This window comes from Triturus cristatus, chromosome 2_2 (genome assembly GCF_964204655.1).
Source record: "Triturus cristatus chromosome 2_2, aTriCri1.1, whole genome shotgun sequence".
Lineage (NCBI taxonomy): Eukaryota > Metazoa > Chordata > Amphibia > Caudata > Salamandridae > Triturus > Triturus cristatus.
Window position 1 is genome coordinate 945113465 of NC_140582.1, and position 1068986 is coordinate 946182450.

The window sequence follows — 1068986 nt, forward strand, 5'->3', positions numbered from 1 at the left end:
GGAATCGCTGTGTGCCAAAGTGAATTGCTTTTTTGGAATTGTGAGGGACACCCATTGACCTTGGTTTGATCCATTCATGTGCAGGGACCAGGTCCAGCCAGAACAAGTGGGGTAGCTGTTTTATTTGGAGAAGTAGGGAAACGCTGGGTAGTAAGAAATTTGTGGATCTCTGCAGATCCATAAGATTATATTCCAGAAATGCAAGAAAAATGTGAGATTTTAGGCACAATTCAAACTATTGGACGAGCGAGGTCCCGCTGAAGCCACTAGTTGTGGCAGGAAAAGCTCAAAGCGTCCTCGCATTGGGTAGATAGTGTTCTAGCCTTTGCCCTTTCAAGATATGTACCTTCGAACATAGTCTTTTTTATGGAGTTCACAATCTTACAGCTGGGCAAGACTGGAGCTGTATTCGCTTAAGTCCTCTCAAAATCAGCCACGAAGCTCCGAAGGTCTTGGAATTAAAAAATATTCCAAGTCTCAACTTTTCAGAGTTTCTGAAGCAGCTCCTCTTCATCAATAATACAGCTCACAGGACCTCAGGAACAGCAAGTAAGAGCCAGAGCTCAGTGCAGCAGTGGGCACCAGCTGGGTCCAGTTCAGGTCCAGTTGCTACAGGTCAGCTGGTTACTTCAGGAAAAAGGCCTATTGCAGCTTGTTATGTCCCTCTAGCCACACATGTGGTCCGCCAAGAGACCGGCTGAGTGTATTTATTCGTCGTGGGTTCAACTGGAAGCAGGTCCAGCCTTTATAGTCTCCACACAGGTCTTAAACAGAAGGTCAAGTCCTCTCTGTTCTTCCACAGACCCAGAACAAGTCCTCCTGTTCTTCCAGAGACCCAGAACATTTTTTGATGATGTGGGGAGATGCCACTTTTGTAGAATTTACTACCCAATGTATGTGGTGACTCCTGGACACACTCTAACAAATAAGAAAATGTTCTCAAGGGCAAACTTTTCCACATTTGCAGTTCATCATCTTTTCTTTACTTCACACTATCCTATAGTGCACTATTTTGTTATTGCATCACCAAACAAGGTAGAACAGATTTTCCACTAGAAATCAGAAATTGCCGAAAAATGTCTGAATCTGCAGTTTACTTCATTCACAAAGGTTTTATAGAAAACTATTTCAAAATGTATCATTAGCAAACTATGAATTAAGTAGATATAAGTCTAATGTGATGTGCACTCTATGTGATTTTTAAGTAGCCATTTGAAGAATCCTATGCAAGAGGTGAATCCCTTGTACCGAAGCATAGTATCAAGTGATTTGACTACATTAATTACAGCAATGAAGTTTAATTATCACATCTGCAGAATGAGGATAGGGTACCGTTCCCGCATCCGACCTGACTAATTGCCTTTGAACCTTGCTCCTAAGGTTTTCTTTCCAGTTTAACTGAGGGCTTGGAAGTGACTGTAAAACAATATAAAGCAACTATCAAATTGACTCAAATAATAAATACACATACGCAGTTGTAGTTTAAGCTGCAGATATCCCCTAATTTATGCTGTCTTTGCCCTGCTTTATGTGCTTGTGACAGTCACTCAGAGTTCTCTTATAACTGAACCTATAAACCTCCTCCGTCACAAATAGCCAGCTGTTGTTGGCCTTGTGTAGCACATTGGCCTTGTTGACTTAATTCATCACGTCAGATTCATATTATACTCCTTTCTTCCAAGCCTCATTTTCCCTGGATGCTTTGCTGCACCACGTCTAATCTTTTTTTTGCCAACACACTTGTGTCTGATCAACCTTGACCGCCTTCCCCTTTTTAAACTCCCCGATTATCTGTGATTATCATTAGCTGCCAGTTCCTCATGAGTTGATTTTCATTGACCTTTTCCCATCTCTATATCTAAAATCAATGGGTCTCTCCAATTACATTATGATATTCATGTGCCAGTTTTCTACCTGTTGTCAGTCATTAGGTCACTTCATCTTTTATAGCAAAACACACAAGATGATGGACGGAATGTTGCACAATGGCAAAACATTCACCCCCAGTCACAGATCTGGGTTTAATCCATTGTTATTTTGCTCACCACGCCACCCCAGTTCAGACATGGCCATATGCAAATCAGTCTTGACCCTGTGCCTCATGGGAACAGTCCAGCCCGAACTGCCAAGCCATGTCTTCCCTGGACCGGAATCAAGCATCCTAGGACCGGTTTCTGGCTATCAGCCGTCATCAGCCAGGATAGCTTGACTCCAGTGGCGTAGTGAGCACGGGACCCACGTCTGGGCATACCCTTCCCACATAGGGTGAACAGCAAAACACACAAGATGATGGACGGAATGTTGCACAATGGCAAAACATTCACCCCCAGTCACAGATCTGGGTTTAATCCATCGTTATTTTGCTCACCACGCCACCCCAGTTCAGACATGGCCATATGCAAATCAGTCTTGACCCTGTGCCTCATGGGAACAGTCCAGCCCGAACTGCCAAGCCATGTCTTCCCTGGACCGGAATCAAGCATCCTAGGACCAGTTTCTGGCTATCAGCCGTCATCAGCCAGGATAGCTTGACTCCAGTGGCGTAGTGAGCACGGGACCCACGTCTGGGCATACCCTTCCCACATAGGGTGAACAGCAAAACACACAAGATGATGGACGGAATGTTGCACAATGGCAAAACATTCACCCCCAGTCACAGATCTGGGTTTAATCCATCGTTATTTTGCTCACCACGCCACCCCAGTTCAGACATGGCCATATGCAAATCAGTCTTGACCCTGTGCCTCATGGGAACAGTCCAGCCCGAACTGCCAAGCCATGTCTTCCCTGGACCGGAATCAAGCATCCTAGGACCGGTTTCTGGCTATCAGCCGTCATCAGCCAGGATAGCTTGACTCCAGTGGCGTAGTGAGCACGGGACCCACGTCTGGGCATACCCTTCCCACATAGGGTGAACAGCAAAACACACAAGATGATGGACGGAATGTTGCACAATGGCAAAAGTGGGATGGGTATTCCCAGACGTGGGACCCGTGCTCACTACACCACTGGAGTCAAGCTATCCTGGCTGATGACGGCTGATAGCCAGAAACCGGTCCTAGGATGCTTGATTCCGGTCCAGGGAAGACATGGCTTGGCAGTTCGGGCTGGACTGTTCCCATGAGGCACAGGGTCAAGACTGATTTGCATATGGCCATGTCTAAACTGGGGTGGTGTAGTGGGCAAAAGAACGATGGATTTAACCCAGATCTCTTGACTGGGGGAGAATGTCTGCATTGTCAGCATTCCGTCCATCATTTGTTTGTTGTAACGCTTTTCGCCCTAAGTGGGATGGGTATTCCCAGACGTGGGACCCGTGCTCACTACGCCACTGGAGTCAAGCTATCCTGGCTGATGAGGGCTGATAGCCAGAAACCGGTCCTAGGATGCTTGATTCCGGTCCAGGGAAGACATGGCTTGGCAGTTCGGGCTGGACTGTTCCCATGAGGCACAGGGTCAAGACTGATTTGCATATGGCCATGTCTAAACTGGGGTGGTGTAGTGGGCAAAAGAACGATGGATTTAACCCAGATCTCTTGACTGGGGGAGAATGTCTGCATTGTCAGCATTCCGTCCATCATTTGTTTGTTGTAACACTTCATCTTTTATGTCAAGTACTTTATTCCTCCTTCACCTGTAATTCTGTATCTTATCCGTAAAAATGAAATATGACTGCCAATCCTTTCAGTAAGTAGAAAACCTCTTTTAGTTAGCAACTACTACCTTCTTCTACCAATCCAATCACACACATAGGGCCAGATTATGAGTCTGGTGGTCCTTAGACCACCAGACTCATGGTGGCTCTGCAGTGGCAGATCCAGCCACTGCCACACCCGAGGTCAGACCATCCGATTACGACTCGAGCAGTCAGACCGCACTAGGACCACCAGCTCTGCCAGGGATCCGCCGTTCCCTGGCATAGGAGCAGCAGCCAGAAGCCAAAATATGCATGGTGGGACAGCCACGTTCCCGCAAAGCATATTACGAGTTTCCTCTCTGCTAGGCTTTTAATGGTGGTTCTACCGGCATGAAAAGCCTGGCAGGGAGGCAACTCTGTGCATCAGACATATGTGGATGCACCAGGGGGGCATGACATGTGCCCGCTGTGTGCATGCACATAGGTTCCTGCACAGCACGGACTTACAAGTCCATGTTGTGCAAGAACCTTGTGAGGCATTCCCATTGTGGTGAATATAAAGGGCATTGCCAGGGGAAATTCAACGCTGCCCACCCGCCAGACTATGAATACATTGTAATCTGGCGGGCAGCATGAGCTCTGGTGGAGTGGTGGCGCCACCGCGTCACCCCTCTGGCAAATCACGTAATTTGGTCCATAGTGAAAATGACTGGAGTCAACTCCTAGGGCCAAATTTTCAAATCTTTCATGCAACACAGTAAAACAAGGCGACTTTCTGTGTTGCATGAAAGGGAGAGAGCAGAAATACAGCATGCCTACTAAGATATGGTGCACTTCTGCTCTCTCATAGTACAAGTGCACTTCAGGCAGCCAGCACCAACGCAGCCAACCTTGCACCTTGATGCAAGGGTACCTGCGTTACAAGGAACATTGGCTATGTGCAGTGAGGGATACCTTCCTGCACAAAAACAATCCTTCAATGCATTTCCTCTTTCTATGTGTGCAGCAAAATGTAGCCCACATAGAAAGAGGGAAAAACAACGGGAAAAAAGATTGTTCTCCTTATTTTGCCAACCTTTGGGAGATGTGGCGATTTCATATAATCCCAGTCTTTTACAAATCTCTGGAAAACACCCATGCTCCACCCTGAACACAGTGTAATGCAAGGCAGCGAAAGCTGCTGCGCTGTGTTACATTTCTTTACAATGCCACACACAGCAGTGCAAGTCACCCCTTGCGTGGCTTGCTAAATATCTACTAGCATTTTGCACCGTAGCTGCGCCACAAAAGTTCCACAACCACTACGCAAAATGTAAATACATCTGGCCCTTTGAGTCAAGGATAAGATTAACACCCCTGTGCATGACCCACAGCAATAATCCCACATGTTTTGCTTTCAGGTAATAAAAATAGCAAGTTATATCTCTTTGGGTGTGATTAAAACAGTTTCTCCACATATTTGTTCCATATGGTGAACCACAACTGGTATGGATTACTGAAGAACATGGTTTAAGAGATCTGTCATTAAACACTCCACTTTAATTATTATCAGTTTTCTGACATAAATAAGTTCCTGAACCTGATAACAGCCACCCTCATAATTTCCTTGAAGAATAGTGGGTGAGAAGAAAATAGCTTATATGGACGAGTGTTTGAATAATGAACAGCTGCATCAGTACCATGTAGTATTTCTTTAGAATAGGGGTTGCATGTTAAAATGTCAACTACAGAAAAATTGTTCTAACCAAATATTGTGGCCAAAATAATGAGGAACAGAATATAGAGAAGGTAAGTGCATATAGGTCAGTGTAGAGTTACTACTCTTGTCTGGTAGTTTCTATAAAACCTATATAGGATCTGCGCATTTAGACAACATACACTGTAGGATTGGTGTCAGACTGATTCTAGACACCCCCACTAGGTATGTTAGCCTGTATACCAGCTAGCTCACAGTGCCACTAGAAACCCCTCTTACCAAGGAGAGAATAGTTCTTGGAAACTATCCGAACTGACAACCCTGAGCTCTCAGGACTGTGGTAACAGTACAGTACTTTTTGATCAGTCACTCGTGCTTACTGTGTGCAGTGTCATATCTAGTTAAAAGGTCAGTCCTCAAGAACCGTTATGTGTGTAATGTGGTTGTAGAATATAGGTGAAAGGTTAGGATGTTCCCTGAGCCTATATTGGGGTACTTATATGTAATATAACAACCACTCCTCATCCGACTGGACGACATAATTAATTTCTAACGTACTACTAGTCTGTCTAGGCACTGGTAGCCGAACAATAGTTTTGCTAAAACAAATGTTAAAAAAACTCTAAAAAGTGCAAAAAAAATTGTCAATCAAGCAATAGCTCTAATGTGTCTGTATAAATAGTTCGAAAAACTACAAGCATCAGAAAGCCATGCAGGTCATCAAAAGTGTCAATTGTTTTGGAGTTCCAATTTGAGCTTGTTTAAAAAAGGCCCAATTTTTCCCAGCACACAACGAGCCAAATGTTTAAGTGTCCTGGCTGGTAGACACAAGATTGTTGTTGCCTGCCTTTGCAGATGACAACCCTTGTAACACCTCGCAGATCACATCAATTGAGCACAGATGATCTTCCATACTGCCTGCAGCCAATGCTGGGGCAGCCTGTGCGCCATCCAAGGCCTGGGTGTTAGTGGAGATGCTGGTATCCATTCCGACAGGAGCATAGACTTCCTGTGGTGACTCTAAGAATCCCTGTATACAAAAAGAAAAACTGTGACCATAACGTAACCACTCAGTAAATACTGATCTAAATCTAACTGCTGTCAACAAAGTACCAAATGTGCCAATAGGTGTATGTATGCATGAGAAAGATTCCCATCACCCACAACAAGTGGCTCGCTTCATCATTTGGGAACCTGGGAACTTCACCAGAGAACCATCCTCTACCAGATGGACGTAGATACTGGTTCAATGTGTGTCCCAAATGTATCTGTTGGTATATTGTCTGAATCGAGGGAACCACAATAATAATGATAAGGAGTGATGTATGCAGTGCACGTGATAAGAAAGTGATGGTTAAGATTGGTTACCAAGGTACAAAAATGTTTTTATTGAAGTGCTACCTTGATAAAATAAAACAGTGCTATAACAGTTTGAACAAATAACTGTGTTGGAAAAGACTGGTCTACATGTTTCAGCTCTTGGATAAATTATATCCCAGCTTTCGTCAGGACCAGAAAGCTACTGCAAAATTATGGTGTATTTAATACAAAAATCTCGAAAAACATACAACCTGGACCTTGTTCTTGGTACAGGGAAAATACCTGTGGAAATAACAGCAGTAATCAATTCAAACAGACAAACAGAGTGGTAAAGTGTTACAATTTGGTCAAAAACCGCAAGGATATTAAATCTATCAGTTTTGCGAAGGTACCAATTAGTGTACTAAAACAACTATACAGCCATCACCTCAAGTGAAAAAATATTATGTTGTAACTCACCCGAATAGTTCTGGGTATGTGCCTCACCCCACCTGGCAACTGCTCAGGTTAGGAGGCACCGCTCTAAGGAATAATATAAGTGTAAAACATTATATCACCTGACCATGGTTGTTGAAATGCTAAACACTTAATATATATAGCGCAAATTTAAAAACAAGGCGGATGGATCACACGGAAGTCTGGTCATCGACAAAGCATACCTCTATGCATTTTTACAATCGTGTCACCTTCAATAGGAAAAAATGTGACCTAGAGACATAGTGCAGATTGCTAGAGCTACATTTTGTGCTGGTCATTGATGTGCTAGATGTTAAAAATACATCATCTAAGTTTGTTATATTATGTTGTTTAATGCAGGCGACTGGTATAGTTTTGTATTTCATTGTGGAATTGCTGCATAATGAGGGTAACACACGCGCTAAGGTAAGGCTTTTACTCAAAAGACGTGTGTCATGGTTACTAGGCAACTTGTTAGTAAGAGTTGTCGGTTCGTTATATCTTACAGCCCAATTCCCTCTATTCAAAATGACTATCCAATGCTCGGCGCAACTCAAAGAAGAAGTGTCACCAATTTTAACTGCGAAGGTTTAACTAAGGGATTAGTTTAAGAAGCAGTATGACCGTGTACACCTTACCTCTCCGTCGATACCTCTCGCGGCTTCTGAGCGAGAAGGGGAGGTGTACGTTGGTAGTAGGGAATCCTATTTGAGGACCCGCAAGACGTCACTGCCGTCATGCGCGTGATCTACGTAAAGACCTAGCGCAGGCTGATGACGCAATGGCGTAGTGACGTGCCGTGCATGTCTTGTCGGGAATTGTAGTCTTTTTTTGTATTAGTAGTCTTTTATCCTGAACCTAGTGCAATCGAGGCAATGTGATCGCGGAGTATATCGCGCCCCACCTATTGCATTAAGTTGCGGCGGGGGGCGATTAGTTTATGCCGTGAATCGAATACAGGTAGAGATTACCACCTGTAGTGTAATTGTCGTTGTTGTTTATATCGTTTTTGCCCACCTAGGACCCAGTTTTAATAAATGGCTCTCCAGGTATATGTTAATTTTATTGGAGAGTCAGATATTCACAAGAAAGGGGCCTGATCATGATGCAACAAATTACTGTTCTATGAGAAACCTGTGTACAGAGGGAGATTGTGTATATTCACTGGTCCTCAATATGTCTCTTAAAGCGATGTCCATGGTATCTGATCATTCAATCCTAGACAGTCACATGCAATTTATAGACCCATTTTTGCTCCTTTATGAAAAGGAATTTGTTGATGTCTGTAATATGAGAAGGAATAAAGGGTTGTTCTAGAATGAGCCATCTCAAATCCTCTGGATTATGGTTGAGGGAAAGGAAATGACTGGTTAGTCTTGTGGCTTTTTTTTTGCGCCTGATGGTACTTTTATGTTCACTGATACGGACCTTGATCTTGCGTGTTGTCATTCCTATGTATCTGAGTGAACACGGGCATGTGATCTGGTAAATTACCTTTTCTGAGTTACAGTTGGTATGTCGCCGTAAGATCCATGGTTTTGCTAGCCCTAAATCAACCGATTTGGTTGGCTGTGTCTGTGGGCAAGCTGAACACGAGCCACATGGGTAGTGGCCCTGTACCGGTGGTAGATCCCATAGTGTTGATGTTTTTTCTTTTTCTTTCGCCCTCGATCTGGTGTGCACAAGGTTGTCGCGCAAGCTTGTTCCTCTTTTGAAGGAGATCAAGGGTAGTGGGATACTTTCATTCCCCACATTCAGAATGCGCCAATGTTTCCGTACTGACTTTTGAACACTATTAGATAGTGTGTTGAAGGTGGTGACAAAAGTCATTCTCGTCAGTGGTGCCTTAGCCACCGGAGGTTCTAAGAGGGCGTCCCTATTGTTGTTAGACGCCCGTTTACAGGCTTGTCTCACCAAATGAGCTGGATATTTCCTGACTTTAAGTTGCTTGGAGAGTGCCTCAGCATGGAGTTGAAAACTGTCCATAGTGGAACAGTTCCTGCGGATGCGCAGGAACTGTCCTACTGGAAGATTGTATCGGAGAGACTTGGTATGATGACTATGAAAGGTAAGAAGAGAGTTCTTAGTCTGAGGTTTCTTATACAGTTCACTTCCCAACACTCCTGATGAAGGATAGATCATGATATCCAAAAAGGGGAGTCTGGTTTGTCATGCGTGACTGTGAATTTCAAAAAATTGTTTTGAACATTGAGCCAAGAGTGAAAATCCAGCAGAGTGGCAACTGGGCCATGCCAGACCACGAGGATATCGTCTATATATCTCTTCCAGCACGCAATTTGTGCACAAAAGGGATTCTGGTCAGTTAACACACAATTTTGTTCAAAAAGATGAACATAAAGATTGGCCAGACTGGGAGCGAAAATACTTCCCATAGATGTTCCGGAGACTTGGAGGAACAAAGTCTCCTCGAATTGGAAGAAGTTCTCCATCATCGCCAGTCTGGCACATTCCATAATAAAGTGTGTTGGTGTTGTAGTATCTCGGTCTCTATTATCTAGAAGACCCCTGATTGCTTCAATTGTCTCTTCTTGTGGAATGCAAGTATAAAGTGATTCCACATCAAAGCTGACCAAAAGGTCAGTCTCAATGTTGAAAGCAATCTCTGGTAAAAGACGCAGGACATCCTTGGTGTCTTGGAGAAAGGTGGGCATTTCTCTAACCATTGGCCGTAGGAAGAAGTCAACAAAAGTGGACAATGGTTCTAAAAGAGAACCAATCCCTGATATGATAGGGCGACCAGGTGGCGGTCTTGTTGGCTTGTGTATTTTTGGGAGTATGTAAAAGTACGGCATGACTGGAAATTTAGTGATGAGGAATTCTGATTCCTGCAAACTGATCCAACCTGATTCCTTCGCTTCATTGACAAGATCATGAATTTCAATGGACAATCTTGTGGTGGGATCTTCTGAAAGACGTCGGTATGACTTGGTGTCATTCAATTGTCTAAGACATTCTTCCCGGTAAGTGGAAGTGTCCATAATGACAATGGCTCCGCCTTTGTCAGCGGGCTTGATGGTAATTTTCTCTTCGTTCTGGAGTTCTTTCAAAGCCTGTTTTTCAATTCCAGATAGATTCTGGTATGCTCTATCGCTCTTAGAGTCAAGTAGATTGGTGTCATGTATTACAGCTTTTTCAAAGACTTTTACCTGGTCTGGTGTAAGATGAGCAGGTGGATTAAAAGTCGAGGGAGGCTTCAAGCCAGTGTTGGAGCAATACATGTCATCAGATTTATTGGTAGCCACAAGGTCCTTGTCTTTGAAGAAAAAGTGTAGGCGTATTTTCCTAAAGAACTTTTCGAGTTCGTGTCTCAACTGAAAAGGGTCGCCTACATTTGTTGGTACAAATCCTAATCCTTTGTTCAAGACATTTAGTTCTGCTGTGGTAAGTGTTCTCTGACTCAAATTGACTACTAAGTCGTCGTGTCCGTGTTCTGTCCTACCGGTGGTACCCCCCTCTTGTTGCGAGTGTTCTGTGCGGTTTGATCTGATTGCCAGTGTACCTGTGGTGTTGTCACACCTCTTCTTCTGCCTCTGCTGCATCCCCGGCCCTGTCCTAAAAAAGGTTGCTGGCCGAAGGATGGGGATGGTTGGTACGGGAAGGGAGGCATAGGTTGTGCAAAAGGTGAAGGCTGATAGCCCCATGGAGATGGGGGCCACCAAGAACTCTGTTGTTCATAGTAATTTTGTGTGCCTCGTCTACGATTTGGGCGAGAGCGTGGATTGTAAGTCCTGTTAGGTGGTGCTGATGTATTGGAACTGTCTGAATCAGTGGAGTGAATATCTGATCCTGACGAAGAGTAATTAGAACCGTACCTTTTGCCTTTCTTATTAAATTCTGGAGGAGTATAATTCTCGCTTGTGTAGGGATATACTTTTTCAAACGAGAAACGTGCTAGGTCCTTTTGGAATTTCTCAATTTTGGTCAAGAGGATAGTATCTTTATGTTCCTTATTGGATTTGTTGGTTTCTTCCAAATTCCTCTTGTATAAGGCACTCGTAATGGATGCCTTAATCTGACCTTCTAATGTCTGTATCTCTTAGAGTATCACGTCCGCTGCTTTCTTGGCAGTGCTAATGATTAGGATTAGCCAATCGCGGGTGCACCGCCACGCGATCATTGACCAATCTTTGAGGAATGTCTTGTCTGTGAGGAAAAGGTGAGGGGCATTGGTTACTATCAAGCCCATTGGAGCACTGTTGTTCCTCAGATATTCCGTCATTATAGCTCCATGTATAAAAGTACGGGAGTGAGCCTTTTTCAAATTGAGTAGAACTTGCCAGTCATCTTGTGTGCTACTGGTGACTGTTGGTAAACTCTCTAGAATACTAGGATTAGTGCTCAGGATAGATTGCAGCATGTCTTCATCGAAAGACAACCCCGTGAATTCCGCCATAGTTTGTGAAAAAATGCGCGTGTCCCCTAAGAGTAATGAAGGGTACAGTCGTCTAGTAGGACGAAACCCTTAAGGAGAAAAAGACCCGCAGCCGAAGCTGCTCAAACAAGTTAATAGAATATCTCAAAAAGAGTAGGGGTCTAAGGGATATGGTTTAAGGACTCAAACAGTTTATAATCCCCAATTCAACTAATGTATACAAAAAGAAAAACTGTGAGTCAAAAAGTTTTGTGACCATAACGTAACCACTCAGTAAATACTGATCTAAATCTAACTGCTGTCAACAAAGTACCAAATGTGCCAATAGGTGTATGTATGCATGAGAAAGATTCCCGTCACCCACAACAAGTGGCTCGCTTCATCATTTGGGAACCTGGGAACTTCACCAGAGAACCATCCTCTACCAGATGGACGTAGATACTGGTTCAATGTGTGTCCCAAATGTATCTGTTGGTATATTGTCTGAATCGAGGGAACCACAATAATAATGATAAGGAGTGATGTATGCAGTGCACGTGATAAGAAAGTGTAACACTTTACCACTCTGTTTGTCTGTTTGAATTGATTACTGCTGTTATTTCCACAGGTATTTTCCCTGTACCAAGAACAAGGTCCAGGTTGTATGTTTTTCGAGATTTTTGTATTAAATACACCATAATTTTGCAGTAGCTTTCTGGTCCTGACGAAAGCTGGGATATAATTTATCCAAGAGCTGAAACATGTAGACCAGTCTTTTCCAACACAGTTATTTGTTCAAACTGTTATAGCACTGTTTTATTTTATCTTGGTATCAAGGTAGCACTTCAATAAAAACATATTTGTACCTTGGTAACCAATCTTAACCATCACTTTCTTATCACGTGCACTGCATACATCACTCCTTATCATTATTATTGTGGTTCCCTCGATTCAGACAATATACCAACAGATACATTTGGGACACACATTGAACCAGTATCTACGTCCTCTGGTAGAAGATGGTTCTCTGGTGAAGTTCCCAGGTTCCCAAATGATGAAGCGAGCCACTTGTTGTGGGTGATGGGAATCTTTCTCATGCATACATACACCTATTGGCACATTTGGTACTTTGTTGACAGCAGTTAGATTTAGATCAGTATTTACTGAGTGGTTACGTTATGGTCACAAAACTTTTTGACTCACAGTTTTTGTTTTTGTATACATTAGTTGAATTGGGGATTATAAACTGTTTGAGTCCTTAAACCATATCCCTTAGACCCCCACTCTTTTTGAGATATTCTATTAACTTGACTCTAAGAATCCCACCATCAACATGGGAATACAGTAGGGACATGCGCCGTTATCGGGTACTGTAAGGCATCCAAGTCCGATTGCTCAACTGATTGAAGTGTCAGACACAGATTCAACATGCATTCTTCTACACAGAACAGGCATTGGAGAAGAGGTAAGACACAGTCCATCCAGACTGGTCTAAATGAAAGGAACCAAGAGGCGCTTAGTTCCCGTAGGCGAGGTGTGCCCAGATGTTGAACCATGCGGTCACGGTAGGGGTGCTTTTTCCATCTCCTTGGTGACTGGGACTTCCATTGCGTGGCAGAAAAATTAAAATCAGGATACCTGCTATTAGAAACAGGATCAGCGGAAGTCCTCCAAAAATGCTTCCAAATACGGAGTGTATTAAGTTTGGTCTAACTCCGAGGATCATCTGTAAAGTGCTTAACAGTCCCGTACCTATGGTCTTAAATAGGTGGACTATACCCATCGTATCAGATATGTTAAAGATGCAATTTACCATTTCTGTGAAATGGGAGGGGCAGTTTGTACGTATGAGCGCCTGTATCTCCTCCGAGAACCCTGCGATCTGGAGATCAAATGTCTCCCGGGCGGAGGTTAAGTAGAAGCATGGCTTTCATTCTGCTCAGAGTATCAAACCGTATAAAGGAAACATTCAACGAAGGCCATAGTGGCGCCTCCCTGACTGTGTGTGTTGGTGGAATCAAAACTTGCATACAGCAAGTAACCCTGTAGCTCATGGTGACTAGATATGTGATACCCAGAAGCATCCCACAATGACCTTGATCGTTCAGCATCAAGTAACTCCCATTTGAAAGCAGCTTGAATAATGTGGTAATCATGGCTGCTGGGGTACCTCTCAAGTGACAGGATAGGCACACCACCAAACCATTACAGGCCCCATGCAGCATAATATCCTGGCATATGAGAGATCCACTTAAAGTGCTCTTGCCGTTTGTACCGCTTAGAAACACTTCTTGATTCCCCACTCCTGCATCGCTATCTGTACGGTAATTCCCAAGATTCCTTGATGAATTCCCTACACATTTCTTCATATCTGCCTTCCTGTTGTTGTTCTAGGCAACACTGAAACTGGAAAGTTGTGACCCGTAGTGTTATATGGCCATGGATTAATCAGCATTGTATATTTTGCTCCTCTTTGTGCCATTGTTATCTGGTTTTGCGTTAGATTGTACACAGAAAACAAAGACGTACTGTTGATAAAACGCCAAGACAGGTAACCAGCGCGCAATGATTGCAGCATCCAGCAAGTAGCATAATAGAACGTAGTTGCGATTGCCCGTGCTGTAATATGGACAAATCTTGTTCTTGTACACCAATAGCAGAAGACACAATGTTTCCCAGTGAATAAATCCTGGATGTTAACGTAGTCATACCATAGTCAACTTCGGCTAACGCCTTCTCTAGGTTATTTCTATCTATTTCTCGAAGTCTCTCCTCTGCTTCTTGTTGGGAGATTTTCCAGATTTCAATATAGACAGCATATAAGAAACATTTCTGAAGTGGCTTTCTGGGACCTAATAAAAAATCCCATAGGTCCACATCCTCTGTTAGTAAGGATAAGTGTTGTTTCACCTGGGGTAGTGTTGAGGTTTTTACCCAATCAAGGCATAACTGTATGATGTCACCACCCCTGGATGTTCTCTTTGTACATAGCGTGGGTCTGGCCTATGGACACTGAACCCTTCCGTGGTGCCTCTGAATCTTCCTTGACATCTGTTTGTGTCTGTGGGCCAAACCAGCAATCCCTTCCAAATGGGGTCTCATCTATTGTATTATGAAACATCATCTATTGTAGCCCCTTCTTGTAATGTGAATTTTCCCTCGGTATGTGATGGTGTTGGAACCCGAGGTGTGTTCAAATCCTTGTTCTTAACTATTCCAAGACAGGAAGTCTGTTGCACAGTATCATTCAGAAATATCATCTGCTGAGGAATGAGGCATACTCTAAATAGCACTTCTGTTCCCTGGACTTGCCAGTCTCCAGAACCCCACACTGATTTTAAGTCTATAGTTACCTTCCAGTAGAAACCCTGTTCAGACAGTTGGGTAATGAATGAAGCAGAATGAATCTGTTTGGTGATGGCATATTTTTCTGTGCGGATGTAGGTGCAACCTTATAGTAACATGAGGTTGGGTGTGAAATGTTAAACCCTGAAAAATATGAAAATGTCTGTGCAGAAGTTTTCAAACTACTTTTCGGTGGTGTAGGGCAATGTTCCCATTGATGATATGTGCAAACATTTCTAGGGGTACTGGATTTGTGTAGAAAATGATGACTATAGTGTTGATACATGGGTGTTTAAAATCTGATGTGTCTTCTAACATTTCATTGCTTAAAAATGCGGCAGATTGTTCTAAATCAGACAGCATATTATTTACTGTTTTAAAATCCCAATTATTGGAAAATGTGCTCAAGGATGATATCATTTAAGGACATTATTTAAAAAAAGAGGTATTTTTAAAAGTTCTGTCGGGCCAAATATATCGGGGCCGACTCACAGAACTAATCTGAGACGAAATTCTAAACTTACTACTTCTGGTATTCACAGAAGGCACTTATGATTTTTGGTAATCCCAGAAATCACTTCCGACTCCTAACTTTACATCCGCAGTGGGGTTGGAATCTCTGGACCCGGACGGTACCCTCCGCACCCGGACCGTACTCTCCGCACCCGGACCGTACTCCCCCGCTAGGGCCGTACTCTCCAGCTCGAGCTGTAATCTCCGGCTCAAGCTGTATAAAGTGTAATCAATGGGCTGGAATGCAATTTGCACAAAAAGGAACATTAGGAATGTGTGATAAATGGTAGAGGATGTCATGAAAAATAGTCTGGGCAGGGAAAAGGGTATGGCCAGACACTACATCATAACCCAGAAAAGTTTGCTCCTTTGTATCATGGTGCATGCAGTGCACAATTTGCTCTCCCCTCAGTGTTGACTGTAGTGTCAACACCACGGTCAACACTAAGGGCGCTCCCCTTAGTGTTGACTGTAGTGTTGACACTGCAATGTTCACGTAGCAGAAGTCTCTTTGTTCATGATGAGATAAAACATGAGGTTTCAGTATCAAGTTCACTTTTGATGCTAAAGAGCTTTGTCGAAGAAAAGTTCCATTAATAAGTAAGCAGAAAACAGTTACTAAGCTAATCCAGAAAAGAAAGAACAGTGTACCGGTAATTATCCAAAGTTCTAGCCAAGGTGACACAAGGTATGTCTTTGTAAGGAAAATGAACAAGTCTTTGAATTGTTGTTGACAACATATTGGGGATGGCGTTGTTTCAGGTTCACTTGGATCCAAGGAAAAGGTATCGAAGTCAATGAAATAGCCAGATGCAGTTCGATCTATCTTACTTAGATCAGCAGGTTTTGTTGAACTGGTAGATGGCTCTTGTTGAGGCATATTGATGTAGAAATCAGTGTTAGGTCAATTTGAAATTTGCCTTTCATTTTGATGTTGTATTTCCTGTTCAAGAGGAACGAGTTCCATGGCATTGTTGCATAGTCCATCATTTCGTATTGGAGACTCTTCGAACGTGATGAGCCTTTCCATCTGAACTTCCTGTATGGTAGCGAGAGGAGGGCGTCAGCTACCCGGGAACCCACAAGGCCTACTATTCTGTATCGGCCACATAGTGTGGCTTGATCAGATCAATGGAGATGAATCTCTTCTCCTTTTTCCCGGCAAGAGGAGGTAGAAGTACAGTTCTTGTTTCTTCAACGGCCAGGACAGGTGCAGGCTTTTTGTAGGATGGCCCAAATTCTTTCTTGTCCACTATTTTTTCCTGACCAGATGCCCAATTTTAGGGACCCAGACAGGTCTTGCCGTGACTGATTTGACTTCCCCAGTGGCGGTCCGTTTCACCTACAATTTGCTTAGAAGTGCTCTGGATTCATTGAGATCCTGTAAAACAGCCAAACGTTTATTGATGTTAAAAAGTTTTTCATCCGCCACTGTGCATTCACAATCGAGATAAGGTACCCACATTCCTGTCCCAAAAAGGATCTTGTAAGGATTGACAGCCCTAGAGAACTTCTTGGCATGTTGTTAATGGCTCGCTGTACCCCATTCAAATGATTGACCAAACTCCTACCCGCACCTCATACCTTTGCTGTTAAATATTGCTTTAAGTCCTGGTTTTTCCTCTCCACAACTAAAATTGCCTCGGGATGGTACGGAGAGGAGTACCACAATGCAACATCCAAACTTCCCATGGCTTCCTTGTAAGCCCTAGAGCTAAACGCGGGGCCACTGTCAGAATGTAATGTGCCAGCTGCGTATGTCCCTATAAAGACTCGCAAATCATTGCTGAGGCAATACCCAGAGGAGCCTCGAGTAGGAATCCACTGCAACCGTGATGTACTTGTAAGCCCGATCAGATTGCAAGGGGCCGCAGTGGTCCAAATATACACACACGAGTGATCTGTCTGATATTAATAAAGTTGTCTGCGCTGGACGTGCTACGGTGAACCCCTTTGTCTGCTGACAGAAGTCGCACTTTAAGACAAAATCTTTGGTCTACTTTGTTAACCCTGGCCACCAGTAGCGTTGTTTCAGGAAAGAAATTGTTGCAGTAACTCCTGCTGGAGCAGAACCCAGACCCTTGTGTGCAGCTAGTATTCACCCTAATCTGCAATCCATGTTTGGTATTACTCTATCCCCCACTCCTGGAATCTGAGCAAATGGAACGTTATTTGCATTTAACTTGTAGGAGTAATTGAGTGGAAAACCTTTCGCCAATTTCTGATTGTCCTTGCGTGAAGCAATGACAGCTACCAATATGTGCCCGTCCATTCTTATTTTTGAAGGAGTGATTGCAGCTATGGAAGCTGTTCATACTGCCCCTTTTGCGGCTTTATCAGCCAATGAATTCCCTTCAACGTAAACGCCATCACGTTGATGACATAGTGTGTGTATCACATGAGCTCTTAGTAGCGTGTTTTTCAACTCAGCTACCTGATCCCATAACATTTTATGCCTAATTGTGTCACCTTTCGAGTCCTTAAACCCATTTTGTCCCCAGAAGTGAAGATATTCATCATATGACAGGACACAGTAAAAAGAATCGCTCACAATTAGTGTGGGAAATTCTCGAACCGTATTTATCAGTGTCAGTAATGGAGCTTTTAAGTCTACCAGCTGAGCCATGCAGTCTTCTAGAGACTGTGTTTTTGTACAGCTTGGATGCAACTTGCCGTCCTGCATACAACCTTTTATAATCGCACATGCAGCACTGTATTGTCGTTTACTTCCAATGGCCGACTGAGCAGTTCCGTCAGTATAAATTATGTATTCATACTGATCTAGAGGCAGTATTTCATTTGGGAGAGGATATTCTTGTTCATATTGCAATATACTTGTGTTTTCAGACTTGGATCGTATCTGTATTCTACATCTGTTGCAGTGAGAGAATTAGCCCATTGTATCCATCTTGGATGAAAGGCTTTAGCATTTGGAACGCTTGCCTTTGTAGCATCCTCTAAGGCCGGTACCGGAGTCAAGACAACTATTAGTGTCCCCTGAGCCAGTGCTCTTTCTCTCACTACAGCAGTCTGTACTGCTGTCAGAATTTTTTCTGTGGGTGCGAAACGCATTTCAGCATTCGTGTATAAATGTGATTTGTATATTATTGGCACTGTTTTGCCTTCATTGCATGTTAGGTAGGTGTACCCAGATTGTCCCGCAATTATACAGATCATGAGGTTGCGGATATTTACGCTTGTCTGTAAGTGTTTAGACGCTATCATGTCAGCTTGTAGGGATCGAAGGATATCTGTGTGCTTCTGTGTCTATTGCCTAACAGAAAAATCAGGTCTTATGAGGTCGTAGAAAGGTTTAACCCTCTCTGCGTAATCCAAAATGTGTGTTCTGCCAAAATTCAGGAACCCCAGTATGGACTGTAAATTTGTTAATGATTTTGAAGGTTGGAGCAGCACACACTTTTCTAAAAAGTTAGCTGCCAAGCATTTCCTTTTTCTTGAAAGCTCATATCCCAAAAATAGGAACATTGAGGTGGGCTATTTTTGATTTTTTAAAGTTGAATTTGTAGCCCTCAGAGGCGAATCTCAAAATTAGGGTGCTCACCCTGGTCAAGTGTTCCTCTAGGTCATCATCCGTCAGGAAAATATCATCTACATAGGACAACGCCTTTCCATGCAGATTCTGAAGTAACTCAGATACCCTAGCTGAGAACAACCCCGGGCTGTTCTCATACCCCTGGGGGAGTCAACAAAATTGTCGATCAGACCCCAGTGCTGAGAATGCTGTCAGGCGCTATATTTTGGAAAAAAAATCAACTTGAGATATCTAGTGTTGTTTTGTACTTTTTTTGCACAATGTTATTCATCAATGCGGCACTGTGTGCATTCTGTAATGCAAATGTTTTTGTGCAACAGTTCAGATGTCTGTAGTCTAAAACTAGACAATATGTATTGTCAGGTTTCATTACAGTAAACACCCACCGACCACGCACGCAACCTAGGGTTCATCCTCGACTCAACAATCTCCATGACCAAGCAAGTCAATGCCGTCTCATCCTCCTGCTTCAACACCCTCCGCATGCTTCTCAAGATCTACAGGTGGATCCCCACCGAAACAAGAACGGTCACCCAGGCCCTCGTCAGCAGCAGGCTGGACTACGTTGTTCTCCCACCTCGCCGCCAAGACCTGGAACACCTTCCCCTTCCTTCAGACCCAGGACCGACTAACCTCCAGGAGGCTACTCAAGATCTGGCTATTCGAGCAGGATCAGCACCCTTCCCCCCCAGCACCTTGAGACCCTCACGGGTGAGTAGTGCGCTCTACAAATGTTCTGATTGATTGATTGAAACAAAGGATTATTTATTGAAAAGGTGCAATTTTTAATCACACCCTGGTTTTCAAGTTGATCTAAAATCTCCCTGACCTGTTTTGTAGCTTCTTGTTTTACAGGATACTGTCTCTGTGGAATTGGAGTGAATTTTAATGGTATCACATGTTGGGTTGACTCTTCATCCCATCCAACATGGTTGCGATATAGCACTGGAGCAAGGGCTACTGCCCACTCCCGTTCATATGTATGTTCTAAGTATTGTGGAACGAGGTCGGAAAAAGCCAGCATAATTACTGTTTCTCCCTTTGGGCAATCCATAACAATCTCAGGCGGCCAATCTCTTTCAGCTAAAAGACTGTCATAGCCAAAACTTAATTTCTTCCAAAAAGGACCTTTAATTTTTCTGGGCTTGTCCCCCTCCATTTGGAGTGTTATTTCATATAACATATGTGGGATGCTAACCCTATTATTAGGTGTTTCAACCGTGATATTTTCATTCAGCTCTGCTGTCACTAGAAATTCCATCAGGTTCTGGATAGCGATTGTTACTTCTGCTGCACTGTCTAGCATCGTCAGAGCCCAATCCCCATTCAGTAGTTGCGTCCTCAGTGTTCGGGGCATGTCTGATCTTAAGACCTGCTACTTTCTTCTTTTTAAATTGAGGTTTTGATTTTGGATTTCTTCTTTCTTTGAAGTGTTTTCTGGAGCGCGATGGTTGTCTCTGGACTTTGTACGCTCTTCTTGTCTGTGTTCTGACCGTCCTTCCCGCTCAGAGTTTTTCAGTGAACCCTGAAAGGAACAAGAGGAAAGTGTATCAGTGTCCTGATACCGGTCAGTTTTTCTAATGTTATCTCTATTCCTAAGGTTATATCTCCTTTCAGAGGGCTCCTGTTGAGGGGACCTACATTTGGATTGAGATCTATTGTCTTTATTCTTATGTTGTTTGTTATTATCCCATTTATTCTTCAAAGAAGCAGGTGCTTGCTTGATGCTATCCTTTTCGGGACCACCCATCAGTTGAGGTTTTACCGCTCTGGCTCCCAAACTGTCTCCACCTAATTCTGCATAAGCCGTTTCAATTATTTTAGGTAATTCGTGTTCCTGTTGTAAAGGAGTGAACTCCCTCAGGTGTTGGTGTATTGCCACCGCTGCTGCCTTTCCTTTAATGTTTGCTAATATTACAGCTGATTCCTGGGCAAAATCACCTAGTAATTTCATCCCTAAGTTCGGTGAAGGTTCTGCTCCATACTTGTTCTGTATTTGTCTTAATAGATCTGGTATTACTGCTAATGAAGGGATACCATGAGTCCTGGTATATGGCAGCGAAGACTGTACCCCAAGTGATAAAATCCTCTATCTGGGGAGTTATCCCCATGGACAAGCAGATTGTTAACATTCTGTGTTTTTCTTGTGGGCTGGTGTGTGGAAATACTGCCTCTAGCTGTGTTTCTGAGCTACGCAGAATAGCATTTATTCACGTTTATTGGGCATCTTATCCATGACTGCGTGTAACGTTTGTGGTGTTATTTTAGTTGTGGATCTTTGACTTGGGCCTGTTGGTATAGCCGTGGCTGGCTGAAGTGTGCGTTTTCTCATCACTAACTGTGTCATGTTTCTGCAAAGTCTTATTAGATCTTTATGAAGTGTACGTAAGTCTCCTACTGGCATTGTGTCAATGTCAGGATTAGGCTTGGGCGGTAAATTCCGTTCCGCTCGCGGAATTTGTGGAATTTGGGTAATTTTGCATTCTACGGAGAACGCGTAATTGCCCAAAATTCTGCGTTCCACGGCTTCGCGGCATATTTGTCTTGTTCCTGTTCTCAAAATGCGGGTTTGCGAGATATTTCCACCGAGCACGCAAACAGCGTTCGCGAACAGGAAAAAAGCAGCGCAAACAAGCAATTCCGCATGTTCGTGGAATTTCTGCATGCTCGCGGAGATTTTTCACCGTTTCGCAGAGCTTTGCGTAGCGCGACTACACAAATTTCGCCCACCCCTTGTCAGGGTGTGGTGTATAGGTTGCTCGTACTGGCCATGTTATCGTCTCTTCCGAGCGGACCGGGTCTTACTTTATCTCTTGTATGGGGAATGGTACCTTTAAACCAGTTTATTTGCTCCTGGTAGGTGAGCGGAACTTCAATGTCCTCATACGGACAGTATTCGTTCGGTATATCATCCTCCAACTAAAAATGGAAAATGTCTGCTCGTGCATCTGCTTGTGTGAATTTAACCCATGAGTAGCATACCTCTGTTCTATGTAATTCATGTGCTACAATCACAAACGTTATTGGCCCACCTCAAGCTGATAATCCATATGCTGCTAGTTTCAGGGTGATGGCATTTCTAACATTGTCAGGAATTTGTATTGCGTCTGCTTCTTCCTCACCTTGGACTGTCATATGTAGTGCATGCACAACATCTTCCTGATCAGTCATTGTTCTTAGAAAGAAGAGTTTTTCAAGGGAACTTTGATAAGCGTTTATGCACAATGGGAAAAATGTGTCCTTCAAGTTTGATTAACCAACAACCAATATATAGGCTTTGCCTACTCAGCTGCTGCGGATTTTTGTTCCCTCCCACTCCAGACGACCCTGGGGAAATGTGAAAACCCTCTCCAGGCGCAAGACCATCAGAACAGACAGTTGCTACCTGTCTTTCAACCCAGGGAGACCTCCTCCCAGGCAGCCGGTGCCCAGAAAGGCTCACCTCTGCCAGTTGATTGACGTTCCCTTTGGCATTACAATGCAAGAATTTCCTGGTGAAATGCGTGCAGCGTGTCAAGTTGTGTGCTGCCGGTAAGTCCGGTTCGTTGAATAATCTCCGAAAGGCAGCAGTGCCAAAATATACTGCTTAGCCCATCTCTGGAGTTCTACTCGTGGACTACACCCCACTATTACCTGATAGTGGGTAAATGGGTTTCCCTCAATTGATTGAGGATTATGTCTCATTCTCACACACACATCCAGGGTAGTAGCCCCTCATTAGATGCCTTGTATTCCTTCCGGTTACAGTGCACTGCGCTGTTTGTTGACCTTTGGCCACTGTACTTACTGCTGTGGGCAGGACACCGGCCCCATTTATTCATTTGCATTTACTCATTTACACGTCATTCCATCCACGTTTGCATTCCGGTGGATCTGATTGTTATGTCCAAGGACCTCATTGATATACCTGCTGCTCAGCCAGTGTGACTGTGTTGATGAAATGTTGGTGTGTGAGGTGGCAGTGGAATGTCAGTGAGTGAGAGTCAGTTGGTGGATGGGCTGAGCAGCAGGAAGACGGCTCCTGGTGGGGTTTCTCTACATTGTAACATCTATCCTGAATATATCAACCATCTTAATATCTAAATGGACCAGGCATGTTTTATTCACAAAATTTTGTCGACGAGGGTGGTATCCGTTTTCCACACTTTCCACCCTTACTACAGGTAAGGGTGAAGGTCAGTTAGATGCCACATGGTTCGTGTGGGGTGGTGTCCCACACATACTTGCTTTCGACGATCCACTACCGCACATTGTGGTTGGTTCCCTATTTACCACTTGTGTGTTAGCATGGCCAGCTGGTATGTGAGTGGCACAGGGGTTTTCATGGTGCTAGGCTTTTCATGGTGGTACTACCGGCATGAAAAGCCTGGCAGGGAGGCAACTCTGTGCATCAGACATATGTGGATGCACCAGGGGGGCATGACATGTGCCCGCTGTGTGCATGCACATAGGTTCCTGCACAGCACGGACTTACAAGTCCATGTTGTGCAAGAACCTTGTGAGGCATTCCCATTGTGGTGAATATAAAGGGCATTGCCGGGGGAACTGCAACGCTGCCCGCCCGCCAGACTATGAATACATTGTAATCTGGCGGGCAGCATGAGCTTTGGTGGAGTGGTGGCGCCACCGCGTTACCCCTCTGGCAAATCACGTAATTTGGTCTATAGTGAAAATGACTGGAGTCAACTCCTAGGGCCAAATTTTCAAATCTTTCATGCAACACAGTAAAACAAGGCAACTTTCTGTGTTGCATGAAAGGGAGAGAGCAGAAATGCAGCATGTCTACTAAGATATGGTGCACTTCTGCTCTCTCATAGTACAAGTGCACTTCAGGCAGCCAGCACCAACGCAGGCAACCTTGCACCTTGATGCAAGGGTACCTGCGTTACAAGGAACATTGGCTATGTGCAGTAAGGGATATCTTCCTGCACAAAAACAATCCTTCAAGGCTTTTCCTCTTTCTATGTGTGCAGCAAAATGTAGCCCACATAGAAAGAGGGAAAAACAAGGGGGAAAAAGATTGTTCTCCTTATTTCGCCAACCTTTGGGAGATGTGGCGATTTCATATAATCCCAGTCTTTTACAAATCTCTGGAAAACACCCATGCTCCACCCTGAACACAGTATAATGCAAGGCAGCGAAAGCTGCTGCGCTGTGTTACATTTCTTTACAATGCCACACACAGCAGTGCAAGTCACCCCTTGCGTGGCTTGCTAAATATCTACTAGCATTTTGCACCGTAGCTGCGCCACAAAAGTTCCACAACCACTACGCAAAATGTTAATACATCTGGCTGTTAATATTTGAGTCAAGGTCAAGATTAACACCCCTGTGTATGACCCACAGCAATAATCCCACATGTTTTGCTCTCAGGTAATAAAAATAGCAAGTTATATCTCTTTGGGTGTGATTAAAACAGTTTCTCCACATATTTGTTCCATATGGTGAACCACAACTGGTATGGATTGCTGAAGAACATGGTTTAAGAGATCTGTCATTCCACACTCCACTTTATTTATTATCAGTTTTCTGACATAAATAAGTTTCTGACCCTGATAACAGCCACCCTCATAATTTCCTTGAAGAATAGTGGATGAGAAGAAAATAGCTTATATGGACGAGTGTTTGAATAATAAACAGCTGCATCAGTACCATGTAGTATTTCTTTAGTATAGGGGTTGCATGTTGAAATGTCAACTACAGAAAAATTGTTCTAACAAAATATTGTGGCCAAAATAATGAGTAACAGAATATAGAGAAGGTAAGTGCATATAGGTCAGTGTAGAGTTACTATGTCTGGTAGTTCCTATAAAACCTATATAGGATCTGCGCATTTAGACAACATACACTGTAGGATTGGTGTCAGACTGATTCTAGACACCCCCACTAGGTATGTTAGCCTGTATACCAGCTAGCTCACAGTGCCACTAGAAACCCATCTTACCAAGGAGAGAATAGTTCTTGGAAAATATCCGAACTGACAACCCTGAGCTCTCAGGACCGTGGAGACAGTACAGTACTTTTTGATCAGTCACTCGTGCTTACTGTGTGCAGTGTCATATCTAGGTAAAAGGTCAGTCCTCAAGAACCGTTATGTGTGTAATATGGTTGTAGAATATAGGTGAAAGGTTAGGATGTTCCCTGAGCCTATATTGGGGTACTTATATGGAATATAACAACCACTCCTCATCCGACTGGACGACATAATTAAATTCTAACGTACTACTAGTCTGTCTAGGCACTGGTAGCCGAACAATAGTTTTGCTAAAACAAATGTTAAAAAAACTCTAAAAAGTGCAAAAAAAATTGTCAATCAAGCAATAGCTCTAATGTGTCCGTATAAATAGTTCGAACAACTACAAGCATCAGAAAGCCATGCAGGTCATAAAAAGTGTCAATTGTTTTGGAGTTCCAATTTGAGCTTGTTTAAAAAAGGCCTAATTTTTCCCAGCACACAACGAGCCAAATGTTTAAGTGTCCTGGCTGGTAGACACAAGATTGTTGTTGCCTGCCTTTGCAGATGACAACCCTTGTAACACCTCGCAGATCACATCAATTGAGCACAGATGATCTTCCATACTGCCTGCAGCCAATGCTGGGGCAGCCTGTGCGCCATCCAAGGCCTGGGTGTTAGTTGAGATGCTGGTATCCATTCCGACAGGAGCATAGACTTCCTGTGGTGACTCTAAGAATCCCACCATCAACATGGGAATACACTGGGGACACTGCAGAACATGCGCCGTTATCGGGTCCAGTAAGGCATCCAAGTCCGGTTGCTCAACTGATGGAAGTGTCAGACACAGATTCAACATGCATTCTTCTCCACAGAACAGGCATCGGAGAAGAGGTAAGACACAGTCCATCCAGACTGGTCTAAATGAAAGGAACCAAGAGGCGCTTAGTTCCCGTAGGCGAGGTGTGCCCAGATGTTGTACCATGCGGTCACGGTAGGGGTGCTTTTTCCATCTCCTTGGTGACTGGGACTTCCATTGCGTGGCAGAAAAATTACGATCAGGATACCTGCTATTAGAAACAGGATCAGCGGAAGTCCTCCAAAAATGCTTCCAAATACAGAGTGTATTAAGTTTGGTCTAACTCCGAGGATCATCTGTAAAGTGCTTAACAGTCTCGAACCTATGGTCTTAAATAGGTGGACTATACCCATCGTATCAGACATGTTAAAGATGCAATTTACCATTTCTGTGAAATGGGAGGGGCAGTTTGTACGTATGAGCGCCTGTATCTCACCCGAGAACCCTGCGATCTGGAGATCAAATGTCTCCTGGGCGGAGGTTAAGTAGAAGCATGGCTTTCATTCTGCTCAGAGTATCAAACCGTATAAAGGAAACATTCAACGAAGGCCATAGTGGCGCCTCCCTGACTGTGTGTGTTGGTGGAATCAAAACTTGCATACAGCAAGTAACCCTGTAGCTCATGGTGACTAGATATGTGATACCCAGAAGAATCCCACAACAACCTTGATCGTTCAGCATCAAGTAACTCCCATTTGAAAGCAGCTTGAATACCGTGGTAATCATGGCTGCTGGGGTTCCTCTCAAGTGACAGGATAGACACACCACCAAACCATTACAGGCCCCATGCAGCATAATATCCTGGCATATGAGAGATCCTCTTAAAGTGCTCTTGCAGTTTGTACCGCTTAGAAACACTTTTTGATCCCCACTCCTGCATCGCTATCTGTACGGCAATTCCCAAGATTCCTTGATGAATTCCCTACACATTTCTTCATATCTGCCTGCCTGTTGTTGTTCTAGGCAACACTGAAACTGGAAAGTTGTGACCCGTCGTGTTATATGGCCATGGATTAATCAGCATTGTATATTTTGCTCCTCTTTGTGCCATTGTTATCTGGTTTTGCGTTAGATTGTACACAGAAAACAAGGACGTACTGTTAATAAAACGCCAAGACAGGTAACCAGCGCGCAATGATTGCAGCCTCCAGCAAGTAGCATAATAGAACGTAGTTGCGATTGCCCGTGCTGTAATATGGACAAATCTTGTTCTTGTACACCAATAGCAGAAGACACAATGTTTCCCAGTGAATAAATCCTGGATGTTAACGTAATCATACCATAGTCAACTTCGGCTAACGCCTCCTCTAGGTTATTTCTATCTCTTTCTCGAAGTCTCTCCTCTGCTTCTTGTTGGGAGATTTTCCAGATTTCAATCTAGACAGCATATAAGAAACATTTCTGAAGTGGCTTTCTGGGACCTAATAAAAAATCCCATAGGTCCACATCCTCTGTTAGTAAGGATAAGTGTTGTTTCACCTGGGGTAGGGTTGAGGTTTTTAGCCAATCAAGGCATAACTGTATGATGTCACCACCCCTGAATGTTCTCTCTGTACATAGCGTGGGTCTGGCCTATGGACACTGAACCCTTCGGTGGTGCCTCTGAATCTTCCTTGACATCTGTTTGTGTCTGTGGGCCAAACCAGCAATCCCTTCCAAATGGGGTCTGATCTATTGTATTATGAAACATCATCTACTGTAGCCCCTTCTTGTAATGTGAATTTTCCCTCGGTATGTGATGGTTTTGGAACCCGAGGTGTGTTCAAATCCTTGTTCTTAACTATTCCAAGACAGGAAGTCTGTTGCACAGTATCATTCAGAAATATCATCTGCTGAGGAATGAGGCATACTCTAAATAGCGCTTCTGTTCCCTGGACTTGCCAGTCTCCAGAACCCCACACTGATTTTAAGTCTATAGTTACCTTCCAGTAGAAACCCTGTTCAGACAGTTGGGTAATGAATGAAGCAGAATGAATCTGTTTGGTGATGGCATATTTTTCTGTGCGGATGTAGGTGCAACCTTATAGTAATATGAGGTCGGGTCTGAAATGTTAAACCCTGAAAAATATGAAAATGTCTGTGCAAAAGTTTTCAAACTACTTTTCGGTGGTGTAGGTCAATGTTCCCATTGATGATATGTGAAAACATTTCTAGGAGTACTGGATTTGTGGAGAAAATGATGATTATAGTGTTGATACATGGTGTTAAAGTCTGATGTGTCTTCTAACATTTCATTGCATAAAATATGTGGCAGATTGTTCTAAATCAGACAGCATATTATTCACTGTTTTAAAATCCCAATTATCGGAAAAATGTGCTCAAGGATGATATCATTTAAGGATTTTTTTTTAAAAAGAGGTATTTTTAAAAGTTCTGTCGGGCCAAATATATCAGGGCTGACTCACAGAACTAATCTGAGACGAAATTCTAAACTTACTACTTCTGGTATTCACAGAAGGCACTTATGATTTTTGGTAATCACAGAAATCACTTCCGACTCCTAACTTTACGTCCGCAGTCGGGCTGGAATCTCTGAACCCGGACGGTACCCTCCGTACCCGGACCGTACTCTCCGCACCCGGACCGTACTCTCCCGCTAGGGCCGTACTCTCCAGCTCGAGCCGTAATCTCCGGCTCAGGCTGGATAAAGTGTAATCAATGGGCTGGAATGCAATTTGCACAAAAAGTAACATTAGGAATGTGTGATAAATGGTAGAGGAGGTCATGAAAAATAGTCTGGGCAGGGAAAAGGGTATGGCCAGACATTACATCATAACCCAGAAAAGTTTGCTCCTTTGTATCATGGTGCATGCAGTGCACAATTTGCTCTCCACTCAGTGTTGACTGTAGTGTCAACACCACAGTTAACACTAAGGGCGCTCCCCTTAGTGTTGACTGTAGTGTTGACACTGCAATGTTCACGCAGCAGAAGTCTCTTTGTTCATGATGAGATAAAACATGAGGTTTCAGTAGCAAGTTCACTTTTGATGCTAAAGAGCTTTGTTGAAGAAAAGTTCCATTAATAAGTAAGCAGAAAACAGTTACTAAGCTAATCCAGAAAAGAAAGAACAGTGTACCGGTGATTATCCAAAGTTCTAGCCAAGGTGACACCAGGTATGTCTTTGTAAGGAAAATGAACAAGTCTTTGATTTGTTGTTGACAAGATATTGGGGCTGGCGTTGTTTCAGGTTCACTTGGATCCAAGGAAAAGGTATCGAAGTCGATGAAATAGCCAGATGCAGTTCGATCTATCTCACGTAGCTCAGCAGGTTTTGTTGAACTGGTAGATGGCTCTTCTTGAGGCATATTGATGTAGAAATCAGTGTTAGGTCAATTTGAAATTTGCCTTTCATTTTGATGTTGTATTTCCTGTTCAAGAGGAACGAGTTCCATAGCATTGTTGCATAGTCCATCATTTCGTATAGGAGACTCTTCGAACGTGATGAGCCTTAACATCTGAACTTCCTGTATGGTAGCGAGAGGAGGGCGTCGTCTACCCAGGAACCCACAAGGCCTACTATTCTGTATCGGCCACATAGTGTGGCTTGATCAGATCAATGGAGACCAATCTCTTCTCCTTTTTCCCGGCAAGAGGAGGTAGAAGTACAGTTCTTGTTTCTTCAACGGCCAGGACAGGTGCAGGCTTTTTGTAGGATGGCCCAAATTCTTTCTTGTCCACTATTTTTTCCCTGACCAGATGCCCAATTTTAGGGACCCAGACAGGTCTTGCCGTGACTGATTTGACTTACCCAGTGGCAGTCCATTTCACCTACACGTTGCTTAGAAGTGCTCTGGATTCATTGAGATCCTGTAAAACAGCCAAACGTTTTTCATCCACCACTGTGCATTCACAATCGAGATAAGGTACCCACATTCCTATCCCAAAAAGGATCTTGTAAGGATTGACAGCCCTAGAGAACTTCTTGGCATGTTGTTAATGGCTCGCTGTACCCCATTCAAATGATTGACTAAACTCCCACCCGCACCTAATACCTTTGCTGTTAAAGATTGCTTTAAGTCCCGGTTTTTCCTCTCCACAACTAAAATTGCCTCGGGATGGTACGGAGAGGAGTACCACAATGCAACATCCAAACTTCCCATGGCTTCCTCGTAAGCCCTAGAGCTAAACGCGGGCCACTGTCAGAATGTAATGTGCCAACTGCGTATGTCCCTATAAAGACTTGCAAATCTTTGCTGAGGCCATACCCAGAGGAACCTCGAGTAGGAATCCACTGCAACCATGATGTACTTGTAAGCCCAATCAGATTGCAAGGGGCCGCAGTGGTCCAAATATACACACACGAGTGGTCTGTCTGATATTAATAAAGTTGTCTGCGCTGGATGTGCTACGGTGAACCCCTTTGTCTGCTGACAGAAGTCGCACTTTAAGACAAACTCTTTGGTCTACTTTGTTAACCCTGGCCACCGTTGTTTCAGGAAAGAAATTGTTGCAGTAACTCCTGCTGGAGCAGAACCCAGACCCTTGTGTGCAGCTAATATTCACCCAAATCTGCAATCCATGTTTGGTATAACTCTATCCCCCACTCCTGGAATCTGAGCAAATGGAACATTATTTGCATTTAACTTGTAGGAGTAATTGAGTTGAAAACATTTCACCAATTTCTAATTGTCCTTGCGTGAAGCAATGACAGCTTCCATTATGTGCCCGTCTATTCTTATTTTTAAAGGAGTGATTGCAGCTATGGAAGATGTTCGTACTGCCCCATTTGTGGCTTTATCAGCCAATGAATTCCCTTCAACGTAAACGCCATCACGTTGATGACATAGTGTGTGTATCACGTGAGCTCTTAGTAGTGTGTTTTTCAACTCAGCTACCTGATCCCATAGCATTTTATGCCTAATTGTGTCACCTTTCGAGTCCTTAAACCCATTTTGTCCCCAGTAGTGAAGATATTCATCATATGACTGGACACAGTAAAAAGAATCGCTCACAATTAGTGTGGGGAATTCTCGAACCGTATTTATCAGTGTCAGTAATAGAGCTTTTAAGTCTACCAGCTGAGCCATGCAGTTTTCTAGAGACTGTGTTTTTGTACAGCTTGGATGCAACTTGCCGTCCTGCACACAACCTTTTATAATCGCACATGCAGCACTGTATTGTCGTTTACTTCCAATGGCCGACTGAGCAGTTCCGTCAGTATAAATTATGTATTCATACTGATCTAGAGGTAGTATTTCATTTGGGAGAGGATATTCTTGTTCATATTGCAATATACTTGTGTTTTCAGACTTGGGTCGTATCTGTATTCTACATCTGTTGCAGTGAGAGAATTAGCCCATTGTATCCATCTTGGATGTAAGGCTTTAGCATTTGGAACGCTTGCCTTTGTAGCATCCTCTAAGGCCGGTACCGGAGTCAAGACAATTATTAGTGTCCCCTGAGCCAGTGCTCTTTCTCTCACTACAGCAGTCTGTACTGCTGTCAGAATTTTTCTGTGGGTGCGAAACGCATCTCAGCATTCGTGTATAAATGTGATTTGTATGTTATTGGCACTGTTTTGCCTTCATTGTATGTTAGGTAGGTGTACCCAGATTGAGCCGCAATTATACAGATCATGAGGTTGCGGATATTTACGCGTGTCTGTAAGTGTTTAGACGCTATCATGTCAGCTTGTAGGGATCGAAGGATATCTGTGTGCTTCTGTGTCTATTGCCTAACTGAAAAATCAGGTCTTATGAGGTCGTAGAAAGGTTTAACCCTCTCTGCGTAATCCAAAATGTGTGTTCTGCCAAAATTTAGGAACCCCAGTACGGACTGTAAATTTGTTAATGATTTTGGAGGTTGGAGCAGCACACACTTTTCTAAAAAGTTAGCTGCCAAGCTTTTCCTTTTACTTGAAAGCTCATATCCCAAATATAGGAACATTGAGGTGGGCTATTTTTGATTTTTTAAAGTTGAATTTGTAGCCCGCAGAGGCGAATCTCAAAATGAGGGTGCTCACCCTGGTCAAGTGTTCCTCTAGGTCATCATCCGTCAGGAAAATATCATCTACATAGGACAACGTCTCTCCATCCAGATTCTGAAGTAACTCAGTTACCCTAGCTGAGAACAACCCCGGGCTGTTCTCATACCCCTGGGGGAGTCAACAAAATTGTTGTTGAGACCCCAGTGCTGAGAATGTTGTCAGGCGCTATATTTAGGCAAAAAAATCAACTTGAGATATCTAGTGTTGTTTTGTACTTTTTTTGCACAATGTAATTCATCAATGCGGCACTGTGTGCATTCTGTAATGCAATTTTTTTTGTGCAACAGTTCAGATGTCTGTAGTCTAAAACTAGAAAATATGTTTGTCAGGTTTCATTACAGCAAACACCCTCCGACCACGCACGCAACCTTGGGTTCATCCTCGACTCACACTCTCCATGACCAAGCAAGTCAATGCCGTCTCATCCTCCTGCTTCAACACCCTCTGCATGCTTCTCAAGATCTACAGGTGGATCCCCACCAAAACAAGAACGGTCACCCAGGCCCTCGTCAGCAGCAGGCTGGACTACGTCGCCGCCAAGACCTGGAACACCTTCCCCTTCCTGCAGACCCAGGACCTACTAACCTTCAGGAGGCTACTCAAGATCTGGCTATTCGAGCAGGAGCAGCACCCTTCCCCCCCCAGTACCTTGAGACTTCATCAGCCCGCACGCCCTCCCCTCCGCTGACTACATCCTCCTGGGGGACATCAACTTCCACCTGGAGAACAACAACAACCGCAACACCACCACCCTGCTTGACAACCTCGCCATCCTCGGACTCAAGCAGCTGGTGTCCACCCCCACGCTCCTCGCCGGACACACACTCAACGCCGTCTTCTCATCAAGCAAAGACATCGCCTTCAGCCACGCCACTGGACTCCACTGGACGGACCACAGCTGCGTCCACTTCACCTTCAGAAGAACCACGATCCACCACCACCGGCAACAGGATGCTCGAAGAAGCTGGAACAAGATCACAGCCGACCAGCTCGCCGCTTCCCTGAGCCAGCACCCTCCAGCCAGCTCAGCGAACCCTAGCCAGGCCGCCGACAACCTCACGAAGTGGATCAGCACCTGCGCGGACGAACTCGCCCCGCTGAGGATCCGCCCAGCAGACCCGGCAGCAAGAAGGCCACATGGTTCACCGACGAACTCAAGAGCTCCAAGAAGAACTGCTGAGCCCTCGAGAAAGCCTGGAGAAGGGAGCCAACACCGGACAACATGACCACCCTCAAGCTCGCCACCCGGAAGCACCATCAACTAATCCACGCCACCAAGAAAACTGCATTCAAGGACCGGCTGGACAACAACGCACACAACTGCAAGGAACTCTTCAACATCGTGAAAGAGCTCTCCGACCCCAACGCCGGAAACAACGACATCACCCCATCGCAAGACCTCTGCAACTCCCTCGCCTCCTACTTCCACAACAAGATCGCTGACATACACAACAGCTTCATCCCACAAACAACGCCCCCCACGACCGCACCGACGCCCCCCACCACCACCCTCAGCGCCTGGACCCCGATCAACACAGAAGACACCATCCGCACGATGAACTCTATCCACTCCGGATCTCCGACCGACCCCTGCCCTCACCACGTATTCAACAAGGCCGACTCTGTCATCGCACCCCACCTGCGGGACATCATCAACACCTCCTTCGACACCGCCACCTTCCCTGAGAGCTGGAAGCACGCCGAACTCACCGCTCTACTAAAGAAACCAACAGCGGACCCCACCGAACTCAAGAATTACCGCCCCATCTCGCTCCTCCCGTTTCCAGCCAAAGTCATCGAGAAGACCGTCAACAAGCAGCTGGCCGCCTTCCTCGAGACGAATGGATCCCTCGACCCCTCACCGTCTGGCTTCCGAGCCAACCACAGCACCGAGACCGCCCTCATCGCTGCCACCGATGACATCCGAGCCCTGCTGGACAACGGAGAAACAGCGGCCCTCATCCTCCTAGACCTCTCCGCGGCATTCGACACTGTCTGCCACCGCACCCTAGTGCAGCGCCTCAGCAACGTCGGAATCCAGGAGAAGGCACTGGAATGGATCATCTCCTTCCTCGACGGGAGGACACAGAGAGTCCGCCTACCACCGTACAAGTCAGAGGCCACCGAAGTCATCTGCGGCGTCCCCCAAGGATCCTCACTCAGCCCCACCCTCTTCAACGTCTACATGAGCCCCCTTGCGGCCATCGCACGCCAACACAACCTCAACATCATCTCCTACGCCGACGACACCCAGCTGATCCTCTCCCTGACCAACGACCCCGCCGCCGCCAGAGCCAACCTCCACGAAGGGATGAAAGACGTAGCCGAGTGGATGATGACCAGCCGCCTGAAACTGAACTCAGACAAGACGGAAGTCCTCATCCTGGGCTCCTCGCCCTCCGCCTGGGACGACTCCTGGTGGCCCCCCGCCCTGGGCACCGCACCCAAACCGACAGACCACGCACGAAACCTGGGCTTCATCCTGGACTCCTCCCTCTCCATGACCAGACAAGTCAACGCCGTCTCCTGGTCCTGTTTCAACATCCTGCGCATGCTACGGAAGATCTTCCGGTGGATCCCCACCGAGACCAGGAAGACGGTCACCCAGGCCCTTGTCACCAGCCGACTGGACTACGGCAACGCCCTCTACGCCGGAACCACCGCCAAGCTCCAGAAGAGACTCCAGCGGGTACAGAACGCCTCAGCCAGACTCATCCTCGACATCCCCCGAAGCAGCCACATCTCCGGACATCTGAGAGACCTGCACTGGCTCCCCGTCAACAAGAGAATCACCTTCCGTCTCCTCACCCACGCACACAAAGCCCTACACGACCAAGGCCCGAGCTACCTCAACAACCGCCTCAACTTCTACGCTCCCAAACGCCATCTCCGATCAACCAGCCACGCCCTCGCCGCCGTCCCCCGCATCCGAAGAGCGACAACAGGAGGAAGGTCCTTCTCCTACCTGGCCGCCAAGACCTGGAACTCCCTCCCTCCCGACCAGCGCCTGACCCAAGACCACCTCCCCTTCAGGAAGAAGCTCAAGACCTGGCTGTTCGAGCAGTAGCGGCTCCCCCCCCACCCCCCCCAAGCGCCTTGAGACCCTCCGGGTGAGTAGTGCGCTTTATAAATGGCTTTGATTGATTGATTGATTGAGACCCTCACAGGTGAGTAGTGCGCTCTACAAATGTTCTGATTGATTGATTGAAACAAAGGATTGTTTATTGAAAAGGTGCAATTTTCAATCACATCCTGGTATTCAAGTTGATTTAAAATCTCCCTGACCTGTTTTTTAGCTTCTTGTTTTATTGGATACTGTCTCTGTGGAATTGGAGTGAATTTTAATGGTATCACATGTTGGGTTGACTCTTTACCCCATCCAACATGGTTGCGATATGGCACTAGAGCAAGGGCTACCACCCACTCCAGTGCATATGTATGTTTTAAGTATTGTGGAACGAGGTCGGAAAAAGCCAGCATAATTACTGTTTCTCCCTTTGGGCAATCCATAACAATCTCAGGTGGCCAATCTCTTTCAGCTAAAAGACTGTCATAGCCAAAAGTTAATTTCTTCCAAAAAGGACCTTTAATTTTTCTGGGCTTGTCCCCCTCCATTTGGAGTGTTATTTTATATAACATATGTGGGATGCTCACCCTACTATCAGATGTTTCAACCGTGATATTTTCATTCAGCTCTGCTGTCACTAGAAATGTTATCAGGTTCTGGATAGCGATTGTTACTTTTGCTGCACTATCTAGCATCGTCAGAGCCCATTCCCCATTCAGTAGTTACGTCCTCAGTGTTCGGGGCATGTCTGATCTTAAGACCTGCTACTTTCTTCTTTTTAATTGAGGTTTTGATTTTGGATTTCTTCTTTCTTTAAAGTGTTTTCTGGAGCGCGATTGTTGTCTCTGGACTTTGTACGCTCTTCTTCTCTGTGTTCTGACCGTCCTTCCCACTCAGAGTTTTTCAGTGAAACCTGAAAGGAACAAGAGGAAAGTGTATCAGTGTCCTGATACCGGTCAGTTTTTCTAATGTTATCTCTATTCCTAAGGTTATATCTCCTTTCGGAGGGCTCCTGTTGAGGGGACCTAAATTTGGATTGAGATCTATTGTCTTTATTCTTATGTTGTTTGTTATTATCCCATTTATTCTTCAAAGAAGCAGGTGCTTGCTTGATGCTATCCTTTTCGGGACCACCCATCAGTTGAGGTTTTACCGCTCTGGCTCCCAAACTGTCTCCACCTAATTCTGCATAAGCAGTTTCAATTATTTTAGGTAATTCGTCTAGCTGTTGTAAAGGAGTGAACTCCCTCAGGTGTTGGTGTATTGCCACCGCTGCTGCCTCCCCTTTAATGTTTGCTAATATTATAGCTGATACCTGGGTAAAATCACCTAGTAATTTCATCCCTAAGTTCAGTGAAGGTTCTGCTCCATACTTGTTCTGTATTTATCTTAATAGATCTCATATTACTGCTAATGAAGGGATACCATGAGTCCTGGTATATATGGCAGCAAAGACTGTACCCCAAGTGATAAAATCCTCTATCTGGGGAGTTATCCCCATGGACAAGCAGATTGTTAACATTCTGTGTTTTTCTCGTGGGCTGGTGTGTGGAAATACTGCCTCTAGCTGTGTTTCTGAGCTATGCAGAATAGCATTTATTCACGTTTAGTGGGCATCTTATCCATGACTGCGTGTAACGTTTGTGGTGTTATTTTAGTTGTGGATCTTTGACTTGGGCCTGTTGGTATAGCCGTGGCTGGCTGAAGTGTGCGTTTTCTCATCACAAATTGTGTCATGTTTCTGTAAAGTCTTATTAGATCTTTATGAAGTGTACGTAAGTCTCCTACTGGCATCGTGTCAATGTCAGGATTAGGCTTGGGCGGTAAATTCCGTTCCGCTCGCGGAATTTGTGGAATTTGGGTAATTTCGCATTCTACGGAGAATGCGGCATTGCCCAAAATTCTGCGTTCCACGGCTTCGCGGAATTTTTGGCTTGTTCGTGTTCTCAAAATGCGGGTTTGCGAGATATTTCCCCGAGCACGCAAACAGCGTTCGCGAACAGGAAAGAAGCAGCGCGAACAAGCAATCCCGCGTGTTCGTGGAATTTCTGCATGCTCGCGGAGATGTTTTACCGTTTCACAGAGCTTTGCGTAGCACGACTACGCAAATTTCGCCCACCCCTAGTCAGGGTGTGGTGTATAGGTTGCTCGTACTGGCCATGTTGTCGTCTCTTCCGAGCGGACCGGGTCTTACTTTATCTCTTGTATTGGGAATGGTACCTTTAAACCAGTTTATATGCTCCTGGCAGGTGAGCGGAACTTCAATGTCCTCATACGGACAGTATTCGTTCGTTATATCATCATGCAAATAAAAATGGAAAATGTATGTTTGTGCATCTGCTTGTGTGAATTTAACCCATGAGTAGCATACCTCTGTTCTATGTAATTCATGTGCCACAGTCACAAACGTTATTGGCCCACCTCAAGCTGATAATCCATATGCTGCTAACATTCTCAGGAATTTGTATTGCGTCTGCTTCTTCCTCACCTTGGACTGTCATAAGTAATGCACGCACAACATCTTCCTCAGTCATTGTTCTTAGAAAGAAGAGTTTTTCAAGGGAACTTTGATAAGCGTTTATGCACAATGGGAAAAATGTGTCCTTCAAGCTTGATTAACCAACAACCAATATATAGGCTTTGCCTACTCAGCTGCTGCGGATTTTTGTTCCCTTCCACTCCAGACGACCCTGGGGAAATGTGAAAACCCTCTCCAGGCGCAAGTCCATCAGAACGGACAGTTGCTACCTGTCTTTCAACCCAGGGAGACCTCCTCCCAGGCAGCCGGTGCCCAGAAAGGCTCACCTCTGTCAGTTGATTGACGTTCCCTTTGGCATTACAATGCAAGAATTTCCTGGTGAAATGCGTGCAGCGTGTCAAGTTGTGTGCTGCCGGTAAGTCCGGTTCGTTGAATAATCTCCGAAAAGGCAGCAGTGCCAAAATATACTGCTTAGCCCATCTCTGGAGTTCTACTCATGGACTACACCCCACTATTACCTGATAGTGGGTAAATGGGGTTTCCCTCATCCAGGGTAGTAGCTCCTCATTAGATGCCTTGTATTCCTTCCGGTTACAGTGCACTGTGCTGTTTGTTGACCTTTGGCCACTGTACTTACTGCTGTGGCCAGGACACCGGCCCCATTTATTCATTTGCATTTACTCAATTACACGTCATTCCATCCACGTTTGCATTCCGGTGGATCTGATTGTTATGTCCAAGGACCTCATTGTTATACCTGCTGCTCAGCCAGTGTGACTGTGTTGAGGAAATGTTGGTGTGTGAGGAGGCAGTGGAATGTCAGTGAGTAAGAGTCAGTTGGTGGATGGGCTGAGCAGCAGGAAGACTGCTCCTGGTGGGGTTTCTCTACATTGTAACATCTATCCTGAATATATCAACCATCTTAATATCTAAATGGACCAGGCGTGTTTTATTCACAACATTTTGGCGACAAGGGTGGGATCCGTTTTCCACACTTTCCACCCTTACTACGGGTAAGGGTGAAGGTCAGTTAGATGCCACATGGTTTGTGTGGGGTGGTGTCCCACACATACTTGCTTTCGACGGTCCACTACCACACATTGTGGTTGGTTCCCTATTTACAACTTGTGTGTTAGCCTGGCCAGCTGGTATGTGAGTGGCACAGGGGTTTGGTAGTTGTGGTCGGTGCAGTAGGGTGCGGTAGTGTGTGGTTTGTTTTTTGCGTGGTGGAAAGGGAGAAGAGGTGAGTGTTGTGGTGCTTATGTGTTTAAAGAAGTTGTGGATTGCGTGGTGTGTTTTATTCTTTTCCTGAGTTATTTATTGTTATCTTTGCATACAATATATTTCCTACATCCTTACATGTATTATATTGCATTTTCTTGTTGACATTTACCGTCTTTACATTTAATATGTTATTCATAGTTGCATGCAGTGTCTTTTACCATTTTTGTATTTAATATTAACACGTAGGTCCCGTTGGTTCATTTCCTTGACGTGCAAGTCGTACATGTTTTAGTAGTAATGTTATCTTTGTTTATTTAAAGAAAGGAGATGTTTTATACCTGCTGCTCAGTGAGTATGACTGTGTTGATGGAGTGTTGGTGTGTGAGGTGACACTGGAATGTTGGTGAGAGAGTCAGTTGGTGGGTGGGATGAGCAGCAGGAAGGCTGCTCCTGGTGGGATTACTCTACATTGTAACATTTATCCTGAATAAATCAACCATCTTAATATCTACATGGACCAGGTGTGTTTCATTCACAACACTCATGCTATGATATGGGGATTCCCAGCATTATGTCCCGGTTATTGCATTTACTTGACTCTGGATAGCCAGCGAACCATGCTGCATCACATTTGACGATACGTTTTCTTAAATTACACTCTATGCCAAGTTGTACTATACTGTGGTAAACTCTATGTTTTACAGGAGGATGCCAGCAGCACACAAGTTATTCTTTTGTGCTTTGCGTTAATTTGTTGATCACATTTTATATTATTATATTTGTTTCATATTTTTCATGTGTGCACATATTGAGTGTGAACTTCATCACTGCTACATGTGGATTACTCTTTGCTCGCTGTGATTTACATACATGTTCTAGCATTGAATGATTCCTGTATGTACTTTGTCAGTCTAAAAAGCCCATGTCTTACTCTGGGCTTGACATTTTTTATAATATATGGTACTTAACACACACCCTTTTGGTCTGTAAAACTATCATCAATCAATCACTACATTTGTAGAGCGCACAACTCACCCGTAAGGGTCTCAAGGCACTGTGGGGGGGGGGTGGGGTGCTGCTACTGCTCAAACAGCCAGGTCTTTAGGAGTCTCCTGAAGGCCAGCAGGTCCTGGGTCTGTCGTAGGCAGATGGAGAGGGTGTTCCAGGTTTTTGCGGCGAGGTGGGAGAACGACCTGCCGCCAGCGGTCGCTCGACGGATGCGGGGGACTGTGGCGAGGGCGAGGTCAGTGGAGCGAAGCTGGTGGTTCGGGGTGTAGAAGGTGAGTCGTTTGTTGAGGTACGCTGGTCCGGTGTTGTGGAGAGCTTTGTGAGCATGGGTAAGGAGGTTGAAGGTGATCCTCTCGTTGACGGGGAGCTCGTGTAGGTCTTTCAGGTGGGCTGTGATGTGGCTGTGGAGGGGGATATCGAGGATGAGGCGTGCAGAGGAGTTCTGTATGCGTTGTAGTCATTTCTGGAGTTTGGTTGTTGTTCCTGCGTAGAGAGCGTTGCTGTAGTCCAGTCTGCTGGTGACGAGGGCCTGTGTGACTGTCCTTCTGGTACCGGTGGGGATCCATATGTAGACCTTGCGGAGCATGCGGAGGGTGTTGAAGCAGGAGGAGGAGATGGTGTTCACTTGCTGCGTCATAGACAATGCGGAGTCCAGGATGACTCCCAGGTTGCGTGCGTGGTTAGTGGGCGTTGGTGCAGCTCCCAGTGCAGTCGGCCACCATGAGTCCTCCCATGCAGAGGAGGTGGATCCAATAATGAGGACCTCTGTCTTGTCCGAGTTCAGTTTTAGGTGGCTGATCATCATGCATTCGGGAGAGTTCCTTCACAATATTGAAGAGCTCTTTGCTGTTGTGTGCGTTGTTGTCAATGTGCTCTTTGAAGGAGGTCCTTTTGGCGGTACGGATGAGTTGGTGGTGTCTGCGGATGGTGCTCTTGTAGGCTGTGTTCCTGTCCGGTGTCTGTTCGTGGTGCCACTTCTTCTCCAGCCTACGGCAGGCCTGCTTGGATGCCTGGAGGTCGGCAGTGAACCAGATGGCTTTCCTGTTGGTGCGTCTATTCAAGGGATTCTTGATGAGGGCAAGAGTGTTGGCGCAGTCGTCCATCCATTGCCTGAGGTTGAGGGCGGCCGAGTCGGTGTCGGTATTGTCCGTTGGTGGGTTTCGTGGGTTTCATGTGAGCAAGGCTGCTCGCCGGCCAAAAAGTGTCATGGTGTTGGAGTAAACCTCTGCTTTTCACTGCATCCTGTTCCTAGTGAACGTTTTTCTTTTAATTTACTTTATGCTTTTCAATTTGCTGGTGTACCCCGCTGGCTTGGCGCTCCACCCCTCATGGGTTCGGGGTATTTTACATAGCTGCTGCCTTTCGAGTATTATTCAAGGAACCTGTTTGATCCACCACATGCAAGTTGACACATCGCATTTCACCAGGAAATGCCTGCATTGCACCACTCATATTGTACTTTTTATAGTAGTAAATTAAAAAAATTAAACAAAAAAATAAAGTGTAAAATATATATTTATAATTGTGTTATAAGTGAGGGATATATATATATATATTATATATATATAATATTATATTATATATATATATACACACACACATATATATATAATCATATATGTGTGTGTTTATATAAGTATGTATATTCATATACAGTATTCAATATTAGTGAGATTTATTTAATTAACATTATTTTAATAGTCTATATTAAACATATTTATGATTTATTACTTTAAACTATATATATATATATATATATGATTAAAGACACTCACTGGAGTTCAAGACCGTATGGGGAGAAAGGAAGCAGCGGTTCGCTGCGTGGAGGTGGTTCAAGTTGGATGTGACATTGTTGCCCCCTGCCTGGACTGCCGGAGGAAGAGTGTTTTCCATACCCAGCAATGTTTGGGACACCACCAGGTATATGGATATACAGATCACAGTATCTGCATTCACAGCAGGAGACATATAAAATCCGGCATAGACCACTGCAGGATCGGCGGATTTGGAAGCCAAGAAGGATGGGCTAGTAGTATACTCCAATGAGTGAAGATCTACTTAGATTTAAAAACGAGCCCCCAGGTGCAAAATCATTCAAGTGAAGCGGGCACTGAGGAAAGCTGTAAGGCGTCTGCCCAGCATTTTACCACTACAGCAAGACTTTTGACTTGAGCCTAAATTGCAATAAAATTCAACTTTTGCCACGAACAAGTGTCAGACCCGTTCCTTTGGAGTGGGATTGGACTGGATGTTAGAACGGTAGCAAGCACAGTTTTCCGGCACGACCTTTCGTTCTGGTGCAATGCGCCTGGCATTTACAGTGTGGTTTGGTGTTTAGTAAACACATCACGTGGCCCCGCCAGATGGTTAAAGACACTCACTGGAGTTCAAGACCGTATGTGGAGAAAGGAAGCAGCAGTTCACTGCATGTAGGTGGCTCGAGTTGGATGTGACATCGTTGCCCACTGCCTGGACTGCTGGAGGAAGAGTGTTTTCCGTAGCCAGCAATGTTTGGGACACCACCAGGTGTATGAATATGTAGATCACTGTATCTTCACTTACAGCGGGATACATGGAAAACCCGCCAGGGACCACTGCAGGATTGGCGGAGTTCGAAGCTAAGGAAGATGGGCTAGTAGTATACTCCAATGAGTGAAGATCTACTTAGATTTAAAAATGAGCCCACAGGCGGAACATCATTCAAGAGAAGCGGGCACACAGGAAAGCCGCAAGGCTGAAACGCGTCTGCCCAGTGTTTCACCACTACAGCAAGACTTTTGACTTGAGCCTGAATTGCAATAAAATTCAACTTTTGTCACTGAGCAAGTGTCAGACCTGTTCCTTTGGAGTGGGATTGGACTGGATGTTAGACCGGTAGCAAGTACCATTTTGCGGTACACCTTTTTCGTTCTGGTGCAATGCACTTGGCTTATACAGTGTGGTTTGGTGTTTAGTAAACACAGCGCGTCGCCCCCCAGATGGTTAAAGACACTCACTGGGGTTCGAGACCGTATAGGGAGAAAGGAAGCAGCGGTTCGCTGCGTGAAGGTGGCTTGAGTTGGATGTGACATCTTTGCCCCCTGCCTGGACTGCCGGAGGAAGAGTGTTTTCCTTAGCCAGCAATGTTTGGGACACCACCAGGTGTATGAATATGCAGATCACTGTATCTGCACTCACAGCGGGAGACATGGAAAATCTGACATGGACCACTGCAGGATCGGCGGAGTTGTAAGCTGAGGAGGATGGGCTAGTAGAATACTCCAATGAGTGAAGATCTACTTAGATTTAAAAACAAGCCCCCAGGCGGAATATAATTCAAGTGAAGTGGGCACTGAGGAAAACCGCAAGGCTGAAACGCGTCTGCCCAGCGTTTCACCAGTACAGCAAGACTTTTGACTTCAGCCTGAATTGCAATAAAATCCAACTTTTGCCACCGAGCAGGTGTCAGACCCGTTCCTTTGGAGTGGGACTGGACTGGATGTTAGACCGGTAGCAAGCACTGTTTTACAGCACGCCTTTTTGCTCTGGTGCAACGCGCCTGGCTTGTACAGTGTGGTTTGGTGTTTAGTAAACACAGTGCCTCGCCCCCCCAGATGGTTAAAGACACTCACTGGAGTTCGAGACCGTATGGGGAGAAAGGAAGCAGGGGTTCGCTGCGAGAAGGTGGCTCGAGTTGAATGTGACATTGTTGCCCCCTGCCTGGACTGCCGGAGGAAGAGTGTTTTCCGTAGCCAGCAATGTTTGGGACACCACCACGTGTATGAATATGCAGATCACTGTATCTGCACTCACAGCGGGAGACATGGAAAATACGGCATGGACCACTGCAGGGTCGGCAGAGTTGGAAGCCAAGGAGGATGGGCTAGTAGTATACTCCAATGAGTGAATATGTACTTAGATTTAAAAACAAGCCCCAAGGCGGAACATCATTCAAGTGAAGCGGGCACTGAGGAAAGCCGCATGGTTGAAACGCGTCTGCCCAGCGTTTCACCACTTCAGCAAGACTTTTGACTTGAGCCTGAATTGCAATAAAATTAAACTTTTGCCACCAAGCAACTGTCGGACCCGTTCCTTTGGAGTGGAATTTGACTATATATATATATATATATATATTATCTACTGGCGGTCGCCAGTAGATAGTTATAGTTAGGACCTATTTTCCATAGGAAATCCGCAACATTCTATTGGGAATTTCTTTGGCGCCGATTGACGAATCTTCGCGAAATTCTCCAAACTTTTGGCCAGCTCCGCTCCGCTCCTACCCTGAAAGTTTTGTGGTGATTCGTCAAGCGGGGGCCGAGAAACAAGGTGGGTCCCAAAACACATTTTCCCCATGCAATTTCCCATAGGATCTGTTGTCGCAGCTACAGCCCGAACCGCTGAATGGAATGACACCAAATTTGGCAAAGAGGTAGTCCTCAGTTCGGACTCGTGCCTTTTGCATATTTGGTGTGAATCTGTCCAGTAGTTCCTGAGAAAGTGAGGGTAAAAAAGTTAGTGATATCTATGGCCGCGGAGGATCCGTGGACCCTACCCGCACCGTACGCGAACCCTCCCCGAACCGAGCACGCACCCTCCCGATCGCGCGCTGAATGCTAATTGGCTGTCGAGCGTCTCTCTACATTCGAAACCAGGAACTGCTGGCGGCCATTTTCTGCCTTGTTAGAAGCGAGGCTGAAGAAGCAAGGGGAATAAGTGCGTAAAACATATAAAGGGGGCAGAGTGGAAATACTCTGACCCTCTAGAGGTGCTTAGGGGGTCCCAGAAGAACCCCCTGGGGCCCCCCTTTTTAAAAAAAGCGGCGAAATGCGCGCACGGTGCGCGCATCCTATCGCGTTGGATGCACGGATTCTCTCGCGGTGGGTGCATGGATCCACGGCAACGTTTTTTGAAAAACGACAAGAAATCATTGGTTGTATAACAACTTTCTACACTGAGAGGTAGGGTGTATATTTTTGTTTTTTAAATGTATGATTGTTATTGGTTAACAAAAACAGATTGTAAGGAACATTATATATGATAAGCTGATATGTTGAAAAGTCAAGCACACTTCCTGTCTTGTGTAGGAACATTGTGTGCTGAACTTGTGACCTGTGAGCTCAGTGCAGTGTTCCATGACCTATTTCTATGGTAACAGGCAGAAGGCAGATTGGGGGAAGGGTTGAAATGTATTTCAGTTGGAAAGGGTTGAATGTTTAACCAATAGAAATGTGTGTTTGCTTTTGAGTTTATGTGCGAAGGATTGTGATTTGATGTTTACATGTATATGTGTGGAAAATGAAAGGGAAACTTTTTCTTTTGCCTTTGCTGAGAGGTGCACAGTGCAGAGATTCTGTACAAGAAAATGTGGTGAGTGATTGATATACTCCTTAATCTACAAAATAACTTGAAAGATGAGTTATTTAATTGTGAGGGGATGTATGTAGACTATTTTAATCAGACTAATGTATTTTTCCTGCTAAAGTGTAGGGAGTACTTTTTTTCTCTACAATGTGTGTGCATGTAGAAACCATTCTGTGATAGGCATTTGTGTTTTTCATGTGTTTGTAGACAGATAACTGTGCAGTTTTTATATTTTGGTAGAATTAGAAACCAGTCATTGTTTATGAATTTGTGAAATGAGTTATGTTATATTTCTATACTAAAATGTAGTACTACTTCTAGATGAAGAAATGTGTTTTGATATAGTGCAAGGGATAGTGTTGTTTGTCTAGATTCACACAGTGAGTCTGTGTGCATTTGGGAACCACTGTGAGAGAAGCATTTGGTAACATCGTGTATTTGCTGACAGATAACTGTTTTAAAACATGTTATGTTGTCAAGTTTTAGTAGCATTAGAAGACAGTTATGGCTTATGCTTCCATTAAATGAGTCAGGCTTTGACATAAAAGTGCAGTCCTGAAATATGTAGATTGTGTGCAGTTCCCTTACCAGTTGCACTGTAGTGGATGAGTGTTGATAAACTGATAGGGATAGTGGTGCTTGTCTAGAATCACACTGTGAGTTAGTGTGTATTTGGGATCAGTGTGAGAGAATCATTTGGTAAAATCATGTATTTGCTGACAGATAACTGTTTTAAAATCTGTCATGTTGTGAAGTTTTAGTAGCATTAGAATCCAGTCTTTGCTTATATGTTGATTAAATGAGTCATGCCTTGACACTGACGTGCTGTACTTAAATATGTAGATTGTGTGCAGTCCCCTTACCCCTTCCACAGTAGTGAATGATTTTTGGTAAAGTCCTAGGATAGTGTTGATTGTCTAAAATCACACTGTGAGTCTGTGTGCATTTGGGTAAGGATTGTGAGAGAAGCATTTGGTAACATCGTGTATTTACTGACATAGTAATGAGTTTTGGTAAACTCCTAGGGATAGTGTTGTTTGTCTAGAATCACACTGTGAGTCTGTGTGCATTTGGGAACCACTGTGAGAGAAGTGTTTGGTAAGATCGTGTATTTGCTGACAGATAAGTGTTATAAAACATGTCATGTTGTCAAGTTTTAGTAGCATTAGAAGACAGTTATGGCTTATGCTTTCATTATATGAGTCAGGCATTGACAATAAATTGTAGTTGTGAAATATGTAGATTGTGTGCAGTTCGCTTACCACTTGCATTGTAGTGAATGAGTTTTGGTAAACTCATAGGGATAGTGGTGCTTGTCTAGAATCACACTGTGAGTTAGTGTGTATTTGGGATCACTGTGAGAGAAGCATTTGGTAACATCATGTATTTGCTGACAGATAACTGTTTTAAAACCTGTCATGTTGTGAAGTTTTAGTAGGATTAGAATCCAGTCTTTGCTTATGCGTTGATTAAATGAGTCATGCGTTGACACTGGTGTGGTGTACTTAAATATGTAGATTGTGTGCAGTACCATTAACTCTTCCAGAGTAGTGAATGAGTTTTGGTAAACTCCTAGGATAGTGTTGCTTGTCTAAAATCACACTGTGAGTCTGTGTGCATTTGGTTAAGGATTGTGAGAGAAGCATTTGGTAACATTGTGTATTTGCTGACATATACCTGTTTTAAAACCTGTCATGTTGTGAAGTTTTAGTAGGATTAGAATCCAGTCTTTGCTTATGCGTTGATTAAATGAGTCATGCTTTGACACTGATGTGGTGTACTTAAATATGTAGATTGTGTGCAGTACCTTTAACTCTTCCAGAGTAGTGAATGAGTTTTGGTAAACTCATAGGGATAGTGGTGCTTGTCTAGAATCACACTGTGAGTCTGTGTGCATTTGGGAACCACTGTGAGAGAATCATTTGGTAACATCATGTATTTGTTGCCAGATAACTGTTTTATAATCTGTCATGTTGTGAAGTTTTAGTAGCATTAGAATCCACTCTTTGCTTATATGTTGATTAAATGAGTCATGCCTTGACACTGATGTGCTGTACTTAAATATGTAGATTGTGTGCAGTCCCCTTACCCCTTCCACAGTAGTGAATGAGTTTTGGTAAAGTGCTAGGATAGTGTTGCTTGTCTAAAATAACACTGGGAGTCTGTGTGCATTTGGGTAAGGATTGTGAGAGAAGCATTTGGTAACATTGTGTATTTGCTGACAGATAACTGTTTTAAAACCTGTATTGTTGTGAAGTTTTAGTAGCATTAGAAGCCAGTCTTTGCTTATGCGTTGATTAAATTAGTCAGGCATTGACATTAAAGTGTAGTCGTGAAATATGTAGATTGTATGCAGTTCCTTTACCACTTCCACTGTAGTGAATGAGTTTTGGTAAACTCCTAGGGATAGTGTTGTTTGTCTAGAATCACATTGTGAGTCTGTGTGCATTTGGGAACCACTGTGAGAGAAGTGTTTGGTAACATCGTGTATTTGCTGACAGATAAGTGTTGTAAAACATGGTATGTTGTGAAGTTTTAGTAGGATTAGAATCCAGTCTTTGCTTATGCGTTGATTAAATGAGTCATGCGTTGACACTGATGTGGTGTACTTAAATATGTAGATTGTGTGCAGTACCTTTAACTCTTCCAGAGTAGTGAATGAGTTTTGGTAAACTCATAGGGATAGTGGTGCTTGTCTAGAATCACACTTTGAGTTAGTGTGTATTTGGGGTCACTGTGAGAGAAGCATTTGGTAACATCATGTATTTGCTGACAGATAACTGTTTTAAAACCTGTCATGTTGTGAAGTTTTAGTAGGATTAGAATCCAGTCTTTGCTTATGCGTTGATTAAATGAGTCATGCTTTGACACTGATGTGGTGTACTTAAATATGTAGATTGTGTGCAGTACCATTAACTCTTCCAGAGTAGTGAATACGTTTTGGTAAACTCCTAGGATAGTGTTGCTTGTCTAAAATCACATTGTGAGTCTGTGTGCATTTGGATAAGGATTGTGAGAGAAGCATTTGGTAACATCGTGTATTTGCTGACATATACCTGTTTTAAAACCGGTCATGTTGTGAAGTTTTAGTAGAATTAGAAGCCAGTCTTTGCTTATGCTTTGATTATATGAGTCAGGCTTTGACATAAAAGTGCAGTCCTGAAATATGAAGATTGTGTGCTGTTCGCTTACCCCTTCCACAGTAGTGAATGCTTTTTGGTAAGCTTCTAGGTATAGTGGTTGTTGTGTAGAATCACACTGTGAGTCTGTGTGCATTTGAGAACCACTGTGAGAGATGCATTTGGTAACATCGTGTATTTGTTGACAGATAACTAATTTAAAACCTGTTATGTTGTCAAGTTTTAGTAGCATTAGAAGCTAGTCTTTGCTTATGCATTGATAAAATGAGTCAGGGTTTGACACTAAGGTGTAGTACCATGTACTATTCTGTTAACTGTGGCAGAACTGAACATTTTAAAGTTTTACCTAAGCACTGTCCTAGGAGTAGTCTGATTATTTAGTCAGAATCTATGTACCAAATAGGCTGCTTCAAATGTCTATGCAGTATGCATGTAGTGTTCTAACATACTATTCACTTGGCTTTTACACCTTCAATTCCCTAGTCAGTATCCATACACTTCCAGGAAACATCCTGTCACTTCCTTTGCAGTCCTCTAGAGACCCATTCAACAGCAAGTACTAATCCATTCACTGTGCCAAAACCCAAACACTTATAAATTCACCCAGACACTCTCTTTCCAGTACTCTAATGATTCAGTCACTGCCTAAGTATTCATGCACAGAGCCAGGTCTTTGCATATGGACTTCTTCAAACCCCTATCCACTATGCATGCAGTCCTCTAAGCACCTACACACTTGTCTTTCACTCCTTCAATTCCCCAGTCAGTATCCGTTCACTTCCAGCAAACACCCTGTTACTCCATTTGCACTCCTCTAGTGACCCATTCAGCATAATGTACTAATCCATTCAGTGCGCCAAACCCTAATAAATTCACCCAGGAACTCCCCTTGCAGTACTCTAATCATTCAGTCAGTACCCAAGTACTCATTCAGTGACCCAGGCCTTAGTATATGGACTGCTTCAAACCGTTCTCCACTATACATGCAGTCCTCTAACCACCTACACAATTGTCTTTCTCACCTTCAATTCCCTACTCAGTATCCATACACTTTCAGGAAATACCCTGTCACTCCCTTTGCAGTCCTCTACTGACCCATTCAGCATCATGTACTAATCCATTCACTGTGCTAAAACCCAAACACTTATAAATTCACCAAGATACTATCTTTGCAGTACTCTAATCATTCAGTCAGTGCCTAAGTATTCATACACTGAGCCAGGCCTTAGCACATGGACTGCTTCAAACCCCTATGCACTATGCATGCAGTCTTCTAACCACCTAGATACTTGTCTTTCACACTTTCAAGTTCCTAGTCAGTATCCATACAGTCCAGCACTTGTGACTGCCTTTGCACTCCTCTAGTGAGTCATTCAGTACCAAGTACTAATCCATTCCCTGTGCGAAAAGCCTAGCACTAATAAATTCACCTAGGCACTCTCTTTGTTGTAGTATAATCATTCAGTCAGTACCCAAGTAGTCATGCAGTTAGCCAGGCCTTAGCACATGGACTGCTTTAAATGCCTATGTAGTATTGATGCAGTCCTCTAATCACCTACACAGTTGTGTTTCACACCTTGAATTCCCTAGTTAGTATTCATACTCTTCTAGCAAACACCCTGTCACTCACCCAGTGTGTCTCCTTGTAGTACTGTAATCATTTAGTCAGTTAGCTTGTAGTCTTTTAGTGAGGTAGGCTTTAGGGCATGAACTGTTTCAAAGTAGTATGCACTATGCATGTAGTGTTTTAACGATCGTCACACTTGTGGTTCAGGGCTTTAGTTTCTTAGTCAGTTTTTATATAAAATGTGTTTGTACAGTAATGGAATAGTATAAATTTGAAAGTTTTTAATATACATTTATTTGTGATTCTTTTTTACAGATACAGAATAGGAGTGTTTCTCATCCGTTTGCACTCTTCTCGTGCAAGATTGTTTGGATGAAGGGTCCTTCGGTGTTTCATCATACTTGCCGTGCCGTACGAGTATTTCTTGTTAGGATCCCCTCGCAACAGAACACTTTTGCAAATCTTGCACGTGACCAAGGTGGCATTGATCTTTGTTTGCCCCTTGGGAAAAGTAAAACATTTCCACACCACTGAAGGAAAACGTTGTGGGCGTGGTGCCTTCTGCAAAAAAAAATGTTTTTGTAAGTTAAACTTATAAAATTTTGTTAGCTGTATACATTTTATATATCTGTGATTTGTTTCTTGTGGTATTTTGTTAAGAATACCATGTTGGTTTTTTTTTAACAATCTTTTTGATTTTGCAGGTCTGTCATCGACATCCGTGGTTCCCACAGGAGTGTTCCGCTTTGTTGTTTTGTATTATGGTTGTTACATTTTGTTTATTAGTTTATTGTTTACATTTATGTTAATAAAAATATAAAGTTTGAAAATAGTTTAACGTTTATATATTTATTATTATAAAAAATAAAGTTTAAAAAAAATTTAATAATGTTTTTGGTTGTTCTCTTAAGTGCTGTGTGACTCTTTCTTGTTCTTATTACTGTTATTTGATGGAGTCCACCATGGTGTTAAATTTTGGGGCACTTAACGCTGGAATACTAGTGATATCTGCAGTTTGCACCAACTTCTGAATAGTGTGTTAGATTTTTCTGAACTTTATTTCCGTTAAAGTACTGATAATGAAATAGAGAGTAGCCGTTCCCGTGCAAAAAGACATGAGGTGCACGTTTGCGATTTATTCTAAATACTAAAATCCTGTATTGTATTGCACTGAGGTATTGGCTGCACTTACAGTGTACACACGAAATCTATTAAGAAATCTCATTGCATTTATATTGATTGGGAATAGTGCGGCAGGTGCTGGATCTTGACGAGATACACTGCTCAGTTCGTATATTGTTCTGCACATGAAAAAAATCACATCACATCTTTCAAAGCAATTGCAATGCGAAACAAATTCCGGCGATAAGACACGTTAGCACCTGGGATTTTACACCTGCTTTCTGCTGGTGTTAAGCAGGACAACTACCTGCACCATGAAAGGGAACACAGCCAAGAGCCACACCAGAACACCCACAGGTGCCATAGAGTCAATGAGCATGATACAGGGATACCCATGAGGGCCAGAAGACTCATCGTAACAACTCCAGGACCACCAATGCCCCCCAAACCCATATCTTAGTAAGTGTGTCCCTGTGGTCATTGTCTTAGCATAATAGGCACGAGCCCTGCAACATCACAGTGTGCTGTCACCTCAGCGTTGGCAGTGAGCCTGGATGTGTAGCTACGTAAGCATCCTCCTGCATGCACAACTGGCGTGTGCTGGTCTGAGGTTCACAGGTCAGTGCAGGGGTGTGCCTATCCGGCAAGGGGAACGTGGTGTCTCGGACATGTCCGTGTACAGGAAGTGCGGTAAGTGTGTCTCTGTGTTCTGGTGTGGCCTGTTGCAAGAGCTGCAGCAGTCGATGTTGTAAAGTGGCATGCACCACCTCCAAACGGCACTGTGATGTTGTAGTTGGAATGTAGCAGGACATTCACAAATAGGCATTACAATGGCGTGCCGTACGAGTGCACAAGATACAACAGCTCAACGTACAAAAGTGTGGGGGCTCGTGGGAGGGAGGAGCAGCCGTTGCCACATGCTGGGCATCTCATCCATGATGACCACGGTCGCAGACATCCCACAACACCAACGACTGGCCTTTGTACACATCCTGTATGAACGCAGCGTGGTTTTCACTTCTATGCTCGTTCAGTGGTGTGATGTTGGCGGGTTGTGTGACTTGTGCTCCTTGTTGGTGTGTTTCATTTTGGACATTGTTAGTCTATATGTGTGTTGTACTTAATTGTGCATGTGTGCCACTCTGCCCATCTCCCCTCCTCCCTGCTTCTTCCTCTTCCTAGTGCTGTTGTGCCTATAATTTTGTTGCTGCACATATAAATACATGTAAACAATAAATTCGAATAGTTCCTTGATTCTTTTAGGTTTGAAAACTTCTCTATTGGTTTCTTTTTAATTTTCCATATGAACCGTTTTTTTAATATTCAACAACACATAGAAGTCAGAAGTGCAACGTATTCTATCATCACACTTTCTAGAACATTCTACAACACGTGCAGGTTAAAAGTTAATCAATTTTTTAAAACTCAACGATATTTTTTTGTAACATTTTCTTGAATATTTATCGACACATGCAGGTTAAAAGTTGATGATTGTTTTAAGTTCCAACAGTGCCTTCCAAATGCAAATAGCAGGTGTGGTTTATCTGAGCAAATTTTATCCAGTGATATGTACTCCACGTTGAAACTGCTTTTTCTTAACCAACCACAAAGATGCTTTTCCACAAAACTAATGTGCACCCTACTTTTAAAAAAGAATGCTTTTCATGATATCTTTAGAGATACGTTATAGATAGGAATTAGCATTTAAAAAACCTTTGAAATTCACTGAAAAAACCATAGGTTTCAGGGGCGTTATAGTTAGGAATTGGCATTTAAAAAACCTTAGAAATTCACTGAAAAAAACATAGGTTTCAGGGGCGTTATAGTTAGCTGGACATTTCCCTCGTACAAAACCCTAGAAATTCCCCTGTTATAGTTAGTTCAGCTAACTATAACTAGCGCCCCCGCAATGCACTGCTGATGACGTCACATATTACATCACTCATGACATGGTCAGTGACATCACTGATGACATCACTGATGACATCTCAAATGACATCACTGATGACATCACTGATGACGTCATCCGTGTGATAAATTACCACATCTTCTCACACCCTAATAAACCTTTGATACACCGACTCAAAATTTCAGACTTCCATTCTCAAAACCATAGATACTCAAAAACCAATATGTACATACCCACTCATTAACTCTTAGGTCTACATACACCCCCACTCATTCACCTGTACAGTCACTCATACTTACAGTCACTCCGTACAAGACTATCATATGCATTTATACACCTACATAGACACTCATCACCATCCATAGAGGTACTCTCACACCTAGTCAGTCATGCAAATAATTAATTACACTCCCATTTACTCACCTATGCAGTTATACACACTCAAGTTCACTTACTCATAAAAATAGTACCACATTCTTACGCTCTTATACAATCATTGATACAAGCACACCTTATCCATACAGCCACTCTCACAATCACACACTCTTACATATACCCACTTATATACTCTTACACACATATATACTGCCTTTAACATATGTAGTTAGTCACAAATGTACCAATGAGATATACATTCAATCCCTAACACACCCATACATACACTCACTCAACTATACAGTTCATCACAGATGCACTCTTAAAACCATGCACCCATAGAATCACCCACTCACACATCTATGCACAGAGTCACACACAGCCTACGCACACAAACACTCAGGCACCCATACAGATACTCAGACAACCAATCAATAACCCATATAGACACTCATATAGCTATTCACAAAACCATGCAGCCACTTATACACCAACACACAGACACATACAGACATTCATACAGTTTGGTCACTAGTCTGCAGTAAGATACATTTAATGACTCACTTATAGAGTCAGTTACGCACCTAGAAAATCATCCATTCACACACTTGTACACCCACTCATTCTTCAACAGGCCTTTCAATATATATATTAAACATATTAAAACTTTACAGAAACACAGACTCACTGGATGACGTCACCAGTGATGTCATCAGTGATGTCATTTGAGATGTCATCAGTGATGTCATCAGTGATGTCACTGACCATGTCATGAGTGATGTAATATGTGACGTCATCAGCAGTGCATTGCGGGGGCGCGAGTTATAGTTAGCTGAACTAACTATAACAGGGGAATTTCTAGGGTTTTGTACGAGGGAAATGTCCAGCTAACTATAACGCCCCTGAAACCTATGGTTTTTTCAGTGAATTTCTAAGGTTTTTTAAATGCCAATTCCTAACTATAACACCCCTGAAACCTATAATTTTTTCAGTGAATATATATATGAACAAGACCCTACCGGGTTGAAAAGCGTCACAGAGGGTTTATGGTGTGAATAAACCCCCTTTACTATATCTTGGATTGTTGGTTAGTTTTTAGCCCGAAAGCGCGATTGGAACTCTGTTTGTGTATTCATTGATTCACCGGTGTACTCCGCCGGCATTGCGCCACCCCTCCATGGGTTCTGGAGTCCAGAAGGAGTGACTTTGTTGGGATATTAATTGAGGACTTCGCCGGCCGGCCGTGAAAGTGGAATCCGCTGTAAGATTGCAGGTCGCAGTACATGCCCAGGACCCCGAGAGGAACTCCGCCCTCAAGCTATCCCGGGACCGAGATGCACCAAGAAGGTGAGCCCAGTGCGGGAACAGAATATTTCACTAGGGCGCATAGAGGACTTTACATAAGGGTACTTTCTCAGTGGGCATCCAGAACTGTAAGGGAACTTTCATCCACACGCGATCCCGGGATTGGGGTGGGCGAAATGACTGTACGGTAATAAGGGTAGCACTACAAACAGTGCATCTGTGCACACGCACTCAACACGAGAATATTCTTGCTTGAGGATTTCCACACGGCCAGGGGGACTCTGCACACGCAGCAGAGGGACTACGCACCAACCACAAGACAGGTATCTGTGAACGGTTACATCAGAGCAGCACTACGGATGAGGAAAGTGAGCGCAGAGCAGCTGCACAATCACTATTTGCACGTGCACCAGGAGTGGGCTGTAGCCTACTAGTGGTGACACACAAAGAGTCAAGCATTATGGACACACTAAGAAAATATGAGAAACACCACAAACAAGAAATGTCCAAGTGGTGGGAAGCCACATCACTTCAGGATTACATTGACAAACAAATGATACCAAAGGAATTAGGTGTATAAGTATTGGGACCCTGCTCCCAAGAAATTAGATCCTTCTGAAACAAGAAGAACCTCTGCCAGAGGAGAAGGAACTGGGAAAGCTATAGGAGGAGTAACTGTCCCTGACCTGGGGGATTGGCCTGCAGTGGTTGCCGTGCTGCTGAAGGAGAGGAGAAAGACTGCTAAAGACTTTACTTCAACTTGTGCTTTGAAAAGATCTCCAAGGGCTTGAACTGAGCTTGCCCCCTGAAGGAAGTCCCAGGACCAGAGGACTTCACCCCCAGTTCCCCAGAGTCTTTTGGGAGGGCCTGCTGTTGTTGTTGGGCCTCCTGAGGGATTGCGTGTCACAAGGAGCTGGAAGCGCGACGCAAGGAAGAGAAGCGTGCCGCCGTCGGAGCCGCTGTCGTCGCATCTCGTAGAGAGTGTCGCTGCTGCAGCATCGCATCGAGCGGAAGCATCTTGCATCATTCCGGAAGTGTCTCGCAACGCCAAAGAAGCGTGTCGCCATCGCAGCCATCGTAGCTGTCGCATTGCACCGCATCGAGAGAAGAGTCTCGCATCGAGGAGGAAGCGTGTGGCCATCGCAGCCATCGTAGTTGTCGCATTGCACCGCAACCAGAAAAGCGCCTCGCATCCACGGAGAAGCGTGCCGCCGTCGGAGCCGCTGTTGTCACATGTCGCAGAAGGGGTGTCGCCGCTGCAGCATCGCATCGAGCGGAAGCGTCTCGCAACGTCAGAGAAGAGTGCCGCTACCAAGGCCGCTGTTGTCGCATCTCGTCAAGGGTGACGCCGCTGTAGCTGACGCATCGAGTCGAGTCTTTTCGCAACATCGGAGAAGCGTAACGCATTTGGAAGATCCCATCTTTATTTCTTTTGCACCAAGAACTTCAACGCATCTGCATCGCTGCAACACTTTTGTTGCCCTGCGTGTCACATCTAAGGTACATTGACTTAAAGTGTTGCATTTAAGAACTTAAGAGAAATTAAGCAATCTTCTACCAACTAAGCAACCGTATTGTGTATTTTTAAACGTTTAATGGTCTTGTGATATTCCTATATAAAGATATATATAAATACCTGTGTGGTGTCCATTTGTAGTGTTGTCACTGATTGGTTCTAATGCTCCGTCCATCACCACCCTCTTTTGTACCGCTTTGTTCGCCATAAGTTGGCAGGGTATGCTCAGACGTGAGTCCCTTGCTCACTTTGCCACTGGATTCAAGCAAGCCTGGCTGACGACGGCTGAAATGCCAGAAACCGGTCCTAGGAAGCTTGTTTCCGGTCCAGGGAAGGCATGGCTTGGCAGTTCGGGCTGGACTGTTCCCATGAGGCACAGGGTCAGACTGATTTGCATATGGCCATGTCTGAACTGGGGTGGCAGAGTGGGCAGAAGAACGGTGATGGATCAAACCCAGATCTGCTGACTGGGTGTGAGTGTTTGATTGGTTCTGATGCTCCGTCCATCACCACCCCCTTTTGTACCGCTTTGTTCGCCATAAGTTGGCAGGGTATGCTCAGACGTGAGTCCCTTGCTCACTTTGCCACTGGATTCAAGCAAGCCTGGCTGACGACAGCTGAAATGCCAGAAACCGGTCCTAGGAAGCTTGTTTCCGGTCCAGGGAAGGCATGGCTTGGCAGTTCGGGCTGGACTGTTCCCATGAGGCACAGGGTCAGACTGATTTGCATATGGCCATGTCTGAACTGGGGTGGCAGAGTGGGCAGAAGAACGGTGATGGATCAAACCCAGATCTGCTGACTGGGTGTGAGTGTTTGATTGGTTCTGATGCTCCGTCCATCACCACCCCCTTTTGTACCGCTTTGTTCGCCATAAGTTGGCAGGGTATGCTCAGACGTGAGTCCCTTGCTCACTTTGCCACTGGATTCAAGCAAGCCTGGCTGACGACGGCTGAAATGCCAGAAACCGGTCCTAGGAAGCTTGTTTCCGGTCCAGGGAAGGCATGGCTTGGCAGTTCGGGCTGGACTGTTCCCATGAGGCACAGGGTCAGACTGATTTGCATATGGCCATGTCTGAACTGGGGTGGCAGAGTGGGCAGAAGAACGGTGATGGATCAAACCCAGATCTGCTGACTGGGTGTGAGTGTTTGATTGGTTCTGATGCTCCGTCCATCACCACCCCCTTTTGTACCGCTTTGTTCGCCATAAGTTGGCAGGGTATGCTCAGACGTGAGTCCCTTGCTCACTTTGCCACTGGATTCAAGCAAGCCTGGCTGACGACGGCTGAAATGCCAGAAACCGGTCCTAGGAAGCTTGTTTGCGGTCCAGGGAAGGCATGGCTTGGCAGTTCGGGCTGGACTGTTCCCATGAGGCACAGGGTCAGACTGATTTGCATATGGCCATGTCTGAACTGGGGTGGCAGAGTGGGCAGAAGAACGGTGATGGATCAAACCCAGATCTGCTGACTGGGTGTGAGTGTTTGATTGGTTCTGATGCTCCGTCCATCACCACCCCCTTTTGTACCGCTTTGTTCGCCATAAGTTGGCAGGGTATGCTCAGACGTGAGTCCCTTGCTCACTTTGCCACTGGATTCAAGCAAGCCTGGCTGACGACGGCTGAAATGCCAGAAACCGGTCCTAGGAAGCTTGTTTCCGGTCCAGGGAAGGCATGGCTTGGCAGTTCGGGCTGGACTGTTCCCATGAGGCACAGGGTCAGACTGATTTGCATATGGCCATGTCTGAACTGGGGTGGCAGAGTGGGCAGAAGAACGGTGATGGATCAAACCCAGATCTGCTGACTGGGTGTGAGTGTTTGATTGGTTCTGATGCTCCGTCCATCACCACCCCCTTTTGTACCGCTTTGTTCGCCATAAGTTGGCAGGGTATGCTCAGACGTGAGTCCCTTGCTCACTTTGCCACTGGATTCAAGCAAGCCTGGCTGACGACAGCTGAAATGCCAGAAACCGGTCCTAGGAAGCTTGTTTCCGGTCCAGGGAAGGCATGGGTTGGCAGTTCGGGCTGGACTGTTCCCATGAGGCACAGGGTCAGACTGATTTGCATATGGCCATGTCTGAACTGGGGTGGCAGAGTGGGCAGAAGAACGGTGATGGATCAAACCCAGATCTGCTGACTGGGTGTGAGTGTTTGATTGGTTCTGATGCTCCGTCCATCACCACCCCCTTTTGTACCGCTTTGTTCGCCATAAGTTGGCAGGGTATGCTCAGACGTGAGTCCCTTGCTCACTTTGCCACTGGATTCAAGCAAGCCTGGCTGACGACGGCTGAAATGCCAGAAACCGGTCCTAGGAAGCTTGTTTCCGGTCCAGGGAAGGCATGGCTTGGCAGTTCGGGCTGGACTGTTCCCATGAGGCACAGGGTCAGACTGATTTGCATATGGCCATGTCTGAACTGGGGTGGCAGAGTGGGCAGAAGAACGGTGATGGATCAAACCCAGATCTGCTGACTGGGTGTGAGTGTTTGATTGGTTCTGATGCTCCGTCCATCACCACCCCCTTTTGTACCGCTTTGTTCGCCATAAGTTGGCAGGGTATGCTCAGACGTGAGTCCCTTGCTCACTTTGCCACTGGATTCAAGCAAGCCTGGCTGACGACGGCTGAAATGCCAGAAACCGGTCCTAGGAAGCTTGTTTCCGGTCCAGGGAAGGCATGGCTTGGCAGTTCGGGCTGGACTGTTCCCATGAGGCACAGGGTCAGACTGATTTGCATATGGCCATGTCTGAACTGGGGTGGCAGAGTGGGCAGAAGAACGGTGATGGATCAAACCCAGATCTGCTGACTGGGTGTGAGTGTTTGATTGGTTCTGATGCTCCGTCCATCACCACCCCCTTTTGTACCGCTTTGTTCGCCATAAGTTGGCAGGGTATGCTCAGACGTGAGTCCCTTGCTCACTTTGCCACTGGATTCAAGCAAGCCTGGCTGACGACGGCTGAAATGCCAGAAACCGGTCCTAGGAAGCTTGTTTCCGGTCCAGGGAAGGCATGGCTTGGCAGTTCGGGCTGGACTGTTCCCATGAGGCACAGGGTCAGACTGATTTGCATATGGCCATGTCTGAACTGGGGTGGCAGAGTGGGCAGAAGAACGGTGATGGATCAAACCCAGATCTGCTGACTGGGTGTGAGTGTTTGATTGGTTCTGATGCTCCGTCCATCACCACCCCCTTTTGTACCGCTTTGTTCGCCATAAGTTGGCAGGGTATGCTCAGACGTGAGTCCCTTGCTCACTTTGCCACTGGATTCAAGCAAGCCTGGCTGACGACGGCTGAAATGCCAGAAACCGGTCCTAGGAAGCTTGTTTCCGGTCCAGGGAAGGCATGGCTTGGCAGTTCGGGCTCGACTGTTCCCATGAGGCACAGGGTCAGACTGATTTGCATATGGCCATGTCTGAACTGGGGTGGCAGAGTGGGCAGAAGAACGGTGATGGATCAAACCCAGATCTGCTGACTGGGTGTGAGTGTTTGATTGGTTCTGATGCTCCGTCCATCACCACCCCCTTTTGTACCGCTTTGTTCGCCATAAGTTGGCAGGGTATGCTCAGACGTGAGTCCCTTGCTCACTTTGCCACTGGATTCAAGCAAGCCTGGCTGACGACGGCTGAAATGCCAGAAACCGGTCCTAGGAAGCTTGCTACCGGTCCAGGGAAGGCATGGCTTGGCAGTTTGGGCTGGACTGTTCCCATGAGGCACAGAGGCAGACTGATTTGCATATGGCCATGTCTGAACTGGGGTGGCAGAGTGGGCAGAAGAATGGTGATGGATCAAACCCAGATCTGCTGACTGGGTGTGAGTGTTTGATTGGTTCTGATGCTCCGTCCATCACCACCCCCTTTTGTACCGCTTTGTTCGCCATAAGTTGGCAGGGTATGCTCAGACGTGAGTCCCTTGCTCACTTTGCCACTGGATTCAAGCAAGCCTGGCTGACGACGGCTGAAATGCCAGAAACCGGTCCTAGGAAGCTTGTTTCCGGTCCAGGGAAGGCATGGCTTGGCAGTTCGGGCTGGACTGTTCCCATGAGGCACAGGGTCAGACTGATTTGCATATGGCCATGTCTGAACTGGGGTGGCAGAGTGGGCAGAAGAACGGTGATGGATCAAACCCAGATCTGCTGACTGGGTGTGAGTGTTTGATTGGTTCTGATGCTCCGTCCATCACCACCCCCTTTTGTACCGCTTTGTTCGCCATAAGTTGGCAGGGTATGCTCAGACGTGAGTCCCTTGCTCACTTTGCCACTGGATTCAAGCAAGCCTGGCTGACGACGGCTGAAATGCCAGAAACCGGTCCTAGGAAGCTTGTTTCCGGTCCAGGGAAGGCATGGCTTGGCAGTTCGGGCTGGACTGTTCCCATGAGGCACAGGGTCAGACTGATTTGCATATGGCCATGTCTGAACTGGGGTGGCAGAGTGGGCAGAAGAACGGTGATGGATCAAACCCAGATCTGCTGACTGGGTGTGAGTGTTTGATTGGTTCTGATGCTCCGTCCATCACCACCCCCTTTTGTACCGCTTTGTTCGCCATAAGTTGGCAGGGTATGCTCAGACGTGAGTCCCTTGCTCACTTTGCCACTGGATTCAAGCAAGCCTGGCTGACGACAGCTGAAATGCCAGAAACCGGTCCTAGGAAGCTTGTTTCCGGTCCAGGGAAGGCATGGCTTGGCAGTTCGGGCTGGACTGTTCCCATGAGGCACAGGGTCAGACTGATTTGCATATGGCCATGTCTGAACTGGGGTGGCAGAGTGGGCAGAAGAACGGTGATGGATCAAACCCAGATCTGCTGACTGGGTGTGAGTGTTTGATTGGTTCTGATGCTCCGTCCATCACCACCCCCTTTTGTACCGCTTTGTTCGCCATAAGTTGGCAGGGTATGCTCAGACGTGAGTCCCTTGCTCACTTTGCCACTGGATTCAAGCAAGCCTGGCTGACGACGGCTGAAATGCCAGAAACCGGTCCTAGGAAGCTTGTTTCCGGTCCAGGGAAGGCATGGCTTGGCAGTTCGGGCTGGACTGTTCCCATGAGGCACAGGGTCAGACTGATTTGCATATGGCCATGTCTGAACTGGGGTGGCAGAGTGGGCAGAAGAACGGTGATGGATCAAACCCAGATCTGCTGACTGGGTGTGAGTGTTTGATTGGTTCTGATGCTCCGTCCATCACCACCCCCTTTTGTACCGCTTTGTTCGCCATAAGTTGGCAGGGTATGCTCAGACGTGAGTCCCTTGCTCACTTTGCCACTGGATTCAAGCAAGCCTGGCTGACGACGGCTGAAATGCCAGAAACCGGTCCTAGGAAGCTTGTTTCCGGTCCAGGGAAGGCATGGCTTGGCAGTTCGGGCTGGACTGTTCCCATGAGGCACAGGGTCAGACTGATTTGCATATGGCCATGTCTGAACTGGGGTGGCAGAGTGGGCAGAAGAACGGTGATGGATCAAACCCAGATCTGCTGACTGGGTGTGAGTGTTTGATTGGTTCTGATGCTCCGTCCATCACCACCCCCTTTTGTACCGCTTTGTTCGCCATAAGTTGGCAGGGTATGCTCAGACGTGAGTCCCTTGCTCACTTTGCCACTGGATTCAAGCAAGCCTGGCTGACGACGGCTGAAATGCCAGAAACCGGTCCTAGGAAGCTTGTTTCCGGTCCAGGGAAGGCATGGCTTGGCAGTTCGGGCTGGACTGTTCCCATGAGGCACAGGGTCAGACTGATTTGCATATGGCCATGTCTGAACTGGGGTGGCAGAGTGGGCAGAAGAACGGTGATGGATCAAACCCAGATCTGCTGACTGGGTGTGAGTGTTTGATTGGTTCTGATGCTCCGTCCATCACCACCCTCTTTTGTACCGCTTTGTTCGCCATAAGTTGGCAGGGTATGCTCAGACGTGAGTCCCTTGCTCACTTTGCCACTGGATTCAAGCAAGCCTGGCTGACGACGGCTGAAATGCCAGAAACCGGTCCTAGGAAGCTTGTTTCCGGTCCAGGGAAGGCATGGCTTGGCAGTTCGGGCTGGACTGTTCCCATGAGGCACAGGGTCAGACTGATTTGCATATGGCCATGTCTGAACTGGGGTGGCAGAGTGGGCAGAAGAACGGTGATGGATCAAACCCAGATCTGCTGACTGGGTGTGAGTGTTTGATTGGTTCTGATGCTCCGTCCATCACCACCCCCTTTTGTACCGCTTTGTTCGCCATAAGTTGGCAGGGTATGCTCAGACGTGAGTCCCTTGCTCACTTTGCCACTGGATTCAAGCAAGCCTGGCTGACGACGGCTGAAATGCCAGAAACCGGTCCTAGGAAGCTTGCTACCGGTCCAGGGAAGGCATGGCTTGGCAGTTTGGGCTGGACTGTTCCCATGAGGCACAGAGGCAGACTGATTTGCATATGGCCATGTCTGAACTGGGGTGGCAGAGTGGGCAGAAGAATGGTGATGGATCAAACCCAGATCTGCTGACTGGGTGTGAGTGTTTGATTGGTTCTGATGCTCCGTCCATCACCACCCCCTTTTGTACCGCTTTGTTCGCCATAAGTTGGCAGGGTATGCTCAGACGTGAGTCCCTTGCTCACTTTGCCACTGGATTCAAGCAAGCCTGGCTGACGACGGCTGAAATGCCAGAAACCGGTCCTAGGAAGCTTGTTTCCGGTCCAGGGAAGGCATGGCTTGGCAGTTCGGGCTGGACTGTTCCCATGAGGCACAGGGTCAGACTGATTTGCATATGGCCATGTCTGAACTGGGGTGGCAGAGTGGGCAGAAGAACGGTGATGGATCAAACCCAGATCTGCTGACTGGGTGTGAGTGTTTGATTGGTTCTGATGCTCCGTCCATCACCACCCCCTTTTGTACCGCTGTGTTCGCCATAAGTTGGCAGGGTATGCTCAGACGTGAGTCCCTTGCTCACTTTGCCACTGGATTCAAGCAAGCCTGGCTGACGACGGCTGAAATGCCAGAAACCGGTCCTAGGAAGCTTGTTTCCGGTCCAGGGAAGGCATGGCTTGGCAGTTCGGGCTGGACTGTTCCCATGAGGCACAGGGTCAGACTGATTTGCATATGGCCATGTCTGAACTGGGGTGGCAGAGTGGGCAGAAGAACGGTGATGGATCAAACCCAGATCTGCTGACTGGGTGTGAGTGTTTGATTGGTTCTGATGCTCCGTCCCTTTTGTACCGCTTTGAGTCTACATCAGCGGGATATTTTATTATTGCTCCAACTATAAGAAAATTTAGTGAATAAGTGTAAAAGTGCTACGTGACAAATTAGGGTTTAAGTTTTTATTTTAGAGTTTTTTTTGCTTTTACTGTTCCTTTCTTTTCCCCCCTTTTCCTATTAGTTACATAGGCTCCATGTCCCACGTACCCCTATGTGTCCCAGTATGGCCTATATTACCTCCAATATTTTATACCTTCTTTAATCCATGCCTCACCCCCCTCTAATTCCTTGTTTACCGGGTTTAATTTCCCCCGACCCTGTCACTTCTGTCTCATCAAAATTAAAAGATCATCCACATCCGTGGTCTGGCTAGAGTTGTACATTTTATTGTTCCACATGATCTTTAGAAGAGCTGGGAATTTCATTTGTACTTGGGCTCCAAATGATCTTAATTCTGGCATTCTGGTACCCAGCTCCCACTACCTCTGGGCTGTTCTTCCTCCTATATCAGATCTGTTAGAAATGAGGGGGCTCTGGTTGACGCAGGTGTGAACCCACAACAAGCAGGGACCCTTTACTTCTTGTCAGGGCGAAGGATGACTCCCCAGAATAACCCCTGCTCACCCTCTAGGTGCGTGGCGCGAGCAGTCTAGGCTAAGTCTCAGGCGTACACGGTTAAGCAAATGCAATTACACATACAGTAAACCCTTTGCATGCACCACAAACGGACACCAATCAGGAAGTATATAAAAATAAGCTTTTATGTAGTTTCAGCAGATTCAAATACAAGGCCCAGTAACGTTGAACTGATGGGGCCACAATTCTCGGAAATACGCTCAAGTTCTCTTGGTTTTACGGAAAGTTCTTTAGGCGGGCACAAGGTAACTGTAGGCCTCAGCGCACTTCGTGCTGAGGCAGCGCCCAGGGAGCACACAGCAGATGACAGGGAAATAAGAACGTTGCGGACCCTGGATCCGATGCGAGCTCGCGGTCGAGTTCGTAAGTACAGTACCTTGTTTCTTGACGCAAAGGCGGGTGCGGGATTTCAGCGGCTCTTCGACAGAAGAGCGAGGCGGCGTCCGGGGCTCCCACACTTCACGATGGGGGTCTGATCTTCAGGCTCACGACAAGAGCGGGGTGTTGCAGGTGGCGGGTGAACAAAGCGGGGCAGCCGGGCACGCAGATGCGTCCGGGCCGTCCGAGGCTTGGAGATGCTCACAAACGCTGATTCTGGCGGGAGGGTGAAGGTGCACAGCGAGCCTCCAACGAGCGAGGTGACGGGGCAGCCCAGCACAGCGTAGGGGGAGCGGCTCCGATCGAGCGAGGCTCTTCCCAAGGCGGGGGCGGCTAAGCAGTCCTGGTCACGGCTCAGGGAGGGACTGGGCACGAGGGTCACAGCTCCGGCGAGGGAAAGGACACCACAGTCCAGCAGCAGGCGAGTGAAGATCAGGTAGAGCCCAATGGTCCTGGGGCTCAGTTCAGGGGGCAAGCTCAGTTCCAAGCCCTTGGAGATCGTTTTGGAAAAGCACAAGTCTTGAAAGTAAAAGTAAAGTAAAAGTCTTCAGCAACAGTTTCTCTTCTCTCCTTTGGCAGCAAGGTCACCACTGCAGGCCAATCCCCCAGGATAGGGACAGTCTTCCTCCTACAGCTTTCCCGGTGCCTCCTCCTCAGGCAGAGATTCTTCTTGGTCAAAAGCGGATCTAGTTTCTTAGGAGCAGGGCTCCTCCATTTATACCACAAATCTTTTGTTCTCCCAGGCCAGGGGGGCCCTTGCCTAGTTCAGTCCGGTTTCTGAGCACTTTGTTTACGTGATGCAGGCTTCTTCTTTCAGAGTGCAGGGCAGAGTCATCAGACGCTCCACAGGGGGTGGAGCCGGCATCGAGGTAGCGGAGCACTGTCCTATTCAGAACCTAGGAGCACTCCTCCCACCCATCTACCTGTCGATCGTCCTATTCATACCAGGCTACCTAGCCCTGCCCATCTGGGTTCCCCCAGCCCTGTCACTCACACCAGCCAGACATCAGATACACATCACGCAGAGGCGGCTGAAATGTTTAGGCAAGCAAAGGCCGACTTTCTAAAAGCGGCATTTGCAAACCCGGAATATTAAAATAAACCTTGCGAAAAGATGTACCTTATTATTCCGAGTTCAGGCATACTAAACTTGATCTTCTACCATGTTCCCTGGGTCGGTTAGGATCATAGGGTGTAATAATCCAGGCCGCCCATACTGGCCTATGAGAACAGGGTAGCCTTGCAGTAGTGAACAACAAGATGGCGGTAATTTACTACTAGGACATGCCACGCATCCGGGCTTGTCCTACCTTAGGCTTACAACGCACCCTGCCCGTGGGCCTACTAGAGGGGTGACTAACATGCAGCTAAGGGAAGGTTTTAGGGACTGGCAAGTGTGGGCACTTGTCGGTCGGCGTGTCAGTACCAGACTGCACGCAGGTTCTGCGATGGCAGACCTTAGACGTATTTTACCGGCCGCTTCTGTGGGTGGCACAACCCGTGCTGCAAGCCCACCAGCGGTGTTCGTATTTACATGCCCTGGCGCCCCTGGCGCATTTTACTGGGGTCTGATAGTAAACCAAACAATCCAATCATGGAATCCAACCAACATATACAATTTACATAGGGAGCACTCGCACCGCGACACTGGTTGGCAGTGGCACAGCGCGCTGAGCGGCCAACACCATAAAAACACATGAGGCACAGCGACAAAAAGAGGAAGGGAGACTCACGCCAAGGTGCCAGGTCTAACAAGATCTAATGAGATATGGGATTGCCCGATAGTGAAGGTCCGATTTAGAGAGACTTCTCCCCAAGATTAATTCTTTGATATTAAAAGTCTGAAAATTCACCAAAATTTTCCTTGGCGCCTTTCTGTCTGTGTGTAACTTGACGGGGTCTCTATGTACCCGTTGAATTTCGGCCTCCAAGTCAATATCTGGACGGTCTTTTAAAACACCGTCTCTTAACAGATTACAGACAAACCCCTTAATGTCCTTCATCTCCGCTCCCTCTGTTTTTTTCTAAATTCTCTAGTTGTTTCTTCGAGCTTGGGTTTCCAGCCTCTCCACGTCCGAAGCCAAAGATCTATTCTGTATTTTCAGAGTTTCAATATCTTTTGAGTTCCTCTGGACAGATTTAGTTAAGGCTACCACTTCCAGTTCCAGTTTACTGGTCTGGGTGATAACATCATCTAATTTAGATTCCAATAGGTCGAACCTGTCATGAATCGCCCTTTGGTTGCCATCCGAGATCTCAAATTTAGTCATCAGATCTCCCCTTAAGGACTGAAAGAGGGAACCCAGCCTGTCCACGTCCAAACTCTCTAATTCCCTTGGGCTCCCCTGACCCTGATCCCGAGCTGGGCCCAGACCTTCGCCTTGCACTGAGTGCTTTTCCTGAGTAACAACCAGTAAGGGGACTACCTTTGTTAGGGGTACGTGGGACTGGCTAGCCTGGGGATCTGAACCTTTAACCATCCCCTCGGTCTCCTCAGTCAGTACTGATAGTATCCCACTCCGGGTATCAGACAGACCTGCCAGGCAAATTGATTCTCCAAGGGGAGTGCGGAGGTCTCCATACTCTGTATTCTTTGTGTAATAAGATTGGACTCTGCCTGTATGTCGTGACCGGCAGCCTGCTCCATTATTCTGAAATAAGTTTTGAGTGAGGGCGAATTTTTCTTAAGGGGCAATTGCACGGTTTTAGGCACCTTAGCTTTTTTTATATTTCCTGCTTTTTTCCTCCCCTTACAGGGGGTTAATGGCATGGGCCGTTCTCTTTCGACAGGATCTAACTCTCCACCAGCTTTCAGCTCCTGTGACCGAAGTTGGTATCTATTCCTTTGTCTCCCTAGTGGAAAAAGTGATGTAACCAGTTGTTGCCCTTGTTTCCGGCTTAATACTTTTACTGCCGGTGCAATAGCTGGTGTAGGGGTCGAAATAGAACGTGAGCTATCTGGGAGGGGGGGTCTCTCAATTGGCCCCACAATTGGCCTCTGCCTCGTAACACATTCTTGATGTAACTCGCGGTATTGACCATCTGTGGGGTTAGCCGGGGTAGGAACACCTATATCCTGCTCCATAAACTCGCGCTTCGGCGCTATCCCTCCACCACGGCAGCTTTCCGCCTGAACTTGCACTGGTGCCGCATTACCCTAAGTGAGACGAGAGACTCTCTCACAGACTGGCCCACAGAGATGCAGTAGGACGAGGGCTAGATGTGAGCGAAACCACCAGTTCCTCCGGCATACATCCGGGTTTTCCTTCTCCGGCCCTTCTTTCCCAATCATACGTGCCAAAGAGCAGGTCCTAGTGCCGCCACCTCTGCCGTACCTAGGCCGCGTAGTTCATAGATATACCTCGAGGGGGAAAAGGAAATAGAAGGCGGTAATTAATAAATAAAACCTTCTCTGTCACTGTGCCGTCTCCATCCAAATCTTACCGCTTCAGAGTGCCTACTCCAGCCGCTTGTTGTCCCGCTTCGTTCATCGGCATTTTCCAACCATCAGACAGTCTCCCGGAGCCGCTACGACCGGCGTTCAGCCTGCCGCCAAGTTCCTCATCACCGGCCCCGCCCCCCACATCAGACTTTGAATTACAAGTGGCCATTGTCTCAGATAGAGAGAAGATTTCTGAATTGGAAAAGGAGCTTTTCGAACTACAACTATCTCTTAAAGTCAGTGACGAAAAGAACATTAGGAAAAAATGGGAAACCAGTAAGCTGAAGAATTTTGAGTATGGGGAGAAATGTGGGGGCCTTCTCGCTTGGAAAGCTAGAGAGGAAAGATCTAGGAACAATATTAAAGTTTTAACACAAAGGGAGACAGGTATATCAATTATGGAGGATGGGGACATTAGGGAGGAAGCGAGAGGGTTCATGCAAGGCCTATATACGGAAGATGAGAGTGTTGAGATAGAGGAAGCTCAGTCTTGGTTAAGTCAAAGAAATTTACCCCAAATCTCAGAAATAGACAGGAAGTATTTAGAGAGTGAGATCATGGAAGGGGAAGTAATAGCTCAACTTAAGAGAATAAAGCGGGGGAAAGCGGTGGGCCCAGACGGGTTACCAAGCGAAGTATATACTGATTATTCAGAGCAACTGGTACCTGTGCTTACTTTACTTTTTAACCATTTATTGGTTCACGGCCACAGCATCCCCCCTACCTGGGCTGAAACTACGATTACTCTTATCGCAAAACCCAATAAGGACCCAAAAAAAATTGAATCCTATAGGCCCATCTCTCTTTTGAATTTAGATCTGAAACTTTACTCGGGGATCCTGGCAACTAGGCTTGCCAAAATTATAAAATCTATAATCCACCCGGATCAAAGAGGGTTCATCCCGGAGAGGCAGCTGAATGAGCTGACCTTCCAGGCGATTGGAGCCATAGATTATGCTGAAGACAGAGGGCTGTCGTTAGCTTTAATTGCAATAGACGCGGCCAAGGCCTTTGACCAGGTAAACTGGAAATATCTGTGGGCCACTATGGCTGGGTTTGGGTTTCCTCCAATTTTTATAGAGGGAATTAAATCTTTATATCAGGGTCCTAGAGCCAAAGTCTTCGTTAATAATGGCCTGTCCGATTGGTTCCAAATATCTCGCGGCACGAGACAGGGCTGCCCCCTATCCCCCCTTTTGTTTGACATTTATATTGAGCCTTTTGTTTGTTGTATTAGGGCTGATCATGTAATTCAACCTTTTAAAATAGCAGACCTAGAGCTTAAGGCCGCTCTGTATGCAGACGACCTTCTTTTATATACCTCCAATCACGCGGACGCCATACCTAGGCTGTTTCATCTAGCTGAGGAATTTGGAAGGCTTTCGGGATATCAAATAAATAGGGAGAAGACCAAAATAATGGGTTGGAATAATACTACGCCTATACAAAATGTAAAATATAAAATGAGGTCTTTGGGAATTAATTTAACCCATGAACTGAAAAATATATCGAAAATTAGTTGGCAGACAGTAGCAAAAGAAATTACAAAAACATTAACAAGATGGGGTAGTCTGCCATTAAATATCTACGGACGAGTTAACCTCATTAAAATGTCTATACTCCCCAAATTAACGTTTCTGTATAACTCCATCCCCCTATCATTTCCACAGAAAGAGATTAAGAGCCTTCAAGGTAAGATCGTCTCCTTTATCTGGGCATGTAAATCTCCCAGGATAGCCTGGAAAAAGCTAAGGAGGGGGTTACAAATCGGAGGTCTAGTCTTACCAGACCTACTCATGTATTGTCATGCCTTTCATTTTAAAAATTTTAGATTATTGACCAATCAATTGGACTCAACTTCGCAGGGCCGCCTATTCCAGGCATTGCTCCACGATTTACCACAGGGACAGGAGTTTTTTTTATTAAAAATTCGGCGACCAGAAATTTTATAAAAAAGTCCACTAGAAGATCCTGCAGGCTGCCCTTAGGAACTGGGTATATGTCCGGAGAGCTCTGGGAATCCCATATTACCATATTAATGCCCCAGTTTGGGACTCCCCAAGCACTCCGGAGTGCCTTCAGGACCAAGTGTCCCAGCCTCTACAAACAGCTGGCGTGAGGAGATGGGGAGATCTCTGGGGCAATTCGGGCCTCATGGATTGGGATTCCTTTATGTCACTGACAAATGGATCTTTAACGAGATTTAAGTTTTACCAACTCTCCGCCTGGTGGTCAAGACAGATGTTACAGCGAGAGAGGGACCTTGAGATCCTTGAGTCTGTCTGCAGGGGAGGAGGGTGGAAACGAGAGGTTTCATTTTGGTATAGGGCTTTAATGGGGGTAACAGAAATGTTAAACTGTGAGCTGGCGAGTCTTTGGGGTAATTTGATATCAGATAGTCCCGAAGCAATTAGTAAGATCTGGACAGATTCTTTCTCTTTGTCTCAGAGCCTAATAAAACCAGCCAATCTAAGGAGAAACCATCTGTACACGGTCTATCAGGTGTACTGGACCCCTGCTAAACTGTCTAGGGTCACACTTGAGAGTTATTGTTGCCCACGCTGTAAACTCCTGGCAGCCGACAATATACATATATTCTTAGAATGTCCAAAGATTCTTGAATACTGGAAGGAGATCGTGGACTTCCTGGGGAAGGTTTTAACAACCACTATTACATGCTCTCCGAGGTAAGTTTTTTTTTGCCTTACCACCTGGCTACAACGTTAATAACTATTCCTCACAATTCATATTCTATGTGATGGTTATAGCAAGGAGAGAGATCTGTAAAGAATGGAAGTCAGCGGCCCCCCCCCAGGTTTACTGATTGTTTACGAAACATTATAGAAGTCAGTAAGATGGACATGGCGTGCCAAGTAGAGAATACAGACATTGTGTGGTCGGAATTGGTGGCCTGGTTGTCGATATAATGGTCCGATGATTATGCCAGAGGTTTGTGTCAGTCCTGTCCTCCCCAGGTCCGAAGTATTTCATCAAAGGACAGGGAAGTGGGACAAGGAAACAGCCTACCTCTGGGTGACCCCTGACTGCTACACATTGAGTCCAGGGTGGTATCAACTTGACAATGTGAAAGGCACACGGGGTTCCCATCTAGAGTATATACTGGTGGCATATACGAGGACAAAAATAAATAAATAAATAAATAAATAAAAAGTGAATCAGAAGGGAGACACCCCAACAGCAAGGGGAAGAGGAAGAGGAAGCACAAGGGGTACCAGAACAAGAGGCGGAAGAGGTGCCGGCAGCGGAGAGAAAAGGGAGAGCGACTTGGAGCAAGTGGGATGCAAACAAACACGCTCCAAGAGACAGCTATAATGGATGATACTCAAGACAAAAGAACACTTTGTTTAGGCCTCTCCTTTTGCCCTGCAGTACCTATGAACTATGTAGACAGCAGAATAGACATGTTCAAGTTCTGTAGAGAGCTTAAACTACAAAAATGGCACAAGTTGAAACCGGCCAGGAGTAGGGAACACCATTGTGTGGAACATTCGGACCACGATGATGGGTTAACCATTGGGGATATCGACGCCCTGGTGGCACTACATGAATTGGAGATAGAATCTGAGGTCCAATGTCAGCAGTGATACCCACCAGATTCTTGATGAGATGGAAATCAGATATGATAAATCTGCTTGTTCGGAGTTAAAACCCAAGTCAACCTTTTTACCAGCTATGGCACATGACAATATAGATAGTTTCCAGGAAGTAGTTGGGACAGAACTATTGAAGTTCAGACAGGGAAATTGGTCAAAGAAGATGAAGAAGTTCAAACACAATTTGACCATTGCCTAAAAAAAGGCCATAAGAGACCTGGCAGACGACAACAATATTGTCGTGAGACCCGCTGATAAAGGGGGGAACATTGTCATCCTGTCCTAAACCATGTATGTGGAGGAAGCCATGCGGCAACTATCAGACACCAGTACATATATGATCACCACCAGATCAGAGTACAACAACAGCATTACCTGCATATAGGACAAGTTGGGTGATTGGAAAGACAAGGGTCTCATTGAATGGGAGGAGTTCTGTTTTCTTAAAAGGGACTTTCCTATCCTTCCAGTAATGTACCTGTTACCTAAGGTGCACAAATGTAGAACTAATCCCCCGGGTAGGCCGATTGTATCGTCTAGAGGTAGCGCTTTAGAGAACATATCACGATACGTTGATCATTTTTTAAGAGACTTTGTGATGACCCTATCCTCATATATGAGGGATACAATGGACTTTCTTACCAAAAGACATGACCTAGAGTGGCAGTCTGACTATCTCCTCTAAACCATGGACGTAAATTCACTGTACACAGTGATTGACCATGAACAGGGTATCAACGCATGTGCCAGATTTCTGAAACGCAGACACATCAGATATTGGGGACATACACTAATGATTCTGGATATGTGCAGATTCTGCTTGTGTAACAACTTTTTTATGTTCGATAACGTATTGTACAGGCAAACCCTCGGGACTGCAATGGGCACACGTTTTGCGCCAAGTTTTGCTAACCTGGTCATGGGGGCATGGGAGGAGGACGTCAGAAAAGACACTAGATTGGCTGCCGACTTCGCCAAGGTTATCCTCTGGCGTAGATACATAGATGATCTTTTTGTAGTCTGGCAGGGCAGTAAACACAAAGCTTTGGAGTTTGTAAACAAACTGAACCAAAACTTGTGGAACCTGAGGCTTACAAGTACTCTTAGTAAGAATGAGGTGGAGTATCTGGACACCAATGTACAAATAAAATCTAACAGAGTACAGACCACCCTTTTCAGGAAATGCACAGCAGGGAACACACTATTACATGCCATAAGCAGCCACCTAAAATGGAGCATTCCTTAAGGAGAGCTGCTCCGTGCAAAACGCAACTGCAGCTCGGAGGAAGGATACATAAGGGAACAAGCAGTCATGACACAGAGATTCAGGGAGAGAGGTTATTCAGCTTGGGTCCTCAAAAAAGCTATAGAGAGGATTAAAACAGTAGGTAGGGACACCATGCTAGGGAACACACACAGTGATAATCCTGACAACACAGAGAACACCGACAAGATAGAAACACACCTACCAGACTCAGCATAACATACAGAAGGGGACAGAATCTCAGGGATCTCCTGGTGCATAGTGACCTCAGAAACACAGAGATAACTAGAGGAGTCAATCTAGAGGGCTTCTTCTCATGCGGCCACTGTAAGCTTGTAACAACAGCTGCTTAAAGAAGGAATACTGGAACAGGAGCCCCAATAGTATGGTTCCTATCAAGCAATTCCTGACATGTAGCACCACCTTTGTGATATATGTACTCGAATGCCCGTGCCAACTGAGATATGTAGGAAGCACGACACACTTGGCTAAGAAGAGAATCCTAGAACACATGAGGGCCATCACAGATAAGCAATACCCAATTGCACGACACTTTGAGACGCACCACTTTTCTGATAGTAACAAACTTTTCTTCTATGTGATAGAGCAGGTGAGGGGCAACAGAAGGGGAGGCAATCGCACTCTGAGACTTTGACAACGAGAGTCCAGGCAGATCAAAGGGATGGGGACACGCTACCTGCATGGGCACAATCTGGATGAAGAAATGGTTGTACATCTGCAGTAATAGCCTAGTTAATATGTAGGCCTAGTGTGTTTCTACAGAGTAACATGATGTTATTGAGGGGTACATAGGCCGCAGAACGAACATTGTAAAATATCTCTTTGTGTATGATACCTGTAACCCTGATGTTTTTTATCTACACATGTATATACACGTATGCTGATTCACCGGAAGGTTTTAATACAGTTCTATACATCTTTTACAGGAGGTAAGGAAGGGACTATGTCTCATGCCAATGACAACGGGATCCCTACCATTTTCTTTGATACATCATCCAGCTGCCATCCAGTTCACAGATAAGACTTATCTGTACTTTATGTTTTGTATTTTCTCTAATTAATGTGCACTGTAAGTATAGTCGCAGGGGTTGTTGACAGAAGCACGAGTCTTATTCCATTCTTTCCTTTCACTGTGGGTATCTCATGACCTAGATGTAACATGTTTAGCGTCTAGGAGTCCCATGACCAGAGCATACACCATGACTTTCTATGTGCCACCTTTGGAGCTCTTTCCCTAAACCATGTACCACTAACTAGGGGCTTGCATTTAGTAGGGGTGTGCCTTATCCATATATCGGACCACGATAGATCACACATTATTCACTATATACCAGCAGGACGGCAGTAAATAAAGTGCACTTTTCATTCCCACTAACAAGGGGAATATTTGGAACAGGGAAAGTTCCCTATATGAACATATAGCCGGACTATACAGGACCTACCTACAATAGCACAGGCACTATGCGGCATATATATAACATCAGGCACGTAAACACTGACCGCTAAGCTTATGGGAAGCGGGGAGACGCATACGCTCTTTGGTGACATTTGCAATTCTCTCGAGGGAAGCCACTGCCATATCACGTGCAGCAATTATGCTATAGTTCCTCTACACCTTTACATATTTTGATGAAATAACATGCTCTACTGTTACTTTGGCAAGTTTAGAGAAACTAAATGCACTTCACAAAATGGCGATGAGGCTTGCTGTATTTCCTACTAACATGTAGTCCTCTGTTTATGTTCATTACCCACCCGGAAATGTATGTAAGATTTGTTTGCTTGTCACTCTGTTGTGTGAACAAGACCCTAGGGGGTTGAAACGCGTCACGGAGGGTTTATGGTGTGAATAAACCCCCTTTACTACATCTTGGATTGTTGGTTGATTTTTAACCCGAGAGCACGATTGGAACTCCGTTCACATATTCATTGCTTCACCGGTGTACTCTGCCGGCATCGTGCCACCCCTCCACGGGCTCTGGAGTCCGGAAGGAGTGACTTTGTTGGGATATATATATATATATATATATATATTTGCCCCGTCCCTTCGCAAGGCAATCACAGGTACGGACCACAAATAGTAGAATGCATGATGCAGTGCTTTATTCCATAAATCAAATTCTTAGCAACCAGTCAGTCCTTGGCTAGTGCCCAGCATGATGCATTTCGACCGTTACATCATGGTCTTGATCACATTTATATAGCTATATCTATATATATGTATATATATTACCTACTGGCGGTCGCCAGTAGGTAGTTATAGTTAGGACCTATTATCCATAGGAAATCCACAACATTCTATTTGGAATAACTTTGGCGCCGGTTGACGAATCTTCGCGAAATATTCAAAACTGGTGGGGCGCTCCGGTCCGCTCCTATCCTGAAAGTCTCGGGGTGATTTGTCAAGCGGGGACCGAGAAAAAAGGGGGGGTCCCAAGACGTGTTTTCCCCATGCAATTTTCCATAGGAACCTTTAATCGCAGCTACAGCCCGAACTGCTGAACGGAATTACACCAAATTTGGCAAAGAGGTAGCCCTTGGTTCAGAGTCGTACCTTTTGGTTAAATGGTGTAAATCCGTTCAGTAGTTCCTGAGAAAATCAAAAGTAAAATCACATATATATCTGGGCGGAGCCTAACCACACACCTCACCGTGAGATCTGATTGGCTGTCAGCACTTCATCCAAGAAGTGTTGGCAGCCATCTTGGGACCAATATACATGATAGCACTTCTTTAAAAAGCATTGCAGTTAATAGAAGGTTTTAAGACTTTAGTTACATTATAAATCATTTGTTGATGGTACCACACTCATTTTAGGAATTGTGGTTTGTTCTAAGTTGATTTTACCATGTGAAAAAGCCTTCTGCTCGGATATCATGAATCATGTCTGAGAGAAAACTATGTTCTCATGCTTTTCCCACAGAGGTTTGGAAGGTGATCTATAAGCTAAACTGAGAGCATATTTCCTGTAAATTCACATTATCTTTCTCAGTCATGTGAGTAACATTCTCAGTAAAACATGTACATCCAACAAGGGCAGAGACTGTCAGTTGATTCCTTTGTGTTCTACTGCAGCTTGCCAGAGTGTTCTAAAGAACAACTAGAGTGCTAACAGTCCTACTTATGACAAACGTATTGCACACCTGAAGCCATCTTGATTGGAATAAAGTGGTTACTCTTAAAACATTTAATTTAAAAAGGAACAAAATGAGGGGGTTCATTTTGCCATAGAAAGTATGATTAGTGCTGAAGAAACAAAAATTAGGGCACATTTTGAGTGACTTCTCAAATCCGCTTCTATTTCATAAAAAAATTCTGACATGCAGACTGAAACATGCACTTTTAATACCAGCAGCAGACTTCTGTGGGAGCAGTAGCTTTACTACAGTGATCAAATGAGCAACTAGAGTGCTAATATTCAGAATTTATGGTAAAGGTGTGACATATCTGAATACCTTCTTGATGGAATCAAGTAAAAAACTGAAAGCATTTCCAACTGAGGAGACTGCAGTAAAGGAGGAAATTAGGAAACTTCATAACAAATAAATCTCCCAAGATGGCCACCAGAGACAAAAGAGCCCAAATGCAGCACAAATATCACCCAGATGTAGACCACATGTAGCCCAATGACAGAAGTGTGCAAAACACTTTTTATTTTTTGTGTTTTTGCAGTTTTATATAGTTCAAACTTGTCGGGTATTGGAGTACTTTACATGAGCATTGGTTACATCACACAAGAACAAATTCATCACACAAGAAAAAATTCATTTTGGTTGTAGACATGGGGAGATTAAGTGATCTGACCAGAATCACAGAATGTCGAGCTGAAGCAGAAACTCCAACCTGGTTCCCCAGTTGCAAAGGCTGCAGCTCTGGAAGTAACACCACATCCTCTCCCCCCAAGTACAACATTTAATCAAGTGGTCAACTGGATAAAAAAACAAAGCTAACAAATAATTTAAAAGTGCTTTGTCTCTATTTGAAAACTCAGAAAATATGTCCGAATTTTAGTTTATTAGAGCACTAACCATAATTTTGATGCAAATAAGACCCTCTCATATATGTAATTTGTATAGGAAATGCTCTAGGTATTACAGTTTTTATTACATCAAGATGATGTCAGGCGTTCCACCCTTTTGAATGTTAGCAATCTAGTTGTTCATTAGGATACTGTTGAGAGGCAAGGGCCAGGGGCACGGACTCTGAAAATTTAAAGAAGGTAGGAGGGTGCAGAGGCAACAATTTGACCACACTGGGCAGGCAGGAAGGGAAGTGGCAGCACAACAGACTATGGACGGCAGTGGAAAAGGGGGCAGGGGCAACAAACCAACAATACAGGACTGGCAAGAGAGGCTGTGGCAATATAGTAGACCATTGTGGGCAGAAGGAAGAGGCAGTGGTAGTACAACCATACAAGCCAACAGACCCGATTCAGCCAGGAAACGTCCAATGTTTTTATGCTCAAATGGGCTTTATTTGATCTGTCTCCTGTCTACAATCTCCTCTTTATCAATGTAACTCAAATCAATACCCCAGTTTTTTTCAAAATCTCCCTCTTACCAAGTTCAAAATGTTCGCAAGTATGGTACATTGGATCATGGAAGGCAGGAGGAATTGGGGTAGGGACATGGACTTGGATAACAGAGGACAGGAGGGACATGGAGAGGTGCACCAAACTGACCCTACAGGGCAGGCTTCAGGGTTTGCAGCAGCACAATACACCACACAGGGCATGCGGGACGGGAGTGCAGCACAACAATCCATAGAAAGCAATAGGGAGGGGACAGAACCATGCACATGGACAACAGAGAACAGAGGGGAAAGAGGCAATGGTAGCTAGCTGACCATAATGGACAGACAGGAGAGAAAGCTGCAGTATAACAAACCACAAAGGGCAGGAGGGACGGATCAGGGGCATTACAATGGAACAGACAAGCCAGGAGGGAGGGAATAGGGGTCTGCACATGGAAACAGAGGGCTGGGGGCAAGGGGGCCAGGCAGGAGCAGCAAGATGACCATGGAGGTCAGGCAGGATGGGCACTAGAAGCAAAACACACCATGGAGAGCAACAGTGAGACTATGATGGCATACACAGAGACCATGGAGGGAAGGTGGGAGGGGGTCAGGGGCACCTAGCTGACCACACAGGGAAGGTGGGAGGGGCCGTGGCAGCACAGAAGACCATGCATGGCACGCGGGAGGGTTAGTGGCAGCACAATGGCTATGATGGGCAAGTAGGAGGGTGCAGGGGCATGCACAAAGGTCCATGGAGGATAGAAGGGAGGGTCAGGAACTGGGCACAGACAAGAGAGTTCAGGGGAAGGGGCCTCACAGCAGACCACGTGGGGCAAGCAGGAGAAGCAGTTGCAGCACAACAGACCAGGGAGGGCAGAAGGGTGTGGCAGTAAAATGCACCATGGAGGACAGGAGGAAGGAGATAGGGGCATGGAATGTGGACAGGCAGGGTGGAGGTGGCAGGACCAGGTTACAGTCATCTGACATTGCTAGGCAGGTGGGAGGGGAGTGACAGCTCAGCAGAACACTCAGAGTAGATAGGAGTGGCAGGTCCATGGAACATGGTGGGCAAAAAGGATGGAGCAGGGGCATGCACAAAGACATCGGAGGGCAGGTGGAAGGAGAAGAGGGGCAGCAAGCTAAGCACAGAGGCTGAGCAGGAGGTCAGTGATGGGGCATAGAATTGGGCAATGGGGGGCAGGAGGAGTGGACTGGTTCATCATGCTAAATGGAGGGCAGTGGCAGCACATCAGACCATGCATGGCAGGAGGGAGGAGACTAGTCCATGGATTCAGACAACAGAGGATAGGGAGGAGGTGGATGGGGCAGCAAGCTAACTGTTCAGAGAAGGCGGGAAGGCCAGTGGCAGAACAACGGCCACACAGGGCTGTAATAAGGGAGCAGGGACATGGACTTGGGCAATGGATGGCTAGGAGGAGGGAAGGCAGGAGCAGCAAGCTTGGGTGGAGGCAGCACAATGCCAGGCCCTGCTTCCAACCGCCCACCATCCATTGTGATATGCATCTTACTTAACGTTAAAAAAAACCTAGAAATTTGCTGAAAAAAACAAAGATTACAGGGACGGTATAGTTAGACTCAGATTTCACTCATACACAACCAGTGAAATTCAGCAGCTATAGTTACCTGAGCTAATGATAACTTACGCCCCCGCAATGTACTGCTAATGACCTCAGACATTACATCATTCATGACATGGTCAGTTACATCACTCATAACATCTCTAATGAGCTGTGAATGGAATGGAACTATATTCGCTAGAACTTTATTTAGGGATTTTTTCCCTTTTCTTTCGTGTAAGAACCATTATAATACGTAACGTGCCCAGATTAACATGGCCGATAGCTTTTCACTTTATGGTTTAAATCTGTTTATTAATTTGTGCAAACAATAAAACAAAGCCCACGACTCCGTAGGCACAGTGCCAATGAGAAAACATAGTTGCCTGTCATATCGTTACCCAGAATAATAAGCGTGGGGCAGACCCACCAAATAAAGAAAATGAAATCACTTAAAAAGGATACAAACATTCAACAATGCCCCCCCTCCCTCCTCCCCTCCCTCGTCCACTTTATCCGTAAGAGTAAGAACATCGTTTAGGGATCAGCGCCGCCGCCAACGGCGGTTCTGGGAAGCGGCCTCCGGAATCGGTGTATCCACGAGGCGCAGCAATCGCAGGTAGCGGGGGCAGGTCAGCTCCCGAAACTCGGACACCAGCAGGGTTAGGAAGGGCCTCCACAACTCCGGAAACTCAGACCCCCTACCGGCCAAGGTGAGAGTGAGCTTCTCCCTGCCCAACACCAGCCAAAGCCTCTGGAGCCATCCGGTGAATGTTGGAAGCTGAGCAGATCGCCAGTGTATCAGTATGTTTTGTGTCGCTGCACCTAAGGCAATAGCAATCAGCCGGCCCCTCCGGGACTTGAGTGGATATGTCAGCGAGTTGGGCAAGCCCAGGAGGACATAAGCGGGGAATCGCGGGAGTTGCGTCTCCAGATGGAGATCAATTTCGTCTAAGACTTGGGCCCAGTATGGTTGGAGGCAGGCACAACTCCACAGAACATGCTCCTGGGTACCCACCTCCCCGCACCCCCTCAAACACAACGCGCTCCGGCGAGAGTCAAAGCGATGCAGGCGCTCCGGCGTGTAATACCAATAAGTGGCGAGTTTAGTCATAGTCTCTGTAAGTCCCATGTGGTATGCCGAATGCCGTGCTCTATGGTATATGCCTTCCCACTCTTTATGACTGAGAGATCTACCCAGGTCCCTCTCCCAACGAGTCCTGCCTGCATTATATGTGTGTGCAGTAGTGTCTAGAAGCATTTTGTAGATATCAGAGATTATTTTCTTACCGGACGTGCGCGTTACCAGCCACTTTTCGTAAGGGGTCAACAGGCGCTGCGCCTGGGGTCGGACCTGCGGGTGGAGTGCCCAGTGTCTAACCTGCAAATAGGCCAAGCGCTCAGACTCCGGAAGGCCATAATGTTCTTTGAGCTGCGGGAATGTGATCATGCCGTCAAAATCAAAAAGGTGACCTAGTGACCTACAGGAGGAGGAGCGCCAAGCGCGAAAGGCCCGCAAATCCGCCCCAGGGTGGAATTCTGGGTTATCAAATATTGGGGTAAGGGGCGACAGGAAGGACGTCAGGCGGTGGGTAGTGTAAGTGCGGTCCCAAGACTCCAATACAGTGCTTGTAATGTAAGAGGCCCGGGATTGCATTCTATGGTGGTCCTTGGCCAGAAGGTGGGTCTCCTGTAAGAGGCAGATGTCTGCTTTCATGTGTTCCAAGTAGTTAAGGATTGCCCTTCGTTTGACGGGGTTGTTCAATCCCCGCACATTTAGCGTCAGGACTTTAAGAGGGGTGTGTGGCATCTAGGGACCAGAAACAGAGCCAATGGCGATAGAAGCGGCTGGCCATGCGAAACAGATGGGAGCTACGCCCCCGACTATCAGATCGGGTGCGTGATAACTCTGAAGTGCCATAGAGAACAGTGGACGAGGGAACCCCTACCCAGAACCAGCCCCCTAACACCCCTTATAAACAACTGGACCAGCGATGAAAACCACTGGTAAAAGTAAACAAAAAAATCAAAATCCAAAGGTATTGTCCGTCTCCTTGGGTATACCAGGAGAGCGTCCATGTGGGGACCATAATGTGACCAAGGGGGAAGAGACTCGGCTCCTCCCGCCGTCCACCGGGAAGACCTGGACCCGTTGCGGCAGAGTATTCGCGTCAACCACTCACTCGCCTCCCGGTCCCGCCCCGGCCAGGGTGTCCGTCACGGATGCCAGTGCATCCCGGTGACTCTGTACAATGTCAGTTTTGTTGGGCTTCCTGGTTCGTCGGCGCCCACCCTGGCGCCGCCACCCCGACGCAGAGGGCTCGGGTCCCGAGCCCGTGCTGTGAGAGTCGTCATCTGCGCCCGGCAGCGGGAGGCCCAGCAACCTGCAGGATTCAGAGAGTGAGCGGAGCTGGTGTAATTTGCCGGCTAGTCTAAAGATGGGGCGAAAGGGGTGGCCCCACGAGTACGGGACACCCTGCTGCCGAAGATGCTCAGTCACTGGGCGGAATTGCCGGCGGCGTTGTAGGGTGATCAGGGCCAGGTCTTGATACAGCACCGGTGAGTGCCCCTGGTAGGAGATAGGATGGAGGGTTCTCGCCTTCGTGAGGATCGCCTCTTTGGTTTTGAAGTCCTGAACGCACACCAGTATGTCTGCTGGAGGGGCGTTGGGCCCCCGAGGCGGGCCAACTCTGTGCGCCCTGTCTAAGACGATCTCAGTGCCCTCCGGAGCGGCCAGGACATGACGGAAGAGGCCCGTGGCGAATGCAAAGAGGTCTTTGGTGTCATCCAGTGCCCTCACTCCCTGGATATGGATGTAGTGTCTGCGGGATCTGTTTTCCAAATCCTCCATGTGAGTTTGGACATCCAGCTGTTGATCCTGCAGGCGGAGAATCTCCTGTTGGAGTGTAGTGATGTCCGACACCGTGGCATCGCACTTTTCCTCCAGGGTCGCGACACGGTCCCCAACGTCGTCGACATCGCGCCGGATCTCCTTTATCTCAGCCGTGAGGTCAGCCTTCACCGTCTGAAGGTCCGCCCTGAGAGTTTGAAAGAGAGATTCCATATATGCTTTGGTGATCGGCTCTTCCCCGTTGCTGGAGGGTGCTGAGGAGGCGCCATCGTGGGGGTCCCGCCGGCAGGGCTGGGGGCGGAGTGAGCGAGCCCAAAGATGTCCTTCAGTGGTTTCTGCTTTCGCCCCTAGATGAGGGCATACTCATGAGGTCACAACTAGGTATCCCGCACCAGGGGGCACGTCAGGTCCAGTGCAGTGGTCGGGGGACGCCAGTGAGTGAGCCCCTGCTGCGCCAAATGAGAGCCTTGAGCCGTCTCCAGGCTACTGTTGCCCACCACCCAACAGGACTGTGAGGAAGGCCTCGTGGGCGCGCCGCGCTGTCTCAGCAAGATAGGAATGCAGAGGGGCCCTGCACCCCTAGGGGTCAATGTCCAGCTGGTACAGTTCCTCCACCCCGTGGGGACCTCCTCCGGGCCTTCACTCGGCCGCCCTGCTATCCTCTCTGGGCGAATGTAGGCCTTTTCGCCCCTCAGGCCGGCTATCCCCTGCTCCGCACGATCAAAGGCGACCCACCGGATCCTCCCCAGCCGGCACACCAGAGGACCGAGCCCTCCCAGTCTCCCGGCAAGCGTGGGTGTCTCCTACCTGGTTCCGGCTGCCACGCGCCACTGCCCCTTCGCCACCGGGCCCAACCAGTCCACACGATGTGTCGCTCCTCGATGCCAGGCCGGGGATCCGAACAGGCCTCAGCGCCGCACGACGGAGGAGCAGCCGGGCAGGACGTGTCCACGAGGTCCCTTCCAACGCCGGGCGCCAGTGCCCTCCGGAAAGCAGCCGGAGGTCGTCCGTGGGGGCGCAGAAGTGTGGGGAGGGCCACCCACTCCAGGTCCGGTGTCTCACCGCTCCCTCGGGCGGCCACAGGGGGAGGCCTCCTGCGCCGGCTCAGGCTCCGGAAAATCGGGGGTTGCACCGCGGCCCACCTCACTGCCCCGATCTGGTGGGCGGGCAGGGTTTCCACCACCGCTGGGCCGTGGATCGCTCCGGGGGTCAGTGGAAGGCCAACCGCAGGCGCGCAGATGGGCGGGGAGGGCCTCCTGGTCCGGGCCCCCCAGCGCAGCGTCCTGTTTGCCCCAGAGCTCCGCTCGGTGTGTTCCTCAGGGCGATCCCAGGGGGCGGCCTCCCGTTCCGGGTCCTCGCCTAGTCTGCTGCACCCCAGGATGCAGGCCACCGCGTGGCCTCCGGCGGGTCCCAGGAGTCTCGGAACCGGCCCGCCTCTCCTCACCTCCTCTGTCGCCGCAGCCCCAAGGCACCCGGGCTCGTTCTCCGCGCCGGCCGGCGGGTCTCCGGACAGAGGCCGGGAAGTAGGAAGCTGGCCTCGACGGCTCCCGCCCGGGGCCGCTGCGCCGCTGAAGCCTCTGTGGAAGCGCCCGTCGGCGCTGGCCCGGCCTCCTCTCCGCCAACCAGCACCCGGCCGCACAGTGCAGGCGATCATCGCCGAGCTCCACCGCGGTCCAGTCAGCCTCTCTCAGGGCGATCTGCGCCAACGCCACCGGCTATTCGGGGGTCCCACAGAAGCTGTACAAAGCGTATTTCGGCGGACGGCGGGCAGGAGCTTCACCAAACGCGTCCTACCTCGCCGCCATCTTGGCCACGCCCCCTAGCCTTTCACTTTAAAGTAATGTGTAGTCCATTGTTTATTGTTTGCAATTCTAAGTATGTTTATTATGAATAAGTCACGTTGACGAACATACAGGTATGGCGGTCACGGGGGAAGATATGCTAAAATGACATTGTGTGCATATTATCACTTGTTATCTTTTCTTTATTGCATCAATTCCTGAATTTTCAAATTGTGACCAGGCCAATATGGCCGCCAGCTTTTTGGATTAAAGTAATGCACTGCTGATGATGTCACATATTACATCACTCATGACATGGTCAGTGACATCACTGATGACATCACTGATGACATCTCAAATGACATCACTGATTACATCATCTACGTGATCATCTGATGTACCTCTTGGTTAACTCTTGATTTCACTCCAGACATCCTAGCTGCACTACCTCAGGATTACTACATATTACATGCTAATCGGCCCCCAGGTAAATTGGGTGGTGGTGTTGCCGCCATCATCCATACAAACCATAAATTCCCCTCCATCACTCCTCTCTACCTCCCGGCGCTAGAGAACATGGCCATTAAATGGGATTCTATTTCTGGATTCCTCATCTGTGTTATTATTTACAGGCCCCCACAACACGTCTTCATTCCCTCTCTCCTTGAGTGAACAGATGGCCAATCTAGCCATAACCTACTCTAATATAATTCTCATAGGTGATCTGAATTACTGGCTTAACGATGCTCTCGGCGGGCCACATGCCGCAGAATTATCTGATCTACTCTCCAACCTTAACTTCACACAGCATATTTCCTCCTCCACCCATATCAAAGGGCATACACTGGACCAAATTTGGTCCATGAATCTGACACTTTCGGCACCCACTATCTCACCTTGCATTTGGTCAGATCACCACCTAATAAAATTTACAGTAACGATCCCCTTACACTCCAAGACCATCACGGCCGAGGGTGGCATTATAAGAAAATGGAGGGCTCTTAACAAACAGGATTTCATTAACACCTTAACCAATTCAGCACCCACCTCTGACCCCGATATTAATTCCATGGAAGACAATATGTCTACCTGGTTACTTGCCAAGCTAAGGCGGACAAGGTCACACCACAGGCCATGGTGCTCCTGGATCTGTCGGCCGCATTTGACACGGTCGACCATGAAATCCTGATGGACCGTGTCAGACAGACCAGCATACAGGGTTCAGTCTACGATTGGATTAAATCCTTCCTTGACGGCCGCACTCAAGCAGTGTGTCTCGCCCCTTTTATGGCTCCAAGGATCGCCACTACATGTGGGGTCCCACAAGGCTCATCGCTGTCTCCCCACCTGTTTAACCTTTACCTCCTGCCCTTGATTCACTCTGTAAGGAACAGGAAGGTAACCTTTTTTAACTACGCTGATGACCTCCAACTGGTTTTTACTATTGATAACTCCCCTGACTCAATGCAGGATTTCCAAGCCTCCATGCTTCATATTCAGCGTTGGATGGATCTTAACCATCTTAAACTCAACCCGGGCAAGACCGAATTAGTCTTGGTCGGGAAGGCCCAGACCTTTTGGGGTCCACACTACTGGCTGACCAAACTGGGACCTCCCCCCATCCCGTCCCCCTCGGTAAAAAGCTTAGGAGTCACCATAAACGCTGATCTTTCGCTTAGAGGCCAAGTGGGGGCAGTGGTCTCCACTTGCTTCTTCCAGCTACGCAAAATGAGGAAGATCGCCCACCTGCTAACCCACGCCGCCCTCATACAGGTAGTGATCTGTTTCTACTTAAACGCCTCCAGCTGGTGCAAAACCACACTACGAGAATTGTTCACAAGCAACAAAAATGGCAATCTGCCAGACCTTTACTAGTAAAACTCCACTGGCTCCCAATCGCACAACGGGCAGCCTTCAAGACAGGGTGCCTAATTTTCAAGGCCCTCCTTTGTAGGAGTCCTAAATCTATCAACTGCCTGATATCGAGGAATGCTCCGTCCTGCAACTTGCACTCAGCACCCCTCTACCTACTTACCACCCCCACCTTCAAGCTTAAATGCCAAGGAGGGTGTAGGTTTTCATATTTGGGCCCCAAACTCTGGAACTCCCTACCATTAGGGATTCGATCATGCAACAACCTCCTGGGGTTTAGAAAAATGCTCAAAACATTGCGTAATCCGTTGTTGCCTTGATACTGCCCAAAGCATAGCGCCAAGAAACCTTCCGGTGTATGTGCGCAATAGAAATTTTTATTAACATAGCATAACATAACCTCCTCACACCCTAAAATACAGGCTACCATTCTCAAAACCATAGACACACCAATACTAGTACAGCTACAATATTCTGTGCACTATGCATGCAGACCTCTAATCAGCTACATAGCTTTGATACAGTCTTTTAAATACTCAGTTAGTACCTATGCAGTCTAGGAATCCTTCTATCTGTCCCATGCACTTCTCCATTCAACCATCCAGCACTATCTACGTATCCTATCACTCTGCCAATACCTAAGCACTAATAAATTTAGCATGCACTCTCTTTGTAGCACTGAAATTAATCCAGTTATTAGTCATATGCTTAAGGAATGGCCTAGCCACTAACACAAGTGCAGGTACAATATTTTGTACACTATGCATGCAGACCTCTAACCAGCTACATACTATTGATACGCTCTTCTAAATACCCAGTTAGTACCTATGAAGTCTAGGAATCCATCTGTCTGTCCTATGCACTTCTCCATTCACCCATCCAGCATTATCTACGTATCCTATCACTCCACCAATACCTAAGCACTTATAAATTCAGCACGCACTTTCTTTGCAACACTGAAATTACTCCAGTTATTAGTCGTATACTTAAGGAATGGCGTAGTCAAAAACACAAGTGCAGGTACAATATTTTGTACACTATGCATGCACACCTCTAACCAGCTACAAACTATTGATACGCTCTTCTAAATACCCAGTTAGTACCTATGCAGTGTAGGAATCCTCCTGTCTGTCCCATGCATTTCTCCAACCACCCATCCAGCACTATCTTCTTATCCTATTACTCCACCAATGCCTAAGCACTTATAAATTCACTATACACTCTGTTTATAATACTGTAATTATTCTAGTTACTAGTCATGAACTTATGGAATGGCCTAGCTACTAACACAAGTATATCTATAATATTTTGTGCACTATCCAAGCAGACCTCTAACTAGCTACATACCATTGATACACTCTTCTAAATACCCAGTTAGTACTCATGCAGTGTACGAATCGTCCAGTCTGTCCCATGCACTTCTTTAATCACTTATCTACCACTATCTACTTATCCTATCACTCCACCAATACGTAAGCACTTATAAATTAAGTGTTCACTCTGTTTGCAGCACTGTCATCATTCCAGTTACTAGTGGTATTCTTATAAAATGACCTAGGAACCAACACAAGTACACATAAAATATTCTGTGCATAATCCCTACAAATCTCTAAGCAGATACATACTATTGGTCCACTCCATTAAATACTGAAGTAGTACCCATGTAGTGTAGGATACCTCCTGTCAGTCTCATGCAATTCTTCAATCACCCATCCAGCACTATGTTCTTATTGTATCAGTCTGCCAATACCTAAGCACTTATGGGGCAGATTTACAAGCACCCTGCACCACCAGTACGTCACTTTTTGTAACGTAGTGATGGCTCCAGACACTCCTTCATATTTACAAGGAGAGGAAAAACCACCCTGCATGGTTTTCCTCTCCTTGTAAATACGACCCCTTCATACACAGAACTTTGCGTTGAAGGGGCGTCCCATAGGTGTTGCTGTGGGTGTTCCCACGCAAGACCCATAGAATAAGACACATCTCCAGATTTATGAGAAATCGTAAATCTGGAGGTGTGTGTGAATGCTGCGCCATCCTAGAGTTGGTGTAGCAATGTGCAACGAGGAGAATTGTTTTCATTTCTCCTCATTTTTTCCTCTTTCAATGCATGCTGCATTTCACAGCATACATTGAAAGAGGAAAATGCCTTTCTTGATTGAAAACAATCTCCACATGACACAGACATCCTTGCACCATGGTGCAAGGGTGCCTGTGTCACCGCATGGCTGCAGTTTGTGCAGCAGTGCAGAGGGAAGCACAGAGTTGCAACATATTCATGTACATATGTCACATCCCTGTGCTTCGCAAGTGCCACAGTGCAGTACAGCTAAAGAGCTTGCAGTGTCACGCTGCAGTACTTCCTCATAAGTCTTCACCTATAAATTCACCATACACTACTAATGCATTCTTTCAGTCAATCATGCTGTATACATATATTCAACCAAACCTTCATACATTACCTTGCAATTATATTTCTTTCTTTAACCAGATAAGGTAGTTCTGTAGTTTGTATTTTTTTTTTTTAAAATTAACAATTTTTTATTTTTTTTGTTTTTTTAAAAAAAATTAACAAAAAGTAGAACAAATAAAACAGGAATCATTTGGAATTACTTATCATTCCAAAAACAGAAAAATTTACAACAATGGTTGCGTTGCGCAGCACAAACTGCATCCACCGACTGCTCACCGAAGCATAAAAGTTTCTTAGACTTCACGCAGTGTTGCTCGAGAAAGGCGAATTATGGCCTAATGTCCATTGCAGGTGTTCCTGAGGACGCTCCAGATGTACTTGCCACAGCAGGTGAGGGGTTCAAAGCAGCTTGCCTCATTTCCTCCCGAGCAAGATTGAGAGGATGTGTGGTCCGGAGATGCTTGTACATAGAAGCCTCTTGTCAGGACTCGGTCACAAATTTTGCACGTCACCTTTCTCGCATTTACTTTCTTCTCTCCAGGTAGAAAAGTGAAGAATTTCCACACAACAGATTCCGGCCTCTGTGGACGTGGTGCCTCCTGCAAGAATTCTTCTTCAAAAGATACTTCCTCCTGCTGCTGCTGCTGTCCAGATTCCATTTTATTTGATATTTTTTTTAAAACACCAAAAATAACAAGCAAAAAGGGTTCTTGTAGGAAAAGAGATGTCTCTCTAAAGATGCTCCAACAAGAATGATTAAAATGGGTGGGGTCCTTCAATAGTTACATTGGGAAATGTTATGAACCAATGAAATCTTTTTTTTTGAGGTCACATGGGATCCGCACACTCTGCGCTCACATAGCACGCACCCGACGCGACTTCGCGAAAATATATTTAAAAATAATATGTTTATTATAAGTACAAATATATTATTTTTATGAATATCTTAGATAGTCTCTTGCCCTAATATGTATATTAAACACACATACATATCATTTTCAATCAATCAAATAATTTGTAAAGCGCACTACTTACCCGCAAGGGTTTCAAGGAGCTGTGGGTGGGGAGTGGGGGGTGCTGTTGCTACTGGTCGAACAGCCAGCTCTTGAGTCATCTCCTGAAGGTTAGAAGGTCTTCGGTTTGTCGTAGGTTGAGGGGGAGGGTGTTCCAGGTCTTGGCGGCGCGGTGGCAGAAGGATCTGCCTCCGGCTGTGGTTCTACAGATGCGTGGGACGGTAGCCAGGGAGAGGTCTGCGGAGCGGAGTTTCCTGTTGGGTACGTAGAAGGAGAGTCGACTGTTGAGATAGGCTGGGCCGGTCTTGTGGAGTGCCTTGTGTGCATGGATCAGGAGCTTGAAGAAGATTCTTTTGTCGACAGGAAGCCAGTGCAGGTTCCTCAGGAGGGGGGTGATGTGGTTGCGGCGCGGGACATCGAGGATCAGGCGTGCAGAGGCATTCTGGATTCTTTGCAGTCTGTTGATGAGCTTGGTCGAGGCTCCGGCATGGAGGCCGTTGCCGTAGCCGAGTCTGCTGCTGACTAGGGCCTGGGTGACTGTTTTCCTTGTGTCTGTCGGGATCCATCTGTAGATCTTGCGGAGCCTACGAAGGGTGTTGAAGCAGGTGGAGGAGACAGCATTGACTTGTTTGGTCATGGTGAGTTTCGAGTCAAGGATGACTCCCAGGTTGCATGCGTGGTTGGTAGGTGTGGGGTGTGTCCCCAGCGATGCGGGCTGCCAGGAATCATCCCATGCTGAGGGGTTGGGCCCGAGGATGAGGATATCCGTCTTGTCTGTGTTCAGCTTAAGGTGGCTATCCTCCATCCAGTCGGCGACGGCCTTCATTCCCTGGTGGAGTTTGGATTTGGCTGTGAGGGGGTCCTTGGTGAGGGAGAGGATCAGTTGCGTGTCGTCGGCATAGGAGATTATGTTGAGGTTGTGATGTCGGGCGATGCGTGCGAGAGGCACCATTTAGACGTTGAACAGCGTCAGGCTGAGGGAGGATCCCTGCGAGATGCCGCAGATGATCTCGGAGGCTTCGGATCGGAACAGGGGTAGGCGGACTCTCTAGGTTCTACCGGAGAGGAAGGAGGAGGTCCAGTCCAGGGCCTTGTCTCAGATCCCTGCGTCGTGGAGTCATGTGCATAGTGTGCAGTGGCAGACGGTGTCGAAGGCGGCGGAGAGGTCCAGAAGGATGAGGGCCGCCATCTCGCCGTTGTCCAGTAGGATCCTGATGTTGTCTGTGGCGGCGATGAGGGCGGTCTCGGTGCTGTGGTTGCTGCGGAATCCTGACTGGGAGGGGTCCAGGATGCTGTTGTCTTTGAGATAGCGGGTGAGCTGGATGTTGACTATCTTCTCGATGACCTTAGCTGGGAACGGAAGCAGGGAGATGGGAGTTTTTGAGTTCGCTCGGGTCCGCCTTGGGTTTCTTCAGTAGGGCGTTGATCTTGGCGTGTTTCCAGCTCTCAGGGAAGGTCGCGGTCTCGAAGGAGAGGTTGATGATGTTGCGCAGGTGGGGTGCGATGGAGCTGCCAGTTTTGTTGAAGATGTGGTGTGGAAAACGGTCAGACGGCGAGCCGGAGTGGATTGTGCCCATGGTCTTGATTGTGTCTTCGATGCTCATGTTGGCCCAGGTTGTCAGGGGGTCGTGGTCGGTGGGGTGTGTTGGGTCCGGCATGTTGGGGCCTGTTAGGGTCGTCTGGGTGTTGAAGCTGTCGTGAATGTCAGCGATCTTGCGGTGGAAGAAGGTGGCGAAGGAGTCGCACAGGGCTTGCGACGGTGGGATGTCGTTGGCGTTGGAGCTGGGGTTGGAGAGTTCCTTCACGACGTTGAAGAGCTCCTTGCTGTTGTGTGCGTTGTTGTCGAGGCGGTCTTTGAAGGAGGTCCTCTTGGCGGTCCTGATGAGGTGGTAGTGGTTGCGGATGGCATCTTTGTGGGCTGTGCGGCCACCCGGCGACTTCTTGCTGTGCCATATGTTCTCCAACATCTGGCAGGTGCGCTTTGACACTAGGAGTTCTGGGGTGAACCAGTTGGCTCTCTTGCTGGTGTGTCTGAGGGTTTGTTTTTTCAGCGGGGCTAATGTGTTGGTGCAGTCGTCCATCCATCGTCTGAGGGTGCGCGCACCATCGTCGGGGTTGGTCGGTGGGTTGAGTGGGAGGTTTGTCTGTAGCTGTACTTCGGTGATTTTGCCCCATCAGCGATGGGGGATCTGTAGGGTGCGGTGATGTGCGACGGGTTTCCGGAAGGTGAAGTGGATACAGTGGTGGTCGGTCCAGGTGGGTTCGGAGACGTGGCTGAAGGAGACAAGGAGATTTTAGAACACAAAACAATTTCGCGGGAGTTGCGCACCCAGCGCGCCCCAGCACGTATATGTCACGCGGGACCCGCCACCGTACAAGCGTCACGTACCGTAATGCGCATGTGTCGCAAATGTGCAGGAGCAGTTGTCGCGGACTGGTCGCATACCAATAGCGCACATCACGTAATTTTAAATGTACATGATGTAACTGAAAAACACGCAGCCGTCGCACACCGTACGCTGATCCTTCACGACGTTTCTAAAATGGCGGCTTGAATCCGCGCACCCACCGTGATGTGTACGCTTTGGGTGCGTGACTCAGAAAAAAATTGGAATTTTTTTTAAAAAAAGAATATAAATATATTACAATAAAAAAATAAAACAAAAAAATTAAACAATATTTCAGTTTTAATTTTTTTGTGCAACTATCAGAAAAATATATAATGTTATTTAAAGAATAAAATATTTATAAATAAACAGTTAAAAAACTGTAGAAAATCAGTACAAAAAAATAGGTATAACTACTATTACACTTAAAAATTTGCATTTAAAAAACCTTTAAAATTCACTGAAAAAAACATAGGTTTCAGAGACGTTATAGTTAGAAATTAGCATTTAAAAAAGCTTTGAAATTCAGTGAAAAAACCATAGGTTTCAGAGATGTTTTAGTTAGAAACTAGCATTTAAAAAACCTTAGATATTCACAGAAAAAAACATAGGTTTCAGGGGTATTATAGTTAGCTGGACATTTCACTCGTACAAAACCATAGAAATTCCTCCGTTATAGTTAGTTCTGCTAACTATAACTCGCGCACCCGCAATGCACTGCTGATGATGTCACATATTACTATTGTACGGAGTGACCCCATCATCGGTCCTATGCTCCCCCAGCGAGCCTTGATAACTTACAGTAGGGCCCCCACTATGAGAGATGCCTTAGTCAATACAAACCCAGAGATGATTGAAAAAACTTCTTGGCTGCAACTCAATAGTGGCTTCTATAAATGCAAGACCTGTAAAGCATGTGCCCATGGGACTAACACTAAAACATTTATGGACCCCTTTAGCAGTAGACAGCACAAAATCAGTAAATTGTTGACGTGCAAAACCGAATATGCTGTCTACGTCCTTAGCTGCACATAAGCGTATACTGCAACATTTACGTGCAATTTCCAATCAGGATAACACCTACCCTGTTGCCAGACACTTCAGAGAAGCCCACAAAAGTGAGATCAGGGGTCTTAGATATTATGTCATTGACACCATTATGCCCAGCAGGAGGGGTGGGGACAGAGAGTCTAGCTTGCGTAGACTCGAGACACGTTATATTTTACAATTGAATACTAAGTCCCCATCAGGTCTTAACATAACAGAGGACCTACACACGTGTTTAGGCTAATAATATGTCCATAATACTGTATTAGTTACATTACGTGAAGAACAGCTATATGAGGCCCATGATTGTACTCCATATAAGATTTTATCTAAAGATTTGCAAAAAGGGAATAGGATCAGATGTGTATATAGCAATTTATATTCTTTTAGACATTGGTCTTAATCTATTTAATCTTCTCTTTTATGGTTATTTATTTGTTATTTATTATACTATTTATTACAGATAAATTGTACTGTATGTAAGAAGTTTGCACATTTGCACATTTGTATCCGCCCTTACACTCTGGATTAGATCTTGGGGTATTGTGATGACTCGGACTTTAGCAGCCTAGCAGCATACCAAATTCAACTCCATTATGAGGATTAGTAACTCCCTACCTAACTCTGACTCCATAGACTTTATTGAATTTATGAATATGAGTGTAATTATATTATTTTTAAGGTATTTAGATTTTGAGTGATGCACCAGAATACAAGATTTTCTAGATGATGCACATTTCTGATATTTTTTGTTCTTTCAACCATCAATGCAAGCACTAGTACACTTTAAAACTGCACGGTAACTCTTTTTCTCATCAAATAGGGGGAGGACTATTTTCTACCACTAGTTATTGAGTTCATGCTGTGTTTATTGCCATATTGATGGCAGCATTATTAGTCAGCAGCAATCAGTTGTTGTGCATATTGTTATTTTTACACGTACTCTATGTTGACTGAATGGGCATTAACGCCATTATTGTATTTCAGTATTGCACATGTTACAACAATGTGAAATGTACTATGTGGGGCCATTTATGTATTTATGTGGTCCCACTATGTTTGTTGTGGTAGTATTTCTTCAGTGGCAACGAAGTCTCCCCCACGTGATGCTATTGGTAATCTGCACTGGCACTTTAAAAATCCGGCACTTTGTTAAAGTCGCTGTCATGTGAGCAAGGCTCTGAGGAGCCGAAATGTTATGGCCGTCGCTCTGGGCAAATAAAATTGATTTTGCACTTCAACTTGGTTCGTGTACCTACTTTGTGAGCGTCCGGAGGATTACCGAGGCTGGCAAATGCGGTAATCAGGATATATATATATATATATATTTGTGTGTGTTTGTGTGTGTTACCATATAATATTTAGAATGTTTTTAACAATAGTGTAAAACAATATTTCTTTTCGATATTTGTGTACTGATTATAAGGATAGGGACAAGAATTTTTTTGGGACTCAATATTTATGTTACATAATATTATTGATTTTGATATTGTGTCAGTGATTCTGTTCTTTGGTGGTAAGAGACGGATCTGTTTAGTGAAATACATTACACTCATGACGTGCATTTTTAACATCACTCTCTTAAAAAATCAAGAATGAGTGTGAAAATGGGTCTACCTTCATCATAATCTCACTGTAATTCACTTTTACTTTTAATGCGCAATTTGTGCACACTTTATAGTGGAATTAGGTAAGAGTCTTAAATGGCAGCTAGTTTGTCTAAAACAGTTACTGAGTGAGTTTAAAGAGAAAAAATACACATGCAAAAAGGTCCTAATTGTCAACTACTCAGGCAAAAGAAAATGGTTTACCATTCAAAAAGATAGATTATCGTACACTGCAGTATACCTATTCATTTCTCTTTGAGTATTTTCCGGTGAACTTGATCAGTATAGTGAGGATATGAGTTTAATATAGAAAACAGACATTCTTGAGAAAACTGCATAGAATAGCAGTTTTCATGAAGGTGGGAGGCTATTTAGCCCACTGCTGGGTACATGGTGAATTTTCTCTGCTGATTTACTGGACGCTGGCAAAATAGTAGACATTATTTACTAGCTAAATAAAAGAGATTCTGGACTGCTTGGCCAGCAAATAAACAGACAGCAGAGAAGCTTCACAATGTATCTAGCTTCTAGCTAAATAGCAGAGTTTTATGTACTGTTTGGCAGGGAACCATACAAATAGCAAAGACGCTCTGGCCCAGATGTATGAAGACAACGTTTTGCGATTCCCGAATTGCGGGTCCTTGCGATTCGCAATAAGGAGATCGCAAAACAGCATGTATGAAAGTGTTTTGAACACTTTCTGTGATTCCCAGTGGGTTGCAAATGACCTACCTCATGAATTTTAATGAGGTAGGTCGCGATTTGCTACCAATTAGGAATCTCAAAAATCACATTGATGTTAGCCTACTGAGGTCAGCAGACAACCATGTCTGTCATTGTTTTTAAATAAAGCAATCTTTCCTTTTGTAGAGAAGCCCATTTTCCTTTCATATTTTAGGAGCAGTCAGTGGTCCCTGGGACCACCACCTGCTCTTAAAAATGTTTTACAAACATTCACAAAGGCCTGTGGCTAAACAGCAGACATTTAGCGCTATCTGGCCGTCAGGTCGGCAAAGAAACTTTGCTATTGACCCAACCTGTGGCTAAATGGAAAAGATTATGCACTATTTGTCCAGCGACTATGTAAGTTGACAAGAAATGTCACTCTATTCCTGGCTGCTGCTAAAATAGCAGACATTATGTACAATTTGGCATAAAACCATGCAAATAGCAGATAAACGTCAACATATACCTGGCTAACTAGCAAACATTAAGTATTATTTGGCTGGTGCCATTGCAAATGGCAGACATTTCACTATTTACCTATCTGCCGGCTAAAAGCAGACATGATGTACTATTTGGATGGTAGTCTTGCAAATAGCAAAAAAAGTAATGATTTACCTGGTCACTGAGTAAATAGCATAAATCATGTACTGTTCGGCTAGTAGTCATGTAAATAGCAGAGAACCTATTTACCGGCTGCTTTCTAAACAGCTGAAATTAGGCATTATTGTGCCAGTCTAGTACTCCACACTCCTTTAGGTGTAACTGAAGATGTGGCTAATGAGAACGATGATTAGATGCTTCCTTTGCAGGTGAGGTTGTTTGCCATTCTAAAACTATGAAGTCACTCTTACTCACAAAGTAATGGTAATGCACCAGGGAAAAATCTAATAATACCAAAAAGCTCAGTGTTATTGTAACACTGCTTTACTGTCATGAAACAAATCAGTTCATTCTGGTATTAATAATTCTAGTTCAGGTCAATTTACCAATTCTGTCTAAAATATCTGGAAAAGTTGAATCCCAGCAACATGGTGCCTTTTGATATGGGGGTTGATATTTAAATATATAAACAATTGCTTTCAGCTCCTTATGCAAGTCACCAATGCAGTGTAAATAAGAGGCTTCATTCCAATCTCATGACACAAGGATGAAAAACAGTTTATCTTTAAAATGATAGAATTTATGTACCTAGTCAAATGTCAGTCAGTGGTTTTGTCAGATGCCTTTGAGCTATGTTCGACAAGGAAATTTTGGCTTTGTGGTTGATAATGACATCGTCTTTTGAGTCTATCTCATTTCAAAAGAAGTACCAGAAACCGTGTATCAGGGCTACATGCTGTGTAAACATGTGATTCTTGAAAGGTAGCCTCTATGCATTGTCTTTATACACCTGTTGACACAGATGATGTTCCAAACATGTTGGTTGTGATTATCCTCTTGTTTAAAACGTTATAGAATTTTAACAAATAGTGTAGCATTGATTTCATACAGCCAGTACTCAAGTTACAGGGTTAACAAGTATGACCACATAGATGCTCTGCGATTGAGTCTCAGCTTCTTTCTGCTTGTAAATCAGGAGCATTGAGTCGTTCAATACGCCAAAGTTAGACCTGACATCCTTGGTGTGGTCTTACCCCAAACATTTTGCCTTCACTCATATTGTATTCTGAGCTCGTTTTTGTTGGCATCAGGACTCTGTGCACTTTATCACTACTAATCAGTGCTAAAGTGCAAGTGCTCTCTCTCTTAAATGTGGCAAGAATGGCCTACACCTGACTGGCACATTTAAATCACTTGTAAGTCCCTATGATATGCCACTACATTGTACAAAGGACCTGTTATTTAAATGCTACTAGTGGGCCTGCAGCACTCATTGTGCCACCCACTAAAGTAACAATTTAAAACATGAATCAGGGCCTGCCATTGCAACCTGTAGTGCCGTTGTAACCTGGCAATTTGACCTAACAAAATAAACCTTTTGCCAAGCCCAGTCCTTCCTTTTTAATATATTTAAGTCATCCCTAAGGTAGGCCCTAAACAGCACATAATAAGGGGTGCATTGCATTTAAAAAGTAGGATATGTGTTTTTAGGTTTTACATGTCCTGGTAGCAAAAAACTCCTAAATTTATTTTTCACTACTATAGGGCCTACCTCTCTGTAGGAAAACATTTGGTTACAGAATTACATTCAATAAGTGCTATCTTTTAATTGGCAACAGGTAGCGATATCATGTTTCAACTCAAATAAATTGTAATTTAAAATCCCCCTTCATGGTAAAGCATCAGATTTTAATTCACATTTCTGAAAATTCTACTTTTAGATGGTTGGCATTTTTTGTTGTAACAATTTGGTGCCAGCTGTCAGTGTCCTGGGTCACATGACTGTGAATAGCATAGCTGTTGGGCTTTGTGTATTCCCCCAGACAGTAAGACAAAAGGGGAGTAAGTGTTGACAGAGTGGGCCATCGTGCCAGGATAGCAGGGGTTGGAGCTGTTCCTTGCCCCGCTTAAACTTCCAAGAGGTGCCTTCAGCCCACCCACATAGGAACCGGACACTAGTCTTTAGTCACTCTAGACTTCTCGGAGCCTTGACAGGACAAGGGAAGAACTTTCCAAAACCAGGTGTGGGGGTTGTCTAGTAGCTTCCAATGTTGGCACCAGGAATAAATATATGACCTTCAGAGCAACACTTCAGTACAATCCTGGACTCATGGACATTACAGAAGAAGAACTGCCGTATTCTCCGGAGCACAGCCCTGCTGCTTGAAGCCTACCTTGCTCCTCAGAGGACTGTTCTGCTGCTTGAAGCCTGCCATGCTCCCCCAAGAAGGAAGACTGGATCTGCTCCCGTCATCCTAGGCTAACATGAGTGCCTCCACGGGACAGTTGGAAGACCACCTGTTCTGAGCTACAGGGACACAACAAGCTCCAGAGGCCTCCCTGCACATACCCAGCTGACCTGCTGCACTGGACCTGCCTTGACCTGAATCTGGACTTGTCTGAGCCTCTGTTGGAGTGAGTCCATGATACCCGAGAGGAGCCTCCCTGGGTCCTGGACCCTTGGCTGATATCAAAGAGCCCTCCTCTTTGTGAAGGTTCTATCAAATCCAGCATGAAGAGATGTGAAGCTACGCAAAGCCTTGCCGCACAGCTGAAAGCTTTATCGGCACTGCCGCTGAGGGATACAATGCACCAAGAAGCCTCGCCATACAGGTGAAAACTTCACTCTAACTGATGCTGAGTCACACAAGGCACCTCAATCCCTCGCTGCACAGCTGCAAGCTTCATAGGCACTAAGCTGAGTGAAGCAAAGCCTCGCCGCACAACTTTATCAGAACCAATGCCAGATAATGCAAAACCTCGCAAAATAACACAGCGCAGATCTTGCACCAAAGAGATAAGGTACAAATCTCAGCAGGCCAAACCTGGTCCTGTGCCTCACCTACCCTCCATTGCAGTTGTCCTGAACTTGTTACTTTGTCCTGGTCCCAGATACACACAGTTTGCAATTTTTGCTTATTGACGTTATTTTTATTCAAAAATGTAAGATTGTATATCTCTGGTCCTGCTGATTGGATTTTTGCCATTCTGGTATCATTTTATTTATTACAATTGGTGTCTATTTTTCTAAATTGGTTTAAGATTTTTCTTGTGTTGTGTTTTTACTTTATTGCTGTTTGTTTGCTGCATAGATACTTTACACATTTCCTTTAATTTAAGCCAGACTTCTTTTGTGCCAGGCTACCAGAGGGCTTAGCACAACTTTATTTAGTGTCTTTTGTGGTTCACCCTGACAAGATTAGTGGTTGTTCGTTGAGTAGGGTTTGTACCCCCTCAACCAATAACCCAATTTCTTAGAGCCACATTCAGTGTCCCATAGAACGACAAAGAAATTATTCTTCCATCACTACACCAGTGTTGTGGTACTAGTGATATTAAGAAAGAATGTATTGGGGAAACTTATAGAATCATTTGAAATGTTTTCAGAATAATCATCATGAGGGGTTGAAGCAGGCACACCATTGACTTTTGGAAATACAAGTTTGTGGTACAAAGTCCAAAGTATAGCCCCACCAGGAGCAGCCTGCTAGCTGCTCAGCCCATCCTCTCCTAACTGTCTCCACCACACCAACATTCCAGTCACGTCATCATTCCACATGGAACACTCACACTGGCTGAGCAGCTAACTACAAATAATACAGGAGTACAATTTATCTTATATGAAGATACTACAATATTTCATTAATTATTTCCTTGCAATTCAGAGATCAGAAATGTTTAACTAAATTCATGGAAAGAAAGTCCTCTGCATGGCTTAGAAATGCTATGCTATCCTGCCCTGACAGTTATTGTGACTCTCCCCGGTAAAATCCTGCACGACCACTACAAGTGCTCCATCTATTTATATTTATATTTGGCGGGCTGTGGTGGCTGGGGGACATCTAAACTGGATACATTCTGAGTTACACTGGCTACCGGCCAATCAACTCAGGCTATTCGGTGACAGGTCCTAGTAGCAACAGATTCATATTGCCACAGCATGAAACTTAGCCTGTGTCACTGTGGGAGATTCGCCACTGGCTGTTCAGATTCCCAAACAGTGGTTGCTTGCCTTCTTCATTTATGGAAGCTCAGTATGTGGGGTTTACTGATACTGAAAAGGTGGTGGTGCAGTTATGAGCTCTGGAGTGTACAGCACAAGTTGGTGGCGCTCTTCCAGCAGACCCACGTTAGTCCATCGGGTGGCATGCTATCTGGCATTGCTGCTTTCCAAGCCCATCTTTCTGAAATCAGTTGTAGTTGGTGAATGAAGAGAAAATTGCAAATATATTCCCTTTGTCAAAATAGGATTTAATGTGCCGTAGTGAAATCCACCTATGCTGGCCTCAGTCTTTGAGGCAATGAGAATGAAACCAGATTGAGAGAGCTGCCTGGCCTGAAGTCAACAAAACACCCTTGGCCAGTTCATAGTAGTCTGAGCGGTGATTCTTGGCAGAGAACCCAGGACAACAAAAGGAAGAAGCATTGCTCTAGGTTTGTACGACTTTGTATTGCCAGATTTGTAGAGTGCTACTTGCCTGTGATAAGGGCTCAAAGCACCTCTGGGTTGTCAGCCAAAAACCACTCTCTTTGTTGTTCATTGCTGCCAATGTGTGCCCTATGTGGAAACACTGGGTATTATGCATGGGGGTTGAAAATGTGCTGAAATCATTTCATAGCAATCTTGGGTTTGCACATCAGCATGAAGTCAAGAGGAGAGACTGGTTTGCATGCATTTTCAGGCGTGTCTTCTTGGTGGTTGTGCTTGGTTGGTAGGTTGTTGGGTTTGTAGTCTGGCCTATATGAAAATAATCAGGTATAACATTGGAGGTTAAGCGGACCCCAAGGATCTCAAGAACTTCCGGCCCATCTCCCTGCTCCCGTTCCCGGCGAATGTCATCGAGAAAATCGTCAACACGCAACTGGCCCGCCACCTCGAGGACAACAATATCTTAGACCCATCCCAGTCCGGACTCAGACAAAACCACAGCACCGAGACAGCTCTCATCGCCGCCACAGATGACATCAGGCGCCAACTAGACAACGGCGATACATCAGCCCTTATCCTCCTGGACCTGTCAGCCGCCTTCGACATGGTCTGCCACTGGACCTGTCAGCCGCCTTCGACATGGTCTGCCACCGCACACTAAAGACTGGCCTCCATGAAGCCGGAATCCAAGAGAAGGCCCTCGACTGGACCACGTCCTTCCTCTCCGGCAGAATCCAGAGCGTCCGCCTCCCACCCTTCCGCTCCGAAGCCACCGACATCATCTGCGAAGTACCCCAGGGCTCATCCCTCAGCCCGACACTGTTCAACATCTACATGGCCCCCCTCGCACAAGTGGCCCGCCAACACGACCTCAACATCATCTCCTACGCCGACGACTCCCAGCTCATCCTCTCCCTCACCAAGGACCCACTCACTGCCAAAACCAACCTCCACGAGGGAATGAAGGCCATCGCAGATTGAATGAGGAGCAGCCGCCTAAAACTGAACTCAGACAAGACGGAGGTCCTCATCCTCGGACCCACCCCCTCCACCTGGGACGACTCCTGGTGGCCGACCACACTGGGACCGGCACCGACACCCACCAACCACGCACGCAACCTAGGTTTTATCCTCGACTCCTCCCTCTCCATGTCAAAACAGGTCAACACCGTCTCCTTCTCCTGCTACAACACCCTCCGCATGCTCCGCAGGATCTACAAATGGATCCCCACCGAAACAAGGAAAACGGTGACCCAGGCCCTCGTCAGCAGCAGGCTGGACTACGGCAACGCACTCTATGCAGGAATCCCGGCCAAACACCTGCAACGACTGCAACGCATCCAAAATGCCTCCACCCGACTGATCCTCAACATCCCCCGCCACAGCCACATCACCCCCACCTGAGAGACCTTCACTGGCTTGCCGTCGACAAGAGGATCACCTTCAAGCTCCTCACCCACGCTCACAAAGCACTCCACAACACCGGACCAGCCTACCTCAACAGCAGACTCAGCTTCTACACCCCTACCCGCCAGCTCCGCTCCACCAGCCTCACCCTCACCACTGTCCCCCGCAACTAACGAGCTACCTCCGGTGGCAGAGCCTTCTCCTTCCTCGCCGCCAAGACCTGGAACACCCTCCCTACCCACCTGAGGCAGACCCAAGATCTGCTCGCCTTCAGAAGACTCCTCAAGACCTGGCTCTTCGAGCAGTAGCAGCTCCCCCTCCCCTCACAGGTAAGTAGTGCGCTTTATAAATAGATTGATTGAATCCAGATTTCTATAATGCACTCATAATCCATAATAAAACCTTTAAAAAATTCTCTTAAAAAAAGTTGATACTAATTAATACTATAATCACTGTGCTACAAATATTAGTCTATTTGTGCAATACAATCAACTTGAATTCAGGAGGGAATTTGGAAATATTGAAACAGTTGGTGTAACATTCATGTATGCAACCATACTATCAACAATTCTCAAAAGGATGATCTTTAAAAGTAGAAGCCAACACTTTTTAAAATATGCATCTTTTATTGTGATTATACTGTAATTGCAAACATGTACACAGTTTACAGGATCATAAAGAAAATGTAGTCATTTAAATGCCTAATTTAATTTTGAATAACATTAAACATCGGTCCTATTTCTGAATGAAAACTCTCACCAAAAAGAGCCCAGAACTTAACAGTCAACCAAAGTCAATACTGTATTGTCCAGTCCCATGCAAAACGAAACTTCTTTAATCTCACTGCAAAATGAAATACTGCACAAATACGAATAACGTTACTGGGCTGTATGGTTCTCAGTGAAACCCTACAGCCCAACAGCATCCTCCCCCAGATCTAAATACCGCTTGTTCTGTTACACACGGGCTCCAGGTATACCAGGCCATTACAAAATATCTCCTGAGGAGCAGGGTACAACATGTAGGAATAGGAACTCGCGTTTCTTCATTAATTCCTGCATGTTTTCCAATTTAAAATGTCCATTTTCATCTAAACATTTACCTGCTTTTAGCAAGTGAAATTTGATGAGAAATCAAACCGGATTCGTGTTTTCTCATCAAATTCCTGATTCAGCAGGCAACAAAACCTGTCACCAGAATAATCTAAAAGGGTAGGCCTTTTGTAATCGGACCCTTAGCCATAAATTGGCTTACACTTAGACACTATATTAATGAACGTTTCTCTCATGAATGTAATCACAAATTGAGAGTGGAAAGGGGATTTATGGAAAATGACATGATCCCAGGACTCTGCTTTCATTGGGGGGTAAGAATTGATTAGGCAAATTGTTGAACAAGAAAGTCAGACAATCACGTAAAAGTCATAATTTCACAAGCATGTGCATCTGACACATGCTGCTTCCATTGTTCCACTAGGTAAGGAACACATTAGCAGACATTTACCCGGAGTGTAACCATAAAAATCCTAGTTCTGGGTATCTGGATGACCCATGAGTGGATGTGACCCTGCTCCATAGCTGTGAAGGTATCACCATTCAACTCCATCATATCTGTGTGCCAGTACCCAAGGAAATGTGGGCGCCACAACAGATAATAAGACACTAGGTCATAAACACACAGGTGACTTCATAGAAACACATGTTCACTAGCATTGAAAAAGACTGGCTAGCTTAATAAGAAAACTACATAATCTACTGAATATAATTGTGAGAGCTGTCATATGTGTTGTCATTTATTTAAGAATTTGCAGTTGATATTAGGTATGTCAGTATTTGCATTGGCTTCATGTTAAGAGAACATACAATAGACTTTTCCAAGATACCAAAGACAACCCCCGTCCAAAAAGAGTAAGGATTAATACTTTTCCAACATGTGAGTCTTGATGATTTTAGAGAATTAAACCAATAACAGCTTCAAAAAAGAGATGCAACATTTAAGTAAGGCATTTTTACAATCATATGAATCATCATTGTTAATTCTATCACAATATTTATTTCACCTGTTACGGAATTCAATAGTTGTAGAATTACATTGGTCATTTAATTTTTTTCATCATCAGACTCTCCTAAACAATTTTGACTAACAACTTTTTTGTATTCTAATGCCGATTTGTATGGAGTACGTGGCAATTCTGGACTTTCAAAATCCACGTGGTAAAGACCAAATCGTTGACTGTATCCATACATCCACTCAAAGTTGTCAAGAAGAGACCAAACAAAATATCCTTTTAAATTTACTTCATCAACATGGATACCTGAAAAGAGAAGTTAAATCCATTTTAGTCCATGTTAAACTCATGCTAAGTAAGACTATTTTATTGTTTTTTTTAATCGATTTCTTTTTTGCTAAATATTGTATTTTTTGGATAACAGTAATGAAAGTGTGGAAGTAAAATGCAATTCATGCAGATTGGCATTCTCAACAGTGCACTGAAATGCGATAAGGATGATGATTCTAGTCAATTGCAGTGTGACGGTTCTATTTTAGTTACTTTTGAGAAAAAAAGGGAACACATTCTTTATCTGTGTTTGATCACATAACCTTCATAGCATTTTCTCTACAGCAACAGCAAATATCTGCTCACTAGTCATGTCCTTGATATCTCATTTAAAACCATACCAGACATTCCTTGTCACTGATGATAGACAATGTACTATTTCATTAACTGTAATGTGTTCTTGCAACAGCAAATCTTTCCTGAAAACTATATGTGTCTTGGTCTAACACCATGCTAATGAATCAAACACCTCAGGTTTCGCGACTCACTGATCACATCCTACACTCAGTCCCTTTTTCAATCCGCAAATCTTGAGGATATTGCGGCATGCATTAGTACATATGGCACAAAAAGGTACGTTTTGTAGCACACAATCATGTTTTTGTAGCATCTCTGCCCAGCTGTATTTTAAAAACATTTATTTGGTTTGCATTCTTCCTAGCTGAAAAAGATGGAGGATATGCCATGGGACTACTGTGCATTCAAACAAGCATAAGTAAAGTAAGTTGGAACAATGTAGCTGTGTACCCTTTAAATATAGGTTTATCTGTAGCTACTCTGATTTGGCCAGCAAGATTTGGCACAAAGGAACCCACATGCCTAGAAGTGGGTATAGAAGTTCCCAGCAATTACTGCATCAAAAAAAAATTCAGACACCCTCTGAGGCAGGGTGTCATCTGCAGCCCACCATCTTCCAACGCCACCCACCAGTTCTTCCCCTCACTCACATTAAGATGGAGAAAGGAGAGCCCAGGATGTTTCTTCCTCTGGAAAGTAACAGAAAGGAAGTCTGGTGCATGATATGGTCCTACACAGATCATTGGACGATGGCCAGGCCTGCCTCATAGACCTCGCGGCTGCTTTTGACACTTTCAACCACAGCATCCTCCTAAACGGATGCTCACAACGGGCAGGCATCAAGGGGGCTGTCCTTCAGTTGTTTTCCTACTTTCTAAGCCAAAGCTCTCAGCTCGCAGCTAATCAAGCTCAACAACTCAATCCTCAAAAACAACGCCACTCTCACAAGGAGTCCCTCAAGAGTCACTACTGTCTCCCTCATTATTCAACCTCTATATGGAACCCCTTGCAATGATCCTGAGGCAAGCTAGAATAGACTACCATCTATATGCAGATGACACCCAACTCTACATGAAAATGTCATCAGTCAAAGACATCCAACATATAAACAACACTCTCCTTGCAGTTCAAGCCGGGTTGACCAGGAACCACCTCAAACTCAATCCCAGCAAAACTGAACTCTTTCTCATCCTTTCCAAAGAAAAATCCTTTCCTGTAGAATGCTAGCTCGACAACCTCATGGCTTTGAACTGCAAACTGTCCATCTCCAACTCTGTTAAATCCCTAGGGATTACACTTGACTCCCACCAAAGCATGAAAGACCATATCAATGCTGAAAAATATCAAAAAAGTCAAACCTTTCATTTCCCGACCTGAAGACAGTGGTGCAATCCTTAGTCTTACCCAAGCTAGAATATGGTTACGGGCGTTCCATAATCTTACCTAGCCCCCCCGAAAGCCTCTCTCCATGCTGCGGCTAGACTTATATTGGGGGAAAGGTTCATTAATCACATCACTACCACCCTCAAACAACTCAATTGGCTACCAATCGAGACAAGGGCCGTACTACAAACTGTGTGCATAAGTCTCAAAGCACTCTACAGCAAAAAGCCAAACTACCTCATGAATAAACTATCAAAAGCCAGCCAAAAGGAATCACTACGAAGCTCAAACAGACTACCCTTGGTCCCTCCAAAATTTAAGAGAGAGAAATCGTGAACCCGCTCCTTCTCTGGAAATGTTAAAAAAAATCTGGAAGTCCCTGCCCCAGGACCTGTGGGAAAATGAACCCTTCCCTCACTTTATGAAGAAACTAAAGCCTCTACTCCTCAACAAATACCTAAACCCACCTTAAAGCTCATGTCTAGCCTGAGGGTTCCCTCCATGCATCCTCAAAATAAATCTGTGCAGCACTACCCCAGGAAATCTGTGCCTCTTGAAATGAAATGAAATGAAATGAAAGATGCTTTTATATAGCGCATGGCTATCTGGAGGTATCCCTGCGCTGCGGAGGTGGCTAGGGGACAGATGGGATTACGGGAATAGCCATGTCTTCAGATGTTTGCGGAATGTCAAGAGTTTGGCTTCCTTGCGGATAGAGAGAGGAAGGGAGTTCCAGAGTTTAGAGGCGTTATATGAGAAGAAGCAGCCACCTGTCCGAGCCTTCTTGATTCTGGGGGTCTCAGCCAGGTAGAGCTCATCCGAGCGCAGATTTCATGTGGCTTTGTATGGTTTGATAAAGTTTTTGATGATAGGAGGATCCTTACCCTGTAGGTTTTTATGAGTGATGCGGAGGGCTTTAAAATATATTCTCTCCTGTATTGGAAGCCAGTGGAGTGATCTTAGGGCAGGCTAGGCAGAGCAACGTTTTTTTGAGCCCGTCGGAAGTCTTGCTGCCAAATTCTGAACCACTTGTAGCTTAGCAATAACTGATTTGGGGGCACCCAGATAGAGGGCATTGCCGTAGTCCAGTCTGGAGAGGATAAGCACCTGAATCAGGAGCTTTCTTGAGTGGCAGGGTAGGAGAGGAAGTATTTTTCGTGCGGTTTGAAGCAGACCATAGCAGGCGGCAGCGGTTTTCCTTGCTTGGGTTCTGAAAGCAAGATCGTGGTCGAGCCAGATGCCCAAGCTTTTTATCTCTTTTTTCGGCGTTGGAGCAGGCCCCATGCAGGTCGGCCACAGAGTGTTGGGGTTGAAAGTTGCTTGGTTACCCAACAGCATGAGTTCCGTTTCGTCACCGTTAAGTTTGAAGTGTGATGAGCTCATCCAGCTAGCGACGTCTTTGAGACAGGAGCACAGGTACATCAAGGACTGTTCCGCCTGGTTCAATGTCAAGATTAGCTGGGTACGGAGCAAAAACCAAAGGAAATGATGGACGGAGTGTTGAACATTGCAAGCACTCACCCCCAGTCAACTGATCTGGGTTTAATCCATCACCGTTCTTTAGCCCACTCTGCCACCCCAGTTCAGACATGGCCATCTGAAAATCAGTCTGACCCTGTGCCTCATGGGAACAGTCCAGCCCAAACTGCCAAGATTAGCTGGGTGTCATCCGCATGAGGGACCAGTTTGATTCCGAAAGGGGCTACTATCTCTGCCAATGGAGACAAGTACACATTAAAAAGTGTGGGGCTCAGAGACGAGCCCTGGAGAACCCCACTCTTGTTCCCCCCATCCACAAGAGGACTTAACCCAGCTACCGCAGACCTACAACACCTGTCTGTACTTCTGTTCAGCCTGTTTTGTCGTATTTAATGATACCAAGTGTTTTGCTATTATTATTTTATTCCACTGGTAATTTTGTACAATTGCAGCCATGCTTTGCAAAGCAATATGTATTGTGTATACCCTATCTATCTCAAGATTTTATTGGCAAACTCCCCACAATGTCCTTAAACACCTCGTCACATAAAGTCACCACATATCCATTTGCCCCCCAAATGTATCTTACATATTTCGGCTTATGCACTTTCATACCTTGTATACCTCATCACCTTCTATCACTATGTATCTACATTTACTTTATATGTATCTCAAGTATATGCTGCTAACTTTGTGAAGAGCTCTGACGCCGTCGGGTCAAGTTCGTGCAATTTAAAACTCAATAAATAAATAAAATTAAAAAAGAATAAAATAAAGAAGTGATGAAACGCCTGAAGCAAACTTTGAACGTAAAAGAAATTGGAGAAAAGTCTCTGGTCATCCCTTGGGTAGGAATGAGAGAAATGCCAAAATGCAGCTACGGGCCAACCAGCAGCACTGAACAGAAAAAAGGTGGGAGTGGGGGAGACGCTGCTCTAGGCAAAAGCCCGCCTAAACAATAGCATGGAAGGATCCAGCCACAAGAAAGACATGGTGTCGTAATTGTAATTGGGGCTCTAGCCTCCAGCTTAGTTTTTGTTCAAAATGTGTCTATTCATATCTGTTCACAACGTCATGTTTACTTACATCGTTATTCACTGACCTTGCTCCCTACCACAACTGCTGGGAGGAAGCAGCTTCAGTGTGCATTTACCACACTTGCGCTTACCAAAATCCTCTTTTTCAAACCTCCGAGAGCAACTCTGGTATAACGTATTCCATGACTACTTCTGTTCTGGGGCTCTTTATCAGTGCCCCATGGGCAGAGGGGTAGCAAGGATAAACTGAGCCCCTCGTCTCATCGTTTGACAGTGAAAAACATAGACAGAGGCAAAGTGGTCCCTTCACAACCTGGTGCCACTGCACATGTTGAACTGCTCATAGAAAATTATGAATTGAGAATTCATTTTCTTTTTATCTGGGGTGACGCTGCAGAGAGGACCGTGCCCAACACTAAGCATATGTGTAAGAACCATGACAGCATACACGGTTCAGCAGTCGAATCAGTGAGTTTTTATTAACAGCAGGCACTACCATACACGTCGAGTATGCACATCTGCTCACCCAACCGACATAGAACACTCATCACGGCCTGCCTAAGAACTTTCCAAACCCCACATTCCACTTCACTCAGCCACCCCCAACATTCTACCAATCTACCTATGTATTCAGAACATCACGCTTGTTGTTAAACAAGTCAAATCAAATCAAATGAAATAAATCTTTTTATTCAGTTAACACGTAACCATAAAAGACAAAAATAATTCTATAAATACATAAATATACCACAGATCAATTTTCTGAGAAAAAAGCATACATTTTAAAATACATTAAATTCTCTGTGTTTTAAAGTTTAAATCAAGGGACCTTAGAAAAACTTTTAAAACAGAAGTCACTTAATTTCGAAGATTTAGGACTATGACTAAATATTGCCAATCCTTTATGGAACGTGGAGATCTTAATTTAAATAGCTTCTGATAAAAAACAAGCATAGCATTCGTTGGGCTGCATCTGTAACAAGCATTTGCAATGCAATAGGTCTCGCATTTGCGAGAGTTTGAGCTATTAGCATTGTAAATGACAGTGCCTTTTATTTATGTTTTTAAAAAACCAAACTTAAATAAAAAGCATTGTCATTTACAATGCCAATAGCTCAAATTCGTATAAATGCGAGACCTATTGCATTGCAAATGCTTGTTTATTGTGTGGAGCACCAGAGAGTTTTCCGATTAGCTCCGAGCAGTGCGCATCAGTGCTTTTTAAAAAGCTTTCACAAAAATAAAAAAAAAACACAGAAAAACAAGGGAGGAATGTTGGGTAGTAAAGCAGGATAGAGGGTAGGCTGGGGTGGCAGGCAGTGGGAAATCAAGCAGAAACAGCTGGGAGGAGGCACAGGGGGGGGCAAAGAGAACCAACACAAGACACGGAGCTTGGTTGCTGATAAAGTAAAACAAAGGGTCTGGAATAGGGTGACCCATGTCAGAAATCCAACTAGGTTAACCAAGGGCGGCAGTGACTGGAAAGGCCATAAATTTCATTAGCAGATAACAATCAAAAGTGAAGCGAAAGCACATGACCAACGAGAAATGCAGCTATTAAGCCCCTGTATGGAGAGAGTGGTACACTGCACAAATGCCCTATAGCATACCATATATATTAGCTGCAGTTTTTTATGTTTTAATATGTTTTGTTCATTAGCATACCGGGAAACACCAGGTGAAATTCAGCACCTGTATGGAGAGAGCGGCGCACCGCACAACTGCTCTATAGCATCCCGATATTTTAAATGTACTGTAATGCATAATGTATACCACAGATGAGTGGAAAGGAGCAAAATTGTATGCAATGTAACTGTTGTGATATTGTTCCATGTAAAATTACTAATGGGGTAGGATAACTGGCACAATAATTGGTGTGCCATATTTACAGACATGTTAACATATGATGGGGCATTATTTCCTCCACAGACACTTTCTGAAGCAGCTGATGGCATGCACAATAACTGATGGGGCACGATTACTGGCACACTAGCTCACAGCGCATGATGGCATGCACAATAACTGATGGGGCACGATTACTGGCACACTAGCTCACAGCGCATGATGGCATGCACAATAACTGATGGGGCACGATTACTGGCACACTAGCTCACAGCGCATGATGGCATGCACAATAACTGATGGGGCACGATTACTGGCACACTAGCTCACAGCGCATGATGGCATGCACAATAACTGATGGGGCACGATGACTGGCACACTAGCTCACAGCGCATGATTGCTGGCACAATAACTGATGGGGCACGATTACTGGCACACTAGCTCACAGCGCATGATGGCATGCACAATAACTGATGGGGCACGATTACTGGCACACTAGCTCACAGCGCATGATGGCATGCACAATAACTGATGGGGCACGATGACTGGCACACTAGCTCACAGCGCATGATTGCTGGCACAATAACTGATGGGGCACGATGACTGGCACACTAGATCACAGCGCATGATGGCATGCACAATAACTGATGGGGCACGATTACTGGCACACTAGCTCACAGCGCATGATGGCATGCACAATAACTGATGGGGCACGATGACTGGCACACTAGATCACAGCGCATGATGGTATGCACAATAACTGATGGGGCACGATGACTGGCACACTAGCTCACAGCGCATGATGGCATGCACAATAACTGATGGGGCACGATGACTGGCACACTAGCTCACAGCGCATGATGGCATGCACAATAACTGATGGGGCACGATGACTGGCACACTAGCTCACAGCGCATGATGGCATGCACAATAACTGATGGGGCACGATGACTGGCACACTAGCTCACAGCGCATGCACAATAACTGATGGGGCACGATGACTGGCACACTAGCTCACAGCGCATGATGGCATGCACAATAACTGATGGGGCACGATGACTGGCACACTAGCTCACAGCGCATGATGGCATGCACAATAACTGATGGGGCACGATGACTGGCACACTAGCTCACAGGGCATGATGGCATGCACAATAACTGATGGGGCACGACGACTGGCACACTAGCTCACAGCGCATGATGGCATGCACAATAACTGATGGGGCACGATGACTGGCACACTAGCTCACAGCGCATGATGGCATGCACAATAACTGATGGGGCACGATGACTGGCACACTAGCTCACAGGGCATGACTGCTGTCACAATAACAGTTGATCGTTGTGCTCAGGACAACATTTTCATTACTGCTGTTGTAAAAAGTAGCACACGGCTCTGCTGTGTATTATTATTTAATAAACGTGAACAAAAACAGTGACGAAAAAGGTCCTTTGGGGACTGCTTTCAATTACAAAAAGTTGAGAAACCAAAAGCAAAACGAAAGCATGTGACCAAGGAGGAATGCAGCTATTAGGCCCCTGTATGGAGAGAGTGGCGCGCTGCATAAATGCCCAATAGCAGATCATACATTTTAACCGTATTTTTGTATATTTTAATATGTTTTGGTCATGAGCGTACCGGCAAGCACCAGGTGAAATTAAGCCCCTGAATGAAGAGAGTGGCGCACTGCACAACTGCCCTATAGCATACCGTGAGCACCTTCTGTTGAAACAACTTTGAGAGGGAAGTTTGAGGCATTCTTCAAGTTCTTTTTTGTGCTCAAGACAACATTTTCATTACTACTGTTGTAAAATGTGTCACACGGCTCTACTGTGTATTAATATTTAATAAACTTGGACAAAAACAGTGACAAACAAGTCTAAGCGGATATAGGCGAGCAGGTCCTTGTATGCAGCGGACTGAGGAAAAAGGAGTCAGTGGCGTAAGGAAACTTGAGAGGGCCCCCTGCAAGGTATGTGGAGGGCTCCCCTCGGGGCTCAATCAGTAGCTCCCGAGCCAGAGAATTGTGCTGAGGGGGCCCCCTGGAGCTTGCCCCCCCCCCGCACTGCGGGGGATGCAGGGGCCTGTGTTACGCCCCTGGGAGGAGTCGATCTCTAATTCTGTAATTAGGAAATAAAACGATGTGCTCCTCAACCTCTCCATGCTAACTGGATTCCTGCTTACACTTCCGGTGTGAGGGCACGATCAGATTGCATTAAGCGGAATTCTCAGCTCACCAGACCCGTGAAGTGTGACCTTCGGCACAAGCAACACATCTCACCGGGACATCTCCTAAATACAGTGAAGTTGGGGCCCAACGGAGGTCGCGACTCTGTACTTGCCAGACGTTATACAAAAGTTGTAATTGATAGATTGCCATTGATGTTGTCTGTTGTATTTTTAATCTGCTTTCCAGCCCTGGCTGGGAAGAGAGAATGCGCGATTGCTAGAAGGGCGTGCTTTCTTTCTCGATAACTAAAGAAAAGAAGATACGAGGCCAGTGTAAAATGTGAATAATCAATTGAAGCATTTTGTGTGTGAATATTTAAAAAAAATCTGATTCAAAGTAAGGTGGAGAGTTTGGATTGAAGGACGAGTGTAATGTGTACTTTGAAATTTAATATATATTTTATGTGCGCGTCTGGTACGTCGTTAAACTGTCCCCTTTGGATTTCAAAAGTGCTGTCCCTGTGTCTATCAAGAGCCATAGCAGTGTGTTATACTTATGTTCATTTGTTTCAGTGTTTGAATACAGGTGGTCTAATGGCATTAATATGACGTACATCCCTCTGATTGGCTGAAAATAGTTTACGTTTATAGAGGATAGAGCCTGCTTATCTATACTCAAGCTGTGTACATGTCAATAATAACGTCTGTAAGCGCGCACTGAGGCTGACGAGGAGGGAGTGGGAGGGGGGAGTGGGGGCGGGCACAATAGCAAGCAGGAAGGGGGTGGCAAATGGTGTGCACTTTGATGTCCTCAGTGGCCGCGCGGCTCACTGAGGACATCAAAGCAAGTGATCAGGCAGTGCTTTTCAGGCTGCCAAATGGTGCGCGCGCCCGGCGCACATGCACTGTATTTGGAGGCCTGAAAAGCCACTGTTTGCACTTCCAAAACTCGCTTACTATAAGTCTCGCCAGAGCAGCGCTAAAGCGCTGTCTCAGACGAGACCTAAAAAGGTCAGTGCCGGTGATCCGTCGATTTCAGCTCCCCGTGTGCAAATACCGGCCTGATCTGAATAAAAAAATCCCCTCTCAACAGTGGCAAAATATATTTATGTAGCAAGTTCACAAGATGATCACAAACGTGAGACAATGCGGCGTGTCCTGATACGAAAAAGAATCGCAGCTACAAGGCCCTACATTTTCAACTCTTTTCGTGAGGTATCATGTTTAGCCTGAATGTTGTTGATGCAAATCTGCGGTTCGGGTTGGACACTAGCCTTACATAAGATTCTGTTTACGATGTCCTTTTTAACATAGCATTTCTTCGCACTGTTGGATTACCCAGTCCTCTCAAATCCCTGTTTGCTTGTGCCATACCCATAAAGCGCATTTTCACCCAAGCCAGATCGGACTTCACCATAGATTCAGGGGCGTCAGATAACTCAGGATGGCCCATATCTCTGAGTGAATATTTAACATACTTAACCCAGAGACAGAATTCTTCTTCCTCCTTCCAGGTTCATACACTCTCTCCGGATCGTCAAATTAAACCTAATGTCCTTGTTCAACCAAACCGACATTCATCTGATTATGTGGCATGCCCCCTTCCTCGTGTAGAATGACAGAAGGGGTGCATTGTGGTAAGGATAAGAAGCACATCAGAAAGTTATTCTGGATCAAAATTCCCAGATAAATGAAGGACTTTACCCTGGTGATTTCAGAGTTTCGTATGGAGAATTTTCTGGTTTTTGTGGGCCTTGAGCTTTTTATTAGGGTATGAGATTTTTTAAACTTAGTGCTCATATCCAAATTATTAAGAAAACACCCAAATTAATCTAACAAGTTTTGAAGTATGATGGCAGTCCTTGCTATGAGCACCGCATCAACAGTGTATAAAAGGGCGGGAATGAGTTGCGAGTCTGCTTGTGGAATGTATACACTAGTGGCAGTATTGTGGGGCCCAGTTCATTGATATACAAGGTAAACAGCAGTGGGGCAAGTATACACCCTTATTTCACTCCTTGCTTAACCTTAAAATCAAAAATGCAGCTACCATCAGCCCATATCTAACCACTGCAGTGAGGTACCTATGTAACTCGTGGAAGACATTTAACCCCCAGGTCAAGTAGAATGTCCATAACTTGCATCTATTAACCCTATCAGATCGAGAGGTTAAGTCCATAAATGCCATATGAAGTGAAATACCCTTTGCCACTACATACTTTCCTATAAGCATGTGTAAGTTGAATTCACACATTGGTCTGAATCCCTGTTGGTGATATATCTTTTTGGTTTTCTAGGATAGGATCAGATCAGAAGCAAGATGTCTAAATACAAAGAATGGAGGAATCTCTACTGTACAAAGAAAGAGGAAGTACCTTTCCTTAGTGGACGCCTTATATGGTAGACTCTATGTTTGGACTGTTGAAAATTTAGAACAAAGACTGACGGGATTTGTAGTCTTTATTGTTGTTGTGTTAATTTTGTTTTTTCGCTGCTGAGCAATAAATGGAGAAAGCTATTACATAATCCTCGCCTCTGCGCCCTTTATAGAATTTAAACTTTCCTTCATAATCACTAGGAAATTTTACTTTCACCAATTATAGCTACTATAACTTGTGCTGTAAGGTGACCATAAATGGCATCCATCATGCACAGTCTTGTCATCATTGATGTCATTGCAAATATTACGGTGATGTTATCAATGGTGATATAGACCTTGTCATGAGTGATATAATATATGGGGTAATTAGCTGTGCATGCAGAAGGAGTGTGTTAGGGCACAAGTTATAGTTACTAGAGATAACTATAACAGGAGAATTTCATTTTTTGTTGTTGTTTAAAACGTTACATTTTCAATAAAATGTTCACCTAACTATAACACCACTTTAACCCTTGTTTTTTCAGTCAATTTCTAGAGTATTTTTAACTACAATAATATTTTAGTACCACACGTAAAGCTAACCCCACAGACACCATTTGGCGATGCGGGGTTGGGGCTGGCCGAAGGGCATGCAGCCAAAACCTTCCAGGCAACCAACTCCACACCATGCTTGGCCTTCAGCAGTGTGCCGTGTGGGGTCGGCTGCAGCAGCCAACGCCCCACCGGTCAGCAGCAGGGCGTGGAAGGAACTGGCAATTCTTTTTTTTTTCCTTTTAAATATTGGGGAGGGGCTCAGATCCACACTTCTTAATCTTTGGTCTTGGAAACTTCATCCATGGGGCCATTTTATTTGATTAGGGGGGCATGCAGACCCCTCCCTAAGTCTCTAGATTGATTCCAATGACCGCCCCAAACAGCTCAGGATTTTCAATGGTAGCTATCAAAAGAGGTTCCCTTTCATATTCCCACTCCAGTCCTTCTCACAATGGAGTCTGTGGGGTTGGAGGATGATGTTTCGGGATCAGGAACTGAAGGGTCAATGGCCAGAGAAGGAAAGATTACATTTTTTCATTCAGAGCGAGCTAGCTGCAGAAAGGAAGGCGAGACAAACCTTTAATGGCCAGACAGAAAACTCAAATCTAGTGGCAAGAGTGGACTTACAGGTAATGAGATGGTACTTGAATAGTCTAGGGGGTGGGTGAAGACCAGGGAACTCAACGGGGTGACATTTGAAATCTGATGTTGGGCAAAACAGCATCTGGTTGCTTTTTGAACAGTATACATCCAATAAAAAATTCATTTTCAAGAACACTCCGGGAGTCCCAACCTTCCATTTTCACATATCCCAGACCTATTTCAACCAGAGCTTCAGAGTCCCCATGATGGATCTCTTTACCTCACCCAACCACGCAATGCTCCTGATATTCTGCATAGAAAATCAGAGTTCACCGGACTGGGCAGATGATGAGAAAATTGATCCATGGCCACAAGTGGTGTTAAATGCCTACGGACCAAATCCCCTTCACAAGAGAATGCTACAGAACATTCAGAGGCCTGTAGGGATACTGATGGCTCAATTATTGGCCAAGATGTCCTTGGTTATTAAAGATGTCAAGTAGGGGATCGATATCAACTTGCATGGGATCCTCTCCCTCTGTAATATTCAAGACGTTCTGACAAATAACCGTGATGGCTTGGATATTAAATGGGGGAATTAGACGTTTTAGGATGCAAGTGACCCTAGACATTCAATCTTCTATCATCTACATTGGCTTCTTATAATAAGCATTAGGGATCTTTTCAAAGATGGTGCTTAGAACAAAATGAGAGCCCAGAGACAGTAGTCCCTTTCAGATATTGGAATGCTGGCCTCAGTAGTAACTAGAGGTCCAACAGCCTAGATATTCAGCAGATCACTTATATAAGGTAATCCCTTAGGCCAGCTGTCTTCTGAAGATCTTTAGGCTTACGAAGCCAGTATTTCCTAAACCTGTTCTAACTTGGAACGTTGAAATTGATCTGACAGAATTACAAGAACCACCGTTTGAGTCGCTGAAATCAGATCAGTTTGTGTGGCATTCTGCAAAAGTGGCATTTTTAATAGCAATCACCTCATCTAGGTGGTTGGGGGAGCTGGAAGCATTATGTCATATCTATCCATATATGAAATTCTATGCTGATAGAATGGTTTAAGGTTGGACCCCAAAGTTGTTCCCAAAATCCATTTCTCCTCTCTAAAGAGACAGCTTTGCCAGTACTTCAGTACTTTTCTGATTCAAGTACTCCCTTAACAATGGATGTTAGAACAGCCTTATTGGTTTATATTGACCGTACAGGAGATTTTTAAGTTTCTAACTCTCTTTTTATTTCATGTGGCGCCTACAAGGTCAAAAAGATTTCAGCCCCTACATTAAGTAAATGGCTGTAGCGGCTAATAATCCAGGAATGTAGGTCAGTTGGTCACAGGATGCTCAGGAGTGATCGACAAGGTTGATTTCAGCTTCCTGGGCTGCAGCTGGAGGTGCATCTTTGCAGGGGATTTATAGGGCAGCGATCTGGTTGCCCCTCGAAACATTACAGATGGATTTATGTCAATCCTCGGAGAACAATTTTGGCTCTGTAATTATTGATTCAGCAATTAAGTAACTTTTGTTAAGTAAAAAAATACTTTGTTTCTGCTTCACTGTCTGGTTGATGCAAATGTTGTGTTTGGTATATCTCAATATGGTTAGGTCTGGGATGAGGAAGACGGATGATGATAAATGAAAGAATGACTTACTGTTAATCATCATTACCATGAATCGTAGTCCTCCTCGTCCTAGTCCAAGATCCCTCCCTCCCTCACTCCGATTTTGGCAATTCTAAGTGTTTTTTCTTTGTGCCTTACAGGTGCATGGGATGGGAAGGAAAGTGGGAGACTTTTTTTGCCGATGTGAGTATAGGCATGAAAAGAGGACTAGCGCATGTGACTGCTCTATCTGTGCGTGTTTACAACTCTGCAAGGGACACAGGACTCTAAATATGGTTAGGACTGAGAGCAGGAGGACTAGGATTCAGGGTAATGAAGATTAACAGTAAGTAATTATTTCATTTAAAATGTTCCCACCTGTGCTTAATGTGACTAATTCATGCTTACTATTATTATAACTACTGAATAAAATAAAAAAAGCCAATTCAACATGCTGCTCAATGGCAAGGAAAGGCTAACAGTGTTTTTTGTATATTTGTTTAGGCCCTCTGCATATCCAGCACCTAAAACTGCTGCCTCTGCAATCTGTGGCAATATTTCGATTTGGACCTATTTGACACTGGCTAGTAATCCTGTCTAGAAAATGATGTGCATAAATCAAGTGATAGACACCTGAAGACCTGCTCAAGGAAAAAAGGCAAAGCTTGTCAGAATACCCAGCCATACACTTCAAACTACAAAGAACATTATCTCCATGGATGCTATTTTACTTTCTCGTTAACTAATATTTACAAAAGTAAATTTCCCTTGAAAAAAATCTGAAAGGGGGTGTGGCAAAGGCAGAAGGAGTAGGATGCATCTACTGTGGCTCCAGATCTGTCTGATCAATATAAGCTATACATTGCACCTGCATGTGTCCCACCCACCTCCTGGCATTACCAAGCAGTGTAGTTGCAATACCTGCCACTGTAGGAAACACAGAGAGGTAAAGGGAGGTCTGCTAAGGGACTTAATGAGCCACAGGGGCTATTTTGAAATAGCAGAAGTCTGCCTGGATGGCCACTGATGAGTGGCTAGACTGGCCGTGGAAAATGAAAGGAGGCAGGGCCGGACTAGGAACCCAAAGCAACCATGGCAATTTTGTGTGACCAGCCCCTGGGGGGATGCAGGGTGGTGAGAGGTCGGGGGCGGAGCAAGTGTGAAGCACTGCTGCTTTTGGTATTGGGGGGCAATATTGCAGTACCAATGTAAAGCCAGACCCTAGTAACAGAAAACCAGCTCCCACTGATGCAAAACTGTCCCCCACCCATCCAGCCTCCGGGGAAAATGCCCAATGCCCGCTATGGGCAGTCCAGCCCTGAAAGAAGGAAGCAAATTAGGACTGAAAGAATAAATTAACCCCTCCCCCCCCAAATACTTAAGCGGAAATTGCAGAATACTGCCACATCACATTACATTGTCATATTATCGAGATTGCACATATACATAGTATGTTTATGAATACATATTCTGTTTATGAGAGTTGGTATTCCAATTGACAACAGACATGCTATAAACTGTAGCAGTACTGGAGCCGCTCTTGCATATAACTAAGCTCCTCAAACTAAGGAACTACTATTTAAGTGGCGTGCCATTTAACCTGTTTGTTTCTAAAACATTCCTTGGCCCTCAAGCACTTCTTCACAACTGCTGGAAAAGGGAGTTTAAAAATGAGAGACCGGGGTCACACTTGCAGTACACGAGTTAAGGGAATATTTATGTCTCTAGAGCGTGATTTCTATGGTCATATGTGACACCGTAGAGAGGCCCTTTGCACTTGAAAATTAAGTTAATAATATTCTGGAGAACCTGGAAATAAAAACAAGTTGGTACTTGTGACTCTTTCTGGTGGATACTCTCTCCAACTGCAAATTCATCAGCTTTTAAATTCCACAGATGCCTGACTGGATTTTGAACTTTAGAGGCAATTGCGCCCAAGGGCTGACAGGTGCCCCCATAAGACTCCCTGGTGACGTTGCCCCACCGCCGAAAATGATGGCACACAGCCATACATTGGTACCACCCATACACACTGATAGCAGTGTCCTTATCCAACTCTTCAGAGCCCCGAGATACAGCTCTCCTTTAGCAGTTTACAAACCTGACGGTGTGCCAAACCTAACTTCGAACCTTTTAGAGAATCCTAAAAGTCCAGAACAGGGAGGAGGAGGTGAGGATTCTGTTGTTAGATTGTGCATCCACCAGGAAAAGCATTCCCGAATAACCTGTTCTTCTGCAGGAAGCTCCTAACCACAGGCTCCTCATCTCTTGAATAGATACCAAAGCAGTACTTCCCATAACTTGGAGTGTCTGAGGAGTTGAATTATACCAGGATGTCCTGCAGAATCGAGCAGAGAAAATGGCCCACTCTGTGGATTTGAGAATTGAGAGAGTAAGGCCTGGTGGCGATTTTGAATGTGTCCAAACTCGCTCTGGTAGCTCTTTTTTGGCAAAGGAAAATCTCATTTATTATGTACAGCACATTTAATTTGAACAAGGTGCACTTCCTTTGTACACCACTCAAAAATACGGTAAAATGCAGTTGTGTTGACAAATTAAAACTAGACAAAACACTGAAAGTCACAAGTTATGGTTAGGACCTAAATCCATATCTTACACCACAGGCATACAAACCATAACTCTCACACCAAATGCAAAGCTTATGACCTCACAACGCTTATGACAATAAATGACAACACCTAAAAGCAAAATGGAATTAAACAACAACTACTTTTGGAAATAAATGATACCACATTGATAGTTGTCTCTGTCAAAGCGTTAGGGAAATGTGATATGTAGCCTTAAATTTTCATTAATACTTCCATCCATTTCATTAAGGTTGAGAACATGAGCATTGTATTTGGTGTGTGAATTATGCTTCACTTGCCAGTGCACAGGCACACTGTTCCTTCCTCTCATAATGTTCCTCTCTCCATGACTAGCACTAAGAGAGGCAGTATATGAGGAAATGTCTCTGTGTCCCATCAAGGAGCCAGACGCGGAACGCATTTTTTGTAGGCCAGAGCACAGCAACGACCCACCTGCACACATTGACCGGTGTGGGCTGATTTACCTGCTCTGCGCCATTCCAAACGGGGAAAGAAAACAAAACGCATGTGACAGAGAGCATGTTATGAATAAATAAATAAATACGTGTAACAGTTATGCCTCCTCTCAATGCCTACCTAATTTTTCCCTTTGAAACAATTCAAACCGGCTGCTTGACATCAAGCATCTGTGTCTGTTTATAGCAAGAAAGTGCCTGAGATTTCACGGAATGGGTAAAATATTATTTTCCACTGGAAAAGAGATACCCACATCATTAGTGAAGTAAAGCACGTTTAAACAGCAAGCTGCATTGATATCTGTAGTTAGTATGTTAATGAGAGTGTTCTGTATGATTATATTAATCTCAAATGTGACTGGTACTAGTCATACCACCAGGAAAAATTGGATGCCTACAAGGACAATGATAGATCACAGAAACGCAATATAATGTGGAACAGTAAATGAGTATGCAAATCCAGGCAGGCTAGGATAGGATGGATAGGAAGCTGCAATGCCGCCACATGAGCGCACACAACGCGCCATTGTCTCTGTAAGATGTCGAACAGAGGCAGACTTCAAAAGATGTAACATGCAAGATTGTCAAAAGTAAGCGCAATTCACCGGTACATTTTGTAAATCCTGTAGCCGAATGCCTTACTATAAGAAGGGTAAATACAAAAGATCAACGTTGTACTGCAGCAAATAGGTATCTAATGCCCTGTCAAATTATTCATAATGTTCTAGTGATGGAAGTCCATGACTGCTGGTCGGAGTATATTACATCTATTGTCCACTGCCAAATAAATTATGGGACCCGAGGATGTTTTACTTCGCTATAAAATGCACTGCTGCAGCTCGGACAAGTGTGCTTCAGAACACAATCCGGCCTCTCAGGGTGAGTTTAACAGATGATCCAATGAAGCGTGATTTTAATTCACTGTCAAAGAAGTTTTGTACGGAAAGATAATTTAAGATGCTGCCAAATGCAGGCAAAACATTATTGACTGTGCTGCACATCAGGAAAAAACTGCTGCTGAATCAGTGAGCAAACTGAACACCTGTTATTAAAAACTAAATAATCAACTACATAGTGTTGCCTCTACATAGTATCGTCATTGGCATCCTTCTGTACACCCCTCCAACCATATATACATTTCCCAATAATAAACACACAACACAGACTGTTAGATTGGGTACAATTGCTGCAGGTTTATTACATACACCGTTATGTAATAGGTGGGTTATCTTACGGGCGACCCAAGGGCAGGCAACCAACTGGGGCGTCTGCCCGCCTGATGAGCCGGGCAGCACTGGGGCGAACCCCGCCTTTGCTGCCCTACAAGTGATTCTCTTACAGGATCATGTGACCGTTGGTAACTTCTTACTCACGCCCATTCCAGGGCGGAGCGTCGCATAGCAAACCCCCGGTTGTACAGGCCCGCCCGAAGGACTAGCGGGGCACCGACATGGCTTCCAGGACCCTCCCATGAGGCTCCTCGGATTTGGCTCTCGCGCCCCCTATGGTGCCGCGCAGAGGTACCCTTTGTACCGGCCTGCTTCCAGATCGTCCCTGTAACTCCGCCTGCAACGAAAAAGGAAAACATTACAATATTCTCTACCCCCCCCCCACCTGCCACCACCACGCCGGGTAAGCGGTAGGAAGGGATGCGGCGTGCGTGGCGATTAAGAGGTCGCCAACATGGTGGGGGAGGGCTATATAGCCTCCCCCAGGACCAAGACGTCCCGGAAGTGACGCCCCTTGTGTCACGACCGGGCAGGAAGAGGGGGGACTCCATCCGGAGTCCCAGCCCCCAAGGGGGGCGGGGAGGGGTATCAGGTGCCCAGGCGATACTAGAGTGCTGACCGCTCTAGTGGCCCCCCTGTGGGTGCCGCGGTCAGCGGCATAGTATTGCCATTGGCATCCTTCTGTACACCCCTCCAACCATATATACATTTCCCAATGATAAACACACAACACAGATTGTTAGATTGGGTACAATTGCTGCAGGTTTATTACGTAAACCGTTATGTAATAGGTGGGTTATCTTAAGGGCGATCCAAGGGCAGGCAACCCCGCCTTTGCTGCCCTACAAGTGATTCTCTTACAGGATCACGTGACCGTTGGTAACTTCTTACTCACACCCCTTCCAGGGCGGAGCGTCGCATAGCAAACCCCCGGTTGTTCAGGCCCACAACCGCCCGAAGGGCTTCAAGGACCCTCCTATGAGGCTCCTCGGATTTGGCTCTGGCACCCTCTATGGTGCCGCGCAGAAGTACCCTTTGTACCGGCCTGCTTCCAGATCGCCCTGTAACTCCACCACAGCTCTGGAGGGGGCCCCCGTCATCGCAGGGCCCCCCAAAACAGCAGTAGTCTACCTGCAACCTCTCATCTCTAGCACCTCACTCAGGTCTAAAAGGAAAAGGTCCATGCCTACTGGCGATAAGTGAACTCCATCGTCATCAAAGTAACCCTTCACGTTCTCTTTGATCATCTCGTGTCTGATGAAACCTAGGCCCCTCTGGTCAGTGAACTTGCGCATTGCCCCATTGAGTCGCTTCCGGGAATGCTCAAACGCCTCGGCTGATTTGGCCCCTCGCCAAGTTCTGCGTGGAATCATCTCAGACCAGAGAACATCGCACTGCCCTACGCGCTTGCAGATCTCGCCTAGGTCGCTTTTCATGTCCTGCAGGAGAAGCCTTCTACCCTGAGCAATGAGGTCATTTCCGCCCAGGTGAATCACTAAAAGTTTGGGTGGAGCCCCCCGCGCTGCCAGTCTCTGCTCCAATATGTTCCTGAGCCAGCTCCATCTCATGCCAGGGAAACCCATCCACTCAAACTGTGTCTGTGGTAAGTGCCGCATCCAGTTCCGGTGCGACGCCCACTGAGCCACCCTGGAGATACATGAATGCCCGATCACCCAAACCGGTAACCCTAGTAAAACAAGAGACATTTTACACTCACTAATCATTTAATAACTTGTCAAAACACGCAAAATAAGACAATAACCACTACAATACACTGCACACAATAAATGATAAGGTACATCACGGGCGAACGTATCGTTTGTAGGAATCCGACTCCCACCGCCCCACCTTCTTCACACTCCCGGGCTCCAAACCTGCCTTAAAAGCAGCCGTGGCAGCCCCGATCCTAAATGAGTGGCTGGAGTATCTCTTCTCTGGCTGAGCCAACCCTGCCCTGGACAAACTGATGATTCTTTCCATCTGATACCTGGTCAGGGGGCCCTGGTCCACATGCATCAGTAGATAGCCGGGGGCAGGGGGGCGGCACACCAGATATTCCCTGACCCAGTGGACCGGGAAAAACCTAGGGTCCCCGAGAGGCCTGAGGACCACGTCAACACCTTGCCCAGCCTGGTCAGTCTTGGACCTCCAGAGTCGGATGGACAGGGAATCAGTGAGGGAGACATCTAGGATGCCTAAGGCATCCCCCAAACTGTCGGTCTTGGACCTGGCCACCAGCTTACTAATCCGGAAGGCGCCAAAGAAAGCCAAACAGAAAGCAGCCGCGAAGAGGGTAGCCTCATACTTGGAGTAGGTGACCTCGTCAAGTACACCCAGCATGCCCATGAGGATGTTGAAATAATGGGGGCCCTATTATCTGGGGCCCTGGGCTCGTCCCTAGCCCACCCCTTGAGAGCTACCCTTATGGCAAAAGATTTGGTTGGGTCTACCCCCGACAGCTTGGCGTCTTGGCTCACGGCTGTCATGTGGCCGCACACCCAGGAGTGGCTCTTCCCATGCTCCCTGGCCCACACCACAAATGCCAGGACTCTACCCTCAATTGGTGCAGAAGAAATACCCAAGGTGTGAGACACAGATCTGAAGGTGGCCATGTGTGCCCCATATCGCTTCCTAGTACCTGGAGCCAGTGATCTCTCCCCCATAGTTCTCAGTCGTTGGTCCACTGCAGGATCCTCCAGAGGTGCGCCGGGAAGGGGGTCATCTGTGCTCTCGCCCACGGCCAGGCCTCCCTGAAGCGGAGCCACTGAAAACGAGAAAGAGCATCAGCTGCCACATTCTTTACCCCCTCAATGTGCCTCGCCCTGCATTCCACATTACCGCGCAGGCAAGCCCTAACCAGTTCCCTGAGCAGGCAGAGGACCAACTGGCACTTGGCTGCCTGCCCATTGATGGCCTGGACTACCGCCATGTTGTCAGACCAGAATAGGACCTTTCTGTCTGACAGGGTCTCCGGACAGAGGTGTAAAGCAATGACGATGAGGAAGAGCTCAAGTACAGTGATGTTTGCGGTGATGTTGTCCTCCCTACCCGAACCATCCGTGAATAGGCATAGCTCCTGACTGTCCACCCAGGGTTCCCGCCAGATCACCGTCCCATTGAACTGTGAGAGGAAGTCACCCCACATGGCGAGGTCATGCTTCAAACCTGTCCCCAGTCTTACCCAGTGGTGCTTCTTTTTAACCTTTGATGTGGCCCTTGCTAGTCTCCGAGCAAACACCCTCCCAACAGGGATGACCCTAGCTGCAAAGTTTATTTGCCCAAGAGTCATTGGATGTCACCCAGGGTGGCTTTGTCTTTCCCCAGCAATGCCTGAATGTCCTGACGCAGCGCCTGTACCTTGTCCGCAGGGAGTCTGGACTTGCCCTTGACCGTGTCCAACACGATGCCTAAAAAAGTCAGTACTTGCGCCGGACCCTCAGTCTTGCCAGGTGCTAACGGCACACCTAGGTGTTTGGACACGTCTTGAAAGCACTGCAGGGCTCACATGCACTCCTGCGTGTCAGCCCCCACGATAAACAGGAAGTCATCAAGGTAGTGGGTCACTCCCTCAACCCCGAACTTACTCATTAGCACCCATTGAAGGAACGAGCTGAACACCTCAAAGTATGCACAAGACACTGAGCAGCCCATTGGCATGCACTTGTCATAGAAAACCTTGCCCTGCCACTAGAAACCCAGGAGGTGTTGGCTGTCAGGGTGGACCAGCAGCAGTCGAAAAGTCGACTCAATGTCTGACTTTGCCAACCAGGCTCCCTTCCCCGCCCTCCTGACCGTGTCCACCACCAGGTCCAGGGAGCAGTAGGACACAGAACACCTCCCCTCCTCCAACCAAGAGTTCACTGAGTCCCCTTCTGGATGCGACAGGTGCTGGATCAGCCTAAAGGACCCGAGCTCTTTCTTGGGCACGACCCCCAGGGGAAAGATTACAAAGTGCGGAAGAGGTGGGAGGTTGAAGGGGCCCGCAACACTCCCCAGGGCTGCTTCCTTCTTTATTTTGGCCAGCATGATCTCAGGGTGGTCCCTAGCCGATTTGAGGTTCTCCGCGTCCCTGCTCACTAGGGGGCCTAGGTACGGAATTCTAAATCCTTCCACAAAGCCCTCCGCGAGGAGCGAGCCATCTTTGGTGTTGGGGTACCCACGGATCAGGGAAAGGAGGTTGGCGATACTGATGGGGGAAGGACCCTTAGCCGGGGGGAGAAGGGCCGATCCACCCCCGGGGAGCGCGGGGCAGCCTGCATCGCTGGTGGGAGGAAAATGGGAGCGGGATGGTGGGGTGGAGACATGGGAAGGGCAGGGATTACTTGCCCTCTCTGGCCGGGAGCTGAGCCGAGCTGTCTCACTTGGAACAGGAGGAGGCAGGGTAGAAAGCCCCACACTTGCTGCAGTTTTGTGCGAACCTGCATGCTTTTCCCCAAGAGCAGGAGCCCGCATTGAATAGCCTGCAGGTCCCATTGGACATTGATCGTTTGCCCTGCTTACAGCCCCCCCCTGATCCCCCCGAAAGGACTTTTTAGACTGGCCCTTCGCTTCCTGCCTCGTGTCCTTGGGCTTGTCACTATTGGAGGTGCTATGCTTAGCTGTCCCTTCGACTGTGCGCTTTCCCATGTGCATGACCCAAAGCCTCACCTCTAATTGGTCCCACTCTAGTTCAGGGCACATGGCCATCTTCTTCCTAAAATTGCAGTCGTAGCGGTACCAGCCCATCCCCCCACTTGTCTCTGCCTCTTTAGTGATAATGCTGGCGTATTGGAAAAGCCCTGGCCCTTGCTCCGGAAATCTTTCCATGATCACAGCCGCCAGGATGGCGAAGGCTTGCCCCCACGTGCCAATGTTCTTTTCGGGTCAAGACTGGAAACGCACTTTCTTGTCGTCATCTTTGCCCCCCATTTTCCTAGTGTCGACCCCCTCGGCCCCATGCATGAGGAGGGTGAAAATATCAATAAACTCTCTCCTCCAAATGCCTTCTTTCGCTGCCAGGCAGCAGCGACCAGATAGCAACGGTGCCATGGTGACCAGGGGCTTGGGCACTACTGCTGGTTTCGTAGCCGTGGAGACCTCCGTGGGTGTGGTCGGCGTGGTTGCCACCGTGGGCGGGTCCAGGGAGGGGGTCGCCGTTGGCAGGGGGGCCACTCCCGCTGGAAGCTGTCCTCCCAAGGACGAGGGGCTTGCCAGGGCCGGACCCCCAACCTGAGCAGGTGATGCACAAGGCAGACTGCCCGGCCCACCCCAGACTTGCGTGAAGGCAGGGAATGCCAGTGCCCCGGCAGGAGGGGAGGTAGCAGCAATCTCAACCACACTGGATGGGCTGGCCAAGGCTAGGCCCGCTCTAACCTCGGACATGAAGCTCCGCAGAGTGTCTGAGAGCTTACCAAGGTCATCCGATGTAGCGTGAGCCACAGAGGGCAGGCAGCTGGCTGTGGTGGGCACCGGTCCAGGAGCCAGGGCTGTGGGCGCGGGGAGGGGGGCAGTGCCCCGGTTGGGGGCCAGAGCCAGGCTCTTCGCTGGCAGCTGCTCGGCCGGGAAGTCTCTGACCGTAGGTCTGCGGATCCTCTTAGAACTGGAGGGGCCTGCCTCCTCGTTGGGCTCGTGTTCTGTGACCGTGACCTCGCTGGCGATTCCTGAGTCCTCAGGATTGTTGGCTTTCAAAAGTTCGGTGGCCCAAGCCAATCCCTTGGTCTTGGCCAGTTCTAGGAAAGCTGCGATCCGCGCATCTTCAGAGATTCCAGTCTGGGTCTCCTCGACTTGGGACCTCATCGAAAAAAGCGGTGGGGATCCCTGACTATCCATCGATTCTTCTGCGGGTGCCTCCCAATCTGGAAGGATAAGGAAAAAACATTTAGCCCAGGAAGCCACACCCGCGGACGCAAGTAGCCCAGGTCCAGCCCCCCGTGGCTTGGTACTTACTTACGACCAGGAGACCAAGGCCGGAACATCGGGCCAGGCGGACGGGCTTCGGAGGCACTGTGAGTGGAGATGAAGGAGAGGTTAGCCGGTGCCCCCAGACCTCCCTGCCCCACCCCTGAGACCCACAACCCAGACAGGGCCGGGCAGAGGAAATCCCTGCTCGCACGCTACAAATGAAGTCCCTAGGGCTTGCGAGGTGACCCTCCTCAGTGCCCGTACCTGCTGCGTGCGTATGTCCCCTTTTTGAAATCGTCGTTGACAGCGCTGCTCGTCTCGCGAAGACCTGCTTGTGGGAGACAAAACCAAATGTGAGGCGCCGGGGGGGGGGAAGGTGCTGCCCTAACTACCAACATGGACCAGAGACCACTACCCTGTGCCAAGGGCGGTGGGAGGCCAGCAGCGCCCTATGCGGCAAGCCATGGCACCCCAAGGGCTGGGTGTTTTCTGCCCGCCCCGATTGGTTACCTTGACCTTGACTCCCAACGTGCACTCCGGCATTATTTCTCAGGACCTGGAGTGTCACAGCAGCTGAAAAACAAGATAGGCGGGAAAGGCATGTTAGGTGCAGGAATCCCGCTGAACTGTTCCCTGGGTTGCAGGCAGATTCACTGGAGGGGGCACAAACGGGTATGCACGGGGGCGATGGTATCCTGTTGACCCTTGGGCCCAGGCAGCACTGTGCTCACCAGGGAGGGCCATACACAGACAGCGCAAGGGCCCCCCTGCCCCAGGGTCTGTAAGGCGAGAGGCCCTGTTGTTGCGGTGCTGGCTGCTTTCTCTTAGATCATCTTTGCATTTTTATGTATCGCGGGCTCTAACCGACGGTATTGGAGCGCTTTACCCGAGCACGGTGTTAACATTACATTACACATTCGGGTGATGTGGGGCAAGTGCGGGGAGATTGCCGGCTCACTGTCACGGGCCCGCCCCAGCTGCAAGAGTGGCGGACCCCTCTGCACATGCCCAGGAGTTTGCACCGCAGAGCCCCCCCACCCCTTGTATCCGCACCAAGATGTGCTCGCGGGTGCCACGATTCCGTGGTTGTGCAGGGCACCGCGTGCGACCAGCACGGGCCCGCACGCTGGGAAAATCTACAATTTCTGGGCACGAGAACAGGCAAAGCAGGCACTCGACGCGGTTAAGGACAAAAGTCAGCAACTCTACTCTAGTTGTTGTGCCATCTTCCGTCTAGTGGACGGCTCGGGCCGGGCTGGAGTGTGCCTGAGGCACTGTGGAGCGAAATGTGAGGCCCCGTAGACAGCACCTTCCCCGTTGGACCCCCCCGGCACGCCTAGGATATGGCAGCCCCCCCGGCCGCTAGTCCACCACACGGGCAGAGGCCGGACCGTCCTGTGCGCAGTACACTGCGCGGCCCACTCGTGCATTACCTACGCTGTTCCCGGGCAGGGGGGAGATACAGAGGGAAAATTCAAATTTGTGCAAACTCCGGGCACCCTGTGTAAGAAATTGAGGCTCAGACGCACTGCGCGGCCCGCCGGGGCGTTGCCTACGGTGTTCCCGGGCCGGGGGGGATACGGTGGGAAAATGCAAGACCGTGGCACCTTGTGAGAAATGGAGGCTCGGACGAAGCAACCCCTAACGGAACTTCCCCGTCAATTACGGGTGCTTTCTCGGAGGAGAGTCTGCCATAAGGCTCTTCTCGGTTTGAAGAGATTTGCCCAGAAACTCCCAATGTTGAGCGTTGCAGCCGAGGCTCGAACCGGCACCCGCTGCTTCAAAGGGTGTCCGCTCTCGCGGTCAGGCTACAACCTCGCTAACACTTGTCCGCCCTCAGGTTTGTCCCAGTTTCCACCCGGGCCGCACTATTTCCCTTGGCACTGGTGCTCACGCACGGCGGGCCCAGCTGCACGGACGCACGTACCGCATGGGCAGCACGCCCCCAAAGGCGGAAAACACCAACGGTCGGCGTGTGCCCCTTGTGCACAGGGTAGGGGGATGCAGCCCGGTCTGAACAACGACCCCAGCTCCGCCAGGGAAAACAGGCCGCGTCTCGCCCGCATTGCCCACACTCTATCCCCCCACTAAAAGCTCTCCTCGCCAGCAGCGGAGGGCGCGGGTGCATAGCCCCTGGGGGCAGTGCGACCCCGCACCCGGGTCAGGGACAAAGTTGCACCCCCCAGGGCCGCGACAGGGATTGACCGCCCCCCTCAGCCTAAGGCCGTACCCCGGTACCCCGTTGGCATAAGCCTATGGGGACGCGTGGACCCCGCCGGACTGCGAACACGAGGGGCTGCAAGCAGGCGGAAATGCCACGGTGCTCGCGCCCCCCCACCCATGGCAGGCGATGCCATCGGGCCCCGTACAACCTGGTACTGCACAGGGACAGGGCCGGGGTTGGGGGGGTTCACGAGCAGCACTCACCGTAGCGGCTTGAAGGTACACAGAACAGACGGGCGGCGGGATCTTCGATGCGGCGTGCGTGGCGATAAAGAGGTCGCCAACATGGTGGGGGAGGGCTATATAGCCTCCCCCAGGATCAAGACGCCCCGGAAGTGACACCCCTCGCGTCACGACCAGGCAGGAAGAGGGGGGACTCCAACCGGAGTCACTGCCCCCAAGGGGGGTGGGGAGGGGTATCAGGTGCCCAGGCGATACTAGAGCGCTGACCGCTCTAGTGGCCCCCCTGTGGGTTCCGCGGTCAGCGGCAGATATGAGGTTCATAAACTGATTATGTGCAAACGTACTAAAAAACACCACCGTCAGTCACTACAGAAAATAACATCTAGCGGATTTTAGCATCCCAACAACGGCATCAGCAAGCAAGGGGACAAAGTTTGCTTCAGATGTCATGAAGGAACAGAATGTCTGCACACTACTCTGCTCTGCTCCAAGGTTTCCTTTTAAGCTGGGAAAATTCTTGGTCACCGCGTAAAAAACGTGACAAAAGGCAACCCTACAGTGAAAAGACACAGTCGCGACCACAGGCTGGATAGAGAAAAGCCTGAGAGGCCAGGAGGGGACTTTGGTGGGGAAGTGTGGGCGTGACACATGAGATGATCTGTCTTCCGGTATTTCATGGTGTGTAGTGACTGGAGAGGTAGCTTTACAGTGCACCGAGTGCAGACTGGCAATGATTGGTGGAAGAGTAATAGGAGGGGCTTTCTGGACCAGTGCGGCTTTCTAGCTGCTCCTGACCTGGGGACGGCTGCGGAAGATAGTGATGTTGAGCTCTTTAATACATCGCATTGTCTGACAATCACCAGAAGTGAGATAAACAAGACATGTGTACAGAGGAGGACGTGAGACATAAGAAGATGCTGAAGCAAAGTCATTTTAGAAAGAGCACTAGAGCACTAGAGTTAATCAATAAAAACTTGATTAAGGGGAGCAGTGGAATCGAATTTGCTCACTGTGATGTACCTTAAGAGCAGAAGCAAAAGGTGCTGTGACTGAAAACTATAGTGGCAAATATGGAGGCCATGCAGCATATTTCCGGTACTATGGTTGAATGTGTGGCATCAGATGTTCTGCATTTACAATATCATTTGCTTGATTATTGTCTTAGTACATTAACCACTAAACAGGGACCTTTCATTTAGCCTATTTATTGCACAATGAATGGGTCGCTAAATCCCTCTGAACTGTCTTGCTGTATCAGGGAACTATCATCCTTCCATCCTAGCCTTCAGCAGGTTCCAATGCTTCTCAGAGTCCCTACCTTGAGCAGGGGTTAAGTGGGGTGGACATTTCCAGAATGTGGAAACCTCTGACCAATATAAGCACATCATCTCTCCACCCCTTTCCCCGCCCTCCTGACAGCACTTTGGACTTTTCAAGATAGTGACTTCAAATGGTCACTGGCCGCAACACTCTGAGAGCCATAAGCCTGCCCCTAACTGCAATTGCTAAACAGGTTCATTTCCAAGAAAATGTTAAATAGGCTTTCTGGAGGGAATGGGGACAGAAGTTAAACATTGCAAAAACCTAAAATCTGGAAAAGAGAGCAAATATGGCCAAATTAATATTATATTTGCACCTGTGAACTTTGTAACCACAGAGAAGCAAATGCTAAACTCTTTTATGGGTTTAATCAATGCCAAATGTTTATTTTGATACAGGTTTTACCTACAGTCTGAATACAGTAAACCACTACTGTAAGAAATTGGATTACTGGTTGAAGACTGTGAAACCCTACTTAAGCAGCAAACAGAGAAAAATGTAATAAATAATTTAAGACCAGAACGACAAAAAAATCTAATCACGGGGACCGGAGGTATGTAATTTGAAAAATGTAGGTGAAAACGGCACTGAAAAGCACCAACTGTGGTTATCTGGTCACACCAGAGCAAGACAAAGGCATATGTTTCGGCCAACCGCGATGGAGCGCAGACTGACTACAGGGATCCAGTTAAGCTCACTGAACAAAAGTTCCTTAAGTCCTGGTTGTGAAGTGCTGCATAGAGGATGTGTTGCACCGCATCAATTCCTACGAGTTGTGAAGCTGCGATGTGAGGTCGCTGAGAATGCAGTCGTTGGGGGCGGTCTGGAAAGCTGTGGGAGGCAATGCAAAGTCCTGCACTGGAGATGAACCACACAGTGGACCTGACAAGCAGTTTGATGAAGCGATGCATCACACAAAGACTCAGATGCGGAATTTCTAGTTGGGGATGTGTCGCGTTAGAGCTCCGATGCATCAGTTCTGCTGGGACCACAATTGGAGCTAGTAAAGCACCTTCAGGTCCATTTCTAAGGGTCCAGGACTGGGGTAGCACCACTTGGGAGGGTAGGACTCACAGCTGGCAGAGCTCAGGTGCTGAGTAGAACATGGAGGAAGCCTGTTTGTCCCTGAACCTTCTGATCAGGAGGCCAGGCAGCTAGCCCTTGGAGCCACTCTAGTGGTCCTGGTTTCAAGATACAAGTCAAGTCCTACACTCAGGCAAGAGGGTAACAGGGAAGCACAGCAGGGCAGCAGACAATCAGCAGTTACATTCTTCTTATTTAGACACAGCGTAACCTTGCTGCACCTAGTAAAATCGAGTGACTGGATCAAAATGATTTTGCTATGAGTAGGTGTAACTAGTTCTTTTAGGATTTAAAAAGGACGTGGTTTAATTTATTAAAGTCACAACATTTTAATAAACAAGCATTGGCATAGCCAATAGGTCTCGCCTTTGGGACCTTATAAGTGTTTAGCCATGCAACAGTTGCATAACTAAATACTTATAAGGTCCCAAAAGTGAGACCTATTGGCTATGCAAGCTGGCCGTGCGGCCGCGAAAGTAATCATGATCACGATAAAACATCAAAGCGGCCGCTAAAGTGAAAGTAATGGCGGCAAAGCGCAGGGCGCGTGCCCGCGCACAGTAGCTCTAGGCTGGCCTGGCAGCAATTTTTGGAGCCCTCTCAATAAGTCTCACCAGACCAGCGCATGCGCTGGGTCAGTCGAGACCTAAAAAGCGTTCCCACTAGCAGGCGTAGTTTTGCTCTATTCACCCTGGTGCCAACCAAGAAAAGTTTGGGATGGCACTAGAAAGGTGCAAAGCTTTGGCCATACAACTTTTTTTTTTAAAACGCCTCATACCACACATCTGTGGTTCAAAGAACTATACATACGTGATTATGTTGTGTGTATTTGTGTGCCAATTACCAACATTTCTATGGCCACGGAGTACAGATATGACTCATCTAATGGTACACAATACACAGCACCACACTACAGGAACCCGAGAGGGTGGGGAGGTGCGTAGGGATTGGTGGGTGAAGGGCTGCAGCACTTATGGGTAGGTGGCATGAACACATAAGATTCACAAGCCATGGGCACAGCAACAATCTTAATTTCACAATCCCGAACTAAGGAGACGTACTAAATAACGTACTTAATTATGGGTTTTTCTCAAGTCAGCAACTACTTTGAAAAACTTGCAACAGCAAGGGCAGTAGGCATGGCGAAAACAATTGTCTTTGAATGCTATTAAACGGCACATTTGGCAGACGGGAGTGTTTGAGGCGGGACCAGGACACACTACAACGCAGCTATATTTGTGATCTGCCTTTTGTCTTCTTTGGGAGCCACAGACAGCACATCTAGTCTTTGTTCTTGAAGTGCAAAGCTTTTTCAAACACTTTTTTATATGCCAGGGTTAACTCCTTGCTGGTCGGCTGAACTTTGTCTCAGAGAGCTGCTTCATATAACTTAATTTAGAGACCCACCCTCGCTCTCATCTCAAGCTCGGGGCTATGTTATTTCACATGCTTTTTGTAAAGACTGGTCACAATTCCACGTTGCCCTGTACAGTGCGTGCCACCTTAAGCCAGCCTTGCTCGTTGGTCAGTACACTATAAGGAGGGCAGACTCCGATGTTGTGTGTGTTAATTTGGTGTAATCCGGGCGCCGATTCTGGTGCAAGAATATGTGCCCCTAGGCCCCAGCTGTTAACACCTTCCTCCAACACATTCTGCATGAAAATGAGCTGCAGAACCCGGAGAATAGGTGTCAATCCAGCAGCCCCTTTAATAATCTAAAATCAAACTAGAAGTCGCAAAATAAAATGACCTTTTAAAAATGAAGAGAACAAAAATTAGAACAGCACTGGAATGTAATTTGGCCACACAGTTTATATTCCTGCATGCTGACCAAGGGACCGTGTAGTGGCTTGGGTTGACGCCTGCTCTGGATGGCTTTGTGCTGTGGTGTTTAAATCCTGCTCTGGCACCAAAGTCTGTCCAGAGCACACCATGCTGACAGATAAGGTGGCCGTAAAGCGTGCGCCATAGACAAACACACGAGCAGGAACCAAATAAAACAAAGATACCGTAGTTTTTTTAATTATGTTTTTTGCAACACACCTGTATACATACCCATTAGGATTTAGCAGTACGGGGTTTCTAATTCCAAATCCATCATTTATAAAAAAAAAAATACGACAGTCTGATGGATGCAGGGATGTCATAAAAACAACACACACAAACAAATCAAATATAAATAATGTACTGCAACTCACACATGCACAGCTGGAACTGGGTTGTGTTTGGGGGGAAGATCAGCGTAATGGTGTTGTTATCAAAGGCAATGTGAAACAAGCCCAATCATGAAACAAATAAAGAGCAGCCTTCCTTGTCACTGGCCTCGCAGACTGACAGTGTCGGATTTCACAGCGCTCACGCTCTGTTCTTGACCTGCGAATGGTTTGTGCAAAGCAGCCTTGAGGAGCTGCTGGCAACCCCGCCACTTTCTGGCCACACATGTTAACAGAGGTCGGAAACGCTGGAGTCTCGAGCCTCAGGCGCTTCCTTAACAGCCCGGGCCTTGCTCTTAATTAAAGAGTCTGTGTCTTCTTGTAGCATCACGGCGCTCACTTCATGCTAGCTGGGTTTCATGAAACATGAAGCGTGGCGGCGGCCGTGAAGCCTGAATTTGTTTGGTGAGCGCGGACACCAGTGCTTCAGATGGTGCAGGAAGCGTTGTCGGTCCTGGGTACAGAGCAGTCTTCAGTTACCAGGCCACAGCTGAAAAACAGATGGCACACTGCACTTTAATTAAAAGAAGTGCAAGCAGAGCGAACTAACACTGTAGTTAGGCCCCGCTGTATCGGGACTACAAGGAAGTTAGCAAATGACCAACAGCCAACAGAAAGGGAGATAACAACAACACAACGACAACTAAGCCAATAGCAAGCGGAAAGACAGATTACATTAAATTTACCCCAACATACAGATAACTTTAGGTCTCGCTGAGACAGTGCATGCAGAGCATGCACTGCCAAGGCGAAACCTAATAAAAAGGGCATCTGGCTGGCAACAAAGGCATGCATTTCATACTCAATATTTCAGCTAATTTGAGGGAGTTCACAGTAAAATTGATGATTTGAAGTTGATGAGCTTGTAAATGATACAGCAGCTGCTGTATCAATTTCTTGCTAATCATATTGAATATATAGCTACACACATATCATTTGCTTTACTAACAATGATTATGTTATCCCGATCATGCGTGTAAGGATTCCAGCTGCATTGTAAGGCCGTTTGCCATTCCAGAAATGTGGTTGGCAGCGTCGCATTTACTGTCACAGACTCTTTGAATGAAAAATTAAGCAGTTTTATTTTTGGTATACTTTCCCCAAGTGAGAGCAGAATATTGTCATTCCAGATAAAAGAGTGGCCAGCAAAGTGCTCAGTTGCGTTTACTCACCTTTCATCCAACTCTGCTGCGGATGCACATTCAGAAACTAACTGATGCATATGATACTCAGATGGCTAGAACTCTATATAGAGATTTGTGCAGCGATGACTTCACAGGGAGCTATCAAAAAACACAGCCATTATTCAGATGTTACCCAATACCAAAGACAGTGAGGTAATCAGACAGTAGGTAAATTAAACTAACAAGGGATGTAAAAATACCACACGGGTCTTTCCTTGTTTCAATGGTAGGTATATTTATAAAGGACGGATTGATATGCTTTCTTTTGCCTTAGATGAGAAAAATGTAAACAACATTTAATTCTATGTATCTTCCATCAACATCCCTCTTCTTAAAATAGGCGGTCTTGCATGTACATATGCACATGGTAATTATATAACGCAAACCTAGGCAAAAGGCAGGAGTGTGCTGGACAGGGTCAAAGGCAAAGATACGATCACCAAATGACTGGAAGGGCAGCTAGGTTTAGAGAGTGGTAGTTCACCGTTACTATGTCATGATGTTGTGTTCTTTATAGAAGTGTATCTTTAACTATTTTCTAAGCTGAAGCAGGGATAGGGCAGTCCAAAGGAACACAGGATACTGGGCAAAATGTTGGAGAAGGCCTGTTGCCTTCTTTTTAATTATTTTGAACTTTGTTTTATTCATTCTGGTGGTGTCCTCGCTGAAGGTGCGTCAAAAGCCACAGGAGGTGTTGAGCTTGACAACCAGATATATAGGGTTCTGGTTATGATAGCTTTGTATAGGATGCAGCTGGTGCAGGCTGACAAGGGGAACCATTGGAGTGTCATCACGGTGGGGTGATGTGGTCGTATTTCTTTAGACCCTTCAAGAGGAGTGCATGTAAGATGCCCTTAAAAGAGGCCACTGTGGAGTTCTCAGAGGCTGTGTTGCCTACTCAGCCCCTCATTCTGAGCTGCTCAGAATTCCTCTCAAGACTGGGCCCACCTTTTTTCAGAAAACAGAGAAAGGATCCAGCTACACATGTCTAAATAGCAAGGTGGAAAGAGAGAGAGAGGGAAACATGCAGCAGGGTGGCTGCCCGTATATGCATGTCCTGGTGGACTTCTCAAAGTGAGACGGTCTAGAACCTTTGAATTGACTCCCCCTAGGCAGCCTCACTTTCCTGTTAATGTACAATGCCTGCTCTACTGTAAAGCAATATAGTCTAGTCTTAATGAACTGGAAACGTACCAGGAGCATCAAAACATGGTACTATGAATCCTAAAATAGATATTGAAAAGTAGGTGTCAGGGCAAGTAAATAAAGATCTTCAAAGAGGAGTTAGATATGTGTCCTATGATAGTTGGCTTAGGTTAAGGACTAGGGGGTACAAGAGAACACATACGTTAATGTGTAGCTATACATAATTTACACATTTAATTTCAAAATACTTTTTTCTTACAATTGTCTAATTTACTCTTTTATGTAGGGGTGGGCGGAATTTGCGTAATCGCGTTACGCAAATCTCCGCGAAACGGTAAAAAATCTCCGCGAACACGCAGAAATTTCGCGAACAAGCGGAATTGCTTGTTCGCGATGCTTTTTTCTGTTCACAATTGCTGTTTGCGTGCTCGGGGAGAAATATCTCGCGAACACGTATTTTGAGAACGCAAACCAGCAAAAAAAATTCGCGAAGTCGCGGAATGCAGAATTTTGGGCAATTTCGCGTTCTCCGCGGAACGCGAAATTACCCAAATTCCGCAAGCGGAACGGAATTTACCGCCCAGGCCTACTTTTAAGGCTGAAAATAAACGTAACTTTAGACATATAGTACAATGCTTGGATTTACAGAATGACGATCCACACATATTTCAGACAACTGACCTTTGGTGTATGCAATGTTTAGTATGCATATCTACTAAGCTTTTAATATTTCAATTCTTTATTTGGTATGTATAAACTCAAACATATACTGAATGCAAAAGTACAGGTAAACAACAACATAATCCGTCTCCATTATATGACAGTACTACTGATACTGAAAGAGCCTCCATCTGTGAGGAAGGCGTTATACAAAGCAAGTAGTTGGAAAAAGAGAGGCGGGAGGCAGGTGTGGGTGGGAGTGAAATGAAGGGGCAGGTGGGGATTGTAAGTATGATACAAGAATACCCGTTTTTTTAGTATGAAAACACTCTTCCTCACCCCCAATGCCTGAAAATCTTAAAACACAATACTAAGTACAGGGCCTACACATGTCCTACAAAAAGACAGGCGGGCAGTGGACCTCAGCAGAATGCCGCACCCACACCATAATACCCCTGAAATAAGTATATTTGGTGCCCTACCCTGTGTGCGCCCTCTGCCCAAAGGGCGCTCCCGTCTCCTGGGGAAATAGTTTCAAACATTGTAGCCAGAGGTGCACCATATACAAAAAAAATCAATATGATCATATACAGATTATTTGGGAAAATAATGACAGACAATTTTGAAAAATCCAATGATGTTTTTCTTTTATCAGTGCTTCTCATAGATACTCATAAAACCAGCCAACGCATTTCATCCAACAAACAGTGGACTTCTTCAAGGCAAATTTACAGTGATGTCAGTGTTGGACTTGACCCTTTTTGCAAGGTCATCCCTGAACTTTTTGCCTTCCTCCAAGCCTTTTTTCTAAAATGGTGTTGGTGGTTTTAGGACTCTGGGCACTTTAGCACTGTTTAGCAGTGCATAGTGCGTGTGTTCTTTTCCCTCCATAGGCTAACATTGGGAAACAACCCCCCTTATGGGATAACTCCTAAATGGAATAAAATAAGTATATCATGTTTGGTATGTGTGGAATGAAGAGAATAAATGCTGTGCAATGGTGTGCGCAGATTTATTTTCACTATTTTAGGAATGCCACTTTTAGAAGTTGGCATTTCTGTGTGCAGTGTGCCTGCCTGCCTGATGTGTATTACATGTCTGGTTATAGAAGTGACCGGGGCTGTTGAGGTGTGGGTGGCTCCAGGGAGGGCAGGGTGAGTCAGCCCTAGGCTGAATAGAAGATCTGCAATTGGAGTAATGGGAGGAGAAGTCCCCTGTCCCTGAATAGATCTGTGCCTGCCCTGTACAATGCTGGCTCCGCCCCCCTGTCTTGTGTCTGATGACCCAGCTCCAGCTCACAAAGAATCACAAAGTGATTGACACCCCTACCGGAGCCAGTTGGGACTGGAGCCTCCAAGACCCTTCCTGAGGCTTCTAGAAGGGGGCGGACAAAGGAGAAATGTAATATAAATAGAGGAGCTGTGACCCCACGAGTTGTGTTATGTGCTTACTTGGAGGGGACACTCTGCCAGGAGGAGCCGCCGCGGGACCCAGCTGCTGGCCCCTGAGGGTCCCTGACTGCTGGATTTGACTGTTCCCAGGAACTGCTGTCTTGTTCTGCTGAACTGCCCTACGGCCTGCTGACCTTGCCCAACATTGCTGCTCTCCTGGCTTCTAGCGACTCGTGAGCGCTATATTCTAATTACGTGTGAGATTCCCCGTGGGCCGCCTGCGGAAGAGCGGGAGTCCACCCCGCATGTGGACACCTTCTAAAACTGGAGCGGGTGCCCACCCCGCATTATGAAAACTTCGGCGGATGCCCACCCCACATTTCTGCTTATTCTGCTAGCGGGAGCCCACCCCACTGCCTTATGCCTATAGCGGGAGCCTACCCCGCTGTTGTGTGCTTTTTGATGGCGGGTGCCCACCCTGCAATTACCTTTGATTTATGGTGAGGGGGAACCATCGCCGCGGCGGGAACCGCCAAAAAGAGGAAGTCAGGCAGGGCGGGGCATGCCCCGGAACCAGGAAGTCACCGAGTCCCGAGCGGGGGCTCCCGTGAGCTGGTGGGAGCCCCAAGCATGCCCCACAGGAAGACCGGAGCCCAAAGATGAGGTAAGGAGCAACCGAGACAAAGGAGCAACCGAGACACAAGCCTGCTGGGGGCCAGCCAAGGCACATAGTGGGTGCCTGCCCCCAGCTACGAGGAATGCAATGGAGTGAAGAGAGGAGAGCTTCCTCAGAGAGCCCGGAGAGTGGGGGCTCGGTGTTGCACCGTGTTGGTGCCTGAGCGGCCCGGCAGGAAAGCGGGCCGCTCCAACGTTGGGGGCAATTGTGTGTAGAGAACCCCAGAGCGGGGCCCCAGAAGTGCCAGTGCCTCTGTGTGCATACTCACAGCTGCGCTGCCGTAACAGGCAGCTGCAACGTTTGGCGCATTTGTTGTCCCAAGCCCCAGTGGGGGCACAGTAGGCGCAGGGGTGCCAACACCATTGTTTTTAGGTATCGCCTAGCGTTGCAGCGCATGCGCTGCTCGCTGGCGAGAGATATTGTGGATGAGGACTTTCAGAAGGGGGCTTGAAGCCCCGCCCCTGATTTCCATTGGCTGGCATCACCGTTTATGCTAAACGGTGGGCTGCCATTGGAAATAGGGTTTTGTAGTCGCTGCCCTTCCTCCTTTTCAGATGGCCCATCCAGACAGGCTCGTCTGCTTCACGGCTGTCGCAAAGCAAATTCTTATCTTTGTTGGGGCCATCTGGTTATAATTAGCAGTCTCAGCTTACTTGCATTGTTTTCGTTGTGTGTCCAAGTGTGCGCGCGCATCTGTTTTTTCGCGTCCTTCCTTGTAATGCTTGTTTTTATGACAGATACAAAACAAAACAGGGTTCTAGGACAGACGCTTCCCCTTTAAGGTTACTGGGGCAACTGCCATGAGTAGAGAAGGTACCGAGGCCGCCCCTAGCCAGGCACATGTGTGTAGGAGTACCGACTTTGTTGAAGAATCAAAACATTTACGTATGCAAAGAATCATTTGTAACGGCTTCAAGTAAGGTTTTGAGGGGTAGTATTGTACTCTATATTTTTGCAAGTGAATGGGTAATTGTTTCTTCTGGAGTACACATTTTGGTTCATGATTGGCGCATTTTTCAGTAGATGTAAAAGGAAACGAAGTGTTTATTTTATGTAACCAGTGATTACATAACCTTGTGTGGAGTACATTTTGTAGTGTGCCTAGTGTGTCGCCGCTGTGTGTGTGCGTTGTGCAAACGCTTTACACAGTGCCTCTGGGAAAAGCCTGACTGCTCGTGCCAAGCTATCAAGGGGTGAGCAGGGGTTATCTTCAGTGTGTAACTCCCTTGCCCTGACTAGAAATGGGGGTTTCTGCCTGGCTGTTGCGCATGCCCTAGCAAACCCGGAATCCCCATTTCTAACAGTCAGTATATAATTCCCGGTCTTGTTGTCAGGAATATAAAACGGTCTAGTAGGAGCTTTACATTTCCAAATTACACCATCCAAGTCAAATTAACAAATGGTGGACAAATCGAAGAGTAACCTTCCACACACTTATAGGTCAGGTAAGCAAAAGTGTGTATGTTGCGTCTCCCTGTTAGGAGGAGGGCATATCCACCCAGTGTAATTTGGAAATGTATATCTCCTACTAGACAGTTTGTGTGCTACCAGTAATCTCGCCTTTTCCCCTCTCCCACAGTGAAGCTTTTGCAATCTAAAGAGAATGGATTCTACGTGTGTGAATTCAGATCAGATTTGGCTTTAAGAAAATCTTTGAGTAGTGCTGGTAACTGTATCGAACCATATGCCGTGGTCAGCTGTTGTACAAGAGCTGTCAGCCAGCATCTTTCTGATTCACAACGCTTCTTAACATCCGCAGTAGTCCCTCATCAAGTTTCCGCTGATACATGCCTTTCCCACTGCCCATAAGTCAGTGTTATATTCTAAATATTGTGCAGATAACCACAGAGTCTTCAAGTAACTCCAGGGGCTTTCTAGCAGGATGAGTTAATGCACCACCAAACCAGATTGGTTGCAAGAATCGAAGATCTAAGTCAATCTAGACAAGGGCATGATCTGAGCTGCTGTTCGGGGGAAATGGAGGCCGCTACCAAATTATGGGCTAGCAACACTGTCAGTAGAAAGAAGTCTATACACAAGTGAATGCCATGAACTCAGGAGGTGAAGCTGTATCCCTATCCCTCAGGTGTGTAAGTCACAAGGGTTCTATTAATGCATGGTCACTGATTATGTCTGATAGGATGTACGTGTCTCTGGGTTGTCTGACAGAGTGATTCCCAGATTTGCCAAGGTATGGGTCCTGACAAGTTCCAGTCACCGCCCATCACGAGCATGGTCGACCCGAAAGAGTGGAGTAGTTTGGTCAGTGTAGCAAAGAGATCTGTTTTGTCCCTTATGGGAGCATACATTTAGCCAATAAACAACTGCTCACCCGGAATCCTTAATTTTGCTAAAACATATCTGGCCATGGGGCCTTTCCATGTCCGCATTGCGCTTACCCCCAGGGCTTTGTGGAGAAGAATGGCTACTGCATTTTTCCTGTGATCTAGTGGCGAGGCGTTTTCTGAACATCGGTGCAACAATGTGGGTTGTGCCTGGACCCAATATGACTTTGAAATTAATGCACTTGCAAAGGAGCAAGAATACACTAAAGCCATGCTGTAAAGGCAACGTTTACACTGAGGGAAGAATGAATAATTCATTGAACAGTTTACTAAGAGGCTTGTTATTAATCCAAACAGCATTCAAGATTATCGCCAACTCTGCGATGTAGCGCGCGCAAGGTAAATTGTCTTATTTATTTAATTACTTACCTTACTCCTGTCCGTCATATGGCAGACTCCACTACCCCCCCCCCCCACCCTAACCCTGACCCTCCCAGCCCCACCACACCGGAGCACTTCCTCAGCGAGCCACCACTGGTCACTCTGCATTATACCATGCTGCAGGACCACATCAACATTCTAAAAAACGTTTTTCTAAGCTTCGTTAATATGAATATGCAGATCTCAATTATTAGAAAGCTGGGTTAAGCTGGTATTAGATTTTGTAATCATTCTTAACAAATAGTGCCTTATTGTCACTTCTGCGCACCCCCATGTGGTAACTGCACACCAGGTAGAGTGTGGTATTGCCCAAGTGTGAAATTATTTGATCACTCCAAGTTTCACAACACACAATGGGTAAAAAGTATATCGCCACCTGGGTTGCTTGTGTTCCGGTTTAGAGAAGGCCTGCCAGTTCAGGCTGGACTGTTCCCATGAGGAGCAGGGTAAAGACTCTTTTACATATAGCTGAGTCCAAACTGAGGTGGCATGGTGGGCGAAAACCGATGGATTGTGATGCGGCCCGAGTGATTGCCAGTGGCTGAGATTAATTCAAGCATTCCACCTATCACCTTGTTGTTTTTGCAAATATTGCGCTTTCCCTCATCCCGAGGGAGCCAACTTGAACTGTGCTGTGTTTGCTAGCAAGATTTCACCGAGTTGTTACCCGTCGATTATCTAGCAGGCACGACCATGAGGAGAGTGGTACTACCAGGCCAGTTAGAGTCCTGTTTCAGGCGCAAACTCCCATTCGCACCTAAATCGACAAAAAGAAAGATGGCAATACTGTTAAAAAAAAATATCTGGAAAATGAAGAGATATGAGAATTATCTAAATTCAGAAAGATTTGTCAGAATGTGTGTTATTTTAAAATCACACTGCATGCATGGGAAGAAACATTGAAGTAAATTATAAAAGGAAGTAGAAACGCCTCATTTCCATTTTGCAAAATATACAGCAGAAACTAGCTACAGAAATGCAAATACATCCTTGGCCTTTTACCCAAGTCTTCTGTTGTGGGATTTCATTTGCTTGCTCACAGTTACCGAATGATCCTCCATTAATATACACCAAACATGCCTCACGGCTTTAATGCTATCATTTGAAATAGAATTGTCCTTCAACAGAAGTGTTATCTGTGACCAGGTCACCTTTCATGTGTTTGACAAAGTGGTCAGAGTTTGAAAGAAATAGATCTTGAAAGTTGCCAATAATTGAAAACTTCTTGTCGTGGGGGCAAAGGAACATGATCATTCCAAGCAAGAATACAATGTGTGTAGAAACTGCAAGGGGAGCAAACGTAAGATTGACAGTGATGGATTAGGGCTTGTTCGTAGAAAACCTGTCACCGAAAGAGTAATCCAATGAGCACCGCTATCATTCACGACCTCAAAAATATCTGATGTATTGTCTCGAGACACTGGGATAGGAATAGATATCACAGGCATCGACGAAACGCCGCGATGTTTCAACGCACAAGCAGTCCAGGACTGGACTTCTGATGAGGCAGTTACTGTTGTGCCTAGCAAGAGGCAAATATACTTATAACCCGTGCTCCAGTGAATGTCCCATACCGCCATATAAAAAAATAATTGCATAAACAAAAAGAGAAAAAAGAAACAGACGCGCGAGGAAGAGCGCTTCACAATGCATGAACATAGCCTCAATTACGTCCAAAGTATTCAAGGCTGCGTAACTTAAGCTCAGACCCTGGATCCAGATATGTGCTTTACCTTCAAACAAAAGAAGGCGAACAGATCATGCACAATCTAAACATATTATTAAAGTTTATAGAGCCATAAATGTGTAAGCGAATATAAATGCAAAATAGCAGAACACACATGAATTCTACGTGACAGCGATTCATAAAGAAATATGCACTTCACTTAGCATAGACGTGTATACTATGCTATGACTTACTTAACTACTATCTCGGTTAAAAAACGGTTGTTTGACTCTACCATAAATGCCTTTACATCACAGTTTTTATCACGTCGCACAGCCTTACCATGCAGTGTCATTTAAAATAATTAAAACGACCTTTACTACACATACCTTTACCGCGTATGGCTTTACCATGGACATCTGTACAATGCAATTTATTTTCTTACTAGAATTCAATTTTAAAATATGTTTTAAATTATTAATTAAATCAATTAGTCACCCAAATCATAATTTAATGGAATAAGTAAAAATAACTAATGTTATGACATTATTGAAAATTGCCACAACCAAGTTGGCTGACCACTTAACATGAGAAGGTCACGTTTTAAACATTAAAATTAATTCAGCATTTAAATTATAAGTTTGGTCCTATATAAGAGGGATTCACGCACATTTCATGTTATTAATATAAGTTTTACGACAAAAATTACTGTCAAAATGGGTGTCACCATTTTGTGATCACTAGGAGGATAACCTCAGAAATGACCATACACACAGGACAGAATAGTAGATAACAGACAGACTTCATTCTCACACTGCCACCTATCGCTTTACGTGAGTATTACTACGGTAAAAATATAAAATAATATAAGTAATAGTGAAGTAATTTGTTGAAATTATTTCAACTAACAATAAAGATATTTTTAATTCTAGAACTCCAGACAAATTACCTCAAAATCTGTTGCTCAGAACGCACACATCCAATTTGCATTTTCAACCTTTTAGAAATTGGGTTACTGGTTGAGGGAGGTGAAACCCAATTCAAGTCGAAACCATAATCTCTGTCTGGGTGAAACACAAGTAAATCCCAAATTAACCTGTGCTTAACCCTCTGGTAGCTTCGCACAAAGCAGTGAGGCTTAACTTAGAGGCAATGTGCAAAGTATTTATGAAGCACCTGGCCTAACGGCTAGGGCGGTCGACCTCGAATCTGGGGAACTGGGGACACTGATCATCCTGTGATTCTGGGCAAATCACTTAATCTCCCCGTGCCTAACAATAATGAATGTGTGTCCTCATGTAATGTAACTGGTGCTATGTAAAGCGCTCTGATACCCGATTTGGGTCAAGTTCACGCTATATAAAACTCTGCAAAAAAAAAAAAATTGTAAAAAGCAAAAACACAACACTAGAAAAAACCCACACCAATTTAGAAAACTAGATTTAAATGTAATAGATTATTTTTTACCAAAACAACAACAATCCAATCAATAAAACCAGAGCTATGCAGTTGCAAAGTTTTTAGTAAAAATAGTGACTATAAGTGGTGATCTGGTCACGTCGGACAGGGATAAAGTACCAAGTTCAGGCTGATTGCGATGGAGTGTGGGCCGGTTATAGGGATTAAGTTAGGCCCTCTGAACAAAATAACATAAAAACTGATTTGAGGAGCATTGCAAGATCCCGCGATGAGGATGCATTGTGCAGCGGCTGTTCCAAAGAGCTGCGAGGCTGCGATCCTAGGTTTGCATTGTCATCGAGGATGCTGTCGACGAGGGTCTTGTGAAGCAAAGTTCTGCATCAAAGATGCAGCGCACACCACAGGTTCCGATGAAGCGGCAGAGCTGCGATGCGAAGTCCTGTGTTGTCGTCCATAATGCAATCGACACGTGGTTTGTAATGCCAAGGCCTGAGTTGAGGATAAGTCGTGCTGCAGTGGTTCCAAGAAGGCTGTGTTGCAAGGTTCAGTGCTGCAAGGAGATGCAAGGAGTTGCGTCGTGCTGCTTTGGTCCCAGCTACAGCTGGGCTGGCAGAACCTCTCCAGGCCCACTTTCAAGGGTCCAGGACTGGGGTGGCACTACTTGGGGGGTGTATATCCAAGAGCAGACAGAGTCCAGGTACTGGTCTCAAGGTGGTGGGAGCTATGGGAAAGTCATCCTTTTTGCCCTGATCATCCCTATTTATTGACTTATACTGGTGGTAATTGACCCTGACAGCGGTCTGGGCTCTGGACCAGTGCTCTGATTAACAAGCATTGAAAATGCAACCGGTCTCGCATTTGTTTGAGTTAGAGCTATTGGCATTGTAAATGGCAATGTCTTTTACCTATGTGCTATGAAATGTATGTATGTGGTGTATAGTGAAAGTTATGTGTGTGGTATTGGATTCGTTTGTTGTGTAATTGTGTGGCATGGAATTGTGTGGTGTGTCGTAGATTGGATTTGTGTAGTCGAATTATGTGGCATGGTGTGCTGCAGAATTATATAGATAGTAAATATGTGGTATATTGAGTGTACTGGAATTATGTGGAGTGGGATTGTGTGATGTGGCGTGTAATTATGTAGAATGGTATTTTGTGTTGAGGAGTGGTATGTAGTGGAGTTTCACTATATGGCATGTTGTTGAATTTTGTGGCATGATGAGGAATTGTGTGGTGTTGATTAGATGTATGTGGTGTGTTGTGTAATTGTGTTGAGTTGTATTATGTGGTTTGGTGTTGAATTATGTGGTGTGGATTGCAAATATGTGGAGTTGAATTACGTGGTGTGGAATTATGTGGATAGCTTCACCTGTTTGCTGAAGAAAAATAAGAAATAGGTAGGAGTGGAGTAAAGCAGAGTAGAGTGGAGCAAAGCAAAGTGGTGTTGAGTAGAGTAAAATAGAGTGGCCTGAAGCAAAGCCGAGTGGCGTGGAGGAAAAGTTGAGTGGCATTGAGCGGAGAAACAGAGTGGCATGTAGCAAAGCAGAGTGTCGTGGAGTAAAGCAGAAAGGTGTGTAGTGGAGTAAATGAGAGTGGCGTGGAGCAAAGCAGAGTGGTGTTGAGTGGAGTGAAGTAAAGCAGAATGGTGTGGAGTAAAGCAGAGTGGAGTAAAGTGGAGTGGCGTGGAGTAAAGCAGAGTGGCATGGAGTAAAGCAGAGTGGTGTGGAACGGAGTAGAGTGGAGTGGAGTAAATCAGAATGGAGCGGAGTAAAAGAGATTGGAGTAAAGCAGAGTGGCGTTGAGTGTAGTGTAGTAAAGCAGAGTGGTGTTGAGTGGAGTGGTGTGGAGTAATGCAGAGTTGAGTGGAGTAAAGTAGAGTTGCGTTGAGTGGAGTGGCATGGAGTAAAGCAGAATGGTGTTAAACTAGGGTTTGTAAATTCGTCTTGAATGGTTGTTCATTTTGTGTAAAATGACTGGCAATTAGCAAATGGATGTATTCGGCTTCTCGGTTTGAATAGATTCATTGAATGAAATCTGATTTGAAAACTTCTCAATATCAAGTCATCTCAGGTTTTTTCCAGATTTTTCTGTTGTTTTTGTTTTTAAGGAACTTACACGTATCCAGGCACGAGCAGTGATTTTGCGAGGGAATTTTCAATTGCATTATCTTGTTGAAAAACAGTTGTTTTGGAAAATGTACAGTATAACACCTGAAACGCCATTCGGTTTGAAAAGTCTTGCATGTTCAAGTTTTCTGTGACAACTTGTTAAAGACGGCATACCGGTTACCCGCAGAGGACGATATGATATACATAAAGCTGGGTGAGAAAGTTAATCTTTGTAGGAGATTTGGGGGCATATTATCAAGGGCACTATCGCCGCTTTAGCAGTACTTTTTGCCGCTAAAGCGGCGATATTTCTATCGCCCAATTAGCAAGCAGTCGCTAACAGCAGTTAGAGACAGCTTTTAGGCGATAGCGACCGGTTTGGGGCCCGCTTTGCATGTCAGCGATATTTATCGCTAATGACATACAAAGTGGGCGTACCCAAACTGCTAGCGACTGAAAGCAGTCGCTAACACAGCTATCGCCTATTAGTAAGGCAGGCGTAGCGATAAATTTCCAGCGATATTCATGCTTTTCGCCGCTATCGCTGGATATTTTAGCACAATGGGGCAAAACGTTGATAATAGCATGTTTTCGCCGCTAAAATATCCAGCGATAGGCAGCGATAAAAATGAACGTGCTAAGCGCGTTTTGCGATAAATATTGCAACTTCTTGCTAATAGGCCCCCAAGTTGTGGTTGCAGCAGTTTCTCGGAGTCGCAGTGTTATTGGAGTTGGGCGTGTCAAGAGAGTGATTGATGCATTTTCCCTGCTCAAACATGGATGCCCCCACATTGCCCTTGAAGCACCCCCTGCCAGTAGCGCCATGGAGTGTAGCTGACACAAGCTCGAAGGGGGGCTTCCAGTTACTCTTCCCAGCCTGTGGTGAGACTCTGGCAGTGACGATTAGCATGTGAGAGGGAAAAACAGCTTGCCGACAAAATTGGGCTATATTATTCACAAGATGTAAAAGGAAAATGCAGCCGTTATATAGGCACCACACAGAAAATCTCACTGTAGCGTAGAAAAAGGCACAGGTATCTTTATGGGATGCAATATTAAACAAATAGGAAAAAAAGCATGCAAGTGCCGTATTAAATAAATAATTAAAAGGCCACGTCATCGCTGCTGGATGATGTTTGGGAGGAGGGAGGGGTGTTCTTTGCAGCAGGCACATGGGCGCCGTACCAAATAAAACAAGCATTGGCATAGCCAATAGGTCTTGCCTTTGGAACCTTCTAAGCCTTTAGCCATGCAACACATTATCCTGGGTGCTGTGCTGCCAAGGATTGAAGAGCTATACAATTACTACACACTGGGTCATGCAGTGTGATTCAGTAATACATGCTTGCTTCAGGAAACATTTATGGACACATGAAGTATCCAGGGCTAATGCACTTTTTAAAAAAAAGTGCTTTAGCACTGTATGCTATGTACGCAGAGACGCTGACTAAATGCAGTATGGGGAGCAGCAGTGCAAGCTTCACACACACACACAGCAGTGCAAGCTGCACACCCAGCAATGTAAGTTACACACACACACGTGTACACACACACACAGAGTAGTGCAAGCTTCCCTCACGCACACACATACAACAGGCAGCACAATGCAGGTTCCCTCACAGACACTGACTGAATGCAGTATGGGCAGCAGCAGTGCAAGCTTCACACACACAGCAGTGCAAGCTGCACACCCAGCAGTGCAAGCTTCACACACACACAAACACACACACACACAGCAGTGCAAGCTTCACTCACACACACAACAGGCAGCACAATGCAGGTTCCCTTGCACCCCAGGTCATGTAACCCTATTAAAGGCGGGGGGCAACTGTGGCCAGTACCATTTTATGACTATCACCGCAGAGACCTTGAGACAAGAAGCTGTACCTTTGTCAAAGAAGAAGATCACCTGAGTCGCCGACGCAACCTAGGGCAGCTTGAGAAGAGTGCTCATGGGGAATCTGGCTTGAGCACTCCGTTGGGCAGGAGGTGATCGTGCCAAGAGAGGCAGTGGATTGAAATCACCAATGCGGGCCTCGAGCACTGACCAGAGGTGAGACAATGGGCGGGTGAGCGTTACCCTAGGGGCCCGCCCACGAAGTGTGAAGACCGGTATTACTGCTGCGGCCCGGGACCTTCATGAGACAATGGGCAGCACCCGCCTGCGAATAAAGACTGGCATTATAGCTGCAGTCAGGGCACTCGTGCGGAGGAGGAAGTCTACACTTACCAGGGGCCCAACTTTGATCAAGACGGCATCATTGCGGCGGCCCGGGTCGTCTTTCGGAGGCAGGAGAGAATGAGCGTCACCTGGGACCTGCCTACAAATCCAAGAGGAAGCGGCGATTTAAAGGTACAGGTGTGTGCATTAAAGGTACAGGCTACTACGTGTGTCAGGCAGCAGGCAGGACAAAAGCAATTACAGAAAAGAGTGCCCGGCTGCGTGGCCACAAAGTGAACTTGAACGCGAAGCCTTTGAAATACAAATCCGAACAGATGGCAAACAATTTGAGAAATAATCTCATGCATCACTTCTAGGAGTTTGCGGATGATGACACAGGAACAGTAAAGTTTCCGCCAGAATCCTCTCTGTATTATAATTTGTTATTAGAAGGATTAAAATCACTGGATCACATACATGCCCTTAAAAGTTAATGAAGGACTAGTCAACAAGGTATGTTTCTTTATGGCAGTGTGTGTTTATATATTTGAAAACCGCAGACAAGTAAAAACAAGCATTGTCCACGAAAGTGATCGCGATGACGCGCTAAAACACGCAAGAGATTCGCGCGCAAGCGCACGTGCTTATTGCGCGTTCTAGCAAGCTGGCTAAAAAGCTGGGGGGGGGAAATGCTACCGCCGGCCACAGCTTGCGCGCGCCCGCGCACATACACTGCAAGTTGTAGCCGGCTGTAGCATTTTTTAAAGCCCTCACTTAAGGTCTCGCCAGACCAGCGCCAAAACGCTGGGTCAGGCGAGACCTAAAAATAAAAGGCCACAGCATCGCTGCTGGATGATGTTTGGGAGGAGGGAGGGGTGTTCTTCGCTGCAAGCACTTGGGCTCCGTACTAAATAAATAAATAAAAGTCTGCGGCAATCGCTGTTGGATTTGGTTTAGGAGGTAGGAGGGGTGGTTTCATTATTTAGTATGTAAGTTTAAAAAACAAGGCTTGATGCGAAACAAAAAAAAAAGTTGTACTTACACGATGGCCCCTTGCAGAATGCCGCTTCTTATGCCCTGCAAGACTAAATACCAGCACTTGTTTTTGCGGAGGTGTGCATGTAATTTAAATAAGCACAACAAGAGAAAGGCGCGTTCTGAAAGAAAAAAAGTTATACTTGCACGATGGCCCCTTGCAGCATACCGCTTCTTCTGAGCATTTGTAAGTGGTGAAACAAGGATGTTTAAAACAAGCATTTGCAATGCAATAGGACTCGCATTATGCAAGACCTATTACATTGCATCACGGACAACGGGAGGGGGGAAGCACGAAAAACGGGTGTGCCGGCGGGGGGAGGGGGTGAGAAGGCACAGACAATGAGAGGGAGGGGGGAGGAGAGAAGGCATTAAAGAAAATAGTGCTAACAGTCTAAATCACACATACTGTGTAACACTCGAACTAAAGGGGCCAGTAGCCATGGGTGGGTACAAACGACGACATGGCCATAATAAGCAGGGACTAACAAGCCTCATAGTCAATCAGAAGGCAGCATTTACGAAAGACAATGACATGAGCCAATTAAAAACATGGGCGGAGCATGGGTGGAGCTTCCACTCCATACTCCATTACTGCATGCCTCGCAGAGCGAGCAGTGCATGCGAGCTGCCGCTATAGGCTCGACCTAAAAATGTATATGGTAATTAAGTGTAATTATAAATGGCTCTGCCAACCTACCTGTAAGTCCCTAGTGTATGGTAGAGCATGTGGATATAAAGACCTAGAAGGTTTTATTTAGGCACTTAAGTGTGCTCTGCTGCCTGGTATCATTTTAAAAGTCAGCCCCGCTCAGCAAACTGCTCTGAAATTACATACAAATTCAACTTTGGATTTAAAGGTAAAATATATATATGTGTATATATATATATAAATATATATATTACCTACTGGCGGTCGCCAGTAGGTAGTTATAGTTAGGACCCCTTTTCCATAGGAAATCCGCAACATTCTATTTTGAATAACTTTGGCGCCGGTTGACGAATCCTCGCAAATTTCTCAAAATAGGTGGGGCGCTACGCTCCGCTCCTACCCTGAAAGTCTCGGGGGGATTCGTCAAGCGGGGGCTGAGATAAAAGGGGGGTCCCAAAACGCGTTTTTCCCATGCATTTTTCCATAGGACCTTTAGACAGGGCTACAGCCCGAACGGCTGAACAGAATTACTAGAAATTTGGCAGAGAGGTAGTCCCTAGGTCAAGGAAGTGCCTTTTGTAGGTTTGGTGTAAATCTGTTCAGTAGATTCTGAGAAAATAGCCTTTAAATCAATATATATATCTGAGCCAGCTTACGGTACGCTTACCGTAAGCTTACCGTACGCGTACGGTGGCGTGCGCGAGCGCGATTCTGATTGGCTCTTAGATCTTAGTAAACATTCTAATCGGCAGAAACCAGGAAGCGGCGGCCGCCATTTTGTGTGTTTCACTCAGAAAAAAAAGAGTGATAACAAGAAAAGGGGGCAAGGAGGAGAGTTACAGACCCCCTTACATTTGTGAGGGGGTCAAAGAAGGACAGAAAAATACAAAGAAAACATTTATTGATTTTTAAAAAAATCACGGGGTACGCGTACGGTAAGCTTACGGTAAGCGTACGGTAAAAAAAAAAAAAAAAAAAGAAATGAAATTCAGATTTAAGTGTTTAGATATTAGGGGGCTCTAAAAAGAGCCGTTGTGTTTATTAAGTGATTTTTTTGTGGTACCTACAAGTAAGTACCGATGCAGAGTCTAAGGTTCAAGAGGAAGACTCTGTCCCCTTCATCATTGAAGTGCACACCATCTCCTCTATAAATGTCTTGCATGTCGTAACGCAAGTTGTTGTGGTAAATGGAACCCATACCATAGTCACGGAGGAAAGCAGAAACAGATTTGTTGACGTGCTTTCTTGCTTTGTCAATCTGCGGACAGAAATGATTGGACCAGTTCCATTTTTGCCTTTGGCGTATGTTAGAAAACACAAAGGCAGTTTTAGGGAAAAGTGAAAACATTTGTGCAAAGGTGTCCTTCATAAGCATTTCCAGACCTACCCCAGTCAAAGTGCCTAGGTCATTGCCACCACAGTGCACTATTATGAGGTCAGGGTCTTGGATTTGCATGAAGGATTTCACCAATGGCATCAATTGGTGCCACTTTAACCCTCTCTGACCAATCCATTTAATGTCTACATTTGGCAAAGCAAGGTCTCTCACCATACCTGTTTTCTCTGCAAACTTTTCACTCCAGAAGACATAGCTGTGCCCTATAATCCACACTGTGAACATCTTCAAAGGAGAACTGGATGCACTCAGGAGGTGTCTTTCAGTAGAATGGCAATATGAAAAGAAAGACAGTTTGGAAATGGAGGCATACATATTTTTTTCAAAACAAAAAGAACTGATTGGCTGTTTCATACCATTCTAGAATAAAAACTAGGCTGTATGTGTAAATTAATAGAAGCATGTTTTGTATTGGTACAGAAAAATGTGTTACCAAAGAACAGTACTATGGATTTGCTGTTAGGTTTGAAAAGTCAAGCACTCTTGCTCTGTGGAATTGAAACATTGTGTGGCGAACTTCTGACCTAACTCCACACAGCAGTGTTCCATGAGCTGTTGCTATGGTAGCAGGCAGAAGTCAAGTTGGGGGAAGGGTACTAGGCAGAAGTCAAGTTGGGGGCAAGGTACTTTTGGAAAAGGGTTGGTTTTCAACCAATAGAAATGTGTGATTACATTTGAAAAAAAGGGGGAAGCACTGAGATTTGAAACTTACATGTATATGTGTGGAAAAATAGAGGGAAACTTTGCCATTATCTGGTTCTGCTGAGAGGAGAGAGGTGTAGAGAACAGAGATCCTGGCTCTGATAATCTGCTGTTTGAGTGCCACATTTCTTTCACAACTAACTAATTTAAAAGGTGAGGTTAGAGTTTGAGAGGGGATGTATATGGTAAATTAAGAAATGAAAAATAGAAATGTAATTCTTTTTGTTGAAGTTGCGTTTATTATTTTCTGTTTTGGGAGAAATTTAAATGTGAGGAACATGTAAAATAATATGGACTATGTTTTCACGATAAATTAAGGTGTATTGGTATAAAAAATGAATAGTTTAAGGGTTTGAGGTTGGACTCAGTAATGCAAATACATTCAGCATCACTAAGGCTGGTTGCCCTTGGTGGAATGTAGGCAGTCACCCAGGTTACACATGTTGGGAAATATAGGCAGAGATTTTTTGTGTACAACTCTGGTAATTTTATATTTGCATTAGTAGGAAAAAGGGGGAGCGATTTTTTGGTGCAGAAGCAGACTCTTAGCACACACCCAGCTCCTTTCCATGTATAATCATGCACAGTATTTACAAGCGAGTGGGGTTTTGAGGTTTCAGTCTGTAATGCAAATACATTCAGCATCACTAAGGCTGGTTGCCCTTGCTGGAGTGTAGGCAGTCACCGAGGATACACATGGTGGTGGTCTGAAAAAGCAGTCTGGACATGGGCTTTTAAAAAAAACTGAAAAGTGGTTTCATAATGTGTCAGTCTGTAAAAGTGATTTTCACTTGCCAAAAAAAAAGAGCAGTAAGTGTGCATTCAAATTGGCAAAGAAATTTCGTTTTGTGACTAATGTGAAAACATGACTCTGTGTGCAAATAGGAATTACAGGCAGAGATTTATTGCGTTTTGCTCTGGTGATTTCACAGTTGCATTAGTAGGAAAAAGGGGGAGCGATTTTTTTGGTGCAGAAGCAGACTCTTAGCACACACCCAGCTCCTTTCCATGTATAATCATGCACAGTATTTACAAGCGAGTGGGGTTTTGAGGTTTCAGTCTGTAATGCAAATACATTCAGCATCACTAAGGCTGGTTGCCCTTGCTGGAGTGTAGGCAGTCACCGAGGATACACATGGTGGTGGTCTGAAAAAGCAGTCTGGACATGGGCTTTTAAAAAAATCTGAAAAGTGGTTTCATAATGTGTCAGTCTGTAAAAGTGATTTTCACTTGCCAAAAAAAAAGAGCAGTAACTGTGCATTCAAATTGGCAAAGAAATTTCGTTTTGTGACTAATGTGAAAACATGACTCTGTGTGCAAATAGGATTTACAGGCAGAGATTTATTGCGTTTTGCTCTGGTGATTTCACAGTTGCATTAGTAGGAAAAAGGGGGAGCGATTTTTTTGGTGTAGAAGCAGACTCTTAGCACACACCCAGCTCCTTTCCATGTATAATCATGCACAGTATTTACAAGCGAGTGGGGTTTTGAGGTTTCAGTCTGTAATGCAAATACATTCAGCATCACTAAGGCTGGTTGCCCTTGCTGGAGTGTAGGCAGTCACCGAGGATACACATGGTGGTGGTCTGAAAAAGCAGTCTGGACATGGGCTTTTAAAAAAATCTGAAAAGTGGTTTCATAATGTGTCAGTCTGTAAAAGTGATTTTCACTTGCCAAAAAAAAAGAGCAGTAACTGTGCATTCAAATTGGCAAAGAAATTTCGTTTTGTGACTAATGTGAAAACATGACTCTGTGTGCAAATAGGATTTACAGGCAGAGATTTATTGCGTTTTGCTCTGGTGATTTCACAGTTGCATTAGTAGGAAAAAGGGGGAGCGATTTTTTTGGTGCAGAAGCAGACTCTTAGCACACACCCAGCTCCTTTCCATGTATAATCATGCACAGTATTTACAAGCGAGTGGGGTTTTGAGGTTTCAGTCTGTAATGCAAATACATTCAGCATCACTAAGGCTGGTTGCCCTTGCTGGAGTGTAGGCAGTCACCGAGGATACACATGGTGGTGGTCTGAAAAAGCAGTCTGGACATGGGCTTTTAAAAAAATCTGAAAAGTGGTTTCATAATGTGTCAGTCTGTAAAAGTGATTTTCACTTGCCAAAAAAAAAGAGCAGTAAGTGTGCATTCAAATTGGCAAAGAAATTTCGTTTTGTGACTAATGTGAAAACATGACTCTGTGTGCAAATAGGAATTACAGGCAGAGATTTATTGCGTTTTGCTCTGGTGATTTCACAGTTGCATTAGTAGGAAAAAGGGGGAGCGATTTTTTTGGTGCAGAAGCAGACTCTTAGCACACACCCAGCTCCTTTCCATGTATAATCATGCACAGTATTTACAAGCGAGTGGGGTTTTGAGGTTTCAGTCTGTAATGCAAATACATTCAGCATCACTAAGGCTGGTTGCCCTTGCTGGAGTGTAGGCAGTCACCGAGGATACACATGGTGGTGGTCTGAAAAAGCAGTCTGGACATGGGCTTTTAAAAAAATCTGAAAAGTGGTTTCATAATGTGTCAGTCTGTAAAAGTGATTTTCACTTGCCAAAAAAAAAGAGCAGTAACTGTGCATTCAAATTGGCAAAGAAATTTCGTTTTGTGACTAATGTGAAAACATGACTCTGTGTGCAAATAGGATTTACAGGCAGAGATTTATTGCGTTTTGCTCTGGTGATTTCACAGTTGCATTAGTAGGAAAAAGGGGGAGCGATTTTTTTGGTGTAGAAGCAGACTCTTAGCACACACCCAGCTCCTTTCCATGTATAATCATGCACAGTATTTACAAGCGAGTGGGGTTTTGAGGTTTCAGTCTGTAATGCAAATACATTCAGCATCACTAAGGCTGGTTGCCCTTGCTGGAGTGTAGGCAGTCACCGAGGATACACATGGTGGTGGTCTGAAAAAGCAGTCTGGACATGGGCTTTTAAAAAAATCTGAAAAGTGGTTTCATAATGTGTCAGTCTGTAAAAGTGATTTTCACTTGCCAAAAAAAAAGAGCAGTAACTGTGCATTCAAATTGGCAAAGAAATTTCGTTTTGTGACTAATGTGAAAACATGACTCTGTGTGCAAATAGGATTTACAGGCAGAGATTTATTGCGTTTTGCTCTGGTGATTTCACAGTTGCATTAGTAGGAAAAAGGGGGAGCGATTTTTTTGGTGTAGAAGCAGACTCTTAGCACACACCCAGCTCCTTTCCATGTATAATCATGCACAGTATTTACAAGCGAGTGGGGTTTTGAGGTTTCAGTCTGTAATGCAAATACATTCAGCATCACTAAGGCTGGTTGCCCTTGCTGGAGTGTAGGCAGTCACCGAGGATACACATGGTGGTGGTCTGAAAAAGCAGTCTGGACATGGGCTTTTAAAAAAATCTGAAAAGTGGTTTCATAATGTGTCAGTCTGTAAAAGTGATTTTCACTTGCCAAAAAAAAAGAGCAGTAACTGTGCATTCAAATTGGCAAAGAAATTTCGTTTTGTGACTAATGTGAAAACATGACTCTGTGTGCAAATAGGATTTACAGGCAGAGATTTATTGCGTTTTGCTCTGGTGATTTCACAGTTGCATTAGTAGGAAAAAGGGGGAGCGATTTTTTTGGTGCAGAAGCAGACTCTTAGCACACACCCAGCTCCTTTCCATGTATAATCATGCACAGTATTTACAAGCGAGTGGGGTTTTGAGGTTTCAGTCTGTAATGCAAATACATTCAGCATCACTAAGGCTGGTTGCCCTTGCTGGAGTGTAGGCAGTCACCGAGGATACACATGGTGGTGGTCTGAAAAAGCAGTCTGGACATGGGCTTTTAAAAAAATCTGAAAAGTGGTTTCATAATGTGTCAGTCTGTAAAAGTGATTTTCACTTGCCAAAAAAAAAGAGCAGTAAGTGTGCATTCAAATTGGCAAAGAAATTTCGTTTTGTGACTAATGTGAAAACATGACTCTGTGTGCAAATAGGATTTACAGGCAGAGATTTATTGCGTTTTGCTCTGGTGATTTCACAGTTGCATTAGTAGGAAAAAGGGGGAGCGATTTTTTTGGTGTAGAAGCAGACTCTTAGCACACACCCAGCTCCTTTCCATGTATAATCATGCACAGTATTTACAAGCGAGTGGGGTTTTGAGGTTTCAGTCTGTAATGCAAATACATTCAGCATCACTAAGGCTGGTTGCCCTTGCTGGAGTGTAGGCAGTCACCGAGGATACACATGGTGGTGGTCTGAAAAAGCAGTCTGGACATGGGCTTTTAAAAAAATCTGAAAAGTGGTTTCATAATGTGTCAGTCTGTAAAAGTGATTTTCACTTGCCAAAAAAAAAGAGCAGTAAGTGTGCATTCAAATTGGCAAAGAAATTTCGTTTTGTGACTAATGTGAAAACATGACTCTGTGTGCAAATAGGAATTACAGGCAGAGATTTATTGCGTTTTGCTCTGGTGATTTCACAGTTGCATTAGTAGGAAAAAGGGGGAGCGATTTTTTTGGTGCAGAAGCAGACTCTTAGCACACACCCAGCTCCTTTCCATGTATAATCATGCACAGTATTTACAAGCGAGTGGGGTTTTGAGGTTTCAGTCTGTAATGCAAATACATTCAGCATCACTAAGGCTGGTTGCCCTTGCTGGAGTGTAGGCAGTCACCGAGGATACACATGGTGGTGGTCTGAAAAAGCAGTCTGGACATGGGCTTTTAAAAAAATCTGAAAAGTGGTTTCATAATGTGTCAGTCTGTAAAAGTGATTTTCACTTGCCAAAAAAAAAGAGCAGTAAGTGTGCATTCAAATTGGCAAAGAAATTTCGTTTTGTGACTATTGTGAAAAGAAATGTAGTAATATATTTAAATTAAATAAAGGAATTTTTTTTTTAGTTTTTTTCAGGTATTGCTGAAGAGCAGTGAACAAAATTTAAGATGCCTACAAAATCCAGAGTTCAAAAAACGCACAAAAAAAACCTATATTTGAAGACAACTAGAGGACCAAAGTTAGTAGAAGATGCTCATGTTGGGAAAAAGAAAAAATCTTCTGGTAAGCAGAAAAAACAATTTCTAAAAAATATATTCAAAAGAATGAAAAATGTACAAAATGTCTGTACTGGAAAGGATGTATTGAAAAGAAAAGGAGAGGAAAAAATTGAGAATTTAGTTAATGCAAATATACCTTCAGCAACTGAAAAGATTTATATAAATAGAAAAACAGCGTTTAAAGAGATACGTAGAAAAATGTTTCAGAGAAGCGTTATGTCCAATTTGATGAAGGATGTGAAGAAATATAAGAAAAAGACAAAGTTTTATAAAAGAAAAAAAGAAATAGAAGCCATTGCAGCAAAGGCATTAGAATTAAAAAGGAAACTATTCATTTTAATTTTGAATAGGATGCGTACATTAGACAAAATGGTTAATGTACTGAAATCACATAGCAAAAGGAAAAGAGTAGTGAACAGAACAAACTTTTGTAAAGTGTTTGTAGGAAAGTGGATGCATAGTTCAAGTAGTGAACCTTTTTTTAATGAAGAGAGCTATTTTCAAAGTAATAGTTTGCTGCATGCAGTTGACACCAGAGGTCGTTCTTACGAAGTAAAAAATGGTTGCATAATGGAGAAGGAGATAATGGTTCCAAGAGATGAGGTACAAGTGATGGCAGATGAGGCTATGGGGAGACGTCCTAAAGCCCCAGTGTACATTTGGAATTGTAGTAGTATTTGCACTGTGCGTCAGGAATCTATTGACAAATTTCGAGAGTTTCTAAGAGAATATAGTAAAAAAAGTATAAAACAGAAGATTAAGGTGCTTCAAAGTCTGGATCCATGCAGAGTGAGAGAGAATACTGGTTTGCAGGGTCATTCTCTGGCTTGTCTATCTAGAAAAGTGTGTAATAGTGTTTTCCATCATTTTAGGATGCTGGCTGTTCATCATACTGAAATGAGAAAGTTTGTGAGACGGTTGTATTTTGCCAAAAGTCCAGCAATAAAGTTAAATGAATTGAATAGGGCTCTGTTCCGAGGAACGGTATCAGATGTAGAGAAGGTTGTTGATGAAATTCAGTTTTGTTACTTTGGTCCTGAACAAAACAGTGCAGAGAAGGACACAGTAAATGAGGAAGAAGTGGAAGAGAATGTAGAACCCTCTGTAAGTAACACATTTAATGATCACATAACAAAATTTGCAATAGTCTCTAATGAAAGACCAAATTTTACTTGTATTTGTTGCCGCAGAACTCATTATAGAAAACAAACTAGGAATGTTGATCTCTACAGAAAGAGTGAAAATGAAGATAATTATAAGTGGAAGGATTTTGCCACATATATATTTCTAGAAAATTGTTTTGATTTGGGTGAAGATCAGCGTATTTGTAAATACTGTTACAACAAGTTAGAGGAAAATAGAATGCCAACCAGAGCTGTACATAATAATTTAGAATTGGATGCTATTCCTGCTGAACTTTCTGAATTAAATACATATGAGTCTATACTCATTCAATGTGTTCATCCGTTCCAGACCATAGTACGTATGGAGCCCAAAACTGGTAAATTACCTCCTTCTGATTTACTGAGAGGTTTAAAAGGAAGAGTGGTGTATTTGCCCTTGGATTTGAAAAAAAATATGGAAACTATTGATGCGGATACTTTGGAAACTGAACCATTAGTTATTCTGGTTAATGGTGTACCTACAAAGAATAAGAAGATTTGGCAGGAGCTGGTAGATGTGCGGAAAGTACAAAGAGCAAATTTGTATTTGAAAAGGAATAACAAATGGTATGAATCAATTTATATAGAAGAAGAAGAAGAAGAAGATTTACAAGAAGACACAGAAACACCAACTGGCCAAATTGAAAAAGTGGACAAGTCAAAGGAAGAAGAAATTTATGAACATTTTAGCATACATCCTCTTCATTCAAAAGAAGTTATGGGAGACAATATTGATCTCTTTCAGATGAAGAAAGCAAAAGGAACTCCCGTGAGTGTATGGGAGGAGAGCTTGGAAGCTCGATGTTTTCCCCAGCTGTTTCCTAAAGGAAAAGGAGGACGATACGATGAACGTCCGGAACAGATTCCAGCTTCTGGGTATCGGACTACAAGACTATATGCTGAAGATCCCAGATTTCGACAAAGTATTCCTTATTTGTTCCATCTTTTATTTGAAAGCGACTTGTCTGCACTGTCTTATGCAGTAAATCACATTTTAAAAAGTGGAGTACATTTACAAAATGTGTCTGCTAAGGATTTTATGGAGAAAGTGCAGCACCGAGATGATCATTTGGAAACACAACTGATCAATCTGATGGCTTGTCAGCGTGGGACAAATTAATATTGGTACCGACGTCATGGTGAATTAAAATGCATGTTACGGAATTTAGGAACACCAACATGGTTCCTTACCCTAAGCTGTGCCGAGTACGCTTGGGATGATTTACTGGATTTTCTACGAGAGGCAAATTCAAACATTAAAAACATCGAATACAAGACAGCAGGAGAACTGTGCTCATTGGATCCGGTTAATGTTTGCAGATATTTCAATCATAGATTTGAGGCTATGATGTCCTTCATCTGCAATAAAAAAAATCCACCTCTTGGAGAAGTAGTAGATTTCTTTTGGAGAAAAGAGTACCAGGCAAGAGGTGCTCCTCATATTCATATGCTGTTGTGGATCAAGGATGCCCCAAAGTTTGGAACAGATACTGATGAAGCAGTGTTATCTTTCATTGAAGAATATGCAACATGTGCTATACCAAAAAGCACAGAAGAGAAAAAGTTAAAGGAGCAAGTTTTACGTTTCCAAAGTCATCGGTGTGGAAAATACTGTCGACGGAAATACAAGAGCAAAGATAAATACTACACTAAATGTCGATTTGGATTTCCTAGACCTGTTCTTTCAAATGGAAGAGTCAACAGTTTTATGTCAGCTGAGAGACATACTATCACAAGAAAATCACCTAAGAATACCTACAACCTAAAAAGAAAAGAAGAATCAAAAAATATAAATGACTACAACCCAGTCATTTTATCCATGTGGAATGCTAACATGGATATACAGTATGTAGCTGACAATTCCATTGCTGTTGCTCGATATGTAACGTCTTACATTACGAAATCAGAAAAAACAGAATTGAAGGAAATGTGGGAAGAGATTTCTCACGAGAAGACTGTCAGTAAGAAGCTGTACAGTTTCAGTTTGAAGATGTTATCGCATCGAGAAATTGGATCCTACGAATGTTCAGATAGGTTATCTTCTGCAAGTCTCTACTCGAAGTCAAGAAGAATAATTTGGGCAAGTTTAGGCCTTGCAGCAATGAGAAATCGGGTACTGAAATCTGTTGGAGAAATTGAATATTTGGCCGAGAATGACCCAGAAAGTACAGATATTTTGAAATCAAACATGTTGGACACATATTATCCCAAGAGAAGTCAACATCTGGAGAACATGTGTCTCTATGAAGTGCTGCAGAACTACATTTATTCACGGAAAGCCGCAGAAGACATCAACAATGGAAAATATAAAGTTGTTGGTGAAGAAGGATGTTTGGTGAAGCAAACAAAAGGAAGTTTGATAAATCACAGGAAGCTGAGTTGCGACACTACTGACAAGAAGGAATTTTACTACTTGGCTCTTTTACAGTTGTTTAAACCATGGCGTACAGAGGATGAACTACTGGGAGAATTTCAAAGCTATGAAGATTCTTTTAATGCTTGCAAAGACAGCATACAATGCAGTACATTCTCAAGTTATCTGCAAATGTTAAATGAAGAAATTGAACAGGAAACTACAATTGCAGCAGAAATAGCTAGAGACAGTTCTCAAGACAGCCAAAGTTCAGGAACACTCAGTCAAGATCCCCTAGGACAACCAATCGTTGAAAATGAAGCATCAATAGCCATGAATGAAGTGGAAACGGCTATGAATCAAGCTCAAGAAGAATTTATAGACTTACAAAGTTTGGAAAGACAACTGAATCAAGAGCAGCAACAAATTTATGAAGAGATCAGAAGCAAAATTGATCACGGATTTCTACATGAAAAAAAAGAGTGCTCATGCACATCATTTCATCCAATCAGGATGTATGTAAGCGGACAAGCTGGAACTGGAAAAAGTTTCCTTATAAAAGTCATCAGAAGCTACCTACAGCAAAAAACGGATTCAACTTTGTCTTGTGTGGTTACTGCTCCAACTGGGTTAGCAGCATATAACATAAAAGGAATCACTTTACATCGTTTGCTAATGTTACCAGTGGAGCATGAGAACAAAATACAATACAACAAGCTAACTGGAGAAGCATCCTTGGAAGTTTCAAGAGTATTGAAGAAGATGCAAGTTCTCATTATTGATGAGGTGAGCATGGTATCAAACTTAATGCTTGCCTTTGTGCATTTAAGAATGCAGCAAATTTTGAAGACAGACTATGACATGTTATTTGGTGGAAAACACGTCATAGTTTTTGGAGATCTTTTGCAACTGAGTCTCCTTTTTCAAAAGCTGAGTAATGATAAAACTCAAATAGAAAGTGCTACTGAAATTAGAAAACTTTTAGATGTATGTTCAGGACGAACACAGTTTTCTCAAAATGAACAGCAAGATGCACACGAATTTTTGATGTATTTTCTTCAAGTACTGGAAGAAGAAGAAGTTGCAATTGATATTTTATTTGGTCTCTCTTATAAATGGGAACATAGTTGTGAAAACTGTTATAATATATGTGGCTCTAATGTTGATAATGAAAGGTTTATTTATTTGACATTGCCAGAGAGTAAAACAGTCACTTTTGCAAAATTAGTTAAAGATGCTAATCATAGCATGAAATGCGGTGAGTGTCAATCTGACATGTTTTCAACATTAATTTTAAAGGAATACGGACAGTATGTAATTTTAATGATGCAACGATGTAGAGCTGATGGTTCAAAATTGGATACTTTAATAAAGAAGTTTACAGGACAGCAATTATCAATTTCAGGAAAAACTTTTGTAACTGTTGCAATAATTTTCCATGAAGGACCTACTGTAACTTCTGGACATTACACAGTTTATCTTAAATGTGAAAAAGGCTGGACACTGTGTAATGATTCCCAATTGATTTTCAAACAACGTTTGCCTTTTGATTTAGCAAATTCCTATCTAATCTTCATGAAACCTAAATTTTAGAGAGACTTGGCAAGATCTGGACAAAATAATTTTACCATTTTATTGGATTACCATTGGAATTTTCAAAAAAAAAGATTGTTTAAATTATCATTTGGCCTAATGAAAAGATAACCAATTGTAATGTGGACTTTTTTAATTTTTTATGAAACTTACAAAAACCAATAATTTAGAGAAAATCGGTAACATCTGCACAATTTAAATTTTGGAATGTTATTGGAGTGCCATTGGAAATTTTTTCAAATTTTTTTTTTAAAATTACTATTTGGCCATGCGGAAAAGTAACCAATTCTATTGTGGACTTAATAAATTATTAATAAATTTTTCGGGAACCAAAATGTTACAGAGAATCGGTGAGATCTGGACAAATTAAACTTTAGAATTTTATTGGATTACCATTGTAAATTTAATCAAAACTTTTTTTTAAAATTACTATTTGGCCTAAAGGAAATGGAATCAGATGTATTGTGGAGTTATTTGAGATATAATATTGTGATTATACTTCTGGAAAAAAATATCAGACGGTATTTTAAAGAAATAAGTATTGTTTTTTGATGATATTTTTTTAGAATATTATGCATTTCTGTAATGTTAAGTTTAAGTGAGAAGAGATTCTGGGCTTTTTTAATTCAATCTTTGAGATTGTTATTTTTTTTTTGCCCGCTGTTAAATGATGAATGCAATTGCTTTCACAATTTATAGTGAAATGCAATATATTCTGAAAACAGCAAAAATAAGCCAAAAATATTTTTTGGTAAATATGTAAATACGTGTACTGTATTTTAAAATGTTTGAAAAATATTAATATTTTTTTCTTTTTTTTCAGATTGATATAGAAAATTTTCGAAAACTAGAACCATTTTTAAAGCAATTTTTTTTTTTAAAAACAAATGAATAAATATTTTTTTGAGTGGGTATGGTAAGTCAATAATAATAATTGTAGTGTCTCAAAGACCTTGTAATGTGATAATTGATTTTTAGTGTTTTTTAAAAAAAAAAAAAAAAATTACGTGCACCGTACGCGTACGGTAAAAAATAAAATAAAAAAAGTTTTTAAAAACATATAAAAAAAGATGAAAGATAAGGTTGGCTCTTAAAAGAGCCGTTGTGTTCATGCAGGGAGAGAGGAAAGAAAGAATGGAAAAATTAGTCTCTGTGACAAGTGTGCTGATCTATTTTGAGGTTCACTAGGGAAACACTGGTCTCCCTATGACAAATTAGATCATGACAAGAGGCACATCGAATATCAACCCTCAGAAATCGAGGGTTAATTTCCAGAGGGCCAGCAAAAGGAGATGCTCCCCCCACAGATGAAGGGCTCACCTGACCTGCAGAAGAAGGAGTCAGCCCTGCAGATGATGGTCCAGGCTGAGCTGCTGTGGATGTGCTTGGATGACTTACTGAAGGGTTACCTCCAGTAAGTCGAGCATGTGTCCTTCTGTGTACATCCCTGAGGTGCCTCATCATGGTATGATTCCCAAAGGAATACTTCCTGTCAGGATTACCTCTTGAAAGTACACGCTTACACAGCTTACAAGTCACTAAGGGTGCATTTACCTTTTGCTGGACTTCAGGAAAAGTAAAATAATCCCATACATAAGAGGTCTTTTGTTTCCTCGCTCTCTGCCTCAAGGTAGTGCTGCTAGTGCTAGCCTCACTCTCAGAAGAGCTCTGCTGTTCTGCCATCGTATCACAAAGACAACCCAGCTCCTTCTCCTAAGGGATCACAAGCAGAAATGAGGGGAATGGGTGTGGTGTAGGAGAGTTCTAGAACTGAAAGTAGTTTCAACCAATCAAAAGTTGTGTTTCATGATCACATGACCTACCGTACGCTTACGATACGCTTACGGTACGCTTACGGCAAAAGTACGCATGCACGTAAAAAAGACACGCGCTCGCGCGCATGCGCATAACAGTCACTCCCCAACACTTCCGCGTAACGTGCGCGTGTAGCGTACACGCGTACGCGCCCCACGCGCAGTACGCGCGGCTACGCAAATTGCGTAAATATACGCAAACAGCGTAGATAAATTACGGACGTTGCGTTAACCGTACGCTTACCGTAAGCTTACGGTACGCGTACTAAAAAAAAAAAAAAAAAAAAAAGGAAAAAATGTACTGCAAATAAATTTTACATGTTTCTTTTATGAAATATATTTAAAAAAACATATTAAAGAATTTTAAAAATTTAACCATAGTCTTTATAAAAGGTTAGAACATTAAATTAAAAATATGTTTAAAAAAATAGAAGAAAAAAAAAAATTAGCATTTAAAAAACCTTGCAAATTCACTGAAAAAACCATGGGTTTCACACACGTTATAGTTAGGAATTAGCATTTAAAAAACCTTGCAAATTCACTGAAAAAACCATGGGTTTCACACACGTTATAGTTAGGAATTAGCATTTAAAAAACCTTAGAAATTCAGTGAAAAAACCATAGGTTTCACACACGTTATAGTTAGGAATTAGCATTTAAAAAACCTTAGAAATTCAGTGAAAAAACCATAGGTTTCACACATGTTATAGTTAGCTGGACATTTTACTCGTAAAAAACCATTGAAATTCCCCCGTTATAGTTAGTTCAGCTAACTATAATTCGCGCGCCCGCAATGCACTGCTGATGACGTCACATATTACATCACTCATGACATGGTCAGTGACATCACTCATGACATCACTGATGACATCTCAAATGACATCACTGATGACATCACTGATGACATCATCCTTGTGATAGAGTGGCAGACCTCCTCTCACCCTAATATAACCTTTGATACACACATTCAAAAATAGAGACTAAACTTTTCAAAACAATGGACATACCAATACCAGTTACAACAACCTATTCAGTAATTCTAAGATCCACATACACATCCACTCATTCACCAACAGTCCTATACAGTCACTCATACATGTACTCATTCATCATATGTACTCATACACCTATACATCCTGTTACACAATGCCACTCATCCATAGAGTTACTCACACACATAGTCACTCATGCTAATAAAGAATCAAACATACATTTACTTGCATATAGTTATACACACACCACCACACTTACTTCTACAAAAACTTACACATACTTAGTCTTTTAAACAATCACTTATAGAAACACATACTTATTCATACAGGAACTCTTTCAATCTCTCACTCTCACATATACACACTTATATACACCAATAGTCACATATACTAGTTAAAAACATATGTAGTTACTCATAAAGACACTGTTGAGACAGTCATTCACTCACTAACACACCCATACACACACTCATCCACCCATGCAGTCCTGCACACATGCTGTCTTCAACACATACAAACAGTGAGTCACTCATTCATGCACCTATGCACTACGTAATACCCCCCACCGAACCATGCAGACACTCAGACTGATACTCAAAAAAACAACTAAAAACCTATATAGACACTCATGTAGCTACTCACCAACCCATACAGCCACTTATACACAAAGTGAGAGACTGATACAGATATATACATATTTAAACATTACTCACTAAGCCATGTATTCACTATGATACACTTAATCAGTCAGTTACACAATCAATTTTTCAAAAACAAATCATCCATTTAGACACTTATTTACCCATTTATTCTTCCATCGACCTTGAGGTATACATATATAAAACATAGGTAATTTTCAGAAACACACACATTCACTGGATGATGTCATCAGTGATGTCATCAGTGATGTCATTTGAGATGTCATCAGTGATGTCATGAGTGATGTCACTGACCATGTCATGAGTGATGTAATATGTGACGTCATCAGCAGTGCATTGCGGGCGCGCGAGTTATAGTTAGCTGAACTAACTATAACGGGGGAATTTCAATGGTTTTTTACGAGTAAAATGTCCAGCTAACTATAACATGTGTGAAACCTATGGTTTTTTCACTGAATTTCTAAGGTTTTTTAAATGCTAATTCCTAACTATAACGTGTGTGAAACCTATGGTTTTTTCACTGAATATATATATATATATATATATATACAAATACAAAAACAGTACAGAAGCACTGAGAACGCCTCCTCCTCGCCTCTTTCAACAGCAGTTCGCGGCGAGGTGGAGAGCCTCAAAATATTACACCAAACGCTGTAAGCCTCCTAGGAAAGCAACAGCCGTGGACACAGATAAGCTTTTCAGCAGTCGTTTTTGGCAGATATCGGCAACTCGACGCGTTTTGTGACCACGTCCCTTGATCACTCAAGGGACCCCTTGATCACTCGTGATATATATATATATATGTTATGTTACAGATTTTGTATGTATATATATATATATACACATATATATTTTATTTATTTATTTTTATGTTTTTCCACTGAAAAAACCATAGGTTTCAGGACTGATATAGTTAGGAATTAGCATTTAAAAAACCTTAGAAATTCACTGAAAAAACCATAGGTTTTAGGGGTGTTCTAGTTAGCTGGACATTTCACTCTAACAAAACCATTGAAATTCCTCCGATATAGTTAGTTGTACTAACTACATCTCGCGCGCCCGCAATCCACTGCTGATGATGTCACATATTACATCATTCATGACATGGTCAGTGACATCACTGATGACATCACTGATGACATCACTTATGAAATCATCCAGTGAATGTGGTTTGTTTCGTTATTTAAATATGCATTATATATATATAGCAATTTGCAATGAAGAATGAGTGGATATATAAATATAAATATCTGGATGGAGGATTTAGTAGCAGTGTGATTGACTGTTTACTTGACTAATTTATAGTGTCTCACTAAATATATTGGATAGTGACTAAACTGTGTGAATATCTGTATCACTTTGTCAGTTGTTATGTATACTGCTGCACCAGTAGGTTACTAGCTACGTGAGTATTTGTATGGGAGAGTGAATGTGTGTGTGGTTCGGTGGGGGGTGTGTGACTGCCCAAAGATGTGTGAATAGTTGATTCAGTAGGTATATGAAGTTAAAACTATATGTTATAACAGTTGTTTGGGTGAGTAAATATCTTTATGGGTGTGGTGATGAGCCAATACATGTCTCAATGGTACATGTCCAACAAACTAGGAAAATAAAAGCCAGTGTATGTGTCAGTTGTTGTATATAAATAAGTATATATATAACTCAATGATTGTACGAGTGACTGTATGGATAACTGTATACTTGTAATAGTGTTTTTATAACACACTAAGTATGATTTATTATCTATATGAATAGATGAAGTGGTGTTTTTATAAGTGTATAGGTAAGTAAAAGTAAGTATGATCCATTGTTTGCATAAGTGAGTAGGATGACTTCATAAGTGATTAGGATGTGTGCTGGTGTGTAATGTCGATATAGGTGTATAAGTGATAGTGTTCTGTTTATCATTGACAGCATGTATGAGTGAATCTATAGGTAAGTGATCAGATGTGTGTATAGATCTAGGAATCACTGAGTGGGTGTTTAGAAACTTGTATTGGTGTGTCAATGGTTTTAAATCTGGCACTCTGTATTTTACAGTGAGTGATGAAAGGTTATACTGGTGTATGATGAGGTGTATCTGATTGTCACATGGATGATGCCATCAGTGATGTCATCAGTGATGTCATTTGTGATGTCATCAGTGATGTCACTGACCATGTCATGAATGATGTAATATGTGACATCATCAGCAGTGGATTGCGGGCGCGCGAGATGTAGTTAGTACAACTAACTATATCGGAGGAATTTCAATGGTTTTGTTCGAGTGAAATGTCCAGCTAACTATAACACCCCTAAAACCTATGGTTTTTTCAGTGAATTTCTAAGGTATTTTAAATGCTAATTCCTAACTATATCAGGCCTGAAACCTGTGGTTTTTTCAGTGAATTTCAAAGGTTTTTTAAATGCTAATTCATAACTATATCAGGCCTGAAACCTATGGTTTTTTCAGTGAATTTCAAAGGTTTTGTAAATGACAATTTTTAATGTATTAATTGTTTTTTTGATACTAATTTACTAAAAATGTTTAACTATTTCTTTTTAGGTATATTTTTTTTAATTACATTATAATTACATTATACATTAAAATACAAAATATACTTTCTCAGAATGAATTACTTTAGTTTAAATACTTGGCAAATAGGCAAAAGACTTTTAAATACAGTAGTTACAGTTGTTGCAATGGGCAACACAATTTAAAACACAAAGCAACATTGAGCTCAATGTGAATGTCTAGTTAAATGCAATTAGTTACTTATGGATTACTTTTCTAACCACAGGACTGGACCCTAGATTCAGTCCCTAGACATCTCCTGTAAACAGCGTTTTGGTTACAGTAGTTATTTTTAAGGAATATTATTGTATTTTAAAAGTTGACACTTAGAACATTTTTCACATAGAATCACCAATGTTATCCTATGGCAGAAAATTCACTTAGCAGGTAAGTAGTGTTATCGTTACTTTTTCTTACTCAGTGGTGGATCCTGGATCCAGCACTAGCCAACCTCCTGTAAACAGTTGAAAGAATGTGTTTAAGTCATACAGACGATTTTTTAGGAATTTTTTTCGTTTGTGAAAATAGACACTTAGAAACTTTTCTGCTGAAAACCACACAATGGATTCCTATGGAAGGAAATACAAGTTACTGGTAAGTACGCTTAGAATTACTTTTCAGGGTCAGTGCTGGGCTAAAAGATGCAGCACTGGGTTCTCTCCTGATAACAATCGTAAGTGTAAATCGTATTTCGTAGTTCGGCTGATTTTAGAGGAATATTTGTACAATGGTAAAGGAAGGGGGAGGGGCCTGAGGTGACGTATGCAAACACGTCCTGTGGCGCGTTTTAAGTTGGGGAATTAATTCCTCTTCAATCCTGAGGTCCCCTGGGGGCCAACTAGCCCACCAGGTACCTCCAGTATGCCAACAAAAGGACCCAATCTATTAAGTACAGGAATAATTTAAACGCTGTGTAACAGAAGGAATCGAGAGGTATCAAATTAGCCTCTTCAGAACCACCCCCAATTGACTGGATTTGTGAGGTGGATTCCCAATTTACCAGGGTTTGTACTAATATATAAAAATGTTTTGCAAGAACCCTAGATCAATGTAGCAGTCACTATGTTAAAAAAAATGATATAAATGTGTGAAAAAAACAGTTCAATCACAGGGATATAACACCCCACACCGTGAATATCAGTGAAGAAAAATATGTGCAGAACAAGGTAGCACCTCACGTGCGCAACACCTTAGCGGGCTGACACTGGCTAGATCATCACCAGTACTGCCATGTTTCTCATCATAGGTTGCCACCTTGCTCAAAGAAAATTGGATAACTCGACCAACAACAGAAAAGGTGAAAGTATGTGAACAACACACACCATAGTTCTGAATTAAAATTGATAAAGAGCCATGGCCATCATAATTTTATTCTTTGCTCATGGGTCAATTCAAAAATCAAAAGTGCTGTATTTTAACAGACAAGAAGCCAGTAAGCCGACATGTTTCATTGCCTTACTTTTACGGCAATTTCTTCAGGGCAACAGGACTTCATTCACCTTATCAGCACATTTGCAATGATCTACTTGTGACCGTTGTCAGCCCAGGTTTTTCATACCAGCTCGACAGCGTGTCAGACAGGTACCGTAAATTTTGCAGTGATCCTGTATTTCGCAGGCCCACTTATACTTTGGGCATTCGCACAATTATCACGTACCCTGGTAAATTGGGAATCCACCTCACAAGTCCAGTCAATTGGGGGTGGTTCTGAAGAGGCTAATTTGATACCTCTCGATTCCTTCTGTTACACAGCATTTAAATTATTCCTGTACTTAATAGATTGGGTTCTTTTGTTGGAAAACTGTTTTGAGTGGGGGATGACCCAGTCTTTTTCTTTTCCCCTTTGGCTCCTTATTGCTATGCCACCTCCAGTATGCGCCAGGACAACCTGATCAGGAAGGGGCATCTATTGGGCACAGAGCAGGCATCTCAAGGTTTTTTCTTTGGAGGGGTGGGTTTAGGTTTGGTAGGGTTCAATGGACAAATAAGATAAGAATTTGGAAGGTGGAGTTAGGGCAGGAGGTGTGGTAGAGGTTTAGCTTTTGTGCCTGGATACCCTATCGGGTGATTAGCCACACTTTAAAAATCCTGATTGATTCTTTGGTTTTGGAGGTAGAGGGAGCTGGAGTGGGTGATGTGCTTGTGTCTGTATGTTTGACAGTTGAATGTGGGTCTGGTGTCTGTTGTGTATGTTTAGATGTGTATTTTTTGGCTAGTGTTTGATATTCTGATGAGTGTAAGCATGTGCTTTTGGCTGGTGTTGCTTTGTGTGCAGGTGTGCTTTCATGTGAGTGTGTTGATTTTGATAAGTGTGTTGTGGTGGTTGGTAAGATTGTGGTGATTGTAGGTGTGGTGGTGGTTCTGGTGCTTGTGGTGTTGAATGTGGTGCTTGTGGATGTTGGGTGTGGTGTGTTTGTGGGTGTAGTGGTGGTTGTGGATGTGGTGGTAGTTGTGGTGCTTGTGGGTGTGGTAGTGCTTGTGGTGGTTATGGATGTGGCAGTGGTGGTGGTGCTTGTGCGTGTGGTTCTGGCTGTGGTGCTTGAGGTTGTGGTGGTGGTTGTGGGTATAGTGGTGGTTGTGGGTGTGGTGGTGGTTTCAATAGTGCATGTTTGTTTTTTTGTGTTTCTGTTTATGTGTGTATGAGTGGGATTGTGCTGCTTGTGTCTGTTGCAGTGGGTGCCTGCAAAGAAGTGAGTGCGCTTGGATTGAGGTGGGAGTTTGGATTTGGGTTGAGGAAGGGACCGGAGCTGGGGCAGAAGGTAGAGTTGGTTGGGAGGCTGGGGTGAGTGAGGAGGCTGCTGTTTTGGCAAACAATCTCTGCATGCGAGACATGCGAGACATTGAACTGTGAATTGCATCCAGAAATGCAACCATTTGTTGCATTTGGCAGGTTAGTCGCTGGATGCCATTCACTATTGTGGTCTGGCCTACAGGAATGCTGCGTAACAGGTCAATAGCATCCGCACTCAGTGCAGCTGGGGTGACAGGGGCAGTGGGTGAGGACTAAAGTCCTTTTAGGGATTAGGGTTTGGCCAAATTAAGGGGGGCAAAAGGGAGGGTGGAGATGTGTCTCTGGGTAGTGGAAAAAGATGAGGTTTTTACAGTTCCGGCAGGGTCCACCACAATGAGGGACTGGTCACTTGTGGAGGCCTCCGAAGAAGATGACAATGTGGTGGCCTCCGTTCCAGTCCCCTAACCCTCCATGCCACTGTGTCCATTGGTGTCTGATGTTTCACCACCCAAAACACGGAGACTAGCTACTTCCCAGCCTTCTCGGCCAACATCTCCTTCACCTGCTCTTGAAGATGGTGTAAAGACATACAATAGTTGTATTGTATCTGTGTAAATACAACTGATCATGAAGTTTTTTTCTCAAAACATTTTCTACATTTTTATATTTCACCTGCTTTAAGGCTTTTAAGCTTTGGTTTACGTTTATCTGTATCTTCTGCATGTAGGGAATAGCTTCACAAACAAATTGGTCTCAGTTTTGTAATTCACTATTATTGCTCCTAATTTATTTTTGATAATTTTATTGAACTATTTTCAATTTTCTACGATACTGTTTTACACTTCTGAATATTTCCGATTTGTTGTTTTGCCTAGTGAATCTATGTAACAAAAATTTCAGATTAAAAAGCCCTCTGTACATTGTGTGTACAAGGCAAAACAAGCTAATTTGCTTTTCTATTTTTAAAAATAAACATATGAATCATGTGTGTTAATATGTACTATAATGTAGAACCAATATGTGTAAAAAGCGTGTTTTCTTTCTTCGGGATTTTCACAATTGTATAACTTACCTAAACTAACTTATGTATTTCTTTAATCTTAATTTTATTTTTTTATTCAGTACTTAAATTGCGTATTATTGTACACCCGCTAAGTATTTATTTATGCTGGGGAAGAAATCCCCCCAAAACTTTGTATTTTGTTTAATTACTTCTACAGCATAAGTAAATGCATAGTGCTTGTTACATTTTTAATCCACTTCAGTACAGATAGGATTTGTTTGAATTTTTCGCTAGAATATCTTAATTTATAGTTTGTTTTACCATTGTGAAAAAAAACATACTGGATTTCAAAAATTGATATACAACGTTAGACTACATTTTCAAACACATTGATTCATATATATTTTATAACAAATTGCTATTTACAATTAAAATGAATTTTCACTTTGATGCATTTCAAATATTTATTAATTAGCCCTTTTTGTGCCTGATTTTGAGTTTTGCAGATGGTATATTCCAACATATAAGTGACGGAATTTCCATACATCAAATTCCAAGTGTATTATAAAATATTGCCCGTGGAACAGGTTTGACAAAATATCTGTTTAGTTTGTAACGGAACATTCCATCTGCAAAAGTCACTTTAAGTATTCTATTTTTTGTCATTCTTGATTTTTCATCTGGACATTACTAAGGACATAACATTATAACAGTATTGCATTTTGCTATGTGTCACCCTTTCTCTAATGTTTTCACATGCCTGTCTGTGTTTTCCCAAAAAGTATGTCTATAGAAATAATTTTTCGATAAACAGACTGGCTTACATACACATTTGTGAATGAGTAAGACATCTTGCAAAATAGCCATTTTTAACATTAATTAAAATATTTTGTTTTTGTTAAAAACATAATTATAATATGTTTTAATCAAACTTTTATCCATTTAATCTTATATTTTTAGTCATTTTGGCTCACATGTTTAATATTGGTTGTTCATAAGACTAACTCATAAAGGTGAAGTTTGGACCATCCATGGTATCATAAGTGCATTTTATGCTGTCACTTGTAATAGAGGGAATGTAACATCCTTCACAATTGTGACGGAGTATCACACGTGACACAAAAAACCTTTGGTCTGTTTAGTACAAATGTTCCTTATTAAATGTAACAAAATCATGCACACATTTTTTAGACAGGCCTGTGTCTGCTCAGAACAGTCCTTTGTAAGTGATCAAAAATAAAATGGTATCAATTTTAACAAATCATTGCAAAATAAAATCTTGATACTCCTTGTGCAAAACTTACATCTTCAAGAACTCTTCTTTTGCGTTGCTAATGCGTGACCTTTATGTTGATGCCAAATTTTGTTGCTGTAACAAAAATTAAATATTTAAAATGAAAAAAAACATTTTCATGCTGCAGTCTTTCTTTTAACTGCCCATCAAGCTGGTAATAGGTCACCGCGAAAATGTGGGCCATTAAGGGGGTCAGGGTGTGGAATGTTGGGAGGACTGGCCGACCTGGACTTCTGCATACTTATTGGTCCAGCGTCATAGGTCCTCCCTCCCTCTGTTGTGTGGTGGCACCAAGGCAATATGAGTGCCATCAATTGTTCCAACCACATGTGGCAGGCGACCCAAATCACCCTACACATAGGCAAAATTCTCAGTTTATGGTAACTGTATGGAGTTGATGATGTGTTTTATCATTGAAGAAAGATCTTCTTCTGGCACACCACTAAATGTTGGTTGTGACATTCCACCAGATACTGATACATTGTGGCCACAAAAGGGAGTATTGCCATTATTTTCATTATTGGTGTCATTTATGTGGGATTCCTATTGTGAGGCAGAAGATCTGTCTCCAGCTGATGAAATAAATCAATAATAGCTTGCCTAGTTAATCTGAAAGTTGTATTATATCCCTCTTCTTTCATGGTGGCAAGGTCTGGAACTGTAAATGAAAATATAGAATGAAATTTGGATTATGCAGGGGTTCTAATGTATATCAAAAATATGAATATCATTTTTTCCAATTAAATGAAATAATAAATTTTGATTTGTCATTTTGGTTATATTTTTGAAATATTAAAAATGTGAAAAGCATTACATAAATGTAATGTATTTATGAATTGACAATTTTTGCATTCTTCACTTTTTAAACGATATGATGAAACAAAAAATTAAACAAATTAAAAAAAGAAATACAACTCCAGTCTTTGAATTTTTTTATTTTTATTTAATTCAACTAAACAAAATAAAAAAAAAACTAAGATGAAATAAAACTAAGAAAAAAAAGTCAATCATGGTGAATGAAACTATTATTTAAGAGCAAAAGTAATGTGAAAATACAACTGGCATCAAAAAGGTAAATGTGTCCGGAAAATAGTTCACAGAGTGCTAGTCACACACCGGAGGAAATTAGGTTCTGAGTCTCTTGCTGGTGGTGGTGGAGGTCTTGCCATCCTATCCTGCTGGTCCGGATGAACGACCCCTCCTGAGGGGGCTGGTGTATCCACAGTTGCAGGGACTGAGGTGGTTGCAGGTGTTTCCTCTTGTGGCAGGGTCTCCGTTTCTGTGGCCGTGGCAGATGTAGTAGGTCCAGATGTTGTAGGACCACAGAAAGGGGAAGATGTTTATGGAAAAGCCCTGCACATATGGGTCAAACAATCATGCAGCACCCCAGTCAGAGAGCCCAAATTTGAGTTGAGATTTTCCGTCTGAACATTGTGCTGCCTTTGCAACTTCTTCATCTTCGGGAGCTCTGTAAGCACCTGGCCCATCATCTAGTCTTGGGACTAATTGAGGGATCACAAGCCTTGGTTGATGGTGAACTGGGTGACAATGAACCCAGTGGCCATACTTTGCTGGACTACAGATTCCCTCTCACGTACCTTACCCCCACTACCCTGTGCCTTTGACCCAGTGTGCACCATCCCACTAGGTAAGGGCTGAACTGGAGGTGGTGGTGTTGGATTAACAGCAGCCAGTACTGTGGGGCACAAGATTGGCATGATGTTCCTTTGGACACAGGGTGTGGAGGTATCCAGGGGCTGAGGTGTGGTTACAGGTGGGGTGTAGGCAGACTGAGACTCACTGGAGCGGTTTGCCCAGGAAGACTAGATTGACCAGCCTGTTCCTCATCATCTAGACTAGCAGGAGTGGATTCCTCACTGAAGGTTTGGTCCTGTTCTAGAGTGGAGGCATCATCAGTAGCAGTGGAAGATGGCTGTTAGGTACTCTGGGTGTTGGACCTACAAATACATTTAAAAAAAAAAGAAAATTACAAATCTGGATTATACATCAAATGAGTTTTAAGCAACAAACTAAGCAAACTAAAAGGAAAAAGAAAATTAATATAATTTCTATACCTTTTAGTGGTATAAAGAATTACAAAAATTGTTTAAATTGCACACAAAACTACTCAAAAAAGAAGGTAAAATGATGCCCGGAAGTGGGAAAAAAAATAGAAAGTATACATAAAATATACCAAACATTCAACGCAACACAGTAGAGGGGAGAAATGTGAAATAAACCATTCCAAGGCCTAGCAGGGTAAAATTCTGTAAATTAAACAACTTAGAAGGATATCTAGCATTAGTAATCATATAAACATTGCTAAGTGTTGACTTGTGAAACAAATAACATCAGTTCAATGAAATAAAAAGAAAATGACAACATACAAAATTACACACACAAAAAAAATCATACCAGTTTAAAATAGATATTGATAAATACATAGCACTTTAACATGTAGAAAATTACCAAAATATTAACAACACACCAACATCTCCAAACCATGGTTCAATGAGAACCTAAACTCGGACCAGCGCAAGTTAAGACTAGCTGAACGAACATGGAAATCAGCACCCTCCAATGATCACCTATACCAACTTAGAGCACTGAGAAATACTTACAACAGAAAAATCTTAAAAGCTAAAGCAGACTTCTTCAAAACACAGCTGAACCAAGCCATTAACTGTCCCAAAAAACTATTCGAAATCGTAAAACAACAATCGCGTAACTCTGCAAATATAGTGGAGCTAAGCAACCCGGCTACCCCTAACTGCGACGAGCTTGCCAAATTCTTCCTAGAAAAGACTAGAACCATTGACAATGACATTCAATCCAAGAAAGACCTCCAACAAACTAATGACCAGGAGTCTTTGCTTTACAAACAGATCAAGGATCTTTTTAGCTTTCTGATCGAAGCTCCAAAAAACAATGTCAACTGGCACTCCTTCTCACCCATCCCGGAACAAGAAATCTATAGCACCCTGCCAATCATTTCTCCGATCCCCTACCCCTATCTGTATTCAAAATGATAAAGACCTCTATTCTACCCCTATGGGCAAAAATTGTTAACGCCTCTCTGAGGCAAGGCTCCATACCTGACTGCCTTAAAATAGGGCAGGTCACACCTAAACTAAAGAAAGCCAATTCCCTCTCCACAGACCTCAACAACTATTGCCCTATATCCAACATCCCTACTCTGGCGAAACTATTGGAAAAATGTGTACAAATTCAACTTTGCAACCACATCGAGAACTTCAACCTCCTAGATAAACATCAATCCGGCTTCCGTCAAGGCCACAGTACCGAATCAGCACTCACCCACATAATGGATGACATTTTAAAAATGTTAGATCATAACGAATCGTGCCTATTGATACTTCTTGACCTATCTTCCGCTTTCGCCATGGTTAAACACGACAATCTACTGTCCCTACTTGAACGAAGGATGGGCCTAACTGGTCCAGTGTTACAATGGTTCACCTCCTTCCTAAGCAACAGAACTCAAGATGAAGCAATCATTCTCTCAACCATCCATGGTCACCCTAGGAGTTCCACAGGGATCAGCACTATCACCAATCCTTTTTAATCTACTCATGGAACCCCTTGCCAATGCGCTGAAGTCTGCAAACATTCTATATCACCTATACGCGGACGACACACAACTATATATGAACATCTCCTCACCAGATGACTTCATCTCCTTCAACGCCATTCTTCATAATACCCAAAGTTGGCTCAATGGCAACCACCTCATGCTCAACACCAAGAAAACTGAATTCCTCCTCATCTCCCCTCCCATTCATACACCCAAGATAGACTTATGGCTGAAGCTTCTAACTTCCTTTGTTTGCGCCCCACACATCATTGACTCCGCAAAATCCCTGGGAGTCACCCTAGACAAACATTTAAACATGCAGGCGCAAATCTACAATGCCACCAAGGGAGCCAATTATCAGTTGAGTATCCTAAGGAAACTTAAACCCTTCCTCCCACAGACTGATCTAAAAATGGCAGTACAAGCTCAAGTACTACCAAGACTGGACTATGGAAGCACCACTCTATGCGGTCTTCCAAAGTACAAGATAGCACCACTCAGGGCGTCGCTTAACGATGCAGCCAGGCTGATCACCGGAATAAAATAGAAATAGCCACATCACCCCGGCCTTGAAGACTCTGAACTGGCTACCCTATGAGGCAAGAATACAACTAAAGATCGCCTGCATGACACATGAAGCCCTACATAGCAACACCCCCAGCTATTTAGCACAAAAGCTAGAGCGGTCGAGAGGATGCAGACATTCGCGAAGTTCAAGCTCACTCCTACTAAAACCTCAATCCTTCCACAAAAAGAGAACTGGGTGCAGAGCTTTCTCGGTTATCTCACCGAAGATTTGGAACACACTTCCCCCAGATGTACGCAGAATCTCCTACTTTACTGCCTTCCAAAAAGAAGCGAAAATGTTTCTAATGAACAAATTAACTTCCTAAAACTTTAACTCTCTGATGACTATTTGCAACCGTTATATCCAAACACCAATGTCTACCTCTTTTGTATTGTATGCGATTTCCGATTGTATGTATAATTGTGTGATAGCAGTGTACTGTAAAGCGTTCTGATACCCCCGTGGGTCATGTTCGCGCTATATAAAACTTTATAAATAAATAACTTGTACATTTGTAAGTTAAACATACCTGGTAAAAATATGCAGTAAAAATAAACAGACATTTACAATGTAAAACACATATATGAAATATGTTAATAGGTGAAAAAACACTTTCAAGCACCATACCCTCAACTGAAATTTAAGTGGGATTGAAACCTGCAATCCTAAATACATTCTAACAAACAAAGCAAACATTTTAAATAAATAAGACAAGAAAAACACACATATTGACAACACATTAAAAATTTGTAAAACTAGAGAAATGACAATAATGTTAGAAATGTAAAAAACAAAATACAAAAATGGAAATATACATAGGTTTATATGTTCATAAAAGGTGAAAAACACATTAGCAACAGCTAAAATGAAAGCAAATACGACACGTCTGTTTAGTGACACATTTAAAAGTATAACTTACCAGTTTCCCCTCAACCAAGGATTCCTGTCAAGCCTTCAGGATGTAAGATCTGCATGGCCTTCTCTTCCCAAGGAAATAGTTGTAAGAGGGGCTTCGAGAACCACCACCAGTCCTCTGGGCCTCCAGTTGACGCTTGGAGGACAGGAACGCACTGTCTCCGGCAGGTCGTTCTACCTTTTCCTAATTTCCTCCTGTGTGTGCAGGTTGCTTGCTATAGCATTCACTCTGTCAACTATTCTGACACACATTTTTCTTTTTGGAGCTATAGTTGTATTTTGTACCTGGGCTCCAAACACTTGTGGCTCTACTCAAATAATGTCTTCCCCTATGAATGCAATTTCTCCCTCGGTAAAACTGGTATGTCTCCTCACTGCCATTATCCATTAATAAACAAATAAATCTGATAACCTAAAAGAAAAGAAATTGAGAAAGAAAAAAAATGAACAAGAAACAGAAAGCAAAAAATAAAATATGACTTCACTGAAAGATTTCTCATGAACACTGTTCTGCTACTATGCAATGGCAAAGTATCATGGTCTGAAATGGAGTGTGTTTTAAAGTAAAGTATTCAGGTAAAGACAATTAGCTAAAACATATCATGTGGGTGAAGCCAGCATCCATCCAAAAGCCACAGGAATAGAATGATGTTGAACGCGTCCCGTGTCAGAATCCTACCATCAGGAATCAGAATTCATAAAGCAAAACTAATCACCAGATAGGGTATCCAAGAGCTTGTAGGCCCCGGAGGCTTATTCAAACAGCCAGGTCTTGAGGGCCATTCCGAATTCCGGAAATGAGGTGATGGTCCAGAGGTGTGTGGGGAGGCTGTTTTAGGTCTTTCCTGCAATGTTGGAGAAGGAGCGCCCTCACCTCTGCTTTGTTAGTGTGGGGAGTATGGGCAAATGAAAGGGAGGTGGAGACTAGGCTTCTTGATGTTTGGTGGAAGTTCAGGCGGTGGTTAATGTAGGCGGTTTCTTGGTTGTGTAGAGCCCTGTGTGGCTGGGTCAGCAGTTTGAATTGGTATCTCTTCTGTACGGGGAACCAGTGGAGTTGTCTGGAGTGGGGTTTGATGTGGGTTCATCAGGGAAGGCCAAGTATGAGTTTGGCTGCGGTGTTCTGTATGGTCTGAAGTCTCTGTATAAGGTGTGCAGTGATTCCTACGTAGAGGGCGTTGCCGCAGTCCAGCCATCTGGTGATGAGGGCTTGTGTCACGGTGCGTCTCGTGTGTAGAGGTAGCCACTTGAAGATCTTAGGTAGTATGCGCAGACTGAGGAAGCAGGCAGAGGAGATGGCGCTGATATGTGATTTCATGGTGAGCTTGTTGTCAATGATGATTCCTAGGTTTCTTGTGTGGTTGGAGAGAGTAGTTTTGGGTTCTAGGTCTGATGGCGACCAGTATTCGTTCCATGTGTTGCGGCTGTTGCCAGTATTCATTCCATGTGTTGCTAAAGATCAGTACTTCTGTCTTGCATGTGTTCAGCTGCAGGGAGTTGTTCTTCATCCAGTCGGCGACGTTTGTCATGCATCTGTGGAAGTTGGATGGTGGAGTCGTCGGTGAATGAGAGGAGGAGTTGGGTGTCATCTGCGTAGGAAATTATGTTGAGACCGTGGAATCCGCCGCTGTTGGCCAGTGGGGTCATATATGCGTTGGAGAGTATGGAGCTGAAGGATGAGCTCTGAGGGAAACCGCAGGTGATCTCCTTGGGTTCACAGGTGAAAGTTGGAAGGAGGATCCTTTAGGTTCTTCCAGTGAGGATTCTCCCCTTTGATGCTGATGTGGTGGAGTCTTTTGATCACCATGTGGTGGAATACTGTGTCGAAGGCTGCCAAGAGATCGAGGAGGATCAAAGCTGACGTTTTCCTCAGTCGAGCAGGGTTCAAATGTTGGTGGCTGCAATCAGAAATCTAAGTAGGCTTGGCGCAATCCTTCCACCCTGACGGCGATGGAGTAACGTTAGCCAGCGCAGGAGTCTGCTGCGTCATCGGAGGTGAGCAGCTTACACAACGGAAAACACTGTCAACACGGACAGAGGATCAGCCAGCCCACATCTAAATAGAGCAGGCAGGAATCCATCAGCTTCACAGAGTACTTGTAAACGCTGCTACAGAAGGATGCCGGGAGTGCTGCCTAGATCAAAATTAGGCTCTGAGTCTTTCGACTTTCCTTCTCTAAGACAGCAAACACCCTCAAAAAGATATACTAATCTTTGCTCCCTTCATAACACTGTTACTCTAGAAATTAGTGAGATTTGGATGTTCATTGGCACCTTTAAAACTACACCCCAACCATTCAGCCAAGTTTATACTATGCATGCTAAAATGAATTACACTATAGTCTTACTTATTTATGGTTTACTCTCTGACAAGCAGTCCTTAACTTACACTGGATTTTTATCAGTTGATTCAAATTACAGACGATAAACAATATGTGTACACTTAACCCAAATACCCAAAGTCAAGGATGTTTTCTTCCCAAGCATATTGGAAAATATTTCACAAAACGTCCTTAGCTGAGGATTACATGTCAAAGAGTAAACTGTAATTCAAAATAGGAAAACTAAAAGCTTTATGCTTTGTACCTCCTTATTGTGCAGAAGACTTCTACAAATCAATTATAAAATCCGAGTACTTTACAAAAAATTTAGAAAATTGGCTAATCTTTTCGATGCATTTATTGGTTGTCTAAGTCAGTTGGGTCACAGGAGGAAACAACACTTTCCAATTGAATGGTGGGACTGCTACTTGACTTAGAGGGAGGTGCAAAAACAAACAATGCCATTGTGGGTTGGCATCGGTCTTTTCACATTTCCATTGGTAAACATCACCCTAGTCTGTCTCATTTCAAGGATATTTAAAAAAAATAACACATTTTCCAGGAACTGAGATAGGTGAAATCTCTAACAGGTAGTCTGAATCCTCAAGTATCCAAAAAAAGTAAAGAAATGTCTGAAAGATTATTGGCCACAATCCAACAGTTTTCTATGTTGGGAGGGTCAGACTACCTGGAAAACATCCTATACATCATGCACTATTAATCTGTTTAAACATTTTCATGCATTACTCTCCTATTTTTACAAAACATTTAACTAAATTGGCATTTTTTAAAACTGTTATGAAAAGTATGTTTTGAAGAATTCTTCTTTTTTCAACTCTTGGTGATTTTTTTTAGACCCACTCTTCAATAATCTTAGCACTCCAATAGTCCAGTAAATGAAACTACTAACCAAACCCCGACTGCAAAACTGTAAAATTGCAGAAACACAAAACACAAGTAAGAAATCCTTCTAAGATGTAACAAAAAGGTGTCCTATCACAGTAAAAAGAAACAGTTTTTTTTTTACTGTTTTTCCGAAAAACAAAATTCATAAACCATAAGAAAAAGCAAATCCCATTAAAAGTTACAGTCTTCTCTCTTCTCGATTGTTAACACCTTAGTAAAAAGTAAAACAGCGATAAAAAACAAGACAATGATTTTTATTTTGTTATTTTTTCATCTTGATTTATCAAGACGTTTTTTAAATCTAATGATATTTCCTTCTAAACATACAATAGGAAACAGATAACTGACCCGATGTGTGCATAAGAACACGACCTGTATGGGGATGTAAAACTGGGTAAAAGTAACATTACATACATTTAAACATGATTTAACAGCAAACTACCTCCCTCCCTTTTGCCATACAATAAAAGGCCTAGCCTATATTTTTTTTTCTAAAATAAATTCAATCATTTGCCCGGAGTTTGAATTGGGATGAGGGCTATCTCAGGGTGAAGAAAAGGAAAAATGTTGAGATGTATAATTATTTTGACATATAAACTTTGGGAGTCCAGTGATTGGATAGAATCAACGAGACACAGACTTTACCAAGACAATATGCATGCAATATGTACATTTCTGAGCTGACACATGCAGGATGGGAAAGGAAACCAACGTGACTGATATCAACTAGAGATGGTAAAAGTATTCCTGTATCCACGAGTAATAACCTTAATCTAAAAAACATATATGGCCTGATTTATAGTAGAGTTTGGCAGATGGGTGCTTTGTCACAAACATGATGTATATTCTGTCTGCCTTATTACAAGCGCATTAGAATATAATGCAATGTAATAAAGTGGATGTGATATCTGTCAAACTCTAAATGAAGCACCAAATCAACTGTGTGCCGAATTTTTTTAGCAGGTTCTCTATGAACTACACTGATAAATCCTTGGCTTAATTCGATTAGGTGGCAGAAAGTTGGCAGATTATCACAGGTTTTAGGTATTAGCGATTACAACAGTGACTACAACAAAATCTAGAAAAACTCTAATAAAGGATTTTGGAAGAATATTCTGCATCTTTCTCAGGGCAACCAGTAAATAGTTGGTTAAAAAGATACACCTAATGCCAGGTTTGTTGATCTGTCCATCTAGACTCCCAATAAATACACATTTAGAAGTATACTACTCAGTTAAAATCTGACTGATGTAGGATAAACATGTTTGTAGTAGATGTAAGCTGCAATGAAAGTCAAACAAGCATTCAAGCGTGGGATGCCTTCACATGGACATTTCTAATATGCATAATGAATACACCGGCCATTAAATCTAAAGCAATATTGCAAACCTTATCAAAGATGTGATGCAGTCAGGATAATAAAAAAAAAAACAAAGTGAAACTATTTTTGAGATGCAAAGTTCTTGCAGCTGTGCATAGAGTTACTTGCCTGTTTACTAATGTGTATTTCTAATAGACAAGTGCAAGACATTTCTGGCGACTATGTGGCGTGCTACCGTGAAATTGCCACGAGATGATCAGTAATTAATCCCATAGCTTTATAAAACATCTCTATTGCCCACCCCCCGTCTTCTGTATAAAGTGTGCCGTAATTCCCCATGCCCAACCCCTCCTTGGCAGCCAGGCCCCTGTAATCGACTCAACACCATCTGTAGCACGTAACTGTAATGGGGCAGTATAAAAGTCTAAACATCACTTTTCCCGAACACCATAATAAGAACATCCTAAAGGATCCAGCAGGTATGCCGATGAGCATGCTGGATGCATTGCCAGTCCCACCTCAGCCCTTCCCCCTCTCTGTTCCTCGCACCACAATTCTTTAAAGTGGCTAAGAAATGCCTTAGTCCTATTTCAAAAACAAAAAATTAATTCATAAACAATTAGTTCCGATATTTCCTTGATGCAATGATATCTTTTTTTTTTGGTCAACATATGTTTAGTTAGACACAATTCGTTTAGTTCAAACACATTTCAACAACTAGATCCCTGGTATTCTCAGCACCTTCATTACTAGAACATAGAAATGTAACTTTTATGAGTGGCATCTGATGTCTGAGCATGCATTTCATATTAAACCAAGTATTTTTAGCGGCTGGCTACAGACAGCTTTAGCTATCTGTTGTCGAAAGCTAATGTCGCAGATGATCAGTAAAACCCAGCTGATGGCACCGCAGTAAGCGTGAGGGTTAGCAGGGAGACCGATGCTATGATACCCCATGTCCCGCCTCTGACAAGATGGGTGGCTCACAATTCTGAGGATACATTCAGAGTACTTGGTAACAAGGGACAGAGAATGTGTCCCCATCCCAGCTGAACACCACCACTGCACAGCAACGATGACAGTGATGCCCAGAGCCCACTTGCCAATTAGGCAATAAGTGAGCACTCGCAAATAGCAGATGGTTACACGTTTACATACTGTACTATTGAATTCAGATTGTGACTCGAATGTTTTTTTGCAGTTTGTTAGCTTTATTTCCATCTATTAGACCTTCCCTCGGGAGTACGATGGCAGATCTCTTCAATTTAAGAAAACTAAGATTTATTTTTGCATTTCTAATACAACAAATACAGTTTAGCAATCATTTTCGAAAAACCAGTTTCATGATTCCTAAATCAAAAAAGAGAGAATACACTTTAAGTGGAATATTGCAGATATCAACGCACGTTCTTGTTATAAAGACAGGTGGAAAACACAGAATGTGACAGCTATGAGAAGGAAAGGGATAGAAAAACACTAAATGAATAACCCCTTTCGTAAATCGTTTTTAAAAATTATGAATGCAGATAAATTCGTGAACTAAACGTTTAGGATAGAATGTAAAAAATCGGAATAAAAGAGCTGGTCTTAAAACCCCGCAATATATATTTTTTGATAAAAACCATTATTAAACTTCTCCAACACAAGCTCTAGAAACCAAAGGTCATTAAACAATGTTCTAAGGGAGGCAGAATACATTGTCTTCATTGGCAATAAATTGTTGGTAATGTACCAGTGCATCAAAGTTGTACCACTTCAGAGCACTAAAACAATCTATGAATGGAAAGTTGACATTCTGAGTAGAGCTTTACATTCGTTAATTGCCCTTAGAATTGTAGAAAATGTGTAAATTTGACCGAATTGCCTCATTTTCTGATTAGTGATTAGGGAAACGTCAGCTGGTATTCGTCAGCTGGTATTCAGTATCCATAACAATAAAGTAATCAAAGGTAAGCATAGAGGATAGCAAGTACGTATTTACCTCTTTTAAAGTCCTTTCCGCCCTCCCAGCATTGGGGTGAACTGATGTGTTATACTGAACACTACCTAAGTCTTTTTTCCATGAAAGAGTGCAGATATGGTAAGATAACACAGTAACATGGGAACCTAAGCTAAGTAACAGCCCCAGATGGACCCCAGAGGGGCTCCCTCCCACGTTATGCATACCAAGAGGTCTAATGCGATGGTGGGCGGACTTTCCGCAATGGCAAAAGGGACCCACCATTCAAATTAGAATGAGCCCGCCACACTAGCAGACGCATCCAGCATTTTTTACATTGCGGCAGGCGGTGCTGTAAGCAGCACCCACCGCAATGTAAAAAATGCATGTAGTGCATTTGCATGCACAACGTGACAGGCACCTCGCGGTGCCTGCCATCTTGTGCATGCAAATGCAGTGGGGTACTATAGGTACGCCCCATGTGCACCCCCCACCCCTCCAACATCCTGGGGGCCAGCTATGGGCCCACAACAGCGAACACCGCATGCCTTTCCATGGCGGCATTGCCACCGTGGAAAGGCTGCTCTCCGTCTGTCTTTCCAGAATTGGGATTAGGAAGCCTGACACGAATCTCAAGTAAGTGGTCTTGAAGACACCAACGAGAAATTGAGGAACCAAATTTGTCATATTCTGGCATATGAAAGATAGGCCACAACCTTACTCACACACTGCACTGCTTCCTAGGGATGCAACAGGATGGGGAGGAGGGTATTCTAGATATTCAGAATGTTCCAATCCCAGCCGACATAGAAGGAGGTGCACTAGCTAGAGCACGGCTACATGTGCAACACCAGCCAGTGTGCAAATTGACAGTTCAGAAGCAGGGGCAGAATGCGTGAAAATTATTCTAGTGGGTGGGGTGAGAGGCAGCACAGCTGATGGCAGTGCAATGAGCGCGAAAGCTGGAAGGAAGGCTGATGCTATGATACCCAGCCTCCGACACGAGTGGTATCTCACGATTCTGAAGTATAAATTCAGAGTGGGCAGGTACACAATTTGACCATTACTCAAGGCAGTCGATGACTGACCACTGAACAAAGGGCAAGGGATCCAGAATGTTTTCCCCAAGCAAGTTGAAAAACAACATTTCCCAGCAACGACGACAGTGATTACAGAGCCATATGCCCAGATGCCGTCTTGCTAATTAGAAAATAACTGGACCAAGGAGTTGGAATTAGAGTTACAATACACAACTTCTGGTCTCTATCAAATCAAATCAAATCAAATTTATTTATTATGATTTGGCTCTCAAAGAGGGCCACATAAGCATGTACAAACAAAACAACACAATCATCAGAAATACAAAAATTATAAAAAACATAGTATTCAATCCATAATAGGTACACTACAAACCAACAGTCCCACATGGCCGAGCCGGCACAATCTTCCAGAGAATTTAATAAATAGCTAAAAATCCTTTAAAAAAGTTAAAAACATAAGCACAAAACATTTCATTTGGTGGGCAATAAAGTGCATGAAGAAAATCTTGTAAAGTGACAATGCTGAGGCGAAGACAAATTACTTTAAGCCATCGCTTGCGCAAGCTTCGTAACATAGGACAAATCAAAAGTACATGCATACAGTCCTGATTATTTAATTTACATAGATTGCACAACGGTGAAGTGCCATGCCATTTAGACAACAACACGTTAAGAGGGATTAAGTCATAACGTAATAAAAACCAAAACCTACGAATCCCATGTGGCAGGTTCCACTGGGCATATGGTTGGGGCTGTTTCAACCTATAGGAGGAGACCAGCAGCTCCACATTCCTTTTATCTCCAACTGTTTTTTTGTCGGATTGAAAACAATACTCCCACGAGGCCTCCCTGAGGACCTGCTTTAACTGCGTGGGAGAATAGGAGAAAAGAGCGCTTTCATCCAGTCTAAGGATTTTCACAGCCCTTCTAAAATTGGTAACAAGTTTAGAGAACTCCTTAAAATTGCCCAAAAGTTCATTTTTGAGTAAAACTCGCAGGGTTCCTTCTCTCGCTCTGGCTAAGTTGGCTACCCACCTTATCAAGGCGCACAGCCCCTGAACCCAGGCACTCCTGAGTCCGAAATCCAGCCTGCAAGCAGCCAGTGAACAGGCGTTATTAAAATTCGAGAGGGATCTTAGGAGTTTTCCCTCAGTCTTATGGCAAAAGTCCCAATATTTTATCTCAATTATTTCTATACCGTACAAGATGGTTGCGGGGATTTTAGCTCTAAATACTTCTAGAAGACTAGAAAAATGTCTTTTCCCCGTTGCCAGGTATAGGGACTTTAACCCATTGCCTTGGGCAAGAGCTTTGCAGGAGCAATGCTCTATATGAGAATTCTCGCTCATATTGGCTGAGAATATTTTCCCTAAAAACGTATAACAAGTTACGACCTCCAATCTAAGCCCTCCGATGGCCCAACCAAAATTTGTAGAGCGACATTTCTTCCTACCAGCAATACACATCACTTTACTTTTATTAATATTGATCTTCATATGATGCTCCCCAGCAAAGTCCTGAAGAGCCTGAAGCCTATTAGCCAGACCCACGGGAGTTAAATCGAGCAATAACACATCATCGGCATACATCAGACAGGCTATTGGCACCCCTCCTATCAACGGTGCAATCCCCTCACTACGGGACACAGCTGCAGGGAGGTCAGTTGTGTATAGGGAAAACAACAGGGGCGCCAATAAGCAGCCCTGTTTAAGGCCATTCTGAGCTGGTATTTTAGCCGACAGCCCCCTTTCACCCCCCATTAAGACCCTGCACCAGGTCTCAGTGTGCAGAGCCCGTACCAATTCCAGTAGGGGAGTAGGGACACCCATCCTCATCAATTTTCTCCACAGCGTACCCCGATCCACTTTATCGAACGCTGTGGAGAAGTCAATGAAGGCGGCGTATACAACACCCCCTCTAACCTGGACATATTTATCAGTAATAACCTGAAGGGCAGTCAGGTTGTCCAGAGTGCCATGTTCCCTTCGGAAGCCAGTCTGTTCCAACGGCAAAATGTTGTGCTCCTCGACCCAATCAGAAAGAGATCTCAGGAGACATTTCGCAAAGACCTTTCCGATGGAGTCGAGGAGCGCAATCATGCGATAGTTACTGGGACTGTCCCTTACTCCCTTTTTGAAGATAGGGACCAGAATGCTTCCCCTCCACGATGCAGGGACACATTTAGTAAGATGGCATACCCTAAACAGGGGGTACAAGATTTTACTCCAGGTTGAAGGGTCTTGTTTTAGGACCGTCATCGGAAGCTCATCCGGTCCCATAGCCCCAGAGGATCTCATATTTTTTATAGCCAACTCGATTTCCTTCTCAGAAGGAGAGAAGACCGAGTCATCAGGGGCAACATGCATGAAGTTATCCACACCTATGGTCCCAATCCCTGCATATAATTCTCGGATGTGAGAGGACCATAGATCTTCTGATATAGCTATGGGAGTAGGGGAGTGGCGAGTACCACATCCTTTCCCAATTATTGCCCAAAAATCTTTAATGTTGCCATAAGCAGCAGATTCCCTTAATTTAATCCATACTTCATCCTCCCTATCCCTTTTAATTTTTAGCTTAAGTCTGCTTCTCTTTCTTTTTAACCTAGCGATATCTTTCCCACGTTCCAATACCCTTTCGACGTACTGTGCACGGATTAGTTTGTTTAATTCCCTATTCAGATTACGGAGAGTTAGAGGAACTACCTCTCCTTTTTTCCTAGGGGGAACAGTTTTTTTAGCATTCAATAAAATCTTTGCCATGAATTCCTCAAAACAAACTATTTCATTTCCGTTCCACTCTTCTAATTCCTTAAGGGTATCGGTCAGTAACTCCTGGACCCCATTAATGGCAGCATTATTCCAGAAGCATCTTCCAGATGTCGAGTGGAAGGTAGCCTCCCTGCCAGTTAGCGACCAGGATGCCATATTCATAGAATTTGATGAAATTAATAGTGACAATATACTATGGTCGCTCAGAGTCGTGGGTATAATCTTTAAGTCAAGAATCTGGGGAAACAGACTATAGCTGGCGATGGCATAGTCCAAAATGGATGACCCAAAGGGGGATTTATGGGTATGACTTGCAGGGGCGTCGGATGGAAATCTACCATTTAAGATAATGCCATCCCCGATCAGTAATTCTTTTAACAAAATCTTCCCCCTTTTATTTGTCTTTAAGTTTTCAGGGAAGAGCGTCTGGGGGATGCAATATGCTTCCTCCTTAGCTTTATCCCTGAAGAGTTTTAGACTAGCATTTGAAATTTTACAATTCAAATCACCGATAAGCAAAGTTACAGGAAAAGGAGGCGAATTTTTTATCTTATCCATATACTGGAGAACCCGCTGCAATTTATCATTAAAACATTCCTCAGGCGGAATGTACACATTAAAAATTACCATGGAATATTTTACATTGTCATGGAACATATTTTCTAATGTTATTGTGTGGAAGAGTCTACTGGAATCAATATAATGGGAAAATCTCCATTGGAACTTATTTGACAGTAAACAGGCGAGCCCCCCCCTAGCATGCCCTTTCTTAGAGGACGCAGCCGGAACTTCCAAAACATAGAAATCTTTTAAAGGCGTTAACCTATCTATGCACCATGTTTCCTGGATGCACAATATATCCGCCTCCAGAGTGGATAAAAAAGTCATTTTCTCCGGGCTACTATGGAATCCGGCCGCATTCCAGGAAATTATATTTAAGGCTGGGTTAAAGATGGTGGAACAATTTGGGGTTATCCTTATTTTTTGTTGAAAGTGCACTATGTAGCCAATTCCACCGGTTATTATCATCATTGAGTATAGAATTCTCAGCTAGTGGAAGAGGCTTCGCGTGCGATACTATGCGTTTTCCCCTGGATACCCAAATTTTCAGGTCACTCAGAGGAGAGGTTACCCCGTTTTGTTCACCACCCCTCAACCCCTGTTTATCGAAAAAATTTGGCTTGCCTGGGGTAGAGATAGGTAGTATATCAATACCTAAGCGTTGAAAATTTTCAGCCTGTTCTAGTATCAGATTTGTTATAATGGGGGAATAAAATTTCACCCGAGTACTCACAACCCGACTACTACCCAACAAAGTTACCAATTCAATGTCTCTAGACTGAATGTGATAGAGACATTCAATCTCACTAAAACACTTGAGAAGCCAGGCTCTATTTAATAAGAGGTCAGTATCAAATAATGGGACAAAATCTAATACACGCACATCCACAGGAGCCTTTGACGTAATTACAGGCCGGGCCGGAGGGCGAGTAATTTCAGAGCCAATTGTTACCACAAAGGGGGGGGCCAAAGGGTTTAAAAACCCCGATGAATTAGGAGTTGGACCGCCAAAAGCACTCCGAAAAGGAGAGCCTGGGAGAGAGCCCCCAATTAGTGGTAAGTCCTCCGGGGGAGGCAGGCTGCCTTGTTCAATTTCCTCCTCGACCAAAGCTGAAGAGGATAAATTCACACTATCAGACTTCTTGAATATCACTACGCAGTTCCCCAAGAGTTGCAAAACCCCAGAAAGTTCGGAAGAATTGCAAATAGTGTTTAAATGTTAGGATCTTATTATACTCCACTACATCTCCCTTCCAACCCATACCTTTCCAATAGACCAGTGAACAGGATAGGGACATTTCAATGGATCAGGGCGTAAAAGAAAAGAGGCATAAAATAGGGCATCACAATAATTACAATTTTTTTAAGATTATTGTATGAAAATGAAGGCTAAATACCCAACCAATCATATTTCTATGTGCTTTAATGCCAACATAGGAAAGATAGCCCTAAAAGAATACGATAGAGATTGGCAATATATGCTTATTATTATTATTGTAGAAAATAACCACAGATCTTCTTGAATTGAGTTTGTTGATAAATCAGTTTATGGGTGATCTTCTCATAAGATGCCATGGTAAACATATCCTTCAGCCAATTTCCACAGATAAGTAGGTAGTAAAAGGGAGAGTACATAGTATTTAAAAGTAAGACCTGTAGAAATGTAAAGTTAACATGTCCTTACAGTGACTAACATCCGAAAGCTTTTATCACTGTACGAAGGATGGATGGCCCATCCGGAAACACTGGGAGATAATATTAAATATTATTTCTGGTATCTCAGGATAGGGATAAGCTAGAAAATGATTAGACAACTATTAATATGGATATTGATGTGTGTGTTGACAAAAATTAACTATTGTCCTGATTAATAGAAACCACCATACCGAACTCCACACCTACCTCAACATACAAATTAGTAGTCAGGCAGGCCCTGCAACCTAGGCCCGAGATCACTGTTTGATAGGTCACAGGTGGAAGGGTGTGTAACTGGCAGAATACATGGGCAGGAAACTCTTGATCAATCCAACAGATAGGTGCAGCGACATCACAATGGGCAGGGGAGATTACCCCCAATAAGGCACACATGTCCCGTCGGGGTACACACACTTCGAAAAACACCATAAAGTCAGGTGCCATATGAGTTACGAACACATAGCCAATCACGACCTAACGCACATAGTGATCCTGCGCTCCGCACGCTGGACTTCTGGACACATTTGCCACTAGTCACACTGTGTCCTAGCAAGGTCGAGACCCACCTGTAGTAACGTTTGACCATTAATTTATGACTCTAAGGCTGCAACCAACATTCCTCACCTTATATGGAATTCCAGATGCGTATATGGCTTGATGAGAAATGTATAAAAACCTAACATGAACACAGTGTAAATTGAGAAAGTCCTCAGACCTTAAGCCTGTAACTGTTCTCCCGGTCGAATTGTTTAAATAAACTAAACTGTTCCTGATTTGCCAAATGCCTCTTTTCCTCTGATTTTTTACTAAGGTATTTGAACCCAAGCAAAACAACTGTATATTAAATGTATTAACAGCCCAAGTTAATACATATTAAGGAAGAGGGACTTTTAGGAAGTTACCTTTTTCTAAATGATGCTCCTGCAGACTAATTTGCATTAGCCCTCCAACAGTCACCCAACTGGTGAACAGCCTTGATGAAGTGTGAAAACTGCTCCCAGAGCAGAGGAAATGTGTGTGGCAAGTCTGATAGACAGATAGATAGACAGATAGATAGATTTCTATTGTTTCCAGTTATTTAAAACCATCACTGTTAGAAGGTGGTTCTGACACTGGGGGCCGCCCGGATTTTTCGCTTTTTGAGCACCTAATTGTTGAGCTTTTACTGTGGGGGAGCTTCAAAATGTGGGACTCACCCACAGTGAACTCATAATGAAGGAGACTGCATGGAGGTTTTACTGGTGTCCCCCTGGCTTGACTAGGCCGCTGCGCAGAAGCTGGAGTATGGGGCACTGGGCTGGTTACATGCAGACACATGTGTACATGCGTGTGCACACGTGTATGGGCTGCGCAGGGGATATTCCTAGCGTGCACAGTCCAGGAGCAGCAACAAATTGAATGGTGTGTCAGGACTTATGCCGGATTGGGTGGTGACATGGAATAGGCTTTATACACTGGAAAGAAACATGCCTGGGAAAGTCAGTGTGTTTTACTGTGTTTACACTTCATTATTCCCCTATGGGGATGTGGGGCCCATGGCTAGAGTGACTTCCACAAGGCCTACAGATCCCAGACACGCACTAAAGTCCATTGTAGCGGATGTGAACAGAAGTATTCTGCAGAGTTCAAAGTCATATTTGTACTGCTTTTGGGTCATCCAGAAATGTCATATTTCTCTGAGTCCCTGGCAGGGGTCTGGCCCTGGCAGGTTAGATTAATGACCTTTCTTCCCAGAGCGAAGATCTTCCCTCCAAGGGAAAGGAGATAGGTTGAGTTATAGGCCAATCGTTCAACCGCTGTCGCTGGATGCCAGGTACCAAACTGAAACAAGGTGAAGGCATCACTGGGGGAAGGGGAGCATGTGGCCAGAGACCCCGGACAGCACCATTTTCAACAAACCCAGAGGCTGGACAAGAAGGAGGGAGCAGGGGCAGGGAAGTGATGTGTCGCTGTTTGATAGGCCAAACAGACTTCCTTCCAGCCCCCTACTCAACTTTTAGAAAGTGCTTGCACAGGAAGAGAAGCTCTCGCTGGGGTGTGGTCTAAGGAGGCGAAAGGTGCTGGAGCCTGGCAATGGGCAGTTGGAAGGGGAGACCCCCTGACTGCCCTCCAGGGCCCTAACAGCGCCAGAAGAAGAGCCCAGGACCGGCGTGCAGAAGCAGGGGCCTATGCACAGGAGAGGCCCAGGAGGAGAATCAGGCGAAAGGCTGGCGCAGTTAGCCAGTGAAGAGCACTCCCTGAAGAATGGCCCCCCTCACAGGCCCGAGGTCCAAGGAGAGTGTTTCCAGTAGCTGGGGCTGGCCGAGAGGAGTGAGAGGACACAAAAAGGACGCAAATCTGACTCCGGGGGCCGACATATGCCCCCCAGAACGTAGGCGACCTTTGACCCCGCCAGGGACCGACGAGGAAGCGCATGGGGCTCTGTCGCCGGTCACCTTTAGGCCCCCGGGGTGGGTCAAGTCCCGGGGGCTGCCCCACCGAAGCTGGAGAAGGGGGGAGCGTCGTTGCGCCCCCCTCCGTGAAGAGGTCCAGGGGCCTGGGACCCCATCCCTGGGCCCCGAAGCAAAGTCGGGGAGCGCAGTCGTGCTCCCCGTGAAAATTGAAGGAGGGGGTGCCAGGAGCCCACTCTGGCTCTCCAGTGAGCCCGTGAAGACGGGGAGCGCAGGCGCGCTCCCCGCGAAGAGGGAGGTGGGGGCCCGGGACCCCATCGCCGGGCCCCAAAGTCATGGAGGGGGCCTGGGACCCCATCCCCAGGCCCCAAAGATGGAGGGAGGTGGGGGAGTGACGTCGCACTCCCCCGCCGTCCGCCGGACCGGCGGGAGCCACACGGAGGTGCGGGCCGCACGGGGAGCCGGCGGGGGCAGCTGGGGGTGAGCTCCCTGTGCTGCCCTCCCTTGAGGATGGCATGCTGAGGTCCCGGGTGCGACCGGGACCCCCAACCGAGGAGGAGTTGCACGGGGCCCGTGTGGGACCCGGCCCCCGATAATGAAGCAGATCGGCCGGGGGTGGGCTCCCGAGCCGTACCCTCACCTGGGGGTCCGGGTGGGACCGGGCCCCCCACCGAGGCCCAGGAGGCAGCGTGGAGTGCCATAAAGATGATCGCAGCTCTCCCTTGCACAGCTGGAGAGCCGCTGCTTCCATATGCGAGCCTACCCATAATGCCTTGAAGCCAGGACCGGCCTGCAGGGTCAAACTAGTGTGTTCTTTGCTTGTGGTGGCCCCAGGAGGACGGGGTCACCACCACATGAATGTGTAGGTGCTGGGGGAGCTGCTGGAGAGGCGCAGTCTTCCCCCCTGCACGAAGAGAAAAGTCCCACCCTAAGTGTCTTGGGGATTTGAAAGAATAACCCCTGAAGGGCTCAGCCAGCATTTAACTACTTCTGGGTTGGAACTTTTGTTCTACAGCTGAGGGTGATTTGAAAAGTGCATCATGGAATGAAGGGCTGAATTGGGGATGTCTGGAGAAGGGCATCCCCTGGAGGTGAAGAGGTGTATTTGCACCAGAAATGCATTTACTAATGGTTATTTCTTTTAGAGGGACTAAAGTTCATGTTTTTAATGTGAAGTACATGTGAGGTTATGTCATAAGCAAAGTGGGGTTATGTTGCCAGACATTCCTCCTAGGGTGTCTGCCTGTATATGTGTAATCCTATGATTTTATCTGTGATGCCTTTAGAGGCTGCAATTGCAATACATTCTAGTGATCCACAAATGTGATGAGTACTGTCATTCTAAAGTGTTGCTTAAACATGTATTCTTGCTGCTGCGCTTAGGTGAAGAACCCAGACTGCTACCCTTAAGATATAGAGGTGCATACTTTATGGTCAGTAGGACATGCTCAGTCAGGGTTATATGTCACCAAGGCAGGGTTACCTATTTTAAATGCTTGTTGAGATATTGGGGGTCGCCACTGGGATGGTGCTAGTGCGCCGGGCCCTCGCCCCAGGTTATGTTCAACCAACTGCATTGGGGGCAAGATGATGTGCATACATGGGAGTGGTGGTACTAGACCCCACCCCACTGCGGTTGTGGTGTAGATGTTATGCAATGTCACAAAGTAATTCGAACAGCTTATGTATATTTGTAAATTGGTGCATAGTATTGAGTAGTGTGTGTGTTTAATAAATGTACTCTTACTTTTATAAAGCAAAGTACAGACTGGACAATCAATTATTGAGTGTTATTTTTGCGCACCTGCACATGGCGATTACTAGCCCACACCACCTCCCTTGAGTAAGCCCCAGACTGCTCTGCAACGCTACCCTCTGAGAGTCAGGCGCTACAATTGGGTGTTTGGTTCCCAGTGAAGGACAAATGTAGTCATGATATTTGTGCAGGCCTCACAGATGCTGCCTCGTTTTCCAACAATCAGATTATAACAAACGCCTGTAGAAGAACAGATAAAACAGCATGAAGTCAGATGATGTCTTTCTTAGCTCAATCACACTTACTCCTATCAATTAAATGCATCCTAAAAGTGTGTGTACCTTGTGTCTTTAAAATCCGATTCTAAAATAACAACAACAAAAAGTCCTGCTTCTTGAAATGGGATGCGGTAACACAAGGATCACTGGGTCGTGGGAGCCAATGTTAACCCCCTCAAGTTATATGGGGAAATAGGCCATGGAATAAGATGGCAACTACAATCGTAATAAGTTTAATGAAGAGCATATTGTATCCTGTAGATTTCAACTAACTCTGGTCCTTGGTGTCTTGGAGCTGTCTGTTCTTAAGCCGGTTGCTACTGTGCGCAGTGCATTTCCTGTGGCTTCACAGCCCCGGAACGCTGGCGAGTGAGTAAAGTGCAGACTGCAGTCAACATAACTATAATAAAGTGCCTCTTGTAATACTGTGTGATGTGTTAATTTTGGCTTGCTCCAATCTCAGCATCCTGGGTCGGCCAGATCATGGTGGGCCAGTTGGTGCGATGTGCAAGATGATTATATTTAGCTCTGTAAGCCCAGATGATTCCTATGTAGTCAGCAAGGTTCTTTTATACTAGAGAGACCAGGAAATAAAGTGCAAAACAGCAATCAGATTGAATTTAACAAAGTGCATGGTGCAATGTCATCTGGCATAATAATTTGGATGGGCTCTATTGAGGAGAGGCCAGTAGCTAAAGTGGAGACTGCAATTTATCAGCTTGATTTTGATAGAGTAAAAATGCGACATCATGTGGCAGGTTAGTTTTGGCTTGCTCTAACAGTGTGATTCTTTTGAGATGGAATAGGGCCAGCAGTGCCTTAACCCGACTAGACTCGGCCAGCACGGACCAGGCCACTGGAAGCCACAAATGGAAATACCGCATATGATTGATATGAGTGGCACTGCTTCAGAATGATGACAAGCCAAGAACATTTCCACTTTTAGCAGCCCGCAGGTCATGAATTCAGTAGTTTGAGTGCTTTTCTGAGGAATTTCACACACCTGGCTGAAAGCTGTGCATCAGTTCCACTCAGACATGCTATAATGGCAGCATTGCATTGTGGTATGTCCAGGTGATGGAATATCGGTTTCAACCAGTAGCACCTTAAGCTCTTTAACCTGGGACAGATGCAAACCACATGCATCATTGAATCCGTCTTATAGTCCCACAATCGTCAGTTGTGTTCCGAAGATCCTGTTGAAGGCTCAAATTTATGTTCTTTTAAGGGAATTAGCCCACATCTCAGCCTCATGAGTTATTTTTGAAGGCCAGTTTCATAGGGCTGGATAGGTATAATGTTTTTCCCTGTTCTTGGTACAGGGTCCCACACCAGTCGGAACAGGCCTTTCGTGAAAGCTCTTTCCTGTCTTTGTCTCTAGATTTCATTTCTGCAATTTTGGCCAGCAATTTTGCGGATAACTTTGGAGTCAGATTTCTTTAGATGTTCTGGAGTTCAAGGGATTTGATTGAGTTTCTCACGTAGGGCTTCCACTGGAGTTTTTTTATCTTGGATGTTTGTCTTATCACTTCTTCAAGGGACCCTGTGGGGGCAGCCTTGAGGTTCGCCTAATATCCCAAGAACCGTATTTTCAGCATATGCGATTGTTTACAAAGGCCGAATTCCAGCTGCATTTGGGGCGACGGTGCCGTGTCAGGCAGGATGACAGACGTCTATAGCAACTTGTTTGGGCTTTGTCCAGTCATATGGAGATGTGGTCTATATATGATAGTTTGCATTAGTTTGCAATTGATTAATTTACAGATGCCAGTAAGGTCTGGACTGTGCATCTTTTTTGTCAATTTTTTTAAGCTCATTATCATGGAAAAGGTGGTTTCTTTTAGGCTGGAGAGCTGTGTTACATGAGAACCCCGCTGATTGAAGTAGATGCCTAGATATTTAAGGCTTGCCACTTGTTCCAGAATCACATGGTTAACAGAGAATTTAAATTTGGCAGCGTGGTTGTTTCCTGCTTGGCATACCATGATTTTCTTTTGGGCGTGATTAACTGCAAGTTTATTTTCTTCACAATAGAGTATTAGTGTCTCCAAAGATCGCAGAAGCCCTACTGCTGTATGGTCAAAAAATAGCATATAGTCAGCGCACTGGAAGCAATGAATGGGTGTGCCAGCGAATTTGGGAGGAAATGCGTGAGCGGAGGCCAGCGCCTTATTTATGTCCACCAGATAAAGGTTAAACAGAATTGGGTCTAGGATGCATCCTTGTTCTACACCCGAGTTAGTCCAGATCTCATGGTATGTGACTCTGTTGGCCATGGTTTTCACCTTCACCCAAGGACTGGTGTATAGGCTCCTAATGACTCTTAGTCGATTTTTCAAAATGCCCTAGTTGGACAACTTCTGCTAAAGTCTCCGCCTGATCACTTTAGTGAATGCAGGGGTAAAGTCGAGCGGAGGAGCCATTTTGATGTTAGCTGCTTTGATAAGAGAAGCAAAAATAATCAAGTTGTCCTGTGTGACATGACCTCGCCTGAAACAAAATTGAGTGATGGGTGTTAGACCATTCCTCTAGCTCCTTGTTCAGGATTTTTGTGAAGCATTTGCCTCAACATCGAGGAGTTCAATAAGCCTAAAGTTGGCTGGGCTGTTACTTGTGCCTGTTTTGTGGACCGGAGCAAATATGGCACCGTTCCAGCTGTCCGGCACTTCATTCCCCCAAATGCAGTACTTTAAAAGATGGCTTAGCAGGGAGGCCCTGTCCCCTTGTACTGATTTGAATATTCCCTTTGGCAGACCGATTGGTCCTTGGGCCTCTGCTACTCAGAAAGAGGCCAGCATATATGTGATCATGTCTTTGCAGGCCAAAGATTCACCCCATTGCACCAGGTTTTTGTTGAGAAAAAATGATTTTTCGTATGACAGGGGATCCAGGCCTAGTCCTTCTTAAGCAGTATTGTACAGATTGAAGATATAGTCCATCCACTTGGTGGCCGAGATTGTAAGCCAAACTTTAGAGTTATTTTCGCTCAATCTTTTCTGGACTAGTCTCCAAAATTTTGTGGAGTATTTTGTTTTCAAGGCCTCATACAGTTTGATCCACCCTGTATCTTCATTGTGCTAGGCAATTTCCCATACTTTGGCTCTGCAGGCCTTCCTTGCGTTCCAGATTTCCTCAGCTATTGGGGGGGGGGGTCTGTTTTTACGAGCTGTTCTCAGGAGCTTGTTCAGTTTTCGCTTAAGAGTTCTCACCGCCGGGATGCAGATTCCCAACTGTAGGCATCCTGCCGCAGGATCCTTGTTGATAAATGTGTCAATTAACTTTGCCAGGAATTGCACCCAATTCACATACAACAAGATGCATCCCAAACCCCTTGTGTAGGGCTTCTCTCAGCTCATCCATGTTTGCGGCTGAGTAAGTTGTTGACCATTTTATTCTTCAAGGCCGCTAACACCCTCCTCAGTGACAGAGGTTTTGTGGAAATCTAGAAGTTGCCCTGGAGAGTACAAGTTAACCTTTCATGGTTGCTGGTCAGTGTGTGCTGGACTTGAAAGTTACTTGCCTGTGTAAAGTGCTGCATGGATAGCCAGATGTAATCTATTAGTGAAGCACAAGAGTTTGTCGTATACGTGCAGGAAGTAGGTTGATCCTGAGCCCCTCTACTATTTAGGGTTCTGAGGCCCGTAGCATTAATGATTGAAGCAAATTTCTCGCAGGCCTTGTCCTTCAATCGGTCTTCCTTGCAATCACAATCACACTTTAGAGGCAGATGAGACCAACAGTCTGCGTACACGTTCATGTGGCATGGTACACACTTGATTTGGAAAGAATACTCCTGCAACCTATATAACCATTTTGCAATACACGGAGTGGCCCTTCCGGCACCCTTTGTGGTAAACAAGTCAATAAGTGGCCGATGATCAGTTCATACTGAGTTCGCCATACACATGTTCAATAATACTGCACACCCCACCAACAAACACGCAAGGACCTCGTTTTGGAAAACCGAATATGAACTTTCTGCACCCCTTAAAGTGCATGATGTAGAGGCCACAGCTCTTTCATAGCTAGCATGCTCTTGCATAAGAACTGCACCCAACCATAACAACTGGAATCAGTAACATCAATGGACCTTTTCAGTGCATCAAAACGCACCAATACTTCAGCTCCCATAATAGCTGTCTTGATAGCGTCAAACGCCGATTGACAATCCGGTCCACACATACTTAGATCCCTTCTTTAGTAACTCATGCAAAACATGTGCCTTGTTCGAAAAATGCTCTACCAACTTGGAGTAATACTCCGCCAGACCCAAAACCCAAAAATGACTTCAGTTGTTCCTTATCTTTGGGTGGCAGCACATTCTCGATCGCTTTAATTAACTTCAACTTAGGTTTGATCCCCTCATCAGATAACGTGTGCCCTAAGTACTGAACTTCTCTCAAAAATTTACATTTGCTCAACTCTACCATCAAACCAGCCCCTTCCAACCTGTCCAGCACCTTCTTTAACCACCACATCATGTTGACCCTTGTATTCACCCCTCACCAAGATATCATCTTGGAACATTAAAACCATAGATAATCCACTTAGCACCTTCTGCATAGCTGTTTGAAACACAGCCGCAGCCGACGGTAAATTGAAAGGCATATGCTTAAATTGGTATGCTCCTTCTGGGGTGATAAATGACATCATGTGTCTAAAGTCTGGCTGTAACTGGACCTGATGGTAAGTGCTGGAAAGATCCAGTGTGGCGGAAAATGTAACATGCCTAACACTCATCAACATTTCCCGAATCTTGGGAAGCGGACCCAAATATTGTCATGAACATCATGAAGGTCCACACACATCTGAATCTTTCCATTGGTTTTCTTCGCCAAAACTATGGAACTCAGCCATTCAGATGCTTCTATTGGCTATATGATCCCTTCTTTACACAAATGAGTCAACTCCTCAGATTACTGCTCACGTAGGGCCACAGGCCCATTTCTTACTTTATGCACCCTAGGCACAGCCCCACCACCCTTCAGAACAATATGATGTTCACATTTCTTTAAACATCCTCTAGGATACTCCACCTTCCACCTTTCTACTTCTGGTTGGGTAGTCAAAAGTACCTGTTCAGGTTGATTGGGATCTAACACCGTCCCAAGCGCTCGCTGCTCTCTCCATCAAAGTAAAGTTTTGCCTTTTTTAACAACATATTCATTCCACGTGCACTCCTATCCTTATGCATCACCTCTGCTTCAAAATAACGCAGAACCAGTAACTTGACACCACAGTATCCCTGGGCTCAATATCACTAGGAATCAATTTTGGAACTTCCTTTACATTCTTCCAAATAGATTTACCCACCAGAGTATACAGGGAGCACAAATCTGCCCACATGGATGCTAGTAATGCATTCACACTTACCACACATTGGGAAGGATGGTAAACATCATCCCTGATGCACTGACATTCGCACTCCTTGACACCACATACCACTACACCATCTACAACATCACTGTCGTCATCACTTTCCTCATGTGCATCTCCACTTACACGTTCTCTTATCAAATTAACCTTATTTTTGCTTGTGCTCCTGTATTCTACCCTGCACACCACTGGAAAAAAATGCCTTTCTTCCTTCATTTATAGCAACGTGTATTGACAGCTGTACCTGCAGTAGACTCAGCCAAATGGCTTCCTAAAACCCACCCTTTGTGGTTCTTTGTTAATCTTGATGTCACCCTTTTGTTTGATACCTTTGGTCCCACTTTTCTGCACAGCATTCATGTTTTCCTCATCTGCTTTATACTCGTCTTTACTATCTTTCAACTCAGATATACCGACAGGTGTCCCCAATGCAACGTGCTATTGCTAAAGTTGTGTCTAATGACAGATCCTTCATTTGGAGTAATTTTTCTTGGATCTTCAAATTACTCATTCTATTTATTAACTGTTCCCTTATTATTTCTTCTTGCAACTCCCTAAATTTGTAAGAAACTGAAAACATCCTCAACACAGCCACATACTGTTCGATCGTTCTACTGTTCATATGTTCTATTGTTTCACCTGGATTTTGCTCTGGTGAAAAAAACATATGGTGTTCCACCACAATACTCAACCTTTTACCGTAGTTTTCCTCCAACGTCCTCATAGCCATTACATTCACATCTTCAGAACATTCCTCCCCATTAGACCTGTCACCAACGTCATTCCCTTCATCAATAGGTACACGTAAATGCTTCAAAACCTTCCTTCCCTCAACTTCGGGATTGTGTTTCAACATAGAAAGCTTCCTTTTTGCTACAAATGCATTGCCACCTATCGCCTCAAATATGTCTCAAATGATTCCTTCCAAAACACTGGAGGATAAGTGTTCTCAAAGTTTTGTTGCGGCATCCTTGAATTAACTGCGCACGGGCTTCCTTGATCGGGACATCCTCCGTACATGTGCTGGCTAGTTCTCGAAGGCGGGCATGAAATGCATCCATGGATTCGCCTTCACGCTGGCGCGCTTGACGCAGTTTGAATCGCTCATAATCTGGGTTGAGTTGTGGATCAAAGTGCGCATTTAATGCCCTGACTGCCGCGTCATAGTCTGTTGCCGGCCCTGTGTTCGGCAGGTGTGCGAACAATTTGTATATTTCGTCCCCCGCAAAATGCAGTAGGAGTGACCTTTTGACTTTGTCGTCGGTTTCTCTCGTTGCTATGAAATAGTTGTCGAGACGGCTCAGCCATATCTTCCATCTGGGTGACGCTGTTGCAGGGTCAATTAGTTCACTGAAAGGGGGTAGCGCGCTTACTTGCGAGTGTATGGGGGCTGCTGGTGATACTGGTGCCACTGATTGTTGGCTTGTTCCTGCCGTCGCTTGGTCAACCATGTTGAACGCTTATTTGACGTCGTTCCAGATCACCTGCGCCTCTACAGGTTTGTACTAGCGTGAGGTAGCGCGGGCTTTGCTTTTCTGTTTAGTCTCATGTGCGTGCCTTGCCACTAACTGTACCAGTCCTTATCTTGCCAGTTGCAGTCGCTGATGCTTGTTTTGCTCCTGCCAATGCTTGTTTTGTTTCTGTCAGTGCTTGTTTTTGTTTCTGCTGCCCCGGGCGTTACTTTGGGTATGCTTCTGCTCCCCACTGCTGTGTGTCCTGGGGTGGTGTGTGTGACGAGGTCCCCCTTGCTTTTGCCAATGCTTAATTGTGCCTACTGATTCTTTCCTTTCAGGCACATGACACATCGGGATTGTAGAGATAACGCTAGCTGCCGTGTATGTCCCACAGTTTACTGGGTAGGCCGTGTTATGTAGTTGGCTCGCAGAGCCCTTCCCCCGAAGCTCGCAGCAGCAGCGCTCCGTCGCGCACGTGGTTTCCACCCGGCTTACCGGCACTTCGTCGGGATGATGAGACACGCGCTGAACGCGCGCGCGCACTGTTCGTCAGATGGTCCTCTCGGCAGCACACGCATCGGCAGGCGCTGGGTCCGGGCGGCTTCAGTTGGCGTCGCGACGCGATCCGGACTCAGCAGTCGGCCCGCTCCACTACAATGGGCCTCTTCAGTCTCCGGTGCACCGTGAGAGCGTTGGGAGCGCGTCTCCGCTCCGTGGGGCATGAAGGCGAGGGCTCGGGACACACCCTCGTCGCCAGTGTAAGGGCCTAAGGTAAGGGCCACGTGGGGAACTAAGGCAGCAAATGAGGGACACATGAGACAGTGGTACAGGTATGGGCCGGAAGGTCACGAGCGACCTCCGCCCTTTTATTTATACTCTCTCTGGCCACGCCTGGCCAGAGAGTGCTACATTGTGTGCGTGCTCTTCCGGGGCCGCTAGCTGTCCAAAGAACAACTAGACCGTTACACCTGCCTGCCCTCTGATGCTGAGTCTGTGTCTGGTTAGTACCCTTCCGTTTCTGGTGCTTTACAGAAGTTTTAGGATCTTCTTAGGGTTTCTCGTTGTTCAAATGAGGGTAATTTCTGATATTTAAATGTTTTCCTTGGCTTCATTGCTTGATTCTGCTCGCGAGAAAGTGTCACTCATAGTCGTTGTAATGTCACTCATAATTACTCTGAAAATAGGACAGTGTCACACATAGCAATCCGAAACCTTGGCAGCTATGCACAAAGCTTCCTAAATGCTGCATATATCCAACACTACAAGTAAGTGCTGCAACTCCAGCTGGCTGATCCCGCGAGGAGCACCACGCCCTTCCTTTTAGTCCAACCAGAATTGTTCCTTATTTGCTGTCCGACAGCTACACTAACGGCGCATCCAACACCAGGGAGCATCCTAACACAACAGAAATGGTGCTTGAAATTGCTCCTTAAGCCCGCTACACATACAAGTTTGTTGCCATTGCGCTGCATAAATGACAAAAGTGACTCCACTTGTGTTGCTAGGCAGTAGGAATGCGATAATTCACGTGGACTTGGTCTATGCCTTGCACTGATGCTTGAGCCAATACAGGTGGCGCCACAAGCAGTGCTAGGCGGCAGGCTCAGTAGTTTACACAGCCTTGATCTATGCTTCGAAGCTGCTGATCGAACCGACACATACAAGCAGGTGATTTGAAGGTCTCGCGAATGAACGGCAGCCCGCCTGTTCTCAAAAGGTTTAAGTCAATTAAGGAAAGGCACTCCTAATTAAGATAAAAAGCTTTACCTTTACTCACATCGCATCAGGCTGGAACATTGATCATTTTCCAATTGAAAAACTGAATTTTCTCCTGGTATCTTGCATCTGCCCGTATCTCGTTACTTCTCCATGGGCAACTAGATGGGGTTGGTGCTTCCTGTACTCTAATTAAGAGAATCCCATCCTCGTTGGCAGTTTTAAGACTACACAGAGATGTGGTTGAAGTGATTTATTTATAAGATAAGCTCACACAACCGAACCCAGGTAGGCCTGACTCCAAATGACCTATCCTGGAATCTCCTGTCTCCAAGGTGACACAAAGAACCATTACACAGAATGGAACAACAGTGTCCCTCTACGGTTGCTGGTTCGACTGCTGACAAAAATTCATTATGGTCCTGCTAAGCTCTCGTGGCCGACTTCCAGGTTTCTTGTAGACAGATTATATACTTTTTACGGATTTCTTCCATCGCGTTGATGTTTCTCAAAAGGGTGTTTAAGCCACGGATGTTCCAGGAACAGATTTGCAAGTCACAATTGTGTATTTGAGAATTTGTGGTATTAGAATTAATGTTCCTTTGAATCCCTCTATGGTTTGTCGATTTTCAGTAGGAGCTACCAGATAACAAGTACACTCTTTTGTTGGTGACATGTTCCATTGTGATTAAGATTGGTTCTACTATATGTCGTGGATTTTGAGGGCCAGTAGAGCAGCAGAGAACAGAGTCTTGCTGGCACTGCTGATGGGTGTTTTTTGCCAGGAACCACAGATATTTTCGTTTTGACACTTTGCTTATGCTAATTCCCCATTCTGCCAAAGTCGTGGAGTGGCTCTCTACCCGTCTGACTATCTTCACATTTCCGAGCCGTACTTTGGTGGCCTCCTTGGGACTGTCTTTTTTACCAGAGATGAATGCAATGCAGCCCAGGTCTTTAAATTCCAGGACCCCAAACCCGGGAGAGCAGAGAGGAGTTTGAGTAGATTACACCTGTTAAGGATGTCTTCCTGGCCATGGGAGATGTATTCACGGTGGAATATTAGAATCTCCTCGGGGGTTCTTTATTTTAACCCCTTCAGTGCCACGCCCTTTCCCCCTCCTGTGCCGGGCGTTGCACTAGTGGGTGGGGTTCATGACGAGATAGTCTCGTCATGGGCACAGCGCAACTGTGCTCCATGACAAGACTATCTCGTCATGGGCACTGAAGAGGTTAAGCGATAGCCTCTGCTTCTGTGGCCAGAGCACTTGGTCCCACTGCGGCTTCCTCGGCCATGTGTCCCAGTAGTCTCTGTTCCTTTTGGGGCACTTGGCAGATGGCTGATGACAGCAATGCCCCTTTCAGTGTTTTCTATTGCTCTCGTTGGTCCAATACTTGGGGGAGTTTGAGTTACTTTGTGAGAAAGTTTAAGTCGCTTGGCAAGATGCTGGCCTGATCCAGGGCACCTTCGGTGGACTAGCGGTTCTTTCCTTGTGCCCTCGCAAGGTGTTTCCGAATATGGGAAAGATTTTGGATTTTGAATGATATTTTTTTTCTTGTTTAGCTTTTTCAAACGTTTTTGTTCTTCTTCGAAAGCCTAATAGAGGGTGGATCACTACTTGTAAAATTGGATAATTCTATGCTTGAAGCATCTAATACGCTCTCTTTCGACGGAAGAATCGAAGCATTTTGGTCAGAGGTCAAATCCGGGGTGGAGATATGGAATGGGGAGGGCAATGCCCTGTTGTTAGTGGCCAGGTTTTCTGAAAATGATCTTGGCCTACAATTGTTGTTGCTCGCTTTGTACTCTGTCAATAAATCTGACTTGACTCAAGGCAAAACTGAGATTGTTTCTATCTATGGGTAATGAGCAATAACAAGGGTTGGTGGACTTGTCCACCGACTGCTGTGCTTTCATTATGAGAGATGAGTAGGAGAGCTAGAGTATTGATGCCCAAATGCCTGTGTGGGCTTCCTGAGGAATCCAACCTGATTTGATTTCTAGGAAGAAAGTCAAATGGGTCTGTTGCCTTGAGAAGCTCCTCATCCTTTATATAGAGCTCCTCCAACTTCATGTGATGCACTCTGTATGTATTGTATGGTGACAAGGGCTTAAATGTTTCTGATTTTCTAACCATAGCTTAGTCCCCATTAGGAGTACTGGGTGCACTATTATAGGTGCCCCAATTGGCCTTTTCATGATCACAGTTGGTACTGCGGGTTGTCTTTGGTTCAGTAATTTCCTGAACGAATTCGCCTCCTGCTGGATTAATCCCCTGTGGAGGTCAGCATGTAAGCGTTGGCATTATTATGACATCTGGCGACAGGGGCCAAAGAGGTTTTATAGGCTGCCCCTCTGCTGCCCAATTTGTAGCTTGGTGGGTGAGCGTGTGGCCTGTACCGCAGAGTCTGCAGTTTGGGGCTTCCCCTTCTGGCGCCACCACTGGCGGTTGCCTCCTTGTAGGTGCATTGAGTCCCTTCCTCCCCTTTCTGGGATGTGAGTAAGCGGCACACTTCCTCCTTTGATTGAGGTGTTAAGTTCCCACCAACCACTTGGTGGGCATAATCCTCTTGAATGGAGAGTCCATCGATAGTCTTAAGGTTTTGTTTGGCAGGTGATAAGTGCAAGTTGGGATCTACGCCAGGAGACCCTGTGAAGTTTTTTTTGCTTAATAATATTTTATTTTCCCCACTGGGGGTATTGCCAGGATCTCCACTATTTTTCTTTTTTTTAAACGGTTGTCTGAGTGACTTGATTCACTTCAAAGAGGCCTCCCCTGTCACAAGCAGATGTCAGATGACACCTGGACCTCAATACACCCCAACTAACTAACCACTTTATCACACCTCTGTTAACTAGAATGCTCAAATATTTTAGGAGAGATTTAAGACATTTAAAAAGTGTGGCATGTAGTGAGGCCCCAGTGGTACATTTAATCTTTGAGAATGCTTGGTATGTTATACTACATCCCAAAAATATGGAGAAGGCGGAGATTTGAGATATAAGACATGTAACAGAAATCTCAGATTTTGTTAATGCCACTAATACGCCATCACCATACAACATCATCTGCAGCTTGCCCGCTGGGGTTTGAACCCCATGTATTTCTTTATTCTGACCAATCACAGCTGGGCAACAGGACAAGAGACCAATGATATTCAATTCTGCCATGTTCATAACTGTGGTAACTGATATACATTATTTCCTGGGTCTTTTGATGTTCATTACTATCTGGGTCAATGATATTCTTTACCGCATGAGTCCATTGATATACGTACTGCCTGGATCCACTGACAGGGTTGGATAGGGCCAACCTGCTCCTGCGTGGAGGTAAAATTGTGCGGTGTGGTCTTTTCTCCTTGCAGAGCATGTAACCAAGGAAAAGTAAGAAAAACATATTTCGGCTAATGGCATAGCTCTCTTCTAGCTTCCACATCGCTTCTCCTCCCACTAAACCCCCCACTGAATCTTCAACCATTTGTTATCCTGTGGTTCTGATTAGATAATATTCCCCGTTTCCATGATTAGCTCATTACCTACTCCATAAGTACTTTCAACCCCTCTCGGAAATAACAAATCTTCCAATCTAAAGTTTCACCTAAGCACCAGTAGAACAACAGTAACCCTCTTGTTGAGCGAGCAATGTACGTCTTACCATAGTCACCCCACTCTTTATTGTTTCCCACCACCTACTTGCTTGTGTTGTCTGACTCTTCATTTTTCCCCCTCACCACTAACACATGTGTGCTAACAGTGACTGCAAAATTGTAATGTAATAATCACTATACAGCACATATGGCTAATATGATACAATAAATTAATACAAGCACATTTTTAGGACACCTCATGCAGGTTGATTTTGTTTGTATAAAGACGGTCTTTAATAGCACAAGATGTTACAAGCCTTAAATGCACTGTGGCCCAAACATAAGCCTGGGTCAAAAAGCATATGACCTTAAACTGCATTTTATTTACAACTAATAGGATTTATCAAGTTCCAAATAACCTAAAGGACAATGCACATAAAGGAAATATGTAATTCTTCAAAGCAGGTGAGGACAGGGAAAGAGTGAGTGATAAACCAGTTTGCACAATTTAATTTTCAAAGGAAGACAGTATTTTTCCAACTCCAATAAATCTGAATTATTCCCCCTAAAATGTGACCTTTATTTTGTAGGCAATTCAATGACGATTTTAAATTATATTAGTTTGCTAACGTACCACATGTATGTATTATCATTTTATTTTGAAGACAATTCAATGACGATTTCAAATTATATGAGATTCCTAAAATGCACTAAATTCATTATCATTTTCTGTCCTGTAAGTCCTGCATATTTACAGAACGGTATCACAGATACACCCACAATAACAGGTTTAGATATGGATGTATCAAATGCATTAATTCAACAATTAGTTAAAATATGCACGGTCACAAATGCACTAACGTTACAGTAGCAAATTGTTTCTCTTGAACTATAGAAAATGACACTCTGTATGCATGAATATATAACCTTTCAAAACACACACACCTAAACAAATACATTTAAACGGTACCTTTTAAAACTTCCAACAACGTCTGCCTGAAATACTCCCAGCGCTGAGAATCATCAAGTTGGGCTGGATCACTTTGAGCAAACCCATTCTCAGTTATATATATTTCAGGGTCATTGAAGGTGTCCTGCAAAGAAACAACAGACGCTTTAATTCAATAAACACAGCCATTTGATCATCACTTCACTGTACTTGTTTAAGAACCGATTAGGAAAGACGCAGAAGTCGAAGAAAGGTAAGGGCATTTTTTGCCAAGTATATTTTTGTTCAGGAAAGTGCACTCTTACACAGATAAGCCTTTCTTGGTATTCATTCCATAAACAATGCATTTGCTTGTCTCATTCTGGAATCTCAATCCTTAACATTTACACACCAACCTTCTGCCTCCCAATATTTCTGTCACAATCAGAAGATTATTTTGCGAGGTTTGCTAAATTCGTTTTTTAAAGTCTGCTGACGTTTTAGATCTTTTGGGGATGTCCTGAAAGTGTTTAGCTAATCCCTATAGAGATCTGTCTATGTGCAAAATGCCTACTTGATTACGGTTTACCTACAGACAGCTTTAGCTGCCTGGTGAGAGATATTGTCATCACACCATAAACAACACAAAAGAAAACACACAACCTGCACATATATCTAGAGGAGGGGTTTTAGACGGCCCCTTTCTGTCATTGACTACTATGTTTTAGTTGGTTTTAGGTACTGGCTCACAGGGCTGCAAATGAGTGCTGGTATCAGACCACGGCATTAGTCAGGTGTGAACATCCCAAAAATTGTGCCTCTTGTAATTGTAATACACGAAGGCAGGGTACCAGGCCAAGAGTCCTTCAAAGCCCCATATCTGTCCCTCTCTTCATGTTGCTCTGCTCGGCCACTCCTCTCCAGGAGCAGCAGTGGATCCCTTTAAGCAGCTTCTACGCGCGCTCCTTCCACCCACGACCAACTGACAGCTCACTTCACAAAAACCGGTCCTGAGATGCTTGTTTCCAGTCCACGGAGGACCTGCTCCGGCAGTTTGGACTGGACTGTTCCCATTGGTCACACTGATTTGCATATGGCTGGGTTCAAACTGGAATGGCATGGTGAGCAAAAAAACGATGGATTTAGGCCCCGATCTCTGTACTGGGGTGAATGTATGACATTGTTCTGCATTCTGTCCATCAATTGTTGTATTTACTTTTAGAAAGTTGGCATTTTCTTGCCTTAGCCATTTGGTGTCCCTGACGTGTCTTTTAAGAGATTAATATAGTGCACACTATACCCGATACATCGGGTATCAGATCGCTTTACATGAGCGCCAGTTTTGTTACCGATGGACACATTCATGGGGAGATTAAGTGATTTGCCCAGAATCACAGGATGTTGAACTTCGTTGCCTAGGCTCGAACCCGGTTCCCCAGCTCCAAAGTCAACTGCTCTATCCGTAAGGCTACATCCTCTCCCTACCGCGGGTCTCCTTCCAACTGTCAAGCAACCCCTTTCATGAGAACCTAGAGGGGACCTTTAAAGAACCTTCTGTTCTCCTTCCTTCCTCCAGAATGCTCTTTTTGTGCACGTTTAGAGTGTACCTTTGCTCTCCTTCCTCTCACTAGGCCACTCCGTTGATGTACACCTAAATCTCACCATGCAATATCAAAGCATACATCTGTGATCACAAGTATTGTTCTACAATACTCCTCTGAATCACTGATAACTCCAGCCAATTGTCCATGAGATCCAATCGCTGGCAACAAGGGGTCTGGCTGCGGCACCTAAATATTTTGGTTGCCCAGAAAGGAACGCTGTAAAACAAGGAATTTATACTCCATGAATCCTATATGACCACCACCCTTGTAAGTCTTGTGAGTCCAGTGTAGTTTGTCTAGGCTCCACTTATATGTTTTGCATACTTTAAGCATTGCAGACATGAAGCCTCACACCAAGCATCACCCACGCTTTGCATGTACTGCTGACTTCTGCTGCAACTAAAAGTGCAAACAACCAAGAAGTTAGGACAAGCACGTCTCCCTGTCTGTTCAGTTTATACAGGTGAACATGGGCCACAGATCATGACACACCGCCTGTTACATCGTTTGCCAGTAACAAGAGAAGTAAATCAATCAAGTGTAATTTTAGACTTAATTCTGTACATGTTTACCAATCAGGCTGTATTACTATACAATGGTTATGTTTTTAATTGGTAAGTATACAGTCTACAATATGCCATTAGTTTATTAAACAAGTGGCAATGCCATTAAAAGGTGCTAAATATTTCCTCGAGTAAATGCAATTATTATTTCATTAATAAAACTTTATTTGCTTTAGTTTCATATGGTTGAAATATAGTTTTCCTAAAATATCTTGTTGGAAATGGCCCTTTTTGCTGGGTCACCCCCAAAATGCTTTGTCTTCCTCCTACTTTTTGCTGAATTTGTTTTTGTTGGCCTTAGGACTGTGAGCATTTTGCCACAGCTAACTAGTGCTAAGGTCCATTTGCTCTCTCCACTAATCATGGTAATATGGGCTCATACCCAATGGGCATATTTAATTTACTTACAAGTCCCTAGTAAAGTGGTACTGTAAGTGCACCAGGCCTGTCAATTAAATGCTATAAGTGGGCCTGCAGCACTGATTGTACCACCCACTTAAGTAGCCCTTCAAACATGTCTCAGGCCTGTCATTGCAGAGCCTATGTGTGCAGGTTTAACTACCATTTCGGCCTGGCAAAATAAACCTTTTGCCAGGCCCAAACCTTCCTTTTTAATACATATAAGTCACCCCTAGGGTAGGCCCTTGACAGCCCAGAGGACAAGGTGCATTGTATTTAAAAAGCAGGCTGTATACCTTTAAGTTTTAAATATCCCGGTACTGAAAAACACTTATATTCGTTTTTCACTACTGCAAGGCCTTACCTCTCATAGCATAACATTGGGATTACATTATTACATTTAATAAGCGTGATTTCCAAATGGGAAGATATATTTTGAACAAGTTTAGTGTCTCCGGAATCCTAATTTAAGATCCTAACTTGTGGTGATGTCAGATTTTAAATTACAATTCTGAAAATGCCACTTTAAGAAAGTTGCAAACACAAGGAGATGAAGGACGGAGCGCTGAAACTTTTAACTCACCCCCAGTCACAGATCTGGGTTGAATCCATCATCGTTCTTTAGCTCACTTCGCCACCCCAGTTCAGACACAGCAATATGCAAATCAGTCTTGGCCCTGTACCTCATGGAACAGTCCAGCCCGAACTGCCAAGCCATGTCTTGCCTGGACCAGAAACAAGCATCCTGGGACCGGTTTCGGGCTAACAGCCCTCATCAGCCATTCTAGCTTGAATCCAGTGGCAAAGTGAGCAAGGGACCCACGTCTGGGCATACCCTGCCAACTTAGGGCGAACAAAGCAAACACAAGGAGATGAAGGACGGAGCGCTGAAACTTTTCTTACACTCACCCCCAGTCACAGATCTGGGTTGAATCCATCAACGTTCTTTAGCTCACTTCACCACTCCAGTTCACACACAGCTATATGCAAATCAGTCTTGACCCTGACATCGGAACAGTCCAGCCCGAACTGCCAAGCCAGGTCATCCCTGGATCAGAAACAAGCATCCTGGGACCAGTTATGGGGTAACACACTACATCAGCTAGGCTAGCTTGAATCCAGTGGAATATATGACATTGTTCTGCATTCTGTCCATCAATTGTTGTTTTTGCATTTGTCGCCCCGAGTGGGACGGGTATGCCCAGGCTACGGTCCCGTGCTCTCCATGCCACTGGAGTCAAGCTATCCTGGCTGTAGAGGGCTGAAACCCCGAAACAGGTCCTTGGATGCTTGTTTCCAGTCCAGGGAGGACCGGCCCCGGCAGTTCGGACTGGACTGTTCCCATTGGGCTCAGGGTCAAGACTGATTTGCATATGGCTGGGTTCAAACTGGAATGGCATGGTGAGCAAAAAAACGATGGATTTAGGCCCAGATCTCTGTACTGGGGTGAATGTATGACATTGCTCTGCATTCTGTCCATCAATTGTTGTTTTTACTTTTAGAAAGTTGGCATTTTCTTGCCTGAGCCATTTGGTGTCCCTGACGTGTCTCTGGTCACATGACTGGGTGTAGTTGGCAGTTGGGCTCTGTGTATATCGCCTAGACAGCCACACACAATGGGAGCTTAGGTGCGACTGAGTGGGCCGTCATTGGTAGGATGGGAAAGGGGAGCTAGGCCCAGCCTCACTTATACCTGAAAAGGCTATGTCCTGTTCTCACACAAATGAATTCACAATCCCTGTAGTTCGTCTGGAGCCAAGGCATGAAAGGTAAGGCATCTGTGCACTTCAAAAGTATGTTTCTAGAAGCATCCACCCCACTTCAAACGCACAACTGTTTATAAAAGAAAGGATCTCAGACCCCACCACTTTAGTAAACTTCTGGATCTGTGGATACTCTGCCAGGAACAAGGAATGCTGTGCTGCTGAGGGACTGTCACTCTGGTATACGTTACTCTGCTGGATTGCTGCTTTGCTGTGCTGATCTGCTGCCCTCTTGCCTGGGTGAGAAGGACTGGACCTGCATCTCTTGACCCAAAAGTGACTCCAAGGGCTAGTTGGTTGGCCTCCTGATCTGAAGACTCAGGGACATAACAGGTGTTCAACAACCTTGCACCTGCACCTAGACCTGGACTCTGCCATCTGTGAGTCTACCCTGCCAACTCGTGCCCCTTGGAAGTGTGCCTAAAGTGCTTGCTAGTGAAACCAAGGCATCTTTTCTGCTGAGTGACGCATTCCTGAGCAGACACGATGCATCTCCTTGGCTGAAGAGCGCATCCCTGATCAGAACCACCGCACTACCGCTGCTGTGTGGATGGACCCATCGCAGAGACCTGCATCACCTACGCAGTCCTCAGAACCAATGCATTGCGCACCCAGATATCCACAGTTGGCACTTTGTGGTACTATTTTGACCTAATTTTTTTTTATTGAATATCTCATGGATTTTTGTAGTCTTGTTTTATTTATTACATTAAGCTCCGTTTTCCTAACCTAGTGTGGGATCTTTTTGTGCAGCATGTTCACTGTTTTACTATTTGAAGTTCCCAGTGGCATGATTCCCCAGAAGCAGGATAAACCTATTGTATGATGCAGTCTGGGGATCCATATGCCCTACAATGCCGATGCCCACCCTATCAAAGAGGGTGCTAATGACAGGCAAGGGATTTAGGGGGCCTTTAAGCCTCTGCGATGTCTTACCGCTGGCAAGTCCTGCAGAATGCATCTGAGGAATGCTTGATGCTAGGCCAATAAAAATTGGGGACAAGCCTTGCAAAGGACTTGTCTTGGCCTAGGTGTCATGCCAGGGGAATCTCGTGAGCCAGATCCCGTACGAATGCCCTCTATTATTGGGGGCCCTTGTTGTCCCATGCCCAGGAGTCTCAGGCTCACTGAACAGGAGGTTATCCTCCCAGTAAATGAGGTGACTGTTAGCGACATCACTTGCTGCTAGGGCTTCAGCCTGTTGCCTCATGTCCTCAAGGGATGGCCACTCCCTTTGTGCCCAACAGAACTCCTCCTTGGTGGGTCCTCCTCTCACATACAATCCAGCAAGCTCAGCCAGATCACCAAGGGAAGCAATTTCCTCTTCAATGGACTCTGGGGCAGCCACAGCAAGTGCTGCATCCATCTCACTGGAGGTACATTTAGGGGCTGATTTGCCATGCCCTCTGCCTTTCCCCGTCTTAGCTGGCCGGGCCACTGTTCCAGGCTCCAGCCCTTCTTGCCCCCTTCCCGTGCAGCCATGGACCTTGTCGTGGCACAGATCTGCACAGGTAACTCTAACATCTCCACATGAGCCTTTAGCTCCACTTCCTTCCAGGTAGTGAGATCCAGGTCATTACCTAACAAACAGTACACAGGCATGGCAGGGCTCACTACAACTTTAAGAAGACCAGAACCCCCCTCCCACTCAAATGGAACAAGGGCCACAGGAAAGTGACCCTCTCTGTTTTCAGCCACCATAATCTGGTGGAATGCATTAGGAATTACCTGCTCTGGTAAACCCAGCTGACTCCTTACCATACTGATACTGGTTCCAGTATCCCTCAAAGCCTCCACACCTTGCCCATTGATTGTGACCCATTGTCTATACTTAGTTTTATTTGAAGTCGCATGGATCTTATGAACCATCTCACTGTCACCCAGGGACACTAGGCTAACCCCTGTAAACCCCCCCTCCACCCATTAATTGGGACACACTCCTCCCCCAGCACTATGTTAGCTAACCCTGGAATCTTTCGTCCAGTGAGGTGGTGTTCTTTTTGGACACTTGGAATCCCCCTTGTAGTGTTCATACTCGTAGCACTTGATGGGCTTTGGCTGCTGACCTTTGCCAGGGTAAGTTTTCTTCTGGTGGGCAGATTGGGAATGTGAATTAGTCCCTTTTCCCTCTGAAGCTTTTCGATCTCCCGCCACCTTATTCTGGCTGGGAACCTAACCACCCTTTTGGGAGTCCCCCTCCCCCAGATACCTGTTTGGACACTCTGGTGCTGACCCAGAGGTCCGCCTCCTCAGCAAGCTTCCTGGCATCAATAAGCTTGCTATCAACCAGCTCTAGAAAACGAGTATCATGATTGTGCTCCTTCAATACAACCCTTCATAATCATTTTATGGGCCCCTCACCTGTTATGTTGTGTGGACCACCCCATGTTGGTGTTACACAGGAGGGGGGGTCCCAGACTACAGCCCTGTGTGTGCCTGACCAGTGGTAGGTGCCCGACCCGGAAGTAGATGTACAATAAAGGTGGTCTGGGCCGGAAGATCTGGGTCAGTTGGCCAATACCATATCCAGTGTGTGTGCGTGTTATATTCTGTCCATATTCTACCCTCACACACTGCTAACCATCAACGTGTTCCCCGCTCACCTAGCAACGGAACAACTGGCGACGAGGGTGTCCATCTGTCCAAGGACCCCCAGCGGCCATATCTGCTGGCGCCTCGCCTGCTCCGTCGTCGGAGCGTTGTCCTGCGCCCTCCGGTGGCGGCCACTACGCGACGAAGGCTGTGTCCCTGCCGGGTCCCCCAACTGCCCGCCGCTGGTGAGTGTGTGCATTTCCATGACCGGTGGTGCTTCCTGCGCTGGCCCGTGTTGCCGTCCTGGACTCTCCGCGCACGTTCTATTGTGTGCGCGTCCCGAAATTCCTCAATGGCGGCGCCGCGTGTGAGCGGATCCACGGCGCCTGCGGCCTGTCCTGCTCCTCGAATACCAGGAGCATATCTGTTGGCGCAGCAGTGGAGAGAGAAATTTGCAGCTGCTGCCAGGTACCGTTCCATGTCAGCTCCCCCTGGCAAGTGCAATCTGGTCACGAGTGCTGGAGCCTCTACAGCATATTCCTAGTCTGGGGTACCTGTAGGTTTGTATCCTGCTGCAGTGTTCATCTGTGGTGCATGTTATTTATGTCCAGCTGGTGATTTCCAGGAGTGGTGTAATCCCGAGTATTCAATCCCCTGTAAGTGTGACAATTTCTCTACCCAGAATACCCTTCACTTTATGTTGTTTTGTCCTTTTTATTCCACCATTCGGAATAAGTATTTAATCCCAATCCTGAAAGGCAAGGGTTTTCTGCAGGTTAGACCAGCACTACTTTATCTCCAGTCATTAAGTTCACCACGGGATATTTTTAATATTGCCTGCTTTTTGGTCGCATCTATGCGGTCCAAAAAGAAAAAAAACAGACTCCTGATATCTGATTGTCTAGATTTTTAAATGATATAATGTAAATACAGTTCTGCGTATTTGTAAGTTCGACTGAAGGATCGTTTTTAGAAATATAACAATGTATTGAGTATTTAGCTGATCACCCCAAACTTCTGAGCCTGACCTATTTGCACATAGTACCTTTTTTGACGCACTTTTGCTCGTAGGGCTACCTCCGGTATACCCTATGATTGTATTGATTGATATGTTTGCACTTTATTTCGTATGCGTCTTTTGCACTATGCACTATGCACTTTAAAAAAAATATATATATATAGTTCTTTTGCTGGATGTGTCATGGGAAAGGTAACGCGATATTTTGTTTCCTAATTTACTTGCATTTTGCACTTTTTATATATGCCCAGAAAAGCATTAACCTTATAAGATGAAATATAGGAAAAGTTACTGGTAGTTTTGCTCGCTAATATTGTTTGTATGTTTTTATCTTGAATTTTTATTTTAATCTGTTTAGTAATTCACCATGAGTTGGTAGATGATATCCTGTACTATCTAATTTTTAACTGTAATATATGATTGATCGAATTGTTCACTTTTATGACATTATGTTGTCGAATAAAGTATTTGATTGATTGATTGATGTCCAGCTGGTCTTTTGGCTTGGTTCTTCTCTAATCAACCACTGTGTTACGAGGCACAAGCCCATCACGGACTACGCCCTTTTTCCGAGCCTGCTGTGTTCTAGTGGACGTCTTGCTGTTCAGGGATCCATAGTGCAGTCAGACTCTGTTTTCATCTGCCAGCGTGAAGGATGACGACTGTGCCCCCGGTTGAGCTTTTGTGGTGGATGGACAAGCAACACAATACCTCGTATCGAAAAGATAATGGCCACCCATGGGCTTATTAGGGAGCTGCGTACAGACAATGGTCCACCATTCTCTAGCCACAAATTCACCGAATACCTCCAGTCAAGAGGTGTTCGACACCAGAAGATCACACCCCGGTGGCCCCAGGCCAGTGGGGAAGCAGAACATTTTATGCGCACTCTAAACAAAGTCCTGAGAATACGGTTGCCCGAGAACAAAACATGGAATGCGCCTTATACATGTTCCTGAAAGAGTACAGACTAACACCTCACTCTACGACCATGGTCAGCCCTGGGTCACTGTGCAACCAACGGGTGCTGGAAGATGTCTTCCCTCATGTGACACCATCGTCTGCCCCACGTGATCAAGTTTCTGAACGACTTCGGGAACGGCGTACCAAGAACGATCACGTGTCTAAACGGCGACATGCCAAGAGTCGATCATTGATAGCAGGCGACATGGTGTTGGTAAAAAATCGACATCCACGAGGAAAGTTCTCACTTCCATTCGAACTCGATCCCTGGGTTGTCCAGACAGTAAAAGGGACAATGGTCACAGCCCAGAAAGGCAGTGAGACAATTACCAGAAACATTTCACATTTCAAGAAGTATCAATGTCCTGTGCCGCCGAGTGTGGTGATGCCAGAGGCAGGTGATGGCGAGTCTACCAGCGAGTCCCACACCGAGGACGACTGGCTGCAAACTGGTCAAGACGTATCCCTACCCAGTGCACCCTGTGACATCTCTTCAGGGACAGTCCGAGCTGGAGACTGCGGAGATGAGGGTGAACGTCGAGGAGGACGAAGATACCACCTCCGGGCCAATCCTGCAGAGAGGTTTTGTTATGGACTAAGTGTTTTTGTTTAAAATGGGCCAAATTTTAATTTTCTCTCTCTCTCTCTTTTTCTTTTTCTCTGCCCAACCAGTCACTGTGATGCTGTTGTTTATTTTGCATTTTCATGATAAAGGAGGAATGTTATGTTGTGTGAACCACCCCATGTTGGTGTTACATAGGAGGGGGGTCCCACACTGCAGCCCTACGTGTGCCTGACCAGTGGTAGTTGCCCGACCCAGAAATAGATGTACAATAAAGGTGGTCTGGGCCGGAAGATCCGGGTCAGTTGGTCAATACCATATCCAGTGTGTGTGCGTGTTATATTCTGTCCCTATTCTGCCCTCATACACTGTGCACCGTGCTAACCATCAACGTGTTCCCCGCTCACCTAGCAACGGAACATCACCGAGCCCTTCAGTGCCTTCCCAGCATAGTCCAAGAAATCCACCCATGTTTGTATAGAGAGTTTGTGACTAGGCCTGAACTGCTGCTTATACTTCTCAGGTTTCAAGCCAAACTTTCAGACTAAATTGGTCTTCATGGCAGAGTAGTTGGTCTGGTCCCCCACTTCTTGTGTAAGAAGTATGTCCCTCCGCACTGTGGGCATGTACCGCCAAAGACTGCACCCCCTCCCCGAACTCTAATGGGACCCCATGTACTTTCAAAGCCCCATTACAGGCTGACAACCCTTTATCTATGTCATCCTCCACTTTGTAACTGGGCACCATATCTTTTGGGACTTGGCATCTGGACTCGTGCAGACATTGCAGGTATGGTGCCACCATTATTCTTGTTGCTGGCCCCCACTTGGAGGGTTCTGATATCCATCTCTCTGACTCTTAACTCATGGGCCGTATTTAGGCTGTCTGGTTTTAGCTTTAAACCTATAACAACTGATAAAACCCCACTGAAAGGGAAATAGCCCTCACCAGTTTAAACAGATAAACACTGAAAAAACACCTGCACAACCACAAACTAAATCTCATTCAAAGAAAGGAAAAGGAGCGTGAAAGAGTAATTTTTTTTCTCACTGAAAGCGCCAATATAATGTAACTTTGTTATACAAGCTAGCAGCAAGAAACACTGGGCTAACATTAATCTGCTTGAGTTTTGTTTTTTAGGGATGTCACTAAAATATTGTTCCTTTTTCTTTTTTCAGTTTTGTGGTCTTTGGTCTAAAGATACCGAGTTAAGAAGCATGTTTTAGATTTTGTTTAATTATTTTATAAACTGTAGAGAATCAGGAAATATGAGAATCATATTTGATATTTTGGCTGCGTTTGATTCTTTCACTGTTAGGTGGTGACCCTAGACCTCGGTCCAGGCCAGCAATCTCCGCAGCAGCTATGCTTCCTCCTCCGCATCACCCGAGCCCAGAGCGCCTCCCCAGAGCAGGGTTTGCACCCGCAGCCCGCTCCTCTGCAGAGGAGAACAGAAGTGCTATCTCCGCTACTTGCTGCCTTCTTCGGCCTGCCTTTTTCGTTCCCTCCCGCTGCCCACAGGTATCACCCCCTGGTGTATTTAATTTAATTACATTTTTCTTCCCTGCTTCCCTGTGGCCCCTCCTCCCGACACAGCCCCTGCTCCCGCCTCCCTACCTCCAGTCCCGCCTCCCTCCCCTACATAATGGCAGCTGCTGTGAGGGAGCGTGTGTGACCCTAGACCTCGGTCCAGGCCAGCACTCTCCCCAGCAGCTCCGCTTCCTCCTCCGCATCACCCGAGCCCAGAGCGCCTCCCCAGAGCAGGGTTTGCACCCACTCCTCTGCAGAGGTGAACAGAAGTGCTCCCTCTGCTACTTGCTGCCTTCTGCCTGCCTTTTTCGTTCCCTCCCACTGCCCACAGGTATCACCCCCACTGGTGTATTTAATTACATTTTTATTCCCTGCAACCCGCCGATTTTTCGCGCCGCTGCTCCCTTGCGGCCCCTCCCCCGAGACAGCCCCCACTCCTGCCTCCCTACCTCCAGTCCCGTCCCCCTCCCCTACATAATAGCGCCTGCTGCGCGCGCAGCGGGCGCACCTAAGGCAAGCCTGTCAGCGGCCAGCTCCAGGAACCCTGGATCTCCGGAACCCCGCCAATACATCTCCGCCGCCCTCCACGCACTCAAACCCGGAAGACACAACGACTGCCACAGAGCAACACCGAACACCACCCAAGGACAATTCTCCTGTAGACACTGCCGACGATCCTTCACCATCGGCCGTGCCCCCAAGACCGCCAAAAATTCGCCGGATGCCTGCACCAACAGAGCCCTGACATGCATCCTCCTCAACTTACGCTCCCTACACAGACACCTCTTAGAGATCTGGTACCTGCTCGACACCCTCTCGCCTGACGTCGCCTTCCTCACTGAAACAAGGTGAAATAGCTTTATATTCAGACTGTTTACAAGTGCTGCTATATTTATTAATCTTAATAATGTTTACTCTTCCTCTTTTTATATGGATAGAATGTTTGATGCTTTTATGATACTTGTGATCGAAATAAAGCTAGTTGAACTGAACTGAAACCTGGACAAACGCCACCTCCGCCCCCAACATCGCCACCACCATTCCCGACGGATATAAGATACAGAGAAGGGACCGCCCCCACCGCCCTGGAGGAGGACTCGCCATCGCCCACAAGATCCCCCTTTTACTCTCCACCTCCAACATGAGCGACCCCCACTCCAACACAGAATACCTCCACTTCCAGATCCAGACCAACCCCAGGACCACGCTACGGGGCACCCTCGCCTACAGACCCCCCAGACCAAGCACCCAGTCCGCAACCACCATCACCGACCTCGTCGCACCCCACGCCATCACATCCACAGACTACATTCTACTCGGAGACCTCAATTTCCACCACAACAGCGACCCCGACTCAATCACCCTCCTCGACAACCTCTCCAACGTCGGACTGAAGCAGCTCGTCACCACCCCCACGCACAGAGCAGGACACACCCTCGACCTCATCTTCGCAGGAGGGACGAACATCCAGTTCAGCCATACCTCACAGCCCCAGTGGATGGACTACCACTGCCTACCCTTCACCTTCAACACTTCCACCGGACCCAAAAACCCCCACGCCCGCCTCGTAGGAACTGGAGCAAGATCAAAGAGGAGCACCTTAACACCACCCTCCTCCTAGACCCACCCTGCGCCATGACCGACTCCAACTCCGCAGCCAAGGAATTTCACCGCTGGATTCCCCGATGACTGGAAGAGGGTGGAGGTCATACCCCTCCTCAAGAAGCCCACGGCTGTCCCGAGAGACCTGAAAAACTACCTGCCCATCTCTCTCCTCCCCTTCGAAGCCAAAGTCACCGAGAGACTCGTAAACACCCAGCTGACGCCTTCATCGAAGATAACTCCATCCTAGACGCCTCCCAGTCCGGATTCCGCACCAACCACAGCACTGAGACGGCCCTCCTCACTAACCACTGATGACATCCGCATGCTACTAGACCAGGGAAACACAGCGGCCCTCATCCTACTGGACCTCTCCGCGGCCTTCAACACTGTCTCACATCGCACTCTCGCAGCCAGACTCCACGATGCTGGGATACAAGGGACCGCCCTTTCCTGGATCCAGTCCTTACTCTACGGCAGAACCCAGAGGATTAGACTCCCTCCATTAGTCTCCGAACCCATACAGATCAACTGCGGAGTACCCCAAGGAGCATCGCTCAGCCCCACGCTCTTTAACATCTACATGCCCCCCCTCGCCGCCATCCTCAGACAACACGGGCTCAGCATAGTATCATATGCCAATGACACCCAGCACATCCTCTCCCTCACAAAGAACCTCGAAGACACCAGACACTGCTTCCAGGAAGGAATGAGGGACATAGCCGCCTGGATGAAAAGCAGCTTCCTGAAGCTCAACTCGGAGAAGACCGAGGTCCTCATCCTCTGACCCTCCACCTCCGCCTGGGACAACACCTGGTGGCCCTCCGCCCTCGGGAGTCCGCCCACCCTGACAGACCACGCACGGAACCTCGGCATAATCCTTGGCTGAATATGTGACGTTACAACGCGATCAAAATGATCGCGGTACGTTACATCGGAGTTTTTACAACGCAAGTCGTTACAACGCAAGTCGTTACAACGACTTGCACTGGAGGGCGCTGGACTTAGGAATAGTATTATTTACTATTCCAAAACCAGTCTACGTGCAGTAGGGAAAGTGTTGGAATAGTAAATCATACTATTCCTTAGGTAAGAGCGCCGTCCAGCGCAAGTCGTTGTAACGACTTGCGTTGTAATACCAGCGATGTAAGAGAATTGTGATGTAATGCCCGTGTGGTAACGGATGTTTCCCTCCTCGACTCTTCCCTCACCATGACCCGCCAGATCAACTCCATCGCCTCCACCAGCTTCAACTACCTTCGGATCCTTCGCAAGACCTTCAAATGGATACCCCCAGAATGCAGAAAAACCATCACCCAAAGTCTCATAACCAGTAGACAAGACTAAGGCAAAGCCCTCCACGCCGGGATCAACAAAACCTTTCTACACAGGCTCCAAACCATCCAGAACGCCGCAGCCAGACTTGTCCGCTGAACCCCACGGCACGAACACATGACTCAACACCTATGTGACCTCCACTGGCTTCCTGTCGAGAAGAGAGTACCCTTCAAACAGCTCACCCACACCTACAAATCAGTCCACAACATCAGACCCAAATAGCTCAACGAGAGAGTCGCCTTCCAAGTACCCAAGAGGAACTTTCGTTCCGCAGGCCTCGCCCTCTCAGAAACCCCCCGCATCCGCAGAAGCAGAGCAGACGGAAGAGCTTTCTCCTACGTCGCAGCTAAAGCCTGGAACGAGCTCCATGTCAACATCAGATGCTCCCCCACCCTCCACACCTTCAGGAAGAACCTTAAGGCCGGGCTCTTCGACTGAACCGGAGCTGTACCCCACCTCCCCAGCACCTTGAGACCCTCACGGGTGAGTAGCGCGCTTTATAAATCCCTGATTGACTGATTGATAGATAGAGGTAAAATGGCTGGTTTCATAAGAATCTTCCCCAATATGGGCCATCACATTTAGCCAAAGAAAATGGGTAAAAACCCTTGATACATCAGCCCCCAGTTTCTAGTGAGCCAGTATTGATAGTAGGTGAATTGCCAACATCAGGCTTTCAAATTCAATGAAAGGTATAGTGACAAGTATGTGTGAAAAGAGTGCTATCACCAAGCACCTGGGATAGTGGTGAAAACATGACACCAGACATTTGGAAAACATGGAATGCATTGTCACTTGGAATGCTGTTGCACAAAGGTTATTTTCAAGTTCAACAAATATTGGAGTGATATTCTTTTGTATTTGCAGTGATTCAGCTACATATATGAAAAAGTTGTGTGATGACATGTCAAAATCAATACCTGAGCTGAAGTGCTTCCTGTAAGAGATCCTTGCCACTTGTTAGATGGTATGCTGAAAACATCTTTACAATCTTCAGAGTTAATGAAGAATGCGATTGAATTTATAGTCCATTCTGGTGCACTGTTTTGTTATGCGCGGGAACTAAAACACAAATATTTCTTATTTTGTGATTTGTGTGGCATCAAACATAAGAGTCATCCCACCTGTGTCACTTAGCTGATGGTTCTCAGTCCAAGGGGCTGTGAATGCTATATTATCCATGCGGCAACCTTTTACAGAATTTTTGCTAAGTGATGATGCCAAAGGCAAGAAATGTTAGAATCTTTGGTCGCATATGGATAGTAATTTGAAAAAAAGTACACTCTACTGCTATCTTAGATTTTTACAGGGACACATAACTGCTGTAGTGGGCATAATAAAAAAACTAAAGTCTGAAAAAACCCTTGTTTGCCAAGTGTTCTGCATAATTGGTGTAGATGTGAAACATCTCCATAAGAGTAGGCTGGGCAACACCTTTTGTGATTTTGGAACTGCAACATGTTCCATGTTAAAGTGCTTGCCACTTGGTAAGCAAAGAAATGTTGAAGAACACAGGAACTTTTATTTTACAATGTATGAGTGATGCATAGAAATTTGTCCCTTCACCAACTATGGCATTTGAAGTCAATGAAACCTCACTGTGGTACTCTGTACAAGTTCTAGATCCCTTCTGTAAAGAGGAATTTTCTCCGTAGTTTCAAAAGTGCTGCTTCATTTTGGACCACTTCAATAACTCAGAGGGCATAAGTGCCCACTTCAACGCAAATATTGCAGAACCTGCCCAGAGAATCACAATCTTCAAGTGCACCAGTATTGGCATGGAAAGCTATGTCAGTGCCCAGTGTTAGCAAATTGTCAACTGGCTGTTTTGGCATTGCCAGTCTCAAGTGCTAATGCTGAGAGGGCCTTTTCACAGAAAAAAAGTTTACATGGGAAGGAAAGAGCGAGCATACATGAACAAATACTCACTGAAGAAGTATTGTATGGTGTGCTACAATAAGTTTGATTTGCACAAATGTATTTGGACCTCATATACACTGTACGTACACTGTCTCTATACCATCCAGTATCAGTGCAGAAAGCAAGCAATAATAAAAGCAAAACTTTCCATAAACACAGGAAAAACACAGTTTCTGCTCTTTTTAATGGGGCGAAAATGTGTGACCACTGATAACCACTGTTTTTTAAAGGTATTAAGATCACTTGAAAACACTGGGGAAAAAACACCAGAATTTACCATAAATAGAAACTGAAAACAGGAAAGCCATATTCCATTCTTCCATGGCTAGCCTCTTCTCCCCTTGAACGTATTCCCTCTCAAGCTGAGCAAGGGCTTGCTCCATGTCAATCTTAGCAAGCTCTAGTTTGAGTTTCCTCTCCTTCCTCCTGTCTGCCAGCTCCTCTGGAGATAGGCTCTTTAAAGATAGACTTCTGTCTGCTCTAAAGTGGACTACCAGTCCTAGGACAAATTACTCCCTCCTGTGTAGGCTGTGTTTCAAGACCCTCTGTCAGGTACCTTTCTGATCCTTTGTCAGACACAGATCCCTTCTCATCCACTTCTCCTTCTGGGTGGGCCTCTGCTATGCTCTCAAGGGAGAGCTCTTGGAGGGAGAACAGAGGGCCAGATGTGCAACCTTTTTTTTGCGGCCGCAAACGGGAGATCGGCCAGTTTGCGACCCCAAAAAAGGTTCCACGCATGTACAAATGCTATTTTACGAGTCACTGACTCGCAAAATAGCATTTATGCCTCTCGCTATTAGGAAAGGGAATCCCTTCCTAATAGCGAGTCGCCATGTACTGTTGTTTTGCAACCGCATTTGCGGCCGCAAAACATTCACAGTTTACCACCTACTTCAAGTAGGTGGTAAACCACTCGCAAACGGGAAGAGGTCCCTTTGTGAATGGGTGCATAAATATTTTTGAAGAACAGGCAGGGGTCCCAGGACCACTGCCTGCCCTTAAAAATTGAATCTGAATTTTTTTTAAATGCATTCCGTTTTTCTTTAAGGAAAACAGGCTGCATTTTTTTCAAAAAATGCTATATTTTAAAGCAGTCCCAGAAATGGTGGTCTGCTGATCCCAGCAGGCCACCATCCCTGGTAGTGCTAGCCATTCCCAATGGGTCGCAAATTGCGACAGCCTCATTAATATTCATGAGGCATGAAATTTGCGACCCCTTTGGGAATCGCAAACTGTGTTTGAGACACTGTTGTACATTTAGTTTAGCGAGTCTCAAATTGCAAGTCACAATTTTGCACAATTTGCTACTCGCTAAACTTAATGGTCGTACATCTGGCCCAGAGTCCTTCCAGTAGAGTCAGTGAGCAGCAGGCAGCAGGGCAGCTAGCAGAAAAGCAGTTCTTCCAGAAATGGAGTCCAGTTGAGTCCTTTAAGCAGCATAGCAGTCCTTCTGACAGAGGTTCAGTTCAAGATCCAGACGTGCCTGATTCTAGGGGGTCAGAGACCCAGTACTTATACCCCAAAGTGTCTTTTATGTAGAGGGCTGCCCATTTCTTTTCCCCAATTGTAGGTACTTAGCTCCATAGGCTAACATTGCAATATTTTATATATGTATAACTATTGCTAGGAATGGAGGAAATGTAATTCAAGGACTTAAAGATTGGTATAGATGAATTCAACAACTTGCCACTGTTGAATTCGTCATAACTAGTACAGATAAGAAGTTATAAGACTTTCTTTTATGTGAGCCAGCATACAGCCTTCTAACATTCTACCCTGATTGGTCACCTCTAGCAGGCTTAGCCAAGCTGCTTTGATTAGGTGATAAGTGGCCTGACTGGAGCAGAGATTATCTGATGGTGGGCGTTCTGTAGCTGCAAAGACCAGGTCAGGCATCGGGATGGGTAATAAAACCTGGGCTTCAAAGAGAGGAGGACAGTTATGGAATGCCAAACCTACATCCTGTACCCCTAGCAAGATGGCAGGCGTAGGACAGGAATTTGCAGCGGTCAAGACGAGAGCGATTGGGAATGAGCCACACTGTGGTTTGGTTTAGCCAGTTCTTACTCTTCTGGAGAGAATTCATCCATGTTCGATTTGGAAGTTCAGTGCTTTGTGGGACAAGAAGATGCCCCACCTTGGAGGAGGTTGTCATTCTTTTGCGTGGCACCCAGTATCTCATTGGGCAGAGGTGCTCTCATGCTTGTTGCCCCAGAACACTGATTAAGGGGTGGACTTCCTGCAAGCTACAGCTTAACAGACCCCATCTGCATCACTTCCACCAAGAGTCCCTATCCTGGAGTGCGTCCAGTGGACTTTTAAAGATGCATTGTGGGAATGAAAGTCCATATATCCCAGAAACCATCTAGGATATTCCAGACTTTTGGATTGGTGTTTTGGACACTTTGAACCTACAAGTAGACTTTCAGGAAGGCCCTCCTGAAAACTGGAAAACTTTGGAGAACTTTTGTGAAAAAGCTCCATAAGCTGACCGACCCAACGTTGAAAGTACAGCAAAAATAACTCAAACCGCAACCCTGCCAGGATTTCAGGTTAGTCCTACTGAAAGTTCTGGAGCTTCCGATTTCCAGGATTTCACTAGGGCCTCGCAGAAAGCCAAACTGGCGAACCCTCACCGAATCCGGCCTGCTGTGGAGGTCCGACTGACGTCGAGAGAAAATCCTCCAGAAAGGTTTCTCTAAGTGTTAAGGTAAAATTTTGACTGAGGCCTCCCTTTCACTGTATCTGATAAGGGCTCCATCGGGGTCAGCCTCAAACTTTGACTTTGTACCGGTCAAGCGTGACCAGGTGTCCCAAAGTGGCGTCATATACCTTTAAGCACTAGAAAGTGTTGATTCTTTAAAAATTCATATAGCTTGTTCTCTACACTGGATTTCTGCCATTTTGGTGTCTATTTGTTCATAGAAATATAACCTATATTTATACATTGGTGTGGGATTTTTATTGTGTTTGGTGTCTTATTTATTTAATATATTATTGTTTTTAAATCATATACAGTCCTGTTTCCTATGCGATGCCTGAGTTGAGTAAGGGGCTAATTTATTGAGACCTTTACGGGACCTTACACTGTGTTAGTGGCTTTATTGCTAGTGGTAGGTGCATACTTGCCCCTACCAATAACCCAATTTCCAACAATCATAAGACTGTGAATACTGGGGTCTTCAAATCCTGTGGTAGATCTTTGAGTCCCGCAGTAGCCTGCCACTCAGCAGGATCCCTATTGGATAGCATTGACTGTGCTTTCTGATAGGGGGAGGGGGCGGTAACATCTGGGCAGCACACATGTGACAGTCACAATCCTGTGAGGCATGGATCCTATCACACAGCATGGACAAAATCCTGGGTGTAAACACCCTGGGTAAGGACTAGAAGGTCCGGGCAATAATTCCCAAACGTGAATGGGAATTGGGGCGAGCATGAGAGACAAACCATGACTGTCCAGCCTGATGCCTCCATGGGAAACAAGTCCTGTCTATTACTTTTTGTTAATGACTGGATGCTGAAAATGTCTGTTGAGTCTCTTATTGATTTCCCTTAGGAAAAATACCTTCCAGTAGCCACAGTGCCAGCCTGCACCAAACAGAATAATGAAAAGGTGTCTCCTTAAGGTGGGGCTGTGGTTTGGCTTGACACCAACATGACCACCTAGTCTAAGAGCTCCGCCGGCCTGGGACATGTCACGGCCAAAAATATCCTGAATGCTGGTGCCACGATGGTCCTGACCTTATGGGGAGGTTCCGGAGGCACAGAGGATTGGACTGAAACGAGCATCAAGGGATTTCTGTGCGCTCCAGAGACTTGACTTGAGTGTGATGTTGGGAACAACAGTTCCGCAGTGTAATGATGATAATGATATTAAGCAGATTGAACCTGCCAGGGTATGTCTTGAATGGGTAGGTATATGTAAATGTGATAAACTTTTGTTAGCACAATAATGCCTGTCAAAAACAGATTGCACCTTACTAAGGCCTAGTTGGAAAATAAACTCAGACTGGTGCTGCAGTCTTTCCTTACTACAATAGAGGAAGTTGTGGTTAAGAATATTTTGTCTGTCAGAATTTTTTTTATAACTTGTGATTAAATCAAGCAATGTTTTAAGGTATTGCAGGATTTGTTTAGGGGTGATCAGGGAATCGTTACTTGAGTGGGCGAAGAAGCGCCACCCATGGATACTCCAGCTCATTACATGGTGACAAAGGTAGGACTCCATACTATAATTTGGCTTCATAATTAGCACAAAATCACAGATAAGGAGGGGGAATTGGCATTTCCACGCTATTGTTCATTTCGATTGGAAGTGTTGCACCAGTTGAGAAAAGTGATGTTTGCGCTGCGACCTTTGCCTAGACAAACACATTTGAGGTGTTAGCCGCATGTATGCGGTCAGCACATGCAAAGAAGAGGGAAAGATACCAAGGAAAGATGAAAAAGCTTTGAGGGCATGTCAGGAAGCATGACGGGACTCTCAGCTTAAGAGATGGAAAATAGACACTCTTGAAGGAGAAGGTTGTGTCCAATGCTAAAGAGGGAGGGTGATTCTCAGAATAGGATCAGAGGGGAAAATGGAAACGATGGGAGTGATAAGGGTGACAGCTTGTTGAATAGGTTGTTATTGGAGTGTCCTCCACCTTACAATCCACACTCAGAGGAGGGAAGGCGAGAGTTGGCAAATACAGGGAACATGGAGAGTGTGTCAGCATCCCAGACAGGTCCTAGTGCAGGAGTTGTGGGAAGAATTTCTGCAGGAGTAGAAGGGACAGGAGTGTCCGCCTTGGGAGGTGTGGATCCAAGTGGAGCCATTGCTGCTTCACTGTTACTGGAAGCTCTTACTGTACCGGTCACCATTGGTCCTGTCGTCTCTGTGTACGAACCGAGCTCATTGGGAAACCTAAGTCAGAGACAGCCGGTACTGGCGGAGGGAATTGGACTGGAAGGAACAGGGAATACGAACAGAAATGGTCCATCCCTAGTGCCTGTAGAGACTAGTACCCCTTTACCAGCTACTGCTGATCCTTCAGAAATATGCATTGGTTCCAGTACTATACAATCTATACCCCTGGTAAACACTAGCTTAGACTTAAGGATGTGGGAAACTCCAGTGAAAAGACCAGTAGATGTGGCATCAGAAGCAATTGCAAGTCAGGGAATCACTGGAAACCAACATGTTCTACCTGCTACAGATTTAGAGACTTGGCTGAGAGATCATAATAACAGTAAGGAAGGACAGAACAGTATATCGATCAAGGCTGCAGTAAAGGCGCAATTATTGGATGTGGTGAGGCTGAAGGCTGAGGTAGATGAAATAATCAATGGGAATTTGCCTTTGGAAAGATAGAGACCTAAGAGCCAGATGAATTGTTATTTGTAGCAAAGGATGTTACCCGCAAGGTGAGACGAGCACATGAGAAGCTGTCAGAATTGGCTCAGAGATATGATGTAGGCCTGTCTCGAATGAAAATGCTGCAGGGATATCATAGGTTTAATTACCAAGATCAGGAGCTAGAGGAAAAGAGAATGACAGGATTGAAAACACACCTCTGGGATCTGATTATAGGAATATGTGCTTGGAGTATACTTGATAAGTGGGAAGAAAGGTGGTCAAAGAAGAAAAGTGTTAGAAGAGTCAGAGGGGAAATATCACCTCCTGGAGGGGGAACATTGGGAGGTAAGGCGTGCCCATTACGAAGATTGCCTAGTGGAGGGTATGTGCATGGTCCTTTGGATTAGAGGTGATTTAGCTGCATTCACAAATGATTTTCCTAGGTTAAGGGAAAAGCCTGCTGAATGGTACAAACAAGTTGATTGCTTTGTTAAAATCTCAAAAGTGTTGTGGATTGACCTGAATACACGGTTTGAAATTGTGGTTCCTAGTGATCTATGGTCTACATGTAAAATTGCTATTGATTGGCCTGCTGCTTAGCCAGAGAAGGATCCTGTAACTCATGGTCCTTCGCCCTTGATCATGAAAAAGTACTATCAGGTGATCACATGCTTGTAGTCCAAAACAGCCCCACAAGACATTGATTAGGTTAAGATAGATCACAGGAGCCTAAAGAGTCAGTACATGCCTATTACCAGAGGCTTTTGCATGCCTTCAAACAACACAGTGGGTTTGATGCACTCAACCCCAAAGACATGTGCCAATTTGTCTCAAAATATGTAACAGGATTGAGACCAGAGAGTAGCCTCATCATCCAACTGTGGTAAATATTTCATTACCGGTACTATTTTTTATGCGGTAACGTCTAGTAAGAATAACTCAGTAAATATAAGAGGCAGAATCCGTGGTATTAGAGGTTCTAAAAGGCTTTATTCCTCTACAACGGAAATACAATTCGAACTGCAGGCTTCAAATTCCATCACCACGAAAGTTCAGGAAGGAAGGCAATACATTATTGACAGGTAATCATTTTTATAAGAAATGCATTACAGTGAAACAGATGCAGGAGGCGTAACAGTTGATAAGATAGATAAAATATGCATACGTAACTAAAAAAGGCGGACATATAGGCGTAACTTAGAAAACGTCATTATACATGATGTCACAAGTGGGTGGATCCATAAGAGAATCCTGCAATGTCAGCAGAAATATTTGGCAGAGATGCGCGCGCAGCCGCATGACGTGTGATTGACGTGCAACTAGAGGGTGAAGGGGACTTGACATTTAGCTCTACATGTGGAGACAGAAATCTGGGGGGGTCATGTCAACCTAATCCCAAATCATATCTAATATCTTATGTTTAAAGAACTGTATTATCCAAAAGGAAAGGTCTCTATGACGGAATCTATTCTATACTGACTGTTAGTGCGTGTACAAGCGTCTAAGTGTCTACATGAGATGCGAGGGGGCAGGAATCTTCCATGGTAACAGGGGCTATGAATTACTTGCATGAGGACAGTGAGGCCTGGCCCTTTGCACGGTAACTGGAGGAATGTTTACCTAAACTACTAGACAGGAATGCATCGGATGAGGAGCGGAGCAGATAATCTTGAAGGTGAAATACAGTTTTGGCAGGCAACAGGCTGGATCAGGCACCGTTAGCCGCGCAGGGAGTAGGACAAAGTTCATGGGTACAGATGCAGGCTCGGACTGGAGCTTTCAGAGGCAGAAAGCAGGAAAAGGCTTGATGGCAGAATTCAGGGCCTACTCGCCTGAATCTGTAAAATGTGGAAAGTGAACCACATAAAGTCGGTGGCCTTTCATACTTAGGAATGGAATATCTGACCCATTCATGGCGGATCTGAAAGAGGACATGTTGACGGTGGACGCACATGTATTTGCGTCTTCAAAACTGGAACTGGAGGGAACATACATGTACTTATAGCATGCACATGGAGCCGTTGGGGTCTACGATAGGGGACATAACTGATCACAAAATTCCTATTTCCTCATTCCCTCCTTGTCCCCTACGGACCCTCAGGAGATATCGATCTTCATCAATCCATCGATCTGTTCATATAGCATCATTTGTTCTTCTTTCTTCTTCCGGGATCTTGAACGAAAACTTGGATGTGGGATACACGATGTGGCACACAGACCACAAATCGCTGGCCCACATTGTAGACATAAGCAGCAACTGAATAGTATGAGAAAGCCAATACTTAGGAAGGATAGGATCCTCCATCCCCAGGCGGACAACACGCTCCAAAACCAACCGGACCAAGTCCAGGTGCCTGGACTCTGGTGTATCTGGCTCACAATCTTATGAAGGCGAGTTATGGCTTTATATACTGACGGCGAATTTTCTGGTATGAAAACACAGCAACTTGATCCGATGACCCTACAAGCTCCGCCCCTATCGGCCAGGATGACGTCAAGGACAAGACGATTTTGAAGCACAACAATCCGCATAGCAGACTGCTCTTCTGTTAAATTGCCTAAGGCGGAAGTAGTCTCGTTCACTACTGCTTCAAGGGTTCTAGTTAATCTACGTATCAGCTTACTATTAGTGACTGTACCTATATAGGGAAAGAAACCTTTATTGAAATCTGTGTATTGCTCCCATGCTGTTTCAGTGTAATCGACAATCGGGAGATCTCTCTGCTGTCTATTGTGTACTAAATGGGTATTTCTGTGATAATCAGGAGGAGCTAGGAAAACAGGTGGCAGAAGGAATGCTATGTAACAGGTACCATCCCAATCTAGAGGTAGACGTATATATGCGGTCTGGCCACATATGAAGTAGGAATGACGGGAAGCTCTAAATGTAGACTTGCCTTGATCACTGAATTTTATTACAGTGGTGCATTTACTATGGCCCATGTGTATGGAACCATTCTTTCTTACACATAATTCCCCTTTTACTGGGAATACTGACATAGCGGGCAAGATTGGTGTGGCTTCGGATTCAACATTCAGGATCATGAGGTTAAGTGTAAAATTACCCAATCCATATACTTCATTTTCTAGATCAGTTCCTGTTCTTTTGGGAAGTCCCTCCTTGTTAGGGTAGCAGACTTTAAGCAAAACTAGGTTCAGGTTTCCCCATACCCAGTTGTCTTGATAAACTGCGGAATTTGAATCTAGGGAATTAATTAAACTAAACCATGCTCCACAGGAGCCATTGTGTGTGAACGGATATGGAAAGAGGGGCAAAACTCCCTTATAGTTCTGATAGGGAGGGAGTCGGCCACATATCCAACAATTTGTAGCATTGCTGGTCTGATGGGAATGATGTAACATACTAATGAATGTGTTGTTGCGCAGCGCAAATCTATAGGACAACTCATGCGGAGGTAATTCACTAAAAGAATGTTCAGCAGTAACATTGTAAGCACGCTTAGAAATAGGGTAATACATATGAAGCAGTACACTAGTTATGATGATCAGAAAACTTAGAAAAAACAAAATTAATAATGTTACTGTGCAATGACTACGAAGTGATTTACAATACGCATGCTTTTTAAGCTGCATCTGTTGATTTCTTTCTCTATTCCGGTCTAGAGGATACATGTCAAAGACAAATTCAACCGATTCACCTTGGAGAGGACTTAAACAATCAAATTGTCTGACTTGCTAGACCTTAATTTCAGTTTATAAAGTTCAGCTTTCGTTGGTTCAACCAAGGGGAGCTTTGAGTCTGTCTGTGAGGGAATGCAGGGCTGAGTGTTCACACTGGACGGTAGTCCATAAAATTTCTTGATATGACTCGAGTGCAACCACCCTTTACGTCCCTCGATCTTCACGGCTGTCCTTGTTGTTAGTAGAACGAGTTTAGGCGATTTCCACCTAGGCTCCAGTTGGGTCTTCCGGTCGAAATTCCGTACCAGAACCAGATCACCTGGAACCACGTCATGGGGCTTCACCTCAGTGTTATCGGGAAAAGCTGCAGCTACCTGTGAACGACAAGATTGTAGTGCAGACATCAAGGAAGCCAGGTAATCTGTCAGCATATTACAGTCAACATCAGTGATTTTGCGAGGTATAGGCGTCCCCCACATATTTGGTGGTCTACCAAAGATCACCTCGTACGGGGATAGCCCTGTTCGAGAATGTGCTACCATTCTCATATAAAAGAGTGCAACTGGTAAGGCTACTATCCAATCGACACCTTTTTCTCTACATATTTTGGACAATCTAATTTTCAGAGTTTGATTATGACGTTCCACGAGACCTGCTGCCTCGGGATGTCGGACACAGTGGAATTTCCATTGGTAACCTAACAAAAGTGAAACGTGTTTCATCAGTTCGGATGAGAACGGCTGGCCGTTATCTGAGTAGACAACACGTGGTAAACCGTACCGTGGGAAGAATTCTCGAACTAACTGTTTGGCAGTAGTCGGGGCAGTGTAATCTGAAACCGGGTAGGCTTCTGTCCAACGGGAAAGAGCACAGACAACTACGAGAACATATTTGAATCCTCGACATCGTTCCATCTGGATATAATCCATCTGGAGGACTTCAAAAGCATGATCGGGAGGTTGAAATCCACCCTGCTCTACGGGGATGCTTTTACCTGGATTAAACTGACAACATATCATACAGGTACGAACTTTTTGTTTAGCTGCGGCTCGTAAATGTTTGTTGAACCAGATGTGTTGAATGCTGTCTAGCATAGCTTTTTCTCCTAGGTGCGCTGGACTATGTGTTGTGTTAATGATGACTTGAACCATGGAGTCGGGAAGAAACCATATAGATTTTTACTTCGTCATCCATCCTTGATCCGTTTGGATCCCTCCTAATTCAGTCCATTTCTTTATTTCTTCTGGTGTAGCATGTGTCTGTATGTCAATTACATCAAGTGCGGGATCCTTAACTGTCATGCAATGTGTTGGTGTCTGAACTATTGTCTTTGTCGTGTCAGTTGTGTGAGTCTGATTCTGAGCAGTCTGTTTAGCTGTTCTGTCAGCTAGGTCATTACCCTGAGAAATGATATCGGTAACTTTTGTATGAGCTTTGCATTTCATAATCGATATTGCAGTAGGTAGATAAATCGCGTCTAATAGGGCTTGAATGAGGGGTCCGTGTTGGATGTGGGCACCGTGAGAAGTTAAATAACCTCTCTCTCGCCACAGCACGCCGAAGTCATGGACGACTCCGAATGCATAACGTGAATCTGTGTATATGTTGACTTTCTTATCTTTGGCTTGAGTACAGGCTTGTGTCAGAGCGATGAGCTCTGCTGCTTGAGCTGACAAAGTGTTAATACAATTTGTTTCAATGACTTCAGTGTCTGTTGTGACTGCGTAAGCGGCCACTAACTCTCCTGTACTTGTTCTCATACATGACCCATCTACATACAATGTCAAGTCTGGATCTGACAAAGGGATATCTGTCAAGTCTTGTCTGGGTTTCGTCGTGATAGTAATGACTTCGACACAATCTGTGTTGTCAACTGGATGAGTGGTTTTGCTAGAAATGCATATTGAGGGATCCACTGCCTACAGTATGAAGTGAGACCTATAAAAGCCCGCACCTCCTTTTGTGTCTTGGGTGGTGGCATGTTAGCGATTAACTGGATGCGATCAGGTGTAAGCTGTCTTCCCTCCTTGGACAGCGAGTGCCCAAGGTAAACAACTCGCTGGACACAGAATTGCAGCTTAGAAGGGGACACCTTGTGCCCCTTGTCGGCCAGAAATTTTAAAACCGTCAGTGACGCTGTTTCACATTCAGGTTCGCTTCGGGCGGTGATCAGCAGATCATCGACATATTGAAGCAAGGCAGTGTTAACTGGCATGTGGATACTGTCAAGTTCTCGTTTCAGTGCTTGGCTATAGATGCTGGGGCTTTCTGTAAATCCTTGAGGTGCGCGTGTGAATTAAAAACTTCGTCCATTTAAACTGAATCCGAACAGATATTGACTTTCCGGATCTATTGGGACGCTAAAGAAAGCATTCTTGAGATCAATTACAGTGAAGAACGTTGCTTCTGAGTCAATAGCTGTTAGTAATGAAGAGATATCTGGGACCACAGGGTATTGTGGTACAATACATTTATTTAGTTCGCGCAGATCAATAACTAATCGATATACTGGTGGTGCTTTTGGATCCGTTCTTTTAAGAATCGGAATTATTGGGGAATTGCATACATTGGAGTCGGTTTCTACAACCACTCCTTGTGCAATGAGCTCGTCAATGATTTGCAGCAAAGCCACAACAGCATCTGGTGGTAACTTGTATTGTCGCATTCGTGGTAGTACTACTCCTGTTTTTAGTGTGACTCGATATGGTGTAATGTTCATGCAACCAACATCAGTTGGGCCTTGTGCCCATAAATGTGTAGGTAAACTCTGCAGCCGGTGGTCCATGTCTCTGGACACATAGTGACCTTTAAAGTCACGTAGAAATAGTCGTACTCCTTCCGGAGAACAACATATTATAGCTCCTAGAGCTTTCAATGTTTTTATACCTAACAAGTTTTCTGGACATGATTTAGTAAGCAATAAATCTGTAGTTCGTGTCAATGGACCAACCGTGAGTGGAAGAGGTTGTGTTACGTCATTAATTATAGGTTTTCCTGAGAATCCAAGGGAAATATTTTGTGAGCCTGAGAGGGGTGCCCCTGGAACTTCACTGCGTCGTATAGTTGTTCTGCTTGCCCCTGTATCAAGTAAAAACTTTCTGTCTTCCCCTAATAGTTCACTATGTACATAAGGTCCCTCTTGGTCTACAGGAACCTCGATAAGGGGCAAGCCAACTTCCCTCTCTAGGCTATTTCATGTGTATCGCTGATAATCGGGATAATCTGCTTGTGCATACTGATACATCTGTTGTGTCGTTGCTTGTGTTGCAGCAATAGGCTGCGCTTGTGGTGGTGCTACGGTCTGTTGTGGAGCTGCCTGTTGCGGAGCTAGTTGTTGCGGAGCTGACCTAGGTTGTGCATGCCGAGGGATTTGTTGTTGATTCTGATCCTGTCTAGGTGGACGTGGTCTTTCCTGGGTTCTACCTGTGGCAATATTATGTTTCAGGACTGGACAATCGTGTATATAATGACCTTGTTGTTTACAATAGTTACATGTCCCTTTCACCGGACCTGTTGAATCACCCTTTTGATGACCATCAGCTGGAACTGACTGAGCAACAAGCATTTTCATTTTTGTATCTTTCATACGTCTTTGTTCGTGTTCTTGTTCTTCTCTAATTCTATTGTGGTGATATTGTAACATCTGTAACATCTGTGACGGGGTATTACCTTGCCAGGTACTTTCGAATTTCAATGCTCTATTCTTGACTTGTGGTAGGGAATTTTCAACTAATTTCGTCACAAACAGATGTGGATATGACTCGCTACTTGCTTTTATGCCACTATTTATACCAAAACATTTTTCAAATCGGGAATAGAAATCACTAGTGTCTTCATCTTGCTTTTGTTTACAGGCTGAGATTGCACCCCAGTCCTCCTTTTTCGTAGTTAATAAACGTGGCAGTACCTGCACTAGTAATCCTGGTAGTGCTGTAGTCTTTTCCCCAAGCCCTGCTCCTGCAGCTCGGGCCTTTTCTTCGTTTTCTAATGCTGTCCAATCTATCTTTTGGTCTCCCACCTCCCATTCCTTTTCTTTGAGTTTCTCGTAAACACCGGCAGGCATTAACACTTTCAGTATTTTCATAATGTCGGGGTAGGTATACTCTCCCATGAGTAACATGTCTTTTATCTCACGGTGGAAACCTGCTGGATCCTTGTCATGGCTGGGTACTACTTTCTTCATTTCTAATAATTCAATTTTAGTTATAGGCGTGTACACAAACACGCGTGTAAAGTTATTACCTTCACCTCTGATTGGGTGTACTTCGCGTAACGGATTCTGTCTATCTATGTGATACATTTTTCTTCCCATAATGGGAACTGGAACGTGTTCTGGGCATACGAAAGCTATATACTGGTTTCGAAATTCTAGAATTTCTTTAATCAAATCAGTACCTGACCCTCTCCATTTATTCGTGAGTAGTTCTGTCAATATGTCAGGTAAGGGTCCAGGTTCTAAGTGTTGGCTTTTATATAATATAAGGAGGTGTTGAATCATGTATATACTAGCTAAACGCTGTTCGCATGGTGCAAGATTCAGAAACGTGTGTGCTAGTGCATCATCATTGTATTCGCTGGGACTGTCAGCCCATTGTACTGCTGACCTGGCCAATTCTTGTTCGTCCATGGAATCAAGCATATGGTACCCCCTTCGATCTCGGAGTAATTTATCAGCGGCTTGGAATAGGTGTTCAGGGGACCTTGTATTTAACATAGGGGTTTGAAAATGTCTGTTACATTCTGGACGTATTGGACGTATCGGATCATTAAAGCCTCTAGTATTATTATGGGGTCTTCCTCTACCTACATAAGCTATCGTTTCTAATTGTTCTGATTCTTGCTCCTCCTCTTCCTCTGATTCAATTCTGTCTGCTTCTCGTCTTTCTTTATGTATTCGTTCTACTTCCTTGCGGATCTTTCGATACATGGCGATTATACACGCCTGTTTATCATGTTTCTCGTCTGATATGTTCTGACCCCATTTGGCAAGTTTTTGCATGGTATCATGATCTGCCCCAGGCCTGTCTTGGTTCCTAATCACGCAGTTTATGAAAAAACGTAGTAGTTGTCTTTGTACATCCACTTTCTGGTATTCCATAGCTTCGTTAATACTCTCTGGACCTCGCCCTGGTTGGACAAAGTGATATATATTGTCTAGGTGTTCCACCATTCCTGGTATCGTCATTAAATACAATGTAGCTCGTCGTATACGTAGTGATGATATGAGCAATCTGTCCTGTTTACCTGGCACTGGGTCGTATCTACAATCCACAAGCTGTTCTTTAAACATGTCGGATGTCGCTAGTTGGGGTGTACGTTGGAGTGCTAAATCTCTAAGGGTCTGTTTATTTCGCGGCGGTGTGGCAAACATGTCTGTCGTACCTCCTGTAGCACCATCTGAGGTGCTGGGCAAGAAAGGATTCGTTGGACGTAAGATAGAAATTGTAGATGCGGGAAAAACAGTAGAAACGGACGGACCTGTTGGAACTTGTGTAGGAGTTTGTTGTTGCGGGGATACAGACGGATGCTCTTGATGTTGAACACCATCAGCAAGCGGTGTGTGTGGTATGGTATTAGCATACTCGGGAGCTACGTCATCTAAATAGGAGGAAAGGAAAACGTCTTTTGCTGTTTTAGGATGTGTTTTGGGATGTGCTTTTATCGGGAGCAATGGAGGAGTCAAGTCTTTTGGTATTTCCGGGGTAGCCTTAGGTAACCCTTCGGCCAGAAGAGGATACATACCATTCATAAGAGTGTTTCTTTGTCTATCTACTTGTTCTGATTTTACTCGTGCACCTTCCTCAATTAATAGATTTTCTCGAGCTTTATTTGAATTCTCCCTACCTTTCTCCTCCTGTCTGAGCGCTTTTTCTGTACGTCTATATGATTCTTTACGCCATAATTCAATGGCATCTTTCTGTGACTGTCTGGCTTTCTTTTTCCACAATTCTTCTTCTACTCTCATGATGCAATCTGCATCCCAGGTCCCCGCTGCGGGCCATCTCTGATTTTCTGGCAAATCCTTGGTGTAGTCCACCCATAAATCAAGAAATAATACGGCATCTAAGCCATGTTTATGATACATAAAGTACCCTGGAGTGTCCCTAGGTGGGATGGGAACAGCTTCTTCGAGTACCCCTTTTCTAGTTTTGATCTGTCTTAATTTCGAAAAGAGCGGCATTTTTAGATCTGGTTACTTAATCTTGAACACACTTAATACAATAAACACAATAATGAACAGTCATTCACACCACAATGTATAGAACGTATTAAAACATTTAACATTTAACAGTTTTAACGAACGATGATAACTAATAGAAAACTAGTTACTGACATAATACTGACACTAGATAATACTTAATTATATGCAAGACATACTAGATATACTGCTAAACAGTACAGATACACTGCTGAAACAGTGTAGACCGGATTTGTGTACCCAAACCCGTCTTGACCGGCACAGACTATGTGCACGTTAAATGCCTCCCCGGCAATGGTACTCACCGGGTAGCTCGGAACGGAAGGCCTCGGAACGGAACTGAAACTGGACCGGACTGGACTCGACTCGACTGGACTCGGAACTTCGGAACCTGGTGGGCCTCTGTATACCTCGGATCTTGCTCTCTCAGCTAGGCTCTGGTCGGGATACTTCGCACTTCTCACCGCCTCGTCTGGGTGTTGATCGCAGCCTCAGTCGCCCCCGCTTGGCCGGAGGGAGATACAGGAAATCCTGCAGGTACGCGTTTTTGTCCGTTCAGCTGTGGCAGGAGACCGGGCCTGCAACGCACCTCCGGCGCGTGAGATGAGAAAGTGTCCCTGTTCGGGCGCCAATTTATGTGGTAAATATTTCATTACCGGTACTATTTTTTATGCGGTAACGTCTAGTAAGAATAACTCAGTAAATATAAGAGGCAGAATCCGTGGTATTAGAGGTTCTAAAAGGCTTTATTCCTCTACAACGGAAATACAATTCGAACTGCAGGCTTCAAATTCCATCACCACGAAAGTTCAGGAAGGAAGGCAATACATTATTGACAGGTAATCATTTTTATAAGAAATGCATTACAGTGAAACAGATGCAGGAGGCGTAACAGTTGATAAGATAGATAAAATATGCATACGTAACTAAAAAAGGCGGACATATAGGCGTAACTTAGAAAACGTCATTATACATGATGTCACAAGTGGGTGGATCCATAAGAGAATCCTGCAATGTCAGCAGAAATATTTGGCAGAGATGCGCGCGCAGCCGCATGACGTGTGATTGACGTGCAACTAGAGGGTGAAGGGGACTTGACATTTAGCTCTACATGTGGAGACAGAAGTCTGGGGGGGTCATGTCAACCTAATCCCAAATCATATCTAATATCTTATGTTTAAAGAACTGTATTATCCAAAAGGAAAGGTCTCTATGACGGAATCTATTCTATACTGACTGTTAGTGCGTGTACAAGCGTCTAAGTGTCTACATGAGATGCGAGGGGGCAGGAATCTTCCATGGTAACAGGGGGTATGAATTACTTGCATGAGGACAGTGAGGCCTGGCCCTTTGCACGGTAACTGGAGGAATGTTTACCTAAACTACTAGACAGGAATGCATCGGATGAGGAGCGGAGCAGATAATCTTGAAGGTGAAATACAGTTTTGGCAGGCAACAGGCTGGATCAGGCACCGTTAGCCGCGCAGGGATTAGGACAAAGTTCATGGGTACAGATGCAGGCTCGGACTGGAGCTTTCAGAGGCAGAAAGCAGGAAAAGGCTTGATGGCAGAATTCAGGGCCTACTCGCCTGAATCTGTAAAATGTGGAAAGTGAACCACATAAAGTCGGTGGCCTTTCATACTTAGGAATGGAATATCTGACCCATTCATGGCGGATCTGAAAGAGGACATGTTGACGGTGGACGCACATGTATTTGCGTCTTCAAAACTGGAACTGGAGGGAACATACATGTACTTATAGCATGCACATGGAGCCGTTGGGGTCTACGATAGGGGACATAACTGATCACAAAATTCATATTTCCTCACAACAACATTTGGTCGGCTGGCAAAATAAGCCAGTGAATGAAATTGTAAAGGTAATGCCAGGGTATTGCAGTGATGAAGTGGATTCCAAACATAGGAGGGTAAAACACAAGTTAATGCTGGTTCAAAGGTGAAACACACAAAGGGTAGATCAGGCGTAGGCAAACGGAGGATCAGTAGGTCGAAATCAGGGGAATGCCCAAGGAGGGGTTCAGAACACTTCATGTGCAGCTGGGCAGGGAAGAGGGAAAGGTGTCCCTATAGATCCCAAAACAGGAATAGATATCGCAATGTTGAAAAAGACAACTGCTTGTCACTTTTGTCACAAAATTGGACATTGGAAGCGCAAGTGTTGCTTTAATCCACTGAATATGGTGCAGGCGGGAGACTTCATGCAAGTGCCAGATGTGGTAAATACCGTGACAGGTCCAAGATCCTATAACAGGGGGAATAAAAATCAGCTAGTGCAAGGACCACAACTTCAGAGAATCTCATTGAATAATCGAACATACCATCAGATGCCCTTTAAGGAAGCGCTGGATGGATTTGATAAGGACCTCTCCCAATGATGGTGCCTCAGGGGGAAGGAAGACTGTACTCTTGGAGCAGTCTTAGTGGTAGACCAGAGTGGACCATATATGGAGGCAGATGTAGGTGTTTATCCCATTACATTCTTGATTGATACTGGTGCTACCTGTTCTACTGTGAGATCTGCAGTAGTCCCCCAGTGGAAGAGAAAAGGCTGATTCGAGGAGTCAAGCCAGTCCACATACAGATCAAGCCTAATGCAGAATTTCCGAGAACACCCCAGTACAACCTGACCCCAGAAACGGTGGCAGGAATCACGCCTGTGTTTGAGTCCATGATTGTGCAGGGCAAACTGAGGTAGATCATAGGAAGTTCGGCAAATTCGCCCATCGTGAGATTGCAGAAGCCAAGCGGAAAGTATTGCATAGTTCAGGATCTTTAAAAAATCAATGCCATTGTGATTCCATGTTGTCCTGTGGTGCTGAATCCATCTGTGATCCTATTTCAGATTCCTTGCGAAGCTGTTTGGTTTACTGTAATTGATCTGTGTCAAGCATTCTACTCTATCCCATTGCATGAGGAAAGTCAATTTTTATTTGCTTTCCATTTGGAGAACCATATCTTAACGTGGGGTCGTATCCCTCAAGGGTATACTGAAAGTCTATCTACCTTTACTCCGATTTTGAAGAAGAACCTTGAAAGCTTGATTTTGCCCCAAAATTTGATGTTGGTCCAGTATATCGATGACCTCCTAATTGCATCTGAGACACGAGAGGCTTGCAGGGACGATACTATTGCCTTGCTGAATCACCTGGCTGACATTGGACACAAGGTGTCACCAAACAACAGAAGTTTAGTACTTGGGTGATCGTATTGAGAAAGCCAAGAGGAAGGTGTCACGGGAGCGAGTAGATGCAATATAATTTGGCTTCAAAATTAGCACAAAATCACTGATAAGGAGGGGGAATTGGCATTTCCACGCTATTGTTCATTTCGATTGGAAGTGTTGGACCAGTTGAGAAAAGTGATGTTTGCGCTGCGACCTTTGCCTAGACAAACACATGAAAATGAATCCGCCTACTACACAGAAAGAGGTCAGGATGTTTTTGGGACTGGTTGGCTACTGCTGACAACAGATCCGAAACTTCTCCTTGATAGTGAAGCCTTTACAGATGTTGACCTATAAAGATGTGAGTGATCCGGTACCCTGGGATAATGACTGCTTGATTGCCTTCTTGGAGCTGAGAGAGTGCCTTTGTCGAGTTCCAGCTTTAGGAATGCCTGACTACAACACAGCGTTTTTGCTGTTCTGTTATGAGAGGGAAGGTTGTGCTCTCTCTAGACCAGTGGCCTATTTTTCATCTACATTAGATCATGTAGCTTCAGCGTTGCACGGATGTCTCAAATCCGTTGCTGCAACAGGTGTCAGCATTTAAAGATGTGAAAGTATTGTGATGTGTCATCCACTTACTGTATATGTTCCACACTGTTTCGAACTTCTGATGACGAGAAACAAAACACAGCATTTGATAAATAACAGGTTGACAAGGTATGAACAGATTCTGCTTGCAGAAGAGAATGTGACCTTCAAGCAATGTTGAATCCAGCTACCTTGTTGCCTGTTCCAAATGTTGATGGGGAAGATTGTGAAGACCATGAATGTCTGGATGTTACTGAGCTTGGTACCATACCGAGACCTGCCATTGTTGATGAACCATTGTCTGATCCTGACCAAGTCCTTTTTGTTGATAGTTCATGTTTGCAGGACAATGAAGGTAATCTGCAAGCACCATTTGCTGTCTGTACCATCTCTGGATTTGTGAAAGCTGCTTGTTTACAGGAAGTATACTCCGCACAAGTGGCTGAGATCATTGCCTTGACCAAAGCATGCCTTGTCTCTGAGCAGATCCGAGTCACTATCTATACCGATAGCCAGTACGGTTTCGGTGTAGTTCATGACTTTCGACAGCTATGCTAGCAGAGAGGGTTCTTGGTGTCATCAGGATCTCCCATAAGGAACAGGGAATATGTGAGACAATTGTTGGAAGCCTTGAAATTACCAAAGGAAGTGGCAGTTGTGAAAATGTGCAGCTCATGAAAGGGAGGCAACTTTGTCAATGTGGGAAACCGACACGCGGACAAAGTTGCTCGCTTTTCTGCCAGACCCGCATGCATCTTTAATATGCATGCGTGTTGGTGAGAGCACAGAGAAGACCGAACTCAACATAATGCTAGCTATTGCAGATACCTAGGATGAAGTTAGGCAGTTACAATTGGAGGCAACAGATCAGTAACAAGATAGTGGGTTGTGAAAAGGGGGAAGATGACATTTGGATTTCAACTGATGGTAGAGCAGTACTACCGACCTGTGTCCTGAGTCCAATGGCTAGACAAATAGAGCAGCTCATATAGGGAAAGATGCCATGGTGAGATTGTTCAGGCTGACTTGGTTCAACCTGAGATTCTGTGTGATAGCTGATGCAGTGTGTCATCACTGTGTCACATGTCAACAAATGAATGCTTGAAAGAAAACTGTGGTTGCTTTGAGTCACATTGGCGGTCAGGGGGTCCTTTCAATCGGATTCAGTTGGACTTTGTTAAAATGCCTGTGTATAATGGATTGCGATACATTCTGGTTGTTGTTTGCATCTATTCACAGTGGGTGGCAGCTTATCTGACTAGAAGGTGTGATAGCCTCAGAGTAGCAAAGTTATTGTTGAGGGAGCTTATCCTGTGCTTCGGATTTCCAGCTACATTGGAGTCGGGTAGAGGAACACATTTCCACAGCAAGATCATTAAGCTGTTGTGTATCGCTTTAAACATGGATCAGAGACTGCATTATAGCTACAGGCCAGCAGCATCAGGCATTGTAGAGCAGAATAATGGGACGCTAAAGGTGAGACTGGCAAAAGTGTGTGCTTCGACATCCTTGAAATGGCCTGCTACGTTGCCTTTGGTTCTAATGAGTTTGCACAGTATTCCTGATGGAAGAACGTGGTTATCCACACTTGAAATTCTCATGAGGAGAGTGATGCGATCACCGGCAATGCCGTCAACAGCACTAATAAATATCACAGATGATTTGGTCCTTGATTACTGCAAGTGATCGGCTGATGTGATTCATAATGGGTCTCACCAGGTTGAAGCTGTGCCTGCACCGACATCGAAAGACCTTTGTCATGACCTAAGCCCCAGAAACTGGGTGCTAGTCCAAAAGCACGCAAGAAGGAACTGTCTAGACTCACTGGATACACGCCTCACACATCCGAAGAGTCTCAGGGCACTTGGAAAAAACAGCTCCTCTCCCAGAAGCAATTCCAGCTGTGGTCATAAGATCACCAGAGAGACCAAGCTTAGCTGTGGGGTTCCTGAAGAGGCTGGATACCCACCAGGTCGAGCTGAGGTGGATCAAGCTACCCAAGCGCCAGATTTAGACTCTCAGCGAGACGGTAACATTGCGAGTGGTATAGAGCCTGACTCAGCAGAAAAGACTGGTGGGGAGATTGGTCGCCTACAGTCAAGGAAGAGAGAGGTCGCAAATGAATCATGACCTGTGAGACAGAAAAGACAAAACGTGAGATTTGCATCTGAGAAAGATCTTGCACCAATGACTGTATCATCTGAATCTGATCAGAGTGAGCCTGATAAGCTCAAGGGAGCATGAGGGGATCAAGGAGAGCAAGAGTGCCCTGCCGGAGATACTCCTCTTCCGAGAGGACTGTTCTAGCTACAAACGTAAGGGAGAGTTAGGTCCACGACTTTGATATTGATTGTCGAGATCCTGATGAGAGTTCCTGGAATAGAGGCTAATGTAATCTTGTCAGTGACTGTGCGTTATCCATCAAGGTTGAGTGGTTTACGGGCTCTGATTTTGGATGACATCGAATTCTTGAGCTTTGGAAATCAACAACCACCTCAGGAGATTACAGCATTCCGAGCTGAACTTCTACAGCGAGTCATCGATGAATTTGGCTCTGATCCCATAAGGGATGTAAATTGACTTTGAACTGTAAATAAAAAATTGGCTTAAAAGAAGATAACCTAGGCCCGAGTGGATGAAGAATAAACAGAGATTATTTCTTTAGAAGAAGAAATAGGGCTAAGGAAGTCTTCCAAGTTGCCTAAATCCTGTACCAAAGACTTTAAAAAGAATGTTCCAAGGTCCAATGAAAGCTGTTCAAAGACTTTGTTGTACAGAATTAGGAGACGCAGGAAAGAGACTTTGTGTTGATCCTCTAACAACTACAATCCGAACCACCTTGAAAATGGAGTCTGGAAATTTTTATAGTGGGCACAAATGTATAATAGGTACACTTATTGTAGGAGAAATCAAAGTAATAGCTGTAGTCATTATTGAGAGTCCATTATAAGTGCACAAAAAGCTGAGGTACAGGGATTGAGGGTACATGGAATATCCACACCTACCACTACTGCTGCTTCAAAAGAGCGTACATTAGGATCTGATATAAGCTTAATAAGGCAAACTAGTCGCTTGCTACATGTAGACTTGTCTAAAGTTGATTACAAGCTGAATGCTTATGCCAAACTGTTGTATGAGTATGTGGATTCTATGTATGTGAGAGACTGCTATGTGTGTATGCAATTGCCTGCTTCGATCTAGGAGGGTATATGGTGTCATCACCTGAACTTGGTGTATGGTATTAGTTGTAATCTGCTTCTTAGCATGTTTTATGGAAAGGGTTGTTACAAGTACTACTTCACAAATTATGATTTGGTGCATTCAGAAGTTCCAGTCTACAAACATCTGAACAAATATGATTACTACAAGAAAGAAAAGAGCATGGGAAAGTATTCTGTACCCACAGTCAAACTAGATACTGCTTATGCACATAGGCACAATTCAACTTGCACATTAATAGACACAGAGAAGAAATATGTAGATCAAGTAGAAGACAGACATAGAGGTTTAACAGTTAAACTTAATAGTAGGGAGGAAACCTTTGAGTGGACTAAGGAGTAATTAGCTCTCAAGGCTTAGAAAATGTATGGTCCCATAGCTCTAGGTTGGGACCAACGAGGCATGCTTTGCATTCGACAGGTACAGACCCCTTATGGCACTATTTGTGTGGGACAGAGTGTGGGTGAACATTCCTTTCTGATTGATGCTTCTTCGAAGAAATTCTTGCAAGAAGCTGTTCAAGTGCTGGCAAGCGTGTACTTTGTGTGTGGGACAAATGCCTATGTTCAGCTTCTGAGCAAATGGTATGATACTTGTTACGTGGCTGTTATGCTTCCAAAAATATATCATATGGAAGATTTGCAGAGTTTGGAATCCCATAGAGAGAAACGGGGAGTGAGTGCTGGTGAAATCGTGGGGGATATATTTGGAACAATGATACCTAGTTTAGGAGTGGTATTGAATGACATCAAGATTAGAAGATAGTCAACTATTGTGGATAAGTTGTCGGTTAACACAGCTCAGTCACTGTTGCTTGTAGATGGAGAGATGGTTGGGGGGGCGTGGTCAAGCCGACCAAGATGGCGGGCGCATCTCCCTAGAGCTCCGCTCGGCAGCCCATGCCTTAATCATTTTCTAATCCCCAAATGCCTTAAATCTTCACCAAAACCCCACTCCTGAAAGACCGCTACACAGAGGATAACCCGGCGCGCCTGGGCGAACGGCAGCAGCAGCGACTGCAGTCTCCTGAGCAACTTCAACAGAACCACTGGATCGTTCCCCAAAATGACAGGCCCGCCGTGATCCAGCAAACGTACTAGGACTGTGTGCGGAGCGGGGATCAGACGACTGCCTCCCGGTCCTGCAGTGTCGCGAAGCACAGGCTGAGTCGTGTGGGCAGCACTGGGCAAGAAAGGTGAGAGCAACGAACACGCAGGGGACAGCCACATAAGCGACTACAGCGGAGCCGCCGGATCTTTTCCCGAAATGGTGGGCCCGCTATAACAAGCACGCTGGGGCGGTGAGCGGAGCGGAGATCCGGTGACTAACCCCCGGTCTGGGAGCAACATGGAACGCAGGCTGAGCCGTGGGGGCAACACCAGGCGAGAAAGGTGAGAGCGCTGTTGGCACTCGACCCAATGCAGGTGGGAGGGCGCGCCATCTAGCAGGCCCTGCACAGGCCCAAACCCCCGCGTGTGACAGACCAAACCGCAGGGGTCCACCATCAACTAAGTGCCGAGACACCCCCAGCAGCAGCGACCCTCTCCTTGCATGGCGCCGGGACTCGAGGTGCGCAAGGGAGGGGGGCATCTCGAAGCGGATATGGCAGGCGAGCTCCCGTGGTGCACATGACAGGCAGGAAGACAAACCCTCCGCTCCTAGGGAGGACACCTAAGTAGCACACAGGCCCCATGCAACTCATTCCTGAACAGGCGCAACCATCTGAGTGAATCCTCACCTCACCTTACATGCAAAGAACCGGAGCTGCAACATGGCTGCCCCTCTGCGGACGGCACCGGGATTCAAGGTGCGGGGGGGAGATGGAACGGTGAGGAGGAAAGGGGGAAATATTGCCGCTCACGAGTAATCACAGTGACTTCAGGGAATAGAATAATTCACGAACCATTGGCCGGTTTGCAAGAGCTCCAAAGAGACAGACCAAAGCTCGAATCTAGGCACAATTGAGAGATGACCTCTCTCTATTAACATAACATACGGATCCTAACAAAGCCCAAAGACCTGGATGTCCCCGCTTGTCAAACACTCAGATCCCACTGATCAGAAACTGAATTACAATGCACCACTGATCCATCGCGCTGTGATACAGAGACCACTCGGACCCCCTGCAGCGACTGGAGCCAACCGGTGCAGGAACACCACGATAGGGGCGATCCTCGGGTCCCCACGGAGGGCTAAGTTCTAAGGAGCAGTGAATGACAGTGGACGGAAAAGGAGCGGCGGGGGAGTGACTGAAGAAGGGACAGTGGCCTCTAGGGTTGCGAACACTTGCCCGACCAATGATAACTCCTATCCGAACCGAGAGGAGACACGGGCGAACACAGACCTCCCTCGCAATCTCTAGAACACACAACTAATAAGACTCACGAGGAGCCTTGGGCGGACACGAAACAACGCTATCTGTTGATAGACTCAACACGGGAATTCTTCCATACGACAGAGAGGAGGCAGCACCCCAAGAAGCGCTGGACACAGTGGTTCGCCATCCCCAAAACAAGACACAAACAAACACGCCACAAGACCCCGCCCACTGCAGATGACGAGAGGAGATACGATAATGGGTTGCCAACGCGCAACAGGAACAGCGCAAACCTCGGGGCAGCAGAGAGTGACCTCCCCAGACCCCAAAGGCACCCGATCGGATGGAGAACCATCCCAGCCAGTATCCATGTCTGACAAACTAGATAAAGTCCTCGCAGCCATAGAACATTCCAGAGTAACCATGGAAAACAAATTTGGTGAATTGGCCACGGACCTCAACCTACTCCGAGACGACCACAGGAAATTGGTAGACAAAGTCAACCAAGGGGAAAAAACGCTACATAACATAGAACCACAGATACAGCAACAACAAAACGTCTTGAAAGACCCACAATCCCAGATAAAGATCCTAGAGAATAAAACAGACGACCTAGAAGGGCGCTCTCGGAGGAGCAATATACGCATCATGAATCTCCCGGAAGGCGTGGAGGGGTCAAACCCGATACGATACATCACAACGTGGATCGCAACATTTACACAAGCAGCAGACTTGACCCCTTACTTCTCTATCGAGAGAGCGCATTGAGTCCCGGCCCGCAAACCCCGACCATTTCTGCTGAAGCTGCTCCATTATCAAGACAGGGATACCATCCTCCGTGCAGCCAGACAACATGGGACGCTTCGTGTAAAAGACAAACAGGTCATGCTATTCCCAGATTATTTCCGAGCCGTCCAACAGCAGAGGGCTACCTTCCTAGAAGTTAAACGCGTCCTAAGCCAAAAGAACGTACAAAATGCCCTAATGTTCCCTGCCCGTCTCAAAATTATCCATGAAGATGTTACACACTTCTTCACAGAGCCTGCGGAAGAACAGGCCTGAATGGAACAACATGTGACAACCCCAGGACACCCTGGAAATATGCAGAACTACCGCTCATCTAACCGCCCATGCGGCGGACACACTAATATAATAGACATAATAGTCTGAGAGACAAAGAAAGTAAAGATTTGGGTAGCGATCAGGACGTTCAGGGAACAGACAATGCCATGTCCAGATGAATCCATCTGTGATCCTATTTCAGATTCCTTGCGAAGCTGTTTGGTTTACTGTAATTGATCTGTGTCAAGCATTCTTCTCTATCCCATTGCATGAGGAAAGTCAATTTTTATTTGCTTTCCATTTGGAGAACCATATCTTAACGTGGGGTCGTATCCCTCAAGGGTATACTGAAAGTCTATCTACCTTTACTCCGATTTTGAAGAAGAACCTTGAAAGCTTGATTTTGCCCCAAAATTTGATGTTGGTCCAGTATATCGATGACCTCCTAATTGCATCTGAGACACGAGAGGCTTGCAGGGACGATACTATTGCCTTGCTGAATCACCTGGCTGACATTGGACACAAGGTGTCACCAAACAACAGAAGTTTAGTACTTGGGTGATCGTATTGAGAAAGCCAAGAGGAAGGTGTCACGGGAGCGAGTAGATGCAATCATGAAAATGAATCCGCCTACTACACAGAAAGAGGTCAGGATGTTTTTGGGACTAGTTGGCTACTTCTGAAACTTCTCCTTGATAGTGAAGCCTTTACAGATGTCGACCTATAAAGATGTGAGTGATCCGGTACCCTGGGATAATGACTGCTTGATTGCCTTCTTGGAGCTGAGAGAGTGCCTTTGACGAGTTCCAGCTTTAGGAATGCCTGACTACAACACAGCGTTTTTGCTGTTCTGTTATGAGAGGGAAGGTTGGGCTCTCTCTAGACCAGTGGCCTATTTTTCATCTACATTAGATCATGTAACTTCAGCGTTGCCCTAATGTCTCAAATCCGTTGCTGCAACAGGTGTCAGCATTTAAAGATGTGAAAGTATTGTGATGTGTCATCCACTTACTGTATATGTTCCACACTGTTTCGAACTTCTGATGACGAGAAACAAAACACAGCATTTGATAAATAACAGGTTGACAAGGTATGAACAGATTCTGCTTGCAGAAGAGAATGTGACCTTCAAGCAATGTTGAATCCAGATACCTTGTTGCCTGTTCCAAATGTTGATGGGGAAGATTGTGAAGACCATGAATGTCTGGATGTTACTGAGCTTGGTACCATACCGAGACCTGCCATTGTTGATGAACCATTGTCTGATCCTGACCAAGTCCTTTTTGTTGATAGTTCATGTTTGCAGGACAGTGAAGGTAATCTGCAAGCACCATTTGCTGTCTGTACCATCTCTGGATTTGTGAAAGCTGCTTGTTTGCAGGAAGTATACTCCGCACAAGTGGCTGAGATCATTGCCTTGACCAATGCATGCCTTGTCTCTGAGCAGATCCGAGTCACTATCTATACCGATAGCCAGTACGGTTTCGGTGTAGTTCATGACTTTCGACAGCTATGGTAGCAGGGAGGGTTCTTGGCGTCATCAGGATCTCCCATAAGGAACAGGGAATAGGTGAGACAATTGTTGGAAGCCTTGAAATTACCAAAAGAAGTGGCAGTTGTGAAATGTGCAGCTCATGGAAGGGAGGCAACTTTGTCAATGTGGGAATCCGACACGCGGACAAAGTTGCTCGCTTTTCTGCCAGACCCGCATGCATCTTTAATGGGGAATATGTTGGTGAGAGCACAGAGAAGACCGAACTCAACATAATGCTAGCTATTGCAGATACCTAGGATGAAGTTAGGCAGTTACAATTGGAGGCAACAGATCAGTAACAAGATAGTGGGTTGTGAAAAGGGGGAAGATGACATTTGGATTTCAACTGATGGTAGAGCAGTACTACCGACCTGTGTCCTGAGTGCAATGGCTAGACAAATAGAGCAGCTCATATAGGGAAAGATGCCATGGTGAGATTGTTCAGGCAGACTTGGTTCAACCTGAGATTCTGTGTGATAGCTGATGCAGTGTGTCATCACTGTGTCACATGTCAACAAATGAATGCTTGAAAGAAAACTGTGGTTGCTTTGAGTCACATTGGCGGTCAGGAGGTCCTTTCAATCGGATTCAGTTGGACTTTGTTGAAATGCCTGTGTATAATGGGTAAACAACTAAGCACAATGCTAGCGGTGGCCCTCTAGAGCAGCACCGGATTTTAAAATTACTCAATATCAGTTTTGGTGATATAATCCAATCACCCCAAGTGTGCAAATTTGGTAGACACCCGCCAGCACAATGTCGTTCCAAGGACTGGAAAGTACATGTACAAAAACCAAACCAAATGCACCACTTAAACAATGTAAATTAAATCAAGTCCGAGTTCTTGGGTTGTTTTACGTTTTCTCAACGGATTCTTCTTTATTTTACAGTAACTTTTACAATTAAAACAACAATTTTCCAAAACAGCCAGAACAGCCGACGCGTTTCGTCCACCAAAGGACTTCTTCAGGGCTGTAACAGATATATACAAAAACGTATTGTAAATATTTGACAAAAGGACAAGACACAAATAGATACAACATAATAGTGCTGAGAATTCCATGTATATGCAGAATGTAAACAGACGCATATATTGGTATTTAAAAAGGTTATTCAAAACCCACACAAATACAAATTTGACATGTTGCAACTAAAACATCCAAAAAGCAATTTATGAATTTACAGGATGACACAATAATTCATATTAAAGAAAGCTACATCAAATAATTATAAATATAACCACCTATGTGAAGCTTATGGTCAGTAGATCTTTCAAATGTTAGAGCACTCCTCTCGAAATGTTTCGACCAGAGCCTGATTAGGTTAACTTCAGGCAAGAGGAAGGATGACCAAGGGAATGGGAAAAACGAAAAAACTATAATAGAAGAAAGGGGGGGGTTGGAAGTGGTAGCGGGGAAGAGCTATATGTCAAACCATGTCATAGTGACTCAAAGAAAAAGGGGAAAAGAATGTAAAACGTATAAACACCAAAAAGTAAATGTGGAGTGAGAGATATCTTCATATGCTATTCATCGTCTTACGGTTCCCTCACAATTGCAGGTATCCAGAGTAACAAGGTCAGAGGTACATGTTTCTAAAAAAACAAACATAGTATATAGACGTCCATGATTATGTCAAAGGCCTGATTAGAAAATGAAAGGCCAGGTCAAACAATGATAATGAATGGGACGATACTCACTTCGTGTCAGATAAACAAATACTGAATCGAAAGGGCCAAGTAATTGATTGAAGAACCCACATCCGGTTTTGAAAAAAGAAAAGACGATCTATATCAAAGGTTCGTTCAACATATGAGGCAAATGTAATGTAGTGAAGATACCTATAATGGAAAACAAGATATATGTATCCAAATGTAACCATAATCATATTTATACAAAAGTAAAAACAGAAACTCGACCACTATTATCAAATGGAAAAGATCTGTAGAGTCTAAACAATCTATTGTAATTTAGGAGGTTTTTAATGCAAAAGAAAAAAGGGAAGAAAAAACAGTGGCAATAGATGAAAGCTATTTACAAGAAACCGTTATGGCGGTCGCCATAATAATAGTGAAAATGACACACCAAAAAAGACAACAGTCTCATGTATGCAGTGATGGTAACTGAAACAGATCTGCTCAGTTGTCCAGGTGCGACACAAGAACCCACATGGATACTAGATGTAAATACTCATAGCATCCTGAATTCAAAATACCATCTCACTAGTCTCCCCAGGAAGAAGATTAACTGAATAAAAAATGGATTTAAAACGGATTAAAAACAACGCGCTGAAGCGCTTGGGCTATGCCACTGCCTACATAAGTACTGGACGTGAAAACTCGAGGCATATGACTTTCCAAGTACACGCTCACTCGTGTACACAAGAAACAATTCACTAAGTCAAATAAGGAAAAATAAGGAAAAGGTCCTCATGCCGTTACTCCCAAAGTCCCAATGACGTTACTCCAAACGAGCAGGACTCCTAGACTTAGAAAGCAGAGTGCTTGATGCCGTGCAAGCACTTACCAGAATCTGTATCTCCAAGGAGGGTCAGACATCCACCCGTCCAATCAGGCAGCCGCAGGACCTCCAATAAGAAAGTCCCGTATTTATAGTCTGTATGACTGGGCGAAAGTGATCACACCTGGTTATAAGACGCCCTACGCGGAAGTGCGGGACGATGAAGGACTCGAAAACCCCGGTACTATGGCCGCCATCTTTGAACAGTTAAGACGCCACATAGTTGAAATGCGTTAAATATATTTGATGGCCTCGCTCCGACACATGAGTCCCCATCAATGAAAATCATTTAAAGCCGACGGAAAGTCCACGAAGGTGTACCTCATATTGTACATTAAAAAAGCAATATTAACTCAATTAGGAAAGCGGCATAATCTAATACTAAAAACGCATTAAACAGGGTCAAAATGATAGAACTAGTTATTACGAGCGCTAAGTGATGATACGTGAGGACGAAGGAATCGGCAATCCCTGGTACTGGGACCGCCATCTTTGAACGGTCTACGGAACCAATAAAGAAAGTATATGGCCTACATTTGAGTGCCCCTCCTTGACACATCAGTCACAAAATACAAGTCATAAGGGGCCATGTAAGTATATCTCAGTTTATCACCGCAAAAAGACTATCTCAAAGGTGTACCCATGAATGTACATCAAAGAGTGTCATTATCATTGTATTAGAAAGCGTCATAATTTGGTAACAAAAAGACGCATGTATCAACGGCGGATAGGTCTAGGATGAAACAAGTAACGCGACCCATCCCCACATGACTAATGTAGTAAACCGAAATACGAGAAAAATTCTCGTGTGTCCATTGTCAAGGAACTACAAAATCAACTGGTACTGAGGCCGACATCTTGGAATGTTTAAAGGGGCTGGTCAATGAAGATTATGAAGAGGTAAAAAATGCCTTAATACGCTACAAGAACTACCCATAGAAATTAGTATCGACCCAGGATAGTAGGCCCTCATGATGGAAAGGCGAATCAGACTTAGTAAACGATGCCGCCAAGTCAAAAGGAGGTATGTGCCAAAGGGGAATCAACAGTATAAATGTCCAAATGAATTCAATAGCCACGAATTGAACCAGATCGTGTAACATGTAGAAAGGGGTGCTCATTGAGAACATGAATTAGATCCAGGTTTTCAAAAACAGAAATACCACTGCAAAAGTCCTATGAAATCATTCCCATCTTGCACTTGTGACAAAAGGAGGGATACCCAATGTAATACTAGCCTTACATGTGTCCCTGAGTCTCTTAACATGCTAGGGTAGATGTATTCGCGGAATGGGTAAAAAGAACCTGAGGGAATTAGAGAAAATAGTGCATCTCCGACTCACTATTGTGGCCCATCTCAACACAGCGGAGCCTACAAATCCAGCTGGCCTCATTCCTTCTCAAGGTAAGTTCCCTATTTCCTCCTCGGGGCGACACTGGTATATGGTCTATACCAAAGAACCATAGTTCATTGGACTTGTGTTGCTTTTCCTGGAAATGAGATGTAAGAGGGTATCTGGAGTCTCCGTTGTTTATTGCCCTTTGGTGTTCCTGTATCCTAATCCTGAGTTCCCTTTTGGTACTGCCCACATAAATTTTGTTACAAGGACATCCTAAGATATATGTGACAAACGTGGTTCTGCATGTTATGATGTGTCTGATCATGTGTATCCTTTCAGTGTTAAATTGGAAGGTGCGCGTTCTATTTTTCCCAATCTTGCAGACACAACATTTGGTACATGTATAGAAACCCCCTTGGCCCTCTCTCATCCAGTTGGATTTGTTTGGCGATTTGATCAGGCTAGGGCAGAGCATATTTCTCAGACTTTGGCCACGTCTATAGGTGACTTTAGGGTTTTGTGTGATCGAATCCTTAAGGCCTGGAACTTCCTCCAGGAGTCTCCAGTGTTTACGCAGGATATTGTAGATCCTGCTACTGTCCCTATTACACCCTGTCACCAGGGCCACGGGCAAATGATCCCCTTTCTTTTTACGTGGAGCTCTTTCTTCTAGTGTGCTTTCACGTTTGATGTTCAGTGCCCTTCTCTCTGTTTTGTTCATAAGGGTAACAGGGTAACCCCTAGCCAAGAATCTTTTCTTGGTTTCTGTTATGTGGTGAACAAATGAGTCATGGGTGCTGCAGATCCTTCTCATTCTCACCATCTCACCGAAAGGGATGTTGTTTACCACTTGTCGGGGATGGGCGCTTTCATAGTGTAACACACTATTGCAGGCGGTATTTTTTCGGTGGACCGTGCTATGGATCACATTGTTATGCACAAAAAATTGGATATCGAGGAAATCTATTTTCTCCTTGTTCCAATTTAGGGTGAACTTTACATTATACGGGTTGTCATTAAGGTAGTTGTAATATTCCAGGAGGTCGGGGACAGGTCCATTCCAAATGATAATAACATCGTCGATGTACCTGCCCCAGAACAAAACATGCTCAGTCCATGTGGTGGAATGTCTACCCCAGGCATGCACCCGCTCATACCAGCCCATGAAAAGGCCGGCATAAGCGGGCGCAAACCTGAACCCCATGGCTGTACCCTGTATCTGCTGAAACCACCTGTTGTCGTGGAGAAAGTAATTTTTGGACAGAATTATATCTGTCATCTCCATGAGCATGTCATTGTGAGCCAGGTGGTCAGCAGTTCTTTGACCCAGATAGAATTCTAAGGCTCTGACACCGAACTCCTTTTTGATGCAGGTGTAGAGACTGGTCACGTCCAAGGTTACAAAAACCATGGAGTCCATCCATTCTAATCCCACAAATTTGGAGACAATGTCTTTGCTGTCTTTAACATAAACCGGTAGCCTCTGTACCAAGGGTTGCAGAAAGCCATCCACGTATTGCGACAGTCTCTCTGTCGGTGAGTTGATACCAGAGATTATAGGTCGCCCTGGTGGGAAAGGACCACCTTTGTGAACCTTCGGTAGAACATAGATGCATGGGAATGTGGGCTCCATGACTGACAAATATCTGTGTTCTTTTTCGTCTAGCAAACCTATTTCCCGCCATTCAAAAAGTCTGCTATTGATGTAATCACATAGCTGTTTGATAGGATTGACAGTCAGTCTCATGTAACATGTAGTATCCGAGAGTTGTCTCTCTATCTCACCCATGTAGTCGGTTTTTTCCATGATGACCACATTGCCCCCTTTGTCGGCCTCTCGGATGACTAGTGTGGGGTTTGCTCTTAGTTCCTTAAGTGCCTGATTCTCGGCCAAAGATAGATTAAATGTTGTCATGTTGTTTTTAGTATGTGAGGCCTTCAGGTTGTATAAATTGTGGCATACCCTACCATAAAAGATGTCAATATTGGGATGTGTCCCTGTTGGTATAAATTTGGATTTCTCTTTAAGATTGCTGTTCACACTTAGATCTTCCGTCAAATCTAGTTCAATGCGTAAATCCTCTGTATCTATTTCTGTCTCAAATTGAATTGAGAGCATAGCTTTGAGGGCGTTAAATTCTGAAACCGTCTGTTCAACATGAATTTGTTCGGAATTAGTTTCCACACAGGGAGGCAAGGTATTTGCAAAATGATCTTTTAATTTCAGATGACGTACAAATTTATACATATCAACAAAAATGTCAACATCATTACCCATTTGTGTCGGGCAAAACCCAAGGCCCTTACTAAGAACAGAAATTTCACTGTCAGTAAGCTCTTTTTTGGAAAGATTAACTATTTTCAATTCGTCAGTCACGTTTGTCCCGGGTTCCCCTATTTCCTGATTCCTCCCCTCCTTGATCTGGTTGTCCTCTCTGGGATTTCGTTTGTTGTGGGTTTGTTTGAGGCGCTGTTCCTGCCATCTCCTACCCCCCGTCTTGTCTTATGTCCTTTCCCATAGTCCTTCCCCCTACCCTGACTTTCTCCATTTCTAATAAAAAAGACGAAGGCTGGATGTTCTCAGCCGGTTTGGGGGTTGGCGTCTCTGGGGTTATGGAGCTAACAGAAGATGAGACTGATGACACACTGCCCGTCAATGATGATCCCAGGGTATCTTCACGTTGTCTTTTTCCTTCCCCTGTTACCTTGATGTTGTCGTATTTTCGAGCAAATGTGTACACCCTTCCATCCCTATAGTCTCTGTCGTCCCTACGTATTTTCTTTACATCCCAATATTGACATCTTTTATGGTAGGGTATGCAACGATTTATACAACCTGAAGGCCTCACATACTAAAAACAACATGACAACATTTAATCTATCTTTGGCCGAGAATCAGGCACTTAAGGAACTAAGAGCAAACCCCACACTAGTCATCCGAGAGGCCGACAAAGGGGGCAATGTGGTCATCATGGAAAAAACCGACTACATGGGTGAGATAGAGAGACAACTCTCGGATACTACATGTTACATGAGACTTACTGTCAATCCTATCAAACAGCTATGTGATTACATCAATAGCAGACTTTTTGAATGGCGGGAAATAGGTTTGCTAGACGAAAAAGAACACAGATATTTGTCAGTCATGGAGCCCACATTCCCATGCATCTATGTTCTACCGAAGGTTCACAAAGGTGGTCCTTTCCCACCAGGGCGACCTATAATCTCTGGTATCAACTCACCGACAGAGAGACTGTCGCAATACGTGGATGGCTTTCTGCAACCCTTGGTACAGAGGCTACCGGCTTATGTTAAAGACAGCAAAGACATTCTCTCCAAATTTGTGGGATTAGAATGGCTGGACTCCATGGTTTTTGTAACCTTGGACGTGACCAGTCTCTACACCTGCATCAAAAAGGAGTTCGGTGTCAGAGCCTTAGAATTCTATCTGGGTCAAAGAACTGCTGACCACCTGGCTCACAATGACATGCTCATGGAGATGACAGATATAATTCTGTCCAAAAATTACTTTCTCCACGACAACAGGTGGTTTCAGCAGATACAGGGTACAGCCATGGGGTCCAGGTTTGCGCCCGCTTATGCCGGCCTTTTCATGGGCTGGTATGAGCGGGTGCATGCCTGGGGTAGACATTCCACCACATGGACTGAGCATGTTTTGTTCTGGGGCAGGTACATCGACGATGTTATTATCATTTGGAATGGACCTGTCCCCGACCTCCTGGAATATTACAACTACCTTAATGACAACCCGTATAATGTAAAGTTCACCCTAAATTGGAACAAGGAGAAAATAGATTTCCTCGATATCCAATTTTTTGTGCATAACAATGTGATCCATAGCACGGTCCACCGAAAAAATACCGCCTGCAATAGTGTGTTACACTATGAAAGCGCCCATCCCCGACAAGTGGTAAACAACATCCTTTTCGGTGAGATGGTGAGAATGAGAAGGATCTGCAGCACCCATGACTCATTTGTTCACCACATAACAGAAACCAAGAAAAGATTCTTGGCTAGGGGTTACCCTGTTACCCTTATGAACAAAACAGAGAGGAGGGCACTGAACATCAAACGTGAAAGCACACTAGAAGAAAGAGCTCCACGTAAAAAGAAAGGGGATCATTTGCCCGTGGCCCTGGTGACAGGGTATAATAGGGACAGTAGCAGGATCTACAATATCCTGCGTAAACACTGGAGACTCCTGGAGGAAGTTCCAGGCCTTAAGGATTCGATCACACAAAACCCTAAAGTCACCTATAGACGTGGCCAAAGTCTGAGAAATATGCTCTGCCCTAGCCTGATCAAATCGCCAAACAAATCCAACTGGATGAGAGAGGGCCAAGGGGGTTTCTATACATGTACCAAATGTTGTGTCTGCAAGATTGGGAAAAATAGAACGCGCACCTTCCAATTTAACACTGAAAGGATACACATGATCAGACACATCATAACATGCAGAACCACGTTTGTCACATATATCTTAGGATGTCCTTGTAACAAAATTTATGTGGGCAGTACCAAAAGGGAACTCAGGATTAGGATACAGGAACACCAAAGGGCAATAAACAACGGAGACTCCAGATACCCTCTTACATCTCATTTCCAGGAAAAGCAACACAAGTCCAATGAACTATGGTTCTTTGGTATAGACCATATACCAGTGTCGCCCCGAGGAGGAAATAGGGAACTTACCTTGAGAAGGAATGAGGCCAGCTGGATTTGTAGGCTCCGCTGTGTTGAGATGGGCCACAATAGTGAGTCGGAGATGCACTATTTTCTCTAATTCCCTCAGGTTCTTTTTACCCATTCCGCGAATACATCTACCCTAGCATGTTAAGAGACTCAGGGACACATGTAAGGCTAGTATTACATTGGGTATCCCTCCTTTTGTCACAAGTGCAAGATGGGAATGATTTCATAGGACTTTTGCAGTGGTATTTCTGTTTTTGAAAACCTGGATCTAATTCATGTTCTCAATGAGCACCCCTTTCTACATGTTACACGATCTGGTTCAATTCGTGGCTATTGAATTCATTTGGACATTTATACTGTTGATTCCCCTTTGGCACATACCTCCTTTTGACTTGGCGGCATCGTTTACTAAGTCTGATTCGCCTTTCCATCATGAGGGCCTACTATCCTGGGTCGATACTAATTTCTATGGGTAGTTCTTGTAGCGTATTAAGGCATTTTTTACCTCTTCATAATCTTCATTGACCAGCCCCTTTAAACATTCCAAGATGTCGCCCTCAGTACCAGTGGATTTTGTAGTTCCTTGACAATGGACACACGAGAATTTTTCTCGTATTTCGGTTTACTACATTAGTCATGTGGGGATGGGTCGCGTTACTTGTTTCATCCTAGACCTATCCGCCGTTGATACATGCGTCTTTTTGTTACCAAATTATGACGCTTTCTAATACAATGATAATGACACTCTTTGATGTACATTCATGGGTACACCTTTGAGATAGTCTTTTTGCGGTGATAAACTGAGATATACTTACATGGCCCCTTATGACTTGTATTTTGTGACTGATGTGTCAAGGAGGGGCACTCAAATGTAGGCCATATACTTTCTTTATTGGTTCCGTAGACCGTTCAAAGATGGCGGTCCCAGTACCAGGGATTGTCGATTCCTTCGTCCTCACGTATCATCACTTAGCGCTCGTAATAACTAGTTCTATCATTTTGACCCTGTTTAATGCGTTTTTAGTATTAGATTATGCCGCTTTCCTAATTGAGTTAATATCGCTTTTTTAATGTACAATATGAGGTACACCTTCGTGGACTTTCCGTCGGCTTTAAATGATTTTCATTGATGGGGACTCATGTGTCGGAGCGAGGCCATCAAATATATTTAACGCATTTCAACTATGTGGCGTCTTAACTGTTCAAAGATGGCGGCCATAGTACCGGGGTTTTCGAGTCCTTCATCGTCCCGCACTTCCGCGTAGGGCGTCTTATAACCAGGTGTGATCACTTTCGCCCAGTCATACAGACTATAAATACGGGACTTTCTTATTGGAGGTCCTGCGGCTGCCTGATTGGACGGGTGGATGTCTGACCCTCCCTTGGAGATACGGATTCTGGTAAGTGCTTGCACGGCATCAAGCACTCTGTTTTCTAAGTCTAGGAGTCCTGCTCGTTTGGAGTAACGTCATTGGGACTTTGGGAGTAACGGCATGAGGACCTTTTCCTTATTTTTCCTTATTTGACTTAGTGAATTGTTTCTTGTGTACACGAGTGAGCGTGTACTTGGAAAGTCATATGCCTCGAGTTTTCACGTCCAGTACTTATGTAGGCAGTGGCATAGCCCAAGCACTTCAGCGCGTTGTTTTTAATCCGTTTTAAATCCATTTTTTATTCAGTTAATCTTCTTCCTGGGGAGACTAGTGAGATGGTATTTTGAATTCAGGATGCTATGAGTATTTACATCTAGTATCCATGTGGGTTCTTGTGTCGCACCTGGACAACTGAGCAGATCTGTTTCAGTTACCATCACTGCATACATGAGACTGTTGTCTTTTTTGGTGTGTCTTTTTTGGTGTGTCATTTTCACTATTATTATGGCGACCGCCATAACGGTTTCTTGTAAATAGCTTTCATCTATTGCCACTGTTTTTTCTTCCCTTTTTTCTTTTGCATTAAAAACCTCCTAAATTACAATAGATTGTTTAGACTCTACAGATCTTTTCCATTTGATAATAGTGGTCGAGTTTCTGTTTTTACTTTTGTATAAATATGATTATGGTTACATTTGGATACATATATCTTGTTTTCCATTATAGGTATCTTCACTACATTACATTTGCCTCATATGTTGAACGAACCTTTGATATAGATCGTCTTTTCTTTTTTCAAAACCGGATGTGGGTTCTTCAATCAATTACTTGGCCCTTTCGATTCAGTATTTGTTTATCTGACACAAAGTGAGTATCGTCCCATTCATTATGATTGTTTGACCTGGCCTTTCATTTTCTAATCAGGCCTTTGACATAATCATGGACGTCTATATACTATGTTTGTTTTTTTAGAAACATGTACCTCTGACCTTGTTACTCTGGATACCTGCAATTGTGAGGGAACCGTAAGACGATGAATAGCATATGAAGATATCTCTCACTCCACATTTACTTTTTGGTGTGTATACGTTTTACATTCTTTTCCCCTTTTTCTTTGAGTCACTATGACATGGTTTGACATATAGCTCTTCCCCGCTACCACTTCCAACCCCCCCCTTTCTTCTATTATAGTTTTTTCGTTTTTCCCATTCCCTTGGTCATCCTTCCTCTTGCCTGAAGTTAACCTAATCAGGCTCTGGTCGAAACATTTCGAGAGGAGTGCTCTAACATTTGAAAGATCTACTGACCATAAGCTTCACATAGGTGGTTATATTTATAATTATTTGATGTAGCTTTCTTTAATATGAATTATTGTGTCATCCTGTAAATTCATAAATTGCTTTTTGGATGTTTTAGTTGCAACATGTCAAATTTGTATTTGTGTGGGTTTTGAATAACCTTTTTAAATACCAATATATGCGTCTGTTTACATTCTGCATATACATGGAATTCTCAGCACTATTATGTTGTATCTATTTGTGTCTTGTCCTTTTGTCAAATATTTACAATACGTTTTTGTATATATCTGTTACAGCCCTGAAGAAGTCCTTTGGTGGACGAAACGCGTCGGCTGTTCTGGCTGTTTTGGAAAATTGTTGTTTTAATTGTAAAAGTTACTGTAAAATAAAGAAGAATCCGTTGAGAAAACGTAAAACAACCCAAGAACTCGGACTTGATTTAATTTACATTGTTTAAGTGGTGCATTTGGTTTGGTTTTTGTGCCTGTGTATAATGGATTGCGATACATTCTGGTTGTTGTTGGCATCTTTTCACAGAGGGTGGCAGCTTATCTGACTAGAAGGTGTGATAGCCTCAGAGTAGCAAAGTTATTGTCGAGGGAGCTTATACTGTGCTTTGGATTTCCAGCTACATTGGAGTCGGGTGGAGGAACACATTTCCACAGCAAGATCATTAAGCTGTTGTGTATCGCTTTAAACGTGGATCAGAGACTGCATTATAGCCACAGGCCAGCAGCATCAGGCATTGTAGAGCAGAATAATGGGACGCTAAAGGTGAGACTGGCAAAAGTGTGTGCTTCGACATCCTTGAAATGGCCTGCTACGTTGCCTTTGGTTCTGAGTTTGCACAGTATTCCTGATGGAAGAACGTGGTTATCCACACTTGAAATTCTCATGAGGAGAGTGATGCGATCACCGGCAATGCCGTCAACAGCACTAATAAATATCACAGATGATTTGGTCCTTGATTACTGCAAGTGATCGGCTGATGTGATTCATAATGGGTCTCACCAGGTTGAAGCTGTGCCTGCACCGACATCGAAAGACCTTTGTCATGACCTAAGCCCCAGAGACTGGGTGCTAGTCCGAAAGCACGCAAGAAGGAACTGTCTAGACTCACTGGATACACGCCTCACACATCCGAAGAGTCTCAGGGCACTTGGAAAAAACAGCTCCTCTCCCAGAAGCAATTCCAGCTGTGGTCATAAGATCACCAGAGAGACCAAGCTTAGCTGTGGGGTTCCTGAAGAGGCTGGATACCCACCAGGTCGAGCTGAGGTGGATCACGCTACCCAAGCGCCAGCTTTAGACTCTCAGCGAGACGGTAACATTGCGAGTGGTATAGAGCCTGACTCAGCAGAAAAGACTGGTGGGGAGATTGGTCGCATACAGTCAAGGAAGAGAGAGGTCGCAAATGAATCATGACCTGTGAGACAGAAAAGACAAAACGTGAGATTTGCATCTGAGAAAGATCTTGCACCAATGACTGTATCATCTGAATCTGATCAGAGTGAGCCTGAAAAGCTCAAGGGAGCGTGACGAGATCAAGGAGAGCAAGAGTGCCCTGCCGGAGATACTCCTCTTCCGAGAGGACTGTTCTAGCTACAAACGTAAGGGAGAGTTAGGTCCACGACTTTGATATTTATTGTCGAGATCCTGATGAGAGTTCCTGGAATAGAGGCTAATGTAATCTTGTCAGTGACTGTACCTTATCCATCAAGGTTGAGTGGTTTACGGGCTCTAATTTTGGAAGACATCGAATTCTTGAGCTTTGGAAATCAACAACCACCTCAGGAGATTACAGCATTCCGAGCTGAACTTCTACAGCGAGTCATCGATGAATTTGGCTCTGATCCCATAAGGGATGTAAATTGACTTTGAACTGTAAATAAAAAATTGGCTTAAAAGAAGATAACCTAGGCCCGAGTGGATGAAGAATAAACAGAGATTATTTCTTTAGAAGAAGAAATAGGGCTAAGGAAGTCTTCCAAGTTGCTTAAATCCTGTACCAAAGACTTTAAAAAGAACGTTCCAAGGTCCAATGAAAGCTGTTCAAAGACTTTGTTGTACAGAATTAGGAGACGCAGGAAAGAGACTTTGTGTTGATCCTCTAACAACTACAATCCGAACAACCTTGAAAATGGAGTCTGGACATTTTTATAGTGGGCACAAATGTATAATAGGTACACTTATTGTAGGAGTAATCAAAGTAATAGCTGTAGTCATTATTGAGAGTCCATTATAAGTGCACAAAAAGCTGAGGTACAGGGATTGAGGTACATGGAATATCCACACCTACCACTACTGCTGCTTCAAAAGAGCGTACATTAGGATCTGATATAGGCTTAATAAGGCAAACTAGTCGCTTGCTACATGTAGACTTGTCTAAAGTTGATTACAAGCTGAATGCTTATGCCAAACTGTTGTATGAGTATGTGGATTCTATGTATGTGAGAGACTGCTATGTGTGTATGCAATTGCCTGCTTCGGTCTAGGGGGGTATAAGGTGTCATCACCTGAACTTGGTGTATGGTATTAGTTGTAATCTGCTTCTTAGCATGTTTTATGGAAAGGGTTGTTACAAGTACTACTTCACAAATTATTATTTTGTGCATTCAGAAGTTCCAGTCTACAAACATCTGAACAAATATGATTACTACAAGAAAGAAGAGAGCATGGGAAAGTATTCTGTACCCACAGTCAAACTAGATACTGCTTATGCACATAGGCACAATTAAACTTGCACATTAATAGATATAGAGAAGAAATATGTAGATCAAGTAGAAGACAGACATAGAGGTTTAACAGTTAAACTTAATAGTAGGGAGGAAACCTTTGAGTGGACTAAGGAGTAATTAGCTCTCAAGGCTTAGAAAATGTATGGTACCATAGCTCTAGGTTGGGACCAACGAGGCATTCTTTGCATTCGACAGGTACAGACCCGTTATGGCACTATTTGTGTGGGACAGAGTGTGGGTGGACATTCCTTTCTGATTGATGCTTCTTCGAAGAAATTCTTCCAAGAAGCTGTTCAAGTGCTGGCAAGCGTGTACTTTGTGTGTGGGAAAAATGCCTATGTTCAGCTTCTGAGCAAATGGTATGATACTTGTTACGTGGCTGTTGTGCTTCCAAAAATATATCATATGGAAGATTTGCAGAGTTTGAAAGGAAAGTCAGCCCATAGAGAGAAACGGGGAGTGAGTGCTGGTGAAATCGTGGGGGATATATTTGGAACAATGATACCTAGTTTAGGAGTGGTATTGAATGACATCAAGATTAGAAGATAGTCAACTATTGTGGATAAGTTGTCGGTTAACACAGCTCAGTCACTGTTGCTTGTAGATGGAGAGATGGTTGGGGGGCGTGGTCAAGCCGACCAAGATGGCGGGCGCATCTCCCTAGAGCTCCGCTCGGCAGCCCATGCCTTAATCATTTTCTAATCCCCAAATGCCTTAAATCTTCACCAAAACCCCACTCCTGAAAGACCGCTACACAGAGGATAACCCGGCGCGCCTGGGCGAACGGCAGCAGCAGCGACTGCAGTCTCTTGAGCAACTTCAACAGAACCACTGGATCGTTCCCCAAAATGACAGGCCCGCCGTGATCCAGCAAACGTACTAGGACTGTGTGCGGAGAGGGGATCAGACGACTGCCTCCCGGTCCTGCAGTGTCGCGAAGCACAGGCTGAGTCGTGTGGGCAGCACTGGGCAAGAAAGGTGAGAGCAACGAACACGCAGGGGACAGCCACATAAGCGACTACAGCGGAGCCGCCGGATCTTTTCCCGAAATGGTGGGCCCACCATAACAAGCACGCTGGGGCGGTGAGCGGAGCGGAGATCGGGTGACTAACCCCCGGTCTGGGAGCAACATGGAACGCAGGCTGAGCCGTGGGGGCAACACCAGGCGAGAAAGGTGAGAGCGCTGTTGGCACTCGACCCAATGCAGGTGGGAGGGCGCGCCATCTAGCAGGCCCTGCACAGGCCCAAACCCCCGCGTGTGACAGACAAAACCGCAGGGGTCCACCATCAACTAAGTGCCGAGACACCCCCAGCAGCAGCGACCCTCTCCTTGCATGGCGCCGGGACTCGAGGTGCGCAAGGGAGGGGGGCATCTCGAAGCAGATGTGGCAGGCGAGCTCCCGTGGTGCACATGACAGGCAGGAAGACAAACCCTCCGCCCCTAGGGAGGACACCTAAGTAGCACACAGGCCCCATGCAACAGGCGCAACCATCGGAGTGAATCCTCACCTCACCTTACATGCAAAGAACCGGAGCTGCAACATGGCTGCCCCTCTGCGGACGGCACCGGGATTCAAGGTGCGTGGGGGAGATGGAACGGTGAGGAGGAAAGGGGGAAATATTGCCGCCAACGAGTAATCACAGTGACTTCAGGGAATATAATAACTCACGAACCATTGGCCGGTTTGCAAGAGCTCCAAAGAGACAGACCAAATCTCGAATCTAGGCACAATTGAGAGATGACCTCTCTCTATTAACATAACATACGGATCCTAACAAAGCCCAAAGACCTGGATGTCCCCGCTTTCCAAACACTCGGATCCCACTGATCAGAAACTGAATTACAAAGCACCACTGATCCATCGCGCTGTGATACAGAGACCACTCGGACCCCCTGCAGCGACTGGAGCCAACCGGTGCAGGAACACCACGATAGGGGCGATCCTCGGGTCCCCACGGAGGGCTAAGTTCTAAGGGGCAGTGAATGACAGTGGACGGAAAAGGAGCGGCGGGGGAGCGGCGGGGGAGTGACTGAAGAAGGGACAGTGGCCTCTAGGGTTGCGAACACTTGCCCGACCAATGATAACTCCTATCCGAACCGAGAGGAGACACGGGCGAACACAGACCTCCCTCGCAATCTCTAGAACACACAAATAATAAGACTCACGAGGAGCCTTGGGCAGACACGAAACAACGCTATCTGTTGATAGACTCAACACGGGAATTCTTCCATACGACAGAGAGGAGGCAGCACCCCAAGAAGCGCTGGACACAGTGGTTCGCCATCCCCAAAACAAGACACAAAGAAACACGCCACAAGACCCCGCCCACTGCAGATGACGAGAGGAGATACGATAATGGGTTGCTAACGCGCAACAGGAACAGCGCAAACCTCGGGGCAGCAGAGAGGGACCTCCCCAGACCCCAAAGGCACCTGATCGGATGGAGAACCATCCCAGCCAGTATCCATGTCTGACAAACTAGATAAAGTCCTCGCAGCCATAGAACATTCCAGAGTAACCATGGAAAACAAATTTGGTGAATTGGCCACGGACCTCAACCTACTCCGAGACGACCACAGGAAATTGGTAGACAAAGTCAACCAAGGGGAAAAAACGCTACATAACATAGAACCACAGATACAGCAACAACAAAACATCTTGAAAGACCCACAATCCCAGATAAAGATTCTAGAGAATAAAACAGACGACCTAGAAGGGCGCTCTCGGAGGAGCAATATATGCATCATGAATCTCCCGGAAGGCGTGGAGGGGTCAAACCCGATACGATACATCACAACGTAGATTGCAACATTTACACAAGCAGCAGACTTGACCCCTTACTTCTCTATCGAGAGAGCGCACTGAGTCCCGGCCCGCAAACCCCGACCATTCCTGCTGAAGCTGCTCCATTATCAAGACAGGGATACCATCCTCCGTGCAGCCAGACAACATGGGACGCTTCGTGTAAAAGACAAACAGGTCATGCTATTCCCAGATTATTTCCGAGCCGTCCAACAGCAGAGGGCTACCTTCCTAGAAGTTAAACGCGTCCTAAGCCAAAAGAACGTACAAAATGCCCTAATGTTCCCTGCCCGTCACGCAAATAAGCTCACGGACCAGCTCAGCTACTAACAACTCTCCTGATCTAGAACAAATCATAAAGGAGTGCAGGAGAGCACTACAAGAAGCAACAAAGGTGAAGTTGACGGGAAAGATCTCAGACGGAGACAGAGACCCGCACTTGTTCAGCTCGGAAGCAGAAGAAGATGGCAGCAATGCACACGCGTCCCAAGAGGACTCAGTGACCCCCCCCCAATAGTGTCCCCTCAAACGGCGGACACACTAATATAATAGACATAATAGTCTGAGAGACAAAGAAAGTAAAGATTCGGGTAGCGATCAGGACGTTCAGGGAACAGACAATGCCATGTCCAGATGTAACAATGCCACAGACGACTATGACTATCGCGGGACCATAAAATGAACACTAAACTTAAGACTGAACTAAGTGACAGTAGCCAGGAAAGGCACCTTTGGGTAGAACTACTACACCATCTACGAGCGGGCTGCCGCGGTGGCAGCAACCGGTGGAGATGCACGGGTACCACCCTCTAGCAACAAACTAAAATTTGTATAAGGAATACTGTTTGGACGTATCGCCTCGCACGATAGGTCCCTCACGCTGGGAATGTTTCCTGTTGTTTAATGTTACCCCCTTTCTCTCCCCAAATCCACAGAAATCCACAATGGAGCGAGAACTCGGACATGGTAGAGACAGACGATACACAAGTGACTGGCGATATGCCGGGGGAGGAGGGCAGTGGGCGGGGAGGACCTCCTATAAAGGGAAACCCAGACTAACCATCAGACAGGCTAACAACTAAGATCCCTAACACAGATATCAAGTTCATCACATTAAACGTACGGGCATGCACACGGCAAGCAAACACTACACCATATATGCTTTCATAACGAGGCAACAAGCGCAGATAACCCTGCTGCAAAGAGACACACCTGACGTCCACAGAAGAAGACCGCCTACATAAAAAATGGCGTGGCATAATATGTGCCACAACATACTCCGCACAAACAGACAGAACACTTCTGACAATGGGTGGATCATTGGGCATTGGTGGACGTCTGGATCGCACAGAACCCAACCACGCAAATATACTCCTTTCATTCAATCCCTCACAACCTGCGAGTGAGACTGGATAGATTTCTGTGCTCCGTAACGCTCCTCCCTAAGGTACAACACACAGACTAACCTGGGTAGAGTGGTCTCAGATCACGATGCACATACAGTGACCCTTAGATGGAAACCGCCTCACCCCCCTGTACCAACATGGAAGCTGCCACAAGAGTGACTTACTGATCAGGCATTTTGTCATATACATGGAGATCATATTCAAGAACACTTCACACTTAACACCAGCATGGCATCCTCCAGATTAGTAGAATGGGATACATTCAAGGTCACAGTTAGGGGGCACTGCATCCAGCAAATAGTGGGAGTACGAAGAACACTAGAGAGAGCGCTCCTAAAAGCGGAAGCTAAACTGGCAGGTCTATCGAAAGCCATGGATAAAGGGGAAGCCACCCCAGCCCAAGTAGCAACCGCTAAAACATCGCACGCCGAAACCATGCATGACCTCCGTAAATAAAACTTCAGGGCCTATGCAACCAGAGTGCAAAGGGAGGGTAATAGAACCGGGACACTCTTAGCCTGGTTAGCTAAGCAGGACACAGAGGCAAACCCAAACAAGGAACTCAGAGACAAAGAAGGACACCCTAGATACTCTCAGATAGACATAATACATGTATTTCAAGGCTGTTACTCTGAAATTTATAGACCCCCGACACAAGCAGCGCATCAGGAGCTGACTCAGTTCCTAGGCCCATCACCTATGCCCAGCATCCCACCCGTAGATAAAAAGGAATTGGAAACGAGAATCAAGCCACCAGACATAACACGCGTGATCAGAAAGCTAGCGCGTAACAAAGCGCCAGGAATGGGCGGTTTCCCATTGAGTATTAAAGCACCTTCGCGGCCCAGCTAACGCCCCGGATGGCAGCGATGTTTGAGGATGCGCTGACCAGGGGCGAACTCCCACGCTCGCTCCGCAAATCGATCTTAGTGACATTCCCGAAACCGCATAGGGACCCGACATTACCCGCTTCCTATAGACCAATCACACTATTGAACGCGGACTGCAAAATACTAGGTAAGATACTAGCAGATCGCTACAGTCAAATTCTCCCAACACTGGTACACCCAGACCAATGCAGGTTTGTCCCAAGATGCAACACCTCCCAGAACCTACGCAGACTGTTCCACATCCAAGATAGGGCAAGAGACCAAATCCCACGGGCAGCATGCCTAATCTTAGACCTTGAAAAGACCTTCGATACACTATTATGGCCATATTTGTTCACAGTCCTTCGGAAGGTAAATGTAGGCCCTAATCTACTGGCGTACACACAACTCCTCTATAGGGGCCTCAACTCCAGAGTCAAGATAGGCAAACGTATCTCTGCTTCATTTCCGGTGGAACGGGGAACAAGACAGGGATGCCCCCTGTCCCCCTCCTGTTTGCTCTGGCGGTAGAGCATTTAGCAATACGGTTAAGACGGGAGGGGGAAGTATGGGGAATTCCAATAGCTGACACAGTGCACTGTGTATCGCTATATGCCGATGATCTCCTGATCTACGTCCGAGACGTTACCAGCGACCTCACCCCCATATGGTCAACACTGCAAGACTTCGAAGCGACCTATGGTCTCAGTCAACTGGGACAAATCTACGATCTTCCCGCTTAGCCCCCACCTGGCACCTGTAAACATAACAGTTGGAACCCTGACAATCACCTGGAGTACCATAGCCCCTCGATACCTGGGAGTGCGACTGTATCACTCTCCCGAAGACCTATACGAAGGAAATCACCGGAAGGCATTAGCGGGACTGCGAACAGCGGTAAGCTTCTGGAAGACACTACCCCTGGCTCCCATCGGGCACGTAGCCATCGCTAAAATGAATATGGTACCTAGACTACTGTATCATTTTGCGAACCTTCCGGTCATGCCACCGCGTTCCTTCTTCAGGGAATTAGATACACTACTCACAGCATCGATTTGGGGGGATGGACGACATAGGATATCCTTAAGCACACTACAATTGCCTACAACCCGGGGGGGTTGGGGGCTCCATCCCTCGAGGCGTACTTCCTCGCGACGCAACTCCAATGGCTATCTCACTGGACAGCAGAACGGCACATAGGAGAAACAATTGCCGACGAAGGCCGCATACCCCTTCCAGCTATCCGGAGGCTGTTGATGCCGGGTTCCAAGCCATCGCGCACATTCCCCCTACAGGTGCCCCTAGCCCGCAAATGTATGCTGCGAATACACCATATGTCGAAAGGAAAACCCCTGTACTCCCCGTTGCTCCCACTGGTGGGATTTCCCCGAAAGGATAAATATTATACTACAGGAGCCCTTTGAATATGGACGGACCACGATGTAACCGAGGTTGAGTCCTTATTGGAAGAAGGACAGTTGAGGACGTACGCCAAACTGGTGGAGCATTATGATCTCCCACGAGGACAGTTCATAACACATAGACAACTCTTAGATAACGGCCGACACTATTGGGATCTTCGAGAGGGGGATCCCCCTACACATCTAGTCTTACACACGATCCTTCGTATGGGTGCAGGCAGACACCTGGTTACCTGGCACTACAAAGCGATCCGAGAGTTGGCCATACTCCCCTAGATATGCTGCGCCAAACATGGGAGGACGAGGTAGGACGGGTGTTCCACGATAAAGAATGGAAAAAGGTGCTGGAATACCCAAAAAAGGTTTCTAGGAATGCACGCTTCAAAAACATGCAATTCAATGTCCTACACCGAGCCTATCTAACACCCCACCGGCTACACCGTTTTTACCCTGACACGCATTTCGCTTGCCCCCGCTGCCAAACACAGGAGGCGAACTTTAAACATATGTTCTGGGACTGCCCCACCATCCGACAGTATTGGGACAAGGTACAGCAGACACTCCAAGCGACAGTAAATCTCCCAAACATATCCATATGGGAGGCGTGCGCCTTGGGAGTTTATCGCACAAAGAAAACCGAAAAATTACAGTGGCGTTTTGCATCCCTGGCCGTTCTCCTAGCGAAGAGGGGAATAGCTATGCATTGGCGAGCCCCAACAGGACCCCCAGAAGAGGCATGGGTGGGCGCTATGAAAAAATAGGGTGCAGCAGAAGAAGAGGCACTAGGAGAAGAAGAAGTGAAAGGAACACGCAAACATCCCATTTCCATGGAACGGAGGCAGCACCTGAGGCCTCACGACCTCAATCCCAAACTCCATCTCTAAATCCCATAGGACAGATACCAGCCCCCCCGTATAGCAATGAGACACACACCATCCATGACATGTCCAAGACGTTTCAGATGCTTCCCTATGCGACCCTGCTTGCGGCCTTTAATCCCCCCCACACACACAACGACACAGTCACGCTGATTAACAGCCAGTCACATCACTGATCACCACGGCGCATAATTCGACCGCCCCCATTCCTCCCTTACACCCGGTTTCCCTCCCACACTTCACAGTTTTTGTTTTTTGCCCCTTTGGCATTTTCGAAACCAACTTCAACAGCCAGGGAATACAGTTACGAGCCCTATAAGAGATAACATACAAGGGTAGAGGTGAGGGTGAAACACCAACCCACACCCCCCGGGATACATGCCAAACAAGACATCACATCACATATTAAAGTATGTCGAGTCAAACCAGATGATAACTTACGGACTGTTGTAAGCTACCATGTTCAAGTTGTATTGAAGTATGATGAGATTGCTGACTACACCGGTAAAAACAATAATAACTAAATACCCGTAAATGTATGATATAACATGTCAATGATGCCATAGCAACTTGTAACGGGAAATGTAAAAATCTCAAGGATTTGAAAGGTTGGAAGTTGGTTTGCAAATGTAGAAAAGGGATTCCTTGGATATATCTTGAAGCCGATAGTAATTGTTGTGCTCTGTGTTATCATCTTATTGGGTATGATGGGGGCGTACAAATAGCACAAATCGAGGCAATTGGAGAATTCCATTAGAGGGAGAGAGAGACAGAAGAGTGGAAAGACTGCAGGACATTAAGCGATTGGAGGAATTCAGACAGAGGAGACTAGCTAAGACATCAGTTTAGATCGGTCAACTCTACAGGAAGTTAGAGTATTGTGATGACACAGGATTATTGGGGGGACTGATATAGCGCAAAATCCATCTCCATTTGTAGGGGTGCATTATAATCACACATGTAGAACGCATCCGCGTATAATCTTTTGTCGTGTTAACCTAAGTGTTAGGCTCTTGTCATGTAATAACGTAACCATGATGTGGTTAGGCCATTATGTAGAATATGTCAAGAATTAATGTGAAAAACCAAATGTAACCAGTAGAAAACATTAACAGAAACACTTGTGTTTTGCAACTGACAACCATTTATTATTGAACATGTTTATTAATCGTGTCATTTTATATATAGGTAGGAATATTAACTAAATGTGCCTTATATTCTATGTAATTTTGGAAAGCTCATGCACCATTTCTCTTATGTTGGCTGAATCTTGTAGGCCTGAATGACATTTTCCCTGGAAGCTCTCGCATTAGAATTAATAGTTTGAATTTCATGTGCACGTTGGATTTTGCTCTTTCTCATGTTTGTGTCGCAGGTGGAAGAAGTTCACTAGTTAGTTAGAATAATTTCCTTGTTTTAGGAGTTAGGCAAGGAGAGAAGAGGATACATTGAGAGTTAATGCCGATATGGAGAACTGTTGTATTTTCTCACCAGAGAAGGCCTGGGAAGCAAGGTCATCTTGTTACTGTTCGGGAGCATCGCCGTCCTGTGGATAACTACCTATGGGAATGTGGCCAGATTGGATGGCGGGACCCGAAAGGAATCCTGGGAAGACAACAGTGATATTGGAACATTGCAAGTAGGGAGAGAGTCCCACTTCTTCTCTGCCTTTGGAGAGAGAGCATCTTAAAATGAGCTCTGTCTCAGTATCTTCATCCTACCTGACCCATTGAGATGGAGAGACTTCTAAGGAAGACTACACGGCTGATACCTTAACCTATCCTGCCCTGAAGACTCCTTAAGTAGGGATGTCACGTTAGTGCAAGTGCAGAGACAAATTAATGCTTTAATTTCATCAGCCCTCAAGGCTGGGGAACTTGGACTCATGTTTTCTGATTTTTTGCATCCTAATTCATGAATTAATGGTCTTGTTCATGCTGCCACGCCTCAACCTTATTCACAGATTTAGCTTTATGTTGGCCCCAATGTATATCTACACCCTCGTCTTGAGGTGCCTGTATGTTCAGTTATTTTTATCTTTGTATTAAATAAACTAATCTTACTTAGTCTGTGGTTACTATGAGTCTAGAGAAACTGTTTTTGGACATTGTATTTTTTTGTATTCATTTTTTATTGAGCAGAGCATAAGGGCAATACATACATTGTGATAGCAGTGGTCATCAGGAATTAAAACCAACATTTTACAATCAAACATTCTTGTTCATCTTTCAAATGGAACCAACATAGATTAAATACCGAGACCAAGACACTGAATAATTAAAAAGGCAACAGAAGTCTGGCTGGGTCTTACAATATTTAAAAAATTGATCTTACTCCTTAAATTTCTAAAGTGCTAGAGTGCTTGCGTACTGAAGTGACACAAGTTAGATTTATTGACATTGTTCAAAGGCCTTGGCGTTTACCTATAATCATTATAGAAACCGAAATAATTAAACTCGCAATCTCCTATACCCTTGATTATAGAGCACTGTTAAGAAGAAATAACCATGTAAAACCCGATCCTAAAAATGTAAACATTGTACCTGCAAAAGAAAATGTAATATTAAAGTGCAATTGTGCCTTTCCTTTGGTATATGCCAGAAAAAATTGCAATGTGCTAAAGTGCTACCCAACACTTCAATGCAAATGTCTAAACAAATTATATTTCCACCATTGTTTCACAATTTTCCAAAAACTTCCAAACAGTTTTCAATTTTCTTGTAGCGCCAACCCTTGGCATAATCTTCTTCAAACCTAATGGTTCGTTGCATTTTATTTAGCCATTTAGAATAGGAAGGTACATCATCAAACCTCCAGTTTTGGAGAATTAGAGAGCGAGCAACTAAATAGCTAATCGCCGTATAGGTCTCTTCGGCTTTAGTCAAGTCAGGCCTTGCTCTGGAAATGCCACAGAGAGCTACCTCTGCCTCAGGGTCAAGCCTCTTCTGTATTGCCTGGCTTACAGCCGAGAAGATCTTGGCCCAGAATATCTCAAGTTTTGGACACGTAAAAAATGTGTGGAGCCAATCTCCTTCGCCTTCTGCCTGACATCTGAAACATCTGTTTTCAACTTCCGGATGTCGTTTATTAAGAGTTTTTGGGGTGTAGTATGCCAACCACCGAGATAAAAAAGCCATCCTTTTAAAACTGGCTGCTCTTAGTACCTTACTTCCTAACTGGGCTATGGACTGCCATTCCTGCCGAGAGAAGGAACAATTAGTTTACCGGGTTACTTTTTCCAGCAATTCTTCTACAAGGGGGGGCTCATTATACTTTCTCAACTGAGAATACCAATTTCCAACCCCCTTTAATTTTGCTCTATATAGAGCATTTCCCTGCTTTGTTGGCGCACCGCTTGACGATAGATTATACCTACTTATAAAACTTACACTCTGCAGATACTCCAAAAAACCAGGCTTATTTCGGTTGCCATATCTATTTTGAACCTTTTGCCAGGAGATTACTTTCTTATTAATTAAGAAGTGACCCAAATCCTGAAGACCACAGTCCTTCCATCTTCTAAACTGACTGGAGTGTACTTGATGACCGAGAATGTTACATTCCTCTAGCTTTAAATAGTGAAATCCAGTGGAACCGGCTTGTTTAAAAAAGGATTGTAATCTGTAGGAAAAGTCTCGTACCGTCTTGTAACGGGTCATTTTCGGTAATTTGGATGTTTTTAAAAATATCGGGATTTGCGAGCCTGACTCCTGAACCATTCTGTCAAAAAGGAAATTGTCTAATAAACCATTTGATTCCAGTAAGAGTGCTGTAAGATCCAAAATCGCTGCCTCATAATAAGTTTGTATTTTTGGTAGTGCTAGACCACCCTGATTAGTTTCCAACTGCAGTATAGCTAGCTTAACACTGGAAGCCTTCCTACTCCAGACAAATTCCCTGAACATTGACTCCATCTCTTTAAAATAGTTGGAATTGATCTTCAAGGGTACATTTATAAAGAGGAATACTAATAGGGGAAGAATAGAAATTTTTATGAGCACTACATGCCCTATTAGAGTTAGAGGTAAAAGAGACCACTTATCGAGCAGGGTCTTAATTGTATTCCGCATTGCTGAGTAGTTTAAACTGAATAACTGTTTATAGTGGTTGGAGACATAAATGCCCAGAAATCGTGCTGGTTCTGCTTTCAAAGCCTGGGATTTTAAATTAGAGGGTAGAAAATTACAGTCAACATTCAATGTTAAAATCTCAGTTTTATTTTGATTTATTTTGTACCCCCCTATTAATTCAAATTTGCTAAATTATTTTAAAGCCTGATCCAGATTCAGATTATCGGGGCTCAAATATAAAATAATATCATCTGCGAAAAGTTTGAGTTTCGCCATCCCTTTTATTGGAGCTTTAATCTCCGGATTTCCGCAAAATTATAATGGCTAGGGGCTCGATGAAGAAGGTGAACAAAATGGGGGACATCCTACAACATTGTCTGGTCCCACGATTTATATTGACTGTCCCTATTTGATTGGCATTTATCACCACCCGGGCCTGGGCACCCTGATAGATGTTCCTCAACATATTTGTGACTTGGGCAGGGATACCAAATCCATCCAGTCCAAAAAAAAGTGCGTCCCAATTAACCAGGTCGAACGCCTTTTCGGCGTCCACCACCGTGATAAGAGTTGGAATTTTGTTATTCGTAAAGTAATCGAGAGCCTGGATTAAGAACCCAGTATTGGGAGACATGGACCTCCCCACAACAAACCTGGACTGATCACTATGAATTAGTTCCTGGGCTATGGAGTTGAAGCGTTGGGCCCAGACTTTCATTAAAATTTTAAAATCAGCATTGAGGAGACTGATCGGTCTGTATGAATTGACATCCTTGTGATTTTTACCCTTCTTCACAAAGCTAATGTTTATGGATTCTTTGAAACTAGGGGGAGCACAGCCTCCCGACTTAATAGTGTTAAACAGCTTCACCAAGAAGGGAGTCAATTCCTTGGAAAAAGTTTTATAAAATTCGATCGGTAGCCTATCAGCTCCACAGGCCTTTGCCCCTGCAATTAATTACATCACATTTAAAATTTCTGTTTCTGATATGTCGAGATGGATTTGTTCCACTAGCGGCTCTGACAAAGTGGGAAGATTTACCCCCTCAAAATATTTTTGGATTTGGTCCAATCCTACCTCGTATCTAGTGGCGTATAACTTTGAATAGTGTTCCATAAAGACTTGGGCTATGCCGTCTTTATCCGTTATCGTGTCTCTGGTCTTAGGATCAATAATTTCAAAAATCAGGGCTGCTTCCTGTTTAGTTTTTGTTGCCCCAGCTAACATTTTACCAACCAATTGGCTATCCTCATACATTCTAGAACTATTTATTTCTTCAATTAAAAAAAACTCCTTCAATGCCTGCTTCGCCCTTTCAAGCTGACATCCGGCATCCCCTGCCCCCTGAGACAGGATATTTCTCAGGCACAAAGCACTGTCCACAGCCTGCTGGAGTTTAGCTATCTTATCACGCCGTTTTTTTAGACTGGGCGGCTGAAAAAGCAATCATCTGCCCATGTAAGGTAACTTTAAACCCCCCCAAACAGAGAAAAAAAATTCTGCCGTGTTTTCATTTATCTTAAAGTATTCTAATATCCAATCTTTTATATCGGCAACCCAATGAGGATCCTGAAGGAGGAGACGATCCATCTGCCACCTGGATCTTATCTTCCTTCCCTCCTCAATCTCCAACTCGAGCTTTACGAGGGAGTGGTCCGAAAATTAGTTTGCCCCTATTTCAATATCTGTATGTTTCTGAGATCGTGATATTAAAAAAAAAAATCGATACGGGAGGCCGTATGAAATTGGCGAGAATAACATGTAAAATTACTATCAGTTGGATTAGATTGGCGCCAGTGGTCTAGCAGGAGATGTTCCTGTCTTAAAACATCTAAGACTTTTTTGGTTTTGGGCTTCAACTCTTTATTGTTTTTTATTAGAGGTGTCTTTTTTTTAAATCTTGAATGAAATTAAAATCCCCACCCAAAATTATCTTTCCCGGTGCCTCCCTGAGTAGCTCACTGATCTTAAGTTGAGCTGTGATATCGTCTACTACTGGGTCATAATAATTTACAAAGTTTAATATCAAACCGCTTAGTTTGGCCTCAATCCAGATCCACCTTCCAGAGGGGTCTCTTCGGACTTGACCAAATTCCCACGGAAGATCTCTACAAAAATAGATAGCTACTTCTTTTTTCGCCAACCCAGCTGAAGCAAAAAAAGCATGGGAAAAAACTCTTGGGAGAAATAGCTTTGGGGAGTTGGTTTTTAAGTGAGTTTCTTTAAGAAATAATACCTAGGGCGAAAAGGAAGCTAGTCACCTAATAAGTCCTCCATACTTTTGTTTGTTTAGTATTCCATTAACGTTGACTGAAATAATACAACACTTATTGGTCATTTCTACAAAGTTTCAATTAGTAAATTAACAAACACACAATCCTGATGATCTTTCCTCCACTGCCCCTGCTACTGCTCTTTTTACTGCTGCACCCTTTTTTGAAGCCACCCCCTCCCTCCACAACACACCCATCTAGAAATGCGGACCACCACACTAACCACATCTCCCCCCCAACTTCTCTTTTGGGTGCCATGGACCTACACCCTCGATGACCCACCCACCCCCCGGCAATAGTGAACTTGGATGCAACAAAGTAAACATTATCCAGCCTATCATTTCACTTTGAAGCTGAGATCTCCTTGAGAAGACCCTGGGCATCTTCTAGATTAGAGAACATATTTAGAGAACATATGAAATTACCCCCTCACAAGAACACGTAGCTTGGATTGCTGGACTATAGACGCCTGAGCGCCTTCAACTTTAAAGAGAAAGAGCAGTTTGACAAACTCTTTGCGCCTACGAGCAGCAGCAGCAGACATGTCAGAAAATATTCAGCAATTCGAAGTTTCGTTAATCGAGAATTGTCTTTGCTGTATGGCCTTAGCCAAAATCCTGTCCTTAATATGATAGTCAGTGAAGTTAACTAAGATGGTGTGTGGACTGTTAGAGTTACACAGCGGATGAGATGAAATGGAATTCTGTGGGCCCTTGTGATTGTAAGATCCCCGTTATACTAAGGCAATACCCTTTGCTTAATAAAGGATTCCACCCATTGCAACACCTAGGCGACCTCACTCCTCTCAGGAACCCCCACTATTCGCAAATTGGAACGCCGCAAGTGATTTTCAAGCTCTTCAAGTTTTTTCTCTAAAATGTTCTTGTCCTTGGTGGCTTCATTTACTTTTGAGAGCATGGAACTCATTTGGTCCTCTAGCACAATAAACACAGCAATCCAGGCCCCTCCCACTTACTGCATTTATGGCTGGAAAGTGATGCTGTGGGACGCAGCCAAAAACGTACAACACTATCAACCCAATCAGATGTACAATACAAGCGTGGAGATGGATGATAAAACAGTCTCAAGGAAATGTTATACTCTCCAGCGATAAAATTCCAATGGCGCCCAGTATGTCTGGAGAGAGGTGTCTTGGAGCAGACAGGTACTCTAGGCAGTATGTTCATCAGCTCCAACTTGAATACTCTTGACCAGTTAAAAGAGCAGGGGATAATATCACAATACTAGGCATTTTTCTCTTTTCCAGGATACATCAAACCTATAGAGAAATGCATAGCAATGCACTGACATAGCCTTCATTGCTTAGTGTGCTTCCATACATAATTCAAAACGCTAGCCCAAAAGGCATTATATCTCATTGATGTGCTTTCAGCAGGGGGGCCACATCACCACAAACCCCAAAACGCATCCAGGAACGGGCAACTGACTTACAACTAGTCATCACAGATGAAAAGTGGTTATATTGCTGATTATTGATTAAAAGCATATTGCTAAATATTAGACACAGGTTGATCAATTTCAAATATGTGCATAGATTATTACACCCCTGTTAGGTTGCACAGGTACAGTTTTAGCGATAACTCTGACCTCACACAATGATGGGCTATAGAGTCAGACTTTACACGTAGCATGGGAATGCCCGGGCATAAGGGCCTACTGGGAAAGGTATTCGCTGACTTAAGCAAAATAATAGAGATCCCCATAGCACCCAACCCGATGATTGCTAAGATATGTTAAGGATATTCCAGTCCCTGCTAAGAGTTTCACAGCACTGGCCATTTCAGCTAAACGGCGAATGGCAATGAGGTGGGGCAGAGGGCCAACACCAAAGACAAGTGAATGGCATAATGAATTGATATACTGTAATGAAGCATCTGAGAATTACAGTCTGTTGATGCTTCCTATGTCCGTACCACAAAATATACGTGGATCATATGAGGCATATTTGGCACAATGTACTATAGAAAAGATTGACAGAGATGAACAGCAGATAATGTGTGACTTACACTCTTAAGTGAGACCACATTGTGTAGCTCATGGATGGAACAGATACTCAGACAAAAACTCTATATGATAATATAGATACATACACCTGGCAAATTGCACATACGCTGTGGCGTGTTTGATCCCTCTTTTAATCTAATACTGAAACTGTATTCTCACCAACTGCTGTAATATGGCAAGTTGACTGTGCTGTACTATGTTCCTCACCGCACAAAATCTGTAAATAATGACACTGGACCTGTATCTTAAACACAATGTTTGAGTATCTCTAGTTGTGATGTGTAGAATGGAAACTTGTAAACAAAAGACAGATTGCACGAATCACTCTGTGTCAAATGTCCTATAGACCTATGAATTGGAACTGATAACGAGGTATAATTTTGTTACCCCGGCGAGCGATATTTACCCAGGTTATTAATTCCGACCTATTCTGTTATTAGTAGGTCGGAATGAGGCATAATATGAAGCATCGGTATTGTGAGCATGTTACTGAATTTACTTTAGTTTACTTTTGAGAGCATGGAACTCATTTGTTCCTCTAGCTGGGCGATCCTTGATTCGGCTTTTGAATTTTTACTGGGAGGCAAGCCACTGCTTCTTCTATTTTCCCGAGGCACTGATGGAGACAGTCTATTTCATTGTCTTGAGACCTCTTCATTTCTCTATCTCCTCAAGAATAAGGTTTAGCAAGATCTTGATATCCATCTGCTTTGTAAGGGCTGCGTCAGACGAAGCATCCATTGAGGCTTCTATAGAGTCTGAAACCATAAGTTGTCGATTCTTTGTCCCTTTCTGACCCCCCGGGGGCTGACCCGGTGGTCCCACGTTATTGCCATCAGACAGCTGGAGCGGGATCTGTTGCTATTCCTGGACCCCTGATTGCAGTCCTGATGCATCTACTGCCGGAGTCTGTATCTGCATGAGCTGGGTATGGAGTAGTGGCATAGCCTCAGAGGAGGGAGATGTTACCTGGGTCGGACAACTTTGGTTTGGTTCTTGTGCTGTAAAGATGGATGAGGGAGCAGCCTGGGCTGTTGCAAGTGCAGATATAGATGTAAGTGGGGATGAGGCCTGACGCGAGCTGTTGAGGATGTCTTCTATCCCGACTGCCCCCTCAGGTAGTCATGGTGGTTGGGCATTGAATTGGGGTGGTGCCACCTGAAATGACTTTTTCGTTAAATGTGGGAATTCTTTCATGCTTTTTCCCTCCTCCTTACTATTCCCTGCTGTTAAATCACCATCCAGATTTTTCTCTGCAGTGTCAATATTCTCCATCGGAGGCTGGGCTACAGGGGCCCCAGCTTCCAAGAGTGGCTCGGCAGGCTCCTCGACCGGCTCCTCTTCCAAACTCTCAAAACTTGAATTAAGGCCTGAGCGGGCTGACCGAGTGTCCAGCTCTGGCCGTTGAAGAAAGCGCTTTTGCCTGCACCAAGTGAGTTTTGGCCTTTAGACCTGCCGCAGAATTGACTTTAGCGACAGGATTGCTGTGTTTATTGTGCTTTCCCATCTTTAACTCCCCTTTAAATCGACACAGCAGATTTTTCACACTCCGTTTAAAGATTTGTCTTTTTTTTCTTTCCTCTCCTTCTTTATGGAATTAGTTTTAAATTCAAACATTCGAGGATGAGTTGAAGGAGGGTAAATTAAGGGATATAGAAGACAAATCTGCCTCTCAGTTTGTTAATTCAGCTCCGATTTTTAAGCTGCAAACACCTAAACCAAAGTTATCTGGGCCAGTTCACCTCACCTCCTCACCTCCTCAAGGGCAGCATCGCTCTCAGCAGAGCAATCCCACTCCCGCCAGCTCAGTTCCAGTCCGGGAAACCCAGCCTTGTCCTGCTCAGATATCCACCTCCATATGGGTCCTCTCAGCTCCTGCGAAAAAACACATCGCGCTGCCTCCCCGCTCAGTTTGATTCAATTCAGCTCAAATTCAACTTGCTGAAAGTACAATGGGAACATTCAAATGCGCCCGCCGACCACCGCCAGAAATCTCAGCTCCTTTAGCCATGATGTGCTGCTCCAAAACGCTGTGCCGCCATTGCCGTGGGAGAGAAGTGCGGTCACCTGAAGCTATGCGGAGACGTGGTTCTCCGCAGCCGTCCTCCGTTTTCTGTTTTTGGACATTGTTAATGTTTTCTCTCCCCTTCCACACTTTTATGCTGAGAAAAAGTACCATCGACTTGAGTTTCTAGAGCAAATCTAGAACGTACCGGCCAGGCGCTTTCACCTGCATCTGATTTATTGGTGCAATAAGAGAACCTATACAAGTTGATTACGCACTAGGTACGGTGCCCCTTGCATGCATGTTAATGAAGGATCACATGGACAGAGGTTTAGGATTCCCTGGGTATAAACTCATATTGTCGACATATGCGTTTGTGCTACTATATTTTTGGGACCCAACAACTAACCTTACTCCAACAATAACTGAGATAGCACAATTTGGGAGACAAAATGGTATAGGGTATACTGGGACACATCCTGATGTTCACCCTCACTGCAACCACCACTTGCTGCCCAGAGGAGTTTCCCTTGGAATGAACGAAAGGGCTGGTGCGCTACATAGGGGTACAAATACATATAGACCTGCTAAAAACATACAGAATAATTACAGCACTGTAATAAACAAACTAACCAAAGACATAGAATGGTGGATTATATTACCACTGTCCGTGGCAGGAAGAATTGCAATGATGAAAACAGTCGTGGTGCCCCCGGCTGCTCTATTTTTAAGTCTCCTTATTGGAGTTCACCAGAGCATTCTTCCACACACTGCGAACATTGTTGACTAAACTGGCTTGGACTGGAAAACAGCCCTAAATTAGATGGTCAACACTTATAACGCCGTGTGAAACCGGCCAGCTAGCAGCCTCTGATTTTGAATTATGCGGCACACAGCCAGTTCACACTCCGGGCCCCTCCCACTTACTGCATTTATGGCTGGAAAGTGATGCTGTGGGACGCAGCCAAAAACGTACAACACTATCAACCCAATCAGATGTACAATACAAGCGTGGAGATGGATGATAAAACAGTCTCAAGGAAATGTTATACTCTCCAGCGATAATTGTATGTATGTATGTCCCGCACACCATTTTAGATCAAGTTTTTCGTAAAGTATTCCATTGAGGGGAGCTATCTCGGAGTACGCTTCATCCTGGTAGCGCCGAAGTAATGTCCATAAAGTTGCTGATATGGGTAATATCAGTCCCGAGATGCTCACACCATGTGAAGATGATAAAATCATCAAAATCGATTTCATTCAAAATTTCAACTCGTTTAATTATAAGATCATCATTTTATTGTTCGTTTATGCAAATTGTGAAACCGGTGATCTCCAATATTCAAATGCATGTATTATGCTCAACGCCTTTGATACAGCATGTTAGGATCCCAGTTTCTTGTGAAAAATACAAGATGTTTAACCCAATGCATTTCGGGCACCTTCTGCCCTTCGTCAGGGGTTTGTATCTGTGAAGTTAAGAATCACATAAATGCTGTTACAATAGTGTATAACTTTTCACCTGAACTGTCATTTAAACAACAATATATCCATGTAAGTGGCCGATCTTAACGCTCCCAACTATACCGCTTTCCCGCTAAAAAGATATTCAACACATAATCACGATTTTACCCATGATGTACTAATCCATCATATTACTCCAAAAAAGTTACCATCCGTCTAAACACGAAGCATTCATCTAGATGTTCAGTACTACTTCTAACCTTTATTTAGAACGAAAAAACTAGCGTGCCGCTAATCTTACTTGAAAAAGTTGCAAAGGCCGCTTCATCCGTCTCTCCTATGGAGATTACGTCCCTTTCACTTTACCACGTGATGCGATCGTTTTGTAACCCTCGTTGTAATCACCCTCACCTGAGTGGCGGCTTTAACTAAACTCCTCGATGTTACTTAGCATACAACTCCCATAATTCCCCCAAGCTGTCTATTGGTCCATCTACTCAAGTTCCTATAGGTAGTCGTGATTTAAATTTGAATACCCCGCCCTGCCCTGAGTGGTCAATTAAATGCGATTTAAGTTGAAGATACAATTTACCCAAAACATGAATAAGAATAAAAATACAGACAATATAAACAATGCGGTGAACCTCGGTAATGACATTTTAAATACACCAAGAGTAATGGCAATGTATGATAATCAACATTATTTGATCGCGAAATAGAGTCCATCTTTAATCAATTTAAGTTCATCGTTGTTTGGGTGCTGGTTCAAAGTAGGATGACAGAGAAATAATTGTATGTATGTATGTCCCGCACTCTCCAGCGATAAAATTCCAATGGCGCCCAGTATGTCTGGAGAGAGGTGTCTTGGAGCAGAGAGGTACTCTAGGCAGTATGTTCATCAGCTCCAACTTGAATACTCTTGACCAGTTAAAAGAGCAGGGGATAATATCACAATACTAGGCATTTTTCTCTTTTCCAGGATACAGCAAACCTATAGAGATATGCATGGCAATGCACTGACATAGCCTTCATTGCTTAGTGTGCTTCCATACATAATTCAAAACGCTAGCCCAAAAGGCATTATATCTCATTGATGTGTTTTCAGCAGGGGGGCCACATCACCACAAACCCCAAAACGCATCCAGGAACGGGCAACTGACTTACAACTAGTCATCACAGATGAAAAGTGGTTATAGTGCTGCTCATTGATTAAAAGCACATTGCTAAATATTAGACACAGGTTGATCAATTTCAAATATGTGCATAGATTATTACACCCCTGTTAGGTTGCACAGGTACAGTTTTAGAGATAACTCTGACCTCACACAATGATGGGCTATAGAGTCAGACTTTACACGTAGCATGGGAATGCCCGGGCATAAGGGCCTACTGGGAAAGGTATTCGCTGAGTTAAGCAAAATAACAGAGATCCCCATAGCACCCAACCCGATGATTGCTAAGATATGTAAAGGATATTCCAGTCCCTGCTAAGAGTTTCACAGCGCTGGCCATTTCAGCTAAACGGCGAATGGCGATGAGGTGGGGCAGAGGGCCAACACCAAAGACAAGTGAATGGCATAATGAATTGATATACTGTAATGAAGCATCTGAGAATTACAGTCTGTTGATGCTTCCTATGTCCGTACCACAAAATATACGTGGACCATATGAGGCATATTTGGCACAATGTACTATAGAAAAGATTGACAGAGATGAACAGCAGATAATGTGTGACTTACACTCTTAAGTGAGACCACATTGTGTAGCTCATGGATGGAACAGGTACTCAGACAAAAACTCTATATGATAATATAGATACATACACCTGGCAAATTGCACATACGCTGTGGCGTGTTTGATCCCTCTTTTAATCTAATACTGAAACTGTATTCTCACCAACTGCTGTAATATGGCAAGTTGACTGCACTGTACTATGTTCCTCACCGCACAAAATCTGTAAATAATGACACTGGACCTGTATCTTAAACAGAATGTTTGAGTATCTCTAGTTGTGATGTGTAGAATGGAAACGTGTAAACAAAAGACAGATTGCACGAATCACTCTGTGTCAAATGTCCTATGAATTGGAACTGATAACCAGGTATAATTCTGTTACCCCTGCGAGCGATATTTACCCAGGTTATTCATTCCCACCTATTCTGTGATTAGCAGGTCGGAATGAGGCATAATATGAAGCATCGGTATTGTGAGCATGTTACTGAATGTGTTGCATATTTTACAAATATTTTCACCAAGTTTTTCCGACAAAAGGTGTCGGAGTAAAATTGTAGGTGTTGGGTAATTACCTCATGCAATATTTACCCCTTGCAATGTTTAGCAACCAACTCAAAACTGTGATTTGTGCACAAACTTCTGTTTGCACATTAATCGGAATGTGGCCCATAGTGTTTATTAGCCAACTCGGTGTAAGAAACTAAGCGAAAGGTTTGTGAATATCCACAAAGTTATATCGGGGGAGGGGGCGGGGTTATCACTGCTGTCTGTAAATGCAAACTCTGAGGATATGTTTCAGCAGATAACAGATCACTAAATTTGGGCTTTACATCTGAAACGCATAACACATTTCACTCTTCTCAGTTTAGGTCTGCAATTAATGTTCGGAACCTGAACCAACGTTTTTGCCTTTTCATTATTTAGCTTAAATCAGACAGTATTTGGCCTACTTATGGAAATATAACAACAGGTTCTCTAAAAACAACTTGTCAGGCTTACAGAATTCCTAGAAATGTCTTTCAGCAAAACATATCCGTTTTAGGCAATGTTAGCAGTATTCCACAGTGATGGAGTAGTAATGAGAGCCCACCCCAGTTTTGTCTCCCTAAAGTGGGTTCAGACTTACATCTTAACCAAAGATCCTTGCCTACGTTTTTTTCCAAACGCGTCAACTCCAACTGAGAGATCTTTACATTCACTAGATGTAAAGTGGGTTTTACATTTTTAACTGGACAAAATAAAAAGAATAAGCACTCATAATCGTTTCATAAATTACAGTCCAGTAAGAACAGGTTTACATTCTACAAAACAGTCCATTTCTAGTATTACTTTCAGACCAGTTAGAAAAACAAGCCCCTACCTGGTAGACCTAAAGCTCATTCCAAACAAGGTAAATCTGCTTTGATAGCCCTTCTGAGAAATGTTCCTATTTTAGACATATGTAAGGCTGCCACCTGGAGGTCTGTTCACAGTTTCACTAGGCATTACTGTCTGGAATCAGATGTCCACTTTTATTATGGGATGGGATTGCTATTCAATTCAGTGCTAATGACCCCCTTGAGTCCCCCATCCTTGAGGATCCTTTGGAAGAGGACAAGCTCCTCACCTGTAATACTAGCTCTCTTTCAGGGGAATCCTCATCATAGTCATAGTAAACCCTCTCTCCTCCCCGGACAAGAAATATTATAGTCGACATCAATCTTCACCCAAGATCCAATATTTTTCATAAAAAAGACCTCACTTATCACTTGTGGGGGCATGATAGGATACATGGTGTACTGTGAAGCCCTTAAATGTGCGCTGCTAGTTTTTTATCTTCTATGGTTTACTTTCCAGCATGTTGGCTCACAGTGTCCTACATTTGGTTTTTGTTTCCTTTCAGAAAAAGGTTGTGATAGATTTCCTGGAGCCACTTTTTCAATTAGTGTCTAGTTTTTATGTTCTTGACTTCATTTAAAAAAAATGAAAATTACATGAAATGTGGTCGTTTTCAGACTGTTATAGGCTGCAAACAAAAATGTAATGTTTTATGGTAAAAAAAAAAAAAAAACATATATATATATATATATATATATATATATATACAGACACACACATATATGTACATTTTTAAAGTGCTCCAGGATATCCATGTATAGGCGTGACTATTCAGTGCTTATGGCTTATTGATAAGGATCTCCTGGAAGAGGACTAATTTCAACAATAAAACAGCAAGCACATCTTGTTGTAAATACATAAAGCTGGTTGTTACTGCATGCAAGTACCTGGTATAAACTGAAAATGTTAAGAGGACTTCTTCCAGAACAGAAAGAAATGCATTTTAGCTATGATAATAACTATTCTCATAACATTAGAAGTCAAAGGGTTTGCACTAGTGAATATACACATTTATCTTGAAACAACACCCTCTCTGTGATCACAAAAGCACAGTCATTTTTAGGTCTCGGCTAGCGATGGCTGCGCTTGCGCAGTCTCGCTCGCGAGAGATAATGACTTGGGAGAAGAGGGGCTTGAACCCGCCCCTCTTCTCCCCTGTTCTCCATTGGCTGGCCTCGTAAATGCTGGCCAGCCATTGGAGAAGAGGTCCCGTCACTCAAATCATGCCCCGTCTTTTTCGGATTGGGGGGCGTGTTTTTTCGTTGCTTTTCGCAGGGCGTGTTTTTCTCTCCTCCAGCCAATGGCAAGAGGAGAGAAAAAGAAACACGCCCCCGAATCCGAAAACGCCACTGCGTTTCTCCGAGGCATTTCTGCTTCGCCTCGGAGAAAGGCAGTGGTGTTCAGGGCGATTCCCTTTAGGACTGGAAGCTGGGCTCGCTCGCCGGGGCAGCACGTAAGACTTGTTCCTCCTCCGTGAGTGTATTTATGAGACTGGATAGTGTGTGCTTCGTCACACAGTAAAATGGTATTTTGAGAGTTATGGTACAGAGGAAAATGAGGGCAGACTTAGCCTTTGATTTTGCTAACGGAGAGACAACGTGTATTACTAAATTATATGGCACGTTATTTGCAACATGAAATTCTTCTAGTTCGTTGAAATGTTCTTTAAATACAGGTAAATGAAACGATGCTTTGTGGACTACGCTTCTACATCTGTAAGGAGGCAGGCTACACCCACAAAACGCCAGTGTTTCGACACCCGTTCCCTCGCTTCTCCAACACGTATCCTACATCACCACCCGTATCCCTTACTCAACTAGACGTATAATTACCTTTATGCTTCTCTTTCTTTTAGAAATACTTTCATTATTTACTGCGCAGAGTTACAACCTGCACGCTCTAGTCGAACCTTACCTGACTTACTTAACTGACACCACGTGACATTTATTTCCCCCAACCAATCATAGCCACGGGCTAATCGTGGCCGTAGCTTCACGCATGACGTCCATGTTTTGACGTACGGGTCAATTTTTACTCCGCCTGCTCTGGGAAGTTTGAGGACTTCCTTTCCCAGACTGCTCTGCTCCTGTGACGTAGAAAACGCGCCCAAGGTTTGAGCCGAGGTGGCGGGAGTCCGGGCACGGTAAGTGAGTGAGGACTAACCGTGCAGTATTCATTATGAGCCTGCTGCGAGACGGTCTCTAGTCTCTAGTGAAGTGAGCTGGCAGCCAGAATCTCTGGGACCCGTCTGTGGTCACGAACGGTTGAGCTGCGTGCGTCAGACGCTGATTTCTCCTTCTAGTTTGAAGAATGATTTATAAAGGGTGTTGCATATGCTCCTTTTTTTTTTTCCCTCACACATGTAATTCGATACAGCGGTAACCTGCCTTTCTTTTCTCCGGTTACATAAAGGAACGTTATGTTTTGAAAGTTCCATATCGCCTGTCTCTGGCAGTTAGACCTTTGCAGAACTACCTGTAACATCTGCTCGGGTTTGCTATACTTATTCATATTTATTTACAGCTATTTTATATAGCGTGAACTTTACCCTAAGGTGGCGGAGCACTTTACAATATAACGAAGTAAGTTACATAAGGAGTGAGGGTCTTATAGGATCCTCTTTGTCGAATTTACATGTTAACAAGTTACAATGGACTTTAATTTATTACAAGATACAATTGCGTTTATAAAAACGAAAGGTGGCACAATTAGGGTAATACAGGTACAAAATACATATTTACAAAATTGAGCTCCCTTGAATGTCATGTGGTCATGAGGGTCATGACCTGGAGTGAATTATTCATAGAAGTGTCTTTGGAAGAGAAGTGTTTACATCTGTTTTGAAAGTCCGGACGAAGGCGGTGTTACGAAGGATTGGAGGTAGCAAGTTCTAGATAGTAGTTGCATGACCTGAGAAGGATTGTGCCATAAATCTTTCCCTTTTAAAAGTAGGAGGTTTGAGCAGTACATTTTCAGCATTGCGTGAAGGTCTCTGCACTCTATTCAGCAGAGCGGGTGCTGTGGTACACCGCAGTTACAGTGCCGCTGCAGCCCTCACTCTGTGCTGTATTCTGCACGGATCTCAGCCGTTCCTGCACTCCTGCCAGACAGAGCCGGACACAGCAGTCCAGCCCAGTGAGGGATTCCAGCTGTTGCCTCACTCCCTCTGTCTGCAGCGCTCAGCCCTCTGCCCTCCGTTTAACTGTCTGCCTCTCTAATGGCCTGGAGTCTTGACAGGAGGTGCTCCCTGGCATCTGCTGCCAGAGTGCGCAGTGTTTAATGTCTTCACTTCCCCTCTTAGGTCCCGAGGCCCACCAGACAGCACGCCATGAGAAGCAAGCAGCTCAGCGGCTGCTCCAGCGGGGCCGGGTGCTCGTCAGAGAACTCATCCTCATGGTCATAGGCTCTAACAGGTCGGTTGCTTCTGACAGCATTTGTTTTGTAATTACGTGAATGCTCGCAGTGTGGGTGATTTGTCTTGGTTGTCGGCCCAGTCTCTTTTTCTTTCTTTCTGATGTTGGCATTTAACTCCTTTGTTGCTCGTGCCTTAAACACTGTTAAATGATGATTTACTGCTAATCTCGTCACAGGTGCTGGAAGGTTTGTGGAAGCCACTGTGTGTGTATGTGGCTCTGTGTATGTGTATGTGGCTCTGTGTATGTGTGGGTGGCTCTGTGTATGTGTGGGGGGATCTGTGTGTGTGTGTGTGGGTGGCTCTGTGTGTGTGGGTGGCTCTGTGTGTGTGTGTGTGGGTGGCTCTGTGTGTGTGTGTATGTGTGGGTGGCTCTGTGTGTGGCTCTGCATGTGTGGCTCTGCGTGTGTGGCTCTGCGTGTGTGGCTCTATGTGTGGTGGCTCTGTCTGTGTGTGGGTAACTCTGTGTGTGTAGGTGGCTCTGTGGGTGGCTCTATTTGTGTGTGGGTTGCTCTGTGTGGGTGGCTTTGTGTGTGTGGCTCTGTGTGTGGGTGCAAATGCAATAGGTCTCGCATTGGAGAGTGATTAAGCTATTGACATTGTAAATAACAATGCCGTTTCTATAAATGTTTTAAAAACAAAAACATAAACAAGAATGTCATGAGCAATGCCAACAGCTCTAACTTTAAAATGCCGAGACCATTGCATTGTAAATGCTTGTTTTCTATTGTCATAAAAGAAATTGAAGGGCATCTGCTCTGTTTATAATGCTCTGGTACCATCATTGTTGGACACCGGAGTGACCTCATGCAACTGCATAAGGTACTGTAATTATGTAAAAGCTGGTCCCCACGGGGGAAGTGCAGCCCTTGACTTCCACAGCAAGAGTCAGAACAAAGATAGAAAAAACATCTCACATGAGAGTTTTACAATTATGCATTTAGTGTTGAAAGAAGGAGCTTATTTTCTGATGGTTTAGGCATCCAGCACTGCATCCGTTTTTTAACTGTCTTTGTGAGTTTCATTTGGTAATTCCTTAAAATTGGAATGCAGCACATCATTTCGTTAATCACACAGCATTCTGGCCTTGTTTAAACTCCAGCCTAGGGTGCTTTATGAACCATTCGTTGCATTTTTTCGCTCTCTAAAGTTATCTTGCACTAACCGGTGTTGTTACAACTTTGGCTCTGTTACAATATGGGGGGTTCTAACCCTATGGGCACTCTGTTACAATATGAGGGTTTTAACCCTATTCAAAAAGTGATTGTACAAGTGACACTTGACCTTGTGGAAATTGTGTGATTTCGACCGTTATCGCTGGGTGTGCAATCTAGTGTAACTACACATGCCATGTTAACGCAAAATAGGTAACACCTACTTTTTAATTACAGTGTGATTAATACCCATCTGGAAGTTATTTCACCTATCTGAAATTGGATTTCCATTTGTTAGTGCTATCTCCAGCCATAATGTTTGGTATGTAACATAACCATGCAATCTATTTAATCTGATTACAAAACGCATTGAAATTGACACAATTATTGCTGTTATAACCAAAGGCGACACCCAGAGGGGAGGGCCGGTGACCTTCTCGATGACCCCAAGATCCTCTAGCGCCTGTAATTCTCATTCGACCTGAGGCCTCAGATGGAAGGGGAACCGTCTCAGGGCTGTTGGATTGAAGGGGGTGTCAATGTGGAGTTTGAACTGTTTGTGCTTTTAACTTGCCTAGCCTGCGATTCGTGCATCGAGCAAACAATACTACAAATAAGTCTTCCTCCTCATCGTCCACGTTGAACGCGGATTTGTGCACACTAGTGCGATCTGGAGTGTTATCCAACGATAGATGCTTGAGGGCTGCCGCTGCCTCCCGCGGTTTGCCAAATGGGGTTTGAAACCTTCAGCTGCTGCATATCATGGCAAAATGGGTTGTCTTCCCACATTTACAGCACATCTTGCCATTCGCAAAGCACACACCAGGCGTGGAATGTTCTAGCCCACAGTTACCGCAGGGCCCACCGGAGGGCTGTCACTGTGGTGGGTGCGTTGGCCTGTATGGTGTCTACCCTTTTAGCTATAAGGGCGATGGGCCTGGATGGACATGGCATGGATGGGTGTTTGTTGAGGGCTGCTTCCATTTCTTCAGCTCTCGAGTTTGACAGTTTGTGTGATCGAGCTAGTATGAGAATTTCATACAGGGATATTCCTGGTTGTCTTAAAATTAGCCAGCGGAGCATTGCAGACCAACACCCTTGGATGACCTGCACGTGGATCTCTTCCAGTTGATCATGGAAGGTCCATGTGCTTGCCAACTTCCCCAGCTGTGCATAGAACATGTCCAGAGACTCCATGTAAGACTGCATGGCTTGGGGCAGCTTGAAGCGCTCGAGGTCTGGGTCAACTTGTGAATCAAAATGTTTATTGAGGGCTATTTCCGCTGTGTCGAAGTCGTTGTCATCGGCCATGTCAGGCAGCATTTCGAAAAGTTCATATAGTTCAGCTCCCCCACAATGCTTGTGCAGGGACCTCTTGATGGCGCCATCTGTCTCTCTTGTGCCTCAAAAATGGTGATTGAGGCATCCTATCCATGACCACCACAGGGGGGCAGCAGTTACAGGGCCCACTAGCTCACTGAATGTAGGGAGTGCAGTTACTGCTGCATTTGTTTGATGCCGGGAGACCCTGGGGGAGCGCCCACTCATGCCTGCTGCTGAACACTCATGGTTGATTTGGCTAGTGACTGGGTGCACTGTACTTATGGTGTCTTATTTTGTCCGTATCCCTATATGTTGAGTCACTGTGCCTTTGTTATATTTATTAAAGTGTCATTCTTTTCCTCCTTTTTTTCCAGAATAGTCCTCTTCCTGTGTTTGTGGGGGCACAACTCAGCAGCCGCACTCCACCGAGGAGCAACTGTTGTTGGCCGGTCAATGTAGGGCCTGGAGCACCCACTTGGTTGGGCCTTGCGATAGGGAGTGTCCCTCCGTGGCCTTTCAGCGTTCAACTCACCTCTGTAGGCAAGTGGAGGAAGATTTGTGTGCCGAGCCCCGCTCAGACTACTGCTCAGCCATGTGGTAGGCTTTGATGCTGCGGCTGCAGTCAGCTGATGGGCGGTGAGCCCGGGAAGGGAGTGCAACGGTGAGCTGGAGCGCGGACGGGAATTTACCACCGCTGCTGATGGCTGTGAAGCTGCCGGACCGGGTGCATGGTGCAGCACGCGCATCAGGATGCCAGGTAAGCCTGCTGGTTGTGCTGATCGGGCTGGATTGCCCCAACCTGGGCGTGTGAGGCGAAGGCTGCAGTCGCAGGCGTACCGTGCTCTGAAAAAATCGCCAAGGCGGAATGGGACGGTACCGGCCTCTTCGTCAATGTGGCGGGGGAGGCGTCGCTCTGCCATTGCTTAAGCCTCACCAGCCTAGGAGCTGAACATACACACACGCACATTGTAGTTCACAGCCGGTGAAGACCCTGTGTGGTCTTGTGCCTGTTTATTTATCTCCTTGGGCCGCATCTAGTCCGGGGAGTGATACAGGTGGCAACATATTATTACAGAGTCCGGATGGCTCTCTACACTGATGATGTGGGCAATTGCAAACATGGTACAGTTCAGTGTAGCATCTTGCTCCCAACCGGGGCATAGCCGGTGCAGCTTGTTGCGTGGAACCGGGGCTCAGGTCAGACGGGTCCAAACCTGACCTGCACCGCCTCTATTTACTTTAAATACTACCTCTCAAATGCATTTTTTCTAGTGTATGCCTGGCGCCAGGGTCTCGCTCTGTTCACTACGGGCACGGAGGGAGGCGCACGGGCAGGTAGGAAAGAAAAAGAGACTCCAGGCAGGCTGCAGCGAATAAGTATGATTTACCTTTGGGCTCATTTTAGAGAGGCTGTATTTTGGAGGCAGGGGGCTTTTTCTGTTGGTCAAATGATGAGCTGCTTTTTAATTGGGTGTATACAGCACCAACACCAGTCATCCAATTACAAAAGAACTTGGCTCAGCTTTGAGCCACAAAACGAAGTTACCAAGAAAGTGAATACTCTTTTATACTCACCATTCCTGCACTCGGTGACTGTACACAATATGGAACCTTCAAGAAAATCTATAATCACACAAAACACTAAAAAGGCAATCCTGAGGAAGACAACCTGATTTGCCCAAGATAAACCCGGTGAGGCCCAGTGGCGGCTTCTTTACTAAGGCAGAAGAGTGTCACCCCACTGCTTTTTAGAAGTGTAAATAAAGGAAGAAAAAAAATGATAACTCAATGTTATTATCATTGTATTTTTTCCTGCTGCAACAGCTTTGAGGGCGGTGCAGAGCAGGGCTGCTCTGGTGACAGAGGAGCGCATGAATTTTTGGCCAGCCATCTTTTCTTCAGAAAAAGCTGGGGGATTCATGTAAGCCAAATCTCCCTGAACTCCCCCACATGTCTAGTTTTCAGACATTTCTGGATCTGGGACCAAAAACACGGATGCCCACCAATCTACCGCAAAACGACTTGGTTTTTCAAGGGGGCCACAAGTGCTTTTGGTCCCAGGCATGGCGGCCATCTAGGGAAACCTGCCAAACCCAGACATTTCTGAAAACTAGACACCCTGGGAGGTCTAGGGAGGTGTCGCTTGCATTGATCCCCCAACATTTTCCTACCCAGAATCCCCTGCAAACCTCAAATTCAGCTAAACAAAATCAAATTATTCTCACATTTCTGTGTGGGAAAGTTGTGGGATCACTGGGCTCACACAAATTTCCTACCACCCAGCGTTCCCCCAGGTATCTTGACAAAAATGTTACCTCACTTTTGTGGGTGGGCCAAGTACCCGCGGCAGTGAAGGGCCCCAAATGTATTGTGGAGACATCAAAATTATCCATCACAAAACGACCTGCCTTTGCAAGGAGTCACCTGCATTTTTAATTTTGGACACAGCGGCCTTGCCGCGAGGACAAGCACCATCTCAAATTGATGAGAGGCTGAGGCGAGAACTATGTCCGAGCCATTCAGCACAGGGAGCCAAATATGAAGAGAGTCTTGCCACGGACTTCCTACTACCTACACAAGGTTTTAAGAGAGCAATAATATTACAAGTCAGCGTAGGGAACCCACTTAGGGAAAATAATTGATTGCTCTCAGGACTACATGTCCCAACAGGCTTTGGAATATCAGCACGCACTTAGCGAGTCCCACGAGGGGCAAATAACCAATAAAAACATGCCTGACAATTGAATATGTAAAAGAGCATCCGCAGCGCCACTTCACAGCTTCAATGCCTCTGAAGAAACGGCGTGAGCCGTGGAAACGCGTCAGGCATCAGGAAACTACAGCGGGAAGATCACGGCAAGCTGATATATAAAAAGGCGAACTTTTGAGTGCTGCCCTAGAGCTCAAGGGCATTTGTTTAATAAAAAAAAAATATATATATATATATATATATTCACTGAAAAAACCAAAGGTTTCAGGGGTGTTATAGTTAGCTGGACTTTTCACTTGTACAAAACCATTGAAATTCCCCCGTTATAGTTAGTTCAGCTAACTATAACTCGCGCGCCCGCAATGCGCTGCTGATGACGTCACATATTACATCACTCATGACATGGTCAGTGACATCACTCATGACATCACTGATGACATCTCAATGACATCACTGATGACATCACTGATGACATCATCTAGTGAATGTCTGTTTTTCTGAAAATTAAATATGTTTTATATATGTATATCTCAAGGTCGATGGAAGAATAAATGGGTATATAAGTGTCTAAATGGATGATTTGTTTTTGAAAAATTGATTGTGTAACTGACTGATTAAGTGTATCATAGTGAATACATGGCTTAGTGAGTAATGTTTAAATATGTAAATATCTGTATCAGTCTCTCAATTTGTGTATAAGTGGCTGCATGGGTTGGTGAGTAGCTACATGGGTGTCTATATAGGTTATTAGTTGGTTTTTTGAGTATCAGTCTGAGTGTCTGCATGGTTCGGTGGGGGGTATTACGTAGTGCATAGGTGCATGAATGAGTGACTCACTGTTTGTATGTGTTGAAGACAGCATGTGTGCAGGACTGTATGGGTGGATGAGTGTGTGTATGGGTGTGTTAGTGAGTGAATGACTGTCTCAATAGTGTCTTTATGAGTAACTACATATGTTTTAAACTAGTATATGTGACTATTGGTGTATATAAGTGAGTATATGTGAGAGTGAGAGATTGAAAGAGTTCCTGTATGAATAAGTATGTGTTTCTATAAGTGATTGTTTAAAAGACTAAGTATGTGTAAGTTTCCGTAGAAGTAAGTGTGGTGGTGTGTGTATAACTGTATATGCAAGTAAATGTATGTTTAATTCTTTATTAGCATGAGTGACTATGTGTGTGAGTAACTCTATGGATGAGTGGCATTGTGTAACAGGATGTATAGGTGTATGAGTACATATGATGAGTGAGTACATGTATGAGTGACTGTATAGGACTGTTGGTGAATGAGTGGATGTGTATGTGGATCTTAGAATTACTGAAGAGGTTGTTGTAACTGGTATTGGTATGTCCATTGTTTTGAAAATTTTAGTCTCTATTTTTGAATGTGTGTATCAAAGGTTATATTAGGGTGAGAGGAGGTCTGCCACTCTATCACAAGGATGATGTCATCAGTGATGTCATCAGTGATGTCATTTGAGATGTCATCAGTGATGTCATGAGTGATGTCACTGACCATGTCATGAGTGATGTAATATGTGACGTCATCAGCAGTGCATTGCGGGCGCGCGAGTTATAGTTAGCTGAACTAACTATAACGGGGGAATTTCAATGGTTTTGTACAAGTGAAAAGTCCAGCTAACTATAACACCCCTGAAACCTATGTTTTTTTCAGTGAATTTCTGAGGTTTTTTAAATGCTAATTCCTAACTATAACATGCCTGAAACCTATGATTTTTTCTGTGAATTTCAAAGGTTTTTTAAATGCTAATTTCTAACTATGCCTACAGAGATAGGACATGTGAAGAAAGAAGAAAAAATGCACAGAAAGAAAAAAAAGAAGTGCAGAAAGAAGCAACAGAAGTCCTCAAAGACGAAGAAAAGTGCAGGAAGAAGGATAACGCGCAGAAAGAACAAAAAGAAGAGCAGAAAGAAGCCTTGTTGCAAAATCATCCTGTACCCTCAACTTTTTCAGACGGATACTGGTGGTAACTGAGTCTGACTAACCAGTCCTAGAGCCAGTGCTATGTTAAAAGACACTTAGAATACAGTGAAAACACCTACATACACTAGGGAACATTATGCGTTAGGGTCCCCCGGTGATTAGCATGACCTCCTCTGTAAGCCCCTAGTATATAATAGGGCAGGGGGATTAAAACTACCTCTTAAAACAGGTCGTTTTTGCACACGTTAACTCAGGCCCCGTTCCCTCGCTTCACCACTGTGTAAACACGCCCTGTGTCCGTTTTTAGTTTGGAGATTAAGTTCATTTGAATCCTGAGGGTCCCTAGGGTCCAACTAGCCCACTAGGTACCTCTAGTAAGTGCCACAGAGCTGTGTTGCAGAGAGGTGTAAAAAGTGGCACAGCCTGGACCACCTCTCTGCAATGCAGCTCAGTGGCGCTTACTGGAATCACTTGGTGGGCTAGTTAGCCCCCAGGGGCCCTCAGTATTGAAGGGAAATTATATCCACAATTTAAAACGTGCCATAGTGCGTGTTTGCACACGTCACCTCAGGCCCCGTCCCCTCCCTTCACCACTGTGTAAACGCGCCCTGTGGCTGTTCTAAGTTGAGAGATTAAGTCCCCTTGAATCCTAAGGGTCCCTAGGGTCAAACTAGACCACTAGGTACCTCCAGTAAGCGCCACAGAGCTGCGTTGCAGAGAGGTGTAAAAAGGGGATTGGCCTCAGAACACCTGTCTGCAGCGCAGCTCCCTGGCGCATACTGGAGATGCCTGTTGGGCTAGTTGGCCCTCAGGGACCCACAGTATTGAAGAGGAATTAATTCCCCAACTTACAACTCGCCAGGGGGCGCGTTTGCAGAGTGCTGCAAGGAGGGGGCGTGGCCTCCGGCAAGATGCTAGTCTTTTATTTATTTTAATTTTTTAAGAAGGGGGGCTGTGTGGTTCCCCTTCTTATTCTAATTTATTGGCCCTGATGACCCCATCCCTCAGGGCCTGTCTCCTAATTATATTTTTTTTACCCCAATCCCCAGGGCCGGCCACTGTTTTTTATTATTTTTAAAAAATATATATTTATAGACACACCTAGGACATGCTGGACAAACCGTACGTACCTATCACCATGACGATTTGAGTGATATTCATTAAAAGGCGACTATGCATACAATGAATCCACGTGGAATGTATTTACACCACTAGTGAAGCTCTGACATGTCTGATGCCCTACCGTGCCTAATCCCGGTAGACACCCTTGTCGTTTATTTATACAAACATGGGTAGCTATTGACGGGCACATTTAATACACATGCACACCAAGCCATTCAAAGGGGATTAGACAAAAATTCGACCAAAACTATGTAAGAAACCCCCCTCACGGTTAATAAAACACACATCCACTGCCGGATGTGTAATACTTTTTATTTTACTCTCTGGAAAGGGGAGGAACATCACTTGAGAGTCACAGCGCGCTCCTGGCAGAGCCCAATGCTGTGTTACACCCACCAGCTAGTGCATATGCTATAACACTCTCTAGCCCATGTGCACTGTAACACCACCCCGTGAATATGCCATGCCACACTTGTCTTCGCACGGGTTATATTGCCCCATCTGACGTGCCTTCCTCGATGCCTATGTTATAACGCACAGTGCTATGCCATACATATTACAATCTGGGATCCATATCTTTGTCACAGTGCATATGCAACGTTACACTCCCCAGCACATATTTTATATTACAACTTTAGAGACTAGTTAGGTTACACAACACTGCCCTGTGCATATTACACTCCAAGGCGCACATCGCATAGCACGCGCTAGTGCCTGTGCTAGCTCGCGCTCTCCAATGAATCTGTCATTGCGCACAATGTATTGCATATTATATTTCACGCCCGGTTCATCTTATATCACACTTTTTGGTGCATAGTTTATACCATACACTATATCTAGTTTTCATTTTCAATCGTGCTCTCAGGACTATGTTCTATATAACACTGTGTTCACCTACCCTTTTCACGGGCATTACATTTTGCGATAGGGGGTGGAGGGTCAGGTGGTGTTTCTGCCAAGTGAACCCAGAGTCACAGTCACAAACGTCCTCTTCTTCCTGAATAAAAGTGAGATTATGCTGCATATTTTAAGTAGTTCGCACAGACAAACGTTTTAAAAACAATAAAGTTCCTAATACCCGCCTTCTCTGAACAGTTAGCTTGCTGCCCCATCCCCCTCCTCCCTATCCTCTGTTGTGTGAATCCATGGACTAGCCTCCTCCCTCCTGCCATGCATGGTCTGATGTGCTGCCACTGCCCTCAATTTAGTATGATGTACCAGTCCCCTCCTCCTGCCCTCCATTGCCCAATTCTATGCCCCATCATTGACCTCCTGCTTAAACTCTGGGCTTAGTTTGCTGCCCCTATTCTCCTTCCCCCTGCCCTCTGATGTCTTTGTGCATGCCCCTGCTCCATCCTTTTTGCCCACCATGTTCCATGGACCTGCCACTCCTATCTACTCTGAGTGTTCTGTTGAGCTGCCACTCCCCTCCCACCTGCCTAGCATTGTCAGATGACTGTAACCTGCCCTGACACCTCCACCCTGCCTGTCCACATGCCATGCCCCTATCCTCTTCCTCCTGTCCTACATGGTCCATTGTACTGCCACACCCTTCTGCCCTCCCTGGTCTGTTGTGCTGCAACTGCTCCTCCTGCCTGCCCCGTGCGGTCTGTTGTGAGGCCCCTACCCTGAACTTTCTTGTCTGTGCACAGGTCCTGACCCTCCCTTCTATCCTCCATCGTCCTTTGTGCATGTCCCTGCACCCTCCTTCTTACCCATCATAGCCATTGTGCTGCCACTAACCCTCCCACTTGCCATGCATGGTCTTCTGTGCTGCCATGGCCCCTCCCACCTTCCCTGTGTGGTCAGTTAGCTGCCCCTGACCCCCTCCCACCTTCCCTCCATGGTCTGTGTGTATGCCATCACAGTCTCACTGTTGCTCTTCATGGTGTGTCTTGCTTCTAGTGCCCATCCTGCCTGACCTCCATGGCTATCTTTTTTTTTTTTTTTTTTTTTTTTTTGAAACCGTTTATTACAAATCTCAAGAATATACAATTATGGGCCCACAACCTTCCGGCCGGCCGCTAGGAATGGCAGAAACATATGGCATACGTTCATAGAACCCTTGGCATTACAAAGTAGCATAAGCAGGAGTCATCAACATCATGAGCCACCGCCATAATGCGTCACAGTTGTGAGAAGTTGGCCTGATGTATGATGTCACTAGTTATAGTGTACACCTTATATCAGTCCAAATACCCTTATGGTGATTGGTTGTAAAGTCAACCTTATAGACCAGCTATCCTAGTGGTAGCATGGACAAGAGCAGTCTTAGGCTAAACTCTGAATGGCATGTGAAGCCAGCTGTGATACCATATATAATCCCTTGAATACCAAATGAAAGGACACCACAACAGATATATATATAAAATAAAGTGTATTTATTCTAAGCAAACCCTCAGCACTCTTTATGAGATTAGAGGTAAGTACAACACAGTCTTATTAATGCATACAGTAAGTCACACAGGTAAGTAATACAGTTAGGCCCTAGGGGCCACGCAAACCATATACTAAGTAAGTGGTATAAGAACCACTGTCACGGAAATAGAATAGGCCTAGGCCTAGGGAATCGCTGGGGCTACACTACACTAGCGTTAGTTAGGAAGTGGGAGGCCCACGGGATTCGTGTGCAGAGTGGAAACACTCACGCGTAATGCGTAAAAGTCAATAGCAATATTACAGTTTAGAAATAGATAGATTTAGGACACTTCCGGAGTAGCTAGGAAGTTGAGACTTGAAAACTAGACACTAGGATAGTCACTATCCTGATGAGCACCGGAGTACCCAAGTTACCTAGCCCACAGGCTGCGGGTGCATAGGGGTGAAGATGCGTCGTTTTCGTCGTCGACTCCTATGGATGCCTGAAGAAAGATGCTGACAGGCAGTCAGGGGAGAGTGTCCGGTGGATCCCAAGGCTGGGATCAAGAAGAGAAGAAACCTGCAAGCAGAGGGGACAGAGTCAAGGTCACTAGCCAGTGACCACGTGGAACCAGGAAGGAACCAGGCGATGTCGTGAAGAGTTGCAGGTGAAGGTGAAGCTTGTCGCTGCAGCCAGGAGGACCAGGAAGCGTCGAGGACGACCAGGACCAGGAGGCGAGCTGTCCCACGAAGGCTCTTGCTGTCGGCGGCGTCGAAGTTGGACTAGGACTCACCAAGCCTTGGCAAGCGGAACCCACGAAGAACAAAGGACTTGCTTCTGGTGCAGACCAGGAAGGTCTGGGGTGCTTCTTCTTTGCAGAGAAGCGGGAGCCAGTCTGGAGGAGCCAAACCAGCGCAGAAGATTTCAGGGAGCGTCGTCACAAAGGCCACTAGCCAGCGGGCAAGCAACCGGACAGACGCGGCAAGCAGGAAAATGCTGAAGGGCCCCACGCAGGACTCGTGGAGTGTGGGGGGCTGATCTTCGGTGCAGATGGTGCTTGGGGTTGGGGCTTCTCAATCCCCGGTGCACAACTTCGAGGGTACCTCAGAAGCTGCGCTGTAAGTTACTAGCCACTTTTCCCAGGTAGCCGGTCCCACGTCGCTCGTCGCCTCCACGGATCTCAGCTCTGCTGCAGATGTGGATGAGGGTCGGAGAAGTCTGGAAGTCAAGGCTCTGGTCGGGCTCTGCAGTCGGTTCCTCGTAGAACGGTCGCAAAGCAAAGGGTAGTCTCTTGATGGTGCCTGTTTGCACAGGGTAGCCACTCCTTGGCTACAAGGGAGATTCTTCAGTCTTCTTCTTTCGTCGAATGTCGAAGGTCCAGAGTTTCTGTTCAGTTTTGCAGGTTCAGGATAATCTAAAGTCTTGAGGCCCAACTCCCACTCTTATACTAATCTGGGGGGCTGGGATACCTGCTAGGTCACGCCTTATGGGTGGGACCTGGGAGGGGGTGGTTACACCCACTTCCCTTTGTCCAGTTTCGCGCCAGAGCTGGGGCTGGAGTGCCCCAGCGCCGGTTTGAACTGGACTATGCAAGGAGCACCTTGTGTGCCCCAGGCATGTCTCATTCCTTTCAGCCCACCCTGCCCCAATACACTAAAGGCTGTCTGGGGAGGTGCTAGCACCTCCCCAAGCAGGAAACCTATTGTCCAGGCCTCCCTGGCTGGGATCACTCCCAGCTGCAGGAGGTCAGACTTGTGTCGTGGCAGCAGCATCCATTTTGTGATGCTGAGGCTTTGGTCAGAGGCTAACAGTTGAAGTATGATTTTAACATGTCTTTCCCTCTAGAAGGGGGGGGATAATATTCTCATGTCCAGAAATGGCATGGGGGTATTATTCCCTAGTGTTAGACACCTTACACGACATGTTTTGATAAAGCCAAACCATAGTTACCATAACCGTCTAAGATTATAAGGCACTTTAAGAGTATATGGTAGGCTATATCATAGAACAGCTATAAGGACAAGGTTCCGAAAGCTGCAGACAGGCTCAGCTCATGCTAGAGCACCATCTCACATGTTACCAAGCACTCTGCCTCCAGGATTGTCAAGGCCTGCCATAGGAGTGACTGATAGGTACACATGTGTCTATATGTAAGTTAGGTATAGGAATACTACACCTAAGCAAGGGGTGATTACACGACCTTGCCCCAGCTGAGTGATCAGCCAGTTGTGTCAAAATGGAAGGCCAGGCCAGGGGTGGCATAATACATGCTGCAGCCCCTGGTAGGCCTAGGGTACACCTATGCCCTGGGTACCTAGGGTACACTGTACAGGGGCCAATAAGGTGATCCTATCCAAATGGGTTATGCACCTAAAGTACATAGTATTAATTTAGAGAGAGAACAGCAGGGCTGTGGGTCTGATTAGCAGGCCCACAGCCACATCTAAGTCGAAAACCAGTAAAGCAAAAGCAAAAAGTGGGGGTGAACATAGAAAGCAGACCCTACTCTCCTACACAACCCCCCCCCCAAACTTAGGGACATTAAACTAACCTTGACCAGTTGAGTCTTCATGTTCTAAGTGGAAATATCTGGAGAGTCCATCTGCATTGGCATGGTCAGTCCCAGGTCTATGTTCCACTGTGAAGTCCATCCCCTGTAGGGAAATGGACCACCTAAGAAGTTTGGGATTTTCACCCTTCATCTGATTTAGCCACAAGAGGGGCTTATGGTCTGTCTGAATCTTGAAGTGAGTGCCAAACAAGTATGGCCTCAGCTTCTTCAGGGCCCAAACCACAGCAAAGGCCTCCCTCTCAATAGCTGACCAACGTTTCTCTCTAGGGGTCAGCCTTCTACTTATAAAAGCAATGGGCTGGTCTTGACCATCTACATTCAGTTGTGAAAGAACAGCTCCCACACCTAACTCAGAAGCATCTGTCTGGACAATGAACTCTTTGGAGTAGTCTGGACTTTTCAGAATAGGTGCACTGCACATGGCCTGCTTCAGGTCATCAAATGCTTTTTGACAGCTTACTGTCCACTGAACTTTCTTTGGCATCTTCTTGGAGGTCAAGTCATTAAGTGGTGTCACTATGGACCCATAGTTCTTAACAAACTTTCTGTAGTACCCAGTCAGGCCCAAGAAAGCTCTGACCTGAGTCTGGGTAGTTGGAGGAGCCCAGTCCTTTATGGTCTGGATCTTGCTCTCCAGTGGTTGAACCTGACCCCCACCAACTAGGTGGCCCAGGTATACAACCTTGCTCTGCCCTATCTGGCACTTAGTGGCCTTGATAGTGAGGCCTGCCTTTTGCAGGGCCTCTAAAACATTCCTCAGGTGGACCAGGTGATCCTCCCAGGTGGAGCTAAAGACAGCAATATCATCAGGATAAGCTGCACAATAATCATTCAACCCAGTAAGGACTTGATTCACCAGCCTTTGGAAAGTGGCAGGTGCATTCTTCAAACCAAAGGGCATTACCACAAATTGATAATGTCCTCCTGGGGTCGAGAAAGCAGTTTTGGCCTTTGCACTCTCAGCTAGTCTGATTTGCCAGTAGCCTGCTGTAAGGTCAAATGTGCTCAAAAACTTAGCAGCTGCCAGTCTGTCAATGAGCTCATCTGCCCTAGGTATTGGGTGGGCATCTGTCCTAGTGACAGCATTGAGACCTCTGTAATCCACGCAAAACCTCATCTCTCTCTTACCATCTTGGGTGTGAGGTTTTGGCACAAGGACTACAGGACTAGCCCAAGGGCTCTCTGAAGGTTCAATGACTCCCAGCTCCAACATCTTTTGTACCTCAACTTTTATGCAGTCCCTGACATGGTCAGGTTGCCTGTAGATTTTACTCTTCACAGGCAGACTGTCACCAGTGTCCACCTCATGGGTGCACCAGTTTGTCTGACTTGGGGTCAGAGAGAACATATGTCTGTAGGCCTGCAGAACCTGTCTGCAGTCCTGTTGCTGATGGACAGTGAGGCTGTCAGAAAAGACCACACCATCAACTGAGCCATCATCAGGGTTCTGAGTCAACAGGTCTGGGAGAGGGTCACTCTCTTCCTCCTGCCCCTCATCTGTAGCCATGAGTAGCCCCATGTCTGCCCTGTCAACATATGCCTTCAATCTGTTGACATGAAGCACCCTGTGGGGGCTTCTGGGAGTCCCAAGGTCCACCAAGTAGGTGACTTCTCCCTTTTTCTCAACAATAGTGTGGGGTCCAGACCATTTGTCTTGGAGTGCTGCTGGGGCCACTGGCTCCAACACCCACACTTTCTGTCCTGGCTGGTAAACAGTCAGTACAGCCTTTTGGTCATGCCAAGCTTTTTGGAGTTCTTGGCTTGCCTCAAGGTTTTTAGAAGCCTTCTTCATATACTCTGCCATCCTGGAGCGGAGACCAAGTACATAATCCACTATGTCTAGTTTGGGTTGTCTGAGAGGTCTCTCCCATCCTTCCTTCACCAAACACAGGGGTCCTCTTACAGGATGCCCAAACAAAAGCTCAAAAGGGCTGTAGCCAACCCCCTTTTGTGGGACCTCTCTGTAAGCAAACAGAAGGCAGGGTAAAAGGATGTCTCATCTTCGCCTAAGCTTGTCTGGTAATCCTTTTATCATTCCCTTTAGGGTCTTGTTGAATCTCTCAACAAGCCCATTGCACTGTGGGTGATAGGGTGTGGTGAACTTATAGTTAACACCACATTCCTTCCACATTGCAGTCAAGTATCCTGACATAAAGTTGGCACCTCTGTCAGAAATGACCTCCTTTGGAAAGCCCACTCTGGAGAATACTCCAAGCAGGGCCCTTGCCACAACAGGAGCTGTTGTGGTCCTCAGGGGAATTGCTTCTGGGTACCTGGTGGCATGGTCCACTATCACCAGTATGAATCTGTGCCCAGATGCTGTTTGTGGGTCCATTGGTCCTACAATATCTATGCCCACTCTTTCAAAGGGGACCCCCACCACAGGTAGTGGTATGAGGGGGGCCTTTGGGGTGCCACCTGATTTGCCACTGGCTTGGCAGGTGACACAGGAGCGACAAAACTCCTTAGTATCTTCTGACATATGGGGCCAGTGAAAGTGAGGGACAAGCCTGTCCCAAGTCTTGTTCTGGCCTAAATGTCCTGCAAGGGGAATATCATGGGCCAAGGTTAGAAGGAAGCCCCTGAACTTCAGTGGTATGACCAACCTCCTGGATGCACCAGGCTTGGGGTCTCTAGCCTCTGAGTACAGTAGCCCTTCATCCCAATACACTCTATGGGTACCTTGAGCATTCCCTGCAGCCTCAGCAGCAGCCAGCTGTCTGAGTGGTTCAAGAGAGGGGCAGTCTAATTGAGCCTGCCTCAGATCTGCCCTGGAAGGTCCCCCTGTCCCAAGAAACTCAACCTGATCAGGTTCAAGTTCTTCTAGGACAGTTCCTTCAGGGCTCTCAGAATCATCCTCCTGGGAGGGCTGATCCACCACCTGAGGCAGGGGGGAAGGCACAGCCTTAACCCTACTGCTCTTTCTCTTGGATTGTGACTGGTCCATAGTTTCAGGATCCAGCACTTGTTCAGTGTTGCACTTTTTGGCCTGTGACCTGGTCACAGCAAGGACACGTGCATCTATCCCCAGCATTTCTGCATGGGTCCTATACTCCACTTCAGACCAAACTGAAGTTTCAAGATCATTGCCCAGTAAACACTCTACAGGAAGGTCTGAACTAACAACAACTTTCTTGAGGCCAGTTACCCCTCCCCAGGAGAAGTTAACAATAGCCACACTATGGGAGGTAGTGGCATTGCTAGCGTTGGTCACTAGGTAATTCTCACCTAGTATGATCTGTCCAGGGTCCACAAAAGCAGGTGTCACCATTGTGACACTAGCCCCAGTGTCCCTGTAGGCCTGAGCCATTCTTTGGTTGATAAAAGGTGTCTGTCTGTACTTGCCCAGGTTACTGGGGCCTACAGTAGAGGACAAAGCTAAGTCCCCATCACAGATCAGGACAGCCTGAGTAGGTACTCTGACTAGGCCAGAATCCTCCTCAGTTCCCAGGGTTAACCCTACTACACCCTTTTGCTGGGAACCACCACTTACAGCTGAACTAGGGGGTACAGTTGCCTTAGGGGCAATGGTGGCTGGGGGCTTATCCTTTTTGGTGCACTCACTAAACCAATGTGAGTTGGACTTACAATAGTTGCACCATGGTTTCTTTTGGCCTTCTTTCTTCTTATCCTTTTTGGAACCACCCTCCCCCTGAGCCTTTTGGGGGCCTGGTGAAGACTTCTGGTCTTTTTGTTTCTGCTCATTACCCTTCTGGTCTGCCTTTTTCTGATCACCGCCCTGGTTCTGGTTTTTCTGCTTAACTCTAGTCCTGACCCATCTATCTGCCTTCTTTCCCAATTCTTGGGGAGAAGTCAGATCACAATCAATCAGGTGTTGATGCAATAGCTGGTTTTGACAGTTGTTAAGTATTTGTTCTCTCATGATCAAATTATACAATCCTGTATAGTCCTTAACCTTACTTCCCATTAGCCAGCCTTCCAGAGCCTTAGTGGCACAATCTACAAAGTCAGTCCAGTCCTGAGTCTGTGTCTTCTGGGTATCCCTGAACAACAACCTGTATTGTTCAGTGGTTAGGCCAAACCCATCAATCAGAGCACTCTTCAGGACAGTGTAATTATCTGCATCCTCATCACTAACTGTGAGGAGCTTGTCTCTTCCTTTCTCAGAGAAGGAGAGCCACAAGATAGCTGCCCACTGACTTTGGGGTACCTGCTGTACTTTGCAAGCTCTCTCCAAAGCAGTTATCCATTTGTGGATGTCATCCCCACACTTGTAGGGAGGGACAATCTTGCTCAGGTTTCTATTATCATAGTGCCTGTCTCTATCTCTAGGAATGTTGCTGCCACCAGTGGGTTCTAACCCACTTAACTTTTGTTCTCTAGCCAGAGCAAGCTTCTCTTTGGCAAGGGCAAGTTCTTCCCTCTGAATCCTCAGATTAGCCTCCCTCATTCTGGCTGCATGCTCCTTTCTCTCAGGTGAAGTCATTCCCCTGTGAGAGGAAGCATTAGAGATGTTAGAGACATGGGAGTGGATGGATTCCCTTGAAGGGGATCTGTCCCTCCTGCTTCTCTGTGAATGTCTACTTGTGGGTCTGTATGGGGGGATCCCATGCAAACTCCCATGTAAACTTAAGTTAGCCTGGCTAAGTCTCCTTACTTGGCTCTGGCTGTCTACCTCTCCATCTGAAGCCCCATCTGACTCCTCTGTGGTGGGAAGACCCTCCTCTGTGCCTAGGGCACCTTCCTGAGATGCCCTCTGAGCATCATACTCCTCTAGGAGTTGTCTTAACTGAAGGAGGGTAGGGTTTGCACCCTGTTTTATTCCTCTGGAGGTACACAACTGTCTCATCTCCTGGAATGTTAAGGTATCATATCTAGAGGGGATCTTTTGCAGACCTGATCCTCCTGAGAGCGCATCTACTTGATCTACTCTCAGAGACATGATCTAGTGAGGGTGTGGTGTGTGCACCTACCTACACTAGTTGTATCTACTAACCCTTTCTAGTAGTTGTAGTCAGGGTGTGTTACTCCCTTCAACCTACAACTACAAAGTCCAGTAGGACTTAAGTATAATAATCTATGTTATATGTACCTAGACAATATCTGTGTGATCTTTCAATTTAGTATCTCAAGATTACAATGGTATTACAACAGCAAGCTCAGATCCCACCGCTGCCACCAATGTGAGAAGTTGGCCTGATGTATGATGTCACTAGTTATAGTGTACACCTTATATCAGTCCAAATACCCTTATGGTGATTGGTTGTAAAGTCAACCTTATAGACCAGCTATCCTAGTGGTAGCATGGACAAGAGCAGTCTTAGGCTAAACTCTGAATGGCATGTGAAGCCAGCTGTGATACCATATATAATCCCTTGAATACCAAATGAAAGGACACCACAACAGATATATATATAAAATAAAGTGTATTTATTCTAAGCAAACCCTCAGCACTCTTTATGAGATTAGAGGTAAGTACAACACAGTCTTATTAATGCATACAGTAAGTCACACAGGTAAGTAATACAGTTAGGCCCTAGGGGCCACGCAAACCATATACTAAGTAAGTGGTATAAGAACCACTGTCACGGAAATAGAATAGGCCTAGGCCTAGGGAATCGCTGGGGCTACACTACACTAGCGTTAGTTAGGAAGTGGGAGGCCCACGGGATTCGTGTGCAGAGTGGAAACACTCACGCGTAATGCGTAAAAGTCAATAGCAATATTACAGTTTAGAAATAGATAGATTTAGGACACTTCCGGAGTAGCTAGGAAGTTGAGACTTGAAAACTAGACACTAGGATAGTCACTATCCTGATGAGCACCGGAGTACCCAAGTTACCTAGCCCACAGGCTGCGGGTGCATAGGGGTGAAGATGCGTCGTTTTCGTCGTCGACTCCTATGGATGCCTGAAGAAAGATGCTGACAGGCAGTCAGGGGAGAGTGTCCGGTGGATCCCAAGGCTGGGATCAAGAAGAGAAGAAACCTGCAAGCAGAGGGGACAGAGTCAAGGTCACTAGCCAGTGACCACGTGGAACCAGGAAGGAACCAGGCGATGTCGTGAAGAGTTGCAGGTGAAGGTGAAGCTTGTCGCTGCAGCCAGGAGGACCAGGAAGCGTCGAGGACGACCAGGACCAGGAGGCGAGCTGTCCCACGAAGGCTCTTGCTGTCGGCGGCGTCGAAGTTGGACTAGGACTCACCAAGCCTTGGCAAGCGGAACCCACGAAGAACAAAGGACTTGCTTCTGGTGCAGACCAGGAAGGTCTGGGGTGCTTCTTCTTTGCAGAGAAGCGGGAGCCAGTCTGGAGGAGCCAAACCAGCGCAGAAGATTTCAGGGAGCGTCGTCACAAAGGCCACTAGCCAGCGGGCAAGCAACCGGACAGACGCGGCAAGCAGGAAAATGCTGAAGGGCCCCACGCAGGACTCGTGGAGTGTGGGGGCTGATCTTCGGTGCAGATGGTGCTTGGGGTTGGGGCTTCTCAATCCCCGGTGCACAACTTCGAGGGTACCTCAGAAGCTGCGCTGTAAGTTACTAGCCACTTTTCCCAGGTAGCCGGTCCCACGTCGCTCGTCGCCTCCACGGATCTCAGCTCTGCTGCAGATGTGGATGAGGGTTGGAGAAGTCTGGAAGTCAAGGCTCTGGTCGGGCTCTGCAGTCGGTTCCTCGTAGAACGGTCGCAAAGCAAAGGGTAGTCTCTTGATGGTGCCTGTTTGCACAGGGTAGCCACTCCTTGGCTACAAGGGAGATTCTTCAGTCTTCTTCTTTCGTCGAATGTCGAAGGTCCAGAGTTTCTGTTCAGTTTTGCAGGTTCAGGATAATCTAAAGTCTTGAGGCCCAACTCCCACTCTTATACTAATCTGGGGGGCTGGGATACCTGCTAGGTCACTCCTTATGGGTGGGACCTGGGAGGGGGTGGTTACACCCACTTCCCTTTGTCCAGTTTCGCGCCAGAGCTGGGGCTGGAGTGCCCCAGCGCCGGTTTGAACTGGACTATGCAAGGAACACCTTGTGTGCCCCAGGCATGTCTCATTCCTTTCAGCCCACCCTGCCCCAATACACTAAAGGCTGTCTGGGGAGGTGCTAGCACCTCCCCAAGCAGGAAACCTATTGTCCAGGCCTCCCTGGCTGGGATCACTCCCAGCTGCAGGAGGTCAGACTTGTCTCGTGGCAGCAGCATCCATTTTGTGATGCTGAGGCTTTGGTCAGAGGCTAACAGTTGAAGCAAGGGGTGATTACACGACCTTGCCCCAGCTGAGTGATCAGCCAGTTGTGTCAAAATGGAAGGCCAGGCCAGGGGTGGCATAATACATGCTGCAGCCCCTGGTAGGCCTAGGGTACACCTATGCCCTGGGTACCTAGGGTACACTGTACAGGGGCCAATAAGGTGATCCTATCCAAATGGGTTATGCACCTAAAGTACATAGTATTAATTTAGAGAGAGAACAGCAGGGCTGTGGGTCTGATTAGCAGGCCCACAGCCACATCAAAGTCGAAAACCAGTAAAGCAAAAGCAAAAAGTGGGGGTGAACATAGAAAGCAGACCCTACTCTCCTACAACAGTGCGGTTTCATTTTATACAAACAACAAGAAAACAACACCCACAAGGCTACCCTACAGTCGAAAGTAGCAGCACGTGCTCCCTAATGGGGAACCCCAACTATTAGAGGAGTCCAAAGAGGGGAAGGGAAACAGAGCGAGGACTGGGGGAACCCTGTGCCCGGGGCTAGGGGAAGGGGTCAGCTAAGGGGAGGGGGCTGGTGAGGCAGCAGGCAGCAATGGTGGCGCGCAAATACTCCCACGGTAGGCGTTCCAGGGGCCCCACACTTTCACCCATGTCGCAGGCTTACCCCTCGCCACATACACCACCTTTTCTCGAAACATGCACCAGTCCATGTGCTCTTTCCAGGCCGACACCGTCGGGGGGTTCTGGGATCCCCACAGTTGCGCAATGTCACGCTTAGCAATCATATCTCCCAGAGTCACCCACCACGTTTGCGGAGCCGAGTAGTCAGTTGGTTCCCACACATTCAACAGGCATCTCCTCGCTTCCGGCAGCAGCGCAACACGCGTAACCACTCGCAGGACCTCGTGCACACCGCGCCAGAATCGCTCCACCCTCGGGCATTCCCATAAAATATGCAGGAAGGTCGCCACGGCACCACAACCACGCTTACACAATCCATCCACAGTGTAGCCCATGCGCTGAAGCCTTGGCCCCGTCATGTAGACCCGGTGGAGTATCTTGAGCTGGACGAAGCGAAGGCGAGCCGGTATAGCCACCTCCTTCGGAGAGGCCACCGCGGAGATCCAGTCCTCATCGTCCAATTCCAGACCGTCGGCAACCCAAGCCTCGCGAAGGCCAATCAGCAAGCCCGATCGATCATTAATCAGTTTTTTATAAATAAGGGAGATCGTACTGTCTGGGACGTGGCCATCTAGCACTCTATCCTCCAGGGGGGAAGACTCCGGGATGGAGGCGACGTCTGGAAAGACGGAGCCCAGTGCATGACGGATCTGCAGGTATCGAAAGTATTCACTGCCCTGCAACTGAAACTCCGTCTGCAGCATCTCGAATGTTTTAAATCCTCCCCTCGACCAGAGATCCCCCACTTTACTGATACCTATCATGTCCCATTTCGCGAAGCCCTTCGAGGTCCAGAGAGAGCCCAACTTCTCAGACGCATACAGCGGTGACGCCCGGGTCAAACGGTCCTTCCACCCCATAGCTGCATTAGCCGCATGCCATACTCTGACCATGACACGCGTAGGTCCCGTCAAGCGAGCGTCTGGCGCGCCAGAGTAGAGCGCTCGATTGTAGTCGCCACCGGGCAGTAGCATCTTGTCCATCTCAAACGCCGGGTTCAAGGCGGGCCCATAGAGGCCATGGTTAATTGCAGCTAGCTGGGAGGCCCAGTAATACCGTTTAATGTCCGGGAGGGCAATCCCCCCGTCATACCATGGGAGCGTCAACTTCGACAGGGCAATGCGCGGCCTCTCGTCCCAGAACAGGCGGCGCTGTAAACTCTCCACCTCACGGAAGTAGCGCGCCGGGACTGGGTCCATGGTGTTCTGGAGAGCGTATAAGAAACGTGGCAACGACATCATCTTAAACAACGCCGCCCGGCCGAGCGGCGAAAGCGGCAGGCACCGCCAGCGCACGACGTCCTCCTTCAAGCGCTGGAGAGGGGGAAGCAAGTTCCGCTCGTAGCGAGCCTCTGGGTCCAGAGTAATGTAGACACCCAGGTATCGAAACCCCTCAGAGGCAATCTGAATCGGACAACCCCGCGGAAGGACAGGAGCCTCCCCAGAGAGCACATACACGCATGATTTAGCCCAGTTGATGACAAGGCCTGAGTTCCGGCCGAATGAACGTAAAACATCAACCTGGACTATGAGTGACTTACGTGGGGAGGCTAGGTACAAAAGGATGTCGTCAGCGTATAGGGACACACGGTCCTCATATTCGGGGGTCCAACGGAGTCCACGGATGGAGGGGTGCCACCGCAGCCACTCCGCCAGGGGCTCCAAGGCCAGCGCAAACAGGAGCGGCGACAAGGGGCAGCCCTGTCGCGTGCCCCGGCCCAGCTCGAATGGGGCCGAAACTCTTCCATTCACCACCACCTGCGCCAATGGGCCCGAATACAACAATTTGACCCAACTGATGAAGCCCGGGCCGAATCCAAACTTCGCCAGCATCGCCCAGATGTATGGCCACTCAAGCGTGTCAAACGCCATAGTGGCGTCTAAGGACGCCAAAATGGCCGGCTCCCGCACGAATGGGACACGTGCGAGCACCCCGTGCAAGCGCCGCAGATTAAGGGGTGTATTGCGATGGGGGATAAAGCCGGACTGGTCTTGGTGAACCAGGTCGCCCACCACGCCGACCAGCCGATTGGCCAGCACCTTGGCGAGAATTTTGGGCTCCGCATTCAAAAGCGAGATAGGCCGATAGGATGTGACCCGGTCCCGAGGCCTCCCCTCCTTGTGGATCACCACGATAGTAGCCAGACGCTGGTCCGGTGGGAGGGAGCCCAGCGAGTGGGCCGCCAGGAACATCGCGCGGAGGTGGGGCGCCAATACATCTGGTCGCAACTTATATAACTCGATAGGGATGCCATTTGGGCCCATGGCCTTGCCAGAGGCAACCGAACGTATGGCGAGGGCAATTTCGTCGGATGTAGGAGCGGCATCCAGCGACGCCCTGTCCTCCTCCGAGAGGGAAGGCAGCGCGATATCCCTAAGCAGGGAATGGGAGTCCTCCGAGGAGCAAGGAGAGATCGGAGAATACACCTCGCGGAAATAATCCGCGAAACAGGAGACAATTTCTTCTGGCTCGGTGACACTCACACCATCCGTCCTCTCAATCAGCGGGACCACACGATTCACTCTCTCCTTTTTATCCAACCACGCTATCAGTTTGCCCGCCTTATCACCCACATCATACAGTCGCCCCTGCTGCTCCCTACTGAGGCCCCTGGCCGCCTCCGTAACGAGGGCTCTGTAGGCCGCCTGCTTAAGTTGTAGGACATGCAGTGCAGCATCCGTCACTCCGCCCTCTAAATCACCCTCCAATTCAGCAATTTCGGCCTCCACCCGGGTAACCTCCTCCCGCTCGCGCCTCCGGGCATGAGAAATGAGGGACAGGGCCTCTCCTCTGAGAACTGTCTTGAAGGCTTCCCACAAGGAGGTAGCTGAAGGGACGGACCCCACATTCTCATCAAAGTATCGCTGCAGGGATTTAATCACAGCAGCTCGAATGGTGGGGTCGCGCAGGTACCAGGCATTGATGGGAACTACCCTGCCCTCACCCCTCGGAAGGACATCAAAATGGAACAGGAGCGGGGAGTGATCTGAAATACCCCGCGCCAGATGGCGCACCTCCCCCACACTCCCAGCATAGGCCGCCGGGACAAGGACATGATCAAGCCGTGAGAGGCTACCATGTGCCCCCGAGTGGAAAGTGTACTGCTGCTGCGTGGGATGTTTTAAGCGCCAGCAGTCCACCAATCCCAGTGTATCCAAGAGGCCAGGTAGCCACGCCTGGGCCCGGGGGAGGTCCCTAGGGGGGTGACGATCCAGAGTCCCAGAAACCACCGCATTGAAGTCCCCCCCAACCACTAGGAGTCCCCCCGGAAGGCCCAGGAGGAGGCGCCCCAGGTCTGCAAAAGTGGTCGCCTGCAACCCCGGTGGGACGTATACCGATACAAAAACCACCACTTTGCCTTCCATTCTCCCCACTAAAACAGCATAGCGCCCCCTATCATCATGGCGCACCTCATCAATTTCCAACGGGAGCGAGTTCTTCACCATAATGCCCACACCCCGTGAGCCCGACGTGAAGCCCGAGTGGGCCACCAAACGATAGCCACGCCGATTCATGGCACAAAAAGAGTTTCCAATAAGGTGTGTCTCCTGCAGGAAGACTACATCGGGTGAGATTCGTTTCAAATACTGCAGGACCACACCTCGTTTGATCCTATCCCCCAGTCCATTAACGTTCCAAGACAACAAAGTCAACTCCCTACCCCCCATAACACACAGGAGCCATCAATCGTCCCCCGGAGAGCACCTTAAAAACAATACAGAAAAGGGTTAGCCTTGTGGTAAAAACGAACAACAACACCCCACCCCAACTCCCCCCCCCCAACAGAACTCCCCCCTCCCTGCACCCCTGCATGAGCCCAAACAGCCCCCCCAAAGTGCAGTGTGCCTGTCGCCCCATAGATGGTGAAACTAACTAAACCCCCAGAGGAGGAGGGAGAACCCCCAAGAGACCCCACACGACCTCCACAGGAGGAGACTTACTCGAACAGGCGAACAGTCAAAAGTGACATCGATTTTGTCCAGAGCGAGGCATAATATTAGTCCCTCAGTCCTGATCCGGCGGGCCCTCTCCCCCCACCGCTCCCCCCCACCCCCCCGATCCCGATCCCCAGGCAAAGTATCTAACCAGTCCCCGGCTGCTTCGGGACGATCAAAGAAGTGCGTACGGCCATCCAACTCCACCCGCAGCTTAGCCGGGAAAAGCATAGCGTACTTGAGATTGAGGTCCCGTAGACGACGTTTGACTCCGAGAAAGCTTAGTCTCTGCTTTTGGACCGCTGGGGTGAAGTCAGGATAAAAATTTATATCCATATTGTCGAGTCTGACCGGCCCCTGTAGTCTGGAGGATTGCAGGATAGCGTCTCTGTCTCGGAAGTTGAAAATCCGGGCGATGAGAGGCCTCGGGGGGGCTCCGGCCTTGGGCCTTCCCCCGGGAACCCTGTGGGCCCGCTCCACCGCGAAGAATTTACTCAATCCCCGGGGCTGGAGGTGGGTGAGAATCAAGTCCTCCACGAATAGATCCGCCGCCGCCTCCTCCCGTCCCTCAGGCACCCCGAGAATACGGACATTGTTCCTCCGGGCCCGACCCTCAGAATCCTCCAGGCGACGATCCATCAGCGCGCTCGCCTGGCCAAGCCGGCGCACCTCCTTTTGGAGGGCTGCCACATCCGTCGTGAGGCCCGATGTGGTGTGGGCCAACGAATCAACCCGGTAATTAGTCTTGGATAAATCGGCCCTTACCAGGCCAACATCCACAAGGACCGAGTCTATTTTCTGCGCCAGTGTATCAAAACGCTGGTCCACCGAGGCCTTCATCTCAGCGATGGCGCCCATCATGTCTCGCAGGGTCAGGTCCGCGGGCAGAGCAGGAGCATCAGTCGGGCCCTCAGGGGACCTACGCGGCACCTCTGGAGATCCCTTCTGGAGGGTGTAGCGGTCCATGCTGTTAGACTGGGGGACTGCGCCACGTCGGGTCGATTTCATCTTTGCCCGATCTCCATCTTGCTTTGTGGACATGGTTCCAGTCCCACGGCCGTGCCAGGCATGTCGTAAAGGGCGGGCAAGCCGGTTCACGGGATCCGGGGGGGGGTCACCACAGGGCCACGGGGCAAGTCACAGCCGGCGGGTCGGCAGGGCACCCCAACGGGGCCACACTACCTCACAGTGCCCCGCGACCCAACCTCGCCGAAACAGCAAGGAGGGTGCAAAAGCGAAAGTGAAAGTGCGGGGTACGCGAGCCGCCGCGCCCAGCCCGCCGCTGTTGTTGACTTTGCCTCCGGATCACCCCACAACTCCAATCCGGGGTCCGGCGTGGAGAAGGCCGGAAATCTCAATCGGTGCTACCGCCGGAGTCCGAGGTCCAATTTGGAAGCGGAAAGCAGGTGCCACCTCAGCTCGGGCTCACCAACACAGTCCCCTCATCTAGGACAGGATATTGTAAGGATATATGTAGGAGGTCGCGGAGGTCCTCGGGAGCCTCGCACCTACGCGGCCATCTTGGTTGCGCGCTAGGCTCCTCCTCCATGGCTATCTTGCTGCTCCTGCCCTGCCCCCTTGCCCCCAGCCCTCTGTTTACATGTGCAGACCCCTACTCCCTCCCTCCTGGCTTGTCTGTTCCATTGTAATGCCCCTGATCCGTCCCTCCTGCCCTTTATGGTCTGTTATGCTGCAGCTTTCTCTCCTGTCTGTCCATTATGGTCAGCTAGCTACCATTGCCTCTTGCCCCTCTGTTCTCTGTTGTCCATGTGCATGGTCCTGTCCCCTCCCTCTTGCTTTCTATGGATTGTTGTGCTGTACTCCCGTCCCGCATGCCCTGTGTGGTGTATTGTGCTGCTGCAAACCCTGATGCCTGCCCTGCAGGGTCAGTTTGGTGCACCTCTCCATGTCCCTCCTGTCCACTGTTATCCAAGTCCATGTCCCTACCCCATTTCCTTCCATGATCCAATGTACCATACTTGCGAACATTTTGAACTTGGTAAGAGGGAGATTTTGAAAAAAAACTGGGGTATTGATTTTCCCCTTTGAGTTACATTGTAAAAGAGGAGATTGTAGACAGGAGACAGATCAAATAAAGCCCATTTGACCTTAAAAACATTGGACGTTTCCTGGCTGAATCGGGCCTGTTGGCATGTATGGTTGTACTACCATTGCCTCTTCCTTCTGCCCACAATGGTCTATTACATTGCCACAGCCTCTCTTGCAAGTCCTGTATTGTTGGTTTGTTGCCCCTGCCCCCCTTTCCACTGCCCTCCATAGTCTGTTGTGCTGCCACGGCCCTTCCTGCCTGCTCAGTGTGGTTAAATTGTTGCCTTTGCACCCTCCTACCTGCCTTCAATTTTCAGAGTCCGTGCCCCTGGCCTCTGCCTCTCAACAGTATCCTAATGAACAACTAGATTGCTAACATTCTATATTTATTACAAAAGTGTGGAACGCCTGACGTCATCTTGATGTAATCAAAACTGTAATACCTAGAGCATTTCCTGTAGAAATTACATATATGAGAGGGTCTTATTGGCATCAAAATTATGGTCAGTGCTCTAAAAGCCTAAAATAAGGACATGTTTTCTGAGTTTTCAAATAGCGACAAAGCACTTTTAAATTATTTGTTATCTTTATGTTTTTTTATCCAGTTGACCACTTGATTAAATGTTGCACTTAGGGGAGAGGATGTGGTGTTACTTCCAGAACTGAAGACTTTGCAACTGGGGAACCAGGTTGGAGTTTCTGCTTCAGCTCGACATTCTGTGATTCTGGTCAAATCACTTAGTCTCCCCATGTCTACAACCAAAATGAATTTGTTCTTGTGTGATGTAACCAATGCTCATGTAAAGCACTCCAATGCCTGACAAGTCTGCACTATATAACACTGCAAAAACACAAAATAATAAGTGTTTTGCACACTTCTGTCATTGGGCTATATTTGGGCTACATCTGGGTGATTTTGGGCTACATTTGGGCTCTTTTGTCTCCGGTGGCCATCTTGGGAGATTTATTTGTTATGAAGTTTCCTAATTTCCTCATGTACTGCAGTCTCCTCAGTAGGAAATGCTTTCAGTTTTTTACTTTGATTCCATCATGAAGGTATTTAGATATGTCACACATTTGCCATAAATTCTGAAAGTCAGCACTCTAGTTGCTCATTAGATCACTGTAGTAAAGCTACTGCTCACCAGGGAAAACTGCTGCTGGTATTAAAAGTGCATGTTTCAGTCTGCATGTCAGAATTTTTTAATGAAATAGAAGGGGATTTGAGAAGTCACTCAAAATGTGCCCTCATTTTCTTTCTTCAGCATTTATCATAATTCCTATGACAAAATGAACCCCCTCATTGTGTTCCTTTTTAAATTAAATGTTTTAAGTGTTACCAGTTTATTCCAATCAGGATGGCTTCAGGTGTGCCATACTTTTGTCATAATGAAGACAGTAAGCGCTCTAGTTGTTTTTAAGAACACTCTGGGACATTCTGTCATTGGGCTATACTTGGGCTACATCTGGGTGATTTTGGGCTACATTTGGGCTCTTTTGTCTCTGGTGGCCATCTTGGGAGACTTATTTGTTATGAAGTTTCCTAATTTCCTCATTTACTGCAGTCTCCTCAGTAGGAAATACTTTCAGTTTTTTACTTTGATTCCATCAAGAAGGCATTCAGATGTGTCACACATTTGCCATAAATTCAGAATGTTAGCACTCTTTTTGCTCATTAGATCACTGTAGTAAAGCTACTGCTCACCAGGGAAAACTGCTGCTGGTATTGAAAGTGCATGTTTCAGTCTGCATGTCAGAACTTTTTAATGAAATAAAAGAGGATTTCAGAAGTCAGAATGTGCCCTAGTTTTTCTTTCTGCAGCACTAATCATACTTGTTGTGGAAAAAATGAACCCCCTCATTTTGTTCCTTTTTAAATTAAATGTTTTAAGATTTACCACTTTAATCCAAGCAAGATGGCTTCAGGTGTGCCATACGTTTATCATAAGTAGGACTGTTAGCGCTCTAGTTGTTCTTTGGAACACTCTGGGAAGCTGCAGTAGAACACAAAGGAATCAACTGACAGTCTCTGCCCTTGTTGGATGTACATGTTTTACTGAGAATGTCAGACTTCATTCTCACATGACTGAGAAAGATAATGTGAATTTACAGAAAATAAGCTCTCAGTTTAGCTTATAGATCACCTTCCAAACCTCTGTGGGAAAAGCATGAGAACATATTTTTCTCTCAATCATGATATCCCAGCAGAAGGCTTTTTCACATGGTGAAATCACCTTAGAACATGCCACAATTCCTAAAATGAGTATGGTACCATCAACAAATGATTTATAATGTAACTAAAGTCTTAAAACCTTCTATTAACTGCAATGCTTTTTAATGAGGTGCTATCATGTATATTGGTCCCAAAATGGCTGCCAACACTTCTTGGATGAAGTGCTGACAGCCAATCAGATCTCAGGATGAGATGTGTGGTTAGGCTCCGCCCACATATATATATGATTTTACTTTTGATTTTCTCAGGAACTACAGAACAGATTGACACCAGACCTGCAAAAGGCACTTCCCTGAGCTGAGGACTACCTCTCTGCCAAATTTCAAGTAATTCTGTTCAGCCGTTCGGGCTGTACCTTGGACTAAAGGTCCCTATGGAAAATTGCATGGGGAAAACGCGTTTTGGGACCCCCCTTTTTTCTCAGCCCCCGCTTGACGAATCCCCCCGAGACTTTCAGGGTAGGAGTGGAGCGGAGCGCCCCACCTATTTTGAAAATTTCGCGAGGATTCGTCAACCGGCGCCAAAGCTATTCCAAATAGAATGTTGCGGATTTCCTATGGAAACACGGTCCTAACTATAACTATCTACTGGCGACCGCCAGTAGATAATATATATATATATACATATATACATATATACATATATATATATATATATATATATATATATATATATATATATATATATATGAAAAACGAAGAGTTGCCCCAAATGAGGAAGTCACACGCAGACAAGCTTAATCCTTATATTTGCAGAATGCAAGAGCATATCACCTGGCGCTCCAAACACAAGTCACACAGCCAGACGCGTTTCGGGCATTCTCCAGCCCTTGTTCACTGGCAGTAGGGAGCAGCAACGAAGCGGAACCACATGCACACATTTAAATATCCCGCCCATGTGGGCGTGTGCGCTGAGAATGCTGGTCACTGTAGTTTCGCCATAATCATCCCAAGTGGGTGTTGCCGCGCTACCAAAATGTCAATGTCTTACCCCAGTGGGCATGTCTAGGGCACCCAGGATTCATGCTCCAACAATGTTACATCCACAAAGCGGGCTTGTAGCTCACGCAACGCCTCTTTGTTCCTGGCGCTGCAGACCCGCTCGATAAGCGGTGGGACCTCCTCGCGGCTTGGCTGGCCGCAAACATGAAAAACGAAGAGTTGCCCCAAATGAGGAAGTCACACGCAGACAAGCTTAATCCTTATATTTGCAGAATGCAAGAGCATATCACCTGGCGCTCCAAACACAAGTCACACAGCCAGACGCGTTTCGGGCATTCTCCAGCCCTTGTTCACTGGCAGTAGGGAGCAGCAACGAAGCGGAACCACATGCACACATTTAAATATCCCGCCCATGTGGGCGTGTGCGCTGAGAATGCTGGTCACTGTAGTTTCGCCATAATCATCCCAAGTGGGTGTTGCCGCGCTACCAAAATGTCAATGTCTTACCCCAGTGGGCATGTCTAGGGCACCCAGGATTCATGCTCCAACAATGTTACATCCACAAAGCGGGCTTGTAGCTCACGCAACGCCTCTTTGTTCCTGGCGCTGCAGACCCGCTCGATAAGCGGTGGGACCTCCTCGCGGCTTGGCTGGCCGCAAACATGAAAAACGAAGAGTTGCCCCAAATGAGGAAGTCACACGCAGACAAGCTTAATCCTTATATTTGCAGAATGCAAGAGCATATCACCTGGCGCTCCAAACACAAGTCACACAGCCAGACGCGTTTCGGGCATTCTCCAGCCCTTGTTCACTGGCAGTAGGGAGCAGCAACGAAGCGGAACCACATGCACACATTTAAATATCCCGCCCATGTGGGCGTGTGCGCTGAGAATGCTGGTCACTGTAGTTTCGCCATAATCATCCCAAGTGGGTGTTGCCGCGCTACCAAAATGTCAATGTCTTACCCCAGTGGATGTAACATTGTTGGAGCATGAATCCTGGGTGCCCTAGACATGCCCACTGGGGTAAGACATTGACATTTTGGTAGCGCGGCAACACCCACTTGGGATGATTATGGCGAAACTACAGTGACCAGCATTCTCAGCGCACACGCCCACATGGGCGGGATATTTAAATGTGTGCATGTGGTTCCGCTTCGTTGCTGCTCCCTACTGCCAGTGAACAAGGGCTGGAGAATGCCCGAAACGCGTCTGGCTGTGTGACTTGTGTTTGGAGCGCCAGGTGATATGCTCTTGCATTCTGCAAATATAAGGATTAAGCTTGTCTGCGTGTGACTTCCTCATTTGGGGCAACTCTTCGTTTTTCATGTTTGCGGCCAGCCAAGCCGCGAGGAGGTCCCACCGCTTATCGAGCGGGTCTGCAGCGCCAGGAACAAAGAGGCGTTGCGTGAGCTACAAGCCCGCTTTGTGGATGTAACATTGTTGGAGCATGAATCCTGGGTGCCCTAGACATGCCCACTGGGGTAAGACATTGACATTTTGGTAGCGCGGCAACACCCACTTGGGATGATTATGGCGAAACTACAGTGACCAGCATTCTCAGCGCACACGCCCACATGGGCGGGATATTTAAATGTGTGCATGTGGTTCCGCTTCGTTGCTGCTCCCTACTGCCAGTGAACAAGGGCTGGAGAATGCCCGAAACGCGTCTGGCTGTGTGACTTGTGTTTGGAGCGCCAGGTGATATGCTCTTGCATTCTGCAAATATAAGGATTAAGCTTGTCTGCGTGTGACTTCCTCATTTGGGGCAACTCTTCGTTTTTCATGTTTGCGGCCAGCCAAGCCGCGAGGAGGTCCCACCGCTTATCGAGCGGGTCTGCAGCGCCAGGAACAAAGAGGCGTTGCGTGAGCTACAAGCCCGCTTTGTGGATGTAACATTGTTGGAGCATGAATCCTGGGTGCCCTAGACATGCCCACTGGGGTAAGACATTGACATTTTGGTAGCGCGGCAACACCCACTTGGGATGATTATGGCGAAACTACAGTGACCAGCATTCTCAGCGCACACGCCCACATGGGCGGGATATTTAAATGTGTGCATGTGGTTCCGCTTCGTTGCTGCTCCCTACTGTCAGTGAACAAGGGCTGGAGAATGCCCGAAACGCGTCTGGCTGTGTGACTTGTGTTTGGAGCGCCAGGTGATATGCTCTTGCATTCTGCAAATATAAGGATTAAGCTTGTCTGCGTGTGACTTCCTCATTTGGGGCAACTCTTCGTTTTTCATGTTTGCGGCCAGCCAAGCCGCGAGGAGGTCCCACCGCTTATCGAGCGGGTCTGCAGCGCCAGGAACAAAGAGGCGTTGCGTGAGCTACAAGCCCGCTTTGTGGATGTAACATTGTTGGAGCATGAATCCTGGGTGCCCTAGACATGCCCACTGGGGTAAGACATTGACATTTTGGTAGCGCGGCAACACCCACTTGGGATGATTATGGCGAAACTACAGTGACCAGCATTCTCAGCGCACACGCCCACATGGGCGGGATATTTAAATGTGTGCATGGGGTTCCGCTTCGTTGCTGCTCCCTACTGCCAGTGAACAAGGGCTGGAGAATGCCCGAAACGCGTCTGGCTGTGTGACTTGTGTTTGGAGCGCCAGGTGATATGCTCTTGCATTCTGCAAATATAAGGATTAAGCTTGTCTGCGTGTGACTTCCTCATTTGGGGCAACTCTTCGTTTTTCATGTTTGCGGCCAGCCAAGCCGCGAGGAGGTCCCACCGCTTATCGAGCGGGTCTGCAGCGCCAGGAACAAAGAGGCGTTGCGTGAGCTACAAGCCCGCTTTGTGGATGTAACATTGTTGGAGCATGAATCCTGGGTGCCCTAGACATGCCCACTGGGGTAAGACATTGACATTTTGGTAGCGCGGCAACACCCACTTGGGATGATTATGGCGAAACTACAATGACCAGCATTCTCAGCGCACACGCCCACATGGGCGGGATATTTAAATGTGTGCATGTGGTTCCGCTTCGTTGCTGCTCCCTACTGCCAGTGAACAAGGGCTGGAGAATGCCCGAAACGCGTCTGGCTGTGTGACTTGTGTTTGGAGCGCCAGGTGATATGCTCTTGCATTCTGCAAATATAAGGATTAAGCTTGTCTGCGTGTGACTTCCTCATTTGGGGCAACTCTTCGTTTTTCATATATATATATATATATATATATATATATATATATGTATAATTTTGTGTACGTGACTTGCAGTGGAAACAAGTTTTTAATTTTGCCAAGAACTATATTGAAGTACCGAGAAGGTAAAAGAATGACAGTAATGGTGCATTGTGGGTATTGTGGTCTGAGAGTAGTGGGACAATGCAGTGCTGGTATACAGTTATGATGAAAAACCTAATTTTCAAGGAATTATCCTAATGAAACCAAAGTGTACATTCCGTCACTGCGAAAAAGAAAATGACATTTATTTTTGAATACTTAATGACATTTATTTTCAAACACCTACTGACACTTTAAATCTAACTGGTGGACATTGGTCCTACTTCAATGTTTGGAGTTACATTTAAATGAGCTAACAAACCCATCCATAGAATCTTTGCATATGATTAAGCCTCGTGGGAGGCGAAACGCGTCATGCTTGTCCTGTCCCCAATAAAGAAATGCAACAGCACGGTTGGAGTGGCCTGTCTCAAGTTACGAAGAGTAACTTGTGTTCTGTGGAAAATTAGAATAAACAATAGTTTTTCGATATTTTTGTACATATGATTATTTTTGTAATTGATAGTTTTAGACCCACTATTTCTTTATCATGACATTGTTGTGAGCAATATTATGTCTGTGATCTGTATATATGTCTTGTACTGCTCAATAAGGTTAATTATTCACACTGGCTAGACCAGCAGTGCTACCTTCTCACTCAATGATGGGCTTTCTTCACTCCAGCTCTAGTTTCATTCACTAACTTGTATGGACCTCATCTACAGAGAGAATATTCCATTTGTAACTATATTCCTACATTGTGTTAGGGAGTATAGCTTCTTTGACCCACCCTGATAACTCTTTCATTTCATAATGTATTAAACTATTTTTTAGTAAAACCTCCGTTCATCAGTACGCTAAACAACTACATTTGTGTTGATCCTGTTATAGTTAGAATGTCTTTGTTTATAAACGATATGACAATCATGGTCTTTGATTATTATTGACATAGACCACTTTAAATTATACTTGTGCTAATGAACTATTATTTTAATTTGAAAATAAATATTTGGCAGTGCCCATAGTAATTTCAGCCAACTTCTGTATTGTTATTGCTGGTCTACAGAACTCACACAGGCCAGCAACGGTTGTGGGTGTCTGTCTGTGAGGCACCCAGGTGCATTCTAGAGGAGAAAGGAGCACAGTGTGGAATGGGTATTTTATTTGAAACACTTCTATCTCTTCATGAGTAGCGACTGGTTGGCTGTTTCTTTTTCGATTTAGAGGAGCTGGGGGAGAGACCTTGGATTGTTTTCTGAAGGTGACTAAACCTTGAGTAGCTGTCTCGAGGTGTGTGCATGTGATGCTTGAGTTGTTTTCCTAACAGCAGCAGCACGTGGAATTGGTTGTGGTGTTGTTCAATAAGCCTTTTCTAGGTAGCTAGGGCCAAGCATTAGAATCTATGGAGGATTTGTGGAGGTGAAGTACTTGCAAAATGGCTTAGGTGTTTTAAGACAATTTACATTTTAAGCTACTTTGTTAGTGTTGATATATTGTGTGGTATCTCAGTTGATGGATTAATGTGTGATGACAAGAAGCTTGAACACAAAGCAAGAGCAGAAAGCATCATAATGAAATATCTCCATCTGTCTGCCCTACCAAACTCTGAGGCCTTAGACGGTAATATACAGCTCTACGTGTTGAAAATGTTAGCAGTGCTTGATCTCTACCCTTCATTTTCTTTTACAGAAGTGAGGCTAATGGCTTATTCGAATGAAATGGCAGCAATAACAGACCCTGAGAGCAAGTCTTCTAATGACACCGCTGACAGAAAATTCTGCAAAATGTACATCGGTCATAAAAAAGTGTGGATTCCCTTTAAGCCCATCTTTGTGGGTCAAAAGATACTGTTGCAGGAACAGACAGCACAAAGGGAAAGTAGCAATCTTCATTATTTTAAAGGCCATAACTTGTGCATAATTCAACCTTTTTTTAAATTACACCAGGTGAGTTTTAGAAGTGGCAGCAGCATTACAAACAAAGACAATGGAAAAAATACCTTGACAAATGTCAGTAGTTTGCGCAACCCCCATGGTACTACAGCCAGCCATTCGATGCCAGGTACAGGCCAGGATGGGTCCTTGATTGTTACAACATCTTGGTCTGTTTCCCATCCAGGCTCCCCTTGAGAGTTATCTTGATGTTTTATTTTACGTGTGGTATAATAATTTAAACAAAAGAAATCTGCTGTACCCTGAACCATCTTCTTTTCTTCTTCTGTAAACTCTGGAAGTCTTGATATGGGGAATCCTTGCTTTTTACTTTTTGCACTCATATGGGACTTTAACACCTCTGGGTAGTCTCCACTGATGAAAATTGGCTGAGCAAACCTGCCGAGGTTGAAGGCAAGATAACGTTTGACTGCTTCCTGGTCTTCCACAGAGGTTGGATCAAAGGGTTCTGCCCAATCGGAATCTAGAGCTATTGATACACGACCATGCTGCGTCTCCTTGAATAGCAAGTGGTAGACATGCCAAGCTTTAGCATGAGCCTTGATCATGTTATGTGCTGCCTGGTAAGCTCCTGTTTCAGGATCCCGAATTCCTGGAGCAATGCAGCCTTCTCCGTAGCCACCCCAAGCAACAATATGAGGCTCATTGATAGTAATCCACCATTTAACTTTGCTCCCAAATGTGTCGAAGCAAAAATGTGCATATTCACTAAATAAGTCCACAGTTTTTTCTGATTTCCAACCACCCTGATCTTCTATACCTTGAGGCATATCAAAGTGGTATAATGTCACCAACGGAGTAATACCAGTCGCTAACAGGTCATCAATCACCTTGTTGTAGTAGGCAATTCCTACGGAAATAAACAAATTACAAATACTGCATTACTATTTCGAGGTTTTGAAAACATAGAATATCAATTCTGTAATGACAACCCTGTTATGCTTTCCAATATATCTACACTCATTTACCAGACAATATAGGCACGTGTATGAAAGTACCTATTTTCAGCCTTTCAATCAGCTTTTCTTTCTGCCTAAAGAAGAGGTGGAGGGAACAGAGGACCTGACTCAAAAAGGATAAATTTAATTTGGAAATGAACACATTGGACCTTATTGGGAGTTGCTCTTCAAATCTAAAGGAGCCGGTAACTCTTGTGATCAGCGCCACAGATTTACAGGGAATTTCATGTTTCTGTTGCTGTATATTTTGCCTGCTTGAAGCAGGTGACACTTCCAGGATTAGAACAGGAGCCAAATTAAAATTTACCCCAGAAATGTAATGTGGAATTACCAATTCCCTGGTAAATCTTAAGTTCTAAGAGTGCATTTAAAGTTCCACTTGCAATCAGCTGGTAACTTTTCCCCTTGGAGTTGCTGGTGCAGGGGACAGGGGTTTTATGGACGATTTTACTAAATACACACAAAGCAGCACATAATAGGTTTCCTCCTACGTAGTACATGCAGTTGTGTACATTGCCGAATTAACTACAATCTATGGAAAATGGTGTAAATTGTAGGAATACATGCATTATGTCTACTACCCGAAGCTTAGTGTAGGGAGGACAACCTGTTCTAATGTATTACTTTTTTCCTGAATCTTGTGCACATATATAATAATTAAACATAATGCAGAGAAAATGGCGATGTCTGTAGCATGAGGCTGAGTAAGATGCAGGTGGGTGAAAGTGGGCTTAGATTGAACAAAGTCAGCAGCAATAGGCTTAGAAATGTCATGCAGAAAGTTAAGCCAGAAAAAAGTTAAACGAACCCACAATAGATGGAAACTTTTTTGCAACTAGATGATACTGTTTTACAGGGTCCGATGTTCAAAGACCTATTCACAAACCCAGATGTGTAATTTGCACCCAAACTGGTTCAGTGAACCTGTAAGCAAACTTATGAATTAACGTATGCACTCATAAGTTGCTTCAGAATTCCTACAGTCTTAGGAGCTAGCAAAACGACCTTCCAAATGAATAATAATCAGGTAGGCCGTAATGTGCAACCCTCTAAGAATGGCTTCAGACGCATAGGGTGTAGCCTGCAAGGGGAGTAGACCACTATCCTTGCATTTGAAATCCCAAACAGGAACCTTTTTTTTTTATTTTTTAAATATACCTTGCCGAATAAACAGACCGGTGCTACTTATAAAAAAATGTTTCTCATTTGAGAACCCTTCGGGGAATAAGCATGTGTTCCTAGGAGCACTGCTTGCTCTCTCGCTGCTTACTTGACAGAATTACCAAATGGGAAGTGTAAACGTGGATTGCTTAAAAGTCAATGCTTGGAGGGTAAGAATTCATATTTTAGCTTTCTTAGGATAAATTATCCCATGTCGTCCATCTTTACTGTGTGGTTGTATTCTAACACGTGGCTTGAACTGCTGGTTATTCTTTGTCATAATAAAGAACTCGTAGGCTTCACTAGACGAGAAAGTGATTTCAGGAGCTAACTAAGAAGAGTGTACCTTCCCAAGACAGTGCGACTGTCCCAGACTAAGGGACTTATTACGAGTTTGGCTGTCCCATGGACCACCGTATCAGCTGTGGCGGTCCGAGCGTGGTAAGCTCAGCGGTCCAACCACTGTATTACGAGTTGGGCGGATCAGCATTGTGAAGACCACCACATGACTGCCGAGATTGCCAACAGACCGCCAACCACCGGGTTCACGATCGAAGAAAGGATGCCACCATAGGGCAGTACAGGGGAGCTGCACCGCTGTGCGTATTACAAGTTGCCTGTTCCACAAGCGGACCATGACGGTCTGACTGCCTGCTTCAAGGTGGCGGTGACGAAGGATTTGGTGTGCATGCTCACCCCTTTCTTCTTATTCCAGGCAGATTCCAACGTGGATCAGTTTCTCCAGGTCCCCCCTCACATCAGGATCTTCACTCCGAGGATTACAGTCCTGTGTGTGGCGATCTACATGTCAGTCTGTTTCGTACCATATACCCATTGCCAGGACTGCCGACATATGGCCCGAACCTCAGTAATGGGTAAATGGTATTGTCCCACATATATCATGCATATGTGTGCATCATACACATGCAGGTGAAATACGCACACAGGCGTCGATATATTTGTTAATAGTACTCACCACTGCTGCAAAAGTTCCACCTCCACACCCCCGTGGTTGACTCGTAATACAACGGTCTTTGTACTGAAAGCGCCATGGGCTGCTGGGGGAGGAAATGGTCCTACAATGGTCGGACCGCCAAACTCGTACTGAGGCCCTAAATAACGTACTATGAGCTGAGAACAGAAGTAGTAAACACCAGTATTCGGCACAGTACAACAGTAAGAAAAACTTCTAATGTATTCCATTGCAACTGTTGCTTCTTTGCGTGATTTCGATTGGTTAGATGCATGTGAACCATGTACTAATGTAGTAAATGTATGAAGCTTTGTTTAAAGTCCTAGAAAAGAGTGTGGTTTCTCCATGCCAGAGGAGACCCTTTCCCCACCCTGCGCAAGCCAATTTATGCTGTATTTTTACTAATCTTTACTGAGTTCTTTGCTGTATTCTCTATAGAATTGTATACTTATTGACTATATCATCTGATGGCCCAGCTTAAGCATTTCTGTACTTTATCTAATTGAGTAAATCTTGAAAATTAAGATCCTTGTCTGTCATGCTTTAACAGAAATGCTTTAGTCTTGCATTCTGCACCTTCTGAAATTAGTTGACTAAGAGAGACGGGTCCAGTAATGAGCACCAAAGTCCGTTAGGGACTACACCGCTCCTGATCCTGTGCCAGCGCGCTCAGGAAAGCAAACTAGGATGTGGGTAGGTACGACTGATAGAAGATGTCCCGTACGGATCTCTTTACCTTTGCGACTCAGTTACTACACCCCTTGAAGTGCCTGGGATTTTTCAATGAATTGCAATCAAAACTACAGACATCAAGCATTGAAACATATCATTGCAAATAGCAAAATCTTTTTTGTGATTTTGCAAAATCACAGGGTTGTATGACAACTGCACGGTTTAATACATCAGGCTCCTAGCTCTTTAATTGACAATATGATTTTACTTCTATGTTTCGATCCCTCCTGTACTATTTTCTATTTTTCATAACATATACATTCTACATAGACCGTACATAGCCCAAATGTTTTAGGTTGTATCATTGCTGAGTGCGGACAGCATTGTAGTAGCCACTCTCCTAAAAGCATAACTGGAGTTGCATACAGTGGGAATCTAATTAGATTTTAATTATTCTTTTACTTCAAGAGATATGAGGAAACAGAAATTAGCTTAGTTTTCAGTATGAGGAAAAGACATGTTATAATTATATTGCAAATGGTGATGCACAGCATTTTAAGGACACAAAGGATGGGTTTTCTGATATATTGAAGAATCAGGGAGGGAAATCCAAAAGTGCTTCACTTATCATGCCCACTGGTGTTATCTTCGGCAGATTAGCCTGTTTGTGTTAGAGGCTGAGGAAAATGTTCTGCCTACAACTACCCAGCAGTGGCTGCTCCGCTAAGCCGCTACCCCACTGCATACTGAGCAGTAGAAAAAAATAAAGTGATAATCACACTATGTAATTATCATTTTATTTTCCATTGTCAGGCAGGTTTGAGGGGCGGGGCTTCGCTGTCATCACAACCAGCAGGGAAGGAGTGGTTGCGGCACTTAAGTGTGCATAACGGTTTGTAATGCACACTTTGCATGTTCCCCACAAGGCTGTAATAGACAGCCTGGTGGGGAGCATGCACAGGCTCACAGTGCCCGTCCAAATGCCACGGCGTTCAGACCAATCACAAAGCTGAATTGCATCGTTGTGATTGGCTTAGGGGAACCTGTGTGTGTTTCCTGCTTCAAGCAGGAACAGAAGAGGATGATGCAAGGTGAGGCGGCGGTCCGGCAGCAAGGTAAGTAACTTAAAAAAAAAAAAAAAAGAATCTACCCCCCTTCTGCCACCGCCTCACCAGTTCTCCTCAGTAGCAGCCGCCAATGCAACTGCCATGAGTAAATGAGTTGCTGACTAGGAAACAGCAAGATTCCTCATTAGACATTGTTGCGTTAAGGGCTACAAGAGAGAGTAAGGGGCATTTGAGCCTACATTTGAATCTATATTTGAGCTGTAACTCAGCATGGTATGATGGTCAGGGAAAGCACCCTCTAAGGTCATGAAGTAGCAAGCTTTCGAGCTAATACTGGTGTACGAATAGTGAGGAGCAGGCAAAGACATACCACGAATGAACAGGCACAAACGGTGAGGGACAAGAACAGGAACAAGACAGAGTAGGCAAGACAACCCTAATGTCTACAAACAGACAATGGGACCAATAATGGACAAACACACTAGATTCCCACTAGAGTGTAAACAGGTAAATCTCACAAGTTCCCAGAGGAACAGGGGCAATCAACATCCCTGCAGATTACTCTTACAGTCCAGGCCTCGAGAAAGTAACTCGCTCACTCGCTATGGCGAGTCAGATTTTATCAGGGCGAGCTATTTTTATAGCCTACTGGCTCGTTCTGGTGAGCTGACAAAAACAGGCGTTTTGTTCGCTTAGAGAGTGAATGAGCAATAGAATGCCTTTAAATATTGTTTTTATCTTGTCACATTTGCACAGAGCCAGGGGTTAAATGTCAGTTTCTATCTTAAAATTTGCAGCTTATTTTAATCTGGAGGTTGGGGTTTGCTTTTCTTTCTCTGATTGCAGTGTTAGAGGATTTGGTAAAGTGAACTGTCTGACAATCATGCTGTACAAAGAGTGTGAAATGAAAGGCTGTAGGATGTCATTTTTTTTTCTAACACAGAACATCTAAATAATACGTTAATGAACTGTAGAAATATTTCAACAGTTATGAAAGCACATATTTTGTCACTCTGTGTGATAGAATATTTTTTTTAATAGGATGAAAACAAATCCAAAAACGTTACTTGGTGATGTGCAAATGATATTTTTTCTGAAACCCAGTTTTCAAAGGTTACTTTTATTATTGTCTCTACGCTATTTAGTGTTATTTGTCAAACTGCATGTTAGTGTGAAGATTTGTGGGCATTTCAATTGACAATGTGCTGTTAGTGAATGATAGAGTGCTCTCACATCATGCTTTAGCAATATATTTACTACAAGTGAGTGTTTAAACATGAACTAAGAAACATTCCCCCTCCTCTAATGATAATGTTATAAATGACCTCCGAGGCAAGTCAAGGGTCATGTATACTCTATATATAAGCTACATTTTTTCTATTTTTACTATACATACACAGCGCAAAAAATCTGTCTATTAAATCAAACAAAAGAGTTTTTTGTTTCACAGAAAAGCTGAACTCACATATGAGAGGGTGCTCTCATTTGTGATAATGAAAAAAGGCGGTTGTGTAAAATACATTTTTTGCCTATGATCACACAATTTTAAACCAGTTTACCAGTCAAGTGCATTACAGTTATGTCGAGTAGATTATTCTAGTCAGTAGACTTGCAGATCGGGTAACATTGGTATGATTTTTCAAGGCCTGCAGTCTCTTTGCAAATCCCTTTGAAAGGAGGCATCAGACTTGATTTCCTTTCTGGACCCTCGGAAACAAACAAGGATTGTACTAACATACATAAGACAAGCCCCTATAGTCTAACTGAAGACACAGTGGAGATTACCATGAAAATAGCAATATCACACTATCACAATTAAGACACTTAAGACAACGGGGCCTATTGCCATAGAGGTCGGAAAGCCTCTGACCTTCAGTCACTTGCGAGTGTCAGCCGACCCTTGCGGGTGATAGTGTGCTTTACAAATACACATAACATAACAAATGAAGATGCCATCAGGACAGTCAAAGCAAGGTTAAAATCCCAGTGTTGGACAATAAACGGAGTGGGAGGGAACAAATAAAGCATAAATGTCCTGAAACATGCCATTAGAGGCAATCTAAACATGTACGTTTGTCAGGAAGACACATTAACGTCGATAGAGCTGCCAAGTAGAATTTAACTGTAGACACAGTCACAACTTGGTGAGGAAGGGACGATTCAAACCTCAAGATGTAGGACAGGTGAGATGCAAAAGGACTAATGCCTTTCCAGCAGCCTGCCTACATAAATTTGGTGGCAGGCTTCCTATATGCCAAGATGACATCTGTGACCCCATCAGGAAACTTGATTATAGTCAAATGATTATAGTTGCACCACTTATTCTCCTTGCATGCAGTTGCTGTGTCTCAAGATTTGCGTGGGGGACCGATCATCTTGCTGACAGAGCAGAAACACTTTTTGTGGGAGTGGAAAAGGGACTTGAATGCTGATTGCCACTAGATTGGCCTATCCGATTCTTCCCAAACAGTTTGCAGTGATTAGAGTCATCTGTGCCTGATTCTCCTGCACTTTTCACAATACTTTGGACAGAAGCGCTATTGTTCAGAACAGGTATAGCAGGCCTTGAGAAGAGATGAACCTAAAGGCACCCACCAAGAGACCATCTAGCAAAAGGTGTATGGGACAAATGTGAGGTCCCTTCCTGCTTCAGACTGTGGCTACGACAGCAATGAAGAGAAAGACTGTGCAGCCAGACTTTGAACATATAGGGCACAATTTCATGCAGATGCTGCTCTGACACAAATAAAAAGGCCCAGAGCTCCCATGTTGACCAGAGCACTAGCCAAGCCCAGCAAGGACATATCCATGACCACAGTAGCCTGAGCCTGAACAGGTCTCAATATGCAACCCCTCAAACTATTTTAGGAGCCCATCCATCACTGCAGATCCTGATGCATCGACTGGAAGACCTTGACTCTACTGGAGGCTCTTATCTGCCACCTGGTGACTGTGGGTAAGGAGAACGTGAAGAGGAAAATAGGTGCCTTGGCAGTCCAGAAACCTCAACCAATCTCCCAAGCTAATGGCCAACACACCTTTCTGACAGAACTGGTTCTGAAGGCGCACGTCCAGGATAGTCCTCCGTTCCCCGAGGTAAAAATCCGGTGACCTTCTCATGAAAACACCACTTCCTTGGACTCTTTTCCAGCAAGGCAAAGATTTTCGTATACAGGTTACAGCATAAGTCGGTTAGCATGCTCTGAAGTTAACAGGATGGTCAGCTTAAATCCTCGAAGGACCATCATGATTGCCTCCCAGTGAAATCACTGGGCGGCATGATTTTTATGATTTTGTGAAGGGAAGTGTTAAAGGGGTTTGGAGTTAGCAGAGCCTGTAAAGACCTGTGGGGACTGGATCTGCTGCTGCTGATGACAAAATCTCGGTCCAATTCTGCCTAAAAAGAAGTGATATTGCTGCTGTATCATTTGGGTTGACTGCCATGGTTGCGATTGTAAGGACTGCACAGGCCTATAATAACAGGCAACCTTCTCTAGGAAACAGTTGCTCATTGGCTTCTTCATATGATCTGTCTGACTGTCAACCATAACATTTGCTGGTTCCCATAAAACATGCCAAAGACTGTAGCTTTGAGGAGAGCCAAGGCTTTAAACCTCTTGAATTCTGTGACATGTGTGGTATCGGACAAAGATCTGGGAAACTCTGGTTTCATTCTTGTGGACACCAGCTGTGTCTCCCAAAGAAGGGTCTGTCACTGGGGAATTTCATTGAACTGTCTAGTAAACAGGGCTGCTTCCTTGACAAAGAGCAAGACTTCTTCTTCCTATATCGCTCCTTATGTTCTTCTGAGGGATGATCTCCCAGGAAAACATTTCTGGAAAGTGACTTATCTTTGTGGGAGGTAGTCTCACTGCAGACCATAGCCAATAATTACTGAGGGCCTTTATGTACATGGAAATGCAAGAGTTACATGCTGTGGCATCATGTCCTGACCCCAGACAACACACATAGTTGTCATGAGAGTCTAAAAAGGACATTTTTCTGCACTGACAGCAAGGTTTAAAGCTTGAGGTACTTCCTGGAGGTATTTGACCTAGTCACCTTCGAGGCTGAGGATTTCTAGATTTTATTTTTAAGATGCAGCAATCAATTTAAAAGTAATTTACATTTCATTCATCGTACAAAATTCCATTTGTCATAAAGACATAATTAATGCATAGTTAATTTTCTTAAGCACAGAGAAACATGCTGAAAACATCCAGGATCGATCAGTACTCTCCCAGAAGAGATGAAGGCAGCTGCCATTCAGAGAGAGCATGAGGTCTAGAAATTTGACCGTTGGACCCTGGGGGCAAAGAAGGGCAGACAGGAGGCAATTGATTCTCTTTGGTTATTCAATGAAAGCCTGGTGGCCGTGGCGGATGTCAGAAAGCAATAAGCATACACTCCAGATCCAACAGTAATAATGAATGTATTCACACCTCCTCGTATCCACAGCCAACCATGCCCAAATAATGTGTTGGTTAGTAGTAGATATGGGGAAAAGGTAATAGTATAAGAGATAAAACAGAGACACTGGATATCGAGACTTAACATTCAGGAGTGCACTCTCTTCAAGTGAATACGTATTGATATCTAGAGAACAGAGCTTTAATATTTCATCACTCTTGCTACAGACTTTAAAACTCTCCATGACATATGATATAACCTCAAAAAACATCCCTGTGTTAGTGAAACTCACCGGACCTGATACACAAAGATACGTTAACGAGTTTACTACTATTGGTATTCACAAACCCAAAGTGTAAACCTACTGCAAATGTATAAGTTACATGTCTCTACTCCCAGAGTAAAGCAATTGTCTTACTCTTGGATGGGTGGATGACACCCCAAACCCGTCGCTGACCTTCCCTAAACCTCTCTTTATCGTCCCTAATCCCATCACATCAGGAGTACGTTTTCTCCTTTTCTCATCTACTCCCGTGTATCCCTATCACATTTACAGCTAAAATCTACATTTGTGGAGAGTCTGCAGTTGTGGCAAGGAACTCTGCACATATAAATATAGGCAAAAGTTACCATTTGTACTAAGTATTTTAGTTCATTTTGTAGCACTACAAAATGTACTACAAAGTGCAGTTTGTAAATAAGGCTCTACGTTTTAGTCAAACTCTAAGTTTCCTAAAACTGAAATACATAAAGTGAAACATCGCAAGCATGAATTATAATTGTAAAGTTCATCAAGCAATTACTTTCCTAATCTATTTTGCTACCTCGATACAATATGTGCATGAAAACAAACTACATCAAAGGCATTGAAGGGAAGGCATCCTTTCTGTTTCTCAAGTTAATAAACAATATATGCCAAAAAATGAGTTCATTGTCCTTAAAGGATAGCTCTGAAACAATACTAGATTTTGTCTCCACAAACATGAATGGATTCCTAAGAATACCTCCCTGTATTCATTCAGCTCCAAAGATGATCATTGTTTCAAAGGTTTTCCCATAACTGTTAGGAAAGTCCTGGACACAGCAGCAATGGATCTTGACTACCTAGCAAGGACACTGTGGACCACAAGGAACATATACTCAGTAAATTCAAAATGGCTGCAGTCAGTTGCAAAGCTCTTGAGAGCCGTGTGACTTCGTGGGACACTTAGTTTATTTGATTTTTCTAAGGCATCTCTTGTATTGCATTTAAAGTTGACATGAAGCCTCTCTTTAAGTGGCACCAACAATTGTGCGCATAGTCAGCATTTCCATTGTCTCAATGCATAAACTGTTTGCCTGTATCAAGCTTCAGCACTTCTCGTGTTCAAAGCGGTGGCTTCACACTATGAATCATAGCAATGCCTTCCTCTAATTTCTGCTGTTTTGGTAGTGAAGTTCCTGATTTATCCACATTACTGGTATAGAACTCATGCAGTAAAAGTGAGGCAAGAAGACTAGATGTCAGTTCCCATGATCACTCCTCATGGCTGAACCCCTTTCAATCTTCTAAACGCTAGAATTACTTTATACATTTTTGTGCATCCAGAATCTTATGTACTTCATATTTTATCAGCATGCATCTGAACTGGTATAGGATTTGGAGCAAGAAATGTTTTTGCAGATGAGTGTTGTATCACAAGACACATCGAACATGCCATATATTTTCATGGACCGAGGCAATTTTAGTTATAAGGGGATTCACAGTTTGTTCAATACAAAATGGAACAATGAACTTTGATTGTAGCTTAGATGATTTCTACAAATGTAAATTCTTTTTGAGCAGCCATACTATCTCACACACCAAATACTGAGTTGCAGGAGTTCTTTTTCAATCAGCACACATCTAAAGTCCAACTATGGCCTTTACTAATGTTTCAGATGCTTACTTCTGAATTTCCTTGTGCTCAAACATTTTTCATTTTACTGAAGGAACTTAGGTGGAAAAGCCAATCTAATGTTAACATGCTGATATGATGTCAATATATACAAAAGAAGGGTGACATCCCCACGACTGAATGATATGTATTGTTAATTGTTAATTCTCCTTACACAATGTCTTAGTTCAATCCTCTCCATGTTGTAAAGCTTGACATCTAACATACTGCTCAATACACTGGAATAATCTTTCAGTCCCATCATCTGCTTGAGGGTTGTATCAAGTAGACGGAAAATGTCCCTATACAATTCTTTGTGCACAGTAGACCAAAAACAAACAAGAACTGAAGTGAGACCCCCCCCCCCCTTGAAAATGTGTCATATTACATGTAAATGAACAATATGGTGTACAAAGATTTGGGACAACTGTTTTCAAATGGGCAAGTCTGGTAATGAGCTGAAATGCTGCACTTTTGTCAAATAGTCCACAACTACCAACATGACAGTACAATTACAAGACAAGGGTGCCCTCTCTCTCCTACTCTTTTTGACCTCTATATTGAGCTATTTGCTCAAAGTTTAAGGCTGAATGAAGAAATTAAGGTTTTTGAGGTAGAGACATACTCTAGAAAGATTGTGTTATACGCTGATGATCAGGAAGTAGTTTGTGCCACAGAAATGAGATATCTGGGGCTACAAATAACCAAAGATATAGACAAGATTGCTGCAGTTAATTTGCGAAAAGTGAGTTATGAGATAGGAAACCTGTTAAAGAGATGGCAGAATTTCCTGCTGTCTATTTATGGGTGGATTAATTTGATAAAAATGTTCCTTCTACCTAAAGACACCTTTCTAAATAACATCCTCTGGGGCAATAAGGGAATACGTCTTTCTTCATTTTGAGGAGGAAAGCTAGAGGAGGGGGTAGGGGCTTCCAGATCTCCAACTTTATTAATGGGCTTTTCAGCTCAAGAATAATAGAATGGTATTCTCTTGTCCACACAAGACCTTAATTGGCACCATGTAAAGAGCAATGCTCCGGGGTTTGTCTGAGGAGGGCTTTACCAACACATTCGAGGCACCTTAATATTTTAAGAGCGTCAGATTAAAATGTCTACAAGCAGCAGCAAAAACTTGGTTCGAGGTCAGATCACTTTTGGGTAGTACATACTACAGTAAGCGGTCTCCCATCTGTAACTCTCCAGGTACCACGGAATGCTTGCTGGATACTCTTAAGGACCCCTTAAACAGTGTGGGATAAACATATGAGGCAACTGTTAGATGAGGGGCAGTACTTACCCTGGGAATTCTGGAGTATTGGACCCAAGGGAGAATCTCTAGGTTTAAAATCTATCAAGTGAACTTGTGGCTGAAGAGGCTAGATTGGACACCAGTGGAACATAGCCAGATGGAAATGGACCTACAAGATTGCCAGTTTAAGAAAAAGAAAGTGGCACTGTGGTACCAGTATCTACTGACAGCTGCTAATGACAAGATGAGAGCTCCATTTTCCGTATGGGACGGATACTTGCCGGATGTCGAGTTGGAAGAATTATGGCAAGTATCTTTATCCATACTTTATTTGATAGTTAAACCTGCTGCATTAAGGAAGAACAATTTCTTTACTCTCTACAGAGTCTACTAGACTCCGGAAAGGCTGGCGAAAATAAGGGGAAATGACAACACGATCTGCAAATGGTGCGGAAGGAACGAGTCAAACAACATGTTCGCTACCTGTTCAAAGTTAGAAGACTATATCCCTCTCACTGGGTATCTCCATGGAGGTAAGCCCTATCCTATCACGTGCTCCTGTGTGTCAGGTTATCAATATGTCCCTGTCCAGGGCAGTTGTCCCTAGGACATGGAAGCAAGCGAGGTCAACTCCCCTGTTAAAAAAGCCTTCCTCGGACACAACTGGAGAATTTCCTTCCCATATCTCTCCTGCCATGGTAATCTAAGATTGCTGAGTCCCATGTCAATGCTACCTGGAAGACAATAACATCTTGGAAATTTCTCAGAACGGCTTTCACCCTGGCCACAGTACGGTATCAGCCCTCCTAGCAGTGACTGAACATCTGAGGGCCGCACTGGATGAGGGAAGTACGTCGGCACTGATTTTACTATACCACAGTGCCGCGTTTGATACGGTCTCCCACCAGATTCTGCTGCAACGGCTGAAGGAGGCGGGGATTTCGGGTCCAGCCTTCGACTGGTTCGCCACCTTCCTCTCTGAGAGGACCTTTCAAGTGTCGCCCCCCCCCCTTTTTGCTCTCGGATCCATACTATTCCACAAGGGGTGCCACAGTGCTCAGCATTGAGCACTACACTGTTCAATCCGTACGTTCAACCTTTAGCAGCGGTGGCTAGGAAAGAGGCCTGACATTGGTATCGTATGCCGATGATACACAGTTGGTAGTGGCACTCCCTGGCAACTTAGCGCAAAATGCCTCCATGTTCCGGAGCAATCTCATGGCCATTTCTGAGTGGATGTCTGCCAACGCAAGCTGTGGCGTGAGCATTGGTGGCCTACAACCTTGAGCTGTGCCCCCACCCCCAAACAGATGTTAAAGAATCTTGGTGATTGGGTGGACTCTGCTCTCAGCTGTCAGGCCCAGACTAATAAAGTGGTGGGGACCTGTATGGGTATTTTGCGGGGCTTAAACCATTGTTAGGTTACTTTGATCCGTCCACTCGGCAGGTTATCATCCAGGCTGCCATTTTGTTGAGACTGGATTACGCCAGCTCACTCTACTTGGGGACCAACAAGTCAGAGATCTTAGTATTACAGAGGGTTCAGAATGCGGCAGCCAGAACTCTTCTTGGCCTCCCAAGGACTTGCTCTACCTCTTCTGCCATTCGCCGACTACATTGGTTGCCGGTGGCAAGACGTGTGGAAGTTAAGTCCCTTTGCATCGCGTTCAAGATTCTGAAATCCTCTTCCCCTGCCATTCTGGCCACCCTGCTCTCGCCCTATATTCCCTCCCGCCAACTTTGTTTTATGGGCCAACACTTGGCGGTTGTTCCTAGGGTAAGGAGAGCACGGGCTGGGGGTGTGCCTTCCGCACACTGGCAGCCAAACTTTGGAACTCTCTCCCACTGTCCATTTGCAGCCTAAATAATTACTTGGCATTCCGTAAGGCAACTAAGACTCATCTTTTCCCTTCACTGTAGGTCCCTGTGCCTTTTCTGGTGGTCTTCTCCATTTGACTTTTATTAGCGCCGGGATGCCCCTTTGCTGAGGCAGCCATGCACTCTATAAGCTATATAACATAACATAAGCTATATAACAACATAACACTAACCTAATTATGTTTGGGATAAGGCAACAAGATGTAGGGGGCCCTTGTCTAAACGGGAAGCAAAGAAATGTAATGTTCTATTTAATCTTGATTTCGAAAAGAGAAATTTGAAAGCTTCAGACTCAAGCCTCTCCGCCTTCTTGGCATGGTTGGAAAAACTCAGTGGCCTTCTTTGAGAAGATGGATAGGTGGCAAAATAAGAGAAAGGATGGTGGGGACTTTTGGGACATGTTGAGGTTTGATCAAATTCTATCCATCCAATGATTACATCTTCTTAGAGTAGTTGGGCTATGGAGTAAGATAAAACCGAGGGAGTCCAGTAAATTTGCTTGAAGAAAAGAATCCAATTTTAGGAGCACTTGGGCCCTAGAATTGGGAATGGTGCTTATTTCCTTAATTGGAGATGTTATGAGGACTTAAAAAAAAAAGACATGAAAGTACAATTGATTTTTTTGCATTTCTTCTATCAAGTTTCAGGTTTATTTATTTGATTTAGTTCTCTAGTGAGAACAACAAATTTTAAAAATACATTTGTTATAAAACATTAGTGAGATAATCATATCAATGCAATTTTTAAAAAGTTTGTAAAAATTTACAAAAATTATAACACAAATTCATCAGATGGTGATTTAAGAAGAAAATAAGGTCTTGCACTGAAGTAATATTACATCTAGTTTGAATTGGTTTTAAGTACCGGTGTCTGGCCTCAACTAATATCTGATTAGGGCATACAACAGAACATGCTGTAAATCTTGCACTCCTCCGTTACAGAGATCACAAATACTAGTGGCATTTTCGAAGTGGTTCCATCTGGAGGTAAATGTTTTCAAAGGGAGAATCCCAAGCCGTAATAAAATAATACATTGCCGAACTCCGTGCCCTAAGGTAAAACAAATGTACTGTTGCAATTATTTGTATTCTATTGACTCTGCGTAAAGTTCATAATGTTTCAATTGAGAACAATGTTTGATGTCGAGGTCGTAGCTTAGCCTGGGCGTTAAATATTTTAAAAAGAGCCTCAAGTGCGCAGGAGTCCAAGATATTAGTAGTGTAATTGTACAGTTCGATAATTTGAAAGCTGTAATTAGATTATGACTAAAAGTATAGTGCGATGATTTGATCACGAAAGTCTCAGTTTTAAATAAACATCTTAAGGTTCCTTGTTCTGCGTGTATAAGATTATAAGACCATCTTATGATGTTAGTGATAGCTCTCGCATATGAGCTAACTAAGGAAAGCTCAAGGCGCAGAGCTTGTGCAGGAATTGCCTGATGGACTTTGATAAATTTACGAAGTATTTTCCCTTCTTTAGTTTGTGTTTGTTGCCACTGTTTTACTGGAATATATTCCAATGCATACGATAAAATGGGTGGAATTTTTGAACTAAAAACCTGTAAAGGGGGTTGAAAGTGCCTGTGCCCGGAAGAGGAATATAAGCGTTGGAAAGCCCCGACGTGTACATCTGCTTTGCGTCCCAAATGCTGCAGATGAGGGGAATTTTGAAATGTTGGTGTATATACTCGCACTAAATAAGTGTATTCTTGAACTACCTCTAGAGGTTTTCCCCCTAATGTCCAATTTAATTTTATATGTTGTTTTCTTCCTCTGAACTGAACAATTTTCGTTTTAGTTATGTTTGGAACTAAAAAGTTTTCTTCTGTGTATCTGGTTAAAGCTTGTAAATTCCTTTGTAGGCCGAATGGGGTAAGGTCTAAGATAACCACATCATCGGTGTAAATCATAATGTGGATTTTACAAGATGCTATTTTGTGGGGAAAAGTGATAATTTGTGTAAAACAATGCGGGAGATCACTTATAAAGAAAAAAGGAGGGGAGCTAAAAGGCAGCCTTGCCTAAGACCTTTCGGTGTAGCTATTGGCCAGGTGAGTCCCTTCTCTCTCCCCATTTGTACTTGACACCATGTTGCTGAGTGTTACGATATAATAATATAGAGACGATTATTCGGTATTCCTAATTTCCTAAGTTTTATCCATATTGTAGATCTGTCTACTCTGTCAAACGCTGTTGTAAAGTCTACAAAGACAAAATAGATGACCTGCGATTTTGACACAACATATTTATCTATTACTGTTTGTAGCACCGCTATGTTGTCGGTAACGGAGTGTTTTTGTCGGAACCCAGCTTGATTTATAGGAATCACTCCGCTTGAGAAAGCCCAGTCCTTCAGATGTTTCAGGACGCTTGCCGCAAAGATTCCCTTTATTCTATAAAATCCATGGATACTGCATGCCAGGGTTTGAGTGGAACAAGCCATGGTCTCAAAAGATACACAGGTTAGCATGGGAAATTTTCCTCTGGGAGCAAATGGAACAGTTTAGACATATTGTTAAATAGCTACATATAAAGTTCACCACCAAAACCATCTCCTGCCTTCTGCTAATGTTTTAGGTGTTCTTGGATTCTGAAGAGTTTTAGAATCATGAACCAAACTCATAGTCTGTCTTACCTGAATTTTAGGACCATATGGAGTCTTCCCATGTTAGAGTAACCCACCCTTCTAACTTCGACCTTAAGGTTCTCTGACCCAAGCTTCTTTATCAATAGTGTCCTTTTCTATGTACTTCTGTTAAACAAGCATGTATACTAGTTTTGACTTTAGAGTAGTGCATTTCGAGTCTCAGATGGTGAAATCAACGGGAGGTCATTAATCACTATATTTTCAGGTTAATTAAAGTGTCCACCTTAAAATTGTTTGAACCTGGTTCACAATTAATCGCAAAATCATACACAGAAAAGAACAATGTCCATCTATACGGTCAATGCTCTGGCTTATTTAAAAAACTGTAAATTCCTGAAATCAGTGTATATTTCCTCAGAGTGTTTGGTTCCTTATAAATAATGTCCCAATTTCTCAACATACTCTTTGTTATGAATGGAATAATTTTGTTCTGCTGGAAAAAAATGTTGGACATATGCCGCTGGAAGCACCTATATGGAAATGTCATGATATGAAGCAGCGCTTAGAACACTGAATGGATGCTCAGGATTTGTGTTTGTTGTGAAATAGGGGCACGAGAAAAATGTTTCTTCAAATAACAAAATGGCTCATTTGCTGCTTTGGGCCATACAAACATCTACCTTACTAAGTGATTCAGTAATAGCTCTTACTATTCAGTCAATTAACAAATAATAAAACTTTGTATAGCTTTTTCTAAGATTGGTGTATGCCCTTGGAAAATTGCTGATACTTTCTTCTCCTTTCCATATTAATACCTTGAGGGAAAATTATGTGACCCAAAAAATCTACTGTTGAGCTATGAAAGATACGCTTAGCAAATTTAGCAAAATGAAGGTGACTTCTTATCCTTAAACACATCAAGCATGCTTTGATATGTTGTGTGTCTCTCTAAGGCATGCGAGTAAATCAAAATTTCATCCAGATAAAGTATACCTATTATAGCCAAATATCCTCTTAAAAACAAATCGATGAAGTATTAAAGGGCAGGTGGAGTATTACAAAGTCCAAATAGTGTCTTTTACTTTTCACCCCTTCGGACTCCTACTAAGAGCCTGATTTAGAGATTGGCAGATGTAGCCAGGCAGTCAACAACCATCCGCTTAGCTGCCATCGAGGTTGGTCTGTCATATTTGCAGTATGGAGATTTGAAGGAAGAAAGTGCATCAACCATCACCCCCTTTGTCGCATTTTCCTTACTCTGCTGATGGAAGTATACCTTAAACATGATGGAAGGAGTGACAGGAAGTCAGTGTTCCATATGCCGAAGAGTATAATTTTCATTAATGGAAACATGGTGGTTCATGCGCCACATGCGTTTGAGGAAAAAGAGCATAAATAGGCAAACCCCGCTAACAACAACCACAAAACCTATTCAATCAGCATGGCCCTGCTACTCCAAGCCCTGAGTCTCTATATGGCAGTGGTAGGTGGACAACAACACATCGGACTACAAAATAGCTGCTAGTACAGCTTTTCAAAATGATTTTAAATGCACTGAGTTAACTACCAAAGGCAATAAACTTAAATTGTTGTACACCAAACCCTCCAAACCATATCTAACAATAATATACTCTGTCTACCTCTCTGACTACATGGCTCACACTACATACCCATATTAAATACTTATCTAACACTATTTCACTAGCCACTCCACACCTCAAGTCAGCAAATGAATGCACATTTTGTTTTATAAATCTGCATGGTCAAGCATAATGCTAACTCTCTATACCTAAGCTGTTTATGACGTTTTACAAAATACACGTATGCTAATAACATACCCAAATAAAAGTGTTTTAAATAATTCACACAACTATCCCGAGCCTACTCTTGATCCCACTTTACTCACATACTCCAAACTTATATGTTATGTTATGTCATGTGTATTTGTAAAGCCCATCATCACCGGTGAGAGTATCCCCGATGCTGAGCAGCTGTGTGTGCCTAACCCTGCCTAGCTTACATTGGTTAATTGGAAATCCAGGTCTTTAGCTGCTTGCAGAATTCAAGAGAGGAGGAAGCTCTGATGTGGAGTGGGAGTTCATTCCATGATTTAGGAGTGATGTAAAAGAATGCCTGTCCTCCTAATCTGGTTCTGTGTATGCATGGAATGTGTGTGAATAGGAGTCCTGTGAAGAGGAGGTGTCTGAGTGGTTGGTGAAAAGAGATGCAACTGTTATGATAAGAGTGGTCTAAGTTGTGTAGTTCCTTAAATGTGTTTAGGAGGAGTTTTAAATAAGCTTGTATGTGTACCAAGAGCCAGTGGAGCGCCCTGAGGTGAAGTGTGATATGAGTTCTGTGTGGAGGTAGAAGATGAGTCTGAGTGCTGATTCCATCTTGCTGGTTACTACAGAGTGAGTGGCGTTTTTTTCTGATGTATCTTGGAAGTCATTTGAAGATCTTCCTCAGAATTGGCAGGGGTGTGGTAGCACAATGCATTGATGATGGTAACTTGTGCTGTCATGTCCAGTTTGCAGTCACTGATGATTTTGAGGTTCCTGGCATGGATGCAGGGTGTCGCTTCGAGTTCAGACGGACACCAGTTGCAGTCCCATGACAAGCTGATCTTGCCAAAGATCACTACTTCTGTCTTTTTGGTGCTGAGCTTGAGATAGTTGGCTTTCATCCACTTAGCGATTTCGGTCATGCACAGGGTGAACTTGTTTCTTGTGTTAGGGGTCTTGTCCTAGAGGGATAGTATGAGTTGCTTGTTGACAACAAATGAGAGGATGTTGATGTTGTCTGCACGGATTACAATGGCCAGAGGGATCATGCATGCGTTGAAGAGAGTGCGGCTGAGCGGTGAACTTTGAGGCACTCTGCAGATGGATTTCTAGGCTTTGGACGAGTAAGATGTTAGGCTGACAGGTTGCGTTCTATCTGTTAAAAAGGAGCAGATCCAGCTGTGTGTTGGTCCTTCTAACAAGGTTTGTAAAGCTGGCTGATGAGAATGGGGTGTGAAACGATGTCATATACTACAGTGAGGCCCAGCAGAATGAGGGCTTATGTGTCTCCTCTGTCAAGTATCATGCATTGTCGCCTGTGGCAGCGATGAGTATTGTTTCTATACATTGGTGGGCAAGAATCTGCACTGCTTGGCATCGAGGAGCTGGTAGCTGCTGAGGTGATGATTGAGGCATAGGCTTAGTTTCTCTAAAAGCTTGGCTGGGTATGGTAGGAAGGAGATTGGTCCGTAGTTGGAGAGCGTGGCATGTCAGTGGATGGTTTCTTGAGCAGGGACGTGAAGGTAGCATGTTTCTAGGTGTTTGGGAATGAGGCTGAGTTGATGGAGGTTTTGAAGATGGGTATTAGTGCTTCGCTGATGGTTAGGAGTCTTTTGTAGAAGGTGTGGTAGGGACAAGCATCAGAATGGGCACTCAAGAGGATGGTTTGCATGGAAGTGGCAGTTTCAACTGTGGAGACAGCAGGCTATGAGTTTATGCTTCATTCTTCTGCCATGAAAAGTAGTTGAATTGTGACGGTGACGAGGTCTGTTTGAGAGTCAAAAGTGCAGTATATGGAGGTGATTTTGTTACAGAAGAATTCCAAGGGTTTGTTGCAAAGGTCTTGCATGGAGGTAATGTTGCTGGAGGCGGCAGAAGGCACAATGAAATATTTGATGATGGCAAAAATGTCATTGCTGCTGTTTGTGCCAGCATGGGTGCTGTCTGCAAGGGCTGTATGCTTGGAGTTCCGTATTTGCTGGGGTAAGCATCTAAGGGTGATTTTGAAGTTGTCTTTATCCGTGATGTCTTGACTTGTTTTCCATTTATGCTCCAAGTGTTTGCAGTGGCTTCTCATGAGTCCCTCTGTGTACCAGCTAACCTGAGGTCGGGCTCTTGTCGTTGGGTGCTGCTTGAGGGGAAACAAGGGTGTTGGAGAAGGCAGTGATTTAGCTGTTGAGGTTCCAGATGGTTTCGGTAACTTGCTAGTGTGCTCTGCCAGGTGTGCGGAGAGAGCAGAATCCCTGCCCTCTCTGTGATGCTTTTCCAGCTGCTGCAGGTCGGTCTGGTGGTAGTCGGTCTGTGGTGTTGCAGGATGGTTATGCTGAAACTGACGTGGGGTGTCATCTGTCCAGATTATAGTTGCTGGCTTTTCAACTGTGATGTTGCTGAGTGAGGTAGAAACTTGGGTTCAATAGGTCTCTGGCAGTGTGGGGGGGTTCTGTAATGTTCTGGGTGAGGCCAAGGTTTCCAAGGTTTTCCAAAAGGCCCATAGAGTTTGGGTTGGTGCAGTCTTTTAAGTGAAAGCTAAAGGGCTTTGAAGACAATGAAGGTGCTGGAGTTGCGTTGATGTTGAGGGGTGTGACAAAGTCTGTAATATCACTGGCGAAAGTGGTGCAGGGTCTGTGTGGTCTGTGTATGAGGGTTCTACTCGGAGAGAAGTGGACTTAGGTACTTATCTTGAATGTGAGGTGTTCCATGTAGCTCGTGGGTTGTCTGTGTACGTGGTGCAGCTACCAGTGTCTTTCAATATGATGGCCACTCTATGTCATGGCCTGCGGTGATGGTCTTGACTAGTGAACTTATTAGGTATCGAAGGGGACTAAGTATTATCACTTATCCTGTCTTTAAGCACTAAGGTGATATCACCTGATTGCCAAACTTTGGGGTGTTTTCTTAGGTCTCTGACTTCCTATTCAGAGCCATGTTCCTGGCCTTTGTCCATTGAAGAACTTAGCACAGCCACATTTTTATCTGGGAGGAGTGGCAGATTTCTAGATGGAGGTTATGGACCTCTTAGCTAGGAGGAAAACTATGTTCAGGAATTTGGTTTTCACTTTATTATGCTCAGTGTGCTTAACAAGGTCAAGGAGGCAATATTTGAAACAATGCATGAGATTGCATCCCAACATAGTTGAGAGCGATTTTGCTCTAAAAGGGCACTATATAACAAGAGCTCCAAAAATGCATTTACTGTCTGCATCACACGTTACATCCAGGGCATTCTGAGATAAAGTCAGGGAGCTTGTGTAGTGCTTTATGAGTCAGATATGCCCTAAGGAGGATGTTACACTGGATATATTTGAATCTCGCATTGCGGGATATTTTATGAGGGTAAGTCAGGATTCTTTCCAATTCTTTGTTATTAAAGGCATTACCAAGTTCAGTCTCCCAACCTACTCTGAGTTTCAACGGAGATGGGATGATGTATTATATGGCCTTTCTCAGCCATGCTATTAACCATCTACTAGTGCCAATGGTGCATTGTCACCGTCCAATAGTCCTCGGGGTCGCACGATGCTGTAAGGGGTCCACCTCCAGATAGCCTCTTGGTCTGATATAAATATGACAGACACAGAAGGGCGATCAGGCGAGGGAAGGAAAGGATGGGAACTGCGGGGAGGGAGACCTGAAAGAGAAATAAACAGTATGCTATGGTTACAACAGCCCTAGAACCCTGGGCACATTGCTATCCCCAGCTACCCTGCAGTACCTGTAAAGGAAATAACGGCTTGGGAGACGTGGATCCCCTTGAAGCTGCTGTTCGGGAGTCCTACAGAAAAGGCAGGGATTAGCATAGGGGTCACCCTCTCAATCTACTCCCCCACTCACGTATCTCCCTAGGTTTTCAGTACCTACCACCATTCCTAGGTGTACGGACTGTACAGGGGGGGGAGGACGTATGCCAGAAGTCACCTCACCGCCCCTGTATGGAGTACAAATAAACAAATGACGTGCAGATGGGACTAGCGCCCCGGGTAAGTCCTGCACCCCTGAGTGGGATTCAACACACCCCTATAGCACTGCTCCAATACGTCTTGTGCAGTACTAGCAAGCAACAAAGTATGACCCCCAACAGTATCGCAGCGGGTTTTACTACCACAATGTTCTGATAGTAGTACTGCTAGCTCTGGGAGCCTTCGCTGAGTCCCTCCTAAGACGAAACCGCTGTATGCCTGGTTTCTCTCGGACTCGAACCTCTGATTGTCTCAAGGATTCTAGACCATGAATTCGCGACCCCGCAATGCCTCGTAAGGCGCCCAACGGGATCGACAACGGTCTATTCGGAAGTAGAAGCAAAAGCCTCGGCGATCCCGCAATGCCGAGATCGGCGTCCAACGGGATCGACTACGTTCGAAATCACTACAGATTAAGTTCAAACCTGTAATGCTCAAGAAGTGCAAGTCCTTGAGCCTGCGAGGAAAAGTAAGTCGGTGCGGAGCACCCCTACCAGTACGCAGCACTCTGTCTTGCTCGAACCAGGAAACCAAAATAACCGGCACCTGAGTTCCGCCGGAGGTTCCTTTTATGCTTGATTGCGCCGAGCGCGCTGACGTATGTACGTCTGCCCGCCTTGCGCCCTGGGAACTGTAGTTCCCCTTACTCCCGTTTACCACGGGTGTTCTTCCTGGAACCTGGCAGTGCTCGTCGGCGCCCACTGTGGGTCGTGACAGTACATCCCTCCCCCGAAGAGCACTGACAGAAGCAAGCTTTCTTTGGATGGGCCTTATGATATTGAGCCTTCAGCTTGGGAGCATGGACGTTGGAAGCAGGTTCCCACGAGTTCTCCTCCACCCTGTATCCCTCCCACGCCAGCAGGTACCACAACCGGTTGCGATAGATCTTGGAGTCCAGTATTCCCTTCACCTCGTATTCGACCTCACTGTCTATAATGATAGGCGCAGGGGTTTTACTGGGCCCCCCTACGGCAGGTTTCACGAGGGACACGTGGAATGCCGGGTGGATTCTCAGCGATGACGGCAAGGAAAGCTTCACCACTACAGGATTCACTAACTGCACCACCCTATATGGCCCGATGTATTTGGGATTAAAAATGCTATAGCGCTTGAACCTTATGTGTTTGGTGGACAACCACACGTAATCTCCTACTTTATAAATAGGACCCTGCCGTCTACTCCTGTCCGCATAAGCCTTGTAACTGCCCTTCGCTGCTCTTAAATTGTTTTTAGCTGCCTGGAAGTTTTTCCGGATGCGTTCTATTCTATACTGCGCCTCAGGCACCTTAGTAGCAAGAACGGGTTTAAGGAAGGGAGAAAACCAGGGGTGGAAACCATACGAGCAGAAAAAAGGAGTAAGCTTGGTGGACGAGTGGGAAGCGCTGTTATATGCCACCTCCGCCAACCAGAGTAAGTCCACCCACTCATTCTTGGATGCGCTGGAATAACACCTAAGATATTGTTTCATGGTTTGGTTCACACGTTCAGTTTGCCCATCCGTCTGGGGGTGGAAGCTGGTGGAGATGTTGGATTCGATCCCCAAGGCCGAACACCATGCCTTCCAGAAATGGGCAGTGAACTGACCGCCTCGATCCGAAACAATCTTCCTTGGCAATCCGTGCAGTCGCACCACGTTCTCTAAAAGCAGGTGCGCTAGTTGTCCTGAAGAGGGTAGTGTCTTACAAGCCACGAAGTGTGCCATCTTTGTCAAATAGTCCACAATGACCGTAATCACGGTACATCCTTTATCACTAGGCATTCCAACGATGAAATCCACTGAAATGTTTTCCCAAGGGAGTTCGGGTGTGGGGAGAGGATGCAACAGTCCCGCTTGTTTCGTATGTGAGGATTTCATCTGACTGCACACTCGACATTCCTCAACCCAGGCTGTGATATCTTTGTGTACCGAAGGCCACCAGAATTGACGCAAAATCCTGTCTAGAGTTTTCTCTTTGCCATTGTGACCTGCACAAGGTAGTTGATGACACCATTTAAACGCCTGCAGGCGTAGAGATCGGATTGGAAGGAGCAACTGCTTTTCTCTCATCGGCAGGCCTTGTACTAGCTTCCATTCAGCATTACTTCTCAGCCAGTCCCTCCACCTGGGAGTTCTGACGTTCTGAGCTATACTCCGTAGGAACGGATCCGTGCAAGTAGCCCCGATGACGTGCTCCGAACTGATGATGGCTCCTTTGGGAACTGTCGAGGGGGTACCCTGAGAGGCTTGTCGGGATAAAGCGTCTGCTTTTTTATTCTCTCTTCCGGGCCTGTAGGTAACAAGAAAGTTGTACCCTGCAAAAAAGAGAGTCCATCTCAGTTGACGGGGTGTGAGATGTCTCGCGGCCGTCATAAACTGCAAGTTTCTGTGGTCGGTGTAAACCGTGACCACATGTCTGGCGCCCATCAAGTGGTGCCTCCATTCGCTGAAAGCATCCTTGATGGCAAGCAGCTCTTTTTCTGCGATGTTATAGTTACACTCCGCGGGGTTTAACTTCCTAGACATGTACGCCACTGGATGCAGTCCGCCTGTCTCGAAGTGTCGCTGTGACAACACCGCTCCCACGGCTGTGTCCGAGGCGTCTGCTTCCACGATGAATGGGTATTCCGGGTGAGCATGAGCCAAGACCGGGGCCTTTGAGAAGGCGTCCTTCAGTTCTTCGAATCCTTGTTGGGCTCGTGCGGTCCACTGAAACACTGTTTTCTTGCGCAATAGTTGAGTGAGGGGATTTGCCATGTCGGAGAATCGATCGATAAACCGACGATAAAAGTTGGCAAACCCCAGGAAACATTGCACGTCTCGAAGGTTGTGAGGGGTTGGCCAGTTCTTCACTGCCAGTATCTTCCGTTCCGACATTTCTTGGCCCCAGGGGGTGAAGTTCACCCCTAGAAATTCCACCATGGTTACCCCAAACTCACACTTACTGATCTTACAAAATAAGTGGTGTTTGCGCAAGGTGTGTAGTATGATCTTTACATGGTGAGTATGATCCTTGGTGTCTTTAGAATAGATCAAGATATCGTCTATGTACACTATGACGAAATGATCAAGGTATTCACGAAGGACGTCATTTAGAAAAAACTGAAAGGCAGCCGGGGCGTTGCACAGCCCAAACGGCATAACCAAATACTCGTAGAGGCCGAAGCGCGTTTTAAACGCTGTCTTCCACTCGTCACCTCTCCTCATACGGACCAAATGATAAGCTCCTTTTAGGTCCAGACGCGTGTATATCACAGCCTCCTTTACCTGCTCCAGCAGCACGTTAATTAACGGTAGAGGGTACCGATTTTTGACTGTAATGGCGTTTAACGCCCTGAAGTCCACACACGCACGGAGCTCGCCATTTGCTTTGGGAATAAAAAAAAGAGGTGACGCTGCGGGAGACTTAGATACTCTGATAAACCCCAGGCCCAAGTATTTATCAAGATATTCCCTAAGGTATTTATGTTCGGGCTCCGTTAAGGCATACACCCGTCCGGCTGGAATGACTGCTCCGGGTATCAGATCTATTTGGCAATCGTAAGCCCTGTGCGGAGGTAAAACTTCAGCCTTGTCTTCATTAAAGACGTCTTCGAATTCGGCATAGGCTTCCGGCAACGCAACCGCGTGTTCCACCGCAGTTGCCACTTGATACCCAGTTGCCAACGAGGAGGCTGGGTTCCGAGGGGAAACGGAGCAATTAGCCATGCAGTAATCCGAGGCGAACTGTAGGGTCTTCTCGTGCCAGTTGATGAGCGGATTGTGGAGACGTAACCACGGCAACCCCAAGATGACGCCGTAATGGGGTGCCGGAATAACATTAAAGGAAAGAACCTCCTGGTGTTCCTTTCCCTGCCGCACCGACAAGGGTCCTGTATGGAATCTCACGGGACCGGAATCCAACATCTTTCCATCTACCGCAAACACCATCTCTGGCGTACTCTTCTCCTGTAAGGTTATTCCGAGACGTACCACCTGGTCCTGATCGATAAAGCACCCTGTGGCCCCAGAATCCACTAACGCCTGGACTGGAAGCCACTCCCTCGCTACCAGAATATGCAAGTCCACGTAAAAGTGATTTCTGTTCGGGGTTTTCAGCTCTTCCAATGAAGGGATATACAAGGTGCTCAAAGAATTCCCTTCCTTCTTCTTTAAGCCGAGTCGTTTCCCGCCGACGATAAACTAGTTCGAGTTACTGCTGCCTTTTGATCGGGACGCGAACCTTTTGGCCTCATACTGCATTCCCGTATGAAATGACCCTTCCGCCCGCAATATAAACACAGGCCTCTCTTCCTCCGATACTCTCGTTCCTCGGCGGTGAGCGGGGACCGTACCGCTCCGATCTCCATGGGCTCTGGCTTACTGGGCGCCGCATTGTGGGTCGACCTGGTATTCTCCAGATTTGGTACAGGTCTCTCTCGCCTTCGGTGCTCCCCTTTTCTCTCGCTCATCCTATGGTCCAACCGAAGGACCAGACTTATGAGAGCCTCACAGGAAGTGGGTTGTGGGTCGATCTGTGCCAAGACGTCTTTCATCTCGTCGCATAAGCCCTGATGGAAGATAGCCGCGTGTTTCCCTTCAGGCCACTCGGATTCTGCTATTAGTCGCCGGAAATCATTGAGATATGAGATGACATCCCTATGGCCTTGTCGCAACTCCAGCAGATCCCTGTCTGCCGAAAGCGTAGCGGCTCTGCGATTGAAAGTTTTCTCAAATTCTACCAGAAAGGCGGTCCAATCGTACAGGAGCGGGTCGTCCCTCCTCACTAAGGGAACTGCCCATTGGGCTGCATCCCCTGATAAATAGGAGAGCAGGAAAGCGACCTTCGAATGGTTGGTATTGAAGGCCCTGGCTTTACATGTAAAATGTAACATAACTTGCGCCAGGAAGACTTGTAATTTACCGCCGTCCCCGCTGTATCTTTCCGGGGTGGCTAACGGACTTGGCGTGGGGATTTCCACCACTACAGGGGCCGCGGGGTGAAGGCGTTGTGAGCCAGCATCAAAGGGATTCCGCTCCAAGCGGTCTACCTGCGCCTGTAGTGTGGCAGTTTCTGTTCTAGAGGCAACCACCTCGGCCTGTAACAGGGCCAAAGCGGCTAAGACGTCCTCTAAGGTGGCCATCCCACCGTGCGACTGGGAGGACAGTAATTCGTGGGCCGGTTATTTTGTCACCGTCCAATAGTCCTCGGGGTCGCACGATGCTGTAAGGGGTCCACCTCCAGATAGCCCCTTGGTCTGATATAAATATGACAGACACAGAAGGGCGATCAGGCGAGGGAAGGAAAGGATGGGAACTGCGGGGAGGGAGACCTGAAAGAGAAATAAACAGTATGCTATGGTTAGAACAGCCCTAGAACCCTGGGCACATTGCTATCCCCAGCTACCCTGCAGTACCTGTAAAGGAAATAACGGCTTGGGAGACGTGGATCCCCTTGAAGCTGCTGTTCGGGAGTCCTACAGAAAAGGCAGGGATTAGCATAGGGGTCACCCTCTCAATCTACTCCCCCACTCACGTATCTCCCTAGGTTTTCAGTACCTACCACCATTCCTAGGTGTACGGACTGTACAGGGGGGGGGAGGACGTATGCCAGAAGTCACCTCACCGCCCCTGTATGGAGTACAAATAAACAAATGACGTGCAGATGGGACTAGCGCCCCGGGTAAGTCCTGCACCCCTGAGTGGGGTTCAACACACCCCTATAGCACTGCTCCAATACGTCTTGTACAGTACTAGCAAGCAACAAAGTATGACCCCCAACAGTATCGCAGCGGGTTTTACTATCACAATGTTCTGATAGTAGTACTACTAGCTCTGGGAGCCTTCGCTGAGTCCCTCCTAAGACGAAACCGCTGTATGCCTGGTTTCTCTCGGACTCGAACCTCGGATTGTCTCAAGGATTCTAGACCATGAATTCGCGACCCCGCAATGCCTCGTAAGGCGCCCAACGGGATCGACAACGGTCTATTCGGAAGTAGAAGCAAAAGCCTCGGCGATCCCGCAATGCCGAGATCGGCGTCCAACGGGATCGACTACGTTCGAAATCACTACAGATTAAGTTCAAACCTGTAATGCTCAAGAAGTGCAAGTCCTTGAGCCTGCGAGGAAAAGTAAGTCGGTGCGGAGCACCCCTACCAGTACGCAGCACTCTGTCTTGCTCGAACCAGGAAACCAAAATAACCGGCACCTGAGTTCCGCCGGAGGTTCCTTTTGTGCTTGATTGCGCCGAGCGCGCTGACGTATGTACGGCTGCCCGCCTTGCGCCCTGGGAACTGTAGTTCCCCTTACTCCCGTTTACCACGGGTGTTCTTCCTGGAACCTGGCAGTGCTCGTCGGCGCCCACTGTGGGTCGTGACATGCATAGGGTCTGCACTAAATTATGGACAGGAGTTTCCACATTGGAAACAACCCAGTAGTGCAGAATGCTATGATAAATGGCCAATGCACCAGGAGTTGCCCAGGGTGCAATCCATAATGTTCCCTAAGAATCAAAGGAGATTAGAACAGAGTCTTGAAATAAATCACTTATTGATGTTAGGTCTGCATTTTCCCACTCCCAGTCCAGGGAGATCACAAAGGCATTCCGGAATACACTGCAAGAAAACAGTAGGGGTATAAGGCTAATAATTTTCAAGCATCATTTGCAACTGTGTTCATTATACTAGGCTTAATTTTAGGAGCCGTAGTGGCAGGGAGAAAGAGCACCAGGATGTGAGTATCTTTTAACAGAGTGGACCTTAATATGGGTTCAGCTAGAGAGCAACCCACTAGTCAGTGTGCAGCCCATTACAATTGTGCTGCCAAATAATAATGTTTAAAGTAAGGAGTCACTGGATCCCTTTCTCAAGTAGTAGTCTTAATTTCACCAGGGATACCTAATGTACACCCATTTTCTTTATTAAGTCCATAATGTGTAGGGAACAAAATAATGTTTGTGGGAAGCGGAGAGATAAGTTTTAGAAAATGGTAAGGCAGACGGTGAACCATTATCATCTAGGCCAGCATAATTCTGCCAGGTAAACAAATTGGTAGAGACCTGCTGAAACGTATCTGAAACCAGAGTAAGGCTACAGCCTTGGATAGGTTCTTTTTGAGGAAATCTTGATGTGTGTGGTATATCTGGATGCCAAGATAATGGAATGTTAAGAGTTCTCACTTGATTTGCCCACTGCCCATATCTATATTGGGAAAGGGATTTGCAGAACGCAGAGGGGAGAGGCAAAATTTTGACCAGTTCATGCCAAAACCAGACACCATTTTAAATTCCTGCAAAATTACTATTGAGGAGATGTCTACATAAACACCTATAATGTGCAACAACAATAAGTGTACAATGGGATTGCATGTGTAGCATCCAGCAATGGAATGCCCCAGTTACAATCCAAACAGCCAAATTTTACAGCTAATCACTCCATCTTTAAGGCGAACAATATAGGCAATAGGAGACATCCATGACAGATCTTGGGGAGGATTTTATAGTCATTAGTTAAGATGGCTAATGACTTGTACGATACATAGACAAGGGGGCCCCTCTCAGGTTTAAGAAGGCAGACGATGAAGGCGTCTTTCAATGCAGGAAGAAACAGCCCGGACTCCGTCACAGCATGATAAACTTTTGCTAGTCAGGGAACCAATTGAGCCATGTAATATTAAAATAGCTCTATGGGTAATCCATCAAATTCAGGGGTTTTACCAGAGGCCAACTTCCTAATCGCCATACAAAAATTATGTTCTGGGATCAGCTCCTCTAAGGACTCCCAGTACTCCACCATGTAGCCTGCATAATATGAATGGAAAACTGTGAGAAAATCATGCTAGGTACAGGACATGGCAACCAGAGAGGAAGGAATAAATGTAACCGGGGATATTGTGTTCTCCTGCCTAGCCAGATGTGTAATAGTCTACCCAACATTCCTGATTTAGAGTGAGACCATTTGCATAGGCAGTACATCTGAAGAGGACTATTAAATATGCATATTGTTCCCTTGCTGTAGCCAGGGAGGCCCTGTCAACATCACTAACCAAGGCTGTGTCCTCAAGATGTTTCAGGGAGACCTCAAGTGTATCCAATTTCCTTATTAGGCACTGGTGTGCACCCATCTTGGAATATATACAGTGTTCCCTTTGGAAGGCCATATAAGCCTCCCATCTGTAAAGAGGGAGCCGGAGGTGCCCTAATTCATTGCGAAATATTAGTCGATATATTCACCAATGGTGCCTTTAAATGTTGAATATTCCAACATGGCAGGTTCTAACTTCCACGTAAGTAGAGGAGTTAGAGGTTTATCGCAATGCACATTAACTAACAAGGAATTGAGGTCTGAGATTGTCTTACACATGCATTCAGAATGAGAAACTAATAGTAGCATGGTAATACAGAGAAGACAGCTATCTAATGGAACATGGAGATCATTTGAGGATGACTAGAAATCGTACTTCCTATCGTACAGGTGATGAGACCTCTATACATTGGCTAGGGTCTAGTGCGCTACATTGAGACAAGGGTCTGGCTTTTTGAATCATCACTATACAGGCAAGTGGCAGGTGGGATCAGTCCAAATTGCTTTTTAGAACTCCTTTGCAGTCATCACCCAGGATCCAGGGTAGATGCTACAATTTGGTGAGTACTGAGGATAACTTAGAGACAAAATGTGGCAGTTCAATGTTGAAGGCATATATGTTGCTGAGTAGTACTGCTACATCATCCGGTATCACTTCTTACATCCCACAGCGGTTCTCTTTGTCCAATTCTGTTGAGAGCAGCCTGAGTGGAACCCTGGATCTCACTCAGGTGATGACACATATGCAGGAAAATAAGTATGAAAGCACTGGCCCCTCCATCTCTTCTGCAGTATGATAGTTTCTGAATCTGTGAGGAGGGATTCCTGAAAAAATGCAACAACACCAACCTTGTGTTTAAGCAAGAAATATATGCTGTGACGTTTTTTCATAGTTGACATACGCCTGACATTCCTGGTCAAGAAAGATATTCTAATTGGTGTGACGATAATGGTACAGTTATAATTGCAGCATGGCAGACACTTCAATGACACCCACCAAATGCACCAATGAATGTGCTTTAGGTGGTAGACCAGCAGTTAGTTGAAATCCCAAGTGTGAACTTGTACATGATTTGGAAAATAAAGAGTAATTGCTCTGCTTCCCACTCTAGGGCAAATGACAAAATGCAACTGCCCAAACATGACAATAACAGTGTCGCATAATCTATCTGTTGTCATAGTAAATGATCAAGGATGAGTGAGGGGTGGGTGGTATGTCCACAACCCGCAATGCCGAGATCGGCGTCCAACGGGATCGACTACGTTCGAAATCACTACAGATTAAGTTCAAACCTGTAATGCTCAAGAAGTGCAAGTCCTTGAGCCTGCGAGGAAAAGTAAGTCGGTGCGGAGCACCCCTACCAGTACGCAGCACTCTGTCTTGCTCGAACCAGGAAACCAAAATAACCGGCACCTGAGTTCCGCCGGAGGTTCCTTTTGTGCTTGATTGCGCCGAGCGCGCTGACGTATGTACGGCTGCCCGCCTTGCGCCCTGGGAACTGTAGTTCCCCTTACTCCCGTTTACCACGGGTGTTCTTCCTGGAACCTGGCAGTGCTCGTCGGCGCCCACTGTGGGTCGTGACATGCATAGGGTCTGCACTAAATTATGGACAGGAGTTTCCACATTGGAAACAACCCAGTAGTGCAGAATGCTATGATAAATGGCCAATGCACCAGGAGTTGCCCAGGGTGCAATCCATAATGTTCCCTAAGAATCAAAGGAGATTAGAACAGAGTCTTGAAATAAATCACTTATTGATGTTAGGTCTGCATTTTCCCACTCCCAGTCCAGGGAGATCACAAAGGCATTCCGGAATACACTGCAAGAAAACAGTAGGGGTATAAGGCTAATAATTTTCAAGCATCATTTGCAACTGTGTTCATTATACTAGGCTTAATTTTAGGAGCCGTAGTGGCAGGGAGAAAGAGCACCAGGATGTGAGTATCTTTTAACAGAGTGGACCTTAATATGGGTTCAGCTAGAGAGCAACCCACTAGTCAGTGTGCAGCCCATTACAATTGTGCTGCCAAATAATAATGTTTAAAGTAAGGAGTCACTGGATCCCTTTCTCAAGTAGTAGTCTTAATTTCACCAGGGATACCTAATGTACACCCATTTTCTTTATTAAGTCCATAATGTGTAGGGAACAAAATAATGTTTGTGGGAAGCGGAGAGATAAGTTTTAGAAAATGGTAAGGCAGACGGTGAACCATTATCATCTAGGCCAGCATAATTCTGCCAGGTAAACAAATTGGTAGAGACCTGCTGAAACGTATCTGAAACCAGAGTAAGGCTACAGCCTTGGATAGGTTCTTTTTGAGGAAATCTTGATGTGTGTGGTATATCTGGATGCCAAGATAATGGAATGTTAAGAGTTCTCACTTGATTTGCCCACTGCCCATATCTATATTGGGAAAGGGATTTGCAGAACGCAGAGGGGAGAGGCAAAATTTTGACCAGTTCATGCCAAAACCAGACACCATTTTAAATTCCTGCAAAATTACTATTGAGGAGATGTCTACATAAACACCTATAATGTGCAACAACAATAAGTGTACAATGGGATTGCATGTGTAGCATCCAGCAATGGAATGTCCCAGTTACAATCCAAACAGCCAAATTTTACAGCTAATCACTCCATCTTTAAGGCGAACAATATAGGCAATAGGAGACATCCATGACAGATCTTGGGGAGGATTTTATAGTCATTAGTTAAGATGGCTAATGACTTGTACGATACATAGACAAGGGGGCCCCTCTCAGGTTTAAGAAGGCAGACGATGAAGGCGTCTTTCAATGCAGGAAGAAACAGCCCGGACTCCGTCACAGCATGATAAACTTTTGCTAGTCAGGGAACCAATTGAGCCATGTAATATTAAAATAGCTCTATGGGTAATCCATCAAATTCAGGGGTTTTACCAGAGGCCAACTTCCTAATCGCCATACAAAAATTATGTTCTGGGATCAGCTCCTCTAAGGACTCCCAGTACTCCACCATGTAGCCTGCATAATATGAATGGAAAACTGTGAGAAAATCATGCTAGGTACAGGACATGGCAACCAGAGAGGAAGGAATAAATGTAACCGGGGATATTGTGTTCTCCTGCCTAGCCAGATGTGTAATAGTCTACCCAACATTCCTGATTTAGAGTGAGACCATTTGCATAGGCAGTACATCTGAAGAGGACTATTAAATATGCATATTGTTCCCTTGCTGTAGCCAGGGAGGCCCTGTCAACATCACTAACCAAGGCTGTGTCCTCAAGATGTTTCAGGGAGACCTCAAGTGTATCCAATTTCCTTATTAGGCACTGGTGTGCACCCATCTTGGAATATATACAGTGTTCCCTTTGGAAGGCCATATAAGCCTCCCATCTGTAAAGAGGGAGCCGGAGGTGCCCTAATTCATTGCGAAATATTAGTCGATATATTCACCAATGGTGCCTTTAAATGTTGAATATTCCAACATGGCAGGTTCTAACTTCCACGTAAGTAGAGGAGTTAGAGGTTTATCGCAATGCACATTAACTAACAAGGAATTGAGGTCTGAGATTGTCTTACACATGCATTCAGAATGAGAAACTAATAGTAGCATGGTAATACAGAGAAGACAGCTATCTAATGGAACATGGAGATCATTTGAGGATGACTAGAAATCGTACTTCCTATCGTACAGGTGATGAGACCTCTATACATTGGCTAGGGTCTAGTGCGCTACATTGAGACAAGGGTCTGGCTTTTTGAATCATCACTATACAGGCAAGTGGCAGGTGGGATCAGTCCAAATTGCTTTTTAGAACTCCTTTGCAGTCATCACCCAGGATCCAGGGTAGATGCTACAATTTGGTGAGTACTGAGGATAACTTAGAGACAAAATGTGGCAGTTCAATGTTGAAGGCATATATGTTGCTGAGTAGTACTGCTACATCATCCGGTATCACTTCTTACATCCCACAGCGGTTCTCTTTGTCCAATTCTGTTGAGAGCAGCCTGAGTGGAACCCTGGATCTCACTCAGGTGATGACACATATGCAGGAAAATAAGTATGAAAGCACTGGCCCCTCCATCTCTTCTGCAGTATGATAGTTTCTGAATCTGTGAGGAGGGATTCCTGAAAAAATGCAACAACACCAACCTTGTGTTTAAGCAAGAAATATATGCTGTGACGTTTTTTCATAGTTGACATACGCCTGACATTCCTGGTCAAGAAAGATATTCTAATTGGTGTGACGATAATGGTACAGTTATAATTGCAGCATGGCAGACACTTCAATGACACCCACCAAATGCACCAATGAATGTGCTTTAGGTGGTAGACCAGCAGTTAGTTGAAATCCCAAGTGTGAACTTGTACATGATTTGGAAAATAAAGAGTAATTGCTCTGCTTCCCACTCTAGGGCAAATGACAAAATGCAACTGCCCAAACATGACAATAACAGTGTCGCATAATCTATCTGTTGTCATAGTAAATGATCAAGGATGAGTGAGGGGTGGGTGGTATGTCCACAACCAGGCAGGTGTCAATAATACAGTGGCCCGCATTATAAAGAACAGGCTAAAGTGTGAGCATCAGCAGAGTAAGGGATGATGACTCAAACACAGAACAGCAAATGGGCTGGGCAAAGTATGCATGGGAGCCAGTGAGGCAGGCCTACAATGAGTGAGGAGTCTGTTAGCACAAGAAAATTAAACTAGGCAAAAAGGCATCCATCAATGACATCCAGGGCATTCATCCAGGGCACTGGCATATATCACTAATGAACCTTGGGCTATACTGCCCAACATTACTAAACTACAGAAGGCACAACCATGTACTAGGCATTTCAGGAGCAGACGCAGAACAACCATGAGGTAAAATATCACACGGTGTATTCACACCACTCAGCAAGCACCATATTGTGTGGGATGACAGTGGTGTACATATGGGGACTAGAATTTAATACAGTAAAATGAGTGGGAACCCAATGACTGACTGATATCTAAATGAAAAACGATAAAGGTGGCATTGTGGATAAGTAGAACAGTATGATCACACAAGGTCTGAAGAAAACCATACATTTGCTGAGTGGTTATAATAAATAATCATCTGTCTGGAGAGGGATGTTGGGCAGCCAAACAGAATCTGCACTACTTGAAGATTCAACAGCTTCCTCGTCAGTTAGCCTCGAAGCAAGCTGAGGGTCTATCAGGTGATAGATTATGAAACTGTGAAGCAGGGACCACTGCCGCTTTCCTTTCTTCACGATTGCAGGATGTACAGACCAAGCGTGGTAGCCAAGAGGTTGCACTCAGCAGAGGAGGGCTTGTACTGCTCCGCCAAGTCTCATGCCTCCTCTGGTTCTGTAAAAAAGAGATTGCACTGGTCTGTCAGGATCTTCGTCTTTGCAGGAAAGAGAAAGGCAAATCTCAGACCAAGCTCTCTGAGTTTCTGCTTCACTCCCAAGCAAGACACCCAATGGTGCTGTACTGCTAGAATGTAATCTAGAAAGATCATGATCTTGTGGCCCTCAGTAGAGAATTGTCTAAACTTAGTCTTCAGGTTTAAACGTAGACTTCAGGCATAAACTTAGACATTAGGTCTAAACTTACAATTCAGGTCTAAAGTTAGACTTCTTGTCTAAATTTGCCTTTATAAATTGGGCCCTTTGTATATATATATTTTTTTAACTTTTGTGTAGGCAACTGCACATAACTCCAACTTGAAAAACCTATGTTTCAATGCCAGGGGTCGTATCCGAACTAAGGGTCTTTTTAGGGCTTGATCATAGTCGGAGGAACACCGTAAATTGGTGGTTTCCCTGAACCATAAAACCCACTGGCTATCCAGATGAGGATTTATAAATTCGACAAGCCACTCCTCCACTGGCATTGGAGGACATCACCTCCTCCTCCCTGGCAAAACACCTGCCAAGATATAAAAAGGCCATAAGTCTAGTTTCAAAGGCCATAACTCCAGGAAGATTTCCTCAAATTTACATGAGGTGTGCACCGACAAGTTATGCAAGTGGCGGGCTTTCAATATTTTTGTCCACAAAATACACGTGGAATTACCAAAATATTCTACTTAATGATAAAAATATTCAGGGCCTCAAGTTAACCTTTATTTATCTTATGCTAGCCAAACCAAAGTTGTATTTAATTCTGAATATATACTGCCCTCTAGGAAATAGGAACAACAGGAATTTTAGGCAGCTCACAAAATCTATCCTGTTTCTACACCAGGACCCACCAGATTGGTTACTAATAGTAGGTGATTACGACACTAAAATAAATTTCAAATCATCTTATTGATATATGCAGAAAATTGAGGAATATTGGCCAATTCCAATGATTATTTCACCAAGATTCTGTCTAACTAAGGGAGGATGGTTAATTTTTAATGGTTATTTTGATGAAATTTTCACTACAAAACCCACTAGATATAGTCCAACCAGCTCCTCAATTATAGATTACATGGCCTACAAGTATGCTCTGTTTACCTATTATTGGATGGAAAGGTAATATAAAACACATGAAGTTATCGTGCTATATTCACAGTGAGATTACATTGGCTTCTACTGAAAAATAAAACTTGGAATCCTTATGGCAAATTGGTTGAAGTGGCCAAGAAAGGAAGGGTATTTTGGAATGATAAAGTCATCTCCTTACAAGAGGACTTGTTGCTTAGCTTCTTGAGCAAGATCATTCAATCCACAGGTAATAACATGATTTAACTGTTTGAGCACTGGATTAACTGCTCATTGCCTAAGAAAAATGAATTATGATAGTGGGGAAAAAGTAAGACAAAGTAAAGTAAGATCAAAACAATTACAATCAGAGGCAGTTCTTTTAAGACTGCAAAGAAAACGAATTCGAGTAAATGTCAGCAAATTATAGCAACTCAGTGTCAAACGAGATCAAAACCTTCAGCTGTTGCCAATCCCAAGGAAGAATGGTGCTATGCCTTGCCCAATTTTATAAGGGCAATTCCACTCATTCTAAACTCCTGAGTCTCAGTCAACACAGGAAAAGGCCAAGTAACATCCTTTGGCTCCATTTGCATTAAAGAATGAAAAATTTATTTCTACAGTTAGGCACTCAGGAGCAACTGAACCTAGTAAAATTCTGATATCTGTATTACGTTCAATGAAAAAGTATGGGTAACCTACTAGAGCAGTTATTTGCATGCTGTTACTGCTATGATAACATACCTGCATCCTGAACATGGAGTACAATACTTCCTTTATTTAAAAAAGGTCCTAAAAATATTCGCAAAAACTATAGGCAGATTGCTTCATTGGATGCTGTGGGTAAGATCTTTGCTAAGAGTATACGTAAACATCTCGTTGACTTGGCAGAAAGGAAACATTTCTATTGTGTGAAGAATCTGAAAGAATCACTCTACAATGGATAATATAGTGGTTCTTCAACCCATTCTTGACATATAGGTGAAGAAGAAAACTCAACATATTTATGTTGCTTTTATTGACTTTTCCAAGGTTTTCGACGGTTTGATCTTCCCCTTATGTGGGAAAAAGTAGAATCGCTAGGATTGCCAAGGACTTTGCCTTTCATACATCAGCCAGGAGTAAAGTCCTAATGTGGGGAGCGTGAGGGCTTTCTGAGCCAAAATATAATCAATAATAGTATAAATCAGGGATATATTTTAGCTCCTTTACTTTTTTCACATAATTGAGGTGATTTACCCAACTTCTTCCACTGCAATAATAACTTCCCCCCTAAATTGGGAACTTTTAGGTGTCATTCCCTTCTTTATGCTGATCAATTAATTTGACTTCCACTGACTTACAAAGAATCTTTTAAAATAATCTTGTAAGTACTGCATAAATATTCTGAGAAACACTATCTTAACATTAATGTGCAGGAAAGCAAAGTTATAGTTTTCACTGGAAGTAAGGAAACCATAACATTATGCAAAAAATTGAGGGAAAATTGGCTGATCCGCAAGAAATTTTGGGTCAGATGTAATACAATGACAATTTGCGAGTCGCAAATTGCGTTTGATTGCGAGTCGCAATTTGCGAGTCACAAAATGCCATGTACAACAGTGTCTAAGACACTATTTGCGATTCACAATGGGGTCGAAAATTGCATGTCTCACCAATATTCAATATGAATATGAGGCGCTCGCAATTTGCAACTCCATTGGTAATGGCTGGCCCTTTCAGGGATGGTGGCCTGCTGGGCTCAGCAGACCTCCATGTCTGGGACTGCTTTTAAATAAAACAGTTTTTTTTTTAAAATACATGGGATGCATTTAAAAAAAAACACAATTAAATTAAAGTTTCATTTGTTTCATTTTTTAAAGGCAGGTAGTGGTCCCTGGGACCACTGCCTGCCCCTAAAAAATATTTTTCCCTGCATTCGCAAAGTGGAAGGGGTCCCCTGGAGACCCCTTCCCATTTGCGAGTACATAACCACCCTACTGAAGAGGGTGGTAAACTGCAAGTGTTTTGCGACCACAATTGCAGTCGCAAAACATTCTTACATGGCTTGTGGGGTGGCTATTATGAAGGGATCACCCCTTCCTAATAGCCAGTTGCAAAACACTACTTTGCAACTCGAAAATTATTTGCGACTCGCAAAATAGTGTTAGTACATGGCCCACCAAATTTTTGCATGCGCCAACGGGCCGCAAACCTGTTGGCGCATGCAATTTCCTGTCATACATCTGGCCCTTAATCCATATCTTGGAAAAAAAAAAGAAATCAGAAGTTAGATACAAAATTTAAAATTGCATGCATTTACTCAAAAGCTATAATCCGCAATGCAGTACGAAATGCATTGTACAAATCTGTTCGCATTTTATAAATCTGTCTAGAAAAGCCATTTCAAATTGTATTTGAATTGTAAATATCTCAAAGATTTTTATAGCTAAAATTCCACCAACTCTGTCCTACAGGATAGAATACACTTCACAAAGATATTGGCCGTTAGTGCAAAAAACGGAGGAAGAAATGTTATGTTCATTTCTTAATTGTCCTGAATGTATTTTAGGGCACATTTGTCCCCCTCATTGTAGTGCTATTGTTCAAATCTGATTCAAAGAACTGATGTAAAGTATGAGCTCTGCCACTTGGCAAAGGGAAGGTATTGAGTCCAAAGCACTGGCTATAGGTTGTGTTGCCACAGTTAACATCGAGACCTTGCAGGCCCAGGAGTCGGAGATCATTGCAGGAAATGGCTCCATTCCTAGCACCAGCGGGCCAATGTGAAAGGAACCAGAGAAGGGTGTGGTGATGGAACCAAAGTTGGCACCAAAGCCAGTGCAGAACCCGAAGCGGGTTCAAGTGGCGCAGATGGAGCCGTTGGTGAAACTGCCAGCGGAACCCCAATTGGGTGCCTGTGAATATCCTTGGGTGCAAAGGTGTACCAGAGGGACCTGAAGCATTCCAAATATGTGCAGTAATGCCTCCCTAGTTGCTGTGAAGTCGCAGTACTTGACAATTTGGGTTGCATTTGGACCAAATTTGGAAATGAATTAGGAGTTCAGATGTGTGTGACCGAGAGGCATGTTGCCACCCTTTCCCCCTCTCTGGAGTTCAAGAGGGGTGTGAAAGAGCTTATTCTTACTTTGATTTCTTGTTCTTCTTTTTTATACTTACGTAAAGACTGACCACTACAAAGACCTGCTGCAGGAACAAGTTTGGGAGTGGGAGCGAGACCCCCTTTCGACTTCAACCAATCATGGGCTGAGTTGTCTGATACTTGCCGATGTAGAGTTTCATCTTGCAGTCAGGTATAGTCTTTGGATTTATCTAGGCACAGTTGTCGCAGGCCCTGGAGTTGTGCTCCAGCCACAGGCACCACAGGCATACCTTATGGGGGTCTGTCACAGACACTTATTTGTGACAGTCCCTACAAGGTTTACCCTTTATTTCTGGGTGGTGGCATATTTCCCCTGAAACCTGGCGTAAGGTAGAATTCAAGTGAATAATACTCTAAAAGTCAAGATAAGCAGAGCTCCAGATCTGCGTCTGAAGGCGTGGAAATAAATGGCCCGACGTCAGTGTGCCTGGTGGGGGGGGGGGTGCTTATATGAGGCCTGCATGTCACTTATAGTACAGAATGACATTAGTGTGGAGCCGCATGACACCACCTACTGGCACACATTGTGTTTTGGATTTATGGATCCAGTCAGACATCTGGGAGATGTTCACAAGGTGAGAAATCTGCAGTTAGAAGTATCCATCAGAGAACCCCTGCCCTGAGTGCATGTGTATCTGGTATCCTGATGTCACAATATTCTAAGCTTTATTCTAAAGGCCCAGCTATATCACTGAGTGTGTCCTACAGGTCCCTCTTCTGTGAATACCCAAAACCTTGCACTGAAAAAGCAACAAGGAATGCCTGAATTAATCTCAGCCACTAGCAATCACTCTGGAACGCATTCCAGACTACCTGTTTTTTTGCCCACTGTGCCATTCTAGGTAGAGACCCGCCTTATGAAAATCAGTCTTGGTCCTGCTCCAATACAACAGTCTAGCCCGAACTGCCAGAGCAGGTCCACTTCAGGCTGCAGATAGTATGTGGAAGGCCAGGATATTTTTTAATGCTTGGTGAGTTTGTAGACTGCAGGCTGTAAATGATGCCGTTAAGGCAATCACTTTAATGAGTCACTTGCCCACAAAAGATACAGTAGTCCGTTGATCAAATTAACTATGAGCAAATGAAGAAAGCTGCGATCGGATGGTTTAGAATTTTCTTACCCTTAACCAGTTGATAGGGACAGGGCAACTCAAGGAGGGGTGCTCTACTCCACTTAGACAATACTTACCACCTCTGTCAGTGTTGATAGAGAGGGATTGGCAAACATTTTGCAGTGTTGGCTAAGACATGGTGAACTAATCAGGTTAACAAAGGGCTAAAGCACCATGACTCTAAGCCAAATGGTGAGAAGAACTCTACACAAACTGGTTCCAAACCGGAGGCTCAAGGCCGGGGAAATACACATCAGTCCAAAGGCGGAAACAAGCAAAAACTGGAATTGCGTTCCCAGTCAGAAAGACAAGGAGAAGACCCTTCTAAGTCTAAGGTTATAACTTGTTACAAAGATCACACGTTAGTAGAGCTATTAAGCTGCGTGGTAAGTGTAATGCTTGTTTTTTTGTGTTATTTACTGACAGTTAGAAGATCGTGTATATTTTTTTCATCATTTGCTCTTGGGCATTTGGGCCAGCTGGGCTGCATTGTTTAGGCTTCTTTGCCATGCATAGGAGATCTTGATGCAGAGCACAATCCATCGGGAGAAGATTTGCTTCTGCACTCAAATATCTTTTGGTCTTAAAGAGTGGCAACCAATTTAGGTAAACAGGTTTCTAAGTGTTTCTTAACCAACTCTTTCTTCTGCTTGCATATATGTGTCTAAACAGTAGTGCCTTGTAAACGTATGTATTCAGTTCCAGGTCCCTGCTTTACAAATTTCCAAAATTAGAACATGTCTAAGCCAGGCTGTGGTTGCTGCTTTACCTCTTGTTAAGTGAGACCTGAGTTTACCTGGGAGAGGTTTGCTTGCAATTTGATAGCATAAAAAAACACAAATCCATCTCAAGATTATTATTTTGAAGTTGCTAAACCTTGCTTCAAAGAACCATAGTTAACAAAGAGTTGATGTGTTTTCCTGACATCTTTTGACTTGGCTAAATAAAAATGGAGAACCCTTTTTATAACTTGGAAATGTAAATATCTTTCTGCTGCCATTGAAGTGTTATTTAAAAAGGTAGGCAGTGTAATCGATTGGCTAATGTGAAAATTAGATACTACTTTTGGCAAAAATGAGGGGTACTCTTTTATGATAAGAAACAATAAAGGGTTCTATTGCTGAAAGTGCAATCCACTAACTTTGCATGCTGAGGTAATTAGTATTAAAAAGGCAGTTTTCCATGACAGATGTTGTAAAGATGCTTTGTGAATTAGTTCAACGGTAGGACCCATTCATATTGAAAGCACAAATTTTAGTTCCCAAGGAGTTGAAGATCTGTTAAGTGGTAGAAAAACCTTTGTGAGTCTCTTGAGAAAATCTTTTATTACAGGAATTCTGAAAAAAGATAGTTGGTGTGGTGATTTCCTGTATGCCGTAATGGCTACTAAGTGAAACCTTATTGATGAGAATTGTTGTTTGGATTTGGCTATGTGAAGAAAATATTAAATTACATTTTCCTGACCAGTAATAGGATTAAGTCCATTGCTTTGATACCAGATAAAAAATGTCTTCCATAAGTGCATAGCATGATCTTGTGGAAGGGATACTTTGACTTTGCTTTGACTCCTTGAGAATATTTATATATTGAGTTGGCAAATTTAAGTGACCATATTGCATAATTTCCAGGAGCCATGCAGCCAAATTCAAAGGCTGAAGGGACGGATTTAATATTAGACCCAGTAGTCTGGATAGAAGGTCTGGTCTAAGTGGAAGACGTTTGTGTCAACTTGAGGATAGTTGAAGAAGGTCCATGTACCACCACTGTCTCAGGCAGTCCAGTCCTATCAGAACAATTTTCAGTTTCGAGTTATGCAATTTATGTATTGTTAGCAGTATTAATGTTAACTGTAGAAAAGCATAGACAAATTAAGTCGACCAGTTCATCAAAAGGGCATTGCCCACTGAATGTGGTTCTGGCATTCTGGATTTGAAGGCTTTGTATGTTTTGTTTGTGCCAGTGACGAATAAATCTAATGTTGGAGTACACCATTCTGCGAAAATGTTTTGTAAGATTTGGTCATTGAGAACCCATTAGTGATTTTCTTTGTGGTAACAGCTGAGAAAATTTTCATTCAATATTTTGTATTCCTGCTATATGAAAAATGGGGACAGACACGCCTCTTGCTAGTGCTCAGTGCCAATGTGGTAAAAAGATGGTTTATGCATTCTTCGGCAAGTCTAACTAGGATGAGTTGGGGACAGCACTGACTAGGGTGAGGTGTGTCGAAAAGGTGGTACCACCTTTTCAAGACTCATTTGCCATCCAAAACCCTTCACCAAGGCACATTCTCTATCAGAATGCTTGCATCCTGACTTCAACAACAGTGCCTGACAATAGAGACATTTTTTTAAATGTATATTTCAAATTAAATAAATTAAATGTTTGCCAAGACTTCATTAATCTGGCATAGATCTTATGAAATATATAGAGTCTAGTGCTTTTCTTTCCTATTCAATTAGAACAAAGAGCACTTTCCTGTACTTCAAAGCAAGTGTATTTTAAGTCTTGTATTGATATTATTTCTAGTAGGAACCCATCAATATAAGATGTAGCCCTCAACTCATTTACTTTTAGAAACCCTGGGTATTTTGCCTCTATTAAATTGGCCTAAGCCCTGTATGCTCTTCAAAGTGTTTCTCCATTTTCTCTCAGTGCAGCCCTTTTAACATGAAACTGGTCCTACACTCTAAAAGGTCACTAGACGCAAGAGTGTAAGTACCTGTGTGGGTGTATATGAAACTTCGCCTCTAATTGCAAAGCAATAGAGATTCAGGTAGCTGCCTTTCTCTCAAACAAAAGCACCATCATGAAGAGGGTTATGAACGAGCACCACAGCATTCTCATTCATACATGTAAAACTGACAATAACAGCAATACAACTACATTCTGCAGAAAACAATTGGACAAAGAGCAAGAAAGGAAATTGATTGGAAGGGGGACCGATTTGCAAAAATGAAAGGGAGAGAAAACGTATGACAGAATTAGGCCGTTTCTTGATTACTTTTATACCTTTCTGCTGTAATTCAGTTCAGTGCCAAGATGCCTTAGGGTGCTCATTGGACTTCTTAAGTAACAACTCAACTCATATCTTGCAGGTATAGGTTTTCAGTACACAAGTCGGTGCCCTGAAGCACTAATTGCAGGGTCGGTGGCAATATTAGATGAAATTCTGCAGAAATTATGGTTTGTGCTCTTGTCCTTTGGTGATGGAGCACTATGACCTGACCAATGGGTAGATTGAGGCTTTTTCAGCAATGTGAAGCCTGAACAAATAATTTTTGTCTGACCAAAGGCCTACCACTGCCACCTAAAAAAATTACTCTATGATCAGTTCTTCAGAATACACTGTAAGGAATTTGCTTTATTTTTATGACTAGTGAAGTTTTTCTCAAGGATGGTGTTTGTGGAGAGGAAGTACACCAGCACTCCCCTTGAATAGGCAATGCATTGCTGAGTCCCACCTCTTCATGAATGTGTAGTTTAGCAGCAAAATGTTTGTGATACCTTATTCTGCTGGTAAACCAAACCCGAGTCTGTCAAAAGCAGCTTATCTCTGATGTTGGGTATGATAGGTTGCAATGCAAAAGCATTGCTCAGTGAAAACACTACACTGTACACTGCTTCTTCCTGTGTTACAATGACAAATTGGTAACCACATTGCCTGTTTGTAGTGTCTCTTGTGGCTGTCCCTTTCTCTTCCCAGGCCAGGCTAACTGCTGTAAGTAGTATACACATTTAGGAACAATAATTATAGAGAATATGATCACTCTTCTTAAAGGTAACAACAATGCCCCTGCAGAAAGTAACATTGATGTTTTAGTGGATTTGAAACTTTGTGTACGAAAGGCTTCAAAACAGAATTGAAAGTGTGGTTGCTATTTTAACATATGCTATAAAGAGACACTATTTCTGTTTCTCTTGAGAGGACCTCTTTGCAGGACATTACCCATCTGCCACACATTCAATGTGTGCTGGAGCTTGATGAAATATTAGTATCTTTGGATGCAGGAACACTATTTGTTGCAACATTATGGAAGACAACTACCTTTTTGCTAGTCCTTTAGGCATGGTGACTTCCAGCATGTATGTAACTCAGTCATCTCAGATGAGAACCGCTCAATGTATAGAGCTATTAATAAATATTGAAATTTTATATTAGAACAGCACAGATTCCTGATAATTAACATGTGGTAATATTACCTAATGAATGGCACTCACTTTTTCAGTCTCAGGAGGAATAAAAGATGCTTTGGGAATCAGTCACCCAAGCCCATATCAGGTGTGTTGACCCACCAAGTACAATATTCTGAGACCTGTAAATGTGTGCAGCCTCGTCCTGATGAGCAGTCGGAAAATATACCTTTGGTCACCAGTCAGGCAGGAGCATCTTTTTGAAGATGGAATTAAAAATATTTCGTGGGCCATTTAACCCTTTTGGTGCTCATGACAGAATGGTTCCGTCATGAGCACCATTGCTCCTGTGCTCATGACTAACCATTCAGTCATGAGTACAGGGGCACTAAATCCCTCTGCTGCAGAGGGATCTCTTTTTTTTTGTTGGCCTCTGAAGGTTGGGGAAGAGCTTCCCCAACCTTCTGAGGCCGTTTTTCATTTACAATGCATGGCGCGCTGACATCATTGCATTGAAAATGAAACTGAAACTTAGTTTCAGTTTCATTGTTTCGATGCTTGTGGGGCTATCTCAGCCCCCGAGCACCAAATCACTTGGGAGAGGTGTTGTTGGAAAGTGAGGTACCATTTTTATCGGACGACTTTGGAAAAAGCGGGTGGGTGGAATTTTGTGGATCCACGCAGATTCCAGAGCTTTCCATCACAGAAATGTGAGGAAAATGTGTTCTTTTTTACAAACTTTAAGGTTCACAAGGGATTCTAGGTAACAGGACCTGGTGAGAGCCACACAAGTCATCCCATCCTGGATTTCCCCGGGTGACTAGTTTTCAAAAATATATAGGTTTTCCAGGTTTCCCCAGGTGCCGGCAGAGCTAGGGTTCAAAATCTACAGCTAGGCACTTTGCAAAAAAAGGGTCAGTTTTCACTGTAAAAATGTGGTGTGTCCACGTTGCGTTTTGAGCCATTTCCTGTGCGGGACTAGGCCCACCCAAACAAGTGAAGTATCATTTTTATCCGAACACTTTGGGAAATGCGGGCTGGGTGGAAGTTTGTGGACCCACGCAGATTCCAGAACTTTCCATCACAGAAATGTGAGGAAAATGTGTTTTCTTTTACAAAGTTTGAGGTTTACAAGGGATTCTGGGTAACAGAATCTGGTGAGAGCCACACAAGTCACCCCATCCTGGATTCCCCTGAGTGTCTAGTTTTCAAAAATATATAGGTTTTCCAGGTTTCCCCAGGTGCCGGCAGAGCTAGGGTTCAAAATCTACAGCTAGGCACTTTGCAAAAAAAGGGTCAGTTTTCACTGTAAAAATGTGGAGTGTCCACGTTGCGTTTTGGGCCGTTTCCTGACGCAGTCTCTAGGCCTACCCTACAAGTGAGGTACCATTTTTATCGGAAGACTTAGGGGAACATAGAGTTGTAGGGCAACTGTTATTACCTATTGACTTTTGATGCATTTCTGCCTTCCAAATGTAAGACAATGTGTAACAAAGAAGTCACTCTGACAAATGTCCTATTTTTCTCATGCTAGTATGGGTGCCCACAATGTCGGAGATGTGCAAATAGCTACAGTTTATAAACTCTATATTTTGTTCCCATTTCGGAAATACATAGGTGTCTTTCATACCGATTTTCACTGTTTTTATTTTCCCGAACGAATTGCTATATACCCGGTACACAATAAAAAACCATTGCAAGACACTGTTCAGTTATTGGCTCTGGGTTCCTCGGCTTCTTGGTGAACCTACAAGTCCTAAATATCCCCACAACCAGAAGGGTCCAGCGGATGTAACGGTATATTGCTTGCAAATATCCGTCATACTTGGAAGAAGTTACAGCTGAAAACGTTGGCACAAATGGCTCTTTTTTTCAACTCATTTTCAATTTTTCCTATTTTCAGCTGTTAGTTTCTATTAAAAAAAACATTGAAGGATCTACATAAATGACCCCTTGCTGAATTCAAAATTTTGTCTAAGTTTCGGAAATGTATAGCTTTCCAGGATCCATTATTGCTTTCATACCCATTTCTGCCATTAACTGGAAGGAGGTTGAAAGCACAAAAAATAGCAATAATAGGCTATGTCCTAGTAAAATGCCCAAACTGTATAAAACATTTTGGTTTTCTGGCATAAGTATGTCAGTCCCTGAAAGCTGGGAAGGTGGTGATTTCAGCACCACAAACCTTTTATTGATGCCATTTGCAGGGGAAAAAACAGACACTTTCTTCTGCAGCACCTTTTTCACATCCCCCCCCCTCCCCCCCAAAAAACAAATCGTTCTATTTTGGCTAATTTCTGGGTCTCTGCCAGGGGAATCAACAAACCCTGGGTACCTTTAAAATCTTCATGATTTTGGAAGAAAAGGACGCAAATTTGGCGTGGATACCTTATGTGGTCAAAAAGTAACAGGGGCCTAAGCGTGAACTACCCCAAATAGCCAAAAAAAGGCTTAGCACAGGGGAGGGCCTAGTAAGAAGGGGTTAACATTGGAAAAAGGGCTGTCATCTTGCAATAGCTCTGCAAAAAATCATTCTAAAGTGCTCTGAATAGAAATCTGTAGAAACTATTTTTAGTTATCAAATCATTCTATCGCAATATTAGGTCGAGCCTACAGCAGCGCATGCTCTGTTGCTCGACTTTTGGTAAGTGGGGTTTTTAAAGTGCTCCCACCAGCTTTTGCTGGCCTAATGCTTGCGTGAACGTGCACAGCTGCCAGCTTTCTGATTACTTTCACTTTGGGCGCTGCTGCGTGCGCACCACTCGTGTGTTTGCCGGCGCACGTGCACACAACTCCCTCTGCCTCTCTCTCCCGCTGCAGCCCCCATCTTTGCATTCCCCGCGACCAATGCTTGTTACACATAGTAATACTGCCTGGGCAAAGATTTTACCTAATTAGTACCCGTTTAACAGCCAAATACATAAGCAACTGAAAGATGTGACAAATTCTTAACTATGCACAAAAAGTAGCTGCCACAGATTCGCATAATTCTAGAGGGTCTGTGATTGTGTGCAGTATACTGTCCTGACAAGGGTGATTTATTAATGCACTTCTTTCTTATCATCATCTGTATAACTAAAAGGAGTCACTACCCTACATAAACAGGTTTAATTTTACCACAAAATTCCCAAAACATTGTTATGGCTTTGTTTCTTTGTATTTATCAATTCGGGATCATTAATGATAAGACAGTAGAACTACTATCTCCTCTTATAGTTAACATCGTGCTTGAGAGTTGTTTGAATTTACTCGAGCTGAAGTGTTACATGATGCTTAATTTTAATCAGAAATACATGTCCTTGGGTGAAAGCCTGATTTATGGCAATGCTAGTTTATCGGAATTACATGTTTAAACCATTGGATTTGAAATGTGTTTTCCTCGTGTGAAAGACTCGCGTCCTTGTGAACGTTCCACTAAAAGCCACTCGTCTCCTTGCTAGTCTTATTGTTTTATCAGCAGTGCCATCTGGTGGCTATAACTAAAAAAATGTTTTATTGTGCTATGAAGAAGAGGTCAATTTATCCCAGCAGAGGCTCACTTATCACTTCTGCCTGATCAAATGTTAATGACTGAAACAGAACACTGTGTGAGGCATCTACAGATTAACTCTACATGTCCTGTTAATTTGAAGTGTATCACTACCATGTGCATGATGCCACTAACCAGTGCAATTGTATTTTATTTTATGATTCTTTTATTTATTTAGTTGAGTTTAGGTGATAGGTGCTGGGGCCATCAAGGAGCTAGGGACCAAGTAAACAGGCCCTTTTTCTGGTACGGCTCCTTAAAGGCAGCTGGCCCCTGAAGAGTCCTCCTGCAAGAGCACAGCAAGCATTGGCATAGCCAATAGGTCTCGCCTTTGGGACCTTATAAGTGTTTAACCATGCAACAGTTGATGTTGTTGCACCAAGGATATTGTGCTGGATAACCAAACACTTATAAGGTCCCAAATGCGAGATCTATTGGCTATGCCAATGCTTGTTGAAGATTTCTGTCAGTAGACTATAAAAAGAGTCAAATCCACTAAATCATGTTGTAAATATATCGGGCTTGACCAGTATATTCAAAATGCAAAATGGATCACTCTATTTACTAACATTGCCTCTAAGAATAGCAATACCCCATTGTTTGCACTGCTAATCCCACCTCCATAGGTTGATCTGTAATCTCCTCTCAGAACTCGAGTCTAGGTGCGTCCCAGTCTATTGCAATGAATCCGATCGAAAATATTTTTGACAAATCCTCACTAGATTGCAAACATATCTTTGGGACAGTCAAAGAAAACAGAGCTGTATCCTCGGTACTTACCTCTGTACCAAGAAGCAGCTAAAACAGACACTTCAGTAGCAGAGAAACACATAAGCGTCATGCAGGTTACTGCAAACAATTTCATATATTCACTCATTCATGCTTGCGTTAATGAAAAAGCAACACGTCAACTGGAGCAATACACCTTCATTGCTTGCATCAGTCTTTAACAAAGAAAAGTAAATGCTCAAGACAATCTAAAGCACTAAAAAGGTATATCGGGAACTCTGTCGAAAGACTAAAATCGTGAAAGAAAAGTTATAATTTTAAAGCCATGCTGCAGAGCAGCCTGAATTAAGTGTGCCAGACTGTAGCAATAACCTTGAATTAAAGCTGCTGCCTTCTATTTTTAAGAAACAATTACCTTTCTGGTTGATGAAACCTGTCGTCCCATCAGGTAACAGACGTGACCAGGAAAGGGAGAAGCGATAATGAGTCAATCCAAGCTGTTTGATACATCTCAGGTCTTCTTCCCACAGAGTGTAGCTGCCACAAGCCACGTCGCCAGTCTGGTCCTTGTAAACACGGCCGCCTCCCTGATGGGAGAAGGTGTCCCAGACACTGGGACCTTTTCCATCTGCATTCCAGCCTCCTGATTAAAAGGAAAACAGAGTTGTCGTTAAACTCTGCATTAAAATCTACATAAAAAATTACACAAAAGTCTCAGGATATTTCGTGCATCTTTTATAGATAGACAACAATAAATTGACGTTATATTAGCAAGATATATTCTATGTTCTTTTAGATTATGTACTCGAGTTTGCCTGGTTTATTATTTAGAGATTTCACATCAGAGATCAGGGCAGCCCTTGAGTTCATCAATGTCACAAAGATAGGTTAAATGGGCAAGTTTTGATAGGGCTCAAATCGGGGCGGGTGGTGTCCTTCCAATACTGTCAGATAGGGGGCGCCGTTTCCTATTAGTGCAATGCTGAGATAGCTTGGAGGTGTCCACAGTCTCTCTCTAGACAACCAATGTGGCAGAAACAAGACACTATATCATTGATGACTTGGCGAATAATTGTATACATGAATAATACATTTGGAATAGAGAGACACAACTTTAAACTTTTTATGTGCAAATTGTCTTAATAAATGTAAACATTAAAAACCTGCAAAAGTAAAAAGGCACAAATATATGATGTTGGCAACTACCAATACCGTTTTTTTCTCATATGTTAGCGCATTGAAATGTTAACTCACAAACGTATGACACTTATTTACGCTTTAAACCTGCATCTAGGGCCTGCTCAATCTAATCTAGCGATTCTTAACCTTTTCGCTTCTGGGGTCTCACACTACTACAGGAGTCCGGGGATCCCAGCCTAAGCAATTTCCAAGATTTGAACCTCAAAACGATAAAAATGCAGAAACAATAATAGATCGAACAATTACATATATTATACATTTTTTTTATTTAATTCCCAAACAAAAAAATATAATAAATAAGAATTTTAGTTTTAATGGGAAGATTGAAGCTTTTGAACATTTGGGTTTACTTCTAAAAGATGAAGCAAAATGCTGACCTCTTCCATACCGCTTAGTGGTTTTTTGCTCCTTGTCAGAACCCCTTTCAGAGGGCACACAGGGGCTACTGTGCCCAACTGAGGAGATTGAAGTCTTTAACTCCTGCTGTCCAGTGGCCCGATCTACAATGGACCATGAGCCACTGAGCCAAGCACCCCTTCTGCACTTGACTCGCATTGGTAGCTGTGGACGGGCAGTCAAAAAAAACTCCCTCACGGGGGAAGTGTATTTACAGGTTAGTCAACACAACTCTTAACTCAAAGTGCACGCAGTGCGGCCATTAAATCAATATCCAGTGAAATACTTGCTTTTATAAGAAAAAGTATTGTATCTCTCACTCTACAGATGTAAAGGAATACCGACATTCGTAAGAAACAAAGCAATCCCCTTGAGGTGGGGGCTTTAGTGGTTGTCAGGCAAATCCCTGTCCCACCCTCTTCCTTGTAACATGGTCGGGATTATTCCCTATTCACTGGTGGCCGCATTAAGGAAATGCTCACTAGCAGGTTCCTTTAGGACTCTTTAGGAATTAGTCTAAAGTGTCTATGGTACCACAGCACCATCAGCAGAGAGTACCCCGGGGGCCCAGAGGCCCTATTCAAGGCATACTCGCTTCTGCAGCACGAAACGTTCAGCGTTGCAGTTAGGGCCCTGACCTTGGGCACTCACAAGTCTTGATCCTGTTCAGAGAAATTGCACTGGACAAGGTACATGCAGCAGCAGCCCAGGCGTAAGCTGACTTCTAACTGAGATCAAAGAAGCTCCCAGCTCGCAAAAAGGCAGTAAGGCAATTTGCAGAACATAGGGGGGAGGGAGTGGGGTGGACGAGTGGGAGATGTGATCCTCCAGCTCCTGATCGGAGGCTAGTGAAGGTGTGACGTCTTCTGTGGCATCCTTGACAGTCCTCCAGGGTCAGTCAGGGGCAGTTCTCGATGACCAGGATGGACCCGCTGATCGCAGCCTCAGTGTTTTCCCATGCAACGGTCCAAACTTCCTGGCAACATTGGTATCGGCAGTCCTTCCTGGCATACGCGGTTGTAGAGATCCCTTAATGTTCAAGTGTAGACTCCTCCCATACAATCACACTATGGCAGCTCCTCCTGGCACACAGGGTCACCACTAAGGCGGTCACAAGCTTCAGCATGCTTGTAGCAATCACTTTAACATTGGCTCCCTCTGCCATACAGAGTCACCGCAACAAAGCGGTAAGGACTTTTCAATTCTCACACAGCACTCAATGAATGGCTCAATCCATGGTGGCTCTCTCCTGGCATACAGTGGTTGCCAAATCAGTTCTGCAGCGGTCAATGGCCCGATCGATGCAAAGCGCTTCCTTATATCTTGCTCATGGAATCCTATTGGTAGGCCTTCCCACTGCACCTCGCTTCCTCCAATGCTCTCCTCTTCCTCAGAGGGCACACTGGTCTTGGCAAGCAGGCAGGTGCTGTTGCTCCAGGACAGGTGGTCTTGGTTTCCCTAGGTAATGTTCCCTCACCCAGCAGGGAGACTAGCAGCCCTTGGACCCCAGTCCTGGTCACAAGCGGAAGTCTTGCAGAGCTTCCCCTTCTCACACAGTTCATCTGGCTGCTTGGCAGATGACCAAATTTGGGGTCTCAAACTCCCCTTCTTACATTCCATTTACAGACACCAAAAGTGATTTAGAGTCTGAGACCTTGAAATGTTATGTTGGTTTCTGCTAGTTTTCTTTCTCTTCTTTCCTCTTGAAAGGTTGTCTGTCACAGCAGAAAAGACTCCAAAGCTGATTATGGGACAAAACAGGTCGTGGAAGTACCCAGAATTAAAATCTGGATGTCAGCCATAGTGATATGTGCATCAAAAGGTTAATCTGGGCTCCAAGCCCTACTCTTTATGATTCCTTTATTAGGACCATCTCCTTACCGAGATAGATCACAAGGAAGTGGCCTGGACACTTCACTAAATCAAAAATCAACCTTTTGAAGTGTAAAAAGGGAGCTTTTTCTCCCTTCCTCCAGTGTGGCAGCAATGCACAAATATTTCTGGGGGAATTCAGGGAACCCAGGGTCCTTCATGTAATGTACCATTGCAGGCACACATGCGCTCAGTGTGCATACACAGCACACACACTTTCCAGTACTGTCAGCTCCATGCATTGTGCCATGACAGACACACATACACTCAGCACACACATTCAATCTGTGTTAACTGTTCAGTGGTGTAGCGTTTCTGTACTGCACCAGGTTGTGCTATTTGCAAATGCACACGCTGCCAGCACACATTCACCATGTGCACACTGCACAAAACTTCACCCTGAATGCATTTTACTTCTTGTAAGCACACATGCAGGCATACTTACACTCATTATATGCACTAACCATTTTTGCACTAAACAGTAGTACTTTACCCCTGTATTGTACACTTCCCAAGCACACATACATTCAGCGCAGAGTCACTACTATGCTGCGCAGTACTCTACATTTACCTGATATATGCCACGGGTGAGTTAAGCAGATAGCCTAGGAGCTTTAAAAAGATGAGTGACTTTTGTAGACCTCACTTCATTGACAGAGGGTAAAAAGGAACTGTTTACTCCTACTGATAACTACACAGTATGCTGCCACAATCGCGCTTATGAACTATGAGATTTGGGTGCCCCGTCCGGTCCAACAGGACCGCAATCCATCAGACAGACCTATGTCATTGTTTATGCTTGAACAATGTTTGCCTATGACAACAAAAATCAGCATTAGCGATCAGGAGCGGACTATAACCCAAAGCAGCACCTGCCCCCATACGGTGCACAGCGAGCGAGCGCAGCGAGCGAGCCTAACTGCTACAAGGGGTTTGGAAATGTTCTACCCCCAAAGAAAATTTGGTGAAAATGATGCATTCTACAACACATTTTTAATTTCATGTTAAATTGTATACGTTTTTAAAGCATAGTTAATGATGACCTGACAGTGCACCAGGACACAGCAATCTTTATTGGGGCTCTTCAGTGATTCTCGCATCTTCACCCTTTAACAGTGCCTCTCATCTCTCCATAGCCCCTCTCTCACATGTATTTCATTTGTTTTATAGCACCTCTCATGCCAGTGTAGGGTGTTGGAGCATTTTACATCACACACACACATACAGAGAAAATTAATCACACGTGTGTAAATCAGTGTATAGAAAATGTTACATAAGACAAAGGGGACTATAAGGTGTAGGATTCACGTCATTCATATTGATAGGCTTTTTTTAAGAGTCCTTGCCCTCGGAAAGCACAAATTCAGGATTCAGAAAGTAACACAGTGGTTAGGGTTGACTTTACTAATAAGAATGTATTTCTACCCAAACAAACCCTTTTTAACCAAATTAGGATAATGAAAGACTCGAAGAAAAAAAACTAACTTTCTAAACTAGATTAAAAATTGTAACAATCTGCACAGTAACAAAATATCCACTGAGCTACGCACATAAAATACTGTTCTGTGATCTGCATAGTACACTCTTTGCTGCAGGCATATTAACCCTCTGCGCTACCATAGATGGGTCAAACTGACACCAGACAAAACTATAAATTCTCTCCAGCAGGTACTTTAATCACCAGAGTTATCTTGGCCCTTTTGTTGTTGCCTGAAAACTGTTGGATACAGAAGGAACACGGCAGTGCTTTTAAAACAGCTGCACTGCTAAAAAACAGGCCCCCAGTAACTGAAGCAGCTCCCACCCTTTTAGCCTCCCGGGATAACGCTAGATGCCAGGTACGGCTAGTACCTTGTTAAGGATCAAGACAACAGTACAGTTGGGCACTCAGGAAAGGGGTAGACATATTTTCCCTTACAGAGAACTTTTTCTTCTGACACTCCTAATGCATGCTTTGCTTCAAGTGAGACCGCCAATTGTCAATAATAGATTCTATTCACTGATCCACCAGAAAGTTATTACCATAGGTAAGCAGAATTTGTTCCTGATGGATAATGCTACCCACAGATTCCTCACATTATAAATAAGTTGTGCAGCAATCTCCACTTTGGAGGTGGGATTGAATAGTGTCAATTAATCAAGGAAGTGATGCATCACAGTCCCAGCAAAATATGAATCACTGTATGGCTAAGCTGAGAGACAATGATGTTCTTCACTTGGTGAGAACGGTTGAAGCTGCCATGGGCCTCATGGAATGTTCACAAATGTCATCCAGAGGATCTCTCTTGGGTAAGTCATAACAGATCTTTACACACAAGGTGACACAATATGAAATTGTACGTTTGGGGGCAGCCTTGCCTTTCTTGGCTCCAGCAAAGCCTACAAATAGTAGATTGCCCGTTCTATCACGTATTGTCAGGGGTCCAGTGATCTTTTCTTTTCCTTGGTTGGGAGCTCAGGTGGAAAGAAAGGTTGAGAGGGATGAACTGACCAGTGTGGAAGGCAGACATGACCTTCAGTAGATGAGATGGACAGATGAAAAACACCAGCTTCTCTACAGAGAAAGTAGGGAAAGGTGGTCATTCCAAAGGGCCTTTAATTTGATAACCCAGTGTGAGAAGTTGGCCTGGCATATGCTGGTCACTAGTTAAAGTGGCCACCTTGCACCAGGTCAATTCGACTCTTATGGTAGATAGGTTTAAGACAACCTTTTAAAGAAAGCTATCCTAGTGGTAGCTGTGGAGAGCAGCCTTCAGGCTAAGTCTCAGAGGAATGTAAAGCAGCTTGTTTTACCTTATAATCTCTTGAATTACCAAATGAAAGGACACCACACAGGTATATATATAAACTATATATGTATTTATTTCTAGACACACTCTCTTTATGAGATTAGAAGTCAGGAACATATGCACAAATCAATGTTTCACAACAAATTAAGCACTTATATAGCTGGGGCCCTAGGGGCGTACTTGCAAGGGGACAAGGCCTAGGGCCTTTAGAATCGCTGGGACCTCACTAATCCACCCAAGGCAGGTAAGTAAAGGACCCACGGGAGACACGTGCAGTGTGAGAACACAGCCTCGGGTTCCCTATTGATTTCAATGGAGCAAGTCGCGGTTGGATTTTTAAAGCTTTAGGGTACTTCGGGAGAGTCTACAAGCAAGCCACTTACAAGGTAACTACTTCGAGCATCTTCACCCTTTAACAGTGCCTCTCATCTCTCCATAGCCCCTCTCTCACATGTATTTCATTTGTTTTATAGCACCTCTCATGCCAGTGTAGGGTGTTGGAGCATTTTACATCACACACACACCTACAGAGAAAATTAATCACACATGTGTAAATCAGTGTATAGAAAATGTTACATAAGACAAAGGGGACTATAAGGTGTAGGATTCACGTCATTCATATTGATAGGCTTTTTTTAAGAGTCCTTGCCCTCGGAAAGCACAAATTCAGGATTCAGAAAGTAACACAGTGGTTAGGGTTGACTTTACTAATAAGAATGTATTTCTACCCAAACAAACCCTTTTTAACCAAATTAGGATAATGAAAGACTCGAAGAAAAAAAACTAACTTTCTAAACTAGATTAAAAATTGTAACAATCTGCACAGTAACAAAATATCCACTGAGCTACGCACATAAAATACTGTTCTGTGATCTGCATAGTACACTCTTTGCAGCAGGCATATTAACCCTCTGCGCTACCATAGATGGGTCAAACTGACACCAGACAAAACTATAACTTCTCTCCAGCAGGTACTTTAATCACCAGAGTTATCTTGGCCCTTTTGTTGTTGCCTGAAAACTGTTGGATACAGAAGGAACACGGCAGTGCTTTTAAAACAGCTGCACTGCTAAAAAACAGGCCCCCAGTAACAGAAGCAGCTCCCACCCTTTTAGCCTCCCGGGATAACGCTAGATGCCAGGTACGGCTAGTACCTTGTTAAGGATCAAGACAACAGTACAGTTGGGCACTCAGGAAAGGGGTAGACATATTTTCCCTTCCAGAGAACTTTTTCTTCTGACACTCCTAATGCATGCTTTGCTTCAAGTGAGACCGCCAATTGTCAATAATAGATTCTATTCACTGATCCACCAGAAAGTTATTACCGTAGGTAAGCAGAATTTGTTCCTGATGGATAATGCTACCCACAGATTCCTCACATTATAAATAAGTTGTGCAGCAATCTCCACTTTGGAGGTGGGATTGAATAGTGTCAATTAATCAAGGAAGTGATGCATCACAGTCCCAGCAAAATATGAATCACTGTATGGCTAAGCTGAGAGACAATGATGTTCTTCACTTGGTGAGAACGGTTGAAGCTGCCATGGGCCTCATGGAATGTTCACAAATGTCATCCAGAGGATCTCTCTTGGGTAAGTCATAACAGATCTTTACACACAAGGTGACACAATATGAAATTGTACGTTTGGGGGCAGCCTTGCCTTTCTTGGCCCCAGCAAAGCCTACAAATAGTAGATTGCCCGTTCTATCACGTATTGTCAGGGGTCCAGTGATCTTTTCTTTTCCTTGGTTGGGAGCTCAGGTGGAAAGAAAGGTTGAGAGGGATGAACTGACCAGTGTGGAAGGCAGACATGACCGTCAGTAGATGAGATTACAAGATGAAAAACACCAGCTTCTCTACAGAGAAAGTAGGGAAAGGTGGTCATTCCAAAGGGCCTTTAATTTGATAACCCAGTGTGAGAAGTTGGCCTGGCATATGCTGGTCACTAGTTAAAGTGGCCACCTTGCACCAGGTCAATTCGACTCTTATGGTAGATAGGTTTAAGACAACCTTTTAAAGAAAGCTATCCTAGTGGTAGCTGTGGAGAGCAGCCTTCAGGCTAAGTCTCAGAGGAATGTAAAGCAGCTTGTTTTACCTTATAATCTCTTGAATTACCAAATGAAAGGACACCACACAGGTATATATATAAACTATATATGTATTTATTTCTAGACACACTCTCTTTATGAGATTAGAAGTCAGGACCATATGCACAAATCAATGTTTCACAACAAATTAAGCACTTATATGGCTGGGGCCCTAGGGCGTACTTGCAAGGGGACAAGGCCTAGGGCCTTTAGAATCGCTGGGACCTCACTAATCCACCCAAGGCAGGTAAGTAAAGGACCCACGGGAGACACGTGCAGTGTGAGAACACAGCCTCGGGTTCCCTATTGATTTCAATGGAGCAAGTCGCGGTTGGATTTTTAAAGCTTTAGGGTACTTCGGGAGAGTCTACAAGCAAGCCACTTACAAGGTAACTACTTCGAGGGCCAACACCCACAGGAGCACCGGAGTGCACAAGTTACCTCACCCAGGGAAGCCGGGTGCATAGGTGTCTTTTGGTGTCGGGTCGCGGCGTCGTTTTCAATGAAAGCCGAAGAAGATTTGCTACTTATGAAGACTGGAGAAGTGTCCGGTGGAATCCAAGGCTGGAGTCAGAAGAAGGGACAGTGTTCACAGTCATTTGCCAGTGACCCGGGGCCAGGAAGATGGATGCCACGGTAGTCGGGTGATTTCAGGTGATTCACGGGTGTCTTGACTCTTCAGCCACGAGCTCCAGGAGGCGTCGACGACGACCAGCAGCTGGAATCAGAGTGTCCCACAAAGTCTGCAGCTTACTGAGGTGTCGGCAACCGGATTGGAGCCAACAAGCCAAGTCTCGTGGAATGTGAAGAAAGTCAGCGGTGCAGACCAGCAAGGTCTGTGGGACTCACCCAACGAGGGTAAGTCAGGGCAGGCCTGAGCAACCAGGGGAGCCCATTGGTTTGGTGAGAAAGTCTTCAGGGGACCCACAAGCCAGCCGGCAAGGGATCGCAAAGACACCTCGTGAGGATTCGCTTCACAGGAGCCCACGGTCACTCGGGACGAGGTAGGCGTCTGATTTTCGAAGGAAATCCTGCTGGAGGCTTGGACCACACGTGGTCCAATGCACAAGTTCGTAGAACGTCGGGAAGGGGTTGCACTCAACAATAGTGCACGGTACCCGGGTATTGCTGTTCCTCGTCCATCGTGGGGTCCACTCGCCTCAGGTTTGCTGGGGACTCACAATGGCCGTCGAGAAGTCAAGAAATCCACTTCCGGGGCTGCAGGAACTTCGGACTCTGGCAGGAGCGGGAAAGTTTGCGACAGTTGATTCAACGTTTTGGTGCCTGCCTTGCAGGGGAGTCACCCCTTGACTCCAAGGGAGATTCTTCAGTCTTCCAAAGGTAGTGGAACGTCGAAGGTCCAGGATTCTTCTTGTAGAGCGTCGTCCAGGGATATCTAGTTTGCAATGGCAAGGGTTCCCTATCTTATACTAAAAAAAAGGGAGCGACTAGCTCTACTCTATGACCACTCCTCTGGGAGGGCCAGGGGAGTGGGTAGTTACACCCACTTCCCTTTGTCCAGTTTCACGCCAGAGCAGGGGCAGGTAGCCCCTGAACTGATTTGAGCTGCGATATGCACAGAGGAGCCTACTGCTCCCCCAGTGCAGGACTTCAAATCACTCTAGGAGTGCACCCACCCAGCCCCAATACACTAAATCCTGTCTGGAAGGTGGCGACACCTCCCTGTGACAGGATACCTATTGTTGGGCCTCCTCCACTGCGAGTTGCAGTCAGGAGCAGAAGGGCAGCCCAGTGTCTGTGCTGGTGGCATCCATTTCGTGATGCCAGGCTCTTTCAGATTTCTACCGTGTTTCCACAGTAGGTACATGTCTATCCCTCTAGAAGGGTGGGATCATACTCCCACACCAGCTACTAGTGTGGGGGGTATGATTCCAAAGCGTTTGACACCAAACACGACATGTTTTGATGCAGCCGTCCCAAAGTTAGCATTTACCGCTAGGTTATAATGCACTTAAGAGTATATGGTTTAACCGCATCCACAAACAGCCACAGAGAATAGACTCTGAGGGCTGCAGAGGGGCCCTGCTCAGGCAGAGGCACCCCCTCACATGGAAACCAAGCCCCCTGCCCTCAGCATTGATAGGGCCTGCCTTAGGGGTGAATGATAGGTTTATATGTGTGTGTATGGTGAGATATAGGGAACCTATACCTCTGTGAGGAGTGCTAACACTACCTCACCCAAGCTGCAGTAGCAGGCCAGTGGTGTCAGATTTCGTCTGCTTCCCAGGGGTGGCATAATACAGACTTCAGCCCCTGGTAGGCCTGTGAAGTACCTATGCCCTTGGTACCTAAGGTACCATATACTAGGGGTACCACAGTATCCAATCACTAGTGCATCTAATATGCACTCCAAGTTGTTTAGAGAGAACAGAGATGCTGTGGCCCTGATTAGCAGGGTCCCAGCCACACTATAGCCAGAAACCAGTGTTAACATCAGAAAAAAGTAGGGGCAACATAAGTGCAGATCCTACTCTCCTACACCCAGTAAGAACAAAGTTTTCGAATTAATCAAACAAACTGAGTAACTGGTATATTATTACACATACAAAATACAAAACTGTCTAGGAAGAAGCTGAGGTGGATAGACTTTAAAAAAACAAAATGTTTAGTGAAGATTTGTCAAACCTCTACAAATTTATAAGCAAAACAATAAACACCATTCCTATGGAAACTCAGACTTAAGTATAACTAGACAGTGGAGGCTGCTATTGTGCAATATAGGAAGGGTAACACCAAATTCAACTCCCACTGTGGTACAATGGAAGGAGTGGGAGGAAACAAGTATTACAAGACAGGACTTTTAAGAAAAAGTGATAAAAACAAAGAGGGTTGATTGGGGGGACACAAGCAGTGCTTAATTTGTATTTTTTTTTATGTGCCGGGCTCTTGAATGAGGCCACCGTAGCTTGCACCACACATTGCCACTGTACTCACACAACTGCTAACCATCACACTACTTCAAGTGTGACAAATCAGAATGTTCGAGACCGCCAGAGCTTTTAGAATTGCTTGGGTGGCAGTATTAGTTGTTTTAATATATATTGAATTAACAAACAACTGTTTTTCTGCTCATCTTTAAATTACAAAAAACAGCGGCACCATGTAGCAGCTGTAATAAGTGCTGGTGCTGAGCACTGGAAACCACAGGCTCAAATTAAGCACTGCACACAAGACAATTGACAAACCAGCCAAATATCCCTTCAGAATGGTGACTGCCAAACCCAGTCAGGTAAGGTAAAGCACAAAGCGTAGAAGGTCAGGGTGGCAGGAATTGAAGGATTCCAAACCTCTGAGTTACAACAATTAACAATCTTGGACCAGAAGCTATATATAAAGTTTTCCGGATCCAAGATCTCTAGTTGGCATCAGTCAATCACTGCATGGGCAGGCAAAGCGTCTGAGGAATGGGGTGGGAAAACCAACCATCTTGCTGCAAAAGAAGGTCTACCCTCAGTGGGAGAAGAAGAATTTGAGTTTCAAAAGATTTGCTAAAATATCATCCTCGCACTTGTACTTGATCCTCCGGCCCCTTCTGCAGGATTTATGAAACAATTGAGATCGGTGGCAAGGAGCAGACCCTGTGACAGGTTGAGCTTGCAAGCATTCACACAGGGAACCAGTCGGAGTAAAGTGTATGGCAAAAAAACAATGGCACATTCTATTCACAGTTATCCCAAAGAGATCTACGCATGGACACCACAATCAGTAGAAGATCATGTCTTTCACTTCAGAATGAAGTTCCCTCTCATGGTCCTCTAGTGAGAGGTGACTTGGTGTTCCGATTTAACAGATCTGTCTAAGATTTGTTTTAAAAGTTAAAATAATTACTAACAACATATGAACTGTTTGAGAAAGTTTTAAATTCTAGGAGCTGGGGACCAACAACTGAAGTTTAAATACTTTCTGTTTCTGGAGGGCCCCTTTAGGCACAGAAATTGTATGTATAAGATTTACTTAACAAATTGTTGGCTATATGTACTTGTATGCACTCTTTTTTTCTCTTGTGTTTTCAATATTCCTTTTTTGTGTACAAACATTTGCAAAGTTTGTTTTTTCATCTAAGTAACAACAAAACTTGAACTTGAACGTTGTTCTCTCCTGAGAGGTGTACCCTGCCTGCACTGAAGATACTCACCAGGCGGGGTGGCAGTTGGAAAATCCATGGGAAAACGACCTACTGTTGGGCAACTGCTACCATCAAAAGGCCTCAGAGTACAGGGTACAAGTAACCACACCATCCTGTTTCGTGATATAATAGATTATGGTTTTTTACATGACAGGATTTAAATGGTGCTACCCGAGATGGAGGGCGAAATGTCTTGAGGGCAAGATGGACCACTCGCAGCTCCAGCATATTGACATGCAGCTGTTCTGACACTGACCAAGGGCCCTGTGCTGTCATTTCCCCCAAATAAGAGCCACTGCACAATGAGGAGGTATCAATACCAACACTGGCCTGCGTTTGTGGACTACTGGAAGGATGACCCACCGTCTGGCTGAAAAGGCACATCCACCAATAGAGGTCCAGGAGTTCAAAGTGGAATATTTACACCCAGGTCAAAAGACTCCCCGGATGCTGGAACCACTGATGTCTCAGACACCACTGAAGGGCCTTAGTACGTCATTTAGTGTGCATGAAGTCATGATGGGCAATAGATAAAAGACTTGCAAAACTTGGATCTCAAATATCTGCAGTCCTTAAAAAATAAGAGCCTTTAAAGCAGGTTGTGTACAACACTGTCCCTACGAATTCCAATCTCTGCATGGGGAAAAAGTAGGACTTTTGGGCTTTTTTGAAAAAGCCCAAGTAGTGCAGAAGCCTCATAGTATGGTGAAGATGATCTATGACAAGAACAGGGTGCCCCACTTTCCCAAGCTAGTCATACGCCTATGAAAATATTTGGACTCCTGACCCGAGGAAAGCTGCCACAACAGCCAACACTTTGGTAAATAATCTGTGGTCATCAGACCAAATCAGTGCTTAACTTGAACCTGTGTTTGCTGGTAGGGTACACCGGTATGTATTTTTTGGGGACCAGCACTTATTTTTCTGCATCAGCTATTTCCAGAGAGTAAAAGAGGTAAAAATCACACAAATTGAAAAGACGCATGACAAGAATACTCTCACAGAGAGAGAGAAAGCAGGTGCTTGCAAGCGTCCGATAATTTTGCAAGGAGTGCCTGGTACTGGATAAAGAGGCCTATGTTTAAATGTTATGAGCAGGAGCTTCAGGCACCGATACTCTCTTTTAAAAATCAAGCACTGGACCAAATGGTAGGAGAACAAACTAGTAGTGTTTGGACTTTGTGGTAAATTGGAAGACCTGCATATCCAAGGCACGAGTCAATCCGCCACATTGAGGGCTAGAAAGGCTTGGCTTAAGGTCATCATTTTGCAATCATCCTCTCAAATTAAGAGGTTTAAGAGCCAAAGTTCTAGAATGGAACTGAGATGGCAGTCCTTTTTGGGAACCAAGAAGTACAGGGAGTAACATTTTGTGTTCCCTGCTCCAAGAGCACCACTTCCATGGCCCTTTTGTTCAACAGGCAAGAACCCCTGCCTCCACAAAGATCAAACTAGGGTCGCCTTCGGGTCTGCGACCCCCGAGGCAACCTGTTCCAAATTCTGATGCTCTGCTTGCAACCCCTGGTTCCAAATGACCTCAGGACACTGGTAAGTTTACTAGGCTCATTAAAATGCCACCCATTGGTATCCCTCCGGAGCAATGGGAACAGCTGTGGCGCAATATTCGCAAGACATGCAAAAGCATCACCCAACAGGAGTCGGCTTTTAAAGTTATGACCCGCTGGTATTACACACCAGTACGCCTCCAAGAAATGTTCCCCAACTTCACATAACAGTGTAGGCGTTGCAACTCTGACACGGGCTCATACATACATATTTGGTGGTCTTGCCCACTATTAACTCTCTTCTGGAAGGAGGCGCTGAGCCACATCAAAGACGTGGTGGGGTTCCCCATCCCAAGCACGCTGCAGGTAACGATGCTTGGGATCCGACCCCAAACTCTTAAAGCCATGATCCATTCTGACTGGCATGTGATCCTACACATGCTAGGGGCAGCCAAGCAGGTTATCGCCCAGCACAGGAAGAAACCCTTGACCCCGCCGGCTTCGGTGTGGCTCACCCGCCTCTGGCACACCATGGCGATGGAGCTCTTAACCAGCTGCATCACACACTTTGATACTTAATTTACACACGTATGGCAACCACTAATACTACACTTGTCTAAGCTGGAACACTGCCACTCTCTCCTTCCTCCCTTGCACGCTCTGCAGCTCTTTGCTACCACGAGGGGCTGAACTCCCAGAATGAAGCAGTCCACATCTACGTAGAAGATACCCCGCCCTTTTATTACATTACTCTTATCTCTCGGTGTGCCACTATAAATGCCCATGATAATTAATCACCATAGCATGGCCTCAAGCAGCGACCTCCTCAGATCCTTCCCCTTCCCTTTTCCCTCCCTTCTTCCCCATGTTCTCCCTAGTTCGCCTTTGTTCTTGAATCTGCCTTTGTGTCAAAACCCTTTCTTTTACCTGGGCTAAATATCTATGCCATGTACACTCCTCTACGAACTGTCCCAACTGTATACAAATGCCGTGTTGGGCCGTGGCCCTATAGACTTTCTTGTACAGCTAAAAGCGTACTTGCTGATCCGCCAAGATGTTACTTGTTTGTATGATTATTAATAACATTGTATATGTCATAAACATGTGCACAGTTATGTGGAAAATAATGAAACAGATTTAAAACAAAAACAATGCCACGCATTAAGCTGCTTCTTTGCATAAACAAAATAGTTGTATGGAATGGGCTCAGACTCGGAGGGAAGCAACCTCGCCAACATGGATACAGTGGCGCTATGGAGTGCTTAATGTACACATGTACCTGCCTTGGCATGGTGGCAGTGGCGGCTAGTAACATTTGGAAATGGTAGGGCGTAAACGTTCTGGGTAGTGACTTGCAAAAAAAAGAATCCTGCCCAATAGAGACCACATTGGCTCGGGCTGTTTCCATGTGTGGAGTGCGTCATTCTCGCGCGCGCTCGCTGTTCCTAATGAAGATTTATTATCGCTAAGCTCCTGTAGATACGCCGGACATTTCAGAGCTCATTTATTAAGGGTGCAAATCCTTTCAAAGCTGTCTCTGAGACTGATAGGAATGTTCTCGAAGCTTGACTTTTTGGGTCCTTCCAGCCAGAGCCCATATTTGTCAAGTCGCCTGCGGAGAGTGCGAAGCAAGCAGTGCTGTGATTCATTTCATACCGTAAGAGTCACAGCAACTCCAGCCCCGCCCCCCCCACCCACCGACCCCATCCCCCGGCAGATAATGCACAGCAATCTGAAGGCCACCACGCTTTCGTGCACGCGCACATTTACATAAAAGAGATTGCTTGCTTGTAACAGGGCAGACATGGCCCTCTACTTTGCGATGGTGTTTAAAATAAAACATTAAAAATACAAGACTCACATAGCCTTAAGGTACAATTTGAGTGAATAGCTTTCATATTAAAGCTTCCAGCATTTGGCATGAATTAGAAACACACTTCAAAGTCGGAGCCTCTCTCCATCAAGCGCTCACCATGCAACCTAACAATGCCATACATCTCAACTACTTTGCATTGCTGAAGCGTGTTAGTCAATAGTCATACAATCCTTATTGTAATGATCATGTCTTTCGTAGGTATTTATGTAATGGTTTAACCGGGTTTTACCGGTGGCCGGCATGCTCGGGGGTGAGGTTCCGTGAGAATCATAATGACACTTTTTGGGTTTGTTCGAATATAGACGAGTTTGGTATCTACGATCCGCAAATGACGAGTTTAGCGGGTGTACGCGTTTTCGCTACGCTACTATGTACGGTTCGTCTCATTCCTTGGTATGTCCATCTGGACCCTCGGGTTCCATTTTAGATACGGCATACATTTTGTCTCTTGCCCTCAAGTAGTCAGCGAACAGACACTGTCCGCTTTGTGACCCTGGGATTCCCAGGCTTTCGCGGAGGACACATGTTCCTTTGAAGGTGTCTTTATGATGAGGGGGATGACACTGCAAGGGCAGATGGCTCCGCTCGAGGCTCATCTTGCCGTGCTAGTCTATTGTTTCAGTCGTGCATGCATTAGGCACGGGTCCTTTGATCCTGCAATCAGGTCTCCGATATTGCCCTCTACACTCTTTTCCAATCTGTTGTGCATCCTTGTTTTTCCTTTGCACCTGTTTCTGTCCCTTCTCATGGTTCGTTTACAGTCAGAATGGAATGTGCTTAATGGGGGGATAATGTGCTTTTACAGTTGGGAACCGGCAATGCTGCTGTAATTATGTTCCGGGTTTCTGAGAACATGAATGCGACCCTTTTGAAGTTTACTGTGGGAACTGAGTTGTAACCTTTTGTTCGCCATGTTGTTCAATGACGAAAATGTGTATAAAAGGAGCGATCCACTTTAGCAATTTGAAGCAGTCTCTCAGAACCTACATGTTGTGTACTTCTTGCGATTTCTGTTTTCCTGCAGTAAATAAACGCTGATCTTTGACGCCGCAGGAAGTGTCCCGTGTCTCTGTGTTTTGTACGCCGGAAAAGGTAACCCACGAAGGTTTCAGGTGTTGTTCCCTGGCACCGCTGGTCCTTAGAATAGCCCAGTCCTTCAGTTGGCGCCCAACGTGGGGCGACATCAGTGGTACCGGTCCGAAGCCCGACGATCGTGAGGAACTTCGTGTGAAATCTCCGAGGGAAGGTGCACCCCACTTCATCGATCCAGTTGTCGAAATAAGTGGTCCGAAGACTTTTCCAGCGAAGATTCCCGCCTCCTGACGGCTGCGACGGACTGATGCCCTGACTGTCGACCTGTTTTGGCGCCTGGCGTAGTCCTTTGTACGGCGAGACGATAGACGGGCCTTCCTGGTGACGCCATTGCTCTTTCAGTTAAGTATTTGTGGGTCGCTAACCCTGGTTGTTTGCATGGTTCCATTGCATTTGTGGTTCTTAGTTGTTGGTTCTTAGTTGTTGGGTTTTATTTGACAATTGCAATTGCCAAAAACCGAGGGTCTTGCATTTTTTTTGCGAGGACATCGTAATTCGATAGCCCTTGAAGTTTGTAAACTCGGTTAGTGTGCACGATGCCTGGCCGTAGTACTTTGTTTGGTTTCCTTAAATGTTGCAGCACGGATTCCCGACTGGAGGATTCATGTCCGATACCTCCAGTTGGAACTCCAATTGATGAGCTCTATAGTCGCCACGGAGTAGGTCCTATTATATATAATGAATATTGGATTCGTTACACTAGAAAAGATGGTGTTCTTAGTTGGCCATCACATGGTAGTTTCGAAACTGCAATATTAGATAATCTTGAAGCTAAATTGTTTAAAAAGAAGGCTAGGCCGGCCATGTTTGATTCCTTTCGGTTATGGCGTAAAGAGGCCAAGCAGAAAGAAATCAAACAGATTAAGAAAAATAAGAGAGAAGGTGTTATTACGGTGATGCGAAATGCAGAACAGTATCAGCGAGACAAAGACGAGAAGGAGCAGGAAGTTTTTGCTAGACTTCATCATATGGCGGTGGATAAATGTTATCCGGTTTTACCGTCTAGTCCTGATAAGACGGGAGAAGAAGCGGTAGAGGATCCATTATTGTCTTATCTATTGAAATCACCACCTCCCTATGCACCAGATACTGTGGGTCCTGTGATTCCTCCTGTTCCTCAACCTGTTGTCCTGGCGGCTGCTGGTCAGCCTGTCGTTCCTCCTGTTCTTCCGAATCCCCTTCTGCCGCAAATTGTTCATCCTCCTTTACCCGCTCTTTTTCCTACTGCTCCTTTGCCAGTATCTCCCAATCTTACTACTACTCCTGTTATCCCGACTACTGCTACTGTTTCTACGTTTACTCCTAATGTCGTTGCTCCTGTGCTTCCTTCTTCTTCTCCTTCCGTTCGTAGTCGTATATTTAATGCTGTCGCTAATCTCTATTCTCCACTTTTTGGACCGATACTCAGGTCCGATCTTTCTGATGTCGCTCAGAGGCGCAGTCAAATTCCTGATGGTAGAGAACGTGAGTCGTTAGTGAAAATGGCGCGTAAATGGATTAGGCATCCTGCGAAGTACACTTCGCGTATAGTTTTTGAGACGTTTTCTCAGTTTAATGAGCCCACACAAAGATTTGTGTATGAGGAAATGTGTAAATCTTTGAGAGAAGAGTGGGATATTGATGCGGTAGATAATGTACCGCCCGAGATCACTGAGCTTCAGAATCAATTTTCGACTGGTATGATTGTGGGTACTAATGTCCGACGTGCTTTAGAGCGTCTGTTATCTTTTCGATCTACAGTACAACCTCGAGCATTGTTTAAGGACGAAACTGAGGAGCGGACGGCACAACCTGGTCAGTATCCTATGCGGGAAGTTCCCCCAGTATGGATGCCAGGTGATCCTGCTGCTAATCCTGTTGTTCTACCACACTTTCAGAGAGTTTGGATACACCTCCCGTGGAAGCGATCGGAAGTTTTGCAGGTAAAGCAAACTTTGCCTGACCCCCGCAAAAATCCTGCAGGTTATTATAAGGAGTTATCCCAATTAGTGGATGCTACTGTTATGAACCTTGCTGATATCGACATGTTGTTTGGTAACGTAGTACCTCAACCGATTTGGGCGAAAATCCGTCAAGAGAATCACGCAGCTGAGTTAGGCGGTGATTGGGCTGCTCTTGCGGCGGCTGACGGACGGCAAGTTGGAGGGGCTAAACCTGAACAGATCATTGAAAATCTGCCCCAGAGGATAATTACACTTATGAAGACACTTATGCCAGCAATAAGAGTTAACTGGGACAAATTGTCTGCGTGCAAACAAAAGAAGGGCGAGAGTGTCTCCGATTTCTTTACGAGATTTGAGGAGGCATTTATCGATCATAGTGGTCAGGATATGAGCTCTGAGGGAGGTCAGCGATTGTTTGTTGATAAATTTGTATCTAATTTGTTGCCTGAACTAAGCAACAAATTGAAGAATTCTGAAAGTTCGTGGGCCGTTTCTACCACTGCTCAGATATTAGCCACGGCCCAATACTACGAAAATAGAGAGAAAGAAGAAAGAGAACGCGCAGATAAGAAAACGAAGGATCTTAAAACTAAGGTCTTATTGCAGCAAGCGTACCCTCCGCGCTCGAATCAAAATGACTCGCAACAGCCAAATCGATTACAATCACAGTTTTCTAGATCACAGTCGCGTACTGACTCCTCTACACCTCGATCTATGCTGGGGTATAATCAATGCGCATATTGTAGGGGTGAGGGCCATCTGAAGTTTAATTGTCCAGTTTTGCGTGACCGAAACAATGGTGTTTCGGCTCGAGGAGGTCGTAGTGGTCCTCAACAGGCGTCACGTGGTAGAGGTCGGGGTGTTACTCAGAATCAGAATGAGCGTTTTGTCACTTCCTCAGACTCGCAAAATTGCTTTGATCGGCACGATTCATCGTCTGGTAGATCTGTGCAGTATCATGTGGACGACTGTTATGTCGAGCATGATGTTGATGCTGACGGTAATTACTAGGACAGCCATAGACAAAGAGAGGGAGTAGTATCGGTTCCGGTTGATCAGAGAGGGCCTTATGTCGCAGTTGCCACATTGGGCGTAGTTGAGCCTTTTCTGTTGGACACTGGTGCAGCGAAAAGTTCCATCATGCATTCGAAACTCCCTGGCGCGCCTTTGTCTGGCTTCACGAATGTTTCCGTTGGATTCTCTGGCGCCCCAGTTAGCAATCCAGTTTCTAGCCCTTTGCCCCTTACAATTGGGTCTCGTGAGTTAGAAGCTCCTTTGATTTTGACTACTGGTTGTGGTGAGAATCTTTTGGGCCTAGATTTGTTGAAGCGGTTATATGCGACTTTGTACTGTTCTCCCGCGGGAGTGGAGCTTACGTTCGGTCAGAGAGTGATCTCTCCTATGTATTTGTCGACTGATAAACTCCCACCGGAATTGAATTCTCTTTCTGAGTCTTTGTGGGCGACAGGTCCCAATGATGTGGGCCTGCTGGATATACCACCTTATGTTGTTCAATTGAAATCCAACGTGCGACTGCCACGCATTCCCCAGTATCGTATCTCTCTTGATGGAGAACGAGCACTATTAGCGATCATTTACGATTTGATCGATAAAGATGTCATTGAGGAAACTCGGGGTAACGTGTGTAATAGTCCTGTGTTACCTATTTTGAAACGAACTGATCCATCCAAGCCTCCTGTGTATCGTTTTGTTATTGATTTAAGGGAGGTAAATAAGATTGTTATTCCACAGTTTCCCGTGGTGCCTGACATTACAGCTTTGCTGACTCTGATTCCAGCTTCTGCATCATGGTTCTCGGTAATTGATCTGAAGAATGCTTTCTTTAGCATTCCGATTGCTGAGGAAAGCAGAGATCTATTCGGTTTCTCATTAGGTGGTCGCAGCTTCCGGTTCAAACGCGCACCTCAGGGCTACTGTGAGAGTCCATCGATCTACAGCCAAGCTCTTAAGAGTCAACTTGATGCGTTTGTGTTACCGGCTGGTGCGGCCTTGATTCAGTACGTTGATGATCTGTTGGTAGCTGCTGACACTGAACAGATGTGCAGAACTGCTACAGTATCACTGTTACAGCATCTATGTGACTTACATCACAAAGTGTCACCTTCGAAACTACAATATTGTTGTCAAGAAGTAACCTATCTAGGTCACTTATTGTCAAAGGCGGGAAGAAGGTTGACCCCTGAAAGAATTGCAGCAATTGCTCGAATGACTGTGCCAACAACTCAGAGATATGTGCGTGCCTTTCTAGGTATCACGTCATACTGCAGGCAGTGGATTCCGAACTTTTCACTGTTAGCGAAGCCATTGATAGCTCTCACGTGCAAGGATGTTTCGACTCCTTTGCCATGGACGGAAGAATGTCAGAAAAGTTTTTCTGAACTGCGTGATGCGCTGGGTTCGGCTCCTGTGTTAGGTACTCCTGATTACAGTAAACCATTTAGACTATACGTTCACGAGAGAGAAGGTTGTGCGTTGAGTGTTTTGACGCAACAATTTGGTGGTAAGCAGCGTCCGTGTGCATATTTTTCCTCGACCTTAGACCCGGTAGCTAGAGCGTTGCCAAGTTGCTTGAGAGCGACAGCGGCAGCTGCGGTGTCTATTCGACAATCCGCAGGTCTGGTCATGGATAATATGCTCATAGTGATGGTTCCGCATGCAGTTGACACTCTCCTGAATCGGACAAAAACTCAACATCTGACGAGTGCAAGGTTGTCCGGTTATGAGTTGACACTTTTGGCAAGTCATATACAGATCAAGCGTTGTAATGTGCTGAATCCGGCGACATTGTTGCCGACTAATATGGAATCAAATGGTGTCCCACCACATGATTGTTATTTACGAACTGAGGAAGAAACGAAGGGTCGTGTGGACCTGAAAAACACTCCATTGACAGACCCCGATGGCACTTTGTATGTTGATGGTTCATGTTTTAAGTTGCCGAATGGTGATGTGACGACTGCGTATGCTGTAATGAGTCAGAATTCAGCGCAAGCGGCAGAGTTGATTGCGTTGACAAGAGCGTGTGTTTTATCTAAGGGAAAGCGAGTGAATGTGTTTACTGATAGTCAATATGCGTTTGGTGTTGCACATAGTTTTGGTCGATTGTGGAGAGAAAGGGGATTTATGACATCGCATGGTACGAAGATCCAACACGGACAGCTCGTGAATGATCTTTTGGATGCACTTACATTGCCTAAACAGGTGGCGATCATTAAATGTAGTGCGCATCGAAGGGTTACGGATGATGTTGGTCGTGGTAATGCATTTGCGGACGAGATTGCTAAGGAAACGGCTAAGAATCTTGTAACCCGAATGTATGTTACGAGTTCAGTGAGGTGGCTGACGGAGACTGGTATGTGTGAAGACACTGTTGAGAGCGTGAAAGCAATTCAGAATGAGGCCACTGAAACTGAAAAGACCAAGTGGAAAGAAAGCACGGGAAAGTTGGACATGCATGGATGTTGGGTTGACTTGTCGGAACATCAGAGGTGGATGTTACCGGATGCATATGTGCTAGCCGTTGTGAATATGGCTCACGGTTTGTCACATATTAGCGCGAAAGGTATATGTAAGATGTTGTCCCCTGTATGGAAGAATGATGGTATTGCTAAATGTGCTGAGAGGGTGGTTAAGAATTGTATGGTGTGTTTGATGCATAATCCTGGCAAGGGCACCCCCACTCCACCCGGCCATTTTGCTCCTCCTGCCTGTCCCTTTGAGGTTATCCAACTGGACTTCATCCATATGGAGAGATGCAATAATCTAAAGTACGTTTTAGTTGTGGTTTGTGCGTTCTCCAGATGGATCGAGGCCTATCCTCTTAAGGATAATACTGCCCTGTCCACAGCGAAAGTCCTACTGAAGGAATATTTTCCTCGGTATGGAATGCCACGGATTGTGTGGTCAGATAACGGAAGCGAGTTTGTGGGAAGCGTGATGCAGAGTGTGTGTAAGGGCCTTGGAATTCGACAGAAATTCCATAGCGCCAATCATTCCCAGGCAGCGGGTTTGGTTGAAGGGTACAATGGTACTCTGAAGCTGAAACTTGCGAAGATACAAGCTACGACTGGTTTGTCATGGCCTGATGCCTTGCCTCTGGCTCTCTTATTGACCAGGGCGACTGTGCACTCTCGAGTAGGGCTCAGCCCATATGAGATTGTGTTCGGCCGCCCTGCAAACGTTTGGGGAGTCCCGAGGCCTAAGGCCTTTGATAGTCTTGAGTATCCAATGTTAATTGATTATCTTCATGATCTGACTGCTAAATTGAGGTTAATTCATCAACAGGTCTTTGAAGCTTTACCGGCACAGACAGAGGGTCCTGGACATCGGCTCCAACCGGGTGACTGGGTTGTCACCCGCAATTTTGGCAGAAAACGCAACTTGGAGCCGAGATTTGTGGGTACCTTCCAAGTATTGCTGGCTACAAGGACTGCAGCTCGGTTGGAAGGCAGAAAGAACTGGGTGCATGCCACCCATACCAAAAAGGTTCCGATCCCTTCACCAGCAGATAATTGGGTGAGAACTGGTATTGCGGCAACTGAAACCGAGACCCCTCTATGCTTTGTGCCGTTTAGAGATGCTCAACCTGTAGGAGACAATTCATTGCAGCCAGACACATCTGTTGAGTCGTCAGTTTTGGAGAACTCAAGGTCTGAATTATTATCTAATCGACTGAACACTGTTTCACCAGCTGAACAATTATTTGAAGAGCAGACTCGACCTGGAAGAAATCGATATTTTCTTCGTTCACATGACAAAGACTAATAAAATTTTTCTTATATTTTCCTTTACTGTTGCCACGAACATTAAGAACAATTACATCCTTTTCCGATTTTCGAGTTCCTTTCTATGTGTGCTTTTTACAGCTAAGAGATTTGTATTAAGTTGGGTGTTTGTTTAAGAAAACCTATCATCCGGGTTAACCGTAGGGCCGTGCGGGTACTTCCTTCTGTTTAGCAGGTTCCTGACACTAGGTCGGTTACTTTTTGTCGATTCCTGGGAACTCCTGGGAATTGATAATCGCTACTCAGAACGAAGTGCGTCAAGGACGTCACGGACGGTTTTTAGAGGATGGCATTCTCTGAGCTGTTGGAAGTAGAAAGGATGTCGGCGCAAAGATCAAAATTGCATAAGATTGTACGAACAAAATGTTTTTTGTTTCAGGTATTCCTGCTGTTTCTGACTGTTTCTATGCTATTGGTGGGTGGAGTGTATTTCGGAATACAGTCGTTATTGCCTTCCATTTCACCTACTTTTTCTCCTAAACCAAGTTCTATTACCACTGTTTCCCCACATTTCTTTTATCCTCTGCCCCAACATGAACAGGTTAGACGTGCGGAATTCATGAATAACTCCTTCGTTCAACTCCTACATCAGCATCAGTTGGTGATGAATACTACCAACTGTTGGGTGTGTGGGTTAATGCCACATACCATGGATAGGGGTATTCCGTATTTGGTTCTTCCTTATAGCTCCCAAGGGTCAGCTCGAGCATTCCAAACTATGTTTCGTAGTGCATTAGACTCCTACCCCAGTCGAGAGCCACGTTCCGCAAACTTCGGTCCTGGTCCGTACCACAAGCCTTTGGCGATAGCGATTGCTGATTTAGATAGAGATATTTTTGATGCATCGCTTATTCCAGCTGAAGAGGTGCAAGCATATAAGGATCTGAGTGAGGCTGAGTATAGTATGTCAGTGGGTGATAGACAGCTTAAGATCTCGTCTCCAATATGGATCGTACCTCACCTCGGTAATTTCTGCGTGAAAGGTCTTGGTCGAAATCCGAGAGCCCAACTTGGGAAGAGTGCTTGTACTGATACGTATGTTCTACCGATGCTCTCCTCCCCTGTTTTTTTGACTGCCAAGGGTACCTATTTCGTATGTTATGAACGTGCATATACATGGTTGCCCCGTGACTTCTCGGGTACCTGTTTATTGCGAATCTTTTGCCACCGACTTTTACGGTCGCCTCAGACTATCACAAAACTAGAATTGTGAGAGGCGTTATTAGTGAAGAAGACACTGCCGGTCAAGAAGCAGGAGATTTCTTCAAGGGTTTCTTGCCGTTTTGGGGACCTATGGTTAATAGTAGGAACTTGAGACAGTTGACCCGTGTGGTAGAATTGACTGCTAACATAACTGCGAGTGCTCTTGGTAATTTAACAGCAGAGCTTCAGGCGGATAGACTCATGACGTTGCAGAACCGTATGGTTCTAGATGTTGTTCTTGCAGATAGAGGTGGTGTGTGCAAAGTGATCCATTCGAGCTGTTGCATTTTCATCCCTGACAACGCTCCAACTGTTTACCAAGCCATCTCGAAGTTACATAAGATCTCCGAGTCCATACACGTGGACGAAGGTAATTGGACACTTCTGGAATGGTTTTGGGGCCTAATATCAACTTGGGGTTGGAAGATTCTGATGATCGTAGGGGTTGTTGTAACGTTTCTGTTCACGTGTTGTCTTTGTGTGCAGTGTGGTCCTGCCTTATGTGGCCTCTGTGCCACAACGTGTATAAGACGGCCATCTGTTACCAAGGAGACATTGATGGATAGAATGATGTTCCAGCAACAGCTGAACGATTTGATGAATATCGAAATCGATTCTGATCTCGACTAGTGCTTGCCTACATGAGGGCAAAAGGAGCGTCTGAGGTTCCGTGAGAATCGTAATGACACTTTTTGGGTTTGTTCGAATATGGACGAGTTTGGTATCTACGAACCGCAAATGACGAGTTTAGCGGGTGTACGCGTTTTCGCTACGCTACTATGTACGGTTCGTCTCATTCCTGGGTATGTCCATCTGGACCCTCGGGTTCCATTTTAGATACGGCATCCATTTTGTCTCTTGCCCTCAAGTAGTCAGCGAACAGACACTGTCCGCTTTGTGACCCTGGGATTCCCAGGCTTTCGCGGAGGACACATGTTCCTTTGAAGGTGTCTTTATGATGAGGGGGATGACACTGCAAGGGCAGATGGCTCCGCTCGAGGCTCATCTTGCCGTGCTAGTCTATTGTTTCAGTCGTGCATGCATTAGGCACGGGTCCTTTGATCCTGCAATCAAGTCTCCGATATTGCCCTCTACACTCTTTTCCAATCTGTTGTGCATCCTTGTTTTTCCTTTGCACCTGTTTCTGTCCCTTCTCCTGGTTCATTTACAGTCAGAATGGAATGTGCTTAATGGGGGGATAATGTGCTTTTACAGTTGGGAACCGGCAATGCTGCTGTAATTATGTTCCGGGTTTCTGAGAACATGAATGCGACCCTTTTGAAGTTTACTGTGGGAACTGAGTTGTAACCTTTTGTTCGCCATGTTGTTCAATGACGAAAATGTGTATTAAAGGAGCGATCCACTTTAGCAATTTGAAGCAGTCTCTCAGAACCTACACGTTGTGTACTTCTTGCGATTTCTGTATCCCTGCAATAAATAAACGCTGATCTTTGACGCCGCAGGAAGTGTCCCGTGTCTCTGGGTTTTGTACGCCGGAACAGGTAACCCACGAAGGTTTCAGATGTTGTTCCCTGGCACCGCTGGGCCTTAGAATAGCCCAGTCCTTCAGGGGGGGGGGGGGGGGGAGGAAATAAACTAAAACTAACAATTAAAATCAAAGATTAAACCTACCTGAGTGAGTGCCGGGGTACCGCACCGCCTCCGCTCCAGGCCGGTGACTGGTAAGTCCTCGTGTTCCTGCTGCAGGAAGCAGGCAGCTTCCTGCTTCCCTCCCCTACGTTGCGTACGCACACCAATCTAGGCGCAGCAGGCGAGCGCCCCGGCCGGGACCTTTTCTCTGCATAGAGAAACACGGTGAGTGGGCGTTCCTGCTCGAGGGCAGGTGGGGAGTGGCTTACCCACTATTGTGGGTATTGACTGTTTGGTCGGCTCAGGGCCGACGGCCAAACAGACAGTACCCACAACAGTGCAAAAGCCACTCCCCCCCTGCCCTCGAGCAGGACCACCCACCCTCCCGCCCCCAACCAAGCACAGAGGCACTTCTGCTTTCTCACAATGCGAGAAGGCAGAAACATAAATGGTCGTTTTTACCATTTAGGTTTCTGCCTTCTCGCACCGCGAGAAAGCAGTGAGCAATGCCCAACGCCCTAATGGGGGAGCCGCCACTGCGTGGTGGGTGGGTGTCAGAGCATCTTCAACACAATTATCCACTACAATATTGAATGGAAAGTTCAGTCGAGGAGGCACTCTCTATAACTCTGCGTTTGAGGCGTGACATTTGTGGAAGTGTACGGGGGCAAAGAGATGTAGAATGTGCAATTGGGCCTGATAGTGGCAGGTCGCTAATGCCCAGGCCAGCTCCGCAGTCCAAGAGCATGGCATGAGTGTTAGGAAGGAAAATATAAAATGATTTAATTTGTGTTGAAATGCCCAATTCCTTAATTTTTTAGTGCACCTTAGCATGCTGATTTTAAAAGGATTGTTTAAGCACAGACACAAAAAGCTACCCCTTTCACCTTAACATTAGCCTGCCTCTGTTGAGAATCCGAGATCATGCTGTACACAGTGAGTGTGGCCTAGGAGTGAAAGTAAGAAAGCCGTTGTACTTCATGGCATCCATTTATACATTGACTGGTTCCTGCCAGCAGGCTTTAAGCAAGACGCTTTCAAATTTGCCCCTAGGAGGCCCTATTTTCATATACTTAACTTTACAAGCAAAAGCACTTTGATTGATTTCACAACATTGACTATAACAACCTTTAACCCCTTGTGTGCCCCGCCCTTTCCCCGCCCTGTGCCGGGCGTTGAATTAGCGGGCGGGGTTCATGACGAGATAGTCTCGTCATGGGCACAGCGCAACCGCGGCCCATGACGAGACCATCTCGTCATGGGCACTCAAGGGGTTAAGGTAATTAATGGCAGAGATGCAGTCGCTGTTCGCTTTTCACGTTTTACTTTACCTTGCATTCCTTAAATGTATTTTTCTTTTTCTGTCTGCTGCTAAGTTTCCATAGTATTTTTTGTATGCAACATATGCTTTTTAGGTCGAGCATTCGAGACCTCTTGTATATACTTTAGTATATACTTATATACTTTAGTAAATACTTATATGTGTATGTACTTTGTGGGCTCTGGAGATCAGCCCTAGGGACTTTTTATCTGTTCAACTGCCTCTATTTAACTGTCTTGATAGAAAACAACCAGTAGAGGTCAGTAAAATACCAGAATTGCTTTCTGCTGACGCACTTTCTTTTTTTTCTTTTAACTGCCTCTTTTTAACCTTCTTGATAGAAAACGACCAGCAGAGGTCAGTAAAATACCAGATTCACTTTAGTATTCTCTAGTTTCCAGACCATATAAATTGTCTTCCACGAGCACCCGTAGACAATAATATTTTTTTCATATCTTGTATTTTCAGTGATATGACCACCGAAGGCCCTGATTTTATATTAAAAACAGAGCTTTGGACTATACCATTTCATGCTGAAAGGCAATATTTCTATCCATGTGTTCCCATACCTGGCGTGTCAAGCAGTTTGGTGCTTACTTTCCCTCCATGTTAAAGAACAGTAGATGTTTCAGCACCTAGGCTTATGTGATACATGGCTAAATACATAAAAGGTTCCAAAGGTGACACCGATTGCATGCAAATGCTTGCTTCTAAAGTGCACATTTGAACTGAGTCATCTCAAGGTATCTGATTAGAGCTATAGAGCAGAGGATGAAGAAAGTCAGAGTATGTCACAGTGCCTGTCATTGGATCTAAAGATGTTTAGATGACATGTACATCCAATCCTTGCCTCTGTGCAGAGTGCAGACAGTAATGAGCACATATATGCCAACTGTAAATGTGATAAAATGTGTAAAGAAGGTACAATGCTGTATAAATATGGACAGTGCCAAAGGAAAAGAACATGCAGTGTCAACAGGTGAATGAATGTTTCTTTGCAAAGAGGACAGTGAAGTGGGAGGGATGAAAGTAAGTACCTACAGAAGGAGAGAGTGAAAAGATGGTGTTAAAGAGAAAAGAGGTGATAATCGACGTATGCAGACAAAGGATTTCTAAAAGACTTCCGTAGAAATGAGTTGCAAGTGTCTTAACAGAATGAGAGACTGCAGAGCGAAGTGGTGTACAGATTAGAAAAGGTATGGGTGAAACACTCCAAAGATAACTACCCCTTCCATAGACCTTAAAAATGTTTAATTCAGTATCATATTCTCAAAATTGAAACATTTCCAGCTTACTTATTCACAACAAAATAATTGCTGTTGCTATTACTCCTCACAAGGATTGACAAAGCCTATAGGTCGGGCTTGTTTTAGGCGTAGGTCCATTTTTGTCTTATATTTCTGGATGCAATGACAGAAAACTCACAGACAGTCCCTCCCTTACTACCTAGGTCACCTGTTAGGTAACACATAGGATTTTACTTCACATATTTTAAGCCATGCGCTTAATTGCATGTTGTTTGGAAGGGATCACTAGTCCGGCTTCTTCAGCCATGCTCCATTTTGAGCCAAACCATCTTATAAATCCCACTTAGAGCACTTCCTGCTAGTGCACTCATCTTACGTTCACCAATTGTATGGTGCAGGCGCACTGAAGAAGTGCTTTCTATAGGAGAATTACACTGTGAAAGAAAGTTACCTTAGGGAGAACTCATTTTATTTTAGGTTTAAATGTGTCTTTATTGTTACAGCTTTATCTGCTCACTCAAACTGTGAACTTGCCGTATTGAGATATCTACTTCCATTAGATTACAATCAAAAAGTGTCACTTTTCAAAGTATCCCATAACCCTGAAGATGCAGGAACTGTTCATCTTCAGAAACAGAATAATCCACAGGTAGCGCCAGAATGTAGACTAAGAGTGGGGTCCATGGTTGGCCAGTCTCCACTGTGAGCGTCCCCTCCCACCCAGACTCTGCAAGCGTCTGGGATGCATATGAGAAATGGTGGAGGAGCCGCCTTGGCGCCTCAGGTGGTATCCTGTGACGCCAGGTCCTCTGCAAGACTAGCCAGAAACGCCTTTCTTTCTTGGGCAATTGTGGTGGGGACTCGTGAACCCCGAACCATAAAGTTTCTTCTTCCAATATGAGCGTCCTCTGGTCCCAGGTCCCGCTGCCGCAGCACCGAGGGAGGGGACGTCAAGAGCATTGATCTGCAGCATGTCACAGGACGCCCTGAGGGAGTGGATTTGTTGGAGTTTCTTCTCCCACATGAAGACCAAGAGTAAGGGATGGCCCCAGGAGTATGTGATGTTTTTGGGGCGGAGAAAGGATGTCACATGGCGGAAATATCATCTTTTCTGCAGCGTGATTGTCAAGAGGTCTTGGAATAGCTGAAGTGGATGGCCACGGAACTGTACTGGGTTGATGTCCCTGTAGAGAATCCACTCCTTTAGGGGAAAGCTATGGACACATGCCAGGATGTCCAGGGGTGTCAAGTTTGCAGATCTAGAGGGACCCACTCTATGTACTTTGTCCAGCCAGTTGTCTTCCGCCTCTGTGTCCCCTAGAATCCGCTGCACTGGGGGCCCCTCTTATTCTAATATTGTTTCACCGCAACCTGTTTTCAAGGTCCTAATTGTGGGCTTGGAGATATATTTGCTGTTCCATGAGTCAGATGTGTTCTTGCTGGAGCTGTTCGATGTTCTTGTCTCTGGTTATCTTGTGGTTTTCCAGGGTGTCCCCTCTGTCTCCAATCTCCGACACCTCTTTCTGGACCCCTTGTAGCTCCGGCACCAGATCCCTCTTAATCATCTGCAAATCTTCCCTGAGGGGGGAGAATAGCGTCTCCAGATAGGAAAGGGTGACCGGAGCCTCACCTTCGCCATCCCAGGGGACGGCAGCCTGCTCAAAGAGTCGGAGATCTCTGGCAGCAGCGAGGTGGAGGACTTTGTAAGCATGTCCTTGAGGGAGCGGTCCGTTTTAGTGCATGGCACCACCATTCTGGAGTTGCAGGCTCCCTGCCCCTACCCCCAGGGGTCGCAGCCAGTCACCGGAGTCAAGGGTGAAAGCAGCAGCAGCCTTCGAGCGTCCAATGCCCCAGGCCAGGACAGGGCACCACTGGCCCCCAGGTGCGAGCAACAATGGACAGGCAGAAAGGGACACAGCCCTCGGTCAACCCCAGTGGAATGCAGGAGGAACCACACATATCTCTTTGTTCTGAGTGCGCTCGCCGAGTCCGCTAGGGAACCCCCCATTTGCTCCAGGCCTCTCGCCAGCATGTCTTCAAGGCCCACAGGAGCGCCGCTGATTCGGACAAGCCTCCTACCCAGGCAGCGAGGGCAGAGAGTCAGTTGAGGCGCTCCTGGGCAAGACGTCAACAGTGGGCCCAAGTGCCCCCGGGCAACATCAGCAACAGGCATTCTGGGCAGCCAAGACCTCTCCTCAGTTGGTGTGGCGCCTTTAGGACCTATGAGACTGACTTTGTGGTGGGGGTCTGCGCCAACTCTAAGTCCAGGCCGGCCCACAGGGCAGAGGAGAAGACCCCGGGGTTGCCCTACCAATCTCGTGACCTCCTCCTTCCTGCAGATCACTCACCGCGATCCTCAAGGCCGCTCCAGGGCCGGGCCGCTACCGTGTATTCCAATGCACTCCTGTGCTGGCTCCGCTGAACTCGCCCCTCACCTCCGTCTCAGCCCCGCAGGCTGGCATGGTCAACCCCCATTGCTGAAAGTTATTACTGGTTTGTTCCTCTGGACAGCAGTGCCCCAGTTTATGTTCTCTGAGCCCTAAAAGATGTAGAAACTGGCAAATCCATGACTGGGTTATTGAACTTTTTTATAAGGCCAAAGTGTATAGTGCAGGAATACATTCACATGCTTGGCACCTGTGGACTGCAGCACTTATTTTGCCATCTACTAGAGCAGGGGTCTCAAACCTTTTCTGTAATGAGAGCTACTTCTGATGACCTAAAATCATCATGAGCTACTTAAGGCCAAGCAACTGGTGCACTGTTCATAGAGACCCCAAACATCCAGCTTCACTGACGTTACACCTAATTTCTACAGAGCCAATACTGTTGTTTGCACAAAATACATAGCGTGCCACAGAAACACTGATAGAAATTACTTTCGCTTTGTGTTGACACCATACTTCATAGTATGGAAGGGGAGAGGAGTGCGTTTACAATAAAAGCATTGCTGTTTTGAACTCAATGGAAGCTGATGAGATGGAAACGTTTTTATTAATTGAAATGCCCACCACATGAAAAAAGAAACTCAGTTCTTCTCTTGTGTACATGTTCCGGGTGAACTCCCTATTCAAATGCAGAGCTTATTTATTATTATATAATTCATAGTTGCATCAACGTTCTCTTGAACTGTCTGACTTTCTTTCTTGATTCAGCTTATACTTCCAGCATGGAAAAAAGATGAATCAGGAAGGAAAAGTCAGCCCTTTCAAGGCAAAGTCAATACAACTGTGAATTATATAATAATGAATAAGCTCTGACGTTCAACAGGGAGTTCACTCTTAAACATGCACAGCGCAGAGGAACGAGGTTTAATGAGGACATTTCAATAAATGAAAACATTTTCATCTCATCAGCTTCCAGTGAATTACGAACAGCAATACTTTTATTGCAATCTCACTCCTCTCTCTCAGTTTATAGGGCAACAATTAACATACATCAGAAATAAGCACATATCCATTAACACTTCCAGAGTGGAAAAAGAAATCTGAATTTAAAACAAATAAGTCAGGTTGTTCAATACAACGTAATTGTGCTTTTCAACTGTGCCTGGTAACAATAATCACATTAATTCATAGTTTTGCTTTTTTTAATGCTAAAGTACCTTTAATTGTTCTGACGGCGTACCTCTCAAATCGGAAACTATAGCGGTTTCGGGCCCTTCACTGATTGCACTCTTCCGCTGTCTGCCGCACCACCTGTACAGTATGCAAACCAGAAAACCCGGGCCTTATATTAAAGCTCTGGTGTCAAGGCCGCTGCTTCGGCTCACTGGCCACACAGGTTGAGTAAGGTGGAACCGCAGTTCCAGGCTGCAGAAGGCAGGCGGCGCGATTCTCGTTTAACACTTCTATACTGCTCATGCCAGACTATGACCTTCAACAACAAAGTCACGTGCTTCTGCCAGCCCCGCCCCAGCTAAACTCAATTGAGCCAATCAGAGCAGCTGGTTTGTTTGATGAAGGAGAGAAGCAGCAAAGATACCTGAAATTAAACAAAATAAGAAAGACTGGCTATACAATGGTAAAAGGAGATACCGGGTCGCAAGCTACTCAGAGGGTGTCTGCGAACTACCAGTAACTCACGATCGACTGGTTGGGGACCCCTGCACTACAGGAACCATTGTCACCTGATTGCTGAAGTGTAAGACCTCCAGTGCAACCTGTTAAAAAAGCCCTTTTCAACAAGTAAAAACCTCCCTTTTAATTATTAGTAAGTCTCACCCATGTAAGCCTTGTATCTCACAAGTGAGGGTCCATGGCATTAAAAAGTTGGACATGACCAACATTAATTTTACCATGTCCCTATAGTGAAAGGGCCCTAAAAGCTATTTTCACTGTGGTAGGCCTAGCTGTCATATGTAGAAATAATAATGAAAACACTATTTTTCACAGTTATTAGAAAAACTAATTCAATGGTGAAGACAGATTTTTAATAAACATTAGGGAATAGTGACTTTAAAAAGCTATCCATTACATGCCTGAACTGGAAGAAAGCTATTTAGCATAAAGAGTTGTGAAATACCTCCCAGGACCAAACAATAGGCTGACCTGAAGGCGGAGAGAAGACTCCCCTGAACACCATAGAATATTGGATCTGGGGGCTGTGGAAATCTTGTTGACACTACACTGTCAAATTCTACTTAGCAGATCCATTGACCCACAAATAAAACTGAGGGCACACCTGAAAGGGAGAACACAGGATGCCAGGACACATTTTGTGTATCCTTTACCAGGTGCTGCAGGACCCAGCTTTTCTCCAGCCAGCATCTGTCTCTGGGTTTGTGGTGGGTTCAGTGTCTGCATCAAGCTTTATTTTAGTGTTAGATGTGGGAGGAAATTAGCATTAACATAGTATACTCCCCACTCACATTCACAGCCTCAGATCCCAAGTTTAGTGTGGCGAAAGACCTTCACCATCTTGGATTCTCACTTGCATGTTGGGCCTATTTGCAGTATAGTAAAGAGGAACAACTATAAAAGTAGGTAGGTCAGGACACAGGAATATTTGTTTCATTGGTCAGAGAGGAACTAGGGAGTGTGTTAGGGTGTCCACGAGCCACAGGCTGGTGAACCCAACAAAGCTGGATCCTCATCCAGCCTTTCTCAGAAAACCTTTGGGCAAGCAGAAGGATTCCAGGTGGACTGAACATGTTGCATTTGGCATCTGTGACCTGTGAAAATGGAATAAGGAGATTAAACCACATAAAAGGTGGTGCACTGTAATTCCCCCCACTGATGGCAGCCCTCTGGAAGTGGGAAAGGGGGAGACATACCCTTGCAGATGGGTGCAGTCACTCTCTGCACCCACCTGCAAAGGGATCTCTAATCCCCGTTCAGAGTGCAGGCGGGTTGCCGCTTGCACTGTGAAACACAGAGTGGCTATAAAGCAGCAGCTCTATTTTTTATACAAAAAGGCTGCCCTCAGGGCAGCGTGAGTACACGGCCGCCCTGGGGGAAGCGCATTCATCCTAATACAGCACATTTTCGTTGTTTGCGTCTGGTGTACATTTTAAAAGGTGAACCTGGTGCAAACAAGAAAAATGCACCACATGTATGATACAGCCCCTGATGTTTATTATTACCCAAGTTAATCTTACCCATTGCATCCATCTCAGAACAAGCATTTGCAATGCAATAGGTCTCGCATTTTTTTAGAGTTAGAGTTATTGGCGTTGTAATGGAAATGTATTTTACTTATGTGAGAGCAAGTGCGAAAATGATAGAAAGGGAGAGCGAGTTGCTACATAGAGATAGTTCGAGTTATCTGCGTATACAAGTGTGAGGTAGAGTGAAGAGAGAGAGAAAGAGAATGAGATAGAGATTGAAAAGAGAGTTAGAGAAAGGTAGAGTTACATGCTGGAGGCCGGGGATACTTGTAAAAAGCATAGTCAGGGTGAAGCTGCTCCCAAAGCTACTGATATATATTTTGGTGTCACGTTGTGTTGTCATACTTTATATATTTATTATTGCAATGCAAAAACAATCTATGGACGCATCATGGTGGTCCATGTAGGTTATGTATTTGTTGTTCAGGTTTAGAAGACTCATGTAGGCTTCATGTTATTAAATGCGTTAATGCACTTAACTTTCACAGATCAGTAAGCATAATGGTGTTGCTCATTAAAAATTCTGACGGGGACCAGGTATTGCTTGGATATGCAGGTTCCCAAGTCCATTTGAGTTGCTGCGGTATATGTGTGCGTCCCTGCGGCATCAGACTTTTGTGATGTGGATATAAGAGCGGCAGAAACAGCGGGACAATGTAAGAGGCGCGGGGGTCAAAGAGGACAGATGGATGTAAAAGGGACAGACCAGCAAAAATAAGTGGCGGCCCAGTGTGATGACGTATGCACGTGTATGCCTTGCCTTTTTTTTTATTATTTACGATTTCAAGATGTCGAATCTCAACTTTAGCAGTCAATTTATTTTTGAAAAAGACAGGTAATTTCTGATGTATATGTTTCCCTCGTCTTCATTTTGCTTGCAACAAAGTGTCACCCATAATCGCTGAATGCCACTCAGAATTAAAGTGAAGTTATGAAAATGTCATACACAAGCAATATGAAACCTTGGCATCTATGCGTCTCCGCTGATGCGGTCTGAAGGTGGCGTGGGGGGGGGGGGGGCTGTTGCGGCCTCTCTGCTGATGCTGTCTAAAGGCGGGGTGGGGGGCAGAACACAGCTGGGCTGCGAGGCCTCTCTGCTGATGCTGTCCGAAGGTGGTGGTTGAGGGGGCAGAAGAGGGCTGTGCTGCGTGGCCTCTCTGCTGATACTGTCCGAAGGCAGCATGGGAGGGGGGCAGGGGGAAGCAGAAGGCTGAGCTACAGAGTCCTCTCAGCCGATGCCATCTGGGAGGGGGAGGCTGACTCGGGACTGTTGTGGCCTTTCTGCTCACGCTGTTCAAGGGGAGGTTGGAAACAACAGCGGGCTGTGTGACAGGCGAAAGTGAAAGACGAGTGCTTTCAGGCTGCCAAATGGTGCGCGCGCCCGGCACACATGCACAGTAGTTGGCGGCCTGAAAGCACTCGTTTGCACTTCCAAAAGTGCTTACTATAAGTCTCGCCAGAACAGCGCTAAAGCGCTGTCTCAGGCGAGACCTAAAAATGAACGTCTGAGTGGAGTCATCAGTATTCAAACCTTTCAATTTCAACACAGAATTCAACAATGAATTAATTGGTCCACAGTCTATCTTATTCAGTCCTCATTGTGTATATGGGGGCACTTTAAAAAACAATCTAATTGGGTTTTTTTTCCTAACCAACCTCCCCATATTCATGTGATAACACTTTTATCATACAGCGGTCGTCACTGTGTTGGATATCAATTTGTTAATGGCTAATAGTTGTAGTAAAAGTATGTAAAACAGTAACCCACACACAGGATACAATGTGTTATTGCCACTCTACACTGTAATTGCCCTTATCAGGATATTGTAATCAATGAGGAGTTCCATGATTACATCGGGGGGAGTGTGTACCTATGAGAGGGTTAGCAATATCTTCACTCTGCATGTCATCTTTTTACATATCATGCTTTATGTAGCACTAGTGCACTTTAAGGTGACTCCTTACGGCTGAGGAAACCCTTGTGTTGTTGTTGCCCAATTCAATGTTTCTAATCTCATTGACCTACTAAGGATGTGAGGATGAGGAGATTCACTGGAATTCGAACCTGTATTTGCAGATGGAACACAGATTTCTGCAACAGGTGCTAAACTCAATTCGCTATCTTGCCAACAATGAATTCAAGATAAGCGACAAATGCTCTCAAGACAGTCTCTTTTCACCTTGAAGAACACACACGCTGTATGACCACTTCAGCTAGTGATCACAGAAGCCAATCCCCCATGCATGAGTATGAAGACAGCAGCTAATGCTGCGAAGCACTAGCATCAAATCAAAGCACCAGCTTGCTGTCCAGTTACTTTCTTCCTGTCAATATGGATGTGTATCATCGCCATATCAGCTAGTCAGACGTATGGATACAAAAAAGCAATTCCTAGCACTGTTTTCCTCCTTTTGATTTCTGCCCTGTCAACATGCAGTCCAGTGCTGTAAACATGAAAATAGCATTTATTCAACAGCTGCTCATTGAAGAAGCCTACAAGCCTGCTTGTAAATACTACAGAGTACACCTTGCAGCGCTGTTCACTTTCTCTTAATTTTATGCTAGCGAAGCAACTTCTCACTCCTCAGTCTCTTATTATAATAACCAATCAGCAGCATTACTGAAGTTAGTCATAGCAGAATACAGTATCTAGTCCATGAACATATATTAAGGATTTACCACTCGGCCACATACTGTCATTTTCCTTTGTTTTCATTTAATAATGTGCCATCCAATCAGCTCTTGTCACATCAACCAAGTAGCATAAGCAATACCACTGGTCCCTGTCATCAGAATTATATCCAGGGACATGAAAACACCATCTATCATGCTGCTAAGCATTAGAGACCTCAACTTGATTTCCTGCCAATCAAGCATAACCTGCTGTCTGCCACAGCTTTTTCTGTTCTTCTAGACTACTAAGCATAAGTACAGCAACTATTCTTTGTAACTGCTAGTATGCTATATAGAGGGATATGTAAAACATCTATGCTGCACTAACAGCCACCTTCTTGATTTCATAATCTTCATTCATCAACTTACTCTGGTGTCAGTCTCCTAATATAATAAATCAATAGGCTCCTGAAGGAGTAACTTGTGTATACTTTGAGTTGAGTTGGTATTGAAATACAAACTATGTTGAATTAATCCAATAAAAATATAATGTGCAGCCAAAGCTGGCTCCAAGAGCAGGATTTCAGTCCAAACGTTGGACTTAGTGTTTCAGCAGTAGGGAAGGGTGCCTGAAGCGCCTCAGCTGCTTTCCATAAAAAATCCTGACCCTTGAAAAGATTGGCGGACAAGGTTGGAAAAACACTGGAGAACAGAGCTGACAAATCTCCAAAATGGTCCTCAGAGGAGGAAGAAGAGGAAGAAAATAGTTTGAAAGACTGCTTTGGAGTACCCTTGCTTGCTGTTGCCGAAAATAACTTGGCTTTCCATTTACTGATTGTGTTCAGGTTCATGGATGAGCAACAGCCAGAGACCGAAGGTTTGTGGAGGGATGCCCGACATGATACAGATGTTATGTGGATTAAATGAGAGCATCTTCTTGTGGCATCTTCAACAGGGTTTAACTCCCAAGACCTTAAAAAGCAACATTTTACTTAGTTACTGTTAAATTCCTTGAGGAGTTATGTAAGTAAAAACCAAGACTAGTTTTCCATCCACGCCAATGAGGCAAAAAAAAACATGTCAGGGCACGATGTTAACACTTAAGTCCAGAAATGTGTTGGTGGGTGGCAGGGGACTTGCAATAGACGTTATCCTTCTCACCTAGACTTAGTGGTGTACTTTCTGTCAGTGCTCAACTGGAGTGCATGTAGAGTTATAGTTCTTGTAACATCATAGTGAGGAAAGCAGGTCTGAGTAGGTGAAGTGGGTTTTATTTCATTTTTATTTAATCGTACCCTGCTTGTTGCTACCACATAAGCAATAAAATATACCTCCCACCCTATCAGCCAGTAAACTATATAGTCCTTCTCATTTTCATTGCATTAAGTCAGTTGCATCAGTCAATTAAGCAGTTGCCCCTATTCAGCATGTTTTTTACTTTGAGAGATGAACTTAGGAAACCTTGCATCCTGTGCGTTAGAAGATCCCTCCTTTGACTGCGAGATCAGCATGAACTTACAGAGAAGCATAATTGTTAACAATACTTTTAGGTTTTAGATTGTAGTAACTACCTTTGGCTTATGCCCACAACATGATTTACATGTTTTCAGAGGTTAACAGCAGTGAGCGATCTTTCATTTGCCTTTGACTTTTGTCCACTGCTAGAAAAATATAAAATTGTTTATTATTTGCATATGTTTGACAGTGTACACCTGTGCCAGAATTAATCTGCTTCTCAGGACCCACATAGACAATGCGTACTTTCACTTAAAAGGAGGAACTGGATGAAACTCCACAAATATACTAGAGTCTTTATTCAGAGTATTGCAGTGGCGGGATGCACTCTGCGAGCTGGCGGAAAACAGACTGACCGCCATTCTTCGAGATCTCAGCTAGGCAGGTGGAGAGCTTGTGCCTCAGAAGAAACATCATCACAGTGCCTCCGCTGAAGACACTGAGCCAAGATTTCTGTTTTTCAAAAATGACCTCCCAAAATGGAAAAAACAAAAAAGAAATGTCCCAAATATGCTGGGAGTTTTCTCCCAGCATGTGGAAATCATATAATTAGGTTCCTATTTGGTACCGCCAGGACTACCCTGCAAATCCAAAGGAGAAAAAGGGTATGCTGGAATCTCCACGCTAAATAGGTGGACATTCTGAAGCACATTGACCATCAGCCTAGTAAACAACAGGCCCTCAGGGAAGCAATGCTAAGGCTCCATCATCAGGGTTCTTCCCCAACTCTAAATAGAGTGGGAGAACCACACGTTTGAGGACATTGGCCACTTTAATAATGAAGTACCCTGTCCACCAAACTCTAAATGAGGCCCTACGTACCAAAAAGCAAAGAATTAAACTAGCCAAGAACGCTAAGTAAAATTGCAACAATGTAGAAAAGGTGATTCAGTAAGATGGATTGAGACAAGAATTGCTTCTCAATGTTATATACATGGAAACCTTCTGCCTGGTTCAGAGAGATGTTTAAGGTCAAGCATGCTGAAAGAGGTGACCTGCTGATACTACTTCTGGATGTCCGTGGGGGAGTAGCTGACCCTGATTGTGTGCCTCTCTGTTGGGGCTCCTTTTTTGATGACTGGAAGGTGCGAGTGGGAGCTAAGCTGATTACAATTTGCAACTGTTTCCCTGAGATCACAAGTCTGTGTGAGTGGCCATAGACATGCAGTGTCTGAAAACTACTTTTAAAGATTCTTTAGGATCCAGCCAATATTCTGAAATGTGACTCTGCCTTGTCAGGACACTCAAATAGAGTTAAATTGATGATTCCAACTCTTAAACCTAGTTCTAATCATTCCAACCACACCCCTCTCAAACTGACTTGCACCACCTTAATATCTGAAAGACCGAAAATTCTATAGAAACTTGCACCACCTACATCTGATACAGCTTGGCTTACCAGGCAAAGCTGCACTTCCAATTAGCTAGACCTGGATTATGGGCTTCCGTAACTGGTTCAGACTAGATACCTCTTATGGCCTTGCTGCATCTGGCAATCACCAGAGCTGGAGATTCGACTTCACAGCACCTAGCTTGATTTTGATTTATTGATTTTGAAATGTATATAGCGCACGAATGCCCGAGGGCGTCTAGGCGCTGTACGGTACATTGCCGGAAATAACAGAAACGGGAGACTTAGTTGGAGAACAGCCAGGTTTTTTGTGATTTTCTAAAGGAAAGCAACATAGGGCTGTTTTTGATGTCTATCGAGAGTGAGTTCCACAGTTTCACTGTGCCTAGAACAAAGCCTCTTGCTCACCAGCGTGTTCTTGACAGGAAAGGTCTCTGAAAACAATTATTCTGTCATCAACAAGCTTGAATATTGGGTTAGAAAAAACATACATGCACTTAGACTATATTAGATGTATGTATGGAAGGCCGTGCAGTTCCCAGGGTTGGCATTTCAGGCTACTCTGCTGTCCTTGCAGGGCACCTGCCCCTCTAACTGCACGCATGGTAAATGGATGCTTCTTATACCTTTTTTTTCACTATCCATCATCTATTTAGGGCCATCAAAAAATTAGAGAGAATTCGGGTAAATAAGTAGCCAGTTTAAGCCTCTAAATAGCCTCAGTTAAAGGTTTCTTAGAAAAAGTAGTTGGGCCCTCAGTACTAAAACGGATAATGCTGACCAGCTATTGAGGGCCTTGATCCTATCCCACAGCATAAATAAGTCTTGAGATATTGCTCCCACTTCTGCCCCTTTGCTTGCTTCTTTACCTGTCATGTATAGTTTGAAGGATGACACTATTTACTCTTTGGGTACATGAAATGGGGAAGGCAGGGCCAAAAATAAAATTCCAACATTGCTGTGAGTTCTTAGAACGTAATTTTCCATCGCCTGAACATCATCTGGAGCAGCTTTAAAGTGCTGGAGGAAAGTCTGGTTTGTTTTTAAAGTACTGTTATAAGTGTTGCAAATTGCCATTTTCATTTTATTTGAAAAATCACCTAACAGTACAGAAGTGTGCCAAAAAGATTGAACCTTTGCCTGTATAGTCTTCTCACGTTGGCATACCTGACTCTAGTCCACCATACTCTCAACAGGTGGTGGTGGCAGATGGGATGGGATCTGCACCATCTAAAATGTCACTTACCACAATGCTGCTCAAATGTTGGGCTTGCATTGTTCTGGCCTAGAATGACCTCTAACTATTAGACCTAATACTGCCCATGCACCAGGTTTTAATGACACTAACGTGAATGCCACAATTACAAGAGCTCTACAAATGCTACCGTTACGTCAGCAGGCCACTCCCATGTAACAGTATTAGTATGGATGGCTGTTCTTGACAGGGGAGGTCTCTGAAAACAATAATTCTGTCATCAACAAGCTTGAATATTGGGTTAGAAAAAACATACATGCAGTTAGACTATATTATATGTATGTATGGACGGCCGTGCAGATCCCAGGGTTGGCATTTCAGGCTACTCTACTGTCCTTGCAGGGCACCTGTCCCTCTAACTGCACGCATGGTAAATGGATGCTTCTTATACTTTTTTTTTCACTATCCATCATCTATTTAGGGCCATCAAAAAATGAGAGAGAATTCGGGTAAATAAGTAGCCAGTTTAAGCCTCTAAAGCTCATAAACGTGTAAAAAAAACTATCATTTGTATCTAAGACTGTCCAACACTCCTGACACAAGCCCCTCATTCTCATTAGAACAACAATACTATAGCTGCTGTTAGACCCGTCAGCCTTAGGGTGGTCATCCTCCCAAAAGTTTGCCTTCCTCCTCCTCTTTTTTCTAACCTGGTCTTTGCTGGCATTAGTTCTCTGATCACTTTACCATTGCATGTGCTCTCTCCTCTAAACATGGCAATATTGGCTCATACTTAAATTAAATATGCCAATTGGGTATAAGTCCTTAGTACAGAGCACTACCTGTGCCCAGGGCATGTAAATTAAATGCCACTAGTGGGCCTGCAGCACTGCTTGCGCCACCCAATTAAGTAGCCCTTTAACCATTCCTCAAACCTGCCACTGCAGAGCCTGTGTGTCCAGTTTAAAATGCAGGTATGATCTGGAAATATAAACCTTTAGCCAGGTCCAAACCTTCCTTTTCTATTCATATAAAGTCATCTCTAGGGTAGGCCCTGGACAACCCAGATGGCTGAATGCAAAGAATGTAATAAGCAGGGCATATACTCTTAAGTTTTACATGTCCTGGTAGTGAAAAACTCTTAAGTTCGTTTTTCACTACTGCAAGCCTTATATCTCCCATAGGGTAACATTGGGATCACTTTATTATATTTTATACGTGTTACTTTCCAAATGGGAAAAGTTTCATAGCTCAGGTTTATTGTCTGTGGAATCCGAATTTAAAATTCGAACTTATGGTGAAGTCTCATTATAAATTACAGTTCTGAAAATGCTACATTTAGAAAGTTCAAAAAGAACTATTGATGGACAGAATGCAGAACAATTTCATACATTCACCCCAGTACAGAGATCTGAGCCTAAATCCATCGTTTTTTTGCTCACCATGCCATTCCAGTTTGGACCCAGCCATATGCAAATCAGTCTTGACCCTGTGCCCAATGGGAACAGTCCAGCCCGAACTGCCAGGCCAGGTCCTACCTGGACTGGAAACAAGCATCCTAGGACCGGTTTCGGGGTTTCACCCCTCTTCAGCCAGGATAGCTTGATTCCAGTGGCATGGAGAGCACGGGACTCACGTCTGAGCATACCCGTCCCACTCGGGGTGACAAATGCAAAAAGAACTATTGATGGACAGAATGCAGAACAATGTCATACATTCACCCTAGTACAGAGATCTGGGCCTAAATCCATCGTTTTTTTGCTCACCATGCCATTCCAGTTTGGACCCAGCCATATGCAAATCAGTCTTGACCCTGTGCCCAATGGGAACAGTCCAGCCCGAACTCCCAGGCCAGGTCCTCCCTGGACTGGAAACAAGCATCCTAGGAACGGTTTCGGGGTTTCACCCCTCTTCAGCCAAGATAGCTTGATTCCAGTGGCATGGACAGCACGGACTTACGTCTGAGCATACCCAATGCTTGATTCCTGTCCAGGGAAGACATGGCCTGGCAGTTCGGTCTGGACTGTTCCCATGAGGCACAGGGTCAAGACTGATTTGCATATGCCCATGTCTGAACTGGGGTCGCGGAGTGAGCTAAAGAATGATGATGGATTAAACGCAGATCAGTTGACTGGGGGTGAATGTTTGACAATGTTCAACATTCCGTCCATCAGTTTTTTGTGTTGCACATTTAGAAAGTTGGCATTTTGTTGCCAGCAGGCTGTCTCTGGTCACATGACTGGGTGTAGTGGGCAGTTGGGCTTTGTGTATTCCTCCTAGACAACTACACAATGAGAGCGTGGGTGTGATTGAGAGGACCATCACTAGCAGGATGGGAGGGAGGAGCTGGGCCCAGCCTCACACCTGAATAGGTGGTGTCCTTTCTCCACACAAAGGGCTGCATACCCCCTGTAGTTAGTCTGGAGCCAGGGCAGGGAAGGCAGGGCATCTGTGCACTTCAAATGCATGCCTCAAGAAGCTTCTCCCCACTTTAAAAGGGATAACTGTGTATAACAGAAGGTCCTCAGACACCACTACTTCAGTACACCTCTGGTACTGTGGATGCTCTACCAGGAAGAAGGACTGCTCTGCAGGACTACATTTTGCTGGGTCCTGCTTTGCTGTGCTGTCTTGCTAGTCTCTTGCATGGATGAGAAGGGACTGGACCCGCAACTCTTGAACCCAGTACCCAGAGGGACTCCAAGGGTTATCCTGATCTGAAGCCTCAGGGACATAACAGGCTTCAAACTTCCTTGCACCTGCACCTGGACTCTACCATATGTGAGTCTGCCCTGCCAAATGGTGCCACCCCAATCCTAGACCCTTGGAAGTGGGCCTAAGGTGCATTCCATCCGAACCGACGCATTTTCTCTGCCGAGCGACGCAGACCCGTAGCATCTCCCCAGCTGAGAAGTGCATTCCCAAGCAGAACTGACACATCGCTGCTGCTGCTGCCTGTATGAGACTGGTCGTGAAGACCCACATCAACCACCGCAGTCCTTGGATCTGAGGCATTCACGTCCAGGCCCTCGCATCTCTCACTGACGGTGGTCACGACGACTGTCTCTGCGTCACAGCCTTGCAGCCCATCGGAACCAACGATCACCAGGAGTGCGTTGCATTCCCAACACTAGACTTCACATCGCAAGCCTCATCGGCAGGATCCTCAACGACGCCACATCTCGGACCGAACGCACTGCTTTAGCTGCGTGGCACATCTTCGACACGGATCCAAGAAAACCAGCCAGGATCAAAGATACTCTGCTCAGCGGGCCTAACTGGGTTCCTGTAGCCAGCCTGAGCTCCATCGTAGTGGGCCTGACCATGTGACTTTGTCCTGGTTTAGCGAGACCAGATATCACCAGTTGGCACTTTTAACTTTTTGACGCTATTTTCACTAAAACCTTTCAAATTTATATCTGCGGGTCTACTAATTGGATTCTTGTTGTTTGGTCTTGTTTTGTGTATTAAAAATAACTTTATTTTTCTAAATCTGTTGTGGGTTCTTTTTGTGGTGTGTTTCCACTATTTTACTGTTTGAAGTGTTACACAAATATTTTACACATTGCCTCTAAGTTTAGACTGAATGCTCTGTGCTAAGCTACTAGGGTGTTGAGCACAGGTTACGTTGGGGTTTCCTTGTGCCTTACTCTTCCCCCTGTATAGCAGAAAAGAACTGGAACGCCCTCCCCGAAGACATCAGAACAACCATCACGCTCACAACATTCCACAAGCAACTGCAGAGGTGGCTCTTCGATTCATGTCCCTGACCGTCCACACCTACTCATCGCCTAGAGACCCTAATGGGTGATAAGTTTGCGCTCTACAAATCCTTACATTACCCTGACAAGGATTGTGATCGCTGCTTTACCAGGGCTCACACCCCAGTCAACCAACAATCCAATTTTTTTACAGTTATAATATGTCAAGCTTCAATAGAATGGGTTTTAGCCTTTATCACCTATGAATGTGAATAACTGACTGTAAATAGATGAAGAGCAGGTATTGCTGTTAAGTGGGCAAGTTGCATGAGCCTAGGTAAGGGTATTCTAACTCAGGAAGAGCATGGTCCAGAACATTTAAATATGTCTATCACCTGATCATAATGGTAGAATAATTTTCTTTTTTTTTAAACTGATCAAGATTTGTCATCCATGTCTAGTCTCTCTGAATATCGTTCTTGATGTAGGACACCTGAAATGCCTGCATTCCCTACTTTTTGGGGAAAAAGTACACTTTCAATAATGTATCATAGGGAGCAGCACAAAGAAAGAAGCCTCATTTATGACAATAAGGTGAAGAAATCTGAGCAAGGAATTGTCCTTGTAATGACAGACTAGAAATAGGCAAGAGAGTCCGAGTACCCTCCTATTAATATTTCACCCAGCCATTCTTGTGAGGGTGGCTCCTGACTCTGAAGTGGAAGGCTGCAACAATGATTTCTATCAACCCCTCTCCACCTGCTGCATCCAATCCCTTGCATACAAAGTCACAACCAAAGAGTTGGCATTAACAAAGGGTATGTTGAAGTTAAAAAAAGAACTGAAAACCTGAGAGTTCACACAGTTTGACAAATTCCAGACCGTAATAAAAATAATTCCAGTTGAAAATTGCCCCTGAAACAAAGATTAGCACGTGCTCATATAGAGCAGATGAAGCACCTGGAAATAGAACCTTAATAAAACATCCTTTGCTCAGTTCTCCTAGCAACAGAGTTAGCCTGATCAGTGGCTTCTCGGACCAGGGTGAACCAAAGGTGCATTTTCCCAAAGGTTTTTCTACTGACTAAGCCTTTAGCAAGAGAATATATTTGCACTTACTTACTGAATTTCCTTCTGCCTTGCATCAGGTTGAGATGAAGTAGCTGGTTACTGATTTGAACAGAGAAGTGACACTTCTAGGGAACTACCCCTGTGGTGGGACATGAGGCTGAGAATCATTCATATTAGCAAACTCAATAAGATGATGGACGGAGTGCTGAAACTTTTCAACCACTCACCCCCCAGTCAAGATATCTGGGAAGAATGCATTGTTCTTTTGCTCACCATGCCACGGAATGACAGTATGAACAGAGTCTGAAGAAGAGTGGGTGGGGTCGAAATTAGGGGACCACCAGACAGGGGACCTTATTTGTAGTGCGAGTTTTAGGACGGAACCCTTTTGGCTCCCAATGGACTCTGTAGAGCTGTGATGTAGCGGTCAAAGCAGAATGCAATGAAAGCTTGTGCTAGAGAGTTAGGTTCACAAGCACAAGCACACAAACAAAGCTATGTATTATTAAGCTCTTTGTGTGGCATAGTTATTGGCGGGTACCCAGGCTGGGGAGGACACTACAACTCGCAACGAGCTAGGGGATAGGTAACCCAAAGTACAACTGTGCTCTCCCAGAGTGTTTGTCATTGGTCCAAGAAAACTGCTTGTGCGTGCTAAGTGTGTTGCTGTTGAAGTACAGAATCGAAGCTTCATGCATGTGCAGTGAAAGCCCAGCTCCAGCCGCAGTAAAGCCAGTGAATACAACGGAAACCGTGGAAAAAATCTACACGTCGAGGTTGGGGAACCTGGTCAGGCCATACATAAAGGTACCCCACAATGACGCATGATACCATTGTACATTATATGGAGTGATACTGCAAAAGGCGATTACATATAGATACAGGAAAAAATGCTAAAAGAACTGCAGTGGTCAAATACTAATAAAATACATAGAAGCACTGGCTGACAGAATAAAAAACAAAGAGGTATATTATCATTGCGCTTACCGGAGCCTCGATAAGCGGAGATTTACGACCTCAGCACTGGGAGAGGAGTCCCAAGAAGAAGCACATGGGTTGTGCTTACTGAGCTGTCTGATTCCTGAAGTGGCCCACCACCAGAGCTGCCAGCTGTTGGCTCAAAATAACTCCAAAGGTCTCCAACAAGTGAAGGACTCCAATGGAGACCAAGGAGGAGGTCACATTTACCTCGATTGTCCATGACAACGCCGAGGTTGGTCCATCGCAAGGCCTCAGAAATAGAGCAAATGACACAAGTGCAAATGTCCGGTTACTTACTGGTAATATTCATTGCTCCGAGTCATAACCCTCCCTGTCCCAGTCCAAACCAGATGAGCATAGCTCCTCCCACCAGAAACTCCCAAGCAAAACTCCACCCCCATCCCTTCCCTCCAGGCCACTCCCATACCCTTAGGCATATTACACATGACCCCAGAACCACAACCTGCACCACCAAGCACAAGAAGCTGAACAGGGAGGGAGGGATGGGAAGCCGACTGGGACGGGGAGGGCTACGACTCGCAGTAATGAATATTACCGGTAAGTAACCGGACAGTACCTTCTTGTCAGCCCTCCCCGTCCCAGCCCAAACCAGATGAGCAGACACCAAAGCAAGAATTGGCTTCATTAATAGCACAAACAGACTTTATTCAGCACAGCAATAAATCACACCACCGGAGCAGAACGCAACACTGCGTCCCAAAACCCAGCAGACTCAGTCCCACCCACCAACAAACGATAATGGTACATAAAAGTGTGAGGAGAACTCCAGGTAGCAGTCCTGCAAATCTCGGCCATGGAAGCCCCATAAAAACAAGCCCAGGAAGCAGCCACCCCCCGAGTCGACCTCCCCTGAACCGACCCAGGAGCCAACACACCACAAGCCTCATACGCAGCACCCACAGCCCAGCGCAGCCAACGACAGAGTAGACCCAGAAGGCTTCAGAACCTGACCAGCCAGCCCAAAGGTCACAAAAAGGGAATACACCTTACAAAAAGGCTTAGTACGCAGCAAGTACACCTCCAGAGCACGGTGAACGTCCAAACAGTGCAGTTGCACGTCAACCTCCCACAGAGGATCCGGACAGAAGACAGGCAAAACCAGATCCTCTAAACAGTGAAACGAAGAAGGGACTTTGGGAACAAAAGTAGGATCAGGCCTCAGAACCACCCGATCAAGAAAAAAATGCAAAAGGGCACCGAACAAAGGAAGGAGCCCAACTCGCCAATCCTCCGGGCCGTGGTAATAGAGACAAGGAAAAGCACCTTGATTGTCAAAACCCGCAAAGAAACCTCAAGCAGAGGTTCAAAGGGAGCCCCCTGCAAGGCCCCCAAAACCAGAGGCAGATCCCAACTAGGCGCACAGGACTTAATGTTAGGCTTCTGGAGGAAACAACTCCGCAACAATCGGGACACCAGGGGGACCACCGGCTCTCAGTCTGAACCCCGAAAGGCCCGAATAGCCGCTCACTGAACCCGTAGGGAGGACAAAGCCAGACCCAGGTCGAACTCATCCTTCAAAAAATCCAAGACATGCCCCAGGTCTACCTCCAATGCAGACCACCCCGAGCCGTACACTAAGTCAGAAAAGATACCCAATGTCTGGCATAGGACCTGAGAGTGGAAGGGCGCCTGGACCTCTGAATAAACTCAGACACAGAAGGAGAACACCCCAAAGCCACGAGGTTCATCCTCTCAACAGCAAACCCGCCAGTCGCAGGCGGACCAGACACGCCCGAGACAGAGGGGGAAACGACAGGGGACAAGGGACCACCGGCAACCTCCAGAAAGGCCCCACCACCAACCTCAACAACAGAGGGAACCAAGGCCTCCTGGACCACTCTGGAGCCACCAGGACCACCGAGGCCCGATCCAGCTTGATCTTCAGCAGGACCCGCGAGAGGAGCAATCGGGGGAAAAGCATACATCAAGCCCCCCTCCCACCGGAAGGACAGGGCATCCACCTTCCAAACCGCGTCTGAATGAACCAGAGAACAAACCCTCCCCCTCAAGGCGATCCCCGGAGCGGCAAACAGGTCCACCACCGGGACCCCGAACCATGTCAGCAGGCAACCAAACACTTCTTGCATCAGGCACATGTCAGACAGAGAGAAACACCCTGCTCAGGCGATCTGCCTCCAAGTTCAAAACCCCGGCAGATGCAAAGCCCTCAGAGACAACTAGTGCGACTCCACCCACATGCAGATCTGGTGAGCCAACAAGTTGGGGGAAGCCACTTTCGCACTCCCCAGGTGGTTGACATAACACACCACTACCGTGTTGTCCGACCGCACCATCATATCCCTCTGGAGGACCCAAGGCAGAAAATGAGCCAAGGCCAACTGAACTGCCTTCAACTCCCTTCAATTTGATGACATGTCTGCTTCCAGCATAGACCATAGCCCCTGCACCGACTGCTGGGCCTACACCGCCCCCCAACCGAGGTCGCTGGCATCCATTGTCAGGACCAACCTCTCCTGGGACACAAAGGGCGAGCCCTGCAAGAAGTTACGTTCCACCAGCCACCAGGACAACTTCCGGGCAATGTCCACACCCCCTAGAATCAACAGCTCGTAATACAGAGAGGCCAGATCCCAGTGCCCCAGAACATGATTCACCAGGGGGTACAAGTGCAAACGGGCCCAAGGAACAATCATCACCGAAGCCGACATCAGCCCTTGAACATGCAACCACTGACGAGCCATGGAAGACTGAGCCCCCAACACCTTCCTCTGTTCGTGCACCAGAGTCAGTCTGTGGGGTTCTGACAGGAATACTTTTCCCAACTTGGTAATGAAAACCCCCCCAATGAACAGCAGTTGCTGAGTGGGGCAAAGATGGCATTTCTCCAAGATAAGAATCCACCCAAATTGTTGGAGGAGCCTGCAAACCTCCTGGGTATGTGCCTGAGCCTGAAGGAAAGAAGAGGAAGAAATTAAGCAATCGTCCAAGTAAAGGAACACCTAGACCCCCCCGAGTATGCAACAAACCCACCAAGGGAGCCAACACATTAGTAAATACCCTAGGTAAGGCAGACAGGCCAAATGGCAATACCTGGAACTGGTAATGATCCAAAAACCATTGCGAAGCTGTGTGTACCGGCACATGAAAGTAGGCATCACGGAGATCCAGAGAAGCCAGGAAATCCCCCACCGACAGGAAGGGAAGAATCATCTGCAGAGTCACCATTTTGAAGGACCGGTGAGGGACACACATATTCACAGCCTTCAGATACAGGACAGGACGGTAGTCTCCTTTCGGCATCTGGATCAGAAACAAACCTCGACCCTGCTGACTCACAGGCACCACAGCCCCTTTGGCAACCAAGTCCAGAACACCGTCCAACAGAGCACAACACTTCCTCTGAGATCTGGGAACAGGGGTAGTCCTGAACACATCCACCGGAGGAACCCCAAATTCGATCCTGCAGGCCAGCCGGACCACCTGCAGGACCCACTGATCTCGCACAAACTCCTCCCAAACAAGAAAAAAAGACGTGAGGCGACCCCCAACTGGCACCCATAACGAACTCCTCCCATAGTCATGACTTGGAGAGACCTGAAGAAGAGGAAGCACCCTGTTGACCCCGGGATTTGTGGAAAGAAGGGACACCCCGGCCACGTCCCCTACCACGAAATGGCTGGGCCGCCATCTTAGATTAAAATGCCTGCCCAAAATCCCTCTTATAACCCGCAAACTTCCCCTTCTGAGAAGAGCGGACCGGAGCCAAGAGCTTCTTGCCTTCAGCAGTCTTCTTAATCAACCCCTCCAACGGGTCCCCAAACAGGTTAGTGCCCGTGAAGGGAAGGTTCATCACGGCAGCCTTCTGAGCAGCTTCCACCTTCCAAGGCTTAAGCCACAACTGCCTCCGAGTAGCCACCGAGGCCCCAGACGCTGCCTCCGCCGCACTAAGGGAATCGAAGGACAAGTCTGTCAGGAAATGCAACTGTTGCTCCAACATGGGCAAAGATTCAGAGGGATCCTCATCATGCAAGAGTTGTTCAGAAACACCCTGGCAATCCTTAAGAAACGACTGAACCAGATAGCTGGTGTAAGCTGCAGACCGAACAGCAAGATTAGAGGCAGCAAAGGACCTCTTCAACGCCCCTTCAACCCGTTTGTCCCCAGGATCAGAAGGCACCGTATCCTCGGACACCACCAGGCTCTGGGACGCCATGCCAGCCACCAGAGAATCCACCTTCACCACAGCCGGGAACTCCTCAGCGAATCCCTGCAAAGGATAACTCTTAGCCAGAAACCGGGGAAAGGCATGTTTGTCCACATCCTTCCACTCCCCCTCCGGCGCATTCCTCATCGATTTATGAATAGGGAGGCTTTCAGGCTCCTTCTTTTAGTAATTGGCAAAAAAGTCTTCCGACTCTCCACCCTCCATGGGACTAGGGAACCCCAAATTGTCCCGTACATGCTGCAGAACATTACGAAGGTCCACCCACTGGACAAAACGACCCTTCACCTCCTCATCAAATCTCTGTCCGGATCAACGTCTTCAGAGGCATCCAAATTCAGACTCTTAGGCCCCTTGGGCTCACAAGCCATAAAGGCTGCAGCCACAGCAGCCTCAATCATCTTCTGCACATCCGCCAGGGAATGAGCAGCCGAAGACCCAGCGACCACCACCTCCTCCTCATCACGGAGCCCACTCACGTCCGAACATCTACTCTCCATGATGGTACAGGAGAACAGAGAAACAGCTTTCAATAATTACCCTAGACCAATCAAAGCCAGATCCCACAGGCCAACCAGGGGATGCCAGCGGGATTCCAGCCAATCCCCAACAGGGAAGAAGGACGGCTCGCAAACCTGCCAATCAGAGACAACCCAAATCCACCAAAAGGAAGGACTGAAGCAGGCCCCAATGTAATGCATCCGACATAGCCCCGAAGCCCCTGTCACCGGAACCAACGCACCACCAGATAAGGGCCCCCGTACAGAGCAGCTTCAGATCCAGGCCTCTGCAAACACCGATAATTAAGTAGGCTGGCCCCCACAGGCAGAGAACCCATGGCCAGAAAACACCCGCAGTGAACCAAGAGCCACATGGGAAAGCGGATCCGCTGACCCAAGCACAGGAGCCCCACAAATCCTCCCCCCCCCCCTTAGTACAGAGAGACAGAGTCCCTCCGCCCAACGGGGAAAACGGAAACCCCCAGTGGCACCAAAAGGCAGCTGATGATCTCGGCAAACCGCCACAGGCATTCCACCAGACAGCGTCTGTACAGCCAATAATGAGTCACAATAGAGGAGAAACACGTACTCAAACGAGAATCGAGCCCCCGCAAAAGACCACCAAGGAGGAGCCGATCAGTCACGCCCCGGCACTCTCAGAAAGCCAAGCCGCGCCCAACACACCTCCCCTCCCACCCGGGCAATCCCGCTAGAGCAGGGAACAAACCCTGAGGAGGGGAAGCCGCAGCAGGGGCCAGCACTACCCACCCCAGGTAGTCCGGAACCCCCAACTCCTCAGTCCCGCTAAAGCAGAGACTTAAGCGTACCCAGTCAGGCACGTAGGGGAACCAATGGCCGCAACAGCAGACCATCACACACCTACCTGATGAAGGCACAGCCGGCCCATCATGACAAAGTCTTGCCTGGAACAGCAACCGCAGAAAAAAACAACAGGTTGTGGTTCTGGGGCCACATGTTATAGGTATGGGAGTGGCCTGGAGGGAAGAGATGGGCGTGGAGTTTTTCTTTGTGAGTTTCTGGTGGGAGGAGCTATGCTCATCTGGTTTGGACTGGGACAGGGAGGGCTGACGAGGAGGTAATGGACAGTCAACCGTAGCAGAAAAAGCTCCACCCTTAATGTAAGCCTTTGCCACAACTACCTCCCATGCCGCTGCCGTCCTGAAACCACTACCACCTTTCGATACCGCAAAAAAGCTAAATATTGATGATAGATGGACTGCTTTCATAGAGACAATTGATTATTTCATTGATGCACTCGAAGAAACTGATAAAAATGATTAGGAAGTATCTCAAAAATCTTGCAGGTGATGCTGTGAAAGAAGTCATAAAGAAAATTCTGTGAACTGATGAAGAAATTGCATACTGTCAGATTAAAGAGACACTGAATCTCAAGTTCAATCCAGTACTAAACGTTGATTAGGAAAAATTACTTTTCATTCACGAACGCCAGAAAGTTGGTGAAACCATTGATGAATTTGTGGAAAGACTTGATACACTCATAAAACCCTATAAGTTCAATTTATTTAATGATGAAGAAGATTTACGTCTCAGAGTTACTGATGGATGCTTGTCAGATCAATTCAGACGACAAATACTGCAAAAAAACTCTAAGTCTGAAGCAAGTGTTAATGCCGGCTAGAGCTGAGGAGCGTGCTGGAAGACGAGCTGCTGACATGGAGGCCAAAAGGTGCAAGAGTGAATCAGTCAGGAGTATAAAAAGTATGACAAAGCAAAAGACTGATGGTGCCAAAAGTGATGTCTTCATGTGAAACAAAGTTGTTCTTTAGATGTGGATTTTCGTGTCCACATGAAGGTAATTGTCCCACCATTGAACAGATATGTAGGGGCTGTGGGACAGAGAACCATTTTGTGACAGTTTGTAAAGTGAAGGAAAACGTATGTGCATCATGACGTGAAGACAAAATGCCCGCCAGAACATTCCAGAAGCAACATTTGATGCACACCCACAAGGCCAATTGGGGGCATCTGTTGAGGCAAATAGACACTGAACAAAGTTGATCATCATCTAAATCATCGTCAAACATTTCTTCTGCCTCTATTCAAAGTGAAAGTGATAAAGATGGTTACACCATGTCGATGTTTACCTCAGAGAAATGTGAGCATGTCATACTGGCTGCATCTGAGGAAAAATGTCAGTAAAAGATAAGTCGACATGCCAAAGCTCCAAAGTCATACAAACATTGCCCGAACATTAAATTGCAAATAAAGGATTCCTCGATACCATCAATCAATAGCGGGGCATCGATAAACATAATGCCGGGGGAGAAACACAATGAATTATCTCTAGTGCCACAACTTAAGCCGTTGAAAACCAAAGTGTACTCATAGACTGCATCAATGCCCTCAAAAAGTCAAGGTTCATTTGTAGCTACAATGAAAGACAAGAAAACAAAGGTGCAATCACCCATCCATGTGCTTCAAGGTATAGCGTCCGGTGCCTCTACGCTCAGTTTCAATACAGCTGCGGATATGAGATTGCTTTCTGTGAATTACAACATGAATGCTCACAATGAAATAGTAGGTCAATTCTCTTCGTTATTTCATGGTTTAGGAAAGCTTAAGACTATGTAAGTGAAGTTGCGTATTAATGAGGATATCCGCCTTGTCGCTCAGAGCCATAGACGAATTGCTTTTCATTTACAAGAAGCTGTTGAAAGAGAACTTGAATCGTTGCATGACATTATTGAGCATTCAACTGGTCTGACGCCATAGGTTTCGCCCATAGTGGTAGTGCCCAAAAAGGACAGTGAAGGAGTTGTAAGCATGTGTGTTGACATGCGTCAAGTGAACAAGGGAAATGAACGAGAGAGACATCCAGGCCCACACGTTGCTAACATGATAACGCTAATAAATGGTGCCAGTCTGTTCAGTTTTAATACAGCTGCTGATATGAGATTGATTTCTGTGAATTACAACATGAAAGCTCACCATGAAAAGTAAGTCAATTTCCTTTGTTATTTCATGGTTTAAGAGAGCTTAAGAGTATGAAAGTAAAGTTGCATTTAATGAAGATGGCCACCCTGTCGCTCAGAGTCATAGACAAATTGCTTTTCATGTACTAGGATCTCTTGAAAAAGAACTTGAACTGTTAGATGACATTATTGAGTATTCACCTGGTCCGACGCCATAGGTTTCTCGCATAGTGGTAGTGCCCACAAAGGACAGTGAAGGAACTATACGCATATGTGTTGACACGTGTCATGCGAAAAAGGCAAATGAATGAGAGCGACATCCAGGCCCACACATTGCTGACATGATAATGCAAATAAATGGTGCAAATATCTTATCTCGTCATGATTTAAATAAAGGCTATTATCAGTTGGAACTCGAAAAAGATTTAGGGTACATTACAACCTTTTCTACACATTTTGGTCTGTTTCGATACAAGAGACTCAGTTTTGTTGTCTTATTGGCTGCAGAAATGTTTCAAGACGTCATTCGACGTGTGATACAGCCTGTTGTGAATGCATTCAATTATAGCGATGACGTTGATTTTTGGAGCTACACAGAAGGAGCATGATTAATCTCTCACACAACAAGTATGTTGTTTACTTACTGATGCAGATTTAACTTTGAATGTAGACAAACATGAGTTCCACAAGACAAAGTTAAAGTTCTTTGGTCATATCATTTCATACAGAGGTATGACACCTGATCCTGCAAAAGTACAAGGCCTGTGTCTGATCCTCCACAATATGTTTCTATTACACGTTAATTTCTTGTCACAGTCAGTGTCTGTTCAAGATACATACGAGACTTTGATATTATAAGTGCTCCATTACGAGAGCTAACGAAGACATTTTTTTATTTAAGTGGTCACAAGAATGTAAGAGAAGTTTCAAGAAAGTCAAACAAGCCATTGAAACTGCTAAAATGGCCTTCTTCATTCCAAAACTTCATACAAGGGTTGTTGTTGACACTAGCCCAGTGGGGTTAGGCATCATCTTTGCACAGCACAATGGACACCCAAATGCTTGAAGGCATATTGTGGCATGGGAGACATTCTTTACATCGCTTTCGAGACATCACATGCCATTACAACAGCCGCGTTGTTACATGGCAAGCCATTACAACGCAAGTCGTTACAATGACTTGCTGTATGGGGCAGAAGGTGTTGGATTAAAAATCCAACACCTTCCCTACTGTTGCACAAACTTGAGTTGGAATAGTAAGTTAAACTATTCAAACATGGTATGCGATGTAACAACGCGGTCGTTGTAACAACCGCGTTGTAATGGCATGCGATGTATCGCATGCGATGTAACATCGCATATTCCGTGGCATATGCCAGTAGTCGTTTGGCCCAGACATAAAGTGCTTACTCACAATCTGAGAAAGAAAGTTTAGCCGTGGTAAGGGCTTGTGAACATTTCCAAGGATTCCTGTATGCTGGTTACTGATCATCAAGTTTTAATGACTATCTTTGGCAATCCAAGCATCCAAGATGCTTTCTCGCATTGAATAGTGGGGACTAAGATTACAAGAGTACAATTGTACCATTGTGCATCATCCAGGGAAGGATCAAAACCCTGCTGACTACTTTTTAAGAATGCTTATACAAAGTCAGGGTACTCTATCCAAGACGGCTGAAGCCTACATTAATTTCATTGTAAAATTAAATACGCCAGGGGCTATATAGTTAGCCAAGATCATCACTGTTGGGAGCCATGATAGTGACATGCTGAAGTTAAGAGACATAATTACAGATCAGCCATTGTACCGAAACCCCTAACCGCTCACCAGTGGCATTGAATACCAAAAATACAAAAACGTGGAAGATGAACTGTCCATTACTCAGGAAGGAGTTATACTGTGAGGGTCAAAAATCATTATTACCGAGAGTCTGCAACAGAAAATAATTGAAGTAGCTCACAAAGGACATTGTGGTATAGTTGCTACCAAAAGAGCTCTCTGAGATGGAGTTTGGTTTCCATATTTAGCTGAAAGGGTTGAAAAGGAACTCAAGGTCAGTCATCTATGTAACTGCCTTTCTACAAATATTACTTAACATACTCTTAACCTGTCAGAACTCCCTGAGCATGCATGGGAGAGGATAGACATTGATTTCTTTGATCCACTCGATAATGGGCATCATCTGATGGTAACTGTGGATGAGTACCCTTGTTTTCCATTGGTTGAAGATCTCTGATACATGCCTCGCAAGCGAGTAATTGAGAGACTTGATGGCATCTTTGTGACATGGGGTGTTTCAGCCATTTTGAAGTCTGATAATGGGCCGCCCTTTAACAGTCACAAATTCAATGATTTTTTGGAGGATATGAACATAAAGCATAAGAAGAGTACACCTTTATGGCCGCAGGCCAACAGACTCGCTGAGCATTTCATCAGTATGTTAAAGAAAGCAGTACACCGTGCAACTCTTGAGAGGCTCAATTTAAAAACTATACTGATATCCATCCTCCGGGCATATCATTCAATACTTCACATGACCACAGGTGAAAATCCTGTGACTTTGATGTTCAGGAGAGCAATGACAACCAAGTTACCTCAATGGACCAACTGAAGAGAAGGAGATGAAAACACAACTCATACTTAACAAGTAGAAAATTAAAGCCTATGCGGACAAAAAGCGACATGCAAACAACAATCAGTTTAAGAGAGGAGATTTGGTAATCGCCCGACAATTGTAAAGGAGGAAATCTGATACTCCCTACGATGCTGAACCTTTCCACGTAGTAGCCACCAAGAAAAAAATGGTGGCTGCCCATCATCCTGCAAAGCCTTTTCCCTAAGACTCTTCTCACTCTGAGCATTTGATTCATCGGTCTTCTGATTGAAATTGTGGAAGGAAAACCTGAATCTGAAAACTCAGAGACTTCTGTTCCCTCTTCACCATCTTTGAAAATCTCAGAAGATGACAGCTCCCAGCAATCAGATCAAATAATTTAAGCGCCAAGAAGGTTGATTGACGAGATGTAATTGTACATATATATACACATATGCTGATTTGAAAAAAAGAGAGGGGATATGTAGTGTATTGTGCGTTTTAGACTAGATGATCTTAACTAGGGAACCACATAAATGTTAAACAGAGTATGGCTCAGGAAAGAACCCAGGAGAACATCATAAAGAAGAGACATACATTTAAGAGAAAGGGAGGAGGATGTACTGCCTGCTTATATAAGCGGTAAGAGAGGAGGCCGAGACAAAACTTGGTTTATGGTGTCAGATTCGGAAAGCTAAGTTAGCAGACTGGAGTAGTGAGACACAGTGTTGAAGTGACGGTCAAATCTAAAAGGATCAGGGCAGCAGTGCAGCTTTTATCCTAGATCCTCTGGAGATTATCACACACTATCAGAAGAGCTAATTCCGATATTGTGCTGAACCTTTACCTGTGACTAAGGCCGTCCCACTGAAATGTGAATGGTGTTTTCTGTTTTGCTCACCAATAATAAGTTACTTACCTCCTTTAATGCCTTATCAGGTAGACATTCTATCCAGTCGCAGATTTGTTCCCTTAGAATTCACTGTTAGGTGGCTTCACTTGGCTCCGCGTGACTTTGTAGGCATTGTCTGCACTGGAAGTGACATGTGCCTACACAAGTGCCATTTCAGAGCTCTGACGTAAGTTTCTTTTCATGACTTTCCACCACACAGGTGTGGAGCCATGAAGAGTACTAACCACTGGTGTGTGAAACTAGGGCTCTGAAAGAGGACCAGACTTGAATCTATAAATCTGTTCACAGAGCAGGGGGATGGGTAAGTCAGTAGGGACTCTGCAGCTAGAGGGAGTCTTTACCAAATAAGGCATTGCTTAAGGTAAGTAACTTGATAGAGAATTCAAGTCGCAGATTCCTTACCTTAGAATACATACCCAAGCAATACTCCCCGGAGTAGGGTCTGCAAAATGATGACCTAAAGGGCAAAATGCCTGTCGCTGTGAACCCATTCTGTCCAGGCACTAGTGCTTGGTAAACGTGTGCAGTGATATTGGCAGATGTCCAGCGCTGGAACTACGCCTGTTAACACAGTGGTCACAACTTTGGCTTTGGTGGAATGAGCATGCAAGACCTCAGAAGGTTGCTTCTTGGCCAATGCGTAGCAGATTTAGAAACAGAGCATGATCCATTGGGAGATTCTCCATTTCTGTACCGCTTTCCTTTACTGGGCTCCGAAAAACCCCAAAAACAGTTGGTCGTCCATCCGTAACTCTTTTGTGTGGTCAAGGTACAATGACAACGCTCTTTTTGGGTCCAACTGGTGGAGTTGCTGGTCTTCTTTAGAGGGATGAGGCAGAGCATAAAAGGTAGGAAGGGTGTTAGACTGTTCTAAATGAAAGGGAGTGACCACCTTCAGTAGGAAGGATGCTCTAGTTGAACAACCACCTTGTCTGGGTAAATGTTCAGATGTGCTGAAATGCCAAAGCCTTGAGCTCACTGACCATGTGGGGAGATGTTATTGCCACTAGAAAGACAGCTTTTATAGTAAGGAGCCTGATACGGCATTTGTGCAACAGCTCGAAGGGAGAGCACATAAAAAAGGTTAAGACTAGATTTAGGTCCCACTGAGGCATGATAAAGGGTGAAGGTGGGAGCATGTGTTATAGGCATTTCAAAAATCTATGTACTCTAGGGGACTTAAATAGGGATGGCTGATTCGGCAACCATAGAAATGCAGAGATGGCCGAAAGATAGACTGTTAAGGTGCCCAAAGCAGAGCCCTGATAGGCAAGAGAAAGAAAAAACAAAAGAATCTGAGAAAGGGGAGCAGATAGGGAGGGTCAACATATTTTTCTGCACACCATGCTACAAACTTCCCACAATTGCAGACATATACCATCTTGGTGGAGGGACGCCTAGCTGCCAGAATGACATTACAAACATCCGGTAGAAGGTTGAAAGCTGTCAACTGCCTCCGTTCAATCTCCATGCTTGAAGGTGGAGCGTGGACAGCTTTGGGTGAAGTACCCTCCTCTGCTGCTTCCTCCTGAAGGGGCAGCATGACCAGAGCATCGATGGCCATGCTCAACAGCTTGGGATACCAGACTATCCGAGCCCAGCCCAGAGCAACAAGGATGACTTGAGCCCAGTCGTGTCTGATTTTCTTGAGAACTCTGGGCAGGAGTGGTATTGGCGAAAACACATACAGGAGGCAGAAACTCCACTTGAGACAAAAAGCATCTCTGAGTGAGAGCCGCCTTGCAAACACCACAGTGCACAACTGCTAACATTGTGCATTTTCGTCGGTGGTGAACTGATCTAAACAAGGCTCTCCCCGCTGCTGAAAGAGACCTTGCACCACCTCTGGTTGTAGATGGCAATTGTAATCTGCTGTGTATCTTTGGCTGAGTTTGTCCGCTTTGGCATTTAGAGAGCTCGCCAGGTGCTGAACCACCAGGGAAATGCCCTGGAGTTCCAGCCATGCCCAGAGGCACAGGGTCTCCTGGCAGAGGGTCGACAACCGCACCCCACCCTGTTAGTTGCTGTATCACATGGCGGTGGTCTTGTCCGTGAACTACTGCACTAGCCTTACCTTGGTGGAGGGTAGAAAGACTTTCAATGCGGTTTGGATCACACGGAGCTCCAACAGGTTGATGGGGAGCCCGGATTCCACTGGAGACTAGAGTCCTCTGATCTCCACCTCTCCCAGATGGCCGCCCTATCCCAGGAGAGACGCATCAGTCACTACTGTCATATCTGGTTGGGGAAGGGAGAGAAGTCTGCCACTGACCCAATCACGGTCCATTATCTACCACTGCAGATCTTTTGCAGTGCCCACAGAGATCTGGACCATAGTGGAATGATTCCCCTGATGCTACACCCACTGGAACTTCAGGACCCATGACAGAGCCCTCAAATGCCAGGGGGCATGTGTCACAAGAATGATGAAGGAGGTCCAGTAGCCTCAGTCAGTCTCACGAAACCCAGGATAGAGGCTGAAAAAACGGTATCACAGTCGAAATATCCTCGCCTTGCTGTTCAGGAGGAGAAGCCCAAAACTGCACTGTGTCTAGAACAGCTCAGATGAAAGGGAGTGTCTTAGAAGGGATCAGGTGTGACTTTGCCAAGTTGAAAGTGAACCCCAGAGAGTGAGGAATATCTGGGCCGAACACGCCTTAAACAGCCAGTCATCGAGATAGGGGAAGACGGGTAACCCTAATCTCTGCAGGTGAGATGAAACCACCACCATCACTGTGGTGAACACCTGAGGGGCGTTGATAAGGCCAAAGAGGAGCACAGCAAACTGAAAGTGCTCGAAGTCCTACCATGAACTGTAGGGAACTTCTGTGGGTAGGCGGGATGGTAATGTGGAAGTATGCATCCGGCAAGTCTAACCTTACCATCCGGTCTTCTGGGTCTAAGGCAGACAGGTCTTGAGTGAGCATGAGCATTTTGAATTTCTTGTTTCTCAGGGAGAAACTGAGAGGGTGCAGGTCTAGAATAGGACGCAACCCTCCATCCTTCTTAGGCACCAGAAAGTAGTGGAAATAATAACAACAACCTACTTCTGATGCTGGCAAGAAAACAGCCACCTCCTGCAGGAGTAAAAAGATGTGATCCTCCGTCAGCCTGCCGCAAGTGGGTGGCAGCCAGGAAGATGAGTGAGTAGCCCCTTCGGACAATCTGGAGAACTCAGAGGTTGGATGTAATTGACCTCCAGTGGTGCAGATGATAGTATATTCTGCCCCCCAGTGGATGCCCATAATGGTAAGAGGGCAAACTAAAGAGTCTGGAAGCCTGCTGCTGTGAGGGGCTAGATTGACCCAACCTCTGGCTACCTGACATATTTTAGCATACAAGCTCGGCCACGCAGGGGCTAGGATGCTTGTATGCCTGGTGGCCGGGCACGTAGGAACACGGCTGGAGCAACAGGCTGACTAGGGTTGGACACTGTAGGAGGAGAGACCAAGCCAGTATCTGGGAAGGAGACGAGTCCACTAGCATTCGCCAACTCCTCACACATGGTGTCCTCAGTAACATCTACATGTTGGTATTAATCAGGGTTCAGTGGCAACTCCCAGTCATTCCCAAGTCCTAGCCCACAGGAATATGGCACAGGTTCTGGCCTGAAAGAAGTGCCTCCAGTCAGCGCAGGAGTTAGTGTTGGACAAAACCCATCTGGCTCCATGTCACAGCTGGGGATGAGTATGGGGTAGCACCACTGGCACCGGGGAAGGTCGAGGAGGCTCGACCAGCGCCGGTCCAGATCCATCCATGAATCCAAAAGGCCTGATTGGTGCCGGGGGTGAACCCGCCTGCAGAAGACCAATAGGGAACCCTCCCAAGACTGCGAGGCTCGAAGGTGCTCCAGCAGGGAAAGACTGCCCAAATAGGAGATGCATGGACTCATAAAATTGAAAAGTTTGGGCAAGGGTCGCTCCGGCTCCTGGAAACTCAGGGAGGTGTGGAGACAGGCCAGGTGCAGGCTCAACCTCGGAGCAAGGCCTTGAATGCCAACGCTCCCTCGTCTCATTGGATGTCTTCGATGGACGGGGCAAAGCCAAAGACCTCTTTGACTTCTTGTTCTTTTTGCGCTTATGGGACTTACCCGAATGCCTTTGAGAGCAACAACAAACACATGAGTGGCTCCACGACCGGTCCCGGGACCTTCCTCTCACCGGGATCGAGACCATCGCGGCATCATACATCGATCGTCAAGGAGTTTGAGGGTTCTGCTCCTTCAAGGCCTTGGGGTGTATGGTGTGACAATAGACTCGGGTCTTGGCGTTGTGGTCAGACTCAAGGGCACCAGAGGCAGATGAGGTGTTGGTCCGTCACTGACATTTGCCGATGACAGGAGCAACAGGGCTTGAAACCAGCCTTCCCTATGGACATCCCCGCCACACTAGGAGACAATGTCTCAAACATCTTCAACAAAAGGGTTGGAATAATATCAGTCAAACATTGACAAGGGGTAACACTGCTGTGAAGCTGAACCGACTGGAAAGAATGAAAAGAAAAGAACCAACGTCATTGCGCTGGAGTGGCGCCTATTTAGGCACTGAACATGTCACTTCCAGTGCAGACGACGCAGACAATGCCACATGGAGTTGAACTTAGCCACCTACTGGGGGTGTAGAAGTACTGCTCACGAAAAACTTCCAGACCCAGTCTGACATCTGGGGATAATTCTAAGGTACGGAAAGTGCAGCTAGAAGTCTCTATCAGATAAATCACTTTAATAGCACAGCATTCTTACAGTGCGCGTTTTCCTGTTTACCACACTGGCTTTTTTTCAGATTTCTTTGACAGCAGTAGCCACTGTAGTTATAGTTAGGATTCCAACTGATAGGAATTCCTCTGATTTTTGATTGGTAATAACTTTGAAACGGTTTACTAAATCGGCAAGAAACTTTGCAGACCTATTCGTTTTCCTACATGGGCTGATGACATAAGGTTTAGTGGTGATTAGTTAAGAGGGTAGAAAGAAAAAAGTGGTGTCCCAAAACACGTTTTTTCCACCAATGCATCTTCCATAGACTTTTTAAACAGACATAGCGGCAAAATGGCTGAACGGAATTTTATGAAATTTGGCAGGAATAACGATCATAACCTGGAAAGGTTCCTTCTGTTATTTGATCTAAATTGGTTTAGTAGTTTTTAAGTAACAAGGGTCCAAATCTTAGTGATATATTGGGCCGAGGTATAAATCGGTACCTGGGAAGGACGAAACACAATAAGATAGATTAATAAAAGCCAATGCAAAATGAAAAGGCTGCCTTATTGTGTAGACCACACTTGTGTTTTACTGTGAAATAGTGGTTATTACTCTGGCTGTAATGCACTGGAAGAAATGAGGCAGTTTAGCAAAGTCTGTAGAGGTAGCGAAAAGTAATTTTACTGACTGACATTTTTTTTTAAAGTTTGCAGAGTACCGCAGTAATCTCCCATATGTTTCTAGAAAGTACCACAGTAAAATAATCCTTATATAAGAGAAAATAAATCATATGGAGTGACTATCAAAAGAACCTTTGTTTTTTAAATTAGCATATTTGATAAGAATTAAAATTAAGAAGTAAAGCATTATGTGATTGCTAATGACACAAAGTGGGCTATATACACAGCCAAATACTACTAAATACCACCACCAACAACCATAGAGAGTCGGCTTACTGCTGGAAAGCAATAGAGCTCTATTTCAAATGAACACAATGCCAAAAAATATACCTTGAGAAGCAAAAAAGGAAATTATACTACAGAGAGAGGAGAAAGAAAATAATTGAACAGAGGGAAGGAGGACTCCCAAAGACAAACAGTATTTGTAAAACTACAAAAAAATTGCTCTAATGTTTTAACACACTCTAATGTTAGTAATATTAAGGTTAACAACAACAATTGAGAAAAATAGAACCTTTTACAGAAAACTATTCCAACAAAGTAAATGCTGCCTATTCAAGAAACATATACACTTTCGCAAGAAGAGACAACATTTGGAGTATAACTGCAAAGCACTCTTAAGCACGAATCCTGATAAAACTTACCATGGAAGGCAGAATTGTTAAAAGTAACTCAGCCTGTGGTTGGTTTAACCATAGTTGCACTTCAGCCTTAAACCAACTTAGAAAAGCCCTTAATGTTAAACCGAGAGATAAAGGACAAGTGACACAATTGAGGAAAGAGTATTCTCAAGTAATACTAGCACGGAAGAGGGAAATTAAACAAGAAGCGTGGGTAGCTCTAACGGATAATGCCATCCTGAAAGATAGTTCTAAATTCTGGGAAATTATTAATTCCCCGTTGCTATCCGGTTCCCAGAACTCAGTGCTAGAAGTGAATATCTCTGAGGATGATTGGTTAGGTCATTTTGAAAAAATATATGGGAGTAATCTTGAGATGGAAGCGTTTGTGACCCCAACCACCAGCTCTCCCCTTTCCCCCATCATTTTCACTATTGAAGAGGTTGAGAAAGCTATCGAAGGGACGGCTGGGCGTAAGGCGCCAGGCCCTGATGGGGTGCCCTCGGACATGTATAAGGTTAACTCTAAATATTGGGCTAAAGTTTTGTTAAATGTTTTCAACTCAGCGGCGACAGCAGTCCCCCCGAAGTCTTGGTCCCAATCAATTATAATCCCTGTGTTTAAGAAGGGCCAAAGGGGTGACCCTGGTTGTTATAGGCCCATATCCCTGCTAGACTCCTCGTTTAAAATCTTAGGAAAGGTCATTCTGGATAGGATAAGTAATTGGGCATCCCAGAAAGGCGTAATCTCTAATGCACAGTATGGATTTAGACCTGGGAGGGGCGCAGAGGATCAATGCCTTAATTTACATTTAATTATTGCAAAGTACACCAAAGCTTCAAGGGGTTCGATTTTTTTAGGTTTTATGGACCTATCTACGGCTTTTGACTTGGTAAACAGGTCTAAGCTCTGGTCAAAACTCCTGGAACTTGGCTTGGATAGGCCCCTTGTGTACTTTTTGGCTGAATTACATAAAGACTTGAAAGCCTCGATAAGGATGTCGCAGGAGGGGAAATGCACTGCCAGTTTTAAATCTGGTAGAGGGGTACGTCAGGGCTGCATTCTTGCCCCTATGTTATTTACGTTGTACATAAATTCCCTCGAAGATAGCTTGCTAGTTGCTTCTCCAGATATCCCTCGGATTGATGGTATTCCCATACCCGTACTTCTTTATGCGGACGATACTGTGTTGCTGGCCCGGACTCCGCTTGGTCTCCAAAGATTATTGAATTCCTTTGGGAATTTTATGAATTCCTTGGACCTTGTGGTCAACAACGGTAAATCTCACGTTATGGCAATGGGGAAGGGAAAAAATCATTTTAAAATATGTTACTGCAACGGAGCTGTTATTTCCAGAGTGAAAGTTTTCACCTACTTGGGAGTCGTCTTCGACGATAAGGGCACCTGGGCATCCCATGTATCCACTAAGGTGAAAGCGGTACGTAGCTCCTCGGCTGCTATATTGGGCATTGCAAAAAGGTTGGGAGGGAAACCTTGTGAGGCTATTTTAAAAATATATCAAGCAAAAACTGTCTCAATAGCTAGGTACGGGGCTGCTTGTTGGGGGTATACCAACCCGGAACCCATCCAAATAGAAGAGAATACATTTTGTCGTGCTCTCCTGGGCCTTCCTCAATCCACTGCGACACATTCGGTCCATCTTGAATTGGGGACTGGATATATTTCAGACATTATAAAAATAGCCCCACTTCTGCTATGGATCAGAATCTGGCTGAACCCGGATCTTACATTGAACCATAATATTTTGAAAGATTGCTGTAAACTAGATAACTGGAAGGGAATTGAGTGGCTGTCATATATTAAATCAATTACCAAGGAATTAGGACGCCCTGAGCTTTCTACAAACCCCGAAGGTCTATGTAAAGCAGATATAATGTGGGTCAAGACATATTTTATTAAGCACTGCGAGGTTGAGCGTGAATCCCATGAGTATGGTAAACCCTCAGTTAGGGCTCACCTCTTGTTTAATTTATCCATGGCTATGCATCCGTATTTGTCAATTGTTTCAAACTTTTATCATAAATGGCTTCTGACAAAATTCCGATTCAATCAGATCCACCTAGTATTAAGTGTCCCACAGGGTTGGTGTAGGCCGGAAGATGGGGTCCCCTGCAGATGTGACGATTTCTCAGCCCAAGATACGATGCACTTTATGTTTTTTTGTCCACTGTACCTCGACGCTAGGAAAAGGTTTATCCTGCCTATTATGAGAAAGAATGCTTTCGTCCAAGTCAAACCTGCTTTAATGTTTTTACAACTAATGGAATCACCTTCAATTATGTTTTATGTAGCTAGCTTTTTAGTAGCCTCTATTAGGCTAAGGAGGGATAGATTGGCTGTACTAGAGGAAATTAATTAGTTTTATAAACCGTACCACCGGAATAATGTATCTATTTTATACCTTTTTAATCATGTATAAGATGAAATGTTTTTAATTTGTTGTTGAATGTATTGTACACTTTTATGATTGTAATTAATCGAATAAAGTGGTTTTGATTGATTGATTGATTGATTGACTGATAAATCTGATTCAATACTTCCGTTCATAAGGAAAAAGACAGAGAAACTCCTACAGAAACAATATGTTCAACTTGTTGTTGAAAAAGAATTTCATGTCAAAAGAAAACTTTATTTTCCTAATGAATCAAGTCAAAAGCCTTGACTGTTTCAGTTCCACTTATAAAATACATAAACGGAGGAAACAAGAACAAGACTAAACAACTGTATCATTTTTCTGGGAACATGAACATATACGTCTAGCATGGAACCATACTTTTATGAAGAGGGTTGCTATAAACAGAATAATTGTGTGCTTTCAGTCACATGAATGCCCATGTTATGAAGTCTTACCTTGAAATGTAGTAGGGCAAAACAAAACCCCAAAAAACATCATCTAGTTAAGACATACATAACTAAAAAAAACACAACCCATATATGAATGGAAATGCACCTTGATTGGTAATATCGGAGACATGGGAATTCTGATGCTACGGACACTTCCAATGACACATAAAATGTCATCACTACTTCTCCATAATGTAGACGTCTGGCCATTTCATACTATTACTAAATTGAAAGGGCATTCTTTAGATTGTTTGAGAAATCACGTGTGACACCACTTTCCATCGTATCAACATGCTCTACACAGATCATTAAACAGTAAGAAAACTTGTGCGGGCCTTATGCTTCGTCAAAACACCATTGTTTCAATTGGAAGCACTAAACTATGCTCTACTTCACACTACTCCAGCACAAGTCTACAATATTACAGACTATATCCAATCTAAAATACTTTGATACACTCTTTGAGAATAATTGTTCAGACATGCCTTTTCTGACAATGATTCACAAAATCCATTCATGGACTTAGCCAATCACAAAATGGATATTCTTAAATTTTAAGAAGCAATTTCTGAAATCCCTTATTAGATTTGCATTTGTTGCCAAAGAACACATATTAAGAAGAAAGTAAAAATGGTTGAAAAACAGAAATGATGATAAAATTCAATGGAGAAATTCAACACTCTTTCTATTTACAGAAGAAAGGTACGATATTTGTGAATACATGTAATCTGCAATACCTGCTTTGAAAAACTTGACCATAACTTCATTTCTTTACGTGCAATTCATAACAATTTAGAAATATAGCCAATCCCTTCAGAGCTACAGCAAAGGAATTTATATAACAACAGTTAATTCAAACAGTTCATCCTTTTCAAACCATAGTCAGAATGCAAAACAATTGGTAACATTTCAGGCACATGAGTTAGTATGAACACTGAAAGGAAAAGTTATTTTTCTCCCATTAGATTTCAACAAAAACATAACCACTCTTGAAATGGAGCACTAATTAGAGGAACCTTTAGTGGTTTTAGTTAATAGAGTAGCTATAAAAGGAGCAAATATTTGTCAAGAATTAATTAGCATAGAAAAAGTTCGGAAAGCACTACATTATCTTAAGAAAAACAACATATACTGTAAAGATTTTGATGCTGCTAACTACATATTCTCTAACAAACATATGAACATTATAGTACAGACCCACTGTGAGAAGTTGGCCAACTATATGCTGTCCACTAGTTATAGTGGGAACCCTCTACCAGTCCAAACAGCCCCTTATTGGTTATACGTTAAAGACAACCTTTATTGAAAGCTATCCTAGTGGTAGCTATGGAGAGCAGCCTTCAGTCTAAGTCTTGAAGGAATGTAAAGCAGTTTGTTTTACCAGTCTATAATCTCTTGAGTGCCTACATGAAAGACAACCACACCAGGTATATATATAAAATATATGTATTTATTTCTAGACACACCCTCCTAGATTCTTTATGAGACTAGAGGTCAAAACTTAAGTTACACTTCAAATATGACAGTAATAAGCACAAATACACGTCAGGCCCTAGGGGCGAGCCAAACCATATACTAAAATAGTGGTATAAGAACCACGACTTAACAAGACACAAGGCCTAGAGCCTGTAGAATCGCTGGGACCCCAAGGAACCACCCAAGGTAGTGACACAAGGGACCCACGGGGCCGTGTGCAGTGTGAGCTCCCGTTAGCTTCTATGGGGAAAGTCGCGGTTAGATTTTTAAAGATTAGGGACACTTACAAACGAGTCAGGACCAAACCATTTGGGGCTTAGGAAGTTCTCGGGCCAACACCCATGGGAGCACCAGAGTACTCGAGTTACCTCACCCATGGAAGCCTGGTGCATAGGTGTCAAAGGGTGTTGGGTTGCATCGTCGATTTCAATGGGAGCTGGCAAAGAAGTGCTGCTGCCAGGAAGATGCGAAGTGTCCGAAGAGATCCAAGCCTGGATCAAAGTCGAGAAGAACCTGAAAGCAGAGGGGACAGAGTCTGGGTCACTAGCCAGTGACCAGAAAGGCGATAGGCGGATGCCCACCGATGTCGGGTAATTTCAGGTGAAGGAGGTGAAGGAGGTGAAGCTTGACTCTTCAGCCACGAGGACCAGGAGGCTTCGAGGATGACCAGGAGCTGGATTTGAGCTGTCCCACGAAGGATGTCGATTGCTGCAGCATCGGTGCCTGGATTCGACACAACAAGCGTTGGCAACAGCAACCCACGCAGAAAGGAGAAAGATGCTTCGGTGCAGACCAGCAAGGTCTGAGGGACTCACCACTTGGTAGGGAGTCGGGGCACGTCTGGAGCAACCAGGGAAGCCCAAGGAAAATCAAAGTTACCCCCTCAGGGACCCACCAGTCGATGGACCAGGGATCGCAAACGGACCGCGAGACGACACACAAAATGGCGGCCCACGGGTCACTCGGGGTTACTAGGCCGACAATCTTCGGTGGATTCTGTGCTTGAGGTGGGGGCTACAAGTGAGCCCAAGCACGACTTCAGGAGATGTCAAGAAGTCAATGCACTTGCAAAAATGCACGTTGACCAGGAGTTCAGGTTCCACAATACTCACAAGGGCTGCAGGTGTCAGCTTTCCTGGGGACTCGGTTTGGCCTCTGAGATGTCTGGAAATCCTCTTCCTGGGTGGCAAATACTCCGGAGTCCGGCAGGAGCTTCAGAGATGCAGACCGGCAAAATGCTTTGTTGGTGCCTGCCAAGCAAGGGTCACTCCTTGACCCCAAGGGAGATTTATTCAGTCCTCTAGTCTTTAGTAGAGCGTCGAAGTTCCAGAATTCAGCTTCAGAGTTTCGTCCAGGGATATTTAAAATTCTGGTTACAGAGGTTCCTTACTTATACCTAAGGAAGGTGTTGGACTAGCTCTGGGGACCCACCTATGGGAGGGTTTGGAAAGAGGGGTGGCTACACCAATTTCCTTTATCCAGTTTCGCGCCAGAGCAGGGGCTGGAAGCCCCTGCACCGGTTTGAGCTGGACTATGCACAGGGACACCAAGTGTGCCCCCAGTGCAAGACTTCAAAGCACTGAGAGTGCTCCCACCCAGCCCCAATACACATAAACCTGTCTGGGAGGTGGTTAAGCCTGTCTGGGAGGTGTAACCACCTCCCTGTGACAGGAACCCTATTGTCCAGGCCTCCCCTGCCGGAGATTCGGTCAGCAGCAGGAGGCCAGACCTGTGTCTGTGGCTGCAGCATCCATTTTGTGATGCCAGGGCTCTATTAGATTTCTACCAGGTATACCAGTACTGCCAAGTCTCTCCCTCGAGAAGGGTGGGATCATATCCTCACATCAAGAACTGATGTGGGGGTATGATTCCAAGGTGTTTGACACCAAACACGACATGTTTCCGTGCAGCCAGTCCAAAGTTAGCATTAACCATTTAAGATATAATGCTCTCAATAGTATATGGTCAGGCTGAACCACTGACGACCCCGGAGAAGACATTCCGAAGGCTGCAGAGGGGCTCAGCTCATGCCTGGGCACCCTCTCACATATAACCAAGCACTCTGCCTTCAGGATTGATAAGGCCTGCCATAGGGGTGACTGATAGGTTACTATGTGCAGTGTTAGGTGAGGTATAGGGAACCTATACCTCAGTAAGGGGTGCATGCACCACCTTACCCAGGCTGCAGTAGCAGACCTGTGGTGTCATTTTGCATGGCTTTACAGGGGTGGCACAATACATGCTTCAGCCCCTGGTAGGCCTCTGGGGTACCTATGCCCTGGGACATAGTATACCATATACTAGGGACTCACAAGGGTACCCCAGAATCCAATCTGGAGTGTACCTAAAGTACATACAATCAATTTAGAGAGGAAGCAGCTAGGCTGGGGCCCTGAATAGCAGGGTCCCAGCCAAACTAAAGTTGAAAAACAGTGAAACACCAGCAAAAAGTGGGGGTAAACATGTGAAGCGGCTCCTACTCTCCTACACCCACTACACTCAAGAAACATGGTGGGTGATGCGTTAGAACTATATCATGAAGAAGGCTAAAGGAGAACCTCTTAGTGTCTGGGAAAAAACACTATAAGCAAGATGTTATCCACATTTATTCTGCACTAGAACAAGTGGACAGTATGATGATCATTCAGTCCATATTTCAGCATACGAGTACCAAGCTACAAGATTATATTCAGAGTATCCATGCTTTCGACAAAATATTCCTTATATTTTCACACTACCATTTGAAAGTGAACTTTCCATCACTTCTTATGCTGTTGCACATGTTATGTGAACTTGAACTGGCTTCAATATTATAATATTATAGCGGCACAGGAGTTTGTTTAAAAGGTCTATGAAAATACTGAAAATCTAGAATAAAACGTAATCAACATTTTAGCATGTCAACGAGGGTCAATTGAAAATTGGTTTTGAAGACACAGAGTATTGAAATGTATACTCAGAAATTTAGGACCACCTACTTGGTTTATTGCTTTAAACTGTGCTGAGTATACACGGGATGATTTCTATTAATTTCTTCTTGAAGCTAATGCTAATACTCTGGATATTAACTGCAAAACACCCACTGAAATAAGTTCTTTGAATCCTGCCAATATTTGCAATTTGTTTAATCACAAATTTCAAACTATTCTTCATTACTTAACCACCAAAAAGGAAAAATCCTGCTGGATAAGTACTCGATTACTTTTGGCTATAAGAGTATCAAGCAAGAGGTACAACACACAATCATGCTTCTCTGATCACAGATGCACCAAAGTTTGGATACGACTCTGATGACTCAGCACAAAATTCTTGAACGTAATGTGACTTGTGACATCCCAAAAAAGAGACCAACAAGAAACTATCTGAGCAAGTTTTACACTTTCAATCATATACATGCAGTAATATTGCTGTAGGAAGCAGGCTCTGTATATACTATACCAAAATGAGGTATAGTGTGCACAGAGTCCAGTGGAACCCCAAAGGTAAGCAGAGGTAAAAGTAGATAGCACCTTACTCTCTATTTGTGGTAGTGTGGGCGAGCAGTAAGGCTTTATTAGAGGGTAGTGTTAAGCATTTGTTGTACACACTCAGGCATCAAATGATGTCACACACTCTAAGACTGAACTCAGACCAATTTGTTTGTACAAAAATATTATTTAGTTATTTTAGTTCTAGAACCAAGCCAAACCTGGCAAAGGTAAGCGAAATAAATGCTTTGCAAAATCTTATGAAATGAGTTGCAGTTGAATGCAGGTTCAAATGCAGTTGATTACATTACAGGTAAGTCAATGTTTCAAAATTACTTTCAGTTACTTTACACATTACTTTGTACGTTACTTTTTAGATTACTTTTGAGAGAGGGTCGATTTTATATCATAGCGTGCCCCAGGCCCTTTGTGTCCACACCTGAGGTATGAGACCCTTGTCCTTGCCCTGCTAGCCTAATTTGCAGGCTGTATTAAATTGACCAGAGGGTCCTGTGTTACTATATAACAAATACATTGGGAAATCCTTACCACTCAGCCAGCATAAAACCCCTGTGTAGGCCCTTCTGTTCAATATGTAGGCCTCTTCGTTAAATTGACCATAATTCTGCCATTTTCCTGTACAGCAGGCTGAAGGCAGGTCTGATCCAAATCGTATCCAGCTCCTCTTTCTGTGAGGCCTCCTGCTCCAAACTAAGGAGCCCCCACCCTACTCGTGTGCGAAGTTCACTATCTCAAAATTCAACATCCCCCTGTTCTTTCGACATACAGCAGACTGCATCCTGGGCTGGTACATACTTTTAGGGAAGTTGCCACCGCAGATGTGTCAAGCTGAGGCAGAATCCCTTTACAATCTGCTTGCCCATCCAATTTACGGCAAGCGCCTTGCCTGAGATATGAACTTTCACCTAGCTCACGTACCACAGTTACTGGAAAGGGCATCACCATGTATAGTAAAATATTAGAACCATACCGTAAATCACGAGGTAGACGTGGCGTGAGATGACGGTGCCGTAGGCACTTCTAACCGCCTTAAAGAGTATAAGAAGGGAGACCACAGAGACATCATTGGACTACCCCACCCGTCTGTTGGTAGATGGCAGGCAGGTGTGGGTACTACCCAAGAGCTCTTGTTTTTTGTTTTTAAGATACAATTTAACTTGCCAATATATTTGCTGTATATGCTATGTATCCTATTTTGCTATGCTATTTTGTCCCTAAATTGGTGTTTTCTTATTGAGCATTTCATACTTTTATTACATTTACAAAGCTGCTTTCTTTTAGGTTTTAGGTAGGTACGTGAGTATTTTCAGTACTTTAGATCAAGTGTGTTTTACATTCTGAGAACATTTTCTTTGATGTAACTTATTTTTTTTTTTTTTTTTCAAAACCTTTATTCAGCATGAATACGAAATACACAGCCCCACGCCTACAACCATCCTGTGGCCGGCGGCTTGGTGCAAGGATGAAAAAGAGTGTTAAACACAGCTGCCTGCCTACAACCCTCCAGGGGCCGGCTGCGGCATAAGAAGCAGGATAATTGGCGTGCCAGTATGAAAAACCATCACCCATCACCCCCGAAACACTTTGCATTGAAACATTCGACCCCCAGTAACATGCAGCAGTGGTATAAAGGCGCCTGGCAATCGTGCACAATGACCGTCTCAACTCTCATCCCCATGTGCTGTCTGGCCAAGGGGCAGAAGGTGGATCACTACCGCAGGAGCGATGTCTAGGAAGGTTTAAGGGGAAAGCGGGACGAAGGCCCGCTGTGTCTGTGGGTGTGACAACAGATATGCCTGTAGGGGACCCCAGATGTCAGTCGGCCTTGAAGCGGAAGGCAGGAGTTCAGCATATCGAAGTAAAGTATCCTGACAGTGTACCATATCACCGATCCAATCCTTAAACTTGGGAGCTCTGCCCCGTCCCCATCTACAGGCTATCAGACGTTTCGCCATGAGAAAGGCGATAGTGGCAAATCTGCGGACCGGTTTTCGAATAGTTCTTGTATAGCCCAGGAGTGCCTGTGTCGGAGAGGGTGCCAGTGAGACATCTATCATTTCGGAAAGGCCGGAAAACACTTGTTGCCAATAGTCGGCAATTTCCCGGCATCCCCACGTCATGTGAAGAAAATCCGCCCCCGGAGCGTGACAGCGCCAGCATAGATCATCCTCTCGAAGGCCCACCCTATGCATATGTGCTGGAGTACAATAGAGCCTATGTAAGAACCTATAATGAATCACCCTGAACCTGCTACTGGAGGAGATCTGTTCGGTTTGTAAGCAGCAATAGCTCCAGAGTTCGTCATCTATGGGCAGTCCTAGGTCTTCCTCCCATTTTGTACGTGCCGTGCAAGGCAAGAATTCTAGGGTGGTGCGTAACGAGTGGTATAGGGTAGAGACTGCATGAGCCGGAGTGGTAGCCTTAAGTAAACGATGCAAGGGTTCCAGCGTGGGTGGCTCACTAGGAAAGTCCCCCGTCAATGCACGAATACCACTACGAAGCCTGGTATATAGGAAGGTGTCCATAAAAGTGGGTGCAGAGTGAGCGAACATATGAGATTGGGAACGGAATTGTCCATTATGATAGAGGTCCCCCCATGTTGTAATGTGGAATTTGGCCCTAAAGTTTTTGAATAGTTGCTCCTGTAAAAGGGGCAGCCGGGGATGGTATGCCAGAGGAAGCAGTGGGGAATAAAGCAGCGGTGCGCATGTTATCTTCACAATGTATCGCCACGCTAGAATGGAGCTCGAGATCGTGGTGCGGTACGCCGTATGTGTCTCTGGTGTACTGAGTATCGCTCCCTCAAGTGGAATAGGCTCTGCCAGCCAATGTTCCACAGCCGTCTGCGGCAGGAAGGGCGTGGGGCGAATCCAGTGATGAATGTAGTGGGCCTGCGCGCTGTGATAATACATCTCAAAGTCTGGGAGGTCGAGCCCTCCCTGCGTGAATGGACGAGTCAACACCTCCCAACGAAGACGCGGCCTCCTCCCTCCCCAGACCAGGCGAGTGAGCTCAGACCTCAAAAGACGAAAGAAGGACTTGCCAGGGTAATATGGGATGTTCATGAAAAGGTACAGGAGTTTCGGAAGAACCACCATCTTGATTAAGGATGCGCGGCCCGCAAATGAGAGGGGCAGCGTGATCCATCTAGACACGCATGCCTGGATATAGTCAAACGTGCGGCCATAGTTCATCCGCATTAGCTCCTCTCGGTCATGGGAGAGGAGTATGCCCAGGTAGCGGACCTCATCCATCTCCCAACGTAGAGGGTAGTCCAGAGGGAAAGGCTGGGCCGCCGCAGTCAGGGGAAAGATAGTGGACTTTCCCCAATTGATATGGATACCAGACATACCCGCAAAGCGAATAAACTCACGGAGGATAGGGTTGAGGTTGGCAGCGGGGTCACGTATATAAAGCGTGATGTCATCCGCGTATAGGGAGATGAGGACCTCTCGCTGAAGACAGCGCAGAGCCTTGTCTCGGTGATGTTGGCGGAGCCGGGCCGCCAGAGGTTCCATCGCCACCGCAAACAGCAGCGGAGATAGTGGGCAACCCTGCCGGGTACCTCGCGACACCACAAAGGGGTCCGTTATGCGCCCGTTCAACCCCACCCTAGCGACTGGTCGGTCATACAGGAGATCAATCCAGCGCGTAAAGCCCAACGGCATGCCCATATTGCGCAAAATACAGTGGAGATAGTCCCATTCCAGAGAGTCGAAGGCCTTGGTGGCGTCCAAAAAAACGGCCACCAATGGTAAATCCGGATCTACATTATGCATGATGGAAAATAGCGTCCGGAGATTATTGGAGGTGGCCCTACCAGGGACAAAACCCGCTTGATCAGATAACACCAGGCCTCCCAGTAACAACTGCAGCCGGTTTGCTAGTATTTTAGTCAGGATTTTGGCATCGCAATTAATTAGCGAGAGTGGGCGGTACGAGTCGCAACACTGAGGCGGCTTCCCAGGCTTCAACAAGGAGGTAATCAGTGCCTCCTGCATCGACGGAGGAAGCGTGCCCGATTCATGAGCCTCCATGAAGACCTCACGGAGCACCGGAGCAAGGATATCCATATACGCCTTGTAGAAGTCCATAGGTAACCCGTCCAGGCCGGGGGCCTTACCCGGAGCCATCTGTTTGATCGCATCTCTAACCTCCTCCAGGCCAACCGGCTCTGCCAGGAACTCCCGGTGACGGTCAGAGAGCCATCCCAGTGTTAGCTCCCTAAGGTAGTCGTCCATGTCCAGTGTACCGACCCTGGTAGTAGAGTATAGCGTGGAATAGTGTGTAGTGAAGGCCGCCAGAAGCGAGTGCGTGTCCCGTAAAGGAGTCCCATCCTCCCCCTCCAGCTCCAGCACAAAATTAGAGCCTCGCGGTGGGCGGACCGCCCCCGCCAAAGATTTACCGGGTCGTTCCCCTTCCCCGTACGTACGAGCTCTGAAGTATTTGCCCCGGAAATTTACCTCTCTTTCAGCAGTGGACATGTAGTTCGATAGCGTTTCGCGGTACTTTGCCTGTGCATCTGTATTGGTGGTGTAGTCTGGGCTATGTTCTAGGGTGTGGAGTGTGGCTTCCAGTTTGCGCAACGTATCTCGCAAGGTCCGTAGTACCCCAGAGCTCTTGGAAATGCAGAAGCCCCGTATTGTGACCTTTAGCGCCTCCCAGAGAGTGGCCACCCGGTCCACTGTTCCCTTGTTACGGGATATGAAATCTTCTAGCTCTTGACCCAATTCGGTGCAAAATAGTTCATCAAGTAGGATGGTGGGTTGGAGCCTCCAAGTCTGAGGTCTGCCCATGATGTCGGGTAGACGGAACTCGGCCAGTACCGGGGAGTGATCGGAGTATGTACGGCCCAGATGTCGCACCCCCACCAAGGAAGGGGCTAGGGCCCTATCCACCATGATGTAATCTAGTCTGGCCCAAGTTGCATGTGCATGATTCCAATGTGTGCCTTCCATAGAAGTCGGGTGTAAGTGTCGCCAGGTATCCACGATCTCATGAGTGTCGCATATGTCCCTTAGGTATCTGTGTGTATTAGTGTAGTGGTGCGTGGAAGGGTTCGACCTGTCCAAAGCGGGGTCTAAAACAGCGTTGAAATCTCCCCCCCAGATGAGGTGTGTGGATCCCACTTCTCTGACCTTGTTCCAGAGAGCAATGAAACTGCTCGGATTATCGCAGTTGGGGCCATAAGAGCAGGCGAGGGTGATGGTCTCGACCCCTATCCTACCCCACGCTATGCAATAACGACCCTCCCGATCCTTGGCGGTGCCAATGGGAACGTAGGGAACTCCCCTTTTAACTAAGATAGTAACGCCTCTTGCATAAGACGAGTAAGGCGCATGGAGTGAATGGGCAGCCTACCTGGCAGCAAAGGTGGCATTGCGAAGAGGGTCCATGTGAGTCTCCTGAAGAAATACAACCTGAGCATGCAACCTGTCTAGGGCACCCAAGATTCGCCTACGTTTCCTGGGATCCCCCAGGCCACGAACATTCCAGGTGATAGCAGTGAGCAATCCTCCCCCCCCTAGCTCAGCGCGTGTGGCGCGGGTCATGTGTGCCGAGAAGTGAATTATGGGTTAAGTGGTGCAACTGGCCGCAGGGCCATAAATGTATTGGTAGAAGAAGGGTGGCACATTGTGCTATTTCAACAAGTATATTCGCAGTATTCATGCTGAAGATCAACAACAACCCCAAAACAGTCCCTGGAACTCCCACCCCCTCGCCCATTTCAACATCCCAATCATGTCGAGCATCCCCAAATCCCATCCCACCCCCTCCCACCACTGCAGCCCAATCCTGCCGGAATTCAGACCCCCTCCCAACCTTTACTACAAACATATATGCAAAAGTGGGGTACACCCTATAGGGGACTCGCCGGTGTGCCGGGCCTGCCCTTCCCAATCCCTTTGTTTCACCCACCACACCATCACCCCATTGGGGGAGGATATCAGGTGGGACAGGGGGGGAGTGCCAGGGCGAATCTAGTCGTCAATGTCCAGACCAGTACCCTGTTAACAGTAGGCGATAGCATATACAGGGCCCCAGACCGTAATGACTGTTCATCCCTTACATCTTAGTGAGAGGGCGAAAGGTAAATGTAGTCCCGCATTGGGCTATCGGAAACGGTCCCTCCCAAAAGAAAAACAGGATCCTCCCAAGTTCCACGGTCAGAGAAAACGTCTCTCAAAGAGAAGAATCAAGTGCGAGGGGGGAGCCAACAGTGCCAAGGAAGAAGGAAAGGCACATGAAGGGGCAAAGAGACAAAACATAAACCAAAACAGCGGTACTCATCAGTCTGGTGCAGACGTCGGGGAGCTGGAGCCCGATCCCGTTACAGGACTGCGTCGCCGAGGGGCCGCAGAAGATTGTTCCTTCAGAAAGTCCTCCACCTGTTGCGGATTGCCAAAGAAAAAGGGCTTGCCATGATGTGTAACCTTGAGCTTGGCTGGATATTGCATGGAGTAAGGAATGTCTCGTTGCTGTAGTTTCTTCTTTACTCCTGTAAACTTTCGCCGGGCCTCTTGCACTGCCTGGGTAAAATCCGGGTAGAATGAAATGGTGACGTTTTCATGTAGGATCGGTTGTTTCTCCCTGGCCAGGCGCAATACGGTGTCACGATCCCTGTAATTCAAAAATTTGATGATAACAGGGCGTGGTGGGGCCCCAGGAACTGGACGAGGCCCCAAGGAGCGGTGGGCTCGCTCCACTACCAGTTGCGGCGAGAAAGAGTCCCTTCCAAATTTATCGATCAGCAGCCGCTCAATGAAATCCTCCATACGGCCCCCACCGCTGGACTCCGCAAGGCCAATCAGGCGAACGTTGTTCCGCCGGGAGCGTGCCTCTAAATCTTCATTTTTGTCGGCAATGACCTTGAGCAGCCGGTCCATCTGCGTCAACTTAGTCGCACCGGCCACTGCGCCATCCTCCAGCTCCGATATTCGCCCCTCTGCCTCTTTCAGGCGCTCTCCGTGTTGGTCCAGCCGATGCACCACCGCCTCCAGGCGTGTGTTCATGTTGTCGATTTTGGTGTCAATGGACGTTAAGCTCTTCTGCATGCCGAGGAGGATAGACTTCCAGTCCACTTCCTCCTCCTCGCTGGGACCTAACTCGCCACTCTCCGCAGGCAGCGCTCGTGTTTTCTTTTTGGGGGGGTTGAATTGTAGAGTCGCTTGTTTTGCGTCCGCTTTGCCCATGGCTGCTTCAGACAAGAGCCCAGGCCTTAGATAGGTAGTCTGCCAGGTAAGTGTAATATCGTGGGTGATTGCGTGAGCACCAAGTCGAGGGGTCCGCCACACTCCGCAGTTCCAACACCAGCTCGCCAGATGAGCAGATCCCTCTAGACGCCGGGAGCCTGCAGGTCAGCTTGGCCTTAAGGTGCTCCGTGCAGCCACAGCACCTCCTCAACCTCCGCAAGTACAGGGCCACGCACCTCCGCCCCGTAGGCCACGAGGTCCAGACCAGAAGAGACGTCCGTCGGGCAAGGGCCGCTGCTACTCCGCAACGCCAGCGGAGGGGCTCCACCGACAGCCCCCCCCTCGAGGCAGCTCCCGGTGTCTCCGGCTACGGCACCCCCGCGGCCCCCGGGCGCAGAGGCGCGCACCCCGGCCTCAGTGCGAGTTGGCTGGGCGGGCAGGGCACCGACCCGTACCACGTCTGCAACCTCGATGTAGCGAAGTCCTCTCCGCGTTCCCAGCACGCACAGCCCCGTAGTTGGGTATCGGCAGTCGCGATGCAGTGAAGGGGACGACCAGGCTCACCGTGGCCGTCCAGCAGAGCGTCCTTCGCGCCAGCCACAGTCCACGACTCCCTCGCGGCCCGCAGGGTCCGATGAATCCCCGGTCTCGCGTTGTTGGGAGCCTCCGCTTCCAAGGTCCGCTTCTCTCGCTGCCCCGTCCGCGGCAGGTAATATCTGCAACCGTCAAGGCGCCCACAGACTCGAAACTTGCACCGAGTGGACCCGCGACCTTCAGCTGTCCATCGGTATCGATTAAATATCGGTAACTGGCCTGTAGGATGTAGTTGCAGGGTTTATTGTCGCCCGGCTGGCGAGAGCCTCACTAAAGCGCGGCCATGACGGTCCAGCGCCACCTAGCGCCCCTTCTTTGATGTAACTTATGTTTCTCATAATGCATTTATAAATGTGTTGTTGAGGTTTTCTGAAGTGTCTCTCTCCAAACGAGTTCAATGCCTCCTGATTCAGGCGAGGTCACTATATTAGTATTTTTATGCCTTTGTCTTGCAGTTTTTATGAAGTTGCACCTTCTCAATAAACTGTCAATATTCTTTTCCTCAGTTTCCATGGCTCACATATCTGTTTCCTTCATTTTTAGAGCGAGCTTTCCCAGACACCCCGGCTCAAATTAAGGTGGATCTTCTGTCCCTAACTCACTCCCCCGATCACTCCGTGAAGGCTCCAAGAGCTCTATGCTCAGCCCCCTGCCCTCTTGACCCTTAAATAAAGCTCCCTCCAACACTTTTCAAGTTACTTTTTCTAATCAATGTGATAGCCCTAGATATCACACTGAGACATTTCCTAGAGAAAAGGTAAGTAAATCAGTTTTTGTACATTTGCAGTTTTTCAGTGTTTCATACAAACCAACTCCACACTAAACAATTTTTTCAAGAAAAAGCAGTCAATGCAATCCTATAGAAGGAAATGAAGTTAACGGTTTGCAGGTTAGTACTTATTTGTGGGAGTTGGTATTCTGGGGTTAGAACCAGGGTCCCCCCAGGGTTGAGGATGCACTCTCAGAACATCCTCAGAGGCTTTAGGGCGGCCGGATGCAGTGGCCCAATGTTATCCAATGGGGGATAGGGTGCCTCCGGTTGGTGGCTGCTCATGAGCAGGCCACAAGGTTGCGGGAGCAAAGCTCCTCATGTTAGGTTCAGGGCAAAAGGGGATCCGAGTTAGCACCCAAAGTAGACCTGCAGCGGCGCTGGGGCGGTTTGGTGAAGGGTGCTGTTTTGACTGTTGTTTTCAATGGGAGTTGCCGGTTCTGGTTTTTGGCTGCAGGCTCGGTCCAGGAAGATTTCCGGGAGGAACCAACGGCTTGTCAGTTAAGTTGGAGGGCTTGGGACGTAGGTGCACCTCGGGTTCCCTTCTCCAGGGCGCAGGGCAGCTGGATGTAGATTTCACCTTACCGAGCCACACGCGGCTGGGAGGGTCTCCGTGCAGAGGCTGCAGGTGACGTCAGGGAGTCCTGGAAGGGTCAAATCACGTTGGACTCGGACTCTGGAGTGCTGGGGTACCTTGCTGGGACCGGTGGGCCACCGGATTCGGGCCGTAGGCATCGGGCGCAGTGGTACTTCCAGGCTTCAGGTATCTTTGTCCTCAGTAGGCTCGGAGTCTTTCTTGCTGTTTCTTTAGAGCTGCTGTTCACAGGTGATCAGGTCTTTGTTGAAGGCAGTCAGTCCTCCCAGGGATTCTGGAGATCGCTGGCTGCAGAATAAGGTGTCTTTTGGTGCAGGATCTCTGAAAACTGCAGACGGACCGGTAGGGCTGGAACCAAGTCAGTTCTTCTCTGCAGTCTTCTCTGCTGGGCGTCTTCTTTCGTCCTTCTTCTTCGTAGGTTACGGGAATCTGTCTTCTTGGTTCAGGGCTGCCCCTTAAATACTGTATTTAGGAGGCGTTTTAGGGGTCTCGAGGTCAGTAGCCAATGGGCTATTGACCTTAGGGTGACTACACCCTTGGTATACTCACCCCACGTGGGGGTTTGGGCACACTCCCTAATCCTGAATGGAGAGGGACACTGGAGAGTGGGCTTCTCCTCGCCTCCCCCACCTGAGGAGTGGGGTTGGCAGAGGCGGGCACACCTTCTGGGCTTTGCTAATTTTTCCCGCCTATCTTCCCGCTGAAAACGAGGGGAGACAGGAAGGGGGCCTGCTCCTGAAAGAATGAGAGCCTGGGGGTCGCATTACAAAGGCGGCAAGGCCTTCGAAGCTCCCCTGCCACAGATGGCTCTTCCTGACCTGGGGGAGATGTGACTACCTCTGCCCAAGAAAGACTTTGTTTCTAGGCTCAGGGAGTGAAGGCTCCAACCCCAGGGGTCCAGAAACATGTCTCATGGTGGCAGGCTGGTGTGTACCTGTCAGGGAACCCAGGAGAGACTGGTCGTTTTTCAGGGGGTGTCTCTAAGATGCCCTCTGAGTGCATTTTTCAATAAATCCCACAGAGCCATCAGTGTGTGTTTCATGTGTTAAAAAGTTTGAAACCAAACTTCCCAGTTTTCAGTAAAGCCATCATGGTGCTGTGGAGTCCATAATGACAAACTCCCAGCACCATATACTTCTAATGACATTACTGCACTTACAATGTCTAAGAATTGGTCTAGACACTGTAGAGGTACAGAGCTAATGCACCTGTACCTTCACCACTAGTACAGTGCAACCAGCTAGAGGGGTGGCTGACCTATGCCAGGGCAGTGGGTTGTAGGCATGGCACACAGGGATGTGTGCCATGTCGACTCTTCACTTTGTTCTGCACCAAAACACGCAGCCTGCATGGCAGTGTGTGTGTGTGTAAAGGTACAGGGCCTCTAAGGGTGGAACAGTAAGTGCTGCAGCCCTTAGAGTCCTTCCCTGGCCCCAGTGCCCTTGGTACCCATGGTACCTTTTACAAGGGACTGACATGTGGCCAGAGAGGTGCCAATTGGGGGTACAAGGTACAGTTTTGGGAAAGAACACAGGCCCTGGGAACCTGACTGGCAGGGAACCAGGGCACATAAAGTCAAAGTGCATCAGTACTGGGGGGTTACTGCAACAGAACCCCAGCTTCCAACAACTGCTGAGGAAACTATCAGAGAAAAGGTAAATATTACTCAAAATGTCTTTGGATTCCCATGACCAATTCTACGGAAAGGAAGAGTCAACAATGTAATGTCATTTTTATGACATGAGGTTAATGGCAAATCACGGAAAAACACTTATAATCTTAGAAGACCACAAACATCACAACCGATCAATGATTACAACCGTTTAATTCTACATATGCTGGATGCTAACACAGATAAACAATTTGTTGCAGATAACTTAACAGTGGTTGCACATTATGTTACTTCCTATATTGCAAATACAGAAAAAATTATATGAAGGAAGATTATATAGATTTAGGGGCACACGCATCAAGATAAGGAATTGCGATTCATTAATAGCGTTTTTTTAGGAATTGCTATTTATGAGTCGCAATTCCTTACGCATGTAGGTTTGGCAAAAATAATAGCGATTCCTACACATTCCCTAATAGCGAATCGCTATCAGGGAATGCTTTCCCATTCATTCCTAGGGGCATGTGTATGCGACACATGGCACTTAGAAAATGCAATATAGTGCATTTTTCTAAGGATTTGCAAATTAACATCAACTTGAAGTTGATGTTATTTGCGATTCCTTAATGCAAAGTCGCATCTTGAAAATGCTTCTTGCATTGCATTTATGGAATCAAACTCCCGTGACATTTGGGTCAAAAATATTATAGGACCATAACCTCTTCTTCATAGTGGAAATTATAGGTTTATCAGTAGACAAAGCTAAATGTTTACTCTCTTTGAGGCAGGGCTTAAAAAGCTCGACCTGCCCATTACAATGGGGAGCATATAAGCAGTGGTCATGTGAGAGATGTTACATTCACCAAGAAATCTAGTCATTTGGTGTGATTTCAATTGCACAACATTGTCCACAACCCGTTTTATTGAAAATCTCAATCAAAATTTCGATTACAATCGAGGTAAAGATACTGTCCATAAATGTAACCTCAGGCCACTTGGAAAGTCAATTAATGAGACCGATGGTGCATCACAGTGATGGATTAAGTTTCTTAAATAGACCCATAATATTGAGTCTTTATCATACATGCTGGGCCACATGACAGGCTGCAATGGTCCAGTAGAGCATCTGAAACCTCTATTGCAACTAGCACATTCATCACAATTCCTGACAAAACATTTTGCATCCATATTCATGCAATGCCTCGAAATATGTGTTCTAACAAGGTGCCTTGGGGACAGGCCATAAGAATGTGAGTATGCATATCCTCTGGGGGAACACATTTGTCATTCTGAAAAACTATGTCTTCAGAAAATTGAGCAAAGGAATGTAGGGAACCCTACAGGGTCTTGAGTATTGTCCAATGTTCCTGAGTATATTGTTTGACTTTTTCAAGGACAGCATGCTTAGAGTCTTCAGACTCACATTTTCCTTCTGTTGTGGGGGAGCCAGGCAAGGCACACACTTCCTTCCCATTTGGTTACAACATCCTTCTCCTGATTGTAACACGTTTCACCTTCCCCATCCCGACACGGTAAACATGATAAACAGTCAGCTCTTTGTTTCTTTTCCCCGGTACATAAAAAGTTTCAAAAGGTTATTCCTGCATTTTGAAACATAAGCTGCAATACGTGTAGTTGCTCACAACCCTCCCCCTGGTGACAGTATACAGCAGTATGCAAACCAGAGGCTTCAACCCAGTTGTCACCTTAGCCATTTTTGGCGACAACACAGCTCCCCCATCCCTGTCATCTTCAGGCCCAGTTCCAAGGGTCCAGGACTGAGGTGGCATCAATTGGAGCAAGACTTACAGCAGCTAGAGTCCAGGTGCCGGGTTCAAGGTGGTTGGAGCCTTTTCGTTCCCTGAGGCTCTGTTCAGAAGGCCAACCAACCAGCCATTGGAGTCACTCTGGTGGTCCTGGAATCAAAATGCAGGTTCTGTTCTTTTCACTCAGAAAGCAGGGCAACAGAGTTTCAGTCCTTCTTGCAGAGCAGCACAGCAGAGTTCTTCTGAGTCTTCCTTGGTTGGCCTTCTGAACAGAGCCTCAGGGAACGAAAAGGCTCCAACCACATTGAACCCGGCACCTGGACTCTAGCTGCTGTAAATCTTGCTCCAATTGATGCCACCTCAGTCCTGGACCCTTGGAACTGGGCCTGAAGATGATCTGCCAGGCCAGATGTGGTTCTGTAAGCAGAACCGATACAGCACAAAGCATCCCCTCGCAGCCCCATGGGAGCACCCTGGAGCGTGTCGCAGCCTGCAGTCTTCTCGGAAACACTGCTGCATATTGCATCCCGACACAGGTCTTCGCATTGCAGCCCCGCAGCTTTTCAAAACCGCCTCTACTTGACACATCCTCAACGTGGGATCTTGCAATGCTCCGCAAACTAGGATTGAAGGCACTTTGTTCAGCAGGCTTAACTTGACCCATGTATCCGGCCCGCGCTCCTTCGAGGTAAATAAATCAATCAATCAGGGCATTGTAAGCGCGTTACTCACCCGGGAGAGTTTCAAGGTGCTGAGGGGGAGGGGCGTGCAGATCCGCTCAGCCGAAGAGCCAAGTCAGCCTGAACTTGCGACCAGATAACCCTAGTTGGCACTTTGTGCTTCTACACACTATTTGCACAGAAGATTTTTAAACTGCATTTCTCTGGTTCTACTGATTGGATTTTTGCCATTTTAGTCTCAATTATTTTATTGCATTTTACACAATATTTTTACATTAGTGTGGGATTTTTCTTGTGCTGCGTTTTCACTTTATTACTGTTTGAAGTGCTGCATAAATACTTTACTCATTGCCTCTACTTGTGCAAAGCTAGCAGAGGGTGAAGCACAAGCTAATTTGGGGTTTGCTTGTGACTTCACCCTGCCAGTTATTATGGTTGTAGCTTGAGTAGAGTTTTACCCCCCCTCCTCCCCCAACCAATAACCCAATTTCAAACAATAAGCAAATACCATGTTCTAAACTTTATATTTAGAAACTCTTATAACTTTCAGAGAAATGTTATTACGCTGGCGTGCCAGTATTTATTTGGTAATAGTGTAATTGTAGCTCATAGTGTAGGCAGAAGGGCCACATATTTTCCAACTCACTCCAAAATATGGGTTTTGAGGGTGCATGAAACTCATTGGGTCAACACAATAACCCCAGATGAGCTACATAGCACATATCCCCTTGGGCTAACAGCAAACCCACCTAATGCAGACACACAAACAACAGATAATATCATGTAAAAAGGGATTTTTACCTTCAATCTGATAGGCTGCCGTGGATGCTCCCCAAGCAAACCCCACTGGGAAAGTGGAATTGTGATGCTTGCTGCATGAATCCATTTGGAGAATCGCTGCACTTATAACCAGGTAGTGGGTCAGTTCAACTCCTTCAACTTTTCAATCTTTAGTCCTTGACTGAATTTGGAACTGTATCCAGTGGAAAACAGTAAATACAAATAAGCTATCAGTGATATATTATTGATATTTAAATATCCATTCCATGCTATTTAAATTAATTCCATTGGCTACATACCTGTCATGCCACATGCAGATTTCAAGTACTTAAGAGATTTTATATCAATTCTTCCACAGTTAAAGACTTTACTCAATACAATTAAGTTAAACATTTGTGCGCACAGATCAGGGCATTTCTGATTCTCTGGTTAGGCAACATACCGCGCTTAGATTTAGCTAACTTTGGAGAACGAAGTAGGAAGCTAATATCTTCAAAAAATACACTACCTGGTCCTATCCCCTGGTTGCAGAGGTTAACCCCTGGTAATGCCCTCGAAAGCGCTGCTGTCTCTCCCTCAGGTTACTAGTAAGAGCTCGTTTGTTGGCGGTGCCAGTGGAGTTTGCCCTCCCTCCTGTGCAGGGTCTTACATTTCACACTGGTCAGGAGTTCTGATTGCTTTATAGATCATACGGATCTGACAACAGCAGACCTTTGCACACAATGCGCTCTAATAATAATAGACCTTTGTACGCAGTTAGCATGTTTCAGAAGGCCATAAAATGATGACAAAAGCATTATTTTGAAAGTAGCAGGATGTGCAGCCGACAGCACAGCTGCAGAATGAAAATGCCAAGCAATAATTGTTTTCACTCAGATGAAGGTGTACAAGCACCCCCGCGAAGCCTTTTACACAGGTATGTTTATCATGGTGGTGGTCGGCTCACTGGGGAGCTAGGGCGCATCCCAACAAGAGTGCCACCAAACTAAGAGATCCAGAGACAGGCAGTGGCAGCAATGATGACAAAGGTTCCCTTCTGACACGTCTAAAGCTGAACAATAATTTGCCAACACATATTGTGCATACCATTGCCTTGCTTCAGTATACTTGAATGATGCATGTGTACATGAGTGTTGGGAGCTGGATTCTCTTCACATCCGATTAAGGCTGCATTCATTCCTTGCAGCAGCAAGAAGAGACTGCTTTTACTTTCCTGGCCCTTGCTTCAGCAAGGCTGGGGTAAGGTCAGGAACTCCTACTTAGGGAAAAGGTATTGTTAGAAGGCATGACAAGGAGGCAGGATGGAGGTGGGAGTCTTATGTACATCCTAGGGATCAAGAACTCCTGGCAGCACATTACTAATAACGTAAGTGGCTCCCAATAGCAACTTGACGAGGCCTTCCTTCATCTGCAAACCATAACAAACAAAGGAGCCCTGGAAGAGGTACCTTAAAGCCTGGTCCTAAGCAGGTTTGGCCTTCTTGATGATCCAATGTGTTGTTGCGTAACGTTCCTGGTGTATATCTGTATGCACAAATGTACACTGCTTTCTCAGCTAGTTCATTCGAGCAGGTGTTGTCCCTCCTCTGCTCACCTGCTCTGTCATATTAGAGTCTGCCAGCCTAAGTAGCCTCATGATGCATCACAGAGGAGTCGAAGACTGCTGTGTATAGTATCTCTTGGGTTAGGGCAATGTGCCCCTTTCCTTTTCATCTACATTTGCTGAGGCGTCTCCATTGTTATCTTGGGATACCTCCTATTTTTTGAAATCCTACAAAGCGGCAGTCTGGCAATTGTTCTTATCTTGCAATGTCAGGTCTATGAGTTGTATCAAATGGTCCAGGAGTGTTCCTCTGAAGATTACTGGATGTGATCACTGCCTCCTCCTCCTTTTCAGCAGAACAGATGCTTCTTTAGTAAACACATACATACTACAATAATATGTTATTTGCAAGCCTAAAAATAAATGCACTGGTAAACCTGAGCTGCTGCAGCACAAATTCCCCTCAGTTACACGTAACAAGCAATAACTGGCCACATAGCTGCAGTTCTTCGCTGCTCATATTCACATGGCGGATTACCTTAGTTCTCGTCTACATGCGCAAAGAGCAACATACGTGACTGGCTGTGGACAGGGCTTGCAGTGCCTTGAGAAATTAATGTGCAGTGCTGCACAATGTATATTATCATGCCCAGTAGATGAGAATGTCCTCTCTTGTTAATATTACAGAGATGTGGGGTTGGCGTTGCGCTCCACCCTTTGGACCAGGCGACAGAAGCAAGAGGAGCATGTAAACACTGAAAAAAGAAAAGGCTGAAGATAGAGCTTTGAGAAACCCGAAAGAGATGCGGGAGAGTCCAGAATTTTAGTCCACACAAAATGCATGGCTGGTCTTTAATGTCACTGGGTCTTTTTGTAAACCATACACCAATCCCTTTCCTTTATCTTTACTGACTAGATAACAAAACATTTAAAGCAAAAGGCTCAGGCTATCAAAAACAAGGTCACACGATTCCAGTTATATTATCTCACCAAAAGATGGAAGCCCCTCATGAAAAAGGGGACACCTACAATTTAAGGGTTGCTGCGATAGAAGCTGCAGAAGAAGACAACAATTTCAGTATCACTTTGATGCCACACGGCCACTGTTAGGAGTTCTGCCCCAGTTACCTTTTACTCTAATGCGTCTGAATTAACCAGTGGATCTGATGCGATAAGAGTTTGTTGTGATGAACGATGCACAAAGCAGGTAAGTTGTGGTGAATAAGACTTTAATCACGATAAGTAAAAACACACCATCAACTACCCAGCAGTGAAATGTGGATGATTCCAGTGCAGGAGTAGAACCTTGTGTTAACGCTCTATTAAAGCACTCGGAATTCTACTCAGACGCTTACAAAGCATAACATATTATCTCCTATTTTTTAACAAATAAAATAAAACACAATAGAACTAAACATAGAGAAAGAACTAAACTAAAAACAATAAAACAAGTTGTAATGTACAAGACAGCAACAATACCAAAATGGAATTATAACAAGATCAGTTGAATATTTATCACCATGTCGATAGTATGAATGAACTATGATCCCAACTTCCACGACACGTATCTTGTCTGAGTGGAACTCCTTAATCCAACCTCAGTGGAGACTTCACTTGACTTAATTAAGCTGTAGTTTGTTGACATTCCTGCTTTACTACATGACGTCAGTGGAGTATCATCTTGTATTTTTACAATCTTACCAACATTCCACCAATGACCACCCTCTACCCATTACAGCATTTCCTAATACTTGTTTTACCTTCACTGGATCACCTTAGTTGGAATCTCCTTTTTATTTTTACAAACTTTGATTTCTTTATCCATATACATCCCCTGGATGAACTTTTGTCTGTTTGGTAACCTTTAAGACAATGTATCTGTCTTTCATCTTATTCTGTCCACATGTCACCCTACTCAGCATGGCTCTACCATCCACACTATTGATACATTTGTTCTGTAAAGATTTACATAACCATGCAGGATAATGGATTGAAGTAGATTTACATCCCTTAAGTAGCTCAAACGGGGACACCTTGGTGAGGAAGTATGGCGTTGTGCGAGTAAACCATGCCGTAAATTTCATGGCCTATTCTGTGTCACAATTGTTGTTTTTGGCCCTTTTTACACAATTTACTATCACCGCGTTCACCCTCTCTACCAAACCACTTGTTTGTGGATGATGAAGTGAGCTCCTGAGATATTTCACACTGGACTCATTAAAAAAAACACTTAAATTTCATGACTAACGAATTGCACTCGGTTTTCTGAAATTAAAGATTCAGGGAAACCTTCCCTCATGAATATATGTTTCAGAAACCTAACCACATTGGCTGCACCGCGTGTACAAAAAAAACGAACTTCAGGCCACTAGCTATGATAGTTCATTAGCACCAAGGCATAACATAATGATAAGGTAGAACGTTGAACGATCCTACAATGTGAATTCCTACTGTCATCCACGGCCTTTCAGGCACAGCTACTGATTGTAATGGAGGCCTCACAACTTTGAGTCCCTTTTCGGATTTACTGCATACAACTTATTCCTTCACAACCATGTCTACTTCTTTGTCCATGGAGGGCCACAAATAATGAGACCTGATTCTTCTCTTTGTCCTGGTGGAAACTAAGTGTCCCTAATGAGCATTACTTATTAACAACTTATTCATGGAACCACTCACCGAAATTCTCAATGCCTATAACGTGCAGTATCGTATGTACGCAGACGATACACAACTATACTTAAAGAACCATTCTCTAGAAGACATCAAATCTCTCAACACAACTCTAGGAAAAACTCAGACCTGGCTGGCCGACAACCATCTAAAACTGAATACCCTCGTGAACAGTGTTCACCTGTTATCAAGACTTGTAAAGAGGGGTGGGGAAACATGGCGGCTGGAAGCTAAACAGCCGCGGACGAGCTCCCCTTCGATGCGTATCACTGGACCACTGATGGAACCCTGCGAGTGATTTTAGAAGCAAAAAATTAAAGTTTACCTCCCTGACCTTCGTGTATTTTTTGTGCTATAAGTCCCCGTAACTCTTGTCCGTAACTTTTTCTTTTTTTTTTTTCCCCCGGCTTCCTCGTAAATGGGACTGCAAGAGGCGATCACTTACGCTTTTTGCTTTCTTTCCTTCTCCCGAGTGGTTTCCACGCGGTCGTCACTGAGGACACAAATGGTGCTCGGCGTTCCATTACCGAAGCTCTCCCCGCCACAGGCCGTTGGTGCAGCGCAGGAGTGGAGGAGGTGGATCCCCTGCCTTCAGTTCCGGGCGCTGCACGGCAGAGTCAGCACCTGGGAGTACGGTGCGGAGGGCAGCAAACGGCTGGGGCTGAGAGAGCTCGGGAGCTGCTATAAGGTAGGAGAAGACCGCCGATTCCCTACTATAGAGCATGCTCTGAGGTACAATCAAAGTGAGTCTCTCGAGGTTCACGGGCCCTGTTGGATTGATCCAGGACTATCAAGACTGCCAGGAGTGTTAGACTCTCGGGTGGTTGCTTCTAGCAGTGTTTTTTTACCCCCCTGCTGCTCAGCTAAATGAGAGTGACTTAAGAAAGACAGTGTTGTCTGATCAGCGGGGGGGGGGGGGGGTACCCGAAGCTGTATGGAAAAGAACGTTAGCAGCCCCCAGCGTAGTGCCCCCTCCAACATACAACACGGCCTTAAAACAACTGTGTGTAGGTACACTCTCCGTAACAGGGTGGCTAAATTCGATGCAAATGTTGATATCACTTCTCGTATTTCTCCTCCAGTTGCGGAGGTAAGAGCTACAACCAGGCAGTGTAAGGAGAGAAACGCAACAGAGTTTACACCTACAGGGGGTAAAGGGAAGGGAAGGGCTAAGAAACTTTTATCTTCAAAGGTCAGAGTAACTCCCTCCCTGAAGACCTTTTATAAGGTAATATCTACCTCCCCTGACAAGGGATTAAACATAAAATCCGGCATGGATTCTCGGAATATAGAGACTGCTCAGTTGCAGAACTTAGTGCGTCAAGAAGGCAACTCTTTTCCTCTTTTGCCATCTGAGCCTTTGCCACCTGAGCATGAGACAGCGGGGGGATAAATACACGGGTAGAGCAACCAGTCGTTATTCATCCTGCTAGCGACATATCTAACAGGTATAAGGTCTTGGAGAATCAAGGCAATCAAGGTAATAGGTTGGATTCCTCGCAAGATATGGCCTCGGCTGGGGTGGTTGCCCCCTCTGTAGCCCCCATCTGCCCCTCTCCTTCAGCCTTACCGGGCCTTTCATATACTTCGGGCATATCAGATTTCCCCAAAAGGGATGCATCCTCTACGACGGGGGCTGGATCCTTGGCAGATATCCTGATGGCTCAGAGGGATGATATAGGGAAAAGATTCACTATCCCTGAAACTAATCAAGCTGCTATCCATTCCTGATGTGAAGCACTCGCTCAAAAAGTCGAAGAAGTAACTCGGAGAACTGATGTTTTGGAACTTGAAATCCCCAAAATTAAGGAAGACCTGTGCAGCTCTTCGGTGGTAGTGGACAAGTTAGCCACTCAGAACAGGGAATTGAAGGATGATATTGAGCGGCTCGAAAATCATGCCCGAAAAAATAATCTAAGAATACTAAATGTCCCTGAAGATTTGAAGGGGGGGATATCAAAAACTTTGTGAGCTCTCTCTTAAAGGATACAATTCTAAAGGAATCTCAGGAAATTGATTTAGCACATAACATTCAGCAAGTCCATCGGGACCCATATAAAAGGAACCCTGCTAAATCTAAGCCAAGAAAGATCTTGGTAAATTTTTTAACATACTCACTAAAAGAAAAAATTCTATCCTCAGCTTTGAAAGCGGGCTCGATGAAATGTAGCTCCTTTTCTAGTTCATTTTCATTCTCCATCAGGTCCGACATATCTCATATCACCGCCACAAAACAGTGGGAGCTGGGTAAAAGGATGACAGTTTTGACTTCCCCTGTGGCTAAGGCCCAATTAAGGTTTCCGGCATCCCTCCGAATTATGTGGAACAACCACATGTACAACATGAGACAGATTGAGGAGGTGGATGCTCTTATAGATAAAATCAGAGGGGGGAGTGAGGTGTAGATCACGTACGGGTGGCTATAATGGTATCTCGCAGGTACTCCGGAGAGGCCAGGATTATGGTTATTGCATTTATTTTTCTGTTTTGATAGCATCAAGGGCACCTCGCCCATAGGGCTTATGCCCGGAGGATCAGAGGGGGTTTCCCAGGGGTGTAATGGGGTCACACAGGGGGTGGGACGGGTAGGGGGAGGGTGGGGGAGCACGGGTGGTCGCGTATTGGGAGAAAAAAAAAATCCTCAATATATCTTGAACAATTTTCTGCACAGATCTGCCTTCTTCAGGAGACACATCTGAGTAATTCTGAATGCAAAACTGTCTTTGCTAAATATCGTTGGATTGAGCTTTTTTGCTCTTCAGAACAGGTTGCTCACAATAGAGGGGTGGCAATTTTAAGTAGGTTAGGGGCAAAAGGTATCATTAAATCAGTCTCCTCTGATCATTCGGGGAGATGGATTATAGCACAGATTGAACTGGGGGGGGGCTGAATTAACAATAGTGTCATTTTATGGTCCAAATACCGATGATCCATCATACATTTGTAATATGCAGGCCAAGTTAATAGGAAGGACAACTCCAATAATCATTGGAGGGGATTTTAATGTTCTTCTTAACCCCCTAAGGGACAGGTCTAATCATTGCCATCATGTTGGTGCCCCACGCATCCGTCGTGCAATGATCAATATGATCCATGATCTTGGGCTGGCTGATGTCTGGAGGGCCAAGAAGGGAAAAATACAGGTTTCACCTTCTTTAGTAAAAAATACGGTCACTCTTCGAGGATTGACTACATCTTAACGGATAGGCTGGGGTTAGAAAGGGTTGGTGATATTTTGATCCTACCAAGCATTCTCTCTGACCACGCTCCCATCTCCTTCACCTATTTTAGTGCTAGACGACACTCCAGATCTAGACGGACTCTGAAGAGGGCAATGCTCTCTGATTTAGATCTAATAAGCACACTTAAAACATCCACTACAGACTTTTTTGCTATTAACATTGGCTCGACTTCCCTAGACTTCGTCTGGTATGCTTTCAAGGCTAATCTTCGGGGGCAGCTACACAGTCTGATCTGCTCCAAAAATAGGGAAGAGTCGCTGGAGTTTCAGAAGCTAGAAAAAGAGATAGAGACACTGGAGAAAGCAAGGCTTAGCACCCCTCAGCCACCCATTAAAAAACTGACGCGTATTAATAAAGACCTTGATCGCCTCCGGCAGGAATACAGGGGGAAACTCGAAACAAAAATCAAAGCCCAGTGGTCTACCCATAACATGCAGCATTTCGAATATGGGGAAAAGCGAGGGGCCCTTCTGGCCTGGAAGGCGCGGGTAGATCACGCCAAAAACAATATAAATGAATTAATTATAGATGAGAATGGACAAACCTCATGTAAGCATAAAGACATGCAAAACCGTCTCCTCTCTCTGTTCTCGGATTTATATAGGGAAGAGATCTCCCCTAGTTCAGAGAGCATTCAAGATTGGCTGAGACTCAAAAAATTACCAGTTTTAACTGAGAGTAGCCAAGCAGCTTTGGATGCCCGTATTATAGAGAGTGAGGTAATAACCCATATCAAAAAGATCAAGAATAACAAGGCTGCTGGGACTGATGCCCTCCCAGGGGAAGTTTATAAAGCCCTACAGGACGAACTGGTTCCAAGACCATGTGAGCTATTCAACTATGTTTATAAAGTAGATGGTAGAATACCTAAATCGTGGAAGGAGGCTACGATTGTCCTTATTCTAAAGCCAGAAAAAGACCCCCTCAAGGCCGATTCATATAGACCAATCTCCCTGCTCAACGTTGATTATGAAATCTTTATGTCCATCTTGGCAGGGAGAATGGTCAAGTTAGTTCCACAGCTGGTAAATACGGACCAAAAGGGATTCATTCCAGGGAGGGTTATACAGGAACAGACCCTCCAGCTGATTGGTAGTATTGACTTGGCTGTGACGCGGGCGTTGCCTTTGGCTGTGGCAGCATTTGACGCAGCGAAGGCATTCGACCGTGTTTGTTGGGTCTTCCTGTGGGAGGTTTTAAGGGTAATGGGTTTGGGCCCAGTCTTCATACAGACACTGATTAACTGCTATCAGGGGGCCTCATCAGTGATTTTACTGAACGGCATTTTGACATCATGTTTCAAAATTGCAAGGGGAACGAGGCAGGGTTGTCCCATCTCGCCCCTACTCTTTGATTTATACATAGAACCCCTTGCTCAAGCAATTAGATTAGACAAATTAATTGTTCCATTCAGAGTTCATCTCTATAGCAGCAAGTTAGCCCTTTACGCGGATGACTTGCTGCTGTATACTGATAATCCTGCTGAGGTCCTCCAAAGAGTGGAAGCCCTTCTCGAAGAATTTGGCTCGTATTCAGGGTACCTTGCAAATCCCTCCAAGACAGACATAATGATTTGGAATGTTGACAATTGGGCGGGTAAAATAAGTTGAGAATTCAGATACTTAGGAATAACAATAGTAAACAATTTAGATGATATCCCTAAGATTAATCTAAAGAAGGTATCTAGGGAGATTGATCGTTTGTTTTTAAGATGGGCAAACTTGCCTCTTACAATGTATGGAAGGGTAAATTTGGTAAAAATGGTCATCTTGCCAAAATTGACCTACCTTTTTAGCACCATCCCCCTTGAGTTTCCACATAGAGACATAAGCAAAATACAAAGTAAAATAGGAGGTTTTATTTTGTCCAATAAAACGTCTCGGCTCTCATGGAAGAAATTAAGGCGCAAACTTCATTAAGGGGGCCTTGCACTTCCTGATATACTCTGATATACTTTGGTACTCCTTTGCTTTTCAGTTAAAAAACATTTGGGTATTACTCTGTATGGCGGGGGGATCTAACTGGGGGAAGATTTTAAGTGAAATGGTTGCTTTTGAGGGAGGTGGAGAGGGTTTCCTATATAAGTTTGGCGCGCCCAGATTCTTTAAAAAGGTTCGCCTGAAAGTTTTAAAAGCATCCCTGAATTTGTGGTACAGGGTCAGGAAAATATGGGGGATAGGCTATTACTCTGATTTTGCTCCCATTTGGGATTCACCGGGGTTGCCTGTGTGTTTAGAGGATAGCCTGGCATTGCCCATCAAGAAAGCCGGCATTCGGATTTGGTCCGATCTTGTATCTGCGGATGGGATTCACCCCTGGGAGGTGTTAAGGCTAAAAATAGGAGATTTCTTTTCCAGATTTAAATATTTGCAATTGGCCTCCTGGTGTACTGCAGGGAAATCCTCCATAGGTGGAAATTGGGAAATTGAGCTTCAATGTCAAAACACATATCTCATAAAAAAGGAGGTTGGGTTTTGGTATAGGAAGATGCTGGAAGCTGAAGTTACAGTTCTTCCCCCACAACATGTAGTTTGGAACATGTCAGCTCTGGAGACTACCGCCGTAGAACTGTTTGAACCCTCCCTCCAGATGTTATATAACGTGGTTAAACCCGCCTCGCTAAAGAAAAAACATTTCTATGTAATCAACAGGTTATACTATACCCCCAAGAAAATAGCTAAATTTGCTCCCCTCTCTTCTAAAAAATGCCCAGATGCGATTTTGCCCAGGGTGATGATTTACATATATTTTTTGAATGCGGTGTCCTAAAAGGCGCGCCAAAGGCAAGCCCGTCTGCGCCCGTCTGCGGCAGACCGGGGCCTGGGGCCAGTACCCCTGCCCCTTTGTCCTTGTCTGTATGCCCTAGATTAGTCTATTCCTCATCTCAGCTTTTTGCCTTACGCCCAATCCATTCTGCTGACTGTGATTTGTTTCCTGTTGACATTACTCCCTCCCTTTCATGCTCAGGGGCCCACTGCTCCTTCACCTTGTCCCACTCCTTGGAGTCTAATGATCCTACATTTAGGTTGTCCGATAACACAGCTCCTAAGTTTCGTTTCTTGAGTCTGAATTGTCGTTCTCTTCCTAAGCATAATAGCTTCATTTTCGATCTTCTGTTGGAAGATTCTCCAGATGCGTTTTTCTTAACCGAGACCTAGCTTCACAACAGTTCTGGCCCCGATATAGCCATTGCCTTACCATCCAATTATGCCATTGCTAGATTGGACCGTACTACGGGACCAGGCGGGGGTATTGCTGTCATTTATAAACATATTTTCCAATGCAACTTTGAATCCATCATTCTTCCTAATTGTGAAGCCGCACGTTTTATACTTACACTTACTCCTAATTTTTCTTTTTCTGGACTACTGCTCTATCGAGCTCCAGGCTCTTCCTCACTGTGGTCGGCGTCGCTGCCCAGTGTGGTCTCTTCTCTTCTTCTAACCTCTTCTAATTTCTCGCTACTTGGCGACTTCAATCTTCATTTGGAAGATATTGCTAATGCCACCAGTTCCCATTTAATTTCTGATCTTTTAGCTATGAATATGCCTCTTTGTAATACTGGTCCCACTCATAACGCAGGCCATCTTTTAGATCCTATTTTTTCCAACATCACATCTATGGCGTGTGAACCTGCGCTACCTGTTTTCTGGACGGATCACTTCTTACAGAAATTTCAAATTCAGGCCCCTGACATTTTCCTCCCAGTTTTCCCACAGTCTAAGTTTTTCACTAGAGACTGGAAAAAAGCTGATATCAACGCTCTGAATAACCTGCTAAGGGAAACATCACCCTCCGCTACTAAGCAGGCACCTGTCGCTGCCGAAAACATACAAAATTGGCTGTCCCATGCTGCTGATTTATGCCTTCCCCCTGTTAAAAAAAAAGCAACTTACCATCACCCACCTGCGCCTTGGTTTACTGATAGGCTTAGGACTGAAAAATCTAAATGCAAAGCACTAGAAAGAAAATGGCGGCGAAACTATGCCCCTGATCTGAAAGTAGTTTACAAAAACTCTCTAAAACGTTATCACGATCTGTGCAAATCCTCTCGCGCTGCTTACACTTGTAATGTCATCGACACTGCCACTAATCGCCCTAAGACTCTGTTTAGCCTAGTGAGAAATCTGGCTGGCGCTCAGACCATAGCTAAACCTCCGCCTCTTTCCAAGCAATCTTGTGATGATTTGGCTATATTTTTCTCTGACAAAATCAAACTCATTCACTCCGAAATTGCTAACTCGCCCCTTAGCTGTATTATTTCTTCTCCCATTTCGATTGATACTTGTCAAGAACATTTCAGTGATTCTCCCACACTATCCTGTTGGCCCCTCCTGAATTTGGAAACTTTTATCTCCACTCTTGGCACTATTAAATCGGGTTCTCCTAATGACCCTCTACCGGCCTCCATAATGAAACAACTTGACCCCGCCCATCTCCAGGTGATCATGGAAGCCCTAAATTCTTCCCTTATATCTTCTATTGTTCCCCCTATTTGGAAGCACTCCATGGTTATCCCCCTGTTAAAAAAGTCTGATGCCGACCCTAAAGTTTTGTCTAATTTTCGCCCCATATCTCTCATCCCCATCTTTTCTAAGCTGTTGGAAAAACACATCCACACTCATTTTGCCAAATTCGTGGACACCAACAATCTTCTTCATTCTTCCCAGTCTGGCTTCCGTGCTGGTTTCTCAACTGAAACCACACTTTTAGGAGTCACTGAACGATTGCGCCACCTACTGGATTCTGGTGAGACAGTAGCGCTCATTTTACTTGATCTGAGCGCTGCTTTCGATACCATCTCTCACCCTATCCTAATTAACACTCTAGAATCCTTTGGTGTATGTGGTCCGGCTCTGGATTGGCTATCTTCCTTTCTTGCTGATCGCACCTTCCAAGTGTTTTCTGCATCTGAAAGCTCTAACACCCATTCATCACCATTTGGAGTCCCTCAGGGCTCCATTCTAAGTCCTTTGCTTTTTAATCTATATGTTAGGCCTCTGGCTGACGTTGCTGTCAACACTGGCCTATCTCTATTCACCTACGCTGATGACTCCCAAATCATCTTCTCACTCTCCAAATCTGATCCTTCTTCCTCTGTTTCCGTTCTTCAGTCGGGTCTACGTCAAATTGCTGTTTGGATGAACAACAACTATCTTAAACTTAACGCAAATAAAACTGAGGTACTTATCTTGGGCAGACAGAAGGATCTTTGGGGTGCCTGTCACTGGCCGATTGAGTTGGGTTCTCTCCCCCGCCCCGTTGACCATGTCCGTAATTTAGGATTTTTCATTGACGATTCCTTGAAAATGCATCATCATGCCACCAAGGTGTCGGCCACTTGTTTTACCATTCTGAAGTAGCTGCGCAAAATCACCTGGATGTTGCCTAAAGATACCCAGAAAACCGTAGTCCATGCCCTTATTACTTCCCGCTTGGACTATGGCAACGTTTTGTTTCTAGGTGCAAACAGAGCAGTTTCACGTAGGCTGCAACTTGTGCAAAACTCCGCTGCTCGACTTTTATGCGGAATTTCTAGACGCACCTCTATCTCTCCCCATCTTCGTGCTTTGCACTGGCTTTGTATTGACAAACGTGTTGAATTTAAGGCCCTTTCCTTTATGCACAAAATCAAATGGGGCCGTGCACCTGACTACCTCCAGACTCTTGTACGCCAGTATGCACCTACCCGCTCTCTCCGTTCCTCCTCACTTGAAAAATTTGATGTTCCTCGCTTCAAACTCTCTAGAATGGGAGGTAAATCCTTCTCTGTTTTGGGCACCTCTCTTTGGAACTCGATTCCTCTTGCCCTGCGCAGAGAGCCATCCTGCTCCTACTTTTGCTGTGCCCTTAAAAACTGGCTTTTCAACCAATAAAGTTTCCTTACAGTATTTTCGTCCAGGCGCCGGGAAACCCTTTTTGGTTAGCTGTTGCGCCATACAAGTTAAATAAATAAATAAAAAATAAATAAAAATAAAAGGGTTTTGGCAGAATGTGGAACGCTTGGTGCTATTTTTAAGGTCAATTTTAACCTGAATTTATTTGTGGTAATATTTGGTGTTGACAATAATTCTGCGACTACACTGTCAGTAATGCAAAACGGCCTGCTAATGTATCTAGCAGAAACCCGGGGCGCTCAAGATCGAAGGTTGGTTTCTTGCTTATATTTGCAAACACAATATGGTGAGATGAGGACAAAAAGTAAAAAACTAAAACTGAATACCCTCAAAACTGAATTCCTCCTAATCGCTCCTCTCTCCAGTAACCATAATTCAGGACTGGATCAAACACATAACAGCACTCAACTGCCAATCACTGGGAATAACTCTGGACAGAAATCTAAATATGCAGAAACACATCAGCACCGCAACAAAAGGAGCAAACTTTCAGATGAACACATTGAGAAAACTAAAATCTTTCCTGCCCGAAAAGGAATACAAACTGCCAGTACAAGCTCTAGTTATCCCAAGAGTGGAATATGGGAGTGTCTCTCTCTGCGGCCTTCCCAGATCCTCAACAGCCCCTCTAAGAGCTTCAATCAAAGCAGCAGCTAGACTTATTACTGGCTCCAAAAGAAACTCCCACATATCCCTGGACCTAAGATCCCTTAACTGGGTACCTTTCGAAGCCAGAATTCAACAAAAAATCGCATGCATGACCCATAAAGCCATTCGTCACAGCACTCCCAGCTATCTGGCACAGAAAATGGTGCCTTCATGTGGTAACAGAGCGTCCAGAAGTGCCAGTAACCTCTTACTGAAACCACAAAGATTAATCAAGAAGAAAACATACAACTGAGCCTTCTCGGGGATGGCAACAAGGATCTGGAATGCTCTGCCCCCAGAAACTAGACGGAATCCCTCTACTGCATCTTTCAAAAAAGAAGTGAAATCTCTTCTCATGGCTAAATTCACTTGAGCCAGGGTTATTGCGATTATATGACTCTTGACGTGCATGGAACTTTATGTTATTTACTATATGCCTATGTGTCTTCGACATTTACCTTGTAAAGCACTCTGCTACCCGCAAGGGTCTTGTTCGCGCTATATATAAAACCCTCAAAATAAAATAAATAAACAATGTACGAATGGTGTAAGGTGGTATACATTGATCACACCTTATAATGACATCATCTTCTATAGACAGTTCATCAGCAACCTTACTGTAAGGTTGAAGTTCAGTGTCTACATTTCTTTCTTTTAGCCAACCATTGACAATAAATTCTTTCACTTTCCCCAACACAACATCATCATTTGCTTTCTTCCACCCAACCTCAGCACATTCCTTGACTTCAAACACATCCATTAATGCTATCAAGGAATCCTCTTTATCATCTTCCGGGTCTGCTACCTCCACATTACTAAACAGTACATTTGATAACATATCTGCTGTGACATTCTTTTTACCAGGAATGTATTTGACATCAAAATCATACTGAAGCAATTTAGTGGTGAGAAGGGACATGAGGGGAATGGTGTAATTGACTTTGTCACCATTCAAAAGGTACACAAGTGGCTTGTGATCGGTCTGTAATACAAACCTCCTACCCCACATATAAATTCTCACTTCCAGAGTAACATGCCAACAACTACTTTTTCAATCACAGAGTAGTTCAACTCAGGTTCACTGAGTACCCTTGAAGCATAGCTAATATTAACATCTTCATCTGATGTATTTTGAATCAGTACTGAACCCAATCCGCACTTACTCGCATCCATTGTAATGGTACAAGGTATGCAGGGATCATAAACTCTCAAAGCCTTGGCATTTGTCATTTAAATGTATCCTGGCAATCTTTGTCCCACACAAACTGAACTTTGTTCCTCAACATGTTAGTCAAACTTTTCATTTTTGTTGCATATCCTGGAATAAATCTGGTATAAAACTCACACAGTCCAATAAACAAGCATAATTTGCCTTTATTCCCGGGACTGGGGCACTCAACCACTGCCCTGACTAGCCTTAGCCTCGGACTAATGCCTTCACATGAGATATGACCTAAAAATTCAATGTCCCTCTTCCAGAACTCACAAATTTCCCTTTTTACCACCGCCCCATTATTCTAAAAAAAATTAAATTACTACTCTGGACACCTTATCATGATATTCCAAATGTTTTGCGAAAATCAGGACATAGTCCTAGAACAATAGGGCCCCTTGAATGCTCCCCAACTGTTGCTGAATGATTCTCTGAAAGACAGAGGGAGATGCCAGCCCAAACGGCATTCTACGAAATTGAAAAGATCCAAAAGGCGAGTTGAAAACAGTGTAATGATGGGAAGATTCTTCCAGTATCACCTGATGGTATGATGACGCCAAATCAATTTTGGAGAACCATTCCACCTGTCTTAGCTCTTCTGCAAGATCACTAATCCTGGGTAGTGGATGGGAATCTACCCAGATTTCTTTATTGAGCCTCCTCAAGTCAATACACAAACGCATTTCTCCATTTTGCTTACAGGCACAACCAGAGGTGACATTTATCTAGTTCAAGTTTTCAGTCCTCCCTGAGACTGAATGGCACATATGTAAGCTTGTGCTTAACAGGTTTTGCTCCCTGTTTTACCTTTTTTTCATATTTTTCCTAAGTTATTTGAAAAAAACTTTGGGAAACTCATTGTAAATCATATCTGATGAAGATAAGTCTTTGATGACCATAACCTGTACAGTAGCACCTGCTTTGAGCACCATTCAAAAGAGACACTGATGAAACCACCCTAAAATATTGAGTCCTCTAACTGCTGCATAAATCTTCCCTTGGATTTTGCATCCTTTTAATTCTAAGATGTTCCAAATTCAACCCTCTAATTCTATCTTCCTACATTCATAAGAAACTGGTGCTATATCAGGCATGAACAACACCCTGTCACACCATGTCTGGTGAAATAGCTGGGACGTCACCATTGTAATACGCACTCCTGAATCCACCAACAAATGCACAAATGTATCTAGCCCTACTATGTCAACATAGGGTTCTGCACACTTGCTCAGATCTCGGCTGACCACTTCTTCATCAGTCACCACTATCATCATGTCCTGAAATTCCGTTACTATGTTATGTTCAGTTGGGCAATCCTCATCCACCACACTATTAACTTTAGTTTAGTGCTTTTGTTTTGAAAACTCTGACATAATTTTGCAAAGTGTCCTACTTTAACACATCTACGCAATGCAAATTTTTTGGCAGGACACCCTTTGCTTTCCTTACCATGTGGGAGATTTCCGCTTCTAAAACATATGTTGGTACGTTTGAAAAACGTCTATTCTGTATTTTTGGTATGTTTACGTAAAGGAAGGCTGTTGGTTACAACACTAACATTCTCTTTTGAAGATTGTGCACTTAATTGTTTAAGTGATAGTTGAGCCAACTCCACACTTTTAGCCACCTTAATCACATCTTCCAAAGTTGGATCCTCCATTGCTAATAGCTTTTGTTGCATTTATCTGTATGAACAGTGACCAATGAACTGGTTCCTTACCAGTTGATCGTAAAAAGCTCTAGATTGACTTTGTGAACACAATTTTCTTAGCGTGCTAATATATGCATCAACATTTTCATTCAGCATCTGCGTTCTTTTGAAAAATGTATGATGTAATACTACTATACTGGGTTGCACGTCAAACCTCTTGACTAATTATTTTATTACTTCTTGGTAGTCATCTTACTCTTCCCCCTCAATCAAAACTACACCTGGAAGAGAGTTAAAAACTTCTCTACCTTCAAACCCTAATGAAGACAGTAGTAAGATTTTTTCCATTTCTGGTCTGAAGCAAGATGGCCCGATCTCTCCAAGATACATTTCAAAGGTATCAAACCATTATTTCCAGAGAATGGTTGGATTGCCTGGTGACTTTAAAAATGGAGGAGGAGGATTTACCGATTACATGTCTGTATGCACCAACTAATCCCTCAAAGCTGTATGCAACACTTACATATACATAAACTCGTTACAACAACTAATCTCTCAAAGATGAAAGCAATACTTACATATACATAGACCTGTGTTAAAATACTTCAGATATCAAGAACGTAATTAAATTGAGCTTTAGTACAACTAGTTGTGAAAATGTGTTGCTGAATCATGTAGGGAAAAACCACACTGCAGCTAATCCAGGTACCGTATTGTCTATGAGCTCTAACAAATGCTGTTGGCATCAAATTACGCATATTCTGATCAAAATGTACTGTTATAAATGCCCTTAAGAGGATTGTCATGGATATACAAACCATGCCGGTAGTGATATTTCTCAAATTGCAGAGCAAACACCAGCCTTGAATACGCTGAATGAAAATATGCTTTCAACTACTGGTGCGCATGTCACCTTAGCAGTTTGCGACACGCTTGAATGGTTTTAATGTAGAATACTGTGCGCACGTCACCGTTGACAAATGCCACACCTGTTTAATTAGAGTAAAATAAGGTGTGTGCATCACAGACAAAACATGCCACGCCAGTTTAATTGGAGGGAAGTGGCATGTGTGCCACTGTATGAAATGACAGGCCTGGAAAGTCAATGTGGGCCAAAAGGGGAACATGACACTGAGATAAAATCTGTATGGAGACTGGTGTGCGGGTCACCATTGATGTCTTATCTCTAAGACATTCTGAAATGGGGATTTTTTTTCACCTGGTTTCCAGTTACCTAAAATGGCATATAGAAACTGCGTAATGTTTCCAAAGCAACGTAGCCGAAGTAGCGTGGAGTTGCTTAGTTGCTAATGAGTACTGGTTGCTAGTTAACCGACACTTGTGACGCTGGTCACAAAGCTGCACGCAGAGAAAATGACCTAATTGATCGAACACCCTCGGAGGCACCCAATAGGTTAATTACTAGAAATGGCAGTTAGAATGTACTTGTCCCACCCTGGAAGAGATCCAGACAGTGACGTCTACAAAGTTGAGCCACTTGAGATACACCATAAGTCAGACTTTCAATTTCCGCATAATACTCTAATACAATATTCTGAATTATACCCAGACTTACAAAGCATAACAGAGTTCTTCATTACTCAATGCAAACTGCCATTCACGAATGCTACCACTAAGGCTAAGATAGCTGATGAACCTAAAAAGCTCTGGCCTGGACTATCCCACATTATTGACGCAAATGACTCTGTAGAAGAACATGATGAGTGGTTTGAAAAACATTATGTAAAACAGTCTCCCACATGGAAAATATATAAATCAAACGGTTCAAGAATCTCCTCAGTCATATTCCTCATTTCAAATTTTTTACCAACAAACATGCAAATTTACTAAAATTCTTGCTTCAGTGCATTGCGACAACACCAGAATTTTGCATTGTGCCAGACCTACTCAGTATTGCATGTTAATGATAACAGTGCATGCGCGTATGTAAAACACAACATGCAGCATGCAACACAAGCGTGATGTACACGCAAACAGCCTTGAATCGTGGGGCAAAAAAAACCTACAGGACTAATTCACCAATTTTAGTGGTGGTAAGTCAATTAAGAGGGACCACCCAGGATATCTGCATGTGAAAACAAAGAGTACAGACTGAGAGCCAGGAGAGTCAGGACTAGCCTGGAAGCGAGGAACCAGATCGTAATGATGGAAGAAAAAGATGCAGTTTGCAAATGAGAATGTCAAAATCATGAGCTCAGAGTTCAAAACCACCACGAATAATCTCTGTGAATTCTACAATTGCCCCTGGAAAAAAGCGGAATTGTGGAATGACAGCCTGGAAAAACCGTAAATGGTAAATTGCAAAATGACTATGAAAGAAATGTTTAAAAAAAGTGATGGGACATGATGCACTGAACAAATGAGTAATTGGCAGAAAACAGAAATTCAAAGCAGACAACAGGTGGGGGGAACCGATACCCTTTGTGGTCACATTCCAAGGTGCCTTCACTTTTTCATGTCCAATTCTATATCCTCCAATATGTATCCCTCAGCCCCAGTAAACATCCAATGCTGCTCAAGAAAAGTAAACAATTCAATTGATACATGCAAAGGAGTTGTAAGAAAGGTGCAGAGATGGCATTTATCTGGACTGAAGAAGTGACAACCATGCAAACATTTAACATGACAGTTCACACTGGGACAGTAATTAATCAAACATATGAACGATTGTGTTTATCATTAGGGAGGCACGGTCCAGCAATGTGCCAGTGTTCCCACTAGCTCAGAGGATAGGATTTAAGTAAAGTGATAACATGAAGAATCAGAATTCAACTTCAACGAAAAAAGACATACACTGCAACCTATTGGTCACAAAATCAGTGCATGTGTGAGGTCCATTATAAGGCACCATCAAACAGTGTTCCTTTCCAACATGTTTAACGCCCTTTCTAATACATTTAATTGCAACATGTGACACATTAGAATGATGGTTTTCTACTGGTCATGGACAGTTACTTTTACAACTCCATACACATTCTAGCACATCTTTAAATGTAAGCTATCACTGATGATGTCCCTTATGTCATGTTGGATGAAACAACGATATGCATCTTCTATTGTTTATCTTCTGCCTAGGTGGAAACAGTACAGCAGACAATGGTACCTACGTTTCTGAAAAGATTTCTATGACATCACCAATCATCAAACCATGTAATTGCTGGAGAATACCAAAAGCAGCCTCATTACGAGTGGCCCAGAGCGGCATCCTCAAAGGAGGTATGCCTCAGGGTCATTCTAACCTGACTGGTGTCTCTGTCTTTGGAATTACCAAGTACACAAATGCCAGAAACACCGCACCCGTGTACTGTGGTTCAGAGGCTGTGGATAGTTGCTGCACCTGTCCCCTACTGCCCTGGTCCAACACAATGGGGGTAGATGCAAGTGCTACACCCTTTTCTCCCCACACCTGGTCTACACTACACCTAACCATCCTGACACCCACATCACAGGCCTCCACAAAGCAGAGTACTCATTCACCTTCTCATACAAGCAGGTGGTAAATGGATAAGGATTTGAGGCTATTACTTCTCACAGAAGAGGGGAAATTAATGAGGATATGGATGTGGTATTCCCTGGTTTAGGTGTTAGTTCATATTCAAGGGGTCATAATGTATAATTCCTAGATTGAGGTCTTGGGGTGCAATCCAGAATATGTACATTTACCCACTCCCCCTTTTGCCCTGATTTAATTGCACCTAAATCCGGGGATTTCAAAATGCAGGCCTAAGTCTCCAAAGAAGAAAATACAATCACCTATGGCATCAGGCCCCACGTCAAACTAAACATCGATGACAGTGACAGCCACTAATGGCTAGGCCCCAAAAACTTCAATCCATTGGGATGTCCACAGAAACACAAAACCATCTCACTGACTTTGACAACAGGATAACTGATTGTCAGACACAAACTGCTACAGCTGTCAGCTGTTGAAGATCTCTTACCATTGATTCATGCAGATTTTGAAGCATCCAAAATAACAAAAAGCCCTTGAATGCAGTGTCCAAGGGGGCAGAGTACTACAAAACCTTCATGACAGGAATGGAGTATGCCTTGCAGGACACTAAGGTAGATTTGCTGGGCAGTGCAGCTGTGGTACTCCAGCTGTTGCCCTTGGTTACTTTGCCTGAGCCTGGAACTCCGGCAGCTGCTGGCTACCTCTGGACTGGGATGTTGGATGGGAGTCTTTCCTCCAAATAAAAGCTACTTGCTTTTACCTTATAGTAGATCTTCTTCCCATCAATTCACTAAGGACCTGCCTTGTCACACGGGTTCTTTGTCACAGCAGCACTAAAGGCCAATGCAAATTCCATGCTACGCCATAAAACTGTTGGCTAAATGGCAGAAGATGTAAAGAATGCAATTGGTCAAATGAATATTGACATTAAGAAGTCACTTAGGACAATGAGTGGGAAGATCAGCTAATCTGGCATGTGTGATACATGCCTTGGCAGGTGTAAGCTAAACATCAATGCCCAGATAGCCTTATCACAAGGGAACACAGCAACGGCTCTGCAATGAGCATCCCTCGGGAGTTCTCCTGAGTTTCAGACCAAGAGTGAGACAACTGTCCATGTCTGAGCCACCATCAACAAGAGGCAGAGCAATGATGACACCAACAGCATGGAACCCTCTCTATTGTGTAGTGTACTTATAAATTAAGATTACTGACTCTGTGGCAAATGGAATACAGTTCACATGTTGAAACTGACTTTCTTCTTGAAAAAGCTGTTTTGAAAAGTATTGTTTTGTTGCTCTTCAGTTGACTAAGGATCATTGTGATATTTGATGTGTGAGCTGTGTTTGATAGATCTATGCCAGTTTACACAAGAGACACACAGGTGATTTAGGGACTCTTTACATTTCTATGTAATATACTCATGACTATGTCCATGTTTGCTAGAATGATGCTTTAGATGTTGCTCTGCCTCAAATCTATGCAAGGTTTTTTAATTTTCCAAGGAATCAAGCAAGTAAAGACGTGTGTGACTTTGTTTCTCCTCTTTGGTCAACCCTGTGTCTATCACTGCTCTGGACTGTGTAGATGTCATCACCATCATTCTGCTCTGTACACAGTCTACTCTCAGCAAGTTCTAGACATGTGTGCTTCCTTCCTTACATGTGTTGGATTGGCTATAGCACAGACGATACCCTTCACTTTTGAAGACTGGCGCCTGGAGATTGTGAGGTCCTTTGTTGTAAAGGGCAAGTCTACCTTTAAGACACTTAGCAGGGATGTGAATAAACTATTGAAGCACATATGCTTTTTTAGGAGCCTGATACAATCAGATGTAATACTGGAATTAATTTGACATGTGCAGGGATTGTGAACTAACTACCAAACAGTGTCACCTTCCTTTTTTGTTTTTTCCCTATGCAACTGTCCTACTAGGGAAATGTGTGACTAATTGCGCACCACTTCCAATGACGCTGTTAAGTCTTCAGGGATTGCCACAGTTTCCAGATCCCACTATTCCCTTTAACACTACACTATGGGTTCTATCTCTCCACCACAGTTCTGTTATGATGCCTACACATTTCTATGTCGCTCTGCCCAGCTCACTGACTTCTTCGCCACCATCCAACTGCGTCTTTCTTTACGAGTTGCCAATTCAGCTGCGCCACCGTCCACCCACTCAAACGTCCCTTACCAGGGCCTTTCATGACCATCTTGGTTTGTGCAGAACAGGAGGGAGGTCACACTATTTTGCTCACTGCTTCAACACCAGGTTCAGTTTAAAGCAAAACTTGCACTGTGCAATGGAGAATCGTTTACCTGCACTAATTGTATACACAGAGGGCGTTGGATGACCTTTTAAACAACAGGATTATTGAAGGATATCGACTGGGGGCTAGGAGTCCATCAATTTCCCTACTACTGCAGCCACACTCTAGAATCCCCAATGTTTAGGTTGAGCTGGACAGTGCATGCACTGTCTCTTCGAGACCTGCTGTAATAAGTATGTGTGCATCAAGTTCATCCCCTTTTTTGCCATTTGTCTATGTCAGTGTCCTTTAAAAATTCCTACTTGCTAGTGGTCAGTCCTGCCTCTTTGTCCCTCCTTTCTCTCTTCTGTTCCTCCCACAAAGCAGGGGCTTAGTACTGTCTCATTCCGCTATGGCTCTTCAGCTGTTCTCTAGGGGACTCTTACTTTGTTGGTTTCCTGCTCTGTTACTGTTGGTCTTTATTCAGCTAATGCCACCATTGTGTAACTGCTGCCTCCCCTGCCGTGCCTCCCACTCTGTTGCTTGTTCAAGTAGCACTCAAGATGTACGTCTACATGCCATTTCTGCTTGGTGTATAGAGTAGAGGTTGAAACCAGTGCGGGTTGCCATTCCCTAATTAAAATCGACCTCCACTGCTCTGTTAAAGAACTTAAGACCAACAGCCCAGATATACTAGCGGTCCAAATAAAGGCACAAGATTGGGTGGGGGTAGATCTCTTCAATGTGTATGCCAGAGAAACAAAAGAGGGAACCACATCATCCACTCTCCAGGAGTTGGAGAACCTTCTAGACGCTAGAGATATCCCACTACCATTAATAGTCGCAGGTGACTTTAATGTCACCTTTGAATCATTAGGGCAGAAGAATTTATGTGGAAGTAGGGAGGAGCAGGAATTATGGATTATTCCCCCTTTGGACCTAACTCCCATCAAAGAATTGTCCCAAACAGCATTGCAACTTAATGCAATAACCCTTGAATTTGGCTTAAGGGCTACAAATGGGTGAACCATCTCTGATAAGTTGGGAGCAAATACTTTTAATCAGACCACCAACATGAGCCGAATTGACTATTTTTTGTTGGTCTTGAGATTATGGATCAAAGTTATTTATATGGTTGTAGCCTGTACTACGGATAGCGATTACAATCCCCTTGAGCTTACTCTAATCTCTCCTTGGGCCAAACGCTTAAATTCCTCAGATACTACTCTCGCCACCAGGGTGGTCTATTCTACTAATGATAATAAGTGTTTTAAATGGGCTTGTGTAGCAATGGACCCGGAGAAATTGGCCTTAATTAACACCAACCTGGAGGCTAACATTAGACAGATGCTTAGTTTGCTACAACCCCTGGGTGACTACACCAAGATTGCTGATTGTCACACCAAGTTTTTTAACTTGCTAGCATCTTATTTTAAAGTCCAACGACGCCCACAGGGTAGGACAAAAAGCTCAAATCCACAGTTTGCTTGGTTTACACGAGAGTGTAGGGACATTAAAACCAAACTGACCATTGCAATTCAACTAAATAATGTAATTTTAATGAGGGAAATTAGACGACCCTACAAGAAAGCTATTCTCAAGGCCAAAATAATTGGGAAATAGAGTGCTGGTCACTGATCAGTGACGCTTGCGCCAAAAACGATACACAAAGTTTTTGGCTTCTAGTAACTAGGAGAAATGGAAATAGGTCCCAGTCGCTTGACAATAATATTGCTGTCGAGGCATGGCATCACCACGTCTCGTCACTTTGTACTGGAGATCCTGACCAAGCTAACGAAAACCCAACAATCGTCTATGATTACACTCAGATTGATGTGTTCTTCTACCTAGCAGAAATAAGAACCAGTATCAACGCAATTATTAGATCTAAAGCCCCTGGGCCTGATGCTATTCCGGGCGACGTATTTCTTAGCAACATCGACAACTGGTCATTGTATATTCTGGCCCTGGCCAATGGAATAGCCAGTGTTCAAGAAGGGTGATCGCTCACTGCCCTCAACCTACAGATCCATTAGCCTGATCGACAGTGTTTAACAGGTCTTTGCCCAGGCACTTCTTATGAAAATCAAAATTTGGATAGGTGACAATAGCATTCTGTCCATCTTTCAAGCCGGGTTCAGACAGTAAGCACTGTCGATCAGGTCTTCCGCTTTCAATTATTAGTTTGGAGAACTGTGACAATCTCTCAGGGTAGCTTATACGTAGCTTTTATTGATCTACGGTCTGATTTTGACCTTATCCCCCGATATAAACTTTGGTGTGTCTTGAAGGAAATGGGCATCCCTTCTGAAATTCTAGCATGGACCGGTCACCTGCATGAGAACAACTATGCAAAGGTCCGATGGGGTAAACAAGGTCAATTGTCTGACCCGATCAGGGTAGGCAGAGGGGTCCGACAAGGGTGCATTATGGCCCCCACCCTTTTCTCACTCTTCTTCAATGGAGTTGTCCAGTATCTTGCGGAGAGCCCAGCTGATGCACCAACCCAGAGCAGTAGGAAGTCTGAACTTTTAAAGAAATAATACCTATGACGCTATAGATTGCTATTGTAAATCCGAATGTTTTATTATGTCTGTATTGCATTATATGTGTGTGGTACTTTTATGGCCGTAATGGCCGAAATAAAGTTACTGACTAACTGGCGATTCCCTTCCCTACTTACATATTCAATTTGCACAAATGCACTGTGAAATGTAAGTTTTAAAAATACAATCATTTACACTTACTCTTTACATTCAACATTGTGTTTTTGCCTTTGCTAAAAGTATCTGCTTATTTATATAAACTTTTACAATAAACATGCATCATGTTTAAACCTTTTCTACCGCACTAATTCACTGAATGTTCCCAAGCAAGACCCATATGCAGTCCAGGAGAGCAATAGCAAATTTTACAGCTATGCCTCTCCTTTCACAAGACAGCTATAAACTATGCAGCCCCCTTCCGGCACCCCTCCCTCCTGCTGGTAGTGTGTCTCTCTTCCCCCACAAGAAACAAATTTAGCCAAACAATGTGCCTACACATTTCTCCCAACTGAAACCTAACACCCTGAAGCATGGTGTGGAACAATGCAAGCCACAAATATAGCGCTATTCCCCTCCTTGGCCATACCTATGCAGACAGCACTTCAAGGAAATCTTTGTAGCCAGCCTGACAAAAATCTCCTTTGAAACACACGGGCCCGGTTCCCGCTGATTCTGCCAAACCCGTTTCCTTGGCTGTGGTTTCGCTAGATAGTAGGTAGAAACAGTGGGAATTGCGATTCTCATATTAACATGACTAGAGAATCTGGATTTCATTAAAGACACTAAGGCTGACATTATGCATTATCTTTTATCTCTTCTACAGTCTCCAAGCAGCCGCATACATCACAATAGTAAAGTTCTAAATAAGAATAAAGGCGACACATGAAAGGCATGAGACAGTAACAATCAGCCTCTTTTAAATGAGGAAAGGATAAGTCCATAAAACTTGAGATGTCGTAGGAGAAAACTTCAGGAAATACTCCGGGTGATCCAGAAGAACGAAGGAAGGAGGAACGTAGAATTACTCCAATCAAACTTCAGGGCAATCTTCAGATGACCAGTAGAAGGAAGGAAGGAGGAACGAAGAAGAATGTAGAAGGTGGTAAGACCAGCAATTAAGGATTACCTGAAAGGAGAAGTGAGTCCGTGCAAGCGAAACTGAATACGGCATAAGAACAGGAGAATAACAAAAGAGAAAAAAAGAGTACATAAATATAATAAGCTTTACAATAACAAGTGATGGTAAAGAACATTGCCAAAATGAAATGCCACCAAAGGGTGGGAAGGGAGGGATAATGTCAGCCTCCGTGTCTTTAATGAAATACAGATTCTCTAGTCATGTTAATATGAGAATCGCAATTTCATTACAAGCCTGGAGGCTACATTATGCATGTTGGTAGCTCTCTAAATCAACATCAGACATGTGCTCAATAGGTTTACAATAGTGATGAGCAAAGGTACTGGCATTAGACCAGTCAGCAGCTTTAAGGATGTCATCCAACTAACCTCCAGACCAGAGAGATTTACTCGCCATAGCACCCCTAAGGGAATGAGCTTGAAATTTGTTTAAATCAATACCAGCTAGACTCATAGCGGATTTGACCCATCTAGCAATAGAAGAACTTATACCTTTGTGGGGTTTCACAAAGGAAATAAGTAATTGATTAACACCTTGTGGACGAAAAGGAAGCATTCTGCGGTCGTATTCTTTCATGCACTCCACCACGCAGAGATTGGGACATAGATCAAAACGAGGATAAAAAATAGAGTCAGACATTGTCTTTTATGAATGTCAAATTTGACACCAAACATGTTAGAAGAACGGTAAGAAATTTCCAGGGCCTTATTATATGAAACTCTCCTACAGGCGATAAGGCATAACAGCGTAGCTAATTTAATAGAAAGGTTTTTTTCTGTTAAGAAGAGAATTGCAAGGCCAATTATTATAGAGATCGAGAATTAGTTTAACATCCCACAAAGTTTCGTATCTCCCTTTAAGCGAATACTTTTCATGACTCTACAGATAATGACGTTCTTAACAATAGTGTTTCCGTTTATGAGGGCATGACCGGCGGAAATAGCAGATCTATAACAAATAATAGATGTGTAACTGAGCCCCCTGTCAAATTGTTCAACAAGGAAGTTGACTATGTCAACAATAGGGGCCTCCAAGGGATCCAGGTTCCTTTCCAAGCACCAACGTACCCATAGTTTCCAGATGTAATGTGTGCCTGGTGCCCAAGATTCTCCAAGGAGAGTTGCAGCCGACTCCGAAAGGCCTGAGATTTCGTTGGATCTCCTGACACTTTCCAGGCAAGAAGGGATAAACTCCCGTTGTGAGTTAGGGGGTGAGTCCGATCGTCTGCGTCTGTAAGAAGATCCTCTAAGGGAGGAATTAAAAAAAGGAAGACTGCAAGTCAGTTCTAGAATGGTCGGGAACCAAGCTTGAGAATCCCAGAAGGGGGTTATCAAGAGAAGGTAACACTGTTCTTGTCTCACTTTCTGAAGGACCCTCTGGATCATGGCGAAAGGGGGGAATGCATACCCTCGGGTCTCCTTCCAGGATTGAAGGAAGGCCTTGACTGCCAGAGCACCCGGGTCGGGCATCCAGCTGAAGTAATTCTTGAGTTGAAAGGACAGTCTGCTTGCGAACAAGTTTATCTCTAGGGGGCCCCAGATTTTGTTCCGGATATTGGATATGGAAACATTCAGTTTCCAATCGCTGTAATCTATAAGGAACCTCGAGTTCCAATCTGCAGAGAAGTTTGCCTTTCACGGAAGGTATTCCGCTTTGAGGGAGATCTTGTGCTCCAAACAAAACATCCAAAGTTTCTTGGCTAGATTGGACAGGTCCGCAGATTTTGTGCTGCCCAAGCGGTTGATATAAGCCACTGCTGACATGTTGTCCATCTTTAGAATGACGGACCTGCCCTGGAGAGAATTTTTGAAACTCATAAGGGCGTAGAGACCAGCAGTCAATTCCAGGTAGTTTATGTGGTGAAGAGATTCTTCTTGAGACCACAGGCCACCCGTGTTTTGATGGAGCAGGCAGGCTCCCCAGCCATGAAGGCTCGCATCTGATTCCAAAATAAATTCCGGTTCTGAACCGAAAATTGCCTTCCTATTCCACGCGTCTAGGTTGTTCAGCCACCAAGTTAATTCTGAACGAGCTTCTTGGTCTAAGCAAATCTGATCTCCGTATCAAAGACCGGATCTTAAGGATCTTGCTTTGATCCTCTGAAGGGCCCGATAATTGAGGGGTCCGGGAAAGATGGCTTGGATGGGAGATGAGAGGAGGCCTAGAAGTCTGGCTAGTTCTCTCAGAGATAGATCTTGACGTTTCAAAACGGACCTTATTTCTTTTCTGATTTTTGAGATTTTCTTTGAGGGAAGTAGAAGGCAAGGTACCGTGTCTACCGTGGAGCTCAGAAATTCCAAGGACCTGGAGGGAGTCAGAGATGATTTCTCCTTGTTTATGATGAATCCTAGACTCTCTAGGATATTCATCGCGAAGTTCAGATCTTTGACCAAAAGAGAGGCATCTTGGGACATAATAAGGATGTCGTCTAAATAAATGATTAGGTGAACGCCCCTTGACCTTAGATAAGAGACAATGGCTCTCATAACCTTGGTGAAGCACCAAGGGGCGGAAGAGAGTCCGAAGGGGAGTGCTTGAAATTGGTATAAGCGGGTCTTCCATATAAATTGGAGAAAGGGTTGATGAATCTCTGCCATAGGGATAGTGAAGTAGGCATCTTTCAGATCTAGTTTGACTAGCCAGTCTCCCTCTAGAAGTAAGTCTCTGAGAAGATGGATGCCCTCCATCTTGAAATGTCTGTACGTGAGAAACTTGTTTAGATCTGAATCATGGAGGAAATCTCCTCTTCTATGATAACTTGTTGATCCGCAGTCAAGGGAATTTCCTTTGGGAAGGATGTCTGGACAGGTGTAAGTGAGAAATCTATCATAAAACCTTTTACAGTATTTAAGACCCAAGAATCTTGAGTAATCAACTTCCATTTGTCCAACAAATGTCTTAGTCTGCCGCCCACCTTTAAGGGGAAAAAAGGAGAAGGGAGGACACTCAGCTGAGGATGTATTGGAATTAGTTGTTCCACGTGACCTAAATCCTCTGCCTCGTTGGCCTCTACCTCTTTGAGGGTAGAACTGTGGAACGTTGAATTGTTGGTATCCTCTACCAAATACACGGCCTCGGGAATAGGGCCTTTGATTAAAGCGGCCGGAAGAGGGGCCCCGTCTTCCGGCCCTTCCAAAAAGGTTTTAATTAGTATTGAACACCTTTCGCATATTTTGTTTCGCTTTGTCAAGGGCGGTAAATGTAGAAACATATTTGCCCAGAGATTTGATGAGTGCTTCCCCGAAGAGCAGCCCTTTAGGGCTCCAAGAGGGTTCTTTATCGGCCAGGTCGCTTAGCTTGGGGTTTATTTTAGTAAGGACGATTCTACGTCTCTCCGCGTTAATGCTTGCATTGACATTGCCGAGAAGGATGATAGCCCTCAGGGCCATCCTCTAATCATTTCAGTGTTAAGATGAGTGTCCTGAATATGGCTTTCTTCTGCAGAGTCCAAAATTCTGGCCAGTGGACCAAGGACGTCTAGGAGATGGTCTTGACAGCCTTTAAGGGATTTTTCCATCCCCTTTCTAGGGTTACGTCCTAGTTTGAAAAGAAACATGATCAGATCAGGATCGAGATTAGGGGTATAGCAAGTTTTGTCTTCCAAGGAAGGTCTTGAACATTCTGCCCTCATGACATTGCGTGTTTCTCTTTCTAAAGGATTCCTGATCCATTTCTTGATAAATTTCGCAACATGGTCTTGTGGAGACCATTCAGAGCTCCGAGGGTGCTTCACATTTAGTGGGAAGAACATCTCTTCTCCCAATGGATTAAGGATGGTATCCTTGGAGCAAGATGGGATGTCATCCATCAGTTCATCAAAATCTTGATCCTCGTCATTGAGATCGAGGATATATTCGTCCAAAAATTCAGAGTCATCTGAACCAATATCATCCATGCTATAAAGAGCATTTCTGTTTTTTGTGTCGCTTAGGACACCTGAATTAGTTGTGCCGCTAAGGACACCCTGGTGATTTGAGGTGCGAGGACCTCCATTATCCGATGAGGTGCCAAGATCTCCCTGACTTAACGAGGTGCCAAGACCTCCCATGCTCTAATCGACATTCTTGATCTTTTTAACTCTCTTGCCCATTGGATCTGGATCTGGAAGGGGGCGCTTAGATGACATATTTTGAGAGAGATTCTCTAGCATACATGATATAATTTCCTTTTTCACCCTCATTTTAAAAGCCTAATTTTCCAAATTGGCGGTAGGGGCGGAAGCCTCATCAGAGTCAGAGCTAGACATTGTAAGGAACAAGGTCCTAGAAATGTATGAGGCCGATAAAGGGCAGGAGTAATGAGAGATTATAAAGAAGGAAGGAGGCCTTGAAGAAGGGTAGAGAGACACCTTCAAGTAGGGAACAGGCTCTCCGATTAAACAGAAATCCCCTTTCTTTTTTTTAAAAGGTAGCAAATAAAACAATGTCACTTGCGGTTTACTGCGAGTAGGAAGAAACGCCTCTCAAACTCGAGCGTTTACAGCGTGAATAAACGGCTCTCAACTCGAGCATTTACACCACGGGGTAGCGTGCGGTTGCCATGGATACCCTCGGGCCTCGAGCTCGATCGACTTAGCGATCAGCTGGAGGCTGGAGGAGAAGGGGAAAGGCACTAGGCAACGGGGAGACGTCACGCTCCCGTTGCCGAGGTACCTTCCTCTGCGTGTCCGCTTTGAGTGGAAAGGCGGAGAAAAGGTCGCAATGTCGATAAAGCACGACTCGGGAGTCTTTACACCGTCTCTACGAGTCGCGGTAGGCTGATGGCTAAACTCACCTTGGGGGCATCTTAAGAGTGCTGTTTAGACGAAAACACGCGCTGAAAATAGATTGCGATTAAATGCGGGAAAGAGGGGTATTAAAGCATGAAACCTCAAGTAGAGGGGGCATAGAGAGGGCCACAGACATGCGCACGTTCGGAGAGGAAAGAGGGTATCTCCGTAAATTGGAGATTGGTAGTGAGGAGGGGTGTGGAAGGGTGGGGGGGGGATCCACACCAGAACACACCCTAAAGTGGAATAAAAAGCGGTTAAGCAAGTAAAATACAATAAAAAGCGTGAAAGAGTAAGATCAACTTATCTGCTTGAAGCCGAATTTAAAAGGGGCTGATTGTTACTGTCACATGCCTTTTATGTGTTGCCTTTATTCTTATTTAGAACTTTACTACTGTGATGTATGCGGCTGCTTGGAGACTGCATTAAAAGATAATGCATAATGTAGCCTCCGGTCTTGTAATGAAATCTCATTCATGCACTCATGTGTGTTACTAATTAGATGACGAGGCATTTGGCTGTTTCTGTACCACCTCGCGGTGGCTCGTTCTGGGTTATTATGCTGTCCATCAGCGTCAAATCGGATTTGCTTCCAACAATACAATATTAGTTTGCTCCGGAGTACAGCCACACTGTAAGCTGTCCTCAGTGGAACTGGGATCACGTATAGGCCAGAGATAGTACACCCTGCAGTACTATTTTAACAATATGAAATTGTCTACGAACAGTCCTGTGACATTAAGTATGATTAGCAGGACATCAATAATCAATGCAATATGTAGTGATTATGTGTATGTATTTATTTGAGACCTATTCTTCATTCAAGGCATTTCAATAATTATGATGTACACATTTGTATCTAAATTATTATAAGCACACATCTATAAAAAATACACATCTATAAGTTGCATATCTTGCTAGAAAATCCACATCTACAAAAATTCACATCTATAAAATCCACATCTATGCTAATTATTGTGTCAACTATAAATGATCATGTAACTGTTTAACCACATTTAAATATTAATGAATCAACATTTTAAAACAATATGTTTTATAAGAGTGACGTGTGCTGTACGATAGTGTACATCTCAGCATTAATCTTGAAATTAAAGTAGTCAGGCAAACATTCTTCTTGAATGGGAACGACATTTGCAGACCAAGATCAGCCAGAGCAACATCATTACATTGAGGCCAAATACCCCAACAACCGACAATAAGGTCATTAAACTTTACAGTGTTACATTTTGTAAGATCTTTGATTTGCTTCGATAAATCCTGATAGCAGTACCATTTTTGGTGAACACTACATCTGGTTTTCTTAGTTCACCTTGACTATTTTTAACATCAGGTTCTCTGTATGTAATCCACCCACACCTTTTTGCTCTATCAATGAGCAATTCTAACACTTTGTTATGACTTTTTATCCTCATGTCCTTGGTTTTAGGACATTCACCTGAAATATGTGAAATTGTTTTGCACACATCTTTGCAGTATCTACAAGTAGCAAATGTACGATGTCTTCCCCTAGTGATGGTTTCTCTAGTATACAAAACATTTGCTCTCAACATCAGCGCAGCTATGTATTGATTTTCTTTAGTTTTATTGTGCTTGCTGATCCAGAAATTTGAGGTTGGATTACTTGCTATGTATTTTATACCATCACCTTGGACAGGGAGATTTGCCCATTTCTCAAATTCCTCTTTCCTCCAATCATATGTATCTACCAAATTCAATTCATAACTCAAAAATCTACTGTCTAAAATATTGAGTTGGTGTGTTGTGATGATGCTATCAATTTTTTCATTGATTACTTCTCTTGCATACATGAATGAATGAGCGATGTACAGATCTAGAGCTTCCCTGAGATACAATAAACTATTAATTTTGTTTAGACCAATTGTCGTGCATAACTTTGGTATAGTGAGGCCCAAAGGATCTTTTCGAATACAGGAGACCATCACATGTGTATGTAGGTAGGTGTAGGAAATGTTTGACATACTTTTTTATTGTTTGATCCAGAATTTTTAAAGTTTTAGCTTCTGTTCCTCTTATTTCCAGTTTAAATTACAGTTTAGGGATCAAATATTGATACAAAATTTTAAATTTTTGCCTGGGCTTAAGTGGTAAATTGTCGAGTTTTTGAGCCCAGTCAACCAGAACCTCATTAATTTTCTTGTTGTTTGAATGGCCGGTTTGTGGATCAAAGTTCAATCCGAGGTATCTCTCACATTCTCCTGGATGAATGTTTACAATATTTTGTTTTTCAAATTGACATGGTTTACAGTTGTTAACCAGGATCTTATCTTTATGGTGACTTATATAAAATCCATGTGTTTTTTTCACATTAAGTTTTAAGCCTTTAGTTTTACTGAATTTTTCAATGATTTTCAGATTTGTACTCATTCCTTCCCAGGTGTTGCTGAGTACTGCGTTGTCATCGGCAAAGGCAAGAGCGGTGATTTGCTCAATGAGACCATCGGAGCCGAATGTGAAGCCCTTGCCGTCTTTCTGAAGATCACAGATCAAAGGATCCATGGCAATGTTAAACAACTGTGGGGATGAAGAGTCACCTTGCTTAACTCCCAACTTCATTGTTATTTCTGGAGTTGCTTCATTGTTTTTTCCCTTGAAAAATGTTGTTGAGTCAGTGTATAAGTCTTTTATTATGTCTCTGATATATGATGGAACACTGTGCCTTTCAAGACTCTGTAAAATGTGACCATGGCTGACAGAGTCAAAGGCTTTTGAGATATCTATGAATACCACTGCTAACAAGCTACTGTTCTTTCGAACCCCTTTTATGATGTTTTGCAGAAGAGTCAGATTTTCGAGACAAACTCTCACTTTCATGAAGCCTATATGTCTCGTAGTCATTTCAACGGAAGATGTGAGTTCTTCAGTTAGTATTTTCGTGAACAACTTCAAGAATGCCGTACCGATGGTAATTGGCCGCCAATTACTGATTTCTTTTAAGTTCGCTAATCAGTACATTCTTAGGTATTAATATCGACTGGTTCTTTTTAATACTTTCCGGTACTCTTCTCATTGATAACCAAGACGATAAGATTCTGAGCAGCAGTCTTGGTTGCTTGTTATGCACGTTATTCAAGTCATTCATGCCAATCTTGTCAGGCCCCACTGCTTTCTTTAAATCTGATTCATCGAAGGCTTTAGTTATTACGAGCTGTGTAATCTCTTTCCATAGTCTTCCATATTCCCATTTATCCGGTATCTGATCAATTGGGATGAATTTGGGATTTTTCTTGTTTTCTTTTTCAAAAATGTCTTTATAATATTGGAAGATTTCATCAGGGCTGATTTGGCAGGTGGCATCTTCTGCCCCATCAGTGATTATCCAGGCAATTTTCTTTTTGTCTTTTTTAAACATTGCCTGGTATTCTTTGTAGCTGCCCTTTGCTTTTGCATAATTTTTCTTGTGTGCCCAATAGAGCCTTCCATTTTTCTTATCTTGCTTTGCTATCTGTTGCTCATCTTGAGCAGAGTTCATAGGCTCATTATTGGGTTTGCATGTTGGTTCGGTACGATTTGCTGGTACAGGACATATATCATTGGTGTTTTCTGAGATATAAGTCACTATCTGATCCATCAGATCCATAGCAGCATCATGATGCTGGATGTTTTTGGTGTACTTCTCGACTTCTGTGATTCTATCATTTAGTTCATCAAAGTTTTTTATGTTTGATGCTCGTTTCCGATTGATAAAGTCTCTGCGCCTTTCCATTGTTACTTTCACTGAAATCTCAGGTTCATCGCAGGAGTCATTCTCAGAGATATTGGATGCCTGCAGTACATCCTTTGCCGATTTTTTGCTCTTATCTCTTCTATCTTTTCTTTTTTCTGCAATTTGTTTTGTTTTTATTGTCAAAATGCGGAACCATCAGCGCATTAATGTTTCTCTTATTCCCATACACTTTTTCAAATTCTGCTAATAGCAGTATTTCTTCCTCTGACCATCATTCTGATGGTTTGCTACTTGCTAGAGCTGCTAGTCTAGCCTCATTTTGCACTCTTAGATGCGCATGCCGAGCATGTTGCGAAACTCCAATCTTTGATCCGAATCTGAGGTCACAGAAGCTGCATAGGAATTGCAGCACTTCTTTTTGAGGTCTTCCTTTACATTTGGCATAATGGCATGCAATATACGGATTTTCGGCTTCTTTGTCCCATTTTGAGCAATAGGTTTTGAGATAGAAGCCTTTATGTTTGTTAGAGACATGTTTTCTTAGTTCTTTAAATGTTCCCAAAATGTCTCCACACAAGTCACAATTATACTTTTCGTTTGGGTATTTCCAATATGTGACTTTCTTTGTGTAATCACTTTTCTTTGTATTCAATTCTTTGCTGACCTCGTACACATCGGGTAGATTTTCTAAGTTTGTTGTAACAATGTCATACTTGGCTGAGGAGGCCACAAATTACATGGTTTTGCTGAGGTTAGATGTAGTGTCTTCATCTTGTAATCATAGCGAAGGAAGGTCTTAGAATTAAAACCTCACATAAAGGTAGCACCCCAGACTGCGAAACATTAACCTTCCAAATAAAAATTACAAACAATTACACGTTTAATGGAATACTAATATATAGACCACCCAGTGCAAAAACTCCCTTAATAGACTTGTTAAGTCCATTTCTTGAATCTAGTGTGTCATGTCCAGACTATACCATCTTAGGTGATTTCAATCTGCATCTAGAGAAAAATTCAGACCCTAAGATAACAGCATTCATTGATGCAATGGCAAACTTCGACCTGAAACAGAAAGTACTATTAGGTACCCACAATGCCGGACATACAATGCCGGATGGTATCTTCACATCATGTCAGAGCTTAAACAAAATTGACACTCTCCCAATCCCATGGTCAGACCACAAACTAGTAAGATTCACACTGGAAATTAAAGAGGACACTGGAAGACCGGTGGAGCATATTAAACAAGCAACCTACCGTGACTGGTCTAAAATTGACAACCAAGCATTTATAGAAAAACTCCAAATATCCCAGCCTACATTAGACGATAACAGTAATATAGCCTGCAAACAATTTAATGAATGGATAGAGAAGGCAGTCGATCTGACAGTCCCACAAAAAAAGGCTACTCTTAAAAGAAAAACCCCCTCACAACCCTGGTTCTCAGAAGCTCTAAAAACACAAAAACAAACATGTAGAAGAGCCGAGAAAAAATGGAGAACTAATTACGATACCCAACTCAGACAAGAATACAAAGATACCCTAAACAGCTACAAAAAACTAATAATAGTAGAAAAAAGTAAATACTTTGTTAAAAAGATCAACGAATCAAAAAACTCCAGCAAAACCCTCTTTGATACTGTCAAAAAATTATCAAAGTTCGAAAACAACAACCCAGAAGCACTGTAATCAGACTTCTGCAACATACTAGGAGAATACTTCGTGAATAAAGTCTCATCAGTGTACGAATCCTTCAAAAATCAGAACACTGAGACAATAGAAGGGGACACATCACAGCCACCAATTCAACAAGATCAATCAGTTTTTAGATTTACACCACCTACAGCCGAACAGATTGAGAAAGAGATCCACACTACCAACTCAGGCAGCCCAACGGACCCTTGTCCACCCAAAATAATGCAGGTTTGTTCCATACAACTAAGCCGAGTAGTGGAAAAATTATTCTCCAAAATTATCAACACCAATATCTTCCCAGATGACTGGAAGATGATATCTATCAGGCCACTACTGAAAAAACCCAACCTAGATTGCGAAAATCCTAGCAATTATAGACCCATAGCCAGGATCCCTTTTGCCGCAAAAATCTTGGAGAAACTGCTAAATAAACAGCTATCCCAACATCTGACGGACGGAGATTGGCTGGATCACTCCCAGTTCGGTTTCCGGGTAGAACATGGGACGGAGACGGCCCTGATCACAGCAGTGGAGGAGCTTAGGCAAATAATGGACAATGGATCGAAGGCCGCCTTGATATTACTCGACTTATCGGCGGCCTTCGACGCGGTCAGCCACGAAATCCTTATTACACGGTTAAAAACAGCATACATACATGACACAGCATGCGCTCTCACAGCCTCCTACCTAGAGAATAGAACTTTCTCAGTAGAATTAGGAGAAGCAAAATCCAAGCTGTTCAATCTACCATGCGGAGTCCCGCAGGGCTCATCGATGAGCCCTACTCTTTTTAATTTATATGTAGCTCCACTTGCACAAATAATAAGGAACAACGGCTTCACTCCTATATCCTACGCCGACGACACCCAAATTGTGGTGTCAATAAGCAAGGAGGTACAGGACACAGCAGAAAAATTTCAAATCTGCATGACAAAAATCAGTCAATGGATGAAAATGAATTGCTTAAAGTTAAACGGAGACAAGAGTGAGGTCATGATACTAGGAAGAGACACAAACATATGGTCCCCCATATGGTGGCCTAAAGATATGGGAAGATGCCCAGAGTCGTCAGAAAAGGTAAAAAACCTAGGGATCATGTTAGACACTAACCTTTCTTTCGACGCTCAAGCCAGCAAACTAGCTTCGTATCTCTGGTACATTCTAAAAATGATCAAAAAGATCCTACCGTACTTACCGTATGATTCACGCAAGACAGTGGTGACAGCACTAGCCTTGTCCAGACTGGATTACGGGAACGGCTTATACGCCGGAGCAAGGAAGAAAATCCTACTTAAACTACAACGCCTGCAGAATGCAGCAGCCAGGTTGATACTAGGAATACCAAAGTTCGAACAAGTAAGCCATAAACTAAAAAATCTGCACTGGCTACCAATTGTAAGTAGGATACATTTTAAATCATTATGCTTGGCATACAAGGCACTAAACGGAATTGGATCACAATTTCTAAAATAACATCTGCAACTATATGAGCCAAACAGATTACTCAGATCCAGCCAAACGAAATGCATCAGGGTCCCTAGATTTCGGAAAACTAACTGGGGAGGAAGAAGCTTCCTGGTACACGCAGCAAGAATATGGAACCAACTACCACTAGACATAAAAACTAGTCCATCCCTGAAATCCTTCAGAAAGGAAGTCAAAACATGGCTTTTCTTCACACATCTGTAGTCAACATCATCAGACCCAGTGGTATATCTCAGCGCCAAGACGCCCTCGGGCAATCGCGTGCTATACAAATAGATAAATCAATCAATCAATCATGTAAGGAGGGTGAACTAGGTGCTATATCGTGACCTGAATCGTTGTTACTTGTTGCATTATTTGAAGTGGGTGCTGTGTTGTCAAAGTCGGTAAGGAGGTTAATGATTTCGGAAAAGACAGCACCTCCTTTTGCCATCTTAACGGGGTTTTTAATCGCCAGGAACTACCCCATCTGGAACTGTGTTTGTTTGCTTCACCATTTCTCACTATCACGCTCTCCGCCATGATAGAGCCTTGTTTGGCCTGCCTCTATAGACTTTCCTACGAATAGTCAAACACTATAGAGGCAGTTACCAGCGGGACCCGCCTCGGGCCTTCGCGATACTTTGTTTTAATTAAACAGTCGGATTCCCCTGGTTCGCACCAGTTCTAAGTCTGCTTATAGGCACCGGCCGATGCAAAACGCCGGCCCCGTGCCCCCGGGCGGAAGCACGGGGAGAGGTGACCACCACAGCTGGGGTGATCCACAGGAAAGGCCTTGCTCGCGTCCAGAGTCGCCGCCGCCCAGGCGGGTGGCGCCTTGTCCAGCCGCAACACACGCCCAGCCCCTCTTCGCAGCCCAGCCTTACCGACCCAGCGCTTGGAGCCAATCCTTATCCCGAAGATATGGATCTGACTTGCAGATTTCCCTTACCTATATTGTTCCAACATGCCCGAGGTTGTTCACCTTGGAGACCTGCTGCAGATATAGGTACGGCCCAGTGCGAGATTTACACCATCTCCCCCGGATTTTCAGGGACCAGCGAGAGCTCACCGGACGCTGCCGGAACCACGATGCTTTCCAAGGCTTGGGACCCTCTCTCGGGGCGAACGTATTCCGGGGCCCTGCCCTTCACAAAGAAAAGAAAACTCTCCCCTGGGCTCTCGCCAGGTTCTACGGGATCGTTTGCATTACCGCACTGGACGCCGCGAGGGCGCCCGTCTCCGCCACTCCAGGTTTGGGGATCTCAACCCGACTCCCTTTCGATCGGCCGAGGGCAACGGAGGCCATAGCCCGTCTCTTCCGAACGGCGCTTGCCCATCTCTTAGGACCGACTGACCCATGTTCAACTGCTGTTCACATGTAACCATTCTCCACTTCGGCCTTCAAAGTTCTCATTTGAATATTTTCTACTACCACCAAGATCTGCACCTGCAGCGGCTCCACCCGGGCCCTCACCCTGGGCTTCCGTGCACACCGCAGCGTCCTTCCTACTCATCCTGGCTTACCCCACGCGGCTCTCAGTGCTGGCAACGGCTGGGTATGGACCCAATGATCCAGCTCCATCCATTTTCAGGGCTAGTTGGTTCGGCAGGTGAGTTGTTACACACCTTAGCAGATTACGACTTCCATGGTCACCGTCCTGCTGTCTATATCAACCAACACCTTTTCAGGGGTCTGATGAGCGTTAGCATCGTGCGCCTTAACCCGGTGTTCGGTTCATCACGCCGCAACAGTTCTGCTTACCAAAAGTGGCCCACTAGGCACTCGCATTCCATGCCCGGCTCCACACCAGCAAGCCGGGGTTCTTACCCATTTAAAGTTTGAAAATAGGTTGAGATCGTTTCAGCCCGAATACCTCTAATCATTTGCTTTACCAGATAAAACTGGGGGCTTCGAGCGCCAGCTATCCTGAGAGAAACGTCAGAGTGAACCAGCTACTAGCTGGTTTGATTAGCCTTTCACCCCTATACCCAGGTCGGATGACCGATTTGCACGTCAGGACCGCTACGGATCTCCACCAGAGTTTTCTCAGGCTTTGCCCTGCCCAGGCGTAGTTAAACATCTTTTGGGTCCTATCACGCACACTCATGCTCCACCTTCCCGACGGAATGGGCGAGACGGGCCGGTGGTGGCGCCCTGTGGCGGGATCCTACCACAGCCGGCGCGCGCCAGCCCTCACCTTCATTGCACCACAGGGTGTCGCTCGGCCCTCCGACTCACGCACGTGTTAGACTCCTTGGTCCGTGTTTCAAGATGGGTCGGGTGGGTAACCAACATTGCCGCAGACACCAGGGGCCCGGCGTGGGCCTCCCCGCCCAGCGGCACGATTCGGTCAGGGTGAACTGAGCACAGTCCGCCCCAGTCGACAGTCGTGCCGGGAGCAGGAAGCCCCATTTTCTCTTCCCCGCCCCAGCACGCATCGAGGGGCGGCCGGAAGCGGGTGTCCTGGGGAGGGCGCGGAGGCGGTCAAATCTCTCTTCGCCCCGCGGACACAGCAAAGATGCTGCCAGGTGGGCTGTAACACCTTCTGCCGAGCGGAGGGCCACCTCCCACCCCAAAGCCTTTCCAGCTGAGCCGGAGCCGGTCGCGGCACACCATCGCGGAGGAAAGGCAGCCTGTGGGGTCCGGGTAGAGCCAGTCCCACGGAGGGGCTCTTGAAATTCCCGGGCAAACGACCTGCCTGCCGTGTTCAATCCTATGGGCGGACTGCACGGACCCCACCCATTTACCTGTCGACGCTTTCACGCCCTCTGGAACTCTCTCTTCAAAGTTCTTTTCAACTTTCCCTTATGGTACTTGTTGGCTATCAGTCTCGTGCCCGTATTTAGCCTAGATGGAGTTTACCACCCGCTTTGGGCTGCATTCCCAGGTAACCCAACTCTGAGAAGACCAGATCCTGGTGCGAAGGGGGCCGCTACTGGCCTAACACAGTCCACTGGGTGAGCCTCGATCAGAAGGACTTGGGTCCCCTGAGTGACGCTGGGGAGTTGGTCTTCTGTACGCCACATTTCCCGCGCCCGCTGCCAGGTGGGGATTCGGCGCTGGACACTTCCCTCTTCACTCGCCGTTACTGGGGGTATCCTGGTTAGTTTCTTTTCCTCCGCTTAGTAATATGCTTAAATTCAGCGGGTCGCCACGTCTGATCTGAGGTCGTAGTCGGAAAAAACGCCGAAGCGTCGAGGGGAGCTGACAGAGAAGGCCAGGCATCCCAGCATCACACGCCCTTTTTCCCCCGGATCGCATCTGGAGGAGGTTTGCCCTCCATGAGAAGCCGGCCACGGAGGTGGGCGCCCGAGGTTTGTGTGCACGGGTAGCTGCTGGGACACCACAGACAGCCACGCGCGGCATGCAGCCAGGTGGCCTGGGGCAGACCGGTCGCGCCCCCCCCCACCCCCCCTGCTAGGCGGGTCAGTGGCATACCTACATGGCAGGACCAGGTGATCGGGGCGTCTGACCTTGTGGGAGGACTAATGTAAATGTAAATTGATGCTTGTATAGCGCACTACTCACCCACAAGGGTCTCAAGGCGCTTGTACGAATACCGCTGAGGAACCCATCCTGGCTTTCCCTGCGAGGCGTCCACTCCTGGGCACCCCCAAGGTGGAGGCCAGGCATCCTTAGCGTTGTGGGGGCCGTTGTGGAGATTAAGCAAGCTATTGCCCAGAGTTGCAGAGTGGGACTCCATGATTGGAATGGCACCGAGGCGAGAATTATCAGGTCCGTGGAATTTTTTGAGCCCAAGACCTGCCGAGGCGGGGAATTGAACCCTGGTCCCAGGCTAGACCTATGCATCAGGGTCTGCCGCTCTAATCATTGAGCCACACTTCTCCACTAAGGGAAGCTAACCCTGCGACGGCCCCAGCCGCATCCCGGGGAAGCCCCGGGGCGATTGACGATCAAGCGTCCCTCAGACAGGCATATCCCCAGGAGGAACTCTTGGCCACAAGGTGCGTTCAAAGTGTCGATGATCAATGTGTCCTGCAATTCACACTAATTCTCGCAGCTAGCTCCGTTCTTCATCAACGCGCGAGCCGAGTGATCCACCGCCAAGAGTCACAGGCACCTTTTCCAAAATGTTCACCCACCTGCAGGTGTAGGAGGGGCGGGAGGAAGGTGACACCTTCCGTCCAACGCCCACATGGCTAGATGGCCTGGGCGCCCCATTCAAGGCTTCCCCTCTGGGAATCAAACTGCACCATTGGGTGAAAAAAAGCATTACCAGCCGCTTGGCCCAAGAGTCCCCCCTGCCCACCTGTGGGCAAGGGGGGCTGTCGGAGAGACGGGAGCAGGCAGCAGCCCCACCGCCACCAGTCCCTCCCGGGGTAACCAGGAGGGATCGTGCGAGTCTTCAAACCCCTCAGCCCGGCTGCACGGGACAGGGTCAAACCAGGTACCTGGCAACGAGGGAGGGTTGCCCCACCTGCACGTCAGCCGTCCGTCACCAGGTGGCCCGAGCTGTCCCGGCGGGTTGGTGGGAAACTCACCCCACCCTTGCCCGGGTCAGTGGTGCCAGGAGGGGAGAGCCAGGCGGCTCCCTATCCCACACGCCTCCCACCGAGTGCAGCCAGGGGTCCCCTCGCAGGCCCTCGGCTCCTTCTCTTCCAGTCCGCCCTACTGCACAAGAAGGGCTGCTCGTCGGTTGCCCGAAGCCTAGATGGGCCGGGACTCGGGCGCGGGAGGGCCCAGGGCGGCAGGGCCATTATGGGGGGAAGGTGGTCCCATCCCGGGGAGGCACTGCCATCGGTTTCCCCCCCACCTTGGGGGTCGTGCCGGGTAAGCATGGGTTCTGTCTAGGGAGTGCCCACCACTGTGCCCCTCCCAGAGAGAGGGACAGGGGCCGCCGTCCCCTGTCCATCAGTCGGTCGGGTCCTCCCTCAGCGGAAGAAGACCCGCCGAGGCCCAGTCCTCACCCAAGCGCCCCATCCGGCCACGGACTGCTCTGCCAGCCGGGGCGTGCAAGGGCAGGGCCAGGCCCTGTGCCTAGGGTGTTTTCGCAGCAGGTGGCCAAGGCTTTCGGGCTGGCACCGTCCGTCACTCGTACTGCTCTGCAGGTAATGATCCTTCTGCAAGTTCACCTGTGGAAACCTTGCTACGACTTTTACTTCCATAGACAAGTTTGATCATCTTCTCTGCGCTCTGCCAGGGCCGTTGCCGACCCTGGCGGGGCTGATCCGAGGACCTCACTAAACCATCCAATTGGTAGTAGCGACGGGCGGTGTGTACAAAGGGCAGGAACTTAATCAACACGAGCTCATGACCCGCACTTACTGGGAATTCCTCGTTTAAGGAAAATAATTGCAATCACAAAATAATTTAAACAGGGGGTTCTAGGGAGAAATATTTAGAGACCAAACGGAATTTTGTCCCCAATCTGAACCCTTAATAACACAAGAAAAACCGTTGGTCTGTTAGAGCTGAGCATCAACAACAAGCTAGTCTGAATTGATTAAAGGAGTCCTCTTAAAGAGGACGGAATCCCATCACCCACCGAGGTGGCATGCTTCATCATCTGGGATCTCCTCTTAGTTGCAATCCCTAGTGCAACTAAGGGCTGCGACATTCTTAACGGAGGAAGGGAGCTCACGGATGTTTTAAAAGTAGTGTAAGGTGGAATCTACTAAGATCCCAAGGTGTGGAGCCTGAAATGTTTCCAAGGATGATGGTTGCAGTGCATGTGAAGAGTATGTGTAAAACGTGATATTTAAAAAGTGATGTTTAAAATTGGCTACCAGGACACAAAACAATTTTAATAAGCGCTGTCCAGGTGTCAAGAATAAAACAGTGCATATGCAGTTTCAAACAAATAACTGCAAAAGTCAGAAGAGATGACAGGTCTACATGTTTCAGCCTATAGATCAACTCTGATCAAGGCTTTCATCAGGACCTAGAATTTCACCTCTAGGGGAGCAATACGAATGTCCCGGGCCGTCCCTCTTAATCATTGCTGCAGTACCGAATACCAAGAAACTAGAACAGGGTACTATTCCATTATTCCTAGCTGAAGTATTCAGGCGACCGGCCAGCTTTGAACACTCTAATTTTTTCAAAGTAAACACTTTGGGCCCCTTTGCCAGTCAAGAGCATCAAGGGGGGTGCTGAGAGGAGGGGCTGGGACAGGTGGTAGCTCGCCTCGCGGCACACTGCCAGCTTGATCCCAAGATCCAACTACGAGCTTTTTAACTGCAGCAACTTTAATATACACTATTGGAGATGGAATTACCGCGGATGCTGGCACCAGACTTGCCCTCCAATGGATCCTTGTTAAAGGATTTAAAGTGTACTCATTTCAATTACAGGGGCTCAAGAGTCCTGTATTGTTATTTTTCGTCACTACCTCCTCGATTCGGGAGTGGGTAATTTGCGCGCCTACTGCCTTTCTTGGAAGTGGTAGCCGTTTCTCAGGCTCCTTGTCCGGCATCGAACCCCGATTTCCCATAACCCGTGGTCACCATGGTAGGCACAGAAAGTACCATCGAAACTTGATAGGGCAGACATCCGAATGTATCGTCGCCGTCACAGGAACGTGCGATTGTCCCGAGGTTATATAGAGTCAGCAAAGAGGCCGGGTGAGCCTGGCTTGGTCTTGGTCTGATAAATGCACGCATCACGGGAGTTCAGCGCTCATCGGCATGTATTAGCTCTAGAATTACAACAGGTATCCAAGTAACAGATGGAGCGATCAAAGGAACCATAACTGATTTAATGAGCCATTCGCAGTTTCACTGTACACGCCGTGTGTACTTATACATGCATGGGTTAATCTTTGAGACAAGCATATGCTACTGGCAGGATCAAGCAGGTAGCCGCACCTGTTGACGGGGTGGGTTCTGGAGCCCCATGCCCGTTTTCCCGAACAGCAACCTTCGCACACCCCTCCCTCTTGGGAGCCTGCTAGGGGAAGGATCCTGCACACCTGGGCGGGCGGGCTCGCTGGAGGGGTGGAGAGGTGCGGTCGCACGGGCACCGGCAGGCCCAGCCGTCTCCCCCGGATGAGAGGCAGGCCGAGGCAGAGCCTGAGCAAGACGCAGGGTTGCAGAAGCCTGGCAGTGGCAGCACCCCTCGGAACGGTCGTTCCAAGCTGCTGCGGCAATGCGGCATGGTCCAAGCCATCTGGTCGCCCCATTGGAAAGCATTGCGTGCGATCAGATGGCCGAAGGGGAAGGCGCGACCAGATGGCCAAGCCTGAAGGATGCCAATCTGCCCGACCCGAGTCTGCCCTTTGGAGGGCTCAGTGGCTCTGCGTTCAGGGGGCTCCGAGACCACAGCTGGGCCTCTGACTCCATCAGAGATCATCAGTTCAACAAGTACTTACTTGCACCCACTGGGGTGAACCACTCAAGAACTTCATGTACCAGCTTCCCTTGGGGCGACCCGGAGGAGGGGCTAGCGGAGTGCAGTGCATTGCGATTGTTTCTGAGAATGGGGGACCCTGGCAGACCTCCCACCCGGGCCCATGGCGAAGCTTAACCTATCCCTGAGCCTGCCCGGAGGTACCGGGCCAGGCTGCGCGGGAGAGGCCTCCACGGGCCTGCATCGGGCTACCAAGGGCCCCGGTCTATGCTCCTGAACCCAGCCAGGCTGGGGAAGGCCTGCCCCGGCACAGGGCGTGGGACGGAGCCCAGGGTGGGAGCACCCGTCCAGAGCTCTTAGCCCCAGACGCCCAGGGAAGGACTGCCCAGGACCGATTGAGCCCATCCCGAGCAATTTGCCGCATGGTGGGCTGGAACAGGGAGCCCCGAGCAGTGGGGAAGTATTGTCCGGGCTTAACCCATCTGTTCTCCGGCTGAGAACTGCCAGCCTGAGAGTGGTTCCGGCATACCCTGTCCCTAGTAATCCGGAGGAAAGTTACCCTTCTTTCTGGCAACCCGTGCGCACCGAGTGACGGAGGGGAATCAGGGCACGGAGGCGCCCGACCTCCTGGAGCCCTGGCTGGGATCAGGGAGGTGGGTGAGCCCTCATCGGGACTTCCATGCCGACACGGCCATCTGGTTGCTCCATTGGAAAGCATTGCGTGTGACCAGATGGCTGAGGGGAGAGGCGCAACCAGATGCCCAGGCCTGAAGGACGCCATTCTGCCCGCCCTGAGCTTTCACAGGAGGGCTCCCGCCTGCCCTTTGGAGGACTCGGTGGCTCTGCTTCCCGGGGGCTCATCAAAGCCCTTAGCTGGGTGTCGGGCACGGGGCTGCAAGGGGGGGCCCCGATGGAACTCTGACACCTTGACACGCAGGCGAAGTGGGGGAGGCCTGCCCTGGCCCGATGGACCCCCGTGACGGGCACCCAAACCCTTGGCTGGCCACAGGACGTGGGCTCCCGCACCCCAGGGCCGTCGGAGCCAAGACCCCGGAACCGGTCCCCGCTTCTGAACTCCGCCAGGCAGGGGAGGGAGGGAGCCTCCCCGGGCACCTGAAACCCCGGTCCTGGGCAGACAGACTCTTGGGCGGCCTCTGGACGGGGGCTCCCACACCCCAGGCCCTGCCCGAAACCCAGGCCCGGTCCCTGTTTCTCAACCCAGCCAGGCCAGGGGATCTGGGAGCCTGCCCGGGCAAGAGGGACCCCTGTGCTGGGCACACGGAACCTCGGCTGGTCGCAGGACGTGGGCTCCTGTTCCACTGATTTTTTTCCATGACTCAGTGGAACTCAGTGTAGTGGTACTACGCCAACTCCGCCCAGGGTTACATAAAACATAATTTTTCCATTGTGTTTCATAATTATATATTTCTGTAATCACCTTGTGTTAGGGGTACATTTGATCAAAAACATTATTTAAATAACATGTCCACAATTCCACTACTGCTGGGTACCCTTCCCTTTTGGGAATAAGTTACCACCCCAACTCGGGAGTCGGTAACTTCAATGGTTTGCAACCAGAATTCTGTTCACAAACCACTGATACACTGGGATCCAAATTATAATTTGGAAGTGACACCCACAATACATCCTAATAGACCTGACATCCTTGAAGTGGAATTCCCCCAAACTCTTTTGACTTCACTTCCTTACTTTGCTGAACTCTTTTTTTGTTTGATTTAGGAGTCTGTGCACTTTACCCCTGCTAACCTGTGCTAAAATGCTTGTGCTCCATCAATAAAACATGGTAAACCTTGCCTGCACTTAATTGGCACACTGACATTTCTTATAAGTCCCTAAAAAATGGGCCTACCTAACCCAGTGCCTGTGAATGAAATGATACTAGTGGGCAGCAGCCCTCATTGTGCCACCCTCTAAAGAAGCACTGTACCATCTGTCTCAGGCCTGCCACTGCAACCTGTAATGCAGATATAAAATGCAACATTGCAAAATATACTTGTCAGGCCTAAACCGCCCTTTTTCATAATTATTAATCAAGGTAGGCCCTAACCACCCCTAGGACTGGGAGCATGGAATTTGAAAAGTAAGATATGTTGATTTGCGTTTTACATGGCCTAACAGTGAAAAACACCAAAAGCTATTTTTCACTGTTGTAAGGCCTATCCCTCCCATATACTACCACTGGGTTGCTTTATTACACCTAGTACGTACTAACTTCAGACTGGGAGCAGATAGAGATACGCTGTTTACACTCAAATGAATTCCAATTTGAAATCCTTTTTAATGATGAAGTCGGATTTTAAGTTACAAATTGAACATGCCACTTTTAGAAAGTTGGTATTTTCTTGCCCAAATCTACTGTGCCTTTCTCCCAATGTCACATGCTTGTAAATAGCTCTGCTGTTGGGGTTTGGGTACTGCTTTCAGACATGGGAACAAAGATGGCTTAGGTGTGAGGGGAGTGGGTTTTACTGGCAAGATAGCTAGGGAGATGTCTATTGCCAAGATTACACTTCAAATGGCTCTACCTGCAGCACAGACAGAGGAAGCTGACACCAGGCCAGTATGTGCCTTTGTCAGCTAGACAGTTTGGAACCAGGACCAGAGGAAGGGGAAGAACTGACAAAAACCAGTTTTAGGGGTAGGTCAGGGAATTCCCCATACAAAGACTGAAAACAGGTTTAAAAAAGCAATCTTCAGAATCTCTCATCAGAACACTTCAGGAACTCTGGAAGATTCTGAGAAGGACTGCCCGCTGCTGGAAGGATGGCATGTTGTCAGAAGAAAGCAGATTGGAACTGCTTGCCTTGAACCCAGGCTATGCAGAGTAATTTCAAGGGTCAGTTAGTTGACATCATTTGTGAATTATAGGTACACATCAAGCTTCTAATGGTCTTACTGCAACTGCCCAGCTAGCAAGAATAAACTGCCTGAACCCTGCTGCTGGAATGAGTTCTGATCCCAAAAATGTGCCCCCCACGTCCTGGACCCTTAGCTGGCATGAGTGAGAACTCCTCCTAAAGAAAGGGTGAAATTCCTGAAGCCTCGATGACCTCAAACACAAAGCTTCAGGAGGACCTGCACTTTGCACCAACAGCGACCATCTGTGAAAATAAATCAACATGAAGCTCCAGCGATTACACACTCTGCGCTTCGGCAATGGCCATCCGCAACACTCAATCTGCCCTCCAAGATAAAAGCTCCCTCCTCACAGCCTCCTCCAACGCAAATGGAACTCTTCATGCTATACTTGAGAAGCTAACCTGGCCCCTGTATTCGACCCACACTCCATCGGCCTGAACTTGTGATTTTCCCTTAGTCTAGTGCAACCTGATAAATGCGGTGGTGCTTTCTGCTTCTTGGTGCAATTTTCACTTACAACTTTCAAATTAGGCATCTACTGATTGGATTTTTTGTTGATCGGGGGTCATTTTATTTATGAAATTTTTCTAAATTGGTTTGGGATTTTTCTTGTGTGGTGCTTTTATTTTATCACTCTTTGTGAGCTGCATGAATACTTTAAACATTGCCTCTAAGTTAAGCCTAACTGCTTGTGTCAAGCTACCAGAGGGCTAATTTAGTGACCACTGGGAATCACCCTAACAAGGATTGTGGTTCTTGTCTAAGTGAGGCTTCCACTTCTCTCAACTAACAACCCAATTTATTACACACCCCTTACAAATTGTGATAAGGTATTCATTTTGAAAGCCATTTCAGGAATGGGTCAAAAATGAACCACTCCTAAAATTGGTTTAGTTACATATTGTGAATTGGAGTGTTTGCGGCCACTAAAATGTTTCATGCATCTGGCCCCTGGTCTTTTTTCTAGAGGTGAAAGTCTTCCAGTGGGGCAAGGTCCAAGACTGAAGCTGATGAGAGTCCCTCCAAATCAGATAAGTTGTCATTGAGCTCCTACTGAATCTGTTGATTCTACCGCAAGAGCTTAGACTGGGACAAAACTTGACTTGGTTTCTGCAAAGGTTGCTTCACCGCTCAGAAGAATTTGCCATCTTGCCTTGGTACACATTTTACCTTTGCTTTAGTCACTTTTTTAGTTTTCAAAAAATCCTCCAGTGGGGCAATGCCAGAAGAAGCAGCCAGACAGGGCTCCACTGAACCTGGCTTTACTGCCCACCTTGGATGCAACCTGCCTGATCAAGCAGCCTGATCAAGCACCTTATTCCAGCTTCCAGAGATGGGAAAAATTACTAAATCCCACTTTTCTCCAACAGCTGGGATAGTTCCTCCTGTCACTCAAGCAGCCTTCATTACTTTAGGCACCAGGTTAATCTCCAGCCAGGGTTTCTGCAGGGTGCAGTCCCCTGTGGTCAGGTGGGCCCTCTTAGAATCAGGAGTCCTTCTTTTTATATATCTGAAGTAAGCACACAGGAGGTTAGCGTCCTGATCATACCATAGCAGTTACACTGGCTGGGTGCCAGCAGGAATAAGGAGTCTTTCTTCAGATGTAGCCTTCCCAAGTCAAGTAATGTTCTTAAGAGGAGGTAATGAGGTGCCAGTCTTATCCTATGCAAACACTATTGATTAAAGAATGTTCCCTTCCCCAATCCGGTCTACTTTATCACTCTATTCAGCACCTCCTGTTTGCTTTACTTTGAAAATACCCTGAAGCCCTTAATTCAAAATGGCTACCCCTTCTTCCAACAGGAGGGTCACTGGCTCTGCCTAAATCACTCCCCTTTGAGGTAACATCCCCTCTGTCAAGGTCAAGCTGTTAGTCTCTCCTGCGGAAGTTGGAGCCTAAAGGTTTTGGAGGGCCCTGAGAAAGAATGGGATCAGATCCTGTGAGCCTGATTTGGCACCTCTAACTCAAAAGAGGTAGTGTTAAGACTGTTACCACAAACAAGGTTGGACACTGTTCCAAAGATCGGGTCCAGAGATTGATGATGAAGCATGACACCCCTCGGGCCTCTTGTTGCCCTCACACACCCCGAGGGGTGTCATGCTTCATCATCGGGCTATGCTCCTCGTTGGGCCGGCGCTGCAATTCCCAACGGGCCCCCCGAAGGGTCACTTTCTCGGAGATCTTTTTAAGGCATGCCGGATGGTGTATGAGGGTGTGTGGGGTGTGGGTTCTTAATGAGGGTAGCCAGAATGTGTGCAAGGTGAACTAAAAATGACTGGGGGTTATATTGATTTAGTAACCCTCCTGCCCACAATAAAAACTCTAAGTTAGAGTATGGTCCCCAAGGACACATTGTGCCTCGGTGTCATTAAAACGGTCAACATGTTTCACGCCTCTGTCGCCGCTAGGGTCGTTGCCGCTTCATCAGGACCAAAGATGTGCAAAAAGTAGTCAAATGCATGTGAGTGTGTACGTGAATATAAAATTTAAAAAAATATATATAAATACCCACAATGTATGTCAGGGCGGGCCAATTGTACTGCTCCTGACCATGACCTAGGACAAAGAAACAAAAGAAGATACAGTTACAAAGGACGTGCATTAGACTGGCTTAATGCAACGTAGTGTGCCACAATCGTGTGCACAACATACCAATGTCATACAAAGAGAAAAAAAGAAAAAGGATGAGACCAAGTGGGGATACATAACTCCCTCGTCTGTTTTTACTCAAGACATGGAGGATACCAAGGCAGGTGTATCGTGGCATCTCAATTATGCAAGGGAATCCTCTTGCATGACGAGCGGAGTATCTCCCTATTCATAGCAATATACGCTCCATTGTAAACGGGGCTTCTCCACTAATTGAGACCCCAAACAAGTTTAACTAGACATCCAAAACATCCTCCCTTGAGGTATTCTTACCTCTCAATAAGCAAAAATCACTCAATGGCTGTTGGCGATTAGCCGCCCGCACCGTATCAGGTTGCTAAAACAAAGGCATGATAAAAGATAGGCACAAATGAACCAGGGGTGCAATCATCACATCCAAAGGCATAGGTTACGTGACCTAATCCTTAATCGTCATCGGGTACTCACTGTAAATAGCAGGTGCCTGCACTCTTACACCTACACATCCAACCGCCAAACCAGTAATGCATTAGAGGCAGCGGGACGGAGGTTTTAAACTCGTAGGTTCCTCGGTGAATCCTCCTTCCGGGGCGTTCCATGCTATAAGTTGCAAACGCGCATGCGTGCAAATGCGCCCTTACTGTGCATGCGCAGACCGTGACTAGTAATCCCCTAAACATGGGCGTCCAGAGTGGAGGCTTATTATGACTGGCACTCTATAATTACGATCAAACCACAGCCCATAAAACGTGTACCGGTCAACGCCGGGGTGAAGCGATTTTTTCATGATCGTGGTAGGTAAAATCCTACTAATGACAGCGTCTTCTAAACTCTAAATGTTGATCACAAAAGGCATATCCATAATAGCTAGTGGTGAAAAAACAAGGAGTATAGCCTATACCACACATTTATCTGGGATAATAAAGTTACTTTATCTTGTGTATTATTGCATAAGAAAAGGGTGGGTAGTACATAGAGACAAAAGGAAGGAAAACGGGGGGCTTCCACCACTGAAACCACATTACAAGGAGAAAGTATCTCTCATCTGCAAGCCTTGGATCCTCCCATCTTGAGAATATATAGGTCTCATGTATGAAAAGAAATGGAAAACAGAAGGGAAAGGAAAGATAAACGGTCCCTCGGCAGAACTGCCGTGCAAATATTCCATCAAAAAAGGGGGGGGGGGACCAAGGAGCCAGTTAATGGTCCAGTGTCCATGCTCCCAAAGGTTATATTACCACAAACAAGGTTGGACACTGTTCCAAAGATCGGGTCCAGAGATTGACCCATATGTCTTATAAAAAAGACATTAAGAAAAAGGGGTGTGTGAGGGCAACAAGAGGCAAGACATGTGCTTTCCCCCTTGTGGTGGGTCCGTCAACCTAGGACTCTCCCTTTTTCTTTTTGTCTTTTTTATAAGACATATGGGTCAATCTCTGGACCCGATCTTTGGAACAGTGTCCAACCTTGTTTGTGGTAATATAACCTTTGGGAGCGTGGACACTGGACCATTAACTGGCTCCTTGGTCCCCCCCCCCTTTTTTGATGGAGTGTTAAGACTGTCCCTTCTTCTACCAGCTCTTTCTGTTCCACTCCCAGATGTCTTATGCCTGCTTTGTGGCAATTGTTGATAACATCCCTGCTTTTCAGGACCCAGAAGCATAGCCATTGTCGTCAGAAGACTACAGTTGTTAACTCCAGCCAGGAATGAGAATTTAGCCTCTGAAGGTGAGATGAAAGGCAAAACTTTCTTAACCCAGTGACAACATTCAGTATTCTTTATTTGGCCAACTGACTGTAAAATGTTTTTGATAGTACTTTCTCTTTTCCCCTTGTTCCCGCCATTCGTTTCTTTCAGTGTCAAAATGGGCCAGGCAGGAATTCATAACGTATTTGCTGAGGGTTTTCTTTCCTGGGATGCGCTTCAATTTTATCACAGGTGGTCTCACCTTTTCCACCTGGAGGCCCTTTCTAGATAGGAGTTTCTTTCTGTCACAAAATTGGTGTAGTGATTTTCTGCTCTAGGAGAGGTGTGTCACCATCTGCTTGTGACATGTGTTTCCTTTGTGTTAGGAGAGCCTCATATGAGTTATTCATGTAACTCCAGTCTCCCCATCCGCAAAACCCATGGGGACCACCAGGTCTCTACCCACCAGTGTGGAGATGACTTTCTATGTAGGCCTTTTTAAAGTTGGTGCATCTGAAGTCCAACCCTTTAGTCGATGAGGGAGGACCCCAAAGACCCCCACCCATGTGTCTTGGGGTTCTAGTTGGATTTCAGCTATTCAGCCTGGCAAGGTTTCCCTTTCCTTACTCACTCATCAGAGAACCGTCCGTTGTCTGTGGGGCCAAAAGGATGCTATCTTTAGGGCCTGGTCCACCCTCACTATAATAATGTGTTCACCTGTGATCACTCCCCAAGCTCACCGTGCTCTCCTGGTCTTCTGGTGGCTAGGCTTGGCACCTCAACTCATAGGGTCCCCCTTTTCCACCTTGAGTCTCAGTGGCCAAGATTTAGTTCATCCTAATTCACAGATGTGTCATGGCTGACCCCTTTTTTGTGACATTTGGGCCTTTGAAATGGCAGTGGTAGGAAAACGCTTGCATGGTCCCTGGATCCAGTCTTCCGGCATGGCTCTGCCCCTTCTGTGATGACCTCCTCTGCTTTGCCCCACTACTTTGCAGGGACCCATATCACTATCGTGTTACCTTGACGTTCCAGTGCTTCATGCGTCCCCGGGGGACTATGATGCTCATAGGAATTGGTCTGTCTCTTCCAAGGGTTTCTTCTTTGTTGTCTCTGGTGCGCCAAGATTACCTTTGACCTGGATTCAATCTTTTTTTATTCCTACAGGAGCACGTCCTCTCCCAAGTTGTGCAGCCCTCCCTCGTTGCTTTCTCCCAACCTGGGATGCTGACTCAGCCCCTTGTAAAAATATTATCTCCCATGTCCTCCAGGGGGCCCCCAGACCACAGAACGCAGACACTGTTCCCATTGGGCCACTCTGAATGATTTAATAAGCGTAGTTGGGTCTGAGACCATCGTCAGTCCCAGTCTTCTGACACCATTTTCTCCTCACCCTTGATGCTCTGAGTTAGAACTGTGTTATTCTCTCCAGCACTTCCTCATGTACATTTGTGAGATTATGTTGTGTCTTTCCCTTTGTGGATTCCTGTGATGCCCCTGTCTCCAGCGGCTGCTGTCTGGGACCTCACTGTGCGATGAGCTTTGTAGTTGCCTGGAGTGCCTTTGAAGTCTGGCCACAGCCCTCTCTAACCCAGTTTTGGCTCAGGAAGCAAATTACATTTTTTATAAAGATAATTTTGATTCATTTTGCTGGTACCTTCCCAAACGGAGTCACAAATTAAAAATCTTTATTATACCTAGGCTTGTTCATGTATGTAGCGTTAATGAACAAAGTGAAAACAGGTTTTGAAATGTGACAGCACACTATTTCAAATTTTAGTGTGCCCCTATCTTATATATTAAATGCATTGCCCTGTGGGTTTATAAAATTTATGAAGGCAGTGGACAAAAAGATGCCAAAAATTAACTTGTAACGGTCCTGTATCACTGACTCAACACTGCTTGTCGACTGACATTATTGACCATACGAACTCATGAGGAAAACAAAGAAAGAAGAAATAACCCTACTAACATGAAGCGTGCAAATTTTATTCTGTTTTTACCTAGAATTGTCATTTTTGTATTTTTACCATACCTGTTCTTAACCTCTTCAGCGCTGCGCGGATTCCCGCGCGGTGCTGAAAGTTCGGAGCGCGGGCGGGGCCATGACGGAACGGTTCCGTCATAAGCACAGCCCAACCGACGTTCATGACGGAACCATTCCGTCATCGGCGTCGAAGAGGTTAATCAACTTTGTACAGCAATGGTTTTAAGTAACTATGCTAATAAAATTACTTACTTACTTACTTACTGTGGGTTTACAGGGCACACTTTTGGGCTGACTTATTAATAGTTAAAAATAGGTTTTCCTCCATGGTAAAGGATGGTGGGTGGTGTAAGTAAACACGGCAGCCCACGTATAACTTTTAACTCCCATGCATTTGGTGCATTTTCTGTGCCATGTACCATGGCCTTGCAGGGAAGGTAAATAGACCGAATGGGTGGAACCAATTTTAACAGTACAATTTTAGGTCCAGAGCACAAACATTGTGGCTAGAATAGCAGCCCTGCAAAGGACCATCACATTTTAATGTGGTGTTCTACACCACCACACTAAAACGCAGAGTAAAGTGCACACTATGCTGCCAGTAGCACCTTATTGCTGTACAAGAACTCACAAAAAAGTTGGCACAGACCTCGCCATGACCTGGGGGCTCAGCCGCTCTTGCTGCATTCATCAATCAGGCAAGACACTCACTCAGCTGATGAGACATCACATGCCTGGAAGTCAGACACTCAAAACACAACAACAAGAATAACATCCTAGAGTGATCAGATCACCCTGAAGTGAGACTTCCCTGAATGATGCAGGGGCGGAGTCTTGTTTTGCTGTTTTTCCGGCAACTGCCGCCACCCCCACACTGCAGCCGTCAGTCAGTGAATGACCCAATACTGGCAGGCAAAACTTTTTTTCTTGTTGAAGCTGAAGCACCTGCTGCAGGCAGTGAGTAAGTGAAACTGGAGCCCTCTGTTTAATTTTGATAAACTCCTGCTGGCCTGGGCCCCCAGAAAGACATTGCTGCCACCCAGACCACTTAATAATGTCATCATGTCGACAAGTGACACCAGCAGAGAACCATTGACTGAGGCCCCAAATGGGAGCTCCGAGGACTGCACAGAGTGACAACTCACTGACTCTGGGCAACACGTGCAGCACGACACCTGCCAGCACTCAGTAGCACAACAAGCACTGGCAGAGACCAGTGGCAGCTCCACAGCATTTCTTACTGGCAAGTCCTGGAGCCCATCCTGTGCAGTTTAGGCAAGTATCAAAAGGGGCCAGTCCAGCCCTTTTGAGAAGAGTCTCTACCTAACTGTTTCACTTTTTATCCCTAAGCACTTTGCATGCTGGGACTTGTAGTTTTTGTTTTCCTATCATACTGAATGGGTATGATACAAATCCCAGCAGCCGAAGTACACCTGGATTTAAAATAAATAAAAAAAAGCAGGACTTTGTGGTCATGTGGGCTGCTTCCTCACTGGCACTATTGGAAATTAAGGAGCTCCATGGCATGTGCGACCTTCCATTTCAAGTGATCTGCAGCAGCTTCAAGATATTTTTAAGAGCTTCTTATTGCTCAAATGGTGCAATTTATTATATTTATCTCTTTCTATGGACTTCATTGCTTGGTTTTGCTTTGAAGAAAATGTCACTCTAAGTGTGCGCATTTGGTCACTGAGTGTCACTTATAAGAAGTGCATCGGCACCATAGAAATGTCACACATTAGCAATATGAAACCTCGGCTACCATGGTGTAGTGTCCTGCGAGATACGTTCTAGTGTCCCGCAGGAAGCTGTCATCCCAGCAGCTCCCTCGAGGGCTGGACACACTGCACCCCCACACTCCATCACGGGTGCCACAAGTGACGTGGCCCCGTCAATAAAAAGGCCCGGGTGCACGAGCTCGAGGCCAGTTACTATACTATACAAGCTGGTGTCTGTGTCCATCATTTCCTCCCATGTGGGCCTAAGGCCCAACACCACACTGGGGACGAGGCGGGTAGCCCGCCCCGCGTGCTTGCTGCTCGGCACTTTGTTGTCCCTCGTGGGTGAGGATACATGCCCAAGAGGCGGCACCCCACAGCGCTGCCCATGGCCACCAGTGACTGCCGTGGTGACCGGGCGAGACACCGCACTCTATAGTCCACGGAGTGTCAACCAGAATCTGGCCATGCCTTCATCCCCAATGAGGCGAGAGTGAAGTAGGGAAGGACGGATTGACAACCACGGTGAGTGTGGGAACCCCACTCACCAGCATGCCTGCAGGACCCAGTGACCCGCGAGTGAATCCCCACTTCACCTTTTCTCATCGGTGCAGCTGCCACCAACTCAGCGCCGCCACATTGCATGTGCGATGAGGGGACATGCTGATGCCGCCACGATGAAGAGGACACGGCAAGCGAGGGCACAGCTCCCTGCGCAATATGGTTAGCCCGCCCCCAGCGGTGAAAGGTGCCCACACCGGCAGCCCGAGTCCCGTCCTGCCTGCCGGTTCACCCATTGAAGAAAAAAAACACAAGCCACTTACTACAAACCTCGCGGCATAGCAACTGCCGGAATCCAGCGAGAGCGCCGACCTCTGCAGGGACAGAGAGGAGTGCTGCGCGGCCTTGGGCGGCTGCCCGGCGCCATGCTGCCTCCCACGGAGCAGAGAGCGCAGCCCCTGTTTGGCGCCATCCAAGGAAAGGAGAATCCTGCCTTGCGCTGCCGCATCGCTGAAACTGCATGGCCAAGAGAACCGTGAGTAAGGCGACTCACACGCAGTTGCCTCAGCGCCACCTGCTGGTCACTCTCCGCGCCAGTGTCCTGACCAATACTCGCAGTTTGTAGTCGGAGGACAAGCTGCTACAGCCTGCGAGGTCACCCAGCATCACAGCGCACAGTAGGCAACGCCCCTGCAGGCCGCCCCAATCCCAACACACAATAAAGGCAAGGAGGGACCCTGAAGCCCCGAGGCCATGTCCCTGCCACAACAAACGCGCACTGTAGGAGAGTAGGCTCTGCACTTATGTAGCCCCCACTTTTATTCTGATGTATACACTGGTTTCTGGCTATAGTCTGGCTGGGTCCCTGCTAATCAGGGCCCCAGTCTCTCTGTTCTCTCTAAACGACTTGGTGTGCATATTAGATGCACTAGTGATTGGATACTGTGGTACCTTATGAGCCCCTAGTATATGGTACCTTAGGTACCTAGGGCATAGGCACTTCACAGGCCTACCAGGGGCTGAAGCATGTATTCTGCCACCCCTGGGAAGCAGACTCAATCTGACACCACAGGCCTGCTACTGCAGCCTGAGTGAGGTAGTGTTAGCACTCTTCACTGAGGTATAGGTTTCTATATCTCACCATACACACACATATAAACCTATCAGCCATCCGTATGGCAGGGCCCCAGTCTCTCTGTTCTCTCTAAACGACTTGGTGTGCATATTAGATGCACTAGTGATTGGATACTGTGGTACCTTATGAGCCCCTAGTATATGGTACCTTAGGTACCTAGGGCATAGGCACTTCACAGGCCTACCAGGGGCTGAAGCATGTATTATGCCACCCCTGGGAAGCAGACTCAATCTGACACCACAGGCCTGCTACTGCAGCCTGAGTGAGGTAGTGTTAGCACTCCTCACTGAGGTATAGGTTTCTATATCTCACCATACACACACATATAAACCTATCAGCCATCCCTATGGCAGGCCCTATCAATCCTGAGGGCAGGGTGCAATGTGAGGGGGTGCCTCTGCATGAGCAGGGCCCCTCTACAGCTAGCAGAGTCTATTCTCTATGGCTGTTTGTGGATGCGGTTAAACCATATACTCTTAAGTGCATTATAATGCTAACTTTGGAATAACTGCATCAAAACATGTCGTGTTTGGTGTCAAACAACTTGGAATCATACCCCCACATCAGTCCATGATGTGGGAGCATGATCCCACCCTTCTAGAGGGGACGACATGTACCCACTGTAGTAAAACAACAGAAATCTGAAAGAGCCCTGGCATCACAAAATGGATGCCACCAGCACAGACACTGGGCTGCCCTCCTGTTGCTGACTGAAACTCGCAGTGGAGGAAGCCCAACAATAGGCATCCTGTCACAGGGAGGTGTCACTACCCTCCAGACAGGATTTAGTGTATTGGAGCTGGGTGGGTGCATTTCTAGTGTGCTTTGAAGTCCTGCACTGGGGGAGCAGTAGGCTCCTCTGTGCATATGCCAGCTCAAACCGGTTCAGGGGCTAACTGTCCCTGCTCTGGCGTGAAACTGGACAAAGGGAAGTGGGTGTAACCACCCCCTACCCTGACCCTCCCAGAGGAGTGGTCATAGAGCTAGTCCCTCCCCTATCTTCAGTATAAGATAGCAAACTTTGCCATTCCAAAACAGATAACCCTGGACGATGCTCTACAAAGAAGAATCCTGGCCTTTCGACGTTCCACTACCTTTGGAAGACAGAAGAATCTCCCTTGGAGTCAAGGAGTGAATCCCCTGCTTGGCAGGCACCAAAAACCTTAATCAACGGTCGCAAACTTTCCCGCTCCCGCCGGAGTTCGAAGTCCCTGCAGCCCCGGAAGCGGATTTCCTGACTTCTCGACGGCCACTGTGAGTCCACAGCAGAGCTGAGGCGAGTGAACCCAACGAGTGACGAGGAACAGCAATACCCGGTTAACCGTGCACTATTGTCGAGTGCAACCCCTTCACGACGTTCTACGAACTTGCCATTGGACCATTTGTGGCCCAAGCCTCCAGCAGGTTTTGCAGCGAAAATCAGAGGCCTACCCCGTCCCGAGTGACCGTGGGCTCCTGTGAAGCATTTCCTCAAGAGGCGTCTTCGCAATCCCTTGCCCGTTGGCTTTTGGGTCCCCCGAAGACTTTCTTATCGACTAAAAGGTCTCCCCTGGATGCTCCAGGCCTGCCCTCGCTGGGTGAGTCCCTCAGACCTTGCTGGTCTGCAACGCTGACCTTCTTCGATTTCCACGAGACTTGCAGTTGCCAAGGCTTGTTGGCTCCAATCCTGTTGCCGACACCGCAGTCAGCTGCAGACGTCGTGGGACACTCCGAATCCAGCTGCTGGTCATCGTCGATCTCTCCTGGACATCGTGAGCGAAGAGTCAAAACACCATTGACGACCTGAAATCACCTGACATCTGTGGTCAGCCATCTTCCTGGCCACCGGTCACTGGCAAGTGACTTTGAACACCGTCCTTTCAATTTTCAGGTCATCTGCATCTCGAATCCACCCTTGGAATCCACCGGACACTTCTTCAGTCGACGCAAGCAGCAAGTCTTCTTTGGTCTCCATAGAAAACAGCGATGCGACCCGACACCAAAAGACACCTATGCACCCGGCTTCCCTGGGTGAGGTAACTCGTGCACTCCGGTGCCCTAGTGTGTGTTGGCCCTCGAATTACTTACCTTGTAAGTGGCTTGCTTGTAGACTTCCTCGAAGTACCGTAAAACTTTAAAAATAAAACCGCGACTTGCTCCATTATAATCAATAGGGAACCCATGGCTGTGTTAACACACTGCATGCCTTTCCCGTGGGTCTGTTACTTACCTGCTTTCACTGCAGTAGTGAGGCCCCAGCGATTCTACGGGCCCTAGGCCTTGTCATTTTGCAAGTCGACATTCTTAACCCATTTCTTTAGTATATGGTCTGGTACGCCCCTAGGGCCCCAGCCATATTTGTGCTTAACTTATTGTGATACGTTGATATTTTAATGTGTTCCTGGCTTCTAATCTCATAAAGAGATTAGTAGAGTGTGTCTAGAAATAAATACATATATATTTGATATATATACCTGTGTGATGTCCTTTCATTTGGTAATTTAAGAGATTATAAGGTAAAACAAGCTGCTTTACATTCCTCTGAGACTTAGCTTGAAGGCTGCTCTCCACAGCTACCACTAGGATAGCTTTCTTTAAAAGGTTGTCTTAAACCTATCTACCATAAGAGTCGAATTGGACTGATGCAAGGTGGCCACTATAACTAGTGACCAGTATATGCCAGGGCAACTTCTCACACGCACAAACAGCAGAAAGCTGCTCACCCGCCAAAGCACAAGAGCCGCCGCCTCACCATTCGACCCCTTGCCCATGAGTGTCCGGACTCCAGCACGAGGCCGACAGCATCGCCAGGACACTGCACCACCTGGTGCCTGCATCTTCCTTGGCAGAGGCCCGTACTTCCAGGACAGACTGCCGGGTCCTGCGAGTTTCTAAGCGCGACACTGCCATCTTGTGGCCACCGCGTTCACTGCACCCACACCAAAGTAACACACCACAAGGGAATGCACACAATGGTACACAGTCTGCAGTGGTCCTTCAGCCTACAGCGCTACGCCACCTACTAGAGTGACAGGTGGGAGGACACAGAACCCAGAAGAACAGCAAGAAAAGACTGGGTACGTGCTAGCACCACTAACCCCCCCTTGCGGTTGCATCTCCACTCGAGTGAGGCATCCACTTTCAGCAACACTGCCATACACCAGCAAATATCCTCATCTGGCCCACAGCCTGCAATAAGGAAGCCGAGAGTCGCCCTCACCTAGCTGTACAGGCACTAACTCTGACAGACAGTCACTGGAAAAAGGGGAACTCTAGAGAGACACTGTCCAGTCAGGCTGCAACCAAGTAGTCCCAGCAATCTCCCCAGAAACTGCTGCATGCACCACATGCCCCGATGGGCTGCCTCTCCAGGGTGCCCCGAGTCGCTCCAGGCACGACAAGCCATGCCCTCAGATGGTAAGGCAGAAAAAGTGGCCCTCTGCACCCCGCAAGTGAGAGCAGTACACACCCATTGACAGGCAAGGCATGCGGAAGATCCTGAGCACTGCTCCCAGTGCCACTGCAGAGATCAGCAGAAGGACGCCCCAACAGTTCAAGGAAGAGGAGCGCTAAACTCACACCTAGCAAAGAGAAACCAGGAGGCCAAGACCACTCCAGCACAGGAAGGTGCCAAGAAGTAGAGGACAGCAAAGCCAAGCAAGACGGCAAGCCCCATGAGAAACACACGAAAGCGGGGTGCGTTGCACGCCACCCCAATAGGCCACTCTGACTTTCTAAGGGAAAAGGCTGTTGCATAGCACTGAACACTCCCAGAAAGCCTGAAAATTCTCCAGCCCAAGCAACACCGACCAAGCTCAAGCACTAACTCCAAGGATGCTGCAACACAAGCCCCCACCATTACAAGTGGAAGGCCAGCCCTAGCAGCAACGCCTACAGAGAACTATCCCAATCGACAGCGCAAGAAAAGACTGGTGCAATGTACGCACCACACATGGCTGCACACATGGCTGCCCAACGCCACTGCCGGTGAAGAGGTCGCATCACCCGCTCCCACAGGTGAACAGGCACAACCGCAAGCCACACCACCAGCACACCATGTGCCCGAAGAAAACACCCAAGAAGAAGACGGTGCGCACTAAGTCAGAAGCACGCAGAATGCCGCGCCAGTGAACCTGACTGAACAGACAGCACCCAGGAGAAGCACCGCTGAACGCAGCACAGAGAATGACCATGTCTTCACCGCCCCAGCGAAGCCCCACAGTGGGCCGAAGACCACACACAGTGTCCTCCCTCACACTGCCTCAAGACAGAGTAGGCCGCGACCCAAGACAGGCAAGAGAGGAGTCGCACACCCCACGTGGCAAGCCGCCACAGCTACATGAGCTCCAACAACCATCGACACGCGACCGGACGTCACGTTGCCCAGCAAGCAAGGAGCGCGCCGGAGCGAAAGCAGAAGCCGGCGCCATGACAGCGTCGCCTCGAGGTCCAAGCGCAACACCCTCAAAGAAAGAAGAGAGCGACAGCCCTGTCACCCTGAAAACCGGATAAACTCAGGTGGGCTGAACAGACCAGCAAAGGGAGAAGACCGAGGAATCACAGCAAGCCAAGGCACGCCCTGACACACAAGACAGCCACCAAGGCGGACCAACGTCCCAGGATACAGCCTCACGGATGAACCGAACATAAGCCGTAGCAAGCGCAGACCGCGTCTCATCCCAACGCTTCCCCAGGCGACCGTCCATCCCCGAACGTCGGCAGTCTAAAGTCAAGCGGCATCTCTGCTCCTGTCTGCAGATGCCACGGGTGAAGATCAGCACTGAGTGCCCGCCCTCACATCGCCTCAAGATGGTGTCGGCAGTGGCCCCAAAACAGGCAAGAGAGGATCCGTACACTCTACGTGTCAAGCCGCCACCGAAGATCAACCTCGACAAAGCGGAGACACCTGGCTACTGAGTCCATCCTGACATTCAAACTCTCCCAGAAAGTCACCACCACCTGTCATTCCGACTCACCACATGGCTGGCAACCGTCATTACGCCAGCCATCAGCACATGCGTCAAACACCACTCCCCGAGTACCGATGGACTGGAGTCTGACACCGTTGCCACACCAGCCGACTAGAAGAAATCAGAAGCCACCTGTGAACCTGGCCTACACCGGAACTGCGGCAGCGAGTGAAAGTCTTGGCCAAGACTCATCTACCCGTGAGGGTTGTGCGTGCGACTAAGTAACGGCTCCTCAGCGGTCCTGCTGCTGCCCCCAGACGGCACACAAGCGGCCCCCAGCGCAGTCCTCCTACAGTCCCGCAGCAACCCCGACGACGGGACTCCCCTGGCGGGAAAGCGAGAAGAGATGGTGCCCCATCGACAGATTACCAGTCACAGCCAAGCAGTTCAACAGGGACAGTCGGTCCAGCAACACCTCTGTGAATTCTCACTTGGGACTCCATCCATGTTCACGACGCAACCCACTAAAAGGAACTGTTAGAACTCACCGCAGACCATCACCGACGTCAGCAAAGTGGAAGCCATGCAAGACAGCAAGACATGTCATCGTCCGCGAACTGACGGTATGCAGCGGACGTCTCCAAGCCAGCGGTCGTGTCCTGAACCCCTCAGGTTAAACTACGGGTGCCCGCCGAGAAGGTTCTGCTGCAAGCAAAGTCACCAGCCCATGTCTGATGTCATCATGCCACCTGACTCGAGAGACTGATGGACCCTGTGGTATTTAGTTAACTGTTCGTTTTATCCGCACAGGTTGGACTAACACTTTGTTTGTTCCTCAATAAAGTTGGGGAGGAATGTAGTTGTCCTGCGAGACACGTTCTAGTGTCCCGCAGGAAGCTGTCATCCCAGCCACTCCCTCGAGGACTGGACACACTGCACCCCCACACTCATTCATCACGGGTGCCACGATTGACGTGGCCCCGTCAATAAAAAGGCCTGGGTGCACGCGCTCGAGGCCAGTTACTATACTATACAAGCCAGTGTCTGTGTCCATCATTTCCTCCGATGTGGGCCTGAGGACCAATACCACACATGGGCTGGCCTTAATTTACTGGCACGGCCAGCATTTTAATGGCCCAGCCGGTACAAAAATCAGGACAATCACCTAACACCGGAATTTTTTTCCTTTATCAGTATAAACTTGGAACTGTATATACAATAAGAACACTATAAAATGTGTTCCTTGGCTGCCGTATTGATCCTCCTTGCTGGACCCTGTTTTTGCTAGTATTAAGAAAAAGAAAAATTGGGTCAACTAAAAAGCAAAAATTCTAAGGTGATCATGCATGAATGTAAGATTTATTGCAGTGTCGCATCCAATCTTTTTTGGAGGACCTGGAATAAATATAATGTTTAAATGTGCACGGCGACCTATAACCAGCCACCACAGACTGATAACTTTTGAACTGCCATACACTGCATTATTATGTTACAAACACTATTTATAAACGGGTATCTTACAATAAAACCCTGACTATATGTGTCCTCCCAAATAAAACATCACGTCTAGCAGTGGAGTGGACGACATCTCGCTCAGACAAGTGAAAGTGAACGCGCCATAAATTACGAAAGACTGTTACAACCTTAACCCACTTGGGGGCACTGTTGTACATTTCAAAAGCCTCAAAGTATTTCCAAATGGGAAACCCGTCTTAAGAGTTACACCCCCGTGTACTTTTTAGCGATTTATATAGCGCGAACTCGAGCCGAAGGTATAGGAGCGCTGTACATGAGCACCTGTTACATTACCCGTTCATTTTGTTTTGTACTCCATAGGCACCTGAATACTCTACACGAGGTTATTGTCTAACTACGATATCAGATGGGTAATATGTTATTAAATTACTCGCCTGAATACTTTACCATGCGTAATGGCAACTCGCCTCCCTGTAGTTTGATCCGTGTCACGTGTGAAATTCCCTTAATGCTGAATCAGATGTTTGCTTCATGGGAAGAGACGCCCAACGCATAGTATGGTGGGGTTCCACAATGAATACGCGCACTTCTAGAGCACGTCCATCGGCATGGGGAATTTTACGAATAAAAGGAAAATCAAGGCGCTTCATGAATTTGAGAAATGTTTTATACCAACATTTACAATGCACAAAATAAAAACATATACATCGCTGTTGTGTCAAGAGTGCTTCAGATGTTTTATACAGAGGGTCCACATAATAAACGTCTGAAGCAGAATCAAGCTGGAGTTTAGCTGAGTATTCTAAATATGCGTGCCTTACAATATTACTACTGACCCATTGTGGTTATAAACACATTGTAATATGGCCGCTGCGTTTGTATGCTCGGAAGCAAACGTGAAAGTTTTAAATAATGTGGCCATATTACGAGTATTAGGTAAACACTCAAAGGTTCTTGACCTTGCCTCGAAATTGTTTTTCCCGCATTTATGTCGCATATAAAATGAATTCCCACAATACAGCTTTAAAGATACTGTCATTTCCAGTGGGCTTAAAACGGGGCTCCTTACCAAGACTTATTTTGTAATTTTACCTTCTTAAAAGTTGAACAACGAAAGCAACCCGAAAAATACGTGAAATGCACGAGTTAGGCTTCCCATCTTCCCAAAAGAAACAAGCATTTGCAATGCATTAGGTATTGCATTTACGCGATTTCATGTATTGGAATTGTAAATGACAATGTCTTTTGTTTATGTTTTGTTTTTTAAAACATAAATAAAAGGCATTGCCATTTACAATGCCAATAGCTTACACTCTCGTAAATGTGAGACCTATTGCATTGCAAATGCTTGTTTTAAAGCTTTACCGGAAAGGCGGGCTTTACTTAGCCGTACTCGTTCCCTACTGGCCATTTGTTCTAAGACTGCAAAGGTCAGGCGGTGATACTTAAAAATAATTTCACTTAAAAGAATCTGTATTTATTTATAACATGGCTTTTGTGATTTTGTTTTCTTTACTTATCAGTCAGGGATCGTTAGGCAGCTCTAGAACATGTTTATAAAGCACTTCCATTTTAGGTCTCAGCTAGCGTGGCTGCGCACATGCGCAGCTCGCTCGGCGAGATTTAATGTTTTTGAGTAGCTTCAGTAAAAGGCTTTAAGCCCCGCCCCTCTTTTCCATTGGCTGGCGTCACCGTTTATCCTTAACGGTGGCCAGCCATTGGAAAAGAGCTTTCCATGTTGCCTCCCTTTGGCTTTTTCAGACGGCCCACTTGGACGGGCTCGCCTGCTTTCCTCCCGTCGCAAACTTTTTCTTATCTTTATGGGACCATGTGTTTCAAGCACATGGCCCCATAAAGACAAGGTTCGGCGCGATCCTGCGACAGGGAAGGAATGTGGGGTTGGTTTAGGGGGCTTAATGTAAACTGTACACATCTCCGAGGGAATCACCCGACGTGATATTTTAGTGGTCACATCGCACAGCTCTCTTCAACTGCAACACTTTGTGAGTGGTGAAGGCAATGTCTGTCCCCCTCACATGTCTCTCTGCCCCACACACAGCTCTCAGCAGCCGTAGAGTCCTGATGCCAGGGTACTAGCCCTCTCACAACTCAATTTGCATGTTTGTGTATCAAGCAGTGCGTGCTTGCTGCTGCCCGATGTAGGAGAAAAACACAGCAGTTCTGAATCCCAAGAACTCCTGCCTGCGCACCAGCTCTTCTGAACCCCCATCAGAGTGACCTGTCTCCTCTATTGTGCGCATTACGCCCCACTCAGCTTGCTTACCTCAATCCAGGCTGGTCTAGGGCCCACGGCCGGGCAGGCTCCACCACCTAAGGCCTGGCCTCCTATTCCTCGCCACTTCCCATTAGTACCAATATATACTGCCTTTCTACCCTCTGGCAGCCCAGCCCCCTCTTACTCCCTCCACCCTGCAGTCCAGCACAGCTCTGTCTTTCCTCTACCCCTCCGCAGCCCCCCTCCCCTCTGCCCCTGGAGTCCTGTCACGCCATGCCCTCTGCTGCTGCGGGTCGAGGTGTGGGCTCTCGCTCCTTCTTCCCGGATCAGCAGTTTCTCTCCGCAGTCTTGTCGCTATGTGATACTCTCACACAGATCTGCGCGGCACTGGTGCGTCTGCAGCTTTCATCTGCTGCAAAGGATTCGCCGCCTGACCAGGGAACCCGGCAGTGACGTCACTCTCTCCTCTTGTCATCAGAACCAGGGCCGGCAATTGGTGGGGTTGGGAGCAAAAAGTAAAATAGCTCACCTTTGTAAATCGCAGTTTGAGAAGTAACTGCTCACGTTTATACTTGTGAACTGTTTATCGAGATTAACTACATTTCTGAGTGAACGTTGTTAGTGGGGCCCCGACCTCCACATTTTGAACAGGTGCAGCACTGAGGCTGGGACTGCACAGCACCTAAGGCACATGTCCAAAACCTCTTCTAAGAGGTTGGCACCTGTGTGCCCAACTACAGCATGGTCACAGGCTGTGGTTGGGTGGGTTTAAAAAAGCAATGACCTACAAATGAATGGCTGCTTCTCAAAATGTGGAAAATCAAATAGCACAAACAGATGGTCTCCGAGTGACAGCGGCAGGACTTTCAGGATGCTAAGACAGAGAATGACCTAGGTGAGGGTGGTCTCAGGATTTTCCCTCTTCACATACATACTCACCGCCTGTGCATTCATCTCAGTAAGTCAAGCTACCCCTCCAGGCATCTTTCACTAACCTACGTGTCACTTACTCCTTAACTATGCATGTTCTATGAGTGATGAAAGCTTGCATTTGTCTTCCCTGCTGGATCTGTAGACGCCTATAGATGTCCACAACTGCTGCTAACAGTAATTTGCATTTGGTGCAAGAGGTTAGAGCATTGATGGCAGGCAGAAGCCACATGCCATTACCCGTGGAATGTGCTCCTCACACACAAAGAATTCCACACACTGTAGGACAGTGCTGGGGGTTGAGCTCATACCACACAGATCTGTCTCCTGCAGATCCCAGGTTAATAATCCTAGCGGAACAGACTTTACCTTGCCTTCTTGTGAGTTCAACCAATGGGACAGATAATCACACCTACTACATAAATGTCAAGAGACAATTCTGTTTGTAGTGCAATGATTATAAAAGGTAAATGTAATATTGTATTTCAAAATTCATCAGCCTCTGCTGGGTTCACAGCTCTGCGATTTGTCCACGTTTGAGCAGCTTTTGGCTTCCCCGCCCACCCTGCAGCTGATTTTGCTATATCGGCCTTTTCATCCCGCCATGATGTCCTCCTTCACTATTTGCTCAGCCCTTTCATCTCGCTATGATGTCCTCGTTCACTATTTGACCGCTGTGTTGTTCTAGAGCTGGGGAGAGCACAGAGCTGTACCAACCGGATAGTCACATACACCTCGCTTTTTTCAAACAATCCTCTTCTCCCCTCAAGCCCTAACCCCCCCCCCCCCAAAAAAAATCCCGGAAGTGTTAGCATTCTAGTCTCCATTTTGGTTAAAGAAGATGACTGCCCAATATTTCCAACCAAGCCCGTTCTTTGATGTGGGCCTTCGCAGCTTGTTTGCACTCGGAAGTGTGCAGTTCAGCAAGTAACGGAGCGCGGGGACCTCTATTACTCACTCTCTACTACTCTCTCCCTACTACTCTCTGCTACTCACTCTCTACTACTCACTCTCTACTACTCTCTCTCTACTACTTACTTTCTACTACTCACTCTCTAGTACTCTCTACTACTTACTCTCTACTACTCTATACTACTCTCTACTACTCACTCTCTACTACTCACTCTCTACTAGTCTCTACTCTACTCACTACTACTCTCTCTACTACTCACTCTCTACTACTCTCTTCTACTCTCTACTACTCTCTACTCTGTACTACTCACTCTCTACCACTCTCTCTCTACTACTCTCTACTACTCACTCTCTACTACTCACTCACTACTCTACTACTCACTCTCTACTACTCACTCTCTACTACTCTCTACTACTCTCTATTACTCACTCTCTACTACTCTCTACTACTCACTCTCTACTACTCTCTACTACTCTCTACTACTCCCTACTACTCTCTACTCACTAATACTCTCTACTACTAACTCTCTACTACTCTCTCCTACTCTCTAGTACTCTCTCTACTACTCTCTACTCTGTACTACTTACTCTCTACTACTCTCTCCTACTACTCTCTAATACTCACGCTACTACTCACTCACTACTCTACTACTCACTCTCTACTACTCACTCTCTACTACTCTCTACTACTCACTCTCTACTACTCTCTACTACTCTCTACTACTCCCTACTACTCTCTACTCACTACTACTCTCTACTACTAACTCTCTACTACTCTCTACTACTCTCTCCTACTCTCTACTGCTCTCTCTACTACTCTCTACTCTGTACTACTCACTCTCTACTACTCTCTACTACTATCTACTACTCACTCTCTACTACTCGCTCTACTACTCGTTCTACTACTCCCTACTACTCACTCTCTACTACTCACTCTCTACTACTCACTCTCTACTACTCCCTCTAAACTACTCTCTACTACCCACTCTCTAATACACGCTACTACTCACTCTCTACTCTCTACTACTCACTCTCTACTACTCTCTTCTACTCTCTACTACTCCCTACGACTCTCTACTCACTAATACTCTCTACTACTAACTCTCTACTACTCTCTCCTACTCTCTAGTACTCTCTCTACTACTCTCTACTCTGTACTACTTACTCTCTACTACTCTCTCCTACTACTCTCTAATACTCACGCTACTACTCACTCACTACTCTACTACTCACTCTCTACTACTCACTCTCTACTACTCTCTACTACTCACTCTCTACTACTCTCTACTACTCTCTACTACTCCCTACTACTCTCTACTCACTACTACTCTCTACTACTAACTCTCTACTACTCTCTACTACTCTCTCCTACTCTCTACTGCTCTCTCTACTACTCTCTACTCTGTACTACTCACTCTCTACTACTCTCTACTACTATCTACTACTCACTCTCTACTACTCGCTCTACTACTCGTTCTACTACCCCCTACTACTCACTCTCTACTACTCACTCTCTACTACTCACTCTCTACTACTCCCTCTAAACTACTCTCTACTACCCACTCTCTAATACACGCTACTACTCACTCTCTACTCTCTACTACTCACTCTCTACTACTCTCTTCTACTCTCTACTCACTACTACTCTCTACTACTCACTCTCTACTACTCACTCACTACTACTCTCTGCTACTCACTCTCTACTACTCACTCTCTACTACTCTCTACTACTCACTCTCTACTACTCACTCTCTACTACTCTCTACTACTTACTCTCTACTACTCTATACAACTCTCTACTACTCACTCTCTACTACTCACTCTCTACTACTCTCTACTCACTACTCCTCCCTACTACTGTCTCTCTACTACTATCTACTACTCACTCTCTAGTCTCTACTACTCACTCTCTACTACTCACTCTCCTATTCTTTACTACTCTCTCTCTACTACTCTCTACTACTCTGTACTCTCTACTCACTACTACTCTCTCTCTACTACTCACTCTCTACTACTCACTCTACTACTCTCTACTACTCTCTCCTACTCTCTCTCTACTTCTCTCTACTACTCACTCTCTACTACTCTCTCTCTACTACTTTCTCCTACTCACGCTCTACTACTCACTCTCTACTACTCTCTACTACTCACTCTCTACTACTCACTCTTTACTACTCTACTACTTAATCTCTACTACTCTATAGTACTCTCTACTACTCACTCTACTACTCTACTACTCTCTACTCACTACTACTCTCTACTACTCACTCTCTACTATTCACTCTCTACTACTCTCTACTACTCTCTCCTACTCTCTACTACTCTCTACTCTGTACTACTCACTCTCTTCTACTCTCTACTACTCACTTTACTACTCTCTACTACTCACTCTCTACTACTCTCTACTTTCTACTCACTACTACTCTCTACTACTCACTCTCTACTACTCTCTACTACTCTCTACTACTCACTCTGTACTACTAACTCTCTACTACTCTCTACTACTCTCTCTCTACTACTCTCTACTCTGTACACTCACTCTCTACTATTCTCTACTACTCATTCTCTACTACTCACTCTCTACTACTCACTCTTTATTACTCACTCTCTACTACACTCTCTACTACTCTCTCTCTACTACTCTCTACTACTCACACTCTACTACTCTCTACTACTCACTCTCTACTCTCTACTACTCACTCTCTACTCTCTACTCTCTACTACTCACTCTCTACTCTCTGCCTCTCTACACCTCTCTCTCTACCTCTCTCTCTGCCTCTCTCTCTACTACTCTCTACTCTCTACCTCTCTACACCTCTCTCTCTACCTCTCTCTCTGCCTCTCTCTCTACTACTCTCTACTCTCTACCTCTCTACCTCTACCTCTCTACCTCTACACCTCTCTATCCCTCTACATCTCTCTACCCGCACACACACACACACACACACATATATATATGTATATATATATATGCATATGCATTTATATATATGTACGTGTATATATACATACATACATACATATATAAACATATATATACATCTGCATATCTATATAAATACAAATATAAATGCATGCATACATATACATATACATATATGCATACATATGCATGTTATGTACATGAAAATTTGAAAAAATAATAAAACCAAAGCTAAAAAGCCACCTAATTACTAACAGAATTGCTTTAACTTAAACGAGGGCGAGACCTATTGCACTTTCAAAACTTGTTATATTTGCAGTAGAAAGTATGTTGTGAAAAGCAGTAAAATATCGGGTTTTGCTGCTTTTCCTAATTTTTGTACCATCTGGGGCACTAAAATAACCGCCCAGGTGGCAACTCTATTTGATACGTTGTATACAACATGACAGGCATGATTATGTTTCATTGTTATATTTTGAAAGTTTCTCAATATTTACTATACCTTAGAAATAGGATGCTCAACTTCCCATTATCACGTTGCAGGACACTTTGCATGTGTGGGGACACTGTGCATGCAGGTGCACCAGAAACTGCCTGTGTTCTAGAGAGAGTATGAGTCGAGGGGTGCATTTTCAGGATCACATTCCATAATTACTTTCTCTAAAATAGTTCTTTTAAAATATATACCATGACACAAATTAAACTTAGACTTGTTAAACAACCTTCTTGTGGCGAATTCCCCAGATCTGAACCTTCCGTTTCGATCCCTAAATATGGCGGTTTCCAACTGGCTATCTACATCCATTAATCTCTGTTTGCCTCTGACACCGAAAGCCAGCTCTTTCCATCGTTCCCCGGCCCCTTGGTTTAACAATGACCTGAAGATATTGAAGTCCAAATGTAAGTTTTTGGAAAGAAAATGGCGCAAATTTTACGTTCCCAGCTGCAAAGCCGACTATAAGGCCGCCCTTCACATCTATCACTCTGCTTGTAAGGCTGCGAGGGTCACCTTTGTCTCCAACACTATTAACAATTCATTGAATCGTCCCCAAGCCCTATGTTCAATGGTCAAAAAACTGGCAGGTGCCAATACTCTTCCTTTACCCCCTGTCCTTGACACCACTAAGTGCAATGATATTGCTAACTTTTTTATTACCAAGGTGGAGACCATATATAGTAATTTAATTACCTCCGCCCCCGCTAATTCTGATAAACTTCATTCAGACAGTGTCTGTATGAACCTACCCCTGCCATATCAAAAATTTCACATTGGCCCCCTCTTGACGATGGTCCCTTTCTTGATTGCTTAGCTAGGGTGCAATCAGGTTCTCCTCTTGATCCTTTACCGACTAATATTTTAAAACAGTTATCCCCAGTTGTCTTGGGAATCTTTAAGGTTCTCCTTAACTCTTCCTTACGGGAGTCCTTCGTTCCTCTAGATTGGAAACATGCGATGGTGGTTCCCCTTCTAAAAAAGCCCAACGCTGACCCATCTATTTTATCCAATTACCGTCCAATTTCACTTTTACCTGTGTTTTCTAAAATCTTAGAAAAACATGTTAATTTTCAGCTTGCAATGCATATTGAAAACTCAGGTTTTTTACACCCCTCTCAATCAGGTTTTAGGACCCACTTTTCAACAGAGACCACCTTACTGGGGGTAACTGAAAAGCTGTGCTCCTGTCTCGACCATGGTGAGACTATGGCACTCATCCTACTATATATGAGTGCAGCATTCGACACTGTGTCTCACTCTATTTTGTTAAAATCTCTTCAGTCAGCTGGAGTGGAAGGTTCAGCCCTTTTATGGCTGACCTCGTTTCTCAGTGATCGCACTTTCCAGGTTTTCTCCTCCGGTTCTTCATCCACTTCGCGTTCTTCTGCGTATGGAGTTCCTCAGGGGTCCACTCTGAGCCCCACTGCTCTTCAACATCTATTTGAGACCCCTTGCGACCATCGTAGAGGATGCTGGCCTTTCCCTGTACTCCTACGCCGATGACACACAAATTATTTTCTCTTTATCTTCTTCTAAAGACGCTCCTGTATCTTCTCTGCAGAGCGGGCTACGTCAAGTATCGGAATGGATGAATGCCAACTTTTTGAAATTGAACGGGGACAAAACTGAGGTCATCATTCTGGGCAAACACAAACATCTTTGGAGTCCTCTCCATTGGCCCCAGGAAATGGGTCCGTTCGCCCAGCCGGTTGCTCAGGTCCGTAACCTGGGGTTTATCATTGACAATCAATTATCCATGCGGCAACAGGCGGTTAGTACCGCTGGCATCTGTTTCACTATACTCAGATGGCTACGGAAGATCATCTGGATGCTTCCTGCCTCCACTCAAAAAACTGTGGTCCAGGCTCTTGTTATTTCTCGCCTGGACTACGGCAATGTACTTTATCTGGGAAGCAGTAAGGAACTTTTGAATAAGCTCCAGGTGGTTCAAAATTCTGCGGCGTGCCTTCTCTGCCACGCCCGAGAAAAATTTCCATCTCTCCTTTCCTCCGTAACTTGCATTGGCTTCGTATTGAAAGCCGTATCAAATTTAAAACCTTATGTCACATTTTCAAAATCAAACATGGTTCATCCCCGGCATACTTGCAGGAACTTATTCGCCCTTATGCTCCTCTTCGAGCTTTACGCTCTTCCACTCTGGGTAACCTAGTACTTCCTAGATTCAAATTGTCCAGAATAGGTAGGCGTTCCTTTGGGTGTCTTGGACCTAGACTCTGGAACTCTCTCCCCTACTTCATGAAACAGGAATCTTCTTACCTCAAATTTCGACGAGACCTTAAAACCTGGCTATTCACTCAGTAATCAGCTCAGTTACTTAGTCTGCAGGGGAAACCCTGTCTAGGGTAGCTGTGCGCCATATAAATTTAATTAATAATAATAATAATAATAATAATATATATCACTGCCTATTGAACTTATTGAGTGTGATTACTGTGCAGTACTGCATTTGAGTTTGAATTCATTTACCTCCATCTGACTGAAGACAGCCTTGCTCCATATGCCACCTTTAGTGAGACAAATTTACAAAATGATGTACCAAGGATATTGTGCTGCATAACTAAATACTTATAAGGTCCCAAAAGCAAGACCTATTTTTGCAAGGTCTAGCAAATGAACTCGTCATGGGAGGCAGTGGCTTACTACTACTACTACTACTACTTCTACTAGTACTACTACTACTAATTTCTCCTACTATATTACTACTACTACTACTAGTAATACTACTGTTAGTAGTCCTACTAACAATTATAATAATAAAAATAAATATTATTATTATTTTATATGGCGCCTTTTGCCGCACTGCTGTCGCTCCTAAGCGCTTTAAACTGAAAGGTGCTCCTAGTAACCAAATTGATGGCATTCGCAAATTTACACTTGGCAGGTGCACTTATGTGGATGTTGTAGTCATTCATATCTTCCAACCTCCCCTCCCAAACACATGTCCCTTGAAAACACACCCTCGCTCAGACCTGTGTGTAACCTGATGGTCACGCTCTGAAAACTCAGACTTTCACAGGTTTGTTGATAAAAGGCAGACCACTGCAATAGGTGATAACAGGAATTCCATTTAGTGCCTCGACACGGCCCCCCATTCCGTCAGCTTTCAGTGGCAAGTGGGGTAACGTGCCTGAATGGGGTTCATGTCAATGTGAGTTATAAGAAAAATGCACATACTCTATATGTACGCTTCCATACTGCACAGTGTACGTACTAATAGTGCTGCAATTGTAAAAAATGAACAGGAACGCTAGATACAAAAAGGATACACAAGCACCAGTGCAAAGTTCAACCGCGTGTGGACTGACAGGACATTCCAAGGTCTCGCGAGGAAGTGCAGCATGGTCGAGAGACAGGCAGCGCATGCCTTCCTCCGCTCCCTGGGCGTCGCCAGAACCAGCAGCATTTTTTATGCCCTTCAGGAGCCTGAGCTAATCCTCTTCAAAGAACGCAACCACGTAACATGTCCCCGAGATGTTTTTAAACAGTCGCGCCCCTCCACCCTTTATAATGGCGGAATGTGAATTACAAGAATGTGTTTGTTATTTATTATTCCCATTATTAGTAATCACCTTTGACTGGGTTCTTGCAGAGCTCTGAGACACCTTTGGAGATTTATTTATACTTTGTTCCAATGTAAAACATACATGTAAATACTTTAATACGTTTTAAACTGTTAATATCATGGACAGATATATTTCCCGGTGCGATGCGTGTCATGGACACATATTTTGACAGTGGCTTTAACATTTACATTTTGTTTCATTATAAGTATACAAAATGAGTATGAACTCAAGCCTTGCTGCAACTGTAAATAAAATATAAACCCAGAGGCTCACTATAGCTTTAAAAAGTATACTCCACTTTAAATACACTTGGATTTGAGACCTTTATATGATCTTTAATGAGTTGTTAAACCTAGCATACTTATTTGAATGCCTGCATGCCACGGTATTTTGGTTATGATTTTTAACATGTAAAAGCATATGAAAACACACAGGTGGAAAGAATCTAATGTGCACAGACTGTGCATAGACTATGATAGCCAACAGAGGCTGGGTGACGGCCAAGATGTTTTGAAGTGTGCAGCAATGCCTCACAACATGACATTTAACAGTTTGTGTTAGTTTATTGTGTGTGACATGCAGGGAAAGGGGATGTTTATTTCAGCCCCAAATCACAGGCCCTGTAGGCCTGGGCCGGCCTCGGCTCCTGTGTATTTGGACAACCTGGGGACAATGGCCGGAGGAAGGGGGCGGGTCTAGCTCACCTGCAAAGCAAAACAGGCCCAGCCTGATGAAAGGTGACCTCGGGGCTGGCGGCAGGGGGCTTCAAAGGAGGTCAAAAGCACACGGGTAAAGGGGTAACAGGTAGGAAATGGGCCTGGGCTGCCTATAAAAGCAGACAGCCACCCAGGCCAGGCACACAAGTTCAGCAGTCTGAGCAGGACAGGTGACCCGGAAGCTCCTGTCAGAGGAGTCATTGGCAGGTCACCCGGAGCACTGAAGGATGCAGCAGCCGGCCGGCTGGGATGATGGACGCTTCTACACTAGAGGTAATGAGTTTAATTTCAATGGATGTATCATTTCCTTGTAATTTTTACTTGTTAATATTGCATTTTGTCATGTATGATTTTTAAGATATTGTTCATCAGCATTTTTGGGATAAAAACAGTCAATTGTTTATTAAGGTCACAGCCTGTAGATGGTCAGCTTGGTTTAAGGTAACAGTGATGCCTGACTAGTTCATTTATACTAAACAACCTCTCACTCTTTGTACAACGTCGTGAGTCGGTATACATGTTTTTGCCAAACTCCCACCAGCTTTATTAGAGTTATTCACGATACCACATATGTTTGAATCATGTGTTACTAAAGCCCCCAAACTTTAGAAATAATCTCCTTTGGGTGGACAGGAGCAAGTGCCGCAGAGCTAGCGTCCTGGTTAGAGTCAAATCCAGTTGCTAGTCACCTGCGCCGGTTAAAAAAAAATGTTTTACCCCATGCCACCTCTCTACTGAATGTTATAGCGGTCTAGTTTTGATTGTCGGTTCTTTGGTCGGGAATAACGCGTGGGTTACATGTTTAGCAACACTTCTTATTAGCGAGTACTGTTAAATAGAGTTAAAGCAACACAAGTTATTTACAACGTGTAGAAAGGGCATCAGTGCAGCATGAAGCACTATATAAAACAAGTTGCTGTTTTACCAGTGTTTGAGGACCATGCCAGCAAGCAAATACCTGAAGAAGAGCCCAAAAAAAAATGCGCCCGCAAAAGTTAAAGCGACCGTGCTAATTAGACAAGGAATGTCAGGAATGCAGCTGCCACCCGGCCGCGCTGCTGCTCGCTCCCGAGCTCCCTAGGCCATGGGAGTTAACGTTTAGAGAAAAGGCGGGGCATGCACCCGCCTTTTGCCAATTGTGGGCTTTCAATTTTTGAAAGCCACATGCAAAGGCCAATAGAATTTGACAAGCAGACGCACAAGCTTTCAGAAAGCTTTGTGAATGTCTGCAGTGATTACAAGAGGCCCTCACCAAGTGCAGCACATAAGCGCTGCGCTAGGCGAGACCTAAAAAATACTGGACTTATTTAGATTTTTTTTATATTCTGGAACAGCCAAAATTTGGTAGCGTAAAATTATAGGGATTCTTTAATAATGTGGCAATCATCAACCCCATTGCCTCTAACTATCATTCTGAAACAGTTTAGATAGCTCTCAAACACCTTTCTTAACTGATTTTCTTTATGTGTTTGCTGTTTTAGGTTTTTGTTTCAGAAAGGAAAAAGATACCAAGTTTCACTTCTATTCTCAATATTTTTTCAGGCCTGTACCTAAAAATTACAGGCCACACTGTTAACAAGCATTTGCACTGCAATAGGACTCACATTTGTCAGAGTTAGAGCTAGTGCCATTATAAACTACAATTTCTTTTTATCTATGTCTTTTATCTATGTGTTTAGTTTGGTTTGGAGTGTTGTGGATGTATGAACAGAGACACAGCTGCATCACTGCCTAGAGGATTTAGAATGAGGAATTACCACTGGGACAAGAGAAGCAGCTGCAGCACTGTCTAGAGGACTTAGAATGAGGAATTACCGAGGAAACCAGAGAAACAGGTAGCAGCACTGTGTCAAGGTCTTAGAATGAGGAATTACCGGCGGGACCAGAAAAGCAGCTAGCAGCACTGCCTAGAGGCCTTAGAATGAGGAATTACCAACAGAATGAGAGAAGCAGATAGTATCGCTGTCTAGAGGACTTAGACTGAGGAATTACTGACAGGAAGAAACTATGGCAAACAGGGAATGGTCATTCATCTGTGCCGTAGGGGCAGAGAGGTAAACGAGGTGGGTATATGTCCTCCCGTATAGATACAATTCCACAAAAAGTAACCCACAAACCAGTAACGGGTATTTACTAGTTCTCACACTTAACCCTGTAGAAATAGCATAGGGGGAGTTTAAAGATTAAAAATCTGCAAGCAGATCCCGTTATCCCTTTATTCTTAGAACTGCCAGGGGTTTTAAAATATTCAAATTGGGGGGGTCAATGGGATTTATATGGTCTTCCCATGTGTGATGTGCTCGTGATGACACCCATGCTTTCAAAGACAATAGGGTGTGCTACTGCCATCACTCAACATACTAAATAAGTATCTGTTTCCAGTAGTTTTATCACAATACAGCACGCTACTAAGTGATATATATAGTGATGTGGCGAATAAGATTGCAAACTGTCGGTACATCAACTTCTATGTGTACGTGTCACCTGAAAAACACTCTAGTGTTGCTCCCAGTAAACCACACCATGCTCAAGTCACTGCGGCTTGAGACGGGCCCACCTTTCCTGATGGTGTTCAGATCCCAAAAGCCCTGGGTGCACTTAGAACCCATATACAGTGTACACCCATGCACGGCGCACCGCCCAGTTACAGATCACACATCAGATAGCTCATACGTTTATACAAACATGAACATGATTCAATTAACTCAATGATCCATCTTGGTCGGACCATTGGATCATGTATCGTCGATATATTGACGACATATTCATCATATGGCAGGGTACAAAAATCCAGTTGGAAACCAAACTTAAAGGGCTGAATGACATAAATTCCAGGATTCAATTTAAATATACCCTAGACACCCAGAGGATTTCCTATTTGGATGTTAATGTTGAAATACCTGGCACCAACATAGTCACTACGGTCTTTAAAAAAGCTATGGACCGTAATAATACTTTACTGTTCAGCAGTTTTCATCCAGACACCTTAAAGAAACATCTTCCCTATTCTCAATTTTTGAGGATTAAGCGTATTTCATCTAACCATGAACAGTACACAGTTGCATTGATGCAATCCAAGAAGAGCTTCTTAGATCGCGGTTATCCCAGTACCATAGTGGAGGCATCCGCTGAACGGTCAGACGAGATCCCCAGAGTCATTACTTGAGAAACAAGAGAAATCTCAACACCAAAGAGAGGTGTTTGTATCCACATTCTCTACTAAATCACCCATCATAAAGAAAATCATTTTACGCAGATGGGATCTGTTACAATCTGAACCTGATTTTAAACATCTTTTCCAGGATCCTCCAATTTTTGCGTATAAGAGGTCTAATAATCTACGAGAACTCTTAATAAGAAAACCTGTAGCTCACTCTGAACCACACAAAGGCATGCAAAAATGCTACAATTGCTCACATTGCAACAACGTTCTCATTGGGAACTCCATACCACACCCGTGGTCTGGTAGATCGATACAGTTAAGATTCACTGCTAATTGTAATACCCAGAATGTTATTTATGTGATTCGCTGTCCATGCGCTTTATATTATGTAGGAAAAACAGAAAGGGCACTGAGGACACGCATTACGGAACACAAAAGCAGAATTAGAACAAGATCTCTTAATTCACCACTAGCCAGTCATTGGATAACAGCACACCACTCTATGCACAACTCAGATTCTCTGTATTAGAGGTCATCATCACTCACAACGATAGAGACATGTCCAGATACATTACACAAAGGGAAACCTTTTGGATCAGGTATTTGGACACCATGGTCCCAAAAGGTCTAAATGATAAACTGGAATTATCGTGTTTCCTTTAGGGCCAGCCTTGTGTATTGACCCGTGAGTCTGTCATTGATTATATCTTATATTCAGTACATCAATGTGGAACCACCCGACATCTTTGATGCACCCACAAGACAGCTGGTGGTCCAAGCATCAGTGCTGTCCAGGCTGGACTATGCCAGCTCCCTACTGGCGGGGATAAACCAGTCAGAATTTCTGCGGCTCCAGCAGGTTCAAAACGCTGCGGCCCGACTGGTGACAGGTCTGCCTAGGCGATGCTCGGTGTCCAATACTCTGCGCTCTCTCCACTGGCTCCCTGTGCAGCAGAGGATTAGATTTAAGGTTCTCTGCTTTGCATTTAAAATCCTAAAGGGTACTCCCCCACAAATTTTGGAGAAATTGCTGATCCCCTATGTCCCCTCTCGCACTCTTAGATCGCTAGGCCAGAACTTAGCAGTGGTCCCGCGTTTTAAGTTGAGCAGAATTGGTGGCAGCTCCTTTCGAGTCCTGGCAGCGAGTTGGTGGAATTCTCTTCCTCCACAAATCCAGGCCATCGATGAGCTCCTTCAGTTTAGACGGGCTATCAAGACCTTTTTATTTGTTTAGCTTATCTGTTGTGTCTCGTCTCCTTTTGTCCACTTTTAGTGCTGTGTTGTGTTCACCTTCTCAAAGCGCCAGGATGCCCCTGTGCTGGGGCAGCTGTGCGCGGTACAAATAAAAATAACATAACATAACATAACACCACCTATAAACAGGCCATATGGTACTTTGTCCACTTGTTAGTTTACATCATTATATTCAACCGGATTGTATGCATGTACTTTTATATTTTTATGATCACAGTAGAACGTTGTTCCATAAGCATAACATGTTCCACATGTATATGTTGTTTATCATCCGTTATATGCAAATATGCATTGTACGATAGCTTTTGGTTATTGTTTACAGACAATTATGATAAACAGAATGTAACCTGAAACACGTTCACAATTTTACAACACAAGAGTTTTGTATATGCCTGTTTGGCTCTTATCATTAGAGGATACCCAGTATCGTAATTACTGCATTTAAACCCTATTAATCTACTTAGTGGATATGCTAAGCTTGTTGATTTTCACTATGAGCAATGTACTACCATTATTTGCAGTAGATTTAAGTTTGCATTTCTGTATCATATAATTTGATGATGACTGAATTCAAAATCACTCGGACTAGTGGTTTCAGCAGCTTCTACATCATTTAAGTTTTTTATGATTACTTGTTGAATTGCTTATGTCAAAGTACTCTTCGTGAATTATGATGTAAACCTTCTGACCATTTCACATGTTGGTTTATATTTCTTCCTTTTTTCTTTCTTCAATCTTTTGGTCTTCGCTGTTTCACTTAACTAACAGCAACACATCATTTATTCATACTAACTCACGGACCTAGATCAAGATGGCCGCTTTGTCATTTATCCACTTTTGGGAAACACACAAGTCTCATTTCTATGTTCACTGCCGCTGACGTTTACCGAAAGGCTCTCGGTGTTTACGTGATACATACGCCATTAAAACACGAGATCTCAAGCATTGCCGACCTCTGTTGCGTGTTATTCAAAGAGAATAGGATCGGACCTCATTATTCCACTACCAGTAAGTTGAGGACAGTTTGAGAACTACCTTTATTTATTCTATTTACTTGGTTACAGCGCTTTATAGTCGGCTTTTTCCACCTTTCTCTGTTCAGATCGACTTTTTCACCATTTGGAGTTAGTTTTTCCACAGAGGACCTCAAGCCTTTTTCACGCACAGGTGAGAGAGACATATTTAGTTTATTGGCGTCGATCTGAGAGTAATACATTTTTAACTATCAGAGAAACTAAGGCTTCCTTAATTAATTTTTTCGGTCAGGTTGTGCACTGCGATTCTGTATGATGCGCAAGATTTTGGATTATATCAATGATTACCGCCAGTTTTACCATGTGAGAGATAGCCAATTGACTACACTACTTGTGCGCATTATCGCTCAGAACTATCACATCCACGTATGAACTTCGCGCCATGTCAAACATCCCAAGTTAATGGAGGTATACAAACTAATAGAAGTGATACCTGCACCTATTAACCACACCACAGTTCGATTTATTATCACTCTTTAAACTGGTGGCGTAGGACTTTTTTCTTCGCGTTTTTATTGTTTCACAGAAGCAGACAGACAGCACTAACCCACTTGGATATTTAGGTGGCTCTGGTTACACCACTGAGGTCTTTTTTTTGGTTCCTCTTTGGTTTCGCTCTTCATTCCTCAAACTTATTTGTTTCTCTCCCGGCAACTGAAAGGCCGCATTAAAACATACTTAACAATGATTATGAATACAAGTGTACATTTATCATGTATATGTTTATTTTAGATTTCCCCTGAAGAAGGGTGCATAGAACAGCCGAAATGCATTGGGAATACTTCTTGTCATGAATGTCAAGCACTTGAATTACCAACTTGAAGTTTTTTTCAACATTTATGAACTCTTCTTTTGAATAAAGAAGTACCAGACCACTTTGAACTTCGGCTTTCTTTCACCGTTGAACTTTTTGAGTACAACATTTTATGAATGGACACATTAATTTACTTGTTGAAACTGTTTTCACTGTATTTAATACTGCCAATATAATTTGTGAATACTCTAGATTGAGTAGCTCAGGTAGTGCTCACTTTGTCCAGAACTACCAGGTCCTGGTATTTTTTTTTTTACTTTCTAAAGCACAATTTAAAAACCATCTTTACAAAATATGTGTTAGTAAATTCGGAGTTCAGATAGCCTAAACATTATTCCTTAATCTTGTCTCAATTAAAGTTATACTTGTAAGATGTTACAAAGTATCTCCCATTCTATCCTATCAGGACGTCATACACACCGGAACATGTGCTATCTTTTACATACACCGCACCCAGCCAGTGGGGGTACAGGGTGTTTCTCTGAGGCGTGTCTTACATGTAAGAAAAGGGAAGGTTAGGGCCTGCCAAGTGGGTGCACTTGCCAGGTTGACAGTGTAGCTCACAACTGAGTGCAGACACTGCAGTGACAGGTCTGAGATACCTTTTCAGGGCTACTCTTGTTGGTGGCACAATCAGTGCTGCAGGCCCACAAGTTACTTTTGATTTACATGCCCTGGTACACTCAGTGCACTTTACTAGGGACTTACCACTAAATCAAATATGCTGATCAGGGAGAACCAATTGCAATAGCAATTTACACAGGGAGCACTTGCACTTTGACAGTGATCAGCAGTGGCAAAGTGCCGAAAGCCAGCAAAAATGAAATCCAGCACTGCATCAAAAACACAGGAGGTAGGCGAAGAGTCAGGGGATACCACGCCAACGATGGCAAATCTAACACACCCAGAACAACCAATGACAAGGGATGGGTCGGCTTGAAGCCCACGTACTGAATACACCATGCCTCGATCTAAAAACGGATCAATCCTAGTTTCACGCTTGACCTAGCTTCATGATTCCACACTATATTTCACTGATCTTCCTTTTCCTTCCCAAACAAATATGAATGCACCTCCAAATATGTTGAGAATACATGTTGTACAAGAACTGAGTTAACTAGAGTGTTATTCCATGAATAGGAATCTAGGCCACACATAGGGAACAGATGACAACTTGCCTTTTCGTTGTTGGGTATCAAGGAGAGAGAGAGGAACAAGAAGGCTAGTTCTCTTCCCCTAAAAAGTATATGCATAATTACAAGGAACTAGCCTGAACAAGCATAGGAATTGTGTGTTGTTTTCAGGAGGAAGAAATACTATTTCTTATGAAAGCCGTCACCACCCAACCTAGTTGGTGGCATGCTTCATCATTGGGCTCCACCCGGTGACACCGAGCGTGCCCCGGGTGTGCTTCAACGCCTGTTTGTAACAGCGCTGGTATTGTGGTGAGTGACTGTGCAGTGATAGCCTGTGAGTGAGAATTAAAAACTGTCCTTGGGTCCCATTTCCCACTGTGGATATTTTATTACTGGGCCCTTGGCAGTATTAAAAGCCACATCCTATGTGGTCAACATGTTTCAGCCAGGCCTTGGATATGAACTGGCTTTCTTCAGGACCTTTATGTGTTAAAAGTGATCGAAAAGTGTTCAAAAAGGGGGTCGAATTAGAGTGTAAGTGACCCGGTATGTGTTGCACGCACTAAGGTGCAGTATGGATACTAGGTTGTACTGTTTCAAATAGGGCACAATAATATTCAAGTTTAGGCCTATTGCTAGAACGGTGGAATTAAATGGCACTGTATAATTTTGTGGTGTGATTCGCAAATTAATGGCTACATTTGCTTACCCTATGCTGACTTTGTGACCTCCAGGGACACAATATCCCATATATGTTTGAGGTTAAACAATTCCCCAACCCTGTATAGGCACTTTATCTGGCAGGATAGCATCAAAGCTATTAAAGGGTACATATTTTCTATAATTTCCGGTTTTACAGCAATTGGTATTCTATGGGTCCTTCAGGTAATAAACTGAAGTTTAAGAAAGTTTATTAGTTGGCTGGGTAATATTATTGTGATGCCACCTGGATGAACAGGTAGGACATTGAAACGCAAGGAAAACAGAAAAATCTACAAGTCATGTTTAGTGACTTGCATCTAAATTGTAAGAAATCTGACCCAAAAAGGCCTTTCATAGCCCGGTAGAATCATTAAGGGTAACTTGAGTGTAGGGTTGTGTGCTAAAAAGCACCATTATCCTTTACTGGATTTGAATCCACATTGCCCCATGTCCTACATACACTAATTTCTCTGTCGCCCAATTCACCCGTTTTACTGGATTGTTCCACTACATTGTGCCACACTACTGCAGCACATGCAAGGCTTCCAATCGTTACTGCAAAAACAACAATTGATGGACAGAATGCAGAACAATGTCATACATTCACCCCAGTACAGAGATCTGGGCCTAAATCCATCGTTTTTTTGCTCACCATGCCATTCCAGTTTGAACCCAGCCATATGCAAATCAGTCTTGACCCTGTGCCCCATGGGAACAGTCCAGCCCTAACTGCCAAGCCAGGTCCTCCCTGGACTGGAAACAAGCATCCTAGGACCGGTTTCAGGTTTTTAGCCCTCGTCAGCCAGGATAGCTTGATTCCAGTGGCATGGAGAGCTCACGTCTGAGCATACCCGTCCCACTCGGGGTGACAAATGCAAAAACAACAATTGATGGACAGAATGCAGAACAATGTCATACATTCACCCCAGTACAGAGATCTGGGCCTAATTCCATCGTTTTTTTGCTCACCATGCCATTCCAGTTTGAACCCAGCCATAATCAAATCAGTCTTGACCCTGTGCCCCATGGGAACAGTCCAGCCCGAACTGCCAAGCCAGGTCCTCCCTGGACTGGAAACAAGCATCCTAGGACCGGTTTCGGGCTTTCAGCCGTCGTCAGCCAGGATAGCTTGATTCCAGAGCATGGAGAGTATGGGACTCACGTCTGAGCATACCCGTCCCACTCGGGGTGACGAATGCAAAAACAACAATTGATGGACAGAATGCAGAACAATGTCATACATTCACCCCAGTACAGAGATCTGGGCCTAAATCCATCGTTTTTTTGCTCACCATGCCATTCCAGTTTGAACCCAGCCATATGCAAATCAGTCTTGACCCTGTGCCCCATGGGAACAGTCCAGCCCGAACTGCCAAGCCAGGTCCTCCCTGGACTGGAAACAAGCATCCTAGGACCGGCTTCGGGCTTTCAGCCCTCGTCAGCCAGGATACCTTGATTCCAGTGGCATGGAGAGCACGGGACTCACGTCTGAGCATACCCGTCCCACTCGGGGTGACAAATGCAAAAACAACAATTGATGGACAGAATACAGAACAATGTCATACATTCACCCCAGTACTGCTTTGTTCGCCATAAGTTGGCAGGGTATGCTCAGATGTGAGTCCCTTGCTCACTTTGCCACTGGATTCAAGCAAGCCTGGCTGAAGACGGCTGAAATGCTAGAAACCGGTCCTAGGAAGCTTGTTTCCGGTCCAGGGAAGGCATGGCTTGGCAGTTCGGGCTGGACTGTTCCCATGAGGCACAGGGTCAGACTGATTTGCATATGGCCATGTCTGAACTGGGGTGGCAGAGTGGGCTAAAGAACGGTGATGGATCAAACCCAGATCTGTTGACTGGGTGAGAGTGTTTGATTGGTTCTGATGCTCCGTCCATCACCACCCCCTTTTGTACCGCTTTGTTCGCCATAAGTTGGCAGGGTATGCTCAGACGTGAGTCCCTTGCTCACTTTGCCACTGGATTCAAGCAAGCCTGGCTGAAGACGGCTGAAATGCCAGAAACCGGTCCTAGGAAGCTTGTTTCTGGTCCAAGGAAGGCATGGCTTGGCAGTTCGGGCTGGACTGTTCCCATGAGGCACAGGGTCAGACTGATTTGCATATGGCCATGTCTGAACTGGGGTGGCAGAGTGGGCTAAAGAACGGTGATGGATCAAACCCAGATCTGTTGACTGGGTGTGAGTGTTTGATTGGTTCTGATGCTCTGTCCATCACCACCCCCTTTTGTACCGCTTTGTTCGCCATAAGTTGGCAGGGTATGCTCAGACGTGAGTCCCTTGCTCACTTTGCCACTGGATTCAAGCAAGCCTGGCTGAAGACGGCTGAAATGCCAGAAACCGGTCTTAGGAAGCTTGTTTCTGGTCCAAGGAAGGCATGGCTTGGCAGTTTGGGCTGGACTGTTCCCATGAGGCACAGGGTCAGACTGATTTGCATATGGCCATGTCTGAACTGGGGTGGCAGAGTGGGCTAAAGAACGGTGATGGATCAAACCCAGATCTGTTGACTGGGTGTGAGTGTTTGATTGGTTCTGATGCTCTGTCCATCACCACCCCCTTTTGTACCGCTTTGTTCGCCATAAGTTGGCAGGGTATGCTCAGACGTGAGTCCCTTGCTCACTTTGCCACTGGATTCAAGCAAGTCTGGCTGAAGACGGCTGAAATGCCAGAAACCGGTCCTAGGAAGCTTGTTTCCGGTCCAGGGAAGGCATGGCTTGGCAGTTCGGGCTGGACTGTTCCCATGAGGCACAGGTTCAGACTGATTTGCATATGGCCATGTCTGAACAGGGGTGGCAGAGTGGGCTAAAGAACGGTGATGGATCAAACCCAGATCTGTTGACTGTGTGTGAGTGTTTGATTGGTTCTGATGCTCCGTCCATCACCACCCCCTTTTGTACCGCTTTGTTCGCCATAAGTTGGCAGGGTATGCTCAGACGTGAGTCCCTTGCTCATTTTGCCACTGGATTCAAGCAAGGCTGGCTGAAGACGGCTGAAATGCCAGAAACCGGTCCTAGGAAGCTTGTTTCAGGTCCAGGGAAGGCATGGCTTGGCAGTTCGGGCAGGACTGTTCCCATGAGGCACAGGGTCAGACTGATTTGCATATGGCCATGTCTGAACTGGGGTGGCCAAGTGGGCTAAAGAACGGTGATGGATCAAACCCAGATCTGTTGACTGGATGTGAGTGTTTGATTGGTTCTGATGCTCCGTCCATCACCACCCCCTTTTGTACCGCTTTGTTCGCCATAAGTTGGCAGGGTATGCTCAGACGTGAGTCCCTTGCTCACTTTGCCACTGGATTCAAGCAAGCCTGGCTGAAGACGGCTGAAATGCCAGAAACCAGTCCTAGGAAGCTTGTTTCCGGTCCAGGGAAGGCATGGCTTGGCAGTTCGGGCTGGACTGTTAACATGAGGCACAGGGTCAGACTGATTTGCATATGGCCATGTCTGAACTGGGGTGGCAGAGTGGGCTAAAGAACGGTGATGGATCAAACCCAGATCTGTTAACTGGGTGTGAGTGTTTGATTGGTTCTGATGCTCCGTCCATCACCACCCCCTTTTGTACCGCTTTGTTCACCATAAGTTGGCAGGGTATGCTCAGACGTGAGTCCCTTGCTCACTTTGCCACTGGATTCAAGCAAGCCTGGCTGAAGACGGCTGAAATGCCAGAAACCGGTCCTAGGAAGCTTGTTTCCGGTCCAGGGAAGGCATGGCTTGGCAGTTCCGGCTGGACTGTTCCCATGAGGCACAGGTTCAGACTGATTTGCATATGGCCATGTCTGAACTGGGGTGGCAGAGTGGGCTAAAGAACGGTGATGGATCAAACCCAGATCTGTTGACTGGGTGTGAGTGTTTGATTGGTTCTGATGCTCCGTCCATCACCACCCCCTTTTGTACTTCTTTGTTCGCCATAAGTTGGCAGGGTATGCTCAGACGTGAGTCCCTTGCTCACTTTGCCACTGGATTCAAGCAAGCCTGGCTGAAGACGGCTGAAATGCCAGAAACCGGTCCTAGGAAGCTTGTTTCCGGTCCAGGGAAGGCATGGCTTGGCAGTTCGGGCTGGACTGTTCCCATGAGGCACAGGTTCAGACTGATTTGCATATGGCCATGTCTGAACTGGGGTGGCAGAGTGAGCTAAAGAACGGTGATGGATCAAACCCAGATCTGTTGACTGGGTGTGAGTGTTTGATTGGTTCTGATGCTCCGTCCATAACCACCCCCTTTTGTACCGCTTTGTTCGCCATAAGTTGGCAGGGTATGCTCAGACGTGAGTCCCTTGCTCACTTTGCCACTGGATTCAAGCAAGCCTGGCTGAAGACGGCTGAAATGCCAAAAACCAGTCCTAGGAAGCTTGTTTCCGGTCCAGGGAAGGCATGGCTTGGCAGTTCGGGCTGGACTGTTCCCATGAGGCACAGGGTCAGACTGATTTGCATATGGCCATGTCTGAACTGGGGTGGCAGAGTGGGCTAAAGAACGGTGATGGATCAAACCCAGATCTGTTGACTGGGTGTGAGTGTTTGATTGGTTCTGATGCTCCGTCCATCACCACCCCCTTTTGTACCGCTTTGTTCGCCATAAGTTGGCAGGGTATGCTCAGACGTGAGTCCCTTGCTCACTTTGCCACTGGATTCAAGCAAGCCTGGCTGAAGACGGCTGAAATGCCAGAAACCGGTCCTAGGAAGCTTGTTTCCGGTCCAGAAAGGCATGGCTTGGCAGTTCGGGCAGGACTGTTCCCATGAGGCACAGGGTCAGACTGATTTGCATATGGCCATGTCTGAACTGGGGTGGCAGAGTGGGCTAAAGAACGGTGATGGATCAAACCCAGACCTGTTGACTGGGTGTGAGTGTTTGATTGGTTCTGATGCTCCGTCCATCACCACCCCCTTTTGTACCGCTTTGTTCGCCATAGGTTGGCAGGGTATGCTCAGACGTGAGTCCCTTGCTCACTTTGCCACTGGATTCAAGCAAGCCTGGCTGAAGACAGTTGAAATGCCAGAAACCAGTCCTAGGAAGCTTGTTTCCGGTCCAGGGAAGGCATGGCTTGGCAGTTCGGGCTGGACTGTTCCCATGAGGCACAGGGTCAGACTGATTTGCATATGGCCATGTCTGAACTGGGGTGGCAGAGTGGGCTAAAGAACGGTGATGGACCAAACCCAGATCTGTTGACTGGGTGTGAGTGTTTGATTGGTTCTGATGCTCCGTCCATCACCACCCCCTTTTGTACTGCTTTGTTCGCCATAAGTTGGCAGGGTATGCTCAGACGTGAGTCCCTTGCTCACTTTGCCCCTGGATTCAAGCTGGCCTGGCTGAAGACGGCTCAAATGCCAGAAACCGGTCCTAGGAAGCTTATTTCCGGTCCAGGGAAGGCATGGCTTGGCAGTTCGGGCAGGACTGTTCCCATGAGGCACAGGGTCAGACTGATTTGCATATGGCCATGTCTGAACTGGGGTGGCAGAGTGGGCTAAAGAACGGTGATGGATCAAACCCAGATCTGTTGACTGGGTGTGAGTGTTTGATTGGTTCTGATGCTCCGTCCATCACCACCGCCTTTTGTACCGCTTTGTTCGCCATAAGTTGGCAGGGGATGCTCAGACGTGAGTCCCTTGCTCACTTTGGCACTGGATTCAAGCAAGCCTGGCTGAAGGGGGCTGAAATGCCAGAAACAAGTTCTAGGAAGCTTGTTTCCGGTCCAGGGAAGGCATGGCTTGGCAATTCGGGCTGGACTGTTGCCATGCGGCACAGGGTCAGACTGATTTGCATATGGCCATGTCTGAACTGGGGTGGCAGAGTGGGCTAAAGAACGGTGATGGATCAAACCCAGATCTGTTGACTGGGTATGAGTGTTTGATTGGTTCTGATGCTCCGTCCATCACCACCCCCTTTTGTACCGCTTTGTTCGCCATAAGTTGGCAGGGTATGCTCAGACGTGAGTCCCTTGCTCACTTTGCCACTGGATTCAAGCAAGCCTGGCTGAAGGCGGCTGAAATGCCAGAAACCGGTCCTAGGAAGCTTGTTTCCGGTCCAGGGAAGGCATGGCTTGGCAGTTCGGGCTGATTTGCATATGGCCATGTCTGAACTGGGGTGGCAGAGTGGGCTAAAGAACGGTGATGGATCAAACCCAGATCTGTTGACTGGGTGTGAGTGTTTGATTGGTTCTGATGCTCCGTCCATCACCACCCCCTTTTGTACCGCTTTGTTCGCCATAAGTTGGCAGGGTATGCTCAGACGTGAGTCCCTTGCTCACTTTGCCACTGGATTCAAGCAAGCCTGGCTGAAGACAGCTGAAATGCCAGAAACCAGTCATAGGAAGCTTGTTTCCGGTCCAGGGAAGGCATGGCTTGGCAGTTCGGGCTGGACTGTTCCCATGAGGCACAGGGTCAGACTGATTTGCATATGGCCATGTCTGAACTGGGGTGGCAGAGTGGGCTAAAGAACGGTGATGGACCAAACCCAGATCTGTTGACTGGGTGTGAGTGTTTGATTGGTTCTGATGCTCCGTCCATCACCACCCCCTTTTGAACCGCTTTGTTCGCCATAAGTTGGCAGGGTATGCTCAGACGTGAGTCCCTTGCTCACTTTGCCACTGGATTCAAGCAAGCCTGGCTGAAGACGGCTGAAATGCCAGAAACCGGTCCTAGGAAGCTTGTTTCCGGTCCAGGGAAGGCATGGCTTGGCAGTTCGGGCAGGACTGTTCCCATGAGGCACAGGGTCAGACTGATTTGCATATGGCCATGTCTGAACTGGGGTGGCAGAGTGGGCTAAAGAACGGTGATGGATCAAACCCAGATCTGTTGACTGGGTGTGAGTGTTTGATTGGTTCTGATGCTCCGTCCATCACCACCGCCTTTTGTACCGCTTTGTTCGCCATAAGTTGGCAGGGGATGCTCAGACGTGAGTCCCTTGCTCACTTTGCCACTGGATTCAAGCAAGCCTGGCTGAAGGCGGCTGAAATGCCAGAAACAAGTTCTAGGAAGCTTGTTTCCGGTCCAGGGAAGGCATGGCTTGGCAATTCGGGCTGGACTGTTGCCTTGAGGCACAGGGTCAGACTGATTTGCATATGGCCATGTCTGAACTGGGGTGGCAGAGTGGGCTAAAGAACGGTGATGGATCAAACCCAGATCTGTTGACTGGGTGTGAGTGTTTGATTGGTTCTGATGCTCCGTCCATCACCACCCCCTTTTGTACCGCTTTGTTCGCCATAAGTTGGCAGGGTATGCTCAGACGTGAGTCCCTTTGTGGTAAATAAAAATACCGGACTGAATTTCATACGGAATCTTAAAATAAAGTAAATAGCTCAAAATAACAAGAGGCAGAATCCGTGGTATAAGAGGTTTTCTAATGGGCTTTATTCCATTCAAAATGGCCGACTCGAGTCGCGGCCTTCAGGTTCCGTCACCACGAGGGTTCAGGAAGTGAAGTACAATAATTCATTAACAGACATGTATTTTTATAATAAGTGCATTACAATGAAACGAATGTAGAAGGCGTAACATTTGATAAGAAAAGTGACAAAACAGTGACATAATCGAAACTAGGCGTAATAAGGAATAAAAGAAACATGATTGGTTAGAATTATCAGACATAGGTGGATCTATAAGATAATACTTGGCATAGATGCGCGCGCGGCAGCATGACGTGTAATTGACGTGCAACTAGGGGGTGAAGGGGACTTGACATTTAGCTCTACATGTGGAGACGAGAAGTCTGGGGTCAAGTCAACCTAATCCCAAATCATATCTAACATCCTATGTTTAAAGAACTATGTTATCCACAAGGAAGAACTCTCGGACAGAATCTATTCTATACTGACTGTGTGCGTGTACAAGCGTCTAAGTGTCTATATGAGATGCGAGGGATAGAAAACTTTCCATGGCAACAGGGCTATGAATCACTTGCAGGAGGACGGAAAGGCTGAGTCCTTTGCTTGTGAGCTAAAGGAAATGTTTACCTAAATCACTGGACAGGAATGCATCGGCTGAAGAGTAAAATAGATAATTCGAAGGTGAAATACAACTTCTTGGCAGACAGGCGAAAACTGGCCGAGGCAGTCACCGTTAGCTGCACAGGGAGTAGGACAAAGTTCATGGATACAGATGCGAGCTCAAGCTGAAGCTGTCAAAGACAGAGAGCAGGGAAAGGCTTTGAGGACAGAATCGGGCCTACTTGCCTGAACTGTAAAAATGGAGTAACTTAGCCATATAAAGTCGGTGGCTTTTCATACTTAGGAATCGAATATCCAACCCTGTGATGGCGGATCTGACAGAGAACATGTCAACGGTAGACACACATATGTTTGCGTCTTAGAAACTGGAACTGGAGGGAACATACATGTACTTGTAACATGCATATAGAACCGTTGGGGTCCAAGATAGGGGACATAACTGATCAGGAAAATCCACATTTCCACATTCCCTCCTTGTCCCCTTCTTGCCCTTCACGAGACATCAATCTTCATCATTCCATTGATTTGCTCATGGAGCATCATTTCTTCTTCCTTCTTCTTCCGGTATTTTGAACGAAAACCTTGATGTGGAATACACGATGTGGCACACAGACCACAAATCGCTGGTCCACATTGTAGGCATAAACAACAACTGAAGAGCATAAGAAGGCCAATACCTAGGAAGGATAGAACTCTCCATCCCCAGGCTGATATCACACTCCAAAACCACCCGGACCACGTCCAAGTGCCTGGATTCTCGTGTATCTGGCTTACAATCTTATGAAGGCGTGTTATAGCTTTATATACAGATGGCGAATTTTCTGGTATGAATATGCAGCAGCTGGATCCGATGACCCTGCAAGCTCCGCCCCTATCGGCCAGGATGACGTCAAGGACAAGACGATTCTGGAGAACAACAATTCTCATCACTGATTGTTCCTCTGTCAGATTGCCTAGGGCGGCTATAGTCTCGTTTACTACAGCTTCAAGAGTCTTGGTGAGTCTGCGTATCAGCTTACTATTTGATATTGTACCTATATAGGGAAAGATACCTTTATTGAAATCTACATACTTGTCCCATGCTGTTTCAGTATAATCGACAACTGGGAGATCTCTTTGCTCTCTATTGTGTACTAAATGAACATTTCGATAATAATCAGGGGGAGCTAGGAAAACAGGTGGCAAAAGGAATGCTATGTAACAGGTACCATCCCAATCTAGAGGCAGACGCATATATGCCGTCTGACCACATATAAAGTAAGAATGGCGAGAAGCTCTAAATGAAGATTTACCTTGATCACTATATTCTACTGTAGTAACGCATTGGCTATGGCCCATGTGTATGGAACCAACTTTTCTTACACATAATTCACCCTTAACTGGAAATACTGACATAGTGGGCAGAATTAGTTCAACTTCGGATTTGACATTCAAAATCATAAGATTAGGCGTAAAATTACCTAATTTATACACTTCATTTTCTAAATCAGTTCCTGTTCTACTGGGGTGACCCTCCTTATTAGGGTGACAGACTTTGAATAAAACTAGATTCAGATTTCCCCATATCCAATGTTGTTGATAAACTGCTGTGTCTGGGTCTATGGAATTTAATAAACTAAACCATGCTCCACAGGAGCCATTGTGTGTGAACGGATGTGGAAAGAAAGGCAGAACTCCTTTGTTATTCTGATAGGGAGGGAGTCGGCCACACACCCAACAATTGGTGGCATTACTAGTCTGATGGGAATGATGTAACATACTAATGAATGTGTTATTACGCAGCGCAAGTCTATAGGACAACTCATGTGGCGGTAGGTCACTAAAAGAGTGTTCATCAGTTATATTGAAAACACGTTTAGAATCAGGATAATACATATGCAACAATATACTTGCAGTAACTATTAAAAAACTCAAGAAAAACAAAATTAATAAAGTCACAATACAGTGGCTACGCAGTGATTTACAATACGCCTGTCGTTTCAACATTTCTCGGGTATTTTCTCTACTCAGGTCCAAGGGATACATGTCGGAGACAATTCAACCGCTTCACCTTGGAGAGGACTTAAACAATCAAATTGCTCGACTGTTTGGGCCTAAGCTTTAATTTATAGCACTGAGAGTCATTCTTTTCAACAAAAGGAAGTTTTGAATCAGTCTGTGAGGGAGTGCAGGGCACAGTGTCTATATCTGAAGGTAGTCCATGAAATTTTTTGACGTGACTTGAATGAATCCACCCTTTACGTCCCTCGATCTTCACGGCTGTTCTTGTGGTCAACAGGACCAACTTCGGTGCTTTCCACCTGGGCTCCAATTGACTTTTCCTGTCGAAATTTCTCACAAAGACAAGATTACCCGGAACAATGTCATGGGGTTTCGCCTCAGTGTTGTCGGGAAAGGCTGCAGCTACCTGTGAACGAGAAGATTGTAGTGCAGACATCAAGGAAGCCAAGTAATCTGTCAGCATGTTACAGTCAATGTCAGTTATTTTGCGTGGTATAGGCGTCCCCCACATATTCGGTGGTCTACCAAAGATCACCTCATACGGGGATAGCCCTGTTCTAGAGTGTGCTACCATTCTCATATAAAAGAGTGCAACTGGTAATGCTACTATCCAGTCGACACCTTTCTCTCTACATATTTTGGACAGTCTGATTTTCAGTGTCTGGTTATGTCTTTCTACGAGACCTGCTGCCTCGGGGTGTCGGACACAGTGGAATTTCCACTGATATCCCAACAAGAGTGAGACATGTTTCATTAATTCGGATGAGAAAGGCTGACCGTTATCTGAATATACAACACGTGGTAAACCGTACCGTGGGAAGAATTCTCGAACTAGCTGCTTGGCAGTAGTCGGGGCAGTGTAATCTGATACGGGATACGCCTCTGTCCAACGGGAGAGAGCGCAGACAACTACGAGGACATATTTGAATCCTCGACAACGTTCCATCTGAATATAATCCATCTGGAGGACTTCAAAAGGATGGTCAGGAGGCTGAAATCCACCCTGCTCTACGGGAACACTCTTTCCTGGATTAAACTGACAACATATCATACAGGTACAAACTTTTTGTTTAGCTGCTGCTCGTAAATGTTTGTTGAACCAAATGTGCTGAATGCTGTCTAGCATAGCCTTCTCTCCTAAATGTGCTGGACTGTGAACTGTAGCTATAATGGCTTGAACCATGGAATCAGGGAGAAACCATACAGATTTCTCCTTTGTCATCCACCCTTGATCTGTCTGGATCCCTCCTAGTTCAGTCCACTTCTTTATTTCTTCTGCTGTGGCATGTGTCTGTATGTCAATTACATCAAGTGCGGGATCCTTAATTGTCATACACTGTGTTGGTGTCTGAACTATTGGCTTTGTCATGTCTAATGTGCGATTCTGAGCAGTCTGTTTAGCTGTTCTGTCAGCTAAATCATTGCCTTGAGAAATGGTATCAGTAACCTTCGTGTGTGCTTTACATTTCATAATCGATATAGCAGTGGGTAGATGTATTGCGTCTAACAAAGCATGAATGAGGGGTCCGTGCTGAATGTGGGCACCATGGGACGTTAAATAACCTCTCTCTCGCCACAGCACGCCGAAGTCGTGTACAACTCCGAATGCATAACGTGAGTCAGTGTATACATTAACTTTCTTATTTGTGGCTTGAATACAGGCTTGCGTTAGAGCAATGAGTTCTGCTGCTTGGGCTGACAAAGTATCTATACAATTTGTTTCAATAACTTCAGTGTCTGTTGTGACTGCATACGCGGCCACTAAATCTCCTGTACTTGCTCTCATGCATGATCCGTCTACATACAACGTCAGGTCTGGATCTAACAATGGAACGTCTGTCAAGTCTTGTCTAGGTTTCGTCTTTATTTCAATGATTTCAACACAATCATGAGCTAGTGGGTCTGTTCCAATTACAGGTAATAGTGTAGCAGGATTCAATGTATTACACCGTCGGATCTCTATGTGTGGTTGAAACAATGTCAGTTCATAACCGGTAAGTCTTGCTATGGTCAAGTGTTGTGTTTGTGTTCGGTTCACAAGAACCTCTACTGCATGTGGTACTTGAACTGTCAATGGGTTGCTGTGAGGCTGGCATAGACTGTTGCTGAACTGGCATGGACTGTCCATGCTGCATAGCTCCTTGTTCATTCTGATCTTGTCTAACTAATCGTGGTCTCTCTTTTGCAATACCTGTAGCTATATTACGTTTCAGGACTTGACAATCATGTACATAATGGCCTAGTTGTTTACAGTAATTGCAGGTTCCTTTTACAGGAACTGCAGAATCACCAGAATGTGTCACACCCTTTTTGTGACCATCTGCTGGTACTGTCTGAGAAACTAGCATTTTCATTTTTGTATCCTTCATGCGTCTATGCTCGTGTTCTTGTTCATCCCTAATTCTATTGTGATGATACTGTAACATTTGTAGCATTTGCGACGGAGTGTTACTTTGCCAGGTACTCTCGAATTTCAATATTCTATTCTTCACTGGAGGCAATGCATTTTCCACCAATTTTGTCACAAATAAATGTGGATATGAGTCACTACTTGCTTTTATACCACTATTTATACCAAAACATTTTTCAAATCGAGCATAATAATCGCTTGTGTCTTCATCTTGCTTTTGTTTGCAGGCTGTGATTGCACCCCAATCTTCCTTTTTTGTAGTTAATAAACGTGGCAGTACCTGTACTAGTAAACCTGGTAACAGTTTAACTTTATCCCCGAGCCCTGAACCTGCAGCTCGGCTCCTTTCTTCCTCTGCTAATGCTGTCCAGTCTATCTTTTGGTCTCCCACTTCCCACTCTTTTTCTTTCAGTTTTTCATATATGCCAGCAGGCAAAAGCACCTTTAATATCGTCATAATATCAGGAAAGGTGTACTCTCCCATCAGTAACATGTCTTTAATTTCTCGGTGGAAACCCGCTGGGTCTTTGTCATGACTAGGTACTACTTTCTTCATTTCTAATAATTCCATTTTTGATATGGGTGTGTAAACAAATACACGGTGAAACTCATTGTCTTCGCCTTTTATTGGGTGCACTTCTCGTAAAGGATTTTGTCTATCCATATAGTACGGCGTTCTTTCTCTGTGGGGCAGCGAGAGAGAATCCGGACTTACAAAAAGGACGTACTGCTTACGTGACACTAATATCTCTTTAATTAGCTTATTACTAGAACCTCTCCATCTGTTTGTGAGTAGTTCCGTTAATATATCAGGTAAAGGACCAGGGTCAGCATGTTGGCTCTTATATAATATGAGAAGTTGCTGAATCATATAGATTCCAGCTAAGCGTTGTTCATCTGTACTGAGGTTGAGAAACGTGTGTGCTACGGTCTCATCACCGTATTTTTCAGGACTGTCAATCCAGTGAACGGCTGATCTGGCTAATTCTTGCTCATCCATAGAATCGAGGAGGTGGTAACCTCTTCGTTCTCGTAGTATCTTATCTGCGGCTTGAAACGAATGTTCAGGAGACTTCAGATTTATTACAGGCGTCGGATACGTTCTGCTATTATTTGGACATACGGAGTGTATGGGATCAGAAAAACATCTAGTATTTTCACAAGATCTTCCTCTGCCTACATAAGCTATGGTCTCTGACTGTCTTGCGGAATTCCCTGATTCGGACACTTCATCTTGCTCAAACTCGTCTGTTCCCAATCTCTCTTCATGAATACGCTCTATTTCTTTACGTATTTTTCGGCACATGGCTATTATACAATTTTGCTTATCGTGTCTCCCTTCTGATATATTCTGACTCCATCTTGTAAGAATAAGCATTGCATTCGGGTCTACCCCCGGACGATCTTGATTTCTGATTACACAGTTTATGAGGAAACGTAACAGTTCCCCCTGTATCTCTACTTTCTGGAATTCCATAGCTCTGTTAATACATCCTGGATCTCGTCCTGTTTGAACAAAATGATATATGTTATCTAGATGCGTAGTCATCCCTGGTAACCTTGCTAAATATTCTGCGGCTCGCCTGATACGTAATGATGCCAGGACCATTTCGTCCTCTTTACCAACCACTGGGTCATATCTACAATTTACAAGGAGTTCTTTAAGCGTACGTTCACTTACGAATTTAGGTGTACGTGAATGCGCTGACTCTTGAAAGACAAGTTTATTTATTCTAGGTGGTGTAAAAGTACTGCTAGCACCTCCCGTGGCCCTATCTGGGGCGTCGGGTGTGAATGGGTTCGTTGAACGTGACACAGCAACTATGGGTGTCGATACCTCTGTAGAGTCGACTGCGGAGACAGATGCGGAAACAGATGTGCTTGCCGAAGCTTGTATCGGGACTTGCTGTTGCACGGGGACAGATACCTGATCCTGACGTTGGACCCCTCCGCCAGACGGTCTATGTGGTGTGGCGTTAGCATACTCGGGAGCTGCATCGTCTAGATATGAGGAAAGAAAAACATCTTCTGCGGTTCTGGGATGCCCCTTTGGATGTACCTTAATTGGAAATAATGGGGGTGGCAAGTCTTTTGGTATCTCTGGAGCAGCCTTAGGTAGTCCTTCGGCTAGAAGGGGATACATACCATTCATAAGAGCATTTCTTTGTCTATTCACTTGTTCTGATTTCACTCGGATACCTTCCTCAATTAATAGATTTTCTTGAACTTTATTTGAACTTTCTTTACTCCTCTCTTCTTGTCTACGTGCTTTTTCTGTTCGTCTATGAGATTCTTTACGCCATAACTCAACAGCGTCTTTCTGTGACTGTCTGACCTTTCTTTTCCATAACTCTTCCTCCACTTTCATGATGCACTCTGCATCCCAGGTTCCCGCTATGGGCCACCTTTGACTTTCCGGTAATCCTTTGGTATAATCTACCCATAGATCAAGAAACAATATGGCATCTAAGCCATGTTTATGGTACATGAAATGCCCTGGAGTATCCCTAGGAGGAATAGGAACTGCTTCTTCAAGCACCCCTTTTCTGGTAGTAATCTGTCTTAACTTCGAGAAGAGCGGCATATTTACAACTGATCTGATACTTACTCTTGAACTTGCTTAATACGAGAAACACAATAATGAACAGTGAACAATGAACAGTCATTCATACCACAATATGCAAGACATTTCTGAATACTTTAAACTTTAAACATTAAACATTATAACAATGGTCGACAATGATGACAGTCTGCCTAACTAATCACCACGCTGAATTCTTGACAATAACTGAATACTTCGGAATACTTGATATACTGCTAAACAGTACATATACACTGCTAAACAGTGCAGACCGGATTTGTGTACCCAAATCCGTCTTGACCGGCACAACCTATGTGCGCGTCAACACGCCTCCCCGGCGATGGTACTCACCGAGTAGCTCCTTGAAACGGAAGGCCTCAGAGAATGGACAGGACTCGATAACTGCGGACATCGGACCCTCTGGACGTCGGGATTTCGGAAAACCTGGTGGGCCTCTGTATACCTCGGATCTTGCTCTCTCAGCTAGGCTCTGGTCGGGATACTTCGCACTTCTCACCGCCTCGTCTGGGTTGATCGCAGCCTCAGTCGCCCCCGCTTGACCGGAGGGAGCTTACAGGAAATCCTGCTGGTACGCGTTTTATGGTCCGTCCAGCTGTGGCAGGAGACCGGGCCTGCAACGCACCGCCGGCGCGTGAGATGAGAAAGTGTCCCTATTCGGGCGCCATTATGTGGTAAATAAAAATACCGGACTGAATTTCATACGGAATCTTAAAATAAAGTAAATAGCTCAAAATAACAAGAGGCAGAATCCGTGGTATAAGAGGTTTTCTAATGGGCTTTATTCCATTCAAAATGGCCGACTCGAGTCGCGGCCTTCAGGTTCCGTCACCACGAGGGTTCAGGAAGTGAAGTACAATAATTCATTAACAGACATGTATTTTTATAATAAGTGCATTACAATGAAACGAATGTAGAAGGCGTAACATTTGATAAGAAAAGTGACAAAACAGTGACATAATCGAAACTAGGCGTAATAAGGAATAAAAGAAACATGATTGGTTAGAATTATCAGACATAGGTGGATCTATAAGATAATACTTGGCATAGATGCGCGCGCGGCAGCATGACGTGTAATTGACGTGCAACTAGGGGGTGAAGGGGACTTGACATTTAGCTCTACATGTGGAGACGAGAAGTCTGGGGTCAAGTCAACCTAATCCCAAATCATATCTAACATCCTATGTTTAAAGAACTATGTTATCCACAAGGAAGAACTCTCGGACAGAATCTATTCTATACTGACTGTGTGCGTGTACAAGCGTCTAAGTGTCTATATGAGATGCGAGGGATAGAAAACTTTCCATGGCAACAGGGCTATGAATCACTTGCAGGAGGACGGAAAGGCTGAGTCCTTTGCTTGTGAGCTAAAGGAAATGTTTACCTAAATCACTGGACAGGAATGCATCGGCTGAAGAGTAAAATAGATAATTCGAAGGTGAAATACAACTTCTTGGCAGACAGGCGAAAACTGGCCGAGGCAGTCACCGTTAGCTGCACAGGGAGTAGGACAAAGTTCATGGATACAGATGCGAGCTCAAGCTGAAGCTGTCAAAGACAGAGAGCAGGGAAAGGCTTTGAGGACAGAATCGGGCCTACTTGCCTGAACTGTAAAAATGGAGTAACTTAGCCATATAAAGTCGGTGGCTTTTCATACTTAGGAATCGAATATCCAACCCTGTGATGGCGGATCTGACAGAGAACATGTCAACGGTAGACACACATATGTTTGCGTCTTAGAAACTGGAACTGGAGGGAACATACATGTACTTGTAACATGCATATAGAACCGTTGGGGTCCAAGATAGGGGACATAACTGATCAGGAAAATCCACATTTCCACACCTTGCTCACTTTGCCACTGGATTCAAGCAAGCCTGGCTGAAGGCGGCTGAAATGCCAGAAACCGGTCCTAGGAAGCTTGTTTCCGGTCCAGGGAAGGCATGGCTTGGCAGTTCGGGCTGATTTGCATATGGCCATGTCTGAACTGGGGTGGCAGAGTGGGCTAAAGAACGGTGATGGATCAAACCCAGATCTGTTGACTGGGTGTGAGTGTTTGATTGGTTCTGATGCTCCGTCCATCACCACCCCCTTTTGTACCGCTTTGTTCGCCATAAGTTGGCAGGGTATGCTCAGACGTGAGTCCCTTGCTCACTTTGCCACTGGATTCAAGCAAGCCTGGCTGAAGACAGCTGAAATGCCAGAAACCAGTCATAGGAAGCTTGTTTCCGGTCCAGGGAAGGCATGGCTTGGCAGTTCGGGCTGGACTGTTCCCATGAGGCACAGGGTCAGACTGATTTGCATATGGCCATGTCTGAACTGGGGTGGCAGAGTGGGCTAAAGAACGGTGATGGACCAAACCCAGATCTGTTGACTGGGTGTGAGTGTTTGATTGGTTCTGATGCTCCGTCCATCACCACCCCCTTTTGAACCGCTTTGTTCGCCATAAGTTGGCAGGGTATGCTCAGACGTGAGTCCCTTGCTCACTTTGCCACTGGATTCAAGCAAGCCTGGCTGAAGACGGCTGAAATGCCAGAAACCGGTCCTAGGAAGCTTGTTTCCGGTCCAGGGAAGGCATGGCTTGGTAGTTCGTGCTGGACTGTTCCCATGAGGCACAGGGTCAGACTGATTTGCATATGGCCATGTCTGAACTGGGGTGGCAGAGTGGGCTAAAGAACGGTGATGGATCAAACCCAGATCTGTTGACTGGGTGTGAGTGTTTGATTGGTTCTGATGCTCCGTCCATCACCACCCCCTTTTGTACCGCTTTGTTCGCCATAAATTGGCAGGGTATGCTCAGACGTGAGTCCCTTGCTCACTTTGCCACTGGATTCAAGCAAGCCTGGCTGAAGACGGCTGAATTGCCAGAAACCGGTCCTAGGAAGCTTGTTTCCGGTTCAGGGAAGGCATGGCTTGGCAGTTCGGGCAGGACTGTTCCCATGAGGCACAGGGTCAGACTGATTTGCATATGGCCATGTCTGAACTGGGGAGGCAGAGTGGGCTAAAGAACGGTGATGGATCAAACTCAGATCTGTTGACTGGGTGTGAGTGCTTGATTGGTTCTGATGCTCCGTCCATCACCACCCCCTTTTGTACCGCTTTGTTCGCCATAAGTTGGCAGGGTATGCTCAGACGTGAGTCCCTTGTTCACTTTGCCACTGGATTCAAGCAAGCCTGGCTGAAGACGGCTGAAATGTCAGAAACCAGTCCTAGGAAGCTTGTTTCCGGTCCAGGGAAGGCATGGCTTGGCAGTTCGGGCTGGACTGTTCCCATGAGGCACAGGGTCAGACTGATTTGCATATGGCCATGTCTGAACTGGGGTGGCAGAGTGGGCTAAAGAACGGTGATGGATCAAACCCAGATCTGTTGACTGGGTGTGAGTGTTTGATTGGTTCTGATGCTCCGTCCATCACCACCCCCTTTTGTACCGCTTTGTCCGCCATAAGTTGGCAGGGTATGGTCAGACGTGAGTCCCTTGCTCACTTTGCCACTGGATTCAAGCAAGCCTGGCTGAAGACGGCTGAAATGCCAGAAACCGGTCCTAGGAAGCTTGTTTCCGGTCCAGGGAAGGCATGTCTTGGCAGTTCGGGCTGGACTGTTCCCATGAGGCACAGTGTCAGACTGATTTGCATATGGCCATGTCTGAACTGGGGTGGCAGAGTGAGCTAAAGAACGGTGATGGCTCAAAACCAGATCTGTTGACTGGGTGTGAGTGTTTGATTGGTTCTGATGCTCCGTCCATCACCTCCCCCTTTTGTACCGCTTTGTTCGCCATAAGTTGGCAGGGTATGCTCAGACGTGAGTCCCTTGCTCACTTTGCCACTGGATTCAAGCAAGCCTGGCTGAAGACGGCTGAAATGCCAGAAACCGGTCCTAGGAAGCTTATTTCCGGTCCAGGGAAGGCATGGCTTGGCAGTTCGGGCTGGACTGTTCCCATGAGGCACAGGGTCAGACTGATTTGCATATGGCCATGTCTGAACTGGGGTGGCAGAGTGGGCTAAAGAACGGTGATGGATAAAACCCAGATCTGTTGACTGGGTGTGAGTGTTTGATTGGTTCTGATGCTCCGTCCATCACCACCCCCTTTTGTAACGCTTTGTTCGCCATAAGTTGGCAGGGTATGCTCAGACGTGAGTCCCTTGCTCACTTTGCCACTGGATTCAAGCAAGCCTGGCTGAAGACGGCTGAAATGCCAGAAACAAGTTCTAGGAAGCTTGTTTCCGGTCCAGGGAAGGCATGGCTTGGCAGTTCGGGCTGGACTGTTGCCATGAGGCACAGGGTCAGACTGATTTGCATATGGCCATGTCTGAACTGGGGTGGCAGAGTGGGCTAAAGAACGGTGATGGATCAAACCCAGATCTGTTGACTGGGTGTGAGTGTTTGATTGTTTCTGATGCTCCGTCCATCACCACCCCCTTTTGTACCGCTTTGTTCGCCATAAGTTGGCAGGGTAAGCTCAGACGTGAGTCCCTTGCTCACTTTGCCACTGGATTCAAGCAAGCCTGGCTGAAGGCGGCTGAAATGCCAGAAACCGGTCCTAGGAAGCTTGTTTCCGGTCCAGGGAAGGCATGGCTTGGCAGTTCGGGCTGATTTGCATATGGCCATGTCTGAACTGGGGTGGCAGAGTGGGCTAAAGAACGGTGATGGATCAAGTCCAGATCTGTTGACTGGGTGTGAGTGTTTGATTGGTTCTGATGCTCCGTCCATCACCACCCCCTTTTGTACCACTTTGTTCGCCATTAGTTGGCAGGGTATGCTCAGACGTGAGTCCCTTGCTCACTTTGCCACTGGATTCAAGCAAGCCTGGCTGAAGACGGCTGAAATGCCAGAAACCAGTCCTAGGAAGCTTGTTTCCGGTCCAGAAAGGCATAGCTTGGCAGTTCGGGCAGGACTGTTCCCATGAGGCACAGGGTCAGACTGATTTGCATATGGCCATGTCTGAACTGGGGTGGCAGAGTGGGCTAAAGAACGGTGATGGATCAAACCCAGATCTGTTGACTGGGTGTGAGTGTTTGATTGGTTCTGTTGCTCCGTCCATCACCACCCCCTTTTGTACCGCTTTGTTCGCCATAAGTTGGCAGGGTATGCTCAGACGTGAGTCCCTTGCTCACTTTGCCACTGGATTCAAGCAAGCCTGGCTGAAGACGGCTGAAATGCCAGAAACCGGTCCTAGGAAGCTTGTTTCCGGTCCAGGGAAGGCATGGCTTGGCAGTTCGGGCTGGACTGTTCCCATGAGGCACAGGGTCAGACTGATTTGCATATGGCCATGTCTGAACTGGGGTGGCAGAGTGGGCTAAAGAACGGTGATGGATCAAACCCAGATCTGTTGACTGGGTGTGAGTGTTTGATTGGTTCTGATGCTCCGTCCATCACCACCCCCTTTTGAACCGCTTTGTTCGCCATAAGATGGCAGGGTATGCTCAGACGTGAGTCCCTTGCTCACTTTGCCACTGGATTCAAGCAAGCCTGGCTGAAGACGGCTGAAATGCCAGAAACCGGTCCTAGGAAGCTTGTTTCCGGTCCAGGGAAGGCATGGCTTGGCAGTTTGGGCTGGACTGTTCCCATGAGGCACAGGTTCAGACTGATTTGCATATGGCCATGTCTGAACTGGGGTGGCAGAGTGGGCTAAAGAACGGTGATGGATCAAACCCAGATCTGTTAACTGGGTGTGAGTGTTTGATTGGTTCTGATGCTCCGTCCATCACCACCCCCTTTTGTACCGCTTTGTTCGCCATAAGTTGGCAGGGTATGCTCAGACGTGAGTCCCTTGCTCACTTTGCCACTGGATTCAAGCAAGCCTGGCTGAAGACGGCTGAAATGCCAGAAACCGGTCCTAGGAAGCTTGTTTCCGGTCCAGGGAAGGCATGGCTTGGCAGTTCGGGCTGGACTGTTCCCATGAGGCACAGGGTCAGACTGATTTGCATATGGCCATGTCTGAACTGGGGTGGCAGAGTGGGCTAAAGAACGGTGATGGATCAAACCCAGATCTGTTGACTGGGTGTGAGTGTTTGATTGGTTCTGATGCTCCGTCCATCACCACCCCCTTTTGTACCGCTTTGTCCGCCATAAGTTGGCAGGGTATGGTCAGACGTGAGTCCCTTGCTCACTTTGCCATTGGATTCAAGCAAGCCTGGCTGAAGACGGCTGAAATGCCAGAAACCGGTCCTAGGAAGCTTGTTTCCGGCCCAGGGAAGGCATGTCTTGGCAGTTCGGGCTGGACTGTTCCCATGAGGCACAGGGTCAGACTGATTTGCATATGGCCATGTCTGAACTGGGGTGGCAGAGTGAGCTAAAGAACGGTGATGGATCAAAACCAGATCTGTTGACTGGGTGTGAGTGTTTGATTGGTTCTGATGCTCCGTCCATCACCTCCCCCTTTTGTACCGCTTTGTTCGCCATAAGTTGGCAGGGTATGCTCAGACGTGAGTCCCTTGCTCACTTTGCCACTGGATTCAAGCAAGCCTGGCTGAAGACGGCTGAAATGCCAGAAACCGGTCCTAGGAAGCTTGTTTCCGGTCCAGAAAGGCATGGCTTGGCAGTTCGGGCAGGACTGTTCCCATGAGGCACAGGGTCAGACTGATTTGCATATGGCCATGTCTGAACTGGGGTGGCAGAGTGGGCTAAAGAACGGTGATGGATCAAACCCAGATCTGTTGACTGGGTGTGAGTGTTTGATTGGTTCTGATGCTCCGTCCATCACCACCCCCTTTTGTTCCAATCGTTACTGGACACATGAATCTGTTAATGTTCCAATAAGTTTGAACTTACATCTGTTAAAGATTAATGTGATAACCAGCTTGTTGTGTTTTCATGAGATTGTGGGAGCTGCCTAGAACCAATCAATTCTATTGCTGCGATTCGTAAACGCTTAATAATGCATCCAGTTTAAATCGGATTATAAATCTTCTTGAAATATGCATATCTAGCACCCTGTGTTTAGAGATCGCCTACTGACTGGACTCCTGCTTCAAACCATGCGTTCAGTTATGCTGTGGTGGTGTAGCGCTGTCCACGTGGCATGCCCATGAGTGCTAGAGCTGGCACACAAGATGTACTCTGCCTCGTGAGAATGAGGCTGTGTCTGAAGCAGCGTTTGCCACTAACAGAAGTGTAGGCTTGGGTGGTAGCGGCCGGGCAAAGAGGTGGAACCTCTGAAAGAATCTGGCCAAAGTCCAGGCTGGCAATATTGTGGCAGCGAGCCACCGTGCCACCCACTGAAGCTGGGACGCCAACTAATATTGTTCAAAGTTGGGGACTACCAAAGAACGCAGTCTGTAGGCTGGTAAAGCTTATATAGCGCTTCACAACACATGGAAGTGTCCCAGATGAATTTGCTGACCACTCCTTTAAAGAAGCGGAAAAAGGAGGCACGTATATATAAGGGCAGGTTGATAAAATAGTACAGAAGTTGAGAGAGTACGACCATCTTGAGCAGAGCAATTCTCTGCCTGGGACGGACAGGTGCAAGATATTCCAGAAGGTCATCTGGGAACGCAGTGAGGGGGCAGCATGGGTGAAATTACTCTCATGGAAATTTGCCTGTGAATGATAGACCTGGATTCTCAAATATCTGAATGTATTGGGCTGCTAGGCAAGGGGGGTTACAAGCATGTCAAATCCCGGGCTAGGACTGGCCCGGGAGAGTGAGAAAAAAGGCAAGATTTGGCACAATTGACTTTTAGGCCCAAAATAGCAGGGAATTGGCAGAGAGTAATGGTGATAGAAGAAATGTTCCTCAAGTAGATGTAGAGACTCTGCACCATGCACATGCAGGTGAGCTCCCAACGGTTCCACAGCTAGGGAGAAGAGCAGTGGAGAGAGCAGACACCCCTGGCTCGTGCCTCTGCCTATGTGAATGGAACCGGAAATGAAGGAACCGGTCTTCACCCGGATCAATGGTAGTGTGCATGGTGAGCGGAAGAGTCTCAGAAAGTCTCAGAAATCTGTCTCCAAAATCATATTGGAGCAGCACCGCAAATGTAAAAGGCCATTCTAAATAATTAAAAAGGAACTTTCCAAATCAAGGACCAAACAGCCTGCATGAGGCTATTTGAGAGGGGCATGTTCCATAATGTGGAAAAACCACTGCAGATTCAGTGAGGTTGTGCAGGCTGGAACAAACCTGTTTAGATCAGTGTGTTGTAACTTATTAACCAATGGTGCCAATCGGTCTGCCAGAATTTTCACCAGGATCTTGTAGTCAGAAATCGGCAGTGTTAGTGGCCGGTACAAACCCAAGGCCTCAAGATGCTTGCCCAGTTTAGGCAGAGCAATGAGGAGCACCTCGCCGAGAGTGGCTGGGAGGCAGGAGGTTTCCAATGCTTCCGCATACAGAGACAGCAAGTGGGGATTCAGCAGTGAAGTGCAGGACTTATACAATTCCGCTGGCAACCAATGCTCTGGTGTGATGCTGGGGAGGGGCACAGTGGCGAGGAAAGAGGAAACATCATCTGTGGTAGCCGTGGTGACTGACTGATAAAGGGAGGTGTAGTGATGCACTGGCTCACCATGAATTCCTAACTGGGTATAGAGCCTTTGGCCAATAGCAGTGCGCAGCACCATGATAGGGCCGCTAGGCCAATTTTGATGTAGTAGCCATGCTGGAATGATCCAGCCCTGTCGGCCGTAGCATGGGATTTGTCTGAGCATAGTTGTGACACCATAAGCATTTTAGGAGAGCGTCCAGTTCCCGCTGTGCTTCTGCTAGTCTGCTGGGGACTGTGAACTGGGTCAGCCACTGTTGTGCCCTCAAGGCAGAGGAGCTGGCACTCTATGCGCAGTATGTCAGTGAAACCCCGAAACTGGTCCTAGGATGCTTGTTTCCAGTCCAGGGAGGACCTGGCTTGGCAGTTCGGGCTGGAATGTTCCCATGAGGCACAGGGTCAAGACTGATTTGCATATGGCTGGGTTCAAACTGGAACGGCATGGTGAGCAAAAAAACGATGGATTTAGGCCCAGATCTCTGTACTGGGGTGAATGTATGACATTGTTCTGCATTCAGTCCATCAACTGTTGTTCTTGCATTTGTCACCCTGAGTGGGAAGGGTATGCCCAGACGTGGGTCCCGTGCTCTCCATGCCACTGGAATCAAGCTATCCTGGCAGCAGAGGGGTGAAACCTCGAAACCGGTCCTAGGATGCTTGTTTCCATTCCAGGGAGAATCTGACTTGGCAGTTCGGGCTGGACTGTTCCCATGAGGCACAGGGTCAAGACTGATTTGCATATGGCTGGGTTCAAACTGGAACGGCATGGTGAGCAAAAAAACGATGGATTTAGGCCCAGATCTCTGAACTGGGGTGAGTGTATGACATTGTTCTGCATTCTGTCCATCAACTGTTGTTTTTGCATTTGTCACCCAGAGTGGGAAGGGTATGCCCAGACGTGGGTCCCATGCTCTCCATGCCACTGGAATCAAGCTATCCTGGCTGAAGAGGGGTGAAACCCCAAAACCGGTCCTAGGATGCTTGTTTCCAGTCCAGGGAGGACCTGGTTTGTCAGTTCGGGCTGGAATATTCACATGAGGCACAGGGTCGAGACTGATTTGCATATAGCCAGGTCTAAACTGGGGTGGCATGGTGAGCAAAAGAATGATGGATTTAACCCAGATCTCTTGACTGGGGGTGAATGTTTTGATTTGTTCTGCATTTTGATTTGTTCTGCATTCCGTCCATCAATAGTGTGTCTTTTGCTTTCTCGCCCTAAGTGTGCCAGGTATGCTCAGACGTGAGTCCTGGGCTCACTGTGCCACTGGAATCAAACTATCCTGACTGAAGAGGGGTGAAACCCCAAAACCGGTCCTATGATGCTTGTTTCCAGTCCAGGGAGGACCTGGCTTGGCAGTTCGGGCTGGACTGTTCCCATGAGGCACAGGGTCGAGACTGATTTGCATATAGCCAGGTCTAAACAGGGGTGGCATGGTGAGCAAAAGAATGATGGATTTAACCCAGATCTCTTGACTGGGGGTGAATGTTTTGATTTGTTCTGCATTCCGTCCATCAATAATGTGTCTTTTGTAATGGCAGCTAGACCAGAAGCAAGACAAGCACAGCAGGCCAACGTGGCACCTAGGCCCGGAGCAGCCGTGAGCAGCAGTTAAAAGTTGGTGGCGGGGACTAGGTCCGAATCAAACCCCAGTCACCCTACCCACCAGCATCAGGAAGAGATGTAAAGGTCCCAAGAGCAGTGCAGGGAGATCCACGGGTGGTGATCCCAGTAGCGATGTCGCATGGGAAGCAGCACTACCACCTGTGGTGGATACCTGGGTCTGAACCGACCCCTGTGCCATGACCATTAAGCACAAAACTAGCAGCACCACCACTGATGGTAAGAGGTGGCGCCCAGGTGCCCGCAGTTGTTGGGGCTCCAACTTGGAAAAAAGGGGAGACAGTGTGTGGGGGAGCCAGGCTAAGGGCCCAGGTGCCGCGTACTGTTGTCTACTCCACCCCACGGTGCCGACACGACCTTCGGGCTCTTAGCTGTCACCGTATCCAGGGGGTGAGTGCAAGTAGTATCACTGCCAACAGTGGAGGCGTGGGACTGAACTGACCCCTGTGACCCCATCCATAGGTGCAACTCATACAGTAGCTACGCTGCTAGTCGGAGGAAACCCACTGGTACCTGCAGGCGTGGGGCCACAAATGGAAGAGCTGGGGACGCAGCGAGCAGGGGAGCCAGGCCTACAACAGACGTGCTGCGTGATGTTGACCGTTCCATCCCCCACAGCTGAGCCTAGGCCTGACACGACCTGCAGGCTATCAGCAGACGCAGCAACTGGGGGGGTGGGGTATGGCATCAGGCAGAGATCAGTAGCCCGTAACTCTTTGGCTCACCTTCTGCAAATGGTCACCTCAGGCGGCAGCACATCCACTCGTGATCGCTGCGACCACATCGCTTTCGCACTCCAGCCGGGGCCACTACAATCGTGGAATCGGGCTGGTCAGCAGACTGCACCAAGACTGCCGGCCTCAGCAAATGTTTAGTCAGTTGCCCCCACAGACTTGCGACCAGGCAGGTGGGAAGTGGCAAGAGCACCAGCAAGCACACATCAGCGACACGTGGAGCTCCTGCTATCCCAGCCATAGTCGGCCCTCCTCCATACTGGTGTAAGCCACAGCTGGGCTCTTGTCGAAAAGACATCTCCCAAGGGGCAAACTGCAGAGCAGTAGGATGTGCCTGTAGGGGACGACAGTGGGGAGCAGATAGGGGGATCAAGGCATCAGATGGTTGTATTGGGCCAGGATACTGAGCGGATAGCGAGGATAGTTTGCGGAGCCTCTATAGAGTGCACCCACCATCTTGGCCCTCCTAGCCACGCCCCTTAAACTCACACCCCATAGCCTCATATTGGTGTTAAACTCTGGCAATCTATATCTTATGGCGTGGTTCCGTACCTAATTATATAGAGTCCCAAGTGGACCCAGCTCCTCACTGTGTGAAGGGTACAGTGCCTTCTTTGCCACATCTGCAATGTCTCTCCTCTGCTGTGCTGGATAGAGGAGAGCACGGTCAGGACTGGCTCTAGTGTGGTGCGATCGGTGAGATGGCACTGGGTGTTTACTTGTGGTAGGAGAATCATTTTTTAAAATGTATATTATTATTTTAAAAGCACCTGCTGCCGCATTCCTGGCCTCCAGCAATTTTTAGACATCAAATAAAATGTCAAGATAACTCCAGTGTTTAATCGTCTTCCTGGAAAGAGACCAGAGATTTGTCTAATGGAAGTTTTTACTCATCCAAAGGTAGGCCAGTGGGTTAAAATGCCTGCTGCTAAGAACTTGTACCATGCAGATAACAAAGTGCATGTAATGTAAACAGGTCCGTGGGTTACTGCTTCTGTAACAGAGCTCCTTTTCGTAACTTGTCATTTATAAGTCAAAATCTTAATATAGCACATTGAGCTCTTAACTGTCATCACAGAGCTGCATGCAAACTGCAAGGTATATGTTAGAGCTATATGTTTTTTTGCCCAGTCTTTCATCATCCTAATCTTGTGAAAAGGGTTCATTTGGGTAGAAAACAATGCGTTTTATGAAAGAGAACCCCTAACAATGATGTTATGTTTTAAATTCTGAATTTGTGCTTTTCCAGAATGAGGACTCTTAAACTATATTGCCTACCAGTATCGATGACATGTCACTCCTATACTACACTTTGTAGTCCTGTCTGATGTAACATTTCCTATACACTGATTTACCCACATATGATTGTCTCTGTGCAATGTGTGTGTGGTTGTAAAGTGCTCTGACACCTTACACTGGTATGAGTGGTGCTATAAAACTAAATGATTCAAAGAAACAGTGGTTATGGAGATTTGAGAGGCACAGTTAAAGGGTGCTAGTGAGGAAATCTGTGGCAGAGGTGGTCATTGGGAGCACCAACAAACATTGTTGCATCAGGCCTCAAGAATCATGAGAAATGTAGTATGTGTTTCCTGTCAATACCATGATGGTAAAACTCAGGGCTTCACAGGTTCTAGACCATACCCATGTAGGCTATGACATGTATTGCATGGGTGATAGACGTGATGATGATTAAACAATGACATGCCATTTTTGTTCACAGTGTCTCTTCAACTATTCTCTGTAAAATTCCTTATTCAGATTATCCTCAGGAATCATGAGACTTGTAGTCCAAATAATTTCCTATGCATTGGCTGTCAGTTCTGTTTATTGATAGTAGCGAGTCACTTAACTGTTGACAATATGTATTATGTTATATCTATTTCTGTAAGTCCTCTAAGTGGAATCTTGTTTTTAGTGTGTGTATCCGCCTTCACCATTCTAATATTCCCAGACTTATAGGGTGGTGGGGTACATTTTTGGTGTAGGATTATGTAAATCCTGCAGTTTCTTATAGTGTGCATTTGTTACAAAACATATGGTCTATCTTTTTTCATTGTTTGAGGAAAAGGCGCTACATACAGTGTCATAAGTAATGTCCATGCATTTAAATAGCATATAGTTTTTATTTTGCCTTTTTTTGATGTCATAAATAAAATATAAGATATAAAAATATCTGTGTGTCTCATTACTCATTCCGAGGGACGTAACAATACTTATAAGTATCTTGAATTCAGAAATATGTCCACTCATTGTTCTGGGTTATAGTTGTCTCCAGTTTACGTCATAATTAAGGCCATACATGTCTGTTTTCTTTTGTAAGTTTTTATGTTAAATGTTATTCTTTTTTCACCTATTAGTGTTCCTCTGCTCATTGATTGTCACTCTCACATTTCATGTGGTCCTGCTCCCAGCTGATCGCCCTCCCACTGACCCCTACTTAATGAAGAGGAAGACCTCTGACCTTCTTGGTCAGTGTGCCAGGCTCCCCGTGCAGCTCCAATGTTGAGGCCCTCCTCCACCTGAAGGCTCCTGCCTGCGCCTCATCCCTGGTGGTCTAGTGGAAGAGCACCCTATTTCGCTCTGTTCTGTGTCCTCTGTTCTCTTTTCTCTTTTGGTTCTTTCTCTTTTGCCTCTTTTTTCTCTTTTGCCTCTTTCTCTTTTGCCTCCTTTTCTCTTTTTTGCCTCTTTTTTCTCTTTTGCCTCTTTCCCTTCTGCCCGTTTTTGCTCTCTCTTCCCATGCTGCCCGCCGCTGCTGCCCCCACGACCCCTCCCACCAGAGTGTCACTCCCATCTCCCAGCTGATTACCCTCCCCAATCCCTAGTTAATGGTGGCCGCTGCGCAGCCGCATGCAATGGGCTCTCCATTGGAGTGCCAAAGGCAAGCCTGTCTGTGCCTGTCTGCGCCCGTCTGCACCCCTCCACAACTAGACAGCGACCAGCGCCAGAGACCCTGGTTCCCTGACCCCAGCATCATCCACGCTCTCAACCCCAGACGCAACAACAACTGCCAGCTTTCAATGCTGAGCAACACCCAAGGCCTGATCTCCTGCCATCACTGCTGACGCACCTTCACCCACCTCTGGGCACCAGCAGCAGTCCCCAGCCCACCGGACACCAGCGCACACAAACCACTGAACTGCATACTCATCACTGAACTGCATACTCATCAACGAACGCTCTCTGCACAGACAAGCCAAAGAAATCTGTGACCTCTTCAACACTCAGAGGCCCGATGTCGCCATCCTCACAGAGACGTGGACCAACGCCAGCTACAGACCCGACATCGCAAAAACGCCATCCCCCACCGATACAAGTATATGAGGAAATATTGCCCTACCCGCCCAGGAGGAGGCCTTGCAATCATCATCAATAGCTCCCTCCGCACAACAACCACTGACTCGGATGACGCCTTTCCCCCAATGGAACACATCCACTTCCAGATCCAGAATAACCCCAGAACGACGCTCTGCGGAACCCTCATTGACAGACCGCCTGGCCCCGTGCCCCATTCACCAACGTCAACGCTGTCCTCACACCCCACGACCTCGCCTCCAAAGACTACAACTTCCACCTGGACTACGACGACGACCCCAACAAAACCGCCCTCCTAGAGAACCTCACCAACATAGGACTGAAGTAACTTATCTCCGCCCAAACTCAAACAGCAGGACACACACTCGATCCCGTCTTCGCAGGAGGAAACAGCATCAACTTCAGCCACACCACGGAGCTGCTCTGGACTGACCACCACTGCATCCATTTTACTTTCAGAAAACCCACCACTCACAAGACCCCCCGAATATAGGACAAAGTCTCCAAAGAACACCTCACCTCCACTCGCACCTGTACTCCACCCCCAACTACGACAGACGCCAACTGTGCCAACACACTCACCCCCCTCCATAAGACTACAAGACGACACAACAAGAAAGCAAACTGGTTCACCACAGCACTCCAAGAATCCAGGCGCTCCTGCCGACGACTGGAAAAGTCATGGAGAAACAGCAAAACTCCAGAAACACGCACCGCTTATACAAAACAGCCACCAAGGCACACCACCAACTCATCAAATCCACAAAGAAGAATTTCTTCCCAAGACAGAATCCTCTCCAACGCCCACAGCTCCAAAGAACTCTTCTTCATCATACAGGAATTTGCCAATCCCTATAGTGAAAAAACAGACGTCCCTCCCTCCCAAGACCTCTGCAACATACTTAGCTTCTTCTTTTACCTTAAGGTCATGACACTATACAACAACTTCGATGACCAAGACCTCTGCACTGCCTCAACCCTCACCCACAGTGACACCACCCAACAGACCCTACTTACTTGGACACTACTTAGGACAGAAGACACCCTTAAAACCATGAAGAGCACCCACTCCGGCGCACCTTCAGACCCCCTGCCCGCTACACATCTTCCACAGGGCCTCCACAGCCATCGCACCTGAGCTACATCAAACCATTAACTGCTCCCTTGAGACTGCCACATACCCCAATAACTGGAAGTGTGCCAAAGTCAACCCCCTCCTAAAGAAACCCTCCGCGGACCTGATGGACCTCAAGGACTTGAGGCCCAGCTCACTGCTTCCTTTTGCAGCCAAGGTCATCAAAAAGATCGTTAACAGTAACCCCCAACTAGCATGCTTCATCGAAGCCAACAACATCCTAGACACCTCCCAGTCCGGATTCCACAGCAACCTCAGCACCAAGACAGCCCTCCTCACCGCCACAAACGACATCCCTTCACTCCTTGACCAAGGCCAAATGGCAGCCATCATTCTCTTGGACCTATCAGCAGCCTTCAACACCGTCTCGTACCACACAATAGCCACCAGACTCCATGACGCTGGCATCCAAGGAAAGGCACTAGACTGGATACACTCATTCCTCACTGGCAGAACACAGAGAATAAGACTCCTGCCCTTCCTCTCTGAACTGAAAGAGACCACATGCGGAGTACCCCAAGGATCCTCCCTCAACCCCACCGTCTTCAACATCGACACGGCCCCCTCACAACCATTGCCAAACACCATGGGCACATCATCGTCTCTTACGCTGATGAGACCCTACTCATCCTCTTCCTCACCAAGGAACCCAACATCACCAGGCACAACTTCCAAGATGGGATGAAAGCCGTTGCAACCTGGATTAAGAACAGCTGCCTGAAACTCAACTCAGAGAAAACAGAATTCCTCATCCTCGGCTCCACCCCCTGCCCATGGGACAACACCTGGTGGCCCCCCAGCCTCAGAAACCCACCATGCATGTAACCTCGGCATCCAACTGGATTCCTCGCACAACCATGAATCATCAGATCAAGCCATCTCCTCCGCATGCTTCAACACCCTCTGCATACTATGTAAAACATTCAAATGGATACCCTCTGACTCCAGGAAAACGGTCACTGACGCTCTCATCACCAGCAGACTGTACTACGGCAACGCCATTCATGCCGGAATCAACAAAAAACTTCTCAGCAAACTCCAGACCATCCAGAATGCCTCAGCCAGACTAATCCTCAATATCCCATGGCACAACCACATCACACAACAACTCAGCGACCTCCTCTGGCTCCCCATCGAAAGAAGAATAACTTTCAAGCTGCTCAAGCATGCCTACAAGGCCCTCCACAATATCGGACCACAATACCTCAACAACCGCCTCTCCTTCCATGCCCGAAGAGAAACCTTTACTCAGCTGACCTATTCCTAGCCACCATCCCACGCTTCTATAGGAACAGAGTGGTTAGAAGGTCCTTCTCCTACCTTGCAGCCAAGACCTGGAACGAGCTCCCCCTTCACCTCTGGCAAAGCCGGACACTGCACCAATTCAGGAAAGACCTCAACACCTGGCTCTTTGAATGAACCTCAACGTAGCTGCACACTCCCCACGCCCCAGTACCTAAGGACCCTAACATGTGAGTAGTGCACTCTACAAACCCCTGATTGATTGCTTGATTGATTGCTACCTACATAGTGTAGGCTACATGGACATATACAACTGTATCTAACATTTTCTGAGTTATGGGTTGAATGGGATTTCAGGGTCCAAGGTGGTTTCAAATCCAACTCTAGTTCCTTTTCTTTGAATTTTAATGGATACACATTAAAGTTTCCACATGGGTAATATCCTGGGATTGTGGGTAAATTCTACATAGATCGTATGTCAATGGTTAGTTTATGTTTTGTCTTCTTAAGTCTTGTGTGTACAACAATGTCTCTAAAAAATGTACCTCATTTTTTGCTAAGCTTGAGAGCCTTTGGAATTAATCTAAAAACACCTAAAAGCACCTATTACTTGTGTGATTGCAAAAATAATCTAATGGGCTGGATAATACCCATGGGTGGGGGTGCTGAGGAGCAGTTAGTGGGCTGGTCAGCATTGAGTTGCATGTTCTAGTCACCAAAATTCCTGAAAACGTAAATGGTGGTATAGTTTCACTTACCAGCAAATGATTATCTCAGGTCCACCACCCTAAAGCACAAAATCCTTATGGTGCTTGCTTTTCAATATTTTTTTTTTCAACAACGCGCATTACAGTGATTGGTCCATGCCATTAGGTGCCAACTGGGTTCATTGGAATGGTGCTCACGGAGTATAACTCTGCTTCCCCGGGCACTGCTTTAAGTGGAAGAGGTACCTCTGGAAAGGGGTCAGTGGCCCTTTTCTAGAGGTGCCTCTACCTAATGGATCCCTGCCTGGAGTGTGTTCCAGGGCTGCAATGCCCAAGCAAGGATCCATCCCCTAGATACCAGTGAGGGAGGGAGCACCCCCATGCACAGGCAAGTACATCCTCCCTTAAAAAATAAAATCATTGTGCCCCCTTATAGGCTAAGTTGACACATTTTCCTCACATTTCTATGAGGAAAAGTTCTGGATTTAGCAGGAATCCACAAAATTCTTACCACTTAGGGTTTCCACACTCCTCCCAATAAAAAAAGATACCTCGATTGTGTGGATGGGCTTGTGGGGGATCAGCATTTGAAAGCGCTTGTATTTTAGCAGGAGCAGGTGTCATACTCCCCCATCAGAAAAGATATGTTTAAAAATGATTAACTTTGTCTTATAGAACGCACATTTAATTGCATTCAAAGTCAAACATGCATCAGCTAGTAAACAAGATACTTGTGTGAGAGCCTTATTGTTCTGTTTTTGGGTAGCTCCGAAAACCAATATGTCATCATTATAATTGAACGCATTCATAACAGGCTGTATGATACGTCGAATGACATCATGAAAACGTTCTGCAGCTGATGACACACCAAAGTATCGCCTTTTATATGGAAACAGACCAACATGTGTTGAAAAGGTTGTAATGTACTTGCAGTTTTCTTCGAGTTCCAAATGATGATAACCTTTATTCAAATCAACGCAAGAGAAAACCTTTGCACCATTTAAATGTGCTATCATTTCAGCAATGTGTGAATCGGGATGTTGTTCTCATTCAATTGCCTTCTTTGCCTGACACATGTCAACGTATGCCACTCCTTCACTGTCCGTTTTGGGTACTACCACTATGGGAGAAACCCATGACATTGGAACAGTAGAATGCTCAGTGATATCATGCTTAAGTAACAATTCATGTTCTTTTTCAATATCATCTTGTAAATGAAAAGCAATTTGCCTATGTCGCTGAGCAATAGGACAGATGTCCTCAATAATATGCAACTTTATTTTCATAGTCTTCAGCTTTTCCAAACTATGAAACAATGAAGGAAACTTACATACTATTTCATGTTGAGCATTCATTTTTTTTTTAATAATTTTTTTTATTTTATTGAGAGGCAAGAGCATATCATAATGAATACCATATCAAAGGAACCATTTGACATACAGAAATATAAGCCAATGTAAGGACATAAGGGAGTACAATTGGGGAATAGCGGCATCAAACATAATTGACTAGGGTTTTATAGACATTCTGTAAGAAAAAAAAAAGAAGAGAAAAAAATCAGACAAGAAAAACTGAAAAGATAGATTCGGCATTATATCAATTATTAATAATAAGGAAATCAGTGCTTTAACCATTCCTCTAAGGGAAGCCAAATCTTACAAGCGACCTCACGCCTCCTTCTTCTAAAAAAACTGCTCACTCCAGATTAAACAAAGCCAGAATCCTGGCTCGCCAGTTGAAAAACGTGGGGGCTGCGGGGGTTAGCCATTGAGAAGTAATACACAGACGAATCATAGACATGGCAATAAACAAAAATGCAGAAACATGAGTCGTTCTTCCAGATAGCTCACTATCTATGCACCCCATTATTACCAACTCTGGAGAGATGATGACTGGAATGTTAAGGACCCGGTTTAGGAAGCACTCAACATCATAGAGGAATTCCCTCAGATTCGGACAAGAATGGAACATGTGTATAGCATCTGCGGCCAAAAGGCCACACCTTGAGCAGGAATCACCCTTCCGTGCCCCCCACTTTGAGATTTTTGCCGGTGTATAATAGAGATCGAAGATTGACATAAAACTTTGAGTCCGTAAGCTGCCAGAAACTAAGACAGAGCCTGCAAGATCTAACGCTGGCCTTAAGTCCACGTTGGTCTTGCCAAATTTAGTCTCCAACTTAGAATTTTGAAGATCAATGTCATCAGGTAAGCCGGATATCATATGTTGATATATTGTGCCAATTCTAGCCCTTCTTTGAATTAACTCAAATAGAATAACCCTTTCGAACAATGCAGGTGTTTCATGTATATGTTTATCAATAAAGCTTCTGATTTGGAGATATTTGAAGAAGTCGTGAGAACTCAAATGAAACTTGTCCTTTAAAAGAGAAAAAGAAACCATTTGCCCACCTACACTTAGATCACCTATACAATTCATGCCTAATAGCTGCCACTTAAAAATAATGTGATCCTGAAAAATAGAGGGTAGAAGCCGGGCAGCTTTAAAGGGCATATAAAAATTAATATTAGAAATTGACCATTTATGGCGAATTTTCCGCCAGACTGAGAACATGGTAGCTATGACTTTGAACCTAGTTCTCTTAAAGTAGCTTGGCTCCAGAATGCACGTTAATATACCCTTAGCGGCCGAACCCAGGTCAATCTCATAGATTGTCGGTCTATTCGAAAGCGGAACCTCTGCCCTATCTCCCAGCAACGGTAAGCCTAGATGTTGAATCATGGCAGACCAATAATATAACAAAAGATTAGGGACAGCCCATCCTCCCCGATCCCTAGGGAGACACATCCACTTGGCCGCCCTTCGTGAGCGGCGATACCCCCAGAGAAAATTGTAACAAATCCTTTCAGCCTTAGCAATACTCTTTCGTGAAAACTCTAGGGGAATAGTTCTGAAAAAATAGAGAAATTTAGGGAGGACCAACATCTTGAGTACATTGCAACAACCATACAAGGAAAAGTGCAGATGGTCTAACCTTTCAAGCTTGATATTGACCGACTTTATTACTGGGAGAATATTAAGGTCGTGGATATTGTCAACCAACGCGGTAATTTTAATCCCTAAATAAATTGCTTCAGATACCACAGGGACAGCAGAGGGACACATAGCAGTTGATTGACCTACCTGCGTTTTTGAAGCATTCAGCTTATAGCCAGATAACAAACCAAATTGATCAGCAAGAGTTGTTAAAGCTGGAAACGCGGATCTGACATCACTAGTTAAAACAACTATATCGTCCGCATAAGCTAATGTCTTGTATTCGGTGGTTTCGATCTTAATCGGCCAGATGTTTCGATCTCTTACAATTTTACCAAGAAACGAGTCAATATACAAGGCAAACAGCAGGGGTGAACAACAACACCCCTGCCTTGTACCTCTACTAATATCGAAAGATCCTGATTGCTGACCAGAGATACGGAGTACCGCAGCTGGGGAGATATACAATGACTTGACAGCCTGAATAAATTCAGCACTGAAGCCTTTCCAGCGGAGCACAGCCCATAGGAACCCCCAGGAGACCCTGTGAAACGCCTTCTCTGCGTCTAACAGGATCACCCCGAGGGGAGCACTAGTGACCGTAGCCCAATCCAATAGGGCAATAACTCAGTGAACATGGTCGGCCGTGTCCCTTCCCGGTATGAATCCATGCTGCCGAATGGACACTAGTGGAGTAATAACCGCCGCTAGTCTAGAAGATAACATTTTGGAATAGATTTTGCTATCAGTGTTTATCAGGGAGATTGGTCGATAAGATGAAGGGTTTAATTGAGGCTTATCTTTTTTCTGCAAAAGGATGATAGTGGTTTGAGTCCAGGAGTGCGGGATAATTCCCCTCTGTGCTCCCCTAAAGATTGACAAAATGTCCTGAGAGATCTCGGCGCTAAATGCCCTATAGAATTCTAGAGGGATGGCATCAGTGCCAGAGGCCTTCCCCTTAGCCAAGGATTTTATCGCCAGCTCAACCTCCTCCCAGGTAATTGGGGCGGAGAGAGCCTCATTTTGACCCACTGTGACCATTAGAGTATCAATATTCTGAAAAAAAGCATCCAACATGGGTGGAGTTAGAGAGTTGCGCTTGTCTTCCGTATAAAGTGATATATAAAACTTCAAGAACACATCCATGACAGCCTCTTGAGTGTCCTGAATATTGCCCTGTAAATCCTGAATTCTACTCATGCGATTTAAAACGCTTCTCTGTTGAAGTCTTTTGGCAAAAACTCTGCCCGAATTTTCACCAAACTCGTACATCGTTGCCCGATAATGGGCAAACTTAGCAGCCAGGTCCTGCCCGAAGAACTCCAGAATTTTAGCCTTAATTATAGCAACCTTCTGCTGGCTCTGCTCGGCATTAGACCCTTCATTAATATTACTTATTAATTCCATCTCTGCAGAGTGGAGCTCCTCAACACGTCACTTGATCTGCTCCTGAGTAGTATTATATTGAAAAGTTGCAAAACTCTTAGTCTCACCGCGTGCTGCAGCCTTGACCGTATCCCACACAATACAGTCAGAGGCAGTACCCCTGTTAATGTTTAAAAATTCGGGAAACCACTTTCTCATATGTTCCAAATAAGCTGAGTTCAATAATAATTTTCTTTCGAATGTCCACGCCCTGGGTGGTCTGGCCGTGAGAGGAAGCGGATATATAGCAATGAGAGTGTTGTGGTCCGATAGGATTCTTGGATAAACCGAGATAGAGGATACCTCTGCCACCTGGTCGGACATAAAAAAATAATCCAAACGGACCAATTTGTTATGGGGAGCAGAAAAATATGTATGCCCGTCTTCATCTTTATTATGCCTAGACCAAACATCGATAAGTCCATGTTCTTGAACTAAAGTATGAAGGGCCTTAAATACCTGAGGTTTCCTACCAGAGTATTTTGAGAACCCAGTAAAATCAAAATTCCCGGGCAGACTAATATTCATATCCCCACACAAAATCATAGATTGAGACCATCCTGCTAATTCTAAATTTAAATATCTAAAGATTTCGGGATCGTCCAAATTAGAACCATATATTGTACAGATGGTTAGAGGTCTATTCTCAAAAACTAACTCTACTATCGCCCATCTACCCAAGCTATCCTCCAGGACCCTTTTACAACCCCCAACTCCTCGTTTCAATAAAATAGTCACCCCTCTAACCATGGACATCTGACGGGAACAAGCAATTAGGTCATAACCAGGAACTTTCAAGCTATCAAGTCAAGTCAAGTCAAATGAACTTTATTTCGGAGAAAATCTCCATAAAAGATGCATAAGATTAGTAATATAAAAAATGTTTAAAACATACATTTAGTGATTAAAAAGTGGTTAAAATACTTACAACATTAAAAACACCAGGACATCTATATGTCCGCTAGTTACAGCAGTCATATACAATTTAACCCAGTACAAGTGGGGTCAGGTAAGCATTTTCAGGTACCGTCTCCTCGTATTCCAGAAGGCCCCCAGAAATTTGGCCACAGCAAACACAATATGAGCAGCCATTTCACTCTTAAGGATTCTGAAGGCTTCATGGCACCTAATAAAACCCAAATTCCTACAAGTGGGGATGATCCATTTTCTGCGCACCTCACTATAGCCCGGGCAGAAAAATATAATGTGCAGTTCGGTTTCATCACTTGCGCTGCATGCCGGGCAAGTTCTGGGTGCAGACTCAGACCAATGACTAGTGAGTGCACGGATTGGCAAGGACCCGTGCCTCCATTGTAAATAGAGCTTCCTAATTATTACTGGGTAAATATTGTCCAGGGTTGGTTCCAGACTATAGGCATTTTTGGTACAAAGAAATTGCTCCGTAAGGGTCCCTAGAATTGTGGAGGAATACAATGTGGGAGCCTTGGAGTTATAGTACAATTTAGTGAGTGCCTTTTTTGGGAACCTGGGGCAAGCATCTAGGGGATCATTCCAAAGGGTGTCAAGGCCTAAACCCGCCAGACTGCTCCTTACAAATTTGAACCAGGCAATATTCCCCGAGTTCGGAAGGCTAAGGACTTCCTGCAAGCCCTGCCTATAGTGAATCAGTTCGGGCACCGCCCACAATCTACGCCAGTAGATCAAAGGGCGAAGCGCCAGTTCTTCTTCCAGGGGTCTAATGCCTAGGTCGAGTCTTAGTGGCACTAGGGGTGTACTTGGAGGGAGGGCGACTAAGCACCTGAGAAACCTATTCTCCTCTTTTGTCAAACTTTGTGAGACTTTGTGACCCCATAGTTCACTGCCATAGGTAACGGCTCCTCTAGCTTGCACCCTATAAATGTGGAGTGGAGGACCTATGGGTTTGAGAGTTGATCTATTCTTCCCCGCCAGCCTTAGTATCCCACCCACGTGTTGCACTAATTTTAGCCTTGCTTTCTCCTGATGCGGACCCCACCCCATTTTCTCGTTGAGGGTTACACCAAGATATTCAAAGGTGTTAACTCGTTCTAGCATATTATTCCCTATACGGGGAATGCGGTGGAACCTAGGTGGCAGATTGAAGGCCATAAATTTGGTCTTTAAAGTGTTAATCTCCAATCCGTGCTCTCTACAGAAGTCCCCAAAGCCATCCAACACACGCTGAATTCCCATTGGCGACTTGGAGAGGAGGAGGGTATCGTCCGCAAACATAATTGCCGGAACCCTCCTTCCTGCCAACTTTGGGACGTCAGAATTGGGGACCTCGTTGAGGTGATCGATGACCCCGTTGACAAAGAGGCAGAACAGGGTTGGTGCGAGTACGCACCCCTGCCTTACCCCTCTGTCAACGGGAAACTTATTAGATAGAGCGCCTTGCTTGCCACACCTCACTTGAGCATAGGTGTTGGTTTGAAGGCGAATGATCATCATCAAAAGATCACCTGGCACCCCGACTCTAGCCAGCACTTTCCACAGCTTACCGCGTGGGACCAGGTCAAAGGCCGCCCTTAGGTCCACAAATACAGTATAGAGGCTGCCACCCTCCAATTGTATTGTTTTCCAGTATATAAGGGACAGCCTAAAGACCTGGTCTATGGTAGAGATCTTTTGTCGAAACCCGGCCTGGAGGGGGCTCAAGATATCCCTGTCTTCGATCCAGTCCAAGAGACGATCCAACAGAAGCCTCGCGAAAAGCTTCTGGGGGACGTCTAACAGACTGATCGGTCTGTAGTTGGCCGGGAGTAGAGGTGAACCCCTTTTGAATATAGGGACGATCTCCGCCCCCAGCCAAGTGGGGGGAACCGCCATACCGTGGACGATAGCATTAAACAGTACCAGGAGGTAGGGGGCCCAAATTCTAACCTCATGTTTTAGGAGGTCACCTGGGAGCTTGTCAAGTCCTGGTGCTTTTCCCGAGGAAAGGCGAGTAATTGCCATTTCCAATTGCTCCAAGTTAAAATCTTCCATCGCGGAAGAATTACCAGTAGTTGGGGACGCTATCTCTCCGACCTCGGTTCCTAGGTGATCCAGCCCAACTGCACTATAGAGGGATGAAAAATGTTCCTCCCACACTTCAGGCGCAATATTTGCCTCTATAGCCATAACAGGCTCAGCAGAGCCATGTTTGACTATTTGCCAGAATTTCCTAGGGTCTCTGACTTTGAGTGCAGATGTCATTTCTGACCAGTTCTTCCAGTCCCAATCTATCTTGGCATTTTCAAGAAGGAGCTTATAAGCAGCCAGTTTTTCCCTAATGACCAGAGGGGCCGCCTTCTTTTTAAATGTCTGGAGAAGGTCTGCCTTGGCTCTCCTGCAGCTAGCATTGAACCAGGAGGCTCTTTCTCTCCTCACTTTCCTCTCCCGAACCACCGGGTTCAATACCTCTGCAAGATTGTTGCACAGGGTCAGATGAATGTCCCCCAGAGAAAGGCACCCATCAGGCGAGGGCAATAGTGGGAGAAGTCTTCCCACATTTTCAAGGGCTGATGCCACTAGCTCATAAATTGTCCTGATGCGGTTTGGTTTTTCCAAGAGTTTTTCCCACCTTATTCTTCGCCTATTGCTGGATATAGTTAGACTTGGGACGAGTACTCTGTTTTCTGCCGCAGCAGCGTTGAGGAATCCGTCAGCAGCCAGGGAGAGGGACAGGCCATTGTGATCACTGTCCAGCCTGGGGACTATTTTAAATTCTTTAACTAGTTTCCAGTCCTGTAGTTTGATTAATATATAATCTATCCGGGACTCCTGGCCTAATCTATTGAAGGTTGGTTGCGGTGGTATGTCCCCTTTGAACCTGCCATTGCAAGAGCTAAGTGAGTTTGCAAGGGCCATAGTTATTATTTGGGATAGAAGTGGTGAGCATGACCTGACCGGGGGACCCGCAATAATTGGAATATCCCAGAGATCATCCTCCTCACTACTGACCCCGTCTAGGTAAGCCGGGAATGGTTCATACTGGATGTTAAAGTCACCTCCAACAAGGAGTGTTGCTGAACTGGAGACAGAATCGAGGAATGTCACCAGGTCCTCCATTGTCCCTGAAGTGCCCGCTACTCCAACCGGTCTGGAATATACGTTTACCAGTGTTAGACCCATCCCAGTGGGCCAGCGTAAGGCCACACACAAAATGTCCAGTGAATTGGTTTCTACAATCTCGGCCTTACAGCCAAGATGGGAACCAATCCATATTGACAAACCACCGGACTGACGTCCCTTCCCTCCCCATGTGGCTAAAACATTAAAGGTTGCAAACCCAGCATGGCAATAGTTCTCTCTGGCCCACGTCTCCTGGTACATGCATATATCGTATTTCTTTATGAAGTCCACCCATTCGCTGCAATCTAACTTATTGGGTAACCCCGCAATGTTCCAAGATAGGATTTCTAATGACCTCAAATCCTTAGCTGTACTTGTGACAATCTCGTCAGGTATACTTTGGACTGGCCCGGGGGGTGCCCAGTCCCCAGTGTCAGAGCATTCACTATCTAGGATAGCCCGTGGCAAGGAGATCTGTCTTAGTGAGCACCCACCTGCCCCAGTATTCTTCTCCCCCCCAAATGCTGGACAGACGGTGCACTCCCCTTTGGGATTACACCGTCAATCCACAGCGTCGAGGCAGTCGAATCTATTGAAGTGAGTAAATGGGCTATCCCGTTTATCCCAAGGTATATGTGTCTCTTGCAGACATACAATATTCAATTGCATAGTGTGAATAAGTTTGGCAAACAAGGCTCGTTTTTTAACATCATTTAGGCCGCATATGTTCCATGAGCTTAATCGCAGTTTATCCAGCCCCATTTAATCTCACAAATGAAGCTAAACTCAAATGCCACCCATTGTTCCTTTTAGTAACAGCCATAGTTGCAGATTTTAACATAGCCCGGACTAAATACAAAAGCATAACTAAGACATTGCACAAAAACCTTTGATTCCCCCAAACAGCACCCCCCCTTAATCCCACCACTAGCTCTAGCCCCTCCCTTACCCCAGGAAAACCCCAACCCACCCCACCTCCCCCCACCCCCCCACCCCGCCACACCCAGAACCCCCCTTATAGGGCAGCAGGACATAGGTCCTTGTGATGAGAAGAGCTGGTTATATCGGCTCCCCCCCTGGATCCTTCACCCCACCTTTACCAATACACGATGTGCCTACGCCAGTTATGAATCAAGTAATCAAAAAATTGAGGAAAACCCTCCAAGCTAATGGCTAGGCACCCCATTTTATAAATCTAGACCCCCCCCCCCCGGGATGGTGAAGAATAACGTACTTAACATAATTTAGCTATATCGAGTTCAAAAACTCCTTTGCCTGGATTTCAGAGAGAAAAAATTTAATCTGGCCCTGATAAATTACCTTCAATTTTGAGGGAAAAAGCAAAAAAGCCTGAGCCCCCTTCGTTTGGAACAGAGCTATTAGTTGGCGGAGCTGCCACCTCCGCTCAACAGTTGCTGGACACAAATCTGTCCTAGCAAAAAGCTCACAGCCTTTCCCTGCTCTTTTTCTATCGGGCCTAACTAGGTTGAAGATTTTCTCCCTAGCCAAAAAATTACACAAAGAAATTAGGATTGCACGAGGCTTATCCCCAGCAGAATTTTGTCTTTGTTTGAAAGGAAAGTGATGCGCCCGCTGTATTTCTCACTGCCAGTCCCAATGCTTTACATCTGAAAAAGTTTCCGCAAAGAATTCAACAATGAACTGCCTGGTGTCTGACCCTTCCATGCCTTTAGGAATCCCTAGGATCCTCAAATTATTCCGTCTAGCTCTATTTTCCAAGTCGGTTAGCTTCCAAAGCATATCGTCTTTCTGTGCTTTGATGAGGTCAGTAAAGCCCTTCTGGGTTGCCACCTCATCCTCCAAAGTGGAGATTCTTTCCTCAACTTCAACAGTTCTGGCTGCAATGTCAGAGCAAGTTTTGGCTATTCTGCGTATAGAATTTTGCATCCGACGACACGCCCCTTGAGTGCGGGCGCTCTCCCGGCGAGTCTCTTAGCGATGGGCCATGATAGACTGATAGATAATTGACAGTGTTATCTCGCCAGGAGGAGTCGGAAGAGGATCAGCCAATACATGGCTCGAGGCAGAAGCACCGACAACTGCGCCAGGCTGAGTAGAGAAAGAATAGTCCCAAGCCATTGATCCAAGTGATCCCGAGTCCTTACTTGACAGCAACACCCCTTGATCTTTCAATTTAGAGGCCTTATGGACTGTACGAGGACCTCGCGATAGAATTTCATCCTTAGGTACATCATCGGACTGCCAATCAGCAGGATCGCTATCATCATCTGTCAACTCCTTGTCAAGATCATCATCCTCTGATGAACCTGTGTGTTCTGAAAGGGAATAACATTTATCAGCTTATGGATTCATTAGGATTGGACTCTGTTGACCTGGTAGTGAGCGCTTGATCTGATGCAATGACGGCAGTGGCAGTTGAGGCAGTTTCAGGCAAAGGTTGAGAGGGAATAGGGGTTGTTATACCCTGTGGGACTACAATTCCCATAATTCCATTGCCTGGAAGAATAATGTTCTCCGGGGTCTCATTAGCAGCACCAGGATCTATATTAAAAAGACCCAATGGAATATGCTCGTGGGATTGAACACCCGTGGAATGAGGGGTTGAGATGGCATCACTACCCACCGCATGGGTCACCTCCACCGACTGAAGAGCTGTATCACTCACCTCGTCCAAATTGTCCGGTGCCTTCATACTCCCGTGCTCACCGAGCTGGCAGATATCTTTGCTCTAACCGACTGCTGCTTGAATAATGCCGCTAGAGTCTGTTTCGGTTTTCTGCTGCCGGTTGTAGCTAGATGGATGTATGACGTAACAACGCGTGTGTTTACAATGCGTGCAGTTACATCGCGGTTTTTACAACGAACGCGATGTAACCACGCGATGCCATTAAAACGCAAGTCTTTACATCAACTTGCGCTAGATGGCGTGCTAACATTAGAAAAGCGTAATTTACTATTCCAACTCCAGTCCACTTAACAGTAGGGAAGGTGTTGGGATAGTAAACTACACTATTTGTAATGTTAGCACGCCATCTAGCGCAAGTCGATGTAAAGACTTGCGTTGTAATGGCATCGCGTGGTTACATCGCGTTCGTTGTAAAATCCGCGATGTAACTGCACGTGTTGTCAAAGTTTCGTTGTAAAGGTTGTTTCCCACTGGGGGACCGTGTTGACGCTGCCGCTGAGGCCGCCGAAGCTCGAGTCTTGGCGGGAGGATTCTTCGCCGGCAACCTTGGAGGCATTGTCACCACCGAATACCTCCACAAGGGAAAAAGACAAGACGAGCCAAGAAGAACCCCGCAACAAAGGATGGAAGAGCCGCACCACAGCCACAACAACCCGCCGGTAAGAATCCTTTGCGTATAAAGCAGCCCCCTGAACATGGCAATCTTTATCGTTATTTGGCAATTCCGCAGCGCTTTTTTAAGGAAAGGTTATTTTTGTTTTGCCGCCGTAATTCCTCGGCATTTGTCGTCACTCCCCATACAGCCCGGGGAAAATCTCAGAAGAGGGGAATTACTCCAGGAGGGAGAGGATACACCACAGGCTCAACCAGCCGAACGAGCGGCCGCCATCTTGCCCCCAGTGTTTCAAATACCATGGTGAGCATTCATGATGTTATTCACAGAAATCAATCCCATAGCAACAGCTGTGCTGAAGCTGAGTAGACAGGCACTTGATGCTGTCCGTTGAAGCAAATGGATGGGTGCTTGCACCTTCATTTTCTTGTGTTTCATCATCGCTACAAAACAACCTTGACTTTTTGAGGGTGTTGATGAAGACCATGTATACGCTTTGGTTTTTGACAGCATAAGATGTGGTAAGGGATGCAATTCAATCATTATAATTCTACTCAGGCATAATGTTTATGAATGCACGACTGTCGATAATGAAAGGTATCAAACAACCATTTACTCTCAGTGTAATTTTCAGACAATGTTTGAATGACTTTGGTGCTTTGGCAAGTCAGCTTTTCTTTGACTGACATTTTTCTTCACATGCGGCCAGTCCAACAAGTGCACACTTTTCTGAAGTAAACATCAACATGGCACAACCATCTTCTTCACTTTCACTTGATACTGATACTGATATGACGATGATTCAGATGGCAATCAACTTCGTTCAGTGTCAATTTGTCGTATTTAGCATCTCCGCTGTGACGTGTGGGTATGTGTTGAACGTTGCTTCTGGAACGTTCGGTCGGTCATTATGTCTTCGCTCCGTCATGCACTTGTTTTTCCCTTTGCTATGCACACCGTCACAAAATGGTTCTCTTTCCCGCAGTCCTTACATATCTGTGCAATGGCGGGACATTTGTTGATGTGTGGAAACGAAAATCTACATTTAAAATATGACTCATTCTTTCCTTCTTATTGGTGGAAATCCTGTGAGCAATGTACTCTTGAACTAATGTATGAGATTCTTTGTCTAAAATCATATAAAAGAGTGTAACTTCTCCACCTAAAGAGTTGACCCTTTCCCCACCTTTTGAAGGCATATCTATGCCGGTTTGCATACTTACAAGCTATCAGCACTTATATTTAGACTTGCTATTGATTTATATGCATCATTCAACTGGCAAATTAATGGCCCAGTAAATGCATTTCTGTATCTGATATTCTTTCATTAAGTCTTTACACTTCAGTTATAGTCTATTGCTCTTTAGCAGAAATGATTTTGTTCAATGTTCTATGAATATGGTTTCACAATATGAGAACAGGACCAGCACAGAGCACCAAGGTCTGATAGGAACTACACCGTTCCTGCTCCAGCAGCTGGCACACACTAGTAGGATACATTTGGTATAGAATTGCATGTCAACACTGCCATAAAGGGGACAAATTCAACAGATCATCCAGGACTAGCGCTTTGAAGCCATTTAGAACAGTCCAGCAGCATATGGTAATCATTTCTGCTCACTCCTACCACTTAAAAATCAGGAGCGTCGATTTTGTCATAAGGTATGACAGGATAAGTAAATGGCCGCAACTGCCAGCTCCTCATTAGATGTTGCCTTCCTGTAGCCTGTTTAAATAAGCAAACCAACAGGAGTAAAGTAAACTGTAACCCATTAAAGCCAAATCCCTCTCCTGAGGTCTGTTTGTCAGCCCTTTGTTTCTCCCTGGCCCTTCTGAGTGTCTCTCTCTCTTTGGGGCAGATTTACGAGCCCCTTGCGCCTCTTTTACGACGCCATTGCATCACCCTTGTGACGCAGCGGCGGCGCAAAACCAGCGCCATGCTATGGGGTATTTACAACGTGATGCATCTGGGAGATGCGTCACGTTGTAAAGCCCTGCGCCAGAAGTAGGCGTTCCTGCGCAGGGGCTGTGTTCCGTCACAGGAACGCCTCCTAAAAGTGGCTGAGTGAAATCTACAACACATTCAACATCACCAAGGCTCATTTCCTTAGCTCCAGTCTAATCACTCACCCAGGTTCCACATGCTCATGGTCTCAAGTAGCTGTTAGGACATGTGCTTTTTTCTGCCTCGTAGGAAAGGGGCAGCTTGTTTTCTTGAACTGTGATGGTTAGCATTCAGCAGAAATCACTATCTCACACATACGAGGCAAGTGCTAACACATTTGAAAACAACAGGGTAGATTTTCCTTCCACTCCTGCAATGGGTGAGGTAGTTCCTACATGTTCAAAACTCCAATTAACCCTTAGCACAGGTGATCTTACATACATCTATGCAGTCTTCATGCAGTTGTGCAAGCGTCCATGCAGATCTCTCTTGCACCTGACAATACACAGTCTCCAGAAACACACTCTTAGCACACAGCCAGCTGCTTCTCCTGCACTCCCATGCTTACTATTCAGCACTGTGTGGTATTTCAGATAGCAGTGTGTAACGCTAACACATTCAACATCACCAAGGCTCATTTCCTTTGCTGTAGTCTAATCACTCACCCAGGTTCCACATGCTCATGGTCTCAAGTAGCTGTTAGGACATGTGCTCTTTTCTGCCTCTCTAAACTATAAGGAAAATGTGTCAGGCTGTTACAGTAATTATCACTTGCTCTACCACAGTAGTAAATGTGGTTTGAAATTGCCAATCAAATATCGTTTTCTGCCTAGAATCACACCATGAGTCTGTGTGCACACAGGAATTGTTGTCAGAGATTTATTTCGTGTTGCTCTGGTTCTGTAAGACTTGCAGTCGTAGGAAAGGGGCAGCTCATATGATAGGATTTGAAAAGCTCAAAAAAAATATAGTAATATATTTAAATTACATAAAGGTATTTCTTTTTTTTGTTTTCTTTAGGTATTGCTGAACAACACTGAAATAAATTAAACATGCCTATAAAATCAAGACAGAGAAAAGAACAGCAAAAACATCTATATTTGAAGACAACTGGACAAGAAAAATTAATTGAAGATCCTCATGTTGGAAAAAAGAAAAAGTCTTCTGGTAAGCAGACTAAGGATTTTTTTTTAAATATCCTCAAGCATAGAAGAAAACAATAAGACAATAGAAAGGAAATACTAAATGCTGATGGAAAATCAGAAGCAAGAAAGAATGACTTAAAAAGAAAAACAGAATTTCAAAACATTCATAAAAAAATGTTTCAGAGAAGAGTGGTGTTCAATTTGCTAAAGGATGTGAAAAAAATAGGAAGAAAGCAATATTTTATAAGAAAAAGAAACATATTGAATCAATTGTTGCAAAGGCTTTGGATTTAATAAGAAAACTATTCATTTTAATTTTGATCAGGATCCGTACATTAGATAAAATAGTCAATGTAATGAAGTCAAAAAGCAAAAGGAAAAGAGTAGTGAAAAAAAATAACTTTTGTAATGTGTTCTTAGGAGAATGGAAGCATAGTTCAAGTACTGAACCATTTTTTAATGAAGAGAGTTATCTTCAAAGTAATAGTTTGCTGTATGCAGTGGACACCAGTGGTCGAACTTATGAAGTTAAAGATGGTTGTGTAATGGAAAAGGAGAAAATGGTTCCAAGAAATGAGGAAGAAGTGTTAGCTCATGAGGTTATGGGGAAACGTCCTAAAGCCCCAGTGTACACTTGGAATTGTAGTAGTATTTGTACTGTACGACAAGAATCTATTGATAAATTACGTGACTTTCTAAGAGAATATAGTAAAAAAAAGTGTTAAACAGAAGATTAAGGTGCTTCAAAGACTAGATCCATGCAGAGTGAGAAAGAATACTGGTTTGCAAGGACATTCTCTGGATTGTCTTTCTAGGAAAGTTTGTCAAAGTGTTTTTCACCATTTTAGGATGCTGCCAGTACATCATACTGAAATGAGAAAGTTTGTGAGAAGATTGTATTTTGTTAAAAGTCCAGCACTAAAGTTAAATGAGTTGAATAGTGCTCTGTTGCGTGGATCTGTATCAGATGTAGAGAAGGTTACTGATGATATTCAGTTTTGTTACTTTGGTCCAGAACAAGAAAGTGCAGGAAATGACACAGTTATTGAAGAAAATGTGGAAGAGAATGTAGAACCCACTGTTAGTAAAAATTTTGAAGATCAAATGACAAAATTTACTATCATCTCTAATGAAAGACCAGATATTACTTGTATTTGTTGCCGGAGCATTATAAAAGTCAAACAAGGAATGTTGATCTCTATAAAAAAAGTGAAAAAGAAAATGGAAGGATTTTGGTACATATTTGTTTCTGGAAAATTGTTTTGATTTGGGTGAAGATCAGCGTATTTGTAAATACTGTTAATACTGTTATAACAAGTTAGAAGAAAATAAAATGCCAGCTAGAGCTGTACATAATAATTTAGAATTGGTTGATATTCCTGCAGAACTGCAGAAGTGATTTAAATACGTATGAGTCTATACTCATTCAAAGTGTCCATCCGTTTCAGACTATAGTTCGTATGGAGCCCAAAACAGGTAAATTACCTCCTTCAGATTTACAAAGAGGTTTAAAAGGAAGAGTTGTCTATTTGCCATTAGATTTGAAAAACAATATTGAAACAATTGATGCAGATAGTTTGGAAACTGAACCATTAGTTATTCTGGTTAATGGTGTACCTACAAAGAATAAGAAAATTTGGCAGGAGCTAGTAGATGTACAAAAAGTACAAAGAGCAAATTTCTATTCGAAAATAAATAATAAGTACTATGAATCAATTTATATGGATGAAGATGAAGAAGTTTTACTAGCAGACACAGGAATACCAACTGGGCAAATTGAAAAAGTAGATAAGTCAAAAGAAGAAGAAATTTATGAACATTTCAGCATACATCCTCTTCATTCTAAAGAAGTTATGGGAAACACTATTGATCTGTTTCAGATGAAAAAAGCTAAAGGAACTCCCGTGAGTGTATGGGAGGAGAGCTTGGAAGCTCGTTGTTTTCCCCAGCTGTTTCCTACAGGAAAAGGTGGATGATATGATGAACGTCCAGTACAGATTCCTGCTTCTGAGTATCGGACTACAAGATTAAATGCAGAAGATCCAAGATTTCGTCAAAGTATTACTTATTTGTTCCATCTTTTATTTGAAAGTGACTTGTCTGCCCTATCTTATGCAGTAAATCACATTTTAAAAACTGGAGTACATCTACATAATGTGTCTGCAAAGGATTTTATGAACAAAGTGCAACAGCGAGATGATCATTTGGAATCTCAATTGATTAATCTGATGGCTTGTCAGCGTGGAACTAATGAATATGGGTACCGACGCCATGGAGAATTGAAATGTATGTTACGGAATTTAGGAACTCCTACATGGTTCCTTACCCTAAGCTGTGCTGAGTACGCTTGGGATGATTTACTGGATTTTCTTCGAGAGGCAAATTCAAATATTGAAAACATCCAATACAAGAGAGCAGGAGAATTGTGCTCATTGGATCCGGTTAATGTTTGCAGATATTTCAATCATAGATTTGAGGCTATGATGTCCTTCATCTGCAATAAAAAAAATCTACCTCTTGGAGAAGTTGTGGATTTCTTTTGGAGAAAAGAGTACCAAGCAAGAGGTGCTCCTCATATTCATATGCTGTTGTGGATCAAGGATGCCCCAAAATTTGGAACAGATTCTGATGATGCAGTTTTATCTTTCATTGAAGAATATGCAACATGTGCTATACCTAAAAGCACAGAAGAAAAAAACTTAAAAGAGCATGTTTTACGTTTCCAAAGTCATCGGTGTGGAAAATACTGTCGACGAAAGTACAAGAGTAAAGAGAATTCTACACAAAATGTCGATTTGGATTTCCACGACCTGTTCTTTCAAAAGGAAGAGTAAACCGTTTTATGTCAGCTGTGCGACATACCGTTACAAGGAAATCTCCGAAAAATACCTACAACCTAAGAAGAAAAGAAGAGTCAAAATATATAAATGACTGCAACCCAGTCATTTTATCCATGTGGAATGCTAACATGGATATTCAGTATGTAGCTGACAATTCTATTGCTGTTGCTCGGTATGTCACATCTTACATCACCAAATCTGAGAAAACGGAATTGAAAGAAATGTGGGAAGAGATTTCTCACGAGAAGACTCAGTAAAAAGCTATACAGTTTCAGTTTAAAGATGTTATCGCATCGAGAAATTGGATCATACGAATGCTCAGATAGGTTATCATCTGCAAGTCTGTACTCCAAATCCAGAAGAATAATTTGGGTAAGTTTAGGCCTTGCAGGAATGCGAAATCGGGTACTGAAATCTATTCGAGAAATTGAATATTTAGCAGAGAACGTACCAGAAAGTACAGACATTTTGAAAACAAATATGTTGGACACATATTACCCAAACAGAAGTCATCATCTTGAGAACATGTGTCTCTATGAAGTGCTGTAGAACTACATTTTTACACGGAATGCCACAGAAGACATCAACAATGGAAAATATAAAGTCATTGGTGAGGAAGGATGTTTGGTGAAACAAACAAAAGGAAGTTTGATTAATCACAGGAAGCTGAGTTGCAACACTACTGACAAAAAGGAATTTTACTAATAGCACTTTTACAGCTGTTTAAACCATGGCGTTCAGAGGATGAATTACTTGGAGATTTTCAGAGCTATGAAGATTCCTTTAATGCATGTAAAGATAGCATAGAATGCAGTACTTTCACAAATTATGTACAAATGTTAAATGAAGAAATTGAACAAGAAGCTACAATTGCAGCTGGAATAGCTAGAGACAGTTCTCAAGACAGTCAAAGTTCTGGTACGCACAGTCAAGATCCCCTAGGACAACCAATCGTAGAAAATGAAGCTGCAAGAGCCATGACTGAAGTGGAAACAGCTATAAATCAAGCTCAGGAAGATTTAATAGACTTACCAAATTTGGAACAACAACTGAATGATGAACAACAACAAATTTATGAAGAAGTCACAAAACAAATTGATCATGGATTACTACATGAAAATAAAGAGTGATCATGCACATCATTTGAACCAATCAGAATGTATGTGAGTGGACAAGCTGGAACTGGAAAAAGTTTCTTAATTAAAGTAATTAGAAGCTACCTACAGAAAAAAACGGATTCAACTTTGTCTTGTGTTGTTACTGCTCCAACTGGGTTAGCAGCATATAACATAAAAGGAATTACCTTACATCGTTTGCTAATGTTACCAGTAGAGCATGTGAACAAAATAGAATACCACAAGCTAACAGGAGAAACATTGACTGACCTGTGAGCGCGAGCTCTGTCCTGCGAGGTCCTTCCTGTTGGGCTGTTTGTTCTGCGGCTGCACCTCGGCTGCGGCTGCACCTCGCGGAACCCGCTCCGCGGGTCCCGCTTCGCCCGTGTGCCTGGGCGCATCGGTGCTGATTCCTGACAGGGGAGCTGCCTGAATCTCGGGGAGCAGGGCTGCGAGCGCCAGGTGAGGATCAGGGACTCCATTGCCCAGGAGTCCCTGTGCTGCCATCATTTCCTGCACCTGGACGCTTTCCCTGCTGGCCACGCCCCCTAAGCACAGCTGAAAAGAGCCTGCTTGTCCCTAGCTCTTTGGGAGACATTGACTGACCTGTGAGCGCGAGCTCTGTCCTGCGAGGTCCTTCCTGTTGGGCTGTTTGTTCTGCGGCTGCACCTCGCGGAACCCGCTCCGCGGGTCCCGCTTCGCCCGTGTGCCTGGGCGCATCGGTGCTGATTCCTGACAGGGGAGCTGCCTGAATCTCGGGGAGCAGGGCTGCGAGCGCCAGGTGAGGATCAGGGACTCCATTGCCCAGGAGTCCCTGTGCTGCCATCATTTCTTGCACCTGGACGCTCTCCCTGCTGGCCACGCCCCCTAAGCACCCTCCCCCTATATCAGGTGCAGCTTCTTCCGCGGCGCGGGAGGGCGCCGGGAGAAGCCCGGGACAAGGGCGGGACCGTCTGTGGCCATCCGGGGCCGAAGGTGGCCGGGCTGGGCCTACCCTCTTGGAGTGTGCTTCCGACCCCTGGTCTCTTACACTCGGTGGAGCCGCCCGCCGAGTTTAATTTATTGTGAACATTATGCCGTCCCCTGCAAGGGAGAGCACCCCACTAAAACCGGGTGGAGCAAAGAATAGGACTCTAGAGAATTATTTCTCCCGGGCAGTGGGGGAGGGGGACAAAGAGTGTAATCTGTCCAGGTTAAGGGCAGAACGGAGACGCTCAATAGATAATATGAAAAACACGCCCCTCGGAGACCAACTTATTTTACCAAGGGAGGAGTTGTCCCGAATTGATGATGTCCCACTATTGCTGAGGGATTGCACTAACATGTCACCAGTTGAAGCCTTGAGTATAGCCCCAGAAATTAGTTCTAGCCCCCCAAGGGTGACCATTGATTTAGTGTCCCAACCCCCTCCGGCCCCTCCAGCCTCGAAGATTAGGAAAACTAAATCTAAGCCAACTAACACACAAGTAGCCTTTGGACCTCCTCCAAATAAACGCAGGAGGAAATCGAGGGGAGTTCAAGGAAAGAGCAAACCCAAGGTTCCACACTCGGATTTTGGGAAGTTTTTAAAAACCCCCACATTAGTAGAGAAACCATTGGTCGATTTACACCCTAAACCCATTGCTCATGAGGATCCAGCTCCTACTATGATAAAAGACACAGGAGTTGGTATTGCCAATATTCCCTTGTCTGTTGTCCCGCTGGGAAACCTAGAATTTTTGCTAAGGTCCCTGTTATTACCGATCAGCGAGAGTATTAAAAAGATTGAGATCAGACTAACCATTTTAGAGGCCACATTGGGCAGTCTGAAAACTCCAGCTGGCAGACAGGGAAGGCAATCAGAGTCCACTCCCTCCACTGTAGCCCCTAAGCAGTCGGCAAATAGTGTCGCCAATCCAGTCCCTCCACAAGCTGTGAATGTGGCACCCTCGCAACAACCCACAAGGCCAAAGCCTGCAACAGCTAAGCCCCCTAACACCAATATGCCCAACCCTCCTTTAGGATCTGTACCCCCGGCACAGCCGGTAGACAAGAGCACCCCGACCCCTTTAATGAAGCTCACCCTGAGACCACGCAGACCCAATTTACCTCCAGAGACCAATGCTTTTACTGTCGTTATGGCAGGTGTGTCCCCACTTGAGGAAGGTGAAACGGAGGACTTTTGTGCCCTAAAAAGTAGGGTAATCAAGTGGTTAAACATAAATAGACCCCTCCCGACACACTTTAATAACGAAATTATAATGGTAAGAAGGGTACCATGGGTGGGAAGAACACAAAAATCCATTAAAGGGGACTGCATACTGGTGAGTTTTAGGGACACAGGAACGGTGTCCCATATATGTCAAGGGAAAAACAGATCTAGGGAATCCACCATCCAAACCCTCCATGTGTCGTTCTTTTTTCCCATCATCCCAGTCCTATCTCAGCAACCCCAAACTTATGACAACTGGGAGAGGGTTGGCAGGAGGGGGAGTCACCAGGCCTTTAACCCTAGGCCGTTTTTTGGCCGACCTGAACAACCCTTTTTTTCCTATAACCGGTTCCATTGCCTAAATGGCCTTGAAGGGGTCGATTGACAGACAGACAATGCCCCCCAGGGTTGTATAGAAATTGGAGGTACGGTAGAAAGACTGGAGGAGCAAAGATCCAAGGCTCAGCAAATCCAGGTGGTTGGTGAGGGGGAATCAAACTGCGTTGTGCCAAAGGAAATAGTTGTAGACAAGACAGGAGGGGGACATGGGCAGGGAATGCAAAGATCAATGTGGGAAAGAAGACCAAGGGCCCAGGGGGGTGCTGAATGGAGTGGAGAGGGTGTGAGACTTATCTCATGGAATATAGCGGGTATAGCGGGCAAATTCAACAATAAGGAATGGGTGGACTTCATTAGAACATTTCATATTATATGTGTACAGGAGACATGGGCTGTGGAGAATAACTACCATCTGCAGGGGTACAAGTGTTTTTTTGTTCCCGCCCGAAAATCTAGCTCAGGGAGAGCAATGGGCGGTTTGTCCATCTATGTAGATTTAGACCTGCCAGGCACCTGGTCCTTTCCAGACTGGTTCTCATATGGGATACAGGCGGTTCGGTTCCAGGGAAAGGGGTTACGTTTCTCTGTTTTTAACATATATAGCACCGAGATAGAAAATAGCCACACCCCGGTATTAACTGAACTCGACCAAAGGTTAGGAAAAGAAATCATATCCCAGAATAAGGGACCGTCTGGTGGACTGCTTGTGGTGGGGGATTTTAATTGTCACCTTTGTCCGGCACTGGTCAAAAAGAACACAGATTGGGCGCAATGCCCAATTGAGAAGGGACCGCATTTTTCTCACTCGCCTACTGGGTCGGCTCTTAGGTTGCTTCGGCTTAAGTACGACCTAGAGCACACCATTAATATGGTAGACCCACAGTCGGATGGTACACTCCCACCAACTTTTAAGGGCAGGGGCTGCTCGTCTATTATAGATTATATTCTGGTCTCGAGATCCCTGGTTAATAAAGTAGTCAGTGTAGGGATAGACTGGAACACTTTCAGCGACCATAACCCGCTTGTTTTAATGCTCGCATATAGGGCGGGTATTGGCTCCAATGCCCATCGTTCAATCGTGGAGAGGGTCACCGATCAAGGCAGGAGACTGAAATGGTCCAAAATAGATGGGGCAAAGTTCTATAAAAACCTGAGCGATAAGGGTCTGCTGGCCATAAATGAATGTTTGGATCTGGAAGTCCAGGGACCAAGGTTATTAGAAGCATTTAACCATATTGCCAACCTGATAGACGGATTACTAAGGTCCAGTGCGCCCACGCGTAATCTGGTCAATCCCCGGTGGTTTGATAAAGATTGTTCCAAGGCACTGAGGGAACTGAAATGCTCCCTTAAGTCAAAACCACGAGATCCACAAGTAATCAGGGCATGCAGAGAAAAATATAAAAAAGAGACCAAAAGGAGGAAACTCACCCTGCAGGCAGAAGCTTGGGCAGATCTGAGAGAGGCAGGGGAAAGAAGGGACCTAGCGGGGTTCTGGAGAATCATCAATAAACCGACTTTTCAAGAAAATGATTCTCCGGAGATAGGGGCTAACATCCTCCCGGAGCAGTGGGTTACACACTTTAGGAGCCTGTATAACCATGAATCGGGTCCCCACGTAGAGTCATCAGTAACCCCAAGTCAGGCTCCTCCGGTAGTATTTACCCTTAAGGAGATCACGGCAGGGATGGAGAGTCTAACTAAGAATAAAGCCCCGGGCCCAGATGGAATTCCCCCTGACCTTTTTCTTAGTAATATAGATCTTTGGGCCCCACTGATGACCAGGGTCCTAAACACTGCTATCACCTGCGGTCTCCCTCCATCATGGTCTAAAGCGATCATTGTGCCAATCTTTAAAAAGGGCAACAAGGACGACCCCAAGTGTTATCGGCCTATTTCCCTGATTGACGTCTCGGCTAAACTTCTGGGAAGGGCACTCCTGAACAGATTGTCCGAGTGGACCGAAGAGAACAACATCTTCTCGGACACTCAATATGGGTTCAGGTCAGGGAGGTCCACTAGTGACCAATGCCTGAACCTATATATGCTGACTGCCAAATATACTCTGGCCAGTAAGGAACCCATTTATATGGGATTCATGGACCTGGCAGCAGCATTCGATCACGTCAACAGAGGGAAGTTGTGGGACATGATGGCAGGGATGGGGATCGAGAGCGGCCTAATTACCATACTAAGAGAGCTGCATAGCGACACCACGGCTAGAGTTAGATTTAACAGGGAGGGAGGTTTGACGGACTCCTTTCCATGCAAAAGTGGAGTCAGACAAGGTTGTATTCTTGCCCCTTTTTTGTTCTCCCTTTACATTAATAATTTGGAACAGTTTCTTTTGGGCTTAAAGGCAGATTCCCCAAGGGTTGGGACGCGGCAAATCCCTGTCCTGCTTTACGCAGACGACGCGGTCTTGCTGGCGCGTACACCACGAAGCCTACAGATTCTGATAGATGGGTTCGTCAAGTTTATGAGCGATCTGGACTTATCTGTCAACCTAAGCAAATCTTACGTGCTCCTGGCAGGCAAAAAACCTTCCTCAAAATTTTCTTACACAATAGGCTCCCATTGTTTAGAGGAGGTTAAAACGTTTTCCTATCTCGGAGTAACCTTTGATGGTGCTCTTCAATTTAACTCCTTGGTGGAAGAGCGCTGTAACAAAATGATTGCCTCTAACGGGGCAATAGCCGGATATGGCAGAAGGTTGGGCAGATGGAGTCCGGAACAGGTGATGAACCTGTACGGCTCCATAACATGCGCTAAAGTAAGCTATGGGGCAGAAGTTTGGGGCTTCGTGAATACCTCTAGAATTGACCAGGAAGAGAACAAACATCTGAAATCTATCCTGAGGGTACCACCCAGCACTGCTGGACTCATAGCTCACAGGGAGCTAGGGAGGCCATATCTGGTCGATTTGTTAAAACTTAGGCCAATTGTGGCGTGGCTAAAAATCTGGGTAAATCCAGACGCGCATCTAAGTAGAAAAATCTTACTGGACTGCCTAGGTAGGACCCACTGCATGCGCATCCCATGGCTCAAATATGTGAGAAACACTCTTGAGGAACTAGGGTTTGGAAACCTCTTCAAGAACCCCACCACCATTTCAGCACAGCACAAGAAACAAGTAGGGGAAATTTTCCTAGAGCGGAAAACCCAATGCCGTGCTCTGGCTGAAGGGGAAAAAAAGTTAATAAGGGCTCATACTTTGGTGAAGAGTGTGGAGGGTATGGAGCCCTACCTGTATCTTGTACACAATACACAGGACAGATTTCTTATGTGCCGTTTCAGACTGAGCCTACTTCCTTTTATGTTGGCCTCGCCAGCAGGTTTTACCATGTCAATCGAGCAGAAGGGACCCTGCGGCTGCGACAATCGGTCTCCGCAGGACTCCCTTCATTTTACTTTGCTCTGTCCCTATTATTCAATGCCCAGGCGTAGATTCCTAGTAGACATCCTAAAAAAGGCCCACCTGGAACATGCCAGAGATGCACTAATCTACTTGCAAAAAGCTTCTGACCCGCTAACCTTGTGTTGTGTTATGAATTTTATCAAGGTTGCGGTCCGACTAAGGAAGACGAGGGGAGAGGATTAAAAGACTTGTGACTCCCTGTTTTAAATTTACAGCCTTGTATGTTAGTATTTTATTGTTATTTATGCACAAGGATCTTGACTAATATTTAATGCCGTTTTATCTATGTATATGTATGTGTGCTTTTATGGTGTTTTTTAATCACCGAATAAAGATTCTTGAATTGAATTGAACAGGAGAAACATGTTTTGAAGTTTCAAGAGTGTTGAAGAAAATGAAAGTTCTCATTATTGATGAGGTAAGCATGGTATCAAACTTAATGCGTGCCTTTGTGCATTTAAGAATGCAGCAAATTCTAAAGACAGACTATGACGTGTTATTTGGAGGAAAACATGTTATAGTTTTTGGGGATCTACTGCAGCTCACTCCAGTTAAAGGACAACCAGTATTTAATACTCTTGCACATGAAGACACGAAAAAGTCATTAGGAAGTATAGGTAATGTGAATATTTGGTCATACTTTGAGTACAAAGAACTCATTACCAATATGCTGCAAGCAAATGATGATGATTATGCAAGTATTCTCAAAGATATCAGAATTGGACTACTCACAGAACATGGCCGAAAAGCTTTACAGAGTCGATTGCTATGTAATTTGTTTCCAACAGAACAAATAGTTCCAGAGAAAATATACAAGAAAATTGCAGAAAAAGATACTGTAATCTGCTTAATGCCAACACTACATGAATGCTCTATATTCAATGAAGAACTTTTGAAATTGGAAAATGAAGAGATTATGAAAATGGAAGCCGTGGATAAAATACAGCATGAAGGAATAACTATTACATTGACAGGCAAATTGAAAACTAAATTGGATTCTCTAGAGAAAAACATATCGAAAACAGCTGGTTTAGAAAAGAATCTTTATGTATGTATGAACTGTCGAGTAATTTTAAGACGTAATTTGAATGTAGAAAAAGGTTTAGTGAATGGAGCTATGGGTAAAGTTGTGGGTTTTGTTAACTACCAGAAAAAAGATGGAATTGAATTTTTAAAAATAAAATTTGATCAGATTGAAGAGGTTAAAGACATTAGTCGTTGTTCAGTTCGCTTTTTGCTTATGAAAGACTTATATGTACGTAGAAAGCAGTTTCCGTTTTCTCTAGCATATGCTGTAACTATTCACAAATCTCAAGGATTAACTGTAGATAGTGCTTTTGTAAACATTGGATCTAGTGTGTTTAAAGAAGGTATGGCATATGTTGCTTTGTCACGAGTGAAAAAATTATCTGGTTTATTCATGATAGACTTTGATGACTCAAAAGTTAGTGCTGATGCAAATTGTGTAAAGGAGTATAATAGATTAAGAAGAAGCTATGCTCCTCATTTAGGTCAGTATCCTGTGTTTGAAAAACGTGTTGTTTGTCAGAAAAGGAGAATTGAGAATATCTGTAATGAGGATGTACAGAAGAGAAAACAAAAGGAGAGTGATGTGATTGCAAGCAAAAAGAAAAAGGACAATGTTGAAGAGGTTGTTGGTTGTCATTTTGAAAATAGGCAACTGCTACGCTAATGTAGTGCTGAATGTTGTATTTTATCTTGAAAGTTTGCAAGAGCAGATAATACTAAATCATGAAAAAAGATTTTGTTCTCTGCTGAGTTTCCTTTATGAGAAGTTCAGTAATGATAAAACTAAAATAGAAAGTGCTTCTGATGTTAGAAATCTTTTAGATGTATGTTCTGGATGTACACAGTTTACTGAAAATGCACAGGAATTCTTCATGTATATGCTTATGGTACTGGAAGATGAAGGGGTAGAAATAGAAAATATGTTTGGACTCTCTTATAAATGGGAACATTGTTGTGAAAACTGTATGAACACATGCAGCACTAATGTTGATTCTGAAAGGTTCATACATTTAACATTACCAGAGAGTAAATCAGTGACTTTTAGTAAATTAGTTAAAGATGCAAATCACAACATGGAATGTTCTCAATGTAAATCAGAAATGTTAACAACGTTATTTTTAAAGAAATACGGACAGCATATAATTTTAATGATGCAATGTTGTAGAGCTGATGAACAAAATTGGACACTTTTATAAAGAAGTTTGTAGGAAATCAATTATCAATATCAGGAAAGACTTTTGTTGCAGTTGCAATAATTTTCCATGATGGACCTTCTATAACTTCTGGTCATTACAGTTTATCTAAAATGTGAAAAAGGCTGGACACTGTGTAATGATTCTCAATTGATTTTCATGCAACGTTTGCCTGCAGAATTACCAAATTCCTACTTAAGTTTTTCTAAAACCAAAATTTTAGATACAAATTGCAGCATCTGAAGAAACCATTATTTCGATTTTATAGGATTATCATTGGATATTTCACCAAAAAAGGGTTTAAAAATTACCATTTGGCCTCATGGAAAGGTAAATGTTTCTATTATGGACTTCTTTGACAGATATTATTTTGGTGTATGTGCTTAAGCAACAAATAGTTATTGTTCTTAGAAGATATTTTTAATATATATGTTACATTTCTATCAAGGTATGTTTTACTGAGGATAGATTCAGGGCTTTTTAAACAATCTTTCAGATTGTTTATTTTTTTGCCCGCTGTTAAGTGATGAATGCAATTGATATCACTATTTTCAGTGAAATTCAATATATTCTGAAAAAAGCAAAAAAAGGGCAAAAAATTACTTTGTTAAATATGAAAATGTGTGTACTGTATTCTAAAATGTATTGTTAAATATTACTACTTTTTTTCTTTTTTTTCAGATCGAGAAAGAAAATTTAGGAAATTGAATCCATTTTTCTTGTAATTAAAAAAACCCATTTATTTCTAATTAAGTTATTTTGTTGGTCAGGTAAGTTTAAAATATCTGTATTTCTCACCCCTTCACTTTCATGCTCCCTTTTCTTCACTTCTCCTCACACTGCTTTTCTCATTCCCCTTCCCTCTCTCTTCTTCCTTTACTGCTCTTTCGTAACTCCCTCACTCCTTCTTTATTACTCCCCAAGGTTTACTGCCTCCATCACTATTTTTTCAACCATGTTTCTCTCCCTGTTTCAATATGTCTCAGTCATTCAAACTGCCTTACTCCTTCTCAGTTCCTTGCTCTCTGTCTCTGTTTCTGTCTCTCTCCCTTTGTCTGTCTTACCCTTAATTTCCTTAACATCTCTGGGGCAGATTTATGTTTCCTGGCGCATCCCTGCAAATCAGCAGGGATGCGCCAGGAAAGATGCGTCACGCAAGTTTATCCTTGCGCCACCACAGATGCGCCGCATTTACAATGCAGCGCATCGTGGCGCAAGGATAAACAGATGCGTGACGCATCTGATGGCGTAAGGGTGGCGCATTGCTGGAGTCGTGTCGCAAGCACGACGCAACTCCAGCAATGTTTTAGGGGCTACCCATACCTAACATGCTGCGTCATGCCTTATGACTGCTTCAAGCAGGCGCAAGGTTTTGACGCAGCAGCATTTGAGATGTCATCAGTGATGTCATGAGTGATGTCACTGACCATGTCATGAGTGGTGTAATATGTGACGTCATCAGCAGTGGATTGCGGGCGCGCGAGTTATAGTTAGCTGAACTAACTATAACGGGGGAATTTCAATGGTTTTTTACGAGTGAAATGTCCAGCTAACTATAACATGTGTGAAACCTATGGTTTTTTAAGTGAATTTGCAAGGTTTTTTAAATGCTAATTCCTAACTATAACGTGTGTGAAACCTATGGTTTTTTAAGTGAATATATATATATATGTATGTGTATATATATGTGTTTGTATATTATCTACTGGCGGTCGCCAGTAGATAGTTATAGTTAGGACCGAGTTCCCATAGGAAATCTGAAAACTCTATTTTGAATAACTTTGGCTCCGGTTGACTTATCTTCATGAAATTCTCAAAACTAATGGGGCGCTCCGCTCAGCTCCTACCCTGAAAGTCTCGGGGTGATTCGTCAAGCGGGGCTGAGAAAAAAGGGGGGTCCCAAAACGCGGTTTCCCCATGCATTTTTCCATAGGACCTTTAGTCGAAGGTACAGCCCGAACGGCTGAACAGAATTACTTGAAATTTGGCAAAGAGGTAGTCCCCAGGTCAGGCATGTGCCTTTTGCTTCAATGGTGTAAATCCGTTCAGTAGTTCCTGAGAAAATCAAAAGTAAAATCACATATATATCTGGGCGGAGCCTAACCACACATCTCATCGTGAGATCTGATTGGCTGTCAGCACTTCATCCAAGAAGTGTTGACAGCTATCTTGGGACCAATATACATGATAGCACCTCATTAAAAAGCATTGCAGTTAATAGAAGGTTTTAAGACTTTAGTTACATTATAAATCATTTGTTGATGGTACCATACTCATTTTAGGAATTGTGGTGTGTTCTAAGGTGATTTTACCATGTGAAAAAGCCTTCTGCTGTGATATCATGAATCATGTTTGAGAGAAAACTATTTTCTCATGATTTTCCCACAGAGGTTTGGAAGGTGATCTATAAGCTAACTGAGAGCATATTTTCTGTAAATTCACATTATCTTTCTCAGTCATGTTAGAATGAAGTCTGACATTCTCAGTAAAACATGTACATCCAACAAGGGCAGAGACTGTCAGTTGATTCCTTTGTGTTCTACTGCAGCTTCCCAGAGTGTTCTAAAGAACAACTAGAGCACTAATAGTCCTACTTATGACAAACGTATGGCACACCTGAAGCCATCTTGGTTGGAATAAAGTGGTAATTCTTAAAACATTTAATTTAAAAAGGAACAAAATGAGGGGGTTCATTTTGCCATAGAAAGTATTATTAGTGCTGCAGAAAGAAAAATTAGGGCACATTTTGAGTGACTTCTCAAATCTTCTTCTATTTCATTAAAAAATTCTGACATGCAGACTGAAACATGCACTTTCAATACCAGCAGCAGACTTCCCTGGTGAGCAGTAGCTTTACTACAGTGATCTAATAAGCAACTAGAGTGCTAACATTCTGAATTTATGGCAAATTTGTGACACATCTGAATGCCTTCTTGATGGAATCAAAGTAAAAAACTGAAAGTATTTCCTACTGAGGAGACTGCAGTAAATGAGGAAATTAGGAAACTTCATAACAAATAAATCTCCCAAGATGGCCACCAGAGACAAAAGAGCCCAAATATCACCCAGATGTAGCCCAAGTATAGCCCAATGACAGAGTGTCCCAGAGTGTTCTAACGAACAACTAGAGCGCAAACAGTCTTACTTATGACAAAAGTATGGCACACCTGATGCCATCTTGAATGGAATAAAGTGGTAACACTTAAAACATTTAATTTACAAAGGAACACAATGAGGGGATTCATTTTGCCATAGAAATTATGATTAGTGCTGCAGAAAGAAAAATTAGGGCACATTTTTACTTCTCAAATCCTCTTCTATGTCATAAAAAATTCTGACATGCAGACTGAAACATGCACTTTGAATACCAGCAGCAGACTTCCCTGGTGAGCAGTAGCTTTACTACAGTGATCTAATGAGCAACTAGAGTGCTAACATTCAGAATTTATGGCAAATGTGTGACAGGTTACAGTCATCTGACAATGCTAGGCAGGTGGGAGGGGAGTGGCAGCTCAACAGAACACTCAGAGTAGATAGGAGTGGCAGGTCCATGGAACATAGTGGGCAAAAAGGATGGAGCAGGGGCATGCACAAAGACATCGGAGGTCAGGGGGAAGGAGAATAGGGCCAGCAAGCTAAGCACAGAGGCTAAGCAGGAGGTCAATGATGGGCCATAGAATTGGGCAATGGAGGGCAGGAGGAGTAGACTGGTACATCATGCTAAATGGAGGGCAGTGGCAGCACATCAGACCATGCATGGCAGGAGGGAGGAGGCTAGTCCATGGATTCAGACAACAGAGGATGGGGAGGAGGTGGATGGGGCAGCAAGCTAACTGTTCAGAGAAGGTGGGTATTAGGAACTTTATTGTTTTTAAAATGTGTGTCTGTGCGAACTACTTAAAATATGAACAAGTATGCAGCATAATCTCACTTTTATTCAGGAAGAAGAGGACGTTTGTGACTGTGACTCCGGGCTCACTTGGCAGAAACACCCCCTGACCCTCCACCCCCATCGCAAAATGTAATGCCCGTGAAAAGGGTAGGTGGACGCAGTGTTATATAGAACATAGTCCTGAGAGCACGATTGAAAATGAAAACTAGATGTAGTATATTGAGTAAACTATGCACCAAAAAGTGTGATATAAGATGAACCGGGGCGTGAAATATAATATGCAATACATTGTGCGCAATGACAGATTCATTGGGGAGTGCGAGATAGCACAGGCACTAGCGCATGCTATGCGATATGCGCCTTGGAGTGTAATATGCACAGGGCAGTGTTGTGTAACATAACTAGTCTCTAAAGTTGTAATATAAAATATGTGCTGGGCAGTGTAACGTTGCATATGCACTGTGACAAAGATATGGATCCCAGATTGTAATATGTATGGCATAGCGCTGTGCGTTATAACATACACATCGAGGAAGGCACGTTAGATGGGGCAATATAACCCGTGCGAAGGCAAGTGTGGCATGACATATTCACGGGGTGGTGATACAGTGCACATGGGCTAGAGAGTGTCATAGCATTCGCACTAGCTGGTGGAATACAACACAGAGGTGTGAGGCAATCGGCGGGCACTGGTGGGTGTAACACAGCATTGGGCTCAGCCAGGTGCACGCTGTTACTCTCAAGTGAGGTTCGTCTCCTTTCCAGAGAGTAAAATAAAAAGTATTACACATCCGGCGGTGGATGTGTTTTTTATTAACTGTGAGGGGGGTTTCTTGCATAGTTTGGTCGAATTTTTGTTGAATCCCCTTTGAATGGCATGGTGTGCGTGTATATTAAATGTGCCCGTCAATAGCTACCCATGTTTGTATAAATAAACGACAAGGGTGTCTACTTGGAGAGTACCCACCGGCGGAGGCGCCGGGATTAGGCACGGTAGGGCGTCAGACACGTCAGAGCTTCACTAGCGGTGTAAATACATTCCATGTGGATTCATTCTATGCATAGTCGCCTTTTAATGAATATCACGCAAATCGTCATGGTGATAGGTACATACGGTTTGTCCAGCATGTCCTAGGTGTTTCTATAAATATATATATTTTTAAAATAATAAAAAACAAAGGCCGGCCCCGGGGGATGGGGTCCCCGGAGCCATAAGTGACCTGAGGAGGGGGGCAACGCAGCCCCCTCCTAAAGAATTTAAATTAAAAAAAGGCCATGACCCGGGGGTTGGGGTCCCCGGGGCCGATTAAGGCCTTGGGAGGGCCAAATTAATTTTTTTTCAACAAAAAAAATTAGGGTGCTGGCCCTGGGGGATGGGGTCCCCAGGGCCAGTAAATTAGAAAAAGAAGGGGGGCCACACAGCCCTCCTTCTTAAAAAAATAAAATAAATAAAAGACCGGCTAAATAATATTGATGCACACGCTACAAGAAATATAGCACATAAAGCATATCCAGCACAAACTCCAATTCTTCTTTCTTTATTTTCAAGATTCTTCCACTCCCCCAACGCGTTTCGTCGTTTGGAAGGGATTAACCCATACGACTTCCTCAGGGCTGGAAGTAACATAAATAACACAATGTATAGAATAATGGCGGTAAAAGGTATTGTGCACAATGTAAATCCAACATTTTGTTTAGAATTAAACAAAGGGAGAAATAACCGATACAATTACAGACAGGTTCGAACTGAACAAATATGTAAAATTAAGAACATCAATAAAGGTAATTAATACACAAAAGCTTACAAAGTTCAAAGAACACAAAATATTGACAACACAAGATTTATAGCACTAATAATCTACTCACCAACCCATTAGAGTTTCATGCTAAGTGTTACTAATGCAAAATTATCTGTACCTCAATTTTTTGGAGATCTGCAAAACCTAAAATAGTACAAATAACCCTGTGTTAATAGTTACGTCACACATGAGGCACAATAAATCAAGGTACCCATAAGGCAAAGTAAATACCTGATGATACTTGATTATAACCAAACGTCCTAATTTCCAAACTGAAATACATAAAGCCATCCAAATGTAAATATTGTAATTTAGTATTGTAAGCACCTGAAACAACAATGTACAAAAGTTATAATACTAAACCAAAGTAAATGTGCCAAAACGAATGCTAGAACAGTAAAAAGGCGGACTTACCCTATTTAACGTCCAAAGTTATTTATGTGAAATATCAAACAACCAACAAGTTCTTTAAGGATGAATCATCACTACAATAGGTGACCTACGAGTGAAAGAATTTCCAAATTAGCGATATTCCATTAGTTGCTACAAGAACCCCACTTGTATCCAGTTCCTAAATGTGACCTTGTGCAGCTTTCCTGAAAAAACGGCTTCTAAGTCCCCGAGTGCAGGAAACAAGCGCCGCTGCCGGCAAGCACTTCCGTATTTAATCCAAAAAGAGTGAAAATAAAAAAGGTGACTAACCCAACGATCAGGAGATCAGACGCCATAGCTAAATGGTAAAACCTCCACGTAGAGACTTAGGTGCCATTATTAGGCAGTGTAATGTTCAATAGAACAGCTATATAACCATTGCGCTAATCATAAGAATATCAAACAGCGCTATTGATTTCTTTGGATACAAATATACCAGTATGTAAGATCATCTGAGAACTGTTATAAATAAAACTCAAACATTTATAATGCTACCAATTTGAATCCGATTGAATTACCAAAAGCTTTATTCGTCACGTAACACAGGCCCATAAACAACGAGCCTTATATTGTATTTAATTGCGAAATTAGCCATCATGAATAGCCCATATCCACATTTGTCGTTAGATTTCTGGTGTAACAAGAATATATCTATATCAATGATTAGTATATAGTATATTACAAACTAGATAGTGTGGGTTCAAGAAAAATAATAATTATTTGTCGATGTTAAACAACATTATTCATAGATATGAAAAATTAGTAGTAATAATCAAGACTCAAAACAAAAAATATTAATCCTAGTTCAGTAATGAGATGTCCAAAAAAATCACTCATGCGTGACTAATTAGTAATTATTATAGTACAGAAATGTCAAGGCCGACTTCCAAACGCATTAATATTTAGTTGCAAATTCACTGTCGAAAAGAAATATATTTATTTCTATCGTGAAACTTCAGCATGCAGATCCAATGATAGCCCCGCAATAGACGACAATCTATTGTTATCAAAATTAAACAGTAACTATCTATGATATGTACAAAGAATCAAAGTACCAGAATCAACAAGGATTGACAAAAGTTGTCATAATTATCGATCCCCTGAAAAATACTGTAATTCCTCATCGAAATTTAAACCAGACTATACAGCCTTCATACGCATGATCCATCGTGCCTCATGTCTGCGCAACATCAACTCTCTATTGCCACCTCTTGGATGAAGTCTCACGTATTCAATACCATAGAATCGGAAAGATTTGACCTTGTGCCTTACACTCTTGAACATGTACAGCTAAAGGATATCTCATATCACAATTTTTTATAGCTCTCATATGTTCACTAATACGTTCCTTAAGAGCTCTGATAATGCTACCTATGTAAATCTTCTCACATTTACAGGTAATAACATATACCACATATTTAGTGCTACATGTGATGTTGGACAAAATTTTATATACATGACCAGACTTATCATAAAACTGTAAAGCTTTATCATGAGCATATTTACACATGCCTCAATGCCCGCATTTGAAAAAAACCTTAGTTCAATTTATCCAACCATGTTTCTTGTTTTTTATCTATGGGGTAACTAGGGCTTAAAATAGATCCTAGAGTCCTACCCCTACGAAAAGTAATTTGTGGTCTGTCAGTTAAGAACCCTTGTAAAGTTCTGTCGGCTTGCAAAATATGCCAATGTTTATTTAGGCTTTTTCGTAGACTGAGGCTCAATGGAGTATAGTCAGTTACCATTCTAATAGGTGTAACATGTGACATGTTAACCGCACTATGCTTGAGTGTTGATTGGCGTTCGATGTTAAACACCCTACGCTTGGCAGATCCAATATCTTTATTTGAATAACCCCTTAGGGAAAATCTCTTACTCATGTCCTCTACACATTTGCAAAACTCCACATCTTCGCTACAATTCCAACGAGCTCTGATCATTTCCCCAAAGGGAATAGCTCGAATCTGATGTCGGGGGTGTGCACTGTCCGCATGCAGAATAGAATTGCAAGAAGTGGGTTTACGATACATTTTGCTATGTATTTGAGTACCCATAACATACAACTCTACATCTAAGAATACAATATGCGACATGCTCGAACATGATGTGAACTTAATATTCAATGCATTGCTATTCAGGTATTCAATAAAATCATATAACAATGACTCAGTACCGGTCCAAATCATAAGGCAATCGTCTATGTATCGCCCCCAAAATAGAATATAATCTTGCCATTTGCCACCTGATGTTCCCCAAATAACTTTTTCTTCGAACCAGCCCATATATAGATTAGCATATGCTGGCGAAAATTTTGAACCCATGGCAACTCCTTGGGTTTGCTTGAACCATTCTTGTTTAAAGAGAAAAAAAATGCATTATCAAGAATCATTTCGGTCATGATAAGTAGCATGTTGGTATGTTCCCAAAGGCTCGCTGGTCTTTGGATAAAAAGTGTTGAACAGCTTGTAAACCCAAATCATTGGGTATGCTTGTGTAAAGTGACACCACATCTAGTGTTACTAATAGCATGCCAGCTTCCCAATTCATGTCTCCAAGCGTACTCAGACTATGCCTGGTATCTTTAATATAGGAGGGCAGATTAATCACTAGTGGCTGCAAAAATAAATCAACAAACTGAGAAAAACGTTCAGTGGGTCCCCCTATGCCTGACACAATAGGCCTCCCTGGTGGAAAAGGGAGGTCCTTGTGAATTTTGGGCAGCGTGTATAGACAGGGATGACGAGGACGATTAATCTTCAAATATAAAAATTCATCCTCATCTAGGAGATGATTGTCATACCAATGTTTTAGTAACCCATTGATCTTAGTTATAAGGGAAAACATTGGATTATGTGAAATCTTCTGGTAGCATCGTTCATTATTTAACTGTGAATAAATCTCTTGTTCATAATCTATTCTATTCATAACCACCAGATTACCCCCTTTATCTGCTTTCCTTATGATTATATCAGGATCATCAGCTAAAGATCTAAGTGCTTGTCTTTCTTGCACCGTCAGGTTGTCATGCTGAAACTTAAAGGATACTGTGGTATTCTTAGCAATCCTGTCTAAATCGTTCATGACCAAAGTATGGAAAATCTCAATATTATTTCCACTAACAAGATTCGGAGACCACCTAGATTTTTCTTTTAGACCACTTGATATTGAAAAGTCAGGTCTGATGTCTAAATCTGAAAGAACCTTACTTATCGTGATCGGATCATCCTCCATTTCGGTAATGGAGAGTAGCATCATGGTATCCTGTATGTCCTTTATTGTAGTTACATCAGACAATGGGTTACTCATTTGTAATGTAACGTCTTTATTAGGAGAGGGATTCATAGTAAAATATTCCTTCAATTTTAGATGCCTCACAAATTTGAATAAATCGATTTTAATATCACATAAATCACCTTTGTGAGATGGACAAAATCCCAAACCTTTTTTCAGTAACATGGTCATATCCTTAGTGAGTGTACGGTCAGATAGATTAATTACTTCCACTTCTCCCCCTGTTATTGTTTCTGGTCTTTCCTGTCCCAAGATCGTGTTTTCATCCCTGTTCTGTCTACTTCTCCTACCACCCCTGGTGCCCCTCCTTGTCTTCTGAGGTTTTCTGTTCTTTTGTTCTGTTCTCGATTGCCCCTTTTGATTCTGTATACTTCTTGTAAGAAGCATGAGTTCTCCAAAGGGGGGGGCCTGTCTAACAGTCCCATCAACGTTCCCCTCTACCTCACTATCACTAGTGGGTATTGTATTCAGGGAGGTATTACTCGAACTGGTGGATTGCAGTGGAGGAATTAATTTATTAGCACCAGCAGGAATGAGATAAGCATATTTTTTGGAAACAGGTGAAAACTCTACCAGTGTTATAATCTACCTCATCCCTTTTCAACTTTCGGGCTTTACGTTGTTTAATATCATTCTGATGTTCTGAAAGCACCCCTTTGAGGATCTCAAAGTTTTTGGTTGCAACTTCAGGCATATTCAGAGAAGCAATCTCACTTTCTAATTGAGTGATTTCGGCCTGCAATTTCTGTACTTTTCTCTCAGCATTTTCAATTAAGATTTCCATAAGTTTCATGGAACTAGACACAAGCTCTTTTTCCCATATACCCAGAAGGTCGTCGTCAAGATCATCGTATGTTGGGATGATCTGTGAACGAAGACCTCTGGGTATTCTGTTAAGCTTCATATATTGCTTCAGTGTGGCACCGTCCCACCACTTTGACATTTCTGAACGTTTAAGTCTTTCAAGCTTAATAAATTTGTCACGTAGTCCCTCATTCTGAGGTTTGTTAGTAGTATTGACTGCCTGTATAACCGAACTCCCTTTGGATAAATTGTCAAAAAGTTCAGCCGCCAATCTATCTCTGTCTAGATTATCACTCATCGTGTAGTAAAATTTGTGCTTGTTGTGTCGCCTTGCCCAGTAAATGTAAAATACTGTTTGGGTGTATAGAGGCTATCTGGCGCTACCAATAATGTCACACAATATCAGAATTGAGAAACCTATATCAACAGCGGTGCCCTCAAGATCCCAAATAGGCTCAATCAAAGATTGATGGAAACAATTAAATAATATTGATGCACACGCTACAAGAAATATAGCACATAAAGCATATCCAGCACAAACTCCAATTCTTCTTTCTTTATTTTCAAGATTCTTCCACTCCCCCAACGCGTTTCGTCGTTTGGAAGGGATTAACCCATACGACTTCCTCAGGGCTGGAAGTAACATAAATAACACAATGTATAGAATAATGAAGGTAAAAGGTATTGTGCACAATGTAAATCCCACATTTTGTTTAGAATTAAACAAAGGGAGAAATAACCGATACAATTACAGACAGGTTCAAACTGAACAAATATGTAAAATTAAATAAAAGACCGGCATCGCGCTGGAGGCCACGCCCCCTCCTTGCAGCACTCTGCAAACACGCCCCCTGGCCAGTTGTAAGTTGGGGAATTAATTCCCCTTCAATACGGAGGGTCCCTGAGGGCCAACTAGCCCAACAGGTATCTCCAGTGTGCGCCAGGGAGCTGCGTTGCAGACAGGTGTTCTGAGGCCACGCCCCTTTTTACACCTCTATGCAACGCAGCTCTGTGGCACTTTCTGGAGGTACCTAGTGGGCTAGTTTTTACCCTAGGGACCCTTAGGATTCAAGGGGACTTAATCTCTCAACTTAGAACGGCCACAGGGTGCGTTTACACAGTGGTGAATGGAGGGGACGGGGCCTGAGGTGACGTGTGCAAACACGCCCTGTGGCGCGTTTTAAGTTGGGGAAATAATTCCCTTTCAATCCTGCGGGACCCTGGGGGCCAACTAGACCACCAGGTGCTTCCAGTAAGGGCCACTGCTCTGCGTTGCAGAGAGGTGGTGCAGGCCGTGCCCCTTTTTACACCTCTCTGCAATGGCGCTTACTGGACGTACCTAGTGGGCTATTTTGCCCCTAGGGATCCTCAGGATTCAAGGGGACTTAATCTCCCAACTTAAAAAAGGGCCACAGGGCATATTTACACAGTGGGGAAGGAAGGGGACGGGGCCTGAGTTGACGTGTGCAAACACGCCCTAGGTCGCGTTTTAAGTTGGGGAAATAATTCCCCTTCAATCCTGAGGGCCCCTGGGGGCTAACTAGCCCACCAGGTGCTTCCAGTAAGCGCCACTGAGCTGCGTTGCAGAGAGGTGGTCCAGACCGTGCCACTTTTTACACCTCTCTGCAACGCAGCTCTGTGGCGCATACTGGAGGTACCTAGTGGGCTAGTTGGACCCTAAGGACCCTCAGGATTCAAATTAACTTAATCTCCCAACTAAAAACGGCCACAGGGCGTGTTTACACAGTGGTGAAGGGAGGGGATGGGGCCTGAGTTAACGTGTGCAAACAAGCTCGTCAAGATCATCGTATGTTGGGATGATCTGTGAACAAAGACCTCTGGGTATCCTGTGAAGCTTCATATATTGCTTCAGTGTGGCACCGTCCCACCACTTTGACATTTCTGAACGTTTAAGTCTTTCAAGCTTAATAAATTTGTCACGTAGTCCCTCATTCTTAGGTTTGTTAGTAGTATTGACTGCCTGTATAACCGAACTCCCTTTGGATAAATTGTCAAAAAGTTCAGCCGCCAATCTATCTCTGTCTAGATTATCACTCATCGTGTAGTAACATTTGTGCTTGTTATGTCGCCTTGCCCAGTAAATGTAAAATATTGTTTGGGTGTATAGAGGCTATCTGGCGCTACCAACAATGTCACGCAATATCAGAATTGAGAAACCTATATCAACAGCGGTGCCCTCAATAATAGGAACAACACCTAAGATCCCAAATAGGCTCAATCAAAGATTGATGGAAACAATTAAATAATATTGATGCACACGCTACAAGAAATATAACACATAAAGCATATCCAGCACAAACTCCAATTCTTCTTTCTTTATTTTCAAGATTCTTCCACTCCCCCAACGCGTTTCGTCGTTTGGAAGGGATTAACCCATACGACTTCCTCAGGGCTGGAAGTAACATAAATAACACAATGTATAGAATAATGGAGGTAAAAGGTATTGTGCACAATGTAAATCCCACATTTTGTTTAGCATTAAACAAAGGGAGAAATAACCGATAAAATTACAGACAGGTTCGAACTGAACAAATATGTAAAATTAAATAAAAGACCGGCATCGCGCTGGAGGCCACGCCCCCCTCCTTGCAGCACTCTGCAAACGCGCCCCCTGGCCAGTTGTAAGTTGGGGAATTAATTCCCCTTCAATACTGAGGGTCCCTGAGGACCAAGTAGCCCAACAGGTATCTCCAGTGTGCGCCAGGGAGCTGCGTTGCAGACAGGTGTTCTGAGGCCACGCCCCTTTTTACACCTCTATGCAACGCAGCTCTGTGGCACTTACTGGAGGTACCTAGTGGGCTAGTTTTTACCCTAGGGACCCTTAGGATTCAAGGGGACTTAATCTCTCAACTTAGAACGGCCACAGGGCGCGTTTACACAGTGGTGAATGGAGGGGACGGGGCCTGAGGTGACGTGTGCAAACACGCTCTGTGGAGCGTTTTAAGTTGGGGAAATAATTCCCTTTCAATCCTGAGGGACCCTGGGGGCCAACTAGACCACCAGGTGCTTCCAGTAAGTGCCACTGCTCTGCGTTGCAGAGAGGTGGTGCAGGCCGTGCCCCTTTTTACACCTCTCTGCAATGGCGCTTACTGGACGTACCTAGTGGGCTATTTTGCCCCTAGGGATCCTCAGGATTCAAGGGGACTTAATCTCCCAACTTAAAAAACGGCCACAGGGCATGTTTACACAGTGGGGAAGGAAGGGGACGGGGCCTGAGGTGACGTGTGCAAACACGCCCTATGTCGCGTTTTAAGTTGGGGAAATAATTCCCCTTCAATCCTGAGGGCCCCTGGGGGCTAACTAGCCCACCAGGTGCTTCCAGTAAGCGCCGCTGAGCTGCGTTGCCGAGACGTGTTCCAGACCGTGCCACTTTTTACACCTCTCTGCAACGCAGCTCTGTGGCGCATACTGGAGGTACCTAGTGGGCTAGTTGGACCCTAAGGACCCTCAGGATTAAAATTAACTTAATCTCCCAACTAAAAATGGCCACAGGGCGTGTTTACACAGTGGTGAAGGGAGGGGACGGGGCCTGAGTTAACGTGCGCAAACAAGCCCTGTGGCACGTTTTAAATTGGGGAAATAATTCCCCTTCAATCCTGAGGGACCCTGGGGGCCAACTAGCCCACCAGGTGCTTCCAGTAAGCACCACTCCGCTGCGTTGCGAGAGGTGGTCTAGGCCATGCCCCTTTTTACATCTCTCTGCAACGCAGCTCTGTGGCGCGCCTACTGGAGGTACCTAGTGGTCTAGTTGGACCCTGGGGACCCTCAGGATTCAAGGGGACTTAATCTCCCAACTTAAAACGGCCACAGGGCGTGTTTACACAGTGGGGAAGTGAGGGGACGGGGCCTGAGGTGACGTGTGCAAACACGCCCTGTGGCGCGTTTTAAGAGGTAGTTTTAATCCCCTGCCCTATTATATACTAGGGGCTTACAGAGGAGATCATGCTGATCACAGGGGGACCCCAACGCATAGTGTTCCCTAGTGTATGTAGGTGTTTTCACTGTATTCTGAGTGTCTTTTAACATAGCACTGGCTCTAGGACTGGTTAGTCAGACTCAGTTACCACCAGTATCCGTCTGAAAAAGTTGAGGGTACAGGATGATTTTGCAACAAGGCTTCTTTCTGCTCTTCTGTTTGCTCTTTCTGCACGTTATCCTTCTTCCTGCACTTTTCTTCGTCTTTGAAGACTTCTGTTGCTTCTTTCTGCATTTCTTTTTTTTATCTCTGTGCGTTTTTTCTTCTTTCTTCACATGTCCTATCTCTGTAGTCATAGTTAGAAATTAGCATTTAAAAAACCTTTTCACTCGTACAAAACCATTGAAATTCCCCCGTTATAGTTAGTTCAGCTAACTATAACTCGCGCGCCCGCAATGCACTGCTGATTACGTCACATATTACATCAATCATGACATGGTCAGTGACATCACTCATGACATCACTAATGACATCTCAAATGACATCACTAATGACATCACTGATGACATCATCCTTGTGATAGAGTAGCAGACCTCCTCTTCCCCTAATATAACCTTTGATACACACATTCAAAAATAGAAACTACAATGTTCAAAACAATGAACATACCAATAACAGTTACAACAACCTATTCAGTAATTCAAAGATCCACATACACATCCACTCATTCACCAACAGTCATATACAGTCACTCATACATGTACTCACTCATCATATGTACTCACACACCTATACATCCTGTTACACAACGCCACTCATCCATAGAGTTACTCACACACATAGTCACTCATGCTAATAAAGAATCAAACATCCATTTACTTGCATATACAGTTATACACACACCACCCCACTTACTTCTACAGAAACTTACACATACTTAGTCTTTTAAACAATCACTTATAGAAACACATACTTATTCATACAGGAACTCTTTCAATCTCTCACTCTCACATATACTCACTTATATACACCAATAGTCACATATACTAGTTTAAAACATATGTAGTTACTCATAAAGACACTATTGAGACAGTCTATCACTCACTAACACACCCATGCACACACTCATCCACCCATACAGTCCTGCACACATGCTGTCTTCAACACATACAAACAGTGAGTCACTCATTCATGCACCTATGCACTACGTAATACCCCCCACCGAACCATACAGACACTCAGACACTCATACTGATACTCAAAAAAACAACTAAAAACCTATATGGACACTCATGTAGCTACTCACCAACCCATGCAACCACTTATACACAAAGTGAGAGACTGATACAGATATTTACACATTTAAACATTACTCACTAAGCCATGTATTCACTAAGATACACTTAATCCGTCAGTTATACAATAAATTTTTCAAAAACAAATCATCCATTTAGACACTTATATACCCATTTATTCTTCCATCGACCTTGAGATATACATATATAAAACATATGTAATTTTCAGAAAAACACACATTCACTGGATGATGTCATCAGTGATGTCATTTGAGATGTCATCAGTGATGTCATGAGTGATGTCACTGACCATGTCATGAGTGATGTAATATGTGACGTCATCAGCAGTGCATTGCGGGCGCGCGAGTTATAGATAGCTGAACTAACTATAACGGGGGAATTTCAATGGTTTTGTACGAGTGAAAAGTCCAGCTAACTATAACGCCCCTGAAACCTATGATTTTTTCAGTGAATATACATATATGTATGTGTGTATATATATATGTGAATTTGTTTATATGTGTGTGTGTGTTTGCGTGTGTGTGTGTGTGTGTGTGTGTGTGTGTGTGGTTCAGCTGGCTATTTAAAAGCTTCGGTGATTCATTAAGAGGGGACTGAGAAAAAAGGAGGTCTACAAACACGTTTTCCCTATGCATTTTCCCATAGGGATTTATTTATTTGTTTTATATTTATTTATAAAGCGCAACATTCATCCCATAGGGATATCATGATTCTGAACATGACTACAGCCTGAACTGCTGAATGGAATTACACCAAATTTGGCAGGAAGCTAGATGTTGGTGTAAATCGATTCAGTAGTTTTCGAGATAATAAAAGTTAAAAAATAAAGCTATCTGGGATGCGGATCCTTGCAGTGGACTTGCAGATCCACAGTCCCTGAGCTGAAATTTGATTGGCTGCCAACATTTCAACCAGGAAGGGTTGGCAGCCATCTTGGGACTTGGCTTCAAGCCGAGTCCCACAAAGAAATGTAAATAATAAAGAAAAGGGGGCAGTGTAGGAATACCCTAGCCCCCAGATATGGTGGGGGGGGGGTCCCACAGAGACCCTGCCTTGGTTTAAAACCATTTTTTAAGAATCAATTTTGTCGCATATCTGTGGGTGGATCCACAGCAAAATTAGAAAAAAAGATACATGGTCTCCCGCACGTCTTTTTGCAGGAAGCCCCTGGGTGGGCCAAATCCTGGGGGCATGTACAAAATAAAGGAGGGTCGCATGGGGCCCCCGTCCCAAGGTTTATCAAAACCTCGGGGACCACCACCTGCCCGAGGTAATACTTATAAGTTATGCACCCCTCGCATCCCCGGGGAATGCCAGCTCCCCGGGGCTAGTTATAAAATGAGTGCGGGGGAGGCACTTACGGCCTGCCCATCAGCCACCACCTCCTCTGGGTAAATGTAAAACAAATCTCCCTACCATATCGAAGCTCTGAAATACATTTGGTCTTATACATTTTTAAAAGGTCCCTGGGCACCCTAGAGCCTACCCTGTGTGCGAAACTAAAAACCGTCCCCATGTTTTTGACAAACTCTGATTTTTTTGCCTCTTACAACAGTTTTTAACATCAAATAAAACACCAAGGTAAGGGTACACCATGACTTTATCCAGGGTAGAATTAGCAACCTTAAAGGTCTTACTACTTGTTAATTTAGGGCCCACTACCATCATGTATGACTTCGACAAATCTAGGTTCCTCATAAAAGACACATACCTGACCAAGAGTAAATCCAACCCTTCTGTGATCTGGGCCATAAGGACCGTATCATCAACATGTAATAAAACAGGGAGAGATCTATCACCAACCTTAGGGCAATCTGCTAAAAACTGATAATAGCGCCGACTCAAGCCCATTGACATACAGAGTAAACAAAAAAAGGAGCAAGTATGCATCCTTGACAAACGTCAAAGCTCATCGGTAATGAGTGAGTACAGGCAGCGCCCTTAGAGAAATACACCGAGGCAGAGGTCTTTGAGTGAAGAGTGGCTGAAAGAGCCACTATGCAAGAATCAACTCCCATCTCATTGAGTAACGCCCAGAGTTTCTCTCGGTTCACCCTGTCGAATGCGGATATCAGGTCCATAAATACTAGATGTAAGGATTCAGACCGGGCCACCATATATTTATTAATGATTAAATGAAGATTTAGGCTTTGGTCTGAAGTGGCCCTCACTGCACTAAAACCAAATTGAACATCGCTCAGAATGTTGTTTTCTTCTGCCCAATCACCCAGCCTATTTAAAAATATACCTCGCCAGATCTTTGACCGTTGCGTCCAATAACGATATTGATTGAGAGCATTGTGAGTTGTCTTTGTCCCCCTTTTTAAAAATAGGAACAATCACAGCAACATGCCCTTCCGGGCAACCTCATTCAGCACCTGGGATAATAGTGGAGCCCAGACCTCTGTATTAGCTTTAAACAGATCTGGTGGAATACTGTCAGGACCTGGGCCTTATTAGTTGACAGGGCAAGAATGCCATGTGTAACTTCATCTAAGGTAAAGACCACAGGGTTCCAGGCTGCAATTAATCCAGCAGGAATTTTAGCTCCCCCACAATCCCCCTGGTTGTAAACACCTTTAAAATGACCAACCCACTGCTGTTCAGTGATGGCATAAGAGTGGGTCAGAGCCATCAGCAAAGCAAAGCAAGGCCTGTTGACCACTTTCCAGAAGAGAGAACTATCCCCAGTCTCAAAAGCTTGGCAAAGCTCCACCCATGCCAGGTCCTGCAGATTGTTTGCAGGTAATTTGAGTCTACTTATAGGCCTGCCTGTAGTCTTTAATCAATTGCCCGTCCCTCGGTGACTGCTTCAGTGCCACCTTCAGGCGACGCAGGGTTCTCGAACAGTCCCTATCAGACCATTTTGTCAGGGTTGCGTGGCCCTGTCCTGCTTCTTCGCAAATACAAGCGGAAACGGCCTGGTTTTGCCCCGCTAGCTGCGCGAGACCGCTCAAGGACTACATGTCCCATGAGCGTTAGCGGCATCCCGGCATGCGCGTGCAGTCGTGGAAGGCTTCATAGAGCACTTCCGCCCTGGCGGCATTGCCGATTATTTTGTTTACGGATACGACTTGGGTTGCAGTTGTTACGGTTCCAGTCCCCGCTCCTTGTTTCTGTACGGTGGCTGGAGGAGGCCTAGGGAGCAGCAACGCTGTTAAGTGTGCAGTGCACCACCTCAGTTCCTGAAGTGCCCATCTTGGTCTGAGACGTTTATGGGGGAAGCTGGCATTTTTGGATCCAAGTAGAACAAAGATATTTTCATCAAACCTTGTGGGCACGCATGAGCAGTATTGTTTATTGGCATAACATTCTAGTCATCCACTTGGTGTTCCTCCTCGTTGGCGAGCCACACATTTGTCGGCTCTTGCGAGTAGCAGGAATACCGGTGCCTAGGCATAATAAGTGCCTACTCGAAAACATCAGAATCGTGTGAGTTAAACACAAATTGTTCACCTGAAGTGAACCAAGACTGCCTTTGTTTTGTTTGTGAAACACTCTGTTTACCAGTTTGCGTGGAACTATACAGTCTCACAGGATGTGAGATCGTTAAACTGTGTTTTTATGGTTGTGTTTCCCTAGCAGGGGATTGTGGATGAGACAAGACGATCTCATACAACCTCTGCGACATTCTAACATATACATATCTGGGTACATTAAACAGAGAGGAGGGGTTACGCATAGAGAGGATGCCCAGATCACAGCGCATGTCTGAAACTAATGCTGTCTTCTCCCTTGTAGTGATGCGTGTGTGTGTTCTTGATTAAGACGAGGCCTTGTCTTTCCGGCCTCTGGTTCTTGAGTGACGAGCATGACCTGACACCTGTGGAACCACACATATTCTTATTTTTCTTTACAGGTGGTTACTCTTTGTACTTTGCACTAACACAAGGGGTAGGGGCAGAGAGTGGTGGGGACAATCGAACAATAACGGTGTTTTCTTTTGTGTCTTTACAGGTCTCCTTCCCTGCTGTCCCCTCCCTTGGTTTCCTATTCTTGCCTACCCAGCTTACTCTGCAGGCCATGATAATGGAGTCCCCTAACTCCCTGCTACAAGACAAATGCGAGCTAACCCAATGCACTAACTTGTTCTTAAGTTACTGATATGATTCACCAATAGAATTGGAGCGGGGTGGCACATTCCCCAAAACAATAACATAGGGAGGCGCTTCAGGAGCATTTTCCCTGAGTTGATGGGAGACTCTGGATGCAGGCTACGCCCTTTATCGCCCAGGGGATGAGGCAGAGCAACTGCACTCTGAGTTACCCTCCCATACCCTAGCTCTGGTACAACCGGGACAAGGGCTGCATCAACAGTAGCATGATTTCACACAGGCACCTCACAATCCTCACACCCCTTCCTCCCCTTGTTCATTGAGGATAATACATCTAAGACCCTGTCTTCAATATGGGAAAGCCTCGCAAGAATTAGATAAAATGTATTATTTAGCAGTGACTCAAAATCCCTGAGAGAAACATACCCGAGGGAATAGCCCCCCTCCACACCAGATTAGTAATGGATTGCCATTCCAGCTTAGCATCAATAGGAGGCTGGGCAGTGGCAGAGGTTTTCTGTTTCCGCTTGCACCTCGGGCTGATAACTGGTGTTGTGGAGATTATAGAATTACCCTTAGCTCCTCCTTACTACCCCGATGAGAGAAACCTTGAGGGGGCCCTTCCAAACCATTACAGGCTAGTGACCTGGGCAATTCGAGGGACCTATCCCTATCCAAAGAAAGCTTCCTTTCAATCAACTCTATTTCCTTGGATACAACCCCCATTGCCCGATGGAGAAAACCTTCTATGGTGGAAGCTCGAGAGGCGGTGGATGGGAGAAGAGTTTTAATAGAAGATTATTTCTTTTTTCTCATGCTTGCAGAACCCTTAAGTACCATTTGTTCCCTTGGCAGGTTAAAACCAACACACTGTTACAAAGGAAAGATCACGCAGTAGGTAACCAAGTGATGCAGTCATACATAACAGTCTGATGGGTGCTGCAGGGTGACTCTGGTGGATTTAAGGGTCTCTGGTGCCTGGATGCAGCGTTGCGGCCTCCTCCTCATAAGAGGAATGCTGGGGAGTGAAGTCTCCTTCCCCCGACAGAGTCCTGTGCAGCACAACATCAACGAGGGTATGAGTGAAGTAATATGTGAGGTCATAAGAAGTGCATTGCGGGGTGTAAGTTATAATTAGCTCAGGTAACTATAACTGCTCAATTTCCCTGGTTTTGTATGAGTGAAATCTGAGCCTAACTATAACATCCCTGTAACCTTTAATGTTTTCAGTTAATATATATATGTGTATGTGAGTGTGTGTGTGTATATATATATATATATATATTCACTGAAAAAACCAAAGGTTTCACACACGTTATAGTTAGGAATTAGCATTTAAAAAACCTTGCAAATTCACTGAAAAAACCATAGGTTTCACACATGTTATAGTTAGCTGGACATTTCACTTGTGAAAAACCAATGAAATTCCCCCGTTATAGTTAGTTAGCTAACTATAACTCGCGCCCCCGCAATGCACTGCTGATGACGTCACATATTACATCACTCATGACATGGTCAGTGACATCACTCATGACATCACTGATGACATCTCAAATGATATCACTGATGACATCATCCAGTGAATGTGTATTTTTCTGAAAATTAAATATGTTTTATATATGTATATCTCAAGGACGATGGAAGAATAAATGGGTATATAAGTGTCTAAATGGATGATTTGTTTTTGAAAAATTGATTGTATAACTGACTGATTAAGTGTATCTTAGTGAATACATGGCTTAGTGAGTAATGTTTAAATATGTAAATATCTTTATCAGTCTCTCACTTTGTGTATAAGTGGCTGCATGGGTTGTTGAGTAGCTACATGGGTGTTTATATAGGTTATTAGTTGTTTTTTTTATTATCAGTGTGAGTGTGTGTATGGTTCGGTGGGGGGTATTACGTACTGCATAGGTACATGAATGAGTGACTCACTGTTTGTATGTGTTGAAGACAGCATGTCTGCAGGACTGTATGGGTGAATGAGTGTGTGCATGGGTGTGTTAGTGAGTGAATGACTGTCTCAATAGTGTCTCTATGAGTAACTACATATGTTTTAAACTAGTATATGTGACTATTGGTGTATATAACTGAGTATATGTGAGAGTGAGAGATTGAAAGAGTTCCTGTATGAATGAATATGTGTATCTATAAGTGATTGTTTAAAAGACTAAGTATGTGTAAGTTCCCGTAGAAGTAAGTGTGGTGGTGTGTGTATAAATGTATATGCAAGTAAATGTATGTTTCTTTCTTTATTTTCATGAGTGACTATGTGTGTCAGTAACTCTGTGGATGTGAGGCATTGTGTAACAGGATGTATAGGTGTGTGAGTACATATGATGAGTGAGTACATGTATGAGTGACTGTACAGGACTGTTGGTGAATGAGTGGATGTGTATGTGGATCTTAGAATTACTCAAGAGGTTGTTGTAACTGGTATTGGTATGTCCATTTTTTTGAAAATTTTAGTCTCTATTTTTGAATGTGTGTATCAAAGGTTATATTAGGGTGAGAGGAGGTCTGCCACTCTGTCACAAGGATGATGTCATCAGTGATGTCATTTGAGATGTCATCAGTGATGTCATGAGTGATGTCACTGACCATGTCCTGAGTGATGTAATATGTGACGTCATCAGCAGTGCATTGCGGGGGCGCGAGTTATAGTTAGCTGAACTAACTATAACGGGGGAATTTCATTGGTTTTTCACGAGTGAAATGTCCAGCTAACTATAACATGTGTGAAACCTATGGTTTTTTCAGTGAATTTGCAAGGCTTTTTAAATGCTAATTCCTAACTATAACGTGTGTGAAACCTTTGGTTTTTTCAGTGAATTTGTACGGTTTTTTAAATGCTAATTTTTGAATTATTTAATTAAAAAAAAAAAAATTATATTAAAAATAAAATTCCTATGTATTATTCATTTATATATTATCTGTATCTTTTTATTTGTTTTTGCTTTTTTTTAAAAATTTCAATTAGGATAAAGTTGAACAGTTTTTTTAATTTTTGCAATTAATTTTTCTCCACTTTTTTTTTTTATATAATTCTTGGGGTGCGCGCTCTGAGCACGCTCCTAGTACAATTTCGTACGTTTTTTATGAATACCGTCGTACGTTATTTACGTACGCATATATACGTCATAGTGCGCGCTGGGAGCGCGCACCCAGTACGTATGCGTACGTACGTACGCATGCGTGCGTGCGTCCTACGCGCTCCACGCGGTTTACTTCCGCATACGCTAAAATTACGCGCAATAACGGTCGCGTAAACGCGTGTTCAACGTATGCGCGCTACGTACGCGCATATGACGTATGCACATGCGCTCCTACGCGTTCGCGCATACGTAATCACGAGGTGCGCGCTCGGAGCTTGCGCAGTGCGCGCACCTCGGGTATATGCATAATAAAACAGCACTTCTTATTGGTTATCATTACTTTCAGTTTCTGATTGTTTCAACACCACACCCAATCCCCTCATGGCAAGTCATGTGATCAAGAATCATCACTTTTGATTGGTTTGAAGTACTTTCAGTTCCAGATTCTTCCCAAACCACACCTACTCCCCTCATTATTAGTTCTGATTCCTTTGGAGAAGGAGCTATTCTGTTGTTGAGATACAATGGCTGAACAGCAACCATCTTCAGACAGTGACCAGGACACTCTTGAGAGGCAGAGGAGCAGGAAGCAGAAAGACAGCTTTATATGGCAGTTTTTCACTTTTCCAGAGGGACAAAAAAAGGTAAATGCACCTAAAGTTACATGTGTACTTTGTCAAAAAGTCTTGTCACGGGGGAATCCTAACAAGAAATATTCTTTTAGCATTCACACTATGTTGAGGCATGTTGACATAATGCATCCAGTGACTTTTCGTCAAGCTTCTGGAGCAAACCCTCCACCTGCTCAACCGACGACATCTGCAGCAGCTCAGCCGAGCACATCTTCGGCAGCTCAGCCGAGCACTTCTTCTGCAGTGGTGCCTTTGCCTTCTTCCACACCTCGTTTTGGACCACCTTGTTTTGCTAGGTTGTCCACACGCTGCACTGATTGCGGTAAACTTATTTCTGTGTGTGAGACCAGTCTTGATCTCATTCAGAGAAAATTTGATGCCCATGAGTGCAGTAGGCCATAGATGTTTTTTCTTTTTTTTCGTTTTTCTCTTCCTGTTTCCCTCCATTAACTCAAGGGTTCTTTTAAGAGCCACTTATAAACTAAACCCCAAAAATTTTTTGGGGGGGATTTTTTTTTAATTTTTTTTTTGGGGTGCGCGCACCCTGCGCGCACCCAAGGTTTTTTTTTTAAATGTTTTTTTTTTTTTTAAATTTAATGTACAAAAAGAGGTGAAGAAATGGAAGCATGAAAAGGGTGGATTGAGTAATACTAATATTTTTGACTTATTTTTTTTTAAAAATAAATTTTTTAGAATTTTTTTTTTTAAAGTATTTTGCAAGGGAACAGAATTTTTTTTTATTTTTTCTTTCCAGTTCTGCAAAAAAAGAAAAAAAGTATTAATATTCAATCATACATTACAAAAAGCATTACATGTTTTTACATATTTTACAAAGCAATTTTTTGCCCTTTTTTTGCTGTTTTCAGAATTTTTTATTTTTCACTTAAAATAGTGAAAACAATTGTATTCATCATTTAACAGCGGGCAAAAAAAAAACAATCTGAAAGATTGCTAAAAAAAAGCCCTAAAACTTTCCTCACTAAAATATACCTTGTTAGAAATATTACATATATATTACAAGTACTTTTCTGGAGACTGTGTATTGTCTGGTGCAAGACAGCTGAGCAAAGAGACTTCCAGAACTGCATGAAGACTGCAGGGATGTATGTAACAGTGCATGTGTGCTAAGGGATAATTTGTGTAAACACAACAGGCTGCCCCTTTCCTGGGACTGCATTTCTTACTGAACAACATCTTCACAAATTAAATCTCTGCCCACAATTCCTGTGCGCACACAGACTCATGCCATCATTTTAGGCACATAACACAGGCTGCCCCTTTCCTGGGACTGCATTTCTTACTGAACAACAACTTCATAAATTAAATCTCTGCCCACAATTCCTGTGTGCACACAGAGTCATGCCATCATTTTAGGCACATAACACAGGCTGCCCCTTTCCTGGGACTGCATTTCTTACTGAACAACATCTTCACAAATTAAATCTCTGCCCACAATTCCTGTGTGCACACAGAGTCATACCATCATTTTAAGCACATAACACAGGCTGCCCCTTTCCTGGGACTGCATTTCTTACTGAACAACAACTTCACAAATTAAATCTCAGACAACAATTCCTATATGCACACAGACTCATGCTGTGTTGGTAGGCACAAAACCCAGGCTGCCCCTTTCCTGGGTCATCAATTCTTACAGAACTAATGCTTTTTTCAAATGTGCTGCCATTTTCCTCTCTTTTCTTTCAAAGTGATTTCTGCTAAATCCTAACCATCACAATTAAAAAGAAGCTGTCCGTTTCTTTCAACTGCAAGTCTTACTTTTCAACAGCAACACAAATTAAATCTCTGTCAACGATTCTTCTCTGCACACAGACTCATGGTTTGATGGTAGGCACAAAACAGTATTCCTCATTGTTACCAGTACACATTAACTTATGGTGAAAACATACTCCATAATATTTTACATATTCAAGACAGTTAAATATCTCCCAAAACAGAAAATGTAAATCACAACTTTAAACAAATAATCACAATTCTTTTTTTTATATCTAAATTAACCACAAACACCCCCTCTCAAACTCATAACTCACCTTTAAAATTAGTTATTTGGGAAAGAAATGTGGCAGTCACACAGCAGTTTAGCAGACCAGAATCTCTGAGCTGAACACCTCTCTCCTCTCAGCAGAACCATTTAATGGCACAGTTTCCCTCTCTTTTTTCACACATATACATGTTAATTACAAATCTCAGTGCTTCCCACTTTTTTTCAAAGGAAATCACACATTTCTATTGGTTGAAAACTTCAACCACTTTCCAAATGTACCCTTCCCCCAACTTGACTTCTGCCTGCTACCATAGCAACAGGTCATGGAACACAGGTGTGAGCAGAGAGGTCAGAAGTTCAGCAGACAATGTTTAATTTCCAAAGAGCAAGAGTGCTTGACTTTTCAATCCTAACAGCAAATCCAAACTAATGTTCTTTGTTCACACATTTTTCTGAACCAATACAAAACATGCTTTTTAAAATTTAAACATACAGCCTAGTTTTTAGTGTAGAATGGTTTGAAACAGCCAATGAGTTCTTTTTATAACAAAAGTATGTGTGTCCCCATTTTTCAACTGTCTTTCATTTCATTTTGCCTTTCTACTGAAAGACACCTCCTGAGTGCATCCAGATCTCCTTTGAAGATGTTCACAGTGTGGATTGTAGGTCACAGCTATGTCTTCTGGAGTGAAATATTTGCAGAAAAAAGAGGTATGGTGAGAGACCTTGCTTTGCCAAATGTAGACATTAAATGGATTGGTCAGAGAGGGTTAAAGTGGCACCAATTAATGCCTTTGGTGAAAACCTTTCTACATCTCCCACAGCCTAACCTTATTATTGTGCACTGTGGTGGAAATGACCTAGGCACTTTAACTGGGGTAGGTCTGGAAATGCTTATTAAGGACACCTTTGTGCAATTGATGTCGCTTTTTCCACAAACTGCCTTCGTATATTCTAACATATGCCAAAGGCAAAAGTGGAACTGGTCCAACCAATTTTGTCCGCAGATTGACAAAGCAAGGAAGCACGTCAACAAATCTATTTCTGCTTTCCTCAGAGACTATGGTATGGGTTCTATATACCACAACAACTTGCGTAACAACATGTAAGACATTTATAGAGGAGATGGTGTACACTTCACTGATGAAGGCAACAGAGTCTTCCTCTTGAACTTTAGACTCTGCATCGGTACTTACTTGTAGGTACCAAAAAACAAACAATAAACACAAGGGCTCTTTTTAGAGCCACCTTATATCTAAACACTTAAATGCGATTTTGTATTATTTTTTTTTTTTAAGTTTTTTTTCGGGTGCGCGCTGGGTGCGCGCACTCGGCGATATTTTTTTTTCAAAATATAAATCTTTTTTTTTTCCCTACAAGGTCCTACTGTGACCCCCTTACAATGCCTAGTGGGTCAATATCTCCCCACTCTGCCCCCTTTTCAAATTCTCCCCCTTTGTTTATCACCCCCTCTTTATGCGAGAGACAAAATGGCGGCCGCCGCTTCCTGATTTCCACCGATTCGAATGTTTACTGACATCTAACAACCAATCAGAAGTGCGCTCGCGCACGGCAAGGTGCGCGCACAGGACATGCTCAGTGCACGCACGGTACGCGCATACAGATATATATATTGATTTAAATGCTAATTTCTCAGGAAATACTGAACAGATTTACACCAAACCTGCAAAAGGCACTTCATGGACCTTATGGCTACCTCTCTGCCAAATTTGACATAATTCTGTTTAGCCGTTCGGGCTGTAGCTGCGACTAAAGTCCCTATGGAAAAATGCATGGGGAAAACGCGTTTTGGGACCCCCCTTTTTTCTCGGCCCCCGCTTGCCGAATCACCCCGAGAATTTCAGGGTAGGAGCTGAGCGGAGCGCCCCAATAGTTTTGAAAATTTCGCGAGGATTCGTCAACCGGCGCCAAAGTTATTCAAAATAGAATTTTCAGATTTCCTATGGAAACACGGTCCTAACTATAACTACCTACTGGTGACTGCCAGTAGGTAATATATATATCCGTATTGCTCGTCTCATATATACATATATATATATATATATATATATATATATATATATATATATATATATATATATATATATATATATATATATTCACTGAAAAAACCATGGGTTTCACACACGTTATAGTTAGGAATTAGCATTTAAAAAACCTTGAAAATTCACTGAAAAAACCATGGGTTTCACACACGTTATAGTTAGGAATTAGCATTTAAAAAACCTTAGAAATTCACTGAAAAAACCATAGGTTTCACACACGTTATAGTTAGGAATTAGCATTTAAAAAACCTTAGAAATTCAGTGAAAAAACCATAGGTTTCACACATGTTATAGTTAGCTGGACATTTTACTCGTAAAAAACCAATGAAATTGCCCCGTTATAGTTAGTTCAGCTAACTATAACTCGCGCGCCCGCAATGCACTGCTGATGACGTCACATATTACATCACTCATGACATGGTCAGTGACATCACTCATGACATCACTGATGACATCTCAAATGACATCACTGATGACATCACTGATGACATCATCCAGTGAATGTGTGTTTTTCTGAAAATTAAATATGTTTTATATATGTGTATCTCAAGGTCGATGGAAGAATAAATGTGTATATAAGTGTCTAAATGGATGATTTGTTTTTGAAAAATTGATTGTGTTACTGACTGATTAAGTGTATCTCTCACTTTGTGTATAAGTGGCTGCATGGGTTGGTGAGTAGCTACATGGGTGTCTATATAGGTTATTAGTTGTTTTTTTGAGTATCAGTCTGAGTGTCTGTATGGTTCGGTGGGGGGTATTACGTAGTGCATAGGTGCATGAATGAGTGACTCACTGTTTGTATGTGTTGAAGACAGCATGTGTGCAGGACTGTATGTGTGGATGAGTGTGTGTATGGGTGTGTTATTGAGTGAATGACTGTCTCAATAGTGTCTTCAGGAGTAACTACATATGTTTTTAACTAGTATATGTGACTATTGGTGTATATATGTGAGTATATGTGAGAGGGAGAGATTGAAAGAGTTCCTGTATGAATAAGTATGTGTTTCTATAAGTGATTGTTTAAAAGACTAAGTATGTGTAAGTTTCCGTAGAAGTAAGTATGGTGGTGTGTGTATTACTGTATATGCAAGTAAATGTATGTTTTATTCTTTATTAGCATGAGTGACTATGTGTGTGAGTAACTCTATGGATGAGTGGCATTGTGTAACAGGATGTATAGATGTATGAGTACATATGATGAGTGAGTACTTGTATGAGTGACTGTATAGGACTGTTGGTGAATGAGTGGATGTGTATGTGGATCTTAGAATTACTGAAGAGGTTGTTGTAACTGGTATTGGTATGTCCATTGTTTTGAAATTTTTAGTCTCTATTTTTGAATGTGTGTATCAAAGCTTATATTAAGGTGAGAGGAGGTCTGCCACTCTATCACAAGGATGATGTCATCAGTGATGTCATCAGTGATGTCATTTGAGATGTCATCAGTGATGTCATGAGTGATGTCACTGACCATGTCATGAGTGATGTAATATGTGACGTCATCAGCAGTGCATTGCGGGCGCGCGAGTTATAGTTAGCTGAACTAACTATAACGGGGCAATTTCATTGGTTTTTTACGAGTAAAATGTCCAGCTAACTATAACATGTGTGAAACCTATGGTTTTTTCACTGAATTTCTAAGGTTTTTTAAATGCTAATTCCTAACTATAACGTGTGTGAAACCTATGGTTTTTTCAGTGAATTTCTAAGGTTTTTTAAATGCTAATTCCTAACTATAACGTGTGTGAAACCCATGGTTTTTTCAGTGAATTTTCAAGGTTTTTTAAATGCTAATTCCTAACTATAACGTGTGTGAAACCCATGGTTTTTTCAGTGAATTTGCAAGGTTTTTTAAATGCTATTTTTTTCTTTTATTCTTCATTTTTTTCAAACATATTTTTAATTTAATTTTCTTATCTTTTATAAAGACTATGCTTAAATTTTTAAAATCCTTAAATATTTTTTTTATATATATTTTTTAAAATAAACATGTAAAATGTATTTCCAGATTTTTTTTTTTTTTTTTATTTTTTTTTTATAGTACGCGTACCGTAAGCTCACGGTAAGCGTACGGTTTACGCAACGTCCGTAATCTATCTACGCTGCTTGCGCATAGTTACGTACTTTGCGTAGCCGCGCGTACTGCGCGTGGGACGCGTGCGCGCTTACGCAACACGTGCACGTTACGCGGAAGTGCCGGGAAATGACTGTTATGCGCATGCGCGCAAGCGCGTGTCTTTTTTACGCGCACGCGTACTTTTTGCCGTAAGCGTACCGTAAGCGTACGGTAGGTCATGTGATCTTGAAACACAACTTTTGATTGGTTGAAACTACTTTCAGTTCTAGAACTCTCCTACACCACACCCATTCCCCTCATTTCTGCTTGTGATCCCTTGGGAGAAGGAGCTGGTTTGTCTTTGGGATACGATGGCAGAACAGCAGAGCTCTTCTGAGAGTGAGGCTAGCACCAGCAGCACTGTCTTGAGGCAGAGAGCGAGGAAAGTAAAGCCTTCTTACGTTTGGGAGTATTTTACTTTTCCAGAAGGCCAGCAAAAGGTGAATGCACCCTTAGTTACTTGCAAGCTGTGTAAGCGTGTACTTTCTAGAGGTAATCCTAACAGGAAGTATTCCTTTGGGAATCACACCATGAAGAGACACCTCCAGGAAGTACACAGAAGGACACATGGTCATCTTTTTGGCGGTAACTCTTCAGAAAGACGAGCCAGTACATCCACAGCAGCTCAGCCTGGACCATCATCTGCAGGGCAGACTCCTTCTTCTGCAGGTCAGGTGAGCCCTTCATCTGTGGGGGGAGAATCTCCTTTTGCTGGCCCTCTGGAAATGAACCTTCGATTTCGGAAGGTTGATATTCATTGCACATTTTGTAAAGGTCTAATTTGTCATAGGGAGACCAGTGTTTCCCTAGTGAACAACAAAATAGATCAGCACATTTGTAGCTTTGAATGATTTTCCCATGCTTCCTTTCCTCTGTCCCTGCATGAACACAACGGTTCTTTTAAGAGCCAACCTTATCTTCCATCTTTTTTTTACTTGTTTTTAAAAACTTTTTTTTTTTTTTTTTTACCGTACGCGTACGGTAAGCGTACCTTTTTTTTATTTTTTAAAAAAACCCACTAAAAATCATTTATCTCATTACAAAGTCCTTGAGAGACTACAATTTTTATTATTGACTTACCATACTCACTCAAAAAAATATTTATTCATTTGTTTTTTTTAAAAATAGTTTTTAAAATGGTTGTAGTTTCCGAAAATTTTCTATATCGATCTGAAAATAAAGAAAAAAGTATTAATATTTTTTATCCATTTTATAATACAATACACATATTTACATTTTTTACAAAAAAATATTTTTGCCTTATTTTTGCTGTTTTCAGAATATATTGCATTTCACTATTAATTGTGAAAGCAATTGCATTCATCATTTTACAGCGGGCAAAAAAAATTAACAATCACAAAGATTGTATTAAAAAAGCCCAGAATGTCTTCTCACTTAAACTTATCATTACAGAAATGCATATTATTCTTTCCATCTAATGCAACTGTGAAATCACCAGAGCAAGACGCAATAAATCTCTGTCTATAATTCTTCTATGCACACAGAGTCATGTTTTCACATTAGTGCCAAAACGAAATTTCTTTGCCAATTTCAAAGCACACTTACTGCTCTTTTATTTTTTCAGGGGCAAGTGAAAATCTCTTTTTACAATTTGAAATCACTTTTACAGACTGACACATTATGAAACCACTATTTTTGCTTTATTTAATTGCACGTGTCCAAGCTCTTTTTTTTTCAGACCACCACCATGTGCATTCTCTGTGACTGCCTACACTCCACCAAGGGCAACCAGCCTTAGTGATGCTGAAGGTATTTGCATTACAGACTTAAACCTGAAAACCCCACTGGCTTGTACATACTGTGCATGACTATACACGGCAAGGACATGGGTGTGTGCTAAGCCTCTGCTTCTTCCCCCAAAAATTCGCTCCCCCTTTCCATCTAATGCAACTGTGAAATCACCAGAGCAAGACGCAATAAATCTCTGTCTATAATTCTTCTATGCACACAGAGTCATGTTTTCACATTAGTGCCAAAACGAAATTTCTTTGCCAATTTCAAAGCACACTTACTGCTCTTTTATTTTTTCAGGGGCAAATGTAAATCACTTTTACACACTGACACATTATAAAACCACCATGTGTAACTACAACAAAAACAATTCCCATTTCTATTATTCATTTCTTAAGTTACCACATACATACCCTCTCAAACTGAAAACTCACCTTTAAAATTAGTTAGTTCTGAAAGAAATGTGACACTCAAACAGCAGATTATCAGAGCCAGGATCTCTGTTCTGTTCACCTGTCTCCTCTCAGCAGAACCAGATAATGGCAAACTTTCCCTCTATTTTTCCACACATATACATGTAAGTTTCAAATCTCAGTGCTTCCCCCTTTTTTTTAAATGTAATCACACATTTCTATTGGTTGAAAACCAACCCTTTTCCAAAAGTACCCTGCCCCCAATTTGACTTCTGCCTAGTACCCTTCCCCCAACTTGACTTCTGCCTGCTACCATAGCAACAGCTCATGGAACACTGCTGTGTTCAGTTAGGTCAGAAGTTCGACACACAATGTTTCAATTCCACAGAGCAAGAGTGCTTGACTTTTCAAACCTAACAGCAAATCCATAGTACTGTTCTTTGGTTACACATTTTTTTGTACCAATACAAAACATGCTTGTATTAATTTTCACATACAGCCTAGTTTTTTTTCTAGAATGGTATGAAACAGCCAATCAGTTCTTTTTGTTTTCTAAAAAATATGTATGCCTCCATTTCCAAACTGTCTTTCTTTTCATATTGCCATTCTACTGAAAGACACCTCCTGAGTGCATCCAGTTCTCCTTTGAAGATGTTCACAGTGTGGATTGTAGGGCACAGCTATGTCTTCTGGAGTGAAAAGTTTGCAGAGAAAACAGATATGGTGAGAGACCTTGCTTTGCCAAATGTAGACATTAAATGGATTGGTCAGAGAGGGTTAAAGTGGCACCAATTGATGCCATTGGTGAAATCCTTCATTCAAATCCAACACCCTGACCTCATAATAGTGCACTGTGGTGGCAATGACCTAGGCACTTTGACTGGGGTAGGTCTGGAAATGCTTATGAAGGACACCTTTGCACAACTGTTTACACTTTTCCCTAAAACTGCCTTTGTGTTTTCCAACATATGCCAAAGGCAAAAATGGAACTGGTCCAATCATTTCTGTCCACAGATTGACAAAGCAAGAAAGCACGTCAACAAATCTGTTTCTGCTTTCCTCCGTGACTATGGTATGGGTGCCATTTACCACAACAACTTGCGTTATGACATGCAAGACATTTATAGAGGAGATGGTGTGCACTTCAATGATGAAGGGAACAGAGTCTTCCTCTTGAACCTTAGACTCTGCATCGGTACTTACTTGTAGGTACCACTAAAAAAATGACTTCATAAACACAACAGCTCTTTTTAGAGCTCCCTAATATCTAAACTCTTAAATCTGCTTTTCATTTATTTATTTTTATTTTTTTTACCGTACGCTTACCGTAAGCTTACCGTACGCGTACCCCGTGATTTTTTTTAAAATCAATAAATGTTTTTTTTGTACTTTTCTGTCCTTCTTTGACCCCCTTACAAATGTTAGGGGGTCTGTAACTCTCCTCATTGCCCCCTTTCCTTGTTTTCACTCTTTTTTTTCAGAGTGAAATACACAAAATGGCGGCCGCCGCTTCCTGGTTTCAGCCGATTCGAATGTTTACTAAGATCTAACAGCCAATCAGAATCGCGCTCGCGCACGCCGCCGTACGCTTACCGTAAGCGTACGGTAAGCGTACCGTAAGCGGGCTCAGATATATATATTGATTTAAAGGCTATTTTCTCAGAATCTACTGAACAGATTTACACCAAACCTACAAAAGGCACTTCCTTGACCTAGGGACTACCTCTCTGCCAAATTTTGAGTAATTCTGTTCAGCCGTTCGGGCTGTAGCTCGTTCTAAAGGTCCTATGGAAAAATGCATGGGAAAAACGCGTTTTGGGACCCCCCTTTTATCTCAGCCCCCGCTTGACGGATCCCCCCGAGACTTTCAGGGTAGGAGCGGAGCGTAGCGCCCCACCTATTTTGAGAAATTCGCCAGGATTCGTCGACCGGCGCGAAAGTTATTCAAAATAGAATGTTGAGGTTTTCCTATGGAAACGTGGTCCTAACTATAACTACCTACTGGCGACCGCCAGTAGGTAATATATCATATATATATATATATATATATATATATATATAAATATATATCCGTATTGCTCGTCTCATACACACTCCCATAGGCCAGGATAAAGACGAAGTGGACCCAAAATTGCTGGTGCTGTTATTTTATTCTGTTATGTGCCCTGCACCAACCGCCATTACGTGTTTCGGCCTTCCAGAGGCCTTGATCACATATATATATATATATGTGTGTGTGTATATATGTATGTGTATATGTATGTACGTATGTGTGTATGACCTATATATATATATTTTATACCAAATGCCCTGAAGCCTTCACAGAACGCACTCAGCAGCAGGCCCACCTTCCGGTCATTTATTGGCAACTCTCCTTTACATCCAAGTCCATTAATTAGCTTTAGCCTGACGCGTTTCAAGACTCTTCGTCCCTTCTTCATAGGCAGCTTGCAAGTAAGTACAAATTGCTTTCCTTTTATTTAAATGTCTCTTAATTCGTTTTTCGCCCTCAGTGGGCTGCACTCAATTCCTGGCATTCTGGAACACGTAGTTCTGAAAAGCAGCATTGTATATCCCACAGTGGGTTCGGACTCACTTGTTAAATAAAAACACATTTTTTCTGTAGTAGAAGGTTGAATGTGCAGGAAAGTTCATTATGCCTGGCTTGCTGCGCTGTATTGGTTGAAAGCAGTTTACACCACAGCCTTTTAATTTTTCAAAGATGGTGCAGTCCTGTCATGACGGGGGCCGCCGTGTGAATTTATTTTATACCAAATGCCCTGAAGCCTCAGCAGCAGGCCCACCTTCCGGTCATTTATTGGCAACTCTCCTTTACATCCAAGTCCATTAATTAGCTTTAGCCTGACACGTTTCAAGACTCTTCGTCCCTTCTTCATAGGCAGCTTGCAAGTAAGCACAAATTGCTTGGACACTATGTCAAACCACGCCCACTGAGGGTTACGAACTAATCAAACATGCAAATTGATGGAAAAAAAAGAGTGCCTTTTCTGTCATTTGGTTTAGCAAGCCTATGATTAAGATGTTCACACATCGAAACGCGTCAGGCCACTGATTAATCCGTGATGCCAAGGAGTCTGTGAAATGTGAAGCCCCCCGTCGAGTGCACCGCCAAGCTTTCGGGCATTTGTTGTATCGTACTATATATATATATACACACATATATCTATGTATTTATATATATCACTGAAAAAAACACAGGTTTCAGGGATGTTATAGTTAGTTGGACATTTCACTCGTACAAAACCAGAGAAATTCGACCGTTATAGTTAGTTCAGCTAACTATAACTCGCGCCCCCGCAATGCACTGCTGATGATGTCGTTGTTATGTCCTGCGAGACACGTTCTAGTGTCTCGACAGGCATAGAGTTTATAGCCACTCCCCTATGGGAGTGGACACACTTGCACCCCCACACGCATCCCTCACAGGCATCACGAGTGACGTGAGCCTGCTAATAAAAGGGCCCGAGTGCACGGGCTCGAGGCTAGTTTTCCAGTACCACATTTCAGTGTCTGTGTTGTCCTTCCTACATCATGTGGGCCTAGGGCCTGGAACATTAAACTGGCGACAAGCGGGCTAATCCCGCGTGTGCAGCTGCCGTTATTGTTAGTGGTGAAGGGGAGTGAGCCTTGCCCATGCTGTGGGCGCCCCTGCCACCAATGAGGCGGAAGGCGCTGGTGTCTGCGTGCCGAGAGTGCCCCTAGAAGCATAGAGGGGAGTCCTTTGTTATACGAGACATGTTCTAGTGTCTCGACAGGCATGGAGTTTATAGCCACTCCCCTATGGAAGTGGACACACTTGCACCCCCATATGCATCCCTCACAGGCGTCACGAGTGACGTGAGCCTGCTAATAAAAGGCCCCGGGTGCAAGTGCTCGAGGCTAGTTTTCCAGTACCACATTCCAGTGTCTGTGTCGTCCTTCCTACATCATGTGGGCCTAGGGCCCGGAACATAACAGACGTCACATATTGCATTAATCATGACATGCCCAGTGACTTCACTGATGACATCTCCTGGACCAGGAGGTACCAGGATGGATTCTTGGCCCCCAAAGTCCCTCAGGAGTAAATTGGACTTCATCCCCCACCTCGTAGTCAGCCAGGAGGCGTGTTTGCAGAGTGGCAGAGAAAGGGGGGCATGGCCTCCAAACACATCTTAGCAATCCCACTGTGTGGGACTTACTGGAGGTAACAAAAGGGGTAGCTGGCCCCCAAGGACATACTTGGGGGCCAAATACCCCTCCTATTACTCCAGTAAGTCCCACACAGCAGGATTGCTAAGTTCTCATAGCTGGCCACACCCCCTTTGCCCACCACTCTGCAAACGCGCTCACTGGCACGCTCTTGGATGGGGATTGAAGTCCCCTTCGCTGCTGGGGGTCCTTTAGGGGCCAACTAGCCTACCTGTTACGTCCAGTAAGCCCCACACAGTGGGATTGATGAGAGGTGGACATAGACCATGCCCCCTTCCTCAACCACTCTGCAAACATGCCTCCTGACATGCTCTTTGTTGGGGGATGAAGTCCCCTTGTCTCCTGAGGGTCCCTAGGGCCAACTAGCCCACCAGGTACCTCCAGTAAGCCCCACACAGCTGGATTACTGAGAGTGGTCCGAGGCCACACCCTCTTTTTACACCACTCTGCAAAAACGCCACCTGGCGCACTGCTGCTCGGGGGATGAAGTCCACTTGTGTCCTGAGGTCCTCAGGACAAAAGAGGACCTCATCGCCCCACCAGCAGTGAACCAAGAGACATGTTTGCAGAATGGTGTAAAAAGGGGCATGGCCTCGGACCACCTCTCTGCAATCCAGCTGTGTGTTGCTTACTGGAGGTACCTGGTGTGCAAGTTGGTCCCCAGGGACCCTCAGTATTCAAGGGGACTTAATTCTCCAACTTAGAACGCGCCAGGGAGCGCGTTTGCAGATTCATGTAGGAAGGGGGCAAGGCCTCCAGCGAGGTGCCGGTTTCTTTTTTAATGTTTTTCTTATTTTATGGGAGGGGGGTTGCGTGGCCCCCCTTCCCTGGGCCACTTTTGGACCCGGGGACCCCATCCCCCGGAGCCTGGTAGCCTTGTTTTTTTTATTTGGAGAGGGCAATTATGGCCCCGGGGAACCCCATCACCCGGGGCCTGGCCAGCCTTCTATTTTTTTTGGCCCCCCTCCTCAGGTCAATTATGGCCCGGGGACCCCATCCCCGGGGCCGGCCTTTTTTTTTAGATTTTATTTTATATTAATTGAAAAAGGGGAGGGGGGCCGAGTGGCCCCCCTCCCGGGCCACTTCTGGCCCTAGGGACCCCAGCCCCTGGGGCCTGGCCTCATCGTTGGGGACCGTGGGGGGAGCCCCAATGCCCCCATGGTCCCAACCGGCTCCCCGCCACCTGCGGGAGCTGGCATTGCTTTTGCAAAAGGGGAGCTGCTGACATGCAGCTCCCCTTGTGCAAAAGCAATCTGCTTTGGTTTTTGGAAGCGGGAGCAGGTTTCCTGCTCTCGCTTCCAAAAACCAAAGCAGAGTTTGCTACCCCTGTCATAACAAACGGCAATGTCCCGGGGGTGGGCACCCCGAGACATTGCAGGAACCAGCACTGGGGGGTGGCAGTCCCCAGGGCCATCAAGGGCTCCAGCAGGGGGGGCCGCGTGGCCCCCTCCCTACATTTTCAAAGCCCCAGTGAGGTGGTGGTCCCTGGGGCCGGGGGGCCGCCATGGACCCCGACATTTGAATAATTAGTGCCCGGGAGGTGGTGGTCTCCGGGCAGTGTGGGGGAAGCAAGTGCTCCCCCACACCTATTTTATATCAATTTAAGCCCTGGGGAGGTGGCGGTCCCCAGAGCTGCGGAAGGGCCCATTGCCCCCATGCATAATTAAATAAAGCCCCGGGGAGGTGGCGGTCCCTGGGGCTTGGGGGGGCCTGGAAGCCCCCCACATCCAAATGAAGAAGCCCCGGGGAGGTGGCAGACCCCATGGCTGCGGGGGTGCCACGTGCCCCCCTCATATAATTAGCATAGCCCCGGTGAGGTGGCTGTCCCCGAGGTTGCGGGGGACTCGCTGGCCCCTGCTATATAATTTTGGCATTGCCCTGGGACCTGGCCCACCCGGGGCTCATTAAAATGAAGCGCAGGCTTCATTATTTTTAATTTTCTCTGCACGATTTGCGCATCCAGCGCGAATTCTGCCTTTTGAAAAACAAATATATATTTTTTTGTCCCTGTGGGACCCCCTGAGCAGGCCTAGGGGGTCAGGGTGTTTCTACCCTGCCCCTTTTTCTTGTTTTCTTCTTTCTTTCACCCTTTTTCCTGTGACGAAGTTACCGAGTCACAAGATGGCTGCCAACACTTCCTGGTTTGGAGTGCTGGCAGCCAATCAGAGTGAAGCTCGTGCCCGGGAGGGTTCGCAAACCCTCCTCAGTGCTCAGATATTGATATTTTTATTTTTTTAATTCCTCAGAAACTATTGAACGGATTTGCTCCATTTAACAAAAAGAGTGCTTTGTGAACCAAGAGCTAACTTTTTGCCAAATTTGGTGTAATTCCGTTCAGCAGTTCTGTCTGTGGACATGTCTAAAGTTCCTATGGAAATTAACATGGGGAAAACATGTTTTGGGACCCCACTTTTTTCCCAGCCCTCGCTTGATGAATCACCCCGAATCTTTCAGGGCAGGAGCTGACCTGAGTGAACCATTAGTTTTGAAACTTTCACGAAGATTCGTCAAACGGCGCCACAGATATTGCCAAATATATATGTATATATATATATATATGTATTACCTACTGGCAGTCGCCAGTAGGTAGTTATAGTTAGGACCACGTTTCCATAGGAAATCCGCAACATTCTATTTTGAATAACTTTGGCGCCGGTCGACGAATCCTCACGAATTTTTCAAAATAGGTGGGGCGCTACGCTCCGCTCCTTCCCTGAAAGTCTCGGGGGGATTCGTCAAGCGGGGGCTGAGATAAAAGGGGGGTCCCAAAACGCGTTTTTCCCATGCATTTTTCCATAGGACCTTTAGACAGGGCTACAGCCCGAACGGCTGAACAGAATTACTAGAAATTTGGCAGAGAGGTAGTCCTCAGGTCAAGGAAGTGCCTTTTGTAGGTTTGGTGTAAATCTGTTCAGTAGATTCTGAGAAAATAGCCTTTAAATCAATATATATATCTGAGCCAGCTTACGGTGCGCTTACGGTGCGCTTACCGTACGCGTACGGTGGCGTGCGCGAGCGCGATTCTGATTGGCTCTTAGATCTTAGTAAACATTCGAATCGGTCGAAACCAGGAAGCGGCGGCCGCCATTTCGTGTGTTTCACTCAGAAAAAAAAGAGTGATAACAAGAAAAGGGGGCAAGGAGGAGAGTTACAGACCCCCTAACATTTGTAAGGGGGTCAAAGAAGGACAGAAAAGTACAAAGAAAACATTTATTGATTTTAAAAAAAATCGCGGGGTACGCGTACGGTAAGCGTACGGTAAAAAAAAAAAAAAAAAAAAAGAAATGAAATGCAGATTTAAGTGTTTAGATATTAGGGGGCTCTAAAAAGAGCCGTTGTGTTTATGAAGTGATTTTTTAGTGGTACCTACAAGTAAGTACCGATGCAGAGTCTAAGGTTCAAGAGGAAGACTCTGTTCCCTTCATCATTGAAGTGCACACCATCTCCTCTATAAATGTCTTGCATGTCGTAACGCAAGTTGTTGTGGTAAATGGAACCCATACCATAGTCACGGAGGAAAGCAGAAACAGATTTGTTGACGTGCTTTCTTGCTTTGTCAATCTGCGGACAGAAATTATTGGACCAGTTCCATTTTTGCCTTTGGCATATGTTAGAAAACACAAAGGCAGTTTTAGGGAAAAGTGAAAACAGTTGTGCAAAGGTGTCCTTCATAAGCATTTCCAGACCTACCCCAGTCAAAGTGCCTAGGTCATTGCCACCACAGTGCACTATTATGAGGTCAGGGTGTTGGATGTGCATGAAGGATTTCACCAATGGCATCAATTGGTGCCACTTTAACCCTCTCTGACCAATCCATTTAATGTCTACATTTGGCAAAGCAAGGTCTCTCACCATATCTGTTTTCTCTGCATACTTTTCACTCCAGAAGACATAGCTGTGCCCTACAATCCACACTATGAACATCTTCAAAGGAGAACTGGATGCACTCAGGAGGTGTCTTTCAGTAGAATGGCAATATGAAAAGAAAGACAGTTTGGAAATGGAGGCATACATATTTTTTTCAAAAAAAAAAGAACTGATTGGCTGTTTCATACCATTCTAGAATAAAAACTAGGCTGTATTTGTAAATTAATAGAAGCATGTTTTGTATTGGTACAGAAAAATGTGTTACCAAAGAACAGTACTATGGATTTGCTGTTAGGTTTGAAAAGTCAAGCACTCTTGCTCTGTGGAATTGAAACATTGTTTGGTGAACTTCTGACCTAACTCCACACAGCAGTGTTCCATGAGCTGTTGCTATGGTAGCAGGCAGAAGTCAAGTTGGGGGAAGGGTACTAGGCAGAAGTCAAGTTGGGGGAAGGGTACTTTTGGAAAAGGGTTGGTTTTCAACCAATAGAAATGTGTGATTACATTTGAAAAAAAGGGGCAAGCACTGAGATTTGAAACTAACATGTATATGTGTGGAAAAAGAGAGGGAAAGTTTGCCATTATCTGGTTCTGCTGAGAGGAGAGAGGTGTAAAGAACAGAGATCCTGGCTCTGATAATCTGCTGTTTGAGTGCCACATTTCTTTCACAACTAACTAATTTTAAAGGTGAGTTTAGAGTTTGAGAGGGGATGTATATGGTAAATTAAGAAATGAATAATAGAAATGGGATTCCTTTTGTTGAAGTTGTGTTTATTATTTTCTGTTTTGGGAGAAATTTAAATGTGAGGAACATGTAAAATAATATGGACTATGTTTTCACGATAAATTAAGGTGTACTGGTATAAAAAAAGAATAGTTTAAGGGTTTGAGGTTGGACTCAGTAATGCAAATACATACAGCATCACTAAGGCTGGTTGCCCTTGCTGGAGTGTAGGCAGTCACCCAGGTTACAAATGGTGCTGGTCTGAAAAAGCAGTTTGGACATGTGCTTTTTTAAGAATCTGAAAAGTGGATTCAAAATGTGTCAGTCTGTAAAAGTGTTTATCACTTGCCAAAAAAAAGAGTAGTAAGTGTGCTTTCAAATTGGCAAAGAAATTTCGTTTTGTGACTAATGTGAAAACATGACTCTGTGTGCAAATAGGAATTACAGGCAGAGATTTATTGCATATTGCTCTGGTGATTTCACAGTTGCATTAGATGGAAAGGGGGAGCCATTTTTTGGTGCAGAAGCAGACTCTTAGCACACACCCAGCTGCTTACCATGTGGAATCATGCACAGTATTCAGAAGCGAGTGGGGTTTGAGGTTTCAGTCAGTAGTGCAAATACATTCAGCATCACTAAGGCTGGTTGCCCTTGCTGGAGTGTAGGCAGTCACCCAGGTTACAAATGGTGCTGGTCTGAAAAAGCAGTTTGGACATGTGCTTTTTTAAGAATCTGAAAAGTGGATTCATAATGTGTCAGTCTGTAAAAGTGATTATCACTTGCCAAAAAAAAGAGTAGTAAGTGTGCTTTCAAATTGGCAAAGAAATTTCGTTTTGTGACTAATGTGAAAACATGACTCTGTGTGCAAATAGGAATTACAGGCAGAGATTTATTGCGTATTGCTCTGGTGATTTCACAGTTGCATTAGATGGAAAGGGGGAGCCATTTTTTGGTGCAGAAGCAGACTCTTAGCACACACCCAGCTGCTTACCCTGTGGAATCATGCACAGTATTCACAAGCGAGTGGGGTTTGAGGTTTCAGTCAGTAATGCAAATACATACAGCATCACTAAGGCTGGTTGCCCTTGCTGGAGTGTAGGCAGTCACCCAGGTTACACATGGTGCTGGTCTGAAAAAGCAGTTTTCTGCCTAATTTCAAAGCATGACTTTGTGTGCACACAGGAATTATTTTTAGAAATTTAATTTGTGAAGGTGTTATTGTGATTTTCATTTATAGGAAAGGGGTTTATAGTATTTTAAGATTTCTAAAGAACATAAAAAATTTAGTAATATATTTAAATAAAATAAAGGAATTTTTTTTTGTTGTTTTTCAGGTATTGCTGAAGAGCGGTGAACAAAATTTAAGATGCCTACAAAATCCAGAGTAAAGAAAGACCACAAAAAAAACCTATATTTGAAGACAACTGGAGGACCTAAGTTAGTTGGAGATGCTCATGTTGGGAAAAAGAAAAAATCTTCTGGTAAGCAAACAAAAGATTTTTTAAAGAACATATTCAAAAAAAGGAAAAATGTACAAAATGTCTGTACTGGAAAAAATGTTTTCAATAGAAAAGGAGAGGAAAAAATTGAGCATTTAGTTAATGCAAATATACCTTCTGCAACTAAAAAGATAAACTTAAACAGAAAAACAGCGTTTAAAGAGATACGTAGAAAAATGTTTCAGAGAAGAGTTATGTCCAATTTGATAAAGGATGTGAAGAAATATAAGCAAAAGGCTAAGTTTTATAAGAGAAAAAAAGAAATTGAAGCCATTGCAGCAAAGGCATTAGAATTAAAAAGGAAACTATTCATTTTAATTTTGAATAGGATGCGTACATTAGATAAAATGGTTAATGTACTGAAATCACAAAGCAAAAGGAAGAGAGTAGTGAACAGAACAAACTTTTGTAAAGTGTTTTTAGGAAAATGGATGCATAGTTCAAGTAGTGAACCTTTTTTTAATGAAGAGAGCTATTTTCAAAGTAATAGTTTGCTGCATGCAATTGACACCAGAGGTCGTGCTTACGAAGTGAAAAATGGTTGCATAATGGAGAAGGAGATAATGGTTCCAAGAGATGAGGTACAAGTGATGGCGGATGAGGCTATGGGGAGACGTCCTAAAGCCCCAGTGTACACTTGGAATTGTAGTAGTATTTGCACTGTGCGTCAGGAATCTATTGATAAATTTCGTGAGTTTATAAGAGAATATAGTAAAAAAAGTTTAAAACAGAAGATTAAGGTGCTTCAAAGTCTGGATCCATGCAGAGTGAGAGAGAATACTGGTTTGCAGGGTCATTCTCTGGCTTGTCTATCTAGAAAAGTGTGTAATAGTGTTTTCCATCATTTTAGGATGCTTGGCTGTTCATCATACTGAAATGAGAAAGTTTGTGAGACGGTTGTATTTTGCTAAAAGTCCAGCAATAAAGTTAGATGAATTGAATAGGGCTCTGTTCCGTGGAACGGTATCAGATGTAGAGAAGGTTGTTGATGAAATTCAGGTTTGTTACTTTGGTCCTGAACAAAACAGTGCAGAAAAGGACACAGTAAATGAGGAAGAAGTGGAAGAGAATGTAGAACCCTCTGTAAGTAAGACATTTAATGATCACATAACAAAATTTGCAATAATCTCTAATGAAAGACCAAATATTACTTGTATTTGTTGCCGCAGAACTCATTATAGAAAACAAACTAGGAATGTTGATCTCTACAGAAAAAGTGAAAATGAAGATAATTATAAGTGGAAGGATTTTGCCACATATATATTTCTTGAAAATTGTTTTGAATTGGGTGAAGATCAGCGTATTTGTAAATACTGTTACAACAAGTTAGAGGAAAATAGAATGCCGACCAGAGCTGTACATAATAATTTAGACTTGGATGCTATTCCTGCTGAACTTTCTGAATTAAATACATATGAGTCTATACTCATTCAATGTGTTCATCCGTTCCAGACCATAGTACGTATGGAGCCCAAAACTGGTAAATTACCTCCTTCAGATTTACTGAGAGGTTTAAAAGGTAGAGTGGTGTATTTGCCCTTGGATTTGAAAAAAAATATGGAAACTATTGATGCGGATACTTTGGAAACTGAACCATTAATTATTCTGGTTAATGGTGTACCTACAAAGAATAAGAAGATTTGGCAGGAGCTGGTAGATGTACGGAAAGTACAAAGAGCAAATTTGTATTTGGAAAGGAATAACAAATGGTATGAATCAATTTATATAGAAGAAGAAGAAGAAGAAGATTTACAAGAAGACACAGAAACACCAACTGGACAAATTGAAAAAGTGGACAAGTCAAAGGAAGAAGAAATTTATGAACATTTTAGCATACATCCTCTTCATTCAAAAGAAGCTATGGGAGACAATATTGATCTATTTCAGATGAAGAAAGCAAAAGGAACTCCCGTGAGTGTATGGGAGGAAAGCTTGGAAGCTCGATGTTTTCCCCAGCTGTTTCCTAAAGGAAAAGGAGGACGATACGATGAACGTCCGGAACAGATTCCAGCTTCTGAGTATCGGACTACAAGACTATATGCTGAAGATCCCAGATTTCGACAAAGTATTCCTTATTTGTTCCATCTTTTATTTGAAAGCGACTTGTCTGCATTGTCTTATGCAGTAAATCACATTTTAAAAAGTGGAGTACATTTACAAAATGTGTCTGCTAAGGATTTTATGGAGAAAGTGCAGCACCGAGATGATCATTTGGAAACACAACTGATCAATCTGATGGCTTGTCAGCGTGGGACAAATGAATATTGGTACCGACGCCATGGTGAATTAAAATGCATGTTACGGAATTTAGGAACACCAACATGGTTCGTTACCCTAAGCTGTGCTGAGTACGCTTGGGATGATTTACTGGATTTTCTACGAGAGGCAAATTCAAACATTAAAAACATCGAATACAAGACAGCAGGAGAACTGTGCTCATTGGATCCGGTTAATGTTTGCAGATATTTCAATCATAGATTTGAGGCTATGATGTCGTTCATCTGCAATAAAAAAAATCCACCTCTAGGAGAAGTAGTGGATTTCTTTTGGAGAAAAGAGTACCAGGCAAGAGGTGCTCCTCATATTCATATGCTGTTGTGGATCAAGGATGCCCCAAAGTTTGGAACAGATACTGATGAAGCAGTGTTATCTTACATTGAAGAATATGCAACATGTGCTATACCAAAAAGCACAGAAGAGAAAAAGTTAAAGGAGCAAGTTTTACGTTTCCAAAGTCATCGGTGTGGAAAATACTGTCGACGGAAATACAAGAGCAAAGATAAATACTACACTAAATGTCGATTTGGATTTCCTAGACCTGTTCTTTCAAATGGAAGAGTTAACAGTTTTATGTCATCTGTGAGACATACTATCACAAGAAAATCACCTAAGAATACCTACAACCTTAAAAGAAAAGAAGAATCAAAAAATATAAATGTCTACAACCCAGTGATTTTATCCATGTGGAACGCTAACATGGATATACAGTATGTAGCTGACAATTCCATTGCTGTTGCTCGATATGTAACGTCTTACATTACGAAATCAGAAAAAACAGAATTGAAGGAAATGTGGGAAGAGATTTCTCACGAGAAAACTGTCAGTAAGAAGCTGTACAGTTTCAGTTTGAAGATGTTATCGCATCGAGAAATTGGATCCTACGAATGTTCAGATAGGTTATCTTCTGCAAGTCTCTACTCGAAATCAAGAAGAATAATTTGGGCAAGTTTAGGCCTTGCAGCAATGAGAAATCGGGTACTGAAATCTGTTGGAGAAATTGAATATTTGGCCGAGAATGACCCAGAAAGTACAGATATTTTGAAATCAAACATGTTGGACACATATTATCCCAAGAGAAGTCATCATCTGGAGAACATGTGTCTCTATGAAGTGCTGCAGAACTACATTTATTCACGGAAAGCCACAGAAGACATCAACAATGGAAAATATAAAGTCATTGGTGAAGAAGGATGTTTGGTGAAGCAAACAAAAGGAAGTTTGATAAATCACAGGAAGCTGAGTTGCGACACTACTGACAAAAAGGAATTTTACTACTTGGCTCTTTTACAGCTGTTTAAACCATGGCGTACAGAGGATGAACTACTGGGAGAATTTCAAAGCTATGAAGATTCTTTTAATGCTTGCAAAGACAGCATACAATGCAGTACATTCTCAAGTTATCTGCAAATGTTAAATGAAGAAATTGAACAGGAAACTACAATTGCAGCAGAAATAGCTAGAGACAGTTCTCAGGACAGCCAAAGTTCAGGAACACTCAGTCAAGATCCCCTAGGACAACCAATCGTTGAAAATGAAGCATCAATAGCCATGAATGAAGTGGAAACGGCTATGAATCAAGCTCAAGAAGAATTTATAGACTTACAAAATTTGGAAAGACAACTGAACGAAGAGCAGCAACAAATTTATGAAGAGATCAGAAACAAAATTGATCACGGATTTCTACATGAAAAAAAAGAGTGCTCATGCACATCATTTCATCCAATCAGGATGTATGTAAGCGGACAAGCTGGAACTGGAAAAAGTTTCCTAATAAAAGTCATCAGAAGCTACCTACAGCAAAAAACGGATTCTACTTTGTCTTGTGTGGTTACTGCTCCAACTGGGTTAGCAGCATATAACATAAAAGGAATCACTTTACATCGTTTGCTAATGTTACCAGTGGAGCATGAGAACAAAATACAATACAACAAGCTAACTGGAGAAGCATGCTTGGAAGTTTCAAGAGTATTGAAGAAGATGCAAGTTCTCATTATTGATGAGGTGAGCATGGTATCAAACTTAATGCTTGCCTTTGTGCATTTAAGAATGCAGCAAATTCTGAAGACAGACTATGACGTGTTATTTGGAGGAAAACACGTCATAGTTTTTGGAGATCTTTTGCAACTTACTCCAGTTAAAGGACAACCAGTGTTTAATACTGTGACACATGAAGACACGAAGAAGTCATTGGGAAGCATCGGTAATACAAATATTTGGTCCTTCTTTGAGTACAAGGAACTTACTACTAATATGAGGCAAGCAAACGATGAAGAATATGGAAGTATTCTGAAAGATATCAGAATTGGACTACTCACTGAAGCTGGCAAAAAAGCATTACAGAGTCGGCTGCTACATAATTTATTTCCAAAGGAAAAAATAGTTGCAGAGAAGATATACAAGAACATTGCAGAAAAGAAAAGTGTCATCTGCTTAATGCCAACTCTACGTGAATGCTCAATATTCAATGAGGAGCTTTTGAAATTGGAAATGGAAGATATCAGGAAATTGGAAGCAGTGGACAAAATTGAGGATGGAAGAATTACTGTCACATTAACAGGCACACTGAAAAATAAATTGGATTCACTAGAGAAGAACATTTCCAAAACAGCTGGATTAGAAAAAAATCTATATGTTTGCATGAACTGTAGAGTATTTTTAAGGAGAAATTTGGATGTTGAAAAAGGTTTAGTTAATGGAGCTATGGGAAGAGTTGTGGGTTTTATTAATTATCAGGAAAAAGATGGAATTGAATGTTTAAAAATAAAATTTGATCAGATAGAAGAAGTTAAAGACATTTGTCGTTGTTCAGTTCGTTTCATGCTTGTGAAAGACTTATATGTACGTAGGAAGCAGTTTCCGTTTTCGCTAGCATATGCTGTAACTATTCACAAGTCTCAAGGATTGACTGTAGATTGTGCATTTGTGAACATTGGTTCAACTGTGTTCAAAGAAGGTATGGCATATGTTGCTTTGTCACGAGTGAAAACATTATCAGGTTTATTCATGATAGACTTTGATGATTCAAAAGTTAGTGCTGATACAAATTGTGTAAAGGAGTATAATAGATTAAGAAGAAGCTATGCTCCTCATTTAGGTCAGTATCCTGTGTTGGAGAAACGTGTAGTTTCTCGTAAAAGGAGAAATGAGAATATCTGTAATGAAGATGTAGAGAGGAGGAAAAAAAAGAGGAGTGATGTAATTGCAAGCAAAAAGAATAAGGAAAATGAAGAACAGGTTGTAGGATGTCATTTTGAAAATAGCTCTGGTGTCAACTGCTACGCTAATGTAGTGCTGAATGTTGCATTTTATCTGGAAAATTTGCAAGAGCAGATAATAGTAAATCAGGGAAAAAGATTCTGTTCTGTGCTGAGTCTCCTTTTTGAAAAGCTGAGTAATGATAAAACTCAAATAGAAAGTGCTACTGAAATTAGAAAAGTTTTAGATGTATGTTCAGGACGAACACAGTTTTCTCAAAATGTACAGCAAGACGCACAGGAATTCTTGATGTATTTTCTTCAGGTACTGGAAGAAGAAGGGGTTCCCATTGAAAATTTATTTGGTCTCTCTTATAAATGGGAACATAGTTGTGAAAACTGTTATAATATATGTGGCTCTAATGTTGATAATGAAAGGTTTATTTATTTAACATTGCCAGAGAGTAAAACAGTCACTTTTGCTAAATTAGTTAAAGATGCTAATCATAGCATGCAATGCGGTGAGTGTAAATCTGACATGTTTTCAACGTTAATTTTAAAGGAATACGGACAGTATGTAATTTTAATGATGCAACGATGTAGAGCTGATGGTTAAAAATTGGATACTTTAATAAAGAAGTTTACAGGACAGCAATGATCAATTTCAGGAAAAACTTTTGTAACAGTTGCAATAATTTTCCATGATGGACCTACTGTAACTTCTGGTCACTACACAGTTTATCTTAAATGTGAAAAAGGCTGGACACTGTGTAATGATTCCCAATTGATTTTTAAGCAACGTTTGCCTTTTGATTTAGCAAATTCCTATCTAATCTTCCTGACACCTAAATTTTAGAGAGATTTGGCAACATCTGGACAAAACAATTTTACCATTTTATTGGATTACCATTTGGAATTTACAAATAAAAAGATTTAACAAATTATCATTTGGCCTAATGGAAAGGTAACCAATTGTAATGTGGAATTTTTCCATTTTTTAAGGAAACTTTGGAAAACCAAAAATTTAGAAAAAATCGGTAACATCTGCACAATTTAAATTTTGGAATGTTATTGGATTGCCATTGGAAATTTTTTCAAAAAAGATTTTTAAAATTACTATTTGGCCATGCGGAAAGGTAAACAATTCTATTGTGGACTTATTTAATTATTAATAAATCTTTCGGTAACCAAAATGTTACAGAGAATCGGTGAGATCTGTACAATTTAAACTTTAGATTTTTATTGGATTACCATTGGAAATTTAACCAAAAAAGAATTTTAAAATTACTATTTGGCCTAAAGGAAATGGAACCAGATGTATTGTGGAGTTATTTGAGATATATTATTGTGATTATACTTATGAAACAAAAATATCAGACGGTATTTTAAAGAAATAAGTATTGATATTAGATGATATTTTTTAAGAATATTATGCATTTCTATAAAGTTATGTTTATGCAAAAAGAGATTGTGGGCTTTTTTAAAACAATCTTTGAGATTGTTAATTTTTTTTTTGCCCGCTGTTAAATGATGAATGCAATTGCTTTCACAATTTATAGTGAAATGCAATATATTCTGAAAACAGCAAAATAAAGGCAAAAATATTTTTTGAAAAATATGTAAATATGTGTACTGTATAATAAAATGTTTTATTAAATATTAATACTTTTTTCTTTTTTTTCAGATTGAGATAGAAAATTTTCGAAAACTAGAACCATTTTTAAAGCAATTAAAATTTTTTTTAAATGAATAAATATTTTTTTGAGTGGGTATGGTAAGTCAATAATATCATGGTCCCTTTTTTCCACTTCTCTACAATCACATTTTCAATTTTTAATTGTAGTCTCTCAAGGACCTTGTAATGTGATAATTGATTTTTAGTGTTTTTTTAAAAAAAAAACAAAAAAAAAACTTACGCGTACCGTACGCGTACGGTAAAAAAAAAAAAAAAAAAAGTTTTTAAAAACATATATAAAAAAAAGATGAAAGGTAAGGTTGGCTCTTAAAAGAGCCGTTGTGTTCATGCAGGGACAGAGGAAAGAAAGATTGGGAATATTAGATGGTACGACAAGTGTGCTGATCTATTTTATTGTTCACTAGGGAAATACTGGTCTCCCTATAACTAATTAGATCATGACAAGTGGCGCACCGTACTTCAACCCTCGCAAACCGAGGGTTAATTTCCAGAGGACCAGAAAAAGGAGATGCTCCCACCACAGATGAAGGGCTCAACTGACCTGCAGAAGAAGGACTCAGCACTGCAGATGATGGTCCAGGCTGAGCTGCTGTGGATGTGCTTGGTTGATTTACTGAAGGGTTACCTTCAGTAAGTGGAGCATGTGTCCTTCTGTGTACATCCTTAAGGTGTCTCATCATGGTGTGATTCCCAAAGGAATACTTCCTGTCGGGATTCCCTCTTGAAAGTACACGCTTACACAGCTTACAAGTCACTAAGGGTGCATTTACCTTTTGCTGGCCTTCTGGAAAAGAAAAATACTCCCATATGTAAGAGGTCTTTTGTTTCCTCGCTCTCTGCCTCAAGGTAGTGCTGCTAGCCTCACTCTCAGAAGAGCTCTGCTGTTCTGCCATCGTATCACAAAGACAACCCAGCTCCTTCTCCCAAGCAGAAATGAGGGGAATGGGTGTGGTGTAGGAGAGTTCTGGAACTGAAAGTAGTTTCAACCAATCAAAAGTTGTGTTTCATGATCACATGACCTACCGTACGCTTATGGTACGCTTACGGTGCGCTTACGGCAAAAGTACGCATGCGCGTAAAAAAGACACGCGCACGCGCGCATGCGCAAAACAGGCACGCCCCTTCACTTCCGCGTAACGTGCGCGTTCAGCGTACGCGTTACGCGCTATGCGCGCGTGACGTGCATCTACGCAAATTGTGTAAATGAACGCAAACAGCGTAGAAATCTAACGTAATTACAGCGAGGCGTGCGCTTACCGTACGCGCACGGTAAAAAAAAAATAAAATAAAATGTATTGCTAATAAATTTTACCTGTTTATTTTAAAAAAATTGTAAAATAAAAACATATTGTAGAATTTTTAAAATTTAACCATAGTCTTTAAAAAAGGATAGACAATTAAAATAAAAATATGTAAAAAAAAAAAAGAAGAAAAAAAAAAAATTGCATTTAAAAAACCTTGCAAATTCACTGAAAAAAACATGGGTTTCACTCACGTTATAGTTAGGAATTAGCATTTAAAAAACCTTGCAAATTCACTGAAAAAAACATGGGTTTCACACATGTTATAGTTAGCTGGACATTTCACTCGTAAAAAACCATTGAAATTCCCCCGTTATAGTTAGTTCAGCTAACTATAACTCGCGCGCCCGCAATGCACTACTGATGACGTCACATATTACATCACTCATGACATGGTCAGTGACATCACTCATGAGATCACTGATGACATCTCAAATGACATCACTGATGACATTATCCTTGTGACAGAGTGGTAGACCTCCTCTCACCCTAATATAACCTTTGATACACACATTTAAAAATAGAGACTGAAATTTTCAAAAAAATGGACATACCAATAACAGTTACAACAACCTATTCAGTAATTCCAAGATCCACATACACATCCACTCATCCACCAACAATCCTATACAGTCACTCATACATGTACTCACACATCATATGTACTCATACACCTAAACATCCTGTAACACAATGCCACTCATTCATAGAGTTACTCACACATAGTCACTCATGCTAATAAAGAATCAAACATCCATTTACTTGCATATACAGTTATACACACACCACCACACTTACTTTTACAGAAACTTACACATACTTAGTCTTTTAAACAATCACTTATAGAAACACATACTTATTCATACAGGAAGTCTACCAATCTCTCACTCTCACATATACTCACTTATAAACACCAATACTCACATATACTAGTTTAAAACATATGTAGTTACTCATAAAGACACTATTGAGACAGTCATTCACTCACTAACACACCCATACACACACTCATCCACCCATACGGTCCTGCACACATGCTGTCTTCAACACATACAAACAGTGAGTCACTCATTCATGCACCTATGCACTACGTAATAACCCCCACCGAACCATGAAGACACTCAGACACTCATACTGATACTCAAAAAACCAACTAATAACCTATATAGACACTCATGTAGCTACTCACCAACCCATGCAGCCACTTATATACAAAGTGAGAGACTGAGACAGGTATTTACACATTTAAACATTACTCACTTAGCCATGTATTCATAAAGATACACTTAATCAGTCAGTAATACAATCAATTTTTCAAAAACAAATCATCAATTTAGACACTTATATACTCATTTATTCTTCCATCGACCTTGAGATATACATATATTAAACATATTTAATTTTCAGAAAAACACACATTCACTGGATGATGTCATCAGTGATGTCATTTGAGATGTCATCAGTGATGTCATGAGTGATGTCACTGACCATGTCATGAGTGATGTAATATGTGACGTCATCAGTAGTGCATTGCGGGCGCGCGAGTTATAGTTAGCTGAACTAACTATAACGGGGGAATTTCAATGGTTTTTTATGAGTGAAATGTCCAGCTAACTATAACATGTGTGAAACCTTTGGTTTTTTCATTGAATATATATATATATATATATATATATTATCTACTGGCGGTCGCCAGTAGATAGTTATAGTTAGGATCGTGTTTCCATAGGAAATCTGAAAATTCTATTTTGAATAACTTTGGCGCCGGTCGACGAATCCTCGCGAAATTTTCAAAACTAATGGGGCGCTACGCTCCGCTCCTACCCTGAAAGTCTCGGGGTGATTCGTCAAGCGGGGGCTGAGAAAAAAGGGGGTCCCAAAACGCGTTTTCCCCATGCATTTTTCCATAGGACCTTTAGACACAGCTAGAGCCCGAACGGCTGAACAGAATTACTTGAAATTTGGCAGAGAGGTAGTCCTCAGGTCAAGAATGTGCCTTTTGTAGGTCTGGTGTAAATCTGTTAAGTAGGTCCTGAGAAAATAGCATTTAAATCAATATATATATCTGTAAGCGCGCTCTGTGCGCTTACCGTAAGCTTACCGTACGCGTACGGTGCCGTGCGCGAGATCAATTCTGATTGGTGGTTACATGACTGTAAACATTCGAATCGGTCGAAATCAGGAAGTGTCGGCCGCCATTTTCTGTCTCTCGCACTGAGAAACAAAGGTGGGGAACGTGAAACGGGGGCAACGAAGAGAGTTGCAGACCCCCTAGTGTTTGTCAGGGGGTCCACAAAGGACCCAAAAGTACGAAAAATAAATTTAATAATTTTTAAAAAAAATCGCGGGGTACGCGTACGGTAAGCTTACCGTACGCGCCCGGCAAAAATTTTTTTAAAAAAATAAATAAAGAAGTAACAATCACATTTATTAAATAAATTAAAGGACCCACAAGCTAGAAAAAAACAAATGTTACTGCGTAAAAAAAGGCGAGGCGCGCACGGCATGGACTGCGCAACGTGGGCGCGCGGTGCGCGAAGGGTGTGCGCATAGTGAAAAACCAGAAAAAAAAAAAAAAATACATAACTTAGCATTTAAAAAACCGTACAAATTCACTGAAAAAACCATAGGTTTCACACACGTTATAGTTAGGAATTATCATTTACAAAACCTTGCAAATTCACTTAAAAAACCATAGGTTTCACACATGTTATAGTTAGCTGTACATTTCACTCGTAAAAAACCAATGAAATTCCACGTTATAGTTAGATCAGGTAACTATAACTTGCGCGACCGCAATCCACAATGTGTAATTTCAGATGTCATCATTGATGTCATGAGTGATGTCACTGACCATGTCATGAGTGATGTACTATGTGACGTCATCAGCAGTTTATTGTGGGCGCGCAAGTTATAGTTACCTGATCTAACTATAACGTGAAATTTCATTGGTTTTTTACGAGTGAAATGTACAGCTAACTATAACATGTGTGAAACCTATGGTTTTTTAAGTGAATATATATATATATGCCAACTCGATCTCTTCACTTTGCTCGCTGTTCGCCTGAACGAAGGGCGTGTCGTCACGGGATTTCTGCAGCAAAATCCTATTAATTCATAACAATCCTTGCAAAAGGAAGACGACGCCGTGTGCGATATAACCAATGTTTATTTCGTCAGACCGCCTTCATCGGATGCGTTTCGGCTGATCCCAGCCTTGCTCATCAATGACGAGGGAGCATTCACACAGTGTTTTTAAACATCACCATTTCAAAGTGTAAAACTACATGTGTTTAACAGAAACAACAGACTTTATCTAAAATCTAGAATTCAACATGCACAAACATTACATTGTTTTTCATCAGGGATCAAGATTGCAACTAGAAAAACATTAAAATTATCGCCCTAGTGGGCAAACCGATATGACAATGATTATAGGTCATGCAGAATCACATGGTCCGAAAAATTAGGCAAGCAAACTATCCTGCACCATCAGAAATTTAAGAATTGGGTTTTTTACGCGAAGAGAGACGCTTCAATTTGAGACCACGGCAACCACGGCAAAATCAAACCCCTCAAAGAGGAAGAGGCAGAGGCGCAAGAGGAGGCAGGGGTCAAAGCACAGAAATACCGATAGAGAAGAAGAAGAAACAATGGAACAAGAAATAGAGAATGAAGATAACACCGTTATCAATCTTACCGACATTGTTATTTCAAAACAAGAAGAAAAAATCCTATCTCTGGAACTGTCTTACTGTGCTGCATCAGAAATGAATTATGTTCAAACAATGATCAATTTATTTAGATTTATGAGAATGCTTAAACTCAAAAAACCCTTTGCAATGCAACAACCCACATCACAGGGGTCAAGTCACGGTATAATCGAAGCCGAGGAGGGTTTACAAATACGAGATTTGAGATTGCTCCAAGACTTGAAAGATTTAGAATGTGAACAAACAACATTGAGACCAAGAGAAGAAACATCTGTGGTGGAGACACAAGATGTATATGGCACAGAACCCACGAATTTTAGGCCTACTTCCAGATTTACTCCCATGACAATTCGGGACTCGATTGATGTATACAATGATTTGGTAACAAATGACCTTAACCCCTTCAGTGCCCATGACGAGCTGGACTCGTCATGGGCCGCGGTGGCGCTGTGCCCATGACGAGTCCAGCTCGTCATAGACCCCGCCCGCTAATGCAACGGCCGGCACTGGGCGGGGAAAGGGGCGGGCACTGAAGGGGTTAAGAGTCTATCTGAGAATACTAATAAACAATGCAGAAAAAATTCACAGCAACAAAAAGACTACTTTGCCTTATTTAACAAATTGTCAAATGACGGTAATTGTATAGTAAGAAACTCAGATAAGGGGGGCAACGTAGTCCTGTGGTCAAGAGTAAAATATCTCAAAGAAACATATGTACAGTTAAATAACACTGACTGTTACATACTCACGACCAAAGAAAACATGTTGGACTCTCATCGTAAATTCAACATAGAACTATGTGATTGGCAAATGAATGGTTTTATAAGCCAGGAGGAGTTTCAGTACCTTTAAATAGACACACCAGTGATTCATGTGCTGTACCTAATACCAAAGGTACATAAGGATCCTGAGAACCCTCCTGGCCGACCAATAATTTCTGCCATAGGTAGTGCTTTTGAGCACACATCTAAATATGTTGATTCTTTCTTGTAGACTTTCGTGAAATCTTTGCCATCCTATGTTCAGGATACAGGGGATTTTTTAAAGAGAATATTTGACATCCCCTGGGAAGAGGATCTATTGTTAATGACTATTGATGTCTCCACATTGTACACAAGTATTGTCCACATGGACGGTCCTAATGCAGTGAAGCACTTTTTAGGTGCAAGGTCGTTGAAATTGTGGCACCACACATCAATGTTGATGAGGATGATAGAAGTTTGTTTGAAAAACAATTTTTTTATCTTTAACAATGAATTGTTCCAACAGAGATGCGGTACTGCGATGGGCACCTGCTTAGCCCCCAGCTATGCGAATTTGCATATGGGCTGGTGGGAGGAGCAGGTGATCCAAATGCAGTATCATGAAATATGGGAGAATAATGTGGTCCATTGGTACAGGTATATTGATGACCTTTTTATTGTTTAGAGAGGTACAAAAAAAGAGACAGAAGGTTTTTTAAAACAGATTGAGATCAATAATTTGAATTTGCATTTTACAAGCACACTCGGTCCATGCAGTGTCAATTTTTTAGATCTCACAATATATGTGGCAAATAACCGATTGGAAACCAAGCTATATGGGAAGCCCACAGCGGGCAATACCCTGTTGCATACGAGTAGTTTCCACCCTACTAGTCTAGTGAGAAGTATTCCCTATGGTGAGGGTTTAAGGGTAAAAAGAAACTGCAGTGAAAAAGCAGAAGCAGAAAAAGAGATCAAAATCCTTAAATCCAGATTCCGCAAAAGAGGCTATCCCAATGAATGATTAATAGTGCCCTGACTAAAGTAAATCATCAAGACAGAGAACAAGTTTTGTTCAGAAATAGGGAGAAAGAAAATCAGATAAATGAACAGGAGTCTCTTTTCAGACTAATAACTGCGTATAGTCTTCATCATGCCAGCATAAGAAAGATAATGAATAAGTACTGGTTTCTAATACGGAATGATCCAATCTTGGGAAAGAAGGCCCCACGAAATCCAGCAATACATTTCAGAAGAGCCCCCCACATGAAACAAAGTCTTGTGAGCAACACACTTAAAGATGTAAAAACGACTAGTGGTCCAACATGGTTGAAAAGGAAACAGGGATTTTTAAAGTGTGCTAAATGCAAAGCCTGCCAAATTGGTAAAAATATGGAGGCTTACAATACAAATCTGAACCCTAAACTGAAGAAAATCAAAGGCAAATACACGTGCAAAACAGATCATGCAGTATACATTTTGCAATGCCCATGTAAATTAATTTACGTGGGAAGCACAGTTTTAGAAGTACACAAACGCGTGTTGCAACACATTTGTGCTATTAAACATGGGGATAAAAATTACCCCCTAGCACGTCATATCGGAGAAAAACATAATCAGGACACTAAGGGCCATACATATTACGTAGTTGACTCGGTGCCTGCAAGCCAGAGGGGAGGCAACCGAGAGGAAATTTTGAGAAGATTAGAGTCTAAATACATAATTGAATTTAACTCAAAAGGTCCCCCTGGTCTCAATACAGGGGAGGACTTACATACACATTTATGAAATTAAGAGAGCAGATGAAATTCCGCTTCCCAAGAGCATTCAGTAAACATAAAACAAATAAAACAAGAACAAAAAAGTTTTTTTTAAATAAATGTTTTTAATTCACATTCACTGTCTCGTAACATAAATGAGCACTTTTTGAGAAACCAGCAGTCATCTGAATACTAACAGCCCACTTGGGCTGCATACCACGTTGATGCAGATTCTTTAATTAATTTTTCGGGCCATGTGATTCTGCATGACCTATAATCATTGTCATATCAGTTTGCCCACTAGGTCGATAATTTTAATGTTTTTCCAGTTGCAATCTTAATCCCTATTGAAAAACAATGTAATGTTTGTGCATGTTGAATTCTAGATACTGTACAGATTTTAGATCAAATCAAAAAACGGACATGTAAGGTGTGCATGAAAAACTACAGGTTTGTTTTCTATGTCCATTGAGATGTAGTTTTCTGCATATTGTAGTAAAAACTACAAGTCTGTTGTTTCTGTTCATACACATGTAGTTTTACAATTTGAAATGGTGATGTTTAAAAACATGGCGTGAATGCTCCCTCGTCATTGGTGAGCAAGGCTGGGATCAGCCGAAACGCATCCGATGAAGGCGGTCTGACGGAATAAACATTGGTTATATCGCACACGGCGTTGTCTTACTTTTGCAAGGATTGTTATGAATATATTTATATATATATATATATATAAATATAATTATTTTTTCACTGAAAAAACCATAGGTTTCAGGCACGTTATAGTTAGAAACTAGCATTTAAAAAACCATTGAAATTCACTGAAAAAAACATAGGTTTCAGGCACGTTATAGTTAGAAATTAGCATTTAAAAAACCTTAGAAATTCACTGAAAAAAACAGAGGTTTCAGAGACGTTATAGTTAGTTGAACATTTCACTCGTACAAAACCATAGAAATCCCCCCGTTATAGTTAGTTCAGCTAACTATAACTCGCGCCCCAGCAATGCACTGCTGATGACATCACATATTACATCATCCATGACATAGTCAGTGACATCACTGATGACATCACTGATTATATCATCCAGTGACTGTGTGTTTCTATAAAGTTTAAATATGTATTATATATATGCCAAGGTGTATTGAAGAATGAGTGGGTGTGTAAGTGTCTGGAAGGATGATTTAGTAGGTGCGTCACTGACTGTTTCAGTGAGTTATTACATGTGTCTTATTGAATGCATGGGTTAGTGACTAAACTGTGTGAATGTCTGTATCAGTCTGTCTGCAGTTGTATAAGCTGCTCCATGGGTTGGTTAGTAGCTACATGAGTGTCTATATGGGTTATTGATTGGTTGCCAGAGTATTTGTATGGGTGCCTGAGTGTGTGTGTGTGTGGGTGCGTGGGAGGTGTGTGACTCTGTGCATATATGTTTGAGTGATTGATTCACTGGCTGTATGGGTTCAATAGTGCATGTGGAAACATCTGTATGGGTGAGTCAGCGTGTGTATGGGTGTGTTACTGAGTGAATGGATGTCTCAGTGGTACATGTCCAAGTAACTAAATATGTAAAAGGCAGTGTATGTGAGAGTTGGAGTATACAAATGACTATATGTGAGAGTGAGTGATTGTGAGAGTGGCTGTATAGATGAGTGTTTACTTGTATCAGTGATTGTATAAGAGAGTAATTATGGGCCCGATTCACAGAACTAACTTAAGACAAAATCCTAAACTTACTACCATTTTGGTATTCACAGAAGGCACTTACTCATTTTGGTATTCACAGAAGGCACTTACTCATTTCGGTATTCACAGAAGTTAGGAGTCCCAACTTTAGGACTCCTAAATGCCTTCTGTGAATACCGAAAGTCTTAAAATTAGGATTTTTCTCAGTTTAGTAGTAGTATAGTTAGGACTCCTAACTTTAGGACTCCTAAATGCCTTCTGTGAATACCGAAAGTCTTAAAATTAGGATTTTTCTCAATTTAGTAGTCCTAAATTTAGGACTCCTAACTTTAGGACTCCTAAATGCCTTCTGTGAATACCGAAAGACTTAAAATTAGGATTGTTCTCAGTTTAGTAGTAGTATAGTTAGGACTCCTAACTTTAGGACTCCTAAATGCCTTCTGTGTATACCGAAAGTCTTAAAATTAGGATTTTTCTCAATTTAGTAGTCCTAAATTTAGACTTAGGACTACTAAATTGAGAAAAATCCTAATTTTAAGACTTTCGGTATTCACAGAAGGCATTTAGGAGTCCTAAAGTTAGGAGTCCTAACTATACTACTACTAAACTGAGAAAAATCCTAAGTTTAAGACTTTCGGTATTCACAGAAGGCATTTAGGAGTCCTAAAGTTAGGACTCCTAACTTCTGTGAATACCGAAATGAGTAAGTGCCTTCTGTGAATACCAAAATGAGTAAGTGCCTTCTGTGAATACCAAAATGGTAGTAAGTTTAGGATTTTGTCTTAAGTTAGTTCTGTGAATCGGGCCCAGAGTGTTTGTTTCTGTTTGAATAAGTGATCTGTTGTGTGTATAAGTCTATAGGTCAGTAAATGGAAGTGTGATTGATTCTTTGCATGACTGACTAGGTGTGTGAGTAACTCCATGAATGATTGGTGCTGTGTGAGTGTCTGTATAGGTGTGTGAGTGCATATGATAGTGTTGTATTGATGAGTGACTGTATGTATCAGTGATTGTATGGGTGAATGAGTGGATGTGTGTGTAGACCTAGGAATCAGTGAGTGCGTATGTAGTAACTGGTATTGGTGTGTTGATGGTTTCGAAATGGTAGTCTGTATTTTACAGTGGGTGTATCAAAGGTTATATTAGAGTGTGAGGAGGTACATCAGATTTTCACGTGGATGATGTCATTAGTGATGTCATCAGTCATGTCACTGCCCATTTCATGAATGATGTAATATGTGACATCATCAGCAGTGCATTGCGGGGGCGCGAGTTATAGTTAGCTGAACTAACTATAACGGGGGAATTTCTATGGTTTTGTACGAGTGAAATGTCCAACTAACTATAACGTCTCTGAAACCTATGGTTTTTTCAGTGAATTTCTAAGGTTTTTTAAATGCTAATTTCTAACTCTGCCTACAAAGTTAGGGCATGTGAAGAAAGAGGAAGAAAAGAGCAGAACGAAGCAAGACAAATGCAGAAAGAGGCAAAAGAAGTCCAGAAAAACGAAGAAAACTGCAGGAAGAAGCAAGAGATGTGCAGAAAGAACCAACAGATGAGCAGAAAGTCCTCCTGTGCTCCCAACTTTTTAGTGACGTGTACTGGTGGTGACTGACTCTGACTAACCAGGACCGGAGCCAGTGCTATGCTAAAAGACACTTAGAATACAGTAAAAACACCTACATACACTAGGGAACACTATGTGTTGGGGTACCCCTGTGATTAGCATGACCTCCTCTGTATTTGTCATGAGTTAGTGCCTGGGTCATTGCATGAGTACATGGGTAGTGACTGGATGATTAGAGTGCTGCAAGGACAGTGCATGGTGATTTTATGACTGCTTGGGTTTTGGCGGAGTGATTGGATAAGTACATGATGCTCGATGTCTGATTTGAGGAGTGCATGGGTAGTGACGGAGGGATTTCTGGAGAGCATGGGTACAACCTGGATAATTGGAGTAGTGAATCACTACTGTGTAGGTGGTCAGAGGTCTGCATGGGTAGTGCACAGGGGATTGTAGCAGTGCATGTGTTAGTGCCTGGGTCATTCCATGAGTATATGGGTACTGACTGGAAGATTAGAGTACTGCAAGGAGAGTGCATGGTGAATTTATAAGTACTTGGGTTTTGGTGGAGCGATTGGATAAGTACATGGTGCTGGCTGGGTGATTGAAAGAGTGCATGGGTACTGACAGGGAGATGGCTGGACTGCATGGGTAGTGCTCAGAGGATTGTAGCAGTGCATGTGTGAGTGCCTGGGTCATTGCATAAGTACATGGGTAGTAATTGGATGATTAGAGTACTGCAAGGACAGAGCATGGTTAATTTATAAGTGCCTCTGTTTTGGAGGAGTGATTGGATAAGTACATGGTGCTCGCTGGGTGAGTGGAGGAGTGCATGGGTAGTGACAGGGTGATGGCTGGACTGAATGGGTACTGCTCAGGGTATTGTAGCAGTGCATGAGTTAAAGCATGAGTCATTGCATGAGTGCATGGGTAGTGACTGGATGATTAGAGTGCTGCAAGGAGAGTGCATGGTGAATTTATAAGTGTTTGTGTTTTGGCGGAGTGATTGCATAAGTACACACATGTCATATCAGGCCCGCCCCCTCCCTTCAACACTGTGCAAACGCGCCCCTTGGCGGGTCTTAATTTGGGGGATTAATTCCCCTTGACTCCTGAGGGTCCCTGGGGGCCAACTAGCCCACCAGGTACCTCCAGTAAGCGCCACAGAGCTGCGTTGCAGAGAGGTAGTCCGAGGCCACGCCCCTTTTTACACCTCTCTGCAACGCAACTCCGTGGCGCTTACTGGACGTACCTGGTGGGCTAGTTGGCCCCAGGGACCCTCAGGGTTCAAGGGGACTTAATCCTCCAACTTAAAACACGCCACAGGGTGCGTTTGCACACTTGTCACATCAGGCTACGCTCCCTCCGTGCACCACTGTGCAAACGCGTCCCCTGGAGCGTTGTAAATTGGGGGATTAAATCCCCTTGAGTCCTGAGAGTCCCTGGGGGCCAACTAGCCCACCAGCCACCTCCAGTAAGCACCACAGAGCTGCATTGCAGAGTGGTGTCAAAAGGGGGCGTGGCCTTGGACCACCTCTCTGCAACGCAGCTCCCTGGTGCTTACTGGAGGTACCTGGTAGGCTAGTTGACCCCCAGGAACCCTCAGGATTCAAGGGGACTTACTCCCCCAACTTAAAACGCGCCACAGGGTGCATTTGCACACTTGTCACATCAGGCCACGCCCCCTCCCTGCAAACGCGCCCCCTGGAGCGTTTTAAATTGGGGGATTAAATCTCCTGGAGTCCTGAGGGTCCCTGGGGGCCAACTAGCCCACCAGCTACCTCCAGTAAGCGCCACAGAGCTGCATTGCAGAGAGGTATAAAGAGGGGCGTGGCCTCTCAACACCTCTCTGCAACGCAGCTCCCTGGCGCATACTGGAGGTACCTGGTGGGCTAGTTGGCCCCCAGGGACCCTCAGGATTCAAGGGGACTTAATCCTCAATTTACAATGTGCCAGTACCTATGTCAGGCCCCTCCCCCTCCCTTCACCACTGTGCAAATGCACCCCCTGGCACGTTTTAAGTTGGGGGATTATATATATATTATATATATGTCTTGCACGTCCATCCTGGATGTTAGTTATTGTGAATGCCAAATTCCCTCTTGAGTACTTGACCTTTCTGAGTCTTAACCATCTTGTTCCCTTGTGCAGGCTTCCCTCTTTATATCCCCTTTCTCCTCTGACTCCCTGTGTGATCCTGGGCAGCGCTGTACTCCTCTTTCACCTTACTTTTTCCACCCATCCATTAGTCCTATTCCAAGTCCCTGGCACTGCCCCGAACATTCCTGACAGATTGTGCTGTTGTGGAGGGAGTTGCTCTAGTGGAGCTGAGGGTCTGGCAGTCTCAAGAATCTGTGTACAACTTGCTGCCTAGAGACACAAGGTGAGTACTACAAGCTGTATAAATGAGTTACTTTGCTGTTAATTATTCCACACTATTTGTGAAACAGTGAAGTAGCAAAGAGCAGCAAACATTTTTTAGCAGTAATCAGAAGAACTAGAAAAAAAGATCACGGCAATAACCTCAAACCATCTTTCACTCCCTTTCATTGCGGTACACCCTTTACTCATGAAAAATACTTCAGGGCCTCATTTATGGGGTTTTTGCCACAGGACAGCACAGCAGGCCGTGCTGCTGAGCTGCTCTATGGTAAAAGAAAAGGGCAGGAATGCGCTATATCTATTAGATATGGCACATCCTGCCCTTTTCCCTTGTACCGGCACACAATGGGCTGCCGTGTGCCAACGTACGCACCTTTGCACCATGCTGCAAGGGTGTTTGCGTTGCGGGAATGATTATTTTTGTGCTGTACGGGAAACCTTCCTGCGCATAAAAAATCACAAGAGGCTTTTTCCTCGTTCTATGTGTGCTGCAGACTGCAGACTTCTTACCCCTATTGATGAGTGCATGAGTGAGAGATTCAGAAAACTCCTTGGTCTCACTGTTACTTCAGCTTTCATAGCTCCTTAAACACCATTCAGTGTCTCCTAAAACAGCTGTTCTTTAGTGTAGCCTCAATTTTCGACGAATGCTGTCATGGCATGGCAGTGCAGGGCAAGCAAACATGGCAGTCTGCCATGTTTAGTTTGTCCCTGTTTGAAAAAAACACTGGTCATAAAATCAGAAACTGAGCTCTCCAGATCCACAGTGCAAAGGTGCAAAACAGAAACTTACATGGGATATCTTGAGAGGCCTGAAAGCAGTAAACAGCAACCTAAGTATAGATCCCTCAGTTTAGTATCCCTCTTATGTCACTCATACTGGAGTGCCACACCCACAGACCATCTCATATGCAAAATGAGCTCATTCTGACACACTGATTTAGAGCTGCAGTAACTGCAGCACTCACACAAAGGCGCATCTCATTAACTTACACTCGCGGATTCGGCTGCTCATCAGACAGAGGCTGGACGACTTCCAGGGCTCAGAGCGCAGGCGGCTGATGACTCTCCCGGCACGTCCACCGCTCGGTGCCCTCAAGCCACGGAGGCCCAATGGACAGGGCATTGTCTTCACATGCATGTGCACTGCCCTGACAAACTGCCACAGAAAGCTCCATTCGCGCGTCTCACCACACTCTGCAAAGTAAGCTCTGAGTGCGTTAAATAAAATGTCGCCAAACTTTCTGTCAGAGTGAAGCGGCTTTAGGGCATGAACCAGCTTCATTGTTTAAAACACAAAGTCCGGCACAAGCTTTTGAAGTGTTTAAAAAACAACCCAGTGTGTACAGTGAAACGAACAGTGTGCGTGCAGTGAATAGAGCTGCAATCCCAAAAAACTGCAATGAGGTGAGAGTTGTTTGTAAATGGCACTATTTCTAGTGCAGAGCAGGGGTGTTTGGCTTCCTTTACTCTGTGTTTGTGTACAGGGTGCCTCTCTGATAACAACAAGCAAGAGCAGGGGAAGCGTAATGCCCCACGGCATCCACCATCCGCAGGAACTGGCAACTTACAATGGCTATGTGTGGAGACAAGCCGAAAGTTAACATAGACAACGTAAAACCGTGGCACAGCATATCTCAAGCACTTACTGTATATTCCCCCTACTGGGAAATCAACGACCGGATCAGCCTTCTCCAAATTCCAGGATAAATGTAGTGCAGCATATAGATCCTGTGCATTAAGTTGTTTCAATTGCAGTGTCTCCACAGCCCTCTCTGATTGGAATTTGGAGAAGTGATCTGCTGACCAACCCTTCTGTTAGCACACATAATGTGCCAAAGTCCGCCCCAGCACTGTCACGAGCTTGAAGCTGTTGTCTATGTGTGTGCATCAGAGGCGCAACTAGAGCCAAATTTCGGGGAGGGGGCTACTACAAATTTCGGGGGGGGGGGGCTGATTCTACCAGCAATAGGCAGAATGGAGATGCAGGGGCTCTAAGAAGAGGTGAAAAGCAACAAAGCCTTATTAACAAGTAAATGGTCTTTTAAAGTCCAAGGGGCATATTAACAAGGGCCGGTGATAAATATTGCAAAGCGCGCTTAGCGCTTGCATATTTATCGCCGGCTATCTCTGGAATTTATCGCCCGGTTTGCGCGTTATTAACAACGCGCATCGCCGAGGCGATAATAATTCCAGAGATAGTTGGGATATCGCGGTTTTCCATGGTGGAAAAAGGCGATATCCTAGATGATAGGGCCTGTGGTCTTAGCCACAAAATCCACCCCCCATGTTAAGTATGCCTTAGTCAGGAATTTAACAGACGTTAAATTCCTGCGTTAAGGCATACTTAACGCGATTTTAAAAATCGCTACCCTCCCTTGTTAATATCGCGAAGCTGCCTTCGCGATATTTTCCCAAGGGAGTCTTGTCAGGCACGCCTCCTTTGCATCTCATTAGCGATGCGATCGGAGGTATGCTGCAAACGGGCGCTAAGTCAGCAAGGCGATGAAATTATCGCCGCTTTTCGCCCGAAAACGGACGCAAAAGCGGCGATAATTTCATATCGTCGCCTTGTTAATATGCCCCCAAGTGCGGCTGCAGTAAGACGGACGCCAGACAAACCAGCCCACAACAGTTCAAAAAACTGTCTGTGTGTGCCAGGGAAGCTGTCTCACCAAAATGAAATAAATAATGTTTAAATGCAGGAGAGCCGCAGTACGTTTTATTCAGCCCTAGGCTAGCACTACCTAACTGGAGATGAGCCCTAGGCTAGCACTACCTAACTGGAGATGAAACAATGTGTTGGTGTTGTTACAGGGACCGATATTGCAGCTATCCTGCAAAAACGGCCCTGTAACAAAAACGGCCCCCAGGGGCAAAAAATCGGCCCCCACCCGCTACGGCCAGTCCGGTCCTGATTACTACAAAATTATTGACAAGTTGAAATTCAGCGACAACATATCGGAAGAACGAGTGCCCACTGTTCGGTAACGAGGAAGACGGGAGGTGTCGGAGGATGCCTGTTCCTGACACTGCTGAACTAAACGGGTCAGTTATTCGCCAAAAATATTTCAGTGAAAACACCAGCTTTCTGTATTTGGCGGGGCAGCTATCTTAGTCCGGAGTTAAATTCTTCCAAGCTGGGAAACGGATATAAGCGTAACTAGTGCAGATCTCTCTGCAGGATTCTCTGGGACGAAGGGAGTCAGTATTTTTCATAGTATCACCATTGGCAGCCTTCCCCACCCCTCCAACGTAACATGCATGCTAATAAATGAACACACAACACATTTCTTGTTTGGGTAAAGTTGCTGCAGGTTTATTACATACACCGTTTTCTAATATGGTGGGTTATCTTACGGGCGATCCAAGGGCAGGCAACCAACTGGGCCCCCTGCCCGCCTGACGAGCCAAGCAGCACTGGGGCGAACCCCCTCTTCCCGGATCACGTGACACATGGTCCCTTATTACTCCCGCCACTTTCATGGTGGAGCGTAGCATAGCAAACCCTACGGTTGTTCAGGCCCACAACTGCCCAAACGACTAACGGGGCGCCAACACGGTTTTCCAGGAACCTCCCATGAGGCTCCTAGTATTTGGCTCTGGCATCCCCTATGGTGCCGCGCAGAGGTACCCTTCTGTACCCCTCTGCTTCCAGATCGCCCTGTAACTCCGCCACAACTCTGGAGGCGGTCACCGTTGCCGCCAGAGCCCCCCACCAAAACAGCTATAGTCTTACCTGCAACCTCTCCTGTCTAGAGCCTCCTGCAACTCAAGATAAATGGAATACATCCCTACTGGTGATTAATGAACCACATCTATCTCACAGCAGCCCTTGAAGTTAGCCTGAATCAGCTAGTGTCTGATGAAACCAAAGCCCCTTTGGCCTGTGACTTGTGCAATTAACTATTCACCCTTCTGCGTGACAGTTCCACTGCCTCACATGACTGCACCCCGTGCCAACTCTGGGAGGAACAAATTCAGACACTATGGCACACGTTGCCCCATCTATTTGCTGATCTCTCCTAGCTGCCGCCCTACTAGTTTTAGTTTAGTTTAGTTTTAGCGATTTCTACAGCGCCTGGTGACCCAAGGGTATCCCCGCGCTATGTAACTTGAACCTATTGAGACGGGAGGTAGTCGGCACCGTTTGTGCCTGGAAACCTGTGTCTCCCATCTCTGGGACAGCAGCCCATTTGTTAGGAGACCGTTCCTTCACCCGCCTGCCTACCTTGGCTATTAGGGCGAGAAGGATTATACTTAACATTTGCACAGTCCCTTTGCTTGCTAAATCATGACGCACAGGAATGGTCATAGCTTGCAAATGTGACAATGAGCAAAGCTGCCCTCCAGCACTTCCCCTGCATCCCTATTCCTTATGGGAATTTTGCCCGCTCAGCTCCCTCTGTGGTGAAACCCCCCAGGAATACCTGCTTGGAGGATCTGTCTGATTTGGACAGTGCATACTGTCTGCAATATGGTGCCTGACATTCATGATTGCCTAAGTCCTACTTTACCCCCATCCTAGGATGGGGGGGTACCCACTGCCAACCCGGAGCATCCCCAGCAGTGGAAAATGACCTGCTCTGTTGAATATTAGTCTTTGTTGAACACTGGACATGCCAAATGTTCTATTGACATAGTAGCCCATTGTGCTTGACACCTTGATACCCCATTTATTGGGACAGCAGCACACTATGTACATCTACCCAGGCGTTGACTATCAAGGTATTTGGGACACAGGTTGCAGAAGATGCCTGTTGGACTTGGCCCTTCTGGCAGGTTCACCCCTGAACTTTTTGCTTTTTATTGGTGACTTGGTGATAGTGGTTTTTGGTTTCTGCGCACTTTCCCTGTGTCCCAGGGTAAAGTGCGTGCGCACTCTGAGTGCATGTGGTGAGATAGGCCTGCCCTCCCATAGGAATGCATGGGGAATGTATGTGTCCCTAGTAGTTCCTGATGCGTGGGGTGTGCAGGCCCGAGTTTGGTATGTGCGGACTCGTGTGATTGAATGCTGCGCGATGATGTGTGCGGCGTGCATGTACCTAGTGTGGAAGTGCCACTTCTAGAAGTGGGCACTTCTGTGTGCAGTGTGTCTGGCGTGTGATTGGCTGGAGCTGGCTGGTGAGCCTGGCTCCAGGAGTCTGGGTGGGTCTGCCCCAGTGGTGAGTGTGAGATTAGCATGCGGATGGCTGGGGAGGAGTGCACCTTGGACCTGAATAGGGCAGGGCTTTCCCCACACAATGCTGGCTCCGCCCCCTGTGGTGCGACTGATGACCCTAGCCCTGCCAGTGAATAGAGTGAGGGGCTGAGCACATCAAGGGTGCTCCCCAACCAGCTGCGACTGGTTTTCCCCCTCACCCTGAACCCAGAACAAAGGGTTTGTACTGTATAAAAATGGGGCTGTGTCCCCACAGAAACTGTTCTCTTCCAGGATCCTGAGGGCGGCTGCTGCTGCTGGAGGCCAGGAGGAACCGCCACTTTGGACTGCCTTCCTGCCTGGAGGGCCCAGTGAGCTGGCCCCTGGCCCAGCCTTGCCCCCTGCCCACCTTCCTAAGGACTTTGCTGGACTTTGTGGTAATTCTCCCCTAAAGCGCTGGGAGCGCTTTATGTGTGTCCCCAAGTGCCTGGAGGCGCCTTTATTTTACATATAGCGCTAGGAGCGCTTTATTGGATGCCCCAGCGCGTTTAGAGCGCTCCTGTGTCGCCTCTTTCCAAACGAGGGAATCCCCGGCGTAGGGATTCCCCCCCCTCGTGTTATTTAAATCGGCGGGTGCCCACCCCGCATTGTGGTGTGCCCGTGGGTGCCCACCCCGCTAATTTGTTTATTTTACGGCGGGTGCCCACCCCGCCGTATATCGCATCTACAGAGGGAGCCTACCCCTCGTTGCCGCTGAGAAAGTCACCGCCGCGGCCCTTGTGCAAACAGGAAGCCAGGCAAGTCTTGTGGTGACGTGGGCGGGGCCTCGTCTCAACCCGGAAGCCGACGGGAGCCTACCCCGCGCTCCGGTCCACGAAGTAGGAAGAACGACCGAGAGCGAGAGAGCCCCGAGGAGCGGGAGCTCTCTTGTGACACCCCGCACTGGTGATCGGCCTGAAGCGCTAAGGCCCGCCGCATCTGACGACCTGAGAGCCTGCCATGCCGGAATGCTACCGACAGCCAGCAGAGAGCGGAGATGACGCGGGAGTCCCCCGAGCAGCAGCCGGTGAGTTGAGCAGGGCTGGGGGACTCCGTGCGCGTCCTGTGGTTGCCGGTCCGCTCCGACGCGGGGCACACTGTTGTGCAGAGCCTACTTGGCTCCAGCTCCTGGGGGCCCTATTCCGTCGTGTTCTCGAGTGCGAGTAGCACTCCAACGCAGGGCCATTGTTGCTTAAAGAACCTGTGAGGCTCACGAGTCCCCCGCGTGGGACTCCAACGGTTGGGGGCAGTATTTCCGAGTCCAGAGGGACTCCAACGAAGGGGCACATTGTTTCACGAGCCTGTGAGGCTCGCGAGTCCCTGAGAGGAACTCCAACGAAGGGGGCAGAAAGGTTAAAGAGCCCAGAGGGCGCCAACGTCCCCCAGATTGTTTGTTTAGAGCCTAGAAGGCTCCACAGGGGCTTATTGTTTCAGAGCCCAAAAGGCTCCAGCGACTTGAGGACATTATTTCTCAGAGCGCCAGTGCGCTCCCACGTGGGTCATAGGTGTTTAAAGGCACAGTTTATAGTTCCGCTCTGCGGAACTATAAACAGAGAGTCATAGTGGAAAAGCAAGAGTATTTTTCCAATCTTACAGGTTCCCTAACGTCATCTAGGGAGCTCTTTAAAATTGCTGATTCCCTATGCTCTCTTCAACTTCCTGATCCTGTAGTGAGCTCCCAGGATCTTTGTGATAACATCTCGGACTTCTTCCACAATAAAATCCTGGACATTCATCTAGCTCTTGAAGCCCAATGCAAGTCCTTGGATAAGGATACTCCTGCTGCTATAGCCAAGTTAGATGCGCTGGGTAAAGAGCCTCTCAAATTATTGAGGGAATTTCCCTTATTATCTCTTGAAGGATTGAGCCTCCTACTTGATAAGATTAAATCCTCCTCTCCTATGGATCCTATACCCCTAAAAACCTTGAAGGAGTGTAGAAACAGTATTCTGCCACCTATGCTGGAAGTCATGAATAAGTCCATTGTTCAGGGCTCTTTTCCAGTAGTATGGAAGAAGGCTATTGTAAAGCCCCTCCTTAAGAAACCTTCTTTGGACCCTGGGCAAAATGCGGTGCAGCGCACACTACGAAATTAGTTTTATTTATTTAATTGTTTACTTACCTCCAATTATCCACATTCCGATTTTTAGTACCCCCCACCCTGCCCCTTCCCCGCACCGCCTTTCTGCCCCACGGAACTCCCTCCACTGGCCGCGGCTGTTCCTGCCTACTTCGAAACCAACAAAACTAAAGAGAAGGTGGACCTCTCTGGAGTGCCCCACCTTGGCTTCCTGACCTGCACGTGTGCTAGGGGGGTTGGGGCAGAGAAACAATGACCACTGAGTGATCACTTGTGACACCAATTGGGTAGAATGCCCAGACAGAACTGATATTGAAACCTACATGTTCCACGATTTAACTCGGGCGCCATGAGACAGAGTCTTGAACAAGAACCGGTGGACAGTTACCCACTGGAGGCAGTGGTCTGCCTCCATGGTACATCTACCCCAGCATTGACTATCAACGTATTTGGGACACCGGTCGCAGACGATGCCCCTTCCAGTCTCAGGATCTAGACCATAGAAGTATAACCCAGGGGGCAGACAAGTCTGTGGGAAAGCTCTGTGTGGTACAAACCCTAACGCACCGTGTGCCAGTTTGTACATATCATTCTGGGGTGACTAAGCCCTCATGTGCCCCTTTTCCTGGATGATCCCAACTCTGAGGGTACGGACTGATGTCCAAGTGCTGTGACAGCCAATAAACATATCGACATGTGTGTAAAACCCAGCTGTAGCCTAATGAAACCACTAGAAGCAGTTTATCATGGAACTGTAGAGACCGCCGGAGGCCCTCGGCGCCCTCCGTCCTTCCGCTACAGCCAGACAGGTCACCTGCACGCATGCCAGGTGCCGAAACAAGAAAGCAGCAGTCCTATTGCCAACGGAATGGCGGCGGACACTCCCCTCATTGGAGACAGGATTGACCTTGTTATACTGCGAAAGAGGCACGTGTGGAACTCGAAATGAGCAAAGTAACTATTCTTTGCAAAACAGAGCCTGTCTGTAACTATCGTCTATATTGGGACAAAAGATGAACTTCTCACTGATCAAGTCTGTGATGTCATATTCGCTACCTCTGGCATCTTCTCATAAATCGCCATATATGACTGACTCCGCACTCTCATCCATCCTATGCCTTGTGTGCTCTTGGCCCGCTTCAGTGCGAGCAGAGCTCCGCAAAGTAAACCTGGCTTCATGATCGATAATGCACAAGTGAACTACCTGTCTCCCATCCAGTTGGGTTACACAGTACATAGTAATGGTGCAGTGGGCTAGTTACTCTCCTGAGGCCAACATGCCCCTGCATTTGCGGCGCAAAACTTTGTTGTTTTGGCTCTGTCAATGTTGTTCCCAGCGCCACCCTATGGCGCCATGGAAAAATGCTGAGCTCTCGCTTACTACCCTGCGGAGTGAGCCCACTGTATTCACCAAATAACTTCACAATTCCAACTTCTGACCGTAACTGGGAACACGCTCGCCCATGGCATCTTGCCGCTGCATACATTTTTTATTGTTACTCCACATCATGCTACTCATTTTATTTTGCTTTACTCAAAGGGCCAAGGCGAACGATTTAAACGTTGTCAAATATCCCCTGTAAAACAATGCACAACTAGCCGGGTGACCCCTTTCTTTAACTTTGACAAAACGACTTACACCAGATATGAGTTGCAATATTCTTTTCCGGCCACGCTTGGAACCGCACCTTCTTGTCTTCTTCCTTACCCCACATCTTTCTTGTGTCAACCCCCTCCGCCCGTGCATTAGCAGGGTAAATATGTCAAAATCCCCTCTTTGGCCGCCAAAGGAACCTCCCACCCCAAGGAGCACCATCCAGAAACCATTGGCACCATTGTGATGGGTGGCTTGGACACCACGGCTGGATAGGGCAATTCTGCAGAACGTGTGAGAGTACTGACTACCTGAGGTGCGGTGGGCGGGATCACCACTGGGGGCAGTACCGTGGGGGTGGGGGCACTTGCTGAAGACGGGGTGGCCACCACCGCCCGATGCTGCCCACCCAGATCTGGGGGCTGCCAATTAACACCCCGCCGCCCTGGGGAAGAGCTGCGCTTGCAGTGCTGACGCCCCCTCCCCAAACCTACGTAATAGACGGGACCCCGAGCGCACCCCCAGAAGGAGCTGACACAGCCCCTCCACCCCCACTAAGCAAGCTGGCCCCAGCAAGGCCTGCTCTGACTTCTGCCATGAAGCTCCTCAAAGTGTCTGTGAGCTTACCCAAGTCCTCAGTTGTTGCGTAGCCCACTGGGAGTGTGGTGCTGGCTGGGGGTGTTACAGGTCCAGGTGCCGGGGTGGGGGAATGGACAAAGGTGTGGTGGTAATACGAGGGGTGGTCATGGCCCGAATCTTGGTTGGCAGCGGGTCTGCCGGGAAGTCCTTGACTGTGGGCCTGCATGTCCTCTTGGACCTAGTGTGGTCTGCCTCTTCACTGTGCTCCTGCTCTGTGGTCGGGCCGCACTGGCGAATCCAGAGTCCTCTGGATTATTGGCCTTCAAAAGTTCTGTGGCCCAAGCCAATCCGTTAGTCTTGGCCATGGAGGGAAGGATGCGATGTGCGCATCTTGCAAGGTGCCTGGCTGAGTTTCATCGACTTGGGACCTCTGCGAGTATAGAGGGGGGGATCCCTGACTATCCATCCTGCCTCCTGCGATTGGCGGCTCAATCTAGAAGAAAAGTAACATTTTAAGCCACTTCGACCTGACCAGGTTGCCAGGCATGCCCTGCTTCTGTCCAGGTGCGCCGCCGCTGCATCCCCCCCTTAGCTCCGTACTTACTTCCGCCCTGTGGGCTATCAAACTTTTAGACGGCGACGCTCGGATGGGTGCTTCAATGGACTCTGTGTGTGGAGATGAAGGTAGAGGTTAAGTAACTCTCCCCATACCTCCCCTTACACCCTGCCCTCAGGGCCCACGCACCCCCTCAAGCTCCGTGGAGCGAAGAAAAGCACCCCCATTCTCGCGGGCACTACCCCTGACCAATGTTCTCCAGTCCATCAAAAAGGGACAGGACTCCCTGCTAGTTAGGCCTAACTTATGCTGCGGCTTGTTCCTCCAGGGTCCCCCCCTGCACCCATACCTGCTGCGGGATCCTGTCCCCAGCAATCCGTTGCTAGCTGCGCTGAACGTCCAATCCTGACCTGATTGTGGAGACAAAACATGAATAAGGAACGTTCCGGCACGCTACTGTCCTTCCACACTGTCTGCTGAACAGTGCCAACTCCCTGACATAGGGATCTGGGAGTTCTCATCCCCTCCGCTCCTACCCGTTGAGGCTTCCCTCCCAGAGGGCCACATAGTACCCCTGTGTGCCTAATCCTTGTTACCTTTAAACCACGTCTCCAACTGTGCGGGCCTGCACTTATCCCCTAATGTCTAGCGAGGTGCCTCAGGGAGGTGAGGGGTACAGCTGAAAAACAATGACAGCGCGGGGTGAGGCATAGCAAACAAACACTCCACAATACCATGCAGGGGACCAGCGGTGTTCAGCCACAGGCCCCTGCCCAATTCGGGGCCCAAGAGATGCCCCAACCTTGGGCCACTTCTGCAGTGTTAGCTCACATTCCCTCACCTGTTACCCCTCTTACCACCCTCGCCCGAAAGAGACGGTTTTATATTTACACCACCTTCAACTATACAACATTATTCTTGGTTAAGCTTATCCACAATCTTAGTGCCTAATTATGCGCTTCAACTTGGTCATCTTTTACAAGCAGAACTCCAACTTCGTAAGTACCCAGCTTAATGTATCAGCAAAGTACGGATCAGAGCGCTTTACATGAGCACCAGTTGTATTACAGACGGCACATACATTCTCGGCTGGCAGGGGGCCTTATTTTGGCAAATTAGCTAACTCCCCCCGTGACGACCGGTATGTAATGGGCCCCGCAGCGGGTCCCTGAATGCTGCCAAGCGGATGAACCAGTTGAGGCGCGGCTGGGTCCCGAGCAATGCGATGCACGCGGGTGTAGGTGGCGGCCTTGCAATGCCATGCGGTGGCAGCACAGCGAGTTATAGGGTCCCGATCTTCCCACGATATATGCCACCAGCCGCCTTGGATAATGCGGCGATGCGGTACTCCTTTTGAATCTCACCCACCAGAGCATGCACCGACATAGCGGGGGGGGCCGCTGCCCTTTAATGGCATCAGGGATCAACGCTGGCACATAGGGATCTCAGGGCAAACGGGTAAGCGCTTAGGCCCTCTATCCCACAGCCACGTCGGGATACAGCGCGAATCGCTGGGGCAGTGAGCATGGGTCAGATGGGTCGCTGCTCGCGTTGGGCCATACTGCTCAGCGTGACCCTCTTCGGTCCCCAAGCGATCGCGTGCTCTGTACGCAAGTTGCTGCAATCCCCCGGGAGCATGAATAGGTAGGCGGCGGAAGCTGGGCACCGGGACGCCTACAGCGTGTGCAGACACAGCGGGAGTTACGGCGTGCATCACACCGGCAAAGCGGAGGATCATCCATGGCAAAGGGAATGCTGGTATCTGGCGGAGCCACACGGGCTGCACCGCCAGGGCCCAATAGCATTTGTGGGTGCTGCGGGTGGTACGGCGCGCGTCATACAGGGGGAAGCAGGGGCTAGAGCTGTCAACCTCAAAGTCTGAGAACCCAGCTCGGGTTCCAGCTGGGACGCTCAACACCTGGTGATACTGACAAATCACTCAATCTCCCTGTGCCCACTAAAAAGGCCCTGTCGCGCTTCCCACCCTAGCAACTCAGCCACCACAACTAACCTTGCAACCAATCCGCCGAGGGGCAAGCTACCCTGGGCCTATCCACCCCCAACGACAATCCTGAACTCTAATAACTTGTGCCCACCCCAATGTGCCTCAAGGTGTTGGGGGGGTGCCGTGGTCGTGGAGGCCTGCGCGTGTCTGCAGTGACCGTGCGACTGCTGAGAGGAACCCGAGATTATGCCCCACAAGCTGCCCCAGACCACATGGGCTCACCCAGCACCAGCCTCACTACCCACGTGACAAAGGCCTGGGCCCTACCTAACCACACCGGCTTGGACGGTAGCAGGGGGAAGGGGTTCGGTCGTAATATTGGAAAGGCTACCCCGGATTTTGAACACGGGTCAGGACACTGCTGATCGCCCCCATTTCCATTTCCCCCAATCCCCAACTCGGCCCACCGCAGCAATCCCAACTCAGTGGGCCTTCGCCGGGCCTGGTCCTAGAATCCACGGATCCCTTAGCCACGTAAGCCGCAAGGAACCCTTGCCAATGGATTACGGGGGGGGGGGCGGCTCACCTCAAAACAGCGCGATGGCTACCAAGCAACCAATCCGATGCGCGACCCCCAACAAAAACGACCACCAATGAGGGGACGATCCTAGACGGTGTGTCCGACGGTGTGTCGGGCACGCGAAAGAGGGCGCCAAGATGGTGGGGGAGGCCTATATAGTCCTCCCCCAGTCCTAGCTCCCAGGAAGTGACGCTCCCTAGCGTGCCGCGACAAGGCTGGGGGGACTCCTCCCTGAGTCCCTTCCCCTAAGGAGGGGTGTGGGGTGCCCCGATGATACTGGAGGGCTGCCCTCTTTAGTGGCTCCCTAAGGGTGCCTCGGTCAGCCGCAGAAATGGCAGCAACGAGGGATTTGAAACAAAGGGAGGCTTTCAACAAATTGTTTTCCATATCAGCAGGCACAGATATTGAGAACTAGGGAACTAATAAGGAACACAATGACATGTACAGTAAAAAACTGCTTTGGTACAAGCTTTGAAAAGTGCTGAAAAAGGGAACAATCTAAATGGTGGGAGATGACCACATTACAGAAGTATGTAGAGTGTGGCAGAGTCCCTAGAGGAGTGAGAGTCTTTATTACTCCCAACTTTAATAACCCAGACACTGAAATGGCTGAAGAATGAGCAACTAATAACCATCAATGCTCGACGCCGATGTTAAAAATATTGATAAAATATGCTAAAATGGAATGTGACAGATTATCACTAGAAATTGATGAATGTACCAATAAACTTAAAGAAAAATACAGCAAAGAGGAATTTGAAAATGAAATGACTAAACTTGAGACAAAATTGGAGAAAGTTCGAGGAGGAAATAAAAGCTAAAAAACAACGGAAAATCTACAGAGATCAAGTGGATTATGAAAGAGGCCAGATTCTAACCTTTGGTACGAAGTTCCATTATTTGCGTAATACGACTCTGGAAATAACAGGTCAAGAACAACCGGCAACCTCCAAGGACAGTGCAACTAAAATCTCCAAACAACAAGTTGGTAAAGATGTTGTTCAACTGGAAACAATGGAGAGTGACAATAGCGAAAGTGATGTCTCAGTTCAATATGATACTACTCAAGTGAAAGGCAGAATTTTAAAGAAGTTTAAACTGATGGCCCGAGGAAGATTAACAAACAGAAGTACATAGGAGTACAAAGGTCATGGTCGCGGAGACAAAGGAGGCAACAATGTCAAAGCTAAGCAAAAGGACAATCATGAAAGCCCCTTGGGAATACAAACAAGAGAGCAAAAATCAGGAAAATTAAGGACACAAAAGCAGTGGTAAATCTTTCTAATTTTACACTTACTAATGCACAAATTGAAGTTTTGTCTTTAGGTCTATCCTTTTGCCCCACTTCACAATTTGACTCTTCTCAAAGTCATATAGACCTTTTTCATTTTACAAGAAAAATTGAAATTAAAAAAATGGTGTGCTACAAAATGTCCAGCAACGAATTCAAATGTTTGAGAGAGGCCTACTAAATTAAATATAAATTATATGCAGGTATTACATAGTATGAATGAACTAGAATGTGATGAGAATTTCATAAATGATCCTTTTTTGAGTTTAGTAAATGATGACATTGATGTAAATATGTGTTGCACCAGTGGGTTCAAACCTAAATCTATTTTCATGCCACAATTAGTCAATGGTGCCATTGATACTTTTGAGAGAGGCGTAATTAAGGAATTCAAGAAAATGGACAAAAAGAAAGCATTTGTTAAAAGTAATTTGAAGAAATCACACATAGAAGCCATCAAAGAGTTGAAAAATAATAAGAACGTTGTCATTAGGAAATCAGAGAAAGGTGGCAATGTAGTTGTGATGCCTCTAGAAATGTACATGAATGAAGGGTATAAACAACTAAGTGACACTGATAGATATGAACTATCCACTAGTCAAAAATATGATGATGCAAACAAAAAAGTATCTTGACAGATTAATTGAGTGGAGGGATAGAAGTGCATTAGAATGGGAAGAATACTAATTCCTAGTGTGCAAATCATCAACAATTCCAGCATTATACCTGCTACCCAAATTACTCAAAGACCTAATTAATCCACCTTGTAGACCTATTGTCTCATTTGTTGGCCGTATGTTAGAAAATACCTCGAAGTATGTTGATTACTTTCTATGACCTTTTGTACAATCACTCCCTTCGTACATTAAGGATACAGGAGATTTCTTAAGGCTGATAAATGATATCATATAGGAAGACAACTATACACTGATGTGTCTAGGTGTTAACAGCTTATACACATGCATTCCACATGATTTGGGAATTGAGGCAAACAGACACCTTCTGAGAGCTAGGTATCTCTCCTATTTATTCCACACAGACAAGCTTTGGGAGATGATGCACACGTCTCACTAACAATTTCTTCATTTTCAATAAACAAATATACAGACAAACCAAAGGAACGGCGATGGGGACCTGCTTTCCCCCAAGTTATGCTGGGCTGTGCCTAGGCTGGTGGGAGGAGCAGGTCGTAAGTAACATCAATCACTTTGACAACCACGTCGTCCTATGGGTACGGTATATAGATGATATTTTTGGCATATGGAAGGGTGACCAAGAACAAGCATATGATTATATTAACATACTGAGTGATAATGCTATGAATGTGGCATTCACAAGTCAGATGCAGAAGACCTCCATTGATTTTTTAGATCTGAAGTTGGAAGTGAAAGGCAAAAAATTGGAAAGCTATTTCTTCCATAAAGCTACGTCAGGGAATAGTTTATTACATGGGAAAAGCTGCCACCCTAAAATGTGGTTCACAGTGTTCTCTTTGGAGAGTTATTAAGAGTGAAGCGTAATTCCAGCTCAATAGAAGGATTTGAACTACAAAAACAAACCATGATTAACAGATTTTTGGAAAGAGGCTATGCCAAAAAAACTATTAAACCGGCAGTGCAAAAGGTGGATAAATGTGAAAGAACTGAGTTAGTGGCTTTTAAATCCAACACCACTAGTAACGAACAATCATTGAGATTCATTACTTCCTACCATAATCAAGCGTAGGAAGTTAAATGATGTATGAAGAAGTTCTGGGAGGTCTTGAAAACTGATTCGGACCTAGAGAGAATGATTGGTGATAACCCTCTAGTTACATTTAAAAGAGCAAGATCTCTAAATGATACTTTATGCCAGAGTACAGTGAGTTGTAATACGCAAACTAATGTGATTCAAGTTTTTTTCACCTGTGGTAGCTGTTAAGCGTGTACATATAGTTCTAACTGTTAAATGATCAAGTTATCTGCAGACCACCAGCCTTTCAGAATAGCCAAACATTTTACGTGCAATTCGGATTCTGTAGTCTATGCATTGAGCTGTCCATGTAATAAATATTACATTGGAAGTACAGTTCACAAGGCTGGAAAAAGAGTATTAGAACATCAGAGGGCGATAAAGAAGGAAGATAAACAATACCCTATTGCCAGACATTTTAAAGCACAATCAAAACACCAATTTATTCAAATTCTGTGTGCTGGGTAGACTTCCGATCAGAGAATGGGGTGGTAACAGAGTGCAAGAGTTAAGAAGATTGGAATCAAAGCTAATAATTAAGTACAATACTCTTCACACTGTTGGACGGAACTCGGATGAAGAATTATCAGTACACTTCGGTTAAGACTAACATCATTTAAGATGTTATTTTTTCCTGTAACACCCCTTATAAATAAAATCGATTTCTGATGGCATTTTAATGATGAAAAAAGTTTTTATGTGATTTGGTTTTAATATATGTTCACTGTTTAATTTGTTACAGAAGACGAAAATTAGGTAAACATCCGAACGCAGTAGAGATAACTATATCTGTTTGTATTTGGAAATTACACACAGCAGTGATTTATTTGCATGGTGTATAATCAATCTATTCCCACTGGGGCTGAATTGTTGTAATAAAATGGAACAACGAGCTGTACATCCGTAGGACAATATGTGATCTGCACTATGTCTTCTTGGGATCGTAACATTACGAGCGATTGCGTGATTCTGTATATATATATATATATATATATATATATATATTCAGTGAAAAAACCATAGGTTTCACACACGTTATAGTTAGCTGGACATTTCACTCGTAAAAAACCAATGAAATTTCCCCGTTATAGTTAGTTAAGCTAACTATAACTCGCGCGCCCGCAATGCACTGCTGATGACGTCACATATTACATCACTCATGACATGGTCAGTGACATCACTCATGACATCACTGATGACATCTCAAATGACATCACTGATGACATCACTGATGACATCATCCAGTGAATGTGTGTTTTTCTGAAAATTACATATGTTTTATATATCTCAAGGTCGATGGAAGAATAAATGAGTATATAAGTGTCTAAATGGATGATTTGTTTTTGAAAAATTGATTGTATTACTGATTGATTAAGTGTATCTTATTGAATACATGGCTAAATGAGTAATGTTTAAATGTGTAAATACCTGTATCAGTCTCTCACTTTGTGTATAAGTGGCTGCATGGGTTGGTGAGCAGCAACATGAGTGTCTATATAGGTTATTAGTTGGTTTTTTGAGTATCAGTATGAGTGTCTGAGTGTCTGTATGGTTCAGTGGGGGGTATTACGTAGTGCATAAGTGCATGAATGAGTGACTCACTGTTTGTATGTGTTGAAGACAGCATTTGTGCAGGACTGTATGGGTGGATGAGTGTGTGCATGGGTGTGTTAGTGAGTGAATGGCTGTCTCAATAGTGTCTCTATGAGTAACTACATATGTTTTAAACTAGTATATGTGACTATTGGTGTATATAAGTGAGTGTATGTGAGAGTGAGAGATTGAAAGAGTTCCTGTATGAATAAGTATGTGTTTCTATAAGTGATTGTTTAAAAGACTAAGTATGTGTAAGTTTCCGTAGAAGTAAGTGTGGTGGTGTGTGTATAACTGTATATGCAAGTAAATGGATGTTTGATTCTTTATTAGCATGAGTGACTATGTGTGTGAGTAACTCTATGGATGAGTGGCATTGTGTTACAGGATGTATAGGTGTATGAGTACATATGATGTGTGAGTACACGAATGAGTGACTGTACAGGACTGTTGGTGAATAAGTGGATGTTTATGTGGATCTTAGAATTATTGAAGAGGTTGTTGTAATTGGTATTGGTATGTCCATTTTTTTGAAAATTTCAGTCTCTATTTTTGAATGTGTGTATCAAAGGTTATATTAGGGTGAGAGGAGGTCTGCCACTCTATCACATGGATGATGTCATCAGTGATGTCATTTGAGATGTCATCAGTGATGTCATGAGTGATGTCACTGACCATGTCATGAGTGATGTAATATGTGACGTCATCAGCAGTGCATTGCGGGCGCGCGAGTTATAGTTAGCTTAACTAACTATAACGGGGAAATTTCATTGTTTTTTTACGAGTGAAATGTCCAGCTAACTATAACGTGTGTGAAACCTATGGTTTTTTCACTGAATTTGCAAGGTTTTTTAAATGCTAATTCCTAACTATAACATGTGTGAAACCTATGGTTTTTTCAGTGAATTTGCAAGGTTTTTTAAATGCTAATTTCTAACTATAACGTGTGTGAAACCCATGGTTTTTTCAGTGAATTTGTATGGTTTTTTAAATGCTTATTCTTAGCTATAACATATGTGATTCCCATATTTTTTTTTATTGATTTTTTATGTTTTTTTTTTATAAATTCTTATATTAAATGTGTTTTTTTTTTAAAAAAACAAGTTTTTTTAAAAACTTTTTATTCTCTTAAAACACTATGTTTTTTTTCTTTAAAATCTGCAATATTTCAATATTTTTTTTTTTTTTTTACCAAACAGGTAAGATATATTAGTATAACTTTGAAAATATTTTTTTTTTTTTTTTTTTTAGTGCGCGTACGGTAAGCTTACGGTAAGCGTACGGTTTACGCAATGTCCGTAATTTATCTACGCTGTTTGCGTATAGTTACGCAATTTGCGTAGCCGCGCGTACTGCGCGTGGGGCGCGTACGTGTGTACGCTACACGCGCACTTTACGCGGAAGTGTTGGGGAGTGACTGTTATGCGCATGCGCGCGAGCGCGTGTCTTTTTTACGCGCATGCGTACTTTTGCCGTAAGCGCACCGTAAGCGCACCGTAAGCGTACGGTTGGTCATGTGATCATGAAACACAACTTTTGATTGGTTCAAACTACTTTCAGTTCTAGAACTCTCCTACACCACACCCATTCCCCTCATTTCTGCTTGTGATCCCTTAGGAGAAGGAGCTGGGTTGTCTTTGTGATACGATGGCAGAACAGCAGAGCCCTTCTGAGAGTGAGGCTAGCAGCACTACCTTGAGGCAGAGAGCGAGGAAACAAAAGACCTCTTTCATATGGGAGTATTTTTCTTTTCCAGAGGGCCAGCAAAAGGTAAATGCACCCTTAGTGACTTGTAAGCTGTGTGGCCGTGTACTTTCAAGAGGGAATCCCGACAGGAAGTATTCCTTCGGGAATCACACCATGTTGAGACACCTTAAGGATGTACACAGAAGGACACATGCTCGACTTACTGAAGGTAACCCTTCAGTAAATCAACCAAGCACATCCACAGCAGCTCAGCCTGGACCATCATCTGCAGTGCCGAGTCCTTCTTCTGCAGGTCAGGTGAGCCCTTCATCTGTGGGGGGAGCATCTCCTTTTTCTTCTCCTCAGGAAATTAACCCTCGGTTTCTGAGGGTTGAAATACGGTGCGCCACTTGTCATGATCTAATTTGTTATAGGGAGACCAGTATTTCCCTAGTGAACAATAAAATAGATCAGCACACTTGTCGTACCGTCTAATATTCCCATTCTTTCTTTCCTCTGTCCCTGCATGAACACAACGGCTCTTTTAAGAGCCAACCTTACCTTTCATCTATTTTTTATATATGTTTTTAAAACTTTTTTTTTTACGCGTAATTTTTTTTTTTTTTTTTTTTTAAAAACACTAAAAATTAATTATCACATTACAAGGTCCTTGAGAGACTACAATGAAAAACTGAAAATGTGATTGTGGAGAAGTGGAAAAAAGGGACCATGATATTTTTGACTTACCATACCCACTCAAAAAAATATTTATTCATTTAAATTTTTTTTTAATTGCTTTAAAAATGGTTCTAGTTTTCGAAAATTTTCTATCTCAATCTGAAAAAAATGAAAAAAGTATTAATATTTAATAAAACATTTTATAATACAGTACACATATTTACATATTTTTCAAAAATTTTTTTTGCCTTTTGACACATTATGAATCCACTTTTCAGATTCTTAAAAAAGCACATGTCCAAACTGCTTTTTCAGACCAGCACCATGTGTAACCTGGTTGACTGCCTACACTCCAGCAAGGGCAACCAGCCTTAGTGATGCTGAATGTATTTGCATTACTGACTGAAACCTCAAACCCCACTCGCTTGTGAATACTGTGCATGATTCCACAGGGTAAGCAGCTGGGTGTGTGCTAAGAGTCTGCTTCTGCACCAAAAAATGGCTCCCCCTTTCCATCTAATGCAACTGTGAAATCACCAGAGCAATACACAATAAATCTCTGCCTGTAATTCCTATATGCACACAGAGTCTTGTTTTCACATTAGTCACAAAACGAAATTTCTTTGCCAATTTGAAAGCACACTTACTACTCTTTTTTTTGGCAAGTGATAAACACTTTTACAGACTGACACATTATGAATCCACTTTTCAGATTCTTAAAAAAGCACATGTCCAAACTGCTTTTTCAGACCAGCACCATGTGTAACCTGGTTGACTGCCTACACTCCAGCAAGGGCAACCAGCCTTAGTGATGCTGAATGTATTTGCATTACTGACTGAAACCTCAAACCCTTAAAGTATTCTTTATTTTTACCAGTACACCTTAATTTATCGTGAAAACATAGTCCATATTATTTTACATGTTCCTCACATTTAAATTTCTCCCAAAACAGAAAATAATAAACACAACTTCAACAAAAGGAATTCCATTTCTATTATTCATTTCTTAATTTACCATATACATCCCCTCTCAAACTCTAAACTCACCTTTAAAATTAGTTAGCTGTGAAAGAAATGTGGCACTCAAACAGCAGATTATCAGAGCCAGGATCTCTGTTCTTTACACCTCTCTCCTCTCAGCAGAACCAGATAATGGCAAACTTTCCCTCTCTTTTTCCACACATATACATGTTAATTTCAAATCTCAGTGCTTCCCCCTTTTTTTCAAATGTAATCACACATTTCTATTGGTTGAAAACCAACCCTTTTCCAAAAGTACCCTTCCCCCAACTTGACTTCTGCCTAGTACCCTTCCCCCAACTTGACTTCTGCCTGCTACCATAGCAACAGCTCATGGAACACTGCTGTGTGGAGTTAGGTCAGAAGTTCACCAAACAATGTTTCAATTCCACAGAGCAAGAGTGCTTGACTTTTCAAACCTAACAGCAAATCCATAGTACTGTTCTTTGGTAATACATTTTTCTGTACCAATACAAAACATGCTTCTATTAATTTACACATACAGCCTAGTTTTTATTCTAGAATGGTATGAAACAGCCAATCAGTTCTTTTTTTTATGAAAAAAATATGTATGCCTCCATTTCCAAACTGTCTTTCTTTTCATATTGCCATTCTACTGAAAGACACCTCCTGAGTGCATCCAGTTCTCCTTTGAAGATGTTCACAGTGTGGATTGTAGGGCACAGCTATGTCTTCTGGAGTGAAAAGTATGCAGAGAAAACAGATATGGTGAGAGACCTTGCTTTGCCAAATGTAGACATTAAATGGATTGGTCAGAGAGGGTTAAAGTGGCACCAATTGATGCCATTGGTGAAATCCTTCATGCACATCCAACACCCTGACCTCATAATAGTGCACTGTGGTGGCAATGACCTAGGCACTTTGACTGGGGTAGGTCTGGAAATGCTTATGAAGGACACCTTTGCACAACTGTTTTCACTTTTCCCTAAAACTGCCTTTGTGTTTTCTAACATATGCCAAAGGCAAAAATGGAACTGGTCCAATCATTTCTGTCCGCAGATTGACAAAGCAAGAAAGCACGTCAACAAATCTGTTTCTGCTTTCCTCCGTGACTATGGTATGGGTTCCATTTACCACAACAACTTGCGTTACGACATGCAAGACATTTATAGAGGAGATGGTGTGCACTTCAATGATGAAGGGAACAGAGTCTTCCTCTTGAACCTTAGACTCTGCATCGGTACTTACTTGTAGGTACCACTAAAAAATCACTTCATAAACACAACGGCTCTTTTTAGAGCCCCCTAATATCTAAACACTTAAATCTGAATTTCATTTCTTTTTTTCTTTTTTTTTTCTACCGTACGCTTACGGTAAGCTTACCGTACGCGTACCCCGCGATTTTTTTAAAAATCAATAAATGTTGTCTTTGTACTTTTCTGTCCTTCTTTGACCCCCTTACAAATGTTAGGGGGTCTGTAACTCTCCTCCTTCCCCCTTTTCAAGATATCACTCTTTTTTTTTCTGAGTGAAACACACGAAATGGCGGCCGCCGCTTCCTGGTTTCGACCGATTCGAATGTTTACTAAGATCTAAGAGCCAATCAGAATCGCGCTCGCGCACGCCACCGTACGCGTACGGTAAGCGTACCGTAAGCGCACCGTAAGCTGGCTCAGATATATATATTGATTTAAAGGCTATTTTCTCAGAATCTACTGAACAGATTTACACCAAACCTACAAAAGGCACTTCCTTGACCTGAGGACTACCTCTCTGCCTACCTCTCTGCCAAATTTCAAGTAATTCTGTTCAGCCGTTCGGGCTGTAGCTGTGTCTAAAGGTCCTATGGAAAAATGCATGGGAAAAACGCGTTTTGGGACCCCCCTTTTATCTCAGCCCCCGCTTGACGAATCCCCCCGAGACTTTCAGGGTAGGAGCGGAGCGGAGCGCCCCACCTATTTTGAAAAATTTGCGAGGATTCGTCAGCCGGCGCAAAAGTTATTCCAAATAGAATGTTGCGGATTTCCTATGGAAACGTGGTCCTAACTATAACTACCTACTGGCGACCGCCAGTAGGTAATATATATATATATATATATATATACAGAATCACGCAATCGCTCGTAAGCTCTGAAGCTGCAGTAAAGCTCATTAAACATATTTTTAAACTGACGGTCTCAGCGAATAGGTCCGAGAATTGAGGTAAAAACAGAGTAAAGTGATGGCAACGTTCTGCTGTTTTTAACTACGAAGAGCGAAGTCACCCGGGCTCCGACATTCCGGGAACGGAAGAAATGTAATTTCTTGGGGGTAAAATGATTGTTTGTGACGCAGACAATACTAGGCCAGCTAGCCATATTTGGATGGTCACGATTTACTGAAGGTGTACATTTTATTGCTCCTGAAAGTATTACATTCCCACAGTGTTACCACCAAACGATACTGAAACTTAACACTAGTTTCGTTATAATCTTGTTTATTTCTGGGGTGTTATTTGTGTATTCGTTATCAGATATTGTTATTATTACTATTGGTGATTTCATTCGTAAAGCGCAGTACTGTCGAGGCGCTAAAGATACACTATATTTCATTGCGCCATTTAATCTGTTCATTCTCTTCCATTTATCTCCTGTTCTAAAATCACCAGATTATTTTAAGAGGAAGAAGTAATTCCAACTGGCTATTAATAAAAAAAAAAATACCGGTTCAGGATTTGATGATTTTAGTAAAACCAGGAAACACCGGCGTCTTTTATTATTAATTTGAGAGTTCGTTTCTTTTCTAAGCGCTGCCAATTTCTGCTGAATGGGGGTTAAGCGGTTTCCCACGTTTACAGTTTGGCCAAGATCACACAGTTTTATTCAAGTGGGTGAAGCATTAGATTCAAAGCAAGCGCATCCGTCCTTAGATCCCACCTGCCCCTGGGCGCAGGGGCCACGTGATCATGGGTTATTATTAATGTTTGCAAGCTTTCCCAAACATGGCCCTCTTTAGTGACGACGCCCCTCCATTCCCCACTCACCCGCATTGTAACTTCAGCAGGTATTGGTCCAGGATCTCGAGGCCGCAGCTGGAACAGATGTTCTTGCTGGTGGAGGGCATGGACGACGAGGAGGAAGGAGGCGAGCAGACAGAGGGGCTGGAGGGTGGGCTGGGGGACGGTGGTTCTTCCTTGTCAGCGCTGTTGGCCAGGGTGACCCCCTCAGCCTGGGACTGTGGAGACACACCCGAGCCGTTAGCAATCTGGCAATCCTGCATTTTTACACAACTGGCACTCAAAATGCAATAAAAATCATATTGTGTCTGTCGTCTTTTGTGTTAGTTCATGATTTAAGCTATGGTTCATCTTCCACGTGTTGATGTATGCGTTACTGTATTTAGAGTACCTCCATTCACCAGTGCCGTTCTGTGTGAGAATAGCGCTTGTTGTAATAAGAGGCACGGTGAAAGAAGGAAACGAGTTTGCTGGTGCACAGGGCACTTTGTGCTCGTTCTTGTGCACAGTGCACCGCTGACACGGGCACCAGTAAGTGGCGCCCCCTAGCGGCTCAAGTCAAATGCTGGCTCTGAGGAGGGCCCGAGCCCAGTAAGGTGCCAGCCCCGGGCAGACACTTCCTGATATTAGCAAGGCCTGAAATGATGGATTAGCCGCCTCTGCCTTTGAACGCAGCCCTGCTTGGACTGGGCTTTGATGGGAACTCATTTCTGTCTGTGATTGAAGGCAGCGCACTGGAGCTGTACTCTGGAGGCATTTCCCTGGGTGTGGGGGCGTGCTCCCCGGGAGGGCTTACTGCCTCCAAGTGGTAAATTGAGGGGTGGGGGGAGGGGTTGGAGTGTGAGGAGATGTGCAGGGTGAATAGGAGGGGGCTCGGGTTGGCTCAGCCCGTAAAGTGTTGCGCCAAATGATCACAAAGAGGAGGGGTCAGGGCCACGCGAACAAATGGTTGGGGTGCAAGGGGGTCTGTTTGCTGTTACTGCAACACAGCCCACCCCACAGAACTGCTGCAGAGGGACACTGGCAGGCAGCGCGCGGGACGGGCCAGACCTTAATCTCATTACATTGTTTATCATTTGGAGCGGCGTGCGCTGGCTGTGTACTGTCCGACGGCGCGTGGCACACGATGCAGCAGAGAAGGCTTTCCAGTACCGGATCAAAGATCACCGTAGACATCAAACCCTCTACGCACACCCATCCATGTCCCCACCCTTCAAGTAAGTTTGGTACCTGCTTCATGAGCTAGGACACCCTGTTTCTTATCCTTGGCTATTCTGGCACTAATAGTGCCACCGCCGGCCACACTCTTGACCCCGTCTTCTCCACCAGCACCCACGTCGCCTTCAACAACACCACCGAACTCCACTGGACTGACCACCGATGCATCCACTTCACCTTCAAGAAACCAACCACCCACCACTGCACCCAACCGCTACCCCACCGCTGCTGGAGCAAAGTCAAAGGAGACCAGCTGACCACCACCCTCGCCCAGAACCAACCCACCGACCCCACCGACCCAGATGCCGCCGCACGCAGCCTCAGACAGTGGATCGACAACTGCGCCAACCTCCTCGCCCTGCTCAAGAAACTCCACAACAGCCGCACCAGCAAGAAAACCACCTGGTTCACCGCAGACCTCCAGACCTCCAAACGTGCATGTCGAAAACTGGAGAAGAAATGGCTCCTCGAACATACCCCGGACAGCCACGCAGCCCACAAGGACGCCACCCGCAGACATCACCACCTCATCAGACCAGCCAAGAGATCCTCCTTCAAAGACCGCCTGGACAACAACGCACATGCCAGCAAAGAGCTCTTCAGCATCGTGAAAGAACTCTCCAACCCCAGCGCCAACACCAACGACATCCCGCCATCACAAGAACTGTGCGACTCACTGGCCACCTTCTTCCACAGCAAGATCGCTGACATCCACGACAGCTTCAACACCATGGCCGTCCCGACTACGCCAGACCCCACCGCTACAAACACCACCCGCACCAACCGCCTGACCTCCTGGTCCAACGTCAACGATGACGAGACACGCAAGATCATGAACTCCATCAACTCAGGATCACCATCGGACCCCTGCCCACACCACGTGTTCAACAAAGCAAACGTAGCTATCGCACCCCAGCTACGGAAGGTCATCAACATCTCCTTCGAGACAGCAACATTCCTGAAAAGCTGGAAGCACGCCAAAATCAACGCCCTCCTCAAGAAGCCCAAGGCAGACCCCAATAACCTCAAGAACTTCCGGCCCATCTCCCTGCTCCCGTTCCCGGCGAAGGTCATCGAGAAAATCGTCAACATACAACTGACCCATCACCTCGAGGACAACGACATCTTAGACCCGTCCCAGTCCGGATTCAGACGAAACCACAGCACCATGACAGCCCTCATCACCGCCACAGACGACATCAGACGCCAACTGGATAACGGCGAAACGTCAGCCCTCATCCTCCTAGACCTGCCAGCCGCCTTCGACACAGTTTGCCGCCGCACACTAAAGACACGCCTCCAAGAAGCCGGAATCCAAGAGAAGGCCCTCGACTGGACCACGTCCTTCCTCTCCGGCAGAACCCAAAGCGTCCGCCTCCCACCCTTCTGCTCCAAAGCCACCGACATCATCTGCAGTGTCCCCCAGGGCTCAACCCGACGCTGTTCAACGTCTACATGGCCCCCCTCGGACAAGTGGCCCGCCATCACGGCCTCAACATCATCTCCTACGCCGACGACACCCAGCTCATCTTCTCCATCACCAAGCACCCGCACACTGCCAAAACCAACTTCCACGAGGGAATGAAGTCCGTTGCCGACTGGATGAGGAGCAGCCGCCTGAAACTGAACTCGGACAAAACGGAGGTCCTCATCCTCGGATCCACCCCCTCAGCCTGGGCACGACTCTTGGTCGCCGACCACGCTGGGAACAGCACCAACACCCACCGACCACGCACGCAACCTAGGATTCATCCTCGACTCCTCCCTCACCATGTCAAAACAGGTCAGCGCCGTCTCCTCCTCCTGCTACAACACCCTCCGCATGCTCCGCAGGATCTACAAGTGGATCCCGACCGACACAAGAAGAACAGTGACACAGGCCCTCGTCAGCAGCAGACTGGACTACGGCAGCGCACTCTACACAGGAATCCCAGCCAAACACCTACGTCAACTACAACGCATCCAAAACGCTTCCGTCCGACTGATCCTCAACATCCCCCGCCGTAGCCACATCACCCCCCACCTGAGAGACCTACACTGGCTCCCCGTCAACAAGAGGATCACCTTCAAGCTCCTCACCCACGCACACAAGGCACTGCACAACGCCGGGCCAGCCTACCTGAACAGCAGACTCAGCTTCTACACCCCCACCCGCCAGCTCAGCTCAGCCAGCCTCGCGCTCGCCGCTGTTCCCCGCATCCAACAAAAGACTTCCAGCTGCAGATCCTTCGCCTACCTCGCCGCCAAGACCTGGAACACCCTCCCGACCCACCTACGGCAGACCCAAGACCTTCTCACCTTCAGAAGACTCCTCAAGACCTGGCTCTTCCAGCAGTAGCAGCACCCCCCAACCCCCCCAGCGCCTTGAGACCCTCACGGGTAAGTAGTGCGCTATACAAATACTCTGACTGAATCATACCAGGCATGTCAGTCAAAACGGTTCAATGGCAGCAAGACAAGACTACAACTCCCAGAAGACATCACTCTTTCAGAAGAAGCCTAGAACCGGAGACGTGCTGTCCTGATAACATCGAGTTATGTGATACCCAGGCTGATACAAAAGGCAAGTGTAATATCTCAGTGGGCAGAGCTGCTCGCAAGGGGCATATCGCATACAGCTGACAGCTGAGAGGCTGAGCAGAGCTCTGCTTTTTATCCGTCTCAACTGATAAAAAAAGTACCGCTGAACAATGGTAAAACTCATCAGTTGCCTAGAGTAGATGCACTTCATGGTGTTTGCGTAGTATGTGGTCACTAATATAGCTGGAGTTCACGATTGCACAAACATCCCCTGCTCATTACCATCCCAATCTCATCACAAGTGAGGGGAGTGCGGCCGAGAGCAGTGAGGCGCAGCGTTTCTCTTATGGGAGCGAGGCGATAATTGCTACCAGATGGCACTGCTCGCTCCCGCAAGGGAATCGCCAGATGTGCACGCGTTGCTATTCAAAGCTGAACTATGGGGGCACTCCAACCTTAGGCCAATTACACATACCGAAAATAATTTTCTGAGGCAATTAACAGGGCTTCCGCGGACCTCCCCTTTGTTGCCCTTGTATATGGATCTGGGGGTGAGACCTATCGCACAAGAAATTGCAAGGCGTCCGCTACTGTATTGGCGACGTCTGTGGGCAACAAACGAGCTGGCGGAGTACAGAGTAGAATTACAAGAGGTACTCAGCCTATCTGGGCAGGGAAGCTTCCTTGGCTTATGCATATCAAGAAAAGCTTAAATGAGATAGGCTGTCCCGAGCTATGGGCAAGTCCTCTAATTGCCCACACCAGGGTGACGTATTTATCCATCATGTACTGGAAGGCGAAAATTGATAAGATCTCAGAGGACCCCAAGATTGGCTCTGTAACTCGCCAGTTCCTGGATATAAAAGACATTTACCAACTAGAGCTGTGCTTGGACTTTATACGTCCAACCATTGCTAGGAAACTCTATTTGCAGTTTCGTCATGATTGTCTCCCCCTGCATTCATTTGTTAATAAATGGTCTAAGGATGTTCCCATGGCCTGCCCTGCCTGTGGTCTAGCTGAGGAAACACAACTGCATGTTTTTTTTTTTTTGTCAAGGCTACTCTAAGATCAGAAGAAGAGAATTACAGCAATTATGTAAGAATCTTGGTGCTATCCATTGCATAGATATGTCTAGGCTTTTAAAACATGACACCAGCATGCATATAGTATTTGCTACCTCACGATTTCTTGCTGCAATGTGGTGGGTTTGTCTGCAATTTTTAAAACCTTAATGAAATTTATTTTTTTATCTGTGGTCATTGACAAATTGTGAAAGATCTTTTTCTTTTATCAATGTATTTTACTCCTTTAAATATTCCTGCCAAAATCTTTTTTTAATCGTTGACATGAAATGCTGTCTTTTATGGTTTCATAACCGAAATAAGGATTTTCTACTACTAAAAAAAAAAGAGACATGAACTAGATCATAAAAGATTAAAGAGTGTTGGAAAGCTTTTGAGGGCGGTGGAGAGACCTGGAATCTGGGGAAGAGAACCAAGGGGAAAAGAAATTGAAAAATTACAGAAAAAGACGACATTCCCAGCAAAAGTGTTTTTTTTTTTATTTGGATCCATTTCACAAGGGAACAAATGAAATAAAGGAGAGAAAAGAGAGGGTAAGAACCGTGTCTTCAAGTCACGGTTTTCAGCAAGTGAGGAGGAGCGAGATAGATGGAAGAAGAAAAATAAAGAAAAAGGGAGGGGGGAGGCAGAGCAGGAGAAATAAACACTGTCCTTGTCTTGTCTGGCCAGGCAAGAAGGAAGAGACCCAGTCCTTTTCCTTCTCTGCCCTCTCCCCCACCGAGCCTTATCTATAGGCCGCGACTATTTTTGACACTCTGGGATGCATGTTTAAAAATAAAACAGTTGGAGAATGGTTTCCATTAAATGTAAGTAGGTGCACGCCGTGCCCCGACGACCCCGCCCAGTTCGAACACATTGACCGCGTCAATGCTTATGTTCAGGACCGGACTGGCCGTAGCGGGCACCGAGCAATCCCCCGGTGCGGCGCACGGTTGGGGGCCGGTTTTGGGCCCCTGGTGGCCGTTTTTGGTACAGGGCCTACTTTGGCCCTGTAACAAAATTGGCCAAAAAACGGCCCTGGCAAAGAGCGGGCGGCACCTCCAACGCCACCACCCACCCACCCCCGGGGGTTGGTCGAGCACTTTGCCAGGGCCGGTTGTGGTTCCCAGTCCGGCCCTGCTTATGTTCATTCTATTTAAATAATAATGTTAGAACAGATAGGTGGTATGGAGTCGGTTTCTTGAAAATAAAATAAATATGCCATAAGGAATCTGCAGACACAAATGCCAATTCTACTGGCATGTAGTATGTAACATACGGCAATAATACATTTCGTTCAGTGGAGTAGATCCATTTCTCTCTTCCACGCCCTTCTCAGACACACACTCGTACTCTGAAACCGCAGGGGAATAAATGCAATGTGGAGAGTAAATAAAACTCACCAGATTACATCTCCTGCTCTGCTCGCCTGGCTGCCGGGTGTGTTTTATTGCAAACAGCTTGGGCTGCCTAGCTGTAAACGCGTCTATTTGAATGTAGAGGGTGGGTGGGAAGTGTTGTGGGAAGCCAGAGTGATTAATTAAAGTGCAACCTGTGAGGAGAGGCCGGAAAGGAACCTTAGCAATCCCACCCCTAATCCCCTGTTGTCACACTAACTCTGTGTGGATCCTGGCTTGGAGAAAGAAACACAGTTATACAGTTGCATTATGAACAAAACACACAAACAACCGTCTTGTGGGAAAACTGTTGCAAGTTTTATTTGCATTTTTTGTTATGCAATTGTATACAAACACAGGTAGGGTTATCTTACGGGTGATCATCAGAGTGCAGCGCTGATGAGGACTAACCGCTGGCACCCCTCCTGAAACAATCTACAGCCACCGAGCATTGCGTTGCCATCTTATTGTTTAACTGTTGCTGTATCTTAGGCATTGGGGCTGCGGCCCAATACCTTTTCAAACGTTTGCTGCACCTGTGCCACCACGGAGCAAGGTAAGGCCAACCCCCAGCTGTCAGGATACCAACTATCCCTTACGGGATGAAGGGGTCACCGTTGCATTCTTCTCATGGCCCCCTATGGCCTGAGGATCTCATTTTCTCTTGGCAGCCCCCATTGCCCCTCTGATGGGGGTATTGCTCGCCTTTTTGCATAAAGATCGCCCTGTAACTCCGCTTGCGACGCTGTTGGCAGTTTTTGAATGCTTGTTTTGTTCTATTTCCATGCTGGGTGGGCGGGTGGAAATCCGTCTGCTGCCCACACGGTCGAAGAGAAAGAGGGGTTGCCCAGGTGAGTGTCCCCCCTATATACACCCCGCTGCCCAGGAAGTGCGTTGTCCCTGGGGGAAGGCGAGGTCCGCCAGTGAGTGCCCCTCTTCCGGCCAGTAGGCATGGAAGAAATACTAACACCCCCTTTTTGGGGCGGGGGGGGATGCTAAGGGGGCTGTCCCCTCTATTGTCCCCCTGCGGGGGACGTGGCCATCCCCCTAGCAATCCCACCCCTAGTCCCCTGTTGTCACACTAAGTCTGTGTGGATCCTGGCTTGGAGAAAGAAACACAGTTATACAGTTGCATTATGAACAAAACACACACACAACTGTCTTGTGGGAAAACTGTCGCAAGTTTTATTTGCATTTTTTGTTATGCATGTGTATACAAACACAGGTAGGGTTATCTTACGGGTGATCATCTGAGTGCAGCGCTGTTGAGGACTAACCACTGGCACCCCTTCTGAAACAATCTACAGCCACCAGGCTATAGGTATAGTTGATACTCTGTACCTCTACCATGTCAGTTGGAATTCCTTTGCCCACCTTGTTACCCCTAGTTGAGCCGTGGTCTTGCCGCCTACACGCTTTACCTTTTATTGCGCTCATGCCATTCAATTGATGCCATCTTACAGCATAGTATCGTATTAGATCTATTTGTCTGCTTGGGTGGCAGGGTGGCATAGTTATATGACTTGCTCCTTGTTTTTTTTTTGTTTTGTTTTGCTATATTAACCCACTTGAAACCATTGATCCTGTCCCTTCTTCAAGTTTATATCTCTGAATGCACTGTAGGACACCTTCGGGTTGGGTAAAGCGGGTTATTTACGTATATATTGGTTCTATTGTGGAGCAATCTCTTTTGCCGCTGTTGGACGTTTGGACATTTAAGGAGAGAGAACCACCCCATTGCCTCTGACTTGAGTGCACTGCCTCCATGGCTGTCGTAATAACCCACTTCCGCCCGGCAAATCTTGTGGTCATATACTAGCTTGTTTCCACTTTTCTATACTTGCCCTCTGAAGGCACAGCGACCTTCGCGTATGGACGTGCTATGATGGGTCCCTGTAAAATTCGATGTTAGTCCCTGTGCCTTGATTGGACATCTCATGCATGACTGAACTATCTCTGTGCCACTCTGTGCAGACCATTTGCAACTATGGTCTTCCTCCTCTGTGACTAGGCCCCCATACCCTGGCCTGCGCTGGTCATTCCAATGGTGTTTGAGTTTTCTGTCTTTTGTGATCTTGGTGTGGCTATAATGCAGTCATTATATCTAGTTCATTTGTGTGGCTATCAAGCAGTCATTTTATCTAGTTCGTTTTCTGAATATGCTCTATGTTGCATGCTCTGATTGCAGCTAAAGCTGGTCCTTTGTTGATGCTTGTGCTCTTTTAGGGGGTGGATGCAGACCTACTCCACTGCTTCAAAATATGCACCTTGTCCTTGGCTGTACTGACAACTAATTCCCCTAGGAAAGATCTTATACTTACTCTGCTGGTTGTGTGACGCTAAGATGACCTTCAGCATGTACATACTATGATAGTTGACTGTAGGCTACACCGTCCGTCCCTTATGTTTAGCTACGGCACTGTTTTACTGTGTCATCTGGGCGACCTATCCAGTTGCTCATCTGTTGCTCTAGACAGAACACGTAGTTCTTTCTCATCTTTTGACTGGGCTCTCTTCCCCCACCTTCGTGCTCAGTGCCTATCCTTGAAGTCCCCTCTGCTGGTGAGAGCGTGATGTAATAGGCATGGGGAAGTGAACATTTGTAAGGATGGAGTAGGGAAAATGAAAGCTTACGTTACTCGGGGGGCAGTTCATTCCAGAACTGTACCAGGTATTCGTTGCTCATGGTTGCACTACCACATTGATAGTACTCCTTCCCTCATCATCAACTGCCGCCTTCCTTAATTTATTCGTTTTTGCTCAAGATTATATTACACAATATTCTTTCCTTTCTAAATACATCCTGTTCCCGCCGTACTCATGTGACAAGTGTGCCAGCTATGTGTATGCATGCGTGCAGATGCCCCAACCTAAGCTGAGTCCAAGTGGGAGACCCTGATCAATAGCAGAAAGTTTTGTTTATGTGACCCACCGTCCCGGCTTCAGCTGCTTCTACGGAGCACGGGGCCCGCCCGAGGACATTATGTGTTTCAGGGACAAGAGACTGGGGCAGTATCTTGTGGGAAAACGTTATCTGCCAAGACGTATTTTCACTTATTGGTATTACATCGGGCTTTCATTCAGAGACCCTTTCCCTATCATTGTTGTGGTCTGCAGTGCTGGCTTGGGTAACTGCGCTTCGGTGGGCACCATCTACGCGCCCGACCTTCGCTATGATATATATATTTTTTTTAATATATTTGAATCTATCGCTCGTGTTCAAATTCCGCCAGGTCAGGTTTACAAATCCTTCTGGTGCCCATGGATGAACTCTTAGGAAAGCAAGCTTGAACATGGTCATATACGACTAATTGCGCACCCCCCTAGGACAACTGTGGCTGACTGATATGTTGCTTTAGAGTCATGAATGTGAAGCACGAAGTCTCTATGGAGGGTGGGGGGGTGGTGTTCCGACTTTCTGTCCTAATGGATTCAGCATACGCAACTGACCCTAGGCATGGCTCTGTTTGAGCTGACTAGATACACTGTAGAGAGTAATATGTTTGTCAGCTGTGTGGATGGAACTGAGAGCGTGCTGACTTAACACATCTTTGGCAATTTAGCTATTTGCAAGTCGTGAAATTAAAATCTTACAATGCTTATCCTTGCTTCAAAAAGCAGTTGTCGCTCCAAAATGGAATACTGTCAGAGCCTACGAGTCTCCAAGACTACACAAATTAACAATGTCTGGAAAACATTACAGACCTCCCTTACTGGGTTTCTGGAAAACAACAAACGCCTACTTCCTTAGATTTTGAGATGGTGCCCTGAGGGCCTTTAGTACACCAATCTCTTTCTGTTGATCTATTCATTCATTTCTATCTCCTCTACGCAGGGCCTATTGACCATTGCTTCTGAATTGTGCCCCTCCCGCATCAATGGTGCTCCTCGCTGAAGCCATGTAGGGTTTATGTAGAGGGGATGCTATAACAGATATTGCTGTACTGTCTCCCTTAAGGTGACTCATCTTGTTAGTGCGTGTGCATCTGAAGGTCAGTGCCTTATCCCTGAAGCTTGTCAACCCAGAATTCTATGGGAAATCTAACTAACAGTATTGCTTTGTAAAGCTGCTCCTGGTTCCACTATTAGTTTCGGTTGATATGCTCTACCAGATTTGCTCAAACATCTTAGCTAATCGTATGCCTGCCTAAGTCACGGAGCTGACTGGTGTAGTGATTTAGAATTGAAATTGCCCAACCATATGAAGCCTTGCTTTAAACCTCTACTGGATTGTGTCACCTTTCTTTCAACACCAGGATTGCCAACAAGGTGAACACAGTACCTGTTTCTAGATGGTGCCAGCAGATGTTCCTCTTAAGGGCCCTTGTAGCCAATTGCACAACGCAGTTTCAAAGACATTTCACAGCACAACTCTTTGCGTTGTTATTGCCTGCCTGGCTGCCCTCTGCCGTACTAGATGGACTGCCACACTTTCCTGCTCATGATAGTAGCAACCATTGCTAGTTCACCATTGGAGCAAATTTGATTAGATGCATCGTGTAAATTGATCTCACCTTGTTCCAATATCAAAAGAGTAAAAACATTACGTGTGGAATCAAAACGAATGGTGGACTTCCCTCAGTTCGTGATGGGGGTGTGGTGTAATACCCCAGGCCTGGGGACCACTCCCACAATCTACTGTCATCTAAGCGGAATCGGGAAACCTTTGCACTGATGGGCCACCTGTGAAAATTATGGAATCTGATAATTGTCATGCATGGCCATGGATTTATCCTTCTGTGCTGATGATATGGGGGGCAGCCCCGAACTGGGGAACCCAAGGATACAGGCAGTGTGCAGGAGAATTACAATGCCTTACTGTGGTAATGTGCAGGGCAAATCCTTAATCTGCAATGAAACCAGCAGTTGTGAATGTACCAAATGCAAGCTACAAAACTAAAAGGCACAACATTTTCATATAGGAACACAAATGTAATCATCCGTGTGAATAACAATTGCAGGCTGCCTGGTGTGCCCTAACCACCGTACTCAAATTCATATAAATTGTTGATTTATGTGAATTGCGACCATTCCCAAATAAATCCTCTCATTCTGATAATTGATGCTCCACCAACAACGCCTCTAAGCACAGCAATAAGTGTAAAAATTTACTTTCCCGACATTGGGCTTGTGGCCGACGGCAAAGGAAGACTGAACCCGGGAATTAGATCTCAGTTTCCTAAAGTAAGGAATCACTGTTCTGTTTTCAATAATCAGACAGTTCAGTCAAGACCCTTTTCACTTCTTATGCACACCTAAATGATTTGAAAGAGCCGTAAACCTTGTATAACAGCATGAAGGGACACTGAAATGCTACCTCTGCCACTTTCTCTAACTTCTGTCAATTTGTGCCAGGTCCCCCCTGTCCACCTTGTTGTCGCCCTTGGTCTTACCTCCAACTGGCTTTTTGCTTAAGTCTTCCACCGTTTGTACGATTTCTGTGCTGTGCTTTTTGCTTCTTACGCAATATCTTAGAAATAAAACAGCCTAGCTAGCCATTGCACTGTGCTACTCTAGCACCGGATAGCACCTAGAGCAGACAGAATTGCTCATTACATTGCCATGCGGCCGGAAAACCCACACCGTTCGTGGTCCTCAACCCTGGAAAACAACGTGCAATATATTAATTCTAAGAACCATTTCTTCGAAGGAACAGAGGAGGAGCGCCATCTGTAAATACCCATGCAGGAATGGTACATCAGACCGAATGAACATTCGAACCGCCCAACCGTTTGTCCTGACTTGCTAAATAAAAATACCCTTCCATCGTCAAATACACTGCATTGCCCTGATGATCCAGAATATGTAGTCCGCAAACATGAAAACAACCCTTTGCGTTCCACATCCTTAGGCCAAAATTGCCTGTGATGCCAACTGTACACATTCAAATCGTGTAGCAGTGACCCTGTATGCCTGCCTCCGCAATGAATGGCGCAGCCAGAACAGCATCCCACAATTGAACCACCTACTGGCTTGCTCGGCACCACTGGAAATGGATTGGGACAACCTCCTTAGACGCACCACATTACTTGTGTTCGCTCGTGACCAAATGCCCCTGCAAAACATTTCAGCCAATGTACTGCAACATATCCTAGCATCGTGTTTAAACCTGTCACTACCTCTCTCGCGCAGCCAAATACCCTGGCAAACAGCCTGCTCTTTTCTCTTAAACTGTGGTCCCTTGTCCCCCCGCGCCGGAACCTTCGCTGTTGTCCGCACACGCCTTACCATGCCAGGTGCCTGTAACTGTCCTCGTTTGCGGCTCACACCTATACGCTTGTGTTCCTCGAGCCAGCTGTAACAGCGTGCGCTACCAACACATGCGGAACCAAGACTACCAACTCCATGCAACATCTATACGCTCGTGTTCCTCGCGCCAGCTGTAACAGCGTGCGCTACCAACACATGCGGAACCAAGACTACCAACTCCATGCAACATCTATACGCTCGTGTTCCTCGCGCCAGCTGTAACAGCGTGAGCTACCAACACATGCGGAACCAAGACTACCAACTCCGTGCAACATCATTGTCAGCAAACGATAGACATACAGTAGATATCGAACCCCCCCTTCGTCAAACGAAATACACGCCCACAATATTAATTCGCCTGCAATTGCTTATCTGATATTGTTAGACCTGGCACCTTGGCGTGAGTCTCCCTTCCTCGTTTTGTCGCTGTGCCTCATGTGTTTTTATGGTGTTGGCCGCTCAGCGCGCTGTGCCACTGCCAACCAGTGTCGCGGTGCGAGTGCTCCCTATGTAAATTGTATATGTTGGTTGGGTTCCATGATTGGATTGTTCGGTTTACTATCAGACCCCAGTAAAGTGCGCCAGGGGCGCCAGGGCATGTAAATGCGAACACCGCTGGTGGGCTTGCAGCACGGGTTGTGCCACCCACAGAAGCGGCCGGTAAAATACGTCTAAGGTCTGCCATCGCAGAACCTGCGTGCAGTCTGGTACTGACACGCCGACCGACAAGTGCCCACACTTGCCAGTCCCTAAAACCTTCCCTTAGCTGCATGTTAGTCACCCCTCTGGTAGGCCCACGGGCAGGGTGCATTGTACGCCTAAGGTAGGACAAGCCTGGATGCATGGCATGTCCTGGTAGTGAATTACCGCCATCTTGTTGTTCACTACTGCAAGGCTACCCTGTTCTCATAGGCCAGTATGGGCGGCCTGGATTATTACACCCTATGATCCTAACCGACCCAGGGAACATGGTAGGAGATCGAGTTTAGTATGCCTGAACTCGGAATAATAAGGTACACCTTTTCGCAAGGGTTATTTTAATATTCCGGGTTTGCAAATGCCGCTTTTAGAAAGTCGGCCTTTGCTTGCCTAAACATTTCAGCCGCCTCTGCGTGATGTGTATCTGATGTCTGGCTGGTGTGAGTGACAGGGCTGGGGGAACCCAGATGGGCAGGGCTAGGTAGCCTGGTATGAATAGGACGATCAACAGATAGATGGGTGGGAGGAGTGCTCCTAGGTTCTGAATAGGACAGTGCTCCGCTACCTCGACGCCGGCTCCACCCCCTGTGGAGCGTCTGATGACTCTGCCCTGCACTCTGAAAGGAGAAACCTGCATCACGTAAACAAAGTGCTCAGAAACCGGACTGAACTAGGCAGGGGCCCCCCTGGCCTGGGAGAACAAAAGATTTGTGGTATAAATGGAGGAGCCCTGCTCCTAAGATCTAGATCCGCTTTTGACCAAGAAGAATCTCTGCCTGAGGAGGAGGCACCGGGAAAGCTGTAGGAGGAAGACTGTCCCTATCCTGGGGGATTGGCCTGCAGTGGTGACCTTGCTGCCAAAGGAGAGAAGAGAAACTGTTGCTGAAAACTTTTACTTTACTTTTACTTTCAAAACTTGTGCTTTTCCAAAACGATCTCCAAGGGCTTGGAACTGAGCTTGCCCCCTGAACTGAGCCCCAGGACCATTGGGCTCTACCTGATCTTCACTCGCCTGCTGCTGGACTGGGGTGTCCTTTCCCCCGCCGGAGCTGTGATCCTCGTGCCCCAGTCCCTCCTTGAGCCGTGACCAGGGCTGCTTAGCCGCCCCCGCCTTGGGAAGAGCCTCGCTCGAACGGAGCCGCTCCCCCTACGCTGTGCTGGGCTGCCCCGTCACCTCGCTCGTTGGAGGCTCGCTGTGCACCTTCACCCTCCCGCCGGAATCGGCGTTTGTGAGCATCTCCAAGCCTCGGACGGCCCGGACGCATCTGCGTGCCCGGCTGCCCCGCTTTGTTCACACGCCACCTGCAACACCCCGCTCTTGTCGTGAGCCTGAGGATCAGACACCCTCGTGAAGTGTGGGAGCCCCGGACGCCGCCTCGCTCTTCTGTCGAAGAGCCGCTGAAATCCCGCACCCGCCTTTGCGTCAAGAAACAAGGTACTGTACTTACGAACTCGACCGCGAGCTCGCATCGGATCCAGGGTCCGCAACGTTCTTATTTCCCTGTCATCTGCTGTGTGCTCCCCGGGCGCTGCCTCAGCACGAAGTGCGCTGAGGCCTACAGTTACCTTGTGCCCGCCTAAAGAACTTTCCGTAAAACCAAGAGAACTTGACCGTATTTCCAAGAATTGTGGCCCCATCAGTTCAACGTTACTGGGCCTTGTATTTGAATCTGCTGAAACTACATAAAAGCTTATTTTTATATATTTCCTGATTGGTGTCCGTTTGTGGTGCATGCAAGGGGTTTACTGTATGTGTAATTGCATTTGCTTAACCGTGTACGCCTGAGACTTAGCCTAGACTGCTCGCGCCACGCACCTAGAGGGTGAGCAGGGGTTATTCTGGGGAGTCATCCTTCGCCCTGACAAGAAGTAAAGGGTCCCTGCTTGTTGTGGGTTCACACCTGCGTCAACCAGAGCCCCCTCATTTCTAACAGATATCGTCTGCGTGGTAGAAAAGAAGTTATCACTGCGTATGTGAGCAAACAGATGAAACGGTTGACAAATGATCAACGAGTGAAAAACATAGAGTGCCTCACTGTAACCGCTTGCTCTCTCTCCCACGTATTTGGGGTGAAACCAATACTTCGTCAGCTAGACGGCAGGATTTGAGCGCGAGTATTATGCGCCGTACATAAGCCACCCATTTCAAAGCTGTTCAAACCATCCATTACAAATCATTTCACGACTGCGTTAGCATATGGAAATAAACAAGCACTCTCTTCATGAAAGGTAGCATTGGCGCGACGTATACCCCTTATGCGCGGCGGCCACCATCACTGCAGAACTTTAGCGTGGCTATACCTCGCGATCCCAACCTGCTCTCTGAGTTGGCAGGTTACGCAATACCCCGAACCAAAACATTGCCGCTCCAAGCTATGGCCCCAGCTGCGCCGCCGAAGGCCTTTTTCCGCCACCCGGTGCGGGCCACAACTTTACCTTGCCTTACACGACCCACGGGTCCTCATCTTCGCAGTAACATGATCCCGACACACGACCCCCATTTCCCCCGCACATTGCTGGACCGTTTCCCAAACCTTTAGCATATCTAACACCCGACACGGGCGGGCAGCGCTTCTACAATTACACCGGCATGACATTATGATGGGGGGACTCGCTGCGGCTCACTTGAGCGACTTTGGCGCAATTCCGCACGAAGAAACCAAAAACGTCTTAAACCGATCGTGCCAAGAGCCGCAAACAAATCCGTCTGCTGCCTGCACGCTCGAAGAGAAAGAGGGGTTGCCCAGGTGAGTGTCCCCCAGACTGGTTGGGAGGGGCAGCTTTCGGGTCCCAGAGGACTCCGATCAAGCAATGCCTCCAGAGCGGGAAAAAGTTGCAGCTGCACAGTGGGAGTCTCATGGCCGGTACCAGAAACGACAGGCAGAGGGTGAAACCTAAGCAGATAACTGCACTAGGAAGGTAAACCACCAACACACAAAGTAATTACAAAGTACTGAATTCAAATGTAGAATACAGCGAGCCGAGCTCTGCAGAAAAATGGGGCGTGGCCACCACTGTCAAAGTGAAAGTGCTCATGAGGCCTGGAAATAAAAACAAGCCCAATCTCCCTTTAAAGGAAGCCTAAAATGAACCAAATATCCTGCCAAAAAAGCTCAACTGCCGTATACCTCGAGTAGGGCAAAAAGGCTAATTAAATACAATCATCAGAGTGGGAGGAACAGAGAAGGAGGTAGTACTGACACAATTATGGCATTATTAGGAGATGGGAGGGAGGAATGATAAATTTACGTGTAAGCAGCTTTGCCTCCAAAGCTGAACACAGGCAAATAGTAACAGATCAGAAAATCAAGAAAAACAATAGTCCCCCGCAGAACACATAAAGAGCCTTAGCGGAATGAGACAGTACTTAGTCCCTGCTGCATGGGAGGAACAGAAGGGAAAAAGGAGGAACAAAGAGGCAGGGCTGACCAGTAGCAAGCAAGGATTTTTAAAGGACACTGAAACAAACAAATCAAAAGCAGGGGGATGGCTTTAAGCCAACATAAGAAATTACAACAGGTCCCGAATGCTCGGCCTAAAAAGGAAAGTTTAGGCCTGACAAAAGGTTTATTTTGCCAGGTCGAAATTGCGGTTGAAAACTGAACACACAGACCACAAGGGCATGGCTGGAGACATGATTCACAGGTCTACTTTAGTGGCTGGCACAATGAGTGCTGCAGCCAACTTGTAGCATTCAATTTACAGGACTGAGGTACATAATAATAATAATAATAATCTTTATTCGGCATACATAAAAAAATATGACCATAAAAGATACACATTCATCAGCACAACAATACAGTACAATGATCATCATGGGCAGCCAGGGCACCGCATCAGCATAAGAAGCAATGCTCAAAAACATCTTAAAACATCATGAAAAGATTAAAAAACACTAAAAGGTGTACCACACACTATCCCCATTACTGCACTAGGTGCTTGAAGGACTTCTCCTTTTATATTCCCTTCCTTTTTCTTAGCTTTACTGCAGATCTTTAAAAATTTGTGACACAAAATAATGTAAAAGCATCAGGGGACAGTTTAAAAAAAAGTAGTGCCACCCGGGCCTGCTTAAAATGATGTTTCCTTAAAAGCCCCTTGAGATGCACTCTTCTCGGGAATGAGTAATACGATCACAAGAGCACAAAATGAAGGGTATCCTGTGGAGACCTATTGTCGCAGCCACAGGGCCCTTTTTGTTCTGAAGGTGCCGTATACCCTGCCGGTACAGCCAGTAAGTGATGTAACAAGTTCAGTCTGAACCGTGTGATTAAAAATCTGTCATGAGCACTGGTAAGAATAGTTAAATAAGGTTCTATGCTTTGAGTCGACCTAACTAGAATATAATTTCTGACCGAGGGCTTTTTCAGTTCGTTTTCCTCCCTGTGGGCCCCAATTAATTTAAAATACTGATCTTTAATAAGAGCTTTATCCCGTAGGCTCACCTTATCCGGGTGAGAGAACAACTCTGCAGTACCCAGTGTAGTAAGGGAATCCTTTACGTATTTTATCCATGGGATTTTTAACGCGTGATCCAGGGAGAGACAGTCTTGAATTACTTTCCTGTTAAAACCTGTCTCCTCATTGGACCACATGTTCACCCAGCAGAGGAGGGGTTTCACCGCCACCAGGTCAGAAATATACTTAGACCCCAGCTCCTCATGAACAATTAACGAGGGGGTGCTTTGGGAGACACTCAGCAACCGCCTGAAGTACCTGTTTTCTTCACTCTGTATTTCACTTGTCCCGGTAAAACCCCACACCTCACTTCCGTATAGTGTTTTTGAGCTACAGAATGAGTTATACAGTTTTAGGATTGTCCCCGGTGACCACTTGCCTAACCTGTGAGCAAAGGATGTAATTGCTCCCGTGGTCTTTACCATACCTAGCAAAACCAAAGGGGATGATGGACGCAGCGTTTGAAGCAATGCATACACTCACCCCCAGTCAACTGATCTGGGTTTAATCCATCATCATTCTTAAGCTCACTCCGCCACCCCAGTTCAGACATGGCCATATGCAAATCAGTCTGACCCTGTGCCTCATGGGAACAGTCCAGTCCGAACTGCCAAGCCATGTCTTCCCTGGACCGAAAACAAGCATCCTGGGACCGGTTTCGGGTTCATAACCCTCATCAGCCAGGCTATCTTGAATCCAGTGGCAAAGTGAGCAAGGGACCCACGTCTGGGCATACCCTGCCAACTTAGGGCGAACAAAGCAAAACCAAAGGGAATGATGGACGGAGCTTTTGAAGCAATACAAACACTCACCCCCAGTCAGCTGATCTGGGTTTAATCCATCATCATTCTTTAGCTCACTCTGCCACCCCAGTTCAGACATGGCCATATGCAAATCAGTCTGACCCTGTGCCTCATGGAAACAGTCCAGCCCGAACTGCCAAGCCATGTCTTCCCTGGACCGGAAACAAGCATCCTGGGACCGGTTTCAGGTTCATAACCCTCATCAGCTAGGCTATCTTGAATCCAGAGGCAAAGTGAGCAAGGGACCCACATCTGGGCATACCCTGCCAACTTAGGGCAAACAAAGCAAAACCAAAGGGGATGATGGACGGAGCATTTGAAGCAATGCAAACACTCACCCCCAGTCAGCTGGTCTGGGTTTAATCCATCATCATTCTTAAGCTCACTGCTTGTTTTCGGTCCAGGGAAGACATGGCTTGGCAGTTCAGGCTGTTCCCAGGGGCAGATTATACAGGCTCTCATAATGAGCAGACCATTGCTCAGGTAAAATATTATGGGTCATACATGGATTGTTTGAATCTTTAAAACAGGGGTTGTTTATAACCTTCCAAAATCTGGTGGAATCCTTAAGCTCAGCGGCCTCTTCTAGATCTTCCCAAGCCTTCAGTTGTAGTTGACGTTTACGTGTCCTAACGGCCTGTTTACACATTTTGCGGCAGGCCGTAATCCACCCCTTATCTCTCGGAGATTGTTTAAGTGCCATCTTTAAAACTCTGAGGGCTTTTGAGCACTGCCCATCAAACCATCTTCGCACGTCCCTGAGGTGTGTAGGTGCAGGTGCTTTTAAACGGCTGTCTACTAACTGCGCGATAGCTATACATGACTGAATTAAATCCTGTCCCCGTGTATCTAGGTCTAAACAGTTCTATATATCCTGCTGACCTCTCCTAAAAAGGGATTTATTAAGAGCAGCTGTGTCAACCTGCGTCCAGCGCAGCCGTCTTCCTTGATCTGTCGCGGAAATCAACCCCCTCTTTAGACTGTGTGGGACCGGATGCTGTCGTGGAGCTACAAGTGACAAAGTTACCGGATTGTGGTCACCGAATATACTATACCTAATATTAAAACTAGTAATAAATCTCCTCACTGTATGAGAGACAAAAATAAAGTCAATAAATGATGCACAGCCTCTTCCCTTATATGTGGGGGTCACAGGTGTATCTGGGTGGCCGACAATCAAATCCATTGTATGGGTCAGCCCACAGGTATTTAGAAGCATGCTCAGCTCCCTTCCTGACTTGGTGTGCTCCCTGTGAGGACCTTTGTTTAGTGTACATGTCTGCCAATCACATTCAGTCACCCTCAAGTTAGGACATAGGTGGCAATTAAAGTCTCCCACTACTATTAGGTGTGCTTGGGCACGTCCTTCTGCTTGTAGTTTCCCTAAGCAACGGCTTAGTTCCTCAAAGGGTTTTGAACCTTGCAAGTTTGGCTGAGCGTTATTATAATTAATAAATGCCAAACTGTAGTTCTTGCTCACAAATGTTAGACCCTGTACTACTTCCGACTCCCATGGGATCGAATTCCACCTCCTCTGTATCTTTATATCTACAAACATTATCAGACCCCCCGCTGGCTCTCCCTGCACTGTTGCTGGGCAAAGAAAAGTTTTGTACCCTTCTAAAAAGAAGGTATTTACTGGTTCCCATGTTTCCTGGATGGCTATTACGTCAAACTTTCTAATATAATGGAACCACTGTTCGTCCTGAAACTTACTCGCCAAACCTGACACGTTCCACAAGATAAGTTTTAAGTCATCCTGATTCCGGCTCACCTGGTGGCCTGAGGCATCGCTCTTATCCCCATCTATGCTGGGAGACCTGCATTACCTAAGGTCCCTATATCCTTCAACATGGGTGTCGGTAAGACCCCCAATGTCATCAGCCACCTCCCTCCCCCCTTGGGCCTTGGTGTGTGTTGCCTGTTTGCCCTTCAATCTTGTAGCACTCACTCCCTCTACAAGTCAATCTGTGTCGTTCAGTTCCCTCAATGGAGCGAAGGCATTCCTTAGCTGCAATAACTCGGATCCGCATCCTGTGTAGCCACACCGTGGGGGAATAAAGATTTGGGTGGGGGTTTATAAAAGAAGCCCAGTGGTACTGGTTTAATCCCGGAGTCTGCCATAAATGATTTTGAGGATGAGAACAAAATCTTCTGGGCCATTGAAGGGTACCTCAGCGTGACAATCACGCAATCCCCTTCGAATATCTTCTTGAACCTGCCAATCCACGCAACCATTCTTGCTATTAGGACATGTCTGTGGTCTGAGCTATTAAAGCCAAAATATTTTCTTATCCAGTAGGTAGCCTTATTTATCAACTGGTGACTAGACTCTTCCTGTGAGCTGTCATATCCTGGTACCCCCACTAATACCACCGTGTAACTGGCAAATTCTGTGTGTTGTGTGCTAATTGAGCAGCACCACTAGCTCGCTGCCCCCGGTGGTGAGAACCCCCTGATCACCTCTTTCATTCGGATCCCTGCTGTGTTGGATCAGCTGACCCGCCCTCAACAAACCCCCCTTTCCCACCGTCCCTCTTGCCCTGTTTTATCCGTGGCGACTGACGGGATCTGGGACTCAGAGCCTATCTCTGAGCGTGGCATAACATTCAAGCCTATTTGTTGGTGGCAGGTGTGAGTAGACACATCATCCTGCCTGGGCTCAACAGCTGGGGGCAACACTTTCTCAATGTTCGACAGAGATACCTTAATATCAGTGACCGTGTTTGATAGTTCACGTAAGAAATCCTTTAAGAGGCCAGTCACCAATGACACTATTTTTTCCCTGAGAGACCCCCAAAGTTCTTCTACGTCCTTGCCCGATTCCTTAGTTCCCCTAGAGTCTGAGTCTTTAAGATTATCCTTCGCCGCCTTGGGCGCTAATTTTCTCTGCACCTTGCGCTGTCTATTTGGGGCTGGCGGACCACTCCGCTCCATACATCGACTAGTGGAGAGTGCGGCCCTGCTCCGTGTGATCTGCCCCACTGCTTGGGTATTCGAACTGCTACTGGTACTAGGCCTCTCGTTTACATTGCAGGTCTCTTCACCTTCCTCCCCCTGCCTCTGGCTTAGAGTAGTTCCTGCTCCATTTCCATCCATGTTTCCAAGCTACCATTGCCGGGTCCCCTTCTAATGTCAGCGCTGGTTAACCAGTGCTGCCCAGCGAGAGCCGTCTCTCTGCTTTATCAATTTCTTTAGTGATTGCTCCCACTGCCTTTATTAGGAAGGAATCAATAGTGCCCTGGGGTGTGTTCGGGGATAAACCCGTAGGAGGGTCCTTCCTCTTCCCCATAACCTGCTCAAAAAGGGCTCCCAGGCGAACCTTTCCCAACAACTGCTGGCACAGCACACGACACAGGGCACAAAGCAGTTGCAAGGTCTTGATGCCGCTACACAACACTTCAAGCACTACTGAACACAAGTACTGGCTCAATCTCACCCGGGCTATACAGTGATTGTCACTTACTGTAAGGCGGCATGCAGTCTACTGATGAGTACTTAGTTAGCTGGTAACAGATGCAAAGGGTATAGCCCGGCCCGGCCACCTCCGGTCAGTGACGGGCCTGGGCGCGGCCCGGGAGCGTCCCGCGCCGCGGGAGAAGACCGGCACTTTTCAGTGCACCACAGCAGCAGCACGCTCCTCCCTCCAGGGAGAGCATGAAGTCCTGGGACCTGGAGTCCCCTTGAAGGCAAATGACAAGTGGATGGACAAGCGCTTCCCGTGCCGCAGGAGAAGACCAGCGCTTTTCAGCGCACCACAGCAGCAGCACGCTCCTCCCTCCAGGGAGAGCACGAAGTCCTGGGACCTGGAGTCCCCTTGAAGGCAAATGACAAGTGGCTGGACAAGCGCTTCCCCGACTGAGGTACATATAGTACCATATACTAAGAACGTATAAGTAAATAAAATGTGCAATTAAGTGTATTCCAATTTTACCATGTTTAGAAAGGAGAGCACAAGCACTTTACTACTGGTTAGCAGGGGTAAAATGCAAAGAGTCCTATGGTCAACAAAAAATGGGTTCAGCAACTAAAGGGAAAAATGTGGGATGACCCAGCAGGAAGGGCAAATGAACAACAAATACCATAAACAATCGGTTTTGCTAAAGGGCGTCCTAAACATCCCCCTACCGATTTGGTATGGTTTCCTAAACCTATCTAGTGATTTGGTTAATTGTTGTTGAATCACTAAATGGGTTCCATACATTTGGAAAAACACATTTACTGCCTGCAAACCCTGAGATTTACCAAATCACAGGGTTTGCTACCAGAAAGTGTGTTCAAACATTTGACTTTTAATTCCTCCACAAATCAGACTCATAGTCAGCTAGGCCTTGGTGCATTTGCAGATGAGAGCTGAATTTTACGGGAGTGCAAATGTTTAACTCCAAATGCTGGTGACACACACAAATTGCATGTGACATGACAGGTCTGTATTAGGATGTTAAGTGTGTTGGGTATGTGAGATTATTTAAATGAGTCACCTAGCATTTGTGACATGGGTGGTCCATATCATGGGTAACACCTTCAGCTAGTCCCAGCTGTTTCGCCAATTATCAGTTGTTCCCTGAAATGAATGCCATATTTATAATGATAAAAGAGAAAAGAAATCTACAAGTCCCAGAACAAAAGTTCTTTTGGCCAAATAGTAAGGATAGGCTAATAAGGTTGCCAAATGCCCAATAGTGCTCTGACATTGAATTTTATGTGACAGACCATAAAAAAATAGAAAATATCGGTGAAGTCTGTGGCATCATAGGTGGATGCATCAGAAAGACCTGATGAAAGCTGAAGTGTTAACCCATGCAGTCTGGCCAGTGAGGCAGGCTCGTAAATAACATCCATCGCAAAAGAGGTGATGGCCAAACTGGACTTACTAGGAGACAATTCTGAATTTACCAGCTCAACACTGTTCCTGAAATAAATTGTATATGCAACAGAGTCTCTAAGATGGGTAGATGGCATGAGGTGAAGTTTCAGCCCAGACTGAGAGCCATTTCCTTAAGCACAGAGCGGTCCCAGGGTGAATGCCCGAAGTCCTATTCCAGGCGATGTGTTTTTGCCAGAGCTGGTTTTGCCAGAGGGGAATATTTTGTTGTAGAGCTGACAATTGGCCCGGCTTTACCTTGGTCATATGCATCATGTCTGTTTTATTCATGGTTGATGAGATCCTGAAAACCTGTCAAAAACAGGGATCTTTGGATGCTAGAACAAGGGACCTTTTGAACAACAAGGTATTACTTGAGATAACTTTGTCCCCTGAGAGGCAGGTATGAGTGTCACTTTTCCCTCAGTCTCCCTGAGCGACATGGAGTAGTATGGTATTCTGTGATTATATTAGATGATTTAGGCCCATTCTTGGATGGTGGATGTCCAATACCGCTCTTTGTGCTAAGTCTGTGGCTGATCTTTTGCTAGTTGACCTGCTGCCATCATTTATTATAGCTCCCACTCTGAGGCCAGAGGGGGCCATAACCAAATGCAGGGGACGGTGCCATTTATCACTCCTCACATCAATACTGCAGCTGGGGCTACTTTGGAAGCAGCATGTAGCAACACGTGATATTTGTGGAGAAATTGCAACAGGGTAGCTCTACATTTGGTTCCTTTGAAACGCGAATGGACATTTCGGTTATCTCCACATAGCACTCAGATATTTCCAGGCAGTATAATTAGTTCTTCTGTGATCATGGGTGTGGACTCTTATGGCGTTTGGTACCTTAGCACATTAAACGGGAGCCAGTTTTGTCTTTCACAGTGTGATTTACTTCTGTAAAAAATATACACATTTGTGGCATTTTTTTCCCTATGATTTATTTCTTGACTAATTTGTGCAAACTATTTTGTGCACTGGCATGGCTGAGCATTTCTTTCAGGAGATACCATCTTCCGACCAGGCCAGTTCTTATCTAATGGTCATCAGAGCTACAAGTTCTTTTTTACTGTGGTAGTGCTATGCCTATCTTCTATGAGAGTCTTCCTCATAATCTCTGGGTGAGCTCAACAGATGATTTGCTGGCTCGTGTCTACTGCTGCTCCCTCTGACAAGCTGAAAGCCTTGGAATGATCCATTTCCCCACAATCCATATGACATCCATTATTAGGTGTGCCTCTTTCTGCTCCTATTTATTAGCTTATTGTGGATGCTTGGACAGATAGTCTGCTAGGTGTGTCACTTATGGATGACGGTCATGAACGAACTTCTACTCCTCTCTTTATAGTATCCTCTTTTCTGTTCAGTGTGAACAGCTGCAGTGTAAACCCTTTTGCAGGAAATGATCATCTTCTGTGTGTTTTTTCCCAATTTCTGCTCTGTCTGTTTTGCTGGATTTAGAACACTGTACATGTTATCCCTGCTAAACAGGAGTACAGTGCCTCTGCTTCCCCTTTAAATCTGACATGGTTAAATTGCATTACTCCTAATTGACGTATTTCACTTGCCGATAAGTCACTAGCATATGCTATTAAACATGCCTAGGGCCTGAAAGTTTAACTCCGCCTCTTGACTGCAGCACCGACTGTACCATACACAGAGTGGACCTGGAAAACATGGCTATGTATAGGAGCCTAAAACCCTGCTGTCACACCTGTCAAACTAACCAGTTTTGACAGAAATCCAGCTTTTAAATATTAATAAGTCCTCCAAGTACACCTTGTTCCCACATGGTAGGGTGCCTGATATTTAAAAGTGGGCCATGTGGTGCCTGATATTTAAAAGTAGAACATGTGAGAATCTAAATTATGTATGTTTCTTCACTGATTAGGTCACAAAAGCTATTTTCACTGGCAAAGCTGTAGTTGAAATAAAACAAAAGTACAGATTTTAAACAATAGTCTGTAATGTTTTACAGAAAATGGAGTCAAATGTTATTCAAAGACTATTTTTATTATTTATTAAAAATCCAATTTGATGGTAAAGCAGGATGTTCAATAAATACAAACTACACACAACTCATCTGCCAGTGCTTGGCCATAATGAGGTGTCATAAGAAATTGGGTTAGTGGTTGATGGAAGTGAACCCTTACTCAAGCAGCAACCACAATCCTTGTCAGGGTGAACTCACAAGCAAACCCCAAATTAACCTGTGCTCAGCCATCTGGTAGCCTGGCACATATGAGTCAGGCTTAACTTAGAGGCAATGTGTAAGGTATTTATGCAGCACCTCAACCAGTAATAAGAATAAATAAAACAAGACCAAAATGACAAACATCCAATCAGTAGAACCGGAGATATGCAATTTTAAAGATTTCAGTGAATATAGCGGCAAAAAGAAGAAAGCGCCAACTGTGGATATCGGGTCGAGTTAGACAGGGACAACATTATAAGTTCAGGCTCACAACGATGGAGCACGGGCCAGCTACAGGGACCCAGTAAGGCCAGCTGAACAAGAGTACATTAAATCCTGGCTGCGAAGAATTGCAGAGTCCCGCGTCGAGGATGCTTTGCGCAGCCGAGGCGGTGTAAGGTCCTGGTCAAGCCCCTCCAAGGAGCTGTCCTGGGATGCGAGGTGTTGCATTGTTGTCAAGGTTGTCATTGGGAAGGGGCATGCAAAATGAAGTCCTGCATTTAGGATGTGTCGCACAGCGGCTGGTTCCAAAGAAGTTATGGGGCTTACTATGCAAAGTCCTAAATGATAGTTGAAGCTGTCGTCGACAAGAGACTTGCGATGTAAGGGCCTGCTTCATGGATGCATTGTGCAGTGGTGGTTCTGGTGGCGCTGCAAGCTGCAAAGGCGATGCGAAGTCCTTGAGCCATGAAAGTCCATGCAGCAGAGGCAATGTGTCAGTTTTGCTTGGGGTTGCACTGCACAGCAGAGTAAATGTGTTGGTTCCACAAGATCCACAGACGGGCTTGCAGAGCACCTTCAGGTCCACTTCCAAGGGTCAAGGACTGGGGTGGCCCCACTTGGCCGGTTAAGACTCAAAAATGGCAGACTTGAGGTGCTAGATTCAAGGTTGTTGGAGCCTTAGGTTCCTTAAGCTCTTGTAAGGAGGCCCTTGGAGTCACTCTGGTGGTCTTGGGTTTAACAGATTCAGGTCCAATATTTCTCACCCAGGCTAGAGGGCAGCAGGTTAGCAGTCCTTCAGAGTAGCAGTTCAGCAGAGTGGCAGTCCTTTCAGGAGCACAGCAATCCTTCTTCCTGGCAGAGACACAGGTTCAGAAGCCTACAAAAGAGTTGGGTCAAAGGCTCCACCCGGTGCCCAATTTTTTTTTTTTTTTTTTTTTTTGAAACCGTTTATTGCAATCTCAAATATATACAAGTATGGGCCTACAACCTTCCGGCCGGCCGCTAAAGTGATGATAGCAAACGACATACATACAATGAGGCACTTGGCTTTGCATAACCACTAAGGCAGGAGGTATCAACAACGCGGGCCATATGGCTCTGAGCCCACAATACGGTTTCATTTTATACCACACAACAACATAAAAAAAAAAACACACACCCGCAAGGCAACCCACGATCGAAAGTGGCAGCACGTGCTCCTCAAATGGGGGACCCCAAACCATCCACAAAAAACCCCCGAGAGGGGAAGGGAAACAGGTCCGGGACTGGGAGAACACTGTGCTCGGGACTGAGGGAGGGAACAAACTAGGGGGATGGAGCTGGTGAAGCGGGAGGCAACAACGGCGGCTCGCAGATACCCCCGCGGTAGGCGTTCCAGGGGCCCCATATCTTCACCCATGCCCCAGGCTTACCCCGCGCCACATACACCACCTTTTCTCGGAACATGCACCAATCCATGTGTTCTTTCCAGGCCGACACCGCCGGGGGTCTCTGGGATCCCCACAGCTGTGCAACGTCACGTTTAGCCACCATATAGCCCAGAGTCACCCATCGCGTCTGCGGAACCGAGTAATCGGTCGGTTCCCACACATTCAGCAAACATCTCCTCGCTTCAGGCAACAGCGCGACATGCGTAACCGCTCGCAGGACCTCATGCACACCACGCCAGAATCGCTCCACCCTCGGACATTCCCACAGAATGTGCAAAAAAGTCGCTGAGGCACCACACCCACGCTTACACAATCCGTCCTCGGCATAGCCCATACGCAGAAGCCGTGGCCCCGTCATGTACACCCGGTGGAGTATCTTGAGCTGGACGAAACGAAGGCGAGCCGGGATGGCCACCTCCTTCGGAGAGGCCACCGCGGAAATCCAGTCCTCGTCATCCAACTCCAGCCCATCGGCAACCCAGGCCTCGCGGAGGCCAGTCAGTAAACCCGAGCGATCATTTATCAATTTCTTGTAAATGAGGGAGATCGTGCTGTCCGGAACATGGCCATCTAGCACTCGATCCTCCAGGGGGGAGGACTCCGGGATGGAGGCCGCGTCTGGGAAGACGGAGCCCAGTGCGTGGCGGACCTGCAGGTACCGAAAGTATTCACTGCCCCGCAGCTGAAACTCCGCCTGCAGCGTCTCGAATGTTTTGAATCCTCCCCTCGTCCAGAGATCCCCCACTGTACTGATGCCTATCGTGTCCCACTGCTCAAAGCCCTTCGAGGTCCACAGAGAGCCCAACCTCTCAGACGCATACAGCGGTGACGCCCGGGTCAAACGGTCCTTCCAGCCCATAGCTGCATTAGCCGCGTGCCATACTCGCACCATGACACGCGTGGGTCCCGTCAAGCGGGAATCGGGCACGCTAGCGTAGAGCGCTCGATTGTAGTCGCCACCGGGCAGGAGCATCTTGTCCATTTCAAATGCCGGGTTTAGGGCGGGCCCATAGAGGCCATGATTAATTGCAGCTAACTGGGAGGCCCAGTAATACCGTTTAATATCCGGGAGGGCAATCCCTCCGTCGTACCACGGGAGCGTCAACTTTGCCAAGGCTATACGCGGCCTCCCGTCCCAGAACAGGCGGCGCTGTAAACCTTCCACTTCACGGAAGTAGCGCGCTGGGACCAAGTCCATAGTGTTCTGGAGGGCGTACAGGAAGCGCGGCAGTGACATCATCTTGAACAACGCCGCCCGGCAGAGCGGCGAAAGCGGCAAGCGCCGCCAGCGCGCGACATCCTCCTTCAAGCGCTGGAGGGGGGGAAGCAAATTTCGCTCGTAGCGGGCCACCGGGTCCAGCGTAATGTAGACACCCAAGTATCGAAATCCCTGCGAGGCAATCTGGATCGGACAGCCCCGCGGGAGGACAGGAGCCTCCCCGGAGAGCACATAGACACAGGATTTGGCCCAGTTGATGACAAGGCCTGAATTGCGGCCAAAAGAGCGCAGAACATCGACCAGGACAATCAGTGATTTGCGCGGGGAGGCTAAGTACAAAAGGATGTCGTCTGCATAGAGGGACACGCGGTCCTCATACTCGGGGGTCCAACGGAGACCTCGGATAGAAGGGTGCCACCGCAGCCACTCCGCCAGGGGCTCCAAGGCCAGTGCGAACAGGAGCGGCGACAGGGGGCAACCCTGTCGCGTGCCCCGTCCCAGCACGAATGGGGCCGAGACTCGACCATTCACCACCACCTGCGCAAGTGGGTCCGAGTACAACAGTTTGACCCAGCTGATGAATCCCGGCCCAAAGCCAAATTTCGCCAGCATCGCCCAGATGTACGGCCACTCGAGTGTGTCGAACGCCATAGTGGCGTCCAAAGACGCCAAGATGGCCGGCTCCCGCACGAACGGAACACGCGCTAGCACGCCGTGCAGGCGTCGCAGATTAAGAGCCGTATTGCGATGGGGAATAAAGCCGGACTGGTCTTGGTGGACCAGGTCGCCCACCACGCCGACCGGCCGGTTGGCGAGCACCTTGGCGAGGATTTTAGGCTCCGCATTCAAGAGCGAGATAGGCCGATAGGATGTGACCCGGTCTCGTGGTCTCCCCTCCTTGTGGATGACCACGATGGTAGCCAGACGCTGGTCCGGCGGGAGGGAGCCCCGCGAGTGGGCCGCAAGGAACATTGCGCGGAGGTGGGGTGCCAGTACATCCGGTCGCAGCTTGTATAACTCGATAGGAATGCCGTTCGGGCCCGTGGCCTTGCCAGAAGCGACCGAGCGGATGGCGAGGGCGATTTCGTCCGAGGTGGGGGTGGCATCCAGCAACTCCCTGTCCTCCACAGAAAGGGAGGGGAGCGCGATGTCACGCAGCAGGGCATGGGAATCCTCCTCCAAGCAGGGAGAAACCGGGGAATATACCCCGCGGAAATAATCCGCGAAGCAAGAAACAATGCCTTCCGGCTCAGTAACACGCAAGCCATCCGTCCTCTCAATCAACGGGACCACACGACTAGCTCTCTCCTTCTTATCCAACCACGCAATCAACTTGCCCGCCTTATCACCCACATCATACAATCGCCCCTGTTGCTCTCTGCTGAGGCCCCTGGCCGCCTCCGTGACGAGGGCCCTATAGGCCGCCTGCTTAAGGTGCAGAACGTGAAGCGCAGCGTCAGTCACCTCACTCCCCAAATCACCCTCCAATTCAGTAATTTCGGCCTCCACCCGGGTCACCTCCTCTTGTGCGCGCCTCCGGGCATGGGAAATAAAGGAGAGGGCCTCCCCTCTAAGCACTGTATTGAAAGCCTCCCACAGGGAGATAGCCGACAGGACTGACCCCACATTCTCCTCAAAATACCGTTGCAAGGATTTAATCAAGGCAGCGCGAATAGTGGGGTCACGCAGGTACCAAGCATTGATTGGAGCTACCCTGCCCTCCCCCCTCGGGAAGACATCAAAGTGCAACAGGAGTGGGGAGTGATCTGAAATGCCCCTCGCCAGATGGCGCACCTCCCCCACTCTCCCGGCATAGGCCGCAGGGACAAGGATATGGTCAAGCCGCGAAAGGCTACCATGGGCACCCGAATGGAAGGTGTACTGCAGCTGAGTGGGATGCTTTAAACGCCAGCAGTCCACCAATCCCAGTGTGTCCAAAAGGCCCGACAGCCACGCCTGTGCCCGGGGGAGGTCCCTAGGGGGATAACGATCCATAGTCCCAGAAACCACCGCGTTAAAGTCCCCCCCAACCACCAGAAGCCCCCCCGGAAGGTCAAGAAGGAGGCGTCCCAGGTCCGCAAAGGTGGTGAACTGTAACCCCGGTGGGACGTACACTGAGACAAAGACGACTACTTTGCCCTCCATTCTCCCCACCAAAACAGTGTAGCGTCCCCTCTCATCATGGCGCACCTCGTCTATTTCTAGCGGGAGCGAGGTCTTGACCATAATGCCCACCCCTCGTGAGCCTGATGAAAGGCCGGATGGGCCACCAAACGATAACCACGTCGATTCATGGCACAATAGGAGTTACCAATAAGGTGTGTCTCCTGCAGAAAGACCACATCAGGCGAAATCCGTTTCAGATACTGCAGGACCACACCCCGCTTAATCCTATCCCCCAGTCCGTTAACGTTCCAGGACAACAAAGTCAGGTCCCTACCCCCCATCACATACAGAAGCAATCATTTGTCCCCCCAAGAGCATCTCAAAAACACCAATACAATAAAGGGTTTGCCTTGCGGTAGAAACGAACCACACCCCACCCCAACCCACCCATCCCAACAGAACTCCCCCCACCCTGCACCCCTGCATGAGCCCGAACAGCCCCCCCAAAGTGCAGTGTGCCTGTCGCCCCATAGAAGAAAACTAACTAGTCCCCCAGAGGAGGAGGGAGATCCCCCAAGAGACCCCACACGACCTCCACAGGAGGGGAACTTACCCTAACAATCAATGGTGACAATAACACAGTCCGGAGCAAGGCCTACCATTAGTCCCTTAGTCCTGATCCGGCGGGCCCTCCCCACCAACCGCTCCCCCCCCGCCCCCCCGGCCCCGATCTCCGGGCAAAGTGTCCAGCCAGTCCCCGGCCGCCTCGGGACGATCAAAAAAGTGCGTGCGGCCATCTACCTCCACCCTCAGCTTAGCTGGAAAAAGCATCGAATATTTGAGATTCAGGTCCCGTAGGCGACGTTTGACACCCAGAAAGCTCAGTCTCTGCTTTTGGACCGCCGGAGTAAAGTCAGGATAGAAATTAATATCCATGTTGTCAAGTCTGACTGGCCCTTGGAGCCTGGAAGTCTGCAGGATAGCGTCTCTGTCCCTAAAATTGAAGATCCGGGCGATGAGAGGCCTCGGAGGGGCGCCGATCTTAGGCCTACCCCCGGGGACCCTATGGGCCCGTTCCACTGCAAAGAATTTGCTCAGCCCCCGAGGCTGTAGATGGGTGAGGACCAGGTCCTCCACAAACAGATCCGCTGCCTCTGCCTCTCGTCCCTCCGGCACCCCGATGATGCGGACGTTGTTTCTCCGGGCCCGACCCTCGGAATCCTCCAGTCGACGATTCATCAGGGCGCTCGCCTGGCCAAGCCTGCGCACCTCCTGTTGAAGGGCCGCCACGTCAGTTGTGAGGCCCGAGGTAGAGTGGGCCAAAGAATCGACCCGGTCATTTGTTTTAGACAGATCGGCTCTCACGAGGCCCACGTCCACGAGGACCGAGTCGATCTTCTGCGCCAGAGTGTCAAAGCGCTGGTCCACCGAGGCCTTCATCTCGGCGATGGCGCCCATGACGTCCCGGAGGGTCAGGTCCGGGGGCAGAGCAGGAGCATCGGTCGGGCCCGTGGGGGACCTACGCAACGCCTCCGGAGATCCCTTCTGGAGGGTGTAGCGGTCCATGTTATTGGATTGATGGGCCGTGCCACGACGGGTCGACTTCACCTTGGCCCGGTCGCCATCTTGTTTTGTGGCCATGGTCGCAGTCCCCAAATCGAGCCAATCTCCTCAGAAAGGGGGTAGACAATCCCGTTCAAGGGCTCCGGGGGGGGGGCGACCACCGCTCCTCAGGACGGATCGCGGCCGGCGGGCCGGCAGGGCACCCCAACGAGGCCACAGCACCGCACACCGCTCCGCAACCCTACCTCGCCTTGCAGCAAGGAGGGCGCAAAAGCGAAAGCGAAAGTGCGGGGCACGCGAGTCGCCCAGCCTCGCCCGCCGCTGTTGTTCGCTTTGTCGCCGGATCGCCCCACTACTCCAGTACGGGGGGCCGGTGTGGGGAAGGCCGCAAACCTCAATCGGTGCTCCCGCCGGTGTCCGAAGTCCGATCGAAAAACGGAAAACGGGCGTCACCTCAGCTCGGGTTCACAAACTCAGTCCCCTCATTCAGGACAGGATTCGGTCAGGATTTATGCAGGAGGTCGCGGAGGTCCTCGGGAGCCTCGCACCTACGCGGCCATCTTGGTTGCGCGCTAGGCTCCTCTCCGGTGCCCAATTTTGAAGTGGAGGAAGCTTCTAGAGGTTTCCACCCGCATGACGTGTTATGCATCCCCTTCCTACCTGTTCAGGCTCCAGCTTGTCTGGGGTCACAATTGACCAGAGCCAAGCCCGTTGGTAGAGTGCTCAGGCAGAGGCTTTGTGATGTACAAGTGTGGTAGGTGACAGCTCCTCCGCCTCATTAACTCTGAATGGGTCATTCTGCCAACAGCTATCTTCCCTTTATCTCGCTGTCTGGGATCAATACACAAAGACCATCTGCCAGCTACATCAAGTCATGTGACCCAGGAACAGGCACCAAATGGTTAAGACAAGAACATGCCAACTTTTAAAAAGTTGCAAATTAAGAATTGTGATAAAAAATCCGACTACCTTTAAAGATGGTTTTTAATTACAATTCTTTAGACACCAAACTCGACCTGTCTACTTGCTCCCGGTTGGAAGTTAAAGCTTTTTAAATGTAATATGGTAAGTCCAATGTTATCCTATGGGAGAGGTAGACCTTGCAAAAGTGAAAATTGACTTTAGGAGTATTTCACTACCAGGACATGTCAAACTTAAAAGTAAATGTCCTACTTTTTGAATACGCTGCACCCCACACTCTGGGCTGTTCCTAGGGGTGACTTATGTGTATTAAAACCGAAGGTTTTAGCCCTGGCAAAAGGTTTATTTTGCCAGGTCAAAATGGCAGTTTAATACTGTACACACAGGCTGCAATGGCAGGCCTAAGATATGTTTACAGGGCTACTTTAGTCGCTGCACAATTAGTGATGCAGACCCACTAGTAGCCTTTAATTTACAGGCCCTGTGTACAGGCGGTACCACTTTACTAGGGACTTACAAGTAAATTAAATGTGGCAATCGGGTGTAAGCCAGTTCTACCATGTTGTAAGGGGAGAGCACAAGCACGTTAGCACTGGTTAGCAGTGATAAAGTGCACAGAGTAATAAAGCCAGCAAAAACGAAGTCAGTAAAACAGGAGAATTAAAGGCAAAGAAATACAGGAGCACCACGCCAAGGATGCTAAGTCTAATGCATGTCCCCCCAACTGAAAATGGGAAGAACTACCCAACCATCTGGGAGTTCTCTTCACAAAGGCAGAAAAACCTGGAGAGACCATCAGCATTGGTGTGGTCAGTTCATTCCAGGACAGTTTTCCTCTGTAAAGGTCATTCCCTGTAGGAGGATTTACCACTTCATTAGTTTGAAATTCTCATCCTTCATCTGTATCAGCCATCCGAGGTGTCTGTGGTCTGTCTGTACCCGGAAGTGAGCACCAAATAGATATGGTTTCAATTTCTTCAGTGACCAGACTACTACAAAGGCTTCCCTTTTCATTGCACTTCTCCTCTAATCCTTGGGAAGAAAGGCTACCAGTTGATCCAGGCCCTGCTTTTCGCTGTGAGAGCACGACCCCTATGCCATGCTCTGAGGCATCTGTTTGCATGATTAATTCCCTAGAGAAGTCAAAGCTCTTGAGCACGGGTGCTGTACACATGGCCCTCTTCAGGGTGCGAAAGTCAAAAGCGTTCTGGCACACCTCCATCCATTTCTTGGAGATCAGTTCTGTCAAGGGGCAACAATGGTGCCATACCCCTTGATCAATCCCCTGTTGTACCTGGTGAGGCCCAGGAAGGCCCCTTCTTCTGTCTGGGTCATGGGGGATTCCCTAAGCCAGAATGGCTTGGATTTTGACCTGGAGGGGCTGCAACTTGCCTCCTGCCAATTGGTGTAGCAAATAGACCACTGAGCCCTTCCCTATCTGGCACTTACTGGCATTGATAGTCAGGCCTGCTCTCTGCAGCACCTTAAGCACTTCCCTAAGGTGGCACAGTTGGTTTCCCAACCTAGAACCGAAGACCACAATATTGTCTAGGTAGGTGGCACTGAAGTTCTCCAATCCAGCCGGGATCTGGTTGACCAGCCCCTGGAAGGTGGCAGGGGCATTTTTCAACCCAAAGGGCATCACCTGGAACTGGAAGTGGCCTGTTGGGGTACAGAATGCAGACCTCTCTTTGGCCCTCTCAGTCAAGGCAATCTGCCAGTACCCAGACGTTAAGTCAAACATGCTGAGAAACTTAGCAGCTACCAACTGATCTATGAGCTCATACGCTCAGGGGATGGGGGATGTCAGTCTTGGTGATGGTATTGAGCCCCCAGTAATCCATGCAGAACCTAAGTTCAGGGGTGGTACTTGGATGAGCACCCTTACGGATCAACACCACTGGGCTGGACCGAGGGCTGTTTGAGGTCTCAATGACTCCTAGCTCCAGCATTTTTGAGACTTCCTCCTTTATGCTCTCTCTCACCTTATCATATCCTGTAGATTTTCCTCTTAACAGGGATAGGGTCCCCAGTTTCAATATCATGGATACACCATGTAGTGAATCTTGGGGTAAGGGAGAAGAGAGACAATTGGCAGCAGTCCCTCTGCTGCTCTAGGGTCAGGGTAGAGGAGAGAATGACACCCTCCACTGACCCATCATGCTCCTTCCAACAAAAGAGGTCAGGGAGAGGCTCACTCTCCTCCACCACTCCATCATCTAAGACCAGGAGCAGGGTTACCTCGCACCTCTTAAAGTAGGGTTTTAGATTATTGACATGTAAAACACTTAAATGGTTCCTAGGAGTCTTGTGGTCCATCAGGTAGGTCTCCTCACTTTGACGCTCTTTCAACTCATAGGGCCCATAACAGCCATCTTGCAGGGCCCTGGGCTCCACAGGCTCCATCACCCACACTTTTTGGCCAGGCGTAAACTTGAGCAGAGTGACATTCTGGTCAAACCACTGTTTCATCACCCCCTGGCTGGCTTCTAGTTTCTCCTTGGCCTTCTTCCAGAAGCGCTTTGTCTGGGTATGGAGTGCCAGCATGAAGTTAACCACATCCTGGGGGGCTTTCCTGGGAGCTTGCTCCCAACCCTCCTTTACCAGACTGAGAGGTCCGGATGCCCGTACAGAAGTTCATTGGGGCTGAACCCAACACCCTTCTGTGGTATCTCCTTGTATGTAAACAATAGGCATGGCAGGAGATCGTCCTACCTTTGTCTCTAGGGCTCATATAGTCCCATGATCTTGCCGTCCAGGGTCTTGTTGAAGCTCTCAACAAGCCTGTTAGTTTAGGGATGGTAGGATGTGGAAAATATATAGGTTACCCCACACTCCTTCCACATTGACTTCATGTCTGTAGACATGAAGTTGTTAACCCGGTCAGATACCACCTCATTGGGGAACCCCACTTGGGTAAATATCCCCATTGGTGACCTGGCCACTGTGGGTGCAGTCATTGTCCTCAGAGGAATAGCCTCCGGGTACCGGATGGCATTGTCCACCAAGACCAGGATGAACCTGTTTCCCAGGGCTGTCATGGGGCCCAGTGGCCCAACAATGTCGCTGCCCATCCTTTCAAAGGGAGTGACAATGATAGGACATGTTCAGGGGAGTCTTGCACGTCCATCCTGACTTATCACTGGCCTGGCAGGTAGGGCATGACCTGCAGAACACATCTGAGGCCATCCTCATCCGGCACCAATAGAAGTGGGTAACAGGCCTTTCAAAGGTCTTGTCCTGCCCAAGATGAGTGAGGTACTACATCTGCACTCTGCAAAACTCCTCTCTAGTGGAACTCACTACCTTCTGCCAGTTGGTCAGTTCAGGTAGGTTTCCCAGGGTAGCAATGTCCTCCCTGTAGATAATGGGGTATCACCCTCAGGCTCAGCCTCCTTCCAGACTGTGGGAGTTTCAGGAATGGGTTTTTTGTGCCCCTTGCCCTTCCTTTATTTGGCATGCACCTGGGCTATTGTTCCAGACCCCAGGTCGGCCATGGACCGTGTGGTCAGGCACATGACTCAGGAAACCCTAACATCTCCAGGTGAGGCCTGAGCTCCACTTCTTTCCAGATGATGTGCTCTAGGTCATTGCCCAACAGACAATCTACAGGCATAGATGGAACTCACAGCTACCCTTATAGAACCCGAGACTCTCCACTCGAATGAACCAGAGCCACTGGATAGTGACTCTCTGGTTGTCAGCTACAATACCTTGGTGGAATGCACTAGGGACCTGTTTTGAGGTCACCAGATGACATCTGACGGAATATTTTATAGATTAGTTACTTTGTCCAAAGCAAATGGCTGGTCCCAAGTTTTACAGTTGTGTCCCTGTGATAAAATCTCTAAGCCGACCTTGATTCATGTCATTCTTTTTTGTAAAGGGAATATTTTATAGATTAATTACTCTGCCCAAAGCGAATGACTGCTCCCAAGTTTTATAGTTGTGTCCTTGTGATAAAATCTCTAAGCCGACCTCAATTCATGTCATTCTTTTTTGTAAATTTTAATCTAATGCCAGGAGAATGGGTATAGTCACTGTGTTAAAACGGTTCGGGCTTCGCCAATTTCGACCTGCTCTTCTGGCACTACAACAATTAGAAAATGTACACACTGTTTTTAGGATGGATGTTTTTAGGATGGTAACTTTTTTGAAAAAAGTCCTGTGTCTAAGAAAACAATTGTCTTTATTTTAAATGTTTTTCTCTTTTTTAAATCTCAGGAAAGCTTGTGAAGTTTAATAATGTTTTTATCAATTTGTTTAAATGTATTCTATATGAATTTTAAATGTATTAATGCTGCTATTGCGCTTTAATGATTGTTTGCTTAAGATCGAATAAAGCTTTCTTGATTGATTGATTGACTGTTGTCATGCTGACTTCAGTGCCTATCAGAGCCTCCACCCTCTGCCAACTCATGGTGACCGACAGCCGATACTTTATATTATTACTAGGCATATGAGCCTATGGCACCATCTCTCCATCACCCAGAGATACTAGGGTAACCTCCACTCTGCCGCTCATACTATCTGAAGAAAATTTCCTCCCCACGCGCTACACTAGCCAGCCCTGGTCTCTCTCCTCCAGTGGAGGGGGGGGGCTGTGCCTGCTTGGGATGACTTATTATAAGGGAATTAAAAAAAAATCTGCTCAGGTGGGGGTTGGGAGTCCTGACCCGTGGGACTATTTCTGAGACCTTTAAAGAAGCCTTTGCTTTTATGCTTGTATTCCCCCTCATACTTCTAGTGGAGACCCTGCCCACCCTTGTGGTGATCCTTCCCCAGATACCTTCTTGTGGCCCCTTATGGTGAGCCAGTGGTCTGCCTCCTTAGCAACCTCCCTGGGGTCACTGAGCTTACTATCAGTTAGGTGTCGGTGCAGATCTGTAAAACAAAAACTGAACATGTGCTCTCTAGCAATCAAACTATACAGCCCCTGGTAATCCTGTACTTTAATCAGTCAACTTTGTGTATTTAGACCTTAGTCTTTAAACAATTCCACAATAATCCAAGTTACTATACACATATAATAAAAATAATGACAATAAGATAAAAACAAAGAAATAATAATTTAGGGTCAGATGTACGACCTGGGAATTTAGCGACTCGCAAATTCCGCCCAATTGCGAGTTGCAATTTGCGAGTGCCATGTACAACAGTGTCAGAGACACTGTTTGTGATTCACAATGGGGTCGCAAATTGCATGCCTCATCAATATTCATGAGGCACTTGCAGTTTGCGACCCCATTGGTAATGGCTGGCCCTCCCAGGTATGGTGGCCTGCTGGGTTCAGCAGACCTCCATGTCTGGGACTGCTTTTCAATAAAGCAGGTTTTTTTGCTAAATGAAGCCCATTTTCCTTAAAGGAAACCGTGAGGCATTAAAAAAAATGAAACTTTTTCGTTTTATTTTTGGAGGGCAGGTAGTGGTCCCTAGGACCACTGCCTGCCCCATAAAAATATTTTCACCTGCATTTGCAAAGGGGAAGGGGTCCCCTTACCATTTGCGAGTGCATTACCATCCTCTTGAAGAGGGTGGTCATTTGTGAGTGTTTTGTGACCGCAATTGCAGTCGCAAAACATTCTTACATAGGGTAGCGAGTCACATTAGGAAGGGACGCCCTTGGAACTCCCCTTTCTAATGGCGAGGCGCAAATCCTATTTCGCGTGTCACAAATAAATTGTGACTCGCTAAATAGGGTTTGTACATGGCCCTATTAGTTTTTGCATGCACAAACGGGTGGCTAACCCGTTTGCACATGCAAAAATGGGTCATACATCTGGCCCTTAGTTAATTTAACCTTCTACATCAAAACACTTTTTAAGATCACGTGCTTGATAACATTTAATTCACAGATAATACATATCTCCCCAGTGCACATGTTACATCAAGGTGCCTCATGTCTATTACGATGGTGGCTGCCTCCTATCGCTAACATCATATTTCCTTAAGATTGATCACCGGACAAGGATTCAGGAAGTGAGTGACGTGTCTCTTCCTGGGAGCGCAGACCAATCAGGCTCTGTGGTATTGCAGAGTGCTGCAAGGGACATGGTAGGAGAACATGGAGTGGAGCAAGGAGTCAGAGTCAGCTGCAGAGCGCACCAGGCCACTACAAGGGCCACTTCAAGTGCAACAAGGAGTCTGCAGGACTTGCAGAAGCTCACCCGCTCACCACCGCAGCAACCAGTGACCTTGTCAACGCCTGCGGGCACCACACTAGCTCAGCTAAAGCCACAGTACTACCGTAATCTTTGGTGTGGCAGGGTAGGAAAACTCCTGCAGGAGGTGAGCAACCGGGGGCCATGGGGTGGTCATAGGGTGTAGCCTGCCCGCTTGCACCATGCCCGTGCGGGCCTGCACACACACCAGGGGTGGAAGGAGAAACAAGGAGACTACCCCATGCTTCTGTGAGCCTGCATGAGTACATTTCCACACTGCACTGGCATCTGTGCCAGCAGCTGTGCAGCACCTTGCTTGGTCCTGTGCCTTAAGGCCTCTCAGCCCACAGCTCACAGACACAAAGGCTTTGCCACTTCCCCTCCCTCTATGACACTGGCTGTCATCTACAGCTGCAACATAAGCAGCAGAGGCAGGCGGGAAGAGGCTAGAGCCTGGGGGAGCACCCCTGTTGGGGCTGAGGTGGCCAGTGTTAGGCCGGTGTGGCTTGTCCCACAGGAGCCCCCTTCACCCCCCTCTTGCAGACTCAACAAGGCACTGAAGCAAACCTCCAGTACACTGGGCACTAAACCAGCGATTGCCACTGCCTGGATACCTGCTGACATACCAGAGCCTGAAACCAAAACTGGAACCAGGACCTCACACCACCCCCAATCGGTACACTTCAGTCTCCAGACTTCCCCAACGGGAAACCCAACAGCGTGCTTATGCCTCCTCAAAGGAGGAGGAGGGAGAGGCAGCGCTCTAAGGGGTGGAAGGTGTAAAGATGGTCAATACTCTTATAAATTGAATTCAAATCCAAATTTAATGTTCCAGGTTGAATTCAAACAGCATCCCCAGCTGACACAGTCCACCTTCTGTCTTCTCAACATTCCAGATCCCACATATGTCACTGATGACCAATATACATTCAAAAACATCATTAAATCCTTACATATCTTCCCCCCTTAACATTACAAACCAAAATAATTAGAAAACATCTAATATTTTACTAAGTCTAAACTTTACACACAACACACATATTTCTTGTGCTACCAAAAGCATCTAATTTTACTAAGTCTAAAGTTTACACACATCACACATACTTCTTGTGGTACCATTTTCTAAAACTACCACATTGCGCTTGACTTCCTTCACTTTGCAGGGATCAGAATACTTGCTCTGACCCTTTTGAACAAATCTTCTTAACCTGACAACTACCAAATCTCCAGGTTTAACGGAACAACGTTTCACACTGTTACTTCTGTTATAGTATTCCATGTTTTTCACTTGTGATCTTAACACATTCCTTAGAATCCCCTCCCTGTCAACCCTCACACTAGTTGCCGCCTTGTTTAACCACATTGGGCACTCTTTCACTCCAGGATTCCTTCCTTTCAAAGAAACGAAAGGAGAAACCCCCGTTGTTGAATGAGGACTAGTCCTATGTGTCCATATCATTCTTCTCAATTCCTTCTTCCACGGAAGATGATTAGCAAGAGACAACTGAATGTTACTCATCACCAATCGGTTAACTCTTTCTACAACCCCATTAGCTTGAGTCCTGAAAAGTGCCACCTTATCATGTTGTACTCCCATACCTGATAGGTACTCTTTCATTTCCCTAGATACAAATTGTGCTCCATTATCTGATACAATTCTCCTTGGCACGCCTTCCTCTACAAAAACTTCCTCCAAGAATTCAATTATATGTGAACTCTTTACTTCTCCCACATCTTTGAACACAAACCATTTGCTGTGAATATCCACCAGGATGATGATAAATCTGCTCCTTGAACCCAATTTTACTATGGGTCCCAAAATATCTATGGCCAATTCCTCCCAAGGTTTCTCTGGAAAACTTACAATCTCCAACGGAGGTTCTTTAACTTGTTTAGATTTATCGCTATTAGCACAAATCGAACAATTTTTTACTTTTTCCTCCACATCCCGATCCATACCTGGCCACCAATACGATTGTCTAACTTTCCTCTTGACAACACCACGTCCCAAATGACCCTCATGGACGATGTTAAGAATCCTACTTCTGATGCCCACTGGAGGTATTAATTGATTCCTTCTCATTAATTTCCCATCAACTATACTCAACTCCTCTTTGACTCTGAAATATTCCCTTAATCCAGAATTCATTTCATCCTCATTGTTCCACCCATGCACAACCTTTTCCTCAATGACATCCATTTCCTGATCTGTACTTCTAGCTGCCATCCATTCCTCCGGCATTACAGCCATCTCACCACTAGATATCTCTTCAATTTCATTATCTCCACCATCTTCAGGAGCCCTTGATAAGAAATCCGCGACCACGTTTTTTGATCCTTTCACAAACTCTATTTCAAAATTGTAGTCCATTACTGACAGTAACCATCTTGATATACGCGGTGTCACATTCCCTTCCAGTCCTCTCCCTCCTTTAAAAATATATGTCAATGGCTTGTGATCTGTCCTCAACCTGAAAGGAATACCCCACACATAAAATCTAAATCTGTTGATACCCCAACAACAAGCTAAAGCCTCTCTCTCAATAACTGAATAATTACACTCTGCTCCTTGTAGTCTCCTAGAGGCAAATCCAATTATGTCCTCAACCCCTTCCTTAACTTGTGATAGTACTGCTCCAATCCCAACCTTGCTAGCATCAGTTGTCACATACGTCCTTGCACTAACATCAAAATGTCCGAGTGTTGGAGCATGACTAATGCATTCTTTTATACTTATGAACGCTTCTTCACATTCATTAGACCAAACAAACTCAACTCCTTTCTTTAACAACTTCCTCAATGGTTCCACAACTTCTGTAAATCCTTTTACAAATTTAGCACAATATTCTGCCAACCCCAGAAACGACTTCAATTCGTCTTTGGTAGATGGTCTCCCTGCTTTTTCAATAGCACTGACAATGCTCTTCGGGGGAGTTATTCCTTCGGCATTTATAGTATGCCCAAGATAATGTACTTCATTTTTTCTAATCTGACATTTCTCTTTCTTTATTGTCATCCCATGTTTACGTAACCTTAACATTACTTCTTCAAACAATACATCGTGTTCAGAATTATTCTTACCAATGATTAATATATCATCTTGGAAACATAACACATGATTAAGGTTTCCAAATATATTATCCATTATTCTCTGCAACACTGCAGAGGCCGAGGCCAGGCCAAAAGGCATTCTCTTGTAACGAAAAGCCCCCAATGGCGTTACAAAAGAAGTCAAATGCCTGGACTCCTCATGCAAGTCCACTTGATGATAGGCGGACGACATGTCCAGAACACTGAAAACCGTACCACCACCATTCATCGTCATCATTTCCGATATATTAGGAAGCGGGTGTCTATCTACCCAAATTGCCTTGTTTAGATCGCGAAGATCAATGCATAAGCAAATTTTGCCTTCCGGTTTGGGTGCCACAACAATCGGTGCCAACCACTCAGAAGCTTCGATGGGTTCAATAATTCCCTGTTTCAACAATTTATCTAACTCCACTTTCAAGAGACCCTTCATGGCATTAGGTAGATTTCTCACCCTATGCACCACAGGTTTCGCTCCGCTCTTTAGTATTATTTTGTGTGAAAAACCCTTTAACAGACCCAGATCTTCAGAGAATACATCAGAATATTTATCAATAAGATCCTTACTTAGAGCCAGATCAATCTCCTTTACCTCCCCATGAATTGACAACATTACAGGCTCCGGGGCATTAGGGTTGATGATTATGCCCAAGTCACGCTGGTGGCGCCAACCTAATAAGTTAGAACCATAATCACTAATGTACACTCTGCCATATATATCTTTTATCCCATCCTCGTCGCCAATGTAAAGATGGTCAATACTCATTGAATTCAAATCCGAATTTAATGTTCCAGGTTGAATTCAAACAGCATCCCCAGCTGACACAGTCCACCTTCTGTCTTCTCAACATTCCAGATCCCACATATGTCACTGATGACCAATATACATTCCAAAACATCATTAAATCCTTACAGAAGGCATCCTAACGAACTGGACAGCTAGACCATCAGACAAGCAGTGAATCTGGCTAAGGAAAGCTGGGCGAAGCTGAAGGGAAACTCTAAATAAGACTAAAACTGACCAAAAAGATAACTAGGAAACAATAAATCATAATGAGAGGTGGACTCAGACCGCTCACAAACCTGACTGTGTGCTGCCAAAGAGAACGCCATGTGCACACACACACCCCGCTAGTATCCAAACCAGGCAAAACTAACTAACTGGTGAGTGGAAGCATTACCCAACATGAGGAAGCTCCCTAGGCAGGGACAAACTCACCACCTGAAAACTAGTGTCTGCAAAACTCAAGCAAGCTATGAGCCTAAGGCCAAATGCCAAAAGAAGGTGAAAGCTCAACAAGAACCCACTAAATAAAGACTACTCTCTATACAGACAAAAACATGAGGTCTGCCTGGGTAAGAGGAGATCCCCGGTTCAAAACACATACAAAAATAAACACAAAAGGAAGTTTCAGCCAGCTCAGGCCACCATGGAAACTCACCCAAAATCTCAGCCAGATCCACAGTCAGACCGCTTGTTAATAGAAATTGATGCCAACACAGGCGACTGGCAATGCAAAACTTCAGAAGGGAACAAAATCAAAGCCACAAAGCACCTCTCTATTCTCTGCCAGCCAAAAATTGACACAAAATTTCCTTTCCTGAAAGATGTGAGTGCCGCTTTCTTTTCAAGTATTACTGGCGTCTAGGGCCTGCAGTCACAACTCCATCTGCTGGATAGCGGCAGTAGTAAGGAAGAAATAGGTCCTCAAACAAGCAGCATCAAACCTGATCCATGAACTGTGCCAGAGACTGAGTCTCATTGGAGCATCAACACAAGCCTAGGACCAGAGGGTTAAGTTGCACCTCTCTTCCAGCAACCAATGCACATGTCACAGACGGTCACAGCAGAGGTCATCGCAACTCATGAGAACCTAAGCCAGCCAGTATCAGTGGGTCAAAAATACGAACATAGAGCCTCCCACACCAGGGGGAGGAATTGATATCAGGAACTGGGGGAGAAAATGTATAATAACTGAGCCTATAACAATAACACGGCTAGAAAGCCCAACGTCACTCAATGAGAAACAGCCCCTATCAAAGAACTAAAGCTTCAATGCATCCCACTTGCCAATTGCAATGAACCAGGTCAAAGAACAACAATGATACTGTTAGAAATGGGGGTCTCTAGTTGGCAATGGCTGGCTACTGTCCAAGTAGGGACCCTTCTTCCTAAGTCAGAGCAAGCAGCCTACACCCTTTGATAACCCCTGCTCAACCCTGTGGTAACATAGCACGAGCAGCTAGGCTTATCTCAGAGGCAGTGTGTGAAGCATTTATGACCATACACAGTAATACAATGAGGTACACTACAAATGGACACCACTCAAGTAGTTATAAAAAATAGGTATATTTTTATAGACTTAGTCACAAGACCAATAACAGTAAAAATCCACAATACTAGAAAAATATTGTTGGAGGGAGGACCACCGGGGAGTCAGGGGGCCCACTCCGGGGTACCTTCCTACCGCAAAGTTATAGCCGAGCGCCGCTGAGAAGCCTCCTAGGAGAGGTCTTTCTCCTATGGTCGTACTAGGCCCAGTAACACCACCACACAGGAGTCCGTATCAGTTGTTTATCTAGGTACTTTATCAATAGTAGCACATTCGAAATATTTACAGGGGGATTGAGAGATCCAGAAAGAGTCTCAATGTCTTTGTAGGGACAGGGTAGCGGGACAGTCTTAGTACCAGCCTGGTACGGGGAAGCTCTGCGCCAGACCTTGCGTTAGGCCGAAGGTGGCTCCGGGGATCGGAGCGGCAGGTGCTGGTCTTAAAGCAGCTCGGACGTGGAGAGCCGCGACGTAGTCAGCAGGGCTCGGGTGGTAGTTCCGCTTGGGTCGAGCCGCGACACAGTCAGCAGGGCTCCGGTGGTAGGTCCGCTTCGGTCGAGCCGCACCGAGGTCAGCTGGGCTCTGATGGCAAATTCAACAAGGTCGGGCCGCGACAGCGTCAGCAGGGCCCCAAAGGTTCGTGAAGGTCTTTAAGCCCGGTGGAGCCGCGACGTAGTCAGCAGGGCTCAGAGCGTGGTTCCAGGATGAGTCTTTCTCCGTAGGGTCAGCCGCGATCTGATCAGCAGGGCTCTTGACTCCGGGATACAACTGCTGTCCTGTTGCAGGGTCGCCCCAGATATAGGTCTGGAGCCCTTTGATGTCCGGACCCTTGCGCCCGGGGGGGCGGAGAGGCTGGTTCGGGAGCGGCCAGACGCTCAGCAGGAGAGGCGCCAGGCCCAGGAGAGCTGTGGGGCGATCGCACCTAGGTGTGGGAGGACGGTTGGGGGTCCCATCGATACTGCCCTCCGCCGGGAGTGGGAAAGTGTTCACGTGGTACCCCCTGGCCAGTTGTTGGTGCCTTGATGTCGGGGCTTGCTGGGGCCGAGGCCGGGTTGAGCGGGGTCACGTAGGCTGGTGCGCAGAGTCACGTACAATCCAAAATGGAGGAGCCCCGAGGTGCAGGGGACCTCGTGCGGCTTGGCGAGGGGGAACAGGACCACGCCACGAGGCCGGCTCCAACAAGCGTCCCCCCCAGCTGAAGGCAGGGAGAGTCACCCATCTCCTTGGCGGTTCTCCTCGCCGAGGCGGAAGAATCTGGATAGGCCGTCGGCATTGGCGTGGTCGTTGCCGGGCCGGTGCTCTACGGTGAAGTCCATCCCTTGCAGCGAGATGGACCATCGCAACAATTTGGGGTTCTCGCCCCGCATCTGCATTAGCCACCGCAGGGGCCGGTGGTCAGTCTGGACTCGGAAGTGGGTGCCGAAAAGGTAGGGCCGGAGTTTTTTGAGAGCCCATACCACGGCGAAGGCCTCCCGCTCGATGGTGCTCCACCTCTGTTCTCGGGGCAGCAGTCGGCGGCTGATGAAGGCCACAGGTCTGTCGAGGCCCTCGGTGTCCATCTGGGAGAGGACCGCCCCAACCCCGTACTCCGAGGCATCTGTCTGAACCACGAATTCCTTGCCGTAGTCAGGGGCCTGTAGTACAGGGGCAGCGCACATTCCCGCCTTGAGGGTTTCAAAAGCGGTCTGACAGCGGGGTGTCCAGTGCACCGTCTTGGGCTGCTTTTTGTAAGTGAGCTCCGTGAGGGGGCCCACAATACTGCCATAGTCTTTGATAAATCGCCGGTAGTAGCCTGTGAGGCCAAAGAAGGCCCGGACAGCTGTTTGGGTGGCGGGGGGCTCCCACGCCTGGATGGCATCGACCTTCAACTGGAGGGGCGCCACCTGGCCACTCCCCACCTGATGGCCCACATAGGTCACTGATCCTTGACCGATCTGGCACTTGCTCGCCTTAATCGTGAGCCCGGCCCTTTGGAGAGCGGCCAGGACTTCTCTGAGGTGTCCTAGGTGCGCGGCCCAGTGGTTGCTGAAGACTGCAATGTCGTCTAAGTAGGCCGCGCTGAAGGCTTCTAGTCCGGCCAGGACCTTGTTCACCAGTCTCTGGAAGGTCGCTGGCGCGTTCTTCATACCGAAGGGCATCACCCGAAAGTGGTAGTGCCCATCGGGGGTGGAGAAGGCGGATCGTTCCTGGGCGCCGGGGGTGAGCCTGATCTGCCAGTACCCAGCGGTGAGATCAAAAGTGCTTAGGTAGCGGGCGGCCCCTAAGCGGTCGATCAGCTCGTCTGCCCGTGGCAGGGGGTGGGCATCGGTCTTGGTGACTGCGTTTAGGCCCCTGTAGTCCATACAAAATCTGAGTTCTGGGGGGGTGCCGGGGGCGGTGGCCTTCGGCACCAAGACCACAGGGCTGGCCCACGGGCTGTCGGATGGCTCGATGACTCCGAGGGCGAGCATCTTGGAGACCTCCGTTTGTATGCAGGCTCGGACCCGGTCGGGCACTCTGTAGGCGCAGTGTCGCACAGGGGAGCTGTCCCCGGTATCCACGTCGTGGACGCACCAGGGGGTCACCCCGGGCGTGAGAGAGAAGAGGGCAGCGAAGGGTTGCAGCAGCTGCCGGCAGTCATGGCGCTGTTCTGGGGTCAGGGTGGTGGAGAGTTTGACGCCCTCCATGGAGCCGTCTTGGTCCGAGGACCCCAGGGGGTCGGGTAGGGGCTCCGAGTCGCTTTCGCCCCCATCGTCGGTAGCCAGCAGCAGGCTTAGTTCGGTTCGGGCAAAGTGGGGCTTGAGCCGGTTGGCGTGTAGTACCCGGAGGGGGTTCCTTGGGGACTCCATGTCGACCAAGTAGGTGACGGGGCTCTTCTTCTCAACCACCTTGAAGGGCCCGGTCCATTTGTCCTGAAGGGCGCAGGGGTCCACGGGCGACATGACCCAGACTTGCTGGCCCGGCTCGAACTCGATGGTCGAGGCATTTTCGTCATACCAGCGTTTCATGTCTTCTTGGTTGGCTTCGAGGTTGGCTTTTGCCAGTGCCCGGAACTTCCGAGTCTGGTTCCGCAGGGTCAAGAGGTACCTGTAGACGTCGGGGGGGGCATCTTGGACGCTCGCCTCCCAGCCCTCTTTGACCAGGCTGAGGGGCCCTCGGACGTGGTGCCCATACAACAGTTCGAAGGGGCTGAAGCCCAGGGATTTCTGTGGAACCTCTCGATAGGCGAACAGGAGGCATGGCAGCAGGACGTCCCATCTCCTCCTCAGGGGCTCTTCCAGGCTCTTGATCATTCCTTTCAAGGTTCTGTTGAACCGCTCGACCAGTCCGTTCCCCTGGGGGTGGTAAGGGGTGGTGAACTTGTAGGTGACCCCACATTGTTGCCAGAGGGATCTCATGTATTTCGAGATGAAGTTCTACCCCTGTCGCTCACCACTTCTCGGGGAAACCCCACCCTGGAGAAGATGCCCATCAGGGCCCGGCCCACCACTGGAGCTGTCACAGTTCGGAGGGGGATGGCCTCTGGGTATCGGGTGGCGTGGTCGACCAGTACCAGGATGAAGCGGTGGCCCAGGGCGGTTCGGGGGTCGAGGGGCCCCACGATGTCGATCCCTACCCGTTCGAACGGGGTGTGGACGGCTGGAAATGGTTGGAGGGGGGCCTTGACTCGACCCCCAGTCTTCCCGCTGGCTTGGCAGGTCTGGCAGGACCGGCAGTGGTGGTCCACGTCCCTCCGCATTCGGGGCCAATAAAAATGGGTCACCAAGTGACTGTAGGTCTTGTCTCGCCCGAGGTGTCTGGCGAGGGGCACGTCATGCGCCAGGTTCAGGAGGAACTCTCGGAATCGGAGGGGAACCACCAACACACGGCCGGCTCCTAGTTCGGCGACTTTCTGTTCGCTATATAACAAGTCATTGTCCCAATAGATCCAGTGGGTTCCCGTGGGGTCCCTCGTGGCCTGGGCGGCCGCTTGCTGTCGGGCCCCCTCGAGTGACGGGCAGGCCTTCTGTTCTTGTTGGAACTGTTCGCGGGTGGGGCCCCCGTCGTGGCACCACTGGGCCAGCTCGGGGATCTCGCTGAGGGAGGCGGCCTCGTTGGGGGAAAGTTGGGATGGCCCGGCCTCATCGTCAGACTCCTCCGTGCCGGAGGAGGGTGGCAGTTCTGGACCCGCAGGCTCGACGGGGGCCGCTGCAGCGGCTGGTTGGGCGGTCATGGACCGGGTGGTGGCACAGGCCCATTCGGGCAGCCCTAGCATCCCCAGATGCTCTCGGCGCTCCACCTGGGCCCAGGGGAAGCTCTCCAGGTCGTTCCCCAGGAGGCAGTCCACTGGAGCGTCATCGCGGACAGTTACTTTCAGGGTGCCTGACACTCCTCCCCACTCGAAGGGGATCCGGGCCATCCGGCACATGCTTTCGGTGTTGTCCGCGGTCCGGACAGGGCATAGGACATGCGGCAGGATCTGTTCGGGGGTCACCAGGTGGCAGCGGACAGCGGTCACACTGGCCCCAGTGTCACGGAGGGCTTCGGCCCGTTGCCCATTGATGGTGACCCACTGCTGGTACTTCTGGGTGTTGCTCGGGATGGGGGCTCGGGGCACCATTTCTCGGGTGCCCAGGCATACGAGTGACATGGCAGCCGGTTCCCACTCGGGGGACCCGACGTCGCGGTTTTCCTCCTCTTCTTCTCCTTCCCCCAGGGCTGCCGCGGCTATTTGTCGGGGAGGGGGCCCAGCGGTCCCGTTTCGTCGGTTCACTGGGCAGGCCGGGTCGCTCGCATAGTGGCCTGTCTGTTGGCAGCCGAAGCAGGTCACTGTTGGCCGGGGTCCAGGCCCGGCGATGGGGGTCCCCCTACGGACCAGGGTCGGGGACGTGTGGTTGGCAGCTTGGCCTCGTGGCGGGCTTCGGGGCGGCCCGGCCGGGAATTCTCGACTGCGGTGGGACCCTCCTCCTCCGCCCCGCTGGCGAGGAGGTCCCGTGGTACTCCGTTGGTAGTCCCCCACGGGGTTTCGGGGGACCCGGGTGTTGACCCATCGGTCGGCTTCGGCGGCGAGCTTCCGGGGCTCGGTCAGTTTGCTGTCAAGGAGGTGTTGCCTTAGTTCGATAAAGCAGTTGTTGGCGAGGTGCTCCCAGACAATGAGGTCGAACAGTTCGTTGTACGAGATGACCTTGCTCCCTCTTATCCACCCTTCAAAGGCTCTGCTGAAGAATTCCACGTATTCGACCCATGTGGTACCGGGGAGCTTCTTGCAGTCCCGGAAGCGCTGCCGGTACATCTCGGCTGATAGTCCGTAGCGGGTGAGTAGGGCCTCTTTCATGTGGTCGTACGAGGTCATCACCGCGTCGGGGAGTTGCAGCAGGGTATCCCGGCCCTCGCTGAGGAACCTCCCCCATAGGCCGGCACCCCAATCCTTCCGGGGTACCCGATGGGAGGTCATGGCTACCTCGTATGCTCGGAACCATTGCTGGATGTCGTCGTTTTTATAGTACTCCTTGACGACATCCTTGGGGATATGAACCTTTGGCTCGGTCAGTGGCAGAGCGTCTCGGGATCCGGGGGTGCTGGTCTCCCCCGTTTTGAATTTCAGTTTGAGTTCCTTGAGGCCCCTCTCGTGCTCGAGGGTTAGCCGTTTCTCTTCTAGTTCTCGATGCCGTTTCTTTTCTTCGATTTCTTCCTGCAGCCGTAGTTGCTCCAAGGCCAACTTTTTCTCCGCCAGCAGGAGTTCACCGTCCAGCCGGAGTCGTGCGAGTTCCAATTCGTGTGTCCGGACCCTCTCCCATTCTCGCATTTCTTCGTGGGATAAGCCGGCTTCCGGGATGCTTCGTCCCCCATCTGCCGGGATCATGGTCGGCGGCAGGTTTTCGTCCCGGGCCGAGGTCCCTTCGCCTTGGGGTGGAGTGGCCTCGGATTCTGCCCAGGCTTTCAGGGCTTTCTGCATTTCTTCCTCGGTGCCCAATCCTGTGGTTGGGATCCCTTTGTCCTTGCAGAATTGTTTCAATTCTTTGTGGGTGTATTCTTCCAACCTTTCTTGCTGGAAGGTTGCGGCCACGGTTGTTTCTTGGCTGCTCATGGTTCTCTTTCTGTTTCCGTCTGGTTAGGCAGCGGGTGCATTACTCGCCTGTACGATTGCGTCTGGCTCAGATCCCGTCGCTGGCCACCAAATGTTGGAGGGAGGACCACCGGGGAGTCAGGGGGCCCACTCCGGGGTACCTTCCTACCGCAAAGTTATAGCCGAGCGCCGCTGAGAAGCCTCCTAGGAGAGGTCTTTCTCCTATGGTCGTACTAGGCCCAGTAACACCACCACACAGGACTCTGTATCAGTTGTTTATCTAGGTACTTTATCAATAGTAGCACATTCGAAATATTTACAGGGGGGATCGAGAGATCCAGAAAGAGTCTCAATGTCTTTGTAGGGACAGGGTAGCGGGACAGTCTTAGTACCAGCCTGGTACGGGGAAGCTCTACGCCAGACCTTGCGTTAGGCCGAAGGTGGCTCCGGGGATCGGAGCGGCAGGTGCTGGTATTAAAGCAGCTCGGACGTGGAGAGCCGCGACATAGTCAGCAGGGCTCGGGTGGTAGTTCCGCTTGGGTCAAGCCGCGATACAGTCAGCAGGGCTCCGGTGGTAGGTCCGCTTCGGTCGAGCCGCAACGAGGTCAGCTGGGCTCTGATGGCAAATTCAACAAGGTCGGGCCGCGACAGCGTCAGCAGGGCCCCAAAGGTTCGTGAAGGTCTTTAAGCCCGGTGGAGCCGCGACGTAGTCAGCAGGGCTCAGAGCGTGGTTCCAGGATGAGTCTTTCTCCGTAGGGTCAGCCGCGATCTGATCAGCAGGGCTCTTGACTCCGGGATACAACTGCTGTCCTGTTGCAGGGTCGCCCCAGATATAGGTCTGGAGCCCTTTGATGTCCGGACCCTTGCGCCCGGGGGGGGGCGGAGAGGCCGGGTCGGGAGCGGCCAGACGCTCAGCAGGAGAGGCGCCAGGGCCAGGAGAGCTGTGGGGCGATCGCACCTAGGTGTGGGAGGACGGTTGGGGGTCCCATCGATACTGCCCTCCGCCAGGAGTGGGGAAGTGTTCACGTGGTACCCCCTGGCCAGTTGTTGGTGCCTTGATGTCGGGGCTTGCTGGGGCCGAGGCCGGGTTGAGCGGGGTCACGTAGGCTGGTGCGCAGAGTCACGTACAATCCAAAATGGAGGAGCCCCGAGGTGCAGGGGACCACATGCGGCTTGGCGAGGGGGAACAGGACCACGCCACGAGGCCGGCTCCAACAAATATAGTTACTTTAAAAATTCTGCAAAAATAGTTCAAGATGCACACAATGATGTTCAGTTCAATGCAGTGGTCTCTGCGACCCTTTTACTCACAAAGTATCTGGATTCTGTAGCAAAGCAACAAAAATGTCGCTAAGGAGTTGTAGCGATAAATTTCCTCACGCTAACCAGCGATGCGTTGAATCCTTACCGCAGGGGAGGATGATGCGCTGGGTTGCGGGCAGGACAAAGCTACAAACTTCTTCATGCTAAGCCGGTGATGCGATAAAATCCTTGGCGCTAAGGGAGGATGATGCACTGAGCCTGTTGCGTGTGCGATCTTGCTTGCGATGAAAGAAAATGGCGCTCCGCGAGGGAGCGACGATCCGGATGCGATGCGGGAAAATGGCGAACGCTCAGCGTCCGCGCTGCGATGAGCTTGATGCGATGATTTGGGGTTAGCGAGCGCTTTGGGGCCCGCAAACAAGCAATGCAACAATCTTCGGGATAGCGGGCGTTTTCAGGCCCGCAGACAGGTGCTGCAACGAACTTCGGGATAGCGGGCGTTTTCAGGCCTGCTGACGGGTGATGCGACGATCTTTGGGATAGTGGGCGTTTTCAGGCCCGCTGACGGATGATGCGATAATCTTCGGGGTTAGCGAGCGCTCGGCGACAGCAGAGCAACCATTTTTCTCATGCTCACCAGCTGCAGCGGCTCGCTAACGGGGGTTAGCGACGATTTTCAGCACTCTCTTCTCAGCAGTAGAACTAGAGGCCCTGGAACTCACAGAAGCCTCACCTGCAGATAGAAATCCTCGCTGGGCGGAAACAGGAAGCTGGTGGTGGAGTCTGATGTGCCTGAGACTCCTGCAGGAGGCTAGCTCTCTTCTAGCCCTTGGGTGATTGCTGTAGCCACAAAATAAAAGTTCCTTCAAAGTCCTTTTCCTCTTCTTCCAAGTCCAGTAGTCACCACTGCAGGCCAGTCCCAGAAACAGCACACAAGCACAAGGACAGTCCTTCTCCTGCAGATTCCTGTAGTCACACGGACAGAGGTTCTTCTTGTTGTCCAGGAGCAATACAAATTGTAGGGGTTTGGGCACAAATATTTATACCCCCAAAGTCTTTGTTCTTAGGGATCACAAGCCTCTGAACCCAGCCAGAACCAGTTCTGCCCAGCCCTGGAGCACTTTGTTTACCAGGCTGCATCCTTCCTTTCAGAAAGAGGGGGTCTGCCTTCAGACGCACAGTGGGAGGTGGAGCCAGCATTCACCTTGCCAGGCACAGCCCTATTCAAGTGCAGGAGCTACCCCTCCCCTCACTCCAAGGCAGATCTCTCTATTCAACCCAGGTCTGACTCAGCCTGCCCTGTCCCTCCAACACCAGACAGCCAATACACATAATAGCAGAGCAAACTGGAAGGCTTAGGCAACAAAGTACCTATACTCTAAAATTGGTAGTTTCAAACACAGAATATAAAAATAACCTTCACTAAAAGATGTATTTTAATATTCTGAGCTCAGGCATACTAAATTCGTTTTTCTACCATGTTCTGTGGGTCAGTTAGGACTATAGAATGTAATAGCCCAGACCTCCCATTCTGGCCTATGGAGAACAGGTAGCCTTACAGTAGTGGAAAACGAAATTGGGTGTAATTCACTACTAGGACATGCTACACACATCAGGGCATGTCCTACCTTACACATATAATGCACCCTATCATAAGGGGGGCTTACAGGATGCCAAAGGAAGGTTTAGGGGCTGGGAAGTGGGTGCACTTCCCAGCCAAGATGGCAGTTCTGGACTGCACGCAGACACTGCAGTGGCAGGTCTGAGACACACTTTACAAGCTGCTTCTGTGGGTGGCACAAACCAGTGCTGCAGGCCGCCCAGCAGCATTCAGTTTACCAGCCCTGGGCACACATGGGCCACGCTACTAGAGACTAACAGGTAAACCAAATAAGCCAATCATGGATGTACCAATTCACATGTCATCTTTACAAAGGGAGCATTCGCGCTGTGGCACTGAATGGCAGTGGCACAGCGCCCAGAGCATCTATAACCAGCAAAAACAGAGGAGACACAGCGAAAAATGGAAGGGAGACTCACGCCAATGGTGCCAGGTCTAACACGCGTCCCCTCCAGCTGAAATGTGGGGAGAACTACCCATCCCCTTGGAAGTTCTCATCACTAAGGTGGAAAAATCTGGACAGACCATCAGCATTGGCGTGTTCTGTACCAGGGCGATGTTCCACCGTAAAGTCCATACCCTGTAGGGAAATGGACCACCTTAACAACTTAGGATTCTCACCCCTCATCTGCATCAACCATCTGAGGAGCCTGTGGTCTGTCTGAACCCGGAAGTGAGTCCCAAACAGGTATGGTCTCAGCTTCTTCAGTGCCCAGACCGCCGCAAATGCCTCCCGCTCAATTGCACTCCACCTCTGTTCCCGTGGAAGTAACCTCCTACTGATGAAGGCTACAGGTTGGTCTAGTCCCTCCTCATTCATCTGTGACAGAACAGCCCCCACCCCATGCTCTGAAGCGTCTGTCTGGACAATAAATTCCTTAGCAAAGTTTGGCGCCTGGAGTTCGGGTGCTGTACACATGGCAGTCTTGAGGGCATCAAAAGCTTTCTGACAGGTGTCAGTCCAGTTCACAATCTTTGGCTGCTTCTTGAAAGTCAGCTCAGTCAAGGGTGCAACAATGCTGCCATACCCCTTGACAAACCTCCTGTAATAACCTGTGAGTCCTAAGAAGGCCCTCACCTGGGTCTGGGTCCTTGGGGGCTCCCAAGCCAGGATGGTTTCAATCTTGGGCTGTAGAGGTGCCACCTGGCCACTCTCTACCTGGTGTCCTAAGTACATCACAGAACCCTGCCCAATCTGGCACTTACTGGCCTTGATTTTGAGGCCTGCTCTGCGCAGCGCCATCAACACTTCCCAGAGGTGGTGTAAGTGGTCCTCCCACGAGGATCTAAATACTGCAATGTCATCCAGGTAGGCGGCACTGAAATCCTCCAGCCCAGCCAACACCTGGTTGACCAACCTCTGAAAGGTGGCAGGGGCATTCTTCATTCCAAAGGGCATCACACAGAACTGGTAGTGCCCATCTGGGGTGGAGAATGCTGACCTCTCCTTTGCCCCATCAGTTAAGGTGATCTGCCGGTACCCAGACGTCAGATCAAACGTGCTGAGGTACCGGCCAGCCCCCAACCGATCGATGAGCTCATCAGCTCTGGGTATGGGGTGCGCGTCGTTCCTCGTGACCGACTTGAGACCTCGGTAGTCCACACAGAACCTGAGTTCTGGAGTGTCACCAGGGCGCTGCAGCCTTTGGTACCAAGATCACGGGGCTGGACCAAGGGCTGCTAGAGGACTCAATCACCCCCAAGGCAAACATTTTGGAGACCTCCTCCTTAATGCAGGCCCTTACCCAGTCAGTGTAGCGATACTCCACGGTTACAGGCATGCCCGAGTTCGCCACCACCCTTATAAGGCAAATTCGAACCAAAGGAAAAAGAAGCGAGCAGTGCACAACTCAAAAGCACTACAACTCCCATAACACCATGGGGCCTGGCCAGGAAACGCGTGGGAACATGAAACAACCCGCCCCTATATAAGCTCCACCTCAATCAATGGTGAGTACTTGACAATCCTACCGGAACCAGGAACTGCCCCGAGGCTTCGCTGCAGTTGTCCTGGACATCGTACGTCGATCCCAGTTGCGCGGACGCTTGCCTTCCCGCTAGGACCGGCTTCAGAGCCATCTCACCCACGACGCCTCTGCTGTGCGCGGACGCTTGCCTTCCCGCTAGGACCGGCTTCAGAGCCATCTCAACCCCGGCGCCTCCGCGGTGCGCGGACGCTTTCTTTCCCACTGGAGCTGCAGGAGACATGACCACGGTATTTCGAAGGCGGACGCTTTCCTTCCCGCCTCGGAAAACAGGAACCATACCCGTTCTCTGTCTACGAAGCGGACCGGACCATTCTCAGGGAGACAGGTAAGGGGTGCTGAGTGCGGGATATGTAACGCACTTTTAGACGCTCACATAATTGTTACCTTACAAGCCCCCTACGAGGCCGGGCGCACGCTGTGCATTGTACATTGGTATCATCAGGGATACAACTCATTGACATAGAGGTGGTGGTTGGGTAAAGCGGATCTGACAATTGCTTTCCAGACGTCGGCTGTGATGTGAACAGCCCGCTGGTTTACCCTCTACCACGCATGAACTACAGTGCAGTACCTTGGCGCTCACGTCACCCCTGACATTTGGCGCATGCAATCCAGGGAGGGAGTGGAACCCCCTATGCCCTAGCAATCCCATACAAAGGCCTTGTGAGTAGTTGTGGAACAAACCTACCAGAGCAAGTCATGTCTTGGTATAGTGCATTCCCTGTACGGTATTAATGCTTATGTTCTACACCCTCTGCAGCCTACTTCAAGCCGTGTGGTACCGAAACCTTCGCCCACCACACACCTCAGCAATTCCCGACCGGCTACTCTCTTCCCTGTTCCCCTAGGTGCTGCCATCCCTACCAGAGTCCATTACTGGGTGTGAGGCAGTGTCTGGGCTAATAGGGAGGTCTCTCTACATGCTGTCGTCCCTGCTGGCTGTTTCATAAGGTTAGTGGCTAGCCTGTTTACCTTTTGCTGCTGACACCCTGACAGATTGTCAAGCCCAAGTTAAAAGACCGGCCTGGATGATGGACACCAATGTGGTCTTGTCCTCTCTGCTGGAGAGTCTTACGGCGCTTCAGCAAGAAGTACATACCTCCCGGTTAGAAAACCAGGACCTGAGAAAAGAAATGAATACGTTGCGGAGAGAGGTGGCAGGACTGTCACGTAGGGGCCCTGGGATAGGTTCCTATATTCGTGATGCCACCCTTCCTCCACCAGGGGCGGTGGTTCCCCCCCCTGTGACAACCACCGCGAGTGAGGGTGGCTTTTTTGTGGTACCTCCTGTCTCATCTACCTCCTCCGGCCCAAACCCTACGGTGCACGTGATACAAAATACAGGGATTCCACTGGCACCTCCCGAACGCTTCCATGGAGACCCGAAGAAATTTGAAACCTTCCTCAATCAATGCTGGCTCCATTTTTTATGCAAACCCACAGTCTTTCAAAATGATGTAGCGAAAACAGCATTCATGATGTCGTACATGGGAGGCAATGCGGCCAGTTGGACCATACCGTTAATGGAAAGAAATGATCCAGTGCTGCATTCCTTCCCTGACTTTTGTGTGGCAATGAGGAAATTGTTTGATCGCAAATCGCACATGTTATCCCTTGACCGAGAATTGCTGACCCTGCGACAAGGATCGCAGGATTTACTGTCCTATATAACCTCCTTTAATAGATTGGTAGTGGAAACAGATTGGCCGCCGGAGAAAAGGACCACTCTGTTCTATCAGGGTTTAAGGGGTGAACTAAAGGACGTACTTGCACAGGTAGTGCAGCTCCCTGCCACCTGTGAGGAAATGATTGACCTCACCGTCCAGTTGGATCACCGGTTGCAGGAAAGAAAAGGAGATAAGGGTAGAAGCGATCCCCGAGGTTGGTACCCTAAACCTAAACAAAGCACGGAAGAACAGCATAAGGCGGTGGATGGGGCAGAACCTATGCAGATAGGAGGCATTCGCGTGCCCTCACCACCGAAGAGAAGGAAAAGAGACGCAAGATGAAATTATGTCTTTATTGTGGTAAAGGAGGACACTTCATCCGGGAATGTAGAGCCAGAGCCCGGCTGCCCGAACGGGCGTCTGCTCCCAGACAACAATCCGTGATGGGGACACAAGACCCTGCGGAAAACTGAAGAGCCCGAACCAGAGGGAGATCGCTGGTTCGGGTGGACGACGGAATCCGATCTCTTCAGTTATAGCTAATACCTTGCAGCCAGCGGTTGCTCATCTCTGTGTCAATGTTACCTTGTGGGTCGCCACTGACGAACCCCGTGAGGTGGATGCACTATTGGATTTGTGTGCAACAGGAAATTACATGGATCAAGGGTATGCCTTGAGCATCGGAGTACCATGGGAGATGAAGAAAAGACCCGAATTCGTGAAGGCGGTCGACGGATCCGCGCTGACTTCAGGACCAGTGACATCGCATACTGTTCCCCTGTTAATACAATTCAACGCCTGGCACCAAGAATATATCCGGTTTGATCTGATAGACGCACCTCAATTCCGCCTAATCCTCGGCATGCCATGGTTGACACTCCATGATCCCACAGTGAGATGGGGGGAGAGAACAGTGTCCCTTGACTCAGCGTACTGCGCCAAGAACTGCCATAAAAAACCAACCTCGTGGACCAGGTCCACCGATACCCAAGCCTGCCTGCTTGCAATAGCCAACACACAAGATCGTATCTCTGTCACCCGAACATTGCCACAGGAGTATGAAGAATATCGATCTCTCTTCGATAAACAGACAGCTACACGGCTTCCTCCCCACAGGGAATACGATTGCCGCATTGACTTAATACCAGGAGCACACATTCCGTTTAGTAGAGTGTATGCGCTTACAGAACCCGAGACACTGTATCTGAAAAACTACCTGGAGGAGAACCTGGCTTCCGGATTCATCGTCCCTTCCTCTTCACCAGCTTCTTCCCCACTTTTTTTTATACCGAAGAAAGACTGTGACGAGCTGAGACCCTGCATAGACTACCGAGCGATAAATAGCATTACAGTAAAGAACATATACCCGATACCTTTGATTCCTGTCTTGCTGGATCAGCTCAAAGGAGCTCGTTACTTCGCAAAGTTAGATCTCCGAGGCGCATATCATTCAGTCAGAGTCAAAAGTGGGGATGAGTGGAAGACAGCCTTCCGAACTAACTTTGGACTCTTCGAGTATAAGGTAATGCCCTTTGGGCTCTGCAACGCCCCGGCAGCCTTCCAATATTTTATGGACGAAGTGCTGAGGGGATTGCTGGATACTATTTGTGTGGTATACATAGATGACATTCTCATTTATTCTTCTTGTCTCCAAGATCATGTGAACCATGTGAATAAAGTCCTCAACAGACTACGTCATCACAAGCTCTTCGCAAAATTGGAGAAATGCTTTTTCCATGTGCAAGAGGTAGCCTTTTTAGGGTATATTATCAACGCCCAGGGCTTCCAAATGGAAACGGGAAAGATCGAGGCCATCACCCAGTGGCAAACCCCCCAAGATGTAAAATCAGTGCAAAGCTTTTTGGGGTTTGCTAATTACTACCGTCGTTTCATTAAAGATTTCTCCAAAATGATACATCCTATTTCCAGTCTTTTGAGAAAAAACACGCCGTTCAACTGGAGCGAGGAGGCAGAAAAGTCCTTCCAACTGCTTAAGACTCGATTCACACAAGCCCCCATCCTTAGACACCCAGACCCGCAACTCCCCTTCATAGTTGAAACCGACGCATCCCATCATGCACTAGGAGGGGTGTTGTCCCAAAGACATCCACAAACCAGACAAATACATCCTGTGGCGTATTTCTCGAAAAAACTCACCCCCAGTGAGGTTCATTACTCTATAACAGACAAGGAGTTACTGGCGATCAAAAGGGCGTGCGAGGAATGGAGGCACTATCTGTTAGGGGCCCATCATACGGTCGAAATTTACACAGATCACAGAAATCTGCTGTTCTTGAAAACCGCCAAGGCCCTCACCCCACGCCAGTTGCGTTGGACTCTCTTCTTCGCGGATTACGACTTTGTAATAAAGTACCGCCCGGGGCCACAAAACGGCAAGGCCGATGCCCTTTCACGAAGTATGAATACAGAGAGCGAAACACCTTTGAACGTCCCCGAGACTCCTTTGATTTTGGCGGAGGGAGTGTTCAGGCAACAGTCCATCGCCCTGTTAACAACGACAGACTTTGTAGACAACGTTAGATCCGCAGTAAAAGGCATAGACGAACACGAGTGGCTTAAAGAAAATCCCAACCATAGGACCATGAACTTTGGTTTACTATACCACTTCCATGCCTTATATGTACCCATCCCGGACCTACAGCTCTAGGTATTGAAGTGGGCACACGATTCCAGCCTCGGAGGACATCTAGGAATCCGCAAGATGATTGCCTGTGTGGAACGAGCTTTCTGGTGGAACTCGCTGAAGGAAGATACCAAGGAATATGTCCAGAACTGTTCGGTGTGCACCCAAGGGAAGGCGAGACATGAAAAGCCCATTGGAATGCTTCAACCAATTCCTATACCTCCTGGTCCATGGCATACTGTGTCCATGGATTTCATTGTGGAAATGCCCCCCTGCCAAGGATACACAACGATACTGGTAATAGTGGACCATTTGACTAAAATGGGCCATTTCGTACCATTGACAGGACTACCTACATCCTCTGCACTAGCTCTTTTGATCCCACAGCACGTAGTTAGACCTTATGGAATTCCCAGCGTCCTCATCACAGACAGAGGGACTCAATTCACCTCCCGCTTCTGGAAGGCCTTATGTACAACTATGGGAATAGATGCACGCCTTTCTTCCAGTTACCATCCCCAAACAGATGGGAAAACGGAGCGCCTCAACCAGACTCTAGAACAGTATCTCTGGTGTTTTTCTCTACAAAACACAGCAAACTGGGTAACATTAGTGTGGATGGCGGAGTTCACGTACAATAATGCTGACCATGCCACGTTGGGATGCTCCCCTTTCTTTTGTCTCATCGGATACCATCCGAACATGCTTCCGTTCGAGTGGCCTGTTACCACCAACGTTCCCAGTATAAAGGAACATCATGAACACCTTAGAGCGGTTCTACTCGACGCCAAACAGCATCTCATCGCAGCACAAGCAGCATAGAAACGCTTCGCTGACAAGAAGAGAACAAAAGAACCTGAGTATCAAGTAGGGGACAGGGTATGGTTGGCCACAAAAAACTTGCACTTAAAGGGAGTGGGAAAATTAAAACCCAAATATATCGGTCCCTACAGTATTGAGAAAGTGATAAATCCAGTTGCTATGCGATTAGCTTTACCCGCAGCATGGCACATACATCCTGTGTTTCACGTGTCTTTGCTCTAACCCTTCCCCCACTACCGTGAGGTTGCCAGATAAGCCTCCACCCCTAGATATTGATGGCCAAGAGGAGTATGAGGTCCAACAACTCTTGGATTCCCGATTGGTGCGAGGGAGAGTACAGTATCTGGTAGAATGGAAAGGGTATGGGGTGGAAGACAGGACATGGGAGCCCATACAGAATCTCCACTGCCCTGACTTACTAGACCAGTTTCATAGGAATAATCCTGGCAAGCCTGGTCGCCCACCGGGGCGGCGGTCCTTGAGAGGGGGTTCTGTAGCGATTCTCCACGGTTACAGGCATGCCCGAGTTCGCCACCACCCTTATAAGGCAAATTCGAACCAAAGGAAAAAGACGGGAGCAGTGCACAACCCAAAAGCACTACAACTCCCATAACACCATGGGGCCCGGCCAGGAAACGCGCGGGAACATGAAACAACCCGCCCCTATATAAGCTCCACCTCAATCAATGGTGAGTGCTTGACAATCCTACCGGAACCAGGAACTGCCCCGAGGCTTCGCTGCAGTTGTCCTGGACATCGTACGTTGATTCCAGTTGCGCAGACGCTTGCCTTCCCGCTAGGACCGGCTTCAGAGCCATCTCACCCCCGACGCCTCCGCTGTTCGCGGACGCTTGCCTTCCCGCTAGGACCGGCTTCAGAGCCATCTCACCCCCGACGCCTCCGCTGTGCGCGGACGCTTGCCTTCCCGCTAGGACCGGCTTCAGAGCCATCTCAACCCCGTCGCCTCCGCGGTGCGCGGACGCTTTCTTTCCCGCTGGAGCTGCAGGAGGCGTGACCACGGTATTTCGAGGGCGGACGCTTTCCTTCCCGCCTCGGAATACGGAACCATACCCGTTCTCTGTCTACGAAGCGGACCGGACCATTCTCAGGGAGACAGGTAAGGGGCGCTGAGTGCGGGATATGTAACGCACTTTTAGACGCTCACACAATTGTTACCTTACAAGCCCCCTACGAGGCCGGGGGCACGCTGTGCATTGTACATTGGTATCATCAGGGATACAACTCATTGACATAGAGGTGGTGGTTGGGTAAAGCGGATCTGACGATTGCTTTCCAGACGTTGGCTGTGATGTGAACAGCCGGCTGGTTTACCCTCTACCACGCATGAACTACAGTGCAGTACCTTGGCGCTCACGTCACCCCTGACATTTGGCGCATGCAATCCAGGGAGGGAGTGGAACCCCTACGCCCTAGCAATCCCATACAAAGGCCTTGTGAGTAGTTGTGGAACAAACCTACCAGAGCAAGTCATGTCTTGGTATAGTGCATTCCCTGTACGGTATTAATGCTTATGTTCTACCCCCTCTGCAGCCTACTTCAAGCCGTGTGGTACCGAAACCTTCGCCCACCACACACCTCAGCAATTCCCGAGCAGCTACTCTCTTCCCTGTTCCCCTAGGTGCTGCCATCCCTACCAGAGTCCATTACTGGGTGGGAGGCAGTGTCTGGGCGAATAGGGAGGTCTCTCTACATGCTGTCGTCCCTGCTGGCTGTTTCATAAGGTTAGTGGCTAGCCGGTTTACCTTGTGCTGCTGACACCCTGACAGTCAGTCACTCTGTAAGCCTTGTGCTTGACAGGAGGACTGTCCCCGGTGTCAACCTCATGGGCGCACCAATCTGTGACACCAGGTACCAGGGAAAATAAATCCGGATATTGCCCCAACAGCTGGTGGCAATCTCTCTGCTGCTCTGGGGTCAGTGTGGTGGAGAGGACCACACCCTCCACTGACCCATCTTTCTCTCCTGCACACAGGAGGTCAGGAAGAGGCTCACTCTCCTCCTCCATTCCTGCATCTGTGGCAAGAAGCATGCCCACTTCAGACCTCTCAAAGTGGGGTTTTAGGCGATTCACATGCAGGACCCGCAGGGGGTTCCTGGGAGATTTAAAGTCCACCAAATAGGTAACTTGACTTTTTCGCTCCACCACCTCAAATGGACCGGTCCACTTATCCTGGAGCGCACAAGGCTCCACCGGGGCCAGTACCCAAACCTTCTGACCAGGTTGAAACTCGACCAGAGTGGCATTCTGGTCGTGCCAACGTTTCATCTCCTCCTGGCTGGCTTCCAGATTTGCCTCAGCAATTTTTCTGAAACGCCGAGTCTGGTTCCTGAAGGCCAGGATGTAGCTAAATACATCCTGGGGAGGTTTCCTGGGAGATTGCTCCCAGCCTTCCTTGACCAGACTCAGAGGCCCTCTTACCGAATGGCCATAGAGCAGTTCAAAGGGACTGAACCCTAAGGACTTCTGTGGCACTTCACGGTATGCAAACAACAGGCATGGCAAGAGGACATCCCACTTACGCCTCAGGGGCTCTTCTAGGCCCATGATCATGCCCTTCAAGGCCCGGTTGAACCTCTCAACCAGACCGTTACCTTGGGGGTGGTAAGGAGTGGTGAACTTGTAAGTTACCCCACACTCCTTCCACAGAGACTTCATATACTGGGAGATGAAGTTGGTCCCCCTGTCGCTCACCACCTCTCTGGGGAACCCCACACGGGAGAAGATCCCCATCAGTGCACGTCCCACCACGGGGGCCGTCACTGTCCTGAGCGGGATGGCTTCAGGGTACCCGGTGGCATGGTCCACCAAGACCAGGATGTACCTGTTGCCCATGGCTGTCTTGGGATCCAGAGGCCCCACAATGTCAATGCCCACTCGCTCGAATGGGGTACTAACAACTGGAAAGGGCTGGAGTTGGGCGTTGATCTTCCCCCCACTCTTCCCACTTCCTTGGCAAGTCTCACAGGTCCTACAATACGTATCTGAACTCTTGCACATCTGGGGCCAATAAAATTGGGTGACCAGCCTCTCAACGTTCTTGGACTGCCCCAGATGTCCTGCCAATGGAATGTCATGAGCCAACCCCAGTAGGAAGGCTCTGAAGCACTCGGGTACCACCAGCACACGGGCTGACCCCGGCTCAGCAGCCTTAGGCTCGCTATACAGGAGACTGTTCTCCCAATAAATCAGATGTGAACCGGACATATCACCTGCTGCCTGGGCTGCAGCCTGTTGCTGCATACCCTCAAGAGAAGTGCACGTTCTCTGCTGCTCACAAAACTCCTCCCTGGTGGGCCCCCCTTCCTGCTGCCACTGGGTCAGCTCAGGCAGGTCCCCCAGGTCGGTACTCTGCTCCCCGGTAAGCTCCATGGCATCCCCCTCAGGGTCTGCTCCCTCCTGGGCCGTGGGAACCAAGAGGGCCGGCTTCCCGCGCCCCCTGCCCCTTCTCTCTAAGGCAGGGACCTGGGCCATACTCTCAGGCTCCAGGTCTTTCTCAACACCCTCTTTGGCCGCCATGGACCGAGTGGTAGCACATGCCCACTCAGGCAGACCCAACATTTGTAAGTGAACTCTCCTCTCCACCGTAGCCCATGGTGAATTCTCTAAATCATTGCCCAACAGACAGTCCAGAGGCATGGCGGGCCTCACAGCCACCTGAACAGTTCCTGAGACCCCCCCCCACTCAAAGGGAACCTGAGCCACCTCACATTGGCTCTCTGTGTTGTCTGCAGACACTACTGGGTAGAATGCATGGGGCACAACCTGCTCTTTGGACACCAGCCAGGAGCTGACAGCAGTTACACTGGCTCCTGTGTCCCTCAGAGCCTCCACTCTATGGCCATTGATGGTTACCGACTGCCTGTATTTTTTAGTGTTATCAGGCAGTGCAGGCTTAGGAACCATTTCAAAGTCTCCTAGTGAGACAAATGTCAATTCTACGGGGTCCCACCCACCTTGGGCACCCATCTCCTTCTCCCCCAGGCTACACTAGCAAGATGGTGGGGCGGTGCATGGGGTGGTGCAGGAGTATCCCTTTGGGGACACTGGGGATCAAAGTACCTGTGGCCCACCTGGCCACACTTAAAACAAGTAGGGGGCCCCCTTGGTACAGGCCTACCTGTTGGGGGCATTGGCTTCTGATCCTGGCGGAGGCTGGGACACCACTGCCTGGTTCCCTTGAGAATTATTTTGGGGCCCTCGGTGGAACTCCCTTGGTTTACCCCTGTCCCCCCCACCTCTCTGCTGGGACCCTGCCCACCTTTGGCGAAGTCTCCCACTGGACCCTTGCGAACCCGGGTGCTCACCCAGCGGTCAGCCTCCTCAGCAAGCTTCCTAGGGTTAGTTAGCTTGCAATCTATCAGATGCTGGCGTAGCTCAGGAAAACAATTACTAGAGAAATGCTCCCATGCAATCAAGTCATACAGTTGCTCAAAAGTTTCTACTTTGCTGCCTTTTACCCAGCGCTCCATTGCTCTGCCAAAAAAAGACACATATTCAAACCACGTGGTACCATCTAACTTCTTGCAGGTTCTAAATCTCTGCCTGTACATTTCAGGGGTCAAACCATAGCAGGTAATCAAAGCTTCCTTCATGTGGGCATAAACCATCCTACTTTCTGGGGGCAGGTCCAACAAGGTATCCCTCCCCTAGCTCACAAAGCGTCCCCACAACCCCGCTCCCCAATCCTTCTCAGGGACCCGATGGCTAATTCGTAAGCGGCATACCATTGCTCAATATCTTCACTTTTATGAAAATCCTTAATAACTTCTTTAGGTATATACACTCTACTCTCAGTATGCACTACTGGTATGCTGCCACCAGAGGGGGAGAGCTCTATACTCTTTGCTTTAATCTCCAACTCCCTCAAAATCCTCTCATGTTCAAATTTCACCTTCATCATCTCAAATTCTAACTTCTTATTCTCTAGGTCTCTCTGACCATCCAATTTAAGGTTAGCCATCTCCATATTATGCCGCCTATCTCTCTCCCTGTCCTCCATCTCTTCTGGAGGCCCCTTGAGGACACACTAGTGCCCGGGCTGGAAACTACTTTATCCCCTACCAAATCTACAATTTCTTCCTGCTGCTCTCCTGCATTCTCTCCCCCCTCCACAGGCCCTTCCATATTCCTAGGGGCATCCCTGGCTTCTAACCAGGCCTTCAGCGCCTTGCAATACTCTTCCCTTTTAGTGAGACCTGTGATAGGGACTGTGAAGCATTTGCAAAAATATTTGGGCTGCTTGGCATTGTAGGTTTCTAATTTCTCTTCTTCCCAGGAGAGATCCTCAGAGGCATTGGATCTGGGCTTGCCCATTGTAGCAATAACTGGCAATAACGATCAAAAATAGAATCAAAAATCTCAAAAACGTATGTGGTTATGTTATGGTCTGCACTCACTAGTAGTGTACACTATAATTACTGTATACAATCACAAATGCAAGTCCAGATCCTCACCGCTGACCACCAATGTTAGAAATGGGGGTCTCTTGTTGGCAATGGCTGGCCACTGTCCAAGTAGGGACCCTTCATCCTAAGTCAGAGGAAGCAGCCTACACCCTTTGATAACCCCTGCTCAACCCTGTGGTAACGTAGCACGAGCAGCTAGGCTTATCGCAGTGTGTGAAGCATTTATGACCATACACTGTAATACAATGAGGGACACTACAAATGGACACCACTCAAGTAGTTATAAAAAATAGGTATATTTATATAGACTTAATCACAAGACCAATAACAGTAAAAATCCACAATACTAGAAAAATATAGTTACTTTAAAAATGCTGCAAAAATAGTTCAAGGTGCACAAAATGATGTTCAGTTCAATGCAGTGGTCTCTGCGACCCTTTTACTCACAAAGTATCTGGATTCTGTAGCAAAGCAACAAAAATGACGCTAAGGAGTTGTAGCGATAAATTTCCTCACGCTAACCAGCGATGCGTTGAATCCTTACCGGAGGGGAGGATGATGCGCTGGGTTGCGGGCAGGACAAAGCGACAAACTTCTTCACGCTAAGCCGGTGATGCGATAAAATCCTTGCCGCTAAGGGAAGATGATGCACCGAGCCTGTTGCGTGTGCGATCTTGCTGCGATGAAAGAAAATGGCGCTCCGCAAGGGAGCGACGATCCGGATGCGATGCGGGGAAAATGGCGAACACTCGGCGTCCGCGCTGCGATGAGCTTGATGCGATGATTTGGGGTTAGCAAGCGCTTTGGGGCCCGCTAATAAGCAATGCGACAATCTTCGGGATAGCGGGCGTTTTCAGGCCCGCAGACAGGTGCTGCGACGAACTTCGGGATAGCGGGCGTTTTCAGGCCCGCTGACGGGTGATGCGACGATCTTCGGGATAGCGGGCGTTTTCAAGCCCGCTGACGGATGATGCGATAATCTTCGGGGTTAGCGAGCGCTCGGCGACAGCAAAGTGACGATTTTTCTCACGCTCACCAGCTGCAGCGACTCGCTAACGGGGGTTAGCGACGATTTTCAGCACTCTCTTCTCAGCAGTAGAACTAGAGGCCCTGGAACTCCCAGGAGCCTCACCTGCAGATAGAAATCCTCGCTGGGAGGAAACAGGAGGCTGGTGGTGGAGTCTGATGTGCCTGAGACTCCTGCAGGATGCTAGCTCTCTTCTAGCCCTTGGGTGATTCGTGTAGCCACAAAATAAAAGTTCCTTCACAGTCCTTTTCCTCTTCTTCCAAGTCCAGTAGTAACCACTGAAGGCCAGTCCCAGAAACAGCACACAAGCACAAGGACAGTCCTTCTCCTGCAGATTCCTGTAGTCACACGGACAGAGGTTCTTCTTGTTGGCCAGGAGCAATACAAATTGTAGGGGTTTGGGCACAAATATTTATACCCCCAAAGTCTTTGTTCTTAGGGGTCACAAGCGTCTGAACCCAGCCAGAACCAGTTCTGCCCAACCCTGGAGCACTTTGTTTACCAGGCTGCATCCTTCCTTTCAGAAAGAGGGGGTCTGCCTTCAGACGCACAGTGGGAGGTGGAGCCAGCATTCACCTTGCCAGGCACAGCCCTGTTCAAGTGCAGGAGCTACCCCTCCCCTCACTCCAAGGCAGGTCTCTCTATTCAACCCAGGTCTGACTCAGCCTGCCCTGTCCCTCCAAAACCAGACAGCCAATACACATAATAGCAGAGCAAACTGGAAGGCTTAGGCAAGAAAGTATCTATACTCTAAAAGTGGTAGTTTCAAACACAGAATATAAAAATAACCTTCACTAAAAGATGTATTTTAATATTCTGAGCTCAGGCATACTAAATTCGTTTTCTACCATGTTCTGTGGGTCAGTTAGGACTATAGAATGTAATATCCCAGACCTCCCATTCTGGCCTATGGAGAACAGGTTGCCTTACAGTAGTGAAAAACGAAATTGGGTGTAATTCACTACTAGGACATGCTACACACATCAGGGCATGTCCTACCTTACACATACAATGCACCCTATCATAAGGGGGGCTTACAGGATGCCAAGGGAAGGTTTAGGGGCTGGGAAGTGGGTGCACTTCACAGCCAAGATGGCAGTTCTGGACTGCACGCAGACACTGCAGTGGCAGGTTTGAGACACACTTTACAAGCTGCTTCTGTGGGTGGCACAAACCAGTGCTGCAGGCCCACCAGCAGCATTCGGTTTACCAGCCCTGGGCACACATGGGCCACGCTACTAGGGACTAACAGGTAAACCAAATAAGCCAATTATGGATGTACCAATTCACATGTCATCTTTACAAAGGGAGCATTCGCGCTGTGGCACTAAATGGCAGTGGCACAGCGCCCAGAGCATCTAAAACCAGCAAAAACAGAGGAGACACAGCGAAAAATGGAAGGGAGACTCACGCCAATGGTGCCAGGTCTAACAGATACCAACCGTACAGGAAAAAACTCAAGGGCACCATCCTGAATACCTGGAACAGATTTCGTATCTTGGCACACAAGAATAGTAGGAAATTCTGGCTGCCTACACTCAGGACATTCAAGATAAATCTACATGCGTCAACCCTGCTGCTTTCAAAGAACAGGAGTGCCAAAAGAAGCAAGGAAAACAGGAGTCGGACAAGCCCGGGGCAAGGCACAGTGTCCTCGGGGTCAATAGGGGAAGTGAATAAATCAAACAATGTAAGCACTTGGGCAAGCCCGCTGAAATCAGTACATGAAATACCAGTATTTGTAAAGCGCACAGTTACCTCCCAAGTGGTGTCCCAGCGCTGGGGGCCCTCCGGAAGAGTAAGCGAGCTATTGCCCAGAGTCACATGGTGCTGGGTTAACCTGCCGCCGGCCCCGGGGATCGAACAGTGAACCCCGTAGTCCGAAGTCAGGCACCCTGGCCGCTGCGCCACACCTCTTCCTCTTATATCTCTTGGTGGAGTCCCTCCAATACCAATCAGAGAAGAATGGCATGCAGCTAACCCTACTGATCACTCTGGCAGTCGTTGTGGTAGCCATCGATGGGAAGCTAGGAGATTTTTAAATTCATTTCTCCAAAATGCACAGAATGACCCCCAAGACAACCCTCCCCTCAACACTTAGTAACTTATGCACGCATCTCAAAAAGGTACCCAAAAGCACCAACACTCCACCTACAGAGGAGCAGCCCCCACTTGCATTACAAAGAAGCATGGCCAGCCACCCCTCAAGCAACTCACACCAAAAGCCCCATCCCACCAAACCTTTAGCGGAACTTAAGCCCACCTATGAAGGGCGTCAAACAACAGCAACACCTCAAAAAGACACCGGGTCTGCACCAAACTCCAGGATAAAACCTGACTCTTTTCAACCAAGAACAAACGCACAGCAAAGAGGAGCCCAAAAGAGGAAACACTGAAACCGGAAACCCGGTCTAAACCGGTAAGATGTCCACCGCTTTTTAAAACTTGCACCTGGTCAAACACTGGCCCAAACACCACACCAAACCACAAATACATTGAAAAGAAAGAACGAACAGTCTTCAGAATATGTAATGATCACAATTCAACATTCTGCCACAGGAACCCATGCAAACCCCCCTCAAGGTTGGCCGAGTAGGAGCAAAGCAAAAAGACACTAATAAACTTATAGAAACTGCAGAGGCTACAGAATCAAGTCCCTACAGGTTTGGAATTGGAATAAACACACTCCAGCACTTATCAAGCCTCTCATCACCATCACAAGTCCAACAGACGGACATGGCTCCTCAGGCTGCCCCAGTAAATGCAGACAGCCAGACCATCAGGAGGAACAATCAAATAAGGAAAACCACAACTCCACCACCGGGCAGCCAGGGAAGGCCAGAGAAGGTGGCCTAAATTAGGTCAGAAGGGCACACAACTGACAGATTTCTCTCTGCAAACACTTTCAAACAAACCTAAATCGAAACTAACACCAGCTACCAACCCAAGAAGGGAGGCAGGGCAGGAGGCGGGACCCAAACACCACCGGAAGCACATGGCCAAGCTTACTGTCGGTACAACCCAACAATGCCTCAGGTTTCCGTGGCAAAAAACTCACATAGGGACATAAACACCCTCGTCTTCAGCCCTGACTACACATACAGAGGACTGCACGACATCCTGAATCGAGGAAACAAAGTCCGGTTGCTGTCCAACATACCAACTCAAAAAGAAACATTGATGGACAGAATGATCTGGGCCTAAATCCATTATTTTTTTGCACCCCATTCCATTCCAGTTTAACCCCAGCCATATGCAAATCAGTCTTGACCCTGTTCCCCATGGGAACAGTCCAGCCCAAACTGCCAGGCCAGGTCCTCCCTGGACCAGAAACAAGCATCCTTGGACCGGTTTCAGGGATTCACCCCTCATCAGCCAAACTAGCTTGATTCCAGTGGCATGAGGAGCACGAGACCCACGTCTGGGTATACCTGTCCTACTCTGGGCGACAAATGTAACAAGCATTGGCGTAGCCAATAGGTCTCGCCTTTGGGACCTTATAAGTGTTTAGCAATGCAACAGTTGCATAACTAAATACTTATAAGGTCCCAAAAGCGAGACCTATTGGCTATGCCAAGCGGTAGCTGAAGTGATCGTGATCGCAATCAAACATCAAAGCGGCCGTGCAGCTGTGAAAGTGAAAGTAATCATGGTCAAGCGCGGCGCACGCGCCCGGGCGCATGCACTGTAGCTCTAGGCTGGCCTGGTAGCACTTTTTGGAGCCCTCTCAAAAAGTCTCACCAGACCAGCGCATGCGCTGGGTCAGGCGAGACCTAAAAAGGAAACATTGATGGACAGAATTTTAAACAATGCCACACATTCACCCCAATACAGATATCTGGGCCTAAATCCATTGTTGTTTTGCTCCCCATGCCATTCCAGTTTAAACCCAGGCATATGCAAACCAGTCTTGACCCTGTTCCCCATGGGAACGTTGACAGACCTATCTACCACAGATCTGGACTCAGTAGAATTCATTCGACACAAAGATATACCGAAAGAAGACACAAGGACCACATGGAGAACTCCAACCATCGCACAGAAAATTCTCACAGAAATCTACACTTTCAGGAACTGGGGGATATATAGAGAGCGCCTTGATTGCATTCCACAGGAGCCGAAGATAAACCCAAAGCCACTCCACTAGTGGCCACACCTACTGAATTTACATCTGTTTGCGCAGGACAATAGAAGGGGGAAAGGGGAAGTGGATAAACAAGAGAAACTACCTTGCAGAGAAAAGATTCTCACTTCTTAATATTCCGGCCTCCTTCTATACTTCCTTTTATGGGTTCTGCAATGTTGAACCTACATGGAATAAAAGGTAACAATACACACTTGTTATACAACCTTACATTTGCCTAGTCTTTTAAATGTTACATACTTTCTCTTTTAAATTACCCAATGACATGCAAGGCGATAGCCTCTCTATATATGTTTCAGCACTGATGAATGGAAATGCTGATGGGTGTTACGTGTAGTAACTTCTAATGATACCTTTCTGCAATAGTTCCTTGTATTGAATTGTAAGCACCAAGATTTCTTCCAAAACCTTTGAGGCTAGTACTGTTCACAATTAAACATTGTTTTATCACATCCAAGAAGCAAATGTCAGCTGAGTTTCTGCTCCTTTGTATTTGCTTACCCAGGACAGTTCGCAAACGATAAGTACCGACTACCTGGAATGCAAAGGCACAACCTGAGTTGTTAGTCTGACGAGTATGCTCTTGTAACTCTTGGCTGCATCTGAGAATTTAGGCAGAATTGTTGACATGCGCGGAAAAAGAACACTACTCGAGCTCGTGTTCTTTGGCTTTCACCTAAAATGACGAAAAACAATGTGCTATACAAGCGCTGTGAAGAGACCCATTTCGTGTCGAAAATAGAACCAAATTCTCTTCAAAAACTATGCGCGGTCAAAAGACGCCACCGGCGCCTCACAGGAATCAGTTGAAGTACAGCGTTAGTTCCAGGAGCATGCACGTTTGATTCTGCTGCTTCCTCGTGCACAAAAGAGCTAGACTGCTGACCTCTTTTCTCAGACTCGTGTTCACAATTTCTCAAATCCATAGCAGGTGAAATACTGAGCATATTCAGAAAATGTTTTAAAGCGACCGTGATGGCTGAAGGAGATCTTCTCCAATGGGGATACTTCTTTGCCTTTCTAAATTTGACATGTTTTTGTGTCTGCCTGATCTTAATGTGTGCACTGACAACAATATCCTTACAGCAAGGGTGCTGCACCATCGAGTACAAAAAAACATCACAAGATATGTGCCAAGAGGAACAACGAAGCTCTCACTTACCAAGGAAGAGACCTTCCAAGACCCACACGGAAGCTGCCTGGAGTCTGCCAACCCACCTCATCTGCACAAAGACCTGCGATTGATCTCAAGGACAATTAATAACCAAGCAAGCAACAACTGACAAGACTGGATCAAACAACCACCAACCAAAGGTAACAACCTACTGTAGCGCGGCGAGCCTGGGAAATCACTAGGCCGCAGCAGCGCAAACAAGAGACGCGAGGCTACCACTTTCACTCTCGTGGCCGGAAGACCCCGAGCGGTCTCCGGCCATTTATTTATCCCCTCGGGTCGAGCCTGGCCCGAGGTGTGCGTGGATGCGTGTAAGTTGCAACATTGTAGTAGAGAGCCCGAGTGGCTCTCTACATCCCTCCTTTCTTTCGGTTTCAGACCATCAAGTCCTCCAACTTCATGGAGACGTATATACAAAGTCTCTCAGTCGCTGACTTGGCACAGGATTCGGCCATAGACCATACTTCTGGCTCCGGGAACTGGGACCGGCCATGGCACTGGCTGGTACACTCTCGGTTGACTCAGTTGCTGCGTTTTGACGAGTTGACGTGGCAGCGTCGACACCAATTTGGCTAACTTGCCGGGGTGTCTCCGGTGAGGTGTTCCCCATGCTGGGTGAGGCAGGAGGGGAGAAGCTCGGAAGGGCGTCCTGGTATTCGGATGCTTCTTGGTCCAGCTCTCTCTCAGCCGTCTTCTTGAAACTGTACACATTCCTCGTTACAGAGTGCTACCCCTCTGAGCAGTGACCATGGTTCCTTGAATACCTACAACGGTCCATACTTCTGGCTCGTAGGGTGTTCGGAACTTCCACCGGGTGTCGGTCTTTGATCACTACCTGGTCTCCTACTCTTAACTGAGGTTCCTGTGCCCTTCTGGCTTCCCTGGCCTTCCGATTGGTTGTCTCCCTCCTTGCCTGGACCGCTTCATCGTCCCACTCCACGGGCACCCACGTCGGGTCTGACGGGATACTGTCTCGTGGGGCCCGCTTGAACAGTAGATGAGCCGGAGCACACTTGGTTGTGCTGTGAGGTGTCTGTCGATAAACTCCCAGGAATTGATCAAGAGCTTTCTCAGCGTCTCCTCCTTCATCCACAGCAATGCGTTGCGCTCGGTTTAGTGTCCTCATCAGACATTCCACTTCCCCGTTAGACTGAGGCCATAGTGGGGTGATCTTCTGATGGCGAATCACCTTGTTTTCGAGATAGTCCTGGAACTCTCGACCCTGGAATGGAGGTCCATTGTCGGACTTCAATTCTTCAGGCAGCCCCATCACTGCAAAAGTCTTGTCTAGCACCCTCTTCACCTGGGGAAATGCCGTGGACGTCACTACTTCGACGATGGGGAAGTTTGAAAATGAGTCAACCATGACCAGCATGTGACGTCCGTCTGGGAAGCTCCCAAAGTCGAGGCTGATGTGTGTCCAGGGGGTCTTGCTTGGTTCTTCAGTGATCACAGGTGCAGGTGCAGGATCTCCTCCAGTGATCGTGCAGGCGTGGCACTGCCTCACCATCTATTCCACCATGGAGTGCATGGCGGGGAACCAGACCTTGCTGCGCAGCCTGGCCTTTGTCTTCGCCATCCCTTGGTTGCCAACGTGTGCCAGTGTGAGGACCCGTTTCTGCAACTTTTCTGGTACTACGAGCAGGTCTTCTCTTAACACAACTCCTTGTTCTCCCATACTGAGTTCATGGCGGATTTGCCAGAGCTGTTGTCGGGCATGGCTAACTTTGGGTCGGAGAATGTGTGCTCCATCCATGAAGTATCTCCATCCGTTGCTCTCTAGTGCCTCTCTGACTCGGGACAGAGTGAGGTCTTCCTGGGTGGCCCGAGCAATTTCTTCGAGCGTCATGGCTGTGGGACACACCACTTGCGACACCATGTTTTCGAATGCCTCCATGTTGCACCCATCCGTCAATTGATCTGAGGGCGACGTCGATTTAGGGTGCCGGGAAAGATAATTAGTCGGGTTGTGGGCTCCAGGACGGTAGATTATCTTGAAGTTGTAGGACTGTAGCTGCACTGCCCATCGTTCGATTCTCAGGGGCGGCAGCCCGGACGAGCCTGCAAAAAGTGGGAGCAGGAGCTTGTGGTCAGTCACAACGTAAAAATCCTGGCCGCACAGGTACAGATGGAAATGTTGACACGCCCACTTGATGGCCAATGCCTCCCTCTCGATTTGAGCGTATCTTGTCTCTGTGTCGGTGAGGGCTTTACTCGAGTAGGCCTCCAGTCTCCAGGTCTCGGGTCCATGTTCCTGAAGAAGGACTGCTCCCAGGCCCACAGGGCTGGCGTCAACGACTATTCCATGTGCCACCTTGGATGGAAGCAGGCCATCACTGTCTTGTCCAGCAGCCCCGCTTTGATGTCGTTGAACGCCTTGTTAGCAGCCGCAGTCCACTCCCATTTGTGGTCATGACGTGTGAGGCTCCGGAGCGGTTCCGACATGGCAGCCAGGTTTGGAATGAGCCACCCGCAGTAGGTGGCCATACCAAGAAAGCTCCTCACTTTGGTAGGGTTCTTCGGTGTGCTGGCTGAGCGGATGGCTGCGGCCTTCTTGGGGTCCACAAGGAGTCCCTCTCGGGTGAAGGTGTACCCGAAGAAGTCAACCGCTTCTTGGTAGAATGAACACTTGGACTTGTGCAGGGTTAACCCACAATCTCTTCAGAGTGGCTCGGAGATGACGGTGGTGATCTTCGAGCGTGTTCGAGAACACTAATATATCATCATTGAGATTGATTACGCCTTGCAGCCCCAACAGTGCTTCCCTGGTGGGATTCTGGAAGACTTCAGCTGCCGATGATACTCTGAAGGTGAGCCTCTTATACCTTTGGAGTCCAACATGTGTCGAGAAGGTGGTGATATACCTGCTCTCGGGCTCCAGTTCCAGCTGATGGTAGCCGGCGTTCAGGTCTAACTTGGAGAACCACCTGGCTCCGTTGAGGTCTGCGACTATGTCATCCATTGTGGGAGTGATGTGGCGTTCCCTCTTCACAGCCGTGTTTGGCAGCCTCATGTCAACACAGAGCCGGATGGCTCCCGGCTGCTTGAGCTTCCCTAGTCCTTTCAAGAGAGACGGGTACTCCCTCAACATCGCTTCCGCGTGAGAGTCGTGAACTTGGTTGGCAAAGAAGACAAGTCCCAGGTCCTCAGCCGTGTGGCAACTGAGCAGTGTCCCCTTTCTTCTCTCGGTGATGTGGAACCTGGTCTCAGTTAGGGGTGGGCGGAATTTGCGAAATTCACTTTCGCAAATTATCGCGAAAATGTTAAAAATCTCGGCAAACACGCGGAAATATCGCGAAGATGCGGAAGTTTTTTTCCCGCCCGTTCGCGGTATTTTCTGCGTGGTCGCGGCTCGCCAACTTACCCATGCGGTTGGTCACGGGCGCGGCCATCTTGTTTTCACTTGTCTCGCGGTGCATGATCGCGAGAAGAAAGACGTGATCGCGCGACGAATGACGTTACTGCGGGCGCGAACTGTCGCGAGACTGCGCAAATGGCTACCAACAATCCAACATCTCATGGAGAACGCGACCGGATCGGGAAAACTTGTCGGCGAACGCGGGGATTCAGGTAAGGCGATCGCGCGCACGCGAGAATGTATTATTTTACAGCGCGAACAAGCAAAATATTTCCGGTAAAATGCGGATTGCGGAAGTTTTGACATTTTCGCGCTCTCCGCGGAACGTGAAAATGTAAAATTATCGCTATTTCTGCGAGCGGAACAGAGTTTTAGCCCAGGCCTAGTCTCAGTAGAGTAGCATCCGCTCGTGACTTTGGCCTGAATGACTCCTCGGAGAGGAAGCAGATCCGTCCCTCCATAGATATAGATTTGGGCCTTGGAGGGCGCAAGCGGGTGTCGAAGTTATAGTCGATCAAATTGCTCGGAGTCCATCACATTGACGGACGTGCCAATGTCGATGAGGGCTTCTACATAAGTGCCGTTCTACTGACGTACGACACCACAAACACTTCCTCATCATCATCTTCATACACCGGGCATCGTTCCTGCGGCTGGTCCTCCGTGGTTGCTGGCGAATCATTGAGAGAGATCTGTTGAACCTGTTGTGGCATGCCTCTGAACCTGGACGAGGGTTGTCTGAACCATCCACCGCGGCACACCTTGGCATAGTGGTTCAGCCTGCCACAGCGGGAGCAGATTTTCCCTTTTGCCCCACAGACGGCCGTCACTGGGTGGTCTTCTCCACAGTATCTGCATGGTCCTCCTGGTGACGGCCTGGGTGCTTGTCGAGTCATGGTGGGGCGTCTTTGGATTGCTTACACCCTCTCCTCTTTTATCGGCGGATGCCTCGTGTCATGATTCGAATCGCGCCCCGCACCCAAGCGGCGCTAGGACACCAACATCCAGAGTCCCTGGAGACCGCCGACACACGTGGTCTCCAGAATGCACATAACGCGGCTCCTCCCAGGAGGCGGGGCCAATGATTCCATTCATCGAGGCTGAACGTTTTGAACACGGACGCTTTCTTGGCTACCCGCTTTCCTCCGTTCCCAGAGGGACTTCCCGCTTCCTAGTGAATCAGGTAACGTTAGCAGTTTTCGGAAAGTGCAGCGCCTCGTGGCCCTCCCTCGCCGCAGACGCTGTAGGCACTACCGAAGACCTGTCTCTGCGAGGCTTCCAGTGCTGTGACCGAGACCTCCTCCAGCTTTCAGGTGAGAAGCCCTCACAGCGCTCCTCCGCCCCTGGATTCCGGGCGTGACGTAGTAGCGCCGGGTTTCCTCACCGTATTCCCTGCTTATTCCATCGCTCCCTGCTCGGGAGAATCCCGATCCGGCTCCTAGCGCTCCTCCGCCCAAGGATTGAGGGTGTGACGTCGTAGCGCTAGGAATAGACATAGTGCACTCTGGGCTTCTCCGTGACGGAACGGTAGAAAGCCAGAGCACTCCCAGCGCTCCTCCGCCCTTGGAACTCAGAGAGGCGTAGAGTGGCAGCGCCTACCTAGAATTCTTCGAACACCTTTTTGAGACCCTTGACCCACCACCAGGCTACCCATGAAGTAACGAGGTAGACACCGGACCCAGTTCCGCGTTCCACGGAAGGCCTGGAGACATTCCCCTATCCACGCACGGGACTGAGCAGTCCTGGGGTGAAACTTAAATACCACGCAGGGGGAAAATAGAGCTCAGGTGAGCCGTGGCCTCAGGCACAGGGTGGGGGGAACTGTACCCGAAAAGACCGCCTTGGAGTAACCGGTCTTCTTCTTCTCTCTTTTCAGATCTCCTTCCCCGCGGTCCCTACCCTTCCTTCCCTCGCCCACCTGTCTCCCAAGTCCGAGAGTGCTATACATACACCGGACTGGGGACGGATGGGAGGTGGACCCATAACTAGCATCATCGTCATCCCGAGGAGAGGATCCCAGGGCAGCATAACAGAATCATTGGCCCACGAAATATCCTCCTCCTGATTTCGGTGGTGTTGGTCATGGCGGCTACCTTGGATGACGTGTTAGCCGCGTTGGCCCAAGTGCAGCTGGAGCTAGCAGCTTCCAGAGCTGATTCCGTAGCCTTACATTCACGATTGGATCGCTTTCAGCGCAACCCTTTCGACGCCGGTCCAATCCAAACGGCCCCTGTCCCTCCGGTAGTGGTAGAGATGCCCACACAAATACCCCTGGCCCCACCGTAAAGGTTTCAAGGGGATATACAGAAGGTGCAGGTCTTCCTAACCCAAATACAACTGCACTTTCATTGTAAACCGAAACTATTCGTCACCAACCAGGCTCGAGTGGCCTTCTTGATATCTTACCTAACCGGAGAGGCAGCCCAGTGGGCAGTACCTCTAGTAAGAAGAGATGATGCACTCCTCTACGACTGGGAGTCTTTCCGGCAGGAGTTTGAAAAAACCTTCGACCGCCGGGCAGACACCTTCTCGGCTGATCGGGACCTCCTTAACCTACGACAAACCAGCTCGGACTATTTGGGGTACGTGAACAGCTTTCGTCGGTTGGTGGCAGAAACCGACTGGCCGGAGTCCAAACAGACCGCGATTTTCTACCGCGGGTTGACGGAGGACCTCAAGGACGTCATCGCCCAGATCGACCCACAACCAGTCCATTGTGCTGCCATGATAGAGCTGGCCTCCTGCCTGGAATACCGGCTTCGGGAGAGAAAAGGGGAGAATACGCGAAGGGACAAGCACCCCTTGCAACGTGAGACTCCTCGGATGTCGGAGTCACCAGTGTCCCGAGGTGATCCCATGGAGATCGGAACGGTGAGAGCGTCCCTGACCCTGACCGAGCGTGATCACCGCCGAAAGCAAGGCCTGTGCCTCTACTGCGGCAAGAAGGGTCATTTCTTGCGTGAATGTCCGGTTCGTCCCAAGAACAACAGGCCTAAAGCCAGCCTAGCTACAGTCGGAGTGGGAGAAACGACGTCGGGAAACCTACGTGCTTGAAGGATCTGGGAAGGAAGCCTTCAAGCTGTCACTTCATTCCTTCCCTGGAAGCAGACAGTACCAAAGAACCCGATCACCTGTTTCTCACCATACAGGTAACCCTAGACAAGGATCCTATGGCGGTAAGGGCCATGATCGATTCGGGAGCTACGGGCTGCTTCATGGACATAACCGAGGCAGAACGGTTGGGAATACCTTTGCGCAAGAAACCCGTGCCCGAAATGGTATATGCGGTAGACGGCAAGGAGCTGGACTCCGGTCCCATTCGACAAATAACCCCGTTATTATGGATTACCATAGGAGAAGACCATGGCGAATGGATGGCCCTCAACATCATCCATGCACCTAGATGCAAGCTCATCCTAGGGTTACCTTGGCTGCGGCGACATGAACCAACCATCCACTGGTCCTCCAACTCCATCGCTTTCGACTCCTCTTATTGTCAGACCCAGTGCCGCTTCCGAGGAACCCCGGAAGAAGAAACAACCAGGGTCTCCCAAGTCGTGGCCACAGCGGCAGAGAAGGAGGTGGCTCTCCCAGAGTGCTATGCCATGTACGCGGCGGTCTTTGATAAAGTAAAGGCCGAGGAGCTACCACCCCACCGGGAGTATGACTGCCGCATCGACCTGGTTCCCGGAGCCGAACTGCCCTGCAGCCGAGTATATGCCTTAACGGGCCCGGAAACCGACCACCTAAGAGCATACCTGGACGAGTATCTCCGACTGGGGTTCATTCGCCCCTCAAGCTCACCAGCAGCTTCACCCCTGTTTTTTATTCCCAAGGCGAACGGCGAACGGCGATGCTGTATCGATTACCGCTCGCTCAACGCCCAGACCGTCAAGAACCAATACCCCTTGCCCCTCATACCGGTACTACTGGAACAAGTACGGGGGGCGAAGATCTACACGCGGTTGGACCTCCGGGGGGCGTACCACCTGGTTAGGATTCGTGCGGGCGACGAATGGAAGACTGCCTTTAAAACACGGTTCGGCCTGTACGAATACCTAGTGATGCCTTTTGGGCTGTGTAACGCCCCGGCCGCGTTCCAATACTTCCTCAACGAAGTATTGAGGGAATTCTTGGACCGATATGTCGTAGTTTACATCGACGACATCCTGATTTTTTCATCTAATCAGGAAGAACACGTCGGTCACGTCCAAAAGGTGTTGGCGGCTCTGGAAAGACACCGCCTGTTTTGCAAGCTCACCAAGTGTGAGTTCCATGTCACCACGGTGGAATTCCTTGGGGTCCTCCTTACGCCAGAGGGGCAGGTCATGACGGAGCGTAAAGTACAGGCGGTAGCCGAATAGCCCCGGCCCACAACAGTGAAAGACGTTCAAAGCTTCCTGGGTTTCTCAAACTTCTATCGAAGATTTATACATCAGTTTTCGCACGTGGTAACGCCACTCACCAAGCTAACGCGGAAGGGAGTTCCCTTTATATGGTCGGTAGAAGCCCAAAGAGCGTTTGATCATCTGAAGAGAGCCTTCACCAGCGCTCCCCTATTGCGACATGCAGACCCTGATCTGCCTTTCCTGGTCGAGGCGGACGCTTCGGACGAGGCAGTCGGAGCCATCCTGTCTCAACGACAACCCGACACAGGAGCGCTCCACCCGGTCGCCTACATGTCCAAGAAGCTGAGTCCAGCCGAACTCAACTACAACATCGCGGAGAAGGAGCTCCTCGCCATCAGGGAGGCGTTTCTGGAATGGCGACACTGGCTGATGGGGGCCCGACATCAAGTGACGGTGTATACGGACCATCGGAATCTGCAATTCCTACGATCGGCCCGACACCTCTCCCCCAGGCAACAGAGGTGGATGCTCTTCTTTGCTGAGTACCACTTCTTGGTCACCTATCGTCCTGGAGCGCTCAATCGAAAGGCCGATGCCCTATCCCGCCTAAACACCCGGGACCTTCCCAGGAGCACCCCCGAACAGTCCCTTGTCTCTCCTGACCTGGTCATAGGTCGGATAGAGACCGACTCCTTCCTCCAGAAGGTGAAACAAGGACTCCGCACCTTCGCCTGGACCACATGGCTGAAGAGCCATAAGGAATGGCGCCTCCATCAGGGTCTTCCCCTGTGCGGATCCAAACTCTTGGTACCCACGCCCCAGCTTCGCAAGACCGTTTTCTCCTGGTGCCACGAACAGCCCTGTGCGGGGCACATGGGAGGGACCAAGACCCTGGAAAGAGTGCTAAGACAATTCTGGTGGCCCTCTGTTAGACCTGACGTGCTGCGATGGGTCCAGCAATGCACAATATGTGCGCAAATGAAATCCGACCACCTGAGGAAGCAAGGACTCCTGATGCCTCTCCCCACGCCGATGAACCCCTGGGAAAGGATCTCGATAGACTTCGTGGTGGGGCTACCCAAAGACCAGGGATGCACCGCCATCATAGTGGTGGTGGATTACCTCACCAAAATGGGCCACTTCATCGCTTGTAAACGAGTACCGTCAGCCGGGGGGTTGGCGTCTCTTCTCTTGAGACACGTGGTGAGACTGCATGGACTCCTGTTAGGAATAGTGTCTGACCGAGGCTCCCAGTTCACGGCTAGATTCTGGAAGGTGTGGTGTGAACAGCTCGGCATCCGCTCTTCCCTCTCCACAAGCTTCCACCCGCAGACGGATGGCCAAACCGAGCGGCTTAACCAAACGCTGAAACAATACTTGCGCTGTTATGTGGACCGGGCGGCGAACTCATGGGTGGATTTGCTTTGGGTGGCGGAAGTGGCATACAACAACGCACAACACTCCGCTACACGTCACACCCCCTTCTTCCTAGCCTCAGGGTTCCACCCTCGCTTCATTCCTTTCCTACTCCCTCGGGAGAGCACGTCCCTTCCTGATCTCCAGGAACGACTTGGTACCATCCGCACTGCTCTCCGACAAGCTCGGTCTCACCTCCTTGTGGCAAAAGGGAGGTATAAGGCCCAAGCCGACAAACATCGCCGACCTGCTCCGGTTTACCACAGAGGGGACAGAGTGTGGTTGTCCACCAGGAACATCCTATTCCGGAGGCCCAGCGTCTTCAATCCTAAATTCATCGGTCCCTACCCTGTGGTGCGACACGTGAACCCGGTGGCGGTGCAGCTCCGATTGCCTCCTCATCTGCGCATACACCCGGTGTTTCACGTGTCCTTGCTCAAACCATCGCTGTGCCCCGTTCGGAAGGCGCCGGCTCCTGTGTGGGTCCACCAGGACCAGGAGTACGTGGTGCGACGTGTCTTGGACTCCAAGGTGGTGCGGGGCAAGCTGTGGTATCTCTTGGCCTGGAAGGGGTATGGCCCGGAGGAGGACTCCTGGGAACCAGCTTCGGACGTGCATGCTCCTCGTCTGGTCGCGGCTTTCCACCGCCGCGCGCCCTCTAGGCCGGGGGGCCCTGGCGGTCGCTGGGGCGCCGGTGTGAGGAGGGGTGTGCTGTCATGATTCGAATCGCGCCCCGCACCCAAGCGGCGCTAGGACACCAACATCCAGAGTCCCCGGAGACCGCCGACACACGTGGTCTCCAGAATGCACATAACGCGGCTCCTCCCAGGAGGCGGGGCCAATGATTCCATTCATCGAGGCTGAACGTTTTGAACACGGACGCTTTCTTGGCTACCCGCTTTCTTCCGTTCCCAGAGGGACTTCCCGCTTCCTAGTGAATCAGGTAACGTTAGCAGTTTTCGGAAAGTGCAGCGCCTCGTGGCCCTCCCTCGCCGCAGACGCTGTAGGCACTACCGAAGACCTGTCTCTGCGAGGCTTCCAGTGCTGTGACCGAGACCTCCTCCAGCTTTCAGGTGAGAAGCCCTCACAGCGCTCCTCCGCCCCTGGATTCCGGGCGTGACGTAGTAGCGCCGGGTTTCCTCACCGTATTCCCTGCTTATTCCATCGCTCCCTGCTCGGGAGAATCCCGATCCGGCTCCTAGCGCTCCTCCGCCCAAGGATTGAGGGTGTGACGTCGTAGCGCTAGGAATAGACATAGTGCGCTCTGGGCTTCTCCGTGACGGAACGGTAGAAAGCCAGAGCACTCCCAGCGCTCCTCCGCCCTTGGAACTCAGAGAGGCGTAGAGTGGCAGCGCCTACCTAGAATTCTTCGAACACCTTTTCGAGACCCTTGACTCACCACCAGGCTACCCGTGAAGTAACGAGGTAGACACCGGACCCAGTTCCGCGTTCCACGGAAGGCCTGGAGACATTCCCCTATCCACGCACGGGACTGAGCAGTCCTGGGGTGAAACTTAAATACCACGCAGGGGGAAAATAGAGCTCAGGTGAGCCGTGGCCTCAGGCACAGGGTGGGGGGAACTGTACCCGAAAAGACCGCCTTGGAGTAACCGGTCTTCTTCTTCTCTCTTTTCAGATCTCCTTCCCCGCGGTCCCTACCCTTCCTTCCCTCGCCCACCTGTCTCCCAAGTCCGAGAGTGCTATACATACACCGGACTGGGGACGGATGGGAGGTGGACCCATAACTAGCATCATCGTCATCCCGAGGAGAGGATCCCAGGGCAGCATAACACCTGGGTGCGTGTGGGGTAGCAACAGGCATGTGCTGGGCGGCTTCCATCTCCTCAGCTCAGATGTCCGACAGGTCATGGAAGCGGGCCAGGACCAGGATATCGTCCAGGGAGATCCCTGGCTGACGAAGGATCAGCTTCCGCAGGAGTTTGGAGCGGCATAACAGGATAATTTGGTCCTGTATCTTCTCCCGGTGGTCTGTGAACGTGCACGTGCTGGCCAGCCGGCGTAGCCATGAATAGAACATGTCGACCGACTCCGAGTCCAACTGCCACGCCCTTCTGAACTTGAATTTTTCTAAATCGGGGTTGAGTTGGGGGTTGAAGTGCCTGTTGAGCGCGGTGACCGCCGCATCGTAGTCGTCATCATTTCCTGTGTTGGGAAGCATCTCGAAGAGGTCGTAGATCTCCACGCCGCCATAATGGATGAGAAGCGACTTTTTCACAGTGCCATCCGTTTCCCTTGTCTCTTTGAAGTAGTGGTTGAGCCGTCCAACCCACGCCTTCCATTGTGGTGCAGCTGTAGCCGGGGCCGAGGCTTCACTGAAGGGGTATAGAGGTGCAACTGCGGTGTGGCTGTGCCCTAGGAGAGGCGCATTGGCGCCCCTTCCCGGATTGTTCCCACCATCTTGCTGGGCTGCAGCAGCAGATGTCCCTGGGCCGCTCATCGTGGCCGTGCGTTGGAACCCCGGTGCGAGAGTGCGTCGAGGACCAGTGGTTGAGGGTCGGCGTGTGGCCATGTGCTACTAACCACTTTGTGTCTCCACTTGCAAGTATGAGGTGACTTGCCCTCAGGTGCCGTCCAGTAGGAGAAAAGTAGCGTGGACGTGTCAGGCTGCTGTGTTCCCTGTCCTGTGCACCTTGCCTTGTGACTTGTCCCCTGTTCGTTGTGCAGTCAGCCTTTCTTCATGCTGTCCTCCCCACAACCAGTAGACTCTCAGGGTGTAGTCCTGCAAATGGTTCCCCTGCGCCACACACAGTCCAGAGATTCCTTGCCACCACCTGGCTCTGGAAACCCTTTTCTCCTTTCTTTTCCATTTTTATTTTTTCTCTTTAGTGCAGAAAAGTCAATCACACGGAGCGTGCAGGGGCTGGAGCAGACAGCAGAAGGGGCAGACCAGTCTTGGGGGCCTTGCCGACAACAAACCAGGTGAGGGAGCTGACAGACAGTCTCCTGGGTCCATACTGCACCAGCACCGCTGGGGGCGGGTGCGGACGCGCTCACGGGACGGGCTCCGTTGGCAGTGAGCACTTACCCCTACCAGATGCAGCAGAAGACAGCGCCGCCAGCTGAACACGCTCCCATTGAGCAGGGAGACACGTGGGCGGGTGCTAGCTGATCGGCGCAGGCAGCGGGGCAGGCAGAGCAGCTGCAGAGACTGCGGACGATAGGCTTCAGGCAGACGCCGGGCGGTGCGGAGCGGCGCGGGTGGGCACCGCGAGTTCCCTGCAGGGCATCGAGGCACAGCAGCGGGAGTCCAGCAATGTGGGTGGGCTCTGCACACTCCCAGCAGGAAACAGGTAGGCAGACACGCATGGGGTGTGACCGGCCTCGTCACCAGTGTAGCTCGCGGGGCCTGGGAAATCACTAGGCCGCAGCAGCGCAAACAAGAGACACAAGGCTACCACTTTCACTCTCGTGGCCAGAAGACCCCGAGTGGTCTCCGGCCGTTTATTTATCCCCTCGGGTCAAACCCGCTCCGATGGGTGCATGGATGCGTGTAAGTTGCAACATTGTATTAGAGAGCCCGAGTGGCTCTCTACACCTACTACGCATCTGCTCCTGGAACATCAGCCTACTTGCCAGCAAGATATCAAAACCGGATTTCAGCACCAACCTAAAATCATTTGATGTCATCGCATTTCAGGAAAACTGGCTGGCAGATCCACCTCACCTCCAAGGCTTCTTGCGCTTCTTCACGCCAGCCATTAGAGGGGAAAATATTGCCACCTCGTCATCTACATCGCTATCACAAGCACAATCTCGGTACACACAGTGGCCCCGCCTCTCTGGCAACCATCGTAATAAAAATATCTGCGCCGCCTGCAACACCAAGAAACACGAGCTCAGACATCATATTGATCAATCACTACATTCACCCAAAAAGGAAAACCAAGACAGCCCATTAACTGGTAGATCACCTTGAGTCATGCATAAGCGAAGGGGGAACAGCAGACATCATCCTACAAGCATCCTGGGACCGGTTTCGGGCTAACAGCCTTCATCAGCCAGTGAGTGTCTGAAAATTTTCAGCGCTTTCCAATATCTCCTTGTGTTTGCTTTGTTCGCCCTAGGTTGGCAGGTGTAATATGCTGTCATTACCCCCCCTAGTCTTGTCCCTTCCCCGATTCCGTCCTATCTTGTGTGCCTGTTCGCGTGTCTCCTGGCGCGCGGGTAGAACGTTGGAGTGAAGTGAGCCAAAGCCGTTTATTAACGGCATTCCGTGATGTGGAACGAATAAAGCCGGTCACTTCTCTACCTCTGCTTGTTGCCTCATCATTACAACCTTATATTTGGCAATGATTACGGGATATTTACCCAATCACTTCTGTGCAGCAGATCGCCTGAGGCTTCAGACCTTCCTCACATTCTCCGACCTGTGCAGAGTGAGGCGGACCGGACTTCCCAATTCTCGTACCGCCTCCGCGCCACGGCTACCCTTCCTCTGGTTTACACCATTTGTCTTTCCTGATACCTGTCAGCCCCTGGGAGGAACTGCGTCTAAACATGAGTGAAATATAAAATTTGTGTACCCACCAGTTATTACCTTGAACTGCCACCGGAGGGAGCCAGACGCCTTCCTATCGTTGTCTCATTTAGAAATTTGCAAGCAAAAAGTAAACCGGTACTATGTCAGCATGACTGGAGTAATGAATGCGGTGGCAATGCCCAGCACCTTCTTAGAGGTCCCTGGGCCACCTGTGGAAAATTGGACACAGTGGGTTAAATGTTTTGAGAAACATTTGAGGCAATTGATGAAACTGAATGCAATCCCACAAGGAAACAAGCCATGATGTACAACTGTTTAGGGGCAGAAGGAAGGAAGGAGGTTATTTGACCACATAACTCCCATTGAGAAGGAAGAGGGGAATGAAGAATGGGATGTGTTTAAGGAAGCAAAATTGAGGATGAAGTACTATTTTGATATCACCATGAGTGTAATAATGGAGAGATATAACTTTTACTATAGATATCAAGCACCAGGTGAGGCGATCAAGTCTTACGTCGCAACGTTAAGAATGTTGGCTACGACGTGTGCATTCAAAGATACAGATGAGATGATAAGGGATCAGGTGGTGATGCGTACCACGTGCGTGAAGGCACAAGAAAAACTAGTATGCCATAAAAATCCGAACCTCGAAAAAGTGGTGTCTTCCATCAAAAGCATAGAAAGATCGGTTAAAGGTGTCAAATTGCTACGCAAACCTGACAACCAACAAATGAGTGTCAATCTCGTACGCAAAGAGGAAGAATCTGCATCTCTCAAACTACACAAGAATTTCACTAGGAAAAACTCTAGCACGTATATGGGAAAGCCAAACTGTTATCGTTGTGGTTCCAACACGCACGTGGTAACTAGTAAAGAGTGTCCTGCACGACGAAAAATCTGCCAAGGATGCGGAAAAATGGGACATTTCCTTAATGTTTGAAGAAATTCGCGTTCGAACAGTGGGCTCACATTACAAAAAGACAAGTGTAAATTCATGAAGGCATCTGTTGAGTACTTAGGTCACCTCATCGATGGAAATGGTGTATGACCCAATCCAAGAAATAAGGAAGAACTTGCGTCCTTCTTGGGCATGTGTGAATTCCACTCCAAATTCATACAACATTATGCAGCCAAGGTTGAACCACTACGAAAAATGGTGAAGAAGGATGCAGAATTTCATTGGGATGAAGAATGTGAACAAAGCATAAAAACCATTAAAAAGGAACTTGAGCAAGCACCGTCACTCCAGTCATTCGACGAGAAGTTGCAAAGTACTGTAACAACAAATGCAAGCCAAATCAGATTGGGAGCTGTGCTCAGCCAAATGACTGAGGAAGGGGAGAAAATCATTGCATTCGCATCCAGGAAGTTAAAGGACCCTGAGACAAAGTACTCAGTAATTGAGCGCGAATTGTTAGCTTGTGTTTGGGCCGAGTGAATGTTTCAGCAGACTACCTGTCATGTGCCCGTGTGAGGATGATTCTGAGTGTGAAGAGGATGAGGAAGATGATCTACTCGTTGCATGCTTGTTTGAGGGTCATGAATCTAGTGGTTCCAGTACCAAATCAGAATGGTTGCGAGCAATAAGTGGTGATACTGTGTTGGAAAGTGTCAAAAATTATATGATCAAAGAGTGGCCACGCGAAAAGGCACTTGATGAGGCAATCAGACCCTACTGAAAAATTAAGGAAGATATTGGTGTTGTTGAAGGTGTCATTCTCCGGGGTGAGACTTTAATAGCACCAATATCCAGGAGGAACAGGTTGGTGACGTTAGCCCATGAAGGGCATGTAGGAATGACAGGCATCAAAAAGAGATTGAGGGAAAGGTACTGGTGGCCCTCCATGGATCGTGATGTTGATGTATTTGTCACTCACTGTTCAGTTTGCGAAGATGTAGACAAAAGTTTGTCGACACGCCATTGTCCCATGACCTCTTTTGAATTACCAGAAGGTCCATGGACCAAGGTCGGCATTGACCTCATAGGTCCTATTAATGCTTTGAATCTAGAGTTACGCTATGCCATAGTGTTGATTGATTATTTCAGCAAGTGGGTGGAAGTCAAATTCGTGCCTCAACTTACTACACATGAAGTAATTGACTTCTTGAAGGAGTTGTTTTGCAGAGAAGGTTTTCCCTATCAGCTTGTCTCTGATAACAGAGTGGAGTTTGTGTCCTCCGAATTAGTCATATTCTTAAACAAAAATGGCATAGAGCATGTGAAGTCCTCTTTGTATCACCCACATGGAAATGGACAAGTAGAACGGGCCAATCGCTTGATAATAGAAACCATCCAAATGGCCTTGAAATCTCACATTCCTGTTGAGGCAGCCCTACGTACCAGGTTGTGGTCGTACCATACCACCCATCACAATACTACCAGTAGAACCCCATTTGAACCAATCAGGGGTAGGGCAGCTATTATACGTTTACAACCACATTGCTCTTTGGCTTGGAAAAAGTGGGAAAACAAGAACCCCAAAGAGAGTGAGAGCAGGATGAGACGTCTGGTGGATGAGCGCCAGAAGCGCAAGCGCTGTAACTATGATACCAGAAATGCTGTACAAAAGATGTCTGTGAAGGAAAGTGATGTGGTGAGAGTGAGGTATCCCAGTAAAGGTGTCAACATGAGCAAATACAGTGAACCGAGGCGTGTGGTCAAAACTAAGGGGACTGCTGTACTCCTTGACAATGGCCAGTGGTGGAATGGTTCGAAAGTTGCCAGAAGCAGGATCCCTGAGCCTGTGAACAGGCCTTGTGGTTTGCAGAACGATTGTCTTGCGTCCTCTGCTCAGTCACGCACAGGTGAAGCATGTAGGGATAGCACTAATCCTATGTCTATAGACGACCTCCCCAAGGTGTCTCTTCCTGGGTTGGCTACCAGTCCTGTCGATACCATGCGGGATAGGAAAACAATTGTTCCGCCCATAAGATTTAAGGATTATGCAATGTATTTGTTACTGTCAAGAGAAGTAAAGTATTTCCACTGTGTATTTGAAAACTGTGCATTCTAAAAGTTGTCTTAAAAAACGGAAGAAGATGTAATATGCTGTCATTACCTCCCCAGTCTTGTCCCTTCCCCGATTCCGTCCAACGTTGTGTGCCTGTGTCTCCCTGCGCGCAGGTAGAACGTTGTAGTGAAGTGATCCAAAGCCGTTTATTAACGCTTGTTGCCTCATCATTACACAGGGTATGCCCAGACGAGGGACCCTTGCTCACTTTGCCACTGGATTCAAGCTAGCCTGGCTGATGAGGGCTGTTAGCCTGAAACCGGTCCCAGGATGCTTGTTTCCGGTCCAGGGAAGGCATGGCTTGGCAGTTCGGGCTGGACTGTTCCCATGAGGCGCAGGGTCAAGACTGATTTGCATATAGCTGTGCCTGAACTGGGATGGTGAAGTGAGCTAAAGAACAATGATGGAGTCAACCCAGATCTGTGACTGGGGGTGCGTGTCTGAAAAGTTTCAGCACTCCGTCCATCCTCTCCTTGTGTTTCCAATCCTATTTAACCTCTTCCTAGCAGATCTGGTGCTGGCTCTGACTGCCTGCAACTCACATGTCCCAAAAATAGGAGGAATAGCATTGCCTTGTCTTCTTTATGCGGAAAACATAGTCCTGATGAGTCACACTCAGGTGGGCCTGTAGCACCTCCTCACCACCACACAGGAATTCTCTGAAGTCAATGGCCTAAACATCAACCTAGAGAAAACTAGGACAATAACGATCAAGAAACACCTAAAGAAGACACCGGTCTGTTACTGGGGAAAAACATGCATCGAACCAGCGACGGAATACAAGTATCTAGGCTGACCATAGATAAGGGAGGCCATCTTGTTGCCCAGAAGGACTAGATCAAAAGTAAGAGCATTACCCGGGCCGGCACACTAAGGCAACTCAGCTCAAAACTGAGCGGCCCCTCAATACTTTCCTTAGTCCAAGTCACACAAGCCAAGCTCCTGCCACCGATAGCCTATGGCAGTTAACTACAGAGGGGCAGGGATTCCAAAATCCTGGACAGCACAGGCATAAGAGCACACAGAATTATCTTCTGCTTGCCCAACCATACCTCACCAGCACAGATTCACAGATTAGGTAGGTGTTTGAGCTACGAAAACAGACCCTGGCAAGACAAGGAACTTACATTATCACTTGGAACAAAATCCGGAAAGCCCCACCAGAAACCTGAACAACTACTTATGGCTAGAACTACAACAAAGCCACTCGTCAGCTGCCACAAGCTACCTCAAAGAGTGTTTGTGCAGCACAGGGCTACGCAACTCTGGGAAACACCTGTCACGAACACCGCATTCAAACAATTGGTATTGAAAACAGTAAAACTTCTATCACTGATTGAAGACAAAACTGCACTATCAAAGAGAGCTCATGGCTCAATGACCTTGAGTACCTAAACTGCCCTGGCCCCCACTAAAATACTTCAATTTAGGAAACAAAAATGCCGTAAAAAATCCAATTGCTGAAATATCATCTGGGGCTGCTACCTTGCACACTGCACCCCCCACATTGGCTCAGGTATCATGGAGGTTCCTCTTGTCTCTTATGTGGCACAGCACCAGAGGACCTGTTGCACTTCTTATGCACCTGCAAAGAACTCCTGAAGGAACTAAAACAGCTAAGGAAACCTCACTTTAACCAAAGAGGGATCCAGGCACTGAGGCAAGTCATAATGGCCTACTTCACACCAGAGGACCCACAGTTGAACTGCCAATTGGGAAAGTTCTTGACATCAGCGGCCAAAAAGAGGCCAGCTCACTGAGAGAGGGACGCACGAATAAAACCTCACTCAGCAAAACGAAAGCACTTTTGAGGAAATCACTGAACCCATGCTACTTTTTGCCCCTCTAAGGCCCATCAGCATAACAATATTACACAAATTCTAGGGGGTCGCCTTGATGGCCACTCCTCCAAAGACATACAACTCAAAAACTGAATTCACAACTACAACGGTTTACAATTATCTAAACAATATTTTATCAATTCTTCTTTTTTTAGAAGATTTTAATGCTATACATTTTATGCAATGGTTTTAATTAACTATGCTAATAAAATAAACTTGAAACTTAAGATGGGTCACAGCAAAGATTTCTATTGTTCTAAAAACCACAGACAATCTATTCAAATATATAAGAAATTACATTTCTTATTTATACCACACTGACTGATGTTATTCCCTTCTAAGAAAAGTCTCTTGGTGGGTGAGATTCAAACTGGTTTCATGCCACATCTAAATTTGAATATATTACAATGCAAACAATTACAACGCATGCTTTTACAACCCGGTTTTTACATCGCAACTACCATTACATCGCATGATTTTACAACGCATGCCATTACAACGCATTTGTAAAACCTACCATTAAAAAGCATTCCATTACAATGCATACCATTATGACACATACCAATACAACGCATTTTACTTTTAGGGCAACAGTAGGGTAACGTGTTGGATAGTGTAGGGGTAAAAATTACTATTCCCACTCCAGTGAGTGCAACAGTAGGGTAAGTGTTGGATAGTGTAGGGAGAAAAATAACTATTCCCACTCCAGTGAGTGCAACAGTAGGGAAAGTGTTGGATAGTGTAGGGGTAAAAATTACTATTCCAACTCCAGTGAGTGCAACAGTAGGGAAACTGTTGGATAGCGTATGGATAAAAATTACTATTCCCATCTACCCCAAAACCCATACCCACCCTAAAACTAAATAATCTCCATTACTTACCCCATAATGCGTTGTAATGACATGTGTTGTAATGGTATGCGTTGTAATGGCATGCGTTGTAGTGGCATGCGTTGTAATGGCATGCGTTGTAATGGCATGTGATGTAAAGGCAGTTGCGTTATAACAGTTGTGTTATAAAAGCAGTGCGATGTAATGACTGCGTTGTAATTGATGTTTCCCTAAATTTCAAAATATCAAATCTTAAGGATTTATTAGATAGGTTTTCTGAGTATAACAAAAGGACAAAATGACAGTGGACTATGATAGCCGCACCTCACTGTTACATTCTTTGTGTGGAAATGTCTTGTAATAATCATTGGGAGTGTGCACAACAAATCCTGCACCTGCCGTTGTTGGGTGCAAACTGCAGCGCAGATCAGGAAATGGATTATACTGGAATGCTGAACCACTGAGCTTCTTTTACATAAAGCATAATATATGGACAATAGTTCCTTATTTTATTTCTCCTTTATCAAATAGTGTCAATGCAGAAACTCCAGCCAACGCGTTTCGTTCAATTGACATTGAACTTCATCAGGGCTTAAATGTAAAATAGATCAAGAATCCAATTTAAGGTAGCAAGAATGGATGTAAATCAAAGCACAGGTAATTTGCTTGATTTCCCCATGGCTCCATATGTAAGAACCAGTGCTGCTACAATCAAATATGGAACAGTTCCATGATAGGGCTCAGGTGTATCAGCCCGTCATCAATGCCTTAGCCACATACGTAATACGTCTAGTCTCTGGCCCTTTCAGAATCAGATTTTCTAAGTATGGGAACATTTATTCCTGCATCCAAGGGGACCTCAAATGACATACAGAGCTTTTGTCTGCCAAGTGTCTCATATCATTATCCCTTGCCAAATGTTTGGTTTGCATCTGAAGATCACCTTTACTAATATCATTGCTGCACATTATATGTTATTTCTAGCCTGTTACATATTTCATCCACCATTAGGCGCAAATATTTGTCCATTTTAGTTCACTATTTTGGATTTCCTTTTGACATAATGTTGAAACATTTGGGAGATCACTCTACTCCATTCATTGACAAAATCTAATCAGGGCAGCAAAGGCAAGATAGTACCAAGAAGTTAAGCCTGTTTCCACCCTGACAGCACGGTCAATGAGGAGGGGGCTAAGGAAAAAAAGTATTTTTAGACATCTACCCTCCTCTAGATCTTAAGTTATTTTTCCAGTTAAACAAAGCAACTCAACTCCATACTAAAATCTAAAGAAGAGGGTGTAGGGCAGGCCCTACATCCTCCTTACCAAATTTCTTAAGGTTCTATAATACTTCAATGTCAATTTTCCTTCAACCACATCCCCAAATAATTATGTCTGTTGACAGCCTCTATTTCTGCATTATCAAGGAACCATTTAAACTTCTCATTCCTTTTTTCAAAGGGCAACACTTTGGTTTTGTCCAAATTTATTATAATTCTTTTTCTTTTTACAATAGTTCAAAAACACTTCTAGTTTTCTCTGCAAGCCGACATCTGTCAAACCCATAATGACCAAATCATCTGCATAGGAGAGACAACTGATACGTAACTGCGTTCTCTCCATATGTTATGGTCTGTCATTGACAGCAGGTTCACTGCTTCGTGTATATATATGAATGTGACCTTGTGCAACGTATCTGGTGCTCATGTACAACGCTCCAATACCTTAGGGTCGAGTTTGCACTATAAAGATCTGCAAAAACTGAACTGAAGTCCACAAAGCTACACTACAGGCTTCCTTTTTGCTGTATTGATTTTTTTAGCTATGGCCCACAGACTAAAACAGTTGTCCATTGTTGAATGCCCCTCCTTTAAACCCCCTTGCTCCATGGGTATTATAAATGTAGAATCTTTTAATATCCCCATGTGCCTTTCTTGAGGATAGTTCCCCACCCACATCTAATAGGTTAGTCGGTCTGTAGTTTTGTGGGGCTCAAGTATATATCCTTTTTTTATAAATGGGTTTAATCACTGTGCCCTTCCAGCTGGCCGGGAAATTCCCTGCATTTACAATTCTTTGAAAGAACAATAATATCAGGTTGAACTACCAATCAATATTTGTTTTTATTGATTCTGCAGGTAAATTATCACGGCCAGCTGTTTTTGTCGATTTTAATGTTTTTATTGTTCTTTTTATTATTGCTACGAAGAACTTCTCCCTTATTTCATTTCCAATAATAAATATGGCTGGGCGCGGGTTATTCATATACCCATATTTACATATTTCCTCAAGATATAGAACGCCATAATCTTCTCCCATCAGGCACTTCAACTTCCACTGTTCCTTCCCTAACCCATTTTGCACTAAGTCACAATATCTTTTAATATTTTTTGCCTCAATTACTCTTAACATAATTTTCCAGCACTTTTCTTGATGGATCCTTTTCTTTTTTACCTAATAACCCTTTATACTCTCTTCTTAATGCAGTGAGCTGGACTTCCACCTTGTTATTCTAGGTAACCCTTGTATGTTTTTCCAATTTTCTTATTCCTTTTTAGGTCTTGCCTACACAGCGCGCAGGGAGGAGGGTCTTTAGCCGTCACTCTGCTCATTTTCAAGCACACACTCGTGCTTGTGGCGGCATCCACCTTGTGGGAGTGAGCAGCGGCGCGCATGCTAATTGGCCGCTGCTCGCTCCCGCAAGGCGGATGCCGCCACAAGCACAAGTGTGCTTGAAAACAGCTGCTGCCTGTTCCCTTCTCAACTGCTTGTCTTTCACGCGCATGCTTGTTTACATTCAGCGACGCGCATCATCGCTCCTGGTTTCGTTTCTTTAGATGTGATCTGGGCCGGCATCTTTTCGTAGGCAGACCCGCTTCATTGCTCTTCTGCTCCAGCGCTGGCCCGTCCCTGCAGCAAGCAGTCAGCCTCTACGGTTGCTGTGTCGCTAGATGGTGCCCATGGGCTCTCACTGCGTAGGCTTCTGCTTGTTTTTAATTGTATATAGCGTTAACTCGACACAAAGGTATTGGAGCGCTTTAAATGAGCTCCAGTGACGTTACACGAGGACATATTCATTTTCTCGTAGGCACTTGGAGATTAAGAGAAGTGCGCAGAATCACAGGATGTTAAGCCTAGGACAACATTGGAACCTGTGGCTCCCGGCCACGGGACGTTGCACAAATGTTCCTTCTCTCCACCCTTTTAACCCTTTCCATCCCCTCGCTGCTTCCCAGGGAACAGCATGTTAAATGTGAAATGTCCAATGCAAAAAGTTCCATTGATGCAGCGGGCCTACAGTTTGAGGATTTTTCTTTTAATTGTATATAGCGTTAACTCGACACTAAGGTATTGAAGCGCTTTAAATGAGCTCCAGTGACGTTACACGAGGATATATTCATTTTCTCGTAGGCACTTGGAGATTAAGGGAAGTGCGCAGAATCACAGGATGTTAAGCCTAGGACAACATTGGAACCTGTGGCTCCCGGCCACGTGACGTTGCACAAATGTTCCTTCTCTCCACCCTTTTAACCCTTTCCATCCCCTCGCTGCTTCCCAGGGAACAGCATGTTAAATGTGAAATGTCCAATGCAAAAAGTTCCATTGATGCAGCGGGCCTACAGTTTGAGGATTTTTCTTTTAATTGTATATAGCGTTAACTCGACACTAAGGTATTGGAGCGCTTTAAATAAGTTTTGTTTAATATTATTGCTTGTTTTATGATGGTAATTTCGCATCGCCGATTTTTTACGACTTTTACAATTTGAATATGTGTCGTAATATTTAGATATTGTATGGTTTACATTATTATCTTTATATCTTCCTTTCCCTCTCCCCCTCTTTTCCTCCCTTATCCTATCCCTCCCATTGCCTCCCTCAATGTTAAAAATTCTCTTAAAATGCTTTGTGGTTTCTAATAGTGATATTAGCAGTGTTAAGTTTCTCAATGGTTTCTGTATTATTGCAATGTATGCTGATATCTCTCTTTTGTCATCAACTCTTTAAATAAAGCTTTCAAATGAGCTCCAGTGACGTTACACGAGGATATATTCATTTTCTCGTAGGCACTTGGAGATTAAGGGAAGTGCGCAGAATCACAGGGTGTTAAGCCGAGGACAACATTGAAACCTGGGGCTCCCTGCCACGGTAAGGTGCACAAATGTTCCTTCTCTCCACCCTTTTAACCCTTTCCATCCCCTCGCTGCTTCCCAGGGAACAGCATGTTAAATGTGAAATGTACAATGCAAAAAATTCCATTGATGCAGCGGGCCTACAGTTTGAGGATTTTTTTTTATTGTATATAACGTTAACTCGACACTAAGGTATTGGAGCGCTTTAAATGAGCTCCAGTGACGTTACACGAGGATATATTCATTTTCTCGTAGGCACTTGGATATTGAGGGAAGTGCGTAGAATCACAGGGTGTTAAGCCGAGGACAACATTGAAACCTGGGGCTCCCGGCCACGGGACTGTGCACAGATGTCCCTTCTCTCCACCCTTTTAACCCTTTCCATCCCCTCGCTGCTTCCCAGGGAACAGCATGTTAAATGTGAAATGTACAATGCAAAAACTTCCATTGATGCAGCGGGCCTGCAGTTTGAGGATTTTTTTTTATTGTATATAGCGTTAACTCGACACAAAGGTATTAGAGCGCCTTAAATGAGCTCCAGTGACGTTACACGAGGATATATTAATTTTCTCGTAGGCACTTGGAGATTAAGGGAAGTGCGCAAAATCACAGAATGTTAAACCGAGGACAACATTGGAACCTGGGGCTCTCGGCTCTCTCAAACATTCACATAGCCAATAGGTCTCGCCTTTACGACCTTACAAATGTTTCGCCATACAATAGTTCATAATATTGCACCAAGGATATTATACTGCATAACTAAATACTTATAAGGTCCCAAAAGCAAAACCTATTGCCATATACAATAAGACCTGATAAGTGTTTAGTTATCCAGCACAATATCGTTAGTGCAACAACATCAATTGTTGCATCGCTAAAAACTTATAAGGTCCCAAAGACGAGACCTATTGGCTATGAAAATGCTTGTTTAGGCACCTACATTCATCATCAAACCACAAATGTTCCTTCCTTTTTTCAAGCATTATTCTATTTTCCTTAATATTGTTCGCATTTAAATTAACCTTTTGGCATGCTATCAGCTGTGTGAATATTTCGTCATACCAACGGATGGAATTTACAGGTACCTTTTCATCACAAATTACATTATACTGTTGTTGAAAGTATTTTAACAGTGTTAGATGCTTCTCTGTCATTCTTGTTGTTAATCACCTGAGTTAATCCATTTCTAAAGGGAGCACATGGTCTTTTTCTTGTTGAGTTCCTATGGTTATCACTACATGTGAAGGGCGATGGTCATTTCCTTCAATTAGAAGTACTTCAAAGTGCTCCACATGTCTATAGGTCCAGGCAAGAAGACAGGGCCGGACTGAGAACCAAAACCGGCCGTGGCAAAGTACTCGGCCACCCCCCTCCCCCTCCCCCACAGGAGTTGGGGGTGCCGCCGAGCTCTTTGCCTGGGCCGGTTGTCGGCCGATTTTGTTACAGGGCCTAATTTGCAGCTATGCTACAAAAACGGCCCTGCAACAAAATCGGCCCCCAGGGGCCCAAAACCGACCCCCACCCGTGTGGCGCACCGGGGGATTGCCCGGTGCCCGTTACGGCCAGTCCGGCCCTGCAAGAAGACATAATCAATAGAAGAATTCTGGGTACCGTACACAAAGGTTTATACCTACGTAAGACCCTTTTGGATTTTTGACATTTTGGTGTTATTTTGGTCATTAAAAATTACCGTATTTTTTAATTGATTTGTGATTTTTATTGTTTAGGTGTTTTGGCTTTATTACTGTTTTGTACTGCATAAATTCTTTACACATTGCCTCGAGATAAGCGTGACTGGTCCATAGCTACCAGGGGCGAAGGCTTAGGTTAATTTAGCGACTTTATGGTTTATGCTGACATGTTAGTGTTATTATTCTTTGAGGTGGGCGACCACCAACCCCAAATAATAATCCACTATCTTATACCTTCAAAGAGAGATAATAATAGCACATGACCAAACATTACCATGCATAGGTGACCATAAAGTTATATTTGGAAATGCAAACACACTTATAGTTTCACAGTCACCTTCTTCTCAATCTACACGCTGTTTTATTGAGGTGAGGGCCCTGCTAGCATAGAAAATGTGGTAAGCTCAGTACTTAAATTTAGCTGGTGTTTTCTAGAGCTCGGCACATGCACCGGCACCTAATTGTCAATACCTGTGCTTGAGACAGTCTGCCACAAGGTGGCGCTGTCTGGCTAACTGAGAGATGACCACAACAACAGTTAATTATTAATTCGATATATACATTAAAAATGAGTATTACCTGCCACCCAAGCCATTCTTATACCTTGGGGGCCTGAAATAGTCTGAATTGTCACACTTGCAGGAGTGTTGTTACTTTATTGACAACATGGCAGGGCCAATGTGTGGTGCAAACGCAGTGGCCTCCTGACGAGAGCCCTGGCAGTTAATATTTTTACAAATTAAGCACTGGTAAGCTCTGCCTGCCCAAATTCATACAGCAGGATGACTCATAATAATTAATATCCACTACCAGCACTGTGGAACTGTTGAGGTCAAATAGACCATCAAGGTGTTAGCCTTGATTGCATTCATGATGGCATAGAAAGCCTTTGTGTGTGCTGCCCAATTTCCAGCCAATGTTCCTTTTGATCAGCTCGTTTAGAGGTGAAATCCCTGTAGGTTGGTTTGGAAAGAAGTGTGGACACTAAGGGCAATATATACAAAGCATTTTTGTAATTACAAACGGCCGATCAGCTGTTAACGACTGCAAATATGCTTTTACATATGCACAAAACACAAACTACAATTCGGTAACACGTTAACAAAGTGAAATTTGTATTTGCGATTCTGTATTTGGACGGGGGATGTTTAGGGCTTCCTTTTCAAATACAAAATCTGAATCATATGTATGAAACTTTTGCAACCGAATTACAGTCTCAAAACAATCAGATTTTACCGACTCCTTGAAGGAGGTAGCAACCCATTTGCAAATGGCAAGGGGCAGTGCTTTAAATGGGCCGGTACTCACCGGTACTGAGTACCGGCACTTCTTTGATTTATCACTCTGAGTACTGGCACTTCTCTGCTGCCGAGGAGAGTACCAGTACTCAAGAAAAGGTAGGTTCAGTGGCTGTGAGTGCTGGTTTAGCAGGAGTGGAACGTGTCTGGAAGCCAAAGCGCAGCTTCTGTATCCCTTATCTGAACCCCAGCTGAGCTATTCAGCAGGGCTCATTTGAATAATGTCCGGGTGCTCACCATCACTCTGTGCTTGACAGAGCAGGATCTGTTCAAGCCATGTGCTGTCTATCACATTCACACTATCCTGTGCGTTCGTGTAAGCACAGGAATCATGTCAGTCCCCTGGCAGTGGCAATCAGGCTACGGCCGGTCCGGCCCTGATGGCAATTAAAAAAACTATGGTAGGTACAGAGAAAAGATGGCTCTTAATATACCTTAGTCTTTTGTGTGTCTGCTATGTTTGTGTTTATGTATGCCTGTTTTTGTAAGAAAAAAAGTGAGAGAAAGAAAGAGAGAATCCAGACACTCAGGAGGTATTTTAAAGAAAATGTGTGGCACTTTGTTTGTACATGTCTGCTCGGCGACAAAGATTAACAACATAAAAGGGAGGGTTGGTGGGTGAGTGGATGAGTGAGTGGATGGATGAGTGAGCAAGGGTGGATGTATAGATGGATGGATGAATAGATGGATGGATGAGTAAAAGCATGCATGGGTGAAAGAGGGTGGATGATTGGATAAAAGGGCGGATGATGGGTGGATAAGTGAAAGATTGGATGGATGAATGAAAGGTAGGGAGGATGAATGATAGGGTGGATGATGGATGAGTGAAAGGAGGGATTGAGTGAAAGGGTGGATGGAATAAAGGAGTGAAAGGGTTGATGGATGGGTGAGCTAAAGGATTGATGAATGAGGGAAAGGGTGGATAAAGAGATGGACGAGTGAAAGGATGAATGGATAGATTTAGTGATGGATTGATGGATGGATGGTTAGGTTTGGATATTATGGGTGGATAGACAAAATGGTGAAAAACTAAATGATTGATGAAAATACATGTCTGGTCAGTGGCACAGCGTGCACTAGGATGGGAGGGAGTGATGACAAAACATACACCGCTCTGGGACACCTCCAGGTTGGGTACACTACGCACCAGTAAAGGATTTTCCCGGTGGGATCAAATAGGCATCTCTATGGTCGGGGACCTGTGGAAAAAGGGGAAGTGGTGACGTTTGCTCAGCTACAATCAACATATCAAATGGCGGGTACTGAGTACTTCAGATATATCCAAATAAAGCATGCACTCACAAAAGACATACCCCTGGGAACTGACCTCCCCGACGCCTCGCCACTAGAGGACTGATTATTGACAGACCACCTCACCAAAAAGGCGACCTCCCAAACATATCGTAAATTGATTAATAACCAAACAGACCCTACCCAAAATCTCAGGGAGAAATGGCAAGGCGAGATAGGCGACATGGACGAACAAGACTGGCAGGAAGCCCTCGCTTCCCCACGAGAGGTAGCAATCCCATTAAGGATGAAACTAGTGCAACTTAAAATATTGCACAGAACATACTATACCAGGACCACACTTTATAAGATAGGAAGGGCGGAGTCTCCGCTTTGCCTTAGAGGCTGTGGGGTCGAGGGTACCTTTTACCACACGCTATGGGACAGTCCCCACATTGCTACCTATTGGAGGGCGATAATGGACACACTCACCAGGGTTGCTGGACACGAGATCTCCCTTGAGCCGAGGAAATGCCTACTCAATGTGTGGGAACCAACAGACCTGAACCACACAGAGCAAAACTGGGCGGCCATGGGTATGGCATTAGCCAAACAAAACATTGCTCGGCTGTGGGGTGCTCAGGCGGCCCCCTTCCACCAACAATGGTGCTGTGATCTGGATGGCGCCATGGTGGCAGAAAGAGCAGTCTTCGTTAATAGAGGCTGTCCTCAAAAATGGAAGAGGGTGTGGGGCAGATGGAACGAATTTCATGGGAATATATGTGCTCCTCCACCAGATGACTCAGAGCGACTGAAAAGGCATTGGAAGAGCTTTGGGGGACAATGTACTGCATCTTTACTGTTTAAGGGGCTGATAAATATGGCAAAACTTATGTGTATATGTGTAACGCTCTCTGTGGCAAGGGAACTGAAAGAAATTGAACTCTCTGGCACCATGACTTACTTAATTATAACAGGCGGTGAACTACTGTTAACCTTAATAAAAAATGTTTTAAAAAAAAAAATGATTGATGAAAGACTGAATAGACAATAGAATGTAAGGGTTAAATGGTGGACACCAGCAGGTGAATGGTAGGATGAAAGGATGAATGGATAGATTGAGGGAAGAGACAAGAGATATCTTCTGGGAGGGTCATGATGAGTTGCTTCATTTGCTTGGTGCCATAAGAGCTTTGGTGCGACGTGGGGGTATTTTCAGTTTCTTCCTACTCACGTGCTCAAAAATATATAGTATTGTGCCAAACAGCAATTAACAGTATGACATTAATAAGGTGCAACTATTGTAAAAAAAGGAAATGTTAACATATCACATTTCTCTTTCATTTTGTGTAATGAGTTGACCTGCTTTGTTTATATAAATACATTTCTCACCTGTTTTGGTATGTGCTGCAACTAATATAGAAGTTGTTAAGTATCATCATGTCTTGCCCTTAGCCCCGCCCCTAGCCCCGTCCCCTCACTACACCTCTAGCTCATTTTAATGAGTACCTGCACTTATTTTTTTTTCCCATTTAAAGCACTGGCAAGGGGTTCCCAGAGGACCCCTTCCCCATTGAGAATGGAAACAAATATTTTTTAAGAGCAGGCTGTGGTCTTACTCTTAAAAAATGAAACTACAAAGTGAAATTTTTTCTTTTTAAACCCATCTCGTTTTCCTTTAAGAACAAGCATTTGCAATGCAATAGGTTTGGCATTTACGCGAGTTTGAGCTATTGGCATTGTAAATGGCAATGCCTTTTATTTATGTGTTGGTTTTCAAAACATAAATAAAAGGCATTGTCATTTACAATGCCAATAGTTTAAACTCGCTAAAATGCAAGACCTATTGCATTGCAAATGCTTGATGAATTTAGTATTCGGCCTAAAACAGGAACTAACAGGCACTTAGCTAGTCAGCCTTTAGAGTAACAGAGGTGGAAAAATGCGGCCAACCAAGGGGGACAGGGGAGACAGCATTGAAGTAAGGGGTTTTGCATTAAATTGAAAGCGTCTCAATATCAGAACATTCGCACCCGTTCAAAGGCCCTTTTTATTAGCTTGTGGAAATAAAACAAAGGTTAGCGAGAGATGCTATTTGTAGTAGCAAGTTCTGACACCAGGGTATGCACTTTTCTATTGTCACGCTTTTCAAACAGCGTGAGGACTTGAAATTAAAAATATGGAGCGTTATACATTTTGAAGGCAGAAAATAGAAAAATGCTAACACAATAGCACCCCTTTGTTTTGAATCCAGTGCTGCTTTAGTAGTGCTGCACATTCTACAGTAAATACAACTGCCCTTAATTTCTACCATAAACAATGACGTTCTGTATAAATTTGGAAAGGCATTAAATGGGTTGTGTAACCGAACGGAAAGGAAAGAGAACACGGCGATTTACTGACCCCGCCTCCTTTTATACTCACGACACCACACTGCCTGATTTATTCTAGCACCAGCAGGAGGCAACACTACCTACCCCCCACAATAGCATGCATGTTCTACGCATAAATAAAACACACCACACAAATTTTGTTTGGGTAAGAAACTGCTGCAGGTTTATTCCATACACTGTTATGTAATATGGTGGGTTATCTTACGGGCAATCCAAGGGCAGGCGACCATCTGGGCCGCCTGCCCGCCTGATGAGCCAAGCAGCACTGGGGCGAACCCCATCTGTACTGCCCCTTCGGTGATCCTCTTACCGGATCACTGTCCCTTATTACTCACGCCCCTTTCAGAGCGGAGCGTAGCAAGGCAAGCCCCCGGTTGTTCAGGCCCACAACCGCCCGAAGGACTAACGGGGCGCCGACACGGTTTTCCAGGAACCTCCCATGAGGCTCCTAGGCTCTGGCACCCCCTATGGGGCCACGCAGACGTACCCTTCAGTACCTATTTGCTTCCAGATCGCCCTGTAACTCCGCCTGCAACGAAAAACTTACAGCATTACAACATTCTATGTCTCGTCTCCCCCGCTGCTTCCACGCCGAGTAAGCAATAGGGTGGGAGACGGCATGTCCAGGGCGCAAAAGAGGAAGGACAGAGAGTGGGGGAGGCCTATATAACCCCCCCGGTCCTCGCACCCCGGAAATGACGTGCCCTGTGCGTCGCAGCCCCTGGCTGCCAGAGTAGGGGGACTCCTCCCCGAGGGGTCCCCATAATTAGAGGAAGGGGGTGGGCTGGTGCCTTGCTCGCACTAGAGGCCTGCCCTTCTAGGGCATCCTGCAGGCGCCAGGGCAGCCGCATTCAGTCCCTGGGACCACAGAAACGTCCTTGAGTGCACTTTGTAAGCACGGTTTGCGTGGCACATGGCATATTAAGTGCTCTGTGGCCTCGGTCCGTGCATAAAAATATACCCACGTCTGTTAACGCTCCTTGGAATTAAGACTGCTGAACACGCAGGTGCATTTGTACTTTATTTATCGCATAAAACAGGGATTGAAAGTTTATCTTCACTGAGCATTTTCTTCTTAGAGCCAAAGAATTGACGATGGTTTCAATCAGGTTTTCTAAGACTGTGAACAGTATGAAATAAAGTGGGTGAAATGACTTGCACCATACTGTGCAGAAAGCATGGACATATTGCCGGCTCCCCCGCAGCTGCTGTGGCCTTTGGAGAGCCCACGTGCAGCCCAATGTCTATAGGTAACTTTAGCATATGGGAAGCTCAGACCCCTCATTACATTTTGTGGGTGGGGGCACATACTTGTGCAATGCATGCATCACTGCAGAATGGTGGTGGTGCATTGTTCATGTGCACTACATTGCAACCTTTTGCCAAATTCTATCTGCGCAGAATCAAGCAGCGAGCAGCTCTTGTGGTTGTCAGTCCTGATGGAAATGTCCTCGTTAGTATATATTTCAAACATGATGACTGTCTACAAAGACCAGAAATAAGTCCCATGTGCTCAGCAATGACTGACACGTTTTTTTGTCCTGTTTGAGTCCCACCTTTAACATACTTTAATTTCCCTCACGTCGTCATGAGCAACTTTCTGCCAGCACGCTAAGCATGCCGGGAGTTGCAGGTAATTTCATACGTTTGGGGGCCTCCAAGATCCAGCATGCTTAGTGCTGTTGGCTGAAAACCCAGCACTGGCTGGAAGTAGTAACCCTCCTGACATGGGCCTGCGTCCAGCTATGCTGTCATTGAAGGCTTAACGCGCCCTTCCACGGCAGACGTGCAGGCTCTGTGATGCTGGAGCAGGGTGCTGCGCAGAAAAGGTTTTTGAGACTGGTATTGAAAATTCTGCACATACTGTATGCATTATCGCAAAGCTTATAGGGAGCCCCCGAGGGTGGGCAAGATGAGGATGCAGCACATGTGATGTCTTGAAGGATCACTGACGAAATATCGAGAAGAAGAATATTGAATTACCAAAATATCGAAGGAAAAATATAGAATGCCAAAATATCGAAGCCCTATCTCCAAATAGGTAAGTACAAAAATATAGAATCCTAAATATCGTTGTAAAAAATATAGTTAGTCACAATATCGAATTTTTTTAAATGTCTTAAAATTAATGTAAAATTAATGAAATAAAACATATAATTAACTGAAACATACTTAAAAATACTTAAATTACTTTAAAATTAATAAATAATTAACGTAAGAAAAAACAAATAAAATATATATATATATTAACGTAATATTTATTAATAAAATGCAATATTTTTTGCGTAGGATAGCGGGCAGGTAAAATTTACTATTACCACTCCAGTAAGTGCAATAGTAGGGAAAACGTTGGATAGCGGGAGGGTAAAAACTACTATTCCCACCCAAGAGAGTGCAACAGTAGGGAAAGCGTTGGATAGCGGGAGGGTAAAAATTTGTATTCCCACTCCAGACAGTGTAATAATAGGGAAAGCATTGGATAGCGTAGGGGTAAAAATTAATATTCACACTCCAGAGAGTGCAACAGTAGGGAAAGCATTGGATAGCGTAGGGGTAAAAATTACTATTCCCACTCCAGTGAGTGCAACAGTAGGGAAAGCGTTGGATAGCGTAGGGGTAAAAATTACTATTCCCACTCCAGAGAGTGCAACAGTAGGGAAAGCATTGGATAGCGGGAGGGTAAAATTTACTATTCCCACTCCAGTGAGTTCAACAGTAGGGAAAGCATTGGATAGCGTAGGGGTAAAAATTACTATTCCCACTCCAAAGAGTGCAACAGTAGGGAAAGCGTTGGCTAGAGTAGGGCTAAAAATTACTATTCCCACTCCAGAGAGTGCAACAGTAGGGAAAGCGTTGGATAGCGTAGGGGTAAAAATTACTATTCCCACTTCAGAGAGTGCAACAGTAGGGAAAGCGTTGGATAGCGGGAGGGCAAAATTTACTATTCCCACTCCAGTGAGTGCAACAGTAGGGAAAACGTCAGATGGCGTAGGGGTAAAAATTACTATTCCCACTCCAAAGAGTGCAACAGTAGGGAAAGCGTTGGATAGCGTAGGGGTAAAAATGACTATTCTCACTCCAGAAAGTGCAACAGTAGTGAAAGCGTTGGATAGCGTAGGGGTAAAAATTACTATTCCCACTCCAAAGAGTGCAACAGTAGGGAAAGCGTTGGATAGCGTAGGGGTAAAAATTACTATTCCCACTCCAGTGAGTGCAACTGTAGGGTAAGCGCTGGATAGCGTAGGGGTAAAAATTTCTATTCCCACTCCAGAGAGTGCAACAGTAGGGAAAGCGTTGGATAGCGGGAGGGCAAAATTTACTATTCCCACTCCAGTGAGTGCAACTCTAGGGTAAGCGTTGGATACTGTAGGGGTAAAAATTATTATTCCCACTCCAGTGAGTGCAATAGTAGGGAAAGCATTGGATAGCGTAGGGGGAAAAATTACTATTCCCACTCCAGTGAGTGCAATAGTAGGGAAAATAATAATTTAATATTTTATTAAAAATACATAAATTATTAATACAAAATAAAAATATTAAAATTAATTACCAATCACACAATATTTAATAATTAATTTATTATAAATACCATTTTTTATTAATAACCTATTAATAATTAATTAACAACCAATTAATTTTCAATACCAAAAATTAATAAATAAAATGAATACCAATTAGTAATTAATTAAGAATAAATTAATTAGCAATATACAAAAATTATTTCAATAATTAATTATTTACAATTAAATTAATTCCCACCATATTCCCCTATAAACCCACAACCCGCTACAAATAATAAATTAATACAATTAACATAATTATCAATTAAACAATTAATACTAATTAATTACCAATTAATACTAGTTATTTACCAATTAATAATTAATCAACAACCAATTAATTTTCAATACCAATTAATAATTACCTAATAACAATTAAATTACTTCCCACCCTATTCCCCTATAAACCCACAACCCGCTACAGAAGTAAAACGCAAAATGTAATCAAAAATAATTAATAATTCCTAAAAATTATTATTTAATGTACTATAATTAAATTACTTCCCACCCTAATCCCCTATAAACCCACAACCCGCTACGGAATTAAATTACACAAAAATTAAATAACATACAATTCATTACTTTAAAAATATTCAAACATACATTCCAAAATTTATACATACTTTTAACACATATACTAACACTTAAAACACTATAAAAAAATTCGATATTTTTAACAACTATATTATGACTGTCGATATTACTTACTTCTATATTATTTAAATCGATATTTTATTTCTTACCTGATTTTCGATATTCTTCACCACTATATTTTGGCAATTCGATATTCTGTCCATTCTATATTAAAAACTCGATATTCTGTCCTATCGATATTTTGAATTCGATATTATGTCTGTTTACCGTCTTGAACTCGGGAACGCCGAGCTGAGTCCACCCACCCATGCCCGAGGGGGACACAGACAGCAGCTGCGTGTGCACGCGCACTCACCGCGCCATCCAGTAGATTCTCGCGCAGCGTAGACGCGTTCATGCAGCGACCCAATGTAAGTGCCCCTGCTGTGCCAGGCTGTGTTTAGCGCTGAAAACCGGACTGGTCTAGAGGCAGTCCGCAGGCTTTGGAACAGGCATGTGACTGTCTGCGAGGGCAGTTGAGCTGGGGCACGCCTGGCGGTGTTATGAGAAACCGGTGTCTTTGGGAAGCCACTAGGGTTGGGGCGGGGTCTGAATATTTTGCTTATGGCCATAACTTCTCTCTAAAATGTCAATAGGCCAGAGGAAAAGTCCCTATTTTGCGACACAACAGGGTCTCCGGAAGTGCAGAGGAGCTGGGGCCAAGTCACATGGATGTGAGGGCAGGGACTAGCGTGGAGGTGCTATTACAGACCAGGTGGACTCGAGAAGTCAAGGGCGTCACTCTACAGCTGTAAGGTCAATGGAACGGGTGGAGTCAGTCGCTTTTCAGGCTCTAACTGGCGTGGTACTTACACTTCCCCAGCCCCGCTGCCTTCCAGAGGGGGCCAGCCTGCCATGAAATCTCTAGGTGTCCTTGGATGGAGCAAGGAGCTTAGCTACACTAGTTTGAACATCTGTATTTTGGGTGACGGTAGTGCCAGGGCATGCAGCGCGCTGAAACGTGACTCTGGCACGAGCAGCCTCCTGGCATGTTCTGTTCGAAGCCATTGTTGCTGGCGCACAAGGCACCTTGCACAAGGCACCGTCTATGCTCCATGCTGGCAAGCGGGTCTCCAAGTAAGCAGATGCACCCGCAGGGAGATTTTTAAAAGTACTTGCTTGCCTGCCTGAAAGCCTCAGACGTGACTTGCCCTGTCATCGCACACTTGTATGTGTCAGATCATTTAAAGAAGTGTGGCTAGAAAGGAAAACAAGCGGTCACCATTGCGGGAAGGCAGTCGCTGTTTATTTTTGCATCGCGCTTTCACTTTAAGTGAGAGCGCAATGCAAAAATAAACACGGGGAGCCCTGTCTCCTTTTGGGACGGCCCATCCGGACTGGATCTCATGGCTGGTTTAGATAAGAGCCTCATAAAGAAAAGAAATTGCTTCACGACAGCCGTGAAGCAGGCGATCCAGTCCGGATGGGCTGGACCAAAAGGTGATAGGGAGGCAACGCAAACAGCTCATTTCCAATTGCAGCCCACCGTTTAGCATAAATGGTGACGCCAGCAAATGGAAATGAGGGGCGGGCCTTCAAGCCCTTTTCTGAAATCCCTCTCTCACAAAATCTCTCGCCAGCAAGCAGAGCAGCGCATGCGCTGCAACGCAGGCGAGACCTAAAAACATTGATGCCAAGGCTCTGCCATGTGAGCCGAGCAGCACACGAGTGAAGGCGTACCTTTTGAGCCCAATGGGCATTCCGCGCCTGACACAGGGCCTCCCACACCGGCCTTTGATGTCTGCCGGATTATCGACTCAACTACGTTTTGCACATTATACACAGACAGAGAAATGGCGGTACCTTTCCTCTTATCTTTGTCCTCCTTCATTCGTAGTAAAATGTGCCCTTTTCATTTCAAATAGCAGACACCAAAGAAGTGTTCCTATTGCAAAGCGTGCTCTGCAAACTTACTTGTGTTTTGCCATTTTAATGTAGGCCTTACTGTAAGCAAGAGGCATGCATGTTATACATAGACTCCAACTAGTGGGATGGCTCAGCGAGCTGAATACAGCCCACTGAAATATGCAGTGGTCTTCACATCCCAAGTTTAATTACAGCAGGGCCAGAGATCAGTAAATTCAGTAATAGTAAAATTGTTTTTTTTAAGTGCTTAAACGCGTCAGAAGTGAAGACTGAAGTGCAATTTAATTTCTGCAGCTTGGCCCCAAGCCATAGAGCGATCTTAACGGTCTGGCCCATCGGGGGCACTTACATTGGCGAGTAATGTGCAAGCAAACTAAAAATGTAACATGCAAACACTCAAGTAAATTGCACCCCAGGAACAGTAACTGGTCCAAATTACACTCTCCTGTAGGTGGCGAGGTCTCCCTTGGCGCATAGTGGCTCGTCTGAGTATAAAATATGCGCTCCTCTTCCACGAATGGCCAGGCTGTAACAAGTATAATGTCCTTCCTTTAGCCATGGATTCACTTGTGTGCACCCAGAGGAGCATGGAGCAAACTGGGTATGCAAGAGAGTGCGCCATCTCCAAGGCCAGAGAGAGTGAAAAATAAAGGAAGGACTTTGGAAAATATAGATAGCTTGAGTGGCTTTAAGTTCGGCAAAACCGGCTCAATCTTGAGCTCTGAGAACTTCTAATTTCTGTCTCTTGGCATAAATGAAGTGAGCTAGCTTCTGGCGCAAGGATATAGGTGCATATCTACAAGGAAGCAGCGAGGAGCTGCAGCACATTTTGCAGCATCGCGCTGCGTCATTTAAAAAATGCAGTGATGCGCTGTATTTACAATAATACAGCGCACCCCTGAGTTTTCACTTGTACAGGCGCTAAAAATAGCTGCCTAGCACCAACACAGACACCTTTGCGCCTTACTGCAAATGTGCCTGCAATGCAGGGAATTATTGTTTATATGCAGGTAGGTGTCCCTGTCTGCACATAAACAATCAATAATGGTGATGTGTTACTTCTATGTGTGCTGCACTCTGCAGCACACATAGAAGTAGCAAATCGCCATTATTTAATGATTGTTTATGTACAAGAAGGGACGCCTTCCTGCACATAAACAGTCATTAGGCTAAAAGTATTTCTCCTCGTTGCACCAATCTAATGCCTGCTATTGCATGCCGTTAGTTTTTGGCGCTGCCACAGATTTACAGATCCTTGTAAATCTGAGGCAGTGTCAAAAAGCAATGGGTGCTGCATGGTGTCCCACAATGCATTTAGCTGCATGTGTTGTGACACCATGCAAGAGGCACCATGAGAGCTATCTGTGATCATGTCTCTATATGTCCATCTGACCTGTTTATATTACTGCTGCTCTATGTAATATGCCGCCCTGCCTCATCTACCTCGCATCAAGAAAGAATTACATCTAAAATCAGTTTTATATCCGCGTTTACATTCCGATTTTCCACATTGCCTTCATTTTGCAACTAAAAACTGGAGAAAAAAATCTCGAAGTTGGGCTAAAAAAAAAACCAGAAACTTGTGTGGTCTCGGAAACCAGTATTGGATCTTTTTGGCGCTTCACGCATTCAAATGAGCCCGTGCACACAATCTGCTGGTGCATACTATTTATTTTGTTTATCTACATGGTTTGCAGTAAGGCTTCTACGGACAGACATACAAACTCAGCAGGTGCTTTGAGAGGCCTTAATGAGTGGCCGCCTGCCGGGCGTGTCTCGTGTGCTGATTGTCTTAGACTGTCTGTCAGCATTCAAAAAAGTGTTCTGCGCGAGGCGCTTCCCAGCTCCGCGGCACTCTTTCCGTGTTTTTATACTACGGATTGATGAGCGGCTGGCTGAGTCTGTCGCAGCTCTCAGCAGTAGGTGCACTCGCACACTGAGCTTCAATTTACCCTACTGGTGAGAAGCAGCAAAACATGGATGGTAATCTGAAACAAACAGAAACAGTGGAGTGCGCTTCCGGCTTTGCTTTTGATGACCGCGTAATCATGAGCCGCTGCATCACCCCAGGATTCCGCGTCACGGTATCTCCTTTCCCCGTGTGTTCACAGCTGTGCTTAAGTTTGGGGGCCCAGACAGGACTCTTGGGGAATCGTTCTGAGCCATTGAGTGCAAAGGCAATGAAGGGTGGTACTGCTGCTGAGTTAGAAACAAATCACCCTGAGGGTGAGGGTAAAATTGGATAGCCCAATAGAGACTCGTCTCAGCACCTGCTTTTTAGAGCTACCTGTGCTCAGCACCGGTAGGACCAGGCCCACTCAAAGCCCTGGCTAACTGACACTTTGGCTGCATGCTCACTCACTGGCCTGTTAGGGAAGAGTAATACAAGCCTGCCGGGGAGGGAGAGAGCAAGTGAATAAGCGGTTGAGTTAATTCATCAGCGTGTTATTGAACGAATTACTGAGCAGGTGAAAAAGGAAGTGAGTAAACTAGTGAGTAGGCTAGTGCAAGTGAGATGAGCAAGAAGACACGTATGTGTGAGTTGCGTTAATTCAATGTGCTACGAAACTGTGTGGAGTCATGTGGCTTTCGTCAAGACCTTTAAAGAGCGGATCAGTGATGTAATATCGAGCACATGTTCATCCCCACACTCAACAATGGTAATAGTGTTGGGCCTGGCCCTCTCTGTAGGGTCACCCCCAAACTTGTTCCCTTCACCCCCGTGCTTTGTTGGATTCATTTCTCTTGGCTTCAGCACTGTGTGCACTTTACTGCTGCTAACCAGTGCTAAAGTGCTTGTGCTTTCTCCCAAAAGCATTATAACGTTGGCCTACCCCTGAATGGCACATTTAATGTATTGTAAGTCCCTAGTATATGGTGCTACATGCACCCAGGGCCCGTAAACTAAAACCTACTAGTGGGTCTGCAGCACCCCTTGTGCCACCAACTAAAGAAGCCATTCAAAACTTGTCACAGGCCTATCACTGCAGCCTGGAGTGCAGTTTTAAACTGTCATTTGACCTGGTGGCAAAATTAATCTTTTGCCAGGCCTAAACCTTCTTTCTTAACATGTATAAGTCATACCTATGGTAGACCCTGAAAGCCCACTGGACAGGGTGCATGGCATCAGTGGAGACTGGTGACTTTACAAAGGGGTGGGGCATAAAAGTTGGAGGGTGAGTGTTGTGCCATGAGCGAGCAAAGTAAGCAAGCCCGACCATCATAAAGTTAAATGTAAACAGTATCCTGACACCTATGCATTTTTTACACTGCTACAAACACAGAAAGAACACTTGGACTGAAGCAGCGAAATGCTGTGCAAAGACAACACGAAAGCAAGGTGAAGCTGCGGAAGAAATCAGGGCAGACATATGCTCTATCCGTGGCTTTTGAATTTTTTACAATGGAATTTTTTGAGGATGACGATTGTCTGAGGCCGGCTCTGAGCTGAAAAGTAAAGTTAACCTCTGATTCTCACTGGCGACAGATTTTAATGAAAGCCCTCTATCTAGAGAGAAAACCTAGGTCTTCAGTGCGCTAAATTTAGCACCGCTTACTTGCTCACCAGAAAAGCGGTTAAAAACTATAAACAGGAAACCCATAGATAATCAGGGGAGCGGAACCTAGGCTATGAATGAAAGGAGACACTGAAAACAACAGTTATGGATCATGATATAATTTTTAAAAAAACTGTGCAAATAATGTTCTTGCGTGAAATGCAGTTGGAGTCGGCAAATGTTTTCTGCACCCAGAAATGCCGCACTAACAGGCACACGCAAACTCTTCAAGGAGCAGGAGACGCCTCCAGCACAACACACGGAGCTGTACAATCACCTCTCTCAGCAGATATCACCAACCTCAGCATGTATGGCAAGCAGATGCAAGTATAAAGGTGCCTTCTAGCCCCAGGAGTGCAGATGGCAGAGCAACAGGGCTATGCATTGCTTCTCCTGTCGCAAATTACTACACGTACATCTCACTCCTGCATAAATGTGTCAAATTAATTACCTCATTTTTTCACACTGTTGTGGTGGCTGTCTCACGCCGTCTCAGAGGGCTGCTTTGGTCAGGAAACGAAGGAACTTGGATAGAACCTCCATCCACTGATTCTTTGTGCTGAGTGCAATGCCGTTAGTGCCGCAAGCAGCCCTGGCCAATCAAGGCGCTGCTCCCTTGCTGAGAGCAGCACCATGATTGGATTGGGCAGGTGAACTTAGTGCCCATTGTGAGTGCTGGGGACTGTGGTTACCCGCCCCACCCCACTCACTCTGCACGGACCATGAGAGACCTCTAATGCGTATGTCAGGATGGTCGTAGAAAGGCCAACCTGACATGCACACTTTGAAGTGTGCGTGTTGACGACCAGGAGGTGAGACTGTATCCTATTTTTCAGCCTCACCCACTTATCACTAAGCAGCCCGGCTTGTGTCAAGGCCATAAAAAATGTTTTAAAAATGCACAACTCCCACGGCTAGAAAACAAACTATGTAAACTGTAGATGTATTTTATTTATATTATAATCAGGGGCTGGGAGAGGGAAATATAGGGGGGCAACGCCCCAACACTCTACCAAAGGAGCCACCGCTGCATGGCATGCTAAAAGTAGGACCTAATGCTATAAGGTTACCTTACAGCATTTCATAAGTCCTGACTTTGGATTGGGAGCTGATAGAAATATGCCGTTTAGACTCAAATGAATTGTAATTTTAAATCCTCTTCAATGGTACAGTTGGCTTTTAAGTCACAATTCTAAAAATGCCACTTTTAGAAAGTTGCAAACACAAGATGATGGATGGAGTGCTGAAACATTTCAACCACTCAGCTCCAGTCAAGAGATCTGGGTTTAATCCTTTGTTCTTTTGCTCACTATGCCACCACAGTTTGGACCCAGCCATATACAAATCAGTATTGACTCTGCTCCTTATGGGAACAGTCTAGCCCAAACTGCCAGGCCAGACCCTTCCTGGACTAGAAACAAGCATCCTAGGACCGGTTTCGGCGTATCACCCATCTTCATCTAGGCTAGCTTGAATCCAGTGGCACAGCAAGCAAGGGACTCACGTCTGTGCGTACCCTTGGTCACTTAGGGCAAACATAGCAAACACAACAAGACGATGGATGGAGTGCTGGATCTTTGCAAACACTCACCCCCAGTCAAGAGATCTGGGTTTATTCCATCATTCTTTTGCCCACTATGCAAACCCAGTTTGGACCCTGCTCCTCATGGGAACAGTCAAGCCCAAACTGCCAGGCCATGCCCTTCCTGGACCATAAACAAGCATCCTAGGATGGGTTTCGGACATTTGTTTGTCCAAATCATTTGTGCCCTCTGCCACTGTCCTGGGTCACATGACTGGGAACACCTCTGCTGTTGGGGGTTTGTGTATTCCTCCTAGACAGTGACAAAGGGGACTAGGTGTGGGCAGGATGGGTCATCCTGCCAGGATGGCTGGGGCGGGGCGGGGCTGTGCACTGCCCCACTTGTACTGCAAAGGGCTTGCCTCCAGTACATACAACAGAACATGACACCATCCTTTTATCACCTCAGACTTCTTGGAGCCCTGACAGGGGAAGAGAACACTTTTTCAGAACCAGATGTCAGGGTAGGACAAGCTGTCCTCCCACACACAAAGGCTGGCACCAGGTATAAATATTGGTCCCACAGAAAAAACTTTCATTACCATCCTGGACCTGTGGACATTGCAGAAGAAGGTCTGCATTGTTCCCCAAAGGATTGCCCTGCTGCTTGAGCCCTCCCTTGCTCCGTTGAGGACAAAATTGCTGCTACCAGAGGACTGGCCAGATGTTTGAGAACTGCCTTAACCCCCTGAGGTCTGCCTTGCTTCTTGAGGACTGCCCTGCTCCCTGAAAAGAAAACTGGACCTGATCACTTCACACTGGGTTACCTGACCTCCTGTCTGAGCTAAAGGGACACAACAAAATCTAGAGGCCTCCCTGCACCCGCCCAGCTGACCTGCTGCACTGGACCTTCCTGTACCTGCAACTGGACCTGCCTGAGCCGTGCAGGTCTCTGCTGGAGTGAGGTCCTGATCCCCAAGAGGTATTTTCCAAGGTCCTGGATCTGCAGCTGGTATCAGTTCAGCTCCTCCTGTGAAGAAGGCTGAAATCCTGAAGTTTTGGGATCCTTGCAACCACAAATGGGCCCGTTTGCCGCAAACCTCTCCTGCCTGTGACCACCACCAACGTGAAGCTCTGATGAACCTGATTCTTTGCTCTACAGTGACCTCCAACAATGACCAGCAAAGCAAAACTCCAGCAATGACCATCTGCGACACCAGAACAGATCTTCATGCTACAGCGACGCCCGTCCACAACACCAGTCCTGTTCTTTATGCTACAGCAATGACTATCCGCACAACTCTCCCTCGCAGCCCCCTCCACCGTAAACAGAACTCTTCATGCCGGACTTTGACAAGGTAACTTTTTTTGCGGGACTAACCTGGTCCATGTATCAGGCCCATGCTCCACCGCGGTATGCATGATCTTGTGACTAACATAAGCAGATGACCACGAGTGGCTCTATGTGCTTTTAAGTGCTATATCTACTTAAAACTTTAAAATTGAATAGCTTTGGATCTACTGACTGGATTTTTTTCATTTTGGTAACAGTTTATATTTTTTAAATGTACTATATTTTTCTAAAATGGTTTGGGATTTTTCTTGTGCTGTGTTTTCACTTTATTACTGTTTGTGAGATGCATAAACACATTAAAAGTTGCCTATAAGTTAGGCATTACTGTTTTGTGACAAACTACCAGAGGGTTAATCACAGGTTATTTTGTAACTATATTCGGTTCACCCTGACAAGGTTTGTGGTTGCTGCCTGAGGGGGCTTTCACCCCCTCAACCAATAACCCAATGTCTTACAGATAGTATGGTACAGTCTTTGCATTTGCATATATATATACTATATCTCTTGCGCTGGTACCCAGGCATGCCGGCGTAGGGTAAGTAACTTAACCCAAGGTGGGAATTCTCCAGTACCCAAATCTTTGGGATCAGTATCAATGGCGACAAAGACCAGGGATTTTCTGAGACGGTTCAGTTGGTAAAAAGAAGTTTTTTTTTTACCAAGGTCTCACATGACGTTTAGGCTGTATGTATCTTTATTGTTTTATAGATGTTTTCATTTTTTTATGCAGACACATATATCATAGACATCAGTGTAATCCAAAGAAAAAAAGATTAGGTGTAAAGTTTAATATTATGCTAAAACAGAAACACAAAAACATTAATCATACAATAACTGTCAGTATCTATAAGGATAAACATGTATTTCTGGAATAAGGGAGGCACCCACACCAGTGTTATTGGCGGACAAGAACAAGACAACCAAAGGATAATGAAATCACTGCCACTGGGTGTCAGAAAAAGGTAGCTTTTGCAGTCTGTTGTTGTTACATATTTTGTAGCGAATCAGCCCATTTGAAACCAATGTCTTTCTGAATTCTTCCTTTTCCAGTCTTAAGACATTGTCAATTACACTATAACCAGATGGTCTGTCTGACTTCATTCAGCTGTTTCTGAATCTTTTCACCTTCTGTGGAGACCTTGAATTCTAGTGTATGAGGGATTATTTTGTGTCCTCCATCTGTCTCTGCAGCCATCGCACCCAGTCCCTTTCTTCCAACTTCCCACAGTACTCAGACATTCTCCTGCGCCTCCCACTGGAACCCTCACTTTAGTTTTGTGTTTTTTTCAAGGGCCCGGCTGTGAGGGTTTGAGGGATTAGGACGGCAAAGCCTGATGTCAATCCATCCACACTGCCTATGGGTAATCAAGCAGCGATAGCATACATAGACTCAAGAGTGTAGTGTATGCCTTTAAAGTGGTGTTGTTTCCTTTTAATGTTTGTGTGTGTGGAGCGTGAGTGCTGGCCAAAATTAAGTAAGGAGCGCTACTTACTATTTGTGCAAGCAGTTTGGGGCCATCGTGTGCATTTTTCGACCGCCACTAACGTTCTACGCCAGCGCACACTCTGCTCGCGCGGACTCGGCTCGCCGTCATTGTCAGACGAGTGCGGGCGGGGCATGCGCAGAAGCTTCAATGAACTAGCGCGTAGGGTCACGCAACGCGAACTCGGCGAACGTAGCGGCCATCTTGGGGCAGCTGCGAAGGAGAGGAGGAAGTGGAGGAAGTCCTGATCGTTATAGCACCTTGGGACATATATTTATTTTAATTAGAAAATAACGACTATAAAGCAACAAGCTAATAAATATATAGGCAGTAAATAGTGTAAATTAAATCTAAAATATGGAGGATGTAAAGAGACAACGTATGGAAAGGAAGAACAGGTGAGAGAGTCGGGGGAGTTATTTTATTCTAAAAAGGAAAGGAATATAAATAAACAATTAGGGGAGCGACCTTTGGATTTTGGAGAATCAGTATTGGAGGATAAAAGAGTCAATCACTACAAGCTTACAAAATCTTTATTTGGGGTATACTGGTATACTGCGTATGGATCAGGGAGACCAAGCCTCCCAAACAGAAGTACACGCAATGGCTCAACAAAATTTCTCTATAAGCTCCCCACATGCATTTTGGGTAAGCGGACCACAACCCATTATTAAATGGATGGAATGGAAAGAGTACTTTGTGAATTATATTGAGGCCATTGATGAGGAGGGTAAGATGAAACCAGAACAAAAAAAAGACTACTACTTCACTCCTTAGGTCCTGTGGGTTTAAAAACATATTTGCGAATGCAGAAAACCGCAGATAGCTATGGGAATGTGTTTGCAGCGGCGCTTAAAGACCTTGATAGGTATTTCGCTCCAAAGGTGTGCATCGGTGTAGTAAGGCATAGATTCTTTCAAAGGAAGCAGAATAAAGAGCAACCTGTGGATGAATGGTTAGATGACCTAAAAAGACTAGCAATAGATTGCAATTTTGGTAATTTGCACAACGACCTTATTAGGGACCAACTAGTCATGCATAACAACAATTCTTCATTACAAGACAGATTATGGGTCAATGGGGATGCACCCTTAGATGATGTGTTGGCCATAGTAAGGAAATCAGAGATGTCAGGAAGATGTGCCACTGTAGTTAAAGAATCAGGAAAAGATCCGGGCGGTGTTTTTAAAGTACAGAATGCAAACAAGAATCCAGGACTGCGCTTGCCTATCCAGGTTCAGAAGCCTGCGCAGACAGAATGGAGACAAGAAGAGAGGAGATGTTACCGGTGTGACAGCAAGGAACATTTAGCTTTCAGCAAATATTGCCCAGCGTTAAAGAAGAAATGTGGCATTTGTGGGTTGATGGGTCATTTTAGCAAAATGTGCCGTAGGAGAGGGAATGTGAAATATGTGTGTGATGGTGATGAGGACGATGGAACCACAAGGGACACTGATGACAGTTGTGTCAAAAGCTTACAAGGGAACTATGTCATAAATGTCTCAGATGAATCAGTCAAGGGAAAACCTATATGTGAAGTGTCCGTGGGGGGTATCAAGATTAATGTGTATGCAGATTCTGGTTCACCTTATACTATTGTAAATCAGTCAATCTGGAAAGAAAAGTTCATAGATAAAATGGGGCAAGAATTATACCCTACTGATGTGAACCCAGTAAATTTTACGGGGAAAAGAATTAACATGCTAGGGTTCAGATGGCTCACGTTCTGGTTCAAAGGAAGATCGGCAAGAGGCAAATTATATGTGGCAGAACATGGACCATCTGTTTTGGGTTGGTTCGACCAAAAGAACTTACACATCATTTTGGACCCCAATAGTGAGGAGAAGGTTTTGATAATGGACGAAACCTACAAAATGGGGGAGTCATTGGCTAAAAAATTCTCGGGTGTTTTTGGAAAGAGATTAAGAGCTCTCAAAGGGTTTGAACATAAAATAGTGCTTAAGGAAGCAGCAGAACACAGAGTTCATAAGGTGAGACCAGTCCCTATTCTGATAAGGGATGAAGTAAATAAAGAGCTACAAGAATTGTTAGCTAAAGATGTAATTGAGGAGGTAGAAAGCTCAGAATGGATTTCTCCGGTTGTCGTCGCGAGGAAAGGCAACGGAAAAATCCGTCTGTGCATTGACTTACGCCACTTAAATAACAACATTGTAATAGATAAATTCCCACTGCCAAAAATAAATGAAATGGTTTCCTCACTCAGAGGCGCTAGTTGGTTCTCAAATATTGACTTATCAGCTGCCTACCATCAAATTGTATTTGCACCAGAATCTCGGAGGCTCACTGCTTTTATTACACCCTTCGGATGTTATCAGTTTAAACGTATGCCTTTTGGGCTCGCCTCAGCCGCGGCGGTTTTCCAGCGACTGATGCACTAACTCTTGGGGGCAGTAAAAGTTGTAAGTTTTTTTCAAGATGACATTCTGGTAGCTGCTGGAAGCAAAGGAGAACATGATGATTTGCTTAATAAGATTTTGGGGATTTTACAGAATGCTGGGTTAAGTGTAGAGCTCAGCAAATGTAAATTTGGCGAGAGGGAAGTATCTTATTTAGGACATATCATTAGTGGCGAGGGGGTGAAACCAAAACCCTCACTTATCAATGCAATCATGAGATCGCCAGCTCCTTGCACTAAGGAGGAGGTCAGATCATTTTTGGGAATGAGTGAATATTGTTCAAAATTCATACCTAATTTTGCTAGCGTGTTGTACAACATACGTTCACTTTTAAAGAAAAATGGGAAATTTGAATGGACAAAGGACTGTGAGAAAGAGTTCTCAATGATCAAAACATATTTGGATAATGTGAATGCTTTGAGTAGTTTCGATCCAAACTTAAAATGTTTTTTGACAACGGATGCAAGCGACAAGGGACTGGGTGCAGTTTTGTCACAGAAGGGTAATAATGGTCATGAAAGTATTATTTTGTTTGCTTCAAGAGCTTTATCTCCTGCTGAAACCAGGTATCCTATTATCGAAAGGGAAGCATTAGCCTGTGCTTGGGCATTAGAACATTTTAGAGCTTTTGTGTGGAGCAAACCTATTATCATCCGTACTGACCACCGACCTTTGGTTAAGATTTTGACTAGTGAGGGTAGTGTAGGAGCTTCTGCTAGGCTGGCAAGGATTTCCATGCGGATGACGGAGTACATTTATAGAATCACTTATGTACCTGGGAAGGACAACGTAGTCGCAGATTGCCTCTCTAGACTGCCTTCACCTTTAGAGAAATGTGAGGATGACCCGTGGGGCAATTTTAGCATTGCCCTTATCCAAGACTCAGGCACCCCAGTCATCACTAAAACGGAATGGCTGGAGGAACAGTCCAAAGATGATGTTTTAGTAACGGTTTCTATTTACATTTGCAAAGGGTGGCCAAAGAAACTAAATATTACTTCGGAGGAAAAAAATTATTGGGATGTGAGAACAGAACTGTCTTTGGATAAAGATTTATTACTTAGAGGTGATAGAATTATTCCTCCAAGAAGTCTGCGGAAAAGAATTTTAGAGTTGTGTCATGAAGGACATTTTGGAGTAGTCCGGACCAAGATTGTGGTTAAAGGTGTGTTCTGGTGGCCGGGAGTTGACATGGAGGTGGAGAAGTTTGTTAGAGTATGCCCGATTTGTTCCTCTGCAGATAGATCTCTAAAGACTTTGAGACCTCCTATGAGTGAAGGGTTAATTCCCAGTCTCCCTTGGGAAGTGATTGCAATTGACATTTTCAGACCTGTAGGTGACTTGAGGGAGTATGGCATCGTGGTGGTTGATTTATTCACTAAATGGCCTGTGGTCAGAATTGTAAACAAGGTAGACACACAAACGGTTTTGAAATTTTTGGATAAAGTATTTGTTTTGGAAGGTCTGCTGTGTGTGTTTTAAGTGACAATGGGGTACAATTTACTTCAAATACCGCAAAAGAATATTTCCAGAAATGTGGCATCCAACATAAAACAACTTCGCTTTATAATCCTAGTGGCAATGGTACAGTGGAACGATTTAATCGTGTTCTCAAAGGTGTAATCCAATTTGCAATGAGTAAACATTTGGACTGGAAGTTAGAATTGCAAAAAGCTGTTTGGGCGTATAGGGTGACTGAGCATTCCACAACAGGATTATCACCTTTTATCATGATGAGAGGTAGAAGGCCCAGATCTAAGTTTTGTCCCAATTGGTTAATGAGAGGCGGGATTGAACAGTGGTCGCCAGAGGAAGTAAAGAATAATCTAGAACTAGCACATAGTAAGAGTAAGGAATACTATGATGCAAAACATGGTTCAAAGGACGTAACTGTAAGAGTAGGTGACTGGGTAAAAATTAAAAGACCCGTTAAAGTTCCTAAAGGTGAGAGTAGGTTTGAAGCAGCACAGCAAGTGGTGGAGGTTCTCCGCAATGCTGTTAAACTTGAAGACGGAAGGGTGTGGAACATGAAAAATGTTGCAATTGATTTTGATCAGGTGCATTCTGAGAATACACCTAATTTGGAGCATACCCCTAGTTTTGATTGTGTGGAGGATTATTTTGATTGCAGTAAAGTTCAAGCTGATTTGGGTGGTAAAGAGTGTATTGATAAAGGGGTAGCAGAACAAGATGGGACTTCGATGGAGCCCCAAGTCAGCGCAGATTCCTGTGGGGAGAGTTCCATTCTTCCGGAAATTTTTCCCATTGTGAAGAAGGGGGAAGTGGGTCCAGTATTAATATGGGAAGTGTGAAAGAGGGTGGGGACTCAGGTGGGGACAGTGGGAAAAGGAATAGAGTTTTACCTGCATGGCTTGAGGAATATGTCAAGTAATGTGTTATGTAATATACTCAATTTGATGATTGTTTTGCTTATAGAGGTATTCCCCTAGAAAGTACCTTTTCCGTGTTTAGTATTATTTTGTTTTTAATTGTCATGTATGTTCCTTATGGTGGTGTGATTTTACATTTTTGTTGTTGTTTTCCAAGAGAGGGGGATGTGTAGTGTATGCCTTTAAAGTGGTGTTGTTTCCTTTTAATGTTTGTGTGTGTGGAGCGTGACATGGAATCCCTGTGGGTTCTGGACAGTTTCCAATCCAGAACGTCAGATGCTGGCTGATGTCCTGGAGAGGAGACTGTGTAGCCTGGCGCTCGCCTGTTCTTCTATTGAATAAACACTTGGATTTATTACTGCTCTTTTGCCTTCATTTCAAAGAGGGAAGAGGAAATGGGAATGAGAGAAAAGAGACAGTCGTGGCTCCCGAGGCTTGTCTCGTGCACATCTTGCATAGTTCAGGTGACTTACAGCAGTTTTCTCACAGGCTAACGTCAAGCGTTCACTATGAATTCAAGTACCACGTTCACTATGAATGTGAGAAACAAACCAACAATTAATACGTTTCACAGTAAGAAACAATGAAATAATAGAAGTGATTTTCAGTGTTATGCTTGCTGTATCAGAATGGCAGGCCACAGTAAACTAAGCCAAAGTGGAGGAAGCCAGTATTGGAAAAGGCGAATTCAGGTTGAAAGCAATCTTGGAAAACAGGTAAGAAGAGGCAGGCCACAAAATACAACAAACCAAGCCAAATCACAATACAAAGGCAAGCCAAAGCTTTGATAAAAGTAAGGAAATAGAAAAAATTAAACAAGGATCAAAACAACAAACGTGAAGGATGAGTAATAGGTGAATTAAATATAGCAACAGACATGGAGCGAATACAACACAAGAAATTGCAGGCACCTTCCCAAGGGAAGTGGTCTGCTTGCTTATAAATGACTGCTGCCACCCATGATGTGGAATTTTTGCTCCCTTGACCTTTGCGGCTTGCCGTCCTGGTACCTGAGCCACCACAGGGTGGCCCATCACAGGATTTTCTTACAGCATCTGTTGCATCTTCTTCCAACAGCAAGTCCATGTCTCTGCACGCCCTGTTTATTTCTGACACCAGTAGCTGTAAACTGCTAGTAGACAACTCATTTTAATATATTTGAGCAGCATCCTGCAAATACTTTATTTCTTAATTTACCATTTGAAAATGGTTATCAGCCATTTTGAAAGTGTAAATTACTGATAAACTATGAGAACAAAACATTTCAAGATGGCCACTGCTGGATCAGTAGCATGTGAATGCGCGGGTAACCATCTTGGAATGCTTTTTCTTCAGTAGAAAAAAAAACCCAAAGATGGTTGTCCTTGCATTCACATGCATTCATTTCTGACACATCAGATGCCATACTGGAATGGTGTTTTCCCCCCTAAGGTAAAACATAAATCATTTCAAGATGGCTACATATGTGTGCTGATGCAACAGTGGCTATCTTGGAATCTCTTCCACCTACTTCATCATTAATTTACAGCTCCAAATGAGCAATGGCCACTTCTAAACAGTAAATCGATAAACAATTGCTAGCTAACAATTGAAAGCTAATATCGCTGCATCTGGCTAGGAAATGTGAGATCGATTGGCTTAAACTGGCCGTCTTTTATTTTGAAGGCCATCTTAAATGTGTAAAGATGGATAAATGGTACTTGGATTTCACTGCACAGGTATCACAGATCTTAGAAGACTGATCAACCTCATACACCTGAAGTTCTTTCCTCAACTGTAAAATTGTCAAGCCAACGAATTAATGGGGAAAGGGGGAATGGTAAGAGAAATGAGAGCTGGTTCCCGAGAGGTAACTATTTTCCATATGTTCCTAGTTAACACAAAATAAAAGGAAGTGATTAGCTTCTGACTGTTTTTATTCTGTAGAAAGTTGTTGAAGCATGAAGTACCATAAGATAATAGTGCAGTAGCGAATTATTTATTAGTAATAAATTACAAGGGCCCACGGGAGGCTACAAGCAGTGAAGCTCCCCAACGACATCAGAGATGGCAACTGACACGGGCTCGGCGTGACGTCACATAAGTAGTCTCCGAATATTCAGAGATGACAGCTATGTGACGCGAATGGATAAACATAAACAAAACACTAACGTGGCTTTACATGCAACTTACCCTGTATTCTTAACAATACATGCTCAACATTTCCCTTTTTTCAATACAAAACAATTAAGAATTTCAGTAAAACATATAGTCATCATAACGTTTAGGACATTTGATCTCCCTTCCAGACCTTGTGGTATGACATATTTCTTTACATTTCACATTCTCCATGAGCAATCTATTTTGATTTCCATTTTGATTTGGCTCATCATTTTCGTCTAAGCTGTGACTTATCATTCCACTGGCATTGAATATCTCTCCACCAATATTGTTCTCCCTTGTGCCACAGACAGATCTTGTTCCTTCGTTACTAGATCCACTCAACCTCCTCTCAATGTTATTTGAATTTTGACTGTCAAACGCACCTTCCTCCCAGTCCAAAATGCTATCTTCATGTACTCCCTCTAGCCCCTGTTTACCTCTCATTATAATTTTTTACTGTCCTTCCTTTAGTTTAACTACATCATCCTTGCTCCGTCATCCTTTTCCTTCTATACAAACAGCACCTTTCGTAGTTTGTTGGACTCGAACAGGATTACTAAATACTGACTCTCCCTTTGTCACCTTGTGTTTTTGTTTTACAATAACCCAATCTCCTTTTTCAAACACCTTCTCCCTTGCCTTATTTGTTTTGTCTGAATATATCTTTGTTCTTTCCTGCTTAGAAACGATATTCTCACGCACTCTTACCACGTCATCTTTTACTTCCTCTGACACCTCACTTTCTTTGTACGCTGGTTAAATTTGGGTGTGAGTTCACTGTTACACTTCCTCCCTCTCATTAAATAGTATGGAGTGTGCATGGTGGTCTCATTTGGAGTATTGTTATACGTGCTTACTTTTTCACAAATATACTTTTTAACATTTAATTTAGATGCAACTGCAAGCTGGATACCTTCTTTTATAAACTTATTCATCCTTTCCAGCTGTCCATTACTTTTAGGGCTATATAATGGTGTTTTCTCTTGTTTTATCCCTAGATAGTCCAAAAAATCTGTTATTTCTTTGGACACCAGCTGCGTACCATTGTCCGAAACTAATATCTTGGGTTGCCCTTCTATTGCAAAAGTTTTTGTTAGGAATTTTATCACTACTTCTGTGTTTATAGGTTGTACAAACTTGTAATGTACCCATTTTGAATAGTAGTCGGATAGTACTATTATATATCTGCAATCCTCTTGCAATATGTTGAATGGTCCTGCAAAATCAATTGCAATTTTTGTCCATGGCCCGTTTGGTATTTCAACCATCTGTAGCTCACCCTTGCTTAATCTCCAGTGTTTGTCAGCTTTTAGACATTGTTCGCACTTGTCAATATGGTTATTTACGTCGCTGTTCATTCCTGGCCACCAATAGTACTTTTTTAGAATGTTTTTCGTTGCAGTGCTTCCTGGATGGCCTTTGTGAGCAATTTTAATTAATGTAAGTCTTAGTTTGGCAGGTGGTATAAATAAGTCACACCTTTTTAAGAACCCATTTTCAATAGTTAGTTCCTCACATATTTGTTGGAAACACTTTAATTCATTTTGAAGGTTTTTGATGGGAGGCCATTTTGACTTTAGATGACTTATGACTCTTTCTAATACTGTGTCCTCCTTCTGACTGTCCAACCATTCCTTCTCTGTTATTGACCCCTCGCATATCACTGTGGCATCTACCAAGGCTACCACACATTCTGTGTCATCAAGAGAATTTTCTTCTTGTACATCCATAGGCAACCATGATAAACAGTCTGCCCTGCTGTTTTGCCCCCTTTGATGTGCCTTATAGTAAAATTGTACTCTTGTAATTTGGATAACAATCTTATTAGTCTTGAGCTAGCTTTACCATTGCCACGTCCTCTTCCATCCATCATGTACACCAATGGCTTGTGGTCTGTGACTATTTCAAATTCTTTACCCCACAAATAATTTTTTAATTTTTGCACAGCACAAACACATGCAAGAGTTTTGCGTTCAATGGTGCTATACTTTGTTTCGGCCTCGCTTAACCTTCTAGATATGAAAGCAATGGTATTTTCATTTTTTCCGTGAACTTGACAAAACACAGCTCCTATGCCTTTTGCACTTGCAGCTACAGTAACAATATTCTTCAAATTTGGGTCATGTAGGTGCTAATGTGATACCATTTTTAATGACATCAAAAGCATGGTTGTGATCATCAGACCATTGATATTTTGCATTTTTCCGCAACAATTTCCTTAATGGTTCCACCTTGTTTGCATACCCTTGTATACATTTTGAGTAATATTCACTGAGGCCTAAGAATGATTTTAATGTCTCTTTATCATCCGGTCTTGGGGCATCTTTAATTGCTTGCACTAAGTCGTCCTTTGGTGTTATTCCTTCTGAAGACAAAACATGCCCCAAAAACTCAATTTTGTTTTCCATGAATTTGCACTTTTCTTTTGAAACTGTCATTCCCTTACTTCTTAATACTCCCAAAACTTTACTCAGTAATTTTAGATTTTCTTGTTTTTCCTTTGAATGTATTAAAATGTCGTCTTGGAATGCCTCAACACCATTCATGTCACCAAAAAGTAAATCCATTAGTTTCTGGAAAACTCCTGAGGATGAGGCAAGCCCAAATGGTAGTCTGACATACCTGTATGCCCCAAAAGGCGTTATGAAAGTTGTTAGTTTTTTGGATTCTTCTGTTAAGCATACCTGGTGGTACGCTGATTTCAAGTCTATCTGCGTGAAGTACTTTGATCCTGCAGTGGATGTTAGTATTTCCTGAATCTTAGGAAGTGGATGGCAGTTCACTAAGATGTTTTTATTCAATGCCCTCAGGTCTACATATAGTTTTATGTTACCTGTTTTCTTCTTTTTAGAAACAACAATAGCTGATACCCATTCTGAAGCTGAAGCTTCTTTAATTACTCCTTCCTTGCTTAATTTGTCAATTACATTTTTCAACTCTTTTTTTACAGATAATGGTACAGTTCTTACCTTATGCTTTACAGGTATCGCCCCTTCCTTTAATTTTATCTCATGCACAAATCCTTTTACACATCCTATTTCATTTTTAAGAACTTTACCAAATTGTTCTAATACCTCTTTTAGTCCTTCTTTATTTTCTTCTACCTGTATCAAATTCACAAATTCTTCTTTCAATATTATTGGGTCTTTATCTCCTGGAACTAGAATTACCCCTAGCTTAGCTAGATCTTTCCAGCCCACCAATTTCCTGCCTCTCACTGCCACATATATCTTGGTTTCAATTACTCTTCCTTTGAATGTGAGACTGTCATAAAAATAACCTACCATATCGATTTCTTCTTCTCCAAATGCTTTAGGGTTTACATCTGTTTCATTTAACTTTACATTTTGCCACTTCTCCTCAAACATTTTGTCAGATATCAACGTTATTGGGGACCCTGAATCTGCTGTGAATGGTAATTCTACATTCCCAATCAACACTGTCCCTATAGGTCCTTTTAAATTGCCATCTACAATGTCTACAGATAATACAATATTGGCACACATTTCTTGTTCAGAATTGCTTAATGCACTTATTTTCATACCCACCATTGTTCTTTTTGTTTTCAAAGTGCTGAATAGTGACCCAATTTTTTGCATTTCATACATATCTTACCAAGAGCTGGACATGTTTTACAATCAGCCAGGTGTTCTTGTGACCCACACCTGAAACAACTTAAAGTTTTGCCTCCTACCTTTTTCTCGCTTCCCTTCTTTTCGTAATTTGTATATTCATATTTCCTTTTATCCTGTAAATAAAACACGTTAGAATTATTACTAGTACCAGACAACTCTTTAGTAGATATCAGTGATCTTTCTATGCCCTTCGCAATATCTACCACTTCCTGTAGCGTTGGGTTCCTACACGGTAACAGTCTCTCCTGTACTTTTTTAGAGTGACAATAGAACACAACTTGGTCTCTAATATAGATATCCGTCATGACCTTAAACTCACAGTCCTTTGCCAAAACACGCAAGCATGCTATAAATTCCTCTACAGTCTCTCCTTCTTCTTGCTTCCTCAATGCAAACTTGTGTCTTCCTACCATAATATTACTTTCTTCTGAAAACTGTTTTTCAAGTCTTTTAATAGCTTCTTGGTATTCATTTATTGGTATAAATACCCCTGGCGGGCTTTCATACTCAGGTAGGCTGTCAAATATTTCTTGTCCTGCCTTTCCTAGAAGGCCAAATAATAATGCTTTTTTCCGTTCTGCATCATATTTTTTTCCATCATTGGACACTATGTAATTTTCAAATGCTCTCAGCCAGCTTTTCCACTTCATTACAGGTTTTCCTGGTTCTTCAAGAAAAAGTGGTGGTACACATATATTATTACTTTGAGACATGTTATCACTCTTTAGCTGACTTGTATTCAGTTGGATTTACTATTTATTGTCCTTTATATGCACTTCCTTGGGCTATTAATTGCCTTTGTATATTTTTACCAACTGTTTCAAAATTTTAGAATATCAATACCTCACCAATATTTGTGATAATACAATCCTTTATCTTTATTTTATTTTTTATTTATATTTCTTTTCCCAATATTCTCCTCAAATTGCTACACTAGTAGATCGGTTTGTCAGTTTTTAAATTTTTTTAAATTTATTTCTGATGTCTAATTCCTGTTTGGGGTCTGCGCGTACTTTATCCTTTGATATAGCCTTAGTTCCTCGCTTACTCATCAGTTGCACCTTGCCAATTTCCTCAAGCAGAGTTCCGTGTGCCGATCTCCTCAGATAATCCCTACGCGCGCATTCTTTACTTGTGAAGCAATGCGTCAGCACTTCAAGATGGTGGCACGCACGCTACGACAGACCGACGTGTCCGGCTTCACTCCAATGGGAACTCAGAGCTACACAATATGTCATTCCTGACCAGCAGTTAGCGCATCCTGACAAGATTTCCTTCCAACGGTTACAAAGGTAATCTCCACACTAATTAAATGCAACTTTTCACTTACATTATTTTCCCCGATTGTTGCTTTGATTTTCCGTGTGATAGTTTACCGTGTTGTACTCAATTCGTCCACGACCTTGTCTTCATACGATTTCCTCATATTGATATTATTCCACTTGTGGAATAATATTCCGCGACACACACCTCCCATGCCTGACCTACGACACCGCCGCCCTGACCAAACTCAACCCCGGCAGAGCGCCGGGCTGCTGCCGCACCACCCCGAGACGCACCCACGGTCTTTTTACCTGCCGCAATTGCCGATTCACCTGCCTACGGACCTCCAACGCACCCCACAAGAACAACACCCCCGGACACAACCTCGAGTGCATCATGATCAACACGCGATCCGTCCACAGACACGCCATCGAACTGTGGAACCTCATCGACTCAACAGCCCCCGGACATCGCCTTCCTCACTGAGACCTGGATGAACCCCTCCTCAGCACCCGACATCGCCATAGCCATCCCTGACGGATACAAAATCATCAGGAAAGACCGCACCAACCGCACCGGAGGCGGCATCGCCATCGTCCACAAGAGCTCCATCCGCATCACAACCAACACCGACCACACACTCTCCGACGCTGAACACCTCCACTTCCAAATCCACAGCAACCCCAAAACCACCCTCAGAGGAACCCTCATCTACAGACCCCCCGGACCCCGCACCAATTTCAGCGAAGACATCGCAGACTTCGTCAGCCCACACGCCCTCCCCTCCGCCGACTACATCCTCCTGGGAGACCTCAACTTCCACCTGGAGAACTACAATGACAACAACACCACCTCCCTACTGGACAACCTCTCCAACCTCGGACTCAAGCAACTGGTCAACACCCCCACCCACTACGCCGGACACACGCTCGACCCCATCTTCTCCTCCAGCAAACACATCTCCTTCAACCACACCACCAAGCTCTCCTGGACGGACCACAGCTGTGTCCACTTCAGCTACAGGAAAACCAGAACCCACCACCACGCTCAACAACCACCGAGAAGACAATGGAACCGAATCACCGCCGACCAACTCACATCAGCTCTCTCCCAGAACCCGCCCACCAGCACCTCAGACCCCAACGAAGCAGCCAACAACCTCACGAGCTGGATCTCCGACTGCGCTAACATCCTGGCTCCCCTGAAGACCCGAGCGAACGGAGCCAACCACAAAAGAAGCTCCTGGCTTAACTCCACCCTCAAGGACTCCAAAAAACGATGCCGCACCTTCGAGAAAACCTGGCGCCTCGACCAGACCGACAAGAACATGTCAGCCCTCAAAAACGCCACCCGGAAACACCACCAACTCCTCCGCGCCGCAAGAAAATCTTCCTTCAAAGACAGACTTGACAACAACTCCCACAACAGCAAAGAACTTTTCGGCATCGTCAGAGAACTCTCCAACCCCGACGCCGAAAACAACGCCATCACCCCCTCACAAGACTTCTGCGACTCCCTCGCAGCCTTCTTCCACCACAAAATCACCGACATCTACAACAGCTTCACCACAACAAACGCGAACCCACCACCAGAACCCACCCCCCACAGCACCAACATCCACGCCTGGAACCCGATCACCACCGAGGAAACCACCCGCACGATGAACTCCATCCACTCAGGATCACCAGCCGACCCATGCCCCCACCACATCTTCAACAAAGCCGACAACATCATCGCCCCCCATCTCCGAGACGTCATCAACACATCCTTCACCACCGCCACCTTCCCCGAGAGCTGGAAACACGCCGAACTCAACGCCCTCCTCAAGAAGCCGACAGCAGACCCCACAGACATCAAGAACTTCCGACCCATCTCTCTCCTCCCGTTCCCAGCAAAGGTTATTGAGAAAACCGTCAACACTCAACTGACTACCTTCCTCGAAACCAACGAATCACTCGACCCCTCGCAGTTCGGTTTCAGGGCCAACCGCAGCACCGAGACCGCCCTCATCGCAGCCACGGACGACATCAGATCCCTGACCGACAAGGGAGAAACCGTGGCCCCCATACTCCTTGACCTCTCCGCAGCCTTCGACACGGTATGCCACCGCACCCTGATACAGCACCTCAACAACGCCGGCATCCGAGGCAAGGCCTTGGACTGGATCATCTCATTCCTCGCCGGAAGAACTCAGAGAGTCCGCCTCCCCCCCTTCAGATCAACAGCGACCAAGGTCATCTGCGGCGTCCTACAAGGATCCTCCCTCAGCCCTACCCTCTTCAACATCTACATGACGCCCCTGGCAAACATCGCACGCAAACACGGACTCAACCTCATCTCCTACGCAGACGACACCCAACTCATCCTCTCCCTCACCAACGACCCTTCCTCTGCTAGAACCAGACTACACGAAGGAATGAAGGAAGTAGCGGACTGGATGACGGACAGCTGGCTTAAACTCAACACCGACAAGACGGAAGTCCTCATCCTAGGCCCTACTCCCACCGCATGGGACAACTCCTGGTGGCCCCCTGCCCTAGGCAGCACTCCCCAACCCACCGACCATGCCCGCAACCTGGGCTTCATCCTGGACTCCTCCCTCTCCATGACCAGACAAGTCAACGCAGTCACATCGGCATGCTTCAACACCCTTTGCATGCTCCGCAAGATCTTCCACTGGATCCCCACCGACACAAGGAAGACCCACGCCCTCGTCACCAGCCGCCTGGACTACGGCAACACCCTTTACGCCGGCACCATGATCAAACTACAGAAGAAACTCCAACGAATCCAGAACGCTGTCGCACGCCTCATCCTGGACGTCCCGAGCCACCACCACATCTCCGGACACCTGGAAAAGCTTCACTGGCTCCCAGTCAGCAAGAGGATCACGTTCCGACTCCTCACCCACGCACACAAAGCCCTTCACAACCAAGGACCCAAACTCATCAACCACCGCGTCTCCTTCTACATACCCACCCGCACCCTGCGATCGATTGGACAAGCCCTGGCAGCCGTCCCCCGCATCCGCAAAGCCACCGCCAGAGGCAAATCTTTTTCCTACCTCGCAGCGAAGACCTGGAACTCTCTCCCCAGCCATCTCCGCTTAACACAGGACCACCTCTCCTTCAGAAGGCAGCTCAAGACCCGGCTGTACGAGCAATAACCCCCTCCCCCCCAGCGCCTTGAGACCCTTACGGGTGAGAAGCGCGCTTTATAAATGCCAATGATTGATTGATTGATTGTGAGCCCGTCTTCAATCCCATAACACGTCGCCATTTGTTGAAGTATGAAGTACCATAAGATAATAGTGCAGTAGCTAATTATTTATTAGAAATAAATTACAAGGGCCCACGAGAGGCTATAAGCAGTGAAGCTCCCCAACGACATCAGAGATGGCAACTGACAAGGGCTCGGCGTGACGTCACATAAGTAGTCTCCGAACATTCGGAGATGACAGCTATGTGACGCGAATGGATAAACATAAACAAAACACTAACGTGGCTTTACATGGCAAGCACTACTCAATTTAAGGAAAACATGCAAGAGAATGGAATCCCATGCTACATTCATGCTAGAGTATCTTAGGGCTGGAGTTATCCCATCAGGCTTACGAGTCCGCAATGTTCCAACACTGTTTGTGGAACTACGTAAATTTCTAGAGAGATGGTCTCACATAAGCAACAGATGCTCAAGAGACTGGATGATTTTAATCATCGAAACAGCAAAAGAACTAGTCGCAGCTCTCAATATAGCAATCCAAGAGCTAGAAGATAAACTCAAAACTAATACAGCTGTGGATGAGGCAAAGTCAAAACTAGATAGCTTAAATGCTGAACTACATGACTTCGAGGAATACATTATTAAGAAAAAAACGGAAAAACTCAAGAAGGATATAAAATGGTTTACCCAGGAGAAGGCATATCCATACCTTAGAGGCAATTACTACCAAGAGTGGCAAAATGAAAATGAGTCACACACATATGTTTACAATAGTAAGAGAAAAGTGGTTACCTTTTCAGATACCAATTCATCGGAATCTGAAGGTGATGCCCCCAACAACTATGAGGATACCTTCCAGGGCCAATGACCCTATAGAGGGAGAGGTGGAGATTACCAATCCTATTATCAAGCTCCACCTCCTTTTTTAGGGAGAGGCCAAGGCCGGAACAGAATTCGCTACACGAAATCAGACAGGAGAGGGTACCAGCAAATGGACCCTCAACCTCCACAGATGTATATGAGGACCAGAAACCACCAATACTGGAGGAACTGAAAAACGAATCTAGAACAGATGTCATACCTATTTTCAACATCCCCACACATATATTGAAACCAGATGAAGCAGCCATCCTGAGTAGAGGACTGTCCTTCGTACCCAACACATACTGCAATAAGTTTAAACTTATGCAGGACATTTTTTCCTTTTTCAGGAAAATTCGCCTTAAGAAATTCTTTTTAGGCAAAGAAGAGGGAGAGCTAGATCAAAATCTATCAGGATGTAAATTGAAATCTACATTTACACCCACTTTGGAGATGGTAGGTCCAGAGGTATCCATCTTTGAAAACTCTGTCCTCAATGACATCAATAAACTTATGAGATATAACCATCACAGTAAACCCAATTTAACAGCTGGAGAGAGAACTGCCCTCTTGAAGTTCCAAAATGCATCGGAACTTACCATAAAACCCTGTGACAAAGGTGGGGGCATGGTCCTCATGGACACCAGAAAGTATGAGGAAAAAGTTCACCAAATGTAGGACGTGGCTGAACATTACAGGCCCATTAAACCAGGGGCCATCACTAAGTTAAAAGAACTTATTGATCGAACAACCAGCAAAGCCTATGAAGAAGAATCCATTTGCGAGAAAGAATATCTATTTCTGAACAAAACCAATGCAACAATCCCAGCATTGTATGGTGTGCCAAAAACACACAAAAATGTCTCAGATCCACCACTACGCCCAATAGTCTCTTCTATCAATTCCTTGACTGAACGACTATCCAAATACGTGGACACGTTTCTATGCCCACTAACAACTCAGTACAAATCCTACATTAAGGATACAGGGGATATCATCAAAAAACTGGAAAATGTACCCTATGACCCTAATAACGAGATCTTGGTTACGCTTGATATTGAAGCGTTGTATACCAACATACCGCAACAAGAAGCAGTAGAAGCAGTAAAAACTCTCCTAGAAAGAACACCAGGAGATAGACCCAACACCTTTATAGTGGAATGCTTGGAAATAGTGCTGAAAAACAACTATTTTGATTTTAGAGGGGATCTCTATCATCAAATTAAAGGGACCAGCATGGGGGCATCTTGTGCCCCAAGTATGGCCAACATATATATGGACGAATACGAACTAAAACACATTTTCAATGAAATAGCTCCGTTCTACGAGAATGTTCATAGATGGCATAGATTCATTGATGACATCTTTTTCATTTGGCGTGGGGATGAAGAAACTCTGGCTATCTTCATAGACTGGTTGAATGCGAGCGACAAGAATTTGAAATTTACTTGCCATAGAAGTACCATATCAGTAGAGTTTTTGGATATAATTATCCAAGCAGAGGATGTAAAGATCTCTGTCAGTTTCTTTAGGAAACCAACATCCAAGAATACTATTCTGGCACATACTAGCTACCACCCAAATTGTCAAAAAGATTCTATCCCCTTTGGCGAGTTCCTGCGAATCAGACGTAATTGTTCTAACATCCAGGACTTTGATAAACACGGGGAAGACCTAAAACAGAGATTGCTTACACGAGGTTACCCCAAACGCCTGATTAGATCTGCCTACAAAAGGGCACGCTACTGCCCTTTTAGCAGGAAACACTCGCCCCAAGAATGACAAAATGGTTTGTGTTGTGAATCATTCGACCCTAAACTTTAAAATAAAGAAGGTCCTGAACAAAAATTGGCATATTTTAAATGCCGACGAAGGGCAGGAGATCATCCAAAAACCTATCCTTGCATACCGTAGAAATCGGAACCTCAAGGACAGCCTTGTACATACAAGGCCCAAACAGAAACAATTGAATTCACAAACAACGTTGGTAGGACCCCCGATCCTAGGTAACCACAAATGCGGCACATGTATTGCTTCTGACAGTGCCCTTGTCACTGAAAATTTGAACTACCAAGGAAAGACAGGCAAATTACGTGACTTTACAAACTGTAGGAGCCAAAACCTTGTGTACCTTATAATGTGCCCGTGTGCATTAGGCTACGTAGGCGAGACAGGTCGTGAGTTTAGAACTCGCTACAGCGAACACAGATCTGCCATCAAAACAAAAAAACTATTAAGCCCTATGGTCCAACACTGTATCGACTTTCAACACAATGAACATGAACTGAGATGGTTGATCCTAGAAAAGATAAAAAACATCCCAGGGAAAAACACACAAGAAGTGAGAAAAGTACGCGAGACTTATTGGATCTATACCCTGGATACAGTCAAAACCGGTCTGAACGAAGAAATAATATGGCACACAAGATAAGGGGTTATTTGCACTGTATACAAAGCTGATTATGCTCCGTATTCCCTGCCTTCATCGATTACCAAAGATCTTACATAACCACTATGACTGTCACATTTTTGAGTAGGCCGACGCAAAGTATGTCAATTTTTATTTTGGGGTGTGTCACCCCACGACGTAGAAATTAATTTCTTACTCTTCATGTCCTGACATCTGCCTTACTCCTACATACGCACACAAACATTGGATCTACCTAAGATGGCGGCTGTGTTTCGCATAGTATTTCGTTAGAATAACCAAGAGCAGGCAGACTATTTGTAATACGCAAACCAGCACTGACCCGTCTCAAGATGGCGACCATGCTCCGCGATGCAAGTGAAGCAGTCAGACTACTTGGGGTATAGCAATACATTACGAAATTGCTCCACATAAGTATATGAGTAGGTCAGATACCTCTTTCCTGCATCTTCACAAAATTGGGCAAATATTTGCACTAATGTTCTGGAATACCTCGGAGAGTAGATAGAAGTTACATAGACTGTATCCGTTAAGTCGCCACTCCATGATGGAGCCGCTGGTAGCATAGACATCCACGCACAGGCAACGTCAGCAATCGCACTACGCAGCTCGTCACAATGCGCTGCAGGTGCTCTGCATTAACAACTTTGTATCATGACTGCCAAGAATATAAAAAGGCAACAGTATCGTCTGCCACTCTATCGGAACCGGTCCACGTCATGAACTTTGGCTGGCGGACATACGCTATTATCGGTAGGTAAGACACCCTGTAGAGAGACTGTATAGATAGTAATTCCGTAATGTAGCAGGAGCCTCATTCTATTTTTTCGAAGACGGCATAAATTTGGGAATAGACAGAATTCGAATGAAGCGCGGTTAGCGATGCTTGCGAGACACCCCCCTACTACAGGTGGAGAGTCAAGATGGCGATCAATATAAGTAAACTTTTTTGAGTGGCCCCAGCGGGAGCGAGTGGGGCAGAGATCATATAATACTTTTACTGAGCGTAAACACCGTAAGGGTAGAGGTTGCCGCTGCAGTAGACAGTTTCGAATAACCGTGGAATCTGCCCCTATGGTTATTCCAACCAGGACCCTGCATAATGTGAATATTTCCTTTTTTCATATTACTGACTAGGGCACCCAATAAGAAGGGCATCATCGACCTCTACGCAGATACCTACAATTGCTGTGGCCTGTGAGGAAGGCAAAGAAACAAGAAAAGATTATAAGGAAGAGCCATTAGGATACGTATAGAACAAGTAGGTCACCAAAAACAGACTGACCCTATGAGAAAGGAACAGACAACTTATTCCGTATTTCTTGTAACTCCTAATGCAATAACTTTCAGCTTTTTTCGTTATATGTAGGCACGAAATGATTATATGAAGGTCGAACTTAACTGTGCTCCCTCGGGATAAGACCCAGAATATGCACTACGTGATGACCCAACAGTTCTGAACTTGAAGATTTAGACGCAGTTCGACTAAGGTACACACAGTATATGCAATACTGGCATATATAGGATAATAACACAGCCATTAAGGATGTATAAATATAAAAAGCCCAGTTACTGACAATATGAAAAATTCTCTTTACAGCACCAGTTAGACAAAGCAAGCTTATGATAAACAACCATAACAAGCGGGTACTGCTACCAGAACATTGATATAGAACAGGTAGACCATGTTACCTTTACTCTTTCAGATTTAGAATGAATAAGGAGAAGCTAGTCTGAATTATTATAAAGAATATTAATAACTTGTATAAAGCGACAATGTTTCTAGATACACATGAGAACTGTTGCAGAACCAGGGTTGTCAGGAATCTATTTTTATATATTTTTTCTGTTTCTTGCTTGTTCCACTCTCTTACTATTCCCTTAAAAACTTTTTCTAACACAACCTAGAGAGAACCAAATTCAGTGGCACTATTGCTAGCTTGACAGTAAAGAAAACCTTTTTGAGTTTCATACTTTGGAGATAAATTGTATATTCTCCTGTGGGATATAGACATGGAAATACTAGGCTAAAATATTTTTTTAACATTATCCAATTGATTTTCAGAAAACCAGTCCCCCACCCTTGCCCGTGACAAAAACACGTAGCAACAGGTCCTGAGGAAGGTGGCACTCAAAGAAGACTAGGCCACCGAAACGTGCGTCGACCAGCTTGTGTGAAACGCCCCAACGTTCAACATAGCATCAGAGGGTTGAATGGTTCACCCCTGTTTGGCTAGTTCTGTGCATGTTGGTATCTTGTTGGGGTGTAGTGTGAATGTTGTTGTATGAAAGTGATATATATGCAGTATGTTCTGAGGTGTAATTGGTGCGGGGTTATCTCTTGAATTTTTGCCGAGATGTGTATGTTTTTGAGAAAAACCTTGAATTTATGCCGAGATTTGTATGTTTTTGAGAAAACTCAGTCAAAAAAGAATCTCCTTGTCAACACACCATACAAACCTATACTTCTTTCATACCAAGGGGATGAGGTTGGACAACAACAGCATAAAAAATCAATAAGAAGAAATAAGTCAGACAAATTTATTGGATATAATAAAAGCAATGTACACAATCAATAAAGTTATTGGCGCAACAAAGAGACAAATTCTTTGTTTCAGTATATGAATATTAAAAAACATGTGATGTACTCAAAATTAAAAACACGACCTATACATAGATGAAAAACACAACATTAAAATTGGGAGCAGCATGAAAGGAACATATTTTACTTATAATCCTGTTCACATAAGGAAAACACCAAATCAAAAAATTGCATGAATTGTGACCAGAATCAATGTCCTTTTCAATGATATGTCACACAGATCAGTGTTACTAGATTTTGAGTGGTTTCCTTTATAAAAGCATCGACGCGTTTCGGTGGGCCAAGATTCACAGCCAGCACCTTCTTCAGGAAAAATATAGTACAGTCCCAACAGTTAAAATCCTATAGAGATACAAAAAAGACATTATGTAGTCCAAATTGTAGCAGCTCTATAGGAAACAAAAAATAAAGCAATAATTGTTAACAAATTGAGTCACCACCAATAATTATCAGTGTTATTTCTTCTTAACAAAATGCTAGCTGTCCAAAAGCATCCTCCATGCTAAATCCATTCTCACCCTGACCACACCACGATCAAACTATATTTATATCACACCACACGGTGGAGTATTGGTGAAATATCACTCACACATAAAATGATGAATATTGAATAAACTCATATAGTAAAGGGACCAATACAAAGGTTGCATCATAAGTAGTGGTAATCAAATTCCCTAGTTGGGGGTCGTATTACTAAAATATCTACGTACCCATGATCATACATCTATGTTCTAGTATAAAGCATGTACCAAACATAATGTGAAAAGGGGGACTTACATGAATACTTTCATGAATCCTTTAATAAGCAATGTCCGTACGGATCCTGCCAACGCTTCTGAACTTTTTAGATTATTTTTGTATTCTTAGACAATTCTTTAGTAACAAACACCCTATTTGAAGAAATAGAAAAGCCATGACAGTCTGCTACAATTCAGTCTAGACAGTAAAATGATCTCAAGACTAGATATTACTAGTATATACCTGGTATTTGGTTACATCCGGGTCTAAATGGACTCACGGACATGCCATCGTATCTATAAATTCTGAATACAGGTTTTCATGAGGCCTACAGAGAGAATGGATATGTATTTGATTTATATTTTCTTGTCAGTAGCCCCAAATTGCCAAAGTAATTTACACTTTTATCAGCATCCAAATCTTTTGAAAAAGTATAGGAATATTCATTAAATGAGGGGCAAAAATTATGATTAACACAGCTCAGGGAGCTTAATTAGAGCAAGCCTATCGCTCTGAAACATGAACGCTGAAAATCCCACCTGACCAAACGGGTGGAAAGAAGGAGCCAAAATATCATGAATATCAAGCCCCAAAGAAAACTAGGTTATGCCAAATATACCTAGTATACATCCTGTGGCTATCTCAATCAAGCTATATATCTGACCATAATGGCATCTATCCATAATGACATCTATACGACCATCAGAACTCACACGTAAACATCAGGCAATGTGAGGACATAACCATAGTTTTCGAGGCAGAATGACCTGGTGCACCTATGATACATAATGACCGTAAACAGGCACGACTGGATAACGTGGCAACCTGGAGCTAAGCTGAAAATGGCTAAGACCGAGAGAGACGGTCCAAAAACCAAAATAACGATAATACGGTATATATTATGAGATCTAAAGTAAATCTAGGGCTTAGCCAGGACCAAACGAAACAGTTCAAAATTCGTTGGATAAAGAGTCAACCCGTTACTCATAAATGAGAAGGCAGATTACAAAGCAGTGCAAGTTGGATAATGTACCTTAAGTACTGTGTCTGTAGTCCGTAACCGTGCCAACGTCTGATGTATAAAAAAGGGATAGGTTGTGTCCAGGGACGGTGCCAAAGGGTCACTAAGGAGAGAATAATTTAATCAAGCCCCGTGTACTAGAATAGAGTAGAATAGAAATGTCAAAAGCCCATCGCTAACTCTGCCACAGTCTTACCTCAGTCTCCACTTGCTCAGATGTGCGTGGCACGGTCTTCCTCGTCGGGTACAATTAAAACTCGGACAACGCCGGAATGCAATGCCGGGCGTTAAATAGCCGCAAAGGGCGGAAATGAATACAGTTCTTCCGGGATATCCATATCTAATTACAGATCCTAAGCACAATATAGGAAAACGAAGGCGCCATCTTGGAATGGAATCATTAGAACAGAAACCGGTTGCCATCCATATCAATGTAGCTAACGTCCAGTCAAATTTCTCACATCCAACCCGAAAAGGTATTATGATGTTTGACAACTAATACGTACCTACAAATATATCTTGATCTAGGGGACATAATCTTGTGAAAGCTTTCTCTTTCATCCACGGAAAAATCCGTTCTGTTTAGAAAAACCGAGTAAACACTACGATCACGTGGTCGTTGGTAAAAACGAGACGGCCCTAAATATCTTAGAACGCCATCTTGGAAAGGTGTAACCGATATACACACTCAACATCAAGGTAAAAAAACACAGGGTGTATAAACAATTATAAGTCCAGAAGACTACTTAGGAGAGCGCTTATTATACTAAACCTCCAAAGGTATAGAAGTAGATAAAATACAACTGCTCGCCAGTAGACAACAGCTAGGTGGACCTATATAAGAAATTAAGATAGCCACAGTTCAATACAGGGGTATAAGTAAATGCCTGATCGGACAGATAGACTCGCAAAGATTATGTCAATATAGATGACATAACAACAGGTTGACTTCCCCAGTATGGAGAATAATGGATGGCAATTCATCACTGTCACTATCAAACTAGAACAATGAGAATATAGATAACACTACACTAAAGTATAAATAGCAAGGCATAAAAAAGACTATCCCAGTATATAGGAAAGTATAGAGGCTAGCCCTAATTCCTGTCTTGGTCACATTTTAACAGTACTATTGGCATGTCTGCAAAATAGAGATACACACTACAAAGCAGCAAGGTTAATATGCCAATCTGAGTCATCTAGCAGCCAATAAATTGTCCCATTCCTCTCTAGAATTCAGGCCCTTGTAGACAGTGTTGAGATGGGAGATGTACCATTGCTCACGTGCTTTGCGTTTATCGGCCATATTACCACCTCTTCTGTCTATTCGGACCTTTTCCAGAATGAACCACACGAAGTCATTCTCGCCATGTCCTGAATCAAGGAAATGGGAAACAAGAGGGGCAGTAAGCTTTTTTGTTTTAATTGCCGATCTATGCTCCTGTAATCTAACTCGTAGCTCCCTCCCTGTTTCCCCCACGTAGCCTAGACCACATGGGCATAGGAGAAAATATATCACATTTTTACTCCTACAGTTGTTCAGAGTGCTAGTTCTCATAGTACGACCATTGTGGGTAATCTCTTTCGTTGGTAAGCATAGAGGGCAGATGTTACAAGTGCCACATCTATAGTTGCCAAAAGCGGGGTGGTTGTCAATTGTTCTTTGATCATCAACCCTAACATCCCGATAGGTGTGCACAAGCATATCTCGTAGGTTGTTGTTCTTTTTGAATGCATATAATGGTCTTTCTAACTTTACCTCTTCATCGTGATTCAGAATATGCCAGTTTCTGTTCACAACATTCTTAATTTGATTGCTCAAATTACAGAATTTACTGACGAACACGACTTTATTCAATGGCTCCTTGATTGTAGCCGGTTTGTTGATCAAAGCAGTTCGATCATAGAACCGTGCACGTTTCAAGGAATGAGTGAGAAGTTTTTTGGGGTAGCCCCTATCTCTGAACTTGCCTTTAAGAACATCTGCGTGTTTATAGAAATCCTGCAAATCCGAACAATTTGAGAAAAACCTTTCTTCTCATTTTGTATTAAATGTGATTTTCTTATGAGAATAATGTAAAAAGAAACTAAAAAGTAAAGAGAAATTAAAAAATGAATAAAATAGATAAAATATACGTACATAGTTGTTGTATTTTCTCCATGCGAACCGACACAAAGTAAAAGCAATTTAGGTCTAGAGGGATACTGTACATTATAGTTTGTTGTTCCTTGTTCCCCCTGTTCCCTGACCTCAAATCAATTTATTAGGAGGTCACCTTGTCTCAAATGTTTACATGCAACTTACCCTGTATTCTTAACAATACATGCTCAACAAAAGTATTTCTCAGTTTTTACTAAATAAGTAAGATATTATAATTCTGTTCTGCATGTATACATCCTTGGCTGTTTCTCTTCCCCTTTCTTTTGACTTTCAATGCCCCCCGAAAAGATGTTAGTTGTACAAAGTGACTGTTCTGTTTCTTCCGTTGTAAAAATGAAATTAAATTCTGGTGCCCTTTCACCACATTGTTGGCCTAAATTAATCTTTAAGAAGATAGCTGACCAATCCGTTAGTCTAAATTAAGCGCATAAAAGGAGTACTTAGGACATTGCACTACCTTAGAATGTGATCAAGAATAAATAGGCTGATCGGAATTATCAAAGTGGATAAAAAAATAGCAACATTTTAATATCATTGAGTCATGTGAATGTGCTCACTTGTTTTAGGTTAGGTATTTTACTATGTGAGAAAAGTGAATATTACCAATACAATAATGGTTTATATATTAGATCTACTGATGAATCAGATATTTTAGCTTTTGTTTAGTTATAGGCTATGTACCAGTCTTTTAATTCAATTGGTGGAAGCAGGCTATGATGACTGAATTGTATCCAAATTGTAATGCTTGTTTCAATGATGCAGTACTGGTTTGTGGTACCAAATTTGCAATAAAGATTTAATTGAATACATTCTTTCAGCAATTTAATTCAACATTTTCAAACTACTAGTTTAACTTTTAACTTATGGGGACAAAGAATACGGATAACAATCTGTGCCAACGTAATGATAATAATAGTAGGCCAATTTCGAGTGGGATGTTCTACTAGTCTGTGGTTGTGTATGTAGCTGGTTTGGACATTTCGAATGGCCATTGTATCTTTCTGTGTCTGGTCTGTCCCTTCTTGCCCTACTGTCGGTCTTCTCTGCGAGTGTCTCCACCATTTGGATATTATTTCTCCTCTGTCATATTATTTTTTAATTGGATGTTAATCCTTTACGTAAATTGAATGTAGGCATTAGCTTTATTTTTTACCATACCACTTTGATGTTGGTTTGTTCAACACTACATCCACAGGGCTTGCATAGACACTCTGGTCAATCTAAAGAAGGAGGTAGGGTTGTTTACAGAAAGTCAGCAAGGAGAGCAAGTCTACAGATGGTGAGCAAATGTTCCTCTTGTTAAATCTGATTGTGGACAAGACTGGGGTACCAACAGGTCATATTTCGCCACACTGGTCTTGCCCAGTGACTCAAGCGTATTGGAATGAATTTTTAGGTTGTATAAAAAGTGCTACAGATGTCACTCTCTTGTCTTGGAGTCCTCTCTTGTTGTTGAGTGCCCTATCCCGTGTTTCAGCTTTCTTTTCATGATGAGTATCTTCTTAATAGCGAAATGAGAAATCTCTCATTTATCTACTGATACCGAGTGGCTCAATGGGTCTGGGAGGAACCAGTGGCCCGTGGCCGAGCAAGTCTGTCCGCCCAAACGAGTGAGCGCCCAGGCCAGAGGACTGTCCCACGACACACCGAAAATCTGTGATCTGAGGTAAAACTCCCACAAGGTGGAGGTAAATTCATATTACCGCCTAGACACTGGACCGGACTGCAGCTGGTACCCCTGTCTTAATTACCATAACAATTAAGTATGGTTTTTTACTTTAATATTTGCACCTTTTCTAAGCAGAGTGACATTGTTTAAGGTCCTGATGAATGCCGTAAACTTCTAGTCATCTGGCAGAAACATGTTGACCATTTACGAATAGGACATCCTTTCAGTCTTTCACATCACTAGCTTTTTTAATACTGGTCTATGGGGACACATATTAAATTCAGCTTAGTCACCCATGAGCTAGTTTTAAACACACACGATTCTCTTTTTTGCACTCTGCCCCTCACCCCAATTGTTGAAATTGGGTACATCAAAACACCTCACGCTCCTCTCTATAGTGAGAGTTGTAGCCCACACTGGATACCTTGCGGTAACTGTGTGCAAGAGGGGACCCAATGATGAAGCATGTCACCTTTGGGTGAGGGAGGGTTCTCGTCTTTAAGACGTAGATTCCCCCCACCCCTTTTTTCTCCCTTTTCTCTTATTTGAAGATAAGATTGGTTTCCAGAAAACCAGCATCGCAATATTTTGTGTGAATACCAATCAATGGGTCAAATCCCAGCACATAATAGAGCACCTGGCACCTTAAAGAAAGAACATGGGTCCAGCGTTTGCCAGAGAATGGTATGTCTATAACCTGCTTTGACCCCTCTTATGATGCACCTTATCACACAGGGAAGTTAATGGTCAAAGACCGCAGAAATGCTGCTTGTGCGCTTATTGCCTTGATATGCTATCTCCTGTTCATGGGTAGGCCACTGTCCGTTTATGCCTCCTTCCCAGGCATTGATCCTCCAGGAATGATTGTGATCTTCCTGCAAGTTGTGATTATGACTGCTAGTTAAGAATACATATGAACATAGTTGTACAGATAATTATTCATTATTTTATTATTTGTTTTTATAGTATTTTTTCTATTACTGTATGATTTCTGCAACACCTATAATAGTTACCCTGGTCTGTAGAACTCAACACCCTGATACGTGATCTACATACTTTGGGACAGATTGCTCACCGACAGAGGACTCAGATTATTTATAGAAGGTGTTCATCCAAAGTGGACCTCCTATTAGTATGGTTGATTACCATCCCCATATCTTGGCTATGACACGACCAATGATTTATAGTTAAGGAGTGTTGCCTTTTAATCACACTCCAAGTTGCACTCCAAGATGCTGAATACCATCCCTGGTGAATATGTCTATTCTATCATGACTGAGACCCATCACCTCTACCAATGTGAAATATGTTTGTGAGAGTGCATATGTGTTGCATGTTCCAGAGTACACAAGTCATTGCTTACCCAAGTTGGATCACTCCAATGCATGTCAAGCCCGAAGAAAGAAGGTTGCAAAGGTAGCCACTTTAGGCCTTGAGATAACGACCCCATTTTTCCTTTGCATATTGCTGTCAAAAAGTCAGAATGGCTGGAGGACTGTAAGAGAAATACACATTTCCTGCAATTACATGAAATCAAAGTCACTAGTATGTTTGTTACCTTCAGACTTAACTGTACCAGAAGAAATATATACGTGAACTTAGTTAATCTACCCTGCCCCCAAAGTTTTAATTGCTGCCCGCTAGACTTGGCTTTTTCAGCAGGTTCACCCCCAGACTTTGAGCTTTTTGGCCTCCTGTTTTCGACTGATTTTTCATTGTTTTATGGACTCTGGGCACTTTACTACTGCTAATCAGCGCTAAAGTACATATGCTCTCCGTGTAAATTGTGCTTATGCTTTGGTGTTTCCATGATTGGCTTGTTTGATTTACTAAGTTCCTAGTAATGTGCACATGTGTACCCAGGGCCTGTAAATCAAATGCTGCTAGTGGGCCTGCAGTACTGATTGTGCCACCCACATAAGTAGCCTTTCAAAGGGTTCTCAGACCTGGCACTGCAGTGTCTGCGTGCAGTTTTTACTGCCATGTTGACCTGGCAAGTGCACCCACTTGCCAAGCCCTAACCTTTCCTTTTCTTACATGTAAAACACCCCTCAGGTATGTCCAAGATACCCCAATGGGCAGGGTGCAGTGTATGTGAAAGGTAGGACATGTACTGATGTGTGTTGCATGTCCTAATAGTGAAATACTGAGTATTTAGTTTTCACTGTTTAAAGGCTATCTCTCTCATAGGTTAACATGGGAGTTGCTTGGTAGCTTGCCAGTGGGAGCTGATAGAGAAATGGAGTTCAGTATGCCTGAACTCAGAATTTTAAAATACATCTTTTTAGTAAAGATTATTTTGAAATTGTGTGTTTGAAAATTGCTCTTTTAGAAAGTTGGTATTTTATTATCTAACCATCCTGTGTGCCTCTGCCTTTTGTGTATTCCCTGTCTGGGTCTAGAGCGACAGAAGCAGTGGATGTGCATTCACACTAGACAGACACATGCCGGGGGTGGGGGTGTTGAGGTGTGTCCTGCCTTTCCTGGGTGACTCATAGCCAGGCTGAACAGACCTGGCTGCATTTATAGTAGTGGGAGGAGTTGTTGCTTGCACCTGCATGGACTGTGGCTGCCTCTCACAAGCTGTCCCCACCTCCTGTGGTAAACCTGGCCTGAGCCAGGCTGAACTGGTTTATGTGTGCCAGAGGAACTTTGTACCAACTTTAAAGGAAAATGTAGTATAAATATTGGGGGCCTGACCCCAGAACTTTTGATTACTGCTGGACTAAGGAACCTAGACAGTATCAGACCACAGGAGGTAGCCCATAAACCACAGTGAGACTGGGGCGGTACATGATATCTAACAACAATGTCTCAATGTGGGATTAATTGGAAGGACAAGTTATTCCAAGGCGAACCGTATCATAGAGTATCGGAGGAATGAATCCATACAGGGAAGACGCAGGGAGACCAAGAATGTAGGGAAGAATTATATTTTCAACACATGATGGACATATTACGTCATATGTACATATCATACAGGTGAGAAGCACTGCGTGACACTTAGTGGAAATGTAACCAACAATCGTATCATTTAACAATAAGTAGACATACTTCATGTAACTGAAAAAAGGGGACATAAATTATTTAAAAACAAATTGCAACCAAAGTCGACAAAAGTACATATGTAAATTGGGGTAGGAAAAGAACAATAGTAGGTGGACCACCAAAAATTGGCATGCAACCAAAGATTGGTAAAGCTGGAGAACGTATCAGCTAGACAGATTAGGCAGTAGGCAGGAGAAGGTCATAATTATGCAAGGGTGGAATTCCATTCGTCAAGAGAATTCAAGCCCTGTTCAATGGTGTTGAAGCGAGCAATCCAAACGGCATTCACACCTATTCAGAAGTCTTTGAATGTCTCCGCCTCTTAATGGAGTGGACGGTTTGTCAATTACTAGCCAGGTGAAATCGGCTTCATTGTGATTTTTTTCTTTGAAGTGGGAGACCAAAGGGGCTGTTAGGACCCACATCTAATGCGGCTACGATGCTGCAGGATGCGGTCCTTGACCATCTGGGTGGTTTGTCCGATGTAGAGTTTATTATCTACTTATTGTTAAATGATACGATTGTTGGTTACATTTCCACTAAGTGTCACGCAGTGCTTCTCACCTGTATGATATGTACATATGACGTAATATGTCCATCATGTGTTGAAAATATAATTCTTCCCTACATTCTTGGTCTCCCTGTGTCTTCCCTGTATGGATTCATTCCTCCGATACTCTATGATACGGTTCGCCTTGGAATAACTTGTCCTTCCAATGAATCCCACATTGGGACTAAGGAACCTGCCAGGAAGAAGGGCTGGAAAAGCTGGCAGAAGGAACTGCCACTTTGCAGTGTGCTTTGCTGTGTTGGCCTGCTGCTTGCTGCTTCTGCCTTGGCCAGTGAAAGGACTGGAATGTACTTTTATCATCCTGCTATTAGAGTTTTCTCCATGGGCTTGAAGTAGAGCTTGCCTCCTGTTGGAAGCATCAGGGAAATCAAAGACTTCAACATCTTCTAGGTACCCACTTCTGGGACTGTATGTTTCAGCTACCACAGAGGGGAAAAGGTAACCAGATGCCATCAACAACAACGTTGCTGGCTCAGTGACCTGAAGGCAACACAGAGGGCACCGCCACACTTCGTACCGCAACCCTAGTCTCACCGACAACGACGTCTGCCCCCACCACCGAGCCACTGCTTGCACTGTGACCTGTGGGCACCGCACTCCACACAACCTCACTTCACACTGCCACCCTGGTATCCCCAACGACAACACAATGCCATCACCGATGACGTTGCCTGCACCATGACCTGTGGACACCGCTCTTAGAGAATACGGAGCACCGTCCCACTGTCCACCGCAGCCCCAGTCTCACCAATACCACTGCTCCAAGCTGACCTCGGTGCTGCTGCCTGCATTGTGGTTTGGGGGCACTGCTTGTAACTTACACGACTCACTGCCCCGTCCCACATCGCAGCCATGGACCACCGATGCCAGTGCCATAGATTACATTGCCTCAACTGACGCCACTCCCTGCACCACGACCTGTGGGTTCCGCACACTGCATTTCCCCATCTCGCACTGCATCCTCGGGTCTACCGACAACATTGCTTCAGCAACGACGCAGCTGCTGCTTGCACCATGACCTGTTAGCACCGCAACGAGCACCGCCCCACTTCAGCCCGGTCTCACCGACGCTGCTGGACGACCGTCACCGAGTCGCTGCCTGCACCGCAACCTAAGAGCACCGCATGTCACACCACTCCACTTTACACCACAGCCCGATGCCTGCTGACACCCGTGCTCATGACTTCAAACTCATGGAGTTTGACCTGCAATGACCCGACGACCACTGCACCAACTCCCGGAACCAACGCCTGCCAACGCTGCTCCTTTTGAGCTCACCGCAAATGTCCGACGTCCTGCATCTCCCCGACACTGTAGCTGGCCCGCGATGCCGCGGTCGGCCATAACTGTTGGATTTGTCTGCTCACGATGCCGTGATAGCCCAGGACAAAACTCTCAACTTCAAGGAACTGTATATAATGCCTATTTCTGCTTTATTGGTATTGTGGATTACTGTATGTTTGATTTTTATTGTTTTGGTCTTGTTTTCCACAGATAAATATTGGATTTTTACTAAAACCGATATGTGTCCTTTTGTAGTGTTTTCACTGTATTAATGCGGGTTATGCACAAATGCTTTATACACTGCCTCTGAGATAAGCCTGACTGCTCGTGCCAAACTAACAAGGGGGTTAGCAGGGGTTATTTTAGATGTGTTATCCCCTTATCCTGACTAGAGTAGTGGATTCTGCCTGGCTTAGGTGCATACCCTAGCCAGCCAGAAAACCCATTTCTAACACTGCCAAACTCTGGCTGGTCTCACCCCCTGTATTTTTTAGTAACAAGCATTGGCAAAGCCAGTAGGTCTCGCCTATGTGAGAGCTATTGGCTTTGCCAATGTCTTTTAGCCATGTTGTGCAGCAGCATTTAGTATGGCTAAAGTAAATGGCGTAGAGTAGAGTGGCATAGAGAGGCGTGAAGTAGAGTAGAGTAGCGTAGAGTGGAGTGGAGTTGCATAGAGTACAATGGAGTAGTGTAAAGTTGAGTGGGGTGGGGAGAGTGGCACAGAGAAGATTACAGTGACGTAGAGTGGCAGAGAGTTGGGTGGAGTGGAGTAGAGTGGTGTGGAGTAGAGTGGCGTGGCGTGGCACGGAGTACAGTGGTATAAAGTAGAGTGGCATTGAGTAGAATGCCATAGAGTGCTGTAGAGGGGCATTGTGTGGAGTGGAGTGAAGTGGCGTAGAGCAGAGTGGAATAGTGGCATAGAGTAGAATGGCATAGAGTGAAATGAAGTGGTGCAGAGTAAGAATGGCATAGAGTGAAGTGGCATAAAATGGAGTGCCGCAGAGTGGAATGGCACAGAGTGGAGTGGTGTGGAGTAGTGTCATGGATTAGTGGCATGGAGTGAAATGGCGTAGAGTGGGGTGTAGTAGATGAGTGTAGAGTGGAGTAGTGTAGAGTGGAGTGGTGTAAAGTTGAGTGGCGTAGAGTGGGTGGCATAGAGTAGAGTGAGGTGACATAGAGTAGAGTGGAGTAGCATAGAATAGAGTGGCATAGAGTAGAGTGGCATAGAGTGGTGGAGAAGTGGCAAAAGGTGGAGTGGACAGAGTGGCTTAGAGTAAAGTGGAGTGGTGTAGGGTAGAGTAGAGAGGCATATTATAGAGTAGCATAGAGTTGACTGGCACAGAATAGTGCAATTATGTATGTGAGTAACTAAAGCATCAGTAGAGCTGACAGTTAGGGTGAAAGCAACACACATAAAAAGACTATATGCCATGCAGAAAGATGAGGAAGAACACATGAACTTGGTCCGTGCACCAGGGAGGAACTAATACAAGAGAGGAAGGCACATCTATGGGAGCTAAGCAATTGAAAGATTGCAAATGAGAGTCACTGTTGCAATTGGGTTCTGCCCATTCAGTACGGACCAGATTTTGTTTGCTTTTTGGATCACCCAGTTTGGGACTTTTTGGTATGGGTGAGTCTCACTACCTGTGTCGCACCCATGGTAATCACGCGGCAAATGGACTGCCCGTGTTTACTGCCAGTGTCGGCTTTTTAAGCCATTAAAAGGCAGCTGCAACACAGGAAGGGTAAGGGGCACTTAGCTGGTTACACATGAATTTGTGCACACATGTGTTGGACGTAAACTGGTATCTGCACACAGTTAGTCTGGAGCAGTGGGGACTCTGCAGGATTAGATATTGACCTGGGGTAGTCCTTATGTTAGTGTACACTAATAATGAAACTCAGTGTGATTTACTGTTTTGGCTGTAGTGACACTTAATTACAAACATAGGCAGAGAACTGCCTTATAGTGCAGTTTCACTTCCCTTTGGTTGATAGAGACCAGTGACGTATCGAATTAGGGTGTAACAAAATCAATCCTACAAGGTCCAAAAAGATATCTGTACAAAACATGGGTCAGCCAGAATTGTCATATTTCTGTGGCTCAGCTCAGGAGCAGAGTCCAGGCCTTTTGTCACCCTGCTGTGCCCAGTTAAATACATTCATCTCCAGCAGCAGAAACAAAGGCCTCCCCAAGCAAATGGAGCAATTAGCAGTGCTTCATTCAGCTCCTGATGGGAAAAGGGGTTGGGAGGAATGATCTGCATCAATCAATCAGCTGTCACACTATACCTGGAATGGACCCAAGCCCACTGAAGAAAGAAGGGAGCCCAGACCTCTGGAGTCAACACATGGAGGGTCTCCCCTTTGAAAATCTAGTGAGAAAGGTGTAGCATGGCCGTTAGGGTAATTGTCGACATTGCTAAGTTAGCATGAGCTCTGCCACCATGATGCTGCTTTTGCGCACGCTACTACATGACTTTATTTCGCAAGACTCTGTTTGGGCCTTTCACATGAGAACTGTCTGGTTTCTGCGTTCTCTGCCTGTTCCTGGAGTTTAGTCTGAACACGATGTGCAAGGTCGATAAACAATGCCCCTTGTTATTCTGTTCTGGTCAGTCCCTAGCACTTAGACAAAACATGCTACACAGCTGCAGATGCTGGAAACCTGTGCTTTGATATTATGTGATGACATGTTGGTTTAACACACACTTGGAGAGGGACCTTTCCAGGGAGAAGAGCTCTGCATTTCCTAGGATGTAAAAACTACAGTCTAGGCACTAAGGTATGGGGTCTGCTGACAAAGCCCAGAGATCTTCCTTTATATAATAAAACTTCCTCTAGCCAAGGGTGGTTAGGCCTTATAGTCCTTTATCCACTGTCTGCATACGATGATTTCCCCTTTCATAGTCTATGGACTTGCTACAATGCTAACTGTTTTAGGTTTATGCGTTTTTCTGCTGGTAGTGTCCCGTATACTGCATTATAGAGCACGATAGTTAAAATAAACAATTTAAATTATTTCAGTGACTCTGACTATTCTTATTGTGGACAAGTACGAGTGAGTGAGCGAAAGGATACGTCTTGCTACCGCAATTCTTGAGAGAGTTGAGAGGGTTGTGTTTTGGGTTGTCTAATCCTTTGTAGCTTCGTGATTATGTAAGAGAACGAATGAGGCACTAAGGTTCTGGGATTTTGGGTACTGAGGTGGTAGGAAGTCTTAGCCCCTACACACCGAGGTCCTGTTTGCCTGCACATAGTTCTCTGTGTGCAGAATCCCCCAACATGTCGTCGCCAACATTTGGTCTGGTACTTATCTGCGAGACGCCTGAGGAGTGCTTGTGCTTGTCCACAAACCCCTCACTTCTGTTTCTGGAGACGGTTGTGACGGTGTAGCCTCCTATATTGTGATGTTTTATAGGTTTTTCAAGCTTGAATTTTAAAATGTCTTTCTCTTTCTTTTTACCCATTATTGTGCTGACAATCATAAGTTGTTGTTCTTCTACTGATTATGGCGGTTGCCACAGCAGCACCTAACCGCCCACCGCTCACTGCGTATTTGACTCAATATGGAGTCCCTGATGCTGGTGTTGCGCTTATTTTTGTTGTTGAAGTGGATGCAGCTCACAGATTCAAGGTCTTTTATTCTTGGGTCACCTTTTCGGCAGTTGATGGAACAGATAAGTTGTTTCACGAGTATACTGCCACTGCCCTTCCACAGAATTATCGACCTTATAAATCTCTTGAAGTTTTGCTAATGTCTTGGCAATATACTATATGGTTTAATGGTGCCCTACCTCACCCTGTAACTGGAGTCCATTTAGGCCCTCTGTCAATTGATGGGGCCACATGGCTTGGTTTGGCTGGGTATACCCCACATCCAAATTATCCTAATGTTCCAGTCGCAGAGCTATGCATATTACATACGTATTATATACTTCATTAATACGTATACATAGAGCTGCTATTCAGTTCGTGTTGCGCAACTTCCAGGTGGGACCACGTGGTGTTGCTGCACAACCTCCGGGACCTGGTGGCATAATCATCAGTCCCGTCATGATTAATTCGTTAATGGGCAAGCGACCGCAAAATAAAGACAAACTTCCTTAATGGCTTGCTGAAAGGTTTGGACAACTCGAAGCTGTTTTTCCAAATACCACACCTGTGGAGAAACACAGAATCCTGACAATGAGTTTACCTAAAGGCCTGGTTCCCGAGTTAGCTGATTTTAACACTTGAGGTACAGTGTTTGCAGCGGTTTATTTGATGAGTTTCGGCACCCCCTCAATGACCGTTCTCCCTTCGGTGATTAAACGTATTCAAGATGAACATTGGTCCGAGCAAGGCCCTGGAGTTGGGAATGAGACCGGTGGGAGTGTTCGATATTGTTTGAGATATGATCCTTGCTAATGTTAAGGGTGATGCATTAAGCTTGCAGGTGGCGCAACGCTTGGAGGCTGTTGCAGACACAGACAAACAGCGCGAATTGCCTAAGATTATTGCTAAAGTTTATAAAACCTTAGGGCGCAATAGTTTGGGAATTAAGCCTTTTACTCAAACTCAACCTCAAAATCAATCTCGACAGAAAGCCCAACCAGATATGAAAGGGCGCCCGTTCTTTCCTAAAAAGAACTAGAAAAACAAAAAAACAGAGGCAGCAACAACAGAAGCAGGGTTCGCGTACTGGTTCACCCACACCTGAATTTTCTAAGCTTACTTATGATTTGTGCGATAGCGCAAAAATTAAGTATCCTGATAGATTTCAAGTCCCTGATCAGCGCTCTCCTTGTTCTTTACAGGACTCATGGGACTCTCGAGTCAGTGGAGGGGAGAGACAGGATCGCAGCAAAGGTGCGACCACTCAACAGGGAGGGGATCAACCTCGTCAGTTTGACGTGAAGACCATACAAGAGGGACTGCCTTGTTTTTGAACACGTATCAAAAAAAGAAAGTTGCTGCTTTAACAGCTAAATATGCCTCAGACGGTGAGGACGCTCCTCCTAGACTGGCGATGGGCAGTGACTCTGCTCGACAGCGCAGCGGAGGTTACCATAGTGTGGGAGGCACTGCATCTCTTTCTGGAGACGAGAGAAACTGTTATATTTATTACATGGGAAACAGCTGATACTCAAGTTGCTCCCTCGGATAGACTCTATGAAATTGTCCTCCAAATTGAGGGTGATATACAGAGTACGATTACAGAGGTTTTTTGGGAAAATCTCACTTCTTCTTATGACATTTTGTTGGCAGAGGCGGATTGGCCTCCACCTTTTGTTTTGGCTGCTTCTAGAGGGGAGGACGTGATTCTTCCGAGTTTTTCACCATACGTCCCTGAGGAACATGCAAAGGCTTACGCAGCGGAGTTGGCTTTGGCCCTTGCCCTGGCAGTGTACTGTAATGAAGTGGGCTGGGATAGGGATTCACCGGCACACGAGATTCCATTACAGTCTATGCCACAGCCACAACAGCAATATCCAATCAGACGGGAGGCTACAGCTCCTGTTTGTGACATTCTGATTCAATTGGAATATCAAGGGGTAATTGAATCCTGTATATCACCGATAAATAATCCTCTTTTTCCAGTATCAAAACCAGACGGTTCACATCGCATTGTATTAGATTATCGAAATTTGAATAGTCATTGTCGTACAGAACACCCAAAGCTCTGTGCTAGTGAACAGCATAGTTTGTAAAAAATATAAGACGACACTGGATATATCCAATGGTTTCTATAGTCACAACTTGGCTCCTGAGATCTGTGACTTGAAAGCATTTACCGCACGTCGGAAATCAGAAGAAATTTACACGCTTGCCTGTGGGGTATAAGAACAGCCCCGGAGCTTTTGCTGCACGTGTTGTGCCTTCATTACACAACATAGACCCTGATACGTTCTCGTACATTGATGATATTTATCTGACAGATGATGAGCTGATGCCACATCTAGTCCGAGTCAACCAAAATATATTATTGTTTGCCGACTATGGATACAAATTTAATTTTGCAAGATTAGACATCGCTTGCTTGGCGGTGCTATTTTTGGGCTACGAGCTCAACAATGAGGGTAGGGGGTTAGGCCCCTAATTTCTGGAGAAATGTGCACAATTGTAATCTCTGTCTACACTGAAGAAGCTTCAGTCTTTGCTGGGATTTCTAAATTTTCGGAGGACATACATTCCTGATTATGCCCCGCGTATCAAACCACTCTATGCGTTGATACAACCTACATTTACTTCTGCCTGCTGGCTACCTGAACATACCTCTATTCTACGATCTTTGCACTCTGATCTGCTAGAGACTAACTTCTTGTTGACGCGTGATAATTCTACGAACCTGGTCATACGTAATGTACTGTACTGGGGACGGTGGGTTTCTTGTACCTAACGTTCAATGAAGGGGACACAGTACCAATTGCATAAAAATCGCATTTGTACACAGCAGCGGAAATGCGGTTTTGGAACATTGAAAAGATTTTGTCTGCTGTCCAAATGGTGATTCTGAAAGAATGCTCGCTGGCGCAGGGAAAACGCATTCTGCTGGTTTCGCCTATCCCTGCTTTAGAAGCAGTGACTAAGGCAAGTGTACCAAACTCTAAGGCTTTACATCCCCGTTGGATCCAATGGGCTACTTCTTTGACATCGGCTGATGTCATGTTTATCTTTGATCCTGCTCTTGAGACACAGGAGTTTTTACAATATGAACATGTTTATCCTCCTCCGGTGTCTTTGCTTCCTTTGGATGAGTGTAAATGTATCATTTACACCGATGGCTCGCTCAACCAGCCATCGGGTCCAAACATGTTTTTTTCCGCGGCTTGCACCATTGTTGCTGGTTCAATCGTAAATGGTGAATTTAAGTCTTCGATTGTGCATACGCAAGCTCTTGTAGACTGTGCGGCGCAATTGGCTGAGCTGTAGGTACTTATTCTAGCTCTTGAGTTTGCCGATCCTAATGTGTATACTCTTATTGTGTGCGATTCTTAATACTATGTCCAGTCTTTTAATGACAACCTGTTCTTTTGGTCTCAAAATGATTATTGAGACTCTAAGGGCTGCACAATAAAGCATAACATGCTATGGGTTTGAGTGGCAGAGCTTAAAAAACTTCTGCCGCTCACACAGGTTATTCACACTCTTGGCCATCAGCGTGTGGGAGCACATGCTGTTGGTAATTCTTTGGCTGATGAGTCAGCCAAATCTGCAGTAGCCACATGTTCCGTTGCAGCAGTTACTTGGTCCATGACTGAAATAGATAATGAGATTCTGGCAGCGATAGCTGCTACGAAAGACAGAACTGCTTACTCGCAGGGCTTCCCGTCTAAATATTCTTATCATTTATCTACCGAACAAGTTCCTTATGTTTCACTTCTGTCAGTTGGTGATCGGCTCATTCCCAACATGGACCGCAGACTTCCATTGATCATAGCAGCACAGGCAGGCATGGCTTCTGCACATGATGGTGTGTCTGCGACAGTGTCTATTCTGCAACAATGTTATTGGTGGCATGGTTTATATAAACATACTCATAGTTAAATGCTTTCTTGTGACATTAGTTAACAAATCAAACCATTTACAGTTTCACGTCCACCGCAGACGCAGGTATATATTTCAAACCAGCCATTCAGCTATATATATATATATATATATAGAGCTTGATCACTGTGGTCCATTGACTTCAGATACTGCATATAGATATATTTTTGTTGCAGTTGATTCGTGCACTCGATTCCTCTAGGTTTGGCCACAAGGCAGTGCTAACGCTCAAAATGTCATTAGAGATTTGCGTGTCTTGTCAGGACATTTGCCTGCGGCACCTTCCATTCAGACCAAGGTCCAGCGTTTGCCTCCAAGGCATACAAGGACGCGATTAAGTCTTTGGGAGTGCTGGTGCAGTTTTCTTCTCTATACCGGCCTGAGGGCAATTCTATAGTGGAGCAAATGAACTGTGACTTAAAACAATCTTTGACAGCTAGAGTCTTAGGTACTGTCTAGAGAAGGCTGGCCCATTTGTATGGGGTACAACGTGCATTTAATAATCTCCCAAGAAGATCTCTTTGGCATCAAAATGTTTTGTGCCTGACCTTGATGGTCTGCCACATTTGACATAGATAACCATTCAACTATGTTACAGGACCTTCAAAAGACCCATGACAGCTATGCTACCGAACATATGCCCTCTTCCACTAACGCGGCAATGCTGATTCCTGTCACCAGTTGGCTTCCTAAGATTGGCATCTGGTACGAGAAAAGCTGGAGAGCGAAAAAGAAAATGGACTCTCTTATCGTGCACTGGTCCCGGTTCTTGGATTGAAGGGTACTCGTACAGTGATACTGCCACCTTTGCCTGGTCGCAAATACAATAAATACGATACATTTAAATTGATATTTTAAAGCTACGCCGTCTGTCCGATTCTGAATAGTGTGACTTCGAGTGTTTCATGCAACGCTCTTACTTTGCATCTGGTGACGTCTGCATCTCTCACTGATTTCTGTGTCGTTGATAGTTAGATGGAAAGTCTGGCTAGTCTTTTGCCTACTGTGCCTTTGTCCACGAGGCCTTCCAACGCGGACTTTGAGTATACTTATCCTGCTGATGAGTTCCATATTGAGGTACCGCACAGTCCTTTACAACATGATGCTGATGCTGCAATGCCACTGTTGCTGAACGTGGATGCAAGCGGTTATTATGAGGACCGTATGAGTTTCTCATATGACTCTTCTTCATCTTCTTCTGTGGCATCTCCACCATCAAAATAAAGTATTTTCTTCTCTTGGTTCAAAAAAACGTATCTGATCCTACCCTGGACCTACATCTGGTTGGTGCTTATCGTAATTTTCCTTCTTATATCAATTGGATTTGTGAAAGTTTTCTTCTTGCTCATCAATGGTCATTATCTGCCAGAATGCTCTGCTGTAAAGTTGATTGATGGTATTCTGGCTCCCGACACATTGTCCCGAGGCCCGGACTGGCCGTAGCGGGCACCGGGCAATCCCCCGGTGCGCCGCACGGGTGGGGGCCGGTTTTGGGCCCCTGGGGGCCGTTTTTGTTACAGGGCCGTTTTTGCAGCATAGCTGCAAAATCGGCCCTGTAACAAAATCGGCCGAAAACCGGCCCTGGCAAAGAGCTCGGAGGCACCCCCAAGCCCCGGGGGGCCGGCCGAGCACTTTGCAAGGGCCGGTTTTGGTTCCCAGACCTGCCCTGATTGTCCCATATCATGAAACATGATCAAGCCCTTGTGAACATTTCGGCTTTACCAGTTGCAGACGGCATCGTTTGGAATAAAGTGGCATTCAAAATTCATGGCCGGACGGAGTTCCTCAAGATACCATACGTGTTTCGCATCTCCTTAGGATATGTGGGAACACAGGGCATACATTCTGATGATTGGGATGTACAAGCTGTTCATTCATTGTTTTCTGCTTTGAAATATTATGCTGCTTTTAATGCTGAACATTTGTATTTAAATACTGCCAATTATGCAGATTTATTCTGCTATTAACATAATGGTCACCATTTCTTGAACAAAACAAACACGTTAAGACCCATTTTTAACTACACACTGTGGGAACATTGCCCAACTCCATTCAAAAACACTTAAAAATAAATTCACTTATTTCACTGATTATAACTCGTCTAATACAGACTCCTATTACTTTAAACTAAAATTGCCTTTTCAATCAAAATTAATTTTGACACATACGAAGTTAATATATTCAAACAGTTTTAGGACTGATTTGGCCTTACATGGTTATGATCACTTGAAGAATACCATTGATTTAAAATCGATTTGTGGTTCTAAGATTTGGCAGATGCAAGGAACAGAAGCTTTGCGTCGTGCATGTCTGATACCAACTCAAATATTTTTTTTGAATGGCACGGTGCACCAGACTACTTTTTTGGCCTGGCTACTCCCAAACATTTTAATACTCCTTCATTTCTGTCATTGGCTGAATTCGATGATTGGTGTAATCACACCACTTATACAATAGATGTCCTAAAAGCTCTGTTTCAAAATGACAGTTTCAATATCTCTGATGTTTACCCGTTGGTGTGACAAACCAATTCTAATGCTTGTCAACTGCATTTTTATAATGCGACAACAGGTTTTACACAAACTAGACCTGATCCCCGATACCCACATTCACACATGGTCACCACATAGTCAGTGGGAAAATTGTGTCAACAGTGGTTAGAACATTCCACTCTGTCATCTGTGAAACAACATCTGTCACTCTTGTCAAGCGATATCAACTTGTCTGATTTTCTCTTGGGTCCTAAATCTCCCAGATAAAACAGATTTATCTATGCAACATACAATAAATTATGGAAACTTTCTCAAATTGAGGCAGCAACCCATCTGCACCAAATTGACTAAGCTAATATTGTAAAAGTTCTTCCAGTAGTAGATAATAGCATAAATACACTGTCTTCCCGCATTTATGCTTTAGATAATATTGTTTCCTCCGTTATTGATATTGTTCAAAATTATGTTTCCGTGCTATATCATGGTCAAAGTCAATTACGATCTGTAATTGAATTTGCTTGGACATTACAGACACTCAAAATGGGTAAAGTACCATGGGATTATATAAAAGTTTCTGCTTTCTTTTTGCCATTTAATCTAACTGAGAAACAGAAATTCCTGTCCTTGAAAGATGCGACATACACACTGTTACACATTGAACAATTGGAGTACTTGCCATTTTCTGTAGCGGAAACTGATTCCGCTGTATGGTTGATTCATGGCGTTATCTCTCTGCCTTTTTCACTGTTTCAATATAAATCTTGCATGAAACATTTCCCAATTGGCTGCTTTGAACTCTTGGTAGTGCCTTCCTACATGAGTTATGGTCCCTTCCATTTACCTACAGATGTCAATGGGAGGATACAGAAGTTTTCCTAACAGGGGGGGACTGCAATTCCACAGTAGGACACTCCCTAGTTTGCAAACAAGTTAAATTGCACGGCGCTTGTAATGTGTCCGCACCTAATCTGGCTTGTTTTTTAAAAGGATTGCCAGTTCCGGCAATAATTCCCGCTATCACATTGCTTTCTAATGGCAGTTATCTTATTTTGAACAACAACGACTGCTGTGGTTTGCAGGCAGGCATCCCGTATATAGTAACGGTTTCCCACCGTGTTACTTGTTGTAGCAATGTGCTTTTTACACCCCCACATGAAGCTGTAGATGGTTCCCTTTGGCCTTCCCTTCCAACTTTGAAAACAGATTTCAATAAATTAAGCAGGCTCAAAGCGCTATTGTTTCAACAAGAAGTGGCTCTCACTTCGGCTAGAGAGACCTTTGAATTACAGGTGGCTAGAACATCTTGTGAGATTCAGTCACTGCTGACCACAAATCTCCCACTTCATTTTGGAGAACTGATACATGGAATATTTAATGCGTCTGATACAGAAGGCCTTGCTAATTTTTTTTAACTTGTGGGATCCGGCCTTGTGACTTCTTTTCAGACACTTTTTGGAGTAATACCAGCCTTTATACATTCTATATTTTCCAGCGCCTTCGGAGGCTTCCCCTTAATACTCGCTATGTGGCTGGCTTGCTGGTGCTTCTGCTCCTGTTAAGCAATGGCTGCCCATCTTGTGGTACTGCATGGACCCAGCCAATTACTAACGCTCAGCTTGAACTATGGACTAACTTTTCGTTTTGCCTACTTCACTTGCGTACAACTTTTGTTTTTCTATTGGCCTCTGGATTGATGCCTTTTCAATACATCATGCACTGACCCAGATTATGATCTGTTAATGGGTCCCTTAGAGGCCCATGACCAGGCCTGTTCACGGGATGGTCACATGGTACGTGTGGATGCGCTTGGAGTGCTGGCTGAATGGAATATATGAGCAGCTGCACAGCACCTCTTGCAATGGAGTTTCATCTAATATCACGCAAGTTGCCCGGATAAGCTCTTGGAGGCATCGGATTATGAGGAACACGTGTGTTCCTTCGAACTACTTGGTTGGATGGCATCCCTTTTTGCTACAAATGATAAGGATAACCTTTTGGAACAAATTGCATTCTTGGGAACATGCACTTTGATGGATTTTCCAACTCAAAATTAATCTCGTTCTCAATGAATGACAGAATTTTGTTTTTGATTTTTTCCTAATTTTTTCTCTTTTTGAGCGTTTCTTGACTCTGCTTACCTTTGGACTCTGTTTTCTGTCCTTTTATCTATATGCTAAGGCCTGGCCAGGGGGAGGGTGTAGTATGGCCGTCAGGGTCATTGTCGACATTGCTAAGTTAGCATGAGCTCTGCCGCCATAATGCGGCTTTTGCGCACATTACTACATGACTTTATTTTGCAAGACTCTGTTTGTGCCTTTCACATGAGACATGTCTGCTTTCTGCGTTCTCTGCCTGTTCCTGGAATTTTGTTTGAACACGATGTGCAAGGTCGATAAACAATGCCCCATGTTATTCTGTTCTGGTCAGTCCCTAGCACTTAGACAAAACATGCTACACAGCTGCAGATGCTGGAAACCTGTGCTTTGATATTATGTGATGACATGTTGGTTTAACACACACTTGGAGAGGGACCTGTCCAGGGAGAAGAGCTCTGCTGTTCCTATGATGTAAAAACTGCAGTCTAGGCATTAAGGAATGGGGTCTGCTGGCAAAGCCGAGAGATCTTCCTTTATATAATAAAACATCTTCCACCCAAGGGGAGGGTGGTTAGGCCTTATAGTCCTTTATCCACTGTCTGTATACAATGATTTCCCCTTTCATAGTCTATGGACTTGCTACAATGCTAACTGTTTTAGGTTTATGCATTTTGCTGCTGGTAGTGGCTCATATACTGCATTATAGAGCACGATAGCTAAAATAAAAATGTTAAACTATATCAGTGACCCTGACTATTCTTATTGTAGACAAGTTCGAGTGAGTGAGTGAAAGGGTACGTCTTGCTACCGCGATTCCTGACAGAGTCGGCAGTGTTGTGTTCTGGGTTGTCTAATCATTTGTAGCTTCGTGATTATGTAGGAGAAAAAATGAGACACTATAGCTAGTCGGTTGTGGGATTTTGGGTACTGCAGTGGTAGGAAGGCTTAGCACCTACACACCGAGGTCCTGTTTTCCAGCACATAGTTCTGTGTGTGCAGAATCCCCGCAACAAAGGCGCTGGCAAAGTTGCAGCAAGGTGCACAGTTGAGGCCTCCAGAGGAGATGTGACTAGTGACTTGTGGATGATACCATTTTAAACTGCCCAGCATGCAGTGCATGAGGGTTGGGACAGGGGTGGAGAGGAGACGGGGCACCCTAGGATTAGGCAGGGGTGCCTGGCTTCTGAAATCTTCAACTCCACTTTAAAAACTTTTGCACAAGGGGGAGATTCTCTCTTGCCTGGTGAGTTCTCTACGTGTTGCTGCTGGACCCTGGGACCACCATGGACAACTGGAACTTTAAATCGCTTGATGCCACCCAGGACTAAGGACTCTGCCCAGTTGACTCAGTGGGTCCCCCCAAGAGTCGATGAGGCTGACCTCCTAATACCTCCTGAAGACCATTTGGGGGAAGCCCTGGACTTCTGCATCCAGGAACCAAGACCAGGAGGAAGGCTGGTGCAGGAAGCCAAGATAACTAGCTCTCTGAGGGCTATACTGCTTTGGAGTTTAGGGGATCTGCTACAACTGCCCCTGGTGGCTAGAGCTTGCCTCCAGGAGTAACTCAGGAGCAAAATCAGCTCAAAGGGGTCCGAGTTATGGCATTTTAAAGTTTGGCGACTGTTAGAAATTGGGGTCTCTAGTTGACAGTGGTATGCACCTTGTCTAAGTAGGGACCATTTGTTCTAGTCAGGCTAAGGGAATTGCAAGCCTAAAATAACCCCTGCTCACCCCCTTGATAGCTTGGCACAAGCAGTCTGTCATTTCAGAGGCAATGTGTAAAGCATTTGCACGTAACACACAGTAATACAGTGAAAACACTACAAAAGGCCATCACACCAATTTTGGAAACATAGGCAATATTTATCTGTGTAAAATAAGACCAAATTGATAAAAATCCAACATACTGTAATCAAAATACAAATGTTGAAAAATAACCTTAAAATAATTCCTTGAAGTCGATAGCTCCGTCCGGAGCTATCACAGCGTCGTGAACAAACATATCCAACAGTTTAGGATGGCTGCGGGGTCGTGGGCCAGCTGCGATGTTGGGAAGACCCGTAAACATTACCTTGGAAATGTAGAGCGTCATGGATCTTGCGATGAGATCCGAAGATGTGCCATCGGCGGGTGTCAGCTTCGGAGGTCGGTGCAGGAGTCATCGTGCCCTTGAAGACACACAAGTTGCAGATTGAACTCTGTGAGGTTGAAGTCAGGAGCGCTGGTGTCGGCAGACGTCGTAGCTGGGGTGCGAAGTGCAGCGGTGTGGTGTGCGGTGCCCTCAGGTCGCAGTGCAGGCAGTGGCTCGGTGACAGTGCGCAGCGGCGTCAGTCAGACCAGGACTGCGGTGCGAAGTGGGATGGTGCTCTTCGCAGTGCTGGCAGGTCACAGTGCAAGCAGCACCGGCATCATTGATGAAGTGCTGTCATTGACAGATGATCTGGAGACGATGGCACCGGCATCGGTGGCCAAGGCTGCGGTGTTGGATGTCAGCGTGGAGCGTCTGGGAAACCAGGGCGGCAATGTGAAGGAAGGTGGTTCGAAGTGCGCCGCCCTCAGGTCATGGTGCAAACAGCGGCTCGGTGGCAGTGGTGGTCGACATCGTGGGTGAGACCAGCGTTGCAGTGTGAAGCAACGCGGTGCTTTCTGCGGTGCCAACAGGCCAAAGACACACAATTGATGGACGGAATGCAGAACAAATCAAAACATTCATCCCCAGTCAAGAGTTAGATCCATCATGTTTTTGCTCACCATGCCACCCCAGTTTAGACCTGGCCATATGCAAATCATTCTTGACCCTGTGCCACATGGAAACAGTCCAGCCCGAACTGCCAAGCCAGGTCCTCCCTGGACCAGAAACAAGCATCCTAGGACTGGTTTCAGGGTCACGGAGCCAGCAGCAGCGCCGTTGACAGCGGCTGGTTGCTTTTTCTTCTGTTACTGTATTGAGAGACAAAGGTCCCTATCATAAATTAATAGTCAGTATAGTACAGAAAAAAATAATAATCTGTGCAATTTTACAATCAAAGGAAAAAATATTTATTTGAAACAAATAGTTGAAAGGACAATCAAATCAACAAAGTGCAGTGAGTATAAAAATGTGGTTGGAAATCAACAGATTTCCAGACCTCAGGCATTAGTTACTAATGCAGTGACTTGGCAACATTTTTTAAATATTTACATTGGTCACATAGAGAATCACATCTTGTACTCCACATAAATTAAGGCAAGGGCAATTGGAGTCAGGATGGAGTGTGCAGCTTAACTCAAACACATTTAGCGGAAATTGTGACTATGTAGAGTGAAATGTATCCAAATAGCACTGTGAAGAATGGCTCAAACAGTGGTGTGCTCAGTGGGTCATATGCAAGGTGTGAGTACAATGCATTCCATAAGGAGTGGTGTGACATGACATGGGTTACCTCATATTGAGAGGGCACTTATGCTAAAATAGCGGGTCACCCAGAGGCAAATGCCAAGTGGAAGTGTAGATCCTATTCTGTTTAATTCCAGGCTGGCGATGAAGAGCCTAAGAGATAACATGTGCAAGGTGGTAAGCTAAAATGCATCATATCAGTGTCCAGGAGCACGTGAGAGTTAAAAATCACTTACCTGCATTACACAGCCATTGGTTAGAATGGTAGAGTCATAAGGAGTTACGCCAAGGGGCTTGCTGAGCCGGAGCTATGATGGGTGAGTCCTAAAACGAAGGTATCAAGGGTAGTTGCGGAATTCGGAGTGCCCGTGAATATTATCAGGCGAGTGAGGGTGCTTACCTAGTTTGGAAATCAACAACCAACTCCTGAGGTTAGGATGGTAGAGTCGTAGGGAGTTGTACCAAGGCGCTTGCCAAACCAGCGATATGATGGGTGAGTCCTAAAAACAAGGTATCAAGGGTTGTTGCAGAATTCGGAGTACCCTTGAATACTATCAGGTGAGTGAGGGTGCTTACCTAGTTGGAAATCAACATCCAACTCCCAAGAAGATAGGTGTCCGACACCTGAAGTGCGGCGTATATCTTGGTCTGAGATCCGGAGTACGACCGGTATTCAAGTGAGCGCGCATTAATGAAGGGATGCAGAAGCGGCAGAAAGCGCATGCATGTGATGTATTTATTTATTTAAAGAGTTTTATATAGCGCTGGCTAGACCCGGAGGTATCAGAGCGCTTTACATGAGGATATGGTTACAACAGAACAGTGTTACATAGTTACATTAGTTTCCAGAGCATAACATGGCATAGAGAAAGACAATGTTAATTAAATACATCCATTGCTAGAGCATAAGATAACATAGAAAACAAGCCCTAAGGAGCATAGATGGTAGAGGGGGAAAAGTAAAGGGTTAGAAATACATGTCAAGTCAGGTAGACCGGTCATGGAGAAAAGTACTTTAGTGGTTACCAAAAGTCAGAGTAAGCAAGTCGAACAAAACCGGAGAGGGTCCCGGGATCAACAACAACTAGTGCCGTACTTCTTCACTGGATCGGGTAGAAAATTTGAAATGGAAGGGGTGTGAAGGAGGGAGCGAAAGGGTGCCTCACAGTGGCCAAACAAGAAGAGAGGGGTGTAGTTGACTCAGAGGGGGTCGGCAAAGGGCACTGATCACTCCGGGGGCAGAGGGCACCTACCAGTGCCAAGGATCAATCAGGGGGACAGTCGAAACCGCAAGATGGAGGAACCAGAACACAGACCCCAAGAGCTACGTAAACAAGATGGCAGGATAGACAAAAATCCGATTTAAAAAAAACCGGCATTTAAAGCCTACCCCAAAAGCAGAGCTGAATGGGGAAGGCAGCAGTTGGTTCTGGTGGGAGGAAAGGTTGAAGGTCGCCGATCTCTCCTGGGTCATCCAAGTCAGGGGAAGTCAGTGTGGGCGCCCAGAGAGTGAAAGTGTGTGATTAGACACCATGATGGAATGGCTGAATATTTGTGGTCGCCATATTGGAGTGGAAACAGTACAGTGGAAATGGTAGACAAGATGGATGAAATGGGGGAAGAAAAATAGTCATCATAGTGTCGACCAGGAAAGCATTAGACAATAGCATTTGTCCAAGGTGTATCGATCACTGAAGCACAAATAAGTCTTGGAGGAGTTTACAGTTGCAATGTGCAGAGTTGAGTACAGAGATATGCATGAAATCTATATACATTGTGCTAAATTATGGGCAACCATCAGTAACATAGCAAGGGCATAGAGCATTCTTTTGCTCACCATGCCACCCCAGCTTAGACCTTACCATATTCAAATCAGTCTTGACCCTGTGATTCATGGGAACAGTCCATCCCGAAAAGTGGCATTTTCAAACACACAATTTAAAAACTATCTTTACTAAAAGTTGTGTTATTAAATTCTGAGTTCAGAGAGCCTAAACTGCATTTCTCTATCTTGTCCCAATTGAAAGTTACACATGTATCAATTTACAGTGCAGCTCAAATTATAGCCTATGGGACAGACAGCCTTTCAACAGTGAAAACGAAATACACAATATTTCACTATCAGGAAATGTAAATCACACCACTACATGTTCTACCTTTCACATACACTGCCCCCTGCACATGGGGTACCTTGGACCTACGTGAGGGGTGCCTTACATGTAAGAAAAGGGAAGGTTAGGGCCCGGCAAGTAGGTGCACTTGCCATGTGCACATAGCAGTAAAGACTGCGTGCAGATACTGCAGTGGCAGGTCTGAGACACCTTTGAAAGGCTGCTTGAGTGGGTGGCACAAACAGTGCTGCAGGCCCACTAGTAGCATATGTATTACAGACCCTGGACACACAAAGTGCACTGTACTAGGGACTTACTAGTAAACCAAATATGCCAATCATGGAAAACCAATCATAACAAAATTTACATGGGGAGCATATTCACTTTAGCACTGATAAGCAGTGGTAAAGTGCCCAGAGTCATAAAACCAACGGAAAATCAGTCAAAATCAGGAGGCCAAAAAGCAAAAAGCGTCTCGGAATAAATCTGCCAAAAATGCCAGTTCTAACAGCGACCTTTGACCTTTTTGCAACAAAGCACATGTGGCTTTGCGGATTTAAAAAAAAAATTCTGGGGGTCAGGCAGGATTTACCATTTATTTTTCATTTAATTTCCATAAGGGAGGAGGTGTGTGGGGGAACCCCTTCCCAGACTCTGTATTGGCCTGGGGACCCCATCCCCCAGGCCATTTCTACTGTAAGGGAGGCTGGGACCCTACACCAGGACCCCACAAAGCAAAGAGAGGATGGGGGAGCACCATCGCACCCTCCTAGTGGCAGTGGACTTGCTCCCACTTCCTGTGCCTGTATCTAGGGGGGCGTTACAACAAACAAATGATGGACGGAATGCTGACAATGCATACATTCTCCCCAGTCAAGAGATCTGGGTTAAATCCATCGTTCTTTTGCCCACTACACCACCCCAGTTTAGACATGGCCATATGCAAATCAGTCTTGACCCTGTGCCTCATGGGAACAGTCCAGCCCGGACTGCCAAGCCATGTCTTCCCTGGACCGGAATCAAGCATCCTAGGACCGGTTTCTGACTATCAGCCGTCATCAGCCAGGATATCTTGACTCCAGTGGTGTAGTGAGCACGGGTCCCACGTCTGGGAATACCCATCCCACTTAGGGCGAAAAGCGTTACAACAAACAAATGATGGACGGAATGCTGACAATGCATACATTCTCCCCCAGTCAAGAGATCTGGGTTAAATCCATCGTTCTTTTGCCCACTACACCACCCCAGTTTAGACATGGCCATATGCAAATCAGTCTTGACCCTGTGCCTCATGGGAACAGTCCAGCCCGAACTGCCAAGCCATGTCTTCCCTGGACCGGAATCAAGCATCCTAGGACCGGTTTCTGACCAGATCTCTTGACTGGGGGAGAATGTCTGCATTGTCAGCATTCCGTCCATCATTTGTTTGTTGTAACGCTTTTCGCCCTAAGTGGGATGGGTATTCCCAGACGTGGGACCCGTGCTCACTGCGCCACTGGAGTCAAGCTATCCTGGCTGATGACGGCTGATAGCCAGAAACCGGTCCTAGGATGCTTGATTCCGGTCCAGGGAAGACATGGCTTGGCAGTTCGGGCTGGACTGTTCCCATGAGGCACAGGGTCGAGACTGATTTGCATATGGCCATGTCTAAACTGGGGTGGCGTAGTGGGCAAAAGAACGATGGATTTAACCCAGATCTCTTGACTGGGGGAGAATGTCTGCATTGTGAGCATTCCGTCCATCATTTGTTTGTTGTAACGCTGTATCTAGGGGGAGCAGGAGAAGGACACAGCAGAAGGCTGCATGGAGAGAAATGCTGCTGACTCTCATTGCACACACAGGGGCGTGGGTCACGCAGAAGCCGCTGGGGCTTCCAGGGGTGGGCTCTCTCAGCTGCCCACAATGAATGGAGGCATGGGAATGCCCGGGTGGGAATAGGCACCCCTGAAAAGGAGGCAATACAATAAAAAATTTAAAAAAAGGGTTCCTAGCACAGTGGGCGACCCACTGTTATAATATTCATCTCTCCGACTGTAGCGCCCCATAATGCCCTGTGTGGCTTTTTCATTTGTACATTTCCCCCCTCATAGTGGGCCCAGGATGGCAGGTGCACCACCAAGACGACATAGGAAGTGTGGGGTGGCGAAATAATTTAATGACCCTTAATTAGCAGGGTCAAAGAAAGACCAAGCCAGGATTCTGCTTACTGTTTTAAAACATTCCCAAAGTTTGAGCTTTTGCTCTACAGCTGGGTATGCTGCGCTCTCTAGAGGCTTGTTTCATTGTTGCAATTATTGTGGCCCAAACGTGTATAAAAAGAGATAGGGACCAAATCTATAGTTCCATGTAAAGTAATTAAAATGTGATGCCCTCTATAGGATGCTTATATAATTGCATTTTCATGGTTGGAAGATTCATAAAAAAAATATAGACCCGTTTTGTTCATTTTAAAAGCTTTATTGAGATAATAATGTTGACAAAGATTATTAATCACAGTGAATATGCTTCATTAACGGTAATATATGCAGTTACACATGATTATCATTATAGATGATTGCATTCACTTACAAAATGATATCTTTAACATGTGGTTGGCTGCTCTTGAACCTTTGACCAAGCCAATTGACTCACCTTATATGTTTGTATTACCCCTTTGAGTTAGATTATGTAATGTCAGGTATGGTATTTTCCATCTACCAATGTACATATTTGTAAATTACTGCGTAGTATTTAGTAGTGTGTATAATAAATGTACCTTTCTTTTTTCTAAAGAAGAAGCACAGACTGGACAATCATTTATTAAATGTTATTGTTGCGTGCCAGCGAACGATAATTACCAGTCCACACGCCTCCCCTGAATAGGCCATGGACTGCTCTGCTATGCTATTCTGAGAGAGTCAAGTGCTACAATGGGGTGCTTGGCTCCCAGTAAGGAGAATTGTGGACATATTACTTGTGCAAGTCTCACAACTAATAACCCAATTTCCTACAGAGACAACAAAAACAACTATTGGTATGCAGTTGGCTGGTTGAACGTCCACTGAATTGTAAACAATTATGTCTCGTAGCACAGTGCATGTGCTGCATACGCACGACCTAAAAACTGGTCTTGTGAGTCATTTCTTAGGATTCACCTTTTACATTATACAATGTCACCAGCCAGAGCAAGGATCTGGATTAGAGCAGAAAACCTGGCTACTCCCTATCTGATAGGACCAGGACTAGGGACAAAGGCTTGATGTTGTGGTGTTGACCTGAAGGAGATATAATGTTATGTGTGCTGAGAACCTGCCTTTAATCAGCTTATCTGTGCGACTTAACGGATAGTAATATTGCCATGAGGACAACTGCTTTTGAGAGGAGAGGAGTCTGCCCAACTCTATCCCACCATTGCCCATCTCAAACCACCAACTGCAGAGTGTAGAGCTTAAGATAGATAGAACTATTTTGAAGTGTGTGTTGCGCAAGGTGCTCTTTGTTGCCAACATCAGATTCTCCTCCTTTTGTTTTGAGCGCATTGGAAGTTGAATGCCCAGCACTCTAGGCTCTTCTAATAAATGTACTGCTGCTGTGGTACATCTCGAACTAGAACACTGCACCAGTTTTAAACTACACACCCCCTCCCAGCAGAGGAACATAATTTCCCTTGTGCCTGAAGGCAGCAACTGCCAGTGCACCTGATAATCAGAAGTATTGGAAAACCTGGCATGTCCCTGAAATGCTCTGTTTATATATGTCTTTCAGCCACCCCAACAGCACCAGGACCAAGGAACAACTTTGCAGGTTAAAGAGTCAATTGCTTTGAAGCACACACAGAAAGGTAAGTAAGATTGAAGCAGCAGACCTCACACCTCACCTGGGCCGCTTTGCTAGAACATCTGGTTTAGTCCCATATCAAAGCTGCTAGCGTCAGTATTGACGCTTACTTACAAAGAGGAGCCAAGATGTCCGACATATGTAGAAACAAAACATACTGTAGGGCTATATATATTTCCGTTTAGTAATCTATTAAACATTTTAAGTGAATAAAAAGTCTGACAATTTTTTAAAAACTCTAACACTGTCTGGACATTCCAGTAAAAGTTAACTTTATTGCAGTCTCTATGTCTTCGCCAGCTCCTGAGATGCAAAGCCTACAGTGGAGGTTTTTAACTTGTAGTATTATCTGACTGCAGAAGTTACAGAGCCGACAGGCAATACATGTGTCCATCAATACTCCAGTTCGACTATGCCGTGGAGAATGATCTTGGAAGCAAGCTAAATAGCAGACACAACTGTGCCGAAACACCTCAAAACTACCAAACAGTGTGGTGTGCTTCTCCTTGGAGCCATGTGCTCTGTGCTGCTCTTTCCATGTGGCCATATGTTGCTCTTTTCTTTGTGTGCTACTTTTCCCCTCCTCCCTCTACCCCGCTTTATGTGTTTTTGTTACCCCCACTCATTCCCCACTGCTTACCCAGGGTTCTCCTCCATACACCCACTGGTTTCTATTTTTATTTTAATTTTTGGGAAGGTGTGAAAGTAAATTGCTGCCGGCCCTTCCACCTCACAAAAATGCATTTTTGAGCTACTCCAATTTATATCTTCTTTGTTAATCTAACCATTTTGCATCTGTAAGTTCTAAAAGAATGTGCACGTAGGTGCACAAATGCGCTGTGACACATGTTCGCCCATCACTTCAAAGTTATTGTATCTTTGTTTTGTTTTGGCCGTTGCTGCATAGCAACGGGAAAAACTGCTTTTTCTCCAGTCCTGTACAGCATTACCAATAGGTATTGGTAAAACTCAAGGGTGAGATCTTTTGGCTTTCCCTATGCTTGTTCTATGCTGCATCCGGCTGTTATTTCAGAGACAAAGCCCTATACATATGTATTTAATTGATATTTATGCTGTTTTCCCAATGAGAACCAAAGTATTGCTAATCCTCTAATGTGCACACAATCATAGTGGGGTAAATTATTCCGGACATTCAGGGTGGTATTTGTGTGGAACTGGATGGGCAGCAACAGCTTAAAGTTAAATGCAGATGCACATCAAATTTATAGTCCAACACTACAGGTCAACAGAAATAGGCCCTTCATCCATTCCTTCTTCTTGAGTGAAAAGCTTAGGAGTGAAACTCGATTATTTGACATGAGCAAATCAAACCACTTCAGCAGTTTCTCTCAACCTCTTTTTTAGGTCTCGCCTAAGCAGCACTTGCGCTGTCTCTTCGAGACATACCGTGTTCAGGATATGGGCTTTAATCCTGCCAATGTTTTCAATAGGCTCCTTTGACTACTCTTTTGTAAACGCTTTTCTTTCATTTGCTATTTTGTTCAGTAGTCCCTCCTTAGTCCTTCCCTTTCTACTGGTGTAATGTCCCATAAGGACTGGCCCTGTTACATGTACTCTTACTTGGGATGCTTTATTTACAGTTTGTTTGCACTATCTTGTTAATTAATTTTGGTCTGCTGGTGTTGCAGGCAGAACAGCTACACACTTCCCCAAACACAGTTCCTGAATACTATTTTTTTTTTTGTTTGTAGCTCTGGTTTTAACTGTATTTGAATTTATCGATTTACTATGTGTTGACAGTTTTTTATTGATTTTATTGACTTTGCTGATTACCAGATTCTTCCATATCGATACCCCCTTGAGTATCTACCATGGATAAATTAGTATTAGTGCTCCTTAAGGAGTACCTAGATCTTCCATAGTCTGAATTGGGTGTCATGCAACTGCTTTCAACTCCCCTATGCCTCTCAGTCCTACCTTCTTCGGCCAACCGGTGGACTATGAAAGCTCAATGCCGGCTCTCTGCCTCGTACTCCCCCTCCTCCTTCGTATCTCTCGACCATTGCCTCAGTTCCTTACCAGGGAGCCGAAGCAGCCCTGGTTCTTCCACACCTGTGCTGCCCCTGCCTCTTCCGCCCTGGAAGGGGAGCACTGCAACTGCTCTCCTTCCCCGTTCCAGTTCCCAGGCAGCGCGAGCCCACAACGGCCTCCAACCTCCCGGAGTAACCGGGGCACCCCCCGCCGTCGCCGTCTCCAGCCCACCCGAGCTGCTCCGAGAGCCACGTCAGCTACCATCGGACGACGCCGGGGGGCAGAGTCGAAACCGTACAACCGTCTGTCAAGCCGTTCCACACACACACGCACAGATACGGCTCAATTCAATTCAATTTTTTTCCTTCCAGCCATTAAATCTATCGATCCGCTGTCCTAACACATGAACTGCTTCTTTACGGGTTTTACGGGTTTCCTGGGGTAGGCATATGTTCCTAATGCATTTTTTTGCTCTCGACCTAGCGCAGCTCCCGCGACCCGCTACGCACCGGCCGCCATGTTCTTCCAACTGTCAGTTCTTGAATACTATGCTCAAAATGTTAACAGTGGCAGCCGCAGTCTTATTTCTGTTGCATTATTGTGCCACTTGGCTGCCCATGGTTTGTTTCATTATGCCCAGCTTGTACAACTGTATTTCTACAAAAGTAAATATATCTTTTTTTAAATATGGCGGCTGCACAACTTTTTTTCCTTCTATTTAGTGACTATTGTGGCAATGGCAGCACGCCATGCTTTTGCTTAAAACATCTAAAGCGAAAGCGCGGTATGCCACCATTGCTACAAAAGTCAATAAATAGAAAAACAAAGGCGGGCAGATGCTGCATTTCTTTTCCACTTATTTACTTTTATAGAAATGACAGCATGCTGCGCTTTACTTTTAAACATACTTAGCTAAAGTGTGGCGTGCTGCAATTGCTGCAAAAGTGAATAAATAGAAAACAAATACGGAGGCTGCATAACTTTTTTTTTCGAATTATTGAGTTTTGTGGCAATGGCGGCACACCACGCTTTAGCTTTAAACATCTAAAGCTAAAGCGTGGCATGGCGTGCCGCCATTTTTACAAAAGTCAATAAATAGAAAAAAAGGTGGGCAGAAACCACATTTCTTTTCCATTTATTTACTTTTATAGCAATCGCGGCACGCCACGCTTTACTTTTAAACATACTGAGCTAAAGTGCAGCATGCCGTGATTTCTACAATCGGAAATAAATAGAAAAAAATACGGTGGCCGAACAACATTTTGTCTATTTATTGACTTTTGTAGCAATGGCGGCAAACCACGCTTTAGCTTTAAACATATAAAGCACGGCGTGCTGCCATTGCTAGAAAAGTCAATAAATAGAAAAACAAAAGCGGGTGGATGATGCATTTCTTTTCCATTTATTTAACTTGGTAGCAATTGTGGCACGCTGCGTTTAACTTTTAAACATTGTAAGCTAATTGTGTGGTGTGCCGCAATTGGTACAAAAGTAATAAATAGAAAAAAAGTAGCAGACACATAACATTTTCTTTATATTTATTGACTTTTGCAGCTATGATACTGCAAGGATATTTTTAGATAAAAAAATAAATAAATAACATTTTCATTTGCAAAGCCAACAGCTCTACATTTAACTAATGTGAGCCCTATTGCATTGCAAATGCTTGTTTCAACTGCAAGTGAAAACAATTACCATTTCTGACAGCATTAGGAAAAAAAGCAGTGATCGGGTCAGGTTGGACTATGCTAATTTATTTGAACTGAGACTTTCTAACATCTTACTAAACAGACTTCGGGTAGGACAAAATGTGCCAGCCTGCTTCATTTTGAATGCCTCTAGGGGCCAGATGTACATGCTTTTTTTAGGTCGCAAACTAATCGGGCCGTTTGCAACTACAAAAAAGCATTTTTTAATGCACAAGGCCCTATTTTGCAATTCAGTAACCTATTGCCGAATCGTCAAATGGATTTGCGATACGGTAATAGGAAGGGACGTGTTAAGGGCATCACTTCCTAATACTGAATCGAAATGGTATGTGTGAATGTTGTGCAACCTAAATGAGACCCCTTCCCTTTGTGTATGTTTGAAAAAGCATTTTTAAAGAGCAGGCAGTGGTCCCATGGACCTCTGCCGACTCAAAAAATGGAAAGAAAACTTTTCATTTTTCTTTTTGAACACATCCTGGTTTCCTTTAGGGACAATCTGCTGCATTAAAAAAGAAAAACATTGCTTTTAAAAGCAATGACAGACATGGTGGTCACTATCCCTGTGATTTTTTCGATTCCCAATGAGTTGCAAACCGAGACCTACCTCATGAATATTAATGAGGTAGGTCTATTTGTGACCCACTGGGAATTGCTAAATTTGTGAAACACACATTTGTGCATAGTTGTTTGCGGTTACCAAATAGCGAATCGTAAAAATTCACTATTAGGTAATTGCAAACCCAAAACAATGTACATCTGGCCCCTGATTCGCTCATTCTCAGCCATTTGTAAGACATTTAAATGGCTCCTAATCAAATATTGCATTAAATGTAAGTCCCTCTGTGTGACGTTTAAGCACTACACGGGCACCAAGCCGTACTACTAATTGCTTATCAGCTACTTTTTTGACACTACCTAAACCTGCAAAATCCAACGGCAGGATCGTATGTTTTCAAAGTGCTCCCACAGCCTTTAGAATTCTGCTCCGGCTTCCATTCGCAAAGAGACACCAATCTGCTTTCTTTTACACGCCTTGTCAAACATGTTTGTAACAAATTGTGTTTCTGGCTGAGGGGAGTCAAATCCTACTCAAGCAGAAACTACAGTCTCTGTCAGGGTGAAACACAAGCAAACCCCGCATTAACCTTTGCTTAACCCTCTTGTAGCTTGGCACAAAAGCAGTCAAGCTTAACTTAGACTGCTGCAGCAACAAATGATTGACGGAATGCTAAACGACTCAAACATTCATGCCTGGTCAAGAAATCTGGGTTAAATCCATTGTTCTTTTGCTCACTATGCCAACCCAGTTTGGACCCCGCCATATGCAAATCAGTCTTGACCCATTATGGGTACAGTCCAGCCAAAACTGCCAAGCCGGGTCCTCCCTGAACCAGAAACAAGCAGCCTGGGAGCGGTTTCAGGGTAACACCCCTCATCAGCCAGGCTAGCTAGAATCCAGTGGCACAGCAAGCAAGGTACCCACATCTGGGCATACACATCCCACTTAGGGTGAAAAGTGCTGCTGCAACAAATGATGGATGGAATGCTGAATGAATCAAACATTCACCCCCCTCAAGAGATCTGGGTTAAATCCATCGTTCTTTAGCTGACTACACCACCCCAGTTTGGACCTACCCATGCAAATCAGTCTTGACCCTGCTACTCATGGGAACAGTCCAGCCCGAACTGCCAAGCCGGGTCCTCTGTGGACCGGAAACAAGCATCCTGGGAATGGTCTTGGGGTAACATCTCTCATCAGCCAGGCTAGCTTGAATCCAGTGGCATACCCATCCCACTTAGGGCACTTTAAGCTCAGTTCATGTGCCTCAGTACTGAAAACATGCTCTTGTGCTCCCTTTATTGAAAAAGACCGGTCTGGATCCTCTCTGCTGGTCAAATCTTTGCCCTATATCCCTCCTTTCTGTCTTCTCTAAAGTCTTGGAAAGATATATCAACTCCCAACTCTCCTCTCACCTAGCGTTTCACAACTTATTTCATCCATCACAGTCGGGCTTTCGATCTGGCTACAGCACCGAATCGGCTTTGCTTGAGGTTACTGAATATCTTAAGCAGCAGTTTGATTGCGGTGGCATGGCAGCTCTCATTTTACTGGATTTGAGTGCGGCATTTGACATGGTCTCACACTCCATCTTGGCAAATCGTCTTGAAGCCTCAGGCATTGTGGGTGTGGCCTTGATGTGACTGATCTCGATTTTAAGCCCTCTGCTTTTTAATTTTTACGTTTGCCCTCATTGCGGAAAATTTAGGACTAACCATTTTTTCCTATTCAGATGATTCCCAGATCATCTGTCTCTTTCAGCTGCTCAGCATCAGGACACTTCCCTGCTCCAGCTCGGACTGAGCAATATCTCTTTGTGGATGTCCAGCAACGCCTTGAAGCTGAATGGTTCAACAACAGAGGTCCTGATTCTGGGAAACAATCCCAAACTCTGGGGAATTACCCATTGGCCTGACACTTTGGGACCTTTACCTGTTACAGTCCCCAAAGTTAAGAACCTGAGTTTTACTATTGACCACAACCTCCCCCTCAGAGCCCAGGTGTCTGGGATCACCGCAACCTTCTTTGCGATTCTCCAGTGGCTGAAATAAATCCTCTGGTTAATTCCACCTGCTGCCCAGAGAACAGTAGTGCAGGCGTTGGTGATTTCCAGACTTGACTACGGCAATGTATTGTACCTGGGTGCCGATAAGCCTCCGTTCATCACTTACAGCTCATACACAATGCGGCTGTTCGTCTTCTTTTTCGGTTGCCTCGACACGCCTCAGTCTCACCATTGCTCCATCAACACAACTGGCTCAAGGTGAACAAACGCTTTGAGTTTAATGTCTTATGCTAAATGTTCCGCGCCAAACAGGGTTTGGCGCCCCCTACCTACATAGCCTGGTCAAACCCTACATGCCACTCGACAGCTGAGATCAGCTAGCCTTTCTCTTTTTTATGTCCCCAGAGTTCGTCTCACTCATATGAGAGTCCTCTGATTCTCCGACCTTGGCCCCAAACTGTGGAACTCTCTTCCTCTGGAACTTAGGATGTGTCATTCACTTTTGGCTTTCTGTAAGAAATTAAAGACCTTCCTTAACAACCAAGTATAATCTTTCTGTATAACTTTCTGCAACCTTGGCTTGCGTATTGTCCTGCTCAGCGCCGGGAAACCCTGTTGGGTAGCTGTGCGCTTTACAAATCTTTAAATAAATACATAAAATAAATATGCAAATCAGTCTTGACCCTGCTCCTCATGGGAACAGTCCAGCCCAAACTGCCAAACCGGGTCCTCACTGGACTGGAAACAGACATGCTGGGACCAGTTTCAGTGTTTCACCCCTCATCAGTCAGGCTAGCTTGAATCCAGTGGCACAGTGACCCAGGGACCCACGTCTGGGCATACCCGGCGCACTTAGGGCAACAAAGCAAAAGATACACAAATGATAGACAGAATGCAGAAAAAAATCAAAAATTCATCCCCCAGTCAAGAGATCTGGGTTCAATTTATCGTTCTTTTGCTCACCATGCCACCCCAGTTTAGACCCAGCCATATGCAAATCAGTCTTGACCCAGCGCCTCATGGGAACCCTGCAGCCTGAAATGCCAAGCTAGGTCCTCCCTGGACCAGAAACAAGCATCCTGGGACCGGTTTTGTGGTGTCACCCCTCAACAGCCAGGCTAGCTTGAATCCAGTAGCACAGTGAGCCCGGAACCCACAAATGATGGACGGAATGTAGAACAAATCACCTGAAACCGGTCCTAGGATGCTTTTTTCTGGCCCAGGGAGGACCTGGCCTGGCAGTTTGGGCTGGACTGTTCCCATGGGAAGCAGGGCCAAGACTGATTTGCATATGGATGGGTCTAAACTGGAATGGTGTGGCATGCAAAAACATGATGGATTTAACCCAGATCTGTGAGTGGGGGTGAATGTTTAATTAGTTCAGCATTCCGGCCATCCCTAAGTGGTAAGGGTATGCCCAGACATGGGTCCTGTGCTTGCTACACCACCAGGCTCAAGCTAGCCTGGCTGATGAGGGGTTAAATGCCGAAACCAGTACCAGAATGTTTGTTTCTGGTACAGGGAGGACCTGGCCTAGCAATTCGGGCTGGAATCTCATGGGGAGCAGGGTCAAGACTGATTTGAAAAACCAGTCTAAACTTGAATGGTGTGGCGTGCAAATAAATTATGGATCTAACCCAGATCTGTGAATGGGGGTGAATAGTTGATCAGTTCAGCATTCTGGCCATCCCTAAGTGGGAAGGGTCTGCAGAGACGTGGGTCCCATGCTCAGCACACACCAGATTCTGGCTGCAGGGGTGAAACTCCGAAACTGGTCCCGGGATGCTTGTTTCTGGTCCAGGGAGGACCTGGCCTGGCAGCTCCGGCAGGACTGCTCCCATGGAAAGCAGGGTCAAGACTGATTTGCATATGGCTGAGTCTAAACTGGAATGGTGTGGCATGCACACAATGATGGATTTAAAACAGATCTATGAATGGGGGTGAATGTTTGATTGGTTCAGCATTCCGTCCATCATCTTTTCTTTTTGCACTGGGTGGGTTCCAGGGCACCCAGCATCAAGTGGCCAGGCCCCAGAAGAAGGGGTCCCTGGGCCAAAATCAGGCTGGGGAGGGGAGCCGGACTGTCCCCTTCCCTTTACTTCATGAGCTGAAGAGGAAGTACCCCTGCTTGGTGGAGATTCACCTCTCTGTAGTCTCAAAGTCTTCTTTTGACAAGGATTCATGTTATCACAGATTTGTGGATGAAAACGCTCGGAGAACAATCATATTGCCGAAATTACATGCACACAAGGTCACTGGAGACATTACCTCGTGGTCTTTTATGCAGCTGTAGTGTAGAGTATGTACTAGACATTTACCCAACGAGGTAGCACTTACTAACTAACCAGTGTAAAGTACTCCAGTTGGGTAGACATTTTTGGCAAAACTGTGGACCCTTTGTGGAAAAAATTAGGTTCTGATATGGCCCTGATGTTCATTTCACAGAAATTAAACCTCAACAGGAAGCAATTCCAAATATAAACAGAGCAGGTGTCCCAGTTGAAGCTCTACTTCTGTAAAGCACAAATGATCCTAACTTCTTGGGCTTGGCGAAGGTAGAGCAAGTGTGTTTCCTCTTGTATTCCACTTTGAAAAATAATCTGAAATTCTTTATAGAGGCGAATGCATTATTGATCTATTGGAGCACAATCTAATCTGTAGTAGCCGTGACAAGTGGTTTCTTACTTGTCTTGAAAGATTCTCCCTTTAAATTACCCTGAGTATGCAAATGTCTAAAATCATCTGCAAGGTTCGCCCATTTGACCCTGCCCCATTTTCCTTAGTAGTATGCAAAAGTCTTCCCACCTTTTCCCACATTGATGGTGATGCGTTCTTGATGCAGAAGAATTTTGAGGACATCTCCAACAAGCAAAGAAGCGCTTACTTCATATAGTTAGGTGGAAGTACCATTGTTTGGTAGAGATTCCCCTCTTTGTAGTCTCATCCTCTTCTCTAGATGAGGATTTATGTTATCACAGATTTGCGGGTCAAGAAAATCGAGGAACAATCACATTGCCAAAATTACATGCACACAAGATCAATGTAGACATTTCCTTGTGGTCCATTACGCAGCTGTAGTGTAGAATATGCACTAGTTATTACCCAACGAGGCAAAACTTACTAATTAACCAGTAGAAGGTACTCCAGTTGGTTAAACATTTTCTGCAAAACTGTGGACTCGTGTTGGATAAAGGAGCAGGTGAGGTTTTGTTCTGGCCTGGTCACTCACACAGCTACTGACACACCCACACAGACACTCAGACACCCACTCACATACCCATTCAGCCACTCTCACATACACTCACAGTCCCACAGGGCCATTCAAAAACCCACTCACAGACCCATACAGCCACTCATACACCCAATTACATACCCAGAAAACTAGTCACACACCCACTCAAACACCCATATAGCCACTCACACACCCACGTATAGATCCATATAGCCACTCACACACTCACTTACAGATCCATACAGCCACTCACACACCTACTCACACACCTATAAAACCACTCACAAACCCACTATCAAAGGTTTCCAGTTACAGTAAGGAATTGCTTTTCAAAAAACCTTAGAAATTCACTAAAAACACCAAAGGTTACAGGGACATTATAGTTAGGAAATAACATTAAAGAATGTAGAAATTCAAGGGAAAAGACAGAGGTTACAAGGATGTTATAATTAGGTAATAGAATTTAAAAAACCTTAGAAATTTACTGAAAAAACCGAAGGTTACAGGGATGTTATATTTAGGCTTAGATTTCACTCATATAAAACCATTAAAATTCACCTTTAAACCATTAAAATTCACCTGAGCGAGCTATAACTTATGCCCCTCCCACAAGGCACTGCTTATTGCCTATCATATTACATCTCTGATGACATGGTCAAAAAAATCACTGATGACTTCATCCAGAGGACCACTCCCACTCACACACACACACAACCAGTCACACACCCACTCACATACCCATACAACCACTCACACACCCACACAACCACTCACACACCCACTTACAGACCCATACAAGCATTTACACACTCACAAAACCACTTACGCACCCACATAACCACTGATAGAGCCATATACACACTTACTCACCCACTTACATACCCAAACAACCACTCACACACCTACTCACACACCCACACAGCTACTTAGGTACCTATGCACACACCCATATAACCACTCACAAATCCTACTCACAAACTCACACAACCACTCACACACCCATGCAACCACTCCTACATCCATACAACCATTCACACACACAATATTAATTCTACATATTTTGTACAGCTTGTGTGCAGCTAATGGTTGTAAGTGTCTACTAAACGTTTGTGCTCCTAATCCACCATAGCTGCACAGAGGTATTGCACATGTTATAAATGTTTGTATTCAAGAGTAACTCTGTGTGCAAGTGACAGTTGACTTGTATTCATTATGATCCACATTACATTTTGGTTCTGCAGAAAACGTTTTAAAACAGGAGAAAGATTACACATAGTAGATATCAACTTTTGTAAGCAGGCTTGAGTTATTAGACAGAATTGTGTCAGCATGATAATGTATACTTTACATGAAGATTGTGTGCACCGGGTAGCAACCTATGTAAGTGTGCTTATTTTGCTTTAGAAGAAGGGCTATCTGTAAAGTTTTCACCACAGTATGAAGGGTGCAGGTAGTATGGTTTTAAGCACTTTCAGATCTTGGTTGTTTTTCAGCAAATCGTGTTTTTTATAACTGTTGCATAGAATGTACCCTGTTCTTAGTAGATTATTTTGAATACTCTGTGGTGTATTTTTCATTAGAGTCTCACTGTTCGCACAGTGTGGTATAGAATGAACTCTCTCTATAAAGTAAACATTGCTCACAGTAATCAGTTTTCTAATGATATGAACTTCATTTCATAATGTAGGTTTGGTGTGGGTTAGGAGATTGATACAGGTAAAAGCTGTCCATAGTAGGTTGTTTGTTTTGGAATTTGCATTCACTATTTTGGCTTTCTCTGAACAGTTGTATACAGTTTGTACACTATACTCAATGAGCGTTTGGCATATATCTGTGGTTGATTGTTAATGTAAACTATGCTACATGTAAATCCATAGCAATTGATACAGCAGTATGCGTGAAAACAAAGCTTGCATGATGTCATCTGTGATGTCATCAGTGATGTCATCAATGATGTAATTTGAGATGTCATGAGTGATGTCATAAATGATGTCTTAGAACATGTCATGAGTGATGTAATACGTGAGGTCTTAAGCAGTTCATGGCAGGGGCGCAAATTATAGTTAGTACTACTAACAATAACTGCTGAATTTATGTGTTTTTGTAGTTCAAAACGTTAACATTGCCACTGATAATTCACCTAACTGTAACATTACTTTAACCTTTTTTTTTATTGAGTTTCTCAGGTTTGGTTTTAATTGAAAACATATTTTTATTACACCTAACTATAATGTTACTTTAACCTTTGTCTTTTTCAGCATTGTTTTCATAGTCTTTGTATGTATCCTTACATAAACTTCATATTTATATTTCAAAAAGACCCTGATCAGTTTTTCCTATACTGTAAACTATGTGTTTTTACTATGTACATCCATTTTTAAGGTATGTCATCGCTCTCGCAATTGGCTCACGAGATTGTAGAGTTATAAATTGCATTCTAATCTATTGTACAGAGATCTTTTTTTGTGGTCAGTTATTATTGACTGCTAATCTTTAATAATAAAGTCAGTACAGTATGTATTAATGATTTTGTATACAAACTTACGGCTCTCATGATCGTGGGAGTCGAACACACAATCCCCTGCGTAGACTACAAGGGGGCTGTACTTCCTGTCCGGTTATTGCAGTCCTCTCACGAGATCGTACATTTCAAATTTCGTTCATAACAGTGTTTTTTTGTCATTTTGAAGAAAGTAAGACATGAGAAATACAGATTAAAGCAGAAAAACCATTGATGTATTATTGCATTTGAGATATTAAGAAAGTTTTCTGTTTTTACGATCTCGCCGACCTCTTGCTAGACATCAGCGAGATGCCAGGGACAGGAAAGACATTCCAAGGAAGGATTGTGATTGGTTCAAATGAATGTCTTTATTTAGCAAAGAAAGATTCCTTCTTTGTTGCTGCATTTACCCATTGGGTTTTGCTGTGGTGTGACCTTTTTGTGAACCTCTCTGACTTTGCTGATTTTCTGTGATCAAAATGTAATCTTCTGATTCAGATGAGAACACAACTCCTGTTTCTGCAAGTCAGCCACCTCAGCTACACAGAGGGTCCTTGGTCTAGCAATTGTTTTAGATGAGGCCTTGTGGGAAGAAAGTGTCCTGCAAATATGTATTTTGTAACGTATGCATAAAAGAGTTCAGCAGGGGCAGCCGGAACAAGCAATATTCCTATGAGTACCACTTGGATATGGCGGCATTTGAGGGCTATGCATCCTCAATGTCTTGCTCGGGCCAAGTTAGCTCATGCTGCATAGCTTGATAACTCATCAGGGGCATCCACATCTTTTCAACCTGGTGACACTGTGCCTGTCTAGGTACCCACTGCTCAAGCAGATAACAACTCTGCTTATATGAACCAAGCCCTTTTTTGCTGTTTATGAAAGGAGATCATTTTTTCTTCCGAAACAAGCAGGGGTATATGGGACAGGCTCGTCAAGGATTTTAAATACCCACCTAGACAGTATTATTTTTTTTAACATTGTTTTCTATTTTATTCTCCTATTTGTTTTGGAAGTAATGCTTTTGCTTTTTGTATTCCCATTTTCTATTTTTTGTTCCATTCCTTTAAAAAAAATACAAAAAAGTGACAAATTTTCAAAAACACTAAAAATATAGTTGTTGAAAATGTTACCGGAAAAAGCTCTTTTCAGAGCTACCCTATACTTTTATCATATGTGTTGTTTGTACTATGTACCTCTTTTTTCCTTCTTGATGGCACTTGCAAGACACTTATGCGACCCATGATGCTCCCATGCATACCATGGATGATTATCGCGAACCTCTCATGAGAGTTAGGTGCACAGTCTTCTACGTCCACTGCGAGGGGCCAGTATTTGCTGCTTTATGCTCACAAACCTATCGCGAGAGCCTACTTTTATAATGGAATTTGCATTTTTACTGAACATATTCTGTTGTAATAGGTATAATTTATATGCACCAGATTTTTGCTACCGCTTTTTTATATGATCCTGCAAGACTCTCGCAAGATTGTAAAAAAACTTTTGAGGAAGAATTTACATTTTTCTTCACCACAATACTTACCTATACAATCCCGACTACTAGTCTATGGAGAGACACTGCCAACTCCACTGGTGTGAGGATTAGGGTGTAGGGAGATACTGCCTCTCCATTCAGAACTTTCCAAGGCTCAGTAGTATGCCTAGTAGGGTGGGGATGGTCCTCACCTCACAATTAAGACCTCACTATTCCATACTTAGTATAACAAGTACTAGCCTCCCCACTGACACCTCCCCCCCAGGAAATAACCATATTTATTAGTGTGTGAGAATGGATTTTCCTGTCCACTCACATCTCTCCCCAGCCTGACAATATATACAGTAGTATTTAGGGAAACTGTGTCTTCTGCACCAACACCTATCTCCATGAACCAGTGGGATCTGTACTCATAACTCTCCTTAGAACAACAGCGATATGTAGTGTTGTCTGGGAAGGAACTCACATCTCTGCTAACATATCTTATGTAAGAGGTGTGTGTCTAGTAATGTTTGAGAAAAATGCATCTCTTTACTCATACCTCTTCTCATGTTGACTGGCATGCATAGTAGACTGTGTGAAGAAAGTGCCCTGCTTCCTAACACAAGTCACTTGCATGATACCTCTGCGTAGTATAGTATATAGAGAGAATGGCCTCTCTCCTGTGATGTGTCTCTTGAATAATGCTTGTGCAAATTAGTTGTCTGAAAAGTGGCTTACCTTTGTGGTCACTCTTCTCCCCATTATGAAAGAAGTACAAGTAAAGTATGCAGTTGAAATTACGTTTATACTCATAAGTATATCTTGCTTGACAACTATAGAAATTATGATATGAAAACATATGGCCCTCTTAGCTAAGACATCTCCCCAGAGTAACACATGCAAAATACATTGTGGGCAGAGACTGCTGTCTCTGCTCACACCATTCTTCATGATAATGAATGCCATTATTATTAGTAAAGTATAAAATGGAGAATACTCTCTGTTGACAACAGTGTCTTGCACAACCAGTGTGCACATTTGAATGTAAGGACACATTAACCACTCTCTCAGACACCTCCTTATGGGGACAGGCATGTACAGTACACAAAGACAAAGCTCTGCGCTGAAACTTCTCTCCGGAGTGACAAGCACATATACTAAGATGTGCAAAAGAACTGCCCTCTCCAAAAGCAGACAGCTTACATGAGAATGTATTTGCCTCTGTACCAAAACCTGCCTCTTGCAAACAAAAATCTTTATTCTACAGTGGAAAGAAGCACTAATCCCTTTATCGTTCCTTAAACATACATATACATGCATGAGAACAGTTACAGTTCTTGAAGAATGAACTGCCACTTTAAGTCAACATAAGAAGACTGTATTGATTTTTCAAATCTTTAAAAGCTCCAAGGAAAGAAATCAGTAGAAACTTCAAACATTTAATTTATTAAAGCAATATAATGACATAAAAACAATAACAAGATTAATAAACTTCAAACTAAAACTACAACAACAGTAAAAGCATCAACCTTTACAAATTAATATTTGTCTTTGCTGTTCAGCAGGGGCAGCAAGAACTAGGAACACATCATGACTACCACTGGCCTGTGACAAAATTTGAGGGCTATGCACCCTCAACACCTTGTTTGGGCTGAGTCAACCCATGCTGCAGAGCAAAATAACTCTTCTGGGGTATTTTTATCTTTTGAACCTTGTGACACTGTGCCTCCCAGGTACTCAATGCGCAAGCAGATATCAACCCTCCTTATATAAATAAAGCACAATTTGCTGCTTAAGTGAGCAGATCATTTTGTGATGAAAAACATGTAGAGTAGAGCCACACAGAACAAGCTTCCCCAAGGGTATAAACATCGCAATAGGCAGTAACAACAACATCAGTTGTGCAATCACATTGTTTTCCTTACTTTCTGCACAGTAACTGTTTCATCTTTCTTCCAAAGTAAACAATTTATGTGTTACTCCTCCATCTATTGTGTGACACTGTACTTCTGTTTTCCATTTTATCCCTAAAAAAGATAAAATAATAAAAACAAAAAAGTTACATACTGGTTAGTAATTGATAACAATGATACATCACTACATTCTGAGAAGATTTCTACATTTTTCACACACAATCACATATTTATATATACTGCCCCACTAACTTCATGTTCCTTTCCATTTAAAAAATCCATAGCCTCAAACACTGTATTTTTTATCCACAATTAAGTTATAACATGCCCTCAAACATGGTTCCATAACATTTTGTAAAGTCTAACATTCCTCTTTACACACCTTTCCTAACAGTGAGCACAGTGTTTAACTGCAGAAATGGCAATGCCTCCACTCAAACATCTCATAGGGATAATATGTGTGCAGAGTAAGGTTCATAAAACCCATAAGCCTTGTATTAACATATTGCAGAGGCTTTCTTTTATCGTTTCAGGAACACTGCCTTTTTTTACTTACAATCACATACAGATTGAACATTTAGTTTTTTAACACAACATCTTATAGTTGGTGATATCTCTCCACATTCTAAAGTCTACCTCTCAAAACCTATATTAATAAACATGCACCTCTCCAAACAGCTTTTGGCTCACTCAATCTTGTATAGAATCAATTACAACAAAAACAGTAGTGCACTTGCTGACAATTCTCAACAAACTTCATAAAGTATATTTCAAATCACCTAAAGTTGGAGCAATATCTTATATACAGCTGAAGACACCAGTCTCTCTCAGTTCCAAATCCAGTCACTTCTGCTGAGCACAACTCCAACAGCCTTTCTTCTCCTCCAAATCACCAAGAACTATCTGAACTATCCCAGGTGGGTCTACACCCATTAACATCACAGCAGTTCTTTACACATGCAATACGAATAGTAACTATTGATTGAGCCTTTGCCTTTTTTTAAAAACTTTACCCCATATGATTTCACAAGACTCTTGCGGAATTGTTAAACACCTCGTTGTAGGCCCAGTAATTTTCCATGCGGCTCTCGCAAGCCTCTTGCGAGATTGCACATGTCCATGCAGCAAGCTTCAGTCCTTGAAGGTTGCGAGCTACTCTCGCGAGTCTTCTGGGATTGCAACAAGATTGTAGGGAAATAGTAGTATTTGGGACAGAGTATCCTCTCCACTGAGACCCATCTCCTATATAGCAGGTGTGCGTAGTAGGGTGTGGAGAGAGACTGGCCTCTCTGCTGAGACCTCTTTCTGTAATGATGTGTGTGCATACTAGGGTGTGGGGAGGGACTGGGCTCTCCTTTCAGACCTCTCTCTCAGATGATGGGTGTGCGTTGTACAGTGTGGGAAAGGAGTGCCCGCTCCTTTCAGACCTCTCTCTCAGATGATGGCTGTGTGTAGTAGGGTAGGTGGAGGCACTAACCTCTTCTGCTGAGACCTCTCTCTTTGATAACAAGTGTGTGTAGTAGGGTATGGAGACAGACTGGGCTCTCATTTCAGACCTCTCTCTCAGATGACAGGCGTACATAGTACTGTGTATGGAGGTACTGGCCTCTCCTCTGAGACCTCTCCCTTGGATGACAGGTGTGCATAGTATAGTCTGCCCAGGGACTCTCCTCCCTGCTAACACCCCTCTCTCAGATAATGGGTGTGCATAGTAGGGTGTGGGAAGAGACTATACTCTACTCACAACTCTTGCAAAGCCGATAACCATAAATAGTAGACTCTATAAACACCATCTCCAGAAAGACGCCGCCCTACTGTAATAAGTGTGCATACCATAGTGTATTCAAAGATCATCTACTCCTTTCAACTTTTGACGATTCTGTGTGAGCATCGCAAGATCATAACTTTTTTGGGCAAATAGGAATTAACCATATACTCATCATAGTACTTATCTCTTACACACTTCCTCACACAAACAATGACCACAATATGCATTCCTCCTAATGGAGTGTATTCAGAACTCATCTACCCCTTTTCACTATTTGCCGTCCCATTAGAGTCCCACAAGATTAAAAAATTAGTTAAGAAAATATACATTAATTTTCTTCACAGTAGTTATCCCTTAGACACCTCATCTGTAAACTTAGGGGGGCAGCATGCCTTTGTGCGGCCCCCTTATATAGCTTTTTTATTTCATTTTCACAACACCTTGAATTTTTCACAATAAACAGTAATGGCCGTCATTGCATTTCTAACATTCCAAAAGCCAGCCAATCAGAACGCTCACTCTTGCGGGACTCACAGGAGCCTCTCGCTCCTGCGAGAGCTTGATGGTTCATGAGAAAAACGGGCCTCTCGACCATTCGCAGGGCAAAATTTTTGATTTCCCGCTCTTGCTGGAGGTTCGTGGGCCTCTTACGAGCCTGACTGCCAAAATATACAATTAATTTTTCACCTTAATATCTCAAAAACTACTGAACAGATTTATACCAAATTATAATAAGTACAATCTTTGGACCAAGATCTAGCTTCCTTTCGCCAGTTTTTTCTGTAGCCTTGTCTAAAGAAGTCAATGGAAAATGCATGGAGATTCTATGCCTTGGCTTCCCCCTCCCCCCCCCCCTGGTTTTGTGGAGATTCGTCAAACTGGGCCTAGGTTATTAGCAAACGAAAAAACACCTCATCTATGGAAAAGCAGACCTAACTATAACTACCTACTAGTGACCGCTAGTAGGTAATTTAAATATATATAGTATACATAAATAGTAAAATAATTTTGTAAAGCGTGCATATATCCCACAGGAGTCTTGGTGCTGGCATCTGTTATGGAACCAAATGAGAAGCCTGATGAGATAGAGAACATGAAAATAGCCAGGTTTTGAGTTGTTTTCTAAACTGTTTTAAATTGGGCTGATCTTTAAGCTGTTAAGGCAGAGAATTCTAAAGTTTACATGTAGAAAATGTGAAACTTCCTGTACCCATTTGGCCTTGTTGATTTTAAGAATTACCACATTTGTGGCAGAGGTGGACCGAAGCATACGTTTAGGAGTATACCAGTCAATTTTTCTCTTTAAGGTTTCAGGGCCAGCACTATGAAGGGCTTATTGGGCTAAGCAGAGGGCTTTAAAACTGACACACTTACAGACTGGAAACCAATGCACATCAAAGATGGCTTGAGAGACCGACTTGAATTTGGGAATCTTCTGAAGGTCCTGGAGTTTATTCAACAAACGTGGTTGAATACCAACATACAGAGCATTGCAGTAATCGTTCCTAAAGATAACTAGAGCAATAATAATTGTTTTTGTAAGCTTAAGTGCGGTAAAGGGAAAAATCTTTCTTAGAAATCTTAAATGGAAAAAACAGAAAGAGGCAACCTGATTGATTTGATTGGAAAAAAGTTCACTTTCCACCAAAAATGAGGCTCCGGGTTGCCATTTTCTGTTCCGATCCAGCAGGAAAAATGTCATTTTTTTTTATTTTGGTACCAGGGTGTGGGGAGGGTGATCCTTCTGGGTGCGCGAGATCAGGACAAAAAATGGCAGCCCGGGGCCTCATTTTTGATGGAAAGTTCACTTTTTTCCAATTAAATAAAGTTATAGTATCGGCAGCGTAGGCCATAAGTGGCTGCACCGGTATAGTAATTCTCAAGTAATTCCTTGATCTGTTATGCTCAAACTTTTCGTGACCCCACTGCTTAGAAGTCACAGCAATAATACAATTGTTCAAAACACAAGATGAGGAAGTCCTATTGGACGAAACGCATTGGCTGGGCGGATGTACGCATGTTATTTAAAACTACAAATAAAGTGAAATTGGAGACAGATACACCAAGACTCCCTGTTCAATATTTCTGGATCCTATGGACTTGTGGTGCTGATTGTATTTTACAATTGGATGTGATATAATTGTATGCTCCTTTTCATCTTGTGTTTTTTCCAATCAAATCAATCAGGTTGTATCTTACTGTTTTTTCCATTTAAGAATTCTAAGAAAGATTTTTTCCCTTTATCCCACTTGAGCTTCAAAAAACGGTTATCATTGCTCTAGTTATCTCTAGGGTTGACTACTTCAATGCTCTGTACGTTGGTATTCAACCACGTTTGTTTAATAAACTCCAGGGCCTTCAGAATGCGGCTTCTCATGAAGATTCCCAAATTCAAGTCGGTCTCTCAAGCCATCTCTGATGTACATTGGTTTCCAGACTGGAAGTATGTTAGTTTTAAAGCCCTCTGCTTAGCACAATAGTGCTGGCCCTAAAATTTAAAGAGAAAAATTCACTGGTGTACTCCTAAGCATATGCTTCGGTCCACCTCTGCCAAAAATGTGGTAATTCCTAAAATCAACAAGGCCCAATGGGGTGCAAGAAGTTTCACATTTTTCACATGTAAACTTTGGAATTCATGCCTTATCAGCTTAAAGACCAGCCCAATTTAAAAAAAGTTTGGAAAACAGCTCAAACCCTGGCTATTTTTATGCTCTCTATCTCATTAGGCTTCTCATTTGGTTCCATAACAGATGCCAGCACCAAGACTCCTTTGGGTATATGTTCGCTTTACAACATTATTTTACTTACATGCTTACTCAATTGTTTAGGGTAGAGGTGTGCGGTCCCCCCTCCCGAGCCATATTCAGCCCAGGGGACCCTATACCCCGGTGACCAATTCATTAATATGGGGAGGGTGGACATGTGGCTCCGTCCCCTAGCTGTATCTGAAACCCCATCTCCAGGGCCCCATTCTTTCAAATGGGGAGAAGGTGGTGAAAGCCCTCCTTCTCAAACCATATTTGCTGGGGCCCGATTCATTAAAGATTTGGAGGAGGAAAGGCACGTGGCCCCCCTCTCTGACCCATATCACCCATATTGCCACTGCAGTTTCCCTGTCCACACCGGTATGCTTTTAGGGTCCCTCCTAAGAGATTTGGAAAAAAGATGTAAATGGTTGTTAGCTGGGGGAAACACAGAAGAATATGGTACAGAATGTAAAAGGTTACTAGACGATAGATAAGAATGGCAAGCAACAGACAATAGATTATCTGAGGATGATGATATGAACGGCCCACATATTTCTGATGTAATGACCTTGTTGTTGACATAAAATAATAAAAATGTGTTTTTAAAAAAACAATGTATTTGATTAGTAAAGTAATTCAAGTATATGAGTTTTTTCTCAAAGAAAATGTGTATAGGCTGGGTAAATATGCTCACCTCGCTCCAAGGCTTAAAAAAAATGCAAGCAGGCCTGGCTATTTAATAATTAACTGCTATTTTATCTATATATGTGGGTTTAAGGCAGAGTAGTGCTGTCTCTTTCTTGAAATATAAAAAGCAATTTTCCCTACCCGTGAATGCATCATTTACACCTGTCTTGCTTCTGGTTGTTATAGTTTAAAATTTTAAAAAATTTACCTGCCCGTGGTTGCATCATTTGTCACCTGTTTTGTTTAGAAATGTGTGGTTTTTACTTGCCCGTGACTGTTTCATTTTACCTGTTGAATTGTGGGATTCGCAGTCCAAAATCTGTAGTTTTTTTCACATTGCCCATAACTACCTGTTTTTCCCTCCTAATTTCTCCCTTGTTCTGTGCTCAAACCTGTGTGTTGAGCAATCCACCCCAGCTCCCATTTTGTGTTAGCAACTGAGTGAAACCAGATTCCTCCCCTTTCCCCCTTAGCAACAGAGATATTATACATCAGAGAGTGAACAGAGGGTTCTCTGAGACAGCAGTAATCTGCTGTTCGCTGTTTAAGCTGTGCTTTTTAGGGATCGTACACTTGTTTTTTGGCTAGGACAAAGTTTTGTACAAACAGTATTGTTATATTGTTAAAGGGCAAAGTTTGTTAGGCCATTACCTGCAGGAATCCAAAGTGTGGCTTGAGCGTGTCTGTCTCCTAGGAGATTCTGAATTGAGAACCAGCTTTCCAGCCCTCTTGGGCAGCAGGCTGGGCTTGCTGATTGGCTCCCTAACTCCCAAGCAACCCTGATCCCTCTTCTCACACCTGCCCAGGCCCAGGACAAGGGCAAGTGCCTGTTTGAGCCTGTTCAAGACTGGTTGGGACTAGGGCCAGCCATGTTGCCCAAATTCACATACACCAGCACCCAACCTACCCCATCCACATCCACAACCAGATTAACACACTCACACCAAATGTACTCCATTCATTTACTACAAACTAACCCTATGCACAATTCAATGTCTCAGCACCCACTACTAAACCACACAAATCACACCTATATAACCTTCTATCCCAGCTACCACACATTTCCACCATCACCTACAAACAGTACACAACTCTATCCTATACCACTAACCAATCCACTCCAAACCATACTTAACTATATCCCATCCAAACACACACTCCCCTCTCTAATTATTCCTAACAGACTCCTTTTTGTCACTATCAAACCTATACTCAGCCTTCCATCATTTGTCCAAACAACACCCTCCTCTTCTTTCTACCACAATAGCACAACCACACAACATTTACACTCCACTACACCACACATATTACCTCTTGCAGCAAAGAATTCTACGTCAAACACTCTTAACTGTACGTCATCCCTTCTTACACAAAACATATCATGCACACCAGCAGAACAAATTCTCTCAAGCCCCACACCTCATAATACTTACCATCACAAAATACAAACATAGACTCACCTTTCACACTACACAAATGAACCAACTCCAATGCCAAGCTTTCTCTCTTCCACCACACCTAATACCCATAGATCAACACAGCAACTCTCTTCTAACCCCCTCTCATCCATTGGACAATTTAGAACCTTACTATATGACCCACATGCTGCACCACCACCCCTAACTCATACACCTTCTGTCCTAAACACACGCAAACAATATAAGCAACATGCCACACCTCACAACTTTAGTTTCTCAATATCTACTGCACAACAAGTTTACACCACAAAAAAACTGTGCACCAACTCACTCTCAAACACCCTATCCACCACCTACACACACAGACCCATTAAAATGCCTTCTTAGCCTGCTGGATGAGGAACATGGTACAGAACAGCTACACTATTGCTACCCTCATACAGCTAATACCAGCACTAAGGACACACCTGCTACAAGTCCATAAAATACTGATCACTCTCCTACTAAACAAAGTCACACTATCGCCAAACACATTCTCTAAAGTCTCTACCAATAAATGCTCGATCGATCTCTAAAAACAAACATCACATCTACAACCTTCTTACTGACATAAAACCAGACATACTATTCATAACTGAATCATGGTTGGGAGATCATATGGCTACAGTCCTGCATTAAGTCGTTCCTCTAGGCTATCAAACGATCACCCAAAATCGTGTAGGCAAAAAAGGAGGTGGCCTAGCTGTTGTGCTCAGGTAAACATTAATTGTCATTAAAGTTGACAATGTCTCCATAAAGAATTGTGAGGCACTTTTCACCAGATACAATCCTACACCGTCTTCCTACTGTAACTTCCTACTCCTTTACAGACCTCCACCTAGCAATGCAACATTTCCAGACATGCTCTAGGCACAGTTTCAAACCTGATAACACTACACTCTGACCTATGCATTCTGGATGACCTCAACATTTGATTTGACAAACCCAATATGCCCCACCCGAAAACAATGATCGCTGGCCTAGATGCACTGGACCTGCATCAGATAATCCACAAACCCACACACAATGCTGGACACATCCTATATGTCATCTTTGCTAATACCGAAGTAGTTACCTTTCAAACTATAACTCCGGCCACATGGTCAGACCACCATTTGCTTGCTTTCCAACATAAAAAAACACTAAGCGACGTACCTAAAACCACATTACCTGCATCCATCCACCTATCGACCGTGGACACTTAGAAACACAACTAACATCCAGTAGAGATCTAGAAACAATAAATTCTGTTAAAAAACTATATGAGTGGCTACAGGAAGTTTTGATATCCTTAAACCACACAACAGGGTTTACCCTATTGATGACAGACTCCAGGTTCCAGGTTTTGCCATTGTCCGACAATTTTCAGAATCAATCAGAACGCTGTGCAAGTGTGAATGTGAGTGGAGGATGCCGCGCCGCTCCTCGCACCAGCCTCACTCTGCTTGGACTCTGCCTTGTAGCTCCGTCGAGCTTGGACCCTGCTTTGCCTCCATTGACCCTGCTTTGTCTCCGTTGAGTCCCATTGCTGGAGCTTTGTTGCGACTTCCGCGGCCTTCACTCTGCCTGGATCCTGACTTTGCACCTTCGGCAGCTGCTGAGCTCTGTTAAGCATTGCTAAGGCTTTTCGCGACTTCCCGCATCTTCCGCGTCTCCCGCGGCCCCCGGCTCCTGTAGCTGGCAGCTGTGGGCCACTGCCGGCTCCTGGGCTCCTGGGCTCTTGGGCTCTTAGGCGCTCAGTCTCTTGGGCTCCTGGGCGGTGTGGAGCTGTGCAGAGCGGATCGGAGCAGAGCGGAGTAGGTAATAGTGGTGAACAGCTGGGAAAAGGCAGCTAAGCTAGCAAGCTAGCAAGCTGCTGGTGGCGGCAGCGGAGTGGAGTGGTGATAAGCCGTTCAACCTGGCAAAAATAAAAGACATTGGCAAGGGGATATCCAAGCCAAATGGAGCCGGCTCCTCTGGTCAGAGGACAGCGAGCGCTGCACTTTCCAGCAGCAGTCTGGTGGAGGTTCTCCGACTCCGTCTGAAATCCGCTCTGTAACAGTGGTAAGTGCGGTCGCCAGTTGGAGTCCGCAAGAAGCTGAAGTGAGCCAAGCACCGGTTGTTGTATTGTTAGGTTTGCTGAAAACAAGCTGCTAAACTGTTAAAACTGGTAAAACTGCAGAACTGCTAGACTGAAATACTGAATTACAAGGATCCGCTTGGTGGTATGGAGGGTTTGTTCTGTGGAACGGATGGTGATCAGGCGGGACTGGCAATTCACTTGGCAATTCACTTGAAAGGAAGTCACATATATGTGTTGTGTGTAGGCTCCACAGTCGGTGGAGAATTGCGCTTTGCGAGGGAGGCACCAGTATTGCACCGGCTGGTCAGTGGTGTCCCTGGAGTTATGCAGGGGGAACATAAGTAGCAGTCTGGCTGGCGTGAGCTCTAGGAGAACACAGGGGAATACAAGCAATCACAGGAGGAGCCAACCGCCTTGCAGCGAGCATTAAGAGGCGAGAGGCGAGTGGGGCAAATTAGCCCACCAACCTGCAAAAATGTGTTACATTTGAAGCGGTGATAGTGGATTAAGAGCTTACAGAACTGACCTAAAAAGCGGCTTGCAGGTTTGTAGACTGCCCAGCTCACCTTACACTATCTAATTTCAGCAATGCAATCAGGCAGGGTGAGGAAGGCTTTGGGAGAGAAAGTAGTTACGCAAAAGGGACACGCCAAAGGGAAAAAAGGCGACAAACAAGCAATGGTAAAAGGAGGAACTTCAACAACGAAGAGCCCGTTATTCTCTCCAATTGCGTCTATGTTTGAAAAATCAATATTAAATTAAAAAAGGATGCAAAACTCAAGACTTCAATTTTTAAAGGATCCTGGTTCATCTCTCTGTGCTACACATGGAGAAACGTCAGGTCTGAATACCCCTTTGGCACCCCAAAAAATAGCACAATGGATATATCAAAGGGGGTAGGATGCAAATCAAGAATCCACCTTAAAGAGAGATCAACAGAAATCTCAAATCAAAACTCCAATGAGATGCAGGACCCGAGCAAACAGATAGAGGAATTAGAAAATTAAGAAAACAAAAATCAAGTTGGGATACTTCCTTCATGTAACACCATTTTAGCAACAGTAACAGTACATGCAAAAGGAAGCGACACCGGCATCAGTTTGGAACATCAACATCGCGATCTACTACCAGCCTCAAGTATAATCTACGGTGAAAGCACACCCTATAGCTCAGCTATAACGCATAAACCCGACATCCCGATTAGAACAAGCAACTATTTCACACACATAGCTGAGCAAGGACAAGAAGTTAGCCAATATGACTTGCATTCAAACATAGATGACCTAGCACATCTCTGGTCATATCATGGTCTAGCGCTAACTAACTTGGATGACTCAAGTGCGAGTATACGTGTAGAAACTATACAGGAGACAAAAGTAGAAGTAGACGAAGACGGAAACGAGGGCGAGGAGTTGATCGCCTCATGGGATAGTAAACCTGCGGAAGACATACATGTGGAAACGATGAAGGCCCAGGGAGGGGATGAAGGAAATAAACAGACGCCAAATCCAAATCACGCGGGAGAAAAAGATAAAACCTCTGACCACGGAACCAAAGCTCAACTAATCCCAACGGATAAACCTGGAAAAATACCCGAAAAAGGGACAAGCAACATCGAAAACAATAAAAATGGGCAAATAGAATTGATTCCGTCAATACTGCTGGCGCTGCAAATGTCGACAGCAACACTGATAATGCAGTCGGACAAACTGGATATACAGCTAGACCTAATGAATATCATTGCATCATACATAGCTGGTATAAATACACAACTTGAAGATTTAACAAAGTTAATAAAAAGAGTACAATCAATTTACTCACCACAGGAATCAACTTGTACATGTGGACCTATATTAGACAAATAAGGTTTCTTATCAACAATAATGGAACAGATTCTTTGTTTAAATAAGTGCTTGGTTTTACCGGCCGTGAACTTAGAGCCCGTGAATTTATATTAATAAGACAATCACAAGGGAAACCGAGGATTGCTCGCAAGAATCACCCAAATGCCCCAATAAAAGAAACAACACGTAGTTGCAACAGTAAAACAAGAATATAGTAATAGATCACATAAAGAACTAAACATTGCAGCTAATAGTAATAAGCCTGGAAAATATGATCTGTCTTTATTGACATAGCTACATAAAAATGAAAATAAAACTAAGGCGGAATCAGGTAAGGAGATGGACGATCAAGAGGATAATTTAAACACGTTAAAATGGCGAGTTACAATAAAGCAAGCTACTCTGTCAAGCACTCAAGAACAAAATCAAGAAAAATGGAACTGGCTACCCAGTATATTGAACAACCAATGTGGTGTCTGATATAAGAGAGCTATGGTTTCCACCTCTGAAACAAATGCAATACACATGCTATCTTGGAATATAGCTGGAGCCAGGCGATTGCTTGACGAAGGCCTCCCACTTAAGGAGTGGGAAGATTGTGATATTATAGCCCTGCAGGAAACTTGGTCGCAGGAAGAAATTCCGATAGCGGGTTATACCCATTATACAGTAGCTGCGGAAATTTTTTAGTATTATGGTAGGGCAGTAGGAGGATTGATTGTATATGTATTAAAAATAACAACGGAACAGTTGAAATCTCCGGATCCCAGTACACAAACTGTAAAATTCCCAGATCAACATTACAGGCAAAACAATACTACTAATTACTACACACAACCAAAGGCTCAAATAAAAAAGGAGAAAAATTACCTTTTAATTAAAACAATATCAAGACTACGTTGTAGTGAGCCGACCTGGAATTTAATAGTAACAGGAGATTTTAACTAGAATTTGATATTTACACCGGATGAAGATGAAATCATAACAGCAGATAACTCATTTTGGTGTGTACCAGAGCAACAACACACAGGGCTTTATCGTGTGGACCGCATTGGTCAGCTACTAGTTACAGATATTGAATTCCAAGGTACGCGGGTCCTTAACGGAAGAAACGACGAAGATCGCCCCCTGGAAAAAACATATTACGGTCCAAGTGCACACTCAACGTTAGATTTCACTCTTATAACCCTTCCTTTGTTACAAAGATTAGCTCGCTTCTACATAGAGTTTACCACCTTGAGTGATCACTCAATACAGCACGTCATCTTTAACTTAAACACACCAAGATATCAACTTACTAATGCCCCAGAGAGTGAAATTACCTCAATTCATTTGAAACGTCTGAAATGGACAAATACATACAAAACAGATTTGTTTTTAATAATAAAGAGTCTCTTGGCAGAACAAACAACAGAACCCATTAATAGAATACAAACTTAGTCGCAATTTTTAAATAAATTAGCAGAAACAATGAAAGTCTCAGAAATTAGGGTTAAAAGATATGAACAGAAAAAAAAATACCAAAAGATCTGCAAATGCTAAGGAAAGAACTAAGAAAAGTTCCAAGGAAACTGCGACTGGATAAATCCAACGGGTTATGCTGAAAAACATTTCAACAACTGAGAAAACAATTCAAAAAAAGAATATGGGAATTTTAAAAAGTGAAAGCCGAGAGTTTCTGGTCTAAACTAATCTACAATGTAAGACACTCAAATCTCAACAAATTTTGGCAGACAATAAACAACCTGTCGAGACCTCGAAACGCCTTAACATCGTACATACAAGAGCAGGAATGGGTTAATTTCCTCAGGGATAAATTTAAAGAAGAACAACTCCAAGACATAGACAATTGCCAATTGCCGACTGCGAAGCGGACTATCGAGAATTAATTGAAGTCACAGACCAACCAATCAATGTACACAACAGAAGAAATAACAAACATAATAAAGAAAGGCAAAAGTGGCGGTGCTCCTGGCCAGAACGGCATTCCCCAGGCTACTTTTAAATATGACTCGGAGTACTGGAGCTCGATCCTAGCGAAACTTTATATTGATGTAGAACTTAACAATCAAATCCCAGAAAGTTGGCAGGGATCAATCATTAACCCTATTTACAAAGGAGGTGACAGATCCAGTCCAAAAAATCATAGGCTAATCGCCTTACAGGACGTTGAAGCCAAATATTTTGCCGCATTAATCATTAAGGCCCTAGCTGACTGGTCTAGAGAATGTAATCTAATACCAAAAAATCAAACCGGATTTAGGAAGGGCATCGGAACTATCACAAATATTCTGTCCAGTTCATTGATTGCTGAAAGATGCAAAAGCAGAAAACAGGACCTTCACCTGTGTTACATCGACCTAAAAGCTGCTTTTGACAGCGTAGACCAGAAACTCATGTGGTCTAAATTAAAATCCTGGGGTATACCGGACAGAATATTGAAGGGTCTACTGCTGTTTTATACAGATACTTGGGTACGCGTCAAGCTTGGAAATGGAGCTATAATATCCAGAAAAGTGTATACCAACATGGGATTGAAACAGGGGTGCGTACTGGCTCCGCACCTATTTAATTTATTCATCTTAGTCCTTTCGAAAAAGCTTGACGGAATTCATTCACAGTCAACGAAGTTGGGAAAACTACAATTGTCGCATCTCGCCTATGCAGGTGATATCGTCCTTTTAAGCTTGACTAAGGTAGGCCTGACTAGACTACTAAATGAACTCCCTGATTTTCTGTCGGTAAATAATCTGGAACTAAATCTTTCAGAAACCAAATCTAAGCTTATTACAAATTGAACAGCCTCGATTCACAATATTAGATTAAAAGGTAATCTACTGGAGAAAGTATCATGCCACAAATATTTGGGATTTTATATCGATGATAAATTATAATTTCGAGACCAGAAAAAATATATGACGCGGCGAGCAGGGGCCCTAACATTTGCCCTTAAAACACTTGCAAAGAAACTGGAGGGACCATCTTTGAAACCAATATTAACAACAATTTTTGCTAAAGCACTGCCAACACTATCATATGCCAGTGCTGCAATGCACGGGAAGGATTCAGAAACCCTAAACAAACTAATGACGAGCATTTACAAAAAGGTTCTTCAGCTCCCAAAGACTACCTCCCCAGCACAGATGCGCCTGGAGTTCGGGCTAATGAACGAAACATTGGGCAGACTCTACATATACATAAAAGAATGGTACCAAATAAAACAAAATGTAAAGGAAAATAGTCTTAACGAATCCTTATGGCAGAAAATGGAACAGGATAAACACTCGCCAGCCTACAAATTTTTGGAACATGCGTTAAATGTTACCTGCACAAATGAGTATTGGAATAAACAAATGCCCTACCAAACATTCAAATTAACACTAAATAAGGCTGCAAAGTTCCACTCGCTGCTGGTTGATAAAGACATTTTTTCTACAAGAACTCATTCTTGGACAGTAATCAACACTTATAAAACACTGAAACAAGCGGCCTATTTGGACTCCACCTTCTCTATTTACGTAAAAAGAAAATGAATAACATTAAGGTTTGGACAGTTCCCTACTCTTGCGGATGCCCCTCATTGGATACATAGGGAAAACAAAAATTGCCGGCACTGTGGCTATAAAAAGGAAGATTTGATTCATCCTGTATGCCACTGTAAGATACTGCAACTGCCACGAACTACAATATTATGGCGAGCATTCCTGGACAGAGGCATAAAGTCGTGCAGAACAGCTATCATAAGAGGACTGGATTCCACCGACCCCCAAATGAACGTAAATTGATTCAATTTTTACGTATTCATGAACAAGAACTGAAAGCTAAATCTAAGCAATGATAAAACATGAAGTATGTTTTTACAATTATATCAATTTTAAGATGTTTTTAGAGAAATTTAATTTTTACGCAATTTTCTCTTATTTAAATAGTGTTTGTAATATTGTTATGCTTTTAATTAACTGAACAATAAATAAATTATACCTTATATACCACACAACAGAACAAAAGAAAACAAGCAGCTTGGAGAAATACAGAGATGAAAGACATAAAACAACAAATCAGAAAGCTGCAACGTACCTGGCTCAAAACAAACGCCAATCAAGACAAGCCTCGCCTACAGAAAATTAACAGATTATACAAGTCAGCTATTAAAAAAGCTAAGAAAAGATACTATTCAGACAGAATTCAAAATGCTAAATGTGCAAATAAAGAATTCTATGAAATACTCAATTCATTTTGTAAACCAAATTGCCTAGAAGGACCTCATCCCGTTACTCAAGATTTCACTGACAAACTGGCAAATCATTACACGGCCAAAGCAGACACGTTGGACTCATACTTAAAACAAAGTCAAAGCTTCAACCCATCCTCTCCGTTCCTTCCAACACATTTCACATGATAAATGTATGGACCTGGTTAAAGCAAGCAGGTGTGGCGGCAGCCCCTTTGACTTTTGTCCACCGCAAACCTTCAAGACAATTCTTCTAACAACCTCTGCTGCCACTCCAGTAGGAGGAATCATCAACAACTCCTTAACTACCAGAATATTTCCAGAAGAACGCAAAAAGTCATACATACGCCCATTACTGAAGAAAATAAACTTGGACTCACTGACCCTGATAACTACAGACCGATTACAAATGAACCTTTCCTGGGCAATCTGATAGAAAGAGCAGCGTTCGACCAGATATCACAATTCATTGAAGAGAATGCCCTACTTTCAGACTTCCAAGCTGGATTCCGTCCAGGAAGAGGCCCAGAATTTGCCCTTTTTGCCATCTGGGGTGACCTGAAGAATACAGTTGACCACAACGGGGATGCTGCGCTACTTCTCTTGGAACTCACAGCTGCCTTTGATACAGTTCACCATGACACTCTGATACAAAGACTATAAAACCATCATAGAGGGGCCTGCTCTAGACTGGATCGCATCCTACCTTTGCAACAGAACTAATGCCATCCATAGCCAAACTTTCTTGTCTAAACCGTACTCCACAAAAGCAGAGGCCCCTCACGGCTCTATCATTTCGCTCAAGCTTTTCGACATCTACATGAAGGCATTACCGGTGCTGATCAATCAATATCACCTCATGTGCTATAACTATGCAGATGACACACAATACTACTCCAACTGGAATGCCCCAAAGAAACTGGAAACTCACCAATTTTCAGTTGTCTCAGAGCCGTGGATCATTGGATGACGTGGAGCCATCTCAAATTGAATGCTTCCAAAACAGACATACTCACGAGTGGCGATTGGAAACATTATGACCCACTCGCCACCTGGCCTGATGATCTGGGAACACTGCCTAAAGTATCGAAGGAAGTAAGAAATTTCAGAATGACCTTGGACTCCACGGAATCGATGGGCAAACTAGCAATATCAAGCTTTGTTACTGTAAAAACTCTGCAATGAATCTTCCCCATTTGGGATTTCCACACAAAGTCCAAGCTACCATACCCTTGTTCTGGCCAAACTCAATTACGCCAATAGCCCCTACCAAGGATCACCTTTAACAACCATGAAAAGACTGCAACGGATTCAGAACTCGGATGCCAGAGTACTCTTACATATAAAAATGCAAGACCACATCCCCCCTGCCTTGAAAGCCCTGCATTGGTTACTGGTTGCCAGTAGTTCCAAGTTCAAGTCGCTTTGTATCACCATAAAGCGATACATTGAATGGGACCGCTCTTCATCAGCAATAAAATCACCAAACACATTCAAAAAAGGAATCTCTGCTCTAGAGTGACACCTCGCCTTAAAGATACACAAAGAAAACCATGGGTGGCACATCCTTCTCTGTTCAAGCAGCCAAACTATGGAACTCTTCCCTCCCCAACATAAGATCCACAGACAACCACCTTTTCATCAGAAAACGACTCGAGAATTGGCTCTTTCCCATATAAGCACCATACGCAAACAGAAATATACAGCATATCCCTCTGTATATAAGCATTTATTTGCACTATACATATGTACCTATATTTGTGTATTGCTTTGTATAAACGTGAAGAATAATTATGTTTTTAAAATAAAAGTTCTGTGAAACAAATGTACATATTACTGATAGTTCCATTATTCTATGTTTTTAACATGTATATAAGTGACTGCATAAATAAGTAAATCTTTTATCGTAACTATTTATCTACAAGTACTTCATGCTCAACAATCAATGTGGGCCAATGCTATCTACGCCCGTTACCAGCATACATAATAATACTTTGTCACAGTAAGTCATAAAGAGGTCATGCCCAAGTTAGCCAAAAGATCAATTTTTGCCAATCAACATGTGTAAGAGAATTCAAATTCTTACTTACTGTGACAAAGTATTATTATGTATGCTGGTAGCGGGCGTAGATAACATTGGCCCATATTGATTGTTAAGTATGTTTTTCTGATGTTTTTTGATCAATTGATTAAATGCTGGTCGAAGCCCACTAGGGCTGTATAATGATTGTGGAAAAAGTGAATAGGCTTCATAAGTTTGAAACTGAACAGGATTAATTCTAGCCCAATGGGGAAGGACCAATTATCGTATCACGAAGCAGAGTTAAAGACTTTATTATTGATACAAGCATAAATAGGTTGTAATTGTCTAGATTGTATGAGTGGATTTACACTCTAATGAGCGATACATTGTTTTTTGCATTTCACACTATGAAATACTCAAACGTCACGAGGTCAGATGCACATAAAGCCGAACTCGTAAGCAACACAGTAGCGCGTATATTGAGGCATGCTGCCTCAAACTCTATCATAATTGATTGTGAGGCTTTATGCTGCAGTACTTTATTTTATCAACATGTTTTTGGTTGATTTATTACGTTTGTTTTCATTGACGCCACTACAACTTTATTAGATAAGATGGTGAACAGTAGTATTTCTTTTATGTTGATTGCACGTAACTAGCACTGGTGCTTTAAATGAAACTGATGATGCACTTTTTCTTGCCCGTGATAAAGGAGTGAAGGGAACTCCGAAACGCGTTGGACTTAGTCGTTGTCAAAATAAACACGCTTTTGAAATTGTAGCCACAGCTCCTTTGTTTGTTTCCTGCTGTAACCGGCGAGCAACGCATTGGATTTGAGGTGGATATATGGGGGGTGGCTACCCCTGCCATGTGCCCGCCGTAGAAGTGGCTTGGGTTCAGCCAAACACAAGGTGGGTATTATATATATATATATTCACTGAAAAAACCATGGGTTTCACACACGTTATAGTTAGGAATTAGCATTTAAAAAACCTTAGAAATTCAATGAAAAAACCAAAGGTTTCACACATGTTATAGTTAGCTGGACATTTCACTCGTAAAAAACCAATGAAATTCCCCCGTTATAGTTAGTTCAGCTAACTATAACTCGCGCGCCCGCAATGCACTACTGATGACGTCACATATTACATCACTCATGACATGGTCAGTGACATCACTCATGACATCACTGATGACATCTCAAATGACATCACTGATGACATCATCCAGTGAATGTGTGTTTTTCTGAAAATTAAATATGTTTTATATATGTATATCTCAAGGTCGATGGAAGAATAAATGAGTATATAAGTGTCTAAATTGATGATTTGTTTCTGAAAAATTGATTGTATAACTGACTGATTAAGTGTATCTTTTTGAATACATGGCTTAGTGAGTAATGTTTAAATGTGTAAATACCTGTATCAGTCTCTCACTTTGTATATAAGTGGCTGCATGGGTTGGTGAGTAGCTACATGAGTGTCTATATAGGTTAATAGTTGGTTTTTTGAGTATCAGTATGAGTGTCTGAGTGTCTTCATGGTGCGGTGGGGGGTATTACGTAGTGCATAGATGCATGAATGAGTGACTCACTGTTTGTATGTGTTGAAGACAGCATGTGTGCAGGACTGTATGGGTGGATGAGTGTGTGCATGGGTGTGTTAGTGAGTGAATGACTGTCTCAATAGTGTCTTCATAAGTAACTACATATGTTTTAAACTAGTATATGTGACTATTGGTGTATATAAGTGAGTATATGTGAGAGTGAGAGATTGAAAGAGTTCCTGTATGAATAAGTATGTGTTTCTATAAGTGATTGTTTAAAAGACTAAGTATGTGTAAGTTTCTGTAGAAGTAAGTGTGGTGGTGTGTGTATAACTGTATATGCAAGTAAATGGATGTTTGATTCTTTATTAGCATGAGTGACTATGTGTGAGTAACTCTATGGATGAGTGGGATTGTCTTACAGGATGTTTAGGTGTATGAGTACATATGATGTGTGAGTACATGTATGAGTGACTGTATAGGATAGTTGGTGGATGAGTGGATGTGTATGTGGATCTTAGAATTACTGAATAGGTTGTTGTAACTGTTATTGGTATGTCCATTTTTTTGAAAATTTTAGTCTCTATTTTTGAATGTTTGTATCAAAGGTTATATTAGGGTGAGAGGAGGTCTACCACTCTGTCACAAGGATAATGTCATCAGTGATGTCATTTGAGATGTCATCAGTGATGTCATGAGTGATGTCACTGACCATGTCATGAGTGATGTAATATGTGACGTCATCAGTAGTGCCATGCGGGCGCGCGAGTTATAGTTAGCTGAACTAACTATAACGGGGGAATTTCATTGGTTTTTTACGAGTGAAATGTCCAGCTAACTATAACATGTGTGAAACCTTTGGTTTTTTCATTGAATTTCTAAGGTTTTTTAAATGCTAATTCCTAACTATAAAGTGTGTGAAACCCATGGTTTTTTCAGTGAATTTCAAAGGTTTTTTAAATGCTAATTCCTAACTATAACGTGTGTGAAACCCATGGTTTTTTCAGTGAATTTCAAAGGTTTTTTAAATGCTAATTCCTAACTATAACGTGTGTGAAACCCATGGTTTTTTCAGTGAATTTGCAAGGTTTTTTAAATGCTAATTCCTAACTATAACGTGTGTGAAACCCATGGTTTTTTCAGTGAATTTGCAAGGTTTTTTAAATGCAAATTTTTTTTTTTTCTTCTTTTTTTTTTTACATATTTTTATTTTAATTTTCTATCCTTTTTTAAAGACTATTGTTTAATTTTTTTAAATTCTACAATATGTTTTTATTTTACATTTTTTATAAAATAAACAGGTAAAATTTATTAGCAATACATTTTTTCCTTATTTTTTTATTTTTTTTTAGTGCGCGTACGGTAAGCTTACGGTAAGCGTACGGTTTACGCAATGTCCGTAATTTATCTACGCTGTTTGCGTATAGTTACGCAATTTGCGTAGCCGCGCGTACTCCGCGTGGGTCGCGTACGCGTGTACGCTACACGCGCACGTTACACGCAGGAAGTGTCGGGAAGTGACTGTTATGCGCATGCGCGCGAGCGCGTGTCTTTTTTACGCGCATGCGTACTTTTGCCGTAAGCGCACCGTAAGCGTACGGTAGGTCATGTGATCATGAAACACAACTTTTGATTGGTTGAAACTACTTTCAGTTCTAGAACTCTCCTACACCACACCCATTCCCCTCATTTCTGCTTGTGATCCCTTAGGAGAAGGAGCTGGGTTGTCTTTGTGATACGATGGCAGAACAGCAGAGCTCTTCTGAGAGTGAGGCTAGCAGCACTACCTTGAGGCAGAGAGCTAGGAAACAAAAGACCTCTTACGTATGGGAGTATTTTACTTTTCCAGAAGGCCAGCAAAAGGTAAATGCACCCTTAGTGACTTGCAAGCTGTGTAAGCGTGTACTTTCAAGAGGTAATCCTGACAGGAAGTATTCCTTTGGGAATCACACCATGATGAGACACCTTAAGGATGTACACAGAAGGACACATGCTCGACTTACTGAAGGTAACCCTTCAGTAAATCAACCAAGCACATCCACAGCAGCTCAGCCTGGACCATCATCTGCAGGGCCGAGTCCTTCTTCTGCAGGTCAGGTGAGCCCTTCATCTGTGGGGGGAGCATCTCCTTTTTCTGGTCCTCTGGAAATTAACCCTCGGTTTGCGAGGGTTGAAGTACGGTGCGCCACTTGTCACGATCTAATTACTTATAGGGAGACCAGTGTTTCCCTAGTGAACAGTAAAATAGATCAGCACACTTGTCGTACCGTCTAATATTCCCAATCTTTCTTTCCTCTGTCCCTGCATGAACACAACGGCTCTTTTAAGAGCCAACCTTACCTTTCATCTATTTTTTATATATTTGTTTAAAAACTTTTTTTTTTTTTTTTTTTACTGTACGCGTACGGTACGCGTAATTTTTTTTTTTTTTTTTTTTTAAAAACACTAAAAATCAATTATCACATTACAAGGTCCTTGAGAGACTACAATTAAAAACTGAAAATGTGATTGTAGAGAAGTGGAAAAAAGGGACAATGACATTATTGACTTACCATACCCACTCAAAAAAAGATTTATTCATTTAATTTTTTTTTAATTGCTTTAAAAATGGTTCTAGTTTTCGAAAATTTTCTATCTCAATCTGAAAAAAAAGAAAAAAGTATTAATATTTAATAAAACATTTAATAATACAGTACACATATTTACATATTTTTCAAAAAATATTTTTGCCTTTTTTTTGCTGTTTTCAGAAAATATTGCATTTCACTATAAATTGTGAAAGCAATTGCATTCATCATTTAACAGCAGGCAAAAAAAAAATTAACAATCTCAAAGATTGTTTTTAAAAAAGCCCACAATCTCTTTTTGCATAAACATAACTTTATAGGAATGCATAATATTCTTAAAAAATATCATCTAATATCAATACTTATTTCTTTAAAATACCGTCTGATATTTTTGTTTCAGAAGTATAATCACAATAATATATGTCAAATAACTCCACAATACATCTGGTTCCATTTCCTTTAGGCCAAATAGTAATTTTAAAATTCTTTTTTTGTTTAATTTCCAATGGTAATCCAATAAAAAACAAAAGTTTAAATTGTACAGATGTCACCGATTCTCTGTAACATTTTGGTTTCCGAAAGATTAATTAATAATTAAATAAGTCCACAATAGAATTGTTTACTTTTCCGCATGGCCAAATAGTAATTTTAAAAATCTTTTTTGAAAAAATTTCCATTGGCAATCCAATAACATTCCAAAATTTCAATTGTGCAGATGTTACCGATTTTTTCTAAATTTTTGGTTTTCCAAAGTTTCCTTAAAAAATGGAAAAATTCCACATTACAATTGGTTACCTTTCCATTAGGCCAAATGATAATTTGTTAAATCTTTTTATTTGTAAATTTCAAATGGTAATCCAATAAAATGGTAAAATTGTTTTGTCCAGATGTTGCCAAATCTCTCTAAAATTTAGGTTTCAGGAAGATTAGATAGGAATTTGCTAAATCAAAAGGCAAACGTTGCTTAAAAATCAATTGGGAATCATTACACAGTGTCCAGCCTTTTTCACATTTAAGATAAACTGTGTAATGACCAGAAGTTACAGTAGGTCCATCATGGAAAATTATTGCAACTGTTACAAAAGTTTTTCCTGAAATTGATAATTGCTGTCCTGTAAACTTCTTTATTAAAGTATCCAATTTTGAACCATCAGCTCTACATCGTTGCATCATTAAAATTACATACTGTCTGTATTCCTTTAAAATTAATGTTGAAAACATGTCAGATTTACACTCACCGCATTGCATGCTATGATTAGCATCTTTAACTAATTTAGCAAAAGTGACTGTTTTACTCTCTGGCAATGTTAAATAAATAAACCTTTCAGAATCAACATTATAACAGTTTTCACAACTATGTTCCCATTTATAAGAGAGACCAAATACATTTTCAATGTTAACCCCTTCTTCTTCCAGTACCTGAAGAAAATAAATCAAGAATTCCTGTGCGTCTTGCTGTACATTTTGAGAAAACTGTGTTCGTCCTAAACATACATCTAAAACTTTTCTAATTTCAGTAGCACTTTCTATTTGAGTTTTATCATTACTCAGCTTTTCAAAAAGGAGACTCAGCACAGAACAGAATCTTTTTCCCTGATTTACTATTATCTGCTCTTGCAAACTTTCCAGATAAAATGCAACATTCAGCACTACATTAGCGTAGCAGTTGACACCAGAGCTATTTTCAAAATAACATCCTACAACCTGTTCTTCATTTTCCTTATTCTTTTTGCTTGCAATTACATCACTCCTCTTTTTTTTCTTCCTCTCTACATCTTCATTACAGATATTCTCATTTCTCCTTTTACGAGAAACTACACGTTTCTCCAACACAGGATACTGACCTAAATGAGGAGCATAGCTTCTTCTTAATCTATTATACTCCTTTACACAATTTGTATCAGCACTAACTTTTGAATCATCAAAGTCTATCATGAATAAACCTGATAATGTTTTCACTCGTGACAAAGCAACATATGCCATACCTTCTTTGAACACAGTTGAACCAATGTTCACAAATGCACAATCTACAGTCAATCCTTGAGACTTGTGAATAGTTACAGCATATGCTAGCGAAAACGGAAACTGCTTCCTACGTACATATAAGTCTTTCACAAGCATGAAACGAACTGAACAACGACAAATGTCTTTAACTTCTTCTATCTGATCAAATTTTATTTTTAAACATTCAATTCCATCTTTTTTCTGATAATTAATAAAACCCACAACTCTTCCCATAGCGCCATTAACTAAACCTTTTTCAACATCCAAATTTCTCCTTAAAAATACTCTACAGTTCATGCAAACATATAGATTTTTTTCTAATCCAGCTGTTTTGGAAATCTTCTTCTCTAGTGAATCCAATTTATTTTTCAGTGTGCCTGTTAATGTGACAGTAATTCTTCCATCCTCAATTTTGTCCACTGCTTCCAATTTCCTGATATCTTCCTTTTCCAATTTCAAAAGCTCCTCATTGAATATTGAGCATTCACGTAGAGTTGGCATTAAGCAGATGACACTTTTGTTTTCTGCAATGTTCTTGTATATCTTCTCTGCAACTATTTCTTCCTTTGGAAATAAATTATGTAGCAGCCGACTCTGTAATGCTTTTTTGCCAGCTTCTGTGAGTAGTCCAATCCTGATATCTTTCAGAATACTTCCATATTCTTCATCGTTTGCTTGCCTCATATTAGTTGTAAGTTCCTTGTACTCAAAGAAGGACCAAATATTTGTATTACCGATGCTTCCCAATGACTTCTTCGTGTCTTCATGTGTCACAGTATTAAACACTGGTTGTCCTTTAACTGGAGTAAGTTGCAAAAGATCTCCAAAAACTATGACGTGTTTTCCTCCAAATAACACGTCATAGTCTGTCTTCAGAATTTGCTGCATTCTTAAATGCACAAAGGCAAGCATTAAGTTCGATACCAGGCTCACCTCATCAATAATGAGAACTTGCATCTTCTTCAATACTCTTGAAACTTCCAAGCATGCTTCTCCAGTTAGCTTGTTGTATTGTATTTTGTTCTCATGCTCCACTGGTAACATTAGCAAACGATGTAAAGTGATTCCTTTTATGTTATATGCTGCTAACCCAGTTGGAGCAGTAACCACACAAGACAAAGTAGAATCCGTTTTTTGCTGTAGGTAGCTTCTGATGACTTTTATTAGGAAACTTTTTCCAGTTCCAGCTTGTCCGCTTACATACATCCTGATTGGATGAAATGATGTGCATGAGCACTCTTTTTTTTCATGTAGAAATCCGTGATCAATTTTTTTTCTGATCTCTTCATAAATTTGTTGCTGCTCTTCGTTCAGTTGTCTTTCCAAATTTTGTAAGTCTATAAATTCTCCATGAGCTAGATTCATAGCCGTTTCCACTTCATTCATGGCTATTGATGCTTCATTTTCAACGATTGGTTGTCCTAGGGGATCTTGACTGAGTGTTCCTGAACTTTGGCTGTCCTGAGAACTGTCTCTAGCTATTTCTGCTGCAATTGTAGTTTCCTGTTCAATTTCTTCATTTAACATTTGCAGATAAGTTGTGAATGTATTGCATTGTATGCTGTCTTTGCAAGCATTAAAAGAATCTTCATAGCTTTGAAATTCTCCCAGTAGTTCATCCTCTGTACGCCATGGTTTAAACAGCTGTAAAAGAGCCAAGTAGTAAAATTCCTTTTTGTCAGTAGTGTCGCAACTCAGCTTCCGGTGATTTATCAAACTTCCTTTTGTTTGCGTCACCAAACATCCTTCCTCACCAATGACTTTATATTTTCCATTGTTGATGTCTTCTGCGGCTTTCCGTGAATAAATGTAGTTCTGCAGCACTTCATAGAGACACATGTTCTCCAGATGATGACTTCTCTTTGGGTAATATGTGTCCAACATGTTTGATTTCAAAATATCTGTACTTTCTGGGTCATTCTCGGCCAAATATTCAATTTCTCCAACAGATTTCAGTACCCGATTTCTCATTGCTGCAAGGCCTAAACTTGCCCAAATTATTCTTCTTGATTTCGAGTAGAGACTTGCAGAAGATAACCTATCTGAACATTCGTAGGATCCAATTTCTCGATGCGATAACATCTTCAAACTGAAACTGTACAGCTTCTTACTGACAGTTTTCTCGTGAGAAATCTCTTCCCACATTTCCTTCAATTCTGTTTTTTCTGATTTCGTAATGTAAGACGTTACATATCGAGCAACAGCAATGGAATTGTCAGCTACATACTGTATATCCATGTTAGCGTTCCACATGGATAAAATCACTGGGTTGTAGTCATTTATATTTTTTGATTCTTCTTTTCTTTTAAGGTTGTAGGTATTCTTAGGTGATTTTCTTGTGATAGTATGTCTCACAGATGACATACAACTGTTAACTCTTCCATTTGAAAGAACAGGTCTAGGAAATCCAAATCGACATTTAGTGTAGTATTTATCTTTGCTCTTGTATTTCCGTCGACAGTATTTTCCACACCGATGACTATGGAAACGTAAAACTTGCTCCTTTAACTTTTTCTCTTCTGTGCTTTTTGGTATAGCACATGTTGCATATTCTTCAATGTAAGATAACACTGCTTCATCAGTATCTGTTCCAAACTTTGGGGCATCCTTGATCCACAACAGCATATGAATATGAGGAGCACCTCTTGCCTGGTACTCTTTTCTCCAAAAGAAATCCACTACTTCTCCTAGAGGTGGATTTTTTTTATTGCAGATGAAGGACATCATAGCCTCAAATCTATGATTGAAATATCTGCAAACATTAACTGGATCCAATGAGCACAGTTCTCCTGCTGTCTTGTATTCGATGTTTTTAATGTTTGAATTTGCCTCTCGTACAAAATCCAGTAAATCATCCCAAGCGTACTCGGCACAGCTTAGGGTAAGGAACCATGTTGGAGTTCCTAAATTCCGTAACATGCATTTTAATTCACCATGGCGTCGGTACCAATATTCATTTGTCCCACGCTGACAAGCCATCAGATTGATCAGTTGTGTTTCCAAATGATCATCTCGGTGCTGCACTTTCTCCATAAAATCCTTAGCAGACACATTTTGTAAATGTACTCCACTTTTTAAAATGTGATTTACTGCATAAGACAATACAGACAAGTCGCTTTCAAATAAAAGATGGAACAAATAAGGAATACTTTGTCGAAATCTGGGATCTTCAGCATATAGTCTTGTAGTCCGATACTCAGAAGCTGGAATCTGTTCCGGACGTTCATCGTATCGTCCTCCTTTTCCTTTAGGAAACAGCTGGGGAAAACATCGAGCTTCCAAGCTCTCCTCCCATACACTCACGGGAGTTCCTTTTGCTTTCTTCATCTGAAATAGATCAATATTGTCTCCCATAACTTCTTTTGAATGAAGAGGATGTATGCTAAAATGTTCATAAATTTCTTCTTCCTTTGACTTGTCCACTTTTTCAATTTGTCCAGTTGGTGTTTCTGTGTCTTCTTGTAAATCTTCTTCTTCTTCTTCTTCTATATAAATTGATTCATACCATTTGTTATTCCTTTTCAAATACAAATTTGCTCTTTGTACTTTCCGTACATCTACCAGCTCCTGCCAAATCTTCTTATTCTTTGTAGGTACACCATTAACCAGAATAATTAATGGTTCAGTTTCCAAAGTATCCGCATCAATAGTTTCCATATTTTTTTTCAAATCCAAGGGCAAATACACCACTCTACCTTTTAAACCTCTCAGTAAATCTGAAGGAGGTAATTTACCAGTTTTGGGCTCCATACGTACTATGGTCTGGAACGGATGAACACATTGAATGAGTATAGACTCATATGTATTTAATTCAGAAAGTTCAGCAGGAATAGCATCCAATTCTAAATTATTATGTACAGCTCTGGTCGGCATTCTATTTTCCTCTAACTTGTTGTAACAGTCTTTACAAATACGCTGAACTTCACCCAATTCAAAACAATTTTCAAGAAATATATATGTGGCAAAATCCTTCCACTTATAATTATCTTCATTTTCACTCTTTCTGTAGAGATCAACATACCTGGTTTGTTTTCTATAATGAGTTCTGCGGCAACAAATACAAGTAATATTTGGTCTTTCATTAGAGATTATTGCAAATTTTGTTATGTGATCATTAAATGTCTTACTTACAAAGGGTTCTACATTCTCTTCCACTTCTTCCTCATTTACTGTGTCCTTCTCTGCACTGTTTTGTTTAGGACCAAAGTAACAAAACTGAATTTCATCAACAACCTTCTCTACATCTGATACCGTTCCACGGAACAGAGCCCTATTCAATTCATCTAACTTTATTGCTGGACTTTTAGCAAAATACAACCGTCTCACAAACTTTCTCATTTCAGTGTGATGAACAGCCAGCATCCTAAAATGATGGAAAACACTATTACACACTTTTCTAGATAGACAAGCCAGAGAATGACCCTGCAAACCAGTATTCTCTCTCACTCTGCATGGATCCAAACTTTGAAGCACCTTAATCTTCTGTTTTACACTTTTTTTGCTATATTCTCTTAGAAACTAACGAAATTTATCAATAGATTCCTGACGCACAGTGCAAATACTACTACAATTACAAGTGTACACTGGGGCTTTAGGACGTCTCCCCATAGCCTCATCCGCCATCACTTGTACCTCATCTCTTGGAACCATTATCTCCTTCTCCATTATGCAACCATTTTTCACTTCATAAGCACGACCTCTGGTGTCAACTGCATGCAGCAAACTATTACTTTGAAAATAACTCTCTTCATTAAAAAAAGGTTCACTACTTGAACTATGCATCCATTTTCCTAAAAACACTTTAGAAAAGTTTGTTCTGTTCACTACTCTTTTCCTTTTGCTATGTGATTTCAGTACATTAACCATTTTGTCTAATGTACGCATCCTAGTCAAAATTAAAATGAATAGTTTCCTTTTTAATTCTAATGCCTTTGCTGCAATGGCTTCAATTTCTTTTTTTCTCTTATAAAACTTAGTCTTTTGCTTCTATTTCTTCACATCCTTTATCAAATTGGACATAACTCTTCTCTGAAACATTTTTCTACGTATCTCTTTAAACGCTGTTTTTCTGTTTAAGTTAATCTTTTTAGTTGCAGAAGGTATATTTGCATTAACTAAATTCTCAATTTTTTCCTGTGCTTTTCGATTGAAATCATTCTTTCCAGTACAGACATTTTGTACATTCTTCCTTTTTTTGAATATGTTTTTTAGAAAAAAATTTGTCTGCTTACCAGAAGATTTTTTCTTTTTCCCAACATGAGCATCTTCAACTAACTTAGGTCCTCCAGTTGTCTTCAAATATAGGTTTTTTTTGTGGTCTTTTTTTACTCTGGATTTTGTAGGCATCTTAAATTTTGTTCACTGCTCTTCAGCAATACCTGAAAAAAACTAAAAAAAAATTCCTTTATTTTATTTAAATATATTACTACATTTGTTTTCACATTAGTCACAAAACGAAATTTCTTTGCCAATTTGAAAGCACACTTACTGCTCTTTTTTTTGGCAAGTGATAATCACTTTTACAGACTGACACATTATGAATCCACTTTTCAGATTTTTTAAAAAGCACATGTCCAAACTGCTTTTTCAGACCATCACCATTTGTAACCTGGGTGACTGCCTACACTCCAGCAAGGGCAACCAGCCTTAGTGATGCTGAATGTATTTGCATTACTGACTGAAACCTCAAACCCCACTCGCTTGTGAATACTGTGCATGATTCCACATGGTAAGCAGCTGGGTGTGTGCTAAGAGTCTGCTTCTGCACCAAAAAATGGCTCCCCCTTTCCTTCTAATGCAACTGTGAAATCACCAGAGCAATACGCAATAAATCTCTGCCTGTAATTCCTATTTGCACACAGAGTCATGTTTTCACATTAGTCACAAAACGAAATTTCTTTGCCAATTTGAAAGCACACTTACTGCTCTTTTTTTTGGCAAGTGATAATCACTTTTACAGACTGACACATTATGAATCCACTTTTCAGATTTTTTAAAAAGCACATGTCCAAACTGCTTTTTCAGACCAGCACCATTTGTAACCTGGGTGACTGCCTACACTCCAGCAAGGGCAACCAGCCTTAGTGATGCTGAATGTATTTGCATTACTGACTGAAACCTCAAACCCCACTCGCTTGTGAATATTGTGCATGATTCCACATGGTAAGCAGCTGGCTGTGTGCTGAGAGTCTGCTTCTACACCAAAAAATGGCTCCCCCTTTCCATCTAATGCAACTTTGAAATCACCAGAGCAATACGCAATAAATCTCTGCCTATAATTCCTCTTTGCACACAGAGTCATGTTTTCACATTAGGCCCTTAAACGAAATTTTTTTGCCAATTTAAAAGCACACTTACTGCTCTTTTTTTTGGCAAGTGATAAACACTTTTACAGACTGACACATTATGAATCCACTTTTCAGATTTTTTAAAAAGCACATGTCCAAACTGCTTTTTCAGACCAGCACCATTTGTAACCTGGGTGACTGCCTACACTCCAGCAAGGGCAAACAGCCTTAGTGATGCTGAATGTATTTGCATTACTGACTGAAACCTCAAACCCCACTCGCTTGTGAATACTGTCCATGATTCCACATGGTAAGCAGCTGGGTGTGTGCTAAGAGTCTGCTTCTGCACCAAAAAATGGCTCCCCCTTTCCATCTAATGCAACTGTGAAATCACCAGAGCAATACGCAATAAATCTCTGTCTGTAATTCCTATTTGCACACAGAGTCATGTTTTCACATTAGGCCCTTAAACGAAATTTCTTTGCCAATTTGAAAGCACACTTACTGCTCTTTTTTTTGGCAAGTGATAAACACTTTTACAGACTGACACATTATGAATCCACTTTTCAGATTTTTTAAAAAGCACATGTCCAAACTGCTTTTTCAGACCAGCACCATTTGTAACCTGGGTGACTGCCTACACTCCAGCAAGGGCAAACAGCCTTAGTGATGCTGAATGTGTTTGCATTACTGACTGAAACCTCAAACCCCACTTGCTTGTGAATACTGTGCATGATTCCACATGGTAAGCAGCTGGCAGTGTGTTAAGAGTCTGCTTCTGCACCAAAAAATGGCTCCCCGTTTCCATCTAATGCAACTGTGAAATCACCAGAGCAATACGCAATAAATCTCTGCCTGTAATTCCTATTTGCACACAGAGTCATGTTTTCACATTAGTCACAAAACGAAATTTCTTTGCCAATTTGAAAGCACACTTACTGCTCTTTTTTTTGGCAAGTGATAAACACTTTTACAGACTGACACATTATGAATCCACTTTTCAGATTTTTTAAAAAGCACATGTCCAAACTGCTTTTTCAGACCAGCACCATTTGTAACCTGGGTGACTGCCTACACTCCAGCAAGGGCAACCAGCCTTAGTGATGCTGAATGTATTTGCATTACTGACTGAAACCTCAAACCCCACTTGCTTGTGAATACTGTGCATGATTCCACATGGTAAGCAGCTGGCAGTGTGTTAAGAGTCTGCTTCTGCACCAAAAAATGGCTCCCCGTTTCCATCTAATGCAACTGTGAAATCACCAGAGCAATACGCAATAAATCTCTGCCTGTAATTCCTATTTGCACACAGAGTCATGTTTTCACATTAGTCACAAAACGAAATTTCTTTGCCAATTTGAAAGCACACTTACTGCTCTTTTTTTTGGCAAGTGATAAACACTTTTACAGACTGACACATTATGAATCCACTTTTCAGATTTTTTAAAAAGCACATGTCCAAACTGCTTTTTCAGACCAGCACCATTTGTAACCTGGGTGACTGCCTACACTCCAGCAAGGGCAACCAGCCTTAGTGATGCTGAATGTATTTGCATTACTGACTGAAACCTCAAACCCCACTCGCTTGTGAATACTGTGCATGATTCCACATAGTAAGCAGCTGGGTGTGTGCTAAGAGTCTGCTTCTGCACCAAAAAATGGCTCCCCCTTTCCATCTAATGCAACTGTGAAATCACCAGAGCAATACGCAATAAATCTCTGCCTATAATTCCTCTTTGCACACAGAGTCATGTTTTCACATTAGTCACAAAACAAAATTTCTTTGCCAATTTGAAAGCACACTTACTGCTCTTTTTTTTGGCAAGTGATAAACACTTTTACAGACTGACACATTATGAATCCACTTTTCAGATTTTTTAAAAAGCACATGTCCAAACTGCTTTTTCAGACCAGCACCATTTGTAACCTGGGTGACTGCCTACACTCCAGCAAGGGCAAACAGCCTTAGTGATGCTGAATGTATTTGCATTACTGAGTCCAACCTCAAACCCCACTCGCTTGTGAATACTGTCCATGATTCCACATGGTAAGCAGCTGGGTGTGTGCTAAGAGTCTGCTTCTGCACCAAAAAATGGCTCCCCCTTTCCATCTAATGCAACTGTGAAATCACCAGAGCAATACGCAATAAATCTCTGCCTGTAATTCCTCTTTGCACACAGAGTCATGTTTTCACATTAGTCACAAAACGAAATTTCTTTGCCAATTTGAAAGCACACTTACTGCTCTTTTTTTTGGCAAGTGATAAACACTTTTACAGACTGACACATTATGAATCCACTTTTCAGATTTTTTAAAAAGCACATGTCCAAACTGCTTTTTCAGACCAGCACCATTTGTAACCTGGGTGACTGCCTACACTCCCGCAAGGGCAACCAGCCTTAGTGATGCTGAATGTGTTTGCATTACTGACTGAAACCTCAAACCCCACTCGCTTGTGAATACTGTGCATGATTCCACATGGCAAGTAGCTGGCTGTGTGCTAAGAGTCTGCTTCTGCACCAAAAAATGGCTCCCCCTTTCCATCTAATGCAACTGTGAAATCACCGGAGCAATACGCAATAAATCTCTGCATGTAATTCCTATTTGCACACAGAGTCATGTTTTCACATTAGTCACAAAACGAAATTTCTTTGCCAATTTGAAAGCACACTTACTGCTCTTTTTTTTGGCAAGTGATAAACACTTTTACAGACTGACACATTATGAATCCACTTTTCAGATTTTTTAAAAAGCACATGTCCAAACTGCTTTTTCAGACCAGCACCATTTGTAACCTGGGTGACTGCCTACACTCCAGCAAGGGCAACCAGCCTTAGTGATGCTGAATGTATTTGCATTACTGACTGAAACCTCAAACCCCACTCGCTTGTGAATACTGTGCATGATTCCACATAGTAAGTAGCTGGGTGTGTGCTAAGAGTCTGCTTCTGCACCAAAAAATGGCTCCCCCTTTCCATCTAATGCAACTGTGAAATCACCAGAGCAATACACAATAAATCTCTGCCTATAATTCCTCTTTGCACACAGAGTCATGTTTTCACATTAGTCACAAAACGAAATTTCTTTGCCAATTTGAAAGCACACTTACTGCTCTTTTTTTTGGCAAGTGATAAACACTTTTACAGACTGACACATTATGAATCCACTTTTCAGATTTTTTAAAAAGCACATGTCCAAACTGCTTTTTCAGACCAGCACCATTTGTAACCTGGGTGACTGCCTACACTCCAGCAAGGGCAAACAGCCTTAGTGATGCTGAATGTATTTGCATTACTGAGTCCAACCTCAAACCCTTAAACTATTCTTTTATTATACCAGTACACCTTAATTTATTGTGAAAACATAGTCCATATTATTTTACTTGTTCCTCACATTTAAATTTCTCCCAAAACAGAAAATAATAAACACAACTTCAACAAAAAGAATTGCATTTCTATTATTCATTTCTTAATTTACCATATACATCCCCTCTCAAACTCTAAACTCACCTTTAAAATTAGTTAGTTGTGAAAGAAATGTGGCACTCAAACAGCAGATTATCAGAGCCAGGATCTCTGTTCTTTACACCTCTCTCCTCTCAGCAGAACCAGATAATGGCAAACTTTCCCTCTCTTTTTCCACACATATACATGTTAGTTTCAAATCTCAGTGCTTGCCCCTTTTTTTCAAATGTAATCACACATTTCTATTGGTTGAAAACCAACCCTTTTCCAAAAGTACCCTTCCCCCAACTTGACTTCTGCCTAGTACCCTTCCCCCAACTTGACTTCTGCCTGCTACCATAGCAACAGCTCATGGAACACTGCTGTGTGGAGTCAGGTCAGAAGTTCGCCAAACAATGTTTCAATTCCACAGAGCAAGAGTGCTTGACTTTTCAAACCTAACAGCAAATCCATAGTACTGTTCTTTGGTAACACATTTTTCTGTACCAATACAAAACATGCTTCTATTAATTTACACATACAGCCTAGTTTTTATTCTAGAATGGTATGAAACAGCCAATCAGTTCTTTTTTTTATGAAAAAAATATGTATGCCTCCATTTCCAAACTGTCTTTCTTTTCATATTGCCATTCTACTGAATTACACCTCCTGAGTGCATCCAGTTCTCCTTTGAAGATGTTCACAGTGTGGATTGTAGGGCACAGCTATGTCTTCTGGAGTGAAAAGTATGCAGAGAAAACAGGTATGGTGAGAGACCTTGCTTTGCCAAATGTAGACATTAAATGGATTGGTCAGAGAGGGTTAAAGTGGCACCAATTGATGCCATTGGTGAAATCCTTCATGCAAAACCAACACCCTGACCTCATAATAGTGCACTGTGGTGGCAATGACCTAGGCACTATGACTGGGGTAGGTCTGGAAATGCTTATGAAGGACACCTTTGCACAACTGTTTTCACTTTTCCCTAAAACTGCCTTTGTGTTTTCTAACATATGCCAAAGGCAAAAATGGAACTGGTCCAATCATTTCTGTCCGCAGATTGACAAAGCAAGAAAGCACGTCAACAAATCTGTTTCTGCTTTCCTCCGTGACTATGGTATGGGTTCCATTTACCACAACAACTTGCGTTATGACATGCAAGACATTTATAGAGGAGATGGTGTGCACTTCAATGATGAAGGGAACAGAGTCTTCCTCTTGAACCTTAGACTCTGCATCGGTACTTACTTGTAGGTACCACTCAAAAATCACTTCATAAACACAACGGCTCTTTTTAGAGCCCCCTAATATCTAAACACTTAAATCTGATTTTCATTTCTTTTTTTTTTTTTTTTACCGTACGCTTACCGTACGCGTACCCCGCGATTTTTTTTTAAATCAATAAATGTTTTCTTTGTACTTTTCTGTCCTTCTTTGACCCCCTTACAAATGTTTGGGGGTCTGTAACTCTCCTCCTTGCCCCCTTTTCTTGTTATCACTCTTTTTTTTCTGAGTGAAACACACGAAATGGCGGCCGCCGCTTCCTGGTTTCGACCGATTCGAATGTTTACTAAGATCTAAGAGCCAATCAGAATCGCGCTCGCGCACGCCACCGTACGCGTACGGTAAGCGTACCGTAAGCGCACCGTAAGCTGGCTCAGATATATATATTGATTTAAAGGCTATTTTCTCAGAATCTACTGAACAGATTTACACCAAACCTACAAAAGGCACTTCCTTCACCTGAGGACTACCTCTCTGCCAAATTTCTAGTAATTCTGTTCAGCCGTTCGGGCTGTAGCCCTGTCTAAAGGTCCTATGGAAAAATGCATGGGAAAAACGCGTTTTGGGACCCCCCTTTTATCTCAGCCCCCGCTTGACAAATCCCCCCGAGACTTTCAGGGAAGGAGCGGAGCGTAGCGCCCCACCTATTTTGAAAAATTCGCTAGGATTCGTCGACCGGCGCCAAAGTTATTCAAAATAGAATGTTGCGGATTTCCTATGGAAACGTGGTCCTAACTATAACTACCTACTGGCGACCGCCAGTAGGTAATATATATATATATATATCTCTCTCTATATATATATATATATATATATATATATATATATATATATATTTTCACTGAAAAAAACATAGGTTTCAGGGGCGTTATAGTTTGGAATTAGCATTTAAAAAACCTTAGTAATTCACTGAAAAAACCATAGGTTTTAGGGAAAGTTATAGTTAGTTTAACATTGCACTCATACAAAACCTGTGAAATTCCCCCGTTATAGTTAGTTCACCTAACTATAACTCGCGCCCCCGCAATAATGCACTGCTGATGATGTCACATATTACATCACTCATGACATGGTCAGTGACATCACTGATGACATCATCCAGTGACTGTGTGTTTCTGTAAAGTTTAAACATGTTTAATATATATAGGGAAAGGTGCATTGAAGAATGGGTGGGTGTATAAGTGTCTGAATGGATGATTTAGTAGGTGCGTGACTGACTCTATAAGTGAGTGATTAAACGTATCTTACTGAATGCATGGGTTGCAGAGAAGTGTTCAGAGGCAACGCCCCTTTTTACAACACTCTGCAACGCAGCTTCGTGGCGCTTAGTGGAAGTACCTGGTGGGATAGTTGGCCCCCAGGGGACCTCAGCATTGAAGAGGAATTAATTCCCCAACTTAAATGCACCACAGGGCGTGTTGCACACATGTCACCTCAGGCCCGCCCCCTCCCTTCACCACTGTGCAAACGCGCCCCGTGGCGCATTTTAAGTTGGCGATTAACTCCCCTTGAATCCTGAGGGCCCCTGGGGTTCAACTAGCCCACCAGGTACCTCCATTAAGCGCCACAGAGCTGTGTTGCAGAAAGAAAAATCCTCCGTGCCCCTAGATATCACTATCTTTATTTCTTAATTTCTCAAAAACTACTGAACGGATTTACCACATTTTTTGAGCCAAGCAGTACCTTTTTGCCAAATTTGGTGTAATTCCATTCAGCAGATTTAGCTATAACTGTGTCTAAAGTTTCCTATGGGAAAATGATTTCTTCACCACTATTTTTTGAACTTCTCAGGAACTACTGAACGGATTTACACCATTTAAAAATAAAGGGCGCTTTCTGAACCAAGGGCTACCTTTCTACAAAATGTGGGATAATTCTGTTCAGCAATTCGGGCTGTAGCCGTGTTTATAATTTCCTATGGGAAATAACATGGGGAAAACGTGTTTTGGGACCCCCCTTTTTTCTCGCCCCCCGCTTGATGAATCACCCCCAAACTTTCAGGATAGGAACTGACCGGAACGGGCCATCAGTTTTGAAAAATTCGCGAAGATCCGTCAACCGGCGCCAAAGTTATTGGGAATAGAATGTTACGATTTTCCTATGGATAATAGGTCCTAACTATAATTACCTACTGGGGAATATATATATATTATGATCCTGTTGAAGACTACGGCTGAAAAGCATTGGTCTCATGTCCGCACCTATGGTGACAAGAAAATGAAAAAATAAAAAATGTAAAACTTACAAAGCATTGGTCTTGGTGCCTGACTGTACTGCGTTTTCCCGGCCTTGTGTGAGCTGAGTTGAGTGAATTGAGGCAACTTTGGACAACAACTTTGGATATATATATATATATATAACATTATTTTTATGTAAACAACACTTGAATGCCAGAGTTTATTTAATGCATCTTTAAACTACATATACCTACTTCCTTTATGCATTTATATACCTTCCATGTGCTTATGGCTCTTTACATTTATTACTTTTCTTCTAATGCAGCATATCCAATGCACTACCCTATTTCTCACTCTATACCTCTCTCAAGATATCCTCTACCTCAACTCTCTGACTCATCTCAAACCTCTTTCTACTACTCTTTCCAATGCACTTCCCTACTTCCCGCCCTATACTTCTATCAATATATCCTCTACCTCCACTCTCTCATTAATTCCAAACCACATACCACCACTATGATCCCCAAAAAAACCTTTTTAAACTTTTCCGCACTCCTCCTTGCATCATCTCTTACCTCTTTTACTATTCTGATACCCAAAACAAGCCTTTCTAAGCCCTTCCCTCTGACTCTTCCCCCTCCACATCCCTTTCACACATCCCAAGCCTCCGCCTACCTCTGACCCTCTGGGCCGGTCACCCCACACACCGCGCACACTCCCCGTGAGTGAGCCCCGTTCCCGCCAAGTGCCGCCGCTGCTCGCAGCTGTGCTCCCGGCCCACGACCGCTGGTACTGCATCTGCCCTGTTTGTGTTAATTGTACATCTGCTAACTCTGCTGCCTTTTGCCTCCGTGTAATCTTTGCTTTTGCTCTTTGTTATTCTCTCCTCCTCTGTTTTTCCCCTCGTTGTTGTGCCCAGCCCCCGCCGCGTCATCTCCCTGTGTAAATTGTACTTCTGCTAACTTTGCTGCATTTTTCTCCGTGTTAACTTTGCCTTTGCTTCTGTTAATTCCTTCGTCCTCTGTTTGCCCCTTGTTGTTGTGCCAGCCCCTGCCGTGTTTCCCGCCACCTCCCCGCTCCCCGCCGCTGCCCCCCTGCGGCCTTGCCCCCTTCCCTCGGTCGCCCTTCCCATTCGCCGCCCCGCTCCCGCCTCCCAGCTGCTCCTCCCTCGCTCCGCCCCCCCTACTCTCCACATATGGCAGAGTGGCAAACGCGCAGCATTGACGCGCAGCGGGCGCGCCAAAGGTAAGCCCGTCTGCGCCCGTCCGCGCCTGGACCGCGCCCAGCGCCCGAACCCCTGGCCCCCGCAGACACCAGCCCACCCACCGGACCTACGACGCCACCGAACTCAACGCACTCAATGCCGGCCGAATCCCGGGATGCTACTGAGCCACCCCGAGACGCACCCACGGACCCTTCAGCTGCCACTCCTGCAAGTTCACCTGCATCCGGACCTGCACTACACCATCACCCACCAAGCCGAGCTCCAGCAGCAACCACCTGAAGTGCATCCTGCTCAACACCCGCTCCGTCCACAGACACGCCATCGAACTCTGGAACCTCCTCGACACCACATCTCCAGACATCGCCTTCCTCACGGAAACCTGGATGAACGCCTCCTCAGCGCCTGACATCGCCATCGCCATCCCGGACGGATACAAGATCACCCGGAGGGACCGCGGCAACCAGACGGGAGGAGGCATCGCCATCATCCACAGGAACACCATCCGCATCACAACCAACACCGACGACACCCTCACAACCGCCGAACACCTGCACTTCCAGATCCACACCGACCCCAAGACCACCCTCAGAGGCATCCTCATCTACAGACCCCCGGGACCACTCACACAATTCAGCGAAGACATCCCCGACTTCATCAGCCCGCACGTCCTCCCCTCCGCTGACTACATCCTCCTCGGGGACCTCAACTTCCACCTGGAGAACAACAACGACCGCAACACCACCACCCTGCTGGACAACCTCGCCAACGTCAGTCTCAAGCAGCTAGTGACCACCCCACCCACTACGCCGGACACACACTCGACCCCGTCTTCTCATCCAGCAAGGACATCGCCTTCAGCCACGCCACCGTACTCCACTGGACGGACCACAGCTGCGTCCACTTCAGCTTCAGAAGGACCACGATCCACCACCACCAGCAACAGGTTGCACGCAGAAGCTGGAACAAGATCACAGCCGACCAGCTCGCCGCATCCCTGAGCCAGAACCCTCCCACCAGCTCAGCGAACCTCAGCCAGGCCGCCAACAATCTCACGAAGTGGATCAGCAACTGCGCAGACGACCTCGCCCCTCTGAGGACCCCGCCTAGCAGACCCAGCAGCAAGAAAGCCCCATGGTTCACCGACGAACTCAAGAGCTCCAAGAAGAACTGCCGAGCCCTCGAGAAAACCTGGCGCAGAGACCCAACACCAGACAACATGACCACCCTCAAGCTCGCCACCCGAAAACACCACCAACTGATCCACGCCACCAAGAAAGCTGCATTCAAGGAACGACTGGACAACAACGCACACAACAGCAAGGAACTCTTCAACATCGTTAAAGAGCTCTCCAACCCCAACGCCGGAAACAACGACATCACCCCATCACAAGACCTCTGCAACTCCCTCGCCTCCTACTTCCACAACAAGATCGCAGACATACACAACAGCTTCAGCCCACAACCGACGCACCCAATGACCGCACCAACGCCCCCCACCACCACCCTCCGCGCCTGGACCCCGATCAGCACCAAAGACACCAGCCGCACGATGAACTCCATCCACTCCGGATCTTCAACCGACCCCTGCCCTCACCACGTCTTCAACAAGGCCGACGCTGTCATCGCACCCCATCTGCGGGACATCATCAATACCTCCTTCGACACCGCTACCTTCCCGGAGAGCTGGAAGCACGCCGAACTCAGCGCTCTACTGAAGAAACCATCAGCGGACCCCACCGAACTCAAAAACTACCGCCCCATCTCGCTCCTCCCGTTTCTGGCCAAAGTCATCGAGAAGACCGTCAACAAGCAGCTGGCCGCCTTTCTCGAGATGAACGGATCCCTCGACCTCTCGCAGTCTGGCTTCCGGGCCAACCACAGCACCGAGACCGCCCTCATCGCAGCCACCGATGACATCCGAGCCCTGCTCGACAACGGAGAAACAGCGGCCCTCATCCTCCTGGACCTCTCCGCGGCATTCGACACTCTCTGCCACCGCACCCTAGTGCAGCGCCTCAGCAACGTCGGAACCCAGGAGAAGGCACTAGAATGGATCATCTCCTTCCTCACCGGAAGGACACAGAGAGTCTGCCTCCCCCCGTTCAGATCAGAAGCCACCGAAGTCATCTGCGGCGTACCTCAAGGCTCCTCGCTCAGCCCCACCCTCTTCAATGTCTACATGAGCCCCTCGCGGCCATCGCACGCCAACACAACCTCAACATCATCTCCTACGCAGACGACACCCAGCTGATCCTCTCCCTCACCAACGACCCCGCCACCGCCAGAGCCAACCTACACGAAGGGATGACAGACGTAGCCAAGTGGATGATGAACAGTCGCCTGAAACTGAACTCAGACAAGACGGAAGTTCTCATCCTGGGCTCCTCGCCCTCCGCCTGGGACGACTCCTGGTGGCCCCCCGCCCTGGGCAGCGCACCCAAACCAACAGACCACGCACGCAACCTGGGCTTCATCCTGGACTCCTCCCTCTCCATGACCAGACAAATCAACGCCGTCTCCTCGTCGTGCTTCAACATCCTGCGCATGCTACGTAAGATCTTCTGTTGGATCCCCACCGAGACCAGGAAGACGGTCACCCAGGCCCTCGTCACCAGCCGACTGGACTACGGCAACTCCCTCTACGCCGGAACCACTGCCAAACTCCAGAAGAGACTCCAGCGGATCCAGAACGCCTCAGCAAGACTCATCCTCGACATCCCCCGACACAGCCACATCTCCGGACACCTGAGAGACCTGCACTGGCTCCCGGTCAACAAGAGAATCACCTTCCGTCTCCTCACCCACGCACACAAAGCCTTACACAACCAAGGCCCAAGATACCTCAACAGCCGCCTCAACTTCTACACTCCCACACGCCAGCTTCGATTGACCGCCCACGCCCTCGCCGCCGTCCCCCGCATTCGAAGAGCCACCACAGGAGGAAGGTCCTTCTCCCACCTGGCCGCCAAGACTTGGAACTCCCTCCCGACCCACCTCCGCCTGACCCAAGACCACCTCGCCTTCAGGAAGCAGCTCAAGACCTGGCTGTTCGAGCAGTAGCGGACCGCCCCTCCCCAAGCGCCTTGAGACCCTCCGGGTGAGTAGTGCGCTATATAAATGCCTTGATTGATTGATTGATTCCTACTGCTATGACCTCCAAAACAAACAGAAAAAGGTCTAAATTCTTCCCTCTTCTATCCCTCCACTATCCTTTTCAATTCAAATAACAGATTAACATGTCCACCTCTCAAATCACTATCCTAATTCACCACTAATCCTTTATAGGTTCCGGAGTAGCGTGCTACTCACCGAAAAAGCGCTTTGACGCCTCATCAGGGGTAGTAAGCACTATATAAATGCAATTACAATACAATACTAACCTCATATGCCTATACAATTTCACTATTATGGTCTTCTTAAGTGATGGATTGCATACCTAATTTTTACTTCAATTTACACAAGCTTGGACGGTGTTGACAGGACGCACCATTAGTGGAAACCTGAAAAATAAACCTGGAGTCATTTCTACAAGTTGAAGCTTAGATGTACGTCGCATCTGTGTTATTCCCGTTCTTTCCATTTGATTGTAACTGGAGCTGATGTAAAGTGCGCCAATACCTTCGGCTTGAGTTCGTGCTATATAAAATTGAAAATAAAAATAAATAAATAAACCACTTCTTGCACTTATCATTGCTGATAGAAAGGAAAGTATAACAAGCATTTGCAATGCAATAGGTCTCGCATTCACGCAAGTTTGAGCTATTGGCATTGTAAATGACACAAGCTTATATTTATGTTTTGGGTTTTAAAACATAAATATAAGGCATTGTCATTTACACTACTAATAGCTTAAATTCTCGCAAATGTGAGACCTATTGCATTCCAATAAAGGGCCTTCTCGACCGCTTGTTAAATTGTAAATATCAGAGGAATAGACTGGCCTGTGACATCTTCAAAGTAGTGATAAATAGTGCAGTGAAGAAGATGTGTAAGTGTTGTGAATAAAACAGACACAAAGGGGCCGATTCCGATCCTGTATTTTTCCCGTATGAATCGTACAAGTCACGTCCGACCCGTGAAGTACGATTAGTATGGGAAAAAGTACATACGGATCGGCCCGATCCGTACGAATCGTAACGGGAAAACTTGTACGAGACGGACCCGGACACTTTTCCGTACGAACCGTAAAATGACAGTCCGAGCGTACAAGTACGATCTGGACCAGCTTTCCGATTTACGATTCTTACGGAAAACGTCCCGTACACGGGGAATGACTTGTACAAATGCAATGTCGGTGTACGCACCGTACATAGCAATGGCGGTGTACGCACTGTACATAGCAATGGCGGTGTACGCACCGTACATACGCGATGTCGGTGTACGCACCGTACATAGCAATGGCGGTGTACGCACCGTACATAGCAATGGCAGTGTACGCACCGTACATAGCAATTGCAGTGTACGCACCGTACATACGCAATGTCAGTGTACGCACCGTACATAGCAATGGCGGTGTACGCACCGTACATAAGCAATGGCCATGTACGCACCGTATATAGCAATGGCGGTGAACGCACCGTACATAGCAATGGCGGTGTACGCACCATACTTACTCAATGGCGGTGTACGCACCATACATATGCAATGGCGGTGTACGCACCATACATAGCAATGGCTGTGTACGCACCGTACATACACAATGCATGGGGGTGTGTGCCTGTACGACTCGTACGCCTGTACCGTACTGAACCACGGACACTGTAAAACAGCACAAGGAGGGTCTAATCGACTCGCACAACACCACAAAACACGTCTACAGTGCACTAAAAATGGAAATGACTGACCTGGACACAGGCAAACAGAGGGGCAAACTCTCAGCCACCCCTTATAACACACCCACCAAAAATTCAAACTGAGGCCCACCCACAAATGGACCAATAAAAAGGGCCCACACACACAAATCATGAGCCTTTGCAACAGACTCACTGCAGCTAGAGAGCACACCAACAACTGCACCCATCCACCTTAACATATACACCGTCACACAACCCCCTTCACACATACCCCCTCTACACATTCACACCCACACCGTCACATTCAGACCCACACACCCACAACCATCCACACCCTCACCCCACACCATGCCCACAGACAAGAATCCAAAGTTCACAAGGGAGGAGCTGGAGATCCTTGTCAATGAAGTCATCAGAGTCGAGCCACAGCTGTTTGGAACATTGGTCAGACAGACCAGCTTAGCTGAAAAATCACGCCTGTGGCAGAGAATCGTCGATAGGGTGAATGCTGTTGCACTCATCAGAAGGACCAGGAATGAATGCCAAGCCAGGTGGTACGATCTGCAGAGGGCGGTCAAGCGCAAAATGAATGAGGACTACGCCCAGAGCAACATCACTGGAGGTGGTGCGCCCCGCAGACCAGTACATTACCATCCCTGGGAGGAGAAGGTGTTGGCCCTGCTTCTGCCGGTGGGAGTACATGGACTGCAAGGACTTCCAGAGCCTGGTGAGTACACAAACAACTTACGTAACATGGGGTAATGGCATCCACACCCCAACTACACAAAATGCACGCAACTACCCCCAAGCCCTCACCGGCCAGAACCACACTAAAAGATAACGCTAATGCCACTAACAAGTGTATGCTCCATTGAGAAAGCAAGGCCATGCTATGTCCCATGCTATACGAAGCAGCAACCCAAGAATGGATGTCTGGTATGCTGGGAGGGTGGGTGGCACAAAACACATTGTTGAACTCCAAATCAGACACAATTGCCCTCATCTCATATGGCCCAGGTACATACCCATGCACCATGCGCAATGCACAGGGATTGGGAAAGTACTGACAAGATAGCTCACACTCGGCCTGGGTGTAGGCACCACAAGGCTCTCCTGTGACCAGTGCAAACACAAACACCAAGACAACAAGGTCAGATATCTAGGAGAGGAATTCACATTCACTGTCATGGCAGCATGCTCCATGGGGGGACAGCTACATCACCTGGGAGCCCCACTGCCAAATCACACTACACCCACCAGCAGGCCCTGTCACACACACCCCTTACACAAGCATACACCCCCGGGACAGGCAATGGATTTACCCACTGTCACAATGGACATGTAACACAACAACACCAATACATAGCCAAAGAAGCATCCAAGCCAAAAATCTACATGTCAAAGACTCAGGAGAACATATCAAACTGTCCCCCGCAACATACCCATCCACAAGTGAACATTGAGGAGAATGCTAGCCACATACAACTACCTGGAGGAACAGTGCCAACTAGAATGTGTATGATACATGCATGTTGCATGAAACAGCATTAACATTGTCTGTCTCTCACACACAGGGCAGCGTGATGAATCTACCCCCAACAATGGGGGTGAAGATTCACAGTCCCTGGCCCGGGAGGAACCTGATCCCACCGGCAGCGACGCCTCTCAACATTCCGCGGATGACCCCGACCGACCTGGACCCTCTGGTGTCCAAGCCCCTGCAGAACTTGATTCAGGACCATCTGTGCCAACCACCACCCCCATTCCTGCCACATCCCAGGAGACACCGAGGAGCCCTGCCCGCAGTGAACTATTGAGCCAGTCTGACCAGGAGGGACAAGGAGTGGCGGGCACCCAGGAGGAGGCAGACAACACTGCCACTGCCATCCCTCAGGGGTCCCGTAGACCCGATGTGCCCACAACGGCAGGCCAGGCTCGTGTGGGCAGGGGTGGTGGGAGTGGAGGCAGGCGGAGGCGAGAACCTGACCAGCCAGCTGAAGGGACCGGTATGTCACACATACACAACATCATGGAGGCATACCGGCGTGACACCAGGGAGTTCAGCCAGGTAGTGGTGACCCTCACAGAGATCAAGAACCAGCAGGCCAAGCAACTCGCCAGTCAACAAGAACACCAAGGACGGATGGAGGCAAGACTGGCTGAGCTCCTGGCAGTGCAAAGGGACATAAGCCATTCACTCCGTCGGATCGCCGACAACATGGGCAACCCTCCCTGTGCCACTAGGCGAAGACCACCACCAGCCACACGGAGGGAGGAGGAGGAGGCGGAGGAGGAGGATTCGTCCGACGGAGCGTCCCAAGCATCGTCAAGGCCTGCATCTGAGTGTCCCCGGAGGAAGGTGGGTCGTCCACGGAAAAGACCGTGGGAGGCAGTGGACCATCCACATCTCCCAGGTCACCTGGCCTGGCACCTGGCCTTCATGTGCGAAAGCATCACCTCATTGACTGACATCATCTGCCACATGGACCTTCTGGTCACAGTCTGACTAATGATGCCAAACACTGTGGTCTGGACTCTGATGACTTCAAATGGCAAGGATCCCATCTCCCCCTGTGAACTTTGGATTCTATTGTCCCTGCATTGCACCTTTTTCAGTGCACAAATCACGCCCCAGGGCTATAATTAAATAATTAATACGTGAAATTTCATGTTGCAGTCATTTAGCATGAGTCCACAACATACGTGTGGGGATATGTCAAAGTAGGCCTGAGTGTGGAACTAACTCCAGCCATCCATACACTTGGATCTGAGTCCGGTCGAGGACACACATGTGTCTCAATGTCTCACCAAATACAGACATGGAGCCCAATACCCACCCGTGATGGCCTCAAGCTGCTGAGGGGGGGCTTGCAATACTGCTCAGACAGACCAATTTGGAAGAGTATCATGAAGGTGTACAGGTCATGGGTCATGTTGATGTTCCCGGGGAGGGAGTCCCTGGTCTGTTTGGCGAGGTGGGAGAACTATCTCCTGCATGCAGTGTTTATGTGGATGAGATGAATGGTGGCCAGGGCAAGGTGGCCTGCACGGAGTTGGGCCAACGGGGTGTTGGATGACAGACATCCAAGGTTTGTTTTGGGTCTGGGGTTGTGGACTGCCTCCTGAGTGTGGTTGAGGAGTCTGAAGGTGATCCTGCAGCAGACAATGAGCCATTCTAGCTATCTCAGGTGGACGGTGATGTGGCTGGGGCTGGGGATGTTGAAGATGAGGTGTGCGGATGCACCCTGGATGTGGACAACTTCTCCTGCAGTCCTGCTGTTGTTCTACGTAGAGGCTGGTGCTGTAGTTGAGCCGGCTGGTGTCGTTGACCTGGGGGACGGTCTGTCTTGCCTTGTAGTGGATCTATCTGTGGATCATTTGCAGCATGCAGAGTGTGTTGCAGCATGAGGTACAGATGGTGGTGAGTTGCATGGTAATTGTCAGCAATGGGTCCATGATGAACACCAGCTTGCGTGCGTGGCCACTGGGTGCTGGTACGGTGCCCAGACCAGTGGGACACAAGGAGTTGACCCAGCCGTAAGGGGACAATCCTCAGATGATGACCTCAGTCCTGTCCAAGTCCAGCCTCAGGTGGCTGATGTTCAGCCATTCGTCAATGGATCTCATGCCTTCTTGAAGTTTGGATCTGGCAATGGCTGGCTCTTTGGTGAGTTTGAGTAGCAGCTGGGTGTCAATGGCATACGAGATGATGATGAGGTCGTGTGCGCATGTGATGGTGGAGAGGGGGGTCATGGAGACATTGAAGATCGTCACGCTGAGAGAAGAGCCCTGGGGCATGTGCCACATGACCCCGGTGTACTACATGCTGCAGGGGGGAGGCAGACTCCCTGGGCCTTGCTGGTGAGCTACTTTCTGATTGAATCCTGGACCCTCCTCTGGATACCAGTCTTGGAGATGTGTGAGCTGACAGTGTGGTAGCGCATGGTGTACAATGCCGTTGAGAGGTCAAGGGGGGTGGGCTCACCATTGTTGAGCAGGGCAAAGTTGTCGTTGGTGGTGGCAATGATGACGGTTGTAGTGGTGTGATTACTGTGGAAGATGGTCTGGTGCCGGTTGCCTGGAGCTGGTTGCGTGGAGGAAATATGTCAGTTGCTTGTTGAGTGTCTTCCAGATGACATTTGCTGGGTAGGGAAGCAGGGTGATGTACCAGGAGATCCTGCGGTACTGCCGTCCGTTGTTTAAGAAGGGCCTGGGTCTCTGCATGCCTCCAGCACCCATGGAATGTGGCCAACTCAAAGGAGACATTCAGGACGCGCTGGACGTGGGCTTCGAGGTTGGGGAATAATGTGGTTGGGATGTTGTGTGGGAATGGGCCTGATGGAGAGCCAGAGTGGATGGTGCACATGAGCCAGGTGGTGTACTTGCTGCTGACGGGAGTCCAGAACCTGAGGGGGGTTTGTCCTGCAGATAATAGTGCTGTCTGCCTCTGTGTGCCAAGGCTGTTGTGTATGGCCATGAGCTAGCAGTGGTACAAAGTTGCAAGGGATGTGATCTGCCTTGTAAGGGTGGGATGTCTTGGAAGGAGATCTGCTGTCAGTTCACTCACAATGCTGATGAGCTCCTGGATGTCATGTGTTTTGGTGTCTCAGCACTATCTGAAGGATCTCCACTTGTCCTTGCTGATGGTATGGTGATAGCTGTGTGTGGTCTTTTCCAGGCCTGTAAGGTAAATGATGGCTCTTTGTGTTGCAAGGTGTGCACAAGAATCCGGCTAGGTCTGTAGGAGTCCAGTAGGTCTGCCTTGTCCCAGGTGCCTTAACTATTGTTGTGCTTCACAGGAAAGTCCGTCAATGTGGCAAGATTGTTGGATCAGTTGCTGATCCAGTGCGTGAGGTTTCAGGGTGTTGCGTTGGTGTTGTTTTGAGTGTCCCACACAGCTTGTCTGTGGTGACTTACATCAAGCATCTTTGGGGGATCGTTAGCAGGGTGTGGGGCAGTGTGTTGCTTGTCGGAGACGTCGATTAAAATGTTGATGAACCAATGATGGATGGTGGTGTGGTTCTCCTCCAGCAAGAAGTTACTGGCCCCCGACCACATGTAGCCTGTGGAGGGGAGGGCGTGCGTGCAGATGTACGTGTTGATGGCTTAGCGCAATTGTGGATGTAGGCCTGGATATCTGTAGATGAGTGTTACTCTGAGGGTTGCCAGGGAGTTGCTGTAAACCCGGATTTGTGACTCTGAGGGTGTACTTGTGAATCAATTGCAATTCATCTTCCGGGATTGTTGGTGCCGTCCCTGCGGGTGATCTTGTATCCGTCTGAGATGGCAATGAAGAAGTCATGTGCTGAGGATGCTTATGTCCAGGTTACTGTCATGAAGGTGATGTGTGGCCCTGTTGTGTTGAGGAGGTAACAGAGTCCAATGGCGTGCTGGTGGACGGAGCGGGTGTGGAGTAGGAGGCACATGACCTGGTTGTTCTGACAGGGTCTGGTAGGTGGGGCAGCGCTGTGTAGGCAGTTGGAGTTGCACACTCAGCATGCGAAGGTGTCGTGTGTGTGCCAGATAGCAGGCGCCAGATAGGTCGCCAGATAGCAGGCGGATGATTGTCTGGAGGACATTGCTTGGAGGTTGGCTGCAGCATGAGCCTGTTGTGTGACGTGGGTCATGCAAAGATCAGAGGCTCGGGCACTGTGCACGTTGCAAGTGCACACGGTCCTGCCTTTGGCACGGCGTTGGCGCAACAGTGGCACAGACAAGCTGCTGGCTGCATTAAGAATGGGTGGAGCGGGGAAGGGAGGAGCATTTTGGAGGCGTGTGTGTTGCAGAATCATGGCACTCGGAGGGGCGGTGCCACAGGTGAGGCAGCAGCAGGCGGAAGGGGTGAGAAATTAGGCAAAAAGTAGCACACAAAGACAAGGAGGTCAGAAAGGCACAATGCAACAGGTGTGTGTAAAGGAAGGAGTGTCAGGTAACTCATGGGTCACTACGAGAAAATGTATGACCAATCACCAAAAATGACGGGCACAGGGTCAGGCAACAAAATGCGGAGCTGCGCACAGGAGACACACCATCAGCATGTGTTCACGTCCTGTTGTGTGGAGCAACCTGCACAAATACATACACAACCAGGGACTTCATGCACAATAGATATTTTTAGCCATGAAGAACTGCATGCATGTTACAGAAGTAGACATACACATATGCTCAATATTTGAAAAGTATGCCATGGATGAGGCATGCAAACTGGCTAGAGAGCTGCAGTGACAGAGATGAGGCACTTTGGATTGTGCTGAACACCTTTATTCCACATACACACACAAAGGGAAATGCATCCATGTGAACAGACTCACAGGTCAGTTGACAGAACATGTGGGACATACGCTGGACCCCCCCTTCACGACACGGATGATGTCAATCCCAAAGAACTGCCACACAATTCAAGGGGATGAGCTAAACAAATCCTGCTGCACACGGAGAGGGTGCAATTCCCCATAGAGCCTGTTGTTGTGATGTCGCACACTATGTCCACCCGTACCATCCGCAATGTTTCAGAGGCAAGGTTTATACACATTGATGCCTTCATCAGACACCACACTCCACTACAGTCAAGAAGGGTGACTATCATGTCATGGGAGTGATGCTACATGTTATATGCTCCATGGTGAGAAGACATGTATGCATGGTACCACAACATGCACAGAAGCAGGCCCACACATTCTCAACCCGTACCACCACCAAAAAGCCTTGCTGCTATCCTTACCCAAACTGACATTTCCACATGTCCGTGCATGGAACGCTGATTCAGCACACGTTGCAATCCTCATGAGGAATAGCAGGAGGACAAAGATGACACGAGCAGACAACAGGCGCAGAAACCTGGGAATGACAGACACACAAGTCACCTAAAACAATTCTCGCCGCACACATGGACATTTACAAAACATGAACAATGTTGGACACATGTAAATTTCAAAGACAGTCTCTCTGCAAAACTGTGTGGCATGACATCATCACTCGAGTGACACATCAGAACTCACATCAAAGTCACTTTGCATTCAGTCATCTGGACACACACATTGCAACACATGCCACTGAATGCTACAAGCTTGCACACTCATACCCAGTGATTCACCATTATGAGAAGAAGTTGCGTATGAGCTGACTCCGGATATCATCCTCCTCCTCCTCCTCATCACTAGACTCAAGAGCAAGCCCTTGATCCTCCACGGGTGGATGTTCCTGCTCATCCAGATCCAGGATGAGTGGCACTGCCTTCTCAACTGCCATGTTGTACCCGTACGTGTGAACTAGTGCGTACCCGTAGGTGTCTAACGCACTGTACTACTAGTGCGTACCCGTACGTGTGAACTAGTGCATACCCGTAGGTGTCTAACGCACTGTACTACTAGTGCGTACCCGTACGTGTCTAACGCACTTTACTACTAGTGCGTACCCATAGGTGTCTAACGCACTGTACTACTAGTGCGTACCCATATGTGTGAACTAGTGCGTACCCGTAGGTGTCTAACGCACTGTACTACTAGTGCATACCCGTACGTGTCTAACGCACTATAGTACTAGTGCGTACCCGTACGTGTGAACTAGTGTGTACCCGTAGGTGTCTAAAGCACTGTACTACTAGTGTGTACCCGTACGCGTGAAACGCACCATACACCCGCTATCATCGCGTGTGTATGCTCCGTTTCACCATTGCACTTGTGCTGTAGGGGTACGTGTGAAACGCACCGTACACCCGCTATCATCGCGTGTGTACGCTTCGTTTCACCATTGCACTTGTGCCGTAGGGGTACGTGTGAAACGCACCGTACACCCGCTATCATCGTGTGTGTACGCTTCGTTTCACCATTGCACTTGTGCCGTAGGGGTGCGTGTGAAATGCACCATACCTGTGTGTGGATTTCTAAATTACATAGGGGACACATAAGGGACAAGTATTAGGCCCTAAATGCATGTTGGTTGTCATGGAGACAGAGTTTTCAGTTGAAAAGTGTCGATCATGTGTCCTGGAACAGTCAGTTGGCCAAAAAATACAATGTTGCAAAGTGGTTGTTGACTGGACATGATGCTCAAAATTTGAACGATACGAATGCTGTCATTGGTGTATGTTTAAAGTCATTGGTGTATGTTTAAAGGGATTGGAGTAAACATAGGATGAAAATGAGTCTGACCAATCACTATGTACTCCTCTAAATGAATGCCCCTCAGCAAGACAGATATAAGGCAGCCAGAACCCATGAGAGGGCACGTGCCTGTTGACCACACTGCTGCTGTCTCTGCTTCCTCTGGACCATGTCACGTACTGTGGAGAGGGCCCAGCCATTCACCCTGGAGGAGAATCAGGCCTTGCTGGACGTCCTCCTCCCACAGTACACCAAGCTTTATGGGAGACCAGGGGAGCAGGTGAGTGCTGAGTCCACTAACTTTGCCTATGCACCTGTTGTGTGAGTGTCAATATTGTGTCCAGGTGGGACAGACATGCAATGTTGTTTAGAGTGGGTCCTGGGGGGGGGGGGGACATGCTGATGTCTCTCATGCAGAGCATGATGTAGTTCCTGTGTGCACTCATCACTTGCATTGTGCTTACTGTGACTTTCACTGCATAGTGCATGACACTTTCAGCCTGGCAAATCCTTGGTGTTTTTTTTTCCTATTGTCCTGAGGTGATTCAGTGGTCCCCCCGGTGTGACAGGTGACTGTACCCACAGATGTGTATGAGTTGAGTGGCCCTGTGGTGAGAGTGTCCAAATGATGTGTTCGACCTCATGGACATTTATGTGTGTGAATGTTCCTTGTCATGTGGGTGAGTGTCTATGTGAAGTGTTGCACCACAGCTGCATGGAGGAGGCAACAGATCAACCCATATGATGTGACAAGTAAGCCGTGCTGTGTGTCTGACTTGCAGAGCTAGCATGACACCTGTGACACCCCACTGGCAAGTGGCACATGTGCAGAGTGAGGGTTGTATCCGCTGTTGTCAATGACAGGCGAATGATCTGTGCTTGGGCGTGTCTGTCTAGTATGCTGATGGTGTGTCAGTGGAATGGGACATGTGACTGCTTGGCACGTGCTGCCCTTCAGCCTGCTGTTGCATGTGCTGCACAGTGTGTGGCATGATCAGTGAGTGTGTCGCACCCCTCATGGCAACATGTTGACTTTCAATGCCATGCAGTGCATTGGGGCTTGCACACAGGCCAATTTCTTATTGTGTATGATGTAATTCCTGTCTGCATCCTATGCCCTGTGCAACATTTCAATGATGTTCAAATGTGTGTCTCTGGGACATGGAGCAGGTGTATTGATGATGTGTCACTTTGTCATCCTGACAGGTAACTGCCTACGAGAAGGGCGTGATCTGGAAAGACATCGTCAGGGCCGTGAGATCTGAGGGGGATCGTCGTCGCCAGCTGCCCCAGATGCGCAAGAGGTGGCAGGACATCCGGTGCTGGCCATGGCGGATCGCCTGGGTCCAGCTGGGGCTCGACAGTCCGCGCCCCCATGGCAGCTGCCGACGCCTGACCCCCCACATGAAATGTGTCCTGGCGGTGGTATTCCCTGAGCTCGATAGGCAGTTACAGGAGAGACTGCAGCAAGGAGGGGGTAGGTACATGGCTGTTTGTCATGTTATGTGTCGCCAGATTTTGGAAGTGCTCTGTAGCCTGGATTCTATTCCCCAATGTCACCTGGTGCTCTTTTTCATCCCTTCCCCACCTTGACATGTGTCCCCTGGTGTGTGTCTAATCAGATTTGCACATGGTCACCTAGGGTGCCAGTAAATCTAAGTGCACATTGCTTTCGGCATCATGTGGGAGGGTGGTCTGTGACTTGTGTTGGTACCTTGCCTGTGCCATGACCTGTTCACTATGTTGGGGGTCCATATTTGTTGTCACTGATGATGATTCTCAACATAGGAGTGTGAGCTTTAAAATGAACACCCTTGCAGCATGCATGACCAATGTTGTGGCCTTAGACATGATGTGCATGAGTGGGAGATATGCATATTGCCATGACGGTTGAACATGGTACAGTCAGCTCATTCCAGGACCACGGAGCAGTGTGCCCACTACAGTCCCCTGAGATACCCTGGCCTCATAATCATGTGTGTCATCCAACACTGTGCACATTCTCTGTGTGTTCAGCATAGGTCTGCCTCTGTGGCATTGTTCCCTGGCCTAGTTAGTATTTAGCAAATATGTGCTACATGTGTCCACTGGAAAGGGATACACCATTTTGCTTGTGCATACTCACTCTGGGTAGTGCCTGTGTGGCTATTCACAACAATCTGTTGATGGTTGTTTGTCACAAATATGTGTTGTCAGCCCCACGAGGTGATGTTGTGTAAATGAAGCTATTTTTCCAGCACAGTTATTGTAACCATGAATAAGAGGTGTCACTTCTTGATCTGTATCAATCACATTGACTCAGGCATGGGGTGGGGTGTGCAGGAGAGGCATACATGTGCAACCCTGATTTTTCATTGCCAGGTCTGACTTGTGTGTGATACTTGGCTGTACAAAGAATCACCATGCAGTGCTCCTGGGATGCTGGCCAGTGCTTAATTTACCTGCTTTGCAGCCTGTGTCAGTTTTTTATAAACATGATTCCTGCTCATACATTTTTAGCACCTGTGTGTGGTTCAGATGCAACGCTGTTTGGACTTTGTGTGATGACATCTGTGTGTACATTCTGGCTTGTCATGAGGGTGTCCCAACTGTACAGCTAGGCTTTTTTTCTACCCAATTGCAGGCCCATTAGCTAATGCAGTGTCCTGGATGTGGACATGTGTGCCACTCCAGATGACAGGCAGTAGGTCATATGTGTAGCCAACTGTGTAATCAGGTGACGGATGACCATGTGACAACTGACATAATTCTAGTTGTTACTCTTACAAAATTGTACCTTGGCACGCACAGCACTTGTCAACAGTTCTTCATGTTTTTATTGTGGGAATTTGATGATTTGTGTTGAGAATACTGATGTGCCTGCATGGAAAAAGTCGCCCAAGGAAGTGCACACCAAAATACATTTCCACTTTCATGGAACACACTGGAACATTTTCTAAGAAGCCACTGTTAGAATTAAATGGTGTTGCTGATTCTCCATATACATGTTCCCACAGTGCTCTTGATTTTGTGAGACTCCTTTGTTGTTGGCGATACAAACTGACGAGTCTCAAGACATCCAGACCTCCGTGGGCCCATGTATATGTACTGTCTGCAACACCAATAATTTCTAACAGTGCCTTCTTTGTAAAGGTGCCAGCTTCTTCAATGACAGTGTAAATGTACTTTTGTGTGCACTGCCTTGTGCGACATATTTCATGCAGGCACATGAGTGTTCTTTTCACGAAATGGCGAATTGGCACATTCAAAACATGTAGATTGTGTAAAGTATTGTGAGTCCCAAGGTAGCGAATTTTTTGGGTTTTGTGTTCCAAGGTACTTACAGGTCTCTGAGTGTGGTGACACCTTGAGTATTGAGATGGGTCAGTTTACAATGGGTGCACCACTACTGTTTCTTTCAGGTTAAACAAGAGGTGCCATGACTTCATTGTATTGTTGTGCTCACCGGTTCACAGACACTAGCTTCTCAGTGTATTTCTCAGTCACGTTGTGGCCTTTTGTGTTCTTTTTTTCCTGGTGTCCAAGTGGCATAGTGGGTCTACCAACTGGGCAGTACAGGGCTTACATATGTGCGGAGTTATCTAGCTGCTACTCATGATGCATTGCCTGATATGCACTCTGACCAATTGTTCTTGTGCTCATGTGTCAGATGTATACAGGTGATTGATGCATTTCGGTTTCTTCTCCTTGCCCACAGCATCATCATCCGCAACCGAGGGAGACACCTGCATGGACCTGGAGGAGGGACCCAGCGGCAGTGCCACCAGTGCTGTGGAATCAGACGCACCCAGTGGCACGGAGGGCGAGGGGAGTCAGTCGGAGAACCTGTCTGGACACGATACCAGCTACAACGCCGATGGGTCTGAGGCTGACCTCCCTGAGGAGGCGGAGGCTGCAACGCCAACTGGCAGCATCCCCACATCTGTCCCCGCCTCCTCCATTACCATCTCCGCCCTCCCAGTTGCTCCTGTCCCTTCTGTCCACGCAGAGTCCCACCATGTCTCCTTCATCCCAGGCACCGCACGCCCTGCCCCTGTCACCCCTGCTGCCCTCAGTGAAGAGTCTGTGGACATACTGCGGCAGTTGCAGGTTGGGCAGGCATCGGTGCTGACTGTCCTCCATGGACACACTAAACTGCTCACACAGATGGTGTTGTTCATGGAGGGCATGTCAGCAACGATGTCTGACCAACGCAGGTTTCTGCGGTCCATGGACTCTTCCCTGACGGCAGCAGTTTCTCTCCTGCAGCGCTCCGTCCCCCCCCCTACCCCGGACCCATCCACACTGCCCATGTCTCCCCAATGCACACCCAGACAGTCACGGGCACGCACCCCACCAGACACATCCAGCACACCCCCAAGTAAGTCACAGCGCACACCTCCTGGCACGCACACTCAGGGGGATGTAGGCACACCCACAGGGGCTGGGGGCAGATGACATACACGCAGCCACAGTCGCAGTCCGCAGTCCTCACAACCCTGTTCCTCCAAAACTACTCCCCTTAGCTCCCCTGCCAAACTGTCACCTAAGAAGACCTGAATGTTTGAGCTATGCCTCGCCCCCACTGAGCCACCACCCCACAAGCGGGCGAAGAAGTCCCCGGGCACGGGAGTTGAGTCCCCCACCATGTCCACCCCCTCCCCCAAGAGCGCTGCACCCCATCCCTCGGCCACCACACCCTCCGTTGGCTCTGGGGTATCTTCATGTGCAGGGGTTAGGATGGAGGCCCTAGCAGCAGTGTGCAGCGCCGTTTTCACCTTCACCTTTGTCGCTGCCCCACCCCCTGTGGTGGAGACGTCCACCCACCACACCTATCCCTCCCCCTCATGTCCCTGCGGTGCCTGGTCCTGCCACAGATAAATGATCCCCCCGGGTTGACAAACCTTGAGGTTCCTTAGTGCAGGCAAGGTTGGGGTGGACGTAGTCCCCTACGTCCACCCTTGGACTTGAGAAATGGACTGGCCATTGGCCTTTGTACATAGTATCTTTTACATTAATTTAATTTTGGTGCTGAATAAAGCCCTTTATTTTACTTTCAACACTTTTGCATTTCAGGTACTTGATGTTGGTGATGAGGCTCCGGGAGTTGGTGTTCTGGTAATGTGTTAGGTTCTGAGAAATGTTTTTGTATGGTGGTCATGAGGTGGACCATGGTATCTGTGTGCCATCACAATGTCCCTGCAAAGATTCATTGGTAGTGTGTGTTCATTTAGTTTGGAGACATTGTCCCAAGGAGTGTTCCTTCCTCTGTGGCACGTGTCATCTTCCCAGCAAACAGTTGCAAAATTGTTGTGCTGACCTTTGTCCACATTTCCTTTGTTGATGATGGATCCCTTCAACAATGGCCATGCCTGCTCACCGATGTCTCCTGCTGAATCGTCTGTGCCATCCTTGCTAGTCACTGTACTTGTGTTTTGGGTATGTAGTAATGCCATCAGGGACAAATTGTCCCTTTTCAGCACTATGCATGTGTGCAATCATGGCCTACCACACAAATGGTACTTGTTATGCAGGGTATTTGGGCACATGACTCACAATTGTGGGCATTGTATGTGGTGGAATTGAACCATATTCCTTCCATGAGAGACAACATCTTGGTGGCTGGACCAGCACCTGTACATTCCTTACACTCCTGGGATGTGCGTGACAGTGTGTGTTCCCTTTGGCTATCTTAGTTTTGTATGCAGTTACATGACTATACAGTCTGTTGGCATGAAATCAGGGTGTGTATTGTGCTGCATCCGCCATGGGTGGGTATGCATGTGTTATATGTCCTCACACCCACATGTGGTATGTCATGCAGTATGTGACATACATCCATCATCCTGGGAGTGGGACCCTGCTGTCAGTGATGTGTTGTAATGGCACTAAAATCATAGTCCAAAGTTAGGGATGCATCCATACCACCATGTAGGTGTGGTCATCTGATGATGGTGTACACCCCCCATATCTCTGTCCACTGCTGGTAGTCATATGCACCCACCCCTCATATCGCAGGCCACTGCTAGGAGTCATATGCACCCACCCCTCATATCTGTGTCCACTGCTGGTAGTCATATGCACCCACCCCTCATATTGCAGGCCACTGCTAGGAGTCATATGCACCCACCCCTCATATTTCTGTCCACTGCTGGTAGTCATATGCACCCACCCCTCATATTGCAGGCCACTGCTAGGAGTCATATGCACCCACCCCTCATATCTCTGTCCACTGCTGGTAGTCATGTGCACCCAACCCTCATATTGCAGGCCACTGCTAGGAGTCATATGCACCCACCCCTCATATGTCTGGACACTGCTAGGAGTCATATTCACCCACCCCTCATATCTCTGTCCACTGCTGGTAGTCATATGCACCCACCCCTCATATCTCTGTCCACTGCTGGTAGTCATATGCACCCACCCCTCATATTGCAGGCCACTGCTAGGAGTCATATGCACCCACCCCTCATATCTCTGTCCACTGCTGGTAGTCATATGCACCCACCCCTCATATTGCAGGCCACTGCTGGGAGTCATATGCACCCACCCCTCATATCTCTGTCCACTGCTGGTAGTCATATGCACCCACCCCTCATATTGCAGGCCACTGCTGGGAGTCATATGCACCCACCCCTCATATCTCTGTCCACTGCTGGTAGTCATATGCACCCACCCCTCATATTGCAGGCCACTGCTGGGAGTCACATGCACCCAACCCTCATATGTCTGGACACTGCTAGGAGTCATATGCACCCACCCCTAATATGTCTGGACACTGCTAGGAGTCATATGCACCCACCCCTCATATGTCTGACCCCTGCTAGGAGTCATATGCACCTACCCCTCATATGTGTGGACACTGCTGGGAGTCCTCTGCACCCACCCACACACACCCTTGGAGCAGTACACTGCTGGCCTGGACCTACACACACCAATATGAAGGTAAGATGCTGGGCCAGTCCTCTACGTCCACATTCCTGGCGTGTGCACGCCTCGTATTAATGGGGTACGTGTGACGCACACCGAACCCACGCATTCATTGCGTGTGTACGGTCCGTATCTCTGTTCTAATGGTGCCGTAGGGGTACGTGTGGTACGCACCGTACCCACGCATTCATTGCGTGTGTACGGTCTGTATCGCCGTTCTAATGGTGCCGTAGGGGTACGTGTGACACGTACCGTACCCACGCATTCATTGAGTGTGTACGGTCCGTATCTCTGTTCTACTGTGTTGTAAGGGTACGTGTGACATGCACCGTACCCACGCATTAATTGCGTGTGTAAGGTCCGTATCACAGTTCTACTGTGCCATAGGGGTACGTGTGGTACGCACCATACCCATGCATTCATTGCGTGTGTATGGTCCATATCGTTGTTCTAATGGTGCCGTAGGGGTACGTGTGGTACGCACCGTACCCACGCATTCATTGCGTGTGTACGGTCCATATCACAGTTCTTCTGTGCCGTAGGGGTACGTGTGGTATGCACCATACCGACGCATTCATTGCGTGTGTACGGTCCGTATCACTGTTCTAACGGTGCTGTAGGGGTACGTGTGGTATGCACCGTACCCATGCATTCATTGCGTGTGTACGGTCCGTATCTCAGTTCTACTGTGTCGTAGGGGTACGTGTGACACGCACCGTACCCACACATTCATTGCGTGCGTACGGTCCGTATCTCAGTTCTACTGTGCCGTAGGGGTACGTGTGGTACGCACCGTACCCATGCATTCATTGCGTGTGTACGGTCCGTATCTCTGTTCTACTGTGTCGTAGGGGTATGTGTGACATGCACCATACCCACGCATTCACTGCGTGTGTACGGTCCGTATCACAGTTCTACTGTGCCGTAGGGGTACGTGTGGTATGCACCGTACCCACGCATTCATTGCATGTGTACGGTCCGTATCACTGTTCTAATGGTGCCGTAGGTGTACGTGTGGTACTCACCGTACCCACGCATTCATTGCGTGTGTACGGTCCGTATCTCTGTTCTACTGTGTCATAGGGGTATGTGTGACACACACCGTACCCACGCATTAATTGCGTGTGTAAGGTCCGGATCACAGTTCTACTGTGCCGTAGGGGTGCGTGTGGTACGCACCGTCCCCACGTATTCATTGCATGTGTACGGTCCGTATCTCTATTCTAATGGTGCCGTAGGGGTACGTGTGATACGCACCGTACACGTCCACTTTCGTTGTTGCTGTACGCAGGGGTTGCTGGACACGCCCCCCCAAGTGACCAGACCCTGGTGGTAATGTATGGGCTCCATATTATAGGTTTGGATTTGGATATGGGGTATGTTTCCTGCACCTAACCCCCACCCTGGCCCCTGGGTGTTGTTCTCACCTTCTGCGGCATGTACGTTGGGTCCGGTGCACCAGGTCGAAGGCTAGGAGGACCGGGATGACACTTACGATGGGGTTCTTGGCGTGTATGTCACGTACCGGGGCTCCGTTGCGTGGCAGTTCGTGTCGAACTCTGCTTTTCCGGCTGTGTTTGACTCCCGTAAAAAAAGAGTCGTACGGAGTGATGTAGGGACGTATCGTACTTGCTGGGCCGGAAACCGCTGACTGAATACGTCCGGACGTCACGTACAAGCTGTTCCAGATCAGAATCATAGGTATTTTTTCCACATACGGTCTTTTGTACGATTCGTACGGAAATAGGCTTTCTGTACAAATCGTACTTCCTAGGTTGTAGGGACAGTTTACCGGGTACGAGTTGTACGGAGAAAACGCTCCGTACAACGATTCGTACTGCCTTTTTCCAGGATTGGAATCGGCCCCAAAGTGTGAAGTGAGAGTTGCATATGATCTGATCTATTAACACTAACAAAGGGCTCCAACACCTTTCGCTCTGTAATTATACTGTCGCGACTCAGGAGGAAGAGCGGGAGGGGGTACTATTTCCTTCCCTCTCTGTGATTTGAGTGTGCAGTGAGGCATTGCATAATGTCATTGCTATCTTTGACCTCATAAAAGCACTCCAGCCATAGTAGGGCCCTGGCTTCACCTGCTGGTGCGGGGAGGCTGTGCTTTATGGCAGGCATGGAGGGAGGGAGGGATGGTCTTGGCTGCAGGTCTGGCCTCTTACAGTGCCCCTGCTATTACTAGTGAGTGAGAGGCACTGAGGTGGTGGTATTGGTATTGGTGGTGGTGATATTGGTATTGGAAGTGGTGGTATTGGTCATATTGGTGGTGGTATTGGTGGTATTGGTGGTGGTATTGGTGGTGGTGTTGGTTGTGCTAGTATTGGTGGCATTGGTGGGGGTTGCATGGGTGGTATTGTTGGTGGTATTGGAGGTGGCAGTATTTGTATTGGTGGTGGTGGTATTGATGGTGGTGATATTTTTATTGGTGGTGGTATTGGTGGTGGATGTATTGGTATTGGTGGTGGTGGTATTGGTATTGGTGGTGGGGGTATTGGTGGTGGTATTGGCATCAGTGGTAGTGGTACTGGTATTGCTGGTATTGGTTGTGGTATTGGTGGTGGTGGTACTGGTGGTTGTATTGGTGGGGGTGGTGATATTGGTATTGCTGGTGGTGGTATTAGTGGTGGTATAGGTATTGGTGGTGATATTGGTATTAGCACTGGTGGTATTGGTGGTGGTGGTATTGGTGGTGGTATTGATGTTAGTATTGGTGTTGGTATTGGTAGTTGTGGTATTGGTGGTGGTGGTGGTATTGGTGACGGCGGTGGTGGTGGTGGTGATGGTATTGGTGGTGGTGATATTGGTGTTGGTGGTGGTATTGGTAGTGGTACTGGTGATGGTGGTGCTATTGTTGGTGGTGGTGGTATTAGTGGTGGTATTGGTGGTGATGGTGGTATTGGTGGTGGTATTTGTGGTGGTGTTGGTGATGGTATTGGAGGTGGTGGTGTTAGTGGTGGTCGTGGTATTGGGGGTATGGCTGGTGGTGGTATTGGTGGTGGTGGTATTGGTGGTGGTGGTTGTGGTGGTGATATTGGTGGTGGTGGTATTGATAGTGGTGGTATTGGTGGTGGTGATATTGGTAGTGGTGGTATTTGTGGTATTTGTGGTGGTATTGGTGTTCTTGGTGATGGTGATATTGGTGGTGGTGGTATTGGTGGTGGTATTTATGGTGGTATTAGTATTGGTGTTGGTATTGGTATTGGTGGTGGTGGTATTGGTGGTGTTGGTGGTACTGGTGGTGTGGTGGTATTGGTGGTGGGGGTATTGGTGTTGATTATATTGCTGTTGATGGTGGTGGTAATGGTAGTGGTGGTATTGGTGGTGGTATTTGTGGTGGTATTGGTATTGGTGGTGGTATTGGTGGTGGTGGTGGTATTGGTGCTCTTGGTGGTGGTGATATTGGTGGTGGTGGTATTGGTGGTGGTGGTATTTGTGGTGGTATTGGTATTGGCGGTGGTATTGGTATTGGAGGTGTTGGTGGTATTGGTGGTAGTGATATTGGTGTTGTTAATATTGGTGTTGGTGGTATTGGTGGTGGTGGTGGTATTGGTAGTGGTGGTATTGGAGGTATTGGTGGTGGTGGTGGTATTGGTGGTGGTATGTGTGGTGCTATTCATGGTGCTATTGATGGTGGTGGTATTGGTGGTGGTTTTGGTGGTGGTATTGGTGATGGTGGTAGTATTGCTGGTGGTGGTTTTTGTGGTGGTATTGGTGGTGATGGTATTGGTGGTAATGGGATTGTTGGTGCTGGTGGTATTGGTGGTGGTGGTGGTATTGGAGGTGGTGGTAGTGGTGGTGGTGGTATTGGTAGTGGTGGTGGTATTGGTGGTGTTTGTGGTGGTGGTGGTATTGGTGGTGGTATTGTTGGTGGTGGTATTGGTGGTAGTTGTATTGGTGGTGATGATATTGGTGGTGATAGTGGTGGTATTGGTGGTGGTGGTGGTGATATTGGTGTTTGTGGTGGTATTGGTAGTGGTACTGGTGATGGTGGTGCTATTGTTGGTGGTGGTGGTGTTTGTGGTGGTATTGGTGATGTATTGGAGTTGGTGGTGTTAGTGGTGGTCGTGGTATTGGTGGTATTGGTGGTGGTGGTATTGGTGGTGGTGGTGGTATTGATGGTGGTGGTATTGGTGGTAGTATTGATGGTGGTGGTGGTATTGGTGGTGGTGGTATTGGTGGTGGTGGTGGTATTGGTGGTGATGGTATTGGTGGTGCTATTGTTGTTGGTGATTTTGGTATTGGTGGTGGTATTAGTGGTAGTATTGATGGTGGTGGTGGTATTGGTGATAGTATTGGTGATGGTGGTATTGGTGATAGTGGTGGTAATGGTGGTGGTGGTACTGGTGGTGTTGGTGGTGCTGGCATTGGTGATATTGGTGGTGGTGGTGGTGATATTGGTGGTGGTGGTATTGTTAGTGGTGGTATTGGTGGTGGTGATATTGGTAGTGGTGGTATTTGTGGTATTCATGGTGGTATTGGTGTTATTGGTGGTGGTGATATTGGTGGTGGTGGTATTGGTGGTGGCATTTGTGGTGGTATTGGTATTGGTGGTGGTATTGGTATTGGTGGTATTGGTGGTGTTGGTGGTGTTGGTGGTATTGGTGGTGTGGTGGTATTGGTGGTGGTGGTATTGGTGTTGATGATATTGGTGTTGGTGGTGGTGGTAATGGTAGTGGTGGTATTGGTGATGGTGGTATTGGTGGTATTTGTGGTGGTATTGGCGGTGGTATTGGTGACGGTGGTATTGGTGGTATTGGCGGTGGTGGAGGTGGTGGTATTGATGATGTTGGTGGTGGTGATATTGGTGGTGGTGGTATTGGTGGTGGTGGTGGTATTTGTGGTGGTATTGGTATTGGCGGTGGTATTTGTATTGGTGGTGTTGGTGGTGTTGGTGCTAGTGGTATTGGTGTTGTTATTTTTGGTGTTGGTGTTGGTGGTGGTGGTATTGGTGGTGGTGGTATTGGTGGTGGTGGTATTGGTGGTGCTATTCATGGTGCTATTGATGGTGGTGGTATTGGTGGTGGTTTTGGTGGTGGTATTGGTGATGGTGGTAGTATTGGCGGTGGTGGTATTGGTGGTAATGGTATTGTTGGTGCTGGTGGTATTGGTGGTGGTATTGGAGGTGGTGGTAGTTGTATTGGTAGTGGTGGTGGTATTGGTGGTGTTTGTGGTGGCGGTGGTATTGGTGGTGGTATTGTTGGTGGTGGTATTGGTGGTGGTGGTATTGGTGGTAGTGGTATTGGTGGTGATGATATTGATGGTGATAGTGGTGGTATTGGCTGTGGTGGTAGTATTGGTGGTGGTGGTATTGGTGTTGGTGGTGGTATTGGTACTGGTGATGGTGGTGCTATTGTTGGTGGTGGTGGTATTAGTGGTGGTATTGGTGATGATGGTGGTATTGGTGGTGGTGGTATTTGTGGTGGTATCAGTGATGGTATTGGAGGTGGTGGTGTTAGTGGTGGTCGTGGTATTGGTGGTGGTATTGGTGGTGGTGGTATTGGTGGTGGTGATTTTGGTGGTGCTGTTGTTGTTGTTGGTTTTGGTATTGGTGGTGGTAGTAGTGGTGGTAATGGTGGTGGTGGTATTGGTGGTGTTGGTGGTGGTGGTATTGGTGGTGGTGATATTGGTGGGGGTGGTGGTATTGGTGGTGGTGGTATTGGTAGTGGTGGTATTGGTGGTGGTGATATTGGTAGTGGTGGTATTTGTGGTATTCATGGTGGTATTGGTGTTATTGGTGGTGGTGATATTGGTGGTGGTGGGATTGGTGGTGGTATTTGTGGTGGTATTGGGATTGGTGGTGGTATTGGTATTGGTATTGGTGGTGGTGGTATTGGTGGTGTTGGTGGTATTGGTGGTGTGGTGTTATTGGTGGTGGTGGTGGTATTGTGTTGATGATATTGGTGTTGGTGGTGGTGGTAATGGTAGTGGTGGCATTGTTGGTGGTGGTATTGGTGGTGGTATTTGTGGTGGAATTGGTATTTGGTGGTGGTATTGGTGGTGGTGGTATTGGTGGTGTTGGTGGTATTGGTGGTGGTGGTATTGGTGCTGTGGTGGTGGTGATATTGGGGATGGTGGTATTGGTGGTGGTATTTGTGGTGGTATTGGTATTGGCGGTGGTATTGGTAGTGTTGGTGGTATTGGTGGTAGTGATATTGGTGTTGTTAATATTGGTGTTGGTGTTGGTGGTGTTGGTATTGGTGGTGGTGGTGGTATTGATAGTGGTGGTATAAGTGGTGGTGGTATTGGTGGTGGTGGTATTGGTGCTATTTGTGGTGCTATTGATGGTGGTGGTATTGGTGGTGGTTTTGTTGGTGGTATTGGTGATGGTGGTAGTAATGTTGATGGCGGTATTTGTGGTGGTATTGGTGGTGATGGTATTGGTGGTGGTATTGGTGGTAATGGTATTTGTGGTGCTGGTGGTATTGGTGATGGTGGTAGTGGTATTGGTGGTGGTGGTATTGGTGGTGTTTGTGGTGGTGGTGGTATTGGTGGTGGTATTGTTGGTGGTGGTATTGGTGGTGGTGGTATTGGTGGTAGTGGTGTTGGTGGTGATGATATTGGTGGTGATAGTGGTGGTATTGGTGGTGGTGGTTGTATTGGAGGTGGTGGTATTGGTGTTGTTGATATTGACGTTGGTGGTATTGGTGGTGGTGGTGGTATTGGAAGTTGTGGTATTAGAGGTATTGGTGGTGGTGGTATTGGTGGTGCTATTTGATGGTGGTATTGGTGGTATTGGTGGTGGTGGTATTGATGGTGTTTGTGGTGGTGGTATTTGTGGTGGTATTGGTGGCAGTGGTGGTATTGGTGGTGATGATATTGGTGGAGGTATTGGTGGTCATGGTGGTATTGGTGGTGGTGGTGGTATTAGCGGTTTTATTGGTAGTGGTATTGGTGGTGGTGGTATTGGTGGTGGTATTGGTGGTGGTATTGGAGGTAGTATTGGTGGTGGTGGTGGTATCGGTGGTATTGGAATTGGTGGTGGTGGTATTGGTGGTATTAGTGGTTGTGGTGGTATTGGTGTTATTGGTGGTGGTATTGGTGGGGGTGGGATTGGTATTGGTGGTGGTATTGGTGGAGGTGATATTGGAGGTGGTGGTATTAGTGGTGGTGGTATTGGTGGTGGTGGTATTGGTGGTGGTGGTGTTGGTGGTGGTATTGGTGGTGGTGGTATTGGTAGTGGTGGTATTCGTGGTGGTGGTGGTATTGGTGGTATTGGTGGTGGTGGTATTGGTGGTGGTGGTATTGATGGTTGAGTTTGTGGTGGTGGTATTGGTGGTGGTGGCATTGGTGGTGGTTGTGTTGGTGGTGGTGGTATTGGTGGTGATGGTGGTGGTGATATTGGTGGTGGTGGTATTGGTGGTGGTAGGGATATAGGTGATGGTATTGGTATTGGTATTGGTAGTGATGGTATTGGTGGTGTTGGTATTGATGGTTGAATTGTTGGTGGTGGTATTGGTGGTGGTGGCATTGGTGGTGGTTGTGTTGGTGGTGTGGTGGTATTGGTGGTCATGGTGGTGGTAGTGGTGGTGGTGGTATTGGGGGTGAAGGAGGTGGTGTTTCGATGGTGGTGGTGGTGGTATTGGTGGTGGTGGTGGTATTGGTGGTGGTATGGGTGGTGGTGGCATTGGTGTTGGTGATATTGGTGGTATTGGTGATATTGGTGGTGGTATCGGTGGTGTTGATAGTGGTATTGGTGGTGGTATTGATGGTGTTATTGGTGATGGTGGTATTGGTGGTGTTGGTGGTGTATTGGTGGTGGTATTGGTGGTGATGGTATTAGTGGTGGTGGTGGTATTGGTGGTGGTGGTATTAGTGGTGGTATTGGTGGTGGCGGTATCGGTGGTGGTGGTATTGGTGGTGGTGGTATTGGTAGTGGTGGTATTGGTAGTATTCGTGGTGGTGGTGGTATTGGTGGTATTGGTGGTGGTGGTATTGGTGGTGGTGGTATTGATGGTTGAGTTTGTGGTGGTGGTATTGGTGGTGGTGGCATTGGTGGTGGTTGTGTTGGTGGTGGTGGTATTGGTGGTGATGGTGGTGGTGATATTGGTGGTGGTGGTATTGGTGGTGGTAGGGATATAGGTGATGGTATTGGTATTGGTATTGGTAGTGATGGTACTGGTGGTGTTGGTATTGATGGTTGAATTGTTGGTGGTGGTATTGGTGGTGGTGGCATTGGTGGTGGTTGTGTTGGTGGTGTGGTGGTATTGGTGGTCATGGTGGTGGTATGGGTGGTGGTGGCATTGGTGTTGGTGATATTGGTGGTATTGGTGATATTGGTGGTGGTATCGGTGGTGTTGATAGTGGTATTGGTGGTGGTATTGATGGTGTTATTGGTGATGGTGGTATTGGTGGTGTTGGTGGTGTATTGGTGGTGGTATTGGTGGTGATGGTATTAGTGGTGGTGGTGGTATTGGTGGTGGTGGTATTAGTGGTGGTATTGGTGGTGGCGGTATCGGTGGTGGTGGTATTGGTGGTGGTGGTATTGGTAGTGGTGGTATTGGTAGTATTCGTGGTGGTGGTGGTATTGGTGTTATTGGTGGTGGTGGGGGGTATTGGTGGTGGTATGGGTATTGGCAGTGGCATAGGTATTGGTGGGGGTGGTATTGGTGGTGGTATTGGTGGTGTTGGTGGTATTGGTGGTGGTGGTATTGGTGGTGGTGGTATTGGTGTTGATATTGGTGGAGGTGGTATTGGTGGTGGTGGTGGTATTGGTAGTGGTGGTATTGGTGGTGGTGGTATTGGTGGTGGTATTGATGGTGCTATTGGTGGTGCTATTGATGGTGGTGGTGTTGGTGGTAGTTTTTGTTGTGGTATTGGTGGCTGTGGTGGTGTTATTCGTGGTGGTGGTATTGGTGTTGGTGGTATTGGTGGTGATAGTGGTGGTATTGGCGGTGGTGGTGGTAGTGGTATTGGTGGTGGTGGTGGTGGTATTAGTGGTGTTTGTGGTGATGGTAGTATTGGTGGTGGTGGTGATATTGGTGGTGGTGTTGGTGGTGGTGGTATTGGTAGTGATGGTATTCATGGTATTCGTGGTGGTGGTAGTATTGGTGTTATTGGTGGTGGTGTTATTGGTGGTGGTAGGGGTATTGGCAGTGGTATTGATGGTGGTATTGGTATTAGTATTGGTGGTAATGGTATTTGTGGTGTTGGCATTGATGGTTGAATTGGTGGTGGTGGTATTGGTGGTGGTGGCATTGGTGGTGGTTGTGTTGGTGGTGGTGGTATTGGTGGTGATGGTGGTGGTATTGGTGGTGGCATTGGTGGTGGTTGTGTTGGTGGTGGTGGTATTGGTGGTGATGGTGGTGGTATTGGTGGTGGTGGTATTGGTGGTGATGGAGGTGGTGGTATCGATGGTGGTGGTATTCGTGGTGGTGGTGGTATGGGTGGTATTGGTGGTGGTATTGGTGGTGGTGGCATTGGTGTTGGTGACACTGGTGATATTGGTGGTGGTATTGGTGGTGTTGATGGTGGTATTGGTGGTGTTATTGGTGATGGTGGTATTGGTGGCATTGGTGGTGGTTGTATTGGTGGTGGTATTGGTGGTGATGGTATTAGTGGTGGTGGTGGTGTTTGTGGTGGTGGTGGCAGTATTGGTGGTGGTGGTGGTGGTATTGGTGGTGGTGGTATTGGTAGTGGTGGTATTGGTGGTATTCGTGGTGGTGGTGTTTTTGGTGTTATTGGTGGTGGGGGGGGTATTGGTGGCGGTATGGGTATTGGTGGTGCTATTGGTATTGGTGGCGGTGGTATTGGCGGTGGTATTGGTGGTGTTGGTGGTATTGGTGGTATTGGTGGTGATGGTATTGGTGTTGATATTGGTGGGGGTGGGGGTGGTATTGGTGGTGGTGGTATTGGTAGTGGTGGTATTGGTGGTGGTGGTATTTATGGTGCTATTGATGGTGGTGGTATTGGTGGTTGTTTTTGTTGTGGTATTGATGGCCGTGGTGGTGTTATTGGTGGTGGTGGTATTAGTGTTGGTGGTATTGATAGTGGTGCTATTGGTGGTGGTGTTATTGGTGGTGGTGGTATTGGTGGTGGTATTGGCAGTGGTGGTGGTGGTAGTGGCATTGGTGGTGGTGGTATTAGTGGTGTGTGTGGTGATGGTGGTATTGGTGGTGGTGATATTGGTGGTGGTGTTGGTGGTGGTATTGGTGGTGGTGGTATTGGTAGTTGTGGTGTTGGTATTGGTGGTATTGGTGGTGGTATTGGTGGTGGTGATATTGGTGGTGGTATTTGTGGTGGGGGTGGTATTGGTGCTGGTGTTATTAGTGGTGGTATTGGTGATGGTATTAGCGGTAGAATTGGTGATGGTATTGGAGGTAGTATTGGTGGTGGTATTGGTGGTATTGGTATTGGTTGTGGTGGTATTGGTGGTGGTATTGGTGGTGCTGGCATTGGTGGTATTAGTGGTTGTGGTGGTATTGGTGTTATTGGTGGTGGTATTGGTGAGGGTATTGGTATTCGCTGTGGTATTGGTATTGGTGGTGGTGGTGTTGGTGGGGGTGGTGTTGGTGGTGGTGGTATTAGTAGTGGTGGTACTGGTGGTATTTGTGGTAGTGGTGGTATTGGTGTTATTGGTGGTGGTGGTATTGGTGGTGGTGGTGGTATTTGTGGTGGTATCGGTGGTGGTATTGGTGGTGGTGGTATTGGTGGTGGTGATGGTGGTATTGGTGTTGTTCATATTGGTGGTGGCATTGGTGGTGGTGTTATTGGTAGTGGTGGTATTGGTGGTGGTGGTATTGGTGGTGGTATTGGTGGTTCTATCGGTAGTGCTATTGATGGTGGTGGTATTGGTGGTTGTTTTGGTGGTGGTATTGGTGGTGGTATTGGTGGTGTTTGTGGTGGTGGTGGTATTGGTGGTGGTGATATTGGTGGTGATAGTGGTGGTATTGAGGTTCATATTTCTTTATTTCGACTTAATATCATAAAAGACGGTACACACAGGAACAATAATATATACATACATTACATTGCATTAAAACATTAAAAACCGCCTATATTCAGCATTTAAAAAAAACATTAAACAAGATATTATAGACTTGATATATGAAGAACCCTTCTATTACGACAAAACAAAACAATCAGGCTACCTGGAAATGTCTGGCTCTAATGACCCAAGCCCACCCAAGGAACTTTGCAACACCTACTACCACAGTCTCCGAGGTATTGGTTTACAGAGTCCACAAGGCCTCTGAGCTCCTTCTCAATTTCAGCATTTGACAGATGGGCCTAATCCATCTATGCCTAGGGGCATGATAGGCAGGGCATGCAAAAAAGAAGTGCCCCACACTCTCCTTGTGGTCACTACACCAAGGACAAAATTCATTTGAACCAGACCAATTCCTAGAAAAAGACCTTACAGGTAGGGACCCAACTCTAAACTGATGGTATAATTTTTTATCCAGACTCTTAGTAATAGTGTCCCAATAGTTTTCCAAAGAATCGGTTTTAAATACCAAACATCTACCTGTTAGGGTAGCAGCACCTGACCGTGCAACAGAAAAGGATCTGGCAGAAGCCCAATAAAGTGCTTTAAAATCTTGTTTAGGGGGGAATACATTAGAACTCGGGGAAACCCAGAGTTGACTAAGACCCATATCTTCCAAAATTAGTTTCACCTCACGTAGCCATGGTATATTAGCAGAGCCCAGAGATTATCTAACTTCTGCCAATTCGCTGGCAAAAAGACTGAGATCCGGCGACGTCCAGAGCCGTCTCCACAGTGCGACTAACCGATATCGAGCCATCTCATTAATGCGCTTACAGCCCATATCTAATAAGAGGGGTTTAATCGGTGTGGATTGGGGGAGTCCTACCAGTTTGCGCATAAATTTGTTCTGGACTTTTACCAAGGGGGTTAAATCCATATACCCCCACAAGTCAGCCCCATACAAAATGGCAGAGCTAATGTTGGCCTCATAGATCTTAAGTACAGGTGTAACCCGTTTAGTTAAGGACATTTTTTGCTCCTGGATTAGACAGCCCGAGAGGCGGGCAAATCTTAATTGAAGGGCTTCAACCTGGGGTTTCCAACGTAGGCGATAGTCTAAGGTTACTCCAAGGTAGGTCATAAGTTCCACTTGTTCAAGACTTACGCCATTCATACTAATGTGGCTTTTAATGGGGCGATTTTTCATTAAGACCATAAATTTGGTCTTGCTCACATTAATTTGCAGATTATTAACTTGACAAAACTCCTCAAACCTATTTATTGCTATTTGCAGCCCCCTTCGTGTCTTTGAGAGGAGTAAAGTATCATCTGCAAAGATGAGCATAGGGAATCTTGTCCCACCCAATATAGGAGCATCAGTCGGGGTGTTATCAAAAAACTTCAACATCTGATCAATAAACAATAAAAAAAAAAGGGTGGGTGCCAGAACACACCCCTGGCGAACACCTCGCGTTACGGGGAAACTATTTGTCACCTGTCCTTGGGCTCCCCACCTCACCCTGGCAAAGTTGCCCTCATGCAATCTAATAATAAGTTCAAGGAGATCCAACGGCATCCCTAAGTTACCCAAGAGTGCCCACAGTTTTGCCCTAGGCACAAGATCAAAAGCGGACTTAAGGTCCACAAAGGTGGCATAAATTGATCCTCCGCCCAACAGCACCACCTTCCAGTAAATCAGAGTAAATCTGAAGACCTGGTCGATGGTGCTGGTACCTGATCTAAAGCCAGCCTGTAGTGGGGAGAGAATGTTCTCCATCGCCATCCACCCTTGAACTCTAGCAAGGACCATTCTAGCAAAAATGTTCTGCACAGAGTCGATGAGGCTAATAGGGCGATAATTCCCCGGGACCGAACGGTCCCCCTTTTTAAAAATGGGAATAATTTCCGCCCCTTTCCAAGACTCTGGGATCCTAGCCCCCCTTGCTATGGCATTTGCAATCTGAGTTATGTAGGGAATCCAGAGTTGGAGATCTGATTTAAAAAGGTCTGCCGGGATGCAATCCATCCCGGGAGCTTTCCCTGCTTGAACCAGACATAGGGCTGACTCTGTATCAGTATTCGTAAACACTAATGGTTTGCCAGGAGAAGTGGGCAGAGATATCCTGTTCCCTGGGTCATTATGAAATTCTAGGTCAGGGTCCTTAAACAGGGATGAAAAAAAATCCACCCATGCTTCCACAGGGACATAATTTATTGGGGTTTGTGAATCAGGATTCCTACCCCATTTCACTACTTCCCAGAACTTAACCTGATTTGAGGATAGACAAGCCTCGTAGAGGTTGGTCCAATGGTTCTCATCCCACTCCCTCTTTGCCTCCCACTGGGCTTTCTTGTACATTTGGCGAGCTAATTTAATATCAGAAGTCACCCTGGATTTAATAGCTTTTATTAGCCCATTATGTGCTTCCCTACATTTTTTATTGTACCAATTTTTGTGGCGACCTGTAGCATTCGCTTTTCCTAGCTTTATAGGAAGAGTTAAAAGGGCCTTAAGCTTAATAAAGCACTGTTCATGAAGGTTACAGATTTGATTTGGTGCCTCCAAATTTGGGGAAAAATTCAATATGGCACATAGGGTAGATGCAACTTCCAACGATATGCCATCTAACAGGGCTGGGTCCGCCACTACCCTACACCATTTAAGCCTCCTATCATTAATCAGAATAGCATCTGCTGTAATACACTGGGCTGGAGGGGACCTTCCAGGCCCACCTGGGAGCTTTAACCTTAAAAACAATGGATTATGGTCACTCTCCGGACGAACCACAACTTCCATGTCCTCCAGGAGGGACCAATACTCCATTTTAACCAGAATATAATCGATGCGACTTTTGCAGACCCCTTTATCAAAAGTCGGAAAACCGTCCTTATCCGAGAGGGTGCGACCATTTGCTGCTCTCAAGCCCCACTCCAGGCAAAATCCTGACCAGTGTAATGCTGCCTCTGTACCCTTTTTAATATTATTCAGAGACAACGACGGGATATTCCACACTACATCCTCATCAAATCCCAGACTCACATCCTCACATAATAAGGGTTCAAAGGTGCAGTTTAAATCCCCAGCTATAAGAATTATTTTATCTCTCCCAAGCAATTCAAGGAACGAGTCTAACTCCTCTATGATTTTCGGTGAGCGCCCACCTGATCATACTCGGGCGTAAACATTAATAACAATAATGGCCTGATGGTTCTCCTTACATAACCTAATCCCCAAAATATCCGGGTTATTCACTAAACTTTTTGTCGGGCTATAACCAATAGATTGCCTGACCCAGATTACCAGGCCCCCTGACGCTCTACCTCGTGTACCCTGTATGGCTGGTTTATAGAAATTTAGGAAACCTGCCCTAAATATTGGATCAGGGGCCCAGCTCTCTTGGAAAACCAAAATATCAAAGGTATCGATGAAATCTGCCCAGTCCTCTGAACCGATCCGCCCTTTCAGCCCAGCTATATTCCATGAGGCAATCTTAAGTACCGTATTCTGACTGGCAGGAACTACTAAATTCAGGACACTCGGCTCTATTCCTATCTCCCCACCATCGGAAAAATAGGAGCCACCCCTCATATTGCCATCCATATCACTTGCAATAGCCATCCCCGACCCCTTCTCAGGAGGACCACCCTCCTGACAAGTTGGACAAGCCGTGCTGTGGGCACCAACTACCACCTTAGCATGGTTACTGGGGTGGCCCCCTCCACCAGATACGGGGGGAAGTCAATCGATGCCCTCCAAACCAGATAACGGTTCGAAGCGATTACACAATTGGGGGAAAAAAGGAGAATGTAGAACCCCTTCTGATGATAGTCTCCCGACAGCTCTTCGAGATATTAGAGGGTTATAGTAGGGCACACACTGGGCCCGATTCACAGAACAAACTTAAGACTAAATCCGAAACTTACTACCATTTTGGTATTCACAGAATGCACCTAGTACTTCTGGTATTCACAGAATGAACTTACTACTTTTGCTATTCACAGAATGAACTTAGTACTTTTGCTATTCACAGAATGGATTTACGACTACTAAACTTACGTCCGCACTCGGGCCGGAAATTCCGGCCCGGAGGCGGAGCTTCCGGCCCGGAGGCGGGGCTTCCAGCCCGGAGGTGGAGATTTCAGCCATAGCTAAATCGGCCGAAATCCCCACCTCCGGGCCGGAAGCTCCGCCTCCGGCCCAGAAGCCCCACCTCCGGGCCGGAAGCTCCGCCTCCGGGCCGGAATTTCCGGCCCGAGTGCGGACGTAAGTTTAGTAGTCGTAAATCCATTCTGTGAATAGCAAAAGTAGTAAGTTCATTCTGTGAATAGCAAAAGTAGTAAGTTCATTCTGTGAATACCAGAAGTACTAGGTGCATTCTGTGAATACCAGAATGGTACTAAGTTTAGGATTTAGTCTTAAGTTTGTTCTGTGAATCGGGCCCCATGTCTTTTGGGATAAAAATAACTAAGTCCCCCAATCTCCCATACCTAGCTTCCCTGCGTATAAAATCCACCACCCATGGGTCTTTAAAATTTATGATAACGCAATCCCCCTCCAGATCCTTCGGACAATGACCTACCCATTTTACTCTTCTCACACTCAAGATCTTCGTAGCAGAGAAGGGTGGAAGGGGTCTATGTTTGTTTAACCATTAAACAACTTTATTTTTGAGATCCCCATGAGACTCCGGTAAACTCCCCAAAACTGGAGCTACACCTGTTAAAATGATCGTGTGGGGGGTAGCTTCTAAGGGTAAGTCAGTACTGAGGAGGCCCGGTTTGGTGACGTTCTGCGGGTGGGTGGAAGAATTTTTTATGACACTCCCCGATGCATCAATACTTGGTTTAGTCTGTGTAGTTGAATTATGGCTGCCCCTCACAGAATCCTGAGGCAAAGTAACATCGGTTGGCTTAGAGGTACTTGGCTGGGGCAGAGGTGTAGGTTTAAAACATTCCTTCATTTGAATCGTATCCTGGGCAGTAGAAACAAATTTGGGCAAAATATCATTATTTGGGCTCCCACCCCTGGAGACCGTGGAACCTATATTATTAGAGGCAGACCGGATATTAGTTGGTATAGCAGAGGCTAAATGGGGCCGCTTAACAATAGCAACAGGACCCTGTGATTCAAAGATACTAGATGGAATAGAAATTGGCAATGCAACTTGAGCATTTACTAACTTATTTAACAATCCAGAGTTAGTATTAACAACATTCTCAAGTGCATCTAATTTAGAATTCATAAGTCTAGTTCTTTCTAGTATGGGAAGCATAAGAGTTTTTAATAATACCTCCATTTTACCTAGAAGGTCATCAACATTATTATTGCTTCCAAGGCGGGAATCTAAGATCCTAGGTAAATCATGGGAGGGCGGCAGTGTAGCATTAATAGCCGATACGAACTGAGAGCCAGGTTGCTGTGGTGTACTATTTGTTTTAAGAATTTTTGAGACTCCACCCCTCTTGCGGCCCTTACTTCTCTTCCTCTTGCGGGGCAAATTCCTCGAAGATTCCCCGTTGATGGATGAGTCCAATAACGGTGGGCTCACTAATAACACACTTCCCCCACCACTACCAACAACAGAATCTCTAGCATTTGAATCACTATCGAAGGAATTAGAAGGCAAATCCTCAGCCTCAGAGTGGACATCCACCAAGACTGTAACCAAAGGAGCATTGGATCTCGTAAGAGGTATTTGGGGGCTAGCCACTGAGGCAATAGGGCCTAGGGAAGAACGTTTCCCTGTAATAGGATCGATAGAAAGTCGTTTCTCAGCAAAGGCAATCTCCTTCTCTAGGATTTCTGTTGCTTTTATTAAAAATGCATCCAAAGGACCAGTAGCTACCCCACTCGAAGTCTGCAGTTGGACATTTCGCTCCTTCCCTGAACGTAAAGACATAATTTTAACCGACTAGTATAGCATAAACAACAAAGAAAGATAAATAAGCAAGCGAACCAAGGGGGGTGTCCCAACCCAACCTCGGCTGACCACGGACGGCCACAGACGGTCCCGCCCTTGTCCCGGGCTTCTCCCGGGACGCTACCGCACGCTTCCGCTCAGCGGGGAAGATGGCCTGATGAAATAGGGGTAGGTAATGGCTGGGAGGCGGGGCTATCAGGGAGAGCGGCCCAGGTGTTTCGTATCAGGGTAGGAGGGACTCCTGGGAGATGGAGTCCCTGGTTACAAGGCTCGCAGCCCTGCAGCAGCAACCGCACACCCCACAGCAGACTCCAATGGCCCAACCCCTCCTCCGTCCAAAGTCCACAAAATCAATCAGGGAACAAGATGTGGGGCTTTCAGGAACAGCGCTCAGGCAGCAGAGGAAAACTGGACCACAGAGACCCAGCAAGTAAGCAGCAGCAGAGTAGTGGTGGTATTGGTGGTGGTGGTATTGGCGGTGGTAGTATTGGTGGTGCTATTGATGGTGGTGGTATTGGTGGTCTTTTGGGTGGCGGTATTGGTGGTGGTGGTATTGGTGGTGGTGGTGGTGTTGGTGGTAGGGGTATTGGTGGTGGTGGTATTGGTGGGGGTGGTGGTATTAGTGGTGTTATTGGTGGTGGTGGTATTTGTGGTGGTGGTGGTGGTGATATTGGTGGTGTTGGTAGTTTTGGTGGTGGTATTGGTGTCGTTGATATTGGTGGTGGTATTGGTGGTGGTGGTGATAGTATTGGTTGTGGTATTGGTGGTAGTGGTATTGTTAGTGGTGGTATTGGTGGTGCTGGTATTGGGTGTGCTATTGGTGGTGCTATTGGTGGTGCTATTGATGGTGGTGATATTGGTGGTGATAGTGGTGGTACTGGTGGTGATGGTGGTATCGGTGGTGGTGATATTGGTGGTGGTAGTGGTGGTGGTGGTGGTGGTGGTATTGGTGGTGGTTGTATTAGTGGTGGTATTGGTGGTGGTATTGGTGGTGGAATTGGTGGTGGTTTTGGAGGTAGTATTGGTGGTGGTGCTGGTATTGGTGGTGTTGGTATTGGTGGTGGTATTGGTATTGGTTGTGGTGGTATTGGTGGTGGGGGTATTTGTGGTGCTGGCATTGGTGATATTAGTGGTTGTGGTGGTATTGGTGGTGGTGCTATTAGTGATGGTATTGGTATTGGTGGTGGTATTGGTATTGGTGGTGGTGGTGGTATTGGTGGTGGTATTAGTGGTGGTATTAGTGGTGGTATTGGTGGTGGTATTGGTGTTGTTGGTGGTGGTAGTGGTGTTGGTGGTGGTGGTATTGGTAGTGGTGGTACTGGTGTTATTCGTGGTGGTGTTGGTATTGGTGTTATTCGTGGTGGTGGTACTGGTGGTGGTGGTATTGGTGGTGGTGGTGGTACTGGGATTGGTGGTGTTAATGGTATTGGTGGTGGTATTGGTGGTGTTGGTGGTATTGGTGGTGGTGGTGGTGGTATTGGTGTTATTGATATTGGTGGTGGTATTGATGGTGGTATTGGTAGTGGTGGTATTGGTGGTGGTGCTATTGGTGGTGCTATTGATGGTGCTATTGATGGTGGTGGTATTGGTGGTGGTGGTGGTATTGGTGGTGGTGGTGGTATTGAATGAATGAATATACACTTATAAAGCGCATGGCTACCAAAGGCCTCCCAGCGCTAGAGACAATGGCAGACCGAAATCAACAGGTGAATCAAGGGAACAGCAAAGTCTTCAGGTGCTTACAGAAGGAGAAATAGTTGGCCTCAAGCCGAATGTGACCTGGTAACTGATTCCAACCTTTTGCCGCAATAAGAGAAAATAATCGTCCACCACTCCGCGCACGATTTACTCTGGGTACGGTTGCCAGGTGTTTCTTCTCAGAGCAAAGTGATCTTTTTGGGAGGTATGGTGTAATAATGGACCGCAGAATCGACAGGTGCCCTAAATGAAAGTGACTTATGAGCAATGCACAGGGCCTTAAACCGGATTCTTTCGGCCACCTGCAGCCAGTGCAAGGAGGTGATAGGAGGTTTAGCAGATTCCCGGTCCATGAGGAGTCGCGCGGCGCAATTTTGGTGGAGCAAGGAGAACCTAGGTAAAGTACATTGGCGTAATCGAGACTCGAGAGAATCAAGGCCTGCACCAATAGTTTCCTGGCAACAAAGGGCAGAAAGGTTAAAATGTTCCTAATCATTTTCAGGATACCAAAACCAGTACCTGCCACCCTACGTGCCTGCTCCTTGAAATTCAGGTCACGGTCAAGCCAGACCCCTAGACTTTTCATTTGCTCTTTAGGGGGGCATGACACTTAAGCATTGTGGCCACTGTACACTCGTTGGCGGTCTTACCTAAAAATATCAGCTCAGTTTTGGCTGCATTCAGCTTTAGAAAAGAGTTTCCATCCACGCGGAGACCCTTTCCAAGCACTTGGACAGGTTAGTCTTAGTATTGTCCTGATGGTTAAGTGATACAATCAACTGAGTATCATCTGCATACGAGATGATCCTAACCCCGAAGGGCTTAACCACCTCCGCCAAAGGGCGCAGATATATATTAAAAAGCGTAGGGCTCAGGGAGGAGACCTGAGGCACCCCACACCGCAAAGGCATCCTTTCAGAGATGAAATTGTCCTCAAAGACCTGAAAGGACCTATCTGTCAGGAAAGACTCAAGCCATTTGAGTAAAATTCCCGTGACCCCTATCTCCCTGAGTCTTGTGACCTGCAATTGATGATTGACTGTGTCGAAGGCCGCGTTGAGGTCAAGCAATACAATAGCCGCGGACACACCGACATCCAGAATTTTCCTGGACTCTTCAACAACCGCTAATAATGCCATTTCCGTGCTTTGTTGGGGTCTAAAACCCGTTTGAGAGGGGTCCAGGTGTTCATTCTCCTCTAAAAATGCAAAGAGGGCAGAATTTACATACTTTTCACATATTTTAGCGATCCCTGGTAAGCGTGAGATCGGCCGATAGTTGAAAAAGACTTCAGAGTCAAGAGTAGGTTTTTTCAACAGAGTTCTGACCATAGCCTGCTTCCAAGGTACAGGAACGATCCCGGAGGAGAGTGAGATGTTGATGAGGTCCAGGATAACTGTACTGACAGCATCGAGGACCTGATTGAGAATGGAAGGGGGAACGACATCCCAAGGGGAGCCTGATTTCAGGTGAACAATGTACGTCTTAAGAGAATCTATATCCATGGGGGGGATTGTCTCAATGATAGGGTCTAGCAGTGGAAATTGACCATCTACAAGGGAGATATTTACAGGGGCTGATAGGGTGGAAAAAGTTGAATAAATGTCTTCAATTTTCTTGTGTCCCCCAGAGGCAGAAGTGGTGCAGGTGGCTTAAGGAGGGACTTTGCAATTTTAAAAATTTCACGGGGTAGTTAGAAGCTGCAATAATCTCCTTTTCGTAATACCCAGATTGGGCCGATCTGATTTCGGCATTATAGGCTTTAATGGCATCTCTATATTAATTTTTCATAGTGATGGAGAAGTCCTCTCTCTAGCTTCTCTCCCGGCATTGACACAATTGTTTTAGCTCTCTAAGTTTGGGGGAGTACCAGGCAGAACCACGCCCATCTTTTTTACTTGTCATCCAGTTTTTGGGGATTAACGTATCTAACGACAATTCCAGCCATTCATTAACTTTGTTGTTGGCCATTTCAAGGTCGTTGTCCAATACAGGTCTGGTGTTCTCAAGAGCAAGTGCCCAAGACTCAATAGATCGTTTAGACCAATTCCGACTCCACACTTTTACCCTTTCCCGTGGCTGACCACCAGCCTGTACAGTCCAGAAAAAAGGAACCATGTAGTAGTCTGACCAAGGCAGGGGAATTTGTTTTTCCACAACCAGACTATCAATGTTGGAAAAAAGCGGGTCGAGAAAATTACCTTTATAATGAGTGGGGCCGGACACTTTCAATTTCAGTGCCAAAGCATCCAAGTTGTCAATTACAACCTCAGCCTCAGAAGAGGATGCCAAGTCAAAATGAATGTTAAGGTCACCAAGCATGGAAAAGTTAGAAAGAGAACTAGCCGATGTGACTATCAATTCCGGAAGCTCTTTACCAAAGTTGCCCATTGGTCCTGGCGGTCGATAAATAAGAACGCCAGAAAAGGTGCACGTAGAGGAGAAGCCAAGTGTGAAAAAACAGCTTTCACAATCAGGAATCAAACTATCTGTGATGCGGCAATTGAATTTTTCTCTATAGATGATGGCCACCCCCCCCTCCTCTACCGAGTTCCCGTTCTTGTCTTTGAATCAGGTATCCGGGGGCAGGGCCTGTACCACTGCTGGCTCTGAAGTACTTGAAAGCCATGTTTCAGTAAGGAACAAAGCATCAAGATCATACTCTTCTAGTAATAAGCGCAGTTCAGTGGTGTGCTTAATCAGTAAACGACAGTTCAAAAGAGACATTTTGAAATAATTTTTTGAGGCTGCTATCATAGTGGAGGTGCCCGTACCAAATGGACCCAATTCAAAGCGGCATTGGGAACATTTGTTCCCCCTGCCAATTGGCCCCATTATATGAGTGCAGCTAAGTGGTAGGGTCTCTCTGATATTGTACAGCTGATCAGAAGTGTCTGAGATCTTACCCCTTGTGGGCGAGCCAGGGGTCCTGGCCCCTGGCCCCTGGTCCCGGTCGGGCGTGGACGATGGTGGTGGCATTGGTGTTGGTGGTATTTGTGGTGGTGGTATTGGTGGTGGTATTTGTGGTGGTGGTATTGTTGGTGGTGGTGGTAGTGGTGGTGTTTGTGGTGGTGGTGGTATTGGTGGTGGTGATATTGGTGGTGATAGTGGTGGTATTGGTGGTGGTGGTATTGGTGGTATTGGTGATGGTATTGGAGGTAGTAGTGGTGGTGGTATTGGTGGCATTGATATTGGTGGTGGGCTATTGGTGGTGGTATTGGTGGCATTGGTGGCATTGGTGGTATTAGTGGTTGTGGCGGTATTGGTGTTACTGGTGGTGGTGGTATTGGTGGTGGTGGAATTGGTGGTTGAGGAGGTGGTGGTATTGATCGTGTGATGGTATTGGTGGTGGTGGCGGTATTGGTGGTGGAGCTGGTGGTGGTATTGGTGGTGTTGATGGTGGTATTGGTGGTGTTGATGGTTTTGGTGGTGGTGTTGGTGGTGGTGGTATTGGTGGTGGTATTGGTGTTGTTGGTGGTGGTGGTATTGATGGTGTTGGATGTGGTGGTATTGATGGTGGTGGTATTGGTGGTGGTGGTGGTGGTATTGATGGTGGTGGTGTTGGTGGTAGTGTTTGTGGTGGTATTGGTGGTGGTGGTGGTATTGGTGATGGTGTTGGTATTGGTAGTGGTGGTGGTGGTATTGGCAGTACTGGTGGTGGTGGTATTAGTGGTATTGGTGGTGGTATTGGTGGAGGTGGTGGTATTGATGGTGGTGGTATTGGTGGTATTGTTAATAAAAAAGGCTTTTGAAAACAACCCGTGAGGTGGCTTTAGTAGAGATGACATGTAACATAGATGTGCTGTTGTCAGCTCAGTCCATTAATACACCATTATGTGCTACCTAGAATTCCCATGACTTAATTTGCTAATCATTTCTAAATCCATTTTACTTGGGAGGGTTTGAAACAGACACGAGATAATGCCGATTTAAAGTTATTGAGAGCAGGTGGCTGTGTTACGGGGCAGCCGTGCTGCTTAAAAAAATACAAGGTGTTTCAGCTGAAGCAGCGCATGTCTGGCCTGCAGTAAGAGAAACTCAATAAAGTAACTATTGCTTAAATAACAGAACCCGTGTAACAACTGAAATAAAAGGGCCAGTCGCCATGGGAGGGTACAAATGAAGGCAAGAACGTTCTAAGGAGGGACTAACAAGCCTATTAATGAGTCCGAAGGCAGCATTTACGAAAGACAATGACACAAGCCAATGAAAAATATGGGAGGAGAGTGGACGCAGCTTCTCTCCCATACTCTAGTACAGCAGTCTCACAGAGCAAGCAGCGCATGCACACTGCGCTAGGCTCCACCTAAAAACTAAAGTTACACCCACTTTAATTGAGAGATACACACCTTGTGAGAAACACACACTATTGTCATTTAGGAACGCACTAGCCTCAACGTGCACTAAGTAAACACCATGTTTTGGCACCAACTGGCACGCTATTGGACCGCCACATTTATTATCAAATACTAAATAAGATGCATTAATAAGAGTTTAGACCCGATTCAGGTGGGAGAGTATCGATTTTTTTAGCCAAAAAAGAGCTGTTACTTTGGTTGTCTCCCACCTGACATTGCCTCGGTTTCAATTGAGGTCAATGGGGGACATATATTCACCGATTTAAAAAAAAATGATAATCTCCAACTTTCATCTTCTATCTGTATTGTTGGCATGTACGCAGGAATTCGGGGCACATTGGTACAAACACAACACGTCCGTTGCACGCTCTGAAGTTCAGTGCAACAGAAGCAGCGCTGTTCGCGCCGCTTGTGAGAAGAGTAGGAAAGAGACGGTGTTGGTAATTGCTTTGCTGCCATCAGGTTTCGCTGGAGGTGTGGGGGTTTCCGTTGCGGACAGGCGCTTGCATATGAAAGGAGGCGGGGCGGGGCCGGGGATGGAATCTATTGCCTTTTGAAAATCTACGTTCTTTTAGAATTGAAGCTTCCTGGGCGAGGAAATGAACACCCTTGAAAGAACTCCGCCCACCAGGTAACGAGATGTATTGATAGGAAGCAAACACGCCTCTAGCGCAATGCCAGCTTTTTCGCGCTATGTGCATGCCCGCCAAGCAGCTGCCTAGCTTTTCATTGAAGTGCGTCATTAGTACACACATAAGCTGTAAAGCGACGACGCAATACTGTGAAGCCTCGTTTAATATGAAAGACCCTTTGAAATAGGCTGCTTGAATTGCTATTGCAGAAACTCTGATATCCATGGGCCTGTCTTGGTTGTGAAGGGCATTCTATAGAAAAAGGCTTTGAATCTCTCGAGTACCCCCACCCCTCCTTCCCCCCTCGGGCTGAATGTTGAATGGAGCTCCTGTCCCAGAAACGAGGCACATAATAGGTTGAAAGGTTTTGGTTACGGCCCTCCGGTGGTATATGAATTTAGCCATTCAAACAGCTCCGTAAAACTGGATTTTTAAATCAATCTGGCTTTGTACCAGAAGTCATACTGCAAGGCATTCTACCAGAGCTGGCCATTGGACGAAACCAACCAAGTCCGTCCCCGTCCCAACCCCCCCCCCCCCCCCCCATTCGTCATCCCTAACTGTCTGTGTGTTAAGAAAAATAGGAGGAGTATTGGAAAGTGAGGGGGCAAGATAAAAGAGCGATACTAGAAGTAACGTAATACACGTGTAGATAGGGGCACTATCAGCCTCTAACAAGCATTGGAAATGCAATAGGTCTCGCATTTCTTTTTGGAGTTAGAGCTATTGACATTGTAAATGGCAATGTATTTTACCTTCAAGGGAGGAGGGATGAAGCAGTATAGAGACGCTGAGGTAAGGAGCATATGCCTGGAGTGCAAGAGGGAGGAGTTGAGAAGAAAGAGGGGAGTAGGTAGAAAGGCAGGGGTAGAGAGAAAGACAGGGGTAGAGAGAAAAATATGGGTAGGGAGAAAGAGACCGAAATGTGTTTCTCAAAAGAACTGTTGGCTGTGGAACATGAGACTTCAGTGGGCGAGAGCTTGAGGATGTGGATCAAGGGACAGAGACAGGTATGAGGAGCACGAGACTGGGAGGAAGACAGAGAGCATGAGAGTGAGAGAATGGGCTAGAGAGAGAGAGACATACAGTGTAATGAGTGCCCAAGACATGATGATGGGTCTGGGCCAAACTGGCTGAGGCTTCCTCACCCAATCCGGACGGTTCTGGGGATGGGGGTGGGTGTGAGAGGGGAAAGAAGAGAACAGTGCAGCACTGAGAGCCAGAGATAGGTGCAGATCTCTGTAGGAACTCGTGCCCCCACAGGCCGCCATGGCAGTGAGTGACTCGCAGAAGGGATTTAAAGGGCAGTGAAGGGTTAGGGGCTATATAAGATCTCCTCCATTGCAAGCCCCTAACGCAGTGACAATAGTATTTCACTAGGCTCCTGCTGAAACACCAGAGGCAGAGCCCTCACATTTCCCAGGTCCGAGCCTCAGTAGCTCATCGTGTGCAGGGTATTTATTTGAATTCTGGGCCATGTTGTCCAGATGTAATATTAGGGCAAAAAATAAGTACAAATCCAGCAACGTAAAGAAAAAAATACTGGATTAGATACTAAGAGGCCTATTAGGATGGTGGTCGGACTTTCGTCCGCCCGCCACCCTAGCGGTGCTGGGACCGGCCGCCAGTGGTGCGGCAGTCCAGCACTGGCAATTAGGATGCCACCGCGGCGGTGGCATCCTCTATTCCCAGCATTGTGGCGGGCAGTGCTCACAGCACCGCCCGCCACAATGCTGGGAATGCACATCGTGTATTGGCATGCACAAGGTGACAGGCACCACGCGGTGCCTGCCACTTTGTGCTTGCCAATGCTGGGGGGTCCCATAGGTACCCCCATGTGCTCCCCACACCCCCCAACATCCTGGGGGCCCGCAACGGGCCCACTTTTGTGAAATCCGCATGCCTGTCCGTGGCGGCGGCATTTCCCCGCATGCATTGTAACATGGATGGCGGTGTCTAACAGACACCACCACCATATTCAAACCTTTTCCGCCCGGTCACCTGTGTGACTGGCGGAAAACCGGCGGACGGTCTTTCCGTTCACCGGGGTCCCCCCCACCATACTAATGTGGCAGGGGAAATGGCATGCGGGCGGTGGCGATCCGCCTGACATTCTAATAGACCCCTAAGTACGCATGGGCCTGGGAATATTGAGAGCTTTGCTGAGTCCCTGCAAAGAAGCCCCACATGACATATTTGATTCCTTGAAAGCCTGCGTGTTGGTAGGAGCCAAGGGATTACCATTCAAAGGTTCATCATGCAAGGGCCAAGTTACAGATCCATAATGTGTGCTCACAAGAACCTGCATAATGTACTGCAGATGCATACAGAACAATGTAATAAAGTGAAAAGTCATTAACATTAGTTAGGATTAAATCCACTTTGCTAAGCATGTGAGGGGTTTAAGCCCCTACTTAAAGATTTAAACAGCATTGGCAAAGCCAATAGGTCTGGTTTGGATTTTTAGTTATAACCCATAAATAAGTCTGAATTGGAAGATTGCAGACTCATTGATTTAGCCAACGCTTTTAAGCAGAGGCATGGCAGCAGGATAAGAAGGAACCAGCAGACACAGTGAATAGCAGAAGCGGTCTAAAAGCAGCTGAAAGAGAGCACAAGAAACAATGAGAAAGTGCCCCTGTGAATGCTGCTGCAGAATGAGTTGCAACCCAAGAAAAGGTAAATATTAAATGGCCTGACACCGAGAAGCATCCAGGAAGTCGGGTATGACTGAGCCTTTGCTGCTGAATTTGGGCAGCGAATCCAAGGTCAGTCTTTCTGTAACTGCAAAAAAACATGCCAGTGAGTGGCCTTCGTAAGCTCATTCTCCTATTCAAGGTGCTGAGAATATCGTGTAAAATGCCCTCTAGAGAGAAAAAAGAAAACAAGGATTTCTTTATGTATAAAAACATGCCTGGGAGAAAGGATTCAGTGTGACCAAAGAGCGATAAATCAGGGTACTTTGAAATATAAAGTATTCCTTTTTATATTGCAATAAAAGCTCTCTAGAGGAGGCGGATTGCTACATCAAACAATCAGCTACACTGGGAAAGAGAAATACTCCTCTTGGCGGAGCCGTACCACGCTCTGTGTACATTTAAGAACTCGGGGTGGTCTCACATGAGGGTAGTGGTAAGAGGGGATAGGGACATAAAGAGGGTAGGATGCCAGAGTGTGCAACGGAGAGAAAGTGGTAGCACTATTTGAAGTGAATGTGTTGAGAAGGAGGAGTGTATTGTAACAAGGCTTTGTTTCATGACTGTGGGAGAACTGCTAAAACTGCGGTACTCTTCTTATGGATAAGCACCTGTCAAGAAGTGGTAATACATGTGTGCAGTGTTGCAAGCCAGCAGCTATCTATCCCCTGTTCCATTTCCTCTCCCAGCTCAACAGGGTCGCTCTCCAGCTCCAGGGTTGTAGTTCATTCACCAGGCACAGTGTTTCGGTAAAATTAAACGAGCACTGGACAACGGTCTTGCATCCTGAAATGGGGACACAAACAGAGCAACGTGCACTGGCGTATGGGAGAGGAGACGTGGCTACCATTTTGAAAGGTTCAAGCTTCCTAATTGCACAGCCTATTTTAAGGCAAAACAAAAGAGACAGATCATTATTTCTCACATTTGTTTTTGCCTATGTGATACAAAATTAGTTTATAAATTAAATTCTATACCTAACGGTATGTTTTATCAAGTTTATATTTCTAATGCATACTGTATATTACAATTAGTAATTATTATGAAAAGCAGCAAAACATGTCTATTAATTAAACAGTTTTAACACACTTTGTTAAAGTTAACCTGAAAGGCCCTTTTCCGATGATGAGCAAGCATGGTAAGAATGATGCAGTCATTTTGAATCATAGTTTATATCCGTCCTCTTTCCGGATTTAAAAACGTCACTTGACTATACAGGGTATCAAGCCCAATCCTCCTTTAAACAAAGCCCAAAACCAACTAAAACCCTACTAAATAAAGCCCCAATGACGGTCCACATCTAAAATTGCTCTAAGCCTAAAAAATATAACCAGCGAAGAAGGAGGTATGGCGAAAGACTACCCCCACTAAAACTGTGTAATTAAGAGGAGGTGGGAGGGAGGAAAACTATATTTAAATGTAATCAGCTATGGTGCCGGAACTACACACAGGCAAACAGAAACAGAGCAGGAAACCAAGAAAAAAAGTAGCTACCCGGGAGAACAGACAAAGAACTGTAGTGTGATGAGACAGTACTTAGTCCCTGCTGCATGGGAGGAACAGAAGAGAGAAATGAGGGAGACAGAGGCAGGACTGACCACTGGTAAGCAAGGATTTTTGAAGGACACTCAAACAAACAAATCAAAAGCTGGGGGATGGCTTTAACTCAACATAAGAAATTACAATAGGACTCGAATACTCGACCTAAAAACTCTATATGTATGCAATTTTCTCTCGAGTCCCCCCTTCCCCCATCGGGGCAGAATGTTGAAAAGAGTGATTGATAACCATGAGAGCCAGGTCGGAAGAAGACTGTTGTTGTGGGCAGCCCCTGTGCATCTCTAAACGTCTGTGCCCTGGGCGTGGGACCAGCCTGGACTAGGTAAAACCCAGCCCTGCATTCTAAACTGGTGCAAAAAGGCACCTGGTTCAGGGCAATTGTTAGAAATGAGGGGGCTCTGGTTGGCGCAGGCAAGTACCAGCGACAAGCAGGGACCCTTTACTTCTAGTCAGGGCGAAGGATGGCTCCTTAGAATAACCCCTGCTCACCCTCTAGCTGCGTGGCGCGAGCAGTCAAGGCTAAACCTCAGGGCATACACGGTTAAGCACTTGCAATTATACGCACAGTAAATACCTTGCATGCACCACAAACGGACACCAGGCAGGTTGTGTACAAAAATAAGGCTTTTATATATTTTAAGCAGACTTAGTACAAGACCCAGTAACGGTGAAACGGTGGGGCCACGATCTCTATGATTACGGAAAGTTCTCTTTATACGGAAAGTTCTTCTTATGCGGGGCAACAAGGTGAACTGTGGGCCTTAGTGCACTTCGCGCTGAGACGGCGACCGGGTGGCACGCGTCAGACGGCAGGGAAAACAGAACGTTGAGGACCCTGGATCCGATGCGAACTCGCGGTCGAGTTCGTAAATGACAGTACCTTGTTTCTTTTAGCAAAGGTGGGTGCGGGACGTCCAGCGGCCCTTCAGAAGGGCGAGGCGGCGTCCGGGGCTCCCACGCTTTACGAGGGAGGTCTGGTCCTTCAGGCTCACAGCAATAGCGGGGTGTTTCACGTTGGCAAGTGAGCAGAGCGGGGCGGCCGGGTACGTTCTCTACGTCCGGGCCGTCCGAGGTTTTGGAATTGCTCACAGCGCCGATTCCGGCGGGAGGGGTGAAGGTGCGCAGCGGGCCTCCGGCGAGCGAGGTGACGGGGGCAGCCCAGCACGGCGTAGGGAGAGCGGCTCGGATCGAGCGAGGCCCTTACAAAGGCAGGGGCGGCTAAGCAGTCCGGTAACAGCTCAAAGAGGGGCTGATGGGCACGGGAGTCACGGCTCCGGCGAGGGAAGGAACACCACAGTCCAGCGGTAGGCGGGTGAAGGTCAGGATGAGCCCAATGGTCCTGGGGCTCAGTTCAGGGGGCAAGCTCGCTTCCAGGCCTTGGAGATCGTTTTTGAAAGCACAAGGTTCTTGAAAATAAAAATGAAGCAAAGTCTTTAGTAAAGGGTTCCTCTTCTCTCCTTTGGCAGCAAGGTCACCACTGCAGGCCAGTCCCCCTGGATAGGGACAGTCTTCCTCCGTACAGCTTTCCTGGTGCCTCCTCCTCAGGCAGAGATTCTTCTTGGTTCAAAGCGGATCTGATTTCTTAGGAGCAGGGCTCCTACATTTATACTAGATTTCTTTTGTTCTCCCAGGCCAGGGGGGCCCTTGCCTAGTTCAGTCCAGGTCTGGAGCACTTTGTTGACGCGATGCAGGCTTCTTCTTTCAGAGTGCAGGGCAGAGTCATCAGACGCTCCACAGGTGGCGGAGCCGGCATTGTGGTGGCAGAGCACAGTCCTATTCAGAGTCCAGGTGTACTCCTCCCACCCATCTACCTGTCAATCTTTCTATTCACCACCAGGCTACCTAGGCCTGCCCATATGGGTTTCCCCAGCCCTGTCACTCGCACAAGCCCGACAGCAGATACACATCACGCAGAGGCGGGCTGAAATGGTTAGGCAAGCAAAGGCCAACTTTCTAAAAATGGCATTTGCAAACGCAGAATATTAAAATAAACCTTACGAAAAGATGTACCTTATTATTCCGAGTTCAGGCATACTAAACTCGATCTTCTACCATGTTCCCTGGGTCGGTTAGGATCATAGGATGTAACAATCTTAACTGCCCATTCTGGCCTATGAGAACAGGGTAGCCTTACAATAGTGAAAAACGAAAATGGCTGTAATTCACTATTAGAACATGCCACGCACATCAGGGCTTGTCCTACCTTATGCTTACAACGCACCCTGCCCTTGGGCCTACCATAGGGGTGACTAACATGAAGTTAAGGGAAGGTTTCGGGACTGGCAAGTGGGTGCACTTGCCAGTCAGCATGTCAGTACCAGACTGCACGCAGGTTCTGCAATGGCAGACCTAGACACATTTTACCAGGCCGCTTCTGTGGGTGGCACAACCAGTGCTGCGAGCCCACCAGCGGCATTTGTATTTACAAGCCCTGGCACTCCTGGTGCACTTTACTGGGGTCTGACAGTAAACCAAATTAGTCAATTATGGAATCCAACCAACATAGCAATTTACAATGGGGAGAGCATATGCACTTTAGCACTGATCAGCAGTGGTAAAGTGCCCAGAGTCATAAAAAAGCCAACAACAGGTCAGAAAAAATGCAGGAGGAAGGCAAAAAGTTTAGGGATGACCCTGCATAAAGGGCCAAGTCCAACAGCAATAATCTGTCCAGCTTCTCTTTTCAGAATGATGTAGCCTTAGGAATTACATATTACTTCGAGGGGAAGAAGGCTAATGGAATAGATGGAAACTACAGTTACTGGATGAAGGGCAGGACGGCTTCACCAATATAAGGCCATCCCAGACAAATCTGAGAGGTATCTCTGAGTTTGTGATTGGGATTAACTCGAGCAAGAGAGAAACATGGCATTTGATGCTTTGTTACAGGGAAAACTCACAGGTAAAGTGATTAATTTGAATGCGCATCCCAAGGCAGCAAGATGGCCGACTGCTAAGGAGCTCCACGGGTTAGGGATCACCATATGGTGTAGATCGCCAGAAAAAGCAGCGTTGCAAAGCTGATTGCAGATTGCTGATCGCAGTGGCGGAGACCCTGTAGAGACGAGAAGCATAGTGGTGGGAACCCGTGAAGTCCCACTGGGTGTTTGCAGATGTGCCTACAGACGGTCACCTGCCATGCCACCGTGGTACACCCGTCCCCTCTTGGAAAAGCAGGAATTTCTGAGCCGCGTCACATTCTTGGACATGTTTCCTTCCCCGATCTCCCGCACTCCTATGACCTTCCGAAGAGAGAGAGAGTTGGGCGGCCATTTTGATGCAGAGTGAGCCCACCACTGCCCTCCTTCACTGACCATTGGATGTCTGAAGACGGCTTCCAGGCCTACTGTCTTGCACACCTCATGACCTATCAGAGAGGACGGGAATTCGAGCCGGGACCAGGCTGCTGGTGCTAGCGGAGGAGGTGGGCCCCGAGAACCTGGAGGAGCTGGGGCCTGACGAGGAGCTGATGCTGCTAGAGTCAGAAAGCCCCAAGAGCGAGCCGCCGACACCTGTGGACCTCTTCCCTGATGGCTCCTTCCCACACCTGGGCCACTCTCTGTTGGCTGAGCAGATGAGTATCATCAGTTGTCGCAAGAAGAGGTCAACAGGACCGAGTGATTGCCGGTGTTCTGCTCCGAGCACGCCACTAAGTTTGTGGGCCAGCAAGGCGAGTACCGGGGGCTGGGTGAGAGGCTGGGGCCTGGGATGATGCAGACTGATTGTGGGGTCAGGGCTGGTCTACGTTCTTTGCGCTCACTTGGCTCCAATGTTGGTGAATTGTATCTGCACTTCTAGTTTTACTTGCACATCTTTCGTAACATTTTCTTTTTGTGTTTGGATACATGTATTTGTTTTGTGACTTGTGTGTAATTCATATACTCTGAAATCTTTATGTAATGTAACTGGCTCTATTGTAAAGCGCTCTAACACCTTCGGGTAAAGTATGCGCTATATAAAAACACATAAATAAATAAGGCAGTAAGTGGGATCAGAAAGTGAGTAACGCTGCTTACTTGGTTGCAATTTTACACATCTTTGACTTAAAAACTTTAAAAAGACTTTTAAAAATCGTTTGGAACTTAACTTACATTTGGTGTATCTGTATGTGATTGTTTTCTGCTAACAATCGAGTGGACTACATTGACGCTAGTGGCTCCTCTTTGATTCGGCTAGGGGGAGCCAATCACTGATGGGCCTGGGAGGAGCCTGTTAGAGCTTTTGTGGTATTTCATGGAGGCAGCAGCGTGGACATGGCCTGCCAGAGGCAAGCCTGTCTGTGTCTGGATGGTACCAGAAACCAGGCACCCTGTTTCTCTTAATTCTCACAGGCACCCTGTTTTTCTCTTAACTCTCACAGGCTACTTTATTCCCCTGGCGAACTCCGCGCTTTTAGGATCCTCTCAGGGCTCTGTTGTGAGCACAAGTGGGCTCCAGATGGATTGCCTCGATGGTGCATGACCTGCAGTTTCACAATTAGCTCTCCTTCACTTATTACTAGGCAGCCTTCACAGAAGCCTCTCCAGTTTATGGAGTGTAAGCTTTACAGCAGTAACTGTCACTCCCAGGCTAAACACCACGCCAATGTCTTCATTTTATTCATCAGTGATGTCACTGACCATGTCATTAGTGATGTAATATGTGACGTCATCGGCAGTGCATTGCGGGGGCGCGAGTTATAGTTAGCCCAACTAACTATAACGGCCAAATTTCTCTGGTTTTGTAAGAGTGAAATTGTCCATCTAACTATAACGTCCCTTAAACCTGTGGTTTTTTCGGTGAATTTCTGAGGTTTTTAAATGCTAATTTCTAACTATGAAGGGCACATGGGTATTCAGTAGTTTATTTGAGGGGCTCTGTAACACATATATACATATACATGTCTGCCTGTGCAACCAAATGACAGAGTAGAAGTGAGAAGATTTGACCATCTGTTGGAGAAGTTACCCGCTGTTTAAGCTACAATCTTCAGATACATAACACATGTAAGAATACATATACAAGTAGACATATACCTCAGTCAAGAGAGCACGCAGACCTTTAAACTTGACAGCTTGCACTTCCCATTTGAGTACTGAAGGAGGCAAGAGAAGTACAGAAACAGGCAAAATAGGTGAAGAAAGAAGCAAGAGCAGTGCAGAAAGAACCAACAGAGGTGCAGAAGGAGGTAAGAGGGGTACAGAAAGAGGCAAGAGGGGTGCCAAAATTTGCAAGAGAGGTGCAGAAAGAAGCAACAGAGGTGCGTAAGGGTACACGAGAACTGCAAAAGAGGGAAGAGAGTTGCAGAAACAGGCAAAAGGGGTACAGAAACAGGGAACAGGTGGGCAGACTGAGGCAAGAGAGGTACAGAAAGAAGCAAGAGGGATCCAGAAATTTAGAATAGAGGCGCAGAAAGAAGCAAGAGCAGTGCAGAAAGAACCAAAAGAGGTGCAAAAAGAGGCAAGTGGGGTGTAGAAAGGGGTAGGAGAGGTGCATAAAGAGGCAAGAGGGGTACAGAAAGAAGCAGGAGGGGCGCAGAAAGAAGCACGAGAAGTGCAGAAAGAAGCAATAGAGGTGCTGAAAGAGGCACAAAGGGTGTAGAAAGATGCAAGAGAAGTGCAGAAAGAAGAAACAGAGGTACAGAAAGAGACAAGAGTGGTGCAGAAAGAGGGAAGGGAGGTGAAGAAAGAGGCAAGAGAATTACACAAAGAGGGAAGAGGAGTGCAGAAAAAGGCAAGAGCGGTGCAGGAAGAAGCAAGTGAGGTGCAGAAAGAGGTTGGGGAGGTACAGAAAGAGGCAAGAGAGGTACAAAAACAGGCAAGAGAAGTGCAGAATGAGGCAAGGGAATTGCTGAAAGAAGCAACAGAGGTATAGAAAAAAGCAAGAGGAGTGTAGAAAGAGGCAAGTGAGGTGCAGAAAGAGGCAAGAGAGGTACAGAAAGAGGGAAGACGAGTGCAGAAAGAGACAACAGGGGTGCAGAAAGAAGCAAGACAGTGGCAGAAAGAAGCATGAGTAGTGCAGAATGAAGCAACGGGGGTGCAGAAAGAGGCAAGAGAAGTGCAGAAAGAAGCAACAGAGGTGCAGAAGGAGGCAAGAGAACTGCAGAAAGAGGCAAGAGACTTGCAGAAACATGCAAAAGAGGTACGGAAAGAGGGAACAGGGGTGCAGATAGGGGCAAGATAGGTGCAGAAAGAGGTAAGAGGGGTGCAGAAAGAGGTAAGACAGCTGCAGAAATGTGCAAGAGATGTGCAGAAAGAAGAAAGGGCAGTGCAAATGAACCAACAGAGGTGCAGAAAGAGGCAAGTGAGGTGCAGAAGGAGGCAAGAGAATAGCAGGAAGAGGCAAACGAGTTGCAGAAATAGGCAAAAGGGGTGCAGAAAGAGAGAACAGGTGGGCAGACAGGCAAGAGAGGTACAGAAAGAGGGAAGAGGGGTGCAGAAAGAGGCAAGAGGGATGCAGAAATTTGGGACAGAGGTGAAGAAAAAGGCAAGAGCAGTGCAGAAAGAACCAACAGAGGTGCAGAAAGAGACTAGAGGGGTACAGGAAGAGGCAAGTGAAGTGCAGAACGAAGTAAAAGAGGTCCAGAAAGAGGCAAGAGAACTGCAGAAAAAGGCAAGAGAGGTGCAGAATGAGGCAGGAGAGGTACACAAAGAGGCAAAAGGGGTACAGAAAGAGGCAAGAGGGATGTAGAAAGAAGTAACAGAAGTACAGAAAGAGTCAAGACAATTGCAGAAGCAGGCAAGAAAGGGGGACAGGGGTGCAGGCATACAGAAATTAGCAAGAGCGGTGAAGAAAGAAGCAAGAGCAGTGCAGAAAGGAGCACGAGAAGTGCAGAAAGAAGCAAGAGAAGTGGACAAAAAAGGAAGAGGGGTGCAGAAATAGGCAAGAGTGATGCAGAAATTTGCAAAAGAGGTGCAGTGCAGAAAGAACCAACAGAGGTGCAAAAAGAGGTTTATGACATATTGATCCATGCAGAACCATTTGCTTCTCTAGAATCTTAGGGTTCACCACTGGCATGCTTGCTGCAGGTAGTGGAGAGGTACGCTGTGTGGGCACATATGCGCTGTGAAATGCCAGTCTGTCTTCAGGTCCCTCTGACCCATGACGTGAGCCTTGTAAACCATTGCAGAAGCCTGTCCTGCAATACTCTCACTTGCTAACCATTTACGTGATTTGTACCAAATAGCTCGGGGACAAGATGGCATGACTTCACAAATGTTTAGAGTTAGGTACAAAACAAGCGGGAGAATAAAAAAAAATATATATATATAATGAGAATAAAACAGGAACATATAGAAAAGGCAAGGGGGCGTGAGAAGGCTGATGGTTGGAGTGTTTGAAAAAAGGCAAGTAAAGTAGAAAACAGAGAAGATGCAAACATAGAAAATGGGAAAAGATGGGCAGGGGTAGGAGGGGAAAAGAGACTGAGTGGTCAACTGTCACAAAAGGCAGGCAGAAAAGATTAAGATAGATAGAAAATGAGAAAAGACAGACAGAAACAAAGATAACAAGGGAAACACGCAGATATAAAAATTTAAATCACAACAAAGAGACAGTTACAGTGACCTATGGCTAAAGCAGAGGCAGGCAGATAGAAAAAAAGGCAAAAGGATGAACGAATATTCAGACGGACAGGTGCAACGCAGCAAAGAGACACAGGAAGGCAGATAAAAGGTGGTGAAAAGCTAGCTATGGAAAAATTAAAAGCAAACAGAGAATGACAACAAGGGAGGCAGACAGTTAAAGAAGGGATACACACAAGTAAACCAAGAGGGGAAAATGAAGAAAGGCAGGATAAGGGACAGATACAATAATATAAAAAAACAGGTGGTTAAAAAAAGCCCCAAAATAGGTTTAACCAGGCAGACAAATGATTAAAAAATGCCGAAAGACAGACTAAAAATTAAAACAACCATTAAGCAGCAGGGCAGAGAATAGGCAAACGGCACACAGATGCAAAAGGGTAAAAAAGAAATTCGGCAAAAGACAAATGGAATGACAAGCGGATTGGAACTCAGACAGAAAATGGCAAAAACACATTCAGGCAGCCATGCACAGCATGAACATAGGTGAGTCGGGCGGACAGAGAAAAGAAAAGCAGATAGAAAATGTTGAAAAGACAAGCACTACTGATGTGCAGCGGATGATAAAAGGGGGAAAGATAGATCAATTAAAAGACTTAAAAAGCAGAAGACAGGCTTCTAGATAGAGTGGAGGGCAAATAGAAAAATACATAGATTGAAAATCGTTTGCAGCTAGTAGATGGCAGAAGCACAGATACTAGCATAAAAGGGAAATGGAGTGAAACCAGACTGAGATGATAACAGAAAGACCGGTGGGAGGTGAATAACAAAAAACACTCTTAGAAATAAAGAAAAAGACAGGCAGAAAGAAAAACAACTGAAAGCTAAAAGAAACTCAAGTACATTTTGCAAAGAATGAACGAGTTGTGTGTAATACACCAAATGCACACCCTGCTCCCAATTCACTATGGTGGCAGACATTTAGAATACAAAACTTTATTGAATATAATTAAAAGCCCCTGTTGAGAAATATGTTCTACACAAAAAGTGTGGGTGTTTCTTTCGCCTTCTGCTTCTTTGATGCAGGCATGGTGTGCCTTCTGTTCCCCTACACATGCTGAGCGCGGGATTTCTTTTGCTTCAGCCATGAAAAGAATGCAGCAGTGCTTAATGTGCGTAATATCTATATAGTTACACATATATGTAGGCCATGGTTTCTTCGAAATGATTAACAATCTTAGCATACGAACGGTTCCATGGAACTGTATGGTATACTAGTAGATGTAATGTCCCTCCGAGCAGCTGCTAGTGTGTGGTGTGAGACAATGTGCCGATAATGCAGGTGTATTGCCATGTGACATGTACCACATGGTGCGTGCCAACGAAGGAGGCAGCTCAGGGAAAATCAATGAGTTTAGGTGCGGTCGAAACTACCGTGAGTTTGGGGGAAAATAAAGTTTAAATAAGTAAACATTTTAAATGAAGAACAACATCCACAGAATAGTGAAAGCAGTATCCACAGAGTAGTACAAGGGGTTGGAAATACAGGGGGAAATAAAAATTCGATAGCTGCTCCGTAAGTTAAAGAGGGAGCTTGTGCATAACATGTCAATAAATTATTGAACAAAACATTGGGTAGAGTTGACTTCATCGTCGCATATGACATTTAGCTAAACCACGGGCTGTCTTCATTTAATGTTTAAATTTGTAATGTATTGAGCCATAAAAGGGGCATTCTATATATAATAAATGCCCATTAAGGCTTAGTGTGAGACATAAATTATGTTTATTTAAAAGAAGAAAAGAGGAGGCAACCCGGGCTAGTTCCCAACTTTCAGATGAAGAGCAGTATATATATATGGACTGTTTTGCCCACTGGGCATTGGACTTAGAAGCTTGACTTAAAGGCAACTTTTTGCTTTAATTATTATGAGAGACAAATGGCAATACATAAGCCATCGCTGTTAGCATTCATGCGAATTATGAATTGTGAACATTATGCATATGTTTGATATATTTCAATAGTATTACTATGGTATGCACTGGTATATCAACATTTTAAGCATCAGCGATATATGTATGTCACAATGTGAATTGGCTGATTAATTTCTTGTTAAGCCCTATACCGAAGCAATGTTATCTCGCTCGTTGCTCCAGAGAAAATAACACAATACTATTCAGTCTGCTTTCTAGCTCCGCAATTGTATGCAATAGCACTGAGTCTGTTTTTTAATTTCATCACAAAAGGTGTCACATGATATGTATAAAAATTGTGAGAGCACATACACTCGTACTCGTGAGCAAGGAGGTTCCCCTCCGAAACGCGTCGAGTGACTGGGCGTTTGACAATAAAGACGCGCTGACAAAAATTTAGTGGCCTCACGGTGCCTGTCACCTTGTGCATGACAATGCACACAGTGCATTCCCAGCATTGTGGCGGGTGGTGCTGTGAGCACTGCCCGCCACAATGCTGGGAATGGAGGATGCTACGGTGGCAGTGGCATCACAGGTGTGGGACCACCGCACCACTGGCTGCCGGTCCCAGCACCGCTAGGGTGGCGGGCGTACTAAAGTCTGCCCGCCATCCTAATCAGCCCCATAGTATTGTCTTTTAGAGGGTTCTGATGAGAGTTAATTGTCCTTCCTAAAGGTGGCTGCATGTGCATGTTATTTTACTTAACAGGTACATAAAAAGAAGGTTCTCATATAGATCTCTGCTCTGTTGTCAGAAGTTGTATTATGTGCCAGTTGTTCTGAATACTTATTTTCACTTTCACAGGTCTCCCTCCCCGCTGTTCCCATCCTTTCCTTCCCCTGATTGACCACCTTAAGCTTCTGTGCTACTATGGCAAACCGGAATTGAGGGTGTCAATAGGTGGACCCATTTGAGCAACGAACCGATCCTGAGAGTCCTCCGATGGATTCACGACAGCTATCGACCGAATTGCTCTGGGCACGTTGCGTATTATACTGGTTCTTACATGAAAGAAAAGAAAAAAAAGGGAGGTTAATATACACACACTATCCCTAAATAAAGTTCTAGCGATTATAGTTGTATTCCATTCACAGCTCATTTGAGATGTCATGAGTGATGTAACTGACCATGTCATGAATGATGTAATGTCTGAGGTCATTAGCAGTACATTGCGGGGGCGTAAGTTATAGTTAGCTCAGGTAACTATAACTGCTGAATTTCACTGGTTGTGTATGAGTGAAATCTGAGTCTAACTATAACGTCCCTGTAATCTTTGTTTTTTTCACCAAATTTCTAGATTTGTTTTAACGTTAAGTAAGATACCTATCACAATGGATGGTGGGGGGTTGGAAGCAGGGCCTGGCCTGGCATTGTGCTGCACCCACCCAAGCTTGCTGCTCCTGCCTCCCCTCCTCCTAGAAATCCATTGTCCAAGTTCATGTCCCTGCTTCCTTATTACAGCCCTGTCTGGCCGTTGTTCTGCCACTGGCCTTCCCGCCTTCTCTGAACAGTTAGCTTGCTGCCCCATCCACCTCCTCCCTATCTTCTCTTGTCTGAATCCATGCACTAATCTCCTCCCTCCTGCCATGCATGTTCTGACGTGCTGCCACTGTCCTCCATTTAGCATGATGTCCCAGTCCACTCCTCCTGCCCTCCATTGCCCAATTCTATGCCCTATCACTGACCTCCTGCTTAGCCTCTGTGCTTAGCCTGCTGCCCCTACTCTGCTTCCCCCTGCCCTCCGATGTCTGTGTGCATGCCCCTGCTCCATCCTTTTTGCCCAACATGTTCCATGGGCCTGCCCCCTCCTATCTACTCTGAGTGTTCTGTTGAGCTGCCACTCCCCTCTCACCTGCCTAGCATTGTCAGATGACTATAACCTGTCTCTGCCACCTCCACCCTGCCTGTCCACGTTCCATGCCCCTATCCCCTTCCTCCTGTCCTCCATGGTCCATTTTACTGCCACACCCTTCTGCCCTCCCTGGTCTGTTGTGCTGCAACTGCTCCTCCTGCCTGCCCTGCATGGTCTGCTGTGAGGTCCCTTCCCCTGAACTCTCTTGTCTGTGTCCAGCTCCTACCCTTCTTTTCTATCCTCCATGGTCCTTTGTGCATGCCCCTGCCCCCTCCTTCTTGCCCATCATGGCCATTGTGCTGCCACTAACCCTCCCGCTTGCCATGCTTGGTCTTCTGTGCTGCCACGGTCCCTCCCACCTTCCCTGTGTGGTCAGCTAGCTGCCCTTGACCCTCTCCCACCTTCCCTCCATGGTCTGTGTGTATACCATTATAGTCTCACTGTTGCTCTCCATGGTGTGTCTTGCTTCTAGTGCCCATCCTGCCTGACCTCCATGGTCAGCTTGCTACTCCTGCCCTGCCCCCTTGCCCTCTGTTTTCCATGTGCAGACCCCTATTCCCTCCCTCCTGGCTTGTCTATTCTATTGTAATGCCCCTGATACCTCCCTCCTGCCCTTTATGGTCCGTTATGCTGCAGCTTTCTCTCCTGTCTGTCCATTATGATCAGCTAGCTGCCATTGCCTCTTTCCCCTCTGTTCTCTGTTGTCCATGCGCATGGTCCTGTCCCCTCCCTATTGCTTTTTATGGATTGTTGTGCTGCACTCCCGTCCTGCATGCTCTGTGTGGTGTATTGTGCTGCTGCAAACCCTGATGCCTGCCTTGTAAGGTCAGTTTGGTGCACCTCTCCATGTCCCTCCTGTCCTCTGTTACCAAGTCCATGTCCCTACCCCATTTTCTCCTGCCTTTCATGATCCAATGTACCATACTTGCTAACATTTTGAACTTGGTCAGAGGGAGATTTTGAAAAAAAAAAGCGGGGTGTTGATTTTCCCCATTGACTTACAATGAAAAAGAGGAGATTGTAGACAGGAGACAGATCAAGTAAAGCCCATTTGGGCACTCCTGGCTGAATCGGGTCTGTTGGCATTTATGGTTGTACTACCACTGCCTCTTCCTTCTGCCCACAATGGTCTATTATATTGCCACAGCCTCTCGTGCCTGTTCTGTATTGTTGGTTTGTTGCCCCTTCCCCCCTTTCCACTGCCCTCCATAGTCTGTTGTGCTGCCACTGCCCTTTCTGCCTGCCCAGTGTGGTAAAGTTGTTGCCTCTGCACCCTCCTACCTGCCTTCAATTTTCTGAGTCCGTGCCCCTTGCCTCTACCTCTCAACAGTATCCTAATGAACAACTAGATTGCTAACATTCTATATTCATTACAAAAGTGTGGCACGCCTGATGTCATCTTGATGTTATCAAAACTGTAATACCTAGAGCATTTCTTTTAGAAATTACATAGGTGAGAGGGTCTTATTTGCATCAAAATTATGGTTAGTGCTCTAAAAAATTAAAATGAGGACATGTTTTCTGAGTTTTCAAATAGCGACAAAGCACTTTTAAATTATTTGTTATCTTTATGTTTTTTTATCCAGTTGACCACTTGATTAAATGTTGCACTTAGGGGAGAGGATGTGGTGTTACTTCCAGAGCTGCAGACTTTGCAACTGGGGAACCAGGTTGGAGTATCTGCTTCAGCTCGACATTCTGTGATTCTGGTGAAATCACTTAATCTCCCCATGTCTACAACCAAAATGAATTTGTCCTTATGTGATGTAACCAATGCTCATGTAAAGCACTCCAATACCTGACCAGTCTGCACTTTTTTAAAACTGCAAAAACACAAAAATGAAAAAGTGTTTTACACACTTCTGTCATTGAGCTACACGTGGGCTACATCTGGGTGATATTTGTGCTACATTTGGGCTATTTTGTCTCTGGTGGCAATCTTGGGAGATTTATTTGTTGTGAAGTTTCCTAATTTCCTCATTTACTGCAGTCTCCTCAGTAGGAAATGCTTTCAGTTTTTGACTTTGATTCCATCAAGCAGGCATTCATATGTGTCACACATTTGCCATAAATTTAGAATGTTAGCACTCTAGTGGCTCATTAGATCACTGTAGTAAAGCTACCGCTCACCAGTCTGCTGCTGGTATTGAAAGTGCATGTTGAAGTCTGCATGTCAGAATTTTTTTATGAAGTAGAAGAAGATTTGAGAAGTCACTCAAAATGTGCCCTAATTGTCTTTCTGCAGCACTAATCATAATTTCTATGGCAAAGTAAAACCCCTCATTTTGTTCCTTTTTAAATTAAATGTTTTAAGAGTTACCAATTTATTCCAATCAAGATGGCTTCAGTTGTGCAATGCGTTTGTCATAAGTAGGACTGTTAGCGCTCTAGTTGTTCTTTAGAACACTCTGGGAAGCTGCAGTAGAACACAAAGGAATCAACTGACAGTCTCTTCCCTTGTTGGATATACATGTTTTACTGAGAATGTCAGACTTCATTCTCACATGACTGAGAAAGATAATGGGAATTTACAGAAAATATGCTCTCATTTTAGCTTCTAGATCACCTTCCAAACCTCTGTGGGAAAAGTATGAGAAAATAGTTTTCTCTCAAACATGATTCATGATATCCCAGCAGAAGGCTTTTTCACAGGGTAACATCACCTTAGAACACACCACAATTCCTAAAGTTAGCATGGTACCATCAACAAATGATTTATAATGTAACTAAAGTCTTATCACCCTTTATACATTCTCCTTTTGGTGACCCTCAAAACCTTCCATTCACTGCAATGCTTTTTAATAAGGTGCTATCATGTATATTGGTCCCAAGATGGCTGCCAACACTTCTTGGATCAAGTGCTGACAGCCAATCAGATCTCACGATGAGATGTGTGGTTAGGCTCCGACCAGATATATACATTTCTTTTTCCTTTAATATTTAAAATACTACTGAACGGATTTACACCATTTAACAAACAGGGCTCTTTCTGAACCAAGTGCTACCTTTCTGCCACATTTGGTGTAATTCCGTTCCACAGTTCGGGCTGTAGCTTTATCTAAAGTTTCCTATGGAAATTTACATGGGGAAAACACGTTTTAGGACCCCCCTTTTTTCTTGGCCCCCGCTTCACGAATCACGCTGAAACTTTTAAGAAAGGAGCTGACTAAAGCAGGCCACTAGTTCTGAAAATTTCGCGAAGATTCATCAAACGGCACGAAAGATATTGGCAAAACAAAATCGCTTTTTGAATAGAAACCAGGTCCTAACTATAACTACCTACTGGCGACTGCCAGTAGGTAATATATATATATATATCTGCATGGGAAAAACGCGTTTTGGGACCCCCCTTTTATCTCAGCCCCCGCTTGACGAATCCCCCCGAGACTTTCAGGGTAGGAGCGGAGCATAGCGCCCCACCTATTTTGAAAAATTCACGGTCGCCAGTAGGTAATATATATATATATATATATATATATATATATATCGCCAAAACAAAGGGACCCAAAATTCCGGGGCACACTGGCAGCGGGTGCTCTGCATACGGGCCGGATCCAGGCCCCAAAATTCAAACGTAAATCCAAAGATGCGGCACTCAGGGAAGAGATTTTTCAAAAGTGAATTTATTTGCCAAACAGCTCCACCAACGCGTTTCAGCCAACAAGGCCTTGGTCACGGTCAGTGAGTCCTTTCTCTATTGCACCTTATATACATCCACTAGATCGTAATGTTGCATTGTGGGTGATGTAGTGCATTTAAAAACCAAAAGTGTGTATAGATCCAGAAGGGTACTCAAATTCGACTGTTAAATAACAGGAAAAGAGAATTTCAACTGAGTTACGGTCTAGTACCAGACATTTCATATAAGTTTGAATTATAGTGCTAGTAGAAAAACGATAAGTGACATTACTATCATGATATCTGACAGTGTAGATTACATGCTCAAGTAATTGTATAGTACAATTATTATATAAGTGGCATAATTAATGTAAAATGCAAAGGTTTCAAAGTCCTATGTTTTCTAGGGCGGAAGTAGAAAAAGGAGGAACACAAACAAGAAGAGAAAGCAAGTTAGTTGAGAGAGTAGAGGTCCCAATCAGGTTCATCGGAGATCAACAACTTCATCATGTAACGGGACTTTATTCCAGGTGTACATAAAGTTCTTCGTCATTATTCATGCCTCGCGGGTTCTTCGTTTTGAGTTTAATTATGTAGCGTGATTCAAGTTGGCGAAGTTTCCTGATTCTATTGCCACCTCGCTCATTCACTGGGATGGTGTCAATCCCATAGTAACACATTGATCTCCAGTCCCCCTTCTGGCAGAGTATCATGTGTTTAGCAGTTGCGTAGGCGATGTCTTTATTTTTCACTGCTCGAATGTGTTCAAGAATACGCTTTTTTAGTGGGCAGATGGTGCTCCCCACATATTGCTGTCCACAGGTGCATTCAATGACGTAGATCACGAATTTGGTGTTGCAAGTTATTCTTGTCCTTATTGTTACAATGTTTCCGTTAGGCTCTGTAATAGTTCTTGTGTTTTTGCCAATCTTGCATGCCTTGCACGAATTGCATTTAGTAAACCCATTTTGTTTTTCCGTTAGCCAAGTTGTTTCTTCTTTTTGTACAAAATGGCTTTTGACAAGCATATCCCTGAGAGATTTGGTTTTCCTGTATGTAACAGTTGGTTTGGTGCCAACTAGTTTTCCTATGTCTGGATCTTTCATGATTAGGTGCCAATGTTTTCTGATTTTGCCCATGATGGTGCTGCTTTCTTTACTGTAGGTAGTTACAAATCTCGGTATTTGTTTTTCATCTTCAGGTATTGGTGTCATTTTGGGTATTAGGGTCTCTGCTCGGCTCTTTTTGTCAATTCTTTTTTTGTTTTTCTTGAGAGTGGGTTCTGAGTAACCTCTTTCTCTGAACCTTTCCATGGATTCGTGAATTTTATCTTCGGCATCTTCTGGTTTAGAGCAGTTCCGTTTTAATCGCATAAATTCCCCATAGGGAATACTGTCCAGAAGGGGCTTGGGGTGGAAGCTGGTTCCGTGCAGGATACTGTTTGTTGCTGTTTCCTTTCTGTATAATGTAGAGTGAATCTGATCGTTCTCAATGTAGATCAGAGTGTCCAGGAAAGGGATTTCGGACCTGCTCATACTGTATGTAAAGGATAGGCCGATTTCATTGTTGTTCAGTTTCTCAAAATACTTTTTGAAATCTTCATCTGTGCCATTCCAAATTAAAAACAGATCGTCGATGTAACGAACCCATAAAACAGTCTTTTCTAGTTCTTCCTGGTTGTCAAGATTCCACGCAATAGTTTTCTCCCACCATCCCATGGTGATATTGGCGTAGTTTACAGAGAAGGAAATGCCCATGGCTGTTCCGCACATTTGTTTGAACAGTTCCTTATTGAAACAAAAAATGTTGTTCGTAAGACACATTTCGATCATGCTGAGAAGCATTTGAGTGTGTTTTTTTTCCGTGATTTTCCTTTGTCTCAAAAAGTAATTGCATGCTTCCAGACCCACCTCATGTCGTATAGATGTGTATAATGAAACCGCATCTATAGTGATTAGCAGAAACTGATTGTTCCAGGATATCCCATTCAAGACACGCAGGAAGTCTCCGGTGTCCCTAATGTAGGAGCTCATGCTGCGGGCTATTGGAGCAAGGAAGTGGTCCACATATTCTGATACGTTCTCAAACATAGAGTCACATGAGGACACGATCGGTCTGCCCGGTGGATGGTGTAGGGTTTTGTGGATTTTAGGCAGAAAGTATATAGTAGGAATAGTAGGGAATTCGTTCGTCATGAATTTCAATTCCTCTGCGCTAATTAGGTTTTCGTTGTGCCATTTGGTTAGTTTTTCATTAAGGTTCTTAATCATTGTGTTCATTGGATTAGTAGTAATCCTGTTGTAATTTGAGGTATTGTTCAATTGTCTGTATGCTTCGTTCAGGTAATCTTCAGTGTTTAGAAGTACTGTATTGCCGCCTTTATCCGCCGGTTTTATTATCAGATTTTTATTTTGCATCAGGTTTTTGATTGCTTCTCGTTCTTTTTTGCTCATGTTCTCTCTGTTTGTAACATTTCTGGTAGTTGTAATTTTATCCAGTTCTTCAATTACTGCCTCGCTAAATTGGTCGAAGCGATTTCCAGGTGGTAAGACAGGGCAATACTTTGATTTCTTCTTAAGTCCGCTGTCTGGTCTTTTGTCTGTTTCTATTGCCAGGTGTTCAAGAAGTTGTTCCTCAGTCATCTCATCATCATTTAGGTCAAATAAGAGATCAAAGATATTTTTTAAATCAGTTGCTTGGTCAATACTTAGCATGGGTTCCTGGTTTGGAGGAGATTCATCATTAGATATCTGTACGTTCATCATCTCTTTGGAGGCTTTGTTTGCGTGGATTTTAGCAAGTTTCAGTTTACGAATATATTTATACAGATCTATCCTCACTTGAGTATGGTCAAAATGACTTTCTGGGCAGAAAGATAATCCTTTGTTTAGTGCGGATTCTTCTTCAGGTGTGAGTACATGTTTAGAAAGGTTAATGATCAGGTTGACATTGTGTGTTTTTATTTTCGGTTCCGAAGCGAATATTGTCTTTTTCCGCTTAGCGCGTCTGGTTTTTCTAGTACTTGTGAGGGGTGTTCTCCCCTTCCTCGTCCGCGGTTTTGGTTTCTTCCGCGGCCTCTTCCTCGTGTCAAGGTCTGATCTACATGCATCAGCCGCATTTCCTCTAAAAAATTCGTTTTTGGGCCAGGTGTTACTCCAGTGTTAGATTCTCCTTCACTAAGGTCTGATTCCCCTTCAGTTGTGCTGTCTGTTGATCTTGGAATCTGTGCGGGGTAATTTTTCTTTAAAGTTTCGAACCTTTTAGCAAAAGTGAGGATTCTTCCATAACGATAGTCTTGTTCGTCTCGTATAAATTTTCGTTTTTTTCGTTCCTGAATTTCATTCTCGTATTTTTCCAGTCTTGACTCCATGTCTTTGCGTAATTTTGTAACTTCCTCCAAGTTTGAATGTGCTTGTATCAATGTCTCTAATTCTTCAAGATGTTTTGTTATTTCCAGCAAGTCGATGTTTGCGTGTTTAATTAAGATGCGCATCATGTTCATGGAACATTGGGCGTTATTTTCTGCCCACTCTTCCAGTAGTTCAATTTTAGTATCAGGATGTGTTGGCATTGTGAAGATACGAAGTCCTCTAGGGACTCGTTTGACTTCTATATAATTCTCAAGTGCAAGTATCTCCCAACTTTTGTTGATTTCCCTCTTGTATAGTCTCTCCATTTTATTGAATTGTTGTTTGATAGTAAGATCAGCCGGTGATGTCGTTACTCTGGAGGTAACGTCCTCTGTCTGTTCCGTGGGTTCCGTCACTTTAAATAAAGTTGCCGCTGTCATCGCTCGTTTTCCTTTGCGAGCTTCCATTTTTACAATTCCTGTTTTATTTAAGTCGAAAAAAACACACTGGAGCTGTGTGTGAATTGTGGCATATATTGCTATGGTCTCTTTCCCAATGTGTCTGTGAGGAGGCTCCCGCTGTATAGGTATACAGATCGGGTCGTGTGCGTCCTACAACAAACAAACAGTCGCTTCGAGAAGTGCGCTATGTATCAGGCAGATGTCACTCACCCTGACGAAGACTCCCGTGCGGGCGGCGTCCTCCGACTCCGTCCTACGGCGCTTGCTCACAGGGCGAGTTGCTTTCATCCAACGTGGAGACGTGCACTCTCGGGTGCTCCCAGGTCAGTTAATCGCCAAAACAAAGGGACCCAAAATTCCGGGGCACACTGGCAGCGGGTGCTCTGCATACGGGCCGGATCCAGGCCCCAAAATTCAAACGTAAATCCAAAGATGCGGCACTCAGGGAAGAGATTTTTCAAAAGTGAATTTATTTGCCAAACAGCTCCACCAACGCGTTTCAGCCAACAAGGCCTTGGTCACGGTCAGTGAGTCCTTTCTCTATTGCACCTTATATACATCCACAGGAAAAGAGACCGTAACTCAGTTGAAATTCTCTTTTCCTGTTATTTAACAGTCGAATTTGAGTACCCTTCTGGATCTATACACACTTTTGGTTTTTAAATGCACTACATCACCCACAATGCAACATTACGATCTAGTGGATGTATATAAGGTGCAATAGAGAAAGGACTCACTGACCGTGACCAAGGCCTTGTTGGCTGAAACGCGTTGGTGGAGCTGTTTGGCAAATAAATTCACTTTTGAAAAATCTCTTCCCTGAGTGCCGCATCTTTGGATTTACGTTTGAATTTTGGGGCCTGGATCCGGCCCGTATGCAGAGCACCCGCTGCCAGTGTGCCCCGGAATTTTGGGTCCCTTTGTTTTGGCGATTAACTGACCTGGGAGCACCCGAGAGTGCACGTCTCCACGTTGGATGAAAGCAACTCGCCCTGTGAGCAAGCGCCGTAGGACGGAGTCGGAGGACGCCGCCCGCACGGGAGTCTTCGTCAGGGTGAGTGACATCTGCCTGATACATAGCGCACTTCTCGAAGCGACTGTTTGTTTGTTGTAGGACGCACACGACCCGATCTGTATACCTATACAGCGGGAGCCTCCTCACAGACACATTGGGAAAGAGACCATAGCAATATATGCCACAATTCACACACAGCTCCAGTGTGTTTTTTTCGACTTAAATAAAACAGGAATTGTAAAAATGGAAGCTCGCAAAGGAAAACGAGCGATGACAGCGGCAACTTTATTTAAAGTGACGGAACCCACGGAACAGACAGAGGACGTTACCTCCAGAGTAACGACATCACCGGCTGATCTTACTATCAAACAACAATTCAATAAAATGGAGAGACTATACAAGAGGGAAATCAACAAAAGTTGGGAGATACTTGCACTTGAGAATTATATAGAAGTCAAACGAGTCCCTAGAGGACTTCGTATCTTCACAATGCCAACACATCCTGATACTAAAATTGAACTACTGGAAGAGTGGGCAGAAAATAACGCCCAATGTTCCATGAACATGATGCGCATCTTAATTAAACACGCAAACATCGACTTGCTGGAAATAACAAAACATCTTGAAGAATTAGAGACATTGATACAAGCACATTCAAACTTGGAGGAAGTTACAAAATTACGCAAAGACATGGAGTCAAGACTGGAAAAATACGAGAATGAAATTCAGGAACGAAAAAAACGAAAATTTATACGAGACGAACAAGACTATCGTTATGGAAGAATCCTCACTTTTGCTAAAAGGTTCGAAACTAAAAATTACCCCGCACAGATTCCAAGATCAACAGACAGCACAACTGAAGGGGAATCAGACCTTAGTGAAGGAGAATCTAACACTGGAGTAACACCTGGCCCAAAAACGAATTTTTTAGAGGAAATGCGGCTGATGCATGTAGATCAGACCTTGACACGAGGAAGAGGCCGCGGAAGAAACCAAAACCGCGGACGAGGAAGGGGAGAACACCCCTCACAAGTACTAGAAAAACCAGACGCGCTAAGCGGAAAAAGACAATATTCGCTTCGGAACCGAAAATAAAAACACACAATGTCAACCTGATCATTAACCTTTCTAAACATGTACTCACACCTGAAGAAGAATCCGCACTAAACAAAGGATTATCTTTCTGCCCAGAAAGTCATTTTGACCATACTCAAGTGAGGATAGATCTGTATAAATATATTCGTAAACTGAAACTTGCTAAAATCCACGCAAACAAAGCCTCCAAAGAGATGATGAACGTACAGATATCTAATGATGAATCTCCTCCAAACCAGGAACCCATGCTAAGTATTGACCAAGCAACTGATTTAAAAAATATCTTTGATCTCTTATTTGACCTAAATGATGATGAGATGACTGAGGAACAACTTCTTGAACACCTGGCAATAGAAACAGACAAAAGACCAGACAGCGGACTTAAGAAGAAATCAAAGTATTGCCCTGTCTTACCACCTGGAAATCGCTTCGACCAATTTAGCGAGGCAGTAATTGAAGAACTGGATAAAATTACAACTACCAGAAATGTTACAAACAGAGAGAACATGAGCAAAAAAGAACGAGAAGCAATCAAAAACCTGATGCAAAATAAAAATCTGATAATAAAACCGGCGGATAAAGGCGGCAATACAGTACTTCTAAACACTGAAGATTACCTGAACGAAGCATACAGACAATTGAACAATACCTCAAATTACAACAGGATTACTACTAATCCAATGAACACAATGATTAAGAACCTTAATGAAAAACTAACCAAATGGCACAACGAAAACCTAATTAGCGCAGAGGAATTGAAATTCATGACGAACGAATTCCCTACTATTCCTACTATATACTTTCTGCCTAAAATCCACAAAACCCTACACCATCCACCGGGCAGACCGATCGTGTCCTCATGTGACTCTATGTTTGAGAACGTATCAGAATATGTGGACCACTTCCTTGCTCCAATAGCCCGCAGCATGAGCTCCTACATTAGGGACACCGGAGACTTCCTGCGTGTCTTGAATGGGATATCCTGGAACAATCAGTTTCTGCTAATCACTATAGATGCGGTTTCATTATACACATCTATACGACATGAGGTGGGTCTGGAAGCATGCAATTACTTTTTGAGACAAAGGAAAATCACGGAAAAAAAACACACTCAAATGCTTCTCAGCATGATCGAAATGTGTCTTACGAACAACATTTTTTGTTTCAATAAGGAACTGTTCAAACAAATGTGCGGAACAGCCATGGGCATTTCCTTCTCTGTAAACTACGCCAATATCACCATGGGATGGTGGGAGAAAACTATTGCGTGGAATCTTGACAACCAGGAAGAACTAGAAAAGACTGTTTTATGGGTTCGTTACATCGACGATCTGTTTTTAATTTGGAATGGCACAGATGAAGATTTCAAAAAGTATTTTGAGAAACTGAACAACAATGAAATCGGCCTATCCTTTACATACAGTATGAGCAGGTCCGAAATCCCTTTCCTGGACACTCTGATCTACATTGAGAACGATCAGATTCACTCTACATTATACAGAAAGGAAACAGCAACAAACAGTATCCTGCACGGAACCAGCTTCCACCCCAAGCCCCTTCTGGACAGTATTCCCTATGGGGAATTTATGCGATTAAAACGGAACTGCTCTAAACCAGAAGATGCCGAAGATAAAATTCACGAATCCATGGAAAGGTTCAGAGAAAGAGGTTACTCAGAACCCACTCTCAAGAAAAACAAAAAAAGAATTGACAAAAAGAGCCGAGCAGAGACCCTAATACCCAAAATGACACCAATACCTGAAGATGAAAAACAAATACCGAGATTTGTAACTACCTACAGTAAAGAAAGCAGCACCATCATGGGCAAAATCAGAAAACATTGGCACCTAATCATGAAAGATCCAGACATAGGAAAACTAGTTGGCACCAAACCAACTGTTACATACAGGAAAACCAAATCTCTCAGGGATATGCTTGTCAAAAGCCATTTTGTACAAAAAGAAGAAACAACTTGGCTAACGGAAAAACAAAATGGGTTTACTAAATGCAATTCGTGCAAGGCATGCAAGATTGGCAAAAACACAAGAACTATTACAGAGCCTAACGGAAACATTGTAACAATAAGGACAAGAATAACTTGCAACACCAAATTCGTGATCTACGTCATTGAATGCACCTGTGGACAGCAATATGTGGGGAGCACCATCTGCCCACTAAAAAAGCGTATTCTTGAACACATTCGAGCAGTGAAAAATAAAGACATCGCCTACGCAACTGCTAAACACATGATACTCTGCCAGAAGGGGGACTGGAGATCAATGTGTTACTATGGGATTGACACCATCCCAGTGAATGAGCGAGGTGGCAATAGAATCAGGAAACTTCGCCAACTTGAATCACGCTACATAATTAAACTCAAAACGAAGAACCCGCGAGGCATGAATAATGACGAAGAACTTTATGTACACCTGGAATAAAGTCCCGTTACATGATGAAGTTGTTGATCTCCGATGAACCTGATTGGGACCTCTACTCTCTCAACTAACTTGCTTTCTCTTCTTGTTTGTGTTCCTCCTTTTTCTACTTCCGCCCTAGAAAACATAGGACTTTGAAACCTTTGCATTTTACATTAATTATGCCACTTATATAATAATTGTACTATACAATTACTTGAGCATGTAATCTACACTGTCAGATATCATGATAGTAATGTCACTTATCGTTTTTCTACTAGCACTATAATTCAAACTTATATGAAATGTCTGGTACTAGACCGTAACTCAGTTGAAATTCTCTTTTCCTGTTATTTAACAGTCGAATTTGAGTACCCTTCTGGATCTATACACACTTTTGGTTTTTAAATGCACTACATCACCCACAATGCAACATTACGATCTAGTGGATGTATATAAGGTGCAATAGAGAAAGGACTCACTGACCGTGACCAAGGCCTTGTTGGCTGAAACGCGTTGGTGGAGCTGTTTGGCAAATAAATTCACTTTTGAAAAATCTCTTCCCTGAGTGCCGCATCTTTGGATTTACATATATATATATATATATATGTGGAAGAAAAGGTTACCCTCGATTGAGGCGCACTCGCAGGAGGTTTTTAAAGTCAGGGGAGATCAAAGGTTGCTGCGTCACCTGACGCGTTTCGGGCTCCGCCCTTTTTCAAAGGTATGCTCATCACCATTGGCCAGCATAAGAAATTCCAGTATATCCCCTCCTTTTAATTTATTCGACAGGAATACACTCAGGTGAGTTTAATTCCTTCAACATTCTGGGACTGGAAGTCCTGCTTCACACCCGGGTGGGCTGCTGGTCAAATGTTAAAGCACAGTTCGTAAAAGCACAGCATCCAAACATGTAATCTCCTCCGTTTGTCCTCCTGCTCCATGTGCCACAGTTCGCACTGCAGCGGATCCGTTGCATCACGGCGGTGCACCTCCCGACCTGGGTTTGGCCGTATAATGTGGAAGAAAAGGTTACCCTCGATTGAGGCGCACTCGCAGGAGGTTTTTAAAGTCAGAGGAGATCAAAGGTTGCTGCGTCACCTGACGCGTTTCGGACTCCGCCCTTTTTCAAAGGTATGCTCATCACCATTGGCCAGCATAAGAAATTCCAGTATATCCCCTCCTTTTAATTTATTCGACAGGAATACACTCAGGTGAGTTTAATTCCTTCAACATTCTGGGACTGGAAGTCCTGCTTCACACCCGGGTGGGCTGCTGGTCAAATGTTAAAGCACAGTTCGTAAAAGCACAGCATCCAAACATGTAATCTCCTCCGTTTGTCCTCCTGCTCCATGTGCCACAGTTCGCACTGCAGCGGATCCGTTGCATCACGGCGGTGCACCTCCCGACCTGGGTTTGGCCGTATAATGTGGAAGAAAAGGTTACCCTCGATTGAGGCGCACTCGCAGGAGGTTTTTAAAGTCAGGGGAGATCAAAGGTTGCTGCGTCACCTGACGCGTTTCGGGCTCCGCCCTTTTTCAAAGGTATGCTCATCACCATTGGCCAGCATAAGAAATTCCAGTATATCCCCTCCTTTTAATTTATTCGACAGGAATACACTCAGGTGAGTTTAATTCCTTCCTTGTGCTTTTACGAACTGTGCTTGAACATTTGACCAGCAGCCCACCCGGGTGTGAAGCAGGACTTCCAGTCCCAGAATGCTGAAGGAATTAAACTCACCTGAGTGTATTCCTGCCGAATAAATTAAAAGGAGGGGATATACTGGAATTTCTTATGCTGGCCAATGGTGATGAGCATACCTTTGAAAAAGGGCGGAGCCCGAAACGCGTCAGGTGACGCAGCAACCTCTGATCTCCCCTGACTTTAAAAACCTCCTGCGAGTGCGCCTCAATCGAGGGTAACCTTTTCTTCCACATTATACGGCCAACCCAGGTCGGGAGGTGCACCGCCGTGATGCAACGGATCCGCTGCAGTGCGAACTGTGGCACATGGAGCAGGAGGACAAACGGAGGAGATTACATGTTTGGATGCTGTGCTTTTACGAACTGTGCTTGAACATTTGACCAGCAGCCCACCCGGGTGTGAAGCAGGACTTCCAGTCCCAGAATGCTGAAGGAATTAAACTCACCTGAGTGTATTCCTGCCGAATAAATTAAAAGGAGGGGATATACTGGAATTTCTTATGCTGGCCAATGGTGATGAGCATACCTTTGAAAAAGGGCGGAGCCCGAAACGCGTCAGGTGACGCAGCAACCTCTGATCTCCCCTGACTTTAAAAACCTCCTGCGAGTGCGCCTCAATCGAGGGTAACCTTTTCTTCCACATTATACGGCCAAACCCAGGTCGGGAGGTGCACCGCCGTGATGCAACGGATCCGCTGCAGTGCGAACTGTGGCACATGGAGCAGGAGGACAAACGGAGGAGATTACATGTTTGGATGCTGTGCTTTTACGAACTGTGCTTGAACATTTGACCAGCAGCCCACCCGGGTGTGAAGCAGGACTTCCAGTCCCAGAATGCTGAAGGAATTAAACTCACCTGAGTGTATTCCTGCCGAATAAATTAAAAGGAGGGGATATACTGGAATTTCTTATGCTGGCCAATGGTGATGAGCATACCTTTGAAAAAGGGCGGAGCCCGAAACGCGTCAGGTGACGCAGCAACCTCTGATCTCCCCTGACTTTAAAAACCTCCTGCGAGTGCGCCTCAATCGAGGGTAACCTTTTCTTCCACATTATACGGCCAAACCCAGGTCGGGAGGTGCACCGCCGTGATGCAACGGATCCTCTGCAGTGCGAACTGTGGCACATGGAGCAGGAGGACAAACGGAGGAGATTACATGTTTGGATGCTGTGCTTTTACGAACTGTGCTTGAACATTTGACCAGCAGCCCACCCGGGTGTGAAGCAGGACTTCCAGTCCCAGAATGCTGAAGGAATTAAACTCACCTGAGTGTATTCCTGCCGAATAAATTAAAAGGAGGGGATATACTGGAATTTCTTATGCTGGCCAATGGTGATGAGCATACCTTTGAAAAAGGGCGGAGCCCGAAACGCGTCAGGTGACGCAGCAACCTCTGATCTCCCCTGACTTTAAAAACCTCCTGCGAGTGCGCCTCAATCGAGGGTAACCTTTTCTTCCACATTATACGGCCAAACCCAGGTCGGGAGGTGCACCGCCGTGATGCAACGGATCCGCTGCAGTGCGAACTGTGGCACATGGAGCAGGAGGACAAACGGAGGAGATTACATGTTTGGATGCTGTGCTTTTATGAACTGTGCTTGAACATTTGACCAGCAGCCCACCCGGGTGTGAAGCAGGACTTCCAGTCCCAGAATGCTGAAGGAATTAAACTCACCTGAGTGTATTCCTGCCGAATAAATTAAAAGGAGGGGATATACTGGAATTTCTTATGCTGGCCAATGGTGATGAGCATACCTTTGAAAAAGGGCGGAGCCCGAAACGCGTCAGGTGACGCAGCAACCTCTGATCTCCCCTGACTTTAAAAACCTCCTGCGAGTGCGCCTCAATCGAGGGTAACCTTTTCTTCCACATTATACGGCCAAACCCAGGTCGGGAGGTGCACCGCCGTGATGCAACGGATCCGCTGCAGTGCGAACTGTGGCACATGGAGCAGGAGGACAAACGGAGGAGATTACATGTTTGGATGCTGTGCTTTTACGAACTGTGCTTGATCATTTGACCAGCAGCCCACCCGGGTGTGAAGCAGGACTTCCAGTCCCAGAATGCTGAAGGAATTAAACTCACCTGAGTGTATTCCTGCCGAATAAATTAAAAGGAGGGGATATACTGGAATTTCTTATGCTGGCCAATGGTGATGAGCATACCTTTGAAAAAGGGCGGAGCCCGAAACGCGTCAGGTGACGCAGCAACCTCTGATCTCCCCTGACTTTAAAAACCTCCTGCGAGTGCGCCTCAATCGAGGGTAACCTTTTCTTCCACATTATACGGCCAAACCCAGGTCGGGAGGTGCACCGCCGTGATGCAACGGATCCGCTGCAGTGCGAACTGTGGCACATGGAGCAGGAGGACAAACGGAGGAGATTACATGTTTGGATGCTGTGCTTTTACGAACTGTGCTTGAACATTTGACCAGCAGCCCACCCGGGTGTAAAGCAGGACTTCCAGTCCCAGAATGCTGAAGGAATTAAACTCACCTGAGTGTATTCCTGCCAAATAAATTAAAAGGAGGGGATATACTGGAATTTCTTATGCTGGCCAATGGTGATGAGCATACCTTTGAAAAAGGGCGGAGCCCGAAACGCGTCAGGTGACGCAGCAACCTCTGATCTCCCCTGACTTTAAAAACCTCCTGCGAGTGCGCCTCAATCGAGGGTAACCTTTTCTTCCACATTATACGGCCAAACCCAGGTCGGGAGGTGCACCGCCGTGATGCAACGGATCCGCTGCAGTGCGAACTGTGGCACATGGAGCAGGAGGACAAACGGAGGAGATTACATGTTTGGATGCTGTGCGTTTACGAACTGTGCTTGAACATTTGACCAGCAGCCCACCCGGGTGTGAAGCAGGACTTCCAGTCCCAGAATGCTGAAGGAATTAAACTCACCTGAGTGTATTCCTGCCGAATAAATTAAAAGGAGGGGATATACTGGAATTTCTTATGCTGGCCAATGGTGATGAGCATACCTTTGAAAAAGGGCGGAGCCCGAAACGCGTCAGGTGACGCAGCAACCTCTGATCTCCCCTGACTTTAAAAACCTCCTGCGAGTGCGCCTCAATCGAGGGTAACCTTTTCTTCCACATTATACGGCCAAACCCAGGTCGGGAGGTGCACCGCCGTGATGCAACGGATCCGCTGCAGTGCGAACTGTGGCACATGGAGCAGGAGGACAAACGGAGGAGATTACATGTTTGGATGCTGTGCTTTTACGAACTGTGCTTGAACATTTGACCAGCAGCCCACCCGGGTGTGAAGCAGGACTTCCAGTCCCAGAATGCTGAAGGAATTAAACTCACCTGAGTGTATTCCTGCCGAATAAATTAAAAGGAGGGGATATACTGGAATTTCTTATGCTGGCCAATGGTGATGAGCATACCTTTGAAAAAGGGCGGAGCCCGAAACGCGTCAGGTGACGCAGCAACCTCTGATCTCCCCTGACTTTAAAAACCTCCTGCGAGTGCGCCTCAATCGAGGGTAACCTTTTCTTCCACATTATACGGCCAAACCCAGGTCGGGAGGTGCACCGCCGTGATGCAACGGATCCGCTGCAGTGCGAACTGTGGCACATGGAGCAGGAGGACAAACGGAGGAGATTACATGTTTGGATGCTGTGCTTTTACGAACTGTGCTTGAACATTTGACCAGCAGCCCACCCGGGTGTGAAGCAGGACTTCCAGTCCCAGAATGCTGAAGGAATTAAACTCACCTGAGTGTATTCCTGCCAAATAAATTAAAAGGAGGGGATATACTGGAATTTCTTATGCTGGCCAATGGTGATGAGCATACCTTTGAAAAAGGGCGGAGCCCGAAACGCGTCAGGTGACGCAGCAACCTCTGATCTCCCCTGACTTTAAAAACCTCCTGCGAGTGCGCCTCAATCGAGGGTAACCTTTTCTTCCACATTATACGGCCAAACCCAGGTCGGGAGGTGCACCGCCGTGATGCAACGGATCCGCTGCAGTGCGAACTGTGGCACATGGAGCAGGAGGACAAACGGAGGAGATTACATGTTTGGATGCTGTGCGTTTACGAACTGTGCTTGAACATTTGACCAGCAGCCCACCCGGGTGTGAAGCAGGACTTCCAGTCCCAGAATGCTGAAGGAATTAAACTCACCTGAGTGTATTCCTGCCGAATAAATTAGAAGGAGGGGATATACTGGAATTTCTTATGCTGGCCAATGGTGATGAGCATACCTTTGAAAAAGGGCGGAGCCCGAAACGCGTCAGGTGACGCAGCAACCTCTGATCTCCCCTGACTTTAAAAACCTCCTGCGAGTGCGCCTCAATCGAGGGTAACCTTTTCTTCCACATTATACGGCCAAACCCAGGTCGGGAGGTGCACCGCCGTGATGCAACGGATCCGCTGCAGTGCGAACTGTGGCACATGGAGCAGGAGGACAAACGGAGGAGATTACATGTTTGGATGCTGTGCTTTTACGAACTGTGCTTGAACATTTGACCAGCAGCCCACCCGGGTGTGAAGCAGGACTTCCAGTCCCAGAATGCTGAAGGAATTAAACTCACCTGAGTGTATTCCTGCCGAATAAATTAAAAGGAGGGGATATACTGGAATTTCTTATGCTGGCCAATGGTGATGAGCATACCTTTGAAAAAGGGCGGAGCCCGAAACGCGTCAGGTGACGCAGCAACCTCTGATCTCCCCTGACTTTAAAAACCTCCTGCGAGTGCGCCTCAATCGAGGGTAACCTTTTCTTCCACATATATATATATATATATATATATATATATATATATATATATATATATATATATATATATATATATATATATATATATATATATATATATATATATTACCTACTGGCGGTCGCCAGTAGGTAGTTATAGTTAGGACCACGTTTCCATAGGAAAACCGCAACATTCTATTTTGAATAACTTTGGCGCCGGTCGACGAATCCTCGCGAATTTTTCAAAATAGGTGGGGCGCTACGCTCCGCTCCTACCCTGAAAGTCTCGGGAGGATTCGTCAAGCGGGGGCTGAGATAAAAGGGGGTCCCAAAACGCGTTTTTCCCATGCATTTTTCCATAGGACCTTTAGACACAGCTACAGCCCGAACGGCTGAACAGAATTACTTGAAATTTGGCAGAGAGGTAGTCCTCAGGTCAAGGAAGTGCCTTTTGTAGGTTTGGTGTAAATCTGTTCAGTAGATTCTGAGAAAATAGCCTTTAAATCAATATATATATCTGAGCCAGCTTACGGTGCGCTTACGGTGCGCTTACCGTACGCGTACGGTGACGTGCGCGAGCGCGATTCTGATTGGCTCTTAGATCTTAGTAAACATTAGAATCGGTCGAAACCAGGAAGCGGCGGCCGCCATTTTCTCTCTTGCTCTCAGAGTTGGGCAGCAAAAACTGAAGCCCAAAAATGTCTAAAGGGGCAGTTTCTTCAGATCCTAACCACCCATCCTTCTTATAGGGGTCCCCACAAACCCCCCCAGCCCCAAAAAAAAAATTCTTTTTTTTTCGGAAAATCGGCGATTACGCTTACCGTACGCGTACGGTAAAAAAAAATTTTTTAAAAAATTATCAACACTCTCCCCACCCCGTATGAAAATGGTGCCCGAAGGGCACCATTTGTGCATGGCTTATCAGCGATATGAAATTAATAAGAATACATTTCTCAAAGATGCGCATAATATGTCCCCCATGTGCGCACGGTGCGCGAAGCGCATCGTGCGTACATGGCCCATCCCGCATAACGTGGGCACGCGGTACGCGCAGCGCACCGCGTGACCTCCGTGCGTGCACGGCACTAACTGCGTAAAGTGGGCGCGCGGTGCGCGAAGCGCACCGCGTGCTCACTGTGCGCGCACGGTGCGCGAAGCGCACCGTGCGCGCACGCAACGAACTGCGTTAACTGGGCGCGCACGCCACGAATGGCGTAAAGTAACTTAGCATTTAAAAAACCGTACAAATTCACTGAAAAAACCATAGGTTTCACACACGTTATAGTTAGGAATTAGCATTTAAAAAACCTTGCAAATTCACTGAAAAAACCATAGGTTTCACACATGTTATAGTTAGCTGTACATTTCACTCGTAAAAAACCAATGAAATTCCCCCGTTATAGTTAGTGCAGGCAACTATAACTCACGCGACCGCAATCTTCTGCTGATGACATATGTGTCTTTATGAAAAAAAAATATTTGTAATATATGTATAGCTAAAATTTAATGGAAGAAGACATGGGCAAATAAGTGTCTAAATACAGTATTAGCATCAGCAGAGGATTGCGGTCGCGTGAGTTATAGTTGCCTGCACTAACTATAACGGGGGAATTTCATTGGTTTTTTACGAGTGAAATGTACAGCTAACTATAACATGTGTGAAACCTATGGTTTTTTCAGTGAATATATATATATATATATATATATATATATATATATATATATATATATATATATATATATATATATATATATAGATATATATAGATATATAGATATATGCATATGCAGGAACTTGCATTTCTTAACATTGAGTTCCCAATACTGCCTATACTGTACTTCCTACCGAAGGTGCATAAGAACACCAGCCCAGTACCAGGCCGTCCAATAATATCAGCTATAAAAAAACGTATGCAAAAATGTTTCTAAATATGTTGATTTTTAACTTCAGGATCATGTGGTTTCCCTGCCATCCTACCTTAGAGACATGAGTGACTTTTACCTGAAAATCAGAGAAATCAAGTGGCAGAACGATTGTGTACTTATGTCTCTAGATATAACTTCATTATACACCAGTATACGCCACGCAGACGGAATCAAAGCTTGTAAACACTTTCTAGACAAAAGACCGATCCACTGCTTCAAACACAATGCCATGCTATTGTTCCTCATTGAGTGGTGCTTAACACATAACTATTTTATGTTCAATAATGCTGTCTACCAACAACTCAGGGGAGTGGCCATGGGTGCTTGCTTCTCCCCCAGCTACGCATGTCTACATGTGGGCTGGTGGGAGGAGTGGGTCCTCAGAGACACCCTCTCCGTGACTTGGAACAACAACATCGTATCCTGGCTAAGATACATAGATGAAATTTTTGTTATCTGGAGGGGTGATGTGGAAAGTGCTAAGGAATTCATCAATGTACTTAACCATAATCAGTTTAACCTTGAATTCAATGCTAGCATCAGTACCACCTCCATTGATTTTCTTGATGTGACTGTATACATTGCTAATAAGGAAATACATTCTAAACTGCACAAGAAAACCACGGCAGGGAATTCCACACTCCATACCTCAAGCTTTCATCCACATCACTTGATTGCCAGTATCCCCTACGGTGAGATGCTACGCTTGCGCAGGATATGCAGCTCAGAGAGTGACCTCAAAATGCCGCAGCAGGAGGCCTTTCAAAGGTTTAGAGCTAGGGGGTACACAAAAGCTTACATCAAAAAAGCAATCAACAAAGCCAACAACATTCCCAGGGAAGAACTTCTCACAGGGGTACCTACGTCAGATCCCTGCACCGCCACCGGTGAACTTGCTGCACAGGAACACCCATTAACCACAAGGTTAATCATTACCTATAACACGCAGGAAAGAGCTATAAGATCTGCCATTAACAAGCACTGGGGAATAATTAGATCAGATCCCACACTGGGCCCCATGGTAGCCCAACGCCTCAACATCACGTACAGGTGTGCGGCCTCCATGCATGATGCCCTGGTAAAAAATAGCCCTGAAGTCATTGCTAAAACTAACTGGCTCTCGAACATCAAAGGCTTTACCAAATGTAATAGTTGCAGGGCTTGCAAATTTGGCATGAATAGAACACAGGTGGACTCAGAGTTCAGAAAACACCCCCTTGTAATAAAACATAAACTCACCTGCAGAACAGAGTTTGCTATTTACCTGCTCGAATGTAAATGTGGCCTGCGATACATCGGAAGCACTAAGCTTCAAGCACACGCACGCATCCTGCAGCACATACGGGCCATTGTAAATAATGACCCAGACTATCCTGTAGCCAGGCACTTCAGGGAAAAACATCGGAACAATCTTGATCATTTGCAATACTCTGTTATTGACTGCATACCGATCTCCAAAAGAGGCGGCAACAGAGAAAAACTGCTAAGACAGTTTGAGAGTAGATACATCATTGAATTCAATACCAAGGCACCGGCAGGGCTTAATGCCAGTGAGGACTTACACCACTTCCTATGAGACATCTTTGGTACCCTAGGCTAATCTAGTTGTTGACACACTGATTACTGGCCTCCTCCTCCCTTCTACTGATTTCTGTGTAAATGCATATGCTGTACCTTACCGCTCTCTGTATTCTTCATTGTATATATATGGATTTGTTCACTATTATGTATTCATCTTAGATACCTGTATATACACCCCCTGTGTACTACCAGCTATGCCTCATTTTTGTACCATCTTACAATTTTATTTTGTTGTGTCTTGAATAGCCATTGCGCACTAGCGCTGTGATCTCTACTTTAACGCTATTCTGCTTGTTAGCATGGTAGACCTATTTCCATGCTTAACTAAGGGAGACCTACGTCGATTGCAATCACTTGTTAATGCTTCTAATTCCTTTAAGTTCATTGAGATATGTGACACAACCTTGGTCTCATGTGGGGTGAGCCTTATACCCATTCCTTGGATACATAACGTTTTCTTTTTTTCTTTATTTCTAACATCCCCCGCTTTCTCTTTATATTTATTTTTTATTCATTATTTCTTACTGGGTAGGGTTGTTTAACCGAAACTGTAATAGTAAAGACTGGGTTCATTTATCTATAACCCTGACTTTGGTCTTGTTAGGGTTCATTATCCTGACTTCTTACATTTACATTCACTCATATATTGAACCATACATAGAGCACCGGTGAACCTGCGCCCACAGTAACCAAGTGCCGGTTTTCTTTAAATGAGCACGTCAGGTTCCCGACTGTAGGCACCACGTTTTTTAGCTTCTGGCAAAGTACTACATGCTTTCCCTTCACCTTCCCTCTCCCCTCTCTCCCTTTACTACACATATTTAACACATACTGACTTATTTACTAATCACATCTATGTGTTACATCACATTTGCCAGCATTAAGTAGACGCTCTTATTTAATTAACATTATTTTATTTTATAAATCCTTTTTGACCAGCGCTTGCTCACTATTTTTTGACAAGCGATTCCCCATACCTTGACACACATGCGCTATACTAAGATCTCCATCTATACTTAGCTATGGCCATGTCAAATAGTACCTGTGTTTGCCTGCTACATATTACACTAATCACCTTAATAGACTGGCTCTCTTTTCATAGTGTAAAAGATCTGAGCTTACCGCAACTGAGCATTATATTGGCAACTTTGCCTCTGGAGCTCCATAGTCCTTAGTCGCAAGCACATAGCACACCTTGTTGCACTGCCATCAGTCGTCCAACTCACACTAGTACTTCCTTTATTAGCCTCTACTGCCACATTGCACAGTTAGTCTTTTTTCCTTATCGCTTGATAAGTCACAATCCTGGACTTACTGTAACTCTGACAGTAAAGCAATTCTTCTGCTGTAAAAACGCACGGTCATGTTGCAAAACGTCTACTCACTGCATGAACATAGTAAAGGTACTATTCTTCTTATGTGTCACCATGTATGTGTATAAATATTACTCACTGCTATGCAGCCCAATGTGTGAACAAGGCCACATGTCTGGCGGCCGAAACGCGTCACTTTTGGACATCTTTATGTTGGAATAAAGACACTTGATTCATAATCGCTGGTGGAGTCTGTGCCTTGGTGTTGCACCGGTGTTACTGGACCAGCCCTAGGATTTTCTTTGGATATATATATATATATATATATATTTATATATATATATATGTATGTATATATATATATATATATTATCTACTGGCGGTCCCCTGTAGATAGTTATAGTTACAACCTAGTTTCCATAGGAAGTCTCAAAATTCTATTTTGAATAACTTTGGCGCCGGTTGACAAATCCTCGCGAAATTTTCAAAACTAATGGGGAGCTCCGTTCAGCTCCTACCCTGAAAGTCTCGGGGTGATTCGTCAAGCAGGGGCCGAGAAAAAAGGGGGGTCCCAAAACGCGCTTTCCCCATGCATTTTTCCATAGGACCTTTAGACACAGCTACAGCCCGAACAGCTGAACAGAATTACTTGAAATTTGGCAGAGAGGTAGCCATAAGGTCAAGGAAGTGCCTTTTGCAGGTCTGCTGTAAATCTGTTCAGTATTTCCTGACAAAATAGCATTTAAAAGCATATATATATCTGGGCGGAGCCTAACCACACATCTCATCCTGAGATCTGATTGGCTGTCAGCACTTCCTCCAAGAAGTGTTGGCAGCTATCTTGGGACCAATATACATGATAGCACCTCATTAAAAAGCATTGCAGTTAATAGAAGGTTTTAAGACTTTAGTTACATTATAAATCATTTGTTGATGGTACCATACTCATTTTAGGAATTGTGGTATGTTCTAAGGTGATTTCACCATGTGAAAAAGCCTTCTGCTGGGATATCATGATTGAGAGAAAAATATTTTCTCATGCTTTTCCCACAGAGGTTTGGAAGGTGATCTATAAGCTAAACTGAGAGCTTATTTTCTGTAAATTCACATTATCTTTCTCAGTCATGTGAGAATGAAGTCTGACATTCTCAGTAAAACATGTACATCCAACAAGGGCAGAGACTGTCAGTTGATTCCTTTGTGTTCTACTGCAGCTTCCCAGAGTGTTCCAAAGAACAACTAGAGCGCTAACAGTCCTACTTATGATAAACATATGGCACACCTGAAGCCATCTTGCTTGGATTAAAGTGGTAACTCTTAAAACATTTAATTTAAAAAGGAACAAAATGAGGGGGTTCATTTTTCCATAAAAAGTATGATTAGTGCTGCAGAAAGAAAAATTAGGGCACATTTTGAGGGACTTCTCAAATCCTCTTCTATTTCATTAAAAAAATTCTGACATGCAGACTGAAACATGCACTTTCAATACCAGCAGCAGTTTTCCCTGGTGAGCAGTAGCTTTACTACAGTGATCTAATGAGCAAAAAGAGTGCTAACATTCTGACTTTATGGCAAATGTGTGACACATCTGAATGCCTTCTTGATGGAAACAAAGTAAAAAACTGAAAGTATTTCCTACTGAGGAGACTGCAGTAAATGAGGAAATTAGGAAACTTCATAACAAATAAGTCTCCCAAGATGGCCACCAGAGACAAAAGAGCCCAAATGTAGCCCAAATATCACCCAGATGTAGCCCAAGTATAGCCCAATGACAGAATGTCCCAGAATGTTCTTAAAAACAACTAGAGCGCTTACTGTCTTCATTATGACAAAAGTATGGCACACCTGAAGCCATCTTGATTGAAATAAACTGGTAACACTTAAAACATTTAATTTAAAAAGGAACACAATGAGGGGGTTCATTTTGCCATAGAAATTATGATTTATTCTGAAGAAAGAAAATGAGGGCACATTTTGAGTGACTTCTCAAATCCTCTTCTATTTCATTAAAAAATTCTGACATGCAGACTGAAACATGCACTTTTAATACCAGGAGCAGACTTCCATGGTGAACAGTAGTTTTACTACAGTGATCTAATGAGCAACTAGAGTGCTAACATTCAGAATTTATGGCAAATGTGTGACATATCTGAATACCTTCATGATGGAATCAAAGTAAAAAACTGAAAGCATTTCCTACTGAGGAGACTGCAGTACATGAGGAAATTAGGAAACTTCATAACAAATAAATCTCCCAAGATGGCCACAGGAGACAAAAGAGCCCAATTGTAGCCCAAAATCACCCAGATGTAGCCCAAATATAGCCCAATTTCAGAAGTGGGCAAAACACTTATTATTTTGTGTTTTTGCAGTGTTATATAGTGCAGACTTGTCAGGTATTGGAGTGCTTTACATGAGCATTGGTTACATCACACAAGAACATATTCATTTTGGTTGTAGACATGGGGAGACTAAGTGATTTGACCAGAATCACAGAATGTCGAGCTGAAGCAGAAACTTCAACCTGGTTCCCCAGTTGCAAAGTCTGCAGTTCTGGAAGTAATACCACATCCTCTCCCCTAAGTGCAACATTTAATCAAGTGGTCAACTGGATAAAAAAACATAAAGATAACAAATAATTTAAAAGTGCTTTGTCGCTATTTAAAAACTCAGAAAATATGTCCTTATTTTAGTCTTTTAGAGCACTAACCATAATTGTGATGCCAATAAGACCCTCTCATATATGTAATTTCTAAAGGAAATGCTCTAGGTATTACAGTTTTGATTACATCAAGATGATGTCAGGCGTTCCACACTTTTACAATAAATATAGAATGTTAGCAATCTAGTTGTTCATTAGGATACTGTTGAGAGGCAGAGGCCAGGGGCACGGACTCTGAAAATTGAAGGCAGGTAGGAGGGTGCAAAGGCAACAATTTAACCACACTGAGCAGGCAGGAAGGGCCGTGGAAGTACAACAGACTATGGAGGGCAGTGGAAAGAGGGGCAGGGGCAACAAACCAACAATACAGGACTTGCAAGAGAGGCTGTGTCAATGTAATAGACCATTGTGGGCAGAAGGAAGAGGCAATGGTAGTACAACCATACATGCCAACAGACCCGATTCAGCCAGGAAACGTCCAATGTTTTTAAGCTCAAATGGGCTTTATTTGATCTGTCTCCTGTCTACAATCTCCTCTTTTTCAATGTAACTCAAAGGGGAAAATCAATACCCCAGTTTGTTTTCAAAATCTCCCTCTTACCAAGTTCAAAATGTTCGCAAGTATGGTACATTGGATCATGGAAGGAAATGGGATAGGGACATGGACTTGGATAACAGAGGACAGAAGGGACATGGAGAGGTGCACCAAACTGACCCTGCAGGGCAGGCATCAGGGTTTGCAGCAGCACAATACACCACACAGGGCATGCAGGACGGGAGTGCAGCACAACAATCCATAGAAAGCAAGAGGGAGGGGACACGACCATGCACATGGACAACAGAGAACAGAGGGGTAAGAGGCAATGGTAGCTAGCTGACCATAATGGACAGACAGGAGAGAAAGCTGCAGCATAACAGACCATAAAGGGCAGGAGGGACGGATCAGGGGCATTACAATGGAACAGACAAGCCAGGAGGGAGGGAGTAGGGGTCTGCACATGTAAACAGAGGGCTGGGGGCAAGGGGGCAGGGCAGGAGCAGCAAGATAGCCATGGAGGTCAGGCAGGATGGGCACTAGAAGCAAGACACACCATGAAGAGCAACAGTGAGACTGTGACAGCATACACACAGACCATGGAGGGAAGGTGGGAGGGGGTCAGGGGCAGCTAACTGACCACACAGGGAAGGTGGGAGGGGCCATGGCAGCACAGAAGACCATGCATGGCAAGTGGGAGGGTTAGTGGCAGCACAATGGCTATGATGGGCAAGAAGGAGGGTGCAGGGGCATGCACAAAGGACGATGGAGGATAGAAGGGAGGGTCAGGACCTGTGCACAGACAAGAAAGTTCAGGGGAAGGGGCCTCACAACAGACCACACGGGGCAGGCAGCAGGAGCAGTTGCAGCACAACAGACCAGGGAGGGCAGAAGGGTGTGGCAGTAAAATGGACCATGTAGGACAGGAGGAAGAGGATAGGGGCATGGCATGTGGACAGGCAGGGTGGAGGTGGCAGGGACAGGTTACAGTCATCTGACAATGCTAGGCAGGTGGGAGGGGAGTGGCAGCTCAACAGAACACTCAGAGTAGATAGGAGTGGCAGGTCCATGGGACATGGTGGGCAAAAGGGATGGAGCAGGGGCATGCACAAAGGCATCGGAGGGCAGGGGGAAGGAGAATAGGGGCAGCAAGCTAAGCACAGAGTTTAAGCAGGAGGTCAATGATGGGGCATAGAATTGGGCAATGGAGGCAGGAGGAGTGGACTGGTACATCATACTAAATTGAGGGCAGTGGCAGCACATCAGACCATGCATGGCAGGAGGGAGGAGGCTAGTCCATGGATTCACACAACAGAGGATAGGGAGGAGGGGGATGGGGCAGCAAGCTAACTGTTCAGAGAAGGTGGGTATTAGGAACTTTATTGTTTTTAAAACATTGTGTCTGTGCGAACTACTTAAAATATGAACAAATATGCAGCATAATCTCACTTTTATTCAGGAAGAAGAGGACGTTTGTGACTGTGACTCCGGGCTCACTTGGCAGAAACACCCCCTGACCCTCCACCCCCTATCGCAAAATGTAATGCCTGTGAAAAGGGTAGGTGAACACAGTGTTATATAGAACATAGTCCTGAGAGCACGATTGGAAATGAAAACTAGATATAGTGTATGGTATGAACTATGCACCAAAAAGTGTGATATAAGATGAACCGGGCGTGAAATATAATATGCAATACATTGTGCCCAATGACAGATTCATTGGAGAGCGCGAGATAGTGCAGGCACTAGCGCGTGCTATGCGATATGCGCCTTAAAGTGTAATATGCACAGGGCAGTGTTATGTAACCTAACTAGTCTCTAAAGTTGTAATATAAAATATGTGCTGGGGAGTGTAACGTTGCATATGCACTGTGACAAAGATATGGATCCCAGATTGTAATATGTATGGCATAGCACTGTGCGTTATAACATAGGCATCGAGGAAGGCACGTTAGATGGGGCAATATAACCCGTGCGAAGACAAGTGTGGCATGACATATTCACGGGGTGGTGTTACAGTGCACATGGGCTAGAAAGTGTCATAGCATATGCACTAGCTAGTGGAATACAACACAGAGGTGTGTGGCACTCGGCAGGCAATGGTGGGTGTAACACAGCATTGGGCTCTGTCAGGAGCGCGCTGTGACTCTCAAGTGATGTTCGTCCCCTTTCCAGAGAGTAAAATAAAAAGTATTACACATCCGGCAGTGGATGTGTGTTTTATTAACCGTAAGGGGGGTTTCTTGCATAGTTTTGGTGAATTTTTTGTCGAATCCCCTTTGAATGGCTTGGTGTGCATGTGTATTAAATGTGCCCGTCAATAGCTACCCATGTTTGTATAATTAAACGACAAGGGTGTCTAACGGATTAGGCACGGTAGGGCATCAGACATGTCAGAGCTTCACTAGTGGTGTAAATACATTCCACATGGATTCATTGCATGCATAGTCGCCTTTTAATGAATATCACGCAAATCGTCATGGTGATAGGTACGTACGGTTTGTCCAGCATGTCCTAGGTGTGTCTATAAATATATATTTTTTAAAAATAATAAAAAACAGTGGCCGGCCCTGGGGATTGGGGTCAAAAAAATATAATTAGGAGACAGGCCCTGGGGGATGGGGTCATCAGGGCCAATAAATTAGAATAAGAAGGGGAACCACTCAGCCCCCCTTCTTAAAAAATTAAAATAAATAAAAGACTGGCATCGTGCCGGAGGCCATGCCCCCTCCGTGCAGCACTCTGCAAACGCGCCCCCAGCAGGCATCTCCAGTATGCGCCAGGGAGCTGCGCTGCAGACAGGTGTTCTGAGGCCAAGCCCCTTTTTACACCTCTCTGCAACGCAGCTCTGTGGTGCTTACTGGAGGTACCTAGTGGTCTAGTTTGACCCTAGGGACCCTTAGGATTCAAGGGGACTTAATCTCCCAACTAAAAACGGACACAGGGCGTGTTTACACAGTGGTGAAGGGAGGGGACGGGCCTGAGTTAACGTGTGCAAAAACGCCCTGTGGCCTGTTTTAAGAGGTAGTTTTAATCCCCATGCCCTATTATATACTAGGGGCTTACAGAGGAGGTCATGCTAATCACAGGGGGACCCCAACGCATAATGTTCCCTAGTGTATGTAGGTGTTTTCACTGTATTCTAAGTGTCTTTTAACATAGCACTGGCTCTAGGACTGGTTAGTCAGACTCAGTTACCACCAGTATCCGTCTGAAAAAGTTGAGGGTACAGGATGATTTTGCAACAAGGCTTCTTTCTGCTCTTCTTTTTGTTCTTTCTGCGCGTTATCCTTCTTCCTGCACTTATCTTCGTATTTGAGGACTTGTGTTGCTTCTTTCTCCACTTATTTTGTTTCTTTCTGTGCATTTTTTATTCTTTCTTCACATGTCCTATCTCTGTAGGCATAGTTAGAAATTAGCATTTAAAAAACCTTTGAAATTCACAGAAAAAACCATAGGTTTCAGGCACGTTATAGTTAGGAATTAGCATTTAAAAAACCTCAGAAATTCACTGAAAAAACCATAGGTTTCAGGGGTGTTATAGTTAGCTGGACTTTTCACTTGTACAAAACCATTGAAATTCCCCCGTTATAGTTAGTTCAGCTAACTATAACTCGCACGCCCGCAATGCACTGCTGATGACGTCACATATTACCTCACTCATGACATGGTCAGTGACATCACTCATGACATCACTGATGACATCTCAAATGACATCACTGATGACATCACTGATGACATCATCCTTGTGATAGAGTGGCAGACCTCCTCTCACCCTAATATAACCTTTGATACACACATTCAAAAATAGAGACTAACATTTTCAAAACAATGGACATACCAATACCAGTTACAACAACCTCTTCAGTAATTCTAAGATCCACATACACATCCACTCATTCACCAACAGTCCTATACAGTCACTCATACATGTACTCACTCATCATATGTACTCACACACCTATACATCCTATTACACAATGCCACTCATCCATAGAGTTACTCACACACATAGTCACTCATGCTAATAAAGAATCAAACATACATTTACTTGCATATACAGTTATACACACACCACCACACTTACTTCTACGGAAACTTACACATACTTAGTCTTTTAAACAATCACTTATAGAAACACATACTTATTCATACAGGAACTCTTTCAATCTCTCACTCTTACATATACTCACATATATACACCAATAGTCACATATACTAGTTTAAAACATATGTAGTTACTAATACAGACACTATTGAGACAGTCATTCACTCACTAACACACCCATACACACACTCATCCACCCATACAGTCCTGCACACATGCTGTGTTCAACACATACAAACAGTGAGTCACTCATTCATGCACCTATGCACTACGTAATACCCCCCACCGAACCATGCAGACACTCAGACTGATACTCAAAAAACCAACTAATAACCTATATAGACACCCATGTAGCTACTCACCAACCCATGCAGCTACTTATACACAAAGTGAGAGACTGATACAGATATTTACATATTTAAACATTACTCACTAAGCCATGTATTCACTATGATACACTTAATCAGTCAGTTACACAATCAATTTTTCAAAAACAAATCATAGGTAACAGGGGTGTTATAGTTAGCTGGACTTTTCACTTGTACAAAACCATTGAAATTCCCCAGTTATAGTTAGTTCAGCTAACTATAATTCGCGCGCCCGCAATGCACTGCTGATGACATCACATATTACATCACTCCTGACATGGTCAGTGACATCACTCATGACATCACTGATGACATCTCAAATGACATCACTGATGACATCACTGATGACATCATCCAGTGAATGTGTGTTTTTCTGAAAATTAAATATGTTTTATATATGTATATCTCAAGGTCGATGGAAGAATAAATGGGTATATAAGTGTTTAAATGGATGATTTGTTTTTGAAAAATTGATTGTGTAACTGACTGATTAAGTGTATCATAGTGAATACATGGCTTAGTGAGTAATGTTTAAATATGTAAATATCTGTATCAGTCTCTCACTTTGTGTATAAGTGGCTGCATGGGTTGGTGAGTAGCTACATGGGTGTCTATATAGGTTATTAGTTGGTTTTTTGAGTTTCAGTCTGAGTGTCTGCATGGTTCGGTGGGGGGTATTACGTAGTGCATAGGTGCATGAATGAGTGACTCACTGTTTGTATATGTTGAAGACAGCATGTGTGCAGGACTGTATGGGTGGATGAGTGTGTGTATGGGTGTGTTAGTGAGTGAATGACTGTCTCAATAGTGTCTTTATGAGTAACTACATATGTTTTAAACTAGTATATGTGACTATTGGTTTATATAAGTGAGTATATGTGAGAGTGAGAGATTGAAAGAGTTCCTGTATGAATAAGTATGTGTTTCTATAAGTGATTGTTTAAAAGACTAAGTATGTGTAAGTTTCCGTAGAAGTAAGTGTGGTGGTGTGTGTATAACTGTATATGCAAGTAAATGTATGTTTGATTCTTTATTAGCATGAGTGACTATGTGTGTGAGTAACTCTATGGATGAGTGGCATTGTGTAACAGGATGTATAGGTGTATGAATACATATGATGAGTGAGTACATGTATGAGTGACTGTATAGGACTGTTGGTGAATGAGTGGATGTGTATGTGGATCTTAGAATTACTGAAGAGGTTGTTGTAACTGGTATTGGAATGTCCATTGTTTTGAAAATTTTAGTCTCTATTTTTGAATGTGTGTATCAAAGGTTATATTAGGGTGAGAGGAGGTCTGCCACTCTATCACAAGGATGATGTCATCAGTGATGTCATCAGTGATGTCATTTGAGATGTCATCAGTGATGTCATGAGTGATGTCACTGACCATGTCATGAGTGATGTAATATGTGACGTCATCAGCAGTGCATTGCGGGCGCGCGAGTTATAGTTAGCTGAACTAACTATAACGGGGGAATTTCAATGGTTTTGTACAAGTGAAAAGTTCAGCTAACTATAACACCCCTGAAACCTATGGTTTTTTCAGTGAATTTCTGAGGTTTTTTAAATGCTAATTCCTAACTATAACGTGCCTGAAACCTATGGTTTTTTCTGTGAATTTCAAAGGTTTTTTAAATGCTAATTTCTAACTATGCCTACAGAGATAGGACATGTGAAGAAAGAAGAAAAAATGCACAGAAAGAAAAACAAGAAGTGCAGAAAGAAGCAACAGAAGTCCTCAAAGACGAAGAAAAGTGCAGGAAGAAGGATAACGTGCAGAAAGAACAAAAAGAAGAGCAGAAAGAAGCCTTGTTGCAAAATCATCCTGCACCCTCAACTTTTTCAGACGGATACTGGTGGTAACTGAGTCTGACTAACCAGTCCTAGAGCCAGTGCTATGTTAAAAGACACTTAGAATACAGTGAAAACACCTACATACACTAGGGAACATTATGCGTTGGGGTCCCCCTGTGATTAGCATGACCTCCTCTGTAAGACCCTAGTATATAATAGGGCAGGGGGATTAAAACTACCTCTTAAAACAGGCCACAGGGCTTTTTTGCACACGGTAACTCAGCCCCCGACCCCTCCCTTCACCACTGTGTACACACGCCCTGTGTCCGTTTTTAGTTGGGAGATTAAGTTCATTTGAATCCTGAGGGTCCCTAGGGTCCAACTAGCCCACTAGGTACCTCCAGTAAGTGCCACAGAGCTGCGTTGCAGAGAGGTGTAAAAAGTGGCACGGCCTGGACCACCTCTCTGCAATGCAGCTCAGTGGCGCTTACTGGAAGCACTTGCTGGGCTAGTTCGCCCCCAGGGGCCCTCAGTATTGAAGGGAAATTATATCCCCAATTTCAAACGTGCCATAGTGCATGTTTGCACACGTCACCTCAGGCCCCGTCCCCTCCCTTCAACACTGTGTAAACGCGCCCTGTGGCTGTTCTAAGTTGAGAGATTAAGTCCCCTTGAATCCTAAGGTTCCCTAGGGGCAAACTAGACCACTAGGTACCTCCAGTAAGCGCCACAGAGCTGCGTTGCAGAGAGGTGTAAAAAGGGGCTTGGCCTCAGAACACCTGTCTGCAGCGCAGCTCCCTGGCGCATACTGGAGATGCCTGTTGGGCTAGTTGGCCCTCAGGGACCCTCAGTATTGAAGAGGAATTAATTCCCCAACTTACAATTCGCCAGGGGGCGCGTTTGCAGAGTGCTGCAAGGAGGGGGCGTGGCTACCGGCACGATGCCAGTCTTTTATTTATTTTAATTTTTAAGAATGGGGCTGTGTGGTTCCCCTTCTTATTCTAATTTATTGGCCCTGAGGACCCCATCCCCCAGGGCCTGTCTCCTAATTATATTTTTTCGACCCCAATCCCCAGGGCTGGCCACTGTTTTTTATTATTTTTAAAAAATATAAATTTATAGACACACCTAGGACATGCTGGACAAACCGTACGTACCTATCACCATGACGATTTGCGTGATATTCATTAAAAGGCGACTATGCATACAATGAATCCACGTGGAATGTATTTACACCACTAGTGAAGCTCTGACATGTCTGATGTCCTATCGTGCCTAATCCCGGTAGACACCCTTGTCGTTTATTTATACAAACATGGGTAGCTATTGACGAGCACATTTAATACACATGCACACCAAGCCATTCAAAGGGGATTCGACAAAAATTCGACCAAAACTATGCAAGAAACCCCCCTCATGGTTAATAAAACACACATCCACTGCCGGATGTGTAATACTTTTTATTTTACTCTCTGGAAAGGGGACGAACATCACTTGAGAGTCACAGCGCGCTCCTGGCAGAGCCCAATGCTGTGTTACACCCACCATTGCCTGCTGAGTGCCACACACCTCTGTGTTGTATTCCACTAGCTAGTGCATATGCTATGACACTCTCTAGCCCATGTGCACTGTAACACCACCCCGTGAATATGTCATGCCACACTTGTCTTCGCACGGGTTATATTGCCCCATCTAACGTGCCTTCCTCGATGCCTATGTTATAACGCACAGTGCTATGCCATACATATTACAATCTGGGATCCATATCTTTGTCACAGTGCATATGCAACGTTACACTCCCCAGCACATATTTTATATTACAACTTTAGAGACTAGTTAGGTTACACAACACTGCCCTGTGCATATTACACTCCAAGGCGCATATCGCATAGCACGCGCTAGTGCCTGTGCTATCTCGCGCTCTCCAATGAATCTGTAATTGCGCACAATGTATTGCATATTATATTTCACGCCCGGTTCATCTTATATCACACTTTTTGGTGCATAGTTTATACCATACACTATATCTAGTTTTCATTTTCAATCGTGCTCTCAGGACTATGTTCTATATAACACTGTGTTCACCTACCCTTTTCACGGGCATTACATTTTGCGATAGGGGGTGGAGGGTCAGGGGGTGTTTCTGCCAAGTGAGCCCGGAGTCACAGTCACAAACGTCCTCTTCTTCCTGAATAAAAGTGAGATTATGCTGCATACTTGTTCATATTTTAAGTAGTTCGCACAGACACACGTTTTAAAAACAATAAAGTTCCTAATACCCACCTTCTCTGAACAGTTAGCTTGCTGCCCCCTCCTCCCTACCCTCTGTTGTGTGAATCCATGGAATAGCCTCCTCCCTCCTGCCATGCATGGTCTGATGTGCTGCCACTGCCCTCAATTTAGTATGATGTACCAGTCCACTCCTCCTGCCCTCCATTGCCCAATTATATGCCCCATCATTGACCTCCTGCTTAAACTCTGTGCTTAGCTTGCTGCCCCTATTCTCCTTCCCCCTGCCCTCCTATGTCTTTGTGCATGCCCCTGCTCCATCCTTTTTGTCCACCATGTTCCATGGACCTGCCACTCCTGTCTACTCTGAGTGTTCTGTTGAGCTGCCACTCCCCTCCCACCTGCCTAGCATTGTCAGATGACTGTAACCTGTCCCTGCCACCTCCACCCTGCCTGTCCACATGCCATGCCCCTATCCTCTTCCTCCTGTCCTACATGGTCCATTGTACTGCCACACCCTTCTGCCCTCCCTGGTCTGTTGTGCTGCAACTGCTCCTCCTGCCTGCCCAGTGCGGTCTGTTGTGAGGCTCCTTCCCCTGAACTTTCTTGTCTGTGCACAGGTCCTGACCCTCCCTTCTATCCTCCATCGTCCTTTGTGCATGCCCCTGCACCCTCCTTCTTGCCCATCATAGCCATTGTGCTGCCACTAACCCTCCCACTTGCCATGCATGGTCTTCTGTGCTGCCATGGCCCCTCCCACCTTCCCTGTGTGGTCAGTTAGCTGCCCCTGACCCCCTCCCACCTTCCCTCCATGGTCTGTGTGTATGCCATCACAGTCTCAGTGTTGCTCTTCATGGTGTGTCTTGTTTCTAGTGCCCATCCTGCCTGACCTCCATGGCTATCTTGCTGCTCCTGCCCTGCCCCCTTGTCCCCAGCCCTCTGTTTACATGTGCAGACCCCTACTCCCTCCCTCCTGGCTTGTCTGTTCCATTGTAATGCCCCTGATCCGTCCCTCCTGCCCTTTATGGTCTGTTATGCTGCAGCTTTCTCTCCTGTCTGTCCATTATGGTCAGCTAGCTACCATTGCCTCTTGCCCCTCTGTTCTCTGTTGTCCATGTGCATGGTCCTGTCTCCTCCCTCTTGCTTTCTATGGATTGTTGTGCTGCACTCCCGTCCCGCATGCCCTGTGTGGTGTATTGTGCTGCTGCAAACCCTGATGCCTGCCCTACAGGGTCAGTTTGGTGCACCTCTCCATGTCCCTCCTGTCCTCTGTTATCCAAGTCCATGTTCCTACCCCATTTCCTTCCATGATCCAATGTACCATACTTGCGAACATTTTGAACTTGGTAAGAGGGAGATTTTGAAAAAAAACTGGGGTATTGATTTTCCCCTTTGAGTTACATTGAAAAAGAGGAGTTTGTAGACAGGAGACAGATCAAATAAAGCCCATTTGAGCTTAAAAACATTGGACGTTTCCTGGCTGAATCGGGTCTGTTGGCATGTATGGTTGTACTACCATTGCCTCTTCCTTCTGCCCACAATGGTCTATTACATTGCCACAGCCTTTCTTGCAAGTCCTGTATTGTTGGTTTGTTGCCCCTGCCCCCCTTTCCACTGCCCTCCATAGTCTGTTGTGCTGCCACGGCCCTTCCTGCCTGCTCAGTGTGGTTAAATTGTTGCCTTTGCACCCTCCTACCTGCCTTCAATTTTCAGAGTCCGTGCCCCTGGCCTCTGCCTCTCAACAGTATCCTAATGAACAACTAGATTGCTAACATTCTATATTTATTACAAAAGTGTGGAACACCTGACGTCATCTTGATGTAATCAAAACTGTAATACCTAGAGCATTTCCTTTAGAAATTACATATATGAGAGGGTCTTATTGGCATCAAAATTATGGTTAGTGCTCTAAAAGTCTAAAATAAGGACATATTTTCTGAGTTTTCAAATAGCGACAAAGCACTTTTAAATTATTTGTTATCTTTATGTTTTTTTATCCAGTTGACCACTTGATTAAATGTTGCACTTAGGGGAGAGGATGTGGTGTTACTTCCAGAACTGCAGACTTTGCAACTGGGGAACCAGGTTGGAGTTTCTGCTTCAGCTCGACATTCTGTGATTCTGGTTAAATCACTTAGTCTCCCCATGTCTACAACCAAAATTAATTTGTTCTTGTGTGATGTAACCAATGCTCATGTAAAGCACTCCAATACCTGACAAGTCTGCACTATATAACACTGCAAAAACACAAAATAATAAGTGTTTTTCACACTTCTGTCATTGGGCTATATTTGGGCTACATCTGGGTGATTTTGGGCTACATTTGGGCTCTTTTGTCTCCGGTGGCCATCTTGGGAGATTTATTTGTTATGAAGTTTCCTAATTTCCTCATGTACTGCAGTCTCCTCAGTAGGAAAGGCTTTCAGTTTTTTACTTTGATTCCATCATGAAGGTATTCAGATATGTCACACATTTGCCATAAATTAGGAATGTTAGCACTCTAGTTGCTCATTAGATCACTGTAGTAAAACTACTGTTCACCATGGAAGTCTGCTCCTGGTATTAAAAGTGCATCTTTCAGTCTGCATGTCAGAATATTTTAATGAAATAGAAGAGGATTTGAGAAGTCACTAAAAAAATATGCCCTCATTTTCTTTGTTCAGCATTAATCATAATTTCTATGGCAAAATGAACCCCCTCATTGTGTTCCTTTTTAAATTAAATGTTTTAAGTGTTACAAGTTTATTCCAATCAAGATGGCTTCAGGTGTGCCATACTTTTGTCATAATGAAGACAGTAAGCGCTCTAGTTGTTTTTAAGAACACTCTGGGACATTCTGTCATTGGGCTATACTTGGGCTACATCTGGGTGATATTTGGGCTACATTTGGGCTCTTTTGTCTCTGGTGGCCATCTTGGGAGACTTATTTGTTATGAAGTTTCCTAATTTCCTCATTTACTGCAGTCTCCTCAGTAGGAAATACTTTCAGTTTTTTACTTTGTTTCCATCAAGAAGGCATTCGGATGTGTCACACATTTGCCATAAAGTCAGAATGTTAGCACTCTTTTTGCTCATTAGATCACTGTAGTAAAGCTACTGCTCACCAGGGAAAACTGCTGCTGGTATTGAAAGTGCATGTTTCAGTCTGCATGTCAGAATTTTTTTAATGAAATAGAAGAGGATTTGAGAAGTCCCTCAAAATGTGCCCTAATTTTTCTTTCTGCAGCACTAATCATACTTTTTATGGAAAAATGAACCCCCTCATTTTGTTCCTTTTTAAATTAAATGTTTTAAGAGTTACCACTTTAATCCAAGCAAGATGGCTTCAGGTGTGCCATATGTTTATGCGCCCCCAGTGGGCTTTGCTGAGTGCAAATAAAGTTACGTGCTTGCTGGGATTTGTAGTCCAGTTTAAATTGGAGCTTGCATATTTTCCCTAAGTGGGTTCTGTTCTTCCCCGTATTTATTTCAGCAGTGCTTCATACCTTTAGTAGGTCTTTGGATGAGGCGCCGGTTTGTTTTAATCTGCATACACTGTGCTGGAAACAGGCGTGGATTCAGTTCCTGCCACACAGCCCCTCTTAGCAATCTCGAAGTGGTGCAGTCCTTCACGACAGGGCTGCCGTGTAGAAAAGTGTTCAAACAAAGTGCCCAAAGCATTCAAGGACGCACTCACGATGTATGCAACCATCCGGTTTATTTGAAGGAGAAAACCAGCGTCTTCAATCCATCTTCCACAATCATGAGCCTGACGTGTTTCGAGGCCAAAAGCCTCTTATTCATAGGCGTCGTGAGTGCGTCCTTGAATGCTTTGGGCACTTTGTTTGATGACTTTTCTACTTTATGGCTTGATCACGCTCGTAAAAATACGAATCCACCATGTTTAAATACATCTTTTCATCATATTCAAAGACGGACTCACCCACACAAGTGCACAAAATGTTCTCGCAACTATCGCGGCCATCTTGGAATATCCGGAAAACTCTTAAATATCCCATACGTTATCACACATTGAATAACATTTAATATTGTAGCTTATCAATAACGATATTTGCAGTGTGTTATTCTTCGATGCTGAAAAATATCAATTCCATATTACGCCTGTTTAGAAAGAAAATAAATAAACATGAAGCCGATGTTGAAAAACGCAAAGCCAGCAAGTTCAACAGAGACAGACTGGTCTATACAAATGGCCGTATATACACTTTTGCCAGAAAATACGATTCATATAGGAACCGCGTGGTCATGGACAAACACAGTGGGTATGAGACACCTGGAACAGCGGAGAGCTCTGAATTGAGCTCAGCAGATGAGGAACAAAATGCTTCAAGCCTGGATTTTTCCGGGGAAATGCGCCTAATGCAAATGATCACGCGACAAAGAGGGAGAGGTCGAGGATCAACACGGGGAAGAGGACGATCACAACCCCCAGACGAAAACAAAGAAGAGGGGGCAAGACCCAAAAAAGGAAGAGGAAGGACAAAGCAAAACTGAAAAGAAATCTATCAAAAACCAATCTGATTGTCAACATCTCTAATAAAATCTTGAGTGAAGCACAAATCTCACTGCTCAATAAAGGATTAACATTCTGCCCTAACAAACTAACAAAAACATGGATCTAGCAAATATACGCATTGACCTCTACAAATTTTGCCGAAAAGTTAAACTTAAGAAGTATTTTGAAGAAAAAAAGTCTAAACAGTTGCCAATACCTACAAGTCAAGAAATTCCATCTCTGAGTATAAAAGATATTCCAGCCCTTAGAATAGCAACTTCATTGCAAACTGGATTGAGCATACATGCAGAAATTAACCAACCCTCTCAAGAATCTGATCTACAATTTTGCCAAACAATGGCATATGAAACCAACAGAGGTGGAAACAGTGGTCTCAAAACTAGATCAACTTTTTGTCCACAACTTCCCCCGGGAAATAAAATCGATCTATTCCACAAGATTATGGTAGAGGAATTCAACAAAATGTCAATATCCATCCCACGTCAATTTCAAAGAAAAACATAAAAAAGAAAAAGACATGGAATCTCACACCAGAAGAACATAAGGCATTGCAAGAATTAAGAGAAGATCAGAATATAATAATAAAGGCCTCAGACAAAGGCGGGAATATTGTTGTCCAAACCTGTGATATAAAAGAAGCCTATAGACAATCTAATATTGAGGAACATCACGAGAAGCTCAAAATAAATCCCATCACAAACTGGACGGAGGAATATCATCATAAACTTCTAGCATGGAAAGAAAGAAACCTAATTGACTTGGAAGAATACCTGTACTTAAAAACGGACCACCCTATTACGGCCACTATTTACTTTCTTCCAAAGATACACAAATCCACCACAAATCCACCAGGTAGACCTATTGTTAGTTCCATTGGTTCTCTGTTGGAATCAACATCTCGATTCATAGATATTTTTCTGATGAATTACGTCACAGCATTACCATCATACTTAAGGGACACAATGGATTTCCTGAAAAAAATTTAAAAAATTGTTTGGAAAGAAAACTACATTATGGCCTCAATTGATGTATCATCCTTATACACCTCCATTTTTCATTCTGATGGAATAGCAGCAGTTAAACTATTCTTGGATACCAGACCAATCTGCCATTTGGAACATACAGATATGTTACTACAAATGCTCACGTACTGTCTGACACACAATGTCTTCCTATTTAGAGGGGATCTCTTCTTACAAAAGCAAGGGACCGCTATGGGGACATCTTTTGCCCCAGCGTATGCCAATCTATTCATGGCCGTATGGGAGACAGAGGTCTTGAAAGAAGAAAAATCAAGTAACATAAGATCTTGGTCCAGGTATATTGACGACCTTCTCATTATTTGGGAAGGGAATAATGATAGACTTATGAACTTCCTTGACTCACTTAACATCAACAAGTACAACTTAACTTTTACCTCCACTACAAGTGCCACAAACATCATATTTCTGGATGTCGAAGTCTTCATTACAAATGGAAAAATCTGCACCAGAATGCACAGAAAACCAACTGCCAGTAATGGTATCCTACAGGCAAATAGTGGGCATCCACAAAATCTAAAATGGATCATCCCCTATGGGGAAATGCTGCGAGCAAGAAGAAATTGTTCTGAACTCCCTGATTTCAATTTACAACTACAAGAAATGAGTGAACGCTTCCTACAACGAGGATATCCCTTGGAGGTAATTACCACTGCTGTACATAGAGTCAGTTCCAAGAAAAGACCTGACCTTCTACAAACCAACCTAGAGAGCCACAGATCAAACAACAGAGAAGCTGAAACAACAACAAGGCTGATCGTCGACTTTAACAACCAAAGTAATGACCTCCAAAGAATCATACGGAAATATTGGGAAATATTGTTGTTAGATGAAACCGTACATAAAGTTCTATCCTCAAGACCTAGGATTACTTACAGAAAACCTGCATCTTTGGCCGATCTGTTGACACATAGTCACTTCGAACTTAAACCAGAAATAACCCCATCCTGGTTGAATACTCCGGGATTCTGGAAGTGCTCGAAGTGTAAAGCGTGTGAGCACGGCAAAAACACAACAACATATCAATTGCAAAATGGCCATGATGAAAAAATTAAGGATCACATAACCTGCGAATCTAAATTCGTCATCTATATTTTGGAATGCCCATGTAAAAAATTGTACGTATGGAGTACCATCAATAAACTCAAACTTTGCATTTTACAACATTTACGTGCCATTAGAAACAAAGACTTCACTTATCCAAAGGCAAAACACTTCTTCGAACTCCACTCCTGTGATTGTAAACAACTAAAATACTTTGGCATTAAAATCGTCAAACAAAAAGAGAGGGGTGGCAATAGAGTTCTTGAATTAAGAAGAGCGGAGTCTAAAATGATTTTATCGATAGGTACAGAAAATCCATGGGATCATAACTTGGACGCTGAATTACATGTTCATCTATAAGAACAAAACCCCAAAAGAAAGAGATAAAGGACGAAAGAGGATGACGATATTCGCAAGGTTTAAACATCACAACTTACCTCGAATCAACCTTGGCACCGTTTGATCCTGAAATCTTTATGGACTTATTGTATATCACTGCTACTCCTACAATCACTCTCTGTGACTGATCTCATTAATCACATCTATTTGCAATTTTTGTTCACATAAAGGAGGAAGGTTGTTAGAAAAGAAATCCCTTTTATTAAAAAATTATATGTGTCACCCTTACCCTATATCAGCGAAACACATCATGTACTTTACTATGACACAATAGAATCGGACATATTGTGAAAACCGGAACTCTTATCTAATTCACTTATCAATTAATGTATCACTTTCATTTCTGTTGATTACAGTCATGCTTATCAAATTGATTGGTTTAATATATAGATAAATGAGAGCTCCGCTCCTCGATCAATATGTGGAGATGGAACGATATGTGTGCAAATTCATTAATTGTTGAGTAATAGAAGAAACTGCACATACTATAGCACGGATTAATTGAATGAATATTACGCACTCATAGATTTTGTTTGCATCTTCAATCTGAGATTTTTTGTTTGCATCTTTAATCTGTGTATTTTGACTCATGCTGAGCTTAATATAGGGGAAGTGACAATAATTATTTGGGAGACACACAAAAACCATCATGCCCTCCACTCCTCCCAAGAAAACATTGGTACTTTACCATGACTTCAATTTTGCACTAATCTTGCACTATAATTGCAATTTGAAATTTTATGTTTCCTTTCTAAAAATATGGATTAATTTGAAGCACATTCTGAGGTAAATCAACCTTTACTTTAAAATAATTATCGTTGCATTTAAATGTCCAGTATGTCCTCACTGTTTATTTAAAAAGTACTCGCACTGGCACTTTAAATAGACACTCTGGGCTTTGTGATTCTATGGTCCAGTCGAAGGCCAAGTGCCGAAACGCGTAGACCGTCTTTTATTCGTGTGTGACGCCTTGTTTCAACTTGAAAAGAATAAATATTACCTTGAGTGGTGCTGTGATCCTTACCTGCGAATACCTCTGGGAGACCGAGGGAGAAGTGAAAGGAATTTTGCGATATATATATATATATATATTTTGTCCATGTCTATTGTGCTATTTATGCGCTAGCCAATCGTTTCACATTTCTCATTTGCACTAGCACTTTAAAATCAAACCTGCTTAGCCTCGGCGTCATGTGATCAAGGCCTCCCGTAGGCTGAAACGCGTCATGCAGGCATTGCTGTGAGATAAATAAAAACTACTCACTCGCTTTTTGGGTCAGTGTTCGTCTGTTCCTGCTCTCCTCGTGATTGCTGGTTTGCAGGAGTGTTTCTGGCGAAGTCTTTCGTTATATATATATATATATATATATATATATATATATATATATATATAGATAGATATATATATATATATATATATATATTCACTGAAAAAACCATAGGTTTCACACATGTTATAGTTAGCGGAAATTTTACTGATAAAAAACCAGTGAAATTCCCCCGTTATAGTTAGCGCAGGCAACTATAACTCACGCGACCGCAATCCTCTGCTGATGCTAATACTGTATTTAGACACTTATTTGCCCATGTCTTCTTCCATACATTTTTAGCTATACATATATTACAAATATTTTTTTTTCATAAAGACACATATGTCATCAGCAGAAGATTGCAGTCGCGTGAGTTATAGTTGCCTGCGCTAACTATAACGGGGGAATTTCACTGGTTTTTTATCAGTAAAATTTCCGCTAACTATAACATGTGTGAAACCTATGGTTTTTTCAGTGAATTTGCAAGGTTTTTTAAATGCTAATTCCTAACTATAACGTGTGTGAAACCTATGGTTTTTTCAGTGAATTAGTACGGTTTTTTAAATGCTAAGTTTTTTTCCCTTATAATAAGCCCTGTACATTTGGTGGCCTTCGGCCACCAAAAGCACAGGGGGTGGGGTAAGTGTGGATAGTGTTTTTTGCCCTTAACATAAGCCCTGTGCTTTTGGTGGCCTTCGGCCACCAAAAGCACAGGGGGTGGGGTAAGTGTGGATAGTGTTTTTTTTATTTTTATTTTTTTACCGTACGCTTACGGTAAGCGTACGGTAAGCGTACCCCGCGAAATTGCCGAAAAAAAAATAAAACCGTTTTTGCACTTGGGGGATGTTTGGGGACTCCCTCAACATGACTATGTGGGAGGGAGTTGTCAAAACAGCCCCTTTACATGTTTTTGGGCTTGATATTTTAAAAATCACTCTCAGTGCGAGAGACAAAATGGCGGCCGCCGCTTCCTGGTTTCGGCCGATTCGAATGTTTACTAAGATCTAAGAGCCAATCAGAATCGCGCTCGCGCACGCTACCGTACGCTTACCGTAAGCGTACGGTAAGCGTACCGTAAGCTGGCTCAGATATATATATTGATTTAAAGGCTATTTTCTCAGAATCTACTGAACAGATTTACACCAAACCTACAAAAGGCACTTCCTTGACCTAGGGACTACCTCTCTGCCAAATTTTGAGTAATTCTGTTCAGCCGTTCGGGCTGTAGCTCGTTCTAAAGGTCCTATGGAAAAATGCATGGGAAAAACGCGTTTTGGGACCCCCCTTTTATCTCAGCCCCCGCTTGACGGATCCCCCCGAGACTTTCAGGGTAGGAGCGGAGCGTAGCGCCCCACCTATTTTGAAAAATTTGCGAGGATTCGTCGACCGCCGCCAAAGTTATTCAAAATAGAATGTTGAGGTTTTCCTATGGAAACGTGGTCCTAACTATAACTACCTACTGGCTATCGCCAGTAGGTAATATATATATATTACCTACTGGCGGTCGCCAGTAGGTAGTTATAGTTAGGACCACGTTTCCATAGGAAATCCGCAACATTCTATTTTGAATAACTTTGGCGCCGGTCGACGAATCCTCGCGAATTTTTCAAAATAGGTGGGGCGCTACGCTCCGCTCCTACCCTGAAAGTCTCGGGGGGATTCGTCAAGCGGGGGCTGAGATAAAAGGGGGTCCCAAAACGCGTTTTTCCCATGCATTTTTCCATAGGACCTTTAGACACAGCTACAGCCCGAAAGGCTGAACAGAATTAATAGAAATTTGGCAGAGAGGTAGTCCTCAGGTCAAGGAAGTGCCTTTTGTAGGTTTGGTGTAAATCTGTTCAGTAGATTCTGAGAAAATAGCCTTTAAATCAATATATATATCTGAGCCAGCTTACGGTGCGCTTACGGTACGCTTACCGTACGCGTACGGTGGCGTGAGCGAACGCGATTCTGATTGGCTCTTAGATCTTAGTAAACATTCGAATCGGCCGAAACCAGGAAGCGGCGGCTGCCATTTTCTCTCTCGCACTGAGAGTGTGGATTAAAATACAAAGCACAAAAACATGTAAAGGGGCTGTTGAGGGAGTCCCCAAAGATCCCCCAAGGCCAAAAACGGAATTTTTATTTTTTCGCTAATTTCGCCGATTACGCTTACCGTACGTGTACGGTAAAAAAATATTTTTAAAAAAAAATTATCCACACTCTCCCCACCCCGTGTGCAAATGGTGCCCGAAGGGCACCATTTGTGCATAGCCTATAAAATATGTGAAAAAATAAAATATTACCTTTCAAAACGAGGTGCATCATATGTCCTCCATGTGCGCACGGTGCGCGAAGCACATCGTGCGTACATGGCCCATCTAGCGTAACGTGGGCACGCGGTGCGCGTAGCGCACCGCGTGCCCACCGTGCGTGCACGGCACTAACTGCGTAAAGTGGGCGCGCAGTGCGCGAAGCGTACCGCGTGCGCGCACGGAACGAACTGCGTTAAGTGGGCGCGCACGCCACGAATGGCGTAAAGTAACTTAGCATTTAAAAAACCGTACAAATTCACTGAAAAAACCATAGGTTTCACACACGTTATAGTTAGGAATTAGCATTTAAAAAACCTTGCAAATTCACTGAAAAAACCATAGGTTTCACACATGTTCTAGTTAGCGGAAATTTTACTGATAAAAAACCAATGAAATTCCCCCGTTATAGTTAGTGCAGGCAACTATAACTCACGCGACCGCAATCTTCTGCTGATGACATATGTGTCTTTATGAAAAAAAAATATTTGTAATATATGTATAGCTAAAAATTTATGGAAGAAGACATGGGCAAATAAGTGTCTAAATACAGTATTAGCATCAGCAGAGGATTGCGGTCGCATGAGTTATAGTTGCCTGCACTAACTATAACGGGGGAATTTCATTGGTTTTTTATCAGTAAAATTTCCGCTAACTATAACATGTGTGAAACCTATGGTTTTTTCAGTGAATATATATATGTATACATATATATATATAACCTACTGACGGTCGCCAGTAGGTAGTTATAGTTAATGGGACCAAGTTTCCATAGGAAGAGCATTTTTTGTTTTGCTTATAACTTTGGCACCGTTTGATAAATCTTCATGAAATTTTACAAACTAATTATTTGTTCATATCAGCTCCCATGTTGAAAGTTTGGGGGTGATTCATCAAGGGGGGGCTGAGAAAAAATGGGGTCCCAAAACGTGTTTTTTCCATGTCAATTTCCATAGGAAACTTTAGACAAGGCTACAGGTTGAACGCGTGAACGGAATTACCCCAAATTTGGCAGGGAGAAGGGTCTTGATCTAGAAAGCACGCTTTTGTTTATTTGGTATAAATCCGTTCAATAGTTTTCGAGAAGTATAGAAACTTACAGATATTGATATTTGGGAATTCTGTCATCTGATTGACTGAGGCGTTACGAGCACGAGCTTGCTGCTTACTGGTTGGGAGCGCTGCGAGCGGTTGCAACTAGGAAGTGTTGGCCGCCATTCTGTGATTCTGTCGAAGCCAGTAAGAGGAAAAAAGAGTGAAAAAAGTAGGAAAGAGGAGGGTAGGAGCACTGTAACCTCTGTAGGGTATTTAGGGTGTGCTATAGAGGGGGTGCGATGCGAACTACTCATACCTACTGGTCTGAAAGAGCTGGGTACGGAAATTAAGTGAGGTATTGCGTAGAGTCTGATGCTGCTAAAGTGAGCTGCTGCGGGAGTCGGGGATGAAAGCGTGAGCCTAAACCGTGTGTCTTATGGTGTGAAGTCATGTGCCCTGGCCGCTGCAGCACACCTGTGAAAGTAGTGTCAGCATGTGTTTATACCTACTAGGGCGAACTACTGACTGCTACTGGTTTGAAAGTCCTGGGGTACGGAAAATATGTGAGGTATTGTCTAGAGTCTCATGGTGCTAAGCTGAGGTGCTGCTGAAGTCGGGGATGAAAGGGTGAGTCCAAACTGTGTGTCATATGCTGTGAAGTCATGTGCTCTGGCCGCTGTGCCACATCTGTCAAGTAGTGTCAGCATGTAGTTATATCTACTCGGAGGAACTTTTGTTTCGAACATTGTAACTTGTGTATGGTGCTTAGGGGGTGTTATACAGGGAGTGCGAAGGTAAACTTGCACGTATCAAATCAATACGGTATTTGTAAAGCACAAACTACTCACCCCTATGGGTCTGAAGGCCCTCGAGGCCGGCGTGGAAATTATGTGAGCTATTAAGTGTGCTATTGCCCAGAGTCACATGGTGCTGAGCTGAGGTGTCCAAAGGTGTCCTTCATAAGGATTTCCAAACCTACCCCAGTCAATGTGCCTAGGTCATTTCCACCACAATGCACAATCATGAGGTCAGGGTGTGGAAGATGCAAAGAGGTTTCAACCAAAGGTACCAATTGGTGCCACTTCAATCTTCTCTGTGCAAACCATTTAATGTCCACATTTTGTAAACCTAGGTCTAAGTCAATACGTCTGTGTTCTGCATACCTCTTGCACCAGAAAATATAGCTATGTCCTACGATCCATACTAGCATTTTGAAGGTATGGCAGGAAGGTATGGAAAGATGACTGTAGCTCATGCAGTTACTTGGTAGAATAAGAGATATTTTTAAAGATGGGGAACTACTTTGTTTTGCCATACAAAACGATACGTGATTGGGAGATGAAAATCATTCTTTTTTAAAAGTAGGGTCCACATTAGTTTTGTGGAAAAGCATCTTTGTGATTGGTTAAGAAAAAGCAGTTTCAACGTGGAGTACATATCATAGGATAAACTTTGCTCAACTCAACCACACCTGCTACTTGCATTTGGAAGCACTGTTCGAACTTAAAACAATTGTGAACTTTTAACCTGCACGTGCTGTTAAATGTTCGAGAAAATGTTGCAAAAAAATATCGTTAAGTTTAAAGAAAATTGATGAACTTTTAACCTGCACGTGTTGTAGAATGTTCTAGAAAGTGTGTTGATAGAATACGTTGCACTTCGGACTTCTATGTGTTGTTAAATATTTAAAAAACGGTTTATATGGAAAATTAAAAAGAAACCAATAGAGAGAAGTTTTAAAACCTAAAAGAAACAAGGAACTATTCTAATTTGTTCTTTACATGTATTTATGTGTGGAGCAACAAAATTATAGACACAACAGCACCAGGAAGAGGAAGAAGCAGGGAGTGGGGGAAGATGGGCAAAATGGCACACATGCACAATTAAGTACAGCACAAGTATAGACAAACAATGGCCAAAATGAAACACACCAACAAGGAGCACAAGTCACTCAACCTGCCAACATCACACCACTGAATGAGCATAGAAGTGAAAACCACGCTGCATTCATACAGGATGTGTACAAAGGCCAGTCGTTGGTGTTGAGGGATGTCTGCGACCATGGTCATCATGGATGAGATGCCCAGCACGTGACACATGGGCGAGTTCACTGTGTGTTACGTTGCCAAACAGCTGCTCCTCCCTCCCACGAGCCCCCACACTTTTGTACGGTGCACTGTTGTATCTCATGCACTCGTACGGCACACCATTGTAATGCCTATTTGTGCATGTCCTGCTACATACCAACTACACCATCACAGTGCCGTTTGGAGGTGGTGCATGCCACTTTACAACATCGACTACTGCAGCCCTTGTGGCAGGCCACACCAGAACACAGAGACACACTTACCACACTTCCTGTACACGGATATGTCCGAGACACTCCGTTCCCCTTGCCGGATAGGCACACCCCTGCGCTGACCTGTGTACCCCGGACCACTACACGCCGGTTGTGCATGCAGGAGGATGTGTGCGTAGCTATATGTCCAGGCTCACTGCAAACGCTGAGGTGACAGCACACTGTGATGTTGCAGGGTTTGTGCCTATCATGCTAAGACAATGACCACAGGGACACACTTTCTCAGATGCGGGTTTGGGGGGCGTTGGCGGTCCTGGAGTTGTTGCGATCAGTCTTGTGGCCCTTATGGGTATCCCTGTATCATGCTCATTGACTCTATGGCACCTGTGGCTGTGCTGGTGTGACTCTTGGCTGTGTTCCCTTTCATGGTGCAGGTAGTCGTCCTGCTTAACACCAGCAGAAAGCAGGTGTAAAATCCCTGGTGCTAACGTGGCTTATCGCCGGAATTTGTTTCGCATTGCAGTTGGTGTGAAAGTTGTGATGTGATTTTTTTCGTGTGCAGAACAATATACGAACTGAGCAGTGTATCTCGTAAAGATGCAGCACCTGACGCACTATTCCCAATCAATATAAATACAATGAGATTTCTTAATTGATTTTGTGTGTACACTGTAAGTGCAGCCACTACCTCAGTGCAATTCAATGCAGGATTTTAGTATTTAGAATAAATCGGAAAGGTGCACCTCGTGTCTTTTTGCACGGGAAAGGCTAGTCTGCATTTCATTATCAGCACTTTAATGGAAGTAAAGATGGGATAAATCTAACACACTATTCAGAAGTTGGTGCAAACTGCAGACATCACCAGTATTCCCGCGATAAGTGCCCCAAAATTTAACACCATGGTGGACTCCATCAAATAACAGTAATAAGAACAAGAAAGAGTCACACAGCAGTTAAGAGAACAACCAAAAACGTTATTATTTTTTTTAACTTCATTTTTTTATAAACATAAATCTGTAAACGATAAACTATTTTCAAACCTTATTTTTTTATTAACATATATATGAACGATAAACTAATAAACAAAAACTTTCAAAATTAATACAAAACAACAAGGCGGAACACGCCTGTGGGGACCAGAGACACAGAGAAACAGAGAAGGAAGAAAAAGCCAGAGAGAAAAAGAGAGGGAAGGAAAGAAAGGGAGTGAGAAAGGGAGAAGGAAGATAGAGAGTTAAAGAGATAGAAGGAAAAGAAGGAAGAGAGAGAGACAGAGACAGAGACAGAGAGACAGACACTGCCGCCCCTGCGCATCGATGAGCAAATAATTATCTGGTGCCACCGGAGTGTGCAGCAGTGGGCACTCCACGTGCCCGTCAAAACTCCGTGCATCCCAGATATGTCACTGAGTCCTGAGTCATGAATGGCGGAGACCACATCAGCTTCTGCGCGGATCTCACAGATGTCGCTGAGTCCTGAGTCATGAATGGTGGAGACCACATCATCTTCTCCACGGCCCGCCAAATTTCACACATGTCGCTGAGTCCTGAGTCATCAATGGCGGAGACCACATCAGCTTCTCCGCGGCCCGGCAGATCTCACACATGTCGCTGAGTCCTGAGTCATCAATGGCGGAGACCACATCAGCTTTTGGGGCCGCTAAGACTGTGGAACTCAAGTCCGTGCCACGTGGTGGTAGGTGTAGGAGATTAGGATCTGCTTCACATGGGTACCCCCACTCTTTGCTGGTGTTTCACTGTTTTTCGACCTTAGTCTGGCTGTGGCCCTGCTAATCAGGACCACAGCCGAGCTGCTTCCTCTCTAAAATGGTTTCCATGTACATTAGGTACATATCTAATTGGATTCTGGAGTGCCTTATAAGCCCCTAGTATATGGTATACTATGTACCTAGGGCATAGGTACCTCAGAGGCCTACCAGGGGCTGCAGCATATATTATGCCACCCCTGGGAAGCACTCCAAAATGGCACCACAGGACTGCTACTGCAACCTGGGTAAGGGTGTGCTTGCACCCCTTACTGTGGTATAGGCTACCTATATCCACACATATATGCAGACACAAATAAACCTATAAGCCACTCCTATGGCAGGCCTTGACAATCCTGAAGGCAGAGTGCTTGGTTTTATGTGAGAGAGTGCCCGAGCATGAGCTGAGCCCCTCTGCAGCTTTCGGAAATACTTCCTTATGGCTGTTCTGTGATACAGCCATACCATATACTCTTAAGTGCATTATAACCTCGGTAAATGCTAATTTTGGGATGGCTGCATCAAAACATGTTATGATTGGTGTCAACCGCTTTGGAATACTACCCCCCTCCCGCCAGTTCTGATGGCGGGGGTAGCATTCCACCTTTCTAGAGGGAGAGACATGTTCACACTGGCTAAACCCGGTAGGACTTTCCTGAGCAGTGGCATCACAAAACGGATGCCTCTGCCACAGACTCGGGTCTGGCCTCCTGCTGCTGACCGAAACTCCGGCAGGGAAGGCCTGGACATTTGGTTTCCTGTCGAGGGAATGTGTATTGAGGCTGGGCGGGAGCACTCTCTGGTGCTTTGAAATCCTGCACTGGGGGCACACTTGGTGTCACTGTGCATACTCCAGTTCAAACCGGTTGCAGGGGCTACCTGCCCCTGCTCTGGCGTGAAACTGGACAAAGGAAATGGGTGTAACCACCCCTCTTTCCCGGCCCACCCATAGGTGGGGCCTTAGAGTTAGTCCATCCCCTAAACTTACTATAAGTATAGGAATCCAGTCCCTAGGACTTTAGATTACCCTGGACTCTGCAACATATATCCTGGACCTTCGATGTTCTACTTTAACTAGAAGACTGAAGAAATCTCCCTTGGGGTCAAAGAGTGACTCCCCTGCTTGGCAGGCACCAAAGAAACAACTGACCGGTCTGCAATTCTGAAGCTCCTGCCAGACGCCGAAGTCTTTGCATCACAAGAGGTGGATTTCCAGACTTCCCCGAGGCTACACTGAGTCCACAGCAAAGCTGAGGCCCGTGGATATCGTGGGTGACGTGGAACCGTGACCCATGGACACCATGAACTTTTGCAGCAACACTATCTTCCTGGTCCTCCTTGAAGTTGTGCTTTGGGCTCCGAGTAGCCCCAGCCTTGAGCACCTCCTGCACTAAAGATTGTTGGCCTCCACTCCACGAGTGACCCGTGGGCCAGCTTCCAGTGCAACTGCTTGAGGCTCCTTCGCGATCACTAGCCCATTGGCTACCAGGTCCCCACGAAGGTGACTCCTTTTCTGATTGGGCTTACCTGGTTGCTCCAGACGTGCCCCGACTTACCCTCGCTGGGTGAGTCCCACAGACCTTGCTGGTCTGCACGGCAGTCCTTTCTCTGAATTCCAGTGACTTGCCGTTGCCAAGGCTTGTTGGGTCCATTCTGGACGCCAACACTGCAGCACTCAACAGACTTTGTGGGACAGCTCGAATCTGGCTCGTGGACTTCATCAACGCCTCCTGGACCTCGTGGCGTAAAAATCAAGACACCCATCAACTCACCTGAAGCACCCAACATCTGTGGGCATTGGTCCATCTGGCCCTAGGTCACTGGCAAGTGACCCAGACTCTGTCCCCTCTGCTTTCAGGTTCCTAACATCCTAGATCCAGGCTTGGATATCTCCGGACACTTCTCCTCTTTACGGCAGCAGCAGTTCTTTGCAGGCTTTCATTGAAATCGACGACGCAACCCGACACCAAAAGACACCTATGCACCCGGCTTCCCTGGGTGAGGTAACTCGAGTACTCCGGTGCTCACGTGGATGCTAGCCCTAGAACTTCTTAAGTCGAAAAGGGTTTGGTCCTGACTCGATTAGAAGTGTCCCTAATCTTTAAATTTCCAACCGCGTCATTGCTCATAGAAGATAACGGGAACCCGCGGTTGTGTTTACACACTGCATACAGTCCCCATGGGTCCCCTGTGTCACTACCCTGGGTGGTTCCTTGGGGTCCCAGCGATTCTAGAGGCTATAGGCCTAGTGCCTATCCCAGTCGTGGTTCTTATACCACTTTTTTGGTATATGGTTTGGTACGCCCCTAGGGCCCAAACATGTATTTGTGCTATTACTGATGATTGCTATCTTGTAACTTAAGTACTTCGAACTCCAGTCTCATAAAGAGACTACAGGGGTGTGTGTTAACCTAAATACATATATTTTAAATATATACCTGGTGTGGTTGTCTTTTCATTTGATCATTCAAGAGATTATAGACTGGTAAAACAAGCTGCTTTACATTCCTTCAAGACTTAGCCTGAAGGCTGCTCTCCATAGCTACCACTAGGATAGCTTTCATATAAGGTTGTCTTTAACCATGCACCATAAGGGGTTGTTTGGACTGATACAAGGTGCCCAGTAGAACTAGTGGACAGCATATATCAGGCCACCTTCTCACATTGGTATGCAGCGTGTGGGATTCCAGCTTGCTATTGTTTTACCAGATAATCTCAATTGAATTGATCAACTGAAAACCACTAAAGGTACCTAAGGTACATATAATATCAAGTTTAGCTACAGTAAGTTCACCAGCCAGGAACCAGTGGGTCCCTACCAGGAACCAGTGAGCTCCTTCCCTATAAATATGAGGATCTCACCTTTGCTCAGCTTAGGGCCTTATGTTCCATTAGAAAGCTGAAGACAGGCAATAGTCCATCCACCCAGCATCTCATAAAGATACTGAAACTGGATGATATCACAGGGCCTAGTGGGCCTGATGATGGAGACAGTGTGGGTGGGGCAGCAGCTGAGGGTGGGTCTAGGGTTGGAAACTCCCCTGACCCTAACTCTAATGCTGACCAGACTGGTGACAATGACCAGACTCTGGTGAACACAGACCACCAGGATGAGGATGAGGAGGATGACAATAATGCCGCTTCCTTTATTCCTCCTGGTAGGCCTGCCAACAGGGCTAGAAGGGATAGATCTCTGTCAAGGGGAGCTATCCAGTCTAACTCCTCTATAGGAACCTCTGTTCTCACAGAGGGAGGGAAACCTCCCAGGAGAGGAGAGAGAGATGGCTGAAGTATGAGCAAGAAAAGTTCAACCTCAGAAAGCAGCAGATGGCCTTAGATAGGGAAGCCCTGGAGCTCTACAGAGCTAGTAAAAAGGAGGGACTAGAGTCCCTTGGTGGCAGCAATTTTCCTAGAGATAGGGAGAGGTCTTATGACCATAGAAACCTAAGTAAGATTGTCCCTCCCTACCAGAGTGGGGATGACATCCACAAACGGATAACTGCCTTGGAGAGGGCCTGTAAAGTACAGAAGGTCCCTCAAGGTCAGTGGGCAGCAATCTTATGGCTCTCCTTTGCAGACAAAGGTATAGATAAGCTCCTCACTGTAAGAGAAGAGGATGCTGATGACTACAAAGTCTTGAAAAGTGCTCTCATAGATGGGTTTGGCCTAACCACTGAACAATACAGGTTAAAGTTCAGAGACACCCAAAAAGCACAAAATCAGGACTGGGTTGACTTTGTTGACTGTGCTGCTAAGGCTCTGGAAGGTTGGTTATTGGGCAGTAAAGTGTGTGACTTCAAAGGATTGTACAATCTGATAATGTGGGAGCAGATTCTTAATAGCTGTTGTGCCAGTACATGGTAGACTCTGATCTGACCTCTCTCCAAGAATTGGGAAAGAAGGCAGACAAATGGGTCAGAACCATGGTGAGGCAGAAAGTACAGAACCAAGGTGGTGACCCTAAGAAGCAAGTTTCCAAAAATTCTGATAAGGGTGGGGACAAGAGTAAAGACCAGAAGTCTTCACAAGGGCCCCAAAAATCTTCAGGTGGGGATTCACAGGCTAACAAAGGGAAAGGCCAAAAGAAATCTTGGTGCAAAATCTGTAAACAGAAAACTCACTGGACTAGTGACTGCACCAAGGCCAATGAAAATACTCCAACCACCACCAATGCCCCTAAGGCACCTGCTCCCCCTAGTGCAGTTACACTTGGTTGTGGGAATACAGAGAATAAGGGTGTAGTAGGGTTGACCCTGGGTTCTGAGATAGACTCTGGCCTAGTCAGAGTACCAACTCAGGCTGTGCTTATCAGTGATGGGGTGTGAGAAAGTGGCTCTGTATATACTGTTTGTTAATAGGTACAGGGTGTACAGAGTGCACAGTCCCCCAGGGTTGACAGAGGTTAAAGTTAGATATAACCTTACTCTCTAAAGTGGTAGCTTGGTCGAGCAGTAAGGCAGTATCAGAGGACAGTGTAAAGCATATGTTGTACACACTCAGTCAGCAAATGGTCTCACACACTCAATAACTGAACTCTAGGCCAATGGTTTATATATAAAAAATATATGATTGTTTTATTTTAGAACCAACAATTGGATTTAAAATATACTTTCTCAGAATGAGATGCTTTATATAATTACTTTTGCAATATGCAATTGACTTTTGTAAACAGTTACAAGTGGTTGCAATAGGCAACTCTATTTTAAACATAACAATGCATTGAGCTCAATGGAAATTTCAAGGTATTTGCAACAGATTACTTTTAGGATTACTTTTGTAATTCCAGGACTGGATCCTAGATTCAGTCCTGGGTCAGTACTTAGAATCAAGTGATGAAAGTCGACTTAATTACTGTGATGATTTTTAAACAATATTTAGCTATTTTAAAAGTTGACAAAATATTTCAAAGAAAACAGTCAATGATTCCCTATGTTCTTGTTACTTTTGTAATCCAGTACTGGGTGCCTAGACTCAGTACTGTGACCTTTATCCAAAACAGGTAATTAATTACATTTTCAGATATTATACGATTTTTAAAGAATATTTAAAGATTGCAGAAACTGACACTTGAAAGAAATTTCACAGAAAAACAGTCAATGATTTCCTATGGGAGAAAATTGGGTTACTGGTGAGTACAGTTGTAAGTTTTTTTCAGAGTCAGGGCTGGGCACCAAGATCCATCACTGGGAGCTCACCTAAGAGCAGGTGAGTATTTTCGTTTTTGTTACTCGGCTGATTTTTGGTGAATATTTTAAGATTTGAAAAGTCCACACTTAAAAGAAATTTCAGGAAAAAGCCAGTCAGTGTTACCCTATGAAGAAAATAGAGTTATCGGTTTAAAGGTAAGTACTCGACTGGCAGAGTTGAGGTTCTGGGCATAGACTCAGGGCTCCCCCAGGGTCAGGTAGGTACAGTTGGTTCACCCTCAGCGACTCTAGGGCGGCCGGGTGCAGAGAGAGTTAGGCCCAATGTTATCCTATGAGGGATAGGGGGTCCTTGGTTGGTGGCTACTGACTAGCAAGCCACGCGGCTGTGGGAGCTGGGCTCCTGGTCACTTACTCAGGGCAAGTGGGGAAGTAGGTAGGTGTAGAGGTTGCACTGCCAGGGCCACTCGGGCGGCTGGGTGCAGGGTGCTTTTGAGCCTTGGGGCGTTCAATTGATTTCAATGAGAAATCTCGGGTTTAGAAAAAGACTGCAAGCTCGGGGACGAGGATTCTTCAGGTGCCACCACCACTTCGAGAGGTAAGTTGGGAAGTTGGAGGATAGGTAGGTACCCCGGGATTGGGCACAGGGGGCCGCTGGGTGCCACGTGCAGGGGTGCCTTTTGGTGTCGGGAAATCTTACCCTCTGTTGATCGCGGTAGGGGGTGCACCTTGTTCTGAGGCTGCAGGCTTCTTCAGGAGTGTCGAGGGAGGTCCTTGGGTGCCGGACTCGGGGTCACAGTCGCCGTGGGGTCATCCTCGTGGTCTTTGTTCACTCAGGCACTTGCCAGGCTTGGCTGGTGCAGAGTGTGCTGGGTTCGCGGTTCCGGGCTGCTGCCAGGGATTAGAGGTAGGTTTTGAGTAGAGCCTCTACTCATGGGAGTCCCAGGGGTTTAGAGCCAAAAGGTAGGCAGGTCCTCCGGGGTTTGTGAGGTTGCTGGCTACAAGAGGTGCCGGGCCGGTAGGGCTGGGGCCAAAGCAGTTGGTGTCCTCCTCTTCTTAGCAGCTGCAGGGCAGGTCTTCTTTCTTCTTGCTCTTCTTTGTATTTTGGAATCTGGAATCTGGGGAAGGAAGGTTCAGGGTGCCCCTAAATACTAGATTTAGGGGCGTTAAAGGTAGGTGAAGGGCAGGGACCAATGGGTCCCTGTCCTGGGGTGGGTACACCCCCTATCCTGCCTCTCTCCTGTGGGAGGGGGGCAGTAGCCTAGTCCTGATAGGGTAGGGCTTCCCATCTTCACGATGGTGAGATCCCAGAGATGTGCTTCACCTCGCCTCCCCCACCTGAGGGGTGGGGTTGGCAGGCTGGCACATCCCCTGTCCTTATTTGGGGTTTCCGGCCAAGCTTCCCGCCAGAGTGGGGGGTTGCAGTGGCCTGGGGAAGCTCACAGAGGCGGCATGCCTTTGAAGCTTCCCCTTCCCATCCTGGGGGAGGAGATTTAGCATCTCGCCCAGGATGTGCATTGTTGCAGGCCCAGGAGAGCAGGGGCTCTCCCACCCAGGGGTCCAGCAACATGTCTGCTGTGTGGCAGCCTAGGCAGCCTCAGAGCAGACGTGGATTGTAGGTTAGGTTTAAGGGGGCATCTCTAAGATGCCCTCTGGGGTGCTTGGTACATTAAATCCCACACTGGCATCAGTGTGGGTTTAATGTGCTGAGAAGTTTGATACCAAACTTCTCAGTCTTCAGAGTTGCCATTATGGTGCTGTGGAGTTCGTGTTTGACGAGCTCTCAGCACCATGTATTCTTAAATGGCAGCACTGCACTTACAGTGCTCAGAAATGGACCTGGGTACTGTAGGGGCACAGGGCTCCTGTTCCTGTGCCCACACCATTGGCATAAGGCACCCAGCTAGAGGGGTGGCTGATGTATGCCATGGCAGGGTAGGTGATGGGCATGGCACACAGGGATGTGTGCCATGTCGACTTTGTTTTGTCTTGCACCCAGACACCCAGCCTGCAAAGGCAGTGTGTGTGTGTAAGGGTACAGGGCCCCTAAGGGTGGCATAATGAGTGCTGCAGCCCTTAGAGGCCTTCCATGGTCACAAGGCCCTGGGTACCTAGGGTACCATTTACCAGGGGCTGACATGTGGCCAGGGTTTGCCAATTTGGGTTTTGTGTGTTTTAGGGAAGGAACATAGGCCCTGGGCACCTGATTGGCAGGAGTCCAGGGCACACTCAGTCAAAGTATATTCAGTAATTCAGCAAAAAGTGGGGGCATACCATGCAAGAAAGATGGCACTTTCTCACATGGGGGCATGGATATGTATCCCTTTGTGAGCCCCAGTAACCTGGTCAAATACAGACAGCAGCCTTTAATTAATGGAGAAGCTTGGGCATTCAGGGACACAGGAGCAAGTGTCACAATGGTGACAAAAGATCTTGTGGATCCTGGGCAGATTAAACTTGGTGAAATGTACCAAGTGACCAATGCTAGCAATGTCAGAACAGACCATTCTCTGGCAGTTGTTAACTTTTCCTGGGGAGGGGTAACTGGCCTTAAGAAGGTTGTGGTAAGTGCAGATCTACCAGTACAGTGCTTGCTTGGCAATGATCTGGAAACTTCAGCTTGGGCTGAAGTGGAACTCAGGACACAAGCAGAAATGTTAGGGATCCCTGCACATGTCTTTGCTGTGACTAGGTCACAGGCTAAAATGTCTAACACTGGACAGGCCCTGGATTCTGGAATAATGGACCAGGTGCCTCACAAGAGGAGGAGCAGAAGGGTTAAGGCAGAGCCTTCCCACCTGTCTCAGGATACTGATCAGTCTCCTCAGGGAGATGATCTTGAGCCTGCAGAAGGAACTATCCCAGAGGAGCTTGAACCTGACCAGGTTGAGTTCTTGGGGACAGGGGGCCCTTCCAGGTCTGATCTGAGCCAGGAGCAGAAAACCTGCCCCTCTCTTGAAACCCTCAGACAGCAAGCTGCTGATAAGGCTGCTGGGAATGCTTGTGGCACCCATAAAGTTTATTGGGATGATGGACTCCTTTACTCAGAGAGTAGAGACCCCAAGCCTGGTGCATCCAGGAGGTTGGTTATATCTCTGTAGTTTAGGGGTTTCCTATTAACACTAGCCCATGATATTCCCCTAGCAGGACACCTAGGCCAGAACAAGACTTGGGACAGAATTGTTCCTCACTTTCACTGGCCTCACATGTCTGAAGACACAAAGGAGTTTTGTTGCTCCTGTGTAACCTGCCAAGCCAGTGGCAAAGCAGGTGGCACTACAAAGGCCCCCCTGATACCACTACCTGTGGTGGGGGTCCCCTCAGGACCACTACAGCACCTGTAGTGGCAAGAGATCTATTGAGTGTGTTCTCAAGTGTAGGCTTTCCTAAGGAGGTAGTATCTGACAGAGGTGCAAACTTTATGTCAAGTTACTTAACTGCTATGTGGAAGGAGTGTGGAGTGAATTACAAATTCACTACTCCCTATCACCCACAATGCAATGGTTTATTTGAGAGATTCAACAAAACCTTAAAGGGCATGATCAAAGGACTCCCAGAGAAGCTTAGGCGAAAATGGGACCTGCTCTTGCCCTGCCTTTTATTTGCATACAGGGAGGTGCCTCAGAAGGGGGTTGGCTACAGCCCATTTGAACTTCTGTTTGGTCACTCTGTCAGGGGTTCATTGTGTTTGGTGAAGGAAGGATGGGAGTTACCTCTCAAGCCCCCAAAGCAAGACATAGTGGACTATGTACTTGGTCTCCGCTCCAGGATGGCTGAGTATATGAAAAAGGCAAACAAAAACCTTGAGGCTAGCCAGGAACTGCAAAAAGCCTGGCATGACCAAAAGGCTGTACTGACTGTTTACCAGCCAGGACAGAAATTGTGGGTGTTGGAGCCTGTGGCCCCAGCAGCTCTCCAGGACAAGTGGAGTGGACCCCACACTATTGTTGAACAGAAAGGAGAGGTTACTTATTTAGTAGACCTAGGAACTCCCAGGAGTCCCCACAGGGTTCTCCATGTCAACAGACTAAAGCCATATGTGGACAGGGCTGACATGGGCTTGCTCATGGCTACTGATGAGGGACAGGAGGAAGAGAGTGACCCACTCCCTGACCTCCTCTTACAGAACCCTGATGATGGGTCAGTTGATGGTGTAGCCTTGGCAGGCAGCCTCACTGCCCAGCAGCAGACTGATTGCAGACAGGTTCTCAATCAGTTCAGAGACATGTTCTCACTGACTCCAAGTCAGACTACCTGGTGCACTCATGAAGTGGACACTGGGGACAGTCTGCCTATTAAAAATAAGATTTATAGGCAACCTGACCATGTCAGGGACTGTATCAAGACAGAAGTCCAGAAAATGTTGGATTTGGGTGTTATTGAACCCTCAGATAGCCCTTGGGCTAGTCCAGTGGTCCTTGTGCCAAAACCTCACACCAGTGGTGGAAAAAGAGAGATTAGGTTTTGTGTGTACTACAGGGGTCTCAATGCAGTCACTAGGACTGATGCCCATCCATTACCAAGGGCAGATAAGCTTATAGATACTTTGGCCTCAGCCAAGTACCTTAGCACATTTGACTTGACAGCTGGCTTTTGGCAGATCAGACTAGCTGATGATGCAAAGCCAAAGACAGCATTTTCTACCCCTAGTGGGCACTATCAATTTGTGGTAATGCCCTTTGGTTTGAAGAATGCACCTGCCACTTTCCAAAGGTTGGTGAATGCAGTTCTCACAGGTCTGAAAGGCTTTAGTGCAGCATATCTAGATGATATTGCTGTCTTTATCTCCACCTCGGAGGATCACCTGGTCCACCTAAGGAATGTTTTGGAGGCCCTGTGTTAGAAATGAGGGGGATCTGGTTGGCGCAGGCAAGCACCAGCGACAAGCAGGGACCCTTTACTTCTACTCAGGGCGAAGGATGACTCTTTAGAATAACCCCTGCTCACCCTCTAGGTGCGTGGCGCGAGCAATCAAGGCTAAACTTCAGGGCGTACACAGGTAAGCATTTGTAATTATACACACAGCAAATACATCGCATGCACCACAAACGGACACCAGGCAGGTTTTATATAAAAATAAGGCTTTTATATCTCTGTCTTTTATGCAGGCTTAATACAAGACCCAGTAACGGTTGAAAGGTTTGGCCACGATATCTAATATTGCGAAAAGTTCTTTTAGTGCGGGCAACAAGGTGAACTGTGGGTCGCGGCGCGCTTCGCGCTGATGTGGCGACCTGGTGGAACGTGTAAGTCGACAGCGAAAACAAACGTTGCGGACCCTGGATCCGATGCGAGCTCGCGGTCGAGCTCGTATGTCACAGTACCTTGTTTCTTTGTAAAGGCGGGTGCGGGCGTCCAGCGGCTCTTCAGAAGGGCGAGGCGGCGTCCGGGGCTCCCGAGCTTCACGGGGGGATCTGGTCCTTCAGGCTTACAGGGGGAGTGGTGCGTCCAGGTGGGCAGGTGAGCAGAGCGGGGCAGCCGGGTACGTTTTCCACGTCCGGGCCGTCCGAGGCTTTTGGGATGCTCACAGCGCCGATTCAGGCGGGTGGGGTGAAGGTGCGCAGCGGGCCTCCAGCCGGCGAGGTGACGGGGGCAGCCCAGCACGGAGTAGAGTGAGCGGCTCGGATCGAGCGAGGTTCTTCTCAATGCAGGGGCGGCCAAGCAGCCCGGTCACGGCCCAAGGAGGGGCTGAGGAGCACTAGAGTCACGGCTCCGGCGAGGGAAGGAACACCACAGTCCAGCAGTAGGCGGGTGAAGGTCAGGATGAGCCCAATGGTCTTGGGGCTCAGTTCAGGGGGCAAGCTCTCTTCCAGGCCCTTGGAGATTGTTTTGAAAGCACAAGGTTCTTGAAATAAAAAGGGAGCAAGTCTTAGTAAAGGGTTCTTCTTCTCTCCTTTGGCAGCAAAGTCACCACTGCAGGCCAGTCCCCCTGGATAGGGACAGTCTTCCTCCGTACAGCTTTCCTGGCGCCTCCTCCTCAGGCAGAGATTCTTCTTGGTTCAAAGCAGATCTGATTTCTTAGGAGCAGGGTTCCTTCTTTTATACACCATTTCTTTTGTTCTCCCAGCCCAGGGGGCCCTTGCCTAGTTCAGTCCAGTTCTGGAGCACTTTGTTGATGTGATGCAGGCTTCTTCTTTCAGGGTGCAGGGCAGAGCCATCAGACGCTCCACAGGGGGCGGAGCCAGCATTGTGGTGGCAGAGCACAGCCCTATTCAGAGTCCAGGTGTACTCCTCCCACCCATCTACAGGTCAATCTTTCTATTCACCACCAGGCTACCTAGTCCTGCCCATCTGGGTTTCCCCAGCCCTGTCACTCACACAAGCCAGACAGCAGATACACATCAAGCAGAGGCGGGCTGAAATGGTTAGGCAAGCAAATGCCAACTTTCTAAAAGTGGCATTTGCAAACGCAGAATATTAAAATAAACCTTACGGAAAGATGTACCTTATTATTCTGAGTTCAGGCATACTAAACTCGATTTTCTACCATGTTCCCTGGGTCGGTTAGGATCATAGGATGTAACAATCTTAACCGCCCATTCTGGCCTATGAGAACAGGGTAGCCTTACAATAGTGAAAAACGAAAATGGCTGTAATTCACTATAAGGACATGCCACACACATCAGGGCTTGCCCTACCTTATGCTACAATGCACCCTGACCTTGGGCCTACCATAGGGGTGACTAACATGAAGTTAAGGTAAGGTTTAGGGACTGGCAAGTGGGTGCACTTGCCCAGTCAGCATGACAGTACCAGACTGCACGCAGGTTCTGCAATGGCAGACCTTGACACATTTTACCAGGCCGCTTCTGTGGGTGGCACAACCAGTGCTGCAAGCCCACCAGCGGCATTTGTATTTACACGCCCTGGCACTCCTGGTGCACTTTACTGGGGTCTGACAGTAAACCAAATAAGCCTATCATGGAATCCAACCAACATATACATTTTACATAGGGGAGAGCATATGCACTTTAGCACTGATCAGCAGTGGTAAAGTGCCTAGAGTCATAAAGCAGCCAACAACAGGTCAGAAAAAATGCAGGAGGAAGGAAAAACGTTTAGGGATGACCCTGCAAAAAGGGCCAAGTCCAACGCCCTGCACAAAGCAGGCCTAACTATCAAGGCTACTAAGTGCCAGATAGTGCAGAGTCAGGTTGTGTACCTGGGCCACCTTGTAGGTGGAGGCCAGGTTCAACCATTGCAGAGCAAATTCCAAACCATAATGGAATGGACTGCTCCAACTACCCAGACTCAAGTGAGAGCCTTTTTAGGCCTGACTGGGTACTATAGGAGATTTGTCAAAGGGTATGGATCAACAGTGACACCCTTTATTGACGTAACTTCTAAGAAAATTCCCAAAAAGGTTCAGTGGACAGCTAGCTGTCAAAAGGCATTTGATGACCTGAACTGGCCATGTGTACTGCTCCCATTCTGCAAAGTCCTGACTACTCCAAAAAGTTAATTGTTCAAACTGATGCATCAGAATTGGGGGTTGGGGCTGTACTGTCACAATTGAATAAAGACGGTTTGGATCAGACAGTAGCTTGCATAAGCAGAAGGCTGACCCCTAGAGAGAAACGTTGGTCAGCCATTGAGAGGGAGGCCTTTGCTGTGGTTTGGGCTCTGAAGAAGTTGAGGCCATACTTGTTTGGTACTCACTTCTTTGTTCAGACAGACCATAAGCCCCTCTTATGGCTAAAACAAATGAAGGGTGAAAATCCCAAACTGCTTAGGTGGTCCATTTCCCTACAAGGGATGGACTTTACAGTGAAACATAGACCTGGGAGTGACCATGCCAATGCAGATGGACTTTCTAGGTATTTCCACTTAGAACATGAAGACTCAACTGGTCAAGGTTAGTTTAATGTCCCTGCGTTTGGGGGGGGGTTGTGTAGGAGAGTAGGATCTGCTTCACATGGGTACTCCCACTTTTTGCTGGTGTTTCACTGTTTTTCGACCTTAGTCTGGCTGTGGCCCTGCTAATCAGGACCACAGCCTAGCTGCTTTCTCTCTAAAATGGTTTCCATGTACATTAGGTACATATCTAATTGGATTCTGGAGTGCCTTATAAGCCCCTAGTATATGGTATACTATGTACCTAGGGCATAGGTACCTCAGAGGCCTACCAGGGGCTGCAGCATATATTATGCCACCCCTGGGAAGCACTCCAAAATGGCACCACAGGTCTGCTACTGCAGCCTGGGTAAGGGTGTGCTTGCACCCCTTACTGTGGTATAGGCTACCTATATCCACACATATATACAGACATATATAAACTTATAAGCCACTCCTATGGCAGGCCTTGACAATCCTGAAGGCAGAGTGCTTGGTTTTGTGTGAGAGGGTGCCCAAGCATGAGCTGAGCCCCTCTGCAGCTTTCAGAAATACTTCCTTATGGCTGTTCTGTGATACAGCCCTACCATATACTCTTAAGTGCATTATAACCTCGCTGTAAATGCTAACTTTGGGATGGCTGCATCAAAACATGTTGTGTTTGGTATCAACCGCTTTGGAATACTACACCCCCCCCCCCCCGACAGTTCTGGCAGCGGGGGTAGGATTCCACCCTTCTAGAGGGAGAGACATGTTCACACTGGCTAAACCCGGTAGGACTTTCCTGAGCCCTGACATCACAAAATGGATGCCTCTGCCACAGACACGGGTCTGGCCTCCTGCTGCTGACTGAAACTCCAGCAGGGGAGGCCTGGATAATAGGTTTCCTGTCGAGGGGAGGTGTCCCCACCTCCCCAGACAGGCTGATGTGTATTGGGGCTGGGCGGGAGCACTCTCTGGTGCTTTGAAGTCCTGCACTGGGGGCACACTTGGTGTCCCTGTGCATACTCCAGTTCAAACCAGTTGCAGGGGCTACCTGCATCTGCTCTGGCGCTAAACTGGACAAAGGAAATGGGTGTAACCACCCCTCTTTCCTGGCCCACCCATAGGTGGGGCCTTAGAGTTAGTCCATCCCCTAAACTTACTATAAATATAGGAATCCAGTCCCTAGGACATTAGATTACCCTGCAACGGGAAATATCCACTAGTACGCGGACATATCTTCGAGTACCGTTACTACGCAAGCGTTAGTACGCATGCGATGTAGCAACGCGTCCCTTTAGTACGGATGCTATTACATCGCATGCGTTGTACAACGCATGCGTAGGGGGCGGGTACTAGTCACGGCGGACATTTGCAAAGAGAGTCTGACGGAGGAAGCCGGTGGAAGCATGAAGGGGGAGAAGATTTGAACCACGTGTGTTAAGAGGTAAGTGGGGCTGTGTAGGGTCTGTGTAGGGTAGTGCAGGGTTGTGTACTCGCGTAGTGTATTATGGTTTAGTGAAGTGTCGTTGGGTTAGTGTTTTAGGGTTTAGGGTAGTGTTGTGGGTTATTGAAGTCTAGGTTAGTGTTTTAGGGTTTAGTGTAGTGTCGGGGGTTATTGTTTTAGGGTTTAGGGTAGTGTTGTGGGTTAGTGTAGTCTAGGGTAGTGTTTTAGGGTTTAGTGTAGTGTCGTGGGGTAAGTGTTTTAGGGTTTAGTGTAGTGTCGTGGGGTTAGTGATTTAGGGTTTAGGGTAGTGTTGTGGGTTAGTGAAGTCTAGGGTAGTGTTTTAGGGTTTAGTGTAGTGTCAGGGGGTTAGTGTTTTAGGGTTAAGGGTAGTGTTGTGTGTTAGTGAAGTGTAGTGTAGAGTTTTAGGGTTAAGTGTAGTATGACACGTTATTCCGCATACCATTATTATTACTAGGTAAGTTTTTACTTCGCATACCATAACACTTTCATTGTAATGGTATGCAAAGTAAAAGCTTGCGTAGTAACGGTTATTGCTAAGTAATAACCGCGCAGTAAAAGCATGCGAAGTAATGGCATGCGAAATAACGTCTCATATTCCCCTGCAACATATATCCTGGACCTTTGACATTCTACTTTAACTGGAAGACTGAAGGAATCTCCCTTGGGGTCAAGGAGTGACTCCCCTGCTTGGCAGGCACCAAAGAAGCAACTTACCGTTCTGCAATTCTGAAGCTCCCACCGGACGCCGAAGTCTTTGCATCACCAGAGGTGGATTTCTAGACTTCCCCGAGGCTACCCTAAGTCCACAGCAAAGCTGAGGCCCGTGGCTATCGTGGGTGACGTGGAACCGTGACCCCTGGACACCGTGAACTTTTGCAGTAACGATATCTTACTGGTCCTCCTTGAAGTTGTGCTTTGGGCTTCGAGTAGCCCCAGCCTTGAGCACCTCCTGCACCAAAGATTGTTGGCCTCCACTCCACGAGTGACCCGTGGGCCAGCTTCCAGTGCGACCGCTTGAGGCTCCTTCGCGATCACTAGCCCATTGGCTAGCAGGGCCCCACGAAGGCGACTCCTTTTCTGATTGGACTTATCTGGTTGCTCCAGACGTGCCCCGACTTACCCTTGCTGGGTGAGTCCCACAGACCTTGCTGGTCTGCACCGCAGTCCTTTCTTTGAATTCCAGTGACTTGCCGTTGCCAAGGCTTGTTGGGTCCATTCTGGTTGCCGACACTGCAGCACTCGACAGACTTTGTGAGACAGCTCGATTCCGGCTTGTGGACTTCGTTGACGCCTCCTGGACCTTGTGGCTGAAGAGTCAAGACACCCATCAACTCACCTGAAGCACCCGACATCTGTGGGCATTGGTCCATCCTGCCTTAGGTCACTGGCAAGTGACCCAGACTCTGTCCCCTCTGCTTTCAGGTTCCTTACATTCTAGACCCAGGCTTGGATCTCTCCGGACACTTCTCCTCTTCACGGCAGCAGCAGTTCTTTGCAGGCTTCCATTGAAATCGATGACGCGACCCGACACCAAAAGACACCTATGCACCCGGCTTCCCTGGGTGAGGTAACTCGAGTACTCCGGTGCTCACGTGGGTGGTAGCCCTAGAACTTCTTAAGTCCAAAAGGGTTTGGTCCTGACTCGATTTGAAGTGTCCCTAATGTTTAAATTTCCAACCGCGACATTGCCCATAGAAGATAACGGGAACCCGCGGTTGTGTTTACACACTGCATACAGTCCCGTGTGTCCCCTGTGTCACTACCCTGGATGGTTCCTTGGGGTCCCAGCGATTCTAGAGGCTATAGGCCTAGTGCCTATCCCTGTCGTGGTCCTTATACCACTTTTTTGGTATATGGTTTGGTACGCCCTTAGGGCCCAAACGTGTATTTGTGCTATTACTGATGATTGCTATCTTGTAACTTAAGTACTTCGAACTCCAGTCTCATAAAGAGACTAGAAGGTTGTGTGTTAACCTAAATACATATATTTTAAATATATACCTGGTGTGGTTGTCTTTTCATTTGATCATTCAAGAGATTCTAGACTGGTGAAACAAGCTGCTTTACATTCCTTCAAGACTTAGCCTGAAGGCTGCTCTCCATAGCTACCACTAGGATAGCTTTCATATAAGGATGTCTTTAACCATTCACCATAAGGGGTTGTTTGGACTGATACAAGGTGCCCACTAGAACTAGTGGACAGCATATATCAGGCCACGTTCTCAAAGTAGGCCCCTGATGGCCATATGAGCTTCGGATGGCACTAACCCTGTGCATCTGAAGTCCGTGCAAGGACAATGTTTGAGACACGTGGAGCGTCCGCCATCTAGTCAGCACCAGCAATAAAGGATGTGACGTTGTCGATCTATTAAATTTGCGTGGTCACATGGCCTGTGACGCATGTGCCGGATGGGTGTAATGTGTGTGCAAACCTGCCATCAGGGAGTGGCCATGAGATGTTAAAAACTAGACCACTGACCTGCACACCAACAGCGAGTACGCCTGCATCGGGTAGCTATGTGGGGCCAACATCGGAACGTAATCAGAGTGGCGTGGCGTACGACGGAACAGGGCAGGGATAGCTACAATGACACGGACGGCTCGTAGTACTGTGTCTGTGAGTCGAGCGGACGGGGCGCAGCTGTCCGCCTGCGAGCCTGGGTGCGAACTGTTCATAACTCACACTACATAAGCATTGAAAAACCATTTTGTGATTCAGTCCGTCAGCTGGCATTTGTCCAAGGCATTTGTGAAAACATATCGGAGTTCTTTCTGTGATAGAGACCCCTTTGATGCTGCCCCTCCCCACATCAGCTGGTAACGCACCCTCTTCCCACATTGCCATCATACCCCCAACAACCTTCTTGGGCCTGGAAGCGTCCCTGTGCGGTTGGACAAAGAAGAATGTTAGTCATGTATAGATTTACAAAAAAAGAAACTTATTTAAAGAAAAGAACAACAAATAAGACTGAAGGGAGTCTGGTGCTGTGGTCGCTGCCACGGACTTAGGGTCACTGCCATTCAGGACTCAGGACACCGTTACACATGTGGGATCGGCTTGTGTTAAAGAGGGTTAGTGGCACCAGACGCATTGAGACTGTATGAGCCTGTGATGATGCTTGGTGTGAACGGGCCGCACTGGGAGCAATGTGTCTTGGCTATTGGACTGCGTCATGTGGAATCAGGACTCTATCTGAATTGTGAGGCATTCTGACCATAGTGTAGGCCAGAGGTAGCGGTGAGCAAGGGCCCACAGCCACGTGCATACGATGGTGGCCCCACCGGCCTGCGTAGTACAGGTTCAGTGGCACCACGTGTCACTGGCCTTCCATATGCAAATACCCCACACTAATCGAAGGGAGTGTGGTGCCGTGTCACTGACGTTCAGGACTCAGTACACAGTTACACATGTGGGTTCGGCTTGTGTTGAAGAGGGTTAGTGGTACCACGTGCTGTTGGCCTTGCATATGGAAATATGCCTCATTGATCAGAGGGAGTCTGCTGCTGTGGTCACTGCCACGGACTTAGGGTCACTGCCATTCAGGACTCAGGACACAGTTACACATGTGGGATCGGCTTGTGTTAAAGAGGGTTAGTGGCACCACCTGTCGCCGGCCTTGCATAGGGAAATATGCCTCACTGTTTAGAGGGAGTCTGGTGCTGTGGTCGGTGCCACGGACTTGGGGTGACTGCTATTCAGGACTCAGAACACAGGTACACATGTGGGATCGGCTTCTGTTAAAGAGGGTTAGTGGGACTACGTGTCACCGGCCTTGCATATGGAAATATGTCTAAGTGATCAAAGAGAGTATGCTGCTGTGGTCGCTGCCATGGACTTGGGGTCACTGCCATTCAGGACTCAGGATACAGTTACACATGTGGGATCGGCTTGTGTTGGACAGTGTTAGTTGGCACCACTTGTCCGAAATTCAAACTGCAAGGCCTGCTGCCCGCATGTAGACTGCTGAGTGTTCGTTTGTACTTGAAAATGAATTTGGTGATTGTACTAAAGCTATAACTGATATACAAAATGTTCAAGAAGAAAGGATACTAAAAGGATATTATGTAGATTTGAGGCCTGTAATAGTTACTTGCCTAGTGGACTCTGTAGTTAATGAATGAAGAAATAATTTTAATTGTGAGCCCTACTGAGTGCAGTGTAGGCGTATGATGAAAAGATGAAATAAGTATAGAATACACTGACGAAGTGTTGGATTTTCTGAGTACAATCGTGTTGTTAGAAATTAGTATTTAAAATTGGAATTGCGAGCTGTACTGCCTGCAGTTTAGACTGCTATTCCATTTTAGTTTTCATTTGAAGATTAATTTGGTGATTGTAGTAAAGCTATAACTGATATAAAAAAGTTCTTGAAGCAAGGATACTAAAAGGATAATATGTAGGGTGTAGTTACTTGCCTACTGGAGTCTGTATTTGCATATGGAAATACCCCTCACTGATCAAAGGGAGTGTGGTGCTGTGGTCGCTGCCACGGCCTTGGGGTGACAGCTATTCAGGACTTAGGACACAGTTACACATGTGGGATCGGCTTGTGTTAAAGAGGAGAAGTGGGACTACGTGTCGCCGGCCTTGCATATCGAAATATGCCTTACTGATCGAATGGGAGTGTGGTGCTGTGGTCGGTGTCACGGACTTGGGGTCACTGCCATTCAGGACTCAGGACACAGTTACACATGTGGGATCAGCTTGTGTTGAACAGGATTAGTGGCACCACGTGTCGCCGGCCTTGCATATGGAAATATGCCTAACTTATCAGAGGGAGTATGCTGCTGTGCTCGCTGCCAGTCCCACTAACCCTCTTGACACAAGTCGATCCCACATGTGTAACTGTGTCCTGAGTCCTGAATGGCAGTCACCCCAAGTCCGTGGCAGCGACCACAGCACCAGACTCCCTCTGATCAGTGAGGTATATTTCCATATGCAAGGCCAACAGCATGTTGTGCCACTAACCCTCTTTAACACAAACCGATCCCACATGTGTAACTGTGTCCTGAATCCTGAATGGCAGTCACCCCAACTTCGTGCCAGCGACCACAGCACCAGACTCCCTTCAGTCTTATTTGTTGTTCTTTTACTTAAATAAAAAAAAATTATATGTAAATCTATACATGTCTAAGACTCTTCTTTGTCTAACCGCACAGGGACACTTCCGGGCCCAAGAAGGTTATTGGGGGTATGATGGTAATGTGGGAAGTGGGTGCGTTACCTGCTGATGTGGGGAGAGGCAGCGTCAAAGGGGTATCTATCACAGAAGGAACTCCGATATGTTTTCACAAATACCTTGGACAAATGCCATCTGACGGACTGAATCACAAAATGATTTTTCAATACTTATGTAGTGTGAGTTATGAACAGTTCGCACCCAGGCTCGCAGAGGGACAACTGCGGCCTATCCACTCCACTCACAGACGCAGTACTACGAGCCATCTGTGCCATTGTAGGTATCCCTGCCCTGTTCCGTCGTACGCCTTGTCACGCCATGCCACTCAGATTACATTCCCACGATGGCCCCACATAGCTACCTATCGCAGGCGTACTCGCTGTTGTTGTGCAGGTTAGTGATCTAGTTCTTCACATCTCCCGCCCACTCCCTGAGGGCAGGTTTGCACACACACCACACCTGTCCGGCACATGCGTCACAGGCCATGTGACCACACAAATATAACAGATCAACAACGTCACATCCTTTATTGCCGGTGCTGACTAGATGCCGGACGCTCCACGTGTCTCAACCATAAAGAGTCTTTCAAAACTTGCGCAGAAGGTTACTCGCACCCTAATCTGTATAGCCCTCAGGGGCCTACCACCCCCTTGGCGCGGACTTCAGATGCACAGGTTTAGTGCCACCCGAAGCTCATATGGCCATCAGGGGCCTACCACCACGTGGCACGAACTTAACTTCCACAGGCTTAGCGGCCCCAAAAGCTGATGTGGTCTCCGCCATTGATGACTCAGGACTCAGCGACATGTGTGAGATCTGCCGCGCCGTGGAGAAGATGATGTGTTCTCCGCCATTCAGGACTCAGCGACATCTGTGCGATCCGCCAAGCACCTGATGTGGTCTCCGCCATTCATTACTCAGGACTCAGAGACATATCTGGGATGAGTTTTGACGGGCACCTGGAGTGCCCACTGCTGCACACTCTGGTGGCACCAGGTAATTATTTGCTCATGGATGCGAAGGGGCGGCAGTGTCTCTCTCTCTCTCTCTCTCTCTCCCTCTCACACTCTCCCCCTCTCTTTCTCTCTCCCCCTCTGTCTCTCTCTCCCTCTCTCTCTCTCTCTCTCTCTTCCTTCTATCTCTCTAACTCTATCTCTTCCTTCTCCCTTTCTCACTCCCTTTCTTTCCTTCCCTCTGTTTTTCTCTCTAGCTTTTTTTTCCTTCTCTTTTTCTCTATGTTTCTCTCCTTTGATATGCACAGTACACACGTCCTTATTTTGTGCTTGATTTTCCAGGCTCTGTCGTCCACATCTATGGTCCCCACAGCAGTGTTCCACCTTGTTATTTTATATTTTTTTGATAAATTTTGTTTATTTCTTTATCATTGATATATGTTAATAAAAAATTAAAGTTTAAAAAAATAATAATAACGTTTCTGGTTGTTTTCTTAACTGCTGTGCAACTCTTTCTTGTTCTTATTACTGTTATTTGATGAAGTCCACCATGGTCTTACATTTTGGAGGACTTATCGCGGGAATACTGGTGATGTCTGCAGTTTCCACCAACTTCTGAATAGTGTGTTAGATTTATCTCAACTTTACTTCCATTAAAGTGCTGATAATGAAATGCAGACTAGCCGTTCCCGTGCAATAAGACACGAGGTGCACCTTTCCGATTTATTCTAAATACTAAAATCCTGCATTGAATTGCACTGACGTAGTGGCTGCACTCACAGTGTACACACAAAATCATTTATGAAACCTCATTGTATTTATATTGATTGGGAATCGGGCCTTAGGTGCTGGATCTTGACGAGATACACTGCCCAGTTTGTATATTGTCCTGCACACGCAAAAAATCACATCATAACTTTCACACGCAAAACAAATTCCGGCGATAAGCCACGTTAGCACCATGGATTTTATACCTGCTTTCTAATGGTGTTAAGCAGGACGACTACCTGCACCATGAAAGAGAACACAGCCAAGAGCCACACCAGAACACCCACAGGTGCCATAGAAAAAATGAGCATGATACAGGGATACCCATGAGGGCCACAAGACTCTTCGGGACAGCCAACGCCCCCCAAACCCGCATCTGAGCAAGTGTGTCCCTCTGGTCATTGTGTTAGCATGATAGGCACCAGCCCTGCAACATCACAGTTTGCGGTCACCTCAGCGAAGCAGTGAGCCTGGACATGTATCTACGCACGCATCCTCCTGCATGCACAACCGGCGTGTGCTGGTCGGAGTACACAGGTCAGCGCAGGGGTGTGACTATCCGACAACGGGAACGGGGTGTCTCGGACATCTCTGTGTACAGGAAGTGCGGTAAGTGTGTCTCTGTGTTCTGGTGTAGCCTGCCACAAGGGCCGCAGCAGTCGATGTTGTAAAGTGGCATGCACCACCTCCAAACGGCACTGTGTTGGTGTAGTTGAAATGCAGCAGCACATGCGCAAATAGGCATTACAATGGTGTGCCGAACGGTGCACAAAATACAACAGCGCACCGTACAAAAGTGTGGGAGCTCGTGGGAGGGTGAAGCAGCTGTTTGCAATGTAACAGACAGTGAACTCGCCCATGTGCCACGTGCTGGGCATCTCATCCATGATGACCACGGTCGCAAACATCCCACAACACCAACGACCTGCCTTTGTACACATCCTCTATGAATGCAGCGTGGTTTTCACTTCTATGCTCGTTCACTGGCATGATGTTGGCGAGTTGTGTGACTTGTGCTCCTTGTTGATGTATTTCATTTTGGCCATTGTTTGTCTATACTTGTGCTATACTTAATTGTGCATGTCTGCCATTCTGCCCATCTCCCCCCGTCCCCCCACTCCCTGCTTCTTCCTCTTCCTGGTGCTGTTCTGTCTATAATTTTGTTGCTCCACACATAAATACATGTAAAGAACAAATTTGAATAGTTCCTTGATTCTTTTAGGTATCAAAACTTCTCTCTCTTGGTTTCTTTTTAATTTTCCATATAAACAGTTTTTTTAAATATTCAACAATACATAGAAGTCAGAAGTGCAACGTATTCTATCAACACACTTTCTAGAACATTCTACAACACGTGCAGGTTAAAAGTTCATCAATCTTTTTAAACGTAACCATATTTTTTTGCCTCCTTTTCTCAAACATTTAATGACACGTGCAGGTTAAAAGTTCATGATTGTTTTAAGTTCGAACAGTGCCCTCAAAATGCAAGTGGCAGGTGTGGGTGAGTTGACAACTTTTATCCTATGATATGTACTCCACGTTGAAACTGCTTTCTCTTAACCAATCACAAAGATGCTTTTCCACTAAACGAATGTGTACCCTACTTTTAAAAAAGAATGCTTTTCGTCTCCCAATCATGTATCGTTTTGTATGGCAATAAAAAGTAGTTCCCCATCTTTAAACATATCTCTTATTCTACCAAGGAACTGCATGAGCTACAGACATCTTTCCATACCTTCCAGCCATACCATCAAAATGCTAGTATGGATCGTAGGACATAGCTATATTTTCTGGTGCAAGAGGTATGCAGAACAGAGAGGTATTGACTTAGACCTAGGTTTACAAAATGTGGACATTAAATGGTTTGCACAGAGAGGATTGAAGTGGCTTTTGGTTAAAACCGGTTTACATCTCCAATACCCTGACCTCATGATTGTGCACAGTGGCGGAAACGACCTAGGCACCTTTGGACACCTTTGGACAATTGATGTTACTTTTCCCTCAAACTGTCTTTGTACATTCCAATATATGCCAAAGACAAAAGTGGAAATGGTCAAAACAATTTTGTCCTCAGATTGAAAAACATACGTTTTGATATGGCTGATATCTACAGAAGTGATGGAGTACACTTCACAGATCACGGAAATCGAGTTTTCTTCAATAACTTGAAGCTGTGCATCCGCACTTATATGTAGCTCCAACTAATCAACACAAGGGCTCTTTTTAGAGCCACTCTATAACTGACAACTTAAGCTCACTATTTTAGGGCCAGGTAACAGCAACTCCCGCACCCTCACCAGAATTTATTCTCCACACAGCTGTGATGCAGCGGCCAGACCATCTGACTTTGCAGCACAGAGCTCTCGCTTTGATCACCACCTCTACTCCCCCATAGGGGTGAGTATTTTGCGCTTTACAAATACCGTATTGATTTACCTTCGCACTCCCAGTACAACACCACCTAAGCACCATATACATGTTGGACAAGTGTGGCACAGCGCCCAGAGCACATGACTTCACAGCATAGCAAACACAGGCTTACGGTTTCATACTCGAGTCCAGCAGCAGCTCAATTTAGCAGCATGACACTCTAGGCAATACCTCACTTAATTTCCGTACCCAGCACTTTCAGACCGGTAGGGGTCAATAGTTCACCGGCTTTACCCTGAGTCCATCAGCAGCTCAGCTTACGCCCCCAGCGCCATCGGACCCGTAGGAGTGAGTAGTTTGCACTTTACAAATACCAAATTGATTTGATAAACACGAATTTACCTTAGCACTCCCTGTATAACACCCCCTAAGCACCCTACACAAGTTACAATATTCGAAACAAAAGTTCCTCCGAGTAGGTATAACTACATACTGACACTACTTGGACAGATGTGGCACAGCGGCCAGAGCACATGACTTCACAGCATATGGCGCACTGTTTGGACTCACGCTTTCATCCCCGAGTCCGGTAGCAGCTCAGCCTAGCACCATGAGACTGTACACAATACCTCACATATTTTCCGTACACCAGGACTTTCAGACCAGTACGGGTCAGTAGTAATTCATCCAAGTAGGTATAAACACATGCTGACACTACTTCCACAGGTGTAGGGCAGCGGCCATGGCACATGACTTCACCGCATAAGACACACAATTTGGGCTTACACTTTAATCCCCGACTCCTGCACCAGCTCACCTTAGCAGCATCAGACTCTAGGCAATACCTCACTTAATTTCCTTAGCCCAGCACTTTCACACCGCTAGGGGTGAATACTTCCCTTCACACCCCGTCTATAGTACACCCTAAACACCCCACAGAGGTTACAGTGCTCCTACCCTCCTCTTTCCCACTTTTTCCCCCCTTTTTTCCCCTTACTCGCTTCAACGGAATCACAAAATGGCAGCCAATGCTTCCAAGTTGCAACCGCTCGCAGCGCTCGCAGCCAATAAGCAGCAAGCTCGTGCCTCAGCCAATCAGATGGCAGAATTCCCAAATATCGAGATCTGTAAATTTCGACATTTCTCAAAAACTACTGAACAGATTTACAACAAATAAACAAAAGTGTGCTTTCTGGACCAAGACCCTTCTCCCTGCCAAATTTGGGGTAATTCCGTTCACCCGTTCGACCTGAGCCTTGTCTAATGTTTCCTATGGAATGGAAATTAACATGGAGAAAACATGTTTTGGGACCCACTTTTTTCTCAGGCCCCCCCTTGACGAATCACCCCCAAACCTCCTACATAGGAGCTGATATGAACAAAGAATTCATTTGGAACATTTCATGAAGATTCATCTAACGATGCCAAAGTTATAAGCAAAAAAAAAATGCTCTTCCTATGGAAACTTGGTCCTAACTATAACTACCTACTGGTGACCGCCAGTAGGTAATATATAAATGTACATATATATATATATATATATATATATATATATATATATATATATATATATATATATATATATATATATATATACATATATATATATATATATATAGATATATATATAGATATATATAGATATATATATATATTCACTGAAAAAAACATAGGTTTCAGGGGGGTTATAGTTAGCTGGACTTTTCACTCGTACAAAACCATAGAAATTCCCCCGTTATAGTTAGTTCAGCTAACTATAACTCGCGCGCCCGCAATGCACTGCTGATGACGTCACATATTACATCACTCATGACATGGTCAGTGACATCACTGATGACATCACTGATGACATCTCAAATGACATCACTGATGACATCACTGATGACATCATCCATGTGATAATCTGATGCATCTTCTCACAACCTAATATAACCTTTGATACACCCACTCTAAATTACATACTGCCATTCTCAAAACCATAGACACTCCAACACCAATAAGTACATACCCCATCACAGAGTCTTAGGTCTACACACCCATCCACTCACACACCCGTACAGTCACTCATACTTATGGTCACTCAGTACAGGACTATCATATGCACTCATACACCTATATAGACACTCACACACCACTACTCATCCATAGAGGTACTCACACACGTACTCAGTCATGCAAATAATTAATCACACTGCCATTTACTCACCTATACAGTTATACACACACTAGCTCAATTACTCCTACAAATACTAGCACATTCTTATGCTCTTATAGAATCAATGATACAAGCACACACTCATCCATACAGCCACTCACACGATCACGCACTCTCACTTATAGTCATTTGTGTACTCCAACACACATATATACTGTCGTTCACATATGTACTAAATCACACATGTACTAATGAAATATAGATTCACTCACTAACACAACCATACACACACTCACCCACCCATACAGTCCATCACAGACCTAGTCTTGAAACCATGCACCCAGTGAATCACCCACTCACATATCTATGCACAGTCACACACATCCCACCCACACAAACACTGAGGCACCCATACAGATACTCAGACAATCAATCTATAACCCATATAGACAATCATGTAGCTATTTGAAACCCATACAGCCACTTACACACCAGCAGACAGACAGATACAGACATTCACACAGTTTACACACTAACCCATGCATTCAGTAAGATACGTTTAATCACTCACTTATAGAGTCAGTCACGCACCAACAAAATCATCTGTTCACACACTTATACACCCACTCATTCTTCAATATGCCTTTCCCTATATATAATAAACATATTTAAACTTTACAGAAACACACAGACACTGGATGATGTCATCAGTGATATCATCAGTGATGTCATTTGAGATGTCATCAGTGATGTCATCAGTGATGTCACTGACCATGTCATGAGTGATGTAATATGTGATGACATCATCCAGTGAATGTGTGTTTTTCTGAAAATTACATATGTTTTATATATGTATATCTCAAGGTCGATGGAAGAATAAATGGGTATATAAGTGTCTAAATGGATGATTTGTTTTTGAAAAATTGATTGTATAACTGACTGATTAAGTGCATCTTAGTGAATACATGGCTTAGTGAGTAATGTTTAAATATGTAAATATCTGTATCAGTCTCTCACTTTGTGGATAAGTGGCTGCATGGGTTGGTGAGTAGCTACATGAGTGTCTATATAGGTTATTAGTTGGTTTTTTGAGTATCAGTATAAGTGTCTGATGTCTGTATAGTTCGGTGGGGGGTATTACGTAGTGCATAGGTGCATGAATGAGTGACTCACTGTTTGTATGTGTTGAAGACAGCATGTGTGCAGGACTGTATGGGTGGATGAGGGTGTGCATGGGTGTGTTAGTGAGTGAATGACTGTCTCAATAGTGTCTCTATGAGTAACTACAAATGTTTTAAACTAGTATATGTGACTATTGGTGTATATAAGTGAGTATATGTGAGAGTGAGAGATTGAAAGAGTTACTGTATGAATACGTATGTGTTTCTATAAGTGATTGTTAAAAAGACTAAGTATGTGTAAGTTTCTGTAGAAGTAAGTGTGGTGGTGTGTGTATAACTGTATATGCAGGTAAACGGATGTTTGATTCTTTATTAGCATGAGTGACTATGTGTGTGAGTAACTTTATGGATGAGTGGCGTTGTGTAACAGGATGTATAGGTGTATGAGTACATATGATGAGTGAGTACATATATGAGTGACTGTATAGGACTGTTGGTGAATGAGTGGATGTGGATCTTACAATTACTGAATAGGTTGTTGTAACTGGTATTGGTATGTCCATTGTTTTGAAATTTTTAATTTCTATTTTTGAATGTGTGTATCAAAGGTTATATTAGGGGAAGAGGAGGTCTGCCACTCTATCACAAGGATGATGTCATCAGTGATGTCATCAGTGATGTCATGAGTGATGTCACTGACCATGTCATGAGTGATGTAATATGTGACGTCATCAGCAGTGCATTGCGGGCGCGCAAGTTATAGTTAGCTGAACTAACTATAACGGGGGAATTTCTATGGTTTTGTACGAGTGAAAAGTCCAGCTAACTATAACGCCCCTGAAACCTATGTTTTTTTCAGTGAATTTCTAAGGTTTTTTAAATGCTAATTCCTAGCTATAACGTGCCTGAAACCTATGTTTTTTTCAGTGAATTTCAAAGGTTTTTTAAATGCTAATTTCTAGCTATGCCTACAGAGATAGGACATGTGAAGAAAGAAGGAAAAACGCACAGAAAGAAAAAAAAGAAATGCAGAAAGAAGCAACAGAAGTCCTCAAAGACGAAGAGAAGTGCAGGAAGAAGTATAACGTGCAGAAAGAACAAACAGAAGAGCAGAAACAAGCCTTGTTGCAAAATCATCCTGTACCCTCAACTTTTTCAGACGGATACTGGTGGTAACTGAGTCTGACTAACCAGTCCTAGAGCCAGTGCTATGTTAAAAGACACTCAGAATACAGTGAAAACACCTACATACACTAGGGCACACTATGTGTTGGGGTCCCCCTGTGATTAGCATGGCCTCCTCTGTAAGCCCCTAGTATATAATAGGGCAGGGGATTAAAACTACCTCTTAAAATGCACCACAGGGCGTGTTTGAACACGTCACCTCATGCCCCGTCCCCTCACTTCCCCACTGTGTAAACACGCCCTGTAGCCGTTTTAAGTTGGGAGATTAAGTCCCCTTGAATCCTGAGGGTCCCTAGGGTCCAACTAGACCACTAGGTACCTCCAGTAAGCGCCACAGAGCTGCGTTGAAGAGAGGTGTAAAAAGTGGCACGGCCTGCACCACCTCTCTGCAACGCAGAGCAGTGGTGCTTACTGAAAGCACCTGGTGGGCTAGTTGGACCCCAGGGTCCCTCAGGATTGAAAGGGAATTATTTCCCCAACTTAAAAACGCGCCACAGGGCCTGTGGGCGTTCTGAGTTGAGAGATTAAGTCCCCTTGAATACTAAGGGTCTCTAGGGTCAAACTAGCCCACTAGGTACCTCCAGTAAGCGCCACAGAGCAGCGTTGCATGGAGGTGTAAAAAGGGGCGTGACCTCAGAACACCTGTCTGCAACGCAGCTCCCTGGCGCATACTGGAGATACCTGTTGGGCTAGTTGGCCCTCAGGGACCCTCAGTATTGAAGGGGAATTAATTCCTCAACTTACAACTGGCCAGGGGGCGCGTTTGCAGAGTGCTGCAAGGAGGTGGCGTGGCCTCCGGCGCGATGCCGGTCTTTTATTCATTTATTTTTAAGAAGGAGGGCTGTGTGGCCCCCTTTCTTTTTCTAATTTATTAGCCCTGGGGACCCCATCGCCCAGGGCCTGCACCCTAATTTTTTTTGTTGAAAAAAATTAATTTGGCCCTCCCAAGGCCTTAATCGGCCCCGGGGACCCCAACCCCCAGGTCATGGCCTTTTATTTATTTTTTTATTCTTTAGGAGGGGGGCTGTGTTGCCCCCCTCCTCAGGCCACTTATGGCCCCGGGGAGCCCATCCCCCGGGGCCGGCCTTTGTTTTTTATTTTTTATTTTTTAAATATATTTATAGAAACACCTAGGACATGCTGGACAAACCGTATGTACCTATCACCATGACGATTTGCGTGATATTCATTAAAAGGCGACTATGCATACAATGAATCCACGTAGAATGTATTCACACCGCTAGGGAAGGTCTGACATGTCTGACACCCTACCGTGCCTAATCCCGGCGCCCCCGCTGGTGGGTACTCTCCAAGTAGACACCCTTGTCGTTTATTTATACAAACATGGGTAGCTATTGACGGGCACGTTTAATACACATGCACACCAAGCCATTCAAAGGGGATTCGACAAAAATTCGACAAAACTATGCAAGAAACCCCCTCACGGTTAATAAAACACACATCCACCGCTGGATGTGTAATACTTTTTATTTTACTCTCTGGAAAGGAGACAAACCTCACTTGAGAGTCACAGCGTGCTCCTGGCTGAGCCCAATGCTGTGTTACACCCACCAGTGCCCGCCGAGTGCCACACACCTCTATGTTGTATTCCACCAGCTAGTGCGTATGCTATGACACTCTCTAGCCCATGTGCACTGTAACACCACCCCGTGAATATGTCATGCCACACTTGCCTTCGAACGGGTTATATTGCCCCATCTAACGTGCCTTCCTCGATGCCTATGTTATAAAGCACAGCGCTATGCCATACATATTACAATCTGGGATCCATATCTTTGTCACAGTGCATATGCAATGTTACACTACCCAACACATATTTTATATTACAACTTTAGAGACTACTTAGGTTACACAACACTGCCCTGTGCATATTACACTCCAAGCCGCATATCACATAGCAAGCGCTAGTGCCTGTGCTATCTCGCGCTCTCCAATGAATCTGTCATTGCGCACAATGTATTGCATATTATATTTCACGCCCCGGTTCATCTTATATCACACTTTTTGGTGCATAGTTTATACCATATACTATATCTAGTTTTCATTTTCAATCGTGCTCTCAGGACTATGTTCTATATAACACCGCGTCCACCTACCCTTTTCACGGGCATTACATTTTGCGATGGGGGGTGGAGGGTCAGGGGATGTTTCTGCCAAGTGAGCCCGGAGTCACAGTCCCAAACGTCCTCTTCTTCCTGAATAAAAGTGAGATTATGCTGCATACTTGTTCATATTGTAAGTAGTTCGCACAGACACACATTTTAAAAACAATAACGTTCCTAATACCCACCTTCTATGAACAGTTAGCTTGCTACCCCATCCACCTCCTCCCTATCCTCTGTTGTGTGAATCCATGGACTAGCCTCCTCCCTCCTGCCATGCATGGTCTGATGTGCTGCCACTGCCCTGCATTTAGCATGATGTACCAGTCCACTCATCCTGCCCTCCATTGCCCAATTCTATGGCCCATCAATGACCTCCTGCTTAGCCTCTGTGCTTTGCTTGCTGCCCCTATTCTCCTTCCCCCTGCCCTCCGATGTCTTTGTGCATGCCCCTGCTCCATTCTTTTTGACCACCATGTTCCATGGACCTGCCACTCCTATCTACTCTGAGTGTTCTGTTGAGCTGCCACTCCCCTACCACCTGCCTAGCATTGTCAGATGACTGTAACCTGTCCCTGCCACCTACACCCTGCCTGTCCACATGCCATGCCCCTATCCCCTTCCTCCTGTCCTCCATGGTCCATTTTACTGCCACACCCTTCTGCCCTCCCTGGTCTGTTGTGCTGCAACTGCTCCTCCTGCCTGCCCCGCGCGGTCTGTTGCGAGGCCCCTTCTCCTGAACTCTCTGGTCTGTGCCCAGGTCCTGACCCTCCCTTCTATCCTCCATGGTCCTTTGTGCATGCCCCTGCACCCTCCTTCTTGCCCATCATAGCCATTGTGCTGCCACTAACCCTCCCGCTTGCCATGCATGGTCTTCTGTTCTGCCATGGCCCCTCCCACCTTCCCTGTGTGGTCAGCTAGCTGCTCCTGACCCCCTCCCACCTTCCCTCCATGGTCTGTGTGTATGCCATCATACTCTCACTGTTGCTCTCCATGGTGTGTCTTGTTTCTAGTGCCCATCCTGCCTGACCTCCATGGTCATCTTGCTACTCCTGCCCTGCCCCCTTTTCCCCAGCCCTCTGTTTCCATGTGCAGACCCCTATTCCCTCCCTCCTGGCTTGTCGGTTCCATTGTAATGCCCCTGATCCGTCCCTCCTGCCCTTTATGGTCTGTTATGCTGCAGCTTTCTCTCCTGTCTGTCCATTATGGTCAGCTAGCTACCATTGCCTCTTTCCCCTCTGTTGTCTGTTGTCCATGTGCATAGTCCTGTCCCCTCCCTATTGCTTTCTATGGATTGTTGTGCTGCACTCCCGTCCCGCATGCCCTGTGTGGTGTATTGTGCTGCTGCAAACCCTGATGCCTGCCCTGTAGGGTCAGTTTGGTGCACCTCTCAATGTCCCTCCTGTCCTCTGTTATCTGAGTCCATGTCCCTACCCCAATTCCTCCTGCCTACCATGATCCAATGTACCATACTTGCAAACATTTTGAACGTGGTAAGAGGGAGATTTTGAAATAAAACTGGGGTAATGATTTTCCCCTTTGAGTTACATTGAAAAAGAGAAGATTGTAGACAGGAAACAGATCAAGTAAAGCCCATTTGAGCTTAAAAACATTGGACGTTTCCTGGCTGAAACGGGTCTGTTGGCATGTATGGTTGTATGACCACTGCCTCTTCCTTCTGCCCACAATGGTCTATTATATTGCCACAGCCTCTCTTGCCAGTCCTGTATTGTTGGTTTGTTGCCCCTTCCCCCCTTTCCACTGCCCTCCATAGTCTGTTGTGCTGCCACTGCCCTTCCTGCCTTCCTAGTGTGGTCAAATTGTTGCCTCTGCACTCTCCTACCTGCCTTCAATTTTCAGAGTCCGTGCCCCTGGCCTCTGCCTCTCAACAGTATCCCAATGAACAACTAGATTGCTAACGTTCTATATTTATTACAAAAGTGAGGAATGCCTGACGTCATCTTGATGTAATCAAAACTGTAATGCCTAGAGCATTTCCTTTAGAAATTACATATATGAGAGGGTCTTATTTGCATCAAAATTATGGTTAGTGCTCTAAAAAACTAAAATGAGGACATATTTTCTGAGTTTTCAAATAGCGACAAAGAACTTTTAAATTATTTGTAATCTTAGTTTTTTTATCCAGTTGACCACTTGATTAAATGTTGCATCCAAGGGGAGAGGGTGTGGTGTTACTTCCAGAGCTGCAGACTTTGCAACTGGGGAACCAGGTTGGAGTTTCTGCTTCAGCTCAACATTCTGTGATTCTGGTCAAATCACTTAATCTCCCCATGTCTACAACCAAAATGAATTTGATCTTGTGTGATGTAACCAATGTTCATGTAAAGCACTCCAATACCTGACAAGTCTGCACTATATAAAGCTGCAAATACACAAAAAATAAGTGTTTTGCACACTTCTGTCATTGGGCTACATTTGGGCTACATCTGGGTGATATTTGGGCTACATTTGGGCTCTTTTGTCTCTGGTGGCCATTTTAGGAGATTTATTTGTTATGAAGTTTCCTAATTTCCTCATTTACTGCAGTCTCCTCAGTAGGAAAGGCTTTCAGTTTTTTACTTTGATTCCATCAAGAAGGTATTCAGATATGTCACACATTTGCCATAAATTCTGAATGTTAGCACTCTAGTTGCTCATTAGATCACTGTAGTAAAGCTACTGCTCACCACGGAAGTCTGCTGCTGGTATTAGAAGTGCATGTTTCAGTCTGCATATCAGAATTTTTTAATGAAATAGAAGAGGATTTGAGAAGTCACTCAAAATGTGCCCTAATTTTTCTTTCTTCAGCACTAATCATAATTTCTATGGCAAAATGAACCCCCTCATTGTGTTCCTTTTTAAATTAAATGTTTTAAGTGTTACCAGTTTATTCCAATCAAGATGGCTTCAGGTGTGCCATACTTTTGTCATAAGTAAGACAGTAAGCGCTCTAGTTGTTCTTAAGAACACTCTGGGACATTCTGTCATTGGGCTATACTTGGGCTACATCTGGGTGATATTTGGGCTACATTTGGGCTCTTTTGTCTCTGGTGGCCATCTTGGGAGATTTATTTGTTATGAAGTTTCCTAATTTCCTCATTTACTGCAGTCTCCTCAGTAGGAAATACTTTCAGTTTTTTACTTTGATTCCATCAAGAAGGCATTCAGATGTGTCACACATTTTCCATAAATTCTGAATGTTAGCACTCTAGTTGCTCATTAGATCACTGTAGTAAAGCTACTGCTCACCAGGCAAGTCTGCTGCTGGTATTCAAAGTGCATGTTTCAGTCTGCATGTCAGAATGTTTTTATGAAATAAAAGAGGATTTCAGAAGTCAAAATGTGCCCTAGTTTTTCTTTCTGCAGCACTAATCATAATTTATATGGCAAAATGAACCCCCTCATTTTGTTCCTTTGTAAATAAAATGTTTTAAGTGTTACCACTTTATTCCAATCAAGATGGCTTCAGGTGTGCCATACTTTTGTCATAAGTAAGACTGTTAGCGCTCTAGTTGTTCTTTAGAGCACTCTGGGTAGCTGCAGTAGAACACAAAGGAATCAACTGACAGTCTCTGCCATTGTTGGATGTACATGTTTTACTGAGAATGTCAGACTTCATTCTTACATGACTGAGAAAGATAATGTGAATTTAGAGAAAATATGCTCTCAGTTTAGCTTATAGATCACCTTCCAAACCTCTGTGGGAAAAGTATGAGAAAATAGTTTTCTCTCAAACATGGTTCGTGATATCACAGCAGAAGGCTTTTTCACATGGTAAAATCACCTTAGAACACACCACAATTCCTAAAATGAGTATGGTACCATCAACAAATGATTTATAATGTAACTAAAGTCTTAAAACCTTCTACTAACTGCAATGCTTTTTAATGAGGTGTTATCATGTATATTGGTCCCAAGATGGCTGCCAACACTTCTTGGATGAAGTACTGACAGCCAATCAGATCTCACGATGAGATGTGTGGTTAGGCTCTGCCCAGATATGTATGTGATTTTACTTTTGATTTTCTCAGGAACTACTGAACAGATTGACACCATATATGCAAAAGGCACATGCCTGACCTGAGGACTACCTCTTTGCCAAATTTCAAGTAATTCTGTTCAGCCGTTCGGGCTGTACCTTGGACTAAAGGTCCCTATGGAAAATTGCATGGGGAAAACACGTTTTGGGACCCCCCTTTTTTCTCAGCCCCGCTTGACGAATCCCCCCGAGACTTTCAGGGTAGGAGCGGAGCGGAGCGCCCCACCTATTTTGAAAATTTTGCGAGGATTCGTCAACCGGCGCCAAAGTTATTCCAAATAGAATGTTGCGGATTTCCTATGGAAACACGGTCCTAACTATAACTATCTACTGGCGACCGCCAGTAGATTATATATATATATATATATATATATACATATATATATATATATATATATATATATATATATATATACATATATATATATATATATATTATATATATATATATATATATATTACCTACTGGCGGTCGCCAGTAGGTAGTTATAGTTAGGACCCCTTTTCCATAGGAAAACCTCAACATTCTATTTTGAATAACTTTGGCGCCGGTCGATGAATCCTCGCGAATTTCTCAAAATAGGTGGGGCGCTACGCTCCGCTCCTACCCTGAAAGTCTCGGGGGGATCCGTCAAGCGGGGGCTGAGATAAAAGGGGGGTCCCAAAACGCGTTTTCCCCATGCATTTTTCCATAGGACCTTTAGAACGAGCTACAGCCCGAACGGCTGAACAGAATTACTCGAAATTTGGCAGAGAGGTAGTCCCTAGGTCAAGGAAGTGCCTTTTGTAGGTTTGGTGTAAATCTGTTCAGTAGATTCTGAGAAAATAGCCTTTAAATCAATATATATATCTGAGCCCGCTTACGGTACGCTTACCGTACGCTTACCGTAAGCGTACGGTGGCGTGCGCGAGCGCGATTCTGATTGGCTCTTAGATCTTAGTAAACATTCGAATCGGCCGAAACCAGGAAGCGGCGGCCGCCATTTTGTGTATTTCACTCAGAAAAAAAAGAGTGAAAACAAGAAAAGGGGGCAATGAGGAGAGTTACAGACCCCCTTACATTTGTGAGGGGGTCAAAGAAGGACTGTAAAGTACAAAGAAAACATTTATTGATTTTAAAAAAAATCACGGGGTACGCGTACGGTAAGCTTACGGTAACCGTATGGTAGAAAAAAAAAAAAAAAAAATGAAAATCAGATTTAAGTGTTTAGATATTAGGGGGCTCTAAAAAGAGCCGTTGTGTTTATGAAATGATTTTTTAGTGGTACCTACAAGTAAGTACCGATGCAGAGTCTAAGGTTCAAGAGGAAGACTCTGTTCCCTTCATCATTGAAGTGCACACCATCTCCTCTATAAATGTCTTGCATGTCATAACGCAAGTTGTTGTGGTAAATGGCACCCATACCATAGTCACGGAGGAAAGCAGAAACAGATTTGTTGACGTGCTTTCTTGCTTTGTCATCGCACTGCGTGCCCACCGTGCGTGCACGGCACTAACTGCGTAAAGTGGGCGCGCGGTGCTCACTGTGCGCTCACGGTGCGCGAAGCGCACCGTGCGCGCACGGAACGAACTGCGTTAAGTGGGCGCGCACGCCACGAATGGCGTAAAGTAACTTAGCATTTAAAAAACCGTACAAATTCACTGAAAAAACCATAGGTTTCACACACGTTATAGTTAGGAATTAGCATTTAAAAAACCTTGCAAATTCACTGAAAAAACCATAGGTTTCACACATGTTATAGTTAGCGGAAATTTTACTGATAAAAAACCAATGAAATTCCCCCGTTATAGTTAGTGCAGGCAACTATAACTCACGCGACCGCAATCTTCTGCTGATGACATATGTGTCTTTATGAAAAAAAAATATTTGTAATATATGTATAGCTAAAAATGTATGGAAGAAGACATGGGCAAATAAGTGTCTAAATACAGTATTAGCATCAGCAGAGGATTGCGGTCGCGTGAGTTATAGTTGCCTGCACTAACTATAACGGGGGAATTTCATTGGTTTTTTTATCAGTAAAATTTCCGCTAACTATAACATGTGTGAAACCTATGGTTTTTTCAGTGAATATATATATATACATATATATATATATATATATATATATATATATATATATATATATATATATATATATATATTCCACAATTGTAGCTCCACAGAGATCCGTATCCACGAAGAATGGAAGCCACGCAAATCCAAAGTAAGGCACAGTTATTTTATTTTATTTAGAGCCGAGTTTCACCAATCTGACGCGTTTCGGGCATCCGCCCTTGCTCACAGACAGTCAGTTAGTAAAAATGAAGCCCATTAAGTACCCAAAGGTTTACAATTGGTTGCATTTTTTTCCTTTTTCTCAGCACCATGTGACATTCAAAAAGTGATGACATACTACTCAGTTTGAAATCCGCATAGTCTGTTTTCCAAACATTTTTACAAAACCCCAAGTGTTTATGTTTTGTATATTGGTTAAAATCCAAGAACCATAAAACATGAGCTAAATGCATGACTTTAAGTATATATAAACCAAAATATTGAAGCATGTATATATTTACATAATTTTTCGCATATAATGCTAAAATCCTACTCAATGTGTTTGAGACCGTTGTTATATTAGTATCCATATCGGATTAACTGTGCAAATAACGTAATAAAGTGCAAAAATTGTTATTTGTACAAAAATAGCAAACACTTAAAACATATATATAAATATCGCAGATTAAAATTCATTAATCCAGTTCAATTATAAATATATATGCTAAAATAAAGTGCAAAAGTTCAATGTGCAAATTATGCAATAATGTAAACACACCGAGAAAAAATGTGCAAATTCTGCAATTTTTTAGATATGGAAACCTGTCTTGGACATCACATTGAAGCCTCATTATTCTACTGCATAAAATGCAATTGTAATGTCACGCAAAATTTGTATTTGATGCTTTAACATTAATAATAATATTTATAAAGCTCTCTAAACAAAACACTTGAGATAAATTGACTATTAGTTCAGAATCAGAGTCTAAACAGGCAAATCAATGAGTCTATGTCAATAAATGAAGTGAAAAAAATGTGTATCCCTGAATTATATATCCAACAAAAACAGGAAAAAATTAGAATAAAAAAAGGGGAAAATGGGATATTAAAACATAGAAACTCTTATAGACATTCGTGAAAGCGAAAGTGACATAACACTCTACCAAGATCTAATCATTAATAATGAAATACATGCAGGTCATCCGTCGTGTTTAACCCATTGGGGAATCTGCTATCTAATTCTAGAATGATTTCAGATTCTAGTCTTCTTAGCATCTTATCCCAGTCTCCACCTCTTCTGGCTTTTGGAACCGAGGCGATAACAAAATAATTGAGGCATTGCAAATTGTTGTTGTGGCAGGTCTTAAAATGCCTGGCCACCGGATATGATGCATCATTGTTTACAATAGCACGCAAGTGCTGAAGAATTCTGACATGCACTGGTTGTCGGGTACTCCCAACATATCTGAGATCACAAGTGCATGTTAGCACATAGATAGCAAATTCAGTTTTGCAGGTAAAAGACCCACGTATATCCAACAGATCTGGGCTAAACGGTGTACGGTATTGGGTGGTGTTCTTCCCAAATTTACACGCTCTGCATGTGGAGCAGCGTTTAAATCCCGGCCGGGATTTTAACCACTCCTCCTGCTTTCTTAACTCAGGAAAGTCATGGCAGACATGAGTTCTCAAGGAGGGTCCCTTACGATAAGTTATCGTTGGACCATCCGGTAGTCTAGGTTTTAAGACTAAATCCGTTTTAAGTACAGGCCAACGCTTCTGGACAATTGATCTAATTTGTCTTGCCTGTTTACTGTAGGCTATGATTAATCTAGGGGATTGGTCCGTATTGGTAGAATCACTGTCTAAAGATGTATTAGATGTAGACAAAAATAGTAATTCCCGAGTTCTAGCTTCTGTTTTAAGAACTGCCTGTTTCAAGACCGATTTGCTCTCCAGAGCTTCCATAGTACAGATTTTCAGATCCCTGTCTGTACTACATATCCGTTTAAGCCTCAGTAGTTCTCCAAACGGAATGTTGTCAACTACATGTCTAGGATGTGCACTGCTGGCATGAAGGATATTATTTCCAGCAGTGCTTTTCCGGTAAAGTTTGGTGGCCAAGTGATTATCATGTATAAACACTTTAACATCTAGAAACTCTGCTTCACAATTACTGATAGAAGAAGTGAATTTTAGATTCTCCTGATTGTTGTTGAGGGAATTGATGAAATTAGTTGCACTTTTATGATCCCCCCGCCACAAAACAAAAACATCGTCTATAAAACGAATCCAAAGTACCACATGTTCATTGTAGATGTCACTGTGCGTTCGCCTGAGGACCTGCTCCTCCCACCAGCCTACGTGTAAACACGCATAGCTAGGGGAGAAGCATGCCCCCATTGCAACGCCACGTTTCTGAATGTAAACATCACTACCAAATAAGAAGAAGTTGTTATTGAGACACCAACTAGTAAGTTCTAACAATAATTTGTTATGATTATAACAATTTATGGGTCTTTTACCAAGGAAAAATTCTAAAGCTCTGAGCCCAGATGCATGTTCAATACTAGTATAGAGCGATTCGATATCTAAGGTGATAAATAGCATATCGTCGCTCCATGAGGTATTCTTAATTCTCCTGATAAAGTCCCCAGTGTCTCTAATGTAGGTAGGTAGGCCTTTCACTAAATCTTGCAGGAAGTAGTCGATATATTCTGTCACATGTTCCGCTACTCCTGCAATCGCTGAAATAATTGGGCGGCCTGGAACTGGAACAACTTGTTTGTGGATTTTGGGTAAAAGATAAAGTTTGGGTAATACAGGATGTTCAACGTGTAAAAATTCATATTCCTGTTTTGAAATCATGCCTTCCCTTTTCCATTTGTTTAGTAGCTTTTTTAGTACCTCCTTGGCTTCATTAAAGTTCCTAATGGTAGTCTTAGAGTAGCATGATGGATTATTCAACTATTTCATTGCTTCCTCAATATATGCTCCTTGAGGCCAAACCACCACGTTTCCTCCTTTGTCCGCGGTGGTAACAATGATCCTATGATCTTTACCCAATTTTTTAGTCAGCAGTAAATAATCTTTCTCATGTTGACTTTTATATCTTTTCCTATGTTTTATTTTGTGGTACAATTTTTTGAGATCGTCCACCACTACATCTTGGAAAACGTCAATTGAGTCCCTTGGCATAGTAGGGATGAATTTTGATTTCGGTTTGAATGGGCTGATGTTTGCTCCCACCTGCTCAATTGAAGCCATTCTGAGTTCCTCCTGTGTGGACGCCATGTCCCCATCATTCATGTCATTGGTCGCCAATTGGTGCAGCGCCAAAAAAGTTTTGGTGTCTCTAGCTGGTAAGGTTAAAGGGTTCACTATAACAGCAGTATTGATGGAGGGATCCTTTTCGTTCAGGCCCTCCTTGATACTGAAGAACTTTTTTATTTTTAACTTTCTGATGTACAAATAGATATCAACTTTCGTTTTTGTGTAGTTGAAATCCGAAACCGGACAGTATGTCAATCCAAGACTCAAAAGTTGTTTCTCGGCTTCGCTCAGGGTGATTGTAGATAAATTTATAATTGCATTGTTATCTAGTGTTTTTTTCGCCAATATTGCTTTTTTTGTTTTTTGGGCGATTTTCTGTTTTTTCCGGCAATCACCCCTCCTTTTCTTGCTCTTTTTGCTGTTGTTGACCCTTTTGTGGTGGTTTGGTCCGAGGTCGTAGTGTCTGGAGCCTGTCCGACACTAAAAAATCCACCTCTTCACCTAAATCAAGAATAATTGTATTGGGGTCCCATGTGCTGCAGCCTTCTTCATCCGATGAAGGCCCACTCGTTAGTGATTCATTGTCACTTGGCTTCTGATTCGCATTGCCCTCTTTATTTGCTATTGCATAAGTAGACGCTGCTGTCAAATTAATTTGTTTTGTTGATTTTGCCTGCTGTGCTTGTTGCGCAAATTTCGTTCTTTTAGCGCTATCGAATTTTTGGGCAAAAGTGTAAATTCGACCCTGGGCATAGTCCTCCTTATCCCGGGCGAATTTATATACTTTGCGCGCCTTAATTTTTTCTTCCTGCTTAGCAAGTCTCTCATTTATTTCTTTTCGCGTTTTAGTAATCATATCATTGGGCTCAAATTTTGCCAGTAAATCATTGATTTCCTCGATTTCTTTCATGAGTGCCTCCCTATCAATGCTTGCATATTTGACTAAGATTTGCAATAGTTTCGCCGAGGATTCTAGATTTGTATGCCCCCATTCTTTCAGCATGTTCGGATTAGGCTTCTCATAACTTGGAGCCAATAATATACGGAGCCCACGAGGTACACGTTTCTCCTCCAAATACATTGTCAAAGATTTATGTTCCCACCACTTCGACATTTCCTGATACATGCTTTTTTCCAATCTTTTTAGCGCCGCTTGCATTTGGCTTTCATCAGTGTTCTCACCCACACTTTGTTGAATTGTATTGCTTGTTCCTGAGATCAACGTTACTTTAGGCAGATTTGAATAGAGTGCAGCCGCCGCCGCTTCTCTGCGACGAAGAATTTCATCCGACATTGTGGCAAAACACTCGAATTGCTCTATATTATATACAGCTGTCTTAGACCTGAGCAAAACTCGCTTCAAGGCTCCTAACGCTGTGTGCCAAAACAATCCTCCCCACCGTGTCAATGACTCCGGTTCACTCACCGCAAAGGTTACTTTTGTAGCAGGACGCCATTTGATGCTGGAAAGGACACCGCTCATTAATCACCTTCGCCTGAGCTTCACAAACCAAGCGATCACGGGGGCTGCCGTTGGAGAAATCCCTTTGAGGAAAACAAACGAGTTGATTGTACATAGCAGCCAGCTTCCAGGGAGTGGAAATGCCTCGGACGCAATCACTTTCCGAAATTTGAATTCCACAATTGTAGCTCCACAGAGATCCGTATCCACGAAGAATGGAAGCCACGCCAATCCAAAGTAAGGCACAGTTATTTTATTTTATTTAGAGCCGAGTTTCACCAATCTGACGCGTTTCGGGCATCCGCCCTTGCTCACAGACAGTCAGTTAGTAAAATATATATATATGTATATATATATGTATATATATATATATATATATATATGTATATATATATATATATATATATGTATGTATATATAACATATATATACTTGAAAACAGTTATTAAACTAAGAATCTTAATGTATTTTTTAATTTTAAAATTATATGAAAATGTAACATACATATATATATACCAATAACATAAAATCTATTTAAAAAATTCTACTACGAATTAACATATTAAACTATTAAAATATCTTTAAACGTAAAGTGAGTGCAACAGTAGGGAAAGTGTTGGATAGTGGAGGGAAAAAAAATTACTATTCCGACTCCAGTGAGTTCAACAGTAGGGAAAGTCTTGGATAGCAGAGGGATAAAATGTACTACTCCCACTCCAGTGAGTGTAACAGTAGGGAAAGTGTTGGATAGCGGAGGGATAACATTTACTATTCCTACTCCAGTCAGTGCATCAATAGGGAAAGGGTTGGATAGCGGAGGGACAAAATGTATTATTCCCACTCCAGTCACTACATCAATAGTGAAAGTGTTGGATTGGGGAGGGGTAAAATTTACTATTAATTAATAATATAAATATGTAAAAAATAAAAATATATTTACTATTAAAAGAACAATGTACATATATGTAATGTTCAATACATATCACAAATACCTACAAACATTATATTAAATTTAAAAAAAACATATTTTCAAACAAATAAATATTTTTATTTAGAAAATATTCAACAAAAACATTATTTATTACATAAATTTATTCTATTTATTTCCTACCCTAAAACACCACACAACTCACAACCCACATCGAAAAAAAATGTCTTTCCATAATTAACATAATTATCTATTAAACAAATATTATTAATCAAAAAACAAATTAAAACACATAACATTTAATTAACTTCCCACCTATACTCCCCACAACCCACACTTAAAATGAAAGTGTAAAAAACGTAGTTACACAATTAAAAACGTTTTCAATTAAATAAATAATGGTATTTAACAACTAATTATAAAGTAAGTAAAATTAATTTACTCCCCACCCTTCACCCCTATAAACCCTGAACCCACACACAAAAAGTAATTAAACAATTACACCAATTAATTATCAATTAATTAATTAATATTATAAACTAATCATCAATTAATTAAAAATAAATCACTGCCCACCCTTTACCCCTATAAACCCCCAACCCTCACCTGAAATAAACCCCAAAAAATTTCAAAAATACAATTAACATTATAAAATCTCAAGAAAAAAAATATGAATAAATAAATATATTCATTTATTATAATTAAATTACTTCCCACCCGATTCCCCTATAAACCCACAACCCGCTACGGAACTGAAAAACACAAAATTTAATTAAATAAAATTAATCACTACTAAAAATGTAACACATATATTAAAAAACATAAACAATACTTATACAAAAAAAACTTTACATACATTTAAAATATATACTAAAATACGAAAATACATAACTAATTAAAAAATTGATATTTTAAACAACTATATTTTTGCTAACTATATTAATGACTTTTATATTGATATTTCTTACCTTAAAGTCGATATTCTTGACCACGATATTCTTGCTGTAGATATTTCTGTGTCGCGACATTTAAAACTCAATATTTTGACTGAATACAGCCTCATATGCCCTTATTCTCACTGAAACCTGGCTAAGCCAGACCACGATCGCAGAACCTGCCTCAGCGCTCCCCATTGGCTAATACTTGATGAATATCAATAGAACCAGTGTCAGGGAGGTGGCATTGTCATGATTTACAGAGACAGTTATGTCTGTAGCCTGTCCCACTGCACCATCTCAGGCTGCAAACATGCTCTTTCTTTAGGTTTAAATCTTTTTTATTTGCAATTTGTAAACAAAGGCCAACAGTGCGATACAGGCATATTCTCCAACGCAAATCTGATAAGCCAGCAATGGAATGCGAATAATAGAGAGAATCACCATTGATATACATTCAAATGACCGAAAAAGGAAATGTATTCTACCCTCCCAACCCACCCCCACTCCGACCCCCATCCACCATCTAAAAGGCTAATATAAGACAGGCCTACCCTTCCTCTGCCAACTAGGCATCCTAGGGCTCTCCCCCAGTTGGGCTGAAAGGAGCAGCAAGCGAAGGTATCTCGGGCAGGCACGCTCCCTAAACTCAGAACCTAACAGAGTGAGGAACGGCTGCCAGAGATCTGTAAAAGTGGAACCCTTCCCAGTGAGCGTGAGAGTCATCTTTTCCATCCCCAGCACCTGCCACAAACGCTGCAGCCAGCCAGTGAATGTGGTGGTGTGAGTGGTCCGCGAGTGGAGCAGGATGTTTTGCATGGCCGAACCCAGAGCAATTGCTATCTGGCGACTCTTTCGTGATCGGAGCGGATAGGTGAGGGGGTTCGGGAGGCCCAGGAGGACTTTGCTTGGAAAGCATGGGAGCTGAGTGTCGAAGTGTTTGTCTATTTCATCGAGGACTTGGGTACAATATATATGTAACTGTTCACAGTCTCATAAAAGGTGTACCAGCGTGCCTTGCCTCCCACAACCCCGCCAAAAGTCCGCACTTTGTTGATGGTCCATTGTGTGAAGGCAGTCGGGTGTGTAATACCAATGCATGGTCACCTTAGTCAAAATCTCAGTCAGTCCCATGTTGCGCTCTGAGTGACAGGCTCTGTAGTATATCCCTTCCCATTTTTTGTGACTGAGGGCCCGACCTAGGTCCCGCACCAAGCGCGTGTGCCCAGCGTTATATGTAAAAAGCAAACCAAAGGGGATGATGGACGGGGTGTTGAGCATTGCAAGCACTCACCCCCAGTCAACTGATCTGGGTTTAATTCATCATCATTCTTTAGCTCACTCCGCCACCCCAGTTCAGACCTGGCCATATGCAAATCAGTCTGACCCTGTGCCTCATGGGGACAGTCCAGCCCGAACTGCCAAGCCATGTCTTCCCTGGACCGGAAACCAGCATCCTGGGACCGGTTTCTGGCTAATCAGCCATCATCAGCCAGGCTAGCTTGAATCCAGTTGCAAAGTGAGCAAGGGACCCACTTCTGGGCATACCCCGCCAACTTAGGGGGAACAAAGCAAAACCAAAGGGGATGATGGACGGAGTGTTGAACATTGCAAGCACTCAGTCAACTGATCTGGATTTATTCCATCATCATTCTTTAGCTCACTCTGCCACCCCAGTTCAGACATGGCCATATGCAAATCAGTCTGACCCTGTGCCTCATGGGAACAGTCCAGTCCGAACTGCCAAGCCATGTCTTCCCTGGACTGGAAACAAGCATCCTGGGACCGGTTTCTGGCTAATCAGCCGTCATCAGCCAGGCTAGCTTGAATCCAGTGGCAAAGTGAGCAAGGGACCCATGTCTGGGCATACCCTGCCAACTTAGGGCGAACAAAGCAAAACGAAAGGGTTATATGTATGCGTATGGGTAGTCAGCAACATCTTGTACAAATCTGAAATCAGCTTTTTATCGGACGTGCGTGTAAGTAGCCATTTTTCGTATGTTATAAGGAAACGCTGTGCTTGTGGCTTTAAGTGGGTGAACGGCCCAGTGCCGAATTTGGAGGTAGTGGAATAGTTCCGATTTCAGAATCCCATATATTGAACAACCCTGTGGGAAGGGAAGAATCCCATCTAGGTCGAACAGATGCCCCAGGGATCGACAATCCGTTGCACGCCAGCTCCTAAAAGCAGTCTCGCTCCTTCCCGGTTGAAAGTCAGGGTTGTCAAAGAGCGATGTGAGGGAAGATGGGAAGGTGGTCAAACTGCACTTCGGACAAGTCTGGTCCCAGGCCTCCAGGATCGTCCTGGTAACATGAGAGGCATAGAGATTAGCCTGTCTGTGAGCCTTACGTAGGAAGGGGATCCTTTGTAGAGGTGTGGGCGCCACTGCTTGGTCCTCGAACAGCCCATGTTTCTCAGATTCGCGTCTGCTCCATTCAACCAGATGACGAAGCTGAGTCGCCTGGAAGTAGCGCCAAAGGTCCGGGACCCCTAGGCCGCCCTCCTCAGGGGGTAGCATCGTTATGGCTCCCTTCATACGGGGTCGATGGCCCCGCCAGATAAACTGCGACAACTCCGAGTGGATCTGCTTGATCTACCCCATAGGTGGTCGAAGGGGTAAGGTCTGGAAGACTTAAAGTATTTGGGGAAGGACCGTCTTCTTTATGGCAGCCACTCTCATGCCAGGAGATTGGGAAGTGTTTAAACTGTGTTAGTTCCACCTGAATCTGCGTCTGCAGCTTGGCGTAGTTGGCGGTGACCACCTCCGGCAAAGTAGGTGCGAGCTGGATGCCTAGGTAGGGAACAGTTCCCTCTGCCCATTGAAGGGGGTGCGCGGAACGTAAGTGCTCCAGAGTCAGGGGTGACATTGAGAGGTTGGGGGCTACCGACTTCTCTACGTTGACTTTAAAGCCCGACACCCGGGCGAAGCGGTCCATCTCCCCCATAAAAGCACCCAGAGCTGGGGAGGGATCAGGGAGGGATATCAGTATATCATCAGCATAGAGGCTAATGGTGTGGGTATTCACAGCAAAAAATATGGGACCCCCTTAGCGACTACTTAAGGTCAGGGAAAAAATGGTGTGGGTATTGCCCCCAAATTTAATCTCGGTGCGCCGGACATTTTGGGCAAAAGGATCCATATAAACTGCAAAGAGCAGGGGAGAAAGAGGGCACCCCTGTCTAGTGCCCCTGGTGATGGGGAGGTGAGCTGATGTGTGCCCGTTAACTCGGACAGAGGCTGTGGGGTGCCTGTAACAATTAAAGATTAGGGTTCGAAACCTCTCCCCCATCCCTGTTTGGATCAGTACCTGCTCCAGGAATGGCCAGTGGACCCTATCAAAGGCCTTTTTCGCATCTATGGTGAGGAGCC

General features: G+C 45.2%; 1 protein-coding gene, 1 non-coding gene and 2 pseudogenes across 10 annotated transcripts; all 4 read right to left on the bottom strand.

Moving 5' to 3' along the window:
• Window positions 1–101071: 101071 nt before the first annotated feature.
• LOC146862980 (cytosolic beta-glucosidase-like) lies at window positions 101072–669381 on the bottom strand. Of its 9 annotated transcripts, none has more exons than XM_085642346.1 (7): window positions 526870–526968; window positions 512927–512970; window positions 462332–462503; window positions 376634–376861; window positions 326521–327323; window positions 208565–208688; window positions 101072–102779 (listed from the first exon to the last, which is right to left on the bottom strand). In XM_085642346.1, the coding sequence occupies exons 3-7, from the start codon at window positions 462414–462416 to the stop codon at window positions 102565–102567; spliced, it is 1455 nt and encodes a 484-aa protein (XP_085498472.1). In that variant the 5' UTR covers window positions 462417–462503; window positions 512927–512970; window positions 526870–526968; the 3' UTR covers window positions 101072–102564. The 9 variants fall into 9 exon arrangements, with proteins under 9 accessions (XP_085498472.1, XP_085498473.1, XP_085498476.1 ...); XM_085642347.1 differs by having other exon boundaries at window positions 526883–526931; XM_085642351.1 differs by lacking the exon at window positions 101072–102779 and adding an exon at window positions 133097–133804 and having other exon boundaries at window positions 526870–526958.
• Window positions 501190–503373, bottom strand: LOC146862981 (28S ribosomal RNA; annotated as a pseudogene).
• LOC146862982 (5.8S ribosomal RNA) lies at window positions 504145–504298 on the bottom strand. Its single transcript, XR_014978676.1, has one exon. It is a non-coding gene; the product is annotated as a 5.8S ribosomal RNA (ribosomal RNA).
• On the bottom strand, window positions 505296–507045 carry LOC146862983 (18S ribosomal RNA; annotated as a pseudogene).
• Window positions 669382–1068986: the final 399605 nt, after the last annotated feature.

Coding starts and splice junctions, on each gene's coding strand:
- LOC146862980 (XM_085642350.1), bottom strand. CDS start 462,416: ATGGATTCATGCAGCAAGCATCACAATTCCACTTTCCCAGTGGGGTTT. Junction 376,862..462,331: donor GGCAGCCTATCAGATTGAAG/GTAAAAATCCCT, acceptor CCTTTTAATCAG/GAGGCTGGAATGCAGATGGA. Junction 102,780..208,564: donor GTTGTTGGAAGTTTTAAAAG/GTACCGTTTAAA, acceptor TTCTCTTTTCAG/GTATCCATGTTGATGAAGTA.